The sequence below is a fragment of the Trachypithecus francoisi genome, unplaced genomic scaffold (assembly GCF_009764315.1).
Source record: "Trachypithecus francoisi isolate TF-2019V2 unplaced genomic scaffold, Tfra_2.0 Lachesis_group0, whole genome shotgun sequence".
NCBI lineage: Eukaryota > Metazoa > Chordata > Mammalia > Primates > Cercopithecidae > Trachypithecus > Trachypithecus francoisi.
In genome coordinates this window covers 29,815,808-30,707,378 of record NW_022681453.1, presented here as the reverse complement: position 1 = coordinate 30,707,378, position 891,571 = coordinate 29,815,808, and the positions used below count along the sequence as shown (strand labels likewise).

Here is an 891,571-nt window from a genome sequence, read left to right as displayed (position 1 = left end):
AGATATGGAGTACTCTACTCACTCCTCAGGCCCTGTCAGCAATATAATCACCTAAGTTTGTAGGAAATTAAATGTTTTGTAGCCTTGTTTGCTTTATTTGCGTCTGTCACTAAACCAGTCTGATCTTTCCTGGAAGCTGACTGAGGCTTTAGGGAAACAGCTACTTTTCCAACAGAACCAGGTAGAATGGTCACCAGTTGTTCTCTAAAAAATAACCACTTTAGACAACATGTCTTGCTCTGTTTACTTGAGGTCTGCAGGTACAAGGCAACAGTACTTTCTGCCTTTGTGGGCTTACAAAAAGAGGTCCTATTTATTGAACAACTATGCTATGCCAGGCATTCTGCATGTATTACCTCATTTAAATCTCACAACAACCATAAGAGGAGAGAACTATTGTTATCCTCATTATAGATTAGGAAATTAAGTTCAAAAGGGTTACACTAACTTGCCCAATAGTTAACTCTATGCAGAAGCATTAATCCAGAGATAAGAGCATAAAACTATTAATATAAATGGTGGGGATATGTCTTTCAGGTATGACAAAACTTTGATTGCCCAGGGGCACATAGTTAAGTCAGAATGGCACAGCCAAGGTTTTTGAAAACATATTTTCATTATATTTTGAGTTGCAAAATGAAATCATATAGCTTGTAACAATTAAAATTTTTTTATCATTTTTTTTGAGATGGAATCTCTTTCTGTCAGCCAGGCTACGGTGCAGTGGCACGATCTCTGCTCACTGCAACCTCTGCCTCCCAGATTCAAGCGATTATCTTGCTTTAGCCTCCCAAGTAGCTGAAACTACAGGCATGTGCCACCATGCCCAGCTAATTTGTGTATTTTTAGTAGAGATGGGGTTTCACTCTGTTAGCCAGACTGGTCTCGAACTCCTGACCTTTTGACCAGCCCACATCGGCCTTCCAAAGTGCCGAGATTACAGGTGTGAGCCACCGCACCCAGCCTACAATTTTAAAACATGCAAAGTAAAGAGGGAATGTCTGTCCAGTATATGAAAGTTAGCAAAAGGAGGAAAATGTTCAGGAGCCCTGCAGGAAGGCTAAGTGAATGGGTTAGATAACTAACCAAAGGGCACAATGTAAAAGTCATTAGGAAAACTAAGCCAGAAAAGACTTGGTTTCCAAAACCAAGGTTAAATTAAAAACTTCCTTCAAAAAAAGATTCCACTGCCTTGCACTGAGGATCTTGTTAAAGAGCACCCCCAGCAGCCCTGGGAAAGGGGGTATGGGTAAGGAAATGACATCAGAACACATCAGAAAGCACTGATCACGTTATCCTTGACCACTGCTGGCCTCAGTTTATTCTGACCAAAATGACATCAGAACACATCAGAAAGCACTGATCACGTTATCCTTGACCACTGCTGGCCTCAGTTTATTCTGACCACAAATGCAAAGCCAAGAAGACAGCTTTGATATTACTTTTTGTTTCTTTGGGATGGTATCTTGAGTGATCTTCTTTTTTCTTTTTTAGTTTTTTTTATACATACAAAAAGTGCATGAATCCTAAGCCTACAGCTCAATGATTTATCATAAAGTGAACACACTCGCGGAACAACTACCTAGCTGAGAAATAGAACATACCGAAGACCCCCGAGGAACCCATGTCCATGCTCTTTCCCAAACTCTACCCACTCCTTACACCCCAAAGGTAACAACTATCTGATTTCTAATGGCATAGACTAGATCAACTTGCTTAGTTTAACCTTTTTGTCCTTGCAATCACAGTACATATTCTTTTGTGTCTGGATTCTTTTGCTCTACATTACATAGTTGGTGTAGTTGTGATTCATTTATTTTCATTGGTGTATAGTAGTCCAAGTTATAAATAGACCATAATTGATTTAGCCATATAAAAATATTGTTTTACATTTTGGGCTATTATGAATAATGCTGCCATGAATTTCCTTGTACATATGTTTTGGTGCAATTGCTGGGTCCTGGAGTAAAGGTATTTTCCTTTTCAGAGGATGTGGCCAGTTTTCCACAGAGGATGAACAAAGTTATGCTCTCACCAGCAGCAAATTAAAGACTCCATTGTTCCACATTTTTGACAACATTAAGTGTTGTCACTCTAATTTTTGCCATTCTGGTAAGTGCTGTGGTGGTTTATAATTGTAGTTCACTACAAAATGAAGTTGATTGCCTTTGAACCTGTGTATTGGGAACTTCGATAGCCTCTTTTGTGAAGTGCCAGTTTAAGTCTTTTTAAAACATGCAAAGTAAAAGAGGGAGCATCTGTCCAGTGTATAAAAGTTAGCAAAAGTAGGAAAATGTTCAGGAGCCCTGGAGGAGAGCTAAGTACATTTTTTATTTTGACAGCCTCTTTTGTGAAGTGCATGTTTAGCCTTTTATTCCTTTTTTTTTAGTCAGAGGAAAAATTTAGAGCTATTTGAAGGCTGATAAGGAAGACACCACAGGAAAAAGTGCCAGTTAGATGTAGGAGATATCAAGGAAATTGTGAAACCGATAGAAAGGCGTTCACTTTATGAACAATTGGTCCACAAATACTTGAGTACATACTGGTCAGGCAGGCACTGTGCTAGGAACACCTGGACTCTTTCTGTTCCATTCCCTTCATCAGTCAGAGAGACCTTTCTAAAGGCAAGTATGATCCCGTTCCTCCCCTAATTAAAAGCCTCCAATTCTTCCCCTCCCCTTAGAATGAAACCCAAACTCCTTAAGGTGGCATTCAAGGCCATGAACAATCCAACCCTTGCCTACTTCTCCAGTCTCTTCTGTTAACCCTACTCCTCTTACTCCCAGGGTTCATCCACACCCACCACCTTCAACTTCCTGCTATGCACCATAGTTCTTCCCACCCGGGGACCGCCTCCAAATGACCTCATCTCATCCATCAAATCCCCACTAAACTGGATCTCCCCAAGGAAGCCTTTCTAAACACTACCCTCAGTTCAGCATCTATTTCCTTAGTATATATCCTCATGACAGTATCTACTTCTCTTAGTATTCACACTACTCATGAATGGGTTATGTACATTGTTACATGTTTCATATCTCTTTTCTCTACTTCAGGAGGGTACAGGCTATACCAGCTTCTCCACCCTGTCCCCAAGGTACTCAATAAATATATGACAAATAACGAAGGCTGAAAGTACAAGGATGGAGATGATCTGTTGCTATTCTTGTAGAACTTATAATATAGGTAGCATGAATCTTCCAAAGACACAGACTAAATATTATAAGATTCAGAGGCGGGAGAAGGAAAGGAAGCCTTCCTTGAGGAGGTAGGCCTTAAAGAGCCCATAGAGAGGACTGGGAAGGACAAGAACAAGACCAGGTGGAGGCCAGGGGACGTGCCACTTGACTGGAACACCATAGAAATGGGAAACTATTCTCTTCTCTGGTGGATTCCCAGTGCACATAGTAAACACTCAACATATACATGTTAACTTAAGACATTAATGAATATGCCCAGTTTGTTAAGAAAGCCTGCTTCATGGGAAAGCTTAGGCAAGAGGTTGGGAGAGATTATCATGGGAAGAGTAGATTGAAGTGTCAAAGGAGGACATTTAGTTCCACTTAGTTTGGGTTTGTTGGTCTGCATAGCCAAGAACTAACTACTATTTTTAATTTTTTCAAAACATTTAAAGAAATTTTTTAAGTTAAAAAAAATCAAATAGAACAGAATTATATGAAACAAAACGTTCAAGCCTCCCCCAACACCCATTTCCCCAAAGTAGCCATTGCTAACAGATGGGCATATATTCTTCCAAATATGTTCAAATCATATACAAGTATATTGGAGATTTTATATATATATATAAATGATCCCAATATATAAATGAGAATCATCCTGAGCCTACTATTTGGCAAATCACATTTTCCATTTATCAGTATAGATAGGATCATTTGTACCTCTGCACATATAGACTTTCCATATAGACCATATAGACCACATATAAACCAGTACTTTGGTAATGGATGTAATGTATTTAAGGAGATTTTCTGGTCAAAGAAGAAACAGGAGCAAAATAAGATAAACTGAAAATCTAGGATGAAATTAGGATGGATCAAAACATAATGGAGGAAATGAGCCATCTGTGGAAGTGACCCAAAAGACTGTTTGAAAATGTGTGACTAAAGAATTTCTGAAACACCCCAAATCCAATCCCAGTCTAACTGCACTATATCACAGTTATCTGTTTATGTGTCTGTCTCCCTGCTAGACTACTGCCAACTAGTTGAGGTCAGGGACTGTGTATCCATTTCTGTATGCAGTCTGGTGCCTGGGATGTAGTAGGCACTCAATAAATGTTGGTTGAATTGAACACAGCACACCAGCAATGTACACCTGAGTATGATCATGACCAAGAAAACATAAACTAAATTTATTGCAATATATTCTGTCTATAAGGAAGGAATTACTAAAGAAGGAATTACAAAAGAACATGGGGAATCATGATGGCTTTAGAAAATCTATCCACCTCACCTCAATTTTCAGTGCAGGTATGAACAGCCACACTGTCATAAATTTGAATTTCTATAAAAATTTTAGGAAATCAACGAAACAACAAGAGTTGTGTGACTAGTGTTTAAGCATGAAATTGAATAAGTTCATTTCCTTTAAATTTTAAAATTTAAGTGTGTTCTCTTTGTGGCTAATTTATATCAGACACATAATTAACAAATCTGAAATTAAGTCAAATTAGGCATAATTCTGTAATTCTTGGTAAACAAATTTTTAAAAATCAATATTCATCTTTTATTCAAGGTTGTTTTGCTTCTTCATCTAAATACTAAAATTATCATCTGTTTTCCTTCTTATGAAACCATGCATTTCATCTAAAGTTGTAAATCTGCATTTGTTGTAACTAAGCAAAACATGAGAAAAGGGCTGATGATGGTGCAATCTGCCAGCAGAGTTCTCTACCCTGACAGTACACTGAAGGTCAAAGAAAAACACTGAACAACAAATTAATCACAGCCACCAGCTAACAGAGGGATAAAACGATTACAATTAATACATACACACAAGTACAAATTAAGAGGAATGCAAAGGCGACAACAAGCAAAAAGTACACAAATAAAATTTTTCTTATTTCCTAAGAATTGATGGTGAGATGGCCAAAAGCAATTGTAAACATGGTTAAGTTGGCATATTTCCCTCTGTCCATCAAAAACAAGTTGGCTTGTTTCCTGGGCAGTGAATACAATTGCAAAGAATAAACAAGGTTTTGCTTAAAGCAGGAAACATGTGATTAAAGATAGTACAAATTTCAGAGAAAGTGTCAGAAATTTTGGAATGTGTTTAAAAGAAAATCAAAGGCAACATAAGAAGACAAATACGGGTGGTATTTGGTGCAAAGAAAAGTACAGTTTATGTGGAAGCTATGGCTAGGTTTCAAATTCTAATGTCACTATATTATTGTAAACAGGACCACTGAACTATGAACCTCACTCAGTCATCTCCTACACCTCCCGGAATAGGGCTTTGAGCATGATAAATTCCTCCACAGTATTTTTTGGTTTGATTAGTCTAATTTTGAATAAAATTTTAAAAATCAGACATCTGTAATCCCAGCACTTTGGGAGGCCGAGACGGGCGGATCACGAGGTCAGGAGATCGAGTCCATCCTGGCTAATCCGGTGAAACCCCGTCTCTACTAAAAAATACAAAAAAAAAAAAAACAAAACTAGCCGGGCGAGATGGCGGGAGCCTGTAGTCCCATCCACTCGGGAGGCTGAGGCAGGAGAATGGCGTAAACCTGGGAGGCGGAGTTTGCAGTGAGCTGAGATCCGGCCACTGCACTCCAGTCTGGGCGACAGAGCGAGACTCCGTCTCAAAAAATAAAAATAAAAATAAAAATCAGACATCAAGATTATAGATTAAAAATTCCAAGGCATATGAAGGATACTGATATCACAATGTATTTGGAAAATCTGAACTCTTCAGAGCTCTAATTAAATGACAATCAATAAATTTCAGGTTGCATCTACTCTTTGTCATCTCCAAACTTCCATAACAAGGCTGCTATACACACAGTCTTAGGTTAATATGCTCTTGGAGAGCACAAGGAAAAGTTGGTGCTGTCCTAGGGAAGAAACTTTCACAAAGCAAACTGAGGGCAGAGGTGGAACTAGAGACTTAGGAGTTGATCTTGAAACAAGCACTCATTTCTCTCCCTGTAAATTAGAGAAAGATGACCTCTGAGAATAAGGAGGGCTAGATCTTGTTATTACAAATGATGGAGCTCATACCATTCTATTTAAATATTGAAGTAAAGATGAAAGCAAGAGACCGCAGGATTTGTAGACCATTGGGCAACAGGTATCACAGGAGCGAATAGAAGGAAGAGGTTGTGAGCATAGGTTCTGATAGGTTCTGGGGTCAGGATGACCTTGATCCAGATTTCAGATGATCAGCGGTAATCAGCCACGTGACCTTGGGAAAATTACTTCATTTCCCTAGGCCTCGGTTTTCTCATCTGTAAGAGATAAATAGTCAGAATCATACCCTAGGTATTGCCCATTGTTATAAGCCCATTGGGTTGTCATCAAGATTAAATGTATTTCCATGTGTGAAGTGCTAAAAAAAAAAAAAAAAAAAAAAAGGCATACATTCTAAGTGCTCAACAAATGTTAGCTGATATTTTACTGTCAGCTTCTTTCTTTCTTTTTTTTTTTTTTTTCTTGAGACAGAGTCTCACTCTGTTGCCCAGGCTGGAGTGCAGTGGCATGGTCTCAGCTCACCATAACCTCTGCCTCCCAGATTTAAGTGATTCTCCTGCCTCAGCCTCCCGAGTAGCTGTGATTACAGGCACCCTCCATCATGCTTGTCTAATTTTGTATTTTTAGTAGAGATAGGGTTTCACCATGTTGATCAGGCTGGTCCCAAACTCCTGACCTCAAGTGATCCACCTGCCTGACTCCCAAAGTGTTGGAATTACAGGCGTGAGCCACTGCGCCTGGCCTACTGTTAATTTCTTAAGGATTTAAGAGCCTGCCACATGTTTCAGGCTTTGAACAGATCATAGATATGGCCAAGTCACTACCCTTAGAAAGCTGAATTCTGCTACTCACTGTTCTTATTCCATTTCTTCCCAAAACAACAGCGCATGATCAGTGGTAGATTGAGCAGCAATGTGTTAAGCAGCGTCAAGAAAGGTATTCTTGCTATCCACTTCTTTTTTTAGCATTTGCTTTTATGCCTTGAAAGGGAAGGATTTGTTCCCGTTGTCTACATTTCTTCACATTTTCCTTCACTTGTCTTTGACTATGGATCTCAGTAAATAATTATTAAAGGAATGAATAAATAAATGAGTTTCTTTCCATGTCTCCCCTTCTTCATCATCACTGATTTAATTTGTGTTTCCCTAGAAATAGACCCCAAGACAAGAATTCTAGTGCAAGTGGTTTACTTGGGAGGTGATCCAGGAAACACTAATAGAGGAATGGGGGGAAAAGATTGAGAAGAAAGGCAGCCACTATGGGTAACTGAAGTTTTATTACTCTTAGAAAATCTGGGAGCCAGTGTAGAACATACTTTTCAGTTATTCCTCCTGAGGAGTGAGAGAGCTGGGGTATTTATACTCCAACTGTTTTTTCATTATTGGTCAAGGACAGCTTGGGGGAGAGAGCAGGCGATGTTAATTCTCCAGCATTTCAGACATGCAGGGCTGATGCGCAAAGCAGGCTCTGATCACCACAGAAAGCCCTAAGACAAATAAGTACAAGAACAGCAATGAGAAGTCAAGCCCAGTTGCAATGAAGCGGTAAGAGAGGTGGGCAGGACGCCAACATTATCTGCTACAATCACTCTTCTGCAACCCAGGACAGAGTCTGTGGTCAATGTTGGTCTAAGAACAGCAAGACAGAATTAGCAGTTCTCCTGCCAGAAGCATTGCCTGGCCAGGCTAGATTTGGAAGGCTCTCAAGGGTGGTGAAATAAATTCCAGCCTTCAATACAGTGGAATACAATGGAGCCAGGAAAAAGAACAAAGTAGATCTATAAAAACTGGTACTGAAAAATGTTCAAGATATATTGCTGATATTTTATAAAGTTAAAAAAATATCAAGAGGCAGACCAGCATTTAAAGAACTCTCCCATTTGTTTAAAAAAATAAGCAAATCTATTTATGTGTGTGTATTTTTTTCAATAAATCATATGAACAGTTATCATTTTGGCTTCCCAGAATCCAAATCCATGGAAACTGAAGGGGAAGGGATGTTCCCTCTCCCTGCCCCTGACAACTGGAATGTGCCTAATAACCAGATGCTCTAGCTCAGAATCTTGACTCTTGAGAAAAGGACCAAAAGACATGGCAGCATTGAATAACTCTCCCTGGGCCTCGGGATCATTGAGGGGCATCCAGGAACTGGTGAGTGGGCCCAGCAGCAGCAGCCCACGCAGAGTTGCCTTGTGGTTGCTTTTGGCTGTGCCTCACCTCACTGGTCCTTGGTTCCTGATGGAGCCTGTGTCCCGGCCTTCAGCCAATTCTGGGAGCTACTGTGTAAACTCCTTTTCTGCTGTCAAGTTCTACTGTTAGGAACTGAGAGCAATGGCTGATGTAGGAAAAAAATTTAGAAGAAACTAATAAGAGTGGTTATCTCTGGGAAAGGGGATGGCAAACTTCAGATGGAAAAGAGATTTATTTTTCAGTTCAATTTGTGTTTAATGTTATTATTGTTTGATTATTTCAACCCCGTGCATTTACCATTTTTTCAAATTTAAAACATTTTAAAAGATTGCATTTCAAACAACTTTGCTTTTAAAAATTGTCCCGGTCAGGTGCAGTGGCTCATGCCTGTAATTCCACCACTTTGGGTGGCCGAGGCGGGCGGATCACAGGATCAGGAGTTCGAGACCAGCCTGGACAATGTAGTGAAACCCCATGTCTACTAAAAATACAAAAAAAAAAAAAAAATATCTGGGCATGGTGACAGGCACCTGTAATCCCAGCTACTTGGGAGGCTGAGGCAGGAGAATCGTGTGAACCCGGGAGGCAGAGGTTTCAGTGAGCCGAGATCGTGCCACTGCACTCTAGCACAGGTGACAGTGTGAGACGCCGTCTCAAGGAAAAAAAAAAAAGTGTACCAATAAAGGCGGTACCTAGACAAGAAAAATGTTGCATTAAAGTGTAGTCCTAGCAGCAGACACAGGATGGAAGGTTAAGTATCACCCTCTAACCTCTGCTCAGGTCCTCTTACAAAGAAGAGCTTCTTAACCTGGAGAGTTTGGCTAGGACTCAAGAGATTCATGAAGTTGAATGGGAGTGGAGATAGGAGGCAGCAAACTACAGTAGCATTTGTAGTATTTGTGACTCTGTGACCAATGGAAATCTCTATCACATTACAGTTGTTATGATTTCTGAGTGGTCAGTGCTTCTAAATTACCTTAATTATTAGATCTGCCACTAGATCTTATTTCATGCATTAGGAAAAAAGCATACCAAAGAGATATCTGCACTCCCTTGTTTATTGTAGCATTATTCACAAAAACTAAGGTATGGAATCCACCTTAGTGCCCAGAAATAGATAAATGGATAAAGAAAATTGGTGTCTATATAAATGGAAGACTCCTTAGCCTTTGAAAAAAAGGAAATTCTGTCATTTGTAACAGCATGGATGAACTCAGAGGATATTATGCTAAATGAAATAAGCCAGGCACAGAAAGACAAATACTGTGTGATCTCACTTATGTGTGGAATCTAAAAAACTCAAATTCATGGAAGCAGAGAGTAGAGCAATGGTTACCAGGAACAAGGGGTAGGGGATGCAGACAGATATTCTTCAAAGGGTACAAAGTTTCAGTTAGGCAACATGAATAAGTTTAAAATCTAATTTAAAAAAAAGAAAGAAGCATATATATCACAGTATCACACATTTATTTTTTAAGATTTTGATAACTACATTATTAATATGACTGATATATTTTAAAAGCCTATATATTTTATCTTATTCATTTAAAAGCATTATTCTGGGCAAGGCATGGTAGCTCACACCTGTAATTCCATTACTTTCGGAGGCTGAGACAGGAGGATCACAGGAGTTCAAGACCACACTGGTCAGCATAGCATGACCCCATTTCTACAAAAAAAAATTTAAAATTAGCCTGGCATGGTGGCATACACCTGTAGTCTCAGCTATGTGGGAGGCTGAGGTGGGAAGATTGCTTGAGCCCAGGAGTTTGAGGCTGCAACAAGCTAAGATTGCATCATTGCACCGAGCCACGGAGAGAGACCCTATCTCTAAAATGATAATAACAAAATTTTTAAAAATGAAAGCATTATTCTGAGAAGGGGTCCGCAGGCTTACTGGACTGCCAGTGGGGTCCATGGTGTAGTACCTGTGTGCACACACACAGAAAACTTGAGAGCATCTGCCAAAGCTCTTCATCTTTCTCTTCCTCATCTCACTTTTTGCTTTATCCATTGACTCTTATCCTAATTTATTTACCTATAAAGTAGCAACAGTGTCCTTTTCTTTTTCTTTCTTTCTTTCTTTTTTTTTTTTTTGTACAAAGCACATAAGCTGTATGCTTTTACTTTCTTTGTTTCTTTTTAGCAACAGGTCTTACTCTGTCACCCAGGCTGGAGTGCAGCAGTGCAACCATAGCTGACTGCAGCCTCGAACTCTGGGCTCAAGAGATCCTCCCATCTCAGCCTCCTGAGTAGCTAGGATTACAGGTGTATTCATTGTATCTGGCCTACTTTTACTTTTTTGAAAGTCAAACCATCAAACTGGCCATAACAATTCAACAAATGACAGTCTCTGGTTTATTGTTTGAGGATATTAATAGGTCATATTTTTGTGTTTCTTGGAAGGATGAAACTGAATGGATAAAATTAGTGGTTATGAGCAAGGAGGGGGGCAGGGTGGTCTCAACAGGCTAGCTGTGAGTTTCCACTCTGCCATTCAAATAAACATGTGACCTTAGACTAATCACTAATACCCACCAAACCTCACTTACTTCGTCTGAAGAGGAGGATAACCAGTCCATTTGCTTTATAGGGTCACATTGTTGATACAATAATAACAATCATTGCACATGATTACCATACCCACAGGTGCAGAAACCAGTAACAGTAATTGCCTCTGGGGAAAAAGAGACTAGAGATTTGAGGTGGAAGGGAGACCTGATTTTCACTACATATTATATTACATTGTTTGAATTCAATTAGAGTTAGCGATTATTATTATTGCATCCAAGAAAAAGTGAGGGAACACAAAACTTTAATCTACTAACAGTCCTATAGTTGATCAGTATTCATTTATTTACTCCTTTATGCTAAGTGAAAACTTAATTTCATCTACAAACAGAAATCAAAAGAGAATACCTACCACAGCAAACTCTGTTAAATAAGCCGATGCTCAAAGTTAATTAAACAATAAGGGCTTGATCGGCTTTCCTTTGATTCTCCTAGCAAGCCCTTATTCATAGAATGTTAAGTTTCTCCTGTACATTACTTTGTACCACTTCCACTCCCAAGGAACCCATGGAGGTGTGGGTGGGACAGTCTGGGAAGACTTCCTTCTCTTCAGTTAAAAACTTAGCACCTTTTAAAATATTAGTAAGGGCCAGGTGCAGTGACTCACACCTGTAATCCCAGCACTTTGGGAGGCCGAGGCAGGTGAATCACTTGAGTTCAGAGACTCAGAGACCAGCCTGGCCAAAGTGGTGAAACCCTGTCTCTACTAAAAATACAAAAATTAGCCGAGCATGGTGGTGGGCACCTGTAGTCCCAGCTAGTCGCACCAGTGTATTTCAGCCTGGGCAACAGAGCGAGACTCCATCTCAAAAAAGGAAAAGGAAAAAAATAAAAGTAAAAAATAAAATATTAGTAAGGAGAATGAAAGCACCAGCATACAACATTCTGGAACTGAAGAAAATGGAAAGTCAGTCAGCCTGTTAGTTACCAACAGTGACTAAAAATTTTGGTTTGCACTGAGCATTGTCTACAGGACTGTGAGGAAAAGGTCTATGTATTTAAACTAACATGAAGTTTGTCCTGTCCTCCGACACTGAACACACATATGGGGAGAAAAGCAGTTGTACAAAATACACTGCTATAAGCTGAGTGCAAGGGTGTACATGCTAGAAATATAAAGAAAAGAGAGCAAAATTCTTTGAGTCATTTGATGCATCAAGAAACCAAGCATAACTACGGCCCAGGTGATGAATGACACTGCAAGAACCAAAGCTGAACAAGACAGATCCCTGTTCTCCAGGAGTTCACAGGCCAGGGGGCTTAAATGGCAAAGTTTTATTCGCAAAGGAATGTTCAAAAGGGGTGGTGGAAAGAAGGACAGCATCCTAAGAAATGAGTCTTTAAAATTGCCAACACCACACAGATGCTGTCAGCAAAATACAGACTGTGGGAAACTCTACATGACAAACATCCTGATTTTCTCAAGAAGTAAATTGCGAGGACAAAAAATAAAAATAAAAAATAAAATAAATAAATGGAGAGAAATCTATAAATTAAAAGAGACTTAAAAGGCAGAACAACCAATCATAATATGTGAACCTTATCTGGATCATAATTTAAACAAAGGATTTTTTAATTATGACATTTATTTTAAAAATTGGAAATGTGAACACTATTTGATGATGTTAAAGAATTATTGTATTTTAGGTGATGGTCTTTAAATAATGTATGGATAACAAAGTATTATGTCTGGGGCTTGCTTTAAAATCATATGAGGAGGAAATAGATAGTTATGTAAATGAATCAGGATTGGCCATGGATTGATCTTATTGGGGCTCGGTGATGGTATATGGGTTCATGATATTAGTCTGTGCTTCCTTTGTGTATATTTGAAATTCCTCATAATAAGATTTGGCTATTTTTAAATCACAACAAGAGATACAGCAGAAATCAGAGTAGCAACTACAAGCATGCAGTTCTCTGGTTGCATGGGAACTCAAATTCAGCACATAAGTCTAGCTCGTGCAGGTAAATAATCCTCCTGTTTGTACCTTCTCTTCTATTTGTGGGGTATGGGCAGGACCCCTCTTCTCATTTCTAGTACTTCCTTTGGCTGGAGCTCCTGATTCTTTTTCTAGGCATGGTAGTCATGGTCAGAGGTTTGCACTGGCCCAGCTGTTCTCATGAGTGTCCTCCCTTTTGGCCAGTCAGGCTGCATTTGTAAAACATCTGGCCAAGGCCAGAACCCAGTTGTTTGGGAGCCCTTTGGAAGAGACACAGACCACCATGGCCTCATTAGCCCCAGGCTCCTGCTCACTGGGCTCAAGTTCAGGTGGCCAGATGAGCACCCACGAGCAAGATGTAGAACAGAAGGTCTAGAAAGTGTAGAGGAGCCAGACACGGTGGCTCATGCCTGTAATCCTAGCACTTTGGGAGGCCAAGGTAGGGGGATCACTTTGAGGTCAAGAGTTTGAGACCAGCCTGGCCAACATGGTGAAACCCCATTTCTACTAAAAATACAAAAATTAGCTGGGTGTGGTGGCACACACCTGTAATCCCAGTTACTCGCCAGGCTGAGGCAGGAGAATTGCTTGAACCTGAGAGGCGGAGGTTGCAGAGAGTTGAGATCATGCCACTGCACTCCAGTCTGGGCAACAGAGGCAGACTCTGTCAGAAAGAAAAGAAAGAACGAAAATAAGAAAAGAAGGAAGGAAGGAAGGAAGGAAGGAAGGAAGGAAGGAAGGAAGGAAGGAAGGAAAGAGGGAGGGAGGGAGGGAAGAAGGGAAGGAGGGAGGGAAGGAGGGAGGGAAGAAGGGAGGGAGGGAGGGAAGAAGGGAGGGAGGGAGAGAGGGAAGAAGGGAGGGAGGGAGGAAGGAATGGTAGAGGGTCAGCAGCCCATTTTCTGACTAGGGGGTTCTCAAGAGCAGGGAAGTGAGAAGGCTTCTCAAGAAAATGTTCAAAGCCTAAAGCAATCTGGAACCACTTGCATGCCAAAAGGGATGTGACACTGGTCTCCTTTTTCTCTGGATGCTTCTCTCTCTGGATGTCTTTTCCCACATGTCTTGCTCTTTTCTGTTACCTAGGTGTGCACTGTTCTTTCCACATTCTAAGTTCTCTGTAATTTGGCACCCAAGTCTGCCCTGGATAGGAATATACGGGCAGAAACAGCAATAAGAAACCATTTGGAGTCTATCAAATTGGTAAGGATTTTTTTTTTTTTTTTTTTTTTGAGACAGAGTCTCACTCTGCTACCCAGGCTGGAGTGCATTGGTATGATCTTGGCTCACTGCAACCTCCGCCTCCCGGGTTCAAGCAATTCTACTGTCTCAGCCTCCTGAGTAAGTGGGATTACAGGTGACCGCCACCATGCCCAGCTAATTCTTTATATTCTTAGTAGAGTTTCACCAAATGTATTTTTAGTAGGTTTCACCATGTTGGCCAGGCTGGTCTCGAACTCCCAACCTCAGGTGATCCACCCACCTCCGCCTCCCAAAGTGCTGGAATTACAGATGTGAGCCACTGAGCCCAGTCTTTTGTTTTGTTTTGTTTTTTAGACAGGGTCTTCTCTGACACCCAGGCTGGATTGCGGTGGCGCATTCTTTGCTCACAGCAACCTCCACCTCCCAGGTTCAAGCAATGGTAAGGATTTTTTAAAAGATTATACCTAGTATTTGTGAAGGTACTGGGAACAAGGAATGGTCACGTCCTGCTGACTGGAGTGGGACTAAATATGTATCCCCTTTCTGAAGGGCAGTTTGTCAGTTGGTATCTAAAGCTTTAAAAATGTGCATATCTTTTACTATAGTAATTCTGCTTCTGGGAATTTGTCCTACAGGATTAGCTATGCACAAAATTCATGTGTGAGAATGTTCCTGATGGAACTCTTGCAAAAAAATTGTAAACAGCTTAAATATCCAATGACAAAGGACTAACTCACATGAAAGACATATAGTGAAGTGCTATAGAGGCATTAAAATAATGTCTTAGTAGCATATTTAAAGCATGGGAAAATATTCATGCTATATTAAATGGAAAAGCAGATTATAAAGCAGCATGTATCATATGATGTCATCTTGTAAATGCATAGAAAGAATATACACCAAAGACTTGTCTGTGGTTTCTGGGTGGTAGGATTTGTGCAATTTTAATTTCTCTTCTTTGTAATTCTCTACTTTTCCAAAATTTCTCCATCGATTACTTTTTTTTTTTTTTTTTTTTGAGACGGTGTCTCGCTCTGTCGCCCAGGCTGGAGTGCAGTGGCCGGATCTCAGCTCACTGCAAGCTCCGCCTCCCGGATTTACGCCATTCTCATGCCTCAGCCTCCCTAGTAGCTGGGACTACAGGTGCCCGCCACCACGCCCGGCTAGTTTTTTGCATTTTTTTAGTAGAGACGGGGTTTCACCGTGTTAGCCAGGATGTTCTCGATCTCCTGACCTCATGATCCGCCCGTCTCGGCCTCCCAAAGTGCTGGGATTACAGGCTTGAGCCACCGCGCGTGGCCCGATTACTTTTTAAATCAGAAAAAACCCCACCTTATTTACAAAATCAGATAAAAGAAAAGAACAGAATAAGAACTTGTTTGCCCTCTTCTTTCCTCTCCTCCTCTAGTCAGCCTGAACAACCATTGTTATCAAAAATAGTTATTATAACCACAACAGTGAATACTCTGTTTTGTATTTGCCAGCTACAAGTGCTGAGATCTTTCTGTGCATTTTCTTTTAGTCCTCACCTATGATGAAGCAGGTATTTCTCTCCTGTCAAAGATGGGAAACTCAGCCTTGCAGAGAGGTTTAGTAACTTGCCTGTGAACACACAGAACGGACAAGCCAGGCTTCTATCTTGATCTGATTGCAGAAGCCACACTGCCTCAAAGACACTTAGCCCTACAAAGCCCAGAAAGGAGTTTTATGTTGTGTCATAACGTTTTAAGAAATGCCCTGCTCCAAGGAGACCCAAGTTCCACCCAGGCCAGAAATCTGTCTCTAGAAACAGCACCAAGCAATGAGCTGCCAAAGGGTGAATCTACCCACACATCATGGAAATGCCTGCAGAAAGTCATTATTTGTGATTTTAGCCTGTAACTTCTGCTGGAGTGAGAAGTTTTTAAAATTTGTTAACCTTACTGCCAGGGAATTCTTTGGGTTTATTTCTGGTTGCTTGTACTTTTTTTTTTAACTCCACCCTTTTTGAGAGTCTTATATCACCCCACCATGCCCATCATCCATTCTCCAATACTCCAATAACAGCAAATAGCTGGTTTACAGAGGATACTTACTTATGCATTCCTATTGGTTGAATGATGGAATGTAAGTTCTATGAGGGCAGGGATTGTGTCTATCTCAGGAAGCACTGTTCTGTATGGCATCTAGATGGTGCCAGGTATAGAAAGGCTTAAGATAGCTAAAGGCTCAAGATGGCTAACTAATGAATGAATTATATTGCCTTAGGTCCTATCTCCTCTCAATTTTTTGGGACAAGAATTATCTTTTTCATTTATGTGAATTGGAGCACCAGCTCTTACCTTTTGCTTGCCCCCACCTTAATTGCTTTAGCTGTAGGTTCTTGGTATCTTTCTTGAAGTGCTGAAGTCGGATTTGTAACGTGTGTCCCTGGCAGGATTCACCATGGGTTTGCACAAAGGGATTGTCAAGTATTTGGTTTGGTTTCTGTGTTCCAAGGCTTTTTCTTGCTAAAATAAACTTCCCCACCCTCTCCCAGAGCAAAATAGCCAGTTCTGCTAACTGAGTCACTTGCCAAGGAGCCAAGATTTTGTCTTTTTTCCCCTGGTCTTGTCTAGGGCCAAGACCCAGTGAGTTGAGCTCTAAGGACTTGTCAAGGCTTTCTATTAATGCCAGTTCCTACAAACATCCCACACCCTGTCCTCCTGACCTCAACCAGATCCTCCACCTCCAAAGGCAACCTGCTAGATAGTGTCTCTGGAAAGTTTGAGGCAGTCTCTAGCCTGAAGTCATTCACCTAGAACCCTGGGGCAAGGGGTACAGATTCAAGTTCACAGCTGCCACTCATCTGCTGAGGTTGTGGGTGAGAAGAATGCTGCAAATGAGCTCCCTTGATTAAGCATTCTTGAGCTTATTGCAGGTCCCCTAAGAAGCTGGATTAACTGCCTGGCTCCAAAGACAACTGTGTTAGAAGTCTGGATGCAGCTTGTTTTTAAAAGTCTAGATGAGAGGCCAATTAATTGATGTGGTTGTCTGGTTCAGAGAAAGAAATTAAAAGAGCATAACTCAAGAGGCAGGTGAGGAGTAATGTCTCTTTGGGAAATTGAGGGATGGGAGCAAGTCAAACTAACTCCACTAATTCAACAGATATATAGATATTATAATATGTATATAGAAATATAAATAAGTATATTTAACAGATAGTTAGAAAAGTATACAAATAATAAGTGTAAACAGTTTGATGAACATTCACAAACCAGAACCCAGATCGGGAAACAGACCTTTCTCAGTACCCCAGAAGCCCCTCTCTTCTGTCCCCAAATGTTGCCTATTTTGAATGGAACCACGCAGTACCAAGTATTTGGATCTGGCTGCTTTTGCTCAACATTATTTTTGAAACTCATTCATGAAGTTGAGTGTAGCAGTAGTTTGTTGATTCTTATTGATGTATAGTATTTAATTTTGTGAGTATACCACTACTTATGGGTTCCACTCTTGACGGTTATTCAGTCAATTTCCAATTTAGGGCTATTACAAATAGTGCTGCTGTAAACATTCTAGTACATGTCTTTTGGTGAATACGGGTACTCATTTCTGTTTGGTATATACTTAGGAGTGGTGTTGCTGGGTCATAAATAATGCAAACACTCAACCATAGTAGATACCGCCATGCAGTTTTCCAAAGTGTTTGTCCCTATTTCCATTCCACCAGCAGCACAAGCCTGTTGTTTAGTTTTGGGTTTTTAGCATGGTCCTTAGGAGTACACCTCTGAAAACCTCTTACCAGTTACATGAGCTTTGACATGCTACCCAGCTTCCAAGAGCCTCAATTTTCACATTTGTATGATGGAGATATCTATTATATACACTGGCTTCACAGGATGATGTTGAGGACTGACTAGGGTGGGTATTAAACTTAGTGCTGTGACATGCAATAGGCCCTCAGTAATAAGTAATCATCTACTAATTGCTACCCTAGATTCATCCCCAAAAAGGGAGAGTCTGTGTGTGTGATGAAGGCAGCAATGGAAGCAGAAAGAAGAGATTGATTCCTTTTTTGATTGATTGATGGGCTCTTTGCAGTATTTTAGAGTTCTCATTTTGTCTTCACCTAAGTCAGGCTATAAACTCCCGGGTGGAGCATCAGGGATCTTTACCCAGGTAAAGGAAAGATGGGATTCGACTGAGAGCTCCAGAGATTCGGGCAAGAGAGAACTTTTCCGTTTGCTGGTAAACACGGGAAGTTCTTATCAAAGCCAAACAAAACAAACAAACAAAACAGAGCTGAGAGATTCGCTTGCAAAGCGATCACAACGCTTCAGGTTCTTTTTCAATGCACCATCCAACTCAGATCCACATTGCCTGGCAAACTTACAGAAGTTGGGGGAAGTCTGAAATCGGTTTCCCTCACCCCTGTACCCCTTCCGGTCCCTTTTCCCTGCCGGCTTAACTCCTGCTCTCAGCACTTAACGCTAATACCTTTGGGCAGGCTCCACCGCGGAGTTTAACCAGCTGCCAAGTTAAATAACGCGGAGGATCCTAAGCCGTCTTCCCAGGGAGTCGGAAACCGACATCTCTCAACTACGCAGGGCCAGTCAGTCACCAAAACGCCTTTTAATTTCAAACATGCATACACGTGTGTGTGTGTTATATCATATATAAAAATATACCATCATCGTTCTCTTTAAACGATTATTTCCTTTGGGTTGCACACCAAAATCGCGTAGCAAGTGGAAAACCCAGGTAGGCGAGACGACTTCCTTCCCTCACTGCGCCTTACAAAATGACACGTCTGCTGGCAAATTGCTGCACGCGGGTATTGGATCAGATTCCTAATTAAATAGCATTTCTAGCGATGAGTTGTCGATAGTATACAAGTATATACATACGTACATACATATAAACAATATGCATATATATGATTTGCATATATATGTTTGTGAATATATATGCATCCAGGGCAGAGAGGAGAGCACTAAGCTTGCACGGATAGACTGCAGACCTGCTCTTTTAGGAGAATTCTTCTGGCCTAGAAGTGTATACGCTGCCCAGATTTCCGAAGACTCAGCGAATGTCCTCTGATGTGATCGCGGAGGGAGTTGGGAGGATCCTGGAAATCATGATAGGTTTGCACCACCGCCCCTCCCCCTACGCCCCCGCCCCGGGCTGCAAAGCCGGTTGCCCCTGGCTAATAGGCGCCTTTCCTGCTCCAGGGTGAAAACTAGTCTGTGGTGCATTGAGATTTGCAAACCAGTCCCTGAATGCCAGGGGCGCTGCAAAACAGCCGCCGGGTGCAGTGGGCCGGGCGCTCGGCCACCCTGGCTGCGATCATCGCAGCCTCCCAAAGGATGCGGGCAGATGCAGACGGCTCTGGCCCATCTGTCCCTAAAGGCCTGGGACTGTGGTCGCGTGCTCCGCGAGGGTACCCGAAACCTGGGAGCTCTCCGGCGCTCCCGGCCTCGGGTATCTGGGGCTCTTTGTCTCCCGACAGCACTAATCCTGAGAACAACGCGCACCGAAGGCGGAGGCCCCTGTGCTTTGGACAAGCCCGCCACGGGCAAGCCAGTTCGAATGTTTTCAATAAAATGCTTCCTGGGGAAAAAAGAGAGGATAGCAAAAGAATTTCTCTTCAGAAGTTAATCTATTTTCAGCAGCGGTTAAGCGCGGCACCAAGTAAATCAGATTCTAAATGTTCCTTTGGAAAGAAGGAAGAAAAGGAAGGGAGGAAGGAAGGAGAGCTGGAGGGAAGAAGGAGGGAGGGAGGGAGGGAACAGGAAAAGAGATCCCTTAAACCATAAAGTTTGTTTGTTTCAGGGTTGGTTTTTCCCCCACCCCCCAAAAAAATGTCAGGAAGGAGCGGAGTCCCCAGTGCCTGTGTTTCCCCAAACTCGGGAGCCGCGAGCAAGCCTTCTCCCTCCAAGCTGCTCTGCTTCCTGGGGAGATGGCATACATAGGGCGATGTGTTGTATTGCAACCAGATGAGAAAATAATAACGATTTTTAAAATAATAGTGCCCCTTGTCATCCAGAACCAAGATATGCATGCCACCGGGGCTGAAATTGGAACACTTTTTTGGAGTGGAAATGCTTGCCTTTTTCTTCCGTGGTGCAAATGTGTGAGCTTTTTGCGCAATAAAGGGATTTTCTTCTGAGGTTGTCTACACCGCAAGAAGGCATCTGCTAATTTGTCCTAGAGAGGGCGATTTCTGGCATTTTTTAAAAATGTTTTTAAAATAAAAGTCATCATTACAGTGCTTCGGGCTAGTGACCATAAAATGGCCAGAGGGAAGGGGCGGGAGGAGAGGCTCAGCTCTAGCCGCGCCAGTCATATTTAATATGCTTCCCATAAGAGAAGCTCCTGTAAAATCAATAGACAGCCGCCAGCTGTGCTTAAACCTGCGCTTTCAATTAAAACATTGCGCTCCAGTCCTTGAGGTTGGGCCCGGATCCCCAGTCAGTGGTGTGCGGGTTGTTTGGCCAGGGCGCGGCGTCGCACCGCCGCGGATTCCAGAGGTCGCCGCCGGGGTCAGGCCCCGCAGAGCCACGGATGCGCCCGGCCTCGGCGTCCGGCTCTTCGGCGTGTGAAGGACACAGGCCGCCGAGGGGCCTCAGGCCTAACTCTGATGGTGTGTTTCCCTACCGCCGCCGGGAGTTTGAGGCCCAACCTAGGGCCAGATGGCGAAGAAGCCAAAGCATCCGGCTCTCGGCTGAGGCGCTCCAAATGAAATAGGCCTGGGGCTGAGGCCTCGGGCTGGGGAGGCGCCAAGGTGGATTCGGGTCCGGCGGCTGTGCGTGACGGGCTGCAGCCCACGAATCGGACGGCCACGGGCTTGGGCGCCCGGGGATTACACAGGGCATCCTAAGACTCCTATCCTGGAGCGGAGCGCGTGCTGCGGCCTAGTAGGCCTCGCTTGAGCAGCCACCGCGTGCCTCCCGGTCAGACGGTTTGCTGGGTCCTCCTCTTGACCCGAAGGCACCAACACCTCCAACGTGGAGCTTGTGTACCTGTTGGGTTGGGAAAGAGACTGGGACTTCCAGAATGTCACCATAGCCTCAGGCCACTTCTACTGGAAAATCATGCTTTGAGGGACAGACTTCTTGGGGAGGGAGGGATAAGATAACTTTATTTTCCGTAAATGAATGCACATCCCTGAAACATCTGCTTAGCCCTGGAGCCCCATGTTGCCCTTCATGTCGAGTTATTTTGGATTTTCCTTTACTGAAAATGTGTAGGTGGAAAAAATGTCACCCCAAATCCCACAGAACCCTTCCACCAACTCCCTAAAACTGTGAACTTTTAATTTCTGTAGTTGTCCCTCTAAAAAAAAAAAAAAAAGGAAAGAAAAAGAAAGAAGGAAAAGGAAAAGAAAGCCCAGCCTCAAAGCAAACAAACAAAAAAAGATGCTGTATATAAGAATGAATTTGGAGGATTTGGGGACAGCGAACGGAAATCTCAGCACTCCCTCCACCATGCGCCACATTTCCCCAGTCCTCTATTATTCTGCCTGAAATCATCTCGTTTACAGAAAATATTTGTTTGCACTATTAGTTGGTACTGGAGTTAATTACTCAATGTGTTAACGTGAAGTAATATGTATAAAAGTAGGATCAGTGTTTATTGTGTGGGTGAGCTGTTGAGCGGTGCTTGAATAAACTGCAATTAGGGTTAGATAGAGATTAATTAACATGTGAGTGGCAAGGTGTAAAATAGTTTCCAACCCTCCACTTCAATATAATCTGCAGGCGAGGGAAGGAGAAGTTTGTGGAAGCTAATTAAATACTTTCATAAAAGCCAGTGTATTCACCCAACATTTGGAAAGAAAGGCACATTAGGGGCAACTTGTTTTTACCCAAATGTTTTCTTTCTGTGGAGGTAGCACTCCTTTGTGATGCTGGAGAGAGAGAGAAAGATGGCTTATGCAGCCACAAAAAGCGATAGAAATGGCAAGGCAGGTTCATGGGAAGCCCTTGGAAGCCTTTCAGCCTGATGAAGCTTTCAAACCAGCAGATCTTTCAAGCTGCTGCGGAGAGCAACATTTACCCAATTTGGAAAAAGGGTTGGGGTGCAGTACTTGTGGCAAACGGGATCCACAGGAGAGTCGGGATAGAAATTCGGGTCTTGAGATGCTGCAGGTGTATTGATATTGTTTCAATGTTGGGGTGAGTTGGTTTGTTTCATGTTTGGTGGGAGGAGGGAGTAATCTGTGCTCTTGTGTTCACATTAACATAGGGATGGGGGTACCCTGGGTCTGGAATTCTGTCTCTCTGAACATCTTCTAAATTAAATGGGCTATATGGAAATGATCTCCTCCAGATGAGCAAGGCTCTAGGCTTAGAAATCTGGTAGTTTGGGGAGGGGGTGGGAGGGTGATGTTACGGGAACAGACTTAGGATTGTGGAATTTAGGGGCAGTTTCAGAGTTTGGCAGGGTGAGAGCATTAGCCTATTGCAGTCCACCTCCAAGCCACTTTCCCTCAGGGACCTCTCTCTGTTCCCTCTCTTTTCTTTCCAAGTACACCTTTCCTTTTCCTTACCTGCTATGTCCAAATCCTGTCTAAAATTGCACCTCAAAGGAGCGGCAACTGGATGGGTGAGTAGAAGGAAAGAGACGTTTTGAAGGGAAAAAGGGAGTGATTTGCCTGAAGTTAAAACTAGAGCTTTTCTGCCCCGTCCCTTAACGTTCTCCAGGGATGTTTCGCAGCACGGAGGGCCCTAGGACGGGATACTCAGCCCCCTCAAGACTTGTTCCTGGGTAAAGAAACAGAGGGTTTACCTCTACCACCACTTTCTCTGGCTTCACATGATCGTGTGTCTTTGGAGATGGAATTCACTATCAAACCCTGTTTGCTCATATTATACCCACCGTAATCCTCTTAAACTGTGGTTGAGGCTACAAAGCTCGTGGTCTTGCAAAAGCTAGCTAGCAAGATATAATTGTCCCGCGAACAAAACCGGCCCAAACTTTTCAAAAAACCCCTGCACCCCTCCTCCCCCTTTCCTAAACCTAATTCTCTCGCTCGCTCTCTTGCTAGCCACCACCATCCCCCTCCATAAGAACCCTCAGCCTCGACCACTTTTGTTGTCGCCAAGAGCACCCGGCCTGTTGAAAGTGCTGGAGCGTCTTTGAGCAGTTTGTTGTGATACGCAGGTGGAATGGTCTGCAAACAGATGAATTCAGCCCCTCCAAACCAAGCGCGGAGCGCGCTGCTTTTGTGCGCCAGGCACAAAACGCTGAATTCCTCCGAACTTACTTGGGGCCTGTCTGGAAAAGGGTCTTTTCTTCCCTCTGCTTGTACCTCTGGCCACACTAAGTCTCTGCCCGCCCCTCTTCAGGCCCCCTCCCTCTCCTCTCTGATAATCCTTCTCTTTATTTTAGAAAAACACAAAACCCGGTTCCACGCGGTGCTTTAGTGGCTAAAAGTGAAAGAGCTGCCTTGGCAGAATTCAGCTCTATGAATCACTTCGGAAAATTGGTTCGACTGAATGGCCTTAGGAGGAAAAACGTTTTAATAGGATCCAGGGGAGGTTCTGCTGTTTCAATCTGCTCCTTAAACAGGTGGAGATTGGACGTTCTCAATTATACAATCAGTAAGTACCCATCAGCTGGGAGAGCTGCCCTCCGAATCCTTCCCGCACGCAGCCCTAAACCAGAAGCAGAACCCGGCTTTGCCTCAGAAACCCGATCATAAATCAACAATTCTGATCTATTAGGATCTCCAAAAGTCTTCCACCTCCTGGTTTAGTCTTCCCCAGCCTCAGACTCAGAGCCAGCCGTAAAGCCGGAGGCGCACCTGCGCTGCGCGGAGGCCCCCGAGATCCCTGCGCGCGGCCTTGCTCTCCGTGACGCTTCGGGGTCGTAGTTAGGCAGTGGGAGCTCTCTCCCGACCTCCGACGCCAGCCAAGGCTCATTGCTTTTGCATAAATTAATATTTCCCTATTAACAAGTTCCCCCCTCCAAACGCGGCGCCCGCGTCCATGCGCCACATCCTAATGAGGTAATTATCATTTGCGCGTGTTCGGGGCTGGCGCCGGTTCCGTGGGTAAGTGGCAGTTTATTAGCACGATGCCCAGCTCGGCTGCGGAGGGCTAAGGGATACTTCGGCTACTAGACTGACACCCAGGGGCCCTTTTGGGCTCTCCGCGTCCGGGACCCTCCGCCCTCCCCGCGTCCCCCAAACCTGCAGGCCTCCAAAGTTGTGAATCACGCACGGAACTCTGCCTAGGTTTGGGTTTGGGTCCCCCCCCCTTTCCTTCCACCGGCAAAACCATCACGATTCCTCCCCCTCCCCCTCCCGTCTCTTCCCTCTTTCCCGATTCGCAAACCGCTCGCACTTTCCCGAGGGGAGCGCGGGCGCCAGTTGCCTCCTTTTAAAGTTTGAGGGGCGGTGGTGGCGGCGGCCGGCAGGCGCGGGGGAACACAGGGGCCGCTACGGGAGCCGCGCCGCCGCCCATGTCATTCCACTTCAAGTGACTTCATGTGATGTCAGCTGAATGTAAAAGACAGTGATCTCACGCGGAGGGGAAGATGTTTGCCATCAAAATGTGACAGAAGAGACACGCTGCATGGCTCGGAACGCATCTCCTTGGTGGTGGGGGAAAGAGGTAAATGCGAGGTGGCTCTCCGGTCCTCTTTAACTTTGCCCCTTCACTGTCCAGCTCCCAGCACGCGTGGCAGAGGCCTGGGTCCAGGGAAGGGCTCAGGGGGGTTAATTTGAGACTCTTTTCTCACCGCCCCCCCCTTTTCTTTTGTAAACCCTCCCCCTTCTTCCCCTTTTCAAAGTCCCAGGGCAGGGGCTGGTGGGTTCCTTTGCGCGCCGGGTTAATGGGCGGTAATTTGGTACCCTTGGGTGCACTTTGTTTTGCCCCCGTTCATTTGAATGCAAATGGGTGACCCGGGCCCGACTAGGTGCTTATTAAATTGCAGTTTTCCCCCCTGCCTTTTCCGGAATGCAGACTTAGAGGAGAGAGGCTGCGCCCTGGCCCAGCCTGGCTCGGCTCAGCTCCGCGCGCCATGGCAAGCTCGGCTTCCCTGGAGACCATGGTGCCCCCGGCCTGCCCGCGCGCCGGAGCGTCGCCGGCCACTTCCAAGACACTGGCCTTTTCCATCGAGCGCATCATGGCCAAGACGTCGGAGCCCCGCGCGCCCTTTGAGCCCCGGCCTGGAGCGCTAGAGGCGGACGGCAGCCAGGGCAAGAAACTGCTCAACCTCTGCTCGCCGCTGCCCTGTATGATCCCCCTCCAGCCCCTAGGCTACGAGGTGCCGTCAAAGACACTGCTCAGTTACTCGGAGCTCTGGAAAAGCAGCCTCCGGGCGGGCGGAGGCGGCGGCGGTGGCGGCGGCGGCGGGGGGGCCCCAGTGTGCGGCGCCAGCGGCTTGTGCAAAACCAACTGTGGCGTGTGCTGCAAGGCCGAGCTGGGCCTGGCGCCGTCTGCGCTGCCCGCGGGCAGGGTCATCAAGCCGCAGGTCATCAACCAGGCTGTGGGGCTGCCGGCCAGCGGCTCACTCTACTACTTCAACTACCTGGACTCGACCGCGTACCCGCCGTCTGAGCTCCTCAGCGGCCACCTCTTCCCGTCTGGCCTCCTCAATGCGCAGGCCCCCGCCGCCCTGGCTGCTCACCCCAAGCTCTTTCTGCTGGAGAACGCCAAGCTGGCTGGCTTGGCTGCGGACAAGTTCCCCCATCCGGCTCCCTATCCCCATAAGGAGCGCTTGCCGGCGCCACTGGAGCAGGTACTGAAGGAGAACTCGGCCCTGACTGTCGAGCGCGGAGGCATCAAGGGCCACAGCAAGCTGCCAGGGGGCTCCGCAGATGGCAAGCCCAAAAACTTCACCTGCGAGGTGTGCGGCAAGGTGAGGCCCAGGGTTCGGGGAGCCGGGAGGGGCGACCGGCGGCGGCGGCGGCTTCCTTGGGGCAGCCTGGAATGCCCTTCTTCAAGCTGAGGAGCTCTCCAGTAGTTGACTACCCAAATTGGGAGTCTAGTTGGGCCTCAGTTTCCTATTCTGTAAAATGGGGATGCCCTTGTCAGCGGTCACACAGTATCGGTGTAAGCAGGAGTTTGGGAAGCACTTTCCAAACTGAAAAAGGTTCTGGTTTCTGAAGAGAGTTTTGGTTGGGGGAGGTAGGCTGTGGTCCCCCTGGGACTGATTGTAGGCCCTCGGACAGACGCACCATATAGGTCCCCCGTGTCTTCCCATAGGTGTTTAACGCTCACTATAACCTCACCCGCCACATGCCGGTCCACACCGGAGCCAGACCGTTCGTGTGCAAAGTCTGCGGCAAAGGCTTTCGCCAGGCCAGCACGCTCTGCAGGCACAAAATTATCCACACCCAGGTACGTGGCCCCCGGGGTCGGGCCCAGCCCTCGCGCAACCCCCAGAATCTTAGTGATAACACTGGGGATAGGATGGCCAAAGATTATCCCTTACCCTCTAGGGTTGAGAGGGGGGAGGGGGTGTCCCTTCCAGGTGTTCCCGAGGTGGCCTCTGGGCCAGGGTCTTGACCTTACTGTGCGCTCGCCCCTCTCCGCAGGAAAAGCCGCATAAATGCAACCAGTGCGGCAAAGCCTTCAACCGCAGCTCCACGCTCAACACGCATATCCGCATCCACGCGGGCTACAAGCCCTTCGTCTGCGAATTTTGCGGCAAAGGCTTTCACCAAAAAGGTAACGTGCCGGGCGAGGCCATCTCTTCTCACCTCACCTCGAGACTTGGGTCGCGACTGGCTGGCAGGAAGGCAAAGAGGGATCTGGAGAGAGAAGGCGAAAGCTGCAGGCGCGGGTGCAGCATTTCTTTAGAATCGGGTTGTGCCTGGTGTAGGGGAAAGCTCTCCTAGCGGGGTTAGTAGACCACGCTGTATGTAGGCTGGGTGCACAGAGAGACTCGAATTCGAGAGGTGGGAAGGAAGTCCGGAGACAGAGGGAAGGGATGTAGGAAAAGGAGAGGGTATTGCCCTATAGAAAAGGGTTCCGTTTGTATCTGGGACTTCCCTTTCAAATGAAAAATATTGGAAGCAAATTCCTCCCGGGAACAATTTAAGACTGGGGGAACCCAGTATGATCCTTGCCCCCAGCTCGGATTTTCCAAGGCACTTTTGGATCTCCAGGTGGTAGTTGGGGGGCGAGAAAGAAGTAACTTTAAAAATAAGAAGAGAGAGAAAAAAAAGGACGAAGCCCGGGTTCGTGCGAATTTCTTCTAGCGAGGCATCAGCCAGGAAAAGGACTCGGTGCGTCTCTGGGCTACGCAAAAGTTTCCCGGCCGGCGGAGCGCGGCGGGAGGGACGCTGCACCAGCCTCTGTGGCCCGCAGAGCAGGAGCGCAGAGCGGCTCTGCGGGACTCAGTCTCGGTTATGTCGGGAGAGCACCCGGCTTGACGCTTACGAAGTTTGACAACTTCTGCACTCAAAGAGGTCGCGCCCGCCTAGCCAAGCGTCGCCTTTTTTGAGCAGGCACCTGGGCTGCCCCTGGGACGCCCGCCTCTCCTCCCCACCATTCTACTCCATACCCCCACGTTTTTTGTTCTTGATCTCTTGTAGGGAACTACAAGAACCACAAGCTGACCCACAGCGGCGAGAAGCAGTACAAATGTACCATCTGCAACAAGGCCTTCCACCAGGTCTACAACCTAACCTTCCATATGCACACCCACAACGACAAGAAGCCTTTCACGTGCGCCACTTGCGGCAAAGGGTTTTGCAGAAACTTTGACTTAAAGAAACATGTGCGCAAACTCCACGACAGCGTGGGCCCTGCTGCCCCCTCCGCAAAGGACCTGACTAGGACAGTGCAGAGCTGAGAGCTACTGCCTTGCCCTTCCTTCCCTCCCTGTACCACCTGAAAACAGATCACACATATAAACTTATTTCTAAAATTAAAAGAAAAAAAAAAACTATAGCAGAGAGGCTAAAATCTATTTATCGAAACCAGCATATTTTTGGAAAGCTAAATGTTTCCTCGATGACTGGCAGCAAACTCGTGGCCCCCACCTTTGTATATTCAGGAAACTTATTTAAATCCAGTGCGCCGAAACGTATTTAATTCCAGGCCTCCGCTTCTCCTGGGGCAGCCAGTTTTAACCCCAGCCTGTCACCGTGAGCGCCCCAGAAGAGCGCGGCGCCCCTAACCATCTTTATACAGCCATGTAAATCCTCCTGTACAAGCGAACACGGAATATATACGTATATAACTCAATAAACAGAATCATTAGTGCGCGTTTTTTTCCCCCTCTCCCCTCGCGGTGAGGTTAGCTCAGCAACCCCAAAGAACGAAAAGGAGTTAGGCATTTATAGCATTTCCTTCCTAAATGCACCAACTTTGGGGCGCTGGGGCCAGGGTTGAGGCCAAACCGGTGTTCTTGCTGCGCTTGTGTGCTAAGGCCCCCAGGAGTGAGGGCGAGCAGGCCTACGTTGGCCTACAGCAGGTGCCAAGTTTTTATTTGGTGACTGTTCAGACGCTTGGGATTCTGGGTGTTGCCTTATTTGGGTAAGCAAATTCAAAGAAAAGGGTTAAAAGCGACTGGGTGTTAGGGAGCAGCTTTTGGGAACGTCCTTGAGCAAAGCGCCACGCCCCGTGAGGGTAAGTGGTCTACGCCCTACCCCACCGGAGTGCTTCTGGGCACGTCCCCTTCTCCTGGAGACCTAAGGAGGGCAACCACCGCTCCCAATCTCCCTTGGCGGCGAGAACTGGAGGGTAAGGGTCCCCCAGCCCAGCCAGAGCCTCGAGGCTCACTGGCCTGCGCTCTCGGTCTGGGGCGGGCCTCCCGGTGCAGAGAGCCCTGCCGCCGGAGGGCGCGCCCTGGCTCCCAGAGCTCGCTGCCGCCGCCGCCGCCGCCGCCGCCTCCTGGGTCCTGATTACCGCTCCGTTAGCCCATTTCCTGAATAGCTATCTCTGCCGCCGAGCACGCTGATGAAATGATCTCACGCTTGCTTTCTAAGTAATGACCCAAATTAAGAGAGAAAACAGAGACCCTTCAAACAGCATTACATTAATCATCTAATCATTCCCAGGAGGGGGCCGGCCGCCGCCGCCCCGTTTGATCCGAATCTGGATAATCAAGAGCTCGGATTACTGGCGCGTCGCGCCGGGCCTCCCCCCACACACACTTTTAATATCCGCGCGGCGATTCAGCCCACGTCTTTTGGAACAATGTTCCCCAGCGCCAGGAGGAAGTGCGGCGCGGGGCCCGGGAGTGCGCTTCCACGCAACCTCCCCATTGAGGGGGCGAGTGTGACTGGGAGCTGACCCCACGCGGATTTCCACCGCGGGAGGCGACTATTTGGAGGGAAAGATGTTTAACCCAAAGGGCACCCCCTCACTCCCCTGAGTAACTCGGAAAGTGATTCGAGTGCGGGTTTCCCAAACACCTGGTATACAGTGGGCGCTCAGTGCTGAGCGTGCCAGTGGTTTCCATGAGCGAAAACCCTGTCATCTCCCGAGGGCTTGCTCTATGTCAGGAACTTAACACACATCCTCTCCAACGGTGACTATAACCCTCAAGCTGGGCGTGATTATTCCCACTCTACAGACGGAGAAATAGAGGCAGAGACGAACTATGTGACATGCCTGGGGTCACCAGGCTTGGTAGAGCAAGGATTCGAACTCCGGGGGTTTTAGGAGGCCTACGCTTCAATGGAGGAAGAATCTCGGGGTTGGGGCTCGGAGAAAGACGCTCTGGGGGAGGGTGGAGGTTCTGTCCCGGTCGGCCAACGGTTCTGTCCCCGCCTGCCGCCCAATTCGCGGACCCATTGCGCGGGGAAGGAGAATTGTCGATTTTGTTTGCACAGAGGACGGCGACAGCTTCCTCAGGCTGTCGCGGGGGTATTTTTAGTACCTCCGATTCAGAAATAGGAACGCGTACATTAGAATTCCATTTCCTGAAAGGAGAGCGTCCTCGTTTTTTTGTATTCCTCCCCTCCTCCCCTCAAGTCTAGGAAGACGCAGCCAGGGGAGGGGGGAAGAGGAAGCGAGGGGGAATTTAAATGTTAGCTCGTTCTGGCTGCAGTTCGCTGAGGGGAGATTGGGACCCAGAGGAATATGCAGATTTAACTCCGAAATCTCGGTGGATGCCACAAACCCCAGGAAACCCCAGGATGGGAGAGGAGGACTTGGCGGCTAAAGATATGAAAATATCGCCTTGCTTTTCCCAGACATCTATCCCCAGGGAGATTGCAGGCCGGTTTAAGGAGTCACCTCCCTTTCCTTGTCCTCATATAGTACAATAGTGTTTTATTAGAGCTCTCCCCCCATTATGTATGGGAGATCTTGGGTGTTCTATGACAGTGCCCTATGACAGCCACGTCAACCAAAATCTTTTCCTTCCTCTGGAGAGGATCCTTTGCAAACGTGGTTCTTGAAGACCAGACAAGGACCAGGGCAAGCTCACCTTTTTCTTATTCTTAAATAGCTCCAAAAACTTTGGGTGAGGGACAGATACCACAAAATTTAATGCAAAGTCTTCTCTTTTAAGTTATGGGACAAGTTGGCCTGCACATGGAAATCAGGGTCAAGTTCTCTTTAAGAAGGAAAGATAAATAAAAGAGGGAACGCCTTCCCTCCCCACCACCGCCCAGGGATACCACTTCCTAAACACCAAGTGAGGGACCATTCCTTGAGAAAGTCTGTATTAAGTTTTCACGGAGAGAGACTCCAAGGGTCCCCCATCTCGTAAAACTGGAGAAATTTGCTTCCAGGCTTACAATTCTGAAGAGGGGTGGGGGCGTGCTTGCTTGCAAACTAGGCAGCAAATAATAAAAAACTTATGCGTAGAGGTGGAGGCATTTCTCTCACGGACTGCTCATCTCTGCAATGGTGGGGGGAGGAACATTAACTGTAGCTCAGGGGTATAACTGAGTAGAGTTTCTTGCACACTTCAACATCCTTGAGGTTGTTTCCTCATAAGTGATTGTTACTTAACCTTCACACCAGCTTCTGTCAATCGCTCTCACCTGAGAAGGTATTATTTCACATCTGGCGCTAATTGTAGATAAACAGCATTCTCTGTTATCTATAGGGCTCAGTTCTACTTTCCACAAGTTTGAAGTCACTCCCAGGTTTAAGATGTCAGCTTCCTTCAGGTGTGGGATTCAGGAAAGGATTCCTTCACCTGAAAAGCAGTACAAGGAGAAAAGGAACCTTCTGCCTGAATTACAAAACACCTTTCGCAGCCAGTACAAGTTCTAAAGCCAACACTAAGCCCTTTCAGTAACCATCTTAGCTATTCATCCTTCTTAGTTATTCACCATGCATCGGAATTGATGGGTGAAAGGCTGTTTTCTGATTTTTCTCTCTCTTAAAATTAAACTGTTTGCATGACTTGTAGTTTACAATATTAATAAATGACTTAAACAAGGTAGTCATCAGCTGCATATTAATATTCTAACCTTGATTAAATTGAAGAGGCTGCCCTTAAAAAATATTTTTAAAAAATCAAATTGCGGGGGAGGGGAATCCTGTCACAGACACAAAAAAGACTCCAATTATCTTTTCCCCTACAAGATGTTTGTTCTGTCCATGACTGCTCACACTTCAGCAATCTTGCCAGCAAGACTCAAAAAAAAAAAAAAAAAAAGAAAAAACCTTCTTCCAAAGCCACAGCCTCGTACATAACAGATTGTACAGTCCTATTGCCTTAGGCGGGTTAGAGGTTCCTCTCTGCAAAGAGTGACACAGAAAAGTTGCCAACATCCCAGACACATTTTGGGGGGCACTGTGCTCGTTCTTGCCTTAGCCGCAGAAGTGGGTCTAGATGGTCCCCATTTTGCTGTTTGGCTCACAAGCGAGTAGGGGGCTGCTTGAGCCAGGCCCAAGAGTTACAGCAGTAAGGCGTCCAGGTGTGCTGGTGGTGAGTGGGCCGGGGGAGGGAAGGAGGTGATAAGAGGGAGGGGGGGGGGCTGCCAAAGAGAGGACAGGAGTCTTGAGAAAACGCTGGGAAATAAACAACCTCAAGGCAGCTGCGTTGCCCTTTTCCCTGCACTTCCCTCTCAAACGTCTGAGCAACCAGTTTGCTCCTAGAAACATGTTAATTGCCAACGGAGCTCATTAAGGCATGCACATGCAAAACACAGCAAGAAAGATTAAATGGACAAAAGCGCAATAATGAACTGTCAACAATCGGGCCCATCTACGCGACCAGGATCACTCAAGAATGAGGCATTTAGAGGCAACAAAGGATTGTCTGGGACAGGAAGAAAAGACGACCTAGACTTTTGTTTAGTCAACACAATTGATTACAAATGAGAGATTAACAGGATAGCTTCAGATTTTTTTTAAAAGAGGCAGAAAAGAAAAGTCCAATTAAGTCCACCGAATGTTAACTACATTGCGTTCCATGCCTAGCCCCAAAGAAATTCTCATTAAACCATCCCTGGCGATCCCTTTTGGAAAGTAATTTGTCTCCCTGATGGAGCAGAGAAAGAGAATCGTGTAAAAGAAAGCGTTAGTTCTTGGCACAATGAGCTTAGGAGACACACTAGAAAGAGCCAAAGGGGGAGTTAATGAGCATCTGACAAACTGCTTGGATTCAGGCCTAGAGAACAGCGATGAAAAGATGAAATTGGCCAACAACTATTCTTTATATCAAACATAAAAAGGCCAATCTGAAATGGGGCTGCTCAAAACTGGTTGAAAGTACATAGCCCAAGAAAAGGGAACCACGACCAGGCCCCTTGGTGGACAGTGGACAGATAGTGTGAAGAACTCAACAGGCCAAGAGTTAGGAAACAAGCAGAAAGGTGGACTGACTCTCCGTGGCAGAGCAAACTCCAGCCACCGGCCCCAGGCCTTTGGAGGTGCTGATTTGAAGCTCTTGGTGCCCATCCCCCACCCTCTGGATGTTTCTTTCATGAGTGAAAAATGAATGTTTCAGGCTAGCATTCGAGGGTTCCCCCAAAATTCTGATAATTTGGTAATTAGCTCCTGGCAATCAGCAACCTACCCCCCTCTCTTCTAGACCCATAGGCCTCCCAAGGGCACCATATGTTACCAGCTCACATTCAGTTTTTCTACCCTCCTTTGTCCTAGTGACCATTCAAAACCCTCACCCTTAGGTGATTGCCTTCCTAATTCTGCATGGAGCAGAGATGGCAAGGAAATGAAGACATTGATCCTGCCACGGCTTTGTGGAATAGGTCATGAAGCATTTAAATTATTATAGTTGTTCCTCTGGCTTTAAGAAACTACCTCATTTTAATGTTTCCTTTTTTGAACAAAGTAGGTCAACAGTATATGTCTATATGAGACACATATTACATTTTAATTAAACATAAACGTCCAGGCATCCCAACAGCAGAAGTGTTAAAGAAGTTCTTTTACACTCGGTGTTCAGCAGAGCCAGGTAAACAGAACCTAGAGGTGTGACAGGGTTTTTAAGTTTAGTCCATCAGTTAAGCAACCCAGAACAAATTCTCTGGTTTCTTAATGCCTTGTTGATTCCATCATTGAGGTGGATGGGTGCCATCTCAGATACTAGAGTGCAGCATTTAAATCTTGATTCTAGGTTTTGTATTCTTACTCTCAAATCCTTGGTAACAGCTATCACATTTCTGAGGGCTTGGCTTGCACTTCCAGGCTTTGCTCATGCTTCATGGAAAAAAATATATTAGTGTCTAGAAGTTAGAAAGGAGGAAGAAGAAGTATACCAAATTCAAAATACAAACAGTCATCTAAGATTAGAGACTAGCTCTGGTTTTCAAAGCACAGAAGTGTTACAGAATCAAGAAGGTGTGTTTCAGGAAAGGGAGGTGAAAATGAGACTTTTCTACTGCAGAGAGACCAGAATCTGATACAGTTAATTCTTCACCAAGGCATCCTGTTAAAGCTACATGGCCCAACATGACTATCATTGTTTCTCTCCTTTCTTCAGTGTTTTTCAGACCTAGATCTTATTTGGAGTTATTTTGCCTCAAAAAGTTTCAATGGTGTCCCCAGAGTTTCCAAATGTCCTCACTTTGCCACTGAAGTGGCTGGTGCTTAATTGCCTAAGGAAGGATGGCATGTTATCTTTTTTCTTTTTTTGAGACGGACTCTCGTTCTGTCGCCCAGGCTGGAGTGCAGTGGCCGAATCTCAGCTCACTGCAAGCTCCGCCTCCCGGGTTCACGCTATTCTCCTGCCTCAGCCTCCGAGTAGCTGGGACTACAGGCGCCCGCCACCTCGCCCGGCTAGTTTTTTGTATTTTTTTTTTTAGTAGAGACAGGGTTTCACCGTGTTAGCCAGGATGTTCTCGATCTCCTGACCTCGTAATCCGCCCGTCTCGGCCTCCGAAAGTGCTGGGATTACAGGCCTGAGCCACCGCGCCCACCCCGGCTTGTTATCTTTAAGAAGAAAGTGGTGCGTGGTTAGGAGCCTGGGGTCTGCCATAAGAGCAAGCTGAGTTCAAATCTTGTCTCAGCCACTTACCAGAAAACAGCTTTTATCTCTGTGTCTTCATCTGCAAAACAGAAATATTAAGGATACCTATCTCTCAGGCTTGTTGTGAGAGTTAAATGAGTTAACACATACAATTAGAACTGTAGAACAACAACTGGCGTGTATATACTAAGCATTCCAGAAGCCAATATTATTAGAAAAACTCAAGTATTAAAACTTTTATGCAATACTTTATAAAGAAACTACCAGTGTTATCTTGTTGACTCTTCATTTTTTTTTTTTTTTTTGAGACAGTGTCTTGCTCTGTCATCTGGGATGGAATGTGGTTGCTTGATCACAGCTCACTGCAGCCAAGTGATCCTCCCACCTCAATTTCCTGAGTAGCTGGGACCACAGGCATGTGCCGGCCTGCTCGACCATGTGCCACCATGTGCCACCATGCTCAGCTAATTTTTAAAATTTTTGTAGACAGTGTCTTACTGCATTGCCCAGGCTGGCCTCGAACTCCTGGGTTCAGGCAATCCTCCCTCCTCAGCCTCCCAATGTGTTGGGATTAAAGGCCTGAGCCACTGCAGCCGGCTTACTACATATTTATGAGGTAGTTTTCTTAGCCCTATTTTAAAAGGGAGCAAACTGAGTTGCTGAGAGGGTATGACTCCCTTTAGTTCACATAACTGACACAATAAACACAATAAAGCTGGGACTCACACTCAGATGATTGTCTGATAGTGGTGCCACAGTTCTAGCAGGAATGTACGTAAGAATCACATAAAGATTTTGCTAAAAATGGAGATTTCTGGACCCCATAAAACTTAGCATTTCATGAGATGCGAAGTCAACAGATCTGGTTTATGGCCCAGGAATCCGCATTTGATCTGATGCAGGTGGTTCCCAAAGCTATACTTTGAAAAACACTGATTTGGCATCTGTGTTCTTTCCACTTCACCATGGTGCTGCCTTTGAAAGACGTAAGATGAAATACCATCAGCTCTTCTTAAATTAATACATTTGACATTCACTCAACAAATTTGGCTTGAACATCTCTTATGTGTCAGGCAGTCTGTTGGGTGCTGGAGTTACAAAGAAGAAGAGGACAGGCCGGGCGCGGTGGCTCAAGCCTGTAATCCCAGCACTTTGGGAGGCCGAGGCAGGTGGATCACGAGGTCAGGAGATTGAGACCATCCTGGCTAACACGGTGAAACCCCGTCTCTACTAAAAATACAAAAAATTAGCCTGGCGTGGTGGTGGGCGCCTCTAGTCCCAGCTACTCGGGAGACTGGGGCAGGAGAATGGCGTAAACCCGGGAGGTGGAGCTTGTAGTGAGCAGAGATGGCGCCATTGCACAGCCTGGGCGACAGAGCGAGAGACTCTGTCTCAAAACAACAACAACAACAACAACAACAAAACAAAGAGGACATAGTCTCTGTCCTGGAGAGGTTTATAGTGTAGTGGAGGAGAAAAACACATACAATAAAAATCCCCATACAGTGTGTGGTTAAGAAGATGAAACTGGGCATTCAATCTAGTCTGGGTTGGTGTGTGTAGTGGACATCTGTTATTTTTGCCTGCTAATCATCATTCTCCCGTCTGGTAACAACGCCCAATATTTCCTTTGGAAAAATCACCCCTCCCCCACTCTCAGTCCCTACGGTTAAGGTGGAAGCTATTCCAGCCCTCCACATGGGCATGTGACCCAGGCCTGGCCAATCAGAGCTCAGCACCTTCCTGGTCACAGCGAATGGCTCAGAACTGGGCATCTGACCCAAATAGGGCCAATGAGATTTCTACCCAGGACTTTGCCAGAGCAGAAGTTTTTCTTCTGGGTTGATAAGTAGGTTATAGTTAGATGTTAGTCTGGGGATCTGGTGTGCTACAATGTTAGGAAAGACCTTCCTGTGCTGAGAATGTTAGAGGTAGAGCATGGGAAGAGTCGAGACCTGGTCCTTGACCTCATTGGATCCTGGTATCACTGAAGCCAAATGCACATGTTGACTTACGTGTTTGCTTAAATGCAGTCTCTCTGCTCTAACCCTAAGATTCCTGACTGATACTGGGCAGAAGACAGGGAAGTCTAAGATACTTCTCTTGAGGAAGTGATACTTACGTTGAGATTTCAAAGAGCAGCAGGTATTCGCTATGGAGGAAAGGAGGAAAAGATATCTCTGACAACCTAAGTGAAAGCACAGAAGCGAAAAAAAAAAAAAAAAGACAGGAAGTTGATGGCAATTCGATGTGGTTTGACCTGGCTGGATTTAGTACTAACAGATCTGACTCTGAAACCTTGCTCTGCTTCTGAGTAGCTGTGGGACACTGGGCTAGAGGTTTGCCCTCTTTAAGCCTCAGGTCCCTTATCTGCAAAATGAGCACAATAACATCTGCTGCACAGGACTGTTAACGACGATCTAATACAATAGGACAAGTCTAACACCTGATCCATTGCCGGCATTTAGCTAAGTGACTGCAATTATTATTGCTGGAAGGTGAGGGACCTTATGAGGGAGTGACTGGACAGCATTCTACATTTCCTGAGTAATCCAATGGAGTTGACTTCTGTATCTAGAGATGTCTTAGGGCAGAGAGAACAATTGCTGAGGCCTGCCTGTTTCTGAGTGAAGCAGTAGGAGGTAGACAAAACGTCATGGGCTTTGGAGTCACATAAACCAGCTGATTTCAACACTTACCAGCTGCATGACCATAAGTGATTCCTCTTAACATTCTGAGACCCAGTTGTCTCATCTTTGAAATCTTAAATATTAATAGGGTACTTGTTAGAAAGATTTTTTTCCAGATATTTCATTTTGTTTTATATTGGGGGGTACATGTGCTTGTGTGTTACATGCATATATTGCATACTGATCTGGTAGGAATTGGGCTTCTAGTATACGCATTACCCAAATAGTGAATGTTGTACCTGATAGGCAATTTTTCGATTCTTGCTCCTCTCCCATCCTCCCACTTTTTGGCATCCCCAGTGTCTTGTTAGAAGGATTTAAATGACATAAAATGTGCAAAGTACCTGGCACATAGATGTTCAATAAATTATAGCTATTTACTCTTATGATTAATTACTACTGCTAATGTTATTACCACTCTAATCTTTGGATACTTGGTTGGCAGAGCAAATAGGACTCCAGTGTTCTTTAGCAAATAAAATGCTATAAGAACTATAAGGGCAGGGACTGTGCCTGCTTTGTTGGCTATGTTGTGTCCTGTATTTGGCATTTAGTGGGTACACTACATTTAAGCGGTGGATATCAGCTTTCACTCCTCCCCATGGGTGGGGAGGTTACCAAACCTAGTATTATGAATAGCCATGTTGCACTCCATTCTGCAGCACTTCAGTCATAAAACAAATATTTATTGAAGGCTTGGTCTGTGCTAGGCATTGCAGTAGGGACACAATTGTAAAGAAGACAGATTGACCTTGTGGAGCTCACATCCTAATGGTGGGAGACACGTGATAAACATGCCAAGTAACATGAAGTAATTTCAGATGATAGTAAACACCAGGAAGGAAATAAAAGAGAGTGACCAGATAGGACATATCTGGGAGACGGCTACTTTAAAACAGGTGGTCAGTATCAGTTTTGGTGCAATTTAAGTCTCTGATGCACCCAGGAACTAAGAGAAGCATCAATACAACCCCAGTTGGCCCCTCAAATTAATCCACTTGGATTTAATTAAAAAACCTCCCTTCCCTCAGAGCTCCAAATTGCCCATTGGTTGATCCAGCTCAAATCTGCTTTAGGACTCAGAAAAGGAGTTTTTGAGGGTATGCAACAGAAAACAAAGAACATTCCTGGCCAGTGGGTGGAGTAGGCCATTGACCCACATACCATTTTCCCACTGAATGGAATGGTAATTGATCAAAGTAAAAAAATTTATAGAAAGAGATACTGCTGCCATGTTTTTAAACCGTGCATTTCCCAGCCAAGTCTCCAGATGGAATCACCGAAGCAACACATCCTTGACTTAAATGTGACTGTTTAACAGTTATATTGGGTAGGCCATATTTTTCCACAAGGAGGTGGTTGCTTGTCTTAGGAACTTGAGACTCTTAACAGACTTTTGGGTGAGAGCTTTCCAGGATACCACTCTTTCTCTCACACTTCCTGAAGTCACAGAAGTCGGAGACCTAGCTGTAGTGTCAGGAGAAGGGAACGACAGAGTGAACTGTTACACAAGCTCATAGAATGATGAGGTTTGTAGGATGTCTTAGTGCCAATGACTGTCACTAATGAACAATTCCTAAACACAAGGATGATTTATTTATTGTTTGTTTTTGCCTGAGCAGCATCCACTTTCCCTTCTTCTGGGTATCAGCATTCTAATTTGCTTTGGGATAGCTGCCCTTCTTCACTGAACACAGACCACTGGAACTGTTGTGAAGCAATCTGTCCTTCCCCCCATGCCATATCCACTGGTCAAGGAACAGACATGGGACCCAAGCTAGGTCATACAGATGCTTTCTCTGGAATTTGACCCATGAGCAGAGGGATTAGACTATAAATAACTGATGCTCATTCATTCCAAGGAGACTGTGAATCAATTTATTTTAAGAAGAATGTGGACCTGTTAGCTACACATCCTGAGTTGCTCTAATTTTTGCCTTTCCAATTCTGGCATTACAACCTTTGTTTTGTTCTATTAGCTGCCCAATAACATTCCAGTGAATTCCTTTTTCACATAAATCGGACAGTGTTGTCCTCTATGGCTTGTCACCAAAGATGCAGATGAGTATAGTCATCTTCCTTCCATGACGCGCCTTCTCTTTCTGGTCCTGGAACTAGAACATCTCACAGTCAAGACTGAATTTCCCTTTCCAGGATTTTTATTGTCTACCTGAATCCCTCCTTATACTCCTGAGGGTCTTTCAGGTAGCGTGGCTTACACGCTTACACATGCAGTGCTCTGCTTTGCTTCTTGAAAAAAAATTTTGGAGGAAGAAAACACTATTCACACCCCATATTTATATTCAGAATAAAAATGTCTTTAGGGTAAGATGGGCTGATACTGGGTCAAAGAGCTTAGGAAAGAGAGAAGTTAAAAATATAGCACAACAATAATGGGAGTTAGGATAGTTTTGCTTAGAAAGAGTTCTTAGGAAATAACTTGTTTATTTTCCCCCACCCCAGCACTCCTGTGATGTAGGAACAAGTTGCTAAATGTAGTCTATTGAAAAAGAGAACATCTCAACCCAGACTTTAGAAAGATAGTTGCCTGAGGCCAAGCAGTGAGATGGGAGGAAGACTAGCATCTAGAGTCTGAGTTTAGAAGTCTGTGCTTTGTTAACTGAACACAGATCCTAAAACCTTGTACATTTGGGGAAGAAGTTTTCTGTATCTATCCTTTGTTCCTTTCCAGAAATGAATACATATTTCAATAAGGTTGTCCTACATATTCAACATGATTTATATATTCAAATAAGGATCCCATATATTCAATAAAGTTGTTAGTATAAATAGAAAACAAGGTTACAAATAAGAGAAAAATACAGTAGCTACAAAGATTACTGAGAGAGAAGGCTGGTTCAATAGATGTTGAATCTCCTAAGGCCTAAGATGAAAAAGGAAAGGACAATGGATTATATTGTACTGCTGATCTTTAAGAGACATCAGAAAACAAATACAACAGCTTCCTTGATCAGATTTTCTTTCAAGTTACCTCTTCAACCTTAAATATTGTGAAGCATGTGTTCATAAGCTCTCATATAGGCTTATAAGCCTTAACCTATAAGATGAAGTTCTTACAGGCTAGCACCAATTGTGTTGCCCAATAACAACTAGAAGCTGCCAGACAACTTCAGTCATGACACAGTTTGTGGAAAAAGAAATGAAGGAAATCAAGCTCTTTGATTATTGTGACTGATTCATAAAAATGCATGACTTTTAGTAAAATTGCCCTCTTGGCCAAAATTTTCTCTCATATAAATTTCTCATATCTTATACATCTATGATCAAATTTGCAGGATTTCTCTGGGGATGAAGGCAGAGCAGAGTTGGAGGTTCTGCCTGAGCCAGCGTAAACATGGGATTTAAGCTGTAGGTCTAGGATTAATTTGAAGAAGACGCACAAGGTCTCTACGGTTTTTCTCTCATATCTATAAAATTGACATAAGACAACTATCTACTGCAAAGGAATATTGTGTTGTAAAAGAACGTACTGATGTTTGCCATTGCATCCCTTGAGGGGTGATTTGTAGAACTCACAAGTGGCTGCTCTAAGCTTAAAGTACTCATCACATCACTTCTGGTTAGATCATGGGAAATCAATGGCTTTGGAAGTCAGTGTTATATATTCTGTCCTCTGGGAAAATAAATGCCAAAGTGTCTGCTAGAGAAAAGAGCTTTGGGAGTTTTCAGTTTTCCCTATGAGCCCTTTAATGGGGGCTGATTTCCTCCTTAGTTTGTTTCCCACCTCTAGTGTTTTGAGGTGAGCCCAAGGAGTGAGAATCCTCCTCCCTCCTCTACCTCACTTTTCCTGTGGCTGGCTGGCTCCCTCTCCCCCTCAGAGTACAGGGTACTCAGAAGAGCTTTTCCTGAAAAGGAGGGAGTTAAATAATACCAATTGTAGTAACACTTGGGATAGTTTATCTTACAAAGAGGCTTACTTTAGAAAGAGCCTTTGTCTCTCCTTACTTCACATCATTTTCCTAGATTTCCTTTCTTCTTCTTCCATCCTTATCCACTCATTCCACATTTCTTTCATTCTTTTTCTTCACAGTACTTATCACAAGTCATGTATTTCCTTATTCCTTTGTTTGCTTCCCAAGTACATTGGAAGTACCACAGGGCAGGGGCTTGTTGTCAGCAGTGTATTTCCAATGCCAAGCTCATGCCTGGCACCTTGTAGGCACTTAACAAATCTAGGCTGGAGGTACAAATAAAGTGATGTGTTGAAAATGATTTGCAAGGTTCAGATGGTGGCTGTCACTGGCTCTGTGCTTTCACTCAAGCTGGGGAGTAGAAACTCAAATCAACAGAACTCATATTCTATCATAACCATCATTTATTTGGCACTTACGATACATGAGGAGTTTTATGAATGCTATTTTTAATTCTCCCACACCTGCAAGGCACATGTCATCATTTCAGGTGGGGGAAAACAGAGGCTTTCAAAGTATCAGTTTAGCCACAGCTGTTACTGGCTGAGTAGTATTTGAAGGCAAGTCCGACCCACCCCCATGTTTTCTTCTCATAATGTTGTCTTCCCTTGTGAACATGGCCAGATTCTATGCATCCACAATGTATAGTTCAACACTACTTCCTTCCAAATGCCCCATGACAGCTGTTTTTCTTCAAAACTTACTTTTTTAAAAAAAATCTATAGCTCTCTTATGATATCTGACATTTTGTCTACCTTGGGTCATCAGTTTCATATTCAGGTCCCTTTACTATCCTGGCCGAGCTCCAACCTATAGCAACAGTCTCATCTTATCTTCCTCTCTCTCCGCATGTTCTGCAGACCAGCCGTACTGGTTTCTTTCTCTCCTTGTAACAAGCCACCTTTTGTTTCCTGGGGCCCTTGAACAAACATCCTTTTGTTTCCTGGGACCCTTGAACATCCAGTTCCCTCTCTTTGATATACTTCTCCCCAACTTTATATTTAGCGAGAGCTAGCTCCTCTGCATCTCTTAAGACTCACCTCAAATATCACCTCCTCAGGGAAGTTTTATTTGATGCTCTTACACAAAGTAAACTTCCCCGTACACTCCTCTCACCCCATCTCTCATTATTCAAGTGCCTGAGTTTTTGTTTTCATTTTTTGTAGCCTTATCACAAGTAGAAATTCTTTTTTGTGTGTTGTTTTACTTTTTTTTTTCTTTCTTTCTTTCTTTCCCACTAGGATATAAGGTCAGTGAGGACCAGGATTATGTCTGTCATGATTATTAGTATATTCTTAGCACCTAAGTTTGTGGCTCAGCACAGTACTTGACTCACAGTAGATGCACAGACAATCTTTGTTGAAACATATTGGATCATATCATTCTTCCATTCAAAACCCTCCAATGCTTTACCATTTACCACTCAGAGTAAAAGGCTTATTGTGACTTGCAAGGCCCTCACCCCCATCCCTTCAAATGAATGTCTCTGAGCTCACCTACTTTCTTCCTCTCCTCCACTACAGTTATGCTGGCTTCCTTATGTTCTTCTCACATGCCAACCACATTCCTGCCTCAGGACCTTTGCATTTGCTGTGCCTTCTTTGGAACCCTTTTCCCCACGGGTCATCCTTCTCTTCCTTCATGACTTTGCTCAGATCTTGCCCTTTGAGATATTGGCAGGCTTTCCTCTACCAATCTACTCCTCTACAGATCTGTTTGAAATATGAAATCTACCCTGATGGCACGTTCTTTCTCTCTCTCCCTCCTCCCACACACACACTACCTGTCCCCCTTCCCTGCATTATTGATTATCTTTATCTAGCTACTAGAGTGTAAGCTTCATGAAGGCAGGGATCTTTATACATTCTCTTCACTTCTGCATTCCTCAGATCCCAGAATAGTACCCAACACATAGTGGGTGTTCAGTAAATATTTCATGAATGACTGTTTTGTCCCTTCTGATCTGCCCCATTGCTTTTCATAGCCTCCAGAGTCCCAGCAAGTCTTCATTTAATATCATTTCAAAGAGTAAAAAAGCCTGACAATATATATTAAATATGGTATTTCCATTTTATTTTATTTTGAGATGGAGTCTTGCTCTGCTGCCTAGGCTGGAGTGCAATGGCACGATCTCTGCTCTCTGCAACCTCCATCTCCTGAGTTCAAGCAATTCTCCTGTCTCAGCCTCTCAAGTAACTGGGATTACAGGAACACGCCACTATGCCTGGCTAATTTTTTGTATTTTCAGTAGAGATGGAGTTTAACCATGTTGGCCAGGCTGGTCTCAAACTCCTGACCTCAAGTGATATACCTACCTTGGCCTCCCAGAGTGCTAGGATTACAGGAATGAACCACTACGTCTGACCTAAATATGATCTTTTCAAAGAGCATACTAGATACACCTCATTAAACTGGAGAAGATCTTCAGCAAACACCTGCAGGACTTTCAGAGAAAATTCAAGCCTGAAATAATGCTGTGAAAGCTTTAGCTTTTTGCTTTCTGTTGCCATTGATGAGTCTGACTGATCATCAGTTAAACAAAATAATGGTCTTCTCTTGCCATCTTTTTTTCTCCCCTCATGGCTGACGTCTATCGTGATTTCCCCTCTGCAGACCCACAGTTTCTTTTTGTTATAGATTATCCCTGGGCTAAGGAGCTGGCTTCTGAAGGCGGGGCAATTCTAGCAATCCTTGAGTTGTGTAAACTTTTGGATTTGCTCTACCCTTACGAGGGAAAACAAAAAGTGATCAGAAAGAGTTGGAGATGTTTAAAAAATCTTCTTTCAAATTCTTTTAAAATTTAAATGTTATAATAAGAAGAGTGACAAGTATAGAATGAATTTAGGAAGGCCTTTTCCAACTTTATTCATCCAAATCCAAAAGCTGCATTTCAAGGGTTATTGAAATAGTATGGCTTTTAATAACTTCCGGTCATAAGGAATGGGACGGTGTCTGCTTACATGCCAGCTGGGCTCTGTGATTCCACCATATTAGGCAGAGTTGTCTGAGTGTTTCATCTTTATTATATTATTATTATTATTATATTATTATTATTTTTAAAGAAGGAGTCCCTTTTAGTGTCTACAACTTTTTATTTTGTAGAGCCCTCAGGACCCTTTCCTCCACCCTTTGCATTCTTCCTGTATGCTCTGCCAACACCTTCAGCTTCTCTCCACGGGAGCACTTACGAGCCTCCGCTACACTTGCCTGTTTCCTCTTCATGGCCCACCCTCATCTATGAGCTTCTTAACCAGGAATGGTAGGCGTTCAAAAAAATTATTGGAAAAAAGTTAATGAATATATTTTTTTCCTTCTTTTTCTTTCATGAGTGATTTGGGTTGCTAACTTTTGTTTGACCTAAATGTGTGTCACACCCTAACTACTCTTCTTAGGTAATTGATGACCGTAGAATGTCTCATTCCAACTTTTTGGGATATTTTTAGACAAAAATACAAGCAGAATCTGTACTTATCTAATTGCCCTGATTTTTTCCTTTCTGAAACAATATGTTAGCACAATTTAAATCCTTCTGAAGGAGTCCTGATAAAGAATTTTTCTTTGTTTTATAAAGTATGAAAAGTTACATTTTTTAAGGATTAAAGATTTAAAAGCCATGAGTTTCTGTGAAAACTCATCTTTTGTTAGTCACAAATGCCCCAAAAGCCAAATAATTTCTAAATCCTGCTCCAGAATTTGCTTCTGTTCAGCAGTTAGACTGATCAATTTTCAGAAATTGTAGGAGAAAAAAATAAATTCTGCCTCCAAATGATGTTTATAATCTCATATCTAAATTAAAACATGTCGATTCCACAGCAATAGTCACTATGGAAATAGAAACATATAGGCCTCGATTCTAAATCAAGAGAGTGTTTAGCTGGGTGGTATATATTTTCCATCATGTTTTTAAAAAATCTGTTACAGTGTATGCATTTTCAAAGGTCTGGATTTGATAAGCTTTTAAGAAATAGTACATGTATGGGTCAGATTAGAATTAAATGTACTGTGTGCGGTTTCAAATGTGGTTTATAATGTCCTGCCACATTAATGAAAATCCTATTGAATTATTAAACTTTTTATGGGATTTTTAAAAATAAAGCAAAAGCCTTTTGAAATAAATCCATGGAAGCCTCCATAAGCAGGCAGATATGCCTAAACATTATCTCCTTTCAAATTCTTCTAAAATTCAAATGTTCTATTAAGAATACTGACAAGTATAGAATGGATTTTTAAAGAGTTTAAATAGAATTGCCACTCACATCTCAATTTACACCTAATTATCAAGCTTAATTTAGTTTTAGAAACTGTTTAAAAATATATTTGCTAGTTTAAAAAATTGTCAGCTTAAAAAAAACTCAAAGGTAATAATAGAAATAATTTATTCTAAAGTTATATCATGCAAAAAAAGACTTTAAACTTATTTAGAAGTTTTAGAAGTTAAAAAAGGCTTTTCCTCCCTATTCAGATGAATAAACAACGTATTTTTATCCTTTTAAACTTTTTTTCTGGCAATTAGTTAACAAATATTCCTTCAACTAATATCTGTGTGCCTACTATGTGCCAGCCAATGTTCTAAAATTGAATGTCACTTCCCAAATCATATAAAACAAACATATGCTGTGATCATTTTGCTTTAAATATCATAAGCCAAGCATATAACTCTTTTACATAAAATATATAATTATTCTCATTTTAAAATTACATAGTTCCTTTCTTTCAAGGAGCTCAAGATGTTTCTAGAGTCAAAACACATTATCTTCACATTATCCCCCTGAAAATGGAAACCAAGTCCTACCTACCTTTTCTTCCACCAGGCATGCTTTTCTAAAAATTAGAAATGGAAAGGAGTAATTATACAGTCCTTGGTGAAGACAGAGTGATACAGCAATTCTGCTAGTTCTTTGCCCAGTAATTGCTCATCAGTTGCAGAATGAGAGTGGCCTAGTCTCTCCTTTACCATAAAAAGATCTGTTGTTAATATTCAATTTTCTTTTTATCCTGTCTCTCCAAGCATTAGAACAGCATCTCTCTCTGCTGATACTTAAGTTCAGAAATTGCCTATTTATACATACTGTGCAGTACCATGTAATGAAATATGTAGGTCAACCCATCTTGTGTATGAGTTCAGAACTTTAAGCATTTGGACATCCTTTTAAGAGTATAGCTTGTCTCATAATCGGCCAGAATGCTAAGCTCTTTCTCAGTAGTAGCTGACAATCTTATAGACATGCCTTCAAACGCACTGAGGATAATGAAGAGTGAAATTCAGATGTGTGAGGGTTTCTTTCCCTCCCCCTTGTTCTAATAGGGTTAACTTAGTCATCATTCTACTTGTCTATCTTCTTTGCTCTTTCTATTCACTTCATTTGCCAGAGTACCCCTAAACTTTTCAGAGACCTGTAGCATTATGATCTTTCCTTGATACTTTATCAACTCATACAGTTATTTGTTTGTTTTTGAGATGAAGTCTCCCTGTGTCTCCCAGGCTGGAGTGCAATGGCGCAATCTCAGCTCACTGCAACCTCCACCTCCCAGGTTCAAGCTATTCTCCTACCTCAGCCTCCCCTGTAGCTGAGACTACAGGCACGGACTACTGCACCTGGCTGATTTTTGCATTTTTAGTAGAGACAGGGTTTCACCATGTTGGTCAGGCTGGTCTCGAACTCCTGGCCTCAAGTGATCCGCCCACCTCGGCCTCCCAAAGTGCTGGGATTACAGGAGGAAGCCACCGTGCCCCGCCATTTTTTTGCTTTTAAATTGAAATGACCAGCTGTTTGGGAGTTACACAGATCCACTCTCTGTTTAATATCACAAATTGCTTAACAAATAATGGATTCGAAGTTTTGCCTGAAATTCTACAAAGTGAATGTATCATTTAGAACTCTTAGCTGCAAGTAACATGCAAGTGGCTTAACAATAAGGAAACTGACCATTTCATGTTACAAGAAACCCAGAAGTAGGGGCCTCAAGTCTGTTTCTGTGTTCTCTTAGACTGGCCATCCTCTGTGTGGGGTTTTCCTCGAGGCTGATAGAAAGACACTGCAGGAGTTCTGGCCTCGTGTGTAGCTCTGAGAAAGTCCAGGTGAATAAAATATTCTCTTTTTTTTGGAGCAAGAAAACGTTTTCCAGAAACTCTCTTTGACAACTTATTCTTCTGTTTCATTGGCCAGAATTTTATCACATGTTTAGTCCTAAATCAATCAATGGCAAGGAGAAGGGGATTATTAGCATGACTGGTTTAGATCAGTTGGTGTGCAGCCCCTGTAACTATCAATTAGGATGGAGCAGCTTCCCTGGAGCACTCAATGTCTTGGAAAAAAGATGACATGTAAATAAAATTTAGTTGCAGTTAAGTAAGGGGAAGTTGAGTAGTACGGATGTTAGATAACCAGCCAATGGTTTCTGCTACATAGGGTTTTAGGAAAGAGGGCGAGAAAGGTGGTCACAAAATCAGAGTGACATTTTAGAACCAATGGACATGTTTCCCCCATTAGCAAAAGAAAGGTAGAGGGTGATATATTTATTTTTTGAACTAGAGGGCTCTTTTTAAAATCTAAATCTCAGCACAATAAAAACACTGGGTATAGATAGATTGATTTAATGTTGGAAATTCCCACTTAGTGTAAAAATAGAATTTGCCTTTTAAAAAACTTTGGGTTATACAGTTAACTTGCTTTGTAAATTAGCAACTATAAGTAACAACAGAAATAAAGCATTTAACAACCTTTGTGTCCAAAGTTCAAAATATTATCAATGGGGAGAATTAATTAGCTGAAGAAATCTACATACATTTTGTAATTTGTTTTCCTCTAAATTTAATTTGACATTTAGATTAAACTCAGATTTTGAAAAAAAAAAAATGTCTTTGATGCTGCTTGGCATATCTTTGTACTACATTATGTGTTGCTGCAGAATTTACAAGATCAACATTTAGATGTCACCAGAGAGACATACATCCTTGTACTGTGATAGACATTATCAGGCACTCCCAAAGTAGCAGCAGCTATTTACATTGAACTTAAATAGACAACTATGGAAATGTCAAGAAGCATTACATTTTTGGAAGTTGGAAACAGAATTAGGCTTTCTGTTTTGAATTTGCATTCAAGTGACCAAAAAGTGTCTTTTGTGTTACAGTGATTTTGTATGAGCAGAGCAGAGACAGAGGTAGCTAGCATCTCAAACCTTACATCACAAGGCTTTAGTGCATCATGAAATCAACCTGGGCTCTTTATTAACATTTTTTTCTTCTATTATTTAGTTTAAAAAGCAACATAAATTATCAGAGGGCATTGTACATAGAGTAGGTTCATTTCATCTGAACTTAATTTTATTTATTTATTTTTGATTTTTTGAGACGGAGTTTTGCTCTTGTTACCCAGGCTGGAGTGCAATGGTGAGATCTTGGCTAACTGCAACCTCCACCTCCCGGGTTCAAGTGATTCTCCTGCCTCAGCCTCCTAAGTAGCTAAGATTACAGACAGGCACCACCATGCCTGGCTGATTTTGTATTTTTAACAGAGGTGCGGGTTCACCATGTTGGCCAGGCTGGTCACAAACTCCTGACCTAATGTGATTTCACCTGCCTCGGTCTCCCAAAGTGCTGGTATTACAGGCATGAGCCACCATGCCCGGCTGTGAACTTTTTTTTTTTTTTTTTTTTGAGACAGGATCTCGCTCCGTCACCCAGGCTGGAGTGCAGTGGCATGTTCTCAGCTCACTGCGAGCTCTGCCTTCCGGGTTCAAGCGATTCTCCCACCTCAGCCTCCCAAGTAGCTGGGATTACAGGCACACCCCACCACACTCGGTTAATTTTTTGTATTTTTAGTAGAGATGGGGTTTCCGCATGTTGGCCAGGCTGGTCTTGAACTCCTGGGCCTCAAGTGATCCACCTACCTAAGCCTCCCAAAGTCTTGATGCAGTGGTGCGATCTTGGCTTACTGAAACCTCCACCTCCCAGGTTCATGCTATTCTCCCACCTCAGCTTCCCGAGTAGTTGGGATTACAGGTGCATGCCACCACGCCCGCCAAATTTTTGTATTTTTAGTAGAGGCGGGGTTTCACCATGTAGGCCAGGATGGTCACGAAATCCTGAGCTCCGGTGATCTGCCTGCCTCAGCCTTCCAATGTGCTAGGATTACAAAGTGCTGGGATTACAGGCGTGAGCCACCATGCCTGGCCCAGTTGTTCTATTTGAAAGACAAAACTTGTTTGATTTATTTATCTTTCTATATGTCTGTTTGTGGCAAGTCACAGTTGAAATAGATTTCTTAATGTGGGTTGCAGTCAAAAACATTTTAGGAAGTCATTGCTGAAGGCATTGACAAATTTTGGTTCAGGAGCTGGGAACAAACTTTTCCTCTTGTAGATACACAGCTTCTACTGATGTCAAAAAAGATACAATAAGGTATGAATTTCAGCAATCAACTGCTTGTTTCTTTTATGTGGGGCTAAAGAAATGCTTTGACATTTTTTTAATTAGAATTTTCTTATGTTAGGCCGGGCGCGGTGGCTCAAGCCTGTAATCCCAGCACTTTGGGAGGCCGAGACGGGCGGATCACTAGGTCAGGAGATCGAGACCATCCTGGCTAACACGGTGAAACCCCGTCTCTACTAAAAATACAAAAACTAGCCGGGCGAGGTGGCGGGCGCCTGTAGTCCCAGCTACTCGGGAGGCTGAGGCAGGAGAATGGTGTAAACCCGGGAGGCAGAGCTTGCAGTGAGCTGAGATCTGGCCACTGCACTCCAGTCCTGGCGACAGAGCGAGACTCCGCCTCAAAAAAAAAAAAAAAAAAAAAAAAAGAATTTTCTTATGTTGTGAATACACAGCTCTTCTTTCTTAGTGCCTACTAATTTGACTATTTGTGGTACTTTATTAAGTGACTAAAGACTAGGCACTCTAAGAGAAGATGCAGTCTCAATTTTAAGAATGTCATCTTCAAACAGAATGGATTTAGAGATTTGTCTGCCACTAAAATAGCATTATGTGGGGCAAAATGTCAAGGTCAAGTGTTCAGGTATGTGCTCGATTTATATTCTTTCCATCTTCCTCCAGGTCAATAAATTAGAGAACAGCAAGAAATTTTAAAAAGTTTTTTTTTAGGAACTGCGTTTTGTTCTGTTTTCTGAGATGGAGTCTCACTCTATCACCTCAGTGGCGCAGTTTTGTCTCACTGCAACCTCCACCTCCCAGGCTCAAGCAATTCTCCTGCCTCAGCCTCCCAAGTAACTGGGATTACAGGCACCCACCACCACACCCAGCTAATTTTTCTGTTTTTAGTAGAGACGGGGTTTCACCATGTTGGCCAGGCTAGTCTCCAACTCCTGACCTCAGGTGATTTGCTGGCTTAGGCCTACCCAAAGTGAGGGAATCACAGCCATGAGGCCTGTGCCTGGCCTAGAAACTGTGTTTTTAAGGGTCTATTAACATATCAGCATTGTGCATTTTCAGCCACAGGACCTTTGCATACGCTTTTCCACCTGTCAATAATTAACTTCCTTACCCACTGCCACTTCTCTAAGTTTTTCCTTTTCTTCCTTTAAACCTCAATCGCCCCTTCCCGAGCAAAACTTTCCCTAACCTCCCTAAGTCATATTCCCCCATTATGTGCTTCAGCCAGCATGGGCCACTCCTTCATAAAACTTATTGGTGTTGCATTTTTACATTTCTCTGTTGCAGTAATTCAACTAATATCTATTTCCCTTACATTGTAAGCTCCATGAGAGTGGGGATTGTCTTTTCTTATCATCCAGCCTCGGCACCTAACACAGTTGAACTCAACAAATATTTGATGAATTAATGAGGTGCTGACTAGTGGACTGAATGCTGTCACTTGTAAAGCAGTTAAATATGCAGGTTGACAATATCTTTTTCTTTTTCTTTTCCTCTTTCTTTTTCGGGACCAAGTCAGTACTCTGTCACCCAGGCTGGAGTACAGTGGCCAATCTCTGCTCACTGCAACCTCCACCTCCTGGCCTCAAACAATTCTCCTGCCTCAGCCTCCCAAGTAGCTGGGACTACAGGTGTATGCCACCACACTTGGCTACTTTTTGTATGTTTTAGTAGACAGGGTTTCACCATGTTGTTCAGGCTGGTCTTGAGCTCCTGACCTCAAGTGATCTGCCCACTTTGGCCTCCCAAAGTGTTGTGATTACAGGAGTGAGTGAGCCACCATGCCTTGCCTGACAATATCTTTATTTATTTATTTTATTTGTTTATTTATTTTGAGACAGAGTCTTGCTCTGTCTGTTGCCCAGGCTGGAGTGCAATGGCAAAATTTCTGCTCACTGTAAGCTCCACCTCCCAGGCTCAAACAATTCCCCTGCCTCAGCCTCCTGAGGAGCTGGATTACAGGCTCCCACCACCACGTCCAGCTAATTTTTGTATTTTTAGTAGAGATATGGTTTCACCATGTTGGCCAGGCTGGTCCCAAACTCCTGACCTGAAATGATCCGCCCACCTTGGCCTCCCAAAGTGCTGGGATTACAGGCGTGAGCCACTGATCCCGGTGACAATATCTTTATAATTAACCATCAGTCTTTCTTTCCATTTAATTTTTTAATCCCAAGATTCCAAAGAAGTAGATCATGAGTAATTTATTACATATGATAATTAGTCTGTTGTTTTTTATGATGTTTAAAATAATATGGCTTTAGTGGGGCAAGTTTTATAAATTGTGAATGGGACTTATAAATAATGACTGTTTTGCAAGGCTACAAGAGAACTCAATGGTTTAAGATGTATTTTAGGCCAGGAGCAGTGGCTCACACCTGTAATCCCAGCACTTTGGGTGGCTGAGGCGGTGGATCACTTGAGGCCAGGAGTTTGGGACCAGCCTGGCCAAAATGGTGAAACCTTGTCTCTACTAAAAATACAAAAAATTAGCCGGGCATGTTGGCTTGTGTCTGTAGTCCCAGCTACTTGGGAGGCTGAGGCACAAGAATCACTTGAATGTGGGAGGCAGAGGTTGCAGTGAGCTGAGATCGCACCACTGCATTCCAGCCTGGGTGACTGAGCGAGACTCTTTCAAACAAACAAAACAAACAAACAAACAAAGATGTATTTTTAAAAATGGGTAAGCTACTGAGAAACTTCTCATCATTCTCAGAGCTGTGATTTATATTAGAGACATGGATGAATGGTGTGGAATCATTGGATAAAGTCCATAAGCCTTAGGCTGGCACACAAGGCCATCCACAGTCTGGCTCAGACAGCCTCTCCAGTCTCAATTTCTGCCACTCCTTACTTCAATTTTTATGCTCCAACAATATAAACCTATTTGTTCTTTGCACATGCTGAACTATTTCGTGGTTTCTTGCTGTTAGCTCTGTTCCAAAGACCAACCCTATTCCAATTTTCTCAGTTAATTTCCTTATACTAAAAAAAAATACACACATATATTCATGTATTACCTGTGAAAGAGTAAAGTGTTACAGAGAAAGGTGAGGTCTCCTTTGACAATCCACCTCCTTTTGTACTCTCTAACATAAAAATAGATTATCTCTTTGGAAGACAAATGGTCATACTGTGCATATATATTTTTAATAGAAATAATATATTGAATCATTCTGCAAATTGCCTGTTTTACTTAAAAGTATGTCTTGGAAAGATATATGTCTTGGTAATATGGAGGTCCATATTACCATGTATAGATGTACTTTATGCCTTACAACTACTACACACTGTTCCATTGTATGGCTAGACAATGGGTTTTCACATTTTTTAAGTTTATTCTTATTTTTTAGTTCTTTACACATTCAGAGAAACTTCTCCAGAAATTACCTATGGAAATGATCCCTTTGACTCAATAGGCCAGATTTTAAAAAAGAAATGATCAATGAAAGTATATTCTTGATAATGGGGATTTTATTCATTTCTGTGCTGAGGATATTTGTTTCTAATTTTTTAAATTAGAAATTTAAATTTAAATGCTTACTGAAGCATTCTTATATATGCATCATTGTCCAACTGTGTTAATGTTTCTCTAGCATATAAATGAAAATATTGGGTTATTGGGGGTGCATTTTCAGGTTTTGTAGACACTGCAAAATCGCCCTTCAAAGTGGCTCTACCTAGTTACACTCATACCAGCATCATATGAAAGGACATTTTCTTCCATCTTTAGCAACAGTTAATACTATCAAACTTTGTTAATTTTTCCAATGTGATGAGTGAGAAATGGTATGTTGGGCAAATTCACATTTCTCCATTTACATTTGAGATTTAGCACTTTTTCTTGCCTTTATTGGCTGTTGTCATTCCTTTTCTGTGAATTCTTTGCTTCTGGCCACCCTCTCTGACTGCTTCTTGTTTAGGCTATGGCTACTGTGGCTTCTCTGCTCTCACTGTTTCTGGCTCTTTGATGTTTCTTTTCCTGTTTTTAAACAGGGTTATATAGGTATTTACTTCTTTTTCTTTTAATTTATTCAAAATGTATTCATAGAGTGCCTTGTTGGTGCCAGACACTGTGATGGGGCTGATGATAAGGTGGTGACAAGACAGTTTCTGTCATCATGGAGCTTACATTTCAGTAGCAGACATATACAACATATTAATAAATGGGTACATGATACAATGTCATTGTATCACTGTATTAGTTCATTCTTGCATTGTTATAAAGAACCATCTGAGACTGCATAATTTATAAAGAAAAGAGGTTTAGTTGACTTAGAGTTCCACATGCTGTACAAGAAGCATGACTGGGGAGGCCTCCGGAAACTTACAATCATAGTGGAAGGCAAAGGGGAAGCAGTCACATCTTACATGTTCGGAGGAGGAGGAAGAGAGTGCAGGGGAAGGTGCTACACACTTTTAAACAACCAAATATCATGAGAACTCACTCAGTATCATGAGAACAGCATTAGGGAAGTCTGCACCCATGATCCAATCACCTCCCACCAGGCCTCTCCTCCAACATTGGAGATAACAATTTGACATGAGATTTGGGCAGGGACACAAATCCAAACCATATCAATCATGAAGATAAAGTAGGTCAGATGATAGAAATTTATGGGGCATGTGGAGATGGTATCTTATGTTAGAGACGGTGGTCAGGGAAGGTCTCTACCAAGAGGTGAGATTTTGAGCAGAGACCTGAATGAAATGAGAGAGAGAAGAACCTTCCAAGCAGACGCATAAGCAAGTGCAAAAGCACGGAGGTAGGGGTAAGGGATGGGCAGAAAGTCAGTATGGTTGGAGCTCAGACGTCAGGGGTAGAATGGTAGGAAAGAATGTTGCAAACATAGTCAGGATCCAGGTCATGTAGGATTTTCTAGGCCATGATAAAGAGTGTATTTTATTTCAAGGATAACGGGAAGCCTTCGAGGTTTGTGGGCAGGACAGTGTCATTTAGATTACTCTGTGTGAAAAGACAGGCAAGTGTGGAGAAGGGTCAGGTGGATACTGCAGTGATCCAGGCAAGGGTGTCCAGGATATTGGGGATCAGGGTGGTGAGGAATAGTCAGATTTGGGACATATTTTGAAGGTGGCACCAACACAATTTGCTGATGGATCATAAGTATGGTGGGAGGGGAAAAAGGAAGAGTTGAGGATTCCAAGCTTTTGATCTGAGCTTCTGGAGGGGTAATGACAGCATTTGCCAAGAGGGAGAAGACTGTGGGAGGAGTAGGTTTGAGGGGAGAAATCTAGAGCTGTTTTGGACATGTTAAATCTGAGATGCTTATTAGATACCCAAGTGTCAAGTGTTGATTCAGTTCAAGGGAAAAATCAGAGCTGAAAATATTTACTTGGGAGTTGTCCCCTTAGTGGGTATATTTAACACTATAGATGGGTAAATATCACTGAGGGAATACCTAGAAAGGGGAAGAGAGTCAAAGACTGAGCTGTGAGGTATTCCAATATTTAGGAGACAGTGAATAGGGAAAGGAGCCAGTAGACTGAGGAGCTGTTAGTGCTGGGGAACACAAATAAAGAATCAATTCAAGAAGGAGGGAGTGCTGGGTGAGGTGGTTCACATCTGTCATCCCAACACTTTGGGAGGCTAAGGCAGGAGGATCACTTGAGCCCAGGATTTCCAGACCAGCCTAGGCAATATAGGGAGAACCCATGTCTACAAAAAAATAAAATAAAAAAAAATTGGCCAGGTGTGGTGGCACACAACTGTGGTCCCAGCTACTTGGGAGGCTGAGGCAATTTGAGCCTGGAAATTTGAGGCTGCTGTTAGCTATGATTGCACCACTGCACTCAAGCTTGGGCAACAGAGAGAAACTCTGCCTTAAAAAAAAAAAAAAAAAAGTGTGAAAAATTGTGTCAAATGCTGCCAAGGGATTTAGAAAGATGAGTGCTTAGGACAAACACTGGATTTAGTAAGATCAAAGGTACTAAAGACCTCAAACTAGAGTAGAGTCAGTGGAGAGTTAGGGAGAAAATCAGAGGTGAGAAAGTGGACATGTCCCTCTTGTATAAGGGTTGCAGAGAGGGTATGTTAGTATTGCTTACTTGCCATGTTGATGCCGGAAGTCTCTTGGCTAGTTTCTGTAGTACAGGTTTCTTCTCTTTCCCTCCCAGCTCCCTTACCTCCCCACCCCGTTCCTCTCCATTCCCCAGGCCGTGTTAGAAGCCCGACCTTGGTCTTTCTATAATACTCTACTTTTTCTGTATATCCAGCTGATTCCCCAGAGACAAAAAGTTCCGAGTAGGCACATTGTTGACTCCACTTGTAATTTCTAGTCCACTCTGGGTCTAAGTAATAAATATTTGTTCAGTTGAACTTCATTTCTCGTTCAATTTAAAAAGGGAGAATGTGGTAAAAAGAAGCTTTTCAGGGGTTCCTGAAATTGACAAACATGTAAGGAAGTCAATAAAGAAAAAGTCTGTTAGATGAGCAAGTAATCACCTAATTGCAAAAACAGCACCATTTCTCAGGTTATTGGTGTTGCTAATGGCAGCATGTCAGGGCACTTTGAGGACCTGGTGTATCTGTAAAAAAACAAAAGACAACAACAACAACAAAAGACCAAAAACGGTAATTTTGATTGAAGGTTAATACATACAAAGGTCTTTGCTCAGAGTCTTCAACTAGTTAGTGACAATGATGTTAATTCCATTTTGGACTCTCAGTCTGTTAAGTTTATAAAGTTAAAATACATGCTTTGTGAAACCAGTGTTTCCTTTCAACCTAATTTTAACTGGTAATTGCTTCTCTATGGTTCCTCTGGAGAACCTGTCAGTGTGGTAGTGGGAATAGGGGAGAAGGAAAAACTAAGAATGCTGAGACCCCAGGTATAAGAGGCGAATCCCTAGTGTGACTTTGACAGTCATTTAATGTCATACTGCTTCCATTTCACCATTTATAATTTGATGATTAATAGTATTCATCTATAATGTACTTTTCCTATAAAAGATGCTTTGTTATCACCGAGTATTAACATTACTTCCAGTGATTATCAAGGTCCTCCGAGCAAAGACAAACCTTTGCTTTCAGTATTTAACTTCTTTTTAATGTTGTACCATATGAAAACCAATGCCAAATTATTTTCTCTGGCTTGCAGCCTCATGCTGTTTCATCTTTAATAAATGTTCTCATCAAATGTACTTTAATTAACAGTCTGGTCAAAATGCAAATCCTGGTTTTAATATTCACCGAAAATACTTTTTTTTTTTTGTTTTTTGAGACGGAGTCTCACTCTGTTGCCCAGGCTGGAGTGCAGTGGCGCCATCTCGGCTCACTGCAAGCTCCGCCTCCCGGGTTCACGCCATTCTTCTGCCTCAGTCTCCCGAGTAGCTGGGACTACAGGCACCCGCCACCACACCCGGCTAATTTTTTGTATTTTCAGTAGAGACAGGATTTCACCGTGTTAGCCAGGATGGTCTCCATCTCCTGACCTCGTGATCCGCTTGCCTCGGCCTCCCAAAGTGCTGGGATTACCGGCGTGAGCCACCACGCCCGGCCAACCCAAAATACTTCTTGAGCATTTAACGTCTTCTAGGCTTTCCACTTGGACTTGGGATTCTAAAAATAAGCACACATTCGAATATAACTGAGAACAAAATGACACTCTGCTTTTTAAGTAATAACAATAATAATAATAATAATAATAATAATAGAGATGAGATTTTGCTCTATTGACCACGGTGGTATTGAACTCCTGGGCTCAAGTAATCCTCCTGCTTTGGCCTCCCAAAGTGCTGGGATTACAAGTGTGAGCCACCATGCTCACATTACTCTGGCTTTATAAACTTTCATTTACCTTCATTCTTCTTTTGCATTCTGTTGGAAGCATACAAATATTAATTAAATATTTAACCTTAAGTTTCCCCCCAAATTCAGCAATTATGGGCTTCTAGTCAAATATTAGGATGCTTTTTAAAAAATGCTTATAAAGATATTGACTCAGGCCAGGTGCACTCATGCCTGTAATCCCAGAACTTTGGGAGGCTGAGGCAGGTGAATCACCTGAGGTCAGGAGTTCGAGACCAGCCTGGCCAACATGGTGAAACCTCATCTGTGCTAAAAATACAAAATTAGCCAGGTGTGGTGGTGCACGCCTGTAGTCCCAGCTACTCAGGAGGCTGAGGCAGGAGAATCGCTTGAACCTGGGAGGCGGAGGATGCAGTGAGCTGAGATTGTGCCATTGTACTCCAGCCTGGGTGACAGGGTGAGACTCTGTCTCAAACAAAACAAAACAACCAAAAACCAAACACACAAAAAAGATATTGACTCAGAGAATTGCAAGGACTCTTAGGAATTGTCTAGTTTAATGCTGTTCAAGAAAATATAAAATAAGTTACATATGTAAGATTCAATTTTCTAGTAGCTACTTCATAAAAAGAAACAGGTAAAATTAATTTTAATAATATGTCTTTGTTTATTGTCTGTGTTAGTCAATTCTCATGCTGCTAATAAAGATATACCCAAGACTGGGTAATTTATAAAGGAAAGTGGTTTAACTGACTCACAGTTCACCATGACTGAGAGGCCTCAGGGAACTTACAATGATGCGAAAAGGGGAAGCAAACACATCCTTCTTCACATGGCAGCAGGGAGAAGAATGAGAATCAAGTGAAAGGGGAAGCCCCTTATAAAACCATCAGATCTTGTGAGGACTTACTATCACCCGAATAGCATGGGGGAAACCGCCCCCATGATTCAGTTACCTCCCACTGGGTCCCTCCCATGACACATGGGGATTATGGGAACTACAATTCAAGATAAGATTTGGTGAAGACACAGCCAAACTGTATCACTCTTTGAAATCCAGTGTGTATTTTGCACTTACAGCATACCTCCAATTGGGATGCTAAATTTTCATTGGAAATACTTGATCTCTTTTGAGATTTTATAAAATTTAAAGTTGAAAAAGTAGATTCACATGCCCAAGTTGTTCCAAGCATACTTAAAATTTTTCCAATAATTGAAATTAAATAAAATTTAAAATTTTCAGTTGCAATGGCTTCATCTCAAGTGCTTAATAGCCACCTTTGGGTAGTGGCTGCCATATTGGACAGCACAGATATAGAACATTTCCGCCACTGCAGAAAATTCTGTTAGACAATTGAGATCCAATTCAATTCACTGAAGAAACCAAGCAGCAATTAATGGCAGAACCAGGACTAGAAGCTTGTTTGTAAGGAGTTTCATAGACAAAACAAAAACAAACCAACCAAAAACTCAGAACACCAACCTTTCTAAAGGCAGACATTCAACTGAATTTGAAAACATGGAGGACAATGTTTATAGAAGTTTTCTAGAAGGAATTAACTTTGCTTGTATGTGTGCTTATATATGATCACAAATAAGAGTTAAATCAAATAGCTTACAATATGGAAGTTTTCAGGTTATGTTTAGTTTAGTGAGGGACTTCTTTATCATGGTAAAATACACAGAATATAAAAAATTTTAACCCTTTTAAAGCATATAGTTCACTGGCATTAAGGATATTCACATTGCTGTACAACCATTACCACTATCCATCTCTGGATATTTTTCATATTCCCAAACTGAAACTGTATGCCCATTAAATGCTAACTCCCTATTCTTCCTCCCTGCCCAGCCTCTAGCAACTACCACTCTATGAATTTGATTATTCTAGGTACTTCGTATCAGTGAAATTATACAATATTTGTCCTTTGGTGTCTGGCTTATTTCACTTAGCGTATGTCTTCAAAGTTCATCCATGTTGTAGCATGTGTCAGAATTCTCTTCCTTTAAAAGGATGAATAATGTCCCGTCATATATATAGGCACCACATTTTATCCATTCATCCATCAGTGGACATTTGGGTTGTTTGTACCTTTTGGCTATTGTGAATAATGCTGCTATGAACGTTTGTGTATAAATATCTGTTGGAAGTACTGAGAATTTTTTTTTATCCTTTATCATAAACCTATTCATTAAGCTTGCACAACTTACAAATAAGAAGCAGTGGAAATGCTGCTTCACTGGAAAACCCCAACTCAAGATCCTTGAATAGGAAAAGAGACTCTCAGTTCTATCATATTACTGAAAAATTACAAAGTCTGCTTTATTTTCTTGTACTAAGACATTTTAGATGTTCATACTATATTAGCCCTTCTCACCATCTGATATACCACATATTACTTTTCTGTTGTTTATGTCTGCCTTTAGCCCCGTCTACTTGCTGCCTCTACCAGAATGTAAATTCTATGAAGACACAGATTTTTTTTTTTTGCTTTGTTTTCTTCATTGCTGTATTCTTGGTGCCTAGAACTGTGCCTGCTACACAGAAAGCAGTCAATAAGATCTGTTAATGAATGAATGAATGAATGAATCGATGGTGTCCAAGTGTTCTCTACCTCTGTGTTTACTGGGTACCATTTTAAAGGGCTCTAGATTTGGCTTCTTTTGAACATCTTAGTATTGTTTTTACTAGGCCAGAGTATTCTAGTACAAGGAAATGCTTGTAAGTTCTACAGACCTTAAAAATGTCGGGAACAAGGTATGAAAAACAATTAAGTGGTACTGGGAGATGAAAGAAGCTAGAGATGTTCTACAAAATATATGAAAGGAATTTTTTCTCCCTCTAATTTGACTGCATTGGTCCCAAAGTGGTATTGTATAAAACATCAGAAAAATTTCTACTTTGATAACCTAGGTTTGGGGAGAAATAACAAAAAATCCTTTGATTTTTACAGTGAAGTCTGCATGACCAGTTACATAAAAAAGAAACTAAGTCATCACTTTCTAAAGTGAGAACATTTCATTGTTTCCTCTCAGTGCAACTATTTATTGGTTTTTACTGTAGTCAATCTAGATACTACTTTGCAGACTCTCAGTCTCTTTGTTAAGGCATGAATTTCAGTTTTTAAAATAGCAAGAACTTTAAAACATTACTATAACTTAGGGGACCAGCTCCCTTTTCTTTGTAAGCAGGGAAACTTGACTCTGTGAGGTAAAGTGATGTCTGGAAGCATTTTGAGCCTCTGGTTTTGTTGGAGTCATTTTCCTTTTCTTGGATTTTAGTAAGGATATAATCTCAGATCCAGTTAGAAAGGGAGATCACAATGCCAGGTGTCAAATCCACAAATCAATCCTCTTCTTAATTGCCAAAGTTTGACACATCCCCATGTTTGTCCCAGAAAACTCTAAATGCCCTTTTATTAACAATGGGGAATTAAATTTCCCATATAGACAAATTAACTTCTAAATTATAAGAGAAACATATGTTTAGAAACACATGGGGTAGGATGGGGGTGGGAGGGACCCTTGTTCCAACTTGAAGGTTTCCCAAAGTACTCTCTTCTCTTCTCTTTCTCCTACATATTTTCCACATACTTGTTTTTTTCTGCTTCAACTCATCACCTGGTTATTACCTTCTCTGAAGAATTGGTTTTGGACAGCAACTCTTTAAAAAAGATATCTCTTTATACTAATTACAGTGGAATAGGCTTAAAAAAATAGGTGACTATTGAAATGTATAGTGTTTAAAACCATGTAGCTATTAACTTTATGTTTGGGCGGCGCGTGAAAAGGAGGTGGGGAACTCCTTAGCGGGACTGAAAACTTTATTGTGTTTTAAATAAAAGACTAGCTTAAAAAGAAAAAGATGTGAATTGGCTTAGAGTAAAAAAGATAAATTAATACACTAATGAAAGGAGAGGGAAGACTATATTTTGTAGATAAGCCAAATTTATGGCCTTGTGCATTAACTTTACACACTAAAAACCTACTTCCCAGTTTGTTTAGAGCTTAATATCTTCCTCTTGAATTGGTGATAGCAGTCCTTGGTTTCTCTGTCTCTCTCTCTCTTACATGCACACATGCACACACTGTGTGTCTCCAATTATCTCAGAAGTGACAAAGTAATCTCAAAATAAGTTTAATATTGATTCAAAATAAATATGCACACATATTCACTTTTTTTATGGAAAAAGGGGATAATGCAAAATAGCAAAAATTGTAAACAGAGTTAGAGATTATCTTCATCTAAACCTTAAGCTGACAATTTAAAACACCTTGTGCATAATACAGAAAAAAACTGTCCGTTTGCTTCACTTTCATTCACACTGCTCCCTACGCATGAGAAAGACCAGATGTCTGGTTTCCAGAGTATTAGGCTTTTTCCTTATACTTAAATTTTATTTTTTTTAAGCTTAAAGAAAAACTGTAGCTCCTTCTGATCTTTAGCATTTTACAGTTTAATAATTTCATATAGCAGAAGTGTTTCTGCAGAAAATGAGCTTTGAATATTTATGCATTTGCAACAGTCCACGAATGGCTTTGGAAAAAATTATTTGACTTTCATTTTGAAAACTCAATTTTTCTAAAAAAAACATAAATTCATAGTTTTCATGGAGAAGAGTGGTGGAGTACAATGGAGCATATGGAAAGAACACTGAATTTGGAGAGAAAGGTATGAGTAGATGACATTTCCTTTTCCTTGTCTGATTCCTACTAATTGTAGAAAAAATATACATTATATATGGTATTCCTCCCTTCTTAACAGAAAACAATGTTTGGAAATTCCTGTGTAAAGCTAATTTGCCATGACGAATATAAAGCCCATTAATGGGATATCCAGGTCCCTATGGGAATTTTTTTTTTTAAACAGACACCATGTGGTGCAATCTGTTACAGTCTACAAGGTGGGGGTGGGGAGGGGAGTTCTGGAGGGGCCAGGAATAAAGTCATCTCTGGGAGTTTTTGAGGTATTAACAAAAATAGGAAAAACACTACAGCAGGAGCCTTGGAAATGTCTTTCCTTCTGCCCTTGATCGTAACCCAGGGTGTATTATGTTTATGCTTTTCAAAAATTATTTAGCAAGTCCTCAATTTTGGGGAGAAAAAAACCTGAACCTTTTTGAGATGGTTAGATTGCCATTTGTTTTGTATTTTAATCTAACCTACTGGTGATTTAATTTACAGATCTCAAAGGAAGTGTACGCTCAAATATTTGAGGATGTTAATGTATCAACCACTGTGTAATTTTGGAATGTGCCTACTCGCTTGACACAATATTTTACCATCTAACAAATGTTTAGCCTTTTTTTCACTTGACTAAAGAGAAATAAGTTTCACATTGCTTCATTCACCTTCTTATGTGCATATGCTGGGAAAGATTGGATGTTAAAAAAAAAAAAAACTTCCTCATGTTCCTTTCTACTACATCTAAATCTGTTTACCAATTCAAAGCTGCTAAAAAAACCTGCATTCTCCTGCTAAATCAACTGGATGGCTAGAAACCAAACTGTAATGTAAGAGAAAAAAATTATCAATTTATTTTCATGACAGAACATTCTTGAGAAGGTATAAAATTGTTCTGGTTGCTATGCCAGTTTTCTTTTTTCTTCCTTCCTCTGTCTTCTTTTTTCAAAGGCTTTTAGCTTTTAAGCTGATACTTTTTATAGTTATATAACAGTTCTAATATTTTGTGACATTTTGTATTGTGACACTATAGATGAAATTGTCATCGGACTGACACCCTGTGCTGTTTATTCCTTAATTACAACTGTTAACACTGTAGAGAAGTGTGCTAATCTGCCAGCACATATTATGAAAACAACGTTATTGTTACCCACACCAACACCCACTCAACAGGATATTTCCAAGATGGTAGTTTAAAGGAACTTATCGGCACAATGGACATTTCAATATAGTTGTTGTTGTTGCTGTGTATTTAGCTTTCCCTATTGTCTTCTTTTAAAGACACAAACCAGTTTGAAATTTAAAACAAACATTTCATTGTAATATAGCATAGGTACCCTTTACTAGCAGAGGCTGCCTCTACAGTTGGAAAGTTATAATTTTTTTTTTTTTTTTTTTGTGATCAAGCAGTGGTGGACTGAGGAATCTCAAAGCTGTTTAGGGTTGTGACCCAACGCTTTCTGACTGACAGTTTTTTCAGGAATAATGAAAATAGAAGGAAGCGGGAAGGGAAAGTTTAAAGATGAAAAGACAAGAGTGGGGTTATGTGCATTCACAAGGTTGGCAATCCTTAAATAACCAAGTCAAAATCCAATAACCATTCCCAGCTCTAAAAGGCATCCTTTTTCAAACCAAGTCTGAGTCTTCCTGAAACTGGCTACTTATTGACTGTTTTATAGTTCAGTTCTTTCTGTCTCCAGAACTTTTAGAAGTTTGGTTATCTGTGAGGGACAAAATCCTATGAATTTATTTTCTCATACATTATTTTACTAAAGCAGTTTATTTTAGGTGTCACTGTCTTTTAATTTGTTAAAAGAAACAATAATGGTTAAAAAAAAAAAAGAACCATGTTGATCCTATACGTTGTCCCTAAAAAGTAAGGATTCTAAAAAACTTAAAACCAGAGCCAAGATACCTGATTAGAGGAGAATGATTGTAAATTGTTTTTTTTTTTTTTTTAAAACAACACACACACAACACTGACAATAATTTAATTAATAAAGAGTCCACTTTTTAATATTAGTGTTTAACACGTCTATGGGTTTGGAGGAAAGCAAATTCATGACCTTGAAATAGTAGTAGGTGATAACATGAGACTTGCCAGTAAATTCTCATATCTTCACTGTCACTTAGGAGATAATGGAAGAATATGAACATATTTAATTCCTAAAGTTCCTGCAATAACCTACATACACCTTAACATTCAGCTTTATTAAACAGGCTTTTTGAAACAGCACGTGAAGAAGTCATCGCTATGCCTCATTTTGAATGGTATTTTCTGCTTCATTTTGATTTTCAACAGCAAAAGGATATGGTGCTCTTCCTAAAAGAAACTGTTCCCATTTGGGAATATATTCTTCTACTGATGCCCAGTAACGAGTCTGGAAAAAAAAATTCAAAAGTAAAAAAGCATATCAAGCAATTGAACTTGGCTCTTCATAATAGTCTAAATGTTTATTCACTTAAGTGTGTGTGTGCGTGTATACACACGCACACACACACACATATACGTAGAATGCATTTCCTCTACAGAATATTTTATGTTAATTTTAGAAAAAAATCTGGCTACTTACTAGTGTTAATTTTCAAATTTCTCAGTAAAACCAGAGCCTGGCAGAATTACAGGTTTTAGAATTTTATTGTGATTTTACACGCCCTCTTGTGGCCAACTTCATGATTATTGCCAATAGTATCATTTATGGTGATATAATCATTAAATGTTTTTGTTTAGTATTCCAAATCCCATACCAAATGATTACCCCATACTGAAATTATTACAATGAAATTATTAAACATAAATCATGCTTCAGGATTAACACCAAAGATTTGACCTGGGATGAGATCAGAAACTGAAATATAACTAGTGTGTTATAGCACAGGAATCAGATACATTGGACCCTTGCGTAGGAAATATATATCCACTATAATTTTTCCCCATTTTTATGATGACAAAATGTCAATATAATTTAATCATTTTTAATACAAATAGCTTGGAAGTTGAGATGTTGTATTATTGGTCTGACTGTAGAAGTCTACAGGCTTTAGAAGCTCATGCAACACTGCATGTTGTGTCTAGCTTTGATTTCTTGGGTGACTGCCCTAAGGAGGTCAAAGAGAACTAAACTGCCCAAAGCCCTGTGTCATAGGAGGGCAACTGATATTAGATCATCACTAGCAATCTCATTTTTGGAAATTCAGCCAATGAGTTAGCACTAGAAACACAAAAATACTCACTCCAAACATTAAATACAGCAGTTCTGCAAGTTGAAAATGGTGAGGGATTCTATATGTCTATATATCTATGCATGTGGTCTGAGAAACAGCCTGACATACTTAAAGTAAAGGTCATCCTGCTATGCAAGACTAGTTAAGAAAAATACCATCTGAGGCCCATCGTTGGGAGTTTCCCTGACATTCGCAGTTGGGGTAAATCCCATTGTGTGGGTCCTGTATAGGCCAGAGTAAGGTATTGGAGAATCAGACAAAGAAAAAGACATGTCCAAGATACAACTTTGTACCAGAGTTTTTTGTATCCTTGATCACTGCCTTGTTTTGTTACCCTAGATGACACAGAAAATTGAGGGGAAAATTCTCAGCCTCTAATTTTGAGTCTATTAATCCCCAGGTGGGGAGAAAGCAAAACCTGTATTTGAGAAAGGTCATTAAAAATACAAAATGAAACTATTCTATATGTAGTAAATTCCCATTCATCACAAACGTATTCATATACCAAATATAGTTTATTTTTGCCAACCATCTTCCCAATCTATTCTTGAACTGAACAAAATAAAACAGACAAAAGCCATACTATATTGTATGATAATATGCATTTAATTAGCTCTGGTTAAATTTTTGGTGAAGGGACTAAACTGCTACTTCTAACATCAGCAAGCAGCAAAAGCATTTGAGTTAGGTGTGTTGTCATCTCATGATTTAGTGCACATTGTCTGTTATGGTTTAACAAGATAGTTGTTTCTAAGTGACAAGGTGAAAAGATCCCCATCTTTATAAAATTTCCAATTGCTAAACTTTTAAAAATCAAGATACTTCTCAGTTACCTCCTATGTATAAAGCACAGTACTGTGGACATAAAAAGATCAAACAGGCATATCTTCTTTAATTTACTGAATAAATATATCTGGAAAATACATATAACCATTGTTGAACTTGTAGTGTGCTAGTGATAGATAGAGTCTCTCTTTTTACGTTTGTTCCTTAAGATGCTCACCTCAAGAGAAACCACCTCAGGCCGTGGAAGTGGGTGAATCCTGGTCTGTAGTGACTTTTCTGCTGCTTCCATATCCTGTAACAGATATCGGCATTTTATATTCAAGTGGATTTACATAAAACAAATGGCACCTGTACAAACAATATCTATATCCCGAATCTCTCACCTCCACTCTTCTCTGGATATAGTTTGAATGGATGGAGGCACACCACGGTAGGAAAACTGATCATTGTTCAATTAATCCATTTCAGATAAAGAATACAGCATTTCTTATTTTGAAATAGAGGTGGGGGAGGTGGTACTTCTAAGTTCTGCCTTTTCACTTTTGAATAGCTAGTAAATGTCAGTAATTCATGCAAAAAGAGTGTCTTATAATAGTGTTCAGCACGTTAATGTAGCTCTTACATCACTAAAAGCAGCCAGAAGGATAAAATAATAAAATATTCAGATACAAAAACAGTCAGATACTCAGACCCACCCTGTGCTAATCTTAAAAGTGAAGAGTTCTAGTCTCTCCAGAAGATGTAAATAGTGTATCAATGGCACACATTTCATTTGTTCAATGTTCAATTAAAACAGTTATATGTATGCAAATATTCCATATATTTAATGGAAGCTCAGTGAGGTACCTCAGTACTTAATGACAAGAACCTTTTCATTATACTATCTAGATTTTTTTAGTACTAACTTTCTAAGCTAATTTCAATGGCAAGTTTTATTGCTAGCTAGTATGTCATTCAGCTGAAAGTATTCAAGCACCATGCTTTAATGTGTAGTTTTACTTGTAGATATGTGTATTTTTCTCTTATAGTTGTAAAAACACTAAGGTAACTAAACTTAATTCATACCCTGGTAAATATTCTTATTTTTATATATACATGAAGTAAATGCCCAGAAATGCAGGATTCCACAAATTTTTAGTGAAACACTTGAGCATTGTCTAATAAACGCTCCCAAAATCAGCACCCATGTTGTCTTGTGCCCACTTATGTCTGTCAAGTTCACAGTGGCCTTGGTCACAGGCCATATAAATTTTGTCTCTCTGTTGAGCTTAGTGAGTTGATAGAAAAGAGAAAGTTATCTGATTCCTGTACAAGCATTGGAGCAGTCTAAGTAGAGGGCTGTTGGACAGACGGAGAGAGATGGAAAAGGGCGTGGGAGTGGGGTGTGAAGAAGCCAATGCTGAACAGGAGAAAAGAGATAGCAGATGGTAGCGGCGGGAGCAAGGAATGGGTGTGAAATGTAAAAGGGAAAAACAGGAAATTCCCTAAAGGGACTCCCCAAAGTTGCACAACCATTAATGCACCTGCTGTCTGGAGGAAGGTGATTTGAAGGAAAAAAGCCATGAATTTAGGGAAAAAAGCTGATTTTTAGCATGTCTATCCCATACCAGAAATTTTTAGCTAAGATGCATGCTAAAGAGGTTTTGATGCTGATGCTATGACAGATACAGAAGCCTAATAACTTTTGTGTGATCACACTGAGATGTTACAAGGTCCTGGAAAAATGTTTTTTACCTTTATAAATCAAATAAACACAAATAAAATAATCACAAGTCCAATTATGGTCATTACTCGAAGAAGTTATAAGATTATTGTTAGTGGCAGATCTTGGTGCCACTAGCATTGTAGACAATATTATAAACATTTTTCTTGAAGACCAGAAAATAAGGATATTTAATATCTCTTATAGGAGAGCAGATTTCTAAATGGGAAAGCAGATACAAGTAGGAGACATATGGCCTGGTAAAGCAGGCCTATGGTTAAACACTTGACTGTTATCTCTGCAGTATTTTGACTATAAATTATCAGGCCTCTGAAAAACTTATTCCTTAGCTTAAGAGATATTTGCTTTCTTAGAAGACATGCTCACCTCTGATTCCTACTTTTCTTTCCCTTTGGCTATCTAATTTTTCTCCCCTTATTCCTAAGGGTGAGCTTTCTTAAGATCTGTGGCAGCTGTTCTCATATTTTTTTTTACCTTCTCTCTCTCAAGACTGTGTCCTATCTAGCTAGCTTCAGTAACTTTTACTGTAGAGGCATGGCTAACCTTTCTTCCTAGCCCTTATTTCTCAACCAAATGAAACTAAGCTCATCTTATTCCTACAGGATATAATGAATGAAAAATAGTAGGAATTCTCTTCCCTCAGATACCTATGCTCTATACTCTATCTTTAACTCTTCTTACACCTGCCATTTAAATTTTCAAAAGTCTATAAATTGTTCTTTCAGGATATCTCTCCTAGCCTTTCCATTTCATTCCCAATGCTATGGCCTTATTATTACACTTATTCATTCAACAAATACTTGAGGAGTACTTACTGTATGATGCATGCCTACAGTATGTCTCGTTTTACTTTCATCCATACCTAAGAGGGGATCAATTCATTTTTCTAAAGAACTACTTTGCATATGTCTTTCCCTAGACTTAAAAAATCATCAGTACCCACTACATAGAGGATGAAGTGTACCCACTCTATGTACCCAGTACATAGAGGATGAACTACATAGAGGATGAATTCCTTAGTCTGACTGAAAACAAACAAACAAACAACTTTGCAATTTGATCCTAGCCTTCTGTAGCCAGTTATACCCTAATACTTCCACATAAGAACCTTTCCTTTGATTATATACTACCAGAAGGTAAGGACTGTGTCCCATACAACCTTTATGCATCTGAGTATCTCACAAAGTGCAGGGCGTGTACTAGGCATTAAATATTCATTAAATGAATACATAAGATGTAAAAGTTTCCTGATTATAAACCAAAACTTTTTTTAAAAAAAGGTACCCGAGGCAGGCAGAGGGAAAGGAAAAAGGGGGGTGAAAAGGGAGGCGACACTTACTTGACTATACATTGTTCCCTTGTCTTATAGACTTGCCACTAGAACATTTAAAATTTTATATAGTTGTAGGACAAATAAAAAAGCAATTCCCTCCAAATTGGAAACTAAATGTGACAAATCTAACTATTATGTAGTTTGTGGTATAACCACACAGAGAAGAGCTACATCAAGTATTCTCGGAACACAGTATTGACTGGACACCCTTTGTGGGGGTATACCCTGGGGACAAAAGAAATTGTAAAAGTTATCTTACTGAAAACCATTCTCAGTAATCATATTATTGGTGATAGCCATGTCTGTATCATAGAATAATTCTTTGGAAACAGATTTTCGGGTGTTAGAAAAAGAAGGTAGATGCATAAGATCAGCGATTTTAAGTTAAATCTTCAATTGTGTAATTGAATTGGAGATACTGTTATGAGCTCTTGATGTATTTTATTTTAAACAATAACAACAAAACAAGTTGCAATAAGCATTCTTAGTACCCAGATTGAGGGCTCTAAATATATTTCCTGCCAAAAGGAACCAGGGTTTCTTGGAGCAATGGCCAATTCCAGGTCTGGGCAGCAAAAGCACCTAATGAGCCTGGAATAACTCATTACATCATAAAGAAAGGAAACTATCAAAGACTGTTAGGATAATGTCAAAGACATTCAGGAGTTAACTTGAAGAGGCTTCAAGTAAACTTCATAGTAAAAATGGGACACATAAGGCATAAATAAGAATAAAAATTGCAAGGGATCGAAACATTTCAAATCCCAGATAAACTAAAAACAAAATACCACCTTATTCGTCACCATTAGAGGATGCCAGAGAACCAAACTATGATTTTGAAAGCTATAGAGAAAGAGTCCAGAAGTCATCATACCTTTTCCTACATGAACTATACTTCAGTGTAACCACATAAAGGAGAGGAAGATTCTCTTTCATATAAATAACAAGCAATTGAAAGAGAAGGAATAAAAGAATTTGAATATTCTTTTTTCAACCTCTAATGAATATATCTAGGCAATGATCATCAATGACTGCCAACATTCCAAAATGAGAGACAGCCAGGAATTATGGAAATGTTCTTCCCCCAAACAATGAACCTGAATCTGATCCAGCCTCTAGAACTTCACTCCTCATATGATAGCCATTAGCCTCATGTGGCTATTGAGCACTTAAAATGTAGTAAGTCCAAATTAAGATTGCTGTAAGTGCAAAACATATACTGAATTCGGAAGGCTTGGTAAGAAAAAGAATATGGGATATTTAATTACATTTGGTAGAAACATTTGAAATAATATTTTGTATATACCTCATGAAAATGTTATTAACATTAATTTCATGTTTCTTTTGACTTTGTTAAAAGTGATTACTAGAAAATTTTAATTACATACGTGCTCACAGTATACTTTTTTTTTTTTTTGAGATGGAGTCTTGCTCTGTCACCCGGGCTGGAGTGCTGTGGCCAGATCTCAGCTCACTGCAAGCTCCGCCTCCCGGGTTTACGCTATTCTCCTGCCTCAGCCTCCGGAGTAGCTGGGACTACAGGCGCCCGCCACCTCGCCCGGCTAATTTTTTTTTTTTTTGTATTTTTAGTAGAGACGGGGTTTCACCGTGTTAGCCAGGATGGTCTCGATCTCCTGACCTCGTGATCCGCCCGTCTCGGCCTCCCAACACAGTATACTTCTGTTGGACAGCACAGCTCTAGATCAATTTATAGGAATTACAGAGAATACAGGAACATGCAAAATGATACGTCAGAGATGTAATTAGCAATATCCAAACTGAGAAACGCATAGGACAAATGACCTAATTCCTTTAACACATAAATTAAAACTGGATGAAAAGGTCAGGGGGTACTTTTAGAGACATATCAATCAATTACAATGTTGGATTTTATTTGGATTCTCATCCAAACAAATGTAAACATGCCTACAGATTTATCAGAGAAATGTGAACTCTGAATATTTGAGGAATTAGTAGTAATTTCTTATTGATAACAGTATTGTGATTTTGCTTAAAATAGTAAAATAGTCCTTATCAAATTTAATGATATACACTGAAAAAATACAGATATATTCAGAAATAGCTAAGGGTGAAACAATATGATTTCTGGAGAATACCTTCAAAATAATCTCAGTGGTTGGGGAAGGGGATGAGGTATATAGATGAAGCAAGATTGGCCATGTTTCGATAATTATTGAATCTGGGTAATAAGCACATGTAAGTACATTCTTCCATTCCCTTTTCTATATAGGCTTGAAACTCTTTTAACAACTAAAAAACAAGTTCCCAGTGTGGATGATGGTATAAATGTTACTCTATGGCAGAACTGAGAAGGCTATGTTTAAATGAGTTGATTCATGATTAGGAAAGGTAAAATATGAGCACAGAAAGTCACATGCTGAGATCTCTTTCTCTCCCTATCCCTATACATGCCACTTCCTCCAAAACTTGAAATCTAATACCTCACTATAAATATATACAGTGAACCCAGCTATGGCCAGGCTGGTTTTAATCTTTTAAGCTGCTGGAGGGCCAATTTCTGGGATATGAAAAATAAGATACTAAAGCACGAGATACAGGGTCATTGGTACAGGAACATGCAAGCATTTATTAAACGTATTCTTCAAGGAATTGGAGGTGAGAAATGTAAGAAGGAAAGAAGAGAGATAGGGTCCTGTAAGTCACCGACCATCTTGGGTGGCAGTTTGTTGAAGTCCCTGTTTAACTGCCAACTGCCCCATGAAGGCTTCCAGGGTGTTCTTCCGTGGAAGCATTCTCTCACCGGCTGCAGCACTTTCTCATTCTTTCTCACCCCGGAGTGTTTGTCCAGCTTACTCATGAGCTTACTCTTGAGATGATGTTGACTTACAGAATTGCCTTTTTTTTTTTTTTCTTTGAGATGGAGTCTCACTCTGTCGTCAGGCTGGAGTGCAGTGGCACGATCTCGCTCACGGCAACCCCCCAGCTTCCCGGGTTCAAGCAATTCTCCTGCCTCAGCTTCCTGAGTAGCTGGGACTACAGGCACACACCACCACACCCAGCTAATTTTTTGTATTTTTAGTAGAGACGGGGTTTCACCATGTTGGCCAGGATGGTCTTGATCTCGTGATCCGCCTACCTCAGCCTCCCAAAGTGCTGGGATTACAGGCGTGAGCCACCGCATCTGGCCCAACTTATAGAATAGCCTTTCTAGATAAAACTAAATTTTATGGTAGGTACATGGGGAGAGATGTCAGCTTACATTGTGGCAGTATTTATAGAAACACAATTTTCTCTTTCTCTTCCAAATCTATACCAATTCTGTTATGTTCTTAAAAGGCAGATAAATTCCATTTTACTAATACTAACAGGGAAAAATCACCCACCCTGTGTTTTCAAAGTTCACTATCTTTTATGATAGTTACTGACTGAAGCCTATTCTTCACTACCTACATTCATATCTATTCATTTACTAATATGTGCAAATACTTGATGGAATTGGTTTCTTCCTCACTGCTCCTTTATAAAATACATTCTTTGATATTTTATATTCTTGCTATTTTCCAAAGGAATTTACAGACATTGAGTTCAAGGTGAATTCTGTTGGAACTTACTTAAATCTAAAAATAATTTTGTGTTTTTAAATTTTATGTGTAATTTTTACAAAGACTCAATTCAGAGGGTATGTGTAACAGCTGACTTTAAAAAAACAATAGTTTCTCTAGTCAGGATTAAGGCACATGTTTCCCTGTAAGTTTTCTTTTTAAATCTTCCATTTCAGAGTAATAACTGTCTTTACACCAATCACGCAAACCCCTTGTTAAGATCATTCCCAAGTATTTTAGAATTCTTTGCTAATGTGAATGTAATTTCTTATATTTTCCAGTTGTATACCTAGAATTACTATTGATTTTTGTATCTTTTATCCATCAATTTCACTTAACTCATATTATACTACTTTCAGAACAAATTTGGCTTTTTAAAGTATATAACCATATCATTCCAAAATGCTAGTGTTATACTGTCCTTTTCAAAAGTGAAAGCTCATTCCTTTTTAATGTTCATTATATTGGTCAGAAGATCTAAATAAGGTCAAGTAATGGATGTTAATAGAGGTCATCCATATTTTGTACTCTTAGTACAGAAATGCTTTCAAGTTTTATTGGAACCATTTTTAAAGTGTAGCTGTACTTCTGAAGTACCTATCCTAGATGTAACTTAACCTGTCCTGAACAAGTGGTATCAGGAGTAATTGCCCTATGGTTTCCTCATCTTTAAATTAAGGAATTAGCCCAGATCAGTGGTTTTTCACAGTTCTTTAAAGCCACAGCTGGGCAGTCAAGGAAAGACTGAACAGGTGGGGCTTTGACCCAAAGCAGGTCCACTTCTATCTATTTTAACATGAAAACAAGTTTTAATGCTAAAAAAATTAAATACCTTTAGATGAGAATCGAATCTAATATACATATTTTTAAAGTGTCTACCAACTCAAAATTCTGAAATCAAGTCTTATTTATTTATTTTTCCCCAGACACAGAGTCTCACTCTGTCACTCAGGCTGCAAGTACAGTGACTACGGTGCATGGTCATAGCTCACTGTAACCTTGAATTCCTGGGCTCCAGGGAATCTCGTGCCACAGCCTCCCAAGCAGCTGGGACTACAGGCATGCACCACCATGTCCAGCTAATTTTTAAACTCTTTTTTAGAGACAGGGTCTTGCTGTGTTGCTCAGGCTGGACCTGAACTCCTGGGCTCAAGTGATCCTCCTGCCTTGGCCTCCCCAAGTATAATCCAAAGATTATAGGCATGAGCCACTGTGCCTGGCTTAGTCTCATTTATTTTACTTTCATAATGACTTCTATGGTAGAACCACTAAAATTCTTTCAAAAGTTTAAAAACATATGAGGGAAAGTAGGATTTGAAAAATTGCATATGCAATAACTCAAGGAATGCAAAAAAAGAGAAGAGGCAGCATCTCTAGCAGCAAGCACTGTGTTTGTGATATAATAGGTGCTCAATAAATGTTTACTGAAGTACTCAAAGAAAATATACAAAAATATATTAATTTTAGATCAGCGGGATGATATGGAAGGTATGCTATTTCGTCTTCTTTACCCTTTAATTTTTTTTTCTTTTACAGTGGGAATATTTCACTTTGATAATCAGGGGAAAAATATCATACCAAATTGAAGTTTCTCATAACTGTGAAACCAGGCTCATTATGTTCCTTATATATGTATGACTATGATTTCTTAGCTACCCTTCTGAACTCTATTCTCTCCATTTTTGAAATCATCTTGCATCTAAACAGCAAATGAATCTTCCTTAAATACCCACTCATTTATTTCTTATATAAGTCTATATTTTTCTTTTGCGTAGTCATTTTCAGTACTGAATTATGTCTATACATCAAGTCTCAACTTCTTTGGTCCGATAACACATATCCAACCTTGTTTCCTGTGAATTTCTAAGCTAGTTAGTCACACTCCCAGGATCATTAACAGGGTCATTCAGTCTACTGGTCTTGGCTCTTTTGTAAGAATCCAACAGTATGCCTGGCCTTCTGCCTATTCAAATACAGGCTAGGCTTAGCTTCTTCTTTGAGACCTTTTTGAATATTCTAGCTCTCAAAAATTTTTTAAATTCTTATTTCTGTAGTCCTGACTCTATTCTATGTAATTTAATGTTTGATCACACAAAGTCTCTGGGTTCTTGATATCAAGAGCTCTGATATATACCTACCTTGTTGTCCCTACTTTCTGCCCAGAACTAGCTCAACAGTAAGGACCCTCTAAGCATTCATCAAATACTTGCTCATTAAAAGGAAAATGCTTGAAAACTAAATATCATATCACGTGCTGCAGGTAGGTAGCAATTAAGCCTTCTAATTTAGTTTTTCTAACTTTTCAGAGCAAATTCCAGATTATCCTATATATTTCCATTTAAAAATAAATATTGCTAACACCATTGGGCAAGTAAGACATATGGCAATATAGAATGCTTTGGTAGCACTATGGCTGTGACTTAAATTACTGTGGATCAAACTGCCAGAAGCTGAGAAGATAACTGAATTTTCCTCTTCCTTTATCCTCTAGTGAGGACAGAAGATAACTATATCATGCCTATCGATGAAAATATTTAACAATAAAAAACTGAAAACACTGCTTTATAACTTAAATAATATAGTCTTACTACCAAATGTTTTAGTCATAGGATCTCTTGGAAGCTTGAATGGAAGCAAACTTTAGGGTTTTAATTATGGATGAAGCCATACAATTCTGGAAGCAAAGTATAACAAGCAGCCAAAAATGTTACACATATGATTCTACTCCAAATGGGCACATTGGCCAAATGGTGAGGCCCCGCACAATCATACACTTTGACCACTCCTCCATATCCATCAAGAGGGAGCTGGGAAATCTGTTATCATAGATATGAATTCTGTGTGTTTGCCTAGTCAGGCAAAATCAAATTGTTCTTGTTTTTATGATGTTTGATAGTTGTGAGTTGGCTCTCAATAGCTTATAGGTACTTTACAGCCTTTCAGGATTTCCTTTCAAATAAAAGAAGATGAAAGATGGCAAGGTACATCTTCCATTTCTTACTTCTTGCAAAAGGGTGACCTTACAATTCCTTCTGTAGTCATTGATTTTCTAGTTGATTGCAAACAAAGTTCAATTTTTTTTTAATTTAAAAAAATGAGGATACATATGTTACTTATCTAACTGACATGGGCTTTAAAAAAAGATGCTGCTTTAGTAATTCTACTTATTACTCAGAACCAATAAATTATATAAATCAATATTATGAAACTTACCTAAAAGATTTTTGAGAAGGTGGGATAAATCTCTGTATTCAAGTCATGGAAACTTACCTTTAAAAGACTAAGGTTCCTTTTAAAAGCAGTCTCAACTGTTTGGAGTTGAGATGCCTTTTCTGTATGTTGATCACCCAATTTATTCTCCATTTGTTGAAGTAACATTAATCTTTGTGATACTCTAGAAGAAAATGAAGATTATATAGAGTTAAAAAATTAAAAGCAAACATTTTACTACTTGACCAATATAAAAAATTCATTTCTTAATAACACCTCACTTCAACTCTAACCTATTCTGAAAGTAAATTACTATGTCAACTAATAAGACAGTGAAAAATCTGAGGTAGTTCAATAAGTCTTAAGTCAATCTGGTTAAAATCATTTTTATTTTCATTAACATATTCTTTATATATGCCATAAGTACATACTTCTGTTTTTTTAGCCTCTCTGGTCTTTTGAAATTATTTTAGAATGTTGAAGATATGTTTTAATTTTTGGTGAAAATGCAAACTGTAATACATATCCCTTTGTACACATAGTTATATATACCTCCCGACACACATACATTGATATAACTTGCTATATGAAACCTTCTGCTTAACACTTCAGTACCCCTGAATCTCATGTTACACATTTAGAATTGTGCTAAACTTCCATATGTTTGAAGAAGCAATAAAAATATTTTTTCCCTCTTTTTCCAAGAGAAAGATGATGGTTTGATATATGAGTGAGAGGCTGTGTGTATGTATGCATACTCACAACAAGGTAAAACAGTAATTGAAGAAAGATGTAAAAAATTACAAGTAAATATCTTCAAACTACTTTGTTACATATAATATACTTTAAAAGTTTCTTGCTGGTCAAATGCTTATTTTATACATTTTTGTTCTTTTTAAGACAATATGTCAGATGATTAAAAGATACATAAGTTGGTATACACAACAGTCAAACTGTTTCCCAAATACTTGTGGAGGTTCTCAAGAAACACTGTGTTTCATCAGGCTGTCTTAAAGGTGGAATTAAAATCCCAAGTCTATGAATAGTCAATTTTTTGGTAAGGAAAGTATCTTAGGAGCCAAGGAAAGAATGTCTGGTAATTAATTAAAGAAAAGGAAAACCTGAAAGCTCACAGAGAGAGGAGGAAAAGAGTGAATAATACAAAACAAAGAGCAGGACTGGCTACACAATTTGAGGGTCCAGTCCAAAATGATACAAGACAATGGCACGAGAGCATTAAACAAAATGCAGGACCTGTGACTGTATATTAAGTCATATACCCATGAGGCCAGTCCTGGGTAAGAGGTTTAGAGAAGCCCATTAAATACCAATGTGGAGCCTAGAAGGGGTGGGAGGAGGGGCAAATTTATCTATATATTACTTACAAAGAGTAAAAATACATAGAACATACCTTTTAATCTTGCTTATTCATAAGAAACAAGGACATTCCCTAACACTAAAACCTCTTAAGCGTCAGAAAATTAAAATGACATGCTTTCAAATTTTTAAGTCATCCTGTATATACAATATTTCACTAACAAAGCTAGTTCAATTTCTATATCTGAATCATCCTTTTAAAAAAAACTTACATTTCTTCATGTCTTTTAGAAAGGCGAAGTTCTTGAGCAAACAAGGAAGTCATCTTTAATCAAAGCTGTCATAAAGAATAAAAACATTTAAAGTTACTTCTACCACATGTCCTCAGCTTTGCAACATTTGATTATTTTAGTAGCTTAATCCATTGGTTCTCTCAGAAGAGAAAAGAAAACTTAAGATGTAATAATGTATAAAATGAAAGGACGCAATTAAACACATTTTTATTCAGCATGCCAGATACATCTAAGTACACTGTGAATTAGGTAAACCCAACATATTTCGTATTGTCTCCTCTTTTCTTTCTAGACTCTAACCTTAATCAGAATTAAAAACAAACAAGCAGCTGGTACTAAGACTAGTAAACGTTTTATTGCATCAACAGAAAAAAAATCCGCTCTGTAAAATTCAACACAGGAACACCATCGCTTATGCATGTGCAAACACACATAGACAGAAAGGCAGGCAAACAAGTATGAGAACCAACTGGAAATTCAAGGTCTTTCCTTTATTGGAAGAGTGCCCAGTTCTACCATCTCTCTTCTAAATAGGAAATTACTTTTCATGCGTAACTGTGAGGAAAAGCACAATTAGATAGATACCTTCCCCTTCCCCTGGCTGCTCAGCACTCTCATTTGTGGAGTGTAGGAAAGCCCATTTTCATGGCACACTTTACACAACGAGCAAGCTCACCTTGGCTAAAGATATTGGACCGATACAGACAGAGGTCTAGTGAAATGCTTTGAAGGCCTCCGAAACTGCAGACAACTCATCTGGTTGGGCTTATAAGCTGAAAGTGCTTGCCCTAAGGGAGAAAAAGAGGAATAAAATTCCTTCCTGAAATGAAGCTTTCCTAAATTTTATGAAATTAAACATCTGTGCACTCTATAAAGATTGTCTAAAGATTGACACACCGCCCGAGTGTCCAGCACCGCTAGAAATCCCACGCCTATTGAGTGTAGGGCGCTGAACCCGGCCAAGGAAAACGGAAACACCGCCCTGCCCTCATTAGGTTTCCTCCTCTAGGCGTGGCGGCCTTTCCTTCAGCACCGCGGACAGCAATCGCTCACAGGCCCGCCCTCCAGGGTCTAATTACAGATATTTTCAGCTAACATCACCGCAGGCCAATCCTCGCCGCCTTCCCCTCGGTTTCCTTTTGCAACAAGGCCAATTAACACAGCGCCAAGGGAATCCCGGAAAGTCGGTTCATGGTAACTTTTCTGTGAGGCCCGCTATCAGCACTTCAGACAAAACCAAATTAAATTCTCCCTTAGAACCGAAGATCCGCACCTTCTCTGAGTCATCTGCTCTCCGGCCGCCCCAATTCCCGCTTATACCCAAAGGACTCATGAACCTTCCTCATCAACCTGGCTCTTTACGTTAACAACATCCTCCCCAGCGGCCCTGCGCCCCTGCGCAACCGTCAGGCAGTCAGGGCACCCACCCACGGTCCGACTCCACTCACCGAGCCCGCCTCTGAGCCCTTCCGGGAAGGCACCAGCTACTGCGCCGACGCCGGGGCCTTAGCGCAGGCCAGGGCGTGGTCACGTTGCCATATTTGCGCACGCGCGGCGCGCGGTGACGTCACCGCATCTTTATAAAGGACCGCCTTGGGGCGCGAAAGGTTCGTGAGGTGTAGTCCCGGCAACCAGAAGGTGGGCGTGTGGCACGCGGCGCGCGGGAGGGTGACTTGAAAGGGTCTTTACGAACCCTAAGGAAAAGCAGTCTGGTAGTAAGTCCATTTCAAGACCTTTTAAAGTGAGACCTGCATATGTTGAAAGAGTTTTAGAGAGTGAAGCTGGGTTCTTACAAGCTGGAATGTCCTAGCAGAATGTAGAAGTGCGAAAAATTCGGCAAAGTACTCTAAAGTGAGTGGAATTTACAGTCGGTTGATTCAGCGAGTGCATATGAAGCAGCTTCGAGGTGCTTCGTCCTGGGCGTCTCATACTGAGCAGAGCAATGAGAGCCCCTGCCCGCTCATTGTTGGTAGACCCCGCGTTGACAGTAGTATTGCTGGATTACGCCTTGAGGGGTTTCTGAGTGTCAGTCGCCATATTTACATTGGTTATCTCGTTGAGTCCCCGCAACGCCCTGTGAAATGGGCACCATTAGCTTCATTTGACAGCCAAGGAGACAAATTTGATTGTTAATTTAGCGCTTTTTGTAATAATATCTCGTGGCTGTAAAGTGCGTTTCTTAATTTTTGTTCTTGAAGTAACTGAAGTACGTGGTAGTGTCAGTTCTCTAATATACAGAGGAAGAAAAAGTTCAAGAGAGGTAAAGTTGTTTTCTTTATAAAGGATGCTCTGCTGGTAAAAGACAAAGAGCTAAGGACTCCAAAATCCAAGGTGTATTTTTAATTTTCTCCTTCCAGAATATTTACGTAAAACGTAGCTCTTGCGTCAGGACCTCTGCACTTAATGTTTCCTTTGCTTGGAAAGGCCCTTCAGACATTTATAGATTCGATTCCTTGTATGTTTCAATCTACCTCCTCACAGGACCATTCCTTTAATCTCCAATATAAGAAGATCCCCACATCCTGGCTCCCTATTCTCCACCTGCTTTATTTTTTCCATAACACAGTAACAATCCATATATTGTGTAATCACTCATTTGTTTGTTTGCCAGTGCACCCACCACTAGAATTTGAACATTCTAAGAACAAGTATTTTTGTCTCTGCTTTGCTGATGTGTATCCTCAGCAACCGGAACTGCCTGACATACAGGTGCTCAGTAAATATTTTTGAATGAATGGATGAAATAATTCCTCCCGTTAACATTCATCATAATTTCACAGTACTCTGTCTTCACTTGATAGGAACTTTGATTTTGCTGTTCCATACCCTTACCACTTAGGAAAGATGAAAAGTAGATCCTTGAGCAGTCCTGTGTTCTAGGAATGAAATAGAGCTTTTGCATGGTTACAAGGAATTCTTGTTTATTTTTTATGTACATTTACAAATAAGGATTTTTCTTAAGTTGGTAATGGGTTGTGTGAAAATAAGAACTGTAGGCTCATTATAGCATTTGTTTGTTGCTTGACAAACTGCTAACCTCCCTGCTTGTGTAAGTTTGCATAGTAACACAGTTGGAACAAATCCAGCTCTTTCAACGTTGAGCCCAGCTTTTGTAGGTTACCATCCGCCTTAGGTAAGGAATACCTTGGGAGTTTTCTTGCAGTTTTTTTTTTTTTTTTTTTTTGAGACGGAGTCTCTCTCTGTCGCCCGGGCTGGAGTGCAGTGGCCGGTTCTCAGCTCACTGCAAGCTCCGCCTCCCGGGTTTATGCCATTCTCCTGCCTCAGCCTCCCGAGTAGCTGAGACTACAGGCGCCCACCACCTCGCCCGGCTAGTTTTTTTGTATTTTTTAGTAGAGACAGGGTTTCACCGTGTTAGCCAGGATGGTCTCGATCTCCTGACCTCGTGATCCGCCCGTCTCGGCCTCCCAATCTTGCAGTTTTTAAGAACAGTAATCAGGAATATATCACAGACACTTGGAGGTTATCTAGATAGACTTTGATAATTTGTTTTATAGCATCCAATAAAAGTGGTTACTTTCTGACATAGTTAGTTTTTCTTCCTATTTCAGGAAATCCTGGATAAAATTTGGTAAAGTGGGTCCAATTGCCTGTGTACTTTACTTTGAAATAAAGATCTACAGTGATAGCTGCCTTTCTCATCATATTGCCCACAGCTGATCCTTTCTGTGAGTCACCAGGCTGGTGAGGAAGAATCTCTGGCAACAGTGTATCTATTAATATATAGCTTCTGTGTTTATAAGGTAAGTTTGGATACTTTCTGGAGTAATGTATTCACAGCCTGCCCTGAAAATTATTGCTATCTGCTAAGTAACAACTGACCCATAATGAGACAGTCTGCAAAGGTGTTGTGAAATTATTGTTTCCTAACCCCTGGACTAGTTCTATGCACCAGCATGCTATGATTATCTCCTCAGCCTCATATAATCTTCTATAATTGCCCCCACCTTCATTATGTATAAAACATTGTATCATTTAGTCATACATTCTATAAAGATGTATGTATTAAACATTTGTAAGATGTAATCTGCCCTCAAGAGCCTAGAATCTGGCTGGGCTTTTAAAGTATACACAAAAAGCTGGAGGATGATGGCTGACAACATAAAAATGGTTTTTATTGAATGCTTATTCTGTACCAGGCACTTTCCATGAATTACCTTATCCTCATAAAAACCCTATGAGCAAGTGTGCCGAAGTCTTACTATCTTCATTTTTATAGCTGAGAAAATTGAGACTTAGAGAAATGATTTACTTAAGATCACACTGCTAGTAAATGAACTCCCAACTGTTTGATGTTAGTATTCTCAATAATTCTGTATGTTATCTTGAGATTATGTAATTAAAAAGTATGCCGATTATGAGGATAAGAAAGGAAAGAGCACCATGAGCTGGAATAGTATAGACAGCATTTTGAAGTACTGAGGTAGACCTTGAAAAATGGGCTGATTTGGAAGTCTTTTTGTGATTGGGTGTATCAGGAGAGTGTGGTGTGGAGTGTTCTAAGTGAGGGAAGCAACTTGCATAGAAATGTGTGCATGTGAGTACATCTGGTGTGAGCCATAGTGGAAAGGAAGCATTGGGAAGAATGTTTTCTCCTCATTTTCCTTAATTTTGAAGATTTCATTTCTGATGCCAGATACTTTGAAAATGGAGGTTTGATAGTAACAAAGGAAATTATTGGAGGAGGTAAGACTGTTGAGTAGAGAATAGAAATGAAGACAGAAAAGGAAGGCTTGAGGATGGAAAAGGAAGGACAAGCTTTGAAGAGTAAGAAATAAAAAAATTGCAAAATCCTGACTGTTTCAAATACTCCAAGTTATTAACAATAAATTCTGTTATAGTTTATATAAAGGCCATCTTTTTAGACCCCCTTTGAGTGTACTCTGGGTAGACAAGTACTAAAAAAATAAAGAGCTCATGACTGACATAGTTAGTTTTTCTTCCTGTTTCAGGAAATCCTGGATAAAATTTGGTGAAGTGGGTCCAATTGCCTGTGTACTTTACTTTGAAATAAAATCATCAGAAATTTACCTTGTTCCATAATTGTAGTCTGTTCATTTTATTATGGTAAAATATTCTGTACTCAAAATATATCTGAAATGCTTTAAATTGGCCCTTGATGGATATTGAGTAGAGAGAATTTATAAGCAGATTCTTCTTTAGAGCTTTTGTTAGTGAACTAGGTATCAATTTAGGTTCAATCAGATAAAATGCTGCAATAGAGAAATCATTCTCACAGTTGATGTTTATGTTCTAGACATTCTCTGTAGAAATAACATCTTGCTGATAAAACTATGTTCAATCCTAGAGATTGCCAGTGAGAATTTGCGTATGCCTCTTCCTTCCTTGGAAAAACAAAAACCTCAGTAGTTGTAAAATGCACTTGAGAAAACATTAGAAATTTTAAGTTGAAAGCACGCATGATGATTCTTAGGAAGTCATTTGTTTGTTGTATTATAGTGGGAGAGGGAAGGCTTCCCTTCTCTTTGAACCTTTGTGGAAATAACTGACAATAAACAAATTAATAAGAGAAAAAGGGATATGATATGGTTTGGCTCTGTGTCCCCACCCAAATCTCATCTTGCATTGTAATAATCCCCATGTGTCAAGGGTGAGACCAAGTAGAGATAATTGAATCATGGGAGTGGTTCCCCTTATACTGTCCTCGTGATAGTGAGTTCTCAAGAGATCTGATGGTTTTATAAGGGGTTTCCCCCTTGGCTTGTGCACTCATCCTCTTTGCTGCTGCCCTGTCAAGAAGTGCCTTCCACCATGATTGTAAGTTTCCTGAGGCCTCCCCAGCCATGCTGAACTGTGAGTCAATTAAACCTCTTTTCTTTATAAATTACCCAGGCTTCGGTATGTCTTTATTAGCAGTGTGAGAATGGGCTAATACAGAATACAAATATACTTAATGTGCATAAACACAGGAGCCATATAAAATATGAGACTCAAAGAGGAGCCAGATGGTTGAGGCTTAAATACTCCAGTGGGGAGAGGGAAATGGTGAAGGGGGTGCTGTAGGCAAGTTTTAGAGAGATAATACATGACTTTAGGGAAGATGAATGGACCTGGGAGGTAGAAATACTAGCTTGTAAATGATTTTCTTTGTAATTTGAGCCCAACAGGCAGAACAAAATCCCTTCAGGTATGGTTACATGCCTTAGTCTTCTTTCCTGGTAATAAAATTTCAAGGATAGGATGGAAGGCAATTATGTTCTTTTTGGTGGGCCAGATAAGGAATATTAGGCGTTAAATTTCACCCTGTTCTAGGGGTGGAGAGAAGGGAGTTCAGGAGAGATTAGAAAATCCTTGATTCTGGGATTATAGGTGTGCTGTGGCTCACGGCTGTAATCCCAGCACTTTGGGAGGCTGAGGTGGGAGATCGCTTGAGGCCAGGAGTTTGAGACCAGACTGGGTGACAAAGCGAGACTCTGATCTCAAAAGAAAAAAAAATAAAGTCCTTGATTCTGAGGTAATTTATAAGGCCTTCCTATTATGGTTCAAAGTGTTCAGCATGCCAAAGCACCATTCATTTTGCCGTGTTGTTTTTTAAGCCCCAATAGTATACACAGTAAATGTGTATGCACATGTTCCTTAATGTATGATGAGGTTACATCCTGATAAACTTATTGTAGGTCAGAAATGCATTTAATACCTTATAAACCCATTGTAAAGTCAAGAAATTATAACTCAAACTGTTGTAAGTCAGGGACCATCTGTACTTTTTACTTCACAAATTTCAGTAATTTAGAGCTCACACAAATCCTTTGTCTTAAACAGACACTTTTCCAGATGTATGTAATTTATAGAAGGTTTTATTATTATTTTTTCAATCCTGTTTCCCTGATTTTCTGGTGGCTCTCAGTACATTCACTAGTCTCTCTATGACTGTTTAACCCAGGCTTTTCTTGAGGTAGGCATTTTCTCATTCATGGTCTTCAGGCTTGTTTAGTTTTTTTCTCTCTGTTTGTTCCTCTTTGATTCTTATAATCCTGTAATAACTTTATTGGTCCACAATTGAGCAAGCAAATAAGAACCTTCTTAAATGCATACTTGAGTACTGTACGTGATAAGTATTGTAGTCTGCCATTCTCATCTTTTTGTAATGCTCTACAGTTGTGTTTATTGAAAACATTCAAGGCTCTTTGCACCAGCCAGTTTTTCATCATCATTGTTTGCTGTGTGCATCCACTTGAAAACTTGCATATAATTTCCTTTGAAAGAACAAGAGTTGCAGTTTTACTGGATTGCAACTTCTTTGTTTCAGGATCTAATGATGTGTAAAAATATTGTTAGAAAAATCTGTTGTGGTTTAATGCATTTGGGATACTTAATTTTAAAAAGACCTCTACCCTTTATTTATATAAGAACAGTAATATTGTACCTAATTTTTGGAGCACTTCATGTGAATACATTACTTCTGTGCTAGGGCATCAAGTCTTATTTTCAAATCTAATTTTATCTTTCTCTTCAGTATCCCTTTTTAAAATTGATTTTTAATAATGACTTTCTTAAATTGAAAGTTGAGTAATTGTACTGATGGCTTATTCTTACAAACTCCCTGCTGAAATTGGGATTTGAATGTCACTTTTACCATAAGAATAGTAAAAAGTTTAGTTAGTTGAATATGCACTTGGGATTTAGCTAATTTTTCATAATCATATTTTTCATATGTGAAAAAAATGAAGTAACTACTGAGTGTCTTTTTCTTTGGGTCTGCTTTTCTTGGACTCTAAAAAAAAAAACAAAAACAAATTGTAGGCTATGAAATAGACTGTAAATTAGCTTGAAGTTTTCAATGTATTTCCCAAAGTCCAAATGTGTATTAGGTTGTTCATTGGCTTGTTTATATAGTCAAAAATAGCGTTTTAACTAGTGTAAATGTAAGCCTCAATTTTTAGCCAACTTTAAATATTTGCAGCGGGTGTAATTGCTAACAGTAGTTTGAAAAATTGGATAAAGTTATCCTTTTACAGTTTTGTTGTCTGATGAATATTTGTTTGATGTGAAATAGAAGTAAAATGTGTATGCCTGTATGCCTAAAATTTTGAAGAGAAGTAGTAGAGGGGAAAAGAAATGGATTCATTTTAACTCTAGATGGCAGTTAAACACAACTAACAAAGACCAACTTTTTTGAAGTAAAGAGAAAAATAGTAAAACAGACACACGTTCTGTTTTACTGTCTAGTTAATTATATTCTCAAAATGATGTCTCAGATTGTTATTACTAAATAGACATGTATAAGATGTAATTACATACAAGTGAAATAAATAATGAAAGCCTGTAATTGCAATAATTTTTTTTCACCTGGTAATATGGCATACACCCAATGCGATGGTTTATATTGCTAGTATTTTATTTTGTCACTTTTACTAACATTTAGTTCAGTGTAGTTTCATTTTATGTACAATTATTTACCAGTATCAATTCAAACCATATGCCATTAGGAAAACTATTACACATTTAATGTTTTGAAATGTTTAAGTAGAAGCAAAGCTTATTTTCGTGAAGTGTGTTCCATAAAAGTAGACTCCAAAATCTGCCATAGATATCCATGCATGTACCTTTGAGATCGCATTTTTCTTTCCTTTGCTTTGCAATAAAAATATATTTTACATCTATTTAATTCACAATTTTAGCTTGTTGCTTTCAGGGGTGCTAAAATTATGTTTCCGATAGTATTTATGAGGGAAAAGAAAAGCTTGTTTGATTATACTTTGTTCTCATCTCCTGGTCTCAGCTCGTTGTGTACTGTCATTTCTATAGACTTGTAGAGTGCAACTGTTTCTTGTTTGTGAACACCATACATTGATGTGGTATCTAGCAAATAGTACAAAAATAACTTACAGTATATCTAAGGAGTCTCATCTGACTTGTCAGATAGCTTAAAAAAGGAAGGGATGTGATATGTTTTAAAAATGCTTTATTGTAGATTTTATATGAAATAACATAATCCTTTTGAGAGGACTAGTTGATTTGATTCTCATTTCCTATATATAGCAATTTTTGCTCTGAGTATCTGTCTGATTAGTGGATTAGCTCATAGATGGCAGCTGATGCCCTGGGTGAAGGGACTTGCTTGCCACTTTTGTAAACCCTGTGAAGTTGTAAGAAATGTTGCTCTCATGCATAACGGTGTGGAGGTGCAGGTCACCCTACTGGAAAGTAGGACGTTATTGGACACCTCAGATCTTGGAGTCTGGTGACTTATTAGACACCTCAGATCTAGATTCTAGTGAACATTTACTCCACAAAGTATTTGCCCAAAGGCAAATACTTTGGGGTTGGTTGTGGAGTAAATGTTCACTTTGGGGGTTTTTGCCTTTGGGGTTGGTTGTGGAGTAAATGTTCACTAGAATCTCCAAGAGTTCCTGTGCCTTTAGAATTATTTACCTGGACTCCAAACTCTTCATGGCAGTTATTGTTTCCTAATGGGTTCTTCATAGATGCTGGTGGAATATATTTAAGTTGGCAAAAGGATACACACCTTCTTTTCTTTTTAAAGCAACATAAAAAGTCCTGTGTTACTCAAAAAGTAACATAAAAGAATTTATTTTTAGAGAAGCTTCTAGTAGAATTTTATAAGAACAGATAGAGTTGCCCACCTCCAAGATTGTTGCCTTGCAAGAATAAAAGGTGCTGGAGTTGCTGATTTTTTTTTTTTTTTTTTTTTTTTTTTTTTTTTTTTTTTTTGAGACGGAGCCTTGCACTGTCGCTCAGGCTGGAGTGCAGTGGCGCTATCTCGGCTCACTGCAAGCTCCGCCTCCCGGGTTCACGCCATTCTCCTGCCTCAGCCTCCTGAGTAGCGGGGACTACAGGCGCCCGCCACCTTTCCCGGCTAAGTTTTTGGTATTTTTAGTAGAGAGGGGGTTTCACCGTGTTAGCCAGGATGGTCTCCATCTCCTGACCTCCTGATCCGCCCTCCTCGGCCTCCCAAAGTGCTGGGATTACAGGCTTGAGCCAACGCGCCCAGCCTGGAGCTGCTGATTTTTGAGGTGAAGACAGAAACCTGGATTTTCATGTGAAAGCATCTTCTCAGTGTTAGCAACTTATTCAAGTAAAAACTACAAAGCAAACAACTTAAAACATACCAGCAGACTGAGAGTTTGTAATCTTTAATGTATAGCACTCTCATTTTTTAGCTCATTTAAAAAATAATATATATTGTAAAATTGATTGCTTAAAATCCTTTAGTTATTGGATACAATCCGGTGATTTTTGAGGTTATACTTTAGTTATTTTAAAATCAGATTTTGGAGTCTTTCTAAAAGACTTATATTTCGTATCCACCATCAGTGTCTTGAGTAATATCTTTGGATATCTGATCCTATCCTTTACATTTTTCTTCCTAATTTCATGATCAAAGAATAACCTTAAATTAAGTTTTGAGAGTATGTTGTTATAGGTACTGTGTGCTACCTACCTGGTGTCCAAACATGCAGGTACTAAAGAAACATTATACCTTCATCTTTAGTTTTCTGTATCCTACATGTTGGCTTCTACAGTCTTCTCTATGGTCTTAGTGATTTTTTAAAAACATACATCGTAATTTGTAACTCCCCTCCTTAAACCCTATAGTGGCTTTCCATTGTCCTTATAATAAAATACACGCATGGCCTCTAAGGCCCTGCTTGATCAGATCCCGGCTTACCTCTCTCAACTCATTGCTTACAAGGTTCCCCTTTCTTCACTCTTATCTTGTTGATGTACACCAAGCTTAGTCCCATTTCAAAGACTTTTTCACCTGATGTTCCCTTTGCCTGGAATATCTTCCACAGAGCTTTATATATTCTTTGCTAGTTACTTCCCGAGTGAGGCTTTCCTGCCTACCCTGCCAAAATTCCTTTCACCATCATTTTCTGTCTTCTTACCTTGCTTTCTTTATTTAAAGTAATACTTAACCTCTGTCTGATATATATTTGCCTACTTGTTTGTCTTTCCTCTCACTGGCATATACATATATTTCACGAAGACAGGATCCTTGTCTATCTTGCTAATTGCTGTATCCTCAATACCTAGAAGAGAACCTAGCCCTATTCAGCTGAACAGAAGTGTAAAATAAATGAATAAATAAAGTCTAGGTAACCACAGTGACACTGAATGATAGAAGACAGACCTCAAATTGGAAAGGACTACAGAAGCAAAACTATGAAGATACTATAAGTATGATGCTGGTACCTCAATGCTGTATATTTGCCATAGTTACCCATCATGTAACCCATCTCACAATAGCTTTTTTCAGTTTTAGAAATTTGACTTTCTATATGATATAATTAAAACCTGGTATTTTAAACCTGCTTTCTAGAACTACATTCACATAAATGACTTACTAAATTCATAAAGTGTGATTTTTACATGTGGACTATTATAATAATATGAAATATATTAGAAAGTTATCCTTTCTGAATCAACATAGTGTTGACATTTGAAGGTCACAGTAAATCCTAGGGATATGTTTTAAATGATACAGTCATGCACTGCATAACAAAGTTTCTGTCAATGAGATTACTTACAAGAAGATGGTCCCATAAGATTATAACACCATATTTTTACTGTACCTTTTTAATGTTTAGATATGTTTAGATACACAAACTTTACTATTGTGGTACAGTTGTCTACAGTATTCAGTATGGTAACATTTTGTACAGGTTCATAACCCAGAAGCAATAGGCTGTACCATATTGCCTAGGTATATAGTAGGCTGTGCCATCTAGGTTTGTGTAAGTAACTCTGTGATGTTCACATAATAATGAAATTGCCTAACAATGAATTTTGCAGAACATATTCCCATCATTAATGTAATGCATGACTATACTTTGAATTGCTATCAGATAACTAAGGATTCTGAGAAATAAGATTAAATAATTATTTGTATGGTATTTGCTTTGCTTTATATATCCTTAGTATGAGTAAGTTCTTGGTAGAGAAGTAATTCACAGTAGACACAGCACAGAAAATATGTTATATAGTTAAAGTATTTTAGCATTGCTGAAATATTTTTTTGAATAGTTTTTGTTATTAGTTTGTTTTGCATGTAAACATTTTATCTATGTGTGTGAGAAAATTCTCTACAAAACATGATTTAGGGGTATGATGATGGAACATCCACTTATTTCATGTGCCTAAACAATTATTTATCTCTCAAAACTATGTAACTTTATGGTTCAGATGAATTTCTGACAGCTGTGAATGCTTTCTAATTCCTTTTAAGATCACCACTTTTTACTGATATTTTAAAATACAGTCTGTTGAGACTACTTACGTGACTTTATGGGAAGGTTTGTGGGAAAAAAAGATATATAAATTTACTTCTCTGCCAACTTTGCTGCATGTAAATATATCCCTCTCAAATTTCTACCTTCATCGGGTAAGGGTAGTGCACCCTTAAACAAAGTATGTACGGGAAAAGAAAGAAAAAAATCAGTAAACTTCATATCCCAGGCATAATAAAAATAACCCAGTTTATGCTGTGAATAGAACTAGGGAGTTTGACTTTTACAACTGAAATGTGCTGAGGCCTTAGACTTATATTTACTAGAGAGGCAGTGTGTTGAATAGCCATCTTATCGAATGAGAACATGTAGATTCCAGCTCTAGATTTGCTACTGACAAAAGTGTTTCATCATAGGTAAGAAAGGCAAAAATTACCTTCTTTCTCTACGTTACAGGATACTTGTGAGGGCCAAATGAGATAATGGATATGAAAGTGCTTTTGGAATTGAAAGACACTATAAAGCGTAAGATTTTCATTTTAGAGTGTCATTAACAGTAAACTAGATCTATTTTCTTAGACCGTATCACACATAGTCTTCTTACTAAGGTGGTATAAAAACCTTATACATTGTTTAACTTAGTATGTGGATCTATATTGTGGACTGGGTTTTCTTTGATAGCAGGACTGTGGTATATTTTAGTCCTGATTTATTCTGTGAATTTCCAGCCCTTATCTTTTCAAAGATAATATTTTCTCTCATCTTTGTAATAATGTGAGCTGAAAAGACTGATAAGCTCTAAAGTTTACTTAGCAGGTGAATAAAGGTATTTGTACATTGATTTGACATGCAAATAATTTTTTTTTTACAGTAAATCTTGCAATAGTGTTCTTAACTTTTAAAATATTTTTTATTCAGCTTTGTTAACTAATTTTCCCATGTCTTTTAGACTCAAAATTACTGGGTATTCATTTTTCATCCTGGAACTTACACAAATGAATTCTCAAAAGTCATTGACAAGTAAATAATTTAAACTTAATTTTAAAACGTTTTAAACTCACAGAGCAAAGCTTCCCAGAAGAGTAGAATTAACAGATCTGTTGGATTTTGAGGTCTATTTTGAAAGCACAAAATTATAATACTATTTTATCTCCACATGTATGGAACAGAATTTCATTATTTTTTACCTATTGCTTAAAAGAGAGCTGTACTATTTGTATTTAAATTTCATGTTCTTAGGGACACTTTTAAGTAGAGTGACCGTATTTAAAGCTGTACAAGAAGATTCTGATCTTTGAGAAGCAGCGTTTTCAAGGAAAATGTAAAAAAACTGTACTGACTCAAATGGTCTGTTTTATAGTCTTTTTTTAAAATTTTACTTTAGGTTCTGGGATACATGTGCTGAGTGTGCAGGTTTGTTACATAGGTATACGTGTGCCGTGGTGGTTTGCTGCACCTGTCAACACATCATCTAGGTTTTAAGCCCCGCATGCATTAGGTATTTGTCCTAATGCTCTCCCTCCTATTTCCTCCCACCCCCTGACACCCCACTGTGTGATGTTCCCCTCCCTATGTCCATGTGTTCTCATTGTTCAGCTCCCACTTATGAATGAGAACATGCGGTGTTTGGTTTTCTGCTCCTGTGTTAGTTTGCTGAGGATGATGGTTTCCAGCTTCATCCACGTCCCTGCAAAGGACATTAACTCATTTTTTATGGCTGCATAGCATTTCATGGTGCATATGTGCCACGTTTTCTTTATCCAGTCTATCATTGATGGGAATTTGGGTTGGTTCCAAGTCTTTGCTATTGTAAATAGTGCTGCAATAAGCATACGTGTGTATGTCTTTATAGTAGAATGATTTATAATCCTTTGGTCATATACCCAGTAATGGGATTGCTGGGTCAAATGGTATTTCTGGTTCTAGATTCTTGAGGAATCGCCACACTGTCTTCCACAATGGTTGAATTAATTTACACTCCCACCAACAGTATAAAAGCGTTCCTGTTTCTCCGCATCCTCCAGCATCTGTTGTTTCCAGACTTCTTTTTTTTTTTTTTTTTTTTGAGACGGAGTCTTGCTCTGTCGCCCAGGCTGGAGTGCAGTGGCACGATCTTGGCTCACTGCAAGCCCCGCCTCCCGGGTTCACACCATTCTCCTGCCTCAGCCTCCCAAGTAGCTGAAACTATAGGCAATCCGCCCGTCTCGGTCTCCCAAAGTGCTGGGATTACAGGCGTGAGCCACCGCGCCCGGTGTTTCCGGTCTTCTTAATGATCACATTCTAACTGGCATGAGATGGTATCTTATTGTGGTTTTGATTTGCATTTCTTTAATGACCAGTAACGATGAGCTTTTTTTCATATGTTTGTTGGCCTCATAAATGCCGCCTTTTGAGAAGTGTCTATTCATATCCTTTGCCCAGTTTTTGATGGGGTTGTTTTTTTCTTGTAAATTTGCTTAAGTTCATTGTAGATTCTGGATAGTAAACCTTTGTCAGATGGATAGATTGCAAACATTTTCTTTCATTCTGTAGGTTGCCTGTTCACTTTTTTTTTTTTTTTTTTTTTTTTTTTTTTTTTTTTTTTTTTTTTTTTTGAGGCGGAGTCTCGCTCTGTCGCCCGGACTGGAGTGCAGTGGCCGGATCTCAGCTCACTGCAAGCTCCGCCTCCCGGGTTCGCGCCATTCTCCTGCCTCAGCCTCCCGAGAAGCTGGGACTACAGGCGCCCGCCACCTCGCCCGGCTAGTTTTTTTGTATTTTTAGTAGAGACGGGGTTTCACTGTGTTAGCCAGGATGGTCTCGATCTCCTGACCTCGTGATCCACCCGTCTCGGCCTCCCAAAGTGCTGGGATTACAGGCTTGAGCCACCGCGCCCGGCCTGCCTGTTCACTTTGATGATGGTTTCTTTTGCTGTGCAGAAGCTCTTTAGTTTAATTAGACCCCATTCGTCAATTGTAGCTTTTGTTGCCATTGCTTTTGGTGTTTTAGTCATGAAGTCTTTGCCCATGCCTATGTCCTAAATGGTGTTGCCTATGTTTTCTTCTAGGGTTTTTATAGTTTTAGGTTTTAAGTCTTTAATCCATCTTGAGTTGCTTTTTGTATAAGGTGTAAGGAAGGGATCCAGTTTCTGTTTTCTGCGTATGGCTAGCCAATTTCCCAGCACCATTTATTAAATAGGGAATCCTTTCCCCATTGCTGGTTTTTGTCAGGTTTGTCAAAGATCAAACGGTTGTAGATGTGTGGTGTTATTTCTGAGGCCTCTGTTCTGTTCCATTTGTCTATATATCTGTTTTGGTACCAGTACCCTGCTGTTTTGGTTACTGTGGCCTTGTAGTATAGTTTGAAGTCAGGTAGCACAATGCTTCCAGCTTTGTTCTTCTTTCTTAGGATTGTCTTGGCTATACAGGTTCTTTTTTGGTTCCATATGAAATTTAAAGTAGTTTCTTCTAGTTCTGTGAGGAAAGTCAGTGGTAGCTTGATGGGAATAACATTGAATCTATAAACTACTCTGGGCACTATGGCCAGTTTCACAATACTGATTCTTCCTATCCATGAGCATGAAATTTTTTTTTTTTCCATTTGTGTCCTCTCTTATTTCCTTGAGCAGTGGTTTCTAGTTCTCCTTGAAGAGGTCCTTCACATCCCTTGTAAGTTGTATTCCTAGGTATTTTATTTTCTTTGTAACAATTGTGAATGGGAATTCACTCATGATTTGGCTCTCTGCTTGTCTGTTATTGGTGTATAGGAATGCTTGTGATTTTTGCACATTGTGAGACTTTGCTAAAGTTATTTATAGTCTTTCTTTGACAATAACATTATTGATATATCTTCCTTGGTTGTCACCTTCAGGCAAAGTCAAGTCCAAACTCCTTAGGTTGATATTTAAGGCCTTCGATGGTATAAACTTTATCTTGCTTTTCCAACTTCATCTTATTTATTAAGACAAAAAGTTTTGTTTATGCAAGTCTTTCTCCAACATTCAAATGAATAGAATGTCCTTCATTACCTGTTTTTTCACTCAAGATTTATCTGTTTTCTAAGGTCCAGCTGAAGTATCACATCCTTCTTGAAGCTTTACCTCTGAACTCCAGTGGCACTCATTTATGTTAATAATACTAATCTATTTGTAATTTATGTAATACTAATCTATTTGGAACCTAATGATAAATTGTCATGTAGTATTATTTAACTTTTCAGGTCTGTATATATTTTATGTTATTTATTTTTGAGACAGAGTCTCGATCTGTCACCCAGGCTGGAGTGCGGTGGTGTGATCTCTGTTCATTGCAACCTTCACCTCCTGGGTTCAAGCAAGTCTGATGCCTCAGCCTCCGAAGTAGCTGGGACTACAGGCGTGTGCCACCACACCTGGCAAATTTTTGTATTTTTAGTAGAGATGGGGTTTTGCCATGTTGGCCAGGGTGGTTTCGAATTCCTGGCCTCAAGTAATCTACTCACCTCAGCCTCCCAAAGTGCTGGGATTACAGGCATGAGCCACTACGCCCACCCCAGGTCTGTATACACTTTGTGTGTGTGTGTGTGTATGTGTATGTGTGTATGTTTGTATAGAGACTACATATTATTTAACATTGTTCCTGTCTTCTACAGGGCTTGGAATATGTAGAGATAGGTATATAAAATATGTTCAATAAATGTTAACATGGTTGTAATAGTTACCTTCCCAACTATTGTAGTTCTTGGTTGGAAGACTGCTTTAACATTGAAAGATGGGGTGACCCCAATCCATTCCTAGAAACTAAGGCATGGACTCTTAGCATAAGATTTCTGTCTCTGAAGAACAGTACTCTTATTTTAGAAAAACTTTGATAAAAGTGTTTACAAGATTATTTAGGAAAGTGAACAATATTTACTCATTATACGTTCTCGTTATATAGGTCTCAATTATTGAAGGCCCTCACCTCATATAGTCATAATTGGGAAGTCACCTTCCCTGTCAACTTATAATGTTAAAAGAATACCACCCCATCCCAAGGCTTTTTGGGAGTGTTGGGCATTTTGTCTTTAGTAGTGGTTTCATATCTCATGTCCTTATTCACCCATCACCTTTTGTTTCTCAGAGACAACTCCTGCATAACAAGATGAAGAATAGACTTGGGATAATTTGTCATAGCAGGAGTATAAAACCAAGTGGTTCATCTTACTAAAAACAGTTACAGGTTAACAAGTCAGAAATAGTTTCAAGGAGAAGGTCATCATCTGAGCATTGGAGTGAAGGGGATAGCATTTCAAGTGAGGGGTGTGACAGGTAAACACTTCAGTATAGGAATGAAACCATATGTGAATCAACGAATAGATTGGACTTGGCTAGAAAATGAGTGTGAGTTGAAGAAAGGAGGAAATGCAAAGTTGTATAAATGGTAGTAGTAAAGAGAGGAATGATGTAAAGAACTATTGAATGCTCTAAGCAGGATTGACACAATTAAATTAGTTTTTAAGGGAGATTAATTAACAGAACTTTATATTTGCATTTAAAAAATGTTTTTCAAATACATCCATTAAACATATTGGCTTTTATCCCTTTTGCTCTATATCTCATGTGGCTTACACATAGCCTGCATGATGCAAACTCCACGACGTACTTTAGTTTCTTCACTCTCTGCCAAAGGGTTTTTTGAAGCACACTGGTTATTCCCTAAAGTGGCTTTAGTCTTGTCTTTTTGATTTGTTTTCCTGCTTCCATAATGTAGATGTGAATCTGAGTGTTTGTTTCTGTCTTCATTTGAGCTTTATTAACAAAGCAACATAAGCATTCCTTCTGCTAATTCTAGCTCAGTACATAGGGATTGTGCTGATTGCCCAAGCTTTATCCTAAATAAATACCTTAATGACAACTAGTTAGGCTATCATTAAACCATATTTGTGGAACATCACCTTGAGTACAAAAGTATATCTACTCAAGTATTGACTTTCATTTGGAAAACAAAAATAGTCTGTAAGAATATGGCTGTAAATAGAAAACATTTTTACCTGTTCACACAAATCATTTGGAAGAATAACCTCCTATTCACTGGGTATAGTATTCTGAGTTGACAGAATTTAACACAAATATGTCGCTCTGTTGTCTTCTGGCATGCATGTTTTATGACAAGATAAGTTCTTATTTACTTTTAGATAATGTGTTTTTTAAACTCTGGCTGCCTTCAAGATTTTTTTTTGTCTTTGGTTTTTACAATTTGAATATAATATGCCTAGATGTGATTTTTTTAGGGGGTAGGAGGGGTAGTCATCCTGCTTGGTGTTCTCTAATATCCTTGGATCTGTGGCTTGATGTCACGAATACAGGAAAACCTAAGTCATCATTTCCTCAAGTATTTCTTCTGCCTCCTTATCTCTTTCTTCTCCAGTTATACAATATGTACATCATTTGATATTATTCCACAGTGTTTGGATTCTTTACACTGTTTTCATTATTTTCCTCTCTTTTTTTTATTTTGGGTTATACATATTGACCTGTCTTCAAGTTCACTGATTCTAATAAGTGTATTACATTGTGGTTTCGTTTTGCGTTTACTTAATGACTAAAGATATTGAGTATATTTTTATGTGCTACCTGCCAGCTGTGTATCTTTGATGAAGTATCTGTTCAGCTATTTTTCCTGTGTTAAAAAATTGGATTGTTTCCTCTTATTAAATGGCAGGAAATAAAGATAAGTCAAGGAAGACAGCTAGATTTTTGGTTTGATTACCTGAGTAGATGTTACTACTGTTAGAAGACTAGGGGAAGAACAGGTTAGGGGCAAAATTCCAGTTCTGCTTTTGTTATGTTAAGTTTGGGATGCTGATTAGATATACAAATGGAGATGATAAATGTTCAGCTGGATATAAATCTGGAGTTCAGGGCATAGGTTTGGACAAGATATATACTTTGGGAGTCATTGGCATATAGAAAGTACATAATTCCTTGGATCTGGATGGAATTACCTTAAGGTCTACTTCAACAGAAGCTTGGGGCATGCCAGCATTTAGATGTAAATCCAATAATAATGGAGATTTCTAAAGTAGCAAATATTGAGGTAGTGAAAAATCCCATCAAACTTTTTGAGTAATTTTCACTCTGCAAAAGCACCTAAGGGAGTTGCATTTTTTGGACACCAGGTTGTTCTTAGCATGTTCCTAACCAGTAAGATAAGAGAAACATTAGAGAAACATTACAAGAAAATCTCAGAAAAGTACTGCTAACCATGTTGGAATGTTCTGACACAAAATCCAGTTCACATATTCTTAAGCAATGTGTCTTAAGCAAAAGTTATCTTAATAACAAATATTAATGATAAATTCTGTTTAAGTTCTCATGATTGTCCATCTTTCCATGGAAAATGTTTCATATCTAATAATCTATTATAAGAGCCAATCCCATATAGCTATTTTTAGGTGGTCAATTTTGAAACATTGTCAGGATTCCTGAGTCATGAAAATGTTAAATATTGGCATATATTTTTAAATCTACTGTTTAAACACCAAGTGTTGTAAGAAAAATAATCATAACTTATTTAATAAGTCAATAGTGTTGACACAGGGAACAGATAATATTATTTATATAGTGAGATACTTTCACCATATAAATACCAAAACATGAAGTGCCTGTAATTTATGGCCACTTCTTCATAATACAATAATGAATGGCTAATGAGGCCAGGTAAGGCTAGGTTAAGGGATGATGATGGTTGTGATAATGACAGTGATCTACTGAAAGTAGCGAGAGAGGAGATAAAAATTGGCTGAGGAGAAAGGAATTATCATTGTTTGTATTGGCTTATAGAGTTTTGGGGCAGAGAGAGAGCACTGCTGCTAGTGAAGAAAATAGCATTCACCATTTTCATAGTATTGTGCAGTGTTCTGTGCCTGGTCCTTGACATTAACAAATATTATTAAGCCTTCTGTTGCACTTTTCTGAAATTATGGAGCTTTTTTCTTTTTTTGAAAAAAAAAAACAAAAAACAAAAAAACAACTTTCCTAGAAGGCACAGAGTGACTTAAATGGTTAGAAGAGAAATATTCAAGCTTTGGGGCATCATGTATATTTATCCATTCCCTGCTTCTGCCACTCTTGTTTCTGGACAGTAGGATGTATGTGTTGCTTTCACTACCTACCTTCAGCCCCATTCACCTCTCTTGGATCTTACTTGGCTTTGTTTTTTTTTTGTTTTGAGACAGAGTCTCGCTTTGTCACCAGGGCTGGAGTGCAGTGGCATGATCTTGGCTCACTGCAAACTCCTCCTTCCAGGTTCAAGTGTCTCCTGCCTCAGCCTCCTGAGTAGCTGGGATTATAGGTGTGTGCCACCACCTCCAGCTAAGTTTTGTATTTTTAGTAGAGACAGAGTTTCACCATGTTGGCCACGCTGGTCTCAAACTCCTGACCTCAAATGATCCGCCCACCTTGGCCTCCCAAAGTGCTGGGATTACAGGCATGAGCCACCACGCCCGGCCTTTATTTGACTTTGTGAACTTCTTCATTAGTGACAGAAATTTCTCAGTATTTCTATTTAACTGGGCAAGCTTAGGTAGGTTGACTCATTATTGATAAAAGGTCTGCCAAGCAATTAAATAAAGCAGGGTTATGTGATACTTAAAATGGCTAGTATTAATTGAGTACTTACTATCTACTGTCCCAAGATCTTTGCATGCATCATCTCATTTACTCCTCAGAGCAGTCTATGAGGTAAACATTAGTTTCTGTATTTTTGATGAAGAAAATGGCACTTAGGAAAGTGAAGTAACTTGCCTCATAACACCGTAAGTGGCAGAACTGACTGGCACCCTTGGCTTTTTGACCCAGTAGTCCTCATCCTTGAACATTTTTTTACACTATGGAAAAATGTTTTCTGAGTTCTAGTAACTAATATAGAATAAACAGAATTTTGTCAGCATACTATGTAATAGAGAGTGTCTGGGATTACAGGTTTTACTTGTTTGCTCACATTGGTGCACAATAGTCTTTGTTATTCTTTCCCTAAAAACCATCTCTACTATAGTGCCAACTAAATATTTTGGAATAAATTGAAGAACTAATTTTTTTAAGACTAAATTATCATCTTTGTCTCATCTAACTTGAAATGCCTCTGCCAACAACTTTACATTCTATATAGAGTATAACTAACATGTGGTCTGTAGTAGACATGCAGGAAATGCTTATGGAATGGATCCTAACATAGTGCTAAAGATGTCTCTGGTTTAGAATGCTCTCCTAAGCTTTGCAAGGCCCACTGGATATTGCTACAGAGCCTGCCTTTACACCCTGCGAGTGTAGGGTGTGGGAAAGGGAAAATAGTTTATAGGCCAGTAACTACAAGACAAATGATTTGAAATTACCACAAATATAGATAAAGTTAATTTCTTCAACTTTTGAGCAACATAATTGTTATATTCTGATAAACTGCTGGTGTAATTATCCTTTTCTGCCAAACTTCATAATCACAAAAGCCAATTTTAACTTGCTAGTAACCAACTTCTGGTTCCCATCTTCTAGTGCCTTTATGCGATTTTACTAACATAGGCAGGAATTTAAAGCCATTGTCTTCAATCCTGTCTCTGAATCCAGGCATGGTCAGTAGTGATTTATTTCTAAATCTCAAAGTTCCACAATTAGCTGTCTAAAAATAAGAGCTTTGGACCAGTAGCTTTTTGTACTCTGGTTTATTTCGGCCATTTATAGTAGCATAAATGAAGCTTCCTCGTCTAGGGTTATGTCCTGGGCAGTAAAAACCATGGAGTAGAAAATTGATTTTTTTAAATGATTTTGAATAGTCGTAACTACAGCTTAATGGAATCATCTTGGGTGAACTTAGAGGTAGTTAGTAATGTGGGAACCCACTGTGCCGCGTGCTGGTTGTCTAGGATTTTCATAATGAAAGACTTAGAGATAGTTCTACTACCACTCTTGGTTGGTGGTTTACTAGCCTGAGATGCAAGATGGTGTCAAAATTCTTATAGGATATCTCAGAGGCAGCTGCTCACAGGATCCAGGCAGGTTAATTAAATGACTGATGATGGCTAGACATAAGGTGGTAGGGAGCAATGTAGACTTTGGTGAATTGGAGACCATATATTCCACCTAAATGCGAAAACTGCTGTTCATTTCTATCTTGTTACTGTCATGGGAGAGAGTGAGCCTGTTACAACACCCAAATTTTTTAAAGGAGCTTGAAACCTGAATCTTAATGCAAAAGTTTTCAGTTTTTAAATATTGGTAACTAATACAAATTTTAAAATTATGAGCCAATACAGTGTATCTGTGGACTGAATGCAATCTACAGGCCATCAATTTGTGGACCTCTGGTGTATCCTATGATATAGGGTAGTAGTTTCCCTATGGGTATAATTTGAGAAAGACTAGGATTATATCCTAAGACATTTCATTCTTTTGTGCTACAGTCATTCTTCCCCATACTCTTCACACACTGTTTCTTAAATTCCTCATGACTTAGCAAGAGTGAAGTATCAGCTCTTACCTCTATGGTAAGAAAAACTGGGGCTTTGGGTAGGAAGAGTTGAGCACCCAATGTGGAGCCACTAAAAGTTAAGACAGAATGGTAGGCCAAAGCTGCCAAGTTTGGGACTTGTATACCTGTTTGGAAATGTCAAAAGTCCTTGTTAAGTAGAAGCAATTGTACTGATCCTACACATATAGATTTTCCAGAAGTCTTACCAGGATATATCCTTCATCCTACATAGTTAAGTATTAAAAGAGCTGTTACAAATCTAGTTGATACACTAGAGAAAACAGTAATTCTGTTCACAACTTAGCAGCAGAGTCATAAACCAAATAAAGTTTGATTCCTTAGATAAGCAGGTAAAAATGTCATTGTTTACTCTTTAAAGGAAGAACATTGATAAATAAACCTAGCAAAGATTCTTTTTGGTGTGCTGCCTGTGTAAAGATGACTACCAATGTTCATTTTACTATCATGAAAACTTGGACCAGGGGGTTGGTGGGTATTAATGTGATCTGTTAAGGGAGACTAGTAACCTGATTTTATTGGATAGAGACTTTTCATAGAAATGCTCAACACTACTGAATACATCAAAAACCATACTTTATTTTATGTATAGCAATACAATTTACATATTAAATAACACTATAATAGAATGATTTGATATAGTTTAAACAGAAGAAAAAGGGAAAATTTTCAGGTTACAAAACCCCTCCCCCTGAACAAATATTTAAAAAAAAACAAAAACAAAAAAACACACTTTTTCCAAATGGGTCAATGTGACGAATGTATTCAGTGACTAATTATGTCTAATTCCTATTGCACAAATGGTCAATGGAATTAAAAAGAAAACCCAACTTTCACAATCACTGCCTCAAAGAAATAACACACGTTGGATTCTTTTGGAATGTAAAGATGGTTTTTGCTACTTCAATACACAGAAAGTTGAATTCACATATCCACCACAAAAAGGAAAAAAAAAAACTATGACAGAGGTGAAACTAGAAAAAAATTAGCTTTATATGAAAATATAAAATTCTATGATTATATACCATAGATACAAAGTTCCCAGAAGATGCTTACCCAAGCAACAAAATATTTACAGTTTTAATGATTTTTAGCTATTTCAAAATGAAGTGAAAGAAACATGAGTCAACATGAAGGCAGAATTCTTTAGAAACAATGGCTGCTTGCTAGTTTCAAATGTCCTAACAAAAAAGGAGTCACTACCCCAAATGTTGGAGAGTTGTGACATTTTATAAAATTGACTGTCTCCTTTTCTGGAGATGTTTATTTCTTAAAACTCAAGATATTTTTCTTGAAATTAATTATCCTCTGTAGAAAATGCTTCCCTTTGCAAATATTTAACAAAAATACTAAAAACAGTTTAACAGCTAAGACAAAGTAGAGGCCAAATATCATTATTACAATTCCTTCCTATTTGTAGCATGCCTTCTTTCAAGAGATAAGTAAAGCCAGGATTGTGTGTTAAATGGCAACTAAGTGAAAGCGCAAAGGATTAAGTGAAATTAAATCTGTTAAAAAAAAAAAAAAAGCAGGCATTTTTCCTTCATATAAAAATTCACTGGCACCATTTGAACATAAACTTTAGAACATAGGAGTTGAAAATGCATTTCCAGTATAACCGCTAAATTCTTAAGACAAAACTACATTTTGATTCTTAAATTATGATGAGTTGGGTTTTTTTTTTTTTAAATTTTTGCTTAGAATTAGTAATATGTATCTTTGGTAAATTGGTATCTATATTTTAATTTTAAATACAGTATATATGCATTTAAGAAAAATTTATAACAAGGCAGTTGTGCTGTGTCATTATAAAATAATTATTTACTGATTTCAATATGTCACTCTGGGCTAAAAACTCCAGCAACCAGAACTTGAACACCATAACCCTTCTTTGGCCTCGCTGGACTCTTCTACTTGAATAGACTAAAAACTCTAAAGGCATAAAAATTAGGACGACTAATTAGCTAATCTTATTCTTTTTGAAATTCAGAAATTAACTTTTTTCATATTAAAGAAGATATCTTGGCTATCGCATGTAAGAAAGAGTTCTCCTGATGGCAACAACATGTCTTTTCTTTGATGTCCAGCACAGCCATTTGGTCTGATCATTGCAATTTATTTTTATATGATGTGTGCATTTTGCTTACCTAGAGCTAAATTCATGTACACAAACAGCTTATTTTATAAAGTAGCACACATTAATTTGCGATAGCTATTTCCTTTCCCCTGAGTGCAAGTGTTAATAACCTTGTTATGTACGTAAGCAATGTGCTTATGTCTCAAAGAAAACCCTATCTTTGAAACTCTGCCTCTGGAAAGATGCAAGCTATGTTTTTGCCAATAACACATGAATCATAATAGTGAGGATCTTGCAGGGATGTCTGCAAGGACATCCCTGTCTCTTGCAGGGATGAGGACCTGCTAAATATAATTGTCCTCATCGAAGTGTGTGTGGACCACTTTGGCAAGATGGGCAAGTAGGAATTGCTTATAATTCAGTGGGTCAGGATATGGAGACTTTGGTTCAAGCTTGCTGGAGACACACAGATTGCTCACAGGGAACTTCTAAACTCTTTCTTTTGTTGTTTCTATCCTGTTTACTAGCTGTTTTATCGTGATTCTGAAACCACTGTAAGAGATAGCCACAAAATTGCATTGGAGGGTCTGCCTTTCCATGAATTGAGACCTCTATAAATAGCACAGGAGGGAATACTTGCTATTTGTCTTTGAACCAATGTTTACTTTTATTAAGAAAAAAATCACTGAGAAAAGGGACCATGTACCCTAACTTGAACATTATTTTTGAACATCAAGCCCACTTTGCCATCTACTAAAAAGAGTTAACTCCTATCAATACTCTATACAACTAAAATAACCCACTTAATTGACTAAAAATAAAGTCTAGCTCATTGCTTTCCTGATTCTCCTCAGCATCTGGCAGTTGTACTGTTCCTGTGTTCAAGCTTTACTTGAACTTTACAGAGCTTCCTGTGTCACCTCTGGTGGGAGTGGAGGGGCTGTAAAGGTGTCTTGTCATCTATAGCACATGCAACTTAGCATGCTCTCTTGAACATCTTATCTCAAGACTAGCTTACACAGCTCTTGAAAAGCAGAGTATTCCATGTTGTTGAATCTGTGTATTGAGAAGATGAGATAAACCCTGGTAAGTTATGTAGTTTACGAAAACTCCATTGACCCAGCCTTTGCATTCAAATTCTTTAACTTGGCCCATAGCTTCTTTCTCCTTAGCAATTCTGGTCCTCCAGCACCATTCTGACAAACTTTATGAAAGCCAACTTAAGATAAATAGAACCTCAGTGCTGATCATCATTAATGTTTAATGCCTACCCAGATGGCATGACAGCAGCCAGCGTGGCCTTTTTGTTGAAGTTAATTGACATAAAAAGTAAACAAAACCCTATTCTTCTTAACAGGCCCAGTTCTGGTGATGATTTCACTTTTGACAGAAGCTGTCCCTCAAAAGCAAACATGCAATAGAAGAAACAGATCTCAGTAAGTAGCTTATTTTTCTAACGAACACTACTGAAATTTCTTATTAATGCTCCTAATTTTCCCATTATGCACTGCAGGGTGAATATGGCTCCAGAGGCTGCATTAAATAACTTCCTTGAGCTCTAATGATTATTGGTGTCTTTTACTGATGTGTATCTGTTCTTGACACTGAACTATACAAAAGCATACAAAGCCATCTCCCTCTTTTAAAAACTTGAAAATGTGGGTATTATCTTTAATTAAATATTTTAATTCTCTCTCCAAATCAGATTTATCTATGTGTGGGAGTTTAGACAGTCCCAAGACTTTTGCTAATACAGTATTTCCAATTTAATCTTAAGTAGAAGAATGTATATAATTAAGAGATTTATTATAAAACAGTTGGCAAAGAAGGAAAGAAAAGAATAGTAACTAGGTAGTTTTTATTAGATTGCTATACGAGTAATAGGGAATTTTTAGAGGACTAGTTTCAAAATTACACACCTGCAGTAGTTTTCATTCTTCTACCTACTGTGAGGTATGGTATTATAAACTAAGAAGCATTAATGGAGAGTAACTAAAGGGTCTCATAACTGAGTTGTATATAATATTGCCATCTTGCTATTGTTAAAGATAGCCCTGATTTTAGGATGTAGCTATTTTAGAGAGTCAAAATGGAAATAACACACATTGTCCACATAGCTACTGTGAAAGCTGTAATACAGAGTTATCTTTTATTTTGACACATTTTTTAAAAACTGTGAATATAACTTTGTAACTAATAAGGGATGGTCACATGAAGCAGTTCTTAAGCCTTCTAACTTCTTAAGGGATATCTTTTAACCGGCATAAACGGAACTGTTTCAAGGCCATGACATTAACAGACCTTTTTAGCTCCCAATAGCCTGCTAATCTGTAAAAGAAAACAATGCTATCCACTCCATTAAAATACAGAAGGCATACAGTATTGAACAGTGCCTAAAAAAAAAGGAGAGGAGGACTGAAGAAAAGTACAGCATTGCCTGCTAGTAGAATGCAACTGCTTTAGCAATAATAATAATAAAAACAATATACACTGTCATAACAAAGACCTTCACTGTATCGGACTAAAAAAAAGTAGCATGTACGTTGTGATGGAATGTCACATCAGGGTTTGCTGTTGTGTAAGATTATAGGCAGTAACACTGATCATATAGTGCAAACTAGGTAACTTTGCGTTTCCATGTGTGAAATGAACACAGGTGCAAATGCTCAGTAGGATACCAGTAAGACATAAAATGGCAAAAAATAAATATCAAAACTTTTATCAGTGTAAAAAAGTAACTGGGTTATTGTATAACCTAGAGTCTGGCAAAAAAGGCCTCAAAAAAGTTCTCAGTCTTCAGAAGTTTACAAATTAAGTGCCCTTTCAGAATTCCAGTCACACTAGGGACTCCATGCTCTCGGCAGGGTCTGATTCATCTGCAATAAGAACAGCACCATTTTTGTCCACTGTCATGGGACCATTTCCATTTTCTTTAGTGCTGACCAAGCTGAGCATTGCTTTATAGACGAACTGGTATTGTTCCTGAAAAACAAGAGGAAGACAGTTTGAGCCAAAGAACAGCTTAGTCATTTCATGTAAGGTAGAAATACCAATTAAAATGGTAATTGTGAAAAACATACTGGAGAAACAGCAATATCATAAATGTTATCTAAGAAACTTTAAAAAAATCATTTGAGAATCCATTATAGTCAAGACCTATACCTTCATGTTCTTTTGATCTCTGTTAGCTTGGAACCAATTCTCAATGTTGATAGTTCATTAAGATAACCAGAGAATACTATCCTCTAAAGCAGGGCTTCTCAACCTGAGCACTACTGACATTTTGGGCCAGATAATTCTATGGTGTTGAGGGCTGTCTTGTGCTCTGTGGTTTGCTTAGCAGCATCTCTGGCCTGTATCCTCTAGATGCCATCCAATTGCAGTTGTGACAAGCAGAAAAGTCTCCAGACATGGCCAAATGTCCCCTGGGTGGGGGAAAATCACCCCCAGTTGAGAACTCCTGCTCTAAACTGTGAGTCTGAGTTTCAACTGATGTAGTACAGGTTTTACAGATAAGCACACTACTTACAATGTCTGTGAATACTCCAGGCCTCATAAGATTGATCATTTTTGCAACCTGGAAAACATCCACAGCGTTTTCATTCTCTAGTTGCTGGGACAGGGTGGTAAGGGCACATAACATTCCTGCTGAAACTGCTCCATACCTGGGGGAGAAAAAAAAAAGATGTGATTTCAGATGTATAAAGGGACCAAATATATTTAAATGAAATTACTGTCATGTATTTTCATAGAAACTAAGTAGACTGTTTTGATGTTTATTCTAAAGACACGAATGAATGAAATGCTGGATGGGGGAGGGATTTGGAAGCTAGCATAAAGGTGAGATTTGTTTATGAAGTGGAATATCCCAAATTGGTTCATTAGGCATTTAGCTTGATATCTAATAGAAATGAGAGGTTCAAAAGTAGACTTGGGAGAGCTAAAGATGATTTGGTATTGGTGATGAGTTGGGTGGTACAATAGAAAAAACAATAAAGAGAACCTCTTAACTAGAGGTTATTGGACAAGCAGCCAGTGATGAAGGGCTCTGAATTTTTTTTTTAACAATTCCAAATAGTTAAATTGAACTTACAGAATATGAAAAATTAAAAAATGGAAATATATGGCTCCAAACAGACAATTTCCACAATTAATTTCATATGAAGTAATTATTTTTGGCACTGAAGTGGAACTTTCCTAATGAGAGCACTATGAAATCCTTGGAAAGATAAATATGGTTCTCTTTGCTTCACAAAAAAGTCTTAGAAAGGTAGTAAATTTCCATCAGGCCAGGTTGGTAACTCCACTTTTCACAGGAATCTGATGGAACATAGTTTCCACATTAGTGATGAGAAAACAGATGGATTAAATGAATTGTTCAAGATGCTGTTGCTGGCTGCTGGCAGAAATGAGACTGGAGTTCAGACGCCCTGTGCCCATTGTTTTTTGAAAAACTTAATATCATTTCTAAATTGTTACATAACATTAAAATATTACGTTTTACATCTTTAATACAAATAAGACCAAAGTCCCCCTTAGCCACCACCCCCCAACTTTAGAGGTAGCCTCTCCAGAGGTAAAAATTATTACACATGTAGATACAGCCTTCTAGATTTAGGTATATCACTACATTTCAGTTCAACTCATTATTTCATCATTATTTCGTCTGCTACATGCATACCAGGTTTACCTTCTAGATGGACATTTAGCTTGTTTGAATTTGTGCACTTTAGCGTAGGTACTGAGTAGAAGGGCTAGGGTCCCAGGTATGCCCATTTTTAGTTTTTTTTTTTTTTTTTTTTTTGAGATGGAGTCTCGCTCTGTCACCCAAGCTGGAGGCCCATTTTTAGTTTTAAAGATACTGCCGTATTTCTTTCCCAAGTGGTTGTTACCTGTTCATACTATTCCCAGCATGAGAATACTTGCTTCTCCTCATCATTTTAAACTTGAAACACTTTTGCCAATCTGATGAGTGGAAGACTGTATCTTACTAGGATTTTAATTTACATTTCCTTGATTACCAGGGAGGCTGAATGTCTTTTTATGAATATTGACCAAGTATATTTCCTCTTCTGAAAGTGCCTAATTAACACTTTTCTACTAAGTTTGCCTCTTTCAAATTAATTTATATCGGAGTTATTTTTACAGTGTCTGTAGTACTTGTGAGTTTTTTTTTTCCCCCCAATCTATTTCTCTTAACATTGTTTGTGGTCATTTTGTTATACGGAAGTATAGTTTAGATGTAATCAAGTTGATAAATCTTTTATTTTTGGCTTTTATTGGAATCTTGTTTGAGAATGCTTTCTCTAACCTTTTTTTTAAAGATACTCTCCTACATGTTCTAATTTTACTTTTTTACATTTAATTGTCTAATTCATCTGAGTCTTATTTTTGCTTTGATGTAAGGAAGGGGTCTGATTATAGTTATTTTTTCATTGGATAACCAGTTGTTGCAGCATTTCTTATTTTACATTGTGATCTTTTCTCATTGACATAAGCTTCCTTTTTAGCATGTACTACATTCTTATATATGCAAGCCTATTTCTGAACTCTATTTTGACCTTTTATTCTGTTTGTCTATTTTTTGTACCTCCCCATGTGTATCCCAGTTCCTTAATAAGTCTTGATATCTGATAAAGCAAGTTTCTGTAATAGTCTTGGCTGTCTCTACATTTACTTCATATTGTTTTTAGCGATTCAAACATATAATTTTCATGTTTTACTGGTACACTTATGTCCAAATAACTCTAACCTTCCACCCAACTCCATCCTGTTTCATAGTAATTTTGAAACCAGATTGTTAAGGAACACAAACATTTTTGTTGGGATTTTGATTAGATTTTGATCTGAGGAAATTACCATCTTTTCAATCTTGAGTGTTTCTCTTCATGAACACGATGTCTTTTCTCCATTTATTCAGGCCTTTTATAGCTTTTAACTAGGTTTTATAGTTTTCTTTATAGTCTTTGCCAATTTCATTTTTGGTAAATTTTTAGGTACTTTAGAGTTTGTTACTCCTATTAATGGCCTCCTTTTGTGACAACATTTTCTGTTTAGTTTCACTTCATACATGGGAAAGTTACTGATTTTCACATGGTGAAATTGTATCCGGTCAAACAGAAGAACCCGGCGTAAGTTTTAATAGTTTGTGGATTCTGTAGGTAGTTGACATCTTTATCTGCCAATAATGCGAGTTTTCCCTGTGTTCAACTTTTATGCTTCTTCTATCTTCTGCTTTTACTGTGTTGGCTAGCACCTACATAGGCTTTCATACTAGAACTGAAAGCAAGTATCATGTATCTTAAATGTTCAAGCTTCTAAGTTTTTAATATTAAAATGTTTGCTAATATGCATCTGGTAAATAACAATTATAAAGGTAAAGAGGATGCTTTCTATTTTTACTCTAAGTGGTTTTTTTTGGAGGGGGGTGAATGGGTGTTGTTTTATTGTACGCTTTTCAGTATCTATTGATTTTTTTTTTTAAATGTCTCTAAAAATGTCCTGAATTCACTGATAAACTTTTGGTAATATATCAAAAGCTTAACACCAGCTCTACATTACTAGGGTAAGTTTTTCATGATGTGTAATTAATTCTTTTAATATACTAGGTTTTATTAGACACTTTTTATTGGCATTTTTGCATCGGAGTTCAAATAAGCAAGCTTGGCCTATACATTTCCATTCTGGTGCTAAGCCTTGTTTGTTTAAATCAATGTTGCATTAAATCTTCTGTGTGTTACTGTTCATATGTAGTCTTGGTCAGGACTTGTGGGCCCTAACAGGTGGAAAACTCATTCTTTTATTCAGTTCTTAGTGATCACTAACATGTGTTGTGCTTTATGTGCCATGTTCTCTTATAGGTATTTACATGTACCGGCTTAGTCCTCACAGTAACCCTATGGTATGGGTACCAGTATTATCTCCATTTGAGGTTGAATAAATAAGGCACATTTAGGTGAAGTAACTGGCCAAGATCGCATAGTGAGACTAGACTTTAAAATTGAACTGATACATGTAAATGACTCAGAACAGAGACTGGCACACACCACATATCATGTGTTCACTAAGTGTTATTTTACTATGCTTATTTCTAGGCTTAAACATTTATTAGTATAGAGTTATAAAATCTTAAATGCTTATTTTCTTTTAAAATATGTATTATTTTTGGCTTTTTATTATAGAAAATGTTAGACACTAAAGCATAATAGTACAGTAACCTTCATGTAGTCATCATTCAGTTATATGATCAACAGCTCATGGCCATTCACATTTCATTTCTGTTTCTTCCCCAATATATTTTGAAGCAAATCTCAGGTGTTTTAGTCATAATTTAGTATCAAACTCTAAAAGATAAGCACTTAAAGAAAACACACTATCGCACCTAAGCAAATTAACAACTTTCGAATTTTTTTGTGTGTGTGTGACGGAGTATCGCCCTGTCGCCCAGGCGGAGTGCAATGGCGTGATCTTGGTTCACTGCAACCTCTGCCTCCTCAGGTTCAAACTATTCTCCTGCCTCAGTCTCCCAAGTAGCTGGGATTACTGGTGCCTGCCACCATGTCCAGCTAATTTTTGTATTTTTAGTAGAGATGGGGTTTCACCATGTTGGCCAGGCTGGTCTCAAACTCCTGACCTGGTAATCTGTCCGCCTTGGCCTCCCAAAGTGCTGGGATTATAGATGTGAGTCACCGTGCCTGGCCAACTCTTGAATGTTTTTAATGTAGCTACAGATAAATGGTAGATTTTTTTCCTTCATCGTATTTCCAAAACTGTATCTCTTATTAGACTATTTATTGCTTCAATTTTACTATCTCCTCCATTTTCATTACTATTTGCTTTTAATTCCTTGTACTTTTTGTTGATTTATCTGGTGCTTTCTCTGGCTTGAGCTGAATGCTTGATTTATTTTTAACCTTTGTAATATGTAGAGTTTACACAGGCTTTTTTTTTTTAGTACAGTTTGGCTGCATTTCACCAGGTTTTGAAACGCAGTGCCTTCATCATCATTTAGTCTTAAGTACTTTGCAATGTCTATTTTGGTTACATCTTCAATCCATGAATTATTTATAAGCAATCCTAGATGTGAAGATTTCAGTTTCTAGTTATAAGGATTTGGGATCTTATTTCACTGTTGGTTTCTAATATAAGTGGGTTGTAATCAATGAATGTGGCCTTGTATGGTATCTGTTGTGGGGGAATGTATTGAAATTCCATTTATGGCTAATGTATATAAATAAACCACTTGTGTTTGAAGAGACTCTAGGTTTCTCTATATAGTCTCTCTTGGGTGCAAACTTCTCTATATCACTATTAGATCAGGCTTGTTAATTGTGGTATTCAAATCTCTCTGAATGCTACTGATCAAATGTATCCTCATCACTCACTTTAAGAACTTAATACTTTATTCTGTTTTTGGAAATCCTCAGCTGTTATTTCTTCCTCTTTAACCTGTACTTTTATTGCCCCATGGATAACTTTTTAGACATATGTTAGAACTTCTGTATGTGGCTTCCATATTCTAGTTTTATTTCAGTTCTGCACTCCACTAGTGTCCCATCTTTTAAGTTTTTAGTTTCATGAATTATTTTTCTCATTGTTATGCTTAACTTGTTCCTATTTCATAATAAATACTCTTCATTTCATAAAATCCTCCTTTAGATCTCTGAGGATGTATTTTAATACCCTATTAACTGATTTATTGTGGTTTTTGGTTTTTGTTCAGCGTGTTGTCTTCCCTCAGATTCTAAATTGTACTGAGTTGACATCATTTTAGCATGGTATTAAAAAATCATTTGTTCTGATTTTGTTTAGGAGGGAAATAATTTAACATTTGTTTAATCTGTTCTAGTGAAATGGTTACACTTAAGATCCCCCCTTTTTTCTTAGCTCTTTCAAAGCTTATCTGTGGCCAGTCAGATAGAAAAGTCAGGTAACATGTATGTTTGTTACAGAGTATGCATGCCCTCCATGTGAGATTACTCTCACCTTTCCATGGGTTGCCTTTCCTGTATTTAGCCACACTTAAATAAGCAGTAAAATGAAAGAAGTATTTATACAATATGGCTTAAATATGACAAGAAACTAGCAAGTCAAATCAATCAAATATACAGATACTTTTAAATATCTTCTGCATACCAAACGTAATGACAGAAGAAAGACAAAAAGTAAGGGCCATTGTCTTTCAGAAGTTTAGGAACTAAGTGGGATTAAAAAATGTTCATCGAGTTTCACGGATCTGCATTTAAAACTACAGGGACTTGATGCAAAAGTGATATAAGTAATCTGTAACCTAGATAAAATGAGAGTAGTAGTATATAAATTCACTGGCTTTGATATTTTGTTTGCCACTTCCTCTAAGGGCTCCATTAAAAGTAATGCTTATTTAACTAGTGATGTTAAGAAAGAAACCCGATTTTTTTTCATCTTTCCCTGCCTTTACTTCAAAGACATTACAAAAGAAATGAAAGTACTTTAAGTTCCTGATGTACAGTAATGTTTTTTAACTGCTCTGTCTATATTCATTTTAAAACACATTGTGGTTCCTTGTATAGTCAGGATGGTACCTGTGGGCATTTAACCATTTTTCACTATTTCATATATTTACTTATAATTATTGTAGTTTTTAATACTTTGTTTTTAAAATCATAACCAAGATAGAAATCCGGAGTTATAACCCTGACACTGTGAAGACATGGAGCTTCCCTTTGAAATCAGTAGGGCAGAAAGGAAAACAAAAAAATTGAAGCTTGAATAAGTATCAATCTTACGGAAGAATGACAACACGAAAGCCTTCCATAAGGCTCTCAATAAAAGTGAAAATACTGGAATTAATTATGATTTGTGGGTGTCTTTGCAGCCTTTGCTATAGAAAACAGTCCATCTTAGCAGTCTTCAGACTCTTTTATCTCAGGGCCAAATTAAAATAAAAAATTATTGAGGACCTTCAAGGGTTTTATTTGGGCTGTATATGTCAAATATTTACTGTATTAGAAATTAAAACTGAGAAAATGTTAAAATACTTTTAGCCCTAAAAGTGATGTTATCACTTGTCATGTACCTCTGGAAAACTCTTATTTATTGTCCACTCATGACAGAATGGGTGTGAATAAGGCAGACAGTATTTTTATATTATTATGCTATCCAGTAGGGTGATACATGTATCTCCAGAGTGAGTAATTTAAGTATTTGCACAGGGAACTCTTCTTCAGTCTGTGAGTAAATGGAGTAATTTGGGTGAGGTCTGATCTACAGCTGTCTTATGTGAGAACCATGCTTATGTTCTAAACATCTTCTGTAGGAACATAGGCTGTTTTTAAAATCTGATAGTAATGATGCAGATCAGTCTCTGAGCAGAATAATCTTGAACAGTTGACTATAGAATGCTGAGAATGAAGCAGTCTGCTTTTAAGCTGTGCCTGTCCTCAAATAGAAGCAGTTTACTTTTTGGTTAGGAATTTTATTCTTAGCTCACTTATCTAGAAATGTCATCCACCTGGGACACACCTGAGACCGCCACCACCACCCCCACCACCTGCCACCCCCAAAAGTAGGTGTTAAAAAGATCTCTATGAAGACCAAATAGATGTCACAGTGTTTGCACACTAAAAGTTCAACTCTTTGCCTCACATATCAAATGCGTGCAGGCCTTCTCTCCAAGCCTGTTCACTCCTACCTTTGACAGAGGTTAAAAACACTTTGAAAAGAAGAATTTAAAAACACTTTGAAAAGAAGAATTTAAGCAGCCAAAATGACTTTCAGCAATAAATGAGACAAAAAGCAAGGCTTTCTGGGGACAATTTGTATAGGGGTACATATGCTTAATAGTTTGTAAGTCATCACAATTTACAACACATACCCATTCATGCAAATACTTATCTAGCACCCACACTGTCCCAGGCATTGGGTTTCACCCTGTGGAGACTGGGATGAATAAATTACCATTGCTGGCCTCAGCAATGTGAGAGTGACAGTCATGTACACAAATAATTGTGACATGATAAGCAGGAATGACATTTAGCTGATATGCATTGGTAAAGATGCCATGTTAATGATTTCACTTAGCACCTCTGGGATGAGTTAGACAGAGTCTCAGAGAGTGACTTTTGAACTGTGTTGAATGAAAGGGCGCTTGGAGGAAAGAGGATTAGCAGGGGCAAGGTGGTATGCAGGAAGTACTTCAGTGGCAGATTGGGATGATAGCTGGAAATGTAAACTTACACCAGATTGTAAAAGATTTTGAAAAGTCTATTGAAAGAATGGATGGCACCAAGAAGACTTGGTGGTGGCCAATTAGACTTGGAGATGAGGGAGACTCAAAAAGAACTCTGATATGTTTCTGGTCTGTACAACTAAGTTGATTAGGGGCAGGCAGGGAAAATGAGTTTGGTTGTAGCTATGCTGAATTTGAGGTGTTTGTAGGCCATCAGGAAGTGATGTTTAGAGGTACAAAAAGTAGGTAAGATGGAAACTGAAAAGGAACTGGTGTTCAGAGTATTTCACTAGAGCTAGCAAGTGTTTACAAATTTTAAAGTTTCTCTTCAATAATTTCAATGGAATTAACTTATTCCCTGCAGAGAGTAGATACATGAATTAATACATTTCTACTGGTGGCTTTTAAGGGATCTCACCTATATGATATTTGCAGATCTACTGGTTAGGATTAATTTGCTCTTTTTGTATATAGGCCTAAGAATGAGGCCTGTATACATTTGATTAATTCCGGAGGGGATATATATTCAGCATGTGACATAAAAATCACTGAATAAGACAAAATTACTCAGAAGTTGAATATAGATAAGTGAATCAAACACTTCTGTTTAGTATTTCACTGGTGGTTATTTTTCTTTTCCTCTTTCCTTACCCTAAAATATAAGATTAGGTGCATTACTGACTTCAGGACAAAACACCTCGGCGTACTACCATAACAGCAAAATCAGTCATGTAATTGGGCAGTAACATTAGAATTTGATGACAAGAGATGATAAGAGCTGGTAAAACTCAGGAATTCTAGAAAATGCCCTAACTTTACACTATAACTGCATACCACAAAGTTTTAGTTCAGTAGCAACTCCCCAGTTATTTTGAGGCTGTCTATGCTATTTAACCACTGTTGATGGTTGTCACATTTCCAGTGATCTTACTTAATGTTTCAACTGTAATGCTTTTCAAATCTTAAGTTTTCATCTTACTAATTAAGGGTCAGGCCAACCTTTTAAAAGACTATAACATTTTTTGGAAGCAGCTAGTACACATTACTTCAAGTAGGAGAGTACTGTGATTTGAGGTGAATGAAGGTGCTGAGCCCGTGTGTACTTCATGTTACAGCATTAGTGCAAGGAAAAAAAGCCTTCACAATAAGCTTCACTTTCAAATTTATTAATACTTTATGCTAGTTGGTAATTTAGTGAACATAGTGGATGCTGCCGAGAGCTACCTTGGAACTAAAATAAAAATGGGAATGTATAATATTGGCTAAAGGTCTGTGAGATCTGAAATGACCCAATTATACAACCAAGTTACAGGCCATGAAGTTTGGCTCCAAATATCCATAAACAATAAGATATATCTATGACCCTTTCCTTCTTATTAAAGTGGAAAGGTGCTGGGCTGTGATACCATTCTGACACTTAGAAGCTCTGAGATCAGGTGCAAGTTATTTTTCTCTTTGAGAATTCATATTCCTTATCTTTAAATCCCAAAAGACAGTACTGTAGACTTTAAAACACATGATGAACTTAAATATTATCATTAATACTAGTACTTTTATCTCTACTCATCAACTAAGTCATATTTTAAAAGGTTATTTCCCTAACAAGTGTTTGAAATTCAGTGTAAGGATTTTTAAAAATTATTTAATTAATGTAAACAGTTATTAATTTACTCATTTGTTACTAACACATAAAACCTCTGCATGCAGGTCTACTTCTTTTTTTTTTTTTTTTTTTTTTTTTTTTGAGGCAGAGTCTCGCTCTGTCGCCCGGACTGGAGTGCAGTGGCCGGATCTCAGCTCACTGCAAGCTCCGTCTCCCAGGTTTACGCCATTCTCCGCATGCAGGTCTACTTCTGTAGGCTAAGATATAATACCTTCCCCTTTCTTGACCATATACTCTAGAAGAATCTGGGAGTCTTGGAAGAGTTTGACATATTAAAATGTAAACAGAGCAACAACACTTTGTACATGTCCACGTTAGAAATAACGGAGTTGTCACAAGCTAAGGTGATAGATAGGTTTTAAAATTCTGGCTTCCTTTTCTACTGCTTTCAACAAGAACTTAAACAAAAAAAACTGTCTACATTTTAAAATTAAGAAACAGATACATACTCATCATGAACAATGGTGGGACCATCCCTTGTTAAGGCCTCTTCCTTGATGACGTTGATAAGTTCAAAGGTACTACTTATGGGGGCATCTGGGTTAGGCCATTTGGGACACTGAAAGTGACGAACTTCTAAGACATAGTCATCCTGTAACCAATACAACATGAGTCAAATCCCTTCCTTTATTTCACATATCTACAATCTAATGACTAGAACTTGCTCCTGAGAAAGCATGTGTTATAGGTAACTCGCAACAATGTTGTGTTGACCAAACCACAGTTGGAAAGAAGAAAAATACCAGGAAGGTTTGCTTGCTTGCTTTTTTTTTTTTTTTTAAAAAAGCATGGCTAGGCATAGTGGTTCATGCCTGTAATTCAGCACTTTGGGAGGCCAAGGTGGCCAGGAGTTCAAGACCCACCTGGGCAACACAGGGAGACCTGTCTTTAAAAAGTTAAAATAAAAAAAACTAGTCATGTGGCATGTGCCTTAGTCTTTGCTATTCGGGAGGCTGATGTGAAAGGATCACATAAGCCCAGGAGTTTGGGGTTACATTGAGCTTTGATGATGCCACTGTGAGTGAGACCCTGTCTCAAAACAAACAACCAAGTAGGTCATGCTAGTGAAACAATTTCATTTGGCTTAGTCAAAAATTTCAAGTGACAATAAGACCTTATATGCTACTCTATTTTCTTATTTATAACATTAAAGGAAAACAAGGAAGGGGCTCATCCTTTGAATTACTAGTATAAGAGCCCCCCCAACCTTATCCCACAAGAAGGCAGCAAAATGTTTACTTAAAAAAACTTAGTATTATCATCTCTGCAACACATTGCAAAGCTTACTTTTCTGATGGCAAAGAAAATATTGAGCTCTAGTATATTGTTTTTATAATTAGGTCAACAGACCTATTTGTATGCATGCTGAATCGGAGGAACTGTTACATTTCATCTAGCCAGCTGGAAAAAGCAATTATTTGAAGGAAGAAAAAAGGAAAATGTAAATATTTAAAATTAAGTCTTACTTAAATGCCTGAGCCTGGCTTCAGGGTGGTAAATTATTTCATTATTACTTAGAATGATGATCCAGGGCCCAGGTATGGCTATTAGTGAGGAACTGAGGTTTAGGTTACCTGTGTAGCTTCAAGGATAAAGTCATGGATGATAATTTGTTCTTCATTAGAGAGGCACAGTCTGTCTTTGCTGATAAGGGTGACGGTAAAGGCCTCACAGTTCATGGATTCTTCTCGACTTGGCCAGTACACAAACTCATCTTCTGCCTTTGGGAAACAAAAACAAACAAGCCTCTGCAGTTCTGTCAAGCATTTGTTTTTTATTTCTTGCATACTGATTTTGTCATTTCCCATGCCTCTCAAGCCATCTTTTAAACTGAATTCATAGAGTTATATGTTCCCATCTAATTATACCAAGTTGAATGGCTATTCTATTGTAAAATATATTTTGATAATCATTTTCTAGCACCTCTCAAGACATGCTAATTATTTCCTATGGATTATGTTAATAATTCTGTAGTTGAACTGCATTTTGCAAAGGACTTTCATAAACATTGTAAGTTTTCTTGTATATGTTTAGTATGATGTTGGATACATACAGATAGTAAAAAGGTTACTATAGTTAGGAGCAAATTAACATACCCATCATCTCACTTTCGTTTTTGTGGCAGGAACAGCTAAAATGTACTCAATATTGGCATGATTCCCAAATACAGTGCAGTTTTGTTACCTGTAGTCCTCATGTTGGACATGAGATCTCTAAACTTGTTCTTCTTCATCTGTTGTTTTGTATCCTCTTGATTTATTTTATATCTTCCCATTTCCTCCCTACCCCACAATTTCTTTATCCATTTATCTGTTGATGGAAACTTAGGTTGTTTTCATAGCTTGGCAATTGCTAATAAGGCTGCAGTGAACAGGGGAGTGCAAATATCTTTAGAAGGTGTTCATTTCACTTCCTTTGCGTACATGCCCACAAGAAAGACTGCTGGATCTTATGGTAGTTCTATTTTTAACTTATTTAGAAACCTCCAGACAGTTTCCCATCGTGGCTCTACCAATCTACATTCCCATCAACAGTGTGTGAGGGTTTTCTTTTCTTTGTTACCCTCACCAGCATTTGGTATCTTTTGATTTTTTAAATAACTATCCTAGTGGGTATGAGGTATTTTGATTTGCATTTCCCTGAAAGTTAATGAGGTTGAGCACCTTTTCATATACCAGTTGGAACCATCTTTATGTCTTCTTTGGAGAAATGTCTATTCAGGTCTTTTGCCCATTTTTAAATCAGGTATTTCATGATTCTACTATTGAGTTGTATGAGTTCTGTACAAATTTTGTGTATTAGCCCTGAGGAGATTTTTTATCATCTGTCTTTACAGATGAAGACACAAGGCTTTGGGGAGAGGGTCTGTAAATTATCTAAAATCACACTGCTAATAAATGGCAAGGGATAGAACTTTTTTGGAACATTGTGTGTGAGTAAGTAGGTTGGCTGTATGTACAAGGCAGTTTTAAAAGAAAAGTAAATCTGTCAATGTTATATTTCAAGAGGGGATAACATAGAAAGTCTTTCAGCCTTGAATCAGGCAAGCTTTAAATGTTCATCCATTTTAAGATTAAAAATAGATATGCAGGCTTGGTACTTGAATTCTATCCCTAAAAACTATGGGTGCCTAAGAGAAAGTTAATTGTTGCATAGGTTGGAGACTGAGAAATATGATTATGATGTACACCACGTATCCTAATCAGCTCAAATGGCAAACTGTAGTTTTCCTGAAGTATATAGGTTCCTATGGGGCATTTTCCTGAAGATGTCTAGCTACTATCATTGAAGTCAGAAATAATTCTGAATAATGTTCAAAACAAAGAAGGCTTTGTTTAATCTTACATTGTTGCATTAGAAATGAGCCAACAGTCCAATAAGACTTATCACCCTTTCAAGTTTCAATATAGCTTATTGCCAAGTACATTTTTATTTTTAAAGCTCAGCATAAGGGGAAACAGATTAGCAACTGGGTTTAGTCTATACAAAAGAAATCTGTAACTGTCGTGGGTTTTAACAGGTTTTGTCCAAGGACACTGATATTAAAGACATAAGGTTATGAACAGGGCATCTAAATGTAACAAATATGCACAGATTAAGCACAGGATTTATTAGTGGATGTGATCCTGGGTAAATTAATCTGAACCTTAATTTCCATATCTGGAAAGTGGGAATAAAAACTACTTACCTTAAAGAAATACTATGATAATAACATGAATAGTAAATTAGCTAGCTTAAAGGCTGCCAAAGGGATTTTGAGTTATGGTAGAAGAAAGGTAGAAAAATGTTTCAACTTGAAAGTCTAGGGCCGGGCGCGGTGGCTCAAGCCTGTAATCCCAGCACTTTGGGAGGCCGAGACGGGCGGATCACGAGGTCAGGAGATCGAGACCATCCTGGCTAACACGGTGAAACCCCGTCTCTACTAAAAATACAAAAACTAGCTGGGCGAGGTGGCGGGCGCCTGTAGTCCCAGCTACTCGGGAGGCTGAGGCAGGAGAATGGCGTAAACCCGGGAGGCGGAGCTTGCAGTGAGCTGAGATCCGGCCACTGCACTCCAGTCCGGGAGACAGAGCGAGACTCCGCCTCAAAAAAAAAAAAAAAAAAAAAAAGAAAGTCTAAGAAAAATAAATGCTACTTCTTAATTTAGCAGGCACACTGGTCTCATGACTGTTTTGCTTACAACTATATTTATAGGTCAAAGATATCTGGGCATCTTTGTACTTTGTAAGTACTTTGTGAGTTGGAAAGCAGTGACTTTTGGGCTCCTTATAGAATTATGACCTGGTAAAGGTATAGCAGTAATAATACAACAAACAGAAAGAACCCAGAGAGATCAATCTTTAGGAAAAACTGTGCAATGATGAAACTCTCCATCTCAGAACTGAGAGGTCAGTTGTATATGATTCTAATATAGCCTTCCGAGGCCTCAGAGAGACACTGAGATGGCATGTTCCTATATCTTCAGTGTCTGCAGAACATGCATCCACTTATTTGGTCCAGTCTTCTCCCAGCCTCCCCATACAAATGAGCTGCTGAGTAGATGCTTTATGGTGATTGCCCTCTGTTAAGTGACAATAACAAAATACTGATTCATCCAACAAATGAACGTTTTAACAACCCTAAGTGCCTCCAATTTCCACATGCCAAACAGAATAGACCCTATTGCCAGCTAATTTGAAAATTTACACTCCAGCTTTTAGTTTAAGATTCTCAACTTTGTTGCCATTCCATCATACAGAAGCAGTTTTGGTATCCTGAAGCTGGAGCAAAATGCGACAAAGTGAAGAAGTTCCTACTGACTGGGCACACAGTCAAATGCATGTCACCAAGACTGGGGGTTCAGTCACATGCTGTTCTTCTTTGATTAAAAAACTCATTAATCTGACTATCATAAAGGCAGATCCTCAATGTTTTCTGTTTTTACCTTATGGGTTCACACATAGTAACTTTTGTAGACCCAGCTAATTCTGAAACTTAAGTATCCACAAGATCGAAGCAGAAACGTTTAAGTCTGTTTTACAAACTTGCTCACCCTTCTGTATAGTTTACAGACTGAAACAGAGGACTATGGGAGGGGAAAGTGGTAGCAGCTTAGTCTTAAAGACTTTTAAGTTGGAACAAAATAGCCTATCCCTGCAGTAAATCTGACTTGCCTATGGAATGGGAAAAAAGGATACATTATTAGTACTTTTGACACAATATTTTGGGGTAGGATATACAGTAAAATGATTATAACCATGGTCTCTGGAGACAGATGACTCAGGTTGAAATCCTGACTCCAGTTACTTGTGTGTGCTCTTGAGCAAGTTTGTTCCCTCAGTTTTCTCAGCTATTATGTGAGATAATAATAGTATGTATGTCTTAAAATTGTTGAGGATTAAACAAGTTAATACATGTAAAAACACAGTTACATACTCAGTACCTGTAAGCTACAGTTATTTACTTTTCAAAAGTGACATACAGCAGGTAAGAGGTTAGTGTAGTCATACATTAATGAGGTTACTAAAAACATTTTCAAAACCTTCTACCACGCCGCCACAGACAGTATAATTGAAGGGTGATATCAATAGCATCAGAGAATCAAGTAATGGGATACTGATAGGGACAGCATTGTGAGACTATGAAAGGAATCTCTATAGACTTCAAGATGAGAATTTAAAAATTTTAAATTACCTCCCTAGCATATATGGTTACTATAGCCCTATGGCAAAGTATCAGAGTAATTTATGCTTGTAGCCTCATGGGCTCATTAATATATAGCAGATGTGCTTTACTTACCAAGCTCTGGTTGTCTGGCAGCATGACAATGATCTGTGCGTTATGATCCCAAATCATTCGCCAGAAATCTTTCGTAGTATGTGGCAGAGGATGCTGAGTTATAATAAATTCATTGCTCCTATAATAGCCCTTCAGTTGGGAAGACAAAAAAAAAATCAGTGAATATGAATGTTTTATTCTAACTTTGTGGTAGTAAAATATATTCGTGAAATAAGATAGCATTGTTTTGACTACACTAAAATAATTGAGAAAGGCATTCAGTACATTTGGCTAATTTTTAGATGTACTTCTGCTAGCATTGTGCAGACAATTTTCTCTCCATGTGCAGTTCACTTCTAGTTACCCCTGCTGTTTTCACTTAACAGAAATTTCAACATGTATTCAAAGACAAGATGGGTGAAATTAACAATAAAATTAATTCCTGAAGAAGCATAATGCTTAATTTAAGCATTTTTGTACCCCCAAAAAGTTTCCAGATACAGAAATCTCTCTACTTTTCATATTACACATTGAGAAATTATTTCAAAAATGACATCAGTCACACAGGTGGTATCTGCTCTTTAACACCTTTCAGTTTAATTGACTTTATTTATAATTAACTGTTGACTCTCACCATTATATAAGAAGCATTAATGTAATCTGTTCCTTTCATTCCAGGCAATGGTGCAAGACCCACTCGAGCACGCTCAGCTATCATATGGAAAAAACAAAAACACCACATTTGCCTTATTATACACACAGAACCAACAGCTCTTTCTGAGATTTGCTTGATGAATAACATATCCTCCTGGCTTCCCTTTCTAAGACTTATCTATATTTTTAAACAAGCTAAAGTGTTATCAGCTGAGGCAGAATGTAAAATGAAATTTTGCTGCACATACCCAGAAGGACCCAGGCATTGTAGGAATACAGTTTTACTGTGGGAGAGATTTTTACAGCAGATCAACAACAGAATACTTTATATGGACATGACATAGGGTTTTAGATAACTTTTGACTCTAATTTGTTATTCCTACAATTATACCAACATATACTCTGCCCTTTTACCAACCCCTTTCTCCATGTCTTTCTGCCCACGATGTTCATTAGAGATAAATCTCCCCAATGATCACCCATGTCTGTGTCTACGGCACGCAGACAGCATCCTCTGCTATGTCCTTAGTTATTTATACAAAGGTCACCACCAGTCAACAGTGCCTTGATCTCAATAGCCACAGTAACTGAATAATGTGGTTCTAGTTGTACAGATTAATCCAAGATTCTAAGTTTTAAAGGAATATTAATGCCATAGCAATTACAGCTTTATTATTTTTTATGTTATACTATTGTAGAAGTGACCCAATTCTTACATTCCAAGGTGAAATGAAGCTGTATTCTATGTCAGATAGATGCAGTAACTTGCTGACCCTGATAGCCACCTCTCCCAGTTTCATTAAACTACCTTAGTTGAATAAGCATAACATTTTCCCTTTTGGTAGTACCAGGTAAGAGGCTGGTATAAAGTCATATATTAATGAGGTTACTAAAAGGACATTTTCAAAACCTTCTACCATATGGCCACGTACAGTACAATTGAAGGGTGCTATCACAATAGCATCAGAGTAGTGGCTGTCTCTGTACATAACATACAATCCAGTATAAAAGATCACTAACAAACTGATTTTAAAGGCTTACATGGCACAACTGAAGAGTTTCTGTTCTTTTCTTTGTTACACTCTTTCTGAGCACTAAAACATTCCACATATTTTGCATTACATTGTGTGACCAACTGAAAAAGAAAAAACATTTTAGTCTTCATTCAGAGATACAATTGATAGCATTTGCTTGATGCTTTGGCAAAAATCCCAATCAGATTACTGATAAAGAAGACCATTTTTGTTCCACAAAGAACCTTTTAAGACACAGGGTCTTGCTTTCTTGCCCAGGCTGGAGTGCAGTGGCATGATCTTAGCTCACTGTAACTGTGATCCTCCCACCTCAGCTTCCTGAGTAGCTAGGACCACAGGTGCATCAGCACAACCAGCTAATTTTTAAAACTGCTTATAGAATTGGGCTCTTCCTGTGTTGCCCAGGCTGCTCTGGGAGTACAGGTGTAATCTACCATGCCCAGCCCCAGAGAACACTCTTGTGCTTTCCTAGTGGTACTTCTCTCAGTGACCTTGATTTTATCTTTCTTATTTCTACTATCAGGCCCTAAACAGGTACTGTGTGCAATACATATTTATAGAACTATGTGGATTCTTCTGTTATGTGATGTCACTGCTGCTGTGAATTTTTTTCTGTGACTCCTCACTGGCATAAAAGACCCAAGTGAGTCTACATTAAAAAAGATTGCCTAATGCTATTTATTACGAGCTAATCATGTTTCTTGAAGATAAAGAAGTACTTAACCAGTTCTCAGTGTATGTCTGTTGAACTGAACTAACATTGTTCTGAGGCTGTTATAAGTAACCAGCCCAGTAGTTTGGTTATTATTCCTGTTTATGTAGCTTGGTTAAACCATTTTGTCAATCATATTTTTTGGGGGGCTGGCATCCATCTTAATGGAGTACATGAGATCAGTGTTCTCCTCCAGATGCTTTAGTAAAACTCATGGTCCCTGGATATAATTTTCATTTTCAAATTTGATTCTTTTCATCTTGAGCTCTAAAATGGTTAGTGCCTGTAAAAGAACCAACTACCTGGTTGCATTTCTTTTTTTTTTTTTTTAAGATGGAGTCTCGCTCTGTCGCCCAGGCTGGAGTGCAGTATCGTGATCTTGGCTCACTGCAAGCTCTGCCTACCAGGTTCACGCCATTCTCCTGCCTCAGCCCCCCGAGTAGCTGGGACTACAGGCGCCTGCCACCACGCCCAGCTAATTTTTAATATTTTTAGTAGAGACAGGGTTTCACCATGTTAGCCAGGATGGTCTGAATCTCCTGACCTCGTGATCCGCCCACCTCAGCCTCCCAAAGTGGTGGGATTACAGGTGTGAGCCACCACGCCCAGCTGCATTTCTTAAATGAAGTTTTAAAGTATGTATAAAAAAAAATTGAAGAAATAAATAGGCAGAATTTAAGAAATGTTGGTACTTAATATTTTGTAAGAATTCATGTTAAACATTTAAAATGATACACTGTGTCCTCATTATTAATTACCTTATGGTTTTATAGTAGTTAGAATGTTAATCGGGAGCTAAAAATTTTAAATTACTTTTATGTTTGAACTCAGTGAAATTAAACTATTTTTCATTTCATATCACTTGGTATAATTTGCTTGGCAGTCTCATTTCTTCAGCTGAGATTCAGATGAAAGTTTCAGAGTCTATGGAAAGTTTTACCACGAAAACTAAAACTGTAGATTCATCTCATTCTTTGAATCTTGATACAAAGGAAGAAACTATTTACATACAAAACAATGTGCAAAACAGAATTTAAAAGACAAAGATAAATAGGAAAGCACTTGGTAACTGGAGAGGCAATGTTTCAAAGTTAGAAGCAATTTTGATTTGTTATCAGATGACTGAGCCTTAATTATTTTAATAGTCCTTATAATCTCTCTTTTTCACCTTCACTTCAGTCAATTCCATATAAACCTTAACCGCTTTTAAGCTTCTTCATGTCCCTATCAAAGAAAAAGAACAACCATTTAGGAAAAGTTAACTTTTCTCTAGTATTGTTTAGTAATTCTTTTGAAATTTCTAAATTATCTTCTGAAATAGTTTTTGAAATAGGCATATTTTTAGGACAATATGTCTACAAGTAATCATTCTTAATAATTAAGGTAAGATAGATTAGTTCAGAAAAAATACAGAGGATATTTTTTGGACTAAATGAGTGACTCTAAAGTACTATGTCGTTATGGCCAGGGGCTGATGTTTACGTTCAGATAAAGTAATAAATTGCTCAGAAGAAAACACAACACTGTATATCTACTTGAACACCAACAATTCATACATGGTCAAAATCGTATTTTCTTTTGCATCACATTGAAGGAGTACAAGGAATACAAACAGTAATCCATTCAGTGCATAGATTAATGCAAAGAAGACATAACCCCCAAACTCAAGGCATTTAAAACATTTTCTTGCTTTATGCCAAAGAAACTTATTCAAAGCACTACCTTGAATTGCTTTTCCAGTCGTGTCTTTCCTCCTACTCCTGGTATAAGGATGCTGTTGACATAGCTGTGCAGCTGATTTGAAGATACTTCAGTCTCCTTTCCAAGAATGGCTTCCAACAAGGCATCATGGATGAAAATGTACTGCTCCTAAGAGATACAATACATGGTAGTCACTGAGGGAAGAGTTAAGGGTTAGCCAGTCATTCATGAAGTGTACCTTTGTTTAATTCTGCCCCTCACAGGGACCTCCCAGTGAATTCCTTCAAGCACTTATAGCTAGGTGATTTGCTCCAGTACTCACTGTATCAATCCAAACTTACTTTACAGTAGAGACTGTGTTAAGTTTAGCTCCGTATTCTATACTGTGCCTGGATCACGGTATTCTATACTGTGTTTATTGCTTCAACTCAATAAGCAATCAAGAAATTCTGTTCAATGAAGGGTTTTAGAACCATCCTCTCCTATGTATTTCTCAGGCCAGACAACATGTTTAACTTCCCCTACCATCTAACACAGCTCTTGAAACAACTGTATCTGTTTCGTAAGTACTTGTGTAGTTATTTAGGAATCCCAACGTTAAGATCCATACAGAAATGGAAAACTATGATCCATAGAATAATAGTATCATGGTCAGAATGTCTTTTAATACAAACCTGTAAATTACTGCAAGCTGTAAAAGAATGAATCTGTCTCTTCACTATCATTTAACAAATTTCAGTTACAGCATTTGCCAGAATCTCATGAGGACGTTGGCAGCTACTCCTTACCTCAGTCTGGACGAGGTAGTTACGCTGTGTCCTGATATGCTTCAGGAATCCCAAGACATTAACTGTGCTTTTGTCTTTTATCTGTTGCAGCATGCTGTCTATTACAATATAGGTGCCTGTTCTGCCCACACCAGCGCTGTAAGAAATGAAGACACTCAACTGGCACTTTTGTTTTATCATACTGTTAACTTTGGATTCAAAAAATTACCATCTAAACCCCATTTATTTTATTATTTTTTTTGAGACAGAGTCTCACTCTGTTGCCCAGGCTGGAGTGCAGTGGTGCAATCTCGGTTCACTGCAACCTCCGCCTCCCAGTTCAATTCTTGAGCCTCAGCCTCCCGAGTAGCTGGGATTACAGATGTGTACCACTACACCTGACTAATTTGTTATCTTTAGTAGAGATTTCACCATGTTGGCCAGGCTGGTATCGAACGCCTAACCTCAGGTGATCCGCCCACTTTGGCCTCCCAAACTGCTGGGATTACAGGTGTGAGCTACCATGCCCAGCCTAAACTCCACTTAGATAACCTAGTATAGTTGATATGTTATTCACTTAGCATTGCAACGTAAATCATGGAACAAGCGACATCTATTTGAGTACCAAAGTTTAAAACAAACAAAAAAGAGGCAAGAATGCATTTGCAAATGAAATAGAATAAAAGTATTTTTAAACAACCAACTAAAGTCATTTAGTGTAGCTGACAGAAAACAAGCTTTATACAAGGATTTCCCAGTGCTTTTGAAAAGGTATTTTATATGGAACATATAAACTAAAAATTTAAAAATGAAATCTTTTCATATATACTATAAATATTGTTATTTAGAAGAACCTTTCAGAAAAGCCATTTACAAAAACACAATGTCTACTGTAGTGTGGAAAGTTCTTGTGCTTAAGGTAATTATTTTTATTAGGATCAGGCTACAATTTTCCTATAAACAATGGGGATTTTGTAATTTTTTTTTTTTTTGCGGGGGGTCAGGGTCTTGCTCTATCACCCAGGCTGGAGTGCAGTTACATGAACACAGCTCACTGCAGCCTTGACCTACTGGGCTCAAGGGATCCTTCTGTCTCAGCCTCCCATGTAGCTGGGACCACAGGCATGTGCCACCATGCTGGCTAATTTTTTTATTTTTACTTTTTGTAAAAATGGGGTCTCACTTTGTTGCCCAGGCTGGTCTCAAATTCCTGGGCTCAAGTGATCCTCCCACCTCAGCCTCCCAAAGTGCTGGAATTACAGGTGTTGGCCTCCACGCCTGGCTGATATTATTAATAAGATGATTTTATAAAAACTAGAGATTAATCTACTTTTTAAAAAATCACAGAAGCAGCAGATGATTTCTTAATGTTACAGGAATACAGCCTCTTTAAGACTATGGCAGGTCTTATCCATCCCAGTTTCCAGTGGAAGATTCAGCTTCTAAGTGAAAGCAGTAGCAGTCATTGTGGTCCAAGGTCACTGAGGCCTAAGTCCCCTGCCCCATCTATTTCACATGTTGAATCCCAGGCCCTACCTGCAGTGCACCAACACAGGGCCCATTTCTGGCATCCGAGCTGCTGAGGATCTCCTCACGAAAGTCAGTACTGGAAGGGCATACTCGGGAACTCCCATGTCAGGCCACTGCGTATAGTGATACTGGATCACTACCCTTTCATTCTGACGACCCTTGGGATTTCCCTTCTGACCCTATGAGAAAAGTGAAAAAAGATGTCTTTAAGGTGAGGGGTGGACATTCTGGAAAAAAATAATGTAAGGGTGTCAGGACACATGACCACTGATCACATTCACCCTAATCACTGTTCCCAGGCTAGTTTATTCCCTCTTGTAGCCAACTTTCATGCCATTAAATGGAGACTTTACCAAGCTGGATATGAAGTGTCACTATCACTTAGAAGACTGTTTAAGATTGTACTAAGAATGAACATTTAGTATTTAGTATCAGGTTTTTTTGGATTTGGAACTATCCAAAGCACTTTTAATTTTCCTGCAAGGCCTCCATTTCCTGACTTTCTGCCCCCAAGTTCACATCTTAGTACTTTGCTTTCATGTCTCTGTGGGCTATGATTTCGATTCCTTCTCCACTGTCCAGGCTGGACATTTAGAAGCCAGAGTGCTGATTGCTACTGTAAACTATCCAGGAAGTGATGGGAAGATTTTAAGTGTCAAATACTTCTGTCTTTAGAGTCAGAGGCAATGTCTCCTTTATGTGTCACTTTCATAAATAACTTTTTCAGAGTAGTTTTCCTTTGTCTGAACTTTTTACATTTTAACTACTTTAGATGAAATATTTCCCCAAATAGATTACTTGCTGTATGATTTATTATCAATACCTCTATAATTTCTAAATTTTGGATGACTCAGGGTCATTAATCCACACTGAAGCTTGAAGGGTGTCTGGTCCATGTGCTATTGTACAAAGGCCCATGATGGCTTTAATTTAATTCTTCTGTTAACTCTCATTTTTCTACTTTTTCCTGTTAGTTTGTAAAACACCTAAAGTTCCTATTTGACTTCTTCCTCTGACTTAAGCTGTTTCTAAAACAAGAGTAAGTTGGCCCTGTTAAAGTACCTGAAATATTCCCATCAGTTGGGCTTTATAAGTTTTATGCTGTTATTGATCATCTTGAGCCAGCCAGCAGCTCTATTTCATAATAGAGAATACAGATGTATTGCTATGCTACTGATATTCATGTTATTTCTGCCATTTTGGGAAATAAACATACATAGAAAGGACTGTTAACCTGGGATCACAGATGGGCTTTGGAGACACTGAAATTTTATATAAAAATGTGAGTAAGTGTGAATATAAATGGAGCAAGGAGGCTACAGTTTTATCACATTTTCCAAAATGTCCAAGATACCAAGAAAAAAAAAATTATCCCATTGCTGCAAACAACTGCCATACCTACGTTCTGCGGAATAACTACATTTTTAATGAGCATCTATTTATAGTTCTTAATACAGTAGTTCCTCCTTAGATGCAGTTTCACATTCCTGAGGTCAACCACAGTCCAAAATATTACAGTATTTTAAGAGAAACAGTATATATTCATATAACTTTTATTACAGAATATTATTGTTCTATTTCAGTATTATTGTTAATCTCTTGCTGTGCCTAATTTATAAATTAAGTTTTATCATAGATATGTACGTATAGGAAAATACATTGTATAAATAGGCTTCAGTACTACCTGAGGTTTCAAGCATCCACTGGGGGGTCTTGAAACATACCTTCCACAATTAAGGGGGATTGCTGTACTGCTGTGATGATTGATCTAGGGTATTTGTTGTGACAGTGGATTTTGAAAAAGAAACAGATAACCTGAAAACAGTATTTCCACAAAATGTGATTCTCAGGGTATTAGTAGTTCTATAGAAAAGGGTATTATTGTTAACACCAGTGCTCTGGTCACTTATGTTCACTGTAAATTTCTAAAATGGTGGGGAGATATATATTATGTAGCATTCATTTCCCATTCTTGAACAGCAGAATCTGCTGTTTACAAGAATCTTACAGGACAAGTATTCCTTGGAACACACTTTGGGAAACAATTCTTTATATCTGTCAGAAAATTGGAATAAAAAACCTAAATCAAACAGATGCTGCCATATATGCTAAGTATTACCAAAACCTAAGAGGATGATTTTTTTTAAAATGAAGGCTGTTCATGTAGAGATTAAAGAGCTCAATCAGGCCAGTTACATTCTATTATATGCTTTGCCAATACCTTTCACACCATACACTGATGTCAATCAAAAGAGTTATGAAAAAATGTTTTAAAAATACTTTTTAGAAACAAAGTTGGTTATGAGATTTGGCCTTGGTTGTACAGTAATTTTCATACAAGCATAAAAAGGAGGTGTCCTGGCAGCCTACCCAATTCATTCCATACCTTTTTCACTTTTGTATTTCTGACTGAAAAACGACGAACAGTGTAGCAGGCATGTACTTTTGTGCTCTTCAGCGTGACAATAATGTTTCCATACTCCTCACTATTCTCTGTTGGCCAATACTGATCACATTTTCGCTGCAGAAAGAAAAAAGTTGTAAAGTATAACTGCAATCTATGTCACAATTCTGTTGATAATGTAATTTCAAACGACAATGTTAAAACACAGGTGAGATTGCCATTTGACTGAAAAAGGAATACATGAGTTGAACTGCTTAAAGGCAGGTGTGACCTCTGACAAGGCTGATGGCTTGGGATAAGTTTGTGTAAGACCATGTGAGAAATGGGCGTAGTATTTGTGATCACCTTTCAATATATAATGCATTTTTAAAAAGGACCAAGAAAGAAACCTCTCTGTCTGACCTGTAAGAAATGTGGGTAGGGTTTGTTATAAAGGGAGCTTAAGTATCATTTGGAAGGCTGGGTTGGATTCATGGAAGGTTCTCTTCTGACTGTGAGACTCTTCTAGTTGTAACTTGGATCACCAAATATAAAACAGGGACTCCACAACATGAAGCAGTGGTGATTTTGAGCAGGGAACCTGAAGCGTAGCTTCTTTTATTTATTTATTTTTTTGTTTTTAATTTTTAATTTTTAGTTTTGGGGTACATGTGCAAGATTTGCAGGTTTGTTACATAGGTAATCATGTGCCATAGTGGTTGGCTGCACCTGTCAACCCAGTGTGGTGATTCCTTGAAGTGTAGCTTTTATTCCAGCCTAAATTAGCATCATCTAATGTAAACTCATAATCCAATAAATTCTACAGCATTAATCATTTTTTAAAAAGGTCCTCTTAATGATGGTCAAACTGTTTAGGCAATTTTTGCTTCTGCCAGTCTTAACTATTAGTAGTTCCTTGTTTACACCATGCTTCTTTCAACTTCCCTGTTTACTGTTCTGTCTGTCCCCTGTACTTAGAACACCCTTTCCTTCTCTTTTTAGCCTGTGTAATTCCTCCTAATCATTGTTCAAGTCTCATCTCAAGTATTAGCTCCTTTAAAAAATCTCTGTACAGAGGAATGTACAGAGGATACATTGATCATTTTGCAGCATTCCACTCATCTCTATCATCACATTTACTCTTATAATGCCTTAAGCTCTCTTTCCTACTGAGTCATAAGCAAAGTAGAGCAGAAAGAACACTTTTAATTTCCATAGCTCTTTATACCTTGTCAAGTTTCTACCCTAAAGCAAGTATTCCACAAGTATTTTTTGAATGAAGGTGCATTATTAAGGTAGTGAGTCAAGAGGCTCTTACTCTTCCTTTTTCCACAAGGTTCGTAATCATCACAATGATTCCAGTGTTTTGTTCCCAAATCATCCTCCAGAAATCTTCAAATGTAGACTTCAAAGGTCCTTGGGTGGCAATGTAGGCTTTTGCTTTGTTGTAACCCTTCAAAAATGACACAGCACAAAGTAAGATGAAAGCTGTATCACAGAGGACCAGTAAATAATTCAAATGCTTTCCATATTGAATGGGCTTTGTTTTCAGTGAAAGCTCTGTACAGTGTTAAAATACATTAAACAGTTTGTGCTGCAGTCTTCAATTTCCAGAAACAGGTTTATAATAACAGTTCTGACTTACATCAACATAGTTTGCATTAATGTAGTCGCTGTGCTTAGAGTCTTTTCCTGGTAAAGGTCTTAACTTCACCCTACTGTGATCATCTATAGAAGATAAGAAAAAAAAGCAGAAATAAAATGTGTAATTCAGAAACTAGCACCATTCTAAAGCACAACACAAGGCAATCAGGAAACATGATATCTCCCAAGGTAGTCTGAGAAAACTTTTGGCAGAACCTAAATAGAGCAAACCCATCCCAAAATATAGAGCCACTCCTACATCTCCTGCTCTTAGGATGCAAACTCATGTAAAACCATTACAAATTGTAGTCCTCCAAAATTTCCTTATTCTGTATTTTAAAGCCAAGTTCAAAGGGCTTTGATTATGCCCTATGCCCGTGTTCCCTCCCCGTTAATACAAATATAAAAGGGTGACTGATCTATCAAATCCAAAACATGTATTAATAGTTTCAGGCAATTCCATTGCTAATTCACTTGGATTCCCTGCTACCCTAACAGAACCTAAGTAATTGAGGAAACCAGAGCTTTTGTTAAGAGTAATCTCATTATAGGAATCTGAAGTTAATGTTCAGATTTTAGGATCCACTCAACCTCAGTTAATGAACAAAAGTTGGTAGGGAGGTGATGCATGATATGTGTATCTAGTTGCCCAACACAGTGAGCTTGGTTTTTTTTAGGATAGCAAAATAAGTAGAAGGAAGCTGAGGTCATAATTTTATTTTCCCTAGGTAGAAACAGAATGGGCGAAACCCAATTTATGTTTCTGTTTATAGTCATTATCATAAAAGTCTAGTTGAAAAAGAAGTCCAATGAGTGGATCAGCATAGGCATTACTGACCTCAGAATATATTAAGCAATTTTTGAGAGCCCTCTATGTTTTTGGAACTGTGAACTGCTTTTGTTGTTCTGACAAACTTTCAGTTTAGAGCTGACATGAAACAGGTATTGCTTGATATAAACAGGCCCCAAAGGAAAAATTTCTCCTAAGGCATCTGGATCCAAACTGTTATGCCTTAGTAGCCATTAACTGTATATTGTTATTTCTTAGACTGACAAATAAGACATTAATACATCAATTTGGGAGGTGATTTGGTGATATCCACATATACCTTGAAAGTTGTGATGAATCTGAGAGAAGATTTTTCATACATCATGTTTCTGGCTCATTCACAGTCTGATTTTACTTGTTTCTATTATATTTCTATGCTATTCTTAGCTATGTAAAGGCATTAATATAGGGGTAGATGAAGGCAGGCAATGTGCCCAGAGTCTGAGTGGCCAAGAGAACACCAAAACCTAACAACTCCCTGAATGTTTAAAAATAAAATTACATCTAATTTGAAATTGTGAAAGTAAAATCACAAATGAAGTTGTGGAAGTGCAGTTCACATTTAACCGGATATGATGGTTTTCTAGCAAAACACCATGACCTTTGGGCACATCACACATTAGTTGCTTTGATTTTCTCCTCCTTTTCTGCCACAATACTTTTACCAAGGCAGTAAGAATACTTTTACCAAGGCAGTAAGTAATGTTTGCCATTAGAAGTAAAGGATACTGTGGTGGAGAGAATGGTGTGTGTGTGTGTATATATGTATAAAGCACAGATGTGTATATATCCTTGCCTGATTTCTCTGGTTAGAAAGGAGGTATATCTGGATAGACAAATCCTCATAGTCACAGCAGTGGTGAGCCTTGATTGAGTTGGCCAACAAATACTGCCAAAGTCAATCCAAAGACTGGGGAGAGGTTTGACTTTCTTCCTTGTTCTCCCCCTGCCTTTTAAAACCAGTTCATTTTTTCAGAAAAGTAGAACAAACAGTCCTATTCAAAAGTAAGCTGTAGTTTTTGTAACATTTTATTTAGAAGTAAAACTACCTTTGTTTATAGAGGACATCGTGTATATAGAAATTCAAGGAATCAACCAAAAATAACTACTAGAAAAGATGGATTCAGCAAGGTTGTAGGATACAACCTACAATTGTATTTATATACACTAGCAATGAGCAATCCAAAAATAAAACTAAGTACACAATTTCATTTACATTAGCATCAAATGGAATAAAATACTTAGGAATAAATTTAACAAAAGCAGCACAATAGTACAATTCAGAAACAATTGTGGAAAGAATAGCCAAAACAATCTTGAAAAAGAGGAACAGTTTTAGATAACTCACATTAAGAAAGTGAAAAGACAATGCACAGAATGAGAAAATAGTTGCAAACTGTATATTCAATAAATGATCTGTATCCAGAATATGTAAAGAACTCTTACAACTCAACGAAAGACAAAAGCCAGCCAGTTAAAAAATGGTACAGGATCTGATTAGACATTTCTCCAAACAAGTTATACAAATGACCAATAAGCATGAAAAGATGCTCAACATCACTAATGACTGGGGAGATGCAAATCGAAACTATAATAGGATACCACTTCATACCCGTTAGGAAGGCTATTTTTTTTTTTTAATAGTAAAAGTTGGTGAGGATGTGGAAACATTGGACCCTTTATATATTGTTGGTGGGAGTGTAAAATGAATAGCCACTTTGGAAAAGAGTTTGATAGTTCCTCAAAATTTTAAACATAGAATTATCATATAATCTAGCAATTGTACTCCTAGGTGTACACCAAAAAGAACTGAAAATATCTGTCTACATAAAGACTTGTACATGAATGTTCATAGCAGTATCATTCATACTAGCTGAGAAGTGGAAAAGAAACAAATGTCCATCAAATGATGAATAGACAAAATGCTGTATATCCACACATTAGAGTATTATTCAGCCATAAAAGGGAATGAAGTACTGATATATGGTACAACATGGATGAATGCTGAAATCATTGTGCTAAATTAAAGAAGCCAGACACAAAAGGTCACATATAGTATGAATCTATTTATATGAAATGTCCAGAATATGCAAAACCACAGAGACAAAAAGTAGATACAGGGTTTTTAAGTGCTGGAGAGAAGGAAGAACTGGGAGTGCCTGCTAACAGGTTTCTTGCTGAGGTGCAAAAAATGTTCTAAAATTAGATTGTGGTGATGATCATACAACTCTGTGAATGAATATACTAAAACCTCACTGAGTTGTATTCTTTAGGTAATTTTTTTTCTTTTTTTTGGAGACAAGGTCTTGCTCTGTTCCCCAGGCTGGAGTGCAGTGGCACAGTCTTGGCTCACAGCAACCTCTACCTCCTGGGCTCAAGTGATTCTTGTGTTCTTGTGCCTCTCCAGTAGCTGGGACTACAGGCGCATGCCACCACACCGCATTAACTTTAGTATTATTTTTTTTTTTTTCAGAGTCTCGCTCTGTCGCCCAGGCTGGAGTGCAGTGGTACGATCTTGGCTCACTGCAAGCTCCGCCCCCTGGGTTCACGTCATTCTCCTGCCTCAGCCTCCCGAGTAGCTGGGACTACAGGCGCCTGCCATCACGCCTGGCTAATTTTTTGTATTTTTAGTAGAGACAGGGTTTCACCGTGTTAGCCAGGATGGTCTCGATCTCTTGACCTCGTGATCCGCCCGCCTCGGCCTCCCAAAGTGCTGGGATTACAGGCGTGAGCCACTGTGCCCGGCCAACTTTAGTATTTTTTGTAGAGACAGGGTTTAGCCATGTTGGCCAGGCTGGTCTTGCACTCCTGGCCTCAAGTGGTCCACCTGCCTCGGCTTCCAAAAGTGCTGGGATTAAACAGGCACGAGCCACTGTGCCTGGCCTTAAATGGGGAAATTTCATATGGTATGTGAATTATATTTCACTAAAACTTTAAGAAAACATGATACAGTCGTGTTCAAATTTTAAGAGGTCCAATTTAAATGCACTATTATATACAATTCTATGTAATGTAGTCCTTACCATAATTTAACTATAAATATCTATGCCCCTACCCTTAGTATCAAAGCATATATTATATGCCAGTGAGCCAAGCCCCACATGTCTATGAAATGTGGTCTTCTAGCCATAGAAGTAGCTTGTGCTTCTAGGGTATTCCTTGAGGCTCTGTATGAAGAATGTCCATTTGTTTGAGTCCATAACCTACAGAATATTCCTGACCATGGAAATGTGATAGATAGGGGTAAGCACATGGACCAACAGGCCTGGAGGCTCATCATTTAAGGTACAAACCAATTATGTAGTTTTTGAAAGAATGCTTTGAAATTCAGCTTGCTTGATTAAATTCCCAATATTTTCATTCATATTAAAATATTTGGCCCCTTACTATCACACTGGTCTTTTAAGTGTGTGTGTGGGGGGGAAATTTGGCCCTTACAGGTTAAAAACAATGTCAGTATAACCAAGTGACATTCAAATTTTGGCTCCCAACATCTGATATGACATCACTTCATGTGAAAATAGCGAAGCTCCAAACATTTTCTTTCAGTCACCTTATTAAGCTCTCTGAGCTCTGACAGCCTAATGAAAGGCTAAGGGGGAAGAAAATGTCCCTACTTCTACACTGTTGAAGATAGGCTAATGAGAGGTTAGCTTGCAAGTATCATTCTTTCTTGGCATCCTGCTTCTGATTGCTTGGCTTTCAGCTTATACCCAGCATGAAAATTTAATTTCCTCGCAGTTGAAGATAGTTTAAAGTTTATTACTCACATGCTAAAATGTTGATGTATCTGTTTTTGTGCTTGTTTTCTGGATGATTGGAATGTTCTGCAGTGATGTTCATATCAGCGGTACAGCGCTGGACCTCCTAGTGAAGAAAACAGCATGATTATAGACACAGGTTAGAAGCAAAGGAACACTATACACATTTAAAGGCATAAAGTGTTTACTTACTCCCTAGCCACAGCCACCATTACCTCCCCAATCCCAACTTTGGATATAATTTTTGATATATTTATAACAAGTTTATGAAGAATATGAAGGTATAAAGATTTCATTCTTTACCATTTCATCAATCATCTACTTAATTCTTGCTTTTGACCTAGTCCCTGGGATGTTAAACAATATCTCTTTTTGAATACATCACAGTCTGTGGGTGAGAAAAATATTCAAAAAAATAGTCAACCATGATGAACAGAAAAGAGGTCTGATAAAGCTCTGATGGGAGCACAAAACAGAGGAAGGCTTTAGACGGGTGAAAAAATTTACCGGAGTCTTAAAAAGGCTTTAGACAGGTGAAAAAATTTACCGGAGTCTTAAAGGAAGAAAGGGAATTTCTAAGAAGTATAATCTCTACCATGATTTGCAATATGCTTAGAGGCCTTACAGCCTCATTTTATCATTGTGAGGGTGCACTGACTTTAAAGACTCAGTGCTGAAATAACCCTAATAATAGCCCAACTAATGGTTATATCTCATATATACAGTTTTGACAAATTATTTGTGAACTCTAATATTTTAAAAGTTATCCTTCTTTGGAAAAATAGCAGTAGCAGAAATAATGCTGTTATCCTACCTTGGCCGTGGATATAAACATCATCTATTAGCCTAATACAACGTTGCTGAAAAGCCAAATTTTTCTATACTACATGCTTCAAACCCAAGAAAGTACTGGAGCTAACTAATAAGGGAAGTCATTAGCAGTGCACAGCTGCTACAAGGAGCCTGAGCAAAGTAACACAACATTATCAGGAGAAATGTTTTACACAGAACAGATGTAGCAGAGTTTAGAAGCATGCAGACTTTTTTTCACAAAGGAGTTGCCTAGCAATTATGGATGTTTTCCATAGTATTTACATTAAACATAATGAAAACAATGAACTGGGTTGTCTTTTATTTTCACAAAGTACGGCCCAGGGAGAAGTACACTTCTTCTCTAGAAGGAGGAAGTTACTGTACTCAAAGAATTTAAGGTATAAAAGCAAAGAGTTTCTATCTGTTGAAAGAAACAGTATTCAATGACTTTCCAATTGTTGGACACTGTAAATTGAAGTTTCCATAATTATAGTCCTTCCCAGCTGTCCATTAAAAAAAAAAAAAGCCCACAGGCATTAATTCAATCCACCTTTTGGGGAAAGTGTGCTTCATGACAGTTTCTACCCATTCCTTACTCTTACTAAACTCCAATATTTTCTGTTCTAACATAGTTTATAACCTATGGTTTGGAAAACATTGGTTTAAGGAGCTTTAAGGCCATCCTTTGGCTCTTCCCTAAAATGAGATAATAAAGGGTGATCACAAATCAGTCTACATAAGAACATGAGCAATGCCAGCCAAACTTAGAATATTGGGGGGACCTGCCTTTTGAAACTGCCTTATAAGACCTGAGGTATGCTCTTTTGAAGAGTTTCAAGGGCAGACAACTTTTGAAAATGGATTTGAGGCCGGGCGCGGTGGCTCAAGCTTGTAATCCCAGCACTTTGGGAGGCCAAGACGGGCGGATCACGAGGTCAGGAGATCAAGACCATCCTGCCTAACACGGTGAAACCCCGTCTCTACTAAAAATACAAAAAAAACTAGCCGGGCGAGGTGGCGGGCGCCTGTAGTCCCAGCTACTAGGGAGGCTGAGGCAGAAGAATGGCGTAAACCCAGGAGGCGGAGCTTACAGTGAGCTGAGATCCGGCCACTGCACTCCAGTCCGGGCGACAGAGCGAGACTCCGCCTCAAAAAAAAAAAAAAGAAAATGGATTTGAAACAAGTTATTCTTTTGTTTTCAGGTTTTGAAGGTCACACCTTTGGCATGTACTTCTTCAGGGTTGAGTTGTTCAGCTATCTAATGCTGAGAGATTGTGGCTTTTAGTACCTTAGTCTGAGATTTACTTTGTTTATTGATTTTTTTTTTTCCTGTTGTATAGATCTGACCACCCTAGGTATGGACTGAAGTTGGAGCCTCTTTTCTAATATAATGCAATTGACCAAGACTGCTTGGGAGCAGCTGTCAGTATTGTTTAAAGCTGCCATTCAATATGGCCAATCAAACTTTTTGTTATCTAAAACCCCTTATCTGATCTGTTGCCTCTATTTCACTTTTCCAATGATATGAATGACAGAAACAAAAAATCGTAATAAATATTGTCAAATCTAATTTTATTAGAACCCATGGGGTTTGCCTGAGGTCTTCTAATTTTGTCATGTAGATAATAATGTCATTTGTAATTCCTTGCAGTACTGCCTGGCTCATTTAGATGCTGATAATGTCATCTGATCCTGGAATGGCTTTTCTCCATCACAACTGCCATTTCAACATTAACATGATTTTAATAGGTGTTAAAACCCTTTAAAGAGACACTGGCCAATAGAGTAGGCATTGTAAATTTACCTATTCAGAACTCTGATAGTTTAAGCTTGTTTATATTTTACTCTCTATAAAACAAAGCTAGAATTCTCAAAAAGAACAGTTTGAATCTTTACAGGCACATAAGCATAGGAGAAGGCCAACAGAAAACAGGTTTAAAATAAAGCAAAATATCAAAGACTGAACAAACCCTAAAATTTGATATACCGAGAATTTTAGGGAGGTGACGTAGGCTAAATCACTTCCTACCTAGAGTCATTGATGCAAGAGGCTGTTTAAAGAGCACTTAAAAGACCTACTGTCCTACTATACTGTGGCTCAATTCAAAAAAATAATGCAATAAAACATCTATAAATCCTTCAGATTTCTCAGTTCCAAAAAGGTAGCTGAGAATAAATTATTTGGATCTGGTTACCAAGTATTAGACCAAGTAGGGGTAACATTCTTAGTGCCTGAGTTCAGGCAGCCTACAATTGTGGTAAAGAGACTGTTCTACAGAAGACTGATGGGTTTAGGCCATGGTAGTGACCCAGTGCATGTACAGTGTCAGACACAGAACTGGCCTTTGACAGGTGCTGGTTACACTGCAACTTTCAGCCCCTACTCTCTTCTGCTCAGGGTATAAATTGCCGCCAGACTGATTTTCTTCAAACGCTGTGCTGACTTTATTATTCCCTTCCTCAGAAATGTGTGGAGAGATTCCACATTCCCTTAGCCAGGTTTTCAAGGTCCCATCTTATCTTCCCCTCCCTTCCCAATCTCAGACAATATTAACTCCATACCCTCTGAAAAGACCATTTGATTTCCTGCTCTTTGCTTTATTGCCATTTACCTCAGTAAGAATGCCTGTTCTCTTCCTCTATCCAAATCCATGTATCTTTATCTAAAATGACTGCATTTGCCCCCTAGAAAACTAACCCATCTTTGGAGAGTATAACACAGCATTATTATCCTGTAGCTGGTCTCTAACAGAATTATTTTTCATGAAATCTGGCTATCTCCCTTTTATCTCCCTCTTCACCAAAATCTTAAACAAGTGTGAGATCTCATAACTGTTTAAAAATGTTTTTCTTACGATATTTAAGACCCAAACTGGCATTTTTGTCAAAAAGGCTCAGGAAACTAACTTTATAACAAGCTTATCCAACCCATGGCCCATGGGCCACATGTGGCCCAGGATGGCTTTGAAAGCAGCCCAACACAAATTTATAAACTTTCTTAAAACATTGAGTTTTGTTTGTTGCAATTTTTTTTAGCTCATCAGCTGTCATTAGTGTATTTTATGTGTGGCCCAAGACATTTCTTCTTACAATGTGGCCCAGGGAAGCCAAAAGATTGGACAGCCCTGCCTACAGGCTCATTTTCTGACCTCTTGCAGGCAGCAGTCGGTGTAGCATTACACCTCTGACCGGAGACTTCCCTATTATATTTCATCAGCAGCCCTGGACATCTCACTTCATTACCTAAAGTGATTGTGGCCACTGGTCCCTCAGAGCATGGGCTCAGGTGGACAAAGCTTTGTTCTTTTAAGATGAACCACCAGCCTAAATTTAGCACAACTGGTTAACTGTAATAGAGGCAGTCCCCCAAAGGATCTTGTCAAGAGGCTGTGGACCTTTGGCCTCATCCTGCACTCCTTTAGACTTCTGATTCTCCCAGTCCCTGCCTGTTAATTCTTCCGACTCATGGAGCTTTGGAGTGCCTTCCTTTTGAAACAGTATGCTAGCACTGGTCTTTTGGAAGCCTTCTGCATTATGTTTGTGGGGGCTGAGGAAGGGTCTGTCAATCTTTTAATACTACTCTGGGAAACAACTCCTTGGGAAGGACAGTGAGGTTAAAGTTAGCTCAGGTAGCCAAGGGAATGATGTCATCCAGCGCTATCACGAGAAAAGGACTGACGTTGTTTCTAGTGACTGCAAATACTGTATGATGCCACTTTTCACGGTCTCTAGAATTTATCTGACAAGAACAAAAAGCTGGCTTACATTACAGCAACACTTCTAGACAAAGAGGCAAAATTACCAGTGAATTGTTTTTCTCATTCGCCAAGCAGTAAAGTTCTGAAACTACGATAGTTATTCACCAACTTTTTACTGTTGAGATGTTTAAACATGATGGGAGAGAATTTTTGCTGAAATCTCCAATGAAAATACATAGGTGCCTTTTTCCTTTGCACTTCTTCAGAACTTTATGCCTGTACAATAGCACTTATTTTGCTTTGTCCTGTTTCTGTTTTGGTTGTGTACACTCTGGCCTCCCCCAATACCAGACTGAACTCTTTGAGGGCAAGGACTCTAATTCATATTTGTATCTTATATTATGTCCAGAGAATGGTAGATCATCATCAGTCACTGTTAGATGGGTTGTTTTAGCTCCTCTTAATGTCCAGTTGTTAACTTTTCAATTGTATTTCTCATCATTTTAAGACTAATTTTAGGCCTACATGTTGGATAAGATTTTTATAAGTCACACTCTCAGCTATCTTAGAAGGCTTGAGACCATAAAGATCATGTAATGGGCAGCTAATACTCCTGGTTGGGGGGCGGTTCATAATTTGGCTGCTCTCCCCACCTTTTTGTATTGTTAAGGCACTGCGGCACGATCAGTGCTAGTCACTTGCAAGCTTGCTTATTTCTCCTTCTGACCTTGGCTCATTACAGGACATTACTTTGGCTTTTTGGTGTTTTTTTTCCTGAGACAGGGTCTTGCTTTGTCGCTCAGGCAGTGGTGCAGTCATAGCTCACTGCAGCCTCAACATCCTGGGCTCAAATGATCCTCCTGCCTCAGCCTCTGAAGAGCTAGGACCACAGTTGTGTGTCACCACACCTGGCTAATTAAAATAATTTTTTTTTTTTTGTAGAGACGGAGTCTTGCTGTGTTGTCCAGGCTGGTTGGGAACTCCTGGTCTCAAGTGATCCTCCCGCCTTGGTCTCCCAAAGTATTGGGATTACAGATGTGAGCCACTGTGGCCCAGGATACTACTTTAATGAGAGTCTGGATGGTGTCAAGGTGAACCATGTCAGTTCAAGTCGGATACCCTGGTCTTAAACCCTGCTGCTGCCATTTCAAAATGTAGCCACCCACAGCCTCAGTTTTCTCATGGGCAGTTCTGTCATCAGTAAAATGGGGACAATAAGATAGCACCTACCTCAGGAAATAGAATGATCCATGCACAGTGCTAACTAGTAAATGCTAGCTATCATTATTCCAGGTAAATGGGTCTGGAAATCTGAGACTGGGATTACCTTAACTCTCTTACCATAATAAAATTTTGTTTTTAATTATACAAAATCTTTTTCTATCCTTTCTTATAAAGCCTGTTACTATCTGATTATAAAATAGTCATAATAGCTTCTTATGTAGCCTATTACCAGTTTTCCCTTTTAGCAGTTACCCAAAAGGAATACTACTCTTAAAATACTTCAAATTTTCACCTAATTATAAGGTTACAGTAATATTGGTGAGCTTTTTCTATTTTCTTATTCTACCCTTTACGTTGCTGCATTGCTCTTCTTTTTAGAAGAAAGCATTTTCTTCCTATTCTGAACAGCTCTGATTTTAAACCTTTCAAACCTGAACAGATTGTGAAATGACAACAGTCATTTCACCTTCCTGCCTGCCCTCCCCATTCCACTCCCAGAAGTATCAGCTAATACTATTTAAGCTATAAAGTTCAATGTAGGCGATTAAAGCTTTTAGCTGCAGTATATTTTTTTAGGACAGAAATAGGGTACAGATGCCCAGGATTTGTTAAGAAGCATGATTTTGATGCAGCAAAGCCCATTTTAAGTCAGATCAAGTTTACAGAGGTGTAGCTGATTATTTTGAATAATTAAATGGTGTCAAAACCAGCTGTGATGAATAGCACTGGGGTCTCAAATCATAAATAATTGAAAAACTGGAGTTGCATTTGATCATCCTGATCAAATTCGGCTCTCTAGAGGATAAATGTTTGTCCTGAATACCATCAACATTGTTAAATGCCTCAATATTCTTGCTCAGTCATCCAGCCAACAGTCAATTGAACTAAATCACTTTAACACCACACACATTTGCTGTCCTCATGAATACAAAATGTTTGACTTAAACCATGTTCTTTGTAGTTGAATAGGCACCTTTTTTAGTAAGCATCTAATGGCATTAAATACTTGACATGCTTTTGTTGGTTCCATAAAACATATGACTTCACAGAATAAATCAGAGGTTCTTTCTACCACCTTTGTTTTCATTCTGCTCAAAACAACAAAAACTAACAAAAAACTAAGAGAAAGACTTAATTTAAAACAAGTCATCAATATAATTGCCTTTATGATAGCCTTTTGGGATTCCAAATTTGCATAGACAGTGGCTTTTCATCCTGTTTTTATTTCTCATTGTTCATTCAAGGTAACTGCACCTTCCAGCTGTATGATTCCTAGATGATCTTAAAGTGCTTACCTTCCATTACTTCATTTTGCCCTGCAACCAATTTTGTTGAAAGAGATGGGTAGGTTAGCATCATCATTATTATTTCCATTTTAAAGTAGAAATGAGACAGAGAAAGGAACCGACTTACCCACAAAGCTAGAAGACAGCTGAGCTGCCATGAAAACTTGGCCTCCTCGACACAACTCTTGCTGCCAGAGATGTGCCTTAGTTAAGCGCCTCAGTGAAGAAAAGGGCAGTCTGTTTAATAGCTCCTCATTGACACCCTGTCACTGCTGAACTGGCACGGAACCCAGAGTTGGCAGGGTGGTACATGCCTCTCTCTACCTTGTTTCCTACACACCAGTTCTTAAAATCAGAAGGCTGTGTTAACCCAAGTCTTCTCTCCAAGGATTAATAATCATGAAAACAACAACAGTCAACCTTTGCATGGTTCTTAACAATGAATTCAGCACTTTCAAAGATGTTACTCATTTATTTTCTCCAACGACTTTACAATGTAGGTGACATTGGTGCCATTTTTTAAAAATGGGAAAACTGGGAACCCGAGATGAGGTGATTGGCCCGAGGATTATGAAGCTCACTACTGATGAATCCAGCATCCAGTTTCTCAGACACCAAACCTGCTATCTTCACTACACCATGTGCATTGCAGAAAAGACGCGGAATTAGGGAGCCTTGTATTATGATTGCTGTTCCCAGTTAGAATTAGATGAAGCAGGAACCTGGAAAGCAATCCCTACCAGTTTGCTTTTCTGTTTGCTTTTCTATCACTAAGTTAGTTCTTTTGTAGAAGTGCATGTTCAGGACAGGTACAATCAACTCCCCTTTCACCTAAATTTTATTTGGAAAAGAATGCCTATTAAAATTATAGATGAAAAGAAAAAACTCCAGTTTCCACAGTTATTGTTTTGTTATGCTTGGAATGAATTCAGTTCAAGCTTACAAAAATCTGCATAAAGTAAGAGTTAAGTTTCTGGAAGTTAACTTCCAGCTATGAAACATACCTCAAAATCCTCGGAGAACCCATGCTGATTATTAGAATAGAGCTCACCGATGTGTTTGACAAACTGTTTGACAGGAATGGCTTCCATGTCATCTGGGGGAATAAAATAATATTCAAAATTACATAGAATATTTCCATAAAACAAATTACACTGATAAAGCATCCTTAAGACAAATAGTTGATTTCTGCAAAGCGCAAAATAATTGTATCACACAAAATAGATGTCCTGAAGAAAAGTCTCAGGATTTATTTTACATTAGGATCTCATTATGACTTTAAATGCCGACAAGCCAGGTTAAATACGTTTTTTTAAAAAAAGGTACATAGAGAATTCCCTTTACTTTTTATATTCAAGGCAATTTACATAGTTAAATTACCACAGCATACTCTTAACCAGAAGTGTGAATTTATCAAGGGTACCCATTTGCCAAGAAATTTTATCACACCAGGGGTTTTCTTTGTTTTTTGTTTGTTTGTGTTTTTTTAAATTGCTGTTCAATGGAGTCCAGCTTGAACTTTGAGCGATTAAGTTCTATTTGCAATCTTTTAACTTTTAAGCAATCATTTATGCACAATTATAGATAGATGCCATTGTACCAGCTGGCTCTGGGTACAATGCCATCTATCTTTAAGTGTTCAAAATTTTAGCTCAAGACAGCTGTGTCTACATGATGCCAAATAATCAGTTTGACTGAATTAACTGGATTTTTTTGGTGTTGACAGACTAGGTATAGATTCAGGAAGACTCCACATTCCCATTTATTTTGTGTTGTCACTTCAAAAGGAGACTTTCAGTTCATAAACCCAAAGTATGTTTTAAGCTTATTTATCATGATACTTGAGTACTGCTATAAAATAGCCACACCCAGCTAACTGGAGCTCCCCAACCTCCTCCTTCCCTTCTCCCTCGACCCTCCCCCACAAATATTTCCTTTTAAAAATACTCTGCTGAATTTGAGATAAACAACAGACATGACATTTACTTTATTCAGAGTGAAAGATCTTTGGCAAACGCACAAACATCTAAACTGCCACAGATGCTTTTCTTAGCAAAGGGTATGAAGATCTGTATGTGTAAATGAGGTCCTACTTTGGCAAGAATTTTATAGATCCAGGCCTGACAATCTGATTTCTCTTCATCTGGTGACAGTTAACATTGACTATGTCATTCCTTCTCTTCTTTCTTTCGAGAGAGCAAAGCTCTAGGGTGGCTTTTTGCATCTATTGACATTTTCAAACTTGAATCATTCTTAAGCGGAAAATAGCATCTCTTATATTTTGTTTTAGGAAGGTGACTTATATGTTCATAATCCAAGTTGCTTAGCATAAAAATGTTACTTATCAAATAGGTGGTGCTCTGTAAGTATAAATTCTTTCTGTGTGAACAATTAAAGTCCTAATCGTGTTAATAGGCAACCTTATGAAAAAAATTGCCAAGTTATTTACAAATATTTCAGAATTGAAGATGTTCATGAATATGCAATCATTTTGCATGCCCAACAAATCTATAGCTCTCATGATGTAACCAGCATTAACAGAGTCAGCGGAGCCAAAATGTTTCTCCAGAATATTTAGCAGAATGCACAGTTCAAGAAAAATTTCCAAAATTATCTGATCACTTCACTTAAAATGTTTAGAAGTAAGCAAATTCTACAATAATGATCAGTGGCAATGAAAATGATCTCAAGTTGACAAAAGGGTTACTATGTGCAAAGCTGGAGAGTCTCTAAATGATTAGCCCAAGAATAAACTCATTTTCAAACAAGAGGCAAAATGGGTGAGATGGGACACAACCTAACCGCAGCATCACTCTAGTATATAGACTATAGGACTTTCATTTACTTAGAAATAACAGATACGACACTGTTTTCAAGGGCAGAGTGACATATTTAGTAGAGTAATAGGTCGAAGGCAACATTTATACGATAATGATAGTTTAGAATTTTAGATTCCCGAGAACTTCAGTGCTGTGATTAAGAACACGGACTCTAGTTCAAAATAAGAAAAAACATGCCAGCTTTATAACTGTTTTACTCTGTAAGGTAAAAACCACAGCATTTTAAAGGCGTAGCCCACCTCAAATCATTAAAAGAAATTCTTTCAGGTTAACTGCTTATTGTTTTTTCCTGCAAAGTGCTCAACTGTAATATCCAAGCTAATGTCACACACACACATGTCCAGAAATCAGTATGCCTGCTGCCACTGTAGCTACAAGCAGCAAAAATCCAGCAGAGCTCAGTATGATAATCATGGAAATATATGACTCACTAGTCTCTCCAATTTGCATCTTTATCCAAGGATGCCTAACCACACCCTCTGGGTTTCCAGGCACCACCAGTAATGTCACAAAAGTACCAGACAGGCGGATATACATACAGATGCATGCCGTACTGACCACTGTCAGCTACCCAGATAATATAGCATTTGCCCTGCAATCAAGATAAATAGCTGAGGAGTCATAAATCTCTGTTCTTTATATTGAGATGAATATAAGGCTATGACTAATTATTCTAATCATTCTCCTGTCATAATTTTTCTATTATAGTCTCTCAACATGAGCCAGATGATTATAAAATCAATGTAACTAGTAGAAGGCCAAGCAATGAGGACAGTATCAGAGGCCTAATCTGCTCAATTTTTATCTGGAAAGGCCCTGTGTGTTTTAAGAAGACATTCATCCAAAACATGTTATCTCCACCTAAGTGTCTTCAGTTTCATTCAAGATTGCAGAGCATATTAGCAGCACTAACTAGGCCAGGCACTTTCTGTGTACTTTATATGTATTAACATGTACTCCAAGAAATGGGTACTTTTCATATGCATCTTGCACTTGAAAACAATTCAGAATGGCAGAAGCACCTGGCTGCAGACCCTAGATAAAACTGCTCTGACTCAGAGAATGGGAAATCCCTGGATGAAGCCGTTTCTGAGCACCTAGTACTCAGCCAGATATTAGAGAGATGGTTTCTGCTCAAGGACATTTGTGTTGGTGAAGAGATGAACACAAGGGAGTGCAAGAACAGTGTAATTATGTGGTAAAGACTACAAGTGCCATTAAAAGGATGGGTTTGATGACTTCAGTGAGAATAAATGTCACTAATGTAGTGGTAGTGGTAGAAGCAGCATAAAGGAAAAAAGGGGCTGGAATCAAAGTGAAGATGTTTTCACTGACTAAAGATTAAACGGGAGATTATTATGGTATAACAAAAGCAGGATAATGATAAAGTTGGTAGAATGACAGGAAAACCACTATTTATTAAGCCCTTACTGGTTACCAGGGACTGTGCTAAATGTTTTTCACACATTTATCTCTGTAAGAACCAGATGAAGGGAACATGATTATTCTCACAGTACACATAAGGAAACCGAGGCAACTTGTCCAAAGACTCAGTTAAGTGGCAGAGCTGAGATTTGAACCCAGGTCCACTGAACCCAAAGACTGTATTCCTGTGTACTGTAATATACTGTTTGTCTTCATTCTCAAAGCACTACAAGTTCAAGGAATAACAAGAAATTAAACTTTTTAATTCTTAGTATCTTGGTTAATCTGATAAATATCACTTGATAATTTTGTGTTAATTAATTTTTTTTTTTTTTTAGACATGGTCTCACTCTGTCACCCAGGCTGGTTGGAGTGCAGTTGCTCAATTGTAGCTCACTGCAGCCTCAAACTCCTGAGCTCAAGCTCAAGTAATCCTCCCACCCCAGCCTCCTAAGTAGCTAGGTATAGTTCCATCCCACCATGCCCGGCTAATTTAAAGAGATGGAGTCTTGCTGTGTTGTCCAGGCTGGTCTTGAACTCCTAGCCTCAAGCAATCCTTCCACCTCAACCTCCTGAGTAGCTAAGACTACAGGCCCATGCTGCCACACCTGGCTTATATTTTTTGTAGAGATGAGGTCTCGCTATGTTCCCCAGGCTAGTCTCAAACTCTGGGCTCGAATGATCCTGCTGCCTCTGCCTCCCAAAGCACTGAGATTATAGGCATGAGCCACTGTACTCAGCTGCTATTTGTACTTACAAAATTTTAAGATACCAAAGGTTTAAACTAGGCAAAAGTGGGACCACTACCATTATCACTAAATCACCCAATTATAAAATGACTGACATAGAGAATCAGTACCTGAAGAGGTGGGCTTATTGTTATTAAATATTATTTACCCTTAAGTTCCCAGATTTTAGCTTTTGGTGGTTAGAATTAAATTATATACATAACTGGTCTTTTATTTTGTTAAATTCACAACAAAACCTTCCTATGTACTTTTGATGAAGCTTGAAATTAGGTTTGTAGATACCAAAAGCAGAACCTCAGAAGAGAGTGAACTGATGACAGCAACTTCTACTGAGAAGAAAACACGAAAGCTGAGGTAACGCTGACCTCAAATGCAGCACTGTAGGCAATAAAGAACAATGCATTTGAACATACAGCTGTTTCCAAAATCTACAGTTATGTATCTGCTGTACTTGCATCTTCAGAACTGTTAGAGGGAAATCGCCAATACTTTATGCCTCTAATCTACTCATATATGCTAAATTTGCTTTCTCTTAATCTTAAGGAGTAACAGATCGATAAAAAGAGAAACAGCTTTCTTGCCCATAGTTTTTTTTATTTGATATTAGAAAGGAAAAAGCAGCAGCCAAAGCTGTCCCTGAACATACACCATAGGGAGGAGCTGCACAGAGGGCCCAGCCTGAGTACACTGCTCCTGGTAAGACCATTAGCCTGTAACTCAGTAAAACTGAGTATTTGTGATTCTTATCAGCCACCAGTGATGGGGTGCTTCCTGTCAATCAGGAAACCAGAGGCAATGGTATCAGTGGAAAAGCCAGAGCCAGATTGCATGACTCCATTTCTCTGATTCCCTTTCCTCATCTGTAAAATGGGAATAACAGTACTTATTTCATAGATTGTTATGAAAAGTAAACAAGACAACACAAGTACTTATAAGAGTGCCTGGCATTTAGTAAACATTTCATAAATCTATGATTTATTGTTAGGTGCTACTTGCTTTACATGCACAACCGTATGTTCTAGGGGCTGTGATTACTCTAATTTTCTTTTCTTTTTTTTTTTTTTGAGACGGAGTCTAGCTCTGTCGCCCAGGCTGGAGTGCAGTGGTGTGATCTTGGCTCATTGCAAGCTCTGCCTCCCAGGTTCACGCCATTCTCCTGCCTCAGCCTCCCGAGTAGCTGGGACTATAGGCACCCGCCACCGTGCCCGGCTAATTTTTTTTTTGTAGTTTTAGTAGAGACAGGGTTTCACTATGGCCTCAATCTCCCAACATCGTGATCTGCCCGCCTCCGCCTCCCAAAGTGTTTGTTGGAATTACAGGCGTGAGCCACCGCGCCCGGCCGATTACTCTAATTTTCTAGGTGAGGAAACTGGCTAAAAGAGACCAAGGAGCTTGCCCAAGGCTACTGTCATTATCAAGTAATAGGGCCAGGCTGACAAGCCAGGGTTGTTCCTTATTATATTACCTCCCTAGAGCTTACATTTAAAAGAAACTTTTCAACAAAAAGGATTGAAATGATATTCTTTGGCTTTGAGGGTAAGCTTCAGTTACCTGGAAAATTCACACTGTTAGACTGGTCACCTTGATGATGACAGGTAGATAAAGTGTTATGGCATTTACCTTCCTGACAAGAAAGATGCTTAGCTGCTGCAGTTGATTGACTTAAGGTCTATTTAATATAATATCCCCTCTTGCTTACTCTGGAAGTGTGTGGGTATTTATATAAATACCATTAAGATTCCAGAGGTCCGTAAGTCACCCACTCTATGAGCAATCCCTGTAAAGTTCATTTAACCCTTGGCAGATCTCTCAACCCTATCCCGAATTGCAACCAAATCTCCATGGGCAGAGAAAACATACAGAGCCCTAGCATAGTACTTGGCTCAAATAAGTGCAGCTCAGACCTTACCCACCCCTTCCCTTCACCCTGCTCCAACAACTGGCCTGTTATCAGGTAGTGTTAACCACACCTCTAGTGGATAGACCTCATTTTCAGGAATTTAGCCCCCTGCCCCTCCTGTATGCCCTCTCAGTCTCTCAGAGGCCAAGTTCAGGCCTTTCACGGTGTTTGGTAATACCTTTGTGTCAACTTAGGAAGATAAAGCAAATATGAAATAAAAGGACATTATCAAGATTTCCTGAGTTAGGACACAACAAAAAGATTTTTGTCTAAATCACACTCTTAGGATGCATAGAGTGTTGTGGAGGTTGGAACATTTTATTTCCTGCCATAAAAATAAATCTCTTTTCATTTATGACACAATGCAGTCAATAAAGGGCTTCATTATAGTCAAAAGACCAATGAATCTCCTTTGGAGATAATCTCTGTATAAATAAAATATGCCAACAAGGTTGGTTTAATCCCAAAGGTTTTAAACATGCAGTTTAAAACCCCTTTATATTCTGGCACCCTGCTGAAGCCAGTGACCTTCAAATTATTAAGATGTATTTTAACTGCTGGAAAGGCATGAATCATTTCTGAATCTCTAAGCTACTGGTTAGCAGCAACATTTTGTTTTGTAATGCTCTTATTAGAAAGTTAGATTTTCTAATTTCCAGAGAAAAGCATTTGTAAGGACATTTGTATCTGACAGTGCGCGTATTTAGAAAAGCCCTTTCAATATGCTCTATAACAAGTTAATTTCATGAGCTAAGTTCTGATATTTTAAAGTTTATATATTATGAAAGTCTAAAAGAATAATATAATGTAGTGAATGCTTCATTAATAACTGCAATATTATTCGTTTGTTTTTTTCAAAAGAATATTCCTGAGTCACTAGATTTTTATAAGTACTTGTCGGTGTTAAGAATATTATGGATCTTAAAGACAGCATTTTGTGACCACTTCAGTATTTTAGAAGATGGAAAGCATATGAAGGGACTGACAGCTGGGTTACTGCATTCAATTATGCTTTATCCTCACACCAAAACAATGGGAAACCAGTAACCAGGGAACATTTTCTTTTGAAAAAACCTTAGTGAAATATATTGAGTCTGAGCCCCTTTCATTCTCCTGCAGAAGTCACAGTTTAACTTCTCTCTCCTGCTCCTACTTTTCCCATATGTCATGCATGGAACAGGCACTAACCATTCAAAATCTATCTGATGAAAGAATTGATACTACCTTTATAGTGATTGGAAGCCAACCTCAAAAGCACTTCTTTCAAGCTGGATAAATACTCTTGCATTTTGAGTTCTTTCTAACATGGCTAATTAACCTCAGCCACCATATATATTCAAGTCTCTGTCTAGCATTTCCACATTTTGCGTGTTAGGTGAGACTGGGGGGAAAAAAGTCCTCATTCTTAAAAGACTGTCTTTGCTATACTAAATCAGAAGAACACACTGAATATCCTAAATTCCTGTTAGAATTAGTAAAATTGATCATTCAAAATTCTTCAAAAATTCCTATAAACTGCTCTCTCAAAGGGACGAGTATCAAAGGGTTAGCAAAGCCTTCCTTAATCATTTACCTATTTTATAATAGTTTCCAAAAGTTAGTATAACTTAATGATTCCATGTATGCTTTGGGATTTAAAGATACAAGCTATTTATTTATGAATTTTAGCCACAGCAGAATCAACCAAAGTTGGTGAGTTAGTGTCTAAATTTGTTCAACATTCAACATGGCTGTGACTTGTTTCCTAAGTCATTTAAATCATACAGACCTGTTTTTGTGCAGGGAATGGATGTTTTGCTGAGTTGAGTCTTTCTCTCAGGAAGGAAAAGAATAAAAATAAGTAGAGAACAGAGATGAGAGGGGAGATTTTTTAATATGGGGAAAATGTCAACCCAAGAATTATGAATTTCCCTCCAGGAGGATAAAAGAGAATCTAATGGAAAACCAAATGGTCAGTGCTAGTGAGAGAAGTTAATGATCAAGAACTCAGAAAAAACTAAAGAGAATATTCACATATATTTGAAAATGCCTGGATTTAATGACGCAATATCCAAATGAGGAGTCTGAAGTCTTGAGATATCAAAACTGTCACAGTCGTATGCCAAGAGGTGGCAGAGCCATTTATAAGCATCTGTGCTTTGAAGTCACAGAGATAATTCCAGCGTTAGCTCCACTGCTTAGCTCTGTAACCTTGGACAATTAAAAAAAAGTCTCTGAACCTCAGTTTCTTCATCCAGAAAATGGGGCTATCAACCTGTACCTGTCTCTATAGGACCGTAGTGAAAATAAACATAATATACTTTGTTGGTAAATGCTCAATAATTATTAGATAACGATTTTTTAAGAGGCTAACTGTAAAATAAGCTCTGGGAACACAGTGTATTGCATATTCCACAGTGATGACCCTGGGCTGTATTTTTACAACAGCTTGGTACTTTAATTTTCAGCTTCACCCTGTTGCACATATTTTTAGCTAGTATAATGATTCAGTTTACTAGTTATGTCTGTTGTCTGCAAATATCTTTTAAAAAGTCAATTATAGATTGTGAAGAGCCCAAGTGGTAAAATAATTTGACAAATCTGGAGCCCAGTATTATTTAGGTTTTGAGCAGGGATAAAATACAGCTGAGATTGACTGGGTAGAATAAATACTTCATAGGAGCTCTATAAGTCTCATATTATTTTTAGAAATAAGAACAATTAGATAATTTCTAAGATAAATCATTTAAAATGATTCCATGGAGGTTTCCATTAAAGAAAAGTTGTGGTAAAAGCTTTAGTAGAGTGAAAGTAACTCACAAGTTTGTTAAAAATTGAATTGTGTTTTTCTTATATGAGACACAGTTGTACTGCTGTAACTAGAAGAAATCCTAAAGAATAGAACAATGAGTTGTTTAAAAAGTGCTTTGTGAATTAAAATATTTTCCAAATGTAACTATTAAATAGGACTGTGGGGTTTTATTTACCAAGCTAAGAGATTGTGATCAAGCTGAAAGCTCTTTAAGGAAAGGTTATTTAGGGTAACTCTCACTTAAGGGTGAAGTAAGTTCATTTGTTTAGGCATGCTCCTAGTAAGGCTATGTTAGCTATGAAGACCTGAGAAAGCAGAAGATTAGCTTCACTCATCATTTCACTAGGTAAGCCCTTTAACATCACACTGCCTTCCATTTAAAATAATTCATTTTTACAAATGTGTTACAGCTTGTCAAGAATGCCTCGCCTATGCCAAGTGAGGTACAACTGAATACATGGGCTTCTCAGTCAGTGGAGAATGTGAAGCAATCTTCTTTTGATATAGTTATATTACTAGTGAGTATGAATTAGGAGAAACTCATATTTAAAAGGGAAAAAGACACATTTAAAGAAATGCCCTGGGTTTTGTGTATTTAACTTCTTAATTAAATAGGTAATGGGAATGAAACAGAAAACATTCAAAAGCAATTTCTGGTCTAAGACACCTACTCAAAGGTGTGGCAAGGCATATTCAGAGGATCCTAGTGAATTAAAAGTTCTAAAGCCTATATCAAAGAAGAGTGATTCAAGGTAGAGCACACCTAGTGGATGTAGTTCAGTCTCAGGGACACAATTTTAACGTAAGAGCCATGCAAATGCTCTCTCTCCATGACTGCTGGGATTACCAGTAACATGATTTGGGAAGGAAAGTTGCAACAGCTTACACTTCTGGCTTAATGTATGGTTTCCAAAGTGCTTTTACACATATCATCTACTGTGGTCTTAACAGTTACCTCAAAAGGCAAGGAGAACAGGCATCCTATTTAATTTATGGATTCTGGAAACTAAGGCTCAGAGAGGTTAAGGCACTGAACAAAGATTTCAGGGTGGACCTAGGTTTTCTGGTTCCTAATCCCGTGGTAAAAGAAAATAGAAATGGAAAAACAGCCCAGTAAGTATTTCACCATTTAACTCATTAAAAATGGGTTTCAATTACACAGCTATGAAACAACTGAGTCTGTCAGACAAATCAGGTCAGAGGGGAGAAAGACTGCCAGGAATTTTCCAGTGGTCAACACATACTGTAGGTAAAGCAAGAGGAAAAAGTATATGCACACTATTGTGCAAATCCAGTAGATTCAATGAAACTATTTCATGCTGATGAAGACTGATGATTGCTGTCTGCCTTCTCTACTCTCAAAGGAAAAGTAGTTTCCTTCAGCAAGGATAAAGGGGCAGGGTTAGTGGAGAACACACAGTTAACACAAAACTTATCCCATCTTTATGGGAATTAGTTTAGCAGCCACAAAAGGATCCAACAGGAACTTAATCAGAGACCTTCTGTTAATCTTCTTGTTTCTGTGTGACAAGTTTTAGTGAGAAAACTGACTAGAATGTACAGAACACGGACAATCCCAATAATATCTAATAACTAAGGAATATACAGACACATAACAGGGCAATTCAGTCTACAACCATAACCACACGTAGTGACAATCTGCAAACAATAAAGTATTTCTCCATGGTACCCAAAGAATGACTGTACCTCTGAGTTTCACAGCCAAGACCTTTTAAGAACTTTAAGGAAATTTTTCTAACGTTCATTCATTTCAGTACTTAAAGAATACCTACTGTGTGCCAAGAATTATGTTAGCACTGAGAATATAGCCACGTGCCCTTACAAAGCTCTCATTGTAGTGGGAAGAGAGCAAACAAAAAAGTAAAATAAATAGCACATTAGTTGGTGGAAAGCGTTATGGAGAATAGGGCAGATCAGCAGGATGGGGGAGCTTCAGGTGTGGAGAACGGGTGGCATTATAATCAAAGTGATGCTTCTGTTTGCAAAAGAGTAATGTCAAGAGGATAGATGTATCTAAAATATCTGAAGATACGTATTTGGAGGCACATAATGAAACCAGGATATAGAAAGTTAAAATCTGGCAAACGAGAAGAGATGCCAAATAGAAATGGTGGGTGAGATCTTCAAATCCCACATCCTATTACACCTAACCCACTGCTGAACTTCTAAATGTCTAAGGCATTTGCTAGGATTCACTACAGTGTACACTCCACCATTCCCTACCCCAATACTAACCAAGTGTTTTATCTTTTTACCAGAGGAAAAGTGAAATATTCACCAGACTAGTAATGTATCCCTCTATTTCCACACAACCACCATAAGAACCAAAACTTTTAACATTAAGATACATGATTTTCAGAGGAGAGAATCTTAGAAAAATATCACCTTTAAAAAAATGTGTCACAAATTGTGATTTAAAAATATAAGCACAAATTGCCTATGCAAATGAAATTTAGTCCAAGTAGATACTAAGAATGTTTTTGTATGGTTTTTCCCTTTTTTCTATTGTACTTCCCTTTCCTGCATATAACTGTATACTACATTAACTCAGTTATTTGTTCCTCTAAAGAGAGTTTTATTACTTTGCAGATATGTAAAGGAGTATTCATTAAATTACTCTTAGTTAAGGATATCTTATACTGGGCAAGCTTTAGAAGGCTGTAAAATAATATTTCGTTGTTTTATCACATAAAACTGAGAAAAGAGAAAAACAATTAGCCCATTGGAAATAAGAGCAGTGGTCTTACTTACCCGGAATAGGAATAATAGGAATACTTTCATTAGGGACCACTCGAGGTGAATTGCTGTCTTCCACATAGAAATGAGCAGTCTGAAAACATTTTCTGTGTAGAAAAGAGAAAAACCATGTCAATAATAGGATATGCTTTATCTGAGTTCATCATCTTTTAATTCTTATTTTACAGATGTTCCCAGCTTTAAACATCACACAGCACTGAGGGTGAACTCATGTAAAAGTAACAAGATACAAGGACAACATTCAGCCTGTTGGAGGGGCCCCAAATTGCTAAAGAATATCCATTTTTTTATCAGCACCGCATCCAACCTGATAGTTCAAAGGGAAAGGCTTACTATTTAACTACTCAAATAGGTGAAAACATGGTAGAGAGTAAACCTACCACACAGACTGCTAGGGTTATCTCACAGTATTTCTAAATTTGATATGTTACAGAAGAATAATTTGCTATTCTAAATCCCCAACACCAAGTTCAAAACCACACCTTGTATCCCCTTCCAACATTGTCATCAAACAGCCCAAGTACACAATAGCACCACATTGTTCATGCTTAGCAGAGACCCCCAAAGCCTCAGACAGTTCTTTAAAGGGGTCAGAGGGCTTCAGGAAGGCAAGCACTCAGAATCAGAGGCCCTTGCCAGATAATATCTGAGACAAGGTCTTGAAGCCCTTAAGTGTCATCTGCTTATTTTTGTTTTTTGTTTTTTTTTTTTTTTTTACCTGTATTTCAAGCAAAGCAGAGAGCACACACTGGTCATCATAGGACAGGCAATGAAGAGAAAAGCCATCAGCAGCTCACTCAGCCTCTGCCTCCGATGCTGGCTGGCCCTCAGCTTTCCTGCATCCACGTCACTGCTCATTGCGGCCCTAATGAGCTGCCGGAAGCACAGGCTGAATATTTAATGAAGCTTCTCAGCGTGAATGGCTATTGTGACCAGAGAAGGGTCCCTGTTCATTTGGCGGAGGGGCTTTACAATAGCTGGCCCTACTGCTGGGTCTTTTAGCCAAGCAGGCGGCATCCTTCTGGTGCACAGTGTCACTGGGATCTGTCCTCCTCTGGCGTCGCACACCAAACAACATTTACACACATTAAAACTTTGCTTTTTCTGGGACCCGTATTCCAACTACCAGATAAGTCAACTTTTCTTCACAGTTGTCTTTGCTCATCTAATCAAAAATATCCTGGGATGATTCCATTGGGCGTACCCTGTTTCTGTGAGGCCGAAGAAGGGGCTAGGGTTGGGAAGGTTAGAGAAAAATCAAGAAACTATAAAAAATAAGATCTCCGTGGGAGTGACGAGACCACATAGTTACAAAGATGTTTCCATCTCAGCTTTTATACAAGCTATTATAACCACACGCAATCAGAGATGTTCACATGACATAGTATGAAGTGCTGTTCTTTAAGCAGTGCCTATTTTCAGATGGACAGTAGCTAAGCAGTTTCCATTTGGATAGTGCTCTAGAATCAATCTAGTCTGCTGCACCATTCCATTAGGAGATTTTGAACGTCAGTTACTACAACTCTTGATACATGCCTCCCAGGACTACTCTAACAGAGCACTGAAGAAAAATGTGTGTGTGTTTTTTTTTTTTCCTATGAATTGCTCAGCATTTGTAATATAAATAATAAAACAAGTTTTCCTCACTCTTTGCTTAGCTGCCTTTACCTAAATTTGTGAAGAACATAAGTTAGTCAGACTTAAGCTACGTGGATGTGAAATGCATATAATATTACAGGGCTCTAGTGCTAACCAAATCTTCTCAATGTAAAGCAATGGAAATCTAAGTGAAAAAAAATTATTTTGATGTTTGAAATAACTTCTCTCTCTCTCTCTCAATTAGTTATTACATTTTCTACTCTTGGATTCCTTCCTTTCCTCCCCGACCTTCCCCAATTTGCACAGATTTCCAGAATGTAACATTAAAGTTAAAACACAGGTTATGGACTTCACAAATGAATGAAAGCCTTAACCATCCAGTATCATAGCTAAGGAAAACCTGCTTTTGTTGAGTTAGAAGACAGCTATTCCACTACTTAATAGCCCAAATAAGTGCTCTAAGTCACTAAGATGAATGGGATGCAATTTACTGGGTTAGCCTTTAACTTGAAAAACATAAATACATGCAAGAAATAACTGGTTTTAAGACCATAATTATTATTGTTATTGGACTTCTAAAATGTAAAGCTATTAGTAAATAGAATTGTTACTGGCCAAGTTACTGTTAAAGTGACTTGGAAAAAAGGATATATATACTATATTGTAGATTTTTTTTTCCCTTCCCCCAAGACAGGCAGACAGTTCAGCCAGTCTCTCAGTTATATGTGGAACTACAGGCTCCACATTATTGTTGAAAAAAGCAGTGTGTACTGAAGCAAATCACACTCTAGTGCCCCATGTGCTGCTGTTTATAATGGATTTTCCCTGGAGCAAAATAACTCCATGATTGCCAGAGAAAAGCACACGACTGGGGATAAGGATCAGAAACCTGGGAGACAGAGCTCCGCATCTGTACCTTGCTGCACATCACGCACTTGCCTCCCACACAAATATATGGGTGGGCAACTAACTACAGAACTTTGTGGGGAATGTCTTCCCGTAGAATAAAGATTTCAATGGATTTGGCAAATGTTTATTCAGCACCCACTGCACAGCATCAAGTATGCAGACAACGCATTCTCTGCCGCTGTCTGCAATCCTTAAAACTACTTCCTTAAGCCTGGCTAAGCACTGGAGTAACTGATAAAAGTTTTATATAAGCAACAGATGATTTTTTGCAGAAAAATTAGGCAATAAAAATGAACGAAAAGAAAGGAAATTAAAAACACCCAAAATCTTCCTCCTAGTGATGATCACTATTAATATTTTGAGGTCTATCCCTGTATACTTTTCCTCATTTATTGACTATTCCTTGATCATCTGCAGTGAGGAGCTGGGAGCACAATGATAAACAAGACACACAAGGTACCTACCCTCTTAGTATTTATGTCTTCATGGGGAAAATCCACAAGAAGCAAATGAATTGCTTCAAATAGTCAAGAGCAATGAAGAAAATAAGAATGATGTGGTGGTAAATGAAGTCAGCTGAAGGAAGGGACCTCACTGAGGTGGTGGCATTTGAGCTAAGCCTGATTAAAGTCTAACCCTGTGAAACGCAGGATGAAGACCATTTTAGGCAGGTCAAGCAGCTAGTTAAGCCTTAGAGCAGAGGGAGCTTGGCTCATTTTAGGAAACTGGAAGGAAGCCAGAGGCAAGGGAAAGGCTGTGGAAAGCAAGGTTGGAGAGGCGGGCCAGGGCCAGATCATGCAGGATCCAGCAGATCACAAAGAACCTTCGTTGGTGTCTAGGAGCAGGGGAAAGTCAATGAAAGGCTTTAATCCATGGAGAGGCACCGTCTGATTTGCTTCTTTCAGAAAGCTCATTTTGGCTGCTACATGATGAATGGATTAGAGGGCAGCAGAAATGGAACAAGGAAATCAATCTGTGGGCTATTATTATAATCTCACCCAAATATAGAAGATGGGCTGTTTTCTGTTATTTATTTATTTTTATTATTATTCTGGGTATAGGGGGAGTATGTATCTTATTTTGAGACGGAGTCTTGCTCTGTCGTCCAGGCTGGAGTGCAGTGGCGCGATATCAGCTCACTGCAATCTCTGCCTCCCAGGTTTGGGTGATTCTTATGCCTCTCGTGCCTCAGCCTCCCAAGTAGCTGGGACTACATGGGGGGCTTTATTTTTTAAAAATGAAATGAGATCATTCTATATGCATCTCTCCTTGATAACAAATATAGACTGGCATCCTCTTTATTAATGTTTACCTAATCTTCCATTTCATGGAGGCATTACAATGCTGATATTTAATTTATTCCTTTAATAACTATCTATTGGGGGGTCTACTCTGGGCCAGGGACTGATGAAGGTGGTCAGTCTGTTGTCAACTTTTTATGATCCTTAACAATCTGAAGATGGTCCCTCTGCATGTACAAATTCTACACTGTGTTTAATACCTAAGAAAAGCAGCTGCATATCACAAGACATTGTATTTTAACTTGTTCATTTCAGTGAATTCCCATGAAAAATTGTGCTTCTTGACCTTCAGAGGTATCCAGGAATAAAAAAGCAAAAGCAGGGATTTTGGAGAAAAGGAAAGAAAAACACAAGTTTTAATGCCTCTAAACCTCTGAACTGTGATCTACTTAAGGAGGCAGTATTGTCTCTAATTTTGAGCTCAGGGGAATGGAGATAGAATTGCTCAAAGTGCTGGCCAGGCACAGTGACTCACGCCTGCAATCCCAGCACTTTGGAGGCCGAGGTGGGTGGATCACAAGATCAGGAGTTTGAGACCAGCCTGGCCAAGATGGTGAAACCCCATCTCTACTAAAAATACAACAATTAGCTGGGCGTGGTGGGGTGCGCCTGTAGTTCCAGCTACTTGGGAGGCTGAGGCAGAAGAAACGCTGGAACCTGGGAGGCGGAGGTTGCGGTGAGCTGAGATCACACCACCACACCACTGCACTCCAGCCTGGGCAACAGAGTGAGACTTGGTCTCACAAAAAAAAAAAAAAAAATTTCTCAAAGTGCTTACGTGTGTCACTGAGTGTGCAATTTCAATTTTCTATCTAGGTCTAATTATCTTTCAACTAACTTACCCTTACAGACCCTCCCTGAATGAATCAGATTTCTAGGATCACAAAGAGCCATTTTCCAAAATCCCAGTTTCTCTATAGTGAACATCTGTATATGAAAGTACCCTAAAAAGGGAAATCAATGAAATAGATCATGTTTGTAATGAAAAAATATATGACAAATTTAACTACAAAATATAATCCAATGATTCCCTGCCATATATTTCATGTTTCTACCTCTGCCCTTTTACTTCCCATCCCCTCCCCAACCCCTGGGTGCTGTCTGTCCCCTTTAAGAAACTGAGGCCAGGTAACATTATTTTCACTGACCCTGACAGGCCTAGTAATGACCCAAATAAGTTATCTCATACTTCCCCCTATTGTACATTTGCAGCATTTATCTTTCTGACACTTTAAGTTCTCTGATTTAGGTATGCCTTGATTTTGGAGGGCCAGGCCTGAACAGTCAGCCAGTCTCTCAGTCTCTCTCTCTCTCTTATCAGTAAAGTATCGTCAAATGGTGGTTATTAATAAGCAGTGCATAGCTCTTTGGCTTAGGGAGCTTTTAGAATACCCAGGCAGGGTAAGCCCCATTCATGATGATTCTAACAGAACAAGTGCAGGGTAGGGTATAGCTCTGTGTATTGTGAAGACTCCCTCTAGGGATTCTGGTATGTACTGTGTCCAATTATGAACCAATCTGAGGAAGGGAAAATGGTTCCTGAGAGTCCACCCTTGTGGACTGCTATACTTGTCTGGTAGGAAAATTAATTTCAGTTTCTATGAAGGCATTGAAATTGTGACTATTTACTTCAATATTATTAATAAATAATAATGATGCTCTGACATCCTGAATTCCAAGTTTTCTGCCACTTAAACAAACTGGAAAACCACTGTTTTAGATGGCTTTCTAAAGCCCACCCCCATCAACAAGGTACCCAAGATAGAGGGACTTACATGAAACATTCACTGAATGCTCCCAGATGGGTACAAGAAAGAGCTCAGTTTGCACAAGGTATTTCCTCAGTTTGAACTCAGTGGGTATGTGAGACAGAATGAAAGTGAAATGGGAGATGTAAATCTGTTGGTCCCATTTCTCACATGCCTCTCACAGAGTAAGCATTTTGCCACACCAAATGAGAGTCCCTGTTCAAAAGAATGCACATTTCTTACAGCATAGCCCTAAATGCTACCTAAGCGCTTCTGGTGCTTGACCAAAGATGACTAACATATTAGATCTATGCATATCTCTATAGAAAGTTCCAAGTAGCAGAGTGGAAGCAAGCTTCCTCTGTTACTCTCCATTCATTCATCCCTTTTTAGAAAACCAAACATGGGGTCATATGTCTTCAAAAGATTTCTAAGAAAGGTTTGATTGGAAGTCCAGAGGGTAATGTGTGATAGTAGCTGATCAAATCTGTGTGGAGTCTGGTTAGCAGTTTTCTGGGTCTCAAGCCCACAACCCACACCTGTGGTCCAGATCTGTACAGTGTTTGAAGCCCTGATGGTAGGAGTGTGCGAGTATGCACAGCTTCTTAAAAGCCCACATGGGACACATGAAGCTTATGTTTAGGAATATTTTCTCTTGGACTGAAATTTTAAAAAATAACCTGCCATGCTTTCAAATAAGGGACATATTTTAAGGATAAAGACCTCTTTAAAAATAAAGTCTACTCTTGGGAAAGCAGAGCACACACACCTGCGGAGTACATCTTTTAGTCAGGATGTGAAACACATCGGCCAGTATCAGCTGTCAACGTCAAGTCCCTGAGCTCCCTGCTGAAAAATATACACTGTCAGCACATGACAGGTTCCAGTATGTTTAATTGGCCTTCTTGACTAATGAAACACGCACACACCCAGCTGCTCTGACAGTCCTTTGTACGTATTAATAAAATTCCAGTTATAGAGACTTACTATCCAAACAAAATGTAGCAAAATAACCAAAACAAACAAACAAAAAAACCCTCTAGACTTCTGACCCCCATTTCTACCCAGGAATTTGATACATTCTTGAGGAAGAATACCCAGAATGACCAAATTTCTGCATAAAGGCCTTTTTTTCTGTGGCTTCTGTTCTTCCAGCTACCTGTTTAGATAACCTCTTATATGAGCTAACAATTTTCTTGTCTCTTTCTGCCCTTCTGACAAGAACCTGGAAATAATTTAGTGACCAATATTTTTCAGAAGTAAAGTGCTGAACTTGAGTGCAGAAAGACTGAACATTAGAAATGTCTAGAATTCCACACAACACTGCTGTATTAAAAAACAAACAAACAAAAAACCTTCTTAAAAGGCAGGTCTCCAAACCTGCTTAAGGAAAAAGGGGTTCCTGCCATCTACAGACATCTGGGTCAACATGTGCGCCCACTTTGACAAGCTTGGGATGTCACATTATTCTCATCCAGGGTCCTCCGTTTATTACAACACTGCCCTGAACAACACCATGACTGCTGGACGTGGGCAGGGTGGAGGACCACAATATGGCCTCCAGACTCGTATGAAAACCCAGAATCATGAACTAACCGAATGTCAGTATATAGGAATTAGAAACCAAGTCACTGTCTTCAAATTAAACTCAATGGTTCTATAATCACATCAGGGTGACAAAGAGATTATTAGCAGTGCGTAGCTCAAAATTCTAATTGCAGACTAGAGAGGGCAGTTAGCTGAGCTGCTGCTGAATATTAATTATATAATCTTAACTGATTTACACACTGCCCTCATTTAAATTTACAGTGGCATACCCGCTAATAATCCCATTTATTTTCATGCTGTCAAGAAAATAAATCACATTAATATTTACTTTTGTAAATGGATCTGTTGTAGTAAACCCTACATGAATAAGAGCCACTTACAAATAGAAAGTTGAAAATATTCACATGCCTTCAAGGAAGATGATTGAGGGCTGTATTAAAAAGGCATGGATTGATTTATTAGGGCAAAATGTTTCAATAAATTGAAGTGACAAGTACAACAATAAAAGAAAAAGGCTGTAGGCGTTGTTGGGCTTTTCCTCAAAGAGATGTGTCTGAAATAACTCTGGGATTCCACTTGGAAAGGAGCCCAATGTAAGTTCTAAGTTGAGATTTTTCATATACAACAACTCACTTGCTGTTAAGTTTCCTTCATGGCATGTTAAGTGATTCAGTTTATAAAACTCAGTTTACACTTGTAGTATCTCTTCCGGAAGAGATCTTCTCAAAAGAAAAACTCAAACCAAAATATGTTTCTGGTGGCCATATTTTCCAAATCATAAAAGGGGGCGTGAGATTTGACAAATGTCAATGTGCTTTGGGGGATAATCAAATGGCAAGTTTCACATGAGGGCTGTGGAAGTCCCAGGGCATATGGCTGTCATACCTTAGATAAGCAGGGCTTAACAGATATGAGGAGAGAGAAAGGGGAAAGGGAAGAGAAAAGAGAACAAAATCATGCAATGATGGATGGGGTGTGAAAGAGCAGACAGACACTAAAACGAGAGAATGTTTCAAAAATATTTTGGATTTCACATGAATAGGAGAGATGGCCTAGTCGACTTTTGGTACAGTTAGAAGTGACAAAAATCTGATTCCCATAGTGAGAATTTTATTGGATGATTCAAACTGCCTGCAATTAATATCTTTAGGAAGGTGGGAGAAAATGATAAATTATAGGCACAAAAGTGGTCTCAAAACTATATTCTCTTAGCTAGGCATTAAGTTTGCCAAGAAATCCTTGCAGATGCCTAGGTCTGACTGAAGTACTGATAATACTTTCCAGAAGGTAAGAGAGAAAAGGTCTCTTCAGAAACCACATTTTGATGAGGCCGTGACAGTTCCTATATTATAGCTGGCTTTGAGAAGGTGAGCCCTGGACAGTACTTCCCAAGGCTTCCAGCTATTACCTAGAAAAGAAGGCTTGAAGTCAGGGGCTTTAAGGTGGCTGTCTCACCCTTTAGACCCTAGACTGGAATATTCTGAACATCTGGACTGAGGTTTGAGGGGCTCTCCACCTCATTTGCCACACTTTTAAGGCACTGACACAATATCCCACTGATTTGGGAAGGTCAGTGGTGATGTGATAGTCCAACTCATTTTGGGGAGGAGGTAAGAAATGAAATTCACATTTTATTTACTGCACATGTTTTTCAGTATTTACAATCTAAAATGTCTGGGTAAAAGCCTTTTGGCAACTCCTTATTTTGTTAATATACTGATTGACTGTATTTTGCTGTGAGTGATAGTTTAAGGATCTAAGAAGGTATTATATGCCTGTTCACTAAGCCCCAGATTGCAGTATATTTTTTAAATACTTGAGACCATATGGGGAAAAAAGAAGTAGATTCAGACATCACACGATCAACCAGGTTAAATTCCAAATGAATTTACTATTAAAATTTGAAACCATAAAAGTAACTTTAAAAAAGAGTAACCTCAGAATGGAGAGACTTTTAAAAGAAAACTCAAAATCTAGAAAACAAAGCAGAAAATATAGATAAATGTGATTATATAAACATCAAAGAAGAACCATAAATACAATTAAGAAGTAAACTACGAATTGGGAAAAAATATTTGCAACCCGTATTGCTACCAAGCGATATCTCTCTTCACTAGAAAAAGATCAATAACTGAAAGAAAAAATAAGCAAAAGATAAAAACAGTTTACAGAAACACAGATGGTTCAATCCCACTTATAGTAAGAGACAACACATTAAAACTACACTGAGACACCGTTTCTTTTTCACCTATGAGGTTAGTAAAAAAGCCAAAGTTTGACAATGCAGTGTGCTGGGTTGGCCATAGGGAAACAGGCATGCTCATAGACTGCCGAGAGAAACCCACCTTGGTACCCCATTATGGAGGGCAATTTGGCGCCATACATGCACAATAGCATGTACCCTGAGATACAGCCAATAAATTTTCCTCTGAAAATTTTCCTACAGACATGCTTATCCACTTGCAAAGTGACACATAAACTTATTAATCACACAATTGTTTGTAATAACAAAAGATGGAGAACAATCAAAATGACAGCCACAGGGGACTGGTTAACTAAATCATGACACATCTATACAAAGGAATACCATACTTCTGTGTAAAAGAATGAGGAAATTATATAGGCATAGGGAAAACCTGTGTTAAGTGAGAATAGCAAGACACATGATCGCATATGTTGTATTCCATTGTATACAAGGGGATAAAAGGATATTCATTATTTGCTTATATATGTGTAACAATCCCTGGAAGAACAGACAACGAACTAGCAATAGGGGCTACCTATTTGTGAGGAGGTAGAGAACAGAGTGGGTGAGTGATGGGATGGTAATTTAGGGGTACATATAATTTTAAACTTTTTGATTTTGAATCATGTCAAGTATTACCTACTCAAAACTTAAATCAGCTTTATTAAGAAATTAAATATACTTGGGTCTGATTTTCAATGTTGTTTTCCTCTCCTTTCTGGGAGGATAATCACCTCTCACAGCCATTGTCCTGCTTTTAGCAATTCTCTGTGCAACGTGTCTTAGTGGCACAGTCCCTCTTCCTTCCTGCTGTGGGACTGGGAGACGACAGGGGCAGAAGAATAATGCCACATGAAATTAATGTGTAGGGACTCTGTAACAGCTCTTGTAGCTGTTTGGAGGGTTGCAATTTAGGCATCACTGGGGGATCTTCTCCTGATTCCTGGCCACATTTTGGGTGGAGATACAAGCCAGCAGAGAAAATGAGAGTGGACTGAAAAAGGCAAAGGTGAGAGACAGCCTGATTCTAGCCTCTTGCAGAACCCTGGCAGAGGAAGGGGGCACCCTGTCTTTCAAAGCCCTTTTATAGAGCAGCAGCAGGATGGACACAGGTCAGGAAAGGAGGTGGCAAAAGTGCCTGGGGAGAGAGCATGGGGAAGGAGAGGGGACAGTGGGCCAGAATGAGGAATTGTACAGTATGGCAGGGCTGCTAGCATAAGGAAGAGCACAGACATGGCACCCCTTGAGGACAGGATCTATATCTGGCCCATATCGTTTCATGGAGTACTTAGCATAGCACATGTAGCTGTGAGAAGGGGTACTCCTCAGGAGCACCACACCGCTGCAGTGGAGTCCCAAGGCAGCCACTAAGCAGGGTGACCTAGCCAAGTGACAACTTCTCAGAGCCTCAATTTCCTCAACTTCTCGATGGGTTAATATATTTCACACAATAAGCATTTTACATTTACTACCCCCATTTAATCTTCACAACAACCTCATGAAAAGTTGCCATCATCAGACTTATTTTCTAGATAAGTAAACGGAGGCCCTATGGGCCCTTCCTAGTCGCAGGGCCAGGAAGTGGCAGAGTTGCAGTTAGAACACATATCTCCCTTAGCCAAAGTTTGTCTTTTAAGCAGCTACACTATTTTAAAAAGTGAATATGATTCACAATCAAACGGATTCTATAAATACCTGTAGTTTCACAAGATGGTTCCCAACTCCTAGACCTGGATGACACTGATTGTGCTTCCCTCACTGAGGAGCAGAGAAGATACCAGAGAGACTGGGGCATCTCTGTTAGGATCTAAAATATATCTATAATGGGCCCACTGACATGTGGGGGTCCAGGTACATAAAAGAAATAGTCTGGTAGGCTATAGCATCACTTCTGGAGAGGACTTGAAATTGGATGTACATTTATCTTTATGATGTTCATTAGGTGATGCTGGCTCTTTAAAGTGTTACAGTCAAAAAAACATTATATTTATAATGGACTGGGTATGACAGGCATTTAAGTAATGTCCAGCGTCTTCCTCTCTTAAGATTAATCTTTGACTCCAAAACTATAGAGAAGTTTCTATTTCAGTTTCTATCCTTAACTTTGAAAATGTATTAAAGACATTAATAAGCAAAAAGAGATCACAGAATAATTTAGTTACCAGTGTTAGCAGTTATTGCTTTCCCTATAAGGCCAAAATTGCACAGTACAGTGTAAAAGAAAATAGATCATATACTTTCTCATTAATCTGTCACAACTCCTAAACTATACCATCTCAGATTTCATAGGTTTATCTGATTAAAATAGTTGGATATCTAAAATTTCATCTTAGTAATCTGATGTACCCACAACCAATGGAGATGAATCATTCCATGTAAAAATTCTAACATAAATCCTATAAATTCGTTCATTGAAAGTAAAAAGAGACTGCTCCTGACATAATATGGATTAGTGAATTAGTCTAATTAGCAATTTAATATTAAAAGATCTTAATATTAAATAGAGTTTGCCTAAGACAGGCCTTACAGAAATATTATCAAGAGACTCAAGTGTGGTGATTAAAACTGCACAATCATGAGTTCCAAACATTTATTATAAATCTTTCCAGGACAATAATTTTTCCAAGTATTCAAACTATCCAGAACTCATATGCGTTTCCTTTTTTTTAAAAAAAAAATTCACCATTCTTAAGCAAAAACACATAGTATATCCACATTTGCTCACTTCTGTCTCCCCTTCCTACTCTTCATCCCTAACTTATCTACAAATTTAGGTTTCTAAGAGGTGTTTTTCACATAAAGCTAAATGCATGCATTATATGTTTTTTTAAAAGCTCAAAACCATGCAAATATCTGAAAATTTGTAAAGAAAACGGATGCAACACACATACAGACACACAAACATAGAGCACCCCCAGTACATACAAACCCAGAAACAAGTAACACCCCCAAAACTGCAAAATAAAGCAAAGCAAGCACACACAGGACATACTTTAATTGGTACCAGCTGTCCACAAGCTGAATTGACATTTGCAAGTCTTACTTTTGGGAATTCAGGTAAAGCAGGTGAGTTTCAGCACTGTGCCATCTACAAGACTTTAATCCCCATGGCAACAAAACAAAAATTTGGCAAGCCAGTCCCGGCCATCAAGACACCCCCCACTTAAGCTTGACCGCCCCTCACCTGCTCCCCTTCTCTCCTCTCTCCCCAGAAGAAGGCACTTCACGGAAACGTCTGGGAAAGCCCTTGGACTTTATTTTGTTACACCCTCTAAATGGACAAAAAACAAAAGAGAACAGGTGTAGAATACAGTATTTTCAATTGGCCACTAAGAGTTCCACACAAATGCCCTCCCTTCCCGTCTAACACAGACAGACCCCATCATCAGGCCTCATCTGTGACATTTTCAAAAAAGGATGCTGATGCACAAAGGTGTCTGGACTTTATGAGGAGCTTTTATGCTGAGGTAAGAAATACCCAGTGGGAACTTTACTCTTGTAAGTCATCTTTACATAGTCGCAGCCTCTATTACCCTGGTGTTAATGGAAGGTTAGGATATCACACAGTGATGACCCTTGTCATTCATATACCCACTCTTCCACCTTTGACACACTGCCCTGGCAAACAGAATGGCTTAAAATATCATTGGAGTAAAGTTAACTTGGAGATCATTTGGTCCTCCCTTCTGTGACAAATGTCTCTGAATTTGGTGCCATTAGACACATTTGGGGTTTTGTCTTTTACCCCATGCTTTCATCTCAGAACAAACATTTTCTTAATTCACAATACAGATTGGAGAATAAATAGGAGAGGCACCTCAGCGAGATGGGAACAGCAGTTGGCAAGTTATTACTATATATTAAGTCCTATATTTAGTTTCCCCTTAAAACTTAAATAACTGTAGCATCTGAGACTTGGCTACAGAATTTGAAAGATGCACTTCTGTCACACAAGAACACTTGAAAGTATTTATTTAATTATATTTAGTCTCCCAAACCAGCTGGGCTATAAGATTTCACACTGAAATGATTCCTATTCTTTTTCCAAACTCTGTCGATAAAATAGCAATGACAAACTCAGATATATGGAAGTTCTCTTTTTTGGAAGCTCTATTGAGTCCCACAAAGAATTCTGAAGCCAGGTATGTAATTCCAAAGGAATTAACATCTTAACTATTGAGTCCGCTTAACATCTTAACTATTGAGTCCGCTGGTGGTTTTTTACTTCTAGGAATGACCATCCTCTAATTCTTGAGTGTTACATTTTCTTCACCCTTAATACAGGCTTTCAATTATTGTGTTAATTATTAGACTTCATATTAGGTAAAAGTGCTTGGCACAGGAACCAAAACTTGGAGAAGTCAAACTTGGAAATACGTTGACAAGGGGGGAGGGGCGGCTGTAACACAGAACTTCTTGTCTCCCTCTATTGAGTACATCCTGGAACTACAACAACTGTCCTCCAAACATCATGGATATACTCAGTGTGGCTACGAACATTAATCTGAAGAAATCATGAGTGTGTTGGAATGTTTTTACAAATTCTCATAAAAACTTGAAATTTTCAGCTTCCTAAAATATTTAGACTTTTTCTCAACCCTTAGCCCTACTCTGAATTCTGCCAGATTCACTCTTTCAGGAATTTTGGAGCAGAGCCGGCTATCTCCGCAGTTTTTCCTCACACACAATCACAGGCGCTTAAAACTACCACCCGTAAACTGACAACACTTTTGCTGAGAAGCAAATGCCACACAATCAATAACTAATATCTTGAATAATTGAGATATTTGAGGCTACCTGAGCAAACCAGCAAAACAGACATAATCAACCCTGGGGGGAGAGAGAAGACAGTTAATTCTGAGAAATCCAAAGAAAGATGGTTGTTACCTAGAATAGACTGAACATACAAGGAGTTTCCCTTTCCTGAAAAGTGAGCTTGGTTTAAAAATTTACCCACCCACCGCTTCCCTTACAGAATCAGTCCAGCTTTTTAAGTATCATGGAGCATGTTTAACTGGCAACCTTTAGCAGTGAATCTCTTTCTGCTTTTGTCTAATGACTATGTGTTAGCTTGTTCCAAGAGCTTCCACTGGCATCTCAGGGCCAACTCGACAGCAGGGGGCCGGTTACTATAACAACTGACAGCTCTCGTGAATTCTGAAAGGCCCCTGAGTAGCCATTTGGGAAACAGTTATTGAGCAAAAAGTTGCCTGGGATCGGCAGCATTAGCTGCCATGTGACCCAGATCTCCCAGCACAGGCACATGGAGAAAGAAAAGAGGTGACCACCTCCAGGAACAGTTAGGGACCTCAAAAGACTCCCTTCCCCCATCCCTTTCAGCATCTCAGAGCAAGATAGTTTAACACCACGGTGTCATCAAAAACTCAAACCCTCTGAGGCAAGCCATATTTTGGTACCACAAAATGTGCTTGAGCTCTCCCCAATGGCTTGACACATTGTCAGGCTTTGAAAAGCTGAATTGTTAAAAATTATTCCTAATGATTAAAAAGTCTTGAAATATGGCCATAGATATGGTTCCAAAAAGAAAAGAATGGCACACTCACCACTTAAAAAAAAAAAAAAAAAAAAAGATGCCAGAATACCTGTGGTCCAGTAAATGGTCTGTTGGTAGAAAAGATGGTGATCACTCAAACCCACCAAAAATCATGACTTGGAAGCTCAGAGTTTTCCAGACTAGACAAAGCTTTATATAAACCTACCTTTTGATTCTCACTCTGTCCCTCAGCATAAGAGGACACTGAGCAACTAGGACTGACCCAGTGCCTTTGTACATGTAGAATCTTTCAGAAAAGAATCTGATTCTACCCATAACAGTGGACTTTGCTTTGCATAAAGGAAGGGCAGTTTAGCAGAGTTTGCCCTAAGAAACAATGAATGTGCCATGATCCAGTGCTTCTGGGTCATCTGCTACACAGTGACCTCTGCCTGGAGCACTTCTCCTTTTACTTTACTTTACTTTTCTTTTTTTTTTTTTTGAGATGGAGTTTTGCTCTATTGCCCAGGCTGGAGTGCAGTGGCATGATCTTGGCTCACTGCATCCTCCGATTTTAAGCAATTCTCTGCTCAGCCTCCTGAGTAGCTGGGATTACAGATACCCACCACTACGCCCGGCTAATTGTTTTTGTATTTTTAGTAGAGACAGGGTTTCACCATTTTGGCCAGGCTGATCTTGAACTCCTGACCTTGTGATCCACCCGCCTTGGCCTCCCAAAGTGCTGGGATTACTGGCATGAGCCACTGTGACTAGCCTCCTTTTTCTTTGTTTTGTTAAAAATACAGCCCAAACATTCTCTCCTCCGAGAAATCCTTCTTGGCTCCCTCTCCTTCTCACTTAACCCTGGCTGGGGTCAGAATCCCTCCCAGATCAAGTTTCCTTGATCACTATTGCAACCCAGGGGAATGCAAATTTAACCACCCACAAGGGCCAAATAGGCAGGGAACAGTGGGGAGGGCAGAGACTGGCAAACTGGCAAGGGAGAGCCTCTCAAAAATGGCCACCATGGCGCCATCCAGCCACCAACGACACAAAGGAATCTGAGAACAATGTTGCTAAGTTGTCCAGTTTATCACAAGAAGCCAGACAACTCGGGTTTTTGGTCACATCCTTCTATTTTCTAAATAATTCAAGATTTTATAAAAACATGTCAGCTAAATAAAACTGGTCTGGAGACCACCAGTTTTCGACTCTATTTGGGATTACCTTAGTTTACCTGCTCCTCTCTTCCTCTAAGGTATGAGTCCCTTAAATGCAGGAACTCTGTTCCCTCAATGGCTCTCCAGTGCCTGGAACTAACTAGATGCTTAAGAAATGTTGAATGAACTAACAAAGGAGTAAATAGGCCAGCCATAAAGGGTCTTAGGTCAACAAAAAACCCAAAATGCTAAGTCTGAGAAATTCAAAAACTTATAAGCTATATGATCCTGGACAAGCCATTCCCCCTTCTGGAAACTGTTTCCTCTCTTGGGACAAGGATGATGTAATCCCTGATGCCTTGCCTACCACACACGGCTGCTGGAGGATTAAATAACATAAGGTGTTCTTTGTATTCAGCCATTATTGCTGGTTAACAGGGGTGTTTCCCCTTTCCTACATCTTCACAGTTACCTGCATGGGAGGAGTCATTCTTATGACACCTGTCTCCTTTGTGACTTTGTTGGGGTGAAAAAGGGACAAACACCTATACCAAAATACAGTCATCATCAAGTAGACCTGGAAGTGTTGGCTGCTAGAGCAGATGGGTGAAGAGCACGTGCCTGGGCTCACAGCAGCTCTGGTGTCATTGTTGCTTCTGTGGCAGTACAGGAGGGATCTGCGTTCCAGTGAGGCACATGTGGTCAGTCATCCCTCAAGCAAGAGAGGGGTGTTACCACATGCCACTCTCGACTCTCGCATGCATCTGTTTGTTTGCCTGAGCCTCCATTATGCCAACACAAATCCCCCACACATTTGCGGTTTGCATCCCTTCATATTTATTACACTCTGTCTCCCACTGAACATCCAGGGAAGAAAAAAAATTGCAATGTCAACAAAACTCACTTGTTTTCATGAACAGCATTCTTAATGAGGAGGCACCAACACATGGCAAAATTTCTGAAAATCTAAAGATGGGACTTACAGTAAAAGAGAGACCTTTTCATATTTGCATATGTGGCTAAATTGGTGTTGACCGATTTACCACAGAATTTACAGATGGCTCGGTCATGTGCTGAAGTGAATCTACCAGATCAGAGTGTGAAATCCTTCTCATACCAAATTTTAACAAACCTGGGTCAGATGTTACAATTCCCACTTAGAGAGTATCCAGTTTTCTGTTCCAGAATCAGAAGTTAGCTCTGCCCTATCTGAATTTGTGAAGTAAAGCTGCTCTATACTTTTGGAAAGTCTTTTTCGAGGCTAGAATTATGGTCAATAAGATATTAAACATTTAATATCAAGAAAACTAGCAATGATCAGCTTGGACTGAGACAGACCAAATAGGTTATATTATTCAACATCAAAATCTTCTCAAATGATGGAGATGTAACTGAGTGAATACCACTAGTCAGCTTCCAGAACACCTGAAAATATAATTGGTTTCTGAAGTTTTCTTCCACATGATTTTGGCAAATCCAAAACAAAGGATGATTTCTGTCTGGCCTTCCAAACCAGTTTGCTCCCACCATGTCCAGCAGCGGAGACATCCCCCTTTTTGTGTGTCTTTTTGACACACAAACATGCCTATAACAGTAGGCTGTGGAGGGCAATATATGCCACCAGGCATGCTACTCCTCCTCTGGACAAGATAACGTACTGGTTAACACAGTGGGCTATGAAATCACATTGTCACGGTTCAAATCCATGATCCACCAAAAATTAACACTGTGACTTGGGTATGTCACATGATCTTACTAAGCCTCTGTTTTCTGATCTGCAAAATGAACATAACAATACTAATTATTTCCCAGGATTTGTATACTAATTAGGTGGGGGTGTAATCTGCTGAGCACATGTTTAGTACGGTACATAGTCATAAAAGGTTCTTTGTTTGGCCAGGCGTGGTGGCTCACGCCTGTAATCCCAGCACTTTGGGAGACGGAGGCAGGTGGATCACCTGAGGTCAGGAGTTTGAGACCAGCCTGGCCAACATGGCAAAATCCATCTCTACTAAAAATACAAAAATTGGCTGGGCGTGGTGGTGGGTGCCTGTAATCCCAGCTATGCGAGAGGCTGAGGCAGGAGAATCGCTTGAACCCAGGAGGCAGAGGTGCAGTGAGCTGAGATCATGCCATTGCACTACAGCCTGGGTGACAAAAGTGAAACTCCATCTCAAAAAGAAAAAAAGGTTTTTTGCTGAAGAACCTTTAGATATACAAAGCCTTTTCAGATATACAAAGCTATTTCAGGGGTGAGATATTGCTCATCAGAGCAATCAGAACTACCTTCTACGCAACATCCCTCAGGATTACAGAAAAAAAAAAAAAACCAAAAATATCTTTGTAATACTCACAATTCTAAGCAGACAGAAATGTCTAGCTTGTAATAGCTATGCCATTCTATAGCACAACTAATAAATAGGTTGTACCCCCAGCACACTGACTGGACACTGGGCACATAGCTCCTCTCCCAGCATTAACCTCAAATTATGTAAATCAAAAAGAAACCTTCCAAAAATTTTCCTCTTCTCTCTGAGTGGCAGCAGCTGTGCTGCTCCAAGTCTTTTCAGGAATGTCAGCACATTAGTGCCATATAAACAGCTTGTCTTGGTAAGGCCGGGGATGCGGAGCTCTTGGAATGCAATATCTGACTGTTGCAATTCAAAAGGTATGTTTTACTACCATCTTAAAGTAGTAAGACCAAAATGGCACACTTTGAAAACTTTTGAATTGATTTCTTTTCCCTTATTTCCAATAGCTCTGAACCACTGCATGGTTGATATGGATTGCAATATTTATAAGGCACACAATAGGGTCCCATTAAAGCTGTAACTGTTAGTTGATTTTATTTTTATTACCTGCCTCACAACCCTGCCCCTTGTCCAAAATCACTTTGCATACATTTCTTCCTAGTTTTATAGCAACTTCTGTGTTATTACAGATTCTGGTTCCTGCCACTCTTCAAGGCAGACCTTTGCAAGGGACATTCAAGGGAGAACTATAGCATCCTACCTGAAACATCTCAGCTAAAAACATTTTAGAATAAATGTCTCCCCACTGACCCTTGTTGCTGCCTATAAAAACACTGCTCAAATAGTCCCTGATGAGACTGATGTCTGAGGTCTCTCAGACATACAGGTATCTGAGGTTTCTGCTCGTGGTTTTTAGTTTCAGGCAAATTTTAAGTACAGTCTAATGGTTGCTCTCCAAAGTTCTCCCTTTCAGGAAACATACCTAGCTCAATGATGCCAATGGGTTTAAATATTTAAGAATACTGTGGTAGTATTCTTAACAAATACCCATGTGTTCCCCCTACCTCATCTGTGTCCTTGGGGCTGTGTGACCATCTGTGGCCAGTGGTGAATGAAGGAGGGAAGGGTTACACTTCTACGCCAAGCCGTTGAGAGCTCGGTGCCTCTCAACTTCTATATCCCTGCTACACCAATTTGGGAGATATGTGTTCCAGAAAGAGAAACCACTAGTGGAGGAAGGCTGCTCAACCCTGTCAGACTCATGTGGGTGAGAAATAAACCTTTGTGTGTTATTAAGCCTCTGGGTTGCTGGGGTATGTCTGCTGCAATAGCAATGAAGCTTACTCTAATACAGCCAGCCTGGAATTAATGAGGCTGGCCACTGGGCTTCAGAGTTGTTTCCTGGGGTTGGGGGTGAGCATGGGGTCATCTCTTTAACCCAGTTATTTAGGAATGTCCTCCTCTGGAATTGCCTTTAAGGCCTATTAGGAGCATCACCCAAACCAATTTCATTAACATTATAGTCACCCCTTTCCTTTTTTGGCCCAAAGTGGTTCTGCTCAGTTGGTTAACCTACATTTATGCTATATTTAGCTCCAAACAGATGAGTTTTATCTATTTCTAGGATAAATACTTTGCACAACTGAGATCCTTCAAAAGAATGAACTCTAGAAAGAAATTCCAAAAGTTATTTTCAAGCATGTTGTATGCAATGGACATATTGGAAACTGTGTACAGCTATACAATGTGATGACATTTAAAGGACAAAATTCATTTAGATCTGTACATTTGATTTTCTTTATTAAAAAAAACAACTTCATTTGAGGCATACCAGGACCCAAGTTATATTTTCCATTTTTCCATAAAGTCAGATCTGGTATAATACTACAGCTAATGCCTGCACATGCACCACGTGCCAGGCACTAGGACAAGCATGTTCCACAGCTTGCACTGAATCCTCACGTGAACTTGTGGCCCATTTCTTAACTACATTTTGCAGATGAGGAAACTGAAGATGGTGGAGAAGCCTTTGTCTAAGGCAGTGTGTCTCCACCTGTTTTTCATTGGCACCTCCTCTAAGGGGCCCTTTTAGACTCTTTCCCCCCCCCGCCAATTGCCCAGTGCCAATTTTAATACCATGAATGCACAATGCTATTTTTATATATGTAAATCTGTGCTTTATACACGAAATAAGTTTATAACAATCTCCCCAAAACAAATTCACACCTTGAGAGATGACAGCACTGCTGGTACGAACACACGTTCCACAGCTGCACAGATAAGACAGTGTGGTGGAGTGTGGTTCCAAATCCAGGCTACATGACTATAGGCCCATGTTACAGTCTCTAGACACAGTAGCGTTTCTTTATGATCTTGCCCTCCTGCAGTTTTGGCTCCTTAAATACCTTCCCATCATCCTCAGGATATGGCACATCTCCCTTCGATGAGGCCCTCATGATCTGGCCCTTGCTGTCCCCACACTCTGCTCCAGCAACACCGAGCCACATGTATCTGCTTGCAGTAGGCCAGGCTTTTCCTCCCCAGCCTCATTCTTCCACCCTTTTCACCTGGCTGACAGCTGCTTGTGCTTCAAGCTTGGCCCAGGTCCTCCAGGGAGCTTTCCCTGACCTCAACCTCCATTCCAAGTTGGGTTGAAGCCCTTCCTATATGCTGTTATAGCAACTTGGATTTACCCTTCTCCAAATACTCCCCATACTCTATTATATTTATTCATCTGCCTCTTCCAATAGACTGTGAGGGCCAAGGGACCTCATCTCTAACTCTCTAGGCCCACCGGGATGCATGGCAGGAACTCTGTAAGCATTGCATAAATAACAGGAAGCTGAAAATGGCTCCAGTGCACATGCAATAGAAACAGCTTTATAATTTTTTAAGTAACAGAATACCTAGCTGAACCTTCTACTCACTTTTTTAGGTCTTGATGGTCCTTTGGACAACCATCCCTTGTTCGGCTTCAGTCCAAGGTTTTGATGGCAGTGACACTGATCCTACTTTCTAGGCTCCAGAGTTAAATATAAGACCTAGGCCTGACAAGAGTGTTCCATCCTTTTGACCACCAAACGACTCCAGGGTAAGGATAAATGATGTAAGTCAATAATTTAAGATGCCATGTTGGGACTTAAGTGGAACTATTAGAGGAGAAATATTCCTTTTCCACTGGGGTGGAGGCATATCAGTCTAACATGGCCAGAGGCTGCTCTGTGGAAACAGGCAGAGGGCCTGCCTAAGCGAGAAGACCACACAGAGAGCAGATCCCAGAGACTGAGGGCAAGGGAAACACACAGACCAAACCAGCCAAGTCCTCATGTTCCATCTTACAAATCCAGCCAGGCCCAATGCTCCTGAACTTCTCAATTCCATGAATCAAACTTTTTTTTTTTTTCCCTTGAGCTTAAGGCATTTTGAAATGGATTTTTGTCAACTGCAACAGAAAAGCGTTCTGAGCAACACAGTGGGTGATGATATTGTCAACTATATGGCCGACAGCAGGCTTTCAACAAATGTGAGTTCTCATTCTCTTCCTTGGTCAAAGAATGTGGGTCAAAAAGAAAGGACAGTGATAGTACCTACCATACAGCTCTGTTGAGAGAATCACATGAGATGGTGCCACCCAAGTGCTTGGCACAGCGCCTGGCACTCAAAAAGGACTCACTGAACATTAGCACTAACACCACTGTATAGTGGGAGACTTGGAAGAGACAGAATTCAGAGACCTTGAGTGTAGTTTTCCACTATTTCATGAACCTATTACGTTGTAGTATCAACAACTCGGAGAAAACACACTCAAAAATCAGAGTAACTACGAAGGGCCAGTCCTTGGTTGTGGTAGAATATGCTGCCACAGTGAGCAGGTTTGAACCTCCCGGTGCCAGGCCTGCCTCCTGAAGAAATGATCCAGGTGGTTTTGATCTGCCTCAATGCTCTACTTATGACAAGTCTGTTTGCCAATCATCCAGTCTTACTGTGCCTCAAAAGGCAGAAGAGAAGCACTGTTGTTCTAGCTAAAAAGTGCATTGCCAAAGGGAAACAAACGTCTCCTCTGTATTTACCAGTTTTCTATGTGAGCCCCCCAATGCTTCCTTCTTTTGCATTAATAATTTTTAAAAAGTTGGACAGAAAAAAGGTCCTTGTCCCCTCTAGGCTGTATGCTTAGCCAACTCATTCCTCCTAATACTAATTTAATTTTACTTTCCTTGCTCTGTAAGAATTTTCTTCTTCACACTCATTTTTTGAGCTACTGGGATTAGGAATCTGGTAAAAGCTCAAGTCCAGACTCTGTTGGATGAAGTTTAAAGCTCTGGTTACTTTAAATGAAGCTTTTGAAGAAATATATGCATACATGTATAATAAACATCATAAAAACATTTCAGACAGGAAATATTAAGATATTATTCAATTCATATTTTCCATTTGGACTCACTGAGTTTTTCAGAAGTATAAACAGTTGTCATTTTCTAAAGGGAAAATACAACTTGAATGGAAGGATTTTAAAGCTGTTTACTACATGACATAACCCTTCCCTATAAGAAACCTGAAGTAAATACTCATGTTTTGGCCGGCTGGGTATTGATGCCTGTTTGGCCCCATGGCCCTTCTTGGTTGCAGTGATCCATTTAGGGGTGGGTAGAGGATCCAAGGTGGGCCAGTCAGAAACAGTCCGGAGGGTTTTGCTAGAATTGCTGGGTACAAGGTGTTTGTTTATGCTGTGGCAGCTGTGGGACTTCTCTGCTCCCCTATGGTGACAGCCTGAGACTAAAACCAAACAGTGCTGACTGAGCAGAGCCATGAGACAGGCATGCTGACCTTGTTAACCTCACCTGATTAGTTAAACTCACACTAGGAGGCCTCCAATTTAACAATGGGCTTCAAACATACTTGCACAACACTTTTTCCTGGAGGAGGGATGACATGGAGGTGAGTCTAGTGTTCCTATGCTCACCCCAAAATACAACATACTTCATAATCTTGCTGGTCTGCAGCACTAAAGGGCTTATGGTTACTGTCAGACGCCTGAGGAAACCTGAGAAGACCTCCTTCCTTATTCTCCTGTTCCAGCCAATTAGGAACAGACCCAATCTGCCAGCAGATTCTGTTGCTCCCACCTTCAAATAGATGTCTACACAATGAATTATCACCACCTACACTGCTACCCTCATCTGAGACACAATCGTGTCCTTCTTGAACTAGTCCAGTGGTCTCCCCAATGGTCTCTGTTTCTGCCCCCGCTCCTCTTCAGTCTGTATTCAACATAGCAGCCAAGTAGTCTTGAAGTTAAATCACAACATTCTTCTGTACCAAACCCTACTCATCTTCGAGTGAAAGGCAGTGCATTAACAATGGCCCACAAGACTGTGCAGCATGACCCGATCCTGCTCTACCCTGTTTCTTTCTGATACCCTTTTCTGCCACCTTACCCCTGTACTCGTGTCTCAGCCCCACTGACCTCTGGCTGTTCCTGCTACACACCAGGCATGCCCTTGCCGCAAGGCCTTTGCATGTGCTGTTTCCTCTACTTGGAACTTGCCCCAGGTGGAGCCCATTTGGTTCCCTCCTCCTTTAGGTCCTTGCTCAGGTGTCATCTCCTTGACCACTCTGAACACTCCTGCTAGGCCCCCATGGGCCCTCCCCTTTCCAGATTTAGTTTTCTCCATTATCCAGTTACCACCATCTTAGAAATTACATGTTTTAGTTATTTGCATTGTTTATTGCCTGCCTCCTCCACTAAAATGTAAGCTCCATGATAGTAAGGATTCTTACCTGTTTTGCTCGCTTTTTCAGAAATCACTTGTGCCTACAAGACCAAGACTGGCACACATTATGGGCTCAAAATTGAGTGAATGGAAAGAAGGGAGGGAGAGATGAAAATATGACACTTGTTTCTCACTGGTGAAGCCTGTCAGATAAAGGGCAGAAGCCTCCTACATCAGTCTGAGAGGTGAAGGCACCCAGGCCAACTGAGTGGGCTTGACGGAGTTGCTCAGCTGAACTGGCTGAGATGGTCCGGCTGAAAAAACACAACTTCTAAAGAGAGGCTGCAACCTGGCTTCCCATGGGAAGCAGTGAGAATCTGGTTAGCTTACAATCTGCCATTTTAATCTTACGTGTATTAAATACCACATAATATGCTAAATTTTTCTTATAGCCCAATTTAATTTTCAGTGAAAGACCATGAAAAAAAATTCTAAGGTAAAGAGGAGTTATGTGACTACAACAAAGTAAAGCATCATCTCAGAAAAACTGCAAATGCTATGACTTGTTAACTCATTTTGCTGGTTCTGAAACTAACATTCAAAGTGGACATGGGATTTGGATCTATCTAGCAAGTAGCAGACCTGGGATTTGAACTTGGATCTCCTTGGTTCTCAAACAAAAACCTCTTTGGTACTAAATCCCAGAAGCTCACCATAAGTGCCTTGACCTCCAAAGTGGATCTGGCCCTGCCATCGTCTAACAGAGACAAAAAGGTCTCCCAGGTGGCAAGACCAGAAACACTTAAGCTACCTCACCTTCCTGAATGTAGAGGCCGTGGGATTCCCCTCCCATGAGCAAAACCTGGCCAGCATCTGGCCCCCACTACGCTGTAGGTGCTGCCTGGCTTACCTCCAGTAAACGAGCACAGCAATGAGAAGGATGAGGCACACGAAGGTCAAGGCTGATACCACAATCAGAGGGATGATCCACTCCATTCTCCCTGGAGCAGGGCGGCTTATCATTCCAGAGGTGTTTTTTTCCGCTGCCAAGAGAAATTATCCCAGTTAGAGGACAGAGGTTAGTGGATGTGGGAGCCAGAATGTGATGCAGGCTTCTGCTCCAGTTTTGTGTGGTTTCTGGAGAACTGGGCCACTTGCTCTGGGCTGCCCCATGACAGGAGGGGCAATCTGCAGCCCTCACCATCTCCTGCCCCATCCCAACCCACACAGGGCCTCTTCTGTGGGCTGCATTCTGTAATTGGCAGTTATATGGACTTACAGATAGACTTGAAGGTGTTTTTAGACAGCCGTACAGAAGACACAGACATTCCAGCCTTACCCCAAGAACATGACCGACCCAGAAGAGCCTTTGAATGTGCTGAGGATATGTGCTCAAGTCTTAAAGAAGCAAGGGTGGAATGGCTGTCCAAGAGTCTCTCAGGTTCTCTAGTACAAGGGCAGGAGGGCTGGCATGAGGGGTTTCACTAGGATAACTAGAACTGGCTGTGACTATGACGACCGTCTATTCTTTGCTGCTCAGCATCCCTTACTCCTTCCTGTAGGAACAACTGCATCCCGATTCTGCTTTGGGAAACCACCTTTCCCTAACAGATATAGTCATGGTGGGACAATCATTGGAGTGTGCGGCTCCCTGCTCTGGTCAACGATGTAGCACTCAAGCCAGGACAATTATGTCTTGCCCTAGAATCTCACCACCGACTCTAAGACTGAACAACAGCACATCCCAGCAGGAGCACCTAGATGCTTTTGTCTGCGGGCTCCTACCATCCAGATCCCCAGAGATCCTGTTTTTCCTAAAATGCTTCTCTAGTTTGTCCTTTGATCCTGTCACCTACCCTAGATCCTTCCAAAAGCTCCTATTTTCTTTCCTGAAGACAGGAAGCCATACCACACCCTATTCCCAGAGCACGTCTGTAACTAGCAGCCACAATCTAGAGGTTAGCAGGGAAAGCTTGCCTAATAGTTCAGGATTCTCGCTGGTCTGCCAATACCTGTTAACCAGGCAGCTCCTTCCTCCACCTCTCCAGGCCCTGAATATCTTCAGAAGTCCCCGGGAGCCTCAGCAGAAGATCCTATCTTCCCTTCCACTGTGGAGAAGATGCCTGGAATATGCCAGGTGGCCCAAATGAAGCCCCGGTTGGGATGCTGGGGCTGGGAAGAGCACAGGTACACAGAGGCAAGCAGCGAAAAAGCAAAGGTCGTCTGTGACCACAGGGAGAAGCCCCTTAAAAAAATCTAATACTGGCTGCAGGCTGACTCGAGCCAGCAAGGATTCCTCCTGCACTGCAAAAACGAGGCCAGCGTTCAGCCAGCCCGGAGTGTCCCTCTGCAGGATGGACTAAATGCAGAGCTAATCAGGTTGAGTTTCCAGGTGAGAGAAGGTAGGCTGAGTAGGGAAGAAAGAATTGGCTGTGGGAGCAGATTTTTACAGGCGAGACTCCCGAGTCAGGAAGGAGTGTGTTACGATGCGTTTCACTGGATTTCCTCTACTGCATTTTGTGTTGACTATCTCCTTTGTTTCAGGCACAGGCCTGTGACGCAGGTAGGACCTGATGTATCCCCAGCTCACAGGTAGAAGAAGACAGAGTCAAGTAGGTGCAGCACACTCTGATTAAAAACCACCACAGAGCACTCTGCCATTTATAAAGTGCCTTCCTAGCTGTGCCTGTCCATTTTCTTAACCCCCTGCTCCATTTTTTCATTAGATAGGATAGATTCTTACCAAGCCCCTACTATGCACAGGCCTGGTGCAAGAGGATGGGGACACAGCAGTACATCAGACAGTAGCACTGCTGTGCCCATGGGGAAGAATCTTAAATGGGGAGACACGGGCACAACCACAAGTAATAATACAATGAATGTGGCACCAGGGGATGCACAGGGGGCCATAGGGGAATAGCTCTCCAAGCCCAGGTCTCCATGAGTTCCCCAACGAAGGCAAGTGTTGAAGGATGAAGGGGAGTTAGTTAGGCAGAGAGTTGGCGAAGAAGGGTGTTCTGGACGGAGACCATCAAATCAGTGGGAGTACAAGAATGAGAGGGAAGGGGACCCAGATGGGGAATTGGAAGGCAGATGAAGCCAGGGCCTTTTAGGCTAAAATAAAGAAACTGATTTTAGTCCTAAGGGCAGTAGATACTACTGCAGGGTTTTAAGCTGAAGCAGACAAAGATCAGGCATGCCTTCTCTCCATCAACATAATGCTTTTATTGCAAAGCTCTGGTGGCTGGCCAGAGAAACCAGAGTTGCAAATAAGAATTTTGTGGGGCCCCCAGAAGGGGGCAGCCCAGCCAGGCAATTATCTGGCTGGTGGTGGGGGGATCTCAAAGACTTGGAAGTCCTGTTAATGGAAAACAATGTTGGGAGGGTTGACGCTATAGGCCACATGTTCAGTTAAAATCAGTATCCACTCTGGGAAGCCTTTGGGTACACGAACTCTCAGTGTCTTATTCCTCTCCTCGCTCCTTACAGAACAGGATTCTTGCCTATGCTGCTACAAAGAATGAAAACTCCATGTCCTATTCATCCCAAACCACAGAAAGGAACTCTTGGCCAAAATAGTCCCTCACACTTATATCCCTAAACAATCACTGGCAATACCACCTCTGTGCTATTTCTATCATTTTTTTTTTTCTTTTTTGAAACAGGGTCTCACTCTGTCACCCAGGCTGGAGTGCATGATCTCGGCTCACTGCAACCTCCGCCTCCCAGGTTCAAGTGATCCTCCCACTGTAGCCCTCCAAGTACCTGGAATTATAGGCATGCGCCACCACGCCCAGCCAATTTTTGTATTTTTAGTAGAGACAAGGTTTCACCATGTTGCCCAGGCTGCCCTCGAACTCCTGACCTCAAGTGATCCTTCCACCTCAGCCTCCCAAAGTGCTGGGATTATAGGCGTGAGCCACCACGCCTGGCATATTTCAGCCATTCTAAAACCAGTGAAAAGTGACCACTCTAGAATTTCTTGGCCTTGGGAAAGGGTTAGGGAGTGACCATCTGGTTGTGTGGATCAGTGGCATGTTATATTGTCCCTGAAGCCACAGGGGCATCTCTCTCTTGGTGATGTTTGTCCCCCTCTCCTCCTCTACAGGGTGAGTGTTCAGTTTTCACTGGATTCTGAGAGGGGTCCAGGACCCAGAAAAAGTGAGAACCAACAGCATAGAGAATAAAGGTCCAGAAGACAAGGCTCTTGAGTCACAGCCCAGGTCAGAACTGGCCTCAAACTTGATTTCCACAGTGGGGTCATTTCTCCCTCTAACATTTCGTGAAAGTGTGTAATAATTGGCCGGGGGACAGGGTTGGAGGGGGGATTCCGGTAGGGGGTTGGAGCCTATCTGAAATCCCACTGTGGACAGTCTCCAAATGGCAGTTTCTATGGAGGAGCTCTCAGGTTGGCAATAACTTGTAGTGTCAGTGAGAGACTTAAGGAAGTTTTTCTGACAAGTTTCACTCTGACCTTGACTAATGGCAAGCAGTTTCATTGGCTTGGGTCTTTTACATAAAAACCAAGCAAAAATAAGAGTGTGACTGAATTTCCATGTGGGGCATGATAAAGTTGATTTCATTTTCAAATTCACAGTACTGCTTTGTCTTCCTGGTGCCAGGAACCTAGAATTGGATTCCGTCTCCAGGTGATCAAGTGAAATCTGCTCCTGTCACTTTCCTAAGTAGCCCCTTATTGCCCCCAGGATACCCCTGAGTGGGGAAAGCAAGGCTCTTTAGGAGCAGGGCCTTCCATCCCCAAACCAGCATCATCTCCTGCTGTTCCAGCTACACTCACCCAGTCAGTGACCATGCTGGGCCATGGTCCCACCTCTCTGTCTTTTCCCCTCCCATTCCTACTGTAGGGAGTACCTTTCCTTTCCTGATGCCAGAATTCATCTTATTGATCCTTCGGATCTTGGTTCAAATGCTGCCTTCTCTGTGAGGCTTCCAGAAGCCGCCAGTTTGCACTATCTCTTAAGGGCAGAGCAGAGATTATAGTTTCAAATCCTGGCTCTGCCATTTTCTGTGTAACTTTTAACCAATAACTTAAACCAGTTTGGGCATGGAGTTCTTCATCTATAAAATGGGATAAAAAGAGCCTACTTCATAGGACTGTTAGGGAATTCAATGAGAAGGTACATGTAAGCACCTAGAGGTGTGCCTGGCATCAAGCAAATGCCAAGTACCACCACCACCATCATCATCTTGTGTTACTCTTACTGCACACATCAAACTCAATTGTAATCGCTCTTTTGTGACTCTAGGTCCCCAAAGGCAGGGCTGATTTCCATCTATGTATGGAAGAACAGTTACAAAGCTCTGCCTCCTACTAGCTTTGCAACTTTGGGCAACTGACCTAACCTCGCTGTGCCTCAGTCTCCTCCTCTGTAAATGGAAGTAATAATGTTGCATACAGCATTGTGGTGGGATGAAGATTGAGTTTTGCATACAAAACACTTAGAATGTTGCCTGGCACCTGTTTAATGTTAACTATTGTGATTATTGTCATCACCACCACCCCAACTTCGGCAACACCATCACCAGCCACCATCCTAGCAGCAGCATCATTATCATCACCACCACTCTCTTCCTCAGCACCCTCACACCATAGCAGGAGATGGTGAATGCACACTGGTGTTTGCTGAATCTGACTCCTGTCTGTAACATCTGAGTGTATAAGTGGCAGTCATACAGAACTTCAGATGTGCTGGATATCAGCACAAAGGGCTGCCTATGATGAGATTGCTGGTAAAGAGCTAGAATCTCAGTTTGCCCTGAGACTAGACTGTATCATACTTCTTTTCTTCCCTTTTTTTTGGTAGAGACACTTTCTTGATATGTTGCCCAGGCTGGTCTCAAACTTCTGGGCTTAAGGGATCCTCCTGCCTCAAACCCCACTGAAAGTGCTGGGATTATTGGTATGAGCCACTGTGCATGGCCCCTGTACTTCTTGCTGTGTCCTTCAGAAGAAATACCTGTCCTGCTCCCTGACTCAATTTGTGGCCCTAATAAAACAGCAAGCTGCTAGGACTACTAGAACACATAAAGTGTGGCACTGAGTATACACCCATCTCATAATATGCCCTCAGACACCGACAATCCATGAGGCTAAAATTCCCCATGCCTAGGCCTCCAGAGACCAGAACATGCTGTAGGCCTTTCAGTACAACCACAGCAGCATGCCGCAAGGTGGCAATTCTGCACCCCAGACTCAGGCAGACCTGAGTACAAATTCTGACTTAGGCCTTTCCAGCTATGTGGCTTTGGGTAAATGACTGCCCATCTCTGAGTGTCTGTTCACTCCTGTATCAAAGGGAGACAAATGATAACACTCACCTCTTGGGAGTCCTGAGGATGAAAGAAGATCGTCTGTGTGAAAACACACTGTGTAAGTTATGGCTACATAACGTATAGGACCAAATGCAAAATGAAATCATGGGGCCCATTCAAAAGTTATTAAAGAGTTTTGAGAAGGTGACAGTAGAGTATGAGAGAGTATGAAGGCAAGCATAGGCCCTTCTGAGCACCGGCTGCCTGCTTATGAAGGTGCTCTGGATCAGTCAGGCACCAAGCACAGTGCCTGACACAGAGGGGGTGCCCAAGAAATGTTCATTCTTTTCTTTCCTTCAATGGAGCCAAGCAACAATGCTGACAGTATAGTAACACTAGACACTCCCATCTGTCAGGAGCAGCACACTTTTATGCAGAGCTTTGCTGGTGACCTAGCTGCCTCCTGAAGGGTCCAGCGGAACTGAGCTGCCCAGCTACTGGGGGTTTGCTTCCCTCCATGATGCCTAAATTGTGACACCAAGATAAGGACAGGACCTCTGGGTTAACAGAGCTCCTCCTCACCTCCATCTCTTGTTCATCCAGATGATGTAGTTTTCCCAGAAGGACTAGCCCTTCGATTCCTACCTGACATGGGTTATGAACTGGCTACTCTGGTTTGACACCCCTTCCCAGTAATTATTTTTTAATTGGGAGGTAGCTACCAACATTTAATAAGCAAAGAAATTCAGATAAAAATCAGCAATGGTAGCTTCCACTGGAAATGTTCAAGGTTGGCAAAAGCCTGAATTCCTACATGGCAAACGTCAGTTGGAATCAAGCAGCACACTCCCTTCAGACAGGGTATGTCTCACTGGTTTGCCACAGTTGTCACTACTCCTTAATGTCACACCAGACCAGCTTTCCTCACCCCCAACTCCCATTGTCAGCTCACTCTGGCCAGCCTAGTTTCAGTTTGCAAGATGGCACTCTGACCCAGTGAGTCTGCAGAACAACACTAACTCAGGTCTTTTTTAAAAAGGCCTCAAAATCAAAAGTAAAAATCATGGTTTAATAAACTTACCACGATCCTGATACCACTAACCTGGCTCAAGAGAAGAGGCTCTTTCTGTACAAAGCAGCTTTTTCCAATTCTGTTTATTTTTGAAGAGATTTTATTTTTAGGCCAATTAGAAACTAACCATGCTGTTGCTCTGCCCATATAACATAGTCCATTCTCAGTGCATTTGGATCTGTGTAGAAGATGACAATGAGGAAAGGAGTATCAACTGATGCCCAGTACTCCCCCAGTGGATGTGATGTGCAGGTGAACAGCTACTCAGAGGGTGATGTGAGGCCAGCAAGAGCCCAGACTCAAAGAATGAGCCTGCTCCCGAAATGTCTTCCCCGTGAAACTTGGGGCAAAATGCTAATGAACCCTCTCTGAGCATATGCAGGAGGAAGGTAAGGTTAACAACCTCCCCACAGCCTTTCTTTCTCTCCGTCTTTATTTCAGCACCCAGCAGAATCTGAGTAAAGTGCCTCCATTCTGCTTTTTAAAAAAAATAAAAAAATAAAAAAAAAAAGAAAAGAAAAACAGTTTTCAGTGGCATATGTCATCACTGAATTAATGCTGTTTGCCTTTTACTGGCTTGGCTCTCATCCCAGTAGAAGCAAATAAAAACGGAGTACAATGTACTATAAATGCTACCGGCAGCAATACATCAGATGGACCCATCTGAAATGCCTCCTACCCTCCAGTAAGGGCTCAACTTCTGCTACAGGACAAGAACCCCTCTGGTGTCAAGACTAAAACTAGCTTGGATCCAAGAGGCCTCTATCAGGAGTAGGGAAGAGCAAGATTCTTTAATTTGCAAGGAAGATAAAGAGAGGGACGATCTGCATACTCATAAATTTATAGCCTGTTTCCATTGTGGGGAATTTTACCATATTTGTTCTGAACCATACCACTCATTAAAAACCTCCCAATATCTGTGAATTAAGGTGGCTTCTTAAAAAAGAAAAGTGGTAAAAAACACATAACACAAAATTTACCATCTTAACCATTTATAAGTGTCCCATTCAGTGATGTTGAGTATATTCACACTGTTGTGCAACTGATCTCCAGAACTTTTTCCTCTTGCAAAACAGAAACTCTATATCCATTAAACAACTCCCCATTTCTCCTTTCATCAGCCTCTGGCAACCACCATTCTACTTTGTTTCTTTGTGTTTGACTATGCTAGGTATCTCAGATAGGTGGAATTCGTCTTTTTGTGACTGGCTCATTGCACTTAGCATAATGTCCTCAAGGTTCATCCATGTTGTAGCATGTGACAGGATTTCGTTCCTTTTAAAGGCTGAGTAGTGATTTCACTGTATGTACTCTATGCCACATTTTGTTTCTCCATTCACCCACTGATGAACACTTGGGCTGCTTCCACCTCTTGGCTATTGTCGATGATGTTGCCATGGACATGGGTCTACAAATATCTCTTTGAGATCCTGCTTTCAATCCTTTGGCCACAGAGTTAACCCATCAACAACACAGGTGTTAGGGGTGCTAATCCCTGAATAGTCAGAAATTCATGTATAACTTTTGAGTCTCCAAAAACTTTCCTGCTAATAGCCTACTGTTGACTGGAAGCCTCACTAATAACATAAATAGTCAATTAACACATATTTGTACATTATTTGTATTATATGCTATATTCTTACAATAAAGTATGCTAGAAAAAAGAAAATGCTATAAAGAAAATTGTAAGGAAGAGAAAATATTTATATTTACTATTCATTAAGTGGAAGTGGGTCATCATAAAGGTCTTCATTCCCATCATCTTCACTTTGAGTAGGCTGATGAGGGGAGAATGAGGAGGGGTTGGTCTTGCTCTCTCAGGGGTGGCAGAGACAGATGAAAACTCATGTATAAGTGGATACAAGCAGTTCAAGACTGTTTTTCAGGGATCAACTGTATATCCAGAAGCAGAATTGCTAAATCATATGATAATTCTGTTTTTACTTTTTTAAGGAACTATCATACTATTTTCCACAGTGGCTGCACATTTTACATTCCCACCAACAGTGCACAAAGGGTTCCCTTCTTTCCACATTTCTGCCAACACTTATTTTCTATATTTTTGATAGAAACCATTCTAACAGGTGTGAAATGATAAGGTGGCTGCTGTTTTTACAGGGCCACAAAATTGGCCTTTTATTCTTCTGGAGCCCTGACGTTACCCAAACCACTGCTGCAGAGAAATGATTGTTCATCAGTTACAAATAAATATGTTCTCCTGCAACAGGACACTGGCTCTGTGTTAACACGTGTGGGCAGGATTAGAGCATCATTCGTTTCCATTTATATCACTGCCAAGAGTTCCTGTGAATAAGTGCTCCCTTACCATTTCATGCAGAGCTTAATTCACCAGACTCAATCAATCAAAATGATGGTCTGTCATCTCTATTTCAATTAGGTGTTGGGAAAGTGGGGAGGCATTTGATAAATCCTAATTTAATTCCAAGCCCCTAAAAGATGGCAAGTCCTATCCTACCAGACCGCCACCACTGACAGTTGGTTGCAAAAGTACGTGGTTTTGAAATCAGTCACAGACAGAAGCTGTACACCAATCTTACACCAACTATGCCACCTGCTGCAACCTGAATTCTTGACTCCAACCTCTCTGGAAATCTAACTGTTTTTGGTGGGGTCTGGTTTTCCATACCATGAGATTTAGCATCTGTCTTAATTCAAAGATTGTTCAGTGGGCAATAGAAACTCCAAGGACCCAGATACTTTCTGAGAAGAAACTAAACCGTACTGGCAGCTGAGTAACCCCTTCAGCCTACCCTGAGCTCATTCCCGTGGACATGCCAGGAAGATGACAGATCAGGATGGGGGTGGGCAGAATTATAAAGAAAACACTTCTCTAGAAAGAAACCTGACCAGCAAAATTAGCCCTGGCTGAAAACTACTTCTGATAGTCCGTACAAGTGCCTGATACAACTAATTTTAAATAAAGCATGCTGCACTGCTCCCAATCCCTAGACAGCTGGGTACTGCAGTCATGGTTTCTGCCCAATCTGCATGAACCTGTACTGGTACTTTGTCTTTAAATTACTACTCTATTTGTCCTCAAATAAACTTCTTCAAAAAGGAAACTTTACATGAATACTATAAATCAGGGGTTCTCGGCCTTGGCATTAATGACATTTTTGACCAGATGGTTCCTTGTTGTGGAGCTGTCCTGTGCACCATATGACGTTTAGCAACAGCCCTGGCCTCTACCCACGAGACACCAAGTAGCACCCCAGTGCCAGTTATGACAACTACAAATGTCTCCAGATGCTCCCAAATATTCCTAGGGAGAAGGACAGAATTGCCTCCGGTTGAGAACCACTGTCACAAATGGAAAGTTGGTCTCTTTTTAAAAGCACACATTAAAATATTCACTTAATAATTAATACTGCATCTGAAATCATCTGGCATTGCTAATTCTGGGAACCGGTGCCAAAGCCAGCACCACGTGGGGAGGATCCCCCAGGATTACAGAGTTAGAGCCCATGTTTGGGCTTTGTCTTGCCACGGGCCGTGTGGTTCTGGGCACGTTCCTTCATCTGAGCCTCCTTCCCTCACCGGAATGACGGCAACAAAGCATGACATTCATGGGAGTACTCTAGGATCAGTGACATACTCAGCTGGCCTTCTGCACAGGCAGAGCTAGCACAAATGTTCACTGGTGATGCTGTTATTATTTCTGTAATTAAAGGTTTTCACATTGGGTTCCTTAGTGCTTGAGAGTTCCAAAGAGGCGCCTCATGGTTTGCCCAAAGGAGCAGAGTGGCTGCAGCTTTGCACCCTCCACTCTGTCTCAAAGCAGAACAGCAGCCCAGAGCCACTGCCCAGCTGTGTCCACTCTTAGCTCATGGGCCATGCAAATGCAGGCCAGGGGATGGATGTGGCCTGCTGGCTGTGGTATGCCGACCCCTGAAGTGGACTGTCCCCTTGGCACCTGACTCAGGGTTGAGCCAGAAGAGGCAGTTAGTAAACCTTCAGCACTGAGTGTTCACACACTGGGGTTCTGAGCAAGATTCAATCTGAAAAAAGGGTTTCCCTAATTTAAGGAAACAAAAATGGAGAATCCCAGCACCAAATGATGAATTTGTAGATGATGCCCACTCTGAAATGTGTTTGTAGGGTATGCTGTACTGCACAGTGCCCCCAAGAACATTTCATTGCATCAACTGGCTTCTGGGTTCAGGCTGCGGCTCCTGAGGGTGGGACCACATGCTGGATTTCCATGTAGCAGACATCTAGCTGAGGGCTTTGCACTAAAGAAACGCTAGAAAAAAGCCTGGTGAGGGAGGGAGTACACGCAGGCCTTCAAGCCTTCTGAAAGGCTTCCAGGGAAGTTGAAACTCTAGCAATCAACACTCTAGTAGAGGTTGAGCACCAGCGGTTCCTACCTGGCCCAGGGATGGGTTTAGTTTGGCCTACATTTTTAAAAAGGAGAAACTGTTTTAAAAATTTGAGCTTACTTGAAAGTTGGGTGGTTCTGCACAAAAACCTGGATTTCTGGCTCATTAGGCATTCTCACTGGCAGCAATCTGTGGGAGCTGAGTGAGTTGGCCCTCTTTAGAAAGGTCATGTGCTCTTTAATTTGCTGTAGTCCTTACCACTCCCTAATGTCTAACACCTGGTCCTTGTTTCTCATCAGTATTAACTGGTTTCTGTAGGTGTCTGGGTTTGCCACTTCTTCTATAGAAGGATTCCCTTCTTCTTCCCTGCGAGATAATATATTAAAGCCAGTACTCACAGGACTTAAAAAGATGTTATGAAACACCAAAGGAATTTAAACAAGCCTTTTGGAGACACTCATAAAAATATAACAGTGTGTAACTTTACACATTATCACTCTTTTCAGAGACCAGGTATTGATTAAAGTAATTGTTTTTTCTTTTTTTTTTTTTTTTGAGGCGGAGTCTCGCTCTGTCGCCCGGACAGGAGTGCAGTGGCCAGATCTCAGCTCACTGCAAGCTCCGCCTCCCGGGTTTATGCCATTCTCCTGCCTCAGCCTCCAGAGTAGCTGGGACTACAGGCGCCCGCCACCTCGCTCGGCTAGTTTTTGTATTTTTAGTAGAGACGGGGTTTCACCGTGTTAGCCAGGATGGTCTCGATCTCCTGACCTCGTGATCCGCCCGTCTCGGCCTCCCAAAGTGCTGGGATTACAGGCTTGAGCCACCGCGCCCAGCCTTGTTTTTTCTTAATATGAAGAAAAAATAAATGTGGAACAGATTTAAAGCAAATGTACACACAAAGTCCTTAAAATAAATCACTAACATTGAAATGATGGTGATTTCATTAAAAAATAAATACCATACTGGAGAAGGCAGACAGAACAAAGGACAGGGTGAATGGAAGTGAAGCCAGACCTTAAGGATCATTGACTGACGTGGGGTTTGCTTGTTTTACCCTCAGGTCACTCACATCCTTTACTAATCGACAGGCACATGTATATTTCTGCGTAAACCAGGGATTGGCAAATGACAGATTGTGGACCATATCAGACCAACTGCCTGTTTCTGCAAACAAAGTTTTAATTGAAATACTATCACATCCTCTCAGCTGTGTATTGTCTATGGTGGCTTTTGTGCTACAAGGCAGAATTAAGTAGCCGCAACAGAGACCTGTGGCCTGCAAAACTGAAAAATATTTACTCTCTGGCCCTTAGCTGAAAAAGTTTGCTTATCTCTGGCTTAAACAATCATTACCACCATTTTTAGATTTGAATTGCTTGAAATTCTGAAGGAAGTTTTTTTAGCTTTCAGAAGAAGTGGACCTTCTTACTGAGCTGAAGGTGATAAGGGAAAGCTCTGATTTACCAGTGTTGAGTTTCAGGAGGAGGTCTTTTTTTTTTTTTTTTTTGGAGACAGTCTTGCTCTGTCATACAGGCTGCAGTGCAGTGGCGTGATCCTCTCACTGCATCCTCTGCCTTCCAGGTGGAAGTGATCTCCCACCTCAGCCTCCTAAGTGGCTGGACTACAGGCATAAGCCACTATGTCCTACTAATTGTTGTATTTTTTTTTTTTTTTTTGAGGCGGAGTCTCGCTTTGTCGCCCGGACTGGAGTGCAGTGGCCGGATCTCAGCTCACTGCAAGCTCCGCCTCCCGGGTTTACGCCATTCTCCTGCCTCAGCCTCCCAAGTAGCTGGAACTACAGGCGCCTGCCACCTCGCCCGGCTAGTTTTTGTATTTTTAGTAGAGACGGGGTTTCACCGTGTTAGCCAGGATGGTCTCGATCTCCTGACCTCGTGATCCGCCCGTCTCGGCCTTCCAAAGTGCTGGGATTACAGGCTTGAGCCACCGCGCCCGGCCTAATTGTTGTATTTTTTCTAGAGACGCAGTTTCACCATGTTGCCCAGGCTGATCATGAACTTCTGGATTTAAGCGATCCACCCTCCTTGGCCTCCCAAAGTCCTGGGACTACAGGAGTGAGCCACGGCACCCGGCCATCTGGAGGTCATTTTTAATGGCAGCTACTTGGGGACCAATAGCTTTAATGTCCACAGACGAGAGCAAAGGAAAAGGCTATGGGGGGCGTCCTCACAGTCACCATCATTGTGTGGCAACTGGCCTGCTGACAGCTCCTATTTGTCAGTGACAGCGAGGGGGTCTCCACAGCCACACCACCTTCGGCATTAAGCATGATCATTAGCTCCACTTGGCAAATGAGTACACGGGACTAAGACTCACCTGAGGACCCCGAGTGGATAAGGGACAGAGCCGACTGGGTTGATCTGACTCCCAAAGCCACTCTGCCAAGATTGTAGATGTTCTCAGATTTCTGTAGGGTGGAAGCTGAGGACCAACACACCTCATACCTGGAGTAGGGAGCCCCCAAAGTTTACCATCCGTTTCTTCTCCCCTGTCTCTGGAATCTGGAACCTGACTCCAATGGCAAGAACTCATTTCTACTTACCTGGGGCGGTCCCAGTCCCTGCCTCTCTCCCATCTCTCAAACTGTAAATACTCCCAGCCTAAACTCTCAGCAGTCATATTTTTCAGGAATGTGGTCAAACAAATGTTTAAGAGGAGCAGGCTGAGAATGCTACTTTGCCAGAGTCCATAGTCCAGAGGCTGAACACTCAAGCTTGAAAATCAATTCCAAGTCCACCACCTGTCTTTGTAGAAAACACACTGGTCCAAGCCACCATTACTACTGCCTCCTAAATGGTCTTCTTTCATCCATTCCTGCCTTCCTATATCATCTCCATGCAGAGGCCTGAGTGGTCTTTCAAAAAATCAATCAAGTAATGCTGCAGCTGAAATCTACCAGTGGTGGCTCATTTCTAGTAGAACGAAATCCTCAGCGTGGTCAATGAGTACCTTTCCAGAGCACCTCCATCAATCTCTAAATCCATCCCCCTTCTCTCCCCCTCACTCTCTCTGGTCTAACCACACTGGCCTGATAGCTCCTCAACTAATCCAAATTAATTCCCCACTGTAGGGTCCCTGGACCTGCTGTTCCTGCAGCTCAGAATTCCCCTCCCTGGATCTTTGCATGGCTAGCTCCTTCTTACCACTTGGATCTCTGCTCAGAGGTCATCCTTGACCACTCAAAGCTACACTGTCCCTCCACTCCCCAACCGCAGCAATTAAGGTTACTTAAGGGTATGTATTTGTTTACTGGCATATTCTCAAGCTCCCCTACCAGAGCGCAAACCCCAAGAGAAGAAAAGTCTGTGTTGACCTATGTTCTACTCCCAAAGCCTAGCTTGGTGCCTCTTATACAGTAGGCATTCCATACATGTTTCTTCAGTATCTTCAAATGCAAGAAATTCAACTTTTTCAAAGTAATTTCTAGAGGGAATGTCACTGTTCATACAGAAACAGCTTCCCAAGTGGCCCCATATTTCCTTCACTCAGTTCCACAAAAGGCTACTCTGCACCTTTCCCCAAATCACAGCAAAAGGGAGCAATACCCACAGGAGACCTCCACTTCAAAAAATTAGTTCATACTAGCTTTAAGAGGAAAGTAATTCAAAACATGAAAATTTATTCTAAGTTGTATCTTAACATACGAGATCTCAGCTTTAGATGAATTTTAATGTTTACAAGTGCAAAAGCAAATAAATATTTACCAGTTGCTTTTTTTTTGCACTCTTATAACTCCACAACAGCTTAGACGCAAAAAAAATTGTTGCTAAACATCTTGTAGTCTGGCAAAATGAAGAATTTCTTATTAAGAAAAGCCCTCACAACAATAACAACTCCTCATGCTTATGGCTCCCTTGCAGAAACTATCAGGATGGTTCATTAAGATTTGAGCATATGATAGAGCAACAGAATTGCCACCAGGAGGGGTAAGATGAGGAGCTCATGCCCTGGCCTCACTGTCTATACACTGGCTCATTCCCACAGCAATGGGAGCTCTGGGGAGAGAGGGCCATAGGCTCTCCCCAAGCTGAAGCCTTTCATTCTGTAGATTTCCATGAACATGTCACTTCTCCAGAGTGGCCTTTCTTAGTTAAGGTAGGCCCCATCCTCTCCGTAATTCTCTTGGACAGCATCCTGTTTATTTCTTCTATTACCATTTCACAGTTGAAAACTTCAGTTAGCTAGCTTTTCCAGGTTGCCAGTTAACCATCTAGCTTGCCGATTAACCACCATCTAGCTTGCTGGCTTTCTAATGTTCCTGTCACCTCACTTCGGGCACGCGCTCCAGCTAGCTGCTGTCATCTGTCTGCCTTCCCCTTTAAACTTTCTAGTCAGGGACCAGGCTCCCCTGGGACAGCACCCTGCCCAGTCCCTGGCAGCAAACTAGCCATTTATAGATACATTATATAATGAATATGGAATGAAATCTTAATAAATAAACGTCTTAAGATCGATGGCTTTTTAAATTCATTTATATCATTGCCTGGTTGAAGTCCCTTGAGTTATTCTGAGGCAAGAAAACAAACATCAAAGAAAGACTTTCTCCAGCATAAGAGAGTAGGCTTTTGGAGTAAAATAGGGACACACATTCACACATTCACACGTGCGCACCTTTCCTATGATGGACATACATGGTTCTAAGCATATGAAGTACTTTCTGAAGCTTCACCTTCTACTCTCAATTTTGTGAAAAAGGGTACGATTTTCACAGCAGCAGAAACCCTCAAAGAGGACCTGCGCCACTTACCTGGATTAACAGTGATAAATCTGCTGTCTTCAGAAAATCGGTCCCCGTGGGACACAGGCTTTTTAGATGGCATTTCGGGCCTCTTGGGATCACTCCCTGCATACTGCTCCTCTGTGGCGGTGGGGGGCACTTTGGTGGAGGTGACCGCATCGGGGTCCGGGCCTCGGCCGGCATCCCTCCTTCCGCCTGTCTGGTCTGTGGGGATGGCAGTGTGGTCCTGCTCATGCCCAGGTACAGTATGATGTCCCCCCTCGGCAGTCCTGTTGGGAGACGAGGGTGTGGGGCTGGGCTCTGTCTGGTTCCGCTCCTCGGCAGCGTGGGTCACCCCACTCTTCTCCTTCTTTTCGGAGTCCTTCTCTCCATCCTCCTCGTGCTCCCGCTCCCCATCCTCACTCTCACTTTTCTCATCCTTCTCTCCTTCCTCCGTGCCCTCACTGTCCTTGGTTGGTGATGAATCACCATCTGGCCCTGGAGAAACCAATGCCTCTGTGGTGGCGAGGACTGGCCTAGCCGCCTGCTTGCTGGCTGAGGCGGCTGTCGGGAGGCGTGTGGGCCACACGGTGCTGGGGAAAGAGGAGATGCCACCACCGCTGAACCCCAGGCCGGCGAGGAGCGTGCTGGTGACCACCGAGGCCACTGTGGCCTGGCTGCCACTGGAGGAGGGGCCCATCCCAGTTGCCATGGAAACAAATGAGAATGGGATGCCAGAGGATGTCCAGGTAGAAGACCCCGAGCTGATGGGGGCCATGTCGGCTGAAGAGGCAGGAGACGCTGTAGGCTGGGAAGGATTACCCGGCAAGGGTGGAAAAAAGGCAAAAGAAGAAAAAGCAGAGAAGCATTAGTAATTAACATTGGGAATGAGGCCCTGGTTGTCATCCTCTGAGGATTTTACTCATCTATGCTATGGAGTTTTCCAATGTATGGCATAAAGTTGATATTAGGTGGTCCATGGGTAATCAACTTTTATTTTAATGGTTTTACAATAATTGTGAACATGTGAAAAAGCATAACTAGTGAATCAGACTCAGCTTTTCACTGATACTACCCAAGATGAGGCAAAAAAAAGTGAGTAGTGTTAAAGCTGACTTACACAACAAAGAAGTCATGAATTGGAAAAATCAGATGGCCATCTGTTCTTCGGGTGACAAGAGGCAGAAGACCTTTGATTTTATGTATATCACCAACACTTGAGGAGATACTCAGCTCTAGGTCTGGAAAAATACTGGGTGATCCAGTCCAACCCCACTGTCTTCCAGTGAGGAAGTGGGTGGACAAGGAGGGAAAGCAGCCTGCCCAGGTCTGCAATGACAGGGTCAGAGGCAGGAGCCATGCTCTGCACTGTATGCTCTGGGCACCGGTTGACATCTCTGCATCTCCATGTTGGGCACTGCAGAGTCACCGTACCTTTCAGCTTCTAAGTTTATCCATGGGAAAATCTGAGCCCATACAGATGACAACATCAACAACAATAACAAGAATTCCAATTAACAAATGCCAACTGTGTGCCAGGGCTTCCCATGCTACTCTGGAGGCAGGCATGATCATCACCTCATTTTGCAGGTTAGGAAACGGAGACACAGAGATGTTAAGAAGGCACAAATGCAGGGTTGCCTGGGTCTAAGACTCGGCTCGTTCTTAGCACCATACTAAATTGGGGCTCAAATCTGGGGGTTTTACTCACATAAGGTATCTCAGGAAAACAAGAAGTGCTGCTCTGAGCTATTAGTCTAATTTTAGCTTGCCCTCTGGGTGATGCTGGACACATTACTTTAACTCACTGAGCCTCGGTTTCCTAATCTGTAAAACAGGAATAACAGTAACACTGACCTTGTGGGCTGCCTGGAGAAGTAAATAAAATAATCCGTGCCTGAAACCCAGGAAGAGTTTAGTGAATTTTAGGCTATTATTATTATCACCACGGTTGTGATTAGTATTTTAATTATTCATTATAGGAACCAGAGTTGGGGAAACTAAGATATTAATTCTTGTTCCAGAAATTTTCAGATCCATATAACTTTAGGCAAATGACAACCTCTGAATTTGAGTATATGTCAAATGAAAGGGTTGGAACAGATTTAACCCCTTTGTGGTCCTGCATCGTCTGATCCCACAAATCGTAACTAAAAATATGAAGAATTTTTACCTTCACAAAATTATACAATATAACCACCTAACACTGTTGCACAGCTTGTAAGGTATTGAATTATAAAAAGTGAATAATGTATTTTTTTCTCTACCATAACCGCTTTACATCGAGCAGTTTAACAACATTATACTGCCACCTCGTGGTGACAGTTTTAACTGCAAGCAAATTAACAGCCACGACAAAGCAATTTCCCATTCTCTACTTACCACTCCTGTTTTCACTATTCTGGTCCCTTGGAATATTCGAGTGGTATTAGCTGAGAAATAAATAAATCACATTTAAGCAATAAAACTTTTTTTGTGGCTCTAACAAGACATTCCTCATGAACACAAATCTGAATTACATATAATTTTCACTTGTCAAAATATTATTCTGTAGATTTTTTCCAACCATTTAAAAATGTAAAACCCTTCTTGGCCTATGAGTCATACAGAAACATGCAGAGAGCTACATTTGGTTTGTGGATAGTAGCATGCTGACTCCTGTCTTAAGCTATTAGTTAAAAAATTATTTTTCAATTTTTATTGTTTTCTGTTTTATTGAGGTAAAAATTTAGTAAAATGTATAAGATAGACGTGTATACTTAAATGAATTTTACATATGTAAACACCTGTGTAACCACTCCCCATAGTAAGATAAAGACATTTGCCAGTGCTTTGCTGGAGAAAAGGTGTACCTGTGTTGGCATCTAGTCAATATCCACCTCTGCCCCCAAAGCTAGCCACTATTTGGACTCTGTCAGTTTTACCTGTATCTGAACTTGATTTAAATTATCGTATTGCACCATTGTTCCTCCTCTACTATCTTTCTGGTCATGATTTCTTATCTTTTTTGTGATTCTAATTATCCATCCTTAACTTATTACTGTTTACCTTAAATTGGTACTTTCACCACTTGTTAAAAATGTAAGAACTGTATGATAATTTAATTCTATTTGCCCACCTTACCTTTTGTGTACTGTTATATTTCTATTCCTACCTATATTTTAAAATCCTGTAAGCTATTGCCAATTGTTTTAAATGGTCCAATGATTTTATATTAACCATACATTACCCTTTTTGGTGTTTATTTCTTCCTGTAGCTCTGTTCTCCTACATGTTATTAAACAATATAACTTAGAAAACAATTTTTTAAGATTATGGTAAAATACATGACAGAATTTATCATCTTAAAATTTTTTAAAAATGGCCAGGCACAGTGGCTCAAGAGCCTGTAATCCCAGCACTTTGGGAGGCCGAGGTGGGCAGATCACGAGGTCAGGAGATCGAGACCATCCTGGCCAACATGGTGAAACCTCGTCTCTACTAAAATACAAAAAATTAGCCAGGCGTGGTAGCGCGCACCTGTAGTCCCAGCTACTTGGGAGGCTGAGGCAATCGCTTGAACCTGGGAGGAGGAGGTTGCAGTGAGCCAAGATAGCGACACTGCACTCCAGCCTGGCGACAGAGCAAGACTTCATCTCAAAAATAAATAAATGAATAGATAAAAATTAAATTAAAGGCCGGGCGCGGTGGCTCAAGCCTGTAATCCCAGCACTTTGGGAGGCCGAGACGGGTGGATCACGAGGTCAGGAGATCGAGACCATCCTGGCGAACACGGTGAAACCCCGTCTCTACTAAAAATACAAAAACTAGCCGGGCGACGTGGCGGGCGCCTGTAGTCCCAGCTACTCGGGAGGCTGAGGCAGGAGAATGGCGTAAACCCGGGAGGCGGAGCTTGCAGTGAGCTGAGATCCGGCCACTGCACTCCAGCCTGGCGACAGAGCGAGACTCCGCCTCAAAAAAAAAAAAAAAAAAAAAAAAAAAAAAATTAAATTAAAAAATTACTATCTTAACCATGTTTGAGTGTATGGTTGAGTGGTGTTAAGGTTGTTCACACAGTTGTACAATCATTACTTCTATCCATCTCCAGAACTTTGTCATCTTGCAAAATAGAAACTCTGTCTGCATTAAAGAACACATTTCTTCCTTCCCCCAATCCTGGCAACCACCACGGTACTTTCTCTATGAATCTGACTGCTCTGGATACTTCATATAAGTGAAATCATACATATTTGTCCTTTTGTGCCTCACTTATGTTACTCAGCGTAACGTCCTCAAGCTTGATCCACCTTGCAGCATGTGTCAGAATGCCCTTCGTTTTTGAGGGTGAATAATATTCCATTGTATGTATATAGCACATTTTGTTTATGCCTTCATCAGTCAACGCACACTTGGGTTGCTTTCACCTTTTGGCTACTGCAAATAATGCTAAACAACATGACTTTTAAAAAACCCCGTCAAACTGCTTCTATGTGGTTCTTTCAAAAACCAAAAGTGCTATGTAAACTGAAAAGCTGCTTCCTATATACACTGAGAGATTAGCGAAAATGCTAATTACCAAAATAATAACACTTGTACCTGCTATGATATTTACCAAAACCAGAAATGGCAAGTGACCCACATATATTTTTGTTTGGCCTGCAAACTTTTTTAAAGACAAAACAAAACAATTTGCCACCAAAATTGTAGATGGTAGCTTTCTCTAAAGCTCTCAATCTCTTGCTTATCTGAAAACTCACAATAATGGCAAAACTAGGCTCATCTTCCAGCAGGGTACCTTTCAGCTGGGACTGAGTGTCTATCACCCCCTTTAGCTGGCCACATGGTCTCTGATTTCCCACTGATGGCACTCCCCTCATGTGTACATGCCCCCTGCCTGGCCCCATGGGCGCTGGAGTTTGCAACCTTGACCTGATGATACATCCATTTTGCATAGTTGGAAAGTCAAATGTGTGTAGAGACAAATGTGAGGAACAGACCCATCTAAATAAAATAACCCTTTAGGTCCCAGGTCAAATAAGGCAGCAAAGAAAGCAAATAACGAGGGTCTCACCCAGCCTAAATGTAGACTTCCACGATCACTGAGCTGCTCAAAGATCAATACTGTATGCTTCAGACAGGCGTGCATGCCTCCCCTAGTTGAGACAGGAAAAAAGGTTCCCAGGAGGAACTACTTTACCTGCCCTTTTAAAGGGGCTCTACTTAAGGCCAACAAACTGAACAGCCACTCCATCAGCATGTGGCTTTCCACTGGTCTTGAACAATCTCCACTGGGGTCAATATCCACTGGGGTCAGTGATAGCCCTGGTGACTAGAAGCTTCTACAGGACCTTTCATATCAGGAGTTTAGTTTAACCTAGGGTCCATGGGCCTAATGGGATTTTTCTAAGCTCTCACTGCTAATGGTGCCCTTTTTTCCACTATGCATGTAGGCAGCCAATATCAACTGCATTCACAGGACCTGCAGCTTTGTCTCTGACTGAAATCTCAGATATTTTCATACTACCTTAGAGTTGTTGTAGCTATTTTGGAATATCATTGATGTTCATCACTACTCAGAAATCACTGGAGCTAACAGACCAACCACTTGTCATTTAATACCTTACTTTTAAAAAGCACACATATTATTATATCCTGAATGTGTTTAAAATATTTTGACAACTGTATTGAATATAATTGATTCCTTTCCTATGTATTGCACTTATTTATCTAAAACCATTCTGAGAGAGAATCCATGGGCTTTGCCACGGATGGGTCTGTGGCTCAAAGCAGCAGCTTCTAAATCCCCATTTTCCATGACTGTTGAGAACTGCAAAAAGGCTTTGAATATCTAATCAATATTTTCATCCTTTTGTTGAATACTGCGGGTGTTTGGTAATTTTTACTCTTTGGGGTAGGCCATTGCTGTGTGTTAGTGATTGGGCTTTGCGATAAGAAAACCCAACTCAACTTAGCAGCAGAGATTTTCTGAAGTCACCTGCACCCAAGCCATCATTTTCCTGTTTGTAAAATAACCCCTACTGCACCAGCTGCCATGAAGTGATGTTCAGATGAAATAACTTATGTAAAAATGCTCTGTCGCTGTGAGCCATTCTACAAATATTGCTTGCTATTATTATTGCTATATCTTCCACAGTAAGGTAAACATATTTACTGTAATGTTACATATAACCTAAATAGTGTTATATTTACTATAATATGGTAAATATTCCATGTGGCTTCCTAATGTTCCCAAGCCAGATTAAATTTATTATTGAGAAACCTAATCTTTCTGAAAAAGGAGTTATCTTTTTTCTTTCCATTTTAAAACTTGCCCCCTTGTCAACATAGAGGGATAAACACAAATACATGTAATGAGTAAACTCATGTCCACCTCTGAGCCAAGAAAGACTGTAGACAAGGAGACACTGGCCATTTTCAGCAAGTCATTGTGATCAGACATTTAAACTATTCCATGCTTTGAACTTACTAGCTGACAGGGCCTTTTTGAATTACATTATATTATAAACATTTAATTTTTCAAAGTCCATGCAGAAGCCAGGGGGCTCTGGGGCCTATTAATCAGGTAAGGCAGTTCTACAGATCCTAGGCTCTTGGAAGGAGCACATGGGAGGCCTAATCATGATTTATGTGTCCGAAGTTCCAGGGCCCCAGCCTCAGCAAGCTCCCGGTCTGGCTTCTTTCTTTCTCCCCTAGGCCAGCACAGACCTGGCCGTAGCCTGCAGTCCTTCCTCAACACAGGGAAAGAGACCAATATGTTCATGGGAAAGGTGGACACAGGGAGCATGATTTATTTATGAAAAAAATGCAGCTATGCTCATTGCCATTAGTTTAAATGGAAGGATGAGATCAATGTGAACATTAGCAAAGAATATTTAAATACTAAATGGAAAATGTTCAAGCCAGAAGGGACCCTTGGAGGAAATCTAGGCTGGAGGGCTTCTAATCCTAGGTTTATTGTTTATTATTTTTATATACTAATACTAAGGCGGAGATTTATACATGGTGCCAGTAACTAGCACTATGTGAATGAGTTAACATACATTACCCCGCATCATTCTACAAAGACCCTGTGAGGTAGGTACTACAGATACTGCCACTTTTTGGATTGAGAAACTATAGGTTCAAGCAGTTAAGAAACATTCTCAAAGTTGCGCAGCTTCTCAGAGGCAGCCAGGACTCAGACCAGAGGTCCTTACTCCAGAACCCCTTACAGTGCCTGCCAGTTCCCAGGGCCATCAGGGCCAACTTGTGAAAGCTCAGATTCCTGGATAACGGCCCCCGCCCCAGGTAAGATTCTGATGCAGTTGGTCTGGGAGGGGCCCATGAATGTGCATTTCTCAAATGAGGCTTCCAGGAGATCTTGCTGCTGCTGCTGCTGCTGGTCCACAACTCACATGCCTTACTGGGCCCCCACAATTGTATGCAAAATTCTGGCACTTTGTAGGGAAAATGTCCAAACCTTCATCAGATCCATAAGTCAAAAAGGGTTCACCACTGGCCTGGTTAACCTGGTGTGGGTTTCTTATTTGACAGATACCCGAGAAGTCAAGGACATGATTCAAGAGGACCTCAGGCTGGCAGAGCAGAGTCCAGCACCCCAGTCCCTACTTCCATGCTGGTCTTAAGGCCGGTCATCAAACCAAATCAGCAAACTACGGCCCATGGCTATAGCCTGTAGCTGCCTAAATAATACTGGAACCAGGACTGGGATTAGGTTGGGGCAAGTAGGACATAGTGTATCCTATTTATCTCTACTTAAAATTCAGATATTTTATTCATGAGATTTTTACATTAATTTTGCTTTTATTTTTATTTTTGTATTTATTTTATTTTATTTTCATTTTTTTGAGATGGAGTTTCACGCTTGTTGCCCAGCCTGGAGTACAGTGGTGCGATCTCGGCTCACTGCAATCTCCGCCTTCCAGGTTCAAGAGATTCTCCTGCCTCAGTCATCCGAGTAGCCGGGATTATAGGTGCCCACCACCACGTCCAGCTACTTTTTGTTTTTTTTAGTAGAGACAGGGTTTTCACCATGTTGGCCAGGCTGGTCTCGAACTCCTGACGTCGTGATCCACCCGCCTCAGCCTCCCAAAGTGCTGGGATAACAGGCATGAGCCACCGCACCTGGCCTATTTTCTTTTAAAAAACATCCCATTAAAATGTTATGTCTCTTGATCACTCAATTTTTTTGGTGCCCCTTAAAATTTTGAGCAAAGGCAAATGTCCCACTTGCTTTACCCTCGTTCTGGCCCTGGACCTTTCTATTAGTCCCTAAATCATCAGGACCATCTATCTAGATCCAGGAATCTCAAGGATCCTGCATATAGGGGCTTGTCTGTGTGGCTTGCAAGTCAGAAGAGTGAGGTGTAGCTGTTTTGGGCTGCAGTTTTTGAGAGACCAGCTAACTGAATCACATTAGAAAGGCAAAGAGGATATTCGACGGTACAACTTGGAGGTGACTTTGTGATCTGTCACAGCGCTGGACAGTGACTGAGAGAAAGGCCCAAGTACTTGGTTCTTCACAGTTGGAAAATAACAATAAAACAAACAATCAAAAATGCTTTGTTTTTTCTCCCCTCTTCTGCCTATAAAACCTCCAGCCTAAAATACCTAAATTACTAGGGCTTCCTGCATAGACTTTAAAACCCTACACTGATTCTTTGGCCAGACTTGTATTCTTCCCTAGCACCTGAGCAGGAAGAAGCAGAAAGCATCGGGAGAGAGTCTCAGGAGTGCCCCAGGCCACAGGAGGGGAAGCCAGCCTTACCTTGAAACAGCATTGTCTGGCTGAAGTCGCTGCGCATGTCGTTCCGACACACGGCCTGGACTCGGAACAGGTAAAGGCTATCGGGTGAGACATGGCTAATGGTGGCTTTCTGTAGGTAAAGAAGGAAAAGGCAGTGAGTTCGTTTTGAAGGCCAGGGCACACTTTGCATTCTAAAGCCAAACCTGAGTGCCCTGGCAAAGCCTGACAGACGTGATGCTTCCCTGCTGACCAAAGGCTCACTTTGGAAGGAAAGACCATTTGGATCCTGCCTGGGAATCTTTTTATGAACTTCCTTGGGAACTGTTTTCCACACCGAAATGTGCAGGACACAGGAAAGAGTAACATTCTTTTTTTTTTTTTTTTGAGATGAAGTCTCGCTCTGTCACCTAGGCTGGAGTTCAACGGTGAAATCTCAGCTCACTGCAACTTCCGCCTCCCAGGTTCAAGTGATTCTCCTGCCTCAGCCTCCCGAGTAGCTGGGATTATAGGAGCCTGCCACCAAGCCCAGCTAATTTTTGTATTTTTAGTAGAGACAGTGTTTCGCCATGTTGGCCAGGCTGGTCCCGAACTCCTGACCTCAGATCATCTGCCCGCCTCAGCCTCCCAAAGTGCTGGGATTATAGGCATGAGCCACCCTGCCCACCCACGTCTGTTTCTTCACAGTTTAAAGGCCTCACTGTCTTTGTATTACGCAGAGTACGGGGCATGATGCAAGGAAGAACACCAGGCTAGAAGGCAGAGGACATGGCCTCCTCATACCACTCACAAGCTGTGGGGTTCTGAGCCAGTTCTTGCAGCCTCTGCTATCTTCTATAAAATGGGGAGAGGAAGAGCTACTTCATAGGTGGTTGTGAGAAGTATGTAACACAGGCCCAGCAAACCTTGCTCAGAGGTAGAACACACCAAGCAACAGAAAGAATGCCACCTGGCTAACACAGGGGTGTTGGCAAGCTGTGGCCCACTGTCTGTTTTTATAAATAAAATTTTATTGGCAAACAGCCATGGCCATTTGTTTATGTAGGTATATGGCTGCCTCCACTCTACAGTGGCAGAGTTGAGTAGTTATGCCAGAGACTGCATGACCTATAAAGCCTCAGATATTTACAATCTGGTCCTTTCCAGAAAAAAAGTTTGCCAACTTCTGGTCAAACATCAGCCAAATCCAGGTCCCCCTTCCTCACAGTTTCATTCTGGCAACCTTTAAAAATCAGAAAATGTAAACTACCCAAAAAGCGGGCAGTACTTGCTTCCTAAAGAAACAAGAAAAGCAACTGATGTTCAAAGACTCTTCCTAGTAGATGAGTTGTCTTATCATCAAAGCATGTATTCTGAGCCAACTATAGAAGCAGCTCTGTGAGCTTAACCACCGAGTGGGAGTGGGTTTTCCCGACGTAGCTACTGAAAACCTCTGAACTGGTATTAACATGTTATTGTGGCCATACCTGCTGATGTTGCCTTGAAAGCAGCTTCCTAGTGAGAGGGGTAGGCTAGGGCCGTGGTATTTAACTTGAAGCCTCATTTATCTCATTTGGAAAAGGTAGGCAATAACACCTGCCCACAGGTTTGTGGTGAAGACGTGGCAGGCGGATGCCCGCTAGAAAATGCTGCTCAAATGATATGCATTACTTTCAGGTTTCTAGGCCACAATAACCATGAGTTGGAGAATAGATTTGCTGCCACTAAGTCAGCACTCTTCACTCGTTGAGGAATTAGAAAAATTAATTTTGTGTATCCCTAAAGAAAATAACCAGCCCTAGAAATTCTTATAAGAAAGAAGTTGCTGTCAATGCATGTTTTTCTCTATATCTCTCTCTTTCTCTGAAACTAATTTATGTTTCATTCTCTAAACCTCTGACCCCATCTTCTGTTCAGAGCGAAATCTTCACTCCATCTATGCAGGGATTTATTAGAATTCACTCCAAGACGGTATCTATTCATCTTTGCATGTTTAATTATTTTCCACTTAGAACAAGAAACTGCATAAGTGCCTAGATGGTTTCTGCTGATTAATGCAAGCCATCCTCACTTCAGAAAGAGAAAAATCCCTTATGGACTTCCAGTTGTGACAAGAGAAAGGTTAAAATACATCATAACCTTGGGTGCCTTTCAATAGATTCCTCTCTGATTTCACAAAGCTCATCATTCCCTAATGTGACCCAGATAACAATGTCTAGTGGGGAAATTGAAAATATAAATGGAAATGAAGTAAAAGAATCTTCATCTAAAGAACTATGAAAAGTATTATTCTATAACTGATTGAATGGGCCCGGAGGACTCTGTATTGGGAGGAAAAAAGTGATAACAGTCATTAAGAATCCCACTTGGTGCTATTGCATTTTTCATGTGCATGTACAATTACGGGTTTCATTATTCCACAGCCTTCCTTTGGTTAACAATAAACACAAGGCTTTCAAACCAAATATGTCACCCTGAGTTTTTAGGCAAAGACTTAAAGACAGTAGTTGTGGAGAGTCTGCTTTTATAGGGAAGGAGATGGCTTCTGCAAACATCTCTTCTGAAGGGCCTTGTGTGCTGGACACTAAACATTTATGTAAATTTTAAGAGGAGACGTTGAATTAGGCACGTGTAGCTCAAAGTGAGGTCGGATAGTATAGTATTTGAGTATCTGAGAAAAGAGAGAAAATATTACACAGCTGCAGGGGTTTGGCAGGTATTGCAAATGTGTAAGGCAGAACAACTGTGACAACGGGAAGCGGCAGCAACTGTGGACAGTGGTGGTGGTGACGTGAGCAGCAATAGCTTTAGTAGGGGAAGAGGAAGAGGAGAATGATTGTAATAAATAATAGCTAATATTGATATAGTTATATAGGACCTGTTGAATACTTGTATAGCTCATTTAGTATTTATGATAATCCCATTGATAATCCCATCAGGTGAAAAGGGCCTAATTGAGGCTGTTTGTTAACAATGAAAGGAAAAGCAGTCAAGTTTTAAAGGACCCAATCTAAAGAAATGAACCGGCTCTCCGGGTTGCATAGCTGTTAAGTGTAAGGTCGGGATGGCACCCAGGCAGGCTCCGTCTGCTGTCCTCCCTGGCACTCTCGAGCAGCGCAGCAATGGCAGTGCCCATGTTCACCAGACGGTGTAAGGACAGATGACACAGAGCTGGCACACTGTGCAGTGACTGGCAGGGAGATGCAGCAGGAGTCTCTCTCTGCAGCATGTACCCCAAATCAGAGCAGGGGCTTCATACCAAGTCTTTGTCGCTGTCCTTTGTAAACGTCTTCTCCTTCTCGTCCTCATTCTTGGTCCAGCTGTAGGAGATCATGTAGTTCATGATGGGTGGGTGGTAGATGGTCTCTGGCTGGCTCCAGGACACCTGCAGTGCCGTCTGGTTCAGAGGCTGCACCTTCATGTGGATTGGTGGAGAGCTGCAAACTAAAGATACACAGGGCCCAGCTCAGGGAGCTTTCAGAACAATGTGCCATTCAATCCGTGCCTCTAAGGACTACAGCCTCAAAAAGTTGAAAGAGTAATACAGGAAGCACCCATGCTCCCTTCTCCTGGGTCCTCTTAACACTGTGTGTGTAGAAAGAGGGGGAGAACATTGTACACACACACACACGCATGGGACACAGATGCACACACACACGTGCACGGAATACAGATGCACGCACACACACACATGGACGGGACACAGATGCACACACACATGCACGGAATACAGATGCACGCACACACACACATGCACGGGACACAGATGCACATGCGCACACACACACAGAGCTGTTTTTCTGCTATGTCAGTAAACACTGCAACATTCTGACGCTTGTACCCTAGATACTCTGTCCTGCATTTCCCAAGATTGAGGACACTTTCCTATGTAACCATAATACCAGTTTCATATCAAAGAAACTAAACATGAATTCAATACTATTATCTCATATATAGTCCATATTCAAATTTCCCCAGCTGTCTCCAAAAGATTCTTAATCAGTGTGTCCCCTTCAGCCTCATGGTCATCAGCCTTTTTTTTCATGATGGCCGTTTTGAAGAAGGCAGGCCGTTGGACTAGTGGAGTGTGCTAACTAAAACTGTAGAAGAAATCTTATTGTAAACAGGTCCGAGTGTAAATAAATAAATTTATAATGAGACTTTAAGTAATTTTAAAGCAAAGTCACATAACACAAGGATGACTTTCTCTGGAACAGCAGAACCCTGTGTAATTATCCTGACGTGGGGTGTAAGGAAAAGTCAGGCTAATTCATCTTATTCCTTGGGGCTGAGAGGTTTAAGGGACACGGTGGATCTAAATCTATTTACAGACAAACCTATGAAAGTGCTGAGACCTTAACAGGTCTAAATGAGTTATACAAATGCTCAACAGGTCCGATCTAGTCAGCTGGAAATGTGTGCCTTCTCAGAGGTGTCCAGGCCCCTGTGGCCGTGTTCCCTGCCTTGATGGAGCTGATGGTCCGGGGCAGGGGTTCTCGCCCTCAGCACCCATGACCTCTTGAGCCAGACAATGCCTTACTCGTGGTGGCTGTCCTGTACCCTGTGTAGCAGTATACCTGGCCTCCACCTGCTAGATGCCAGTAGCCCTGCTCCCCATCCTCAACTTGTGACAACCAAAAATGTCTTCAGGTATTGCCAAAGGTTGCTTGCGGGGGCCAATCACCTTCAGCTGAGAACCTGCACTGTAAGAGATGGAGGCTCACCAAAAAATCCCACGCACAGAGCCAATACTGCACTCCAGGAAAAGATGGAGGGAGAGGAGGAAGAGAAGAGGTGGCTCAGGCTTTGGCACCCAGGGAAGATGCCCTTGCGGAAGGTTCATGTAACTGAGAGCTGAGAGCTTATGGAGGTGAAGGGGGTGGGAGCTGTAAAGGGACCTGGCACCAAGGTCTGAGGGGCTGGAGCAAGGCACAGAGAAGAGAGAAAGGCAGGGCACAGGTGTCGCTGTAGTGAGAAGCCTCGGAGCCAGATTCGAGCTCTGGCCTTTCTCCCACGAGTCCTTGGACACCCCTGGAAAGAACTGAGCCCCAGAATGACGCAATCAGGTTGATGCTTCACAAAGATCCCCTGAGCTTCGGCTGAGTAGAGAAGGCCGCAGAGAAGCCAAGTGTGGAGGAAGGGGCCTGTGAGGGAGGGGCTGCAATGGCCAATTGCTGGAAGACCAGGGAGGAATGGCCGGTTCTAGAGCTTACAGTTAGGAGGTAAAATGCAGAGGCCTAGTGATGTGCCGGGTAAGGAGGGCAGGGGAGAGGGAGAGGTAGTAAGGAGGACCTTCTGGTTTGGGTGCAAGAACCGGGTAAGAAGTAGGTGGGTGTGCTGGCAGAGACAGGCCAGGGGACCGCAGCTTGGTTCTGACCCGCTGGCATCTTCCAAAGACCACCCACACACATGCCCTGTAGCCCACCAGGAGCCACACTCCCGTATTTTCTACCCAAGAGCCCCAATCCCAAGGTAGCGCTGGGAAACAGGATGGCTTTCCTGCCAGAGACGCACGGCCCAGCTTTGAGGACCTGGCTGGTGGAGAAAAGTAGATTGGTTTTGACAAGGAGGCCACCTTTTGCTCTTCAACTGCCAAAGGTGAGGTTTGCTTTGTGCAACAGAGACAGGAGGGAGGCAATAAATTAGTGAGGCACTCCCACTGCCCTGCAGAAACCCTGGGAGGCATCAGGCTGTCCGCTGCGCAAATGCCACCAAAGCAGGGACATCAAACAAAGAATCTGAAGGGAGGCTTCCACGGACGGAGACGTGAGGGCGGAGTAACAGAACGTGGGCACTAGGTGGCGCCAACCTACTGTTTTTAAATACTCCAGCTTCTAAGTGGCTTCCTAGTTTTTCAAGACAGAACATGGAGGCGGCGGGGGAAAGATCAGGAAATAGCTACACCCCCAGTGTTCCAAATACTAATAACGAACCGAGATGTACATATTGGGAAACTTCTATATCCCATAATGATGACCATGTCAGATTTCCTAACTTCTCTATCTTTTCTCACCTCCCACCATGTTCTTATTTATCTTCCTTATTCTGCAACCATTCATTCCCCTGCTCCAAATAGCAATGAATGCTGTACGGGGAAGCATCCCTCTCTGGCAGTTACATCATACCCCCATAAATAATTCTGTCACCCACATACAGATGCAACCATTCTTCTTATTTTTTGAAATTAAAATAGATGGGTTTTTCTGTGTGCATTAAGATGATTCATGTTAATATTTTTTAAAAAGAAACCCAAGTAGTACAAAAAAGTAAAAAGAAAGTTAAAAGAAAAAAATTCACCCCAAATCTCAGTGCCCAAAGAAAACGACTGTGAACATTCTAGGGCTCCAACATGTAGTTATCGCTTTATATACATGTGAAAGTACATACGCACAATTTGATGGAAATAGAATAGGATGTGGATGGCACTAGAATGGAATGATTGGTTTTGAGCTGGTGTCTCACTCTGTCACCCAGGCTGAAGTGCAGTGGCTGGATCATGGCTCACTGCAGCTTCAACCTCACGAGCTCAAGTGATCCTCCCACCTCAGCCTCCTAAGTAGCTAGGACTACAGGTGCGTACCACCACACTTGGCTAATTTTAAATTTTTAAAATAGAGACAGGGTCTCACTATGTTGCCCATGCTGGTCTTGAACTTCTGGGCTCAAGTGATCCTCCCACTTTGGCCTCCCAAGTACTCGAATTACAGGCATGAGCCACCATGCCTGGCCCTGGAATTTTTTGTTGTTGTGTTTTACTCAACAACTCATGGATATATTTCCTCATCAATAAGTAGAGCTTAGGGTCATTGTCTTGAATGATGGTACAGAATCTCACTGTCTCAATGTATTAAAAAAATACTGAGTTAAGCTCTCAAAGGAGGTAGATCTGGCCTCACTTTAATGGGATCACCCACCAGGAAGGGAATTCTGTAACTTAACGGCCTCCAAAGATCCATGCTTGTCCCTGATCCCACATCAGAGGAGGAGCATGAGGCCAGGGCTTTGCAGGCTGAGGAGCTATAGGAAGAGCAGTCTGATGAGAGGTGTCTCTTCTGCTCTCTACTCCCCATCCTGGGTAGCGGCTTTTTCTAGGTATACTGGGCCAAATTTGGAGGAGGCATTTGCAGAGTACTAGAAGGGCCTAGAATAGAGGATGGCAAACTTTTTTCTGTAAAGGGCCAGATAGTAAATATTTTCCGCTTTGCAGGTCACATGGTCTCTCGTAGCCACTACTTATTCTGCCTCTGAAGCACAAAGCAGCACAGGTAATATGTAAACATGAATAAGTGTGGCTGTGCTCCAACAAAACTTTATCTATGGACACAAGTTCAACTTCATAGGATTTTCATGTGTTGCAAAATATTCTTTTGATTTTTTTCCAACTATTTAAAAATACAGAAACCATTCTTAGCTTATGGCTACACAAAAGGTGGTGGGGAGTATAAGTTTAGGCCTGTGGATCAGTGCTGATCCTGGACTGAGATGGTAAGGAGAGGTCAAGCCCTTTTTTGAAACACAATTATCATCTGCACTGTATTCTTGGCACTGAATTCTGTCCCTCAGCACAGGCTGACAGGCCTGCTCCTTCACAGAGCTTAGATTCTTCCCAGCACTTACTAGTACGTGGAGTTGTATTATTGACTTCATCGACGATCTGTAATTATCTATCTCCCCCACTAGATGGAAACTCCACAAGGCTGGTGCCTTTTCTGTCTTGTCTGGTTAATTACCTTGCATCTAAGACAGTGCCTGGTACGTAGAGGGCTCTCAATCAATATTTGCTGAATGAACAAAAAGTTGATTGTACATGGAATAACATCCTTAGTCTTTCCCCTGGTCCATAGGTCCTGTGTGACATGATCCCTTCCACATCGTCAACCTCATGGCTTGCCCTCTTCCTCCTCATGGACTCATCTCTGGCCAGCCCCCACCCCAGTCCCCTTAAAGATCTGGCTTCAAGGCCGGGCGTGGTGGCTCACGCCTGTAATCCTAACATTTTGGGAGGCCATGGTGGGTGCATCGCTTGAGGCCAGGAGTTCGAAAGCAACCTGGATAACATGGCGAAACCCCGGCTCTACAAAAAGTAGAAAAATTAGCCAGGTCTGGTGGTGCACACCTATAGTCCCAGCTACTCAGGAGGCTAAGGTGGGAAGATCACTTTAACCCAGGAAGTGGAGGTTGCTGTGAACTTTGATCATGCCACTCTGCTTCCAGCCTGGGTGACCGAGTAAGACCCTATTTCAAAAAAAAAAAAAAAGGGAAAAGAAAAAATTCCTGCTTCAACACCCTGCTTCCCCTCTGAGGCCGATGGGCCACCCGTGTCCTCCTGTACTCTCACTGCTTCCCTCCTCACGGTGCCCATCACCCTATGCCCTCACCACCTGCCCGCCTCTGTGTCCCTCTGACTGAGCTGCAAGCATCTCCCCGGCAGGGAACAAGCTCCCTATCACTGGTACCCTTGGCAGGGGCTCGCATTTCTCTGACAGAATGAGGGACGCTGTTTTGAGCGTCCTCCAGTGAAGAGGATTCCATGTACAAAATCAGTGCCACACAATTCATTCCTGAGGTCACTGCCAGAAGCCTCAAATTTGTTGAGGATCTTGTCTCTGGTCTTTAACTCATGCCTTCTGCTAATAAGAAAAGCATTCAGTCTACAGAGGGAACAAAAACCACCGATGCTTGGCGGCTGGAGCAACGATAGAAACAGACACCCGTCAAAGAACTCAGGCAAGCGAGCAAGCAGACACCACTGTGCCTTGTGCTTCCAAAGTTCTGCTTGCTCTTTAGGTGATGGAAACCCTTCTTTCAAACAACACCTCCCTCAAAAGTCCAAATAGGAAACAGGCAAACACAGCCAAAGAGAATTTGATAGATCAGTTTGGAAGAGCTGGTATAATAGAAAGTGTGGGCTTTGGAGCCAGACCCGTACAAATCCTGTGCCCTCATCTGTAAAATGGATGACTAGGGTCTAGCAATTCTCTTCCTCACAAGGTTGCGGTGAGGATTACGAGGGAACGCTGTGGGTAAACCCAAAGTTGCGGGCCTCAGGCCTAATGGTGAGTATATGGACACACTGTATGTCCCACACGGTGTTAAAAAAATGGTATATTTTACATATAAATATGGGCTTTAAAATTAGGCCTGCATCCACACATGGCAGTGGTGAGCTAGAGCAGGAAAGTAACAATTTCCTTTAGAGGGGGGTGTATACTCAATTTTTTTTTGCCATAGTCCCCAACACTCCCCATTGCCTCTGCTCAGCCCACTTCCCCGGCAGCTCTCTGGCCCGCAAGGCGAGGTGAGTTTTCTACCGGTCTGAAATGAACACCAGGAGCACTCTCGAGGGCACACCACAAATGCCCAACACTTGTACTTTTCTATCTCTTCTCTATGGTCCTTGTAAACTGCACCTAACAAAGGGAGTCTGACAGACTTCTTGATATGTCCTTTTGTACCAAATTGAAGCCTTTTAGTCATGCAGGAGGTGCCACACCCGGATCTCTAAACAAATATCCCCTGTGAGGCCTCCTGACACCAGCCTTTCCCCTCTCAGGGGTCTGATTATGTTCCCACTGGGGTCTGATTGTTTCTCACAGGCATCTACGTGCTGCTCGTCACTAGCTCTGAGGATTTCTGCCTTCACTCTGAACCACCTTTAATTATGATCCCAGGCTTCGTTAAGTAATGAAGAGGCTTCTAGCAGAGCACCCAAGGTCCTCTGACTCTAAATCAATATCAAGGATATTTTCTCAGTGGTTCCACAAGTAAATAGTAGGCTCTCCTCCCCCACCCCATCCTCTTCATTTGGGCCTTTAGATAACCTAATGTGATACGCTCTGTCTGAAAGTCAGCGTCATTTCCAAGTGCCTTAAACTATCTGGAGTTAAAGGTTCCTCCAGGGGCCTTCTCCCAGCACCTGCCCCCTCGGAGTTTCACACCCGAGGCAACTAGCCAAATATTGATCAGGAGTCAAAGAGACAGCACTACTCAAACAAAGCAATTTGGTGCAGATTCACTATTTCACAGTGCCTGTTAACACAGATGAAACTGCCGCTTCCTGGGTGGGAGGTGTTGTGACATCATATGCCACACAGAGGCGGTGTCAGAGGGAACAGCTTGGCTTAAGCCAGCAGAGGACCGTGGGGGAGATGCCTCTTCCTAGGGGACTGCCTGGCCCTGGCAGGCAGGAGGGAACTGGTCAGGTTGAACAGAGCCCAAGCCTTGCCTTAGACTGCTTCAATGCCTGTCATTTCTTTATCACCTTCAAATGTGGAATCCTTTAGGGGAAATTTCCAGAGAAATGGCCTCAGGGAGTAACTCTGTTTTTGAAGGGCTGTATCAAAGAGGTCTAGGTAAACAGAGAATCCTCCTCGGCAGCCCTCACAGGACGTCAAACCTGGAATCTTGGTGCCTGGGGTTTTGCCTCCCCCGTCCCTGCCCAAGAGCTCAAGACGGGCAAACCACATGGAGGAAGGAACTGGGAACGACGGAGTCAAAGCAGGACCCCAGTTCCAGTGTAATGTGCATTTCCGTCTGCATCATTTCTAGCTAGAGCTGCGGCTGCCACACCCATGCCCTGGGCCTGGCTCTGTGCATTCATCTCGGATCATCCCCCCACACATAATGCGTAACTGAATCCAAGAGCTGGGCTCCATTCTCCCCATGAAAGACGAGGACATTGGGCTTCAGAGACACCAAGCTACTGGGCTGGGCCAAGGAACCAGAGTGAGAAGAGAATGGACGACTGAAACCCAATCTGCCCGAATCTGAACCAGAGTTGGCAGGGGACTCCGTGGAGCAGTCATGTATGTACTTGCCCCATACCCGTCCCATAACTGTTTTCCTATCTTCAAGATGCTAATAAAGATGTCAGGAGCATGACTCCAAGAGCTTAAAAGAGGAAAGCTGTCCCAGCAGGTAAAAAACTTCCTTCCCGTTTTAACTTGAGTGTCCTTAGGAGATCTGGATAGAATTCACCGAAGTCTGTGAACTTAGGTAGCAAAAAAGTCCACTTTTATTTTCACTAATCTCTAACTAAAATGTAGCATTTCCTTACATTTTAAATGTTGGCAACAAACCACAGTAGTGTTACAAGACTTGTGTGATAATCACCAAAAGAAATCACAAAGCGATTCCTGTCAGATTACAGTGATTACCAATACAGGTGACCCTTGAATAACACAGGTTTGAACCGCATGGGTCAATTTATAAGTGAATTTCCACCCCTGAGACAGGGCAACCAACTCCTCCTCTCCTTTCTCCTCCTCAGTCTACTCAACATGAAGATGACAAGGATGAAGACCTTTGTGATGATCCACTCCCACTTAATGAACAGTAAACACATTTTCTCTTCCTTATAATATTCTTAATAACATTTTCTTTCCTCTAGCCTACTTTATTGTGAGAATATAGCATATAATACATATTACATACAAAATATGTGTTACTCGACTGTGTATGTTACTGGTAAGGCTTTAGTATTAACTTTTCGGAGACTCGAAATTTATACTGGATATTTGATTGTGTGGACACCCCAATCTCCATGGTGTTCAGGACTCAGTTGTATTTCAAAATTTCCTTCATGTTCATCATTATTTCAACATTATGATTTTTAGATCTGTGGCTGGATCTTGTAATTTAATGCCCTCATCAAGAAGCAGATAAATTAGTACAATTTTAAAGATATTTCAAAAATATCTGAGGATAATTGGCTTCCTCTGTAATCTATTATATTTTAAGCATCTAAAACCATCAATGTGAGAAGATAAGCTAAAGGAGTCCATGGCACCAAAATGGTTAAACCCATCCAGCACTAAGGAATATATAATTACATGCTTTTTAAGGAAAACGTTTTAGTAGTTACGTATAAAGGTTTAATAAGGAACCCTGACCTAAACTTGGGGAGTTGCTTAGAAAACTTACTGAGCATAATTTGAACTGAAATCTGAACAATGAGTAGGTGTTTATAGAGGAAAGAGGAAACAAGGAGGCTTGGGTGTGTCAGAGAGAAAAAAAACCGAGTGGACAAAGGCCCTGTGATGAGAAAACTGGGAAGGAAACTAGTGTGGCTGGTCAGTAGGGAATGAGGAGGATAGTGGCCCAAGACTAGTTCTCAAAGCTAGGAAGCACTGGAGCTGGGGTTCATCCCGGGGTGGATCTGGCTGCCAAGGTCAGAATCTGCTGGCTAGCCCGTCACCGTCTTCTGATGTGGGACCCTGGTGCAGAGTTGTCCCCAGATTCTCCTAAGTGCTAGGACAACTGCGTTCAAGTTTTAAATCCATGGTGTCTCCACTGATGCCACCTGTTACCTGCAGACTTTTCTTCTACACAATACAATGACATCTCCCTTTCCATGAACAAGCCCTGAATTACAATTCAGTTTCTCAGCAAGCAAATGAGTATTAGATGCTCTGTGTTGCAATTACCATGGAAGAAAGCAAATTTGAAAACTTGTTCTTATCCTGTTGGCTGTCTCTGCTGTGCATGTAACAGAGCTACATGCTCAGAAAACAGAAACAGGCAGTATCTGGGAAAGCAGAGGCAGAAATTCAATTCTCCAGTTCAAGCATTGGTTTCGACTTTCCACATTATGTTCTCCCTGACCTCTCGTACCTCCTTGGATTCTTTTTTCTACATGATATCCCTCTTCCTCTGACAGCTAAAGGCCAAGGGAGGTGTCCACGTCCTGTGCAGGAAAGAGCATTGTTCAGCTCAGCGCTAAGGGAGGTGACAAAGTTCAGGATGATGCATCTTCCCAGCCTCACTTGATAACAGCTGCGTGCATCTTGGACGCTGGGTGGAAGGCTGGATTCCATGTACCCTGGGGTCCTTCCCTCCCTTTCAACCTCATGATGCTGTGATTTCCTACTAAGAGAGCAAAGTGGACCTATCCCATTTTAACTGAGCACAGCATCCTTCCCACGTGGTGCTTCTGACCTTTTACCTTCTCCCCACGTCTTGCCCTAGCCCTAGTGAAGGGCTCCAACTGAGGGTCTGAACCACAGACCTGGCTGCGGAGCTAGGATGGTAAATGCCCAGTGTCCTTCCTTTATAACGATGTTTTTCTCCTGTTTCCCACTGCTCAGATAATGTTGTAGTCCCCTTTACTATGAAGAAATGGCTGGATCACCTAAACTAGAGCTCTCAAAGTGCCCTTAGCAATGCAAGACTGGTATCCAAACACCATCCAAGATCTAAGATCCCATGAGCCGTTTTTATTAGTGATTCCAACAGCCATGTCAGGAAATCCACCAGTGACCCATACAGATGGCTTTAGCTGGGATTTTATGGAAATAATTGATTCTACATTATTATGATGCAAATGGTTAAGGTGCCCTCATTTGTTTTCCATCTGAGCCTTAAAATAATTTCTCTTGGAAACAGGTAATCTGCTCGGCTTGGTACCTACTATGCTTAAAAGTCGTGTCCTGGCTCATGCACGGCATTCACCTGTTAACTCTGGATCTCCGCTACTTCCTGGCCACTTGCTACTCTTACTTGTCCTCTGTTCCGGCTGAGTGTGGGTGGAGTGGTAGGATGAACTCCAATGTTTGGATTCCAACCTCATTTCAATCCCCAGATGTGGCATCTGAACCAACTGGTCATTTGGTAAGGATGGCCCTATCTGGTATGGTTTCAGGGTCTCCCACACCTGGGTACTGCCCTCAGGCCAAGACTTGGTCAAGGCGACCCAAGAAACCAGGGAGCCTGTCAGTTGCATGGAGAGACCAGGTTATGGGCAGGCACTGCCCGAGAGTGGGCCCAAGTGGAATCATCGATTCAGCACATGGCAGGGACTGAGCCACCTGAGTCTCTTGGCTGCCCCTGGCAAATGGGTCCATACGCTCTGAAGAGCTTAGGCTTCGCAGCTGGTGGCTGAAAACCAAGTTTTAAACAGTCAGCACACTCCTCACCGAGAAGGCTCTTCTCTTCTGGCAAGCCTTTCCTGGTGCCAGCCTGGAAGCAAAGAATTGAATAGCTCTGTGCACTTGATAATACCTGACAGCATTTAGTCTCTGACATATAGGCAGTGCCTTCTCAGCACAGGCAGAGATTTGAAATGTGACAGCCAAGATACTCATTTCGGTCCAAGCCAGTGCTTAGGAATCACAAAACCAGTCAAGAGAGCTGCCCAGGAGTGAAGCCAGCAACCGTAACAACTACTGGCTGTGCTGAGAAGGAGTAAGAAGAGCTTGACTCAAGAGGACACCACGCGGGGCTCCCGCTTCTGGGTCTTAACAGTTGTTCTTTGATTTTCAGGCTTCAGGGGCAGGGAGATGAGACTGTTTCTTGTGCCCTAGGAAAGCAAGGATTCTGTCCATATTCCTGGACAGATACCTGAGGAAAAACAGCTTCAACCAACCCGTGTTTGTTTGAGGAATAATGAGCGGGATGAATGGGGAAGATAAATAGTCTGTCTCCCAGCTAGATACCTCCTATGGCTCCAACGAGAGGCACACCAATGTCTCACAGCCTCATGTTTCATAGGCTGTAAATGCTAGTTAGTGAAAAAGGGGAAGTGTGTTGTTCTGGGAGTAAGGAAGCCGTTGGCCTTTATTAATTTCCAGATTGCTGTTCAGAAGCACCATGGTGCCCACACAAGTAAACCCCATGTCAGAGAAGATTTTTCTAGTGAGCAAAGAAAGGCAGAAGACAGAGGAGGTTGCTAAGTTGGACTTGAAGATCAAACTCTGTCTACCTGCCTAGAGATGGAGAGGATTAAGTAATTAGGTAATATTTATAAAGTGTGAAAACACTAGATGACCCCTAGAGTCTGCTACCAATATCAGCTCAACCGCTCCCAAGCCATAACAGACGATTCTGCCTGAGAACATCCTGACACCAGTGCCTGACACTGTAAGTGGCTCCATTCTCCGCTTTTAGGCTGTTCCTTGAGGCAGACAGAAAAGCCCTCGCTCCATGTTTTGTTGAAATGTATGCTTCCATCCAAGGTGGCTTTTGGTTAGAGTAAAAGGTGGCTTCCCCAATCCCAGGAGCCTCTCTGATTTCAGGAAGTAGCACTGGCATGACATCCTGCTTCAGATGCCTGGCAATGCTCCCCAATAGGAGCACCCAGCCTGGGCTACATCAATACATGTCCCAATTGTGCCAACTCTTTTGGTAAGAATTTTTTATTCCTGGCCACCTGGTATGTATACATTAGCTTAATCCATCCATGGATCCATCCATCCATCCCTCCATCTTCCCATCCATCCATGGATCCATGCATTTATCCATGCATCCATCCATCCTCCTATCCATCCATGGATCCACATTTCCATCCATCCATCCATCCATCCATCCATCCATCCATCCACCCACCCACCCAACAACATATCCAATCCAGTATTTACTGAGGAGTCAATGGTGACCATAATAAAAACAGAGAAAAGGAAAACAGTCTCAACCCTCAGGGAGCTTATGGGGTAGTGAGAGAGCTGGATATTAGGGAAAAAAAATCACATATCACATAATCAGATGTAAAATCCAACTGTAGTAAGTACTATAAGGAAAGGTACTGGTGCCCTAAAACAAGTGGCTGGGTCAAGGCAGTCAGGAAACTTCCTTGGGGAAGGGACCCTTGAGCTATGTTGTGAAGGCTGAGGAGGGGTCAGTTAGGTACTGAGGTGAGACAAGGGCCTTCCAGGTAGAGGGAACAGCCTGCTGGGACTGCAGAATGGCTGCTGGACTGAAGTGTAGGATGCCAAGGGAAGGAAAGTACAAGATGGGGCTGGGGAGGGGGACAGGACTTGGTGTGTGGACCACCTTAAGGATTATACATGTCATTAGAAAGGTTTCAACAAATTCAAACAGCCTGGCTTCACATTTCTAGCAGGAAGAGGGCATGGCACCCTTATTCCGAAATACATTCTCCAATGATCATGTCACATATAACAGGTTGTCCTGGGCATACAAAGAAGCTACTGCTGACCTACAGATAAGAAGATACAATTATTTGCCGAGTAATTTCCATGTCCAAGATCCCACACTATCAGTCTCATTTAAAAGGCCACTGGCTGAGGAAGAGAGTGTGTGATTATTGTATTTTATTACTATTATTTTTTGAGACAGGGTCTCACTGTGTCACCCAGGCTGGAGTGCAGTGGGCATGATCATGGCTCACTACAGCCTCAAACCCCCTGGGCTGAAGTGATCTTTCTGCCTTCGCCTCTTGAGTAGCTTAGGGACTACAGGTGTGTGCTACCAAGCCCAGCTAAAAAAAAAATTTAAAAAAAATGTTTTTTTGTTTTGTTTTTTTCTTGGTAGAGATGGGGTCTCACTGTTGCCCAAGCTGGTCAGGAACTGCTGGTCTCAAGTGATCCTCCCACCTTGGCCTCCCAAAGTATTGGGATTACAGGTGTGAGCCACTGGGCTCTGCCTTATTATCTCTATTTTAGAGGCAAGGAAATAGAAGCTTAGATATTAGCTTGAACAAGGTCACAAACGAGTGAATGGTTTCTAGGATTTGAGTCTAGGTTTGCTTGAATCCCAAGTCTGTATTCTAACACTGCCTTATCCTATCTTATTATTTATTCATTCATTCACTTAGCAATGACTGTGCACCTACTATGTACCAGGTACTATGTTAGGCCCTTCTGATCCAAGAATGCACAAGATCTTTTGCCTATATGGCCCCACGGTGCAGATCAAGTGGGTGCAGGACTCTCAGGACTAACCCTGTGACCAGTAACCTATGCGCTGAGCACCCAAGATAACCTGACAAAATAGATAAAAGCCAAGCAGATAAAGACTGAGCCCAGTGATTACTTTCAGGAAAGTAAGAGCACCCGATTCCCACAAGTATGTTTAGTTTTAAAGTTCTTTCATTCAGGGAAGGAGTAATAAGCTGTGTTGTTCAAGTCACCTGATGACATCCAGAACACAGAGGCACCACTTGCAGGTTCTTGTGGAAGATGGCAGTCCTTGGACGATGGAAAGAACACTGCGTGTGGACATAAGAGGATCTTGGTTCACATCTGAGGTCTACCACTTCCTGGCTGAGAGGCTTTGAATGATTCACTTACCCTCTCTGAACGTTAGACCCCTCACTTGTCAAAGAGAAACAATACTACTACATTTCTCTCTTTGTTCACCCTACCCATCCCTCCATCCAAACTGTTAGTAAATCCCCAAAGTTCTCCTCCAAAGTCCATCCCTAATGATCACTTATACCTTTACTATGATCATCCTCATCCAACCTGCGATATTTCTATCAGTCTCTTGCAGGTCCTGCAGACTCCAATGCAAGTCCTCTGCAAGCATTATTCACACAACAGCCAGAGTGATAAGTGTATAGACTGTTGTGATTATTCCAGAGTCCTGTTTAAAACCCTGCAGAGGCTTCCCATTGCTGTAAGATCTTAACTCCTAACAATCTTAACTCTACCAAAAGAAGTCTTGTCAGAGTTGCTCTTGCCTACTTCTCCAGCCTCTTCTCTCTGATCTTGCTTCCTCTTTGTTTACCTTGCTCTGGGTTGGATCCCATGCTTCAGGGCCCTTGCAAATGACCTGCTTCTCCAGATCTCTACAGGGCTGGCTCTGTGTCCTCACCTGCCTTATCCCAAGACAGGCTCCCCACCACGACCTCACCACACTCCACCACTCTTAGCGCATGACTTGATTTGATTCCCTTTGGGACAACATTGAAGCCTATCATCAGTGGACGTGTTTATTTATTTCTCCCTTCTAGAATGTACACTCCATGATGACGGACCAACCCTTGTTCAACTTTACTTCTAGTGCCTAGAACTTGTTCATAGTAGATGGTCAATAAATATTTAATGGATGAAAAGCGAATCCTGGCAGAGGTTGTTTTGAGGATTAAATAAAACAACTATGAATAGAAAACGATAGCATAGCATCTGGTGCACAAAAACCTCTTCCCAGACTTTCTGTTTCTTTTATTTTTAAGAGATGTAGGCTTACTATATTGCCCAGGCTGGCCTCAAACTCCTGGGCTCAAGTGATCCGCTTGCCTCTGCCTCCCAAGAAGCTGGGACTACTGGCGTGTGCCACAGCACCCGGCTCTCTTGCTTGCCTTTCTAACCACGGGTATTTCAGGCACCACTCTTAGAGTCAATGAGCTTTTCAAAGCTGGACAAAAATGTCTGACATATGAAAAGACATTTACTAGCTATAACAATTGAAACAAAATATTTAATGCTACATTAAAAGTCTATAAAATATCAACATTATGTCAACCAATCAAATGCAACTTAACACGAACTCATATATTTACATAAACTAAGAGTAATCATGAAATGTCTGAGCATTTAAAAACGTTGGATATAACATGGCAGGATCTTCAAAATATGAGAGTCTAGGATGTTCCAAGGGTCTTGAAACAGACCTGCTTTTTTTGTCTTCTTTCTTAAACACTCAAGGTTAAAAAAGAATGACAATTGAAAATTATTTTTGAAAGAAGAGGGTTCAAAACTCTCCACAGGAGCTGCATGAAAAATGTGTTTTTCTTAACACTTTCCTATGCTAAAAGTTTCTGGCTGTAACAAGATAACTTTCTGGAAGAGTTTCTGGGAGGCCAGCTGCCTGCAAGGGCATTAAGTGTTCATATCAGAGCTTCTTTTAATAAGATAAGTAATTTAAGCTCATTAATCTGGTGAGTAGAAATGATTCAACTGAAAATAGAACAACATTAATATTTTCTCCCAAAATAGCAGAAAACCATGATTTCACTGTCAAACTCTTTTTTAAAGCAATCATGGATTTACTTCTTTGTTTGCTAATTTGGATAGAAAATGTGACCCTCTTTCTCAATGTACTGATTTTAAATAGGCTAGTTACTCAGGCTTCCTTGCGCAGTGGTATATGTCCTTTAAAACTGCTTTTAACCAAAACAGGAAGCAATGTTTGCATTGAAAACATAGCTAAAAAAGAGATCCCTCCATCAGCAGAGGCAAAAAAACATTCACCAAAAAAACACGACATTGGCTTAGGAGCCCAGAGGGTAAGCACGCAGTCCGGTGTCCTCTCCATTTCCTTTGCTTTTATTACATTATACAGTGTCATTTTAATTAAGCCATCAAATCAAATTATCAGATCAAGTGGTTTTGATTCCACTGTGGTTTGAACAGGTTTGGTTAAATTAATAAACCATATGTTTCATGTTGTTGGAAGGAAAGTTATTTTTCTCTGTTCACTGTTCCAAAAGTCTTCACAATAGACAGTATTCAGCACTTAATCACTGAATGCTCTCCCATGTGCCCAGGATGTGTTGCAGAATAACTGAAATGACAGCCCATTAAATCCTAAAGTCTGTCCAAGTTATTTACTGACAAAGGGCAGAGAGGCAAATCGCATGTCCCTTGAAGAATCCACCGAGCCTAAATATTGTTTCCATTTACTGGAACTGAAGCTTTATTATTTTTTATCGACGACATCCATATAGCAGTCTTTCTTCAGCAACAATACAATATTAAGATGACTTTCCCCCCATTCCTTTCTTAAGGGGCCCTGCCTCTTGTGCTTGGCACTGAAAGGCTGGATTCTGTATTCTCTATTCCAGGATGTCCAATCATCTTGACAAAATATGAGTGCATGAACACAGGCCCCCACCACTGGCTGCCTCAAGTTCAAAATCATAGCCAGGGGAACAGGGGAGGAGGAGAGCTATATTCAGTCAATTGAGGCTCTGGTTATCCCTCTGATGTGAAAGGTGACTGGGTGTTAAAGTGAATTTGTAAGTGGGCGGTTACCAAGTTAATGAATCTCTGGTTGGTCCTAGGGTCTTTCAGTGGAATGGAAACACAGATCCAACACATTCACAGTATCTTGAAGACAGAAAATATGTATCTTACAACAAGTCTATGATTAACCAGTTTAGGTTTCTCCAACTCAGTTTAAGCTACTCCCTAAAGTGGGGGTTAGTAAACTACAGTCCCAAGGCCAGCTCTGGTCTGCCATCTTTTTTTGTAAATAAAGGTTTACTGCAAGACATTTTCTACACTCATTTACATATCATCTGCAGGTGCCTTCCTGCTATACTGGTAGAATTGAGTACACTCAGCACTTATATCCACGGGTTCTGCATGCATGGGTTCAACCAACCACAGATCAAAAATATTTGGAAGGAAAAAAAAAACAATAAAACCCAGAAATATAACAATAAAAAACAGTACAAATAAAAACCAGTAAACAACTATTTAAATGGCATTTACATTGCATTAATATTATAAGTACTCTAGAAATATTTTAAAGTATACTGGAGGATGTGTTTAGGTTATGTGCAAATACAACACCATTTTATATAAGGGAGTTGAGCATCCAAGGATATTGGTGTCTGTAGGGGTCCTGGAACCAATGTCCCACAAATACCCAGGATTCAACAGAGACCATATGGCCCACAAAGCCAAAAACATTTACTATCTGGCCCTCAACCAAAAAAGGTAAATGACTCCTGCCTTATGTAATTAATTTATTTTTCCTTCTTCCATGACAACAGCCTGATAAATGCATAAAACATCATAGCTTTCCTGGGCATTGAAAGCTTCCAATAATTATCAGATAGAGAATACCAATTAGGCAGGCTTTGTTGTTTTTGAATTACCTGACAATTACAGAATACCACTCCTTCTCTTTTTAAAACTGTTTTTCACAGAAGAGTAGAGGAAGGAAAAGGACTTGTTCTGTGCTTTGGCTCTTTCCTGCTAACATCTCTAAGGTCAATAATCTAAGTCTTCCAGGCTGTCTGATGATGTGTAGGCCATCTTTTGGCCTATAGTGCCGCTGTGTTACCTGAGTCTTGTTAGGGAAAAAAAAGGAGGAACATTTGGTCATGTGGGCTCTGGTTCCATGACATGTGCATTTAAAAACAAACAGGGACATCATCAGTCATTAGGGAGATGGAAATCAGAACTATAAAGAGATACAACCTCATATTCACTAGGTTGGTGAAAATAAAAGAGATGCACAGTAACAAGTGTTGGTGATGGCATGGAGAAATTGAAATGCTCATACACTGTTGATGGGAATGTAAACTGATGCCACCACTTTGGAAAATAGTTTGATAGTTCCTCAAAATCATAAACAGAAAGTTACCATATGACCCAACAATGCTATTCCTAGGTTTACATCTAAAAGACTTGAAAATGTATATTTACACAACAACTTGGATACGGATGTTCACAAAAGCATTATTCATAACAGCCAACAGGCGGAAGAAACTCAATGTCCATTAATTGATAAATGGATAAACAAAATATGGCACCTCCACATATTATGTGCTATATTACTTGGCCATAAAATAGAATTAAATTCTGAATATGTACCCCCCCCAATACAGATGAACCTTGAAAGTATTAGGCTAAGTGAAAAAAGTCATATATGATCCATTTACATAATAGACGAATTCATAGAGACAAAAGGTACGTTAGTGGTTGCCTAGCCCTAGAGAGAGGGAGATACAGAGCAGAAGAAGAGAAGGAGAATGGGAGTGGTTGCTATAGATGGAGTTTCTTTTGGGGTGATGAAAATGTTCCAGAAATAAATGGTAGAAATGGTTGCATGACTTTGTGACTACAGTAAAAACTACTGATGTGTACGCTTTAAAGAATGAATTTCATGGTATGTGAATTCAATCTCAATGAAGCTGTTATTTAAAAAAATAGGGACACTATTCAGCAATACAAAAAAATGACCTACTGATACATGTCAAACCTGGATAAATGTTAAAATCATTACCACCAAGTGAAAGACAAAACCAGACCTGAGGTTGCCTGGGGTTGAGGGCAGGAGAAATAATTGACTGCAAATGGGCAGGAAGGAACTTTCTGTGGTGATGAAAATGTTCTAAAACTGGACTGCAGTGATGGCTGCACAAGTATAAATTTACTAAAATTATCAAATTATACATTTACCATAGCTGTATATTATGGTATGTAAATTATGCCTTTAAAAAATGCTGTAAAAATAGGAAAATTTCCTAAACTGCTGGCAGAAGTGTAAAGTGGTACATACAATCACTTTGGGAAGCTATTTGGCAGTCTCTAACCAAACCTGAAAATATGTGTACTCTAGGATGCTGCCATTTTACTCCTGGGTGTACGCCCAATAGAGATATGTCCACATATTCATTAAAAGGCAGGTTCAAGAATTTTCGTAATCACCCAGACTTGAAAATAATCTACATATTCATGTATACTGAAATGGATAAATATATTCAGGTATAATCACACAATGGGATTTAGCAATACAGAAGAACAAACTACAAGTACAGGCAACAACAGAGAGGATGCTTAAAATTAGTGTAGAGCAACAGAAGCAAGACACAAAAGAGGACATACTGAATGATTCTATCTTTATGAAATTTATTACACAGGCAAAGTGAATTTCTGGAAGAGGTTACCCTTGGGAACAGAGAGTGATTAGGAAGGGGAATGAGCAGGGAGTCCTGAGATCCTAGACGGGAGTTTCTTGATCTGGGTGCTTGTTACTCAGGTGTGCTCAGGTTGTGGAAATTCATCAAGCTGTGCACGTGTTACAGGTACTGCACTTTTCTGTATATGTAGCTCTCCAATAATATGTTAAACACACAAATAGGACTGCACCTAGATCCCGCTCTCTCTTTGGCTCTAAAAATATCAGAAAACATTTTAATACTCCCATGTCTTAAAGAGTCAGCGATGAGCATATGATAATTCAAATAAACCTAGTAGAATGATGAATGAATTTGCCATATTTAAGGATGGTTCTGTCGTTGTGGTCAAATTCAGAGAAGGCCTGTTCAGTGGAAGATCCTGCCCACTTCGACAATTTAACACAATGGAAACCATTATCTTCCCTAGCTTTCTTGGATAATAAAGGCCATGCATTTTCTCTGTACAGCTGATATATCATATGCTCGGCCCATTTTTCAGGAAAGAGCTTATCTGTCACCATCTCAGTAGTTCTGAGCTACCAGATCGTGCACTCACTTGTGATATGAATTCCTCACCCCCACAATCCATGTCCTCTGCATATAACTCTCACAAAATCCCCAGGAGACCTGCTTTTCTCAGTCAAGTTCTCTTGGGAGAAAGCTTTCTAGTTGGGTTATTTTCTTTATTTTTTTTAGCTAGGTTAAAAAAAAAAATTAGTTCATGTGAGGTTTTCCATGGCAGCCCAACCTAAGATATTTCACAGGTTTGTGAGCTTCTTAATTCTCCCATTGTTCCCAGAGAATGATGCCCTCGACAATCTATTGTCCCCAAATTACTTGAATCTCAAGCCTTTCTCAGGGAACCTGGTCTGACTCACTTCTCCTCACTAACCTCAAACAAAATCACACAGACAGGAAGGAAATGCTCCCATTCTTAAACTCCCTCTCCTCTTCTTTTAGCTCCTTTTCAGAAACATGAGCCTAGAAAATGGGCTCATTATTATCATCAAAGTGCATGTCACTGCAGTTACCTGTGGAATAGAATCCCACTCCCCCTGTTCCTACAAAGTCCATATGCCAATAAACTGTTCCCTTTTGTTGAGGGAACTCAATAAAAGAAAACCTTTCCACAATAACGTACGACACTAACAATAGCCCAGTCTACTTCCAGTGTTGATAAATGACACAAGCTCTCCCTTTATTGCCCAAGCTCGTAATTTTGAAGAAGGATAGCAATGGGTTGGGAAATATCCCTTTTCGCACCAGAAGAAAATTCCTTCTTTTTCCTTCCTCCCTTCCAAGTAATAGGGCTTTGATCAGCCTTGCTCCCCTCAGCATTTCCGGAGCTCTGTAACACAATTATGTGTTACACCTGAGAGGAGAGGTGTGAGGGTAGAACCAGACATTCTAATTTCCTGGGAGAGAAATTCATATTCACTTCACATGAGGAAGTAGAGATGGAAAAGACTGAGATGCCTGAAAATGATAAACTTATGCGTATCAGATATGGGGGTTAAACTGCTGAATAAAGGTTAGAAAAATTTGCAAGTGATTTCCAGTAGGGGGTGAGGCTGGTGTGGGAGTTCTTGCCTGGGGTGGATGGTAGTAAGACTGCTACATACTAGGGTGTTGGGAGCAACTCAAAGGTCCTGATGATATGGACAGGAGACAGAGAAATACTCACCAGAAGAGGGCAGTTCCCCAGCAAAAGTCCCACCCTCAAGCCTACAGACCCTTGGCCCTAAGTGAAAACAGACATTCCTGTTTTCATGACCAAAAGTTGCCTTTTGGCCCACCATACCCCGCTATCCTGTACCCATATAAACCCCAGACCCCAGGCTCCAGAAGCAGACAAGGGGAATTAACAGAAGAGAGAAGAACAGCAGAACGGCAAGGTAGGGAGAAGAGAAGGAGCATCTGAATGTCAAGGGACAATCAGAGAGGAGATTGGCCACTAAATGGCCAAACTCCATCATCTTCTCACTCAATACCCCTTCTAGCTCCTGATACATCCTGCTGAGAGCCACCTCCACCACTCAATAAAACCCCCACATTCATTCTTCAAGTCCATGTGCGACCTGATTCTTCCTGGACGCTGGACAAGGACCTGCGTACCAAGAGGTCACTGAGCTGGTTAACACTTAAGCTGTCCACAGCCAGCAAGGCTGCAAGAGCCTGCTGTAACACATGCCCACTTGGGCTTCAGGAGTCGCAGACAACAACCCTAGTGCCACAGCCCCAAGGAACTCGCCCTGGCTCCTGTACCTGCCCGTCTGTGTGCTCCCCCTCCCATAAGGTGTCTGAGAAGCGAATGGTGACCGGACAGATGAGCCACGTTCCTGTTGCATGTCCTTCAAAGGTCGGGGGGGCATGTCCTTCAAAGGCGGGGGGGACGGTCAGGGAACTCTCCCGTTTCACTGATATCTGAACTCAGAGATAAACTCCTGATCAACAGGGAAACACGTAAAAAGTAAGACACTTTCAAAAAGCTTTCTCTAGACATTGCTACAAGTTTTGAAGCTACCAGGCAGAAATGCAGACAGAATTATCTATTATTGGTCAAAAGGGCAATTTCTATCATACCTATTTAACAGAAGTTATTCCCACATCTGCTCCTATTTTTCAGCCAGACAAGCTCCCTTTAGCAGAGAAACATATGCACTTAACACCAAGTCTCAATTCCTGCCTGGCTTTGGATTCCTTTTAATTTAACGTAATTTATGATAAGGAATCTTCCTCTGGGTAAGGCACTTAATCCAAATATACCTTTAGAGGCTTCTGTCCCCAGTGGGTTTTCTAAGAAGTCTGTCATGTCGTGGTTCCAGGCATCACGGACGGCGGACTTGGACACCACCCTGTCATGCAGACGCTGCTGTGGTCGAAAGTTATTTCTCAGATACTCCACTGACTTGACATGGTCTTGCTGCTCCGTGGTGAAGATGGAATAAAAAGCCTCAAGCTGAATGGAGAACCAGAGAGGGGAGGAAAAAACAAAACAAAACAAAACAAAAACCATCAATTAGAAAACCGATTTGGTCCAAAGCAGGTGGAGGTGATAAGAGCACAAAATGGTAGGAAGTGCCCGATACCAGGGTTGCTAAACCCAGCAGGACTTGGGTTGCATTCTGGAAACACTGCCAACAGGCTCATCTGGCTGTGGTTTCTGTCCTGCCAACTAACCAGGAAAACACTTCAGTTGAGGGCTGTACCACACTCTGAGTTTGTGCCTCCCATGAGAGAGTCTCAGTTTTTCTGCAGTGCCCTGCTGGAAAGGCCTTTAGCATTCTAGGAAGAAGCATAGGGTCACGGTGATACTGTTATGTCCCGGAGCCAGACTGCCTGGGTATGAATACTAACTCCATCGCCTACCCACTCTGTGACCTGAACAAGCTGCTTAACCTGAGCCACCATTTTTCCTCAATAAAATGGTGATAATCATAACAATATTTACCCAAAAGGATTTTTGTCAACATTAAGTGCTGACAAAATATTTAATCCAAGTACAGCGCTTAAACCAGTTCCTAGCATATCATAAGAGCTTCATAAATATTAGGGATTTAATTCTTGGCATCTTCCGACATACTAGTGATCAAGTTTGGCAAAGTCACCAAGTCACTAAATGTGTGACTTGCAAGTCAAACTGCCTAAGTTCAACATTTACCAGATGGGTAATCAGAGACAAACTGTTTAAGTTTCCTGTAACTCAAGTATCCACAACTGTAAAACACGTAATAATACTTACCTTATAAAGTTGTTAGAAGTATTAAAATATATGTAAAGTGCTTAGTACACAGTTAAGTCCTCAATTAAGGTTAGCTGCTATCATTATTATTAATATTATTAAGAAACATCACTTACAAGACTGCCAATCTAACTTTTATGGAAAGTAAAAGAAAAAAATCAGGGTGCCCAAATCATATATCTATTATCAAAAGAGATTCTTTGGGCCAAGTGTGGTGACTGATGCCTATAGTTCCAACACTTTGGGAGGCTGAGGTGGAAGATCGCTTGAACCCAGGAGTTCAAGAGTAGCTGGGACAATGAGACCCTGCCTATACAAAAAAATACAAAAATCAGCTGGGCATGGTGGTGCATGCCTGCAATCACAGTTTCTTGGGAGGCTGAGGTGAGAGGGTTGCTTGAGGCTGGGACTTGCAGGCTGCAGTGCGCTATGATTGCCCCACTGCCCTCCAGCCTGGGTGACAGAGTAACACTCTGTCTCAAAAACAAAAAAGGGATTTTTGTGTGTGTGTGTGGCCTTCAACATTGTGATCATCAAAAACAGCAATTCTGGCCAGGCCCAGTGGTTCATGCCTGAAATCCCAGCCCTTTGGGAGGCCAAGGTGGATGGATCACTTGAGGTCAGGAGTTCAACACCAGCCTGGCCAACATGGTGAAACCCTGTCTCTACTAAAAATACAAAAATTAGCCAGGCATAATGGTGCATGCCTGTAATTCCAGCTACTCGGGAGGCTGAGGCACAAGAATTGCTTGAACCTGGGAGGTGGAGGCTGCAGTGAGCAGAGATTGTGCCACTGCACTCCAGCCTAGGTGATGGAATGAGACTCTGTCTCAAAAAAATAATAACTTTTTTTAAAAACTAAAAAAGGTAATTCTATTACATATGAGGAATGGAATAGCGACTGAGTGACAGAGACTTGTCCTCAACAGGACACAAAGTTATTCTTGTCACCGAAAAACAAAACCAAAAACAAAAAACTGTAATTTGAAATATGCAGCCACCAAAAATACTAATAGGAGAAGAAAATAGAATGAAGAGAAAAGCTGAATGAACTGTTTCTGGCCCATCTGGATCCTCCGGTGCCAAATAAGACTGCTTTCTGCAGGAGACATGGCCGAATGGTGCTAGAAAGATGCTCTCCATGCACTGTCTAGGCTTCAGGGAACCAGAAGGCAGTTAACACTAATGTGGAAAATAAAAAAGGGGAATCACTATCTGGGTTTCGGCAAATTCTAGGTGGTCATCCTGAAGCCTGGAACTAACCCCCACTATTTCTCAAACAGCCTCAGAGAATGACACAGAAAATGACCTGCTTCCAAACAGTCTGCCCTCTCTTTGCATGAGAAAGCGATGAATTGAGGTAGTGATATTAGCCATGCAAAAATCATTTAAGTATATGAATTCACCTATCATTCTACCTCCCCTCCAATTCCACAGCTTATGTAAAATGATAGTAAACTATGGAATTTTTTCTGCCTTTTACATAGAACCAGGATGGATTCACGACCAGCCTAAAAGCCAAAGCAGCCTATTACTCTTGTATTACTTCAATTCTCTGTGAGTTCCTTTACCTTCTCATAAAAACTCATAGTGTCTCTAGGTAGAATCTGCCTGCCTTCCCATTCTTTCTGCTATTCCTTCTTTATTTACAGCAAAGGAAAGGCAAGACATGACAGAAAAATTGGGAAAATTGGATTGATTACTTTGTCCAAATGTGAGTCACTCAAATGAAGACAACTAAAGATGTTGAAAAATCACCTCCACCTCGTGACATGAACTCTCTTGATAGGACTATCAAAGTCTGAACTGAATGCATCAAATGTGAGAGCAGGTTTCTGATTTTCTCAGAGAAAATAACTTCTTAAAATTATATGAGAAGTATTAACAAAGACCCTCTGGAGACAGCCCAGAAAAAGACCAATCAAAATGATTAAAAAGATGGAGAATAAATCCTGTGAGGAAAGGTTAAAGGAAGTGGAACTGTTTAGCCTGAAGAAAAGGTGAGTAAGGAGTAATTTCATAAAGCCCCTCATATGTGGAAGAAGCTGACCAGCTCTTCTCCGTGTCCAGAGAAGTCCAAATAAAAGGAAATTGGCTTAAATTAAAGGCTTAGAGACGTGAGTTTAATAGAGAGAGACATTCCTTAACTTTCAGGATGACTTTTTAGAGAAACGGACTGGGCTGCCATACATCGTGAATTAGACCGGAAATTTTCCGGAAGAGACAGCCATCTGTCCCAAAATAGTTTAATCTCTGAGATGCCAGAAAAGAATGGCCTGGAAAACTGTCTCAGCAATACGACTCTGAAGTTTGTTTATTCTATAGAATACTTGCTTCTTTCATAGCCAGCATTAAATTCTCCTAAAAAGTTTATTTCTGAAGCCTCCGGAAAGAACAAGCCACATAACTCTAAAAATGAGGCAGGTTCTGAATTTAACACAAAAATGCTTTCACTTAAATTGCTCTTACAGCTTAATGACATGCTATGGTTTAAAAGCATGGCAGCTTCCTTGTTATTAACTTAACTTGCCCCAAGATTTTGAAGAAAGGATGTGATGGTTCTGGGAGTGAACTGATGACCTGAACGATATTATATTGTCAACTGGATCACAGTTGCTCTTGACAGTCATACAAAAGAGGGAAAGCAGCACAAGCTTAGCACACTGATCAAATGTCCTTCCGTGGGTTGGCGGCATTCACTAAAACCCTGTCATTTTTCTAAGTTAAATGAAATTTGCCAGTGGCCTGTCTCTTTGGTAACTGGCATGCTTGGCCAATGAGTTAAAAACCTCCAGGAGTCTTGGATTGGTGAGAGGAGTCTACATTTCTCACTTTGGCAAGTGGGCTGTGATGAAATCTACTGATACATCATTACACGGCAACTTCAGTTTGTCTCTGGACCCCAACCCTTGCCTTGGACCTCCACTTTGTTTGATTCCAAAAGGTGCCATAAGCCCACCATGAGAAAGTGTCCCCTAGAGTTGTGCAACATGGAAGTCATGCTGGAGCCATAGAACAAACCATACAGACAATGTTGTGTCTTTCTGGGCCTTTGACTGGTCCATATGTTTGGTGCGTAATTTGTTCTACTTTTCTAGATCTGGTTAACAGCTAAACAGTGATCCTTGAAAAATATATATGAGATCACGTCATGCCTCTGTTCAATACTTTTTGACAGCCTCCCATCCTTAATGGTGGGGCCCTTTTGATCTGGCCTATGCCTAATTCTCCAAATTCAAAACCCTTACCCCTGCTAACCTGGGTACAAAATCCTGTTTTTAAACCCTACTTGCTAAATGTGTGACCTTGGTCAAATTATTTAATCTTTCTGTGCCTCAGTGTCTTTATTTGTACAATGGAGGAAACAGCACTACTTCCTTCTTGTGGTTTTTGTAACTATTCAACGAGTTGTGATATCTAAAGTATTTGGAATAATTCATGGCACACAGCAGGTGCTCGGTAAGTACTATCACTACTATGATTATTATTTTATGAGGACTGTGGTAACTACAATTGTACTCTAAGCTTATGACAACTGTAAAATGCTCTATCAACCTTCCCTTCCTTATCCCTCTTGTATTTATCAAACCTACTACATGCCAGGTACTTCTTTAAGTACTTTACAGACATTATTTTGGTTTCCAACTTCTTTTTAGCTTAAAGTAACGACATTAAAGTAGCATTACAAGAACACTCTTATATCATGAACACTAGCAGGCAATATTTACTGGGTGCTTATTACACACAAGGCATTGTGCTGAGACTGGTATGTGCTTTCTCTCACTTAATCCACAGAAATCCCATGAGGCTGCTGGTAGTATAACGATTAATAGCAGTATTAGTATTAATGTTACTGACTAGTAAGGAAATTGGGCTTAGAGGTATTGAGTAACTTGCCCAAGGTCACTGATATGGTTTGGATCTGTGTCCCCACCTAAATCTCATATGCAATTGTAATCCTCAATGCTGGAGGAGGGGCCTGGCGGGAGGTGATTGGATCATGGGGGTGGAATTCCCCCTTGCTGTTCCCATGACAGTGAGTTAGTTCTCACAAGATCTGGTTATTTAAAATTGTGTAGCACCTCCCCTTTCTCTCTGTTCTTCCTTCTCCAGCCATGTAATGCACGCCTGCTTCCCGTCTGCCACGACTGTAAGTTTCCTGAGGCTTCCCAGTCATGACTCCTGTATGGCCAATTAAACCTCTTTTCTAATAAATTACCCAGTCTCAGGTAGTTCTTTACAGCAATGTGAAAATGGACTAATGCAGGCACGGGAACCAAGAGGTGAAATGAGGCTTAGAATAGCAGGTCTGTTTGACTCTATTTTGTATGCTCTCAGCTACTTCATGCCACAGGCATAAGAGGCCTTAACATTATCCACTGTGGCCGGGCGTGGTGGCTCAAGCCTGTAATCCTAGCACTTTGGGAGGCCAAGACGGGTGGATCACAAGGTCAGGAGATCGAGACCATCCTGGCTAACACGGTGAAACCCCGTCTCTACTAAAAAATACAAAAAACTAGCCGGGCGAGGGTGGCGGGCGCCTGTAATCCCAGCTACTCGGGAGGCTGAGGCAGGAGAATGGCATAAACCCGGGAGGCGGAGCTTGCAGTGAGCTGAGATCCGGCCACTGCACTCCAGCCTGGGCGACAGAGCGAGACTCCGTCTCAAAAAAAAAAAAAAAAAAAAAAAAAAACATTATCCACTGAAAGAGTCACACTGCAGTGGAGAAATGGATGCAGTTTTAGAAGTCCTGAAACAATTCCCTTTAGCTAACCCCAAAGCCAGTTCCACACAGGGCACCCTGCATCAGCAACATAAATCTATCTATCTTCACCCTTTTGCACTCTGAATAGAAACTGCCAATGGCCCAACACAGAAAGAACGGGGAGGCATGAACAAGATAGCAGGCCCAAGGAGAAAATCCTGTCCACCTCCCAAAGCCCTCACTTTTCTTGGCTGATCCTGCCACAGTAGGGTAATAAACACACTTGGAATTATCTCGACTTTAATACAACTAATTTTATCATTTAGTAAAAATAAGTGAAAGTTTTTATTTCTATAATATTAAATTGACTCTTAAACTTTTGAAGTGAATGTGTAAAACATTTCTTTCTTTTATCCCTGCTTGGGGATTTGTAATTGCAGTTTAACTGGTGCCGTTTCAAGAACAATTTTAACCTTGAATTGCAAATGTGTTGGCTGGAAGTGTATATAAATCATTTCAACTTAGTTTTTATTATAAAAGTATTACAGAGAATAATTAGTTTTTAATCTGTCGGTTTGAATCAAAGGCAAGTTGAAATCTATTCATGCCATTCTTGTGTAGCAAGAGCTCCTGTCCACAAGACTTGGGCAGGGCATCATTGTGGATGAAAGGGAGAAGTGAGAGAAAACCAAAAGTAATATAATTATGAGCCATTAAAAGGCTGATATGCACAACAGTTTAAGGGATGGGCATATAATGGCAATTAAACAAAACCAGAATTCATTATTAGCACAGTAAGGAAACCAAGGATACTAACTGGGAACTGGAAAAATCTCACCTAAGGTCATGGAGATTATTTTAGCTTCACCATACATTTGAGGTATGACAGGGCAGGTCCTATTTGTTGCCTCATTATTAAACAAGACAATGATAATGGAATATTAAATTCCCAGTAGCCTGGAGCATCCAAAATTTTACTTACTGAACCACAGCTGCAAACATAAAATCTAAGAACAGCTAGCTAAATGCAGGGCCATGCCCCTCCTGCGGCTACAGTCAGTTTTGCATGAAGGTGATTATAGAAAGGGCTTTATAGAAAGAAAAGGACTTAACCATAATTAACAAAGAAAGCCATCTCTTTTGGATTAATGATGGCATCTTCGGCCGGGCGCGGTGGCTCAAGCCTGTAATCCCAGCACTTTGGGAGGCCGAGACGGGCGGATCACGAGGTCAGGAGATCGAGACCATCCTGGCTAACACTGTGAAACCCCGTCTCTACTAAAAAATAAAATACAAAAAACTAGCCGGGCGAGGTGGCGGCGCCTGTAGTCCCAGCTACTCGGGAGGCTGAGGCAGGAGAATGGCGGGAACCCGGGAGGCGGAGCTTGCAGTGAGCTGAGATCCGGCCACTGCACTCCAGTCCGGGTGACAGAGCGAGACTCCGTCTCAAAAAAAAAAAAAAAAAAAAAATGATGGCATCTTCACCCCATCATTTAAAAACCTCCTTCATTCACATGCACTGCACGTCATGTGTTGAAATAGAAACGTTCTGAATTAAGTGACTCACCAGTTGTCATGGCCTTAAGATAAACCTTACAGCTGTGACAGCCAGTAGCCACATGTGGCTATTCCATTAGAAATATGGCTAGCCCTCCATTTGCAGTGATAATATTTTGGATACATATTCGATTAAATAAACTATACTATTAAAATTAATTTCACTTGTTTCTCTTTACATTTTTTAACATGATTACTACAACATTTTAAATGATGTGGTTTTCCTTCTACCAGGCAGTCCTGCTTTAGAGGTTTGGTGATCATTTAATACCGCAACAACAACAACAACAAAGACGCCTAATATCTCCCAAGCACTTCCTGTGATGCCAGGTCCTAGTCTAAGCATTTTATACATATTCCATCATTTAATCTTTATTGTGACTCCATGAGGTGGGGGTTATTATCGTCATGTTACAGATGAGAAAACCGAGGCACCAAATAGTAGAGTACTTGAGTAATCTGGCCGAAGAACAAAGTCATAAATGGAACCCAGGCAGTTCGCCTCCAAAGCACACAGTCTTAACTTCAAAGAGCTGCTCTACTCTTTCTGACAGATATCTTTGGTTAAAAAAGGGTCATGCAATTAAACCTTTTCTGTCTATTCCAGTTTACCATCAGGAAAAAAAAAAATCACACATCTAAAGGTAAACAAAGTAGACGCAGTCACACTTACTTATTGCCTTTTTGATAGCACCCCCTACAAGCACTTAAGTAAAATTCATGCTGGGGAAAATCATAGGCAATGCCTTATTTTAACCAACAAGATGCAAATAGTCCTGGAAAGGAAAGGTTGGGTTAGTTGCCTATGGGCAAAGAACCATCATCTGAGAAGCACTATTCTAGAAGAAAACAAATCCTAGTTAACTGCACTGAAAGCTAATCATCTTCTATGACTGATTATGGACACGTTGCCTGTAGCCATCTCCATGTGTTGTCTGGCTCCTCTGACATCCCACACAAGGGCCGAGAGTGCTGCCATTTTGTTGGGGTGACCCATTTTGTTTGGGTGGCATGATTTCGGCCTGATATTTTCAGAAGATGTTTAGAGGGGCCACGTAAGCCATGCTGACTACGTGGGGAATCCCAAGTCAAGGTAAGGTTTGGTTAGCAATGCTGTATTTTAATCTAGATTATTACACAAGCCAGAGGTACAAGTGCGCTGGCTGGCAAGGCTGATTTGAATGCCCAACTAGAATCACAAAAGGGAACAAAAGAGGAAAGATTAGTGTTTGCCTGCATGTGCTCTGAAAGGCTTCAAAGAAATCCACATCATACAAGTCAACACTTTGTGCTAACCGTTATATTTTATGGTGAATATCCTCAAATTTTACTCGAGTGCAGGCACCCATGCTGGATGAGAGGGAAGAAAAGAGAGAATACAGAGACTGTAGAGAAGTAGAAGAATGAGGGACTAGGAATGTTTTCTTTCTGTCAGAGGCAGACATGGAATTCCTGACTACTTGGCTTTTCCGAATTGGCTGTTCGCCTTTCTGAAATGAACATTCTGTGCTAACTTCAGAAAGAATGTTGGCAGGGTCAGGGTGGGAAGGTCTGAAGCGATAATACTTGGATGGTGAATGCTTTCTTTTCCAAGGGCTGACACAGCTGTGACCTCCACAAAGCCAGCCAGCAAGGATCCAGTTTGGCCACATGAATATGAGCTGTTTTCCTCCCTTGGGAGAGAGAGAGGGACACATGAAGCAGTGTCTGATAAAAGTAAAGTATTATCTTAAGATGGTTTGTAGTAAAGAACCTGGAAAGCAAATATGATTAATTTCTTTTCTGTTTCCCTGAAACACAATACCTAGAGAGAAGTTATATATTGGAAGGCAAACACAGATCTTACATTATTTCTTCTCTTTGAGCGTATGGGTGGCAGAGAGTGGAATAGTGAGCAGATATTTAAAAAGCACTTTCTCAGAGCCCCAGTTACAAAAACGATCAAAATGCTTCTAAAAGACAAATACTTGGCAAAACATCCAAGCCCCAAACTCTGTCTTTTGTTTCAAATCTGGAGCTGTAATGAAACCCAGCATATGTTAATGGTCTTATTTCTCTCCAGCTAATCAGCGACTCTCTGCCTCTCCTTACATGGAATTCTACATGAAAAGTAGCCAAATCAGTATTTCTTAACTTCATTATCTCAAACCTTTGTCTCTCTCTTTTTTTTTTTCTGAGACAGAGTCTCACTCTGTCATCCACACTGGCGCGCAGTGGTGCGATCCCAGTTCACTGCAGCCTTGACCTCCTAGGCTCAAGTGATCCTCCCACCTCAGCCTCCCAAGCAGCTGGGATCACCAGACATGTGCCACCATGCCTGGATAATTTTTAATTTTTTTTTTTTTTGTAGAGATGGGGGTCTTGCCACGTTGCCCAGGCTGGTCTCGAACTGCTGGGCTCAAGGGTTCTTCCTGCTTCACCCTCCCAAAGTGCTGAGATTATAGGCACGAGCCACTGAGCCCAGCTGCAAATCTTTCAATCTTTCAAGACAGAAGTATTTATTAATTGACAGAAAAGGAGCTTGAAAAAAAAGTCCCTTCCGTCAATCCTGCATATATAAATATTTGGGCTGTACCTTTATTATTATTTTTTTAATGAAACAATGTTGGCATCACCATTAGGAAGAAAACTCATTTCTTATTTCATTATCTCCTTAAGGCTGGCAGATCCTGTTCTGAAATCAAATCACCAGTCCTTTCTTTATTGTCAGGGTCAGATTAAAAGGAAAAAATATCTGAAAGTAAAATGATTGCCAAAACAGCAGTGAGGCCAAATAAATTTGTTCAGCCTGGCCTTACACGACCTAACTTGGTTAGGGGAGTAGTGTCTCTATTGCCCTTACCTTCTTCCAGGGAACCTGCCCCATTTACCCACTGAGAGGTAACACTGGATGTTTCAGGAGGCTATCTGGCACCTCTGGTGGCTCATTCAAAGATGGACATGTGACCCAAGGCCAGCCAAGTAGTTGGTTGGTCAATGTCTATTCAGATCCACCTACTGGAATACTTGACCTAAGCCCCAGAAGGTCAACTGGTACTAGAACAATCAGACTGGTGGAGGTGGTCATTTCCATGAAAGACATCCTAAGTACCTTTCAATTTTGGAAAGTCCTGGTTAATGGCTCAAATCCACTTTCTTACAAATCCTATCCATTTTTCTGGGCTCTATTTTCAGGAATAATACAGAAGAAATTTGACACTTTTGTTAATTCAATCCATGCTGAATTTTGCACAACTAACATGTCCCTTCTAAGAATCATCCTCAACCATACATTCAGACCTCATGAGGTGATTTAAAGACCTCTCATTCCCCGGATGGTTCCCCTACCTCTGACATTGCCTCAATCCTATCTCCAATTCATCAGTTCCTACCCACATTTACTGCTCAGCCTAAATCATGCCTTCCCATGAAATGTGCCCAGGCCACACTCAGAAGGAAGCAATACAGTATAGTGGTCAGAAACATGGGTTTTGGAATCAGGCAAACTCAGGCTTAGTTTTTGGTTTCATCATTCATTAACCATGAATCTTTGGGCATGTTACCCAATCTCTCCATGCCACGATGTTCTATGTGAATACCCATCTCTCTATATTTGTGTTGCCACTGATTAAGTTGACATGTGTAAAGTGCTGAGTAAAGCGCATAGCACACAGAAAGAACTCACTGAATGGTATGTTTTATTTCATTTCTCCATGTCCACAAATCTCTTTCTTTTCTGAACTGTGGGTAGGCTTAGTGGTCAGAGCATGATCTTTGGAATCAGACACCATGGCATGGTTACCAGTTGTGTGATTGTGGGCAAGTAACCTTCTGTGTGGCTCGATCTCCTCTATAAAATGGGGTGTGCACAGCACATTCCTCGTTAAGACTGTAGAATGGGGGTATCAATAGCATCTACCTCACAAGTGTGCTGTTCATGAAGATGAAATTGGTGAACATTTATAAAGAGCTTAGAAGAGTTTCTGGCACAAAAGGTCATCATCAGCGAGGATAGCTATTATTACCTCCTCAAGATTGAATACTTAAACAATACTCAGATTTCCTGCCTGCAATTCTCTTTAGTGAGTTAATTTCATTTGCGGCTAAGAAACCACGTTCCATAGCTTACAGTTCTTGGGTTCAGAAACATGTTTGTGGGAAAGACTACAGGAATCAATGACGTGCACAAGATCAAGAACAAATTCCTTACTGGTATACTCTAGCCATGCTGGATTGTTAAGTCAATACAAAGCAAGTAAACACAGAAGCCCCACTTGAGGGAGAATATCTACCTGATGGTAAGAGATAGGGACGGGTCTCCGGAAGACTATCCACTCCACTATTTCGCTACACGGTGGTGTGGTCAAGGAACCTGTGTACCGATAATAGCTGCCCAGGGATGCAGGCAGGAGGTCCCGGAGGACGAAAGGATCCAGAAAGGTCTCCTTCTCTGTTAGGGGAAAAAGGGAAAAGAAAAGCACAATGGTAAGTCATGCCATTCCACGCCGCAGACAGTCAACACCCTCGGCATGCTGGTGCCACATCACAAGCCTTATGTTTGTTTATATCCTGAGAAGCACTAGCATTTGGTGGTGGGAGGGCCTCAGTAAACAAAGCAGCATTTCCCAGGGTGTGTTCTGAGGACACCAGCACAACAGTATATTTCAGTAAAAAACAGGTTCCATGATGAACATGGTTGGGCCACATTAAAGTCCCTCCCCCTTCCCCAGGAAATAGACAAAACACTCTAGCATACTCAAGTCTCTGAGAAGTCTTGCAGAAAAGAAATGGGCTTGACTTTGTTTAACCCACCCCTCCCCAATCTTGTTTCATCATAGAACTGTTCTCCAATTATCTATGAACAGACTGATAATCAGTGCAACAAACTTTGGGACACATAGAGAGACTCATTATGAAAAGAAAACTGTAAGCCACCAGTAACATGCAGTTCCAAAGCTGGCTACATTTCATTACGGTTTCACCCAAGTCCTTTCCAAATCAAAGTGAAGTCCAACCAAGACACAACGAGAAACTTAAAAAGAATGGCCCCAGGAACCAGCATTCTTTTTACAAACATGGAGGTGTCTTCCCTTAAACAGAAGAAATGACATTTAAGTTCAGACCCAATAATGAAAATATGATTAATCTATGAGGAAAGCAAGGCATGTAATGGGTTAGTGTCTGCTCAAGGTCACACAGCTCCTAAGAAGCAAAGCCAGGATGTGAATCCAGATGTCTTGACACCAGAGACGCCACACAACTCTGACTCAGCGAAAGAAGGCACTGAGGTTAGCTCTGTGAAAAAGCAAGGGTAGGGGCAAACAAGGTGAAGAAAAACATTGTAAGCAGTAGAAACAGCATGAGCAAAGGCTCCGGGACAGGAAGGAACAGTGTCGCAGAGAAGATGAGGAAAATGTCTTGTAATTCTCCCAAGTACACCCAGGAAACTATGTAGCTTCTTTCATGAGTCAGAGAAGGTTCTAGTCTCTACATACATCTCCAGACATCTAGTCTTGAATTTACATCTGGGATTCTTTCCTCTTCCCTGTTAGAGATGCAATAAGACTACTGGAGTTCTGCTCATGAGGTCCCTTAGCTCCTTCATGGCTTCCACCATGGGCCCTGGGAACAGGGTTCCAGGTGACCTCATAGACACACCTGTACCTACAGGAATATTATTCCCAAGCCTCATACCTCCCCTCCTTCCTTCCTCTTCTCAATTTTATGCAGAACAACTAGTGCAGGCATTTGGGCAACCGTGCATCCCCAGACGCGAGAAGTCTGTGTAACTAGGGCATAATGCAAACACCCAACAGAAATCAGCTATATTATAATTAAAATTGCAATTGCCTTTTGGAAAAGATTAGTTGAAAAAGACTTAACATTGATTTAGCTTCACCTATATGCCAGGCACTATTCTGAGTATTTACATGTTGCAAACACTTAAACAGCACTTCCTATATGCAACAGGCCCTGTTCTAACAGCTTTGTAAGGATACATTTATTTAATGCTTAAAATAACTCCAAGAAGTTAGTCCTATTATCATCCCCAGTTTGCAGAGCTGGGATGCAGAAACAGGTAGCTGGGTTTAGAATCCAGGATTTTATTATTCACATCACTATGCTCTCTGAGTTCACAACTCTATGAAGTATGTGCTTTCTAATACTCTTTTTACAGGTGTGGAAATCAAGGCACAGAGAAGTTAAATAACCAAGCCCAAGCACTAGTGAACAGCAGAGTAACAGCAGTTATTCGTGAGGCTCAGAAACCTTGGCTGATTCTCAGGTGTTCAATTCGTGTTTTTCTAAAAGAAAAATTTAGTATTAACCAATAAATGCAAAACTCTTCAAATCATAGGGCTCTATAATCAAAATTACAAAAACAATTTCTGTTGTACAAAAGGCTAGAAATAACGGAATTGCCCCTCCGCCCACTGGCAAGTCTGGGCTTTAATTTAAACCTGGTTACCAGCAGCCTAATGGCAGGGGAAATCTCTGCAAGCATGCTTGGCGGGGACTGGTTTGGCCAGGAGAAGAAAATATTTTGGCCTTTGCTTGCTGCCCCTGAGCTTCCTGGGCTGTGTAAATAGTCAACACAAAGCCTCAAGTGATAGAGGGGTGGGTAGGGCTTGGCACCACCAACTGCAAAACTGCCACCTTCATGTCTCCCTCATGTTGTAGGTGAACCTGGGGTCACACCGCAGCACACCAACCTGCCTTAGGATCAAGGGATCCAGGCCGAATAGCTAGAGAATCAGAAGAGTTTTCCCCTCGGGGCCCAATCCAACATTAGGGTTGCAGTTAAGCATGCGGGATGCTGACAGGAAGTGACAAGACAACCCCGGCACACCCCTGGCAGCCAGGTCCCCATCTAAACACACTCTAGGGAGAGGCCACGGCTTTAAAGAGCATCAAAAGATAAAGCAAAAGCACCTGCCACACCAACAGGAGGAGATTAGATTTCAAAGGGGGAACACTGGACAGGGCCGAGCTCTTACGTAAGTTCTCTAATGGGCTTATGGATTGAGCAGGCATGATGGAAAATGCGTGTGACCCCTGCTGCAAACTCAAAAAGGCCTCTCTGTTCTTGACCAACACCAGGGCTTCAGAGGCAAGTTCTGGCTTTTATTGATCAGCACGTGCAGTCAGATCGGTGGCAAGGTGGGTAGACCCGGTACAAGGGACAGGGGAGGAGGGCCTGGCTTCACTGCTTATTCATTCCACCACGATTGCTGCCATTGAATCTTAGGGCTGTGTGATCTGGAAGGGACTTGGACAGTTCAGCGGCTTAGTTCAGTGGCTTTGGAGGCCAAAGAATGGTCTCTTCAAACAAAATCTTGCCCAAGAGCCCAGCAACTCAAATAGTTAAGTCAGCCCTGGTGGCTGAAGCTGAGTAGGGGACCCAGGGACACTTTGAAAACCATCCATGTAGTCCAATTCTTTGACTTTAGAGCTGGGTAAATAGAAGACCAGGGTGATGTAACAGACACAAGGTCAAAAACGTGAAGAATACAGAGACTCACACGGGACTCTTTATTCAGGGAATCTGAAACAGTATGCCTGGAGAGCAGGAAACATCGTTCAGTGCTGAAAACTGAGATCTAACCACTGCCTGCATCAGCACCCCCAGCACTGGTGCATTTCTTCAAGGGTGGCTGAGGAGAGCAGATTTTCAGCCTGCCCAGGTTCAAATCCCAACTCCGCTGTCAGCTGTGTGAGCTTAGGCAAGTTATGAAACCTTCTTAGGCTACAGTAGTGAAGATTATAAATAAGTCAATACAAGAAAGGGGTTCAGAAAGAGCTCAGAACACAGTAAACATCGCATACGTGATACATATTATTCTTACTCTAATTGTTATTACTTTTACTACTATTATTCCTCTAAGCTACCAATGTTTTGTCATTTACTTTCTTTAATGCTTTGTGCATATCTTTTTTTTTTTTTAAACTGGATTACTACTCGTGCCCTTAAAGGCATACCATGTTAGATATATTGTCCATCAGCATGAGTAGTCTAGCATGGGCTTTGAATTAACTGACATTTGATGGCTGTGTGACCTTAGGCGAAGGCCTTAACCTCTCTGAGCTATTTCCATCATCTGTAAAATGGGAATAATGAGAATATTTACTCTCAGGGTTGCTGTGACAATTAAGCAAGTTAACAGACAAAAGGGGCTTCGCATAGTTCCTGGCCCACTGTAAGCCCAGATTTAACAAGGCAAGCATGTGGCTGAGCATAAGCCCAGCAGAGGTACAGGCTGGCTCATTTTGGGTTTTAAGCTAGGAATGAGCAACAGTTTTCAGTAAAGTACTAAAGGTAAATATTTTAGGTTTCGCAGGCCAAGAGGTGAATTTGAAGATGTTATGTAGGTACTTAAATAATAAGCAAACTTTCACAACCTTATTAACTGTATTTGAAATGCAATTAATAACTGAGAACAATTTTCAAAATATATGTCTACCTAATGAGAATAATACGATTCCTTTTTAGGGTAATAACATTTCACTTAAGTAGGGATTGAATGTAAAAACCATTCTTAGCTCAGGGGCCATACAAAAACAGAGAGTAGAATGGATTTGGCCTTCGGTCGTATTCTGCCTGCCCCTATTTTAACACAAGCGTTGGGGGTGGGAAAAGATTCCCAAATATTAGAAAGTCATCTTGATACCCATAGCCTGACTTGTGAGGTGGGGGGAATTATGCTATATGTTCAGGTGCCCCCATTACTAAATGACAATGCATTACAGAATTAACACGAACAATATATTACAGAATTCGCTCTTTTCTCCCCGTCTCAGTTCAAGTTGAACATCAGTTTGCAGCGATCTTTCTGAAAATTTCATTGCCTGCTCAGTCCCACAGATAGTGCTCTACTGATAAATGGGGTGCTCGCAATGCTTAATTACAAATTAGAATCAATTTTAGAAATGGTAGCTCTGTATTTCTAGTACTGTCCACTGATGCCAGCTTAAGCCATGGGGGCTCAACTGGCCAGACTCAAGACTGGTGGTTCCTGAGTATAGCCACTGGGAAGAAGAAATGAAGCACTTTTCAGCTGAAAACGTAAACTTTTCTATTTATAAAATCTCTTTTTTTCTTTGTATAAATCAGAGACAGATTCTCACTCTGTTGACTAGGCTGTGGTGGTACTGCAGCCTTGAACTCCTGAGCTCAAGCAGTCCTCCCCTCTCAGCTTCCTGAGTAGCTAGGACTACAGGCTTGTACCAGCATACCTGCCTAATTAAAAAAAAAAAAAACAAAACAAAAAACTAGTAGACATGAGGTTCTTGGGCTGTGTTGCCCAAGCTGGTCTCAAACTTCTGGCCTCAAGCAATCCTCCTGCCCCAGCCTCCCAAAGTGCTGAAATTACAGCTGTGAGCCCATACGCCTGGCTAATAAAATCTTAATACATGTAGATATCATAAAATGGGGAGAAGTGCTAGAGCTAGGTCCCCCGGATATGAATCCTAACCAGTCTACTTAAAGGTTTGACTTTAGAAGAGTTATTTAACCTTTGTGTAACTGTTTCCTCATCTGTAAAACGGGATAATAACACTGACATTATAAGGAGGTTCTCAGTATGAATCAAATGAGTTAACATCAGGTGAGGGCTTAGGGGAGCGCTCGACACAGTAAGCATGCATAAGTGCCTGTTAAATAAGTCTTGCTATAAAAGGGCAGTGTGACTCTATGCCCATCCTGATCAGTGCATTCTGTCTTCAACTTTTATTATAATTAGTCATTTGAATTCAAAACATTCCTGTCCCAGCCACTTACTAGTTGAGAAAAATATTTGAAAAACTATTTATACCACCATTCATTCCATTATACCCTAATAGGCAGGTACTGTGCATTACTAGATAAAAGAATTGAAAAGAAATGAATCTTGTAGTCCACTTTCAAGGATCCCGGGTGCTATATGCAGACAATATTATATTTTAATAATTAATTGTTCATCAAAGAAAAAGATGAGGAACAGGGATGCTAAATTCAAAGTTATTCAAATTGCAAAAATGAATAATGTATGACTTTTATATTAAATACACACTGTATTAAGTAGTCTACATTTCACCCAACCCTTTCTTTCACTTTTAAGTATTCTGAATGACAATATGAATAATCAGTTAGGGGAGGTTTATTTGGAAAAAGAAATACCTTATTTGAATGCAAAAGGTTTATAGCTGAAGATGATTAAATTTTTCTTATCAATTAGGAAATTCTGTATGAGGGCTTTAAAGTCATGGTCAACCATTAAGCCCAGTGCAGCCCAGTTAACCTTACAGTTTCCTTTCAACATTAAATTATATCTGGCTGATTCTGTTCAATTTCTTATTTCTGATAGCAGTGCCAGGAGGCAATTTTTAATTAAAGAAAATTTGAAAGATTCAAACATGTATAATTGGATTAAAAATGTGATCATTAAAACATTAGATGATAATCAGCTGATTGATTGCATTTCTTGGTGTGTTCATAGCCTAATAGTTTCAATGCTTTGGTTATATAGGAAAAAAAGAAGGCTCTTTATAAAATATGATGAACAATCAATGTATAGAAGAGACCTGTGCAGTCATCGGGAACTGTGGAAGTGCACTGAATACCCACTCACACACACCCCAATAAACAATGTATTACACTGGAAGACTGGAAGGTATTTGGACAGGATGTGGTAGTTTCTAGGGGAAGAAAACCTGAAGCATTCCCTAAACAAAGGACCAATTAATTTTAGGAAAGTATATGAAAGCCCAAGCTTCTGTTTTTAGCCCAATGATTATTTGGTTTCTTCAGGGTTTCCCACAACATTTTTTTTTTTTTTTTTTTTTTTAAGAGGAAAAGCAATTAACTTTTCCTTAAATGCCTAAGATCACTGGGGCAGTGCTAGCCTCTGCTTGGTGTTATGTAAGGAGGGAAGGAAGGAGTGGATAGTGGAAAGAACTGGGCATTAAGTCATTAGAAATGAAAGGTGATTTATGACAGTGCCACTCAAACTTCAATGTGCATGCAAATCATCTGGGAAGCTTGTTAAAATGCAGATTCTGATCCAGTAGATCTGGGGTGAGAGCTGAGATTCTATATTTTTAATAAAACAGATGCTGCTGGTCTCAGGACCACACCTGACTAGCCACTTTCTACAAGGACTGTATCAAAGGGTTCCTACATCCTGTGCAGCCTTGTTCACTTCTACTTTCTGATTTTTAGGTATAGCCACATTGGCCGCCTTGCTGTCCCATGAGCGCACTGCCCCAGGGCCTTTGCATGGGCTTTTCACTCTGTCCAGAACATTTCTTCATTACTCCATTCATGGCTGGTTTTGGACCAAATATTCTGCAGCTGTTAGTAACTTGGTCATATTTGAATCACCATTTCTAAATGAGGTCTACCCTGACCACTGTTTTGCAGATAGCAATTTCAAGGGCAGGATCATTGAGAAGGAAACATTTGATTGAAAGCCTGAAGGCAGTGAGGAAGTGAGCGACGTGGCTACATGGGGAGAAGAACACTCCGGGAAGGGAGAAAAGTCAGTGCAGAGGGACTCTGCCTGGTTTATAGAGAAATGGTTGGAGTGAAGTAAGCAGGAGGGAAAACAGAAGGAAAAGATCAACAGTCCAAAACTTCCCAGGTTTGAGGGGGAAAAAAATCAGCTGTTGGGTAAGTGCAATTGATAATTACACTCAGAACTGTGAAGAGGTGACACAACTGAGTAAAACACTAGACATGGAATCAGCAGCTCTGGGTTAAGTCTAGACCGGCCATGAATGTAGTGTGTAACCTGGGAGGAGTCTTAGGTGTGACAGGAGGGCCTGCCAAACACAGGGGTGAGAAATGGCAAGTTGGGAGGAAATAAAGAGTCTGAGGGTGAGAATCCAGAAGGCAGCAGGGAGGTGAGAAGGTATTAGATTAGAACAAAGACGGCCGGGCACAGTGGCTCATGCCTGTATTCCCAGTACTCTGTGGGAGGCCAAGGTGGGCGGGTCACCTGAGGTCAGGAGTTTGAGACCACCCTGGCCAACATGGCAAACTCCATCTAAAGATACAAAAATTAGCCAGGTATGGTGGCGTGCTCCTGTAGTCCCAGCTAGTCGGGAGGCTGGGGCAGGAAAATCGTTTGAACTGGGTAGGCGGAGGTTGCAGTGAGCCAAGATCGCACCATTGCACTCCAGCTTGGGCGACAGAGTGAGACTCTGCCTCCAAAAAAAAAAAAAGATGATAGCAGAGGCCTCCCTAGGGGGAGCCCAGAGGGAGTTAATTTTATGATCCAAATACAAGCAAAAATACTTGCTCTCTATAGCGGGGTGTTGATTATCAAAGCATGTCATCGTTCTGTCATCAATAAGGAGGATGAAACGGGAATGACAGCGTGGGAATGGGGCTGTCCTGTTAGCAAAGTAGGGCCATCTGCAAGGCTTCACAGTAAATGATTTTAAGGAATAGGCATAAGACTGAAGTTATGATTGGGTGATGGGAAAATTGAGGTCTCAAAGACACTAGTTTTTCATCTTATACATGAGAGGAAAACAAGGTTTACAAGGAAAGAGGCTGGACCACAGCCGCACCGTATGTGACATGGGAAGGGTATCTGGATCTCCCCACACCCATCTTTCTACCACCCTCATTCTGGATCCCTGGGCTCTGGGGTCCTCATCTGCAGGATCCAGTGAGGAAATCTCACTGAAGACTAGGCAACTCTTTTAGCTTTTCATTTTACTTTTTGTGGAGACGGAGTCTTGCTCTGTCCCCCAGGCTGGAGCGCAGTGGCGTGACCTCAGCTCACTGCCACCTCCACATTCTGAGTTCAAGTGATTGTGTGTCTCAGCCTCCTGAGGAGCTGGCACTACAGGCGAACCACCACGCCTGGCTAATTTTTTGTATTTTTAGCAGAGACAGGGTTTCACCATGTTGCCCAGGCTGGTCTCAAACTCCTGAGTCAGCTCAGGCAATCTGTCTGCCTCAGCCTCCCAAAGTGCTAGGATTACAGGCGTGGTCCCCACACCCAGCCTCTTTTACGTTTTTAAATGTAAAACCAATCCTGACACTGCCCAGCTTAAACTTTTCCAGTGGCTTCTTGCTTCATTTAGAGTAAAATCCAAACTCCTCATGGTGGCCATAGGGCCCTACATGACCTGTCTACCTCTGCAGCCTGTATTTTCCTCTCTCTCCCTTGCTGACCACCTACCTGCCTCCTCACCTTGCTGTTCCCTCTGCCTGGAATGCTTCCCCTCCCACCACCCTCCATAGAGATGATTCCTTTTCATCCTTCATGTCTGGGCTCAAATGCCACTGCCTGAGCCCCTCATCTCAGTATGTTTTCTCTGTTATTTATATATTTATTTATTTTATTTATTTTTGAGACGGAGTCTCGTTCTGTCACCTAGGCTGGAGTGCAGTGGCACGATCTCGGCTCACTGCAACCTCTGCCTCCCGAGTTGAAGCGATTCTCCCGCCTCAGCCTCCCGAGTAGCTGGGACTCCACCACGCCTGGCTAATTTTTTTGTGCTTTTAGTAGAGACGGGGTTTCACCATGTTAGTCAGGCTGGTCTTGAACTCCTTACCGCAGGCAATCTGCCCGCCTCAGCCTCCCAAAGTGTTAGGATTACAGGTATGAGCCACCACGCCCAGCCTGCTATTAACCTTCTGCATCACACCTTCATTTCCTTTCCAGCATTCCTTTGTTTACTGTCTCCTGCAACAGCTTGATTATTCCACAAGAGCAAAGACCTTGCCTGTACATATATCCAACAGCTAAAACACTTCCCCAGAACACAGTAGGTGCCTAATAATTATGTGAAAAGAGAATGAAGAAACAAATAAGCAAGCACAGTAGCAGTTGATATATTTTAAAAAACCAATAAGTCCTAGATACTGTCTTCCTCATCTCTAAGTCATCTTCAATCGTAAGATGCATCACTATTCCAATACCACTAGTAAAGGTTACATGTTGCTAATCAAACAATGATTTGATATGAACTCAAAGATGCATCCCAATTTTAGAGTTGTTAAAATATGAAGACATGAGAGTCGCAGAATTGATTAACTAAGATACTGACATTATTCAGTAGGACTCACAACAAAGGGCTCCGTCAACTTTCTGAGTCTAGTAGAAGCCAGGTCCAGAGCTTATTGTTTTATGTGAGCACAGTAAAGGTGCGCATAGGGCCAGGTAGCAGCAGCACTGACTCTCATCTGTTTACACTAACTGGGTTCTCTAGCCTCAGTTTACCCTTCACTGGCCTGCAACCCAAGACTCCATTCCACACTGTGGAATTTGTCTCAGTTTGCCTCCTTTTCCCAGTTCACACTTATGGTTCAAAAACTGGGTGCCAGGCCCTGGTGTAGCCTTTCTCTAAGTGAAGCTTCATAACCCTGTGAAGTAGGAATCCACATCCTAGTGAGGGCTGAGAACTTACCCAAGGTCACAGGTTGTTAAGACCTGAGTCTCAGTCTGTGTAATTGGCTAACATAGTCTCTTTGACAGGTTGTAGGCTCTGTTACAGCAAGACCATGCCTCCTGGCCTTATCCCCAGCACCCAATGCAGCACTTTATAAAGTAGGTCCTTTATACATGGCGAAAAGAAATTGACCAAACTAAGTCACGATGTATCTCCAAGTCAAAAGTGGGCAAACTATGGTACATGGGCCAAATCTGGCCTAGTGTCTACTTTTGTAAATGAAGTTCTGTTGGTACATAGCCATGCTCATTTGTTTATGCATTGTCTATGGCTGCTTTCAGGCTACCACTGCAGAGCTGAGTAGTTACAACAGAGAATATATGGCTGACGAAACTTAAAATACTTGCTATCAGTCCCCTTACAGAGAAATTTTGCCAACCCCTGCACTCCTATATGAGGGCAGGGTATTTTTTTTAAAAAAGCAACAGGCAATACATGTGAGCATGAACAGGGTCAACTCCATGCAGTGGTGGAGGTGTGGAATTTACTTTTGCCTATAAAACACTCTATCAGCAGGCAGAGGATTAAATGCATGCCTCATGGCCTTCCCTACAGGCACAGTCCAGAGAAAATCCCAGGGGCCTATACTATGGCATGAATAATTAGTGCTGTGGGGTCTGAACCAGGTGGCCTGGGAGGGAGAGAGCCCACCTTATTAATCAGATCCCTATCTTCAAGCACCCGGAGAAGAGCAATCCAAGGTCATGAAACAGCCACCTCACTGGGTTCAAAGACATCTAGCCTCCTCCAACTTTATTAGAGGTTTCAGTTGACCAAGGGCAGCATTTTGATTTAAGGGTTGATGTTTAAATGAAATGTATGTTGACATTAATATTTCCAAAGAGAAAGCACATAAAGATTGCAGTCTTGTCAACAATTAAGGAAATGAACATGACATTTAAATTATATAGAGTCATACAGTGACAAAAACCCAATATTATCATTGAACAGTTTCATTGATTGCCTTTCTCCCCTACAGGGTTCTGGTGGCCATAACTGACACGACGTGTACATTCTTTTAGTTTCCTTTTGATGCTCAGTCAATGACCTAATTCACAAAGGAAAACCAAGATATACAAGAGTTAAGTGCTTTTGACAATAATCAGAAAGTTAGTCAATGCTTGGACTTAGAAGCTGGCCCAGCAGAGCAGAAAGAAATGTGATTCAGAGTTTAACACAACTGGGTTCAAATCACTATTCCATTGCATGGCCAGGATACATTCGCTCGTCTCTCTAAAACCTCACTTTACCTATTTATAAAATGGGATTAAGAATTCTTACCTCACTGTGGTGCCACTGGGATTCAGTAAGATTGTATTTATAGAACGTCCAGGTAGGGTTAGGTACACAGACAGAGGTTAACAGTTACAGAAGCAGACAGGCTGCTGCTTTTTCCTTTCACCCACTTCCTGGTTCTTTGTCCACTACCTTTTCCCCGACCTCAAAAGAAACTGGCTACTCCAATCATCGTCGTCATCATCATCATCATCATCATCTTCATCATTTTTATTTTGTGTGGCCCAACTAAACTGAGCAATATGCATCCTATTTTACTAGCTGGGTAGTGATGGTGGCAGAACCCAGAACTCTGCAGTTATTTCCTGTCATCACGTGGTTTCCATATTCAACTCCACAAGTGACAACAATAATGACGATGATGGGCAGGGGGGAGTTGGTGGCAGTGGTGACAGCTATCACTGAGTGCTTACCATATGCCAGGCATAGTTATGTACAGTAAGTCACTGAATCCTCAGGATAAACCAGTAAGACTGGTATTAGTATTACCTCATGATGCAGTTGAGAAAACTGAGCCACAAAGAGGTGAAGTGATTTGTTCAGGTTGTAACACAACTGGATTTCAAACCCACTATGCAATAGTGTCTGTCTCTCCTACACCGAGGTAACATACATAGAGCATGCGAGCAGGGTAAGAAAATTACACACGGTAGTCGCAAGCACTTTAGCAGGCACTTTTGCAGTAGGCAAATGGAGGTATCTTTTTAAGAGCTCTCTTTGCTCTTCACATCCCACTGAAACAAGCAGGAAAAGGGCATTTCCCTGGATTTCCATAATCCTGTTCAAATGATAAAATATTGACAAACAAGGCAGGCTGAATGAGAACTGGCCTCAAATTCAAACCTATTCTAAAAGGAATCACTTTTGAAGTCTTTTTACATCTTAACATTATTGTTAACAATACTATTAGTGATAAAACAGAAGTCGCACAGCATCCCATTTCCTGGCTAAGAAAAGAAGTGGAAATAGCTTACATCTATGGTGGTGGTTTTGATGCACTGAAATCCAGGAAGTGGTGGAAATGGCTTAAGTGTGCCTGTTGCTAGAAGATTTTGAGATCAAACATGTTCTGATAAGCATCAGTCCTTTCTAGATCCTTAATAGACATGAGCCAATTAGCGAAGTTCAGGGCGCTGCATATTTATAGCACATTTCAGGAAAGTTCCATGTAATTAAATGCTGGAAACACAAACTTCAAACGGGAAACTTTGTCGCATGTTAGGATGTTCAAAACGATCAGTGAGCTATAGATTAAAATACAGCATTCGTTTTCCCGTTCAAAAAGGAGAAAATAATTTGGAGGATTTCTTTAAGTTAAACATTAAAACAGAACCCTCATTAATTCAGTTGAAATGTGATGATATCAGCAAAATGGAAACTGAAATCTCTGTAAAGCCTAGCAAGTGGTAAGTAATGACCTGAGTGGGTATTTACATTGTCCCAACATAAACAAATTACTGGGTGAAGGCAACACTATTAGTAGAGCTGCTGTAATAGCTACCGTTTAGATGAGGTAGGACTGACAAACATTTTCTTTAAAGGGCCAGAGATTAAATACATAAGGCGGTGCAGGCCAGTGTGTCTGTCACGACTACTCAAGTTTGCCATTGTTGTGCAAAAGTAGCCATAGATGATATGTAAACAAATGAGTGCAGCTGTGTTCCAATGAAACTTTACAGAAACAAGCAGTGGGCTGGATTTGGTCTCCAGATTAGAGCTTGCTGATCACTGATTTAGAGGGTGCTAAACACATACCAGGCATGCCTTCTTCCCCATGTTGTCCCTGTCTGAACGCATTTAGCGATAATACTCATGAGATAAGCACTTTCATTATCCTCACTTTACAAGGCAGAAACTCGGGGACAGAGAGGTTCAGTAATTTGTTCTGGGGTCACACAGCTCCCAAGTTGGAGAGCCAGAATTCAAACCCAGGCCAGCCTGAATTCTGAAGTACTGCTCTAGAAATCTCGTTCAGTTGTGTTCCTAAGAGTCCAACTTCAAGTGAAAAACAACAAAATTCCATTTCTTTAAAAGTATTCCATAATGGAGACTTTTAATAAAGTTCTTTCCAAAGGTTCAACGTGAGATTACTCTGCACACAAGTAATATTAGTCTTTGCACCAATAAAGTCAAGGGCAAAAAAAAAAAAAAAAAAAGTAAAATTCTTCATGAGACTAAAATTTTTCCAAGGACAAGGGAAATCTTGTTCATTTTACCCTCAGCACGTTAGGCAGTCAGTTGATGGAAGGATGGGTGGATGCTATGATTCAGGGAGCTTGGCGGTTCACACACACAAAAACAGGCAAGAACCCCTCACAGCAACTCAGTTCTGCTCCATTTTCTTGCTACTGGATTATAATGACGTTTCTGCCTCAGGATTCATTTTTCCCAAAAGTCTCTTGTTCTAGCATTTGTCCTCTTCTTCCAAAGTCCACAAAAGATATTTTCAGCAACTTCAGCCACTTGGCCTCAGATGGCTTATTTCGAGCTTTTGGACCACAGGGATAGTCACAATGGTGTCAGAGTGACAGTGACAGATTATGGTCCTGTTCAGTATGTCTTCACTTGCCCCTTCAACAAAACCCATATGATGAGTTTCAATCAAGATGGAAAAAGGTAGGTGGGGAGCCTCATAGGGATCTGCGGGAGAAGACCTGGAGTCAGGAGAGCCAGTCTGAAGTCAGGAAGACCTTGGTTAGACTCTGGGCTGGGTCACTTCTCCTGATGTGACCCTGGGGCAAGTCGCCCAGCCTCTGACACTTTGCTTGCCTTTCTATATGATGGGGACCGCGGTGGTTGTATCTCAGAGGGTTTCTGGAGTATGTAGTGATGCCTGCTGGGCTAAGCAGACAGAGCAAGCATGCCCCGGCACAGCAGCAGTGAGGCACCCTTTGTCTTTAAACTTGTCACTTGACACCCCATCCCCTTTGTTTCTGATTTCCTGTTTCTAATCTCCACAAGGAGATATTTGTTTTCAGAGTCACCTCTTAATGATATAATTCCAAGCAGGCACAGTTCTTTCACTGGCCTGTAATCAATTTGTGGAGAGAACACACAGCCTGTCAGGGGTAGTTATGGTAAAAAGTTTTTTTAAAAAGTGCTGTCACTCTCCTTTGCTTGTTGCGAGGCCGCTTGGAATTTGATGTGTCCCAGAGGAAAGCAATGTCTGAATCTCTTCCTTTCTAATGTTAATCATTGTCTTCTTTGATTGTGAAATATAACACCCATGCAGAAAGGTGTGCAAAACCTCAATGTACTGTTGAAAAATGATCCTGAAGTGAGCCCTGGTGTGTGGGTGTGTGATCAACACTCAGAACACGAGAAGACTTTGCCTCCCCCTACCCGGCCAGCCCCTTGTCACTCTCTCATCCACCCCCAGGAAGTCACCACCATCCTCATTTTGAAATAATCACTTGAGTTTCCTATTAGTTTTAACACCTACATATGCACTCCGAAGCAATAAAGGTTAGGTTTTCTCATGTTTTGAAGTTTATCTTTGGGAATGCACAATGTTTTCTTTTTTTTTTTTTTTTTTTTTTTTGAGACGGAGTCTCGCTCTGCCGCCCAGGCTGGAGTGCAGTGGCCGGATCTCAGCTCACTGCAAGCTCCGCCTCCTGGGTTCACGCCATTCTCCTGCCTCAGCCTCCCGAGTAGCTGGGACTACAGGCGCCCGCCACGTCGCCCGGCTAGTTTTTTGTATTTTTAGTAGAGACGGGGTTTCACCATGTTAGCCAGGATGGTCTCGATCTCCTGACCTCGTGATCCGCCCGTCTCGGCCTCCCAAAGTGCTGGGATTACAGGCTTGAGCCACCGCGCCCGGCCCACAATGTTTTCTTCAGAATCTTGCTTCCCTTGCTTAACTTGACCAATCTCCGATGCACCCATATTGTTGAGTGGGCCATTCCTTCCCATCATGGTGAAATGTTCTATTCTATGACCGCACCAGGTCATCTTTACTCAGCCTGCTAATGATGGGCACCTGAGGCATTACCAGGTTTGGGTAATTAGGAAAAACACCACTACACACATTCTTGCCCACATGTCTTCTTCTTTTATTTTTCAGACAGAGTCTTGCTCTGTCACCCAGGCTGGAGTGCAGTGGTGCAAACTTGACTCACTGCAGCCTCGACCTCCAGGGATCAAGCGATTCTCATGCATCAGGCCTCCCAAGTAGCTGGGATTATAGGCCCATACCACCAGACTCAGCTAATTTTTGTATTTTTTTTAGTAGAGGTGGGGTTTCGCCATGTTAGCCAGGCTGGTCTCAAACTCCTGACCTGAAGCAATCCACCCACCTCGCCTGCCCACAGTGTTGGAGTTACAGGCATGAGCCACTGCGGCCAGCCACATGTCTTCTTTTTTTGAAGACCAGGTTTCGCTCTGTCACCCTGACTAGAGTGCAGTGGCACAATCTTGGCTGACTGAACCTCTGCTTCCTGGGCTCAAGTGATCCACCCACCTCAGTCCCCAAAATAGCTGGGACTACAGGTGGGTGCCACCATGCCTGGCTAATTTTGTTTACTTTTTGTAGAGACAAGGTTTCACCATGTTGCCATGGCTGGTCTCAAACTCCTGAGCTCAAGTGATCTGCCTGCCTCGGCTTCCAAAGTGCTGGGATCACAGCTGTGAGACACTGCGCCTGGTCTATACATCTCTTGGGACACATATATGAGTTTCTCTAGGGGACATACATAGAAATGGAATCTCTTAGATTCGTTTTACTAGATACTGCCAAACTATTTTCTGAAGAGTGATCATACTAGTTATCCTCTTATCAACAACATGAGGGTTCCTGCATTCACATCCTTGCCAACACTTGACACTGTCAAGATTTTTAATATTTGACTATTTGGTACATGCTGCTAATTTTTTTAAGCTTTGTGGATGCAATATATTTGGGAAATTAATGTGTAATACATATGGACTATTCTTTAATTTTCAAACAGTCAAATGAAGAAATCTAAGGGGACAGCATGGCAAATTTTTATATTATACCTGTGCAATCATCCTCTAGATCAAGATAGAGAAATATTTCTATCACCCAAGAAAATTTCCTCAGGTTCCTTTTTATTCAATATATTCCTCCACTCCACTGTTCTTTGAGACTGAGTCTCATTCTTTCACTCAAGCTGGAGTGCAGTGGCGCAATCTCGGCTCACTGCAATCCCCACCTGTGGGATTCAAGTGATTCTCCTGCCTCAGTCTCCCACTACAGGTACGTAACACCACACATGGTTAATTTTTGTATTTTTAGTAGAGACGGGGTTTCACCATGTTGGTCAGGCTGGTCTTGAACTCCTGACCTCAGGCGATCTGCCCGCCTTGGCCTCCCAAAAGTGCTGGGATTACAGGCATGAACCATCGCACCTGGCCCTTCCACCCCACTATGCTGACTTTCATCACCATGGATTAATTTTGTGGATGGACCTGTTCTCACACTTTACATAAATGGAATTATGCATTATGCACTGTTTTGCTTTTGAGTGAATCCATAGTTCATTACCTGTAAGTGCTGCATAATATTCCATTGTATGAATAGTCTACAACTTCTATATCTGTGTTCCCACTGATAGACATTTAGGCTGTTTCCATTTTGTGGCTATTATGAATAAGGCTCATATGCACAAGTCTTTTGCTGATATTTTTCTTGGGGATATACTTAAGTGTGGCATTTCTGGCTCAGAGGGCGGGGTGCATGTGTAACATCAGCAGAAACAGGCACACGGTTTTCTGAAGGGGTGGAACCAAGTGCATATCCAGCAGGGGAACAGTGCAGGCAGCACCATACCCTGGGGCTGGTTTCTTTTAAAACAGTGAATGTGTGGCTGGTGATGCAACAGCAATTGTATAAGATGAAGCCGACCCACTGTTCTAGAAGGAATTCAGAGGACTGGTCTGAAGATGACGCTCTGTTACTTTTCATTGCAGAAACCTCAGTCCCAGCAGGTGGAATATGGAAAGATGAACGATGTGGAGTTTCTCAGACAGCTTTCACCACTCTCTGGAAATGCTTGGCAGGGCAGTCAATGCATATTTTCAAATTCACTGTTATTTCTTCCCTTTTTGCTAGAGGCCGGGAGTGACAATAGCTATTCCAGGACTTTGTCCTCAGATTTGGTGAGGAGATGATGAGTGTCCCAGGGCAGGGACAAAAAGGTGGAAGGAGACCCCCAAAGGTGAGTCGAGTGAACAAACTAGTGACATGAGAAAGCTGGTCTGCAAGGAAAGTTTGAATCTTGTCATAGCCGCAACTGCCAGTGCCGTGTTTTGACAGGAAAAGCTTGCAAGAGCCTCATTTTGTGATACTAATAGAAGCGAGTTCTCAGGTGATAATTTATTTGTCCTTTCACTGATAGCTTTCTTGGAAGAGCCAGGGAAGGGAAGACAGAGAGAGAGCAGCTGTCTAGCTCTGACCAGCAGAAGATTTCGTTGTGTCTGTGGCAATTTCTTCTTCTTTTTTTTGGCGGGGGGTTTGGGGTAGGGTGGGGATGGAATCTCCCTCTGTTGCCCAGGCTGGAGTGCAGTGGTGTGATCTCGGTTCACTGGGACCTTCGCCTCCCAGGTTCAAGTGATTCTCCTGCCTCAGACTCCCGAGTAGCTAAGATTATAGGTGCCCGCCACCACGCCAGGCTAATTTTTGTAGTTTTAGTAGAGATGGGGTTTCAACATGTTGACCAGGCTAGTTTCGAACTCCTGACCTCAGGTGATCCACCCACCTCAGCCTCCCAAAGTTCTTCCTCTGAAAGAAAACGAAGCCTAGGCCGGGTGCAGTGGCTCACGCCTGTAATCCCAGCACTGTGGGAGGCTGAGGTGGGCAGATCATGAGGGCAGGAGATCGAGACCATCCTGGCTAACACAGTGAAACCTCGTCTCTACTAAAAGTACGAAAAATTAGCCAGGCGTGGTGGTGTGCACCTGTAGTCCCAGCTGCTGGGGAGGCTGAGGCAGGAGAATGGCATGAACCCAGGAGGCGGAGCTTGCAGTGAGCAGAGATCGTGCCACTGCACTCCAGCCTAGGCGACAGAGTGAATCCGTCTCAAACAACAACAACAACAAAAAGAAAATGAAGCCTATTACACCTCACTAAGATGATACATTCTCCAGGAAAGGAAAGTGACAGTGGGGGAGGGGTGGGAAAAGAGGACAAGCAGACAAGGATAAAATACCAAGCAATCACCAGAGGCAAGTTTCCTATTAGGAATACAAAAGTGGTCCGTTTCAGAGGACTGACACAAGAGGATGGTGTTTTGAGGCCTTTTGACAGTATATGCGTATATACACAAACAGCCTGCTGGATTTTCCTGGGGTGAGTACTATAAAAAGGAAGAGAAATTATGTATTCCAACAACATGAAAAGAAAAAACAGATGTCTTTTAACTGACACAGGACATAATGCACATACACTCAATCTTAGCCGAAAGGACGAGAAGCGACGTATAATGCGCATACTTTTTTTTTTTTTCTGAGACAGTGTTTTACTCTTGTCACCCAGGCTGCAGTACAATGGCATGGCCTCAGCTAACTGCAACCTCTGCCTCCCGGGTTCAAACGATTCTCCTGCCTCAGCCTCCCAAGTAGCTGGGATTACAGATGCGTGCCACCACGTCTGGCTAAGTTTTGTATTTTTAGTAGAGACGGAATTTCACCATGTTGGCCAGCCTATTCTCAAACTCCTGACCTCAGGTGATCCACCTGCCTTGGCCTCCCAAACTGCTGAGATTATAGGCATGAGCCACCGTGCCGGCCCCACACATATTTCTTAACATGGATCAGTTAGGTAAAACTGTTGATGCAAACAAGTTGATGCAAAAGGAATTGCAGTTTTGTACTGTTCAAATTTGCAACAATGATATTGGAATGCATTCTTCAATAAATATGGTTATGTTATACATCATTTTAATGCACCCATTTCTTGCTTTTTGTTTTTGCTAATGACTTAGTACTTGCTGTTTATTTTATATTTATTTTAGACTATGGAAATGATGTTAGACAAAAAGCAAATTTGAGCAATTTTCTTATTCGAGTTCAAAATGGGCCGTAAAACGGTGGAGATAATTCACAACATCAACAACGCATTTGGCCCAGGAACTGCTAATGAACATACAGTGCAGTAGTAGTCCAAGAAGTTCTGCAGAAGAGACAAGAGCCTTGAAGATGAGAAGCATAAGTTGACAACAACCGATTGAGAGCAATTCATTGAAGCTGATCCTCTCACAACTATAAAGGAAGTTACCAAAGAACTCAGTGTTAACCATTCTACAGTAGTTTGACATATGAAGCAAATTGGAACAGTAAAAATGCTCGATAAGTGGGTGCCTCATGAGTTGAGCAAAAATTTTAAAAAAAATGTCATTTTGAAGTGTTGTCTTCTCTTATTCTACATAACAACAATGAATCATTTCTCGATTAGACTGTGACATGCGACAAAGAGTGGATTTTATATGACAATGGGCGATGACCAGCTCTGTGGCTGGACTGAGAAGAAGCTCCAAAGCACTTCCCAAAACCAAACATGTGCCAAAAAAAGATCATGGTCACTGTTTGGTGGTCTCCTGCTGGTCTGATCCACTACAGCTTTCTGAATCCTGGCGAAACCACGACAACTGAGAAGTATGCTTAGCAATTTGATGAGATGCGTTGAAAACTGCAGCCAGCTTTGGTCAACAGAAAGGGCCCAAGTCTTCTCTACGACCACGCCTGACCACACGTTGCACAACCTAAGGCTTCAAAAGTTGAACAAATTGGGCTGCAAAGTTTTGCCTCATGTGCCATATTCACCTGACCTCATGCCTCACACTTAGAAGGAAAGACTATATTTTTACATTGATTCACAAATAGGGTTTTTTTGAAAAATGGATTTTAAACCATCAGAACTAGACTAAGTTCTTAGCAACCAGTATTTTTATCTGCAACTGCTGGTTCTTATATACAAAAAGTGCTGCTAATGACTGAACCAATACAGTGAATAGGATTTACAATCTTCCCCTAAGTCTTTCTTCTCCAGTGGATGTTGATAATAGGGCAAATAAAATACTTGATTTAGATACATTTTAGTGCTTCCATCTATCATTCCATGAGTAGATAGATGGGACCAGAATCAATGGCAAATCACCTCACTCCATTCTCTTTATATTTCCTCATGGCTCTTGAGTTTGTAAAATCAAAATTTGCCTAGAAAAATGAACACATAAGACACAGCACTTCATGTGGTCAAGAGGTTTCTAGGCTGTCTCTCCCTAGAAAAGCATTAGAAAAGCAATGTTACTGTATTAGTCCATTTTCACGCTGCAGATAAAGACATACCCAAGACTGGGCAATTTACAAAAAAGAGATTTAATGGACTCACAGTTCCACGTGACTGGGGAGGACTCACAATCATGGTGGAAGGTGAAAGGCACGTCTCACATGGCGGCAGACAAGAGAAGACAGCTTGTGCAGGGAAATTCTCCTTTTTAAAACTATCAGATCTTGTGAGACTTAGTCACTATCACAAGAACAGTGGAGGACAGACCTGCCCCCATGATTCAATTACCTCCCACTGGGTCCCTCCTACAACACGTGGGAATTCAAGATGAGATTTAGGTGGGACACAGTCAAACCATATCAGTCACCATTCTCCAAGCCTCAAAGATACTACATCCTCTCTTACCAACAGACACCTTCATCTATACTGGTCCTGCTTGCATCACCGCTCTGCCTGGACAATCTCCATGCACTCTTTAGGTCTTAATGTTCAGTTGATTTGAGACACTTCCAATAACCAAAGTTTGAGTTTAGCGTGCTGCTTCCCACACTTTAATGTCATTGCATACTTATTGTACATCTCTACCAAGCATATGCAAATGTGGTGAGGGTAGTAGGTCCATGTCTCAATGCCTAGCTTCATGGTGTACTGAGATTAGGTACTCAGTAACTACGGACAAAATGAGCCAGGACTGTTTGTAAGACTCTCTGAGCAAGCACTATGGGAGTGTGATTAGGAAGGTGCCTCTGGAAGGAGATGTGAAGCTCTGTGCCACTCCTAAGCATGCACCTCTGAGATGCCCCTTCCAGAGACAAGCTGTTGTGGGGAGCCTGTTGAGCTGACAGCCTGCAGCAGCTGCACCTCCAGGATCTGCCCAGCGTCTACAATCAGGCTATTCTTGCTGGGAGGCTCCAGCCAATGACAACACATGGTGGGGAATAAGAGCTGGGCCATTCCTGCCAACACAGGACTCCTTTCAGGGGCAGTCTTTGCTCTGGGGCTCTCTGATAGCTTGGCAAAGACTTCCTTAGAGCTGCCTTCAGCCAGTCCTCCTAGCTCACCTCTCTCCTTGCAGAGGTGTCAGACGTGCACCATGCATGGCCCAAATGCTCTCCCCACCAACCCCTGGTCCTTCTCCATTTGATCCTTCCCAGGCAGTCCTTCCCTGCCAAAAATCTTTCCTGCACTTCAAATTCCACCATGGTGTCTGCTTAACAGAGGACCCTAATGACCAACTGTCAAATACAGTTGGCTGATATGATCAGGTTATTCCTTCACATTTCAGCTGAAGAAACACTTAAGATGCTTCTTGTTTAAAAAAAATTAATGAGAAATTAACATTCTAACATATGACTCCCAGAGCTGAAGAAATAAAAGTCATTTCTGAACTGCAACAGAAATCCATATTGATTTTTCTCTTTACATATCTCTATCATTGTTCCCAAGCCAGAGACTGTGAAGGACATGATTATTTATGTTCCTTCAAATTAATAGATCATTCAAATCCCTCACAGGACCTTCAACTGAAATGCTTCTAGCTCCAACAAAAGCTTTTTTTTGGGGGAGGGGGACAGAGTCTCACTCTGTCACCCAGGCTGGAGGCTGGCATGATCAAGGCTCACTACAGCCTCAATCTCCTGGACTCAGGTGATCCTCCCCTCTCAGCCTCCCAAGTAGCTGGGACTACAGGCATGTACCATCATGCCTGGTTAAATTTTGTATTTTTTTTCAGAGAGAAGGTTTTGCCATGTTGCCCAGACTGGTCTTGAACTCTTGTGCTCAAGCAATTCACCCACCTCAGCCTCCCAAAGTGCTGGGTCTACAGGCATGAGCCACTGCACCTGGCCTCCAACAAACGTTATTTTTGTTTTTTTAAAACTATTTCTAATGTCCTCCATTCCCTTTTGGAAGAACGACATACTCCTACTCCTTCTTCTTCCCAATCAAGGCACAACCCATATGGGCTTTAGTTCTTCCTTCCCTTCATCCCATTTTACATTTTGAAATTTTCACTTATTTATTTGTATGCTTACTTGATTCAGTCATTTGGCTAAGCTACTGAGCACCTACTATTTGCCAGACACAGCGTGCCACACTAACATGGTTTTCTGCCCTCAGGAAATTGATACCCAAGTATCTGATATATGAGTAAATACACAAACAGTTATTTCAGATACATGTAAGTGCTTTAAAGAAAGAAACCTGGGATGGTGTAACAGAGAGTGATGGGAGTGGGGTGGGATGAATAATTTGATAGGATACTTAAGAAACAACTTTCTAAGGAGGCAATATGGGAGCTGAGACCTGAAGGCATAAGAAGGAGACACCCTTGGCACAAGTAAAGGAAGAACTCTCCCGACAGAGGAAACAGCAAATGCATAAGCTGGGAGGGGCTGCATACCAGGCAGGCTGGTGGGAGAGGAAGGCAGCACTTCACTTCCCTTCTAGGTCCATGAGAGCTGGCCTGTGTCTGTCTTAATCAGTGTTCCAAATCTGGGTTTGCACAGCGTGGGCATGCAATGTATTTCTGCTGAATGAATAAGTGAACTTCCTTTGTAGGTCAGTGTATTTTGCAGGTCTCGTCTGACTTCCCAGTTAGAGGGTAGGGTTGAAACCACACCCTGGGCATCCTGGCAACCCTCCCAGAGCCAAATATCTTTTTTCCATATGTAACAGCCTCTGCTGTCGCCTGAAGGTTTGTGTCCCCTAACCAAATTCCTATGTTGAAATCCTAATCCCCAAGTTTATGAGGTGGAGTTTTTGGGAGATAAGAGCCCTCAAGAATGGAGGATGGGATTAGTGCCCTTCCAGAAACTGAGAACTGGGAAGAAGCAATGGAAATACATACCTTTTTTTTTTTTTTTTTTTTGAGAGAGTCTCTCTCTGTCATCCAGGCTGAAGTGCAATGGCGCAATTTTGGCTCACTGCAACCTCCGCCTCGTGGGTTCAAGTGATTCTCCTGCCTCAGCCTCCCGAGTAACTGGGATTACAGGTGCCTACCACCATGCTCAGCTAATTTTTGTATTTAGTAGAGACAGGGTTTCACCATGTTGACCAGGCTGGTCTCAAACCCCTGACTTCAGGTGATCCACCCACCTCGGCCTCCCAAAGTGCTGGGATTACAGGCATGAGCCACCGCGTCTGGCCCAGAACTATCTTAAAATGAAAGCCTCTATGTGGTATTTTTAGTAACCCTATTTTTCTATATTGAGTAGGTTTATTATTGTTACCTGCTGCATGACTGACCAATTTTGAGAGTAGAACAATTAATCCAAAATCCTACTTGCTCCAATTGACCCGACAACTGGTTTTAGTTTCATGGAAAGAGAGGGGGAACATGTTTGTTAAGCTCTATGGAGTTGGCTAATGTCTAAAGACAATCCTCCCAAAAAGGTGTGAAGATGTTTTATCACAGCTGTGGAGATGAAGGGGAGATTTATTATGGTTACTAATGCTATTTCTGTCAACGTCTCTGGAATTCTAATTAGATTATTAAAACTTTGCAAATCATTACATTACATCTAGACTGCACACCTCACTGCGACAAGGGTACTTTTGAAATTAGAGGATCTTGATGTCATAGGTAATGATGCAGTGCTGATAATAAAGTTGCAGGGAAATTCTTCCAATAAAAACCAGTTGGAAAAGACAGAACCCATTTATCTTACTTTCTCTCCTGGTTTTATGCCTGAGGATAAGAGGTCTGCAGCACGGAACAGTAGCCTGGCCTTTTCCATTCCAGTAGCGGCATGACGCTTGCTCACATGCTGCAAAGTTTAATAATTTGTCTGGCTACTTAAAATGCTTCCCTAGATCTGAGATGCAAACCAAACATTTATAGGTGAAAAGACAACTGAAAGAATATTTTTAGGAGAGATATGAAACAAATGGCAAGTTCAACACATAAGAACAGTACATCTTAGGGTGTTTTGCTTTATAACCTATGCATTCAAACTGGTACCAATTTGTTCAAAAGAAACAAATTGCTTACTGTTAACCCAGACCCATTTGCAGGTAATAAATGGGCGTGCTCTTTACCCATCAAATAATGGCTCTAATGCCCTTCAACATCAGGGGATGAGGAATGGGTGTCACCCTCTGTCCTCTGCAAGATAACCTGGTTCCTTTAGGTAGAGATCTGAGCCCTTCACATCCCAGCAAAAGGAAGTGTATGTGGCATACTTACCATGATGTACAACACCCTTCAACCCATGGATAATAGGATCCAGTGCAGAATTGTCCCTCGGACTGACCTACATGTAAAGGAAACATGATTGGTTAAATCTATTCTGGCATCAGGCACAACAGTCTCAGTTTAATCTTCTAAAGAGAAGGGAGGTGGGAGTAGATGTTATCTAGCAAGCTGCTTAGTTCTCACATACAACATGGCTCTCACCAAATTCAGGAGATTTATGACATCATAAAATCAAGTGAGGAAGTCTAAATCAAAAGAAACTTCTCAGAATACATTATAACAGGAGACAAATACTATAGTCCAAGGAAACTCTTAAAAAGCAACTGCAAGATTTTCTTCTTGCCTTGTTTTATTAAAAGTAGGCCCAATCGGCTAAAAGGTCATTGAAAGTCATAAGAGAGCAATCCATCATTGAGGGAAGATTTCAACATTTTCTGGTGATTATGTTTTTCCCTTCTTTTTAGAAAATGAATCTGTTTCCTGCCAGCCTATTCTCCTTCGTAAGGATCCCAGTCCCTTGTGAAAAATCACATATTCTAAAATTTATGGAAAGCAAAAGAAGAGGGGAGAGAAGCTTGAAGAGACAGTGTCTCCCACCCTCATTTCCTCCTGGGGTTTTTAATCCCCCTCTAAAGTCAAGCCTCTTCAGTCTTCCTCCCATCTCTTCTTTCCCTTAACTTTCTAATACTACTCAGCAGAACTCCTCATTCTTGCCCATTCTAGAAGATTAAAATTCTAGCAGCATATTACAATTTTGGCTTTCAAATACTTTCTTTTAGACATATAGAGATTTTTACAAATGAAATGAAATGACGTCTTGAATTTGTTTCAAAATAATCCAAGAGTGAACAGCAGGGGGAGTGAGTGGGGTATACATGCCACAGGATTGACCTGAATCAATCATTTATGACCTTGGATGGTAGGTACAGGATGGGTCATTATACAATTTTCTTCACTTTTATGTATATTTAAGTCTTTCCAAAATAAATAGTTTTTCAAAAATCTATTATCTATGGCCAGCATAGCTCCCCCCATCCCTCACTGATAGTATTTATATATAATCCACTTCTCACATAATGAAGTTGAGATATTAATGAAACTTTCACTCTGTAGCACAGTCCAATTTGATGCTTTCAGGTCAATTCAGAGGAATCAAGAGCCACCCCCGGAATGAATTTTAAGGTGACCGAAAATTTTCCACATTCCTTTCTACTCTTACAATTTTTCCCTGTTGGGTTGCTGTTCCTCGTGTGTCCTCTCTGACAATAACACACACTCCACACACTTCCAGCTCTCCTAAGCCTCAGCGTCTCCAGAAGAGAGCAGTGGTTCTCAAATGGGGGAGATATTGCCCTACCAGGGGGACATGTGACCATGTCTGGAGACAATTTTGGTTGTCACATAGCAGTGGGAGGGGAATGACAAGGGGAGGGGCTACTGACATCAAGGTAGAGGCCAGGGCTGCTGCTAAACATCCTATAATGCTCAGAATAGCTCCCTACAACATCTTATCTGGCTAAGATGTCAATGGTGCAGAGGGTGACGGTTAGAAACCCTCATTAGATGCTCTACGAGTTAACAGTGACTACATCTTCATGTCTAGAGCCTAAATTCAGAATACAGGTGCTATTAAATACAGGATTGTGTTTATAGACTAATAAAATATGTGGAGTTTGCTACTGCATTGTAAACACTACAGATACCAAAAAAAAAAAAAAAAAAAAAAATTCAGTGAATAGGAACCCAGTGTATCAGATCATAAAGGTGGAATTCTGGGAGTTGGCATTAAGTGTGCCTCCAAATTGCCCAAGAAGCTGCTCAAGCCAGGGACTGAAGCATGAAACATCCTTGAAAGGCAACCATGCACAGAATACACCAAATCAAAACTGCATTAGAAGAAACATCGTATTTGTACCATGGCAAGTAATTGATCAAAATTTTAAAACCTGGTCAAAAATGGAATTACAGCTCAGGAATACAAGAGAGGAGAACCTAACCAGTAAATGTGGCCAAGTTTCAAGAGGCCAGAATAGAATAAAATAAGGATCCCAGAGAATGCTTCCATATCAAATTCAAGCTATAGACAAAAAGATGGTCCCTTTGATTCAGTATGGAGATGCCAGCTTAACTACCTGTAGTTACTCTAATATCTGTGAAAAATGACAAAATGGCCACAATTTCCCTCTATCCCTGTTACACGCACCTTTATAACTTGACTTTGCCCTCCTCTATGAAAAGTGTATACCAATTACTCCATTATTTGAAATCGGGCTTGTCCATATGTCTTGCTTTAGTGAATGGAAAATTAGTGAAAATGATGCAGACAGAAGCTCATAAAACACTTGGATTATTTGGAATCCTGAGATCAAGTGAAGAATTCCAAGTTAGCCTATTAAAGGATGAGCGATTACAAGGAGTAGACATAGGTAGTTCTAGCTAACGTTCTTCTAGACTCACCAGCCTACCACCACCAGATAGGTGAGTGAGTCCATTTGAGACCATCCACCCTCAGTGGAACCATCTGCAGTCCACAGAGATGAGCTGAACTGGCCATACCCAGAAGAACTGACCAGCCAACCTACTGACCCATAAAACGATTTGTTTTAACTAACTGGAATCATTTGGTACAGAGCAAAATTTAGCCATTAGAGTTTCTATGAGTTGTATGCAATAATAAAAAATGGGAAATAGGCTATATCAATAATTTTTTAAAACAATGTATCTTGCTTATGGTATGTCTTAAAAGTTTCCCAGTAATATTCCACATCACAAGATAAAGCATTTGCTGGCCACCTGATCAACTCATGTGCTCCTCCAAAAAGGTGTTATCCCTTCTCTACCATGGCAACATTCATCAGATTCTCTGATCTTGGATCCTGAACGAGAGGGAATATTTTACACTCAGGGGGACCACAATGGTTTGAACGCATCCCCAACATTTCATGTGCTGGAAACTTAATTCCCAATGCAATAGCGTTGAGAAGCAGAACCTTTAAGAGGTGACCAGGTCATGAGGGTTCTGCCCTCATGAATAGATTATCACCATTACTGCCAGAGGGAATTTGTTATAAAAGTGGGTTTGGCCCCCTTGCAATCCCCTCTTGCTCTCTCACATTCTCTCTCTTGTTCATGTGATATGCATTGCCATGGTTATGATGTGGCAAGAAAGCCTTGCCAGATGTCAGGGCCATTCTCTTGGACTTCTCAGCCTCCAGAACCATTAACCAGATAAATTTCTGTTCATTAGAAATTACCCAGTGTGGTATTCTGTGATAGCAGCACAAAAAAGACTAGGTCAGGAACTTTTTAATGCATTTAGTCTCATCTGATAATATGAAGGCTCAAAGAAAGTGTTTCTAATCTTCCTTGACTGACACACACCAATAATATTTGTAGGCTATGCAAAAGGAAAACAACCAGTCAACCTAGTCCACGTTCAATTTTTGGTCACTTCTGATTACAGCTTCTCTGTGTCTGATACTCAGACCTCACCTCATCTGAGCTCAGGAACCTGACCCCAGATTCTAAACAACTGCATAAATGCCAAGCCTTCGACAACAACCATTCAGCTCCCATTGTCTTCATTGGTGGTTAATATGGCTGGTGTTGAGAAGAAGAACGAGGAGAAAAGGAGAGAAAATGAAGATTATTGGCTGGTCAAAGTAACTTACTAACAATACTGAGCTCATCCTCTGATCTATGTCTTGGTTCCAAAACTCAGGGTGGGGAATCCAAAGAGCATGCTAATAAGTGAATTTGTTCCAGTAAGGCATAACCCTAACTGAAATAACCCCTTTCACTCACTGTTTCAATCAATTTCCCAGTTTAAAAAAATTTATGAGCATAAGCTAAGCAATTTTGGCAGTTTTTAAATATGACAACAGTGAAGAGGGCTGTATTAGCAACCTGTGTTTACATTTTATTCTCTGTCTAGGATGGAGGAGGCCAGGCATGGGGAAAATATGGAATTCTGAGCCAGGTATGGATGATTTGAGCTTTAGTGTCCTTGTCTGTGAAATGGGGATACAGTCTTATAATGTTGTCATGAGGATTAAACGTTTAAAGCTTACAGTATAATGCTGGGTACAAATGCCACATCCAATCAAGGACGAATAACACCGGGCAACAAGTTGACCTAAACACTCGAATTTAAATGAATGACAAATGAAATTTACCCCTGAGTTTGTCAATGTGCTTGGCTCTGAAAGTAATACCTCTCTGAGTTCAAGTTTCAAAAGATCCAAATTTATGTTTTATTTGACATCCACTCAATTTTGTAATATGCTGTTCCTTTTAAAGCCACATGAGAAGTGATCCTGGCTCTTGAAATTTGCTTCCTTCCACTTTAAGATCAAAGGAGTTATGCAGTAATATGGAGAAGGCAGCAATTGCACAAATGAGCTTAAAATGGACTAGAAGAAACAGACACCCACCCCCTTTCCCTGCAGAGTTCATACTCTCATAGCAAAACTTCGCTCCTGGCACTTCCACTTCAGAGCAGCTTTCGTGGCATTAGTCATCTTCAAAAGGATGGCACACAAACTCGACAGAGGGCTCTGAATTAAAGCTTTTCAGTGTCTTTAGATATAACCAAAGTATATAGAGACACTGACAATACAGAAAACCATGAAACGTAGGTTTGGGCTAAAGGCCAAATTCATATAAATGCTCATGAAATCTAAACTTCGTAACATTTTCTTTCCAATTAATAGCCCACCATAAGGATCCACGTAATTATCAAATTAGTAGCCACGCTATCAATAATCTCTAGAGATATGTTTATCTGGAGGCTCTACGGGAGGGCCTGTGTTTACTCTTGCTTGAAGTAAAATGAAAAGGAAGCAGAGAGACCCCATCAGATGACATGTGCCTGCGTTCAGATATGTGCTGCCATTTACTTCTACTGCCCCCATGCCATTTGGCCCTTGACTTGGATCCTAATAATTTTCTCTCTGTCAAGTCCTAGCCATCTGCTAAATAGGATGGTCAAGACAACCTACTTGCCTTGAATCCGATACCACCAGCTGCTCCTTCAGTCCCATAAAAATCACATCCAGACAATATCCTCTTGTGGGAAAAAGGATTTATGCATGCTGAGGGTGAACGGCTACACCACTAACCATGGCTTCAGAGAAAAGTGACAAACGGCAGGACCAGAGACTCCACATGGCCTTCCTAAATTGCAGAGAAGAGGACTCACCCACCCCAGCAGTTAGCAGGTAACTGTGTCTTCAGAAGCTAATTTGCTGTATTAGGACAAGGGCAAGCACTTCTCAGGATGTTTGGTTTCACATCTGAATCTCCCCTCCTTCCGTGGCTCTTACCTAAAAAGCCATGTGGCAAGGATGCTGTAGTTTCTTTCATTCTGACTTCAACATCCTAGTGACCACTAACCAGATTTTTGTTCACGTTGCTGTCACAAAGTATTTATAACTTTGTTATTTTGCATCCCTGCATTTTTGGTTAGCTCTTACCCAGAGAGAGATCACTGCCCGGCTTCCTTTATTAGTAAGTTAAACACTTGGCAATAATTTAGGAAATGTGGCTATGTTCAAGAAGACAATTTTAGCATGAAACCACTAACCACTGAGCTATATTGAAAACACTTTTCCTGACTTTTCTTTTTAGTCTTCACAAATATTACTTTCCTTCTTGTATAGCCAATGGTCTTAGTTTCTGATATAGAAATGTAGTTTTTCCCTTTTGACATTCCAACATCATTTTCTAGTGTCTCCTAACTATCGCTGCTGCAATGGGATATTACAAAAAGCAGAATCAGAGGTGTTGGCACATGTGGCATCCCAAACTGCCATGAAATAAGTCGGAGAGGAATACAGAGACACAATTCAGAGTGATGCATGGCAAGGGAAAAAAGAGCTCTGTAAACCTTTAGGACTTTTCATGAAATTCTGATAAAGATAAGTAAACAAGTGTGGATTCCTGGTCTAGAGAATTGCTTTAAATGTAACTACTAAATTCCAGGATCATACATTAAGCCTAATCTAACAGATATGCAAAATATAACCGAGGCTTCTCACAGAAGTGCCCCTGTCCGAAGCGAAAGGTATGGCCCTGTATCATCATCTATTTTCCAGGATTTGACAGGGACAGACTCCTGGGACTGGTTTCCACTGGCAGATGAGAAAACTCCTAATTCCTCAGGCTTGGGAAGGGATTAATATGAAAAGGAAACACAATTATAAATGCTAATAGGATTCACCCTCCCCCCTTCAAATGCAGCTTGAGCACGGCCACGGTTTACTTACTGTTAATTCATAATATTAATGGAAACTAGTTAGTTCACAGGTTATTCATCTCCAGAGAATTGAGATTCGCGGTCAGAGAAGGCCACTTGAGGAAATGAATTTTGTGCTTTTGATCTACTTAAACTGACCATTCTCTGGCCCCCTGACCCTGCCTCCAAAACCCACCAGAGTGTTTACCATCTCATTGTCAGACTTGGCTTGGAAGAGTGCATTACTGGAAAAACCAACCCCCGCAGGGCGATAGCAAGGCTGGTAGCAAATCCGTACAAAATGGCAGATCTAGCCAGGCGCAGTCTTGCAGATTGTCAATACAGGCGATTTCTCATTTTCATGAGGATCAAACTGTCCTGGGGTGGGCATACAATTCCATTTCCTCTAGCTTTGGATTCACCCAACATGCCATTTCAAAGCCAGAGCAGAAAGAGAGGGAGGAAGTGGGATGGCTGGGGTGCCTGGCAAAAGGTACTCCCATAGGGGCTGCATGGTGATTTCTGTCCTTCTGTCTTTTTAATGCATTGTGTTTCAGAGTCAAGAAGGTGTTGGGAAAGGCTTTACAACATTCCAAGCCGGGGTCCCAGAACCTGTCTGTCCTACCCTTTCCAGTCTTCTCAAAGTGCAGGCTGCTCCTGAACTGGAGAGAAGCAAAACGGAAATTCCAGCTTTGCAAAGCATGACCTAGAGTCTTAAGCTACAATGCACGCTATTTCACACAGATATTGTCATGACCTTTGAATTTAAAAAAAATAAAATAAAATAAAATTTAAAAAAGGTATGAGATCTGGGGAAGCCTGGGACAAAAGCAGCTTATTTCAGGTTCAGTGACTTGCCTGCAAGTTTCTCCTGATTCTGTGTGGCAGTGCTGGACAACTTTGACTTTCCCTTGTTAATAATCACGCCATGCACTGAAAAGCCCCAACAATATCAAAGGCTTAGTGGAGAAGGCAGAGCCGACTGTTTTCACATGTAGCAAGTTACTTCAACCAAAACACATTAGATGTGAACTCTTAACCCTTGTTTTTTCATTTCCTGGAAGCAAAAAGCTGCTCAGGGGTACTCCATTTACAAAAGGCTCGAAATCCAGAAAACACTGAGTGAGGATGCCTTTAATTTCCCATCATGTATGCAGCATGAAAAATATTAAGAGACAAGGCACATTGGATTAACGAGGTTGCCAGGTTGATCCTTCTGTTGAAAAAATGTCCCTCCATAGGAGTAGGAGTAGGTAGGATTATCATTTTGCATTATTAGGAATGGGGGAAGACCATGTAAATATCATGTAGGTATCATATGTAGAATGTTAAAGTGACCTCTTAAATACTCCTTTATAGTTATGAAAAAGGTGATGGGGGAGACAATGTTATGGGCCCTCAGCTCAAATTATAAGCACTGGCTCCTTAAGCGCACTGATTCAACCAATATGTACTGAGTGTCTACTGCAGGCTGTGATGGGCTCACTCTAAGATGATCCTCCAAAGACCCCTGACTCCAGGTATTCAGACCCTTATGTAATCACCTTCCCTTGAGGGTGGGCTAGATCCAGTGGCTTAGTTTTATTCAGTAGAATAAGGCAAAAGCAATGTTACGAAAGATTCTGGCCATGTGAAGTGGCTCATGCCTGTAATTCCAGCACTTTGGGAGGCTGAGGCAGGAGGATCATTTGAGGCCAGGAGTTTGAGACCAGCTGGGCAAAACAACATCTCTAGAAAAGAATTTTAAAAATTAGCCAGTGTTTGGTGGTGCACACCTGTAGTTCTAGCTACCCCAGAGGCTGAGATGGGAGGATCGCTTGAGCCCAGGAGTTAGTGGTTACAATGAGCTATGATAATGCCAAATGGAACTGATGGTGGCCTTTGGCCAAGAGCGAAGAAGCTCCTCAGTCAAACAGCCCTTGAGGAACTGGGTTCTGCCAACAATCTAAGTAAAATTAGAAGTGAATCATTCACCAGTTGAACTTTCGGGTGAGATCATAGTCCCAGTTGACACCTTGATTGCAGCTTTGTGAGAAACCTTGAATCTGAGGACACACAGAAACTGTGAGATGGTAAATGTGTGTTGTTCTAAGCTGCTGAGTTTGTAGTAATTTGCTCCATCGCAGTAGATAACCGTATGCCAAGAACTGAGTAGCAGAATAGAGTATGTCATTGAACAAATCCCAGTGCTCTGCCCTCATAGAGCTGATGATCTAGTTCTAGCTCCCACAGAGGGGTTGGGGGCCCTGGCTTCTGTAAGGAACCCACACATCACCATTTTCCTTACACTGCTGCATCAGCTATCAAAAGGCAGTTTCCCTTCTTCTAGATGAGTTCTTGCCCCTCATGGAGCTCAGCTGCTATGTCACTGTTTCTAGAGTTTGAAAAGAAGCAGTTTGTTTAGAATCCAAGTTCCAACCAAGAAAACTTGGCAAAAGGAATGAGCAAACCCCAAATGGAGCAAATAAACATCGATAATCAATTCTGGGATATAGAATTTTCGGTAGCTTTTATGTTTAAACAAATATAGAAAACCAATTAATTGCAGCACAGAACCTAAGTGAAAGGTGCCACTGAACAAGGCACAGGGTGTAATGCAGTGGCATGGGCAGCTGCTGTTTCATATCCACAGCAATTAAGTGCAAACTAATTACATACCCCAGTGTTTTTTTTCTTTTAAGAGGGGGTAGTTTTACTCTGTGCTTCCTTAGAAGCACTGAATGATTGCTCTCATAATGTAGTCTCTGAAGACTGATTAAGTATCAATTCACTCTCCTAAGCAATACCTCACAGGTCTTTCCCTATTCCAAACCATGGGCTCACGGAAGGGGTTTGCTGCCTGATACTACAAGAGAAACTGAAGCTCCTTGTCATCATCCTCTAGGAAATAAACCTGCTAACTCATCTAAACATTGTACTTAATTCATAGACAAACCAGTGAAAATTGTGTTTAGGGGGCTACTATTAAAGCCGTCAGAGCACGATTTAAGGGTCTCAGTTAAGCTACGTTTTTTCTGGGTGTGGGGTTACAGATAGCTTGTTTAAGTGGACAAACATCTCAAAATCCACAAATTAGGGAAATTCCTTTCTAGTAACAGGCAGTCTAAACAAAATCCAGCCCCATCTCGAGGTGGACATAGATTAATGCTAACTGAAGAGTTCGGCTTTGTATTTAACATGCACCTGAGTTCAATGGAGGATAAAATTAAACTGCAACGAGGAAAGACAAAATCTTTCCCAGCAGGCCTTGATTGATAGAACGTGCCATTTGTAGCAGAACAAAATGGAAAACCAGAAAGTTTGTTCCCAGCAATCATTGCCTCACTGGGCCAACTCTTTCTCCTCTGAGAAAATAATATGATTTCTTCATAGAGCATGTAGTCTACTTATTTAAGCAACTGTGCTCAGGATCTTTCAATTCTTCCAGCAGTTCGGTTGGAAAAAAATGGTCCCAGTAGGGGAGAGGGTGGTGTAGGTAACATTTAGCCAGGAAGAGGCTTATCTTATGAAAACTGCCATTGACAGTAACCTGGGAATAAGTAACTCCACAGAAAACGCGCAGATGGATCCCCTGTAGGTGAACACGATGAGCTCATTTTAAACTGCAAGCTGGGTACGTAAGACAAGTGTAGTGGTTAAGTACAGGGTTTCTGAAACCCAATTCACAGCCCAGCTCTTCTACTTAGCAGTTGTTTGGCCACAGCAAAGTGAATTACCATCTAGTTGTGCCTCAACTTCCTCATATGTAATGTTGAGATCACCCCCCTAAAAAACCTCATAGGGTTGTTAAGAGGATTAAATGAGTATTTAGCACAGTTCCTAACACATCCAAGATCCTTAAAAACTGTAGCTATAAGCCATTCTTCCCCCCAAAGAGGCAGGCATGCCCTGCTGGTACCCAACCAGGAACACACAAATTTCCAAAAATACTCCCACTTCTGGTTACGGACAGATCGATTATTTTGGAGTCCTGAACTAAATTCAGCCAATCACAATCCTCTACCCACACCCCAATCTTTCATCTTCCAATCTTTTGAGACAGAGTCTTGCTGTCACCCAGGCTAGAGTGCAGTGGCACGATCTTGGCTCACTACAACCTCCGCCTGTGGGTTCAAGCAATTCTCCTGCCTCAGCCTCCCCAGTAGCTGGGATTACAGGTGCATGCCACCACACTTGGCTAATTTTTGTATTTTTAGTAGGGACGGGGTTTTGCCATGTTGGCCAGGCGAGTCTCAAACTCCTGACCTCAAGTGATCCACCCGCCTTGGCCTCCCAAAGCACTGGGATTACAGGTGTGAGCCACTGCACCTGGCCTTCAATCTTTTATTTTAATACAATTTTAGCATTTTTCCATCCAGCAGACTAAATCCCCAAACCTAGGAATTATTTTGATTCCACTCCTTTCTTGACCCACTCACTTCCTTTCTTGCCATCCAGAAAGTCTGGAAGATTCTACCTCCTAAACGCATCTTGAATCTGACCACCACTTCTCTGCAGTTCCTCTGGTCTAACCGCATCCTGGATCAACACCATCTTGTACCTAAACCACTTCCAGAAGCCTGACCTAACTGGGTTGCCTGCTTTCTCTGCTGTACCCTCCAATTCTTCTCTGCCTAATAGACCAGTACTTGTTTTACCCTGGCTGCCCACTGGAATCATCTTCAATCAGCTTAAAAAAAAAAAAAAAAAACCCAAAAAACTAAAAACAAAAGTAGACTACAACAATGATGAAACACTATTGTGATTGACCTGAGGGTGTGGCCTGGGCATCTGGATGTTGAAAAGCTCCCTGGATGATTCTGATGTGCAGGTAGGGATGAGAATCACTGAGTCAGAATGAGCTTTTAACAATAAATCTGGCTGGGCACAGTGGCTCACAACTGTAATCCCAGCACTTTGGGAGGCCAAGGTGGGCAGATCACAAGGTCAGGAGATTGAGACCATCCTGGCCAACACGGTGAAACCCCGCCTCTACTAAAATACAAAAAAAAAAAAAAAAAAAAAAATTAGCCGGCGTGGTGGTGCATGCCTGTAGTCCTAGCTACTCCAGAGGCTGAGGCAGAAGAATTGCTTGAACCGGGAGGCGGAGTTTGCAATAAGCCAAGATTGTACCACTGCACTGCAGCCTGGGTGACAAAGCAAGACTCTGTCTCAAAAATAAATAAATAAATAAAATTTTAAAAATACATAAAAAATAAAAACAAATAAATCTAATCATAACCCACGACAGCGTAAAAGCTCTCCCAGATCTGGGCCCAGCAGACCTCTAGATTCTTCCAGGATTTCCATGGTTCCCTACAGGACTCCTGGGCTTCCTTCCTCTTCCTCAAATACTCTGAGCATTTCACTGCCTCCAGGACTTTGCCCCTGTTGTTCCCACTGACTACGCTGCTCATTCCTTAGCTCTTTGCAGGGCAAGTTCTCAGTCGTCAGAGCTCAGCTCAATGTAGCTCCTACGGGAGGCCTTCCCTAGCTCATTCCAAATGTTTGCGAACTCAGTACTCCGGTTAGTTCCTTCCTGGCACCAGTCTCAGTTTGTCAATTCCTGAAGCTCAGGGTATGGCCCAACTGGTTGCGTCAGCTGAGGAAATCCAGGCTGGAGAGTCCTTGAAGTTTAAGCAGGTCAGAAATCCTCACACCCTCTGGGTATCATGGGAATAACATATCCTTTCTCCAGCACTTCCTACCCTTCATTGTAATTACCTGTTTAGACATCTGCTCCCTTGACTGGACTAGAAGCTCCCTGAGGGCAGGGCTTGCACTTTATTTAGTTTGTTTCATATTCCCAGCTCTATCTTAGTGCCAACAGAGAGCTGGTGCTAACAAGATGTTTGCTTCCTAGAAGAATAGGAGGTAGCTATTAAAGAGGTGAAGCAGGGAAAAGACGTAAGGGGGACGAAGCTAAAAGAAGACTTTAACCAGGGTATCTAGAGAGTTCAAAGAGTTCTGGGATTTATGTCCAAAAGATGTGATCCAAGTCTTGGTTGTGTGACCTGAGGTAAGTGACTTTAATCACTATGGGCAAGTAGACAATGACGCACACTTCCTGGGTGGTTCTGCAGGGGTAAATTGAAAAGATGCCTGTGACACAGGCATTATTTTTCCACTGTATACAGACCAGGGGATTATCACATTGTGGTGGGATTTGTTTTTATTTTCTTTTAATCCATGACTGAAAAGTGGTATGGAATTAGGAGGAAAAGGCAAAAGCAAGAAGCATAAAATTAAAAAAATAATAGTTATCATTATTAACAAGGACTTCTAACGCAAGTTTCTAGCCTTTTTCCTTTTTCTAGATCAGAATTTGCTCGTATCAATTCTCGGCCTTTTGGCTAAGATCAAGTGCAGAATTTGCTCCTAACTGGTTAAACCACGGTCTTCCAAGTCAGGTTGCCTTGGTTCAAATTACACTTCTGCCACGGATGAGGTGTGACAAGGGCCAGCATGCCATGACCACCAAGGCAAATCCCACCCATAGACTGCATCTGTAAATAAACATTTATTGGAACACATCCAGGTTCACTCATTTATGTATCATTGGTGGCTGTTTTTGTGTTACAAAACCACAATCAAGCAGTTGGAACAGAGATCTCGTGGCCTGCAAAGCCGAAAATATTACGATCTGGCCCTTTGGCCCTTTATAGAAAAAGTTTGCCAATTCCAGTTTTACACAAACAAATTACTTAACTGTCCTAAGCCTCAGATTCTTCAGTCTGGAACATGGAGATATTAACAATACTTCCCTCTTAGGGCTGTACTTTACTCAGAGGGCTGAGAGAGGCCAATGGGACAATCCACATAAAATAATTCACACAATGCCAAGGCACATGGGAAGAATTCAATGATGAAATTACTGAACAGTAAACATTACTGTTAAAATGATCAGTGCTAAACTCCATCCATCCACCTATTCATTAATTCAATCACTAATTCATACATTCAACAAATATTTACTAAGCACCTAATAAGTGCCAACAATTATACTAGGATGTATTGTCCTGCAAATGTATCTATTAGACAAACAAAAGCACTGACAAAAGAAAATGATTTTTTTCTGCCGATCAGGTGCTCAAACCCTGTGAATTGTGTAATTTTATTATTAGTAGACACAGTACTAATACTATATCAACGAGACTATGAGTTTTGTTTTGTTTGAAGACATACTGCAATAGGAAACCCGATGCCTCTTCCTCAGTAAGCCTTCAAAATATCTTTGCAGAATGACTGATAAATTGATAGTTGTTACCAACCAGAGAGGCTTCTAATGATGAAAAACTGCACAAGTTTTATGGCATAGTAAATGAACCACACCTGTAAACGTCACACGAAAATCTCCTAAAATTTAGAAATAGCTTTTTACAGGTATTGTGTTAATCAGATCTTGGTATCCCTGCAAATGTAATTTAAAAGACTAAGCATGCTCTGAGAAACGTGAGAGTTATTTTAGAATGTTAAATACGCAAAGTTCAACATTTATATAAGGCACAGTGCACTGATTCTGTTGGTAGAACAAAATACAGAATTAAAGCAGTTTGTGAGCTAACTGGGAAAAGTCCCCTTTAAATTCTCAAACTTTATTCATACATTTTCAGGTGAAACCTTTGTGAAATATATTGCATGCTTCATTGCCTCCTTAAACATAATTTAAGCCTCTATAAGGACTAAAGATGGTCCTTTTGAATAACAATTGGGTGACCAGGTTCTAATAAAGCAGAAGTCTCAGGGTACATGTTCTCATGCAAGTGTCACAGAAAGTAAAGACACACAGAACCCTGAAGAGCTCTCTAGTGAATGTAATATGTGTGTTTTAGTGTATGGATATGGTGACATATAAATTGGTGCCTGTGAACCTTTAAAATTATTTTTAAATTATTGCCTGTGCATTAGCTCCTCAAGACTGTGAGGTAACTGACCCACTTTTAAGCTGCGTGACGTATAAGAAGTCTCATTAGGAAACAATTCTAAAACTCATAGGTCCTTAGTTTAAAATGGTCTTCCCATTAGACACTGAGGTCCCAGATGAAATGCATGTTGTGATTTGCTTGTTATCTTAATTTTTCACTGAGGTGTAACGTAAACCAGTAAGCTACACAAATGTTAAGTATATAGTTAGAAGCATTTTCACATCTGTATACACCCATGCAACCTCAGCCAGATGAAGACAAAAATTTCCAGAACTCTAGAAGGCTTTCTTAAGACCCTCCAGTTGATAGCCCCATATTCCATATGTATTAATGGAAACATACACCAGAATCTTGTCTCACCTTCTTTCACTCGTCATTGTATCTGTGAGATTCACCCATGTTTGTCCAAGTAGTAGGAGTTCATTTTTATTACTGTAGAGAATACCATTATGTGAAAATATCGATTGATTTATCCAATGATTTGCTGTGTTTATGGTAAATTATTTCTCTTTCTGTTGCATAAAGCATCACCAACTTGATGCAGTTTATGGAAAGAAGATTTTCAGCCAATAAAGCACATCAGTGTAGGGTGTAACATTTCAGGAAAGGAGGCACCACAGCAATCGTGTTGAATTTTAACTTTTTCCAAAGGATACTAAAAGGCCTACCTGATACTAGATGGATTTTCAATCTGTCCTATGACAATGGGAGTCAGCAGAACCTCATCGACAAGTGCAAGGACTTTAAGAGTTGGGCAGACCTTCCGGTTTGGGTTCTCGGCTCTGGCTACCTGGCTGACACTGGGCAAGTAACTTAACCTCCTTGAGACTCAATTCCCCCAACTCTGAAATCAAGACAACACTGACAGTAAACCTCTTACAGCTGTCATGAGAGTTGCTACAATAATTCACTTATCAAATAAAAATCCCCAAATCCTGGTTATTACTGTAATTGAAAAAGTTGCTTTCAATATACTGAAACCTTGACTGGCAAATTAAAAACATCATAGTAAACTTTTTTTTGAGCAACCCTTGTAGTTATATTCTTTCCCACTATTAGAATGTGCTTTGGGGCCAGGAGTGGTGGCTCACACCTATAATCCTAGCACTTTGGGAGGCCAAGGCAGGTGGATCCCTTGAGCCCAGGAGTTCAAGACCTGCCTGGGCAAAATGGCAAACCTTTGTCTCTGCAAAAAATACAAAAATTAGTGCCAATGTACTCCCAGCTTAGATGAGAGGGTGAGACCCTGTCTCCAAAAAAAAAAAAAGAATGTGCCTTGGATCAATCTATATGGTGCCTGGCACAGTTATACTCTATAAGTTGAAATTCTGAGATAACAGAAATTAATAATACTAACTTCAAGCAGATATAGAAGTGACATATTAATTTTCTTTGGGTTTGGCTGTCAGTAAAGAGCAAACATGAGTTTCACCGTCTTTTCTCCATTACCAATCACTTTTCACAGAGTGGTAACCTACCTGCTTATATTCCCTAACCCTTGAAAACCTCTTGATATATGTTACGAAAAAAAATTTTAGTTGAGAGTCTGCACCAAAGATAAACACTGTTTAAATAACCCAAGGGAAAGGAATTTTTTCATGTGTGATTTCTAGTCATCTGCATTAATGTTGAGAAGATAAACCAATAGGAAGGTTATCTATGAATTTTAGATACTCTGTACACCACCTTCCATGAAACCTGAGGGAGATGAAAACTCTCTCTGGTTGGTAGTCAGGTCACTCGGGTATGGATCAAGAGGTAGGAAGATAAGAGATGAGAAAAACGTGATGAGGCCCTGAAAATCTCTATTTTTCTGATGACCTGAAAATCTTTAAGCTTTAACTGTGCCTCTGTACAATTGCAACAGTCAGTTGAAGCCCAGTTTAGCAAAACTATGTCAATAAATACTAGCCCAAGAATGTAAATTACCATATTTGTTTGGGGCTTTAAAAAACAGTTATTAATATTTTTATGGCTGGGTGTGGTGGCTTCTGCCTGTAATCCCAGCACATTGGGAGGCTGAGGTGGGAGGATTGCTTGAGGCCAGGAGTTCAAGACCAGCCTGGACAACATAGTGAGACCCTGTCTCTATAACAAATTAAAAATTAGTAGGGCAAGGTGGCATGTACCTGTCCTAGCTGCTCAGGAGGCTGAGATGGGAGGATTGCCTCAGCTCAGAAGTTCGAGGCTGCAGTGACTTATGATTGCATTAATGCACTCCAGCCTCAGAGACAGAGCAAGATCCTGTATCAAATAAATAAGTAAACACATTTTAAAAATTATCTTAGTATGTTTAGAGGTTAACATTCTTTACTCTGCTTTTCACTGACTCTGTTACAGAACTCAAACAGCTGAAGTATATGAAGTACTTTGCCTACTACATGTAGGAAAGAGAAAGAATATCATAAAAGCACAAGAAACTTGTGAGTTAAAATAATGACTCCTCAACAACAACAACAAAATGCCCTGTGTTAATGAGAATATGGTCAACTGATTACCTGTATACTTGGTTAAGGGAGTTACATGAACAACAGCCTTTCAAAATTAAAACTGAGTATACTTGTTAACCAACCAAATCTATGCTTTTTTTTTTTTTTTTTTTTCTCTTTTGAGACAAAGTCTCACTCGGTTGCCCAGGCTGGAGTGCAGTGGTGCGATCTCAGCTCACTGCAACCTCTGCCTCGCAAGTTCAAGTGATTCTCCTGCCTCAGCCTCCCAAGTAGCTGATATTATGGGCATGTGCCACTACATCCAAGTATTTTTAGTAGAGATGGAGTTTCACCATGTTGGCCAGGCTGGTCTCGAACTCCTGACCTCAGGTGATCTGCCCACCTCGGCCTCCCAAAGTGCTGGCATTATGGGTGTGAGCCACCACACCCGGTCAGAAATCTACTTCTAAGACTTTTAAACAATAATGTGAACAAGTGGATATGGGCATAAACGTATCAATACAACATATCAGCCTTGTTTATCAGAGGATGACCATCTGAAGTTATTCTAATAAATCCATGAATCCTACTTAAAATATGGCATCAACATTTAGTGTCACACTATGAAGTAGTTAAAAAGGTTAAGGAAAATATCTTCTAACATCAAGATATGATTATTACATATGACTAGGGTCAAAATCACTTTATAGTAGTTCGTTTTATTCAGGTAACATATTTATATGTGTTTTTAAAACTTCTGACAGCAGAAAGGCAAACTTTAGTGGTTCCCTCCACACGGTCGGATCCCTCTTTCCTTAATAGACCCTCGTGTTGCTTGACATTTGTACAAGCATGATTATTTTTAGAACCAGAAAAAGTGATCTGCATTTTGAAAACACATTGTATTCAAATGTTGATATATTGCATATCTCAATTCTGATATATTTATATATAATTTGGTATGTGTATTTTATGATTTGGATCTGTGTATATATAAAATTTGGCATATTTTTATCAGATATGTAAATGATTAAATTATAAATAAGGATTTATATATATCACAGTAAGCATTTCAGCAAAGAGCAACCCAGGGTGAGTGGCAGGAACTAGATTCATGCTGATCGGTTTCCAGCTGGCTGCTGTGTTTCTGACACAGTGTCAGATGCTGTCAGACCACAGCTGGACTCCTCTGTGGCAGGTAACAGGAACAGACCATATTCCCACACAGCTAATCTTTAATCTACTTCTCCTCCCATGTGGAGCTGGATGGGGTCAGGAGATGCCAATATGGAATTTCTCAGCAAACTTCTGGGAGCCTGGTCTCATCCTGACCTGGGTAAGGAGCACAAGAAGATGTTGCACTAAACCTAAGAAGCTGGTTTCCCAAATAGGCCCAAAGTTAAATCAACTCTCAGATGTGAATCATTTTTCCCCCATGAATTGTGATACATACGATTCTCTACAATCAATAGAACTTCAGGTGACACTGTCTGCTCTGAAAGGTGAAAGAGACCTAAAGACATACGCCCCAAAGTGACCTCCAAAGAAAGAGTCACAGAAGAATCAAGCATGGACATCTGACACCAAACTGGAGAAGTCACCTCAGGTTTGAGTTGCTGTTTTTCTTTCCCATTTCTTCAGGACCACTACTCACAGACATGAATGCACATACATCTCACCTTAGGGACATGGTAATGTTTCCAGGTGTTACCCTGATATCAGTTGTGATCTCTTTCATTTCACCAACAGAACCTCTGAAAACTTAGCAAAAGTGACCGCAGTTCCTGCCTCTAATGCCCAGGTAGGACTCGCAAAGATCTACCTCAAATGCTAGAAGCAATCTGTTCCTCAAATAATAACAGTTAATATCTACTGGGAGCTTATAAAGGAGCATTCACTATACTAGTGCTTTACATTCATTATTTCTCCTTATCTACAACAACCTTAAGAGTTAGAGCAAACAATCATTCTCATGTAACAGCTCTGGCAATTAAGACTTTGAGAGAACAAATGTTTGCCTAAAGGCATAGCTAGAAAGTGGTAGTAACTGGCAGGGCGGGGTGGCTCAAGCCTGTAATCCCAGCACTTTGGGAGGCTGATGTGGGTGGATTGCTTGAGGTCAGGAGTTTAAGACCAGCCTGGACAACACAGTGAAACCCGCCTCTACTAAAAATACAAAAATTAGCTGGGCATGGTGGTGCACACCTGCAATCCCAGCTACTCAGGAGGCTGAGGCAGGAGAATCACTTGAATCCGGGAGGCAGAGGTTGCAGTCGGTGAGCCAAGATCACACCACTGCACTCTAGCCTGGGTGACACAGTGATACTCTATCTCAAAAAAAAAAAAAAAAAGAAGAAGAAGAAAAAAAAAGAAAGTGGTAGTGACTGGGCTTAAACCTGGGGCCATGGTGTTTCTTGGGTACAACCCAAGCCACTGCCTACTTATCATAATTCCTATAACTCACAGGCATGGTTTCCTCTTTAGACCTCACTTATTGAATCCTTCAAATCCTTAAGAATGGCAAGGAACACCAAAACAAAATTTTTTAAGTCCTACAGATTCATACATACATACACGTAGATGAGGGCTTTGAGGACAGATATGCAAAATCAACATCCTCAATTTGCATATAGAAAACAATGTTTCTGTGGGACAACTGACATTTAAAGGAAAAAAGAATTCAGGGTGACAATGATATTTCCGGAATACTATGTTAGAAAATGGGCCAGGCGGTGGCTCATGCCTATAATCCCAGCCTCTGGGAGGCCAAGGCCAGAGGGTCACCTGAGGCCAGGAGTTTAAGACCAGCCTGAACAACATAGTGAGACCCTGTCCCTACTAAAAATTTGAAAATGAGCCAGGCATGGTGATGCGTGCCTGTAGTCCCAGCTACTTGGAGGCTAAGATGAGAGAATTCCTTGAGCCTGGGAGGTTCCAGGCTGCAGTGAGCTATGATCATGACACCACACTCCAGCCTGGGTGACAGAGAAAGACCTTGTCTCTAAAAAGAAAAGAAAAGAAAACCACAGATTCTTTTCACTTCAGTCCTTATCAGAGAGCCTTTATTATGTTAAAGCACACTGTCAGTCTCTAAGAGGAAGCTCTGCTAGACTAGACAGCACTTTCCAGGACTGGATCCAGGTCAAGCATCTTCCAGGAGTAGTGCTCCTCAAAGGATGTTCTGGGAAAGGCTGGCCTCGGGGATTCCAGAGTACCACCTTCAGCATCAGTTTCCGAGCTCCGCAGACAATGCCTGTTGATTTGACTTAACTTCTCCACAAGAACTACACAGAGAAGGGGACACAGTTCCACTCGAGGAACTCACTAGAACAATTCTGACATAATAACATCTTAAATATTATTCCACATAGTGTACATGTATGAAGAGAAACCAGACTCCCTACATCTGACTCCAAGAATCTTGGCTGTGTAAAGCTTCCAAAGCTAGAATCACTTCACACAGAGCCCAACAATCTCTAAAACAATGACATTCCACAAGCTCTCCTGCTTCATCCCACACAGCTTGCTTCCAGGAATTTATACAGCCAAAGAGATGGTTCCTAAAGCCCCAAAGTGTGCATATTCAGACACCATTTCAAAGATCTAGTGTCAGAAACTATTTTCATTGATTACAGAGAACATACCAACTTACAGCCCTCGCAATTTCCACCAGCAAGTATTGTGTATGCAGAGAAAATGAGAAACAATTGAAAAGACAAATGAACGTCCATGCTCTTAGAAATGTGAACGGATTGTATAGAACAGAATACTAGTGTTCTGCAACATTACTTAGCCTAGAAATATGAAGCAATACAAATGCTCACGGGAATGTATGCTGCCTTGCAAACTCTATTGCATTGTTGGTTAACTTTTCACACACACAACTCCTGTCTCTCTGAAAAACTTGCAAGGTAGAGCATGAGAACCGTTCTTCTTCTTCTTTTTTTTTTTTTAAGCATCTACTCCAATGCCAAACCTGCAGACGTTACTGAATAAATCTCTGCTGAGTGATAAATGCCTTCATATTATGGAAGCATAAGAGGGCATTTACTTATTTTGTAGTCAATAAAGTCATGCTGGGGAAAATATTCAGCACCTGATTATGGAACGTCTGATGTAATCAGACTAAAATCAATTACTGAGCATGCTGAACAAAATAGCTGTTGGTCACAAGTTGGTAGTTTGGTGGCAATTCTTTTTGCCGGTGGCTTCTCTCTTAGCACATCTCTTTCAGTTAGGTTCCTGTCAGGAGACAGAAACCATGTCAGTAATTTGAGCAGGGAACGCGGTGGCTCAAGCCTGTAATCCCAGCACTTTGGGAGGCCGAGACGGGCGGATCACGAGGTCAGGAGATCGAGACCATCCTGGCTAACACAGTGAAACCCCGTCTCTACTAAAAAATACAAAAAATTAGCCGGGCGAGGTGGCGGGCGCCTATAGTCCCAGCTACTCGGGAGGCTGAGGCAGCAGAATGGCATAAACCCGGGAGGCAGAGCTTGCAGTGAGCTGAGATCCGGCCACTGCACTCCAGCCTGGGCGACAGAGCGAGACTCCGTCTCAAAAAAAAAAAAAAAAAAAAAAAAAAAAAAAAAAGAATTGCTGACAAGTAAAAGATAGTTAACTACCAAAAATGGGGAGGGAGATCTCTAAGGGGTACCGGAAAAGCTACTGCAAAAAAAAAGCCATTATTTCTAGAATAGAGAGCTACTGAACAAGGAAGAAACTAAGCACTCAGAAGAGGGCCCTCTGTGCAAAGGCTGATATTTAGACCTTGAGAGGGCATGAATGTCACAGGAACATGGAATTTGTGGCAAAGAAACTGCCAGAGGGTGTGCTGGTGATGTTTTATAGGAATGGCCCACTAGGTGATGAAGAAACTCTCTGGAGTGAGAGCTGACCAGAGTATACCCAGAGGAGTGGCTCACTGGGTTGTGGAAAAATTTACCAAAAAGTATAGGTCAGAAGGAGCAGCCCAGAAAGACATCTGCTGGGGGGTGTGGGCTGCAGCTGTTTTGAGAGCTGCTGAGATGAGTGGCACTGGCTGGGCCTCCCTCTTGCTGATCAGCTGCCTACAGGGCCCTTAAGCAGCAAAGAGAGCAGGAGGGAAAGTCCCACCTCTGCTTCCCTCTGCAGTGCCCCCAGTGTCGTCTATAGACACAACCCACTGCTGCACCAGCTATTAAAGGAAGAATGTGGAAAAAAACTACTTTAAACTTCATATGGAACCAAAAAAGAGCCTGCATAGCCAAGACAATCTTGGGCAAGAAGAACAAAGCTGGAGACATCATGCTACCTGACTTCAAACTATACTACAAGGCTACAGTAACCAAAACAGCATGGTACTGGTACCAAAACAGATATATAGTCCAACAGAACTGAATGGAGCCTTCATAAATAACACCACACAGCTACAATCATCTGATCTTTGACAAACCTGACATACACAAGCAATGGGGAAAAGATTCCCTATTTAATACACGGTGTTGGGAAAACTGGCTAGCCATATGCAGAGAACTGAAACTGGACTGCTTCCTTACACCTCACACAAAAATCAACTCAAGATGGATCAAAGACTTCAATGTAAAAGCTAGGACCATAAAAATCCTAGAAGAAAACTTTGGCAATACCATTCAGGACATAGGCATGGGCAAAGACTTCATGTATAAATCAAAAGCAATGGCAACAAAAGCCAAAATTGACAGATGGGATCTAATTAAAGAGTTTCTGCACAGCAAAATAAACTATCATCAGTGTGAACAGGCAACCTACAGAATGGGAGAAAATTTCTGCAATCTATCCATCTGACAAAGGGCTAATATCCAGAATCTACAAAGAAATTAAATTCACAAGAAAAAAACAACCCCATCAAAAAAATGGGCAAAGGATATGAACAGACACTTCTCAAAAGAAGACATTTATGCAGCCAAGAGACATATGAAAAAAAGCTCATCATCACTGGTCATTAGAGAAATGCAAATCAAAACCATCATGAGATATTATCTCACGCCAGTTAGAATGGTGATCATTACAAAGTCAGGAAACAACAGATGCTGGAGAGGGTGTGCAGAAATAGGAACACTTTTACACTGTTGGTGGGAGTGCAAATTAGTTCAACCATTGTGGAAGACAGTGTGGCAATTCCTTAAGGATCTAGAACTAGAAACACTATTTAACCCAGCAATCCCATTACTGGGCACATACTCAAAGGATTATAAATCATTCTACAATAAAGACACATGCACACATAGTTTATTGAGGCACTTTTCACAATGGCAAAGACTTGGAACCAACCCAAATGTCCATCAATGATAGACTGGATTTAGAAAATGTGGCACATATACACCATGGAATACTATGCAGCCATTAAAAAGGATGAGTTCATGTCCTTTGCAGGGACATGGATGAAGCTGGAAACCATCATTCTCAGCAAACTCAGACACAAGGACAGAAAACCAAACACTGCATGTTCTCATTCATAAGTAGGAGCTGAACAATGAGGACACATGGACACAGCGAGGGAATATCACACACCGGGGCCTGTCGGGGGGTGGGGGCCTGGGGGAGGGATAACATTAGGAGAAATATCTAATGTAGGTGATGGATTGATTGGTGTAGCAAACCACCAGGGCACGTGTATACCTATGTAACAAACCTGCATATTCTGCACATGTAACCCAGAACTTAAAGTATAATAAAAAAAAACAAAACAAACAAACAAAAAAAAAAAAAAACAGAAGAAGAAGAGAGAGAGATAGAAATGTTTCCAGGGTTCTACACCAGGATTACAAAGCTGGGCAAGAAAGGGCAAACTTGTAACTGAGGGTTAATAAATGATTAACTGGCATACTTTCCATTAGAGAGTCTGAGTGATAGCGCAGAGATTTCCATGGATTTATCATCAGCAGATGCTAAAAAGTCTGTAAGGCATTGATTAAAACCTTTTTCTCTCAGTAACACAAGAATGGGAATTTAGTAAGAAGTCAGTACACTGGCTAGCACAAGTAGGTGCTCAATAAATATGTAATGAATGAATGGATGAACAAACAAATACGAGTTTTTACTGTTTTATCTTTGACCGTGACTCTAGTTAGTTTTCCAGTTTCAGAAAAGAGTATCAGTATTCAGACACCAAAATATGTATCTTGTACATTTTCTTTGTTACAAGATCAGTTAAGAAACTTTCACTATAGTATGTAACATATATTATTCAAAACTCAATTCACAAAATGGAAAAAAATCTCCAGGGAGGTCTTAATCCATTTTATACACTGGTATTTATAGCAGAAATAAACATGTCTTCAAGTTAGCAGGTTATTGCCTGGGACTTAGAAACATTTTGTTTGAGTTATAAAAAGCTATCTTCTTTGTGTTATCTGTTATAGCAGTATTTCATGTACATTTATTATGCTATACGCATATCAATGGATCTTTAATAACCCAGAAGCTTCCTTTTAAAGAAAACTTGGGGACACAAAAATCTCAAATTAGGAGGTGACTAATCATATTATAGAAGTATGCTTCATGGTATGAGTATTTGCCATATAGATCACTGGAACAGTTGGCTCCCATGATGTAACTATGAATCTGATTCTGTTGACAAGATTTGGATGGAAACATCATTCTTAACAGGGATGCCAACTGTGAAAAGTGAGATATAACCAACCATATGACTGTCATTTCTATTTCTGTAACTGTTTCACATTTCTCTTAATTGGAACACTTCTAACTTACAGGTGAGAGAGATCCTCGTTCAAAATAGGAAATCAAGTTCTTAATGCTGAGAGGAGCCTGACACAGATATTGCCAGTGAAGGTAATCCAGAAAAGGCAGTTATCATTTTCCTCTTCAATAAGGCTCCTGTATCAATATCAATCATTATATTCTTCCTACGGAAACCATATGATTCCTTAGAAAAGAGACTGGATTTAAGTTATACATCCAAAGATAGTGCTACAGAAACAGATACAATTAAAATACTCTTAGGTATATGACTTCCATCAGAGGAAGCCAGGCCAGAAGAAACACACGACTGTCTATTTCTATTCCTAGAGGTGTGCACAGTTTCACCAAAGATATCAAGAGGACTTAGTGAAACCCCATCTCTACAACATATACAAAAGTTAGCAAGGCGTGGTGGCACATGCCTGTAGTCCCAGCTACTGGGGAGGCTGGGGTGGGAGGATTGCTAGAGCCTGGAGGAGGTCAAGGCTGAGGTGAACCGTGATTGCGCCACTGCACCCCAACCTGGGCAACAGAGTGAGATCCTGCCAAGAAAAAAAAAAAAAAAAAAGCAAGCAAGCCTTTAAGAGTTTGCAGGGGACCAAAGAAATTCAGGACTAGGACTATAAGACAATTATCTATTAATGCCCCAGGACAGACACTTAGCTGTTGGGTTGCTGGATATCTGACAAGAGATCCCTCACTCTATCTCACTTTCCTGAGTTACGACTTTCAGCAATGCCCTGCTTAGTGTATGGTGTCTGCTGAGATATTCCACAAATGTGCTACCCAACTCTGATGTTAGAGTCCAGTAACAAAGAAAAATCACTCACTGTGAATTGGTGATGCCCTCCCCGACCTTCTGTAAGTTCTACCTCTGTTTCCATGATGGCAAAACTATAGATTTAGAAAACCTGCCCATATCACCTTCTTTTCATTTTTGCTATAGATAAAAGTTTTATCTGGGAGACACACATATATAGATTAGTAAGGTCACCATGAAAATAAAATTTAGGAACTTCATTTTTAGATGATGACTATAATGATCAGTTACTGTGATCCAGTCTTGATATTTATAAGAAAGGTAGAAAAAATCCCTAAATGTGTTAATGTTTCTACAAAAATAATTCTACCAGACATCCTTAAAGCATAGATTGCACCTGTCATATTCATTGTTGTTCCCTAGCCGCACAGTATAATGTTCATTAAACATTTATTTAATCACTTTGAGAAGACACCAAGAGATCCAGGTTGATATATGAATGCTGGGCAACTGACTAGCTCCTGATTCCCCAATTATGCCTCAGAGACTCCGTGTTATCTCTAAAAATTGAAGAATCTGTGATTTGTAGAACCTCAACTGCCCAAACTGAATAATGCCAAATCCACCCATATTGAGACTCTAGCATATGTTCCCTTTAAGCTAATTTCTTATGCACCCAGAGGCAATTCCATCAGCCTCTCCTCCAGAAAGTCTTCAGGAAACCTTCTATTCTTAAATGTCTCTCTGGACAAGTAAACTAATCTTATCTGAAAGGAGGTGAAAATAAAAATGAGGTTTTCTATGCTATGTCTATACTAGGAGATCTTCACTCTCCCACTGACAGTATGGCTTTACAGTTGTTGATTTTAGTTGTCTACATTAGAAATTCATTTGCAGCAACATAATTAATACCAATCTTGAATTTTCTCAAGTTTTATTTGCTGGAAAAGAAATCATGTCAACGTCTAACAAAACTATGGCAGTAATTAACTCAAATCACACACCAGAACATTAATACAGCTATTTGGCTACTGCTGCTAATACAGATGCCCTGGAAATACACTGAATTTTCCCAGTGACAACGACTAAAACATATTATTTGTCTTTGTGTAGCTCCATCCATAAATATCTGTGAACAATTGTTCCATTCCCCCAACATCACGCTATAGCAATGAAGTTTCCAGATCCATTAATAAAAAATACAGCAATTCACCATTCCAAAGTGACCACAGTTCTTTAACTGAGGTGTTTCTCCCCTGAACTATATTGTTTAAGTAATGATGATTTCTTTATTGTATAATAAACTGCAAGAAATTAGGAAAGATGAATAGGCAAACTAAAAATAAAAATGTTTCCTATTACCTAGATATAAGCAATGTTATTGTTTTGATTACCAGACTTCTAGTCTTTTTTCAGTGCAACAGTCCTAGAACAATGCAATAATCCCAGCATAATGCAAGGTTAAAAAAATCTGCAAAGCTCTGAAGTTTTTGACATATGATGACATATGACCTTGCAGACCATCAATTCCAGCTTTTGTTCCTGCTAGTAGGAACGTACATGGGAAGGTCTTTTCCCAGTGAAATGTGTAAGTGAATTCTGTTCCTCATCAAAAGCAAGTCTAATGAAGAAGCAGAGAGTTAAGCTCAAGTCCACTATTTAAAAAGGTCCTTAACTGGCGTAAACACAAATACTAGTCTACATGTCTCCACTGGACATTGAAATTGCTATGAAATAGCCTATTAGTGCCTGTTGCATACAAGGTACTTCATCATAATTTACTAAGTGGATGACTGAATGAACAAGTAAATAAAGCCAAGATAATTATCCAGAGAAGGACAATTTCCAGATAACAAGGCAGAGGGCTGAAAGCCCTTTAGGTTGGATGTCTCAGTATTAGGTAGAATTGTACTGACTTTCAGGGATTAAATAAGTATTCTGGAATTTCTAAAACTGTAGGATTTCATACCCAAATCTCATATTTGGCTGACAAAACAAAGCAAAAGAAGACAATAACCACAAATCATGGAAGGAGTACAAGATGGAAGGCCAGCAGGGCTATATACAATCATTTCACCATGACACTGTGCCTGAGTCCATGAGTTGTATAAAATAGTACCATAACAGTGTCCTTCTGCCATTGGCAATTAAAACAAAAAAATCCCTAGAAGGTTCCAAATCAGTATTGCCATAAATGCATCTTGTGTTTTGGCAGGAAGTAAAGCAAGTAGAGCTCCCTCCCACGTAGCAGCAAGCTTAGGCTCCATAAAGTAACAAAAATATACCTGATACTCTAGACCCTGAGTTAACAACATTGGTTAATCAGAGGGATGCCGCAGTGTTGACTGTGCTTTTATCTCATTTATGATTTTATTGCAACAGGATTCTGCACCTGATGGTGAGAATGTGAGTGAGAGGTTGAAATGATGAGCAACTCTTGGTAAAATGCAGGTTGCTTAAAGGTTTGGGTCTACCTGCAAAATTACACCAACACTCTATAAGCTGTTGACACCACAAAACAACTCCTCAGCTGGTGGGGTTTCTAGGCTACCCACCTCCTCTGCCTCGTCCATGGATGGTGCCCCAGTCTGTGTGCCTAGATTCTCTGATGACAGGTGTCATCAAAATGCAGACACAGATACTCTGCCACCTGGCCTGGGCTTGTTGCTTTTATTCACCATCTGTCACAAAACGATATCAGAATGAAAAGAGGATCTATCTGTAGGAGAAGGCATCATGTGCTTGAAATTTCTTCATGGGAACCAAGGAGATGGAGCAAATTAGAAGATAATTATGTATTCTTTTCTAGGCACACCTCAGACAATGGAAACAGGAAAAAGTTTTAAAAACCGTGAGACCGGAATCCCAGGCACTGTAGATGGATAACTTTTATTTTGCTCCTAGTTTATTCTTTCAGAAGAATTCTAGTTAGACATGTGGGAAGAGAAGGCAAAACCTTGCTTAGCACTGGTGGGGAGCTGGTGAGGGTTGAGAGTATTTCATTAAGACCTTCAATATTTTATTAAGACCTTCACTTAATGGACTTTTTCCTAGAACAATGCAAAAGACAGGCTTGCACATGCTATGAGTCCAAGCATGCCACAGAAAGATCATAATCTTGAGGCTGAATGTTCCAATAGCTGGAAACACAAAATAAAAAAAAAAACTTGATGAGGAACAGCTGAGGGTTAGGAAAAAAATGTCTATTTTAAAAAGTGATTTTATAGGTTCAAAAATCGTCTTTCACAGGAAGAAAAGAAGAGAAGCAGGATGCCATAAAAGATGGGCTGGTAGGATATAACAAAAAGACTTGTGATTTAGCTCCTGATTTTTAGTACCAGTAGGGGAAAATGCCACTAAATAATCTAGAGGAACAAGCTAAAAAATGCCTTTTCAAAACTTGTTAACAATACTAAGTCTTCAATTTAGATGATGGCATGAATGCAAGAGAAATTACTGGTAGGTGCCCTGTAATATGAGCAACTTTTAAATTTCAGCATAATACACTTCTTTTTCCTAACCAGTGCTCCTGATATGGGGAACAAAGCTTACAAATCAGAAGGACAATTATCCCTGTGTTGTAGCCACTGACTTCTCAGACCTCTCCAGAGGTCACCGGCAGAGTAGTGATGATTTATTCTGCAGGGTGGGCGGCGGGGGGGGGGGGGGGGGGGGGAACCACAGATTTCCTAGCAACCAGTATTATAGAAATTCCCACTCAAAATGGACACCACTCTATTCATTTTCATTTTTCAAAGAGAGGTGTGCATGCTGGACGCGTTGGCTCATGCCTGTAATCCCAGCACTCAGGGAGGCTGAGACGGGCAGATCATGAGGTCAGGAGTTCGAGACCAGCCTGGCCAATACAGTGAAATCCCATCTCTACTAAAAATACAAAAATTAGCCGGGCATGGAGGCATGCACCTATACTGTAGTCCCAGCTACTTGGGAGGCTGAGGCAGAAGAATCGCTTGAACCCAGGAGGCGGAGGTTGCAGTGAGCCGAGATTGCACCACCACACTCCAGCCTAGGCGACAGATGAGACTCCATCTCAAAAAAAAGACGTCCAAACACGTCAACAGTTACCTTAAATATCCACATGGCACTAAGCTCTAGACCAGGCACTAAGGATGCAAAAATGGGTAAGAAACAAGACCCCCTCAGGAAGCTTACATGTGAGAACACACAATGAGCCTCTATCCTGCTACCAAAATATTACTAAAGAATACGATAATGATAGCGGAAGATATGAGCAAATACATTTTAAATAGGAAAGAGGAATGCCAATCAAAGCAGAAAAAAAAGTCCATTCTCACTGATAACTTAAAAAAAAGTGATACCTTTTCTTTGGCTTATATCAGGAGAGATTTTTTGAAAGATAACAATGCCTGCTGTTTATTTGTGTTCGGCAAAATGGGCAGAGTTACATACTTGATGAGAGTGCAAATTGGTACAATTGTTTTTGAAGACTTTTGAAGTAAGTATCAAGAGTTTTTAAATAGTTCATTATTTTTGCTCTATGTGGTTCCATTCCCAGGAAGTGGTTCACAGGAGAAGAAATCAATCAGTAGGGGTAGGTTTGGGCCAAACTAAAACATCTGGATTTTATTCACGGGCCACTGGAGGCCACTGCCAAGTTCTACATGAGGATAACAATGAAAGAAAAGTGCTCCTAGTTAGCATCAAGGGAGCCTGCAGGATGGCCTGGAAGGCTGAGAGTCTGCATTTCAGATACTTGTGTAGTAGTAAAGGGTAAGACAGTGAAGTGTTTACAAAGGGCTTAAAGCTCAAAAGTCATAATTAAGCATATTAAAACTGATTAATAATATTATCATAAAGTTAGTTAAGTTGAAATGAAGAATCAGTTATTCTTTGCCATGGTACAGATCCTGTATGCACATAATGTGATTGCCTGTTGGAATTTTCCACATTTCAATTGTTTGTTTTGGTTTTTACAGACTAAAGCTCTATGTTGCTTTCCTGAAAATTACCCTTCCAAACTAAATTTGCTGCATCTCATGATGCAATAGAGTTGTTGAGATACTAGTTAAGTGACTGCTTCATTTTTTTAATGATGATAACTGTTCACCATAAACAAAAGTAGAAAGAACAAGTGCAATGAACTCCTAGGTACCCATCACTCAGCTTCATGACCTGTCTTCTTCCACCTACATCCTCACACTCCTCCAATTATGCTGAAGCAAACTCTCAATCATTTTTTATTAACAAATATTTTCATACATATTTCTAGAAGAAAGAGATTCTTCAAATGTTTTAACATGTTCCTTTAGCATTTTAGATGCCACTTTATCACTGCAAGTTATACTTTACAGAATATTACATATAAAAGAAGATTTAGCAGAGAGGTAGAGAAAGAACAAAAGAAGCGTGGTTCTACTTCTCACCAGCAAAAGACCAAAACAAAATAAAATGAAACAAAACAAAAAAGGAGGCTGGATATGAAACAGCCTATAAACAACCCATCTGTCCACAGCTCAGTGGACAGAGTGCACCGTTTAAAAATGCTTCCTGCTACTTATTCCATCAAGTCTTTACTAGTATTTATTCCATGGCTAAAATGCCCGAACATTTAGCCAAACAACGAAAAAATTGAGAGATGGGAACTGAGAGATCCAGAATTTGAATCATACATTCCTGTGTGCTTCTGGTTTTTGTTTTTTGTTTTTTTGGCTTATGATTGGAAAGCAGAAAAACATCCAGGCAAATCTGGCATGTGTCCAGATCCACTCTCTAACTGAAGGGATGCCAAATCCATTGTGAAGAAAGCCCCTCTCTGTGGTCTGACTGCACAGACACTGAAAGACATAAATGACAGTGTAGGATGGGTTTTCACTCGGCAACAAGGAAATCCCAGGAGGTGTAAAGACGGTTCCTGCTTATTTATGTAAAAATGCATTATGCTGTAATAACCAAAGTGTTGGTTTCCTGTTTGAGATATAGAAAAGACTAGAACAGGAATAAGTCACCCAAATTCCCACCACACAGGTCACCAGTGATGGGAATTGGGTCAAAGACCCTTCCACATTTTTCATACACAAAAACGCATTTTGTGTCATGATTTGTGGACCTTATTTGGGCAAAACAGCAGTCATGGCTGAGTTCAGGGGTTCAAATTCCTGATCCTCCACTTACTAGGTATGTGAACTACTAGCTAGATTCCAGTTTCTTCATCTAAAAATTACATTATTAAAAGATTTATCCATTTTGGGAGACCAAGGCAGGAAGATCACGAGATCAGGAGATCAACATCATCCTGGCCAACATGGTGAAACCACGTCTCTACTAAAAATACAAAAATTAGCTGGGCATGGTGGTGCGCGCCTGTAGTCCCAGCTACTCTGGAGGCTGAGGCAGGAGAATCTCTTGAACCTGGGAGGCGAAGGCTATGGTGAGTCGAGATCACGCCACTGCACTCCAGCCTGGGCAACAGAGTGAGACTCTGCCTCACACACACACACACCACACACACACACACACACACAAAGATTTATCACTTAAATACTATGACTACTTACCTCAAAGTCACTTGATATATACATTAAATGTTTTGATGAGTGCCTTGTAATAAGAACCATATACGTGTCTGCTATTCTTAATTGCAGTGTTTGCTTATGGTATTAACATTTTATCAGTAACAGTATTAATTAATAACATGGCTCATGTCATTAAAAGTCTCTAAAAAACATAATTTTTTCTTTTTTTTCCATCCACCTTTCTGTGTAAGAACATAAAGTGTAATTTTTAATGGTCATATAATTCCAGCTTCAGGATGGACCTAATTTATTTAATAATTTCCAAAATGTTGGACATTGTGTTTTTTTCTAACAATTTTCACTATCATATTAGTGGAATCAACACTTTTGTGGCCACAACTTTTCTAATATTTAAATTATTTTCTTAGAATTAATTTTCGGGCCTAAAATACCATTTTGAAAGACTAGGAAGTAGTGATGGTTAGTAAGGAATCAAAAAATGACATTCCACAGTAAGGGCTTGCTTACACCAGAATTCATGGTGAAGCAGAAATAGATGATTATGAGAATCTTCAACTACTAGACCGCCGGATTTTAGTGCTTTACTCTGAGTCACAAATCCAGGCAAATTTTCCTCATACCATCAAATCCCAGACAAGGGCCCCAGTTTTAGTGCCAATGGTGAAAATTCCTAAACGTGGGAATTTCAAGAGCAAATAAGAAATGCAGCTATATGTGTAGGCAGGTGGGCATCAGGGACACATCCTGTTTCAAACAACTCTAAATTCTAAATTATAACAAAAATGCATCATCTCACAATGTGTCTGTCTAGTGGCACTAGGATATGCCTTTTGTTTCTAAGACATCCTACACTTCACACCCCTATCTCTGGAGTCAGAACATATTCCGTGGCCACAACCCTTCAAGTTTATGGATTCTCTTCAGTTCTACCATCTGTTAACAAGGAGACATAAGTAAGTATGAAAGGTTGGAAGATACCAGATTCTGCTAGCTTTCTAAGAGAAAATATAAACATACTTAGCATGTCTTCTAGAATATTCACAGAACCTGTACACTCATAAAAACTAAGAAAAGGCCAATTACTACAGAAAAACCAGGTTTCCTGGAAGGCAGTAAAGAATACAGGAATAAAAGCTACAGGGTCTGGGTGCTAGTTCCAGCCATGCGACCTTGGGCAAGTTACCTAACTTCTCATCTTTTCCCCCAACTCTACTTTTTTTTTTTTTTTTTTGAGACGGAGTCTCGCTCTGTTGCCCAGGCTGGAGTGCAGTGGGCAATCTCTGCTCACTGCAAGCTCTGCCTCCTGGGTTCACGCCATTCTCCTGCCTCAGCCTCCCGAGTAGCTGCGACTACAGGTGCCCGCCACCACGCCCTGCTAATTTTTTTGTATTTTTAGTAGAGACAGGGTTTCACCATGCTGGCCAGGATGGTCTCGATCTCCTGACCTCATGATTCGCCCGCCTCGGCCTCCCAAAGTGCTGGGATTACAGGTGTGAGCCACCGCGCCCGGCAGTATTTTTTTTTAATGGCCAGAATAAAAGCTGGAGCCAAGGTGGAGGGTGGGATAAAACTGACAATGCCTTATTTGCCTACAGTTATCCCCAGTATCCACAGGGGATTGGTTCCAGGAACCCCACAGATACCCAAATCTACAGATGCGTAAGTCCCTTACATAAAATGGTGTAGTATTTCCATACAGCCTATACTCATCTTCTTGCTTACTTTAACTCATCTCCAGATCACTTATAATACCTAATACAATATAAATGATATGCAGTGTTATTTTTTTATTTGTATGATTTCATTTTTTAAAAAATTTTTTTCAAATAATTTCAATTCCCAGACTGAATTTATAAATGTAGGACCCAAGGATATGGAGGGCTTGTATTTGTCTTAAGGATCAAATCATATAATATAGGTAAAGGCACTAGATAAATTGTCAAGCCCTATAGGAAAATAAATTGATATTAAACTATTTTTTCTAATTCTTTTATTAGTCATGCAATCATTCAAAAGGTTAGTATTCATAATGCAGATAACCTCAAATTAGAATTATTAAATCTCTGTGATAGCAGCTATTCAAACCTGGGAAAGTATGATGGTAGTAGTTATTACTCTAACATACTTGCCGCTTTAATAACTGAAGTTAATTTCTTGACATTACATTGTGCATTTAAAAACATTTCACTGAAAGTGCTTTTGAGAATCTCAAATGCTTCCTCTTCTAAAAAGTGCTTCACGAGATAATGTTTGGCCATGCTTGTTGTCCCACTAAAATATTCCTAAAAACAAATAACATACTTTGTGTACCTTATATAATAATAGTAAAGAAAAAGAGGACTGCATAGGTGGGAACTGAACAATGAGATCACTTGGACACAGGAAGGGGAGCATCACACACCAGGTCCTATTGTGGGGAGGGGGTGGGGGGAGGGATAGCATTAGGAGATATACCTAATGTAAATGACGAGTCAATGGGTGCAGCACACCAACATGACACATGTATATATACGTAACAAACCTGCACGTTGTGCACATGTACCCTAGAACTTAAAGTATAATTAAAAAAAAAAAAAGAAAAAGAGGACTGAAGAAGAAAATCAATACCATGCCTCTTTATTAAAAATGCATACTTTGTTGTATTTTATAAGTATGCTAGATACAGATGGTACAAAAGACTGAGTGAAGTTTATTTCATATGTAGGATATCATCTAGAAATTTGTTTTTTGAACAGATTCCCATTATGCTATGGCATTTTGTAACTCGGGGAAGGGTGAATGAGGAGTCCTCTCTTGCCCCCAAAAATATGTCCCCCACCACCAATCGTGTTCATATACCTGTCACATGATCATGTTGAAAATGCACCATTACTTATGAGTGTTAGTTTATTTTACGTGAAAATGTCAGCCCACAGTCCTTTAGAGAACACTCAGTGCTGCTGTGGGGCTTATTTAGGTTTGCATTTGCTGGAACGGACACAGGTCTGGAGTAATATCACCCTTGGCAGAACATCCTGAACTGCACTTAATAGGAGTCATATTCTCACTTCTCAGCTGGAAGATTACATGAGCAAGATCTGAAAGAACTGAAAAGGCCGTCCTTTACCAAGCCTATCTTATACCATTAGGTTGTACAGCCAATATCTCCTTTATGATACTAAGTGGAACAAAGGTAATCGGTTCCAAAGAGACTCTGAGTTTGCCCTTTGCTTAAGCGCGTGATAATAGTAATGGCTGGCTGGGGGCGTCTTTGTGTTTCTGACAGTGGGTTGCTAACGTTGTCAACTTAAGCCAGCTTAGCCCATAATTTCACTTTTAAGATGGGTGGATTTTTGCTTTGTGTTTCTAAGATGGGCTAGTAAAACTGTGTACATGTAAAAATCCTTCTGTACTACAAATGAAACCTAAATGGGAGGTCTTTGGAACTGCAAATTATAACTGAGTATAAAATGTGATTGACATTAAAGCCCAATGCAGCTAGGAACCATCCACCTAATTTGTTCTTTTATTTGGATAATTATAATCAGGTTTCAGCCTGGTCATCAATCTGTCCTGAAACTCTGAGGGTGGAGAGAATCATATGATACTATATGAATGCTGACTGTCATTTTTATATATTAGACATCTATGAACTATTTGCAGAAATACACTAACGAGATCCCCTAAGAAGTGCAATCTATGGATTTACAGGTTTTGCAATATGGCTGCAACATTAACATTTACGATGGAAAGCAGTTAGTTGTATTTGCAGAGATAACATGGCAAAACATACACACAAGCTGATCATCATAATCACGCCCTTGTCCAGCTCTCCAAAATTAAAATAGAACCAGAAGAAAGCAGAAAGCCGATTCAATACACTCACATAACACACATAAAACAAGAAATAAAGACAACAGGAGAAAATATCAAATGAGAAAAGCAGCAAAAAGTGAGCTCAGAAAAATTGCCAGTATCAAAACAACAGTAAGAATGTTTCTATAAACCTGATCGTGAGCAGCATTTCTAAAGCCCCTTCTGACCTGCTTTCATCCTCCAGAAGTGTTCTTTTCATAAGTAACCAAGTTGGTTCAAACGCATGTTCTCAGAGCCTGAAACTAATTTCCTTCCTCCTACATAAGAACATAAAATCCTTACAATCTTGGTAATAGAAATATATCATTTTTCCCGAGGCCTAAGTCACCACCATCTCTCCTTTTTTTGACAAAGGGGTGCCCATGTGTCCTCCCCTGCTCCTCTCCAGCTCAGCTCTCTCAGTAGTGCTCCTGATCTGCTCAAAATGCCAACCAAGTTAGTCCCCTTGCTCTGCCAGTTTTTCATTGGCTTCCCAAGGAAAGTCCAGGGCTGATGGCCTTCAAGACTCTTTGTGGTCTAGTGAAGTCAATGCTCTAGCTTGAGCCCTGGGGGCTTTCTCTCTGGTCCTTGAGCACTCAGTTCTCCTGTGTGGGGCCATTGCTCATGCTACTGGTCGCAGCTGAGAATCTCCTCTGCTCAGCCTCTAATTCCCACTCTAGTTAACTTCAGCTGAATCCTGTCTTCTCCCAGAGAGCCTTTCTTGATCCCCAAACCTGGACTGATCCTCATCACATGCTCTCAAAGCAATCAATGTCTTTTTCCTTCACTAGACTTCACACATATTGAATCACATGTCCATTGGCACATTTACATGATAAACTTCTATTCCCCCAACAGCCTGTGATATCCACAAAGATCAAGACTACACAGGTATTTTCTAATCAGGGCAGCCTCAGTGCCTAGCACAGTGCCTAGCATACAGTTGTCTACAAGAAATATTTGATGAATGAATACTGAAGGAGGCCAGGTTATACTATATATGTATAAGCTAGACAGGCCGAGACAGTAACACTCTTCTTTCATTGAGAACGCAGTATGGTACGTGATCTCCTGTACTGGTGTAACCTCTAACTGCTGTCATTTATATCCCAGAGAGCCTCCTGAGTCCACAGCGAGGCTGCAACCATACCAAGTCACAAAAATCTCCTTGTAGACATTCTTCCTTTGCCTCACTGAAGGTCACACAGGGGATGCAGCTTTGACATTCTCCATAACTGATAGCATCACTGCGTAAAAGAGTCCCCTCTGACATCAAGACTGTCTGCTTAACAACTGGTGATGGTACACCATGCTCTCTCTTTGCTTTATGATCCAAGAATTTTTAAATGAAGCTTTCATAACAAGGATGTAATGGAAGGCATGGTACTTTGCTGGGTATCCAGGCTGATTTTACATGTTTGCCTGACAGAAAGCCCTGTGCAACATTTCATCATTTATAAAGCCAGAGAGAAGATTATGATGTTGCTGCCCTGGAAGATAAAGGCACAGAAGGTAGATTACCATTCTGCATGGCACAGTCGGCCCGCGGATACAACGGCTCCTTTGCGGCAGGTTGCAGCCTTCCTGATGTGGGAAAGTCTGAAATCGCCTCTTGGCAGAACACAGCCAGGCATGAGCAGAACTGCTTTGGGGCTTCCAAAAAGTTTCAGCAGCAGCTGAGGGGTCCATCCGCCTCCCCAGCCTCCCCAGTCTCATAAGACGAGCATCTTTCCTGGTCCAGTGCAGAAATAAATTCTCAGCACAGGCCCTGGATAGCCTCAGTGGGGATGTTGGACTGGAAGAGACCTGGCTCTGGATAATGAGCAACTCAGCAGGTGCTGCCAGTGCCTGGAACATCCTAGCACAGAACATCCAAAATATTTTACTGAAGCAATGGGACCAGGGGAGCTGCATGGCAATAACCGTCAAAAACCAATTTGTATGAGCTTGAAGTGAGATTCCATAGGTACTCACTGGAATGTCTGGAGGCAGACTAGTGGAAAACGCAAAGCTCTCAAACCACAGCACCATCCAAATTTCAGGAGAGAACAACCTGCAGAAGAAGTGGTTCCAAAAGACAAGATCTCTGCTGAAAAAAAGACTTTTCCTCAAGGTCCTAATTGTCTTAGGTCCTAAGTATTGTCACAAGGGCACCTGCACCAAGGGATGACCAGACACATACTGGAGTGGCTGACCCTACCCTAGATCTACACTCCTTGGAAGGAAAAGGTGGGTAGGGAGTTTCCAGGGGGGTAGGAGGCAGCCTAATGTTGAGGTTGAGAAGAGGGAAAGAGCCTCCAGAGTAAGAAAGACATGGCTTCAAATCCTACCATTTTCTAGTTGAGTGGCCTTGGGCAAATCATTGAATATCTCTTCCCTTGGTTTCATTTGTCAGTTGGGGATAGAAGTTCCTACTTTAAAGGTTTGAGGTGTCAAAGCAGATAATGCATATGAACTGGCACACAGAAACAAAGTTTTCTTCCTGAATATTACTGGTAATAGGAGAAGCAGGAGGAAAAGGAAGAGAGAAGGTAAGAACTTGCCCTTCCACTCTCACCAGAAGTGGGAATTTGTAGCAAAACTAATTTATTCCAAAGTGCTTGGAAAAAAGCTGTCTCTTTTCCCTCCAACTCTCTACCCCTAGCTACCTCTCCCCAAGGTAAGGATAGGTCCATCTTAATGCAGGGCCACTCAAAGGAAAAGCAAGCTCAGCCCTTTTCTGTGGAGCTGTCTTCCCAGGCACCAGCCAGAGAGGATGATCTTACTTCCAGTCACCAATATATGCAGGTCCGTGGGCCACCATGCCCCTGCTCCTGATCCCTTATACCTGAGTCGATAGGCCAGGCAGGCCTTGTTCCACACGCTCACCTCCAAGGGAGGAAGCATGAAGATGTATACCATCCTCTGGTGCCAATCATATCCTCCAATCCACCTTATCATGAGCAAATCTCATACCTGGGTTTCTTTTGGCTTCAATGAGGTGGGACAAATGACCATGGTCCCCTCCACCTGTTCTCACAGGTTCAGTACTACTTTTTATAATAAACCAAGGGGGGAAACCAACAGACAATGGCATGTCTGATCACTTGGCTTCCGCCATTCACTATGAAATGAGAAGAGAATTCAAGTCAGACTGGTGTGACTCTGAGAAGTGGAGGGCGGGAGGATCATGAATCTCAGGAGTTGAGAACGTGCTCTTTAAGAAGACTAGAGTCCCAGAGTATGGCCTAGATGAATCATCAACTGCCTAAGCGGCAAGCTGGCATGACAGGAGCCGCGGTGGAGGGCAATTAAGGGAACCCAAGGGATCTCTGATGAGCTCTGCTAGTTCTCAACCTGTGTGCACTATTTAGAATCACGCAAGCAGCTATTAAAAATACTGATGTTCAGGCCATCTCCTGGACCAATTACATCTAAATCCCAGGGGTGGAACCCGAGCATCGGCATTATTTAAAGCTTGCTCAGTAATTCCAGCGTGCAGCCACGATGGAGGAAAGCTGTTTTACACTTTCTTGGCCCACTGAGTTTGGAGAGGAAGAAACAGAAAATAGTAACACATCACAAACCTGTTAGGTGAGAATGCCTTTCCTCTCTCACACATGCAGGTTAACGACCCTTCCCACTGCACAACTGTTGTACATGGTAACTTGTGTTTATCACTACACATATGACAGGCACATGCTATTGTTTAAATTATGATGAGAGCTAGTATTTACTGAGGACTTACTATGTACCAGTCACATGTCGATTTCACCTGTATTAACTAATACAAACCTCACAATGACCCTCCAAGGTAGGTCTCTTATTACTGGTCCTATTTTCCATATGAGGAAACTGAGACACAGAAAGGTTAAGTGGACTTGACTGAATTTTACTCCTACTAATGGGCAGAACTGAGATTTAATTGAGTAATGTGGATTTAGAGTTCATTTTCTTCATCAAGCTAACTCTCAAGTAATGTCTTATTTTCATTCATTATCTCTCTGTGACAGGCATTGAGGATATTAACCCCAAACAAGCGAAGGCCCCTGTCTTTTTCTTTATCTTTTTTTTTTTTCAGATGGAATCTTGCTCTGTTGCCCAGGCTGGAGTGCAGTGGCAAAATCTCGGCTCACTGAAACCTCTGCCTCCTGGGTTCAAGCGATTCTGCTGCCTCAGCCTCCCGAGTAGCGGGGATTACAGGCGCCCACCACCACGCCCGGCTAAATTTTGTATGTTTAGTAGAGATGGGGTTTCACCATATTGGCCGGGCTGGTCACTAACTCATGACCTCAGGTGATCCACCTGCCTCGGCCTCCCAAACTGCTGGGATTACAGGCATGAGCCGCTGTGCCCGGCCGGTCCTTGTCTTAAGGAATTTACAGATTGTGTGTGTGTGTGTGTGTGTGTGTGTGTGTGTGTGTGTGTTACCCCATGTATAAGGGGTAACCTCCCTAATGATAGGGACCACGTTTTATTCAGTTCTCTGAATAGCAGCTGAACCACCATATATGGGACACCATAGTGATTCCACAACATTGCAAAGGAAATGAACAAAGGCGGCAAGAGAAGGGACACAAGAGAGAAGGTAGGTGGGATGCTGTATGGGGGTGATTTCGTCCCTTTAGACCATGGGGTACTCAAGAGTTAAAACTGCCCCATAAAGAAGAGAATGGCATCTCCCACTCAACTCCCACCTCCCCTCCAGGGCAAACACTGGGACTAATGAAATAAATTGCCAAAACAGGTAATAATTCACATGCCCTAGTATTCTAAAATCTCCAACGATCACATCCTTATTGCTGGCATTGTCTCTAACCAAATAGACACTAATAAGGAAGCTCACAGGAAAAGATACATTTCCAGCACAGATAGGGCCACATAAAGGATCGCCGTTTTATGACTTTGACCCTGGAGTGGAAATCACTGCTGGGAATTAAGCAGTTCCTTGGGGTCCAGGGGAAAATCTTATGGGGCCCTTTCACCTTCTAATGGCCTCAACACCATCTGGAGGCATCTGGGTCCATATCAATGTATGACTTGTCTCTCTCTCTCAGCCAACGTGGCTGCTCCAATTAAATATCTATTTCTTTTACCATCCAAGGTGTTAAGACTAATTACTTTAGCTCCTCTTTAAAGTAGTAAGAGAGACATGCAGATGCTCCTTGAGGAAATTTGAATTTGGTTACCTCCTCCTGAATTACTGAGTTACAGCACCAATAACAACTACTTAAGACTTTGTCTCACAGCCAACTGCAATCAGATCTGAAGCACCCTCCACGAATATGCAAGTAGGCTAGGAGGATGTGTATATTTGACATACTGAAGCAATATATGTCCTGGGACAGACTACAGCGTATGGGGAAGTAATGGTTCAAAGTATTTCCTTCTATTTTGGCATTTTTAACCCTAGTCATTGCTAATTATCATCATCAGCTTGTTATTTTCACTATTTTTATCATCAAAATTTTTTTGGGTCAAAGACCTCTCCACAGTACTTTCATAGACATTATCTCATTTGAAGTTCACAGCAAATCAATCAGATACTGGTTATTTTCATTTTATGGACAAAGGGATCGAAGTGGCAAGGGATTAAATAGATTTGTCCAAAGGAACAAGCCAGTGAGTGGCAAGTTGAAATTTATACATAGACGCCTCACTCCAAAACCTTAGACATAGATTTCAGAATCAAAGGGACTCTTAGCATCTGGGGAAGGTTCTAGAATCAGAATCTCCTTCTCAGAGGGCTGTTATGAGCATGAAATGGGATAATGCACGTAGAATGCTTGGCAGAAATGTAAGAAGTGCTGACACATGAGCAGAGTCCATAAATATCACCTACTGTTATTTTTACTATTGTTAATATTCAGAGAATCAGACACTGTAAGTCTCTTTTCAGAAGACTTGGGATTTTACCTGTCTGACCTGTTTTAGTGGGATAAGGACATTTTTCACTTACAAAATTCAAAATAGAGAGAAACCACAAAACTTTGGTCTGACAGCCATAAAAAAGGGTGGCAGGGGAGTAGCTGAGCTACCAAGTTCAGATATGGCCCTAAACATTAATCTCTTTTCCTAAAAGATTTAGGATTTGGCTTTGTGTTGGTTAGCTGCTTGCATTTCTGAAGCATCTGGCACTAAACCCTATAATCGGTTCAGTTAAAAAAAAAAAACAAAAAACTAGAACTAGTGTCTGGCAGCCACCTTTGAAGAGTGCCTAAAAATAGAAATAATTCACTGAAACCTTATTAGAATGGTGTTCAGGGATGCCAAGCTACCAGGGAATATGCTGTACAGTGTTGAATAAGACCTCAGTAATATGGATGGAGAAGTCCCTGGAAGTGAATTTTCAGAGTCAGAATTGAGTATTGTTTCATATACAGAACATTTTATTATATGTGGTGCAAACAAATTACCGATACTGTAATTTTAGAAGTATTTCTCACCAAATCCATTTGTGTGAACACGTAAGAGTCCTCTGTTATAACCAAAGGGCTATGTTAAATGAATATACCCACATAAAACGGGTTGACAATGGCCAGTTGATATATGGAGTAAGCAACTCCTCCCATTGCAATTTTATTTATAGTCCTGATGTGTCTAATAAAATGCCTTCTTAAAAATGCGTAATTCTTGGCTTATTTGGACAAATCCAAATTCTAAATAAGCAACACCTAAATTAGCTCTCTTCTATCATTTTTATATAGCTACCTAGGAATTTGCACAGACACAAAAAAATCATATAACTTAATACATACTCAGAGAACACAATGAGCTAAGAAAAATTGAATTTGCTGTACCAGTGTGTCGAGGTGAGTCAATGCATAGGTATGCTCATGGCTCCTAACAGACCCCAAACGGGGATTTGATGCTAAAAATTTTCTCAAAAGACACCTGTGCAATCATAATAAAGAGATGATATGAGCACCAACTACTGTGTCTTTTACTATATCACATTGAGACTGTGACCTATGGCAAGTTAAAAGGCAGGAAGGATAAAATATTTCTATAATGGACGTTCTTGCAATAGACTGTCGCCTAATCCTTTACAAACCACTGGAGTTGCGTTCTTGAAAAATATCACAATCAGCAAAACAGTGTTACCAAGATCAAGATGTTAACAGAAAAAGGAACATGGGGAAAATCATAAAAAGTCTCACATGGATAAATAAAATTAAGTTTCTTCCAAGTTTGCCATCACATCATGTAAAAATGGTTGAATGTATTTCCATAAAATCAGAAAGATCTGTGCAAACTGGTCTGTCTTAAAATATAATCTATGTGATGTACATGACATCTGCTTTGGGAATGTGGGTCACAGGGACACTAAAGAGACAGGCAGGCATTATCCAGAAAAGACAAAGAACAAAAGTTCTGGGCTTCGGATGGGTTCAGACATGTCATAAATATTAAGATGCTGTAGATAGAGAAAAGAGTAGCTTCAGTGTAAACCCTGAACAACAAAATCAAAAGAGAAATGCAAGGTTCTTCTCAAATGGGCACAGGTGAGTAGCATCTGGATGCATACAGTTAAAGATGGTTAATAATCCTAGCCCTCAATGCCTAGATGGCCATATAGTAAAAAGATTTCACAGGAGACAACAGTAACCCTCTAAAATAAGCCAGCGTTAATCATTTTAAAACCCTGTCCTGGGAAAATCCTTCTATAATGCTAAGGAAACTGTGTAGTGCTGTAATTTACAGAAGCAGGTTCTCCTACAACCTCTGCAAGGGAGTTTCATTGATCTTCCTATGAGATTTTTAAACTAGTTCTCACTGATTTCAAGTTCAAAAGCATTTGTACATGCTCTTACCTTCTTACCTCTGTTTACTTTTCTATATCTAAGTCAATGTTCTATTAAATTGGTGCTTGTTTCGAAAATCACTGCAGTGTCTGGATACAAATATACCCATGTGGGTGCTTTAATTTAACAGGGCAGAGGTAAACCTAGGAAATGTAGGAATAGGGCAGATTTAAATATTCTGGCATGCAAGTTTTGCACCTTATGTTGGAATCCCAGTTGTCCAAGTCTCGGGTAGCCAGGGACTATTGGAATTCTTGGGACTGGGACTATTAGTTATTCGTATGGACTTTGGCCTGCAGAAAATAACCCAAACAGCCCTAACTGACCCCTTCTACCAAGATGAAGACATTCTGGTATCTTCAGTCACTTAGTTAATTGATGACCATAAAGCTGAGTTTCTTGACCTCAGCTAGCACAGACATTTTGGGCTGCTAACTGTTGGTTGTGGAGGACTCTCCTGTGCATTGCAGGATATTCAGCAGCATCCCCGGGCACTATCCGTGAGATGCCAGTAGTGCCTCTGCCCTGACACACCTAAAGTATTTCCAGACATGGCTACATTGCCCATGGGACAAAAGCCCCATTCCCTCCCTCCCCACTTCAGAACTGCTGCCATTAAAAAATTAATACATTCAATTCAAAGTTCAAATCTTTACCCCATTCACTCACGCTATGCTTACACATAACCACAGCATTTATTCTATACTCTTTGTAGCCTTTTTATAAAAGGGAGGAAACTAACGAAAAAAGTTGGCATCAAATCTGTAAAATAATTATAGACACAGAGCCTAAGATAATTTAGGATCAAAGGTTTTAACCACGGACAAAAAGAACATAATTTTAAGTTACAAGAAAATACCTCTTCAGCTATCAGCAAAACTGAGAGGCCTGAAAGCAATTATATGCACATGACAATAACTGGGACCAATAGTATATACTTCTCCCTCTACCACCCTCTTCAACAGAAAACCCAACTTTTCCCATTCAGTTCTTCACTGAGAGCACAGACCCTGGAGATACACGGTTGCTGTTGAAATGCTGGCTCCAACACTTATTGGCCTGTGTAATTTTGAGTAACTTATCCTGAAAAAAGCTCCTTGTCTCAGCTTCCACATCTATAAAATGGAGGTAATAAGACCTTGAGGGGCCCCAGTGAAGATTACATGAGATATTGTACAGTAGTTGTCATTAGCATTTTACATGAGTGAAGTCCTCAGCAAATGTTAACTTTTATTAGTGGTGTTTGTATTCTATTTAGAAACATCTTGCAACTAATTTATCTGGGGGAGAAGAGAGAGGTAAGAACGGTTGTGAATATAATGTGCTTTATGTCGGGAGTTCTCTCGATAAATCTAATCAGCTAAAGCCTCCTACTAGGTCATATTCCAGGAAGACCAAATCTAGGAAAGAACAAAGTGGCTGGATTGGGAGTCACACAACTCAAATTCTCAGCTTGGCAGACTGCAAAGAGCTAGGGGACCATGGTCAATCACTTAACCTTTCAAAGGGCCAGGCCTGTCATCTGTCATAGTAAGGTTACTACAGAGTGCCTAAGATCTTCTCTGAGTTTATGAAAATCAGATTCTGTGACTTATATTACAACTAATGGCCAAAACAATTTTAAACTATCATTCAATGATGTACAAAAGCAAAGTACTTGGTGACGTCCTTGAAGTGCAATGATTTAATTAAAATAGATTTTCACATGGTCACATTCAAAGGATTCAAAGTCTCTTAATTATGTAATGCTTCGCCAATAATTAAATAGTCCTCTGTAATGTCCACTAAGAGGAAATTTGAATTACAGGCCATTTGCAGACAAGAGATGTGCTGAAAACACCTGATAGGCTATAAATTCAACGTTGTACATCCACAAATCTATTCCACAATTGCAATTGAACATTAAGAATGACTCTGGCCTTCACTTAATGGTAAGTCCTATGAAATCAATTAGCTGTTAAAATAGTTTAATTGGAACATATGTATTTTAATTTTTGTGTGTGTATTAAAAAAAGTCTTCTTAATCAACCCAAAACATTCTGAAATTGCACTTCCAGGTAATGTAGTGAAAGAATTGAACTTATATCTGGATAAAACCAAGGATGTGGAAAATGTCAGAAGGACAATATTCAAACAGCAGCAACTGGAAAGGAATAAATTAGGAATCATATTAGTTTACTGCCATTATCCTGTAAAGCAGTCTAAGAAGGAAGTTCTAAATAATCTACCACCATTCTCCAACACAAACTCAATTTTGTCAGACCCAAAAATAGTTATTTTTTTTTTGGGAGGGGTCGGGAGTGAGGGTGGGAATTTGGCAGATGGGTAAAATTACTAATTTATCCCTTTTCTCTCTCTGTCTCTCTGCCCAGAGTTAAAGGCCCTTGTTTCACTCTGCCATCAGAACCATGAAAAGAAAAAAAAAATTAAAACTAAAACACGATAGAAAATTTATTTTTCGTCAAAAAAAGAAAAAGACTCTTTGGGGATAGTTAAAAAGAATAAAAAGATCAATTTAGGTCACCATAAATAAAAGGAATGAATTATACTTTAACAGTGGTGTTCTGCTTTATACCAGAATAGAAGAAAAATGGAGAAAAAAGAGTCCAATTCTAAAATTTACAACTAGAAACTTCATACTCTCAAAATGAAATATTTATCATTTTAAAAATATACCCAAGATATAATTCTTGTATTATCCTCTTGAGATTTTATCTGCCTGACTTGATCTGTCCTCTCCTAGCTCCCAATGATAAAATGAAGCTACTTGTGAAGAAAGAATTCTAAGGCCCTTCTGAAAACTTACTGTCCGTCCCTCAATTACTTTGAGGGCAGGACACAATTCTAAGGATACCTCATGATTTCCATGGAGCATGGCACAGAGAAGGTGCTTAACAAATATTGCAGAGTGAACAAATGAGTTGGCAAATGAATGCAAGAATGAATACATAAGCAAGAAAATCTTACATTCTGTTTGCTTAGAAAATCTGAAGAAGGGGGGAAAGAGGCAGAAAAACATAGACGTGTAAAGAATAGCAAGAGCAAGAAAAAGTAAATAGTTGCACTGAAACGCACAGAAACTAACTCATCAACTATCACAGACAAACCCAAGTAAAGAAAAATGCAAGAAAGAGGCAGAGACAAAGGGAAAGAAAATTAGCAAAATAATCCAAAAAAACCCTCTTCACTCATCACCTACTGAGATAAATGCATTTTGGTGGGAAACCTTATAAAAGATACATCCAGAAACTCTTTACAGTAAAACACTCCTTTAAGGTCTCTGAACGCACTATGGAATGGAGATGCATCCTTTTAACATGTTTGACCCAGTGGAGCCCAGGTAAGACAGTTACCAGCCTCAATGAATCGTCACAGTCTTCATGTTCAATGTCCTTGACCAGCTCAAGAATCTTACACTTCTGACATAAACAACATCATTTTTGGGTGAAGCTTACACAGCCATCTAGACATATGCTTTTCAAAAACCCAAATAATTTATAATGTGATAAAACACAAAGGTTTCCTTTAACTCAGTTTTACTTAGTATATATTTCCTGAGCAATAATTGAGGTCAAGGCACTGCTGTGAGGGCTAGGGAAAGATGGGTGGGTGGTATACAAAAAAAAGAGGAACAAGACACAGACTTCAACTTCAAAGAGTTTATACTCTAGTAGTCTCAGGTTCTACACCCCCTAACACCTATTTTTTATAATTGGTAGCTAATAAGCTATTAGGCTTTCCCTTTCCAATCTAGACAATGGAGCCTCAATGTGTTTCCATGAAATTCAGCTAAGTATTTATACACAGTCAAGCCACAGTATTAGCCTTGTGCAAGAGACATAATGATGAATAAAGACTCTCAGGCCTCAATGTTCTCACAGTATTAAGGCAGAAGAAAGCAAGTCAAATAACAGCTTTAATACAAGATGGAATGCTACCAGTCACAGCGGGTCAAAGGAAGGACAGATCATATCTACCCATGGTGGGGAAGGAGGGGGAAGGTGAAACTCAGAGAAGTGGAGAGAAAGGCTTCCTCGCCAGCCCTGGATGGATGAGTCATCAAGAACTCCTCCTGCCTTCTCAACGTCTATAAATAATCCCAGGTGCTGCATTTCATTTAATTACTAAGCCTCTCCAGATGGAGAAAAATAATTAAGCAGTCTGTAACACCGACATGATATAAAGAATGGGTTAGCAACTTGCAAAGTATTTGAGTTCTGAAGTTTCCTTTCAACTATGAAAGAAGGGCAGAAATGAAAAGGGGCAAATGACTCTACAGAGCTTAGGGAAAAACCAAAGGACTACAGTCATATTCTGGGTAGAATTTAAATAAAAATGAAAAAATACTGGTACAAAGGCAGGCAACTCAACTCTCCCAGTAGAAGCAGAACATTAAATGAGGAAACTGCAGTAGAGTTGGTGATGATAGTTTGTCAAAAAGAAATACTTTAAGAATGATGAATAAATCAGATGTAATTCACTTATTTCTTAAATGTATACCTATTTCCTAGATCTCTGGATACAGACATGACAATAATTTTATATCTTTGTTTCTGATGCAGTTTCAGAACTGACCACAGCCATAAAAGAGGCTGGAACCAGTGCCACATAAGAAACATTTCTAAATGCCGACACTCTTGAAGAATCATGTGTTTATGATTCCAAAGTTCAATGGAATTAATGAAATATAAATGAAATTTCAAGCATTCATATGACAACGGCAACTGGGTAATGAAATGAATGATACGTCCCCCTCAAGATAATAAATTCAGTAACAATATACTTCATGAAAAAACACAATTAATCAAAGCTAAAGAACAGGAATACCAAACTTCTATGGGCATCTGACTGAAATCTGTTAAGAAGGTCGCATGGTTAAAAGACAAGTCAGTCCTAGTGAGAAGGTAGATGAAAGCATTTAATGGTGAAGAAACACATGGAAGCCAAGGGAAAAACACCAGAACCCAATTCTGAGGGTGACGATAAAAGATTCTTGGCCTCAAAAAAATAGGACTACTTAAAGATAACGTCATTCTGAGTATTGGGTACTCTCTCTTCTATCAACTTAAAAAGAAACCAATGAAATCGTTCTGTGAATTACAGTTTTTTAAAAGCAAATTATCCTTCCACAAACTGCCTAATCATTCCACTGATTTTATTTCATGTAAACCTGGGTTTTTATATTTATTTGTTTCACCAGATAAACTATGTAGGGTGTTATCATAATAATATTTTGAAAGAGCATTTTAGGTTGTTGCAAAAGTAATTGCGGTTTTTGCTTTTAAAAGTAACGGCAAAGCCAAGGCATGGTGGCTCATGCCTGTAACCCCAGCTCTTAGGGAGGCAGAGGCAGGAGGATAGCTTGAGCCCAGGAGTTCAAGACCTGCGTGGGCAATATAGTGAGACCCCATTCTCCACAAAAAGGAAAAAAAAACAAAAAAGTAATGGCAAAAACCACAATTACTATTGCACCAACGAAATAATAACTTCTGATATTTTATATTTTCACAGGCATTAAAATTAGGTTAACAGTAGAGAAGTTTTACTTTAACAAATAAAAAATAATTATTTTAGTTTTTGTACTTACATAAATTAACTAAACAAGTATTCTCTTGAGTGTTTTAACAACAAATACCTCTATCCCTTGACAATTTTTTAAATTTTAAATTTATGTTTTAAATCCTTTCAAAGCGAATTTCACTCTTGCGTGTTCCCCTATGCTTTCGATAGGGAACAAGCCCAAAGGTGATCCGCGTGATCTAGAAAAAGGTGATCCTTCCTCCAGACACATTACTACCACGTGCTGGAAAGTTACAATATTCCACTTATCAGTGGCTACAAAGGGAGCACACCTTCTAGAGCTGTCTGGGCCAAGATGCAGCTGCCCTGATTCACCGTCTTCCACACATGGAGGTGGTTCTTCCTTCCCTCACTCGTGGCTCAAGGGCATACCTGGCTCACCATCTTTCAGCCCTGAGACTGACCTTCAACTCTTATCTGTTACCAAAATGTATCAGCTGCCATTCAGAGTTACTGGGATCCAGGCCAGGCATCATGATCTTAAGATCATGTTGATGTGAACACATGAATAAGACCGCTTGATGATTTTGTTGTAATGGGAATGCGCACTCCCTCCAAGGTAGCCACTAGACAGATCTCGATTACTGCGACATCATCAAGACATTTTGTGTAAAACCTTCCATACTTAACTGAATAAAAGAATCATAAACACTGTGTAGATTCAACAAACCATGCCTGTAAGCCACAATAGGGCAAAGTGCAATTAACCGCCAGTGTAGGCCAATGTAAGGGTTCATTGGACAACCAGATGTCTGCTAGGTTTGTGCCTATTTGGGTGCCTTTTAGAGGGCAACATTATGAACTTCATCATATCTAAGCACAGCAAAGGCAGAGAGAAAGCCAAAATTACCAGGAATAATGGGCACATGTTGAGAACAAAAAAAGCAGCACAGATAGTGAAAAATTGAAATGGTAAAAAAAAAAAAATTATTCTAGTATATGAAGTAAATCAGCATCCGAACTACTGGTATTTCTGCAGAACTTGGTCTTGCCTAGGCCTGGGCTTTTGGGTCATTTTCCTTGTGTCACTCTGAATAATGAATATGTGGGTTCATAAGCACTAAGTCAGAGTATAGCTTTTTTACAAGTAGAGGAGTTCAACTCTTTTTGGCTGTTATTTGTGGGACCATGACACTGAGGTTCTAGTGCACAGGGGAAGACTGTGTTTATTATGTTTAACATAGCAACTAGTACCATTCCTGGCATCAAATAGATGTTGAATAGATAGATGACAAACCCTTCTTCAATACCAAAATGTAAGATGCTAGGTTTGAATTTGGAAATATATACCAAGATTTCTCTATTTTGGGAAGAAATATCAAACTCTCAAATTTATCATTCTTATAGAAAGCAAAAAAATAAAAAAAATGAGATCTAACTAGAATGCCAAATTCAAATAACAATTTTTTTTATTTGCATTGCATGACATAGTGAGAATTCAAGCATATAAGCACATGCGTGCTTACAAGAATGACACAGGGGCTGGGCACAGTGGCTGACGCCTATAATCCTAGAAGGCTGAGGCAGGAGGATCACTTGAGCCCAGGAGTTCCAGACGAGGCTGGGCCACAAAGCAAGACCTCGTCTCCACAAAAAAATAAGAAAATCAGCCAGACGTGGTGGTATGCACCTGTAGTCCCAGCTACTTGAGAGGCTCTTGCAGGAGGATCCCCTTGAGCCCAGGAGTTGGAGGCTGTAGCGAGCCATAACTGTACCACTATACTTCCGCCTCGCCAACAGGGAGACTTGTCTCTAAATCAACAAGAAAGACAAAGGAAGCAGCTTAATACAGCTGCTATCTATGTAAAATTATGTTCTGTTTTTTATCATCTGACCTCCAATTTGTGTCTATAGGATAGCAAGCCAAATGTAGAAAAGGACCTAAGAAATGAAGCGCACATTAAATATCTTTATATGCAAACTAGTAGTCGTGTCCTCGAAATACTTTAAAAATTCAAAACCTAGATTTCACAGTGAGGTATTTTGTTGATTTGTCTTGCCTGCCTAAAATTCTAATTGGTCTTATATTTAACAAGAGTTTATAGAGCTGAAAAAAATAGAAAGTGTTTGGGTAGAGCATGCTGTAAACTGTCCATACAGTACTCATAAAAACGTTAAAAAGTGTTTTTTTTAATTTTCTTTTAAGAAAGGTTCCCGATGAAGTAGAATCTTGTAGGTCTGGGCATAGGTGGGCGCAACACAGAAGGAAGTGAGGGTGGATCTGATGGCAGGGCCACAGGAGCAGAGGTCCAGCTGCATGAAAAGCAGAATACCAAGGGAACAATGACAGAAAACCAGGTGTTAGCCAGGCAAGTGGAAATTGTTTAAGAGCAGTTTGTGTGGTCCCAGTGCTACCAAATGCAAACCAATCACAGTTTAAAAACAGAAGGGGGCTGGGCACTGTACGGTGGCTCACACCTGTAATTCCAGCACTTTGGGAGGCCGAGGCAGGCAGATCACATGAGGTTGGGAGTTTAAGACCAGCCTGACCAACATGGAGAAACCCTGCCTCTACTAAAAATACAAAAAAAAAAAAAAAAAAAAAAATTAGCCGGGCATGGTAGCACATACCTGTAATCCCAGCTACTCAGGAGGCTGAGGCAAGAGAAATGCTTGAACCTGGGAGGCGGAGGTTGTGGTGAGCTGAGATCGCGCCATTGCACTTCAGCCTGGGCACAACGAGAGCAAAACTCTATCTCGAAAAAAAAAAAAAAAAGGAACAGAAGAGGTCCAGACAGAACTCAAGTCATCTGCCAACAGGGCAGTGTCCAGAACATATGTCTGTTCATAAAAAGATAGTATGTATACCGGGGTCTCCATCCCACAGGAGGGCTATAGATGCATATTATTTGGCAATTTCCAAGTGTCCGCTACATTCCAGGAGCATACTAGGAACTCCTCTAATCACCACTACAATCTACATGATGTATTAGCTGTTCGCTCTACTTCACAGATAAGGATACTGAGATTGAAAAGTTTAAATAACTACATTACCATTATGCAGTAGAAATTATGGAATTCAAAAGCAAGTATCTTGACTCTGAATAAGCTCTTAAAACATTGTGCTCTATTGTGTTCATGAAAAGTAATCAGGAAAAAGAGATGTGCTGGAGAACAATGGTCAAATTAGGCCAATACATAGCACAGACAACTTCCAAAATACTTGACCACGATGCACAGTAAGCAATACACATTATATTATGATCCAGCACACACCCAGTATGCTTACTGTGCATAAACAAATTCTATAAATATATTTACCTGTACAATATTTTACTGATATTTTCTGACTTATTTCCTATTCTATATAATTCTATGTCATTGTTTTTAAAATGCTGATCAGAACTTACTGAAATCATTTCATGGCACAACAGTAAGATAGAACCCACTGTTTGAAAAGCAGTGCCATAATCAACAATGACAACCATTGTTCTTATTCTAGGTAGAATATCAAGCTTTTCAAATTTTCATATCTGATCTCCCACTTGAGCCTTTACCTCTCTTGAGAAAAGGGAGAAAGGTAGTTAAAAGGGAGAAAACTGTCACTCATGTGTCACCCATTGAAAAGGGTGGTGAAATTAACATACTCCAAACAAGAATGGCTCCACCTCAATGACAAACTTGCTCAAAAAGGCAGATGTTAAAGACGTATTGGAGAAGGCTCTTATGTCTGTAACATTCCTTTAGTTGTCAAAAAGACATCCAACAACCAACAGAGACTCATTGGTGAAATGAACACCTTTATGTAGCCGCTAGGTCAACTTTGAGATTGAAAGACAACTCAGATGCCTACTACTCAGACGACCTTCCACACTAAAAAGCACCAAGGTCTCCTACAGGCAAGTTGGTCAAGGCACTCACTGATCAACACTACTTTGATTTGACTTATTAAAAAGTCTGAACAGCATTATTTTATCGAAGGATGCAACGCTGGGATTCTAGGTGCAGAATCAACACTGAGTTATGAGCATTCATTAACACAGTCATATTAAAAGAGAGGACGGAAGGATAAGAGTTCATAAATGTACCAACACAGAGATAGTTGCAACAAACACTTTAGTTACTATGGGGATTTCTGAGAGGGAAATAGAGGGGGTCTCTTTAGAAAAGTGACTGATGCTATTCATTAACCTACTTGCAAGTAATGTCAAATTTTAAAGTTGCTCAAAAAAAACCACCTTTTTTTAATATCAGTCTCTTAATATGCTGAAAGAACCTGTTCAAAATGCTTCAGCGGCAAAGTAACTTAGATGATAAATGTGTTCTTCAATCTGTGCACCAGTCAAGTAGCAATAAAATCAGAATAATTCATGCAAAAATTTTCATTATGTTTCTAAACATACTTATTTACATTTTAAATCACACATTAGACAATATGAAATATCTTTCATTTGGACAGGTGTGAACTAGAAAACAGATGCATTCATTAAACATGGAACAATTCGGTGAATTTAAAAAAAATACTCAAAGAATTCTTTGGTTGAAGTACTTCAGCCACTGTTAACTTACTTGAAAAAATATGGCCATGGCTCCTATTATTCTGTTCTCAGAAATTGCGGTTTGAAAGCTGTCAAAGTCATCTGGGTTGTAAAAGAAAATCTGCACCTGTAAGAACAATTAAAAAATGTATTAGGAAAATTTTCAAACATAAATAAAAAGTTGAGAGAATAGTACCATAAATGTATATTCTCCAGTTGCTAAGATTTTGCCAAATATATTCACCTATCCATATTTTTCCTTTGCTAACTTTTTTTTTTAAGATAAAGTATCGCTCTGTTGCCCAGGCTGGACTGCAGTGATGCGATCTCAGCTCACAACAACCTCCGCCTCCCAGATTCAAGCAATTCTCCTCCCTCAGCTAAGTAGCTGGGATTACAGGCACCTGCCATCATGCTCAGCTAATTTTTGTATTTTTGTAGAGATAGGCTTTCACCATGTTGGCCAGGCTAGTCTTGAACTCTTGACCTAAAGTGATCTGCCCGCTTTGGCCTCCCAAATTGCTGGGATTACAGGCACGAGCCACCACACCCGGCCCTTTGCTAACATATTTTAGAATGAACCTAGACATCATGTCATTTTACCCCTAGATACTTCAGAATGTATCCCATCTTTTCACATAATTACAATGCATTCATGCCACCCAAAATAAGTAAAACCAATGCCTTCTAATTTTCTAATACCCAGGTCATGGTGTAATTTCCCTATTAAGAAGCAAAATTTTAATGGAGTTAACCACCTGTTTGTAAAAAGCTAACCCACACATTATTTTGCTTAATCCTCTTATCAAGCCCTGTAAAAAAATTAGGGCAATGGCCAGGTGCAGTGGCTCACGCCTGTAATCCCAGCACTTTGGGAGGCCGAGGCGGGCAGATCACAAGGTCAGGAGATCGAGACCATCCCGGCTCACACAGTGAAACCCCGTCTCTACTAAAAATACAAAAAATTAGCCGGGCGTGGTGGCAGGTGCCTGTAGTCCCAGCTACTTGGGAGGCTGAGGCAGGAGAATAGTGTGAACCCGGGAGGCGGAGCTTGCAGTGAGCCGAGATCGCACCAATGCACTCCAGCCTGGGCGACAGAGAGAGACTGTTTCAAAAAAAAAAAAAAATTAGGGCAGAAATTACTATACTCAGCTATAGATGAGAAAATAGTGCTTCAGAAATTTGATGTTAATTTACCTAATATTACACATCAGAGAGAATCCAAAATCCATGTGCTTTCATCCCAACCTTAAATATCTTCTCTTACATTTGGCTACCATTACGTTTTTTTTTTTTTTTTTTTTGAGACAAACAAAAAAACTCACTCTCACTCTGTGGCCGAGGCAGGAATGGAGTGGCCGCCATCACGGCTTACTGCGGCCTCCATCTCCTAGGCTCAATAGATCCTCCCACCTCAGCCCCCTGAGTAGCTGGGACTACAGGTGCATGTCACAATACCCAGCTAATTTGTGTATTTTCTGTAAGGACAGGGTTTTGCGTTGGTGTCCAGGCTGGTTTCAAACTCCTGGCCTCAAGCAGTCTGCATGCCTCAGCCTCTCAAAGCACTGGGATTACAAGTGTGAGCCACTGGGCCTGACTAGAATTTCTTATTCGAAAAGCAGAACACAGGTAACTCAACTCAGGATCATTATACAACTTTAATGCTTGCACACACTTTGACATTTAACAAGATGCAGAGAACAGTTGGGCTCAGTGGCTCACGCCTGTAATTCCAGCACTTTGGGAGGCCGAGGCGGGCGGATCATCTGAGATCGGGAGTTTGAGACCAGCCTGACTAACATGGAGAAATTCTGTCTCAACTAAAAATACAAAATTAGCCCGGCATGGTGGTGCATGCCTGCAGTCCCAGCTACTCATGAGGCTGAGGCAGGAGAATCACTTGAACCTGTGAGGCGGAGGTTGCGGTGAGACGAGGTCGCGCCGTTGAACTCCAGCCTGAGCAACAAGAGCGAAACTCTGTCTCAAAAAAAAAAAAAAAAAAAAGATATAGACAACAAAAATGAACCATTGGGTATCCCCCAAAAGCCTCCATACTGATAAGAAAAAAAAAAAAAGACCTGGGTTCCGATTCCAGCTTCCTCATTTACTCGCAAGCACCAGTTTTCTTAGGCATAAAGTCAAGTATTTCCACTTACTGGGGTAACTCTGAGGCTCAAATAAGTTAACGTAGTGTGTAACATGAAGCAGCATGGTTAGACCTTATCAATGCTCAACAAATCACCATCATCATCACCATATATGCATATATATTTTTTTCTGAGATAGTGTCTCATTTTGTCACCCAGGCTGGAGTGCAGTGGCATGATCATGGCTCACTGCAGCCTTGACCTCAAGGGCTCAAACGATCCTCCCACCTCAGCCTCCTAAGCAGCTAGGACTACGGGTGTACACTACCATATCGGGCTAATTTTTATACATATTTTTAGAGGTGGGGTCTCACTATGCTGCCCAGGCTGGTCTAGAACAACTGAGCTCAAGCAATCCGCCCACCTTGGCCTCCCAAAGTGTTGAGATTACAGGCATGAACCACTGCACCTGGTCATCGTCATCATCATCATCATCATCATATGTTAAGATTAACATTTGGCAAACATCTTAAAATTTCTAGTAAGAGTATGATTCCACTGAATCATCTAGAATGATGCTACTCCTTACAGAAAATTCTATCTTCTATATAATTAGTTATTTCATGACCTCTATTTCCCCACTTTTCCAAAAGGCACGATGCTATTTTCTGCAATAGACTGAACAACCACACCCCAGAGAGATTGAGAGATTTGACATTGAACAATAAAGTCCCAGCAGGAAAAGCTAAGTATAGGTCAAAGGTAAACAGAGTTCTGACGACTGAATTAACTCAAATGCTAAGAATACAAATGGCATTTCTTTTGTGAAGAGCGAAATCAGGTAGCCCAAATCAGGACACTGCCTAGAAAAATTCTGATACCTAAGTACATGGGAGAAGGATGGACAGTTTCTTTTGGAGAATTTTCTTTCTTAAAGATAATTCTTTTTCTTAAGACTGTGAATTTTCACCAATTCTGGCAGTTTCTTACAAATGTGTTGTCTTACGGTTTGGACAGCTTTAGACATCATGAATTTTTAGAGAAAAATCCATTCAATAAGGTGCAGATTAGAATGGTTTAAGATTAGGTGAATTGCTTTGGGTACAATACTACTCACCCAAGAAAGAAACTTCACACAGGTGTATTCAGAAAATTACACTTCACTTTCTTTTTAAAACTCAGGCTCTCAAATTAAGTAGGTTCACAGAAGGCTTTCTTATACTTCAGCCCACGTGCAGGGGCAGCATTGTGTAATGCATCACCTGAATAGTGTGTGATACAAAATACTTTAAGACCTCTTCAAGGGCATTTTCATTTACAAGTGGGTAAAAAAAATGCAATTTTAGAAAATGTGTTTGAGTCCTGGCTCCACCCATCTGGATAATAAAATGTCTCATAAAAAGGACAGTAGCACAGGTCTGAAATATCTATTTTTCTCAAGTTGTAGCCTACTGAATTATGGTAATATCTGAAGCTGTCTAAAATATAAGAGTAAGTAGATGAGGTTTTGCTGAATGAATTGGACTTGCGTGAACTGAAACATATTTTGTCAGCGGTGGTGATGTTAGCTAAGTTTGGACAGAGGCTGGAAACATCTTGGAAGGTATTTGGGGTAGTTAACATCAATTTTATCCTCAAAATGAGCTGTGGCCAGAGCCCTTCCTTCAACATTCTGGGCTCTAGATCCCAGAGCCCTCCCTTCAATATTCCCCCAAGTGTGTTCTTTCTAGTAATGTTAATCTAAATGATGCTCACTCTACAGCAATCCTTCTATGAAGAAACGTGGTGTACATAAGCTGAAGAAAAGATCTGGGGCTAGGCGCAATGTGGCTCATGCATGTAACCCCAGCACTTTGGGAGGTCCAAGTGGGAGGACTGCTTGAGAACAGGAGTTTGAGGCCAGCCTGGGCAACAAAGTGAGACCTCATCTCTACAAAAAGTTAGCCAGGAGTGGTAGCTGTAGTCCCAGCTATTCAGGAGACTGAGGTGAGAGGATTGCTAGAGCCCAGGAGGCTGAGGCTACTGAGGCTACTGATGGCTCCACTGAACTCCAGCCTGAGCAACATAGCAAGATCCTGTCTCAAAAAAAAAAAAAAAAGAAAAAAGCAACAAGAAAAAAAAAAATCTGGAAAATCCAGTAATAAAGGGATTAACTGTTCCCTATCTCCTTTACCCAGTATCACCAATTATTTATACTATACCTCATTTGCTGTCTTTCTGTATACACACACACACACACACACACACACACACACACTTTTTTTCCTCAATCATTTGGGAGCAAATGGGAGATAATAGCCCCCTTTACCACCAAATACTTAAGTGTGTAATTTCTAAGAATAAGGACATTCTCTTACATAATTACAGAATAATCATTAGAATTAGCAAACTTCACATTAATACAATACTATTATCTAATTCACAGACCATTTTCAAGTTTTGGCAAGTGCCCAAATAAAGTCCATTACAGATCATTTTCTGGTTCTCAGTCCAGAATTCAATCTAGGATCAAACTCTGTATTTAGTTGTCATGTCTTTTTTACACTGACCTCTTCCAACCCCATCTTCATCTGGAACAGTTACTCAGTCTCTTTCTTTACTCTGACAATTTGAAGTGTACAGAGCAGAAAATTCATAGAATTGAGGTCTCTTGGCTGGGTGCGGTGGCTCACGCCTGTAATCCCAGCACTTTGTGGGACCAAGGCGGGTGGATCACTTGAGGTCAGGAGTTTGAGACCAGCCTGGCCAACATGGTGAAACCCCATCTCTACAAAAATACAAAAATTAGCTGGGTGTGGTGGCAGGTACCTGTAATCCCAGCTACTTGGGAGGCTGAGGCAGGAGAATCACTTGAACCCAGAAGGCGGAGGTTGCAATGAACCGAGATTGTGCCACTGCACTCCAGTCTGGGCAACAGAGTGAGACTCCCGTCTCAAAAAAAAAATTATATCTTCTCAGTGCATTATATCAGCAGCACATTTATATGGGTTTATCCCACTATTGGAGGTATTTCTCTTGATCATGTAGCTCAGGTGCTATCTATTGAGTTTGTCCACTATAAAGTTATTAATTTTCCTTTCATAATTAAAAAGTACTTTAGAGAGAGATACTTTAACATGAGATAAAAATCCTGCTCCTCATTTAATGTTGACTCACTAGCTTGGTATCCTTTGTGACATTCTAACTCCACCATTCCTTCTATATTCATTAATGGCATTCTAGAGTAAGGAATCGCCTTCCCTGCACTGCGGTTTATTCACTTATTCATGCATTCATTTACACCCATATGGACTTGTTTATTTTTGTTTCTATTTATTCAATCCATTATCAGATTCCATTACTAACATTATGTATTTTGATGCTCAGATTGTCCCAGATTTGCCCAGTAGGAGACCCTTCAAAAGAATGTCCCTGTCAGTCTGCCACGTTCTCCTAATTTTTTATTTTTTAGCACTTCCTATCAGGCACAGATGTTTTGGGCTCATCCTGTATTTTCCCTACCCTAGCCCTAGAATTGGCCATTTAAGTCCTGGTTCAAAGGTTATTTGAAGACTTAATAACTTTAACTCAATATTTTCCAAACACAGTTGAAATAGAATACTTTTGGCATGATTCTTTAAGAAAACTATATAGCTTAAAGGTTGATGAATCTATTCCAATCAGGCCTCTCTTTTGCAAGGGAAGGAAAGTTGAATCAACCCTCTATAAGCAGATATTCCTTCATCATGTAGAGTTCCATGAGATAGGAGATAATATATATTATATATATAATACACACACACACACACACACACACACACACATATATATAGATCCTCAAGCACAGAAACAAACTATATGAAACTCAATTAAAAAGACACTGATGGACTGCTTGCACCAGGGCACAATCATGGGACCAGTTCTGCTAAATTTTTCAAAGTCGTAAGTGAGAGTCATTAGCCCAAATGGATCATTCAACTCTACCTGTGGAATGGCTTGACTGCAAAACCCTCCAGGCGTTTTTCTAGCCCGATCAAGGTGATGGATAACCTAGAGTATCATATAGCATAACTTGACATTTGGAAAATGGAATTTTACAGGGGCAAAACAAATCACATTAAAAGCATCATCATCGACCAGGAAGCATGTTCTAAAATACATATATGGCAAATGCCTCCATGAATCCCAATACTACCAAGTCATGGGAGGGAGGTGAAAAGGACATTGTGAGTACAGGATTGACAACAGTCAATGCTCCACTGTTGTAGGGTACTAGTGTAATACATACGAAGTCACAACAAAATGCCCACCTAGCTTACCTTTTTGCCTGCCTTGTGCAACTTTTCCCTTACATTTAAAATAACTCCAGTTGCAATTTGACTTTACAAATGTGTCTATGTCTGGTTTCCAATATGTATCACTCTCCATGGTAAGTTGAATGAACAGAAAGCAACAAATCTGAAATCCTGAGCCTTTGATACTATTATTGTTGTTCAAATATTAATTTTAATCATAGTAAAACATTATTAATGTTTTTCAAACTTTCAGTAAGTGCTTACTATCTGCCAGGTACTGTACTATGTATGATTTATTGACACTCAGTGAGGTATGTACTAGTACGATTCTCATTTTATAGGCAAGGAAACCAAGGATTTATAAAATTCATAATTTCAAATTTACAAAGTTCCTAAGGAAGGAAAGTGGGGTTGGGACAGAAAAATTATCTTTCAAAATTGTCTTTCCAATCTCAGAGTTCAAGGTCTTAATCACTGTGCTTCCTTCCAACTGGCAGGAGTATTGCTTAATGCCTGTTCTCTGTACAGCACCATGACAGATGAAGATACAGTCTGTACTTAGGAAGACTAAAATATCATTAATGAGACAAGGTTAACTTTATTTCTGAGTGCCAAAGTTGAGGGAGTGTATCACGAAATAAAAGCATAAGGCAATGAATGGTTCATGGTCAAGTGAGGCATCTATTAAACAAATCCTACATTTATACAGGCAATGGGCAGGAGGGGGCATTTTCCAGAAGGTGAACTTTTTATTGTCTAATGTTATAGTTGTGAGCCTAAGTCAGCCCCCTGGTTGCTGTGATCATGGAAGCAAAAGGAAATGATCCCAACATAAGAGTAGAAAACCCAACAGTAACTTCCATGCAGATTTAGAAAGCTCTACATTTTATTTCCTCTCAAAAAGCTATTTCTCCCAATGCCCCCTACACATGGCCCAAGAAAAAAAAATCATGATGGAGTAAGAAAGGAAACAGCACGCAGATAGCTCAAGGGGAAGGCAATCTACTGAAAGACTCAGTAGAAATTTCCAGGATACTGCTGGGGATTTTTATTAAAGTGGAAGAACACACAGGCAAAAGCTACAGAAAAGAACAGATGGAGATGAGACGTAAACAGGACGAGATAAGGACGGTAACCAAAAAGGCAAGAGCAGAATTAAAAATCACATAGGAGGCAGCAGACAACAGAACTGAAGAGGTGGAAATGTATTTTTCTAATCAAGCTTGGTGTTAACCTGCCAGTTGGGAACGTGGTAGTGGACAAGAAACAGCTGCCTAAGAATAAAGATGTGAAGTGAAGGTAAAGTAAACATCCAAACACAGTGAATCTGCCAGTTCTGCTTTTTTGACAATATGCATAGTATGATGACAGAATTAAGGTTTTTGTAAAATAAGCTCTTAATCTAACATGATTTTTAAATTATTTCGTAACGGCTAGTATTAAGGAGGCCAGAATGCACACACTCAACCCACTACACTCTAACTCTAATTCTGCCATTGCCTGTAGACAGAAAGATGTATGCATGCAGGACATAAGTCTGTGCAGTGCAAGGCTGTGTCCCTAGCACAGTGCTGCCCATTGTAAATACTAGTAATTTATTTCTGGAATGAATAAGATGAGTGGGAGCTCTAAGTGGCTTGAAGCAAGGACAGCCAAATGATAAAGCCACAAACACTAACAAAGTCCATGCCATCTCTTGGAATAAATAACAAGATCAGTGGCAAGGAGGCTCAAGATATTGAAAGAATGAAGGATTTTAAACTGCTGGAGTAAACGCTCAGAAAGGTGCAAATACAAGCCAAAATCACTGTGAAACGGCCAAGTGACTCCAGGTATGGTTCTACTAAATACAGATTATATTACTTTCTCTTTAATCTACAAGAAAGTCAAACCATTGTCTAAGTAACTCTGGCCTAAAATTTTAATACTCCAACAAAAGAAGATCTATTCATTTAAATTATGGAGAAAAATGATAAATATACATTATATATATTACATTAAAATATATAACACAAACATTCTGGGTATTTTGTTTTCTCCTATTGAACAAAGTTTTTATTCCTAGTTACTTTTTAAAGGGATCATTGTTATTTTTTGTGAAAGTATTTTTTGCATGTGATTAACATTTAAATCAGTAGACCTTAGAACTAAAGCTGATTACCCTCTATAATGTGGGTGGGTCTCATGCAATCAGCTGAAGACCTGAGGTCTTTTTAAGAGGAAGGAATTCTGCCTCTACACTGCAACACAGATTGGGCTCAGGTTTCTAGCCTTTGAACTCAACACTGCAATATCAACTCAGCTAGAGTAACTTAGCTAAAATTAATGAATTATAGGCCAGAGTTTGTGTGTGTGTGTGTTTGTGTGTGTGTGTGAGAGAGAGAGAGAAAGAGAGAGACATCGATCCTATGGGGTCTCTTTCTCTGGAGAACCCTGACTAATATACCCCCTAAAATCATTACTGGTTTTAAGCAAACACACACAGGTATGTGTGTCTGTGTATCACATTATAAAACCATTTTGCAGCTTAATTACTTTTTGGGCTTCTTTGAGCTCTGAACTCTATCATCTTTTCTCACTTCTTCCTAACAAGCTTCTACCCTGGAGAATGTAGCCCATGTCACAAACCAGTTCACACTCTTACAGCATACGGAAAAATATCCATAAAGCTGGCAGTATTAAATGAAGATCTAAGAGTATTTGCCACAGAATAAGAACGGATTTGTATATTGAAGAGCCTGGAGATCTCTAAGGCCCAGTGTCCCCTTCTGTGAAACAGAGGTAATACTCACACCTCACAGGGCTGTTGTAATACATTTTCACTAAGCGCTTGCTTTGGAAAAGTAAAAACTGATGAAACAGCTCTCATTTTTCTCTGACAGTATATCCTGATGACTTTCTTTATGATCAGAAGGGATACTTAAAGTAAGGTTCAAATAAACCATTTCCACAGGCCAGCCAACATCCCAGTAAGTCATGCCACAGGGTGTGGCAAAGAAACCAGTGTGTGGCATTCATTGGAAGAATATTTTTAGAAGAACTAAGCTCTGAAGAAGAACAGGTAGTGGGTATCTTTGCAGGCAAGGTGGCATTTAAATAAACAATCTGAAACATTTCCTTTATACAATATCATTAATCACAGAGTACACAAATCCTTAATTATTTCCTGTTTTCATTTGCCCTGTAACAGGGAATTATCTTCAACTACTTTACAGCAGGAATCCCAAGATTTGGGGCAGAAGAAACTAAGGTGCACACTAGGGCTATGAGGCATACACTCGGGTGCCAGGATGTTTTTGAGATCTCTCTTAAAAGTCTCTGTGTGTAACTTGTTTGTTCTGTTATATGTCTATTTATTAGCTGATTTTCAGGATTTCTGGTTCAGTGATGCATCTGATTAATCAAATAAATATTCAGTGTTTGCACTTTTCCCTTGATAGGGAAGAGTTCAGGCTCTTGGTTGCAGTAGTAAGCTAAGTTTTTCAGTGATTTACTATGCATGATTCATGAGTTATTTCTTACAGCTCAGCATAAGTTTGGGCACAAATGAGGTAGGCTGAGTCTGGCTATAGCTTGTCCGGATACCTTCGTCGTATACTCAGGAAGGAAGGCAGTAAGCTATAGCTTTCTTACTTAATAGTTATGTGATTTGATTGAAGTCAGTTACCCCTTCACTGAGCCTTAACATCTCCATGAGTAAACTGAATTAAAAATATGTTACTGGGTTACACTGAGGATTAAGTAAAATAACTTGAGTAAAGCACCTACCACTATGTCTGGCATGGTCAGAATCACTGATTTACTTACATGTCTAAATATTAAAGGGGAAAAACAAGAAAGAAAAAACACCACCACATAAATTAGTGAAAGGGCTATTTGCAATATCCCCAAATTGGAACCTGCCTAAACACTAATCAATAATGGAATGGATAGGCAAATTGTGACACACAAAACGAAATACCTAGTGGAATGCACTACAACCACAGATAACAATATAGGCAAATCTCACAAACAAAGCTGAACCAGGTAAACCAGATTCAAACAAACAAACAAAAAAAAATAGTGCGATTCCATTGGAATGAAGTACAAAAACAGGAAAAACTAAAGCACTTAGAAGCCAACACAGTGGTTACCCAGAGGCGGCAGTAACTGGACAAGGACATCTGCAGGTGCTAATACGTTATCTTGCAGATGTGGGCACTGGTTACAAGCATATGAAATTCGTCAGCTGTACACTTATTTTTTGTGTGATTTTTCTCCTTTACATATGGTACTTCAACAATGAGTAAACAGAAATAGCAAAATACCTGTGCTGTTGAAACCAAGAGGAACAAAAGTGTAACCTCACATAGTAACAGGGCTGAAGCAGGAGGATTCCTGGAACCAAGGAGTTTGAGACCAGCCTGAGAAACATGGCGAGACCTTATCTCAAAAAATAAAAAAATAAAAAATTAGCTGAGCATGATGGCATACACCAGTAGTTCTGGCTACTCGGGAGGCTGAGGCAGGAGGATCGCTTGAGCCCAGGAGTTCAAGGCTGCAGTGAGCTATGATTGCATCACTGCACTCCAACCTGGGTGACATAGTGAGACTCTGCTTCAATTAAAAACAAACAAACAAGCCAAAACAGAGCAGGGCCGAGTTTACTGCCCTGTTTTGCGCTCATTCCATTGAATATAAGCTACTTTAAACCTGACATTATGGTCAGATTGAACTTATCTGCTTGATGGAGCAAGTTCCAGTGACTGGCCTTAATATAGAGAATCCCTACAGCCTAAGACCCAATAACCATTACAAGACCCAAACACTGCCCCTGCCTACCCTTTCACAAGGCAGCCGCAAGCATAAAGCACTCAGGAGGGTTGCTTAAATGTACCTGATTCTGAACACTTTACATCAATTAATTCCTTAAATCAATACTACTATTTTCTAGGGGCCATACTCTTATTTCTCCTATTTTATACAAAAGGAAACTAAGGCTGAGATAGTAGGTCTTGTCTAAGAAGTAGTTAACTCTGGAACTCAAATCTAGGCATTTGCTTGTGGAGCCCACATACTTACAATTGTTCTACCATACAACATCCTGACCAGAATTCCCATCAGCAATGAATTCTACCTGTTGGTTCTCTCTAGGGTCCTAGTACAAAGTTTCCAGAGCAGTGTTCTTAAGCTGGGGTGATTCTGTACCCCAGCGGAAATATGGCCACGTCCAGAGACATGTTTGGTTGTCACTCTTTGAGGGGTGATAGGCATCTAGTGCAGAGGTCCTCAACCCCCTCATCTGTATTTACAGCTGCTCCTCATAGCTCACATTATTGACTGAGCTCTGCCTCCTGTCAGATCAGTGGCGCCATTAGATTCTCATAGGAGCATAAACCCTATTATGAACTGCGCATGCGAGGAATCCAGGTTGCACACTCCTAATGAGAATCTAATGCCTGATGATCTGTCACTGTCTCCCATCACCCCTGGCTGGGACCATCTAGTTGCAAGAAAACACACTCAGGGCTCCCACTGATTCTACATTATACAACTATACATTGTAAAATTATTTCATTATATATTACAATGTAATAATAATAGAAGTAAAGTGCACAATAAATATAATGCAACTGACTCATCCTGAAACCATCAACACCCCCGACATGGTCCGTGGAAAAACTGTCTTCCACAAAACCGGTCCCTCGTGCCAAAAAGGTTGGGGACCACTGATCTAGCAGATAGAGGCCAGGGGTGCGCCTAAACACCTCAAAATGCATAGAAAAGTGCCCCACATCATGGGCGTTTCTCTGCGCCTACTCAGGCTCTGGAGGTTGGCAGGAAAAAAAAACAAAAAAGAATTATCCGCCCAAAATGTCCATAGTGCTGAGATGCAGAAACCCTGTCCCACACTTACTGTCAACATGAAACATTATCAGTTGGCATGGTAAAGCACTTTGTTTTTCTTTCCCTTTCACACTACTACTGAACTTTGAGGGGGAGGATCAAGTCTGCTGTGAGGGAGATTGAAACTGGAAGAGCAGCTGATTTTCTTTTTTTTTTTTTTTTTTGAGCCGGAGTCTCGCTCTGTCACCAAGCTGGAGTGCAGCGGCCCGATCTCAGCTCACTGCAACCTCCGCCTCCTGAGTCCAAGTGATTCTCCTGCCTCTGCCTCCTGAGTAGCTGGGATTATAGGAATGCGCCATCACGCCCAGCTAATTATAGTAATTTTTAGTAGAGATGGGGTTTTACCATGTGGAGCAGGATGGTCTCCATCTCCTGACCTCATGAACTGCCCACCTCAGCCTCCCAAAGTGCTGGGATTACAGGCGTGAGCCACTGCGCCCAGCCGGGAGAGCACTTTTGTCCCTGTGCATAAACCAGTAACTTCAACTACTCTTGAGGTGACTGAAATGGCTTTTTTTTTTTTTTTTTCCCCTAATGAAACAACGTTTCCTTGCTTGCATGGCTATTTTATATACAAAGCTGGTTCTGAAATGCAGTGGAGCTTAATGCCTTGGACACAGTGGAGGGGGAGGGGTCCCTAGGTGCATCTGGAACTCATTTGTATTTCAAAAACACAAAAATCACTACCACGGTGTTTGTGCTCTTTGTAATATGAAACTTTTTAGAAATTGCTTTGTACTTGGGAGTAACAGCCACATGATTCACCATGAAATGAAGTCTGGAAAATCATTTGGGATAAATGGACCTATAAATTCAATAGAATTTCCCTGACAACATAGACTGCAACACTCAGCCACAAATAAAAGGTTATAAATCATTCAAAACCAACTAGGAATCAGCAATATGTCTCCCACTTCAAAATACAAGAAATCTGAAATATAGTTTGTTACTTACTCAACCAAAGTTCACATTAGAGTTCTTTCCTCATTTCTGATATTGTCATAAGTTTTGGGGGAAATGATGATGTCATGAATTTGCAATTAAGCTAAACAAGTGTAGAGTTGGTTGCATTCCCTCCGCTTCTCCCAGCCAGAGACCTCCAAGAAAGCTTGTCACAAAAACAAGTTATGCTCTTTTATCTGGAAAACTGCAGTTTGCACTATACAGCTGAATGTTGCCACATCACGTTTCTCCATAAGAAAAAGGTTGGTGCAAAACATTTCTGAGAACACACATCCAAGACAACTGGAGGCTTCCAAATGCTTCTGAGTTCTATAAATCCAAACCACACCCTTTAGTGTCCTTGGCAGAAACTCCGCAGTAAAGTATTTTTAAGGTTAGTTGGATGACCTGGTCTAGAACATCTGTTCTTTGAAACAGCTCTTCTGTTCCTGAGGTCATCTTATCATTTCTGATGGAGATCCCCTTACAAGAGGCTCTTCTGGATATTGTATCACGACCTCTCCCACTGGGAGGGTCCTTACAGAGCTAAGCACATAGTAGGCACTTATTAAATGACTGTGGAATGAATGAATGAGTCGTTTCTCACACAGAAGAAAAGATGTCGCATTGCTCCATTGGGATTGTTTTTTTTTCTTATTATTCAGTATCCCTTAAAATAATCAACAGCTTTGGTCAGATGACTGATGAAAGGGGAAAAACAAATTTATGGAACTATGAATCTGGCTTCCAGCAGGGCTGAAAGCCCCCTGAAAGACTGCCGAGGGTGGTACATGTATTCACTGAACAGTGTCCATCACTTTTCAACAGTTCATAGATCAGACAGACTTCTATGGTTCCATCTACAATCACGTGCTGAAAGACCCATTTTCAGCCCTGGTCTCATGCGGTACGCTCCACAAGCCAGAAAGGTTAAAAATCACTACCTCTAAAAAAATACATAAACATGCCTCAATGAGCAAAAAGTCTCTTCTCTAAGACAGGTATCTAGAAGCAGTCCATTCCCTGAAAAGATTACACACATTTTTTTACTCTAATCAACAGTGCAGGAGAACACCAATTTTCCTATACTATTCGTAACACTGGATTTATGGATCCTTCTTATTTTTTACCATTGGATGGATACTTCTGTTCTCATTTAAAAATTTTCAAACAAGGCTGGGTGTGGTGGCTCACACCTATAATCCCAGCACTTTGGGAGGCCAAGTTGGGAGGATCAGGAGGTCAGGAAATCAAGGCCACCCTGGCTAACACGGTGAAAGCCCATCTTTACTAAAAAATACAAAAAATTAGTGGGGGCAGTGGCACGCGCCTGTATTCTCACTACTCGGGAGGCTGAGGCAGGAGAATCGCGTGAACAGGGGAGCCGGATGTTGCAGTGAGCCGAGATCACACCATTACACTCCAGCCTGGGCAAGAAGAGTGAAACTCCGTCTCAAAAAAAAAAAAAAAAAAAATCCAAATAACCAATAAGAATAAGAATCTTTACCTAGTTTTTTTCTAATGATTTCCTGTTTTATTATTTAAGGAGCTCTTTATTCAGAATATTAATACTTTGCCACAAGTGCTGCAAATACAAATACACAAGTATCTTTGCCCCACCATTGATGGTATCGGGAAGAAAAACTTGATATGCTTAATACATATAATGGTAAAAGAACCTATGGAGGGGGAAGGAAGAAATTAGGCATTAATTTGGGAGGCTGAGGCAGGAGGATTGCTTCAGGCCAGGAGTTCAAGACCAGCCTTGAAAATTCTCAGATATATTGTTAGAGGAGAAAATCAAGTTGCAAAACAAGTACACTGTGATCACATTTGACTTTAAAAATGTCATACAACTCAGTAGTGTATGTGTCCTGTGTGTATACACACAAATATATAGATCTAAGGCAAAGGAAAGCTCATGTCTAGAAAAATAACACAAACAAATTGTAGTTTTCTCTGGGGAGAAGATTTGTATTGATTTGGGGCCAATAAAGGTGGTTTATCACAACTGTTTAAAACACTTGCTGGCTCTAAAAATATAGCTCATCTGGAAAAACGTCTTCCTTGAAATGGGCAGAAAAAGCAAAATCAATAAAGAAAAGAACAAAACCCAAACCCCACCGCTGCTATAAGAAGAGGGTGAATCTAACAGATCCATTCAGGGACCCAACTCAGAAGAGAGCCTCATCAGCAAAGTGCTCGAAAGGAATGCATCCATCAGCCCCCAGCAACAGACAGCTCCACATCACGCAGGGTGTAATCTTCCTTTATTCCTGATCCCACTGTAACACAATTCACTCTTCATGTATTTTTTACCACAATGAAACGCACAACTACTCAAGCTTACATTCCAAAGGCAACAAAGAAATAAAGAAAAGATTGAGGCCAGGTGAGGTGACTCACACCTAGAATCCCAGCATTTTGGGAGGATGAGGCAGGAGGACTGCTCGAGGCCAGCAGTTCAAGACCAGCCTGGGCAACATAGTGATACTAGTTCTCTACAAAAAATATAAATAAATAAAAACGAAAATCGAGGTATTGTTTCAGATTTATGCAGAATTTAATTTACTTAACACAGCTGGTCTACTAAAAAGTGTATTTGTTTAGACTAATAATTTCCCGCCTACCTAGCCATAAAATTACAGTGCGCACTATAATTTTACTTTATATAAACACAAAGTATTAACATTAATTCTCTCAGACCGTATCTTTGGTCAGAAGGACACCAGAGAATCAGAGAGCAAAACAAGGCTGCCCAAAGCTCGGCAAAGCACCGTCTTCCTGATATATTGGTTAAAACCCAACAGGAATGATTTAGAGAGAGGCATTTTAGGAATTGGTTAAAAGCTTTAGCAGTAAAAAAGAATGGTGGGCTGCTACCGTTGTAGCTTTGATCATAGTTCAAAATCCTTGGCTTAATGATCTTTCTGTCAGTTCTCTGGAAAATGTGGGTTTCAGAATCTCATAATCAGAGAAAACATATGATGGAGTGGAAAAGATAATAATTAGAAAATGAACGTTCAAGTTCAAGCTCTGCCTCATCTGGTGCTAAGATCAGGGGTAAATCATTTAATTATTCTGGGTCCCCATTTCCAAATATGCAAAATTGAGATGATGCTTTTAAATATATTTGAATGGTGATGACTTAAAATGAAGTTTGATGATTGAATATAACCTTATACTGGTTTGGGATTAGTATTCTACACCACAGAGCAAATAAGAATGCCACAAAATTGGTTGGGCTGGGTGGCTCATGCCTGTAATCCCAGCACTTTGGGAGGCTGAGGCAGGCGGACAGCTTGAGTTCAGAAGTTCGAGACCAGCCTAAGCAACATGGTGAAACCTTATTTCTACAAAAATTAACTGGGCATGGTGGCACATGCCTGTGGTCCATGCTACTTGGGAAGCTGAAGTAGGCGGATCAGTTGGGCCCAGCAGGAAGTCAGGCTGCAGTGAGCCATGATTGCACACCAGCCTAAGTAACACAATGAGATCCTGTCTTTAAAAAAAAAAAAATGCCATAAAATCTATGAGATGAGATCAACATTAGCTTCTTACTCATTATTAGTATAATTATAATTTCTATAAAATTTCTTTTCAAAAAATAGATGTCTCTGTTGAATTGTTTACTTGATAGGGAATTCATTTACTGTATGACTCAGATCAAGTCCCTTGTTAATTAGATTTTCCCATTTTCTTATTCCGTTTCATATGCTTCCCCCCAACATTTTATTATGAAAAAGTATTAAACATATGCACAAAGCTGAAAGAATTTTGCTGCGAACACCTGTATACAACCCACCTAGATACCTCCCTTAACATTTAAATGTACCTGCTTTATCAAACAACAGCTCATCCTGCTATCCATTCATTTAATCCCATACTAAATTTTCTTTTCTTTTCTTTTCTTTTTTTTGAGACGGAGTTTCACTCTTGTTGCCTGGGCTGGAGTGCAATGGCACAATCTCGGCTCACAGCAACCTTTGCCTCCCAGGTTCAAGCAATTCTCCTGCCTCAGCCTCCTGAGTAGCTGGGATTACAGGCATGCACCACCACGCGCGGCTACTTTTGTATTTTTAGTAGAGACAGGGTTTCTCCATGTTGGTCAGGCTGGTCTCGAACACCTGACCTCAGGTTATTCACCTGCCTCGGCCTCCCAAAGTGCTGGGATTACAGGTGTGAGCCAACACGTCCAGCCTCCATCCTAAATTTTAACAAAAAATGCCATCAGCACTCTCCAACAGCCAGCCATTGTAAAAGCAGTTAACTTTGGCATCAAGAGAAAGCCAGGTAGCTGGGCACAGTGGCTCATGCCTGTAATCCTAACACTTTGGGAGGCCGAGGTGGGCACATCACCTGAGGTCATGAGTTCCAGACCAGCCCGGCCAACATGGTGAAACCCCATCTCTACTACAAATACAAAAATTAACTGGGTATGGTAGTGTGCACCTATAATCCCAGCTACCCAGGAGGCTGAGGCAGGAGAATCGCTGAAACCCGGAGGCAGAGGTTGCAGTGAGCTGAGATGGCTCTACTACCTCTGGCCTGGGCGATAGAGAGAGACTCCATCAAAAGAGGAAGAGAGAGAGAAAGAGAAGAAAAAAGAAAGCCAAGCAATGTTTTCCAGGCTTTGGGTCCTGCTGGTTTGCAAAGGGGTTAATAACTTTATTAATGATAGCATCTTGAGATTCTGATAGATAAATCTCAGCAGGGAACTGTTAGTAATTTGGGATAAAAATAGAGTTTAAAGGAGGGGATAAAAACAGCAAAATATCAAAACCATGACTTTATAAAGCCAAGAGTCTATCGGAGATAGTGTCAACCAATAATCAGGTTACAGAGTGGCTCTGTTCATAACCTATCTTGTTAGTAGATATAGAAAACATCCAGAGAGACTATTCTTTAAATATAATCCTGCTGAAACATTTGTTTTTCTTATTTGTCTTGAATTTATAATACATAACAGTGAACACACTCAGAAGTCTGCCCAGGAAGTCTGGTTTGTAATTCCCAAATTTGAGATTTCAGCCACAATACAGAGCTGTGCCCATTAAAAATTCCAGGACAAAAGCTTAATTTCAGAGAAGGTATTTTAAATCAAAGGATGCTAAAACAGGCTACCTTAGTTGGGATTTGATCAGTGTCACAAATGCCACGAGGGAGATTCAGGGAGTTCAAGAAGCATTATTTATAATAGCAGAAGGATGCAGACACATTCATTGACAATTTAGGAGAATAACAAAATAAATTAGGGTGCATCCATACTATGAAATATTATGCAGGTATTAGAAAGAACTATGTCAATTCTGTATCTGATATGCAAAAAAGCCAATGATAAGGCAAGTTATGGAACTCCATATATAATCATCCCATATTTCAGATAAAGGAATGATAAGGCAAGTTATGGAACTCCGATATATAATCATCCCGTATTTCAAGTAAAGGAAAAAGCAGAGAAACACATACAGAGGGGGAAAACCTTAAACAATCTGTAAAATAGTTAACTTTGGTTACCTCTGAGAATTGAAAATGTAGGCAAGAATAGAGATAAAACAATGATTTCAATTTCTACTCAATGTCTTCAGTATTGTTTAAAGATTTATCAGGGAGAAGAATTTCTTTTGTAAATATTTGAAACAAGTACAAGACAACAACAACAAAGAAAGACTAAAACAAGAACAGCACAGGATGACAAGATTTCCTTTCAAACTTTACTAAATACTGATATATAGACAAAACAGTGCATAGCTGTTAAGTGCAGTTGTGAGTGATCTCAATGAAGTCTCAGAGTGAGCACATCCACGTAACTGACATCCCGATGAGGAAACAGAACACTTCTTGCTCCTCCAGAAGCCCTGTGCAATCTCATCTGGTCATTACCCTCCAACCAAGAGTAACCATCTACTGACTTTCTATTTACCTATTACTGCTTGCAGGAAGTGTAACAGTAGCCAGTAGCCATCAAATTATAGTTCTTCAGTTTCCTTCTTAGGCTACAGCCACTAAGGGTGCAACTCATTCTCATCAAGATCCAGGAAATCAGCATGAAGCATTTTCTTTCCTTTTTTTTTCTTTCTTTTGTTTTGAGACAGGGTCTTACTCTGTTGCCCAGGCTGGAGTGTCATGGTGTGACCATGGCTCACTGCAGCCTCGACCTCCTGGGCTCAAACGATCCTTCTGCCTGGGGAACAGCTGGGACTACAGGCTTGTGCCATCATGCCCAGCTAATTTTTCTATTCTTTGTAGAGATGGTGTGTATTAATCTGTCCTTATGCTGCTAATAAAGACATACCCAAAGACTGGTAATTTATAAAGGAAAGAGGTTTAATTGACTCACAGTTCAGCATGGCTGGGGAGGCCTCAGGAAACTTACAATCATGGTGGAGTGGGAAGCAAACACATCCTTCTTCACATGGCAGCAGCAAGAAGTGCCAAGCAAAAGTGGGAAAAGCCCCTTATGAAACCAGATCTCGTGAAAACTCATTCACTATCACGAGAACAGCAGCATGGGGGTAACCGCCCCCATAATTCAACTACCTCCTACCACTACAATTCAAGATGAGATTTGGGTGGGGATACAGTCAAACCATATCATGGGGTTTTGCCATGTTGCCCAGGCCAGTCTTGAACTCCTGGGCTCATGCAATCTGTCCATCTTGGCCTCCCAGAGAGCTGGGATTACAGGTGTGAGCCACTGCGCCCCGCCAACTCCTGACTTTCAACAGCAGAGATCTGTTTTTCTGACTAGACGGTTTTTAAGGTTAGTCTAAACATGAGATTCTATGATGCTTTAAAACAAATCTCTTTCATACCAAGCGTTGGTCCACATTTCTTACAAGGTAAGATCAAAAGCTGAATTCTCATTCCTGATCTGTTTTATGCACAATGAGGGTTTGTGGTAATGAGATCAGCCTTCAGAGGGCAAGCTTTAGAGCTGTTTTCAAGTTGACTGCTAGTAGGGGAATGGAATGGGGTTCTGAGGAACCAGAATTGGAGAGCGTCCAAGTCTAAGAATCATCTATAATTTTGTGAGTTCCACTTATGAAGGAGTCCCCTGGGACACGTGCTTTGTAAAAATTAGGAAATTTTATCTTCATGACAATTCTACACAGCGGGTGTTACTATTATCCCCATTTTAAAGACTGGGAAAGGGAATTTTAGGAAGGTTAAGAAACTGCTTCAAGAACATAGCTGGTGTGCAGTTAGGGACCCAGTGACTCTACAATCTGTGCCCCTTCACAGCAGACCGGACACCTGGGGCTGGCGCTCCATCAGGCCAGACACTGGAGGATCATTCCCTTCTGCCTACCAAAAGCAGAGTTCTGTGGTAGAGTCCCCATTGCCTTCTGGTGTGACAACTGCTCATAAGCAAAGGGCAAGACACAGCAGTGATCGTAATGCAGTTTAGGGAAGAAAAGAGCCCTTCCCTTGGGATTAGAGCTCAATTTCAGTGGGTTCAGATCACTGGGGCTCTGTTTTCTTTCTTCTTGGACCTAGTTTGACTCAACAACCGCCTTGATAATAATTTAAGCCTAGTCCTATCTGACGGATGCTGTTATCAACACTGAATTCAACCCGGTCCTTACTGCCTACTCGGGTTATGCTAACAACAGCACCTATACATGCACTGCTTCCCGGGACAGACCAACGGCCTACATACTCAGGACATAAACTCCCCAGACTCATAAACACAAGGCAAGAATGAAGGTTGGCAGAATCCATAGGCGACTTTCTGTAGATACTGACAAAAAGGTGTGTATGGGGGGGAGGCAGATGACAAGCTTTAGCATAAAAGGACTGACGCACTTAAAATGAACATCCACCTGGGCGCAGTGGCTCACGCCTTTAATCCCAACACTTACAGAGACTGAGGTGGGAAGATCACTTGAGGTTAGGAGTTTCAGACAACCCTGGTCAACATAGCAAAACCCAGTCTCTAAATAAATAAATAAATAAATAAATAAGCATCCAAACGTCATCACACCAGCAAGTTTCTTTCCCACCGTAAGGCAATTTATGCTCCCTTATAAGATTATTGAGGCGAAGTTAGGAATTAGGTTGTATTAGACACCACACAATAAAGATAGCTTGGGCTAGGTACACACAATTTTCTATCCTGCTTTCTGAATTGTATAGAGAAATGAAGTAAGGCTGGATCCATAGGCAAATTGCATGCTAGGGGAAACACATCCATACATGCATTGCTGTGTTTTCAAAGAGGTCTCTGGTAGGGGTTATAGTTTTATTCAAAGCATTGTATTCCATCTGTAGCCCCAAGTTCTTTTCTAAGGATTAGAGTATTGGGCTTTATTATTTCTTGAAATGCCTACACCTGAAGTATTTTTAACATGCTAGCCCAATAATTCCTACCCACTGATTCCTCCATACAATCATCTATTTGTACTTCACGGAAATACCTGTTTTTGTTCCTAGTCTGGGAGTAGAGAGAGGTGTAGAACTTAGAGCTCTCTGAGATTTCTGAGTCTTAAACAGCGCATTAGGACCCATTTGGAGTTCTTGGGCATTACCTTTTTGGAATGTTAACGGCACAGCAGATGGATTTTTTTCTATTTTTTTCTTTCTTTTTAAGCATTCTACTAGACTCCCAGACATCAGCACTGTAGCTCTCAGAGCTGCAGACCTGTCCAGGGCACTGCTTTGGCAGAGTTATTTTTGTTAGCTGGCATTCTTTGCAGTAAAGCTCAGAGTTCATTTTTCAGTTTTTTGAGCTGTGACCAGTGTACACAACCACATTACTGGCCTGGGGCCAAGAGAAAATGAACCGACTGATGTGTGGACATGATAACACCACCATCTTAAGATGCAGATACTTGACGTGTCTCGGGAAACGGCATCTTTTGGGAGTCCCACAAGGCAGCTTACAGAAAAGCACTTCTTTTGAAATAAAAAAAAGATGTACTTCTCCATCTTTGTGGACAACAGAAAAGAGTGTAAACTGGAAGATGAAGAGTGGATGTGCGTGAGTCTTACGTCAGAATTTCCAGACAATGTTCAATGGTTGGCTGAGACTGGCTGTGGCTTCTCACCATAAGGACCAGGGTTAAAAACCCAAAGGTGTAGCCAGGGTTAACTATCCCCGCCTTTCCTTCTCAGGTAAGTCCCATTAAAACTCTGATTTCAATTGCAAATACCTCCCAAAATAGTTAAGTCAAAACATTGACTTTCAGTCTGCCATCAGAATCATTTGCCTTTCTCTGGAAACACGGATAATCCTTGTTGTTCAGATGAAAGATCTTTACTTTTATCTCATGTTTATTCCAAAGCCACTATCTTGCTTTGTAAAAGTCAAGTTACGCAGACAGCATGCATAATGCACTTTCAGTCTTCAACTCTCCATTCCATCTGTGGACCTCCTTCTTGTGTCCATGAATGACACAGAGCCTCAAGGGAAGTTCAACAAAAACAGTCTGTCTTCCTCACACTTTGCCAGCAACCATCCTAAATAGACACAAAGTCTAGGCAAAGCACAGCAAGTGCCAGGCTGGCACAGTTTACCACATGCCATTCCTCCCTTTCTAAACCAGTGGTTCTCAAACTGCAGTGATCGTAATTACCCCAGGGGACATTTGATAATGTCAGGGAATATTTCTGGTTGTCACAACTGTGTCAGGGGTGCCACTGGCATCTATCACATCTTAGATATTTTAGGCCAAGAATACTATTTTACATCCTACAATGCACATGACATAACAAAGGCTTAATAAGCCCAAAATGCTGAGGTTGAGATACAATGTTTTGTATTTAGACCAGAGGTGTCCAATCTTTTGACTTCCCTAGGCCATAATGTTCAAAGAACTGTCTTGGGCCAGTGCTAATGATGTGCTAAAAAATCACAAAAAATCTCGTAATGTGTTAAGAAAGTTTACGAATTTGTGTTGGGCCACATTCAAAGCCCTCATGGGCTGCATGTGGTCCGTGGGCCACAGACTGGACAAACTTGATTTAGACTAAATAGAAGACCACTCCTGTACCCTTTGTACACAGAATGAGGTACATAACACATATTTCAGTGGACAGCAAACACCTACAATTCCATGACAACTGGACTAACGCTTCTTACCAGGGCATATTCGAAGTCAATCCTGTCTGGATGAGATGTTCATATCCTGATATTTGCCTACTCACTGCTGAATTTAAAAACGTACAATATTCTTGGACATGAACGCATTTCCCTAATGTATAATGGCACAGTTGTCAGAGCCTTGGGTTATAGAGTCACATGTACTTGGATTTGAATTCTCTCTACTGCTTACTAGCTGAGTGAGCTTGGGCAATGTTATGGTTTGAAATGTATCTTCCCAAAAGATTTTGAAGTCCTTATCCTCTGTATACCTATGACTGTCACCTTATTTGGAAAATTTAGAAACAGGGTCTTGATACAGATGATCAAATTAAGATGAGGCCATTAGAATGAATCCCAATCCAACATGACTATATTCTTTAAAAATGAGGAAATGTGGATGCAGAGAAAGACAGGGAGAATGCCACACAAAGATGAAGGCAAATGATGCATCTACAAGTCAAGAAATGTCCAAGATTGCCTGCAAACCACCAGAAACTAAGAGCAAAAGCCCAAAAGACATTCCTTCCCACAGCCCTCAGAAGGAACTAACCCTACCTCTGAGACACCTTGATCTCAGACTTGTAGCCTCCAGAACTATAAGACAACAAATATCTGCTGTTCTAAGCCACTCCGCTTGTGATAATTTGTCAAGGCAACCCTAGGAAACGAATACAGGAAACTTCACCTATGTCTCGGTTTTTTATAACTGAAACACAGGATTAGATCTAACAAGCACCTAGTTATTGAGGTTGCTATGAAAAGCAATTTTGACAAAATAAAGCAGAGTGACTAGTCTGTGTTACAAGCTCAACAAACAGTAGCTGTTTTCTCATTAGCATGCCCAGCCTCAATGATTTAAGCCTTATTAGCAATATTTCTGTGTTGCCTTTACCTTTTTTTCTAACACATTTTGCAACTTTAATCCAAAATGTAGAAAACTAAGTATGGTATCATCTTTAAAATGATGGTATAATAATTATAATGGTATAATAACAGTCCTATATTAATTACTGCTTTAAATTTTGCAATGCAGTGAAAGCGTGGACTCAATTCCACTGATACTTGAAACATAATTGGACCTTAATTACAATATTAACTACAATAGCAATTTATGATGTGAGTGTATCAATTCAAAACAACCAGAAGCAAGAAAGCTTGAGATATAATTCTACCTGAAAAACTCCTACTCATCATCTTTCAAGATTCAAATTAAGTGCTGCCTGCTACATGAATTATTTCCTGATTCCAATGAGCAATCACTCCCCTGACCCATTTCCCCATGGAACCCTGAAAGTGGTGTCTACTTTTTGCTCCCAATAGAGCCTATATTTTCATCTTTATACTTCATCCATAAACTCATTCAGCAGAATACATGCCTCTCACATAAGTACTGTATAGTGTGAAACCACATCTTTGAATTCCCTGTCACACACTACCATACACTTCATAAATGAAGGAACAGTGCAGTTCTTTGAAGACTGCAAAACATAACTCAAAAAAGGTACAAAAAGAAACATTTCCACTTCTGCTTCCATACCCAAATACCTGGAAGAATTCAAATGTCCCAAAGAGACACATGACTGGGCAGCTGCCTCAACCTCTATTGCCAACTTGCCTCTTATTCCTTACAGCCTACTCTGGCAACCAGGTGAAGTCAGGTGACACGCAGAAGAACCACTGACTTTCCTGATTGTTTCCCTCTCTATCAAATTACCTGGCCCATGTTTCTCTCCCTGGAGGCTCCATCCAGTGTTAGAAAATAGCAAGCTACTCAGACCAATGGATCCTTACAAATGGATCTATAGACACTAAAATAACCAGTTATTCCAAACAGGTGACATACACATTAAAGACCAACTGGAGAGAAGACCAAATAGAAGAAAAAAACCATTATTCAAAATAGTAGCTAACAAATAATGAACACCTTGTATATTATGTAAGGCCTACCAGGAGATTCTGAAGGCAGACAGCCCTTTTCCTCCTATTGGCGCTATAGAAATTTTAGAATTGTCCTGTAAGAGTCCCGAGAACAACTCTGAGTCTAACAATCAGGACTACAATAGCAGCAGCGATCACTGTTGGTCACAAATAGATAAAAAGGGACAGAAGAGGCCTACAGTCAGCACAGTCATAGATGTGCAGTGAGGGTGAGGTTAAGACTGAGAAGGTCCACTAGGAAGCCTTTCAGAGTGATGGGCATGTTCCATATCCTGACCCAGACAGAGGCTACAGAGTGTATACACATGTACAGTCCATCATGCAGCACCCTTAATATCTGAACATTTCATTGTATGTAGGCTATACCTCAATAGAAAGTTTAAAAAAATTTGCACTGCATAAACAGCTGGGCTTGGCAGAGCTAGGAAGTCAAATTATCTAACCAACAGTTTGAGTCTCGTAACTCTAAAAGCTCTCATGGGGAGAGGAAATCTATATTTCAGTTTACATTTAGATGAGAAAAAATCCCAGAACTGAGGCCATTCCCTGAAGATCCTGCAACAGTTCCTCAATATAACTTACTGCATACCCTTTATCCCCAACACCACAGGTGTGAAGCAGATGCCATGCTTATCTTTCTTACAGCAAACAAATTCATCCCTTCAGAATATTTAGCACTAACTAGAGAAGTTTCAAATGTATTAATAGCAAGGCCGGACATGGTGGCTCATGCCTGTAATCCCAGAACTTTGGGAGGCCGAGGCAGGTGGATTATCTGAGGTCAGGAGTTCAAGACCAGTCTGGCCAATGTGGAGAAACCCCGTCTCTACTAAAAATACAAAAATTAGTCAGGTGTGATGGCAGATGCCTGTAATCCCAGCTATTCGGGAGGCTGAGGCAGGAGAATCGCTTGAGCCTGGGAGGTGGAGGTTGCAGTGAGCTGAGATAGCGCCACTGCACTCCAGCCTGGGCAACAGAAAGAGACTCTGTCTCAAAAAAAAAAAAAAAAAAAAAAGGCAAGGCAGTGAAGTTCAAAATACAGATAATTGCTTGCAAATTACCAATTTCCTTTGGAGAGCAATTACATTTATAAATATAAATACAGTCTATATTAAACCATAAAAAATGAAACTCAAATATCTGTCAAGAGTTTGATGTATCCTTAGGAAAAAAAAAAATCAAAGCCAGAGGAATGCACACGAACGCATTCCTTTCGTCAAACACTATTGAAACTGGAAAAGCGAATGGATTCAAGAGACTCTGTGATCTAACGAATGGTTTAAAAATTAATGCGTGGTGTGGGCTGTGCTTCCTGGCTATTCTGGGTATCTCCCTCTTTTCTATCAACAAAGCGATATGCATATGTATCTCATGGAAAGAAGGCAATTATCAACATGTAAATAAATACAGATAAGGTGTTTTTCTTATGGATGAAATCTAACAATAAATGGCAGTTTATTTTTTTCTTCTTCTCTTTTGTCTTTTTAAAGTCAAGTAACAAGGAAATGAAAGGCTAACCAAATGTACCAGAATGTGAGCAAGAGAGCTCCAAGGACTGGCCATTTCTTTTTTCTTTTTCTTTTCTTTTTTTTTTCTTTTTTTTTTTTTTTAAGATACAGGGTCTCATTGTCACCCAGGCTGGAGTGCAGTGGTATAAACACAGCTCACTGCAGCCTGGAACTCCCGGGCTCAGGTGATCTTCTTGCCTCAACCTCCTGAGTAGCTGGGACCACAGGTGTATGCCACCATGCCTAGTTACGTTTTAAAATTTTTTGTAGAGATGCAAACTCGGCTATCTTGCCCAGGCTGGTTTCGAACTCCTGGCCTCCTGATCCTCCTGCCTTGGCTTCCCAAAGCACTGGGATTATAGGCATCAGCCACTATGCCTGGCCCCATTTTTGACACAGCAGTGGTCACTGCATTTTTTAGATCATGTACTACCCAACTGGTATAACTTCTGTGTATGTGGATAAGTTCCCCCCATTTTGTTTACCCGTAAACTATACACCCGGATTATTGTACTAACACAATATATTCATCCTAAAACAATCACAAAAGAAGAAAAAAATCAGTGTGGTGAAAATGAAAGAAATATTATTTTAAAATATCATGCTAATCTTTAACATGTGGAAATAATTCACAAAATTATTGCAAATGAGGCTTACGGTTAATGAGAGAAGACATATATAAAAGCATATATCAAAAAAGCATATACCAAATTGTCTTGATAATTTATAATTTCCATGCCCAGCTCCATGTCAGATCTGATTAGATCCTTTTTTAACTCAGAAGATGGGTGACAGAGAACATGCTGATTAAGCCATTTGTCTATTCTGGGAGAGGTGGTTTAGTTACAAAGGTATATTAACACGTAAAATGCAATTGATTGCAATATGTTGGCCGGGCGCGGTGGCTCAAGCCTGTAATCCCAGCACTTTGGGAGGCCGAGGCGGGCGGATCACAAGGTCAGGAGATCGAGACCATCCTGGCTAACACGGGGTCTCTACTAAAAAATACAAAAAACTAGCCGGGCGAGGTGGCGGGCGCCTGTAGTCCCAGCTACTCGGGAGGCTGAGGCAGGAGAATGGCGTGAACCCGGGAGGCGGAGCTTGCAGTGAGCTGAGATCTGGCCAGTGCACTCCAGCTTGGGTGACAGAGCGAGACTCCGTCTCAAAAAAAAAAAAAAAAAAAAAAAAAAATGCAATTGATTGCAATATGTTGAAAGCAATTGAATTCTCATGTACACTGGTATTCCCATTCTTTCCACTGGATACCTGCCAAATAAGACATGTAACCACCTGGCACACAGACCACATGAGGGTGCCAGCAGCATCATATATATCAAATATTAATAAAGCTTTCTTTTAATTGACAAAACATAAAACTACTATTCTAACACCTTCCTCTGAGCCACCATGATTCAACATTTTATATCCCACTTTGGAGAATAATGTATCATGTATCAGAATTCACCTGGATAGATTAAAGAAAATGTAGATGCCTAGGAACAAGATTAGAAATCTGAATAGGTCTCAAGGGGGTCCTGGAATCTGAATTTAACATAATTATTCCAAATCAGGAACTTCATGCCTCCTAAGATTTGAGAAACTCCAACTATGAGAGAAATAAGCTGCAAATGGCTTTGATAAAGACATTTATACATGTTCAAAGCACTCTTTTCTTGCACAGTAGCTCCTCAACCTTGCTGCACAACTGTGTCACTGGGAGGCTTGTTGAAAGAGCAGATTTCTGGGTTTCCATGCCAGGAATGCTGATCCAGTGGGTCCAGGGCAGTTGTGCCAAATGATGCTCATAGCAGCTGGCTTTGAAATTAGTAACCAGAGCAATCCAAATTGAAATCAATTTGACAGCGAGACTCTTATTACTTTCTATATTTTGCTCATGGATGACATTCAATATCTGTTTGTTGGATTGATGGTCCCAGTGGGAAGAATGGCAGCCTGATGAGGCAGACCAGGAAACCTGGAGATATGCCTCACCTATGCCTCAAAGTGGCTTTCTGCACTCTGTAAGAGACATCTGTTGACTTGACCCCCACCTAGTAACCAACTTCTGATTTCCTTTGGATAACAATTCTTTCCCCTCCCTTAGAAGAAAAGCTTCCTGTAGAGCCTTGGAGTACAGGGATGGAAATGGGATCCATTTAGACAAAGTCGGAGTATTAAAATAAGAACTTTCCGGAAATATTTAGAGAGGTATTCTCTTTTCCACTGAATTTGAACCTACGGGGATGTAAGATGGAGCTGTTTTACGTAACCCTAAGAAGACAGCTTGCTTGGGAATGAAGGTCATCCAGGAAAACAGGAGCCCACTAGAAAAACAAGATTCCTGATACCTTGTCTTTATGGCCAGAAACCAATGATACCTCCGGACTTTTCAGTTATGTGGGTCATTAAATTCTCGCATTTTTCTTCAGCTAGATTGGGATAGATTAGATAGTTTACAACCAAAACCATACAATGAACAAAACTGTACCAGGCACTTGATATCTCTGTTTCTCAACTTCCTTATTTACAAAACATGGCCACTCGGCCATCTCTCAAGCCCCTTTCAAATCTAGACAGTCAAGTGTCACTTAACAACAGGGATATGTTCTGAGAAGTGCACCGTTAGGCGATTTCATTGTTGCTGAATACATCAGAGTGTACTTACATAAACCTAGACACTATAGCCCACTATCCACCTAAGCTATGTGGGATAGCCTACTGCTCCTAGGTTACAAATCTGTAAAACTATATGACCGTATTGAATACTGTAGGCAACTGTAACATGATGGTAAGTATTTCGGTAACTAAACATATCTAGACATAACAGGTATAGTAAAAACACAGTAATATAATCTTCTGAAACCACTGTAATATATGTGATCCACTGTTGACCAAAACATTGTTATGTGGTGTAGAACTGTATTTTTATTATTCTCCACACCAGTCAAGAGTCTCTATATCCTATTTTCTTTCATATAATGGATTAACAGTATTCTGTTTTACCTACTGCACCTCTTTTAACAATTTCTCTACTTAGAGACACTATCCTTTTTCTGATACTGCTAACATCCACTGAAATACTCAACAAGCTTAATTTTCCAATCCATGGGTAGCTTTTAAGAACCTCCTTGGCATCGCTTTAATCATACGTTCAATTATTTCTAATATTTCTCCAATTTAACACCATTTTTTCATGTTTTTCAAAGTCTAGCAAAAAAACGAAGTATGAGAAAGTCTATAGAAAGCCACGTGAAAATTACTTCCTAACACTGCTTTATTTCAACCAAGTAGTTTTAGTGTCCTCCAGAATGTAGCTCAACAGCTCAGTAATATCTTCCTTCCCTACTCTGAATTCCCTTCGACCTACCACGCAGGGTGAGTACTGCAGAACTCGTAAGATGCATATGTAAGTTTCCCCAGAAATGTTCTCATCAACATATTCTGGTATTTGGACCTATGCAAGTTCAAAAACAAATTACCTCCCAGCATCTTTTGTGACTTATCTAGCCATTCCACTCCAGTTGATGATTTCACTGGGTGCAAGATAATGAAAATCCTACCCACCACTTGGAAAGTTATTGAGTAAAAGATGCATTTGATTACGTGAAACAGTGAGCATCATTCAGAGCAAACTTTCATTATATGCACAATGCGACTGAAATGTTTCCAATGGGAAAGACACTTTGAGACTGAGATTTTCAAAATTACTTCTGAATAAACCCTTCTCTACCCAGTACACCAAGTGGCTAAACATCTCATTCACTTATTAGAAAATGGAGATTCCTACAAACTAAAACCCATTTTCCCAGTGAAAAGTGGCAGGCATCATCTGTGGTGCAACCTTCAAACAGTGAACATGCTGCTCGCATTACACAGATCTCACGTGGACAGGGAACAGCTTGCGTACTAAGTCAGCCGAAGGATACGAAAGAGGGACCATGAGATATGTTTCTCCCCTGGCTTCTGTTTGTTTGTTTTTTCTTTCTTTTACTTTTTAGGATCTTCATCTTCTTACTCCATTCCAAGGTTATCAACTTCAAATCTGTGTCAAAGTCGTTTCTTCTATTTTATATTTCCTCATTCCATTCACAAAATATTCAGTTATATATTGTATCCCTTTTGAAAAGGCCAGAGAAACAGGCAGCAGTCTACTTGTTCAAGCTTATCTCAAACTCCCTTTACTCAGCACCTTTAATTAAATGAAAGTTATGTGCCTCCACTGGACCAATTTTTGAATTATACATATTCTCCAGCTTTGTTCCTCACAGGAGGGGAAAAAGAACATGTTCACCTTTTCAGATCAAATGAAATGTGATGACACAGCAATTATGTAATGCAGGAAACCTGTATGATTCTAGATGGAGAATAAAGGACCACTAGGATTTTCTGAAGACAGTAATAGTTTGCTAATAGCACCGTTTACTCCAATCTCCGCATACAAGTGTTCATGGGGACTCCCAGTCACTGAAAACAACTGGGAGATATATTAAAAAGGTAGTAAGAAGACATAAGTTTATATAAAAAAGGTTGCCCTTCCAGGGGATAACCCTACAACATTTTCCTACATCCTGATTTTATAAGAGGTAAAGGTATTACACATAGCGATTGCAGTTTTCCACTGCCCAGACAGAAGGATTTACTTTCTATCCATTTTTGTCTATACTTAGAGGTCACAAAATACCTATCTTGGGAGAAATAAAGATATACTCTAAACTGTTTTATTTTTTCTTCCACCCCAAAGACTCAACAGCAAGTAGGAGGAAAGTTATAAACCGCCAAGCAAGCAGGTTACAATACCATTACCCACCTGGACCTGTTTTTGGCTTGTGTAGACACTGCCTCACGTGGATATATTTTCTCTAATTCTAGGAAAGAGCAACATTCATTACCTCCTTGTTTTCTTTCTTTTTTTTTAAGTGGGCTTTTTAGGATCAGTACACAATTCATCCTCTTTTCTCCATAAAACAGCATTATTATGTTAACATGTTATATTAAATATGAAACACTCAGAGGTAGCTTGCAGAGGTAATTGTCTGACTTTCAGCAGGTTTCCAAGAAAAGCAAGTTTAGCTTCCCAATATGAAATATTGTAATTAATGGAGTGCCAGGTTACTAATGCACATTAAAAAAATATGAGTGAAATTAGCTAAGCATCCCACTGTTTTAACTGCAGACTGGAGCTAAATAACTGTGCTGGCTTTTTTGCGATCCTGTAAATCTAAACCTGAAATCCGTTTTTAAAAGGCTGGGGGAGGGAATGGTAAGCAAAGAAAGGGAAAAGCTTATTGCATTTATGAACTCAAAGGCCCCTGCTGGAATGATTTATATCTAGGACAAAGGGGTCCTACCATCCTGAGGCATGTACTATCTCTGAGAAGCTCAGCATTGACATCCAGCATTAAATGAGAGGGGAAAATGCATATTACATAAGGTGACAGCTGAATGGGTTAGAGAACTCTTATATAAAATTTGAACTTCATGCAAGTCTGGAACTGTGAGCAAGGCATTCAAGGATACTATTTAATAGGAAGCTGGTGCTGGGCATGGTGGCTCACGCCTGTAATCCTAGCACTTTGGGAGGCTGGGGAAGGCAGATCACCTGAGGTCAGGAGTTCAAAACTAGCCTGGCCAACATGGCGAAACCCCATCTCTACTAAAAATACAAAAAAACTAGCCAGGCGTGGTGGCACACGCTTTTAGTCTCAGCTACTTGGGAGGCTGAAGCACAAGAATTGCTTGAACCCAGGCAGCAGAGGTTGCAGCGAGCTGAGATCACGTCACTGCACTCCGGCCTGGGCGACAGAGCAAGACTCTGCCTCAATATAAACAAACAAACAAATAAATAAATGGAAACTTGGCATGTGAACCAAAGAATCCAAAGAATCCCTGCATTCTAGAAGCTACTTTCAAATACAGCATAATGAAAGAATATTGAAATAAATGGGGTTATGTCATACAGCATGTTTTAACCAGAAAGACTATGATTGAAATTTGAAATGAAGCTTGCAAACTTAGAAAATGTGGGTTCTAATTCTGGGTTCCACTTATTGCTCTGCACTAATACCCATGGGCAAATTACCCTCTCTAAGCCCCACTTACGTCATCCATAATTTGGGATGATAATATTACCTACTTAGCACATTGAGAGAATGGCATAATGTTCATAATTAGCTCAGCACACAATCTTGCATCCTATAAGTGCCCCATAAGTGGTAGTAGTTCTTACTAGCATGCTTTTCTCCACGCATACTGCAGGTCTAAAACATCTTTCCACATAAGAAAGAGTCGAAACAATCCAGATAAATAACAAACATCTACCTTTAAACTTAAGGATGTCTTCCCAAAGGCTTTTTCATACAAAATCTTTGTTTGGGACTAGTTCAGATAGTACGTAATACATGAATTCTGAAAGTCTGATTTAAAAAAAAAAAATCAGCACCTAATGATAAGAGAAAGAAAGTCCCCCAGACTAAATGCAGGAAAGAAAGACTGACTTAAAATGAAGGCAGCAAATAGGTTTAATGTAGCATGCTAATGTTGACTAACTGGTGGTGGCTGCTTGGCTCCCTTCTTTGAGAAGGATTAAGAAGTTCTATCACACTTGGGAAAAAAATTCTATGATCAGTTAGTGAGGTTTGGCACAGGCTCAGGAAGTATATACATAACGTACTCGTCATACCTCCATTATGCACTGCTATTATCATCTCTAAAGAAAGAAAAGGTCAATGAAAGGTAGACAGTCACACAGAAGGGAGAAAAACAGAAGAAATCCTGGAGGGTCCATCCCCACATACATAACTTCAGAATGCAAGGATATGCTTTGGGGGAAATGAACTGGTATCACCAATCAAATCATCAACATCATGCCATTTCAGTGTTTCTCCAATTCCATTCTTGCCTAACAGGTTATAACTGGCCTTCTGTGGAAGATGTATAGAGGGGAGAGGGTGCCCTGGTAAGGCAGCTAGAGCATCCCAAAGTTTGACAGTCACAGCCCTCACATAACAACCAAGAGAGGAGAATGCTGCTTTATGTGACTACCTCACATGGGGAAGAGAAGGGACAGAGCACATCTTGGAAAGATGAACCACCTCATATTGATGAATCTAGACCATGGTGCCCCAGCTGGAGCACTGTCATTGAGACATCCTGGCTGAATGGTCACTGGGTTCTGTCTGGCCCTATCACTTTGCCTCACTTTTGCCTATGCAAAGATAACTAGTCTCATTTCAAATATGGTGTTTATGAATTAATGCAAAACTTTACCTTTTGTAATGCATTACAAAAGGTAAAGTTTGAGTGCCATTTTCAGTTAGTGGGAAGGAGACGCTCAGAACCTTGTGTTCAGGTCATGACCTGTTCAGAGAAGACCTAACACATTTTATTCAAGGTACTGACTGGCACTGGTGACTGTCACCATTCTATGTATATTCAACTATTTTAACAAATTACTAAAGGCGTTTGACAGGTACAGAGAACAGCAGCTTTGAGGGCAAGAAAATCTACTTCCCTGTGCCATTTATAAGCTTCTGATTTGCAGAGATTTAAATCTAAGAGGTGGACAAAATGAGGTTTGACTCTACATAATTCAAGTCTGTTAAAGAATTAAAAGGGAAAAAAGAATGTACAGCGAGGAGAAAACTGTATTGGTTTCCTTCTCTGTTTCTTGGCTAAGGGCGGTACAGCTAACTCGACACCAGCTTTGTAGCCTCCAAGTGGGTAAATTTAAATTTCCTTCAGATAAATGTTTTCCCAAATGAGAAAATGCTATTTTTAATGAAACCAAATAGCCTTAATTGGTTGTGATGGGAAGTAAACTCAGAGATAAACACTGCATAAATAATTCAAGGCTTTCCATCTGGGGAAACTTCTTCCTGAAGAGTGAATATTCAACCTAAGACAGTGTTTGCATCATCTGAAAAGCAACAATTGACAGCTAAGCTACCTTCCAATTGCAAAGCTAAAACAAGGTAGCATTCTGAGACAACTATTGAGAAATGGCTGCCCTCACCCCACACCAACAACCCTTCCCCATTCTTACAATGAATGCAAATTAAAACATTCAGCCAGGTCACACTCTTTTGTCCTGTCCTCTACCACAACGCTGTTTAATTTAAAACAATTACTATGCTCAGTCTTGATTAAAAGGATGAGTAAGGAATGCTCCCAAGTTTCCAGGACATACATAATAAAATCCATCAACTATTAAGGGCTATAATAAACATCCAGGACAAAGTAAATAAGAATACAGAAGGGTAATTAATTCCAATGGGTAAGAAGGGAAAGCTTAATGGAAGAGTTGGCATTTGGGCTGAGCAATGACATATCTGAGATTAGAAGGATATTAATAATAATGACAATATGGCTGTACAATATATGTTATTGATTATTTTTATTTTTATTAATAGCCACAGCTCAGATTTCAGGAGCAGTTACTGTGTGTATTAAATGCTTTAAATACAATAGCTCATTTAATCCTACAATAATCTCATGAGGTAAACATTCCTAAGACATTTTCCTTTCTTTTTTTTTTGAGACAGAGTCTGGCTCTATCACCCAGACTAGAGTGCAGTGGCATGATATCAGCTCACTGCAACCTCCGCCTTCCGGATTCTCCTGCCTCAGCCTCCTGAGTAGCTGGGATTACAGGCATGTGCCACCATGCCCGGCTAATTTTTGTATTTTTAGTAGAGATAGGGTTTCACCATATTGGTCAGGCTGGTCTTGAACTTCTGACTTCAGGTGATCCATCTGCCTCAGCCTCCCAAAGTGCTGGGATTACAGGCATGAGCCATCACACCCGGCCAAAAGCCACTTTCAAGATAGAGAACCTGAGCAGAGACAGGTTAAATGACATGTTCAGTAGTGTTCAGCTAGTAAAGGCCAAAGCTGAGAAGTTGCACTCTTAATCAGATTCCTGCACTCCAGCCTCTGGTCAATGCCAAACATTTGATTGTAGCAGTACAGAGGAAAGGTTCTGAAGAGAAAGGAAGGAGAAAAGAAGTTAAGAGAGAGTGCTCATGGCTCCAAAGAGGGTGCTGACGCCATTATCACCGGGAGCAAAAATTATCCTCCAAATACCCTACTGAGAAAATTGAAAATTTTCACCAGTCGTTCATGTTGCTTCTAGTCCCTGTACATACTAACTATCTGCACTAGGCCCCTATGATATTGATAACCTGTCCTGTTTTCTAATGGCCGCTGATTAAGATTTCAAAACTTTCTTCCATTGACAACTCTGCTTCTTCATTGATGTATTTTCTTCCTAACTGACTAGATTATACCACCCCTTAGACAAGGGTTGAGTTGTCTACTGTTTAGGAACTCAAGAGTCTATCCTTTAACAATCATAAACCTGGCAGAACTAAAAACAAACAAACAAACAAACCTTAAATTCATGACCAAAGCTTGTTCTTCTACATCTAAAACCAAGATGACCTAACTTCGAAGTATATGATCTACTTCCCTGAATTGCCGGATATTCAAAAGAGAGCCAAAAAAGGCCTTTGCAACAGAGGATATTTTATCTGCCCTTTTTTTTTTTTTTTTTTTTTTTTTGAGACGGAGTCTTGCTCTGTCACCCAGGCTGGAGTGCAGTGGCCGGATCTCAGCTCACTGCATGCTCTGCCTCCTGGGTTTACGCCATTCTCCTGCCTCAGCCTCCCAAGTAGCTGGGACTACAGGCGCCCGCCACCTCGCCCGGCTAGTTTTTTGTATTTTGTAGTAGAGACGGGGTTTCACCTGTTAGCCAGGATAGTCTCGATCTCCTGACCTCGTGATCCGCCCATCTCGGCCTCCCAAAGTGCTGGGATTACAGGCTTGAGCCACCGCGCCTGGCCTATCTGCCCTTTTAAAATAAAAATATTTCCTTCTTATTGTCTTTGCTTATTCTCTTATGAGAAGGGCTCTACAGTGATCGCATAAAGGTAAAAAAAAAAAAAAATTCTAATTGCATTGTCCCAAGGGAAATATAAAAATTCTTTAATGAAATAAACATGACTGCATTAAAATCATTCTGAAATAGGCAGAAAAGTCATTTAGTGATAATTGAATGTTGATTTAAAAAGTCTTGATGTGTGCAGCTGGAGAGAGAAAATAGGATATGAAAACAAACAAAATTACGTTTTTGAGAACAAAGCACTAAAGGTGTATCTATAGAGTTGATTCTACAAGATAAATATAGAAACCTAATGGAAAAACATATTGGGCTTCTTTGTATTTGTTGAGATAATTTTATATGATCAAATTAAACAGCATAGGAAAACGAGTTTTGACTTTCTTATGCCTTCTGTCTGTTAAAAATGCAAATTTTAAACTGATGAACTTACCCCAACTTAGCCCAATAATCTTAACACATGTCACTTAATAAAAAAAATTGCACCCTAAACAGTATCTTCCAGTTGGAAATTTATTTTTACTATGTGTGCTTAATTGTACGTAAGTAAAAGATTTGACCCTTTTTAAGATGTGGGTCAAAGGATAAAGGTCACAACCCTAATTCCTATCCTGTGCTCCTTGATGTGTTTCTGGGACACAAACATGGCATGAATTCAATGAATTCATTCAAGCAGGGAATTAATTCTTACCGAACACCCAATGCTAAGCACACAGTGATTCGTAGGGCCTAAAGAGTTAGCATCTCAAAGTCTCACAAGAAAGACAACCGAGAAAGCAAGCACTAACAGCACAGAATTATAGAAGCTATATGAAAAAGAGACGCTGCCACAGGAACACCTAGTAGAGGAAATGGAGTGGAGGTTGGAGGAGACCCTGAAGCCTTCTAAGAGGAAGCAGCTAAGCTGAGACCCAAAGGAAAAGAGACAATAACAAATGGTCATGCAGGGTGGGGGTCGAGAGGAAGAAAGTTTCAGGTGAAAGAACATCATGCTTAAAAATACATGATACAGAAAGAAAAGGTAAAGCCTGGATTCAGAGAAGAGTAATAAATACCTGAAATAAGACTGTCAGAAGATCAGAAAATCTAAATTCAGAAGGGGCATAACGAAGACACGTTGTAGAAATCTCTGGTCTTTAAAATATGGACAATGGGCCACCCAGGGACTTACTCCAAAGACACAGGGTCACTTGGATCCTACCAGTGAAACCCAGGCTTATTCCATACCTGTGGCTGGGCACAGCTTTATGACAGGCCAGGGCAAGACTGGAAATACTACTGTTCATATCTCTAACTCCATAACTGGTGTGGAAGCTCCAGGTTATACTTGTGCATCTCTGAGCTTGCCCCACATCCTAGAGCTCCAGAAGCAACTTGCATGCCAACAGTGCAAGATTTTCTGTGACCCTCTGAAAGGCAACATGCAAAGCAGTTAAGAGGTGAGGCAGGTCTGGGTTCTGACCTCATTTCACCATTCCCTGGGTATAACCCTGGGTAAACTAAATCCTGGGTGTTTAATGGATGCTTAGTCATCCATTACATGAGATAATGCAGGCACAGAACTCAGTACTATGTTAGTCACACGGTCACAGTCAATACAAGGAAGCCACCAGCATTAAAGTCACTGTAATCACCACAACCACCCCCACCACCATCATCAAAGTCCATATCAGCACCATCATCACTATGACTGTCATCTCCATCACCACCACCACAATCATCATTACCACCGTCATATCTGGGTATATGACATCTAATAGAAGATTTTGCAGGTGGAAATGAGAAGTTCCTTTTAGTCACCACTTTAATCCTGTATAATCTTCCACAATGTCAGATGTGAAAGGGGGCAGGGGTCGTGGAGAGGCCAAAAGGTGATTTCAAAGCACAATGGGAGAAATCTAACATTCAGAATTAGGAGTGGCAGGTTGTATGTGAAGGCAGAGGTTTGCCAGAATCTCCTCACATTACAAAAAAGGAGACATTCAAGGACATGCTCAATCCTTGGTTAATTTCAGACTAAAAGTCTTGTCCTGTGTGTTTCTAGAATTCCTAGATGGTATCATCTCAACCTTTTGACAACAATCTGCTCACCCATGAAAAAGGATGCCAGTATTCTTCAAGTACTATGAGGGAAGAAACAATGTTCTGTCTCCTGGATTTATTCAATTTGGCATTCGAAGAGGCTTCTAAGTCTCCAAGTCAATCCTTCTCTAAAGCATGGGCTGCAAGGAATTTACTCTGCTAGTCAATTACATACACACACACACACAATAGAGTAACTGTAAATGTTCAATAAACACTGAATATATTGTAAGTGCTGAGAATAGAAAACTTGAGTACGTATCAACTCCTTTAATTCTCACAACCACCACAAACATCAGATATTACTACCCACATTTTACAGAGGAAGAGACTGAGACACTGAACGGCGAAGTCTTGACTCAGATTCACAGAGAAAAGTGGGCAGAGCCAGGACTCAAAGTTTGGTCTGTTCAACTGCATCCCAGAGGCCGGACCTCTATGTCTGTCTCCCGCGTTGCCTCTCCAGTGCATAGCCTAAGTCAGTCACCCAGAGATGGCAAAACTGCTGTAACTCTTCTATATATGCAGAGGCCATACCCAGGCTCAAAACAGAAATCAAAGTGTGTTCGCAGCTAGCCCCGACGTCCCTGACCAGGCTCTGACAAGTGCCTATACTCCAGTGCTCTATTTTCTACTTAAAAGCTGGACTCAGCTGGGCACAGTGGCTCACACCAGTAATCCCAGCCCTTAGGGAGGCCAAGGCGGGCAGATCACGAGGTCAAGAGATGGAGACCATCCTGGTCAACATGGTGAAACTCCGTCTCTACTAAAAATACAAAAAAAGTAGCTGGGCATGGTGGTGCACGCCTGTAGTCCCAGCTACTTGGGAGGCTGAGGCAGGAGAATCGCTTGAACCCTGGAGGCAGAGGCTGCAGTGAGCTGAGATCGCACCAATGCACTTCAGTCTGGTGACAGTGTGAGACTCTGTCTAAAAAAAGAAAAGAAAAGAAAAAAAAAAAAAGCTGGACTCATGTGCAACTTCGAATAAATTCTGTGAAGACAGCCGAATTTTTCTGTACTGTCTTAGAGAACTTCAGTGGAAAACAACATTACATGTCTTCATCATTACCCACAGCACATTTTCCTGTAGGTGCTCAATGCCAGATAAGTACATTTCAAGTGTGCCTTTGTTTCTGCCATCTTACAAGATGTTAAAACTGATATTTGGGCGGAAATTGTCTCCAATTTGTGAAACTTGGAAGGTACTTTGGTATGTGAAATATAAATATGCTTAGAAAATGAAAACACTTTCTTCTTATGTTCATTAGGAGGAGTCTTTCAAAATTTAGAGGCAATCCTCATGCTATATTTTATACACAGATGCACCAGGCAGCTATAAAAGCAACTTTTTAAATATTAAAGACTTAGAACTGGTTGTCGGCTGGAAAAGTAACTACCTATAAAAAATACTTAACACTGAAAACCATCAGAAACTAACAATTTCTTATTAAATCTATTTAATGTCAAGAGTGTCTCACTGAGTGGGATAAGTTTTTAAAATATTTAACACATAGAGTCACTTGGAGGCTGAGAAGATATTTTTTATTAAACATACTTAATGATTAGCACTGCTCTACGGCTGGGGGGGAGAAAGGCAAGTGCTGTAACTGTTACAAAGCAAAGGCGCCAAGTGTTTACAGCTGTGCTGGCAGCGGACAGGCATCTTTATAAAGCATATTTAAGGCTCACCAGCTGCAGGAGTCGCTACATCGCTAATCACCCCAAATGCATTCTTAAATCAAATTTAAAACACGGTCACATTTGTTTAAATGATCTATCTATGAAATTAACTTCTCGGGATGGCAAACAATAGTTCTGTACATAAACTCTCTTCAGATCTACCAAAAATTGAGACCTGAAGTTCATATTTTTGTACAAGCCTAAGATTGGCCTTGAGAGAAGGAAAATGTGGAATAAACACCCATCAGAGTATTTGGAAAACATTCTGTGCTTTCGTGTAGTAATTACTTATCTTGTTTCCACAGTTTTATTAGAAAAAAAGATATTTTCTCCCTGTTGCATGAAAACACTTAATTCTTACCAGAGATGGTAAGGAACTTCTCAGAAATTTCTTACTAGCTTAAAAAAAAATTTTTTTTTAACTTAAATTGTACATATGTGTTAGAAGAGTAGATATACAACACTTCTCTTTAAAAAATAAAATAAAATGAAAAATGAAAAAACCTCTCTCTTGGCTAGGTGCGGTGGCTCACGTCTGTAACCCTAGCACTTTGGGAGACCAAGGCAGGCAAATCACTTAACATCAGGAGTTCAAGAGCAGCCTGGCCAACATAGTGAAATCCCATCTCTACTAAAAATACAAAAATTAGTCAGTGGTGATGGCACGTGCCTGTAGTTCTGTGAAGCAAGAGAATTGCTTGAACCTGGGAGGCAGAAGTTGCAGTGAACCGAGATCATGCCACTGTACTTCAGCCTGGGTGACAGAGCAATACTCTGTCTCAAAAAATAAATCTCTCTCCGATCAGGAAAAATAATTAATGGGTACTAGGCTTAATATCTGAGTGACTAAATAATCTATACAACAAACTACCATGATCCAAGTTTAGCTATATAACAAACCTGCCCATGAACCCCTGAAGTTAAAATAAATTTAAGAATAGAGGAAGTTGGAAAAAATCTCTTTCTATATATCTCCATACATGTACGTAGGCTCATTTGGGTGGGCTGTAACAACTGTGGTCATTAAGAAACAAAGCATGGCCGGGCACGGTGGCTCACACCTGTAATGCCAGCACTTTGGAAGGGCAAGTCAGGAAGATTACTTGAACCCAGGAGTCAAGACCAGCCTAGCCAACATGGCAAAACCCTCTCTACAAAAATATAAAAACTAGCTGAGTTTGGTAGCATGGGCCTGTGGTCCCAGCTACTAGAGAGTCTGAGGTGGGAGGTTGCTTGAGCCTGGGAGGTTGAGGCGGCAGTGAGCTGAGACTGCACCACTGCACTCCAGCCTGGGTGACAGAGCAAGACCCTGTCTCCAAAAAAAAAGAAAGAAAGAAAAAAAAAAGCATAACTATTCATTAGATAAACAACAATACGCTTAATCAAATGCTCTGCAAAGACCACACCAGGAGCTACAAACTCTGATTTACTATGATTTTTCAACTTTGAAGGTGGGCCTGCATGACCAACTTAGGGTACATGTGGAGAGATTGTGCGAACAAAAAGAACAAAAATGAGTTTCCTGATAAAAATTACACATCTTGGGATCAATCATTTCATTTAATTTCCAAAACCCCAGACCAAATTAGTTTTATCCCCCTTTTAGTAGGTCAGAAAATAGGTGAAGAAAGGTTAAGTAACTTGCCCAAATAATAGAGCTGGGACATGAACCAGCTCTGGCCTATTTGACTTGACACTCCTTCTGTATGTCCTTCTAACATATCAAGGTTCAGTGTTAAGGACTAAATGTTTGCCCACTCCTACTCCCCTGAAATTTGTAGACTGAAGCCCTACATCTCAGTGTAATGATATTTGAAGATGAGACCTTCAGGAAGTAATTAGGGTTAGATGAGGTCATGACAGTGGTGTCCTCATGATGGGATTAGCGCCTTTATAAGAAAAAGCACCAAAGAACTTGCTCTCTCCCCAGGAATGCACAAAGAAGAGGTGAGTCCTAATGAAACCTTGCCTGCATTTTGACCTTGGCCTTTTCAGCCTTCAGAACTGAGAAATTAACTTCCTATTTAAGCCATCTAGTCTATAGTATGTTGTCACGGCAGTAGGAGCAGATTAATACACTCGGCCACAGTCAAAGAGTTCCTAGATGGATTCGAAATTTGACTATTGATGAAGAGTTTGATTTGGCACACAAGAGCAGGTCTATGTAACCTGAACATTTGAACCAGAAGTTCTCAAATGGAGATGATTTTGCTCCCCCAGGAGATATTTGCTAATGCCTGCAGACATTCCAATTGTCACAACTTATAGGGGGCTGCTACCTGTTACTGGCCATCTGTCGGAGAGAGGCCAGGGATGCTGCTAAACATCCTATAATGCAAAGAACACAGGGCCAGGGAGAGGTAGATTAAAGGTAAGAAATGAGGATTGGAGATATCAGTTGAGCCAATCAGGAAGTATGACATCAAGAGACAAATTCCACCAACCCGGTGATCTGGCACCATGTCAATAAAAATGACTTGTTTCCATATGAGCAAATGTATCCTTTTATGACCTATGTGGCCAGAATGCCTGGGCTGCCACCTAACCCTATCACTGAACTAGCTGTGTGTGCTGGGCATCAGTAATTTAACCACTCCTAGCTCCAGGTTCCATATCTGTGAACTAGGGATAAAATAAGTACTTCTCTGATAAAGTCATTGGGAGATGAGATAATGCATGCAAAGATTATTATCATTAAATAATTACTATTACTGACTTTTGTACATCAGGGAACACTGTGTGTGTGTGTGTGTTGTGTGCACGTGCAGCACTGAGGGAGATGGGGAAGTGGTGGCAATCGAGCCTGAGTTATCTGAGTGCAGAGCTGTGCACAGATGTGTCATCCCACAGCCACAACAAAGAGGAATGGAGTGTGCCCCGGAGGCCCCAATGATTTGCTCATGGCCATTTAATCAGAGGATGGTACAAATTCCCTAGCATTTGTCTTCTAGCTTGTTTTGAAGCACATTACCTTAGCTATGGCTTTTTTCCTGTTTATTTACACTATTTCCTTTTGGACCAAAATCTCAGTAAAATTGCTCTAGGGACATTTTTATCTTTTTCCTTCCCAAGGAGTTGCATATCTAAGTGTACCATTAGAACTGATTCAGGTCAGTGAATCATACTGAACACCAATAAAAGTGAGGTAAAAGCATGCCTAAAGCCAACACCCTTGACTTGTTTAACTCCTGAGTGGATTTCACGACAAACCGTAAGCATCACACACAAATGTCACATTCTGCATTCTCTCATCCAATTCTCTCTCATGAGAGTGTGGAGTGGCAGGAGAGTTGGCCACTGCTCCCAAATAATGCCAGGACTTGGACAGAAGAAAAGAGGATTCAGAAGCTGGAAGAAAAAGAGGAATGTATTTTCAGTGTGCAATAACCCAGGACTTCTTATTCTGCAATATGGATTTCTTTTTCATCACATCATCTGGAATTCCTTGTGGAGTTCTGAGATATTCCAAACCAGATTCACCTCCTTCAAGGCTTTCCTTAAAAGTCACCTTCTTAATAAGGCCTATTAAGCTGTAACCCGCAACCCCCAACAATCTCTGGCCTGGCCGATTTCCCCTCACCTACGCTATATCTTTCCAAAGTACTTCTCACCTTCTAACATATGCAATTATTTATGATGTTTTTGCATCTGTCTACCCCTTGCTAGAAGAGAAGCTCCACGGTGGCAGGATTTTTTTCTTTTTTTTGGTCACTGACACATTCCAAGTGCATAGAGCACTGTCTAGCACATAGAAAGCACTTGGTAATATGTTGAATACATCCGTGAATTAATGCGACATCAATTCTTCATCCATAAAACCTACAGTTAAAATTAACAGTGCTCCCACCGATTGCTGGACATAGGCCTACAACCATTTAAGGCTTAGGTATTATCCAGCATTCGGGAGAACAGCTCCTCGCAGCAAGGCCTGCATTTAAAACAAGGCAATTGTGCATTGGATGTATTTGCCAACTTTCCACCTAGAAGCTACAGCTCCTCCATTAGAGAATGATAAATGTCACTGTCATAATCAGAAATTTTCTGTGGTTTCCAATGTGCTCGCTTTTATGCTGAAAGCCAAAGCATTAATAAAGCAATTGAAGGAGTAGGATTATAAGTCTATGAATGTCAGTGGCAAGGTTTCACATATGTCACTTTGCAATAATAATAAAGGACTTCAGAGACAGTGCTAGGAACTGGGCCGAACAGGACTACTTGTGTTTCTTAAATAGGAGATAGTGACGACAGGATCAAAAGCAAATAAATGAGAAAAATGAAGGCAAATTCAATTAATCATTTCACCTACTGACACTTTAATGCATTATTGTTAGAACTACTCTGAAATGTTCTGGAAGATTATTTACACCTTCTCACCCCACCCCATCCCATTCATTTTTCAGAGCAAGAAAGTTGAACTGCAACCTTTCTGATTGGCTTTTACATTTGACAGTGCTATTCCCGTTTCCAGGTGATGCTGAGGTTTTTGAAATATCAGTCTTGCCTGATGACCATGAATTCATGTTACTTTCATCTAGCTCTGGCTTTTACTCGGGGAAGAGAAAATGGTCTCCAAATTCAGAGTATGAAAACAGTGCCATTTTCAAGCCCCAAACAGAGCCTTGGTGTTCAGATTTTAACTTTAAATTTACTGAAGGGTTTTGCCATTCCCTGACCTAGCAGAGCTAACTTGCTCAGAGGCCTGGGGGTCTGCCTCGGTGGAGCCCGCAGCATAGGACTCCTGTCCCGCCTCGGAATATTTAATATTCTCATCCATCACCTGAATCAATACAGTGCAGTTCTGCTCCCCAGGAAGGAGCCATGGACATGGAGGGCCACATGGACTAAGTTAATTTAAAAGTAATAGAGTGAGATTGCTCCCATTACATTTATTGAACCAGCACCTCCAGCAGCTGGCTGCGGGGGTGGCCAAGTCTACTGTGGAGAAAGATACAGAAAACTCATCAAAGCCATGGCTTTGATTTTATTTATTTTTTAATCATTCATCCTTGTCTGCTGCCAGCATGGACATTTAAAAAATTTCTTTTGAGTAGAGGGATGCTGATTTAGTACTATTGTAATGCCTTTATCACCTGACTATACAAGTTACCAACAGAACAGAGAAATGTATACCAGCTGTTAAGAATTTTAATGGGGCCGGGCGCGGTGGCTCAAGCCTGTAATCCAGCACTTTGGGAGGCCGAGACGGGCGGATCACGAGGTCAGGAGATCGAGACCATCCTGGCTAACACCGTGAAACCCCGTCTCTACTAAAAAATACAAAAAAACTAGCCGGGCGACGTGGCGGGCGCCTGTAGTCCCAGCTACTCGGGAGGCTGAGGCAGGAGAATGGCCTAAACCCAGGAGGCGGAGCTTGCAGTGAGCTGAGATCCGGCCACTGCACTCCAGCCTGGGCGGCAGAGTGAGACTCCGTCTCAAAAAAAAAAAAAAAAGAATTTTAATGGATATCTATCTCTAAGTGTAACTGATGAACTAGGAAGACTACAAGAGAGAAGAGTTTAAAAGACATTCTACCAACAGACTCACACATGGCTCTAAGCAGCTTGCTGCTTTTCCAAAAGACCCCACAATCAGACCTCATGCAAGTTCTTAACTGCATCAACACTACTCACTGGACTTACTAGCTAAGTGACCCAAGGCTGGCAGCTTTATCTCTTTGTACTTTAGTTTCCTGATATGATGTATATGAAAATAATACCAACACCACGGGTTTCCAGTGAGAATTAAAATACAGTTGACCCTTTAATAACATGGGTTTGAACTGCCAAGGTTTGTTTTTTTCAAACAAATGCAGATTGAAAATATTCTCAGGATGCAAAACACATATATATGAAGGACTGACTTTTTGTGTACTTGGGTTCCACAGGGCTGACTTTGAATTTGAGTATGTGAGCATTTTGGTATATGCAGAGGTTGCAGAACCAATCCCCTGTATTAGCTTGTATTGTCATTTTCTCCATAAGAATCATCAGTTGGCTGAGCACAGTGGCTCATGCCTGTAATCCCAGCAATTTGGGAGGCCGAGGCAGGAGGATTACCTGAGGTTGGGTGTTCGAGACCAGGCTGGCCAACATGGTGAAATCCTGTCTCTAACAAAAATACAAAAATTAGCTGGGCATGGTGGTGGGTGCCTGTCCCAGCTACTGGGGAGGCTGAGACAGGAGAATCGCTTGAACCTGGGAGGCAGAGGTTGCAGTGAGCTGAGATCATGCCACTGCACTCCAGCCCGGGGGACAGAGTGAGACTCTGTCTCAAAAAAGAAGAAGCATCAGTCAACAATGAGGGTCGCTGGAAACCTCAAAAGAGTAGTCAAGACAGTTGTTACTAAACTGTCTCCCTCTTTAATTTGCATCCACTCCAAAACGTACAGGGGAGCCAGGCATGGTGGCTGATACCTGTCATCACAACACTTTGGGAGGCAGAGGCAGGAGGACTCCTTGGGCCTAGGAACTCAAGACCAGCTTGGAACACAGGGAGACCGTATCTCTGGAAAAAAAGAAAGAAAGAAAGAAGACAGGCATGGTGTGTGTGCACCTGTGGTCCTACCTACGTGAGAGGATCATTTGGGCCCGGGAAGTTAAGGCTGCAGTGAGCCATGAGGGCACTACTGTACTCTAGCCTGGGCAACAGAGTGAGACCCTGTCTCAAAAAAAAAAAAAAAAGAAGTATAGGGAGCAGTTGAGAGTAGATACCAGGGATACCAAATCTCAGCAAGGAAGCAAGAGAAGACTTCCTCCGAAAGCGACATTTGAACTGAAGCTTTAATAAGAAGAGTCTGGAAAGACTCTTCTCAGAGGTAGGACAAAGCAGGAAAGTAGGTTCATAGGTCATGAGGTGGGAAGAGGCAAGGCCTTTTGAAGAAGGTCATTAAAGCTGGAGCAGAGAGAAAAGGGGAAAGAGTATTTCCAGATGCACCTGGGCTGGGAGGAAAAAGCTGGGTCACGCACATAAAATACTTTTATAGGGCATCTATACCAGCATGTCACAGGCAAATTGAACATCCAATGTGAGATTAAAACAAGATGAACTCATCGTGTCACTATCTTAGAACTAGGTCGGTCATTCAACCATTTCAATATTATCTTGCGGGCGCGCATTTATAGATAAGCCTGTGCAAATTCTGCCATCTGATTCCCCTTAGCATTAACAGTTCTGCCTGACAAAACTGTCTGCATCGGCCTCACACTCCACTCTTTAAGTCTCTTACACATGAAGAGGCGTCATGATTTTTCACTGATCTGAAATTAAAATTTCCAACCATAAAAAATATATTTAGATCCAAGACTACATGTCACTCCTGAAATCTTGTCATTTAAATCACGTTAGGCGTTGAATGAGATATAGGTGAAATTTAACTTTCACTGCATTTTAGTCTCGATCATGGCAAATTTATAACTCAGGAGTAAATCCTGCTGTCAAGGAAAATGTCTTCACTAAATCAGATTTGTTGCTTCCCTCTTTCCTTCAATACTTTGGTAAAAAAAAAAAAAAAAAAAAAAGGGAATGCTTTTCAACAAAATCCAGTTGTTTGTCTCTTCCTAGCCACAAAGCCTCTATTGAGTTGCCAGTTTAACCACTGGAAAGTCCAGAATTTCCTATAATAGTATATTCGGTATTCAATTTGCTCAGCAAATGGTGTGTTAGATATTTTTACTCAAATCCATATTGACTAAATCTAAAGCAATTGCTTGGGGAAAGGTCACTAAAAGGCTTTCTTGTAGCTGAATTCCATTTCAGTCCCTATCCCCACATGACTTTCAGGGAATATGTGGTACTACTGACTAATCCTACATTTCTCAAAGCATATGTGCCCACTGGCTCCCGTGAACATGGGTTTTCCTTGTACTTCTCTGGCTAGTCCACCTCTGTGTGCTCTGCAGGCCCACCTACCTTCCCCGAGATGTCTTCTGAAGGCTGGTGTAACTCACAGCTCAGGGGAACCAGTACACACTCAATCCATCTGTCCCAGGCATTCTCATCAGCCCTAAGGCATTAATTTCCATGTGCATACTAATACCTCTCAAATATTTATTTCCAGTTCTGACTTGTGTCCTGAGTGGCAGACCCATCTAACCAATTGGTTTCTTAGACATTTCCAATTGGATATATCTACATATATTTAAAACAGAATTCATCCTCTTCCTCCTACACCCGCTACTTCCACAGAGTTCACTGTCTCAGTGGAGCACTGCCTTTAGACCTAGTTGCACAAACCAAAATCCTTGAAATAATATTTCTATCTTCTCTCCATAACTAACACCAAGAATTGTCAACCTCATTTGCCAAACATCCCTTAAATCAGTCCACTTCTTAACCCGGCCCCTGCCTCCAATCAGATCTAGATCAGTAACTACCATCACTTAGCTGTATTACCTTAAGAGCCTCCCAAGGTGATTTTACACTGCAGGTCATTCCATCCCACCATCCATTCCCCATTCCCGGTCATCTACCAGGATAAGGTAGCTCTCACTACGCTACTTCCTTCTTCAGAATGCTTAGAAGGATTCTCATCTCCCTTAAAATAAAATCCAAACTCATTACTGTCATATCCCCTGTCTACCTCTGCATATCATGGTAATCTTACTTTCACTCTGTCCATAACAATCTGAGACTTCTGCAAATGTGCCACTCTCTTCCTAAGCACTGGGGCTTGCTGCAGTTTTCCCTGGACACACCTTTACCCAGATTCTCCTATACAACTCCTCTACATTCTTTCTGTTTCAGAGAATATACCACTATTCTCTGGAAGTAAACCCGTTGCTTCTAGGCTAGGTAAGCTACTCATCTTATTTTCTTCCTATGTAGCCTGCAGGTCACCTGTTGTATTATAATTGTAATTAGAATATTAGTTCTATCTTATTCACCTGACACATGGGCTGGTATACAATGAGTGCTAAACACCTATTTGTTGATTAGGTATTTGTTCATCCTTCCTTCAATACTTTTGTTAAAAAATTGAAATGCTTTTCAATAAAATCCAGTTGTTTCATCTTTTCCCAGCCAAAAAGGCTCGATTACAGTTGACAGTTTAGCCAGTAGAAATTTCAGAATTTCTTACAATATTGCAATTGGTTTACACCAACAAATGATATCTTGGATATTTTTATTCAAATCACTTTGACTAAATCTAAAGCATCTCCTTTAGATTTACCCAGGCAGTGGGGGTCAGTCTAAGTTCTTGCCCCATTCCAGAGGCAAATCAGTCTTCATTCCAAATGACAATTCCAAATTCAATGACAATTTCAATTCCAAATTCAATTACAATTCCTTGTCCTGTTCAGTTTTTTGAACAATTAATTCCATTACAGAGACTCACGTATACTTGACTTGTCTGCAACTCAGCATTCCTCATTTCATACTGTTTGCTGTTTGTTAACTGTTCATGAGGGCATCTCACCTCCCAAACTGGATTTTGTGATTGATGACTCTCCCACCACTCCAAGATCCATGCCTCCTCCAGTGCTCACTTGCTGGTCATCTGATTGATCAATGATGACATCTCCAGTAAAAGTGTAATTTCCTTTACCCATAATCATGAAACATGCCCAAGCTGACATTTACCCATTGAACCACATGCTACAATAAATCCATAGGCTGAAACTTTCAATTTATGGAAATGTAGCATCCATTAAAAAATACTAATTAGTTTTATGTACATATTTTTCTTCCTCCCTACCTCTAAAAGTTCCTTAAAGCAATATTTCAATTAGACTGTTTACATAAGCAATGAATTCATGAGGAATCTGGCAGGTGGATTTTAGGATGCCCGATAAATATCAGTTTGAAAAACGAATTAAGCTTTGGGTGAGTCGGGGAGTAATGTGTCAACATGGCCTTAGCTCAAAAAATGGAGGAAGTAACTTAAGTTAAAAAAAAAAAAAAAAAGCAGGGAAAATTTCTCCATCATTTTAGAACTGTGTGTATATGTAAAACACCTATCTCCATAAAGTTCAACCTGTGTTTGGATATACAAGATTTCACTAAAAGCCTCATGCAATTTAAAACTTGAGTAACTCAGGATACACAAATGATACAGGCAAATTGCAAACAATATATTTATTCATCAAACCCCTATCCTTTAACAAAATGTAAAGATAATCATGAAAGCAATTTATAAAGTCATTCAACCAGAGCCAGAAAATGCAAGTTAGAAAATCAGATTGGACAATGTCTTGTGACAGGTGGAAGGTGGCCAGGCAATATGAAATGCACTGCGTTATTTTAGGAATATTACTCTTGCACGTTATTCATAATTCACATTTTATCATCACTTATAATATAAAGTTTAAAATAAATGCAAGGTCTTATGGAGGAAGACCTGATTTTACTGAAGAAAAGATGCAGTTGTGTTAATGTGTGTGAATGTTTTCCCTTCATCTTCCCTCCTTTTAGCACAATCAGAATGGGAAATTACTGACTGGAATAAAAGAGGTTTGAAGGTCACCCATGTTGTAGTCAATTTGCCTTGGATTTTAATTTATGTGTTTTTAAAATGTGGACAGCATCCAGATGGTAAGTTTTCCAATGGAGATGGATAAATTAATAAATAAATAACCCAAGCATCCTTTCAGAGGACATGCTGATATTCTGACTTGTTCATAAATAATATCTAGTGTTTTAGCGTTTTTAAGGGCGTGCTCGGAATGTGAATTGTAAGCAGATACCTCTGGTCACCTTTTGATAATGGGCCCATCTTTAAATAATAGACAGCTTTCTCTTCCTTTCTGGGAGGCATATCTGATGCTTGGGACAGTGAGAAATGTAGTGTGAGAGAAGACATTTTAAGGAGTCTGCTAAGTGCCCCATTTTCTGGAAACAGGATCACAGGTATAGGCCCATGTCTGCCATGTATGTTCTACATTCCATGGCCATAGCCAATTGGACCAGACAATGACCACATGACCCAAGATGGATCAATGAGGTTGTCGTTCCTAGGTCTTTGGCATTAGGCCAAAGAACTCTAAGTGAATATCAACTCATAATCTGCAAATTCAGACAAGCATTTGGAACCAGACTACATGACACCAACTAAGAGAAGCTGTCTACAGCAGAAGGAGGAGGAAACGTCCAAGACACAAACAGAAGCTAAAGATGCAATAAAAGACTTCTGTCTCCTTTCTAGCCCCTGTCTAGCCACATTTGTACCACTGAGTTTCATGAGACACTCCTGTATTTTAAAAATAAACATTCTTTTTATGTTTAAGCTGACTTGAGTGTTTCTGTTATGTGCAACCCAGGAATGCTAACAAAGCCTTGGTATACAACAATGTTCTTTCAAATTGTGACCCGACCTCCTTGATGGCCAACATGCAACAAAACATAATATGGTGGTGAGGCTTGACTATGAATGGAAAGGTTTGTGGATATTTGGAAATGAAATCATAATACCTCAGCATTCTTGTTCCTCATATGAACTAAACAATTTTCTTCTGACTGAATTAACAACAGGATTTAATGAAACCACATATTTCAGAATGTGTTTGGTCATGCATTTCAGTTTTGTTTGGAATCAGAATCACTCCTCTCCTAGAATATGACAGATTCAACTCTCAAAAATGTATAGGCAGTAATTAGTGTATCATTGCCAGAAACGTAAGAATATTTTCCAGAGTAATGTAGATGTCACCACAAAAAGATCATTTTGAAGAACTCTTTATGATAAAAAATACATACCTTTCAAAAATATACTAAAAGGGCATCTTTAAAAGCGGCTCTCCTTTCTACCGAAGACTTCTTTTCTCCTCTTTAGAACAAAGAACATGCAGATTCTGGCTTCCAGTAAACCACTGTCTTATCCTTTCAGTAATTAATGGATGCTTTGATACCAAGGAATCCTAAAGAACATTTTTCAAGCCTTAAATGCAGGCTGGGCTGATTCACACATAGCACATCTAAAAAGATCTGGGGAATAAATAATCACGAGTTGCAAACACTTGCCCGGAGCAGTTGGGCACCAACCAGATTTCCAACAAGTGATGTGATTTTTTATTATAACCAGGGAAATTACTTACTGAAACACACAAAAAGGGCCTCTCTGCCTAACCCCGGCCTTGTCCTATAGACGAACACACACATTTCCTGGGTGATCACTTAGCAAATCCTTTTTTAAAAAAAATCACACTGGTTCTAGGGCATATTTTTCGATGGATTTAAAAATCTGTGCTCACAAAGGAAGTTTATTTCCTTGGCTAGGCTTCTGACTAGGTTAAAATCTGATTAAGTTAGCCTACAGGTAAATGTCTGTCAGCTGCTTGGCTTAAAATATGAGTCGGCATTTGAAAATATTTGGAAAAATTAGATTTTGCAGGGTGTAGAGGCTTTTTCAGGTAAGTGACAAATTATCTGTAAGCAGACACTTGCTTTCAGCCAGGATCTCGAACACTGAAGACAAGGGCTGCTGGATGGAGTATCTGAGGAGCTGATTTACACTGACACAGCCCACTGCATTTTTCAGGGGATGGAGGGGTGGCAGGAGGAATGCAATAGAAACGAAGCTGCCAGTCACCTTCTAAGACCAGGATCAGAATAAAGTATAGGGACTGGAGGTCAGTTTAAGGGACACAGCTCTAGAGACATGGCATTGGGTGGGACAAAGAACTCCTTGCCCTCATGATGTTCCCTGGAGCTAGATCAGCCTGGAAGGTAGGTCTTCTTCACGCTATCAGTTAGTGATTTTTAAATCATTTGCAGAAAAATCATTTTAGAGTAATATAATAAGTGTCATCCCCAGTTTGTTCTACTAACTAGCCATGGAGAAGGGGGATCTATGATTTAAAAAAAGGGGGGGAGCGGGGAGAGAATTTAAACAGAGAATACCTATACTGACTCTAAATGATTTGACTCAGTAGTAGTTACAATAATGGGAATAGCAGACAATAATAATTGCTCCTCATTATTTGCCCACATGTCTAGCATCTTGCCAAGTACAATCAATACACTATTTGTTTTGTTTTACACAACAATCTAAGAAGAATTTGCTTATGTCTTTTTTTTTTTTTTTTAGTCTCGCTCTGTTGCTCAGGCTGGAGTGCAGCGGTACAATCTCGGCTCACTGCAACTCTGCCTCCCGGGTTCAAGAGATTCTCCTGCCTCAGACTTCTGAGTAGCTGGGACTGCAGGCACGTGCCGCCACAGCTGGCTAATTTTTTGTATTTTTAGTAGAGACGGGGTTTCACCGTGTTAGCCAGGACGGTCTTGATCTCCTGATCTCGTAATCTGCCCACTTCGGCCTCCCAAAGTGCTGAGATTATAGGCGTGAGCCACTGTGTCCGGCCTCTACGTATTTTTAAGGTGAGAAAACTGAGGCTTGCATAAGTAAAGTTACATGTCTAGGTCATGTAGGCAGCAGTAAAGGGCCCGGCGTTCAAACCTGGGCACACACGTCTGGATTCAAATCTCATGCTCTAACTCACTGTGTTATTCTTTGTACCTCTCAGGTGATCACAAGGGAGGTGCCTATGGTAGCCATAAAACTTGACTGAGATACAGAATAGTCAAGATACATGGAACATAAGAGCTTGTCTAGGAAGTAAAAAATAAGAACAAGTAGTTAATATAAAAAACACTTGAATGTCAAGAACACTGCATTTTCAATCTTTAAGCATGAAGCTTCTAAGACCCCTGTAACTAAGAAAGACTAAGGCTAATCAAAGGCCAACATTTAATACAGTCATCATCAAACCCTTGTATGTGATAAAAGCTGCTTCAGCCTAAGAAATCAATTCCATTATGGCTATTTATGCAGTGATGCTAGTAAATCTATGAGAAATAAACTGGCCTCACTTACACCATTGATTACCCAGGCTTAAGACAGATGGCATTGCATACTTTAATGCATGGGTTGCAAAATCATTTTTCTCTTTAATAACATACTCTTTATTGAAAAAGAAATCATTTAAGCATTATGACAATAAAGCATTGCAATTTCCATTAACCTTTTCAAAAATTTGTGATTAGAAATGTATCAGTAAAATATGGGAAAGAATATAAAAATGGTTTTGCCTTCTAAAAGCCAGTATGTAAGGAAGCCACTGCTAGAGGTTTTCTCTTCTAACTCTAGTAAAAATTAGTTAGATCATCACTGAAGACTATACAGAGCCTACTTAAACAATTTTTTCAAACTAGATTATTTTTTATTGTGCCTTCATGTGAAAACATTTACAGTTTTTACATTAGTTCATAAAAGAATTGTTCTGGGCCGGGCGCGATGGCTCAAGCCTGTAATCCCAGCACTTTGGGAGGCCGAGACGGGCGGATCACGAGGTCAGGAGATCGAGACCATCTTGGCTAACACGGTGAAACCCCGTCTCTACTAAATATACAAAAACTAGCCGGGCGAGGTGGCGGGCGCCTGTAGTCCCAGCTACTTTGGGAGGCTGAGGCAGGGGAATGGCGTAAACCCGGGAGGCGGAGCTTGCAGTGAGCTGAGATCCGGCCACTGCGCTCCAGTCCGGGTGACAGAGCAAGACTCTGCCTCAAAAACAAACAAAAACAAAGAATTGTTCTGAAACTTGGCAATTTTTAAGGATAGATAGATACCTGAGGGAAAAAAACATTTGAAAAATTGAGGTCACATGAAAAGACTTAAAAGGGAAAAAAATTATTCCATAATGGTTACATTTTACAGCTGTCAACAAAACAAAACCTTAGAACCCTTTGAGATCCTAATCAAGCAATTCAAAAAATAATAGATGAAACTTTGGTTACTGTAACATAAGAAAAGTAGTCATCAAAAAAAAAAACTGAAAAAACAATGGTTTTCCTATTATATTGAATTGAAAATTCCAAACAAATAATTGGAGATAAAGGAACACAAACACTAAGCTTTCTCAGAGTCCTTCCCAGTCCTTTTGCCAAGGTCACAAAACAGATTTCTCAAACACCAAAGCAAAATGTAAAGCAAAATTCCCCATAGTAACATTAACACATCTGCATCAAAAATATGTGTTGCTATATATATACATGCATTCAGACCTATAATTTATTTTTTTAACAATTAGTTCATTTCTTTTTTTTTTTTTTTTTTTTTTGAGGCGGAGTCTCGCTCTGTCGCCCAGACTGGAGTGCAGTGGCGCAATCTCGGCTCACTGCAAGCTCCGCCTCCCGGGTTCACGCCATTCTCCTGCCTCAGCCTCCCGAGTAGCTGGGACTACAGGCGCCGCCACCTCGCCCGGCTAGTTTTTTGTATTTTTAGTAGAGACGGGGTTTCACCGTGTTAGCCAAGATGGTCTCGATCTCCTGACCTCGTGATCCGCCCGTCTCGGCCTCCCAAAGTGCTGGGATTACAGGCTTGAGCCACCGCGCCCGGCCTAGTTCATTTCTTTTTTTTTTTTTTTTTTTTTTTTTTTGAGACGGAGTCTCGCTCTCGCCCAGGCTGGAGTGCAGTGGCCGGATCTCAGCTCACTGCAAGCTCCGCCTCCCGGGTTCCCGCCATTCTCCTGCCTCAGCCTCCCGAGTAGCTGGGACTACAGGCGCCGCCACCTCGCCCGGCTAGTTTTTTTTTGTATTTTTAGTAGAGACGGGGTTTCACCGTGTTAGCCAGGATGATCTCGATCTCCTGACCTCGTGATCCACCCGTCTCGGCCTCCCAAAGTGCCGGGATTACAGGCTTGAGCCACCGCGCCCGGCCCCTAGTTCATTTCTTAAGCACTGAGGTGGGTAGTGACAGCTAAGACACCACATATTAAAAATTTTTAGTGTTTCATCCCACTCCCTGTTACAGTGTCTAACTCTGACTTCACTGCCCACATATGAAAACTGGTCCAGTTCCCAGCCTCTTACATAAAGAGCTCCCTTCTAACTGGGGTCACAAGCATGACTTTCATACTCCTGGAAGATAACTATTATGCTAACAAACAAGAAATTGCTAGGGTTAGGTCGATACAACAGAGGCAGCAACCTGCTTTGAAAGATAGATTATTACTGAAAATGTGGTAAATAATTTCCCATTATCTAATACTGAGGAATTGGAAAATCTCATGTCGAAATTCACAAAACAAAGCCCTATTTATGTCCCTAAACCCAAGTACTATGAAGTCAAGTCTAAAGCATTTATCAGATCTACTGAGTTTAAGTAAATTCATTAATTAATCAATCCTTATCTATCAGATAACACATTAGGGGTTGGAGAAGGAAAACCTGCATCCAATAATTTTTACTTTCTTTAAAAACCCACTTGGTAGAAAGGGTAACAAATGAAGAAATGGCCAAAAAGATCCGATGGAGAAGGGAATAAACTGGAAAGTTTACCCATAGCTAGTGAAACTCAGATCAACTCTGACTTGACTTAACTTCCATTCCATCTCTGCTTAAATACCGGAAGTGCAGGCTGCCTAAGCTTGATGGAGTAGAAAATTAAAATCACTTAATCACAGTAACAGTGTCAAATATTCTTTTGAAGTTACCTGGCATTAAAAAGCAGATGCTCTATTCCTTTTTCTCTAACAAAAATCTCACAAAGTAGTGACCTTTCATTATCAGTATTGCCAAAATAATTATATCATGGACAAGTGGGGAGATTGGGGTTTCATAACAGTATCTTGATAAAAAGAGAAATTCATTCCTTTCTATTACCAGGTTGGGTTAAACCAAAGCACTGAATTAACACAAAAAAGACTTGGAAGTGAATGTCTAGAAAATAGTTGGCAATGTATATGTTAATTGCCTTGATTTAGAATCAAAACATCACGTAGTATACCATAAACATAGTTGTCAGTTAAAAAAATATTTAAAATTTAAAAAAGAAAACTACACTAAACAGACACTCTCAAAACAGCCTTATTTCACTTCTCTTTCCACTAATGACAGAAAGCTAGACCCCCTTTCTTGTTTTTGAACCTCTTCTTGTCTAAGCAAGGAATGAGGATATGTCCTAAAATAAGCTTTGCATTGAAGATTCAAGTATCCCCCAACAATAATGTGGACAGTTAACACCATTATTGAAGGATGACTGCACAACATCTCATGTTTTCATGAGTATTTTTGAAAAACTTTACATTACTGAGGGTTTACTATGTTCCAAAACACGGCTGCAACTAGTACCTTCTTTAATGCTTACCACAAAACAGTAGAGTAGGCTTTAATCTCTTCGCAGCTAAGACTTGGTTTTGCCAGTTAGCCTTGGAATCTCAGAACAGTCTCCCTAGGTTTCCATATCCGTAATAAAGGCAGATGTTGGATACATCTAAATTTAGCCATTTTTGGTAATTGTGCATGAAAAAGGTTTTTGTCTGTCTAGTAGTAAACAAGGATGATGGCTCGAGAGGAAAGTAATGCATACTCAACAATATACTTGGAGCAGTGCATAGCAATGAGAAAGGTTCCAAACCAGAGGGAGCACTTACAACTTCAGAAGAAAAATGACTGGAGAAATCCCAGCAAGAAGGTAAAAACGAGGAGTGAAAAAAACAGGGTCTTTGGCTGAAATTTGCAAATATACACAGAAAGATATATATTCATAGTAATACTGCTAATGAAGAGTTGAGGTAAATTTCATCATTAGTCTGTTTTTGATTAATTCCATCTTCGGTCAAGGAAAAGTTCTAGTTTCCTGATGTTTTCATTAGTATCATGTGGGAGAGAACCACAATCTCTGTTCATTAATACATTTATATCTGAGGTTGATTCAAGGTTGTGTTTAAATATAATACAAAAGTATAATTTACTCATAAGATAATACCCATTGTTAGCATTATTATTGTTTTTTTCTTTCATCACATTATTCAGAACAAGTAATTTAATCATAACATACATAGCTGTAAAGGTAAGCTACAGCCTTTTGAGGTTAGATTTAATTAACTCGTGATATATTTTCTTAATTTTGTTTTGAAGGTATTAATTATACTGTTTTAATAAACATGCAATAAGACAATTGAAGAACAAATTTTAAAATAAGAACAGAAAAGAAAAATAAAAGGCTTCAGATGAACAATACATCACTAAGAAATCAATTACCAATTTTTATTTAGTAAAATAATAGCTTTTATTTTTGTAGAAGTAATAGTTCTACAGAAAAGCCACTTATAGCTTCTATACAAAATACTTTTGAAATGCAAGGGGCAGTAGGTTTGTTATCTTGAGCTGTTGCTAGGTAAATTTCAGACCCAAAAGGTATATAATTCCAGCTCTTAACAAATCAATTTAACTAATCCACCCGAGACTCTATCAATCCTGGAGCCAGTCTTTCCACCTATCACCAAAAACCAGGGTTCCATCACCATTCATAAGAACATTAGACACATCAAATAAATTGAAGGCCCTATTCAAATCCCAGTTCCCTGCCAGTTCTGATCTCTACCTCCATCGTTCACACCATAATCTACTTAAATTGAAAAATGCCTGTTGGGTAAGACCTGTTGAACTTTCCACCCTCTCCTGAGCCAAGAGAAGGTGACAAGCATTATGTCTGTCAGTCAGTTATGTCAAAAAAAAATGCCCATCGATATTGGTATTGTTCTGCCAAGTCCTAGCACCAAAACTAGATTTAATTAAAAGATCAGACATTTTATGATCTAGTTCTTACAAACATAAGCTGGAAGACTCCTCATATGTTGAAATTAGTTAAGACAGTAATAGTGGATTCATTCTTTTATTCCACAAAAAATGTAAATAGGTCACCGATAACACACATAGTACTACACTAAGCACCGAGGTTACAGAAATTAATGAGACAGCAATGGTACCTGTCCATAGGATGCTGGCAGAATAGTCACGTACAGCAGCTTTAGCTGTGAGTTTTCAGACCTCTAGAAATTCATGAGACCAGTAATGAGGTTATGAATAAAATGTAATGTGAATTGTATACATATATATGTATTCTCTACATTGGAAAGCAAAAAACTAATTAGTTCTACAGAAAAAAACAATCTGTTCCTCTCTCTCCAGATACTTTCTTTTTTCAGGGGGGAGGAAGAAAGGAAATCAGAAAACAATACAAAGTCTAAACAAAACATGAAATGCAAAAAAAATATGAAAAGAGAAGGAAAAAGACCTATATGGCCAAAATTTTACATATAATTTCAAGAAATGTATTAGCCCTTTATTAGGAACCCATATATTGCATCCTGGTGAGAGAAAATAACTATTATTATAGACAGTTTCAGAGCTGACATATAAAGCTACATCACACAATATCAAATGAATTAACTTTTAGCAGAGCAACCCAAACATCTCAATGCACAAAGGTAAAGGTGGACACAGTGCACTGTAACACAAAGAACTTCCACTCTGAGATTAAACATTTTGGATTTAAAACCCTTACTGATCACTAATTCTAGCCCATGAGTACATCATGAAGGCTGAGACAATGTATTATATTTTAACAAAAAGGGTACAGTATACACACAAACATGTATTTTGGGCTTTTTCAAACAAGATATTAGCTTCTTTTGAAAATGTCAGATGTTCTGACTAATGTTGGCTTACATTCTCAAACGTCAACAAGTCAAACAACATGTGAGACATCTCTCCTACCTTTCATCTTCATGTCATATACACCTGGCTCCTATTAAACCTAAGTTTATCCCAGATACATGATCTATGTAGCTGTGATGTTTATAAGACAGACCAACAGAAAGAGCCAAGAAGTCCAACAATGCATTGCATCCACACCATGGAGAAAAGCAAAAATTTATCAATCACCTACTATGTGACACTAAACTAGACGTCTGTAAGTATTACAATTTAATTTGCACAAAAACTCTTATCAGGTAGATATTCATATTAAATGTCATTTTACTGATGAGGGAACAAGTTAAATAGATGACCAGAGTCATACTCACACAGTGGCAGTGATGAAATATGAACCCCAGGTATCTGGCTCAAGGGCCTCAGCTATGCAGCATTAAAAAACAGAGATGAGGCCAGCTGCTGTGGCTCACACATATAATCCCAGCACTTTGGGAGGCCAAAGTGGAAGGATTGCTTGAGCTCAGGAGCTGAAGACCAACCTGGGCAATATAGCAAGACCCTGTATCTACAAAAAAAAAAAAAAAAAAAAGGCTGTGCATGGTGACACATTCCTTTAGTCCCAGCTACTTAGGAGGCTGAGGTTGGAGGACTGTTTGAGCCCAGGAGTTTGAGGCCGCAGTGAGCTATGATGTGCCACTGTATTCCAGCCTGGGAGACAGAGCAAGACTGTGTCTCAGAACACAAACAAAAAAACAAACAAACAAACAATGACAACAACAAAACCAGAAATAAGCTCCAGCTAAGCACTTGCTGCTGGCCTAGGTGCTGCTCTCTGAGTCACAGGTGTAGATAGCTACTTACTGACAATGAAAAGACTCCCAGTAACTATTAAGCGGATATGAGTTTATAAAATCATACTGGCATTTCTAAAGAGCGTTACTTGTTTGCAAGAGAAACACACACTTTCTTTAACTCACATATTGTGTGAATTATTTTGAAATGAACATATATTACTTTGATAATCAAAAGACCATAAACAATTTGCATTTTGAGAAAAAATTGTTTTTTACATTCTGCCTCTATACTTGTTCTAGCTTACAAAAATAAGGTCTTAGAAATGACATTAAATGAGACTCATTGTTCTAGTTTTTTTCTTGAATTTAAAGTAAAATGTGTTAATTATGACAAATCTGTAGAATGCAGCAAGGTACAAGTAGGAAAATTAGATTTCATTTTTGAAGAACTGTGAGATATTAGAAAATATAGAATATATTCACAATATGCAAAGTGATAAAGCAGGCTGTAAACATATTCATTTTGATATTGATTATGCTTTTATCCCCCCCACCCTCTGCCAGATACTGGAAAGAAATGAGTCAAAATGACAACAGATCAGTCTGTTATCAACAGAAAATGGTACCTAAACTCAGACTACTACACTCCTAAAATTATTTCTATCAAGAAGATGTTAGACTCCACTGAGATTTCTATAAGGATGATCTCTCTTCCCTCAGTTTTATCTGAAAAATAGACAGAGGTTTTTGTGGAAAAATGTTTTTAATAAGTGATGATTAAATGACACAACGCATGCAAGTACGCTATACACAGGAAGTAGTTTTCAAAAAGTTAACTATCATTATTCTCAGAGTTTTTCTTTGTTTTTAATTTTTTTAAGTTGGCAAATAAAAATTGTACACATTCACGGCATACAACATGATATTTTCAAATATACTGTGGTATGACTCAATCAAGCTAATTAACACAACCATCACCTCCCATACTTACCAATTTTGTGTGTGTGTGTGTGTGTGTGTGGCAGAAATATTTTAAAACCTATTCTCTTAGCAATTTTCAAGTATACAATACATTGTCATTCATTATAATCACCCTGTTATATTACACAACAGATCTCCTGAACTTATTCTTCCTCCAAGGACTTTTTATTTATTTATTTTTATTGAGACGGGGTCTCACTCTGTCACCCAGGCTGGAGTACAGTGGCACAATCTTAGCTCACTGGAACCTCCACCCCCTGAACTCAAGCAGTCCTCCCTTCTCAGCCTCCCAAGTAGCTGGGACCACCATATCCAATTAAGTGCCACCATATCCAATTAAGTTTTTATATTTTTGGTAGAGATGCGTGCCACCATATCCAATTAAGTTTTTGTATTTTTGGTAGAGATGGGGTTTCCCCATGTTGCCCAGGGTGGTCTCAAACTCCTGAGCTCAAGCAATTCACCTTCCTTGGCCTCTCAAAGTGCTGGATTACAACTGTGAGCTACTACACCCGGCCCGAGGAATTGTTTTTGATAGAAGTATGGGGAATATCTCTTATCGTTCAACATCTGATTCAGGAGGTTGCAGAGGGACCTCAGGAATTTGATTTTGGAAAATCTACCCTGAATTATGTGAAACCAACAAGCACCTGATTAGCTCCTGCTGTTAGCCTGGGTGCCGTGCCCCAAGCTGTAACCAGTTTCTTCAGTAAGGTCAGCTTCTGCAGGTTCTGATTCCATTCTGGGACCCCAAAGAAGTTGATTCCTTCTTCTAAGAGCATCCCGTCAAAAACATCTTCGAGACCCAGTCTTGGGCTCACAGCACTGTCCATTCCAATCATTTCCTCTAGAACTGGGACAGGCTCACTTACTGTCTTTCATAAATCCAGCATGCCTTCTATGCCTAATGCTTCCACTCCCAATTCATACACTGATCCATACCATATCTGTGGGTGGGTCCGCCTGCTTCCCTGCGATGTGGCTCATGTAGGCCCGCCCACATTTTGTCCTATCAGAGCTGACCTCCTATGCATCCTATTCTAAGGGATGCCTTGAGCTTTGTAATGCTACTGCTGGGGCATTACCTGATGAGTTTTATTAACATATTCAATGCAGCATAAGTGCTCACATTTTGTTCTTTCCTTAGACTACCATTTGAAGAGGTGGTAATACCTTAACTCAAATAATGAAATTTCAGGCATTTTTGAGACTAACTTGGAGACTCTGAATCATTTAGAAGATTGGCCAACTGGAAAGAGAGGGGTGTTACCCCTGAAGCCTACAAATCATCTATTATTTGACTCCAGTTGCTGCTGACATTGTGAGATTCTAGCAAACTTTGGAAGGGAAATGGTGAGATTGAGCACATGGAGAGGCATCGTATCCACATTAAAGATGCACGGCTTTTTACTTGAACGTGGAAAAGCAGACTGTCAGACGAGGGTTTTTATTTTTCTTTTCATTTACCAGTAATAAGGAATGAACAAAAATGACTCAAATTTGGCTTTGAAAAATGTAAAAGTGCCCACTTAATTCTGATGTACATTTGGGTTAAGATTCACTCTGCTGGTCTCTTAGGTTCTATGAGGTCAAGGAGCTTGCTTGTCTTGTTCACTATGAAATTCCCAAACGTTCAGCATATTGCCTGGTTCCCAACGAATACAAAGGAAGGCACTGTTCTGAGATGGTATGAGGATGGGACCAAGGAAAGGAATCTGGCAACTTCATAATCTTTGCTGTGTGGGCACTGGAGAGGCTTCTAGCGAACAAACCTGCAGAGAAATGCAGCATCCAATTCTCATGGCTTCTGTCTTGGCTCATGAATGAAACTGATAATCTCAATCTAAAATTCCCAAAGGCACACCTTTTAACTCAGCTACAGTAATTGCTCATGTACATATTAACAGCTCTCAAAAACGTGGACCTCACTGACTAATTGAAACAATCTGTCTTGATATGTGGATGTAATGGTTGTTAATATAAGAGCTACACCCTGGAAGAACAGATCTTAAAAAGATCATTTCCTGAGCTGAACGATTAACCCTTAGCCTCACAGCAGGAGGCAAGAGGATGAATGTGTTTATTTGGGAGTAACTATTTACTGGGCTCTTTCACATTCTTAATACAGGACATACTTTTGGGGTAGGATTTGCTTTCTTAAATGTTCTTTTTATGAATGAATTAAAAGTTTTCATTCTCAGGAATTAGAGTTACTTACCCTTTAAACCAGCAGGCCCAGAAGATAAGGATACAATACAAGAATGCTGGTTTCCTAATGAGTAATACTGCTTATGCTGTTATGGGACTATGTTCATTAGCAGCCAAGATTCAACAGCAGACAGACAGAGAGACAGATCCCCTCCTCTAAAAGCTCACATGCAGTGTATGGGGGTGAGAGAAGGGAAGGGAGTTAATAAATAAGTAAAGAAATCAGTAAGTAAATAACTTAAAAAAAGTGATGAGTGCTATGAAGAAAATAAAACTGGGTAATAGAAAAAAAAGTGACTTACTTTGGAAGAGGATAGAGCATGAAATGATATGATGGCTTGGGAAAGGAGTGAGGGATAATCAGGGAGAAGAACAAAGCCATTGAAAAGAGGGTGGAGAGAAGTATGGGGGTATGAGTGGGAGTGAATGACGGAGAGTAGAAGCCAGGTCAACTAGGGCCTCATAGGCCAAGGTAAGATCTTTGGACCTACTCAACATGTGATTGGAAACCACTGGAAAATATTAAGTGAGGGAAAAATGTAATGTGATTCAAGTGTTTAAAAGAAAGCTTCGGTTACTAGATAAAGAGTGGATGATGAAGGGCAAGAGAGACCTTTTTAAGAATCTATAGCAACAGTTGAAGTCAGAAATGGTGTTGGCTTGAACCATGGTAGAAATAGTGGAAAAGAAACAAAATAGATGGATTGAAGATCTGTTGCTTGTCAGGCCTCTGAGCCCAAGCCAAGCCATCACATCCCCTGTGACTTGCACTTATAGGTCCAGATGGCCTGAAGTAACTGAAGAATCACAAAAGAAGTGAAAATGCCCTGCCCCGCCTTAACTGATGACATTCCACCACAAAAGAAGTGAAAATGGCTGGTCTTTGCCTTAAGCGATGACATTATCTTGTGCCTGACTCATCCTGGCTCAAAAAGCTCCCCCACTGAGCACCTTGTGACTCCCACTCCTGCCCGCCAGAGAACAACTCCCCTTTGACTGTAATTTTCCTTTACCTACCCAAATCCTATAAAACAGCCGCACCTTTATCTCCCTTTGCTGACTCTCTTTTCGGACTCAGTCTACCTGTACCCAGGTGATTAAAAAGCTTTATTGCTCACACAAAGTCTGTTTGGTGGTCTCTTCACACGGACACGCATGACATTGCTTCGTGCGACAAGAAGACTACTGAGTTCATATTAACAGTTAATATAGGCCAGGTGGAATGGCTCACACCTGTAATCCCAGCACTTTGGGAGGCTGAGGCAGGCGAATCACGAGGACAGGAGATGGAGACCAGCCTGGCCAACAGGGTGAAACCCTGTCTCTACTAAAAATACAAAAAATTAGCTGGGTGTAGTAGAAGCACCTGTAATCCCAGCTACTCAGGAGGCAGAGGCAGGAGAATTGCTTGAACCGGAGAGGCGGAGGTTGCAGTGAGCCAAGATCGTGCCACTGCACTCCAATCTGGGTGACAGAATGAGACTAGGTCTTAAAAAAAAAAAAATAGTTAATATAAATAATCTCTAAGAATGCCAAGTTCTGCTCAAAGCACTCTGTCTATTAACTCAAAATTACTCTACAGGGAGGGGGTCTGTGCTTAATAATCACTTCTCTGTTACATTCTTCTTTAGTATATAACATATTATGCAGGGAAAACTGATCTATAATAAGTATTACACAAAATTTGAATACTGGATAGTCAAAGCTTTAAAAGATTTTTTAAAAAACTAAACGAAATGTTTCAAAATATTACTGACTGGTCAGTTATCCATGATTTTCTCTCCTCAAATTATTCTTTCTTTAAATCAAGAAGTATAAACAGCATGCCCTGAGATAACATCACCATCATATCCCCTTGACGAGCATCTTCTGCCTTAAAAACAAATTGCAATCAGATGTTTTTCTCAAAACACTCATCTGTGCCCCACCCAACATCATCTCTCCTGAAATGTTATGATCATCTTCTAGCCTTGCTCTCAGCACCCAGAGGTCTTCCCCACTCTCAAGTGTAGCCAGAGGGATCCTTCTTAAAACATAAACTAGATAGACCTGTGTGATGGTGTGTGCCTGTAGTCTCAGCTATTCAGGAGGCTGGGGTGGAACTCCTGCGTTAGTCCAGGAGTTTGAGGACACACTGGGCAACATGGCAAGACCCTGTGCTGTTAAAAAAAAAATTGTTTAAAATAAAATATTAAAAAATATAAGTTAGGAAACAGATTGAGAATGTTCTCTGCTGAAAACATTCTAACAATTTCCCATCTTGCCTGCAGTAAAAGCCACAGAGCTTCCCACGGTCTCCAAGACCTCACACCATCACACTGCCTATCTGCTGACCGCACCTCCTATCACTCTGCTCCTTTCTCCCGCTGCTCCAGCAGCCCTGGGTTCCTGTCTCTGCCTCAAACAGGCCAGGCAGGCTCCTGCCTCAGGGCCTCAGTGCCTGCTGAAGAAAAAAGTTTCTTGAGGCCAGGACACTCTGCCCTCCACAGAGAAGGCTCTGTTAATCAACCAAATGAATAAACACTGTGGATCATTTAGAACTGTCTCTAGAGAAGCCGGTAAGGAAGTAATTTAAACATTCTACATACTGTATTATCATGGCTGAGAGAAAAGCTCTCCACTGAACTATTTGGGGTTTCCCTACTGGAATATGTCTCAGCACTATGTTAGCCCATTAGCAAGCTCTAAGAGGAAGACTTGTTATGCAGCGTTTCCTAAATCACTTTTTATGCAGAGAATTTAGATAGAATAACATGAATCCAGAAAATATGCTGGGGGCATCTTTTTCGCTGGGTGTTGATTATATATGCTTAGGTACTTCAGTACCCGCTTATACCCTTCCAATAAATGACACAAAGAATGATGATGAAAGAGATAGAGACAGGAAATCAGAGACAATGACAAATTCAAAGAAGCAAACACAGAGGCAGGCTAAGAAATAGCAAGGGGCAGTGGGTGAGGTTTCTCTCACTCCAAGTCTTCCCTAATCAGGGAATGCTGAACACAGAGGCATGAACTCAGAACATTCCCTGAAATACTAAATTTTAGAAATGAACAGAGTGAAGGTTTTAATAGGGAGATTCAGGAGTTGAAGCTCTATCTGTATGGTAATAGCTGGGATTTAGAAGTTATTTTACTATTAACTCAAATATCTTCCACATATTAACCTGAGTTTTAAAGTACCCTGTCTTGCTAAGACATCCGCAAACACTCAAGAGATGAATTTCATATTGTTAAATAAGATAGAGTTTTGGTGAATTTGCCCAGCTGGTCTCCGTCCATCACAGTAAATGTATCCAGAGCAGTATCTGTGCTCCATACAGCGCCAGGCCAAACAATCCGGACTGAGAAGCTTTTGAAACTTTCTTCCCATTCCATTAAAGGGTGGTGAAATGAAATTCTATGCCAGGGATTTAAAGGGAAGAGAGGAAATAGACTTTCTTTCAAACTTGACTCCTTTCTATTTCTTATAAATCTTTCTGACTGTCCCTTCTGAGTGACGGTGGCACTGAAGAACTTGCTAAAGGCTTTAGATTTAAGATGGCTTGAAACCTTCCCGCTCAAATTTTGACAGGACAAGAAAAAAAGGCAGTTGGTGGTGTTGCTGATACACAGGCCCATAAATCCTCTTGACCTGAACTTACAATACAACTGATCCGGCGGCCTGAAGTCTCTACCTTCAGTGCACAAAGGTCTCCCCAGCCAGCTTTATTTGAGTTCCTGAGCTTGGAAGTAGATTCTGAGAAGAATAGTGTTCAAAGCTCCAGGAACAAATGTTGCAAAAAAGAATAAGAGGAAAAAACGTGAAGTTTATAAAGAAGAAGAAGAAGAAAAAACCTGTACAGCATCTAAGTGAAGCCTTTTCAACAAGTCAGACCTCAATATAAAACTGAACTACGAAGTGTATATTTTTAAAACAGATTTTAAGGTATTTAACATTATAAGATACATACATCTAGATAGTAAAATGATTACTATAGTGAAACATATTAATATATCTATCATTTCCCACAGCTATCCATGCCCTGCTGTAAGAGCAGAGATAATCTACACATTTAGCAAAAATCCTGAATACTGCATACAACGCATTTTTATTAACTATAGTCCCTCTGCTGTACATTAGTTCTTCAGACTTGTTCACTGTACATACCTGCTACTTTCTATCCTTTCACCTTTTTTGTTGTCGTTGTTGGAAGAGAAGAAGTCAAAAATACCAAAAATTCAACATAAAAACACCTCCTAAAGAATCTGTTAGTCTCTCATGTAGTTTATTATCAAAATTCCATTATTGTGGTCTGGAATAAAAAGCTTCACAAGTTTTAGTACAGCAGTAACTGTAAAATACAAACTGGATTTCAAGGACACAGTATAAAAATAGAATGTACTATGTCTCAGTGATACCTTTTTATATTGACTTTATGTTAAAACAGTATTTTGGAATATATCAGGGGAAATGTAGATTATTAAAATCAACTGAAATTGAATTTCTTTGATAATAAATATTCTTGTATAATATAAACTGTATTATTCTATAATATAAAAACATTTGTTAAAATAATATCTTCCTTTCTACCTCTTTTAAGGGGGCTTCTGAAAATTTAAAATGACAATGTGTGGTTCACATTACATTTTTACCAGACAGTGTTGCTCTCAGTGATTAAAAATAGACTGAAGTGGTCAATCCAGATAAAAAGCATACTATTTTGCACAGATAGCTGTAGGCATAGTGCTGACTATATTTTCTATTCCCTTCATATCTCTCTGTATGTTTTACTATAGGTTCAGCCATCTCTGAACATTTGAAGCTCTTTCATTTTCTTTCCTATGATACAGGTTGAGCATCCCAAATCTTAAAAATCCAAAATCTTCAATGCTCTAAAATCTGACACTTTTTGAGCTCTGACATGATGCCACAAGTGGAAAATTCCACACCTGACCTCATGTGATGGGGTGCAATGAAAATGCACTCACAACTTTGTTTCATCCATAAAATTATTCTAAAATTACATAAAATTACCTTCAGGTTATGTATTTAAGGGGCATATGAAACATAAATGAATTTTGTGTTTAGATTTGAATCCTATCCCCAAGAAATTTCGTTATATATAAATAAATATTCCCAAATAAAACAAATTAAAAAACTGAACATTTCTGGTCCCAAACATTTCAGATGAGGAATACTCAACCTGTACAATAAACAATAGTTAAGATTCTTAAAAAATGATTTCTATCTACTGTGTCAGTGGTTCTGAAAACAACCTAAAACAATGAAACGAAAAACAGCAAAATTATCTAATAAAACGAATTATGGTTAAGGTGTCGGAGATACTGGAGCCCAGATTCTGGAGTACTAACAGTAAGTCTCAGCCAAGCCACTTACCATTGCAGAAACTCAGTCTTTCCATCTTTAAGATGGGTATAAGAAGAGTCCCTCTTTATAATTTATAAGGCTGACATGAAGAAACATCTAGAAAGTGCCTGACATAGGTCATGTCTATTAAATTGCGTCTACAATATCATCGCTATTACCACTACCAACACCAGTATCAGTGACTTCAACCACAACCACCACTACCCTAAGCCTTCTATCTGGTTGTGAGGGTCACCACGGTCACTAAGTTTCTACACTGAGAATATCTCCAACTTAACCAGGTCTTCTTTTCAGAGCATGCCATCTCCTTAACTGTAATTCTCAGTATGATTCAAACAGCTATCAGCACACCACATATTGGTGACACACCATCAAACAGCCCTGAGCCAAGTTCATGTCTAAGGATGGCTGTGATGAGGAATGCCAGACATCACGGAGATTTACCAAGCCAGGGACCAAAGCTGTTTTACCTCACAAAACCTGCACGCTTGCTTTGCACAACCAAGCATTAACTTCTCCACTGAGTATTCTCTAAGTACTAGGGCATCCTCAAATGTTCCTCTTAATTAACACAGGACATTCACATAAAAGATCAGCCAGATGGAAATTAAACATTTCACTAGCAAAGGATGAAACATTCTGCTCTAAAATGGAATCTTTATTTTAATAAAGTCATTAACTAAATTTCAACCAATTCCTTTCCCATTTGATGGAAGTCACTACAAGGCAAAACATAATTGGCTACACCACAGAATAGCAAACACCAGATAACCACAGGATGATCTCTCTAACACGTCCACGCTCCATGAAGAGGCAGGACAGGGAAAACAGGTATTATCTTAAGCTTCATGACAAAGGACTCTGAGAAAAAAAGAAACGTTTCAGAGAACCTATGAAAGGTGTTAGCCAGCTTACTATAGGCCGAGAGTAAGGGAAGGGTTCCCGTAGAACCTCCGACCCGCCTCATGTGTTTACACCAGGTATTTTGTGCAGATAAGGGAACCTGCACAGGGAGCCTGCCTAAATATGCCAGCGGTGGAGAATTCAATTCCTTAACACATGCACAGGAGAGAAATAAATCAATATGAAGCAGCTCAGTCTAACGGCCCACATGCACACTGGAAGGATGGGGTGGAGCCACCAGGAATTCACGCCATATATAAACGAGGAACCCAGCCTCATCAGTTTTTTAGACAGGAGTCGGGGTATTCAACTGGGAAGGGGGCAACTGGAAACCTTTCTCCAGGACCCTTCTTTTTGGTGAAGGCTTTCCCTTCACTTAATAACTTCTACTGCACTCACTCTCTGGTGTCTGCATGCCTAATTTTTCCTAGTCATGAGGTAAGAACCTGGACCTCACTTAGCTTAGCTAAAGGAGCAAAAATCCTGCATCACCTGTAACAATTCCAGGAACTGACAGAAAGTACACAACGCGGGGGAAAAACTATCATATTGGAAATGTTATTTTTAATAGAAAATATCTCAGACCCCCTCTGATGACAATTCTCTCTAATGATAAAACAAGATAGCATCAAGTTCATAAAGATGCTAAAAATTGTTTCTTGAACAAGCCAAGATGTCTTTATAGTTTTATTTTTTATATTATTTTATTAGAGATGGAGTCTCATTATGTTGCCCAGGCTGGCCTTGAACTCCTGGGCTCATGAGATGCTGCTGAGTAGCCAGCACTACCAGCCTGGGCAACACAGCAAAACTACATCTCAAAAACAAAATAGAAAAGAAAAAAGAAACCAAAACAACAATTTATTTGAACAGGACCCTATTTCTTAAAAGGAATATGGACTAAAGGTTGAGAGGAGAAAAGTATAAACTTACATTTCCAAAACAGTGATATTATGAACTTACACACACACACACACACACACACAAAAGAGAGGGACAGAGGCCATGTAAGTTTGGGGAAACATTGTGTTAAACAAAGGTAAACAGATTCTTCAGTGGAGGACTCGTCAAAGCCCTTAATACGCCAATGTACAAATAAATCTTCAAGAAAGTATTTCATCCATCATACTGATTTCCAGGCCAAGCATGGTGGCTCATGCCTCAAATCCCAGGCTTTGGGAGGGTGAAGAGGGAGGATTGCTTGAGATCAGGAGTTCAAGACCAGCATGGGCAACATAGCAAGACCTTGTCTCTACAAAAAATAAAAAACATTAGCTGGGCATGGTGGTGTGTGGTTGTAGCCCCAGCTACTTGGGAGGTTGAGGCAAGAGAACTGCTTGAGCCCAGGAGGTTGAGGCTACAGTGAGCTGTGATCACGCCCTCCAGCCTGGGTGACACAGTAAGACCTTGTCATTCATACATACATACAAACATGTATACATAAACTTATTCCAGGAGTGAAGGAGGGATTATTTAAGGGGTGCTATCCAACCTGACATGTAGTCTAGGCTTTAGAATATCATGCTGCCGAAGCTCTGGATCCATGTGGGCCTCAAACCCTAGATGGGCTGGTCCACATCTGAGTAAGGCAGGAACCTGAGTGCCTGCATCAGTGTGGCGAGGATGGTGTCGTGCAAGGCCTTTGTATATGACACAACTGGACGTGCTTACCAGAGAGAAGGAACGCATTCTCTCACCTGAGCCATAACCTAGGGGTCATTACAAGACAACTCTTCAACCAAAATGTGACAGAAGTATTCCAGGGAAGAACCCCGATCAACTTCATAAAATGCATGGCAAATCATTAGGAAGGCTTTCAGGAGGAAGGCAGGATTTGAGCAGACAGGAGGGAGTGCAGTAGGAGGTCAAGGTAACACACCTGAAGACATGGATACTGAAGACAATTGCAGGCCCAAACAGAATGTTCAAATGAGAATTGATCACAGAACAAGGACAGCCTAAAACTAGCAACTTCTGGCTGGACAATCCTGAACTGTGCCCAAGAATGCTGTACAATATGAAGACAAAGACGGGAGGAGGAAGAGAGAAGTACCGGGACACATCCACCCCACAGGGAGACACATGATTTTACCTGCTTGTGTCATGGTTGTAACTACCCAGTAGTGCTCTTTAGACATAAGCCATTGAGGTCACTCAATAGACACAAGACCCATACAATGGCCCTGGATATTTTTTCAAGACCAAATGGTGTTTTGTTGTTGTTATTTATGAATTTGCTACCAAAACTAATTTAGTGGTAAAACCAGATATGAAGAAATGTGAAGCTATGTAGAGTACTGATATTTCCACTTAGTGTGACTGTTCATTTGCTTGTAATAGGAATATTAATGAATGTAAGGATGTAGTTCCTGACCTTACTGGTTGCCTTCTGAAATATACATGGCACATGGGCTCTAACAGGGCCAGTACTAGTCCGTGGCCTGTTAGGAAACGGGCCGCACAGCAGGAGGTGAGTAGTGGGCAAGGAGCATTACCGCCTAAGCTCTGCCTTCTGTCACATCAGCAGCATCAGATTCTCATAGGAGCACAAATCCTATTGTGAACTGCACATGCGAGGGATCTAGGTTGCATGCTCCTTTTGAGAATCCAACTAATGCCTGATGATCTCAGGTGGAACAGTTTCATTCTGAACCCCCGACCCCGCCCAGTCCATGGAAAAACTGTCTTCCACAAAACCAGTCCCTGATGTCAAAAAGGTTGGGGACCGCTGGGCTACAATACCTTTCTAAGAAAGATTCTGAATTCTAAAACATCTGGCCTCAAGAGTTTCAGACAAGGGATTGCAGACCTGTACCATATGGTAATGTGTACATGGTATACATTAGGAAAAATGCCTTTGCTTCTATTCATTCACTAAAATGCTCTGAACAGAGCTGAAATGAACCAGCTGTGACTTTTACCAGAAGGGGCACATACAATCAATTTGGATCATTTAAGCTTATTGAAGACTTCAACTCATAAAGCACCAGTAAGTCTGAATCAACAACTCCCGTGATCTTTTATTGTCATAAATAAGATTTTAATTACCTCAAACAACAAGCATGCAATGAACTCCCCACTTTAATGGAGTTCTCAAAGGTTTTATCTGGAGGTTTCTCTTTGTATTAACTGCAACTTTGGTTATTAGTGGAAATGCAGCATGATTAAATTTCTATTAGTGTTATATGAACCTTTATTTAAGTTACCAACCACAGAACAGGAATGAGTGTAGAATAGGAAAAAAGTTTAGGATACGATAGAAGCTGTCACAGATAACTGTGGCTGGACCGACATCAGAAAGCTGACTAGCCACAGAAGAACTGGAACAGGTCATCCTGTTTTAATGACTGGAATATTCTGAGTTTTTTTACTTTAAGGACACTTAATCACATCTGCAAAGTCTGTTGTGCCACATAAAGTAACATATTTGCAGCAGACATTTGGAAGAAGAAGAGACATTATCTTGCCTACCAAAATCTCTACTGGCCTCTTTATTCCTTAAACTTAACAAATACCACCTGCCCCACGGCTTTTGCATATCCTTATTCTACTAGGAAGCTCCAATTCATCTTTTCCATCTAATAAGTATCAATGTCTCCATTGAAAGCTTCCATCCCCTATCAAAATATCCCTCTACTTCAGAGACTATAATACAAATGAAATTACATAGATAGTTACATGACCAATGTTTAATTTCTGTGTCACCACTGGAGTGTAAACACCTTGAAGGCAGGAACTGTGACTTTCTAACTTATCTTTGTGTACCAGCCCACGTACAACAGAAGATACTCAAGAAAAATGTGCTGCTAGGCAAGGAATAATGCTCAGTAACAGGAGGTGAGGGCATCTGAGGATCCAAATTGGGTTCAGTCTCCAAGGCATGGCATTGTAATGTGACTTCAACTTTCTTTTCTAACTTTAACTGATCTGTAAAGAACACTGGTTACTGAAGAGCTTTCATCTTGTTTTGTTTGTATAAGGGCTTTCTTTGTTAACTATTAGACTGGATGTTTTTAAGTGCAGGAACTACAAGACTGAGTCCAGGATTCCAGCCAGAAAAATTCAGAGAGCTTTAATTTCTGGATGCCTACAAAGTTGTCTCAGATGACCTCAAAGAATTCCTGGGAAGCAACAAAACCTACAAAGTTGAGTTTGCTGCCATTTACCCTCAGGGAGCAGATCCAGCTTCTTGTGGGGCATATGTTTAAAATTCAGCCTGCAGAGCCGCAGCACAGAGGGAGCTGTTAAAATTCCCAAGGTCGTGACTGCATCTCAAGCAGATACTAAAGAAACCAGGAACAGCAATGCTGTTACACATAAGGCAAGGTACATTTACTCTCTAAAACCCAAAGAGGATGGAATGACTTCCCAAGAAACAAGTCCTCTTTATTCAAATGTATTTTAAATGATGCTACTTAGATAAAGAAATGCTCAATTCCACTAAACACACTGCTTTCTCCACTCCAGAATCTCACCACAGTGACACTAGTGACATTTTGGGGTTGGATGATTCCTTTTAGTGGGGGCTGTCCTCTACATTGGGATGTATAGCAGTATCCCTGGCCTCTACCAACCAGAAAGTAATACCATAACACTTCCAACAATGGCAATAACCAGAAATGTCTCCAGACATGACCTAATGCCCCAGGGTGCAGAGGGGAGATGCTGTCCCCAGCTGAGAACCACAGCCATATTCTACCAATCCTAGTACAATCTTCAACAATGATTCTTCTGTAGCCCTCATACATACTGCATGCAAAACAAATAATTCATGTCCCCAATGCTGATAAATTACTCCATGATAAATTAAATTTTCTTATTTTCATTCTAGTTTTTGGGAAAACAATTGTAGTTATGTCAAAAGAAATAAACCAAGTGTAAGATGCTCAAATAGTATAAAAATTGTAAGGAGAGATGGGTATTAATGAAGAACTCGAATAAAGCAACTTAACATGAAATATCACAGACATACTTTGGGCAAAAGCAAGCAACTTTCTTGTGCATATTTTAAAGGTAAATTTAATGCAGTTACTTAATCTCTGAAATTCAAGTTCCTCCAAATATGCCGTTAATATGTTTATCACATTTTCAGAAAACAAGCTATGAATCAGATGGACTTCAATGAGGAACCCAATTGATACAGGCAGCCATATCATCTGACATTATTTAAAAGAAAAATATCCAAACAACCTGGTTAAACAATAAGCCTGGGCATGGTGGCTGCCATTTCTAATTAGCTTCTGAATTCAATGGCTCCCTCTGAGAAATGGAAAACTGAAATAGTCACCAAAAGTCATGTGTTTCAAAAGTAATTGTGGCTGGGCGCCGTGGCTCACGCCTGTACTCCCAACACTTTGGGAGGCCGAGAAAGGTGGATCATTTGAGGTCAGGAATTCAAGACCAGCCTGGCCAACATGGTGAAACCTTATCTCTACTAAAAATACAAAAATTAGCCAGGCGTGGTGGCACATGCCTGTAATCCCAGCTACTTGGGAGGCTGGGGCAGGAGAATTGCTTGAACCCAGGAGGCAGAGATTGCAGTGAGCTGAGATCATGTGCCTGGGCAACAGTGAGACTCCATTTCAAAAAAAGAAAGGAAAAAAAGGGTATTAATGTCTTTGATACATTATTCCCAGAATCAAATGTAAAGAGGAGACTGGTCATTCTGGGCGTGAGGAAGTGTAATTACACAGAGGCAAGGTTCCCAGTTCCCAGCTCTAGAGGTCTTCTTTTCCAAGGTAGCCATCTGATTGAGTTTTTAAGCTTTCAGGACAGGTCTTTTGTCCAAAACAACAGGAAATGAACAAATGGCAACCCAATTCTAAGACAAAGAGGCTTCAGAGCAAAGCTGGCTGGACACAAAGCTGCCCCTTCAACTCATATTGCCAATGGGAACCTGTCAGCAAGTCCAGAAGGAAAATCCTACACTTAAGAACATGATGTAATTTTGCTTCTAGGAATCAAGTTTTCCAAGTACAAATAAAGCTAAGACTTCTAAGAAATGATTCATTCCATTTTAAGGGTGGAAGAGAACCCATTAAGTAGAAACCCAACTCATGAAAGATATCATTATTGTGACTAGGATAGGAAGTTCCACAGATAGAGGAGTCCTAATGCAGGAAGAATTCTGATACTGACAATTTCTCAGCTTAACAAGAAAAAACATGAAGCATTTTCTCAGAGTAGTTATCTCTGGTTTCTCCAGGAACAGTGGATAAGAAACAAATCTGCATGGCCATATAAGCATCTATAGAAAAATAAATATTATTTTCTTATTGTGTAGGGGTTCTTCACCAGAGCTTCACGGATACTTACAGGGTTCAAAAATGGGCCTGAGGAGCTAGGGAGAATGATGAAATCCTATCAGTTACATGTAAAGCTATGTGTAGATACACACATGTGTCTTCTTTGTGAAGGGGGTCTCAAGAATTCATCAGATTATCAAAGCAGGACAAGACTTAGAAGCTATGAAATTCTAACAGCTGAAAACTTTCTTGGCCATGTGGCTCCTTTGATTAACGTATGTTACCAGTGAAAAGTCACTCCATGTTTGAGTACAGCCATAGGCTAGAACTGTTACTGAAACACCCGGGGTTCAGACTAGGTCCGGTTGCTTGCTGCACAGAAAGCCAATCACTGAGATGACAAGCATTGCCAAGGAAGGCTTTAATTGGGTGCTGCAGCCGAGAGAGGAGATGTGAGCTCAGTCTCAAATCCAGCTCCCTGATTGACTAAAACTAGAGATTTATATAACATGGAGGAAACGTAACAATGTGTAAGAAAACAAGAACTAAGGAGGGGTAAAAAGGCATTTGGTGCAATGGTCTGGTGCACTTCAGTCCTCTGATACTTTTTTGAGAGGCCTGAAGGTCCTTTCCTGAGGAAGGAACACAAATAAAACAAATACAAGTGTGAAGCTTTAACAGCAGAAGGGCCAATTTCTATGTTTATCCAAAACAACTGTCTATGGGACTCTTGGGCAGGTTTCAGAACCACATTCATTTTGTTCTTCCATACACTTCTAAGGCTTACCACATGGGGGACCTACCAAGAAACAAACATGTTCATCACAACAAAAGAATAGTCACACAACAATCATGATTAAAGGAAATACATAAGGTTGGCATTGGAAGAGATATGCTCTCCCTACCCAACATTAATAAAGGAGTTGGAGACGTGCTGCCTCCCTCACCCTGGCTCTAAGCAGATACACAGCAGCATCTGACCTAGTGCACCCACACCCTTCTACTGTCCAGCAGGATGGATCACTGAGAAGACTGACACAGCAGAAGCAAAATGTCACCATCAATCCTAACAAAATTAACAGTGACTCATACCACCACAGCCTCTTTTTCAACAGCCACTGGGAGCAAAAAAAACCTTACAACTTTGCTACCAAGAGAAGGTTCTGAGACTCCTCTACATGTTGCCAACTTTTCTATTTTCTTAAGGGTGAAAATGAAGTCAACCCAGTTTCATACATAATGTCATCTTTCAAAAATGGGAACAGACAGTGAAAAGAAACTGTGTCAAATGAAACACATGATGAACATCATCAACCAGCAGTGAGTCTACTCAAACCACGATGCCTGTGGCTTCTGTGTTTCTCCAGTTAAACAAACGCAAGAAACAAGGATGGATACCCACCTGCCATACTACGGATAAAGGGTTTCCAGAGAGATGAAGTTAGGTACTGTACAGGTGTGATTTGCAAAATGACTGAGGGTAAGGACATAGCATCTGATTAACATAAAGACCGAAGCACAGCTACACGTTGAGATCTTGACTTTCTCTCACCTCAACAGGAAACCTCCTGCCATCGATGCTGTGTTCAGAGCCCGCTGAGCCATTGCTGTGGCCCCAATGAAATTCCACCTTCTCGGCTTTGAATCTGCCAGGCAGACCAGCTCCACTGACAAAATAGTCGTCTTTCAGAAGGATGGCAACTGTGTGAAACGAATGAGAAGAGAGGAAAACAAACTGAGTTTCAAAATCAAACCGAATTTTCCTGTTACTTCTAATAAAGTTCATGACTACCATGATGTGAATTATGTCCTCATGCACCTGTGAAAAAATACATTGAACACACCCGCCTGAATAAATTAGTTCATTCTAGCTGCAGAATGCTCTCAGAGCATCAGTTGGCCCTAAATCATGACACTTTCCAGAGAATGATCTCAGAATTACTTATCCATTTAACAGATTTTTAAAAAATGGAGACGGCCGGGTGCGGTGGCTCAAGCCTGTAATCCCAGCACTTTGGGAGGCCGAGACGGGTGGATCGCGAGGTCAGGAGATCGAGACCAACCTAGCTAACACGGCGAAACCCCGTCTCTACTAAAAAAAAATACAAAAAACTAGCCGGGCGAGTTGGCGGGCGCCTGTAGTCCCAGCTACTTGGGAGGCTGAGGCAGGAGAATGGCGTAAACCCGGGAGGCGGAGCTTGCAGTGAGCTGAGATCCGGCCACTGCACTCCAGCCTGGGCGACAGAAGGAGACTCCGTCTCAAAAAAAAAAAAAAAAAAAAGGAGACAATGACAGAATAAGTCACTCTGAATCAGTGTCTCCTAAAACTGCTTGATGGTCAAAATCGTCTAGAGAGCAAGATTCTTCTTTTTAAGCACTGATTCATGGGGCTACCCCAAGATTCAAGGTCTGGAACCAGATAGGAAATATATAATCAGCCAGATGCAATAGGCATGTTTCTTTGGTCAGAAAATGCAGGCAAGATATTAGGAAACAAAAATTTGTGGGTGCTTCCAATATTAAGGCAACAGTAAGTGGGAAGAGAGCTGGGAGTCTGTTATTTAATAACAGTACCCAGGGAAGTGTAATGCAAAATCTACTCTTGAAGTCACTCAAATACTGGCAGATAACTAGTTTTCTTTATTTTTTCTTTTAGTTCCAAGCAAAAAATAATTTCCCTTAACCCATCCAAAGAACACATGAGAAGCATCCACAACATAGGGAACCTCAATTAAATTCCAACCCTAAATTTCAAAAATATACTGCTCTTTCTTGAAATACAGGAAGGAGAAATTGAGAATAACTTGGATTTACACTAACAAAAAAATATTTTTCCAAAAGGAATATAATGTCTAAATAAAAAACAAATTCTTTTCAAGTGATATATTCCCTTTTTTTGTTTCTCTAGAAGTGAATTCATTCATTCAATAAATACTTATTGGCTGCTAAATACATGTAAGGTGCCAAACAATATACTGAATGGTTTGTGATCGAAAGCCAAGCTTGCGTAAGCCATGGGAAATTGCTTATCCTCATTGTCTCCTCTTCCTAAAGGGATCCTAGTTAGAGCTTTAGTGAGAAATCCTGCATGAAAATTAGGTCTCCATAAAAGATAGGGACTAGGCTAATGACCCATTTCTAGAATACTGCAATTAGTTTCAGTACTTCTCTATGTAAAGCAAGCATTAAAAGCAAGTGAAGGAACTTTCTCATATAAATCCCTTTTTATTGTATTCAAAAGGCAGTCTTTCTCCAACTTTTGAAAAAATATACAAGGAATGCCCAATTAGAAGAACAGCAAATTAAAGGATAAAATGAAGTAAAAGCAAGTGTTTCTTGTGCCAATTAAATATGCCACAGCACTGTGCCACCTTCACCCTGTGTTGGGCATCTTTTAGAACAGGGGTCATAAACTTTTCCTGTAAAGGGCCAGTTGGTAAATATTTTAGGCTTTGCAGGCCAACTGGTCTCTAGTGTAACTACTCACTCTTTATAGCACAGAAGCAGCCAAAGATAATACTTAAATGAATGGGTGAGGCTATGTTCCAATAAACCTTTATTTAACCACACCGATATTTAAATTTGACAAAATTTTCAATGTGTCATGAAATATTACCACCTTTTGATTTTCAAATAATTATTTAAAACTGTAAAAATGAGAGACTTATCATTGTGACATAAATATAGTATCTTAGAAGATATCTAAAATCTTATATAAAATATATCTATGTATACAGATATTAGAAAATATCTTCTAAAATATTATATTATACTAACCACATACCTTTAGTTTGATGTCAAAACATTTAGGCATTAGCTCAGTAGTGTTTCAAACACTGTTGATCCTTCTCAGCCAGTTGTAAGTTCCAAAGGACGAAGGCAAAACATTTTGATTCCATCTGTTACAATATACCCAGGGAATCAGCAGCATCTTATAAATATTTGATTTTACCTAAATCATTTATATCTCTGTCAGGGGTCATTTTACTTGTTTTATATGAATAATTAAAAGCATAATTAGAGAACTGTACAATCTGAAACATTAATCTCATTTTTCATTTTACAGTGTTTCTCACCAGAGCACACAGCATGTTACATGTCCACCCACCCCTTCCAAAAATGTCATATATTTTTGTTTACACATGAAACTGGAATGAGAGAACTTTCCCAGCTAACACATTTTCTGATGACGGGTGTAACACTGAACTGTTTGAAACAGAATATACCGAAGGTAGTCACTGCAGAGCACAAGATGTCATGCATACGAGCTCAAGACACGTTGGGACTCCATTCTGCCACTTAACAGTGGTGTGACCTCAGGCATGTTACCCAACTTCTCTGTGCCTCAGTTTCCGCCACTGTTCAAATGGGATAATCACTGCAGTGCCTAGCTGGCTGGGCTATTTTGACACCTGGAGAAAAATCACACTGGGAAAGCAGATGATCCAGGGCCAGGAAGCCAGCAAGCACATATTCAGTGGCGGTTATTTTCAAACTCATTTCTAGAATCAAGGCTGGAGCTCCTGGACAGCACGGAAGACTGGCCACATAGGTGTAACTCTCTGTTTTCAGAGAAAGTTATACTTTAAAGCAATACTGTCTTTCCCACACAAGTGTCATTAGAGTCAGGGACAATAGCAAGAGCAGGGATGGCTCAAATACTATTTGGGAGGAATCTTTTATTTTATTTTTTTTTGAGATGGCGTCTACCTCTGTCAGTTCTGAAGAGCAGGGAAGTGAGAAGCCTTCTCAAGAGAATGTTCAAAACCTAATGCAATATGGAAACATCTGCATGCCAAAAAGGATGTGACACTGGTCTCCTTTTTCTCTGGATGCTTCTCTCTGGATGTCTTTTCCCACATGTCTTCCTCTTTTCTGTTACCTAGGTGTACACCATTCTTTCTACATTCTAAGTTCTCTGTAATTTGGCATTCAAGTCTGCCCTGGCTAAGAATATACGGGCAGAAACAGCAATAAGATACCATTTGGAGTCTATCAAATTGGTAAGGACTTTTTTTTTTTTTTTTTTTTTTTTTTTTGAGACAGAGTCTCACTCTGTTGCCCAGGCTGGAGTGTAATGGCATGATCACTGCTCACTGCAGCCTCAGCCTCCCGGGTTCAAGTGATTCTCCTGCCTCAGTGTTCTGAGTAGCTGGGATTATAGGCATAAGCCACCATGCCTGGCTAATTTTTGTATTTTTAGTAGAGACAGGGTTTCACCATGTTAGCCAGGCTGGTCTCGAACTCCTGACCTCAAGAGATTCACCCACCTTGGCCTCCCAGTGCCGGGATTACACAGGTGTGAGTCAGTGTGCCCAGACTGGGCCTGGGGGAGAGATCTTAAGTACTGGGTAGATGCTTTTATTACACTAAAACCCAGAATAAAAAAGATACTGCCTTTTCTGAATTATTTCTATCTTTTTGATCATATCAAAGAAAATAAAATCATAGTTGGGTGCTAATATAACCCATATAGTTCCCTGATACTCATTTATTTCCCAATTTTACTCGAGTAAGTATAACGCTAAAATTTAATAACATGAGCAAGGTTGATTTATTTTTGTAGATTATGGATATATTTCTAGCAGTAAGTCTCTACCAGTCAATCAGAACTGGTTTTTCCAACAATGGTGTTGATAAAGAGTTTTCTTTTAAAATCAATTCATTTAATCAAAATGAAGTAAGTAAATTAGAAGAAAATAGCACTATAAAAATAATAAATATGGCCGGGCGCGGTGGCTCACTCCTGTAATCCCAGCACTTTGGGAGGCCAAGGCAGGCGGATCACGAGGTAAGGAGACCGAGACCATCCTGGCTAACATGGTGAAACCCCGTCTCTACTAAAAATACAAAAAATTAGCCGGGTGTGGTGGTGGGTGCCTGTAGTCCCAGCTACTCGGGAGGCTGAGGCAGGAGAAGGGTGTGAACCTGGGAGGTGGAGCTTGCAGTGAGCTGAGATTGCATCACTGCACTCCAGCCTGGGCAACAGAGTGAGACTCTGTCTCAAAATAATAATAATAATAATAATAATAAATACAAATAAAATTTAATCTAAAAATTAAAACAACAGCAGGAAAAGCTGAATCTGGATAAGGCACAAACTGGAAGGTGCCAAGCTAACAGCTAAAGACAGGAGAAGAATGAATGGTGTTATAGACCGAATGTTTATCTCCCTGGAAACTCACAAATTGAAACCCCAATCCCCCATGTAATGGTATGATGAGTCAGGGCCTTTGGGAGGTGATTAGGCCATGAGGGTGGAACCCTCATGAATGGGATTAGTGCACTTAAAAAAGAGATCCCCAGGCCAGGCACAGTGGCTCACACTTGTAATCCCAGTGCTTTGGGAGGCCGGGGGTGGCGGATCACCTGAGGTCAGGAGTTTGAGACCAGCCTGGCCAACATAGTGAAACTCCGTCTCTACTAAAAGTACAAAAAGTTAGCCGAGTGTGGTGGCAGGCACCTGTAATCCCAGCTACTCAACAGGCTGAGGCAGGAAAATTGCTTGAACCCAGGAGGCAGAGGCTGTGGTGACCGAGATCATGCCACTACACTCCAGCCTAGGTGACAGAATGAGACTCTCAAAAAAAAAAAAAAAAGGGGCCCCCAGTCAGCTGCCTTTCCTTCTACCATGGAATGTGAGAAGTTATCATCTACGAACGAAGCAGGCCCTCACCAGACACTGAATCTGCTGGTGCCTTAATCTTGGACCTCCATCCTCCAGAACGCTGAGAAATTTCTATTGTTTAGGCCACCCAGTTTATGTTATTTTGTTATAGCAGCCTGAACTAACTAAGACAGTTGGGCTAAGACAGAAAGACAGGAAAGGTCTATGTGGCAAACGAAGTTTCTAGAACTATCCTGATTGTGATTAATGTAGATTGTGATGAAATAAAAGCAGAATGATGGAGAGAACAGAAGAAGCTGGAAGCTTCAAATTCAAAGTTTCTTAACCTAGAGTCCAAAAGTCCACAGCTGTGGTTACGTATGGGCTCTGGAGATCTATATCTTCCTGATACAAGAAGTAAATTTCTGAGCATGGTGCACACATGGAGCTTAGGAGCTGGCCTGTGTAGCCAGTAAGTCCAAACTTGAATCCTAGTTCTGCCACTGTCCACTTACGAGAAAGTTAATGCACTTCTTGGTGGCTTCGTTCCTATTCTGTAAAACTGGAATAAGATAGCAGCTACTTCACAGGTAAGTTAAGAGGTTCACGAGGGCTGATATACGAAGAACGCTCACAGCAGCAATTCATACACATCACAGAATAGCATTGGTGTTATGCAACCTTAAGGAAGGTTATTATCCTAGGGAAGGATCCACAGCTTTCACCAGATTCTCCTTATGTCTGGGGCTCCCCATGATGTAAAGACCTCCAGGCTATGCAAAAGGGCCAGGACAAAGTACAGGTCAGTTCACATCTTAAATAAGGAATTAGTTTTCTCCTGAACTGGAAGGGTTGACTAAGTGCCTGGCATTCATAAGCATTCTTTGCAGGACATCTCCCAAATGTTTATAAATTAAATTCAACATGTGTGTATAACACAGGCTAAAGCAAATGTTCACACTAAAATCTGAGTAAACAGCAGCAGGTGGCAAAAAGTAAAGAAAAATGGATGAGAGGAAAACTAGCAGTTTACTATCATATCCTCCTACCCTGATGCACCGTTGCCAAGACTATAAGGTAGAAAAAAAAGCCTACCATTATGGACCCTAATGATGGGATCCCCAGACCACTTTCCACAATACCTGTGACATCAGAGGGATGCCCTGGGGCTCCCAGTAAAAGGGAAATGCTCTTCTCTGAAGGTCAGAATGCACTGGCTGTAGTTACAGCCTTCCACTAATTTCCCTGTAGACACTGACATTTATGTTTTTCAAATACTCAACAAATATTTACTAAGTAATCACTAGCGGAAAAAGTTGGGTAAATCAGACACAACTCTTGCCCTTCTGGAACTTATGGCTAATGGGAAAGACAGGTCTCAAGAACTAAACAGACAATAGAAGCAAACCTGCAAGTGGGACAAGGGGTAGCACCTGAGCATCCAAGCCTCGATGAGAGAAGGGGAGGGTGTCATGGTCTGAGCTGAGAGTGAAAGGAACTACCCCAGGGAAGTGCCAACAAGATGGGAGAACATCAAGAAAGAATCAATGGCCCCATGGTAGTGGTAATGAGTAAAAGAAAGCCAAGGTGACAGGTACCCAGAGAGCAGGATGGGACACGAGGACAGAGCACGAGGCAGGGACAGTGAGCAGTCTGTTTGTTCCAAGAGAAATGGGAAGTCCTTGATATGACTGGGAGAGAGAACAACAAAGAAAAAGGGAGAGACAGGCAAGATCAGATTAAGGAACTAAGTAGATTACTCTGGCTACTCTGTGGAGAAGGCCTGGGAGGAAAGCAATGCTGGTCAGTAGAAATAAGTGAGGAGCTGATAGCAGTAATCCAGTAAAGAGTCCCTGGACATGCTGAGTCAGAGCAACCTCAGATATCCAAGAGATGATAAACCACAGGAATATCCTGGGTCTCAGTTAACTCACTGCTAAACTAGGTGAGATGAACAAAGTGGATTAGTTAACACTTTAACCATATAAGACATGAAAGATGGAGGAGTCTAGCAGAGAACGCTGCACCCTAAAAAAGAAACAGTTCTTCAAAAAATGGCCTGTAACATTCAGGGTAATTGGTTAATCAGGCCTCTGTCTACACAAAAACTAGTTCCTACCACCTGAACTTGGGGACTGAGGCTGTGGGCATAACAAAGAAAATGGAGCTTAGCAGACAAGAAATACAGCTTGCAGAGTACCTAGCCAAAGACTGACCCAGTGAAATAGCTCCAAGCTCAGTTCCAGGATTCAGGTAAAGCTGGATAGTATTAGAATGAAAGAACCCAAGAACGTGGGCCTTTGAAACAGGAAAATTTATAAAGCAGAGCAAAAGCACACCTAGCATTCCCCAAATAAATAATGGATTTTAAAAATTAAACTTTCATTTTCTTTTTTTGGGCAACCTTAGGCTAATCGGAGATGCCCCGGGGTACTACAAAGACACTGTTTATATTAGGCACGCCCAATATAAACAATGCCAAGGGCCCAGATGTTTCCAAACATCTGTCTACTTGGCTGATGTTCTGCTCTTAATCAGAAGCTTGGCAGCCTCTTTGGAAGTGAAATGACCTATTTATTAGTGACACAAACAAAACTCAGAATAAAAAAGCAACTGTTGATCAAGGAATGATGACTCCACAATGGTCTACCATCATCGGCCCATATTTACACCTATTAAGGATCATTACATTGAGGAGGCTATGGAAGTGTTATAATAAAAATAAAAGTAATGATTGGTACCAGGTGAGTTTGAGACCCTCCTAAAAATACATTTGGGGAATCATTCATGTATTTCACTTATCCAGGCCCTCCTCATCCAATATTATTAGGGATAAGAGAGGTTTTATTGAAATAAGAACACATTTAGGTTATTACTGTCAATATCAAAATCTACTCCATAGATACAATAAATGAAAACATTTTTTAAACTTCAGTTCTCTTCTATGGCCAGCTCTAAGGAAGGAAGACAGGAAGGAGAGAAGGGGGACAACGCTAGGAGCAGGCAGTGAAAACAGGCACAATAAGGCAGAGCGACAGAGACATGCCCCAGGGCAGGCAAATGCAAGAAGACACAGGAGGAAATGTGGGAGAGAATGAAACCACAAAAAAGGTAAAAGCTCATGGAGAGATCCATAGAGAAAGACATGTGAGTCCAACAGAATACAAAGAATAGGCAGAGGTTGCAGTGAGCCAAGATTGCGCCACTGCCCCCCAGTCTAGCAATACAGTGAGTGAGACTCCAAAAAAGAAAGAAAAGAAGGAAAGAAAGAAAAAAACAGAAAGCCCAAACTATCAGAAATATATGAAGACACACACATACACACACCCATACCCACAACCCCCTCACACACACAAAAACACACTTTTCCTAGAAACTTGCTAACCAATCTCTTGATGACTAAAGGCATCCGTGTTACACTTGAGCAACCATGCCACTGTGGGATCACATCTTGCATGGGGGCTAGGCACAAAAGTCCATCAGTTTTGGAGGGAAATCAGACATCATGAAGACTGCTATTGAAAACCTTGTAATGAGCCGGGTGTGGTGGCTCATGCCTGTAATCCCAGCACTTTGGGAGGCTGAGATGGGGCAGATTGCTTGCGGCTGGGAGTTCAGGACCAGCCTGGCCAACATGGAGAAACCCCGTTTCTACTAAAAATATAAAAATTAGCTTGGCGTGGTGGCATGCACCTGTAACTCCAGCTACTTGGGAGGCTGGGACATAAGAATCGCCTGAACCTGGGAGACAGAGGTTGCAGTGAACCAAGATGGTGACACTGCACTCCAGCCTGGGCCACATAGCAAGACTCTGTCTCAAAAAAAAAAAAAAGAAAAGAAAAGAAAAGACCCTGTAAGGTGCCCATCTAAAGTGGTAGCCTGGTGCTGACTCTCAGTAAGGCTCACACATCCTTGTCTCCACTGACCTTGGAAGAGATAAGTGGCTCTTCAGGGCTGTAGAGAGGCAGCAGTTAGCTTGAGTGGGGTTCTACAATGAACAATAGGGCAAAGAGTATCTTTCAACTCCAGACACTTGCTTGACCTTGGGGAGGGGTGGCTACCCCTGGCCTGTGTCTGAGCAGAGCCACATCCTCCTCCAACACTTAGCTTGGATCACAAGCGCAGTTAGGGAAATAGCATGTGGAAATGACCAAGGTTGTTAAGATTTTATTTTTCTCTTTTACCAGCTAGCAATTAGTTTGTTCATTACTTAGCTTGCCTCTGTGTGCTCTTAAGTTGCTACTCTACTGAAAACTTCTAAGAGCCAGGTAAAGTAAACTCAATGGAACAGTGTCCTAAAATACTTGCCTTAGTTTTATGGGCACAGTAACATACTAGAAAATCACTCTTGACTTTCCCATCTATAGTTTCCCTCCCAATGATTCTTGTGTGAACTGAATAACCATATTTTGAATCCATCTGTGTCAGGCACTATGGCATATGCAGACAAATAGGAAAGAATGTCGGCAAAGAAAAAATATAATAAACCAATATAATGAGAGAAGATGAAAATAGCATGTCTTGTGGTAAACACATTTACTATTTGTCCTCAGTGTGGGATGTAACAAAAAGTAGTTAAAAAAAAAAAAAAAACTCCTCCCAATCGTTAAAATTCATAGAAGACCATGTCTTATTAACATACATCAGAAGCAACATCTAAGTATTAAATTCTGATCTTTTTGCTGGAAGCTAATGCTAGGAACAGCAAGATTGTCTTGAAATGTTCTTGATGAATGCATTATCTTTTCATTCTACAAAAATGAAAGAAAGGGAAATAACTTTAGATGAAATCAAATGGGAACTGGCACAATAGATAGTTACGGCTCCTCAGGAAGAAACAGAGAGATGCTATCTGTCTTGTGAAGATATTTTAGACAACTTTCGAGAAGTGGGTAAGGTACAACCAAGTTGCTCTATTGATTATGCTGGATAGGATATATAGCACTCTCAGGGGGTTAAGACAGATCTGAACATTTAAGCTGTTTTATGGGAGAGTTACTGTCTGTATGTAATAGGCCACTTTAAATATTAACTTTCTATATTCATATTTTAATATACAAAAGACAGAGTCTATTTTACAGATAAGTGACCTGTAAATTTCCATCAGAAAAAAATAAATACTCCCTCTTGAATTTATTTCCTGGAATATAAAGTTCCAGAAAATACTCTAAAATAATTTTAGAGAAGAAAAATATGTGTTGCTTAAAAATTAATGATTTACGAAAGTTCATCTAGGTATGCAAGATAGATATAAAATGGATGGCACAAAGGCAGGCCATGTGGCTCATGATACACGAATTTTTTTAAATTTAAACTTTTAATTTTTCTCAGAATAGCAGATTCACACGCAGTTGTAAGAAATAATGCACATCCCATGACCCCTTTAACCCATTTCTCTTAATTGTACCATCTTTCAAAACTAGTACAGTGGGCTGGGCATGGAGGCTCATGCCTGTAATCCCAGAACTTTGGGAGGCTGAGGTGGGTGGATCACCTGCTGAGGTCGGGAGTTCAAGACCAGCCTGACCAACATGGAGAAACCCTGTCTCTATTAAAAATACAAAAAACTAGCCGGGCACGGTGGCACATGCCTGTAATCCCAGCTACTTGGGAGGCTGAAGCAGGAGAATTGCTTGAACCCAGGAAGCGGAGGTTGTGGTGAGCCGAGATCACTCCACTGTACTCCAGCCTGGGCAACAAGATCGAAACTCTGTCTCAAAAATATTTATATATATATATATATATATATATATTTTTTTTTTTTTTTTTTTGAGACGGAGTCTCGCTCTGTCGCCCAGGCTGGAGTGCAGTGGCCGGATCTCAGCTCACTGCAAGCTCCGCCTCCCGGGTTTACGCCATTCTCTCGCCTCAGCCTCCCGAGTAGCTGGGACTACAGGCGCCCGCCATCTCGCCCGGCTAATTTTGTATTTTTTTAGTAGAGACGGGGTTTCACCGTGTTAGCCAGGATGGTCTTGATCTCCTTACCTCGTGATCCGACCGTCTCAGCCTCCCAAAGTGTGGTTGTCACTTTTTAAAAACCCTTCCTACAGCAGATTCATCTTAGAGTATTTATGATATATTGGCCTATCTAATATTATGTCGTGAATTTTATAGTAATTAGTTGTATGAGAGTAATAAAGATTTATTTCTGCTTCTCAGAACACTGTGCTTCTGAAATTTCTGAGACCGACGGGTTCGTATTTGGATAGCTTTGCTCTAAAATCAAGTGCATGCACTCAAGAGATATGCAACAGGTTGTGGATCACTCTAGGAAGCTAGGAGAGTGACAAAGATTGATAATCAGCTTCTGGAAGACCAAGGTCATGAATCAACTTGAATTGAGGGAACCCTACATACGTCTAAACCCTGTCATTGGTGATACCAAGCTGAAAGCTGTCACTGAAACGTGTTATCTTTGCTGAAGGCTGTCAAGCGTTGCAAGTCAAGTAGAAAACCGTATCAGAGAGCGCAGTGATTGTCTCTGACAGCCTTCCAGAATGTGGTGCTGAGGTGGTACTCAGTTCCAATCTCTGATTGCACCCAGGGTGGCAAAGCTCTCGTCCACTACATTTAAATGTTCTGAAGAGAAATAATCTCATTGCAGTTATCCTAAGAACACCGTATTTAAAACATAAAGTAGGGCAACTGATAAATTCTGAATTGCAACAATAAGCACACAATCTGTGCTGGGGTGGTAGAGAGGTGAGGATGAAAAGGTACGTACAGGCCAGGTGCAGTGGCTCATGCCTGTAATCCCAGCACTTTGGGAGGTCAAGGTGGGGAGATCACCTGAGGTCAGGAGTTGGAGACCAGTCAGGCCAACATGGCAAAACTCCATCTCTACTAAAAACACAAAAACTAGCCACGGGTGGTGGCACATGCCTGTAATCCCAGCTACTTGGGAGGCTGAGGCAGGAGAATCACTTGAACCTAGGAGGCGGAGGTTGCAGTGAACCAAGATCATGCCACTGAACTCCAGCCTGGGCAACAGAGCGAGACTCTATCTCAAAAAAAAAAAAAAAAAAAAAAAAGAAAGAAAGAAAAAAAAAAAAAAAACGTAAAAATAGGTACAAATAACATTATTGGATCACCAGTTTTTTTTCTGGTGATCCCTAAAGCTGCCCATTTAGCCAGTTAGGTTATTTAAAAAAAAGAAAGAAAAAAAAAAAAAAGGCAACTTTGTGACCTACAACATGAATAGGACCAAAGGGCTAGGAGTGAAGTCATTTTAGCCCAGCATGAGGGCTCTGGCAGCCAAGGTTCCTGAAAGGGATTACTAACAGTGGTGCGCAGTGACATCCTTGGTTACAAAGGGTTCACTTTAAAAAGAGAAAGAGAGAAAAAAACTTGCTTTAATGGGCCAAAGTTATAAGTAGTTAAGTAATAAGAGTGAAAAATATCTTTAGGCATCAACAGAACCCCAGGTAGCACTAAGCAGAGATGTAGTATAATATCCCAGAGCTTATTTTCAGATCATACAGCAAAGCACAGCAAGGCATTCTTGGGTACTTAAAAGGACAATCTATAAACTGATATTTGCACAACAGTAATTGAGAGGGAGGCAGCTCTTCGCATTAGCAATGGTAAAAAGACGATGCTGCATATTCACAAATCCCAAAATGACAAGTGAAAGAATCAAATTGCTGGTCTGATACACAAAGGGATGAGACAGTTCATCTGTACTAGGAAGTAATAAAAAATATTAATAAACCAAATCTCAAGAAAGATAAGAATTCTGATTTCATTTCCATATTTGGCACAATGTTACCTGACAGAACTTTCTGCAATGATAGAATGTCCTCTGTCTGAGCTGCCCAATAGGGTAGTTACTAGCCGTATGTGGCTGACAAGCACTGGAAATGTACCTAGTACAACTGAGGGACTGAATTTTAATATTATTCAATTTTTAATTAAAACTTAAATGGAAATAGCCATATGTGGCTAGTGGCTACCAGACTGGGTAGCTTTCTGAAAGTCCTTCTATATACCTTACATCTGTTAACTCATTTAATCACTACAACCTTAGGTCTAGATGTATAATATTTTATTATCTACAGTTTATATTTTTCAAAAAAATGAAGTCACAGGGTGATTAGCCACAAAGTGATGTATCCAGTCACACAGCTTGTTCTGAAACTAAGGACTGATTTAGGCTCCCTATAGCAATGTACACTATTTAAGGAGCAAGTCATGGTTAAGGTAAACACCAAAGACATCCAGAAATAGTTCCTGTTGCTCTGTGGACAAATAAAGAAGACATCGTCTACCTGTTTTCCCTGTGTTTTTCATCCAGGTTTTGTTAGAAGACTCATTGTCGAAGCCATCAAGCTGCAGTTCCTGGTATTCTTCCCCAACACGCGCATGCTGGTCTAAAATGTCAACAGGAGACTGGTGACGGCCCCCACAGCTGACACTAGATGTGACCCAGTGCTCAGGACCATAGGCACCTGTTGAAAGAAGACAACACTTCAATCCTCACGGTTCAAGGGTCAGGGATAAAATGAATAAATCTTAGGAAGCTGAGCACTGCATCTCTCAACATGCCCCCAATCCAAAGAGGTAAATGTACTGAAAACTATGAATCGAAGCCATTTGCCTGATGTGGCAAGAAGATTTCAGAAAAGATGTTACCTGAGTTAGTTTTGCTTCTTGATTTACAATCAAACATTTGCTAACTTTACCTTTAACCAGATTAAGAGAGTTGTGTAGAAGGGCTGTCAGGGTTGTTCATATTTCTGAAAATTTTTAAATATTTCCTAAAATAAGCAGAGCATTTATTCACAAAAAAAAGCACCTTGATTAAGTTAGCATGTTTTGCTATTGTGAGCAACATCCTAAATACAACTGTCTTCTTAGCCCATGAAAGTTTGTAAACATGAAAGAGGAAAAAAAATAAAAGCAACAGAAAACTAGATGAGAGGCATTACAAATGATGGGGGCAATAAAGGCAGGTTTTTCCTTTGGCTAATTGTGAAAGATTTTTCAGTTTGGCCTTCATTTGTACACTTGAGTGTTAAGGTGCTCATCTCTCCTTTTCGATCCTTCTCTCTCACAGAAAAATGCAGTCATAAAGTTACTTTCAGATTGGACTCTGCACTCATATAAATAAAGACTTTGGGGGGACATATGCCACAGAAATAAAGGAAGAAAGCACAACAATAAAGCATAATTCTAATAGGTACCAATCAGGCATAAATACAGAAAACACACTGCATTTGCCTCCTTGCCTTATTTGGACATGAAATTTTATGGGAGCAGTTTCTATTACATTGACTACGTACGTGCTCTTAGACTTTTCCGCATCCTACTTTTAACCTTGTTGACACAACATAGCGGGCGTAGCCTGCTGAAACAACTTTTGCTGGAAAGATTAAGATTGAATCCTTTGTGGATAATCAGGTAAGAATAAACTTTACCATTTTTAGCAGGTAAAACACAGGCTTCCCAATAAGAAAGCTTAGTGTGTATATACACACTTAGTGTATATACATTCATATACAGAAATACTAGTTGATGGGTGGGAATTTTTATGCCTCCTGTATACCTAGCCTTGTACAATGGAAGACACAAAGAAATCTTATTTAGTTTATTAGTAGGTAAGTCCAACTTGTTAGTTTAGTAGTGTAGGTAAATCTCCCTACCACTAAATAAGAGCCCACATGAGTGACCATCCTGCATCATTTGCCATAGCTTTCCCCATTCCCCGAAAACTGATAACAGCTCACAGTAGACATAAACAAGGGTACAAGAAAAATGGGACAATCACAGAAAGTATTTTCCGTCATGGAAAGAGCATGCAAGAGCAATGGATATAGTTCCTTAAAAATGATGCATATTTTTGCTATCTGGAAAATACCTCAGCCTCACTCTAATGCTTAAGTCATTCTCCCTAATCCTCATCCCAAAGAGTAAGATAAAAACAGACTATCCGAATGAACATGTTCGCTGATTGGCAAAGGTCTAGCAAACTTGGGGCACTCTTAAGTCATTTGTAAGTGTCATGCTACTATCTGGAAAAAGTTAACATCACCATTCTCTTCACTGCATGATTCCAACTAAATTGTCATAGGCTTTTCACTCATGTCTTTTTTTTACCTCTTTGTCAAATTCCCTATGTCTGTGATGAATCACAAAGGGATAGTATGTATTTGCCATATATTTAGCCAACTTTTATTTTGGCCAAACTTTATTTTCATCTTGCATCTATATATTTGAAGAAAAAAAAAGAAGGGAAGGAGACATAAGGAATGGCTCCAATCATCCTGTCTACAGCTTAAATTTTCTTCCAGATGCCAAAAGAATTCACTGAAAAACCAAATAAAGTGATCGTTGATTTATCAGATGGCTGACCAAAATAGGAATTTTACTTAGCCACAACTGAGCTTATAAATCCAAATTATGGAAACTAATGTTTTAATATCATAATATCATATGTATATGTATGCATGCCTTCTAAAAACTTACAATAAAATTACACTCAACAGGGAAAAATGATACAGGACACAGTAAAATAAATCCAAATACCTATGACTCAAATAATTGATGCAAGCCATCATTTATAAAAACAGATATCTGATAATTATCCTTCTACTACTAACAATTTAAAAAATACTCTGCAATGTCAGAAAAGTACTTGCCATTCATATTATTTCTCATAACCTTCCAGACATGGGTTAAATATAATTTATCACTCTATAAAAATATAATCAGGGTTCATACCAGTGGGATTCATTTATTCACTGGTAACAATCTGAAGATTTAAGCTGACTATATGCTTGCTTTCACACTTCCACCCAATATACGTTCAAGTGCAATTTTAATTGAAACTGATCTTCCACTTCAGATTTCAAATTAATTCTTCTTTGGAGTACTTCATGCTTCAGACACTCTTGCCTTGCAAAAACCCCTATGTCATTAGTGGAGGAAATAGAACACTTTTTCTAGGCTTGCAGGTATTGATTATCTATTCTCACATCGAAGCACCATTGCCATTGCACACTGTATAAATCTCTTTGGTGTTAAGACTCTTTACAAAAGACTAAGAATTATACCATTAATCATTTGCAGTTCCACAAGACTCATAGTATTGAATGCTTTGTTTTTCACAAATTTGAATAAATGTTTTTATGTTAAAAAAATACTAAATAAAGACTATGGTTAACTTAAAGCTAGTTGGGAAGAGATGAACACTTGAGAAGAAGCCTTCCTCTCTCAGACATAGTATTACCCATCTATAATAAGAATAAGAGTCACTTGTACTTTAGTTTCCTCTTACTGACTCTTTTTTAGAAGTAACAAGACATCTGCATTTTGGCAGCAAGACCCTTCTGAATGGCTCACCAACTCCAACACGTCAATCTAGTACACAAGTCTGTGTTCTTAAAAGGGGAGAGGTAAGGGCAGGGGTAAAAACCACAGGGCAGTTTGAGTTGCCAAAAGTAACTTCCTGTTCACCTGCTGAAAGTCTTAAAGAAATGAGATTTTGATTGAGACGTACTGCCAACCTCTAAGTTCCAAGGCAATGTAATAGTGTTTCTCATTCAACATGAGATGATAACTATATTCTTTTTAATGAATCCAATAAATACACCTGAAACCCCTGGCTAAAAGTTTGATCTCAGGGTAAACGTCCCTTTGTGAGGGACACACGGGGGTTCTTGGTTTCCTTTGGACCCCATTATCACTACTGTATAATTTACCATTTATACCTAAATGTCTGTCTTCCCTACTAGTGGTAAACTCTGAGAACTGGTTCCTTCTATATCTTGTACAACTTCATTCCAATGCCTATCACAGGGGCTCACATATAGTCAGCCCTTAAAATGTATTTTTAGGTACAAATAAATGAATTCAAAGAAGAGAGAACTGAAAGAAGAGATTAAAGAGTGGCAGAGTTCCACTTTCTAATGACACTACTATATGTTTTCTCCACATTATTTTAGTTTTAGTTTACACATCTATCTACTGACTTCTTGCTAAGTATTCCTCACTCCCTTGGTCTCCAGAGCCAGGATGTCAACTTCAGGAGTAAATACTCCTTTTTATTCTTCAATAATATATTAAATTAGTTTGAACTGTTACAAGGTAAAATAAGCTGCAAATATGCAATGTCTATGAAAGAATCCATGTGCACATTTAACAAGCCCAGCAAAGGTGACTATGGCTTTTTAAAGAAAGGGTGCACTTTCGAAAGCAAGAGTGTACCACTCTTGCTTTTGACGCCTTCTGTGAAGCATCATCATTTTTAAAACCGCTCTTATTTTTTCTATGTTTTACCAGACCTCTGTAATCAAAGAAGGTCAATCAAACAGGAAATTGAGTCTTAATGATCAATCCATCACTGTATCAATTTAAATATAGAATCAACACTTGCTCAGTCCTAGACACAGTGCTGAGAAACGCGAACTAAGGAGCAGGGCTGCCCCAGTTCCCTTGGACAATTTAAGCTGCCTGTGGCTCACAGCCCCTCCTCTGTACAATGAAGTGCCCAGACACCAAAGGGTGGCTGAAAGGATTACATTAGATAATCCATGTGTTTAGAGCATTATCAAACACTAAAAGTTCAGTAAGTGCTGCCTGCAATAATTACTGCCTTTATTACTGGCTTGTAAATGTACAGCAGACTGTCAAGAAACTGACTAGGCAATGGATGGAACAGACATGTAGCTAAGGAAGGTGGGTGCAAGCATTTCATGGCATGCAAAGGGAGAGGAGGGGCCCCACCTCCCCAGGACAGAACTGAATGACACTTGAGTGAAGTCACTTCCTGCATTGCAGAGAAGTTTACTAGCCTGTGGTCATCTTATGGGCATTTTCCATTTGGGCAGAGGCCAACAGTCAAAAGTAGAGTTTGCCCCTCTTAGAAGAAGAGCTTAATCCCATCTTTGGCTAGATGTAGTAAGTTCTCAGTGGAGAGGCCTAAAAAACATCAACTCAGTCAAGCGATGAAGGTTAACATCCCCACTGAGACCACATGGCTACCTTGGACATCTGACAGGAAGTGGTAAGAAGGGCAAATCACCTCCGTGGTATCCTTTCCAAAAATTCACAACCCTGGTATAATGATGGGGAATACATCAGAATCAGACAAACTCAAAATGGGGAACATTCTATATAACTGACAAACACTCCTCAAAAGTGTCAAGGTCATGAGAAAGACTAAAACACTGTCAGAGACCAGAGAAGATTAAGGAGACACAGATAATAAATAGAGTATGGTGTTCTAGATTGAATGGTGGAATCAAAAACAAAAATAAATGGAAAAACTCATGAGCTCTGAGTAAAGTTTGGCGTTCAGTTAATAGTAAACACACCCATGTTGGGTTCCTAGTAGGTCCTTGTCAAAAGGTCATTCTTTTGTGGCTACTCTGCCAAAGAAATGAAGAAATTATGGAGGAAACTGCATAGAAGACAAGTAAAATGTAAGTTGTGCTAAATGAGTTAAATTTTACTATACAGGTTTTACTGGATTTACTAGTATGCATTTAGGCCGTGTCTGTGGCATGATATATGAGGAAGATGGGAACTGATTTATGGGTAATTCTGGGATGATTATCACATCCTTTTTGGATAAAGGGAGCCTGCACACACAAAAGACGAAGGAAACAAGAGACTAGCGTAAAGAAAATAATCAAGTTCATGGGCGATATTATTTAAGCTTATACAGAAACCTTATATAAAGTTGGAGAAATTCAGTTTTTAAAGTTGTCATTAAGAAAAACATCATTAGCTTAATCTATAGCTCATTTGTGCAATAAAATAACCCACTTCTACCTCCTTAGTGTGCCACTCACAAGTCACTGTATGTTTCTCACTTTGAGACGTTACAATTTATTAGACTAGCGTCCGGAAGACATATTTCTACAGTAGGGAGAATAAATCACACGACTGGAGATTAATTCCAACTGCCCTGTTTAAGGCAGACAGAATTCCTCACGTGAAAATAATGGCAAATACCGTAAATCTGGGCTTGAGTCTGAGACCTCACTTCATGCTCAGTTTCTTTAAGGCAGATTTAGCCCAAAGGACTTGGCTCACACATATATATTTTAAATCAGTGCTTGTTAATTCTATTCAAACAATATCAAATAAAAATCTGAGAGAAATACCTTAATGTGGCCCTACTATCGCCCCCAGCCATACTACTTGAAAAGTTCAAATAAGGACAAATAAAACTGGTCAGCAACAAGAATTTTCTACAATTTAAGCAAACTGTCTCACTTCAGTATAGTTCTCTGTTAATAACTGACCTAAGATAAAAGTTGTATGAGCATAGAAATCATACTTTTGTCTAAAAGCAAGGAATTTCACATTCCTATCTATGATTCATGTCCCAAACAGTGGTTTCTTCAAATACATAAGAGGTTCTTTGCTGAAAATAAGCATGTACCTTGAATTTATTTTACCATAATAGATCCAAATAACGGTTTCTATTCACTAATGAAAAGCCATTAAAAATAATGAATTCTGTCTAAATCTAATTAAAAACAAAACTAATATACATGTATGTGCTGTTTCTAGTCAAATATGCTTATTAATGCCTCCCTCAATAAACTTATATTAAAAATATTACCTGAATCCGGGCTTATTACTCTGCATCTTGTTGTCTACTTTTAACCAACAGCAACAATCCAAAATTATGTGTATCATTTATTACCTACTATTATAATTAATGCTTTTTATCCCAAATCTAATACACATGTTTAAATTATTCCATGTTTAATTAAAATCTTTATGGGATTCTGCTTACAATTCTTTTGCATTCTCCAGTACTGGTAGCTTAATTACTTCTTGTGCATTTATTGTTTGTGTGTACATGAAAAATGGAAAAAGTCTTAAAAGGCATGCATATTGCTGCTTGCCACTATTTTTACCTTATTCATACTCAGTTATAAAGCTGTTCAACTTTGTTGATAGAAATATTCTAAATTTTAAGCCAGTTAAGAAAATATAAAGTTACTTTGCAGACAATGAAATACACTTACACATTTTTTGGTTTTAAATTTTAGGTGTAAAAACTGCAGTGTTCCATTTCATATCAAGGTGTGCTTTAAGAAAACTATCAACAACTAGCCATAATAACAGAAGTAATAGCAGACAATAACATCAGAAATAGAAACTACTTTGTTCATTTTTTAATACCATTATCTGTCTAATTTCCCAGGGTGTCTATTTCAGGACTGGATGTTAAAACTATTTCAGGTAAAATTTCATTCAGTACCAAAGCCTAAACTGGAGGTCCCAGACTCTAATCCTGATGGTAAAAGCTTCTCTGGAGCCTATTTTACTGTTCTGGAAAAGGAGGGTATTAAAAAGCATAAAGATGGCGATAATGGCTACCTTTTAGTTCTGAGTCACAGACTTCTAGGCTGAGTAAAGGCTCAAAAGGAGTTGACTGATTTAGTGATGCCTGCATGGGTGCATAATATGTCATTACTAGGGTACAAACCACGAACATGCATGCCATCCACACACTGCAAGATTCTGAAGGTCCTTCAAAGACTTAAAAGTCTTTGACCTATGCATGCTTAGGTGTATCTGGGATTTAAAAGTTATATCTTTCCAGCTGAATCTACCCCACATCCAAACATTCAATAAAAATTTCTACCAACAATTGGGATCATTTATTCACCCAAAACCTAACTAGTCTGACTTCAAGTTGTACCAACTTTATTCCTGCTTCTCGTAGATACAACATGGAACTGGTTTCAACAAGTATCTGAGATACTAACAAAGTTATCACAATTCTTACTGGCCAATGCCAAACATCTTAAGTGTTTATAAAATGGAGATGAGTTGGTTCCAGACCCGAAGTTTTCAACCTTAAAGTTAGGTACACCCTCAAATAGTCAACATTTTGACACTAATATGTTCTTTTAGAATCCTGACTTTCTATCAAGACATAATGGAAACAATCATCCAAGGATTCAAGAGGTCACACGGCAGAGTACAAAGAGCACCGGCAAGGTGACTGGCAACTTGAGTTCTAGTTCAAGGATAACAAGTAAGCTTTACCTTGCATGTTGGCTCCAAATAACTCACAAATTGTATGTTTAGTTACTCATAAAGACAAGATTAATGAGCAATATCTTTCAAGGGGGACAGTCATGTCACATATTTGCTCTTTCCATTCTAGTTTCATCTCTAGAGAGTGGACACGAATATGGCAATCGAATATAAAAATTTGATTTTGTTACATGTAAATTACAGGGTTACATTCGATCACTTCTAAAGCTCCTAAGAGTTTTAAATTCAATCAGAGCACATCCTGTAATACCTGGAAGAATCAAATAGACACCAAGTATTTGTTGATAGTCCAGATGACCTCCAAACCCCACCAAGTACCTTACTAAAAGTAACCATGAGGATGTGATAAGGGTTTAATAAACGATTTACACTAAGAGCACGTCCAACAGTACTTGGCACATACCAAGTACTCACTGAACACAATTATCCATACTTTCCTCTAGGAACACACATCCAAATACTAATATCTAAATGGCATGACCCTGACCCAGCTTCAGAAATGGCACCTGACTAGTATATGGCAATGAGTGGCATCTCGTCCTCCTTGACAAGAGACTGAATCAGGAAAGGGTGTTAACCCAGGCCTAAGCCAATTAGTGCCTGGAAGATCTCTCAGTTCAGCGGGTGATATGGTTTGGCTATGTCCCCACGAATTGTAGTTCCCGTAATCCCCATGTGTCATGGAAGCCACCGGGTGGAGAAAAGTGAGTCATATGGGCAGTTTCCCCCATCCTGTTCCAGTGATACTCAGTGAGTTCTCACGAGATCTGATGGTTTTCTAAGAGGTTTCCCCCTTTTCTGGGTACTCATTCTCTGTCCTGTCGCCCAGTGAAGAGGTGCCTTCTGCCATGACTGTAAGTTTCCCGAGGCCTCCCCAGCCATGTGGAACTATGAGTCAATTGAACCTCTTTTCTTTATAAATTACCCAGTCTCAAGTATTTCTTCATAGCAGCATGAGAACGGACTAACACAGAGGGACTGGTTTAGGTTGGTACTACTCACAAGGCAAGGCCCAAAATTTTGTTCAGTGTCTGTGGGGGAGAAGAGGCCCTCCTCCCTTGAAAGTGAATGAAGAAGGAAGGGAGCAGAATGACCTGCAATCAGGAGGCAAGCAGCTGAAGGCTAAAGCTGAAAAGTAAAAAGACAGTAACAAGAGAAAGGGGGAAAAATAGAGAGGAAGATCTGACCAAACCATGTCTAAAATTTAAATTTTATCTCTAGACTTTTCAGTTTTAACTGCCTTTGTATTTTAACCCATCTGAGTAGGCTTTCTGCTATTTGTAACTAATAAATATAGGATATAATCAAAATGCTGGTTTAAGAAGACCAACACTTAAATTATTCAATGTTTTCACTGAGACGAAAATGTCAAATTATAAAGATAAAAATCAGGAATGCATTTTGGATGGAATATATAAAAATAACAACCCTAAATTCCCTCCTCCTTCTCCCTATTTCTTCCTATCTTCTTTCCCTATAAGAGAAAGATGAACTTGGCTAAGGTTTTAAAGATCTCATCTAGAAAAAAGAAGAAGAAACAAGCTCTGAAGTCTACTGCTGTAAATTTTTGCTCGTTAACACAGTGGTCATGGGATAAGAATCCATGAAGCACTTAATGGGAACAGTTGCCTCTTGCTGAAGTTTTCTGCCTCAGAGACATGCCACCACTCAAGTTATCATGTGGGAAAGACTTGCTGAGGTGGGCATGCCTTATTCTGAAAAGTCATAGATGCAACCCAGAGAGCAAAACAAAACTGCCAGTTAAGGTCTGGTTTAAACATGGCCACGATTTCCAGTCTTTGTATGGAAGGGCTTTTCACGCCATTACTCAGTATCATGCTCCACAAGGTTTTGTTTAAAATTAAAAAAGATGCTCAAGTTCATGAGAAATTTCAATCACAAGTAGGAAAAGGGAAAAATTCCCAGAGACAGAATTGGGAGTCTGGTGTTTAAGAGGGCTGAGGGTCTGTATCCTAACCCACTGACATAAAGACTGAGAGGATAAAAGAAATTAAAAACAGTTTTACAAGGCACTCACTCAACAGCACAGGGGCCTGGTGTGGATGGGATGTGGGACTAGGAAACACTTCAGAGGGTGCAGACAGGATGACTAACTTACTTCCTGTGACAACCATAAAAGGAGGAATGTTTCCTCTAAAATATATTAACTACTAAATGCTATCTGGGGAAATGCCTAGACATAAAACACCATATTTATGAGGTAAAGCCAAAACAACATGATGAAATCTGTGGCCCGCTGTCACACTGTGAATAGTTGACTTTAATTTGTACTTCTCTCTATTTCGATAAATTCGTAGTGTAAGTAACTTCCAGTAAATGGGACCTAGGAAAAAAACTAGAGAGATTTTAGCAGAAATAATAGTCATAAAAATCACCTAATCAGAGAGGCCTTCTGACCTAATTATCTAAAATAGCACCCCTAGCACTCTCTATTTCGTTAGCTTTGTTAATTTCTCTTCCCAGTACAAGGTTGATGAGAAAATAAGCTCCATGATGTCAGAGACTTGTCTATCTTTATATCTGTTCAATAGGGATAGGACTAGGGTAAGGCAAACAAGGCACTCACCAAAAACTCAGTTATCAAAATAAATAATATTTCAATAGTGTCGTAAAATTTGAAATGAGCTCAAAAAATCTATGATGAGCAGACAAAGAAAGATATTATCAGTAATAACAGTGCTGTGCAAAGACTAACGGACTCTGAACCAAAAGGAAAAATCAATAATCAACCATATTGCATCAAAATCTAAATTATCTTGATAGCTGAGTTTTTATGTTTTATGTTTAAAAACCAAGTCCCACCTCTGCTATCAAATGACTAACATCAACAATTCATCATCCATTGGGAAAATATTCACGATATTCATTGTAATGAAAACTTTCTACATTTTATCTTCTTTGATCCTTTCAACAATTTGTGTTAAATATGCCCTAGCTTCCCCATTTTACAGATAATGAAACTGAGGCTCAGAAGCTAGAAAACTTGCTCTCGTGTAGTACGTGTGTAAGATCAAACAGTCCATTCCAGATCTATGGGACTAAACCATGCTTCAAAACAGGCGTTTGCACACTACGGCCGGTGAGTCAAATCCAGCCCACCACCTGTTTTTATAAACAGTTTTATTGGAACTTGGCCATATCCATTCATTCATATATTGTCTAATGAGCAGATCTGAGTAGTTTTAAAAGAGACAGCAAAGTCTAAAATATTTATCATCTGCCCTTACAGAAACTGTTTGTTAACCTTGGCTCTCAATCATAAAATATTGCTTCCCTGGCAGAAATACAGCATATAGGTAATATGTACATCTGCATACCTTATGTACTAGTAACTTAATACATATGTTTACAAGAAAGCAAATTAAATTTCAGCAATGTTTATAATATGAATAACTGGCAATAATGCAAATATCCACCACTAGAAACTTGCTAAGCAAACTTAAATATTGTATTACATAATACTATGCAATGGTCCAAAAGTAGATGACCTTACTCTAGGACAAACCTCAAATGAATCCAAGATTTAAATGTTTAAAATAAATATATAAATGTATAAGAAGCAGTTGTTGGAAGAATTAGAGTAGGGGAAGCATTTCTACATATTAACTAGAAGTCAAAAAAGACTGATAAAATCAAATACAATAAAGAATACTTAATGTTCTGCATTGGAAGAACTACGGTAAAAAAACATCAAAAAACAAATGACCAGCAAAACACATTTGCAATCCACACTGCAAAAGGAAAAGTTCTCTAGTACACAGAGATTCTAGAAATCAATCAGCTCTAAATGACAGCCAAGTGTGGTGGCTTACACTTGTAATCCCAGCACTTTGGGAGGCCCAGGCAGGCGGATCACCTGAGGTCAGGAGTTTGAGAACAGCTTAGCCAACACGGCGAAACCTCCTCTCTACTAAAAATACAAAAATTAGTTGAGTGTGGTGGCAGGTGCCTGTAATCCCAGCTACCCAGGTGCATGAGGCATGAGAATCATTTGCTGCAAATGAGCCTAGATCACATCTCTGGACTCCAGCCTGGACAACAGAGCAAGACTCCGTCTCCACAAAAAAAAAAAAAAAAAAAAAGGAAATACAAATGGCTCCTTACTGTAGAAAAAGTTGCTGCTCCTCAAAAATAATGGGAAACACAAATGAAAACTCTATAGGTGAGATTTTCACCTACTAACTTTGCAAACATTCAAGACTTTTGATTACACACAGCAAGGATTTATTCAAATCAACACTTTGTTTTATCACTACTGGGAAAGTGATATAATTCTTATGGAAGAAAATTTGGCAATCACTATTAAAATTATAAGTGTGCACTGCTTTGAACCGAGCACTAATCCTACAGATACACTTTGCATTTTTACAAGGTTAGTCATGGCAGCACTGCTAGTAACATCCAACACTGGAAACAAAATAAACATCCATCACTCAAGGGCTAGTTAACTAAACTATGGCAAATCAATACAATGAAATAGTTTGGAATTCATTGGGGGATAAAATAAACCTCTTGAAACTCAAATGAGAAGACCTCCAAGTTACATTTTTTAATTAAAAAACCCAACATGCATTATGTTACACCATTTGTGTTTCCAATATAAGAAATAAAGTGGCCATATAGATTCATTTTTACATCCATACAGTATCTCTGTAAATATATTTAAGACACTATAACACTAACAGAGGAAGAGGAAATAGGAGCAATTTTTTACTACTTATTATTTTATACCCTTTGAACACTGAATCATATAAATATCTTACCAATTTAAAAGTTACATTTTTAACAAACCATAGAAATTCCAAATGGAGGTAGAAGTATCTGAAGCCATTCTGTGAAAAAAAAGCTAGTTGCAGAACTATTATTACACAAATACATCACATCATGTAAAGAAAAAATAAATACAAATCAAAACTAGCAATGGTATGTACACAAAAATTACGAGGAAACTTCCTAAACCATTAATGATGATGACTTCTGGAATGGAAGTCAAAACAAACATGTGTAATCCAGGGAGATACTTCTTTTGGATAAACATGTAGTACTTCTATAATTAACCAAAAACATGTTAAGAAAATTAGACACACCAACTCATGAGACCTTGATCTTAGAACATTCTCGATGAACTCTGAAACCCCTGAGGTCTTACCACTTCATAGCATGCATTCTCAACGGGGGTGACGCTACCTCTATGGGGTGGTCTTGCCCCCGTGAAGTAAAAGTTTGTTCTTGGAGTTTGGAGGTTGGGGGAGGGCAGAAATATCTTACTCTCTTTACCTTCAAGGCACAAATATACAGAGCACATAATCAGATATACAATCTCTCTGTGGTATTAAAATCTTAGGGACTAGGGGATGATTAAAGGGAAAACGTCTGAAAAGACTCCTAGGGGGACGGACAATAATAAACAAGGCTGAGAAACAACGCATCATGGCATTATGTGGGAGAAAAAGACCCCTACAAGCCCAGCGCGGTGGCTCACGCCTGTAATTGCAGCACTTTGGGACGCGGAGGCAGGCAGATCACCTGAGGTCAGGAGTTGAAGACTTCCTGGCCAACAGTTTGAAGCCTCGTCTATATAAAAATAGAAAAATTAGCCGGGCATGATGGTGGAAGCCTGTAATCCCAGCTACTCGGGAGGCTGAGGCAGGGAGAACTGCTTGAACCCAGGAGGCAGAGGTTGCTGTGAGCCGAGATCGCGCCATTGGACTCCAGCCTGGGCGAGATAGCGAGACTCCCTCTCAAAAAAAATTTTTTTTAAAGACCCTACAGCCTTTTCCATGTGATGTTAAATCAGATCCATATTAAAACAAATACTTTATTTGAAACTAAAAATGAGACAATTTATTATTAAAAAGGAAGTCAATACTGTATTTTATGTTAACCGCATATGAGAACACTGTAAGTTGCTAACATACCCATTAGTACAAGTAAACAATTAAGCTGACGCTGTGATTTAGACACAAGTTTATACAACTCTTCCATTACACTGCACTACCTGTTGCTTCTCTACTGCATTATATTTAAATTTCACCCATCAGTCTGACCTTCTGGAAACTAGGGAGATCCTGACTGTCATCCAGTTTCTGACCTACACCTCCTGGCAACATTCACAAATTTAATAAATCCATCTCCTTTGTCAAGCTGTTTGATAAAAATGCTCAAAAGGCCAGGGCTAAAGATAGAACTCTCCATCATTACAGTAGTGCATTATCTAGAATTCCCTGGGAAGGGTTTTTCAATCTATTATGAATCCTCATTTCTCCAGGTCAGCTCTGAGAATATCAAGAGATATTCTGTCAAGGATCTTGCTGAAATGCATCCATGTCGGTTGCACTTGAAAATGTAGTAAAGCTTTCCAGCACACTGCAGGGTTCCTCAACAGTGGGTAACAAGGGACCTCCCTTGGGGAATATTAGAACATGGTTCTTCAAGGGTAAGACATAGAACTTCAACATATGACATATGACAGCGGGGGCATTTGGCAAATAAAATTACATCAAATAAATATGGGTATACGAGGAGAATATATATATAAAAGAGCAAATCAGTGAAAATAGAAAAATGGCCGGCTTTGTTTTTCATTGCGTCTAAATTTTTGATCAACATAAAACGTTTGATTAAAATCTTTACAGACCATAGGAATTATTATAATTTTAGGGGCTAAACAGATCATTGATGGAGGAGAAACATATGCAACTGTGAGAGTTACAGAAGGGATATATTTACATTGACAGCAAACAAAGTGGCCATCATAAAAAAAAAAAAAAAGTATCCTTCAGAAAAATACCTAGAATTCTATTTTTAAGTGAAACACAGTTTCATTTTAGGACTCACATGGTGAGATGTGGCAGCTCACTGACAATGGTCATGGATGATGAAGACAATGTTTCTCAAATGCTAAACCAAAGACTAGTGCTGGGAGTTTTGCAGTGAAGAACCACATTAGAAATAAAATATATTTCTGAGGCCCCATATAGCATCTCCAAGAGTGAGGTCAAGGAAACTGTTTTGAGAATGAGGAAAGTAGCCAAGAACAATATTACGGGCTGATACAGAGTACTAGCTGTTACCAGACATTTGTGCTAACTGCTTTCCAAGAGTCATCTCACATAATTCTCAAAATCACTGTAGGTCATAAACTTCCCTATTATTCCCATTTTATAGATGAGGCATGTGAGGGTCAGAGGGTTAAATAACCTGTCCAAGATCATTCCCCTAGTAAACGGCTTTTAACTCTTTATACCTATTCTTTATTAACAGTTAACATTTACAGGCCACTGACAACGGACCAATGTCCACAGATAACCTTATTTGCTCCTGACAATACTACCTTCATTTTATGAATGAAGAAACTGCAGCCAAGAAAGGTTATGCTATTTGGTATTTAGATCACACCATCAAGCAAGTAGTGAAAGCAAGATTCAAACTCAGATACACTCATTAAACTTCTTGCTATAGCAATATTTAAATAGTTGGTACTGGTAGGCAGTTAGGATGTTAGGCAAATTTGAAGGACAATTTCAACTCAGACTTCAGGTCTGTGTCCAAGAGCTGAGTTCAGCTGTTCCACAAAGGACAGCATCTCTCAGCTAAGGACATGCACTGGTGAGAACAGACTACTAGTACTGGGATCTTTGACCTTGTCTCTTCATAATCTGCAAAGAAAATAGTTATCATTATCAATGTATTAACAAAAGTACCAACATTTCCAATAGAACCATATGTTTTTAGGTGGGGCACAAAGCTAAGTAGGTGGATAAAAGGAAATGAAGTGAGTAAGCAATTGCTTTTGTTGCCTAAAGACAGTCAGTCACGAAAATGCACAGTGTTCCATAAAAGACATACTAAAAAAATATTTTTTTAGGATGGAGTCTTGCTCTGTTGCCCAGGCTGGAGTGCAATGGCATGATCTTGGCTCACTGCAACCTCCACCTTCTGGTTTCAAGTGATTCTCCTGCTTCAGCCTCCTGAGTAGCTGGGATTACAGGCACCGGCCATCATGTCCGGCTGATTTTTATATTTTTGTAGAGATGGGGTTTCACCATGTTGCCCAGGCTGGTCTTGAACTACTGACCTCAGGTGATCTGCCCACCTCAGCCTCCCAGAGGACACACTAAATTTGAGAAGATTAATGACATAAACATTGCAAGATTAAGATAGAAATAAAAACTGGTAAAAAAAAAAAAAAAAAGTTCCACGTACAACTAATTAAAACCATAGGGCTTTGTGTACTAAGACAGTCTGCCCTATTTAAGGTATCAAAAGATTAAAAAATAGTTTAAAACAATGCCAATACACTCTACGACAGTCATGAGGCACCACTGTAACTAACTGTGGTAAACACTTGTTTACTGGAAATGAAAAGAGAAAACTTTGGCTTAGAGTATGGCTGTGTGGTGTTGGTTTCACAGTTCTTCAACTACCTGTTTAAATATCACTAATATCATGGGGGAAAAAATCTCTGACAGTAGTCTATGTACATTATCAAAAAGGCAAAGCAAAGCATGATCTGACAGCTTTGTGGTGGCTCCTATATGTCTGAGAGGTTTTTTTTTTTAAAGAAGAAACAAATCTTTTTTTTTTTTTTTGAAATGGAGTCTCGCTCTGTCACTCAGGCTGGAGTGCAGTGGATCCATCTTGGCTCACTGCAACCTCCATCTCCTGGGTTCAAGAAATTCTCCCTGCCTCAGCCTCCCGAGTAGCTGGGATTACAGGCGCCTGCCACCATGCCCAGCTAATTTTCACATTTTTAGTAAAGACGGGGTTTCACCATGTTGGCCAGGCTGTTCTCAAACTCCTGACCTCAAGTGATCCGCCCCCTCAGCCTCCGAAAGTGCTGTGATTACAGGTATGAGCCACCACATCCGAACCCAAATCATTTTCTTAAACACAATGAAGAGCTATTTGGCAAGACGCATAAAAAATACGATTAATAGGAAACTGAAGTTAAGATCCACAGCTTGCCAGTAAGCAGGAGACAGGACATACTTTTTTCCTTTTAGATTCTAGAACTAAACCTGAATGATGCAAGCATATGTCAATTCCCATCTACCATATTGATGAACTTAGCTGCAATACTTTAGTTCAGGAGCTCCCATTCCAGAGAAAATGCTTGGTGATTTCCAAAACAGTTGGATCCTGGTTGTGAAAAACAAGTGCTCTAATTAGCAATTTAGAAGTCCTTTCCTTGCAGATAAAACTGCTAATGCAGACAAAGCTTCAATATAAAATAACCACTTTCAGAAGATGCTGGACAAAGAGGATGAAGCACGCTGTAATCAGCTTTCATTCTCTTTGTATCCTCAGTTCTCAACTGCAGGACTACTTTTTAAGGGGAAATTTAGACCTTTCAAGTGTCTAGGCAGGAGAGCTTGTTTTCATTTATTAGCATTAATTTTTCTCCCTAACTCCCTCCCAGATAGCATAGCAAATTCTTGGTTGTACATTCACAAAAATCCCAGGCCAGGCACAGAGATGCATGCCTATAACCCCAACACTTTAGGAGGCTGGGGTGGGAGGATCATTTGAGCCCAGAAGTTTAAGACCATCTTGACCAACATAGCAGGACCCTGTCTCTACAAAAAAAAATTAAAAATTAGCTGGGTATGGTGGTACACGCAAGCCGTCGCAGCTACTCAGGAGGCTAACGTGGGAGGATCACTTGAGTCCGAGAGATCGAGGCTACAGTAAGCCATGGTCCTGCGACTGCACCCCACCCTGGGAAACAGAGTGAGACCATGTCTCAAAAAAAAAAAAAAAGAAAAGAAAGAAAAGAAAAAGAAAAAGAAAAAAAGACGAGGGGAGGGGAGGGGAGGGGAGAAAGAGATCCAGAAGCTACTCATTCTTGCCCTTTCTAACTACTAACACTCAGAGGCTCATGCTGCCATCACCTCTCCTAGACATTACTGCAATTGTCTCCTAAGCTGACTCCATGACCCACCCTCCCCTCCGCTTCAGTCTGTTATCAACACAGCAGCCAGGGATCCTGTTAAAACTTAAGTCAGATCATGTCACTAACCCGCATGAAACCCCCCAACAGCACCCTAGATCATTCAGAGTAAAAGACAAAGACCTGAAAAATCATCTACAGGGCCCTACACATCTGGCCTCTGCCCCCAGTTTACCTCCCAGATCACAGCTTCTACTTCTCTCCCCATGGATCCCTCTACAGAAGCCCAGCAGGCCACCCTGCTGTCCCTTGAACATGACCAGCATTTTTCTGCTGTCCTCAGCCTACCTAGACTAACAGGCAACTCAGTCACCTTCTGGAGGTCCTTATATGTCACTTTATCAATAAGACCTCCTCTGCCACACAAACGTAAAACCCCTTCCATTGTGCTTTCTTCGTCTTTTTATTTTTTCCTCTGTAGCGTTCACCTTCTAATATACAGTACACATTTATTTGTTTTGTATATTATCTATTGTTCACTCACTGCCCCAAGGGAAATTTTAAAAGGACAGGGATGGGCCCATTATATGCATTGCTGCATATACAAGGGTCAATAAGTATTCTAAAAAACACAAGTAACAATGCAGTTTCACTTTATTTTTATTATTTTGTTTTTTCTTCCTTCTAGTTTAACTTTAAAATAGTGGGTTTTCAACAACTCTATTGAGGTATAATTTATATATGCTTAAATTCAACCGGATTAAGTGTACAATTCAATGACTTTTAGTAAACTTACAGAGTTGTACAACCATCACTACAATCCAATTTCAGAACACTTCCATCACACCAAATGATCCGAAGAGGGATTTTTAACTGGAAATATACCTATGTGACATCTCCTCTCTTGTTATAAAATGTAGTCAAATTTCTAGGAACAGTTTTGAAGCAACTTGCTCATGGACTAGTCACTCATCAACCTCTAATTTCCTTTAGTTACAAGATAATGAGTTTTAGTTCAAATATGGTACCCAGCACTGTAAGAGCAATGGAAATAAATAGAATTGGATTCCTGCCCTTTAACCAAAAATATGGAATATCCATACAAATAGTGATTTCCTAGTATTGCTTCGACAAAATGAGAAAAGGATTTTCTTCATGGAATATCTTAATATGGTCCCAATGAGACCAAGTACTTCAATTGTCCTTCACTCAGATAAGGCCAGGTAAGTACCTCCAAGATGATGAGCCTACATCTATTCCCTTCAGAGTTCGAAACCAGTCTGGCCAACATGGTGGAACCCCATCACTACTAAAAATACAAAAAAAATTAGCCAGGCATGGTTGGCAGATGCTTCTAATCTCAGCTACTTAGAAGGCTGAGGTAGGAGAATCACTTGAACCCAGGAGGCAGAGGTTGCAGTTGGCTGAGATTGCACCACTGCACTCCTGCCTGGGTGACAGCGACATTCCGTCTCAAAACAAAACAAAATAAAACAAGAAAAAAGACATCAAGTGCTCCCTGAAACTACTACCATTCACTAATATCCAAACCACACTGAGGCATCAATGAAATAATGACAGAACAGAGAATAAATAAGCAATATTACGCTCTTAAATTCAGGATTTTAGACAGTTTCAGAAATAAGTGGCAGGTATAATTTTCCATATATGAACTCACTTGGTTCATAAACTCAGGATTTTAGATGGTGTCAGGAGTAAGTAACAGGTATAAGTTTCCATGTATGAACTCATTTGGTTCAAATTCCTTTGTTGGATGATTCTCTCCTAACCTACCATTGCAGATGTACTAAGTTCAAAGTTAAGAATTAAATATGACTTTAAGATGCAGATCTAAATCCTAGAATTTTTTTGAGAGTTCAAATAAATTCTGAACATCCACTTAAAAACAAAAAATCACAGTTAAGCCATGACTACTAACCTACCTTTACTATTAATTATTCCAAACAACTCCTTCTAATCCCAAGGAGTTTCTTCCCTTTGCATATTTATAGATAATGTGTTGCACATTAACAACTAAAGTCTCAAAGGAAAACACGTATTGAAAATTTGTCCTTTCAAGTACTACTTTTAACTTGCAGATGAAGCTATTAAATTAGCTTCTAAAACTAGCAAACATTTACACCAAGTTTGAAAATAAGGCAACTCTGTTTTCCTCAGCCCTCCTTAGATGTTTCCCTCTGTTTTCTGCATTTCTTTGACGGTGATTTTTCTAAATAAAGAAGAAAGGAAAATTCCTTAAGTATGGTCTTTATCCTGATACTAAAACATAGACAGAAGTCAGAACATGACCAAAAAAAATTAAAAGCCTTCTTTCCTTCTCCTCATGAGTTTCTCAATGCTATCCAAAAGGCTACCCAGGTATCCTACTCTGGGTAAATCATATTAACTTGAGTTGACATTGGAAACATAATCAGAAGATATATCTCACGTGGTTCAAAAAAGTGGCATTTCATTACCTTGCTTAAGAATATTTATGACTGATGTCAAATGAACAATTATTTGTGCTAAAAAGGAGTGATAAGAATCTATCTATGGCTGAAGATTGATCTACCTCACAGTTATCTCAAAATCATTTTGAAACGTATTAATCTAAAAAACAGCCTCACTGGTTTCATATTAAATTGCACTTCCATATAAATTAATCTATTCTACCAATGTGATTGAGAAAGGACATGGGTGTATACCATCTACCCAATGCAGCTTTCTAAGGTGAAAATCATTATCCCTGTATCTCTCCTCCCCTATCATGTCTTGAGGGATGCCGGGCTGGGGGATTCGCTCCCGGGGCTGGACATATGCAGCTGATAGATGCCAAATGTTTTAGTCCCAACGACCAGATGTGCACACCAGGGTCCATGCAAGATGCAGGGACTGAGGGTGACCGAGTCTGCAGGTTATTTGTGGAAAAAACTTTCTAAAAGGTGCCAGTTCCAACTCCCAGACCCACCTCACCTCCTCACTTTACTCCTGGCTCACCATCTACTAACCATCTTGCCCTTGAAGAAGACTTCCTCTTCTCCAACTTCTTTAATACTTTTTGCTGAGAAGGGTAATGTGTATCATACAATTCTGTACTGGACTACTGTGTACCCAAAAAATTTTATTATTTCATGTGTTTAATTAAAATTCCCCAAGAAGAAAAATTAATTCATTCACAAATTATTTGTTATACTACTCCTATTATACATTCATTGATGCAAATATTCACTCAAGGTTCTTTCTACCCCAGGCTTTACATTTACTGAGCTCTGCATCCAGGGTACCTTGGAATATGGTTGAGGGACAAGGTTCTCTGCTCCAGTGGAGAGCACATTGTAATGTGCACACCTGTTGCCACTCTTGCTGTCACCATTGCTAACTATCATTAATGAACCATTCATTGAGCCAGGCAGTTGGCCAGTAGTGTTTCATTTTACTCCTCACCCCATTCGGTGTCAAATATATTACTACGTTCCAATGATAAGGATGTGAAAACTGATGTATGCAGGACTTAACTCACGTGGAGTGGGAGTACAAATTCTGGTAAATCTGAGACTCAAGTTTGTGCTCTTAGTTTTAATCATACATGACGCCATCTTTTCAGTAAAACGTACAGAGTACAGACAACACCATGTCTCAGGTTTAAATAAAGGTGAACTATGAGAATCATTACCCTACAAATGTTCTTTAAAGTTGACCAATTGCCATAGCATAGATTTTCTTTGCATAGTCCCATGAAGTATCACTATCGATACTGGTGATATCATCACGATCATCCTCATATACCATTCCCTCCCCTCCTCCACCTCCCATTTAACAGATGAAGAAAGCAAAGTTGAGAGGGCTTAAATGAATACCTAAAGCCAACCCCAAATGGCAGCACCTTGATTTTACCTGGAATTTTAGTTTGAAATCTGTATCAAATAGATCTATAAAAAGCTACCAGTGCAAGCTACCAATGACTTTCTTCACAGAATTGGAAAAAACTGCTTTAAAGTTCATATGGAACCAAAAAAGACCCCGCATTGCCAAGACAATCCTAAGTCAAAAGAACACAGCTGGAAGCATCACGCTACCTGACTTCAAACTATACTACAAGGCTACAGTAACCAAAACAGCATGGTACTAGTACCAAAACAGAGATATAGACCAATGGAACAGAACAGAGTCCTCAGAAATAATACCACACATCTACAGCCATCTGATCTTTGACAAACCTGAGAGAAACAAGAAATGGGGAAAGGATTCCCTATTTAATAAATGGTGCTAGGAAAACTGGCTAGCCATAAGTAGAAAGCTGAAACTGGATCCTTTCCTTACTCTCTATATGAAAATTAATTCAAGATGGATTAAAGACTTCAATGTTAGACCTAATACCATAAAAACCCTAGAAGAAAACCTAGGTAATACCATTCAGGACATAGGCATGGGCAAGGACTTCATGTCTAAAACACCAAAAGCAATGGCAACAAAAGCTAAAATTGACAAATGGGATCTAATTAAACTAAAGAGCTTCTGCATAGCAAAAGAAACTACCATCAGAGTGAACAGGCAACCTACAGATTGGGAGAAAATTTTTGCAATCTACTCATCTGACAAAGGGCTAATATCCAGAACCTACAAAGAACTCAAACAAATTTACAAGAAAAAAACAAACAACCCCATCAAAAAGTGGGCAAAGGATATGAACAGGTATTTCTCAAAAGAAGACATTCATACAGCCAACAGACACATGAAAAAATGCTCATCATCACTGGCCATCAGAGAAATGCAAATCAAAACCACAATGAGATACCATCTCACACCAGTTAGAATGGCAATCATTAAAGAGTCAGGAAACAACAGGTGCTGGAGAGGATGTGGAGAATTAGGAACACTTTTACACTGCTGGTGGGATTGTAAACTAGTTCAACCATTGTGGAAAACAGTATGGCGACTCTTCAAGGATCTAGAACTAGAAATACCATATGACCCAGCCATCCCATTACTGGGCATATACCCAAAGGAATATAAATCATGCTGCTATAAAGACACATGCACACGTATGTTTATTGCAGCACTAGTCACAATAGCAAAGACTTGGAATCAACCCAAATGTCCATCAGTGACAGACTGGATTAAGAAAATGTGGCACATATATACCATGGAATACTATGCAGCCATAAAAAAGGATGAGTTTGTGTCCTTTGTAGGGACATGGATGCAGCTGGAAACCATCATTCTCAGCAAACTATCACAAGAACAGAAAACCAAACACCGCATGTTCTCACTCATAGGTGGGAATTGAACAATGAGATCAGTTGGACTCGGGAAGGGGAACATCACACACCGGGGCCTATTATGGGGAGGGGGGAGGAGGGAGGGATGGCATTGGGAGTTATACCTGATGTAAATGACGAGTTGATGGGTGCTGACGAGTTGATGGGTGCAGCACACCAACATGGCACAGGTATACATATGTAACAAACCTGCATGTTGTGAACATGTACCCTAGAACTTAAAGTATAATAATAATAATAATAATAATAATAATTAAAGAAAAAAAAAGCTACCAGTGGCAAGAATACAATGGCAGAAGCACTCTCAGATAATACTAAAGGCATTAAAATTTACCACAAATATTTTGGGGGAAAATTCTTACAATATATATTAAAGCCTTATCAATTTTCACACTTAAACCCAATGGGTAATGAGTCTACATGTGGGAATCTAAGAACCTAAGAAAATCCAACTCAGCAAAGGAACAGTGATGCACAGATGGGCTTCGTACCCATATTCTTAGTGTCAAAAAGGGATGAACAAACTGCCTGTCCAACAGTGCAAGTCTATACTCTCTGATGGAATATGACAGCTCTGAAATAGAAGACATTCAGTAAGTGAAAGGATTATGAACAAAGCAAAAAAAGCAGAATATGAAATCATATATCCATGATTGCATACATCATCACACCACAAACACTTGACAAAATAAAAACCTTTACATTTAATGGTTCAGACCATTGTATTAGTCAAATTTAGTACTTATTTATGGCCTAAATGACATCATCCATCTAGCTTAATGTCAGAAGCATTATTTCATGGAAGAGTAACATGTCACTGTAAGGAATTTCTCCTCTTCTTTCTCAACTTCCAATAAGACATGCTTGATATATTTTAACATCCATATTCCCCTCCTTTATCTCCCCGACAGAGGACCAAAATTTTTTACCTGAACTTACTCATATACTGTTATTATTATTTAAAATACTTATTTTACATGTTTACTAGAGAAAATCTAGAAGTCATTTGTGTATACACAAACACACAGATATTCACAAACACACACACAAGCTTTTATTTATATATACATCTTTAAAAATATCCATTCACTTTGACCCAGAAATTCCACTTAAAATGTTTTACTGCAACAACAGTAAAGATAGACATAGCTATCTTAACCAATAAGGAAAGCCTTTGTTCAAATTAGGCAAATTTATAATCAGTGTTCAGTGGCAGTTACATGCACTAAATTTGGAAGAATGTCACTCATTTCTAATCAGAACACCATGATTATAAATTATTATGCCATTAGCCCTTTTCTGCTTTTAACTATATACCTTTCCTTCCCAGTAAGGGAATGAATTTAGATATCTAAAATGCAGCTAATATAAGTCTTAGGGTTTTGATGTATTACTAAGATTTGAAATGAGGCGTGAGACCATTCCTATGGTGGGTTAATATTTCTTACTACTTCTGACAAGTAGAACAGAGATTAAGGAGTTGAAAAAGCTGAGATGAACTGAAGGTCTTGCTGATAAAATGAGTAATAATAAAATGTTTCTAATGGAGGTTTTTAACATTCGACTCTGCCTAGTTTATTAAAAAGCCTTAATAGCTCAATCCAAGAGATCAAATCAGAAGCCCCCCTTGACAGACCCATCTCCCAACCAGGAATGCGGACAAAGGTAAGGCCTGTGATAACTGCAATAGGCCCTATGTGTGATCTCATAATGGTCCAGGTCAGGCCTAGACTTTGTATACCATTTTCAAATTTGAGCAGAAATGTCACTTCTTCAAGAAGTTTTCCTTGAGCCCACCATTCCAGATTAGTTTACTTTGTCATACACTTCAGAAAACCAGGTTTTCTCTGGGAACACCAATCTGAGTTTCACTGATCCACTAGAAAGAAATTGAGCTAATGTTGTTTGTGACAAGTCCTACTTCTCACCAGCCCAACTTTAAGTTTCATGGCAGAAATGGCTAGGAGAGAACTTTGGCCAAAGTGGCCTTAATAAACATACAAACTAAGCAAAAACAAAGTGCTTGCTATGCCAGTGTTGCTTCCAGACAAATCCAACTAGATCCGCTTCTACCCACTCTATAGTGGCAGAATCTTATATAGAAATTTTAGAGCCACCTGTCCATTTGGCTTTCCATTGTTCCCACAGAGTGTAGCAAAAAGTGTTGGCATACAATAAACACCCAGTAATTCATTCCTGAATAAGAAAAATGAGAAAAAAAAAACCACGAATGAATGAATGAAAACTAAGTCAGTGGGTCCTAGTCATCTTTACATGTTTTGCATGTTATTGAAGAGGAATTAAAAATCCTGAATCCCTATCACATAATTCCACTTGGGTCACCAGAAGGCAACCTCCTATTTGCACACCCCAGCATACAACAATGGTTTGGGTCACAATCTATCAACATTCCATCTAAACCAACATTCCATCAGGACAGAGCCATACTTGGCCTTCTTGACATTCCCCATTCCTGGCTCATCAGGATGACTCACTCACAGCCACATCTCAGGTGTCTCAAGTAATGTCTCACCTTTGTATTGCTAGAGGCCACCTGTTTGAGTGTTGCCCACTGTGCACACAGGTAAATAGCTTATAATGCTCCACTGGCTCTGACACATTCCATGGCATCAAACATTTCACCAGCAGATAGTTAAGCATGCAAGGTAGATTCCTTAAACTCGATAATCAAATATCACATGTAAATGTCAGTCAATATGGAAGACGTTGTTGACATACAAGTCACATGTTGAGGGCGGAGGTATAGTAGCTATGGTTAAATCTCCTTCCTTTGAAATCTACTAATCTGGATTCTGTGGTAATGCAGATGGAGCTAGAATAGACTTGTTTTTGCCATGGAAGAAAAGTTTGCTTTGAGAGTCCTGAAAACAAAACTGCATGGGTCAGATCTGACTAGATGACAAGTTCAATCAAGAAAGAAATCATGCATAGCACAGTGATAAAGACCATGAATTCTAGAACCGGACCACAAAATCCCACTTTTGCCACCTGGTGTGTAAGTGGTCCTGGGCAAGTTACCTAAACTCTCCATCTGTTTCCTTGTTTGCAAAGTGAGAATAATTGCAGTACCTAACTCTTAGAACTACATGAAGTGAAGTGCTTGAATAGTGTCTTGCAAATAGTGAGCATGTTATGTGGTAAGTACTAGCCATTATTATTACCCAAGGCTAAACACACAGTTGGACCACAATAAATACTTGCAGAAGAAAGAATGAATGGCTGAGCACACCTAAAGCTATTTTTGCAGGTGCTTTAGAAGAACACTCTTGAACAACTCACACATTCTCTGCTCATTAAAATAAGGTCACCCTAAAGGCTTTAACTTTTTTTTTTTTTTTTTTGAGATGGAGTCTTGCTCTGTCACCCAGGCTGGAGTGCAATGGTGTAATCTTGGCTCACTGCAACCTCTACCTCCTGGGTTCAAGCCATTCTCCTGCCTCAGGCTCCCCAGTAGCTGGGATTATAGGCACGCACCAGCACACCCAGCTAATTTTTGTATTTTTAGTAGAGACAGGGTTTCACCATGTTGGCCAGGCTGGTCTCGAACTCCTGACCTTGTGATTCCCCAACCTGGGCCTCCCAAAGTGCTGGGATTACAGGTGTGAGCCACCATAGCTTAACATTGTAGTCATCCTGGATTAATTAATTTTTTTGGGGGGGGGGGGGGGAATAGAGTTTCGCTCTTACTGCCCAAGCTGGAGTGCAATGGCACGATCTCAGCTCACTGCAACCTCCGTCTCCCGGGTTCAAGCAATTCTCTTGCCTCAGACTCCTAATTTGCTGAGATTACAGGTACGCGCCACCACGCCTGGCTAATTTTTTGTATTTTTAGTAGAAACAGGGTTTCACCATGTTAGTCAGGCTGCTCTCGAACTCCTGACCTCAGGTGATCCACCCACCTTGGCCTCCCAAAGTGCTGGAATTACAGGCGTGAGAGACTGCGCCCAGCCCTGGATTCTTTACTAACTACAAAATTATTTCATTTTGATTGGATTTTTTTTAAGGCTAAACAATTCAAAGAGATACTAATCTAGACTGCGTTTCCTTCTAAAATTCTAGGTCAATGAGACAGTATGCGACCAAATGACAATAGTGTGGGTTGGAACTACCCAGCGACTCATCAAAAAGGCCATAAAAAAGCAAAGAGAACAAAGCCTGAAGCACAGGCTGAGCCACGCGTGTAAAACCACGACACAAGGACGGACAAAGGAACTATAATAAAGAGTGGAAAAAAGTGGTTAAGGCAATAAAGACAAGAGGAGCTTCACATGAATGGAGAATTATTGGCTTTATAGGTGCCTGGAGAAAGGCAGAACAGGTCACATCACTTTCCCTTCTAGTGAAGGGCAGTTCAGCGATTTGGAATTCAGCAATGTTTGATGGAGAGTTTTGATCTCAAACTAACATTTTGCTCTGGCAGCGGCAATAGAGGTGGGTCATTAACTCAGAACCCCATAATAAATAAATGCATATGACAATGCCTCCCAGGAGTGGACAGTGCTGAGGGAACCATCCGAGAAAGTCCCCCAGTCCACAAGAAAAGATCTCCTTTCCCATGATGTTTCCCACCTCATTCACACCTTATACTTCAGTGAAGATTACTGGTTAATTTTATCCTCTCCAAGTCATGGTTTATGTTATAAAGTCATCCTGCCAATATCTTTGGGAAAGTCTCCAAACCACTTTAGTGATTATAGAATAAAATTGTCCCCTCTTTCCCATCAACTTAGTTCTATGTTTTTGAAAAGGTAATACATTAACCATTGTGTTCTATACCTTCTGAAGCAAATTCCACCTGATACAATTCTACTTACACTAATAAAAGTTTGTTTTCCAGCTACTAATGTATTCCCTGCATGTATTAAATGAGCAACTGCTGCTAAGGTACAGCATAGAACACTATCTGAAAGAATACTGTTCAATTACATTCACTTAAACATAACACCTGTACACTGAAACCACATGTTTAGAATACAGATACCAAAATTTCTACCAAATTCTAAATATACCCTTGCCTTCTGAGGTCTTTTTTTTTTTTTTTTTTTTTTAATATAGCACGTATTTTCAACAAGCATTCCTTTAGTATTTCCATTGTTTAGGGTAAGAGTCAATTTTCTCCCAAGGGACAAGTCCAGATCAAGCCTTCAACTTGTCATGAAAATGTTCATTTAAGTAAAATAAACGAACAAAAAAACCATCCTCTACAAAGTACATTCTACAGCTCAAATTATCCACTTACACAAGTTATAACAACTATTAACAATTTCGTCATTTATACTTGATACAACAGACCTATGAAAATAAAATACTGTCTTTAAATTCTAATGTGGAGTAATATGTATATCATTTGGTATCTTATAAGTACTTAACTGGTAGTCTCATAATGAATTAATCATAAATATTTTCTTTTTCTAGCATTCCCAACTATAAAAGCATAAAATTGCATTTAATTCATTAAATGCATATTAATTCAGATGCATTTTTCTATATATGGCATCTTTTTCTGATTTTTTTCTAGATGCCATATACATCTTTTACCAGTTCATGGTTTGTTACAAATCCAGGTATTTGGTAATCTGCAAACTCTGATGAAATAATGATTTTTTACCCTTTGTGGGGGTCATAGATGACTTTGAAAATCTGATGAAAGTTATGACAGATACATATAAAGTGGTACTTAAAATTTTGAGGGAATATGTTCAATAACCCCTTAAAGTCTTATGCTGGTTAAGAACGCCTACTCTAAAAGTGCAGAACAGCATGTACAGAATGTTACCTTTTATTAAGGAAAGGCAGACATTATGAACATACATAGTTTAATTATATTTGCATAAAGAAACCCTGGAAGGATAAGCGAAAACAAGTAAATATGGTTACCTGTGGGGAGATAGGGTGGGGACAGAATATAGAATTCACCAACATGGTGGAAATAAGACTTCTCTGAATATATATTTTTAGATTATTTTGACTTTCAAATGCTGTACATGCATTATCTATTTTTAAACATTAAGTTACAAAAACCAAATGATAAACATTAAATTACAAAAACTAAATGACTAAACAAAAAAAAAACATAACACTTGTTTATTTTCTCTCCCTTTCCATCTCCAAAGAGGAATAGGAGCACTGTAAAAACACAGATCTTGCCTAAACAGCTCTCTTTGGTGTCCCAGCTTCTAGCACAGTGCCTGACACATTCTTAAGCATTCAAAAAATGCTGACTGAAAGTGTGATTCATGCGTGAGGTATTATAAATAATGCATATATAATTCATATATGACAACATATACAGTTTATTGATTACTCAATAAATACATTCCCACTTTTGACTAGACTTCCCAAAGGGTGTGTTTGTTCTTCAGAAAAGCTTCATAAATTTGACTGTAGATACAAAAAAATAAGCCTTAATAGCAAAGGAACAGTTTCCTATACATGCCACACTTAACTCTCCCTATTTCACTTTGCCATAGGTTATCTAATTCCCATTTCACAGATGAGGACATTGTGCTCAAGAGGTTAAACATGTTTCCTCAAGCCATGCAACTACAGGAGCAAAGGAAAGAGTTCACAACTAGGTGCACCTGACTTAAAACACCACCATTTCTAGCATACTTAAGAAAAATTGATATATTTATACCTTAAGCAATAAAATTAACATATTCCTTTTAGGCAGTCTATTATCCTGATCTTGTCTTGAGAGTCAACACAGCTGTCAAAAGTCTTCCACAATGTTAAACATACTCTTCAAGACACATCCCTCTCACCATGTATTTCTTAGGCTTAGAGGAGCTTAAGGGACTTAAGTGAGCTTAAGGTGTCAGATGTATTGAGGCAGAAGAGAAATCAACACACTTACAACCCGACCCTAAAATCCTTAGCAGTCCCTGGACAAAAAAATACTTCATGGCATCAGGGAGGCGATTTTACTCAGTGTAGGGAGCTGGGTGTAAGACAGTAAAGAAGGGCAGAGACTGGGGAGGACAGAGCCTGAGCTCTGGCTGAAATAATGCTTCTCAAACTTGAGCCACATGGGCATCACCTGAAAGGCCTGATAAAGACAGTGGCACCCACCCCAGAATTTCTCATTTAAAAGCCTTGGAATGGGTTGTAGAAATGGGCGTTTCCTACAAGCCCCCTGGGTTGATGCTGATGTTGTTAGTCCAAGGGACCACAATTTGAGAATGACAGGTCTAAAGAAAGCAGCTTCCACTCAGTTCTAGTCTCTGGTTGAGACTGAGCAATGTAGATCCATGGAAACCTTAAGATTTTTCAAGCATGGCTGGATTTTCTCAGTCGGTTTCTATTTTTAAAACACTCTGAAGATCAAATAAACAAGACTTCAAGACAAGGAATATCTAATCTTTGAGGAATGATGTGCCTAAACCTTCTTATTTAGGGGACCAAACAGAGCATCAAGCCACAATTACCCTAAGAAAACAGACATCAATCTGACCTGAGCAGAAAAATGAAGTGAAATAGTTTATTTTTCCTTTATTTAATTAAGTCTGAATTTTAAGATGCCTGTGTGTCCTGCAACCACATGTTTATCCCCACTGCTGAGAAAAAACTGAACACACACCCGTCCCTAACACTTCAACCCTAAAGGTATTATTTGGAAACAACAAGAAAAGCTAAATTGAAACCAATGAATAATAAATGAATCCGTGTTTCTGGAAACTTATGCTGCCCAAGATAATGTTTGTGGGTGTTAGTTCCACCCTTTCCCCTTCCTGGCCCCTCCTTCCAGGTAACATCAGTATCACTTCTGAAGTGCCTCCTGGAAAGATGGAGATAATGATGATGATGGGAATTATGTTCATGCCAAAGTTTTTTAACACTTTACTGCCTGTTTGGCCTTGTGCAAAGAACACATATCATCATAACGAAGTCTTATGAGATTCCTGCTAAGACAATATATTCTTATCCCTATTTTACAAATGAAGAATGCAGGCTAATGGATTGAGTAACTGGCCCAAGTTAATACAGCTGATCAGTGAAGGGTCTAGGATTTGAGCCCAGTCTCTATTATGCAAGCTTTTGTACATACCACTCACTGCCTTAATTTTAGGAAATTCAAAAGCTGAGCTGCAGGGGAGTACAAGGGACAGTGGTCAGAACACAGGAATGCAGGATACCCCCCAAGACCCATCATAAAGCTATAATTACTTAATGACAAAAGCGACCAGCCTAAAACCATCGTGTCTTCTGATCCAGAAGCGAGGGGGACAAAATTGCCTAACTTACTCATCAAAAAAATCCCACCCTTGTCATATCCGGATGATTAGATCTGCATTTAGAAGGGAAAAACAATGACTCTAGTCGGCTGTCAAGCAGAGTCTATTAAATTTCTTGTTCCCGAGACAGATCCCATTGATCAGTTTTACTTAGGCTCAGTCTCCAGAGTAGACTTCATAACTTAGGTTTATGACTTGATCAAATGATGTAGAAAAACAACCCCAAAAGCTAAATGATTATATTATGCACATTACAGAGTGCCATGTTCATGGCAGGGCAGCTGACTACACAAACAGGGAATTTATCACCCTGATACAGATGGCCTAACAAAGGGTTCCATTTCAGTCATTCAAGAAGAAGAGGCCATGTCACCACTCCAAGAGATGCATGACAGTCGGACAGTTGCACGTTAAAGAGACATTTATGAGGCTCCTACTAGATACCAAGCACCGAGATTCAAGGTGCACAAGGCAGAACAGCCTTCAGGGGTTTGCATTCCGGTGGGGGAGAAAGGCATGAAGCAAACAAACTAGCACAAACTTGTGTAAAAGCAGCTTGTGAAAAAGAACAGAAGATTATCGAATGTGAAATAAAAATACCAAGGAGACCCTACAAAATACAGTGACTCCTGAGAAGGTGGCACATAAGCTGAGCCCTGATGGATATATAAAGATGAGGGGAGGGGCATTCCAGGCACATGGAACAGCATGAACAAAAGCTGCAGAGGAGAAGACAATGATGAGAACAGCACAGAACGTTAGGCGGCAGGACAGAGCTCAGCCCAAGCAGATGTGAAATGAATGGAATGTACCATTCTCTTAAAGGGCAAAGAAGAACAAAATGACACTGGGCTTTAGTGGTCCAGGAGAGTTTCTCACACAGGCAGGGACACTGATCAAGCATTAGGGTGTAGGGGGTGAATTTCAGAAGAGAAAGCACAAGTGTTGTGAGCCTAAGAAATCTTGAAAAGAAAACCACAACCAATATGGCTACTATTTTCCTCCATCCAAATTACTCAGTCTCCAGCACCTTGAGTGGCACAGTTGCACTGCAGACAGCAATCACTTGCTTCCAACAATCATTTCTGCTCCTCCAAACCCCTCCCTTCATGTTAGGAACCAAGCCACTCAGCAGGATTCAGCATTACTGCTTGAGCTCCGCCTCCTGTTAGGTCAGCGGCAGTATTACATTCTCATAGGAGCGCGAACCCTATTGTGAACTGCGCATGCAAGGGATCCAGGTTGCACGTGCCTGATGATCTGAGGTGTAACAGTTTCATCCCAAAACCATCTGCCCCAACCCCCATGGAAAAACTGTCTACCATGAAACCAGTCTCTAGTGCCAAAAAGGTTGGGGACCGCTGGCTTAGGGAACCTGCCTGCTTGAGGACAGGATAGTTCTCCAAATCAGATGAGCCTCTCTTAGATGTCCTCCTTTCTTCAGGGCCTTGGCTAAGCTAACACAGGTAGACTATTGACCCAGAGAAGGCCATGATAATCTCTCTGCAGGGAATCCGAAATTGGAACACATAACTAGTTATATTGAGGCCTTGGATTTGCAGGGACTGGAGGGAGCAGCATTCCTGATAAGTCATTACTTAATGAAAGAAAACAAAAAGCTTGATAATCAGACTGACAGATGCTGGTACCATGGTACAGCAGTACCATCAGTCCAAGAGACAGAAAGATAGTGAGTGGGGCAGAGGAGTGGGGCTCCTAGGACTTCCCCAGAAGTGGCCCCTTTCCCCACCGAGTCCTGGCCAGATGTACTGCCTAGCCTTGAGTGTGAGAGGCATCCTCGTATTCTCCAAAGAACCTCCTGCCTTTGCCTAAAGTAAGTCCACGTGGATTTCCATTCTTGTCACTAAATGATCCTTGAATGACACAATGAGAGTTCTTTTAGAGGGCACTAGGCTAGGAAAATGTGACTATCTCCAATTCAACAAGCAGTTAATTATCGAGTGTATATTCTGTGTTCAGCAGGAGAAAGTAAAGATGGATAAGATTCAATTTCTACCTTGAAGACTTTGCCATTCAGCAGGAAAGATGATCATAAAGAGAACTTACGTAAGGCAGATTCATGAAACAGAACAACAAAAGAAAAAACCTGTAACTACGCAGGCATACAAAATACAAGAGGGCAATTAATTTAAGAGAATCAGGGATGGCCTCACAGGAGAGGGAGCATTAAGAACCCTTGACCTTCACATGTCTTCAAATTACAGGCAGCATTACTAGGTTGCTATGATTTTACCTGAGTCAAGAAAATTCCAGCCAGGCTTGGTGGCTCAGGCCTACAATCCCTGCACTTTGGGAGGCGGAAGTGGATGAATAACTTGATGTCAGGAGTTTGAGACCAGCCTGGCCTGGCCAACATGCGGAAACTCCATGTCTATTAAAAATACAAAAAAGGCTGGGCACGGTGGCTCAAGCCTGTAATCCCAGCACTTTGGGAGGCTGAGGTGGGCGGATCACGAGGTTAGGAGATCGAGACCATCTTGGCTAACAAGGTGAAACCCCGTCTCTACTAAAAAATACTAAAAAATAGCAGGGAGAGGTAGCGGGCGCCTGTAGTCCCGGCTACTCGGGAGGCTGGGGCAGGAGAATGGCATAAACCCAGGAGGCGGAGCTTGCAGTGAGCTGAGATCTGGCCACTGCACTCCAGCCTGGGCGACAGAGCGAGACTCCGTCTCAAAAAAAAAAAAAATCAGCCAAGTGTAGTGGCACGTGGCTATAGTCCCAGCTACTAGGAAGACTGAGGCAGGAGAATCGTTTGAACTTGGGAGACAGAGGTAGCAGTGAGCTGAGATGGCACCGCTGCACTTCAGCCTGGGCAACACAGTGAGAGTCTGTCAAAAAAGAAAGAAAGAAAGGAAGGATGGATGGAAGGAAGGAAGGAAGGAAGGAAGGAAGGAAGGAAGGAAGGAAGGAAGGAAAATTCCTTGAATATTTGTAACCAGCCCTGAAACAGGCAGAAATTAAAGTAATAATAATAATAAAGTCTAACATGGCTTACTTGGAAGAATAAAAAGGATAACTAACAAACCAGAAAAATACATAAACCTCATTAAGGCAAATGCTCCAAGTCAGGTAACAAAAGGAACATTTTACAAGAGTCACAAGTTATTAACTGGATACAGACATCTGCTTTCAGACTAAGAAAGGGGTGGTCAAACCACCAAAGTGTCATTGTTTCAGCCCAAAAGCCCCTCTCTGAGGCTTTCAAGTGGGGTGATTCAACAGTGCAAAACTGGATGCTGCAACTCAATTAAAATGGAATCACAGGAAAATAGGGGCTCTTCACCAATTGCCTGTAAGACACAAGATGAAATCCTTTCAGGACTACGTGGAATAGACTTCTTCCACCTTCTCCTGCAGAAGCTACTGAATAACATCAGCACTAAGACAGGAGAGGAGGGCATCCCCTTGGAAGCCATTTAATGATCACCTAATTGTTCCCGTGGTTAGGAAAGAGCTGGCAATTACAACAGCAGAAGACTTGTGTTTAGTGATTACATGTTTGCATGCTCTCCATAAAAATGCTGCATCCAAGTCAATAAATTTGTGGAGTACATTATACAGCACAGTGCATCATTCACCTAGAACTGCACAGGCAAAGAAGTGGAGCAGATGGCAAGTGAGAAAGAAATATTGATCACCATGAATAATTTTTACTAAAAAGCACATAAAATCTGATTTTAAAATATTTCAAAATAATTTATTCACTGTGGTCTCACTGTTTTACATTTCTGTTTATAAATATTTACAACACACTACCTTCTTCAAATAATTATTATTCAGTGTTCACAGTAAAGAGAAAGGCATCAGAGACTGACTGTTTGTGTGTATGCCTCTCCTAATCTGTGTGACACTATTTTAATTTAGCATTAATTCTCAACTCTTCTCAGTTAAACATACATGGCTTTATTTGCTCTGTTTCAGGTGATATTTATAGACAAGCAGCATGCATTCACAGTACCAGTTTTTATTTGTAGTGATTTAGTGATACAAGGGAGAGACTTCAATTTTATATTAATGTGGAATACTAACATGTTTTCAATCTAATTTCCTATGTACGCTAAACAAGTCAGTGGAATAAAAGAGGCAAAGTACAGAGATGGGCATGACTCAAAGCAATTTCATTAAAGAATGTTTTAAACGAGTGAAAAACACACTGTGGTACTATTCTAGGATAAAGAGGGAAACAGCTAAATAGCCAATAACTAAGACCCCTCCCTGCATGTCACATAACCTTTCCAATCAGAAATGTCGCTACAAAAGGTATGTAATTGTACTTGATCATTGCCGGCAGGAAAAATCTCAATATACGCATATGAGAAGTCTTAGTATAGTATTTCATTTTAACATATCAGTAACAGTCCTATCTGCCCTGCTTCATTTTCCTTATTTCCTTTCAATTTGACTGCATTTAACCTCCAGATATGGTGACTGGCATATCTATTAATTGTTGAGAAGGTTTTTTAGAATACAGATAAGTAAATGATTGGTCAGTCTTCCTGGATCTCTTTAAACTAACCAACCTAGAACTTACTAGATCCACATTAAATATTTTTTCAATGAGTAGTGAGGCTGAGGGGCAAGAATAGTAAGTCTGATGGAAAGTTCTGGGAAGAAGGTTGTGAAATGATTCTGCTGCAGACAGCTGGGATATTAGTGTCTCCAAGTGTCTCTTCTTCCCTGTAGAATAAATATATGAATATGTAGTGAGCATGTGCATTTGTGTGTGCATGTGTGTATGTGTGAGAGAGGGAGAGCAAGCGAGCGAGCACTGGCTGTTATGGGGACATACATATGTTACATAAATAATTAATGGAATGAAAATTAAAAATAAATTCTCATGGTCCTCTTTGGAGGGCAATCACATACCTGTTGGAGATAAAGACATACAACTAAAAGAACAGTCAATTTTTCTTATATATATATATATAAAACTTTATTCTGTTCTGCTTCAGTCCACAGGCTCTTTCATTTTCAGGTTAAACTAAGGGGTTAATATTTGTTCCTTTCTCCAGAAATAATGAACTTGGCAATTTTATCTCTGAAACTGAAATTCTGTTCTTTAGTGAGCATAACATATTATGTTGTGTTACGCTCCTATTTTAAGAGTAAAGAAAAAAATTAGAATTCTGTGGACACTCCACAGTGATATGAAACAAAGTATTTTTTATTTCAGATAATATTAAAATCAGCTGTTGTCAAAGGAGAACTTTCTCAAGTATATCAGTATACACATAGAGATACGTGTGTGCCTACAAATGCTATTATTTCAGTGGAGCTGAAACATAATATAAATCTTTAACTCCCTAGAGTAACACAGTATGATAATCACCAAGAACATTCCCATGCCAAAGTAAATTTAAGACAAGGGTATTTTTAATAATGGCTAACTGTGGGGAATTTGACATTCAGCTATAATGGAGCAGCCATGTTTCCAGCCAAATATCTATATTGCTCAGGATCCAAGCATACATATAAATAGATTTAAGCCATAGTTGTACTTTTATGCAATTGTATTCTGGGAGCCTAATTCACATACATTTATGTAGATGCTCATACATTTTCGCTAAGTCCAAAATGAGATAGCATAGCATTGCAGGTTACAAATATTATTTTAAAATTAAAAACAATTTAAACGTTACCATTGTCATTAGCTAATGGTTTTTATCTTCCTGTGGGACAATAAAAGCATTAAAAATCAATTTACATAACATTTACTTCTCATAAGAGAAAAAAAAAGTGACTGTTAACATTTTCCAGTTAAAAACATCTAACATGATATTGGGTCACAAATAGTAAAGACTCGGGTTTGTAGATGAAGGTCTGAAAAAGACTGAAGCAGAACAGAATAAAGTTCAAGGCTATGACATACCATACACAGATCCAAAGCAGTTAGTAATTCTTATCCATCATGTTTTCAGCTTAAACCATAGTATATATTCAATAACTAAGGTGGAGGTTAATGTTAGATTAATTGCTGGGAGATGCCATTATATATGGCCATTAAATTGAAATAATACTATGATGATAATTTATCACAACTTGATTCCATCAGATGATTATTAGGAAAGTTTCCCATCTTCCTCAGGACATGTTGGTGCTGTTCAATCAAGCTCACATGCATGCAATTGCTTTTACCTAAACTGATTTGTCCTTTCCCATCTGATGTGTTAAGTCCTCCAATTCCACATCTCATTGAGATGTTCTCCTCTGTTCATCCTTATGCTGCAGAATCCCCATAATATCACCACAAAACATTGCCAGTGGACCACTGCTATAACTGAACTCAAGGAAAAATAATGGATGTGGTATGGGATTTTGTAAGGGAAGTATCTTACAAGTGTCAGTGTCTGACAAATCTTCATCTGAAATTCTCACCCTGGCTTCGCTTGAGTCTAGCCTCCTCTCTCCAATCCTGCCAGCTCATACTGTGCCATTTTTTCAGGGCTAGAATAAATGTCACCACTAATACCACTAATACATTTCCCAACATAACACCAAGGGTTATTAACAAATGAACCTCAAACAAGGGAAGTTTAACAGGGAACCATGCATACATTCAAACCTCGGTAATGAACCACTATATTTGGTGGGGGTGGGAAGTTTGGCAGGGAAGGGATTTAGGTGCTGAAGTCAGCAAGAAACATGAAACCAAGCAGGGCATCGTCAAAATTACTCTCAAGAAATCTCTAGGAAAACAAACTGGAAGACCAACGAGTCTGTCCTCTCCCCAGATTTCCAATCCAGCACTCTTCATCCAAAGGAGTACTACATATTAGCAGCTGGTTTGCAACTTCGTCTTAATGTAGGAAGTAGATGTATCCTTAAACTCAGAATCATGTGACAAAGTCACTACAGGAACAGGTTGAAGCATCTGAGAGAATAGCAGATTACATCACTCCCTTGTATTTTCTCTGGGGCTTCTGTGCTTTAGAGTAGTAGAATTTCTTACCCTACATACACGGAAGCGTTTTTGTTTCCTTCCCTTGGCCCTCACAGAGTGTTGTTTACTATGACGTGCTGAAAGAATGGAAGGTACATCTCCATCACCCTTCTAAGATGGAAGAGAAAATGCAGGAGTGAGCCTTGGGGCTAGATATTATGATAATTAGACAAGCAGCAGAAAAGGAGCCCAGTGTGTGGGAAGAGTCCCCCCTCCCCACAGAACCACCACAACAATCACATTTATTACACTGCTTAATTGTCATTGCAATATCCAACCTTAATTTACTAGGGAGACCGTAGGTAACTTTTAGAAGTGCTGCCTGGCATCTCTGCAGAAGTGTTCATGTTCCTAGAGAGGCGCTGATACTAAGGGACCTGCCTAGGTTTTTAAATACCAAGGGACAAAGTCAATAATGGCGAAGTTGACCCGCAATTCCTTTTTTCTAACCATTCCTTTTGCCTGCGTGCCTGTGTCAGTAACTATTTTCTCTCTATTTTTGCTCCTTTCAAGCAATCTTTCATTGTCAGTAGCAGAGCAAGGGTGGATGGGAGAAGAGTAAGGCTCTGACTTAGCTGGGGGCACGAGAAGCCTCCTGAAGGAAGTGATCAAAGCTAAGCCTCTGAAACTGCAGCTAGAATTTAACCAGGTGAAGCAGGTTGGGAGGAGGGAAAGGGTTTCTGAGCAGAGACAGCAGTAGGTGTAGGGGAAATCGTGGGCTTGACCTGTGGCAGGATAAGTAGAAAGGGTGAGAAATTAAGAAAAGCCATTGCTGGATCCTAGAATGTATCCTGAGACCTATGGGAAGCCACAGAAATAGTCCCAGAAGAGTTACCTGACACAGGAGTGATACATTCATATTCCCATTTTTAAAGGTTCCTCCAGATTTTCTTGCAGACAACAGTAGGTCACAAGAGGGTACGCTTGAAGAGATGTTCTACGGTTTCCACAAAAGGCAAGAGATTATTATTGAGTGGTGGCAGTGAGTAGGGGAGAAAATATGGATTCAAGTGACACTGACAGGAGGTGGTTAATGATTAATTGTAGACAGAGGAAGAGAGACATCCCGGGTTTGAGGCTAGGGCAAATGGATTATGTTTCTGCCACTCGTGGGGACAGAAAGGACTGAATGAGATACTGAACTTGGTTTTAAGGTGTCCTGAGAACCCCGATGTTAAGGAGGAAGTAGGTTATATGGGCTTTAATCTCAAAAGGGAGATTTCGGCCAGAAATATCAATGTGAGCGTGCTCTTGGAATAGATGATAATTTTAGCCATTATGAGGTTGCCTGGGGAGACGGTGTACAGAGTGAGAAAAGAAGGGGCCTGCAGATAGATCCTTAGAGGAATTCCAACAGTTAATGAATTTAATGAATGACAGTGGTTCAATCCCTTTATCATTCAAAGCTTTGATGTGGATAAAACAATGCCTTATCACTCCCAGTTCACAAACCTGTAAAGAGTTCCCTAACACTGCTTAAAGCAAAATTGCCCCCAAGAACTTCAAAATCCCGGCTTACAGCCCAGACACTAAAGTGGTCCTAACGGTTAGTGGTAGCTCCCGGGGCCCCAGGTTTGCTAAACATGCACTGCCTCCATACAAGAGGTCTGAGGAAGACTGGGATTCTGACACTATCTTTTTTTTTTTTTTAGGCGGAGTCTCGCTCTGTTGCCAGGCTGCAGTGCAGTGGTGTGATCTTGGCTCACTGCAACCTCCGACTCCCTGGTTCAAGTGATTCTCCTGCCTCAGCCTTCCAAGTAGTTGGGATTACAGGCGTGTACCACCATGCCCAGCTAATTTTTGTATTTTTAGTAGAGACGAGGTTTCACCACGTTGGCCAGGATAGTCTTGATCTCCTGACCTTGTGATCTGCCCGCCTTGGCCTCCCAAAGTGCTGGGATTACAGGCGTCAGTCACCACGCCTTGCCGATTCTATCATTTTTAAAATTTGAGTTTGCGCTACTTGTTAATACCAGCCAGAAAAGAGTACTTCACAGAATCAAATAACCCCATCAGTAACAGAGCACGCCTCTCTGTACTTTGTAAAACAGTAATAGTCAACTGTTACCAAGAAGAAACCCTTGCACATTCCCCAAAAAGCACTTTGTGTAGACGATCTCAGAACCAGACACTGAAACAGGCACTGGAAATACACAGGAAATTAGGGGAGTCCTCTGCCCTCAGGGAGACTAGCAAGAGCAGAGTGGGAGCCATTCTCCCACGAAATAATCCAGAACTAAATGTGTAAAGAATTCTTAGAACCATACAAAGAGGAATGTTTCCTTAAAAGGTTGCCCAAACTATCTACAATATTGAGGCAAAGAAAATATTTTTACAAAGAGCACCAAAGTATAGTCTACCATAGGTCAAAGAAACACAAATTTCAAGCAAATTTTGAAAGGATGAGACTATTACAAAACCAAGAACATTAAAAGCTACAGTTCAAGAAGTTAGCCAGGTCCAATTAGGACATCACACTTTCTAAATCGTTTCAGCAGAAAACACTGGACAGGCTGGAATAGAAGTGATTGCCACTTCCAATTCTAATAACTAGGAAAAAGAGTTCAACTGGGAAGGGAGATGACTTTTCTAATACGAAAACTGTTACACTCTACTGAAACACTCCTAAAATCTGTATAGGTATGCAATATCACTGCTAACAATGAATGACTTTCTGCCTTTAAGAACTAGGGGGAAAACGATATTTTAACCAGTTCCATGTTCCTGCAATGAAAATTCCACACAGCCAGTGGGCTGAAAGGGAGAGACGGCATGTCTTGGAGACAGCTGGGTTGAAATACTTGTCCACACGACAGGACATAGGATTACTGCAAAGCCTCCATGAGTTTTCCCAGAAATTTCGTTCTTCAAATAGGATAATATTTATGAATATAATATGCCATGCAGCAACTGAGCTCTCTTCCCAGTTTTGACTTTACCTTAATAATTTAAACATAAAGATCGAAAGATACCCACTTTCACATTTCCTGTGGCAGGCATAAGCATGGTAAAATTAAGGGAGTCAAATCAGCCAGTTCAAATATGAAGCAAGACTTCTTAGGTGAACAAAGAGTTTTTTTATCCAGTTACCAGAGGTGCAAGAAAGTAAATGTAATCTGTCTCTAACACAACTGTACAGAAAGAACCTATAACCAATGCCTTAAAAAAAATGTATAAATAAAAACCATTTAAGGCATGGTTGCTGCTCCTAAAGTTCTTCTGGGCTTCTGTCTGAAAGAAATATCAAGAACAATTAACCGTCTGAAACATACCATTTATAGCTTTCTTTCAGCATTTACTTCATTGAACACCTACTATGTCTAAAATCATGGGAGGCAAAAAACGTAAGATACAACTTCCGCAAGACTGGAACTCCCAGAAGCTCTCACAGTCAAGCGTTCATAAAAAGATAATTTGGAGGTATAGCTGTCATAGCACAGGTAAAAGCAAAACTGTAGGGGCTTAAGAAGAAGTAAGATGGCAGAAAGTCAGATGGGAGAGAGCTGGGGGAAAAGAATGTCAGGAAAGACAAAAGAATTCAGCACAGGCCTGGAAATTATCTCCCAGAGAAGGCTAAAAAGGACCTTGTAAGCCACACAAAGTATTTTAAGACTTTATATTACTAGCAACACAAGGCCATTCAGGGATTTATTTTGGAGGAGGGGTCTTGAAGGTAGTGATTAAAAACCAAAGGCTTGGCCCGGGCTGGGTGACTCACACCTATAGTCCCAGAACTTTAGGAGGCCGAGGCAGGCACATCAAGAGATTGAAACCATCTTGGCCAACATGGTGAAACCCAGTCTCTACTAAAAATACAAAAATTAGCTGGGCTTGGTGGTGGATGCCTGTAGTCCCAGCTACTCAGGAGGCTGAGGCAGGAGAATTGCTTCAACCCAGGAGGCGGAAGTTGCAGTAAGCTGAGATCACGCCACTGCACTCCAGCCTGGGTGACAGAGTGAGACTCCTTCTCCAAAAAAACAAACAAACGAACAAACAAAACCCAAAGGCTTTAAAAACAAAACAGAAACCCAAAGGCTTACTTAAGAAGGGGAAAAAATGTCCTAGGCTTCAGTAGCTGAGCTGGCATTTGATAGTCGTGGAAACCTGGTTGCTTAACCCCCTTCTCTGTTACAAACTCCTCCCACGTGAAATTAGGACAATACTGTTTCTCAGGCAAGGTGAGTTGCATAAAAGGTAAAATATTCTAGACCCTCACTGTGGCATGTGGCACATAGTAAATGCTACCCAAGGCCTCACCTCAATTATGGTTCTTCCACCAGCAATGCTCAGACCCTGATTCTCCTCTACATACTTAATTTTTGTTGCTTCTTTCCGTAATCAGACAGCCTGTATCAGAGCCTCTCCTTCATATTGCACCCCTCAAAACACAAAAGGCTACATTTTTATTTAATCCTCATTATGCTACCATCAACAAGAAAAACTGCATTATTTTTATTTTTCCATCTGTTCATTTAAATCCATTTTCCTTCAGTTATAAATACGCCATCACACCTGGTTTTTTTGTTTGGTTGGTTGATTTGGTTTTTTGAGTTTTTTTTTTTAAGCCATCAGGTCATATTCTACTAATCCCTTGGTGGGGAAAACCAGGCCATTGGCAAGACCATCTAAGCATTTCCATTAAAAGCCATCACACGCTAAGGTCCCATGGCTTTTTTTTTTTTTTTTTTTTTTTGCTTGTCTTTTTTGTTAAGTGCCTTCTCTCTTTTCCTTGGAGTGTTAGCAGGTTGAGCTCTATTACTGAAAGTGAAGAAGAAATGCCTTTCTCTTTCCCTGACAGCTATATTCCCACTGTGACAAAGATAATCATAGACATTAACAGAGGTAACAAGCTATTAGATCATCAACTCAGTGCTTCTTCCAGGGCAGGCAAAGCATCTAAAATAACACGGTATCATGACTGCATTCTCAAAGGTAAATACATTAACTCTCACTCCCAATTAACAAAAACGCTCTTTACACACCTACGCTAAATCCCTCTGTGTTTGATACAATACTCCAGGTACCCAAAGTCAGACTCCATTTTGGAGGTATTCAAACCGCTCTCCATCCCTCCCCTCTTTTTCTCTAATAGAATCTCCTGTTCCCTTGATTACTTTTCCCACTACAGAATCTGTCAGCCCCTCTGCCTTTTAGTGTAGCTATAGCAACCAATCACTCCACATCTGGAGGACATAACCCACCCTTGACCGCCCCCCACAACACTAGCATGAAAAATGTTATAAGCTTCATGAAGAAAGGAATTTAAGGTGTTTTGTGCACTACTGAACTCCCAGCACCTAGAACAATGCCTGGCCAGAGTAGGTGCTCAGTAATTCTTGGTAGGAAGGATGAGGGAAGGAATGACTGAATTAATGAGCAGCCAACAGTTTCCTTCTTTTTTTTTTTTTTTTTTTTTTTAAAGACAGAGTTTCCCTCTCGTTGCCCAGACTGGAGTACAATGCAGTGATCTTGGCTCACTGCAAACTCCACCTCCCAGGTTCAAGCAATTCTCCTGCCTCAGCCTCCCAAGTAGCTGGGATTACAGGCATGGGCGAACACGCCCGGCTAATTTTCTGTACTTTTAGTAGAGATGGGGTTTCTCTATGTTGGTTAGGCTGGTCTTGAACCCCTGACCTCAGGTGATCCACCCGCCAAAGTGCTGGGATTACAGCCGTGAGCCACCGTGCCCAGCCTTAGAGTTTCCTTCTTGATTTTCTATGGGACAGGTGTTTTCCTTGCTTGGCAAGCATCAATTCTTCTCATTCTGAGGACACACTCAGACTTCCTTTTAAGAAACTATTCCCTCAATCCATATTCAGTCTTTCTGAAAGGCAAGCAGGGTCTGGTCAGGGCTTCCTCTTAAAAAGGAGGCAGGCAGACATTCAGACTTGGCAATTAGACAAGTTTTTCCCTCTAGATGCAGTGACTAGTCCAAGGATAAGACTTTTGCAAGAAATTTTAGGGAGAGAAGATTTTGTTCCTTTAGCATTGCAACTATAAGATGATTTCAGCCCAGTAATGCCAGCGACCACCACGAAGAAAGGGCCTGCTTAGAAAGGAAGCCAACCCAGGCAGAGGCACGTAGAGGCAGGAAGCCGAAGGCCAGAACCAGCCCCAGACTTTTCAGTTACTTCAGTCAATCAATTCCAATTTTTTGCTTCTACCCTACTTGTCCTGGCTTTTCTGTTACACGTGCCTGAATAAATCCTAACGGATACAAGTCACCTTCATCTGGGCAACCTCCAAAGCTTCAGATTTCCTATACATCACTGACATTCCTTCACTGCGTACTCTGTGCACTTTGTCTCAATTTATCATTCCCATATTGCCCTGGCACCGGTCGGAACCATTGCTGCTGAAATGAACCCTTCCTTGAGTCACATATTTTGTACGTATAATTCCTCAGGTATAAATTAAGTACCATCCTTTACATTGTAACTGGTTTCGTAAATTGTTGTGAATTTTTAAATAAGTCTTTTATATACTTTGAACAGATGCTCATTACACAGGCCAACCACAAAACTGACCTTTAGTCCACTTGGTTTATCTCCTTCTGCAGGCCCACAAATTAGCATGGGATCAAAAGCTCAAATGCCCACATGATTAAGCTGGACTAATTATCATTGCTAATAAAAACGCTGTCACCCTGGTCGGTCCACTTTGGTGACTGTTAAAAGAATCATGGGCCTTTTCTATAAAGGATTAAATCACTGCTGGAAACCTTTGAAACTCTTCCTTACTTAACCCCAAACATACATCCCCCAAGAAGAGATTTTAGCAGAACACTCTTCCTTTTAATAAGAGCTGTCATTTCTCATCATACCATGTCTAAATTTGTTCAAATGTTTTCACTAATTTTCAATAATTTTGTTAAAAAGTTCTAGAAGAGGGAAGATACCGCAAGGAGCTCTAACATAAGAACAAGCTCATGCTCTACAAATTTAGTGTGCTTAAAAAGGTCTCTGAGAGTTGAAAGTAAACAGATGTCTTCAAATTTCTGCAACAGAAGAGAGCAATGCCAAAATAGCACACTGATGCAGTAAGCGACACTAATTACTGAGCCCAGGTATTTTTGGCATCTCATTTACAAAATCAAGATGGAGCTAAATCCACTGGAATGGAATATCATACCTGTACTTGGTTTACCTGTAGATAAGCATCCCATGTAAATTAAACCATGCACAGCACAATTCATGTAGTACAGAGGGCACTTCTGAAGGCAGGAGAGCTCACTATCAAACAGGCCCACAGAAAAATGTAGGGCTGTGGGGTTTGGTGTTCTTCCTTCAATCTTCTTAATTAGAACCTAAGTCTTTATGAAGTCATTTCTAAATTAAATCTTTCTCTGTTCCCTAAATTAAATCCTTCTCTGTTCCCAGTTCCAAACCTCACAGGCATGGCAGGAATTAACATTTTTATTTATTACTTTAAAAAATATATTTTGTTTCTCAGCTTCTGCCAATTGTAGAGTTGCTGTCAGAGCACAGACTTTATCACACATTTGATAGACAGAAAATTTTAAAATTATCCAGTGTGATTTTATTTATTGCTAGGGAAGGTGGAGTTGACTTTAGGATTGTATGAGGAAGACACAAATCGCCAGCTGTGTGTTACTAATATTGTAGCCAAGTTTTTAACTTTGTGCTATTTAAATAATTAGTAACTGTATAAATAAGTCAAGTACTGTAACAATTTGTAGTCTGATACAAAAAGAGAGATGATAGAAAAAAAAAAAGAATGAATGAATCAATCAATAAATCAAGAAAGTTGGCTGAGCAGAGGAAAGCTCATTTCACCAGTGATGTTTAATGAGCATATAGCTTGGGCAAGCCACGTCACGTCTCTGTGTTTCGTTTTTCTCACCTAATGGGACAGAAATAGCAATCACGTCTGCTGCCATGCCTCCCCTCACAGTCACTGTCAGTATTCACTTTATATTCACAGTTCTCAGGACGGTGCCTAGTTATGCAATGTGTTCTATAAATGGTAGCCATTGTTGATCTTATTAATTTAGCAAAATTACTTAAGTAGAGATGACAAATTTATGTTTGCAGCCTGCCATTATACCCTCCCAGAAAAATTTGTAGATGTATCCTTTTTGGCTCAGATGAGTTCACACAATCTTCCAGCTACACCTCCATTTACGTTTTTATCTTTTTTTTTTTTTTTTTTTTTTTTTGAGACAGAATTTCATTCGTATCACCCAGGCTGGAGTGCAGTGGTACCATCTCAGTTCACTGCAACCTCCATTTCCCGAGTTCAAGCAATTCTCCTCCTCAGCCTCCCGAGTAGCTGGGATTACAGGCATCTACCATCATGCCCAGCCAATTTTGCATTTTTAGTAGAGAAAGGGTTTCGCCATGTTGGCCAGGCACGTCTCAAACTCCTGACCTCAGGTGATCTGCCTGCCTTGGCCTCCCAAAGTGCTGGGATTACAGGCATGAGCCATAGCACCTGGCATCAAGTTTTTCCTTTTAAGGACTTTCAGTGTCAAGAGGATCATATGGTTTGTCAAAAGCATACAAAATTTCCTACTAGATTAGGAAGTTTCTGGTATTTTGCTTACAATTTGTTGGCCGAGACTATCTACCTTACAACACATACTGATATTCTGTGCAACGACCACTAGTCACCTCTGCCCCTGTGCTGTCCACTGCTGGTACATTTCACAGAAGAGCAGAGCGGAGAAAAGAAGAAAAAGAAACACACCCACTGTGCAGAGCCCTTCCTGACACACGCGACTTGCACAGAATTCGTTCTTTTTCAGCAGAGCCACTGCAATCTGTAGGACAGACAGCAGGGAGTACCTTACGAAACACCTCTAATGCCAAGGGGAATTTCAGTCCAGGTGCAGGTGGCAGGAAGCCAGCTGTCCAATGGTCTCATCCTGTCGGGGTCCCAAAAGATTTTAATTCAATAACTAAAATTATACAGATAAACGCTATAGCATACAAGTAATTTCTTTAAAAAGAACCAGAGCCAGTTTATTGCCAGTGATAGTACAATCCAGTGGGAAAGACTAAATTAAAATGGGAAAAAAAATTTTTTTTCAACATTATACTTTGGCAAAGCAGAGGCTGACAACTATCCTCATCATTCCCTGATGAATCCAACGATCTTGAACTCACAAACAGATTGACGAGCATGTAGCACAAGGCTGTCTGACCCTGTGAAAAGGGGAGTTTCAGACTATGATAAAGTCAGAGAGCTTCAAACTGAGAGAGACTTACATTCACCTTCATCTAATCCCAGATGTCCACTGCAGCCAGGTGACGGTCAGCTCTGAGAAGGGGCTAGGGGAAATGAGGAAGACAATGGAAGCATGGTGTCCACCTGCTGTACAATGCCACAAGCCAAGAACCCCTCTGCCAATCCTAAGAACAGGAAGGCATCAGTTGTTAAGATGTGCCCCGATCACAGGGACATCAATATGCGAAAACTGCACATCCAAAAACTCAGTGGCTCTCAGCCAGGGTGATTCTATGCACCAATGAAGCTTTGGGCAATGTTTAGGGAGGCTTCGTTGTCACAAATGGGAGGTGTCACAGCAGTATCTAGTGGGTAGAGACCCAGGATGCTATGGAACTCCCTTAAAAGGCACAGGACTGCCCCCAGAACAACAACAACAAATTAGCTCAAAATGTCAATAGTGTTGAGGTTGAGAAACCCTGAGGTAACTGACGAAATGTGGTACTTTGCTGCTGGAACCAAGGCATATAGCAGCTTCTCAATATATATTAAATGAAAAAAAAAAGTTAAATGACTTTCAGTGTAAGTGAACTGAAGGAAGTATAAGGAGATAACCCAGATTTGAAACTGCTACCTAAACTCTGGCTTCTCTGTTTTCTCTGATCTTCAGACTAGGGAGGGTGATGATCTCTATCCAATCCTCCAGGAGCATAAGCCCTGCCATTTCATTCATGCTTTGTTCAAAGGGACCCACACTAAGCGACTTGTACAAGAAATTTCAAGGTACCCCAAGAAGAGAGTAATATTTTAGGGCATGATGATGATGACAGTAAATCAATAACATGATGCAAGTAAATCAATAACATGATGAAAGCTCCCCTGTATTAAGAACTTTTTCACTGCCATGTGTTCTTCAGTATTGCACAAGCAATGTAAACTTACAAGGTAAAAATTATTATTATCATTATTTTGAGACAGTCTCACTCTGTTGCCCGGGCTGGAGTGCCATGGCGCAATCTTGGCTCACCGAAATCTCTGCCTCCAGGGTTCACGCGATTCTCCTGCCTCAGCCTCTTGGGTAGCTGGGATTAAAGGCCTGGCTACTTTTGATATTTTTTAGTAGAGACGGAGTTGCGCCACGTTAGCCAGGCTGGTCTTGAACCCCTGACCTCAGGTGATCCACCTGGCCTCCCAAAGTGCTAGGATTACAGGCGTAAGCCACCACGTCCAGCCTATTACACGTATTTTTGTTAGCACTTTTAGAAAACAGGTTCACAACTGATATGGCAAAATTCCCAAGACAGGATGTGGTTAGACCAAGAACTCCAAAACTCCAACCCCTAATGCAATTCCCTTCCTACAACAAGAATCTGTATCTGTTTTTCACATAAATATTTTTCTGTGTCTGGTACCTGAACATCAGGAAAAAAAAGTTGTCATGGAAACACAAAGACTTATACACAATTCACTTGAACTTTGTAACAACCAACAAGCATACCTGGCGTAAAGTCCTCATTCTGCACCTGGCAAGGAGATCTGCATCCAGATATGAAACAAATCTGTAAACACTGTCTCAACATCCCAGGGAGAATACTACCCTTCTTCCCACTGGCATACAACACTTAGAAAGACTGAGATGTCTATTTAAAGGAGATTTCACTCGTTTCTTCCTATCATGTTTGGGAAGGAAGTTTGCTCTGAGTCATATAAAAATTACATTTTCTATTCTCTGGGACAATTTTTAAAAAGACATTTAATACAGAAGCAATACTTTTGAGATTTGGGGCAAAGTTTCTATGTTACAGTAAACATAAATGTAACAGAATTGTCCAGGTCAGAGTTTAAGACTTAGCTCTTCTGGCTAATAGCTGTGTAACAGCTGTGTTCACAAACCTCTCTGAGTCTCTGTTTCCTCATCTCTTAAAAAAACTGAATTCATGGTCATCATCATTATCTATCTCAAATAACGGTTGGGAGAAATAAATAAGATATGTAAATGTGCCTAACACAGTTCTCATTATGAAGTGAACAATAAATATTTGTTGAGCCTAAATTTGACTCAATAATATAGACAAAATGAAAAAAGGGTCATGGGGTATACTCACTTGAGTGAATGGGGCTTGGTCTAATTTTTGTTTTCTCTTATTTAATAGGTATATGAAGAAAATAGGCATGTCACTTACTCTTAACTCTGTCTGCTGTTTGGAAAATGACAGCAGATGTGGTGACAAATGGAAACTGCCTCTGAGTTAGAAGGTAGTACAGATGGTTGAGGACCATGGCTCCTGGGAGAGCACCTAGGTAAAGGGAACAGCCCTAGCATGGCCATGGCCATGGCCAATTTCTGTTCATGATGCAAAACTAACTAACTTCCTTTTTTTTTGAGACAGAGTCTCGCTCTGTCGCCCAGGCTGGAGTGCAGTGGCGCGATCTCCGCACGCTGCAACCTCCACCACCAGGATTCAAGCAACTCTCCTGCCTCAGCCTCCCAAGTACCTAGGATTATGGCGCCCGCCGCCACACCCTGCTAATTTTTTTGTATTTTTAGTAAAGACAGGGTTTCACCATGATGGCCAGACTGGTCTCCAACTCCTGACCTCAGTGATCCACCCGCCTCGACCTTCCAAAGTATTGGGATTACAGGCATGAGCCACCGCACCCGACCAGCATTCTGACTTTCTAAAGGGGAAAATAAAAACCTGTTTTTTTACATGCTGGTTAGCACATGAAATATTTCTCTTCTTTTCTTTTCTTTTTTTTTTTTTTGAGATGGAGTCTCACTCTGTCGCCCAGGCTGGAGTGCAGTGGCCCGATCTCAGCTCACTGGAACCTCCGCCTCCCGGGTTCAAGAGATTCCCCTGCCTCAGCCTCCCAAGTAGCTGGGACTACAGGCGCCTGCTACCTCGCCCGGCTAATTTTTTGTATTTTTAGTAGAGATGGTGTTTCACCGTGTTAGCCAGGATGGTCTCGACCTCCTGACCTCATGATCCACCCGCCTCGGCCTCCCAAAGTGCTGGGATTATAGGCGTGAGCCACCACCATGCCTGGCCTAAATCACTGACCTCTTAACTGATCATCTGACTCTGAGATTATCCCTGATAGAGAATCATAATAATGAGAGTCATGTATTTCAGGCACCGGGCGAAGCCCTTTACATGGATGAAGCATGTTGGACGACTGCAGGACAACGGTTCCTGCATTATTAAGTCAAGTATGGCAATTATCGCACTCATGAATGATTACCACCTTGGATCCACACAACAACTTTGTGAGATGGCACTATTCTTTCTATTTAATACAAGAAGAAGAGTGCACAGAGCTGTAAATTAATTTGCCTAAGAAGAGTCAATAAGAAACGGCTGCTGTTGGGATCAGAATGTCAATCTGGCTGACCCCAACTACAGAACTTCTTCCACCAGACCACATTGGTTTGACCACCATATAAGAAGCATCTGTCCCAGCACTTTGGGAGGCCAAGGCAGGCGGATCATGAGGTCAGGAGATCGAGACCATCCTGGCTAACACGGTGAAACCTCATCTCTATTAAAAATACAAAAAAATTCGCCAGGCATGGTGGTGGGTGCCTGTAGTCCCAGCTACTCGGGAGGAAGAGGCAGGAGAATGGCATGAACCTGGGAGGTGGAGCTTGCAGTGAGCTGAGATCACGCCACTGCACTCCAGCCTGGGTGACAGAGCGAGACTGCGTCTCAAAAAAAAAAAAAAAAAAGCATCTATTGAATCCATAGAAATCAATAAAAACCGGAATAAAATCCCCTTGAGAAATGAGTAATTCTACCAAGAGAACAAAACTAGAAATCATCACAAGATACACAGAGCACATGCCAAATCAGATGCAAAAACAACCAGGGCAGAAAGGAGGAAGCGGTGAAGCAGAAAAATAATCTTGGCACTTCCTTCAGAGTATCCTCACTGCTATGAGATTAAGTGTTCTGAAGTCCAGCATTTTTCAAGTTTCATTCATTCATGCATGACTTTTGCTATCTCACCTATCTACTGACTGATTACTTACTCAATATTTTCCTAGGAAAAGTTACTTTTCATTTAAAGCTAGAGAAGGTGCAGAAAAAGAAAAGTAATGCAACCACATTAAAAACAAGTCAGTGCCTGGGCACTGTAATCCCAGCACTTGATCCACCCAGTGAGGCGGGTAGATCACCTGAGGTCAGGAATTCGAGATAAGCGTGGCCAACGTGGTGAAACCCTGTCTCTACTAAAAATACAAAAATCAGCCAGGCGTGGCGGTAGGTACCTGTAATCCCAGCTACTTGGGAGGCTGAGGCAGAATTGCTTGAACCTGGGAGGCGGAGGTTGCAGTGAGCTGAGATCATGCCACTGCACTCCAGCCTGAGCCACAGAGCAAGACTGTCTCTAAATAAATAAATAAATAAATAAATAAATAAATAAAGACAAGTCAGTAAGGAAGCCAAGACATGGACTCTGCTAATGCTTCTTTCCATTCAATTCAAAAGTTCTCCAAAATGTTACTCTCTGTCTCCATCAAACATGGGTGGACACTGCAAAGGCACTGTGGGCAGGGACAGCCCATGGAGCTGCACATGGTGCTCCAGCTGCAAAAACTCCATCTCTTCATGAAAGGGCAACATAGAGTTCCCTATTTAGCTTTGCAAAGTAGATGATTACTTCTTAACTAATAAAATCTAACATTTTATTGGACCCTTTGGATCAATGCAGGAGAATAAAGTTAAATATAACTCTCAAATCACTTCATGTACTATTATTGAAAACTAGAAGCCCATCATTTCAGAAATAGAGTATGGATTATCTTCTCCCAAAATGCGGCATGTTACTTCTTTTACATGGCTAAACCTTAAACAACCTTATAAAATCTTCAGCAGTTTCTGTGTATTTGCCTGGCATTTTCCTAGGGCGATAGATTTAGCAATCTATCTTCACACTGCGATTTTATTAAGCATTGGCTTTTTCTTTAGGTTCCATCACTTCTGACTTTTTATGAGCCCTGTGCATATTTACTCAGTTTTGCTATGTAAGCATCCTCTTTTTAAGCTTATGGGAGGCAAGGAGCTTGTTTGAGGTCTGCTTAGAGGCACTTCATGTCAAATTATTCCACTGAGCTTTGCAATCCTCGTGTGAGTAAATATAGAGCTGCTTTCTATCAGAAAACAGTGTTTTATTTTTAAATGCTTCCTTAATTTGTGCAAAAACTGCTCCTAAACACACTGCAAGTGTGACTGCCAGTTTGAATGGGATCCAAACAACTGTCAAAATGGTGAGTGTGGACATCGTGCCTGTACCCAGTTCCGGTTTTGCCAGTTGCTGCAGTAATTTAAACGTATTATAATGGAAATGACACATTTATGCTGAACTGCAGGGGGTGAGCCCAAGCAAATATGATTGATGTCTGAATCCACTTTTCCATTCATAAAGCTCAGTTTTTATATTAGTTATTAGGGAAATTAATGGACACTTACGAAATATTTCACCCCCAAAGCAAAAATCTGGAAACCAATTATACCTGGATATTGAATGGTGAAAATGTTAAGCAATGCTATTACTTCTTCTCATTCCAGAAGATCTACCTGTTAATTTCTCCTAGAAAAAGAGACGACTATAATGAAAATTTTCATTTTCCATTTAGACTCAGTTTATAACGCAGTGTAAGCATTAGACCCTGCATAAAATATAGAGCAACAGCAAATATTTCAATTGACCGCACCTTAAATGAAAAAAAAAACAGGTACAACTTTCATTAGCAGACACTTCTGAAAGGTTATTAGGAAAAATAACTAATATAAGTAGAACACTTATACATGTCAAACACGGGGACATTCATCATAGACTGCTGAACGCGAAATCAATTTCCCTTCTCAACTGGCATTTACAGATTCCTCAAGAACACCTAAAATTGAATTTGATTCATAATAAATTTCAATTTACATCAAACTCCAGGGAAATATATGAGGCATACCCAAAGTCCTTTTCCAGATCAGATAGTTTCTAATTTGCAGGATTAGATGGTGCAAATGCTTTCTTAAAACCCATTTTCAAAGTTTATGGTCATACAAAAAAGTTTATACACCCGTATCATGTGGCTATCCAACTAAATAGAAAAAAAAACTTTTAAAGTAAAAAAATCGAAAAGGACAAAGAAAAAGGGGTGATAAACCACCCAGAAAAAAAAATACTTATCAAAGCTTTGATAAAATGACTCATTCAGATTTAGTTAACTACAGAGAAAAGAAATTTAAATGCAAAGGAAGAGTATTTTTTAAACCTTCCCTAAGATATGATAGATAACTTCAAATGCAGTCTTAGAACAGTGGGAAACCTTAAGTCCAGACAGAAGGAAAAAGCGGTATTATAGTTTTAAATTCCAATAAAAGCACTCATGGCAAAATTCTATTCTAGGATAATTCACTGAAGGAAAAAAAAAACCCAAGATCAAATGCAGGATTGTTTTTCCTTTTCATTTACAGCTTAAAAGCTTCTTGGCAGCAACAGTGATCTGTCAGAAAGGGTGAAAAATTGTGCTTAATAGATAATTTTAAGACTTTAGTCAAAAGATGTTAATAAATATACTGGAGCTGGGAGGTGGAAGTGGCACAGCAGTTCGATGAGCACAATGTTCTCCTTTTGCCGTCACCTGTTATAAATCTGAAACTGTGATCACTCTGACTGCATGTTTCTTGCCTCTAAAATAAGCAAGAAGCTGTGAAAATGTTTCCAAGTTTCCAGGCCTCAAAGAAAAGAAGAGAGAACTTATGAAGTATGATGGCTTCAGCTGCCTTCATCAGAGGTAAGTTGGTTTTACATCATTTTTAAGCATTTGTTCTGAATAGTGAAAATACGATCAGCCTTAAATCCTCAATGAAGGGTATTTCAACTGGCTTCTAAGACTGGGGATCTGATAATATCTAGAGACAGCCTTGCCCAGAAACGGGGGTTAGTTTTACAAGAGAACTCCATGTCTGGGATGTGAAAGAGCACGAGGAACCTTGCACAAGCTACCACGGGATTCAAAAGGACACTTTGCGACAGCAGTGAAACCAGGGTCAAAATGAAATGGCCAGCAGTTCTCACATTAAAAGGAAGGCCAGGGATGCCAAATCTGGTGGGCATATTCAAGTACTTTGCTTGCCTAGGTTGACTCTCCAGGAAGCAATCTCTCACACAGGTTAGGTCTCCTTGAAGGCTTGCATCTTTCAAGGAAAGACTTTAGCAACTGAATATCCCCAGTAATTTCCTCTGATGCTACATCTCATCTAAATGACAGGGCGACGGTGCACTACGTTTAGAGAAGACGATTCCCATTTTAGTTCACAGCATCCCCGAGGGATGTCTCAAAAGAAAGCCTCCTCTGCCTGGTCATTTGATTCACAAGATACCTGTGGGGATTAAAGGCATTTCTTCTGTACACATCATTTGTCTGAACTTCTTCAAGGATCAAGTTTTGCTTCCAAGCCAAACATCCTATTCCCTCATATGGCTTTTACAAGGGGATGTTTTCGCAGTGGTTGCTTTTGATAAAGTAAAACCACAGAAGGTATTCCTCCTCCATTATCACTTCTGGTAATTCTCTTCATGTGTCAGCTATAAATAACACACAATTTCCACATCCAGAATGGAAGGATTTGAAATGCCATAACCTAAAGCCCTCACAGTGTTAGGAAGAACTAAAATGCGATTATTCCCTTTCATAGTAGACATGTTAAGGAAAAACTGGAGCTACACAGCTACGATGAAAATTAGCCCATCTCAACACAGCTCTTGCTCTGGACCTCATCTGTACCTCCAGCAGACCGAGCACAGCTCTGTTTTGACCAGTAGGGGGCGGGTAGGAGGTTGAATGTGACTACTTTCTGGCTTGTATTTATTTGATGCACAGTAAACTATGATGATGCTCATGGTCCACCTGGTCAAAGCCGAGCTTCAAAGTCACAAATAAATACAGTAGAGCTTAATGATCACTCAAGAGCACGAGTTCTGGATTCAAGTCACCTGGTACTGAATTTCCTCTTTGAAAAGAATTCATGGGCAAGTTACTCACCTCACTTGAAGAGGATAGAACTAGCACCTACCCTACAGGGTAATTTTGTCTTAGTCCATCTGTGCTGCTATAAGAAAATTCCTGAAAGTGAATAATTGACAAAGAACAGAAATCTATTTATCATGGTTCTGGAAGATGGGAAGTCCAAAGTCAAGGCACCAGCAGGACTGATGTCTGATGAGGGCTGTTCTCTGCTTTCAAGATGGCGCCTTGTATCGCATTCTCCAGAGAAGAGGAACACTGTTTCCTCATGTGGCAGAGGGAATAGAAGGGCAAGACAGCACTTCATTCAACTTTAATCCCTTTTATAAGGGTAGTAATACCATTCATGAGGGCAAAGTCCTCATGACCTCATCACCACCCAAGGCCATACCTTAATACTTTTGCACTGGGGATTAAGTTTCAACACGCATTTTGAAGGAAACACCATCATTTAAACCACAGCAGTTATTAAATTAAATATTCCATATAAAGTGCTCAGAACAATGCCCAGGACAAATAGGATTAGGTGAGGTTTGCTAATATTAATATAATTCTAAGATATACATACTTTATATATATGATGACTTCTTGGATTTGGGACATCTTGCAAATACACAGGAATTACAATATTAAAAAAAAAGTAAAGGCCTCTGAGAATGAGAATAAGATTAAAAAAAGAGATCAGCAGCAAAGTCAGTGGTCAAAAACCCTACATGGCACAAGTATACTAAGAGTGGTATAAAATGTACCACTGACCAGCTGCCCTTATGCCAAAACTGTCTACACTGCTTCTGGTAGTGTTTCTTTTTGTATCTGGAGAAAAATCAGGAAAGTTCATTTCTCCCTGTCATGAAGTTTGTTTAATGCGTATTTTTGCTGGGATGGGGTCTGTGAGTGGGTATGTGTGCACGTGCATATTTTTGCCACGTTCTGTGCCACACAGAAAGAAGTTGTAGTCAAGAGTGTGGAGAAGACAGGGTGTCCATCAAAAGCACACGAAGCAGGACGCATTCTGTCCATCTGTTACTTGCAAAACTGAGAAGCTGTGCTCCATTATGTAGATCACACTTTTAAAGAAGAAATGAGCAAACTGGAATGTGTTTTGAGGTGAGAGACAAGGATGGGGGAAGGACCTCAGCTTATGAAAATGCACAACAGTTAAAGGGAATGTGGGTGCTGGGCCTGGTGTAGGGAGAGGCAGAGATGGGGGCTACACGTGGCAGCTCTCTTCAGAGCCAGTAAAGGCACATGTGTGGGAAGGAGAGGAGGATGTCTGTAAACCAGTAGAATGGAAAGAAGAGCTGTGAAAGGGAGGTGGAAGGGACTTGTTGGGAACTCCACACTCAGGAACTTCCAAAAAGGAGATGAACTCCATTTCATTCATTCATTTAAGCAATACATCCCATGCATCATGATATGCCAGCCACTGATTTGAGCACCAGGGCCATGATACACAATGGGACAAGTAGGCTCCCTATGGTTATAAGATTATGTAAATTTATTTCAACAAAATAAGAAACAGAACACCCAAGTTTTACACGGGCTACTGGCCACCCAGGTTTAAGACTGTGTGTCCCAGCTTCCCTTGCAGCTAGGTATGTACATGCAAATACATTCTGACCAATGGGACAAGAGTGGGAGCAGCGCATACTCTTAAAAGAGAATGAGACATACTCTATACTTTGTGCCTTCCAGCTGGCCACAGTGCCAATATGATGGCAGGAACTGGGGTCCCCACCTGTGATCATGAGACAAGTGGTGGACAATAGAGGAACAAGATAGGAGTAGTCAGGATCAGCTCAACGTAGTCACCCGATCAGCCCTAAATTGCTGGAGGGCAGACTATTAGATGAGAACAACATTCAGCATATTGTTAAAGTCACTGTTACTTGGACTATTGCTACAGCAGAAAATGCATATGCATATGCCTAGAAAAGATATTTAAATTTTGTGAATAGCAGAGTCAGTATTAGAAAATCCAAGTTTTAGAGCAAATGCAAGGATATAATCCACTCTGCAGATTACTTAAGTATCCATCTTCTGGGGCATTCTGACATATATCAGAATATGCAGTGTCAGTGATTCTAATTAATACATTAAAAAATATATACACATATCTTTATATATGCATATATAAAACTTAATGTGATGAGAGCTATGCTTAAGACTGGCACCTTTCTTTTGTTCTTGTTAGAATACACGTCCCTACACACCTGAAAGTCTAAACACCCTGTAGAACAAGCTAAATGTCCCCACAAAGTGAGGAAATTGTAGCTGCATCTTTAAGCCCATAAAATATTCAGGCGTGAAAACACAGGTGCAGGAGCGAAAGCCTGAGCCTGCCTGATCCACATGTGGCTCACTTGCAGAGAGAAAATTTGCTTTCCCTGGGCTTGATGGCACAGATATCTAATGGGGTGAATTTCTGCAGTGGAGACTATTTTCAAACTAGCTGATCTACTGATTATATGTTTGATATAAATGACAAAGAAAGAAAAAACTGGTATCATTGAGGAGAAAAGGCGGAAATCTGTTTGACTATCTCATCATTTCCTATGGCTACTAGTGACACACAGTGTCTAAAAAACACTCTAGAAAATGGAGAGGAAACCATGGAACTGGAGAGCAGTGGAAGGGGGCATCAGTGGCCACGGTCAATGTGAGTCACATTCTAATGGTCGTAGTTGATCCTTTGCAAAAGGTCATTGTTACCAGGTAAAGCATGGAGGAGTGACATGGTAATAATCAATTCATCAATTAGTGGAAATTGTTATTAATACTCAACACTTCCATTATCACTTACACTCACCAGCCACCAAAAACAAAGTGTGCTTGGTGGGGAATCTCATTTCATCCCCAGAGCTGTGAACTCTCATCATGACTATTTTATAGATGAGGAAACTGAGGCTTACAGTGAGTTGTTCATTCGTTCATAGCATATTTAATGAGTGCCCTTCAGGTACCCAGTACAATTAATAGTTGAGAGCAAAAAAGAATAAAAAGGATCTTTGCCATCACAGATCAGCACTCTCACTGCAAAGGGGACAAAATCATATCTCAGCATCATTTTGATTCACCACCAGGTTTTAAGGGTTTTGTTACTACTTTTTAACCTGAAGCTGAAGAGAGAATGTACCTTTCCATGAAGACCCAGGCTCTACTATTTCCTACTGTCTTTTACCTCTCTGTTTTGCATATTTATACTTTCTGACCAACTCCAGCAGAGATTTGCTTTGGGGACCCCAATCATAGGATCGCAGCAGAGGCTGTGCTCAGTGTTGCTTGTCTGACCACAAATTCTCAGCCATATGGGTTTTCTAATTGGCAGTCCTTCTCCAGATGGCCACTTTGACCATTTTCGACTTTTTAGCTAGAAGTGAAGTAGGAAGTGGGGGGGTTCATTCATTTATTCTAGCCCTAGTCTTGGTCCAGATTAGTCTTCCTGAAGGCTCTGCGGCACTGCCTGCCTCCCATGAGATACTGAGACGAGGAGAACCTGAGAATGCTGTGCCTGAAAAACCTGCAAGGGAAAACCAGTCAAGATCAAAGGAATTGTGAGAGAACCATGAGAGAAACTGAATTTTTTCTGACCAAGATTTTGCTGGTGGTAGTTACAAGTTTTGAGTCAAAAGACATGGGTTCAAAACCCACCTTTTGCCCTTACTGTGCAATTCTGCCAAGTCTCATGATCTCTCTGGGTTTCCATACCCTCAGCTGTAAAGTGAGACTATAAGGCACTACAATGCTAGCTTGAAGACTAGCTGCGATAATGCAAATGAAAGCATGAAAATAGCGCCTTGCACACAGTAAGAACTCAGCAAGTGACCGTATTAGACGTTTTTATATTTGACCCTTTTAAAGGCTAGTGCCAAAGGTACTTGGTCAGCTCATGTGGAAAAGCTTATTTAAGTATTCGTAGTCTCCTACATCTTCTTCCTGGCTAAGACGCCTGAGGCTGCCAGAAATAATCACACTATTTGTGATCCTATGTTTATGCAACAGAAATGAAATGGAATTTTATGGTCTGTTGTGTTCAACACCGATGCCCACATTGGGATGATTCCATGCAGTGCTGCGTTACAAGAATCTATGTAATATCCGGTCCAAAGATGCAGCTCTCAGGTCACAAAGCTTTACCAAACCATCGGCTTCAGAAAGGACCTAGTTGGTCCCACACCTGCAGACCCCATCTGACACACACTTAGCAGTAGACATATAATAGACCTGGAGAGTAAAACTAAGCTTATTCACTTTTAAAAAGCAAACAGATTTTGGCAGGGGAAAATATTGTTATCAAAAGACATGTTTTAAATAGTAAAAAAAAAATAAGTAAAAAAATGAAAACACAAATGATGAATGTCATGAGTACAATAAAGGTTGACCGTCCATAAGAAAGGAAGACAACATAGAAGAGCAATGTTTCAACCAGAAGCTTAAAAATCTTCAGGACCAAAGGTCTGGCTTTGGAGCTAAGAACAGAAACACCATTTTGTTATTAAATATGAGAGTTTGTTATAAAATCCACCCAACAAATAACATGGATCAGATAATGAAAAATGATAATATGGTCATCATCCTTGAACAAATCTGTTTTTTTTTTTCTTTTTTTGAGGGGAACGGAGTTGGTTGGATATTCTTTCTTTGAAGCCACCAGAAAGTATACAACATTGACTCAGTTGTGAGTTTGATTGTGTTAGATCATAAACTTAAATTAGTAAAGTCAAGGTTAGAGGAGGGTGGGAAGACAGCTCTAAGAGGACACGGGGGCTTGACCAGTGTTAAGGGCAATAACCTAGTTGGGCCTAGGGACACACAGTGCCTCACCAGAGCATCCAATGAGGTTAGCTAAGCTCTGGAAGTAGCACGGGTAACGTGGCCACGACTTAGTAAGAGAAGAATCAAAAAAGACTGTGGATATACCACCACCACACATGAAATGGAAGAGCAGTGTGTCTGTGCCAACATTATTCTATTTATCAAATATCATCAAGCAGGATTCCAGAAAAACAGCAGCAAAGCAACTTGGAGTTAGCCACAACAAGTAATAAACCTTTAAGCAGAAATGTTGAGGGTGAAAATGAGCTCAACATTACAAAACCTTCCAGAGCCTTCCAGGCACAGGGAGCACAGAACAAGAATGCAAATCAAAACAGAGCAAAGTGGCCCAGCAGTGAGTGCTGCAGAGCATAATGAGCAAAAGCCAAGTAGAGAACATCAGGCTGGGGAGGCTGCAGGAACCACAACACATGGCCCACGGGCAGGAAAGGGCTTTGCGCCCTTCTAAGCAATGCATTAGGGGCTGCACTCTGTCGCCCAGGCTGGAGTGCAGTGGCACAATCTCGGCTCACTGCAACCTCCACCTCCCAGGTTCAAGCGATTCTTCTGTTTCAGCCTCCCGAGTAGCTGGGACTACAGGTGCGCCACCATGCCTGGCTAATTTTTGTATTTTGTATTTTTTAGTAGAGATGGGGTTTTACCATATCGGCCAGGCTGGTCTTGAACTCCTGACCTCATGATGAGCCACCGGACTCGGCCTCCCAAAGTGGAAGGATTACAGACATGAGCCAACTGCACCTGGCCACACTGCCTTCTTTTACATGCTCTCCTTTACAGTGGTTCGACAGCATAATTTCCTATATTATTTCTCTAAATATAATTGTAATTTTGGAACACCCATAGATGATGCCACAATGAAGCTTGGCTCCACAAAGAAGAACAAGTGTATATCCAGAGCTTTAAGGTCTTGTGCTTTCACACTCTTTTCCTGTATTTTCCATCCTTTCCTCTGTGTAACTTGTCTTTAACTGGCAGATGAAGAAAACAGTTGTTCACAGTAATTCAAAAGTAAGAGGCAACACACGTACGATGCAGGTCTACATCCCAAAGGGAATGGAAGTGATCATCCGTGTGCTGGGAGCCCTTCATTACACGGCCCAGAAGACAGGGGGAGATGGAACTCTGACCTCCAGGGAATCACTGACATTCTTCCACATGGAATTGTTGGAATAAACTCTTTGTTGTCCCCGGGTCAAGATGTCTTTCAAAGTCACCCTTGAGTATATGAAGCCACATAAAATATTAAAAAATGTATATAAATACAAATATTTTATATTCAAATCTTCATAAAAACATGCACAGCTGATACAGGCAAGATGGCTGTCACCATCAAATTTTATATGTACAGCTGTATTTATAGATACAGTGTAGGTAGCTCCATCTTTATCTTTCTCTATAAATACTTACACTGGCAATTGTCAACCAGATCTTAGAGAATTTAAAAGCAATTTGTAGGAGTAAAAAAAAAAATACTGCATTCTCTGTTATTCTACCATTAAGTATGTCAATATCCAAGTATACAGGACAGGAAAGAGCATTACTAATAATTTTAATTAAAATAAGCTATTTCATTGCTGACAATTCAATGTCCTTTATTTAGTCTAAACTGTTATCCACGACTCTCTATGCATATGGTACAAATGAAATAAAGGAAGAAAATAAAAATCTTTATCAACTGAGCATGTGAAAGCCTTAATGCAGCTCAAGGTCAAAAGGTTGTCATTTAAAAAGAACCCACTGCTCGCTCTTGCTCCTGAATCACTGCCGTCCATAAGGCTAGAGCGGTAGATATCTACACTGACTCTGAAATGTGAGGCCGACATGACGGCTCATAAACAACCTGTGCTTCATTTTTCAAGTGCACTCTATTCATCTCAGGTCACATCTAAAATGAGTTTAACAATTTAATCCATCACTTTTTTGGGCAGTAATCCACAATGAAAAACTCACATCCAAAGGACAGTTAGGTACAATGCATGGGCTTTTCTCAAAGGAAGCCCATGATAAAAAGCATATGGAACCAGAATGGGCTACTCATTTTACAACTAAATGTTGAGTTTAGTCGAGAAAAGGAACTTTAGGATTAAATACAGGGTCACTTGAAAATCACAGGATTAAAAGAGAATGCCACTAAAGAAACGCTCGATCTGGTAAAAAGCAAAGTATTTCTTTTTCAAATTTAAACATAATTCTTCAGTAGCTGAAAATTTTATAATGTGAAATAGCACCTCGGTATTCATTCTCAGAGAGAGAACAACCTCTAGGAAAAATGTGGCTCACAAGTCTCACATCTGTTATTTTAAAAAAGAAGGCTTTACGCATGTGTTCAATGGCTGATACATTTTTGACATGTTTTTGGTGATGTTAAATGTCACTTTAAATACCAAAACCTTAGGGCTGGGTATTTATTAAAGCATCCGGTTTTGGTTATGCCACTCCAGGTTTTCTCATTTGGGGCCAAAGACTCCTTTGCGGTGGGGGCTGTCCTTGTGCATTGTAGGATGTTCAGTGGCATCCCTGGCCTCTACCCACTAGACGGCCAATAGCAACATCCTTCCCGTTGTGACAACCACACGTCTCCATTCACTGCCAAATGTCCCCAGGAGTAGGAGAAAAGAAAAATCACCTTTAGTTGAGAACCACTGTACTACTCCAATCAACTGTTGTATAGTGAAATATTTTATTACATCTACAGACTGTCACAATACATCTGATACCTTTCTATAAATATATATCAAGCCTGAAAAGAGATAAGACATTTTCATCCCCCTTATCTCCAACATCTCTAGAAAATATATTTAAACTTTTCAAACAGAAGTAAAAACTAAAATGAAAAAAAAAAAAATCAAACCAGTGCCTTTGTCATCTTAGAAGCACAGTATCACACTATAAAAGCTTTTGTTTTAGGGAGAATCCCAAATAGCATCCTATAATTTAAACGCTCATAAACTTGACCATCATGTTCCAGAAAATACTGGCCCTATCCATGAAATCTGAATAAATACCCTCCTCATGTAGTCTGACAATTGCTATCTATGATTTTTCTTTCAGTAAATTCAAGCAATTTCATTTTTCAAATAGAAAGTAGGGGATTAAAAAAATGGACTCAGGCAAAGTAAGTTTGGTTTGGAAAATGTGATAGGGTTTCATTCCAATTCACTTAAGGTAGAAAACTGTCACATTCTAAGGTCTGTATGGTTAACAAATATGGGGTCGCATTATTCTGCGGGAGAGACTAGGCATGCTGTATTTCACACTTATAAGATTTCTTGGGCATGTTCCCAACTCAGAAGCAGCAGAAAGAAACAAGGTATGAGCAACCAGAGGGAGCTCGAAGGCCACTCAACTCTCAGTTTCATCCTCCGTCTGACAGACATGACTGCATGTGAGTCTCCTAACCTCTGGCCTCATACCCCTTATAGCAGAAGAGAAATAATGCATAATCCATCATCACGCTAATTTATCTTCTACCACAACTTTACAAAAAACTCTCATTCAGATTCTGCTAGGTGACTGGTGCAAGAAAAACATCTGAGTTGCAGATGGCTTTCTGACCACCATCAACCACTTTCCTGCCCTATCCCTCTTTGAACACATGCATACCTCACCTGGAGAGGGGAAAAATGTCCACCTTTACCAATCAAACAATTATGAAATCTTTATAGAGGAACTGTATCTTCAGCTTCTATTAAACATCAAATGACTGTTGCAAGAAGATAATCCGATTTATAAAGCATAGAAATGACACATCTTTTAAGGAGGCCTCAATTTTATAAAGCAGCAAAATCCTATAGTGAGCTTTTAACCCTTGCAGACAAACCACACCACATATAGCTCCAGTGTTATTCTGTCCTGGTTCTGCTTAAAAAGGATCATTTTGCAGACTCACATAGTTAGCAGCAAACCACAGCCCAAATGAAATCATGCACTTCTCAAAACTCAGCCAGCAAGTCCATATAAATGGGATAAAGGCTTCTGGCCCACACTCATGGCCAAGTTCATCCTGTTTCCATAGTACAGGATATAACAATTCTCAAAACAGCCAAGTGGGAGACCTGCCCAACTGGCAGGGACCATCTCCAGTAGGCCTCTCTCCACAGTTAACTCAAAACAGCACACCAGTTAATGAAATTCAAGGGACATTTGAGAGCTTAGCCTCCGAATGTCACACAAAGAAGACTGCAAGCACAGAGCCATTGTCCAAGACCTGAGGATACACCATGAGACCAACCACATTTCCCATTAGCCAGGGATTTATTTCCCAGGGAAGCCCTTAGTGTTTGGTGGAGAATATATAGCTGGGAGAAAAAAAGTTCTTTATGCTTAGTAAGCTAATGTGCCTACCGATGGAAAAGATCAAATGAACAGAACAAAAATAGAAGCGGATTCTGAAATGGAATTTGGTTGCTTAACTCTGGAGTTTCCTGTATTCAGAAATAGAATCCAGACACTTGACAGTCATATGTACTCATGCAGTTGCACATCATGAACGATGGCAAATGACTTTCAAAATAAAGACAAGAAATGCCCTGTCTTCTGCATGCACTACATTACAAGTGGAAAAGGACAACACGTACAGATTTTTGTTTTCTTCCCCACTGAACTGTTTTTCTGTTTTGTTTTGTTTTTTAAATATTCAGCTTCCTAACACTATGAACACTGCCAGGACTTGCTGGAGGCAAAAGGGAATAAGGAGGATCCTCTAAATAACCGTGGTCCACTGTGCGCACTAAACACCATACAATGTACTAAGATGTGGATTAAATCTGAGATATCATTACAAAATAGAATTACAATGGCATTTATATAAATGGGAGTCAAGGCTGGGCTACCATATTAGTCTGTTCTTGCACTGATATAAAAAAAAATTTATGATGTTAGAGGAAGGAAGGGAGGGATGGAGGGAGGGAGGGAAAGGGGAGGGCAAGAGGAGGAGGAGGGGAGCAGGGGAGGGGGAAGGGAATAAAGAAAGCCTGAGACTGGGTAATTTATAAAGAAAAGAGGTTTAATTGGCTCACAGTTTTGCAGGCTGTACAGGATGTATGGTGTTGCCATCTACTTGGCTTCTGGGAAGGCCTCAGGAAACTTACAATCATGGAGGAAGGTGAAGGGGAGGCACACATATCACATGGCTGGAGTAGGAGCAAGAGAGAGAAGCGGGAGGTGCTACACACTTTTGGACAATTGGATCTCACTATCACAAGAACAGCACCAAGGGGATGATGCTAAACCATTCACAAAAAGCCGCCCCCATGAACCAATCACCTCTCACCAGGACCCAACTCCAACACTGAGTACTACAGCTGAATGTGAGATTTTGGTGGGGAGACACAGATCCAAACCATATCAGCTACCAACCACTCAAGCTACTCTTTCTCCAAGTTTATTTCCATGGATTTCCTTAAAATAGCCCTCCGTTACCTCTCTAGACCAGCATGTCTAAAACTTTACTGTGTCGATGAATGACCTGCGATCTTGTTAAAATGCAGATTCTATTCTGATGTAGTACTTCTGGGAAGGGTCTGAGGTTCTGCCATTCTAACAAGCTGGCAGGTGACGCTAGTGCTGCTGGTCAGAGGACCAGGCTAGGAGTAGCCAGGAGCTCAAGTTCCTATGGAAACACTGCTGGTTACCTCATCAACAGGGATTTTGTTGGAACAGTAATGTATTCATCCCAAGGGATAAGTCATGATCCGGACAAGCCAGTTATTCTGTCTCAGAAAAAAAAAAAAAAAAAAGAATCCTAATCCTCTCTGGTGAACACTAATGTATAGGTTGGCAGGTGCTGCAACTCTGACCAATGATTTTGTTTGTTTGTTTGTTTGAGACAGAGTCTCACTCTGTCACCCAGGCTGGAATGCAGTGGCACAATCTTGGCTCACTGCAACCTCCGCCTCCCAGGTTCATGCAATTCTCCTGCCTCAGCCTCCTGAGTAGCTGGGATTACAGGCACATGCCAGCACACCCAACTAATTTTTCTATTTTTAGTAGAGATGAGGTTTCATCATGTTGGCCAGGCTGATCTTGAATTCCTGACCTCAGGTGATCTGCCCGTCTCGGCCTCCCAAAGTGCTGGGATTACAAGTGTGAGCCACCGCAACCAGCCCCAACCAGTGAGTTTTAAAGAGAAGTTGGCTGGGCTTCCTGTGATGAAGAAATTGTTTTTCCTCTTCTCTCAGCTCCTGCATTGGATTCTGCCACGTGAGGCCAGGCTCCATGAGGCTAGGGGAACCATTCTGGACGCACAAGGTGACAGGGAGAGGACAAAGGAATACACACAGAGGACAACAGAGAAAAAGAAGGAAAAGCACCAAGATGATGGGTCAGCCGACTGCAGCCCATGGGCCAAATCCAGACTGCCATCTATTTTGATAAATAAAGTTTTACTGAGGGAAGCCATGTCTGTTTCTGTACTACTTATGATTCTGTCTTAAGTCACTTTGAGCCACTGTGACAAAATACCACAATCTAGGTGGCTTAACCAGCAGAAATTTATTTCTCACAGTTCTGGAGGCTGGGAAGTCTAAAATCGGGGACCAGTGTGTTCTGTGGGGTTCTTACAAAGGTTTCAATATAACCTTCCTGGCTTGAAGATATCATCTCTCTTCTGACTCTTCATACAAAGGCAATAATCCCATTTATAAGAGCTCCACGCTTATGACCTAATTACTTCCCAAAGGCCCCACCTCCAAATACTATCACACTGGGAAGGAAGGCTTCAGTATATGAATTTCAGAGCAACATAAACATTCAGTCCACAACAATTGCTTTTGCACTACAGTGACAAAGACAAGTAGTTGCAGCAGAGACCACATGACCCTCAAAGTCTAAAACATTTGCTATCTGGCCCTTTTCAGAAAAACGTTACTGACTCCTGGACCAGAGGATTAAATCACCTACTCAAACACTTCATCCCATCTTCTGTTTCACTGCCACAGTATTTTCATCAAGAGCAATTATTTCTTCCATAGCTGTCTTATTCACTACTACATGTGAGTGCTTAGCGCAGTGCCAGGCACATGGGAGATGCTGAACAATTTGTGCCAATTGTAATTAAGCTCATACTTTTTAATCAAGGTGCTTCAAAATTTCCGTTTCCTTCTCTGGCTCTTCAATATAAGGCATTTATTTAGAATGTGCTAAAAATGACAGTGCTTAATATACCCTCCTGTTAATAACAATACCCGGTTTTCTTCCGCCACAAACTCCATTTCCTTCCTCCTGGGCTGCTGGTAGGCAGGACGGAATCCAGTTTCCAAATTAGGACTTGCCATATCCAGAAGCAGCTGACCCTGTGACCTGCAAGTGCAGGTCAGGATCTGCATGGTCACAGGACCATTCTGGCAGACAGAAGAGCAGGCCGCCTGACTGCCAGCCAACTGGAGCCATGGCACAGAGAGAACACGCTACAGCAGTTCACCTTTGAAGAAACAAAAGTGACCCCAAGAGGAAACATAAATTTTGAGTAGCAGAAAAGAAGGAAAATCCAGTAGGAGATCCAATGATGGGAAAAGCCCTAGCTTTCTATAGCATAAGAGCTAATACAGGATATCTTAAAGAAGCCTCTAAATGTGTCTATGAAATTGTCTTATAGCAAATAGTATAATGGAAATGGATGTTTCTCCTGGTTATTCTCAAAGATGAATCATTTACCTGATAAAATTAATAGTTAATACATCCCCTTTAACTATATTTTAGAGCATAATAGCATAGTGATAGAAAAAACAACAAGGCCCCTCACGTCTATAGTCCCAGTGTTTTGGGAGGCTGAGGTGGGCCTCCCAAAATGCTTCAGCCCAACAGTTCAAGACAAGCCTGTGCAACATGGTGAGACCCTATCTCTACAAAAAAAAAAATAATAATAATACAAAAAATAAGCTGGTCATGGTGGTGCACACCTGTAGTTCCAACTACTCGGCAGGCTGGGGTAGGAGAATGGCTGAGTCCAGGAGGCTGAGGCTGCAGTGAGCCATGATTGAGCCACTGCATTCCAGCCCAGGACGAAGTGAGACCCTGTCTCGAAACAACAACAACAGAGGCTGGAGAGTCAGAACTTGGCTGGAGTTCTTGCTTGGGTGCCTGAGTAAATTATTTAGCTTTTCAGAGCCTTGGTTTTCTAATCCATAAAATAGGCATAATGACGATCTCTCCATTTCTGAGATAAATACTTTACTAGATGGTAGCAAGATGTTACTGTTATTTCCAAAATGGAAGGGAAATTCCATTCCCTCTTCCCATCCTCTTCCTTCTTTATCTCATGCCCTCCCTCCTGCCCCTCCCTTTCTTTCTCCACTCCCACCTCCTATTATTTATCTATCCCTGAAAAGATATTACAAGTAACATATAAGCTGGCCAATTAACAATCTATTGCAGACTGTCTCTGCAAATTTCTCCTCAAGGAATCATGAATAAGAAACAGACACTTTCATTTACAGTGTCTGCTTTCGGGAAAACACTGGCGGTTTCACTGAGCAAGTAAAGATATGCACAGGAACAGCAAATACGCTGTATGGTTAAATCAATTCTTAGCACTTTTCTAAAGCCATCACTTATTTTCACACAGCTCAGGGTCTCCACCTACACATGTGCAAAATAATGATTAATTTTGTGAAGTTTGGGGAAGACACAAATAGTTAATGGGCTCAAATTATGGAAAAGTCAGAGCTGGTATGTCACAGCATTAACTTAATACATTTCAATCAGTACCTACTAACCTCAGACAGTGGGAAAACACGGTAAAATGAGTTAAATTCTACTGGAGAGTGTGAGACAACAAAGATACAATACTTAGTGAGAATAATCTTTATGAAGAAAATTCAAGGTGTAGTGGGACATAAGGGAATAGAGCAGGATAGACATAATGTTTTAAAGAGGTTAATTTGGGTGGGGTATGGTGGCTCACGCTTGTAACCCCAACACTTTGGGAGGCCTCAGTCCAGGAGCTCAAGACCAGCTTTGGCAGCATGACGAAACTCTGTCTCTACAAAAAATACAAAAATTAGCCAGGTGTGGTGGCACGCACCTGTAATTCCAGCTATTCAGGAGGCTGAAGCAGAGGGATCACCTGAGCCCAGGAAGTCAAGGCTGCAGTGAGCCATGATCACACCAATGTACTCCAGCCTGGGCCAGAGAGTAAGAGCCTATCTCAAAAAATAAAAGACCTGAACTGAGCTAAGGAGCAAGTTATATGACAGCTGAGGGAGAGGGAGAGCATGCTCCAGACAAGAAATAAGTTAAATGCAGGCTCCTGAGTCTGTACCAAAGAAGGGTTCCCCTTAGGTCCTGCAGTAATAACAACACATACAAGCACACACACACACACACACACTCACACTCACACAGACATATTCCTACACAAGTGTATGCACCTCCATGCTCCTGTCGCTCCTTGTGCATCTCTGCTACCATTGCCAACTTTCCTGTCCATCTCCCCATCCAGATCGCACATCTTTTGAAGGCAGGAAGACTGCATGCCAAGCATTTAGCACAAACATTCATGAAATGTGTGTTGAATGACTGAACAATCTTTCTAAGTGAACGTGCAGGGCAGATATCCAGAAGGGTGCTTGCCAGAATTACTTGTGAATTATATTTTACCTATGAATCAAGTTCCTTAAGGTGATTTTAGTACCTTCTGGCTGAGAAATAGCAAGCTGCTGGGGAAAAGGAATCCTAAGGGCAGATCACATTCACTTAAAAGTACTGGGCTTACAAGCAGGATATGCCTGCAGAAGGAAACTCAACAGTCTGCAAAACGTTGACTAATTGAGTAAAATTTACACTTCTGGAAGAGCTTCCTTTATACTAAATCTGGGGTCATGCCTGATACATTAAAGACAGATCTGGATGCTTAACTTACTATGTTAAACAAACGGAGTTTGTAGAATCTCAAGTAAAGTGACATGTACAAATGTTCAGGTATGGTTTGATAAAGCTCAATATGCATCAACTCTGTCTGCGGTTTGCTTCACATGAAGATGTTACAGAAAGAAACCAATTTCCTAACCTCTAAATACAGAATCCAGTACAGGTTGAGTAACCTTTTCCAAAAAATCCAAAATTTCAGATTTTGGATTTTTTCAAATTTTGGAATATTTTCAAATGAATAAGGAGATATCTTAGAAATCTTGAGTCTAAATGTGAGAGCCAAGTCTAAACATGAAATTCATTTAAGTTTCATATATACCTTATATACACACATAGTATGAAGGTAATTTTAAACAATATTTTTAATAAGGTTGTGCCTGAAACAAAATTGTGACTACATTTTAACTGCAACTCGTCACATGAAGTCATGTGTGCATTTTCCACTTTGATGTCATGCTGGCACCCAAAAAGCTGTACATTTTGAAGTGATTTGTTGGAGCTCCAATTTTCAGATTAGGGACGCTCAACCTGTAATGTTGAGCTCTCACCAAGAGATAAAGATCCATCTCATTACCTACTAGATTTTATCATACTATTTTCCATCTCAGCTTTCTGTCATCATCTTACTTCGATATGTTCTAATTCTCTCATCATTTTGCTTTCAACAGTTAGCTCTTCATCAAGATTTATCTTTACCAGTATCTTAAAGATTAAATGAAAATAAAAGAAAATAAGACTTTCCCAAAGCTAAATAGTAATCTGTCCAATCGTTTTCCCTACGCTGTAGATAGATAGATAGGTAGGTAGGTAGGCAGGCAGGCAGGCAGGCAGGCAGGCAGGCAGGCAGGAAGGAAAGAAGGAGATGGATGGAAGACAAGAAGAAAGGAGAAAAGAAATGAATTAGTTGTTAATTTTATTATAACGAGACCCTCCCAGTTTGCTGTGACACAAAGTACCTATTATAAGCCAAGATCTCTGGTATCCAGTGAAAGAAAACTTACCATTTAATAGGAGACACTAAAGAAAAACATCATATTTCACCAAATCTAAGATACCATCAATTCAAAATTCACCTTTATTAAATGTCCCATTAAGTTTTTTTTTAAGTATTTCCAATTCATTAAACAGTACATCAGTGTTTAAAAGTTACATACATTTTAAAATGCTAAAATATGAAAATATGTGTATTTCAGGGGACATAAGGAATATCTCTGTACCTTCCTCTCAATTTTGCTGTGGACCTAAAATTGCTCTAAAAAACTAAAGCCTTGGCCAGGTGCAGTGGCTCACGCCTGTAATCCCAGCACTGTGGGAGGCCAAGGCAGGCGGATCACGACCTTGGGAGAGAGAGACCATCCTGGCCAACATGGTGAAATCCTGTGTAAACTAAAAATACAAAAATGAGCTGGGGGTGGTGGTGCGCGTCTATGGTCCCAGCTACTGGCAAGGCTGAGGCAGGAGAATTACTTGAACCTGGGAGGTAGAGGTTGCAGTGAGCCAAGATTGTGCCACTGTACTCTAGCCTGGCGACAGAGCAAGACTCCGTCTCACAAAAAAAAAAAAAAAAAAAAAAAAAAAAAACCTCTTAAAAAAAATGGAGAATTACAACTATCCTAACACTCAGCAGAAGCTCATTCATGTAAAAACTATGGCATTTTGGGAGGATCCTGAGAGTGATGAGCATTTCTAGACATGGCCTCCAGGAGGCACAGAGTTGGAAAGACTCTGGACTATATTGAGGTTGGAGATACAGACATGGTTGGTATTAAGTAGGGGAGTGTTCTGGGTCTTTAACAAGTGAGGGAGAGTTTGTTCTAGAACCGAGATGTGGGGACGAGTGCAGGCATGTGCGACCTCCCTATGGAGAAAAACATCTCATCCAGGGATCATCTTCCTCTTCCACAATAGTATGTCTCAAGCACTTCTGTAGCTGGTTATGGGTAAGAAATCAAGAAAATTTCCTAATTAGTACCTGAAATCCTGGGTACCATCATATAATGATTTTTCTTCTTCTCTTGGGTAACCAATAGGATTAGAAGACAGCAGCTACTAGTGACTGCTATTACATAAACCCTGCCCACAACTGGACCCATCACCTTTTGTAAGGACAGGCTTCATAGCTGCAGAGGTAAGGGTGAGGGAAAGCACATGTAATTACTTTTTATGTAATTCCAGAAGCTTCTTCATTTAAAAACCCTATGGCTAGGTAGAACAGTAGATAAGTAGGTCCACAGATAAATCAATCAGAGAAAAACTCTTCCTTTAGAAGAGGCACATGAAACAGAAAACCCTTCCCATGACTAGATGCAACCATGATTCCCTAGGGAGCTGAATAGCATTGCTCAGGACCATTCCCATTTGTCCATCTTCACTCCCCAAATGGACCAGTTACCCCTACTGTCTTGTGACGGCTGTGGGCAAAACCCTCTTCCAATTCATGCTCATCATTAAGTAGGAAACTCCATCCTGGAGGGAGGGACAAAGCTGTTTAGACCCTGGAATTTCACCTAAGGCACAGAGGTGCACACATCGCTGACGACTACATGGATATTGTCTGCATTTTAATTTGCTTTCTATTTGTTACATAATAAACAGACTCACCATTTGATCATTCTCGAGATGTATTGCTATTTCTGCCACATCCTTACTTTGCAGAGACCCAAAACACTCCCCTGTTTAACTGTGCATGACCAACCACATCTGTAACTCCAACCTCAACGCGGCACCTGAAATGAAGCAGGAGATGAGCCAGTATCTGATGGCTAGACTCCATAAAAAACCAGTACTCCTTGGCAGTTCAAAGGCAATGCTTACCAAGGATGCTAGTCCAGGTCTCTGACTTGAAATGCAGGAACACAGGAATTACAAGCATCAATGCCCCGACTTTTGGGAACATTTTAGGCACAGGGAACCAAGTACAAAACCAACTCCCTTACTACAGTCTGGGAAGGGACTACAGAGATTGCCTAGTCCACTCTCACAACCACAGAATTCTCCTCAAGAAGACTTTAACAGCATTTACACAAGGATAAAAGAGTATTTACAGAACCACGATTTCCCACCAGGAAATGAGGTAGTCTTTTGACTCACAGTGTAAAATAAATCAATGAGGATAAGTTGGCTGGCAATATAAAATGTATGTCAGACAAAAACAAAGGAGAGAGGTAGAGAGAAATGGTTTAAGTCCCTGCTCTATTCAGTGGATGGTAAGGACATGTCCCATTACCACTCCCCTGTCCATCTGTGGTATCTAACTCAAATACAGCCCTATCAAAACCTTAAAGGAGTAAAGGAAGCCATTCTTGCCACCTTTCTTGTCCATGTGATTTCTGAGCTTAAAGTTACAATAATTAGACAACATTTACGGGTTTTACTAAATATAAGGAGCTTTTTCATATTATTTCCTATCCTCAGTACTATTTGTACAGGGGGATATTATTCTTATCTTTACATGTGGCTCCAAAAGAATGACTGGCATCTCAAACACCCAACAGTATTTTCAGAGTACCACAATGCATCATAGGAAAATTAAATACACACACACATATATATTCAATATATGTATATATACTCTCTCTGTGTGTGTATATATATATTTCCCATTCAATAACTGATTTCCTTTCACATTTATAAGCCTGATGAGTATAAACGTATCTGTGTTAGGAACAACTTGTACTTAATTCTTGTTTCTTTCTGAGTTAGTCGCCTGAGAATACCTCACTTTCACACTTATATCAAACATTTCCATCATTCTATCCTGGTCTCAATCCAAGGATTTTTTTCATTAGTGTCTTCCTTGGAACTTCTCTCCACCATGCTGCCCTTGCCTTAAGTTCTCCTTCTCATCTCATTTATCACTGACCAAGTTATAGAGGAAAAACTTCATGAGTCTATAAACTGTTTCTTCTAACTTCTGTTTCACTGATCTCTAAGCTACATGATTCATGAGTTGCAGGATGCTGCCTCGTCCTTTGTCGATGCTTGCTTGGATTCTTCTTCATTTTTTTTTTTTTTCTTTTGAGACGGAGTTTCACTCTTGTTGCCCAGGCTGGAGTGCAGTGGTATATCTCGGCTCACTGTAACCTCCACCTCTTGGCTTCAAGTGATTCTCCTGCTGCAGCCTCCTGAGTAGCTGGGATTACAGGCGTCTGCCACCACACTTGGCTAATGTATTCTTAGCAGAGAGACACGGTTTCACCATGTCGGCCAGGCTGGTCTCGAACTCCTGACCTCAGGTGACCTGCCTGCCTTGGTCTCCCAAAGTGCTGGGATTACAGGTGTGAGTCACCACACCCCGCCTTTGCTTGGATTCTTCTGAAAAGCAACCTTAATTAAATGTCCATTGTTAGCAGGACACGTAACCAAGATTTTAAGACTGTTTCTCTAGCTCTCAGGACCCTCCAAACACTGACATATTAAAAAAAAGCCTGTGTGAGAGGTATGTCACTGAGCTTCATACATGGCTCATACTAAGGTAGGGTGTGATTCTAGCAACACGCAAAGAACCTGCAAGACGAATATGAGTTCGACGTGGAGCAACTGCCAGGCAAGGTGGCATGTTCACTGCTTAAACACTCCATTTCATTCCAAGGTACCAAAACGATAATAGACTTTATTCTAATTGGATTGTCTGCAATGAGCCAATTTAAGTGCTAAATGCTGCGAATTATTCAGCCTGACATAGCAATGCACTGATGTGAGCCACTGCAGGGCAGGGGGTTTGTGGAACGTGTGAGTTCCCGAAACATAATGAGGAGCTGAGCATCTAACTTGGCAGACCTCCACCGTACAGATTCATATTGTCTCAACAGCTGCAGGGGACCCAAAAAGCACTGGCGGCCACCTTGACCCAAAACGCATCTGCCAGCAGACAGTAGAGCTGATTCCGTAGCATTCCAGCACCTACATCGCTGGGATGAAAAAAGGTCGAAGGCTTCAGAAGAAAACAGCTCACAGTGCAAGGAAAAATCATCCATAAGAATAGGCATCATTCACCATCAATTTCGTCTTATTATTTTCACATTTTCAGAATGTTATAATGTTTAAACTTAAAAAGGCACTGGGTAGGATTTTTATAAAGAGTGATTAAAAGCTTGAGATCTGTAATGGAAATGGAGCCACCACATACCAGTTTGCTTACCCCAAGGCAAATTATTTAATATTCCTATACTTCAGTGTCTTCATTCGAAAAATGGACATCGTAATAGTTCCTATATGCTACATGACTGTTATGAGGATAAAATAGATTTTGAACATGTATGAAGCCTAACACATGCTAGCAAATAAAAATATATAAAGATTAAAAGATAAATATAATAATAACAATAACAGATTTAAAGAGAAACCAATAGGCATTTATGAAACTCCATTTTCCATCTAAATTATCATGATCTCATGTTACCGCATACACAGAAAGGTGCCTAATTTGACAGTGAGATTTTTATTCTCAGCACAGTTTTGCCACAGCTTAACCTCTAGAAATCATTTATTTTAAAACACACAAGGTGGGGAGTAGGAGGTTAAAATGGTCCCTTTGGTGCCATCTAACACTAAAATTAGAATTTTCAAAATCAATTTATAACTATGATAATTTCATTACTAAAATAATTTTCAACAACACCGCCTATGTCTGAATCAAACTGTATTTTCATTAAATAGTGCGGCTCTATACACACAGCCAAAAATAAGTCTAGAATCCTGTGAAAAACTCAATTTACAAATGCCAACAAAGAAAAACATGCAGCCAACTTTTAATGGCTCAAGAGGAGACTGTTTCCTCAGCTTCCTGACTAAAGTTTAAATTAAAATGTCTTACACGGCAAATGTAACTGACTGCATTTGGGCTAAGGGATTTAAGTGCTGTAATATACATATCTAATTTAACAGCACTCTGTATATTTTTATGCATAAGAATTAACAGCAGTTGAATAGTTTACTTGACTACTTTTCCCTCATCTGTGCAAAGTGACCCACACCCAGACACATTAATTCAGGAATGGGCTGCAATCGTTTGTGCTGTTCAGCCAGAAGTTATAAAATGCAACTCAAGCTGTCTTAAACTCAATGTCACTATTTGGGATTTCTTGTATTATTCAGGTTCAGGTATTTGACTTTAAATCAAGTGATAATATGATGCTTTGCAAACACCAATCTCACCCTCTATGATTTCATCTTCTTGCTGAAAAATTAATTTCCACTTACATAGAGCATCTGAAACATAATCAGACACTTCCTGGACTTCTCAAAAAAACATGAAATAAAAAAAAAGAAAGAAAAAATATGTTCCTAAAAGGCCTCATTCAGCAAAGGCTCAAACTACAGCTTCTGAACAAGGATTTACAAACTTTATTGTGCTGATCTCTAGAAACAGGCCAAGGATGCAGCACACCAACATGGCACATGCATACATATGTAACAAACCTGCACATTGTGCACATGTACCCTAGAACTTAAAGTATTATGATAACAATAACAATAATAATAATAAAGAAACAGACCAATAAATAATAAGATAATGACAAATAAGATACATTCCACAGCTCTAATTAGAGAACAACAATGCCTTCCTCTAACTTGATGCCGTCTCTTGCTAAAAAGAGTAAGGAAACATGAACACTTCCACATTAATCAGGATTTCAGCTCAACTCCCCCGCCACTGCCATATTGAAATCAACAGAAAAGAAGTGAGAGAGATGTTCTGAAAAATTCAGAAAACACACAATAGAAAAACAGGATGAGAAACTGCCCTGCTTGCAAACATACAAAGAAAAGGAAATAGAGAACCGACAGAGCTATTTATCTTAAGATAATTTTCAAAATCTTGCCCACTTAATTTTTATTTATTCATTTATTTATTTTTGAGATGGAGTCTCGCTCTGTCACCCAGGCTGGAGTGCAATGGCGTGATCTCAGCTCACTGCAACCTCTGCCACCCGGGTTCAAGCGATTCTCCTGCCTCAGCCTCCTGAGTAGCTGGGACTACAGGCACACGCCACCATGCCCAGCTAAATTTTTGTATTTTCAGTAGAGACAGGGTTTCACCATGTTGGTCAGGCTGGCCTGGAACTCCTGACCACCCACCTTGGCCTCCCAAAGTGCTGGGATTACATGCGTGAGTCACCACACCTAGCCCACTTAATTATTACGTATGTAATAGATGTGCTTTAAAAAGACTCAAACAATAGGGTAACATTTGAAGAAAAATAAAATGCATCCCATATAAAACCCACATATTCCTCCCTGCCTATGTCCATCCTCCTCATCAAAGGAGAGTTAATGACAATTTATTTGTTTAGTGTGTATCTTTCCTAACCTGTTTCTACATGTTAAAATTACTTACATTTTGAGGTAATTATACCTCGATATGGGTCAACATTGTCATTCCCTGGAAATAAGCTAGGAAGAAGATTGAATTAATGAAACCAGGAAGGTACTTGACTCTAAAGGGGGAAAACTAGTACCATTTCAGAACAGCATGTTTATTCATAAAGGCCAAGACCGTTCTGACCAATTTACGAAGAATACTTTCAGATGCTTAAACTTGGAACGTGAAAACAAGGAGATGGGCAAGTATCTGCCTCCTACACTGCTGTATTCATAGCAGGAAAGAGACGTAGTCAATGATGACTAGCAGATGGCAAGGAGCTACCAAATATTGCCGGGAGTCACATTTCTCTGGAACATTTCTCTAGAAAAGAGCAGAGAGCAGAAATTCAAAGTCCCCACGGGAACGCAGATTTGAACTGGGTCTTAAAGTAGAAGACCCAGCTCCAAGACTATTAATCAACTTTCTACCTTATTCCAGCACCCCACATGGAATCACAAAAAGAAACGCTTAAGTCAAGTGTAATTAAACCCTTTCCAACACAGGAAACGTAGGTCAAAGAAGTCAAAAAGCCAGAGATCAGTGAAATCTTTAATGTTGACCTAATCATGACATCAATTCTAGGACCACTGAACTGTAGATGAGAAGAAAAGTAACTCCATGAACCAAGGTTTCCACTCAGATGGGACATAAACCAGAGCCTTTGTGATCCTACTGTGAAATATACTCAATTAGGCTGGAAAGGGGGGCAGGTTTTCCTTTTTTATAACACAGAAACAAAATAGGATTCTTTAGCAAATTTGGATTGATCTCTGAGAGCTGAGCTCTTCCCTAAGACCACGCCTCTGAGTTTACACAGCTTTAAAAACCCAGACATTCACACTGGTGAGAAGAAAGCAGCATACAGAACTAAAAGGTGGAGAGTTTTCCCTTAGAGATTAGTCACATAATCAAGTATGTTCACTTCAGGTGTAATGAACGAGGTAATGCTCACCCAGTCATGGGTGCTGATTTAGTAAGGAATATGCTTTCAATGGAATAAAAGGCACAGACCACTGGATATCTCTTTGTGAAGACCACAAAAGCAAGGTTACAAAAAGACGTAAAGAAACTCACATAGAAATGTAAGATTTAGAAAACTCTGAGCAACTACTGAAGTCACACATCCATATGAGGGCTACCAGCTCGTAGAGTGCATTTGCATGAATTAGAAAAAGGTGCCCCTCGTCCGGTGCAGTGGCTCATGCCTGTAATCCCAGCACTTTGGGAGGCCAAGGTAGACTGATCACGAGGTCAGGAGATCGAGACCATCCTGGCTAACATAGTGAAACCCTGTCAATACTAAAAATACAAAAAATTAGCCGGATGTGGTGGGGGGCACCTGCAATCCCAGCTACTTCGGAGGCTGAGGCAGGAGAATGGTGCGGAGGCAGGAGAATGGTGCGAACCCAGGAGGCGGAGCTTGCAGTGAGCCAAGATTGCGCCACTGCACTCCAGCCTGGGCAACAGAGCAAGACTCCATCAAAGAAAGACAGAAAGAAAGACAGAAAGACAGACAGAAACAAAGAGAGAAGGAAGGAAGGGAGGGAGGGAGGGAGGGAGGGAGGGAAAAGAAAAGAAAAGAAAGAAGAAAAGAAAAGAAAGGAAGAAAGAAAGAAAGAAAGAAAAAGGTGTCCTTCAAGGGTTGAAAAAATACCTGCTGGGGACTATGCTCACTATTTGGGTGATGGGTTCAACAGAAGCCCAAACTCCAACATGATGCAATATATCCATATAACATAATTGCACATGTATCCCCTGAATCTAAAGTTTAAATAAAAAGAAAAGAAAAAGGTGTCCCTTGCTCTGATATGCAGCTACCATTGGTCTCCTTGGCTGGTGCTTTCACACAGTGAGCAGGCTGCCCAGCTGTCCCCTGCAGTCCTTCACGTGCACGTGTTCATCTTATTTTCAGCATGAGAAAAACCAGTAAAGCAAAAAGAAATTGGAAGAAAAATACTAAAAAATGGTGAAAAAAAAAATAAAACCTAAACATCAATGACTTGCTTCCACAGTCTGTTGCTTCCCAGTAAACTAAAATACCCATATCAAACCACTCTTAACATGATTCCAGGCTCTGCATAATTCAAATGCTTTAGAAAAAACTCATAACTGCATGGAGAATAAAGAAATGCCAACCTCCCAAATTTTGGTCCCGATTGACAAGAATAAGGGGAATTAAATATCAAAACCATGCAGATTATTCAAGAATATCAAACAAAAAGGCAAAAGATCAAAAAACAGCTATAAAACTTTTAGAAAAGACTGTCGGTCTTCTGAGCACAAAAATCAATCATGATGACCAATTCCAAAGGATTTTTTTTCTTTACTTTTTCCTCTTTTTAACATTAAAGGGTAATTAAGTCATACATAAGTGAAACTTTGCAGTTTTACTTCAGTAAGCAAAGCCTAATTCTAAATGATGCTGAGACACTACAGAATGCAAATCCGTGAGTAACTTTTAAATGTAAAAGGGAACCAAGAAAACACACTCTTCATTATGGAAATTCCTCCTACCTTCTCAGTGGGCTATTTCTCACCCAATAAAGAGAAGAGTTATTGTTTGGTTTGTTGACTGTTTTGGTCTTAATAGTGGTAAGGGGCCATAACTACATTCCCATGGAAATTATATATAAAGAAGAGGTATTTCTAAAGCTGACTCTATACTGTTGCATATTTTCTAAGAGTACCAAGGAATACTCTTAGAAGCAAATCCTATGAGGCTACAAACGTACTTCAAAAAATAGAAGGCAGCTAGATAAGATCCTGAAGACTTGCACTTTATACCACTCACAAAAAGAAAAGATTTGATTACATTAGAAGGACATCAAAGGATGCACACTGACAATTTAAATAGAAGAAATTGGGGCGTAAATCATCCTGGTGAAAAATACAAAGATTTACCAGGAGTGAAAGAAACGCAAATTGAAACAACTTTAAAGTTACACTTTAGAGCTATTAAAATACAATGAAATTATAAAATCCAATTTTTGGTAGAGCTCTAGATAAACAGGTACACACAGCTAGCAATGAAACCAACTTCAATCTTTCTAAATGATCTAGCAGCCTTTAATAAGAACTGTTCAAATGCAGTAAGTTCAAAGAAATAACTCGGGGAAAAAAGAAATTAATTTATACCAAGAAATATTACATTTCATTATAAAATAATGAAATTGAAAACAACTTAATGCTTCAAACTAGGGAAACAATTATACAAACCATGACACAGCAGCATGGTATATAATGACGTTTAAGGTAATGATATGTACAATACATCACCTATTAAAAATACACTTGTAGACAATATTAACAGAAAGATATATATTTAAGTATATTTATTCAATCAACAAGAAAAATGCAATTAAATATATTTTAATAGTGAATATGAAAAGCAGAATCAAAAGTGGTCCCAAATAGAAAAATAGGTTCAAATGTTTAGTAAAAATAAAACAGGAAGACAAAGTGATAGAATTAGCATTTAATGAGCCTGCAGTTTTATCCCACTCTCAACAAATATTAATTGTACTTCTATGTCTCTGGTGCTTGGCCAGACGCTTAAAATACAGTAAGGAGAAACAAAGGCACAGGTACTGAGCTCATGATTATGAAGTTCACAAGGGAAATGCCTCTGCCCCCTTCCCTTCTTGTCTTGAAACCAAAAATCTACTAAATATCAGATTATAAGTATAGAAAGAGTTTCCAAGAAGGAAATGGAGGTTGTCATGGGAGAGGGGAACACAGGGACACTCAATATAGCATGAAGGTCATGGGGGGGCTTTCCTAAAGACACTATGAGAAACTGGAAGAGTAGGCGTTATCCAGGTGAAAGAGGACCGAGGGAGGACAGAGGGAGGACAGCAGGAGGAGCAGAGGGAACAAGAGGTGCTGGGCCCAGAGAAGGTGCTGGAAAAATAAGGCAGAGGTCTTCTGTGGCCAGAACATAAAGAACGGGGAACAACAGGAGTCAAGAATTGAATCATAGGAGGTGGGGTTGAGACCTGGCAAAGATTTAGGTCTTCCACCTAAGTGCCAAGGGAAGCCCCTGACAGTTTTAATCAAAGCAGGGACCCTCTGGGGCTTGCTCAGGTTTCCTCCTGGCTGTACCCAAGGGAGGAAAGGGGTTCTGTGGGGAAAGCAGGTGAGAATCAACAGCGCAGGGAAAAGCACAGCTTTGGGTTGTTAAAAGACAAAAGGAAATTTAAGGAGTAACCTCAGGAGGTATCTCACAGACACAAAGCCTGCACCAGGTACTACAAGGATGTCTTCACTCTCAATTTCCTAAACACAGTTAAGAAAACATAGTAACTACCAGCATAGAAAGGAAAGGAACAGGAACAAATATGAACAGGCAATATCCAGTAGAGGAAAATCCAGTGATTAAAGGCATAAAATGATACTCAACGTCACCAGCAACAAGAGAAAGGCAAGGTAAAACAGTGAGTTACCACATTTCATACCCACTGGGTTGGACGACATTAGCATATGAGGCAAGGCAAATCATTGGTAAGCTCACGTGACTCTTTATGTTCAAACCGAGATGGTGCAGAACAACAGTAAAGTCATCCTAGGCAGTGATGGAGCACATTTTGGTGACATTCAGCAACAAACAAATTCACTAAATTTGCAAAATTCATCAGGACAACCAAAGTGTCTCTCTGTAGGGGATGGGTAAGAATGGAATAGATGAATACATGAAATAGGACACAGCGATCAAAAGCAATGAAGAAGTACATAAGGCATATGAATAGACTTTGAAAAATGGCATTGATTTAAAATGCATAATAGCATAATGAGATATATCACACAAAAATAAATAAGTGAATTAAAAATACTACTAATCAGCATCTTTGGGGGAAAAAGAATGGAATATGAGTGAAGGAGAAAAACGATGAAGTAAAGCCAAACAAACCACAAGCAGCCCCTTCACAAACCAAGGAGGACAGTATACATGAAGAGTATGATCAGAAAACTCTCTGAACCTGACGTCCAAATTTTGGAAAATGTTTAAATGATTTTGGAGCAGACTTTAATATTTATCAGCAATAAAAATCTCACTTGGTATACTATTGTATACAAATACCACGGCAGCAATATTAGCAATTCTATTTCTCTAACAAACCTCATATACTGTAGTTTTTATATGATTACTTTGTTACCCTTGATATTTAAACTGTAGAGTCCCAAAGATTTTAAAACCTCAGTTGAGATCAGATGCCATGGCTCACAACTGTAATCCCAGCATTTTGGGAGCCTGAGGCAAGAGAACTGCTTGAGCCCAGGAGTTCAAGACCAGCCTGGGACACAGTGAGACTGTATCGCTAAAAAAAATTTTAAAAAATTAAGTCAGGTGGGGTGGTGCACCTGTGGTCCCGGTTAACTGGGGGATTGACGTGGGAGGATTGCTCAGCCCCAAGAAGTTGAGGCTGCAGTGAGCCATGCACCACTGCACTCTAACCTGGGCAACAGAGTGAGACCCTATCTCAAAAAATAAATACATAAAAATTAAGAAATTAAAACCTGTGTTGACACAGATTCATATTAGGTAGCTGAAAACGGTACACCTATCCAGAGAAAACAGCTTCTTTATCATCCAAGAAACATTTATGTAACTTGTACCATTTGTTTGACCTCTTGCAGCAGGAAATCTAAAATTCTCAGTAGCTGATCTTTGAATTTTCTGCTGAAGAACCACCACTGAGCATGTGGGCTCCAACGTGCTTAAAAAATTATCTCAAAATTGGCCAAGGAATGAAACCAAGAATAGCCTTGCCATTAGAAGTACCCAGTTATCAAAAGGGGTAGAAAAACCCCATTTCATTCCTACTCTTTGCAAACACAAAAATCCTTTTTAGTGTTTCTGAGAAAAGATAACATTATTTAGTGAAAGGGCAAGTCAGTGAAAGGAACAGTAGGAAATCTCACTCGGAATAGGGGGCAATATTTCAGACCCCTCTGTCATATCTCAGCTTCCATGTAAGCCCAACAAATTTGGGAACTGGAGACTCTTATGTGTAAGCCTAAGCCCTAACATGATTTAAATCTGCCATCACCGCAACATAATTGATGTTCTTTCTTTTAACGTCAGTATTATTCATTTTTATGTAGATTGGTGGTAACTTCTACCTCACCAACAGATTCTCATTATGTCTCCTTAAGCACATAAAATCAAATTAATTCATGTTTGCTTTCTTTCTATCTGCCCTTAATTCCTGCAGAAGAGAAACACAGAAGCAGAAGGTTTCAGGGTTTATTGCTGCACTGTCACTAAATTATATAGGACTGAACGGTTGATCCTAAATTACTCAAACTCTAACCATGTCCTCCAAATCTTACATGTGGAACTGTGGCCAAATGCAGTCAATGACCTCCCAACATATATTTCACAACTAGATTTCCATCTAAAATGCTGACTTTTTTTTTTTTTTTTTTTTTTTGCTCTGTGGCTCAGGCTGGAGTGCAGTGGCACGATCTCTGCTCACTGCAACCTCCGCCTCCCAGGTTCAAGCAATTCTTCTACCTCAGCCTCCCGAGTAGCTGGGACTTCAGGCATGCGCCACCATGCTTGGCTAATTTTTGTATTTTTAGTAGAGACAGGGTTTCACCATGTTGGTCAGGCTGGTCTCAGACTCCTGATCTCAGGTGATCCACCTGCCTCGGCCTCCCAAAGTGCTGGGATTACAGGTGTGAGCCACTATGCCCGGATGATTTTTTTTTTTTTAAGAGAGGGGGTCTTGTTCTGTTGCCCAGGCTGGAGGAGCGGCACAATCATAACTCACTACAGCTTTGAACTCCTGGGCTCAAAAGCCATCCTCTTGCCTCAGCCTCCAGAGTAGCTGAGACTACAGGCACACACCACTACACCCAGCTCATTGTTTTACTTTCCACAGAGACGGGGGTCTCACTATGTTGCCCAGGCTGGCACCAAACTCCTGGCCTGAAGTGATTTTCCAGCCATGGCCTCCAAACTGCTGGGATTACAGGCATGAGCCACCGCATCTGGTCCCAAAATACTGACTTTAAAAGTTCCTTCAGACCTGTACGTTGGTCTCTGCTCAGCAGTTAGAAAGGAAATCGACTCTTTAGCTTTACCGCAATTGAGAAAGAAGTCCCACTGACGGTCTGATTTCAGATAAGATCAAAGCAACCAAGAATTCTTCCAGGCCAATCGTGATCATTGTTGTTCCCTTAATTACAGGAACTTTTATCTGCATTTTGCTTATGGTTCTACCCGGTGCTGCAATAACCTTCCTTACTAGACTTATACATTCCCAAAAGAAAGGATTTTCTGCACTCCCCTTCAGCACAGGGTTTTGCTCATAAAAGGACCTTCCATAAAAACACACTCTCATTCAAGGATGACAAAGAGATTTCATCGTGAGTACCAATTCGACATGACTGATGGAGGCAGCTTGCAGAGCAATGCTGAGAAGAATCAGGAAGGCACATCTGGGCTCTGCTGGGAAGACGGCCTGATCAATTACTGATGTCTTCCTTGATCATGGAGGCAGGGGAGAGAGACCATGTGCCTTTGGATCCAGAAAGAAGGCTTCTCCACTGTTGGTTTTAGAATTAGCCTGAGATTTGAGAGTTACCCTTGAGCTTTTCTTAGCAAGAGTATAAACCACGCATTAAGAACCAGGCCAGTAGTTATTATATTCTATAACACATATTTACTATGAAACACCATTTATATAAAAAAGGGGGTGGGGGAAGTTGAGGAAGAGAAGGAATAAGTAGCATACTGTGACAGAATATGTTACCGCAAACAACAACTTCTTGCAAAAATGCTTTATAATTTCAAACATTGTGTGTTTTAACTTGTTCAACTCAAATGTGCAATAACTTCTTTTATTGGTTTAACTAATTCTGTTTTCTATGAAAAAAATTAAAATATTGCTCTTTCCCAAAAAGAAAACCTGGACACGTTTTTAAATGTTGAAGCCAGGAGCAACAGTAGTCAGATAGCGTTTTAACAACCTAACTCAGATATATTAGATTTCTACAATATGAATACAATTATTTCTACCTAGCTACTTACCTACCTACCTACAGGGTCTCACTCTGTCTCCCAGCCCAGCTAGAATGGAGTGGTGTGACTGCAACACATTGCAGACTTGACCTCCCGGACCCAAGTGATCCTCCTACCTCAACATCTAGAGTGGCTGGGACTACAGGCCTGTGCTACCAACCCTGGTTAGGTTTTTATTTTTTACTTTGTAGAAATGGGGTCTCCCTATGTTGCCCAGGCTGGTCTTGAATTCCTGGGCTAAAGTGATCCTCCCACCTCAACCTCCCAAAGTGCTGAGATTACAGGTGTAAGCCACCACATCAAATCCATATATATACACACATATATGTATATATACATATATATTCACACATATATGTATATATACATATATACACACACATGTATATATACATATACATATATACATGTATATACACATACACATGTATATACATAGCTGGGATGACAGGTGCACACCAACACATCCAGCTCATTTTTTTTATTTTTAGTAGAGACAGGGTTTCATTATGCTGGTCAGACTGGTCTTGAACTCCTGACCTTGTGATCCACCTGCCTCGGCCTCTCAAAGTGCTGTGATTACAGGCGTGAGCCACCATGCCCGGCTCTAAGTCCCTATAATTTTTAAATCCAAAGTCTTAAAATGTTTTCTTCAAATATGACTTCACTTTCTCCACAGCAAAAAAAGGAAGCATTCCAACTTTAATATCTCATGTAGTTTTAGAGCTAAATGACAACCTAAAAAATAAAACTCAATGTATTCATGTCTCTCTGAAATAAAATGCACTAATGAAAAAATTAATACCTACATGATTCTTTCATAAGAGAATATTTTCTCCTAAGTACAAGGAATCTTACTCCTGGAGACAAAATACATGTAAAATTAGTGTTGAAATATTGAATGGTCTATTTCATCCAGAGAAGAAGTATTTGGGAAGTTAAATGGACACAGATAAAGGGTGAGGAAGCTTTGGCCCTTGCTTTTATTTTTGACTCAGTTTAAAGTTTTCTAATAACACCTCCCAGCTCTCCCTGTTTATCCCACCATAGAAAGAGTGAAAATCAACAAAGTAGGGAAGATATCTGTACCTGCTTGGTTTGATTTCGAAGTTCTCTCTTGATTTTGTAGATCTTTCACTGAAATACGGAACAAAACACAGAATGCTCTGGAGATGCTTTTAAGATACTCCTGGGGATTGAATTTGCGTTACATGTCTAACAAAGAAATGGAGGAACAAGCAAGTAAAAGATCACCTTTAATCTCAGAAAATGAAAAGTTCAATACAGCACATGAAGTTGTGAAAGACAAAGAATCCTGAGGATTGGATAAACAGTATCAAAAGATGGAAGGGGAAGTGACCCATTAAAAAACGGCCCAGCCACTAGATACGGTCTTAGAGAGCAGATTCTAATGTGACTCCTGAAAATGGCATGACAAGACCATTTAGAGGATAAAAGAATCTTGAGGGTTGTGGGTTCACCACATACTTGGAATCACGGTCAAGCTTCCTATGTCCCTAACCTCAGTTTACCCACTGAAGTATGTATGTCCTGCCCAGCCCTTATGTGGTAACATACTATGTGAGAGAGCAGTCGGACTATCAGAATAGCTTTCTGATTACCACATCTGATTTTCAAATATCTGTAGTGTGGCAATCTTTCAAGCAGGGAGAATGAAGCATTTTCCTTCAAAAAGCAGCTCCTTTGAGGTCTTCTAGGGGCTGGGGGAAAAAAAGCCTTTCCTTCATCAAAGCGCAGGAAAAGACAGACAGCAGGAACCAAATGGACAATTTTCTACCCATTTACATTACTTTTGAGCACCCAAAAAAAAAAAAAAAAGTCCGATTAAAATCAAAGATCACTTTATACTTTGGTAATATTTAACAATTTTCTTTACTAGGATTAAAACCCAGGGTAAAATTACTGGGCTGATTGTTGTCAACTGGAAAAATATATATATATATATGTGAAATGTAAATACCAGCTATACTCATATGCAAGGCCTTTCTTGGCTTTTACAGATGGATTTACACCTTTGTTAAGCCACCTAGGGGACAGCGTTTTCGAAAGACTACATTAAATTCTGAGTAACACTTTAAATATAGTGAAAAACCCCAGCTGTTATGTAAGAGTTAGAAAGCCGCCCACGCAACTAGGTAGACATGAGCCAGAGGCCTGTGGGCATCTGCCAGAAAGGTTTTAAATCCTATAGGCACCCTACAAACAGTGAAATACTGTACCACCGTCACTCTCAAAGAGTCCTGGGAAGCAGGCTTGATCAGCACTGCCCACATTTGCTTGGGTCTGCAGGGAGACGGGTTAGTCAAATGACATAAAAACACAGCACTGGAAACCACTGACCCTGCTTTAGAGGCAGAAAACAGAAGATATTTGCACTTCTTTCTCTTGGCACAAAGTTTTTTCAGACTTTCACAGTCTCTTGAGTCCTGAGAAAAAAACCCAGCTCCTTCTGGATGGAGACTGACAATTACAGCAGGGCCCAGTTTCAAGTGGTGGGTACTGGCAAGTCTGAGGCGGATGAAGGCCCCTGCAGCTGCACTTGGGTGTTAAAAATGAGGAAGGACAGGATGAGGTTATGCCAGAGCGGAGGCACAGAGCAGCACAGGCTGGATCAGTCCCGGCTATAGAAAGAAATACCCAAAGCTCATCAGATTCTCTCAGCCTCAGCAGGAAAACTGAACACCCAGATGTGAAAGAGACTATTTACAGAAGCATCTCTTCCTGCCAATACCTGAATGACATCCATCTTTCTGGCTGACAAGTTTAAGTCAGTCCAGAAATGTGAGAAGACAGAACAGACATGTATAAAAAGGAAAGGAGTGGGAAGAGCCATCCGTGCTTAATTATACACTTCCTGTTAATAAGATATAGAAATAATTAAGTACAGACCACCATATGACCTGACTATAAGGTCATGACTTAATTTGTTTAATATACAGACTATACATTTATATAATTCAGTATCACTTGCTGATTTGCATTAATAAAAAGATGTATATTTGGTCTGTAATTATTAAGTGGGCTTCCTCAAGAAGCCAATAATAGCCGGGCGCGGTGGCTCACGCCTGTAATCCCAGCACTTTGGGAGGCTGAGGCGGGTGGATCATGAGGTCAGGAGATCAAGACCATCCTGGCTAACACGGTGAAACCCCGTCTCTACTAAAAAATACAAAACATTAGCCGGGCGCGGTGGCGGGCGCCTGTTGTCCCAGCTGCTCCGGAGGCTGAGGCACGAGAATGGCGTGAACCTGGGAGGCGGAGCTTGCAGTGAGCCGAGATCGCGCCACTGCACTCCAGCCTGGGGGACAGAGTCAGACTTCGTCTCAAAAAAAAAAAAAAGAAGAAGCCAATAATAGCCAAGGCCGGGCGCGGTGGCTCACGCATGTAACCCCAGCACTTTGGGAGGCCAAAGTGGGTTGATCACCTGAGGTCAGGAGCTCCAGACCAGCCTGGCCAACATGGTGAAACCCTATCTCTACTAAAACTAAAAAAATTAGCTAGGCTTAGTGGTAGGCACCTGTAATCCCAGCTACTTGGGAGGCTGAGACATGAGACTCACTTGAACCCGAGAGGCAGACGTTGCAGTGAGCCGAGATTATGCCACTGCACTACAACCTGGGCGACAGAACAAGACTCCTTCTCAAAAAATAAAAATAAAAAAAGAACCCAACAGCCACGTGACTATAGTATCAGTATTGCATTCAGTGAGTGCCACTGGAGGAGCAGATGTAAAGCGGTGTCATGCAGAAAGCCTAAGGTGGTAAATTACATTCAGATGAAAGGACGAGGAAAGGCATCAGGAAAGAAGTAGCTCCTGGGATTCGCTGGGGAATCTGCATGTTCATGGCGGGGGACACAAAATACCAGATGGAGAGAACAGCACGGGACAGGTAAAGGGAGAGGGGACAGAGCATGGTTTGTTTGAGGCAAGATATGCCATCAGCTTAGACAGAGTGTAAGGGACACAGAAAACACTGGAAGGCAATGAGACTGGAAGCAGTTTGGCAGGTCTTACGTGTGCCTATGCTACTGGCACACACATTGAGCCCCAAAGGCAAGGCCAAGTAAAGCAGTCCCTGGTGGGAAAGGAGAGCTGAGTTGAGGGACAATTCTCCTACTTACCAAGATGGCAGGTCCATAAGTCTACATTATATCCCTGATATCAAAAATAAGCAACAAAGCTAGGATCTATGTCCTATTTTGTTCATTGATACATGCCAGATACACAAAACAATGATGGATACATATTATGTGCTCAAGAAAGATTTACCAGGTAGATTTACCAGAGCAACTATTCTATACTGCCACCACAATTTTTTTTTAAACTACAGTGCACACATATAGTGACAAGGGCCTCAAATAATGTGTAGTATTTACCAATACTACAAGGAGAGAGGGCTGAGGGAAGACATTTAATGATTACTGAGTGCTCACTATATGTTAAGACACTGCGGATATTTTACAGGTATACTATCTAATGTGGTCCTTAGAAATTTATGATGTAATTGCTTTTATATTTTACAACTTACATCTTTTATCTCTGAAATCAGGACAGATCCTATTATTGATGGTATCTTAGCAATACAGCACAGTTTAATTGGTAGTGAGTTTTCTTCCTTAGTGGTATATAAAAGACAGCAGGTCTTACATTCAATGGCATCTTCCATTTGATGACTCTTAATATACAGGTGATGGAAACTAAGGCTCAATGAATTACATTTGTTCCCTTGGGCCTAGATGCACCTGTCTACCAAGCACCTGCTTCTCCCTCCAATGCTATAATCAGCCCTGAGCTATTAAGAACCATACAAAGGAAAGTAGCTCTCAGCATGTTCTCCCACCTCTTTCCAAATAAGCAGGCAGAAAGACTACCTTAGGCCACCCTAACATTCATGCCTAACCCTTTCAATTCCAATCAGCCTGGAAACAGAAGAACGTGGCATCTCTCCAGGTCCCCAGAGCAGGCTAACAGTCTGCATATGGTACACCCCATGGTGAGAAGGACAATCCATACTGGGTGATAACCAACAATTCAGTGGATACCTAACATTTTATTTTCTCCGTACCAAGCTGGTAGGACAATAGAGTACCTTCCCATCCAATATGCTCTTTATTTTCATGTTTCATTACAAGACAAAAACCTTCATCAAGGAAAAATGGGGGAAGAGGTATAAAAATAGGCAAGCATAATTATCAGGTAGTATCATTTTGAAACATCATTTTTATTAAAGAGGTTTCTTTTACTTTTTTAAAGGTCCGGATATCTAACAGTGATATCAATGTTACAAAGTGAAGGAAAAAGAAAAGGCATTCTACAAATTGTGGAGCCTGAATTTATCTAAAATCAGATGGTTCAGACCCCAGGAGCAGGTGGTCACCCTAGGAAAGCAGTTGGCAAATTGGCTTATCTCAGAAGCAGTGTGAAAAGGCTCTAAAGCTTGCTGGATTGAAGAATCGGGAATGCCATTAACGCTTAGCCCAGTCTTAATAGACAGGGCAAAACAAGAACATTTCTCTGTGGATTGAGGGAACTGCAGTTGAAATTAGGGAGCATATACATCTTATACATAGCCTGCAAATTCACCTTTGGATTTATAGTTTCCAAGGGAGCTTAAACATTACACCCAAGGTTGTTCTTATCTACCCCATCTCAGTGTATACCACCCAGAGGGAACAAGTGATAACACCTTCTTAGCATCAGCAGTCAATAGAGACATTAATTAAGAGTTGAAAGCCGTCCAGTAGCTTTTTTACATCACAGAACTCAAATATAGAGGCAGTTCTTTGCTTACCAACCCAACCTTCACACTCCTTGTTTCCAAGAATACACTGTTAAAGGATGCACAAAGCATCACTACTTGTGTTGTTTTATCTGTATGAAAATTACAGCTATATACAGACATAGTAGCAGAATATAACTTAAGAGAAAACCCAGCAAAACATAAGCCATAAGTTTATTGGTAGCAGAGCTTAAAAATATTTAAATGCAGACTACTACAACATCTGAAATCCACATTAGTCCATATGGTTGGCCATCTATTCCCACAAGGGCACGACTGCCTTTGTCAGCAGATTAAGAGCGCTCAACTATGTTGAACACTTAGTATGTTCCAGGCGCTGAACTAAGAAGATTCTATGGTTATTTCCACTGATCTTCACGGTGTTGTTATGAGATTATTACTGTTAGCATCCCCAGGTTAAAGATGAGGTAATGGAAGCTTGGTGAGGTTAGATCCCTTGCCTAAAACTACAACAGTACCAGGATTTTTACCTGGCCAGTGACACTCCAGAGCAACTATTCTATATTGCCACCACAATTTTTTTTGTTTTTAAACTACAGTGCACACATGTGGTGACAAGTGCCTAAAATAATGTGTTCTGAATGCACACGGACTCTCTCTTCTAACTTGTCTGATATTTGTTAGCACCTCAACCATCCTGCCACCAAATCTGGAGGTGGAAAATAAGCTTATAATCCAGAAAACCCAAACCCAACTCATGGACCTGGGCATTAATGGGCCTCCAGTTGTCTTAGCCTCGGAGACAGGGCGCTTTGGGAGCTATACTGCAGCAGATTTGAAGAGGAGGTGTTTGGGGTGCTCCTGCAGGGATGGATGAATGACAGGAGAACACACCTTACATCAGAGGACGGGGACTTACAGAGTCTTCGGCAACTCTGCAGGTGTGCATCCATTTACAGACTTCTAACAGATCCACAGATGTGTCTATGACAGGAGGAGCAGGCCTTTAATTGAGAGACTGGGAGTGGGGGGAGAGAATTAACAGCACAGCAGCAATGGTAGAAGTCATTTATTTTTCTAATTAAATTCTCAAATTCGTGGGAGTAGCCTATTAAAAATACAAAACAAAACAAACCGGAAATGTGGACGCGAGAGGTTAGCGTCAGCATTATTTTTTAACGATGATGCAGATAAACGGAGACATTACAACCTTGTGTTGTTTCCTTATTGCCTCTAACTTTGGATATTTAAAGAAAAAAAAAAAAACACTAATTCTAGCCACCATACTATGTCATTTGATACTTGTAATTTGAGCTGATGCACTCAACAAGACTATTTGTGTTTAAAACTGTGTTAGAAAATTACATTTTTAAAAAAACAGACATTTATAGAGCAATTTCTATTTGCAAAGTGCTTTGCAGTCATTTTTTAAAGTAATTCTTAACAACCATGTAAAGTAGGTCAGAGTTATTATCCCTTATGCCTCCTCTTTCAGAAGGCAAGTCAAGGAAGGTACAAAAAGGTTAAGTGATTTTCCTGGGGTTACACGCAAAGTTGGTAGCAGAACCAAAGATGCTACTATAGCTGCTAAATCCCACGACATCCCAATGAATCCCACTGACACACTGGCCCCATTTCAGAATTTCCTAGGATCTCTGTTTCAAACTATATAGAGATGCCTGTCCCCCTGCCCACAAATCTACTGAACTGGAATTCACAAACAGGTGCTGAAAATCCAGCAGCAGGTGTTCCCCGATGGGTCTCCAGGGAAGTGTGGTTTGGGACCCCTTACTGGTGAGTCTTCTGGAGGTTCACCCTTTTTTCCATAGACAGCACTACAACAGACAGCAATGTTCCAAGCAGACTGAAATGACACCAAAGCAGAAACTGACAGCTCTCTCTCCTGAAGGGGCCTTTTAAAAGGCCACATGAAATCACGTTCTATTCACCATGTTCACTCTCAAACACAACTGTTTCCGGCATTTTGGACTTTTTCCTGAAAAGATTTCCCTTACGTTCCTTTTACCTAAAAATATTAGCAATGCTGTCTCAGCAATCATTCCAAAACCACCTCCTATTTTTCACTCCTCTTCGCTGACAGAATTATTCACCCATTCCATGTGTAGCTAACACACCATTATCAGAACTAACCACCATTTATGGAGGGCACACAAGGAACCTAGGCACTGGGCAGAGTAGGTAACTTGTATTACTCCATTTAATCCACCCAGAGAGATGTCTCCATTTCACAAATTTAAAAAATTTACAGGCTGAGTAACAGAGCGATACTCCATCTCTACAAAAAATAAAATAAAGTAAAAATTAGCCAGGCATGGTGGAATGTGCCTATAGTCCCAGAAACTTGGGAGGCTGAGGCGGGAGGATTGCTTGAGTCTAAGAAGTCAAGGCTGCAGTGACCCATGATGGTGCCACTGTACTCCAGCCTGGGCCACAGAGGGAAACCCTGTCTGTAAACAAACAGACAGACAGACAAATAAATAACAAGGATTTAAGCAAGTTGTCCAGAGATACAATATTACTTATTCCCAGAACCAAGATTCAAGTCAGATTAATCTTATTCCAGAAGCAACAGAATCATTTTGTTTCTTTTTGAATTCCTCTTTTGGCTCTTCATTCTTCTTTATTTATTCACTTCAACAGTAAGTAGACCATCAAAAGAAGACCGTTTCCATTTAAAGACCTTTGCCATATGCTTTAGTCAATAAGAAAAGAGACTCCATTCCAAAATCATACAATGAGGAGAGGTAATGCCTGGGGGAAACAACGCAATGTAACCTATCATGCCTATTTCAACTGCCAAAGCAGAAAAGCTGGGTTTAAATATGAACTCAGATGATTCTGATGTATCATCTAACAGAACCTGCTTCAACTTTTCTTTCCCAAATTATCTAAAGCACAACCTCTAGAGATAACAATAAGAGAAACAAGGATGAAGTCAGAACAAGAGGAAGACAGAAAAAAAGGCAGCAGCCTAAGGGCAAACGATGAGGCCAGAGCAACTCTGTGCAATGTTTAAAAAGATGTATACAGCCAGGTGTGCTGGCTCATACCTATAACCCCAGCACTTTGGAAGGCTGAGGTGGGAGGATATCTTGAGCCCCAGAGTTCGAGACCAGCCTGGGCAATATAGTGAGACCTTTTCTCTATCCAAAAAAAAAGTAGAACATAAAATCCTCCATAATCCTCCACATCAACAAAGTAAATAAAAAGTATCATTATGATCCTATCGATTGACACAGAAAAAGCATTTGACAAAATCTAACATTCGTTCCTGAGAAAAGAGAGGAATTACCTAAGAATCATAAGGAGCACCTACAGAAAGATTTGTAGCTAGCATACTTAATGATGAAAGACAGAATGTGTTCTTTCTAAGCTTGGGAACCAGGGAAGAATGTGTGCTCTCACCACTCTTATTCAACACAGCACTGAAAGTACTAGCCACTAAAATAAGTCATAAAAGAGAAGTAAAGTCAAACAGAAAGAAAAAACGAAGAAATAAAACTATCTCTGTTTGCAGATGACAAGCTTGTCTATATGGAAAATTCCAAGGAATCCATTTAAGAAACCTCCTGAAACTAGTGAGTTCAGTAAGGTTACAGAATAAAAGATCAACCTCAAAAGTCAATCACATTTCTATATACTAAAAAAGGAGTGGAAGAAAAATATCACTTATGACTGTACTTTAGAGAAAATATGTAGGTATACACAAAACATGTACAGTATCTGTATGCTAAAAATTACAATGTGATATCAAAAAGAAATCAAAAACCTAAATCAATGGAGAGATACACTGTGTTCCTAGACTCAAAGTAATAAAAATGCCAGTTCTCCCCAAACTGATCCATACTATTAATACAATTCCTATTAAAATTCCAGGAAAGTTTTTGTAGACATCCACAAGATTATAAAACTTCTATAGAATAGCAGAAGCCCTAGAATGGCTACAAAAATCTTGACAGAAGAATCAATAGAGAAGAATCTTTCTACCTGATATTGACTTACTATACAGCTATAGAAATCAAGACAGTGTGATATTGTTGGAGAGATAGGCACATAAATCAATGGAACAGAAGACAGAACCCAGAAATAGACTCACATAAATATGCTCAACTCATTTTTGATGAAGATATACAATTAATGGAAGAATACCCTTTTCAACAGATGGTGCTGAAGTAACTGGAAAACCTTAGGCAAAAAAAAAAAAAAAAAAAAAAGAGAACATCAGCCTAAACATCACACCTCATATAAACATTAACTCAAAATGTATCATCTTTTTAAATTTCAGTTGTAAAACTATAAAATTTTCAGAAAATCATAGGAGAGAATCTTGATAATGTAGGACTAAGCCAAGAGTTCTAAGACCTGAACACTAAGAGCATGATCTATAAAAGGAAAATGTGATAAATTGAGCCTAACAAAAACTAAAAACTTTTCCGCTGAGAAACCTCATAAAGACAAAATAACAAGAGGATAAACACACAAGTTAAAGACTGGGAAAAACACTCGCACACCACAAATCCAACAAAGGACTAGTATTCAGAATACATAAAGAAAACACTCAAAATTTAATAGTAAGAAGGAAAAAAATACAATTAGAAAAGATAATCAGTAGACAACATGAATAATTCACCAAAGAGGGTATACAGATGGCAAATAAGCATGGGAAAAGTTGTTCAACATCATTACCCATCAGGTAAATGCAGATTCAAATGACAATGAGATACCACTACATTGGTCATCCAAAAGGCTAAAATAAAAAATCAAAAATCAGTATCAATATCAATATCAAATTGTAATATCAAAAATTGCCAAGGCTGCAGAGATATGTTGCTGCAGGAATGTAAAATGGTACAGCCACTCTGGAAAACCATTTGCCAACTTCTTACAAAACTACACATGGGCCGGGCGCGGTGGCTCAACCCTGTAATCCCAGCACTTTGGGAGGTCGAGATGGGCGGATCACGAGGTCAGGAGATCGAGACCATCCTGGCTACCACGGTGAAATCCCGTCTCTACTAAAAATACAAGGAAATTAGCCGGGCGAGGTGGCGGGCACCTGTAGTCCCAGCTACTCGGGAGGCTGAGGCAGGAGAATGGCGTGAACCCGGGAGGCAGAGCTTGCAGTGAGCTGAGATTCGGCCACTGCACTCCAGCCCGGGCGACAGAGCGAGACTCTGTCTCAAAAACAAACGAACAAACAAACAAAAACTACACATGTATCCCAGCACTTTGGAGGGCCGAGGAGGGTGGATCACAAGGTCAGGAGATCAAGACCATCCTGGCTAACACGGTGAAACCCCGTCTCTACTAAAAATACAAAAAACTAGCCGGGCGACGTGGCAGGCGCCTGTAGTCCCAGCTGCTCGGGAGGCTGAGGCAGGAGAATGGCGTGAACCCGGGAGGCGGAGCTTGCAGTGAGCCGAGATCGCACCACTGCACTCCAGCCTGGGCGACAGAGCGAGACTCCGTCTCAAAAACAAACAAACAAAAAACTACACATGTAACTATACCATACAACCCAGCAACTGGACTCGTGGGTATTAATTCCAGAGAAATAGAAATACAGGTTCATAGGAAAACCTATGCGTACATGTTCCCAGCAACTTTATCTGTAATAGCTAAAAACTGGAATCAGTCCATATATCCTTCAATAAGTAAAAGGTTAAACTGTGGCCCATCTACACCTTGGCATATCACTCAGCAATAAAAAAGAACAAACACTGATATACGCAATATGGATGAGTTCCCGAGAATTGTTCTGAGTGAAAGAAAACCAATCTGGAAATACTAAATATTGTATGATTCCACTAATATAACATTTTTGAAGTGACAAAAGCTTTAGAAATGAAGACAGATTAGAGGTTTCTAGGAGTTAGAGATGGGAGGAGGGAGGAGGTGGGCGTGGTTATAAAAGGGAAACGTGAGGGATCCTTATGGTGTTGGAACTGTTCAGTATCCTGACTAGGATAGTGGATACAAGAACCTATGCAAATGATAAAATGATATAGAATTTATACACACATGCACACACCTACATAATGCACATAATAAGTATAAATTAAAATCAGGAAATCTGAATAAGATCAGTGGACTGTATCCATATCAATATCCTGTGATATACCATAGTTTTACCTGAATGCTACCTTTGGGGAAACTAGGCAAAGTATACAAGCGATCTCACTGTATTATTTTTTACAAATGTATATGAATCTACAATCAAAATAAAAATTTAAATTTAAAACATGCAGGTTGATAACCAGAAGAGAGAAATTACATGGTGAGAATCCTGAAATATAAATGCTATTGCCTTCAAATTTTTAAACCAACTCTCATCTGCAGCAACAGGTGACATCACATCACTAAATAGGAAACTTCATTTTTTATCACTTGTTTCAGCCCCTAATCACAATAAAACTTTGTCTTAAACTGTTACCAAGAAACCCAACAAACATATTTTGAAACACAAAACTTGACTTCCAAAAATAAAATGCCCTGCTGGTGATACTGTCAAAGTCAAAACGTGGCCTACTCTGTCTTAAGACATGTGGATAATTGCTCCTCAGTTTATTAGGTAAAAATCCTATACATTTATATGCACAGCATGTGATTTTACAAGCTGGGAAACCTGGAGCAAATCATTAGCTGAACTGTAAACTTAATCACTAGCAAGATAGGCCAGCAGATCTAAGAAAAAATAAAAGGACAAGGAGAAAAGCATTTTAATAACCATGAAGGTAGTCTACTCTGCTGCTAAGCAGGAAGCGTACATGAAAGGATGTGAGGTTCAGCTCTTTGCAGCTACCTCCCCTAAAAGTATGGTCCCAGAACCACCCTGCATCAATCATTTTCTAGATCGCTTGGCTCCCAGCCAGACCAAGTCAGAGTAATGCTTGAAAAAACCACTATGACAAGCTATCAAGTGATTCATACAGTTGAGTTTCAGAAGCCCTGTTAGAACACTTACCTGTTTATAATTTACTGCTATCTTCTTCCTGTAGAAGAGTGATTCTCGTCAGGGATCCATTCTGCCCCTGGGGGACATTTAGCAGTGTCCATCTGGAGACACTGTGGTTGTCACAGCTATGGGGGCAGAGGGCCCAGGGATACTGCTAACCATTCCACAATGTATAAGATACCCCTACTACAACAAAGACTTATGGGGCCCCAAATATGAATGGTGCTGAGGTTCAAACTCCTGACAGAGAGGGACACTAGCACTGGGTTTAACATAAGGATCACTAACATACAATTAAAAAAAAATGAGAGCAAGATTAATAACTTAGAGCTACTACGTGGATCTGATCTCCAAGGGCAAAGGTAGCTGTTATTCCCTTGATCTTCTCAAATCTGATTCATCCCAAGGAAGGTTTTCTTTGTGACCATGTTTTAAGAGTCTCATTTCTGCAGCCATAAAGCCCAAGTTGAAATCTCAGTTTTGACACTTAATATCTAATATCTGGGTGACATTAAGTTAGGCAATTACCTTTAGTAAGTCTCTATTATCTGTAAAGGGGAATTAATGACTGTTCTTCACCCTAAGAGCTGTTAGAAAAATGAAAATAAGAGATGACTGTCAAAAACCATAGCATGGATCCCCAAAACAAATGTTTCGTTATTACTAATGAACTATTTCCAATTTTGACTCCAGTCTTTTTATTTCTCAGCTGCCAACAGAGTAAACCATCTTTTTCAGATTAAATTTGGTTACTCCTTTAAATAATTTCCACTCCTCCAGCACCCGATAAAAGCTGACCATTTCTTTCTTTCTTTTTTTTTTTCTTTTTTTTTCTTTTTTTTTTGCTCTATCGCCTGTACTGGAGTACAGTGAGTGGCACAATCTTGGCTCACTGCAGCCTCCACTTTCCAGGTTCAAATAATTCTTTCGCCTCAGCCTCCCCAGTAGCTGGGATTACAGGCGTGCACCACTACACCTAGCTGATTTTTGCATTTTTAGTAGAGACGAGGTTTTGCCATGTTGGCCGGGTTGCCCTCGAACTCCTGACCTCAAGTGATCCACCCACCTCAGCCTCCCACAGTGCTGGGATTACAGGCGTTACCATTTCTAATTAGCCTGTAAACTTAGTGCCCCTGGTTTCTCTGCAAATAACACTCCCACCACCAGCTTCTCTATCAGTCCCAAATACTCTCAGGTAACAGATAACTTTAACAAGGAGGAAACCACCACTCCTATTATCCCAGAAGTAAGGGACCTGACCAGCACCAAAGAAATGTCTGAAAGACACATCCTTTAAGAGTTGTTTGCCAACCCCATCAAAAAGTGGGCAAAGGATATGAACAGACATTTCTCAAAAGAAGACATTCATACAGCCAACAGACACATGAAAAAATGCTCATCATCACTGGCCATCAGAGAAATGCAAATCAAAACCACAATGAGACACCATCTCACACCAGTTAGAATGGCAATCATTCAAAAGTCAGGAAACAACAGGTGCTGGAGAGGATGTGGAGAAATAGGAACACTTTTACAGTGTTGGTGGGATTGTAAACTAGTTCAACCATTATGGAAAACAGTATGGCGATTCCTCAAGGATCTAGAACTAGATGTACCATATGACCCAGCCATCCCACTACTGGGTATATACCCAAAGGATTATAAATCATGCTGCTATAAAGACACATGCACACGTATGTTTATTGCGGCACTATTCACAATAGCAAAGACTTGGAATCAACCCAAATGTCCATCTGTGACAGACTGGATTAAGAAAATGTGGCATATATACACCATGGAATATTATGCAGCCATAAAAAAGGATGAGTTTGCGTCCTTTGTAGGGACATGGATGCAGCTGGAAACCATCATTCTTAGCAAACTATCACAAGAACAGAATATCCAGAATCTACAAAGAACTCAAACAAATATACAAGAAAAAAACAAACAACCCCATCAAAAAGTGGGGAAAGGATATGAACAGACATTTCTCAAAAGAAGACATCCATACAGCCAACAGACACATGAAAAAATGCTCGTCATCACTCGCCATCAGAGAAATGCAAATCAAAACTACAATGAGATACCATCTCACACCAGTTAGAATGGCAATCATTAAGAAGTCAGGAAACAACAGGTGTTGGAGAGGATGTGGAGAAATAGGAACACTTTTACACTGTTGGTGGGATTGTAAACTAGTTCAACCATTATGGAAAACAGTATGGCGTTTCCTCAAGGATCTAGAACTAGATGTACCATATGACCCAGCCATCCCACTACTGGTATATACCCAAAGGATTATAAATTACTCTACTACAAAGACACATGCACACGTATGTTTATTGCGGCACTATTCACAATAGCAAAGACTTGGAATCAACCCAAATGTCCATCTGTGACAGACTGGATTAAGAAAATGTGGCACATATACACCATGGAATACTATGCAGCCATAAAAAAGGATGAGTTTGCATCCTTTGTAGGGACATGGATGCAGCTGGAAACCATCATTCTTAGCAAACTATCACAAGAAGAGAAAACCAAACACCGCATGTTCTCACTCATAGGTGGGAACTGAACAATGAGATCACTTGGACTCGGGAAGGGGAACATCACACACTGGGGCCTATCATGGGGAGGGGGGAGGAGGGAGGGATTGCATGGGGGAGTTATACATGATATAAACGTCATGCACATGTGCACATGTACCCTAGAACTTAAAGTATAATAAAAAAAAAAAAAAAAAAAGAAAACCAAACACCGCATGTTCTCACTCATAGGTGGGAATTGAACAATGACATCACTTGGACTCAGGAAGGGAAACATCATACACCGGGGCCTATCATGGGGAGGGGGAGGGGGGAGGGATTGCATTGGGAGTTATACCTGATATAAATGACGAATTGATGGGTGCTGACGAGTTGATGGGTGCAGCACACCAACATGGCACAAGTATACGTATGTAACAAACCTGCACGTTATGCACATGTACCCTAGAACTTAAAGTATAAAAAAAAAAAAAAAAGAGTTGTTTGCATAAACAAAATGTTTCTCTTAGAAGTCCCCTAACCATACCAACTGGATGCCCCTGCTTAAGAATCCAAGTCCAATCAACAAATATTTATTATACACCACTGAAGGCCTGATGACAAAATGGTGAATACACAGACAGAGCTCTTGCCCTTAATAAAGTCATGGTTTAGAAGAAAATGTTTCTACATAAAGACTCCAAAACGTACCTCATTAGATGAAAGAAAACCTGTCTTACCAAAAAAAGTATCACTCAGTCCTCAAGTGGATTTTTGTATGAGCCATCAAAACTGCAGAGGCAGCTGCGCCATAATCTACAGACAACACAAATGGTAGATTATGGGCTCTTCCGCCTACAGTCAATAATCAATCACTCTGGGTAATCACTCTGGATCTACTTTGCTCAAAATGCTAAAAAGAGATACTGACATTAACTACCTTATGGGGCTCTTATGAGGATTCAGTTAGTTTAACAGTACCTGGGGCTCAATTAATAGTGGCTGTTTTTATACTTATTACCAAAGAAACTGGTATTTCAAAAACTGGCATCCTGCAATTCATCATTCTTCAACAAGTCTACCAGAACATCTTTCAGCAGCTTGCAGACACACTCACTTTCCCAAAATATGCTACCTCCTAAAACATTGATAAATTCTTAAATTCTGTACTCAGAGCACTGCAATTAGAACTTCCTCCACTATCACACATGGCTCCCAGCAGCATTCATCTGCACCTCATCAGCAGTCTATGATAATGACGTGCCACCTATCAAGATAACAGTCTGAATGTAAGAACATCTGTTACATCCCTGCATTAGAAACTGGGAATGAAGGTTTTGAACCGAGTTTGATTCTTATGCTGTATTATATCTACTCTTTGGTTATTAACCAGCCTAAACCCTTAAGATGGTCTTATTAAAAACTGAACAAAGTGAGCTCCAATTTTTATTTCATTCATTAATACATATACATACATATCAATAATCAATTAAAGGAACCCAGGTACTTTTTTCTCTCTCTTTTTTTTTTTTTGAGACGGAGTTTTGCTCTTGTTGCCCAGGCTGGAGTGCAATGGTGCGATCTTAGCTCACTGCAACCTCCACCTCCCAGGTTCAAGCAATTCTCCTGCCTTAGCCTCCCGAGTAGCTGGGATTACAGGTATGTGCCACCATGCCCGACTAATTTTGTATTTTTAGTAGAGAAGGGGTTTCTCCATGTTGGTCCGGCTGGTCTCGAACTCCCGACCTCAGGTGATCCGCTTGCCTCAGCCTCCCAAAGTGCTGGAATTACAAGCATGAGCCACTACACCTGACCCAGGTACCTATTTCAGCATTGAAATCACACGGTGGCTCATGCCTTGTAATCCCAGCACTCTGGGAGGCTGAAGCGAGAGGATTACTTGAGCCGAGAAGTTTGAGATGTGCCTGGGCAACAAAGCAAGACCTTATCCCTAGAAAAAAATCAAAAGGTTAGCTTGGCATGGTGGTGTGCAGCTCACACAGGACACTGAGGCAGGAAGATGACTTGAGCCCAGGATGCTGAGGCTACAGTTGGCCATGATCATGCCACTGCACTCCAGCCTGGGCAACAAAGCAAGACTCTGTCTCAAAAGGAAAAAAAAAAAAAAAAATCACATGGTATGGGCTGGAAACCTGGCTTCTACTACTTGAACTAGTTGAATGGATTGGAAAATGTTCCGTAAGCTCTCTCTCTGAGATATACTTTGTCATCTGTAAAATGGAGATTACAATATTAACTATTTCACAGAGCCATTGAAGATTGAATGAAAATCTTTCTTCAAAATAGTCCAGTGCCTAGCACATTACCAGCAGTTAGTAAACTTGCACTATTATTTTCATAAAGGCAGCTATAAAATTATTTTAAAGATTAGCTAAATTTATTTACACTGAAAATGAATATCAGTTTGTATTAATTTACTGAAGAAAAAAAGGAAAAAAAACCTTAGTGAAATCACACAAACATTTTTCGCATAATGCTAACTTCCACAAGGAACAAAACAAAAGTGGGTGAACATCTTACACAGACTATCTTCATTTAAGTAAGAAACTGAGTCTTCCCATGATAGAGAATCAAAACTATTTCAGGAAGTGCTTTGTGTATAATGGTTTACAAAACACTTTGCCTCTCTTTAGATTAAAATGCGTTTTCTAATTCAAAACTAGCCTCTGATGATCTCCACTGCTCTCGGCTACCTCATGTGCTTTCCAGAGGGTAAGCATCTGTAAGAACATTCTTGACTTTAAAGTTCATTCTTTGAATTCTGTCTCTAGTCACCATCATTAGGTGATTCTCAGGTTGATTAATCAAAAAATGGCTATGAATGAAACAATTCTTTTAAATCTGTAGAGCTGTGTTTCCATGAACAGACTAAAATTAAATGGTTTACACATAGAAAATCTCCACATTGTTTTTCGGGGGATTCAGAAAATTGGTCTTTTGAGGGATAGAGTCAAGCCAGCTGGGATCAAATGCAGGGTAGGATGGAGGATGAGAAAGGTCACTCAGATTAAGTTTAATTCTTTTTTTTTGAGATGGAGTCTCACTCTGTCACCCAGACTGGAGTGCAATGGCATGATCTCAGCTCACTGTAACCTCCACCTCCCTGGTGCAAGTGATTCTCCTGCCTCGGCCTCCTGAGTAGCTGGGATTAGGGGCACATGCCACCATGCCTGGCTAACTTTTGTATTTTTAGTAGAGATGGGGTTTCGCTATGTTGGCCAGGCTGGTCTCGAACTCCTGACCTTGTGATAAATCCACCTTGGCCTCCCAAAGTGCTGGGATTACAGGCGTGAGCCACCGCACCTAGCCTTAAAAACTTTTAAACATAGAATATAGATATCTGAAAAACAACAGTTGCTATCCGTAAAAACATCAAATTTTCAAGAATAAAATGTAATATTAAACTTACCAAAGTTGGCAAAAGTACTTACTAATTATAAAACAAAAAGCTATCTTTTCATATGGATGTAAATTAACAATTAAAATACTATTTGTAGAATGCTTCACATTCTATCACACTTATGTAAGCAATGTCTTCTTTGAAAAATTGAATGGCAGGTAGAAAGCACTCATGCTCTCAAAGGACAAGCACTGAGATGGATTTCAAACCTGAAGGCTGGAGCAGGACTCAAGTTGGGTTTAGACCTTTTTTAAAAGTCAATTTTTATACTGAAAACTCTTTCTCAAATTCAGCAGTTAGAGTTGGAAATAAGTCACTGCATGTTTAGAACAAAAATGGATAGAAGGTAGTAAAATACCTGTAACAATATTAACATTAATATAAAAATAGCTGCTTCAAGGAATGTTTGTTATTTTGTTGTTGGCAAAGCTTCCAGGCATCTCTGTTCAAAGACTATGGAGTTATTGAGTTAGCACCTGAAAGGAAGATTGACAAAACCTGACCCTAAAAGAAAAAAAACAAAAACAAAGAAACAAGAAACCTGCCCAAAACCCATAAATACTTCCACTGCCCATCGCCATGCACAGCAAAATGCTGTGCTTGGTTAATCAAACACAGTAAGATATTTTCACAGAAAAGGGAGACAAGGAGAACCAAAGAATGAATGACAACATCCTTCACTAAATTGTTCCTTTAGTTAAAACTGGCCATTCAGTTAACCTTAAATACTAAGTTATGGATAATTTTCCATCTAATAAATACATTAAGGATAATAATTGAGTTTCAAGTCTGACCTTCAGACTGCAAAATGAATCACACTCTGTTACTAAAAAGAATGCAACAGCTGTCCCCATATACTCTGCAGAAAAGCTTAAGTGGGAAAAACTTAAAATATCTTCGTACAAAAAGTATGAGAATAGTTATGTGCAAAATCTCATGATTTGGCGGCCCCTTAACAGAATACTTGCTAAAATAATTCCATGTGTTTCAGAGAGAATCCCCCCCATCATCCGTTTCTCTGACATTCTTGTTTGCAGGTATGTCTCTGTATTATAAGTTGGTGTTTTTAATTAAATCCAGATTATGAATATTGGCCTTCTCCAGAACTGGCAAGGGAAATAAGCTAAATATTAAAATAACAAGAAGAAAATACACACTAAATCACATCTGCAGTTTATTATGGAAATAGTTTAAAAAGGCATGATTGATTTCTGGGGAAGAGTGTGATGCCATCCCTCCTTAAAAACCATCCACCTACAGGAAGATTCCATTTTAAGACAATATAAATTAGCTTTAAGTAGACCATAATGTTCACACCAGCTAACAACTCAAGCATACAAACCAGAAATAATAACAACAGCTTTTCATATGGGCAACGTAAAAATACTGACAGAGATAACACGGCAACACTTTAATGGTCAAGTTTTCACGTTACTGAGTATATAAACATGTCGCTATCCTGTTAAAATTTAACTTCGCTAATCAAGTTAGACATGTACAAGTTAGGGTCATGGATATATAACACAAGGATCAGCTTGAAAAGAGCCCACTCGCCAAATCTGGGACAATCAATTTGAACAACAAAATAACAATAGTAGTAGATTATAACTCACTGAATAAGGCAAGAATACATGAGCCCCAATGATAAAGTCAACGAATAAATAAATAAATAACCAGAGGAGGAAATAAAGCGCTTCTTTCCAGTAGAATGACAACAAAGGTAAATAAATAAATGTATAGAAATCACAGAGTTAGAAAACTATCACTTGGCAACCATCAGAGTAATAGCAACAATTATCAAAGTATATTCAAGTTAATGGGTAAAGGTTTGATGAAAAATAGGGTATTTACACAGATTCAAATTATCATCTTACAAATCACTTTAACTTGGGAAAACATTATTAGCTTTACAGTTGAGAAATTTTACAAACTGGCATCCACTGCCTCCTGATATGCACTGAGAAAAACACAATATCACCAATAATTATTCCTGCATGATCCAAATCAAATCACAAAGAAGTATCAGGGAAACCTAATTTGAGAGACATCTGCAAAATAACTGCCATATACTCTTCAAAATGTCAATTTTGTAAGATTCAAAGACAGACTCAGGAACAGTTCCAGATTAAGGGAGACTAAAAAGACATGACAACAAAATGCAATGTATGATCTGGCTTGGGAAGAAATCTCCTGTAAAGGACATAATAGGAACAAAGAGACAAAGGCTGGGATTGAAACTTAGAATAAGGATTGAGAGAATAAAACCATAGCAACACTGAGCTTCTCAATTCAGGTAAGTATACTTTTGTTATGTAAGAAAATACCCTTTTTCCTAGAGCAGAAATAGAAAATTATTTAAAAGTAAAGGGGCATAATATATCTAAAACTTCAGTAATAAATATACACACAGAGACAGAGAGAGAGAGAGATTTAAAAATTAGTGAATCTAGATCAAAAGAGCACAGATGGTTTTTGTACTTTTCTTTCAACTTTTCTCTAAGTTTGAAATTATAAAATAATACAAAGGTACTCCAAAACCTCTTCACAGTGTAGAGGAAGACATGAATAATTCACCATCACGTAATACCCATCTTAGCGCCTTCCGTATCTTTGACTTTGGCTCTATGTTTGTTGGTGTTTTGGTTTTTTTACTTGAACTTACTTTAATCCATTTTGGTATTCTCCAGGGCTCTCTGATTGAATCTATTATGTTGTCCCTATGAAAAATTAGATTTTAAGTAATGTTCCTCTAATATCTTTGCATTTCCAAGAATGTGACCTCAGCAATATAGATGAATGATGTATTAATTTTGGTTTAAGAATAAAGAATATATGCAAAGATACTCTAAGGTCTTCATTTTGCCCTAAATAAATATGGATGATGTAACTATCAGCTTTTTTTTTTTTTTTTTAACTTACTGAAAGCCATCATCCATAATCAAGGTCTGGTAATATATGGCATAGAATCTACAAAACAACAGTAGTCAAACCACATAATGTGACACTGTCCAAAACTACCACACAGCAATCAAAAGGTTAAATAGCGGCTCACATAAAAAGTTCCCAGAATTTCATGAATTGGTAAAGGAACTTCCTTTCTGGTGTGTGTCTGTATTTGGTTTGGTTTTTTGTTTTGTTTTCCTAGCCTAAAGAAATCTGAATACACTTCAAGACTGGGGACATGTTTGTAAACAGTGCACTGGGAAATCTCTAAGTGAGAAAATCTTCAAAGTTTTGCTGGACTCTTTATTCTTAGCATGTGTTTTTCACTATGTCTAGAGCTCTTGTTAAAACTGGTTTAATGGCTCTTAGTTAGGGCAAAGAAATGATTGCCAGGGGCTTAGAAATCACAGCAGAGTATCGTCCTGTGAATTTTCTTTTTAAACTTTCCTTCCTCTCCTCACCAAGGGCTGAAATTGTCTTACCAGGCTGAAATGAGTCTTTGATGATGGCATTAAAAAAAAAAAAAAGGTGCTATGGTTATACTTTAAAAAGTTTTCAGAGATTATGCTTACGTGGAAAACAATCAGAAAATAAGAGATGTTTCCCCTGACTAGTGGCACACACGAGATATGAGTAGCGCACACAAGATGTTTCACTGGTTTGCTTGATCATCCATGAACACTGTGCACTGTTTGACTTCATCCCTAATCAAAGCTTCACTTAAAAAAAAAAGTCCAGTCCTCTTCTGATCACTTCTCCAACAGCAGAAAAATTCCAGGATACACAGAGTCTATGAAGCAAACATGCAATCAATTGTTTACACCCAATTAAGCAGAAAATAAAATCCTTCTATTTGGAAGAAGATTATCTATAAAACACAAATTTGAAAAGAAACAGAAAATGGAAAGGCTAGTTAATGTAGTTCAAAATAGTTTGGGGGTGGCCAGGCGCGGTGGCTCAAGCCTGTAATCCCAGCACTTTGGGAGGCCAAGACAGGCGGATCACGAGGTCAGAAGATCGAGACCATCCTGGCTAACACGGTGAACTCCCGTCTCTACTAAAAAAAAAAAAAATACAAAACACTAGCTGGGCGAGGTGGCGGGTGCCTGTAGTCCCAGCTACACGGGAGGCTGAGGCAGGAGAATTGCATAAACCTGGGAGGCAGAGCTTGCAGTGAGCTGAGATCTGGCCACTGCACTCCAGCCCGGGCGACAGAGCAAGACTCCGTCTCAAAAAAAAAAAAAGTTTGGGGCCATGGCTAGCTAGGAGGTACATACCCAGCAACATGTCTTGCATCAGACAGCCCTATCTGTTAATTCCCCATCTTCCTGATTCAAGCTTTCTGTCTTTCCACCTGTGACCTCTGCAGACCCTAACAGCAGTGGAGGTGGCAAGGGGCAGGGCGGGGAAGGCACACAGGACAAATTGTAGACCATCCAACATCAGACATCAATTTCCTTGAACAGTATCCTACTGACTCCTAGTCACGGATCATTGCAATGACTTCCCCACGATCTCAAACCAAGATACTCAATAAACAAAACTACTCTCGGGCCGGGCGCGGTGGCTCAAGCCTGTAATCCCAGCACTTTGGGAGGCCGAGACGGGCGGATCACGAGGTCAGGAGATCGAGACCATCCTGGCTAACACGGTGAAACCCCGTCTCTACTAAAAAATACAAAAAACTAGCCGGGCGAGGTGGCGGGCGCCTGTAGTCCCAGCTACTCCGGAGGCTGAGGCAGGAGAATGGCGTAAACCCGGGAGGCGGAGCTTGCAGTGAGCTGAGATCCGGCCACTGCACTCCAGCCCGGGCGACAGAGCGAGACTCTGTCTCAAAAAAAAAAAAAAAAAAAAAAAAAAAAAAAAAACCAAACTACTCTCTATAAGAAAAAGGCATATACAAATATAGATAGGTAAATGAACTAGTAGGTAGTCATTGAGACTTGAAAACTCAATACAGAAAGGTTTACTTTTGTGTGTCTCCTCAAACAGCCATAAAAAGTAATAGTTTTATCCTCCATCTCCTGTAAGAGGAGTGTTATAATTTCTCCATCTTACCCACTTTTCTTCCTCAGAAGGAAGATAGTTCTTCTGATTTGAAATTGGAAGGAAGGATCGAGCAGGAATAGTGAAGTTATCTTCAAAGTTCTCTAAACTGTGGGATAACTTTTCCATGATAGGTTCTCCTCTCTTTCTCCAAGTAGTACGTGACACGTCACTGTAGGGTGGTGCTCGAGTTGTCTGGGTCAGTGTGCAGGGTTTCCCTCTCTCCCTGTGTGTGCATGTGGTGTCTTCCATCTACCTGTGGCCCACTCTGAAGGCGCCACAAGCGTGAGAAAATGACTATCAGTGTAGCTGGCTCAGTAAGAATCTATCCTACCTACTCCAGCTCTGTATAAACAGGTCCCAAGATTTAGACTCAGCAAAAAGGTGGTGAAAGGTGTGGTGACACATGCCTATAGTCCCAGCTACTTAGGCTGAGGCGGGAACATCACTTGAGTCCAGGAGTTCAAGGCCCCAGGGAGCTATGATAGTGCCACTGCACTGCAGTCTGGGTGACAGAGCAAGACCCTGTCGGAAGGGAAGGGAAAAGGGAAGGGGAAGAGGAAGGGGAAGGGGAAAGGGAGAAGGGGAGAAGGGGAGGAAAGGAGGAAAGGAGGAAAAGAGTGAGTCTACAAATGCTCCACTGTATTGGTGAATCCAAACTGTATTGTCCAACGTAGCATTACCACTGATAAAATGGATAGTTTGATCTTTAGCATCTGACTTTTACTGCATGTGGTGTAGACATATTGGGGTTAAATGTGAGAGGATAACAATGAAGTAGAATACACGAGTCCTCATGTGAATTAATGTGCATAGGTACATACACAAAAAGATATTAAAAAGGTAAACACCAACAGTGGCTAGCTCTTGGGGGCAGAAGTATGGATAATCATTTTTGCCTCTGTCATCTTCAGCATATTTTCCAAATATTCTGTAGTAAAAAAGAAATCCACACAGGTGGTTTTTTGAAACAAACAGCAGAATAGAGATCTGCAGTCAACATTCAGAATACATTTTGCCCAGTGTCTGCTTCTAAGCCAACTGTCACAGTTTACCCTGTTATATGATCTATGAAATTTACAAATTGAGTGAAAAGACAGCAAAAACCTCACCTCTACACCTCATCTACTTGTATTTTCATAAAAGAGCATGATTTTCAAATTGGCAGAGTGAAATAAATGACATTTTACTACAGTCAACAATGAAAGCAAACACCACATGTCAAGATTATTTACTGAATGCACACGCAGGACAGAACTGTAAGTGGCTCTGGGCAGGAGAACAGGTACTCTGATTAAACTTGAGGCATCCCACGTTCCTTAGCTTTAACCATGTTTTTCCCCTGGGGTTTTCTTTTGCTAGAGGAATTTTAAATCTGTCAGGAATCCAATGTGAAGATCACTCCCCTTAGAGTTTAGCAGTAATGGCCAGTGGAAAACTTGAACCACAATGTAGCCTTGTACCTGCTTTTTCACATCAAAAAGAGATGAGGCCCTTGTAAATAAACGTCATGCCCTTAAAGAGAATTTCAACTTTTCCAAAGAAAAAAAGTTAAAATATGATTCCAATTATGTGGACATTCTTCACCTTTCTAAACACATCAAACCATTGCCAGCCCGGAAGTCTCTGTGTAAACTGCTCCTTCACCAGGGACAACATCCTACCAAAACAAGCAAAAAACTTGTATCTTCCCACTTTTCTTGATTTACCTCAAATGCAATCTTGAAAGGAACTTCCACAGTCTGTCTTCTAGGCAGATCAACTCTATCAAAACTTTCCTCCACGTGACTTGACACAATTTCTAATCATTTAATGCATTTGTTTGTTTATATAAGTTTTGCTATCCTCCCCACCAGACTCAATTCCCTGAGGGCTGACCCAACATATGCTCAGATAACCTTATAATCTTAATATTCATTTCACCGAGCTGGTATACCATGTGTCTTCATATTAAGTGAATGACACTAACTTTAACCCAATTACTAAATCACTATTCTGTTACTTACAGCATTTGATTGTAGTAACATAATTATCAATTTAGCAACCATACAGCTAGGTTTCAAAAGGGGGATAAAGAAACAGCTCAGGAGAAAAAATGTAAAACTCCCTAAACAATTTAGCAGAGTCAAGAAGAAAGAGGTGACTATAAATGTCCTAAGTATGTCATGGATTTTCAAATGTCTTCCGCCATTTTAAACCACCAAAAGCTTATAAGCAAAGAAAACAAGCAAACAACTAAGAATGTTGTACACCTGTAATCCCAACACTTTGGAAGTCCAAGTGGCAGGATTGCTTGAGGCCAAGAGTTCAAGGACAGCCTGAGAAACATGGTAAGACCCTGTCTCTACAAAAAACAAAAACAAAAATTAGCTAGGTATGCTGGCACATGCCTATAGTCTCAACTACTTGGAAGGCTGAGGTGGGAGGATTGCTTAAGCCTGAGAGGTAGAGGCTACAGTGAGCTGTGATTGTGCCACTGCACTACCAGCCTGGGTGACAGAGTGAGGCCTGGCCCCACTTCACCCTGCCTTCCAAAAACAGAGCGACTATGACAAGGTAACTATTTCAACGCATAAAAGGTATCTCAAACTTTATGACACGTATTTTTATATTAATCTCATTTCTGGCACTGTTTTATACCCTAACACACAGATACTATTTTTTTGTCCCTATGGAATTCTTATTGACACTTACATATTCCTGTAGGCTATTTTAATTCCTTTCCTGGAACGAGAGGGGTTTTGAATTACTAAATGAGGACTCTTACTTTACAGGTATTTTTAAAGGACATCCTAGCAGGTGAGGTTACTCCGCCTGGAACAATCCAGGAAAGGTTTCCGGAGGGCATGACTTTTGCACTGGTAGGCCCCAGGTGGAGAACCACAGGGAAGGGTACACAGAAACAAGGAACATCAGGAGCCTCACCAGTACACAGGTGACAAATGGCCTGATATATTAATAAGATCATAAGTGGAGAGGTGGTTTGGTCAGAAGACAGGGCATGATGTTCAGCAAATAATTTTTTCATCCTTATTCTATGCTTTTTCAAGGTTTACGTTGTAAAGTTTTACCTTTACAATGATAATTAAAGTTAAAAGGAAAAAATCCCCAAGGACAGACACCCCGGAGGCCCAGCCTTGAACACCTCACCTGTGTGAACTGCCACAGTACTGAGCAGTTGGTGACCACCTGTGCATGTCACCAGCCATAATGAGAAGTTCTGCTAAAACAGGGGTTGAAGGTTGCAAAGTGAGCTCTGTCTGCTAAGGAGAAGAGTGGCACTGGGGTAACCATTAATCATCTACTAGAATCCCCAGGCAAGATGGCAGAGGCCTGAGATGGCAGCAGAGGAAATGGAAAATGAAGGCTGAATACTGAAGGACATTTTAGAAGAAAAACAGAGGAGACTGCGACATCCATCTAATCAGCAAATATCTCCTGTAGGTCTAGTCTTTTTAGAAACACGTATGATACAGAAACAAAAGAAAACATGTACTCTGGACTACTCAATCCAATGGGAAAGGCAGACAGGTGAACAAGCAGTGGCAACACAGTCACAGGGATTCGAATCCAGAGACGAATACTCTGAATTAAGAGGCTAACTAGCATGGTGTGCAAGGTCTTTAGATATGTAATTCTAAGACATCACTTTTGACATTCATGGAAGTATGCAGGACTTTTGTAGAAAAACACAAATAAGTGAAATGGCACACAGCTTAAATAAAAGTCCTTAGTACCTCATACTAACTCTGCCACCAAGACAGGACTAAGACAAATCATCATCTCCAAGATCAATGACTCATCTTTCAAATTTAATTAAGAGCAACTCCATAGTAAATGCTTTCACCTAATTTCAAAATACGTCATCTCAGAACAGTATAGTTTCCGGGACATTTTGGCTTCCCAAAACAGAGTACAAATCTATTTAACAAACCTAGCCTTTTAGAAAGCAATTCCAGCCAAGCAAGTGCCTTTTCAGAGGAAACAACTTCCCAGCTAGTCCCTGGAATTGTGCAAACACACGCAGTTGACTGACCCACCATTTATAAGTTACCCAAATACTCTTTAACTATATTTCAACATGCCCAGTGATTTTTCCATTCAGAAAGTTGTTCCCAGCTTTTGTTCTCAGAAGATGAAAGATCTGACATGTACTTTCTTAAAAAGGGGGTACGCTGTCAGTTGTAATGGCATGTAACTAGGAGTCAATCAAATGTAGAACTCCCTTCCCACAAGCTCTCACCCCCAGCATGAGACTCCAGAGGAAAAGCAGAAGCTCCTTTATACATGGGTGTAGTTACATACATGATGCGTGGAACTGAAACAGTTGGGCAGGACTGTCAAGGGAACCAAAATGTCAATAGCACTGAGGTTGGGAAACACTATTACGGAGGAATACAGATTTCCAAAGTATATCAGAGCCTGTGATTTTCCAGCTGTGTCCCATGGTTCTGAAGAGGCTCATCAGGCGCCATCTAAGACAATGAAAAGGAAGCCAAGAGGACAGGTATCTGGGCTAAGGTTCTCTCTTCATTTCTATATGTAGGAGAAAGAGGAGAGGAAGGGTGTTGTGTAAATGTATTTGAGGAAAGTGTTCTGTACCTAAAATAAATTTAGTCAACTCCATAGAAGCTTTTATCACATTCACTATATTACTAACTTTATCATGGAAAACCCAAATGGCTAGAAAAACCTCCTTGTAGAATGATAAGGACAGGGCCAATAATGTTATAAGAATGCCAGGAGGGTAACAAATGAGTGGAATGAAGACCAATAGGGACTATAACAGAAATTAAAATTAAAAAAATAAAATAAAAAGACAGCATAGCATGGCCTCTCTAAAAGGTCAGTAGAAACTGACGCCATTGGAAATCTCCTGGATGGAGAGACCCAAATCTCTATCACTCCAACTCCCACTACTGGTCACTACTCTGAATGCTAATCCACATTATCATGTCCATAGGACAAATATTTACAACCAAATCAATCAAGTCTCCCCCTCTTATCCTATATCCCAAGATTTCTGGCTAAACATTTCATGCAATCACTTCTCATTCTTTTAGCTCTTCTTCACATGAAATGGCTTCATACCTCATCATCTGGCCATAGGTCTCTCTCTCCCTTTTTTTTTTTGAGACAGGGTTCGCTTTGTTGCCCAGGCTGAAGTGCAGTGGCGCAAACACAGCTGACTGCAGTTTTGACTTTCCAGGCTCAAGCAATCTTCCTTCCTCAGTGCCCCCAACAAGTAGCTGGGACCACAGGCCTACATCAACATGTCCAGCTAATTTTTGTATTTTTTGTAGAGATGGAGTTTCACCATGTTGCCCAGGCTGATCTCAAACTCCGGAGCTCAAGCAATCCCCTTGCCTTGGTCTCCCAAAGTTCTGGGATGAGCCATTGTGCATGGCATGAGTGCATGAGCCATTGTGCACGGCTGGTCCATTGCTAAACGTATTTTAAAATAGAAATTCTAGAAAACGTAGCGGTGGGGAGATAGTCTAAAAATTTTACTTTTGTCAATTTCTTAATTTGTCGGCCTCTAGCAATAAGACTCTAAGTTTCTTATTAACTATTATTTCCCCAGAACATCAATTGTGCCTGCTATTTGATAAGCACTCAATAAATATGTGATGAACAGATAAATTTGAAAATCTGTGCTAGTTTGCCAGACTTGACAGTTGTACTACTGGAGCCAAAAACTAGTGGTGTTGTCTCATGCCACAATGCAGCAAAGCTGCATCCAAAGGGAACTGTCCAAGGAACCATCACTAGGTCATTTCTGAAGTGACTATTTCATGTGAAAAACCATAGGCGGTAGTGGAGACAATCCTTGGTTCAGTTTTCTCATTCTCAGTTGTAAAAGGAATTGTGATTTGTTTCATTATAATGTAAAGGCTTATAAAAAGCACCATATTAAGATTGTATATACAGACTGAGCTGAGCTATGATAAAAATATACACACAGATAGTAGAAGACCATAAACCCTAAAATACATTAGGAAGGCAAGAATGTCCACTCTCACTATTCTATTCAACACTGCACTGGAGGTTCTAGTTACAGCAATCAGGCAAGAAAAAATAAAAGGCGGCCGGGCGCGGTGGCTCAAGCCTGTAATCCCAGCACTTTGGGAGGCCGAGACGGGCGGATCACGAGGTCAGGAGATCGAGACCATCCTGGCGAACACTGTGAAACCCCGTCTCTACTAAAAAAAAAATACAAAAAAAACTAGCCGGGCGACGTGGCGGGCGCCTGTAGTCCCAGCTACTCGGGAGGCTGAGGCAGGAGAATGGCGTAAACCCGGGAGGCGGAGCTTGCAGTGAGCTGAGATCCGGTCACTGCACTCCAGCCTGGGCGACAGAGCGAGACTCTGCCTCAAAAAAAAAAAAAAAAAAAAGAAAAAATAAAAGGCATATAGATTGCAAAGGAAGAATTAAAACCACCTCTGCTCACAGATGACATGCTCTTGTATATAGAAAATTATTGAAAATCTACAAAACAACTATTAGACTCAATAAACTAATCGAGCAAAGTTTCAGAATACAGAGTCAACACACAGTCATGTGCCGTCTAATAATGCTTTGGTCAATAATAAACTGCATATACAACGGTGTAGCATAACATTATGATTTTGGTTTTGTTTGTTTGTTTGTTTTTGAAAAGGAGTTTCACTCTTGTCGCCTAGGCTGGAGTGCAATGGCACGATCTCGGCTGACTGCAACCTCCACCTCCCGGGTTCAACTGATTCTCCTGCCTCAGCCTCCCAAGTAGCTGAAATTACAGGCACCTGCCACCACGCCCAGCTAATTTTGTATTTTTAGTAGAGACAGAGTTTAACCATGTTGGTCAGGCTGGTCTCAAACTCCTGACCTCAGGTGATATGCCCACCTTGACCTCCCAAGGTGCTGAGATTACAGGCGTGAGCCACTGCAACTGGCTGATATTGTATTTGTAAGGTACCTTTTCTGTGTTTAGATGTGTCTAGATACACAAATACCACTGCCTTACAACTGCCTACAGTATTCAGTATAGTAACTTGCTGTAAAAGTTTACAGGTTATAGCCTGGGAGCAATAGGCGATAACATGTAGCCTAGGTGTATAGTAGGCTATACAATCTAGGTTCATATAAGTTCACTCTGATATATAAAATAAGGAACTCACCTAATGATGCATTTCTCAGAACATATCCCTGTCATTAAGTAACATATGACTCAATAAAATTCAGTTGTTGGATTAATCTCATTTAACCCAAAAATGAGATTAAGAAAACAATTTCGCTTTAAAAACATCAAAAAGAATAAAATATTTAGGAATAAGTTTATCCCCCAAAACACAAGAATTAGACACTGAAAACTACAGAAAACCATGGAAAGAAAGAAGACCTCGATAACATGGGAAAAGACTCCCATGTTCCTATATCAGAAGATTTAAAACTGCTCTAATGTTGCAGTCTGAGCTGATCGTGAGGATGCAGAGAAAAACACAGCCTGGAAGCATAGCAAGAAATCTGTCTCTCTAGGTTTTTATTGTCTTAGTCATCAACACTCAAGGTGTCTGATCACCATGTAAAGTGAACAGCATTATAGTCCTGCAGCTCACACTGCCCAATGACATTTGTGAGGAATTTTTACAACTCTGGTTCATTACTTATCAAAAAAAGGATATGGGGTTAATGTCATAGGATTTGCTCCTGGTGAGTTTATATTGGTTCTTAATAATCATTACTGTTCAGTTGTTTATACTCTTCATTAGATTTCCTTCTTGTTAATACATAGAAGTAGTTACAAAGACCAAGGAATTCTAGTATGCATAGGTTAGTGATCTTATAAAATAAGACACCTTACTAGTTAAACCATGTCAGTTGATGCATGTAACAAACTATCAAAGCATATTAAAATATCTTGTACTCTCATTACAAAAAAAAGGATGGTTCCATTGTGTTTTATACACCTGGGAGCCAGGCACAGTGGCTTATGCCTAAACTCCAAGCACTTTGGGAGGTAGAAGAAGTAGAATGGCTTGACCCCAGGAGTTCGAGACCAGCCTGGGCAACATAGTAAGACCTCATCTCTACTAAAAATGAAAAAATAAAGTAAGATTAGCCAGGCATGGTAGCACACGCCTGTAGTCCCAGTTACTTGGGAGACAGAAGCAAGAGGATGGCTTGACCTCGTCCTGGAAGGTCGAGGCTACAGTGAGCCCTGATCGTGCCACTACACTGCAACCTGCGTGACAGAGCGATACCCTATCTGTCTTAAAGAAAAACAAAAACAAGCCAAAAACAACATGGGGAGATGTCAAGTCACAACCAAAACAGAAATGCAAACTAAAAACAAACAACAACAACAAAAACTGGTGTTCACATTTTGTATTGCTTATCCTGACTCAGAAATCAATAATCAAACAGAATCCAAAACAAGAGATAAAAGAATTTAATCCTACCAGCTCATATAAATCCTACCAGCTCACATTTACTATCGTTATTGTGTGGGGAAGGCACTGCAGGGCAAATGGACCTATCATTCAGAAGGCTTGTCAAGACTTCTGAAATTAATTTCTTTCCATGTGACATAGCAAATTCCCCAATATGCATAAAAGTCTCCATCAATAAAACAGAAAATGTTAAGTGTTTCAGCGAGTTTGGGTGATAAATGTCAGAATATGAACAACAATTCTGATACCCTAACACTTCTTGAGAAAATTATCTCATACAAAAAATCCCAAATTTAACAACAGTGATCTCAGGAAATACTTCTCTCGCTTAATGAGCCTTGGCAGCATTTCAAATTAAACACTCTATTGTGCAAGGAGCTAATTATGTTAAGATTAAACTCAAAGAATGATAGGGACATTTACTGTACTCTGAGTAATTATGCTGGCCTTCTATATTCAAAAATACAACTTGTTCTTCCTAATACTAAAAGGTCGCTAACCCAATATATCCCACAACACAAACAGTTTGTTCATAGTTTTAAAACTTTGGAAGCAAAGAGACTTTTTTCTCTTACCAAATAGTATGCATTTTACATTTTCTCCTTTTTACTGTCATCATTTCCATTATTTCAGTCTCACTGCAGCATAAGCTTCTGTATGCAAACATGTTAACATTCCATGAGCATGTTTCTGTTGTGCAAGTAAGCAGTTACTACTTTTTCTACCAAGGCATACACAAAAACTACTGAGATTTAATCTGTTTAGTATGCTTACATTAACCACTCCATTATGATAAATTTCTGTGAATTGGTTGGTCAGCTGTTTCCCCCGCTTTCTGATCTAATGATAAACTACACAACAAGCACATATAGGCACCTTCGTGGCTTCTCTGTGGTTTACTTACTAACCCCCTGCTGGTAACCTAAGCATTTGCACCAGAGTTTAAAAACCCTAAATTAACTTCTGAGGGCAAGGCCAGGCCAGCATTCTCAAACATCTCTCCACTGCCGCAAAACATTCACGTTCTTAATACCTAGAAAATAATAAATCTCCAAATGCTAAGGCATGCTTCTGTGCTCCCTGCATAACCAAAGTAGTCCAAAATATGTAAATAAAAGCTAGAAACTGTGGAATTTAAAATACAATTTTTCTTCTCTACAAATTAAAATGTAAAATATTCTTATATTTAGACCCAGACATTTAATGTCTGCAGTGCTACACTTTAGAAACAAAAGAATTAAAAAGGAATGCAAAGATTGCACAAGGCAAAGACCTCAAATCCTCCTGACACAAAAATGTAAGCCTGAATTACAAGCGGCATTTCTTAATATCAAAACAAAAAACAAAAAAAAGGAATAAAGGGAGAAGTATAAGAACAAGAATGTTCAACACTTCATGACCTCACTCTTACAGACTATTGAAGTTAAGTAAATACATTATGACAAATTCAAAAAATTTAATATGTTAGACAGATAAATGATAATAGGTAGAAGTATGTATATTGGGGAAAAAAATCATGAATTACTATTAAGTGGTAGTAGGGGAGGAGGAGGAAGTTAGTTATGTTAATAGAAGGGTTTATACCTTATACAATATGATCCCATTGTGTTATATATAACATAGTCTCGTTTGTGAAATAAAAACTCTGGAAACTTTTGTACCCAACTTAACACTGGGAGGTGGTCCAGTGATAATGTGAGGGGGAGTAAAGATAGAAATTGAGCAGGATAATCTCATTTCTACTTTACATTATTAAAATTTTCACAATGTCTATTACTTGAATTCTTAAAAACGCCACGTACTAATAATCTCAAAAGAGTTTACTAATGCATCCTCTCAATTTTAAAAATTAATTTATTGGCCAGGTGCAGTGGCTCACCCCTGTAATCTCAGCACTTTGGGAGGCCAAGGCAGGCGGATCACAAGGTCAGGAGACTGAGACCATCCTGGCCAACATGGTGAAACACCATCTCTACTAAAAATACAAAAAATTAACTGGGCGTGGTGGCACGTGCCTGTAGTCCCAGCTACTCGGGAGGCTGAGGCAGGAGAATGGCATGAATTCGGGAGGCGGAGCTTGCAGCGAGCGGAGATCATGACACTGCACTCCAGCCTGGGCAAGAGAGCAAGACTCTATCTCAAAAAAAAAAAAAAAAAAAAATTAATTTATCATTAATATTTGGAACCAACACTTTTCTGATTTTGTACCTCATAAAACTAACACACTTGTGAACTATTTATGTGAAATGCTATTTAAATTGCTATCTGGATGAGAAGGGAAAAGAAATTTTTTGTTTGTTTGTTTTTTCTGAGATGGAGTTTCATTCTTCTTGCCTAGGCTGGACTGCAATGGTGCGGTCCCGGCTCACTGCAACCTCCACCTCCCAGGTTCAAGTAGTTCCCCCACCTCACCCTCCCGAGTAGCTGGGATTACAGGCATGCGCTATCATGCCCAGTTAATTTTTTTGTATTTTTAGTAGAGACAGGGTTTCACCATGTTGGCCAGGCTGGTCTCGAACTCCAGAACTCAGAGGATCCTCCCGCCTCGGCCTCCCAAAGTGCTGGGATGACAGATGTGAGCCACCACGCCTGGCCCGGAAAAGAAACTGTTTAACCTAGTTTTGTTATGCATACTAACTATTACTTAAAAAAAAAATTTGTATTGAGCAAAGTTTAGATTTATAGAGAAGTTGCTGCTAAAACAATACAAAGAATTTCCATATATCCCTGACCCAGCTTCCCCAAATGTTGACTGTGGCCCACAACCACAGTACAAAGATCAAAACCAGGACATTGACACTGGTTTGACACCATAAACTGAATGAAAAATCTTATCTGAATTGCACTAGATTTTCCCTTAATGTCCTTTTTCAATTCCAGCATTTTTTCCAGGATCCCACACTATATTTAGCTGTTATTTCTCCTTAGCCCTCCCAATCTATAAGAGGTTCTTCAGTCTCCTGTCTCTCATGATCTTGACAAAGGAGTCCAGATCACTTACTGTAGAATATCCCTCAATCTGAAGGTGTATGACGTCATCCCAGGATTGGAGTACAGTTATGCATTTTTGTCAAGAATACCACAGAAGTCATGTCCCTTCTAATCACTATTTTTAATTGTAAACATTTCTGTCATTGACTGACATTGGGCTACCAAATACTCAAATCTTGAAGGCTTTATTTGTAACACACATTTATTTATTTATTTATTGAAAGACTGCCTTTAGTCAATTATGATTAAGATTTTCAAAAGCAGAGACTGGATTTCAGTTATAAGGTTTCCCCAATGGGGAAACCAGTGAGGCTCAGTTGGGTCCCACACCTTGGGTTCTTATCAAAGTGGGTCAAAAATGAAATGGAGTGCAGCCTATACCTCATCTTCATTCCAGGCAGAAGGTGGGAGTAAAAAGAATATATATCCAACCGCCTCTGCAAACTTTGTTCTCCAGTTATATCTCTGCGAGAAATGATGGCACTCTTAAAAGAAGGAACAGAAAGACCTTGGCAAAGGCATGAAGATGGCCTATAAAGTGTGTGCCGTGTGTATGTGTGTGTGTGCATGTGTGTGTATAGCTGAGGCATGACTCCAAGCAGACAGCCCTCCATCTGATAGATGTCTGAATCCCGAGTCCCTATAAATACAGAGCAAACATCTCTTTCAAGCCGCTAGGTACTCTTCATTTTGAAACACTTCCCAGTTTCCCTTATGTATAAAGATGGCACTTAACTGATTAATCGAGTAGCCTGTATAATTAACATTAAAAACATTATGATTCCTTTAAAAGAGAATCCTCTCTCTCTCAAAACGTTTTGCCTTGCAGATGGAATCAAGTACTTAGAACACCATCCCCAGGCAGCACCAGGGCCCTCCTGAAACAGCTCTTTGAATGGTATCAACAGGAAATACCTCCTCAAGTGTCAGTTGCAGAACCAGAATGTGGCCTAAAAGAAGGCTGAAGCCTCTATTAACTCTCTTGATATTCTAAACAGGTCTGTGCTTTGACACATGACTTCTACACACTGAAAACAGAAGAAACTGAGAAGAGGGATCAAAGGCTACAGCAAAAGATTTCCTGAGATCTTTATCCACTCTGAATCTCCCTTCTTTAGATAAGAGCTCATGACAGAGGAAAGAGAAGAGGGAGACTTTCTAAAGAAAACAGCTTTCTGTTCCTGCTCATCCCATATACTTGATGGAATCCGCAACCACGTGGGACTTAACAGGTTTGCTTCTCTTCTTCCCTGTTTGTCTCCAGCTCTACATAAGACTAATTTTGTGATGCCAGATTTACTCAACACTGGAGCAATGCCATGGTGAAGAAGTCTTGGGATTTCAGTTACGGGTATGGACTTATATCTCTCTTGTTACAATTAGGGCAGGGCTTCTCAACCGCAGCTCTGTTAATATTTTGGGCTAGATCTTTCTTTGTTGTAGAGGACTGTCCTGTGCTTTACGTTTATGGCGTCGCTGGACTCCTCCCACTAAATGTTAACAGCACACTCCCCCATCCCAAAGTCTAACAATCAAAATTGCCTTCAAACATTGCCAAATGTTTCCAGGGAGAAGGAGACCCATTCCTGGTTGGGAATCAAGTACCTCTGTCCTAGACCAATTTCTACAAATTTAAAGTGGTTCAGTATCTGTGTTTATGTGTAGGAAAAAAAAAAAAAAAAAGGAGGAGGAGGAGGAGGAGAAGGAGAGGGAAGAAAAGAAAAAGGAATGGTGGGTATGTCAGTGAAAAGAAAGACATTTACCTCTCTGCTTTAAAATGCACCCCATTCTAGTGGAAGTCACAAATTTGAAATTATCCTGGTGCCTTTAAATACCCAATTTATCAGCTCCACGGAAAAGACATTTGCAATGGCAAAATTGTGGGGATAAACATATTTAGTAAGACATGGTCAACCATGAGAGCGTGAGCTTCCCAAAGGAGGTTGAGGGGATCCAGCAAATGCTTTTAGGCTGCCACCCCAAAGTCTCAAGGTAAACAAGAGAAAGAAAACAGGGGCAGTGCCTGCTGATTATACTGTCTGGGGAGGGCTCAACTTGGAAAGACAAAGTGAAGATCGAGGAAACGGTGCAGGCTCAATGGGAGGCACTCTGGATTCTTGTGGCCCTGAGAATCTGATTTGAGCATCTTTTACCAGGATCCTGTAACTAACTGAATTTTACAGTTCCTTCTTCCATATCAAATTATAATAATACAAAACAGCTAACATTTATTCTGTGTCAAACACTGTCCAGTACTTGAATCAATAGGAATAATCCAATTCAATCCTCACTACTCTACAGAACAATTGTACAGGGGAAGCAGCAGGGCAGAAGGAGGTTGAGTCTCTTTCTTCCTATCTCACAGCCAGTAAGAATGAGAGCTGGGACATAAACCCAGAAAGGCAGCCTCAGCGCGCTGATCACTTAGCAACTCATTTATACTGCGTCAAGTGAATTGAACCATCATTCTGTTTTTCTTATATTAGAGAGCTAATGGCAAAAAATAAATGCAAAACAAGCAGAGAATATAGTGGGAAAAAACTACCCCTCCCCCAATTAACCCAATTCCACACATTACCAATTTATTTTCCTCAAAAATACAATATTGTATAACATTAAAAATAAATGTCAAATGCAACCCATAACCCATCCTACATTTCTTTTCCAACAGCTATCTAAAAGTAAGAAATGCTGCAAATGCCCAGAAACAATAGAACCAACAGCCAGTCACTACTATAGCTAAAATAAGATTCCATATTTTGCGATTTCTGTGTTTTTTGCTACTATATATTTAAAATAAGGTTTCATATTTTTCTATTTCTGTATCAGATGTTTTAATATTTAAGATATGACATCTTATAAGCAAAACTAAAATGTATCCACATTGATCTGCTGGTCCTATTCATTCATTTTAGCTGTCGCATGGTCTGCCAAGGTATGAATAAACAACATCACATTCACCTATTGCCTGGTGAATGTCATTGAGGTTGTAGCCAGTTTTTCCCTTACAAACCTGCTGTTGCAAATATTCTTGTACATGTCACCCAGGTTATATGTATCAAAATTTCTCTAAGTTACAAATGAAATTACCTGATCCTAATGTATAGAAATCTTCAACTATACTGAATATATATAGCTCCCCAAAATGGTTGTACCAATTTACGCCTGCCCAATGGCTCTTCAAAAGAAAGAAAAAGAATCCCATTTTTTACAGTTCTCATTCATTCGTTCACTCTGATGGGCCTGAGCCACAATCAATTCTTTAGATGGTTTTCTAGATGGATCTCAAAGGTAAAATGTAATTTCAAGGAGAGCATCTTCCTACCCAAATGCAATAGTTTTTACTTCGATGGCCATGACTTCTGGATTCTTCTGGGAATATATGGACTGGACATGTAAAAGATTCATATCCAAACTGACCCACAGATTGCTCACCTTTCAAGAAGAGCACACTAACACAGCTCACTAAGGCAGATAGCTTCAAAAGCTCGGTAAGAGAAATTGCTGGAGATTTCTACAAGAAATCCCTAAGAGAGAACTGAAACCTTTTCCATATACATGATAATACACTGCACAAATGGTTCATGGAAAAAAATAATTGTGGTTCATATTGAGTGAACACTTACTCAGGGCCAGGCAACACAAGCACTACCTATATCATCTTATTGCATCGGCAAATCATTCTCAGAGTCATGATTCCCACTTTACAGATGGAGAAGTTGGGGTTCAGACAGACAAAATAAGTAACTTGTCCAAGACCACAAGTTACTGAGCCTAAGAGCCAAACACTAGAACTAATTCATTCTGACTCCAGAACCAACGTTCTTTCTTTTTCATTTGTGAAGAGGCTGGGTCTCACTATGTTGCCCAGACTGGAGTGAAGTGACCAACCACAGGTGTGATCATAGCACACTCAAGTGATCTCCTGCCTCAGCCTCCTGAGTTGCCAGAACTACAGGTGCCCAATGTTGCACCTGGCCAGAACCAACATTCTTGTCTTTCAAACAGTAGCTGTAGTAGAGAAGCTATCCTTCAGTGCAAGCACACATTACTTTCAACATTATTTGGCCCAATCCTTTCCATAACAAGACATTTTGAAAAGTGTTTCCCTTACTGAGATTTCAAGAATCAATGGAATACACGAGAAGAGCTCTGTTATCCTAGAAGCAAGCATTGCTGCACTGGTTAGAAAGAATACAGCAAGCTGATATTTCAGCTGTTGAGAGCTTTGGCTCTGAAAGGTTTGGCTCTGAGCTTGGCTACTGAAATGTTGGAGAAGAACACTCAGCTCTAAAACACAGATCCCTGGATCCTTAATGTCTATGGCCTTTAAAGTTAAATAGTCTTGCTGAGAAACGCTAAGAAAGAGAGAGGAGGGGAGCAATTGATCTCCTTCAAAAGGGAAGGCAAGCAGGCGATGTTGCTTGAGAGCTGCAATTCTGAAAGGCCTTGTGATTTCCAGGTCCTGCTTCCCTGACTACCAAAGCTACAACCCCCAAATCAATGGGAAGTGGAACCCAAGATGAGTTCTAAAATATAAAACTAAAGAGAAACAAATCTTCACATCAAAAAAACTTTCTTTTTTCCATGGAAGCTACTATAGATTCTGTCAAACTACATCAACCATGATCCAATAGGGCCCAAAGGCTGAACTTTTTCCTATTAGAATCAAACACTCAGGGAGAATCAGCAGTTTCATGTTTTTCAACAGTAAAAGGGGCCGTGTGCAGTAGCTCATGCCTTTAATCCCAGCATGTTAAGAAGCCAAGGTGGGAGGATTGCTTGAGCCCAGTAAGACCCCATCCCTACAAAAAAAATTTTTTCTTTAATTAACAAGATGTGGTGGCTTGCACCTATGGTCCCAGATACTTGGGAGGCTGAGGTGGGAAGATCAGTTAAGCCCAGGAGGTTGAGGCTGCAGTGAGCCATGAACGCACCACTGCACTCCCGCCTGGGTGACAAAGTAGGACTCTGTCAGACCACATGAAAAAATGTTCATTATCACTGGCCATCAGAGAAATGCAAATCAAAACCACAATGAGATACCATGTCACACCAGTTAGAATGGCGATCATTAAAAAGTCAGGAAACAACAGGTGCTGGAGAGGACGTGGAGAAAACTTTTTGTGGAACACTTTTACACTGTTGGTGGGACTGTAACCTAGTTCAACCATTGTGGAAGACAGTGTGGCGATTCCTCAAGGATCTAGAACTAGAAATACCATTTGACCCAGCCTTCCCATTACTGGGTATATACCCAAAGGATTATAAATCATGCTGCTATAAAGACACATGCACACGTAATGTTTATTGCAGCACTATTCACAATAGCAAAGACCTGGAACCAACCCAAATGTCCATCAATGACAGACTGGATCAAGAAAATGTGGCACATATACACCATGGAATACTATGCAGCCATAAAAAAGGATGAGTTCATGTCCTTTGTAGGGACATGGATGAAGCTGGAAACCATCATTCTCAGCAAACTATCGCAAGGACAAGGACAGAAAACCAAACACCGCATGTTCTCACTCATAGGTGGGAACTGAACAATGAGAACACTTGGACACAGGAAGGGGAACATCACACACCAGGTGCTGTTGTGGCATGGGGGGAGGGGGAGGGATAGCATTAGGAGATATACATAATGTAAATGGTGAGTTAATAGGTGCAGCACATCAACATGGCACATGTATACATATGTAACAAACCTACACATTGTGCACATGTACCCTAGAACTTAAAGTAAAAAAAAAAAAAAAAAAAAGGCTGTCAGAGAAGGAGGGAGGGGAAGGGAGGATTAAAGAATGGCATCCAGGGATTCTGGACGTAGCACAGACAACTTTGGGATGTTTGCAGGGTAAACACATTTAAGAAGCCACTGGAGCCATCTTGAAACATGTGCAACCACCTGACTGAAAAGCAATATTCATTCTGGGTCATGACTTTTTTTAGTCATGTAGCCAAAATAATGAAATGTGACTTTACTTCTCACAAAGATCTGCACACAGTTTGCAGGCAAGATGGTCCTTCATTCTATGCTTCTTACAAAAGAGAGCCACACCCGGCCGGGCGCCGTGGCTCAAGCCTGTAATCCCAGCACTTTGGGAGGCCGAGACGGGCGGATCACGAGGTCAGGAGATCGAGACCATCCTGGCTAATACGGTGAAACCCCGTCTCTACTAAAAATACAAAAACTAGCCGGGCGAGGTGGCGGGCGCCTGTAGTCCCAGCTACTTGGGAGGCTGAGGCAGGAGAATGGCGGAAACCCAGGAGGCGGAGCTTGCAGTGAGCTGAGATCTGGCCACTGCACTCCAGTCCGGGCGACAGAGCGAGACTCCGCCTCAAAAAAAAAAAAAAAAAAAAAGAGAGCCACACCCAAGGATTTGTACCAAGATGCTCTTGTGCCAAAATAGAAATTAAATTCTGAATTTCATGGGAATGCTTCAGAGAAGTTGGCAATTTCTATGGAGAGAGAACTGGGTGCTGCTCCCTGTCTAAATCCAGTCCCTCCAGGTCAGCCTCATTGATGGAGATGCAACTGATGGTAAAGCTGGACCAATACTAGATCTCTCAAAGTTAAAATAAAATCAGCAGGAGGTTAGGCCATGGAGACCGGCAAGTGAAATGCTGTCCTCCTAATGCTTTATGAAGCAGGGAAGCTATGGAGAAGAACAGACTCACTCACACAAAAAAAGGTTCTTAGAAGTGACCAGTTCAAAGACCAGAAAATCATATAATTCTACCAAAATCTTAAAAAAAAAAAAAAAAAAAAACCCTTCTGTACAAGTCATCAAATCAGACCTTGTTATAAATGTGCACGCTGAATTAAATATGAGACTACTTTAGATACAAAGACCGATGCCCAAAGGAGCTCCAAATAACATGAGAACTAGAGAGCCTGGCCTTAGAAACCTTGAGAACTGTACGAAACATTTGACCACAACCCTGGACAGTTTGCTTTATTTGTGCTTACTCGAACAAAAAAACTGTCCCATTACACTGAATTTTCTGTAACAAATTAGCCTCAGGGTGATTCCATAAGCCAAGTGTGTTCACTTTGCCCAACAAAACCTTCAAAATCAAACTCACACAAGGAAAATTTAAAAGGAGGAAGAAAAGAGATTGGAAGGGGGAAGGTGAATAAGGAAAGGCAGAGGGAGACAAGGCAGAGCGTTGAATGTTCCGGCCCTAGGCAGGTTGGATGCAGTGCATCAGGCAGCAGAGAGGCCAGGGAGCTGGGGGCAGATGGCAGAAAAACGAACTCAATGAGATAACCAGGGGCAAGATGATATGATGCCTTTCTTCTAGCACTCAGGAATTTCGGAATCAATTCTGAGAGAAGCAAGAAATTGTGAGAAAACTGTAAGCAGAGGTGAAACAGAAAAGATACCTGAAACTCTGATCTTGGAGCTTTTTCTCCACGAAATAAGATCTAACAGGGTCCACTGCATCGAGTTGTTGGGAAGATGACAAGAGATCACTAACACTGTAAACTGTCAATTCACATCCTTGCACATAACTGGTTCTCAAGACATGCCCTCTCCCTTCTCCTCTGCACTTATTCACGTGTGTAAGGGAGAATGTGGAGACAGGCTTATGTAAAAGAGGGGACCATAGGTATCAGACTGAACCAATCTTACTTGTTGAACTGTATCTACTGGATGGCCAAGGTTGTAGGGAACACCCCCAGCTTCTCATGCCCTGGGTGCCCTAGAGAAAGGTACACAGATCAAGGTCTCAGACTCCCTGTGGAAGAAAGACCACTGTACCCAAGCTTTACAAACACATCCCTGGGCCCCACACACCACATGCACCTCTAGGCTTCCCTCCCCTTACGAAGGTTAAGGTTGTCTCTGCAAACTCCATTTTGAGTTCTGTAAGGGAAGTCCTATGTCATCTATCTCTGAAACTGCATTGCCAACTGGATGCAAGATAGACGTTCAGAGTATCTATAAAGAAGAGAGGGAGAGAGGGCTGCAGAGATGGAAAAGAGATACAGGTTGAAGAGCTCAGACTGTCAAGAGACAGGAACCATGCCCAGAGATTCCATTTTTTGCCACTCACTAAAATGTGTGACTTTGGGTACTTCATTTTACCTCTCTGGGCCCTCAACTCCCCCATTCTTAATATGAACATAACAGTTATGAAAGGATCAAGTTAAGTTAGTAAATGTGAAAGACTTAATGCATGCCTCAAAAAAACCAATGAATCAATAAAGTTATTATTACTGTTAAATAAAAAGTGGGGAGAGAGGGGAAAAGACTCGACTTGGAATGGTGATCAGCTTCAGCTACACACGCACAGCCTCTTACACTAACCAGTTACCCAGCAGGTACCTCCTTCCCTTGGCTTTTTGCTTCCATCAATTACCCATTTAACCATTCTCACTTCACGCAACCAAGTCAGCTCAACGGGGGCTGCTGCTATGGCTCCACATGCAATTGCTCCTTGGCCATGGAGGAGGGCCGCAGGTTCTAGGAGGCAGGGGGTATGAGGCCATGCCAGGCACCCAGTGGGGCTGCCATCAATGCCTGCTGTTGCTGAATCATAGCGACAAGAAAACCCTGTTCAGCTCCAGAAGGAACTTCTGGGGCCAGGAGGCCATCTGGTACTGATCCCTTTCCAATCCCGGGCAATCTGATGAAGAGTTACTCCTGGCTGGAAGGATGATGCTCTACCCAGTCAACAAAAAGCCTTGAAACTCCTGTCAAACCCTTCCCTGAACTCAGGCTCTAGCACTCCTGTGGTCTCTCTTCCGTTGCAAACACAGATTTTGTTAGAATAAAAGAGCAACCAGTTTGGCCGGGCGTGGTGGCTCATGCCTGTAATCTCAGCACTTTGGGAGGCCGAGGCAGGTGGATCACGAGTTCAAGAGATGGAGACCATTTTGGCCAACATGGTGAAATGCCATCTCTACTAAAAATACAAAAATTAGCCAGGCATGGTGGCACAGGCCTGTAGTCCCAGCTACTCAGGAGGCTGAGGCAGGAGAATCGCTTGAACTCAGGAGGCAAAGTTGCAGTGAGTTGATACCGTACCACTGCACTCCAGCCTGGCGACAGACCAAGACTCTGTCTCAAAAAAAAAAAAAAAAAAAGAGCAAACAGTTCCAAAGGCAGGGAAGCTCTGTGTAAGTGTTATTTTTACAGAAAGGAGCTATGCTCACCTCTCTCCCCCAAATCCTAGCCAGGTATTCTAGAATGGAGACTTGCCGCTGCTTTCTCCTGGTTCTCAGCCACAGCCTCAACCCAACTCCAGCCTGCACAGTGGGGTCAGAAGCTTCCAGTTCCTGATTAGCATCACCTCTGACTCATCTGTAAGGCTAGAGGTAGAGAAAATGATCATGGTCACATGCAAATGGAAGCATGTGTTACTGCAGGCAAAATGAAATCATCTGTATCAGGATGGGGAAAATGGAAGTGCAGGTGTTTAATAAGCAGTGTAATCTGATAAAATTATACCTGTGGCAAGTAGTTGGAGACAGCATCCCTGAAGAGTGAACAGATCAATGTCTGCCCATTCCTGCATGCAGAAGGACTGGTGCTGCATGACTTATCCACATCACATATGAGCAGGCACAGAGTTCCCTGGTTCAATTATAAAACTATCCCACAGGAGCCTTCCCAGTATCCTCACGCTGGCCCTTCAAAGGAGTTAAAGATTCTATCTGTAAACAAGCCAGAGCCCCTCTGACTGGCAAAGGAAGCCTGTCTCAGCATTGACTTCACTATGGAGACTTGTGGCAACAGCCTATAGGATGATAATTCGATGTCAGTGCCTTTTGAGCAACTGCTGAATCTCAGCATTTTCTAGAAGAGTACAGATGCAGCTGGCAGAAAACAAAGAGCAGCACACCACCACAGGCCTTCTGGGGCTGCTCCGGCTGTGTGGCCATCAGAGGAAATACATTTTCTAGAGCAGTGGGCTAGGAAATCTGAAGGTGTATATGAAGAGAGGAAGAAGAACTTGGCCAGTGAGAAGGCAGAGAGGCTCTGTCAGGCTCATGTGGTGTAAACAGCTTGCTGCCACCTGCCCTGTCAGCAGGTGGGGAGACCAAGGCCAAGAAAGAATGATTTTATTATGACCAGGTATCAGGCCATCCATATGAGGGTAGTACCCCTAATTCCACCTACTCCCTACCTTAGGATGATAGGGAATGATGTGCAGTCATTACAAACTTGGGTACTAGGTCAAGGTTACCTGAGTTCAAATCTTAGCTTCACCATTTACAAGACACATACTTCGGACTCAGAACTCTAATATCCGATTTCCTCAGCTAGAACAAGTAAAAAATAACAATACATTCCTTGTGATATTTTTGGAGAATTAAACGAGATGCTCAAACAAGGCCTCACATGTAGCTCTCTAACTGGTAGCTACTATTATTATTGCTGTTGCTGTCACTATTGTTGTGGGGGTGTGGCATGCATGGCTAGAGCTGAGAGCAAGGAGTGACTGACAGCATTCTAATAAGCCTAGTATTAGCCCCACAAATATCCAAGGCATTTCTCTCCTGGCCACATACCTAAAGCAACTCCTCAGTTTGCCCCTGGACAAAAACACCATCATCCCCATTAATCAGCAAAAATGACTTCCAGTCTCCAGAAACCCAAACACAGCCAAATGCTTGAACATGCAGCCCAGGAAGGGGCAAAACATAAAATGGTCTCCGAGCATGTGAGCAAGGGAATGAATGACTGAATGTGACCCCGTGACAGTGGCATGCTGCCATGGCGGGTCTTCCTAAGACATTGAAATATGCTTCCCCTGGACCATTTAAATAGAAGTGTGGAGAGGAACATGTGGAGCAATCTGGGAAGAATGAGATAACAGATACTACGCATTACGAGGATATGGAACCCCTGGTCTTCCATGCCTCCTTCTCAGCATATTCCTAAATTGTGGTCTCTTCTCAATTTCCAAAGCACAGATGTTGACGTGAAAAACCTTAAAATGCCTGGGTTATTGGAACGCTCCGGGTGGCTGGTGAACCGGATTTAAAGACAGCAACAGCAGCCGGAGAATTATAGCTACAAGGTAAAAAATTAAGAGCTGAAACAAATTCAGTTCACCATGCAAAGCTGAACTTGATCGTTTATTAAAGAAAGATCAAGGGACAAGCAAACGACTCTGGTTTCCTAATCCCCCTGGGATTTGCCTTAATTCTCCCAAAATCCTTGAATGCTCAGCTCCATTACTTTGCCTGCAGTTACAGAGAATTCGAAGCCCGGGATCCTCCATACCCAGCGATCGGGGGACAGCAGGAAGCATTATCCCCTTATCCATCTATCATACATGGGCATCTTTAGAGATCAGTGCCACAAGACAAAGTCTTGACATTTCTGTGAGATATTAGGATATCTGTGTCTCCTGGGGTACAAATAGAAATCCTGGGTAAATAAGGGGTAAAATGATACAAAAGGTTCTACTTATGCAGCAGGGAGAATTCTTATTACCCTAGGTGACATTTAATGAGAATTATCCATGACCGGTTCAAAGAGAGGATTTTGAAGGGACTGTTTGATTGTTTTCTCCTAATAACCCAGGTGGTAGGTATTTTTACCCTCCCCATTGTACAAAAGTGAAGAACTGTGGATTCAGAAGTTAAGTGACTTGCCTAAAATTCCCTAACTTAGGAGAGGATAAGATCCAGGGCTGGGACTCAAAGCTATCTGGCTCCAGCACTATTCTCCTCAACCAGCATGAACTTAACCTTGGGTAACTTGTTCAGAATTGATGTTGTTAAAAGAGTTCTGCTAAATACATAAGACAACACTGAGGTTCATACAAGGTCATTCCCTCAACCTGCTGAACTGTCTCTTTTCTACGGAAAGTGGGAAAAGGTTGAACTGTACATTCATAGGTGGCCTTTCCTTTGACCAGCTTAAATGGTATGTTCAGAATGCTAGGACAACCTGGAAAACACATTGAAGTCACCTAAGGCTTGCAAGGAGCAGCAGGAAGCAAAGCCCTGTCTTAGGAACTCAGAGTCATATTGCCCAAGGTAACACAGGGGCTCCTGAGGCCCACACTGAAAATCTGGAATAATTGCTTTGCATAGCAAATAAGCAGATAAGGCAAGGGGAAAATGAAGGCATCCTTCACCCATTACAAATTCCTGCCCTGTCGACACTTGACATCTGAGAGAAGGCCAGGAATTAAGTCTAGGCTACTTGGATCTGCAGCTAAGCACACATTCTAATTGATTTGCTCCCAAAGTTTAAGCAATTAAATTTCCACTATTTTTCCCCCTATCTGATACTATGAAAATGCTCAAACATAAAACAAAGTTGAAATAATTTTAGAGTCAATGCCTATATACCTACCCACCACCTAAATGCTCTCATGAACATCTCCAAGGAAGGCATAAAGGTGAGGCAGATGACACTGATCCTCCTTAAAGAAGAGGAGTGAAGAAAGGAGATTTCACTGTCTCAGTCCATGACGATTCATTGCTGAAAGAGGGGGAAGCCCCGTCTGGGTCAGGCCCTAAGCACTGGCAGCCCAGTGAGACATTCAGCTGGTTCCTCTCATTAGACAGGCAGTTCCTGGGTCAGCACATCCTTGTGCAGTGCATTCAAGACAAATGCACTGCACAATCAATCTCTCTTCAGAAAAAGGTGCCATGTCCTACAGTTTGCCCTCATAGATTTTATTGACTGTTAAACCTAGATGAGAGTTTAGGCGTCATCTAGTGAAATCTGATCATTTGCTTTTATACTTGAGGCAACTAAGACCCCACAAAGTTAAATGTCATGCCCAATGTCACATAGTAGGAGGGACTTGGAACCTTCCAATAAACCACTCTGAGTCTTTGCAGATATACTAAGTAGGTTGAGATCAGACAGACACTAAGAAAACAGGAGAGAACTCCCTGAAATAGATTTTTACAAGCAGGTCTGGAAAACAAAGTCCAGATGAGTGAAACGCAACTATATGCAGCTACTCTTTAAGTCTGAGTAACATCAGGCCGGGCACGGTGGCTCACGCCTATAATGCCAGCACTTTGGGAAGCTGAGGAGGGCAGATCACCTGAGGTCAGGAGTTCCAGACCAGCCTGACCAACAAGGAGAAACTCTGCCTCTATTAAAAATACAAAATTAGCCGGGCATGGTGGCACATGCCTGTAATCCCAGCTACTTGGGAGGCTGAGGCAGGAGAATCGCTTGAACCCAGGAGGCGGAGGTTGCGGTGAGCCGAGATCGCACCATTGCATTCCAGCCTGGGCAACAATAGAACTCCATCTCAAAAAAATAAAAATAAAAAGTTTGAGTAACATTAGAAATAATCTTTAATATTAGTTATGGTTCCTTGGCCAAAGGAGGCCACTATACTATGTGACAGTTTCCAAAAGTTTCAATATATGTATTACACCAGCGGTGCCCCACCTTTTTGGCACCAGGGCCTGGTTTTCTGGAAGACACATTTTCCAGTAGGCATTGGCATCTCATAAGGAGCAAGCAACCTAGATCCCTGGCATGAGCAGTTCACAATAGGGTTTGCGCTCCTATCAGAATCTAATGCCACCACTGATATGACAGGAGGAGGAGCTCAGTCACAGCTGCTCACCTCCAACTGTGCAGCCCAGTTCCTAACAGGCCACGGACCAGTACAAGTCCGTGGATTTGGGGACCCCTGTATTACATGATAATACAACTTTAAAAGTACAAAAATGTTTATCCCTTTTGCCTCTGCTTGTGTCATATCTTAATTCTGCCCCCATAAGGTTCCTTCAATCTAATTTCACAACTCATAATGCATCTCTAAAACAGCAGTATGTTGGCCGGGCGCGGTGGCTCAAGCCTGTAATCCCAGCACTTTGGGAGGCCGAGACGGGCGGATCATGAGGTCAGGAGATCGAGACCCTCCTGGCTAATACAGTGAAACCCCGTCTCTACTAAAAATACAAAAACTAGCCGGGCGAGGTGGCGGGCGCCTGTAGTCCCAGCTACTCGGGAGGCTGAGGCAGGAGAATGGCGTAAACCCGGGAGGCGGAGCTTGCAGTGAGCTGAGATCCGGCCACTGCACTCCAGCCTGGGCGACAGAGCGAGACTCCGCCTCAAAATAAAAAAAAAAATAAAAAAATAAAACAGCAGTATGTTCCTACCATCGGGATGCATGGCAGAAAATTTAAATAGTGCAATACAACCCACGGGCATCGGCATGCATGAAGTGCCCTACTGTAGCAGTGACTGCTCCGGGGTGCCCTCATGCCACTTAAGAAACTCTGCATTGATTGAGTATGCTAATACATGTCTTCCTTCTCCCATCTCTGACTAATTAACACCACTCTAGGCCTTCCAGATCAGGCTTGCAAAAACCACTGTGACTGATCTGGGCTCACCTAGAGCTGAAAATTACTTTGCCAATAGCAGAGAACAACATTTTCTGCATAAACAACAACAAAGACAAGCCTCTTAGGTGGCCCCTGCTTCATTTTCTTTTATGTGAAGCATTTCTCCAAAGCTTTGAAGACAAAGGACAGGACTCTACTAACAGGGAACTGTGGCAAGACAGTAAAAGGAAGACAGCACTTTCTGCCCTCTAGGACTTCCTCCTACAATGGTATCTTTGATCAGTGCCTTCATGGGATTTTGTTTTGGGCCCCCAGCTTGCCAAAAGCTTTGAAGAGCAGTGACTGTGCCATTTTTTTTTTTAGAAAAAGCTACACAGTGGAGACTCTGGAGAACAACAATCATAGCAAACGACCTCCCTTTACACCTTGTGTGACTGAAACTGTCATAATACAGGCTTAGTTTTCTAAAGGATCTTCTTAAAGTAACATTCTATATTTTTAAAAATTGGCAATAAAAGGAAATAAATGATTGATATCTTCAACAATCTGGATGATTGTCCAGAAAACCAGATAATTAAAAAAGCCAATCCTAAAAAGTGACTTACTATATGATTCCTTTTATATAACATCTTGAAATGATAGTTTTAGAAATGCAGGATAAATCAGTGGTTGCCCGGGTTGGGGACAGAGATGGGGATGGGAAGGGGGGGTGCCTGTGGCAACAATGCCTGTGGTGCTGGAATTACTCAGAATCTTGACTGTGGTGATGGATACATGAATCTACACCAGTGATAAAATTGTGTAGAAGTTAATACACACACATATCCTAGGAAAAGTATACAAGGGACCTCTCTGTATTATTTTATATAACTGCATGTGAAACAACAGTTACCTAAAAAGCTTTAATTTTAAAAAATGGGCCAGGCATGGTGGCTCACACCTATAATCCCAGCACTTTGGGAGGCTGAGGTGGGTGGATCACTTGAGGTCAGGAGTTCCGAGACCAGTCTGGCCAACCTGCCGAAACCCTGTCTCTACTAAAAATACAAAAAAAAAAGTTAACCAGCATGGTGGTGTGTGCCTGTAATCCCACCTACTCTGGAGGCTGAGGCAGGATAATCATTTGAACCCGGGAGGCAGAGGTTGCAGTGAGCCGAGATCGTGCCACTGCACTCCAGCCTGGGCTACAAAAAGAGACTTTGTCTCAAAAAAAAAAAAAAAAAAAAAGGCTCTCCTTCTATGCCTGGGGAGAAAAGCCATTTATTTTTTTTCTCATCAAACAACGGCTTTCAAGGGCTGGGAAGGAATCATGCAAGGGTCTGTGATAGGTGAAAGGACAAAATCAACTCTCAATAAGGTGGAATATCATGACTAGGGGACATATTAAAATTTAGGGGAAGGATTCCCTTCTCTTACTATCAACTGTTTCAATTTCACATCCTACCCTGAGGAATTACTTTTCACTCTGAAATGTACATAGAATATTTCCTCTTCTGTGTCTCAACATCTTTAGTAACAGGACTAAGCAATCACACATGATTTTATGGATTGGTGTACAAACAGGAATCCCTCAGTGTTTCCTAGAGTTTACTAAATTATAAAGGAAATATAATTAATAAATGATATATTCTATTGATCAAAATCAAGGATGTCACAAGAGCAGTTGCTTATGAAAGAATAATGCAACACTGGTTTACTGAGCATCTATGTGCCACAGATTATATTAGGTGCTATAAACATACAGTAGATGGAAGAGTTTATATTGTAATGCAGAAAAAAAAACCAGGAAAAGAGACAATAATTAACACACAGTTTACATGCTGTGGGTAGCAGTATTTTATTACTTAAAATTAGGCCAACAGAAAGGTAATTTTGAAAGAGTCTCTCCTAAGACTTGGGTTCAAGTCATAAGTTCTCCAGCAGTTCAATATGGGGATCATTCGCTTGCCTTTCCATAACTCAAGTTCCTTGCTCATAAATAACAAACAAACAACAATGACAAAGAAAAAAACTATGAACTCTCAAACCAAGATCTCAAATAAGAAACTCTCCTTGTGTCAATTACCTTGGAAGCTTTCACAGAATTTTGCTTAAACAAATTTTTCCCAAGCTAAAGGATGGAACAAAAAAGGGACAAAGGAAGAAAATTCATGACGGCTCTGATTTTCCCTTGTGGTGATACTCCATGATTTTAGATAAAGGGTAATTCAAAATCAGACTTGGGTTTGACTCTCAGCTCTGTGACTTAGTAACACTGTGACATTAACTATGTAATAATCCTCCTTGGGATATAATGTCCCAATTCCCACAAATCATTTTATGGATTAAAGAAAGAAAGCATCCTAAGGTCTTTCATATCTAGCACATAATAGATTTGTAACAAATGACCAATGGTATCCCCATTATGAAGAACCCCAGCATTAATAAAAGCTTTAAAACATTACTATATAGTTAAAGCACACATATTTTGAAAAGGTGTGACACATCACACCTTTTGAGAGTCTCCACTAGATTAAGCTTTATTTTACTTAAAGTCTTAAAAAAAAATCAATGCCTAAACAAGTCAGAGACACAGCCACAAAAATAAAAATATTCACTCAGCAACTTTTGGTCTCCAGCTCTTCATTCTTTTATCATGTTCTGCATACTTAAAACATTGGAAGTCCTATTTAGTGAAACAGGAAGAAAAGGGAGAGCATTGATTTTTTAAATTTATGGGCAGAGAGTATATTAAAAGGAGTTTGTAATAAACTAGTCTCTCATGCCAGCTCGGAGCACCATGGTTATCATCTTTAAATCTCAATTTATAGACTTCTCCAAATACACACTGAGGCATCATAATTGAAAGTTTAAGAGATTTTAAAAGAAAAGAAGGCATTGGGCTACCCTGTTTTCTGCTCCCCCCAAATGATATCTCATGATCTGTTTTCAACAGAAGTCAAATATTATAATAGTGTTTCTTAAGTACTAAGAGACAAAACATCCATTTACTTGTTTTAAAAAATACATACAGCAAACACCTAATATTCCTGAAAAGCTAAAAAAAATGTCTTTTTTTTTTTTTTTGAGATGGAGTCTCGCTCTGTCGCCCAGGCTGGAGTGCAGTGGGCCATCTTGGCTCACTGCAAGCTCCGCCTCCCGAGGTCACACCATTCTCCTGCCTCAGCTTCCCGAGTAGCTGGGACTACAGGTGTCTGCCACCACGCCTGGCTATTTTTCGTATTTTTAGTAGAGACGAGGGTTCACTGTTTTAGCCAGGATGGTCTCGATCTCCTGACCTCGTGATCTGCCTGCCTCCATCTCCCAAAGTGCTGGAATTACAGGCGTGGGCCACCGCACCCAGCCAAAAATGCCTTTTTCTATAAAGCATTGAAAAAAAATTGACATCAAAGTTAATCTGCTTTAATCCCACAATTATATGACATCTCTATTATAAACACTATATTGATTACAGGTTTGTTTTGCAAAGCAAATGGCAAATTTGTGCTCATTTTAAAAGCTAAAATTGGCTTTAGAAGGACTGTTAAAGCAGAATATGCTTTTTTAAGAGAAATAAAATGAAGAAGCTGGGAATACTGTTAATAAAAAACAATTGAAATACATTCACTTACAAAACTGTCTCCATCTACTTTCTGAACTAGGCTTCTGGTAGTAGTGTGCCACCTATTGTTGTAAAATGTACTTCTGTATTTGTGGCTTTCCTATTCAGTACTATAGAGAAGAAAAGCTTCCCACTGCCTTACAAAAGATAATAAACTTTTGTTTTCTTTCATGCTTTTCTGTCACTATTCCAACACCCACAATACAAATGGGCCATAGAGAAAATTACCTTTTAAAAAACTTATTACAACCCATTGAAAACATGTATCAGTTTAAGCCAGTGGTTCTCATACAAGGGGACTCTGCAATGTCTACAGAAATTTCCTGTTGTCACGATTAAAGACCTGGTGTTACGAGGGAGGTGTCAGTGGCTTCCAGTGGATAGAGGCAGGGATGTTGCTAAATATCAGAGGACAGCTCCCCACAACAAATAATTACCTATCCCCAGTGTCCACAATGCTGAGACTGTGATAGCCCAATTTCACTCACCTTATGTTATTTCTTCCAAAGGAGAAAGCCATATTCTTGATTGCAGAAAAAAATGAAGAAGCCAACAACACACACCCAACATTCAACATCAGCATACTAACAAAACGTGGATAAAACGTTAGGAACTATATTAGTCTTTGCAGGATTAGTAATTAAAGCCATTACTGGTCAGGTAGTCTCAAAGTCTTGTGATATATAGATATATAGGATCTCAACCCTGACTTTGTGATTGGTCCCCAGGCTGACCTTTTAAACCCTTGAAATAAAACAATTATTGACTCACACTCAAGAATTATCACTGTCAATGCGCTGTCCTGGGGCAAAGGCAACCCATGGCACATGTACCACCACTTAATTATCTCTCTAGTCTACTCCCTGGCCCATCCCATTCATGGCAGACATCATTAATCAATCAAAGTCTCAGATGTATTCACACATGGTGCTGTAGAGAGCCACTACCAGTTGTTGAATGTTGCTGTGGGAGCTGTTGTCTATCTGTCATCTATGATGGGATATGAATTCATAGAAGTGGGTTCAAGTCTTGCCTTGGCCACTGGAGGGCTGTATGAACTTGAGCAAGTCACTGAAACTCTCTTGTATTTTCTTCAGTTGCATAAGGATTTTTTAATTCTCATTTTAAACAAGACTTTACAATATTAGATTTCTGGAGTAATGAGGCATTGGTACCTCAACTGCAAAACTGTCAAATACTAAATGAGGCTATGTGGAAAGAGGTGGAAAAAAAAAAAAAGACACTAGACACAGAAATAGGAAAATAGGGTGGGGAAATGATCAGAAAAAGAAATGGCCAACATAAAGGGCTTTTTTTTTCTTTAAAAATAAAGGAGCCTCATATAGAGAAAATGCAGTGGAAGACTGAAAGTCATCAGCTTAAGTGACAGCAGTCAAGACATCATATAGCAGTACTGTTTCTGTGACTTAAATGGTTTACCCTGTGAGGTTCAGTGCCCCAACATACAAAAGGTGCTAATTCTACCTGTCCAGTCCTCCTCATAGGACTTTCCATGCACTAATTACTAATTCTTCAAAGGACCTCCAGGAGCCGCATAATGAGTAATTTGTGGAATAGCTACCTTATGAAATATTACATGGCTACAGAGTGAGTAAGTTAGAGTTGTTTGTAATGACCTGGAGACATGTTAACAAAACCTGTTCAGAAAAAGCTAGTTGCAGAGGGGTGTGTACACTATAGTTCCATATTTATAAACAATCCAGAAAATGAATCAAAAATATAGGAATACACTTGTATGCATGCAATGAGAAAAAAAGTATGGAAGGATATATTTCAAAATGTTCTGGAACCAAGGTTGGGGTGGTAAATCAGAAATGATAAAAAGAAGAATGAAATCATGGTGCAAACTGTGGGCTTTGTTTCCATGGAACTGTTTCTTTTGGCTTGTTCTTATGCTATAGCTTAAAAGATAATTTTGTAATTTCTAAAATACCTTGTAAAATTCTTGGTCTTAGAAAGTAGATCTAAGGGGCGGTGGGAAATGGGGAGTGACTGCGGAATGGGTATGAGGCTTCCACTTGGGGTGATTAAAACATTCTGGAACTAGGATAATGGTGATGGGTGCATCACAGTGGGAATATACTAAGTGCCACTGAGAGGTAGACTTTGGTTAAAATGGTAAATTTTTATGATATGTGTATTTTACAGTTTAAAAGACCCTTGGTCTTAATATTCTACGTAAGTACAAGAGACTGAGGTCATCACGCTTGACTGTCACTAGCATCCACCCATTAATATTAGGACAATAAGGAAAACATGATGGGAGGAAGGGAAAGCTCTTCTGGGAATAGGAAGAAGTAAACTTTAAGTTATGTGACCAGAGGGATATAGAGATATCTGTTTCTTCCTAACTCAAGGGAAACCTACTCCCCGATTCCTCAACACCTTGACATCCAGTGGCTGTTGCTCCACGTCTCCTTGGTTTAATGCCAACCTCCAAGGTCCCAGAGCCCCCCAGCAAGACAGCGATCAAACCACCCGAGGCTTACACCTCAGCAAGCTTCCTAATGTGAGGCCCGAAGCACCAGTAAACCAAGAGTATGAGAAGTACTAAGAGAGAAATAAAAGTAAGAAATTACTATAATTACATCAGTGCTTTGCTTTAAAAAAAAAAAAAAAAAAAAAAAAAAAAAAAGGCCTACCCTTTATTTTATACCCCTAAGTAAAACATTACAACAGGACTATAAAGTCTACTTTAACATGAACATTTTTAGACTATTTTAGAAGTCTTTCTTGAAACTGAGTTTTGAAGTTTTACATGGAAGACCAAAATATAGAAAGTAAAATTTCATAAGACTCCAAGGAACCACAGAATTCCAGAACACACTTTGAAAACCACCAGACTTGGACAAGAATCCTGCTGTTTCGGAAGGGGTGTGAGAACATCTTTTTTTTTTTTTTTTTTTTGAGACGGAGTCTTGCTCTGCCACCCAGGCTGGAGTGCAGTGGCCTGATCTCAGCTCACTGCAAGCTCCGCCTCCGGGTTTACGCCATTCTCCTGCCTCAGCCTCCCGAGTAGCTGGGACTACAGGCGCCCGCCTCGTCGCCCGGCTAGTTTTTTGTATTTTTAAGTAGAGACAGGGTTTCACCGTATTAGCCAGGATGGTCTCGATCTCCTGACCTCGTGATCCGCCCGTCTCGGCCTCCCAAAGTGCTGGGATTACAGGCTTGAGCCACCGCGCCCGGCTGAGAACATCTTTACACCACGAAAGTGTAGAGAAGATTAATTACAAAACACTGAAGGTACATTCTGCAATGAGATGACTACAAAACCCATGGTTCTGAGAGAACTGCTTGAGGAAGAATCCCTACAAGAAAAGGAAAGGCGGCTAAACTAGGACAAGAGCCCAGTTATGAAAGCTTTCTGTAACTTTTACCTTACAGGTGGCTCATGCCGTAAGGTCAGCAGCTGCAATCCCAGACAGCTTAGGAATACTTTTAGGGACCTAAGTATGGGGCTGGGAACAAAACAGGCAAGGGAAAGGCTTGTTGTCAAACAAGAGAACCACACAGTAACTACATTCACCTTCTGATGCAGTGAAAATAAGAAATTAAATCACAGCCATCTCCAAAAATACTTCATACCACTACAAACCAGTGGCATTCCCTTTATTAGAAAAATTGATGCAAATGTGTGATTTAGGCAGCAAAGAAAAAAAGATGCTAAAACATATGGAATTTGGCATCTTAAATTCAAAATTGTAATATTCAGTTTCATTAATAAGCCAGTGATATAAACGAACCTTCTCTATCACACCGTCAGCATTATCCTTCTCCAGAACCCTCCTCGTATTATAGGTTTTTAGGATACATGGATCTTCAAATAGCTATAATCTTACCTGATACCTAGTTTAAACCTCAGGTAAGTATTGCCCACTCGCATGAGACTGCTCTTATTACAGGAAAAGACCTTTCTATGTCTCATCTATGTCTAGTCCACTAGCACAGTGCTTGAGAAGCCAGTAGATTGACAATGCTGCATGTATATTACAGTGCACCAGTACAGTTTCCCTAATAGGGCACATTTTTAAAAGCATGTATTCATATGTCCATGAATATGTGTACACACTGAACAGGAAGAGACCTTAGGAGAACAAACAAAATGGAGTAGACAGTTGCAGGAAGGAGAAACAGAGTAAATAGAGAAGACAGAGGAATCAACTTTTTGCCAGGTACTTTACTTGTCTTCCCTTATTAATTTTTCACAGTCTATTGATGAGAATAGGTGAAATCAGACCTATTTTACAGATAAGAAACTGAGGCTCAATGTTTTTATAATTATGGTAAAAACTCAGGGCACTGGGTTTAAACTGAAACCATCCCACCTCAAAGTGGCCTAAACAAAACAAAACAAAACCAAAGGGCAAGGAGGTTATTGTCTCACATAACTATTTGGTGTGCATGTGTGTAGTACTGCTAAACTCTAGCAGCACAGGGCTGCTGTTCTCTCATGAGATCTCATTCTCTTGCTGTTAACTCAGTTCTGCATTCCAGTGCTGGCTGCACTCTCAAACAGACCTTTGTCTTGAATGGCAACCGGTTCCTCTGAGCTTATGTTCTGAAAAGCACAGAAACCTCAGCACAGAAAGGACTTTGATGTGGCCGTTTGAAGTGAAGCACAGGAGACTTTCATTAGATGGTCATGGCCACATGTTCATTTCTGATCCAATCAAAACAATCTTAACTACCTAAATGACCAGTCCTGGATCATGTGTCCATTCCTAGAGCCCAGGGAAGGAAAAGAGCTCACCCCAGAACACATCGACATGGAGGAGAAAACGAAGGAGTCACAGTGAATTCCCCAAAAGGAATCTTTTATGTGAACGCTTTCCTGGCACGCTAAATCTTAGTTGTCATATGCTGTGTAACCAAACTCCCCAAAACTCACTAAGTTAGAAAATCAATAAACATTTATTATCTGTCACCATCTCTATAGGCCAGGAATGTAGCAATGGCTTAGCTGTGCAGTTCTGGATCAAGTTTTCTAAATGAGATTGTAGTCAAGATGTCAGCTGGGTCAGCAGTTATCTGAGGCTTAACTTCGACTGGAGGATCCATTTCCTAAGTGGTTCAATCGCGTGGCCAGCAAAATGGTACCAGCTGTTGGTGGAGCCTCAGTTCCACCCCAGTGCTCTAATGATATTGGAGTGAGCTTGTTCCAAAGGAAGTAATCAATAGTAAGCCCAAGGCAGAAGCCGCAACTCCTTTATGGCCTGGTCTAAGAAGTCACACACTGTCACCTCTGCCGTCATCAACTGATCACACAAACCAGCACTCTTTGTTTAACAAGACTAAAAATGGGTGTTAATACCTGGAAGTGGGGATTATGGGGGCCATTCTGAACCTAGCACACACCTTCTCTAAAATTTCCATTTTCTCAAACCCCTCTTCCTTGCTTTAATGTTTTCTATTTAGAACTTATCATCATACAACATACTTTACCCTTTGTCTGTTTCCCACAGGAGAACGTAAGCTTCCCAAGGGCAAGCATGTTTGTATGTTTTGGTCACTATCCTATCCCCTGCCTGTAACACAACAGCTATTAAAAAGAAATCATTCAATAAATGGAGTTTAGATGAACAGATGCAAAGAGGAAGGGACGTGGATGTCAGGTAGGAAGTAGCAATCGATGTCTACTATACTCATAAAGGTGAGGTCTTTGAGAAAATTCCAGCTTTTAGGACCTCTGCAAGTCTATGCACATATGTCCATATGCTTTACTGAGAGAACATTTCTAAAATAGGCCCCTGGAAACAAGAAGAAATCAGGCAATTTTCATAAGGCAAAGTGTTGCACAGTGCTTTCACACATGGCCCTCAAAGCTCAGGATCTTCATAGCCACCGTGAACTTGACAAAGACATAGGCACAATAATACAAAGAGCTCAAAGTAACCTGGAAATACAAAGTCTCCAATTCTATCTTGATTCCGCCTCTAAACCAAAGACTCATCGATTCAGTGCTCTGGGACTCAGCTTCCATGTTCATAAGAAACACAGTATTTATCAATAAGACCTCATCCCAATTATAACATCACTGAAGCTGGATGCTAACAGTATATGTCCATGGTTTTTTAAAAAACTGTTCAGGTAAGAAAATCAGAATTATGCAAGTAGCTTTGTCTAATCATAGATCTGTGTCTTACTGTAAAATTCCATTTTTGAATTGTTATCCCAAGTACTGGACTCACCTTATAATCACTGTATAACATGCTTGAAATATAATTGCCATGACAGATTCTCCAGAAAGGTCAAAATAATCCTTATTACAACTTTATAACTGACCATAAAAAGAGAAAGTCAGACCCCATCCTTCTTGGAAAGCAAAGCAAACAAGCAAAAAGGCCTCCTTTTCAAAGATTATGTTTAGTGAAGGACAGAGGCAAAGAGAGAGAAAAGTAGTATCAGCTAGTACTGTATTCAAACACCTTAAAAAGAAATTAACAAAAATGGGTTTATTAAACTCCCTAAAATCTAGTTCCAACAGAACTCGAAATATTTTACCATCAACCAAAAATACTATTGCTGCATAAGAGATTACCTTAAATTCTAGTGGCCTAAAACCACTAACACTAACCTTATCACAGTTTCTGAGGGTCAGTCAATCTAGATAGCTATAATCATAAGGTACTGGAAAATTACGTGGCTCCAATTTAAAATGGTTATTTAACATGAAGACTACTTTTTGAACTACCCCTTCTGATTTTTCACCTCCAAAATTATGCTACCAAAGGCAAAGAGAAGAAACTGATTGTAGCAGCTGTACTAGAATCTCAATCAGAGTATGTCTCTCTCATTACCAATAAGTAACAACAAACCCATCAAGAAAAGTCTAATATTATAATTCCAAGACTCCTAATGACAATTCTCAGGCATTTTAAAATGTACATGTGCTTTAAATGTTAAGTGTACTTCACCCTAATCTAATTCTATAAAAATAGATACCTAATTCAAACAACCCACTCCTCCACCACGCAAATAAAGTAATATTAGATGTGAAAAGCACATTTGGAAAGTGTTAGGTATGTTTATACAGCTAAAGCATGCCATGAGATATACTGGTCAGTTTATTTGATGGCAGCAGGTATTGTGTATTTTCTGGTCACCAAGCATCTGTATTCCTAAAAGCAGCTGGGTTTTCTTTTGTGTTAATGTTTTCCAAACTAGATCCTCTCTTGAGGAACCATTCAAGCAGGGTATTCACCCTTCTATAAAATAGACCCATCCTGCAATGAAGAGACTTTGAAATACATACAGTGAAAAAGTTCCAATTAGATTCTTCCCTGAATCTAATCCTTTCTGAGCTGGGGTTTTCAGCTCTGCTAGAGATTTCCCCAGCTCCCCTTTCTCCAACAAAGTCCATTTATGCTTAAACTTAGCCACAGCAGCCTTGTTTGCAACACTGACTGATAGCATGAGTTACTTTGTATCATTTGTGGGCTCAGTCTTAGTACCATATAGCATCCGTTCATCTACCAAGGGCATTCTGCTATAGATGAACAGGCAAAAAGAGGAAGAGTTACTGTTAACATTCTGAGAATCCTACCTAACCTGACACCTATGGATAGTGCTGGAGCCTCTCAGAAACCTAGTTGCAGGTGCCCACGCAAGCTTCCTCTTGCCAGATACATTACAGGAAAGCAAAATTGAGATGTACCTTTAAATATATCCTATTTCGTACAAAGGCATGTTCTGCTTTGCAAAAAGGATCTCTAAGATTTGCTTAAAGATGGTGCTCTCATTTTTGCATGTCTATTAAAATTTTAAATGGGTCCATCATAAACTGTAGCATATGTGTACAAGGATGCATGAAGACAGATGTTAGTAAACTACCATCTTAATGTCAATAAAAATATAAACAATCAAAACATCTAGTAATGGAGAAGCAAACAACTATAAAATAGTCACAATGTGAAAATACTGTGCAACAGTTTAAAACAGGAAGTATATACAAATTGAAGATTAACATATACAAGGTACAAATAGGACACAGTCATTTTTTAAACGTATAAAATTCATATACACACACATACACACAAAAACATATATACCATACCTTCTCTGTTTAGAAATAAAAGAACAAGGGTTGGATGCAGTGGCTCACCCCTGTAATCCGAGCACTTTGGGAGGCCGAGGCGGGCGGATCACCGGAGGTCAGGAGTTCATGACCAGCCTGGCCAACATGCCGAAACCCCGTCTCTACTAAAAAATTCAAAAATCAGCCGGGTGTGGTGGCAGGTGCCTGTAATCCCAGCTACCCGGGAGGCTGAGGCAGACAGAATCGCTTGAACCCAGGAGGCGGGGGTTGCACTGAGCCAAGATTGCACCATTGCACTCCAGCATGGGTGACTGAACAAGACTCGGTTTCAAAAATAAAAAATAAAAATAAATAAATAAAAGAACAAGGATATTAAATATTTCCTAAGAAAGTATAAACATACATACATGTTAAAAGCAAACTAGTAGTAGCCTATGCACAAAACCAGTGCCAACTTTTATTTGAGAAGAAGGGGAGAAAGGTCTGGGGTTAGGAAACAAGGAAATGAGGTTTGTATGAAACATTTCAACTTTTTGCCCAGAGAAAATAACTACGTATTGCTTACAATAATTAAAAATCAATCATAAAAATAGAGTAGCCTTAAAAGTTTAGTTAAACTCTGCTTAAGTCAAGTCAGCTATCAGAACTTTGCAGAAACAGACCTAAAATAAAAGGAGTTTCAGCAGTTACGGAACGATGGCTCCTAGTAAAGTCTGGGGTTAAGAAGTTAAGCACCCCAGTCCTTTTGGACCTGCCATGGGTATACGCAGGATTTGCTCTACGTGTAGTTGTAGCTACTGCCCTGTAGCAAAAAAAAGAAAAATACAATGTCTCAGTGTATTTATCTTCTGATGACTGTGTTGGCTTCCCTCACACTGCATCATCACCTATTTCATTAAGTTCATCACATTCTCTCACTAATTAACCTTTAGCAGCACCTGGGCTTCAGTCAGCCAGCGTCAATCTCATTCCTGTAACTTAGGGTGCGAGACTCTGTTTTATTTCAAATCCATTTTTCAGGGAGAGTTACTTTGAATCCTATGGCACTCTTTTTCATCACCTACACATATCTTTTCACTGCATTTCCAGTTTATAAAATAAAACCCTGTAAAATTATTCATGAAATTTCCCATGCTGCAGGTTCCCATACTCTATTCAGGTAAGAAATGCAAAAAAACAAACCATCCACCATTATGTTGATTTGAAAGCATTAATTGTGGCCCTGCTTTTATGAAGAATGTTATCTATTTCCATCCTGTACAAATTTAGGAGAAACTGTGGTTTCCTGTTCCAGGGTGTTGTCCAAAAATGACTCCACAGAAGTCTGCAAAAATAATCCTTGACGTTTTGTTTCAAGAGGAATACTTGGAGTGTTTCCCACTGAGAGAGGAAATGGGTTTGTCCCGACTGCAAAAGGCCCAGTGTACTCCAAAGACTGCAAGAACAAACACAATTTAGGTCTGAACAATGTTTAATGAAATCATTATTTCACAAACACTCTGGGAGGGAACCTTTGCTGTGATATCAAACTGTTCTCCAGCCTTGTGGCCTGACTTCCCTGAACCTCAGTTTCCTCAAATACAATGTGGAGATGAACTGAATTACCTGCCTCTTTAGATTTATCGTAAGGAATAAAACAAGTGCATTGTGCTTGGCAGAGTGCCTCACACATAGTAGGAGCACAGTACAGGTATTTTACACATGTATACATGTGTGTGTATGCTGTGTCTTCTCCTTTAATAAAGCATTAGACTGAGCATAAAGACGACTCAAGATATAGTATACTGAGCAATTTAGAAAAGAACAATTCTTTATGTTCCATGTTCATTATAGGAACCACTTGGTTTAACAAAACGCATAATGAATAAAAACAATCTGAAATAATTCTAATATGAAAAGATAAAATACATTTGCAAGACCTGATGAGTTGCTATAAAAGATATATTAAGATACTCTAAAGTATAACTCCACTTTGAAAAAGAACAGCCTTAACTTGGAAAAGACAAAAAATGCAAATATTCCTTCAGCATTTTCCTTTAATTCTGACTCACTGAATGTGTAGTTTGCCAACAGAGGATTTCAGGGCCAAAAGGGGCTGCTCAGAGGTCAGGCACACAAAGTACTTTCCCTTAACCAAAGATCATACAGAGCCTGCCTAGGGCAAAGACTGCAGCAGGGCTGCGACTTCAGCCCCACCCAGCAGTCACAACCACGAGTGAAGGTGGGGGCGTCGGGGGAGAGAGCACAAACATGCAGGGAGGTTTTCACCTCTACCCCAAGCCTAAGAGGCTTTTCACTGCCAGCCCTGTGGCATGAGGCACTCCAGGACGTGCACTTCAGCCAATGCAAAGGGTGCATGAGAATTGCCTACATCCTCAGCCACAGCTCGAAACCAGGAAAGGCTCCAGGTTCCCTAGCACTCATCAGCTAGAGTAACAAACCCTTCATCTGCATAAGTATTTACAGCTCATGGCAGGGGACAAGGAGTCTTCTGCAAATACTTTCGTAAAGTCTGAAGAAGAAGACAAGGGGAAAAGCAAGCTGCATCCAAAAGGAAGCTCTCTATATAGAATGCGATTATGTAAGAGTTTAACAGTGGAAGCAGAATCAGAAATTCATCTGTCACAGGAGAGAAGGCTGTCTTAAGCCTCTGTCTCCATCTCTTCCAGAACAGGAAGTCTCTGCGAATATCTGGACATGTTGACCAGCCCAATTTTAAGGCAGAGGTTTTGTTTTTGTTTTTCCCAAAGGTCATTTATTTGTTTTGTTCTAGACTTCCAGATAAAGAACATGCTTCATACAACTCATGTGAACCTCTTCTATCTTTCTGGTTTGAGTTTTTGGAGCAATGAGCAATCTGGAATCCTGAAAGAGTGAGCTCTATTAGAATTTTCTGCAGTGATGGCCATGTTCAGTTTCCTCACTGTCCAAGATGGTAGCCACATTGGCTCCTGAGTCCTCAAAATACGGCCGGAGAGACTGAGTACATGAGTGTCCTGGGGTGCTAATAACAACATGCCACATAAACTGGGTGGCTAAAACAACAGACAGCTGTTGTCTCACAGCTCTGGAGGGCAGAAGTCCAAGATCAAGATGTCAGCAGCACTGGGCCCTTCTGAGAGCCATGAGGGGAAGATCTACTCCATGCACCTCTTGAAGTTTCCCGTGGGCTGATGGCCATCTTTGGGGGGTTCCTTGGCTGTGAGATGCCTTGCCCTGATCCATGCCTTAACATTCGTTTGGTGTTCTCCCCATGTGTGCTTGTATCTCCATCCAAATTTCCCATTTACATAAGGCCACCTGTTATACTGGATTAGGGGCCCATCCTACGCCTGTATGGTGTCATCTTAACTCATTTTATATCTGCAGAAGGTCACTTTCTGAAGTACTACAGGTTAGGACTTCAACATATGACTGGTGGAAAGGAGGAACAATTCCACTCAAAACACCAAAGAAATGAATTTTTAATTTTATTTTTTCATTCTGTTTGAATCTGAATAGCCACATGTGGCTAGTGGTTACTGTACTAGACAGCACAGTCCCAAAATATTGTCCCTCTCTCTTTTTATTTTTTGAGACAGGGTCTAGCTCTGATACTCAGACTGGAGTGCCATCTCAGCTCAAAGCAACCTCCACCTCCTGGACTCAAGCAATCCTCCAACCTCAGCCTCCTAAGTAGCTGGGACCATAGGCATGTGCTACCATACCTGGCTAATTTTCTGGCTAAGTTTTCTATTTTTATTAGAGACGGGGTTTTGCCATGTTACCCAGGTTGGTCTTGAGCTCCTGGGCTCAAGTGATCTGTCCACCTCAACCTCCCGCAGTGCTGAGATTACAAGCATGAGCCACTCTGCTCAATCAAAATATCGTCTCTCTTTCACTGTGCTTACCAAGAGCTTGCTGTGTTCTAGGTACTGTGGCAAGCTCTATGCATAGAAGGCACTGGCGCCATTAGTTACCCAAGGAGGAAGCCCAAGTTCAGAGAGGGTAAATAATGTACTTTATTCAAGATCAGTGAGCCTCAGAGTCAGGAAGGGAATCCAGGTAGGTATTTTTTGACTCCAAAGCCTGTTCCTTGAGCTGCCCCAGTGGCTGTTTCCTTTACAATTTAAATAAGAAACCACCCTGGGACCCGCAGCTGTCACATGGATGATTACATTCCTAGCTGCTTCTTACAGGAAGACAATTCATCACTCGGATATTAATTGCTATTGTACAAATTAATTACTTGCTATTGTAGCTTTGAGCCTTAACAATGTAACAATAATTGTCTCTTTTAAATTAAATAAAATATAGCAAATCAAATACTTAGAGCATTTATCAGAGATTAGACACTGTAGTGAGTGCTTTAGGCAGATCTTCTTTAATCTTCACAATAATTACTATTATTACCCCTATTTAATGGATGAGCAAGCTGAGGCTTTCAAAGGTTAAGCACTTTGCTCCAGGTGACAGCGCAAATGAATGTTACATCTGGAACCCAAATTCACATCCCAAACTGGGACCCTCCCTCAGTTTTCGGCACCCACTAAAAACCTTGACAGTTCATTTCACCAAGCACCTATCGGGTATTTGGCAGGTGCCTTTTAAATCACTAATACTTTAAAAACACAAAGAAGAATATGAAACAACCTCCACTCACGAAATGCTGGGATTTCAAAACTTTCTCCCTGAACCTCTGACATTTGATTTCATACAACTTATTAATATATATGCTTATGAACCAAAAATAATGGAAAATACATTATAAGATACGAAACATTTCACAGTCTCCAAAGCGATTCACCTTGCAAAGCAGCCTCCCTGTATAACAGAGAACCGAAGAGCGCTTTCTTCTTTCATCTTCCACAATATACACCTTTACACAGAGAATGCTCCTTGAAGACATTTCTGGTGAGAGAGGTTTAACTCAAGTAATAGCTTTGCATGAGAGTTTAAGGATGAAGTATGTGATTTTAAAAACAGCATCATGGGTTTTCAAGGGGAAAATGGAAATGTTATTTCAAGTCCCAGGATAATAGGATCAATAGACATCTTCCCAGTGGGGACATTTGCCTTTGGCTGCCTAAAGCAACAGTCTCTTGCTGTTTGCCTCAAGAGGCCACCCCACGGTTTAATCGTCCTCACTGTTAAGTTATTTGTCCTCATCTATAACCTACAATTATTTCTGTTAAATTTCAACATGGTAACCACGTGCTGCTCTCCCATCACCTCCCTCAGTTTTCTGCACCCATTAAAAACCTTGACAGTTCATTCACCAAGCACCTACCAGGTATCTGCCAGGTGGCTTTTAAATCACTAATACTTTAAAAACACAAAAGAAGAATATGAAACAACCTCCACTCATAAAATGCTTAAGACAGGTTGCTGGGGAAAGTGTGACAAACCCAAAAGAAAGAGAATGACAAAATGAATGAATCAAATTTTCCCTTTATTGATAAACAACCATGTAAGAAGTGAATATTTAGCGCCTATGTGCCAAGCACTGTAATAAGATTAGGAACAACAAATAAGGCTCAGATACAGCCTTGCCCTAGTTTATATAGTTAAAAAACCTTTCAACTACTGCCAATTATTTGATGTAGGTATCCCTATTACTATCCAACCATTCAATATCCCTTTAAAGTCTGATGAAATTGTTCCAGAAACTAGGGTTGCCAGATTTAGCAAATAATATACAGATGCTGGTCAGGTGTCGTGGCTCATGCCTGTAATCCCAGCCCTTTGGGAGACCAAGGCCGGAGGATTGCTTGAGGCCAGGAGTTAGAGACCTCCCTGTTCAACATAGCAAGATACCCATCTCTACCAAATACAAAAAAAAAGGCAGACATGGCAGCATATACCTATAGTCCCAGCGACTTGGGAGGCTGAATTGGGAGGACTGCTTGAGCCCTGGAGTTCAAGGCTGCAGTAAGCTATGATCACATGACTGTGCTCCAGCCTGAGTGACAGGGCGAGACTATGAGTCTTAAAAACACAGTAACAACAACAAGAAAAACAGATGCCCACTTACATTTGAATTTCTGATACAGGACAAATAACTTCTAGGATAAGTATGTCACAAATATTGAATAGGATTCACTTATTCTAAAAAATTATTTGTCATTTATCTCAAATTCAGATCAAATTCAAATTTAAGTGGGCATCCTGTATTTTATCGAGGAAGGCTAATATGCCATTTCATCAGTAATGTCAACCTGCAAAACAAATATAAAAACAGACTTCTTTTTCAGCTGGGCGCAGTGGCTCATGCCTATAATCCCAGCACTTTGGGAGGGAAAGGCAGACAGATCACCTGAGGTCAGGAGTTCGAGGCCAGCCTGGACAACATGGCGAAATCCCATCTCTACTAAAAAACACAAATATTAGCTGGGCCTGGCGGCGCATGCCTGTAATCCCAGCTACTTGGGAGGCTGAGGCACAAGAATCGCTTGAACCCGGGAGGCAGAGGTTGCAGTGAGCCGAGATCGCACCACTGCACTCCAGCCTGGGTGACAGAACGAGACTCCACCTCAAAAAAAAAAAAAAAAGAGAGTTGTAAAATGTGAATTTTCAAAGCTATCGATGACATGAACATAAACTATAATGTAATTTTACTTCACGTGAAATTTGCAGCATTTTAAGTGCATGGAATTGGTAACTTGGAGAACTGTTTTGTTTTATTTTAAAGAAATGTCTGGTTTTAAGAGATTTTCTGCTGGTGTTGACATCAACTAATAATGTGTATGTGTGTGTTTTACTTTCACTCTGTTAGAAAAGGATTTAAGCTAAGATTTCAGAGTTGTAAAGAAGGAAATTTTTCTAGTCAATGGAAACCTGCCGATAGAATTTTGGTAGTAAAAAAGAGAAGAAAATTGCCTCAGGGATAAAATTCTTAGATTTGAGAAAGACTGCAGAATCTAGGAACTGCCGACATTATTAAAATATCTGACATACAACCCTAGTCATCATTTTAACTTCTTCTTCACCAAAACTTTTCAATTAATGTTTCATTTTGCCCACCTTGAATTGTCTCAGGATACTCCCTGAAGATAGGCACTATCTTACGTTGTATTCATTTATAGCTCTCTTATTTTTTATTTGTACATGGGTCTGTTTCTATGATCCGTGTGTGTATGTGTGTGATATATGTGTGTGTATATATATGTTATATAATAATATATTGGCAGTACCACACTGTTTTAAATACCAGCTTTATCATATGCTTTTTCTTACAATATAAACCCTTGATTTTGTTTAGTTTTGTTTTTTCAAGCTCTTTCTGATGGTTCTTGCTTCAGATGGACTACAGATTAACTTGGCCATTTTCAAATATTGGTGGGATTGTGGCTCATCAACATTTAAACTGACCTGCAGTAAAACTGGATTTTCTTTGCAGAAGTAATCAATATGAAACTGAGAGATAAGAAACTTTTTCTATAAAGTGGGAAGTAGCATGAATCAGGCTAGAGCGACAGAGTTGTAAGAGAGACACCAGACACTTCGTGAAATATAATTTGGATTTCCATTTGATTTGCAGTGGCTTGGGCATATATTAATAATGATGATGGCTGTAACAGGCTCTCAAATCTCAGTGGTTCAACAGAATAAAAGTTTGTTTTTAACTTATGCAAAGTTAGTAGTGCAGGTATGGTGAGTCAGGAGGCTGCCCTCCAGGTTGTCATTCAGGGACCAAGGCTCCTTCTGTCTTGTAGGTCTGCCAACCCCATCTAGCTGGGAACATTTTATGGGTCAGGCCTAGAAGTAGTAAATATTACTCTGCCACATTCCATTGGTTTTTTTTTTTTTTGGCCACATGTCCACTGCCCTGAGTGTTTGAGAAACGACCTTTATCTGTGTCATCCAGAAGAAAAAGGAAACAAGTTTTGTTGTAGCAGTAGAAATCTGTTTTACAGCATAATTTGAATGTGTCCTGCACATACTAAATGTAAGCTGGGTTAATTTAATGTGGGCCTTAAATATCTTTTCTGCCTATTATCCTTCTTCTCTTGCCCTGGAATACAAGACACATGCAGTGAAGGTAAATCTGGACCATCTTCCTACGGGGACATTTCTGGTACTTTCCAAGGTGCAGACTGAAGACTTGAGTCAAGGATTGCTGCTCACCAAACTGGCGAGAGCGCATATAAGTGCGTTTGTGTGTAGTGTGCATGTATGTGTTGCAGTGAAATTACAGCTTTCCAAGTGTATGGTATTGCCTTTAGAAGCAATAAGAAACGTTATTGCTGCTGAGTGATGGATACACATAGAATCACCAGATGTTTGAAAGAGCAGGTTGCTAACCTTGGCTGTTCTGAACTAAATGTGGTATAGGGTGTGATGCGTACTCAGAGACAGGCTCATTTATCTCTTGTAATGTTCAGTGCTGCACTGGTTCTTATAACCGTGTTGATTAAATAAAACTAGAAATTGCAATCCCATAAAGAAACATTTAGTTAAGGCTTTCATTTCTTGTTTACTTCTCAGGGTTGCTGTGTCACAACAACCCCTGTGCATACCATCGACGATGACTGCCATGGAGTTGTGTGGTGACCCAGGTTCTCTTGTTCTACCCTTCCACCATCAGGATTTTTATGGGTAATTTGCCTGAAATTATTAACTCTTAGAGCTCTGGTACAAAAAGTCTGTTTTGTTTTGTATTTGTTTTTGTTTTTGAGATGGAGTCTCGCTCTGTCGCCCTGGCACACTCCTTTATCGTCCTGTATTTACACATTTTTCTCAAGAAGCTTTACTATTCCCCAGTAGTACTCTCTTTTTCTCTTACTTTTAGCTTATTTCACTTAGTAAATTGCCAGTGGACAGAAGCACATGATTGTTCTTTTGTGGTGCCATTTCCTCAGCATGAAAACATTTCTTAAGGGTAGAGGGGTAAGGTGGGGGTGGGGGTGGATGAGGGCTAAGTTTAATCACATCTTGTTTGACCTGACAGTAAAAAGGATTCAATAAAAAGGTTTGAAAAGAGTCCGCCTTGTACCTCCGGTTCGTTCAATGCCCCATTAGTCTGGATAATGACTTTATACCTACAGGACAAAGATATTTTTTTCTCTTTCCTTTAAAAGAAAGAACAAACCTCACAAAACTAAAATCACTGTAAAGGGAGCAACAGGCTCTTCATTTTTCCACCTACAGAGTACACCTGGCCTCCTCACTTTAACTCATGGCTTTTCAGCAAACACATGACTTGGGAGAACAAATATTAAATAGGTTCTTTCCTGCTCACTATAATATGACTGTGACAAGTATAAATAAAACATATCTTTAAACTTTTTGGCTTAAACTTCTGTAACAGTCCCAATATATAAGTCGATGCGTTTTTTATTGTTAAAGTTGGTAAGAGAATCAGCGGATGGAAAAGGGCATTATTAAGATAGCTACCTATGGGCCAGGTGTGGTGGCTCACATCTGTAATCCCAGCACTTTGGGAGGCCGAGGCCAGTGAATCACTTAAGGTCAGGAGTTCGAGACCAGCCTGGCCAACAGGGTGAAACCACACCTCTACTAAAATACAAAAATTAGCCAGGCATGGTGGCAGGCACCTGTAGTCCTAGCTACTCGGGAGGCTGAGGCACAAGAATCGCTTGAACCCAGGAGGTGGAGGTTGCAGTGAGCCGAGATCGCACCACTGCACTCCAGCCTGGGTGACAGAACGAGACTCCACCTCAAAAACAAACAAACAAACAAAAAACAAAACTCTATCTGAAATTATATCCTGTATATTTGTTTGTTGGTGTATTGTTTGTCTCCACATGAACTGTCCCTCCCCCAATATGAACTCCAAAGGTAAAATACATTCTCTGTCCCATGTACTCACACACAGAGTGCCCAGTCATTCAATGATTTTTTGATGCAAGAATATTTATTCCTAGAGCTTAAATTAGCATGAACAATCATTACACAATTCACACTGACATCATTTGTAATAAAACCCAAATCATCCTCATTACACACTTACAAAGTGCTTATTAAATCACTTTAATAGATGAAAGCTTAATTTTTTGCCCTAAAACAATAAGATGCATTTGCCCAAATCATAATTCAACACATAAAACATTTACTGCTTGAATTATATGGGTTTAAAACCCTAATATTTTAAATTTTAAAGATTTAGTAACTAAAGAATACAGATCAAAATGAGTCCTGGATATTTGGACAGAAAACTAGCAAAAAATATTCTTAAGAATGTTAACTATACTTAGTCAAAAAACTAAAAGCAACCCAAGTGACTAAAGCAAAATCATATCAATTAAGTCATAATCACATAAAGTAATATGATTTAGACATTACAAGTGCCTAGACACTAATACTACCAGGAAATGTTTATGATGTAATATCAAGGGGAAAATGCAGGCACACATCTAAATATATATGTGCATATAAACTACAAGTGTATACATAAATATATGTGTGCTATATTCCCTCAATTCCAAGACTCCATGAATTCTGAAATACGTAGTCATTTTAATAGCAGCTTTTTTGGAGGAAAAAGAAATAGTACCACATAAAATACACACAACTTTAAGATGCATTAGGATTACAAAATAAATACCAAATGCATTGAGGGGTGTGAGCTTTATAACAACAAAAAATGCTGTGTAGGCAAGGCAGGTGGAAGGGGGTGAGAGTTGAGGGGTGAGGAAGCAGGTACAGTACAGAAAGAAAATTCAGAAAATGTCAAAAGCAATTCTTTTTCCCTAATGTAACCTTAAAATAGACTTCATCAAAAACATTTTAAAGGCATTTTTTTTCAAATACCGAAGTACTGTTGCTATATAGTTATATGTTAAAGCAAATTCCTATCTTTTCAGTTCAAGTCCCAACTCTGACAAGCTTAGTTTAAAATGTGTTAGGCTGTGGCTCTTGGAGCTGGTCCTTCCTAGAAATTCCAGCCTTCTAGCAGCTGAAGAATATTTACTATTTTACTGTAGTTTGGTTTTGCATTTATCTTCCTTGTTGATCGGGGGCTTCCAGAAGTAGCTGGACATATTGTTAAAGAAACAGAACAGTATCACAAAACAGTCTCTTGTGTCTAAAATGAGATTTTATTTTCTGTGCATCTAAAATAAGATTCATTTTACAGTGGCCAAAAACTCTAATCTACCAAACAGTAAATATTTTTCAGGTGTAATCAACTTAAGAGCTATTTAAATATATTTAACACATTAAATAAGCTTTTCCTGCCTCCAATAAAAGTAATTTTCTGTGAAATTTCTTTTCTCAGTGATGTTACCTTCTTTAAAGCCCATAATTGAAAGTTTATCTATTATCTTAAAGGATATATCACCTTGTTGCTTTTAGATTTGCTTACAATTTTAAAATTTTTCTGGTAGGAACACATAAATCAGAAACCTGCAAACTCCTCTCAATCTTTATTGAATTCATAAAGCTTTGGTTTTGCAGACATTTTAATTAATATGTGCTAACTTCACACTATTGTTCACTTAAAGACTAGCCTATTAAGCATGAAAAGCTTAGATTTTATATAGCTCCTTTTAAAATGCAAACTCTCAGAATTCTGGAAACAAAGACACTAATAACATGCTATCAATTTTATTTACAGAAACATAAGAAAAGAACTAATTCCAAATGACAGTTTTAGCAAGAGAAAGAAAATGAAGAAGAAAAAGCTCAGGGAGAGTGGTAAGAATACCCAATTTCTCACACTTTGACCAGTCATTTGATATGGAACATCACAGTGTTATTGAAATAAAACTTCGTTAACTCTTTTTTAAAAATCATTCTGGTATTCGGTTCAAAAGGTCCAAATACAAGCAGATTTATGCCATCACTGAATTACCAGATTGTTTTATTTAAGGGATGCCCAGCCATAAACTGTTAAGAGTTTTAAAGGAAAAGCCTGATTTTAATCACCATGTGGGGCCAGAATATCACATTGTAGGCACTCTGTCCATTCACGCACATGAAAAACTCGAAGGTATGGCTGAAACTTTAAGGGGGTTAAATTTGGCAATCTTATTTTGAAAGTAAATCCAAAATGGACCTTTCAAAGGGAAAAGAAACTGTATAAACCTGTCTAGTTTGGGTTACTTTATCCCACATTTTAGGAGCTATGACTGGGTAACTGTCAAAAGGTCAAGATCTAAAGATAAAAAAGCTGGATTCAGGCCGGGTACGGTGTCTCACACCTGTAATCCCAGCATTTTGGGTGGCTGAGGCAGGCGGATCACTTGAGGTCAGGAGTTCGAGACCAGCCTGGCCAACGTGGCAAAACCCTGTGTCTACTAAAAATACAAAAATTAACCAGGTCCAGTGGCTCACGCCTGTAATCCCAGCACTTTGGGAGGCCAAGGCAGGCGGATCACCTGAGGTCAGGAGTACAAGACCAGAGTGGCCAATGTGGTAAAACCCCATCTTTACAAAAATACAAAAACTGGTCGGGCATGATGGTGGGTGCCTGCCTATAATCCCAGCTACTCTGGGGGCTGAGACAGGAGACTTGCTTGAACCCAGGAGGCGAAGGCTGCGGTGAACCGAGATTATGCCATTGCACTCCAGCCTAGGCGACTGAGCAAGACTCCATCTCAAAAGAAAAAAAAATGAGCTGGGCATGGTGGCGTGTGCCTGTAGTCCCAGATACTAGTGAGGCTGAGGCAGGAGAATTGCTTGAACCGGGGAGGCAGAGGTTGCAGTAAGCCGAGATTGCACCATTGCACTCCAGCCTGGGTGACAGAGAGAGACTCAGTCTCAAAAAAAAAAAAAAAAAAAAAAACCCAAAACCAACAACAACAACAACAAAAACAAAAAAACACTGGTTTCAAATAGTAACCATTTACAAACTGCATCATCTTGAGCAAGTTATTAAAACTCACTGCACTTCTATTTCCTCAACTACAAAGTGATGGCAATAGATATTATTATCTGATACGCCTAGTTCAGGCCTTGATGTCAATAATGTCTGAGAGGCATTATGCAAAGTATCTGGAAGATAGTAAGAGCATAGTAAATAGTAGCTGCTATATTTTATTATCACTATCCCTAAATAAAGCTGGCCTCCAGGAGACATGAAAGGCTAGTGTCTTGTTTGGAACTGAGCCTACCATCTTTGTACATCAACACCAGGCTTCAAAATGTTACAACCTTAAACTGCATTACTGCAACTACTTTCAAGCACTTACTGTGTACTACACACTTGGAAAACAAGGAAGAAGGAGAGGGGTACATGAATCAAAGACGTCAGAGAGTAGTGGATGAACAGACAACGGCTATGTTCTATAACAAAGGTCTAAACAAAGAACAATGGTTTGGAAAGGGGAGAAGAGACAGGGAAGGTAAAGACTTACCAGTGGTTCCTAAACACAGCTGTAAGAACAAAGATCAGGCCTACAAATATTCAATGCCTACAAATATCCAAAGAGCCATTAATGTGCAGTGGGGTTCAGGGGTGTGTGTGTGTGGGTGTGTGTGTGTGTGTATATATATATATATATTTTTTTTTTTTTTTTTTATGAGACGGAGATTTTCTCTTGTTGCCCAAGCTGGAGTGCAATGGTGCGATCTCAGCTCACCATATCCTCCACCTCCCAGGTTCAAACGATTCTCCTGCCTCAACCTCCCAAGTAGCTGAAATTACAGGTATGTGCCACCACGCCTGGCTAATTTTGTATTTTCAGTAGAGACGGGGTTTCAACGTGTTGCCCAGGCCAATCTCGAACTCCTGACCTCAGGTGATCTGCCCACCTCGGCCTCCCAAAGTGCTGAGATTACAGGCGTGAGCCACTGCGCCCGGTCCAGGTATGTACATTTTTAACATATGTCCAAAGTAATCCTGATAAAAAGGTTGGTTTGAGAAGCACTGATGTGACACTTCAGACTACCAACAAGGCCAGGCCATTAAGGACTTAAATCATAGGAATGGGCCAGGTGCGGTGGCTCAGGCCTATAATCCCAACACTTTGGGAGGCTGAGGTGGCCGGATCACAAGGTCAAGAGTTCGAGACTAGCCTGGCCAATATGGTGAACTCCTGTCTCTACTAGGAATACAAAAATTAGCCGGGTGTGGTGGCATGTGCCTGTAATCCCAGCTACTCGGGAGGCTGAGGCAGGAGAATTGCTTGAATCCAGGAGGCAGAGGTTGCAGTGAGCTGAGACCATGCCATTGTACTCCAGCCTGGGGTGGGGGAGAGTAGGAATGACATGATCCCACTGAATAGGAAACTGACCTCCACATTTATGAAGGAGGCTGGAGGAGAAGAAAGTAACAGGAAGGGTTGACCAGAGGCTAACGGAATAACCTAAGCTCTTTTCTCTCAAGAGAATATTGAGGTAGAGGCACACTAATGACCAAAGGAAGGCAGCCTGCCTCTCCCGCAATGAGACACCTGGAAACTACCAAACTTGACAGTGTAATTCTGAATACAAATATAAATAATCCTTTGATGAACCTGACATTTATGATGCTGAATCTTAGGTATATTTGGACTTTATTTCTATATCTAGCTGAATTTAAGATAGAAAACACAGCCGAAAGGACTGTAAATATTAAACACAACCAAAATCAAAACCCAAGCTTTCACTGGCTTGGGTGTGCAACCTGGCTGAAATATAATTCAATTATCTAATTTCTGAGCCCTGGATTCCCAATATGTTCACCTTATAAAACTCCCAGGATGAGAAAAAATTAGCAGCTCACATCAAAACCAAAATGTTCATGTTTTCTTTTTTTTTTTTTTTTTGAGACAGAGTCTCACTCCAGCCCAGGCTGAAGTGAAGTGGCGTGATCTCAGCTCACTGCAAACTCCACCTCCTGGGTTCAAGCAATTCTCCTGCCTCAGCCTCCTGAGTAGCCGGGACTACAGGCACATGCCACCACACCCAGCTAATTTTTGTATTTTTAGTAGAGACAGTGTTTCATCATGTTGGCCAGGATGGTCTCGATCTCCTGATCTTTTGATCCGCCCGCCTCAGCCTCCCAAAGTGTTGGGATTATAGGCATGAGTCACCATGGCTGGCCTCATGTTTCAAAGAAAAAGGATCTCACTAGGCTAGTCTTGATCTCCTGGGCTCAAGTGATCCTCCTACCTCAGCCTCCTGAGCAGCTGGGACTACAGGTACATGCCACTGTACCTGGCTAGAAGCACATTTTTAAATCAATTAAGCTCATGGGCAAACAAAGTTCTGTACTGTAAACTGACCCCTTGCCAGGATAGTATCTTTGAGAAAAAAACAATCTTAAGGCCATAAAAGAATGTATATGAAAAAATTTGACAATATAAATATTCTAGATGATTCTTAGACCAATTTTTATCAAAGCTCTATCTAACAATTGTAACCACAAGAGACTTTTTTGTGACGAAATGACTCAAGAGAGGCAACATGTCAAACAAAAGAAGAAGATGCTATAACAAATAATATCCTTCCAAGGCAAATGTGTTTTTTGACAAATAACCTAAAAGAATATATAAGCAATTCATTATGTTTACTTCCCAAGAAAAGCATCTTCTGAAATCCTAAAGCTGACCTCCATTTTATTAATCATTTTAAGTTACTGTGCTGTGACTAACTGAAGCAATAAAGTAGATGAGAAATACAGAAGACCCATAACCTTGTGGATGAGAATACTTAACATTTACACAGAGCTCTTCTTTCAAAGATGAGCTTCCATAGAAAACACTTCAACACGGCTGGGCATGATGGCTCACGCCTGTAATCCTAGCACTTTGGGAGGCCAAGGCGGGGTGAATTGCCTGAGCTCAGGAGTTCGAAACCAGCCTGGGCAACACGGTGAAACCCTGTCTCTACTAAAAATACAAAAAAAATTGGCCCAGCTACTCAGGAGGCTGAGGCAGGAGAACTGCTTGAACCGGGGAGGCAGAGGTTGCAGTGAGCCGAGATCACGCCACTGCACCCCAGCCTGGGCGACAGAGCGAGACTCTGTCTCCAAAAAAAGGAAAAAACAAAAAGAAAAGAAAGGAAAACACTTTGCCGGAATGAGGAAAGCGGGTCAAGTGCCTGGGGATAAAGGATTCACCAGAGCAGCGGCACACATGTTCACTATGTCCTCGCAGGGTCTCTTGGTTAGGTCTGGAATTGTCACAAACACCATGATCTGACATTCTGAAATAAACTAGATTAAGCCAGTAAAAGCCCTAGAGATTTCTTCTGCACATTTTTAAGCAGATTTGCTATATCAAGCACATGCACACTGAATTTTGACAGAATGGCCCTGCAAAATTGTAGGCATTACAGTAAAAGTCCTATAGTATATATTTAGGGTCATATGTAGAATTCAATTTATAACTTTCAGTCAAGAGACTCTACCTGCACCTCAGGCTAACCGTACTCCACCGTTCAAATAAAAAGAAGGAGGTAATGCCCATAAATCAACAAGTGTATAAAGAAAATGTACATATATATATACACACACACAATGGAATACTACTCAGACATCAAAAGGGATGAACTAATGGCATTCACAGCAACGTGGATGTAATTGGAGACTATTATTCTAAGTGATATAACTCAGGAATGGAAAACCAAACATCATATGTTTTCACCATAAGTGGGAGCCAAGCTATGAGGATGCAAAGACATGAATGATACGACGGACTTTGGGGACTCAGCCGGGAAAGGGTGGGAAGAGCACGAGGGACAAAAGGCTACAAATTGGGTTCACTGTACACTGCTGAAGTGATGCGTGCACCAAAATCTCACAAATCACCACTAAAGAACTTACTCATGTAACCAAATACCCTGTTCCCCAAAAACCTACTGAAATACAAACTAAAAATAAATATTTAAAAAAAAAAAAAAAAGAAGGAAGGAAAAACCAAAGATTAGAGCAGCATATTCTGCATCTCAGTTTTCTCAGCTATAAAATGAAGATAATGATACCTACCCTACAAGATCCACTGGGGGAACAGGGTGAGATAATGTCAGATAAGGACCTGCTACCCTGAAGGTAGTACACACAGCAGTTAACAGAGCGAGTTCCAAAGCCAGAAAGCCTGGGTTCAAGTCCAGGCCAGTTTCTTCCCAGCTGCATGACCCTGGCCCATATGCGTATCCCCTCTCTATGCTCCAAAATTCTCTTCTGAAGATGATCACAGTACCTCTCTCATAGGGTTATGAGAATGAAATGAGTTAACCCAGGGAAGGGGTTCTGAGCACATAATAATGTTTTTAAAAAGAGATAGTTATTATTTTAGGCAGCAAATTCAATATTCTAACTCCATTTGCAAATCCAATAATTTTGAAAGTGGAGCTTCTATCCCCATGTCACAACCAAAAGCACAGCTGTGGGGAGAATGTGCCCATTACAGCTAAATGGAAATGTGAATTCATTTGCATGGAATTGTGCATGCAAAGCACCCCCTTCTTGTTAGGCTGAACAACATGATTACACTTATTTTGGCAGATATAATTTTTTGATTGACTCTTTCTGGGATATTTATAAGATACAAATGTATAAATCAATGTATAAATGAAATCCTTCATCTAGAAACATTTTTAAAATATTACATTATTTTTAGAAAAACAAACCACCTAGAATAGTTATAGACAATTAAGATGTTGTTTATTCTCTTCTAAGTAATTTTTAAATCTTCTCATCTGAACCAATTAGAAAACTTTTACCACCCATCAATATATCTATCCTATGTGTGTGTTTATCTGTACACACAGTTTGAACCAGCAATTCTTATGAAAATCTTTTTTTCTTTTTTTCATTGGAGAAAAAGGCACAAAAATATCATTTCCCCATAAAAGAAAATTCAAAATGCACCCAAAATTTGGTACAACTTTTTCTCCATTTCCATGGCCATTGGCATTTTCCTAACTCATCCATTCCTGAAATTCCTAAGTCATTAATGTGAGAAACAATTGTAGATAGAGTAACTGAATTAACAAAGTAAGAAGACAGCAGATGGATGCTGTCTTCAACAGAATGAATGAATGGTGGCTTGAGTCTGCTTTCACTTTAAGCTGGGTTGAACATCAGGCAAGGGAAGTAATACGAGGTGGAAAAAAAAAAAAGAAACAAAAACAAAAAACAGATGTCACCTGCAATTTTTAAAATGGAACAAAAGGTCCTTTCTGTGTGTGGTATATTTACAAGTAAAAATTATCCCAATGATTTTATGCAAGTCAAATGACAAAAGTATTCACTTAACTGCTTCCTTTCTTAACTGCTTATTCCTTCCATTCACAAGTGGGTATTATGCTCTTTCACAAAAGTTGTGAGACAGACGTTTATACACATATTTCTATATTTCAGTGAAAAATTCTGCAACAGCAGCTAGGAGTATCCTAGGGTATGCCCAAATGCCTCCATGAAAATAGGAAAGATATTCATGGCCTCACATGAGTGAGATTAAATAGATGGATCACTAAAGGAATATATTTTGCAGCTAAATGTCCATCACTGACCCGATATTCCTCAAAAATTTGAGAATTATCAGACTGTACAAATTAAGGCTTCAAATGTTGAACCAGGATGTTTGTTATCTAAACATTCTCATTAGGTCTTTAAAAAAAGAAAGGAAGCCACCAAGTAAAAACAAAGCACAAATTTCACTTTAGCTCCACAAATTATGATACGTTTATACCTCCTAACAAAGAGATCCATCGGCTGGCCACAGTGGCCCATGCCTGTGATCCCAGCACTTTGGAAGGCTGAGGCAGGTGGATCACCTGAGGTCAGGAGTTCAAGACCAACCTGACCAACATGGAGAAACCCCATATCTACTAAAAATACAAAATTAGCCAGGCGTGGTGGTACGTGCCTGTAATCCCAGCTACTAGGGAGGCTGAGGCAGGAGAATTGCTTGAACCCGGGAGGGGGGTGTTGCAGTGAGCCAAGATCGTGCCACTGCACTCCAGCCTGGGCAACAAGAGCGAAATTTCATCTCCAAAAAAAAAAAAAAAAAAAAAAGAACCATCACCAGTTTTAAGTAAGCCGAAGATGAGAACATTGTGGGACAAATCTGTTAAGAATCAGCAAACCTGGAGAAGCTCCTACAGTTTGTTTTCTATTTAAAAGATATCTATAGACAGACAGTTGGATAGATTGATAGATTTCTGGGTTTTATGGTTGAAATACAATTACACAACTAAATTAAACATTATCAACCTAAAAGATGATAGTATTCTTCCATGACAACAGAGTAAGACAGTTCACACTGTATGATTCCAAAGCATAGCAGTCTTGAAATTCACACAGTGAAGTTTCCAAAAATATGGCAATTCTGATTTGCTACACAGGTTTTCAGAACTGGCAGTATTCCCAGGGTTATGCCAGATGACATCACAGCATTTCTCAGAGCTGGCTGGCTTTTAAATGCATTTTTAAGTGAATAAATTTGACCAGCGTTTGATGTAAATCTAACTTTTAAGGACAACTACTGTGTATAACAAAGATGCTGTCTTCACACTGCAGTATTTAAATCACCACATGCAAAGATTTCTCTTCTTCTTTTCTGTGAGCTATCCACCATGTGGAGGATACAAGAACCTCACGGCATTATAAAAACTAAAATGAAGTGGTCTTCTTTAGTTCCATGCCAAATCAACGGCCCCAACCAGATCACAAGCAAGACAACCTCTTCCTCCAGAATACACAGGCGCTCTATCTCTTTTCATTCCAAGTTCAGGACCACGTTACACCAGCTAAATTACTCTACAGGGTGATTTTCTGGACTGTATGCCTCTCACTTGAAGGATGACAGAAATTTTCAATGAAAAAAACCAGAAGGAAGCTGTGTCATACAACAACAAAACAACAACAAAAAAATCCTGCAAGAGTCATCAATGTTGGAAATACACTTTTCCTGTGGATTAATACACTCTCCCTGACAACTGGTCATGTGATTTCATCCAAACTGTAGTAGCATCAAATCCGAGAGAAAGAGACAGCAGGAAGGGTTGGACGGTATTTGCTTTTGGAGTAGTTAACCCATGAAGGCTTTCTTCGGGCCTGAACCTTTAAGCCCAAGTATGTCCCTGGTGGTGTCGTTTAAGGCAGTGATCGGGCTAAGTGAGGCATGATAAATGGCCCCCAGCCTGCACCCGCCTCGACAGAGGCCTGTTTGGCCCTGGCCACGGAAACAGAAAGGTCATTCATTACCGAATGTGAACAAACAGAGTGCACGTTTGTGATAAATAACGGTCATTATTGAACTACAACGCTCTCTGGGAATTCCTCAACACTTCCTTGACATTAATGTACTATTTGTGGAGGGCTCAGCGAGGCTCTCTCAATATTATTTAGTGCTTCATGTTTTATGTGGGACACCACAGAGACATTTACTTCGCCTTTGTTGGGATGCATGAGTCGCAACAAATATTGAGTATCTTCCTTCATATCCCCTGCCAAGTAAGTTCCTTCTCTCTCACTCACAGGCACGTACTTGGATGCTCATGCACACACATACACACCACGTGCTAAGGGTATGTATCTATATAACATGAGCAGATGCTGACAAAATGTACACTTTAAATACTGGAGAAATCATTCGTTCTAGGCTTTGGCCTCTTCTAGGTACAGAGTCAGTCACACAGGTAAATATCTTATACCCATGACCAAGGGAAAAAAAGGAAAATATAGAAGTTATTGGCCCAAATCAACAGATCCTTCAGGGAAATGAAAACCACAGCTCACCTCTTTTCACATAATCCCTGTCACTGTGCCTTCACACAAGCTGCTGTCACTGCAAGCAAGGCTTGTCACCCTGTCCCCTGGAGGTCTTCACCAAGCCACTTCCCATTGGTTCAAGTCCAATACTATCCTATCTGAAGCCTTTCCAATGCATCCCACGCCAACCATGTGTGTCACCCCTCCTCTGGGTTCACACAGCACTTCCCTGAAAGGTCAGATGAGACACATGTTACAAGTCCATGCATTCACTTTCTACCTACTTGGTGTTAAGCATGGGCCAGGCACTGTGAAAATGAAAAGCTATGTGCAAAACACACCTTGTCTACTTTGTTCTAGGCTAGAGGCATCTTCTCCATGGAATAGCTAGAACTTAGATATTTCACTTGAATATTCCCAGATGCTACTGACAATGCATGGTATGTTATAGTTGTGCAACATATGTGTTGCTATATGAAAGAATAAACAGATGTATGGACAGATATTAAACATCTTCCATACTGTGTCACCCAGGTTTGACTGCATATAGGAAAATAACTTACTCCTTTGCTAGCCTAGGGATTTAAACCTTTAAAATGTGAGTGACAATTATTGTATTTCATAGAAATGCTTAGAATAAAGAAACTATGTAATGTACCTTGATAGACTGAGAAAAAAGGGCATGTAGAAGACTAAAATCATATGCCAGAGAAATATAGCAATGACTCAGTATGACTAGCAAAACAAAAACTAATTATTGTACATGGAATTTAAGTCCATAATACAATAACTGACTTGATCTAACAATCAGCAGTTAATTTAAGAAAAAATATTTTAATGTAAGAAATCACCTAAAAGTTCCAAATAAATACAGTAAGATTAAGTGACTCTGTTTAGGTAGTATATATGAGCTAATGCACTATTTTATTATCTGTTATAGACATTTTTAAGGTACTATAAAATAAGAAAATATAGTATCTTATCTCTTTAGATCTCTAAAGTAACTGTGTCAGGATAGGGTCACCAGTGATGACCTATAGCTTAGAATAGAAAAGCTTGTATTTTATCTACTTGATATTAAAATGTATATCATGCTGTTTATCATGTATGTATAACCTAATGAGGCAAAATATTCGGCCTTCCCAGTATTTGAAAGATATATATATATACACCCTTCCAGTCAGATAAATATGAAAATACAAATAGATACATGGGTATATAGACAGAGAAATATGACTACAGCCAGGGGCATTTCCACGGACTGGAGGACAGATCAGGGATGTCACAAAATATCACGAGGTCACGAGAAGGACATTCACTGGTAGAAAGAAATGAGAAGATTTCTGACCTTGGGTCCATGAGTGAGGCTGGGATCCCAATTTCTGTCCACCTTCCACCTTTCCTATAGTATGACGGGGTGTGATTAGGAACAAGGTATACAAAGGTGGGAACTGAGATTGAAACCCTTCTCCAAAAGTGCATTCAATTACATGAAATACTAAATATCAAAGCCCTATATTTACCCCATACTTCTCTGGGTGAACCACGCTATGCTGCAAACCAGTCCTCCAAAATAGAATCTTACAACAGCAAGGTGTTTTCTTGCTCATGCTGCAAATGCACCACTTAGGGGACTAGGCCCAACATCTCCCTTACTGGGGTAGCCAGGCTGAGAGGGTAGCTCCACCTTCACACTTTTCGACTATAGAGGATAGAAAACCACAACAAAGCATGCCCTTACTCTGAGACATTCCACCTAAAGGTAACAAATGTCTATATCCTCATTCACATCGATATTCTCATCCCAGTTGCCTGATTGAGTTTGAGAGTTATGCTCAACTTAGAAGAAGGCAGGATATGCCTAGAGATGGAAAGCTAAAAATATTTCTAGAAGCATAGTAATTACTACTTCAATCACCAAATTATTATTTCTGGACAGGTTAGGTTTTGCCACCACATAATGAAAAAAAAAAAAAAAAACCTTTCCATTTTTACAACGTTTTATATTTGGCTATCATGTCTAATGGACTCTAGACCTATGATACTTCACAGATGAGAAACAGAAGAGTCAGGCATCTTTGCTTACAAAAAGGGCTATAAAGAGAGGTGTAAAAAGCAAGAGGCAGAATAAGAAGTAAGTATTTCACCTCACTGTAAAAAATCATACTTAGCTCCAGGCTGCCACTAACACAAACACCAAACATCTGGCCATTCTTACATTTTTAACAAATTGGCAGTCACCAAAAGTAGGGAAGAGGGGAAATTGTACAAACATTAGATTTTTTGTTAAGTTCTGGAAGATGTGGAAGAAAGGACTGGGTGACTGCAAGATTACTGTAGATCATTCTTGTGAGGTTGGGAGGGTCAGGTGAAAGGACAAATGCATTTCCCAGTGATTCTCCAGTGACCTGGATTAATCAACAATAACCTGCATGTCATTATCTTGTCAGTTCCACTTAGCATCACTGCAGGTTGGTTCCCTGATGCCTCCACAGTTTAAATGTATCTGCACTGATACTAACTATACACTCATCGTAAGGGAAAGAGTCCCTTTGACAGAAGAAGGGATAAACATTTTTTAGCAAATACAAATCAAACTTCCATGAGAGAAACAAATCAGGAGGCTTCTCCCTACTATTCCATGCAAAACCACACAACCAAATAAAAAAAAATTTTAACTTAAGAATGTATTTTACCCTCCTAAAACAATAGGATAGCTGGTAACAACAATGCGAGTTAAGGATATTTGAGCACTTTATACGTGCCATGCAGACTCTGAAGTAATTCATATGTATTACTGCTGTGAATCTTACATAATTGTTACTATTATCATCATTTATTAACAAGATTGGCCGGGCGTGGTGGCTCATGCCTGTAATCCCAGCACTTTGGGAGGCTGAGGCAAGAAAATTACTTGAGTTTAGAAGTTTGAGACCAGCCTGGACAACATGGCAAAACCTCATTTCTACCAGAAAACAACAACAACAACAAAAAGTAGCTGGATGTGGTAGTGCACAGCTCTAGTCTCAACTACTTAGGAGGATAAGAAGGGAGAGTGGCATGAGCCCAGGAGATTCAGGCTGCAGTGAGCTGTGATCGTACCTCTACACTCCAGCCTGGGTGACAACGAGATCCTGTCTCAAAAAAAAACCTAAGATAATGGAATAAGCCAAGTGGTAGAACTGAGACCATATCTTGGTCTTATTCCAAATTTGTGAAATTTACTTAACTACCATGCAACAATGTCTCCCATTTCATACCCAGAATTTAGTAACTACTAGTTCAGCTTTTAAAATCTATGATACGCTTTGTAAAACCATCAAAACAATAGGTATGAAACTCTTATATTTCCACTTTTCCCTCTTTGTATTATGTTCTGGTGTTTATAATTTCTATGGATCATGACCAGAAGCAACCTCAACCACTTATTTGTGTTTTTCTGTAGTTTTTCTGTTTAATCTGTGTTCAGTATGACCAGTCTTACACTTGAAGCATTTAACTTACTGGTCTTTAAAATAAAACATGGGAGAATGGTAAGCCCAATGGGTTTCCCTTAATTAGTAATCCCTAAAAGTGTTGAGACACAAGAATGTGCAAAATTACTGAATTCTGACCAATAACCCGAAAACTTTCTTCAGCCTTTGTGACTTCTGGAGTACATCTACTGATGCATCTCGAGTATTTTTACCCTTTTCAAAAATCACCTCTAGAGCAGACAGGAGTCAGGGTTAAAAGACAATCCCTTACCTCTACTCTGGAATGTCACCTTTTGCTTCCCATTCCGCACTGCCCACATCTGATGGCAGCTTCAAGACCACACTTAGTTAAATTAACTGAATGTCAAGGAACACATATCCACAAGGGTTCTCTGTCTTAAGTGGGTTGTTAAATCTAAGGAAGCCAGTTGGACTTTGTAGGACTTATCAACATGGCCAGCAAGTAGTCGAAGGATTAGAGTTTATGTCATACACAATTTTCATGACTGTGAAAAAATCACAATTTGTTTTGAGATGAGGTCTTGCTCTGTTGCCCAGGCTGGAGCACAATGGCAAGGTCACAGCTCACTGCAGCCTTGACTTTCTGGGCTCGACTGATCCTCCTGCCTCAGCCTCTTGAGCATCTAGGACCACAGACATGTGCCACCACACCTAGTTAATTTTTGTTTGCCCAAGCTGGTCTCAAACTCCGGGGCTCAGGCAATCCTCCTGCTTTGGCTTTTCAAAGTGCTGGGATTATAAGCGTGAGCCACCACACTTGCTGAGAAATCAGTTTCACTTAAGGATTCCATTGAGATTGAAAATCCTCAAAGCAGAATTAACTTGCAGCTACGGTTTCCTCTGCTGCAAGGGGAGGCCTCTTAGATGTAAAGTTTGGTTTTCTTCTGTCCACCTATCCTACGTGAGTAACCTGGTGGCAGAAGACTGTGCGGGGTTTGGGAGGAAAGGTTGCTTACATTCTTATGAAGCACCTAAGGAAACAAACAAATACAAATTTAACCTGGCTTCTCAGTCAAAATTAATATACTCATCTACAAATATGACAAGTCATTTCTGCAGGAAAGCCCAGAAAATATTTTGAACTAACTCAATAGGAATAGTCTAGTCTGGTTTGGAAAACTGTTCAAAATCTCTCACTCAAATCTCACAACTGTCAACTCATTTTTCATCATCATTTATAACACTGATATTTATCATCAATACATTTGCTGGACAGACATATCCAAGAATAAAGGCATTTCTCCATTGTCCTACATTATTAATTTCTACTTGTACTATAAATCCATGTAAACTTAAACTCCATGAAGAATAAGTTGTTAATAGCTAGTTTACAAAACAAAAAAAAATACATTACCATAATAATCTTTAAGTTTTTCATCACTTCTGTTACATTAATATCTATTCTAAATGCATAAATTTCTTACACCCCAAATGCATAACACATTTAAGTTCTACTTGCTCCTCTGCAATGAGCAATATGATTCCAATAAATAATAACCCCTGTGCAGCCAGGTGCAGTGGCTCATGCCTGTAATCCCTGTACTTTGGGAGGCCGAGGCGGTGGATCACGAGATCAGGAGATTGAGACCATCCTGGTCAACATGGTGAAACCCCGTCTCCACTAAAAATACAAAAATTAGCCGGTTGTGGTGGTGTGCATCTGTAGTCTCAATTACTTAGGAGGCTGAGGCAGGAGAATCACTCGAATCCAGGAGGCGGAGGTTGCAGTGAGCTGAGATGGTGCCACTGCACTCTAGCCTGGGCGACAGAGCAAGACTCCGTCTCAAAAAAACAAACAAACAAAAAAACAATCAAACCTGTGCAACTCGCTCATCAATTTCAACTCCATCAATCTCCCAAAGTAACCAAACTTCAAGTGTAAACTACACATGATGGGATGGAGTAGATGGTAAAAAATATTCAGCCCAGGGTAATTAAATGCCGAAAGAACTCCTAACTAGGAAAGGCAGCACAATGAATATCCAAGGGATGTTGGCCCCCAATCAGAGCAGAGAATGAACACTCACTTGTTCCTCTCTTTCCCTGCAAACACACACAGAGAGGTGTTTTCAAGTCACCATCGGCTGTGTAACGAATCAGTCTCAAAACAAATATTGCCTTTTCCCGTGTCTCCTTTTTTGGAGAAGGTATGAGGACGACTGTTAGAGAAGAAATTCTCCTACTGTGTGTAGTTGGAAGAATAAAACATTTGACTAAAAGGGTAAAGGTTGCTACACTAAGGACCAGAAACTATTTTTGCACCAAAAATACCCCATTAATGGCCCTGTAAAAATAGCTTCACATTGGAAAATTCCTCCTTGCTTAAATTGGAAAGAAAATCTCTAGGCTATGAGAATTTTCACAAATATAACACTCTAAAGGATATAGCTCCTTTCCTTCAAGTGCTTGATTTATTTTTCTTGTCCATTTGGTTTTTCCAAACAGGAAAGATCCCTCTGAGGACAGAAAGGATTTTTTTTCTTTCCTTTTCTACAGAAGGTCGCTGTTCTACATTCATTACCAGAGTTGGCTATGAAAGCTTCCATTAGTGAATTACTGCAAATAAAGTTCAGGGACAACATTAACATGTTAGTCCTCATTAAAGAAAAAGTTAAATCTAAAGTCAGGGACACGAGAGAAATTCTCAAAACATCAAGCCAACATTCCCAACAGGTCGGAATTATTTTCAGGCTGGCTTTTACCTTTTCCAATTACAACCTGAAACCCAACAGCTACTCACTGCATATTTGGGGATGTGGGTGGAAAGAGAATAGCTGAACAATTAAAAACAGACACAGAAGTCAAAGAATCAGTACTGAAGACGCAAGAATGTTGCCACAGTGGAGCATTTCCAAAAACAAACTCACTGAGCAAACTCATAACACTTCCAGGTCAGAAAAGAGAGATTCTCCACTTGGCTGTGCCAGTGACTGAAACTAATTGCTTAAGCAAGTTACTTAGCTTGACCATGGTACAGTTACTTAATCCCTGAAGATGAAGGAGGAAGACAGATTACTATGATGCATTTGAAAGGCAGTTAAATTGCTAGATCATGCTTCTGCACTGACTTGGCGAGCCTGTCCAGTGCACATTACATAATATTCTAACAGCTCTGTTTACTCATCTGTAAAATGGAGAAAATAATTGTGACTACCACATAAAGGCACTGTGAAATCCAGTGATATAATACTAGTAACGCGCTTAGCATGCATCTTGGGCGGATATTCTCAGTCATTATCACATTCAGTATCGTCATCGCTCATACTGCTATTCATACACTCACCTCACGACCCCTTACCCTCTACTGTTTATGTCTCTTTAGCCTTCATATTTCCCCTCTTCATTTGCCTCTATCTTCTATGCTTAGGGTCATCCTAGCCTTCTCTCATTAGCTTTATAACTCATAGCACATTACTTATCATTTAAACCTCAGTTCTCTGGCATGCAAAATGAAAGAAATATTATTTCCCATAAAAGATTAAGAAATGTAAACACTGTAAAACTACTTTTCTGTCAACTTAAGATGAGCAGACAAATGAGAACTGATCATAACTAGTAAGATTAATAGGATTTTGTGCTGTTGTTGTTGTCATCAATTATTACTGAAAAAGTTAAACTCGTAAAGCTGAAGAAGTAGCCATTATAGGGGAAATCTATGGTGAGGAGGATACTGCAAAATATAGACAAAGTCCATAAGAAACACAGCATTTCACAATTCTGGATAAGGAAAGGAATATTTGAAATGCTTGGTGTAATGGAAAAAAAAAAAAAACCCATAAATGTTCACAGTGAACCAAAAAAACACCATGTCCATTAAAGGTGTTAGAGGTAACAAGTAATCAAGTTCTCCAGTGTGGCCAAAGAACCCGAGGAAGTCTCACTCATATACAATTTCCCACTGCGGTAAAGAGGAAGTGCAAAACAGGAATCCCTGAAGATGAATGCTATAGCTAGCTAGCTGTTACTCAAACAATCCCCAGCAGCCAGGAGCCTCTATTTACCAAACAGCAAAATCAGCTTTCTCCATTTTAACGACCACAGTGATTCAACACCAATAAATTACTGTTTGATCCCTACAGCTGTAGGAAAAAAAAAAAGAGAGAGAGAGAGAGAGACAGGAACAAGAAATTAAAAAGGGGAGTGTTTCTATGACGATGGATATTTCTGTGTGTCAACTTGACTGGGCCGTGGGGTGCCCAGATATTTGGTTAAACATTATCTCTTAGTGGGTCTGTGAAGGTGTTTAGCAACTGATTCAATAGACTGTTTAAAGCAGATGGCCTCCCTCAGTGTGGGTGGGCACCACTCAATATGAGTGGGTACCTCAATGTGGGCGGGTACCCATTCAGGGCACCCTGAGTGCCTGAATAGAACAAAAAGGCAGAGGAAGGGAAAACATCCCTTTCTCTTCCTGAGTGTTTAAGCTTAAGCAGGGCCATCAGTTTCTTCAGGCCTCTGAGACAGATGGGAATTTACACCACTGGCTCTCCCGGGTCTCTAGCTTACAGATGGCAGACTGTGGGACTTCTCAGCCTCCACAGCCACACCAATTCCTTATAATAAATGTCTTTTAAAAATATATCTCCTTTTTTCTGTTCCTCTGAAGAACCCTAAACTCATATATCTACTAAAATTTCAAATGAGTGATTCAGCGTCCTATGTTTGTTTATTGATGACTCAAACCCTTTTTCTTCAATGTATTCTTTTTTATTATTGTTAACAACCAAAATGTCAGGAAACACTTAAAAATATGAATGATGTATTCCTAAAAATCCAATATGCACATATATTTTCTCAAGTAGTTATAATGTTTTCCATTTTACAACGTGTTTGCTTCAATGAGGATCCAAATAAGGTCCATATGCATTAAGATAAATCAACATACTCCTTAATCTCATTTAATCTATAGGTTCCCCTTTTAGCTCCATTTACCCCTTTTTGTGCTAAAAATATTTTGTACCCTCTGTTGTATAAAGATTCCCATGTTATGAATTCTGTCGGTTTTGCTGATTGCATCCCCATGATGTCATTTAACATGTTACTCAGTTTAATTTCTGTAAATTGATAGATCTAGAAGCTTGATCAGACTAAAGTTCCATATTTTGTTGGCAGAACTACTTAATAGTACTGTATACTCCTATTGAGAACTATATAAAGTCTAGGTGTCTCCCTCTTTTGTGATGCTAGTGGCCGTTGTAATTATTGCCTAGATACACAAATTTATTCAGGGCCACAAAACTGTGTCACCTCCAGTGCTATCTTCCCCAAATTCACTGGAAACTCCAATTATGATTATCTGAAACACTACATGGTATCCTTAGTAGATGAAATACTTCTGTAAAGAGAAAGAATCATTAGCAATCACTTGGTTACCAACCTCTACTTTTGTCATCAATGCTTCCTCAGGCTTTGAGGTTGTCTGAAGCTTGTTCTCTACTAGTTCCTGTAAGAAGAGCTGATGGGAGTTATTTTGCCTGATTTCAGGCACACTCACAAATCATTTGATCTTCATAGTTGAAGACCAGTTTGGAGAGTTACAAAATACATGGTTCACATTTTCTATTCTTGAATATCTTAAATATGATACTCCATTGTCTTTTTGGCATATAACACTACTGTCCAAAAAAAAAAGTTTCGCAAGAATCCAGTTTTCCTTCCCTTATAGTGACAGAGTCTTTTTGCTGGGATGCTCAAAGGATTTTTGTTTTTCATGAAATTCCTTTTCATGAATGACCCTTACTTTCTCTATATTATTTCTCTGAGGTGATTTGAGATTTTCTAAGGAACATAGTGGCCCTTTAAAAAATGTCGCTTTAAGGACACCTATTTCAATAAATTTTTCTTCTGATTTTTAATATTTTTCTCTTTACTTTCAATTGCTTCTTACAGGACTCCTATCACACATATTTTGGTTCTCCTTTAGGCAGCCTCTATACAACTTTTTCTTTTCTCCCTTTTTTCTTTTTGGAGGCAGGGTCTTGCTCTATTGCCTAGGCTGGAGCACAGTGGCACAATCATGACTCACTGCAACCCCAAACTCTCAGGCTCAAGTGATCTTCCCACTTCAGCCTCTCAAAGTGCTGGGATTACAGGCATGAGCCACAGCGCCCATCCTATACAACTTTATCTTTTTTTTTTTTTTTTGAGACGGAGTCTCGCTCTGTCACCCAGGCTGGAGTGCAGTGGCTGGATCTCAGCTCACTGCAAGCTCCGCCTCGCCGGTTTATGCAATTCTCCTGCCTCAGCCTCCAGAGTAGCTAGGACTACAGGCACCTGCCAGCACGCCCAGCTAGTTTTTTGTATTTTTTAGTAGAGATGGGGTTTCACCGGGTTAGCCAGGATGGTCTCGATCTCCTGACCTCGTGATCCGCCCGTCTTGGCCTCCCAAAGTGCTGGGATGATAGGCTTGAGCCACCGTGCCCGACACAACTTTTTCTATAAAACTTTTTCATTATACATTTTATATGACTTTTCCATTATTATATTTCTCTTTGATTATTAAAATGTTCCATCTTCTCCTCCTCTACTTGCTCTTGCATTCTTTCTAATTTACTCTTAATTTCTGAAACATTGTTTTATTTCTACTTCTTCCCCATATCTCGCCATCTTTCTTTTCAAATCTGGCATTTCTGAATTTCTCTAAAATTAATGTATAACATTCTTTCATACCATCTATCACCTTCTCATATTTTAGTCTTATTTTAAAATATCAGGTAGTGTTCGACTCTTTTATGAGTGCTGTTCCATATTTTCTTTTTTTGGAATAACTTTATATAGAGTTCAAGTGCAATCCTTTTCTTTTGCTGATTTTTTAATGTAAAATAAATATTCCCAAACATCATGGGGTTAGGGTGGGAGTAGGGTGGAGCTTTTCTAGTTGTAAACATGTAGATCTCCCGCTGTTATTATCTTCACAAAGTGATTCCGAACACTGTGACCTTCTGCTTTCACAGACCTGTCTTCTCAACTTCCATGCTGTTATCTGAACCTTGTCTTTACTTGAGTCTCACTGCCCAATCTTGTCCATTCTCACATCTACCCCCAGCAGTTCTTCGTCTTGCAAGCTTTACCTTAGAAGGGAGATTCAGATTATTAGTTTGGAAAACGACAGAGTCCCAGAATCACCACATCTTGCTCCACTGCAGTCTCCTTGCCCTCATCCAGGAACTAGGTATTCTATGAAAGCATGCCTACTCTTCAATGCACATCCCAAGTAGGCCCAGCACACTTTCCCAGGGGCATCTGCAACAGGCAGCCAATTTGAGGCTTCAGGTCCTCTGTCTCTTCCCTCTGGGGCCAATTCCATGCAGGTCTCATAGCTGTCGGTGGTTTGTCCCATCCACACATACTCTGAGACTGATGGAGATACCTCATAACCTAGGTTCATTACAGATATTGTTTGTGAGTTTATAGTTTAGCTTTCCTAGTTGCTTTATTTTTCCATGGAATAATTTGGGATTTAAAAACTGCGATAATTGGTTTTCTTCTCAGAATTCACTGACAACTCAAACTACAATGATTCTAAAGCCAAAAACAATCAACTAAATATTTTATTTTTCTTAGAAGTATTAAAAGGTACATTAAATTACCGACTCCCACAAAATAAAAATCTCCCCCACCAAAGTTTTCCATAAAATTGTTCAACCATTTAAAAAAATAAAATTCAGTGATTTAAAAGGTTTAGCACTTACTTTTGATAGAGATTACCAATAGCTCTCTATGGATGTATCACAAAATATATATATATATATATATATATATAAAAGAAGTAATTACTGAAACTCTCAGGTACTACCAACAAGCTTCATAGCATTACATTTCATTTCATTTTACCAGTAAATTATCCCTACCAAAAAGCTGCACGTCAATACAAATTTCCAACTGAAACTTTTCTCATCAGCACAGTGAGACATCACTTTTATCTCACCAAGGTCTTCAAATCTGATCACTTCTCCATTATCTCCCTCGTGATCATTCTCAACCAAACTTTCATCCTCAATCAAACAAACACCTGATGATCAAACTTTCATCATATCTCATCAAGACTGCTGCAAAAACAGCCATCCATGTGCCTCCCCAATCCATTTTCCAAAACTGCATGAATAAGTTGAATACATGTAGCCATGGGGATTTTTCTGTGGGAGAAGATGTCCAAGAAATTCTAGGCCCTCAAAACCTTAAGAACCAGTAGAGCTACAACCGTATGATAGCTGGATGGGATAGAGTTAACATTCCAGCATTTTTTCTGGTTTTTGTTGTTGTTGTTTTCTTTTTGAGATGGCATGTCGCTGTGTCACCCAAGCTGGAGTGCAATGGTGCAATCCTGGCTCACTGCACCTCCGCCTCCAGGGTTCAAGCGATTCCCCTGCCTCAGCCTCCCAAGTAGCTGTGATTACAGGCACCCACCACCATGCCCAGCAATTTTTTTGTATTTTTAGTAGAGACGGAGTTTCACTATGTTGGCCGGGATGGTCTCAAACTCCTGCCCTCAAGTGATCTGCCCACCTCATCTTCCCAAAGTGCTGGGATTACGGGTGTGAGCCACCACACCCAGCCTTTTTCTGGGTTTTTGAAATTCTGTTCAAGAATGCCAAGACACAAAACAACAGCATGTCACAATTCCTACTTTGAATGGAGGTGCCATGCTATTTGAACTTCATCCCTGGATCTCAATTTCCTCACCAGGTAAATGTAGGAGCTTGACTAGATGATACTGAAGTCATGTTACAGATTTCATAACAAACTTAAAAGAATTATTCAACAGGAGGCACAGAACACATAAAGTCATCAGTTTTGCTATCAAGAGATCTTCACTTGCAGTAAGATTTTCGTTAAAGATGTCCAGTCACCAGTGATTCCAGGAAATAAAATAGCCTAAAATGAAAATAATGAGAGGTCCATTCTAGAACTTCCAAATACTGGTTATGCTTGTAGGGCAAATCAGGAAACTGTTCTGCTGTATTCATTCCTATATCCCCAGTGCCTGTAACAGTGTGTAGCATGTAACAGGTGCTTTATAGATATTTATTGGATAGACGTGTGGGCTTCCCTTAACCTAATAAACAGCCACTATATCTTTCACCTTGCTTAGTAGTGATTAAGAGCACAGAGCAATGAGGCTGTCAAAAAGCACTCACAATAAAAAATGGATAAACTACTTTTGCACAGTAAAACAATGCAGCCCCCTCATCTGGGTCCCTACAATCTTGACAATATATAAACTCATATTCTCTGATTAGATCAAATGAGAGATGACATTGAGACATGGTTATCCCCATTATAATGTATTCCATCTCTAAGACTGCATTGGAAACAGGGTTAAAGCCAATCAAGACAGTAAAATGAAACAATAAGATTTACTTTATTTTTATTTTTAATTTTAATTTTTTGAGACAGTCTCGCTCTGTTGCCCAGTCTGGAGTGCGACAGTCGGGTCACTGCAACCTCCACCTCCCAGATTGAAGCGATTCTCCTTCCTCAGCCTCCCAAGTAGCTGGGATTACAGGTGCACATCACCACGCCCAGCTAATTTTTTTGTATTTTTAGTAGACACAGGGTTTCACCATGTTGCCCAGACTGGTCTCAAACTCATAAGCTCAAGAGAACCACCCACCTTGGCCTCTCAAAGTGTTGCGATTATAGGTGTGAACCACTGCACCCAGCCAGATTTCTTTTAATAATAAACAAAACTAAACATGAGAAAGAAGCAGCCACTAACGACCTAATTAGCAGGCAGGTAACAAAAAAACCTGAGTCTGAGGCAGCCCTGCAGAGGAGAAAATGTACTAGATAGGACGCTAGGCAGATGTGAGTTTAAATCCTGTCTCTACCACTGGCCACTCTAAGCCTCAGCATCTTTCTTTATGAAGTAGCAATATAAACTGCTAGTTTCCTGATAGAGTTGCTGCCAGGGATAAATGATATCAGGTATGCAAATCACTTAACAATATGCTTGGCACAAAGCAGGCATGCAATGACATTTATTTCCCTGAGCCCCTCCCAGTCATCCCAGATGAATACAAAGAAGAAAAAAGTGAGACGAAGATAGAAAGCAAGAGCAATATCCTATCAGGGCACACAAGTTTTTATACAGGTTATTTCTCCTTTTGCTTATGCATGAAATAAAGAAGCAGGACCCCAGGTAGCTACTACTGACATTTTAGAATTATAGGCAGCCTCCCATGTAAGTCAGTTTTCTGAGGTCTGAGAAAATCTTAGGAGCAGATCTTCAAGTATAAACAAACAAAAAACAAGCAGAAAACATATGGGGCTACTAGACAGAAGCTGAACTACAGTAAGTCAGATATCAATAAAGCAAGTTACCACTAGACACCGGTCTGCAGGTGGATTTCAGATTTTACACTCTTAAAAAACTAGCGAAGTCTGTCCTTGCATCTGTTCTTGTATACAAGAAGTGGAATACTCCCATGGTTACAAACTATAAGCTCTTTAGTAAGATGGTGCAAGAGCAAGAAGGTCTGGCACAAATCTTGCTCACCCGCTTGTTAGGGATATGAGTTTGGAAAGGTGCCTTAGCTTTCTCCCCATCGATATCTTCACTGTAAAAATAGTATCTCTCTCCAGCCTGGGCGACAGAGCGAGACTCCGTCTCAAAAAAAAAAAAAAAAAAAAAAAGTAGTATCTCGGCTGGGCACGGTGGCTCACGCCTGTAATCCCAGAAGTTTGGGAGGCTGAGACAGGCAGATTGCCTGAGGTCAGGAGTTCGAGACCAGCCTGGTTAACACAATGAAACCTCATCTCTACTAAAAATACAAAAATTAGCCGGGCCTGGTGGCACACGCCTGTAGTCCCAGCTACTCGGGAGGCTGAGGCAGGAAAATGGCTTGAAACCAGGAGACTGAGGTTGCAGCGAGCCAAGATCGCACCACTGCACTCCAGTCTGAGTGACAGAGCAAGAGTCCATCTCAGAAAAAAAAAAAAAAAAAGCAGTATCTCATAAGATGTAAGAATTAATGTAATATGTGAAAAGCACACATTATAGCACTACACAAATGTCTGGAACATAAACAAACCACTTCGAGACCTTGCTTCTTTTGTCACATGAGAATATTAACAGCCCCTTCATCATAGGTTTGTTAGATAAATCAAACAAGATGTTCCATGGAAGAGCCAAGAACATAGTATGCATTCAATAAATTATTATGACTACAACTACAACTACTGTTATTAAAAGCATCTACAACTCTTCATGGCTGAAAAATAAGCCAGTACAACCACACACACACACACACACACACACACAGATTTTCTTTTCTTTTTTTTTTTTTTTGAGACGGAGTCTTGTTCTGTCACCCAGGCTGGAGTGCAGTGGCGTGATCTCAGCTCAATGCAACCTCCGCCTCCCTAGTTCAAGTGGTTCTCATGCCTCAGCCTCCCAAGTAGCTGGGATTACAGGCGCAAGCACACACCCAACTAATTTTTTGGGTTTTTTAGTAGTGATGGGGTTTCACCATGTTAACCAGGCTGGTCTCCTGACCACAGGTGACCCACCCGCCTAAGCCTCCCAGAGTGCTGAGATTACAGGCGTGAGCCACTGTGCTCAGCCATACCTACAAAGATTTTCATTCTAAAATACCTTACTCTTTCTACAGCCTCAGACCCCATGCTCGACCATTCAGTTGAGCCCCACATAACCTCATGCTAGACAGAATCTGTACTATATTCTGCCTCACTCACCTGTTCCAGTATTTCAATACACCGGTCTTTCCCAAACAACAATTGGTAGGAAACAGTTTCAGGTGATCTACACAGTATTCACTGCATGTAACAAAACTGTTTACAGGACTTAAAATTTTATATGTCTCCATAAAGCAAGAGGGCATTTAAGACCCTAAAGGTAGTTATGCACATTTAGATGAACCTAGCATCCTAAACCAGTAGGAGCACATTAAATATTCATCAAACCAGCAAAACAGTTGTTCACAGTGTTTTTTCTCTGTCTCAATGCCTTCCATCACTTCCCATGCTCTTAACTGCATCAGAGAATTTATCTCAGAGCTGGACCAACACAGGCAGGGAGACTGAGGGGAGACTGAGGGTGAACACCTGAGGAGCCCTCAGGGCACACATTCTTCTTAAAGACTCAGGGACATTTTGCTGGTCTTGTTGTCCCTTAAGAATCTCTACTGTGGGCCGGGCGCGGTGGCTCAAGCCTGTAATCCCAGCACTTTGGGAGGCCGAGACGGGTGGATCACGAGGTCAGGAGATCGAGACTATCCTGGCTAACATGGTGAAACCCCGTCTCTACTAAAAAAAAAAAAATACAAAAAACTGGCCAGGCGTGGTGGCAGGCGCCTGTAGTCCCAGCTACTCGGGAGGCTGAGGCAGGAGAATGGCGTGAATCCGGGAGGCGGAGCTTGCAGTGAGCTGAAGTGAGCTGAGATCCGGCCACTGCACTCCAGCCCGGGTGGCAGAGCGAGACTTCGTCTCAAAAAAAAAAAAAAAAAAGAATCTCTACTGTGGAAAGCAGCTAATGAGGAGTTATCTGGAAACCTAGATAGGATGAATCTGACTTTAAGTTAGTGAGCAAAGGCGTACATTTCTGTTTCAAATAATCTTCAACCTCTATTACAAAACAGGAACAAATAGAGGCAGTATGTAGAAACTTAGGAAGTTTAATGAAAAATCTGGGCTTAAATTGGTGGGTTTTCATCGTACCACAAAAATGTACACATCCATTTTGAATGATCTTCAAAGTGTGAAAGATAATTATGTACAGAAGGAAAATTGATCACATCCTGAAAAAAAGGTGGAAAATAAATATTTGTTGAATGGCTCACAGACGGATTGACAAAATGAATGAATGAATGAATGGTCAGGACTATTGCTAAATCACTCACAAGACAGTAAATCTAAAAATCATGGTTTACACACACACACACACACATACAATCGACTATGGATACCAGGAAGAAGTTGCCAGAAAAACTGTTAATTGCAGCAAGGTTGCGCTATATTGGTGTACAAGCATCTCTTCATCTTACAAAACCACACATTTATATCTCAGCAGTTCTACCTCCTGGAAAACTAAGGCTTAACTCATGGTGCTCTCCGCTATGTCCTCAAGCACATTTTGAAATAAAACCCTTTTTTGAAGACAGGCCTACTAATAAATTAAATTATTTCTGTTATGACACAACTAATGGAGAGAAAGCACAGAGCTCAAGATGAACAATAATCTAAACCGTTAGATCTGATTTGTAACCTAATGATATTCTGGTACTGGCAGAGGAACAAAACAAAACTCGAGCTGTAATAACAGGCAAGGTATGCTGTCAGCACTCTTGAGGGAATTTTTATATTTTAAGCCTGTGGGAATTTGGAAAAGGTCCACGGTACTATTTTTTCCCTTATCTGACTCACATGGCTGATTACACCTTTAAATTAAGTCTAATAATGCATACTGCCTTTGTTCATCAGGATATGAAAGCTAAAGTTGTGTTCTGTGAAAAAGCAGATCATTTTCCAATACTGAACTCAGGCGTGATGGAATGGACACTTCACTGAAATTCAGCTTTGATCAAAATGGAGGGCAAGTTACATGGTCCTAGATGCAACTAATTCATTTCCCACATCACTGTCCATTCCGGCTCTTGTTGGTTTCTGGCCAAAGAGCAGATATATTAGTCAACTTGTCTGCTGTATTGGGCAGATTTCTACTGCGACAATACTGTGGGACCAAAAGGAAGAGGGGAAAACAGAATTTTGGTAATGAACAACAGTAGGCATTGGTTTCTTGCTCACTGGTGTTTGGGTACACTGGGTGACTGAGAGTTCAGCAACAGGTTGGGGCCAGGAATCTAGGACAGGCTTTTCTCATGGTACGTAGCAGAACAGAGAGGCCAAGTAAAGTCATGTAAGCACGTTCAAGCACTCTATTCATGGGCCTTCCATGACATTCCACTGACCAAAAAGCATCATAAAACCAAGCCCAAAGTTCAGCCAGAAGTGAGATGTCCACAGCAGGCCTAACTGGGAAGCACAGCAGAGTCACAAACTAAAGGGGCTGCTGGGCTATGACAGGGAGAAAGTGTCACATTCGAACAATCATCAGGTCTACCTCACCTGGGCTGCCCCATTCACCCTAACCTGCCCTCCTGGTGACAGCCTTGCACTCCCCACCACAGGTAGGCAAGAGGGAACCCTCACTGGCTGGCAGGTAGCCAATCAGATACTTGTTCTGACATCATATGATGTCACCTTGATAGTGGAACACTAAATTAAAGCCCACAAAAGCAAATTCAGCTACCCTCATTACAACCGTTCTTGAGGACTAGATTCTCCATTTGTCCTGAATTACTTATAACAAATGCCTACTCATTCTAATTAGTTTCTTTGGATCTCCATGACTTCTGTGTCAAAGGCCATTGTAGGGACAACTGCATTACACAGACAGAGCTGAGAAATCTGTCCAAAAGAGGCAGGAGTTGGGTGGCCATGAGTAGGGGTGGGTAGCCAGACCTGGAAACTTGTCTTCTAGCTGGGTCTGCATCATAAACACATTGCTGCCTTTATTGAGGTCATATGCCTATGGAGCAGATAAAGAGGTTTAAACAATGCTAAATAAGGTATCCCTTGGCACTGCCATTGCTTATACAGGGCACCTAAAAAGAAATCATTCCTTTAGGCTTGTTATCTGGCTCTTGTCCATTCCTCTCTCATCTTTCCTTACCTCAGATTCTTAGGGTTTTATTGTCATCTTCCAAATCAATGATTCACTGATCAATACTTTCAGTCCTCCACTCTAATCCTAAATTACTCCTGCCTATGCATCACTGCTTCCTGGATATCCTACCTGCACCCTAAACTCATTTTTGGTCTAGAACTGAATTTGCCAGCTTTCATAAAAACCTCTACCCCTTCCTCTATTCTCTTGTACCAGTGGTATTGTTCTTATTTTCTCCTGCACTCCCTGTAGAGTACACTTTGGCTTCCAACATGCTATGATGCTCATAGTTGCAAGTATCACCGGCTGCCTGGCCACAAACCAAAAGCCATTGAGGCTGTGCAGGCACAGCCCACTTCCAGCTACAGAGGCTCAACAGGCTAAACACTTTCCCACCCTCTCTCTGCAGCTATAAGGTGGGCCTGGCCACAATTCCAAGCACACACCTGAGGTGAAGTATGCAATGGGGCTTCTGGGAAAGCTCTGCCTCCCTGATACAGTAGTTGGGGGGAAACTATTCTTCGAGGAATCACCTTGAAATCAAGAGAGCACAGAGCTTCAATAGCTGTGCACCTGCTCAAAAAGCTTCCGTGGCGCTCAACTGTCAAGTGAATAAAATCTAAACTCCTTAGTTAAGGATTCAAATGCCTTCATTATCTGGTCCACATTTATGTTTCAAGTTTATGTCTTTCTATTCCCCTTCATATGAATAGAGACTAACTATATTATTTTCTTTTCAAGCTTACAATGTGCCAGATAACCTGCTAGGCACATGACATATAGTATTCACTGTCTGCACTGGCCCCTGTGTCGTCAGTGTTATAATACTTAGTTTATAGAAATGAGCAGGACTAGAACTCAAATATAAGTTTCTCTCCACATAGCCTCAGGCTTTTCAACCCTTATTTCTTGAGTATCTTCTGTGTGCCAGACACTAGTACACCATATCACTTCCTCTTCCAGTTGGATTTTCTGTGTATCCCACTCCTTTATGTTATTCTTCCGGGATCAGCTCAGAAATCTGTTTCATGGGCAGTGTCCCCCTCAGGATGCAGCAAAAAGTCATCAGCGATCACATTTTTCTCTGAAAAAAAGTCCATCTTTTTTTCTTATTTTAACCCTTCCTACTTCTAGTATGGTAATATAATTATATCTTACTCCAAAATTGAGGATGCAAGCTCTTGACTAAGGCAAAGTCTGCTGCTTATTCATTTTATAACTTCTCCCCACTAACCTCCCCTACCATGATAATAATAAGAGACAACAATTATTGGGCCTTCACTATGTGGAAGGCAGTGAACTAACATTTTACACATTCTTTTTACTTATTCTTATGATAACTCTATGGATTATATTACCCCCATTTTACAAGAAAAGAAAAAAATGTGGCAAAGTTGAGTCATCTGCTCAAGGTCACAAGCCTACTAGATAGCAAAAACAGATTCAAATCCAACAGGTCCAGGAGAAATAATTTTTAAAAAATTTTAATGGTATACTACATCTCAGTTTTCATCAACAAAGATACAAAAGGTCTAAACTTTAAAGCACTTGGATCAAAAGGCTCCATTAGGAGTGGACCCAAGTTTTAAAGCCTCTTTTACTGCCAGATTTGAACAACGGGACAACGGGGATGGGTGTAAGAATAATCTTCACTGAGCTTCTCTGGCCAAATTCTACGTGGGAGGGCAGGAAAGGGAGGAGTTTAATTCAGTACTATCTAGGCCAAGGGATCAGTGCCCAATGCAATGTATGTGCCAAAGATTTTAGGCCTAAGTTGAAATCTTTGTGTGATTTTGCGAAAAGGATGGTCTGTCCTACATAATTAAATGTGCCTTTAGAGCCAGTATCATACTATGGAAGTTGAATGGCTTACACTCAAAGAAATTCATTCCTGCCTGGCAAGGTTATAATGAGGTTGATAACCTATTTTAGGACCAAGAGCCCACCTACATATGATTTATCTGGGGTGGATAAAAAAACATATATATAGATTTCACAGTTAAGGAATAGGGGTGAGTGTCACTTACAAAGCTCACCAGAGATTTCTGATGAGCTACAAGATTTGAGAGCCACCAGAATCCAGTTCACTCCACATCTTAACAGCTAACACCTCTGTAACTTCTCCACTTTAAAATAACCAAACAAAAAATCAGAGGGTTTTCTCCTAGTTTCTGGCTTTAGTTTCCAATAACTGCAATTTCAAAAAGTTCCAGATGATGATTCTTAGCTCTCCTTCATATTTGGTTACACACACAAAAGGCCCAATCCTAAAGAATCCACTCTCTGGACTTCGGTAGTGCCTGTTGAGTTTTGTTTGTATAACAGTATCAGCTCCGTGCCTGGATAGGATTACAGAGTCAGGGAGAGCAAGCACATTCTGAGGAAAGCAGCTTGCCCTTTGATAATCTGATACACAGGCGTTAACAGAAGCACCACAAGTACTGGATGCCCCAGTCTTCGAGCCTTTGTTGAATCGTATGTCAGAGTGCTCCTAGCTCTGCACAAGATCAAAAATACGGTCACCCAGACAAAGTTACTCTCTGAGCTTCTTTGCAGGAAGAAGAGGGAAAGAAAGGGCTTTGCTTATAAGAATGGAATAAACAGTCTCCAAATTGGCATTGAAAGGGTAAAAAATCCTCCCAATACGATTCAATAATACATATTTATGTACACACACACACCTATATATGAACACATTTGTGATTCTGTTATCACGCTGGCATTTAAACACATGTACATATGTGTTTGAGGTTTACACGCATTCATATGTATATATATATGTTAATTCCTAGCAGTCTTAGATGATTCCAACAACTTGAATCATTATCAGCTAAAAAACAAAGAAAAATTTAAAAATTCAGCTAACTACTGGAACTTGCACTGATCAAGACCTGTGTCACTGAATTGATCACAATGTTAAAATACACATCAGCTTCTACATGATGAAAGAAGAATCAAGAGGGAATAAAAGAACAACACACAGCTCTCAGGGTCAAATCTAAGTTCTGACAATGTCACTGGCATACCATACACTCTGGCCCAGAGACAGACTGGATGTAAACTTGAGTAATGACAAGTAACTTTAATTAAACTCTCCAACTGCTTCTAAGTCTGATGAACTTCAAAATGTACTTGCTCACCAAGTTAGGGTCTCTCCGAGTGGTAATCCTTTCTTATTAATCTTTGACAAACTATTAAATTTCCCATTTTTCCCCTGACCAATGGTAGAATGTCCTCTCTCCTTGTGATTTACAAGTCGTCTCAGAAATTAGAAAATGATGTACAGCTAGTGCAATTCATTTTAATAGGAATTTGAATGGCTTCTCTTTCCCTTTTCCAAAATACGATATCCTGAATTGTCCTCTTCGTCCATGTGATAAATAACTTGGGTGCAGAAAATGAAGAATTTTTAAATGGCAAGATAAAAGGCATGATTCTGTATTCTCTTGTTTATGAAAGGGCTGTTCTTTGAAGTGAGAAAAGCTGTGGTCCTGCTGTGTTTCCACCTGCAAAACTCCTATAAAATCTAATAGAACTTAGAGGGGTACATAAGCCAGAGTATGAAACCTAATTTCCATCCCAGTTCATTTGATTTCCTAAAATTACATCAACAGCAAAATCAGATAGATGGTAGACACTGGTTTTATGAGGTTTCAAATAGGCAAAACTCTTATTTCAGTATTTTTAAAAAAATCACCACCCTGTAATTCAGTCACGGGTCTATCGGGGCCTATTTCTGTCAACTCCCTTCATTTGCCAATAGGCATAAGCAGCACAACCTGCTAACTACCCTATCACATATTTTAGATAATTTAAGAAGAAAAAAATGATATTCATTAAGATGCAATATAAATCCAGAAGTATAAAAATCACAAGAAAATCCACATATCAGAAACCAAAATAACTTAATCATTAAATTCAATTTTCCACTCACTGCATCTAAGATGAGCTATAGAGCAGACAGGGCATGTGTGTTTAGAACCTGGATAAGGATGATGGTGAAATGAAGTCTTTAACCCATCCATTACAACAACCCTTTGAATCATTCCAGGGAGGCTCTACCTACATGCACTTGTACTAACACATCTACAGATTCTGAACTTTAGAAACTCAACTTTGTTTCTCGCCAACACATTAGTTCCCACGAAGTTCATTCTAAGATCATTCAATCAAGTTAGGCTTGCTATAATTGGATTCTCCGTCTCCCCCTCCCTCCACTCTAAAAGACCAAAATGATAACGCTGAGTTCAGGCTAAAAATGGTATGCAAGTTTTGGAAGAGACCTAGGCACAAAAAATTATATTTAGTATATTTGATGCTTGTCGATTCAACAAAAACCAGCTACAAAGGGCCTGTTCCAGAACTTTAGCAATCATCCCACCAAATTATGTCACCATATACTAAAATCTGAAAAGAGGTTTGTGTTGTTTTTTTCTTAAATGGCAAACAGAGAATATGATTGACAGCTTAATAGAAAACACAGCCCACAACATAAAAACAAAAGGTCAAGTCGTATTTTGCAAACTCCAAGATTTGTAAATCCATCCCCCCGCCCCACTTCACTAACACCTACCCTTCTCAAGAAATCACATTAAACTAAAAAACATGAGTTTTGCTCGAGGTGAGAATGACTAAAGGGAAATCTCCCTTCTGTCCTTCCAATCACACAGTAAATACAGAACAAGATATAATTTCAGTTTATACCATCATACATCCCAGTGGGGTGGCTGAATCAGTGACGCCCTTTAACTTAGACTCCATGACCTTCTGGGTTGTGTTAATTACCCTAACCCAGAAAACAGTCCTCAGAGGGAAATGTCATCAGTGGATAACTTGTGCCATGGGCCCACTTTGATTTTTTTTTTTTTTTTTTGTCTTTCCCATTTTCGGGAAGAGTAGGCCTGGGATTTCTTTTAAAAGGTAATTTATTATCAATATACTGCATGGCTTTTGCTTTGGCAGCATATTTCTTTTTTTGAAATAAAAAAAAATAAAGAGAAAGAAACACACAGGCCACAGTTTAAGCCTAGAAAACATCCCTTATAGGAGGGTTTCTTAACCTTGGCACTATCAACAATTCAGGACAGATCATTCTTTGTTGTGGGGACAGTCCAATGCATTGCAGAATGTTTAGCAGCATCGTTGGTCTCTACCTACTAGAGGCTGGTAGCTCCAAGTCCTGCTGTAACAACCAAAAATGTCTCTAGACATTGCCAAATGCCCCTTCTGGAGTAAAATCACCCCAAGTTGAGAACCACTGCTTAGGGAGGGGAAAAAAAGAAAAAAGTTCCCTTAGAATGATGAAGGTCAGCCCTGGCAAGGTCAGAGAAGTGGTACAGATCCACCCTGCCTCTGGGGTTTCAGGAGCCTGTGTCCTCATCACCAGTGAAGCTGGGAGCCACCATAAACAGGAAGCAAATCAACAGATCTTTATCTTAAAGGATCTGCGAAACTCTTTGTAATGTGCTATCTTAAAACTAAAACTCAAAAGAGGAAAATGCCTGTGTCTGCAAAGGGGGGAAGAGAGTTGGCATTTATACATTGGGAAGAGGAAAAATCCTATGCTTCAAAACTGCTGCACTGGCAAATGCCTGATGCTGTGAGGCCTATTTTTCAAAGAGGGACCGGGGGCACAAAGAAACAGAAATGTCAAAGTATGTTTAATGTTTATAACATCTTTTTCATCTCTTTGACATATCAATGAAGATTTTTTTTTTTTTTTTTTTTTGAGAGAGAGAAAGAGACAGGAAAAGAAAAAGAAAAAGTCAGTAAATCCTGCAGTAAAAATAAAGAATGAGCATAGGGTAAAGTTAACCATCAGCACTTTTATGCTATCCTTAAACAAAAAGACACTGATGAAACAAATCTATTTTAACCCTTTCACAGAAAAGGTTGCCGAATACAGTCTACCACAATGTACCATTGGAATAAAGAAGGTTCCAGTTCCATTTGGGGATATAAAAGCAAACCAAGCCTGGCAGCTTGAAAGCTAAGACCTGAGATTACATCCCTTTACGAAGAAATTGGTTACTCAGGTGACAGAGCTCACATCCCAGGAAAGACGATATCTAGTTCTGACTATTAACCCCAGATTTCCCCTCCAAGTCAACATCTTTCCTGTAAGAGAATAAAGGTAGCTCTGGCAGTCACATCTTCATCCATCAATCTTAAACAACAGAGGAGACCTGAGATTGATCCTGACTTGGCTCAGGGTAATTAACACTACTCTGCTCCCCTGCTTTCGTGTGGAATATGCTAGAAAACCAATAGAGAGGATGGCAGACGTTTACTTACAGAAAGCCCAAGGGCATTTAAGTGACCAAAGCTTTTTTCCCAGGAGCCCTGGAATTTATTTTTCTTTACTTTGAACCTGCATTCCACGCTTTCTCCATGAATGAACATGGTCTTGTTTGCTCTAAGCATTTTCCAGAATATCCCTCTGAACCATAAATCAACTCTAAGGGAAAGGTAGTGATTAATACAACAAATGGATCTTGCCATGGTAAATTTTTCATACTTGACAACTATGTCCTAGAGGAAGTATAAAAGACTTTGGCATTGCAACTTTTAACTATCCAAATGCTTGGTGATTATTCTAACAGACCCAGAAGACCCATGACAAATAGGTATTTTTCAATCTCTTGAGGAAGAAATTACTTCTGAGCACCTGAAAGCTAGTATACGGTGGTGTGTCACCCACTGAGAGAGCCCAGTCGACCACCAGACATTCACATTTCAACACTGTTTTATTGTAAAAGAGCAACATTCAGGAAGCAACAACAACAAAAATCCTTTGGGGGAAAAAATAACTCATCAAGTATGCAATAAAACATGAACATAAGTTGAAATAGTACTGTGGGTTTCAGTGTGCTTAGCAGAACGTTTGAGGCATTACCTTCTAAGAACCATGTTGTCCAAAAACAATGGATACCAAGCACATGTGGCCAATTAAGCAACTGAAATGTCCCTTAGTAAGAACTGGGATGGGCTTACAGAGTATAATACACATTGGATTTCAAAGACTTCGCAGGAAAAAAAGAATGTAAAATATTTCACTAATAATTTTTTATCGATTGCAGGTTGAAATGATGCTATTGAGGAGATAATGGGTTGAATAAAATAAACTATTAAATTTAATTTCACCTTTCTCTTTTTACTTTTTTAGTATGACCACTAGAAAATTTTAAATTACATGTGTGACTGACATTGATGGCTCACAGATTTCTATTCACAGCAAATTTTCTGTAAGTGCCTGACAGGAAATATTTTAGGCTCTGGCTCTGTCTATGGTGCTAAAGCAGCCATGGATAATATGTAAACAAATGAATGTGGCTATGTTCCAATATCAGTTCATCAGACAGCTGAATTTGGCCTGTGTGCCCTAGTTTGCCTACCAAGGGTCTAGAACATTAACAGTTCCCTATAAAGAGGAAGATGAACCTACCAGGTGCCCGTGATCTGAATTTGGCCAGCAAATGTGTTTTTGCATCCAGCGTGGGTTTTGCACAAATCTGAACTTGAATTCCCTTTATACAGGGCATGGGTATTCCAGGTCCTCACAGTCCCTATGACTCCTGAAATCTAACTGGCCTTCTCATAATGGCCATGTGCACGAGCACTCCTGCTGCAGAGCTGCTGTCATACAAAGAGGCTCTCCAGAGAGACAGACAGTCAGAAAGTCAGAAAATGTGCGTTTCTACCCAGGACTGATAAATGGTCCAAATCAAATCAATTTTGAGAATGAAACTATGGACATAATTAACAGTTATATCTGGATAACAGGCTCCAATGAGAATGCATAGTTATCTTACTGATGAAGCAGCTAGGCCTGCAAGAAGAATACTGGCCAACTTTCCCTAAGAAACCAACATAAACAACTAAGTGTTTGACAACACTTCCCCTGTAGCACATTGTATTAATGTTAAACAAACCTTTCCTCTAACATATCTAACAGGGCCAGAATCCCTTGATGTCTATATACTGAACACTGTGCAACCAGCATTCATTTCATCTTCCCTTTGGTCGGCTTCACAAGCTCTATTTTGCCATCTATGGAAAATAATGCTGGTTTTTGTCTCAGTGTTCACACCTTCCCTATTCAAATCATGGATTGGTGATTTTTAAAAGTTCCACCCAAGCTGGCAATGAGTACACCAGGGCTCATTCTCCTACTCCTCCTACTTTTGTATATTACTGATAATTTCCATTTTTAAAAATTGATTTAAGGTCCTATACAGATTGTAGGGACTGTAGGGTAGGGTGCAGCATGTATCTTGGTGCTAAGATAACCTGCTGCACAAATAATGGAGCTAGTTAGGATGCAACTGACACGACCTGAAACTCTGAGTCTTTTTTTTTTTTTTTTTTTTTTGAGATGGAGTCTTGCTCTGTTGCCCAGGCTGGAGTGAAATGGTGCAATCTCAGCTCACTGCAACCTCCACATCCTGGGTTCAAGTGATTCTCCTGCCTCAGCCTCCGTAGTAGCTGGGATTACAGGCGCGTGCCACCACAGCCAGTTAACTTTTTGTGTGTGTGTTTTTAGTAGAGCCGGGGTTTCACCATGTTGGCCAGGCTGCTCTCAGACTCCTGGCCTCAGGTGATCTGCCCACCTCAGCCTCCTAAAGTGCTGGGATTAAGGGCGTGAGCCACCGCACCCAGCCCTCTGGGCCTTCTGAGAAAGTTCTTTCAAATATTCCCAGCTGTGGACAGTGAAGAGTCCACCATAATGCAGAGGCAGAATTAGGGTAACGCTAACAATATGGATGGCAGAGCCCAGAAACAGACAGAAACAGTCCCTGACAGTCTTGAGAAGCGGAAACCAACCTCACTGAGGTCAACACAAACGTTATCCTTTTGCATTTTTTTCCATTATGATACAAGCGGACTTGAGTTTCTGTTGCTACACTTGACATATGTTACTGGTGTAGACATCACCCTATTATCCTCCCCTTTCCTCCCGCCTCCAACCCTCTTCTGTGTATGTGTGTAAAAAATTATATTTATGTAGTCCCAGCTACTTGGGGGCTGAAGTGGGAGGATTACCTGAGCCCTAGAGTTTGAGGCTGCAGTGAGCCATGATCGCACCACTGCTCTCCAGCTTGACTGACAGAGTAAGACTGTCTCAAAAAAAAAAAAAAAAAAAATTACACACACACATACACATGTGCACACACCCCCTCCCCAGTGGTCTGTACCTGGAGAGCACCTGAGGGGGTCTGTGTGCATAGACCACTGTGGGAAAATCATGAAAATATGTGTGTTTTTGAAGCTAAATTAAGCAGTCAGAAGCCATTTCCCACCTCTCAAGCACTCCCCTGGGCTGCCACTGCATCTGTTTCGCAGAAGCAGCTGGTGACACACTTTTTACCTCACCAGGAAGTCACTTCCCAGAGGGAAGCTAAAGCAGGCAGTGCCAGGGCAGGGACTTCACCAGGGAGCACTGCAAAGCTTCAGCAGATTTTTGCTTCCTTCCACCTTTCTTCCTCCTTAAACTTCTGGCCGGACACGGTGGCTCACGCCTGAAATCCCAGCACTTTGAGAGGCTGAGGCAGGTGGATCACCTGAAGTCAAGAGTTCGAGACCAGCCTGGCCAACATGGCGAAACCCCGTCTCTACTAAAAGTACAAAAATTAGTCGGGCGCGGTGGCGGGCGCCTGTAATTCCAACTACTCGGGAGGCTGAAGCAGGAGAATCACTTGAACCCGGGAGGCAGAGTTTGCAGTGAGCCGAGCTCGCACCATTGCACTCCAGCCTGGGCGACAAGAGCACGACTCTGTCTCAAAAAAAAAAATAAAGGTACTGTGCACAGTTCTGTCCCCACCACAGAACACCTTTCTTTCTCCACTCCTCAGGAAATATGACTTTCTTCACTCAACTTGAAACACTAATCCTGAGAAATCAGACTAGCGATTGTGCCAACCTCACAGGGAAGTCTCTGGCATGGAGGCAACTTGGACACCATCAAGAACTAGCACCAACCTCTAACCCAGCCAAGGCACTGAGAAGTATCCTTGGGAAACTCCCCAAGTTCTTGTACCTAGTAACCTTCAAATAAAAATTCCCTATCCTCTACTCAGGGTATTTTTGACCCATAGAATTTTGTTTTTTGTTTTTTGTCTTTATCTTTGAAATTGGAGCTGCAATAACATGTCACCTGTCTTCAACTCACCTGGAAAACCCACCACCTTCTAGAAAACTGGCTCTACGAAAAAACATACCAAATCAGCTTAAAATCAGTAATACATCTGTCACCATCCTACCCTCCCACCCCACAACGAGCCGATGGACACAGTCACAACAATATTTATTCAGCAATTAGAATTTTCCAGGCACTGGTCTAAGCATTGTACCACAGAGTCTTTATTTTTCACTATATTTCCATTATTAGATCCGTAAGATAGATGAGGAAACTGAGGCACAGAGTTTAAATTACCTTGCAGGTACACAGCTAGGAAGTTAGCAGGGTTGGAAGTCATACCCACCCGTCTGGCTTTAGTGTCCATCCTCTTAACTGTGATAGCGCAGCATCTCCCAAATTCAGAATTCAACCCCTTGAACAATAAAATAAATATGCTTACGGTTCTGGGGGAAGATGTTATGTCCACACTCTCAAGGGGGTAGTGAATAACTCCCAACTCCTAAAGTGTGAGCTGCACATAGTGACTTTCCTACAAGGACTACAGTATGGTGGGGGGCAAACTTACAGTGGAAAAATCTGACCAAACATTAACTCAGTCCAGGAGATCAAGGTCATAAATTGTGTTGAAAGCAAGTATCCTTGATAGGATGTGATCAAAATGGCACTTTACCTGTGTTATCTTCTACCTCAAAACCTATAAGCCCCGTGTAATTATGAGGAAAACATTAGGTAAATCCAAATTGAAGGACATTCTATGAAATATCTGACCAGTACTCAACATTGTCAAGGTCATTAAGAACAAGGAAAGTCTGAGAAACTGTCATAGTCCAGCAGAACCAAAGGAGACATGATGACTAGATGCAATGTGGCATCTTGTACGGGATCTTGGAACAGAAAGGACATTAGGTAGAACTAAGGCTATCTGAATAGCCAAGGTTTCAGGTTCTAGTAATGACAAGAACTCTGCTCAGGAACGGAAGGCTGGCTTTGTACTGTGCAGATTATGAACTTTAATCAAAATGTATCAATTTTGGTTCTTTACTGGTGATGAATGTACCAATCTGATGTAAATGGTTAACAATAGAAAAAACTGGATTTGGGGTATATGGGAACTCTTTATTTTCATGATAGAATTTCACAATACCATTGGAAAGACAGTTTATTCCTGTAAGAGATAATTCATGCAATTATCATAATAGTATTTCAGAATACTATTATGAAAATAGTAGAGTTCTGTAAATCAAAAACTATTTCAAAATAAAAATTTTTAAAAATGTTTATGTCCCTAACATGTGGAGAGAAGGTGAAAAAGACCAAGAAACCCTCAAGGTTTCAGGTTCTAGTAAAGACGAGAACTCTGCTCAGGAACGGAAGGCTGGCTCTGTACTGCACAGCTCTACCCCATTAACAGGAGCCCAAACACTCACCATGCCTCTGGTCTGTTCTCTCTCCTTCCTTTTCTACTTGCTGCTCATCCACAAAAGCAGAACATTTCATTCATTAGTCAAGCCCTTGTCTCCAACTCTTGAGTTATCAGATTGGCTGTTTTTGAGCCAACTTTTATTGGAAGATGATACAGATGAAAAGACAAGACCTTCACTAACGGTCTCTTCCAAAGGTAAAGGTGAAAAGATTCAAACTAACTCAAAGGGTTTAAAAAAAAAAAAAAAAGAAGCAACAACAACAGCACTTTGAATGCCTGACGAGGGTGGTAAAGAACAGGCTCTTTAAAATGCAAAGTGACCGTGAAAAAATTTTTATTTCTTTCAGGGAAATGTTTTGGATATAAGTCTCAGAGGAAGCATAGTGAGTTGGCAAGTGATTTTGATTTGATACGCATTACACTGATAATTTCATGCCTGATATTACTGTCCATACCCTAAAAGCCCTTCTTAACCTACCAAAAGCATTAACTAGTTGTCATTTACTGTCACATATGGCATTTTGGTAGGAACCTATATAGCGGTGAAGTGTGTAGGGGGGAAGGGATCCTAACATGTTGAGTGGATATTTTAGCATTTATAGCTACAGTTGTATCTATTTTCTTTCTACAATCATCTGAAGTGTTTCTTTCCTACATCATAGCTAATAAACTCTTAAAAGCTCCCCATGATACTGGGCAGGGTTAATCTTTGTAGGAAGACAGTTTAATCCTATAAGAGATAATTTATGCAATTGTCTGTATTAAAATGCAGACAAGCATTTTAAGAATGAAGAAAAAATTATTCAACCATAACTGTCTCAACAGTATTACTATATGCTTGGATTCAGTAGACAGACTCAAATATCTCTCTGCCTTCTTTAATTTTATGCCAGGAAGAATGGTCCATTAATCTGGTTTTTCAAAAATTTCATCCTCATCCATCTTTTTTTCATTTTTTTCTCCCTCTCTCCCACTCTTCTCATCCCTCCTTCATCTTTCCTTCTTTTTGACATTAAAAATGAGAGTTGAGGATCAGGTAACCCAGGAGGGGAAACTGAGGGTGCTGTCAAGCCTACTTCTCCACACCACACTCTGGGCAGTCAGCACTATCTAACACCAACAAACAACCTCAGGACTCGGCTTTACAACTCGACTTAAGCACAGAGGTCTAATGAGGTACTTGTAATCAATGGCACTAGATGGAAAACCTAGTTCCATACCTGAAAAACCAAAAACCTTGATTTACAAAGGAAGGCAGGGGTGGGGGGATAAATGACTCCAGGCTTGTGACAACACAAAAACTGAAAGAACCCAGCCTCCCTGTTCTCACACCCGTGCCTCTCCACAGAAAGGAGCCTTTCTTTCACAGAGTGATGTTTGTATCAACATTTTTTTCTGTGTTATTAAAGAAAAAGGTTACTAACATTTAGTATACACCTAAGACCAATGTGCCTTCCATAATTACCTTATTTCATGAAGTCAGACACCAATGATTTTAAGACTCAGCCCAAACTCAGCGGTGTTCAAATATGGGGGGGAAAAACCCCGACAATTTTCAAACATTACTCAATGAAAAGTATATTCCGATTTCAGAGGTATTAAAATGTGAAGAAGAAATTTCTGCATCAATGAGACCTGTTAAATGGTTTAATCCTTAAGGGGAGCTACAACACAGTAAGCATCATTTCTGTATTTCACAGATCATGGAAACCTGGCTCAAAGAGCTCACGATAAACATCTCAGCTCCTGGGAGGAATATGAACATTTCTGTGCTTGTTGGCCTCTAACAACCTCGCAGAACCGGGAGTGGCTCGACCTTTTCCTACAGTCCCTCATTTGATTTCTTATTTCCAAATACATAGAGCTGAATCCAACAACTAACCCTTGAAAACCATGAAAACATACGGAGTAAGCCAATAACTGCCATTTAGCCTCTACAGATTTTGGGGTGTCTAGTATGTGCCACCACCAGGCCTTGGGTTAAGCCAGAAAAGATAGTGAAGAGAGAAACAATATCTTGCCTTGTGTCTGGTAAGACAGACAAAAACAATAAAGTTAACAGCAACAATATAAACACATTAAGGCAAGCAACCTCTGGAGAGGCCACACTAAAGAATCGACACGAAATCTATGACCTAAAAAGACAGAAGGATTCATCCACAAAAGGAAGTAAAAAGAATCCTGCACACAAGGGTAAAGGTGTGGGCAACAAACACAAAGGGGCAATCCCCTCCCCGCCATGCTGTCCTATAACCCTTGCCACAATGGTCAACTTGCACAGAGCGCGACACAGCATCATGCAGACTTTGTTCTTCCTAGGCAGCTACTGTCTCGAGGAACCAAGTGCTGCCCACTCAGGCTCTGGAGCTGGCAGCTCTCCGCTCTCCTGGCTCCTGAGTGCTCTTTAATCACCCCAGGAGTCACAGCCGTTATTTATTACATTCCTCTTTGGTTTTGAGTCATCTAAGAGGAAAACATATCAATAATCTTTGCTGCAGGGCAAGTTTCTACAATCTCTTTTTCTATCTCTGCAGCCAAGATTAAGGGGGATGCTGAGGAAACCTAACGAGTTATCTGAGTCTGGACTACTGGATTAACAGCACCTACCATCAGCCTCCCGGGTCATCTGTCTCTTTAATCTTGCTCAATAGATAATATTTGGGAAAAGCTCCCTTGACTCCTAGAGACATTATTTTCCGTTAGAAGCTATGAGGACGTCCCCTCTGGTCATCAAATTTAATGGGATGATTATTAAAGGGAATTTGCTAATATTAATGCCCACTTTCTTTTTTTTTTTTTTTTTTTTTTTTTTTTTTTTTTGAGACGGAGTCTCGCTCTGCCGCCCAGGCTGGAGTGCTGTGGCCAGATCTCAGCTCACTGCAAGCTCCGCCTCCCGGGTTCACGCCATTCTCCTGCCTCAGCCTCCCGAGTAGCTGGACTACAGGCGCCCGCCACCTCGCCCGCTAATTTTTTTGTATTTTTTAGTAAAGACGGGGTTTCACCGTGTTAGCCAGGATGTCTCGATCTCCTGACCTCGTGATCCGCCCGTCTTAGCCTCCCAAAGTGCTGGATTACAGGCTTGAGCCACCGCGCCCGGCTTAATGCCCACTTTCAACTTGAGGGCCTGAGCTACAAATTTCTCCCCATTTTGGCTGGTGGGGAACGGGCCAAGGACAAAATCTTAATAAAGTTAAAGAAGTATCTGCTGCTGTTCAATTATTTAATATATCATGTACGGCAAAGGTAGTGACGCATTATCTACCCAAAGATATGATTACACTCAAAGCCATACGAACCTTTACTATGCAGAGGCCACTTCATAATGCGGGGCGGGGGGAGACACCGTATATACAAAGTTCTAAATTACAATAGTAATCAATAACCTTAAAAATTTTTGTTTTTCTGTTTTGTTATTAAAATAAAATAAAAGTTTTGTTATTAAAAATAACAAAAACAGCTGGTATATACTAAGCACTTATGCCAACCAGGCGCGTCTGGATTTTGTCATTTAATCTCTCAACATGTGAAGGAAGATACTATTCCCACTTACTTTTTTTTTTTTGAGATGGAGTCTCGCTGTGTCACCCAGGCTGGAGTACAGTGGCGCCATCTCGGCTCACTGCAACCTCCACCTCCCTGGTTCAAGCGATTCTCCTGCCTCAGCCTTCTGAGCAGCTGGGATTACAGGTACCTGCCACCATGCTCAGCTAATTTCTGTATTTGTAGTAGAGATGGGGTTTCACCATGTTTGTCAGGCTGGTCTTGAACTCCTGACCTCAGATGATCCGCCCGCCTCGGCGTCTGAAAGTGCTGGGATTACAGGTGTGAGCCATCACGCCCGGACTATTCCTGCCTACTTTTTACAGAAAAAAAAAAAGTAAGATTTAGTGAGGTTACTAATTCTTGACCTTCACAGCCTGTGCTCTTAAGCCCTATACCACGACAAAGAAATGCAGCACAGTGTTCAAGTCCATGAGCAACAGACTCAGATGACCACAACCAAAACCCCAGCCCCACTACTTATTAGTTGCATGACCTTTGAAAAGCTATTTATTCTAAGCCTCAGTTCCTTCATCTGTAAAATGGGATACTAAAAGAGATTAACAGATAAGGTTAGCAGGAGGATTAAATGAAACACTTGGCACCATGTCAGGAATATATTATGCAATGAATGCTGATCATTGATACTACTGCTTCTGCTGCTACTTACTAGTAACAGTGAGGTCACTTTCCTAGTTGACTCTACACCACCAGCAACTTAGTATTCATTTATTTTAACCACTCATATTATGACTAAGTAAGCCCAAATACCATCATTAATATAATATGAACCAGAAGTTACAGAGTATAAAATACACCTAATTCCTTTCTTATTCTCAGGCGGGAGACTGACTCTATCCACAGATAAGTTCCCATAGTTGAAGACCAATTCAGGGAACAAAAACACCAGCTTTTAAATGAACATCTTCACTACAACCTGATGAATTTACTCATTTTTCAGAGTACACAACCTGTAGATTATGGTTAAAATGCATAAGGGAATGTTCCATGTTTTAAAGATGTTTGCATATTCAACTTGTAAGCAGCAATCTGCTCTGGTGTAAGCAAAGCATGCTATCACTGACGTCTTATATTTCAATTTTCTTTACACCAAAACAACAAAATATTTAAACAGTTAACATCTGCTCAAAGACCTAAGAGATGAAAGACTTCGGAAGGCATGGGCGGTATGTTGACTACTAAAAAAGTCAAATTACATAGAAATTACATAGGGGCCAGATTTTTGAAAGCCTGACCTATTGTGTCAGAAAAGGAGAGCCAAATGCCAGAAAATATATGGAGGGAAAACCAAAACCATAAACAATCTGAGAATATTTAAATGAACAGATGGCAACAGAAAAATAAAGACAAGAAGATTTTTTAAAATAATAGTAATTCTAACACACCCTTAAGAAAGAAAGAGACCCTGCCCCACACACAAGTCCATAATAATTAATCATACAAATTCTATTCTGATTTTTTTTTAAGCAAAATGGAGATGGGGATGGGAACCCATGAAAGTAATGGGAAAGAGAGAATTTAGATAAAAGCATTCATGCAAAATGGCCTTCTGTGCTCAAGTCAAGGCAGTTGGGCAAACGAAACAGAAAAGTTAGCCTTTCTCCAACACTAAACATATGCAAAATCTGTGACATTAACTTCCAGGGATGTCACTTCCTCTACAGAAAAACCACTTTGCTCCAACAAGATATTTGGTGGAAACAACTTCAATATGCCGTGGAAAAACTTCAGGCTAGTTCTAATTGAATAATCAAAAAGATGTTTATTTCTGTATGGCAGGGAGAAACAGAGAACAGATGATCCTCACAGAGTCTTTTTCACCACCTAGCCAAACTTAGAATTAATTTTGTTCCTTTTAGTTTAAGGACACTGGCAAGGGGTGGAGGCAGTGGCCAGAAAAAAAACAACAAGTAACAGCATCCAGAAAGCTGTACTGGACAGGACTTCTGTCAATTTGCAGGTTAAGGCTTTGGTTGGTAAGAATAGCTTATTATTATTACTTTTTTTTATCAATAGCTTTTTGTGTCTCTTTCCCCAGTGCATTGAGTATTTTTTGATAGAAAGGAACATAAATATAAGTCAAATAAATACAATAAGGAATTGACTCAAATAATTCAAAAGTTTAAGGTACAAAGCTCGAGATACAGCTGGTTCAGGTATTGTCACAGCTCTGGTTCTCTTTCTACCTTCCAGGCCAACAAATTGCCTTCGCAAAGCCAAAACTGCAGCATACTCTTCTTTGGATGAGAAACGCATGCAAAAGAAGATAAATTCTGTTTGGGAGGGGACTAGCAAACTCAGAAAAGATGCTCATTAGCCTTGCTTGAGACACATAACCAGTCTTGAAACCACCACTTTGGCTAAGTACACCACAAACCCAGGTAACATATCCATTCAAGTGAAAGAGACCGGGCTGGGTAAGTGGTCCACTCCCATTCTGGTCACAGTGACAGACAGCCGCACTAGCACTGCCAGAAGCAGGGACAATAGGAACCGATGGGCTGGACCAATAAAGAGACAAATACTGACATGCATCCAATATTCACAATCATTCACTGAACCTTAGAGACCTTTCCTCCACATGTTTTTATTTCCTATCTTATATTTCTTGTGCTACTCTCAAAGCCTTTCTATTTAAGAATGATAGTTTTCTATTGATTTAGTTTTCTATTTAAGAATGAATGCCAAGCTGTGGGCTGGAAGATTACAGGCCCACGCCTGTAATCCCAGCACTATGGGAGGCCAAAGTGAGCAGATCATGAGGTCAGGAGATCAAGACCATCCTGGCCAACCTCCTGGCCAACATGGTGAAACCCCGTCTCCACTGGAATACAAAAAATTAGCTGGGCATTGCAGCGCACGCCTGTAGTCCTAGTTACTTGGGAGGCTGAGGCAAGGGAATCGCTTGAACCCAGGAGGCGGAGGTTGCAATGAGGAGATCACGCCACTGCACTCCAGCCTGGCAACCAAGCGAGACTCCATCTCAAAGAAAGAAAGAAAAAAAAAAAAGCCGGGTGCAGTGGCTCAAGCCTGTAATCCCAGCACTTTGGGAGGCCGAGATGGGTGGATCACAAGGTAAGGAGATCGAGACCATCCTGGCTAACACAGTGAAAACCCCGTCTCTACTAAAAAATACAAAAAACTATCCGGGCGAGGTGGCGGGCGCCTGTAGTCCCAGCTACTAGGGAAGCTGAGGCAGGAGAATGGCATAAACCCGGGAGGCGGAGCTTGCAGTGAGCTGAGATCCAGCCACTGCACTCCAGCCTAGGCGACAGAGCAAGACTCCGTCTCAAAAAAAAAAAAAAGTTCTGTCTTCCATGGGAAACAGAACTAAGAAAAACATGACATAGCACACCTGAGACTTGAACCCAAATTCCTGAATTCATTGATGGAATGGGCCAAGAGCTGAGAAGAATGTGGCACAGGTCAATGTGAGCCCACTAAGTATAGGCTCAAGGGAGAAGGAAAGCCATTTAGGAGGCCAAGGAGGGAAAACTGCTTGAGCCCAGGGGTCTGACACCAGCCTGGACAACACAGTGAGTTCCTATCTCTATAAAAAACTTAAAAATATTAGCTGGGTATGGTGGCGCACACCTGTAGTCCCAGCTACGGAGGGGTATCGGGGGTAGGTGCCTGCAGAGCTGAGGTGGGAGGATAACTTACGCCTGGGAAGTCAAGGCTACAACGAGTTGTGACGGCACCACTGCACTCAGCCTGGGTGACAGACGAACTGGTCCTTCCCCCACCCGCAACTCCCCACCTCAAGAAAGAAGTGAAGACACAAAGTCATGTGCCTGCCAGAGTCCCCTTTGGTGACACTACACCAACTGTAAGACTACAGATCTCTCATCTTCCATGCTCCCCTAAAAACTTCTGTACTCTGAGGTCACAGTAACCCAAGCAAAAAGGGGAGCTCTAACAAGTGAGGCATTCCAGTGTCTAGAACTAAAGATCCTACTTATTATACAGGAAGACGCATTCAACATGTACCTTTCTACCTTCCATTTCTCTGAAAACTCTGCAAATCATTAACAAAATCTAAAATAAATTCACTAACAAATGATACCTCTGAAAGCAAAAGAGGACCTTAAACAACATCTGAACTAACAGAGACACTTGTAGTTTATAGATGTCATTGAATAAATATTATAAGTTTATTAGAAATAGGCTGGGCCCGATGGCTCATGCCTATAATCCCAGCACTTTGGGAATCCGAGCTGGGTGGATCACCTAAGGTCAGGAGTTTGAGACCAGTCTGGCCAATACGGTGAAACCCCGTGTCTACTGAAAATATAAACATTAGCCAGGCGTGGTGACACATGTCTGTAACGCCAGCTACTCAGGAGACTGAGGCAGGAGAATCACTTGAAACCGGGAGGCAGACGTTGCAGTTACCCGAGATCCCGCCACTGCGCTCCAGCCTGGGCAACAGAGCAAGATTCCGTCTCAAAAAAAGTAAGTAAATAAAGTTAATATAGAAATATAGCATCTGAAACAGTTACAAATACGTACCCAACTACCCTTGCCTCAAACAGGTTATCCAAGTAAAAGAATCATTTTGGTTCCTAAAGTCACTTGGTAAGTTTGACTCAAAGGCTAGGACAACAGGCCACAAGAAACTTACCTTTGCAACAGAAAATTATTCCCCAGACTCTGTGGAAGCAAGTCTAAATGACAAATCTAAGAAACAATACATTGTAAATACCTGAGATAAATGCTGACTTTGTTTTTCCAGCCCACTGAGAAAGGACAGTTTCTTGCTTCCCAAAACTATTCTCAAAGCTTCAGCTCTAATAGCTTAGGATCAATTATATATAAATACATGTGCAGAAGTCAAGTCAAATAATAAAAATCATACCATACTTTTTCCCCGTTTCATTAATAATTTGGCAACACGGCAACCATTGATTAGACTATTGTTTTAAACCGTTACCCAACACCTTTAATCTTAACCACAGTAAAAAGGAAAAGGAAGCGCTGACTGATAATTCATTTTAACTATGAATATCCTTGCTAACATACAACAGATCAAAAACTCAGATTTCATATACACTTTAATCTTATCAATATTCAAACAAGTGTCAACAAATCAATCCTTGTACCTACCTATGTCAGAGATGAATGACTTGTTCAGACATATTTTCCTAGATGAAATAATTAAATCACAATGTGAATAACTGAGTTTCAGGAAAAAAATTACCAAACCAAAAAAAAAAATCACAAGAGCCAAAGAATTTAAGATGAAAGGGATTCTGAGACTGAAAAGTTATCTTGTAATGCTTCAGTGAAGCTATTTGTGGAACCAAGGGTAAAGTAAATAGCTATAAAGTTCTCCTTCAGTACTTCCTCATGTGTATACGTAGGGAAAGTATACATCTATAACCTTATACACGAACTTAGCCAAGAAGCAAAACACATCAGCAGCAACTCTGCTTTCCATGGTTCTTCTTCTAACTCCAAAAGCTCTAATAAACTCACAATTGATGTTTTCAGTAAAACAGTACATGGTCTGAGTTTTGCCATGAACTTTGATTTTAATCCAAACCACTGGACTATAAGATTTTTGTTCAATTCCAAGTTTGTAATAAATAGGTGCCCAACATAGTGATGAAGGCAAGATGGCGTTCCTAAAGTACCCTGTGCTTAAGGAAGGGACAGACGGAGAAGAGAAGGCAACAACTTGAATGGTTCACCACCCCAGCAAGTCCAGCAACATTAGGGGACAAAGACTTTCTAAATTAACAGAAAATCCATCTAGCCTTAGGGTTCCTCCAGTACAAGTGTGAGATGGGGAGAGGGCAGTCACCCTCTGTACTCCGCTGCCCACGACAGACACGGCTAAGTGATCACAGCAGTCTACCCCACCGAGATAGGTACAGCCTGTGAACTCCGCAAAGCAGGGAGAAACCAGCCACTGGAATAAGCACATCAGCTGAAGCCCACGGCCATGCTGACCCCGATGGTACCACGAAACAGCTGCTGAAAATGAAGCACTAAATCATGTGATGTACAAGATCTCAACCAGGACAGGATATGCCAGTTGTGGAAATTCACTCCATGCACAAAATTGACTGTCCCCAGATTAGAGGACTAGATTTTAGTGATTATTCTCATCTCACCTCACTCACAACAGAAGCCTCAAATGACAATCAACTCGTGAAACAAAGCACCTCCAAAGCAAGAAGTTGTCATTACCTGTGAGTAAATTTCCATTACCATATACAAACACTTAGAGTTTCAGAACTCTTCATCCTTTTCAAATAGAATACTTACTTAAATACAGATACACTGATCTATAGATATATCAGAGCACAGAAAGAAAGACAGACTATCCATATAAAGTACAGAATGCAAAGCACTGAAGGGTCCAATGAAGGAAGAATGTTATTTTTGTCCTCACTGTTCCAGTAACACTTTATGCTGCACTACTGTAGCAATTATAACACTATATTTATACTTACCCATTTGTGTGTTGGTCTATTCAACTAGTACGAATTTCTGTAAGGGCAAGAAGTACGTCTTAATCATCTCTGTATTATGAGAAACTAGAGGCTAGGCACACTCGCTCATGCCTGTAATCCTAACACTTTGAGAGGCTGAGGCTGGAGGATCACTCGAGACCAGGACCAGGAGTTTGAGACCAGCCTGGGCAACATAGGGAGACCCTGTCTGTACAAAAAAATTTAAAAATTAGCTGGGCATTGTGGCATGCATTCATGGTTCCTGCTACTCAAGAGGCTGAGGTGGGAGGATCACCTGAGCCCAAGATGTCAAGGCTACAGTGAGCTGAGATCCTGCTACTGCACTCCAGTGTGGGTGACAGATTGAAAGCCTTCAAATAAAGAAAATAAAAGAGAAGAAAAGAAAAGGAGAACAGAAACTAGACATACCAGTGCTCAATAATGACTGTTAAATGTAAGAAAAAAGTATTAAGAAACAGCACCTAAACATAAGGAAAGACATGCAAAATAACACAGAACAGCAACAATGACTAAGTCCCAAAGTGAGAATTTGTCAGCCAGGGTAGGGAACAAGTCTTGGTAAGAGGAGTCTTCATCTAGAAAAGGGTTCAGCAAACTAGAGCCAAATCCAGCCCTCTGTTATTTCTAATCAAAAGTGACCAATTGTTTAGTTATTGTCTATGGATGCTTTCATATGGCAGAGCTGAACAGCTACAACAAAAACTACATGACTCACAAAGTAAAAAAAAAAAAAATTAACCATGTGTCTCTTTTTTTTTTTTTTTTGAGATGGAGTCTTGCTCTGCCACCCGGGCTGGAGTGCAGTGGCCGGATCTCAGCTCACTGCAAGCTCCGCCTCCCGGGTTCACGCCATTCTCCTGCCTCAGCCTCCTGAGTAGCTGGGACTACAGGCGCCCGCCACCTCGCCCGGCTAGTTTTTTGTATTTTTTAGTAGAGACGGGTTTCACCGAGTTAGCCAGGATGGTCTTGATCTCCTGACCTCGTGATCCGCCCGTCTCGGCCTCCCAAAGTGCTGGGATTACAGGCTTGAGCCACCACGCCGGCCAACCATGTGTCTCTTTATAAGACAAAAACATTTGCAACCTCTGGTCTAGAACAAACAGTAGCTAGAACTACAGTGATCTGTGAACTTGCATTGAAAAAGAAATAATCTTTATTTTCAACAATATCAAACTGGTTGTTAAATTCAGCATTTAGCAATTCCTTCAATTTACCAATGTAGGAAAACCCACAGTACTATTAGCAATACTTGAGAATTTGTCATCATGAGAAATCACTCACATTACAGTTGCTGCAGGTATCTCAAAATGTCACAGGCACTCATGACAACTTTAATATTATGATAGTTGTTATACCTGCTACTAGATCTTGTAATGTGTTAATAAAATGTTCATGCATTGCCAATCACAAATTTTAATATTTTGATAACTCAATAAAATTATTTCCCTCTGTAACCCTGTGTACTCTGGTTGAGAAGTGAAACATATTTATTACGTATCTAATAGTCCTAGACACCTGATCGTCTTCCAAATACACAGGAATGAAAAGTGAATCTCTGCTTCGACACTTAGAAGACGCCATGAAGCACCCGTTGATGCTGAAAACAAGTCTCAACCATGGGAATAAATCACTGTTAAACTGGGAAAAAGAAAGAAGTTGGCCGTTTGTCCTTTGAGGACAGGAAGACACAAGCAAAAGGAGGCTCTCAAACTGGGAGCTACTGTCAAACTGGGAACACTTTGAATGCTGCTACAAATCCTTTATTTTCCTTAGACAAACTCACAAGTTTGTCCGAGACAGCAGGAGCCATCTTCAAGAAAAAAAAAAAGGACACCAGTGGAGACGATATCCTTGAGGGAATAAATGGCCTAATTTCAAGAATTTTAACAGGTCTCCACTGGGTAACGAGGGGTATCACTACAGCCATTGTGATCACAAATGCCTACCTAAGAAGGTAATTCTCATATAAACGGAAACTGTTTTACAGTCCATCAAGTCAATAAATCGGCCTTTTAAGAAGTTTTTAAGAATAAATTGACTTTAACAACTCCATAGGAACCACTGTGAGATAACTGTGTCCATCATACTAAATTAAAGGCTTCCAATAAGTTATGAACATTAAGGTCTGGGGTCAATGATCAAGCATTTATGTGCTTCCCAGAAGGACCTAATAAAGCAGACTATGGTGATTCAGTAACTGTCTGTACTGTCCCGCATTACTTAGGGGCTCTTTACTTCACAGATCACTGAAAAGCGAAACTAATGATATCACTCGGAATCTTTACCATTTCAAACGCCAGTGAGATCACCCATCCACTAAAACTAAGCACAGCAAAGTTTTTCAGACACAGGCAACGTGATGCTACCAAAGTTGCCTTAGATTCACTCAGGGAAAAGGCAGGAAAGGAAGTAACCACATAAATTAAATAATTCCTGCTATGGCGTTTTTCTTGTTTCTGGATTCTTTCCAGAGTAATTATCCTTAATCATTTACAGGAAATACAAATGAACATTAAAAGGCCATCAGGAATTATTCATCCCCATAATTCCTTCTTTATCAATCACTTTATTTGGGGTTGGGGTGGAGAGAAGAAAAGACACATTTTTCAACTCAACATTAAGTATTAATATTTGCTTCTTAGGTTAAATAACTATTTTTTTGCACACAAAGGATTCAGCTTTGGAGAAATATAAGCGATTATTTTAGCCTATGTTATGAAGAGCTTTTGAAGGAGGACACCAGATCACTATTTCCCCTTTTGCGATAAATGTTAAAAGCCAAAACTGTGTTTTGCTTAGAAAACCTGACACTGAGACATGGGAGGTCATGGTGATAATTCAGAAAGAATTCAGAAGACATCTGTTTTCTCTTTGTCTTTAAGCAGTTACGGTGCGTAAGGCTTCTATCCCCAGTGGGACATTTCAAAGACACAATGCTAATATTCCTCAAATTTAGCATATTCTAAATCTACACGATGTAAACAGAGAATGATCATTTAAAGATACATTAGTTTCAGAACTTGATAGGCATATGTCATTTCTGGTGTCTTAAAAAAATCATGAGACATAAGTATAAAAATAGAACCACAAAGGTAAAATTAGGTCTTTTCTCCAAAAATAATACTCCTACCTGTTTCTGACACTATCAGTGATACAAACCCAGTCTGGGGGTGGATTTCTTTCCTCTTTTCTAACTCTTCACTTTGTTGACTCTCCAACCACCCTTGAATTCCTATAAATAGTTATGATAACCAGCCTGGCTGTTTAAACATTTTTCTTAAGGCCCTCTGAAGATAAAGAGCCATAACTGGTGACCAACCGATGAAATAACTCATGAGGCTCAAGGTATCAAGTCAAGCCACGGCCAAATACAGTACTAAGTCAAGTTTATTCATATCATGTGCTTGCCATGCCATGAAGTAAGCCCAAGCCACAATCTATGTTCTTTTCTCAGATTAAAAACTAGGAACAATCAAGGAAGAAAAATAAAATGAATTTCTTAGAAGCTAAAGTGTCCACTGGCCAATGCAAATCGACCTCTTTTAATTTCTGAACAACCACCATAACAGGCACATCTGACATTACCTATTCTATCCTCCAAAGATTATGGGGGAAAATATGTTTTGTTTTTATTTCCATAGTAAATGATTAGAAAAAAGCCAGAGGCACGTGTATAACTTGGAAAACCTACATATGATGTTCATTTAAGGTGGCTTTTATTTATAAGTCTAATTAGTAGTTGTCACTTCCTGTTTAGAGAGGGGACTACAGAAAAAGTGTGACTGGGGAGAAAGGGTGGTTACTTACAGGCCCGGGGAAGTACAGGAATCCAGGGAAAGGAACAAACAGGAGAGAAGTGGCCCTACTTCCCTTAGCTGAGTGTGTATGTGTCTGTGTGTTGGAGGCATGTGTGTGAGGCAGGCTATTCATTAGTGTATTATCATCATGACCCTACCTAAGTGTTCAACCCGTCCTCAGGTAACTACTTATGAGTTCTCTATTGTTGTCAATGTGTATCTGCATTTAAAGATTTTATACTGTATTCTAAGAAGATTTATCAACATGAGTACCCTTACGCTTTTAACTCGACACAGAATATTTTATATTTCCTATTTTACTTTCTCCCTGAACAACATCTGTTTATCAAGTGAGCACTATCATTTGAAGCCAGGTCTACAACAGCAAAATAGAGCAAGACTGATTCAAAATATAAAGCTAATTTGACCCCCCAAAAATCTGCTTTTACCAGAACATGCAACTAATGAAGATCTAAGGATTTGGGAAGGTCTTTAATTAGCCTGAATTATCTAGATAATTACATTGATTTTTGCTAAAGTCAATTCATTCTTAATTGGTGATGCTAATTATATAAATATATCTCTTCTACAATGTTCTAGATTTTTTCAAACCAAACAGTTTTCAGTTACTAGATAGGTGCTAAATTGCACGTTTCATTTTACATTTGTATAAACAAACCCCTGGTGTGGACATGACCTAAAAAAGTATGTATATCTCCTGAATTGTCCTCCCTCTAAGAGCATCATTCTAAAACCCAGATACGGCCGAGGTTAATGTGCAGAACCTATACTTAATTCACAAACGTGGCTTGGAAAAATGGTTAGCAGTTGCCTGTTAGAAGCACAAGCATGGAAATTTCTGTAGCATTTCTGCATGTAATTAGCCTCTTTTTTCCCTCAGCTATTTATAAATGCATAAATATACCTGTGCTCTACGTAATGATGACAGACAGTGACAACATATTGATATACAGTGCCACTTCGTACTTGGAAATGAATATTTCATTAGCTGAGTTATCACTGCTGGGTTACGACCTTCAACTCTCTAATTTTAAATTCATCCGTTTTCAGACTATTAAGCTGTTCTTGAGCACACCACAGAAATTACAGACGGAGAGGTAAATTTTCAAGATAATTTTTAATTTCAAAAAAGGTCAAGGATATGCATACTAAATTCTTTAAAAGAATTGTAACTCATTATGAGAGCAAATGGGTCATTTTGGTTGTTAATGATATTTGCTTCTACATGTAAAAATGGAAAGGCAGAAGAAACAGATCACGATCACTGAACAAAATTATCAAGCTCCTAATTTACCAGTGCTACGCATATGAAACTTAAAGAACAACTATGCAGATGATCAACTAACTAGATCTGGATTAAGTCTTGTGGAAGCTTAAAGTGAAACATAGATGTCGGCTTCTAACTCAGCCTCAGCATCCTCAACCACAGTACATACCCCTCCCAGGAATAAACTCTACGATTCATTTGACTCACTCACACAAACTCTCTCCCCCACTCACTTAGGTTAAGACTATGTCTTTATAGAATCAAAAATATTTACATATTATGGTGTGCATTAAGAAATAAGTATCTGAAAAAAATGAAGGAAGGGAAAATTAGTTGAATGACAGCTGCTTCTCGCTCAATCCAACATCACCTAACCCCATCCCCGAACCCCACCACCACTCAGCATGTAGCCCTGCCCTTCAGATAAGCTGCTAGGAATAGGATGGCAGGCTCCTGGAAGTGTGGCCCCGCTGACATCACCAATTATTCACCTCCTTCCAAATTCTGCAGCAGTTTCTGGCTCACCCACTGCTCTTAGGTCCACAGTGTACTTTTCACCATTCCTAGCCTTCTCTATGCAGGTTCCTCTTGCCTTTTCAGCTTCTTTAATATTGGTGTTTCTCAAGGGATATTGCTCTATAATTTTCCTTCAGTCATCTCAGCTAATCCCAAACCTCTGACCCCATCCCATGCTCAGGTTCAAATGGCCAATGGCCAGATGGACTTTTCCAACAGTACATCCAGCTAGCACCTCCAATTAACTCAGTCAATCACTGCACAGATCCCTGTCATGTCTCCACTTCAGAGTTCAAAACTTGGCATGAAGGCTCTCCACAACGAGGCCCCGATATGCAACCCAAGTTCATCTGTCTCCAGTGCCTACCTTCACATTCTTCCAGGGCTCAGGACCTCGCTGTGGACCCCCACCCATCATGAGCTATGCTAGTCCTGGCCTCCACCCCTTGCTCACACTTTGTCTACTGCACCAAACATGCTGCTGCCAGCTCCCCACTCCCAACCCAACTCAATGTCAATCCCAACCCTCAGCACACACCATCTAAACCCTCCTCACCCACAGCACACACATCAGCCCAGACACACAGAAATCTTCCCTGTCCACCAAGCCACACCCTAGGACACATTGTAGCTGGTTTCTATAGCAACCAATGCATTTCTGCATTATTGTGGTTATCACATGGTGATACTGTGTGAACTGGCATCTGTATCTACTCTACCCTAAATACACTGAACACTCTTTAAGAATTTTAGTTCCTAGGAATGCTTGGCATGAAGCAGATAATCAATAAATACACTTTTTTCTTTTGACACAGGGTCTGTGTCACCCAGGATGGAGTGCAGTGGTGCAAACACAGCTCACTGCTGCCTCAACCTCCTGAGCTCAAGCTATCCTCCCACCTCAGCCTTCCAATTAGCTAGGACTATAGGCACACGCTATCATGTCCAACTAATTTTTATTTTTAGATGAGACAGGGTCTTGCCATGTTGAAATATATTTTTAAAATTGAAATACAAATGGAATAATCAACCAAACTGAGCTGGGTGTGGTGGCTCATGTCTATAATCCCACTACTTTAGGAGGCTGAAGCAGGAGGATTGCTTGAGGCAAGGAGTTTTAGATGAGCCTGGACAACATAGTGAGTCCCCATCTCTTAAAAAAAAAAAAAAAAGTTTTTAATTAGCCAGGCATGGTTGTGCACACCTGTAGTCCCAATTACTTACGAAGCTAAGGCAGGAGGATCACTAGAGCCCAGGAGTTTGACCCTTCAGTAAGCTATGACTGTACCACTGCACTCCAACCTGGGCAACAGAATGAGACCCTATCTCTATTTAAAAAAAAAACAACAACAACACGATACTTATCCAGACTCATGCAATTATTACCATGAATGAAAGAGCATACCGTAACCTTCAGCTTAAAATGAAGGATTCTAGAATGCCCCAGGTCAACTAGGTTAAATATTCCTCTTCAGTTTTCTCTTTCAGCCCTTGTTTTATCAGAGCACTCTGCCTCAATTAACAACATCAATTACTCTTGTCCTTAAAACTTCAGTTTCTGGCTCACCTAGCACTTCTGTTTAGCTGTACACCAAACGTCTTTACACACATCACATTTTAAAATCAAAGATGAGTGAAATTATACGTCCAATGTCCGTCTTTCATGCCAAGTTTTGTGAAGGCAGGGTTCATCAGCCTGGCTGATGGTTCACACTCAATTTACTGACTGATTTAACACACGACTAAATTGATGTATAAAAGCATTGTCTTCATCTACTATTAAATTAGCACTGATTGGTTTGTCAAATTAGCCAAGCGATACCTTGGAAAATAAACAACATCTGACACTGAGGAGACGGTAGAAGAGATAAGTACACTCAAGTAAGCTCATCTTTAAACAAGTTTAATGCAAACCAAAGGAAGATGGAAATATAAAGTACCTTGCCCCTGGGCCTTCAAGGTCTCAAAGTCACAGTGCAGCTCTACAGTGGTGTTTCCCAACAGTTTAAAGTAGCTACACAAAACAACAACCCACAAAGTATCTCCGCTTAGACCTGGGGATTACACCCATTCAGTGAGGTTGCAATGGTCATGTCCTGCTGAGCTGAAGCTATGACAGATTTAAATCATGTTTATTAACAAAAATGGGTGGAACACTGAGCCAAGATAATTGCTTGAGCCTAGGAGTTCAAGACCAGCCTAGGAAACATAGTAGTATCCCATCTCTACCATTAAAAAAAAAAAAAAAAAAGAACTGGGCATGGTGGTACATGCCTGTGGTTCCAGCTACTCGGAAGGCTGAGACAGGAGGATCACTTGAGCCTTGGAGGCTGAGGCTACAATGAGCTATGATCTTGCCACTGCACTCCAGCCTGCATGAGAGAGTAAGACCCTATCTCCAAAAAAATAAAAAGGAGAGAAATTAATAAATTCTGTTAATTCAGTAATCAACATCTCATAATAAGTCAATTGAAAAATCAACTGTTTTTCTACATTCAGAGCTGAATAGTATCATCATACTGATAAAAACAAAATATTTGTCGACAAAATCAGAGAATCAGAGACAAATCTGGTTTGCCTGTGATTTCTGCCTCTTGTAGGAAACTCATGATAGATTCATCAAGCATTCTCTAATTTTTATTCAGTGGAAAGGTCAGGATGTAGGAAGTGATGACATGTATCCCAAATTCACTGATCCACACAACACAGAGTATTCCTCATTCGTTTCAAAAAATATAAATTATAAATAATAATCAAAGGACAGTTGTCAAACTGAAGTTCTGTTTTTTCTCTATCATTTATTTCTAGAAAAACAGACTAAATGCTCACATACCCAGTCATCCCTCAACGTTTTATCTGAAAAGCACACACAACCAAACCTATTTTATGTGAAACACTCGGCAAATTCTATTTCATTGGCTCTTCTACTCCTAAAGGTTTACGAACTTTTTTAATGCAGGTGGAAAGATGGGAATCAATACTAAATTTCCCAATAGATTCAGCCCCAACGCATCCCTCCTCCTACAGAGGCCATCACTGAGCCTTTCCTATCCAAATCCTTTTAATATATCCATGTGTTCCCTCAATTTTTGGCAGATACTCTCAAGTCATGTGAAATTAGCTAAGAAAACTAAAGAGACCCAAGTCAAATACTCTAAGAGCTACATAATTACAAAAATTCCTCCCCATTACCTCTAGAGGCCTGTTGTAGGAGAGCTCTAAGCTAATCATGTTTTTGTTAGCAAAATCCCATTAACTTATAATATCACACCATCAAGTACATCACCCTCAAAAACAAAGAATATGGACATAGGCACACATTTTAATTTCATGGACATTTTATCTTCCTATTTAAAGCTCATTGGCAGGAGTGCCTGAGAATTAAGTTTTTCAAATGGTTAATGAACTGAAAACAAATTCTTAGATCATGGATGCAAATTCAACTGTCTCATGAGGTGAGGCAGATCATATATACATGGCTGAGTTCACAATATTATTCATCAGCAGGGACTGACTAGGAAGAGACACTGCTGTCAGGAAGGAATGCAGGCTCCCTGTTGCCCCACTCCTGATTTTACTGTTTCAATTCAGAATCTGTGCACTATGATTTAAGGAAGATATTAATATTGACCTTTTAAATTAAAATCCCAAACTTTTAAACATTGGGAATGAATCTGAGGATGTTAAAAACACTGGGTGAACAAATACAGTATTTGTAGACTAAATGCACCCCAAATCAGAGACGAATCCAGTTTGCCTGTGATTTAGTCACAAGCAGGAAATTCATAATGCTTCATTAAGCATTCTTGTAATTTCTTCCTGGGGGCCTAAGTGGCTGCCTGCCCCCCCCCCCCCACTCAAGTTTCTGGTATTTTCCAGCTTCATAAAGAGATCCCTCCCACAAAACAACAAAACAAAGTCTGATTGTCATTACCCAGAGCTGCTGATTAAATGACTAATTTCAAGTAACTTGTCATCACTTGATTAAACTTTATATAGTAACGCTGACTTTGTCTTATTCAGAGAAACACATTTGGGTGTCATATGTGACTTCCACGTCTGGCAATGAAGCTTTTTGGCCATTAACTTCTCACATCAACTTTTCTTAAGGTAGAGTGTCTTAGTCTGGCTTTTCCAGGAAACAGGACCCAAGACAAAGATTGAGGTACCAGTACTTTCTTTGGGAAGTGACCCAGGAAACAATAGAGGAGTAGGAAACAAGATAAGGAAGGTAATATGTAACTCTGATCAATTATCGGCTCAAGCTGCTCACTATGCATATGAAACTTAAAGAACAACTATGCAGATGACTATCCTCCTGAAATGATTATTTTCCATCACCCATAGGACTTTACTGGACATAGATTCCCCCAGCCCTTCTGGATGGCGACATGCAGGTACCTGTGGCCCCAGAGAGCCTTTACAGAAAGAGTTGGAAGTGCCAGCAGGCGGACAGCAAGTCAACATGCAAAAAATAAAAATGTAAGTGCTTGAAAATAAGAAAATGTGGGTGGGATATTAACAGCATCTATGCAATATCAACTTCTTGGAATACTCTACTGATACTAAACGAGAGCTAAAACAAGAAAATTTGAGAAGCTAATCTTCCTAAAGCTAAAATGTTTGGTAGGATATCTACCCTCTGAGGTAGAGCACGCCTACCTAAAATGCCTGAAGGACCATTTACATAACCTACATCCCTGCATCTTCACTGGCTGGAGGGCTGCAAAAAAAGGCTCACCTTAGGGAGATATTTTAGCCCTATCTCCCTGGGGTCAAGTCATCTGTGATGTACAGTGCAAGGCACCAAGCCTGCAGCTCCCAATACTGCCACGTGTCATTCGGAAGGCAATTAAGAGCAATCAAACTCTTCCAGCCAATTACTGCCTCTCACAGGGGGGCTCACTCTTAAAATTAGACTTGGAGTCAAAATCTACTTGTATAGCATTATATCTCCCACTTTTGTCTCCCCGAGGATTCATCTGATGTTTCCCCAGTTTGCTCAGCTTCGAGCACTCTCAGGAGAATGTACAACTCTGTGCAGCTTCTTAATGCATTTTAATCTATGGCCAAAAATGAGGTATCTCAAAAGAGCAATATGACTGACCATGAGAAGTGTTCAATATCTTCGAAGGTAAACTACAATTTTGCAAATTTCCCTCCCTTAGAACGTGTGTGTGTGTGTGTGTAAATCCGCCTGAAATAATTATTTTTCATCACCCTTAGGATTTTATTGTCTTTAATGCATCCTACATGACGCTGCAGGATCCAGCTCCTTCCTTCCTCCTTCCCTCCCTCTCAGACCTCACTGTCACACTATTCCTCTCTCACTTTGCTCTGCCTGCAGGGTCTTCACTCAGATGCTAGAACAAACCATGTGCTTTTCCCACCACGTGGTCCTGATACTTGTTGGTCCCTCTGCCTGGAATTCTTTCCCTGACTCATCACATGACTGGGAGACCTTCCCCTCACCATTGCCTAAAATCAGTCCTGCTGCTGTTATCTATCTGAGATCCATTCACTTCCCTCAAGGCTATAGTAGATCAGTTCTATCTATTGATGTGTTCACTAGTTCCTCACCTAACAGGCCCACTAAGATGGGTCTCAGGGTAGTAGCAGGGACCAATTTGAGGCAGGAGAATAGGGTCTGGGGGCAGGGAACCTAAGGCTGATTCACACTGACTTCCTAGAACGAAATCAAAAGTAAAACCCCAAGGTTCCAGGCCTAAGTAACAAAAGGACCAGAAGCTACTCCCTTTGCAAACCCGCCACCACCCCGAGTTTTCTGCGTGGCAGACAGAAAATTGAAAGTATCTCTGATTAGTTGCTTTCCCCATCCAATCAGACATTTGCACAGGAGTGCAGCTTTGTAACTTCAGTTCAGCCTCTGATTGGGGGCCACTACTTCATTTACATGGCGTGAACACCAGGTGGCCAATGGGAAACCTCTAGGGGGCATTTGGATCCCAGAAGATTCTATAACAGGGACCCCTGAGCTGATGCTCATGCCGCTCCCACCCTGTGAAGTATACTTTCATTTTCAAAACATCTCAGCTTTCGTTGTTTCATTCTTTTCCTCGCTTTGCTGAGCACTGTGTCCAATTCTTTGATCAAAACATGACAACCTGCAGTTGAGACTCTCTACCAGTAACAAAATGGGTTACAATCTCCAGTGGAGCCACAGTGCTTGGCATGGAGCAGGCCTCCAAGTATCTTGTTATATGAATGAATGAATGACAAGTATTGTACTAGGCACTGAAGAACCAACTGTAAGCTAAATACACTTGGTATCTGAAACTCTGGAAATTTAACAGTGTCAGGGTTTAGAGTCAAATAAATGGACAAAGTAACAGAACATCACTCTGTCTTTCATTATGGGAGACTTTCTTCAGAATAAAAATATGGTGAACAGATCATGTGATGACCCTCTGCCATGTTTCACGTTATCTAGAAACAGATCAACCCTGAGTGGCCTCCCCACTCAGGGCCCATAAAATATGTTCATGTCGGCCGGGCGCGGTGGCTGAAGCCTGTAATCCCAGCACTTTGGGAGGCCGAGACGGGTGGATCACGAGGTTAGGAGGTCGAGACCATCCTGGTCTACATGGTGAAACCCCGTCTCTACTAAAAAATACAAAAACCTAGCCGGGCGAGATGGCGGGCGTCTGTAGTCCCAGCTACTCAAGAGGCTGAGGCAGGAGAACGGCATAAACCCGGGAGGCGGAGCTTGCAGTGAGCCGAGATCGCGCCACTGCACTCCAGCCTGGGCGACAGAGCGAGACTCCGTCTCAAAAAAAAAAAAAAATATGTTCATGTCACGTAATCCTCCTGTGTGATACCCTCCTTGACTTCTTTAAAAGTCTTCCCAGATTTCCACGGTTTGGGCTGCAAATGATCCCTGGCTTTACACTACTCTTTTCTAAAATGTCTCCGATTCCCTGCTAACCCTAATAGCACTGCATTTACTGTCCTGTGTTAATGAATGATAGGATTCTGTTGATCTCTCTGCAGTACCGTGACAGTTGTCTCAGTCCTGGAATTAACCAATGCTTCTTGATATTCCCAGGGCCTAGAAAACGTATTGCCACCTAATAGGTGCTTAATAAAGATTGCTGAAATGAAAGAGGAAAAGATCAAGATTGAAAGCTTATTTCTCTGCCTGTGCTGCACAATATGGTAGCCACTAGCCACATGTGGCTATTTAAATTTATATTTAATTTCATTCAAAATTCAGTTTCTCAGCCACACTGGCAATATTTCAAGTGCTCCATGGTCACATGTGGCAAGTAGCTGCTGCGTTAAGACAGCACAGAATAGAACACTTTCATCATTGTAGAAACTCCTATTGGACAGCACTTGTATGGATCTCTAAAAAATAAAGCTACCGAGGAAACATTTTATTATGTATCGACTAAGAGAAACGTCATTTCCGATATTCCAGAGACACACAATTCAGTGAAATGTTTCAAATATTTATTTGAGAACTTCATATGCAGTACTGAGCTAGGCCCAGCAAGGATTCAAAGAGGAATGAGACTTGCACCTCAACCCCAGCAAATTTCTCAAACCAGTATGCAAAGCAAAACATACCAGTCAATAGTTAGCTACAATTCAGTGCAGAAATAGTAAACAAAGTTATACATGCGTGCAATAATTAATTCAAATTAAGGGGTGTAGCAAAATAAAAAATCTGGCAACATTTAGGCAAAGAAGTGGTTTTTAAGCTACTCTTAAAGATAGGGAAGACTTTAACAGACAACAAGAAGCATAATTACACACAATTACAGAACGTGTGCAAATTAGCATTCAGATGGAGAATGTTCAAGAATGACAAATATTCTTGGTGTTGAAGTACAAGAGAGACCATGGCAAAATATAAGGCTACAGATAATCTTAAGCAGAGAGCATTAAGAACTTAGACGCTCCAGTTAAAAGGACAGAATTTTTTGTGTAGTAAACTGGGTGCTCCCTAGTAAAGTCTAGGATAGAGAAAGTACTTTCCAGTTCACTATGGATGTAGTTTCTCCTCTGAAATTTTCTGAGGCTGGGGAACTGGTCTGACCAAGGAAAAATACTTAACAACAGATACAAACGGGTTCTTACCATAAGCATAAAATGACACCAGGGATTTCAAAGAGAGTTTGGCACAGAAGGGGAAAGCGTCTGTGTTGATTTTAATCTATGTGATACAACTAATTTTTTTATTCCAATAATAAGAACCTGGGGTCAAAAAAATCATCTAACCTTTGAGGAAGTAAGACAAGCTCATGGGTTTCATTCCCCCAAAGAAAAAAAAGCTGACAAAAGACTTTTGGATTGGCCAGCAGTTCCATTCCCTTAGCAAATAGTATTCTTTACACTCCAACTCACTCTTGATGCTAACATTCTGGATGAAAACTTGGGAGATGTGGAGTGGTCAGACCAACCTGGCCAATGCAATGACTTATACCAGAATCTTGAATTCTTAGCCAAGACCTTTGGTGTTTGTTTTACATGGAAACAAACTATTTACATGAAGCTATTTCTAGCACTGTTCAGCATTTCCTAAGACTCAGTTTGTCTTTTAATATCAACTAAATTATCAAAAAGATGATTTCCATTATGAGGTTAGTATTTCTCCCAAACATTATTTTAATACAATTAAAAACATCTGCCAATATTCAGGAAATAAAGCAGGCCATGTTGCATTGCAAGCTTTGCTACATAGAGTCTTGCAAGCTTAAAATTATTGAAAGGATTTTATTTAAGGGAACTTGTGCAGTGCTTCATGCCTGTAATCCCAGCACTTCTGGAGGCCAAGGTAGGCAGATGACTTGAGGTCAGGAGTTTGAGACCAGCCTGGTCACCATGGTGAAACCCCATCTCTACTAAAAATACAAAAATTATCCGGGTGTGGTGGCGAACACCTGTAATACCAGCTACTCAGGAGACTGAGGCAGGAGAATCAATTGAAGCTGGGAGGCAGAGGCTGCAGTGAGCCAAGATTGTGCCACTGCACTCCAATCTAGGAGACAGAGTAAGACTGTCTCAACAACAACAACAATTTTCTTTAAGGGATAAAATGTCACGCACCATCACACACAGGTACAAAAAATTAATTGGGGTTGGGCAGGAGGTCACCTGTTGGGAATGCAGAAGTATGGAAAGCACAGAAAAAGAGGTGCAACTTTAAGTGGAAAGAGTGGGCATTACAAAAATATACATTCTCCACTTTGGGAAAAGGTCAAACACAGTGCAATCTCTGGGTCACTCAGTTGTCCATTCCCATCTTGTTTTAACTAATAACCTTTTTAAGGCTGTGTTTTCTTAACAACCCAAGAAGCTGCTCAATAGCCATACGTGGATGGGGAATGAAGCAGAGACACCGGTAAGCAAGCATCCTTCATTCCCTGCTGTCTGCATGCACTAATCCATGCAACATTCCTCTCGTGTCGATTATATTGATGCTAATTATAAAACAATGATTTTAACTTTGAAATCTCCCAAGAGAGTGTGCAGGACACATCCAGCCTTTTAAACAGAAAACAAACTGGAACAGACTTGAAATTTGCATCCAACTGAAGTTGCCAGAGTCTGTGTGGACTTCTTGTCCTCTGAGATACTCTGGTTAGGCCGCAATTGATCTCGCTGCATTTGCAAACTATTTGGACTCTTATGCAACAGCTCCAGTACCATCTCTCACATTTCATATATATAATACAGCCAAATTTTCAAGTGCCAGCAAGCAAACTCCAAATGGGGTATTTATATGCATGCAATCATCTGCAAAAATGATTAGCTGAATGCATATAAATGAATAACTACTCCTCCTGGTCCCAGGCACACATTCTCGGTGTGCTGGCCAGACTAGCATGAATGTCTCACATTCTGGGAACCCCTCAGTCATCAAACTCATCTGCACTTTGTACTTGAGAATTAACTTGATTTTTGACAAAATCTTCCTTCAATGTCATGCTTTGCTGTGTTCTATGCGGTCAACTTTGGGAAAGGATTGTAATCTCTTAGATACTCTCTAAGCCTGGAATGAATGAAAAAGTCTGGCCAGGCACGGTAGCTCACACCTGTAATCCTAGCACTTTCGGAGGCCGAGGCGGTCAGATCACCCGAGGTCAGGAGTTCGAGACTAACCTGCCCAACGTGGTGAAACCCCATCTCTATTAAAAATAAAAAAATTAGCCAGGCCTGGTGATGCACGCCTGTAATCCCAGCTACTAGGGAGGCTAAGGCAGGAGAATTGCTTGAACCTGGGGGACGGAGGTTGCAGTGAGCGGAGATCACACCACTGCACTCCAGCCTGGTGACAGAGTGAGACTCCGTCTCAAAAAAAAAAAAAAGAGAAAAAGTCAGTAGGGAGAAAGTTTTAACTTTTTTTATTTAAGTGACAATTTTTTTCCCCTAAGCATAAACAGCATGCTAGGCTCTTTTTTGGGATCTCAGGATACAGCAGTGAGTTTTGGACAAGTTCTTTATGAACCTCAATTTTCACACCTATATGATAACAGCAATAATCAGACTCTCCTCTTAGGACTGATAGGAGAAATTAAAAGACATTACTCACCTAAAACACTTTTACACAAAAGAAGTGCTCAATACATTATAATTTATCCAATAACCATGTCCAATCCCAAAAGTCTTTTATTTTGGCTACATGTATCAATCTTCCAAATCCACAGCATCCCTGAAACTTTCCACCATTTCTTTCTATCAAATTGGAATCTTTTATTATTATTACATTGCTATCAATGGTCTGTAGTTAGGTGTTTATCTTTCCTGGTCCTCTTCAGCTCAAGCAACAGATCATTTTTATTTCTCAAATATTTTACATGGTAAAATTTCATCTTCTAAGTTTCTCATTAGTAATTAACTATCATTGTATGGTCTTTGTCACTTTTTTTCTGAACAATTTCCACCGATTGCATCAATCACACACTCTTCCAAATAATTTATTGCATACATTCAACCCCTCTGCAAACCTACCACCACCTTACCCTTCACCAGCCGATAACACATATACTTTCTAAGATAGGCACCTGCATGTTTTGTTTTAAGTTCGGCAAACCAACATCTAATGCTTCAAATGTTATCTTGTCTTTCTTGCCTTTCAAATGTTGTCTCTAAAAGCAATTCCTTCATGGTTGATCAATTCACTTATTTTCAGTCTGTATTATTATGGAGTTCCAACTCATTTCTCCCATTCGTTGTGATAGAAATAACCAAATCTGAAAATGCCCGTACTGAAGGACACGGGAAAAAGTTACAGCATATTCTTTGATCTAGCAACCCTATTTTTGACCATCTCTCCTACAAAAATAAACAACAGCACATGAGGATGGATACTGCAGTGCTTTGGTAGTGTGAAAAAGCTGGATACAAAGTGAATGTCCATCATGAAGAAAATGTTTGAATAATATATGGTCTATCTACACAGAAGAACAGATGTAGTTATTTTTAAAAACATGGATTTTTATGTATTGACTCAGATGGATATCTACTCTACATTGTGAAGAGAATGATGTCACCAAAGGCAAAAGCTTAAAAAAAGAAAAGAGTGTATGTACAAAGATTACAATCATGATCTCAGGGAAGTAGTCTTGGGGGGAAAGGAATAGCAGGTTACATTATTCCTTTTTCCACTGATTGATCAGCTATAATAAGAAAATCAATATAAATATTTTATACTTTATAAAATATAAAAATATTAATGACACAAAAAGTAGACATTACAGAAAAGAAGTAATGTGAATGAGCAGGTTGATTTGTAATACGTTTTGATAATCCTACACACACATCACCATGATTGGCAGCAACAAGGCCAATCATTCCTCATTCAACACTAAACAGGTGATTCACAGATTCTGGTAGACAAAGTAGTCTCCAAGAACATTTTATGCCTCCCTGCTTAACGCCCTCCCTCAACTGTATAATTTCCCAGGAAGTCCTGAGTTTGTCCCTGGTTGGCCCCAGTGGGAATCGGCAAAGAAGGAACATGAAGATGATTCAGAGATCATCACAATATTCTTTTTTTTTTTTTTTTCTTTTTGAAATAGAGTGTTACTCTGTCACCCAGGCTGGAGTGCAGTGGCATGACCTCGGCTCACTGCACCCTCTGCCTCTCGGGTTCAAGTGATTCTCCTACGTCAGCCTCCTGAGTAGCTGGGATTACACGTGCCTACCACCACGCCTGGCTAATTTTTGTATTTTTAGTAGAGAAAGGTTTTCACCATGTTGGCCAGGCTGGTCTCGAACTCCTGACCTCAGGTGATCCGCCACCTCGGCTCCCAAAGTGGTGGGATTACAGGCATGAGTCACCGTGCCCGGCCTGGTCATCACAATTTTCGTATCTGCTCACCAAAGGCTACTATGGTTCAGGAAAGAAAAAGAATGAGAGGAGATATATTTTTAAATTGCTCCAAACAAACACAGTTCACATAGGAACACATTAAGCCAAGGTAGGAAACAAGAGTTGCATAGTTACAATAATTATTTTTGGTTCCGATTTCTATCTCATCTCCAAAGTAATTTAACTGCAAAACACAAGTTAGAAGGGATGCCAAAGAATTCAAATAAAAAGTCTAAGCATTTGATGATCTTAAATGTGACTAAACACATAGAAGTCATATGTCATGGTCAGCTTGTATGGTCTAAATGAAACTCAAAGAAACACTGAAATATAGAATTAGTATGCCTTTTCACTTCCATAGAAAGTTTTTTTTTTTTTTTTTTTTTAAGATGAAAGTAAAGGACAAAAAGATAAGGCTCTCACTTTTCTGCAACCCCCCGTTTCTCTCCTCTTTGGTGCCAGAGCAAACCTGAGCTGAACATAGAGTAAGAATAGAGTAAGAAACTTGGCAGATTTTCTGACCTACACACAACTCTATGGGAACTGAAAGCTTCATTACCAAAAGTGTAAAAGATCCATTAGAATGCATCTTATTTTTTTCTGTTCTGATTTTTTGAAGACATTGTTCTGCATAAAAAAGGCAAAAGTCTACCTTCTTTTCATTGAACTCAACTCTCCTCACCTTACAGACCACTCCAAGTACAAAAGATGAATAGAAGGAGAAATAAAGGAGGCCAAGGCAAATGGTGAAATGTAGCTGTCTTGGGAGGGAAACAAGAGCCAGAAGAAGGGGTAAGTCTATCTTCTAGTGAAAGGTAAAGAAGGAAGGGAGAAAAATCCCACCAGAAAGAATTAAGAAGCCCAAGACACAGGAGAGCTAGAACAGAAAAAGAAAGAGCACCCTTTTCCATGTCACGGAAGAAAACATTCCTTGGCAGGCAAAAATAAAACAGCTTGCTATATGTTCCCAAATTAAAAAAAAAAAAAAACTTTTAATGGTATTAAAATATGAATTTGAAAATAACAATAAGAGCTATTTAATTAAAATCCTAGATAAAATTCTAACCCATATAAATGCAATTTCCATTTTTAAGAGTCAATCTCAAATCAAAGATCATTTAAATTCTTAGCCATTTCCACAGAAAACTAGACATAATCTGAATGAAACGAGATTAAATGCAGGAAGAAAAAAGTATATGCAAAGTTGAAAAAAATTATTTAAGTAATTAGTCCCACCCCCATACAAATATATATACACATGTTGTATATATTAAGTTGGTGCAAAAGACTGCAATTACTTTTGCACCAACCTGTGTATATTCAGTAGTTTAACATATCAAATAATTAACATTATGACCTTGTCTAATGTTTTGACTTAACCTGGGCAACAACTTTAGTTCTTCACGTGAGGAAATATAACATGAAGCTCTGTCAACTATCATCCTGTTAAGGTAGCCAATGTCTAAAAATGAACCCAATCATCCATCCCTAAATATTCATTCACCTTAAACAATGAATTGCACAGATTGAGAACCAACATATACCCCATTAACTAAGCAACTCCTGGCTGTCATTTTCAATCTGAGCTACAATCAACACCACCCATGCTTTCCACGGCTGATATAGCACGAATCAAGGGGAAATAAAATCCATCTCACCACATTTAACAAATGGTAGGGAACACTTAAAATCCGCCCACTTTGCAATAAGGCAACTTCTGGAAATGCCTAAATAAGCTTATCAGGTCAAAAATCATGGCCACATTTACCATGTAATAATTCTACACTCTTCCATACTATTACTATTTACTATTATTTCTTCCATGTTTTGCAGCAGAGGGTTCTCTACCAAAAAGGAGTCTGCCCCTGCCTCCCCCAGGGGATACGTGGGAACATCTGAAAACACTTTTGATTGTCTAATTGGAGAATGTTCTACTCTTTACAGTCAGAAAAAAACAAAAGGACAGTTCAAGAATCTCATCACCATATTCACCATATTTTATTCTCTCCCCATACTCTCTACACCCAGTTTTTCCCTCCTCCCTCTTAAAATTTCATTCCAAACGTAATGTTCCTTGGTACCCTCACTGCTGAAGTCCAATCATGTGTGTTCTGGCTTGACTAAAATCTTCAATTCCTTATTACTGAAAATTCAGTTCGTAGCGGGTTTAGTCCTTTCACCAAACCATTGGTGGGCAGCCAAGTGTGCTGCCACACATTTATAATGCCACCACTTTGCAAGGCTAAGGTGGGAGGATCACTTAAGGCCAGGAGTTTGAGGCCAGCCTGGGCAACATAGTGAGACTCCATCTCTATGAAAAAGAACAAATTAGCCAGGCATGGTGGCACACACATGTAGTCCCAGCTACTCAGGAAGCTGAGGTGAAACAATCAGGAGCCCAGGAGGTCGAGGCTTTAGCGGGCTATGACTGGGCCAAAGTATAGTGACTGGGCTGCACTCCAGCCTCAGCAACAGAGTAAAACCCTATATAGAAATAAAAACAAAAAAAACAAACATTTGTGGGTGACAATTCTATTATTCCCAAATTCAGTGAAAGAAAACCATCCCACACTCCCATACATTATCACCCTCTTAAGGAAGGTATTATGCAAAATTCATGTCCATAAATTTAAATGTCATTGTTTCTAGTAAATGTTTTCATATGGTGACTTGAATACATATTGTCATTACATTAAACTAAATGGCATTTTATCCCCCAAGGAATTCTTTCATACGCAAATGCTCCATTTCCAATAAATAAAGAAGAAAGGAAAATATTTCTAATGTAAATTGGCATAGTTTTTCCTTTTACTACTTCATAGGAGGTGTGTGAATCATATGGAACTCATCTTTTCAGACTGAAATTTCTCTGTGACCACACGTCACAACAGCAGCACAGCCCTCATAAAGCTGTGGGGAAACCATTATGATAGCAGACACTGAGCCAACTCAGGAGCATCAACCTTTCTCCTCCCCCACACCCCTCTCCCCTGTGCAAACACACCCTCCCCCACACAACCATTTTCCTCTTGCCCTCACTTTCTAATGGGACGTCTAAGTACTCAGTGAAGGAGAAGTTTCCAATTCTATTGAGAGTGAACTATGAAAGGATCTGAGAAGTCCTGCAGCAAAGAAACCTGCATTACTATCTTTACTATGGCCTTTCCCAATCTTCCATGGTCACAGAACCCTCCTGCCATAAAAAGCCTGTGAACAGCCTCCTCGACACAGATTTTGAGAAAATGCTCTCTGAGCAACCACCTGTACTTACCTACTTGCCAGGGACTTCCTATACAGACTCAGTACTGAGGCTGGCAAAGAGAGACTCCAACAATTCTGTAATGATGACATTCTTTTTGTGCAGAGAAACTCTACTCCCAGAGTCTAACACAGAGAAACCAGTAAAAGTATTTAAATCTCTAGGTAGCTAACAGTTAAATGACTATAAAAGTTTCCCAATGTCTGAAATTAATTCCTGTAGTAAATATCCCCACCAAAAACAGACATACATCATACCTGTGAGTTACAGAGATATAAATTCATGATTAGTTGTGATAAATGGTAGGTCTAGTGGCTTTTTGATGAATAACTCTCTGTCTTGATCAAATTCAAAGACCATAAACATGGATTCTAGTAACTGCATTTATGACTAGTATTTTATAGACAAAAATCTTAAATCAATTAATATATCTCTAATTATTAGATTTCCCATCCTCCCAATGCATAAATCTATTCTGTTCTGTAGTGAGAGCTCAAAATTAAATACCACAATTTTTTTTTTTTTTTTTTTTTTTGGATACAGGGTCTTGGTTTTTGTCACCCAGGCTGGAGTGCACTGGTGCAATCACAGCTCACTGTAGCCTCAACCTCCCAGGCTCAAGCAATCCTCCTGTCTAAGCCTCCACAGTAGCTCGAACTACAGGCGTGTGCCACCATATCTAGCTAATTCTTTTTTCCTTTGGTAGAAACGGGATCCCACTACATTGCTTGGGCTGGTCTTGAACTCCTGGGCTCAAGCAATCCTCCACCTCGGCTTCCTAAAGTGCTGAGATTATACGTATGAGCCACGATGCCCAGCCAACTATAAAATATTCATCTTAACTTGCACTTAAAGCATTGTATAGTCCACCAAAGTGACTTGGAACACTGAAAATGTATATATTTTCCACCTTTTATATTGTAGCTTTCCCTAATTTATTAAAACAACTTAAAACATCTAAATGCCAACCAATTAATGTGAAAGAATATTTTAAACACATATTCTGCCAAGGGCAGCGCTCAGCTGAGGTTACCACTAGACAAATTATTTAAATGCGAATGTATACATTTTGGAGTTGTCTACATGAGGAAAATTAGAAAAAACTATACTACAAGGAAATCATCATGTATTAGAATAAGCCAAAACAAAATAAGAGTAAAAGAAAATGGTATGCCTTTCTTACCATAAAAAATTATTTAGTTAAAAAAATGGAGTTTGGTAATTCTTCAACTTTTTTTTTTTTTTTTTTTTGAGACGGAATCTTGCCGTCACAAGGCTGGAGTGCAATGGCGCGATCTCGACTCACTGCAACCTTGGCCTCCCGGGGTTCAAGGGAGTGTCCTGCCTCAGCCTCCCAAGTAGCTGGGACTACAGGCGTGCACCACCACTCCCAGCTAATTTTTGTATTTTTAGTAGAGACGGGGTTTCACCATGTTGGGCGGGATGGTCTCAAACTCCTGACCTCAAGTCATCAGACTGCCTTGGCCTCCCAAAGTGCTGGGATTGCAGGCCTGAGCCAGTGCACCCATCCTAATTCTTCTACTTTCTAACTAACATGTTTTAATAATCAATGGCTGGGCTGGGCGTGATGGCTCATGCCTATAATCCCAGCACTTTGGGAGGCTGAGGTGTGCAGACCATTTGAGGTCAGGAGTTTGAGACCAGCCTGGCCAACATGGTGAAAACCGATCTCTACAAAAATACAAAAAAATTACCTGGGTGTGGTGGCAAATGCCTGCAATCCCAGCTACTAGGGAGGCTGAGACAAGAGAATTTATTAAACTCAGGAGATGGAGGTTGCAGTGACCAGAGATCATGACACTGCACTCCAGCCTGGGCGAGAGGGTGAGACTCTGTCTCAAACCAAAAAAAAAAAAAAAACAGAAAACATTTTCACATAATAATGGTGTTAAATAATACATGTGTGATAGGAACAAAGTTTCCTTTCTATAATGCAGTCTACTAAAGAGAGCTGAAATTCCAGATCTACTCCTTTAATATATAGATGGAAATCTGGAAAATATAATTATCAATGAGATGTCAGAATCAAAATCTAAGAAAGAAAACTTAAAAAAAATAAATCTCCAAAAATAAAGTCTCTTGTCAACAGCAATGACTGAAGAAACTCTTTTGGAATTACTCTGGGATGTGAGAAAGAATCTAGGGTAGGAAAAAGATGTTAAAATAATGCCAACATTTCTTTGGGGAGAAAAGTGGTTCTCACATGACCTTCTCCAATTTGAGCTCGAAACTGTATAGGAATGAAGGAAGCTGAAATAACATTCACAGCTCACAATTTAAATGGATATATCAATACTTTTGATAAGATATTATCATTCCAATTTAAAGAAAAAGTATTTCTGAGCCACCCTGATGTATAAATAATCTTATACCTTTTCAAACTCCTCGCAGACCTGCAATAGGAATATTGAGATAAATATATTAGATGTTGGTATGCTTAACCTACAACGTCAGTGGCCATCAATGCTAATAAAAATTGGGTTTCAATAGAGAAAAGAGAAAGCCTGTGAGTTCCACAGAAGCAGTGACCACATAAATCTATCTTTATATTCAAATATCTACAAGAGGGTTTGAGAACAAATGAGCACAAACGGCCATCTGCTCTGTGGAAAATTCAGGCCACCATAACACGTGTAGATAAATATACATGCATTTATACCATGTCACAAGGTAGCTTTTGCTTAATTTATACAAAAAAGTGAGAAATCTATTCTGGAAGATATCTATGGCCATTATTACAACATTTATATAACCCTTATCAAATATGAAGGTGCTGACACTCGACAAAAAGCTGGATCATGGTAGCCTGTCAATCACCATTCATAGCTCTGGTTTCCTTTCCACTCCTTTAGTGAAAAGTGATCATTTAAGAAACTGCTATTCCCTGCCAGCCCTGAAGTGGCATGTGAAGGTTCACAACTGGGTAACTATAAATTTTCTGAGGGTGCTGCAGTGGCTTGGCCAGCTGATCCTTTAGGGTCCTTCATGGTTAGCAATACTAAGATGAATATTATTTCCTAACAGCCTCTTAGATCAAAGAGTTGACACATGGCATAGTCACAGGAGACCTCAAAAATAAAACAATAATAATAAAAGCAATCTCTACACCTCTTTACTGCAGCACAATCAACATTGATCACCTCCATGTGACATTACGAGGTAGGCTTTCACCACCACCAGAAGTGTGATTCATTCCTTTATGATTTCATGCATAGATTTCTGAAACGGTCAACTTGCCAAGCTTTCCATTTCTACTCTTTAATCTCCAAAGAGGACTGCACACCATGACACTCACTTAATTCTCTAATACCTTAGCCATTGTGCACAACACATCTTGCTGTGTTTGTGCCACCCAGTACTCATTCAATTAAGGACTGGCTAGAAAGGTAGAACCTCACAGCAGCATGGAGACCAACTGTGTAAAAACGATGGAGTCTGGTGAGCCTTCAGTTTAGGGTTTGTCAATCTTCGCACTATTGGCATTTGGGGCCAGATAATTCTTTTTTGTGGAGGTTGTTCTGTACATTGTAGGATGTTCAACAGCATCTTGTTCCTCTACCCACTAAATGCCAGTTGGCCACCCAACCATCTCCAATTGTGACAACCAAAAAAATGTCTCCAGACCAGGTCAAATATTCCACAAAAAGGAAAGAGTCCCTAGTTGAGAACTACTTCTCTAGAACAATGGAAAATTTATCCTAAGCAAGAATACACGGCCAGAAGGTTCTAGAAGGAGGCCTAATTAAAATTCACATAGTAGTTTTAGGTATAACATTGAACCTTTCCGAGTGTTATTATCTCCCCCGCTTCCCTCTACCTGTAAAGATTACCTCACATAGCCACAAGGCTCAGTCCCTCTATGTTCAGATGTCTGCTCAAATATATCACCTTATCAGAGAGGTCTTCCCAGGCTAAAACAACACCTCCCTCTCCTACATCCCTCTCTAGGCACCACCTCACTTTACACTTTATTTCACAGAATGATGTGATGATATTACATGTTACTTTGTATATGCTGCACTGTCCACCCCCACCAGGTAGGAATAAAACTGTACGTGTTTTGCTGTCTGTTATAGTTAGCTCTAGTCTCAAACTGAGCTTGCCACCTGGCCTGTGCTTGCTAAACACTCTTCTACTGAATGACTTAATGAATGAAGACTGGTATGAGGATACCCTCGCCTCCTCACCTCTACATTCCACTCACTGTAAGTCCCTGATTTATTTCTCCAAAGATTCAGAACCTTGGCAAAAACAAGGCTCAGAAAATATACCCTTGGTCAACTTCTCAAGACCACCAAAAGGAAGAGGGAGGTCTACCTGAATTTAGAAGCTTGTCCAATTGGGGCATTATGCAAGCCTTTCAGAAAGGCCTTATACCCACATCTTCAGTACTCAATAATATGTTGCCTGCTGGTTCCTCTATAATGCCTACATCCTCTGAACACCACTGTCCCATAGAGCTTCCTACAAGGATAGAAATGTTCTTTATCTGGGCAATACAAAAGGGTAGTCACTAGCTATGTGTGGCTCCTGACAACCTGAAATCTGGCTAGTGTGACTGAGAAACTGAACCTTAAATTTTATTTCATTTTAATTAATTTAAATTTAAATAGCTACATGTAACTAGTAACTACAGAAGGGTACAGGGAAGCTAGGAATACCATAAAGGACTCCAAATTCATGGAGCTTTATTATTTTATTTGCAATGATGTCAGGCTTTTGAAATCAAATTTTCACTTCAAAAGTAAATACGTTTCTTTCCTAGAACGTTTTCCTTTATGAAGTGCCACGGGGTTGCTTGGCCTTTAAAATCTGAAAATGAGCCGGGCATAGTGACTCACACCTGTAATCCCAGCACTTTGAGAGGCCGAGGAAGGCGATCACCTGAGGTCAGGAGTTCAAGAGCAGCCTGGCCAACACAATGAAACCCTGTCTCTAATAAAAAAAAAAGATACAAAAATTAGCTGGGTGTGGTGGCAGGAGCCTGTAATCCCAGCTACTCGGGAGGCTGAGGCAAGAAAATCCCTTGAACCTGAGAGGTGGAGGTTGCAGTGAGCCAAGATCACGCCACTGCACTCCAGCCTGGGCAACAGAGTGAGACTGACTCAAAATAAATAAATAAATAAACAAACAAACACACACACACACACACACACACACCTGAAAATAATGACAAGGGTAGGCAGCAGCCGCACGGCCTATATTTCCAAGACCCATTCCCTCTGCTATTTCTGGGGTAGATCCTGATCAGTCTAAGGCAGCAGTGCTAATCCCATTCCTGTTGCCAATAATTGGTATAAGCATGAGCACATAATCCAAGTCTGGATAACAAAATATGAAGGCTGATTCACCAGAGTTGGGATACTTCAAAGAACATGTTACATATTCTTCAAGAGACATAAGAAAGGGACACTTTCCCTTTCTCCTCTGAACTTTGTACTCACTATTTGACATCGAGAATTCTGGAAGCCATGTTAAGACCACAAGGAAAGTGATTCTAAGGACCAAGCCTACCCACTAAGGATGGCAAAGTCTAAACAACATGGGGTGTACCTTAAAGATGGCAGGGTACAAAGGTGCTGCCCAGAGGTCTCCTACCCTAGGCGTGCTATGTAAGGCAATAAATTGTCCTTACGCTTAGGCTAGGAGAGTAAGGGGTCTTTTGTAGTGGCTAAAATTGATCCAAAAACAAATCCCTGGCCAGGCACAGTGGCTCAGGCCTGTAATCCCAGCACTTTGGGGGGCCAAGGCGGGCGGATCATGAGGTCAGGAGATCGAGACCATCCTAGCTAACACAGTGAAACCCTGTCTCTACTAAAAATTACAAAAAAAAACAGCCAAGTGCAGTGACTCATGCCTGTAATCCCAGCACTTTGGGAGGCCGAGACGGGCAGATCACCTGAGGTAGGAAGTTTGAGACCAGCCTGGCCAACATGGGGAAACCCCGTCTCTATTAAAAATACAAAACTAAGCCAGGCGTGGTGGTGCATGCCTGTAATCCCAGCTACTTGGGAGGCTGAGGCATGAGAATCACTTAAACCCGGAAGTCGGAGGTTGCAGTGATCGTGCCACTGTACTCCAGCCTGGATAACAGAGCAAGACTCTGTCTCAAAAATGAAAAAAAAAAAAAAAAAAAAAAAAAATTAGCCCAGGCGTGGTGGCAAGCACCTGTAGTCCCAGCTACTCAGGAGGCTGAGGCAGGAAAATAGCGTGAACCCAAGAGGTGGGGCTTGCAGTGAGCCAAGATCACGCTACTACACTAGAGCCTGGGTGACAGAGCAAGACTCTGTTTCAAAAAAAAAAGAAAAAAAATCCTTATACTCAGTTATATTCTCGGAAATGACTTCCACGGGAATTTAGGAGAAAAATCCTAGTAATATTGCTAGCTATGGTGTACTCATATTGATAAAGAGAAGCAACACAGTGTTGTTCTGCTGCCCAGGCTGGAGTGCAGCGGCACGATGTCGGCTCACTTCAACCTCCATCTCCTGGATTCAAGCATCCCCCAGTCTCCCAAGTAGCTAGGATTACAGGCACGCACCACTACACCCGGCTAATTTTTGTATTTTTAGTAGAGACGGGTTTCACCTTGTTAGCCAGGCTGGTCTTGAACTCTTGACCTCAGGTGATCCACCCACCTTAGCCTCTCAAAGTGCTGGGATTATAGGCATGAGCCACCACACCCAGCCAGAAGCAGATCTTAAGTAGTTCTTTCTGGCACAGCAGGTATGCAGCTCAAATGGCCTTGAGTGTTGAAACTTCCTTTTCACACCCTAGTAGATGGTGAGAGAAAAGATAACTCATTAGGAAATAGTGTAAGAATGTAAAAGCCACAGGACCATCAAAAAGTGTCAAAATCACTCCCCAAGAGGAGAGTGTGGACCATGTACTTATCAACAGTGAGAAGAAAATACCTCCCATTATCACAGTGAGCCCCAGAACCACAAACACACTAAAAATGCCTTCGCTCATCTTTGCAGATGCTAGTCAAACAGGCAAGAGCTTCACATTTCATTTTCCTGCTAAAATCTCTCAATGACCAATCAATACCCAGCGTACTCATGGCATGCACACCCTGCTAAAAAGAACATCATCCTAACACTTGGAGCTGGGGGAAGGGTGGGACAGAGAAAAACAGTTTCCAGGAGGAAAAGTGGCCAATAATTGGGGCAGAGCTACTAAATGATGCCTTTGGGAGCAGCAAAATTTCATGCAGCTTTCAGAAGAAGCTTTTTTCCTCCCCCAGAAAAAGGCCTTCAAGCTGGAAGAATGTAGATCAACATAAACAGGAAATCTGGATTAAGCAGTTTCCCAAGTCCAAGGAAACTCTCAAGATCAACTCATTCAAGAAATGGGTTATAGAAATCAAAACTACAGTAAGATACCATGTCATGCCAGTCAGAATGATGATTTTTTTTTTTTTTTTTTTTTGAAGCAGAGTCTCGCTCTGTTGCCCATGCTGGAGTGCAATGGCACAATCTCAGCTCACTGCAACCTCCACCTCCGGGGTTCAAGTGATTCTCCTGCCTCAGCCTCCCACGTAGCTGGGTTACAGGTGTCCACCACCATGCCTGGCTAATTTTTTTGTATTTTTAGTAAAGATGGGATTTCACCATGTTGGCCAGGCTTGTTTTGAACTCCTGACTTCAAGTAATCTGCCCACCTCAGCCTCTCCAAGTGCTGGGATTATAGGCGTGAGCCACCATGCCCAGCCAGAATGATGATTATTAGAAAGTCAAGAAACAATAGATACTGGAGAGGCTGCAGAGAAACAAATGTTTTTACACTGTTGGTGGGAATGTAAATTAGTTCAATCATTATGGAAGATGGTGTGACGATTCCTCAAAGACCTAGAACCAGAAATACCATTTGACCCAGCAATCCCGTTACTGGGTATATACCCAAAGGAACGTAAATCATTCTGTTATAAAGATACATGCATGCCTATGTTCATCGCAGCACTATTCACAATAGCAAAGACATGGAATCAACCCAAATGGCTATCAATGATAGACTAGATAAAGAAAATGTGGTACATATACACCACGGAGTACTATGCAGCCATACAAAAGAATGAGATCCTTCATTCGTGTCCTTTGCAGAGACTTGAATGAAGCTGGAAGCCATCATCCAAAGCAAACTAATGCAGGAACAGAAAACCAAACACTGCATGTTCTCACTTATAAGTGGGAGCTGAACAAAGAGAACACACTGACACAGGGCAAAGAACAACACACACTAGAGCCTGAGGAGCAGGGAGGGTTGAGGGAGAGCATCAGGAAGAGTAGCTAATGCATGCTGGACTTAATACCTAGGTGATGGGTTGATAGGTGCAGCAAATCAACAGGCACACATTTACCCATGTAACAAACCTGCACATCCTGTACAAGTACCCCTGAACTTAAAATAAAATTAAAAAAAATAAAGGAATGGGCTGCAGAGTATAATACATATCCCAAAACCCTACCAAGTCAGGCCTATCACTCTGAAATTCCAAGTCATGATAAGTAGAAATCATACTGAAATCATTTAACAAATCAGAGATAATAATCAGTCACAGCGGATGGTACAGAGTGGGTATACAGGTCTAAGGTAGGATTTTTACATGGTCCCAAAATAAGAGAAGGAGTTTCCAGGGCAGTGAGAAAGGGGGAACAAAAAGGGTTGGGCCAACTATGTATTTAAGGATTTTAAACAATCTGTATGGCTATACCAGACCAGCACTTACAATGAGCCATAACTTTTGAACTAGGATACTATTTTCCTTCATTTTAAAACCAGTTCTAGGAAATATTATACCCTTTGTTATTTTTCAAATCACAGATATATAGTTTGATTATATAGCACAAAACAAGAGGCTTTTCAATCCTGCCAAAATGGTGATATCTCCTACAGAAAAAGACTTATTTTGCTATATTGGAAAGCCAGCTGTACTGCTGCTTAGATAAAATTTTTCTTTAAACTTACTTTTTATAAAATCTCAAATATAATTTAATAGGAAATGTAACACATCAAAATAGAAAACTAGCATGGCTTGCCAGACATGAAGGGTACCAGGGTATAATGAAATCCACAAGATCAAATTCTAAGATACTCTCCCAGCAGACTGAGGCCAGTCCTATCTCTTCTTGATAAAAAGAGATATGAGTAAGTGACAGAGAGATGTCAAAGACCTATTAGTACAAAACTCACTTTCTCGATTAAAAAAAAAAAAAAAAAACCTCAAGAAGAAATGACTTTATTATGTGAAAGTCAAATATCTGTATCACAGTAGAGTCACAGAGTCATTTTTCACATGACATAAAAATCCCAATGAATACTAAACCCAAGGAATACATTGTTAGTATTCTTCTTCTTATTTTTTGAGACAGGGTCTCAGTCTGTCACCCAGGCTGGAAATGCAGTGGTGTGATCAGGGTTCACTGCAGCCTTGACTGGGCTCAGGTGATCCTCCCACCTCAGCCTTCCGAGTAGCTGGGACTTACAGGTGTGAGCTACCATGCCCAGCTAATTTTTTTTTTTTTTTTTGTAGAGACAGGGCCTCACTTTGTTTCCTAGGCTGGTCTCAAGTGATCCTCCCACCTCAGCCTCCCAAAGCGTTGAGATTACAGGTGTGAGCCACTACACCCAGTGGAAAACATTATTATATACTATAGTGACATGAATGAAAAGTAAGAATTCCTGAAGTTATTAGAAAACATTTCTCAAGGAGGCAAAGTTCTATGTTATATACATACCACTGGTATGTTTTTAATCTACACAAGTTCTCAGTTACATAACAGAAAATGGGCCTTAAAGTAAATGAAACATAGGACAGTTAAGTTTTAACAGCAAGAAAGACAACCAAGAAGATAACCACCCTTAATACAGTTGACCTCAAACAGGGTCATAGGAGATTACCAACTGAGAGAAAGAAGTGATGTTCATTTCAAGATCAGACAGCACTGAAACTAACACCACCACTTCACATTCAAAGAACATGCCAGGTGGACTGAGCACAACAGGATCATATAAGCCTATTGCATAGGGAGAAGATTACACTTATGCTTGTGACCAAGTTACTTTCTTCACTTAAATGAACAGCGAGAAAATTCACTTTTTTTTTTTTTTTTTTTTTTTTTTTTTTGAGACGCAGTCTCGCTCTGTTACCCAGGCTGGAGTGCAGTGGCCGGATCGCAGCTGACTGCAAGCTCCGTCTCTCAGGTTTACGCCATTCTCCTGCCTCAGCCTCCCGAGTAGCTGGGACTACAGGTGCCCGCCACTTCGCCTGGCTAGTTTTTTTTTTTTTTGTATTTTTTAGTAGAGATGGGGTTTCACTGTGTTAGCCAGGATGGTCTTGATCTCCTGACCTCGTGATCCGCCCGTCTCGGCCTCCCAAAGTGCTGGGATTACAGGCTTGAGCCACCGCGCCCGGCCTATGAAAATTCAGTCTTTAAGCATATATTAGACACTTATTCCAACTACATACTGGCAATTCTGAAAGTTCACAATCCAGTGAAACAGGTCCTCCTTACGTTCTTCTTACTGCTACCAAGACCACCCAACAAGAGAAGGCACAAGACAAGGAATGAGAGTTCAGTTCAACTTGATAATTTCAAAATGAAGCCGAGCGTGGTGGCACTTTGGGAGGCTGAGGCAGGCAGATCACTTGAGGTCGGGAGTTCGAGACCAGCCTGGCCAACATGGTGAAACCCCGTCTCCACTAAAATATACAAAAATTAGCTGGACGTGGTGGCGCATGTCTGTAGTCCCACCTACTCAGGAGGCTGAGGCAAGAGAATTGCTTGAACCCAGGAGGCAGAGGTTGCAGTGATCCAAGATTGTGCCATTTCACTCTAGCCTGGGCAACAGAGTGAAACTCTGTCTCAAAAATAATAACAATAAAATAAGATAATTTCAACATGGGAAATTTCAGCCAATAAAGTATTATCAAGTATGATATACACCAACAATATATTTACCAAACAAAATTCTAAGTAAGTAGCTTAAGAGCATCCAGAGGGAAAGACAGAAAGTTCCCCTGTTTTATATCATCAGAAGGTGGGTTTTAGCCAGGTGCCCTGACTCATGCCTGTAATCCCAGCACTTTGAGAGGCTAAATCGGGAATACTGCTTGAGCCCAGGAGTTTGAGATCCACCTGGCCAACATGGTGAAACCCCAATTCTACAAAAATTAGCCGGGTGTGGTGGTGCGCGCCTGTAGTCCCAGGCACTTCAGCCTGGGTGACAGAGTGAGACCTTGTCTCAAAAAAAAGTGGGTGGGCTTTATGAATCAGATCAGATGTAACGAAAGAGAACAGTTTGTTAGGTTAGAAAGGAAAATGGGTAGCCCTTACGTAAATCACACAGCACATGCGAATCACTGTGCTCCAATTATAATACATGTATTCAGCTAGGTGTATTTTTTCCTTTGAACCTTTAAATTAATCATGTCTTTCCACCCACGCGCACACCCCTGTCCCCAAAGAAGGTAGTTTCAAAGGAAAGAATATCGTCCTTTCAAATTTATAACCAGGAAAAAAGACGTTTGACTTTGATCCATCACAGATATGAAAAAAATATATTTATATACAACTCTCTGTATGCCTTGTGTTGACGCAATAAATTTATAGATTAATGAATATTAGAATTTATGTTATGTCAAAGTAAATATTGACCTTATCTTTTGGCTGGGTCAATATTTACTGCTTTGCTCAATAAATCTTGATGTTCATTTCAAACTAAGTCAATATCAGTTCATTAATTTCTGCATGGTTCATATCAGCATTTTATAAAAATTTGAAATGCCACTGAAAACGTTTCACCTAAAAAATTTAGATACAGCCAATTAAAGAGACAAACAGGTTTTTGCTTTCCTTCTGGTTTCCCTTTAAGGCTTTTCTTTTTTTCTCTCCCCCTCAAAATTGTTACAAAGAAAACTGCCTGAATTTGATACCATTTAGCCATCTATTCTAAAATAGAAAGGTTATTTAAAAAACATTATGAATCTACTTGTATAAGAAATTGAAATATTCTTGATATGCTTCTATAAAATGTTTAAATATTATAGAAATATAAATATTAAAAGGCAATCGCTCTCATTTCTCAATGATAACTGCAATTAACTTTTGGGTGTAGTCTCTGGATTCTTCAGCTTTATTCATTAATGGGACCACATTATCCATATTATTTTAATACATCTTGTAGTTCAACCTCCTTCATTTTGGTGGATGTTCAAGTATGCATTTCATTGTAAGCATGTATTATAATTACCCGATGCCCTATTTTGGTCACTTAGGCTGTTAAACACAATGCTACTTTGGAGACATGCACACGTGTTTCAGAAAGACAAATTCCGAGAAGCAGAAGTGCTGGATGAAAGACTAAGCAATATTTAACATTTTCACAGATATTGTGCAAGGGCCCTCCTCTAAAAAGGCTCCATCACCCCACTACCTTCAGAGTCACTTTAAAACCCAAACCCTCAGCATTCCATTTACCCATGTTTTAAATGCCCCATCATAGCAACAATTGAAATTGTTACCACTGATATGTACCACTTGATACCAACACAGTACTGAACAGTGTTTCATCTTACTGCTAGACTTTTCCAAGGGTCACAGGGCCCCTAGGGAATGTATTCACGTCCTCTGATAATATATTAATACATTAGCACCCATTAACTTTACAAAAACTTGTGAAACTACCTCCAGAGAGAAAATGCCAAGAAACTTTAGAACTCCGGTGCCAAGGATTAAAGTTTAAAAAAAAAACATAAGAAAAGAACTCTAGGCCAGGCACGGTGGCTCACGCCTGTAATCCCAGCATTTGGGAGGCTGAGACGGGGGGATCATGAGGTCAGGAGATCGAGACCATCTTGGCTAACACGGTGAAACCCCGTCTCTACTAAAAAATACAAAAAACTAGCTGGGCGAGGTGGTGGGCGCCTGTAGTCCCAGCTACTCGGGAGGCTGAGGCAGCAGAATGGTGTGAACCCGGGAGGTGGAGCTTGCAGTGAGCTGAGATCCGGCCACTGCACTCCAGCCTGGGCGACAGAGCAAGACTCCGTCTCAAAAAAAAAGAAAAGAACTCTAAGCAGAGATAACAATGTCTTTGAAACAGTGGAGAGAAAATCGCCAAATTTGGCCAAGTACTGAAAAATTCTCAAGGTACCTTAAGCATATGGCAACACATTTTTCTCTTTCGTACATAAAGTTCTGATTAGTGTGTGACCACATGTGTTTTTTCTTACACGCATCTATCCTTGGAATCACATATCAACTATCAAAGAAAAAGAGTACCTGTAGGAAGAAACAGTTTATTCTATAATTTGTTCCCTACCTTGAGGCCCTCCCATCCAAAAACATTTAGGTAAAAACAGAGAAATACAATGACTAATTACAAAGGTTCTTTTCAAAGAGCATGAACTCTAAAGGGCATAAGAAATGCAGACAAAACACTGTAACACATCTTAATAGGTTCTAGTTTAAAATCTTTATCTTTCCAACCAGCCCACCACTCCTCATTTACTCACTTCAAAACAAATACAATGCCATCTTCAATCATCTTGGGGATAGTCCTACACAATTCATTTTGCCTTCTCCTCCTTGTACAAACGATAATGAATTCCCATGAGCTCTTTTCTTTTCCCTCTCAAATCCCCAGTGATAGAGCCCGATTATTTTTCATCCTGCCCTCTTCCTCCCACTGCCCAGTCCTTAACCCTACAAACAGTGGTCTTAAACGTAAAACCAACTGTATTCCAATTCCAGGTGAAGCTCTTTAATTACTCCCTATAGCCCTTAGAAAGAAGTTCTACTTCACTAGTAGAATAATATCATTAAGGCTCTCCATAGTCTAACTCAAATCCTCTTCATTATGCCCTTAACTTTGTCCATCCCACCACATGCTCTAGAGCTTCTGAGCTGCTTCTGGTTCTCTAGTCACTGCCAGAGTCCTCCATGCTCAAGGCCTATGTGTGTCCTGGCAAACACCTGCCCATCTTTGAAGACTGGAATCTGGCAACAGCAATTCTATGGGCAGTTTCTCTGGCGCTTCGCATTTAGCACAACATCTGGCACACAGTGGGCAATTAGTAAGTGCGGTAAACAAATAAGTAAAGAATTTCTACTTTAAAATTGTTAGATTAATCGGGATATGTAGAAAAGATAGAAATTAATTGTAAAAATAAATAAATACAGGGGAGACTGAGGAGTTTAGGCAGAAATGGCTCAGGCTAAGCACCAAGGCAGAGGGAGCCTCTGAGCTGAGATGTGGAGGAAGACTCTCAAGACTGATTCCTTCTCAGTGTTGTGGTTCCCTCCGATCAGAAGGTCTCTGTTGGGGCTGGGCACGGTGGCTCACGCCTGTAATCCCAGCACTATAGGAGGCCAAGACGGGTGGATCACTTGAGGTCAGGAGTTCAAGATCAGTCTGGCTAACATGGCAAAATCCCAACTCTACTAAAAATACAAAAATTAGTTGGGCGTGGTGGCACACGCCTGTAATCCCAGACACTCAGGAGGTGGAGGCAGGAGAATAGCTTGAACCCAGGAGGCGGAGGTTGCAGTGAGCTGAGATCTGGGCAACAGGGCGAGACTCTCGAAAACCAAAAAAGAGGAGGAGGAAGAGGAGGAGGAGAAGAAGGAGAAGGAGAAGGAGAAGGAGAAGGAGAAGAAAGAGGAGGAGGAGGAGGAGGAAGAGGAGGAGGAAGAGGAGAAGGAGGAGGAAGAGGAGGAAGAGGAAAGAAGAAAGAAGAAGAAGAAGGAGGAGGAGGAGGAGGAGGAGGTCTCTATTAGGAAGAGAATGTCTCTAAGGAAATGATTCCCTTAAGAGATTTTGGAGGCGGCTTCAGGAGACAGGCAAATAACACGACAATATTAACATTCAACTTTGAGGTCCTACAGAGCCTTCCATTCTTCTAATGACAAAAGCTGACTTCTGCAGGCACGTATATTTTGCTTTATCCTGTACAGACATTCTTAAAAATAGGCATGAAAATGTAATTTTAGGAATTTAATTATATCTTAAGTTCACCAGGGGAGCTTGTTATTTAAAGGGATCCAACAGTGAAACCTTTTGCAAATCACCCACTAATTTATCTGAATTTCATGGCAGGGCTCCCCTTAGTAAATTCCCAAGGACAGACTCTGGCTTGAGTTAATTTATCCTTTAACCATCTATCCACTTGGCCACTTGAAAAACACGCACCAAATGTGCACACAACAAGATAAACTGGCATGCTGCAGGAGAAACAAGGAATTATAAGCAGTAATCCTTGTCTTCAAGGATTCTACAATGAGCCGGGGAAATGAGACACAAGCCCAGACACACACATGCGTGTTATAAAACAAGATGTTTATATGAACAGTATAGTGAGATGGCATATAATGAAGAGCCACACAGGTAATACCTACTCTACTCCAGGGTGGAGGCCAAAAAGTACGTACTGCAGGTGCCAATATATATTACCTTTAATCCTCAAAGTCATCCTGCCAGGTATGCACACTTATATCTCCATTTTACAGCTGAGCAAATCATCAAATCCCAAGACAGTCGGAGAGGACCATGGATGCCCCTCGCTATGGCAGGAATACCTCTTAGAATAATCCTACCTGACCTTCAGCCAGCCCAATGCCAGAAATGTCCTATGGGGAATTTTGGTCACTGACTATTTCAATTTTAGATTTCTCTAACAATGAGAAATGGTCCCCTTGTACTGATTCTAAGAAGCTATTTCTACACAGGGGAAAATGAGATAGAGATTATTAAAAATGTGAAAAACCAAACAGAATTAAGTTTAAAAAAAAAAAAGTAGAGGAAGGGAAGAAACTATCACCTGTTTTCCTCCAGTCTTTGAGGGGCAAGAGAAAAAATAACTTTATATATAAAAATGCCTCTGGTCAGGTGTGATGGCTCACGCTTGTAATCCCAGCGCTTTCGGAGGCCGAGGCAGGTAGATCACCTGAGGTCAGGAGTTCAAGACCAGCCTGGCCAACATGGTGAAACCCCATCTCTACTAAAAATACACAAATTAGCTGGGAGTGGTGGTGAACACCTATAATCCCAGCCACTTGAGAGGCTGAGGTGTGAGAATTGCTTGAACTCAGGAAGTGGGGGTTGGGGGGGGTTGCAGTGAGCCGAGATTGCGCCACTGCACTCCAGCCTGGGTGACAGAGCAAGATCCTATCTGAAAGAAAGAAAAAGAAAAAGAAAAAGAAAAGGAAAGCCTCAAATTTCTACTTGAACTTACTCTAGTTTTATGATTTATTTTTCATTTCTCTTTCCTGCATTGACGACCTGCCTACCATGTGTTACTCTTTGTGCGACAATTATAGAACTCCAAAATTCATGAGCTACCATCACCCCAAGAAAGACAGAAATATACTTTAGTTGAGTAAAATTAATAGAAAAGAAATTGTTTTATTATTTCCAATAAGATACTATTAAACTACTGCATTTTTTCAGTACAATTCTATATGAAACATAACTCATTCCCATTTTTGCCTACTATGTTGGTACAAGGAAAAAGAAATCCAAAGATATAAAGCAATCATCAAATTACATGGCTATTATTATGTCAACAATAACTTGTATTTGTGTTCCATTTCATACCTTCTATGATGTTTTCATGTCAAAATCAGAGATTATGTCCCCCTTTTTTACTAGCAGATGAAATTAAGATCCAGAGAAAAATGCATCTTCCAATGACCACAAGAGAACGCTAATACATACCTCCAGGTTCCTCAATAAATAGTTCTCTATGCTAAAATTACAGGTATTCACAAAGGCATTGTTTGATAGGCCTATAAAGGTAAAGTTTAAGATTTCAAACATAAATAAGGTGTTTGCATTTTCCAAGGTGATGCAGTGAAATGGAAATAAAGTAGGCTAGTCTTAAAGTGAGAAGTGAAAAGTTATACTAATATTAATGAACTACTATCATGACAATATCCTAAAAAAAAAAAAGGTCATGACAAATATTCTAAAAGCAAGCTATCCACAGTTGAAAAGTTCATGTCTCTCCTTAGTGACCAAAAGGGAATGTAATGAGAATGACAGGATCAGCACTGTTCACCAGACCCACTCACACAACAGCAACCTAAGGAACAGGACGCAGTCACCCCAGAACATCCAACACCCACTCATCTCCCTGATGCATTTCCTGCAGCACTGACCTCTAAACTCATCTTTGGCTGGTTGCAGTGGCTCACACCTGTAATCCTAGCACTTTGGGAGGCTGAGGTGGGCAGATCACCTGAGGTCAGGAGTTCGAGACCAGCCTGGCCAACATGGTGAAACCCCATCTCTACTAAAAACACAAAAATTAGCTGGGCATGGTGGGGAATGTCTGTAGTCCCAGCTGCTTGTGAAGCTGAGATGGGAGAATCACTTGAAACCTGCAGGCAGAGGTTGCATTGAGCCGAAATGGCACCACTGCACTCCAGCCTAGGCGACAGAGCAAAACCCTGTCTCAGAAACAACCAACACCACCAAAATAAACTCATCTTTGCCCCTCCCAAGTCCTTTCCAAAAGGAAGATCTCAGAAAAACTAAGATGCTACCTAGAAGACATGCTGAGGATATTCCAGCTCAAGGGAAATGCAAGGCAAAAAAAAAAAAAACACTTCCAAATTTCTGAAACAGTTCTGCATGTAAGTCAGACTAACATCTGCTAAAACCCCAAGCTATATTACTATAAGCAGGAGTTGACAAACATTTTCCTTGTTTGTTTCGTTTGTTTGTTTTGAGACAGAGTCTTGCCCTGTCACCCAGGCTAGAACACCGTGGCACCACCTTGGCCCACTGCAACCTCCACCTCCCGGGTTCAAGCAATTCTCTTGCCTCAGCCTCCCAAGTAGATGGGATTATAGGTGCCTGCCACCACACTCAGCTAATTTTTGTATTTTTAGTAGAGATGGGGTTTCACCATGTTGGCTAGGCTGGTCTCGAACTCCTGACCTTGTGATTCGCCCACCTCAGCCTCCCAAAGTTCTGGGATTATAGGCGTTAGCCACCGCACCCGGCCAGCAAACTTTTTCTGTAAGAGGCCAGATACAGTAATATTCTAGGCTTTTCACCATTACTAGATATTTAATATTCAATATTACTAAATCTTCAATATTACTGGAATAGTAATATTCTAGGTCTCTTTCACAACCACTCAGTTCTGCAACTGTAGCACAAAAGCAGTCATAAATAATATGCAACATGATGGGTGTGCTTGTGTTCCAATAGAATTTATTTTACAAAACACAGCTGCAGTTTGTAGTTTGCCGACCGCTGAACTTGAGGATAGTCTGTTTAACCCTCATTCTCAAATGCCAAATAGGCACCCCTTGAGAATTATGGCTGAGAGAATCTAAGTTATTCAGCTCTCAGAACTATCCAGTCATCACCCACTGTCAACTGCAACACTTGTGAATTCCAAAAACAACATTAATTGCAGCAAAAGTAATAATAACAGTCTCAAAAATAAGCAAGAAGTAATATTAACTACTTACTTCATGCCAGAGACTATGTTAACGTTTTCACAAACATCATCTCACTGAATCCCTGTAACAATCCTATGTGGGAAGTGCTATTAATCATTCCCACGTCACAGTTTTCCAGTATCATCAAGATATTAACAAACCTTCGCTTTGAACTATGGTTTGTCTATATGACTTCAAAATTCATACACTCACACACTGCACCCCTAAAGCACTCATGGCATTATTTTAGGAGGAAAGAAGACAAATCAGAGAATTTGAGGCCTGAGATTAAAATCTAGAGTATCAAAGCAATCTTTCAGGAACTGCTTGCTTCATTTTGCTAAATTTAGAAACATTTCCCTCATAAAAAATGAGCCTTTTTTTTTTGTCAGTCCCACTTTTCAAGCAGCATTTTTATCTAGAGGACTATGCCTGCAGCTAATAGTCCCACCTCTCATTTACTGTGGTTTTAAGGTGCTGGTCTGATGCACCCAAAGTAACAGGCCCCAACTCTTACTCCTTCCTGGCCTTTTTTACACATTGGTCAAATGCTAAGGAATGTCTGTGATGAACTCCAAGCGTTCTTGACATGAGAACCAATACTGCATCACGTCAGCATGAGCCAACCATAGATACTGTCGAATTGTCAGGAAGAACTGTTGCAAGCATAAGAACTGTATACCATCAGTTGATATCTATCCCATTGTATTCTTCTTTTACTCTTATTTTGTCCTTTATGCCTAACAAATGACTTCATTCATTCTTCCAAACCAGTCCACATCCTTCCAAGTGATTCCTCAAATGACTCTCCTAATCTGATTTCTAGGAAAAAAATCAACTAGAACAAGGGTTCACAAACTATAACCTGTGGACTCTATCCAACCAGCCACCTTTTTTTGCACAGCCTGCAAAGCAAGAATGGTTTGTATATTTTTTAATGAATGAAAAAAAATCAAAAGAAGAATATTTCCGGACACATGAAAATTACAAAATTCAAATTCCCATCTTCATAAGTAAATTTTTATCAGAGCACAGCCAGTCTGTCTAGAACTGTCAGTGGGTACTTTTAAACTACAATGGCAGAGTTGGGTAGTTGCAACAAACACGATAAGGCTTTTGATGTTTATTACCTGGATCTTTTCAGAAAAAGTGTGCCAACTCTTGAATTTGAACTAATAAGCCCTTCCTACTTCTGGAGGCAATACCCAAATTCAGACACAATGCATTCCAGAAATACAAAATGGAGACTTCTGAAGTCTACCAAAGTTAAAGACATCAACAATCACTCCATCACAAAGATGGCACCACTTATGGTCATTCTTAACTACATAATGGGAAAAGTTTAAGGGCTTTCATCTCTTCACTGCCATTTGCAATTGGACATGCTAATGGGATATAACTTTCAATTTCCTGACTAACAGCATTATTATTCTAAATTGATGAACTGTAAATAGCAGGCCACTTTGTGCCTCCTCCTGACTGATGTCAGAGTCACAGAGTACAAAATGATAAATTTTCTTTGGGTTTCTTGGCAAGATGCTATATATATGTAATTCTGGCTTTCATCTCCCAATTTCCTTCATTTATCAGAAATGGTGACAAAAAGCCTCTAATTAGATAATTCTAATCACAAGGTACTGTGTGTGATGGAAGACTTCAGAATCACTATCTGTTCACTGCAAAACAAAACAGATAGGCTATTCTCCCTGCAGGGGCAGGAGATTTATCAATAGACAGAAGGATGCAAAAAGCCAATAGATAAGGTGTAATTAAAGATCAGACCTATAAATTTTACACTGACATAAATTTAACAGGATTTGCTGGGAGAAATTGAGGATTTAAACCCGAGCATCATTATGAAAAGAATACTTTCAGTTCTATATGCAACAACATTGCATAATACATAGATTTATTATTAAGACTAATACTCCATGCCTCCAAGCTCTTTCACACAAGAAGTTTGAATTATTCAGTGCCAAAGTAATTTCCAAAGTGGTCTATCTTACTCAAGCATTCCTCCTTAATTAGCTGTAATACATTTTCCATATATTTTTGAGCATCAAAAATCTCTTCTAGAATTAACAATCCACCTCTCATATTTTGGGAGTTGTGGGAAGCCTAATCCAGAAAAGTCTGTACCTAGTTTTAGGTCTTCATCTTTGTTCCATTAAAATGTAAGAAAATTATTTCCAATGTAACATTCAACATAGTTAGAACAATGCTCTTTCCCTTCACTAGCTCAAAGGGTAAAAGTAAAAATAAAAATGAAAAGGACTGCAGATTACCATCAAGTAGACAGCTAAAATGTATTCAAAGAACAAGATGTGATTTAAAAATAAAGTTGCATTTCTTGGCTTAGAGCCTAATAGAGCATTCTGATAGCTGATGTTTGTAATGTTTAGCAGACATTTAGCAGCTCAAGACTAGCCATATATTTTCTGCTCTCTGAAATCACAGCCCCTGAAAAAACAGAAAAGACAAGACTATGTCTTTTAGAAAATTTTAAGTTTGGTACAATAACTCATTAACAGTAAAGTTCAGAAATAAATGCAAATTGAGGGGAAAACAGGTTGAGGAAACAGGTGGTAGAAATAAATTAAGGTACTTACAACCTTGAGGGAAAACAGGCTCGAATATTTCAACTTTTAGTGAGCTACGAAAGATTTGAGCCAACAGAACTCAGGCGTAAAAGTGATTCAAAGTGTGCTTTCAAGTGAGTTGAATGGGATGTTAACTGGCCTGTGTGACCTCCATCAGAGCAACTGGACTTACCAGAGTAGGCCCAGTACGGGTCGCCTGAAGCCTTGCGTCTGCGGATCTGCACCGCGCTGCCGTGTCTATTCTCGTGCAGGGCCCCAACGTAGCCTTCTGTCAATGCTGGAAGAGAGGGAGACCAGCAATGAGACAAAGGCAGCATCCCACTGGACATAGGAAGGGGGTCAAATGAACACCATTGGGTGACTGAGTACAATCATAGTCCTTAGAATGACTGACTAGAACCAACTTATTTTACAAAAAAACAAAACTATAGAAAAATCCAGACAAATTATTATTATAAATATTAGGAATCGTTGACGAGGAACCTTTACTTTGTGCCAAGAAGTGCAGTACACTAAACACTTTATATACATTATCTTCTTTGATCTGCAAAACACCACGAAGCAGTACAAACAGTGGTCCCAATAATGGGGCCCTTTTATGGATAAGCAAACTGAAGCTTCAACAACGGAAAGAACTTGAACTTGACGAAGGTCACACATACATGGCAGACTTCGGTTCCAACTGCATGTGTATGTTTATGACCTGTGTGTAAAGACCCTCCGGCCCCATTTGATCTTTACAGAGATCCGGGGTCATTCTACCTCTTTTACAGATGGAGGAACTAAGGAGCAGAGACACGAAGTAAGTGGCCCCAGGTCACACAGTAGGCATGCAGCAGATGAGAAAACCAGACTCAAGCATCCCTGCATCAAAGCCAGGGCTTCTGCCACCCAAACACAGCACAATCTGAAACCTAGGTGACTCCTTGTGATTAGTACCAGTCTTCCACATCCTTCCGGCCACTAAGTCACCTGTGGTGCCAGAAGATACGAAACAAGAAAGCCTCCAAAGCCCACAACGCCCAGAAAAGAAACACTGATTAGTGACATATATTTGAAATCTCAAAATCAGTTCAATCCACCAAGCAACAGCAAAACTACTACTCTCACCCATTATGGAGAGCTTCCATCTGCCTGCTAGAGCGTTCGTCAAAGCCCTCTCTTCCCAGCTACCTCATGGATGCAGATTTCTTTTGTTGTGAGCCCACACCTGAAAACACCGATGGGTAGGAAGACAAATATATCACAGGTGCCCAAAACCCAAAATGAAATGGAATTATACGCAAACAATATACCCCAGCTGACAATGATAACATTTAAATGTACCTAAACAAAAGCAAGCATGCTCTCAAAGAGAAAAAAAAAATTTAAGAAAGTTTTTGGAAGCTGTATATTCCACTGAAGACAATGATGGGACCAGGAAAACACAACACATTCTGTATTCCAAATTAGCCAATGGAATAATATCGCCATGATAGCATTAGCCTTTCTGACAATGTGAAAGTCATGAAGAAAAACTAAGAAACCTGTAAAGTACTTTATGCTTACACTTCAATTAAAAAGACTAGCATTAAAAGATGTAATGCTTGAACAAAGGTATTCCACAGAGATGAGTCCTTTAGAGGGAAATAAGAATCCTACAAATTCTCAATACACACCTAAAAAGTAAACCTGATGTCATTTATGTCTGCTCATTGCTCCTCAAAAGAATTCGTGTCAAATTCTAAGCTTCCACTCATTTTTCAAGTCCGAGGAAGGTTTAGATGCCTTCCATCCAAACCATTCTACAAATAATTATTCCCCATTAATCCTTCCTCTGTCCATCAAAACCGTGAGTAAAACATGTCTTGACTATGTTAGTAATAAATGTGGCTTCCATTAGGGTAAGTGGTTGAGCCTCAATTTCCTTGACTGTAAAATGAACCTAAAAATACCAGCCTTCTAAGACTGTTATAAAGATAACACAAGTTATGGTGAGCAGAGCACCTAACTCAGCATTGGGCATATACTGCTTTTGTTTTTGTTTTTTTTTTTGAAACAGGGTCTTGCTCTGTCAAACAGGCTGGAGTGCAGTAGCAAGATCATGGTTGACTGCAGTCTCAACTCCCGGGCTTAAGCAATCTTACCAACGTAGGCTCTTGACTGGCTGGGACCATAGGCGCACACCACCATGCTCAGCTGTTTTTTTATTTTTGTAGAGACAGGGTCTCCCTGTGTTGCCCAGGCTGAGCTCAAACTCCTGGGCTCATGCAACCTTCTCATCTGGTCCTCCCAAAGTGTTGGGATGGCAGGCATGAGCCGCTGTACCCAGCCCTAGTGCTTTTTAGTGCCTGACAACATAGTGGAAATTTGCTGTAGATGATCTGTTTTGTAGTAATCATATCCCCCACTCTAGCTAGCTGTGTGTCACGTGCTGGACAGCTAATCCCTGTCACCACCAATGTTAGCTCTAGGGGTGAGCCTTGTTCGCTTTAAGCCAGTCAATCACTTTCAACCATCCTCGTGGCCCCAGTGATGCATTCAGGTATGGGCACACTGGCCAATGACAGAGATTCTTCTTTCTTCCTGAAGGTATCAGACAAGGTGGAAGCCTCAGCGGGGGTGGTTGACGACCAAGTAAGGGATTAACAGAAAACCTTAAAAATAGAACCAAGCCAGGGCGACCAAAAAATCAATTCTGTTGACAAAATTTAAACCGTGCCAGCCTGGGCAACAAGGCGAAACCCTGTCACTACAAAAAATTAAAAAATTAGCATGTGTGGTGGCACACGTCTGTAGTTCCAGCTACTTGGCTGGTTAAGGTGGGACAACAGCGTGAGCCAGGGAGGCTCAAGTGAGCCGTGACTGTGCCACTGCACTCCAGCCTGGGCAACAGAGTGAGACCTTGTCTCAAAAACAAAACAAAACAAACAAAACAAAAAAAAGTTAAATAAAATAACTAAAATAAAATATTTAAACCCTAGACAAAGCTGATTTGAAGCTAGCCCTCTCTTAGGGTCTATAGTTACAGGGACCAGTTTTACCTGCTAAAGCACATTTTTCTGTCTTTTGTACAAAGAAAGATCCTCAAATGACCCCAGTGATGTGCTTTAAACCATCACTTGAACTCCTGGTCATCAATTTCTCTATCCATAAAAGGCCATTGTTGTACTAGAGCTCTGACTCTTAACCCTGCACTACTTTAAAACCAACCAACCAACCCTATGCTTTGGACTTCACCCCAGACACACATATACATCACACTGTGGTATAAGGAATTGGACTTGAGCAGCAGGACTGCCTGTCTAAACGTAATTCACTTAAGACAGAAGTAAAAGGTACGGTTCTGCTACATACGACAAGAGGTAACAGAAGGGACAGAGCCATCCCAAGGAAGGTAAGTTAATATTGTCTTCCTCACACTACCCAAAGTATTGAGGTACAATGTGAGTTTTTCACAGCAAGGTCAGAATGGGCAGGAAAACTGGCTTCTCAAGGGCATGCTGCATGGCATATGAAGGGCTCTAAGCTCCCTGGAAATAGGGCACAGGCATATTCCTGAACTATTACTGTCAACCTACCACTCACAATGGAACTCAGCGCATGGTATGTGTTCATCCACAGGGAGGGAATGGCAGCCAGGCGCAAGGCTCATGCCTGTAATCCCAACACTTTGGGAGGCCGAGGTGGGCGGATCACGAGGTCAAGATATCGAGACCATCCTGGCCAACATGGTGAAACCTCGTCTCTACTAAAAATACAAAAATTAGCTGGACATGGTGACATGCCTGTAGTCCCAGCTACTCGGGAGGCTGAGGCAGGAGAATCGCTTGAACCTGGGAGGCAGAAGTTGCAGTGAGCCGAGATCGTGCCACTGCACTCAAGCCTGGCGACAGAGCAAGACTCCATTTCAAAAAAAAAAAAGAGTGAGGGATTGAATGAACACATAAAAGATAAAACAGCTGATGGTTTCTGTGTTCTAGAGGGTAGTGATAAGAAAATGTGTTATCTATGTATGTTATGTGCGTGTTTACATAAGCCACAGGCAAAAACACCATCCAGAACCTCACTGACTCTCTAGCCACTGCCCACCTATCAGAAACAGCACTTAACACATGAAGCAAAAAGGAGATGGCCCTGAGTGACAAATAAGCAATTCTTTAGGGAGGCAATTGTTCAGAAATGAAAAGGGCAGGACTTTTAACCCTCGCACCATATTTTATTTTTTAACTACTCACTAAAGGTGACTATAATTTTTTTCCTTTTTATTCCATCTATGTCAATAATGTGTGACTTCTCCCTCTCCCCTATCTGTAAGAGCATAATCAAGTAAAGTCATGTCCCACATGATAAAATTTCAGCCAATGAAAAACTGCATATATGATGCTGATCCCATAAGACTATAAAGGTGTTTTTTACTGTACTTATTTATTTATTTTAGACAGAGTCTCACTTTGTCATCCAGGCTGGAATGCAGTAGCAGGATCTCAGCTTACCACAACCTCCGCCTCCCAGGTTCAGGCCAGAAAATTCTCCTGCCTCAGCCTCCCGAGTAGCTGGGATCACAGCTGCGCACCACCATGCCCAGCTAATTTTTTTATTTTTAGTAGAGACAGGGTTTCACTATGTCGGCCAGGCTGATCTTGAACTCCTGACCTCGTGATCCGCCCACCTCGGCCTCACAAAGTGCTGGGATTACAGGCGTGAGCCACCACGCCTGGTCTACGGTACCTTTTATGTGTTCCGATATGTTTGTTTACATACAGATACTTACCATTGTGCTACAATTACCTACAGTATCCAGGACAGTAACATGTTGTACAGGTTTGTAACCTAGCAGCATTAGGCTACACCATATGGTCTAGGTGTGTAGTGGGCTGGCTATTCTATCTAGGTTTGTTAAGTACACTCTATGATGTTCACACAACAAAAATGTCTGAGGACTAATTATCTTTCTTACTGGCACTCACATAATTTAAACAAAGACAACATTTTAAGTCCTCTCCTCAAATGTATTTTAATCGATGATGAGGTGATCTTTTTTAAAAACCAAGTTTTAAAACTATTATTTGAACAGTAGTCAAAAAGTATATATAGAGTATATTAAACAACTTAATATTTTATTGGCAAGGAGCAGTGATTTGCAAATAGAAACATTCTGTGGTTCCCAAGTAAAGATACAGAGTCAGCACACCAAAATTTAATCAATTTTAATACTCTTTGTACTCTTCTAAGCTCAAACAGACAACCAAAGGCGGCGTGGCAATGATATGGTATGCCTATGAATCATGCTATTGATTTCCAATATCTTCTGTGCAGAAAATTAAATTATGCAAATGAATGCCTTTACAGATCCTCACCTTAATGTGAAATTGCATACTTGCTTATGTCAGCAACTTAATTACACAATTAAAAATGGAGCATGCTTATGAAAATATGTAGTTTCACTCTTCAGAACAGACAATAAGTGTAAATCTGCCTATGGTTATCATGTGAATAACAAGAGGGAGGACATGGTGTTATGCAAACATATATTCTACCAAGTGCTACAGCACCAAGCCCACTATGGTTTATGGAGGGGAAGTCATTTTTCAGTGAAAAGCTTAGGAGGACTTTTAGTTATGTTACAGCACAGCAAAAAATTGGAATATTAGTTATGTAAGACACAGGGAAGCCCAGCAGTATATGCTATATATTGCTGCATTCTCCTCCTCAAAGAGGTCATCTCTAGTGACATTTTAACCAACACACACACACACACACACACACACACACACAGACCCCCCCATGGGCTGACAGACCTGGGCATCAGGAATATCAAATTTAAGTAGTCTGAATAGTGTAATAATGAAATGGGTTTAGAAAGCAAGAATACAGTGACTCCCATCACACAGGAAAACTTGAGTCTCTCAATTTTGACAAGATAAAAGTGGAAATTTCAAAACCAATAGTATTAACTAGCCAATGATGCTTATGTCTCACTCAGCAGGAGGAATCTTAAGTTGGTTACTAGGCAGAGAGCTAAATGAGTGACAGGTATTTTCATCAGGGAGTTTCCATAAACTCTATCTCTTCTCAGAACTTCTGCTGAGCCTACTTCATTTCCAGCCTGAAGCAAAAAAAGATAAAAATTTTTCCAGACCCAAAGGCCCAATTTCTTCCTATAAAAATATCCTAAGAGTCACCTACTACTGAAGCTATCAACGCAACTGTTTCCTATGTGCCTTATTTAATTTCCCAGAGCCACCGGACATAGTTTATAAGAATAAATGTTTTTATTCTAGAATAAAAAAGCAGATGTGTATCCCATCTGCCTTAACTGTGTCTTCAGGAGGATTCTGTGTAATCCTTACTCTCAGTGTTTCACAGAAATATTGACTTGCGGGGAAAAAAAGACTTGCAAGCTATGTTAACTCTTCTGTGTTAATTTGCAGGCTCAACATTTTTCATACAAACAGCCCAGCTCCTCTGAATACCACATGAAACAGCATTCTTAACATAGATGTTTTTTTCTTAAGTTTTACTCTCAGAGAGATGAAAGGGTCACTGAGTCTATACTGACTCTGAATAAATGTTGTTACATAATATATCCATAGAGAATATTTTTCCTACAAGATTGCAAATGCATGACTGAAATTAGAGTACAACGAATGTCTTACTGTTTTTGACAAAGGTGGTCCATTTACATATGCATTTGTATATATGAATGTGAATGAAAGTCTGAGGTATCCACCAAGAAAGGAAGATACATGGCCACAAAGGATTCTAAAATAACCCCGGCATTCGTCCACAACACTGGTTCACCTTACTGTATTGAACCAGCCATGGTCCACTTGACTTCTGCTATGTCATTATCTCCTACAGGGAAAAGTGATTACATGACAAAGGTTACACAAAGGTGAAAGCAGAGTGAGTCTGTGATGAGAACATCCCCAAGTTCCATCTACAATACGGCTGCACATCCTGTAATCAAAGCAAAACAGTGTAGTAACATATAAGGGTATTTCTCCTTAACTGTATGTCCAATTCTAGGTCATTCCAAAGGACTTAGAAGTCTGGGAGAATAGGTCAGCTTCCATCTAAAATTGAAAACATCAGAATAAAGAAATTCTGATTCTCCAGCGCCAAAATGAAAACTACTCAGGGTGATGGGTGGATCGCTCTCATATGCGGAGTCCTAGTTATTTTCCCAGAGATACTGTCAAAAAATAAGCCCACTAAAAATAAGCAACAGGCACTCACATTTTCCAATCTAGAAAGAAGATATCCAGAATGGCAGATAAATAGTTAAGGAGGCTCTTTATATCTATTTTAATGGCACATACAACAAACAAATTAAAGATCCCTCAAGGATGGTGAAATCTCCATCAAGTGCAATTTTCTCTAAATTCTAAAGAGCATTTAAGAACATTAAATCCCACACAATAGCCTAAAATGAATAAATCTTTATCTTTGTTGTACCTACAATGGGCAAAAGTATCAAATTATAGTTAAAATTAATTAAATATTCTGATCAGTCTGATTTCCTTTGTGCCTGTATTTCAATCAGTTGTAGTAAACTGTGCTCAGTGAGTGTCCCAAAAAGTAGAATCAAAAAGTATGTTCCTTTGTAAGTACTGCATTACAAATGGTCCTTCTAGTTGTTTGTGATACTGAGCTAACCTCAAATACAATAGATTATATTACAGTAGATTACCTATTTTATCATATTCAAATATACTTACTGTTTCAACTATAAAAAGTTTTTTTCATCATCTTACGGGAATAAAAAGACCTAATATAGAGCCATGATGTTTTTTAAGCAAAATAAATTACTAAAACTCAGAGGCAATTCAAGGGAAAGAGGAATCACACAGCAATGCTCTATCCTAGAGGGAAAAAGAAACAGAAAACAGCGTTGTAAAAATGAGCTAAGCCAGGCAGAGAGCAAAATACTGAAGTCCTCTATTATTTTACTCTTAAATAATGCCAGTTACAAAAGGCAGAATCTATTTAAAAAATAAATAAATAAGGGCTAAAAGGGACAAAACATTGGAGTCATTCCTCTGCCATTAACTCTCACAGTTTTAAAACTTCAGAAATTAAAAAATACACACCTTCCAACAGATCTCAGAAAAGATACACTTATAAAACTGATTTATAATGGAACTCATTATACATTTGTGATGAAAATTGGAAAAATACCACAGTTCACTCTTTCTCAGAGGCACCTTCCTAAAAAAATTGTGCTCGTAGCATCAAATATCAGACAGAAATAAAAAGACCCTTCTTTCAGATCATTTTACTACTGTTTGATTCTGAAGGAATCAAGTCTCCTGATTCTATAGTATTATCAGGAAAATGAAGATTAGTGACGGACAGTGTTGGGGTAATATCAAATGCCACAAACCTATACTTTCCATTTTACAGCTGGGGCATCTCTTTAAATCTTTAATGGCCAAGAGAAATGGCAAACAGCAGAGAGATTGCATGCTGGTGGCCACCATGCTGAACGCGGCCACCCATCTGAACTTTTGTTTCACCCACTGTACACGTATGCATGGGTATATGTGTATTTCATTAGTTGCCAGTGTGGAAAACTCCAGGAGAGAACACCAATATCTGTATTTTCATTTTTTTTTTAATGGGAGAGCTGGGTCATATTCCCAAATGGCAACAATATGCTATATGAATAGCAGGTAGCTCTTTAGAGAAGAGTCATGAATATCCAGCTAGGTGCCTTCTCCACCCAGTCCCACTTGTTCATTTATATTTCTTAAAGAGTCCCTAGGGCCATCTGAGTTTGCACCCATGGTCTGGCCCAATAAGTTATTTACTAAGTCAAGTCAATTATTGCCTATGAGGAAGGCATCATTAAAATTACCATCAATACACAAGCTCATGTAATTCTCCCAATAGTCCTGTAGCTTAGATACAATTTTCAGAAAAGGGATGTTACTTACACAAGAACACACAGGTCTGAACCAGATATTACTCTCAATCTCTATAACTGACACTATACCACAACCGTTCTTCACAAAATTAAATTTTAGGCATCATAAAAATATCTGTGAGTTAATATGAATAGCTACTCCACTTGCTCAAAAGTAAATAAACATCACAAGTGAAAAATTTCTACATGGGCCTCATAAAACTAAAAATGTAACAATTCCAAAAGAAAGAAGTTGTCTGGGTTAGTCTTTCCACCACTATTGGCAATTGTCTAAGATAAAATCATGTTCCCAATATTATTAACAGTAAAATATGGAGTGATTTTTCTAACCTCCAATTACAACTACACAAACTTTGGTTATTGTCTATAAATAAGAAAGTCACTTCCAAGCCAACCAGAAATATGTATCAAATTGATCACAACCAGTAACAGATTTCTTTGTTCTTTCTCCATTCCCACTGCTTCACTTGACTAGCCTTAAAAACAACAACAACAACAAACTTTTTTAAAAAATAGGTCAAGTCCCATTACTTGGGAAGGCCAAGCAGGCAGGATAGCTTGATCCCAGGAGTTTGTGACCAGTCTAGGCAACAAAGCAAGACCCCATCGCTACAAAAAAAAAAAAAAAAAAAGCAAGACCCCATTGCTACAAAAAAAAAAAGAAAGAAAGAAAAGAAAAGAAAAAGAAATGCAACAAAGCAAGATCCCATCTCTACAAAAATAAAAATTAAAAATAGCCAGGCAAGGTGGTTCCAGCTATTCAGGAGGCTGAGGTGGGAGGATCACTTGTGCCCAGGAGTCTGAGGTTGCCACGAGCCGTGATAGCACCACTGCACTCCAGCCTGGGCCACAGGCCCTTGTCTCAAAAATAAAATAAAAATGAAGAAGCAAGCATTAAGTTACAACTTGAGTTAAGGAAGCAAATAAGAAAGTGCATCCATGAGAAATAAGCTTTATGACATAGGCCTTTTATACAGTTGAGTCATTTTTACATACATATTCCATGTGAAACGTCAAAATAAGTTTTTTTTTTTTTTATAGAAATGGACAAAAGCCCTATTTAAATGTGGTTGGGTACCCATTTTAAAACCTCAGCATATCCACCACCTCTAGTAAAATGTGCCAGCAGCAAGCAGGTGATTAATAAATCCAGAACTTGGAAATGAGTAAGCTTCACAATAACAAAAATATCCACCAAGATAGTCCCCAAACCTGGTAGATGGTAGTAAATACCCTGAATGCACAAGCCCTAGGGCCTGCGTCTGTGGATCAAATACAGGGGACACTCCAACCATGACACCACTTTGCTTAAAACATTGTATCATGACAGGGGTAGACCTGATTCCAAAACTTTCCCCCGAGTAAACCCAAAGACCTCCGACTTCCAGAGCCAGGTTGAAGAAACCACCGGAACACTGGCTGGTCAGCCACTCAAAAGCCCATTGTCGTCTATTCCCCGAGCTTTGTGCTTCTGGTCAGCAAATTATCTACTCCACCTCCAACACTCACCATCTGCTTAAGTAGCTCCTAACTCCTTCTTATCAAAAAGATAATTTCTAGGGAGTTTGGTAAGATTTAGGCAAGTTTTCATGACAGAATGCTGCCATGGCATTCAACAGTGTTTATAGGCAAGTTTTCATGACAGGATGCTGCCATGGTATTCAACAGTGTATACTCTACACCGTTCCTGCCCTCTAGGAGCTTCCAGTCCATGAGGAAGGCAATCAATAAGGCAATCAATAAACACATAAAGCACAAGTTGTATACATGGTTGAACAACATGAAAATGAAGTGAAACACACATGACACAGCCACAGAGAATACAAGGGGGGAAAGAATGTACTTAAGAAAGAGAGACAAGGCGGAGAAAGAAACATCATTTGGAGAAAAGAGACATCATTTTAGTTGAAGGCATTGACAGGGAGAGATGATAAGGTTCGAAGACGGGAACAGCACACACACAAGGATGTTGAGGCAGTAAAAAGGGTGGCATGTGGAGGCCTCCCTGGTAAATCTTGATGAAGTGATGTTGGGGAGAAGTGGGAGGCTGAAGATGCACCAAGTCAGGATCCTTCAGGACCCTAAAGGAACTTGGGAAGGCAATGAAGGACCAACGTGGCAGTCAATATGGTCTGATATATGCCTTCCTTTAAAGCAGCGTTATTGAGATATAACGGTTTTTAGTGTAATTACAGACTTGCATAACATTTACTGTAATCTAATTTTAGAACATTTTTACTAATATATGCTTTGTAAAAATGACTCTGCTGGGCAGGGAACAGATTGGAGGCAGGCGGGCAAGAGCAGTGGCTCCTCACCCCGATCCCCAGGGTGAGTCAAGACGAATCATCGTTGAGTGTGTACTTGCACCTGTGCACAGGGGACTAGGGTGGGACTGCTCCTGGAAGAAAAGGTTTGGAAAGCAAAACAAATATTCAGCTCATATATTTATAATTACTTCGCCAAATGTCTAATAAACGTGTTTTTAGATTTCTTTTGATATTATTTTTACCAACTTCACCTTTGCCCTTCTTCATCTGAATTAGGATTGATCACAAAATGAACTGCTTAGACAGAACAATGGGGAAAAAAAAAAAAGATAACAGTTAATGAGAATCAAGCCAAATACAAGTATTCACAAAGAAAATAAGGAAGGAAAGAATACACATTATTACTAAATTTTCCCTTAGCTATATAGTACATAAAACTACACCCTTGATATCATACAAGAAAAAAAACTTCCTGCCTGTGTGATACTTGTAGAGGTACAGAAGGCTCTACTATTGATTTCTGAGGAACCTTACATTAGTGATGATTAAAAATTTTTTTTAAAAAATGGCTGGGCACAGCGGCTCACGCCTGAGGCTGGCGGATTGCCTGAGCTCAGGAGTTTGAGACCAGCCTGGGCAACACGGTGAAACCCCTTCTCTACTAAAACTGGCGTGCGCCTGTAGTCCCAGCTACTCGGGAGGCTGAGGCAGGAGAATCACTTGAGCCCGGGAGGCGGAGCTTGCAGTGAGTCAAGATAGCGCCACTGCACTCCAGCCTGGGTAACAGAGCGAGACTCTGTCTCCAAAAAAAAAAATCATTGTTTTAACATGGATGTGAGCATGGCCTCAATCTCAACTCTGCCTCCCAAAACAATCCTTAAAAGAACTCTTCCATAAGTCAGTGTGAGCACACCTAAGCAAAGGCTAATTCATAAATTAAATCTATCGTAAGTTGTCTCTGCACAATGAGAAAGATTTTGTCTTTAGCACCTGTTCAGGATGGATCTGTAATCAAGCATGTGTATTCAGAGACAAATATGCTTTTGGGCTAACAGGTAGAAAAAATACCAAATATACTGCTCTCTTCCTCACTCCAAGTCTGTAGGACCATTTCTTCCCCCTCAAACACAGGCCTCTCATCGGCTTTGTTTGATTCAATCAATGCAGGCCTGTCCCTGGCATTTCAAAGGAAAAAAAAAAAAAAAAAACTCAAGGAATTGGAGTTAGTATTGCCCAGGCAACCACTTTAATGTTGCTAGTCAGAATATCCCAGGGCTACAGGTTCATTTTTGTTATCTCCATTTTTATTAGGTGTTAGATTTGCTTCTTTTCCAGCAAGAATGAGGCTGGCTTTGTTCTCTTCAATTGCAGGAAGAAATCATCAGAAGAAGTATCTTGCATTTTGCTTTGCTTGAAGAGGAGTTATTAACTTGAAATAACACAATACGAGTTTCAAGGAAAATAATTTAAAAGGGCTATTACAATCTTAAATAAAGTGATTTAATTAAAAAAATTCTAACCACATAAAAATTTTCACTAGAGCACATCAAGATGGCTAAAGCACTTATCTCTAGGTCTGTTTAAATAGCTCTAAAAGCAATTTCTTAAATTAATTATATAGGGGGAAATGTTTTGCCTTTTTGGGAAGAAGAGCTATTTAACCGAAGTCCTTTCCTGATGAAGAAACTACAGCTATTAAAAAAGTGGGGTTTGTTTCCTTTCTCTTTTTTGGCTATGCTTTTTCAAAAACCTCCTCTGGCTCTGACCAATTATGCCGTAAGATCAATCTGAAGAGTCAGACAGAAAAGCAGTTTGATGACTTTGGAAAGCTCACATCCAAAATTGAAAGTTTCAGTTCAGTATTCCCCCGCCCCCCCTCAATATCTATTTGTATACAAGAAGCTGAGTGAAATCAATTTCAAGAACACTTTTCAACTCTGAATTTAAATCCTTTTATGACTCTGCAATACAGTCAATCAAACTTCGGATAGGAAGAGAATAAAAAGACAGTTTCCCTTTTTTTTTTTAAATAAATACACTAATGTTGAAGAGGAATTTTGTATCTTTGGGGGCTTCCCTAACAGGCAAAACTGAACGAAACAAACTGTTCCCTTGATTTATAGACAACAAACGAGAAAGATATAGCGTATGCAGTAAAATACTCTGGAACAAATTGGGACAACCAGGTGCCAAAGCCAAAGAACCGCAGATCACAGAAATCCTGGGTGAATTCCGAAAAATAAACACTCCTGGCCGGGCGCGGTGGCTCAAGCCTGTAATCCCAGCACTTTGGGAGGCGGAGGCGGGCGGATCACGAGGTCAGGAGATCGAGACCATCCTGGCTAACACGGTGAAACCCCGTCTCTACTAAAAAAAATACAAAAAACTAGCCGGGCGAGGTGGCGGGCGCCTGTAGTCCCAGCTACTCGGGAGGCTGAGGCAGGAGAATGGCGTGAACCCGGGAGGCGGAGCTTGCAGTGAGCTGAGATCCGGCCACTGCACTCCAGCCCCGGCGACAGAGCAAGACTCCGTCTCAAAAAAAAAAAAAAAAAGAAAAATAAACACTCCTTTAAATATTACTTACAAAGTTTTATTAAACGGATTTGCTCTTAAATATCACCTCTGCATAATCAGTGAGTGAGTATTAAGTGAAAAGGTGAGAGAAATAGATGGTATTAGAAGCAAGTGGAAACCTCGAGTTTTTCTTGCATGCCTGTCCATTCATATTCTAGTTAATCTATTCTTTGATATTTAACATAATGGAACCAAACACTAGAGGAGAAAAAAGTCTGCAGATTTAAGTATTTCAGAAATCATACATGATCTCTGAGGTTTATTCAAGAACCAGTGTTTCAGTAAAAGCAAGAAAGAGAAAAAGCACTTTGTAAAATACACTTAGGAAGTTTCTCTTTAATAGTCATGCTCTAACCAGAGAGTTCTTATTAAAATAATTTACCCAAAGTGAACAGATGTTGGCGGGGCCTGGTGGCTCATGCCTGTAATTGCAGTATTTCGGGAGGCCAAGGCAGGCAGATCGCTTGAGCTCAGCTTAGGAAACAACGGTAAGACCCATCTCTACAAAAAATACAAAAATTAGCCAGGTACAGTGATGTGCACCTGTAATCCTAGCTACTTGGGAGGCTGAGGTGGGAGAATCACTTGAGCCTGGGAGGCAGAGGTTGCAGTGAGCCGATATTTTGCCACTGTATTCCAGCCTGGGTACAGAGCAAGACTTTGTCTCGTAAAATAAAACAAAACAAAATAAAATAAAATAAAACAAAGTGAAGAGATGATCAATCTCAGGATGAAATAGTGGAGGGAACAGGGAAATGAGACTAAAGATACTGTGGCAGAAACAAAGATTTTTAAATTATGTTTTGGGAAGAAGTCAGGAATGTTTTTTAAAGCTCCATCTCAATGTCAAAGAAATAAATCCATTCCTAAAATTTCTCCTGCTTTGCTTTAGTTGCCAAAATTCACAAAGAAAATGAGTAATGGTGCTGGTGATAGGTAATGCTTCTTTAGCACTTACCATGTACCAGGAGGCACTGTGCTGATTTATTCAACTGAAATATCTCATTTAATCCTCACCAGAGCTTTCTGGGATAAATGCTCTCATTATTCCCATTTTAAAAGCCAGGCAACCTAGGCACAGAATGGTTAAGGACCTTGCCAAAGTCATATTGCACATGACAGAGAAAGGAATACACACCCAGACACTCTAAACAGATAAAGAAAGGGAAAGGAAGCTCCACTGGACCCCCTAATCAAGTATGAGGGGCTACAACATAGAAATGAATGGTGTGGATTAGTTATTTCACAAAATATAGAAAGTATAAAGACCCAAACATGAAATACCAATATAGAAAATGTTTGAACTAATACAAAGTGACCTTTGACCGGGGTTTCTCCAGGACAATTCAAATTTCATAGAATTTATCTCGAGAACACTACTAGGTACTTAAATGCCCAACCCTGTGTCCCACAAGAAACACAGTATGTTTTTTACTGTCCTTTTAAGAGATTTCACACTGTAAAAACCCTCTAGTTGCACTAAAAATACTATAATAAAAGTGATCATTCCTGAAAATTATTACGAGGCTTGCAAAGAGAATTCTAACACTACAGCCTACACAGGAAGGCATTATGCTAACACCAACTAACTGCTGCGAAAACAATTCACTTTCTTTAAAACAGAAAAAGGGAACGTTCCACGCAGGCATATGTTCACGTTTTAACTGAGCAGTGAGGATAAGAAACAGCCTTCCAAATTGCGCTGTCCGACACAGTCGCCCCTAGCTAATAAAGGATTTCAAACGCTCAGCAAGAAACAAAAAGGCAAAATATCTCATCAACATTTTTAAAATTCTGATTACATGTCAAAATGACATTTTAGATATACTGGGTTATATAAATTATTCTAATTAATTTCACCTGTTTCTTTTTACTTTTTATGTTTGCTGCTATAAAACTTAAAAGTACCTATGTGGGCCAGGCACAGTGGCTCACCACTGTAATCCCAGCACTTTGGAAGGCCAAGGCAGGTGGATCACTTGAGGTCAGGAGTTCAAGACCAGCCTGGCCAACATGGTGAAATCCCCCGTCTCTATTGAAAATACAAAAAATTAGCCAGACATGGTAGTGGATGCCTGTAATCCCGGCTATTCAGGTGGCTGAAGCAGGAGAATCACTTGAACTTGGGAGGTAAAGGTTGCAGTGAGCCAAGATTACACCACTGCACTATAGGCTGGGTGACAGCGCCATACTGTCAAAAAAGAAAGGAAAGGAAAGGAAAAGGAAAAGAAAGAGGGGGGGGAGAGAGAAAGAGAGAGAGAAGAAAAAGGAAAACACAGTACCTATGCAGTTCATGTTCCTTTCCTACTGGACAGTGGAGAACTAGAGAAAAAGCTGGAAAAATAAGTGGGAAAAAGAAATCTCCATCTACAATGTCTGGCATGTGTGGCTTTAAAGTCCTGCATAGCACTAGGAAAGGGAGCTTCTGACCAGGCACAGTGGCTCATACCTGTAATGCCAGCACTTTGGGAGGCCGAGGTGGGCGGATCACGAGGTCAGGAGATTGAGACCATCCTGACCAACATGGTGAAACCCCGTCTCTAGTAAAATACACAAAATTAGCTGGGCGTGGTGGTACATGCCTGTACTCCCAGCTACTCGGGAGGCTGAGGCAGGGGAATCGCTTAAACCCGGGAGGTGGAGGTTGCAGTGAGCCAAGACCATGCCACTGCACTCCAGCCTAGCAACAGAGCAAGACTCCGTCTCAAAAAAAACGAAGTGAGCTTCTGTGTCTCCTTCATGGCACACGTCCTACTAATGCTCCTGTCCCCAAGCACAAAACTAGTCAAACCCTCTGTCTTTCAATTCCCTACCTATCCCATTCCCACAATTTAGGGGAACTCTACTTCTTCTCTTTTCCTTTTCTCTATTCAAGAGAGTGCTAACTCAATGGGGGTAAAAAGTATTTTTATGGAGCCAAATCGTTCCTTGGTCTATTCATTGCTTTAGCAATGGAAATGTGAGGCTCATAAATCCATCAGGAAGCCTAACACCTTGGCTTGGCATTGAATAATGCAGAAACAGTAGAACAGTGTTCAGCAGGTTTTCAGAGGGAACTGAGTTAAAGGGGCCCACAGCAAATACAGAAAACAGGACAATTTCATTATAGTCATTACTATTTCTGAAAAGCAGAACCAAGTGAATCAATGTTGTAACCTAGAAATCCAGTTCCCAAACTTTCAATGGCCACAAACACTCTGCAAGTAGCAGGGCTTTGGAACCCTCTTCCCTGAAGTTAACTCTCCCTTTTTCAATAATGTGATAAGTGAACAAAAGCAAACTTTCTAATAAGTCGAGGCACTCCTGGGGGTGCCCAAGTCACCACATGACCATTGGTCTTAGAGTCACCTTTCTAACTTCATGCCTACCTCTCTAAAAGACAGTGTCCCTTAGGGCACATAGTCCTAAATGCCCAAATCACTGGTTTAAAATGTGAATGGACAAACACACCCCTCAGATCATGATTCCACTGGACTATTGTGAGGCTTGAGAAGAATATTTTTAACAAACTCCCGTGATCAAATGCAAGTGGTCAACAAACCACTTTCTGAGCAACAGTAATTTGCTCAAATCATTAACAATGAAACTCCACTGTCAATGGAAGACAAGAAAAATGAAAATATTTCATAAAATAAGTTTAGAAAAACATTCTTAAATAAGCCCTCTACAATGATGTGTTTGCAGAAAGCCTGGAGATAAAAATGTTTTGCATTTCTTCCTGGTATGGGTTTTGAAGGTCACAGGACTCACAACAGATGTGGCCTGGTTTGAGCCATAAAGGTCTGTATGGCTAATGACAGTTAGTGTAAAAGCACGACAGCTGAGGCACTGTAGCTGCAACAGTTGGTGGGCTCCAGCCCAGCAGGACAAGCCCCTGGTTCTGCCAACACAGACGGTATCCCTTACAGGCAAGCTGCCCAGGAGTGGCACCAGCAACTTACGTGCCCCGTGGTGGTCACAAACCCCTTCAGTCAAAGAAATCGCAGCAGACCTAAGGAAGACCCATCTCAACATATCTCAGGTGCAAAATAAGACACACTATCATTTTCATGGAGCAAATGAAATGAACCACCACGTTACGGGCAACAATCTTGGGAGCCATGAAACTAATCAATCATTATATTATCACAGATCAAGGCATTTCCATGATAAATTCTTCTTTTCATAGCATTTATTGCTTTTTCTGATAATAAAAGCAATAAATATTCACTATAGAAGCACATTAGGCAAAGTACATTAATGAGCAGAGTACATTAAACAGGCAAGAGAGTACCTAAAAAGCATAAACAAGAAAATAAAAATAACCATAACCACTGTTCCAATTTCAGTGTACTTTCCTCCTTTGTTCTAAAAATCACTAGGCTCATGTTTTAAACGCATGGTGAATTGTTAAAAAATGAGCATGTTAAACCATATAACTCCCCAAATGAAAGAATGTGTAAAAGTAAAGCTCATTTCCATAAAAATTAAAAGTACTGCCACTAACAGGCCGTGTAACTTTGCCCAAAGTTACTACTCCCTTGTCTGTGGAAGCAGAGGACTGGGAAAATGATTGCTATGGTCACAAGATCTTACAAGGTCTAAATTAACTATTTACCTTTATCGTTGAGTAATCTAAATCGACCCAGAGCAAACACGGCAAACTGATAGCCTACTCTATAAAACCCAAAAATATAGCAGTTTGAAAATGTCAATCAGTTGCCAACCTTTACAAACGGGAAAGGACACAGGACAATCAGACTTTACTCCTTCCTTTAAAAATGTTGGTATCAAGCCATCCTGAAACATATGACAACAACTGGCCCGGATGCACAGTTGTGGGCCATCTTCACTTAGTACATATGTTCTCCCCTTCACCACTGCCCCTACTAATCACTATTCTCCCCTCAGCTGGGATGCCAGGTATCAGCTGCCAGTTACCCTTGCTCCTGTATTTAATTCTGTAAGCCCCTTTAGTGACTTACAGGGAGCCTCTCTGGCCTTTTTTTTTTTTTTTGAGACAGGGTCTCTCTCTGCATCCCAGACTGGAGTGCAATGGTGCAATCTCATCCCACTGCAGCCTCAACCTCCCAAGCTCAAGTGATCCTCCCATCTCAGACTCTCAAGTAACCAGGACAACAGGTACATGCCACCATGTCCAGCTTTTGTGTGTGTGTGTGGTGTGTGTGTGTGTGTGTGTGTGTGTGGTACAGATTAGGTCTCACTATGATGCCCAGACTGGGCTCAAACTCCTGGGCTCAAGCAAGCCTTCCATCTCAGCTTCACAAAGTGTTGGAATTATAGGCATGTGCCACCAGGCCTGCTCCCTAGTCCTTTTAAGCATATGGGTTTTCAAATATGTTAGAGCACCTAAGATATAAAATAATAAGATACAAAAAATACATAGCTCTTAGCTAGATCATCTTAATTGAAAACTTACTGTGTGCGTGCTAGATACCTTTTTTTTTTTAACTTGTTTTCTTGAGAGAGGGTCTTGCTCTGTCTTCCAGGCTGGAGGGCAGTAGTGCAATCAGAGATCACTGCAGCCTCTAACTCCTAGGCTGAAATGATCCTCTTGCCTCAACCTCCCGAGTAGCTGGGACTACAGGCACACGCGACCACACCCAGCTAATTTTTTAATTTTTTTGTAGCGATGGTCTCATGCTATGTTGACCAGGCTGGTCTTGAGCTCCTAGTCTCAAGTGATTCTCCTGCCTCAGCCTCCTTCCCAAAGTGTTGGGATCACAAATGTGCACCACCATACATAGCTTTAAATCCTTTATTTTAACCCCTTACTCCTCACGGTATCCTTTTAAAGTAAGCACCAGACTTGCTCAAGGTCACACAGGTGTGTGCTGAGGCATATCCACCTAACTCCAAGTTCAAGACAGCGAAGAAAGTAAATCATTCGGGACTCTGTAATTCACTCCTCTCCAATAGCCTGTTCCTCTTTGCCAGCATGCTAGGCAAATTTGAGAGGCATAAATGCACTCTAACAAGATGAAAGAAAGACAGGGAGATGGAAATGGGGCTGAAAGTGGTAAACGTCAACAGAGAAGAAGAAAAACAATGAAAATATCACAAATGCTTCAGCTACCAGCTGGTAAAGTGCTTCGCCTGACAAACAGGTAGACCAGCCTTCCACACCACACCAAAGCAACACTGTAAAGTGATAAAACCCAGGCATTATCAGTAGCCAAGAAGCTTCGCAAACTGCTGAGGAGAAAAATTCTCCAAAATTGGAAATAATGAGAAGACATCATGACCTTTCAACGTCATGGTAGGTGAAGAATTTAACAAACTCACCTCAAATTATTTAGTTACCTAGAACATATCATTGTTTGACTTGATATTACTGTGATTAAAGGTAAGACTTGGTGACCTTACACATTAACCTGTAGATTTATACGCAGTTTAAAGAAAGAAAAACAGTGAGCAGTTGTATTACCCTGTAGGACATTAACCAGTGTTGGCTGTAACCTAGTAGTCATATTCTGGCATGCTTTTGTAACTTATTAATACACAGTTCCTCAAAATGTCCTTTAAACCAACTTTACTTGATTATTGTTTGCCTTATTAATGATTTGCATTTGACATGTATTCATTTTGTTTGTATAAAAGCCATGGTTTTGGCCGGGCGCGGTGGCTCAAGCCTGTAATCCCAGCACTTTGGGAGGCCGAGACGGGCGGATCACGAGGTCAGGAGATCGAGACCATCCTGGCTAACACGGTGAAACCCCGTCTCTACTAAAAAATACAAAAAATTAGCCGGGCGAGATGGTGGGCGCCTGTAGTCCCAGCTACTCGGGAGGCTGAGGCAGGAGAATGGCGTGAACCCAGGAGGCGGAGCTTGTAGTGAGCTGAGATCCGGCCACTGCACTCCAGCCTGGGCGACAGAGCGAGACTCTGTCTCAAAAAAAAAAAAAAAAAAAAAAAAGCCATGGTTTTAACTTTTTGATATGGGCCGGGAACAGTGGCTCATGCCCATAATCCCAGCACTTTGGGAGGCCGAGCCAGGCAGATCACCTGAGGTCAGGAGTTTAAGACCAGCCTGGCCAACAGTCCGAAACCCTGTTTCTACTAAAAATACAAAAAAATTAGCTGGGTGTGGTGGCAAGCATCTGTAATCCCAGCTACTTGGGAGGCTGAGGCACAAGACTCTCTTCAACCTGGGAGGCAGAGGTTGCAGTGAGATGAGATCACACTACTGCACTACTCCATCTCAAAAAAAAAAAGAAGAAGAAAATTATGATTTTACACTGCAACGACTTAAACCACTTTCCCAAACAACTTGGGCTCCAGGCCTATCCCACTCCCCTCCTGCTTTCAAAACTACAGCACTCAGAAAAATGCCACAGAAAATCAACAGCTCAATCTGAGTAAGTTGGAACAGCTAAACAAATCATAAATTCAAGGGAACTGTCAATCTAACAAAGAAGATTTCTGGGGATGCAAAAATACAACAATAATAATCCTTAATGGCAAAACTTCAGGCATCAAAACAGGCAATTTAGGGGACATGCACTGGAGAAGATACAATTCTATCAGCAGTGTTTAATGGATTATTAAATGGCTTTGTGGGTATCTTATATGTCCTAGGTAGGAAAGCACCTACTTACAATTGTATTTAGCAGTTTTTTTGTGTTATCCATTTAATGGCAGTATATTTCCATTATACAAATTCTGAGTACAAGTGAGATTTATTTCCCTCAAATTAGCTCAATTTCTCTAGATACACTCTAACAACCAAATCCTATGTATTTTCAACCATTAACCCATACATAGCTCTATCAATGCTGAAAAGGATCCCAGCAAGTCATAAATCAAAAGACCCTTTCACTTGAGAGAGATGGTAAAGCAGACAGCAGGATAAGCGGAAGCCCCAAAGCAAAGCCACTACACATAAACCACAGTAATGAAACTTGACTGAAGTCTGAAGATAAGAACTGCCGCTCTGTGCAGATTGATGTCACAAGGTCATAGAGTATGATGATTCATTGGAAATATTTAAACTAGAGAGGTTAGATTAAATGTGTGAGGAAGGCCTGTTCTCTACCACTCACCCCAGCCAGTCATAGGCTTCTGGCTCTTCTCCAACTAACACTCAACAGTGCCTTATTTGATACCAGTGAGGCAAAAACCCAGCTTTGTTGATACCACATACCTATCATACCCAAGTCAGACAGGACTGAAGGATCAGAGAACTCTCCTGCTGGGCCAGGCCTCGTTCTCTCCATCTGACTCAAAATTGGATTCCAGAAAAGGAATAAAATAGATGATAAGACATTACCAATCCGTTAGAACTGGCCCTCAGAATTAAACATGCCACATGAAAGGGAAGATTTCTCAAGGAGTGCTGTGGTCATTTGCAGTGAACACAGTAGCCATTCCAAGCCAAAAAAAAAAAAAAAAAAAAAAAAATGGTAGGGGAAGTGCTGGAGGTAGGCAGGGAATCAAGTCTTCAAAAAAGAGAAGAATTGGCCAGGCGCGGTGGCTCAAGCCTATAATCCCAGCACTTTGGGAGGCCGAGACGGGAGGATCACGAGGTCAGGAGATCGAGACCATCCTGGCGAACACGGTGAAACCTCGTCTCTACTAAAAGAATACAAAAAACTAGCCGGGCAAGGTAGCGGGCGCCTGTAGTCCCAGCTACTCGGGAGGCTGAGGCAGGAGAATGGCGTGAACCCGGGAGGCGGAGCTTGCAGTGAGCTGAGATCCGGCCACTGCACTCCAGCCTGGGCAGCAGAGCGAGACTCCGTCTCAAAAAAAAAAAAAAAAAAGAGAAGAATAGAGTGGGTAGAATCACTCTACCCAAATTCAAGACTTGTTCTATATCTGAAGTTATCAAGATGATGTGGTATAGGCAAAGATTCAGTCATAAAGATCAATGGAACAGAATAGAGAACCCAGAAGGAGACCCACAGAGTACGGCCAACTGATTTCTGAAAAAGGTGCAAAGGCAATTCAATGGAGGAAAGACAGTCTTTTCAACAAATGGCGCTGGAGTAATCGGATATCCATAGGCGAAAAAAAAAAGTGTACCTATATACCTCGGCCTTTGGGAGGCCGAGGTGGGTGGACTACTTGAGGTCAGGAGTTCCAGATCAGCCTGGCCAAGGTGGTGAAACCCTGTCTCTATTAAAAATACAAAAATTAGCCAGAAATCACTTGAACTCAGGAGGTGGAGGTTGCAATGATCCCAGACCACGCCACTGCACTCCAGCCTGGACAACACAGCAAGGCTCCATCAAAAAAAAAAAAAAGTGTATCTCAACCTAAATCTCACAGCTTACACAAAAATTAACTCAAAATGGATTGTACATTTAAAGTATGAAACTTATAAGTGGTAAAAAAGGAGAAGAGAAAATCTTCTGTAACTGGTGCTTGGTGAAGAGTTTTCAGATATGACAACAAAAGCATCAGCCAGAGGGAAGAAATTAATCAATTAGATTTCATTCAAAGTAAGAATGTTTGCGCTATAAAGAGCCTTGGTGAGAGAAAGTGGGAACAGGCTCTATATTGATAAAAATATTTGCAAACCACATATCTGATGGGGGACTACTATCTAGAATGTGTGAAGAACTCTCAAAACTCAACAGTAAAAAGAAATCCAGTAAGAAAGTGGGCAAAAGACACAAAGAGAGGACAGCAAATGAGCATATGAAAGGATATTCAGTATCATTAGCCATCAGGAAAATGCAAATTGGGACCACACTGAGATATCACTGCATACCTATCAGAATCGCTAAAATAAAAAAACAATGGTAATACCAAAAGCTGCAAGGAGTGGATGCACAAAAACTGGATCTTTCATGCATTGCTGGTGGGAGTGTGGAGTGGGAAAGGTACTCTGGAAGAGCTTGGCAGTAAAAAAAAAAACCTATATTCTGGGGTGTTTATCCCAGGGAAGTGAAAACTTATGATCATCCAAAAACATGTACACACTGTTAATATTTGACTTTGTAACAGCTAGGAAGTGAAAACAACCAAAATCTCCCTCAAAAGGTGAAAGGTTAAACCAACTGTGGTGCATCCACGACATAGAATACTACTTTACAATAAGGCCAAGCAAAACTATTGGCACACCATGACTTGGATGGAGATCAGGGGCACTATGAAAGTCACATACTATATACGTATTATATGAATCTATGTATATAATTTTTTTTTTTTTTTTTTTTTTTTTGGAGATGGGAGTCTCACTCTGTCACCCGGGGTGGAGTACAGTGGCATTAATTCAGCTCACTGCAACCTCTGCCTCCCATGCCTTGGCCTCCCAAGTAGGTGGGGTTACAGATGTCAACCGCCATGCCCAAGCTAATTTTCATATTTTTAGTAGAGACAGGGTTTCACCATATTGGTCAGACTGGTCTCAAACTCTTGACCTCAAGTGATCCGCCCGCCTCAGCCTCCCAAAGTGCTGGCATTATAGGGATGAGCCACAGGACCCAGCCCAATATTCTCAAAATGACAAAATGAGAGATGTAAGGCACATTAGTGGATGCCATGATTTGGAGATAGTAGAGGGAAGGATGTGTGTGATTATAAAGGGGTAGAATGAGGGAAATCTTTGTGACATGGGCATCATCCAGTATGTTGACTTCAGCAGTGGTTACACAACACATGAGATTAAATGTCCATGAACTACAAACATATATTGTGCCAATATCAAACTCCTGGTTTTGATATTGCACTGTAATCCTATAAGATGGAACCACTAGAGAAAACAAAAAAAGGGGGTATATGGGACTGCTCTGTACTATCTTGGCACCTTCCTGTGAATCTATAATTATTTCAAAATTAAAAGTTAATGATATTTTTAATAATATGTATCTCTTCTAAAGATAACATAACAGCCATCATTTTTACTTTCTATCCAACCCTTTTTGATAAAAACAAGGACCTCATAACATAAGAAAATATATATTTAAAGACAATGAGACCATGGGAATTTCCCTTTTCTTGTTTCACCAAAAATGTGCACATGTATCCTATTTATAATGGTAATACCAAGGGCAAGGGAAGGAGGAAGATGAGGGCAGATCAAACTTACCAACTTCTTAGAAAGATATCTCCACAGGCCGGGCGCGGTGGCTCAAGCCTGTAATCCCAGCACTTTGGGAGGCCGAGATGGGCGGATCACGAGGTCAGGAGATCGAGACCATCCTGGCTAACACGGTGAAACCCCATCTCTACTAAAAATATAAAAACTAGCCGGGCGAGGTGGCGGGCGCCTGTAGTCCCAGCTACTCAGGAGGCTGAGGCAGGAGAATGGCGTAAACCGGGAGGCGGAGCTTGCAGTGAGCTGAGATCTGGCCACTGCACTCCAGTCCGGGCGACAGAGCGAGACTCCGCCTCAAAAAAAAAAAAAAAAAAATACAAAAAACTAGCCGGGCGAGGTGGCGGGCGCCTGTAGTCCCAGCTACTCCGGAGGCTGAGGCAGGAGAATGGCGTAAACCGGGAGGCGGAGCTTGCAGTGAGCCGAGATCTGGTCACTGCACTCCAGCCGGGCGACAGAGCGAGACTCCGTCTCAAAAAAAAAAAAAAAAAAAAAAAAAAAAAAAAAAGATATCTCCACAGATAATCAGGCCATGAAAATTAATGCTGTTGTGAGAGTAAAAAGGAAAAAAAAAAAAAAAGTAGAAAAGTCACTGTGCCTTTAAATCTGTAACTTCCTGTCGATCATCCAATAAAATACTGGGAAATAAAACAAAAGTTTATTACTACAGATTACCAGGCCTTTGAACAATGTACCAATTAAAGGATGGATTATATAAATTCTGTAACAAAGACATTTCCTGAAAATAAAGGAGACAAGAAATCAGAATCGTCCTAAATATTTGACTTAGGCTGAATACTGCATAGTTCTAACCTAGGGTTGGGTCACAAAACCAACTCCTCTAAATTTATCATCAACCTCTGCTCACCCTGACAAACCCACTTCCCAAATAATTTTTTAAGTTCCACTTGTATCTCTCAAATCATTCAAATTAAAACATTACTTTCAGAACTCCAACATGAGCTGGCACCTTTATACCGTTCTTAAAAACAGAAAATACATTTCCATGATTGAATAACTATGTATTAGGCATCCTGTGTGCCAGATAGTACACCCCATATTAAGGAAAATTTAAAAAGCAGTTTAAAAATTTAACCAAAATAAACAGACATAACATAAAATTCACCGTTACTCATTTCCTAACAAAAATTACAATTTCACTTTGAAGTTATAGTACTGAAATTAAAGGAAAACAGGACTAGAAATTTGATAGTGACTTTCATATTTTATATAGTTTCTTTAAATATAAGCCTTATAGGGAGACTTATGCATAAACAGAGTTCCAAAACCCCAATTCTAATTCTAGCAAGTGGGCTGGATGCCCTATCCTGTATCATATCCCCTCCCTTATCCCGACTGCTTCCTTTGCTACATCAAAATCAATTTAGTGTCCAAATTTCCCTTCAGCTAAACTGCAAACTTTGCTACGGTTTGAATGCATCCACCAAAGTTCAGGTGTTAGAAACTTGACCCCCAATGCAGTGGTGTTGAGAGGTAGAGCCTAATGAATGTATTTGGCCCATGGGGGCATTGGCCTCATGAATGGATTATGAAAGGAAGGAGTTCATTATAAAAAGACTAGTTTGGGCCGTGTGTGTATGTGTGTGTGTGTGTGTGTGTGTGTGTGTGTGTGTGTGTGTTGTCCTCTCTTTGCCCTTCCACCGTTTGCTATGGAAGGACACAGCAAGAAAGCCCTCACCAGATTCCAGCTCCTCAATCTTTGACTTCCCAGCCTCCAAAACCATAAACCAATAAATTTCTGTGCCTTATAAATTACTCAGTCTATAGTAATCTGTTACAGCAGCACAACATAGATTAAGACAAGCTAAAGGGCCCGAATTGGTCTACTCCTTTTTCTGCTGGTCTCGACACAACACTTCATGTTGCCACATCTTGTCATACTAAAGAGAACCACTCTAAAGCTAAATCTGATCCACAGATGACAGAGCAGAAACAGAGAAACAATCTGAGGTTCCAGTGAAGTTCACTGTTCACTGATTGTCTGGAAATAAACTACCTCTGGATCTCCAGTATGTATATTAACTTATTTCTTTATTTTCTCATTGTTCTGAGTTGGGTCTTTCCTTACTTGAACCAAGAGCATCCCAGGTGACACATGGATTGTGCTTACATGGCCGCCCTAGCCAGGGGGTGACCTCTATAGATTTTAAGGAAAAACAAAGTTCTCCAGGAATTTCTTGACTTAGGAAAATATGCAGGACACGGGCGATAAATACGAAAAACAGGACACAAAGTTATCCAAAAATATAATGTTCTTCTTGATTGTTAAATTATTATATAATATTCCATCTTATAGATGGTCAAACCTCAGTCGGCTGATATGACTTTGTGTGAGTTAGAAAAGGTACCGCCTTGTCTAGACAAATCTCTACCATCTTCCAGGATAAAGGCCCAAAAACTGCACTCAATTGCATAGTGTCTCTGTAGTGAATGATACCTCCAACTAGAGGCACCTCTAACCCAAACTTCTAGGAAGCCACTGTATCCTTGAACTCATCACCAAATATTAAATGGTTAGCAACACAATCAAAACTGATGACACTATATTATTTAAAGCACTAAAATAGTTCAGGGTGCAATTCTAATGTAGGCACCCATCTGGAACAGTAATCAATTCTCAAGTAGTATCAGAGAGTGGCCAGTGACCAGAAACAGAAATGTACAATAATTCCAGCTAGGGAAGAATCAACACTGAAGGGTAAAATTTGATGCAAATTTATTATGCTTGGTTAAATTTACAATGCAGTTGAAAGGCAAGAAGAAGTTAAATAATCCTGTAAGACAATCACCAGAGAGATGTCTGATTAAGTGCCAGCAAATAGAATAGACAATAAATTAAAATTACAAGCAAGAAGAGTGGACTTAAAGACATCACAGCTAAAATACTTGAATAATCAAGGCCATCGTAGCAGAAACAAGTGACAAATCTAATCGTCTAAGTTATAATGGCCAGTGTCTTGCCACCGGATAATACTTCTAAAGCCTCTAACTGCATTTTCCATTGATGGGGATTAATCCATCAATGGACGTCAGCTTTAGAAATCTAGCTACATCAGAAATACAGGTCTCTCTTCCAGCATTATTTTAATGTACTCAATCATTGTGTACTTTGCACCAACCACATCCTGGACATACAGCAGTGAAAGAAACTGAAGAAAATTCTTGCCATCCAAACCTCATCTATGATGTCAGAAGTTAGGACAGTAGCAGTCCTTGAAGTAGGAAGAGGGGAGCATGGGGAGGCCTTGGGGAGTATTAGTGATACTGTTTTTTCATATGGGAGTTGGTTACATGGCTGTGTTCAAATATTGTGATTATTCATTGAGCGGTTCACTATAATGTGTGCATTTTTCCACATGCATGTTACAATTCGAGTTTAAAAATTCCCCTGTTGGCCGGGTGTGGTGGCTCACACCTGGAATCCCAGCACTTTGGGAGGCTGAGGCAGGTGTATCACTTGAGGTCAGGAGGTCAAAACCAGCCTGGTCAACATGGTGAAACCCTACCTCTCCCCAAAATACAAAAATTAGCTGGACATGGTGGTGCCTGCTATAATCCCAGCTACTTGGGAGGCTGAGGCAGGAGAATTGCTTGAACCCGGGAGGTGGAAGCTACAGTGAGCCAAGATCCTACCACTGCACTCCAGCTCCAACCTGGGGGACAGTGCAAGAATCTGTCTTAAAAAAAAAAAATCCCTTGTCATCATGGTGTTTACCTCCTAAAGCAGGACAGAGGAGGGATAAATAATGAACAAGACAAAGTAAAACATATAGAATGATAAATGGTGCCCAGGAGAAAAAAAGCAGGGAGAGGAGACAGGACAAGTCAGGAGTGCGCTATAAAGTGAGCAAGAGCGGCCAGCGAAGGCCTTAGGAAAATGTGACATTTGAGCGAAGACTCACAGAAGCAGTCAAGAGTACGTTCAGTCTCAGAAAAGAACGTTCCAGGAAAGGGGAGAGCAATTACAAAACAGTGAGGCACAAGGGTGTCTGGGAAGTGTGAAAAACAGGAGGAAGGCCAGGGTTGCTGGAGCAGAGTGGGGGAGTGAGTGAGTGATGATCAGACTCAACCTATCTGTAAACCCTGCTTTTCCAAACCCCAAACACACATGGCCTCAATTTAGAGAGAAGACTTCAGAATTGGTTAACATAACTGCTGGGAGGAAGAAACAGGATGAAGGATTGAGAAAAGGGAAAAGAGAGGGTAAGGGAGGGTAAGTAACCACGACAGGAAAGGGCCAGTGACCAGTCAGGTTTATTTCACCTCCCTGTTGCCTTTCTCTGCCACTGCCAAGCCTGCTGACAAGCACACCACCGAAGGCTGTATCATAGAGGAAAACTGGCAGTGTGGAGACCCGGGAGAGCCAAGAGTCACTACAAAGGACAGAGAAGAGGGGCACGTACCGTGAGTATGCACTCCCCACACACTTTAGCAAGAAAAGGCCTCGACACCAGTCATCCCCACAACTCCCAGCTAGAGGCCCAAGTCTGCAGGGGCTTGATAAATACTTGAGAACACTTGCAGTATTCTCTTTTAATTTAAGAAATTAAGCCCAGGACCTTTCCTCGATTACATCTTCATAGAAAACATAAGTCAACGAACAAATTCCTTCTCCCAAATTTCTACAATTCATACCCAATTGCCATTCTTCTCTCTCCATTTTAAGATTGTATAGTTCCGTAGCAGGCAAAGCAACACAATGTCTCGTGTCTGGAATCCTTGCTGTTTGGGAAAGCTTTTGCAAGAGGAGAAGTGGAAATCCTTGCCTAAAATGAAGTTTGGGAATTTCTATTGGATTTTAGTGAGTCAGATGATGGCTGGTATCTGTACCATTCTTGATGGATTGCTGGGGACAATCCATTAAGTCAAAGCTATAACAGGTACGAATTCAATGTCGATTGTTTATCCCCTTTCAACTTAAGAACCCAAAATCCAAATTCACTGTGTGTGTTGCAATTCAATGACTGCTGGGAAGTCAATAGCATTGAATTCCATGCTTCTGTTACAAATGGGAAAAGACTAGATGAGGGCAGGGCACCAGGCCAAAAAGGTTATCAAAACCTTTCTGCAAAGTCCATTTCTATCCAGCGAAATCATCAGCCTGTCTTATGAGTCTCTGGGCCACTTCAATGCCCATTGCCTTCGCAAGTCCCTGGTTTCTAATTGCTTTAAAAAAGTTACTAAGTTACAGTAGCACAGAAGACAGAACACAAGCTGCTTTCGGAGACACCCTTTTCCTGATTTTGTTTCAAAGCAACAGAGACACAGGCGAAAATTCCACCTTCTGTGCCTTCTGCTTACTCCCATAACTACTATAAAACAGTCTCAGATTTTAAAACTAAAGGAAGGTCACATCACAATGTCACAAGATTGTGTACTTTTTTAACCCGCTAAAGCTAGATATGTGTTAAAGTGGATCCACATCTTCTCCAGCATACAGTTTCAATCAACCTGGCATTTTTCCATTCATTTCTATGGACCACTACAGCTTGCTAAAATGAAAAGTAGCTAAGAATATAAAATGAATTTTTAAAACTAAAGCAGTGTCAATGATCTAACAAATTATTCCCTGAATGAAGTTTCCAAATCTGTCTTGGTTTTCGGAGTCTTAGTTTTTTGGTTTTTGTTTTGTTTTGTTTTTTTGAGACAGAGTCTCTCTCAGTCACCCAGGCTACAGTGCAGTGGCATGATCTTGGTTCCCTGCAACCTCTGCCTCCCAGTCAAGCAACTCTCCTGCCTCAGCCTCCCAGATAGCTGGGACTACAGGTGCCCATGCCACCATGGCCGGCTAATTTTTTTTATTTTTAGTAGAGACAGGGTTTCACCATGTTGGCCAGGCTGGTCTCAATCTCCTGACCTCAAGTGATCCACCCACCTTGGCCTCCAAAGTGTTGGGATTATAGGCATAAGCCACCACACCCAGCCAAGTCTATTTACAAAGCTATATGTCTGGGTCAAACAGTAGCTTAATATGTTCTAACACCTACAATAAAACACAAATCTTTTTTTTTTTTTTTTTTTTTTTTTTAATTTTTTTGAGACAGGGTCTGGCTCTGTCGCCAGGCTGGAGTGCAGTGGCTCGATCTCGGCTCACTGCACCTCCACCTCCCAGGTTCAAACGATTCTCCTGCCTCAGCCTCCCAAGTAGCTGGGATTACAGGCACGCACCACCACGCCCAGCTAACTTTTTTTGTATTTTTGGTAGAGATGGAGTTTCACCATGTTGACCAGGATGGTCTCGATCTCTTGACCTCATGATCCGCCTGCCTCAGCCTTCCAAAGTGCTGGGATTACAGGCATAAGCCACCGCGCCTGGCCCACAAATCATTCTTTATAGTAACACCTACTAGTTCTCCTTCAAGTAAAAAAAGTGTATGTATATCAGTTTACTCATTGTGGGAAAACACAAGAGTGATTTTGAGGCAGAGATCTCTCAAGTTCTGGGCCTATTGCCTTTGGCCATGAAAACTCAGTCCTTAGTTTCCTCATCTGTAAAATGGGAATAATAACAATATGTACCTCAAAGGGTTATGGTCAGGATGATGCATTCATTGAATATAGGAAGCATGAATAAATTGTAACCATTACTATTATTGCTACTATTTTTCTTTCCTGTGGGCATTCAGAGACTAACCACAAAAGGCAGACAAAAACGGCTTGTATGGACTATTTGACTTTAAAAACATAAAAATCTTTTACAGTCCGGGTGCGGTGGCTCAAGCCTGTAATCCCAGCCCTTTGGGAGGCCAAGGTGGGCCAATCACTAAGTCAGGAGATCAAGACCATCCTGGCTAACACGGTGAAAACCCGTCTCTACTAAAAATATACACACAAAAAATTTTAGCCGAGTGAGGTGGCGGGCGCCTGTAGTCCCAGCTACTCGGGAGGCTGAAGCAGGAGAATGGAGTAAACCCGGGAGGTGGAGCTTGCAGTGAGCCGAGATCGAGCCACTGCACTCCAGCTTGGGCGAGAGAGTAAGACTCCGTCTCAAAAAAAAAAAAAAAAAAAAAAAACGTTTACAACATGTGAATCCAAGAAACAGTTATATAAAAATTAAATAAGAGCATCAGTATATCTTTTGCAATAAAAGTTTAAGACAAAGAAACAAGTCACCATAACTGGTTAAGAAGCCCATGTCCCTGGGAATTTTTATTTTTTATTTATTTTTTGCTGAGATGGAATCTCACTGTGTTGCCCAGGCTGGAGTGCAGTGGTACGATCTCCGTTCACTGCAACCTCTGCCGCCTGGGTTCAAGTGATTCTCCTGCCTCAGTCTCCCGAGTAGCTGGGATTACAGGCACCTGCCACTGCGCCCAGCTAATTTTTGTAGTTTTTGGTAGAGATGGGGTTTCACCATCTTGGCCAGGCTGGTCTTGAACTCCTGAGCTCGTGATCCACCCACCTTGGCCTCCCATAGTGCTGGGATTACAGGCGTGAGTCAACACGCCCAGCTGGGAGTTTTTATTTAAAAAGTAAGCAAGTATTTTTACCAGGTAGTTTACTAGAGTTTGTCTTTTAGCCCTAAAACTCTGTGAATTCAGGACACTTCATAACCCAACAATAAGAACAGATAATGAGAGAAAAAAGAGTATACATCGGGGACACATAAGATGAGTAATAAATATACCACTTTCTTTATGAAAAGGGACAATAATTTCTTTATCCATGTGTTCTTGACTTAAATAATAATCATACAAAATGCTTCTAAAACAGACTGTTATCCCACAGGGTAGACGATCTTTTGTTTTGTCTTTTTGCTTTGTAATAAGAAATTGATTTCTCTCTCCTAGTTGAGATACATCTTTGATAAACAACAAAATTCACTGTCTTAACAAGATATTAGGACTCTACGGGTAAATTATTCATGAAAAAGAAAAAACATTAAATTACCACAAAATAGCACTTCAGAGGCAGAAACATACTTCTGCAGAGTTCAAGATGACGTTAGAGGAACCTCAGGGTTGAGATGTGATCCCCAATTCTGGGAAAAAAGCAAACAAACCATTCCCTAAAGAGTTATAAAGGAAAAGGGAGTGGCGGTGGCAGACAGCTGAGAACTTACAGCCATTTCTGAAGCTTCCCTGTGATTCTGGATGCCGTCACACTGGATGCATTTCAGTGCTGTCAGCACCCTCACCACGGGAGACCCTCTCCATCCAGTATGTCATTATGCTCCTCTTATGTCTAGGAGTATACCCTACACAAAGTAGTGGGTACTGACTCTGCTTAACTCTCCGGGGACTAATAAACACAGAGTAAGCACTCGCTTCTTGGATAGCAGAGATTTTAAGAAAAAACAAAAAAAAGGCGGTTGGTGGGAAACCAGCATACACCCTATTCCATTTCTAATCTGGAGAGCACAGAGGCGTGTGATCATGTGTCATCATCGTTGTCTTCTTTTACTTCTTTCCTGTTTTCTCTATTTTGGTTGCTCAGAATTCATCCCTCATCCTACCAGCAGCTTCATTTCCTTTTTGGAAACCTGTGCTCCCTCCACTGCAGGCAGTTAGGCCGTCAATCCAGCTGCACTCACTCCTGCTCCAGGAACCACTGGCCAAGAACCCAGGGCCTTCCTCCACCCAACCCAGTAGAGTGAGGGGGCAAGACGTATGATCTGGGCCTCGCCAACTGGACAGACACCTTCCTGAAGACCAGTCGCAGTGGCTCATGCCAGTAATCCCAGCGCTTTGAGAGGCCAAGGTAGGTGGATGTCTTAAGCCCAGGAGTTTGAGACCAGCCTGGGCAACATGGCAAAACCTGGTCTGTACAGAAAAAATACAAAAATTAGCCAGATGTGGTGGCTCATACCTGTAGTCCCAGCTACTAGGGAGGCTGAAGTGGGAGGATGGCTTAAGTCTGGGAGGTGGAGGTTACAGGGAGCCATGATCATGCCACTACATTCCAGCCTGGAAAAAGGGCAACCCTGACTCAAAAACAAACAAATAAGCAAACGAAAAAGAATGAGCTCCTTCAGGGGAAAAAAAAAAAAAACAAACAAGCAGTAGATGATTCTCTCTGTAGCAGAAGCTGTACCTATGACCAGACCTTCCCGGCTTTAAGTATGCTGTCCTCTAGCACTGGCTTCCCAGACTCTGGAATTCCTTGCCCGTGACCAGCAATGTTTCTTCAGTTTGTCTCTCTATTCTAGGAGCTTCTTGTAACCTTCCAAAACACTTCAACTGAGTTACTCAGATTTGATTTCTCTTTGTGAACAAAAAATCCAAAGTCACCCTTACAAAGAAAAAGACAGTGATCTATTTGTCAAGATTAGACTCAAGTACCAGTGATGGAAAATATCAAAACAGGAGTAGCTAAAACAAGATACTTCTTGTAACTTGTAAATTCTCTCTACTACTAATACAGTTCAGAGGTAGGGAAGTCTGGGATGGTGGGACATTTCACCGTATCAAGGTTCACATGGCGCCTCTGAACAAAGGACAGAAAGGTAGCCCTCCTGGTGGAAGGAGCCCTGCAAGTGTATGGTTTAGCAAACATATGACCCTTTGGTGGAAAGTAAAAAGCCCAACCTTTCTCTAAGAACACAACTTGAGAAACAGAGCCTGGATTAAATCTCACCCCGTAACTCCTTCCCCCAGTAGCAGACCTCTCTGCAAGAAATATTCTGCACAACTGAGTATCCTACAGCTGCCAGGCTGCTTCTATCTTGTGGCTCTCCCATCTTCGGTACATAGTACCAATCTTGTGGTCCCATCATGGATGCTTAAGACCCAGCCATTGTATTCACATTCCAGCTATCAAGGAGGAAGAAGAGACTAAGGACATGACCGTCTTCCACTGAGGAAACATCCTAGAGGTTGCACACTTAAACCACCACTAACTACAAGGGACGATGAAGGTTTGTCGTTATTCCTTGCAGCTATGGGTCCACCTAGAAAAACATGGCTTCTGTTATGGAGAAATAATAGAAGACAATCAGCAACCTCTGGTCCACTATCCAAGGTTCAGTTAATATACTGGCATAAGACTAAAGATAGGCTGTGGCCTCTGCTTGAGGTTTGCAGAAATGTGGCACAGTTGACATCTCACAAAATATATTAATAGTCATAGAGCTCATATTTTAGAAAGCCAGAAAAGACATATTAGAAGGGATTTTGGAGATCATTCAGTTCAAATATCTCATTTGGATATTAATGTTTCATAACATATATCACTTTCCACAGATATGTAATGCTGTATTTTTAAAATACGGCATTATCATTCATTTGTAACCTAGCAATCTCTTTGTTAATTATTACAACAAATGCTTTATTTTTTTTTTTTTTTTTTGAGACGGAGTCTCGCTCTGTCGCCCAGGCTGGAGTGCTGTGGCCGGATCTCGGCTCACTGCAAGCTCCGCCTCCCGGGTTCACGCCATTCTCCTGCCTCAGCCTCCCGAGCAGCTGGGACTACAGGCGCCCACCACCTCACCCGGCTAGTTTTTTGTATTTTTTAGTAGAGACGGGGTTTCACCGTGTTAGCCAGGATGGTCTCGATCTCCTGACCTCGTGATCCACCCGACTCGGCCTCCCAAAGTGCTGGGATTACAGGCTTGAGCCACCGCGCCCGGCCAACAAATGCTTTAATGCCTTTTTAACATTTAAATCACCCGTGCAATTAGCACAATGTCTAATAACAAATGGAAATGGCCACATAACTTTTGTAGGCCATTTAATAAGAGTGTGGATGCCTCATTGCCACATAATAGATAAGGTGACCACCTTCTACAAACCGAAAATGGGACACGCTGCCTGCCGTACACAGGATGATGGTAACTGCTGAATGCTGCAGCCAGCATGTAAAATCTGGGACTCTATTTAACAAGTATTACCTTTAGAAAAATCATATTATATTACATTTGAGGGAGGGCTAATAAAAATTGGAATAACCTGAATTCAAGGTCCATGGAGAAGGGGAAGGGTATTTTTCTGCCTCATTCTCTACTATAATCCTCTTGCCTAACAAAGCAGGTTACAATACATATAGAGGCTTAAAAATGTTCGATGTTTCAGGTCGGGCGCGGCAGCTCATGCCCATAATCCCAGCACTTTGGGAAGCCAAGGCGGGTGGATCACAAAGTCAGGAGTTTGAGACCATCCTGGCCAACATGGTGAAACCCTGTCTCTACTAAAAATACAAAAAAAAAAAATTAGCTGGGTGTGGTGGCACGTGTCTGTAATTCCAGCTATGCGGGACGCTGAGGCAGGAAAATCACTTGAACCAGGGAGTTGGAGGCTGCAGTGAGCCGAGATTGCGCCATTGCACTCCAGTCTGGCGACAGAGCGAGATTTCGTCTAAAAAAAAAAAAAAGAATATAATAACATCACTAACTGTGTATCTGATGGGCCGTATCTTTCTCCAGAATAAAACTTTTCTAATGTTTTAGAGACAGACAAATGTCAACTCATGCGGTAGCAATGGGGGAAGGTGAAAGGTGAGTGATAAGAAACTAAAGAGAAAACTTGTAAATTTGTTCCTTCTAGATTCTAGTTACCAGTCCTTTGTCAGATGTACATATTGCAAAAATGTTCTCCCATTCTGTATGTTGCCCATTCATTCTGATGATAGTTTCTTTTGCTGTGCAGAAGCTCTTTAAAAAGTGGGTGAAGGATATAACAGATACTTCTCAAAAGAAGACATTTATGCAGCCAACAAACATAAGAAAGTAAGTCCATCATCACTGGTCATTAGAGAAATGCAAATCAAAACCACAATGAGATACCATCTCACACCAGTTAGAATGGTGATCATTAAAAAATCAGGAAACAACAGATGCTGGAGAGGATGTGGAGAAATAGGAAGGCTTTTACACTGTTGTGGGAGTGTAAATTAGTTCAACCATTGTGGAATATAGTGTGGCTATGCCTCAAGGATCTAGAACCAGAAATACCATTTGACCCAGCAATCCTATTACTGGGTATATACCCAAAGGATTATAAATCATCCTACTATAAAGACACATGCACACATATGTCTCTTGCAGCACTATTCACAATGGCCAAGACTTGGGACCAACCCAAATGTCCATCAATGACAGACTGGATCAAGAAAATGTGGCATATATACATCATGGAATACTATGCAGCCATAAAAAAGGATGAGTTCACGTCCTTTGCAGGGACATGGATGAAGCTGGCAACCATCATTCTCAGCAAATTAACACAGGAAGAGAAAACCCAACACCGCAAGTTCTGAGTCATAAGTGGGAGCTGAACAATGAGAAGACACGGACACAGGGAGGGGAACAACACACACTAGGGCCTCTCTAGGGGTGGGGGGTTAGGGGAGGGATAGCATTAGGATAAAATGTAGATGATGGGTTGATGGGTACAGCAAACCACCATGGCACGTGCATACCTATGTTAATAAACTTGCATGTTCTGCACATGTATCCCAGAACTTAAAGTACAATAATAATAATAAAAAGTAAAGAGAAAACTATGTGAACAAGGGTCTAAAAGAGAGGTGTCCAATCTTCTAGCTTCCCTGGGCCACACTGGAAGAAGAAAGACTGTCTTGGGCCACACATAAAATACACTAACGCTAACTATAGCTGATGAGCTTAAAAAATGCAAAACAATCTCACAATGTTTTAAGAAAGTTTATGAATTTGTGTTGGGCCTCATTCAAAGCCGTCCTAGGGTACATGCTGCCCTGGGCCACAGGTTGGACAAGTTTGGAATGACCTGGGGCCACTTATTAGTCAAGAGACTAACAGAAGTTTCTTCTTACATCTAAGCCTTCGTTTACTTACTTTTAAAATGGGGCTACTATTATCTAACCTCATAGGACTATTGTATGTACTACATGAGATTCAACGTGGAAAGGGTCTAGCACAAAGCCTGCCACATAGTGAAATATCAATAATTGATGCTAATTATCATTTAAATAAGGAAGAGATTTAAATATAGATCTAACCACACTTAAAACATAAAAGTAGAAAAGGCTGAAGTTCTTTCATACTAGCTGTTTCCATTTTCGGACAGCCATTTCCATCATACTTGAAATTTCTTGATTATCAAAACAAAAGCTTTCTGTGCTTAGTGCATGATTTTGTCATGCAACAAATCTATGGCTCAAACTCGAAGGGGATGCTACTATTACCAATATCTGGAGTGAGACACTATCACAGTTCCTTCGCAAACACCCACAAGTCCTGGCTCATCCTTCCAGCTCAATGTTACTTCTAGCCTGGTTCCAGGAACAGCAGCATCAGCAGCACCCAGAAATGCCAATTCTCAGGCCCCAACCCAGACCTTGGGAATAAGGCCCCGCAATCTACGTTGCATTCAGCCCTCCAGGTGATTCCGGGCCCTGCTCAAGTTTGAGAACCACTGGCCTAGCTAACTTGCACAGTGAAAAGACTTCTTTTCAGCCTTAGGAAATGAAGGAGTCATAGTCAAGAGGAGGCACTGCAAAATTTTTCCTTACAGGGCTAGACAGTAAGTATCTTAGGCAAGAAGTCAAGATTAGGTAGGAGTTTATGGAACCATTTAAAATGCAACCATTTAAGGCCGGGCGTGGTGGCTCACGCCTGTAATCCTAACACTTTGGGAGGCCAAAGTGGGCAGATCACCTGAGGTCAGGAGTTCCAGACCAGCCTGGCCAACATGGCGAAACACCCTCTCTACTAAAAATAGAAAAATTAGCGGGGTGTGGTGGTGCGTGCCTGTAATCCCAACTATTTGGAAGGGTGAGGCAGGAGAATCACTTGAACCCAGGAGGTGGAGGTTACAGTGAATTGAGATTGCATCACTGCACTCTAGCCTGGGTGACAGAGCAAGACCCCATCTCAAAAAAATAAATAAAATTAACAATAAAATGCAACCATTTAAAAACATGAAACTCATTCAAAGCCAATGAGCCATATGGTCAAGAGTTTTGGGTCAGACTGACATGTCACCTGCATTATCTGGCTTATACTGCTATCAGCTATATCCCCAGGAGGCAAGCTCTACCTCAGTGGCCTCATCTGCAAAATGGAGACAATAGCTCTGACTCAGTGGAACTGTGGGAAGGATGAAAACACTAAATGAACTTGAAGCACAAAATGCTGCAGCACAGACATGCATAGTGCTGAAATTAACATGCCTGCAGCTGGTTGCATTGTTTTTACTGTAATCTTACTACCAGTGTTTGCTTCCTTCCGACAGAGGTAGAATCAAAACTGTCCAAACCTTGTGACATTTTAAAAATTAACCTGTTTGGGGCCGGGAGCGGTGGCTCAAGCCTGTAATCCCAGCACTTTGGGAGGCCGAGACGGGCGGATCACGAGGTCAGGAGATCGAGATTATCCTGGCTAATACAGTGAAACCCCGTCTCTACTAAAAAATACAAAAAACTAGCCGGGCTACGAGGCAGGCGCCTGTAGTCCCAGCTACTCGGGAGGCTGAGACAGGAGAATGGCATGAACCCGGGAGGCGGAGCTTTCAGTGAGCTGAGATCCGGCCACTGCACTCCAGCCTGGGCGGCAGAGCAAGACTCTGTCTCAAAAAAAAAAATTAACCTGTTTGATTTTGGTTTAGGGCAAGTCCCCTTGAAAGGCTCTAAACCACCTTCCCAGTCACATGAAAAATAAGTTTCCAAAATATTTTTCAGAAATTCAGACTAGTATCGTCCATTCAGAAATAAAAGTTTATGCATTGCTCAATTTAACCTTTGCAGAGAGCCCAGTTCATTAGGGAAGAACTAAGAAAGTCAAAGCTTTGGTGAGCTAATGATACCCGAGTTGGGCTGTGAAAGATGCCCAGTGTCCTGAGGCTCCTGAGACACTCCTGGAGGCAGGTCACTGCTTCCATCGTGACTCTAAGACATCATGCTCTCTTCACCAGTACAGAAGGGTATTCTAAGTTGCCCTGACATAGTGACTGAATGTTTTTTAATGAACTTAGATCATTGCTGGGATGTGCAGAAAGAAGGATAGTCCTTTCATACTTTGTTAGTAGGAGCAGCACAAAGTGACACAGCATTCTGAGGAGGCAAAGTATCCATAAAAAATAAAAATAACCACTGGGCACAGTGGCTCACACCTGTAATCCCAGCACTTTGGGAGGCCAAGGTGAGTGGATCCCTTCAGCTCGAGTTCAGGACCAGCCTGAACAACATGGCAAAACTCCATCTCTACAAAAAATACAAAACTAATCCGGTCATGGTGGTGTGCACCTGTAGTCCCAGGTACTCAGGAGGCTGAGGTAGAAGGAACCAGGGAGGTCAAGGCTGCAGTGAACCATGTTCACACCACTGCACTCCAGCCTAGGCAACAAAGTGAGGCCCTGTCTCAAACATAATAATAAAATAGGCATTAAAAATGAAAGTATCTGGCCAGGCACGGTGGCTCAAGCTGGAAAATAGCAATATGCTTGTGTATTGCTACAATCTTGCCAGCCACTTCAGGAAGGTCAAAAGCAAAAGATAAAAAAGAGGAGAGCAGGAAAAATGGAAGCTGAATGCATTGAAGAGAGCACCTCATGGCTTCTGCTCAAGCATCAGTCCTCCCCAAGAATGATGAACACGGGGTACCACTGTTCATTTATTCAGTCACCCTAGCAATAATAAACATTCAATCCCTACTATATGCAGTGAAACAAATGGAGCAGCCTATGATGACATCGTTCCCGGGTCCTGGTAAAATTACCAAGAATAAGGCCCATGACACCTGATTCATTTAACATAAACAACTCTTCTTTATTCCACGGTTATGCTCCTCCTACTCCTTTGATGACAGAAACAACGGTAAATAGTATGTTTTATTTTCTTTAAACATCTCTATTGGACAAACTTAAAAGTTATTTAACTTTACAGTAGGCCTCCAGTTTTATTTTAAACTGGTCCACAAAATCCAAAGCCTGAAACCCCCGACAAAATAGCAACCTTGAGCAAATAATGGAGAATAAAAGAAGAATCAGAATCTACCCATTCTCCCACCCTCCAACTTCCTCTCCCAACAAACAAAATCCATCCGATACTGCTGTTCTGCTCCCTGCTTTCCAAGAGCCTTTTCAGAACTGTAATTTCCACCTGTTTTTCACACCCAGTGCAGGCATCTTCACTAACTTAAGCAGCCTATGGGGCTTTGTGGTCATTAATAGGTGATGAGCAAATACCTGGGGCTCAGCCACCCAAAGCTCTTCAATGCATGTGTTTTTTTTTTTTTTTCATCTCAGGCAGCTAAGGTCACTGTCCAGCACCTGTGCTCACACCTCCAGCAGGCTGGGGTTCTCCCAGGAGCTGCCTGGCTTTAACATGATTTAACAGGTCTGCTCTCAGCAAGGATCTATTTGCAGGAAGCCAGGGAAGCTGAGCTGCAAATGAGCAAGTAGCCAAAACTGTCAAATTGCAAGGGCCAGGGGCGGGGGCCAGGCAGAAGCTACTGTTCTTCAAGAAGGTGGTGGCTATTCATCCTACCTAAATAAATGCAGTTCATCTCAGAAAGTGTATCAATAATTCAGTAAGCAGGGGAATGGGAACAAACAGACCTTTGCTAACGGGGCTTTGTTAGCTTTCTATTTTTCTTTCCATCAATGGGGCACTAGGCAGGGAATTATGGCTTTCTCAGAGGAGTTTTTCTTTTTTTCTTTTTTTTTTTTTTTTTTTTTTTTTTTCTGAGATGGAGTCTCCCTCTGTCTCCCAGGATGGAGTGCAGTGGCGCAATCTTGGCTCACTGCAAGCTTCGCCTGCTGAGTTCACGCCATTCTCCTGCCTCAGCCTCCCGAGTAGCTGGGACTACAGCCGCCTGCCCCCGCGCCCAGTTAATTTTTTGTATTTTTAGTAGAGATGGGGTTTCACCGTGTTAGCCAGGATGGTCTCGATCTCCTGACCTCGTGATCCGCCCACCTCAGCCTCCCAAAGTGCTGGGATTACAGGCGTGAGCCACTGCGCCTGGCCAGGAGTTTTTCTTTAAGTCAACAGCCACCAGGTTTTTCTCACTGTAGCATTTAGAAGAGAATTTTACATAACACTAGTGGTTCTCAAAGTCAAAGGGGGTGGGGATGGGGGGTGGTGATTTTGCCACTCCAGGGACATTTGGCAATACCTGGAGACCTTTTTTGTTGCCACACTGGAGCTATCTAGTGAACAGAGGCCAAATTGACACAAACTTGTATTTGTTTTTCAAAGAAGAGGGTCATCCAACAGATTACCAAGAAAAGGTGAAAAATCCTTGATGTAATCCTATGCCCCCCATTTTACAAATGCTTATTAACACCTTACAATGCACAGCAATTATCTGGCCCAAAGTGTCCAATAGTGCCCAAGCCAAGAAACCCTGTATGGACTCATTTAAAGCCCCCACAATCCTAAATGGTAGGTACAGTCACTATACCCTTTTTACAACAGGACAAACTGAAGTACAGTTTTTAGTAACTGGCCCACAAAAACCTGGCCGTCTACCTCCTGAACCTGGCTTCCCAGACAACCAATTTGTGTCTCTCCTTATATACTACCTGGCCTTGCAGACAACCAATTTGTACCTCTCCTCTCCATAGCAATTCACCAAATCAGATTCTATCCCTACTGGAAATCCTATGGGGGAAGAGCTGGAATATGACTTGTTTACGTCTCCACCCTCACAGCACAAGCCTTCCTCAGAGACGAAGTCCACAAAGATAACTTATTTAAAGTGTAATCAATAGTATATCCAGCTCGCTTTTGTTGCAGGTAGACCATGGAGTGTCATTTTCATTTTAACTATAACGCTATATATTGCTGTCCAGAACAATAAACTTGGTGTAATAAAAGACTTCTCCAAAATGCAGAGAGCTGAACTTTCATTAATAATAGAATTGGGAATATCCTTTATAATTAAGAAATCCCGAGCTAATAGGTATCAACAAGCCCATATGAAATGGGTTTGAAATTTGCACAGATTTGTATTTGTTTTTCAAAGGAGAGGGTCATCCATCAGATTACCAAGAAAAGGTGAAGCTTCACTGATACAATCCTATGCCCCCCACTTTACAAATGAGCGAGGCAGGAGAAACTAAGTGGCCTTCCCAAGGCTATACAGCCAATTAGCACCAAGGGAGCATGAAAAGAGATAGCATCAAGTCCCCCAGCCCTGTGGAATGCCTTAGAAATACCGTTTTTGGTTTCCAAATCTGGATCACTCCACCATTAATGCCAATACTACGAAATAAAGCCAAAAGAGAAAAAGCGTCAGTCTGGTTAACACAGCTACTCTCTCAACACCAATCTTGAGGAATTTGACATTACTATAACTGATTTCTTCACAACCCTTTCGGCTAAAGCAATACTGATAAGATGCATTCTTCTGGTGTCCTTTATCTATTTTCCAGAACGGCATCAGTCTGAAAATGATAGGCAGTTTAATGGTGTGGCACCTATGTAAGTGGGGCAAACATAAGCTGCTAAGAACCATCTTAAAGTGCCAGTCCACTGAACTTTCATATGGGGAAAAAAATAAAAAAAGATTCAACGTCCTTACCTGGGGAGAAATACAGGTTTTTAAATTACAGGCAGCAGCAGAGGGTAGTAGTAAAGAGCCAAGGCTCTGCCTATAGAGAATCAAGGTTCAAATGCAAGTTCAGCACCCACCATATGAATTACACTTAACCTTATCCCTCATGGTAAGCACCAGAGGGAACTGCGTACAAATGTGCACCAACAGGCATTTACAAGATCGCTCTGTACAGCTTTATTCATGAAAGCCTAAAACTGGAAAGAACTCAAAAGGTCTAACAAGAAGAAAACTGGCAAACTGTTGTATAGTTGTATAATCAGTAACTAAAGAGTAAGTACCTCACAACATCACGTGTGAATTTCATAGACATTATGTTGAGCAAAAGCAGAGAGACCCAAAAAAGTTCCGTAAGTTATGTGGGCAAATCTATCTACATGGTGAATGGAAATACAATAGTAGTTACCTGGTGGGGAGCCTGGTGGGGGGTTGGGAAAAATGACAGATGTGCCTGGAATGCTGGAAAGTATTCCATCTTGATCTGCAAGGCAGTCACTCAGGTGAAAGCAGTAACACACCTATAGAAACACACTGAGCCACGAACTTAAGATTTGTACAATTTACTGTGTGTGTGTGTGTGTGTGTGTGTATAAACGTTTTAACTCAAATTAAATTTTTTAAATTGTTTAATGAAAAGTTTTGTAAAAATGTGACTCTCCATAAGAGGGACTTAAAGCCAGTTACTTTATTTCCTGGGCCTCAAATTCCTCTTCTCTAAAATGAAGAAAGTAACAGTTCCTATTCTCAGCATGTTAGGGTCAATATTAAAAAAGTAAGGATGGGTGAAGTCTTAGCAGGATGTACCAAAGCACACAGACCATGGCCAGGCACGGTGGCTCACACTTGTAATCCCAGCACTTTGGGAGGCTGAGATAGGCAGATCACTTGAGGCCAGTAGCTCAAGACCAGCCTGGCCAACATGGGGAAACCCTGTCTCTACTAAAAATACAAAAATTATCCAGGTGTGGTTGACACTTGCCTGTACTCCTAGCTACTCTGTAGATTGAGGCAGGAGAATCACTTGAACCCAGGAGGCTGAGGTTGCAGTGAGCCGAGATCCCGCCACTGCACTGCAGCCTGGGTAACAGAGTGAGACCCTGTCTCGAAAAATAAATAAATAAATAAATAAATAAAGCACATGGGCTACTTTTTTCTTTCCTTCCTTCCTCCTTCCTCCCTCCCCTTCCTCTCCCCCTCTGTCTTCTCTTTCTCTCTTTCTCTTTTAGACAGGGTTTGGCTCTGTTGCCCAGACTGGAGTACAGTGGCACTTACTTCAGCCTCGACCTCCTGGGAGCTCAGTTGATCCTCCCACCTCAGCCTCCTGAGTAGCTCAGACAACAGTCACGTGCCACCACACCTGGATAATTTTTATATTTTTAGTAGAGGTGAGGTTTCGCCACGTTGCCAAGGCTGGTCTTGAACTCCTGGGCTCGAGGGATCCACTCACCTTGACCTCCCAAAGTATTGGGATCACAGGTGTGAGCCACTGTGCCCAGCCTTCAATTATTTCTATCACCATCATTATTATGATAACAATTATTTTCATCATTGTACTGTAGAAGAATTAGCCACTAAAGATGGGGTTTTTCCTCTTCTGCCTTTATGCAAAAAGTTTTCAAATATTACTATTATAATCATATGAAAGCAGAGATGGAACATAAATAAGAAAATGTGACCTGAGTCTCCTCAAACTCATAGCTACCAGAGATCTGAAAATTAAACAGCACTAGCCCAGCAGTATCCTGTGCCTTGCATCCAACGTGATATTGAGGAGTTGTCAGATACCTTGTTAGCAGTGGGTGCAAATGTGAGAAGTATCACACTGCTATTCTGCGTGTTCTGACAAGACCATGAGGAAACACAGTCCCCAAAGAATCAGAGAGCTCAGCGTGCAACCTGATTAATCACCAGAGGAAAAAGCCCATATGGTGTGATGGTGGACTGCTCCGTGAAAACACAAGAAGAAACACGCAGCCAGCCTTAAACAGAACAAAGGAGCAAGCAAGGAGGGCAGGGAGATTGAGGGTAAAGCTCCCACTGCATAGCTTTCCAGAAAACCAGGAGTCTTTCCCTCCTAGACTGTCTTCACTTCCTTGCTAATTGCTGGGATTCCTTATATGGTAGGGCCTTTTGACCTGGATAGGGGCAAAGCTTACAGCTGTAGCTTGAATGACAAGGATGCACATTTGTCTCTATCAGAGTGGGTAGGATGTTTTACATGTATTTCCTGTGGAGTATAAAAGTAACAGATGTAATAAATGGGAAAGGGATGTATACCCAGAATGAAAATGACGCAGCTGAACACGAGTGTGAAAAAAATAGGGGGATTTTTTCTTCTACATTCAGAAGAGAAAACCCAAAATGTGAACATTCTGGAACGAGGCTAAAATTATTTCCTTGACATTGTTGTTGTTGTTTTTGAGAAGCCCTGGAGTTGAGCCTCCCAAAACAGTAAAGTTCACTTCACCATCTTCCAAATACATACTCATATCCTCACTGAAGTGTCACGGCTGGAAGAGGTAAATTAAACACAAGTATGTTATAATGGGTAATAATAAAAGTGGGCAACCAGGGAATTCATTGAGCCCAATTTAGTTATAAATTTCCTTTAAAGTTAAGCTAAATATAAAGAAAAGGCAATTAGGTACAAGCTTTTAGAACTGTGCTGAATTACTTTAATATTCCTTTCTATCTAGTCAGGACTGTGAGAAATCTTACTGTGGAACATTCTCAGCTTATTTGCAGCTTTATCCCCCCATCTATTTACCTGCAGGTATCCAAGAAGAAAATGGATCTGGATGACATAATTTTGCCTTTATGAGAAAAATCTCACATATATAGGTTCATATGAGGATCCCACAGCATCGTTCTAGCAATGTGAGAGTTGACTTATTTCTTGGTTGAAAAGCCAAGTTTTAGCAGCATATGGAAATCCTTGGGGGGTAGAGAGAAAAATAAGAAGACTTTGGGTATGAAAACTCCTCCGATTTTCAGAGCCACCCGTTCACTATATAAAGATCAATTCCGAGAGGACCACACAGACCCCCTCACCACTGCCAAGACCCAGATATCACTGACGTAAAGTTCAAGGGCCCTCAAAATTTAAGTATGAAATATCTGTTCTTGAAAACCCTCTAGAAAAGTTATTTCAAAAGCAGCCCCTCTAAGGTTGAGTCTCCTTTTGTATTTAACCTTATTTTCTTGGAGCTTTTCAAGTGTTTCAGTTTTATGCAAATCATTCTTTGAGGCTTCTCTGTCATCACAGGCATTTTCCTGTTCTGAAGCTAGCTTCTTTTGTTCCCTTTTACTCCAATGAATTCAGACTATCTCCTGGCTATTGTTTCTCCACAGTAGTAAAACTCTATTGTGATGCAGCAGCAGACAATTTAAGCCAAGGTGACAATCATTTCAGAAAATAAAGCAAACCTGCTTTCATAAACACCTACCACATGACTAAATATGCCTTCTACAGCAGGGGGAAGCAACAGACACTGAAATGTTCACTTTTAGCTCAGAAAAAAAGATGACAAAGAAACTCTGAAATCGTAGGTAAAAGCAGCTGCCATTCACAAGGTAATACCTAACTTAATTTCCCTTAATGATGTCTATAGGACATAGGTTCTTAAACTGTGGTCCAAAGACCCCTGTGGGTCCCCAAGATGCTTTCAGGAGGTGCAAGGGAATTTTCATGAGACAATATGACTTATAATATCACAACAGACTGAATGTAAAAGCAGTTAGGAGAATCCAGCTGTCTTCTGCTGAGGCAGACATTAAAAAGACTTGCAAAAATGTAAATCATTACCACTCTTCCAACTGCAATTTGCTGTTTTGAAAAATAATTGTTTTATAAAAATGTGTTATTTATGTTAATATGCTATGGTTCTATTAATTATTTTAAATGAATTAACAATTTTTTAATTTGTCAGTTAAATTTTTTAGAATAGTAAATATCCACAGATATGACTCACATAAACAAAAGCTCTTTCAAGTCCTATTCAATAATTCTTAAAGAGTATAAAGGAGATTTGAAATTAAAAGGTTTCAGAACCACTACTACATAAGGATTAGCCAACTATGTCCCATGGGCCAAATCTATCCTGCCTGGTTTTGTAAGAAAGGTTGTATTGACAGACACAGCTACAGTGGTTCACATACTGTTTTCAGGCCAAATCCAGCCTGCCTGTTTATGTAAATAAAGTATTAGTGGAACAAAGCCATATCAATTCATTTACATATTATCTATGTCTGCTTTCCTGCTACAAGGGCAGGGTTGAACAGTTTTTTTTTTTTTTTTTTGAGACGGAGTCTCGCTCTGTCGCCCAGGCTGGAGTGCAGTGGCCAGATCTCAGATCACTGCAAGCTCCGCCTCCCGGGTTCACGCCATTCTCCTGTCTCAGCCTTCCGAGTAGCTGGGACTACAGGTGCCCGCCACCTCGCCCGGCTAGTTTTTTCTATTTTTTAGTAGAGACGGGGTTTCACCGTGTTAGCCAGGATGGTCTCGATCTCCTGACCTTGTGATCCGCCCGCCTCGGCCTCCCAAAGTGCTGGGATTACAGGCTTGAGCCACCGCGCCCGGCCGGTTGAACAGTTTTAACAGAAAAGGTATGACCTGCAAAGTCTAAAACATTTTCTATCTGGTCCTTTACGGAAAAAGATGATGATGATGATAAACAACATTAACTATCTTTTATGAGACAAGTACTGTGCCATGGAGACTTTACATCAAATTGTAGGGAAAAAAATTTCTTTCCTTCCCATCCTAAGTTCATGGTTGAGGCCCCTATAACAAAAGGCAGATTAACAAGAGAAAAGCATATTTATTTAATACAAGTTTTATGTGACAAGGGAACCTTCATATGGAAATGAAGACTCTAAGATAAATAGGTAAACTTATGCATTTTTATGCCAGTGTTTGATGAGTGAAGAGTCACGGAGAAAACGATTAGAGGATAAAAGAATATGGTCTAATGGGAATAAACGCAAGGGAAATTACAAGGCCTGTTTGTTCAAATTCTTCTTGGTGTTGTAGGGGTGAAAAGAATTTTCCCTCTCCCTCTGGAGGTTTAAGTGTGCTCAAACTGACAACAGACAGAATCACAGGCATAAGTACAGGAGTCACGCAAAAGATGAAACTCAAAGAAGGACCAAATGGATGAGACGTAACTACCCTTTTTCATAGGGGAGAGGAAAGTGGGGGGCTGTGGGCAACTCTGAAGGAGCAATAAATGATTTTTAGGGGGAATGAATGAGCTCAAAGGACAGACAATAGCTTGTGATTCTTTGGAAACTGAATGGGACTGAATACTGGAAGGTGAGGAGCAGAACTGCACTATTACCAAAGGTGAGGAGCAGAACTGCACTGTTACCAAAGGTGAGGAGCAGAACTGCACTGTTACCAAAGGTGAGGAGCAGAACTGCACTGTTACCAAAGGTGAGGAGCAGAACTGCACTGTTACCAAAGGTGAGGAGCAGAACTGCACTGTTACCAAAGGTGAGGAGCAGAACTGCACTGTTACCAAAGGTTATCTTATTATGCAGACAAAGTCTTCGAGGTCATCCCTCAAAGCTGCCCTCAGAAGAAGAGATGAAAAACATGTCTGGGCATAGTGACTACTTTTAGTCTTTTCTCTTCTCTGATGGTTAATCTTGCCTGGTTACTTAAGGAGACTTCTAAGGAGGGGGTTTTAAGACCATTGCATTTATTTTTGAAGAAGCTTTCTAAGTCAGATATGGAGGAATTCCAGAGAGACCATGGGGGAGGAAGGGAGTACGAGAGAGTTCCAAAATCCTTGCTTCTGGGGCAGTTTTGAAGCCCTTCCAATTTCCTTTAATTCAGAAGTACTCAGCATGCCAAAGCATGAGACTTCGGAGTATTGTTCTCTGAACCCCAACAGTATCTCTCTGTCCTCAGTGATAAGGATGCCCTTTTCCTCTGGGTAGAGGGAGGCACCTCTGGAATGGAGGTCTTAAGACCTACTTCAGTGAAGAAAAGCAGGGGAAAGCCAGAGAGTGGCCTTCCTAGGTTTTATAACTGACCTCATGGGAGAAGGGTGAGGGAAGGTAAAAGTGACCTTTCTGCTTCTGCTGTTTTCTCAAATTCCAAGGTGCCATATTTTGTAGTAGTATGTCCTGAATCCCATCAAAATCAATCTTCCCAATAACTAACTCCAGGAGACAGACTCTGTCATCATCCCCACTGAATAGAGGTAAAATTTAAAGCTCAGGAAGTTTAAAAGATTTTCAGGTCACAAGACCGTATCAGTGGAGAAGGCAATATTCAAACCCCAGTCGGACACCAAGATCAACCATTTACCAGATTGAAGCATGAAAAACACATATGGTACGTTTTCATAGCACCTTCTCGCAGTCTACTCTACACTGGCCAAAGCCAGAAAAGGGATTTCTCCATTGAAGAAAGCTAGGGCTCTAGTCGCTTCCCTGGCAAAGACTAATTCTCACATCCCGTTATCTGCTCCTCCGTGCACCTACCCACCTAAGTATGAAAATAAAAGAAAGTGTATTCATGTAGTCTATTAGTCCAGTGAGAAAGATTATAAAACCAAATGTGGGCTCACATTGCAAATAAGCATGTGGCTAGAATTTGCTTTTTTTTTTTTTTTTGAGACAGAGTCCCTCTCTCGTCACCTAGGATGGAGTGCAATGGTGCGATCTCGGCTCATGACAACCTCCGTCTCCTGGGTTCAAGCAACTCTCTTGCCTCAGCCTCCCAAGTAGGTGGGATTAGAGGTGCCTGCCACCATACCTGGTTAATTTTTGTATTTTTAGTAGAGATGTGTTTTCAGCATGTTGGTCAGACTGGTCTAGAACTCCTGACTTCAGGCGATCCGCCCACCTTGGCCTCTCAGAGTGCTAGGATTACAGGTGTGAGTCACCGTGCCCGGCCTGGCTAGAATTTTTTTTTTCAGATGGAGTTTCACTCTTGTCACCCAGAATGGAATGCAATGGCACGATCCTGGCTCACTGCAACCTCTGACTCCCAGGTTCAAGTGATTCTCCTGCCTCAGCCTCCTAAGTAGCTGGGACTACAGGCATGCGCCACCACGCTCGGCCAGTGTTTTTTGTATTTTTAGTAGAGACGGGGTTTCACCATCTTGGCCAGGCTGGTCTCGAACTCCTGACCTCATGATCCACCTGCCTCGGCCTCCCAAAATGCTGGGATTACAGGCATGAACCACTGCACCCGGCCTGGAATTTTTTCATAGATATGTACTCGAGTCAATTTACAACAACAACAAAATAGCACAATCATACAAGCATTAGGGGAAACTTTGGTGCGCTGCAAGTGCATGGAGGAACCCCATTTCTGGTTTGTTCTCATAGCAACACCCTCAGAGTCTTCAACTTAAGAACATGTAGTTATATCCCAATCAGCTCAACCCCATGTTGACTGTGCCACAGAACGTTCTCAAAATGCATCCTTAAATCCCTGTCTCACTCCATCCCTCTTGCCAACATACTCACTCACTCATTCTAACATTTTTGAAATAGGGATGTATTTATTAACATTAATGTATATTTAGTATATAATACACAGTAGTGTTTTAATCTCAAAAGTGATTGATTCTGTACATCATATAATTAGCATCTTTGATTTGAATTATTGTTCACTTGGCAAAAACAATAAAATTAAAACAAAACAACTATAAAACTTGAATCACACCACTGCAACCTGGAACATGTCATAGTAGCTGTAGAACTCATCATATCTTCAATGGAAATGCATGACGTATTAAAAAATCTTGTGAATAGTCAAAAATCAAAAAACAACAAAACAAAATCAAATCAAGCCAAACTGTAAAATCTCAAACTAATGCCTAAAATGCAGAGGTGTATAAAGTGGGACCCCGCAAGGGACTGGATATCAGAGATAGAAAGGGGACAGAAATCCTTCAGTCAAAGGAACTTGTTCTCAGAGAGAGAAAATTGAGACCTAGAAACTACTAAGTTAAGTCTTTCACGACCCTACCCATAACCCTAACCAATGGCAGTCCACCCATTTCAATGCTCTTAAGACATCAGGAGGGCCGGGCGCGGTGGCTCAAGCCTGTAATCCCAGCACTTTGGGAGGCCGAGACGGGCGGATCACGAGGTCAGGAGATCGAGACCATCCTGGCTAATACGGTGAAACCCCGTCTCTACTAAAAAAAAAATACAAAAAAAACTAGCCGGGCGACGAGGCGGGCGCCTGTAGTCCCAGCTACTCGGGAGGCTGAGACAGGAGAATGGCGTGAACCCGGGAGGCGGAGCTTGCAGTGAGCTGAGAGCCGGCCACTGCACTCCAGCCTGGGCAGCAGAGCAAGACTCCGTCTCAAAAAAAAAAAAAAAAAAAAAAAAGACATCGGGAGCCTCAAGCCAATGCAGGAACTCTTATTTCTAAATTTTGAAACAATGGAGGACCTTGTAACAAAAAGTCAAACAGACGCCAGGCGTGGTGGCTCACGCCTGTAATCCTAGCACTTTGGGAGGCCAACTTGGGTGGATCACCTAAGGTCAGGAGTTCAAGACCAGCCTGGCCAACACGGTGAAACCCCATCTCTACTAAAAACACAAAAATCAGCTGGGTGTGGTAGTGGGCGCCTGTAATCCTAGCTACTCAGGAGGCTGAGGCAAGAGAATCGCTTGAACCCGGGGGGCGGAGCTTGCAGCGAGCCAAGATCTCACCATTGCACTCCAGCCTGGATGACAAGAGCAAAACTCTGTCTCAAAAAAGAAAAAGAAAAAGAAAAAAAGCCAAACAGTTCAAAAGAGTATGAAGTGAAAAGTAGGTCTCCTCCCCAGAAGCTACTTTTGGTAACAGTTCTTCCATATCCTTCCAAAGACAGTATGTGTGAGTGAATGAGAGAGCGTGAGGGTGACAGTGAGAGACAGAGAGAGTGACAGAGAGAGAGAGAATGAGAATGAATAGCATGTTCCTCACTCCCACAATTTTAAACAGAATACCGTACAAATTCTGCACATAGCCTCTTTTCACTTAGTATATAGATGGAAAATCATTCTAAATCAATACATGCAGAGTCTCCTTTCTTATAAATGGCTACATAGTGCCCCACTGCGCAAATATATCACAATTTGAAATTCCCTAATTATGGCTATCTAGGATATTTTAAGTTTTGTGCTATTCCAATAGTTGCTGCAATAACTATCTTAGTACATAAACCTTGGTAGGGATATGCAGTTTTTCCATGGGATAATTTCTCAGAAGTGGGATCACTGAGTCAGAAAGTATGCTTATTTTTACTTTCTGTGGAAACCAACAGATTCTCAACCAGATGTATGTTCGTAGTGACACAGTTGTAGTCTACGAGTAGGTAGGTAATAGAGTACTTTTATTCATATCCTTACCAATTTGGTGTTTTATCAAACATTTTGATCTTCACCAATCAACATGAGATCGTGTTACTTCACTGTGGTTTTACTATTACAATGTAAGGGACTTTTTAAAAACCTTCTTCTTAATGTCTTTAAAAGACTCCCAAGGTCCTTCATGAACTGGTCTTGTGCCTGTCTACCTTATTCCAGTTTCGTCTCTGAGTTAGTCAGTCATTTCCTGAAGAATTGGCATTTTTGTGCCCACGTCTTAGCATGCATTCCTCCCTCTATTCAAAATGCTGTTCCCTATCTCTGAAATGGCATGGCAGATCCTCAAGCCCAGCTGGTTCATCCCCTATTCAACTCATTAACATCGCCTACTTTTTAAAGCCTTGCTTCACTACTTTTTTTTTTTTTTGGAGACAGAGTCTCGCTCTGTCACCCAGGCTGGAGTGCAGTGTGGCGATCTCGGCTCACTGCAACCTCCGCCTCCTGGGTTCAAGTGATTCTCCTGCCTCAGCCTCCCGAGTAGCTGGGACTATAAGCACCTACCACCATGCCCGGTTAATTTTTTTGTATTTTTAGTAGAGATGGGGTGTCACCGTGTTGCCCAGGCTGGTCTCGAACTCCTGAGCTCAGGCTGCCCCCCACCTCAGCCTCCCAACGTGCTGGGATTACAGGTGTGAGCTGCTGCACCCGGCCTAAAGTCTTGCTTCTCTTAATTCCTCTCCACACACAAGCCTGGAGTCAGATTTCAATGTCTTCATCTTCTCCCTCCCCACCCCTGAACACACACACCTTTTGCACCTTTATTCTGTAGCAGATTATGCTTGCCTCTTAATGGAGTATCTGAGCACACCTTTCTAGGGCAAGAACTTAACCCTCCCTGAGTACTCCTCAGCAGCAAGTCCAGCCCCCTAATAGGCAGAAAATGTCTGCTGAATCTACTGGAAACTGGCTGACAGACACTATTGTTATGAACATGTATTCAATTATGACACATTACCTACACATTTAACCATGAGAGTTCAGAATATATTAGAAAAAAGGAATATCGTGCCAAGTTCACGGACACCTCATGGGTAATAAGCAGAAGCATTTGAATTTTCTCTTACATAAAATATATTATTTCCCATCACAAAACCTAATGGGAACATAAAAATCATTTATTCTAACAAGTTTTGGACGGGTATTAAATTCATAATTTCTCACATATTAATCATTTATACATCTCGCTAAATAGCTGGACCTTAATATGATGCCTACCTCGCCATAAAACCGAGACATCTAATGTAATGAATGGGCAAACTGTACTTTTAATATTCTTCCATTGTTAATCTTTTTTTCATTTTATTCCAAGGAATAGCAACCAATTAATAATAAAGTTCTTAGTTTCATATCATATCCAATTGCTATAAAAACAACCGTCACTACCAGAGCTGGGAAGACCCTGAAGAAGAAAATGTACAACATACCAAAAAAAGCTTAATACGTGCTTGCACAGAAGTAGCCAACTTTTGTCATGAATCTTTCAATTCTGCTCATTTTCAAACTCTAAAATGTAGTAATGGCAGCTAATATCTACCAAACGACATGTGCCACAACCTGTAACTTACATCAATTTTGTAGACTATTTCATTTAATACTTCAGCTCTATGGACTTAAGTCATTTTATTATTCCCATTTTATAGATGAAAAACCCTAGCTGGAAGTTGAATGCAAGGATGTATTGCTACTAAGTTGTGCCACGGAGACGTGAACACTGGTTTGTCCAATTCTACTGGGCATCCAAATAAAAGGAATGCTATCTGCAACTTATGCGTAACATAAAACTAAATCAAACCATTAACACCACACCTATTGAAGGGTAGCTGAATCCTTAAGGAGAAAACTCTGCATAGGAGCAGAAGAAAATTCATTATGTATCATATATTATTCACTGCTTAGCCCTGGAATGTACTCAAAAATTAATAAAAGTAAAAAATATATCATGAAATACTCATTCTTCATTCTACTTACCTTATGTATCCTCTGCAACCTAAAATGTATTGGTCTTCGATCTGTGTATTATGTAAAAATCCCCTTTTTATAAAAAACTCCCAGAAATAAACTGTTAATGAATCAAAGGTTTAAACATAAGTCTTCTTTATTTAACATGACTATATTGTACCTATCAGGCCTTAGGAAACCCCCATATGCTTTTTACAGTATTAAAATTTTACTGAAATACTTGATGCTACCATCTGTTCTTGGTGAAAACCAAAATGGTGGCTCCAGGGAAAGCACTGTTGCATTACTAACATTGTTGGGATGTTTTCCAGAATTTGCTTATCTGTAGTGCATAAATATTTCTCATTGTATGAGATTAGGACGACACACAGATGTAAAGAAAACTCTATGGTCACCCTTTGTCCACTTCTACCCAGTGTTGCCTAAAGGAACACAGCTTGATTCATATTTTTCTAAGCAATTACACAGACACACACAGAGATATACATACCTATTTAGGATGGTCCCGGTCCTCATATATATGAAGCACAAATAGGATCACACTCCATTTTGCACATTGTTCTGCAACTTGTTCGTTCGTTCGTTTGAGACAGGGTCTCCCTCTGTCTCCCAGCCTGGAGTGCAGTGGTGTGATCATGACTCACTGTAGCCTTGATCTCCTGGCCTTAAGTGATCCTCTTGTATCAGCCACCAGAGTAGCTGGGACTACAGGTATGTGCCGCCACACTCAACTAATTATTTTTGTAGAGATGGGGTCTCTCTATGTTGCCCAGGCTGGTCTCAAACCCCTGGGTTCAAGCAACCCTCCCACTTCAGTCTCTCAAAGTGCTGGGATTACAGGCATAAGCCACTCTGCCCAAACTTCAACTGGTTTTTACGTCACCCAACCACATCTTAAACATTTTTCCATGTCATATATATATAGACTTACAACATTTGAGGGTGCCTAATATTCCACATTGATGGTCTGCCATATTTTATTTCCTCTATCGACAGATTCTGTGGTTTTATTTTGTCTATGTAAAAACATAGCAATTCACCCCCAAAAATCAATCATTCTCTGAGCAGTTTCATCTGACAGATGTAAAGAAACAGTAATGTACCTTTCAAGGAAAACATCTCTGAGATCTAAAACTGTCTAGCATTGAGTGTATCATCTATTAATTTCTTTGAAAAAAATCACTCTCTAGCAAAAGACTGACACAAGCTCAAAAACCAAAAAGCTTTGTTTCTGGCTAAATACTTTGAAGGGCATTTCAAAGAGAAGAGGAGTCACTACCAGAAACCATCTGAGTGAATAGTTTTCTCTTAGCAAGTGGAATCTATAAATGGCACAATCCTGGCCTTGCTGTGTGATGACGGGGAAGGAGGATAGACAAATCTATCCCTTCATGGGCCTTCAGAGCAAAAACACAATGAGTGTTTTAATGACTCAAGCTTTAACTTTGTTGCATGTGTGTTTAACCTGTCTTCCACTCTTTGCAAATACTTCCTCCACTTTGCATGTATCCCATGTCCAGGAGATGGAAAAACAAGGCAGACAGGGTCCTGAGACAGCTGTTGTATTTCATATGTCCCTATCAAGCACTAAGCAATTGCCGTTTGTCCTGGTGAAAAGCAGCAAGAGAGTCACCCTGCAACTAACACTCAGGAAGGGATCTGAGCTGTTCCTTAAGGGGTATTTGCCATCTCACACTCAATCTCTTCTTAGGTTTAGTGGCCTTGAAGAACCAGAAGGCCCTTGCATTTCCAAGAAGTGATAGTGACAAACGGCATTCCATGCCATCTGCTGCATGCAATGAGAGCTGATGATATTGTCACAAGTAAAGTCCACTGCCGGCTGCGGATAATGCCAGAAGGAAGTCTGGCATCACCAAACCCAGGAGAGGGTTGAGACAGTGTCCAAAGAAAAAGGAAGCTGAACAATAGTATGGGAAAACCAATGAGACTTTCTAGAACGTATGGCCTTTGCTGATGGTCCTTCCAATGGATATGTTTTCACTCAGAAGCAATTGAGAGGAACACTATTTCTAACCCCACTAAAGCTTTCTAGCTAGAAAATCTTCAGAACACAAACTGATTATTTCCAAAATGCGTCTAGAAGGAAATAAATGGAATCTGGTTAAAATCTCAATTTATCTGATCAACTAATTTTAATGATGGGATAAGAACACTGTAAAATGAGATAGATTTATTCTATTTTGTCATCATTTGCATACTAGTTTCTCCCCCTCCGTTTTTGGGGAGAATTATTCACCACCAATAAATATAAAGACTAGAACTCCAAATGCTACTTTACCTGGGCTACAAAGAACTGGCCCTGAGAGAAAAAGATCTGATGCAATTCACACTCGCCCTCGCCACTTCAGTCTCAGTGCCTCAATTTCCAAGGTCCTCAGCATCCTATAACAGAAATTAAATCTTCCCACATAAGCAGCCACATAGCCCTCTCACTATTTCTCAGTTTCAGCTGCCCTAGTAGAGACTGATTGCATATATATTTATTTGAGGTGCTTGCTCAAGACTCTGTTCCCTCCAGAGTGAATTTCTTACATGTCACACAGTCTACATTTGAAGTCAGACAATCATAAATATGCATCCAGTTTTACTGAAAATCCTTCTAGACTTTTTGCTAAGACCCAGTAAAGAAATTATCTTGTTTGTGCATAAACGTGCGAACGTATACACATAGCTTCAACCATTACAGATGATGATAGGGAAGCAGTTACAGGAATCACTCTCCAAAATAGGTAATTCCAATAGCCAAATCACTTCTGGCTGGTGTTAGGGATCTTTGTTAAAGCAGCCTCAAATATGAATTGCAAAATGTTTTTCTTAGGCCAACAGTAAATACAATTTTCATTCCTAGGGCATAAAGTCCAGGGTGATGGATTACTACAGTAAAAACAGTCCTCAAATGGCAGTCAGAATGCCCGGGCTAAGTAAGGCCTGTTTCACCAGCACTGGCTTCTTAACCAAGTGCAGGTGCACCGCCAAACTTCCTCAGCCTCTGCCCTCTCTGTCAAGTTAAAGGGCAGGCCAGACATGTTAGGATATTTTCCCTGAAGAAACGAGAAGAGGGGCAGGACAGTTCAAGAATATGGCAAGTCAGCCAAGGTCAAGCCGCCCTATCTAAGCTTCTGCTACTGACAAGGCTCACACAAGACAACCGAGAAAAAGGAATCTGGGATATGGCAATGTTTACCATTTACTAGGCAATGACCCAGAAACAGGCAAAGGACACAGAATTTAAAGTAGCAGCTGACAAGGGCACTGACAATTGAATTTTGCAAACATAAGCGGTAAGTCCTTTGGTATGGAAAACACAAGCGGGTGGTGGGGATCCTGGCTCCTTTCTTTCACTCTGACTTGCCTGCATCCTGCTCAGTGAGGAGCCCGATTAGCCTGCTCCAATCCACCAGAGAGCCCCAGAACAGAGGAAAATGCGAAGAGCCTTCCCCGCCGTGCAGCTAATCACCAACAAAGCTTGAGACCTGCTGCCACAGCTGGTAGCCTCCGAGTCTCTGGAAAGATGGAAGCGACTGAGAAAAGAGAGCCTCTGATGAGCTCCTGCTTTATCTAGCTCCGATTCCTCAAAAAAACTCCAGCTGGGATGACAAATGGCAGGATACAGAGTCTAGGCTGCCCTGTGGGGAGCTGTTTCCTTGGCTAGTCAGCATGCAGCCTTTTTTTGACTTGAGGTCCAATATAATTTTCCAGGGCAACAGCTGGCTAAATCATGCTCCCTGCCTAATACCCTGTAAATAATATAAATCTGGCTGGAAACATGGACTACTCCAGGAAAGGTCTCTCGGTCTCTTTCTGTCGAAGAGAGACATGACAGTTCTGGCAACACACCTTCCCTGACAACCACCTCAATAGAGCCAAGATCATGAAAGTGACGTCAGCCACACTCGGGAAGGCAAGATGCCCTCAGAAGAAGGGGCTGAATGGGGACATCTCCGAATCAAGTAATTATCTAATTTTGCTAAGAAGCTTGGAAAAGCTGGGTACCGGATTCCTCTTCTAGAAACATGTCTGAGCTTCCCACACCCCTATGAACATAATGGCATGTGATTAAATTGTCTTATTCTGTTAGCCTTTTTAGCAGACATGGAAACAAAAAAAGTCATAATCCTACCATAAAACTGTCATATTCTGAGGGCTATTTAACAAATGGATTTCCCGAAAAGGAGCAGGTATTGCTGCACATTTTACACACCACCCCCACAAATGTTTCTTTAAGTGAATGCAAATTGGCGTGTAAAGAATTTGTCTAATACGTTAATAAAAAGATTTCCATGATCAACAAAGCTGCAAAGTCTTACTTAAAAAATAATTCACGCTTTCCTAACTTCTCTTTTTCATACTTTTGTATAAATTTTAAAACTCCTTCTTTTTCATAGTTTTACAAACATATAATAGTTAACAGTTTTGTTTTCTTTTCACTGCAGTGATTTGGTTTGAAAAGAATAAAAAATATCAACTAGAAACTTCCAAGAGGGTCCCAAAGCCGTGTTTAGTCAGATCAAGCCAGGCCAGGTCTCTTCATGTACAGCCCCAAAGTCCATCTACAGCCTTGATAAAGGTGAAGTCCCTAGTAGGACTGCCTGGAAGAATCATTAACCAGTGTTATATGAATACACGCTGGCTGTTACCCTGAATGCGGCTAGGGCAGCACACATGCTCTCCACTGCTTATGTGAGCCTATGGGCACCCACCGGGATGGATGGCTAAAGACCAACTTGAGGTGCCACTGACGGCCCCCTAAAGTAAATTCCAAATAAGCCAGATAATAAGACGGTTAAGTCAAACCATTCCCAACACTTCCTCCAAATCTGGTGAAGATTTCCTAGGTGTTTTCCTGTCAACTGGAAATAAACAGATACTTGGTTTCATTTCAGGGTAGGTATTGTCTAACTGGTAAGCTCTACCTGATCTCTTTGCTAGTCCCACTGGCCAACGCTTGATGCATTTTTGGTTGGCTGGTTTTGGGGATTTCTTTATTAAATATAATTTCCTGAACTGATAATGTATGTATATATTCTTTTTTTTTAGACTGAGTCTTGCTCTTTTGGCAGGCCGCAGTACAGTGGCACGTTCTCCACTCACTGCAACCTCCGCCTCCTGGGTTCCAGCAATTCTCCTGCCTCAGCCTCCCGAGCAGCTGGGACTACAGGTGTGCACCACCACGCCCAGCTAATTTTTGTATTTTTAGTAGAAATGGGATTTCACCATGCTGGCCAGGATGGTCTCGATCTCTTGACCTCGTGATCCACCCATCTCGGCGTCCCAAAGTGCTGAGATTACAGGCGTGAGCCACCATGACCAGCATGTACGTATATATTCTATAAATCAAAGTCAAATGTACAAAACCATGGACTCCTTATCTCACCTCTTCTCCATACCTCTTAAGACAACACCAACTATTAATACCATGATGCTAAAGATAATCCTGTTTGTGTCCCATAAAAAAAATAACTTTAAATACTGTTGTATGCCCTGCTTTTCCCCCACCTGATTAACAGGCTATCTAGGGAAATAGAGATTTAGATATATAGACAAACATATGTATCTGTTCATAGGGCGATGCTTCTCTGATTGTAACAGCTGCACATATGCCATTATTTAGCATAGCATAATTTATTAAAACAGCCCCTATTAATGGGCTGTCAGGTTATTTCCAATCCTTTCAAAATCCAAACACTGATGCAAGGAATAACCTTGACGTGAGTCATTTTGCACTGCGGCCAAGTACATCTGTGGGGCACACACCTGGGGGCAGAGTTTCCGGATCCAAGGGCATAGGCAAATCTAATTGTGATGGACATGGCCCAGTCACCTTCATAGAAGCTGTGCTCATTTGAAGTCCCCAATAGTGATGTCTAAGACCACTTATTTCCCCCACAGTCTCACCAACTACTCAAGGCACAGGCCAATTCCAACAAGACCCCTGGCACAGAGAACAATGGTAAGTATCAGAGTGCTAGTGTGGGCCAAATTCTCCTTTCATTCATTCCCTAGCTCCCAGCTCTATCTGCCACATGACAGCAGAGCCATTAAGTAGACAGGCTTGGTGGGCAGAAAGAGCTGAGGTCCCATCTCTGCCACTCCTGAGATGAGTAGCCCTGGAGAACCTTAACATTTAAGTTCTCTAAAACTCAGTTTCCTTACCCATCAGGTAGACATCCATGCATCTCTGTATTAAAATAAATGTAAACAAGTCCCTCCCCACGCAAGACCACGGGAATGAGGTAACAAGCACCAAGTGCTCCCCACAGTGCACGGTCCTGGCAGATGCTTTACAAATGTTCAGAAGCACGGTGCTCCCGCTCATACCCCAACAAGCGGTAACTAATCTTTCCAAGCTCAAAAGAGGACATGGCCATAAGAAACCTGACACCATTATATGCCAGGCTGCCAGGAAATGCCCTCTCCTGTGCCCCTCAATGTGCCAGCAGTCAATTACACTGACAAAGGCCACACTCTAGGGGCAGAGACTAACAGGATACATTTTTATTACCTTTTTATTACAGTTGATGATAAAATGCTGTGTAGGAAATAAACTAGATGTGAACGAAATAAGACAGAATAGGGACCCGAACAGAGATAGTGGAGGTATCTCTAGCGAGCCCTAGCGGGGGCACAACTTGGAACTCCTTTCAGCAAAGAACTTGCTACTCAGCGGCAAAGAGCCTTCAGGATCCAAGCAGCTTTTGTGTCAAGGCAAAGCTCTTCCCCAGCCAAGGGCTGCAGGGAGTCCGGGGTACTCCCGGGGTCTGCCTGTTTCTGCCCACTATGGCAGATCTGCAGTATATTCTGAGATTCTCCCTGTCCAATCCTGCTTCTGCCCTTTACTTCTGCTACAGGCACTAACCCCCGATGAATTCCTTGCAGTGCTAACTCAGTGTCTGTATCCCTGAGGTAATCAGATCCCACTGGGACCATCAAGGACACTCTTAATTTTAACCAGTCCTCTTCTCCCTGGTCAGACCTTCCTTTCTAACCAAACTAACCTGCCCTCCACAATAAGGTCCTTGATGTCTTCCTTCTCCATCAGTGCACCTGTTTGCATACGCCAGTTTCCGTCTTGAACTCTTCCTGCCTCCACTGTTAATTCCAAATTCTCAACATAGTAAGTGCACACATATTGCCCCATTTTTTTAATGCACTATCTCATTTAATCCTCACAACCACCAGATGAGGGAGGTAGGCAGTCTTGTATTTAAGAAAGAGAATGAGAGAGACAGAGGAGCGGGTAAAGAAAGGAGAGAGGGAGGAAGAGTAACAGAGAGAGGGAGGGAGATGGGGGGAGAGAGACAAAGACTCATCTCAGGAGACCAGACTTGGGTTAAATAATTTGTCCCAAGGTCAATGGCAGGGAAGGGATTCACACAGAGGTGTCTCTGGTGACAGATATTACGATCATCTTTACCACCCTATATTGGTTCATTTAAAACCCGGTTCCCAAACTCAACTACTCCAGGAAGCCTTTCCCAGTCAACTGTAAAACTCAGATTCCTAAGTCCCTTGGAATCTTACAAGCAAGTTTTAATGTACATTAATCCACATTTGCTAATTCTTGGTTCTGCAATTGTTCTAAGCTGTTTCACATGGTCCAGTTTTGGCTCCCAAACTAAGCTGTAAATGCCCCAGGATCAGAGGCCTCCGCTTTTATGACCTGTGTTTCCCACAGGCCTGGGTAATGGACTTCCCACAGTAACAACCACACTGGGCTTGGAAGCTCCTGTCACATGTTAAGACAGGGCCCCTCTGGGCTTGGACATGTTCCCTTTGTTTCTCCCAATATCACTGGAGTGTGGCAAATACTGGCTTGGAGAAAACCCACACAGAAATGACTGCAGTTTTAAAAAGGGCGTAAATGTTCCAAACCAAAAGATGCCAAAAGAAAAATCAAAATGTATGCTCACCTCGAAAGAAGAACAGGCAACCACTCCCTAATGGGCCACATACAGGCACACAGATATGTCCAGACAGCACAGCCTGGAGAAGAGCTGGCAGCAGCATGCTGACATGGAAACAGGGGTAAGATCCCCGACCACCACCAGCAGCATACACACTCCCATAGGGGAAACAGGACAAGTCATGACCACCTTACTACTCAGAAGGCAAAACTTCTGTCTGAGCTATTCTTAAAGGTCCAGGAAACATGTCTGATCGCCTATAGGAGACAAAGGAGACAACAGTGGCAAACAGAGGCATGACTCTCTCATAGCTGTTTAGTCTCCAGGGAATCTCAAACTAGTGCACAACTGCAAGGCCATGTTTATGTCATGCTTGCCCTATAGTACCATGGAGCTGGGAAGAAGTTACACATTTCTAAATGTTACCAACATATAGCAACACATTCTAATCATAGTCCCAAGATAATAATCACATAATTTCTACTTTGTGCATAAAGGCTATTATTAAATGCCTAGACTCGAATGGGAAGTCTCCTTTATGAGTAAATTTACCAAGTTTTTAAAATGTGGTTTGATTTGCTCTGCTGCTGATGCCAAACTGTAGCCTCAAGTCTTTCACCAATGTTTTTCAAGAAGGCTTCCAATATTCAAGTGAGGGTGAAGTCATAAGTCGAGAGAGAGAGCTCAAGCACGACAGAGAACTAAATATATCAAATGGAAGAAAGGAACACTATGTCCCAAGAAAAGGAAAACAATTCAAAGGGATTTCCAGTTTAGTTTGGCTACTGCAACCATGGTTTTAGAAAAGGCCACAGACTCAAAACTGTTCCTGAGACGGCCAAGTAACCCCAAGGATGAGGGAGGTGTTAAGTGTAGAGAGGGATTTGGCTGCTTGGTTAACTGAATAGTATGGGAACCACATATTTCCTAAAAGGGAAAAATAACACATCCTTGACTTAGAATTGAAAATTGACGCTCCACAGAGAATTGACTACTATTTCTAGGCCAATCCACAGCAACAGCTGTTACCACTGCCTCATTTACATGTAACCCATTCAGAAAAGTGTCCTGAGTGACTGATGCCATTAGGCTCTGCTGGCCTTACCCAGGGTTTCCAGGTTGGGACCGCTGTCAATTATCAGCCCAGCTGTCTTCAGCCATCCTGCTGATCTTTATAGCCTGACTTTTGCAATGCTGACTGCAAAGAGCAATTCAACTTTATGGAAAATAAAAACACCTCAAAAGGTTCCATAATGACTCACTTTTTCAGCCCAGGTGTGACATCCCTGTAATTAGTCAGTAAGACACCTTGAGCTTTGTTAGGCCTAAAAACAAATCCATTTATCTACCATAGAGGAGCTATTCATACCACGTGGAAAATTAAGGAAGGAAGAAAGAGAGAGAGAAAAGCTTTCTATTTAAAGACAATTTAGCTAATAGATCACATATGTTCAGCTTTGTCTTCCTCTTGCCTTTTTCTGGTTTTAAATTTTATTACCCTGGGGCATTTGCACAAAACAGAATCTTCTTCGTTGCTTAGGAATTAATCCGCCCCTGCTGTTTATTCCTCATTCGAGTCATAATCCTCCATTTGTGACATCACAATTAGCCACTTGTGGTGATGATTATAATGTCATGAACAAAGGATTATGACTGGGAGTTGGAAACAAAACAGCAGGGTCACTGAAAGCTGGGCAATGAAGTTCTTTTCAAATAACCATCCCCCGGAATCAAGAATTGAAGGGTGGCAAAGAAGAACAGGATGGAGAAACTAATTGGGAAAAATCCACCTTTGGACAGAAATGATAAATGAACCAGTAGTTTTGACCTAGTGAAAAAACACAGAATGAAGTTACCAGCTACCGTTTTCCTCATTGGCCCACTTTATTAAAAACTTTTTTATGTTTAACTTTACAACAAATGCCTATGTCCCTATCACCCAAACCCATTACTGTCAACATTTAGCAGCATCTGCTGTATAAGTCTCTATGCACATATTCATTCCTCAACCATTGGAGAACAGCTTGAGGATATTATGTCCCTTCGACCCCAAATACTTGAGTGAATTTCTTAAGACAAAGACACTCTCGTATATAATCATAGTAGAATTACCAAATTCAGATAATTTAACACTGATATAATAGGGTCTAATTTATAGTCCATGTTTGCAGTTCACCATTATTCCCAAAATTCACTTCTCATTACTAGTTCACTTTTTTTTTTTTTTGGAGACAGAGTCTCGGTCTATGGCCCAGGCCTGAGTGCAGTCACACAATCTCGGCTCACTGCAACCTCTGCCTCCCAGGTTCAGTGATTCTCCTGCCTCAGCCTCTAAGACAGTTGGGATTACAGGTGTACACCACCATGTCTGGCTAATTTTTGTATTTTTAGTAGAAACAGTGTTTCGGTATGTTGGCCAGGCTGGTCGCGAACTCTTGACCTTAAGTGATCCCACCAGCTTTGGTCTCCCAAAGTGCTGGGATTACAGGAGTGAGCCACTGCGCCCAGCCATTAGTTCACTTTTCAATCATCAAGAAAATGAAGCCAACATCTTTTTTCAATTTTCCCCCATAGTCAACATTACTAATCCAAAATTCGGGATCTTAAAAAATTTAAATCCAGGACAAGAAAAATCACAATGGCTACCTACATGCCCATATCAAACACTTTATATGTATTATCTCATCTAAACCCTGTAGAAATTACATGAGGCATGAGTCCTTATAATCCACATTTTATAGAAGAGGAATAAAAACTATCCCAGAGAATGAAGCATGTATCGGGAAATATATCAAGGTGAAACAAACAGTCGAGTCCTCTCTGTATGACAATGCTTCCTCTGAAGAGCTGAATTCATGCTGGTCCTAGCAGGCAGTCTGACATGAATAGATTACGGAGATCCAGTCAACCTTCAGGACAAACTGAAAGCGGATCAATACCCCACTGTAAATGAAGGCTGCAATTAAGAATGCAGATTGCAGGGTCAAGGCTGATTGTAATGTTTCAGCATTGGATCATTACAGAATATTCCAATAGACATCCTGCTCTCTGAGCAAGTTTTATGGTTGGGTGTGCAGTGGGTAGTTTCTGTGGCATTATTAACTGCCTATTTAACAGATCCAGGAATGCCATTTATTCTAAACACAGAGTGAAGGTTTTAAAAGCAAGAAAAGAAGCTTTTCACAAGCTGAAAGCTTCTAGGATGGGATGGACCTTAAATTGCCTATTTCACAGAGACAGAAATGGCTCCAGGGAAACTTGGACATTGTTACTTTCTTTTTCGTTTTTTTTTTTTTTTTTTTTTTTAGAACATAAAGATGTAAGATTAACTCAATCTCACTCAAAACCAAAGCTGCTCATCTAAACCAGTTTTGGAAACGAACAAAAATTCACCACCTAAAAGCCATGACCACATTTGAAAATAATGATTTCCATACAGCTCCTGTCTCCCACATTTTAAACACATCCCACTGTGCACATGGCATATGCCATATACAGATTCCCAACGCCCAGCAAGTTACACAGCAGGCACCAAACACCAACTGGGTGCCAATAACTATTTTATTACCTGCTGTGCCCCTAGTCATCCCCATCCCCACCTCCCTGCAACCTGTACCACACCTGATAACCAGAAACAGGTCTAGGAAAAGTTTGCTCACCAAGGTACCCTGAAAGCCTGTATCAGAGGCTGGTTTTTCCATGCCCTCTTTTTTTTCCCCCTTGATCTTGATCTCCTTTTTTTTTTATTTTTTTGTATGATTTTTTTTTGAAGGACAGAATGGAGAACTTCATTCAAAAGCAGCCAAGGGTCACCCACATATTTTGCCAGGCTCCCATGCTGTTTTTTGTTTCGTTTTGTGTTTTGTTTTGTTATAAAGCTGAATAATTGCCAACATGTTAACCTCAAAACATTGATGTTTCTGGATTTGGGTTTTTATCCAGATTTCTTGCTTCTCTTGATAGTCAGCCTGGGCAAGACTAGGAGCATATTCATGCAGGACAAATGCTGGTGCAGGTTCAGCCACCCAGAGATGAGGCCCTCTCCCATTCGCACCTCCACCTATCCTGCTTCCCTCACCCTACTTCCCTTACTGCCAGTCATGTGAAGGCGACTTCACAATTAACTGTCTGGACAGGGACTCTTTGGAGAGTGAAAGGGGGCACTGTTAATAATTACACTTGGACAAGCTGGCATTAATGGGGCAGATGGTCACCCTATTGGGTTGCCCGTTTTGGGTCTGGCTTCAATTCCCTGCATCAGGTATGTCTTTGTTCTGTTCTGGCCCAACTGCTCTGGTTTGCTCTGCTCATCAGTTTTGCTTTGGGATTGAGAGAATAGGAAGTTTTAATGTCTAATTAGTAAAATTGCTTAAGGGGACAATCGAAATTGAGAAAGAGAAAATGTTCCAGTGGCAGGGCAGTTGAGGAAAAATGGGACAAGCTGAAGGGGGTAAGGTGTCAAGAATTTTACTTCTCCTTGGGAATCACCCTTCACTTCCCACCGCATTCCATTTAAACCCTATGAACCTCTGACCAGCGGAAGTCTTACTCTCTGGATTCTTTTTTTTTCTTTTTTTTTTTTTTTTGAGATGGAATTTCACTCTTGTCACCCAGGCTGGAGTGCAATGGCGTGATCTCAGCTCACTGCAACCTCCGCCTCCCGGGTTCAAGAGATTCTTGTGCCTCAGCTTCCTGAGTAGTTGCGATTACAGGTGTGCACCACCACACCCAGCTAAGTTTTTGCATTTTTAGTAGAAACAGGGTTTCACTGTGGTGGCCATTCTCAAACTCCCGGACTCAAGTGATCCAACTGCCTTGACCTCCCAAAGCACTGGAATTACAGGCGTGAGCCACTGCACCTGGCCTTATTCACTGAAATCTAATGAGATATCTTAAGATCATACTGTTAAAGTTCTGCATGTACTGACCAGGGTCATTCTGTGACTTACAAGCCTGGCTCTTGGTCGGGCTGCTCAATTTCTGGTACCTTTCAATGAAAAACAGCACCAAGTCCTCTGAAACTGAGCAACTTCTCAAAACCCTAGCATGCATTCTGTCCTCCTGATGGGCTGTCAAGATCTCCTTTTATAATGAACCCAATGCGCAGTTGGGCTCCTTGCCAAATGCAATGGCCATTAGTTTGAAAACAGTTTGAAATGTTCAAGCTTTGGAGTCATACAATCAAAATCAATTAACGTACCATTTGGGAGTTTGTATGTACAGCCATCTCTGAGGCAGCAAGCTTTCCAGACTCTTTGATTTGACTGAGGCCCAATCTTGCCATGTTTCTATCAGTATCTCAACCACATATTGAAAGACCAGTGCCCCTTCTGAATATTCTTCCCTCTCCTAGTCAAATAAACTTAAATTATGATGACTGTCGTCACTTGAGAAAAAAAAAAAAAAAAAGCCATTACTGTATCTAATACAGAGATCTTAATGAGGGGTGAGCATTGGGAGGCATCCCAAAACTTAGGTATGGGGGATGCAAATTCAAAGAGCCTATTGGGTATTACAATGGGCATTTACTTCTGGAGAACACAAAGTTTTAGACAATCAATAGAAAGAGTACACATGTTTGGGGTTACTTTTAAAAAGTATCAAAATGGGACATGGTTATGACAGGTCTGGGAAGTAGCTTGGGTACTCTTTTTCTAGAGAGTGAGATGCCAAGCGGAGACACCTAGAAGCCAGGACGGGAAATTCACATTGAGATCTCAGCTAGGGAACTTTCTGCCAGGGATGAGGCCATCTTGTCTGGGGATGCTCCCAGCTGGAGAAATCAAAGATGCAAAGACAGAGGGTAAAGCTACAATGAATTGCACTTCTTTCCAAATAAGAAGGGAAAGTGGGGAGGTACCATCAGGTTGTTCCCGTCAATTCCAATCCCACCCGACTCCTCCGAATTCTTGACTCCCCTGCTGTGTATTCAGACAACCCTACCTGTAAAAACTAGACAACTACGCCAGACATTGTAAAACACATGGTTGACTATTTCTTCCCTGGACAACACATTCCTTCATTTTATTAAACCCATCAGGCTACCCCTTCAAGTATTCAGAACAGCTTTCCCAGCTGTTGGTTTTCAAGTGTCTTCTAGAACGACAGTTATTTTCCATTCATCTTCTATCTTCCTTTGGGTTGCGGGAGGGCAGCCACATGCATGCCTTTGGTTTGCTTATGAGACTGGAAACAGCACGAGCTGAGCTGGATGATCCCAGCCACAGCCCCTCATTCACGGCACTGTTTGTCTAATGATGATAAAGCATCCTAATCTGCCCAACATCAGGACTCTGCTCCGGCTCCGCACACAGCATGTTGTGTTACCAAATGCAGTGTCTGTACCTCTGGGTATCGAATTTCCCAAACAGCTTTCATAAATTGTAATTCATGAGAAAGGGCTGTACACAAGCTACCTGTTGAAACTCTACCAGTCATTTCCCGTCCCCTCCCATCCATGGCCCAGCATTCGTAAGGACTGTTTATAACTGACTTATGGTCTAGGTATGCCACATCAAGAGGGGCTGCCGATTTCCAGAAATCACTAGCTCAAGAAATATATCAAATAAGCAAGCCACTCTCCCACTCTGGAACCCTATGCATTTGGAGCTTGGTTTGTTCCAAATCAAATTAAGAACAGAAAATAGAAAATCGGCAAAATGAAGATACTGCGGCACAGACAGAAAAGAAACTTTTAGACACATAAGCAACAGGCAGATTTTAATCACAGGCCTGGGTCTATGACTTTTATATGCATACATTACAATTAATAAGTAAATACACATCCACCAAAAATTCATCACTGATTTATTAAGATCTTGATCCCAGCCACTGAAAGGGTTAATTGTCCAAAAAGTCTGTATCTAGCTGTGCAACCTTAACTGAGCAAGTTAGTTTCTCTCACTATCTAGGCCTCGTTTCTTCACATGTAAAGCGGGAAGAGTAAGAGAGACTGTCTTTGACGGCTGTCATAAAGATTCAGTTCTTTAAGGTAGGTGCCAGGTATAACATAGCACTTGCCCCACACTAAATACACATAATAAGAGGTATTGATTCTTTTTTTTTTTTTTGAGAAGGAGTCTTGCTCTGTCGTCCAGCTGGAGTGCAGTAGCGATCTGGACTCACTGCAACCTCTGTCTCCCGGGTTCAAACGATTCTCCTGCCTCAGCCTCTCGAGTAGCTGGGACTACAGGCACCCGCCACTGTGCCCGACTAATTTTTGCATTTTTAGTAGAGACGGGTTTCACCATATTGGCCAGGCTGGTCTCGAACTCCTAACCTTGTGATCCACCACCCGCCTCGGCCTCCCAAAGTGCTGGGATTACAAGCCTGAGCCACTATGCCTGGCTAAGAAGAGGTAGTGATTCTTGATGTATTATTTTTACCCAGGCTAACTGGAGGCTCACAGGACAGATAATACTCCTCACTCAGGTCAGGATTCTCCATCTAACTAGCTGTGGAAGCCAATGTGAAAGAAATTGGTGGTCCACGTTCCAAGAGTTACCCAGTGTCTATCCTATCTGGCTCCAACTGTCCCTGATGAGAAGAAGACCTATAATAGCTCTCAGCTAAGAAATGGGAATTAGTAACTTATAGTAAATAAACAACAGAGATACAGACCATGCATTAACTATCCATTTCCCAACCGATGTCTTTGGAAGTCACATGCATCCGCAACATGTTAAAATCAAGCAAGGCACCAAGACATCCAGTAATAAAAATTACTTGATACACTAAATGTGTGTGTGTGTGTGTGTGTGTGTGTGTGTGTGTAAGTAAAATATTCATTTGAATTACAATGAAGTTTGGGAGGCCGAGGCGGGCGGATCACAAGGTCAGGAGATCGAGACCATGGTGAAACCCCGTCTCTACCAAAAATACAAAAAAAAAAAAATTAGCCGGGCGCAGTGGCGGGCGCCTGTAGTCCCAGCTACTCAGGAGGCTGAGGCAGGAGAATGGCGTGAACCCAGGAGGCGGAGCTTGCAGTGAGCCGAGATCGCGCCACTGCACTCCAGCCTGGGCGACAGAGCGAGACTCTGCCTCAAAAAAAAAAAAAAAGAATTACAATGAAGTATTCATAAAATGTACTAATTTCACAGACTTTAGTAACTTTATCTAAATGAAGATTTTTCGTGATTGTTTTGCAAAATACTAGCCAGTCTCTTCTGTTACTGTAACTCCAGATTCCTTCTTGGGTAGTGAAAAATAAATAAAAATTTAACTTACAAATGTCTTCTTAAATAAATGACTGAAAAAAATCTCCTCTATTTGCAAGAATGGTCGAAAAAACTGAGAACAGACGTACCTAACAATAGGGTACTGGTTAAATTACTAATATGATCCATGCTACTACGGAATGACACGTGGCTCTTAAGAGTGGCATTGATGTCAATGTGCAGATCTGGGGAGATGTTTATCGCTTAATGAGCACTTTAAAAAATTTATGAAAGATAATTCAAAATGTATGCAAAAGCAACAGTCTAATAAACCCTCATTACTCAGCTATAAAAACTATTCTAAACTTAGGGCTAACCTTGTTTCAGCTGAAACATTAGCCATAAGCCTCACCTCTCCCCTTGGTTATTTAGAAGCCAATACCAAATACCGTATCGGTTATGATATTCTATTAAACGGCAAAAAAAAAAAAAAAAGAAGACATAAAACTGCCTAGAAAGCATAATCCTGTTTTTAAAAGATAGCCACAAGTACATACATACTACGGGGGAAAAAGACTATTTACCTACAAATGGTAACAATGATACCTGTGGGTGAGAAAAATACAGGACTCAGTTTCTGGCAGATACTTTTGTTTGTTTGTTTGTTTTTTTAAACCGAGTCTCGCTCTGTTGCCCAGGCTGGAGTACAGTGGCCAGATCTCAGCTCACTGCAAACTCCGCCTCCCGGGTTCACGCCATTCTCTTGCCTCAGTCTCCCAAGCAGCTGGGAATACAGGCGCCCGCTACCTCGCCCGGCTAGTATTTGTATTTTTTAGTAGAGACGGGGTTTCACCAGGTTAGCTAGGATGGTCTCGATCTCCTGACCTCGTGATCCGCCCATCTCGGCCTCCTAAAGTGCTGGGATTACAGGTTTGAGCCACCACATCCGGCGGCAGATGTTTTTAATCAACTTTTTCTATCATGAACCGTATATTACTTGCATTATAAAGACAAATTAAACTTAACATGTCCTTAAGAATAATTTAGTACCATAAATGAAACAATCTCAACCATGACTTGCACTGAAAATACCCAAATTTACTGCTAAATCTTATTTTTCTATATTTTCCTAAACTTTACCACTCTACCCTAACCCATCTCACATCCTCCATCCTCCAGAAAAGTTATCCAAGCCACCAACATAAGTGTATCATTAAGGGGAAAAATTTAGACAGAGAGAGATATATGGAAATATCATTTGTATAAAGAATATTGCTTGCTATACATCACATGCCAATTTTTACTAGAAAAGAAACTGTTATTCAAAAAATGTTAAGAGTTGATGTAAATTTATAGGGCAACAGCGCTGAGTGACAGACATCTGTGGTAGGGTAATGCTAGGCTGTTTCTTGCTTTGTTGATTCAACAATCAGCACTGAATGTCTCCTGTTCTAATTTATTTTAACTTCTGCTTAATTAAATGCATAAAAGAACTAATGTGTTGGATTTGGGGATTTAAAATGACTTTCACCCAGCTGTTTTTAAATGCACTAGGAAATTTCTTGAATATAATTGTTCTTTTAGAGGCAAAAAAGCAGACTGTAACCATGACACTCACACAGAGGGGAATTATCACCTAGTGACACTGGCTGACAACTTGTAAACAGTAATTCCCACCGAGAGTCTGAAAGACATTCCAGGACTTTTCCAGCTACCTCATGAGGTGATGTTAAAGTTACAAAGAGAAAGGTCAAGATAAAATTATTTTTAATTCATTTTCAACCAACTCAACAAACAGCTGCTCAACAAACATTTGCTAAACCAAACAGAAGTCAGCAGCACATTGATCAAATTTTTTGGACAACTGGGAAATCGTCTCCTACCTCTTATCTTTTTTTTAATGTAGTATTTATAGAGTATTAATATGGTTTTTTTCTTTTTTTTTTTTTTCTTTTTGAGATGGAGTCTCACTCTATCCCCCAGGCTGGAGGGCAGTGGGGCGATCTCAGCTGACTGCAGCCTCCACCTCCTGGGCTCAAGCACTCCTCCCACCTCAGCCTCCTGAGTAGCTGGGATTACAGGCACCTGTCATCACTCCCAGCTAAGCAATATGGCTTTAAACGCATAGGCAACAGTAAAATCCAAAACGGAGAGAGCAGAGAGCTGGAGATCAGTATCCAGATCTTTCTGCTCAAGCCAACATTAACGTGTCCGTCTCTGAGACATTCAATAGGCTTTTCTCATGCAAAGCCATGTTACTTTTTTTTTTTTTAATTCTACTTTAAGTTCTGGGATACATGTGCAGAAAGTGCAGGTTTGTTACATAGGTATACACGTGCCATGATGGTTTGCTGCACCCATCAACCCATCGTCTACAGTAGGTATTTCTCCTAATGCTCTCCCTCCCCTAGACCTCCACCCCACAAAAGACGCTGGTGTGTGATGTTCCCCTCCCTGTGTCCATGTGTTCTCTTTGTTCAACTCCCACTTATGACAACATGCGGTGTTTGGTTTTCTGTTCCTGTGTTAGTTTGCTGAGAATGATAGTTTCCAGCTTCATCCATGTTCCTGAAAAGGACATGAACTCATCCGTTTTTATGGACAAAGCCACATTTCTATTTCCTACCACATCTTAACATAAGGAATATACATTCTTCTTACTCCAATCCTCCCATTCCAATCAAGTGTTGAACAGAGTTTGATATTTAGAATGGGGGTTAGATGATAAGAAATCACTTACTGGGTGTATAAGGTACATTATTTGGGTGGTGGATACCCTAAAAGCCCCAACTTGATCACTCCATAATCTATGCATGTAACAAAATTGCACTTGTACTTGCATAGATTTATACAAACAGTAATAATAAACTAGCACAAACAATAATAAAAGAATTCCATATTTTAAAAGAACAACACATATTTATATTTTCTACTCAGTCTGATGCCTAATGCCAGATTGGCTCTCAATAATAACAGCATTGAAATATACCATGTAGGGTGTGTCATCTTCATTTTGCAGACTGAGAACTACCTCAATGGGAGCCCCACTTTGTAAAGTCTTGAGCTGGTGTTTTATCCCATGGGACCATTCGGGCTCTTTGTTATTTACCAAAAATCTCTAACTCAGAGTTTTAGAAATAACCTTTGCCAAGGGGCCCATCCACAGAAATTTCTATTACTTTCCAGAAAGCACAAAGACCGTGATTATAATGCAGGGACAATTTTTGTTTTACATGCAGGGACAACTTATAACTTGTTATTTATTTGTTTTATCTTTTTTTTTTCTCATTTTATTTTGAGACAAAGTCTCATTCTGTTGCCTAGGTTGGACTGCAGGTGCCACGATCGCGGCTTACTACAGCCTCAACTTCCCACACTTAAGTGATATCCTCCACCTCAGTCTCTGAGTAGCTAGAACTACAGCCAAGCACCACCACACCCAGCTAATTTTTTATGTTTTGCAGAGACAGAGTCTCGCCATGTTACACAGGCTGGTCCCAAACTCCTGAGCCAATCAAGAATCCTCCTGCCTTAGCCTCCCAAAGTGCTGGGATTGCAGGTGGGACCACACCTGGTCCCAACTTATAACTTTTTAGACTCTAAAACATGATGGACCCTTAAGAAAGTTTTCTCTGCAATACATTCACACAGTATCAGGAGAACTCCTAAGACCTCAAACAAAATAATGAAGCCATGGAAAAATCTTCCCCAATAGATGCCTAAGATTTTTTATTCCCCATCTCCTCGACTCCGTGACAGCTTGGAAATGGGCACCACCGTGTTCTCAAATTGAATCATGTTTTCAACTGAATCCAACTTAAGCATGGCCTCAACCTAACCTGATCGCTCCAGTTTCGCGGCGTCTCTACCTCACACACTCCCCACCCCAAGTCAGGGCAAGCCTCCGGAGAGCAGGGATTTGAATAGCCACAACACAAACAAAAGATGCCAACGAAGGTCTCTTTTCTGTGATTCTACTTAATTATATCTCAAAGAACTAAGCAGTAATTTTCAAACGACAGCAGACTCAACCACAACAAATTCCCCCGTGTTGTGAAAACTCGCGCCTAGTCTAAAACCTACAACCGGAGGCCCAGGAAAATGCAGTGGGCTGCAAGAGATTTTAAACACTCTGCCTCCCATAGCTGGTCCCCTTCTAGAAGGTTTCTGTTTCGTGTCAGAGAGGTTAATGAGTTAGTGGGTCTGCTCGAGGTCTAGCTTTGGAATATGACCATATGCAAAGCAGAGATAACCAAGTAAAAGATGTGGTGCTGATCAATATGGGGGCAGATAATACCATTTTGAAAACAGATTACAAGTCTGCAATGCGCTGTAACATAATTTAAACAAATATCACAAAATGGATTCCTACTAGGCAAGGGTAACTCAGGTATGTCTGAAAACTACAATGACCTTTTTAAGACCCCCTGAGAACTCGTTAATTCACAGACATTCTTAGATGACACCTTGCTGGCCTGAAAGAATTAGCACATTTTCAAAAAGAACCTGATTTTTCAGGATAAGTCAACCCCCTCCTGGGTCTTCCCAAGTTTTTGAACATAAGCCACTGACTACAAACTGAGTCCCAATGCAATTCAATCAGTTCAGATTTAGCTAAAGGAAAGCTAACACTCAGCATTTATTTGTCCCTAACATACCCATTGTTGGGCTTTTCACATCTTCCCACAAGGCTATGTGTAAAGCAGATATTTATCCCCATCAAATAGACAAGGAGACTAATGTTCAAAGGGATTGAACCAAGGTGTCCAATGTCAAACAGCCAGTGAGCCAGGATGGGGACAGAAGTCTAGATCTGCCGACTCCAGGACTGAAACTCAACCACCCCACCAAGTTATCTCTTTCACGAAGAGTAGCCCTACATGACTACGTGCACTGATCACCACCTGCATTCAAAGGTAGCACATGTCTGGTCTTTGAGTCCTTCCCTCCTACTTATCACCACATCAACACCCAACCAGTTGTCCACAGCGCCAAGATATGTCACATTCCCCTCTCAGTCAGTGCCAAACTGTCTCAAGTACAACTGATTTTTGCAGCAATAAAAGACACATAGTAGAAAAAGTAATGTGTGTCCTGCAGAACGTTAAGAAAAACCTGTGCAGCATAGTTTCAAGCAGTAAATTCCTTGCTTCAAAGGAGAAGAAAAAAATCAAAACATCGGCCAGGCGCGGTGGCTCAAGCCTGTAATCCCAGCACTTTGGGAGGCCAAGACGGGCGGATCACGAGGTCAGGAGATCGAGACCATCCTGGCTAACACTGTGAAACTCCATCTCTACTAAAAAATACAAAAAAAAAAAAAAAAAAAAAAAACTAGCCGGGCGAGGTGGCGGGCGCCTGTAGTTCCAGCTTCTCTGGAGGCTGAGGCAGGAGAATGGCGTGAACCCGGGAGGCGGAGCTTGCAGTGAGCTGAGATCCGGCCACTGCACTCCAGCCCGGGCGACAGAGTGAGACTCCGTCTCAAGAAAAAAAAAAAATCAAAACATCCCTTCATTCAACAATATACTGTAGGCACTGGGGTCCAATAATAAACTTAAATCAATTAACTATCTGAAACGGAACTGTAATTAACAGAGATGGTAAAGTCTAGGAAGAGAAGTAAGAAAGAGTAAGAGGGATGGGAATGGATGCCCCTGCAGACACTGTAAGCCACAGGCCAGCTGTGACTGTGCTGTCATTACTAGGGATACATCCAATGTTCCTCTGAGCCTCTTGATACCGGTACCAGCATCCAAGCACATTACAGTATTTGGAGTCAGTCCTCTGACCTGATTCTGGGTCTCAGTGAACAACTCATAATGTCTCAAGCTCTAAGCCACAAAAATCATCCATCAACCCCACTGGAAATGAGGTCCTGAAAAAATCTTGCCCGAAATAAACACTCACTTCTGCTCTTACTTTTTATTTAACTACACTAGCTTAGTCCACTCTCAAGCAAGAACCAAAGTTTAAAATAACCAATCCTAGAGAGCAGCAGCTCAGCATCCTTCAACTCAAGGGCCTGGAAGGTAATGTCAATAATACAAATGCAATGCACAGTGTTAGTTTTACCAGGGGACAAAACTGTAATTAGAAAGCATTTCTATATTATCTAAAGTTCAGGGTAATAAATTAGTTTAAAAAAGTAGGCCACCACTGATTTAGCAAATACTAACTAAGTATTCTTTGAATTTGGTATAAGCAAAAAGCTCTATGTTAGGGCTTACCATAATTTCAGACAGAGGAGCTTGTGTGGTAGAGTAAATCCTCCTAAGAAATGACAGCCTTAGTGTAACATGCTTTCAGCCCTAAATAATACCATCACTTGAAAATATCTGAGAGTCACATTTGTTGTGATTCTACTCTGAGTTCTCATTAAACTTCAGGAAGTGTCTACATGTTCAGCAGAGGGTAATGTTCACAAAGTAACCTTTTTAAAAAAAGCAATAAACTCATAAAACCAATTAAAGCCTTACACATTTCCTCTAATACTTTTTGTAAAATTTGCATAATTTCTGATTTAACAAAAGAAACTCAATTCTGGGTCTCCCCCCACCTAACCTTGAGTCGCTGTGTTATAAGGCGCCACCCACACACTGCCATTTGCTTTCTATAAAAATGGGCCTGTCAGTTTCTATTCTGAAGCTGTTGCAGAAAAGCAGCGAGAAAAACGGAAAGTTTAAATGCTATTTTCAAATTTTGCAGAGTTAAAGCCCGGCTTTCTAGAGTACGAGAGAGAGTTCACACACTCTCCCATTTTTCACATGTGTATCTGTTCCTTTCTCTTCTCCCAAATGCCTGATACGGGGGGGGTGTCCTGTAAATGATTTAACATTCATCTTAACACTGGAGAATGGCACCAAATACTTGGACCTTCAATGTATGAGAGTTTTAACTCAATCTTATTTGAAATTATATGGAATTAAGATTTTTAAAAATTTGTTCCTACCTTTCTGGACTATACATATGGATGAGAATGGTCTTGTGTATGGGTAGGCAGACTCTTTCTGTAAAGAGCCAGACAGTAAATATTTTAGGCTTGGCAAGCCATATGGTCTCTGTTGCAACCACTCAATTCCACTGTTGTAGCAAGAAAACAGCCAGAGACAATAAGTCAACAAATAGTAGGGGCTCTATTCCAATAAAACTTTTTTCCCACCCCTACACCTTTACCAATAAAACTATTTACAAAAACATAGGCAGTGGGACAGACGTTTGCCCATGGGCCGTGGTTTGCCAATCCCTCGTCTTGTGGATCAAGTCTTAGAATCAGCAGAATGAAGTTAAAGACTAGCAGCCAGACTGACTTTTTTTTTTAATGAAAAAAAATTTTCTTAAAGAGAGAAAAATCTCGCTATGTTTCCCAGGTTAGATTCAAACTCCTGGGCTCAACAGATCCTCCCACCTCAGCTTCCTAAGTACCTGGGACTGCAAGTGTGCAGCACCACACCAGGCAAGACTGGACATTTATTAACTGGTAATTCTAGACAATCGACTTTGCCTTGCTTTAGTTTCCTTGTGTACAAAATGCCAAGGGCGAGGCAGGCCTAATAGAGCCTCCCTCACAGAACTATTCTGAGAAGCAAGTAAATTAAAATGGGAAAAGTGCTTAGAGTCGTAGCTGGAACATATTACGTTGTACATATGCTTGTTATAAGCATCATTTTAAATCTAATTAATGTCATTATCTAGAACCAGTACCAAATACATTATATATATATATTTTGTTATAGCTATGTTAAAGATGCCAGACTTTCTAGGGAAAGTCAGAAGGAAGTTTTCTCTCCATCTCTATGTTAATGCCTTTGCATCTTAGAAGCAGAAAATGTTAAAGATACATAGAAGTTAGAATAACACATCAAATCCATAAGCTATGCGATTCAAATTTAAATTGTTGAGGAGGCATTTAAGTTTTGAGCTTATTTATAAGCCACTTGTAGTTCTTCTTAGGATTTAAGTTCTATTATGATTTGGGGTCATTGGAGACCATTTCAGCTCTTGTTTCCAAGCCCATCCTAAAGCAATTACTGCTGTTGTAAAGCAACAGGAAGGAACAGATGGCTGGGTCTAGGTTTTAAAAGTACTTTTTAAATTATTAATTCAAATAAATTGGGGGGGTAAGGGAGGGGAGAAACTACCATTACACAATTTCTGTACTAAATGTAAAAGCAATTATTAAATTGAAGTCACCCATTCATTCTAAGTACTGTTCTACACCATTTTTGAACAACAACAAAAAAAACACCTGACATCAGCCGTCAGCTTTTCTTAAGTAGACTTCTGTCAGTGGTCAGAAACAAATTAGTCTTGAGACATCTCTGGTATCACAAAGAGGACAAGTGTGCTACTGGCATCTAGGATAGATGTTACTAAACAGCCTACAATGAACAGGATGGTCCTCCCAGATCCTGGATAATAACCTTTGGATAATAACAAATAATTATCCAGCCCCAAATGTCAATAGTGCTGAGTTTCAGAACCCTGCCTTAGGTTTTGAGAAAACCAGCGACAGTAAAATCACCTGCCAGGTACTTGGTGTTTATCATCTCATTTCACCTTCATCACAACCCTGCAAAGGCTGGTTTTCCTTTCTTCCATTGCTAGATGCAAGAAAAGATGGCACAGAGAGGCTAGGCTGCACGCTCCAAGTCCTCTTGCCTCAAAGTAACAGCAGATAACTGAACACAAGCTTGTCAGATTTGCCACACACCCTTCCCAGAAGTGGAAATTATTTGGCAAATGAAGACTGGTAAGTTTAACTTCAGGGAAATAAGATATCCAAAGTCTGTGAACGGCTATCAAATGAGAGTTCCCATCTCTGTCAAGCCCAGAAGTAATTCAGACAGATAGCAGAAGAGAAATCTCATCACCTTCACACCAGTAAGGAGCCTTCAGCAGCTATGCAGCGGCGCCCTTGATCTTCACCAGCCGGCATAAGAGAAACAGAGGTTTTTATCGAGCATCTGGGAGTTTATTACACTCTGCACCTCTTTCTCCTTTATAGGATTTTCTGGCCAAATTCAATAGTCACCAGCATTCTGGGGAGGTTAACATCATTCTTTATTTACTGAGTAAGATACACAGCCACCTGTTTCTAGTTCCCAGTATAATTAGCCATTTTACTTGGCCAAAAAAAAAAGGAAAGTAAAAAGTAAGACGTTAAGAGCTAGAATTCTAAACCTTTCCAATATATGTCTAATTTTATTTCATTTTCTGGACCTCTCAAATTCATATAGAAAATTCCAACTAAAAGAGTTGCATATCCATAATTCACTTTTTGAAAAAAACAAAATCTTTTCAAGAGATGGGGTATAATTCTGTTGCCCAGACTGGAGTATAGTGGCATGACCATAGTTCACAGCAACCTCAAACTCCTGGGCTCAAGCGATCCTCCCCCCTCAGCATCCCCTGTGGCTGGGACTACAGGTGCATGGCACCACACCCAGTTAATTTTCTTTTCTTTTTGAAATACAGACAAGGTCTCACTAGGTTGCCTAAGCTGGTCTTGAACTCCAGGAATCTAACGATCTTCCCGCCTCAGCCTCCCAAACTGCAGGAATTACAAGCATAAACCCTTGTACCTGAACCCAGCCTAGAAAAACAAAGTCTTTAATATATATTTGTGTGTGTATGTATTTAAAATTCACTATCTGAGCTTTGGGTTTTCAAGTTACAACTTGGCCCAGACTTGCAAGATAACTGTGAGCCTCCATAAAACACAGACATATCTCTATAAAAGAATCATTGACTCAAACAAACCTATTTGTCTGACTTTGTGCAATGGATTTAAAACCATACTTCCAGGAAGAAGACAGTGAAAATACTGATAAGCGAGAACTGCAGAAGGCCAGCGATATATTTCTTAGCTCCCCACTTCTTCTCTCTTCTAGGTCTCTAGTTCTGGATGGCAGAAAGGCAAAAGCTTGTGTGGTGAAGATTAGCCCCTGCCTACTACACAAGGTTTCCTTTCCTAAGAATTTCACCTTGGATCACAGCCCAGCAACACAAAATGGGACAGAATAAAATCTGACATAAACATGGATCCTCTTGTGAGAGTTCCTATTCAAACAGGGGTGACACTGACAGAGACACTAAGATTTATCAGAAAACTCCACCTGCCAGTGGTTCCAAAAAAAAATTCTGAACAAAAACAGGGGATGTCCAGTTCCTTAAATTTCACATAACCCTTCAGACAAAAACTTCCTATTACTCAGTATCTTCCTAAATGCTTGTGGGTTTTTTTTTGTTTTTGTTTTTTGTTTTTTGTTTTTTGAGACAAGATCTGGCTCTGTCGCCCAGGTTGGAGTGCAGTGGTGCGATCTCAGCTCACCACAACCTCCGTCTCCTGGGCTCAAGGGATCCTCCCACCCCAGCCTTCCTAGTAGCTGGGATTATAGGCGCGTATAACCACACCTGACTGATTTTTGTATTTTCTGTACAGAGGGCATTTTCACCATGTTGCCCGGGCTGATCTGGAACTCCTGGGCTCAAAGTGAGCCACCAGCCTTGGCCTCCCAAAGTGCTGGGATTACATGTGTGAGCCACCGCGCCAGGCCTTTATAATGCATTTTTAAATGCCAAAAGTAATGCTCATAATTATTTACAGCACAAAGGTAGACGTGAATTGTTTTTGCAGAATATCCAGATTTATACTAGGTTACTTGACTGCAACAATCTGACAGAAATAATTTTGCCACGCTCTTGGACTGAGGATTATAAGACAAGGAGTGACGGCCCATTTGACCAAGAGCTCTGGGCTCGGTCACCCCATCAGTGAGTCCCAGGAATGTGGCTTCCTTCTGGATAACTATGACTCACAACTGTAATGTTACCTTCTTAAAAATGCGAGGGGCGTGACACTAGCTTAACTACAAGAAGCATGTAGAGTGGGAACTTGGCAATAATCCACTTAATACAATCCAGATGTGGAGCTAAATCCAACAGTTCACTTTCTGAATTCATCACTCACAACTTAAGGAACTGAATTACCAAGGCTAATTCTGTCAAAACAGAAAGCACAACATGATCAAAACTTCACATTTGTTCTCTGACCATCGTAACAAGAATTCATTCTGAGGATTCTGAGAAATACATGCCCGCCTACTGTAGTTAGTGCTTTAAATCAGGGGTCCTCAACCCCCAGGACACAGACCACAACCAATCCATGCCCTGTCAGGAACCGAGCTGCACAGCAGGAGGTGAGTGGAGGGCAAGAGAGCATTACTGCCTGAACTCTGCCTCCTGTCAGATCAGTGGCAGCATTAGATTCTCATAGGAGCAAAAATGACATTGTGAGCTGTGCATGTGAGGGATTTAGGTTGCCCGCTCCTTATGAGACTCTAATGCCTAATGATCTGTCACTGTCTCCCATTAACCTCAGAGGGGACCGTTTAGTTGCAGGAAAGCAAGCTCAGAGCTCCCACTGATTCCACGGTTTGATGACTTGTATAATTATTTCATTATATATTACAATATAATAATAATAGAAATAAATTGCACAATAAACGAAATGCACTTGACTCATCCCAAAACCATCCCCCCGCCAACCCCATGGAAAAATTGTCTTCCACAAAACTGGTCCCTGATGCCAAAAAGGCTGGGGACTACTGCTTTGAATACACTATCTCCAAGCCTTACAATAACATTATAAGGTAGGGGTTATTTATCCCCATTGTACAGAGCAGGATATTGAGACTTAAAAAGATTATATCATCTGCTCAAAACTATACAATGATATTCATTTATTCTTTCAACAAATACCTACTGAGAACCTTCCATGTTCTGTGACTGGTACCAGGCATTTGGGAGTAAACAATATACATATGTCCCTACCTTCATGGAGATTACAATCTTCTAAGTGGCAAAGCCAGATTCCATACCCAAACATTGAGTAGGATGGCAACGACCTTGCTCTTTTTTATTTTTAATTTTAATTTTATTTATTTATTATTTATTTTGAGACCGGGTTATGGGACTGGCTAATTTTTGTATTTTTGGTAGAGACAGTTTCATCACGTTGCCCAGGCTGGTCTCAAACCCTTGTGCGCAAGTGATCTGCCCACCTCAGCCTTCCAAAGTGCTGAGATTACAGGTGTGAGCCACCACACCTGACCTGCTCTTTTCAATGGCTGTGAAAACTAATGAGTCATATCAGAAGTTACTCGACTTGAACCTGCATCAGAAGCCTATGTGTGTACTCTGAATCTCCCTTGCTCACCTGCATTTCTGCGGACTGGCAGACATATGCACCATCACCATCAATAAGTCTTGGTTGGGAGGCCTTTTTAAATGCTACTGGAACAGATCTTCCTTGTTCATGCTAAGTACCAAATCTGACCCCAAAACATTCCCTTTTCTGCTCCTAGAAAGGCCTTACCCAGGTCTCCAACATCACTGGACCCCATTCCAAGGGCATGCCAAGGACAGTAATCTTCTTATGGATTCAGTGATGATTGTTTGTTCCTGTGTATCTGACCCCCGCCATTACCTTGCATTAGTGATCTATTGCTGTGTAACAAATTATCCCACAAGGTAATGGCTTTTTTTTTTTTTTTTTTTTTTGAGGCGGAGTCTCGCTCTGTCGCCCGGGCTGGAGTGCAGTGGCCGGATCTCAGCTCACTGCAAGCTCCGCCTCCCGGGTTCATGCCATTCTCCTGCCTCAGCCTCCCAAGTAGCTGGGACTACAGGCGCCCGCCATCTCGCCCGGCTAGTTTTTTGTATTTTTAGTAGAGACGGGGTTTCACTGTGTTAGCCAGGATGGTCTCGATCTCCTGACCTCGTGATCCGCCCGTCTCGGCCTCCCAAAGTGCTGGGATTACAGGCTTGAGCCACCGCGCCCGGCCGGTAATGGCTTCTAACAACAAACATTTATCATCTCATAGACTCTGTGGGGCAGGGATGTAAGAGTAGTTTACTTGGCTTGGTTCTGGCTCAGGTCCTCTCATGAGGTTACAAGTCAAGTGTTGGCTGCACTGCAGTCAGGTGAATATTTAATCTGGGATACAGGATCCACTTTCAGGCTTCCTCATATGGCTATCAGTAGGAGGCCTCCATTCCTCACAACACAGGCCTCTCCACAGGGCTGCTTGAGTGTCCTCACAACATGGCAGGTGGCTTTCCTCAAAGTGAGTGATCCAAGAGAGCAAATCTCTTTAGAGATCTCGTCTCTAAAGTCACCATCACTTCAACCTTATTAAGTTCATCAGGAGACACTAAGTATAGCTCATAGTCAATGGGAGGAGAATTAAACCTCAGTTTCTGAAAAAAGATTTTGTGGGCATATGTTTAAATGGCTATTACCTTCTAACCCCTTCCAAGATAAGAAGAAATCTGGTCTTTGGGAGAACTTGGGTTAATTAACTATAAACCTAGAAGAGTATAGTGTTGGTTTCTATTTGTTAGTGTGCTAATCAGAACTAGTCAACAGGCTAGTTACACCAACGTGTATAATAAGGAAAGACAATAATATTTGATGAAGCATTAAGCCTGGTGCTTATTAAAATGTAAATTATTAATATCTGAAAAGAAACAGTAAGTGATTGAGTGGTGATGTTTTTTCTTGACAGGTAAGTATTTGCAAACCAAAATCATTATTCTCTTTGTCACAATCACATTTCAACACCAGCTAGTAGGTGCTGGCAGTTTATGTGTCTAGGGCTGAGTCTGTTATATAAGAATGCTAGTATCTATGCACAAATTGATATCTCCTCTTTACTCACTACAAAGAAAAGAGAAATGATTAAGAAACAAACAAAGCTCTTTATCCAAGGTAAAAATAAAAGGAATAGGATTTATATACAAAAATGAAATAAACTTGTTCTTTAATTTCTAGTGCTTTTTGGTATTTATAGCATGATAAAATGGCTCAGCATAGGTACAGTCATTCACTAAAGATGCTATAATTCTAAGAAACATTCAGTTGCATAAATGCTTTACATATTCTAAACTGCCTAGGAAGTCAAATAAGATAAAAACAGGCATATAGACACTAAAGGAGAAATAAGATATTCACCACAGTCAAGGTTTGCTATTCCTCTACTCAGAAATCACTTCTCTCTTAAAAATAAAAATAAAAAAAATTTTTAAAGGAAATTTTTATAAAAATAGTAAGATGACACAGTAATCTCAGCAATTTGGAAGGCCAACCACCCATTTTTTTAAGTGAGGGGAGCCTGGCCTAGCAGCATGCACTTGCAGTCCTAGCTACTCGGGAGGCTGAGGTTAAAGGATAACTTGAGTCCAGGAGTTTGAGGCTGCAGTGGTCTAGGATCATGCCACTGCACTCAGCCTGGACAACTGAGCAAGACTCTGTCTCTTTAAGAAAAAAAAATTTTTTTCATTGGGGAAAAAAGTGTCCAAACCTGTTTAATGCATTAAATTGTATAAGGTTTTGTTTTTTGAGATGGGGTCTCACTCTATGGCCCACGCTGGAGTGCAAGTGGCACAATCCGGGTCCACTGCAACCTCTGCCTCCAAGGTTCAAGCGATTCTCATGCTGCAGCCTCCCGAGTAGCTGTGATTACAAGGTGTGCACCACCACGCTCAGCTAATTTTTGTATTCTTAGTAGAGATGGGGTTTCATCATGTTGGCCAGGCTGGTCTTGAACTCCTGACCTCAGGTGATCAGCCCACCTTGGCCTCCCAAAGCGCTGGGATTACAGGCATGAGCCACCATACCCGGTCAGGTTTTTTGAATATCCAATCACCATTATCATTGTCAACACGTGGACACTGTGTTATATTGAACCACGTGCTGCTCTAGAAGCATACTCTGAAATGGCCCTTTAATCCTGATACCAACACCATGAGGTATTACCTTTATTTTAACAAATGAGAAACTGAGGCTCAGGGAAGTTAAATCCATGTATCACTCACTAATTATGTGAACAGAGGCAAGAGGGGGCTCAAACCCAGACAGTCCAGCCTCAGTATCCAAACTCTTGACCACTATTCTATTCTCTTGTTCAGAGAGGACTTTGGGAGACTTGGAGTTCAGAGTTTACCTCCTGGTCAAAAAAAGAAGTTTAACCACAAGGTGATACTTCTGTAATGCCTTCAGAAGTCACAGCAAGCTGCCACCTGCATTAAAACCCCCAAAACAATTCTGTCAGGTAAGTGAACATTCATCTCCTTAGTGTTTCCAGAATTTCATTCTGCGTGTGTGTGTGTGTGTGTGTGTGTGTGTGTGTGTGATGGAGTCTCAATATGTCACCAGGCCGGAGTGCAGTGGCTCAATCTCAGCTCACTACAACCTCTACCTCCCAAGTTCAAGCGATTCTCCTGCCTCAGCCTCCCAAGTAGCTGGGATTACAGGCATAAACCACCACGCCCAGCTAATTTTTGTATTTTTAGTAGAGACAGGGTTTCATCATGTTGGCCAGGATGGTCTTGATCTCCTGACTTCATGATCCGCCCGCCTTGGCCACCCAAAGTACTGGGATTACAGGCGTGAGCCAACACGCCCAGCCAAAATTTCATTCTTCCTCATACTATGTTCAAAGTTTCCATCATAGCCACATGCCCCCGGAAAAACTCTAGTTTTCCTTATTAAAAAAAAAAAAAAAATCCATTCATTTCTTCTAATTAAATAAATTTATTTTTAAAGAAAACTGTGTATCACATCCAGGAATTTAAAAACTAATATTATTTGGTTTAGGTAAATTGGTTACCAAAAGTAATAATCAATGTATCAAGACACTCTCCCATTGTGCCCAGACATGACTTCAGAATCCTTCTCCATACAGTGTTCTAAGCAGTCTCTACCCATTAATCATCAATGACACTCAAAATGCAATCTACTGGGTATACTACATGGAATCTAATACACTCTTCAGACAAAGAAGGAACATGACACTCAAAGGTTAACAAGAAAGTATTTATCTTCCTAAGATTTTTTGGGAAATGAACACTCAAAATCGGGATCCAGACCCCTACCTTCTCTTCTGACTCTCCTTCCTGCTCATCCCACTGTCTGGACAAACGTGCAAAGGCTTTTTCACTTTTAAGAGGTGTACACAGCCTCATCAAACTATCTTCTTCTCCAGTGAAGCAGAATGCAGTCAGTCAAGAGCTCCCGAAAATTGAGCAAGAAAATCCTCAAGTGAGCAGCCCTGTTTGGACTTGCACTATCAGTGCCTTTGTCGACAAAAGAAAACATCCATTGTATAGGCCTATATGAAGACCTGAGAACATCTATTCAGGCTGTCTTTGGAGCTACAAGAATAAAACTGTCAGCATCCTATCTGACGTTCATCAGGCCATGACAAAAGGCCCTTAAAAACAGGGATTACCAAAGGCTTTCAGGCTGGAGGGGCCCCAAGGTGTGTCTGCTAGGTCTTGGGCACTGTGCAAAAAGGGGAACAGGGGGCAGGGGCAGGAGAAAACACAGCACAGCTCATGCTCCTAGGTAGAAGGCTATCAGCAAAACTTTCCAAAGACTTCCTCTGAAGCAAGCCATGAGAACCAGTGCTACACTCCTAGTCTGAACACATTTCCAGAAGTGAAGTTCCAAGGGCATGGTGGCCAGAATCTATAATGTGTCCAATTTTTACAGACATATATATGTTTCTACTTGAAGATGGTCTTTTTCTGGCTTTGGCCAAAAAATATGGACATGGGAGCACTCGATCATGGCCATGAGTGTCTAACAAACTCATCCTTTCATTTTATAAATACTTCACCTAGTAGGTGCTGGGTGCTGAGACAGAGCAGTGAACATGTCTAATCAAATCCCTAACTCGCAAAGACCTTGTATCCTAGCTGGGAAAATAACAAAACAAACATACACTCATCTCAGGAATAAATGACAGAAAGAAAACAAGACTTGAAAATAAAAGTGTGATGTGGATGAGATGGGGAGAATAAAAACCAGGGAGCCAAGTTAGTGTGTGTGTGTGATGGAGCTCATTTTAAAGATAGAAAAAGGAGCTCAAATTGTTCTCTAACTTTCCCAAGGTCACAAATAATAGTTGAAGGCAGAGCTGGTATTTGAACCTGTAGCTACCTGGCTGTAGGACCAACCAAGCTCTCCATTGTGACTCCACGTTGCCTTCTCTAACCTTGTACCTGAGATCCTGAGACCTCACCTAGCCACTGTCCTAGGACACTGTCTCATCAGGGACATCTGAATTCATAATGTCCAGCTGCAGTGTGACCGGTCCTGAATCCACAGGCACTGGGTGCCTGCTTGCATCAGGCCAGAACATTCCTATTCTGGCAACTTTCACAGCCCCCGAGCTTGAAGCCGATCAAACCGCCAAATACACACCAGAACAGTGATGTGGTTCGAGATGAACAGTGCATGCAGATTCAATTCCAAACCTAGAAATCAGAGTTAGGTCCTTCTCATCTCATCCCATGGCCTGGAGCTCGTATACTTCCCAAACATTTTCATGGAGTGTGTCTGTCCATAGGGTGGGTGCCCAGTGTGTAGGAAAGCACCAACCACTGTCCACATGCACACGCGTGTCACCCACAGCAGCACAACCAGGGTCCTACTGCCACAGCTGCTTAGCAGCCCTCTGTTTAACAAGCAAAGTACAAAGCATCTTCCCCGCTGATGCCTGCTATCGATCAACTTAAGGACAAAGAGAACCAGCTTCCGCAGCACTCTCAGCAGCCATGGGAACAGCACTTTTTAAGGGTGGGAACTCTAAATGCCCAGTTGTAAATAACTGCTTTAAAGCCTCCTGATCCTTTCATTTATAACCAATTGGTTTCATTTTGAGCAAAGAAAGTTGGAGGCATGAGGGACGGGACATACAGGAGACACTAGGACACAATGAATCCCAAGAAAACAAATCAAAGGCATCATCAATAATTTAGCGAGAGTTGAGAACACCTTCTGAGTTCAACTGATCCTCCCTCCTCAGCCTCCTGAGTAGTGGGACTACAGGAGCTCGCCATCATGCCCAGCTTATTTTTTTAATTTTATTTTGTGTAGAGATGGGAGCTCTTGCTATGTTGCCCAAGCTGGTATCAAACTCCTGGCCTCAAAATGGGGCACCTTGCCTTTGGGAGAACATCAAAAGCAGGAATCTCTCTCTGGTCCTCTCTCATCCCTTCTCCCCCTGAAACTGGTTATAAAACTTAACTGACCTTCCCTTGAAAGTAGGTCACAGTCTCATCCTCATTCTAGAGGGGTCCTGCATATGCCCAGAGGAAAGGAACATCCTTATCTCTCCACTCCCACCTCCACAGTTTATTACCAGTAGACAATAATACCCCTTTGTCCTCCAATCATACTTCGGCACCACTGTCCATAAAAATACAGTTTTCCCCGTTGCTTTGGGTCTTCATTTCTGAAAGCTCCTGTGTCACATAAACATTATATTCAATAAATGTGTTTGCTTTTCTCTTGTTAATCTGTTATGGGGGCCTCAGCCATGAACTTTTCCATGTGTAAGGGAAAGGAATCTTCTCTCCCCTGCACAGGTTCTAGAATGTAAGCTCTGTGCGGCCAGGGATTTGTTCACCCCTCTATCCTGAGTGCCTGAAACAAAGGGGCGCGGCATATAACTGGAAGTAAGTATCTGAGGAATAAGTGAAAACGTTTTTCATAGTAGCCCCAAATTAAAAACAACTAAAGGATATGAGTCCAGAAAGCAAAGAACAAGAAACTAAGGAAAATATCTTCAATCTCCAAGAATGCTGGACACGGCCCAGACAACCAACCTATCTCCCAAAAAGTAAAATTGACATTCCAGAATCCCAACAGGCCCATCAAATGCAATCAGTAAATGAACTGTTAGAAGGCCGAACCAAGAATACACTTGGAGAAGAAATTCCTAAAAGGTAATTTAAAAAATAATGTTGCCGAAAGGGAATGATTTGCAATGGTACCAAGTAATTGGCACTGGTAACTCAGACTGTGTCTCTTCTTTACTCTGGAAATCCACTTATCATAAGCGTATTCCCTTAAAATGCATTCCTGGTTATGGCTTATTTTATGAAATGGTCCGTTTTTAACTATTCACATGTAAATTGGGGGCTATAGAAGCATTTCCCTTCTAAATTTGCTAATCCCTGACACAAAGACCACTTCTGTGTCACCTCACCTTCTGCATCAAATGAATGATGCTCACACACTGAGAAGGAAAGAAGCCCTTTCTTGTTTATCGTATTTATTTATTTTTTTTTTTAAGAGACAGGGTCAGGCTCTGTTGCCCAGGCTGGAGTACAGTGGGGCAATCATAGCTCACTGCAGCCTCAGACTCCTGGGTTCAACTGATCCTCCCTCCTCAGCCTCCTGAGAAGTGGGACTACAGGAGCTTGCCACTATGCCCAGCTTATTTTTTCATTTTATTTTCTTTAGAGATGGGGGGGTCTTGCTATGTTGCCCACATTGGTATCAAACTCAGGGCCTCAAGCAATCCTCCCACTACCTCAGCTTCCCACAAAGGGCTAGGATTACAGGTACGAGCCACTGACTCTTTCATGAAATAAATTATATCTACACTTAAGAGTTAAACAGGCCAGACATAGTTTCGCAATTGGTTGGCCAAGACGGGAGAATGGCTTGAGACCAGGAGTTCAAGATCACTCTGGGCAACACTGGGAGATCCTGTATCTACAAAAAATTTTAAAAGTTAGCCAGGCATGATGGCACATGCCTGTTGTCCTGGCTACAGGGAAGGCTGCGGCAAGAGGCTCACCTGAACCCAGAAGTGAGGCAGCAGTGAGCTGTGGTGAGCCGTGATCGTGCTACCACACTCCAACCTGGGTGACAAAGTAAGATCCTGTTTCTAAAAAATTACGAAGTAAAAGAGCCAAAATGTGTAACCATCCATCAGTACAAGTAACTTGAAGATACATATCTTCAAGAAAAAGTTACAACTGAGTATAACTGCCACTCCTTCTTGACTGAGATGTGTCAATTATAATACTCATTTAGTCCATATTCCTGAACACCTACTATGTGCCAGGCACTATCCTAGGACCATATGATACAAGAATAAATAAAACTGATAACAATCCCCGAAGATCTTAATCTATAGGATTAATGAATATCACGAACAGGTCAACAAATAAGTGAAAAACGTAACTTGCAAATATGGTTAAATGCTGGGAAGACAATAATCAGTGATGAAATAAGGACAAAGAAGAGAGAGGAGATCATATCTATTTCCTGTCATTGAGAGGCAGCACTGTGCCCTTGTACACCTCTGGATGATCTGGCAGGGGACTCAGCAACTCAACCATTCCACCTGCAGGATGACTCACTAGGCAACCAGGACTCCTGCCACACACCTCAATAAGCTGAAAAGAAGTGCAGGTGGCCAGGCACGGTGGCTCACGCCTGTAATCCCAACGCTTTCAGAGGCCAAGGTGGGTAGATCACCTGAGGTCAGGCGTTTGAGACCAGCCTCGCCAACATGGTGAAACCCCACCTCTACTTAAAAAAAAATACAAAAATTAGCTGGGTGTGGTGGCAGGCACCTATAATCCTAGCTACTCGGGAGGCTGAGGCACAAGAATCTCTTGAACCCGGGAGGCGGAGCTTGCAGTGAGCCAAGACAACATCACAACACTCCAGCCTGGGCCACAGAGTGAGACTTTGTCTTAGGAAAAAAAAAAAAGAAGGAAGTGCAGGTAGCCTTCCTTTGTCAGCAGCATAGAAGGTCAACCCATTAAAGCCTTGGGCTGCATACAAGAACGCAGGATAGAATGGTATCATAGGCCAGGCATGCTGGCTCATGCCTGTAATCCCAGCACGTTGGGAAGCTGAGGCGGGCGGACTGCCTGACCTCAGGAGTTCGAGACCAGACTGGACAATATGGTAAAACCTCATCTCTACTAAAAATACAAAAAATTGGCTGAGCGTGGTGGCACACGTCTGTAGTCCCAGCTACTCGGGAGGCTGAGGCACGGTAATTGCTCGGCCCTGGGAGGTGGAGGTTGCAGTCAGCTGAGACTACACCACTGCACTCTGCCCTGGGAGACAGAGTAAGACCCTGTCTCAAAAAAAAAAAAAAAAAAAAAAGAATGACATTATAAATATATATTCACCTAACAATAGAGCCTCAAAGCATATGAAGCAAAAACTAACAAAATTTCACCTATATCTCCTAAATGTGCTATGAAGACTTGAGAACATATGTCAATTATTTAGCATATGGGTGCGGGGGGTAGGGGGCGGGTGTTGGTTAAAGAGCAAGAGCAGCCCCATTCTCTTGAATGATTCCCACATCCCAGACTCTATGGTAAATGCTATTCACACATATGATTCATTTCTCAGCACAACACTATAAGGCACAAGAGTAAACTGAGGTCCGAAGAGATTAGGTAATTTGTCAAAGTCAAAGTGCCCCGGAAGGGCATGTACCTCATGTTCCCTCTATGCATCTCAGGTGTGGCACCGGGCTTCCCCTGGAGCCATCCATGAAAAACAGAACAAGAAAGACACCTAACAGATTATGTACCTTAATTAGCCTTACAGGTTCCCTTACAGTTCCCCCTGCTTAACAACCCGCACACATGCTGCTTCTCGTAGATTCTGACTCATGCTGATTTCACTAGATAACTGGGTACAGTGTGGGCCAAGGTGAATTCTAATCTCACAGGCAAGCAGATTCTAGAGCTTCCCTTTCATAGAGGCTGGGCCCTTATACAGGAAGAGGTTGCCCTGATGAGCAAAGAAGGTTGAAAGGGTAGGGGACAACACATCTGAGAAAATGGCACGAGGAATCCTAACACAACAAAGACATATGCAATAGTTTAGCTACACATATACAGCTGGACTGTAAGATCCATGAGGACAGGGATCAGCCTTGTTCACTGTTCTATCTGAGGTACCTGAAACAGGTGCGTGACACATAGTCTCATGTACATAAATACGCAAGGACTAAAAGCATTATTTAGAACCAAAAAAAAAAAAAATGAAAATAAATAAAATGTCCAACATTAAAATGACAGAAAAGTAGACACTGGCCCATTTATTGAGGATCACGATTGCAGCTACTAAAAACGACAAGGAACAGGGGACAAATATGCCACCATTATGAACCATGCTGGAAAAAAAGGGGGGAGAATTTAAAGAAATGGGGAAATGTTCACAATATAAAATGAAAAAGTAGACTGCAAAACCTCAGTCACAGACAGGATGTCTTGACTATCCCTATATGCACAACACATCTTTCCTATGCGTAATATGCATAGAAAGAAAAAAAAACTATCAGGATATAGTGACATTAAGTCACATTCATCTCTATATTGTAAGATGATTTTTTAAATTGTCTCTTCTTTTGGCTTATACGAACTTTTAAAAAAAAATTACCTTTCCCTTATCTTATATGTACTTATAAAATGTTCTGCAATGAATACAAATCTGTTGTTTGGCATAATTTCTACCCCCATGATATCTGGTGGTGGTTGTATAAATCTCCACTCCATAGCACTTTGATAGGAAGATTCTGCAGCTGCCAAACAGGATTCTGACCCTTCACCCAGTGACAAATAGCTGGCAGTTACATTAGAAGAATGGTTCTCTATTAGAAAGAATCCTCCACCTGCCAGAAGGCATGTAACAACCCCTGGGATGTTCCAACTTAGGAGGATGCCAGTGGAATCTAGTGAGTAGAGGCCAAGAATTACGACTATACATCCTGCAATGCACAGAAGAGCTCCAGCAACATAGAATTATCAGGCTCAAAGATGCCACCAGTGGTAAGGTTGAGAATTCCTGTTTAAAAGGAAGAGCCTAAGGATGCTTCTTAAATATAAATAAGAGAACATTATTATTAACAATACTTAAAATAATATAACTAGAGGAACAAGGTTCTAGAAGGGTAGAGAAGGGGAACATTTGTTCCACTGAATATCCCTTAACCCTAGCACAGTCCATGACCCAAAGTAAGAGCTCAGCAAGTGTCCTGTCCATCAGGGAACACAGATTGCACCACAGAGGAAATTCTAATTTGTCAGGTAGAGGTAGACTTGAAGATCAGCCCTGCCAATGGCTAACACACTGCACGTCTGCAGAATGAGGAATACAGTGCTATTTATTTGATTCTTCATTTTATTTTTTAGTTATTTATTTTGAGACACGCTCTGTCCCCCAGGTTGGAATGCAGTGGCGAGCTGGGCTCAGCGCAACTTCCGCCTCCCGGGTTCAAGCAACTCTTTGCCTCACCTTCTCAAGTAGCTGGGATTATAGGTATCCGCCACCATGCCTTGCTAATTTTCTCATTTTTAGTAGAGACAGGGTTTCACCATCTTGGCCAGGCTGGTCTTGAACTCCTGACCTCGTGATCAACCTGCCTCAGCCTCCCAAAGTGCTGGGATTACAGGTGTGAGCCACCGTGCCTGGCCTACATATATATATATATATATATATATATATAGAGAGAGAGAGAGAGAGAGGAGAGAGAGAGAGAGAGAGAGAGAGAAAGTCTCACTCTGTAGCCCAGGCTGGAGTGCAGTGGTGCTATCCCTGCTCATTACCTCAGCCTCCAAGGTTCAAGTGATTCTCCTGCCTCAGGCTCCCAAATAACTGGTACTACAGGTGTGTGTCACCACCCCCAGCTAAGTTTTGTATTTTTAGTAGAGATGGGGTTTCGCCAGGTTGGCCAGGCTGGTCTTAAAACTCTGACCTCAAGTGATCCACCTGCCTCGGCCTCCCAAAGTGCTGGGATTCCAGGCATGAGCCACCACACCTGGTTGTTTGATTCTTATATGACACAGATCAATATATATAAAGCATCTGACACTCTCCAAGGTACATCAGAGGTGCAGTATTCACTGGTGGCCTACAAAGTAACACCCAGAAAACTTCCAACATGGTGCATGGAAATTGCTGAGCTTCAAGCTCAATGCCAATGAATCCAGGCTAATTCCCACAAGGACCCATTATCATCTTCTAAAGAAATCTGTGTCTCATGAACTAAGTCTAGTCCTCTGGCTTCATCAGGCCTGTTCAGGATAAACGACCATTAGTCATGAGCAACTGTGTGAGCATATAAATCAGTGGCTGCTATCATCTATCATCAGTATTTTCTTGTGAAACTTCTAAAAAAAAAAAAAAAGATTTTTTGGGGGGACAAAATGTAAAAGACAACTTTTTTTTTTTTTAAGTAGAGACCCAAAGGGGGTAAGATTACCTCTGCTGAGACTGAAATCAATACACAAGAACTTAATCAACTAAACCCTACCAAGAGACCAGATGGTCTCTTAAGTATTTTGGGATTTTTATCTTACAGCCAACACATCCATCTGGTAGTATACAGAAATTATGTTTTTCCTTTAAAAAAAAAAAAAAAGAAAGAAAGAGTGTCCAAATACACCATGTAATTGAGGTTGATGAATAGGGTTCTAAAAGTGTAGGCAATGAGGAAAGAAATATAAACATACACACAGATAAATGTGTAATTTATCGGAGCCATTAGAGTCAGCAGAGTCATATAAACTTTTTACTAGACAACTCCACAGCAAAAAATACAGGTTCTAATTGCTGAATCATTGTTCAGATGTAAATAGGATTCCTAAAACTTTTTATTGGTAGTAAAAATTAGTTTACAACATAAAGTAAACAAGAAAAGCAAGCTATAAAGCCAAATGGTGGTAAAAGACCTTCAAATGGCACATTTTGCCAAAAAACTCATTTTGCAAATCAAGAGTTAAACAATTAAGTGTTTGAAAATGATTACATTTGAAAATGAAAACGAACACATTAATAAATTTTAAGATAAAAGCTGTGCGTTCGATGAGGAAATGTGTATTTGATTAAATCCTCACACGAATGTTAGGAAACATTTATTCCATGGAAAAGAGTACTCTGGTTAGAAACACATGGGCTCAAACACAAAACTTCTTTCTTACTCAGTTATTACCCCGAGGTCTACCATCTTCCCTGTGAAAACCGCAGGCACATTCAATGGTTGGATAACTATTGCATCCTAATAAACTCAGGTGCCAAGTTTCCCTTCTCCTGGCCAGGGCTCAATCTCTTATGAGCTCTTTTTTGGCTGCTTCTCAACAGTTTTGTGTGGAACTCGCCACTGTGTTCTTCGAACATGAGTCTCATTCCACAAAAATGTTGTATTACACATTCCCACTGGTGTCCCTGGGTGAGCGGCAATGGTCGATTCTGTAATACTTTGCTGGCATTCAACGTTTTTAGGATTATGGTACATGGAGCCCCCACCCTTGGCTTCCTTGATTCGGTGTTGTAACCCTTACGTATTAAAAGATCTTTTCTCAGCAGCCGTGTACAGCTCTGGTTTTCACACATGCAATATGTATCACTATATTTGTACAGGGGGGAAAAAGTACCAGGCGTTTTAATCCCTGGTACTTATGGGTTTTATTTTTCCTTTTGGGAAGAAAAGGTGGAAGAATTAAGGACAAGGAGAAATTGAGAAAAACCAGAGACTCCCCTTATTAAGTTTAGCAGTAAAACTCAGTGCTGTGTTTATTAGGACCTTCAGGCTACCATCTGTAAAAGGTGTTCCTGACCGTATGCTTTTGATGAGCAGATCATAGCAAGTCTGTTGAAATAATGAGCTTAGGGACATAAAGCAGGATTCAAACCCCAAACCAAGGCTTTACCAATTTCAAGACCTGTCATCAGCCACATGATCTTGAGCAAATAACTAAAACTTAAAAGTGTCAGTCTGTGCATCTCTACGACAACCTATTTCTAAGAGGAGCCAATGTAATATAAGCAAAGTGCCTTGCATTATACTCATCACAATAAATCCAAGTTGTCATATTATGCGGATTGAGCCCTGCTGTGATTTGAACCCTACATGTCTCCTCCGAAACGTAGGTGTTGTCTATGTGATAGTATTAAGAAGCGGGATCTTTACGAGGCAATTAGGCCATGAGGGCTCTTCCCTTGTTAATGAGATTAAGACCCGTATAAAAGAGTCTTCAGATAGTGTTTGGTTCACTTGTCCTTCCACTTCTGCATGAAAGGTCACAGTGTGAGGATGCACCAATAAGGTGCCATCTTGGAAGCAGAGAAAAACTTCAGCAGGTTTACCAGCTAGCTGAACCTGCTGGCACCTAAATCTTAGACTTCCCAGCCTCCAGAACTGTGAGAAATAAATCTCTATTGTTTATAAATTACCAAAGCCAGGCACAGGGGCTCATGCCTGTAATCCTAGTACTTTAGGAGGCTGAGGTGGGAGGATCACTTAAGCCCAGGAGTTCAGGACCGGCCTAGCCAACATTGTAAGACCTCATCTCTTAAAAGAAAATAGAAAAGGAAGGAAGGAGGGAGGGAAAAAAGAGGGGGGAGGGAAGGAAAAAGGGAAAAAGGGAGGGAAGGAGGAAGTAAAATAAATTACCCAGTCTCAGGCATACTCCTATAACAATAAAAAACAAACTTAGACAAGCCCAAAGTTAACACTAGGTTTTTTAACCTTGGTAATAAACTCACATATGACTGTTCTTTGATGCTGCTATACTATATGAAACGTCTATTTGCTTCTTCACTTTTGAATTACCTGAGACAGCTTAAGGAAAAGGCATTCTTTACTTTTTCATGTAAATAATTGCTTCATCAAAGATCAGAATCTTTAAACTGGAGATTCCCTCACCAGCACCCCCAACTATCATTACTTTTCTTATATGGAGTTTGAAATATACACGGAGCACACAAAAACATACTCTTGGGAAACATTCAAGCAATATGCCATTATTCTTCCAATACAAGGTAATAGAAGCTAATAGAAAAATGTCTGCCCCCTCTCTTTGACTGTATTACAGATGGCAGCCAAATGAGTGTGTGTTCTGCAGCAGAAAGCCTGGGAGGTGCAGGCATTAGACGTTCCCTTGGTGCATCAGCCTGGGGTCACCCCACTCAAACACCCTGCATTTAGCTGCCAACAAAAAATGAAATGGCTTTGTCTCAGGACGGAGGAACTGAGGTATTTCAAGATGTGTAATTCCAGAAGAAAACCTCTCTTTTGCTGCCCAGTTTTCATTTCCCCTCGGGTGAAAATGTGTAGCCTGAGAGGGGCAAGCTAGGTGTCTTCCACCTGGATCCTTGGTGCCTATGTGTGAAACACAGGAAGGCATTCAAGGCAGGAAAGAATGGGGTCCTGGGGGGATGCCAGGGAATCCGCAGAAGTTAGGTGCTGCTAAGTCCAGCTAAGATGCAGTCAGGAGACCTTATGAATGAAACAAGGATTGCCTGGGTAACGAATGGACAACTATGTTAATGAATCTCCAAATAGGCTATTTTAACCTCAGAGTGCCTTCATCGCAAGGGGGTCCACAACACCCTGCAGTAGTCTCCTTTACTAATTTCACTGTTAGGATATTCTCAGGTGACAATGCATAGGACTGGTTTCATCAAACATGAAGCCTCCACTTACCATGAAGTTGCAGCAAGTCTTGGGTTTCAGGCACATCAAAAGCAAGATAGAAAAATAAAATCCAAGATGGCAGAGGATTCATGGATGGGTACAAGGGAGTGTCAGTAGATGGGCAAAGCCATAATGGGCCTCACAGGCCACAATCACAATCAGGACGCTTTGTAAGGGAATGTCTCAAGGCATCAAGGGCGCCAAACATTCAGTGGTTTCAGAAAAGCAGCCCCAGGTCCAAAGTCAGAGTCTGAATTGCTAACTCTTTATGAGTTGGATGAACCTGAACAATTATAGGATCATGTAGCTCATTAACTGCACACACCATGTGGCTCAGTTTCCTTCTTTAGAGAAACAATGTTATTGACCCTCCTTTGAGGAGTTGTTAAGAGGCTTAAATTAGATAGTATGGTGCTTAGTATAATACCTGGCATGTAAGAAAACTGCAATTCCTGTTTGGTTTAAAAATTAATCCAGATAATGGTGTGAAAGACGGTAAAACGAAAGATAGGAAGATCAGTTCAAACACTGCCAATTCCAGCTGTCATGTGCTTAGTAAAGGAGAACAGTCTGGCATTTTCCCATAAAACTAAATATGTACGTAATATATGACCCAGCAATGCCACCCTTGAGCATTTATCTCAGAGAAATAAAAACTTAGGTTCACTCAAAAACCATGTACACAAATGCTCATAAGCAGCTTTATTTGTAATAGCCCCAAACTAGGAAAAGCCCAGATGTCCTTCAACAGATGAACGGATAAACAAACTGCCACATCCCTACCATGGAATACTGCTCAGCAATAAAAATGAACAAACAACTGGGATGGGGGTCTGGGGAGCCACACTGAGTAAAGCAAGCCAGCACCAAAAGGTTATGTACTGTATGTTTTCCTTTATATAATGACATTCTCAAAGTAACAATGGGTTAGTAATTGCAAGAGGTTAGGGATGTGGGGGCGGCTATCAAGGGGTAGCATATGAGATCTTTGCAGTGATGGAACTGTCCTGTATCTAGATTGTGATTGTGGTCACACAAATCTACACGTATGACAAAAATGCATAAAACTATACATAGACATACACACCACAAACACCACTGAGTAAATACAAATGAATGCATGTAAAACTGGTGAAATCTGAATAAAGTCTGTGAATTGATAATGTCAGTTTCTTGGTTTTGATATTACACTATAGTTATGTAGAATGCATCATTGGGGGAGGCTGGGGAAGGGGTACAAAGAACTGCTCTAGGGGAAGAAAGCTCTGAATGGAAGCATTTTTGGATGTGTAATTCCAGAAGAGTTTTGGACAAAGAAGGTAGTTCCATTAATAATTAGGTGATCTGGTTGGGAGTGGTGGCTCATGCCTTTAATCCCAGTACTTTGGGAGGCCAAGGCAGGCGTATCACTTGAGCTCAAGAGTTCGAGACCAACCTAGACAACATGGCAAAACCCCATCTCTACCAAAAATACAGAAAAGTAGCTGAGTGTGGTGGCGTGGCGGGACCCGTGTTTCCAGCTACTCGGGAGGCTGAGGTGGGAGGATTGCTTGAGTTCAGGAGGTGGAGGTTGCAGTGACCCGAGATTGTGCCACTGCACTCCAGCCTGGGTGACAGAGTGAGACCCCATCTCAAAAAACATTTTTAAAAAGATGATCTACTGCAGAGAATCAAAAATGAACCATATTTTATCCAAAAGAGCTACTCTTTCTGAATGGAGCAGTCCTTATTTGTGTCTGTATAAAGCAGGTAAGATTTTATGGCTTCTGCACATAGTAAGTTAGACTATGAAGTCTGGAAATAGGAATGAATACCCTAGTGGCAAGGAACATAAACCAAGTCTTACAATGATGTAAGAAACAACATTTACTGAAAGTATTGGGTAGCTCGGCTCCCAGGATCACTGGTTACGCTAGATCAGGTATTGGCAAACTACAGTCAAAACAGGCAACTGCCTGTTTTTGTACATAAAGTTTTGCTGGAACATAGCCATGCTCATTTGCTCACATATTGTCTATGGCTGCTTTCACAATACCACAGCAAAGATGAGTAATTCCAACAAAGATTATATGATCCATAAGACCTAAAGCATCTACTATCTGGCCAAATATTTTACAGAAAATATTTGCCAACCCTTGGGCTAGATAATGGAGCTCAGGAACCAGCCCCATTAAGGCAACGAGGCTTCTCCACCACCACTGCTATTCTTGTCAGCAAGATGTTGTAGCAACTGCCAAAATGTCTTTTCTTCTGTCTGTGTTGGCAAAACTAGCAGCAAACCCAAAGTCTGGGACAGATGCATGTGATTGGTGGAGCCCAGGTCACATCCCCACACACTAGCTGCAAGGGAGGCTGGAAACCTGAACCTCAGACAGACTTTGGATCCCACCAGGACTCACGAATCAGTTAGGGCCAAAACCTAGAAAGGGGTTTCAAACAGCAGGTGGGCAAACACACAGCATAGAAAAGGAATGTGGGGAGTGGGCAAAGCTATTAGCCACAATACAATTGGGAAACCTTTTACTTTTGTGGCTAAATGTAAACACTGGGTTTTTGGCCAGCTTGACCAGTAACAAACAGGTGTTAATCACTGTCAATATTTGCTAACCCTGGGATTCTATTTGTTTACTTTCATCTTTAGTTTTCCCTTCTACCTTTTATATTATATTTTTATCCCTGGGTTGGAAATACTGAGATTTTTTAAATGTTCTTAGTGTGGGAGACGGAAAAGTAGTATCTGAGATCAGGAGCCTCTTCAATTGTTTACATTATGAAGCTAATTTTAAAAGACAAAGCAAATCAGGCAGCTCTAAGGTCCTAACAACTTTCCAGCAACAAATGGCTTAAGTGGACCATAAAGCAACACCTTCTTTTCTTGTTGGATTTGACTTTAAGACAAATGAGTACATTGCCTGTTCAGGGTAGGAGGCACAAAGTTCCAGCAATCTAAAGCTTACAAGCAACTAGAGACAGACAGGGGAGAGTGTAGTCTTTCAATGATTATCTCACTTTTCTTTTAAATTTAACAGGATTCTATAAATCTTAGATACTATGGATCACATTCCTAGCATCCTAACCTGGTATCCAGGATTTCTAACTCAATGATTTCTTCCACTTAACAAAAGCCAAACTAGTCCTATTTAGGATAGAGATGAAACAAAACGGGCACAGCAGGGGCGTGTGTGCACAAATATGAGATGCATATCCTTAGCGATGGAGCTAAGTCTTGCAAGATCCAAGTTCAAAGCTCTTCTAAACCAGTTATCTCCCAAAATATACCAAAAACCCACTGGGCTTCAGAATCACTTCTGAATTCCCTTGAGCAGCTTTAAATTCTCCCCTGGGATTAATCTTAGTTCTTCCATCTCCCCAGAGATGAAACACTATGATCACATACAGGTCACCCCCTCTTTGGAAAACGGTACATGCAATTTTTACTTATGAGAAGTCACATCAGTTTCACAGTAAGTTTTCACAAGGCATAAAAAAAATAAGGCTTGTGAGAAATGATATTCAAAACCTAAAGCTCCAAAGTTAACTTTGGCACATCTGCCAAAAATGATTTTCCAAAGCTGAAAAGACAGAGGCCTGACACAGAAGGTGACACTTCTTTATCAGCTCCAAGAACTCCAGGGCACATAATTAGCACCCAATTAGTTATTAATAACTTAATATTCACACATCTGCTGAAACTCTGTAGGTGCACTGTATAATTTAAATGTGATTGTGATCGTCTCTGTTAGGGTAGGTGCTGTGTACATAATGGATTTGGTTCCACAGAGTAGGAAGAAGGAAAAACTTGGAAGCCTCACCTGTTGTTCCTTCCTACAGGGTACATACAAATAGTCAACTCAGAATGAAAAGGGTATCCTAGTTCATCTACAAGAACACAATTAAACTTAAATATTATAATATATCATCAAACTGGCCATTTAATAAGCATTTGCTGACTGTCTTCTATATGCATTTACTGTGTTAGAGTGGGTGCTTTTTTGCTTTTTTTTTTTTAAGATGGAGTTTCATTCTGTTACCCAGGCTGGAGTGCACTGACGCAATTTCAGCTCACCTGCAACCTCTGCCTCCCTGGTTCAAGCAATTCTCCTGTGTCAGCCTCCTGAGTAGCCGGGATTACAGGCGTGTGCCACCATGCCCAGCAAATTTTTGTATTTTTAGTAGAGATGGGGGTTTCATCATGTTGACCAGGCTGGTCTCGAACTCCTGACCTCAAGTGATTCACCACCTCAGCGTCCCAAAGTGCTGGGATTACAGGCGTGAGCCACCGTGCCCAGCCTAGAGTGGATGCTTTAACATACTTCTAATAAAGCCAAGATAGCAATAATAATTTATAAAGCCACTGTTACATGCCCTGTGCTGTTCCAATCATTTAAAAAAATATGTATTAGCTCATTTATGATTTTATTTACTCCTCACACACACCCTGTGAGGTAGATCCTATTATTATCCACCATTTTACAAATGGGGAAACTGAGGCACAAGTTCATCTAATTTGCCAAAAACAAACCTAGGTATGGCATAGCCAGGACTCAAACCCAGTTCTGTCTATACTACAGCCTTTGCTTTTAAACACACAGCTAAAGTTAACCTCTTTCCTCTCAGGCTTTTTATAAAACTCCACCTGAGTGGGTTTACACAAGGCTAGGGAAGGGTCCTGACTATGTCAGGCAAGGCTTGGTTGCGATCTTACTTTCAACATGAACACTGTGATTCTAGATGTGCTATTTCATCTCTGTGTCATATTATTTATCGTTTTTTAAATGGAACTACTACTTCCGTTTTCCACAGGCACAAAACCACCTACCCAACCAGAAAACCAAACAACTCACTCTGTAATTACTAAATTTCCCTTATCCATACAGATAGGAAATAGATGGACTCTCATGTGGAATTTGGAAACACAAGGCACCCAGTCCACATCGATCTTTCACGGACGGTTCAGTCTTACAATGCCAGGATGAGGAAAAGAGTAACAGCACAGGAATATGGGAGGAGCAGAGTCCACCCTCTGATCACAAAATACATGTTTCTTTCTTTCTTTCTTTCCTTCTTTCTTTCTTTTTTATACTTTATGTTCTAGGGTACATGTGCACAATGTGCAGGTTTGTTACCATGTTTCTATGCGGTACCTAAATAGCCCTAGTACCTGGCCACACCCAAGCCACCCAAACCAAAGCATTTAAAACAATGGTGAGGGTACTTTATAAAAAGGTCTTTTTCCAAACTTCCACAGAATATTAAGCACTGCAGAACCATCTCTTTGCTAGTTTATTTTCAGTGTTCTTTTTTGTTTTTGGAGACAGGGTCTCATTCTGTTACCCAGGCTAGAGTACAGTGGCGAGATCTCGGCTCACTGCAACCTCCACCTCCCAGGTTTAAGTGATTCTCCTGCCTCAGCCTCCTGAGTAGCTAGGCGTGCACTGCCACACCTGGTTTTTTTTTTTTTTTTTTTTTTTTTTTTGTATTTTTAGTAGAGACAAGGTTTCGCCATGTTGGCCAGGCTGGTATCGAACTCCTAACCTCAAGTGATCCGCCTGCCCAAAGTGCTGGGATTATAGGCATGAGCCACCGCACCCAGCTATATTTTCAGTGTTCTATACTTACAAGGAAATTTTACCTTTATACAAAAAAAAGTCAGAGCATAGGGTGGGGCTCTTTTTTTCTTAGCTTTAAAAAAATGTTGACTATTCACTTTAATTTACAGATGCTACCTAGCCCCACCCAAGGCATAAACACAGCATCTTAATGTCAATCTCCAGTAAGAATAATGTTTCTTAAGATGAAGTAAAGAAGCAGCAGCCATACGAACATCTGTGAACATCTAGACAAGTTCGTGAAGCACAAAGAATACTGAAAATATGAGGCCTGGCTTCAAGAAGCTTACAGTTCTGGAAGGAAAGAGAAATCCTCTCGAAAGAAAGTTCAGAACATTTCCTAAGCAAAGCACACAAGCAAAAGCTACTCAAAATGCTGGTGGGTAAATAGTGCCTCAGCATCTCCAAGGAATTTCTTTTTATTTTTTGTAGAGGTTCTTGCTATGTTGCTGAGGCTCGTCTCCAAGTCCTAGCCTTACACAATCCTCCTGCCTTTGCCTCCCAAAGCACTGGGATTACAGGCGTTAGCCATAGCACCCGGCCAGGAATTTATTTTAAGGCAAGAAGGATATGTGAGAGATTTAGTTAGGAGGATTTTCATCACAGCACTCATTATAATATCCAAATTAGTAAGCACCAATTATTGTTACAATAAGGAAATAGATAAAATCAGGGTATATGCATATGTGTTAAACATTTTTATACAGTTGATTCTAAAGGTTTTAGAAGAGCATTTAATGGCTTAGGACAACACTCCAACAGTTCAATGAGAAAGAAAGGTGCATTACAAGAGTGCACAATAGTATTCATCTTCAGTTTTTAAAAACTGATGTGCATATGTACACAAATATATTAAGGTATTCAAAGTAACTCAGATTTATTTTACTTATATTTATTACAGTGAACACATGTGGCTTTTATATTAGGAAAACAATAAAAGCTTTTCTGGCAATACCTTACTATATCTCCTTTTTCATTTTCAATTATGGAAAATGTCCAAAAACATTAAGATAAACAGAATAAAGAAGTCGACTCCCATGGACTGGCCACCCAGCCTCACAGATTATGAGCACATGGCCAACCCTGTTTTATGGCCACCCACATTCTTCCATATTATTTGAAACAAATCGGAGGTATGTCTTTCTATCCATAAATACTTAAGGTAGGTGCTTTTTTTTTTTTGAGACGGAGTCTCGCTCTGTCGCCCAGGCTGGAGTGCAGTGGTGCATGATCTCGACTCACTGCAAGCTCCACCTCCTGGGTTCACGCCATTCTCCTGCCTCAGCCTCCCGAGTAGATGGGACTACAGGCACCAGTCACCACGCCCAGCTAATTTTTTTGTATTTTTAGTAGAGATGGGGTTTCACCGTATTAGCCAGGATGGTCTTCATCTCCTGACCTCGTGATCCGCCCACCTTAGCCTCCCAAAGTGCTGGCATCACAGGCATGAGCCACAGCACCCGGCCAATAGGTGCTTTTAAAATAAAAACAAGAAATTATTATTACACCTACAAAAGTTTAACAACTCTCGCCTAATTTGGCCCCATTTCCAATCAGGGTTCAAATCTCCAAATGCCCAGTTTTTACTAGTTAATTCATTTGAATTAGGATCTAAATAAGGTACATATGGAGATCAGTTGGTATGTCTCTCTCTCTCTCTCTCTCTCTCTCTCCCCCCCCCCCCTCCCTCCCTCCTCTCTCTCTCTCTCTCTGGAGTCTTGCTATGTTTCCCAGGCCAGAATTGAACTTCTGGGGTCAACTGAACTTCCCTTTTCAGCCTCCCAGGCAGCTGAGACTAAAGACTTTCGTGGATATGTCTCAAATTCTTTAATCTGTAGGTTTTCCATTCCATCACTTTTTGCTTTCTTGTAATTTATTTGTTAAAGAAAGCAGATCTTTGGTCAGTCTAGAATACGCCTAAGGTATCCCTAACAACATTGTTTACCATGTTTTCCTGTCCTCTGTAGTTACTGCAAATTGTTACTTGAACAGATCAGGTGTATTTGCTTTTATAAGACTACTTCCTTGGAGGTAAAGTATTCTACTGCCAGGGGCAAACAACAGCTCATTGTCTCTGGAGGATATTACCAAGTGTTGATGTCTCATGCCCAGAATCCATCAATTCATTGATGAGCTGCAAAACAGCAATCCTCTATTTCCATCACTCCATCAACTTCCCCTCATCTATGACTGAGTTACCAGGTATTAAAAGCTAGTCTGAATTTTAAAAATACAGACATACTGCACATCCAAGCTGCTACTACATATAGTATGATCAGAAGCCATAACCAAAAGCCTCATTTCCAAGTCAAATCCGGGTTTCAAGGGGTTCCCCAAAGAGTGTAGACAGATAAACTTGAGTCAATGTCCATTCACTACAAAGGGCAGTAAGGAGAACAGGTGGAGTCTGCAGAGAACTCTGGCCTTCCTTTTACTCTGTGGTGCCAGGGGCACAATGCAGAGCTCTTTTGGGTATTGTGGGTCCAGTCGCCAGCTCCTAGAACCAGATCTCTCTTCGGTTGCTTTCCCAGAACCATCTGATGACACTGAGCTGCTCTCTAAACCCGAAGCAAGCATCTATCACCAGAACAGAACATCTCTAGAGGCTGGCCAAGAAAGGTCCTTGCATATGGGCAGCAAAGCAGAGCAAAATGACAAACTGTAATTGAGAAAAATAGAACCAACAGCCTGAACTCAACTGAATGATGGCTTTACACATTGCAAGGCTGACAGCCCCAAGCAGAGAGAGGCACACGCCACAGCCTGGGGTCAGGGCCCGTCGCTAGTGGGCAGCTCTGTGGCTGAGAAAAATGGCCAGAGGAGTCGATTTAATAACTCGGGGTCGGCATCAGGGTTTCTGCCTTGGTCCTTTAATATTTACAAACTAACAATCCAGGTGAGTGTGCAACACAAAAGCAACTCTTCAGGTGAGCCCTGCAGTGGCATCGGCACAAGGTTTCTCCCTGGGCTTCCAGATGAGGAGGCTGGGCATGCCCTATATATAACCAACAAGGTCTCCTCAGAAGGCATTCATTAGCTAAATGTGCACCAGCCCACAGGAAAGGCACCCAGGCCATTAAATATAAATGCAAAACAAAATTAGACCCATCCATCCTAAACCTCAGCAAGCAAGGTTTACTTTCTGCTTTGCAATTTTTCTAAAGGGCACTGAAATGATAGCCCATGACTGTGCTTCTAGATTTGGGCCCACTCCTCCCAAATCAACAAAAGAAATTGATTTTTTAAAATCAGGTTTCATGAAGACGTCTGTTGACACTCCTAAACCTGGATTAAGTTTCTCTATATGTAATGACGACCCATCTTTTAAACAGAACCGCAAGCCCATCTGTAGTGGGACAAAACACAAAAGCCAATAAGCCTTAAATGAATTGGAAACATTTACCTAAATGAGAGTCAGAATTAACTCGGTGATACTTCCTTAAAAACACATCAGTAAACTGGGTGGCACGGAGAGAAGACACGGAGCGAAGGCACGGAGAAATAAACATGTGAAAATGTTCTCTCCTCCAAGTGAATAAAAATAATTATTGCTTAACAAGCTCTTCACTATTGCTGCAGTCCACAGGATAACCATGTGCTGGGCGTCTTGCCCTCGAGGTTTCCACTTTGTTCCCCAATAGAAACATCCCATAAGGACAGGGGCTTTCATCTGTTTCCATTCACTGCTGTATCCCCAGAGCCAAGAACAATGCTTGATGGTGGGTATTCTATATATATTTCAGGGAGGGAGGAGGAGGAAATCTAGAAAGAGGAGGAGGAAGGAATGGTAGAGGGGGATGTAGGAATTTTATTTGTTTCACTAGAACTGAGAGTATTTAAGAGCTAACAGGCTACTCCAAGGAGATGATGATCAAAGAGTCAAGCTTCAGATTATTCTCTATAAATATGCCTCTAGTTACATGTAATTAGAAAATAATCTGCCTGGACATCCTCTAGCCGAAACTCGAAGAATCGTCCCCTGATCTCCTCCTATCTCCACAGCAAGTTCCTCAGAGGCACCTCAAACAGCAAGGGGCACCATGCAATCCAACAGTTTCTCTTCTGATGGACAAACACCTTCCCACTTAAAACACTGAGGGAAAAGAAACTGTAAAGGCTATGGCCCTGTACTCCAGATCCATTATATTCAGAAAGTGATCCAAGAAGAAACCAGAAGTGGAAACCTGAAATATCCAAAAGCAAGTGGATCTTGATTAAATCACTACATTGCCTTTTAAATAACTGCAGTTTGTGTTAGACTTTGTTTCCTTACAACCTGAAAGCCCATTTTGCATCATGAAAAGGGTGAAGATTGTTTAATGGCAACCATTAGGCTCTGATCAGACAGCTCATACCCTTGCTAGCCACAAGACTTTTAAAACAGCTAACATCTTTCCTTTAGCACATTTGCTTCATCTGTTAAATGGGTAAGAGTAGCTCCCTTTTGGGGTCTTACGAGGATTCAATATGGTAATGTGCAAAAAGCACCTGGTATAGAGCCTGATCCTTCATGTATGTTGTACAAGTTGTGTTCATCAGGAGAAAGAGGAGGAGGAGGAGGAGGATCAACACATATAAACTAGAGAGAAAGCCCATTTTAGTGTTGGAAATGGCCCCAAATGTATACCCCAGGTCCTAAGCTGATGGCTCCAGAGGGCGGCTTTCGTTTTGGGAAAAGACAGTCGTCTGCTCTTTGCCCACCAACTGCAGATTCCTTTCTCCCTTAAGGATGCTATGAATTTTCATGTTCACATAAAGCACTCAATCAGGAAACTGGGCTGTCAATCATGGACAATGGGCAGGACTCTTAAGAGGGTAGATCAAGCACAGAAAACAACTGGCTGGTAAGAGTTCAAAGCAAGAGGCAAAGCAGTGAAGGTCTCCAGTGGAATGTAAACCCAGTTGAAGAGAAAAGTAGTATCTGTCATGCTTCCAAGGGTATACACCACTCCCACTCCATGCTTAGTATGTGCTGAGTTTTTACTGAATGAAAAACAGAATGGGAAAAAGACAAGGACACCCACTTTCACCACTCCTATTCAATATAGTACTGAAAGTCCTAGCCAGAACAAGAGAAAGAAAGAAAAGGCATCCAAATAGGAAAAGAAGAAGTCAAATTATCTCTCTTCACTGGTATGACTCTATACCTAGAAAACCCTAAAGACTCCACCAAAACGCTCCTGGAACTGATAAACAACTTCAGTAAAGTTTCAAGATACAAAATTAATTTACAAAAACCAGTAGCATTTCTATACAACAATAATGTTCAAGCTGAGAGCCAAATCAAGAACACAATCACATTTACAATAGCCACAAAAAATAAAATACCTAGGAATACATCTAATCAAGCAGGTGAAAGATTGCTACAAGAAGTACACAATACTGCTGAAAAAAAATCACAAATGACACAAACAAATGGAAAAACCTCCCATGCTCAGGGACTGGAAGAATCAAGATCATTACAATATCCATACTGCCCAAAACAATGTAAAGATTCAACACTATTCCTATCAAACTACCAATGTCATTTTTCACAAATTAAAAAAAAAAAAAATTCACATGGAACCAAGAAAGAGCCCGAATAGTCAAAGCAATCTTAAGCAAAAAGAACACAGTTGGATGCATCACATTACTTAATTTTAAACTATACTATAAGGCAACAGTGACAAAAACAGCATGGTACTATTACAAAAACCAACACATACACCAATAGAACAGAATAGAGAACCCAGAAATAAAGCCATACATTGACAGTCATCTGATCTTCAACAAAGTCCACAAAAATAAGCAATGGAGAAAGGATTCCCTATTCAATTAATGATACTGGGATAACTGGCTAGCCATATGCAGAGGAATGAAAGTGAACCCCTACCTTTTACCGCATATAAAAAGATGGACTAAAGAGTTAAATGTAAGATCACAAACTGTAAGAATCCTAGAAGAAAACCTAGGAAACACCATTATAAACGTCAGCCTTGGAAAAGAATTTATGACTAAGTCCTCAAAAACAATTGCAATAAAAACAAATACAGGCATCTGGACCTAATTAAAATAAAGGGCTCTGCACAGCAAAAGAAAATATCAACAGAGTAAACAGACAACCTTCAGAATGGGAGACAATATTTGCAAATATGCATCTGACCAAGATCTAATATCCAGAATCTATAAGGAACTTAAACAACTGAACAAGCAAAAAACAACCTTATTAAAAACTAGGCAGGGCAAAACCGGGCACTGTGGCTGACGCCTGTAATCCCAGCACTTTGGGAGGTCAAGGCAGGCAGATCACTTGAGGCTAGGAGTTCAAGACTAGCCTGTTTAACATGGGGAAATCCCTCTACCAAAAAAAAAAAAAAAAACACTAGCCAGGCATGGTGGCTGGCGTGTGCCTGTAGTCCCAGCTACCTGGGAGGCTGAGGTGGGAAGATGGGAAGACAGCTTGAACCCAGGAGGCAGAGGCTGCAGTGAGCCGAGATCATGCCACTGCACTCCAGCTCCAACCTCGGTGATAGACTGAGACTCTGTCTTAAAAAAACAAACAAACAAAAAAAAGCCAGGCACGGTGGCTCACACCTGTAATCCTAACACTTTGGGAGGCTGAGGCAGGTGGATTGCCAGAGCTCAGGAGGTCAAGACCAGCCTTGGCTACACAGTGAAACCCCATCTCTACTAAAATACAAAACAAGTAGCTGGGCGTGGTAGCTTGCACCTATAATCCCAGTTACTTGGGAGGCTGAAGCAGGAGAACTGCTTGAACCTCGGAGATGCAGGTTGCAGTGAGCTGAGATCCTGCCACTGCACTCTAGCCTGGGTGAAAGTGAGACTCCATCTCAAAAAAATAAAATAAAATAGAAGTGGGCAAAACACATGAACAGACATATGAGCAGTTAACATACATATGAAAAAATGCTCCACATCACTAATCAACAGAGGAATGCAAATCAAAACCACAACAAGATACCATCTCACACCAGTCACAATGGCTATTATTAAAAAGTCAAAAAATGAAAGATGTTGGCAAAGAAAAGGGAATGTTTATATACTGTTGGTGAGAAGGTACTTCAGCCACTGCAGAAAGCAATTTGGAGATGTCACAAAGAACTTAAAACAGAACTACCACTCAATCCAGCAATCCCATTACTAGGTATATATCCAATTGTTCTACCAAAAAGACTCATGCACTCGTATGTTCATCACAGTACTATTCACAGTAGCAAAGACATGGAATCAATCTAGGTGCTCATGAGTGGCGATTTACAGAAAATGTGATGCACATACACCATAGAATACTATGCAGCCATAAAAAAAAAGTAACAAAATCATGTCCTTTTGCAGCAACACAGATGCAGCTAGAGGACATGATCCTAAGCAAATTAACACAGGAACAGACTACCACATACTGTGTGTTCTCACTTATAAGTGGGAGCTAAACATTGAGTACTCATGGACATAAAAATGGCAAAGACTGATACTGGCAACTACTGGAGTAGAGAGAGAGGGACAGGGACAAGGGCTGAAAAGTTGTGGGGTACTATGCTCACTAGCTAGGTGACAGGATCATTCATATCCCAAACCTCAGCATAATGTAATATATCCAGTTAAGAAATTTGCACACGTACTCCATAAATCTAAAAGTTGAAATTATTTTTAATAATAAATAATGAGGGTAATCAACAAAAATAAAGACAAAAAATAGACCAATGCAAAACAAGCCCAACATTATCACCCACTTCCCTAGAAAGAAAAGTGGCAGTTCTTGCAAGTGGAAAATATTCTTCTGCTCCAGAAGTGTCCAGCATTCTATATTTATGCTTTTGCCAACTAGCAGCAATCTAATGGTTTAGGTTACAGAAATGGGCTAAATAGTAACCCCTTCACTCCCCCACAAAAAAGATAAATCTCACACAGAATAAAACACCTAGGAACCTGTGGGTATCACCTTATATGGTAAAAGAGTAAACACAGTTGTCGTTCTGTGAGAGACATTTGAATCAGAGCAATTCTATCTCGAATAGGAGCTGGTAAAATAAGGCTGAACCTACTGGGCTGCATTCCCAGACAGATAGACATTCTAAGTCACAGGATGAGTTAGGAGGTCAGCACGAGACACAGGTCATAAAGACCTTGCTCATAAAACAGATTGCAGTAAAGAAGCTGGCCAAAACCCACCAAAACCAAGATGGTAATGAGAGTGTCCTCTGGTCGTCCTCACTGCTACACTCCCACCAGCACCATGACAGTTTACAAGTGCCATGGCAACATCAGGAAGTTAACCCTATATGGTCTAAAAGGGGGAGGCAGGGAGGCATGAATAACGCCCCCTTTGTTTAGCATATCATCAAGAAATAACCATAAAAATGGGCAACCAGCAGTCCTCAGGCCTGGTCTATGGAGTAGACATTCTTTTATTCCTTCACTTTCCTAATAAACTTGCTTTCACTTTACTCTATGGACTTGCCCTGAATTCTTTCTTGCATGAGATCCAAGAACCCTCCTCTTGGGGTCTGGATCTGGACCCTTTTCCAGTAATACTTCAGTCTGAATTGATTCCAGGAACCCTACAGATACCTAAATCCCCAGATGTTCAAGCCCCTGATATAAAATGGCATAGTATTTGCATATAAGCTATGCATATCCTCCTGTATACTTTAAATCATCTCTAGATTACTTATAATTCCTAATACAATGTAAATGTATGTAAATTGTTATGCTACTTTTTTTCATCTTTATTGCTATATTGTATTTTTTTATTGTTTTTACTCATGGCATTTTTTATTTATTTATTTATTTGTTTGTTTATTTATTTTTAAGACAAGTCTCACTCTGTCTCCCAGGCTGGAGTGCACTGGTGCGATCTCAGCTCACTGCAAGCTTTGCCTCTGGGGTTCACGCCATTCTCCTGCCTCAGCCTCCTGAGCTAGGACTACAGGTGCCCGCCATCACGCCCAGCTAATTTTTTTTTTTTTTTTGTAGAGACGGGGTTTCACCATGTTAGCCAGTATCGTCTCAATCTCTTGACCTTGTGATCCGCCCGCCTTGGCCTCCCAAAGTGCTGGGATTACAGGTGTGAGCCATACTTCTGGCATATTTTCAGTCCAAAGCTGGTTGAATCCACGAATGTAGAACCCACAGATACAGAGGGCCAACTCTATTACCTTATATGAGAAGAGATGTGATTAAGTTAAGGGTTTTGAGAGGAGTTTATCCTGGATTATCCAGGTAAGCCCTAAATCCAATGACAAGTATCCTTACAAGAGAGTACAGCCAAGGGACATTTGACAGGCAGAAGAGGAAGAGGTCGTGGGACCATGGAGACAGAGATGGAGCCACAAGTCAAGGAATGCCGAGAGCCACCAGAAGCTGGAAGGGGCAATTAACAGATTCAGCTTTAGAGCCACCAGAGGGCAAGGCCCTGCCTACAATGTGATTCCTAGCTTCAGGTCTCCATCACTGGGCGAGAATAAATTTCCAGAGTCTGAAGCTAGTCTGTTTGTAGTAATGTGTTGTGCACCCCAGGAAGTGAATACAGTTACCTCACCTCACATGCAAGACCTTGTGCATGTAACAAAGTTCAGGGGTCACCGCCTCCTCCAGGAGTCACAAATTAAACCAGGCAGGTACCCACCTTTGTCATAAAGTAACAAAGCAACTGTGTACAGCTCAAGGCAGATGAGGCAAGACAAGAATGCAGGGAAGGCAGAACACAATTATCAGGTGCTAAAGGAACAGAGGACTTCAGCTGCGTATCAGCACACCTGATATTTGCAGTTGATGAATCAAATATATATTTGAATTACATGCACACAGACACACAGACACACACACACACACACACACACAATTTTCTTAAAATTACCCTGCAATTTTGCAACCTCCTCTACTTTACAAAATCCAAGAAGAAAAAAATCATGATCTGTAGTCTGATCCCAAGTTTCATGAATGCACAGCCTCCTACCTCCTGGAAACCATCAGAGCCTTCATTTTCTACTGGGGTTCATCTCTGGGCAAGGGTTTCTTAAAATGGTGTTGGAAGTCTACCAGGGTATTCCCAGGAGTCAAAAAATTCAAATTTTTTTTCAATTCTATGATAATCTAAAAATAAAATATTTCCATTTATGAACAAGCCAGGCAAGAACCCGGATAACTGGCAATCAAAAGAGACTTCCATCTAAAACCTTAGGTTCACTTTATGTTTGTTGGGTTTGGAACAATTCACAGGGTTCTTGCAAGGTGCTTTCCCCTTTGATAAGGGGTCTACATATTACTTAAATGGAGAGATACTGCTCTACAGCAAAGTCCGGAAATTCTGCTTAATATAACAGAAAAAAAAAAACTATATACAAATATTAAATATCCTTCTAGTGGGTGCTCTTAAATACCAAAACAAAAAAAAAAATCAGTGTCATTTCAATAACAGCATCTGAAGAGAATTAGCAATAAGACTTTTGGTTTTTATAAGACCCTTGTGAATGAATACCTGCAAATAATAACTTTGTACCACGACTTGGAAAACAGGGGTTGAAGCGCTAACAAATCTAAGGACAACAAACTCCTTTTTAAACGGTAACAAATAATTTTTTTTGTAATGACGTCCTTAAAATTCCAAGACTGAGTCACAATTCCAAGTGACAAGTGGAATCCGATTATCATGCTAAGATTACACACAGTTCTCTTAACGAGATTATTCCAGTCTGAATAAATAATAATTCACAGACGTGAATGGTAAGATGGCTATCCTCATCTCTCAACATATCACTCACTTGGTCGGTGAGGTTCTCAAACGACTGGGCTGGGTTTGTAGGCAGGAGTTTCCTGGGCAGCAGGGTTTAAATGTGACTGGTATCTCTGTTTGTGGTGCATGGCCAACAGCGATAAACACACACACACAAATCCACAGTTGGCAACACTGGTGAGGACGGAGGCGTGGAAGCAATGAGAAGCAACCCCAGTCGACTCCTAAGAAGTCTAAAGTTCCGCAGGTGTGTGCTCCGGCATCACAAACAACTTCGCTTCCTTCTGAAACTGAAACCTGAAGGGAACACGGCTCGGAAGGAACAGAAAGTGTTCTGCTTGATCTGCACAGTCTCAGTTTTGACATTCAGAGAGCCACAGAAAGTTCTCTGGCCTCCGTTTTCATCCTTGAAATCCAGCCCTTACCAACGTGCCCAGCACATGATGAATGCGTTATGTGGACTGCTTCACTTAGTCCTCTCAAAAACTTTGTGAGGTTAAGTCCTTCTACTATCCGCACTATTCAGATGAGAAAATTACCCAAGTTAACCTTCAAGTCACTTGCCCAAGGTCATTCTGATAATAAGTAGGAAAGAGCCAGAGTTCAAATTCTGGTCTGAGCTGCTGGTTGAAACAACTACCTGACCAGAGATAAGCAACTGACATGAATAGTCCCATAATGCCAGGACATCTTAGTTCCGGTACAAACATAAGGATGTTTAGAATTGAAAATATTGCGTATGAATATAAAAATGTGTTAGTCTGCCAATTCCACACAGAACAACGGCTAAGAGAAGCCTCTCCTTCCTCCACAGTAATACGCTATGTGGCAGAGAGGCCACCCCACTCAGCAATCAGTATATTGCTCACTGATATGGATGAGGACGGAGAATGGAGATTTAACCAACTGGCATAATACCCAAGGTTGAAATGAACAAATCATATGATCAATCAAATAATCAAAATTTCAAACTTCCAGCAAGGCGGAACCAGACTAATAGCAACAGTATGAGATTTTACAAAGTAAAATACTACATTCAGATTAACCAAAACATCACTACAGTGCAGGAGCAGAAAGAGCAGCGTTTCATACAAAAAAAAAAAAAGCATTTGAAACAAATGTTTAGACCAGCACTATTCATAATAGTCAAAAGTGGAAACTACCCAAATACCCATAAAGAAATGAGTATATAAACAAAATGTGGTGTATCCATACAGTGGACTTCTATTTGTCCGTAAAAGAAATGAAGTACTGATACAACCAGGCTGGGCGCAGTAGCTCACGCCTGTAATCCCAGCACTTTGGAAGGCCAAGGCAGGCAGATCACTTGAGGAGATCAGCCTGACCAACATGGCGAAACTTGGTCTCTACTAAAAATACAACAAAAAAAGTACTGATACGCTGGGCGCAGTGGCTGACACCTGTAATCCCAGCACTTTGGGAGTCCGAGGCGGGTGGATCAAAAGGTCAGGAGTTTGAGACCAGCCTGACCAACATGGTGAAATCCCTTCTCTACTAAAATACAAAAATTAGCCGGGCGTGGTGGCGCATGCCTATAATCCCAGCTACTCAGGAGGCTAAGGCAGGAGAATTGCTTGAATCCGGGAGGCAGAGGTTGCAGTTAGCCAAGATTGCGCCACTGCACTCCAGCCTAAGCAACAGAACGAGACTATCTCAAAAAAAAAAAAAAAAAAAAAAAAACTAATACAAGATAGATGAACCTCGAAAATATTTTGCCAAGTGAAAGAAGTCAGACACAAAAGACCACCTATTAAATGAAATGTCCAGAATAGGCAAATTTATAAAATCAGATAGTAATTAGTAGATGCTTACGGTTGGAGGTGTTCAACGAAAATAGGTAACTGCCAATGGGTATAAGGTTTCTTTGGGGTATAATAAAAATGTTCTAAAATAAGATCGTTATACAACTCTTTGAAAATATGCAGAATACTTTAAACGAGTGAATTGTATACTATATGAATTCTATCTCAATAAAGCTGTTACCAAAAAGGAAAAAAAGCAACTGGAGCATTTAGTTGTCTGTGTGTTTTCAGACAGGAATATACAGTATTTTAGATGATAGGAACGCTAAACTGACCTTCAGGATGGCTCAAAGTTAGGAAGAATTTATGTAAGAATCAAAAACGTTGTCACCATGAAGTAGTGAGCTCTCAAGTATTAGAAGCATTCAAGCAGAGGCTATCTAACTGTTGGTCAAGAACACTACTAATTTCACAGATTCTTGGGATTTGGAAAATAAAGTAAAATACACTATCAAAAAGATGTATTTCCATTTAGGGCTGAGAGCTCTAAGGAACCATCTCTGAGATACCAAAACTCTAACATTTGTCATGGATGACATTTAAGTGACTGAGGAATTAGCAAATAAATTAGAATATGTTCAAGAGTACAAAATGTGGAGATAGGCTACTTGGAATCAAATCCATAGGCCACCTTAGCCTTAGGGAAGCAATCAGCCTAAGACTCAAGTTTTGTTTTGTAAAATGAAGTCAATAATAATAATAGTACTATTAATAATATAGGCTAAGTGCAGTGGTTCACATGTGTAATCCCAGCACTTTGGGAGGCCAAAGAGGGCAGATTGCTTGAGCTCAAGAGTTTGAAACCAGCCTAGGTAACATGGTGAAAACCCATCTCTACAAAAAAATACAAAAATTAGCTGGGTGTGGTGGCGCATCCCTGTAGTACCAGCTACTCAGGAGGCTGAGATGGGAGGCTAAACCTGGAAGGCCAAGGTTGCAGTGAGCTGAGATCATGCCACTGCACTCCAACCTGGGTGATAGAGTGAGACTCTGTCTCCAATAATAATCATTTATACATATAATATATATATAAATTAATACTTTATAGGGTAATTGGTAAAAACTAAACAACATAATTATAAGCCCTTCTCATAGCATTTCATTGGAACAAGATTTTTAGCATCCATGACAGCTTGATTTTCGCCAACTCATTTTATTGGATTTTATTTTAACATTAAGAATAGAAGTCTCATGCAACCAAATCATGCCTGTAATATGGCTGTTTGACAGGCTCCATCAAGCAGAAGTTAAGTCTTTATTGCATGCTCAGGAAATCCGTATGTGAATTTTACAAGGTCTCAGCTCTCCTTCAAACCTTGTCTATTACAAATACAGACTTTAGATATATTCTCACTTTGAGATCACTTACACTGTCGACTATTTGCAGGGCAAACGAATGCAATCAAACACTAAAGTGTCAAGGAGATTAGAGAACTGCCAAGGTCTGAACTATATCAACAGCTTGAAATCAGCTCACTCAACAGTGTTGTGACAGTATTACACTGGCAAAACAAACACAGCATATCAGATATGGCATCACATTCCAGCAGTTTATTTCTCTGACTTATAGAGAAACATCCCATCATTACAGTTGTTCCCAGAGGATAAGCACAGGCATTCTCCTCAGTTATTAGTGACCTCACAGGAGAAGAGGGGAAACTTTCAAACCTCTGCTGAGTAGTGGTCAAGAAGTTTTGTCCTGCTATCTGCTTTAAAAAGAACTCTAGCCTAAAAGTTTAGATTTCCACAGAAAAAGAATTTATAAAATCCAACACAACTTCATGGTTTAAAAAACAAAAAACACAGTGCTGGGCACGGTGGCTTTTACGCCTGTAATCCCAACACTTTGGGAGGTCAAAGCAGCAGATCACAAGGTCAGGAGTTCAAGACCAGCCTGGCTAACATAGTGAAACCCCGTCTCTACTAAAAATACAAAAAAAGGCCGGGCGCGGTGGCTCAAGCCTGTAATCCCAGCACTTTGGAAGGCCGAGACGGGCGGATCACGAGGTCAGGAGATCGAGACCATCCTGGCTAACACTGTGAAACCCCGTCTCTACTAAAAATAAAATACAAAAAACTAGCCGGGCGACGTGGCAGCGCCTGTAGTCCCAGCTACTCGGGAGGCTGAGGCAGGAGAATGGCGGGAACCTGGGAGGCGGAGCTTGCAGTGAGCTGAGATCCGGCCACTGCACTCCAGTCCGGGCGACAGAGCGAGACTCCGTCTCAAAAAAAAATACAAAAAAAAAAAAAAAATACAAAAAAATTAGCCGGGGTGGTGGTGGGCACCTGTAATCCCAGCTACCTGGGAGGTTAAGGCAAGAAGAATCACTTGAACCTGGGAGGTGGAGGCTGCAGTGAGCTGAGATAGCACTACTGCACTCCAGCCGGGTGACAGTGCGAGACTATTTCAAAAAAAAAAAAAAAAAAAAAACACGCAGAGATATGGTGGCCCACACCTGTAATACTGGCACTTTAGGTATTTTTGCTTCAGTAAGAAATTTATGTATATAGATCATATGGTGCACGTAGTGACACACGACTGTAATACCAGCTACTTGGGAGGCTGAGGCATAAGAATTGCTTGAACCCAGGACATGGAGGTTGCAGTGAGCTGAGATCACACCACTGCACTCCAGCCTGGGTGACAGAGTGAGACCCTTTCTTAAAAACACCACCAACCAAAAAAAAAAAAAAAAACTGCTTAACAAACTAGGAATAACAGAGAACTTCCTCAACCCGAAAAAGGGCATCTATTAAAAACTCACAGCTAACATCATACTCAATAGTAAAAGATTATTTATTTTTCCTCCTAAGATAAGGTACAAGATAAGGATGTCTGATCTCACTACTTCTATTCTGGAGGCCACCTCACTTCTACACTGAGGTTCTAGCCAGAGCAATTAGGCAAGAAAAGAAATAAAAGGCATCCCGATTGGAAAAGAAGAAGTAAAACTATCTCTATTTTCAAATGACATAATCTTGTATACAGAAAATCTTAAGGAATCCACAAAAAATACTATCAGAGATCATAAAGGAGTTCATCCATGTTGTAAGATACAAGATAAATATACAAAAAAATCAACCGTATTTTTATACATTAGCAATGAACAATCCAAAAATGAAATTAAAAGCTGTGTTTCACATAATTTAGTCCCAAATAAATTCCAAATTTCCAGTCTATAAGCTGCATCTATAACTCATCCCAATGACTTTCATTTCTGGCTCTTGGAAAACTACTTGTCATTGTACCCTAAGCCACTACAGACTCATTTATTTGATTAACAAATGCTTACCAAGTACTTCCGATATTTCAAGTACTGGGGGAAACAGCAGTGAACAAAGAATCCCTGCCACTCCCATCATGAAACTCACACTCCAGTTGGGAATACAAGACAACACACAAATGAACAATAAGGACAACTTCTGATAGTGCTAAGTGCCATAACAAACATAAAACAGAGAAGTGAGATGCAAACTCATGGAAGGATGGGATGTGCTTTAGATACAAAGATCAGGGAAGTCTCCCTGAGGAGGTGACATTCTAACAATGTGCCCAATCAAGAAGGATGGTGGGGCCGGGCGCGGTGGCTCAAGCCTGTAATCCCAGCACTTTGGGAGGCCAAGACGGGTGGATCACGAGGTCAGGAGATCGAGACCATCCTGGCTAACACAGTGAAACCCCGTCTCTACTAAAAAATACAAAAAACTAGCTGGGCGACGTGGTGGCGCCTGTAGTCCCAGCTACCCGGGAGGCTGAGACAGGAGAATGGCGTGAACCCGGGAGGCGGAGCTTGCAGTGAGCTGAGATCCGGCCACAGCACTCCAGCCTGGGTGACAGAGTGAGACTCCGTCTCAAAAAAAAAAAAAAAAGAAGGATGGTGGGGATGACTCTTTCTATGTAACTGGAACAGCATGTGTAAGAACCCTGGGGTGGAAACAAGTTTCATAAATTCTGGCAACAGCTGGTATGCAAGGTAAGCAAGAGGGCTAGTCCTGGAGGAAAGCAGAAAATGGATCATGTGGAATCTTGCAGAACATTGTCCAGAGTGAAAGCTTTACCCTACATGTAACGTGATGCCACGGGCAGGGAGGGGAGGGGGATGAAGAGGATGAAGGGGATGAAGGAAAGTGATGTAATGACTCTAGTTTTTTGTGAAATACTTGGTCAGAAATGCTCAACTTAACCACATGCTTACATCATGACTTGCTGGGTGGCCCTTGGTATGTTGCCCTACCTCTCTGGGTCCTTATCTAAATTATCACAATTGCCTCCTAGGGTTTCCAAATAACTAGCAGATGATGTACTTGAAAGCTCTTTGCAAATTGACAATGGCTGCTGTGTCTATGGCCATGCCACCCTGAACGTGCCTGATCTCATCTGCAAATGACTACTGAACATACAGCAAAATTATCATCCTCCTCGCTGACGCCTTCCCTAATATCCTAGAACAAACAGAAGTGATTTATTTCTCTAGAAACAAAGAGCACTTTATCTGTCATCCTCCTTTCATATTCATCACTTCCTATCAATTATAAGCATTACCTATGTGCCTTATACCTTCCTCTAGACTACAGATTCGTGTGTGTGTGTGTGTGTGTGTGTGTAACAGGGTCTCACTCTGTCGCCCAGACTGGAGTGCAATGGCACAATCATGGTTCACTGCAGCCTTGACCTACCCAGGCTCAGGTGATCCTCCTGCCTCAGCCTGCAAAGTAGCTAGGACTAGAGACGCACGCCACCATGCCCAGCTAATTTTTTTGGTATTTTTGTACAGATGAGGTTTAGCTATGTTGCCCAGGCTGGTCTCGAACTCCTGGGCTCCAGCAATCTGCCCAACTCAGCCTCCCAAAGTGTTAGGATTATAGGGGTGAGCCATGGCACCCAGCTGACTATAGATTCTTGACCCAAATCTCATCTTTGCGGAACTGATCACTCCCTATGTGTGGTTCCCACTGCCTCCAATCCAGGCTACAATCAGAGCATCTGCATCATTTTACTGCAATTGATTATTTACATTTCCCTCTTTGTCACTGGATTATAAATTCCTTGAAGGGAGGTTCCACATCTTGTTCGTATCTGTACCTCCAGTGCCTACATCACAAAAAAAAAAAAAAAAAAAACAAGGGGAAACGTTTCATGTACTTGCAATTTGCCTTTTCTCTTACTGATCCAGAAATAGTCTCCCTAACAATTGAGTAGAATAAGCACTTTTATAGTATTTAAACTACTTTTGAAAATGCAGAGCTTAAAAACTTTGGCAACATGAACTTGTATATAACAAATGCAGTTTTTAGAAAATAATATACAGCAGACCCACTCCTTATCCGAGGGGGATACATTCTGAGACCCCTAGTGGATGCCTGAAACCCTGGATGGAACTGAGTTCTATATACACCGTGGTTTTTCTATACAACTATATCCATGATAAAGTTTCATTTATAAAGTAGGCACAGTAACAGACTAACAGTAACTACTAAGACGGAACAGGTATAGCAGCGAACGGTAATGAAAGTTATGTGAATACAGTCTTGGTGTCTCTCTCTCAAAATATACTATCATACTATATTCACCTATTTTCAGAATGCAGTCAACTGCAGATAACTGAAACCACAGAAAGCAAAACCGCAGATAAGGGCAGACTACCATACTAATTTAACAAATCTGGTAGAAATTTTTACACCTGGCCAAAGGTTGCTACCCATTTTTTTTTTTTTTTTATCTTACCATACAATTTCAAGATAGTAGTAAAAAACTTTAATGGTCAGCCCCGCTTCCTCACTTACGATAACAATTACCTGCTGATTTGAATTTTCATTTATCTTAAAAATATATATATATATTTTTGAGACAGAGTCTTGCTCTGTCGCCCAGGCTGGATTGCAGTCACCCAATCTTGGCTCACTGCAACCTCTGCCTCCCGGGTTCAAGCAATTCTTCTGCCTCAGTCTCCCAAGCAGCTGGGACTACAGGCGCGTGCCACCACATCCGGCTAATTTTTGTATTTTATTACAGATGGGGTTTCACCACATTGGCCAGGCTGGTCTCGAACTCCTGACCTCATGAACCGCCCACGTTGGCCTCCCAAAGTGTTGGGATTACAGGCGTGAGCCACCGCGCCTGGCTAAAAATACATTTTTTAAGTAGCTGACAATCACTATAGCACTTTGGGGCAAGTGTGCGAGTATTTATTTCTTTTGTGGGAAAAGAGACTTGAGATGATAAATACTTTGAACCATGCTAAACCACAAACACATTGCAATGAATGTCAGTTCAACTGAAAAATTCCTTAAGTTGAGTCAATCTTTAAAAAGATCCCCTAAAGAGCTCTCCAAAGAAACAGAAACTGTTTTCTTTTCCCTGATCAGGGAGGACGACAGGAAAAAACATCTTTTACTTGGGAAAAAGCCATATTAATAGGAAAGCACACAATACTAAAGTATTAACAGATATGTTACAGTTTAGTGCTTAAAACACTAAGAAAACTTAAATGTTTTATTTATATGTAACTTCCATATTCATACAGGAAGGTGGAAAGCCAGAATAGTGGAATTTGTTAACATTATGCAAGTTAGCTCAAGTCAATTCCATGAGAAGGAATTTCATGACAGTATCTCTTAATGAATACCTATCTCAAAATCTGCTCTATCTACAACTCCATAAAAAAGACTCAGAATATGGTCTAGGAGGCATTTACAGTTCGTACCGCATCATTTTATTTTGAACCAATAATATCTATTTAAAGCACACATCCAGCCAACCAATTCCTAGCATCCTAAGGCCAAGAAACACCACTTAAATGCATGTCTCAGTCATAAGGCCATGCCCAGGGTCTCTGGGCACACTACCAAAATTTGAGTAACTTCTCCAATTCTATGGTTTATTGTCCATTACTTGAAAATGCTGCTCTCCATCCACCTTCTGTTGAACAAACATTTTAACATCAGACTTCATTTCTGGCATGGTGGCCCATCAGTTTGACAGACAGGCCCTTGAAAAAGAGCCTAAAGCTGAAGACATGTTACCCTTACAACACTGGTTAACATAGAGAGCCTGTAGGAGATCCACTGGATCTATCTTTTATTATGACTTCACAAATGCCACATGCCTTCTAAAGAATCTACAGTAAACGTTTACCCCTTTTTTCTCCTTCTTACCTGAGACCGTAAAAGCAGTATCAGCTATAAGGTTTAGGAAGAGAGTGCCTTCCTGTCAATGTCCACAGCTAGCAAGGAGCTTTCTTCACAAAGATCTCTCTCTACTACACCATGGAGACTTTCTCAACTTTGATGTTAAAACAAAGCAGCAGTGCAGATAAAGAGCTAGGAAAGTAATTTCACAGCAATTAAACCTAACAGTGTCTGTCTGTCTGTCCTTCCTAGGACCCTCTTTTACCCAGAAAATATTTGAGGTATAAATCTAACTTAGGGGCCAGGTACAGTGGTTTACACCTGTAATCCCAGCACTTTAGGAAGCCAAGGCGGGCAGATCACAAGATCAGGAGTTTCAAGACCAGCCTGGCCAACATGGTGAAATCTCATCTCTACTAAAAACACGAAAATTAGCCAGGCATGGTGTTGTGCGCCTGTACTGCCAGCTACTCAGGAGGCTGAGGCAGGGGAATCACTTGAACCCAGGAGGCAGAGGTTGCAGTGAGCCTAAATCACGCCATTGCACTCCAGCCTGGATGACAGAGCGAAGACTCCGTCTCAAAATAAATAAATAAAGAAATCTAACTTAGGACATCTGGAAGTTCATGCAGGTAGCTTGAGTGAACTGCTTGAGGGCACAAATGCCTCTATTTCCTAAGAGTCCCTCCTACCGGCCCCTAAACTTCCCAAATGAAATCAATAAAAAGCAACATCATGGTGAAAATGCATGGCAGACGTTTCATTGAAAAACAGCCCACATTACCTACCGTCTTGGAGAACATATGCGGCATGTTTTTTACAATCACAGCTTTAAACAGACCTGGGTGTTTACCAACAAAGATGCTTATGAGCCGTGAGACTGTGATCAAGTTACTCAAGCTCAGTTTCCTTTCCTTCCTTGTAGAAGAGGGGGTGATTCTTCCCTTGCAGGGTGTGGGGATGAATAAATGAGCAGTATGGCACAGGGTCAGAGCTGGATGAGTGGTAGCTGTTCACCTCCCTCTACTTTACCCCACCTCTAAACTGCTCCACGTTAACCACACCTTTTCCCCAAATCCAAATAATTTACCATCATTATCAACATTATATCATTAGAATTTGACAGGGCCGGGTGCAGTGGCTCACGCCTGTAATCCCAGTACTTTGGGAGGCCGAGGCAGGCAGATCACCTGAAGTCAGGAGTTCAAGACTAGCCTAGCCAACATAGTAAAACCCTGTCTCTACAAAAAAAAAAAAAAAAAAAAAAAGGCCGGGCGCGGTGGCTCAAGCCTGTAATCCCAGCACTTTGGGAGGCCGAGACGGGCGGATCACGAGGTCAGGAGATCGAGACCATCCTGGCTAATACGCTGAAACCCCGTCTCTACTAAAAATACAAAAACTAGCCGGGCGAGGTGGCTGGCGCCTGTAGTCCCAGCTACTCGGGAGGCTGAGGCAGGAGAATGGCGTAAACCCAGGAGGCAGAGCTTGCAGTGAGCTGAGATCTGGCCACTGCACTCCAGTCCGGGCGACAGAGCGAGACTCCGTCTCAAAAAAAAAAAAAAAAATTTAGCTGGGTGTGGTGGTGCACGCCTGTAGTCCCAGCTACCCAGGAGGCTGAGGCAGGAGAATCACTTGAACCAGGAGAAAGAGGCTGCAGTGAGCCGAGACCACACCACTGCACTCCAGCCCAGGCGATAGAGTGAGATTCCATCTCAAAAAAAATAATAATTAAGAAAGAAAAAATAAATAAATAGGTAAGAAGTTGGCAGCGCAATGTTGCTAGAAAAAGAGAAAAATAAGCAAAGGGAAGGATAAGAGGGAAAACATTTATGTTAAAGTTAAACAAAAGAGCCACATATATCTAATTCTTGTTTGTCTTATTCCCCAGTGCCTAGCACACAGCTAAATCCACAGTCAGCATGCCAACATATACTTAGAGTATGAAAGAAAATGCAATATGGAAATAATGGCTTAATGTTGAGACTAGGGATATATCTGTCTGTCCATAAATCCTGGCTTATCTCAATTATCTAAACTTAAGGTCTAAGGTATGACCCAAAAGCCTTGGCATTCCTCCATGTCAGCCAGTGCTGTCTTCACTCAGGAATGTTTGACCAAAGGGCAGAAAGATTTTCCTTTGGCTTGGTTTACAATGAAGCTGCAAAACATTAAACCACACCTCACTTGACCTTAACAAACCTAGGACACAAGAGAATAGATTTATTCATTTCCCCCCCCCAAGTTCTCTCACTACTCGATTCTTTCATATTTTAAACTTATTTTAATGACTTTCTACTGCATTCAGCAAATAAAGAATCCTCCCATTGATAATTAAACACCTGCTAATTCCTACAAAAGCATTCTAAAATGTAAAAAAGTGAACAGTCTGATGAATAAAACATTCCCTTTATTCCACGGGGCTGAGTTCAAATAAAGGAAAATGGGTCATTAAATAAAACCTGTCAATTCTGCGAGACTTGGTTGTGCAGTTAGTGACCATATTTATACTTAGATTACTTTGAGGTAACAAGGTTATATATTTAAATATTCATTACCCCATGAATACTTAAAAAGAAGTAGGCCTGATAAAGCCAGCAGCCATCATAAAGAATAAAACACAGGGAAGTCATCATGTTTTAACTTTCTACTATGAGTATTTCCAACATTCAGAGATAGAAGAGTCCCCACATAACCATTTCCTTACCCTCAACAATTATTATATCAGGAAAATTTTATATTTTTTTACCCCAAACCACACCCTACTCCAACAGAATTATCCTAAAGCAAGTCCTAGACATCATAATTTCCTTTATAAGTAATTCAGCATCTGTCACTAAAAGATAAGGACTCTTTCAAAAAGTTGTCAATCTTAAAAGTAACAATAATTCCATAAATCAGGTAACATCCAGTACTCAAATTTCCCTACTTTAAAAAAAAAATGTGTTTTTAACATTGATTTTCTTCAAATTCAAAGTCCACACACTGCATTTGGGTGATAGGTCTCTCAAGTCTCTTTTAATCCAAAGGTTTTTCTCTGCCTCTTTAAGCCGTTCAATACTAAATTGGATATAACAGGATCATTTGTAGTGTAGAATTCCCCTCATTGTGGGTTTTGCTGATTGCATCCAGGTGTCCCATTTTACATCAGGCTGTATCCCCAGCATTTGATCAGAAGCTTGATCTTGATTTGAGTTACTATTCCTTTTTCTAAGACTATATCCTATGGAAATGAAACTGGATGGCAAATGTAAAATACATCTCATAATCTGCCAACCAGCCTTCTCCCTCACCAGCCTTTACTCCTGACATTGTTGGGAAGTTGAGCATCTGCCCCATTTTGGCACCCAGCAGCAGGATGTGTTCAGCAATAGTGGCGACGTTCTTACTTCCCTGGCTGGGACGATGACTCTGAGAAGGTTCACGATTCGGTGGATACAGACAGTGCTAACCGCAATGTCATCTTTCTGTCTCACATTTGAATATTCCAATTCCTCGGTGTACGTGGGTTTTGAAGGGTAATACGAAGTGGAAAAGACGAAATTCAAGTCACCTACCCATTCCACATTCTGCCAATAAGGAAAATGCAACCCCTTATGTTTTGCGTTAAAGAAAAAATGGAATTCAGCTACCAAATCCCTTTTTTAATGGCATACCAGCAGGCAAATACAGATTTTCCAGCAATAAGCAATTTCTACTATCATTGCTAAGGGAGGGAAAAGAAACAAAAAGCAAAACACAGCCTTTCTTTTTTGCTGCTGTCAGGATGGACAATTAGAGACTAGAATAATGCATTTTTAGTTTTTAAAAAACCTTTATCGGGAAAAAGCTGCCATAACGTAATTCATCTATGAAGCAATAAGAGATGCCATCAATTTTACCTTACACTTGAATCACACTCTTGATTCCTATTCAGCTGTATTTCAATTATGCCTTTTATTTGAAGACAAGCCCCTACAAACACATAATGTCGCCTAAAAGTGATCTCCCAAAAAAAGAAACCTGTTGGGACAGGAAAGTTATTTATTTAATGCATAAATGACTCTGCTTTGCTCAGGAGGTAATGGTCTCAATGCCTGAAATATTTGCATAGAAAAGGAAAGCAGCTGTAGGAACACTGGATTTCAAGTTTAAATGGAGTAAGTTCTGCAACAGTAGTCTTCAGCATTTTAAAATTTTTATACACGGAATGTGACTTAAGCAAGTCCCGCCTTAGTGAGCTTATGTTGGACGCTGAAATGCTTAAGAGCGTTCTTGGACACATTAAATATCCCCAGGCAGCCTATCTTGCACTCTAGGGCACCAATGGCCAGTAAATGCATCAAGAGCACCAAACATCCCATGACACGTATGACTATGACCATGTCGATACTACTCCAAAGAGTATGGAATAATAAACACAAGACCCTTATATTTCCCAGTCATGGGCTTGAAACACACCCAAGTGAATACTCAAATCCAAGAGCGTCCTAAGAGCTGATCATTACCACCCTAAAACTAACTGGAAATGTAAATGGTCCCTTTACAAGCCCTTAGATTCTAGAAGTTGGGTTTGGTTGATGGGATTAAAATATAAGAGACGTAAGTTAAAAGTCATTTATACAACAGGACAATTTTGGGGGGGGAGGCAAGCAATTTTTCATTAAGAAGTATTTGATTTTTCTATAAAGAGTTTCTGTAATCAGAAAAAGGGTGAGAGAGTAAAGTTTGACTGATAATGTTACGTATGTACTGTTACGGGTCGGATCGTATACTCCTGCTAAAAAAGGTATGTTGAAGTCCTACTCCCCATCCAGTACCTCAGAATGTCATCTTACTTAGAGATAGGGTCCTTACAGAGGTAATCAAGTTAAAACGAGGTATTAGGTTGGACCCTAATCGAATATGGCTGATGTTCTTGAAAAGAGAAAATATGAACACAGGGACATGAGTAGAGGGAAGATGACACAAAGTGACGCAGGGAGAAGACGGCCATCCACAAGCCAAAGAAAAGAAACTTGGACAGATCCATCCCTTCCAGTTTCAGAAGGAATTAACCCTGCTGACACCTTGACCTCAGACTTCTAGCCTCCAGAACTGTGAGACAGTAAATGTCCGTGATCTGAGCCTCCCAGTTTGTGGTACTTTGTTATGACAACCCTAGCTAATTAATACACATCCCTATATCTGATAATGGTAACAATCATTTAAAAAGAAAAGTAGCAGCTGCCAGTCACAATGATAAGTACTGTGTACGCACTATCACTGAATCCTTAGAATGACCCTAGAAGGTGAGTACTATGACGCTCATTTTGCAGATACAGAATCTGAGGTTAAGTACCAGGAACGAGCAGAAAACATGTAAGGGTTAATTTTCTTTCATATAACAAGAAATCTGCAGGTATTAATAGAACTCAGCACTCCAAAAAAGCTCATGTCTTTGCAATGCCCTTGGGCTTTCCCTCATGGTCCCAAAATGGATGCTGTAGCTCAATCCACCACATCTACATTTCATATCTAAAATGCAAAATGTGAGAAATCAAAAAGAGCATATTTCCCACCTTCCAGTGTTCCTGGAAGCCCAAAGCAACTTCTTCTTGGAACTCATTGACCATCCCTACTGGCATGGGAAGTTGGGAAATGTAGTTTTTTAATTGGGTTCATTGCCATGCCGAATAATACAAGGACTCAGAAGGAAGAAGGAGGGGGTAGATTTTGATTCAGCGTATCTAGAGAGGCCCAGGGAAGTTAAAAGCTTGCCCCAGTTCACAGCTATGAAGTGGGAGAGTCGGGATTTAAATTCATGGGATTATCTTAATCCCCAACCCATATTGGGACAGGGGACCACCATGAGATACTGTACTCTCAGCAAACCCAAAACCTTTACCAAGGGGTGGGTTCCAAGTGTGAAGGAATTAGAGAGGGTTCTGATCTGCTCCTGAGTTCAGTGGCTGCTCTTTAGGGATTTCAAGGTAAACTGAGCACCTGAATGCAAGGAGGCAGTGAGGCTAGCAGAACTTTGGATATGCCTCCAAACAGTAGTATTCCCAAATAAACACCAGAGGCTTCATTTGGTGCTTGGCACTAAAATTTAGGAACAGACTCATCCTGTCTGCTCTTGTCTCCTCAGATGTTTTGTTTCTTCAAGTGTTATTTATAATCCTCAAACAGGTGAAGCCTTTCACAGGTAGCCCTGTATGTGACTTCTACAAACAGCAATTGAAGGTTTTGTGTCTTCAATTGCTCCTTTTCCATTATAGAAGGCCTATTTATAGGCATCCCCTCCACAGCATTGTCAGTATTTTACCTCTGCTAAGTGAAAGAGATTTTCTTTCCTAATTTTAGATAATATCACTTAAGAACCAAATTCTCTAGTCTGTTGCAAAGGTAAAGAAAACTAGGTGTAGCCCCAAGCTATACCTACCTCCTGAACAAGTCACTCACTCCCCAGGGCTTTGGTGAGAGCTGGGAGCCTCTTCTTGCTCCAATGTTTGAAAATCCACTCTATGATCAAAGCCCTGCACTGGATAACCTTAAAGAAAGCAAGGCCTAGTTGTAATTAACCTCAAGGTCCTTTCCCCCAGACTTGTCCATGTTCTAGTCCCTCAACTTTCCTCTGCCTCAACCATGCAGTTGTTCTGTCCTCCCTAGCCATGCAGATCAGAACCTCGTCCAGGAGGGATCTGAGTCTTGGAAATGCCATCTCTAAAAACAAAACATGGTAGGGCCAATGTATTCCACCACCAATTTGCCATTAGCTCCCAGTGTCCTAATTCCTGCCCCTTCCAAAGTTTGGTATCTCACGATTCTTACACCCTCAGCATAAAATCTATCATACCCTTCCAAATCCAAGTGTTGGCTCATGTCAGTCATAATCCATTCTATTGTTTACAATCAAGGAAACGCTGTGATACCAGCTTGATGTGCCTGTGAGATACTTCCCTGATTAAGATACCCAGTGGAATACCAGGCTCTCCATCAGCTCCAGGAGGTGATGCCTGAAATTCCAGAACAGGAAAAATATGACATCATTACTTTTACTAAAAGCAGCAAAATAATACTCTCCCTTTTTTATACTTAGGGTGCAAATGTATCTTTTTTTTTTTTTTTTTTTTTTTGAGACGGAGTCTCGCTGTCTCCCAGGCTGGAGTGCAGTAGCACGATCTCGGTTCACTGCAAGCTCCGCCTCCCGGATTCACTCCATTCTCCTGCCTCAGCCTCCTGAGTAGCTGGGACCACAGGCGCCTGCCACCACGCCTGGCTAAATTTTTGTATTTTTAGTAGAGACGGGGTTTCACCATGTTAGCCAGGATGATCTTGATCTCCTGACCTCGTGATCTGCCTGCCTCGGCCTCTCAAAGTGCTGGGATTACAGGTGTGAGCCACGGCGCCCAGTCACAACTGTACCTTCTTAAAGACAATTTGGGAGAAAAAGAAGTGACTATGGCCCTTAATGTGATGCATTAAGAGGCGGTTACTAACTGGAAATAACCAAAATATATTTCCCTTCACCTTTGCTTAGTAATTTACACAATTTATACATCTTGCCTACTAAGGTAAGACTATTACTGAAGGCACAAACCCAGAAAACAGATTCCAAAAGACATGAAAAGCTTTACCTTGTTCAGTTATAGGGATTTGCAATTGTTTGTATAATAAATCAGAGAAAAGCACTTTCCACTGCAAGATGAAAGTAATTTACAAGATTAGTAAGTCCCTGCTATTTAGTAAAATTAGATCTTTACCTGCAGTGTCTGAAATTCCGACAACATAATCTTTCAAATCAAAATGGGTGGCAGGTCCTAAAATACGTACTGCAATCTGTCACTTAAAAATAATAGCAAAAAAAAAAATTATCATCCAAAGTGACTGACAACGGAAAACTACAGAAATGTACCAACTTCTGTTAGGCACTAATTACAAATAGCAAATTCTCCTTCCTGAAATTCTTCCAGCTCCCCCTTCTTTACCTTCTGTAATTTCAAAGCAGTCTTCGGATTCAACCAAAAGCTAAAGTTTGAGGAACTTAAGACACAAAAATGTCTTTTTATCTGACAACTAAAAATTAGTTATTTGATTACCTGTTGAGCAAGGTGTTGGGCAGGGAGGCAAGAAAAGTCAACCACAAAATAAAGTGAAGATTTGGTTTCCTCCCGCAAGAAAGTTAACTTACTCAGGAAAAGGAAAGTAAAAGAACACCTAAGTGAAAGATGTATGCCCAGTAAATACTGTACCATCTGTCATTTACGTATCTAAGATGCTCTGAAGTTGAGTGAAGACTTTCAAGAAATACTTTCAGGACTTCCAAGAAGGACAGGGACTGCAGAGAGAATAATTATGCCAAAATTAAACGGGTGTGTACACAATGCCCGACCATGTGCTGGTTATTTCCCATGTTCTCTATTTAATTCCACAGAGAACCACATACATTAGTAACGATCTCCACTTCACAAATAAGAAAACAGAATCAGAGGAACTTGCCAGCTTGCCCACCAATCACCTAACCAGCATAGTTTGGATGAAGGGATACATCCATTGATTCATTCATTCACTCATCTAAATACTATAATTATCCTAACTTCCAATCTCATACTCTTAGCCCACAAACTCCGATTGACCTCAGAGGATAAATATATTTGGAAAATAACTGTGTCCCAATCTCCCCTGGCATGAAGAAAGGAAGAAGAGAAAGAGTGAAGGAGTTAAGGAAGACAGAGAAGGGGGGAGGAAGGGAAAAAAACAAAATTGCTGAGATGAATCGGAAACTAAACTTCTAAAGCACAGTATCCAGGTAAAACATAAGAGGTGAGCTTTAGTTGACTTAATCTTTTCCATGCCTACACCCAACACCTGGGGAGAAGAACTGCTGCTGAAATGTTTAGTATTAATCCAATCCCATCTACAGCACATACCATGTAATCAGTAAAGGTTCAAGGTTAAATCACTTATTTAGCAAAATCCCTGCAGGATGGAAGGAAGGACGGCCCAACATTCTCCAGTGCCAGCCTCATCACCTAAGGCAAGATTCCTGCCAGTCATTTCCAGCACTGAGTATCCAGGGGTGCATAAGACAATTCAAAGGAGATGAGGGGAAAAAATATTTAACCTTCTATATCCAGAATAGTTTTGATCTCATGTTTTACATTTCTAAGGTTTTATAATTTACATAAGATTTTAGTATAAGAACAGAACCGATAAATACACACACACACACACACACACACACATATATATATATATATATATATATACACACACATACATACATACATACTGGGGGCATGGGTCCAAATTTTTTTTTTTTAATAAGACAATGGGATCAGTGAAGACCAATGATCGACACTACACTTATTAAAAGAGTAACCGTAAGCCTGGCCGCAGTGGCTCACACCTGTAATCCCAGCACTTTGGGAGGCTGAGGTGGGAGGATCACCTGAGGTCAGGAGTTCAAGACCTGCCTGGCCAATATAGTGAACCACCCCCCCCCTAGTAAAAACACAAAAATTAGCTGGGCATGATGGCACACACCTGTAATCCCATCTACTCGGGAGGCTGAGGCAGGAGAACTGCTTGAACCTGGGAGGCAGAGGGTGCAGTGAGCCAAAATCACACCATTGCACTCCAGCCTGGGCGACAAGAACGTAACTCCATTTCAAAAAAGAAAAAAAAAAAAAAGAGTAACTGCTAACTTCAAGCATCTTCAACTGATAAACCAAATGACATTACTTTAGAACCACTCCATTCACTGGACAGGAAACAAAAAAACCCCTCAAGTTTCATTTCAGTCTCTCCTTTAAAGGTATTTGATTCCTGGCAGATTCTGGGTGCAAATAATGGCTGACCATTACAAATCTGTGAGGCCACCTCATTATGAGTTAATATGGCAACCAAATCCCATTTTCCCTCTGCAAATTCAATCTGCATCAATAGCCCCATATATCACTGGCTACTGCTGTTGGCTGCCTGATTTTGAAACAAAATTTTTTTTTGAAAGATTACTGCCAACACATAATAGGCAAACTGCAATTTCCTACGCATGTGCTTGAAGGAGGGGGGATACACGAGCTACAAAATGTAAATGAAGCCTGTTGTTATCAGCTGCTTATCTTCCTCCCTTATTTGTCCAATCACGTAGGGCAGGAAAAACAAAAAAAAATCAAAAGTGCCACCATTCAAGAGACTCCTTTTATTATTCTACTCAATAACTAGTTCCCTGGTCTCTTAATTTTCTGAACTATGTATACAAAATGCAACAAAATGAAGCGGTAGTGGCTCTACACAGCCAATCTTCATTAGGCAGAGCTCAGCGTGAAGGAGTAACAATTGTGTGATGTGTTTTATTAAGATGCTTTCATCAGCACCTGTTTAAGAATCCATCCCTTAGAAGAGTTAACATTTAAGGGGTGACATTTACCCTAAAGAAGCTAGACTTCCTAGGGGTCAAAGCAGTCCATTTCCCCAAAGCCCATCAACAAATCCACTACCAGGTCTGTTGTAAACTTCTGGCTCTGTCCACAACACCACTGACCTGCTATACCACTAATTCATAGCTCACCTCCCTTGTTGACTTCTTCCAGAAAACACCATTTCCTATTAATTGATGTTTAATACACCCACCAGTACTATATGGGAAGATAAAATATACAAAGTCCACGTTGAATCCAAGCCCATTTTTTGCGGTGAGACAAAAGGAGGCACTAGAGGCTCATTGTTCAGTGCTGAGTTTCTCAAAGGTTGCACTGCTGACATTTTGGACTGGATAATTCTTCCCTGTGGTGGCTGTCCTGTGCATTATTGGATGCCCATCGGCATTCCTGGCCTCTACCTACCAAATGCTAGTAGCATCATCCTCCCAGTCCTGACAGTCGAAAATGCTTCCAGGAATTGCCAAACGTCCCCTTGGAGGAGAGCAAAACTATTAACCCTCCCTCAGTTACAAACCACTGGTCTCGTGGGTATACATACTCATCAATAGGCAGAAATTATATGAATATAGAACTTCATACAGAAATTCATTAAAAACCCAGACTGTCATGCCCATCCTTTCTGGAACACAGAACAAAGCCATGTTTGCCTACCAAACAGAAGAAGGCTCTGCTAAGGTACCTATTTTTTTTTCTTTTTGAGACAGGGTCTTACTGTGCTGCCCAGGCTGGAATGCAGTGGCATCATCACAGTTCACTGTAGCCTTGATCTCCCAGGCTCAGGCAATCCTCCCACCTCAGCCTCCCAAGCACTGGGACCACAGGTGCACACCACACACCAGGGTAATTTTTAACTTTTTTTTTTTTTTTTTTTTTTTTTAAGAGACAGGGTCTCACTATACTGCCCAGGCTGGTCTCAAACTCCTGGGCTCAAATGATCCTCCTGCCTCGGGCTCCCAAAGTGCAGGGATTACAGGCATGAGCCACCGAGCCCAGCCTATGGTACTAATTATGATCACTAAAGTCTGATGGTCAAAAGTACTCTTTGTAATATAAATGAACACTGTCATTTTTTACTGCGTTGACTCTCATCAACAGAAAGCCTCCAGAAAATTCAGCTCTATGAGCCAAAATTTTTTATCTGATCAATTGTTTAAAAAGGCCTTAAGAAAAATGTCTTCAGAGCCAAACCCCTTTAACAGAACATGGATATGCTGTGACATTTAGTTTCAAAGAAATAAAGAGGTGACCGTTTTTTTTTCCCTCAACAACCACTGCTGAACTTCTGCAAACCAATACTAAAAAAGACAATTTTTATTTAACAGTTAAAGAAACCAGCTTCCAAAAGCTCAATTGCCATCTGCAATTATAATCAGGCCCAATTTAGAATACCCCACCATGCTTTAGTCTTAATTAAAAATGGCACATCCTTACAAGGGAATGCAATGTGAATTCACAATTCAAATGTTAGCAGGACACACACACAAGCACACACCCCCCGCTTCTCATGCTGGAGTTTAAGCTTGTGAGATTTAACTAATTTACCAGTTTCTTAATGGATATAATAACTTCAGTATAAAAACTTTATTTAACTTTTTATATTTTAAATTAGAAAGGCATGTGGATTATGTTAAGACAATTTGCCAGAAATACAAATGGAATTTTTTAAGCCTGCCATCTTTCACATAGCACATGGCTGATCCTGTATTACACGGCTTCAGTGTAGTATTTCCACTGATGAAAGAACAGTTCTTCCACCACACTAAATAATAAGATTTTCCAAGTACCACCCGGCCTCTTTGTAAGCTTAATAATTAGTTATATAGTGTCCCTGCACATTTATAATTCAGCAAAATTTTTAGATTTCAATTCCTTAAAATGGTCTCCAGCATTATCAGACGTTTTCCTACAGGACATTAATGCAGATATTATCTGAAAAATACGATACAAGCGCTGTCAGTCAATGTCATTTGCCGTTTAAAATATGAGACAACAAAGAAGACACAGAAGGCAGGCTCTAAGAACAACACAGGCACACCTTTAACTCATAGAACTAAAGAGACTGTTTTCACATCTATCCACTGTGTGAGAACTCCTTGTAAAAATCCAACTTCTTCCAAAATTCTTTGTGTTAGATTCAGGTTCCCTTGCTGGAGCCAAGCCTCTGGCAAGGAAGGCAAGAGGGAGGTTGAAAGCTGTAAACAATAAGCTTGCCTCTCCAGTAAGCCAGTAAATTAAGCCTTTCTCAGTTGGACATTAGTTCTATAAAGCTAATCAGGAAGAAAGAAATGAAGGCCATCTGGTTCTTGGAAGTTCTGTATCTGATTAACACTATTTTCTTGAAAGTATACTTCCTACGTACGAGGCGGCAAGAGAAAGCAAAAAGAAAGGAACACCCTTGTAAATGGCCTGTATACCCTGAGCAACCCACATCCCGAACAAGTCCCTGGCTATTTTATCCAGAAGCAATAGAAGAGCCATTAAATGCCGACACACCCTGGCTGGACAGACCTCGTTTAGATTCTACCACTTATTAACGAGTTAGCCTTTGGCAAACAAGTTGACCTCTCTATAGTAGACTGGGTAATTGGCCCTGTCTGTATCCGGGTCTTTCTACAGGCAACTTTGCAGTTCCTCCCACATAGTGTAATTCTCTTGTCCCTTGACTTGGAGCTTGACCATGTGACTTGTTTCAGTTGGTAGCTTAACTTCAAGAGTGAAATATTTTATAACAGTGTCCCTCAAATACCAAGGGCAGGGATGCAGCTAGCCTCGGACACAAACCAGGATCAAGCATACAATCCTTTTATGAAAACTCCGGCAGTCCTCTTTCACTATCTTCTCTACCTACTTTATTCCCCTCTTACTGAGTTTTATGTTATCTTCCAGCATCGACGGTGGAAGGTCAACTACCAACCACACCCTTTCTATTCCTAGATTTAACAGAGCAGCACCCCTGCACTGTAGCAGTAGTGCCTCCATCCCAAGGTGGGTGCAGAGCTGGGGTGGGGCAGAGTCCTCAGGGTTGCCACATAAAGTTGCATACTAACACAAAGGTGTCCGGTCAATTGAGAGAATGAAATCTAGCCAACACACCCTGCTTGCCAAGCCAAGTACTTTGCCTTGGGGCTGCCCTCCACCAGGAGGAAGACATGCCTTATTCTGCAGAAGAGTACCATCTGTCCAAAAGGGGTAACCAAGTGGGACGAGGAGAGTGTCTATATGGCAGGGAGAAGCGCTTGGCGTGGAGGTTGGCGTTTGAGAGAGTTGAGAAAAGCATCTACACGGAAGAGTATTCCAACACGCAGTGGGATGGGCTGAGTAAATAAACATACTCAACACAGTCGGAGCCCAGTTTCATCCCGCCACAGAAGGAGTCAAAAATCTATGAAAGAGAAAACTAAAAATGAAGTATGTGCTGTCAAACTTGTGAATTTAACACATAAAAACACCGAAATACAGATGTAAATGCGTGTGTATGGACATGCATATACATATTTAACCCATAGATTTGTCCACTAAAAGGGTCTGGGGGCTGCAATATCCCAAGACATGCTCAGGTGTTGGTTTCTAAATACCAGTCTCAGCTACGCGCAGTGGCTCACGCCTGTAATCCCAACACTTTGGGAGGCCAAGGCGGGCAGATGACCTGAGGTCGGGAATTCAAGACCAACGTAGCCAACGTGGTGAAACCCTCGTCTCTAGTGAAAATACAAAAATTAGCCGGGCATGGTGACACAGGACTGTAATTCTAGCTACTTGGGAGGCTGAGGCGGGAGAATTGCTTGAACCCAGAAGGCGGAGGCTGCAGTGAGCCGAGATTGTGCCACTGCACTCCAGCCGGGAGACAGAGTGAGACTCCATCTCAAACAAATGAATAAATACCACTCTCCTTTAAAAGAAATAAGAGCTCTTTGGCTCCTCAGCTTCTTGGCCAAATCCAGAGCTGGGACCAGCAGAGTACAAGACGAACCTAGAACTTCTTGTTCTAGACAGTCAGGAATTACTCAAATAATGATGGGGACATGTCAAAAGGATACAGGAACCAGCCGGCAAGAACTCCCACTATCTAAATGTGGAGAGATCTGAGCATCAAAATAATGATGGTAACAGACTATAACCCAAATGAAATAAAAACCCATCGTCCAAACTGATGAGGATTTATGGATTAAGTCAAATAAAGAGTAAGCTGAAAGTTTATGGAAAACATGCTCAAAACACACTTATTACAAAGGGAAAAAGAATAATAAGTTTAAGTGGGGAAGCCTGGCAGATGCTGCCTTTATCAGGTGATCAAGGTTAACACCACCAGCAATGGGACAAATCAAATCACCTGATAGGACTGAAAGGCACAGAGCACCGCTCCACTGGTGTTTCTGTCCCAGCGCATAACCTGAACGTAATCACGAGGAAACCTCAGACAAACCAAGTGACAGTCTAACTAAATAACTAGTGTGTTATCTTCAAAAGTATTGAGGTCATAGAGGTCAAGGAAATTCCGAGAAACTGTTCCAGACCTGAAAGAGACTAACAACTGACACATGATTCTAAATGGTTCCTGCTGTCTTTGGGACAATCAGGGCATATTTGAATGGGGTCTGAGGATTAGACAGTAGTGTGGTATCAAGTTAATTTCCCAATATTGATGTATGTATTGTGATACAGGACTGTTCTTGTCTGTAGGAAATACACAAGTGTCCAGAGGGGACAGGATGCCAGGTTGGCAATGAATCCAGGTAGTTCAGTGGGGAAAAGTTCTTTTATGTTGTTGTTACAATTTTTTCCATCTTTTTAAAACTCTAATGGGTGAAGCACATGTTGTGTTTGGAAGCGGTAGGTTCTTTCGGAAGCTAGGTGGGAAAGTCACTCTGAAAGAGGACACTCGAGCTGAGATGTACGAAGAACTGCCACATACAAATCCAAAGGGCAGAGATAATAATGATGCTAATTTTATATAACTAAACAGTGCCACCCTCTATAGAGTGCTACTGAGCTCAAAGCAATGGTCTGCAATTCCTTCTGTATTTTAATTCATGTATTCCTCAACACAAACCTAATTAGAATTATAAAGTATTATTAAAGTAGGCTGGTCACAGTGGCTCACACCTCCAATCTCAGCACTTTGGGAGGCCAAATGGGTGGATTGCTTGAATCCAGGAGTTGAAGACCAGCCTGACCAACATGGTAAAACCTCATCTCACAAAATATACCAAAAAAATTAGCTGGGTGTGGTGGTGCGCCCCTGTGGTCCCAGCTACTTGGGAAGCTGAGGTGGGAGGATCACTTGAGCCCCGCAGGCAGAGGGTGCAGTGAGCCGAGATCATGTCACTGCACTCCAGAGCTTGGGCAAGATCCTCTCTTAAAAAAAAAAAAAAAAAAAAGGTATAATTGAAGTCAAATTATTATTACACCCAACTTAAAGATGAGGAAACTGGCACACAGTAAGGTTTTAGTGAATCATCCAAGGTCATGGGGTTGGTTTGTAGGATTGGAATCTACCAGTTTGACTCCAGAGTCTAGACTTAATTACTCTGCCATTGTGGCAACCCCAAGCAACTAACAGAAGGATGGGGAGGCACGATGGGGCCAGGCCTGTTGACATCCCAGCCATGAAGGCTGGAGCTAGTGAGTGAGGAACAACAGGGGAAGAGGTGAGAGGTGGAGGCAGACCCATGGGTGAGAGTTTGGATTTTTTCATGTGTACTAGGAAGATGTTTCTAAAAGGAGGAAGATCAGTTAAAGGGCTATCACCATATTTTAACCCAGGCAGGATGGTAGCTCACCAAGTCAATAGCAGTGAAGTTAGAGAGCACTGATCAGGGAGATTCAAGATTTGGGAGGTAAAGCCAACAGGATGTGGGGATCATTCCATAAAGCCATGCACTGAGATGACTTAAGTAAAACTATATGCACCCTCTAAATTCCTTGGATTAGTCTCCCCACACACCGAGGTCACAGTATATTGCTCATGGTTTTGTGTTGTGGTCACCTCACAATTCTTTCAACAAAATACAAAAGCACAACAGCAATAAACCACCTCTACCCTCTTCTGTTAGGAGGCCCTCAATGACCTAACAATGGATCATGGTTTTTGAGACTATACCATCTTCAATTTGTGTAACCATTTCCCCCCATAATAAATAATGCCCAGTTCATCCTGATTTCATAGCTTGCCTTCATACAAAGAGAATCTCTCCCACACAGATTAATTTGTTTTCCCTGAATCTCATCAAAGATTGTACCTGGCACTGTAATTGGGTGGGTTTTAAATAGATAATTTAACCTTGAGAGAATGTTCATTTGACTCAACACATCCTTCCAATCTAAGAAACACACAAATTCCCTTTCACCCCAGCATGTCTTTCTTTAATTGTGACAGCAGTGCTGAGAAACTCATCTTCAAAGAGATGATTGGGCCACAAGGGAATATTAATACCTAAATATTGAAGCAATCCTGATGCTTTGCTTAAAGGAACGCTGGCTTTACTAGATGAAAAGCTTCCAAAATGTCTCTGGTCTATGCCTTTAAAAAAAACATGATTTTAGCATATTTTCATCTCTCTGAATTAAGTCAGAAAGTAAAAGGCACAGTTTATTCCTCTTAAAAATAGAAAAAGCCTTTTGCTTTCTATTGCCAGCAAATGCATTTGCAAGGATTCTGCTAGGCTTTTGAGTGTCCTAGTCTAAAGGGTGTGATTTCCCTCGAATATGGAGAAATAAATGTTCTTTTGACTCTGACAGTCTAAGTGTAAGCCACTCTGCTGCGCTATTGGTGGCTTTATGGAAAGCATTTCCCGTCAAAGGTGAGCAGAGAGAGTAAGGAATGGAGGGAGAGACTGAGACAAAGCTGACCTGTCCTTTGTCATCCTCTAGTTCACAGCAAAGGCTGTTCTACCAAATGATTACAAGCGTGCACGCGCGCGCGCGCACACACACACACACACACACACACACACACAGAAATTAATTCCAGGAACCAGAGAATTCAGAACGAGTAATAGGATCCCATTCCCCCGAAGCTGATATCATCAAATTCTCTCACATGATTTACAACCTGGCAATCTATCTCTTCCCATTGATTATCCTGCTATTATGGGATATAACTGCTCTCTGCCCATTCCAAGAACTCTAAAGTGTTGCACTGAGAATACACTAATGCACCTTTAATGTAGAGAAGACGGGGAAAAAAAAGACCAGAGGAACAAAACAGGCTGGAGAATGCATAAAGCTGAAGATCCTTTCAAAAGCAGTGGAGAAGTTAACAGCTTTTCAGGGAGTCAATCAAGCAATTCGTGCCCAGCAGCTACCTGGGCTCACAGTGTTGACATTTCTAACTGGAAATAGGCCACATGCGGTACTGCTGAGAACCACCTGCAACTGAATTGGAGGCACGTGTGCATCTCACTTTAGGCAAAGGCCATCCAAGAGAACAGTTTCTCAACTGGATGGAATTGCAGAATCATGACAAAGGTTACAGAAAGATGCTTCACATTCCAAGATGCTCACCAGACAAGCTCTTTAAATGAGAGCCTTCTCAACTGCACAGATTTTAACAGAGCTTATCAAAACCCTTACGGTGGCCAGGCATGGTGGCTCACACCTATAATCCCAGTACTTTGGGATTAGGCCAAGGTGGGTGGATCACCTGAGGTCAGGAGTTCAAGATCAGCCTGACCAACAAGGTGAAACCCCGTCTCTACCAAAAATACAAAAATTAGCCAGGCATGGTGGCAGGAGCCTGTTGTCCCAGCCACTCGGGAGGCTGAGACAGGAGAATTCCTTGAACCTGGGAGGCGGAGTTTGCAGTGAGTCGAGATAGTGCCACTGCACTCCAGCCTGGGTGATGGAGCAGGACTCCGTCTCAAAAAAAAAAAGAAAACAAAAAACAAAAAACCCTTACAGCAGGGGTTAAACTCTAACCTGCTGCTTACTTTTGAATAGTCTTCATGTAAAGAATGATTTTTGTATTTTAAAAGTCAAAAGAATAATGTTTCCTGACACATGAAAAGGATATGAAATTCAATGTCAGAGTCTATAAATATTTATTGGAACACTACCATGCCCATTCGCTGACGTACTGTCTGTGGCTACTTCTGCACTACAATGCAGTGAGCATGTCCAACTGAGGTATATGGCCTGCAAAACTGAAAATGTCTACCCAGGCTCTTTACAGAAAATGTTCACCAACCCCTGCCTTAATTGACCCATAAATTTTAGGAAAACAGCTCCAGATAAACTGAAGTCCCACTAGAAAAACGTACTTACTAGTGCAAGAAAAATCGCTCTTTTCCTTCTAAACAGGCTCCCTTCTCAAAAAAGTCTACTAGAAAAATTAGTAAATGGCACAACATACATAAAGTCCCCAAAAAACCATTCAAGTTTTTTTTACTTACTAGTCAAGATGGTAGTTAACACTGAGTGGGAAAAAAATGAAAATTAAAATGATGAGAAAGGCACTGTGTTTGTCACTTTCTGTACATCTTTCCATTTGATCCGCACAGCAAAGTTCTGAGGGATGGTTATCCATCTTATTCCAGGTAAGGAGACTGAGCCCAAAAGTTGCTGAATAACGTCCTGATAAAGTCACAGTGGTATACACCTTCAGAGCTCAAGCCCAGGTTTTACTGGCTCTAAGTCTCATACTTTCAACTATTACAGGATGATTAGGAAACCTGTTCGAAAACTTGTTTTTGCCATTTAGAAAAGGAGAGAATACACAGGGCTCAGGGGCTCATGCCTGTAATCGTAGCCCTTTGGAAGGCCAAGACAGGAGGATCACTTGAGTTCAAGAGTTCAGGACCAGCCTGGCCAACATGGTGAAGCCCCATCTCTACTAAAAATAGTTTTAAAATGAGCTGGGTATGGTGGCACACGCCTGTAGTGCCAGCTAGTTGGGAGGCTGAGGTAGGAGAATCACTGGAACCCAGAAGGCGGAGACTGCAGTGAGCCGAGATTGTGCCATTGCACTACAGCCTGGGCAACAGGAAACTCCGTCTCAAAAAAAAATAAAAGAAAGAAAGAAAGAATACAATGAAAGAATAAATAATATTCAAGTGAGTGACAAGAAAATAACCACCTACCTGTGAAAGGAATGGTCATTTAACAGAGAAATATTTGTCTTATTAAATGCTGCATATGCGTTAGTGTTGAGCTGTTAACAGTTCCTGTTCTATCACCCTGAGTACAGCCAAATCCATGTAGGCAAACATACGATATAATCTCTTTATCCATCTGCTAGGGAAGACTGCTGGCTATAGACCAGCATCCTTGCCCCATGGAGGCTCCTTTTCCCAAGCTTACCTCCCCGGGCAATTTTTTTATAATCAGCAGTAAAGCACTTGTAATCTAAGAGACAGTGACAATACATCTACCGAATGATTCGGGTCTTCCAAAATCTCTTAGCAAAGACTGATGATAGAGCCGTAGTACTGCAGATTTTATTACTGTTATTTTTGACTATGCATAGAAGTGAACACACAGCACTTAGAGTGTGCCAGGTACTATTCCAACCACATCAAATGTATTAAATTGTTAATCCTCAAATCCCTACAAAATTGTACTATAATTGCTGTCATTTTACAGATTAGGAAACTGAGGCACAACAAGATTAAGTGATTTACAAAAGTCTCATATGCACTAGGTAGCCATCCTGGAATTGAAACCCAGGCAGTGTGGTATCGGAGTTCACACTCCTTACATCACATGCCTCGCTGCTTCTCCATACTAGATACAAATAAAAATATTTTAAAGTGTGAAAATAAATTGTGTATAATCAAAACTTATCTGCATTATTAATAGAAGGGCTGTCTTTAATTGTTAACTTGTTGGAAAAAAGTTGGAAAGAATAATCTGTGTAAATTCATAGAAATAAGAAAACAAAATGCAATGCTATTTCTTATTTTATTTATTCTGAGATAGGGTCTCACTCTGTTGCCCAGGCTAGAGTGCAGTCACCGCAACCTAGGCTTCCTAGACTCCAGCAATCCTCCCACCTCGGCCTCCTGAGTAGCTAGGAATAGAGGTGCACGCCACCATGCCCAGCTAATTTTTTTGGTATTTTGTGTAGGGGGAGGGGGGTTTGCCACATTGTCCAGGCTAGTCTCAAACTCCTGGGCTCAAGCAATCCACCCAACTCAGCCTCACAAAGTGCAAGGATTACAGGCATGAGCCACCACACTCAGTCTTATCTTTTATTTTTAAAAAAGAAAGAAACGTCTGGAATGCTAAGAGATACAGGGTGCTTCCAGTTATTGGTGAACAACCCTTTTCTGTTTGTACCCCTCTAAGAACCTGAAACTGTGGATGATACCACATACAACTCAGCTTTTCCTTGAAAGGCAAAGCTCCCTTCTCAGAAAACTCCAGCAGAAAAATCAACAAACAGCACAACATATATAAAGTTCCCCAAAAAGCTTTCAAGGTTTCTGACTTGCTAGCCAAGATGGTGGTTAGAAATGGAATGGGAATCAAGCCTGTAATCCCAGCACTTTGGGAGGCCGAGACGGGCGGATCACGAGGTCAGGAGATCGAGACCATCCTGGCTAACACTGTGAAACCCTGTCTTTACTAAAAAATACAAAAAACTAGCCGGGCGAGGTGGCGGGCGCCTGTAGTCCCAGCTACTCGGGAGGCTGAGGCAGGAGAATGGCGTGAACCCGGGAGGCGGAGCTTGCAGTGAGCTGAGATCCGGCCACTGCACTCCAGCCTGGGCAACAGAGCAAGACTCCGTCTCAAAAAAAAAAAAAGAAATGGAATGGAATGGGAAAAGATAAAAATTAAAATGATGAGAAAGGCACTGTGTTCAACACTTTACCTACATAACTTCATTTGACCCACACAGCAAGGGACAGAGGGATGGTTAGCCCCATTTTACACATAAAGAGACAGAGACCAAGGGAAGTTCAATAACTTCCTATACCTTGATGAAGGTATATCGTCCTGAAGAATAATTTTCATAAATGGAAAAGGTCATAGTTTATTATCCATACCTAACCCTCTCCAGAGAGGAAAGCCTTCCGTATCATGTTCAGGCTGACCAACCCCAAACCATCGACGGCAAACACTGGTCCTCCTGCCACTGCTCATGCTGAGACCCCATAGCAGATGTAAGTGATCATGCTCTTCCCCACTGAGCCCAGACCTCAGATGGAGTATTATCTTGGATAAACCCCTAAATGGCCAATAGCAAGGGCTCAGCGTAAAGATGACGAAATCCTTCCATCATCTGTCCCTGAATTAGTGGCAGCTCAGCCTGGCATCAAGGAAGGCATCCTTTATCACCAATAGTTCATGAAGTCTAGAAATGGACTGAGGTCTCTTTCCTAGTCTGCTTCCAGGCCGACTCATGCTGCCTTAAACAATAAAGCATTTATTGTTTCACATAAATGTGAGTCCAGAGGAAAGGCAGGCTTCCAGAGTCAGCTGATTCAGCAGCTCAAAAAAGTCAGACAAGAATCCAGGTGCTTCCCTTCCCTTCCACGTCGGCTCTCCTCAACCTTGTACCCTCAGGCTGGCAGCAGGATGGCTGCCACATGTAGTTGTGGGTGGCACATCCTGGCAGCACTCACAGCAGACAAAACACAGCTTCCCAGGCTTCAAGGAAAGATGTAGCTCTCCACGGAAGGGCCCAGCACACATATCCTCCTATTCCACTGGACACGTGGTGAGATCACATGGTTGGTCCAAAGCCAATCATTAATGATGGCTGTGAATCAAATATAGCCAACCTGGAGCTAGGGTCTGGCTTCTACCCAGCTGTTGGGCTTCTCCCTAGTTGCTCGGCTTCTCCCTGGCTGCTCGGCTTCTCCCTGGCTGCTCGGCTTCTCCCTGGCTGCTCGGCTTCTCCCTGGCTGCTCGGCTTCTCCCTGGCTGCTCGACTTTATGGAGGAGGACAGACACCTATACAAAATGGAGGCTCTGAGGAAGAAGATAGAAATGGAGGCTGACAAGGTATGGAACAGCATCCCCAATAAGTCCTCTGCCCTGGCAAGATGCAGACCAGAGATCAAAACTGGCCACCCACAGGACAAGTCTAGCCAAAAGACAATTATTTCAACCCTCATGCAGTAATAAAAGCTGAATTAACAAAATATAAAAATTGGAAGTAATTAGGTGAAGTTTAAGATGTCTATTTTCTCTGGAAATATTAGAATGATCTAACAACGCTGGCTCAAATTCCAAGAGGGAAATCCTCAACCCAAGCCCAATCCCGCCAGGCCTGGAAAAGAGGCAAGTCGCATCCAGTTCTCCATAGTCCAGCCCCTCGCTGTGGCTCTGCACCTCACTCTTTCACTTTAGCTTCCTGAGCCCACATGCCATTTATTTGTTTGCAACCCATTTCAGCCATCACAGAGACCCACTGAAGAAAGTGAGCCCTCAAACTGATAGAACCCGAATGCTAGAACTTCCTCCTCCCAGTCTCTCCACAGAGAATGTCACTTCTAAAGAGAAGCAGGAGGGAAGCGTCAGGTTAATAATCAAATTTGTAGCCATTCTGTTATCTTTGCTCAGACCTTCCCTCTACCACTGTGAAAACCAAAAAAGAGTAAGGTTTAAAGAGTTTGTGGAACTGCCTTTCTGTGGGAAAGAAAACGCCTATGAAATGAGAGCGGTAGTGATGTGCTCAGCACAGTCTCAGACTGATGGTAGTGTTTGATGCATCCGGTAAGTGTTTCAGCCCCAAGCATTTCAGTTTTAATGGATCCCGAACGAACACAGTTTGATCCGATTTCCGAATTCATGTGGCATTTTCTCGGGACAGTATTCTAAGTATTTAAAGGATACTCATGTCAAAGAGACAGAAGAGTCACACCAAAATGAAAACCTAACAGGGACTGCTCTGTACCCACAGCTTGTATTTCACAGGTGGCTGTCCATCCCACTACCGTGTCAAGGAAGGAGGTACACAGAACACCAATTCTGGACCCCTAGAAATGATAGCCAAGTTGATCCGTATAGGATGTGCTGGTCACTCTAAGTTCCAAAGTGGGCATGTATTATCCTTACCTGCCCAAAGCGCCTTCTCTCACCTCTTGGCAGAGATTCCTCTTTCCTAAGAGAATGCTATTCCGTGAGGCTGAAATGGGGGCTTTCATACTCACTTCAATCACGTAGGTGGGGACATCATCTGAGCCTGTTTGGTTATTGGTCCAGCTGAATGTGATCCAAATCTCAATCATTAAGAGTAAGGCACAATATCTGGTGGTATGGTTAGAGTGGCCACCCTCCAAAATCCAGGTGTTGCCAATGTGATAATAATAGTTAGGGCCCTTAAGAGGTGATGAGGCCCTGAGGGCTCCTCCCTGGTGAATAAAATTAAGGCCCTTACGAAAGAGGACCCACAGCGGCTCCAGGGAAGCTGCCCTTCTTCCTTCCACCCTGTGAGGACAATGTTCCTCCCCGCTGGAGGATGTAGCCCTTGCCAGACAAGAAACGCTTCCAGTGCCTTGATCCTGGGCTTCCCAGCCTCCAGAAGGGTAAGAAAATTAATTTCTCTTCTTTATAAGTTACCTGGTTGCAGATATTTTGTTCTAACAACATACATGGACTAAGATATTGGGACGCTGGAAGAACTTCTCTCCTTAGAAATAAGGAGCTCTGTATATAGCTCCGCAGGAGGTAGGGATATTGCAGATGTAATTCAATGGCCCTAATCAGCTGACTTTCATTTAATAAACAGAGAATTTATTCTGCGTGGGCCTGACCTCATCAGGTGAGTCTTTTAAAAGAGACTACAAATAGCAGAGACACCCTGACACCCACCCCCACGTGTTGGCCTTGGAGAAGCAAACGTCCACATTGTGGAGACAGCCACGTGGCAGGCAAAGGCAGGCATCCTTCAGGAGCTGAGGCCTCAGTCCTACAAATACAAAGCACTATGTTCTGCCAACAACCAGCGAGCCTAGGAGAGAATGAGCCTCTGATGAGATCACAGCCCTTGGCTGACACCCTAATTTCAGCCTGAGCAGAGCACCCAGCTAATTCCCAGACTCATGACCCATGGAAACTGCAAGATGATAAACGTGTGTTGTTTTAGATTGTTGAGTTTATGGTAATACAGCAACAGAAAATGGATATACCAGATGGAGTGAGGAGTGTCACCAACCAGGAAAACGGAAAAGACAGAGGTGGGACCTCATGCCCTTTTAAGGAAGCATGGTACTGGGAGATGCCAAAGCCTTCTAGTTCTGGCAGCCAAGCTGTTCATATTTATTTACAAGTCAGACTGCGTGTGGTGACTCACATTTGTAGTCCCAGTGCTTTGAGAGGCAAGGCAGGAAGACTGCTTGAGGTCAGGAGTTTAAGACCAGCCTGGGCAATGTAGCAAGACACCATCTCTACAAATACAAAACTAGAAAACTTAGCCAAGCATGGTGGTGTGTGTCTGTAGTCCCAGCTACTTGGGAGGCTGAGGTGGGAGGATCACTTGAGCCCAGGAGTTCAAGGCAGCAGTAAGCTATGATCACTGCACTGCATTCCAGTCTGGGTGACAGAGCAAGACTCTCTCTCAAAACAAAAAAAATTGGCTCGGTGTGGTGGCTCACACCTGTAATCCCAGCACTTTGGGAAGCTGAGGTGGGCAGATCACCTGAGGTCAGGAATTGAAGACCAGCCTAGTCAACATGGCAAAACCCCGTCTCTACTAAAAACACAAAAATTAGCTGGGTGTGGTGGCGGGCACCTGTAATTCCGGCTACTCAGGAGGCTGAGGCAGGAGAATCACTTGAACCTGGGAGGCAGAGGTTGCAGTGAGTCGAGATCATGCCATTGCACTCCAGCCTGGGTGACAGAACAAGGCTCCGTCTCAAAAGAAAAAAATTAATTAAAATAAATGTTTATTTACAAGTCACAACCCACCCCTAACATAGCCCTCAGCACATCATTAGGGTTCTCTCAGTACTTACTAACTGAATGAGAAAATAAACAGATGCATGACTAAATCCTCCAACAAAGAGAAGGATAGCGAATGGGAGACGCCAGCTTATCAGATGTTGGATTTGCTAAAGGAGAGAGTGTGGCACGATCCAACAAGAAAGGCCTTTGGCTCCAGAGAGACCTGGGCTACCACGTCAGTTGTCCCCTTTACCAGCTCTGTGATCCAGGCCAGTGAACAAAGTTCATTTTATTCCCCTCCAGTTCCATTTTCTCACCTAGCAGACCGAGTGACTTATAAAGTTGTCGTGATGATCAAATTAGGTAATATATATCAGGGCATCCTGCCTGGACCCTGAATCTACAAGGAGTTTTATTGAAAAACAGATCCTCCTTCTCTCCTACTTTGCCACAATGAACGCTGCATGTGGCCGTGGCACAGCTAATGGGGTTCTAGGGGAAAAAAAACTCATGGCAAGTAAGCTGATGAATGGCAGTGTTACAATACAGGGGTCACAGGCCTGCACTCGACTACCAAATATGCCACTTGTTAGCCTGGACAGTTATTCCAGCTTACTCAGTTTACCAAATTCCTAATTTGGTAAATGGAAATAATGGTACTTACATTACAGGCTGGTTAAGATGGTTAAAGGAGAACTGATGTGACAAAGAAATAATACCTGATGCACAGTAACCCACCGAAGTTCTTAGACATATGGGCGCAACTTGAAACCACGGACAGAAATTAAAAGTTGAATTATTACAACCTCCCGCCACCATCAAAGAACAAGATATGTTAAAGTTCTATTTTTTATTTTATTTTTTTTTAGATGGAGTCTCACCCTGTCACCCAGGCTGGAGTGCAGTGGTGCAATCTCTGCTCACTGCAACCTCTGCCTCCCAGGTCCAAGCAATTCTCCTGCCTTAGCCTCCCAAGTACCTGGGAATACAGGTGCCCACCATTATGCCCAGCTAATTTTTGTATTTTTAGTAGAGACAAGGTTTTGCCATGTTGGCCAGACAGGTCTCGTACTCCTGGCCTCAAGCGATCTGCCACCTGAGCCTGCCAAAGTTCTGGAATGACAGGCATGAGCTGGGATTACAGGCATATATTGACAATTATATGTCAGTAAAACCGTGCCCAGCCATGTTAAAGTTGTAATGCCCAGTACCTCAGAATGTGACCTGATTTGGAAACAGGGTCACTGTGGATATAATTGGTTAAGGTGAAGTCATATTAGAGTAAAATGGGCCCTTAATCCAATATGACTGGTGTCCTTATAGTAAGGGGACAGAGACACTGATGGAGGATGACTGTGTGAACACATAGACACAGGTAGAGTGCCAGGCAAAGATAGAGGCAGAGATTGGAGCTGCATCTGCAAGCCAAGGAATGCCAAGGATTGCCAGCAAGGACCAGCAGTTACAAACTGGCAAGGGACAGATTCTCCCTCAGAGCCTCCAAAATGAAAGCAACCTTACCAACAACTTGATTTTGGACCACCTGGACTACAGAACTGTGAGGCAATACATTTCCTTTTTTTAACTCACCAGTTTGTAGCATTTTGTAATGGTAGCTATATTAGGCCATTATTGCATTGCTATAAATACCTGAGATTGGGTAATTTATAAAGAAAAGAGTTTTAATTGGCTCACAGTTTTTCAGGCTATACAGGAAGAACGGTGCGGGCATCTACTTGGCTTCTGGTGAAGCCTCAAGGAGCTTTCAATCAAGGAAGAAGGCAAAGCAGAAGCAAGTGGGTAGGTGGGGGATGCCACACAATTATAAATGACCAGATCTCATAGGAACTCACTATGGCATAGACAGCGCCAAGCCACAAGGGCTCCACCCCTATTATCCAAACTCCTCGCGCCAGGCCCCACCTCCAGCATGTTGAATTGATTCAGTAGCCCTAGGAAACTCAAAACAGAGGATGCCCCAAGTCAGTGGTAGTTTGGTAAACACTTACCATCCAGTTCCAGGAGGGTGGCTGATTTATAGTGTTTGCTTATTTCCACGGTGTAAATATTCCCACGATGACCAATTTCAAAGCGCCAAAGTGAAGTAACATCACTAAATGTGAAGGAGGAAAGATGTGCAGTAGCAAACCATTATACAGTAATACTACCACACACACCACAGATACAACCTCCAGAGCACAGATCAGAGTAAAATGTAGGGAAATCATTAGGAAGTGATGAGCTTGAGGTAATTGTCACTTCTTAAATGTAATTTAATTATACATTTACATAAGTCTATGTTTTGAAAGACTGTGTTTAATAATCGGCTCCCAAAATTCCTGAAAGTGTAACAATCAGTTCTCATGAGCTGGCCCAAGCAGTGACCCAGGGAAGGAAGTAGACACCAGATGAGAAGCCCAAACCCTCTACCCTCATAGGTGTAAACTATGCCTGGCCCTGCGAGCATGGGCTGCAAAACCAAGCCCCTGTGCCGAAGTGGGGTCCTGCTGACTGTCAGATAGTAATAGACAGTGTCTGGTTAATAAAGCAGGTTTTACTGCAGCTAAAACCCTGGGCCTATCTTCTCCTTGATCCCATAAAGCATTCATGGCAGTTCAGTTTTTAACCAATACAGGAGTAATTTGAAATCAATTTCCTCTCTCCCTGATGAACAATGGACTCTTTAGTGTGATCCACAGAGAAAATTAGAAGCCCATGTGTGAGGCAGCTACCTGGAGCCCCAGCTGCAGCGTAGTTGGATGCTTGACTGGTCTCACCGTGAGGACGCTGGTCTCATTTCCCCTCTGGATTGTGTACACTGGGTTACATGTTTGAACTTCTCTTTTAATTACAAGGGACAGGGGGCATATTTTATCCTTCTTGTTCAATAAACACATGTAAGCTATGAACGAGACACTCTGGAAACCCAAGTGAGCAAGACAGGTACAGTCTCAACCCTAATGACTAAGACAGCCAGCCAAAAGGCTAGAAGGTACCCATAGAAATTATTTAAAAAAAAACAAAAGGGCTAGAAAGGCCTGAAACAGAAGCCCAAGAAGACTTCCATTAACACAATCACACAGATACATTTGTCCAATTAGCCAGCTGTGTCTTGCCTAAAGCCACCCATAGGCTGGGAATTCCAGCACTGTTTCCTAACCACTTCATCCTGGACAACTTCAGCATTGGCTGAAGGCTGATAGCAACGCTCTCACAGCATTGTTGTAAGGTTCAAATGAGACCATGCATGAGAGTGAGTAGTCTGTTCCCTCTGCTCCTTAACTTTCAACTTTACCTCCTTCACATATCTGTCAGGAGTTCAAGGTCTATTTAAATAGGTGGCAATCCACCCAACTCCCATCTCCACCAATTCCTGATTTCCATGATTCTTCTTTCCTTTTTACTGACACTTGTCACCTTCTATCATGTTAGTCTGCTCCCCCCCACTAAAATACAAGCTCCATAAAGGCTGATATTGTTTGTCGGTTTTGTCACTTTTCCAAATACCTAAAATAAGGTATGACACATAGGAGGTACTCAATAGATATGAGAGATGGATGGATAAAGAGAAACCAAGAACCCTTATCGAAGAGACTCACTGATCCTTCGACCTCCAACATTGTTTTTGGTGAGTAAGTGAACAAAAGAATACACCATGAACACTGATTTGAGCCCATAAATACTGGAGACTACCCAAAGTATATGTTGCAATTTTCCTCTAGTTAATAAAACTCACATCAAATAGCAGAGGCCAACATGCCCGCATTCTACAGTGTTTCAGTGTCTTCCCAAAGTGTGTTCTGGATGAGTTAACTCAACTCAGAAAGGTGGGAGGGAGGCATTAAACAGAAGCCGATACCTTAATTCAGAAAAGCTCTTTTTGTTTTGTTTTGTTTTGCTTTTTGAGACAGAGTCCCCCTCTGTCACCCAGGCTGGAGTGCCGTGGTACAATCTCAGCTCACTGCAACCTCCGCCTCCAGGGTTCAAGTGATTTTCCCACCTCAGCCTCCCGAGTAGATGGGACTACAGGTGTGTGCCATCACGTCTGGCTAATTTTTCTATTTTTTGGTAGAGACAGGGTTATGCCATGTAGGCCAGGCTAGTCTCGAACTCCTGAGCTCAAGTGATCTGCCCACTTCGACCTCCCAGAGTGCTGGGGTCACAGGCCTGAGCCACCACATGCGGCCCAAAAAAGCTCTTTTAAAAATCTGTTTTATACACTGAGATTTGAAGTAAGATTTTATTTGCAAAACAGGTTCCACTGCTAAAAGCAGGCTTGAAAATACCCAACTTATAGACATGTTAAAAAACAAAAACAGGCCTGGTGCAGTGGCTCAAGCCTGTAATCTCAGCACTCTGGGACACCAAGGTAGGAGGATGGCTTGAGCTTTGGAGTTTGAGACCAGCCTCAGCAACACCGGGAAAACCCTGTCTCCACTAAAAATAAAAAATGAGCCAGGCATGGTAGTGCACACCTATGGTACCAGCTACTTAGGAGGCTGAGGTGGGAGAATCGCTTGAGCCTGAGAGATTAAGGTTGCAGTGGGCTGTCACTGTGCCGCTGCACTCCAGCCTGGGTGACAGAACAAGACCCTGTCTCAAAAAAAAAAAAACAAAAATAAAAAACAAAAGAACCAAAACCACATCATCATCAAACTTTAACAAGAAGTTCAAAAGACAAAGTAAAATGTTTCATCCAGTCAAAATTACCCTTGACAAATCTCGTGAATCACTCAAAAAGTATAGTTCATGTCTTACGTAATGATATAGTACATGTTTTGTGTAATGTCAACATTTGCCGCCCACTGAGCTTGACTGAAATCAAAGTCTTCATGCAGGTGACTGGGAATTAGAATCACTATGCTTTTCAGTACCCAGAAACGAAGAAAAGATCAGTAGAAGACTCTAAAGGTACCTGCTTGTCTATGAATTTCATTCTATTTTACACACACACACACACACACACACACATATTTGAGACAAGGTCTCACTCTGTCACCCAGGCTGGAGTACAGTGGCTTACTCTCGGCTCACTGCAACCTCTGCCCCCTGGGCTCAAGTGATTCTCCTGTCTCAGCCTCTTGAGTAGCTGGGACTACAGGTGTACACCACCACACTCAGGTAATTGTTGTTATTTTTTGGTAGAAGTGGGGTTTTGCCAAGTTGGCCAGGCTGGTCTCAAACTCCTGGCCTCAAGTGATCAGCCTGCCTCAGCTTCCCAAAGTGCTGAGATTACAGGTGTGGGCCGCCCTGCCCAGCTATGCTATTCTATTCTATTCTATTCTATTCTATTCTATTCTATTCTATTCTATTCTATTCTATATCCTCTATTCTATTCTATTCTATTCTATTCTATTCTATTCCCTTTATAACTTTCAGAGACATGAATGCATTTGTTTGCTGTGGTGAAGAATGCAGGATCAGCCAGGTGTGGTGATTTACGCCTATTCTCCTAGCGCTTTGGGCAGCCAAGGCATGCAGATCGCTTGAGTACAGGAGTTCAAGACCAGCCTGGGTGACATAGCAAAACCCCGTCTCCACAAAAAAAAAAAAAAAGTTAGCTGGGCATGGTGGCGTGCACCTATAGTCTCAGCTACTTGGGAGCCTAAGTTGGGAGGACTGCTTGAGCCCAGGAAATGGAGATTGCAGTGAATCAAGATCATGCCTCTGCACTGCAGCCTGGATGACAGAGCTAGATCTTGTCTCAAAAAAAAAAAAAAATGCAGGATATGTGAAAGCACCTAGAAAAAAGTTTCAGTGGCCAAGTACAATGGGTCATGCCTGTAATCTCAACACTTAGGGAAGCCAAGGCAGGCAAATCACTTGATGTCAGGAGTTCGAGACCAGTCTTGGCCAACATTGTGAAATCCTGTCTCTACTAAACATACAAAAATTAGCCAGGCGTGGTGATGTACCTGTAGTCCCAGCTACTTGGGAGGCTGAGGCAGGACAATCGCTTGAACCTGGGAGGCAGAGGGTACAGTGAGCTAAGATCGAGTCACTGCACTGCACTGCACTCCAGCCTGGGTGACAGGACAAGATTATAATTAATTAATTAATTAATGGTTTAATGCACAGTAGGTGCTCACTAATTCCAAATCTGTAGATTACTGGATGGCAGCCACTCTTAACTAAGATTTTAGAGACACAAAACTAGCTATCTTCCTATCCATCTGTATGTGTTGAATTGAAATCAGGTCACTGCAGATATCATTAATTAAGATGAGGTCATTAGGGTGGGCCTTCTTCCAATACAACTGGTATCCTTACAGCAAGGAGAAACTTGGACATAGACACACACATCCAGGGAGAACACCATGTGACCATGAAGGCATTACGTCCGTGTGGTGCTTCTGTGGGCCAAAGAATGTCAAAAGACCACCAGAAGCAAGCCACCAGAAGCTAGGAGAGAGGCACAGAACAGATTCTCCCTCATGGCCCTCAGAAGGAACCAACTCCGCCTACACTCTCAGATTTCTGCCCTCCAAAACTATGAAACAATACATTGCTGTTGTTAAAGGCATCCAGACTGTTGTATTTCTATTGTACTTTGTTACAGGGGCCCTAGCAACGAATATACCATCCAAGCTCACATCTTCTCCCGTGGCCCCACTCAACGGCATCACATCTGAGTTCTTGGGCACTGGTCCCCGACTCTAAGCGGAGTCACACCTTAACTAATGGCCGAGTTTAATGAGCTGTAAGACCTGTCTTACAGCTCTTCACTCTATCATCAAATAATAAACCCCCAAAATAACAGACAGGATGGGGACAGCACAGGACGCTCAACCTCACATCCTAGTTCAGAGATAAGAAAAGGAATCTCCAGGGTAAAAGGACAGACACTAGCTGCGCTGCCTCACTGAAGCAAGAAAAGCCATTCTTCTAAATTTTTCTACTTTGTTGGCCTACTCCTTTTCTTCCCATGGTGAATAAAAACACCCAAGGGGAAATGCGGACCCATTCATCAACATTCCTAGCCAGACAGTGAGTTACTTAATGGCTTTATCGATTCCTTGTTTTGCTCTACATTATGTGTTACATTGGCTCAAGCAGTCCATACAAGAATCAAGATGGTGTTGGCAAAAAGGCATTATTTCATTTTAAGCTTGTTACCACTGAGACCAGTCAACCCTGAACAGAAGTAGCTGAGTTTCAAAACAAGCATGTTCAAAATTTCTATTCATTCAGTGCCAATGGCTCCTTCTCATAGCCAGTGCCCCTCAGTTTCAAAGCCGTACCTTGGTTGGTAAAGAAAAACAAACTGTGGCAACCACTGTACCCTTTAAGTGGATTTTTCATGCTAGAATAATGTTTCGCTTTGTCTTATACTTCATGACAATAGCTCCAAAATGCTTTAAGAGGATAAATTTCTTATTAGTAAAATGTCCCTAATGACAACTAACACAAATAACTCTATCCATTTTCACATAAATATCAATACTTAGCAAAAATAAAGTTATTAAATGGCTCACAGAAATCTGTTAAAGAAATACAGGGGCTTCAACATCCTTGCAGATTTATCCATTTTAATAAATTAAAGATGACATAAGCCCACAGCACACAGGAAATTCAAACCAATTTATTCAGTTCAGGACAATGACCTAACACCAAATCCTACATGGTAAAAAGATTAAATCAGACCCTTTAATAAATGGACTTAGATGCCCTAGACAATGTGGGCAGCTGGTGGTATTCTAAGCTAACAGACCAGGGAAAGTAAAACTCAACATTAAATGTTCTATACCATTTATTTCAATCAAATATGCAGTCAGGCCTCCATAACAGCAGGTTCCACCTCCTTGAATTCAATCAACAGACAATCAAAATCCAAGGATCTAGAGGGCCAACGATAAGAGACGTGAGCATCTGCAAATTTTGGTATCCACAGGGAGTCCTAGAATCAATACTCAGCAGATACGGAGGGTGGATAATACAGTGTGGTCTGAATCTGTCGCCCAAAGGTCATGTGCTGGAAACCTGCTCCCCAATTCAGCAGTGTTGGGTGGAGCATAACGGGAGGTGTTTGGTTCATGGGAGCACTACCCTCATGAATGGATTAATGTCATTAAGGAGGCAGTGGGTTTGTTACTGGGAGAGTAAGTTCCTTACGAAAGGACTAGTTTGCCCCTTCCCTACCTCGCCTTCTCTTTGCCTTTCCACAATGGGATGACACAGCGAGAAGACCCTCACCACATGCTGGCCCCTTAATGTTGGACTTCCCAGCCTCCAAAAGCCTGCACTAATAAATTTCTCTTCACTATAAATACCTAGTGTTAAGTATTCTGTTTTAACAGCACAAAACGGACTAAGACATATGCTACTAAAATGTAGGTTAAGCTGCATAAAAATCTTGAGAAAATTATTCACTTCTAAAAAGTAATTGTGTCTCACTAGGGAATAAGAGTAAAAATAATAATAATAATAATAATAATAATAAAAACTGAGACTCTAAACTCATATTCATGCAATTGTTATTTTTGTGCATTGTCTTTTCTACTTGTCAAAAAGGAAACAATTACAAACTAGCAAAGAGGAGACTTGGATTCAAACCCACTTCTGCCACCAACTCACAGTGACTGTGAATGGGCCTCAGACATTCTGAATCTCAGTTTCTTCATCAGGAATGAGAGAAGTGTTACACTAGATAAAAAACAAATAGCTCGCTTTAAAGCCTCAGAGAGCAAGTGTCTTGCCCTACACTGCCCAGTTATTTGTCAGATAGAGGTCATGCTACCTGTTTCATACACTGTGCTTCAACAACAACAACCACAACAAATCCATCCGAGTTGAAACAGATTCTGTGTTTTGAAAACCACTAGTGAAATCTGTTTTTATTTCTCTCGCAAAAAATTCCTGTTTATATAAATGAATATGTATGTTGTCTCATATACAGTAAAAGCAATGTGAAACTACTGTACAATTCCACTTAATTTAAGCTAAATGTACATATCCACTGTCTTCTTACAATGGAAAACAAGTTGAGACTGCGGGGTTCAAGAATGAGGGGGTGACCACAGATAAAATTTCTACATTAACCTAAGCATTTCACAGATAAGCAACTTTTCAAGAATACTCTGTCCTAAAATATCCTTTGGCCAAAAGTTACTGAAAACTGACTAAGAAGAATACATTTTCCATTTCTAAAACCAAATACAAATTGAGATTGTGCAAATTTGTTTTCAAGATGAATTGTCCTTCTGCCTAAATGGATTTTCGCCTTGAACGTAGGCTATGTATAAATTACAAGAGGTGGTGGTGCTTTCTTTTCAAAAATACCTTCAATTTTTCCAAGTCTCGCTAAAAAACACAATGGTACTAACACTTCAGGATATGCTATAGCTTATTCTTTAAACACTTTGTTTACTGCGAGAAACAGAAGTATAAAAAGAAATACAACACATAAATTATCTAATCTTTCCCCTTGGAGTGAACACGAGATAGATTTCTTGGCTATTATATGCATCAGTTACCTAAACCTATAAAACCAATAAAGACTCCAAGACCCCAATCCAGTTTTACGTGTAAATATTAGACAGTCCCACTGAGCTTGACAGATGCTGTGTCTAAATGATATTCCAGCCACTAGCCTATGAATATAATGTCTTTTCAATTAGGAGAAGGGTCAAGGCCTAGGGCCAAACTACTAAAGTTACCAAAATGAAATTCTCTACCACCTTCTCTCAAGGAGTCACAGGAAATGCCTCCTTTGCCCAAGTTCTGACATGTAGTCCCTTTGTTGGAATTGCAACACTGTTGACCCATCTTGGAGAACATACAAACTTCGAGGACACATTCCCAGCTGTAAGAAGAGACATCTTGGAGTTCCCACAATCTTATTTCAGTCAATTTCAATTAACTTTGAGCAGCTAAGTAACACTATATAATCAGATTTTTCCCCCTTCTGCAAAAGAAATACACGTTAGCACCTAGCATAGAAATAAACGGTTCACCAGCAAACACAGACAATGAAGTTCCAACATTCAGAGTACAAAGGGAAAAAAAACACATCTTACTCGGTTTTGTCCAGGAAGTGAGAGATTACCGCTGCTCTCATTATACAGACACATGCAGCATGTCCAGACAGAAACCAAAAAACGTAGACTGTCATCTGTGTATTTTGACAAAATGACTAACATCTATAAATAAACAGACCAGTTTTCTCGCTTTTCATCCAAAGAGGAAAAACTTTCATTTTCCCACAACAGACAAGGAATGGTTAAAAGAAAAAAAAAATCAGTGCACTAATTGTAACAATTCCCTGTCGATTTCAGACCTTAGCTATGCTTAGATCAGGCCAATTTTATTGTAACATCATGTTTCTTCCTGTAAACTATTTCCCCAAACACACAGTGCACATTTCTCAGTCACGCTTTATTGATAAGAGTCAGGCTTGAAAGCAGAGCTGCCAGATTATTAGTGTAGTATATAAATTACCAACATGCAAAGTGGTGATGGATGTCGGTGCCACTGGCACAACCAACCCAAGGCAGGTTTGAGGCTCAAACCAAGGACCTTGCACAAAATAGACACCTAATAAATATGTGCCAAATGAGTAACACTGTACCTAACAAACACAAAACAACATTAGTCCTGGGTGTGCTTCAGCAGAAATAACTGATTGCCTGGAGGAGGTGGTATGCAGAGGGGGTGCTCCTCCAACCTTCTGAAGTTGCTCTTGTCCTCTAAATAGGCAGCATTTGTAATCACCATCACTCTTCTGCTTGCACTCCCAACATCTAACAGCCACAATTAAGGCCTGACCTACTTTCCTCGAGCCTATCTGCACCTCAGGCACCAAGTCAATTCACACTTGGTCCACTCAGAATGGAAGAAATGCCCATGTAACTAACAACCTACAGCTGCACCCTACACAGGCAGAGATGCAGGGCTCTGCATTGTAATCCACCCAGCACCCTCCTCCCAGACGAGTATTTTCATCCCCTCTTTGTGTTTAAATCCATTTTGGCCCACAGCATTCTGATTAGTCCGTGCTGGGCAGAGGACAGGCTTCCAAATACTTACTCACTCAAGCCAAACATTCAGGAACAGGTAGGCTATTCTGTTAAGAACCACGCCTAATATATAGTTTAGATTCTGCTTTCAAAATTGTATTTTTTTTTCAAAAAGTAATTCTAAAAATCAATACACATTCATTACGAGCCACAGTGAACATCCTGAGATGCGTTTTATTTTTTAAACACAGCTGTCCATCTGCTGCCTACATTGCTTTACCAAGCTCTAAGTGATTAAGGAAAAAAGAGAATTCGTTTGCTGTGATAATACACAGATCTGTGTATCTTTCCAATTGCCTTCAAGGTTGAAAGAAATGAGGTCTTGATGAGTACCAGCTAGCTATTAATTAGATTTAGTAGCAACAAAATATTACTTTTCAAGTACTTTAAAGAACTGAGAACAGCTACAGAGCTCAGCAGAATTTTTCTGGTTTTTCTTTCCTTTTTTTTTTTTTTTCCAGTCTTCCTGACCCCCTTTCCTAACTTCTCTCCTCATTAAAAATGCCTCAATCTGAAAGGAAGAGAACAGGAACAAGAACTGATGAGTAAATGCAAGTGATTATTATAAGAACCTCATTCATCTCCAATTTTTGAAACCCAGTTCATTTTGTTTAGCTAAGAAAAGGAGAATTGTATACACAGCTTGTTTTTAAGGAATAGATTTAAGCCTTTAAGCAGCAATTCCCACCCATGTAACCACAGTTATTTTGACTGTGTGGAAAATCTGGACTATCTTTTGTGTTTTTTGTTTTGTTTTGTTTTTTTATCTCATTATTTTTACCTCACTAACAAAGGAAATGCTGATTCCTGGACTTAAAGGAAACTATAGGAATATCTAAAAGCAATTCATCATGGTGGGGCCTCTCTTGACACACACTGCTTTAGGGTTTCAAAGGTGTGTGCCCTGATGGGGGATGGGAGTGCCCAGTACACACTGTATACAATACAGGGATACGCATGAACAAGAGATGGATGTGGGCCAGGGTTCCCTGATTTGCTCCAGCCCTGCACACATCTCAAATTCCAACGTGCATAGGAATTGCTTCAAGAATCTTGTTAATAACAGATTCTGACCCATGAGATCCCACAGTGGGGCCTAAGAGTCTATGAGTCTGCATTTCCAACAAGCTTCCAGGTAATGGTGATGCTGTTGACCAGAGCATGATACCCGGAGTGGTAAGACACAGAATCTCCTAGAATATCCTAGGCCCAGTCAGGACCTATATTGTTTTTGCCTGTCCAGTATTTATTCTCCCTAAGGAACCACCTTCAGCACAGCCTCCTGTGGCATACTTAGGTCCAGGATGGGACAATGCCCCAAGTGGAGGCCAGTAAGAGTCAGCCCCATGGCTCTTGCGGGAACTTGTTGGGGGAAATGGATGTCTTCCTAACAGGGCTATTCAACCTGTGGAACACAAACTTGTGGGACTGCCTTCACCAGAATTCAAGGAGGTGGGAGGGTGATTTTCAGAGACAGGGTGAATATTGAGAGAGTCCACAAGCTAGACAGATCACCCCCTTTCTTAAAAAAAAAAAAAAAGAAAGAAAGAAAGAGAGAGAGAAAAGAACAGAAAATTGGTGTTTCCTACAATGACTATTAAGAAAATAATATGCAACTATTTTGATTAGGCTAAACTTTATATAAAAACAAAAATTGCATGTTGCAATATCCATTTACCCCGGTACAGTTTAAGCTTCAGAGAAAGGGAAAATTCAGTCATCTTTTCTTCCCCCAGTGCCTCTTCCTGAGAGAAACTCCAAGCAATTTGGGCTCATCCAACATTGTATTCATGCTGATTGGCTTACACAGCAGTTTCTAGGCCATGCTTGCTCTGAAGGCGGGAACACGTCTTAGTTATCCTTTCCAGTCTCCGCACAAAACTCAGGAACTGACATATGGCAGAGAATTAACAATTAGCACTCCACGTGTGGAGGAGCATCATATCTGTTATCTTCTGGAACATTCCCTGTTACCCCTTTGAGGAACAATTCTTAAGGATCCTTGGGGAAATCAAGTTTCGAGTAGGTTGACTAACTTAGCTGATTATGCCTAGAAACAGGAATCGAACCAAATCTATCTACCAGTTCCAAAGCCCTTGTCACCGTTTACCCAGTTCCAAAGCCCATGTCCCCAACCCCAACCACTATATATGGTGCTTCAGTGAATATTTTTAAGCCAGAGCATATCATGCTTCCACCACCAAGTTCAAAACCTGAGGTCCACAGGATTCTCTCTAGTTCCTCTACACACCTCACTGCCCTCTCCTCTTCCTACTCCTTCTCCATCTCCTTTCCATGCCACTGGCCTAGAGAAGGAGAAGCCACTGGTCCCTTTCCCCTCCTGCTGAAAGGCAATTCAGCATTAAGACAAAGACATCTTATCTGTCCCTCAACAACTGAGGGAAGAAAACCCACTGCAGGCCCAGTGACACAGCAGATAGGATGCCCTGGATTCATATAAACTTGGCCTGCAATTATCACATCGAGCTCATCCCTGTGCCCTCTCAATCTCCAAAAACAAGAAAGAAAAACAAATAGTATCCACAAGAAGGAAAGCTAAGAGGACCAACTAGTGGAGACTGAATCTTGCCCTTGGGTATCCAGTACCACAGGAAGGGGAGGGCTAGCCAAGATCCTTGTTTCTATTATCCTGATCAAACAGTTCCAAATCTCTGTATTGACCCTAAACAAATACTGGCAAATGTGCACAAGGAGGTACATATAAAGGCTGTTTCCTGTGAAGTGGCCTTAATGGCCATTAGCAGGAGAATTACATTTGTAGCATTTCTTTTTTTGGGACAGAATCTTGCTCTGTTGCCCAGACTGCAACGCTGTGGCATAAACATGGCTCACTGAAACCTCCACTTCCCACAGGCTCAAGTGATTCTCTCACCTCAGCCTCTCAAGTAGCTGGGATTACAGGCATGTACCACCACACCTGGCTAATTTTTATATTTGTAGTAGACACAGTGTTTCACCATGTTGGCCAGGCTGGTCTTGAACTCCTGACCTCGAGTGATCTGCCTGCCTTGGCCTCCCAAAGTGCTGGGATTACAGGCATGAGCCACTGCACCTGGCATGTCTGCAACATATTTTTAACAATAGAATACTATACTGTAACTAAAAAGACTATGTTAAATATATTAGGGATCAACAATGAAGTATTTTTTAAACTATTACCAAATGAAAAAAGCAAGCAATAGAATGATAAATACAGCATACTATTCATGTAAAAATAATCTATGTATTTCTATAAATACACTTTTGTAAGTCTATTCATACTCAAGGGCAGCAGGACGAGAGGGAGTAGTCAACAGATGTAAGCCTTAGTTTAAATGTTCTAAGAAAAAAACATATTTATGTATTATATATATACTTTTTTTTTTCTTTGAGATGGAGTCTTGCTCTGTTGCCCAGGCTGGAGTGCAGTGGTGTGATCCTGGCTCACCACAATCTCCACCTCCCAGGTTCAAGCAATTCTCCTGCCTCAGCCTCCCAAGTAGCTGGGCTCACAGGTACGCGCCACTGTGCCCAGCTAATTTTTGTATTTTTTTCAAATAGAGACGGGATTTGGCCATGTTGGCCAGCTGGTCTTGAACTCCTGACCTCAGGTGATCCGCCTACCTCAGCCTCCCAAAGTGCTGAAATTACAGGCGTGAGTCACTGCACCCAGCCTGTTTTGTTGTTGTTGTTGTTGTTGTTGTTCTGTTCGTTTGTTTTTATTAAAGAAAAAAATAAATGCCAACAATGTCTACTCCAGGAGTAGATGCTGCCATGCTCCCGGCCCATCCATCTCAATCTGAAATAGAAGATGATGCCATCCTGAGAAGGATTTTGCCCAATGGTACATGGACACAAGGTCTAGGCCACATGTGTCTCGAAAAGCATCAGTCTGAAACCCTCTGGCTCCTAGCATCATCTCCGGCCTAAGTCCTCAACTTCTCACCACAGATTCCCTACAACTGTGGGTTTCTTGCTCTAGCCAACTGGAAGCTGCTATTTTCTATAAATCTAGTCTAGCAAGTGACCCTGACTACACACCCATATTCTACTTTCATTTTCCATGGTGAGGATAGATGCCATCCATTCACCCGTCCACCCATCCATCCACCCTACAACTCTTCACTAAGCAGCTGCCACATGCCCCATGTGCTAATCACATAGCAATGGACAAGGCCATCCTGACACTCAGACCAGTCTAGTGGCCTGAGCTACGCACACTGACAGCCCCACCCCACCCCATCAGCCACCTGAATTCTGAAAGTTCAGAATGACTTTGAGTCACCAACAACCAAAATGCAAAAGAACTGCTCTCAAATCCTAGCCCTGCCACTGGCCAGTTGTGGAACTGGGGGAAATTTTTTCTGTGAGCATCAGAGTTTTCTCATTTCTATGGCAGAGACAGTATCTTAGAAGCAGATATCTGAGAAGACCCTTGTATCTCATGGGTTTGGGGTGAAGATTAAATTAATATATGCAAAGTGCTAAGTTCAGGACCTGGAACATATCATTCAACAAGTGATAGTTTCCTTAATGAGATGGTATTAGAGTAAGAGTTGGCAGGTTTTTCTGTAACAGGCCATATAATAAATACTTCAGGCATGCAGGCCACACAGCACACTCTACCATTGTGGTGCTGTTTACAAAAAACAGACATGGCTATTTCAATAAAATATGGGCAAGGGTATTTCAAGAAAACTTTACTTATGGACCTGAAATTTGAATGTCATAAAATTATGTCTGTCTCAAAATAATATTATTTTTAATTATTTTCAATAATTAAAAATATAGCAAAATATTCCTAGCTTGCTAGCTGTACAAAATAAGCAGTGGGCCAAACTGGGTGGTCCCAGGCTATGGTTTGCTGACCCCTGTTTTACAGGAAATCCTATAAGCTATGGAGAGATCAAGAAATCCCAACTTAGCATGCTATGAATTTTTCCTCCCTGTAGAGAGCTTACTACAACTGCTGTTTGTTGCAGAAATCTCCAGCACTGTGCTACTTGAAGAAAACAACAGAACATCTATGCATACATATGCATGGATGCATATATGAGTATGTATTTTTTTCATATATATGAATGTTAATAAACATTTATCCCTCCTAGGTCCAGGCGCAGTGGCTCATACCTGTAATCCTAGCATTTTGGGAGGCCAAGTCTGAGACCAGCCTGGACAATATGGTGAAACCTTGTATCTACTAAAATACAAAAAACTAGCAGGGAGTGGTGGTATGAGTCTCTAGTCCCAGCTGCTCCAGAGGCTGAGGCATGAGAATTGCCTGAATTCAGGAGGTGGAGGTTGCAGTGAGCCAACATCACACCACTGCACTCCAGCCTGGGCAACAGAGCAAGACTCTGTCTCAAAAAAAAAAAAAAAAAAAAATCTCTAAATTTTGTATTTCTGGAATGTTTTATGATAGATATAACATCAGTGTAAGAGTACAAGTATAATTTAGGAAAGCATGTATAATAGGGGTATTATATAAAGCATGTATAATAGGGGTATATGTTCAAAATTTTCTCCCTGCAGTAAGAGCACCAGATCAAAAAGAGTTGAAACGAGCTCTCCATGCCTCCTTTCAGAAACAGGACACATAATTGTAATAAAAAGCAAATAATAACCTGAATCGAACCTCAGGAAGCATCACACAAATCCAAAGTGAGGTAGATTCCACAAAATTAAGTGGCCTGTTCTCCTGAAGGGGCAGGGCCATGAAAGAGAAAGTGCCTCATTTAAGAAGACTTTTTAAAGCGACAAGACAACCCAATGTAATGTGTGCACCTGTAGTCCTAACTACTCAAGAGGCTGAGGTGGGAGGATTGCTTGAGCCACGGTGGTTGAGGCTGCAGTGAGCTATGATTGTGCCACTATACTCCAGCCTCGATGACAAAGTAAGACCCTGTCTCCAAAAAGAACATAAAATAAAAAACTTTATTGTTTCCTATAAAAGAATAAAAAACATTAGTGGGATAATTAACTAAATTTGAATAAGGTCTGTAATTACATAACGGAATGTATCTGAGTTGGTTTTCTGATGTTGATGACTGTATTATACTTAAGCAAGAGAAAGTCCCTGTTTTGAGGAAACACATCTTGAAGTATTTAAAGGTAAAGAAACATCACATCTGTAACTTAAACTGCTCAGAAAAAAAAAAAAAAGTGTGTGTTTGAGAGAAAATGAGTCTGAGAGAGGGAGTGTTTGTGTGTACAGAAAAAACAAATGCAATCAACTTAACATTTGGAGAACCTGAGAAGGGCACACAGAAATCCTCTGTACAATTTTGCAACTTTTCTAGAAATCTGAAATTATTTCAAAATTTTAAAATGTAAGGACAAGGAATAAATGATAGCTACAAGTTCTGTTAGAAGCCCTTTATACACAGCATGCCTGTTTGCTTTCTACGTTTCTATTTTACACAATAATGTAGGGAGATACTTGCCATCAGTGCTACAAATAAGCTAACATCAAGACTGTATATACTGTCACCACCATAGGCCCTTAATTTCTGCTGTGAGTAACATAAAAAGGAGTCAGAAAACTGCCCCCATCCCCCATAACAGTGGCCCCTGCAATGGGCCATCACAGACCCCTGTTCTTGGCATCCACCAGGTGAGTCACACCTGCTCTGTGTCCTACATGTGGGCAGAGAGCTGGGAGCAGACACATATATCTAAGCACAGAAATACCTGGGTAACACAAAGTCTACAAATGATAAGGAATAAACAGGGAGAGAACACGGTAGCCCAGTCTGTCTAATGATACTCGAGCATTTCCACATCAAGGTTAGTCAAAGAAGCCAAGTAGACTCTTTCCAGGAGGCAGCACCAAGACAAATGAGACATCCAGACCAAAGGGATGTGTCAGTGCCCTCCTGGTCCCACTGCCTTTCCCATCCCTATGTTTCCAGTTTGCTATTGGTCTCATCACTATGACCAGTTCCTTCCCAGGAAGCCAGGCTCTCAAAAGTAGCAACTTTTCAGTAATGTTGGCCCTGCAGACAAGATAACTTTAGAAACCGGTGGTGCAAACGAACAGAAGGAACAGTCAAGCTTTAGTTTCCTATCAGTGACCTGTGGAGATCCAAGGCAACAAGATCTAAAACCACCTCCAATTCCCCTGCACTGGGAAGGTGCTCACTGGTTGCCATATCATCTTCATACATCAGAGTCCAATCCCAAAACTCTTACATGAAAATGACTTGCTAATTGGGTCCCCAGTGCCTCCATCATAAATAGATACTACAACTGGAAGTGTAATTAGCAAGCTTCCGCTGCCAAGACAACCACCTTTTTTTAATCCCCCCCGCACTGAAGAACTTGTCCTTCCTGACCTTAAGTTTCAAATCCTAGATATTCTGGAATGGAAAAGGTCTACTCAATCACAGTAATCTATCACCTAATGAAAGCAATTAAAGTAGCAATTAAATCAAAATCCATACTAGCAAAACAAGGCAAAAAATAAAAAGAAGAAAAACTAAGCAGAAAGCAAACTACATTAAATAATTTCCTTTGTCTCAACTGTCCAGAGGCTTCACTAAAAATTAATGTTATAATCCAATAGCCCAATCAGTGTCCTTTCATTTTCCACTGTGATTACCAACTAGATGGTTCCACAAGGAAGGCAGTAGCATCTGGCACACAGTAGGTCCCCAGCAAATGAAACAGGTTTGAGAGAAAAGAAGGCTTCTTCAAGAATATTGTGCCACTGATCAAAACAGAACTGTATCTTCATCATTCATCTCCTAAGAATCAAACTGCATGGTGAATAAAAGATGTTTTAATATTCGCAGTAGTGTCCTATAGGATATTGTTTTCTCTTTTTCTGAGACAGAGTCTGGCTCTGTTGCCCAGGCTGGAGTGCGGTAGCACAATCTCAGCTGCCTGCAACCTTTGCCTCCTGGGCTCAAGTCATCTTCCCACCTCAGCCTCCCAAGTAGCTGGGACTATAGGCACATGGAACCACACCTGGCTAATTTTTGTACTTTTTTTGTAGAGACAGGGTTTTGCCATGTTGCCCAAGCTGGTCTCCCAACACTCGAGCTCAAGCGATCTGCCCTCCTCGGCCTCCCAAAGTGCTGGGATTTAGGTGGGAGCCACCACACCAGCCTCTAATATTGTTTTTAAAATGCATCAACAACCCACCCAATGGCTATAGACCAAATGGCAAGTCATAAGGTAAGACTGGGTGTTGAGGTTACAGATGATTTGCAGAAGATTTCCATTTTCCTCCATGTACCTATATGAATTATTCCCCTATTTTCTTTTCTTTCTCTTTTTTTTTTAGACACGGTCTCCCTCTGTTGTCCAGGCTGGAGTGCAGTGGTGTAATCTTGGCTCACTGACACCTCTGCCTCCCAGGCTCAAATAATCCTCCTGCCTCAGCCTCCCAAGTAGCTGGGACTACAGGTGCCAGACACCATGCCTAATTTTTCTATTTTTGGTAGAGATGGGGTTTTGCCATGTTGGCCAGCCTGGCCTGGAACTCCTGAGCTCAACTGATCTGCCCACCTCAGCCTCCCAAAGTGCTGGGATTACAGGCGTGAACCACCAAATTCACCTGAATTCCCCTATTTTCTATAATGAACATTTGTTACACTTCAATAATTAATGAAAAAATTGTGAAAAATTGTGGAGACTAGAATGACATTCCCATTCAAATAGAGAGTAGTCTTCAAACTCCAACATGTACCAAGTCACCTGGTGATCTTGCTGGAACACAAATTCTGATTCCATTGGTCTGGGGCGGGTGGAGATGCTGCATTTTTGATAAGATTCTGCATGAGGGCTGGACAAACCCAATGAAGCTGTGATGAATTACTAAGGACCTATAAAACACAAAAATGATTCAGATGCCAACAATCCCAGTTTTAAAGAGATGATGATGGTAACAAGGCCTTAGATCAAAGCAGGGTAACATAAGCAAACTCATACAATGAAAAATTAATGCATTTTGGGCACCAACCAGAAAAAGTGGAAAAAAAAAAACTGAACTTTACTTGAAAGTACAGTGCTCTGCTGGAAGCACTCATCTTCATAGTTAAAAACAAATGAAATTGCTTCACATTGGTTTTAAGTTAGAACACTTGCTGTCCAATAATGCCAGAAAAGGAAACTGAGCGACAGACAAGATATGATAAGAGAGAGGAACTCTGGAGGTAATCAGACACTCTGCTGACCTCCACTCTAAGCAGTAGTTAAAACATGATAGAAAGGATTTGGTGTGGACAAAATACACACCCAGACACACAGCTCTGCATTCATCGCATCCTCAAGGGCCTCTTACCATTATAGACTCTTTTTATTATTATTTTTAATTCAGGCTCTAAATGTTGTTCAATTAAGTTTTACTCATTTCCTTACAGATCCTTAGGATTCTAATTTACAAATAAAATCAAGAGAAGCAGTTAAGGCTAAGTGTTATCAGCATGTCTCCTCCAGAGAGGCTGTCCCTAGCACCAAAATAAAAGTCCTCAGATTGCCAAAGATAAAAAGCTCAAAATGAATGAACTCGAAAAACCAAGCAGAGAAATGAAACCACCTTTAATAGGATTATTTTTGGCAGGCAGGGGAGAAGGTTCCTGTCCTTCTCAACACATCTAGTTATCTATCCTTTTGTGTACCTCCAGCTGATATTTGTGCCCTTTGATTGAAAATGACCCATATCAACCCTTGTAATGTAAGCATTAAAAGAATGTATTGAAAGAACCTTGGACATCTCAAAGACACCAATCAAGAGCCAAACAATCCAGCTTTAGAAAGGGCAAGGATCGGAGTGGCTCTGAGCTTCAGGGAACAGGAATTGAGAAAGACGAGAATGTCTTCATGTCACATGGCTCAAGCCGCCAATTCTAGGGAGAAAAGGCGTATCGAGCCTAGCCTGAGTTTTGTACCACCCTCAAAAAGGTGTGGACAGAGCTCCTCAATCAGCAGATGATCCCATGAAGAACACAGAGAAGAGAAAAGATCAATACCCAAAGAGTAGCAAAGGTGCTATTAGCAAAAAAATGTTAAAGAGATATTAATTAGGCAGGCAAATAATAGCAGTACACTAAGAACAACAATAATCATGTGTTTGCTAGGGACCAGTGCTTTGCTTACATCCTCATCTAACTCTTCCATCAGCTCTATGAGACAGGGACCATTATCCCATCTTACAGATGTACTAGGGCCTAACAAAGCTAGTCCATGACCAAGAACAGAGACACTACATTTTACAAGACCACTGTAAGGAAGCCACTGAGCCCTTCCCAGTGCTCAGTCTCCATGGACAACAAAACCAAGTCTGAATGCCTCAGCCTTGCATTTAGCGGCCAGTCAATGCATCCAGCATTGGCTCCCATGCCTCTCAACATTGGTTCCCATGCCTCTCAAATCTCTGCAGGGCCCATCTGCCAGCTGGCAGTCACTAATGGCTTGATACCATGAGGAAGCACCTAAGATACAAGGCAGATATGGGTCCAAGTCCCAGAAATGCATGATTCAGCTCTAGGAATAAGGCTATTTGCCTCCTGGTCAACCACCTTATGCTCATTACTGCCTCTGTTCACTTTATTGTGTTCACTTCACTGCGTACATAAAATACCAGCCAGGATACCCACAGGAAGGTGTCGTCCCTCATTACTCTATTGCTCCTGAACACTTGGGATCTGAATCAGTATTTCAGCATGTTATTAGCTTCAACCTTATACTGCAACACACATTGCTTGAGGGACATTTTGCACACATTTTTTGAACCCCCAAAACCCCAAGCAAAGTGCTAATACATGGAATTTCCACTAACAGTTGTCTTGAATCCATTACCTTCCTTGCAATAACGTACAAGAGGAAACTCCCGAATAGTTAAAAATCATAACGTCCCACTGGACATCTAAGGCATTCGTTTCTGTATCTACAGCCTAGAAACAGGAAGGTCCAGAAGTTAATAGTTGGACCCAAGAATGAGCCTGGTCATCCTTCCCTTCACAGCATCCCAACAAACACAGAATACATGGTTAAATTTAACATGAATCCCACTCTTATTAAACATAGGCAAAGGCTCCTGGGTTCATATCAGGCTACGTCCTGGCTGCGCTCACCACTTCGGATAGATTATTCTATCTCATGCTGTCCCCATTCCCTCCTACAGAAACAGCATCAATCTCAGAGTTGTGCCAGGACCACAAAGAATGTACTCGATAGCTTCCCATTTTGGCTACATGTGGTTGCTACTCTTGTGATTTTTATCATTTATATATAATGACGTGTATGAATATATGATATATTCAGCATTCCCAGCACAAAAAATTAATAAATAAAACAAAGCAAGGGCCAGGTGCAGTGGCTCACACCTGAAATCCCAGCACTTTGGGAGGCCAACGCGGGTGGATCACTTAAGACCAGCAGTTTGAGACCAGCCTGGGCAACATGGCAAAACCCTGTCTCTACAAAAAAATACAGAAATCAGCCTGTCATGGTGGTACATGTCTGTAGTCCCAGCTATGCGGGAAGCTGAGATGGGAGGATGACTTGAGCCCAGTAGCAGGAGGTTGCAATGAGGCGAGATCATGCCACTGTACTCCAGCCTGGGCATTAGAGCAAGACCCCGTCTCAAAAAAAATAAAAATAAAACAAAATAAAATAAAATAAGAGTACAGTACGTGCCAAGATAAACAAGCAACCATAGACCAGGTGTGGTGGCTCACACCTGTAATCCCAGCATTTTGGGAGGATGAGGCGGGCAGATCATTTGAGGTCAGGAGTTCGAGACCAGCCTGGCCAACATGGTGAAATCCTGTCTCTACTAAAAATATAAAAATTAGCTGGGCGTGGTGGCGCGTGCCTCTAATTCCAGCTACTTGGGAGACTGAGGCATGAGAATTGCTTGAACCTGGGAAGCAGAGGCTGCAGGGAGCTGAGATCACATCACTGCACTCCAGCCTCGGGGACAGAGTGAGACTCTGTCTCACCAAAAAAAAAAAAAAGAAAAAAAGAAGCAACTATGGGTTCTCTCATTTACTCTGCCCTGCTCCCCCTCTCACATTCTCGTAGCCACATGCTCTAAAGCTGATAAACACAAACCTAACACCACAGGAGACAAGAAGCCCCATGGCTACGCACAGCCTGCACTCAGAAATGAATCAAATGCAGAGTCAGGGAACTAAGGTGGGGAAAAGGATGCCATGAAACCTTGCTACTAAAACCAGGGCTTCTGTTGTGTGTGGAGAAAGACAGCTGATTTGACCTTCCTTCTCACCCCAGAGCTTTTACACTTGAGTCTGATTAGCTAGTGTCTGGAACTAATTAACAGGTGTGGCAGGAAAGAAAGACAAAAACAAACTTCGGCAACTTTCAGCAACTTTCTCTCTGGGAATTAACGACTAGATTTACAACGCCTCCTCCAGGCTAGAACTAACTGAGAGCACAATGAGATGGGATTCATTATTCAAAGAGTATCCACCTCCAGAAAAGTTTAAAATTCATCCTAGGCTATATGACTGCTTCCTTGGCTATATAGATGGGTACCAAAAATACCATTGAGAAAAACCCCCAGAATGGATCAAGCCCAGGCTTTGAAAAGTCAGAAAGCAAGAACGCATGTCTGCTATGCTCGAGGACTAATATGCCAGTGAGGGAAACAGAAATATTTTCTCTCCATCAAAAGATACTACTTCCCTGTAACTACTCGGAAATCTCCAGAAACCAGTACAAATCACACAGTACCTTGCTAACATGCCCTCTGCAGACCAAGGGTATAATTATATCCTGTTACCCAAGGTAACTTAAGAAGATCTACTTAAGGGTTTCTGCAGCCAAAAGAAAATAATAATCATTAAGTCCTTTTACTTTATTCTTAGCCACAGGAATAAAACACACTTACCCAGTTAGGTTTTTTTCCCTTACTTTTATTAACATATGTAACACTTACTAAGTTTAAAATATATTCTAGTATTATATCCACCATAAATCAGATGGCCGGGTGCGGTGGCTCACGCCTATAGTCCCAGCACTTTGGGAGGCCCAGTAGGGCAGATCACAAGGTCAAGAGATCGAGATCATCCTGGCCCACATGGTGAAACGCCATCTCTACTAAAAATACAAAAATTAGCTGAGGCAGGAGATGCCTGAACCCGGGAGGCAGAGGTTACAGTGAGCTGAGATCGATCGCGCCACTGCATTCCAGTCTGGCGACAGAGCGAGACTTGGTCTCAAAAAAACAAAACAAAAAAAAATCAGAATAGAGTTGAACCTTAAACAACGCAAGGGTTATTAAGGGTACTGACTCCTGCACTGTTGAAAATCCGAGTATAACTTTTGTTTGTTGTTTTGTTTGTTTGAGATTGGGTCTCTCTATGTTACCCAGACTGGCCACAAACTCCTGGGCTCCAGCAATCCTCCTGCCTCAGCCTCCAGAGTAGCTGGGATTACAGGGACCACCGTGCCTGGCTCAGAGTACAACTTTGGACTCCCCAGAAGCTCTACTAATAGCCTACTGTTGAAAAGAAGCCTTACTGATAACAGAAACCATCAGTTAATACATTAATAGACTAGTATGTACATGTATTTTATGCACTTATGACATATTTTTATTTTTTTCAATATTTCTCAGCTACATGGTTGATCTGAGATTTTTTTTAAAATTGTCACAAATCTCCAAAATATCTTCTAAGATATTTATTGAAAAAAAAACAAAAACAAAAACACATATAAGTGGACCTACACAGTTCAAACCCATGTTGTTCGAGTATCAACTGTACATACAAAGACTTCACCCTACTCCATGTATCCCTACAGTGGCCAAGTGCCAAAAAATGAAGACATCAGTCTAAGTTACCCTTCTGTCCTCGCTCACGTGGCCTTTCTCCTTTTCTGAACTCAGCTCTTAAGTACCCAAAATTCAATCCAGTAAGTGCAATTCACAAGCTGCGCATAGATGGTTATCCATGTATGAACAGAAGCATCATACTGTTAGAAAGAAGAGCACTGGCTTTGGAGTCAGAACGCTGGCTTTCGCTGCTTTCAACGTTACATGATACAGGGCAAATCCCTTAACTTAGCAAAACCTCTACTTGCACACCTCAGAAATGCAAGGATGAATTACGGATAAAGTGTGTCCACCCCCTAAGATGAAGTTATTTTATTTCACCAGCTCATGTTCACAATCGGTGCTCAACAAATGGTTTGTGTTAGCCACATTATAAAAAACACCTGTCGGAGTAACAGCAGACATTCAGGGCCCTCCCTCACCCCCGGTGAGGGAGATGTTCTTCCCTTGGGGCTTACAGTGGCAAATACTACACAAGAGTAAAACTCCCAGACCCCATGAAGGGACACGGGGAGAGGAAGCTGTCACTAGAGGCAGATGCAGGTGATCACAGCACTCCCTAGAAAGGGTATGCCTTGATAATGTGGCAAGAGATAACTCAGCCAAAGTTCTGTGTGGACAGAAAAGTCTGGAGGACTAGTCTCTTTCAGAGTCACTGTGAAGTCTGGCTCTGCTGGAGAGTATTAGGTAGTCCTCAGAACTCCTTTTGTTCCCATTCCCATGTGGGGACTCACAGGCTGCTCTCAGAAGCCCTCCCCTGAGTTTCCAAGGCTCCAGATGGGGCCTGAGGATCCTCCAGCGCCACTTCAACACCCTAACTGCAAGACTTGAACATCCTTGTCTATCCCTCGTAAAAGAACTTACCACTGAAACCCAGATTCTTATCACCTGCACCAAACAAAGGGCATGTGTCCACCCTGCCAAACACTCCCTGGGAAGGAAGCATTTCCATCGGGAACCTAACAAAACAATTAAACAGGGATGGGGTTTTCCCAGCTGTCCCTCTGCTTCCCTCCCTAGCCATTAGCCACCACTGCCCACGTCCTTGGCCGGTGGATGCACATGGACACAATGGGATCCAAGCTAGAAGCCCTTCTAGGCAGACCTGTTTTCTCATATGGGTATGTCCTGTCTCTCACATTCTCCACATTTTAATTTCCAAATTAAGTAGCAGGCTAGAGAGTACAGAATATTTACTTTACTTGGAAAAGCCACCCATTTTAACATTCTGTTGGAGAAAGGAACCAAACATCCCAAGAGGGGATTTTGGATGTCTCTGCACTACTCAGATGCAGAGACCACCATCCGATCCAACTGGTCAAATAAATCTACAGCTGTATTAAAGCTTGAACCACTGGTAATACCCTCGAGTCCAGAGCTTGGATCCTAGATGAGCTTGGCTATTCATGAAATACCCAGGAAAGCAAACACAAGGGTCCAGGATTATAAAGCCCCTTTCACCAGGCACCAGGGGCTGATTGCTGCAATGGATTACACCAGTCTGTCGAGGAGCTTCCGCAGGCCATGTGCAATCTCTGAACATCTCCAAGTTCCCTTCTACCTTTCAAATTGCCGAGCAGGAGCTCAAGCAAGATGCTGTCCCTGGATTTCCTAGGTAGCAGGGAACAGTCTGCAACCCACACATGTCCCACCATGCAGCACCAACAGGAACCAGGAAAGGGAGAAATCAATGCCAGGAACTCTGCTACATGTCTACTCACGAGCTGGTAAAATAATAATAACAGCTTTTATTTTCAAGTGCTCCCCAGATGCCAACGCCTGTGCCAAATGCCTTACATGGTTTACCTCATTTACTCCTCAAACAACCTCATGGAGCAGGGACTGTTACCCCATTTCACAGATGGGTAAACAAGCACACAAAGCTAAATGACCCTAACTTGCTATCCTGACATACCCGGAATATCCCAGAGGCAATATCTTCCAGGAGACAACCTTCTCCATCAATTACAAGAGTTTCTCTTAACCCTACATTTTGAAGGGGCAGGGAAGAGAAAACAGGTAATCAATGTCACACAGGGGGTTATAGCTGTGAAATGCTCTTCTGGAAGGTGAGAAAAGGTTGGAAAGAGCTCTCTAGACCAGCGCTGTCCGATAAAAATACAATGCAAGCCACAAATGAGAGGCACATGTGTAATTTAAAATTTTATGATAGTCACATGAAACAGTAAAAGGAAGCAAGTGACGGTAATTTCAATGGCATTTTCTACTTAATATATCTAAAATATCATTTTAATAGACAGTCAATGAAAAGTTTTAATGAGATATTTCACATTCAAAAATTTTCACTTGTCTTTGACATTTTACACTGAAAGCATATCTCAATTTAGACATGCCACACTTGAAGTGTTTACTAGCCACATGTGGCTGGTGGCTACCGTATTGAACAGAGAGCACTACAGACATTTCACAGTAACTAAGCAAAGGCTCAACATCAAAAAGAATCTTGAGATGGAAAAACTCATATACAGGAAACAAATACAGGATTACCTGATGTCATCCGAGTACTTGGTATGTTACCAAGCAGCCAAAATTTATCTGATGTCACCTTCGCAAATGAATTCCTTTCACCTTTCATCCCTACTCTTCAATTTCCTTATCAAAAATAACACTGATCAGAGGACCACTCAAATTTTGAGAAACAAGCTACCCTAAAGGTAACAATAAACTTATTCAGAGCAAACATAAGACACTTTGTCAGGTATAAACAAGAGGGGGAAAGGATCCAATAAGTCAATCACAGTTTTAAAACTGCTGTCATCAAGCCCATTCTTAACACTCACTTAAATAGCTAAGAATTCAGAAAGGTGTCACTTTGGAATACAAACAGTCCTACAAGCACCATAATCTGATGCAAAACCTCTGGGCTTTGAAGAAAGGAAAAATAAGCAAGTGAATTTAGATCCCTAAACCTCCATTAGTGGACCTCACCAATTAAAATATGATGTAACCACCGTCAAGAGACTGGATTTTTTTTTTTCTGAATAAACAAACGTGAGTCAAATATACGTTCAAATCAATTTCGTGGACCAGCAAACCTTAAAAATTACCCATGTAGCAGCACACCTATTTGCAAGAATACAGTAGCCACTTGGATACACCTCTCTTTCTCATGCTATTTTTGAAGGTTGGTTAATCTGCACAGAGATGGCACAAAAGTCTCTCCCAGACCAACTACTGAAAATGATTCTAAGACCTAGTTCAGGCTTCAGTAGCAAAGAGCTATGTGATCAATTAGCAACATCTGCCACAGCTATGGGACTGGGGACCATCGGCTCAAATGCCAATCTCCAATTCCTCTGTAGAAAAACTGCAAAATAACACACAGGGACAGGAAAAAGACATATGCTGTTCACTTTCATTCAATGTCCCCATCTGTATGCACCTAGGGGGTGTAACTGGCCCCATATTAACACAAAGATATATAGCAAGGTATGTGTACCCTACTCATGCTGATAATTTCAGCAATGAGAATATGAAGAGTAGCTATAAACCTTTTTCTTCAAGGTGGGGGATATAGGACAAATTAAACCCTAAAAGCCATCTTTGCTAAACCTCTGTCAATGAAAAAAAAAAATTCTTCCTGGTAGCCATTTGAGCCTTAAACTCATCGAACTCCAGCTCTGCACAGAAGAAAGCATGACAGCAGCCAAAAGCCAGTTCAGATTCTGGTTCTGCCACTTTATTTGCTGTGGGATCTCTGCTGTCGTAGCTCCACCTCTCTCCCATGTCTTCACAAGAGTTGCACAGCATTCATTGAGAGCATGTTTACACACACTTTTGTTTCACGAGTCTTAAGCACTGGCTTTTAAAAACAGTTACCATTTATAAAATTTTGTGTGCCAGCCGGGCACAGGGGCTCATGTCTGTAATATCAACTCCAACTCCAGGGAGGCCGAGGCAGGCACATCACCTGAGTTCAGGAATTCAAGACCAGCCTGGCCAACATGGCGAAACCTCATCTCTATGTAATACAAAAATTTGCCGGGCGTGGTGGCAGGTGCCTGTAATTCCAGCTACTCAGGAGACTTAAGCAGGGAGAATTGCTTGAACACAAGAGGCAGAGGTTTCAGCGAGCTGAAATCGTGCCACTGAACAGCCTGGGTGACAAAGCGAGACTCCATCGCAAAAAAAAAAAAAAAAAGTTTTGTGTGCCTAGTGCTTTTCTGGTGCTTTGCACACACATCTCATTTAATATTCACAAGGACTCAACAAGGTTGAAATTCTCATTGTCCCCATTTTAAAGATAAGAAAACCAATAAAGTAACTGGCCAAAGTTAGCCAAGGACAAAGCTGGGATTCACTCTGGTACCTGCAAAAAAATGCATATTTTTTTAAATACACATTTGCCACTGGCCTCTTTCATCAGAATCCACTTGTCTTCAACTCTCATTCCCTCAACCCCACTTAAAGGTTCCAAGGCATATAAGGTTTATTTTCACAAACTCCTCTGTTTATGTGGTCAGAGTGCTTACATTTCCCCTAGACTCCCCAGAAATCAATTTTACCCCCACTTCGCATCATAAGGAGCAACAGAAATTTCAAGAACCAGCAACTCCCTCATTTCAGTTAAGAAACTTCACTAGCAACTGAGTTGTTCTTCGAAAAACCACATCCTAAAATATGTTCAGAAAGATCTCTAATGCTAGAGTTATGCACTGCTATGGTTTCAGTCTGTCCTCACCAAATCTTGTTGAAATTTGATCCTCAACATGGTGGTGCTGTGAAGTGGAACCTAGTAGAAGTTGTCTGAGTCATGAGGGTGGATCCCTCATGAATGGCTTGGTGCCATTCTCAAGGCAGTGACTGAGTTCTCATTCTGGCAAGCCCAAGTCATTTCTCATGAGAATGGATTAGTTCCCTTGAGCGAGGCTGTTATGAAGCCAGGATGTCACTTGGGTTTTGCCTCTCTTTGCACATGTCCACTTCCCCTTACACCTTCTCCACCATGTTAGGATGCAGCACAAAAGCCCTCACCAGACACCAGGGTCATGCCCTTGAACTTCCCAGCCTGTAAAACTATAAGCTAAATAAACCTCTTTTCTTTATAAACCACCCAGTCTCAGGTAATGTTACAGCAACCCACAATGAACTAAGACCTCTAGCATGCAAACCTCTATCACATGAAATAATTTCAGCAGCTTCTGACCAAACTTACTGGGAAAATGAGAAGCTAGTGCCTAAAACTGTTAAGAGATTTTCTGCACCCTCCACTCATAACCTTTACACACATGTAAATAAGAGAAAATGACTAGCTGTAGAAGAGAAAACAACTGGTGGGAAGAGGGATAAAACAGGGCAGGCACTGACTAGCAATGTGTTCTAGAAAACTTAGCTTCTGCCTACACACATCTGGAATCACCATGATGTACCAGCCAACATCTGTCTCATCAAGGGCAGGAGATCTGGTGATCAACTAGTACTTGTCAACCAAGCAAAAATGATCAGCTCAGGCAAGCCCTTCTCCCAGTGCAACCTGCACAAAGCCATTACTGGGCAACAGATCAGCATTCATTTTCACGCTCTACTGTCAGCTGAGGCATGCTCTGCTGCTCTCTGCATACCTCATTCACTGTTTCTGGAACAAACAAAGCAGAAATAAGAAGGCTACCTTCTCCTGAATCAACCCTAAGATCCAAGGCCACTTTTGAAACACTGAGCACCGTATTCACAGAATTTAGCTTAAATTATTCCACGAGAGAGAGAGAGAAAAAAAAAAAAGGGTTTACTACCATTGCAACCATCAAAACATAACCCTGCGGTCCCAGACACATTTGTCCTCTAATTAGAACAGAATCCTGTTTTCAGCAATTAATACCTTAGTGGCCAACAGAAGGTATGAATTTAGCTTTTCTCTTTTTAAAGATAAACTTCAACCACCATGACAATATATATACTCAGAATTATCTTGAGGAAGATATTAACCTTGGATAGCATATCTCTTAAGAAGACACAATATACAAACATGAGATATATTGAAACTACATGCAATAACATCAGTGTCTTGTAAAACATTCTATAACCATTTGAAGAGCATTATCTACTCATTCTGTCAGCCCTCAAACATGACTACCAAAGATACAACACACCAAAGATACAGCACAAGGAGGAATGTGGTCCTGCCCTCAAAGAACATAGTCTAATTTTGCTCTGAATCATACGTAGGGAATTCATGCAAATGTATTACATATTACAGTGACCACTTAATGAACATGTACTAAAACAAGGGTGAAGGAATCATCCCCTCAAATCTTACATCTGTAAGAGTCAAAAGCTAGCCACTCTATTGTGTACAAAGTTCAAGCTTTCACATGTTGCTATTGTAAAAATTAAAATGTGCACTATTTCTATCATTTATTGGAAATCCATGTGCAAAAATTAGGAGGGCAGCAATATTGTGTAAAAAAAACTAAGCAGCAAGGGACCCACCAATAAGGCATCTCCAATATTAATGTACTCAGATCCTACTCCATTAGTCACTGGCTTTCCCCCCCTTGTCCCCCTATATCATACCCCTTATTGGGCCATTTGATAACAAGAAAGTGATCAAGAGAACCAGCTCTTCAATGAGCAATTTTTCAAAACACACTTTTGTTTTAATTGAACAAGCTAACAGAAATTCTAAACAAGCTAAAGATCAACCAGGGAAGTCAACACATGACTGTGCAATATCCAAGCAGCAGGCCATTTGTAAAGCCAGAAAAGGACACAGCCAGGAGAGCTGAGCTTCAGCTTCATAAGCGAGATTGATAGGAAAGAAGTCAAGTCATCAGCCAGCAATGCACCTGTGCGCACTAGTGCATGTGTGCACACACATGGTTACACATGACCAATCCAGGCAATACAAAACCCCAAACAAGTCCAAAGAAAAAATCTGTCCCTCAGGAAAATCCACCTATGCTTGGGTGGCAAACACCTCCAGGGACCAGCCGAGTATTGTAAATAACCACTACGGGCCAGGTGTGTGCCCCATCCCAAGGGCTAATGTTGTTGCCTAGCAAGAACATAGGCCCTAGGCTGTTAGACTTTCCTATTTTTCAAGAATAACCCAGACTTTCATGGGAAGCTCTCATGAGGGCCGGGGCTTCCATCTGTTTTGGTCATCACAGTCTCCCCAGTGCCTAGAACAGTGCCTGGCATGCTCTAGGCACACAGAAACTTGTTGATGGCATGAATGCCAAATGACTGATTTTTAACCCATTCTTAATTTTTAATTTATTTTTTTCTTTTAAACGCAGTATGGCCAAAAGAACATCTGTAGAATTCCAGATAACCCAAATGCCTGTCCTTTCTCCATTTCTCCTTTCCAGACACAAGATCCGGAAGTAGCTTTGTTTCTCACTTTAGACAAAGACATCTGCCCCCACCACTCCAATCATAAATCACATTAGATAGTTTTAAAGGCTACACATAATTTTGTTGGCATGAGCAAATCTCTGTATTTTTTTTTTTTTTTTTACTTGGGGCTCCAGGAGAAACAAGGTTTCATGTTTAAAAAACAACAACAACAACAACAACAAAAAATAGCTTATAGGCATTCCATTAACCAAGTTCCACTCACCACCTTGTCTATTACTCCCTCAGGATAATCTGTAGCAAGGTTAGCAAGATAATGGAAGGGTTCTCAATGCCTTAGGAAGCAAACTCTCACAGGAAAAAGTCAACAAGTGCACCTCACAGATCACAGTGTGTCCCGGGCATCTGACTTGCATATTGCAAAAAGAACATAACCCTTCCAAACTGCCTAGCCTAGAATCAACAATCTCTAAAATTCCAGAAAAAAAATTTAGAAGCCATTTAGTGAAGGGTGAGGAAAACAACCCCAAAGAAATTGAGGGTCTTGCCCAAGATCCCACAGCTGGTTTGGCTGGCTCCCATGGCTAGTTCCAAACTCCAGAGGAAAAATGCAGAATCCAAGCCATCTCTTGCCAAACACAACACCCTCAGACCTTTCCTGAAGTTATGATTCACAGCCTGCTGCCCACACTTAGATGATATACATGGGACAGTAAAAATACTGCATTATTACAAAGTAACCATATTCAAAGCCCCAAACAAAAGTTCTCACATTACAAAGCAAATCAATTTAGGTAATTTGGAAGAGGAGTAGTGTCAAAAAAACTCACGACCAACAAATTCAGACTCTATCCACAGTTATTATCAGCTTATTCAGAAGCTAAAGTAATTTGCTGAAAGGTCATCTCTTCAATGCAACCAAATAAACTCCTATACTAATTGCATTACGTACTTATTTAATTGTAGCAAGTACAGTATTTCACCCAGTGTTTATGGCACTTGCTTATATGGGAAAAGTAATAGGGTGAAATACATAAAAAGCTAGATCTTTCAATTGGCCCTCCTGTGCAATTAGGAAAATTAGTTTCCACTCTCTTAAAAAAAAAAAAAACTTTTTTCTGTCAAAAAAAAAAAAAAAAATCCTGAGCAATGATTAGAGAAACATATTACAATCACCGCCACGCCCCCACCACCCCCCACCGCCCCCGCCAACACCCCTGCGCCTTGCTAGCCCGGTGACCTTGGACCTACCTTCTTCAACTTTAGTTTCTTCACCCTACAGTGGAAATAATCACGGTTTCCACTTCCAGGGATGATTAAAAGCATACAAAATACTCAAGTATGGGGCATAGATCACATGTGCCTGGTAAGCGTAGGCTATCATAATTATTATTCCCATTTTATAGATTAAAAGGGTGAGGCCCATTTGCCCAAGGTAAATGCTGTAATGAACTAAGAATTTCATCCCAGGTCTCTGGGGTTTTAGTGTGGATTCTGAATAAGAGATATGTATATCTGAAACTCCCAGATCCCCAGCGCCACCCAATCCCACTTCAACAAGATGTTAGGTAACCACCTAAGGGTAACCACCCTTAGCTACCCACGGACAGAGCTAATAAGCCTCCACCCTTACTAGAGAGAAATGCTTCTGGAAAAGTGCCATTTTAAAAAACAGGTAGAACTCATAAATAACCACTGCTTTGTAAATAAATCCTTTTCACAATTCTTAAAAAGTTCTCGAGACAACCTTAAAAAGTCAGTAATATTTCCTCACTAATTTAGACTATGCTTGTATGCTTGGTCAATAGCTTATGGCTGTGTCCCCTACCCAAATCATTCCCAATTAATGAGCGGATCTAAGTGCACTGCAGGATTCATGAGGCAGTAATGGTATGATAACTCAAATACCTCTTAGATGTATAGTGTAACTAGCATGAATTCCTCAAAAGTATATCCACTGCATTATACAACACCCTGCTTCACTCACTTAGAAAGATAGTATCACAGACCCAAAAATAAGACCAGTTGTCCTATTTTCTTACATGGAAGTGTTACATATTCCATGAACTATGCTTTCATTTTTTTCTTTTTTAGTTGCTAGAATTCAGCAGCCAACTGTGTCACTTTGCTACTCCCCAAAAATAGCTAAACTGAGTAGTTTAAAATCACATTTTGTTGTTTGGCCAGAAAAATATCATGCTGATTTCAGTCTGCAAAAAGAAAAAAGAAAAGATTAGAGGGCACGAGGTGTGCATGAGTGTTTGGTTCTCTCCCATATGCTCTGTAGCTCTGAATCCATGAAAATATAGAGACAGGACATGAATGTGTTCAAGTGTTACACAAGTGTAAAACAAAAGCAAACACCCAACTACTGTTTGCTTCCCATCAGTGGAGCCAAAGTGAATCCCAGTAACGCGTAACCTATTTTCCTCCATTACCACACCGTCCATAAGGCCTGAGAAGAGGAATTAACATCTCAGGATGCAGGACCAGGCGATTCTTTCTACACAGGGATTTGGAAGATTCATCAGACACATTTTAAGCCCGCAGAAAGCATTTTTCCCACTTTAAGCTGAGAAAGCAGAGACCTCCTTTGCAATGTGGGCAAGACTCAGACTTCTTGAGGGCTTTCTCATTTCTTTAAATCTCGAAATGTAACCTGTTAGTAATCTTACATAGGATGTCCTCATGCTGATCCCCATTCCTCCTCGCCCTCAACAGCAAAGACAGATACAAAAACCCATCACATATGTTTACACCATTTTTTTAAAAAGTCTATACATACAGTTGTCCTTTTCAATTCCACTGTCCTCCTTCCATACACTCCTATCCAAATCTCTTAAGAACACATAAAATAAAAACGGTGGCCACGAGCAATGGCTCAGGCCTATAATCCTAGCACTTTCGGAAGTTGAGGTAGGAGGATCACTCGAGGTCAGGAGGTGGTGGGCGCCTGTAGTCCCAGCTACTCGGGAGGCTGAGGCAGGAGAATGGCGTAAACCCGGGAGGCGGAGGTTGCAGTGAGCTGAGATCCGGCCACTGCACTCCAGCCTGGGTGACAGAGCGAGACTCCGTCTCAAAAAAAAAAAAAAAAAAAAAAGGCCGGGCGCGGTGGCTCAAGCCTGTAATCCCAGCACTTTGGGAGGCCGAGACGGGCAGATCACGAGGTCAGGAGATCGAGACCATCCTGGCTAACACGGTGAAACCCCGTCTCTACTAAAAAAAAAAAAAAAAAAAAAAAACTAGCCGGGCGAGGTGGCGGGCGCCTGTAGTCCCAGCTACTCGGGAGGCTGAGGCAGGAGAATGGCGTAAACCCGGGAGGCAGAGCTTGCAGTGAGCTGAGATCGCGCCACTGCACTCCAGCCTGGGCGACAGAGCGAGACTCCGTCTCAACAAAAAAAAAAAAAAAAAAAAAAGACCAGCCTGGGCAACACAGGGAGAGACCCTGTCTCTATAAAAATAAACCTATAAAACTTTTGATTTAAAAAAATGGTTATTGAGCACTTACTATTTACCATGCACTAAGTCCTTATATGCATTCTCATTCCAGCCTCACAAAGACTTTAGGAGTCAGGCTTCTATCACCACCCCATTTCACAGAGGAAGAAAAAAATTAGGCACAGAGAGGGTATGTAACTTTTCTAAGGTAGCACAGCTAGCAATGGCAGAGGCAGGCTGGCTCCAGAGGCCATATTCTTACCTACTTTGCTATATTCTGTATAACTCTCAATAGCCACCTAGTTTAGAAAACAAATAAAAAAGCATTAACAAGTTCCAGGCTCCTAAAAGATTTCTTCCAGCTACATGCTGACAAAACAGTATGGTTAACTGTCATCAACTGGCTGACACACATCAAAGTTTTCATTCAATATGTAAGTTACCTCCCTCCCCACATCCACCCCAAGTACAAGTGAAACACAACCCAATTCCATTTGGGAGGTTTCCAAAAGAGAAACCAGGCACATATAGAAACCTCATCACCTGTCATTCCTCTTCCTATCCCTGGAAGCACTTAAAACAAATCTTTTTTTTTTTTTGAGATGGAGTCTTGCTCTGTCACCCAGGCTGCAGTGCAGTAGTGCCATCTCAACTCACTGCAACCTCCACCTCCTGGGTTCAAGCGATTCTCCCGCCTCAGCCTCCCAAGTAGCTGGGACTACAGGTATGCACCACCATGCCCAGCTAATTTTTGTATTTGTAGTAGAGACAGGGTTTCACTATGTTGGCCAGGATGGTCTTGATCTCTTGACCTCGTGTTCTGCCCGCCTCAGCCTCCCAAAGTGCTGGGATTACAGGCATGAGCCACTGCACCTGACCAAAAACAAAAATTTTTTAATAGTTGTATTAAGGGCTGCAATCATGAAAACCTTGGGCCTGCACAGATCCAGCAAGCTATCTCACACAGAATATATTTTTCTGTCAAAACACCAAATATCTTGCTACAAATGATACCAGGTAAAATGGTCCCTCCAATTATAGTTGTCCCAATGGGAGGGGACAATCACTCAAGAAGCCCTCTAGCTACTTAAAGCAATCTTGCACAGCCATCACTTATGCCTAACAATCCTTTTCGTACTGAGTAAACCACAAATTTATCTGTTCTACATCTCAATCATCACAGACTTTCCTGAAAGTGAAATCTACCTATATTACTTTAAGACATTTTTTAAAGAGCCATTAACAATCCTGAGTTCTTAGAAATTTGCAACAGGCAAATTGTAGGGAAAAGCAACAGGAAGTAAATACAGGTTTCTGGAATATACTTATCCTTTTTATTGATTTTGCTGGTTACAACTCCACATAAACACAATACCAAAAATAAGTCAAAGCAAAGTCCGTATCAGATAACTCTTTTTTACACAAGTACAGTTGATTTTTTAAGTGCACAGAACGTTGCCCTAGTACTGGATATAGTTCATTTCCAAGCAAGATGGTTGGTCCCATTTCTCAGACTGGCAAATGTGGACTTTGTGTTTTGTTTTTTTTTTTTTTTGGAGACAGGGTCTCACTGTGTCTCACTCAAGCTAGAGTGCAGTGGCATGATCACAGTAGTGGGGCTCAAGCAGTCCTCCCACCTTAGTCTCCCAAGTAGGGGGGACTAAAGAGTGCATCCAGTGTTTTATTATTTGTAAAGGCAGGGTCTCCCTACGTTGCCCTGGCTGGTTTTGAACTCCTGGGCTCAAGCGACCCTACTGCCTCCCAAAGCACTGTGATTATAGGAGTGAGCCACAGTGCCCAGCCTTATCTTTTAATCATTTGCACAGGCAACCTCATTCTGGGACAAATTCAGTGACTATTGCCAAATCCCACAAGAAGCCCTCACAGAGCAGGCTCTTCTCAGCCCCTCCTGAGCCACCCCCTCTACCTCATCAGTGGCTGCTTAACCTAGATCAAGCTCAGGTGGAGAATTAAAGGTGGGGAGCAGTGTACTTCTTGGCTTCCATAATATTAATAAAACAGCCCATTTTATTCTCTAAACAGGATATAGCCAAAAACAATTTCAGGGACCACCACCCAACATCTAACAGAGGTCAACTTTGAACCAAAGCAAACGAAGGGCTAATTTCAGGGCATCCAGTGCTTTAGAGGCAACTTCAGATGCCCTAAATTTTTCTCATAAACTCCGGGTTCTGGAATGTGACCACATGAAATGTAACCCAGGATGACAGTATTAATTACAATTGTTTAAATCTCTTAATTCAGAATGTACACATATTGTAATCTTCATCCTGCCTAGAAATGGCATTTCATTGTCCCACATGCTGAATGGAAATCCACATTTAAAAAGAACAAACAATGTTTCACTGTAAAAGCAAAATGTTAAAGCAACAGCCCAGTAGAAATGTAATCCCAGCACTCTGGGAGGCCAAGATAGGCAGAGCACCTGAGGTCAGGAGTTCAAGACCACCCCGGACAACATGGCGAAACCCTGTCTCTACAAAAATACAAAAATTAGCTGGGCATAGTGGCACACGCCTGTAGATCCAGCTACTCAGGAGGCTGAGGCAGGAGAATCGCTTGAACATGGGAAGCAGAGGTTGCAATGAGCTAGGATCTCACTAATACACTCCAGCCTGGGTGACAGAGTGAGACTCTACCTTAAAAAAAGAAAAGAAGTCTCCAGGAAAAGGAAGGGAGGCAAGGGAGTAGGAGAGCCTCCCGAATAACTACTCTAGGGCATTTTAAGTGATCTCAGGTGAATGCTAAGAAAATTACTTTCAATCGGCACACAGGTATATAACTGATTCTACTCTGCTAACTTGGGAGCAGTTTAGAATAGAAAGGCAAATCTGAAACGTCTGTTTGTTTTGCTGCATTAAATCGTCAGCATGCCCTGGATTGCTTCATGTAAACAACAACATAATCTTTTATTCAGTGAAAACAGACCCATAATTAAGGGGAAATGCTCAAAGCTTCACTATGGAGTAGTGACTTTTCCCACATCAGCCAATCTTTCCTATGACCTTTCTTCTTCCAGCAACAGCAGCAACTTCCCCTATTTCCAAAAGGCCCTGTTTATGCCTATCTTTATTAGTGTTGTAACTCCATCAACCCTCAAATGTGAACACTGTTTAAAAGGAAACATCAAAGATTTTATTTCATAATTGTGTCAAAGGAACCCAGTTTAGAGACTGGGTAAAGATTCTTCATTTTCAAATATGATACATGAGGGAGAGGGAAAAAAAAACCCTGTACAATCTCACACCCTGTAAAGAGAAAGATTGCTGACTTCCAAATATTACTTTTGCCTTTTCCTAAGTCCATAAGGGATGCCCATCAGAACTAAAGCCCGCACATTGAAATAAAAGAAGAGACAGCTTAGAGGGAGATTCATGATTCACCCGACATTAATCATGGAGCCTCCAATTCTGACACATCCAAGGTACGCAGCTGAGCTTATCCATCTGAAGTGTTTCTAATGACAGCATCCTAGATGTAATGTAATTACAATACAAAACATATCAAAACCAGAGTTTCACTCTGAGGGCGGAAAGACAAAAATCAATTTTAAAAAATCTGCTGAATAGCTTGAGAACGTAAAATAGATAAAAGGTTAACCCTCTCTAGTAACATATTTTATATTGTGTCAGAGGCAATTAAATTCCCAGTGACTGGAGATATATATCAGAGTTTGAATGAACTATGTGTAGGATTTGCTTTAAAATAATAAGATGTTGGGGAGGAAGACATGAAAGATTGAGTTGTGAGTGTTTAAATTGGGTGGGGGATCCATTATATTTCGCTATTTTTGTAAATAGTTCTGCAGTGCTTTATAAAGATGTATAGGAACGTAATATGCCTAATATCATGTTTGGTAACACTCTTGGCTTTGCACTTGGAAAGGATCACTTGAAGCATTATTAACGCTGAATGGATCCCAAACCTGCCACACTGCTGTTCAAAGACAAAAATTCACTGTTTCCAATCCACTGGGAAAAAGCTCATGCCAGGGCTGTGTTTCCAAAACCCTGCCCAAACTACAGCTAACCCGTACATCCTAAACAGGAGCTGAAAACTCAAATGCAACTGAAGAGTTATGCTGAGTTATGATTCTGAGAGGAAACAAACAAAAATACTAAGTAACAAAGGATTTTGGCTAAGACCTCATAAGGAGGACCCTACTCCAAAACAGAAGCATTTTTATCCCTCGTGTCAAACAGATAAGGGGTTATAACAGGCAAGAAGTGGGAGTCCCAAGGCGAACTCCAGCCCCCACCGGGTTTCGAGAAAGACCTGAGCAGCAACGCCAGGCCGAGGCCGCCTCCTCGCGCCAAGGCGCGTCAGGAGCCCCAGAGCCTCGGAACCCGGGCAAGCGCTCCCCATCCCTGCGGCGTGGAAGTGGCCGAGGCCGACCAGTGTGGCGGTGGCAGAAGCCCCACCAGTGGCTCGGGGGCGCCCCCTGAGGTCCAGCGGCGCCGCGGCAACCTTGGAAAACGGAAAGCCAGCGTCTCCCCAAGCTCTGATATTTTTTAACTTTGCAGTGCTCCAAAGCCTGCTGCTCCCTCTCTCGGGCTGCACTTTTCCAAACCAAACCGCCCTCTTCTCTGCGCCTCCCACCACTGTCCTTTTCCTTTCCGACACCCCTCGGCTTCCGGACCAGGAAAGGGGCTATTTACCTCGCAGCATGGGCGCGAAAAGAAAATGAGAAGACGAAAATGGTCCAAGCCCCACGAAGGCATGCTCCCTGGCAGTCTCATTTTGGATCTCAAGTTTCCTCAAACACCAGTGAAAAGAAAACCACGGTCAGCCCACTGACTACATCCCCAAGCGCAAGGACAGAAGTGGAATTGGAAATTCCTCTAATTTGCAAGTCTGTCCTCCACGGCCTCCCACTGCACCCATTAAAGAGTGGCCCTCACAAAGCTCAACCCCTGTGTGCACCTGAGCCCGCTCAGCCGGCAAGTCCGTGGTAAAGCAGGGGAGACTAGAAGGGGGAGATGATTAACCCAAATAGCAGTAGTCTTTAAGTGAATGAAGGCAGTTGTTTATAAGGGGAGATGTCCCCATGGCCTACACTACCGTAGAGGGAGGACTCCAGTGGGCAAACCCCAGGCCCCAGGGTGAGTGTGGACGCACGTCCTCGCTCGGCCTCCGAGCTGCGTTTCTGGGCTGAAGCTCCGTGCAGCTCCGCAGGCAGGAGGATGCGCAGAGAGAAAAGAGGGTGCAGAAGACAAGACGGTGCTTTGCCTTTCTGCCCCTCGAGGCCATCCCCGAATCTGCAAAGGGGGCATTCGCTGCCAGTCCCCCGAGAGGGATCCCCGAGAGTGACGAGGGCTCCCGCGCCCTGCTCCACGGCGCACGACGGGACTAAGGGACCCGCTGCACCAAAAACGGGCGCTCCAGCCGCCCGGGGACAGGCGGCTGTAACCGAGCAGAGCGGAGACCTCGAGGCACGTTCCTCTTTTTCTTGATTCAGATAACCTCCACCTTCGGGTATCCAGGAGCTGACGAATGAGAGGACAGAAAAACGGGGAATTCTCTATCCTGAGGGGAGCGAGGGATAAAAAGCGAATCGCCCCCTTTCTTCCAGACCTTCCCCGGGCTAGGGCAGGACTTGGCCTCCACCCCCAGGGAGGAAGCAGGACAGCTATGAGGGAGTTCGGGGCTGCTGCCCAGGGGACCTGCCAGAGAGGAGAAGGAGGCAGCTGGCCTCTGCCCTCCCCAGAGGAGAGAAGAGGGGGGCTTGCCAGCTGAGGGTTGGAAGTGGAGGGTCGCCGAGCCTCACACCGTTACGTGCGGTGATTTATTCTCGTTATCAATGGGCAATATTGTTCCTGTCTTAACCTGGCCAGAAAGGGGCGGCTCTGGGTCTGCCAGCCGCGAACAGCCTGCAAAAGGGCAAAGATGAAGGTAGGCAAGACGCGCGAGACAGGAAAAAATCCGCCCAGGCGCGAACGGCAACCCGGCCGCCGACCCGCCCCCGCCCCCTCCCCGCGTCCAGACCCCGGCAATCCAGTCGAGCAGAGCAGTGGAGGGAAGGAGCCACGGTCGGGGCTAGGGGAGATACGGATCTCCCCTAGCCGCCTGCGCCCTGCCTTCTCACTGCACCCAAGGAGGCTGGCTCACGCTGGCACCGAAGGGCTGCCCGCGCCCCAGCCCCCAGAACGGGGGAGGGCGTCCCCGACCCCAGAACGCAGGCTGCTCCCCACATCCTCAGTCCTCCGCGGCCAGCCTCCGACTTCCATTCTCCGAAACCTAGCCTTCCCAAAGGGGTGGAGAACAGCAAAGCAAACCCCCATCTTCTGAGCTCCTTCCAATACCCGCCGGAGCGAGGGGGCTCATCCCGGGCCCCCCAAACCCACAGAAGCATCCTTTCCATGGCCTCAGTCTCCCCAACCGCCCCACAACTCTAATTCTCCCGATCGGCGACGAGTCAGCAAAGCAAGTACCCCTTTCTCCCGATTCCAGCTCCCCAGGCCCCCCGAAACGGAACGGGAGCAGATCCCCGCGTCCCCCAGCCCCTCCCCGGCCGGCCCCTGCCTCCACCTTCCTGGACCACCAGCCAGCCTCCCTAAACAGCGCCCAAGCCAGCGGAGCAGATCCTTCTCTACTCCCCGGGCGCCAGGCCACCCTCCACCCTCTCCAGGGTCTCCCGGACGGGCGCCGGAGCTCCGCGCCCGGGCGACAACTCTGCATCCCCAACGCGCGCCGGCCGGGGCCGCGTCCCCTCGGCGGCCGGCACTCACCGGGGAAGCACACGACATAATGGAGCACGGAACTGGTGATTTTCAGGAACAAAATCCACCAACACGGTTCCAGTAACCTCCGCATGTCCGAAAACGCACATCGAAAAGAGGAAAGCAGGGGGATAAACTTGTTGAATAAGTTCTTGCCTCCGTGCGAGCCTCCGCTAAGCCGGGGCGCTTCCCCGGCTCGCCCGCTCCACGGGCCCCCCGCGCTCGGCGGCCCGAGTCCCCTTGGAATCCGGGAAGCCGCCGAGCGCCCCCCGGAAAATCTCAAAAAGTGACCGGGAACGCAGAGCCACGCTGGGGACGATCCTCTCGGCGGAGAAGGGCTGCTTTCCGTTCAAAAAGGAGAGAGCCAAGCGGACAGGGCGCGGAGTCGGCGGCCGGCGGCGATGCCTCGGGCCCGGGGCAGGCAGGGACCACAGGCGGCGGCGGCGGCGAGCAGCCGAGGATCCCCAACTTGAGTCGGCAGCGCAGCACAGCCCGAGAGCCGGCGGGCGGCGGCGGGGCTGAGCGCGGCGCGGCGTCTCCGGGCTTCAGGCAGGCAGCTCCTTCCAGGGCCCCGGGAAGGAAGGAGGCATGTTTGCGAGAGGGGAAGGGGAGGGGAGAGGCGGGGGGAGCGGAGAGCCCCCCAAAATAGAAACGGCCGGAGGAAACCGAGAAAAACACAAAGGATCTCAGAGGGGCGCTGGGGCGAGGGCGCCTTCAGTCCATGCTCCTGAAAGTTGTGGCTCCGGCGCAGGCTAGGGAGGAACGAAGAGCGCGGGGCTGGAAACTGGCCATGCCTCCATACAGGAAGTAACATGTGAGCATGGATCCTGGCAGAGACTTTAAAGCCGGCGAGCGAACGAGCGAGCGAGCAGGGGGCGCGCGGTGGTGGCGGGGGCGCGCAGCCCGGGCCAGCTGGCGGCGGGCGCGCGCTCTCCGCGATCTTAAAGCAGCCGCGCTCGGCTCCCGCCTTGCACGGGGTGCCTCGGCTCCGCTCTGTACGCGCGACACCGGTGGCTGCGGCCTCTACTGGGACAGTTTGGGGACTGGGGGCGATTATAGCCCGTACTCAGAGAGAGGAGGGAGGCTGCCTTCTGGAGCCGGCGTGTCTTTTGAGGATTCCCGTTGTTCGAGCTCTTAAAAGACGCCGCACGTTTTTCGGATTTGGCGAGATCCCCCGTCCGCGTAGCTCGCGGATCCCGGACTTGAGGGGCCCCTGGCCCGGGCGCGGGGAAAGGCGGAGGGCGGACAGCTGCCTTTTTAAAGCGATGGGGTTTCCTGTTCGGCTTCACTTCCTGGCAGTTGCCGCGGTGGGGCTCACCGTCCGCGGCCCTTGTTCGCGCCTCCAACACAGCGCATTCCCCCGCCGGGAAACAAAGCCGAGCGGCCTTTGCACTCCTGCTAGGTTGAGATTCAATTTTTTTTTTTTTTTCCTTTTCGGGCTTTCATTGGCCCAGTCCAAGGCTGGGGAAAGTGGGGGAGGGGAGGAATATCGAACCCAGGATTGCGAAATCTAGCCCTTCCGAGCCCCACATCCCCTGTCTCCGCGTCACGGTGGATCGGTGGCGGAGTTTCCCCAACTCGCAGCTTCTCTGGAGAAGGTTCCCGCACCCCGGCTTGGCCGCGGGGAGAGCGCAGGAAGTGCGTCTCTTACCCCCTGCAGGGTGAAAGCATTGCCGCGGGGCCGTACTGATTTCCTGGCAGCCACCCGGGGAGCGGCTGCTTCTTTAGCAATCGGGGAGAGGCGTCCGGGGGAAATGGGAGGACTAGGCTTATCTGTAATGAGTTTTGTCCCTTCGCTCTCGGTAAGATCTTTATCGCTTAGACTTCTAAGCGCCCTATTTTACATTCTTACTCTGGGGCTAAAAGTGGGGGAGGCGGGCTTTTGATTAAATGTGTAACTGAGCCAAGGTAATTAGCCGTTTGAAAATTTTTGCCTAATTTTTCTGCCCGTGTTTCAAAGCGGTCTTGACGTGGGATTGTTTTGTTTTCTGACGGAGTCTCGCTCCGTCGCCCAGGTTGGAGTCCAGTGGCTCGATCTCGGCTCACTGCTACCTTCGCCTTCCGGGTTCAGGCGACTCTCCTGTCTCAGCCTCCCGAGTAGCTGGGACTACAGGCGCCCGCCACCAGGCCCGGCTAATTTTTTTTGTTGTTGTTTGTTTGTTTGTTTGTTTGTTTTGGTAGAGACGGGGTTTCACCATATTGGCCAGGCTGGTCTCGAACTCCTGACCTTGTGATCCGCCTGCCTCAGCCTTCCAAAGTGCTGAGATTACAGGCGTGAGCCACCGCGCATGGCTCTTGATGTGTTTTAAACGTATCCCTGCTGTTTTATCCCAACACGGCAGGGTCCTCCACCCACCCAAACATCCCAACCGGATGCTAGGTTTTCAAATAATGTACAGATGGTCAGAGATCCTCCCGCTCGATGTGATTAGGGAAGCAGTTTCACACCCACACTTCCAAAAGAAAAACCTTTGAAAAGTTACGTTTGGGATTACAAACTAATAAAAGCCAGGAAGTTCCTGGGGAGGGCCCTAGCTCTATCTTTAGCAGAACGAGGGTGAACACCCTCCCCCAGGGTGGGGAATGAGGCGAGTTTGTTTGTTTTGGAATGTAGTCCTTCCTGGTTTTATTGGAATCCTGACTTCTTTATGAAAGATGGCGAGGTCCATTTTTCTTGGAAGTGTTGTATTGAGGGATATTCGTTCCTTAAGTTAGATTACCCCAGCATCCCTGACTACCTTCTTAATGTGGAGTGATAAAATGGGAAAAACTCGTGGAACACTTGTGTCAGCGTTCTCAGGTGAGTTTCCTCCTCTGTGAAATGGACAGTAAAAGCTGTCCTTTGTGGAATGCTTATTGTCTACCAGGCATTGTGCTGAATTCATGCCATAAACTGCTTACTCATTCAACAAATGTATTGAGCACCTACTGTTTGAGGGACACACTGGGAACACAGCCTCCAACAAAAAGGGCAAGCCCCCAGGCCTTATGGGAGCATACCTTCCTAAGTCCATGCTCCATTCTGTCATGGAGTCCTTACAATACTGCCAGCTGTGAGAATTATTTTCCCCATTTAATAGACAAGGAAACATGCTCAGAAGAGTACAATGATGGATCCTCAGCTAGTGGGCAGCAGAGCTGAGATTCTCAACCCAGAGGTGTTTGCCTCCACAGCTGTGAAAAGGCAACAGAATTATACCTTCAGAAGGCACCAAAATGTGGAATGTAAAGAAAGCTTCAGAGTCGGGGAAAACCTCACATGGGTTTGAAAAGTGAATTACCACTACGTTAGTAGTGTAGGAGGCCCCATGCTAAAACTTCACATCAAATTCGGTATGGACTGGTGACTGTCTTAGGACCCCAGGCTGAAGTTTACCCCCAAACTACCCTTGGAGGCACAACCCAGGCCCCACCAGTTCCTACAAAAGATAAAATTTTGCAAACATACCTCACAGATGCATTTTCATTTATTCTGCAACCAGTTACAGAGCAATTCATACACATTAGACACTTTCAAGTGCTAGTCACATAATAATGACCTAGCAGTAGCCCTGCCATGCTCCAGCCTGCTAATTACAATCCTAACCCAGGTGATACGGGGGCTCTATGATACAGTGAGCAAGTTGGTGTGAAAACCCTGGGAGTGCCAAAGGAGAGAGAGCCTAGCTACCCTGATGGAAGATAAAAAGGCTACAAAGAGAAGATGCTGACATTAGTAATAAATGACCCTCAAATTTAGCAGCTTAAAAAAATACATACTTATTGCCTGTCACTTTTAGAGGTGAGAAGCTGGGGCACGGCATGGCTGGGTCCTCTGCTCAAGGTCTCATCAGGCTGAAATCAAGGGGTGGGCCAGGCTTCCTCATCTGGAGCTGGGGCTCCTCCTTCAAGCACATTCAGATTATTGACAGAATTCAGATCCTTGTGGTTGTAGGACTAAGATTACTATTTTCTTGTTGGCTGTTGGCCAAGGGCTGCTTTCAACTAGTGGTCTAAGCCCATGGCCCCTCACAACATGGCAGCTTACTCCTTGAAAGTCAGCAGGAGAATCCTCCTACGTGATTCTAGAGAGTGACTGTTTCATCACTTTTGCTGTATAATGTAACCTAGTCAAGGGAGTGGCTATCCTGTCATGTTCACAGGTCCCACCCACTTTCAAGAAGAAGGAATTATATACCAAGCATTGGTGATCTTGGGGACCATGTTAGAATCCTGCCTACCATACTGCTGGTGACCTGTTTTGAATATAGACTGCAGGTTAAAGGCAGTAGCTTTCAAGCCAGTCTAGTTAGATTCTGATGCTACTCGTATATGCATGACCATAGGCAACTTAATCGCTTTATGCCTTAGCTTCCTCATTTGTAAAGTAGGAATACTATAATAACCGTACTTCTTCCTAAATAGAGAAGAATAAGAGGAATTAATATACATAAACTATTCAGAGCAGTGCTAGGCACCTGATAGGCATTTAATAAATGTAAGCTATTACTGTTATCTGTTTACCCAGCCTATGTAATAAGAAGTGAACATCTGTTATTTTCTACCTGCTCAGCATCCATTTCTTTTCTTCTAGTAATAGTGGCCCAGTTTTCCTTCGTGCCAGTCTCCCCAGATGGTCTTGTTGAACCTAACCCTTTCTTCCCCTACCCCTACCTCCACTTCTCCACCTCACTGGCTCAGATGGACACGTGCCCTAGTCCTGACCAAATGGAGCATTTCATCCCTCTGGCCTGACTGGTCCAGGGATGGGAACATGTTTCTAGTAGGTTCAATGAAAGTCAAACTTCCTTTTAGGTTTGCCAGGCCAGATGAACTTAAACCTCACACTGCAAGGAGGGCCCTCACTTGGGGCGAGCCCACCTGAGAATGTGACACAAGAAGAAAGGAGAGTAGAGAGGTGGGGGCCAACAAATCCCTGATATCTTCATTTGAGTTCTTGAATCAAATCATACCTGAAGCCAAACCAACTCCTTGACTTGTTAGTTACTTGAGCTAGTAATTTCCTCTTATTCCTATCCCTTACGTTTTCATTCATTTAAACTGAAAACCTGAAACCAATGGTGACAGATGAGTGAAATATCTACATTTTACAAAAAAGGAAACAGGGGCTGTTGGAATTGTTATTTAGTTGAGGCAATTCAGATTGTAAACAACAGAAGACTCAAGCTTTTAACATTCTTCTGTATCAATCTTATTGTTGTGTAACAAATCACTTCAAAACGTAGTAGCTGAAAACAGTAGGACAGAAGTTTGGGGTGGGCTCAGCTGAGTGGTGGTTCTGCTGGTTCTGTGTGAGGTCACTCATGCAGCTATAGCACCAGAATCCTGATGCTTGGCTGGGGCTGCATAGTCTAAGACACCCTGACTCAAATGCCTGGCAATTCGTACTAGCTGTTGGTTGGAGCACCTCAGACTTCACCCATTAATCTCTATGGCAGCCTGTCTCAGACTTATTTACAAAAAGATCTCAGGTAGGAGAGTGAGAGTGAAAACTGCAAGGCACCTGGAGACCTAGACTTAGTAGTTGTATGAAATTACTTCTATTTCATTTGATTGGTCAAAGCAAGACAAGGCCAGGGCAGATTCATGAGGAGATGGAAATGGACTCCAGTTCTTGATGGGAGAAACAGCAAAGTCAGGAAGCAAAATGACATGAATAGAAAGGTAGGAGGAATTTTGTGGCCTTCTTTACAAATAATCTACTTCATCTACTATTAAAAGTGAGTAGTGCCTGTTACGGGCTGAATTGTTGTGAAGCTGTGTTGAAAGACGATATCTAACCCTTAGAAGCTCAGAATGTGACTTTATTTGGAAATATGCCCATTCCAGAGGTAATCTAGTTAAAATGAGGTCCTTAGTGTGGGTCCTAATGGAATACGACTGGTGTCTTTATAGAAAAGGGAAATTTGGACACAGACACAGACAAGCACACAGGGAAGATAGGGCAAGACACATGAAGAAGACAGCCGTGTGATTGGAGTGATGCATCTACAAGCCAAGGAACACCAAGTATTGCTAGCAAACACCAAAAGCTAGGAAGAGGCAAAAACTTTCCCTACAGGTTTCAGAGGGAGCATAACCCTGATGACACCTTGATTTTAGATCGAGCCACTGCACTCCAGCCTGGGCAGTAGAGTGAGACATTGTCTCAAAAAAAAAAAAAAAAAGTACAATTCAGGCTGGGCAAGGTGGCTCATGCCTGTAATCCCAGACTTTGGCAAGCCAAGCAATTTGAGATCAGCTGGGACAACATGGCAAAATCCTGTCTCTACAAAAAAATAAATAAAAATAAAAACTAGCCAGGCATGATGGTGCACATCTGTAGTCCCAGCTACTAGGGCAACTGAGGTAGGAGGATGGATTAAGCCCAGGAGGTTGAGCCTCCAGTGAGCTGTGATTGCACCACTACAAACCAGCCTGGGTGACAGAGTGAGACTCTGTCTCCAAAAAAAAAAAAAAAAAAAAAAACAAGGCTGCATGAGCTCACACCTATAATCCCAGCACTTTGGGAGGCTGAGGCAGGCAGATCACAAGGTCAGGAGATTGAGACCATCCTGGCTAACATGGTGAAACACCATCTCTACTAAAAATACAAAAAATTAGCCAGGCATGGGGGCAGCTGCCTGTAATCCCAGCTACTCAGGAGGCTGAGGTAGGAGAATGGCGTGAACCCAGGAGGTGGAGCTTGCAGTGAGCCGATATCACATCACTGCACTCCAGCCTGGGCAACAGTGAGACTCCATCTCAAAAAAAGAAAAAAAAAAAAAGTACAATTCAGTGGCTTTTAGTATATTCACAAAATTGTGCATCCCTCAGCAGTATTTAATTTCAGAAGATTTGCATCACCCTCAGAAGAAACTCTGTACCCATTAATCATTCATTCCTCTTTGTCCCCTTCCCTAACCCTGGGCAACCCTCATTCTGCTTTCTGTCCTATAGATTTGCCAATTCTGGATATTTTCCATAAATGAAATTATACAATATATGATATCTGTGTATTTGTGGGTTTCACATACTATATATGCAATCTCAAAAAACAAAGCTCTTTCAATTTAACAAAACAATTTACTGTTGTGATGTAAGTCTAGGAATAAGTACTGGAACAATTAACAGGAACCTCTGTGATAATATAATTATATAATTTATATTTTTACTACTTGTGAAATAAAAGAGATCTTACATATTTATTCTGTGCAATCTTCCCTCATTATAACATTGAGAAATTATTGTACTTTCTTCTAAACTGTCACACTACTTGCTTGGACCTATAAATACTAGTTAGTATTCTTATAGTCTTAAGTGACAGAAATACAACTCAAATTGGCTTAAACAGGAAATGGGACTTTAAAATCATCAACAAAGCATGGGCAAATTGAGTCCATGATATATAACAAGAGCAGTACACCATGACAAACTATGGTTGACCCCAGCAATATAAAATAAATCAGTCAATATATTCCATCATAATAACAGACTAAAGAAAACTACATGATCATATCAATTAAAGCAGAAAAGGTATGTGGCAAAATTCAACATTCATTCTGATAAAAACTCTCAGTTAACTAGGAAGAGAGAAGTTTCCTTAACATAGTAAAGGACACCTATTAAAAAAAAACTTGTAGCTGAACTCATACAAGTCTGAATTGTTTGCTTTCAAAACTGGAAACAAGACAAAGATATTCATTTTCACCACTCTTTTCTTTTTTTCCCCCTCACTCCAGGTAAATAATACATTCTCAGCACTCTTATTCAACATTATTCTGGAAATCCTAGCCAGTACAATAAGACAGCAAAACAAACAAAAAAACTATATATGTTAGAAAGCAAGAAATAAAACTGCCCCTATACAGATGACATGATTGTCTACATGGTTCCCAGTGAGTTTAGCAAGGTTGTAGAATGCAAGGTCAACCTACAAAAATTACTTTTGTGTCTATATATGAGCAGCAAAATATTGAAAACTGAAATTCAAAAAAACTCCCCAAAATGAAATACTTTAGTATAAACCTAGCACCATATGTGTAGGATTAGTATATAGAAAACTATAAGCTGCTCATGAAATAAGTCAAATAAAAACTAATTAAATGAGAGATATACCATGTTCATGGATTGGATGACATTATAGTCAAGTATACATTTTCAGTAAATTTATACATTTGTGCACTTCCAATCAAAATTTCATCAGGAATTTTTGTAGATATAGACAAGCTGATACTAAATTTATATAGAAAAGCAAAGGAACGAGACTAGCCAAGCAATTATGAAAAAGAAGAAAGTTAGAAGCCTCACATTACTTGATTGTAAGACTTACTATAAAGCTTCATTAATTAAGCCAATATGGCATTGATGGAGTTATAGATACATGAAATAATGAAATAAAATAGAGAACCCACAAATAGGACCACATAATATTGCCAATTGATTTTTACAAAGATGCAAAGGCAATTTAATATAGTAAGAATAGTTTTTTTCAACAACACGTATTAGAACAATTGGACATCCATATGCAAAAAAAAAAAAAAAAAAAAATTCCTCAGCCTATACCTCATATATTATGGCAAAATTAACAAAAATAGAATATAAGTTTAAATGTAAAACATAAAACTACAAAAAATTTAGAATTCATAGGAGAAAATTGTTATGTCCTTGAGTTAGCAAAGAGTTCTCCAATAAGACACCAAAAGCACAATCCATAAAAGAAAAAAAATGATAAATATGACTTTGTCAAAATAGGCTGAGTGTGGGGGCTCACACCTGTAATCCCAGCACTTTGGGAGGCAGAGGGAGGTGGACCACTTGAGCTCAGAAGTTCGAGACCAGCCTGACCAACATGGTGAAATCCCACCGTCTCTACTAAAAATACAAAATTCAGCTGGATGTGGTGGCATACACCTGTAATCTCAGCTACTCAAGAGGTTGAGGCACAAGAATCACTTGAACCTGGGAGGCAGAGGTTCCAGTGAGCTGAGATGGTGTCACTGACCTCCAGGCTGGGTGACAGAGTGAGACTTTGTCTCAAAAAGAGAGAAAAAAAAAAAAAAACTTTAAAAAAGCACAAATTGACAAACAAATGTCACAACTCAAGGAACTAGAGAAAAAAGAACAAACCAAATCCAAAGCCAGCAGAAAAGAAATAACAAACATCAGAGCAGAACTAAATGAAATTGGAGCAAACAAAAATACAAAAGATAAATAAAAAGCTGGTTCTTTGAAAAGAGAAACAAAAATGATAGACCATTAGCAAGATTAACTTAAAAAACAAGAGAGAAGATCCAAATAAGCTCAATTAGAAATGAAACTGGAGGCCAGGCGTGGTGGCTCACGCCTGTAATTCCAGCACTTTGGGAAGCTGAGGCGGGTGGACCACCTGAGGTCAGCAGTTCAAGACCAGCCTGGCCAACATGGTGAAACACTGCCTCTATTAAAAATGCAAAAATTAGCTGGATTCACTGCAACCTCTGCCTCCCAGGTTCAAGTGGTGGCTCATGGCTGTAATCCCAGCTACTTGGGAGGCTGAGAGAGGAGAATCGCTTGAACCTGGGAGGCGGAAGTGGCAGTGAGCCAAGATCACGCCATTGCACTCCAGCCTGGGCAACAAGAGGGAAACTCCATCTTAAATAAATAAGTAAATAAATGAAACTGGAGATATTGCCAACAATACCACAGAAATACAAAAGATCATTCAAAGATACTATGTCCACCTTTACATGCACAAACTAGAAAATCTAGAGAAGGATAAATTCCTGGTAACATACAACCCTCCTAGATTAAATCAAGAGGAAATAGAAACTTTGAACAGAGCAATAACAAGCAATGAAATTGAATCAGTAATAAACAAATTGCCAACAAAAGAAGTCCAGGAACAGATGGATTCATAGCTGAATTCCTTCAGATATTCAAAGAAGATTTGGTACCAATCATACTGAAACTATTTCAAAGGTAGAGAAAGAGGAAATTCTCCCTAAATCATTCTGTGAAGCCACTCATCACCCTAATACGAAGATGAGGAAAGGACATTAAAAAAAAGAAAAGAAAAGAAAACTTCTGACCCATGTCCCTGATGAACATAGATGCAAAAATCCTCAACAAAAGTCTAGCTAACTGAATCCAACAGTACATCAGAAAAATAATACATTATGATTGAGCAGGTTTCATCCCAGAGATGCAGGGATTGTTTAATGTATGCAAATCAACAAACATGATATATCACATAAACAGAATTAAAAACAAAAACCATATGATCATCTCAATAGACAACAGAAAAAGCAGTTGATAAAATCCAGCATCCCTTTATGATAAAAACCCTCAACAAAATAGGCATAGAAGGGACTTACCTCAAAGTAATAAAAGCCATATTTGACAAACCCATAGCCAACATACTGAATGGGGAAAAGTTGAAAGCATTCCCCATGAGAACTGGGACAAGACAAGGATGCCAACTTTCACCACTTCTATTCAACATAGTACTGGAAGTCTTAGCCAGAGCAATCAGGCCAAAGAAAGAAATAAAGGAAATCCAAATTGGAAAAGAGGAAGTCAAACTGTCACTGTTCACTGATGATATGATCACATACCTAGAAAACTCTAAAGACTCATCCAAAAGGTTCCTAAAGTCAAGTCTCAGGGTACAAAATCAATGTACATACATCAGTAGCACTGCTACACACCAACAATTACCAACTTGAGAATCAACTTAAGAACTCAATCCCTTTTATAACAGCTGCAGAAAAGTAAAAATAAAATACCTAGGAATATATTTAACCAAGGAGGTGAAAGTTCTCTAGAAGGGTAACTACAAAACACTGCTGAAAGAAATCACAGATGACACAAACAAATGGAAATAGAGTCCATGCTCATGGATGGGAAGAATCAATATTGTGAAAATGACCATACTGCTCAAAGCAGTCTACAGATTCAATGCAATTCCCATGAAAATACCATCATCATTTTTCACAGAACTAGAAAAGAAAATCCTAAAATTAATACAAAACCAAAAAAGAGCCCACATAGCCAAAGCAATACTAAGCAAAAAGAACAAATCTGGAGGTATGACGTTATTGGACTTCAAATTATACTACAAGGCTATAGTTACCAAAACAACATGGTACTGGTATAAAAATAGGCACTTACACCAATCGAACATAATAGGGAATGCAGAAATAAAACCAAATACTTACAGCCAACTGATCTTCCACAAAGCATACAAAAACATAAATTGGTGAAAGGACACCCTATTCAATAAATGGTACAAGAAAACTGATAAGCCACATGTAGAAGAATGAAACTGGATCCTCATCTCTCACCTTATACAAAAATCAACTTAAGATGGATTAAAGACTTGAATCTAAGACCTGAAACCATAAAAATTCTAGAATATAACATTGGAAAAACTCTTCTGGACATTGACTTAGGCAAAGACTTTATGACTAAGAACCCAAAAAACAGGCCGGGCACGGTGGCTCTCACCTGTAATCCCAACACTTTGGAACCGTGGCAGGCGGATCAGGAGGTCAGGAGTTCGAGACCAGCCTAGCCAACATGGTGAAACCCTGTCTCTACTAAAAATACAAAAATTAGCTGGGCGTAATGGCACACGTCTGTAACCTCAGCTACTCGGAGGCTGAGGCAGGAGAATTGCTTGAACCCAGAAGGCAGAGGTTGCAGTCAGCCAAGATCACACCATTGCACTCCAGCCTGGGCAACAAAGCAAGACTCCACCTCAAAAAAACAAAACAAAACAAAAACAAATGCAACACAACCAAAAATAAATGAATGAGACCTAATTAAACTAACTAAAAAGTTTCTGTATAACAAAGAATCAGCAGAGTAAACAGACAACCCATAGAGTGGAAGAAAATATTGGCAAACTATACTTCTGACAAAGGACTAGTGTCTAGAATCACAAGGAACCTAAACAAATCAGCAAGAAAAATAAATAAATAAATAATCCCATCAAAAAGTGGGCAAAGGACATGAAAAGACATTTCTCAAAAGATATACAAACAGCCAACAAACATGTGAAAAAATGTTCAACTAATCATCAGGGTAAAACCACAATGAGATACCACCCTACTCTTGCAAGAATGGCCATAATTATTAATTTTAAAAGATTTACTTTTTTTTTTTTGGAGACAGAGTCTCACTCTATCCCCCAGGCTGGAGTGCAGTGCAGTGGCGCGATCTCAGCTCACTGCAACCTCTGCCCCCCAGGTTCAAGCAATTCTTCTCTCTCAGCCTCCCAAGTAGCTGGGACTACAGGTACATGCCCCCATGTCCGGCTAATTTTTTGTATTTTTAGTACAGACGGGGTTTCGCCATGTTGGCCAGGCTGGTCTCACACTCAACCCGCCCGCCTTGGCCTCCCAAAGTGCTAGAATTACAGGCATGAGCCACCGCGCCCAGCCAAGAATAGCCTTAATTAAAAAGTCAAAAAATCATAAATGATGGCATGGATATGGTGAAAAGGGAACACATTTACACTGCTGGTGGGAATGTAAATTAGTACAACCACTATGGAAAACACTATGGAGATTCCTTTAAAAACTAAAGGTAAATCTATCATTTGATCCAGCAATCCTGTTACTGGATATCTACCCAAAGGAAAATAAGTCAGTATGTAAAAAAGACACATGCACACGCATGTTTGTAGCAGCACAATTTGCAATTGCAAGGATATGGAACCAACCTAAGTGCCCACTGACCAACACGTAGAAAAAGGACATATGGTATATATACACCATAGAATACCACCCAGCCATAAAAATGAACAAAATAACGTCTTTTGCAGCAACTTAGATAGAACTGTAGGCCGTTATTCCAAGTGAAGTAACTCAGAAATGGAAAACCAAATATCGTATGTTCTCACTTATAAGTGGGAGCTAAGCTATGAGGACACAAAAACATACAAAGCAATATAATGAAATGTGGGGACTCGGAGGGAGGTTAGGAGGTGGGTGAGGGATAAAAGAAAATGTATGGAGTGCAGTGTACACTGCCCAGGTGATAGCTGCACTAAAATCTCAGAATTCACCATTAAAGAATTCATCCTTGTAACAAAAAAACACCTGTACCTCAAAAATTATTGGAAGAAAAAAATAATTGGCCAGAAGTTTAAAAAAAAAAAAAAGGAAAAAGAAAATATCGGCCATGCACAGTGGCTCACATTTGTAACTGCCTCATTTTGTGAGGCCAAAGTGGGAGGGTTGCTTGAAGCTAGGAGTTCAGGACTAGCCTGGTCAACAGAGCAAGACCCTGTCTCTACAGAACAAAAAATAAAAAAAATTAGCCAGGCATGGTGGCATGTGGCTATAGTCCTAGCTACTCAGGAGGCTGAGGTGAGAGGATCACTTGAGCTCAGTAGTTCGAGGATGTGGTGAGCTGTGATCACTCACTGCACTCCAACCTGGGTGACAGAGTGAGACCTCATCTCTAAAAATAATAATAAAGAACTCTCAGAAATCCACAGTAAGGAAACAATCAAAAATGGGCAAAATATAGGAACAGATACTTTACCAAAGAGAATATATGGATGACAAATATGCACATAAAAAGTTGCTCAATATTGGCCAGGCGCAATGGCTCACACCTGTAATCCCAGCACTTTGGGAGGCCGAGGCGGGCAGATCACGCGGTCAGGAGACGGAGATCATCCTGGCTAACACAGTGAAACCCTGTCTCTACTAAAAATACAAAAAATTAGCCGGGCGTGGTGGCAGGCGTCTGTAGGCCCAGCTACTTGGGAGGCTGAGGCGGGAGAATGGCGTAAGTAAACCTGGGAGGCCCAGCTTGCAGTGAGCTGAGATCACGCCACTGCACTCCAGCCTGGGCAACAGAGTGAGACTCTGTCTCAAAAAAAAAAAAAAAAGTTGCTCAGTATCATAATCCATTATGGAAATGTAAGTTAAAATCAGTAAGATATCACTATACAGCCATTAAAATAGATTTAAGAAAAAAATGGCAATACCAAGTCTTGGCTGGAATGCACAGCAAAGAGAAATCTTATTAATTGCTGGTGGGAATATGATATGGTGTAGCCATTCTAGTAAACATGTTGGCAGGTTCCTATAAAGTCAAACATATGCTTACCATATGACTTAGCAATCCCGTTTTTAGGTATTTACTCAAGAGAAATGAAAATCTATGTTCACACAAAACCTTATGCAAATATTTACAGCAGCTCTCTTTGTAATCACCCCAAACTGGAAACAACCCAAATGCCCTTCAAAGAGAGAATGGATAAACTGTGGTACATTTAAACAATGAACTATTAATCAACAATACAAAGGTACAAACGGGATGGGTGCAGTGACTCATGCATGTAATCTTAGCACTTTGGGAAGCCAAGGCGAATGGATTGCTTGAGCTCAGAAGTTCAAGACCAGCCTGTGCAACATTACGATACCCCGACTCTACAAAAAATACAAAAATTATCAAGGCATGGTGGTGGGCACCTGTGGCCCCAGCTACTCAGGAGGCTGAAATGGGAAGATCACCTGAGCCAGGGAGGTCAAGGCTGCAGTGAGCCACGACCTCCCATGCAGCCTTGACCTCCCAGGCTCAGGAGGTCTTATTCTGTCACTCCAGCCTGGGTGACACAGTGAGACCTTGTCTCAGTAAAAAGGTAAAAAAAAAAAAAAAAAAAAAAAAAGGCATAAATGACTCATACATGCAACAACTTGGATGAATTTCAAAGGTATTATCCTAAGTGAAAGAAGCCAGTCTCAAAAAATTACATTCATATGCTTCCATTTGTGTAACATTGTGGACAAGATAAAATTATAGAGATAGGGAACAGATCAGTAGTTGCTAGTGGTTAGGAGTATAGAAAGAGTTTGATCATAAAGAGTCATCATGATGAAGGGCGTTTGTTTATTTTTGTTTTTTAAGAGACAGAATCTTGCTCTGTCACCTAGGCTGGAGTGCAGTGGCACGATCATAATTCATTGCAACCCCAAGTTCGGGGGTCAAGCAATCATCTTGCCTCAGTCTCCCAAGTAGCTAGGACTAAAGGCGTGCAACACCATGCCTGACTTGTATGTGGTGTGTGTGTGTGTGTGTGTGTGTGTGTGTGCAGAAGACAAAGGTCTCACTATGTTGCCTAGTCTGGTCTCCAAGTCCTGGGCTCAAGGAATCCTCCTATCTAGACCTCCCAAAGCACTGGGATTACAAGAGTGAGCAACTGCCCTTGATAGGAGGGAGATTTTTGAGGCGATAGAATTGTTCTTTATCTTAGTTATAGTGGTAAATACACCACTATAATCAAACATATGTATGTACTACAACTCATGGAATTGTGCACCAAGAAATGTCAGTTTTACTGTATGTTAACTTAAAAATAATTTTTTTTCAATAGGACACTGCTGTCAGGAATGGTTAAATCCAGGGCTTAAACAATGTCAGCAAGAGTTATCCTCTCTGCAATTCTTGTCTCTCTTACTCTAGGCTGGATTTATTCTCAGACAGGCCTTCTTTCTCTTTGATGGGGCTGACTCTTATTGGATCCACATGGGTCATGTGTCCATCCTGGAATCCTGAAATACACCAGCCTGTGGCCAGAGGAATGGAATAAATTGGTTAGCTGGGCCTGGATATATGCCCGGGCCTGGATATATGCCCAATCCTGGTGGCATGAGGATAAGTGAGGGTCAAACTGATCCAATCCACCTAGACTGAGAATGCAGGAGAGTGGTTCCCACAAAAAAAATCAAGTTGCTGTTACTACAATAAAGAGAAGACATACTAGACAGACAGAAACTATAGATGTCTCTGGCTTCCACTTGGTATTTCTTTAATTCTGGATTATATTATACTCTGTTGACTGTGTGACATCTTACCTATAAACTACAAACTCTTTGAAACTGAGGATTCTGCCTTCTTTTTCCTTTTAGCTTCCAATACCATAGACGTTTCCTTCTACAAAGTAGGTACACAAGAGTACCATGCATGATAGATAACTATTTACTGGTATGTTTATAAAACTATACATTTGTAGTACATCAAAAGCCTCTGAAGCTACATTATTTCATGTTTCTCCACAATCACATTAATAGCCACGTTTCCGTTCAATCTTGCTTCTTTCTACTGAAGTTTTAACATGTACAGCTCCATTTTCCAACAATGGCAAATCAATCATTACATCATCATCCATCATGTCTGAGTTCTTAGTAATGAAGGTGTCTTTCTTTCCACATTAGCAATTTGGGTGGGCGAAAGAGCCATAAAGATGTATAACAGAAGGCTGAAGAATTGGATTAAACAAGGTTAAATAAGATTCCATTTCCTGGGTCCCTCTTGGCTGCAGGAATTTTTGTTGATCCATAGGATGAAGGGGGCAATTGTATACAAGTTCTTTCCTTCAAGCTCTCCAAAGAAAATTGTACTGAAATCATTTTTTGGTCTGCTATTGGAATTGCAGAGAGAACTGGGAATAGCAACCATAAATGGATTTATTTTAAAGTCTTCAAAGGAAATAACTTATCCATTTAAAATTATAAATTGTAGCAGCTATAGGAGCCAGGTTAATAGCTCTAAAGTAACACAATTAGGTGGACTCATTGCCACACCCAACATGGCCTCAAGTGATTCAGTCGGCACCTCTAACGCCCTCATCACCTTCTACTCCTCCCAGAACTCAGAATGTTCCCTCCACATCAGCCTGCCTGCTGTTTTTCAGACTTAACAACTATCATAACTCCCGTTTCAGGGTCTCTGCAGTTGTCCATTTCCCTTGCTCAGGGTTTTACCTTTGGCACTATTGACATTGGGACCAGATAATTTTTTGTTGTGGAGGGGCTGGCCTGTGCACTGTAATACCTTGAGCAGCATCACTGGCCTCTACCCACTAGATGCCAGTAGCAACCCCTCCCCTAAGATGTGACAACCCATAATATCTTCTACACATTGCCAAATTCCCAGCTGCGACCATTTTAGCTGGAGTTATTTTCCTTAACGTTTGGCTGTGCCATTTTCATCATTTCTCAGCTTGACTTCACAGAGGCTGTCCCTGACCACTCTATCCAACTGGTCATTTTTTAAAAATTAATTAATTTATTTGTTGATATGTGGTCTCACTCTGTTGCCCAGACTGGAGTGCAGTGGCACGATGTCCACAGTCTCTGCTCACTGCAACCTCCACCTCCCCTGTTCAAGCGATTCTCCTGCCTCAGCCTCCTGAGTAGCTGGGTTTACAGGCGCAAGCCACCATGCCCAGCGAATTTTTGTATTTTTTAGTAGAGACAGTGTTTTGCCATGTTGGCCAGGCTGGTCTCAAACTCTTGACCTCAAGTGATCTGCCCGCCTCCCAAAGTGCTGGGATTATAGTGGGCACCATGCCCAGCCTTTTTCATCCCTTCCTTCCTTCCTTCCTTCCTTCTTTCCTTCCTTCCTTCCTTTCTTTCTTTTTTTCTTGAAATGGAGTTTAATTCTGTCACCCAGGCTGGAGTGCCATGGCACGGTATCGTCTCACTGCAACCTCCACCTTGACACCTGGGTTCAAGTGGTTCTCTCACCTCAGCCTCCCAAGTAGCTGGGATTACAGGCGCCCACCACCACGACCGGCTAATTTATTGTATTTTTAGTAGAGATGAGGGTTTCACTCTATTGGCCAAGCTGGTCTCAAACTCCTGACCTCAAGTGATCCATCTGCCTCGGCCTCCCAAAGTACTCGGATTACAGATGTGAGCCACCACACCTGGCCCCAGCTGGTCACTTTTTGTTTGTTTGTTTTTTGAGAGGGAGTCTCGCTCTGTCGCCCAGGCTGGAGTGCAGTGGCGCATGATCTCGACTCACTGCAAGCTCCACCTCTTGGGTTCACGCCATTGTCCTGCCTCAGCCTCCCGAGTAGCTGGGACTACAGGGGCCCGCCACCCTACCCGGCTAATTTTTTGTATTTTTAGCAGAGACGGGGTTTCACCATGTTAGCCAGATGGTCTCAATCTCCTGACCTCGTGATCCGCCCGCCTCGGCCTCCCAAAGTGCTGGGATTACAGGTGTGAGCCACCACGCCAGGCCGAGACTGAGGTTTTTTTGTGTGTGTCTTTTTTTTTTTAAGGTGTGTCTCACTCTGTCACCCAGGCTGGAGTGCAGGGGCGCGATTTCAGTTCGCTGCAATATCCGCCTCTCGGGTTCAAGCGATTCTCCTGCCTCAGCCTCCGGAGTAGCTGGGATTACAGGTACACACCACCATGCCTGGCTAATTTTTGTAATTTTAGTAGAGACGGGGTTTCACCACGTTGGTCAGTCTGGTCTTGAACTCCTGACCTCAAGTGATCCGCCCACCTCAGCCTCCCAAAGTGTTGGGATTGCAGGCGTGAGCCACCCCGCCTGGCTCAACTGGTCACTTTCTATCACAGCACCCTCTTCCCTTCCCAATCAATTGTAACATAGGGTATGTGGATGATCTTCCTGGTTTACTTAATTATTGCCTTTCCCCAGAGGAGTAGGACCCTCATATATCCTCATTCTTCTGGCCCTCAGAACCTGGAACAGAGCCTCCACAAAATTAGGGCTCAGTACATACAATTAAATATGTTGACTTAGTGAACAAGAGAAGATGGCTTTGCCACCAGGACTTTCACCAGCTTAGTTACTGGCATTTCTACTGCAGAGTGTTTCTGCTTCTTAAGCTCTCTCTCAAAATTTCTCAGTGTTTCTATCCTGGACTAGGTAGGAGCTGCAAATACACGAATTATTTCTCAGATTAGTCCTGCCATACCTGCCTCCACTCTGCTCCTCATAGCATCTCTTGAGCCTGAATGTCTTCTACTTCGTTTTTACTCGACAGAAGTCTTACCAGGTTTGAAGACTTAAATTTCACTTCTCTCAACAGGCTCTGAATGCCTGGAGCACAGGCACCATTTTTTTTTTTACTTCTTCTTATTTTTTTGTAGAGATAGGAGTCTCGCTTTATGCTCAGGCTGGTCTCAAGCTCCTGGCCTCAAGCAATCCTCCTGCCTTGACCTCCCAAAGTGCTGAGATTACAAGTGTGAGCCACCAGGCCCCGCCTATTTTGTAGCTCTAAGATCAACTCACTCCCAAGTTAGCCTCTCTTTCTCTCTCTCTTTCTCCTCCCTCCCTTCCTTTCATTTATTCATCAAACACCTTCGTATACCAGGCTCTACTTAGACCATAGAGATATGAGAAAAGGTTTCTGACCTCAGAGTTGTTATAGCCCTCCCAAGGAGACAAACAGTAGGCAACCAATGATAACACAATGGAAAGTGTTTGCATTTTGCACAGAGTGTACAAGGACAATTGGACCTGGGAAGGCTTTGAGAAACATCATTTTTTTCTTTTTTTTTGAGATGGGGTCTTGCTCTGCTGCCCAGGCTGGAGTGCAGTGGTGCAACCAAGGCTCACTGCAGTCTCAACCTCCCAGGTTCAAGTGATCCTCCCACCTCAGCCTCTCGAATAGCTGGGACCACAGGTGCATCCCTCCACACTTGGCTAATTTTTGTACTTTTTGTAGAGATGGGGTCTCACTATGTTGCCAGGGCTGGTTGTAAACTCCTGGGCTCAAGTGATCTGTCAAGTGCTGGTATTACAGGCGTGAGCCACAGGGCCCAGCTAGACATTTTCACATGTGCTTATGTTATAGGTGCTCATATATGTAGATTTGTCTCTCTTTCTAGGTTTTCAGGTCTTTGGAGACAAAGATTCTATATTCTCATTACTTTCATCTCTGTTGGTTCCTTCCCTAACACTCAGCATGGCGTTTTTCACAAACCAAACACCCAATACTTGCTTATTGAATCGGTTAATACATAGCTCTCTTTAAAAATACTGTTATGGAGAAGCTGTATCTTCTTTCCTTCTCTAATTTGAATAGAAAACACATTTTCAGTCACTTTACTTAGCATAAAGGCATCTCTACAGGGAAACAAATAAAGAGTCTTTTAATTTATTTGATCCCTCGAAACACACAATGGGAACTTGAAATTGAGAGGGAGTCAGGTGCCTGAATGAGGAGTGCATGGAAGAAACAAATATTAAAAGTAATTCAGATAGGAGAGGGCTGTTGAACTGGAAAACTATTAATGGTGTTAATCAGTTTCCACTGTGAACTGTTAACACTCAGAACAATGCTGAAAGCACCCAGAAGGCACATCTGTGAAGTCAAGAAGCCACGGCAAACTTTTTTGTCTGTCAACCTTAGAAAACAGAAAAAATATAAAGTTCTTTTTAATGTGAAAAGGAGGTAGTTTTGGTTTGGTTTACACAGTCATGTGATTTATAGCCTTCCAAATTATTCCATATGGCTAAAAATAGAGGATCTGAACTTGTAGTTCATAAGTTATGTTAACAGGAGAGTTTCTTTTCTCAACCTCACAATAGATGAACTCCTCTTGGTATTTGTTCTGAGCACTGAAAGGGCATCAAGAACCTGCTGAGATTCAGACATGAGGGTAAGCTAGGCAGATGGTAAGAAAAGAGGGGTTTTATTTCAACATAGTCATAGAAACACGCGGTGCTGGCTGTGATTTACGACATAAAGGCAATTAATCCAGAGCACCAGGAGAAGCAAAGTGGGTGGGAAAGGGATCAGAGGTAATGAGGACGAGAGGCAAGGAGACAGAGCATGTCATGAATCACCTCAAATTCTGCTTTGCCAACCAAAAATCTGGCACCATGCAGAGGAGTAGTGATGCTGGCCTCAGAATACTTATTTAAATGCTTTGATCTGGCTGGGCACGGTGGCTCATGCTTATAATCTCAGCACTTTGGGAGGCTGAGGTGGGCATTTTACTTGAAGTCAGAAGTTTGAGACCAGCCTGGCCAACATGGTGAAACCCTGTTTCTACAAAAATACAAATATTAGCCAGGTGTGGTGGCGGGTGCCTGTAATTCCAGTTACCAGGGAGGCTGAGGCAGGAGAATTGCTCGAACCCGGGAGGCGGAGGTTGCAGTGAGCCATGATTACGCCATTGCACTTCAGCCTGGGCAACAAGAGCGAGAGTTCATCTCAAAAAACAAACAAACTCTTGATCTGTCCTTTTTAACAAAGCGTCTGCTAGAAAGCCAAACAAACTTCTTGGAAATGATCTAGCATCAATGGGTGAAGGTCTTAGAGAAACTCCACATCCAACTAGCCTCCCTATGCTATTCACATCAGGCAATGAAAGGGCGGTATTTACTGAACACCTGGCATGGGATGGGGTAAAGGTAGGCATTCTTCTTTTTTTTTTTTTTTTTTTTGAGATGGAGTATCGCTCTGCCACCCAGCCTGGAGTGCAGTGGCACAATCTCGGCTCACTGCAAGCTCCGCTTCCCGGGTTCACTCCATTCTCCTGCCTCAGCCTCCTGAGTAGCTGGGACTACAGGTGCCCACCACCATGCCCGGCTAATTTTTGTATTTTTAGTAGAGATGGGGGTTTCGCCGTGTTAGCCACGATGGGCTCGATCTCCTGACCTTGTGATCTGCCTGCTTCGGCCTCCCAAAGTGCTGGGATTACAGGCGTGAGCCACCGCACCCAGCCAGGGTAAGGTAGTCATTCTTATTTTGACTAGTTTGTGGGTAAGGAAAAAGGCTCCAAGGAGTGAAGTGACTTGCTGAAAGCCATACAAGCCAGTAAATTGCAAAAGCAGAATTAAAAGGCAGTTCTTTCTAGCGCTGTAGTGCGTATTATCCGTCGATACCCTTGATGCTCAAATTGTTGTCCCAGCAACACCAGTGTTACCTGAAAGTGCAACAAAATGATGAACCTGGGACTTAACCCAGACCTGCAGAATCAGAATCTGCATTTTAACAAGATGCCCAGATGATTTATTTAAATTCAAGAAGTACTGTCCTAGATGTCAATCCCTGCTATACCTTAAAATCACCAGGGAGTCTTTAAAACCAAACACTGGGGCCCACTCCAGAACAATTCTATCAGATTCTCTGGGGAAAACTGTGGGTGTTGGTATTTTTTTAAGCTCCCCAGGTGACTCTTGATTCTTAGCATGACACTATCTCTGAGGCTCCTTTGCAAGGTTAATTCTAAAATGAAAAAAATTTTTTTTTCTACAAGTAAGACTTGCAAGTGTGTTCTAGGCTTTGCTCTGGGAGCATTTGAGTGACATCTCTTCCTGTTGGAATAAGTGGGAGGAGGAGAACTTCAAGACAGGAGATGGAATAGTCAGAGTGATAAGAAGGTGGAGAAGACCTGCTTTGAAGACTTTAGGGAAAATGTACCTTGTTTCAAGCCACAGTTTGTCTAATTCAGTGGTTCTCCACCCTCATTGCACACCAGAAACACCCAGAAGATTTTAAAAATCCTGTTGTACACAACATACTCCATACCAATTACATCAGAAGCTCTGGGGGAGGAACCCAGGCATCCGTAATTTCTTTTCTTTCTTTCTTTTTTTTTTTTTTAAACACAAAGCCTTGCTCTGTTGCCCAAGTTGTGGTGCAGTGGTACCATCATGGCTCACAGTGGCCTTGGCTTCCAGGGTCAAGCAATCCTCTCACTTCAGCCTCCCGAGTAGCTGGGACTCAGGTGTGTGCCACCATGCTTGACTATTTTTATTTATCTGTAGAGATGGAGGGCTCCTTATGTTTCCCAGGCTGCTCTCGAACTCCTGGCCTTAAGCCGTCCTCCTGCCTCGGCCTCCCAGAGGGCCAGGATTATAGGAATGAGCCACAATGCATGGCCCATCAATAATTTGTAAAGCTCCCAAGTGTTTCCCGTGGGGATCCAGGGTTTAAACCCCTACTTTAATCAGGATATCTGTGACTCTGAATCTCATCAATTCTCCAGTAATAAATGCCAATTTGCAGGAAATACGGGGAATATAAGAACAAGTGAAACAACACTATAGGGAAGCAATCAACTAAATCAAGAAGGAGGGACAAAATAACCGTTTCTTTAACAACCACATCAATGGCATGAAAGGAAGGGAAGAGGTCTCATATCCTATTTTCTCTACTCTGTGTACAGGTATTCACATTTTTAATAATAAAAAGTTTTGGGGCAGGTGCATTGGCTCACACCTGTAATCCCCATACTTTGGGATGCCAAGGCAGGCAGATCACTTGAGGTCAAGAGTTTGAGACCAGCCTGGCCAACATGGCAAAACCCCATTTCTGCTAAAAATACAAAAAAATTAGCTGAGGATGGTGGTGGGCAACTGCAATCTCAGCTACTTGGGAGGCTGAGGCACAACAATCACTTGAACCAGGAGATTGAGGTTGCAGCAAGCTGAGATTGTGCCATTGGATTCCAGCCTAGGTGAAGCTCTGTCTCAAAAAACAAACAAACAAAACAAAACAAAACAAAACAAACCAACAAACAAAAAACAAGGCTGGGTGCGGTGGCTCATGCCTGTAATCCTAGCACTTTGGGAGGCCAAGGCTGGTGGATCAAGAGGTCAGGAGTTCAAGACCACCCTGGCCAAAATGGTGAAACCCCATGTCTACTAAAAAAAATACAGAAATTAGCCAGGCATGGTGGCAGGCACCTGTAATCCCACCTACTCAGGAGGCTGAGGCAGATAATTGCTTGAACCCAAGAGGTGGAGGTTGCAGTGAGCCGAAATCACGCCACTGCACTCCAGCCTGAGCAACAGAGCGAGAAAAAGTTTGGGATTAAAAAATATGTATCTGGGGGTAAAGCCCAGGAATCTACAATTTAACCCTGTCCTCAGGGAATCCTGGTGAAGAATTAAACATTGAGGACTCTGGCTCAGTGGCACAGAATTCATTACGGCCCTGGGTTTTCTTGGATCTCACCCAAGTGGGTTTTGGTCCTAAAAGCACAGTTATTCTTAGCTTGCCAATGGCATTTGGACGATGCTAAATTTTTGTAAAGGTTGTCAAGACCAGCACATCCAGTGCGGAAGCCACCAGCAACATGTGGCTATTGAAATGTGTCTACTTCAAATTGAGATCTTTTGTGAGTGTAAAATACACACGTACACACTGGATTTTAAGACTTAGTATGGAAAAAAGACTTAGTATGGAAAATATTTTTATATTGATTATATGGTAAATATATAGCATTTTGGATTTTAATATAGTATTTTAGATATAGTGCATTACATAAAATATATTTACTTTTCCTCGTTTCTTTTTTGTGAGGTAGTTGCTAGAAAATTTTTCATTATATATGTGGCTCACATAATATTTCTATTTAACAGCATAGTTCTGAGCCTTGCTAATCAAAATGTGGTTCACTGACCAGCACCAACACCATCCTGTAGGACCTTGTTAGAAATGCAGATTCCTGCCCAAGATCTCTGTACTTCTGCCCACTTCTCAGGCTCTAAATCTAAAATCCAGAGACTCACGAGGCCCAACAGACTCATTGAGTCCTTTCTCCTGCCCTAGACAGCATTACATTCCAACTTCCTAAGCACATTATCATCATCATCAAGTTATCCACCTTTCTGCTCAGAGCCAGGAAACAGAAAATTTCCTCCTCTTTTAACTTCTTTCCTACAATTTAAATCTTTGGTTTTTAGCTCTGTTCTCACTACGCCAGCGCCAATGACTATTTTTCCTTTCCTTAATATTTCCTTTTCCAGGCCATCTTTAGATTTTATTTTTTCTTTTCTAAGTTAATTCCATCCTCGTTGCATAGGTCTCATTTCCCATCCCATCTAATCATGGTTTATCCCTTTTCAAAGGCATGCTGTCCCGCTCAAACAAATTCACTAAACGCTGCGGTGTCACCAGCCTGTTCTTTATGTAAAATCTGAAAATGACTCGTGCTTGGGCAGAGCACTTAGAGGACTTTGATAAATATTCCTGTCTTTGGAAGGTCAGACCAAAGAAAAAGGAATAGGGAGGAGCTGAACTCCCTCAGAGAGCAAACAGGAAATGGTAAAGTGAAGGGCTTCTGCTTGGAATGAACTGGGTTCAGTGGAGCAAGGAGAGTGGGAGGAACTTAGGGATTCTACTTTTGGCTCGTTCATTAGCTTCCATTACAAACTCAGGAAAAGTCAGTCACCAAGCCCGACTGTCCTGATTTCCTTCAGTGAATGGAGATAATGTCACTCTTCTACCCCATGGGAGATTTTTTAAAGTTATGATAAATAAATAAATAAATATTAACACTTAAAAAATAAAGACAAGCACGTATCCTTATTACTTCAACATGAGCCATGACAGTTTATCCCCCATTGGGGATTTCTCTTCTTCTTCTTTTTTTTTTTTTTCAGACAGGGTCTCGGTCTGTCGCCAAGACTGGAGTGCAATGGAGAGATAATAGCTCACTGTAGCCTCAACCTCCCGGGCTTAAGTGATCCTCCCACCTCCTGAATACCTGGGATTACAGGCACACCACCACACCCAGCTAATTTTTGTATTGTTTGTAGAGACAGGGTTTTGCCATGTTGCCCAGGCTAGTCTTGAACTCCTGAGCTCAAGTGATCCTCCCTCGTCAGCCTCCCAAAGTGTGGAGATTATAGGTGTCAGCCACCATGCCCAGCTACTGCTGGGGATTTCTATGTGAACTTTCCCGATTAAATGGATAATCCTTCCATTTTGAAAAGTCAAATAGTTCTTTAAGCAAGTCATTATTCTAGAACACCTCACTGATATAAACCAGCTCATAACATTTATTACATTGATTTGGTGACTTAGGGACCCTCACTTCCACAAGTGAAATGAGCAATTTAACACTCAACAGAGAGCCCCTTAGTGACAGAGACAAAACTTGAGTGCTATTATGACCATATTTAAACTAGAGATATTCAATAGTCGAAATGTTGGGGAACTGGAAACAAATTCATTTTACTAAAGGGATTTCAGAGAAAAGGCAGTCTTATAAAAGTCCTGCGTGTGTGTGTGTGTGTGTGTGTGTGTGTGTACTCCAATTTTTAAAAACTTGTCTCCTCTCCCAAGGCTCTTCTTAGATCTACTCAAAATGAACCCAGGTCTCTGAAAGATAATCATCACCACTACCCAGGTTGGAGTGTAGCGGCGTGATCTCAGCTTACTGCAACCTCCACCTCCTGGGCTCAAGTGATTCTCCTGCCTCAGGCTCCCAAGTAGTTGGGATTACAGGTGTGCGCCACCATGTCCAGCTAATTTTTGTATTTTTAGTAGAGACGTAGAGACGGGGTTTCACTATGTTGGCCAGGCTGGTCTTGAACTCCTGACCTCAAGTGACCTGCCCACCTCTGCCTCCCAAACTGCTAGGATTATGGGCATGAGCCACTGCGCCTGACTGTATTGTAAGACATACTGACACCTTCACCTAACTGTGTTTGGATCAGTCACTTTGGGAGAAAGCCAATTTCAATATCCTGAAGATACTCAAGCAGTCCTATGGAGAGATTTGTGGCAAGGAACTAAAGCTCCTGTCACTAGCCAGCACCATCTTGCAGAGCACATAAGTGATGCACCTGGGGAGCTGATCCACCAGCCCCAGTCAAGCCTTCAGATGGCTGCAGCCCTGACCCATATCTTGACTACAACCTCATGAAAGACCCTGAGCCAGACCAACCAGCTAAGCCATGTCTGAATTCCTGATCCATGGAAACCGTGAGATAATAAATGCTTATTGTTTCAAGCCATTAAGTTTTGGGGTTATTACAAAGCAATAGATAACTAATACACGCCTCAAATTAACCTAAGTAAATTTGGTTGATCATAATTCATGTGTTCTTTTTGATGGATATTAGTACCCTCTAAGAGTTAGGGTAGGTGAGGGCTCTAGTTCTTCTTCCTGACAATATCACCGAATGAAAACAATGAGGCAAGTTTCAGATTTAATTCTGGTAAGCAAACAAGCAGACACAAAGCGATCACAGAGCTTGTCTTGTAAACTCCCAAAAGTCGCTATTCTCTGTCATTTTAGGCACTTTGATAACATTTTGCATGAGTGGTTTGTTCTGAGACAAATGCGATCATGTGGTTGGTGATGGCAGGATCCCCCACTTTCGAGTCATCTTGACTACACCTTCAGATGAAGGTAACTTCACCTGAAGTGACTTCGCCTTCAGGTGAAGGATTCTCCAGTAAGTAAGTTGAGATGACACAGAAGTGGACTGAGTTATAAACTTTAGGCAACACTCAGGAGGCATTAGGCTTCTGGGCTCACCAGATAATTAGACCTTATCCATGTCAGAGTGAGGATGCCTGTACAAATTTTCCTGCCAGCTTCACATTTCATACATGAAAACTTATTTTTAACATCTCTTATGCTAATTATTAAAACTTCTCATGCTGATTGAATAGGGATATTTGAAGCTCTTGGGGGAGGGGGCTTCTCTGGTGTATGGATTCCTGATTAGGATCCTTCAGATGCTGACTGAGTGTGGATTCTTGATCAGGGCACTTTGAAAGTTAATTCACTACACTTAGGGTGCTAGAGTAATGTTAACTTGCACATCTATTACATGTGTCTACTTATATATTTTAGAACATGTTATAGACAAGAATAAGAGATGTTGTATGGCAAATTTCCCTGGTGGAATGATAGCTCCAAACACACTACCAGGCAAGATAACTAAGAGGTCAGTTAACTGAAAGGCTCACAAACCATATTAAGATGTTCGAATTGTATGGTTCATTGAAGCAATTTAAAACTCCCAGTGTGAAGCAACAGGAAAGAGATGGGATAGGTTAACACACTGAATATAGGATGTCAATGGGGTGAAAAGTTCACACTGAGTTCAGGGAATGTTTACATTCCCTCTCTCCCTCCTCCCCTTTCTTTCCCTCTTCTTCTCCTCCCCTTCTCCTCCCTCCTCAATATCTCTTTTCTGGCATCAGTCTTCACAGTGATGGTCTGGTATCTTTAGGAGGACCAGAGGTGAGGTTTGAGCAAGGCACCCAACAAACAAAAGGTATCTGCGACCATAATACATACTTGCTCTATCAGAAACACACTTGCAAGTATTCCTGGCTGACATCTGCAGCCTGCCCAAAAGCTGTTAAGAAGCCGTAGGTGTTTCTTGGGCAGATACTTTGGGTATCAGGATGGATGTCATCAATAGGAGACAATTTAAGACCTCACAGATTGAATATTAAATGCTTCATGCACTTGCAGGCAACCATTGCCTTAATGTGATTTTCTGCACAACCTGACTTTAAAAAATCTTGTCTCTAACTTGTGCAGCATGGCTATTTGGAGTTTCTTGGTCCTTCCATCTCTTTCTATGTTTAGTACATGCATTGCTCTGCTTACCTTATCTATGTCTAATGTGTCTCATAAGCTACTTACTTCTTCTATGTTAGTTTCATCTCTTTTCCTTATTTGCTTCTCTTATTTTCCATTGCAGAATTGAACAATCCTAAATAATACAGCAAACACATATTACAAGAGATTATCCCAGAAATAAGAGATTAAAAAAATTTTTTTTTAGAAATGATGATGGAACCTATTATACAAAATTCATTTAGTTTATCTATCTTTGGAAATAGCCAAGGGAAAAGTCCTTTTGTTGGTGGCTTGTTTATCTAGGGATTTTACCTGTAAAAAGAGAGGGCTGTGAGGAAAGCAGACACTGCAAAATTAAACTCTTAAGTTGGTTTGTGCAAATGAAAATTGGAGACAGGCTAATTCAATTAATTTCTATTCATGACATCAGTAAGACAGGAATTCAGAACATCAGTACAGATGCAGGAAATGGAGTGTAGTAGGATGCATGAAACCAAATGTCTTTCCCAGAATTTCAGCTCCAACAACCACAAGAATACTCTTGGTTGTCTGTGTTGATCAGCTCAGTACCGAGACCTGTGTGGTTCATTTAAGAGGCCCATACCTGCCATAGAAGACATTCCACAAGGGGGAGCCGATTTGCCTAAATGAATGAGTTATTTCACTTCACGTATCACTTTGCTGGAAATTTACCTGTTTTTCTGGAAATTCAGAGCTCTTCCGGCTTTTTGTGACAATTCTGTATTGAATACAAAATCACGCTCTCTTGGTGTGGAAGATACAGTAAAAGGAGAAAGCAGTTACATATAAGTTTTATTAGTGCAGAGTCTGATAAATGAGTCCCCATTAGGAGATGCAACTGAGCTGTTTTTTATTAGGTTGGTGCCAAAGTAATTGCGGATTTGTCATTAAAAGTAATGGCAAAAGCTGCCATTACTTTTGCATCAACGTAATAAAATGCACATTTCTGGGCCTCACCTCAGACCTAATCTCATGTCCAGGAATCTGCATTTTAAACAAGCTGTCAAGAGAGTTCTTCTGCATACTGAAGTTTAATCAACAGATCTAAGGAATTATTTTACTAACACAAAGATGGAGTAATTTTGTTTGGATTTGTGTAGAAGGTAAAGGCCTTTCTTGTACAGTTGACCCTTTACACTTGGCACCACAAATGGGTGCAGCTGAAACACAATGAATATTTTTCTATCTTTATTAATAAGACATTGGACCAATTAAAAAAACCTCATCAGATGACAACTGTGATATGTTTGGGTTCTGGTAACTCTTTTTGGTTAAGTTTAAATGACAGAAGAAAGGCCAGGTGTGGTGGCTCACCCTTGTAATCCCAGCACTTTGGGAGGCCAAGGTGGGGCAGATGGCTTGAGGTCAGAAGTTTCACCAACATGGTGAAACCCAGTCTCTAGTAAAACTACAAAAATTAGCTGGGTGTGGTGATGCATGCCTGTAATCCCAGTTACTTGAGAGGCTGAGGCAGGAGAATTACTTGAACCCGGGAGGCAGAGGTTGCAGTGAGCCGAGATCACACCACTGCACTCCAGCCTGGGTGACAGAGCGAGACTCCGTCTCAAAATTAAATAAATAAATAATACATAAATACATAAATAAATAAATAAAATTACAGAAGAAGCTGGAACGTAAACAGGCACCACCATGCTTGGCTAATTTATTTACTTTTTGTAGAGAGGGGGTCTCCCTATGCTACCCAGGCTGGTCTTGGACTCCTGAGCTCAAGCAATTCTCCTGCCTTGGCTTCCCTAAGTGCTGAGATTACAGGCCTAAGCCACCACTGGGCCAGATTTTTTTTTTTTAAGATAAAATAATAAATAAGAACCAGGACTCTTTCAATTATCCATTTGTTTCAAGAAGTTAATTTGCACTCCAGCAATTTGCCCATCCAGGTGACAACTACTTTAGTGGCTGTCCATTAAAACAAGAACTGTGGCCGGGGACAGTGGCTCACACCTGTAATGCCAGCACTGTGGGAGGCCAAGGCGGGCGGATCTCGAGATCACGAGATCAAGACCATCCTGGCCAACATGATGAAACCACGACTCTACTAAAAATACAACAATTGGCCGGGTGTGGTGGCTCAGGCTTGTAATCCCAGCACTTTCGGAGGCAGAGGTGGGTGGATCACAAGGTCAGGAGTTCAAGACCAGTCTGGCCAACACAGTGAAACCCCATCTCTACTAAAAATACAAAAATTAGCTGGATGTGGTGGTGGGCACCTGTAATCCCATGCTACTCGGGAAGCTGAGGCAGGAGAATCACTTGGACCCGGGAGGTGGAGGTGGCAGTGAGCCAAGATCATGCCACTGCACTCCAGCCTGGGTGACAGAGCTAGACTCTACCTCAAAACAAACAAACAAACAAACAAACAAAAACAATTAGCTGAGCATGGTGGCGTGCACCTGTAGTCCCAGCTACTCAGGAGGCTGAGGCAGGAGAATCACTTGAACCCAGGAGATGGAGGTTGCAGTGAGCCAAGATTGCACCACTGCACTCCAGCCTGGCAACAGAGTGAGACTCTGTCTCAAAAAAAAAAAAAAAAAAACAAAAACAAACAAAAAAACAGGAACTGCTTGCAGGGTAGGGTTTTCCAAACTTCCTGGATTAGAAGAATCACCTAAAGCACTTTTAAAACAGTAAAAACACTAGATGATTTTGGTATGGAGGAAGAGGGTGCAGGTATCCATATTTTTTTTTTTTGAGGCGGAGTCTCGCTCTGTCGCCCGGACTGGAGTGCAGTGGCCGGATCTCAGCTCACTGCAAGCTCCGCCTCCCGGTTTACGCCATTCTCCTGCCTCAGCCTCCCGAGTAGCTGGGACTACAGGCGCCCGCCACCTCGCCCGGCTAGTTTTTGTATTTTAGTAGAGACGGGGTTTCACCGTGTTAGCCAGGATGGTCTCGATCTCCTGACCTCGTGATCCGCCGTCTCGGCCTCCCAAAGTGCTGGGATTACAGGCTTGAGCCACCGCGCCCGGCCGGTATCCATATTTTTAATGCAATTCCTCAGGTGAGTCCTAAGACATGTCCATTGACAGTGTTGCCAGAGGACATCGCTGTCCCTCACTAATCAAAAATTATTTTTCCTCGTAAAAACATCCAGCAGTTTTCTTCTGAGACAAACTGGCTTGGATGGAACGGGGCAGCTAGGGGACTGACTTTTTTATTTGACTGTGACCCTTTTCATAAGAAAGGGTCCTGCTGGGGTCCATTTCCTGAGGGCAGGCATTTAATGATAGAAGTGCATATGATTATACCAAGTGTTTTTTGAGCATTCATTGGAAGTTTCTCAGAGAAGGTGCTCAAGAGGTGCTCTTCTGGTTCAGATTTGACCAGCTAGCCTTGGCCTGTGGATTCTCCTAGATCCCAGAATTACACCATAATCTGTAAAGCTGGGGTTGGCTGAGGGAGTCGTCTCCACCCACTGTGCTTGCTGTCACCTCCAGTATCTCAGCTCACTACTTGAGATTAATAATGGCCTGTTGGTAAACCACATGCCAGAGCTTGTCTGGAATTTTTCTCATGTTCTTTGATATTAGATGACCTTGGTGAAACTATTCATGGAGCCAGACATGTCTTCTGCGCCACATCCCAGGTTTGTTTGGCAGGTGGCAGCACTGGGCACCCTTCCCACTGACACTCCCTCTCCGACTCAGCCTCAGTGACTCCACATTGCCCACTGGGCATTCCAAAGAACACACTGACCGTTCCCAAACCTATGTGGGGGGGGGGAGGGGCGGGGGGGAGACAGAGAGAGCACTTGGGCGTGGATGGTCAGATCTGGATTCCAGGAACACTTCTGTGATCTTGCATGTCTGGCGCAGGTGTTTCTAGGCCTCTGTGTCCCCATTTGTGAAAGAGAGAGAGTCATGCCTCCCTCATAAGTTCTTAACATTGAATAAGATAAGGTGTTCAAAGCACCTGGAAGACTGTCCAGTAGGAAGCAGACAATGACATTTTAGTTGTTCTTACTATTACCAATTTTATCAATTTCGACACACCTATCTTTTCATGTGTTAGTCTCTTCCAAAATGAGAGTGCATCTTACAAATGGTGGCATGGCACAGTTTAATTGGTATCACTTTTTCTTAGGAGTACATTAAAAGTGGCATGTTTCACAAATGATGTTGTCTTAGGTTGGGTGAGAAATGGCAGCAGCCATAACTGTCATAATAGAACTTAGAACTGTGGGTTCATGTGTATTTTCTGATGGAACCATTTAGCTCTGAGTAGGTAATTTTTTCATTTTCTGGAATGCTGACTTACCAAGTAACTTGGTGTCTTTTTGACTTACCTGATCAATCTGCAGAATGACTTGGGATTCCAAATTCTGGGTGCCTTTTTCCAGAGAATGCGATCCACATACTGGAGTTCTTCTGTTCCTCTCCAAAGGAAGCAGACTGCTCTCTCTGGCTGCAGGGACCTTTCTTCTGGCTCAGGACTGAAGTGTGACACCTGATCCCTTGTTGTTCCCTCCAGCCAGAGGCATAAAATCAGTGAATAAAACAGGAGTGGTTACGGACCCCTGTGGCAGAAGGAGGAAATAGGTAATTGGTTGTGGCATGCACTGCCCGCTGTTGTGCTCACCTGGAAAACCAATGTGCGCCTGAGGCCTAGGAGCTGCTCATGTCAATCCTGCCGAGAGCCTCCTTGTAGCTGAGTTACACATCTTGACATTCTTAGTCCTGCAGTTAGCAAGAGTCTACCTTTATTAACTACCTGCTTATCACATCTACATCTACAGGCTCACATTAAGCATCTACATTTTCTCACTTATTTGTTCAAAAGGAGTTCATCTGGTTCTGATTTGGACAGCCAGCCTCGTCTCCCTCCAGCCATGAAAGGCAGGCGGCTGTAACATGTAATGAGCATTATACAGAACAGTCATAAAGACTTGGGTTCAAATCCCAGCTTCCACCCTTACTAGCTGTGTAACTTTCACCTTTCTAGGTCTCAGATTGCTCTCTTTAAAACAGAGGTAGGCTGGGCTTGTTGGCTCACACCTATAATCTCAGTGCTTTGGAAGGGTGAGGTGGGAGGATCTCTTGAGCCCAGGACTTTGAGACCAGCCTGACAACACAGTGAGACCCCATCTCTACAAAAAATTAAAAAATTTGCCAGGCGTTTTGGCACAGCCTGTAGTCCCAGGTACTCAAGAGGTAGAGGCAGAAGGATTGCTTGAGCCCAGGAGTTGGAGGCTGCAGTGAGCTGTGATAGTACCACTGCACTTCAGCCTCGGTGACAGAGCAAGACCATATCTCTGAAACAAAACAAAAAAAAAACAGATATAAAAGATAATACTTGTCTCTGAGACTTGATGCAAGGGTTGAACATCGTTATCCCTGTGGGCTACTAGGCATAGTCTGGGTGCATTGTCAGCACTCAATAGCGGTTTCCCAAAAATGATTACTGCTTTTTCCACCCCTCATGCTGCTTGGCACACAGTAGGTACTCAATAAAAATCTCTTTAGAGAGAGACAGAGAACTAAGAACTAAGCTCAGTAGCTGATCAGTAAGAAGTATCTTCTCTAAGCTTAACCCTGTCCTGGGAACGGCAGAGGTCCAGATGAAAAATAATAACAAGTTGTACTTATGTAGATTTTACAGTTTACAAAGCACTTTAATGTTTTTCACTTAAAACTCCCAACAAATATGAGACAGAAAGGGTATTCTTCTTAGTATCTCTTGATGTATCTGAGGCCCAGAGAGGTTAGGGAGCAGTAGGGCCCTGTATGTGCCTCTGACAAATGGAGGAGAATGAGGACAGAGCAGAGGTCAAGGGGTTTAGCAATAAAGAGACCCTTGGTGACCTTCCAGAATACATGTTTGTTAGAGTGCTGGGGACAGATGCCAGAACTCAGGGAAATGAGGAAGGTGTGGGCGGGGAGGAAATAAGAATCAACCTCTTGGCAGCAAAGCAAACGATAGAAATGGGACTGGAGCAGAACCAAATGATGGCTTTTTCAAAATCAGGATGACCTGTGCATGGTTATCCACTGGAAATTATGTTTTGGCTGATTTGTGATAACCCAAACTTAGAAAGGGATAAATCATGGCAGCTGAAGGATCACGTTGAAAAATGATTCTCTGCTTTGCAAAAGAATTCTCAATAGAACCCAAGTGGCCAGTAAACAGGAAACTATACCCAGCCTCCACAAAAAATAAATACCAGTTAAAATAAGAATGAGATGCATTTTCCCTTTTTTTTTTTGTCTTTTTTTTTTTTTTTTGAGACAGGGTCTCACTCTGTCACCTAGGATGGAGTGCAGTGGTGTAATCATGGCCCACTGCAGCCCCGACTCACCTGGCTCAAGCAATCCTCCCACCTTAGCCTCCCAAGTGGCCTGGACCACAGGCATGCACCACCACACCTGACTAATATTTTTAAAATTTTTATAGAAACAGGAGTCTTGCCGGGCGCAGTGGCTCACGCCTGTAATCCCAGCACTTTGGGAGGTTGAGGCAGGCGGATCACCTGAGGTCGGGAGTTCGAGACCAGCCTGATCAACATGGAGAAACCCTGTCTCTACTAAAAATACAAAATTAGCCGGGTGTGGTGGTGCATGCCTGTAATCCCAGCTACTTGGGAGGCTGAGGCAGGAGACTCGCTTAAACCCGGGAGGTGGAGGTTGCGGTGAGTCAAGATTGCACCACTGCACTCCAGCATATGTGACAAGAGTGAAACTCTGTCTCAAAAAAAAAAAAAAAGAAAGAAAGAAACAGGAGCCTCCCTGTGTTGCCCAGGCTGGTCTCAAAATCCTGGCCTTAAGTGATCCTCCCACCTTGGCCTCCCAAAGTACTGGGATTGCAGGCGTGAGCTACCATGCTCAGCTGAGATACCATTTTCATTGATAAGACTGACCAAGATGAAACATGTGATGATATAGAGAGGGGATGAAGAAGTAGGAATATAGGGAATGTCATACACTGTTGCTGGGATTGGAAGTTGGTATCGTTTTTTGGAGAATATGCTTTGAGAATGCCTGCCAAATTTGACATGCACATACTCTTACCCAGCAATTTTACTCCTGGGAAATTATTCTATAGGTATTCTATATATTATCCTATGGATATATATATTCACACATATATTTATTTATATATGTTATTGTATATTATTTATATATGATATATACATATAATAACATAATTATATAAATATATATTTCTAAGGATATATATTTACCAGGATGGGGTGTGTGTGTGTGTGTGTGTGTGTGTGTGACAGAGAGAGAGAGAGAGAGACAGAGAAGAAGTCACCTAAATTTCTGTAAGTAGAGGAATAGTTATATAGACCATAGATATTACGTATCATGGTACATCCATTCTGCAGTTGCAAGAATGGGGGGCTCTCTATTTCCTAATGGGTAGTGTCTATAATGCTTTGATAGGGAAAAAAAAAAACAAACAGGTTTTTATAAAATCATCAAGGAATATGCAGTGAAAATGGCTGGGAAACAAGTAAGGGTTAAGTTGATTACGTGGGAGGAGTTGGAAGGAGGAGAAGTGACAATGACATCTCATTGCTTTTTTCTCTATTATGTGTGAATTATTTTTTTAATCCTGAGCATGTATTACATTTAAAATAAAGCATTGGTTAGAAAAATGCCCCTCAAGAACACTTTAAATCTCTAAGGCTGTTCGTATACTTAAAAAAATTCCATTTATAAAATTTTGATTTATTCACTCTTTTTTCTGGAACACATCTACTGCATTAAGGTACACCAATATGGTTAAATGACCCATCACCAATGGGTTTCTATAAGGACTTTCTTCTCCACTGGCCATTTCCTCTGTTATGGAGACTAACAAATTGCCAGGGAGTTAAAGAGTCTTACAACCTATCATTAGAAACCTTTCAACAGTCTCCATGCAGTCAGGCTCATTTGATATGAATTTTATGATTACAAAAGATTGTTTGAGGACTCTGTCCCATTCTGGATGAGCAGATGAAATCTCCCAGGTCTGTTTGATCGGTATAAATAATCCCAGAGGTTTTTTTTTTTTTTTTTTTTTAAGATGACTCCTTATCACCAATCCCTCTTTTTGACTTGGTAAGTCAAGGTCAGAATCTTTTTTTTTTTTTCTCTTTTAAGTTCTCAAGGCGATTCTAATACAGAGCCAGGTAAGGGAACTCCTGTCTTGCACCGATTGAAATTTCTCTCTTTTATTTCTTAGAAATTACTATGCAATGGTGCAAGTCATTCTCTCTAGAAAAGGAGTTCCTATTTATTGGCTCAGCAACAGAAACATGTTTACAGTTGCCAGAAATCCATTGACATGGAGAGGGAATGCACTAGTGAGGACAGTGTTTCTTAAGGTTCTCCCGTAGTGTTTCAGCCATAGAGAAAGCCTTCTAAAAGCGCACAGCTATGACATCAGCTGCACTATGATTGCAGGAGGCAGGGCTGATGAATGTTTTAAAAAGCAGCACTTCGCAGTGATCTAATGACCTTCAGAGCTTGTCAAGGCAGTTTAGGGGGAAGTAGGCATTCTTGCTAAAATAATTTCCCCTAATATCTACCTTTGTTAGAGCCTTGCTTATGGTTCACTTGATAGAGATGGACATCAGTCTTGGAGAATATTCAGTCTGGTCTTCGATGTGGATACCTTCCCCCTCCTCCACAGTGTGTCATTAACACATTATCCAGCGTTTGGACCAAACTAGGCTTAGCAACAAGAGAACTGCCTTTTATTGTTTTTTGTTTTTGTTTTTGTTTTTTTTATTTTGGGGCTCCTGGTAGAGACTTAGTCTGCTTTTCTTTGCTTCACACTAATTTAAGACGAAACTTGTGCTTTCATACTGAAAGAAAGCATATTTGCTGGCCCTGCCTGTCTCTCCACATTAATCTCCCACCGTCTCCACTGTTTTTGTCCCCTTAGCTCTGACCCTTCTGAACTGCTTACAGTTCGCTGAACGCTCCAAGCTGCCTCTACCCTGTGCCTCTTGGTCTTTCTAGCTTAGCTAACACCTACCCTTCAACTCTACAGTCAGCCTACAGGGGAGGCCTTTTCTAGCTGTCGCACCAAGGTAGGTCTCCTCCTCCGACTTCATCTCAATAATTATCATTTTACTCTGTAAAAATTCCATTTATTTACTTATATTTGCATAGAATACTTCTGGACAGAAATATTAGAAATAACAACTGTCTGTGTGGTTGGCTAGAAAATGTGGGAGACGTTTTGTTGTACGTATACTTTTTGCTTCTTTTGAACTTTTGTACTTCATATACTTATTCCAATAAATATAATTGAAATATAAAAACAATAAGAAATCTCAGCTGTAGAAGCAATTCTATTTTATACTATTCTCAGATTAACATATTTTAGGCAGATTTCCATATATACTTTAAAAAAAATCTTTACTTTTAATTTCACAATATGTAAATTTTCTCTATTATAAATGCCAGTGCAAATTAGTCTTTCTGCTACCAGACTTTTCTGACATAATACTCCTGTAATTTCCATTCTGGTCTTAAATGTGTTTTAAATTGAGCATATTAAAAAATTTTTTTCTGGAGTGTATTACAAATCTGAAGAGAGACAACTATTTACAAAATGTGGACTTGCGGTGTTTTTAAACTAGTAACATAGAGTTTTGTTGGAAGAGGCAATTGTCTCACTTTTCTTGAAACTAAAAGGGGAGGCTAGACTTTCAGTGCTAAAACTGGGGAAGTCCCATGCAAACAGGGATACGGTTGTCACCCCAGACATTCAGCCAATCAGAACAAGGGGCCTGACCAGTCAGAATGAACCCTGGCCCAAAGAGAAGAGATATTTGATGTAAAACCCCACACTGGATACTGGTGCATAGCAACTGATTACAAGTCCTGGTTTCACAGCTCTTTCTTCATCTTTCTAGAGTTGATTGCTCATCAACTCTATGACATTTAAAAAAAAAATCTTAATTCTACGTTAAACTTCATTATAAAATACATGGCATAAAAAAGGAATTTCCCTGACATTTGATGCTGTTATGTTCTTAACTGAAGCTTGAAGATTTATCACCTTTAATGGTGCATGCAAAGTAAACCTTATTTTTAACTTTAGACTCCTCTAAAAAAAAAACCATTCTGACAGTTTTTTTTTTTTTCTTTCTGAAATAGTCCAAGGTTTACTAAGAACCACTGAATACTATTGGGGCAGTATGGCAGAGATAAATAATTAAAAAGTAAATTAGCAGCTGAAAATAATGAGTTTGTGAGTGGGAGGAGCAGAAAGGCCCATAAAAAGTATTCAAGCTGAGAAGAAAGTGAAGATGATTTATTTCAGTTAGAAGTTGATAGAGAAAATTTATTGCATTTTCAGCCTAATACTGAAATGCACGCTGAATATGGCTGTTCTAGACTTCATTAACCAGTAATCCATGTACGTAAGAGTGACACTAAGCAAATAAATGTGGCAGACCAAAATAAATAAGTTTTCCAAAATGAATGTCTTTTAACAGTGGTTGGCTAATTAGTTAAAACAACAGAAGTCCAAAAAGCAGCTCTGTGAAGAATTTTTCTTCTTTGATGTTTTCTTCTCTGTTCACAATTTGATTTCCTCATTTCAGGAACCTACCAAGAAAGGGAGCAATTTTATATATTCTATGGTTCTTTTCAAAAAGATGAAAACTAGAGACTTTGTCTACACATGGGTTAGTCAGATCCCATGGAACATTTTAAAACTGTTTACTCTGGCCATTTCTACTAGTTTTGGGGGACACAGAATAGGAATTCTTTACCTGGAAACCTTTTTGGAGGCACAAAATCATTAGAAATTATCTGCAACATTTTGTGTTTATGTATCTATGTGTTTTCCTGCAGAAGACGTCTTCAGCTTTCTTTAAACTCTCAAAGGGTTCTGTTCCCCCAAAATATTTAGTAAAAATTGAAGTGCTAGCCGAATGTAGATATGGGGTTTCACCATGTTGGCCGGGCTGGTCTCAATTGCAGTGGTGCAATCATGACTCACTGCAGCCCTGACCTCCCAATCCTCTCAGCTTAGCCTCCTGAGGCTCATGATTGTGAGGAAGGCTCACGCCTGTAATCCCAGCACTTTGGGAGGCTGAGGTGGGCGGATCACAAGATCAGGAGATCGAGACCATCCCGGCTAACATGGTGAAACCATGTCTCTACGAAAAATACAAAAAAAATTAGCCGGGTGTGGTGGCACAGGCCTGTAATTACAGCTACTGAGGAAGCCGAAGCAGGAGAATTGCTTCCATCTGTGAGGCAGAAGTTGCAGTCAGCTAAGATCGTGCCACTGCACTACAGCCTGGGAGACAGAGCAAGACTGGGTGGCAAAAAAGAAAAAAAAAAAAAATGAAGTGCTACACAAAAGTGCTCCAGGGTCTGCATGCTCTCATGAGTTCTCCGTCTCTCTCTCTCTCCTTTTTTTTTTTTTTTTTGTGACAGAGTCTTACTCTGTCGCCCAGGCTGGAGTGCAGTGGCATGATCTCGGCTCACTATAACCTCTACCTCCTGGGTTCAAGTGATTCTCCTGCCTCAGCCTCCCGAGTGGCTGGGATTAAGGGTGGGCACCACCACATCTGGTCAATTTTTGTATTTTTAGTAGAGACAGGGTTTCACCATGTTGGCCAGGCTGGTCTTGAACTCCTGACCTCAGGTAATCCACCCGCCTTGGCCTCCCAAAATGCTGGGATTACAGGCGTGAGCCATTGCGCCCGGCCTCTCTCTTTCTTTACACCTTCCTTCCCCAATCTTTTGGTGAAATCGTTTTATAGGACTTTCTGTTTGCTTTACTTGTAAAGGGCTGAGAATCCAGCTCTGCAGGCAGAGTGAATGATACTTATTTCTTACCCATTGTTGCATACAAAAATACATGCTTGATATGGTTTGGCTCTGTGTCCTCACCCAAATCTCATCTTGTAGCTCCCATAATTCCTACATGTGGGAGGGACCGGGTAGGAGATAACTGAATCTTGGGAGTGGGTCTTTCCCGTGCTGTTCTCATGTTGGTGAATAAGTCTCACGAGATCTGATGGTTTTTGAAAAATGGGAGTTTCCGTGTATAAGCTCTCTCTCTTTGCCTGCCGCCATCCGTATAAGATGTGACTTGCTCCTCATTGGCTTCCAGCATGATTGTGAGACTTCCCCAGCCACGTGGAACTGTAAGTCCATTAAACCCTTTTTCCTGTGTAAATTACCCAATCTCAGGTATGTCTTTATCAGCAATGTGAGAACAGACTAATGCAATGCTATAGATAAGTAGATAGATCCACACACAGAAGGCTTGTTGATTGCCGGGAAAAGGTGGGAAAATTTGCATATAGTCCCAGAAATCTTCAGGGAATAAAGAAATCTAGATCCCAATACTTTCCCTTTCTAGTTTAAGTACATTTCTAATGGACTGGGATAGCCCTGAATAAGACCAACTGACTTTAAAGACAAAAACAAAAGGGAGCCCACTTCAGTGATGAAAGTAACCCTCACTAAGAGTGAAATCTGTATTGGTAATTCGGACTCTATATCATGTCAGAAAAAATACCTAAAACTTGGAAATAGAGAAGAGATTACTGGGTGTTCTTTCAGTACAGTGCTGGCTTAACTTTCTTTTGTTCTAGGGCTAGTTCACAACTCATAGGGGCAAAGGTAAACTTGTAGGTTTTTTGTCTGATAGAGTTTAGCCAGATGAAATTAGTTTCTATCAGGTGGAACAGATAACCCTAAGGGTTACAATTTATGGCCTCGCTGGACATTAACCAGTTCTTTTAAAAAAAAGGAGTAAAATTAATATAACATAAATTAATCATTAACTATTTCACTTGAAAATTTAATTTATTAATTAATTTAGAGATAGGGTCTTGCTCTGTCCCCCAGGCTGGGGTGCAGTGGTGCAATCATGACTCACTGCAGCCCTGACCTCCCAATCCTCTCACCTTAGCCTCCTGCTGGGACCACAGGTGCTCACCACCATGCCTGGTTAATTAAAAAAAATTTTTTTTGGCTGGGCGCGATGGCTGACGCCTGTAATCCCAGCACTTTGGGAGGCCGAGGCGGGCGGATCATGAGGTCAGGAGATCAATACTATCCTGACTAACATGGTGAAACCCCGTCT

The 891,571-nt window shown here is 40.9% G+C and overlaps 3 protein-coding genes and 2 long non-coding RNA genes across 9 annotated transcripts; 3 read left to right on the top strand and 2 right to left on the bottom strand.

Moving 5' to 3' along the window:
* Positions 1–24,420: 24,420 nt before the first annotated feature.
* On the top strand, positions 24,421–28,283 carry FEZF2 (FEZ family zinc finger 2). The gene is made up of 5 exons (XM_033199896.1): positions 24,421–24,692; positions 25,044–25,941; positions 26,289–26,423; positions 26,621–26,753; positions 27,623–28,283. The coding sequence occupies exons 2-5, from the start codon at positions 25,102–25,104 to the stop codon at positions 27,880–27,882; spliced, it is 1,368 nt and encodes a 455-aa protein (XP_033055787.1). The 5' UTR covers positions 24,421–24,692; positions 25,044–25,101; the 3' UTR covers positions 27,883–28,283.
* Positions 28,284–61,354: 33,071 nt separating this feature from the next.
* On the bottom strand, positions 61,355–78,910 carry CUNH3orf14 (chromosome unknown C3orf14 homolog). Of its 3 annotated transcripts, none has more exons than XM_033210303.1 (6): positions 78,638–78,825; positions 78,041–78,152; positions 77,344–77,408; positions 75,815–75,938; positions 66,122–66,196; positions 61,355–64,274 (listed from the first exon to the last, which is right to left on the bottom strand). In XM_033210303.1, the coding sequence occupies exons 3-6, from the start codon at positions 77,394–77,396 to the stop codon at positions 64,146–64,148; spliced, it is 381 nt and encodes a 126-aa protein (XP_033066194.1). In that variant the 5' UTR covers positions 77,397–77,408; positions 78,041–78,152; positions 78,638–78,825; the 3' UTR covers positions 61,355–64,145. The 3 variants fall into 3 exon arrangements, with proteins under 3 accessions (XP_033066194.1, XP_033066195.1, XP_033066193.1); XM_033210302.1 differs by having other exon boundaries at positions 63,881–64,274; positions 78,813–78,910; XM_033210304.1 differs by lacking the exon at positions 78,041–78,152 and having other exon boundaries at positions 78,813–78,867.
* Positions 78,911–78,944: 34 nt separating this feature from the next.
* On the top strand, positions 78,945–156,007 carry LOC117083078. Its single transcript, XR_004436930.1, has 4 exons — positions 78,945–79,079; positions 81,039–81,125; positions 103,507–103,585; positions 155,465–156,007. It is a non-coding gene; the product is annotated as an uncharacterized LOC117083078 (long non-coding RNA).
* PTPRG (protein tyrosine phosphatase receptor type G) lies at positions 100,632–851,282 on the bottom strand. Of its 3 annotated transcripts, XM_033210299.1 has the most exons (30): positions 850,404–851,282; positions 659,717–659,821; positions 410,363–410,542; positions 397,041–397,189; positions 319,214–319,309; positions 265,933–265,999; positions 241,054–241,211; positions 229,545–229,737; positions 207,666–207,850; positions 204,452–204,560; positions 198,067–198,116; positions 195,715–196,492; positions 180,175–180,307; positions 167,832–167,918; positions 155,292–155,383; positions 143,819–143,910; positions 135,803–135,899; positions 131,205–131,287; positions 130,878–131,012; positions 129,563–129,697; positions 127,183–127,355; positions 125,668–125,803; positions 124,901–125,047; positions 122,474–122,567; positions 121,413–121,489; positions 120,800–120,928; positions 116,596–116,742; positions 115,471–115,613; positions 105,679–105,814; positions 100,632–105,131 (listed from the first exon to the last, which is right to left on the bottom strand). In XM_033210299.1, exons 1-30 carry the CDS (start codon positions 850,486–850,488, stop codon positions 104,985–104,987), a joined length of 4,338 nt encoding a protein of 1,445 aa, XP_033066190.1. In that variant the 5' UTR covers positions 850,489–851,282; the 3' UTR covers positions 100,632–104,984. The 3 variants fall into 3 exon arrangements, with proteins under 3 accessions (XP_033066190.1, XP_033066192.1, XP_033066191.1); XM_033210301.1 differs by lacking the exons at positions 410,363–410,542; positions 659,717–659,821; positions 850,404–851,282 and adding exons at positions 399,273–399,387; positions 402,165–402,257; XM_033210300.1 differs by lacking the exon at positions 167,832–167,918 and having other exon boundaries at positions 103,994–105,131; positions 850,404–851,208.
* On the top strand, positions 400,662–412,397 carry LOC117083077. Its single transcript, XR_004436929.1, has 3 exons — positions 400,662–400,799; positions 401,800–401,804; positions 412,385–412,397. It is a non-coding gene; the product is annotated as an uncharacterized LOC117083077 (long non-coding RNA).
* Positions 851,283–891,571: the final 40,289 nt, after the last annotated feature.

Bases quoted from the DNA above. Each gene is read 5' to 3' on its own strand.
- FEZF2 (XM_033199896.1), top strand. From the start codon at position 25,102: ATGGCAAGCTCGGCTTCCCTGGAGACCATGGTGCCCCCGGCCTGCCCG. The intron at 25,942-26,288 runs GTGAGGCCCAGG...GTCTTCCCATAG, and splicing joins CCTGCGAGGTGTGCGGCAAG to GTGTTTAACGCTCACTATAA. The intron at 26,754-27,622 runs GTAACGTGCCGG...GATCTCTTGTAG, and splicing joins CAAAGGCTTTCACCAAAAAG to GGAACTACAAGAACCACAAG.
- PTPRG (XM_033210299.1), bottom strand. From the start codon at position 850,488: ATGCGGAGGTTACTGGAACCGTGTTGGTGGATTTTGTTCCTGAAAATC. The intron at 131,013-131,204 runs GTAAGTCAGAAC...TCATTTTTGAAG, and splicing joins TTAATGCAAACTATGTTGAT to GGTTACAACAAAGCAAAAGC. The intron at 105,815-115,470 runs GTATGTATCTGT...TTTCTCCCCCAG, and splicing joins CCCACCATTGTTCATGATGA to GTATGGAGCAGTTTCAGCAG.
- CUNH3orf14 (XM_033210302.1), bottom strand. From the start codon at position 77,396: ATGACTTCCTTGTTTGCTCAAGAACTTCGCCTTTCTAAAAGACATGAA. The intron at 75,939-77,343 runs GTAAGTTTTTTT...ATTTTCTTCTAG, and splicing joins TCTAAAAGACATGAAGAAAT to AGTATCACAAAGATTAATGT. The intron at 64,275-66,121 runs GTGAGCATCTTA...TTTTTTTTCCAG, and splicing joins CTGAGGTGGTTTCTCTTGAG to ACTCGTTACTGGGCATCAGT.